The sequence below is a fragment of the Mesocricetus auratus genome, unplaced genomic scaffold, assembly GCF_017639785.1.
Source record: "Mesocricetus auratus isolate SY011 unplaced genomic scaffold, BCM_Maur_2.0 Super-Scaffold_100009, whole genome shotgun sequence".
Lineage (NCBI taxonomy): Eukaryota > Metazoa > Chordata > Mammalia > Rodentia > Cricetidae > Mesocricetus > Mesocricetus auratus.
In genome coordinates this window covers 38,316,993-39,470,425 of record NW_024429193.1, presented here as the reverse complement: position 1 = coordinate 39,470,425, position 1,153,433 = coordinate 38,316,993, and the positions used below count along the sequence as shown (strand labels likewise).

The 1,153,433-nt window shown below is 37.7% G+C and overlaps 1 protein-coding gene and 3 long non-coding RNA genes across 4 annotated transcripts; all 4 read left to right on the top strand.

The window, feature by feature from the left end:
• Positions 1 to 75,211: 75,211 nt before the first annotated feature.
• On the top strand, positions 75,212 to 86,925 carry LOC121142346. The gene is made up of 4 exons (XR_005879338.1): positions 75,212 to 75,389; positions 75,508 to 75,884; positions 82,402 to 82,481; positions 84,400 to 86,925. It is a non-coding gene; the product is annotated as an uncharacterized LOC121142346 (long non-coding RNA).
• A 63,767-nt stretch (positions 86,926 to 150,692) lies between these two features.
• Positions 150,693 to 175,099, top strand: LOC121142345. The gene is made up of 2 exons (XR_005879337.1): positions 150,693 to 165,196; positions 166,622 to 175,099. It is a non-coding gene; the product is annotated as an uncharacterized LOC121142345 (long non-coding RNA).
• A 36,691-nt stretch (positions 175,100 to 211,790) lies between these two features.
• On the top strand, positions 211,791 to 1,031,003 carry Dpyd (dihydropyrimidine dehydrogenase). Its single transcript, XM_040751969.1, has 23 exons — positions 211,791 to 211,959; positions 259,986 to 260,096; positions 325,979 to 326,061; positions 398,213 to 398,300; positions 420,629 to 420,790; positions 438,015 to 438,211; positions 446,298 to 446,379; positions 453,993 to 454,080; positions 547,010 to 547,117; positions 548,440 to 548,609; positions 566,321 to 566,531; positions 596,087 to 596,271; positions 634,229 to 634,444; positions 698,696 to 698,860; positions 757,549 to 757,617; positions 773,177 to 773,260; positions 828,543 to 828,663; positions 829,755 to 829,874; positions 883,366 to 883,508; positions 916,339 to 916,518; positions 1,006,404 to 1,006,547; positions 1,026,808 to 1,026,948; positions 1,029,606 to 1,031,003. Exons 1-23 carry the CDS (start codon positions 211,921 to 211,923, stop codon positions 1,029,774 to 1,029,776), a joined length of 3,078 nt encoding a protein of 1,025 aa, XP_040607903.1. The 5' UTR covers positions 211,791 to 211,920; the 3' UTR covers positions 1,029,777 to 1,031,003.
• LOC121142344 lies at positions 951,662 to 954,709 on the top strand. The gene is made up of 2 exons (XR_005879336.1): positions 951,662 to 951,810; positions 954,278 to 954,709. It is a non-coding gene; the product is annotated as an uncharacterized LOC121142344 (long non-coding RNA).
• Positions 1,031,004 to 1,153,433: the final 122,430 nt, after the last annotated feature.

The following is a 1,153,433-nucleotide window of genomic DNA, read 5'->3' as shown; positions in this document are numbered from 1 at the left end:
AACAAAGGAAGAAGACACATGTCTATGAAGAGTCATATTCCATTACTTTATATATTAGCTTATTGATTAAAACTGTTTAAAGGATGAAGAGCCTAAAGGTTCTCAACAGGCTTTCTGTATAGTATTAAATGATGCTCCTTAAAACAGGAGTAATAGGATATGCCTATAACCCCAGAATTCCAATAGCTAAACCAGGAGAATTGTAATGAGTTCAAGTCCTGGTCCACTCTGGGCCATATAATGAGTTCTGCAAGAGCTGAAACTACAGAATGAAACCCTGTATTATAAACAAATAAGTAAATGAAAAGCTCTATTATAGTTTTCTGTCCAAGGCTAATTATAACATGTTCAGACAGACAATCTTCCTAAATTCGAGCAAGTATGTATAAAGGTAATCTTCTTCTTTGCATGAAGAAGTTTAGTTTAGGCACCAGCTTTGGCTATAACTCGTGTTTGCAATTTGCTTCTGATATAAGAAAGCCCTGAACTGATGGTGTCTTACGGTCCTCCATCCGAAGGAGATCCTCATTTTCAGAGACACGGGGTTTTCTGGTATTTCCAGAGCTTCTTATTAACTGAAGCACAGGAAGTTGAAGCAAGAATGAGGTTATTCATTTAGTCCTGATGCAGAAAATTTTGGTGACAAATTGGTGCAAATTTTTCTTTTATGTTCTACTCACAGGCACTACTTATTTCTATAACAATGGAAATAGCTCCTGATGGGTGAAAGGCAGAACAAGGGGACAATACTTGTGTTTCCTATTAAAAACAAATTATGTATTTACTGTGGGGCATATCATAGAGCATATGTACAGGTCAGGGGACAATTCTTTTCCGTGTTGGTTTCCAAGATCCAAATCGGTTTTTCTGGTTTAACAGAAATTGGAATTTACTGCTGTGATAATCCTCCATTCCCAAAACTTGTATTTTTGAAAGATAAGTTATTTTCTTACTGTATCTCTCTCTTCCTTCTTCCCTCCCTCCCTTCCCTCCCTCCCTCCCTCCCTGCCTTCCTTCCTTCTCTCTCTCTCTCTCTTGCTCGCTCGCTCTCTCTCTCTCTCTCTCTCATGTGTGTGTGTGTGTGTGTTCATGCACATTTGGGTGTGAATGGGTGCACATGGACACATATCCATGAAAACACCAGAAGTCAATGGCCAATGTTTTCCTCAGTTGCTCTTCATACTATTTTATTTTTAATTTCAAGAACATACTTCATGTATAGTAATGCAGCATAACCTGAAAATTTCCCAATTTTTCTTTCATTTAAAACTGTACCTCTATACCTAGTCAATCTATCACAGTAGCAATTAATATGTAAAATGTACTGTTGTGTACCTTACTGTGAAGCTAAAGTCTCTCACTGAGCTAGCTCACTGATTAGACTTAACTATCTGGCCAGAGAACCCTGGGACTCACCACACTTCTACTTCTCCACTTCCCAAGTGCTGGGGTTGTAAGAGTGCATTTCTGTGCCTACATTTTCATATGGGTGATGGAGACGTGAACTCACACTAGACCTCCTCTTGTACTTTATAGTCATAGTTTATTTCTGAGTCTTTGGATCTTGTGTAGGGATCTCTAATTTTCAACTTACAATGATAGTTAATTTATGTATAAATACAGTTTTAAAACTATCTTGAAGATATTAAAAAGTTGCTCCCAAGTAGGGCACAAAGTATTGGTCATAAGATGGATGTATCAGATCAAGTATCTGAATTCAATGTAGTGAGATTTTCAGTACATAAGTTTACTCACATATAATTGCTTACACAATCTGAAAATGTATGAGGGCATGATCAACTGCAGAGCTTAAGTCAGACTGCACACATGTTTTCAAGGAGAGAAATACTGTGTAAATATTTACAGTGTGCATTATTGTAGCAAATTTTAAAAACAATTCTTTAGCTCTGGGACCCCCAAAAACCTTCTAGCATGTGAATTACATAGGAATAAACACAAGATTTGTTTGGGGATATTTGGCATATGGTGCCCAAATATGGGTAAGATTTCACAGTTAAGCCAGTTCATACAGTTCAGGGTAGGACATATTCCAGAGATACATGACAATTGGAGACAGCCAGTTTAAAGACATGTGAACGCAAAGGAACTCGAATAAGAAAACACTGCTGGCTCAAAAGATTAGGAAAAAGAAGTCATCCATCCTACAGATCAATCACCAATTCCATAATAACAGCTCTTTGAAAAATCCTCTTTTGTTTTTTCTTGAAGTTTCCTCATCACTTTGTCCTGGAGGAACTGAGATATTAATATGTGGACTTAAACACTTAGACAGTTCTATAACTCAAATCTCAATTCCATGATAGATAGGGACACCACCATATTCATACTAGATCTTTATGTCAATGAGCAAGCACCAGTCAGAATTCCAAAGATGCCTGATGATTTATAACTGTGTCCTTATGTCACATTTTGCATGTTCCTTGAAAATCCATGTCTGAGTATAACAATACTACAGATAAAAATTCTTTCTAATTATGCAAAATTGACGCAAGGCAATCTGGAAAGTAGAACTGTCACTAATGCTTGACCTAATGTTAATCTATGTTTCTCAGATGAATGGTGCTAGTTCATTTACTTCTTCACACTTTTCAATGATCTCATTCATATTACAGCTCTGTGCCATGCTTAACCATTTAGCAATTGGAAGGATCCTAAAGTGGGCCAGAAATGATGTCAGGGTTAGTCAGGAAAATTTGGGCTAGATTTTTTTTTCGAATTTGATACACTAAATAGAAACTTTAGGAAAAATAGAATTTTGGACAGAGATTTTATAAGTTTCTTCATGGAATTTTCCAGGCCTTTCATCCTTTCCTAGAATTTCAGTAGGGAACCTCCTCTTGAATATAGAAAACTTAATACTTGCATAATCCTTCCTGCTCCTGGATGCCAAGAACTCTCAAAGATTCTCATCATGACCTTGCATGATCGGTATACAAGTTTTCCAGTATATAGAACTGAAAACACATTTCTGAGGGTCTTAGTGTCTTCTGCCAGTATTGCTGCTTTGTGGAAGTCTACTTGCAGTTTAGGTGACCCTGCAGGAAAAGGTCCCTGAACCTCGCATCCTGATGCCACAATCACATCCCTTCAGCATCTTATATACATTGAGAATGACTGAACTCTCCTGGGAAGAACCAGACACTGCCTTCACAAGAAGTCCTAGACTAATCAGCCAACAATGTCAAGTGGCAATAAAGAAAAAAAACTCAGTTTGTGTTATTATTTTATACTTACCATATTGCTCAGTATTTCAGAACATCCTCTGAACCCTCTTAGCATCTAATGTTGTCTAATCTATTACTTTATCTTGCTTCTTCATTTGTGAAATATAGAATTTATACACTGTTTCTCTGGAAATAGAATTCCAACCTTCCCACACATAAAAATAGAAATGTTGCTTTTGGGTAGTAAATAAATTTGCTTATTCATGAGAGTCATATCTTCTTTTAAAGCATCACAGTACCATTCTCCAGGTTCTGGTTTAGAATAATGTTTGTTTTTCCCCCTCTGACATCGCAGTACCAGGGCTTTATGGCACGACAGGGTACGCTTGGTTGGTGTGTTAATATCACAGTTTGAATGCAGTAAGCCATGAATTCAAAAGAGAGAAACTACAAAGGACCAAAAAGTGTATTACTGGTTGAATAAAGCACATCCTGAAGTGGTAATTCAAGTTTTATTTTGTCACTTTATTAATGATACTCATTACATTATAGGGTATTATATTACATAAAAGGAATCATAGGCCCCCAACTGTAAATGGATAAGGCTGTAATTCCATCAAGGCGTTCAGCAATGCTGCAAACTAACTGAACAACGCCTGCATACCTCGTTTATTAGTACCAGAACCCAGGATGGAATAATAGTTCTGATTTTATATACATTGGGGATACATTCTGTACCACAATATGATTTTATATACATCAGATATATAAAATGAAATTGTACAACAAAATAATCAATCATTGCCTTATAAGAAAATTACCATGCATCTCTTTGAAGCATCAAATCCCTTCCTATTTCTGTCCACCAAAAAAAAATCAGAAATGCTAGAGAGAAAAAGAAATCTAATGTATCCTGTCCACATGAGAGAAGAAGGACTCTTTCCCACATCAGCAATCCAAGTGGATTTGGAGCTACAGTTTTCTGTGCTGTGAAAAGAGAACACCCAGGAGTGTGCTGTGTCTTTGTGTGCTTGCTACGGTACCACTGCCAAGGGGCCTTGCATAATTTTGGGGACCACAGAGATTTTTAACACATTTCCCATCAAAATCTCCGACAGCTTTACTGAGTTGAAAAATAAACCACAACATCCATTAGCAAGGATTGAGAAATAACAGCAAAGCATTGCTACAGAGCAACAGCAGCCTATGGCCATCCATGGAAAAATCATGGAAATAAAAGCTAGTATTTGTTGAGTATATATGGTGCCCTTCAGTGGCCTAAGTGTTTTGTATGCATCATCTGCTTTAATCCTTTAAACCTGTAAGGAGGTGCTATTAATAATACCACTTAGCACAGCAACAACACACAGTCTGCCTTGGTTGCAAGGCTGGGCTGGGACCTCAATGGCTGCACACACTGAGTACACCTCCTAACTCAGGCTGTTCACCACCACTGCTCACAAACCAATATCCCTGCAACAACTCAGGGAATAGTGTTTTCTTGGCTTTTCATAATGAGGAGTTACACCAAAGGAAGCCTGCTGAGCACTTTTTTATCCTTTGCTGGCAAACTTCTCTCTTGTACACGAGTGGAAAAAAATAAAAAACCCAACAACAACATTATATTCTAAGCTCCAAGAATTCTGGGTTCTTTGAAGAATCCACCTTTTGGTTTCAAAAAAGCTTAAAGCAAAAAAATAAAATAAAATGAATTGTGACTTCTTTCTATCAGAGTCCAAACAGAAGGGAGAAGAAGTAAAATGAAGAATATTTAAGATGCAAAGACAAAATCAAGATTACAGGGTACAAGGTTTGTGCTGAAAGTCTGGTATCATCCAGGGAGACAGAATAAGAGGAGGAAGAGTGGATTACTCAAACACAGAGTAAGTCAGTGACTTACAATGACATATATGTCTTTATTTAAGAAAATTTTAGTAAGTACCAGCTATACACTTTTAGGAATATTACATAGTATGTCAATTTGACTTCTATAGCCTGAGGAACTCCACAAAGTTGTCCTCTGACCTCCATATATGTGTTATGGCAAGCATACATATACACACACACACACACACACACACACACACACACGTACATTGCGTTATTTCTGGAGTGCAGTACACTTGGAGATATAAAGGAATGAATGGTTAGCATGGGAACACCTTTTTTGATAATTCCCTATTCTGCAAGCATCAGAACCATTTCACTGTGTTATAATATAGTAATTCAGATGATGCCTGCCATAGTAAGGGAACTAGGAAAGTGTCAGGCATGTCTATCATTGCTTCTACACAGAGAACACCTCCCTTTGATAAGTTCTTAGCTTAGACCAGTTAGCTTGTGTTACAGCAGTCCAAGCTGTGAGTTTCTGTTAGCTATCACTTCATGTAAAATGACAAGCTCATCTTGGTTGGAAAGAAGAGTAGGGAAGAGAGAAAGCCAGCAAAGCAGGCGGGTAAAGTATATTTTTCTAAATCAAGTTATCTCCATCAGCGTTATACAGCTGAGAGTTTACTTGAGTCAGAAATGTGAATATATATATATATATATAAAACTTTTCTGATGACCACATCTAATGGAGAGCTAGGTGAATTTAACAAATCCATTTCTACATAATATCATCCTATGTAGTATAATACTGCACTGTGGCATGACAGTATAAGAATTCTTCCATGACAGAATTATTACGAGTGACCTGCATGTGTTAGCACACTAGAAACTGTTGTATTTTTATTGTGACCAGTTTTTCAGAGGGGAAACCAGAGGTAGTGAGCACCAGTAACTTGTGCAATGTCTCCAAAGGAGTAAGAGACAGGTATGAACATTGAATCAGGTCATTAGGCTGATACCACCTTCTATTGTCCCAGTGTCTCAGTCACTTGCTGAATTTGTTAACTAATGGCCATGAAAAAACTACCAGAGAAGCAGTATGTGCTGTTCTATACTGAAAACCTGGGGTCCTAATCTCACCGGTCTGAGCATCATAAGGCACCTCATCATGTACCAGGATATGTATTCACTTAGACTCTTCAGTGCATCAGCACTTTCATAAGTTAACCCTTTATGGAATTATTTTTTTAAAAAAGAAAAACAGGTTCATCCCATTTCTTTTACACTCAAGAACACAGCTGTTATATTCAGCTGTTTGGCAGCTAATGAACAGTCCCATAAAAGAAAAGAAGTGACAGATGTGAAGAGCCTTTCGTTGCTTTCCAACTTTAGTCTTTTTTTGTCAACTATCATCCCTTTTCTGTACTTATAGTACATTACTTTGAACTTCAGGTTGGACAATTCTGAAGCCATAATGATCTGATTCTCATCTATGTGGAAAATGCTACAGGCATGACAAAATGGACTGCGGAGTGAATGGAGAGTCAACGAGAGATCATCACTCACAGGATAATCACCGAGAACCTGCAAAAATTACATGCATTGATGCATTGTCCCTCATCCCATCACTCCCATTCTTTTCCTTTACCCTGCCCCCCAAATACTGCAATGCAAATAACTGGGATGGGAAGGGAGATCTGTAGTGAAAATGTCCAGCTAACATCCAAGTTTCTTAGCACCCACTCAATGCTACTTTTGTTCTCCAAAGTCATCTGTGGGAATCAATAATCAGAAAAGGAGTGAACTCTAGCATAAGATTTGTGTCACTAGTCTATCTATTCTATTTATTTGCTAATAATGTAAAGTCGTGAATGTAATTGAAACATTCCAAAGTGCTTTCTCTCTCCCCCACTCTTTCTCCCTCTCTCTCCCCCCTCTCTCTCCACATACATGTACATTTATCTGCTAAATATGAAGAACGCTACTACTAGAACTATTTGCTGCACAATGGCATTCTGATCTATCAATTGAGATGGAAGACAATTCAATAAAAGAAATTCAAGATGTGGGTTTCAAAGTCAATGAGGAGTTCACTGTGACTCTTGGTATTTTCTACTTCTATCTCTGTAGATGCAGAGTATCTTTTGGAGAAGACCTAAGATAAATACTGGAAAGATGAAGGAAACATTCTGTCTTATAGCTCCTGCCCAAATCCACAGAGAGTACTAATGGTCTGATACAGCATCACGGCCAAACAGGCATCCTCCCTCTCCAGATCTCTGGGTCCATAAATTTAGTCTAATTGTTGAATCATAGTGGACAGCCCACATGAGCCCATGGACCACAACCTTTTTTCTGATTTTATGGAAGTTGAAATTGCAAGGCAGGGAGTTTGTGGCCATACCTGAGCTGGATCAGAAGCCAGAGTCATGCCCTGCTCTCTCCTGTTTTGGTGAGTCATGGGACCAGAGTGGTCATTTAGAGAATTGGGCTTTCCCCTACCAGCCTGAGGATCTGTGAGGATAGCAGGCTCCTTGCTTCCTTCTCTGAGGAACTTTGCACAGTCCTAGCTGCTGCTGATCCATAGGAAAAAAAAAGTATGTACATTCTCAGTCTTCTGCATGCTGGACTTGCTCAGCTTTTAACTCTCATGCTATTAAAGAGAAGCACTGACAATTTCAAGGTAACATTCCTCTTAAAAGAGCACAGAGACTTAACTGTGTCAGGTGGAAAACTGGAGGATACATTGTGAGTATGTGTAAACATTCAAACAAGGGATTATAAAAATACACACCATTTTTCTACCACTAGTTTGCCTAGTTGTCATTATATAACCACTTGAAGTAAACCATAGTAAAGAGATTCAATTTTAAAATCAATGAATTACTGGATATGGTGGCATATGATTGTCAATTCCAACACCTGAAATGTGCAGACAGGGGAATCATTTGTTTGTGTTTATATGTCTTGTTTGTTTTGTTTTGTTTTTGTTGTTATAGAGGCTAATTAAAAATCCTGTAACAAAACATAAAACACTTCAAGGCTAGCCTACATGAAAGGCTGTCTCAAGCAACTAATAGCCAAAAGAAAATAAATACATTAACCAAACACTGATCAAAAACCATCTATAGACTGCCAGACGGAATTAGCACCAGTATTTTCTTTATGTTTCCTACCAACTGGAGGAAGTAGAAATTTGTAGGGTCTCAATCAGATGAGTTATGTGATCAAATTAAGACAATTCAGGTAGCTTCCTTTAAGCAGATTACATGAGAGTGAACTTGGATAACTATCACATTTTAAAAGTAGCTACAAGTCAGAAAGTCAAACAACCAAAAGCATTCAACCAAGGGACCCTTCATGAGGCAGAAACTTCATTCTCAATGGACCACTTCTCCTTCAATTCTATTGAGAAAAATAATCCAGGCTGCCAAAGCCAAAGATGATTTCTCCTGAGTTTTCTTTCATAAAACCACAAATTGGCTGTGGATTCACACCAATTGCCCAGTTAACCCTGCTTCAGTCTCAGAAGTTATAGGGTCCCTGCCAATGAAATCTATGCTCCTCTCAAATGCATTCAAATCAACCATCCCTTCTCTCCAATTCTCCCTTTTCCCCAATTATAAAAACACTCCAGTCTCTTGAATTTATAAAAAAATAAATCTCTCTCTCTCTCTCTCTCTCTCTCTCTCTCTCTCTCTCTCTCTCTCTCTCTCTCTCTCTCTCTCTGTCTGTCTGTCTGTCTCCCTCCCTTCCTCCCTCCCTCTCTCCCTCTCTCTCTTCACATACTCCTCTTTCTATAAACTTTTACCCAAGGTCCACAAAAATTCAGTCTGCCCTGCCTGTTGTCCCCAATCAAGCCACTTTCCATCTTCACAGTGTGGCTGTGACTGAAGATGCTCTCCAACATTCACCAACAAAGCCAGTGATCTCCAGGTGCAGTGGTCATCAGGCCATCTCTCTCCTGTGAGGTGTCTGCTGGATCTGCCAGTGCTTAGGATCCTCTTCCTGGGATGCTCTGGTCTCTTGCTGCCTTCACTTCTGGGACTATCCTGCCTCTCTCTACACCTCTGTGTGGCTCCTCTGTTTTCTTCTTGGACTCCTTTCTTCCATCTGCCATTTAAATGTCGATCGTCCCCAAGGTTTTGGCTGTGCTTCTAGCTGCCTAGCCTCCCCCCCAACCCCCACTTCTGAATTCCAGACTTCCAGTTGCATCTGTGAGCTCTACAACACCTTTCAACAACTACTTTTATTTTCTGACTAAATTAGCCAGAGTCAGTTGCTGTTGCTAGGAAGAGAGAATGGAGGATATTTGGCTTAAGTGCAAATTGGATAAAAATAGAACAGGGAATGTAGTTGTATGAGGAAAATGTAAGTATACTGGAGCCACAGTACTAACAAACAGTGAACAAGAAAACAAAGCAGAAATCACCTTGGTATAAGTTCAATATTCAGCAATATCATATATTCTTTTAACTGTGCAACATGGTACATGCCCAATTTAGGACTTCAAAGTTAAACAACTGTGTGTTAAAAAACACATGTATTAGACTCAATGTGAACTAATCACGTAAATCTATAATAATGCAAACTAAGGAGCATCCTGCCCTTCTGAAATTTACAAGAGAGGAAACAATATATTTAAGTCTGTGAGTATGAACATACTAGTAACCAAAAACAACTCAGTCAAAGTTTCCTTGGAAATATTTGCGAAGGATGTCAAAGTGCTAAATAAGACTCCACCAGATGAAGGATGAAGAGGAGACTATTCTCAGTAGAGTCAATGGCATTCAGAAGAGAATAAAGTAGCGCATGGTCAAGCACATAGGTGGGGGAGCCCAACAAAGCCTTACATGAGAATGAAGAACTGTGGCATTTCACCAAGAAGAGGCAACTCAGAGCCAAACCTTCAGCCTTCAAACTGTTTATACGTCCAAAGGCCGGAAACCATCTCATGCTGGTCAAATTAAGACAATGTACTGGTTCGTAACTGTAAATAAATATAGATTTTGTAAGAAATGTAATCAGCACAACTGAAGAGCATCTTTTGAAAATGTAGGCATTCAAAAACTTTGCCTATATGTTTGCACAATTCAGGAACAAGTCATTGATGATTCACTGAGCTTCAACAAAAGGCAGAATGTTTTACGGAGGAACTGGCCTCTGAGTCACTTGCAATATTGTTTAAACAGGGCTGGAAACTTCTAACATGAATTATTTGATTAAGAATTTAGGTTATATGGGCTTGTTTATACAGTTTTTCTACATTAGTTTCATTGCTGATCTATTTGTGTCCCTTTGCACACATTTCTCACTGAAACCATGGTTCCTAAAGAACTCTCTGCTAAAGAGACAGGAGGTATCTCCCATTAAGCATGAAGAGCACAGAGTGAATCATGATCTATCCATATAACAAAGGTGAGCTCCTTCCCTAAATGCACAAACAATTAAATCTGCGGTCAGGCTGAGGGAGTAAACATCAGGGCATGTGGATTCCTTACAGGCTCCACACTGCAATGGTTTTGGTTTTGCTTTAAATAACTACACCCGCTGATCCTTCTGAACTCTTTGTGCTGGTCTTTTTGGAGCCTCCATCACGGTCATTGATTTTCTTTAGCCAGCTCCTTTCCCTGGGTGGGTAGTTCAAGGCTTCTCTGTGTCCAATACAGGAGTTAAAAAATCTTCCCAAATGATCTTGCTTTATATTGTAAGAAATATGAGAAGATCCTCTTTCTCACCATATTTATCTAGAAGTCTTTACATTTTGTCCAAGGATAAGACTTTAAATTATGTTCTTATCATTATGGCTCATGTATCTTTAACATATCCCCTGAAATTATCGAATGTTCTTGCGATTTCTCCATTTCTATGTAGACCTCTTAGTAGATTATGTATATTATGAAGAAAACACAGTTGAGGACAGTTAAGAAGGCTTAAACATGTTTTGGGAGACAAACACAAAGGCTTGAACTTGAAAAGAGTAATGGCAAATAGTAATGACAAGAAGGTTCAAAAGAAACAGTCTCATGAATGATATTAACATGCCTGACCTGGGGCACATAGTGCTACCGCTTCAAGCTCTGAATGGCTCAACTGGAAGCACTGAGGCTGATTGTTCCAAATACACTCTCTTCTGCAGAAAGAATGTGCACTGTCTGTTTCATGAGTCAGTAACTTCAGATTCAAGGTCATGTACTAGTCAGACAGAACATGGTCAGATATTACTTTTCAACTCTTTGGAAAAACTGTCTTAGGAAAACCAGTCTTTGGTATTTTCATTCCATGCCTCCTACCATACCACTGGAAGACTAGATCCTGAAGAAAAAAACATAAATGTGCCTTATACTCAGGCTATGAATTTCTGACCAGAAAGGGCAATTTTTTTCTATCAATTTTTATTAAGTAGATGTTTCAGTCCCTTTTCCCCTTGCAATTTATGTTACCTTTTCTCACTTTGAATATATCTCAATATGTGTAGTTCCTCTGTCTTTAAGCCACTCAAAATTAAATATAAATATTAACCATTAGCAAAACACCTAACACAAACATAAGACAAGATCAAAGTTCTACAAACACTAGGACACAGACTCTTAACCATGATTTTAACAGGGTGTTTTTTTAAATCTCTAATCAAATATCAAGAACATAGTTAAGTGCAGCAAATTCCAAGTCCATTATGACTTGTTTTGTTTTAGTTGTTATTGTTTAGTTGGTTGGCTGTTTTTGTTCCCATTTGCTTTCCTTTGTTTTACTTTTTATCGTTAAAGGAGGCTATTTCAGGTGGGCCTCAAATGCATTGACCTCCAAATGCATATCTGTGGTGCTGGAACTGTAATGTATGTCTTTGTCTAAGTTTGAGTTTCTACTGTTTAAAGTTACAGGGTGGCTTAGAATTGCAGAGGTTTGGTCCATTATTATTATAGTGTGACATGGCAGACTGCAGGCAGACATGATGATGGAGAAGGATCTGAGAGTTCTACATCTTGATCCAGTGGTAACAGGAAGTGAACTGAGACATTGGGTATAACTTGAGCATAGTAGACCTCAAAGCCTAACCCCACAGTGGCACACTTCCTCCAACAAGGCCACACATCTTAATGCTACCATTCTCTATGCGCTTATGGAGACCAATTACATTTAAACTACCAAAGTCTTAATTCCTGGCAATAATATATTCTTGATTTACCAGATGGGTAAATAAACTACCACAAAAGAAGAAGAATCCATAATTTTCACTTTTTTCTTATTAATAAACCAAGGATGGGAAAATTAGAAGAAAAAGATGGCAACATGTGTCTTGGGGGAAATGTGATAGCAATTATAACAGCTGCTTGAAAACATCAATCCCAACAGATAATTACTGAGACTACATGATCTAATCATCTATAGCTTCACCCACAGACATAAAATGCACTAAAAGGGTATAAACAACATGGAGCATAGATAAGAGACACTATACCAGAGTGTTCACCAGAAATTATTTGCCCCAAATTTATTACTTTGAAACCAACAGGTGTCAACTAATTCATAACTTCAGAGGGGAATCCAGAACTGCTGGCACAGAGCCCTGTACCTTCATACTCAACAATTTGTCCCAACCGGGGTCCCCTGCAGCTTCAGAGCTGGCATATCAGACAACAGCTCAGTAGCAAAAGGCTTTTTCAAACAGCATTTTTTTTCTGCAGTTAAATCTGAGCTGTAACATTTGGCAGGTTTCCTTGCTAACATTTGGCAATAATTGTTTATCAAATGCTAACAAGGAATGCTGCCAAATGTAACAGCTCTGACTGAACCATCTAAAATATAATAGTGAGGCAAATATAATGTGTTCTATCCTTTCTGACTAAACCTAGAATAAAACCCCGTGCTCCTGTTCATCTGCCCATGGGTGGACTACAGCAGGGAGGCCAGAGGAACAGATTCCTTTTCCTCTGCATAGTATATCCCACTCATGGATACCCAATGGGAAGGAGATGATTAACACAGGCATGGACATTTATAGCAGGCTAGGGACCTCATTCATGATAACTTCCTCAATCTGGATGAAAAATTTGAAAGATAGGCAGGAAAACTGATACTGGGTTATCTTTGATGAGCAAGTCATTTTCAGTCATTCTGCCCCTTTGACTTTTTCCGTTATCACCTAAAAGATCTCATTCTGTGCCCATTTGGTCCCATTTGGTTCTTCTTGTGTGTTCTTCATTTAACCTCCCCAGTCTTACTAAGCCAAATCTTTAAAGGACTTCCTCAAATTCCATCCTTGTTGAAAGACTTTTTTGCTGCCCCACAACATTGATTATTTTCTATTACTCAGGCTAGTTTTGTTTTCCATCTTTTTGTCTGGATTTGTTTTAGCATTTGGTACTGTTCTTACCACATGCAGGAAGCTAAGTGTCTTGAGTCTTACTTTTATTCAGCACCATACAAGGCTCTTGAAAGCAGTCTCTGGCTATATACCTCTTCCAAATCTACCAACATGGAGCTATCAAAAATTTTCTACTTAATGATTGAGCAGGAACTTGGTACCAGGGACAAGTCAGAGAACATCTGATCATAAAGTTCTTTGCAAGTACTCACATCCTAGTATCTGATGGGCTAACTCTAACTCATACCCAGTTATGATACTTCCCCAGGTAATTTTAGCATATGCTTGTTTAATTTGGCTAGCTATCCATATCTGAAAGGAAACAAACTACATTTCTTCAGAAGAATTTTATGATTCAAATTCATAAACATTCAGCCATATCCTGTGGAGTTTGATCTGCCTTCAGTATGTCAGGCCCTTGGAATATTAAAAACAGCAAGGTCATTCTTATAGTCTCCTCTCCTGAGAAGCCACACATGACAAGGCCAAACATTAAGTAATAAAAATAACTCAATATTAGTTGAAGGATTAAAACAGCTCACATTTTCCTTTTCATGTGTATGAAAATAAATTTTCACTTAAGGTCTTCCCTAAGTGATCTTGAGAATATATCTCATTTTATAAAAATACACATAGCCCACAAACTCCAGACACAAATCAGTCACACACATACACTAGAGGACATGGAGATCAGCTTGGGGCAGATAAAAGAGTAAGAGCAAGAAAATGTGTGTTCATCTCTCTTTCTAGTATAGATCTAAGGCAAAAATAAAACATTGTATAAATTTTGGTGTGGGATTCACAGTAGGAGATTCTCAGTGCTGTTAGCTTTCCACTTCATAGCTGAGTAACAAATAATTTTATTAAGTTCTAAGTTATTCAGATTCCTGTACATGGAACATGATGATAATTTATGCCAAAAATTAGGTCAAAGCATCCTGTCAGAAAATCTTCACACATGTATGAACAGTTTGTTTCCCTACTTAGGAAACCAAGTAAGATGAGCTCTAAGAAGGTAAGAGTCACCTAAGAACATGTGGTGATAACTTTTACATTTTGAATTGTTCCTGGGGATAAAAGTATATTCACATCACCTGCACAAAGACAGAATCAGCTGTGCAGTTTACCTTGGGACTTTCTAACCCCTTATTAGACATGGGTCATTCCTGGCTGTCTGCCACATATATACCTGCTATTGTTAGCTTTAATTCTCCATGAGAAAGACAACATATCAATAATAACTGAGCATAAAATTAAACCATTATAGGAAGATTTCTTTTGATCCAAAAAAGCACAAAATTTGAGTAACACTCTTCAAATTGGTGGCAATGTTGACTGATTAAAACTTGGTGGAGCTTAGACTTTCTCATAGCTATGTAGGTTACATTTTGTGGTATAGACTTCTAGGATATGATTTCTTCCTGAACCTAACAAATTCAGCTGGCATATGGGCTGTGACACACCAGACTGCCTTCACTGGTACCACATAGTAGTCTTGTGTTAGTCCAGTGACACCCGGGGATTTGCCTCTTCACTATGAAAAGAGACAATCACAGTTTTCTAAAGTGCCTTTGCTTGGAAGAGCATCTCCTCATTATTTTTTAAACAGATGTCTCAGTGAAACACATTTTACTATTTATGTTAGCCTCCTGTAAAACATCTGAGAAAACTCAGAATAACAATGAAAAATGATTGTGTTCACAAAATCAAGTAAATCCAATAATATTTCTGACAGAATTGATTACAATAATGTCAAACGCCCCTCTCTTCACTTTTGAAAGTTATTTCAAACATAAAGATAATGAAATATGTTGCCTGTCACTTGTAAATTGTGTGCTGAAAGTCTAAAGAGATAATTTAAAGATTTCCAGGTAGAACAACATGCAGACTTTATTGTATTTGTCAAAGAAATATATTAGTTAGGAACTTTGTACTGTAAAGTTAGGAACCCAAAAGGAGGAGCAAATATTTCAATTAGAACATGAAATTTCTTCATGAGTCACAATTCCTGAAATGCAGAGGCTTTATTGGTATACATGGTATTTGTGAACTAAGAGAAAGCTGTCATCTAGGTATTATTACCAACATGTAATTTTGCTATGTTGTTGTTAAGGTGGTATAGCACAGTGGTTAGGGAAGCTGGTATTCACATTAAAAATTTGAGAGCTGAATCTGTGTCCTGTACTCACTAGCTGTGGGATCTGAAAAGTGATGTAACTTCCCTAATCTACCAGATGACAATCACTGTCATTGTTACTGAATGAAATGGTGATTTTGATTGGTTTTAATCATAGTCTTCTAAATATATTCCTTTAAATGTCCTTTCAATTTAGCCTTATTTTATTGTTATTCATTTTTATTTATTGCTACTAGTTTGTGTGTGTCTTTGTGTGTGGGGGGCATTTGAGTGCATGCATGCATGATGCATGCCAGGTCATGGATGTGGAAGGCAGAGGACAACTTGATCAAGTTCTCCTACTGTAGGATGCAGGTATCAAATTCATGGCATCAGTCCCGTACAGTAAGCATTTTTCCTTGCTGAGCCATCTCACCAGGCCCTCGCTTTGTTCTCTTGATCCTATCATAATATGGTACAGTCACATCTTTAAGCATGAGTTCCACATTTGTGGTATCAAATAACAATGAATTAAAATGTTTGACTTCCAGAAAGTTCTAAAAAAATGGAAATTTCCTAATGCAGAGCATAAGGGTGAGAAGATATGGGTGAGGTTTGGGGAACAGATACATACCTTTGCCCTTTGGTAGGCCCTGTGTCTTTTTCTAGATATTTAAGCATCATTTACCTATTTAGTACATAGGCCTTTACAGGTTGAATCATACTGAACATGTTAAGATAATTTTCTTCATTTTTTTTTTGGTCGATCTTCTGGAATTCAGTTTTAGAGAGTGAGAAGCAGTGAGCAAAGGCGTCAAGACCATGCTGGGGAAACCCACAGAAACAACTGACCTGAGCAAGTGGGAGCTTACAGACCCCAGTCTGACAGCTGGGGAACCAGCATAAGACTGAACCAGGCCCCCTGAATCTGGGTATCAGTTGGGGGGCCTGGGCAGTCTATGGAACCTCTTGCAGTGGAATCAGTATTTATCCCTAGTGCACAAATGGAGTTTGGGAGTCCATTCCCTATGGAGGGATACTCTTTCAGCTTAGATACATGGGGGAGTGTCTAGTCCTGCTCCAAATGATGTGGTAGATTTTGATGATCTCCAAAGGGAGGCCCCATCCTCCCTGAGGAGTGGATGGGGGGTGGGATGGGTAGTGATGGGAGGGAGAGGGAACTAGGATTGGTATGTAAAATAAGATTGTTTTTAATCTAAATAAAAATTAATCTTTTATTAAAAAGATCATTCTCTTGTCATTATTCCCTAAGAATTGCACCATAAGAACTATTTGTAAACTAGTTTTGCACTGTATTTGGCATAATCTACTCATGCATACAGAATGATGTGTGTAATTAATGTGCAAATGTCATTGCATTTATTTTGTATAAGGAGCAGCAGCATGCTTGGATATTTCATAGAACCAGACTTCCATAGAGCAACTGTACATCCCATAGTCTTCCTTCCATGTTGATTCTCATGAAAGGTAATAAAAGATAAGAGTTTCTTAATTCCTTACTAGCAAAGTACTTTTTTTTCTGTCATTCCCAATATATTTAAACACTTCCTTGGTGTGTCTCTCCTCACATGACAAGTGCCCAATACACTAAATAATTATACAGCATTAGGCTTTTCACACATATGAGGAAACTAGTGCTCTTAATAATTTAGTAAAATCAGTCCTTTCAATTACTAAACAGAGGAGCACAGATGTGATAATCCACCATCACTATCTGGTATTCTTTCTCTCCCTATCCCTCACTGTCCTGTTGAGCCCAGAGTTCCATGAGCTATACTCTGGAAACCCAACATAAATTCTTCCCCAACAAACTGTCAAAGCACAGCTTCCTTCTACAGTAAATCTCTATTAATATCTGTGAGTCGAGTCCTTTGAATATCAATCATCGACAGTCAAGCCATTAGGCAATTATTAACTCTGGAAATCCAGAGCCCCACCCTGATTGTTACTGGGCACTTGTACAACAAATGAATTTGCCATCAGGAGCAGTTAAGAGGAAAGTACTGAAATTGGCAGGCAAGTATCTGATGATTACATGAGCGTAGAGAATGAAAGGTTTCTATAGTTTGGTCCTTGTTAAGGAGTGAAAGGGAATGTTCTTTACAACAGAGGCACACAGTGGAGAGTAAAGCTAGTTTATTTATCTATGTTCATGCTTTTTTGATGTGGCTAAGATGGTGCTTCATGGTGCAGCATTCTCTCTTACATATATTACACTGGATCTCCATTTTAACAGCTTTACCTCAAATACTAATGACAAAAATACACAGTTGGTAATAGATAGTAGGTGTGCTTCTTACTACTAGTATCTATCAGTTATATTGCTTGAAATTCACATCTTCGGGTAGGCTGAGAACAGCCTCATATCCCCTGACTCATTTTGTGATAAGATCATTGGACAGACAAATGTTATGCAACTCCTCTGGTCATTCCATAGGCTCAATATCATCCACTGTTTCAGTGTTCCATGAGCCCTCTTACTTTACCCATATCTACATAAAAATTTGGTAGCTCTGATAACAGATTGACTTAATTCCAAAGCATTATAAAATCTATCAAATGTCTGGTGTTCATGAGAAAAATCAGAAAGTGAGCATAATGCTAATGATGAATAGGCTTTGCTTTCTTGTAATAGATTTCTTAGCTAATATCAGTACAGAGGTCATTTAACAGCATTCATAAGCTTATTTGAGAGTTTCATTTTTTCTCAATTTTAATAATGTTTTATAGTTTTTTAAGAAGAAAAATGTACTGAGAATACTTGAGGGCAAGTCTACAAATCTGATTAGTGTTCCCCCATGAACAGTTCTACTGATTTCTTGGCCCAGTATTAACTGTGCTTACCCTGTTAGAGTCTGACTGTGAACACCTCTCAGGTTGCTGATGCATTCATGGTCTTCTGTGAAATCATGATGAGCCCATTGGGTCCTGGTGAGTATAACCTGCTCTTTATTAAGTAACCATAGCATTTTGGCGTTGACATGCCTTACAGGAATCACTCTGAAGAAATTCTTTTCTGCTTCTTGCTATTCAAATAAAAGAAGGGGTTTTTCAAGAAAAAGATTATTTCACCAGAAAATTTATAATTCACATTCAAAAAGGCACTGATTACAAATGTTAAAAAAATATATATGGTGCTGCTGTGACTGTGTTTTGACTTAGTGGCAAAACAAGGTTTCACTATGAACCCCTGAGTCCCTTTAATATAAGGAGGGGAGACAGAAATTAGTTTTAAAAATCTATTTTCAGTAGAAGGGAAAAAAATTGCAACATCTCTGGGAAGCAAGCATTGATACCATAAATGCATTCCACAAATATGGTCAGATTAGTAACAATTTGGTAAGCTATACAGAAGCCTGCTTGGTTCTATCTACTTACTGCCCATGGAATGGAATAGGTACTCAGTATTCCTGTATACTTTTTTAATAAGTCCTATATTTCCTCCAGTTTAAGGAATCAGATCCAAAAAGATGTTGGAATTTGAATGCTCAGCTCTGTATCCCCCACCTTGTAGGCTGAGGAATTGTGAACTATTTACAAACACTCCCTGTACTAAGAGGCATCTCATCTTTAAAACCTTTTAATCCTCTTCCCTAAGAACTAGCTTTCACGATACCAGAAGGTTGTATGCAAGCTTCCAAATGAGGGAAGCCACCAACATTCATACCAGCTTTGACAGCTGGAAACCATAACAATGATAATCATGGCACAATAACCCTGAAGGTGCAGTAGTGGTATGAATGTTTTAATCTTAGCCAACAGCTCTCTAATCGGACTCAATAGAAAAGAAATAAAGCCTGATACTGGAAAACTTGGAGACACAATTTTATGACAAACTCTCTGATGCTCTGTGTCTTATAATCTGCTCATCTCCTCTTTCATAATGATCCTTGAGTTTGGGGTATGGGAGTTGTTTTCCAGATTTATCCATTGGGACTTGGCTCCACAACTGTTCATTTTACTAAACCAACATAATCCTTGACTATATTCTAAATATACACACAGATAATTAACTGCTGTCCTCACTCCTCATTGAGGAAATTTTTTAGCAGACATATAACATTACAGAAAACCATTACCAATCAAACTAAACAGTTGTGGAGCCCAGCCCCAATGTATACATCTAGAAAACAACTCCCATACTTGTCGAAAGGGTCATTGTGGAAGAAGGAGTAGAAAGATTGTAAGAGCCAGAGGATCAGGGAATTTGCTGTGAAATTGTTTTCTTCTAGTAATGTCAAAGTTACACCCATTTAGTATCAACAGCATGCCTACCTAAATATGAGTTAAATAAGAGTAACAACAATAGGCATTCTAATGTAGACAAGAGAATGCCTGTTCTCAACTACAGGCAACTGAGAAATGCTGAAAAGAAAGTAGAAGAAATAGTCTTCTTCAGGAAGTGTCTCCACATAATCAGTCCTGAAAACATACTTACAATTAACATTATATAGACTGAGCGAGTTGTATTTAATACATTTAGAAAGACATATGTATACATATATAAAATATTATATGTTTGTAGCAACAATTAACTAAAAAGAGGCCATGAATTCGAAGGAGAGGAAAGATATTCAGGAGTATTTGGAGGGAGGAGACGGAAGGGAAAGATGGTGTCATTATATTCTAATCTCAAATAAAAGGAAAGAATTTAAAAACTTTTAAAAGATACATATTTACTGGAGGGATAGATGGAGGGATAGCTCAGCCATTAAAGGCTAGGCTCACAACCAAAAAAACATATTTACATATAAGAGTAGAGCTCATACATGATGTATTCATGACCACACAGAGTATTGACTTCTCTACTTATATAATGTGGTCTTTGTATTCCCTGATACCTGTATGTCACTTTCTATTTGCCATTGCTGTACCCACCATGCAATGGAAGAGCAAAGCACTATTAGGCTTCCATAAGAGTTCAATGGCAATTTTAACCCAAGGAGCAGGCCTTAATTTGATTAATTTGCAGATATGAATGTAGGCCATTCTGTTGAGACGGTCTATTAATTCCAAAGATCTGCCTCTGCAGAATGACAAAACTCCACCAGAAAATAAATCCCCTTTCATGTTGCTCTTAGCCAAGAGCAGATGTCTGGCCATATGAAAATATTGTGGTTATTTTTACAAATGACATCTTTTCTTCTGTAGGCAGCACTGCAAAGCCTAGCTCAGGGAGACGATTAGGATCTGTGTTGTGTTTACAGCACTCTTCCTGCAGCTGCCTGAGCAGACACTATGGCCTCTTTATGTATGGAAGACTTTCTAAGTGTGTAGTTGTAGGGGCTTAAACAATGAACATGTTCTCAAACTCTTCTTTATAGAAGCAAGTCAACCTAGCCTATGCTTATCTTCACATTGATGGCCTTCTATTTCCCTTTCCTTTCCCCTTTTTTCTTGTAACCACGGCTACACTCTACCAATACACCCCCTGTATTGAATTTGTCAAGCCATTTTCCCACCTAATGTTCCACATCAGTATTTATTTGAAAAAGGCTCTGGTGTAGCTGTGCCCACTTATGGTAGCAAAGGGTTGCTTTGTCTAGAGTTCATTAGAGAGTAATTCCAAGCACTTTGTGTGTATGCATTATTCAGTGTTGCCTTCCTCACTGTAGCACAGACCAAATTACCTATTACCTGCGCTGAGGAAAACATCTCCAACAAACAACACTGACTCACAACACACATGCTCCAGCATATTCATCAGGCTTCTCCTCAGACACTGCCTGTCACTTCTGGAGAACACAATGGGATTTGCTTGCTTTAGTCACTTCTCCTTGGAACTAACTTTTGATAGCCTCTAGTTTCTGTAGGAAGCAAGATAGCTATGAGAAAGAAAGCAAGACTCCTGTGTTAGATGGTGTGAGGAAGGGAGATTCACAAAATCATGACTTAAAGGTTCATAAATGGAGGTATAATATATCTCCCTTATCATGTTGTATTTTAGTTCAGACTTCCTAACGGAAGAACTCTTCACTTAACAGCTGTCTTAATTCTTGAAATTCTCTGATTCTTTCCACAGATACCATCTCCTAACACTGATGTTTCAGCTTCTAGGAGTGTATATATGAAACTTTAGGTTTAAATTTTAGTTTTCTTTATGATTTCATCAAGGTAATAACAGTCTAAGCCATTGACTATGAAGGTATAGCTGATATGTCTCAGAAGGCAACAACTTTGTCTGAAAATATCACAAAACACTAACTACAATGTGCACGCTGCCCAAAAGCTCAAAATTCATCAACTGATAGGGAAAACATAACATTGAATACCCATCCTGAGCAAAGTACACTTGTGTCTTCATAGAATAATACAAAAAATTAAGCCTCCCTCTTAAACATGCAAATATTGTCTGTCCTGCAGGGCTGAACTAGTTTCTAGCCATCCACATGGCTGAATCATTTTAATCAAAATAATTCTGAGTATCTACTGTACAGAATGATGCTGCTGACATTAAGCTGGTTATTTTATGAAAAGTGACCATAGAATCATAGAAATTTCAATAGGGAGGCATGAAATGGAAATAAATAATCAATACAGGGTGTCCACCCATCTCAGGTTTCTATTTGATGAGGTGTAGACTCACCTGAGAGAGAGCCTATAGGTCTGTCTGTAGGGAGTATCTTCATTACATTAGCAAAGGAGCAGTGATTGTTAGTGGAACTATACCCTAGGCTGGGGTCCAGGGTTGTACATAAAGGAAAAAGTGAACTAAGCACAAGTATTCCTCTGGTTTTTTCTTCTTATAGATGCAATATAACCAGCTGATCTAGCTCTATAACTTCATATATGACCTTCCTGCCATAGTGAACTGTACTTGAAACTGTGGTCCAAAGCAAATTCTTTCTTTTTAAAGTTTGTTATCAAGTGGTTCTCTCACAACCGAAAAGGAGCCAAGAAACTAGGTCAGTACTTACCTGAGTATGAAACAAGAAAAACACACAAAGAGAAGAAAAATGGACACCCAAGAAAAAAACAGCTGCAGCTGCCAGTTTTTTTTATAGAATAGATTGTACTTTATCATGTAAGGTATGTAATACATTATTTTGGGATCCACACAACATCTATCAGTGTTATAAATCTTAAATGTGGTTCAGTTTTACTCTGCATCATCTTCCTGGCATGCATTAGATCTCTAGACTTTTTCATTCTGTATCTCTGCTGCTTTGTACCTTCTGGCTGAAAACGACAATTTAGTCTTTCTATGGAAGTCAGAGACAAGCAAATCTTTTTGTACTGAAACCATATCCCTTGATCTTAGGACTGGCAACATAGGCCCTACCTGAATTCCTCTAACCTCAACCACAACCTAACTTATGCAGGAAAATACTCAAAGTGAGCTACTTTTTCTAATTCTAAATAAACACACATGCATATGTGTGGCATCCAGTACATTTCCAAGGTACCTATTTTTGAAAGTCATTAAGATTTACAAGGCTACCTCTTTACCTGGAAGTGTATCACAACAAGAGCAATACTAAAAGCCTAAAGAACAATTAATTCAGGTGTGATTTTAGGACCTCTGTTAAGTTTGTTGTTCCTAAATTCACATCAAAATACTTGTTAAGACTTGTCATTGAACAATAATACATTCACATTCCTAAGTTTTCCTTGCCTATTTCAGCAAGGGGTTTTAAATGTGAATCTTCATGTTAAGCACTAAGATATCATAGTGCACACATTATAAAGGTACTGGCATGTCATGCTTAGAATTTAACAAAGGGTGGTTGAGAACTGTATGAAATTCAAAAGTCTATGTTCTCACTAAGTACGTTAGAGTTTTCAAGTTTTGAAAGAGGAAGGTTTTGTGAGGTCTGTTTTTCTATAAGGACAGCCACTAATATGGCTCCCTTTCTACCAAGGATGAGTGGAGAAATCCCTGCTATTGTCTCATTTAAGCTTACAGAGAGGAACAACAATGTAATGGTTATGTGTCATGTGAAATTTGGAGGACAAGTGGGTTTGTGTTAGATGTATGGCTGAGGAATTTAACGGAGAAAGTCTTAACATGGGGCACAGAGAATTAAACAGATGGAGGTGGGCACACCACATGTACTTTTTCTACTGATTGTAAGATCAAGAGGTTTGTGTCTGTAGCTCAAGCCAGACAGAAGTTAGAGACTATTTGACTAGAAGACTGTCTGGAAGGCCAACTTTACTCCACGTGAAATGGAATAAAAAGAATAATAACAGGAAAATTTGTTGTCTGAGTGTCCAGTGACCCATATCTCTGAAAGTAGGGTCAATGGTTCCTAGTGGTACTGGGGTCAATGGTTCCTAGTAAAGATATCTGAGGAATGAACATAATCTTCTCATAGGAGTAAAACATCTAGTGTGTGTCAAAAGAGGTGAAGCTAAATGATAATGTGCTAAGTGATAGGCCAGGCACAAGAAGACAGATGGGACTGAGACATGTAATCTAAACAGTAAATCACAGAAACACTGGATGGAATGTAGGCTGATGGAGAATGGGGAATGGAAAGAAGAGAGCTAGAAAACAATGTTTACGTTTGATTAAGTAATTTGTGATCTGCTGTAGTACTAGTAACTGATTGTCACTTATTTCAGAATTGCTACAATAGATTTTTAATATTCTCACCACACATATACAAATGATGGATTTGTGAAATGGCTGGTATGTTAAATAAGTTTGGTTATATCTACATACAAGAAAGCATCGTGTTTTGCCTCATCAGCAAACATAATTAATATGCCATTAAAAACAAATGTTTTTCTACAGTTTGTGAATGGTTTAAAAAAAACAGACTTAAACTACCAATGTGACCTTGTGTTAGTCAAATGCTCTGGTTAGTTTTATGTCAAATTGATGCAGGTGAGAGTGGCTGAGGAAGAAGCAGCTCGAGCTGACAAAATGCCCCCACCAGGGCAAGCCTGTAATACAGTTCTTACTAATGACTGATGTGCGAGGGCCCAACCCAGCGTGTGGGGTTGTGCCATTCTGGGCTAGTGTATTGGATGCTATAAGAAAGCATACTGAGCAAGAAATGAAGAGCAAGTCAGTAAGCAGTGCACCTCCATGGCCTCTGCGTCAGTTTCTGCCTCCAGTTCCTGCCTTGAGTTCCTGACCTGACTTACTTCCATGGACAATGGACTATAAGCAATAAGCTGAAATAAGCCCTTTCATCGCCGTGTTTCTTTTGGTAATGGTGTTTATCACAGCAATAGAACCTCTAACTAAGATAGCAAGTAAGACTTTTTCAACCTCCTCCTCAAAATTCCCTCAGAACAGTAGTTCTCAACTTCTGGGTAGCAGCCCCTTTGGAGGGATGACTGACCCTTTTCCCAAGAGTCACCTAAGACCATGGGAAAACACAGGTATTTACACTGTGATTCACAACAGTAACAAAATTGCAGTTATGAAGTAGCAACAAAATAATTTTATGATCGGGGATCTCCACAACATGAGAAACTGTGTTAAAGGACTGTAGTGTAAGGAATGTTGAGAACCACTGGTCTGAGCTTGAGCCCTGACCAGCTAGCCAGTGAGGAGGAGGATATGGCAATCAGAGAGGACAAAGGTTGGGCTGCACTCTGTTTAGAAAAGAGGGCTACCTTAACCGTGAGTAAAGCTGGAAGTTGTCTATCACATAGAGCCACAGGCATTTCTGGTAACTCGGTGGGAACTGGGCTTTTGACATAAAATGGCTCTACGCTTTTTATTATCTAAGAATAAATAGAACTTTGGATTGTGTGACTGTACATGTGGGGTCAGAGGTGTGTGAGTTATCATGAAGGATTAGAAGACTAACTTCTCTCCCTGCTGAAAAAGTTGTGTTAGTTTAGTAAGAAGCAAAGCAAAGCTTCTTCTCAATTACATCCTATGAGTTTTACTCACTGAACAGATCAGTTATACTTCTTAAGACAGAGAGGATTGCTTCGGGGAATACATGATCATACTTCTCAATGCCTTATAAACAGTCTCTAATTCATAAATTCACTAATGGGTCTTCCTTGCCAGAATTAGCAGAGGAAAAAAAATCTCTGTTTGGTCATTAGCTTTAATTTAGATACAGCCTTACAGTTACAAGGAACATTTGGAGCACAGTCAAATGGCTCTAGACTTTATTAAAATCATACTTCAATAAAATATTCTGGAAGCAGGGCCATTTGGAAAAGAATGCTGACAACAGTGAATGCAGTCCCTTTAAGGATTTGTCCAACTCTGGTTATTTTTTCCCCAGTCACTTAGCATGGCCTGGCTCTTTTATCTTTCCCCGATAACAACAAATCTTCATGAGATTTGCTCAAAGGTAGCAGAATAAAACTTATTTTATTATCTGATATTCAACTTTATCACACTACTGTGCCCTGTCGTGTGTGTGTGTGTGTGTGTGTGTGTGTGTGTGTGTGTGTGTGTGTTCTCTTTTGTTAATGGGGAAGTGTTTCTGGTTAGTTGGTTGGTTGGTTGGGACAATATTTTTGGTAGTTTTTGAGATACAGTCTCACATAGCCCAAGTTGGCTTCTAACTCATATAGACAAGGATAACCTTAAACTCCTGACCTTCCGGACTCCAACTCCCAGATAAGTCCAGCCAAGATTTCTTAAACTTCAAGTGTAGACAAGATTCTGGGCAGAAATGTTAGGATGACTTGAAACTGCATTTCCAAGGTGAAAATACAGAACTAGAGCTGGATACTGAGAAAATCCCATTGAGAAAAAGAACAAAGAATTATGTATATGAGCAAATGACCAATTCCATTCGGAGGATCCAGGAATAGAAAACTCAAAATATCAGATCACATGTTTTAAATCTTGACAAGTGAATCAGGGCTAATTTAACAAAGAATGGTAAATTAATATTTAGGGGATTGTGCAAATGAGGGAGCCTGAGAAAGAACATGGATATTCTGTGTATTGGATAGAATTTATAAAATAATAATACCCAAAGACAAATCATGAGGTGACACGGATCATATATGAGTTGCGAGTCTTGTAAAGGAAAGGGTGTCACTGAAAGTTTCAAGATACTAAAACCACACAATACCTAATTTTAGTCATCAATATCATGGGGGCTGAGAGGCCAGTGGGGGAATTAGTAAAACAAGCATCTAGGTTTTTTGTGAGGACATTTCCAGATACTATTGACCTAAAGAATGACAATGAGGGAGAAGACCTGCCCTAAATATAGGAGGCACCATTAAGTAAGCAGATGCCCTCTCCCTGTTCCTTTCCTCCTCCCTCCCTCTGTTCTCCCTCTCTTCCTGCTTCCATCCTCCCTTTCTCCACTCTGTTTACTTCCTGGATGACATGAGGTGGTACACTCATGTTTCTGCTGTCATGATGTTCTGCCCCATCACAGGCCCACAACATCAGAAACAGCTAACCACATATCTAAACCCCTGAAACCATTAGCCAAATCAAATCTTTCTGCCTTATAAAGTGCTCCTATCAAGTATCCTATTGCAGTGATGTAAATTTGACTTACCTAATCTGTAGCTGGAAGATAGTAGACTGTAAGTAGAAAAAGTTGTGATGACTTTTCATCCAGGACTAATTGTGGTGATATATTAATTATTATTTAATAGAGACTGCCTGAACTATCAGAATGCAAAGCCAGCCACACTAGTTAGCTATAGAAGCTAAGCTGTAGTGGCAGATATCTTTAATCCTAAGGCTGAGGATGGATTTTTGTGAGGCCACCCAGGGATAAAAGAGAGTCAATCAGTCTAAAAGAGGCCTGGACAATCTATGGGACCTCTGACAGTGGAACCAATATTTATCCCTAGTGCACGAATGGACTTTGGTAGCCCATTCCCCGTGGAAGGCTACTCTCTCAACCTAGATACTCTACTAGGGGAGGGCCTAGGTCCTCTCCTTAATTATATGACAGACTTTGATGATCCCCCAAGGAGGGTGAGCAGAAGGGGGATGGGATGGGTGTGGTCAGTGAGGGGCATGGGAGGATGGGAGGGAAAGGCAACTGGAATTAATATGTAAAATAAGATTGTTTCCATTTTAAATTTTAAAAAATCTAGAGAAAAAAAGAGAATAGAAAATAATTGTTTTTTAAAAATCATACATACATATGTAAAACTAACATGTTCTTCTGGACAATAATCTCTATGACATTCCTTTATTTTCAAAGAAAAATAAAGTGATGAAGTTGCAATGTGAACCATGCAATTTCATCACACGTTTGTTGCAGAAAATATGTACTACAACGTGTCATGGGGTTACTTGACAATTAACAATCTAAAAATAAATAATAGGTCCCACACCATACAAATTCTCAGTGAACAACCACAATATTATGTGATAATTTCCTTACATATTGGAATCAGATATTTTAGCCCTGGAGTTATCATTTAAATTATCTTTAGTTTGGCATCATTTTCTTTGCTCCAACAGAATCTTCCCTAGAATCTCAATACTCCCAAGAACATGGAATGCCACCGCAGTTGCTATTTAACTTACTTCTCAATAGTTTTGGACCAACAAAATTCCTTTAGTTATATAGAAATTAATGATGATATCTTGTAAATCCATATTCATGCATATATCTCTGCTCATATTATTAAAATATAGTGGAGCACAGATGGCAGTAACAAAACTGATATTAGCTGACATAAATAAATATTTGTCAGACAAGTGTGTTTGCTACCTTGCTTTATAGTCTGTGAAATCCAGGAATAGATTAGGTAGGGGGGCTTTAATCTAACCAGTTACTCTTTCACAGGGACTCATTTCTGTTAGAAAACCAAGGAATTCAGATATTTAAACAAGTTTGAAATTTGTATACTGTGCACGCTCAAAATGGATTCCAACAAAATGTCCCCAGAACACATACACATGCAACAAACATAGGAACTCTAGATGACCGATACTATTCTCAAATGTCAGATTGTCTATTTCCCTTACTCTCTTTCTTAGACAGTAATGGAAAAGAATACCTGTAGCAAATTCTGGAAGGATGCCAGTAGTGACTTGTAAAGTCTGCCTGAGTAGCATTACTCCATGAATCATGTTATACAAATGACACCCTAGTGAGAAAGGTACTCCCCCACGTCTCACGAGCCAGCTGTCTTCTGTCCCCATTGACTACTCATTTTTCTCTTCTTGTCACCTGCAGAGAACTCTATAAACTTTATCCATGTCCTCTTTCATCTTCCTCTTCACTTTTCATGATTTCTTCACTGAGTCTGAGCCTTAGTTGTTTACATTTTACTGTGGTAAAATGCACAGCAAAAGCAACTTGCAGACTATATAGCTTATTTTTGCTTCAAGTATCAGGTAGGACCCACCATGGTGACAAAGTCAAGGAGGCAAGAACTGGCGCCAAACTAGTCACACCACATTCACAATCAGCAAGCTGAGAGCAAAGAATACATATTACTGGCTAGGTCCCTTACTTAAACAGTCTAGGATCACAGTCAGAGAATGGTTCCATACACACAGTGCGCACAGAGGTCTTTCCTCCTCAGTTAATAAAATCTACATCATGCTCTAGAAGCCCACCTCTGAAGTGATTCTAGATTCTGTCAAGTTGGCAATTAACAATCATCACAACCTGGAAATGTGAGTAAGAATTCTTCATTTAAACTAAAGTCACTTGACTCTTAGTTCTTCAACCTATTAACACATGATCTCCCTCACATTTTCACAAGATTTACTTGCATTTTAATCTGGATTGTGAAGGACCGATCATAAGGTTGAGCACATGTAGCTTCATTCAGTGAATGCAAGAACCCACAAACTCCCTTCTTTACTTGTTTCTTTTATTCAAAACTTTGCAGTATTAGGCTTCCATGTATGATGTTTTTACTCATCTTTCAACTTTTCAATAGAGTACACCTCATTTATAAAACTGAGCTAGCTCTCTTTGGCCTTTTGGAACTCTTACTTCAAGCTACTTTCATTGCTCCTCTTTCTCTAGCTTCAGCTCCCTGGAGTAGCTGCCTCCAGTTCACTCCCTAGTAACATGTATTCTGTTGGGGAATTCATCCAGCCCCATCTTCTAATTACCAATTCATTGGATGTTAGAAAGTAATTATACATGGCAATGTCCTAAACACTGAGTTTACATGTAACAATGAGGTGATAGATTTTGACACCAAAGTATTTTAGAATTTAAATAAAAAAGAACAAAAAATAGTAGTCAAACAGTAAACTCCACAAAAGAAATTGCCTTGATATGGGGACAAGTGACTTCTGGGTCATGAGTGAAGCAGAACTTGCATATGGTTTGTGTGAGTGTGTGTGTGTGTGTATGTGTGTGTGTGTGTGTGTGTGTGAGACACAGAGCATGCCACGAAGCTGAAGCAACATGCAAAAGACTTGAAGGGAGGTGAGCATCAACAGATTTCTTACACAGACTTAAGCATTTTCAATAATCCCCAAGATTTCATTCAACTATTTTTGTAACCTGAAAGTTAATATTATTAAAAACCTATCCTTAAATCACTCTTTGTCTTCTGCTTTTCTGTTTTTTATCACCAAGATATGGTGGGAATTCTCTGCTCTACTAGAATAATTTCCTATCCATCTGCAGTCACTCTGAGGAAGAATGTATTTTAGACATCCCAATGAAGCTACTATTTGAGCATTTGAACCCCTGGGAAAGTATGAAGCTCTTCATAGTAGACAGAAGTATGAATCCTAGATTTCTTCCCAATTGAGTTAGTTTAATAATTCTAGGGCACAGCTAGGGAACTGGATAGTTTCCAAGGATCATCAGGTGATTTCAATATAGCTTCCCTTGTCAATGTTCTCATCACTGCAAAATTGCATCTAATGTATTCCTAATATGTTTCAACAGAAAAATGTCAAATTAATCTTCCAAAGAACAGTACTTTAATCATGTCTGATACTAAGAACTTTTAACGTCCAGCCAACCCGATTGAAGGCAATAAGAACTTTATCTCGTGGTTTCTGTAACTCAAAATTCCATACAATTTTGGGTTCTGACAAGTCTTCCTTCATACTTTCTCTCATTCTTTCCTTCTTCCAGTTATATTATTTAAATAAACATTCCACACCTATGTGCCCAGATGAGACTATTGATAGCCTTTAACTCTTCATAGCTTTTGTCTCAGAGAAATGACCAGACAACATGGAAACATGTACAGTTATATGCCATCATCAGTATTAAAGCTGAATATGAGGCTCTACAAGAAGCTAGCTAAGATTACTTGTCTAACTCAACTAACTTTAAAATGAAACATTACTGAAGATTTATCAGATAAAATGACAAGAGTAGGAGAGAATTCCAACAGTTAAAGCCACATAGTCAGCATGTGGTGGTGAAATAAAAGAAATAGTCTCAATTTTGAAAGGTGGAAATGATCTCATTTTGTATGAAGGGTAATTTGTAAGAAAAACAGTTAGATATTAGTGATATCAGACTATACATAGGACTTGATCTTACCAACTGAAGAGATTGGATATTCTCCTGAGAGAAATACAAAATCACTTGAGGCAGTTTTATTGGAGTCATATGTCCATATACCTAGATCACTTAAGTGGTAATGTAAGAACCATCAGAAAGAGAAAAAAAGACTCTGCATCCTGCAGTCATGATAAGGTAAGACATGTGGTGAGTTATTTAGACTAAGGACAGGTGGATGGGATTGAAAAGTTCTAGTCAAAAGAACCTGAGACATAAGGACTATAAGGAATAGGGTGGTTAATCTGGGTGTGGTGGCACAAGCCTTTAATCCCAGCACTCTGGAGGTAGAGGCAGGCAGAACTCTGAGTTTAAGCCAGCCTGGTCTACATAGTGAGTTACCACAGGCATAGAAAGGCCCTGTGTCAAAAAAAAATTAGTATGGGTTTGTACCTGGTATTTAGGAGGTTTGTGGTCTTTCTGATTTAGAAAAACTGGTAAATGAAGTCACAATGAATATATTCTTGTAGATAATACTGGGGGGAAGCAAACTTTCTGTGTTATATAGAGAGATGATCATTTATTTTTATGTGTGCTCAGTTTGAAAATTTTATAAAATGAATTGCCTTGCTGCCTACAGACTCTAAGAATGAAAGCTAGGGACAGATCAACAATCAGAATTACCATAAATGACAAGGAAAGGGTGAATCAAGGACAAGGAAGAGATATTGGATGGTGCAGAAGATGTTTGCTAGATTTTTAGATGCACAGGTTACTGGTGATCAAGAAGGCAGTGAACTAGGGTATGCTCAGGAATGCTTACAATGAGAGAAAATGGAACTGAGATGTTGAAAAGTCCCCAAACTATGATCAGTCAATGAGAGAAAAGTATCAAAATCATAGACATAACAGCTTGGCTTAAAGGGCTTTGTTTTTCTAGAATCATTGAGATTGATAAAAAGTTAAAATGTGTTTAAAATATTATAAGGAAATGTGGTATTTAAATTCTTAGGAAATAAACAGCCTAGTTCCTGAACAGAGAGTGGGTACAAGTGAGCAAATCCCATGAGAACATAGAGAATAAAGGATCCAGCATAGAACCAGAACCCTTTACATTTAATGAGGGAAATCCTCCTCAATACTTGTAGAAGGAAAGTTAATCATTTAAAGAGAATTTCATTACAATAAAATTTAACTGCTCAAAAATGTAGATATGTAGTGATGAAAGATTCATGATGAAGTATGAAAAATCTATTCAGAAACATGTTCAGATAAATCTCTTCTGTGAATATCAATGCTAATGTAAAAAGTAACATGTTGAAAACCTTAATCAAAAAGCTTCTTAAATTTACAATATACCAGAAAATATATTATGAATTTATTGATACATAGTTAATCCACCTAGTTGACAAGTAAAAGAAAAATTTATAGAATAAATTCTAAGACCTGAAAAAGCATAATGACAACAATAAGTGTTCATTCTATACTTCTTTAAAAGTCAATAAAGTAAAATTAAATGAGTACTGTTCCTTTAAAGCAGAGAGGAGAAGGAGAGATGTTGAGAGGAAGAGGGCAGAATAAGGAAAAAGTGATGAAGAATTATTAGAAGGATGGGGAGCTAGATAGGGTGAAGGAGGAAGGAAAGAGGGGGGAGAGAAAGAGGAGTGACAGAGACAGACAGACAGAAAGACACAGACAGACAGAAAGACACACACAGAGAGATCAGTTTTCAACTAGCATCCCCTCTAATGAATGTCTTTCTGCTGAAGTTCAAACAAACAGCAATAGTCATACTTAACATTGCTTTCTTTTATTTCATTAGAAGAGAACAAAATTAAAAATAAAACACTGTAAAATCATTTGTAGAAAACTCTTGAGGGAGGGTCTGGGCCCTGCCCTGGATGAAATGACAAACTGTGGACACCCCCATGGAGGGCCTCACCCTCCCTGGGGAAATGAGGGGATTTTGGGGGGGGCTGGGGGAGAGGGCACGGGAGGAGGGGAGGGAAACTGAGAGGGACCTGGAACTGACTTGTGAAGCAACCTTGTTTCTAATCTAAATTTAAACTTAAAAATAAATAATAAAATTGAAAAAAAAGTATTTCTTGGAAAAGACAAAAGAATGAGAAAGGACAAATGACAGCAAATTAAGCTAGCTCAGAAAAAGATTGAAGGATCAGACATTTTTCTGTGATGACATCACACACTATTAGATTTATGTGCCCTGACTTCACCACTTTTGACACTCTGTTCTCAAAGACAGGTTCATTGTGCTGTCTTGGACTCTGATGCTACTCCTGTCTCAAACCTGACTCTAGAGCACACTTTCTATGTGGTGCTGGAGGTCCCTAGGTCAACTGCTTCATTTGCTATATCAAGAATCCATAGAACTTGGCCATGCTGCTTATTCCAGTTTGCCTTTCTGCTTTCCATCAATGGATCAGTTGAACAATTAAAATATGACAAAATGCTTTCTATTTTTATTGCAAATTCAGAGATGCCAAAATGTGAGAAAATACAAATCTTTGATTTCCTTTTCATTATAAAAGTTTATTCCTTCATCATGAAACCTAGGCCTTCTCTATTAAAATACTTTTGTTTAATTTATTTTTAATTTAACACTAGTTTTGATGATTCCATATTGCAATAATGTTGTTTTTAATTTACTGAAAATATGTTTTTCTCTCATATACTACATCCCAAACATAGTTTCTCCTCCCTCCACTCTTTGTAACTAGCCTGTCTCACCTCCCCTTAACTTAGATTCACCGTCCCTCCATTTCCCTTTAGAAAAGAGCAGGCCTCCAAAGGACAACCACCAACATGACAAAATAAAATACAATAAGACAAGGTAAAAATTCTCATATAGAAGTTGGACAAGGTAACCAAGTAGGAAGAAAAGAGTCCCAAGAGTAGGCAAAGGAATCAAAGACACACCCATAAAGTCAGATTAAAGATTAATTATAATAAAATGATATTCTATTTATGTTCACAACCAATCCACATTTTTCCAAGTATTCACTTCAAAACAGTGTCATTGAATCTAATTATATCCCCCCAAAAGGAAGCATGATATTTTAATGACTTTTTAAAACAACGCCAGTTGATAATTGTTTCTAGAAAAAGAATCTGTTCAAATTTGCCCTATCTCTTTGTTATTAAATTGCAACTGATTGTTTATGGCCCATCATTAACACTCACAGAAAAACAAAACAAAACACAAAACAGGATTAATATGATGGTAACATCTCCAAGTCAAAGACTGGGTATAACAGAAAAAAAAGAATTTATATGTAACCCATCTGTATTGTTAATTAACCTCTGTAATGTGAGCTCTTCCCGGCAACCTGGGCCCACTGCGGTGTCAACCCCAAATGAACACACGTGACTTATATGAAGTATGAAACTGTTAGCTGGCAACTATGGTTTCTTATTGGCTAGCTCTGACTTAATTTTTAATCCATTTTCTACTAACCCAAGTATTTTCATGTGGTCTTCTCTTACTGGAGAAAGGTTCAGGAACCTCTTACTCCTCTGGTGTCTTGCATCTCAACTGTTCAGTGTCTCCACAATGAAGAAAGAGAAGAGAGAGATTTCCTGTTTGTCCCTGATTATATACTGTTTCTGCCTAGCTATGCTACTTTCTGCCTGTCTGTATGGACCTCCAGACATCTATGGTTAGCTAGTGACAGTTTTGCCCAGGTATGTCACTTCCTGGGATCTCATAACGACTCCTCTCTGCCTATACTTCCCAGAATCCTCCTCATATCCTAATCCTACCTATCATAATGCCTGGCCAATATCAACCAATCAGACAACCATATACACAGAAGAACATCCCCCCATCGTCCTTCTGTTGTCTCCTCTCTGTATAAATTTGTATAAAGCTCTAAATTACCCTAACATCAATTTTTTTGCTTTTAGGGTTGATTGAATGTAATTTAATAGAATTGTAAAGATGAAATAAAAAGAATTGTCCAAGATCAAGCTACACTAAATCCCATCATGGAGAGAGAAGGTAGACATTAAATTCAAACCTCAGTTAAGGAGCTATTGGCAACCGATAGCTGCTGAGAGACAGAAAATCAGTCTTCTTAGAAGTGTTGCCCCTTATATGCCATCCTAGAGCCTTAATCCAGTAGCTGATGGAAACAGAAGCTGATACTGAGAGCTAAACACTGAGCCAAACTCCTGGAATCCAGTTGCAAAGAGGGAGGGATGATGAGCAATGTGGTCAAGACCATGCTGGGGAAACCCACAGAAACAGCTGACCTGAACAAGGGTGAGCTCGTGAACCCTAGACTAAACTGGGAAACCAGCATAGGACTGAACCAGGAACCCTGAACGTAGGTGTCAGTTAGGAGGCCTGGGCAATCTATGGGGCCTCTGGTATTATTATTTATCCCTACATACAAGTGGACTTTGGGAGCCCATTCCACATAGAGGGATATTCTCTCAGCCTAGACCCATGGGGGAGGGCCTAGGCCCTGCTCCAAATGGTATCACAGACATTGATGACCCCCCATGGGAGACCTCACCCTCCCTGGGGAGAAGAAAGGGGATGGGATGGGGGGCCAGTGGGGAGCATGGGAGGATAGGAGGGATAGGGAACTGGGATTGATATGTAAACCAAGATTGTTTCTAATTTAAATTTTAAAAAGGGGAAAAATAAAGAAATGTGGCTCCTGGCAGGTCAACTAAGTGCCAATTGAAGACCATACATCCAAGAGTAAATGGACAGCACAAACTGTAGTTGATAGGTTAAAAAGAAAGAAAACAGGCATAAAGTTGAGTGGGTAAGGAAGGGAAATGGATCTGGTTGGAGCTGATGTTGTTGAATATGATAAAAATATATTGTACAACATTCTCAAAGATCGAATTTTAAAAATGAGGACAACACAATTAAATAGCATGCTATCTATAAAATACCTAACCACACTAGGCCTAAAGATTTGTCTACAGCTGTTCATCTCACTTTCTCCTCTGGCATCTGCAGAGTACATTGTTAAATAACAAGGGAACACTAAAGAAGACAGTCCTCCTATAAAATGACTCTCCACACACCACACTCATAGCCTCCTCTCTGAGTGATGCAGTAACTTCCACATTTTTCAATATTCCATTAAAAACAGTCTTTTTCTCTTTAGCTGATGATTGATTTTCTATGGAAGGGCTAGTGATGCTTTTTTGTGAATGATGCTACATATCGAATTAAAAGCAAAATAGCAGAAAACTGTCTAAGGCAAGTGTAGTTGGCACACAGATCAATTATGGATCTTCATTTAACAGAAACCAAAACACAGTGCTTGTGACAAGACCAGCTTTACCTTTAGCCTCTTTCTGAGAGAAATAAAAATATATAGATTTTTAAAAAATTGTCAACCTAGTCTATAGATTTTTACTAAAAGATAGAATATTAATATTGTTATTTTTTCTGAGTTAGAAAAAGTTATTTCACTCATGTGTTGCAGTTTTTACCTTGCACTAGGACAAAAATTGGACTGTGTACCTTAACAAGGTATTATTCTGTGTAAATGCAGATACTTAAGAATCATAGAGACTATTAAAATAACCACTTGTGTTCAGTACAAAATTCTTAAGCAAATAGTTAATAACAATATCTTAAATCTTTTTTTTTTCAAGACAGGGTTTCTCTGTGTAGCTTTGGAACTAGGTCTTGTAGACTAGGTTTGTCTCGAACTCAAAGAGATTCACCTGCCTCTGCCAGTCAAGTTCTGGGATTAAAGGTTCAAAGAAAACCCAAGTAATAGCAAGACAAGTTAGATGCTTTTCCCCTGATCCATTCCTACTCCACAACTTCAGCCGTTGCTGTATTTGACATCTTAATATAACACACTTTCAAATTCTCTATAAATTACTTCTCCATTTTCTTTCAGAAAAAAATTCTATATGCTAGTTTCTGAAATTCCTCCACTATTGCCTATACTTCAGCATTTTCTTATAGGTTTGGTGACTAAGTGGGTAGTTGGGGAAGTAGTCATTATGAATATAGGTTGAGATTTCTATATGAAAATGCATCAGGATGTAATTCATCACTAATACAGCCTAATAGCTGTTACTGCTACACTATTACTACTATGTTTGATGGAATGGCATGTCACAGAGCAGTAGATAACTGTTGGAACCACTGAGATATGAACAAATTTTAGTAAATGACATTAACCAGGAGATAATCACTGTGCAAGTCCACATACCAAGTAAAATCAAACGCAACTCTTCCTCCCCTGCCCACCATGTCTTCTTACACAAACGGGGTATTCATTCATTGGCCAGTCTACTAATTACCCTAGCTATACAATTTACACTTACAAATCACTAAAGCTGACAACAATTGTGCATCCAAATTATTTGAATCTCTGGCTTTAGAGTACTATCAGCAACATTTGGTAAGGCCAGCATCTCACCCACATCGGGTTGATGGGGCCTCTCATTCTAGTTTTGGAGTACTGTTCATCCATTTTTGGGAAGGCCAGTGTCTCACCCACATCTGGTTGATGCTACCTCTTATGATTCTCAGAAAAAGCATTCAACAAAACATTTTAGGGAACACTCTCAGTTGTGGAGATTGCTTTCTTTCATGGCCTGAATAATGCATCATGACCAGGTGTTAAATACTACTCTCCATGTACAAATCTATCCCTGAAGGTGAATTCAGAAAATATTCTCATTTTTTCAATATTCGAGAGAAAATTATTGCTAAAATACCTCCAACCATAACAATACATCTCAAATGAGAAGCCTATAAATTTATAGACTGAAAACTGTTACCCTTGAGTTGTGCCCAAATTCTGAACCCCAAAATCACCAAGAGGCCCATTTGGAGGCAAAAACAAAGAGTCTTTTATTATAGTTGTTTAAGGAGCTAACCCCATCAGCTCTGGCCTTTCATCCATTCACGGCTGAAGATGGCTGGAGAAAAGACTCCGAGAAATCATGAGACAGGGATTTTATAGGTCAGTATAAGGGGAGTGTCTAGGGGTATTCAACAGTCTCAGGATCGGTAAGATTCCAGGCTTGGATGACCTGCCCTGTACTGATTGGTTCAACTGGTTGTTATGGCCTATAGGCCCTCCCAGGACGGTTGCTATGCTCTGCATGTAACTGTTGTGCACTTTTGCCTGTGAAGCACACCCAGAGCCATAAAAGCACAGCCCCACCAGCTAACTTACGATTGGTTCCTTGCCACTAGGAGGGTATCTGACCTCCTAGTGACCAGGACAGGAGTGGCAAGGTCAGATGAGCACATTTTAGCCTGTCATGGCTGCTAAAACGAGGGCCGGGAACCTGCAGGAATGGTCCCTTCACTAGTTTAGAGTGTGTTTCTATTACCTGATATTCTAAATAAAAAAACAAAAATGGTTACAGATAATATATTTTGGTCACATGATATCCAGTACTATTCCACACAAAATGTAGTTGACTCTTTTTACAGCTGTCCACTAATGAGCCAAGGATTTTAAAGATAACATACTCAGAATAACCAAAATATTTGTGATTAGCATCAAGAAAGGCTCGTACTATAATAGAAATTGACATTTATCTAGGAATCAGATGCCCAAAGTATGCTCAACTTACTTCTAATCCCTTTGACACTGGACAAACCCTCGAACTCTTTTCAGAGTGCCATGGTTTGCTCTAAATAAAAAAAAGCATGGTGTTGGTTGGAATAGCACTCAGTGACAAGGTGCTACCAAGCACGTGGGAAGCCTTTGTTTTGTTCCCTGGCATCCCAAAAAGAAAATGAAGATAATGATGGGAGGGGGGAAGCAGTGAGATGGAGAGGGAACAGGGTGGGGAGAGGCACAGGGAGGGGAGCAAAAGAAAAGAAAGTATGATAATACATGGCCTGACTATTTCATAAAAATGTGAAGCTCAATATCAAGTGAGAGGACTCAAGGGAGTAGGATTATATGCCTGGCAGGGGTGGATGCTGGGGGGGTGGGGGAGTTGAGGGTCCAGGAAAGTCTGCATCAAGTTCTGGGCTGAGGAATATCCTGAAGGTCTTAAAGCAAAGCTTAAAACAGAGGTGAATAATAGTGGGATTGGGCTTGGTACTTTCTTTGCTGATCACTTCTCTAAATTGCTAAATCAGCCCCACCCACGCTCCTCCCAACCACCTCCCATGGGCCAGTCTAGCTTTACTTTATTTCAGCTCTTTTGCTTTTCATACCATGTGGTCTTCTCATACATATTTTCAGCATGTAATTCACTAACATTCACTGACTACCCCAGCCTGTATCAGTCCTATGCTGCAGGGGTCATCTATTTCAGACTGATGTCTTTGGGGCTGTGTTCCAAACCAGCCGAACAGCCCTGGGTCTGAACCTGAGTGGGGGAGTGTGGATCAGGAAAGTTCTAGCTACCCAGCAGGTGTTAAGAACAAGACAAATTTTGTCATTTCAGGAGGGCTCTCAGTCAATGCTCGAGACCATGGTTTATTCAAGCATCCTCTTAGATAGGTTTTCAAAAGTGGGGATACCGGCAGAATACATCTGTTATAATGTATAGAGCTGATATAAAATATGTCCTTTAATCCTAGAGACATTCTTAAAACTGTAGCTTCCAGCACATCCCAATAGTTCCTAGGCATGTCTCACTAGGCCTCAGGATGATTATGGGTCCATCCAGGGTAGAGGTCTTTTGCTGTACAAACTAGGAGCCATTCTCCACCTTGGCCAGGCCATCTGGAGGTAACCAGTCAACATCTGAAAGACAATAGAATAACTGAGCTCCTAGAATTCTGTGGCTAAGCTGAGGCATTTCTGAAAGCTTACATTTGGGCCCTAACAGACTACCTTGTAAATGTACAGGATGCTAACAGTTGGGACATGTTACTGCCTCCTTCCATGAATACCTGGAAATGAGGAACTAATGAAGTCATAAAGACATGCATCACCTCCAGGCCAGGTATAAGAGCAGTGTGAATGCCAGAGCCACACAGCACAGCCACAGGAAGCAGGGGATACTGAAGATCAGAAAACAATGCACTGGAACATACTCACTAAGGATGTGACAGCCTCAGGGCTGGATCTCCAAGGACAGAAGCTGTTCTTAGCAGGCAAAAGGCATGTGAAGTTGATCATTCAATCATGCCATGCTCCAAGAACTTCCATTAATAATAATTTTACAAAGCTGACATATACCATGTATTTCATTTGTGATAAGACTTAGACTTTATTCTTAAGGCAATGGAAGATTGGTTTTTAAACTACTTAGACTCTCAAATACTTTATACCAAGTGTTTAATTCCTCATTTTTTTAAAATGCACGTGATCTTATGGTAAATGAATACCTGTAATGGGTGCTGCAGTACTCTGGTGTTATCCATGAAAATCCATTTCAGGGAATTTGGACTTAGTGGGTTTCTTTTGTTTGTTTGTTTGGTTGGTTGGTTGGTGGTGGTGTTGTTTTGCTTGTTTCTTTGTGATTTTTTAATGCACCCTTTTGCTTCATTTTGAAAAGTGAAAAATTGATGATTAATTGTTTTCACATGGAAGTTGTGATACTTTAACAGTGTTCAGTAAACTAGTCCTTCTAGTTGTAAGGTATTCAGCCTATTTATTATTATTACTGCAAATAAAATGCTAGCTACTGAACTGTTAACAATTTAACTTGCACTCTCTCTGTCTCTCTGACACCAGTGAAAGGGTATTATTTATCCCATTAAGTATATATTGTAATCTTCTGATGATGGTAAAAGATCAAAGATTACTCTGCATCAAAGAGAATTATGATGCCATAACGTTTTATCTTGTAACAGCTGATATCAATCAGCCAGTGACAGTGAGCTCCTGAGCAGATTTTCAGTCAGTACCTCTGACATGCTCAAACATCTGAAATACAGCCAGCTTTGTATTCTGGCTGTATTCTATGTGCTTTGGTTGTAAACATGAAAAACACAGGTTATACCAATAAGTAGCCAAGCACTTGTATCGGCTCTATTGCTAACTACCTCTGGGTTTATGGGCACCTAGTAGGCATTAGTCTTGCCTAAATGTTCTGTTCATTAGAGGGACCAAATTGAGCATCAATGAAAGAGAAAGTGGGGTGTCATTTCAAAATGAACATAGTGCCACCCTCCATCTCAGATCAGGGCAAAGCCCCTGTCTGGTGCCACTCTCTGAAGACACATATAAGCCCACTCATCAGAAAGCTGTATGAGACCATGAATGAAGTCAGAGTTCTCAAGTCAATTGTCTGCCTCAGGAAGAGTCACAGGCTCTTTCCTGTGTCAATTTTGAGTTACCATGGCATTCAAAGGATAATCTGGGCCAACTTCCAGCCCTGTCCTGCCCATGTCAGAACTTGGATCTTTTCTTATGCTGGCTGGCAGCTTTATTTTGTGGGGGAAGCAAGAGGAAAGTCCTCTGACATTTGTTCACCTTTAGATGCTAATTCACAGCAGGCTAATTGGTGAAGGAAGAAAAAGAAAAAGGAAAAATAAAATACCTGATCACTGCATTCATTACTATTTGACAAACTTTCCTTTTAATATTTCCTTAAATAGCATTTTAGAATAACAATAGTTTTATTATTAATAACACATTTTAAAATTTTGAACAGACTGACTACATATCACATATAGCACCTAGAAATTATTACCTTATTTGTCTTCACAACAGTTGGCTACCCAGTGAATGATAAAATTTTCTGCAAAATTTCCCTATTTTCCTGTGTCAAAAAGATCATACACTATATCATGGTGAACCCAGCAAAACCTTCCCAAAATTGAAAAATTATTGTATGTGGACATTCATTTTTATGTAAACTATATGCATATTCATATAAAACAGTTTGAAAATGTATCAGATATAATTAGCATGTTTGTGAATCTCTTTGCTTTGCTATTAAGTAACAAATTTGTAGTAACCATAGTAACTGCAACATCACAGGCACAAGTTCTATTTCGGCAATAGGATAGGTACTTTTCTTAAAGCAACATTGCTGCTTGTATTCTATGTCTTAAAAAAATCTACATCATTCCATTTTCCTTATTTTGTGTAAAAATAGTCTTTATATTTAATTCAAATTAAAAGTTCTTTACTGGTATGTATTGTTTCTATGTCAATGAATGTGTATTTACTAAAGATATTCTAATTAACAAAGGCTAATTAGACATGACTGAATTTCTTATGAATCCTATGCATCTGAAATAATACAAGCATGTAAATTTCCAAAATCTTTAAATACAATCAAAAGTCAAACTTAGCTTCTCATTTGATTTTTATTTACATTTCCTCACCAACTGGAGCAATGCTGCTTCGAGAAGATACAGATTATAAAATGAATACTTTGTGCCAGGCAGAGGTTATTTCCCTATGAGTCATTGGTCAAAGATGGCCCAGAAACACCCCAAATTAGGCAGCCTGTCATGGTTCTTGTTTGCCCACGATAACTAGATGCTGAAGGCACCACAAATTTTGGTTGTAGAAATTTATGTTGAACTGACCAAGAAACTCCCTGCTAGGAAGGTGGTACATAGGCTTCTTAGGGGGAAAAGGTATCAGTGGTCTTGCCCAACACTGGGCTCTGAATTGACTTACCAGGCAAGATGTATGCACTGGCTCAATAGCTGTAAAACTATTTACTGAGGGAAACCAATCCTTGACTGCATTTGATGCCTGCTCCACAGACTGGAATTTATGCCAGTTACTAAAATTATGTTCAAAATCCAAGTTTAGGGGAAGTCATGAACCCAAGGACAGAAACTGTTGATGTTGTTTTGCAAAATGGTCAAAATGCCTTCTAAATATTTATATTCATAGATTTGTGTCTCACTCAACCTTAGTCAAGAAGCCCCTTATAGCAATGGGTAGTAGCAAACACAGAGGCTTATAACTATTCCAATTGCTGAAAACAAGCAACTCTGCGTGTTCGGTGATGAAGAGAATGTCTTTATCAAGTGCTCCCAAGGCTCAGGAAACATCTCAGAAGAGGGGTCAGAGAAAATGTAAGAGCAGGAGAAAGGGGTAAAGTCTGGAAACGTGGTCCTAGGCACAGGACATGGCTGATGCTCTCATGAACTCACAACTGCTGTGGTTCCTACACAAGATTTTAAAATTCCAGAACAGCGGGGAAGTGCTCCTGGGGCCCTGCCCTAACCTTATCTGCTCTTCTCTTCTAGCAATTATGTTCTCTGTTCTGTATAGTTCACTCACCTTTCCTATCCAATGTTTGCCTCACCTGAAAAATCCAGAGGGAAATCTCTGTTTCCCCTGCTGTTTCTTCAACATTCCTCAGGTCCTGGGGAAATCTATGTAGAAAGAATAAAGATTCATCACAGGATTCTCATTTGCTGTTAAGATTGTATTTTTTTCTTCTTCACTTTTCATAAGTCACAGTAGTCTCCAAGATAAAAGTTTTTTGTGGAGTTGTATTGGGTATTTTGTTTTGTTTATGCTTTAGTTTTATGGTTTTGAGGCAAGGTTTGCCATAATCCTGGCTGGTCAGGAACTAATTATGTTGTTCAATCTACCCTTGAATTCATGACAATTCTGCTGTCTCAGCTTCTTGAGTGCTGGGGAAGAATTAAAATATGGCCAGATCAATCACTAGAAAACAATTTAAATGTAAACATTTCCCCACTCTCTGAAGAAATTATAATCTGTAGGAGATTGCTACAAACTGATCTATTAAATTATTTGGTTGATAAATTTACTTTCTAAATCAAATAAATCTTCCATTGTTCAAATTGGGTGACAATTTTCTAACATGTGTCTTGTTTTGTCTAGGTCGGTGAATCTCATTCACATCTTTATCCCCCTAAGATATTTTGTTTATTCAAAAACACTTGAAAAATCTATTCCTTCAGCAGTACTAAAACCCTGAGACAAAGCTGCTTAATCTAAAGTAGATGCACATTTTAACTGATTTGTTATCACTTGAAAATTTAAGGAGGAAATTAATGATGACTGTAAGTGTGATTAAGTCTAATTTATCTCAGCCAAGGCAGTAGACATAAATTCTCTCTAGTCAAAGTCAGGTTTGTCAAGCTGACCCACCTTATCTTATTTTGTGTGAGTATTTCAGAGGCATAGAAAGAAAAGTCATGTTCTAAAAAGTAATGTGCTGTGCTTAGCAATGTGCTAAACAGAGCTGACGATCCTCCTAGTGACAGAAGAGGATCTGCAATTAGCTGGGAGGAGCATACTTTGTACCTCAGGAAATGCAGTAACTTGGGAAAGGGGACTTCCAGCTGTGGTAATACAAACTGAATCCCACCTCTGTATTTCAGGAGATTTCTCATTGGCTATTTAGATGGAAAAATCTCGACTTCCATTCCATACATCAAAGAAAATTGTGTATTCCCAAAACCAGCTACACTTCACTCTGCAGAAGCTCAATGACTTGAAAGAACATGGGTTGAAAATGATTTGCATCTAAACTATGTAATCTAGCAAAAGTATATCTAAAATCACAGGTCCTGGCTTAATTTTACTTTTAAGAAAATATGACAAGGTTAAATTTTAAACTAATCATATACATGGGGAACAAATAGTCATGAAAATAATATTAGCCAAGGAAAACGGAAGCTTTAGATAAGTAATTATATATTCTATGTTTCTTATAATTTGCAAAACTGTATTTCATGAATTCAGAATTCTTAAAACATTTTCATTTCATATGTGTGGGTGGTTTGCCTGAACATAAGCCCATATGTACACATGTTAATTTGATGCCTTCAGAGTCCATCACATGGGTGCTGAAAAGTAAGCCTAGGTCCTCTGAAAGAGTAGCCAGTGTTCTTAACTGCTGAGCTCTCTCCATCCCTTAAAAACACTGCTAATGAATGAAATTGTGACATTAAAAATAAAGTTTCATAATATTTAACAACCTGCAGATGAGTATGTGACTATAGTTTCATAATATTTAACAATGAATGAATAAAAAAAATACAAGATATACAACTATTTGTATTCCTACCTTTGCCTGACATAATAACGAATCTTCTAATTTACCCATCCTAATCCTGCCAACTGTTGAAATTATAATTCTAAAAATTGCTTCTCCTACATCCACTTTAATTGATACTCCAGATTTGGTTTCAACTTCCCAAGGATTTGAAAGGGAGTCATATAGCAGGAAGACTATAGAAAGATGGATGGCAGGGTATGTATGAGGCTTCTCATTCATGGGACTCATGAGGACTAGACTAGCAGCAGAGACATGCAACGCCTGTTATTTCTAGATGAAAAGCTACTTACTATTTCAGTGTTCTGACAGTTACAGGTCCATTGCATACCCATCACGAATTTGGAGATGTTGTTGTTTGCAGTCACTTTGGAAAATGTAGACTAGAGGATGTTTCCAGCCCTGCAAAATTCTGCCATCTGCTTATATTTTCTAATATTTTCTGCTTAGCTTGGCAAAAATTGTGTGTGTGTGTGTGTGTGTGTGTGTGTGTGTGTGTGTGTATGTGTGTGTGTGTTGTATTGTTGCACCTGAATTATTAGACTAAGATTTCTGGAAACAGTTCTAAAGGTAAGCCATAAATTGTTGCCAATTATCACTGTTTTGAGTGGACACAAAACGTTTACTTTCCGTAAGTTTTTTAACTCCAGATGTACTATTATAGTCATTTCTGAAATTACTCTTTAACCATATTCTTTCCTTATGTCACTGTTTTGATAATATGAACTCGCTAATATTGTAACTTTTATGAAAGTGGTGTTGTATAAAATATTTATAGTCATGACATTGACCATAGTCCAAAAACATGTGAATTGATGTATTTATAGTCCTTAACAGAAAACAATAATGTTTATTGCAAACTCTGAATACTGGAGCCAGCAGTGGTCCACTAGCGACAAGACAGTTGAAAAACTCTAAATAATTCTGAAGAGTTATTTTATTTTTTGGCAAAAGTAAAATAATCTAGAAGCTTTCAAGCCATACATTAAAAGTTGTATATTCATAGAGCTTTTGTAATAAAATTTATCATTATGAAGTGACATGTGTTTTCCCTAGATGTATAAGGTCAATTTGAATTTAAAATGTGCAGGTCATTCCAGCTTAATCACAGGCAGACATCTTAATTAACATTTCATAATGTTTATAATAATCCCATTGGTATTTGAAAACATGAGATACATGACTGTCCCTTCCAGTTGGAAACTAATAGGCTCTCAATAAAATGAAGCAGTAATAGTAATTAGGATCAAGAAAGCTTCTGGACTACCTGTCCCTTTACCTTCAGACATAGAATAGGAAGTGATGGGTAGGGAAGTTCTTTTGCAGTCTATGCCTAGAAAATACATAAATTATAAACTGCACAATGTGACTTGCCTTTTCCTGGTGTGTATTTGTTGAGAATACCTCTTGCATTTGTTTATACATTGTCTTCTATTATTTACTATGGACACATGACTCTCCTTATGTACTTTATATATTATTAATTAAGTGTTAATAGTGTCATGGAATACCCAAATGATAACCTAAATACTAATCTGATACTTAAATGAAAAGGAGAAGACAGAGGGTGACTCTGATCATGTCATCAAAAAGATCATACTTCAGAGTAAAATGGATTTTTCCCATTTAAGAGGTGTGGTGGTTTGAATGAGATGTTCCCCATAAGTCTCTGGCATTTGAATACTCGATCCCCAGTGGGTAAATCCTGTTTGAAGAGGTTTGGGATGTGTGGCCTGGCTGGAAGAAAGTGGCACTGGGAGATGCTTTGAGATTTCAAAAGCCACAAACCATTCTCAATTAGCTTTCTGCTTCCTGTTTGCATTTTTGGGATGTGGGCTCTCAGCTGCTGTTCCAACTGCTGCAGCCTGCTATCTTCGCTAGTCTTCATGGCCCCTAATTCTCTGGATCTTTTTTTTTCCAGTTTAAATTTAGATAAGAAACAAGGTTGCTTCACAAGTCAGTTCCAGGTCCCTCTCACTTTCCCTCCCCTCTTCCCGTGCCCTCCCCCCAACCCCCCCCCCGTTATCCCCTCATTTCCCCAGGGAGGGTGAGGCCCTCCATGGGGGGTGTCCATAGTCTGTCATTTCATATAGGGCAGGGCCTAGACCCTCCCCGAGAGATCAGGGTGAGAGTGCACCTCACATTGTTGGATGGGAGTCCAAAGTCCGTGTATATACTTGGGATGGGTACTGATCTGCTGCCCAAGGCTCAATAGATTCCCTAGGCCTCCTCACTGACACCCAGATTCAGGGGGTCTTGAGCAGTCCCATGCTGTATTCCCAGGCTGATGCCTGGGATTCAAGAGTTAACCTTTGTCTGGTCAGCTGTTTCTGGGGGTTAAACCATCCCAGTCTTAATCCCTTTGATCATCAGTCCTCCCTCTCTGTTACTGGATTTCTAGAGTTCAGCTCAGTACTTAAACAAGGCAGTCTGCCTCTTCTTCGATCAGCCACTAAATGAAGTTTCTGTTTCCCAGACTCTCTGACCATAGGATTGTAGGCTGGCACTCCCCAGATCTATGTCTAAAATCCATATATGAGAGAGTACATGCCATGTTTCTCTTTTTGTGACTGGGTTACCTCACTCAGGATGGTTTCTTCTAGTGTCATCCATTTGCCTGCGAATCTCATGATTCCATTATTTTTTTCTGCTGAATAGTACTCCATTGTGTAGATGTACCACATTTTCTCTATCCACTCTTCGGGTGAGTGACATCTAGGTTGCTTCCAAGTTCTGGCTATTACAAATAAAGCTGCTATGAACATAGTGGAACAGACATCTTTGTTGTATGAATGGGCATCTTTTGGATATATGCCTAAGAGTGGAGTTGCTGGGTCTTGTGGTAGGTTTATTCCCATTTTTCTGAGGAATCGCCATACTGATTTCCAAAGTGGCTGAACCAGTTGGCACTCCCACCAACAATGGAGGAGTGTCCCCCTTTCACCACATCCTCTCCAGCATAAATTGTCATTGGTGTTTTTGATTTTAGCCATTCTGACAGGAGTGAGATGGTATCTCAGATTTGTTTTGATTTGCATTTCCTGGATGGCTAAGGATGTTGAGCACTTTCTCAAGTGCCTCTCAGCCATTTTAGACTCCTGTATTGAAAACTCTCTACTTAGTTCTGCAGCCCACTTTTTAATTGGGTCCTTTGATGTTTTGGAGACTTGCTTCTTGAGTTCTTTGTAAATTTTGGAGATCAACCCTCTGTCAGATGTGGGATTAGTGAATATTTTTCCCATTCTGTGGGCTGCCTTTTTGTCTTGCTGACTGTGTCCTTTGCCTTACAGAAACTTCTCAGTTTCAGTAGGTCCCATTTATTAATTGTTGATCTCACTGTCTGTGCTACTAGTGTTATGTTCAGGAAGCTGTCTCCTGTACCAATTCGTTCAAGGGTACCACCCACTTTCTCTTCTAAGAGGTTCAGTGTGGCTGGATTTATACTGAGGTCTTTGATCCATTTGAACTTACTTAAGTTTTGTGCATGGCGATAAACATGGATCGATCCGCATTCTTGTACATGCCAGTCTCCAGTTATGCCAGCACCATTTGTTGAAGATGCTTTCTTTATTCCATTGTATATTTTTAGCTTCTTTGTCAAAGATCAGATGATCGTAAATGTGTGGGTTAATACCCGGGTTTTCAATTCGATTCCATTGGTCTACCTATCTATTTTTGTGCCAATACCAAGCTGTTTTCAGGACTATAGCTCTATAATAGAGCTTGAGGTCAGGGATGGTGATGCCTCCGGACGTTGCCTTGTTGAACAGGGTTGTTTTGGCTATCCTGGGTCTTTTGTTTTTCCATACAAAATTGATTATTGTTCCTTCAAGGTCTGTGAAGAATTGTGCTGGGATTTTAATGGGGATTGCATTGAATCTGTAGATTGCTTTTGGCAGGATTGCCATTTTTACTACATTGACCCTACCTATCCAAGAACATGGGAGATCTTTCCATTTTCTGAGGGCTTCTTTAATTTCTTTCTTTAAAGATTCAAAGTTCTTACGATGCAGGTCTTTCACTTGTTTGGTTAGCGTTACCCCAAGGTATTTTATGTTGTTTGTGGCAATTGTAAAGGGTGATGTTTCTCTGATTTCTCTTTCAGCCCTTTTATCATCTGTATATAGTAGGGCTACTGATTTTCTTGAGTTGATCTTGTAGCCTGCCACTTTGCTGAAGGTGTTAATCAGCTGTAAGAGTTCCCTGGTAGAGTTCTTTGGGTCATTGATGTAAACTATCATATCGTCTGCAAACAGTGAAAGTTTGACCTCTTCCTTCCCAATTTGTATCCCCTTGATCCCCCTTTGTTGTCGTATGGCAATAGCTAGAACTTCAAGTACCATGTTGAAAAGGTATGGAGAGAGTGGACAGCCTTGTTTTGTTCCTGATTTTAGAGGAATTGCGTTGAGTTTCTGTCCATTTAGTTTGATGTTGGCTGTTGGTTTACTGTATATAGCTTTTATTATGTTTAAGTATGTCCCTGTTATCCCAGATCTCTCCAAGACCTTTATCATGAAGGGGTGTTGGATTTTGTCAAAGGCTTTTTCAGCATCTATTGAGATGATCATGTGATTTTTGTTTTTCAGCTTGTTTATATGGTGGATTGCGTTGATGGATTTTCGTATGTTGAACCATCCCTGCATCCCTGGGATGAAACCCACTTGATCTTGGTGAATGATTGTTTTGATGTGTTCTTGGATCCGATTTGCCAGTATTTTATTGAGTATTTTTGCATCAATGTTCATGATGGATATTGGTCTGAAGTTCTCTTTCTTAGTTGTATCTTTGTGTGGCTTGGGGATCAAGGTAATTGAAGTCTCATAGAAAGAGTTTGGCAAAGACCCTTCTGCTTCTATTGTGTGGAACACTTTGAGAAAAATTGGTATAAGCTGTTCTTTGAATTTCTGGTAGAATTCTGCACTGAAGCCATCTGGACCTGGACTTTTTTTGGTTGGGAGACTTTTGATGACAGCTTCTATTTCCATAGGGGTTATAGGTCTATTTAAATTGCTTATCTGTTCTTGATTTAGTTTTGGTAAGTGATAGCTATCCAGGAAGTCATCCATTTCCTTTAAATTTTCGATTTTGTGGAGTACAGGTTTTCAAAGTATGACCTAATGATTCTCTGGATTTCCTCAGAGTCTGTTGTTATGTCCGCCTTTTCATTTCTGATTTTGTTAATTTGCGTGTTCACTCTCTGCTGTTTGGTAAGTTTGGACAAAGGTTTGTCTATCTTGTTGATTTTCTCAAAGAACCAACTCTTCGTTGCATTGATTCTTTGTATTGTTTTCCTGGTTTCTACTTTATTGATTTCATCCCTCAATTTGATTATTTCCTGAAGTCTACTCCTCCTGGGGGAGTTTGCTTCTTTGTGTTCTAGAGCTTTCAGCTGTGATGTTAATTCTCTGGTATAACTGCTCTTCTGTTTCTTCATGTGAGCACTTAGTGCTATGAACTTCCCCTGTATCACTGCTTTCAAAGTGTCCCATAGGTTTGGGTATGTTGTGTCTTCATTCTCATTGAATTCGAGGAAGTGTTTAATTTCTTTTTTTATTTCCTCTTTGACCCAGGGATGGTGCAGTTGAGCATTATTCAATTTACATGAGTTTGTAGGTTTTCTGCAATTTGTGTTGTTGTTGAATTCTAATTTTAAAGCATGGTGGTCTGATAAGATGCATGGAGTTATTCCAATTTTTTTTGTAGCTGCTGAGGTTTGATATGTTGCCAAGCATGTGGTCGATTTTTGAGAAGGTTCCATGTGGTGGTGAGAAGAAGGTGTATTCTTTTTTATGTGGATGAAATGTTCTATAGATATCTGTTAATCCCAGCTGGGTCATTACTTCTATTAGACCCTTTGCTTCTTTGTTGAGTTTCTGTCTGGTATTCCTGTCTAGTGGTGAGAGTGGTGTGTTGAAATCTCCCACTATAACTGTGTGGGGCTTTAGATGAGATTTAAGTTCTAATAATGTTTCTTTAACGAATATGGATGTCTTTGTATTTGGGGCATAGATGTTCAGGATAGACACTTCATCTCAGTGGGTTTCACCTGTGATGAGTATGTAATGACCTCCTTCATCTCTTTTGATTGATTTTATTTTAAAGTCCAGTTTGTTAGATATTAGGATTGCTACCCCTGCTTGTTTCTTGGGTCCATTTGATTGAAAAAATTTTTCCCAACCTTTAACTCTCAGGTAATGTCTGTCTTTGAGGGTGAGGTGTGTTTCTTGTATGCAGAAGAAGGAAGGGTTCTGTCTTCGAATCCATTCTGCTAGTCTGTGTCTTTTTATGGGTGAGTTAAGGCCATTAATATTGAGGGATATTAATGACCATTGATTGGTCATCCTTCTTTGATTTGCAATGGTTGTTGTTGATGGAATTATGTGTGGAATTTCACCCCTTTGTTCTTTTGGCTGTTGGTAGAGAGGGATTCCCTAATGCCTATGTTTTTCTGGTTGTAGTTAGCTTCCTTGGGTTGGAGTTTTCCTTCCAAAATTTTCTGTAGGGCTGGGTTAGTGGACACATATTGCTTGAATCTAGTTTTGTCATGGAATATCTTGTTTTCTCTGTCTATAGTGATTGAGAGCTTTGCCGGGTATAGTAGTCTGGGCTGGCATCCATGGTCTCTTAGTGTAGGTAGAATATCTATCCAGGACCTTCTGGCTTTCAGAGTTTCCATGGAGAAATCAGGTGTAATTCTGATAGGTCTGCCTTTATATGTTACTTGACCTTTTTCCTTAGCTGCTCTTAATATTCTTTCTTTATTCTGTATGTTTGGGGTCTTGATTATTATGTGGCGAGGGGATTTTTTTTGTGGTCCACTCTATTTGGTGTTCTGTAGGCTTCTTGTACCTTCATTGGCATGTCTTTCTTGAGGTTGGGAAAGTTTTCTTCTATGATTTTGTTGAATATGCCTTCTGCCCCTTTGAGGTGGATTTCTTCTCCTTCTTCTATACCTATTATTCTTAGGTTTGGTCTTTTCATGGTGTCTCATATTTCCTGGATGTTTTGTGTTAAGGATTTCTTGGATTTAAGGTTTTCTTTGGTTGATAAATCCATTTCTCCCAGTGTATCTTCAACACTTGAGATTCTCTCTTCCATCTCTTCTATTCTGTTGGCAATGCTTGTATCGGCAGTGCCTGACTGTCCAGCTTTTCTATTTTCTGCCTTTCTTCAGATTGTGTTTTTTTTTTTACTGTCTCTATTTCAGTTTTCAACCCTTGCAGTGTTTGCATTGCTTCTTGCAATTTTCTGTTTATCTTTTCATCTGTTTGTTGCCTTTTATAAATTTTTTGGTTTGTTCTTTCTTCCATTTCTTGCATTTTTTGGTTTGCTTTTTGTTCCATTTCTCGCATTTTGTGTTTTGTTTCTTCTTCCATTTCCTGCCTTTTTTGGTTTGTTTCTTCTTCCATTTTTTTCATTTTTTGCTTTGTTTTTTTCTACCATTTCTTGCATTTTTTGCTTTGTTTCTTCTTCCATGTCCTGTCTTTTTTGGTATGTTTCTTCTTCCAATTCTTGCATTTTTTGCTTTGTTTTTTCTTCCATTTCTTGCATTTTTTGCTTCATTTCTTCTTCCATTTCCTGCCTTTTTTGGTTTGTTTTTTCTTCCAATTCTTGAATTTTTTGGTTTGTTTTTTCTTCCATTTCTTGCATTTTTTGGTTTGTTTTTTCTTCCATTTCTTTGAGGGATTTTCCTATATCCTCTTTTAGGGCCTCTATCATTTTCATGAAAGTGCTTTTAAGGTCGTTCTCTTCTGCTTCGTTCGCATTGGAATGTTGGGGTCTTGCTGGTGTGGAGTCTCTAGAGTCTGGGGGTGTCATATTTGTTTTTCTGTTGCTGAGTGTGTTTTTTGTATTGTCTCTTTCCCATCTCTTCTTCTAGTGGGTGCAGAAATAGCCCCTTACTGGTCTGGGGACCAGAGTTCCCTTTTGGTGGGTGCTAGCAAGTCCAATAATCTGGTGGTTCTTCTATTCCTTGTCCAAATGCTGGTCCCGTGGGTGGAGAAGAAGAACAGGAATCTGGGGCGCTTAGCCTTCTACCTGGTCCCCTGGATCCTATGCTGGGTCCTGTTGTATCTGATCCGGAACAGCTACTCCCCTGGTCTCCCTGGCTCCTCTGGTTTCCTGGTCTCGTTAGTGGGAGAGAAGACCTGGAGTCTGGGGTGCTTGGCTCCCGCCGGGATTGGGAGCTCTGTGCAGTTCCCAGGCGGTCTGCAGGCACTGGAACACAGGCCGGAAAGCCGGCCTGTTTACCTGATGCTGCCGGAGGAACAGCTGCTTCCCTCAATTTTCTGGATCTTTAAGCCCAAAATGGACCCTACTTTCTGTAAGTTACTTTGGCAGTGGTGCTTTATCAAAGCAATAGAAAAGTTACTAATATGGAAGGAAAATATAATTCCAGAATGGAATGAATTGAAATTCTAAGTATGAAAACAAACAAGGCTTTGGTCTGTAGAGAGATGCAATGCCTGTAATTGTGAATAAAAAATTTTGTTTCCTTTTGAATTTTTATCCTAATATTCTGTCATTTTTGAGACCAAAGTTTAAATCACCTGGGTTATCTTGTTCTCATTTTCTTTCAAACAACATCCATTGTGCCAGAAAACAATGTCACACTTGTTTCAGTCACCCAAACGTATTCAATATCTTATGGTACAAGGTTGTAATATGTCATCCTCTATCTTCAATCAAGTGTTCATCTCCTGCCCACATTTCAAAATGTTACATGGAACAGGTAACTCAGGGACAGAGAAAGTTATAGATACAGGAGTGCTTGTAACTATGTCCACTACTTCTCCAAAGTGATATGGCAGCAGCAACCCTGGTGACCATGCTCTGCCAGGTGAAACAATCCATCCATCCACCCATCCATCCTGAAACATAATCTCTGTGCTTTCTGTCACTGCCTTTTGACCAGCTCTTCAGTAGAGATTTGATTTTTTATACAAATATTCCTGAATGTACATGTAAATGTGTGTATGTGATGCATGAATAATTCATTTAATTATAGTTACAAGAGACTTAATTAACGTAGTCTAAATTCATTTAGAATATAATGTAGGATCAGTAGAAGATATTTTTGTTAGGATAGAAATGCACAGCCTTAGATGAATTTAATTGAAGTATGAAAACTCTTAATTTTCTAAAATAGAATTGCTTTTATTTTTCTTTCATGATATACTTTATTATAAAAGAAAACTACATAGAATCCTACCATCTAGTTAAAACCAAGGTGAATAAATTGATGTATACTGGTTTACAGAGCAACTTCCGTGCAGACAAAGCTAGTGTTGAGATGCTCTCACTCTTTTGTCACTTCTTTTATGAGACATCACACATTCAGTCAAGAGAAAGAGACACGTCAGGAGAATCTGTGGCAAGTTTTGCTTCACGCATTCAGTATTACCTCTTCTTCACCACCTCTTCAAGAATATTTCTAGGTACAACCCCTGATTCAGCCTGGGATCATGTAGCTGAACATCTCCACATATGGATTAATTTTCCCACACTACGTCCAAAGGACTACCTAGATCAACATGGAAATGAGTAAGACACTTAGAGTGAGTCATGGCTTCACAATGCCCAGGCTAGATGACATATTTCGAATCCTACATAAAACTTGAGTAAAGATCCAAACTCAACAGAGGCTCCTGAGCACACCTCAAGTAGAGACTATGTACTGTGCACATAAATACAAAGGAGGATTCACTGGTGGATGGAGAGCAGTTAACACCTAGGAAGGTGCTATGCTCCACCTTGGGGGAGTTCAAAAGCAAGACTAAGACTATGTCCATCACAGGATTTCTGACTAGGAATGAAACAGAAAAGAGATAAAATATAGAACACCAGAGGCCTGTTCCTTACAAGACACCCTATCCAGAAGGAAGGGACAGAGGATGTTTGTGAAGGCATGACCTTGAGAAAAAAAAATGAGGAAACAGCAAATGGCATTTTAAAATCCCAGCACAAAGAAAAGAGGATCACAACATCCAAAGACAACCCTACATCTAAGAGAATAAGACATACAGTCAATTAACAAAAAAACCATGTTTTCATATCAAAGGAAGGAAATGCAACCTCTAAGACATACCTTTGTCCTCATACATTCATAAATAATCTAAAAAATAAATCTGTGAAAATGTTTGCAGATATGTCAACACTGAAATTCACACATGAAAACAGATAATGTAATCAAAATATACTATCTTATAATCTCCTTAATAGATATATGTAAAACAAAGAATGAAATTTACCTCTTAAATGTGAATTTACAGATTAAAAAGCAAACAGATCACAATGTATAAACTTTGAAACAGAAATGCACAAATAAGCAAAGAATGAAACTGAGGTTAAACTCAGGAAGAAACGGTATTTTGTCTTACTTGAGGCAGACAAAACTCATCTCAGAAATAAAGACTAACTAACAAGCAAGATGCTTAAGGGAGAATGGACTCAACAACAAAACAGATTGCAAAGAAGCACAGCCGTGTGTTCAGTGTGTTGATGAAAGCAAAATACATTAGGAAAATCAGAGGACTGCAGCTATACAGAAAGAAAAAACACAGACAATCGGACTTATTTGTGATTTGGTCAACTAATGTCATGAAGAAAATGGTGAAACAGAATTAATTTATAAAGTTACAACTGAACAAAATAATTCCAGAGAAAGAAAAAATACCTGAGTCCCTTATTAAAGGGCTGTCTGTTAACCTGGGAAAACAGAACTATACAATTTGTAATAAAACTGGTATACATTTCATTTTTTGAGATTGTAAAACTAAAACGAAATCTTTAGGACCCAGGGAAAGAATGCATGGCATAAACACATACACATACCACACACACACACACACACACACACACATTCAAAGACAGGCACACACATATACCTAAAGAGACACAATTATGTGAATACAGGCACATACACATACACTCATTCACATGCACACCTCCATCTGAACAGAAAGAATCAGAAAAGCAGATGAAGAAAATAGAAAATGCTTTTAGGATGTAACATTTCTGAACCAATATTAAGAGTAAATGGTGTTCACATTTGATTGTTGAAACATCTTTGTAGACTTAATTTTACCTAAAATCAAAAATCACCACTTAACAGGAAAGAAGAGAGTGAAATGTGCTTGTGTGAGTCATTTCCTAATTCCCTATCAAATGTTGTTATTTTAGTAGCTGCATAGTAATCCCTTGGATGAGTTGCTAAGGTGGTGTTTCCTAACTAATAATTCATGCTTGGAAGTTAGAGTTTTATTTTCAATGGTTATAAATCTTCAAATTTTAAATTTGAGATGGCTATTTTGAATGAACCAAAATTAAACCAAATGATAAGCACTAGCAACAAAACAATGTTTGACTTTTAAAATATGTTACTTTGAGCAAATTTAGATCACAATGTACAAAATTTGAAATCTCAAAAGAGATACTTTTGCTATCACATTTTTTTACATCCTTGTGTGGCACTGGTATATGTCTGAAGATCAAAAGACAACTTGCTGGTATCAATTCTCTCCCTCCACCATGTGGTCCCAAAGGGTGAAACTCAGGCTATCCGTCTCCTGACCTGGAGAGACCTTTGTAAAAAATGTTTCAACAGTAGCATCATGAACAGAATAAATGTGATCCCCTTTAAATGTCACATGACACTAACTATGTAAATAATATCACTTTTTCAAAAAAAGAAACATTGAGTAGAAGGGGAAAATACAGGTAACAAAAAACAAAGACAAATACTATTGTTTTACATTCAAACATACAGAAAAGCAAAATAAATGGTAAGTTCTAAACACATGTAGAAAAAGTCTTGCCACTTACTTTTTCTTGTTTGTTTGTTTGTTTTGGGGTGTACTTGGTTTTTGTTTGTCTGTTTTCTTTGTTTGATTACATGAGTGTTCTGCTCTTTTATCTGACTCACTCAACATGGACTTAAAATCTATGAAGAGAAATCAGTTAACTCTATGACACTTTCCTCATAAGACTCACATTTTTCTGTGTGTGTGTACAGTGAAGGCATGTGTATAACATCTGTATTATGAGCACAGCAGTTACGAAGGAGATAAACATGCTGTTACAGCAGCAGTGGAAGGTGCAATAGTAACAGAGGAGCAGCATAATCCTTCATCTTACCTAGAGGAGAGTTGAGAATTCAGTGTTAGGCGAGGTCAGGGTTGGGAAATACTTAAAGGACTTTCCTGGGGCATGATGTGGAATTTCTGGCAGTTAGGAAAACAAAGAAGAGAAACTATGAAACAAGAATAGAGGATCTATCAGAACACTTGGGAGGTTGCAGAAGACAGTGGCTGGCAACAAGTACCCATGAACTCATGAGAAAGTGTATACTGAGCACTTGCTGTGCTGAACACTGCTGCATCAAGAATTTGAAAAATTGTCTTTGAATACAGTGTTGAGTCCTTCCATATCAGGATTGTGACCGGCAAGGTGATTGTTATATGGTGTTTACAAGGCTCCGTTATTCTTCCCATACTAGGTATCCCATCATGCCTTTGTTTTGAACGTCTGCTATTGAGTTCTCTCACACGCACACACACCATGGCAACATAGGGTATGCTTTAAAACCTCCTCCATTCTTGTTCAAAATTAAGCTTTTTTCTTGCCTTAAACAGTTATCCCCAGTAGGCACTTAGAAGTCCTCTAGAACATGTATGTGGTAGGTGCTTTATATGATAATAGAAAAATCAGCCCTATGTTATAATCACATGAAATATATAAATGAATGCTAAATGAAGTATTATGTATTTCTTAATAGCATGTATTGACACAGCATGTATTAATCATAGAGACAGATGACTGTTGAGTTGTCTGTATTTTTCTGCTACATATTTGGATATCAAATCAGCTCAGTTAAAGGTTTTTCAAATCTCCCCTAAAAGTCTTTATTTGCCTACCACATACCTCCACAATGTCTGATTTTATTTTCATTCAAAGGGACATAGATAGTGCTACATCAATAATCACGACTTTATTGGAAATAAATGTGATTTTCTAGGTGTTCTGCAAGGTTTTATACATTTGGTTGCTGTGCTTACATGATTTAAATTTGAAAACAACTTCTGAATGAATCTCTTTTGGATGAATAGCTTTTAGTTTAGGCTTCATTTGATTTAGACAAAAAGAAAAGTTGTGTATTGAAAGACAGTTAAATTTCCTGTACACAAAGTAGAGATGTTGCTTCATTCCTCTTATGAACTGGGTGATAACAATCAATTGGAATCAAGGACACTGGGCTTCTAGTCTTTTTTTGGTCATGTGCATTCATTCATTCATTCAATAACTACTTATGGAGTTTCCTAATGCATCAGCCATTACCCAACACCTATTTAGAAAGAAAATGGTGAAAACAGTCTTTAAAGACAATATAACTTATTTAAAATCAACTTTGTCCAAAAAAAAGACTTTATTGGACTTTCCTAGCATAGTCATTGATTCAAAATGCTTTGATGAATCAGAAAGTAAATGTGTGAAACAAGAGTAGAAGTAGGGGACATGTAGTAAGTCATACAGTATTGAATAATTGACCCAGAGAATGGCCATTGTAATTCTGTTTTTCAAAATATAACTATGTGGGTCTTGATTAGAGCATGCCCAAATGTCTATCCTGGAATTACTGGATTTCAAAGTTTTCAAAGGCATTTCGCTGTCCCTCACATCATCAGATCTGAAATCAATTATGCATGCATGAGTGAATGAGTGAGTGAGTGAGTGAGTGAGTGAGTGAATGAGCCAATAAAACCATTTCTTAAGAGTTTGACTTCTGGTGGGTTGTTCATACACTTCCAGTTTCATTCAAATTTTGGCAGGATTTATCTCTCCCAAGACTTCTCCAGGAATGTGAAGCAGACTTGGAGTACAGTATGATACGACAACAGAAGGAGATGCTTGGAAGTCGCACTTGGCACACCCAAGTTTTCTGAAGACTGAACTTACCTACAGAACGTTCCTTAGCCTAAAATCAGAAGTATCTTTCTCATCACAATCCCTGCCTTAAATTTGTGGTTTCAGTCTGATGCTAAGGAAGACCTTTTTTTTTAAGTTACTAAGTGCCGTCTAGCACATGGTACTTATCCAGTAAAGCAAAGCAGAGGAGTCAGAGCCTTGCTTTATGAATCAAAGACTAGTTTAAAGACAAACTCCACATTTTCCTAGGTGCATGGTGACTTCAAACAAGTCATTTTAACTACATAAATTTCAGTCACTGAGAGGACCTCCCTCTAGTTATTGTTGTAATAAATAGGATAGGACATTACAAATGCTTAGTCCAGTGATTTAGCTCTTAACCAAGAGCTAAATAAACATTGACCTTTTTATCAGTGTTCACAGAGTGCATAGCTAGCCTCACTAGTTAGCTATAGAAGCCAGGCAGCAGTGGTACACACCTTTAATCCCAGCAGTCACACTAATTAGCCATGGAGGCCAGGAAGTGCTGGTCCACACCATTAATACCAGCACTTGGGAGACAGAGGCAGAAAGATCTCTGTTAGTTCAAGGCCACCCTTAGCTACACTAAATTAAATCTGTCTAAAAAGAGACATATTTGTTGATAGGTTGGTCTGGGAGGAGCCGCACTTTTAAGAAGATTGACTTCCAGTCTTTCAACAGCTATCAGCACTTCAGATCCCACATCTTTAATCCCAGCACTAAAAAGGATGAAATAGGAGCATTGCAATCTGAGATTCGGTGGAGAGCAGGGGAGTCTGCAGTCATGCTGAGGACAGGCTGACCCCTTTGGTCTAAGCCTTTGTAGAGGAAAGAACGTTCTAGTGGCTGGCTGCTTTGATTTTCTGATCTTCAGCTTTAACCCCAATATCTGTCTCTGGGTTTTTTATTATTCATGCTACAGATGGGGCTATTTCTTAGAAATTAATATATAAGACGTCTTAGGAACATATTGTTATATATAAGATAGAAATCACTTTAGATACAGGAAGTCATGTATCATCCATAAAAATGATTACACATTAGAGTAAGGAAGATGGCTTACTCTGTAAAGCATTTGATGCACAAGCATTAAAATCTAATTTTGGAACCCCTGCACTCAGGTAAAAAGCCAGGCAGTATAGTGTGCACCTGTAATCCTGGCACTGAGAAGACAGAGACTGGAGGATTCCTGTGACTTTCTGGCAGCCTGTTTTGACATATCAGTAAGCTCCATGTTCAGCAAGAGGCATTTCCCCAACAAGTAATGTGGAGACAAATATAGGAAGACATTACATCTACTCATGATCTCCTCATACACATATGTGCACATGTATATACATAGATGTGCACACACATGCACACAAATACCAATTATGTAACCGCTCTATGAAGAGTTAAGTCAGGGCTGGGGATAAGGTTCCATGGATACAAGCACTGGTTGCTCATCTAGATGTCCCGAGTTCAATTCCCAACAACCAGATGGTAGCTCACAACCATCTATAATAAGATCTGATGCTTTCTTCTAGCATAAAGGTGTACGTGTAGGGTACTAATACATAAAATATGAATACATTTTTTAAGAGTCAAGACAACACATTATCAGTCATATAAGCCTTGTAAAAGCCAAAAGGCACAAGGATCAGCATGAAACTTTTTAAAAAGTTGGTCATTTTTTAGTTTGTTTGTTTTGGTTTGGGGGTGGTGTTGGTTTTTTATTTGGTTTGGTTTTTTTGCATATGAAAGAATCTCATATCTACAGCTCAGGCACATTTGGCCAACAAAGGAAAGTTGCACCTGATATTTCTGAAACTTGTTGACTGATGTAAATATTCTAGATTTTCTTTGTAATTGGGAAATTGTATCCAGTTGGATTTTGAAAGTTTTAAACAAGGTGACAGAAATGGTGTCAGTGTAAAAACGAACAATGTAAAAACTGTGATGAGTCAAAGTCCGTAATCTTCCGTCCCAATTAAATCTAAGGATATGAGCCTGGTGAAGGTGAGTCTTATTTGTGTCTATGCTCATCCATACTCCAGTTGCTTCTTTCAATCAATAAAGGGCTTTTTTTTCCTTTTTTGGTTTTTCAAGACAGGGTTTCTCTGTATTTTTTTGGAAGCTGTCCTGGAACTTGTTCTGTAGACCAGGCTGACTTGGAACTCACAGAGATCCACCTGCCTCTGCCTCCTGAGTGCTGAGATTAAAGGCATGTGCCACCACCGCCTGGCAATAAGGGTTTCTTATATTGTCCTGTATACTGCATTATTTTAATCACCAGGTAGTATCAGTCCACAAATATGTGATAAATCACTCTCTGAAGCAAAATTCAGCCTTAGAACATCAAACTTAGATTTCAAGATGTGTACTTCCATTATTTACTTCTGGCTTGTAAATCTTAGTTAGGACCAGGCACTATCCCTGTGAGCTAATGTTTTATTTCCTTGACTATAGGGCTATTCTTGCCCCCAACCCCAGTCCATTACCAATCATTTGTCCCTCAAAGCAGTTGCTTCTATGACTACTGTCTTATCAACATGCTAGCTGTCTGAACCTTAACATTTAACATTCACAGTGAAAATTATCCCTTCTTTAAAAACCTATGAGAGCTCAGAGGTGCCATAATGTTAAGGTAAGATATAAACTTACGTTAGACCTTATTGAAGTATTATTCTGAGACGCTTCTTCGAAAGGCAAAGTGTTTTTCCTTTGGCAATGTTCTGGGCAAATGACTTTATTCCAATTATATAAACCATAAATAAACAGAAATAAAAGAAATTAATGAGCACCAGTACAAATGAGTGACAGTCATTAGCTACAATTTTGCTTTATTGGAAAGTCTCTCTCTGACTTTAGTTCCATTAAGATGCTATCCTAATTATCTCAGTTTCATTCTGCCATTAATAACCTTATTTTCTTAGAAGCAATGCTGATGGGTGGGATTCAAAACATAATTTCAAATATAAGGCAGTGTACAACAGGAAGAAGGAGTTCCAGGTATGGTTTGTGAGGATATTTTTTAAATGATCACATTTCCTAAATGGTCTTACAACTCAGACTTCAGCCAAATGTAGTACTCCATTATGTAAGACAGGGGGAAAATTGAATGTTGGAGTTCAAATTCATATAATAATTAGAAGGGACATTTATTTCAAAATGTGGAGGACTTGACAGTAGGAAAATGACAGAAAATCAGCTCTACAGTGAATTATAAATGTCAAATTACTGGTCTGCATGTAAAGAAGTGTGTAGTTACTAGAAGCCAGACTGCACTCATGAGTGGTGCTTCTGTCTTTATAGGCTTCCTCTATTCCTCTAAGGTGTTCTGTCAGTCACTGTCAAATTCCCAGTGTAAGACTCTAAGACATGTGTCAGATCAACACCCAAAGCTTTGGAGGTCCGGACACACCAATGCCATCCCGTATGTTACAAAATATCAAGTGTGTTCAGTGAGAAAAGCTGCCCTGTTATTGGAAGTCAGTTCCAGAGTGTATGCTAGCATGTGATAACATCTACTGTGAGGAATGAAGAGTACAGGGGAGGGAAGCATCACCATTCCGTATTGTGTGTGGACTCAGAATGCTGTCACGGTGTCAGCGGGATGAACAATGAAAAGGATGTTAACTAAATTTTGATGTGCAAGAACATGTGTTTAATTTGCAAGATGCTTTGTTTAATTAAAAGGTAAATACCATTTACAATTCCTCTCGCAGATGAATTTAGAACAGCAACAACACCTACAGAGTGCTTAAATTGCCGGCAGAATTTCTTGGATGCATTTGATCAATTAAAAAGGGTACACATTTGAGAAGAAATAATTATTTTTTCCATTTGTTTTCAAATAGAAATGGCTTTATTTTCTATAAACAGATTATTTCTCAAGTTTAATGTCTAGCTAAATATGGATTTAAAGGTACAAATACTATATGATTGTGTATCTAGTGAAAAATAGATAAATCTGAAGGCTTAATGCATTCCTTGTTTTATTCCACCTTGAATAAGCTTTTCTTTCTTTTCTATCTGTCTGTCTGTCTTTTTGTAAAGGGTGATTCCTAAAGCAGTGTGGATCAAAAAGACCTTTTCACCCCTCCAGAAAGATAACCTTCCTCACATCTCTTGGGAGCTTCAACGCAACAGTTCCATAAGCTCACTCCAATCTTAAGGCAGATCAAAAAGATCTCAGATCTCATGTTTTCCTTTATTTAAGATTTGCTACTTTCTTTTTCAGTGATCATGAAGAAGGAACATGCTATTGATTCTTTAGCTGGCCTAAGGGCATAAAAAGGCGAAGGAGGCTCAGGCTTCCTTACTTATAACTTCTAATCTCAATAATACAGCCAGTGAAGATAACAACTCAACATTTTTTTCTCTAATTCAACACTATGTGTACTTGTAGTTTGGATTCAGTTACACTTGGAACCAAGAAATAGAAGAGAGACTCTCCTGAGAATCCAACCCAATCATTTTCTTAGTGGAGACCACCACATGACATTCAGGAAGCATAAAAGAAAATACTGCTCCACTTCCACAACAGTCCACCATAATGAGAATTGGATTTGGGTCACCCCCACTGTGGGACAGTCACCCAATACTCTTTCAGGCAGTCCTATCCCTTACCTGATTAACATACAAAATACTAAAATATAAAATAGTAGCTTTACTATTTTATTTTAATATGCTATTATCAACTATAATTTAGAAGTCATAGTATTCCTTTATTGGTACTCAGGAAAAAAATAGTGACAAAATAGGCAAGCAAGAATAGAAAAAAACCCTCCCCAGGACAATGTACTGTACTTCTTGTAATTTCATACAGTCCTCTACTCTCTCCCAACCCCCATCCATTAAATAAAAGGTCCATTCTGCATCTTTGCCAAGAGGAAGTTTCAGATCATCTGTCAATAAAAGCGCAATAAAACCCTGCAAAACAAATTGCCCCTCATTAGTGGCAAATATGGACATATGACAATTGGCCATTGGTCCTCATTATTCAAACTCTGACTAAAATCCGTATGGAGAAAGAGACAGGAACTGATTTGAAAACATTATTATGTCCTAATCATTTGGTAATTTTTCATTTCAGTGTCCAGTGTACATTTTGTTTGTAATAATGAGTTCTATTTTCTGGGGGAGGGAGGGTGTTTCTGGTATTGAAAATCCAGGATTTCACAGGATTAAAATTTCTGTATCTATATCTCCATTATTCCTCTATGTGGGATGGTGACTACTGTGTGTCCTATTCAAAAGGGCAAGTAGAGTTAGTGAAAAACAAAAGACCAAAGCAATAGAAGCTGGAACTTCTGATGTCACCCATAATAGGCTCAGGCTCCTGGTTTACCTGTGGGGACAATCTCATGTGCTTTTAAAAAGTGGAATTTTATAGAAGAATTTGATATCTTTATTACTTTTTATCCTACCCTCTACATAAGTTTCTGTTTACTTATAGACATCTAATCCACACTTTTTAGGAACATTCTGGAAAAGAATAATCCTCAGCTCATGGACAGACCACTGAAGAGAGCTCTGTTTATCTGGCTAAAATTGGTGTTGTCCACTTAGTAATGCCCAATTTTGGTTTTATTATTTGGCAAGAAGGGCTTCCCACATTTATTTACCAAGAAATGTGAAAGAATGTCTGTATAATTTTTTCTGCCATTCATACTGTACTGCATAAGAGGTATTTTCTGAAAAATGTCTTTATAAAATGCTTTTTTCTCCATAACCTTGTTCATCATGGCTCTGAGCTTTACCCTGTTCCACCAACAACACACAAGCTTTACTAAATGAAGGCCTTTTCCAGGGTTGTTTTGTTTTTCTCTCTGTTGAATTTCCAGTGTCCAGGACAGTTGCCAAGCTCATGGCAATAACTAGTGGCTGAACAAGGGATGAATCCCTGACAGTTAAATAAGAAGAACCATGAAGCTATGAGAACACACAGCCTTGATGCTCAAATACATAAAATCTGGGTTCCAGATCTCTTCCCCAACTACAGAAGTGATTTTGAAAATTCTGTATTACCCCTTTCTGAAACAGAAGGAGTAGGTTAGGTCATTTCAAAAAGCCTTTCAGGTCTAAAATCTGTGAAAGCATTTATGGTATAATTTCACACAGACAAACCAGATTCATTGAGTAACATTTTGCTTCCAAACTGATATTGATTCTAACAGTTTAATGAGAGATGAGAGGGAGAAAATTCCCAACTTGATATTAACAACTATATTCAACTAAATTACAGTTTTGGAAATGTCAGCAATCCCCAACAAGAGGGGAGGCTCTGTGGCCAAATAATTTGTACACAACTGAAAAAGCTGAGACCTGTAGGCCGCTGTCCAACTCATGACTTAGGGCAGCTCATCTAGATATTTCTCTGATTCTCTAAGACCTAGTGAACATGAGGGATCCCGAAAAGCAGTCCACCAAGTTCAATCTCCACCTGAACTAATCCAGCACAGAGTAAATCCATTCTCCTCATGTATTTCAGTGAGTCCTAAGCATACACCCAACTATGGGTGCTACTCAAAAACTTAGACAAAATAATATATCCCCTTCAGAAATGTGTTCTGAATTTTGTTTACCATAACCATTCATGGCTACAAAGAAGGAGCATATTAAGGGAGGTGAACAACATCAAACCCTGTGCATATGAACTTTGTGAAATGAATTGTGGAATGACCTTGCCAAACGGTGATGGGTTGGGCCCTGTGAGTAGTTGTGAAGACTAAAACTGTACTGAGACATGCTTTCTCTTTTAACTGCTTTAACTACATCTCAAGCAAAGCTGATACAATTATTTCAGTCTTTTGCCTCTAATCTAACACCCAAAATAGCACTATTTATACATTTACATTCTTTCTATATAAGTAGGTATTTATAATTAAGGTGAAATATGGGCTCTGAGCTGTTTGCGATCCACAGTTAGACATTTTGAGAAAGCCCAAGAATTTTTTTGTGTGTTTTCAGTATGGCATCATGGAATGGGCTGAAGAGAGGGAAGTAGAGTTCTAGTTTTAACAACTGATTGCGTTTTTCTAGGTGTGATTGCAAAGCTCTGCTTTTCTCATGTATGAAATGAAAGAGTCCATAATAACTGTCTTACACAGCATACATTTCTATTTTTAAATGTTTTGTTTATCATAAAACATGAGTAATTTTTCCTTATGAAGATTGTCTCTGACATAAAACATGAGTTACAATATCATCAATCTTAACAGTGTACAAGAAACTGGGGTCCTCAACATTTTCTTGCTTTCAAGCCCTTGCTCATGTGTCACCAACTGTTAATAAACGTAGTCAGGTATGTCAACTTTTCCAAGCTTGATTCTCTCTTTCTGTGACATGAGAAGTTACAACAATACCCGGTCCACAGGGCTTGAGTGGAGGCTAAGTGAGCTTAAGAATACAAAAGACACACACCAGAGATCCTACTGACGAGTAAGCACTCTACATACTAGAGACATTAGTTTTACTTCATCTTCTCGGGGAGCTGCAACTCTCTAAGGCTTGCTCAGAGCCCCTAGACTTAGGGGCATAACCAGCAGCAACCAGACCCCTCCCCACACCAGCCTCATTCTTTTCCTTAATAGCAAGCAGGAGATCCTGGCATCCATCTGATCACAGTACCCTAAAACACTACCATTCTCAGAATCTCCTTTAGATCTTGCCTGCTATGAACTGATTCTGGGTCACCCCAAAATCCTTTAGTTTCTTTTCATAGAACAATGTGTGAAGAAAATGGAAATAAGCAGCCCTGGTATGTCATTGGGCCAACCAGTACCTGTTGGCCTAAAATTACAGAGGGAAAAAATAACTGTTTTGTCAGACAGTATAGTATATATCCAAAAAAAACTTTACTGAAAAACTTGACAATAAGATACTTTATCCATCTCTGAGTCAAAGTTACCTGGACAGAAACATTGTGATCTCTAACAAGAGCAACAAAAAAAGCTACCACTAAAAGCCCACAGCTTATTTCAAAGCTAAACTACTTTCAAAATCCTGTACAAAACAAAGTCATGAACTGCCTAGATAAACAAAATAATCCCCCTCCCCATTTCTAAGTGAGGCACAGGACACAGAGTGTGAGGATAGAACCTTCCTTGATGATGACTAAAGCTAAGGTAGGGAAAGAAAGAGGAGGAAGGGAGTCCTCCTTTCCCTCCTTCCTCTTCCCAACTCACAGGACCGTATTTCCTGCTACCCACATTCTGAACGATTAACAAACATTTCCTCCAATCATTGATGAAAAGCTTCCAGAAACATGTCATCAGAACTCTTCAGAAATGATAAATGTGGGTTTCCTTGAGTGAGTGAGTGTGTGTGTGTGTGTGTGTGTATGTGTGTGTGTGTGTGTGTAATCTTGATGCCTGCAAAACGTGCCTTCAACAGAAGTTGTGACTTTTTGCCCTCTTATTTTTTATTGAGAAGGAAGCAGCGTTGTCTCTTGAACATCCAACCCTCATACCTCAGCCAGGAGTCTAGGAAATGGTCCCTGAGGACCTAGGGAGATGTTGAAGTCGCACTTGCTTTGAGCAGTAAAGGAGGAGAGCAAACGTTTTAGGGTTTTGAGCTTTGTTTGGTGGGTTTGGGTTTCTGTTTGTATGAACTGATACCTTTCCCCAGGGGCGCGGGAGGGTCCAGTTTGGTATGGGTGGGGCCGGGAGAAGGGAACTTGGAGTGGGTCGCCGCGCGGGCGTCGTCTGGCCAGCAGGGGGCCCCTGCGCTCTTCTCTAGTTTCGGTGGGTACAGCAGGAAGACCCGGAACTCGGGCAAGGGGAGGGATTCAGAGAGTGGAGAACCCCGGGAGGATGGCAAGGGCTGAAGCCCACTCCCGCACGGGCAATGCGTACAGTGGTTGGCATGAGTTGCTTTTCACTAGTCGCATCTTGGAGGGGTGGGGTTAGGCAAAAGGGTGTGTCCCTCGCCTTACTCCTCCAAGGAGTCCCCAGATGATGTTTCGCTCCAGCCTAGGTCCCGGTTTATGGTTCCGATGGCCAGCCTTCACAGCTAGGACGTTAGGATGCGAGCCAAAGTTACCCGCCAGTACCCTGAAGAAGTCAAGCGCCCACCGGGTCCAGCGCAGAGACAGATACTACCAGGCATCCTGGCGCGGCCCATACTTCGCGCTTCTGAGCTGCAAAGAGCAGATTACTTGACCAAGATCTTCTGGCGTACCTTTACTTGGACTTGCTTAACTTGATAGGAGATTTGAGCTGGGGTGGGTTTTAAGTCCCTTCCTTCCTCTCCTGCGGGAGTCACTTGTCCCAACCTGCACTAACTGGCTGTGGCAGCTCAAACTACAGGCCAGTAGCAGAAGTGACAGGCACTGGAGACCATCCTGGGGAATGCCCAGGGCCTGGGAAAACTAAACTCATTGCTGCTTTCTGGGCCCTCTCTTAAAACTGCGCTGAGACCAGCTTTTAATTGACCTAAAATTTGATAAATTAACCACTTCCAATATCGTCTCTCCAAACACCTCACATCTACCCAGCTTCACACTGGCCTCTACCACTACCACCTCTACCACTCACACCCGTGTGCATTCGAACAAAAACTTCTCCCGGCTCTCTATTTCTCATTCCTCCACAAAGAAATTGTGTTGAGTCATGGGACAACATATGAATAGGGTTGGATGGTCTTTGGCGTCTGAAAATTCACGTTTTATAACCCCAAATTCCAGCAGTAATAGCATCACCCCACTGCCTTCTAGAGGTCTGTTTTGTTCCTTTGAAAACAGAATAGCGATAGAAAAACTTAGTAGGGCTATGCATTTCAGAGTCCTTGTAGGCAAGGTACTTTAACTAGTATGGGGAGAATTAAATCCCATTCTATTGTCAGATGTTAGGATACCATGTCTCCTTCTAGGGGCACTAATGACAAACTATGGTTAAGTATTTAAATCATGGTATTCAAATGTTCAGTCTTAATAGCTGTGTGCTTCTGAATAATACAGTGACGCATGATAATTATATCCTATATGCTACATACAGTTTGAAAGGGAAATGAGTTTTCATGTCTTTAAAGACAACCAAAAATGTCAACTACAGGCAACTGGTTGTTGTTTTGATGTTCTTACAATGCATAACCCAACAGCCTAGCCAAGACTCCTCTTTAGCATGGAGTGGAGTTAATGAATTATAGAGGCAAAGAATTTTATATGTAGATCACTGTCCCTTTGGAATTCACAGCATACTCTAAAGATGAAATTGAACAAACAAAAGTGTTCATGACTTTTTTGATGTTTGTTTTCCTTTTGGTTGATTTAAAAGAGGGAAGCATTATCAATAGTTCCTTATCCCCCACAGACATTCTAGAATATCTGGGGTGGAAATACTCCCAGAAAGCACTGAGTCTTGTTACTAAGTCTTCTGAAGCATTTTGGAATAACTTTAAGATACCAAAGCAGTTTGTTTCTAGCTAATTCCATACAACGCAGAAATTTATGCCTCCAAAAATTGACAGTAACATGCTTAGTGGTAACTTGTCATTAGAATATGTGGCTTAAGAACTCCTGGAGTCCAGTTGTAGAGAGGGAAAAATGATGAGCAAAGGGGTCAAGACCATGCTGGGGAACCCCACAGAAACAGCTGAGCAACTGGGATGGCATGAACTCCAAACTGACAGCTGGGGAACCTGCATAAGACCTAACTAGGCCCCCTGAACATAGGTGTCAGTTGCAGGGCTTGGGCAGTCTATGGGGCCACTGGCAGTGGAACCAGTATTTATCCCTAGTTCATGAACTGGCTTTTTGGAACCCATACAGCAGGGAGGGTTTGGGTCCGGCCCCAAATGATGTGACAGACTTTGATGATTCCCCATGGGAGACATCAGCCTCTCTAAGGAGTGGATTGGGGGTGAGATGAGGAGCTGGTGGGGGGAGGGTGGGAGGATGGAGTGAGAGAAAACTGGGATTGGTATGTAAAATAAGATTGTTTTAATTAAAAATTTGTGATTAATAAGTATATTGAATAAAAAAGAATTTGTGACATGTTGCATAAGATAGATATTGTATTTCTCAATGAGATCTGAGTTTAAACAATAAAGACATGCAATTGCAGGTTCTTTAGAACTCAGTGTTAATTATTACATTATTGACTCCCAAAATATAAATTTTCCCATGAACCTCTGAATTCTCCCCATAAGCCTCCTCTACTTTCTGATGTTGCAGAAGAAACCTGGATGTAATGTGATTCCAAATTTGTTTCCTGTTCAGAAGGTGCTTCATTTGTAAGAGTCAATTCTGAGGAAGCATGATGATATAGGAGAAGTGTGAAAGCTGAAATAATGCTTCATCTTACAGTCAAGAAAAAAGCAACAGAATCATTGTTTCCAACTTGTGAGCAGAGGAGAGATCTTAAAGGGCTTGATTTGAATGAACCCCGGAGTCTATCAAGAGCACAATGAGACGAAATAGCAAATTTCCCAGGACTACAACTTTATTACTGAGAAAAATATTATTTTAAATGTCACACTTTTGTGAGTTGTTCTGGTTCATGTGGGGAAAGAATAAATAAGGCAAGATGGATAGTGGTAAGTGCACCAAAGATTTTATCACGTCGTGAAAAAAAGTGGATAGTTTGCTCCCTCCTTTCCAAGCTAAGCTATCAGAAGAAAGCCTGGAATCTCCATTTTCTTTATTGCTCATTTTACAGATGCCCTAGCTATTTCTAAATCAAAACAAGCCAAAAGTGAAATTTTGACTCTACTTACATATTGGTTGAGCCTGACATAACATGACTACCGTAAATTTTCTGAGGGCCTGGCCAAAATCTGCCTGCACTTTCAACCTGACCTGCAGGGGGCAATAGCTTGACGCGAATGACAACAAAGGCTGCTAAGCTATTAGGCTTGAATTTCTGACTATGACCCTGGAATGTTGTGTAGGTTGGAAAGAGTGCTTAATTAATGTATATTGAAACAAAAGATCAGGTAAATTGTTTGATTTGTCTTCAAGCTATATTTTTAGACTAATCTAATTCAGTTTTTTTTCTTAAAGAGATTATCAGAGTTTTCAGGAGACACATCCAACTATTTCAACAATTATCCTAAATACTAATTGTTTACTAAAGAATTGATGTAATGTTCTTTTTAACAGAGGGGAGCAGAATCAAGTGAATATGATTATCTATGTTCAAATGGATGCGAAAATCAAAGAAATGCAGAGTATTTAGAATAGATTAAAAAAAGAATGCTACATGCACATAAAATAAATTCTCTTATGATAGTCCTTTTAAAATATCTGAAAACTGCAAATAGATGAGGTTATGTCATCCGCTGTTGGAAATATGTTTTCTCTCCATATGTAAAACATTAATTTTTGAACACTGGTATGTGTTTATATATCACAATTGACAGGGCATGATATCTTCCATTGCCCTATTTTTTCTATTACAAATAGAATAGAATTTATTGGTTATTGGTAGTATACACTCTTTTTCCTTCCCTGATATCTCAACCTTTCTCCCCATTCCCTTATCTCTCCCATTAAATGTTTAGTATAGATCAGAGACACACCAAAAGATATTTGGGTGGGAGGGTGACTATAGAATTTAATTTAAAAAATCCCTCCCCATCTCCTTATTAAATCAATTTTAAATTATACAAAATGTTTACCTTAAAGGCATCCTGATTTCAATAAGTCAAAAAGGGTACCTGGCACTGAGCAACCTTGAGTCAATACTAGTGGTATTTACTAGGTTGTTTCTATATGCAGCACATGCTATGCATGTACTTTGATTACACTAAGGAAAAAATAGTAGATATTTTTAAGCAGCTGCTATGCAAGAGTGTTCCTTTTCTTTTATATGACAGAGTTGGATCTTGATTTTTTTAAGCATTTTAAAACATCCCTTTCTCCCCACTATGCTAAAGATGTGATATATATATACATATATATATTTGCTTTTCTTTAATGAAAGAATATAGAGGTTGCTTACATAGGGAAAGAAAATTTTATTTTGCAACCCCCTCCCATTCTACTACACCGTTTTAGTCGACATATGTTTGTTATCAGAGAGAGGTGCTGTGAACACACAGCCATTTTCTTAGCAGCTTTTTGACTGTATGTTACCATAGTCCCACAAGGCATTGGTCCTTTCCCATTGGGAAGTCATGAATAAGAGACTATGAAGCTCACACGTCAGATCTTCCTCAATTAATCCACCATTAGCATGTTCGGGGTCCACTACAGGATGGTTAACAGCGGCTTTTGTAACTGTATGCCGACCATACCCAATTATGCTTTGCTAAAAATGAACTCTTTGCAGACCAACCCTCTCGGGCTGTCAGTGTTTTCCGTTTTCCTATTTTAACGTTTGTGTATAGTGGCAGGCGACAGATGGTGTAGATCAGATCGATTTGATTGCATTAGATGATTTTCCCCCCTTCCCCACGCCTTTCTGGAAGCTCGCATCAGCTGAAGGCTCTCGCCTGGGACTCCTCGGAAGCATGAGCAAGCCACCACCACGCGAAGGCACTGGGGCACAGCCAGCGCGAGGCGACGAGGTCTCTTCCCAGGGCTTGTTAACACTGTAACCCGGCGTTCAGAGAGCAGAGGCTCCCACTACCCAAGCCTGCCTCACCGCCCATCGGATGACTCCTGGCTTCTGCACACAGTTGGAGTTCCGCTGGCAACCTGGATTTAGAGGGTAAGCACTTCATTCTAGACGGATTTGTGACAGTTACTTTGCTGTACCTGCGATACCGCAGACAAATCTCAGCAAATGCAAAGGATGTAGGATGTGTGGGAGAGGGCGACTATGTTTACATCGGTAAATGGGTTTCTTTTTGTTTGAGATCGAGAGTGTTATTCAGTGACGATGTGTATAGTGTTTTGGCATTGATTGTAGGAGTCCACTACCACCCTCCTCCCGATTTTTCCCTCTCCTTCGTGTTTTCCCCCTTTCTACTTGAGAGAGAAGGAGAGAGAGAAGGAGGGAGGAGGGAGAGAGGAGGAGGGAGGAGAGAGAGAGAGAGAGAGAGAGAGAGAGAGAGAGAGAGAGAGAGAGAGAGAGAGAGGGGAGAGAGAGAATATTTCTGTCTTAGCTGAATTGCCTTATTTCCTAAACCGATTGTTTTGTAGCTTGCTTTATGTATATTTGGTTTTTAATTACCAAGCGTTTAACTGGGATGGGTGCTAGCGAATGGGGGACAGGGTGGGGAAGTAGAAGGAAACACTGCGATAGTCGCAGTGGCCTTAAGAGATCAAAAGGTGCCAAAAGCACCCCTGCCCCTTGCCCGAAAAACACACCTCCAGTTATAGGGGCGAGAGAGATTTGTAGATTCTAATAAACATGGCTTGCAGGAGTCGACGAACAAAGGTACTTAATGCGGACCTAAGCCTCCGCTGCTATTGCTCCGATAGCGGTACCTAAATATTCAAAAGGAAAGTGTAAGTTGATCAACAAATGCCCTGGTAGTATTGGGCTTTTTCCCTTTTCCGTTTTTGTGTGGAGGGTGGAGGGGGGTGGGGAGGGTAGATGGGTGGGGGAAATCCGACAGCTTAAGGAGGTTTGAATTGAATATGCACCCAGCGGCAGTGGTCTCGTAGGAAATGGTGTTCTCGTAAGTCAGGCTGCCCCGCTGAAGCACCAGAGCTATGGTTAGAGCTTGGAGCGTCAGTTCTGTTGGAAGTGCTGTGGGCTGTCGGCTTGGACTGAGCTGTCCACTGGTCCAGGTGCTGAAGTGTGGAGCGTTTGGTATGTAGGGAAAGGGCTGACTCTGGTGCTTGGCTAGGAAGAAAATCTATCGACTGCGTTGTTCTAGGTTTTCTTTTCCTTTTTTTTAAAGCATGCGAGTCTGTGGGTCTCCGTGTGTGTCCGTGTGTCTGGTGTCCGTGTGTATATGTGTGTGTGCGTGTGTGAGAGAGAGACACAGAGAGAGAGAGAGAGAGAGAGAGAGAGAGAGAGAGAGAGAGAGAGAGAGAGAGAGAAACCGAGAGAGATACACAGAGAGACAGAGAGAGAAAGAGAGATTTTCCCGGAATTATGATAAACTAAGGGAAAGTACTTGGAAAGCACTGAAAAGCTGTGTGGGCATTTATGCCGTAATTCTACAGAATGAGGAAAATGTGTGCATGTGGGGTGTGTGTATGTGTCCATGCCTCAACCATTCTTCTGAATTGAAAAACATTCCATTTAGTAAATCAAATCCTATTTGTACAATGTGTCTTGATTTCCTTTTAGGGATAGTTGAGATTTTAAATAAAAGAGTTCAGGAGGAAATGCACACTTTGCTCATAGACTATTGCATTACTTTCCCTAAGGGCTTTTGTTTCTAGGAGTTCGGGCTAAAGGGAACCTGTCAGCTTTTTTAATGTTTTTCTGGTTGTAATACCAGAGAAAAGCTCCATTTTATGTCTATGATGGATAATGGCAGAAAATGGAATTTATTAATTGTTTTGCTGGTTTGAGTTTTGTGGTAAATGGTGTAATCATGAGTTGCCTAAAGAGATACTGCAAAATAGGCTAGTCAGTGGGAAGCACTATTTTTCTTTTGAGTTGTTTCAGACAGACATTAAATCATAAAATCCAGAAATCATGTTGGTTTTTCTACTGTAAGTAATGTGCCAGGAAAATGATGAGTTGGAATGCCTGGAGAAATATTATATCAAAAATAATAATGAGAGCATGCATAATCTAAGTGCCTTAAATTACAAACAGGTCAGTCAGATATGAGTTGTGGTGGTGGGAGAGACTGTTACATAATTACTCCTTGATGAAGAGCTATTTGCACTTACATAATTTGAGATATCATGTCTGTTGCTATCTTTCTATATCCCTCCTCTACACTCACATAGATGTACTTTCATGCATTAGAAAGTAAAGCAAGAAACAAATTGAGAACTTTCTAATGGAGCTTTGGGATGTCTTGGGTGGTGGCATTCCACTGGTCTATTTTATTTAGTGAACAATAAACCCCCATTTGTGGGAATATCCACTGCAGAGTCTTAAGACAAAGCTGTCCAAGTTAAAGCCATGTAGATCATCAAAGCATAGGGGATTTTTTCCTGAATGTCAAAATTAGTCACTTTGAGAATGAGTTTTTATTGAGTTCCTTCTTAAAATGATTTGCATGAGGACAGAGCTTCAAAGGGCTTGCTGTAGAGGTGTTCTCAACACTGCACAGTGATGTATTGATAGTGAGTCCTGAAACGTGGGCTGAGAAATTAAACACCCTGGCAATCCTAAATGATGCTTACACCCTAGAAGCTCTACTAGCTTGTCAACTTAGTGAGTTCAGATAGTATGGAAAACGGGTTTAATTATTTTGTGCCTCGAAGCTGTTTCCCTCCCTTTAAAAGCCATTATGTTGTATGTAGCTCGAAGGCCTTCAAAGAGGAGATGCCTATTTTTGCAGATATATAAGTATTTTATTAAATTGAATGAGTGTTTATTTTCTGTGATCATGAGACCATGCATTTCCAAAACACACACTGTTGAAAATTCCACCCATGTTTGACCTGATCTTGATCTGAGTCCCACTTCTTCCTAAAGCCGTCCAGGCAAATACATTTGTAATATTTGTGTGCTTAACTATGCATGTCTTCTACAGGGTTCGCTGGCTGCTGTGACACTCAATCAAAGCGCCTAGAGTGGGCTGGCCGTGACCAGAGTGGGCATGAAGCAGAGCAAGTACCAAGGAGAGCGCTGGGTGATCACCAGGTAAACTGAGCATTACTTATCACTCCCCAAAGAGCCTTGGCACCTAGTCCCTGCTCCGTAGAAAGAAAGCACTTGTCTCTTGTGTGTTAAGTGGATGATTCTGTGATTTGTCTTTCAGAATTGGAAATAGAACAGCCATTTGGAGGATCTGGGCAGGAAGCAGAGCACAGCTTTGGAGCCTTCTTTAGGGAAATCGAGTTATGGATTTATGGTCCCGGTCAAGCTCAGCCCAGCCCCAGCCAGGGGCGGGATCGGCAGCAAGAGTTCTTTCTGGTGGTGGCGGCAGCAGCAGCAGCGACAGCGGTAGCAGCGGCAGAGGCAGCGGCAGCTTGGCCCTCTGACTCTCTTCGGTGACGGGTATTCTTGGGTGGATAATACGGATTACGTTGTTATTGCTTAAGAATACGCGTAGTCGAGGAGAGTACCAGCGGCAGGCGGGCAGCAGCCGCCCCTGCCAGCCCACCAGCTGGCCACTAAAAGCTCCCGGTTGCCAAGGTAGCACTTCTATGTTTTCTTTTCCTCGGGTGGTTTCGTTCTGGGTCTTCCCAGCACCTCTGGTGACCCAGACTGCTTTTTAGAAGGAAAAAATGGGTGCGCGCCGGGGGAGGGGGCGAGGGGGCCAGGCGGAGGAGAGGGGAGGAGAGGGGCGGAGAAAGGAAGAGGGTCTCTGAAACCCGGCCTGTGGACTGTGGGGCCATTCGCGTCCTCTCTCTTTCTCTCTCTCTCTCTCTCTCTCTCTCTCTCTCTCTCTCTCTCTCTCTCTCTCTCTCTCTCTCTCTCTCTCTCTCTCTCTCTCTCTCTCTCTCTCTCTCTCTCTCTCTCTCTTTCTCTCTCTCTCTCTCTCTTTGGGATGTGATTGTGACTAGAAGGCAGGGGGACTAGGCGCGGATCTGAAAGACTCTCTAAAGTTGCAAAGGATTGGAAGGCCTGAACTGGTTCAGCAGCGCCTCGGAACGCTGAGCTAGAGCAGGGGAGAGGGTCGCTTGGGGCATGTATTGGCAGAAAGGGCGTGTCCGTGGGCGAAGGTGCCCCGGCAAGCTTGTCCAAGCTCGTGACTTTGCGAATTCCTGATCTGGGGCGGAGTCGTAGCCCCACCCGCAGCCGGCCGAAACGCTAGGCAGGAAGACGTAGCAACCCAGTTTGGGGAGGGGCGGGAGACAGGGGGCTGGGTCCTCGTGGAACTTTCAGATTACAAGTGTTGTGGGTCTCTCAGGAACCCCTATTTTCTTTTCGAATTCTCCGTGGAAAGGTGGAGATGCAGGCTGGTAATCGGATTGGTTGCATTGTAGCACGGAGCTGGAACCTTCCTGGGGCAGGCAGTGACTGTTCAGATGTCCAGTTTCTTTGGGACACTTTTGCAGCGCTGCCTTCCCTCCCTCGGCCTTTGGGATGAGTCTCAAACATCAACAAAATCAAGGCATGTTCCCAGTCTCAGGTCTGCCGCAGAGGAATAGGAGGAAGAGAAAATCCTCCACTCTTGCAGTTTTTGTCTGTTTCTAATGTTAATGGACCATAAAGCAATGTGGATGCATCCCCTCCTAGCGAAGAGCAAGCAATAGCAGGCGCGACCTTCCAGCAAGCCCGGGGAACTCCTGGAGCGCAGGAGTTTAAGATGTTCTTTGGAGCCTGAAATAGGGTCCACGGTGGTGGAAGGCACTGGCAGAGGCTCCGGAGCTCAGCCCTAACTGGCATAGGACTCCTGAGCTATGCAGCTCTCTTTTATTTCTCTTGGGATGCTGCAGGGGTTCCTCGGGTGGTGGCTTTTCAAAGGTGGGCGGAGAAATGCTGGGGACAAGAATGAACCTGGTGACCAGGCACGGCTAGACTTAAGACCACTTTTTCCTCCCTGTGTGTCACGGGTTGATTTTGTTTGAGGGACTGACTGCGAAGAAGACTGAATTCCTGAGAAGTCGAAGCTGCTGGAGAAATGAAAGCAGCTCTCCCTTGTGGCATTCCTGGACCCACTCTAAGCTCAGCTGCATTCAGTCACCTTCTCCCTCTGGAACAGATACCATTCTCGGTGCAAGACTTGCATTCTCTCTACTGGGTCCTTGCCCACAAGAGCAAGCTGAATCCCAGGGACATTGCAAGAGAGGTGTCTTGAAGAAACAGCCTTTCCTATTTAAGGTCCCCCTCCCCCCTCTTATTTCCAGCAATAGATCTGTAATGAAGGGTTATCCACGTCCCTTCTCTCCCTTTCCCTTTTCCTATCCTACGTGTCTGGTCCCAGGATGAGTCCCAGGCTATCTAGACTTAGCAATGTCGATAAGTGTGTAAACGGGTGGGGTCTCCTGTTCAGATTCCTGGTAATGAGCCGGTTTTCAGAATAAGATGAAGCAAACAGAGGCCGTCGTTGCCCTCAGCATTCTGTCACTACCAAGAAAAATGTGTAAACAAGGTTCTTTCTTTTATTCTCCCAAAATTACCTTCTTTCTCCAGTTGGTGGTTAAGGGTTTTAAAATACTGTGTTTAGTATGTATCTAACAATACTCAGTATGCCTATTTGTGCTGTTGTTTCCCTGAAAATTAGAAAAGTAGAGAGAGTGGTGTAGGCTAGCTTCTAGGTTATGTCTGAAAAGTTGTTCTAATTGCTGGTTGACTATCCAAGTGTGGAAGGTATTGAAAGGGCCTGGTATTGGAAGGAGAGACAGAAGATGTCATATCCTATCATTTGTTGTGGGAATAAGCAAGATCTCTTTGGAAAATAAGCTATTTCATTCAGGTCTTTGGCACTGGAGCTTGAGCTCATGATTGAAATTGCTTCATAAATGAATAATAAGTTTTAAAGTGGGATAATGGGAAGGAAAACGAGGCCTCTGCCCATCCAATGACAAACTGTTTGATTTTCTTCTGATTGAGTGGTTTCAATTTTTATCCAGTTACTTTCTTTCTTTTTTCTGAGGAAGTATTTACTTTTAAAAGTTTCCATTAGGTGTCAGTCTGAAAACAGTTCCTGTTTTAAATTATTTTTAGGGGAACATTTCCCTAGTCTGAGTATTTAATAATAAGAGGCAAACCAAAGCCAAACTTTATTAATTTGACATGACTGTGATAGATTTTTTTGTGACAAGACAGCCCATTGTTTTTTATTAACAGAAAACACAATTTTAAAAAATTACACCACAACTACCCAATTACTGCTTGTACATTGTCAGTATTCCTAGCCAACAATAAAGAAGTGCAAAGTGCTTGTTGGTGGTTTTCATGTTAGGACCCAGAGATACTAAGCAGTCATAATCATTTTTCCATTAAGGTCCATGTGAAAGAAGACTATGCATCATCTTTATGGTATTTGTTTTGCCTTAAGAAATGAAGAGAACTTGTATTATCTTAAGTGAATGTAGGTACACTTAGGTTCTGATGGATAAAATCACTTTTGGTATAATGAAGGGAGGGGTGGAAGAAAGCTTGTAAACTTTGCTTTTGATCATTATTTTTTTCTTTAAAGAAGACTGTTTAAATACCCCAAAATTTATAGCCTCCATTTATGGTTTATTGATCATAGTTTTGGAACATACCATCCAAGTGTGTATTAAATTTGCAAACACTCAATTTACACTGCAATACATAATATTCACAAATGGGTATAAGAAATATTTGCTACTAAATCTCAGGTAAGGAGTCTGATGGAAACTGGATTTTTAAAAATAACTTGTTTATTTCCTTCTCTGTGCCTTTTAATTGTGTTCTAATGTTGCTGGTTATACAGGACGTCAGGGAACTTGAATTGAGGACTAGGAGTTTATGATTAGTCCTATGTGAATACACCAAGAAGAAAAAAGTATCGAACTAGTGACTTTCACAAGATATACTTCTCAAGACCTAGGCATATTCCAGGACCAAGATATTTTCTGAAGTCATTGTTAACCCTAGAAAGAATGACATAATTCTTGGTATCACACCAGTGTGAATGTAGAACCGAAAGAGGGCTCCTAATGACAGTCTGGGCAAAGAAAAGCAGAGGAAGAAGTATAAGAAGGGTGGAAAATTCCACCAATTGCGTTATAACTTCTCTCATTATATTTCATTTTAGTGATGGCAAATTTTCAATAGAAATGATTGTGAATGTTATAGGAAGGGTGGGAAATATTTTTGTACTTTATGTAGAACAAATATTTCGTACTTTGTGGGGGAAAGACAGAACCATAGAAGAGGTAACAGACAGTGAGGACCACCATTATTCATCATCTTCTTTCTCTCAGATGCTAGATAGCTAAACATCCTACAAAGTAAATTTGCTTTGAAATAATTTCCACTAAAAATTACTAATGACCTCAGAATATGTGAAGACTTTATTAGTTGTAGTATTTATGCAATTATAAGTATAAATGATACATACGTTTTAAGTAATTCATTTTATAGTAGAGTTTGTGTGTGTGTGTGTATGTGCGAAAATATTTGAGGAATAAATATTTGAGGAATTTCTCATGGCATCTGTGTATTAAATTGATACTTAGAAGCCTTGAATTTCACTCTTCATAACATTTTGTATGAATGTGTAAAATAAACCTTTCAACTGACAAAGAGTGGCAATTAATACACAAAGTATAAGATAAAAAGAAACATTGGAAAAATTTCCATTTCCATGAAATATGTTTTGAATCCATTAATTAGTTCATTGTTGAATACAGATTAACAATAGAGGAAACACACTGTGATATTTGTGTTGTTGTCTGGGTGTCAAATTTGTGACTAGTTGAATATGGTTAATATGAAGTGTATTATGTACTAATTATGATGTAAGCAAAGTAAGAGAATCTGATCTTCATAGCATATAAAAGTATAACAATATCTGTATAAGTGTTTATGCAAATATCCTTTCAAGAGACCGTAATAGCCCACAGTATCTTAAAATATATACATATATTAAGATAGCTGGAATCAAAATTTTTCCAAATCTAAAATTCTACTTTCTATTAATTTAATATTCAATTCTAAGAATGTAAAACAAGAAGACTGGTAACATTTGTTATGATGGCTTAAAATTAGTCCCAAATTTCATTCACTTAAAATTCAAACTAAAGGACAGAATCATAATCTGTTTACTAATACCACATTCTTAATTCATGTGCAGTTTACATCACTGAACATTTCACAAAGTTGACAAAGTATATGATGAAGGCAACAGTTACAGCATTTGAAAGTAGTAGTAGTAGTAGTATAATGAAGTATAGATGCTAAAAATTCTTCGAAAAGATTACTTTTTCACAGTTTTATGCAATTAGAAAAATAATTTCTTAAATTTTGTTCTTATAATTTTATTCTACATATTAATGAGAACTAATGATGTCTTTTACTTCTGTTGAGTATGTATGGTCAATGTAAGTGCTAGCTCCAGCAAGTCACAGATTAACTGAGTTACTAATTAGTTAATTTAAGAATTTTGAAATAAAAACTAGAAAATCTGCCTCTGAACTCAGGCTCTACAATGAGCAGGGATCTGGTCATATGGCTTGTTGGTCCTTATTGGCCTCATCACTAAGGTCTGTGTTTAGATTCTTTCAAGGTTCTACTGTCTATAAAAGATTTTGGCTTCCTTTGAAGAAAGCTAAAACCAGCCTTTTAAAACTTTTGTCTGAATCTTACTCTTCCCTTCACATATAGACAACATGTAAACGAATGCTACAACTGAGGTGTTTCAGAGCTATTCAGAGATGTATTACAACATCAGGCCAAAACTGGATCCTCAAGATTTTTACTTAAATTCTTCAAACATGAAGAGGGTGGAAAATTTGCAAAATGTTTTTACCCTGTAGTTGTTATTTGTTTTTGTGAGAAAAGAATGTCAGAAAAACATCAGATATATTATCATGGAAGTTCACTTATATGTGTGTTCATATGATAAGATAAAAAAGCTCCCTAAACAGTAACAATCTCAGTGGTACTTCTACGTAATGAGAACAAATGTTCAAAGTCACTGTGTGTGTGTGTGTGTGTGTGTGTGTGTGTGTGTGTGTGTGTGTGTGTAGATATAGAGAGAGCAACCACTTGGCTTTTAAGATGTTTATACTCTATGAGTATATGCTATTAAGTTTATGATATTTTGCAAAGTGAATACTATGTTATATCCCATTATTCCTTTACCAGGATCAATATTTGTCTAGAAATTTCAATTCTAATACTATACAGCAAACTTTTGTAGTAACTAATACACTCTCTGGCACATAGCAGACACTCAAAATATAAATTAATTCAGTGAAAGCAGTTAATATTTTTATGACATATTGATATAAGGTTCATATGCTTCCCTTAACTGGTGCCCATTTGAAAGTAATTACTGAAAAAAATAGCTGTGGCATGGAAAGTATTTACATTTTATGTAATTTTAACATAAACTCTAATCCTCAAATTTGCTTACTAATAGTGCAAGCAAAAATACTCATTTTTCTCTGTCATATATAACCCTCAAGCAACTGAAAATCTATAAGAACAGTTTATTCAAGCTTGTATTAGTTGATAAATTCTAAATAACCCTTTAATCTAGTCTAGTGGGAAACTGTTTCTCATGCACATCACCTACTGTGTTTTATTTCGAATTAAACCTGTAGCCACTTGTAAAATTCATGAATTTTAACTGTTAATCAATAGAGACATACTTCACGTAGTGTAATAATTACTATTATAGGCACATTTTCATTGCTCAGGGTCTGTACCATAGTTAAAATGTTTTCCATCACTTATTAGGAAAGCAGACTAAATTATCATTTCTTTTGAAAGCTGTAACTTTCCTGAGTGTTCCGAGCATAATAACTATAAGCTAATTGGTAATCTTAAAGAATATACCCATTCTCTAAACATAAAGGTGATATGGTTTGCCAGCTATTGTTTTATTCAGATCATTTATGAACTATTCATATGTAGGTCAATGACATTATAGATATTGTCCCTTTAAACCTTTGAGGATACACTTAACAAAAAAATTGCATGAAGCTTTCAGTAGCAACTGACTTCAGTTAGCTTCCTGGGAACAGAAACAGGAGGTTTTAAAGTTATTTATTTCTGCTTATATTAGAATCGTCCTTTTTGCTGGATATAGTCATCCAAAGGCCAGCTGTGGAACTGTGTGATGGACAGATGGCCACAGAAACAAAAGTAAGAAAACTACTTACCACAAACTGAATTTTGCTATCTTTGGATGCTGTATTTACTGAAAGTACTGTCCAATGTTACACTCTGAAGACAGCTTCACATTTGGATATGGAAATCCTTGTGGCTAACAATTGACTTTGACAAGAGTTGAGGGACACAGATGATGGTAACAATATTAAGGGATGTAGACTGCATAGAAGAGTCTTCAGTTTGGAGTGACACATTTAGCAAGACAATAATGAATTACTGCAGGTTCTTTCATTGAAAGGTCTAATAACTGGCACCATACACCTCGAAGACAGCATCAATTCCAGGAAACTTTAGAAAAGCTGTTTGTCTTTATGCTAGTTCAGCATTTCTTTTCCAGATGTGATGGGCAGTTGTTAATATTAACTGTATGTCACTTATTGGTGTAGAAGAATTTCTTCATCATTTGAGTTTTAATGATATTTCTATGATGTTCTTACTTTTTTTAAATTTTAGCCAAAATTCACATTATGGTGCATAGAAATTCATATAAAGAAAAATATGAATAGTCTCTTCATACACCAGGCCTAGCTTGCATGTATAAAATCCTTTCTGGCAGGATAACATGATGTTTCTCAAATCAAAGTAAGTATCATCACTTTGAAAAGACAGATATGGTTGAGCGGGCTTTGCATTTAGACAAAGTCCTTTTATCTCATTTTTTTTTCTGTTGGAAAACATATACAGTATATTTGAATCACACTTTTGATACCAGGCACACTAGACAAATTTGTAAGTCTGTATCAGCAATATTCCTTGATGCGATGTGCAGGTATTTAAATTTTAAGGGTTTAAGTTTGTCTATTCAATGCAATTACTTCAGGGTTAGGAACACAGACTATTTTCTAATTAACTTTAGTAAAAATAGAGGTTGACACTTGTCTTTCTATGGTACAACCTTCATTTCCAGAGATAGAATGTGCCCGAATGTGTCCTTGGTTACCTATTTTTCTTCAGCTATGACTTTTTCCTAGTCTATTAGCTACAAAAATTCAAGATTTTATGAGTTTTAGATATGTATTGAACAACATCATAATTTAGTTGCTATGAATAAGTTCTCCTGAATGTAGTACAATTTCCAGTTTTACTTATGAAGCCCTCATGCCACAGTACCTAAAAAGAAATCTTCATGGCAGCCTAGGTAATATACTAAGCTTGTGTGCAGGTCCTCTGTGATGCCCATGCTTCTAACATCACAAAGCTTCAATTTAGAGTATTTCTTCCCACATTGCCCTTGTTAGTGTATATTACTGGTTCCTACTGTTTTCATATTAGTCACTATTTCTAGCCATTTTCATACAGCATAAACATTTTAAGTTCACAGATCATCTACACAGATGTGAATGCACCAAATATTTGACATTTCTGTAATGTGCTTACACTTAGGGGTTTTCAAAATCTGGGAAAATGTTATAGGCCAAATTAATAGAATGGACATACAAACCTAAGTTCTTTTAATGGAATGATTTGATCTCTTACACTAGTTGCAAATGTTTTACTAAATCAAGAATATCTAACCACAATTAAGTCAATTTAATTAGCTTTGGAACGAAAATGCTGGTGAAAGTATTAGGCTGATAAATATTTCCCACAGTGAGAGAATTTAAAATAAGATTATAGACACTGATCCTGTAATGTTTGTATTCAAAAATTATAAGTAAAAGCATGTGTCTCTGTATGTGAATGAGTGTGTGTGTGTGTGTGTGTGTGTGTGTGTGTGTGTTTGCTAAGATGGGGTTTTGTTGATTAGGCTCAGATTGGCCTCGGATTCAAGATTCTCCTGCCTCATCTTTTACATGCTGAGGCTATAGGCATGAGCCACTCACCTAACTTAATCCACATTTTAATCTACAATATAAAATGATAATTACTCTCCTTATGTCATGTTTTGTAGGTATTCAAAGCTTTCTTGCTGAATAAAGGAAGACAGATTGGTTCTTGGAATAGCTCAGAGTCAAAATAAAATTCTCAGTTTTACAAAGCTCTTGCTTACTTCTGCTGTGCTATATGTGACAGTTGTATGGGGTTCTGCCACAGGCAGGCATATGCAGATTACCTGTAAGTGTTTATCATTTTGGTGGATCTAAGGGTGAGTCATCACTGTGTGGTCACCATACTTACAAAAACAAAAACGTATGTTATTACATAGGAAAGACTGTTGTGTTTGATCTGATAGTCTATCACAACTGGATATTAACTAGGAAAATATATGGAATAAGTATTTTGTTTGTCAAGACAAGAATGTTCCTTTTCACCATATCATTTACAGGAAAAAACTATTGTTTTTTGTTAAGTATAAATGATACCTCTAAATAAGTATACCCATTAAATTCTTGATTTCTCAAGTAGGCAAAATAAAACAATTGGAAATGTAAAGGGAAAGAGAAAAAGAAGGAAGGAAGAACGAAGTAAAGGTTATTATTTTCTTCCCATCTATATATTGATGCTGGATTTCAGGTAAAACACTGGCCATGTTGGCTGAGACAAAGGACACCTAAGACAATAAGCTTTCTGCCCTCAGAAAGATGTTTTAGGATTTCACATAAATTTGCTCAGACCTGGAATACTTGAAAATGTGGAGAGGATAGCCTTCAATCCTCAAACCAGCTAATTAAGGTGCCTCTGAGCAGCATACAGTTTTAAGTTAACAGTAATTAATACAGCCAGCTTGGAACCTCGGGAAGCTAAAGCCAGCGAGTGCTTTTTGGTTCACTTGAGAGGATACAGTTTGATTGCTGGCGCCAGTAAACAGGTTGGGAATTGTCAACATTGTAATTAGCAGCAAGTTCCTGGATTCTCAGCCTGCCAGACTAGTGGGCTGGTGCCTAGAGCAGTTGCCCCATGGGGGAGAGGGAAAAACAAAGGAAGGGAATTTGAGCAACCTTGTCATGCTCTGCCAGCATATGCCACTGGACCAATGTTTTTCTTGGCAAAGGTCTATTTTAAGACATCTAGCAGTGGTTTCCACAAAATATGAAACTCACCATAGCAACCAAAATGGCAAGCATCTCTAGGAACGTTCCCTTCACTGGATATCAGGTCAAACTGGGTCCAGAGCTACATTGCTTTATGTCCAGGATCCTCTGGGCTGTGTGCACCATGGCTATTAACAGTCTGATTAAAAGGGTTAAAATCTGTTTTGGCAGCAATCCTGAACTTGCCTGCCGAAAAGCCATCAAAGACTAAGGTTATACAAACCTTATTAACCCTTCATGCAGTACAAATAAAAAGGAAATGTCAACTTTAATACCACCGAGAATCCAATCTTCTGTACTTAAGTGATAATTTATGTGTCGTATTCTTAATTCAATGCCATGGGATCACTGTGGAGAAGGCTGTTCACATTTAAAATTCAAGCAGCCTTTAGGTTGTTTCTAGGATTGAAAGTACATTCATAAAGTTTATATGCAATATTATGGGTAGGGTTTGGAAGTAGGAAAGGGAGAGATGACACTATCTTATAATCTCAAAAAAATTTAAAGACTAAAATAAAAATCCCATTAAGAAAAAATCGATTAGATACAATTGTACCTAAGTGAACAATAATAATTAGAGAAGTTTTTGAATTGTACGTTATCTCTCTCTCTTTTTCTGCCCCATCCTCTCTCTCTCTCTCTCTCTCTCTCTCTCTCTCTCTCTCTCTGTGTGAAATTTCACCAGCTTCATGGCAACAAATCATATGTAACCTCTGACTAGTCACAGAACATTCCCCCCTTGAGAAAAGGAAAGCATGGTAAGAAATACATTTACTTTGTAGGTTAATTTCACCTTTCGGTCTACAAAAGCACAAGGTTGCTTAACAGTGCTAAAAATTTATGCATAAATCTCCTTCCCCCACAAATAAATGCTTGAGGGTTGGGGAGGTAGCTCAGTCAGTGAAGTGTTTGCTTCATCTTGAGGGGCAGTGACAGGGAGGGCTCTTAGAAGTAGAGCAATTTTATAATCCCAGTTATGGGGAGGCAGAAATAGGCAGGTCTCTGTGGGCCTCTTGAGCATTAACCTTGTCCACTTAGTGAGTTCCAGGCCAGCAAAAGACACTGTCTGTCAAAAAACAAGGTAAATGATAGCTGAGGAAGGACACTGACAGTTGATACCCAGCCTCCACATGCGTGGATACTTGCACGCATGAAAACGTGCACACACAAACACATTCACAACCCAAATGCTTAGAATCCTATTTAACATATTCTCATTATCCTCACTGTCACTCTACCTTCATTAAAATATGTGAAGACATCTTCATGGAGATAAACAAGATGGAGAGAGACAAGCAAAATAGCACTCTAATGTAAAAAACATAAAACAAACAAACAAACAAAAAGGTTCCTAAATGGATCAATGTGCTATATTAAGCAGTTGCTCTGTGGTAATTTTTCCAGGTGGATTATAAGAACTGCACACACACACACACACACACCACACACACCACACACACACACACACACCACACACACACACACACACACACACACACACACACACACACACACACACACACACACACACACACACACAATGGCTGGGTAGATCTGGCACCCAGGTGTCTGGCGTAGCATTTAGCAGACTCCTTTGTGGGCAGAAGGATTACTCATTTGTTGGAAAGAGTACAGTTCCCTAATCCTTCTCCCCAGCAGAATTCACATAGGAGGGAATGAGCAACGCAATTCTTTACCCACTCTCCTCTACACCCTGAGGAATGCTTCACAATTATTTATTAATTTCTGTGGAATTAGATGCCTACAGGTGGTCCCATAATGTGCCTCCAGGCATACAACCTGCTGTAAATTTTTAAGTTACATTAACTCAGCAGTGTGTTGTCTCATAACAGCACTTCAGTCTGTGTAGGAAGAAAGGAAGAAGAGAGCGAGAAAGCAGTGCCTCCTGCTTCCACTGTCCCCCTCTGTCTCTCTGATTAAGGAGAACTTCGAAGCAGGACCATTTGGATGCCCTGGTGGACAAAGCCTGCCTACAGGGTCAAATAGGTGGTTGCAATCACTAGGATCTCATTTGTGTCTTTCAGGTGTTATGTTGATTTCCTGTGTCAATGTTTTTAAAAACGAATAACAAAACTCTCTTTACTGGATTTCTTACATCTTGTTTCTGAAATTAAGAAGCCCTAAGAGACTTCTGTTAATAGAGTGAACTGCCAATAGATATTTTTCCATAATCTATCAGGGAAAACACTCGGGTAGACACAAGTATTGCAAATCCCACCCTGCCTTACATTCTACCTGTTGGATCTTCTCTCCTGGATGATCAGGTAACAAGTGAGAAGGGAAAGTGCTCCAGAACAATTCAGTTGCAGCATTCCATACTTTATTTTTTTAATGGAGCTTCTGTCACGGAATGAATATAGTTAAACACCCCTGTGTGTTTTAAGGTAGAACTCTCAGTTAAAGAGAAGGAAGAAACAAGAAAATTGTCCAAACGGAAATGTAAGTACAGATTAGAGTAATACTATGAGGGTAGTGCAGAGGCCTTCTTACACCTCCCAAGTCCTTCCCCCGGTCTATAAAACTCATCCTTGGAGATCTAACCAGAACAAGATCCCTCTTCTACCATTTCTATTTCAGTAACCATAGTAAATATATTACAAATAACAGATGCTGTTCCTATTTGAAAGAATATCAGTGTATAAGGCATGGATGGTGGTGCTTTGCCTTTAATCCCAACATAAGTAGAATAGAGACAGGCAGATCTCTGGGGATTTGGGTCCAGACTGGTCTATATAGTGACTGCCAAGAAAGCCAGGGCTACACACTTTCCGTCTATAGGAAAAAAAGTATGTGCAAAGTTGTCTACATCTTTTAAAACCACACAAGAATACACTTTTACATGCAGATTTTTACTACAATAGTAAAGTCACAGGGAATATAATTAGAATATAGCCGATATAATGCTAATGAAGTTTATCTGCCTTAATGCAACCACTCTTGGCCTCTCCAACTTTTACGGTTTTAGCAACCCACTACCATGCTGAGACAAAACAACTTGTGTATTCAAGAATTAGAAAGTCTTTCAGAATACATCAGTAAGTAACTGTCCTGCATGTGCTGTTCGAGGCGTGAATTCATATCCACCAACATTTATTAAGTACCTAATATATACCTGGCATTCTTTAAACTTCCAGGGTTACCATGGAATAATGATCAGACTTTGCCCTTAACGCATTCATGCCTATGAGACTTCTCAGAGGCAAGCTGCTACAAGCTCAGTGGGGGGATTCAAAAGAATGCAAAGCCACAGCTGCATTCAGGGAACTTACTATGTGCAGCTAATAGCAAATATTAAATTGTACGGGGTGACTGTTGTTGTAAACCATTGCTGGGCTTGCAATTCACCAGCAGACACTTACATGTCACAGATACAATGAAAACAAAGTCTTTCCTAGAAGCAGATTTGCCTTTTCTTCTTCCCGTTAGCATACACAGGATCTTTCAGAACAGAAACCAAGACAACACCGAACAGGACAAAGACAAAGTGCACCACTTTTTTTCTCACCTAAAAAGCCTTATTTTTCTATCAGCTATTTTGTTATTAAAGAATTTGTTAGTAACTAAAGAATCACCGCCTCTTGACAATTAAAGCCAGATTCTGTGCAACACCGATACAGATATTTTATTCTCTTTGTAGATTACAATCAGAACTTACTATAAACTATGATAATAATGATAAAAATGTGACTTACCTAACCAGGAAAAGACCTCCATTTGGGAAGTAAATAACCCCATAGTTTGCTTTATTTGGAGTTCATTCACCTAGAATTTACCTGATGCTCATTGTTATCCATAGAGTACTGTTTAAAACTGATTATCTTTGACATTGTGATAATATGAATTGAGTTGATTTTTCCAAGATGTAAATGTATCTTTTGATTTAATTTATACTTAATTTGGTAATTGTAATTGTTGCCCCATATTGTACTCTGGTGTTTCTCTCCATCCCATATTAGAAACTAGGACAGGCAGCTTGACTTTGTGGAGGTATATAATATTGAGTAAGAACTTTAGTTTCTGGAAGAGAAGGAGTGGGGGAAGGAGAAAGAGAGAGAGAGAGACAGAGAGAGAGAGAGAGAGAAGGATTATGTTGTGGATGATTAAAGACGTCTTCATTCATCTAACACAATTCTAAAATATTACTATAAGAGAATAGCTGTGATAGAATTCTTTGAATGTTTACAAAATACTCAGCTAATATAGTAGAATACAGTACATTTCCCTAATATGTGTGTTAGAAGTCTATTCAATAACAATGTACTAAAAAGATACTCAGAGTGTTGAAAGGGATGTTAAGCAATTATATCTGGTCCTTGTTATTAGAGTTTATTGAACTGAAGTCCCATAATGTGTTCTTCAGACCAAGGCTATGTTATTTAAGCTTTTATTTAAATTCTAACTATGCAAAGCCTAGACTACTTAAAAGCCAGCTAGATGATGCAGGGAGGAGAAGCAGGGGGAAGTTCAGTTAGTAGTGTGCCTGCTTGGTATGGATGAGGTCTTGGGTTCAATCCCTGGCACCACAAACAAAGAAAAAAATAATATTGCAGCGGTTTGTTTCTTGCTTACATATTTAACTTAAAATTAAAAAATGGCAGAAATATTAATACATAACTCTTGTAAGACTATAAGAAAGCCTTAGACTTCTTAAGTGTTGGCTTTTGTGTTAACAGGAATAAGAAAATTAAGCCACCTTGGAGGTAACACAGGAGTGACTGATTGACAAATGTACCTGGATTTTTTCCTATGTGAACCTTATTTTCCCCTGAAGCACTCTCTTTGCATATGTCAGAGTATCAACTGAGCCACATGTGTGGCAGAAGGCCAGAATCTTTAATGGAGAATTGATGATTGTATTTCTTAGTTAAAAAAAATAGTTCAGTCTTTACTGATATGCAAGAATGTAAAGTTAATGGTCTGAGAAGAAAGGGATTGCCCAAGGATTACATAAAATACTAAATAACTTATATAGGTTCTCAATGTTCAACTTGAACATATTGAGAAAGTCTTTAAGAATGTATTCTCTCAAATGTAATTTTTTACACATACTACTAGTGAAACAGTTGTGCCCCTAAAGTATATTAGATCTTCCCTTTAAAATATATTCCCAACAGAAAGTCAGGGTATTTTATGGACAGAAAAAAAAGTTGCATTATTTTGACAGCTAGCATTTGAGAGGTAAGAATTTGAGATTAACCAGAAAGGAAAATAAAATCATTTCAGTATACCTATCACTTGATAGATTCTGATTTTAAATTAAGTAGATACTAACTTAAAGGTTACAAAAACAGATGAATGATAAAATGGAATTTTAAACAATGAAACCTCTAAATATGTTATTTTATAGTCATTGAAAGATATATTTTAAATAGTTTATATTATCAATTTTGCTACTTCACATAATAGTTTAATTTATGTTTCAAAAATCATCATTTAAAACTATAGAATGGATGGCATTAGAAATAATTGCTGAGATTCTCACTCCAGGGGGAAACTGTTGTAATTATAGTTTTATAAACTATATAATTATATATAATGTATGTGGTAAATGGATATATAGCTATATGCTAATTAGATATATAAGATTAAAGTTTAAAATAATTTTAATATTAAGATATTGACTGATAAGGCTTCACAACATTCCCGAATTCTTTTATTTTATTCTCCCTAAATTCACAATTAATATTTAAGTTGCATTGTTTAAAAGATTTATTTACTTCATCATCTTCTGTGAGTGTTTTGCTTGCATGTTTATATATGCAGTTTGTGCATGGGTGGTAGCCACAAATGTTAGATGAGGGCTTTGAATCCCCTGGGCCTGGAGCTGATGAAAGTTGTGAGCTGCCACGTTGGTGCTGGGAACCCACTCTGGCTCAGCAAGAGCAAAAACTGCTCTTAACCGCTGAGCCACTGCAGCAGGACTCTACTGCTTGTTGCTCTTTGGTTTTGTTTGTTTTTTTAGAAAAGTGCAAACTTGAATTGATTGACTATACAGCGAAGATAACTGAAGAGATTCTAAGGAAATAAAAGTGGAAACACATCGTGGTCACTCGTTATGCATGCCTAGTAAGATATGCATATAACAGCAGGATAGTTTTTTATAGCCCTTTTATTCACTGGAAAATGCTTTTTCTTTCCTTCTTTCTCTTTGATCCATCTCAACTATAATGGCACAACTGGGTCACTAGTGAATATAAAGAAGGATCACAATTTAGTGCTGGCCTCAAATTATATGGATGTGGAACCCCAAAATGGTAAACTGCTATAAGGTCTGTTTTTCGGGATCCAAATAAATCCATACATATCAAGCAACGAACTCTGATTCTACCTCAGTGACTCATGAAGCTATGAAGCTGGCATTATGGTGTAAATGATTCTACAAAAGCTAATAAAACACAAGAAAACTAATCAAACAGCATTTCTAGTTGCTAATTAAACCAATATTCAAATAACCCTAACCCTTTTCTATTACTCATGGTTATTTGTAACACTTCAAAATCAATAAAGACAATCCCATTCTTTCTTTGGAGACAGGGTCTTATACATTCCACTCCTGGCCTTGGGAACTCATTATATAGCCACGGATGGCCTTGCATTTCTGATCCTTTCACCTTCACCTCCTGAGTGCTGGAATTACAAGTAGGCATCACCAAGCCAGGACTGTGCAGTGCTGGAAATTGACCCCAGGGCTTCATGCATGCTAGGCAAGCATTCTATCAACTGAGATAACTGAGCTGCTTCCCCACTCCTCCAAATTATCTTCAGAGACAAATGAATGAGAATTAAGTCACAAATCAAAGTTGGACAGTGTCAAACCACCACCATGTGATAATCTTTTCTCAGAGGGAAACAACCACTTAGAATACATCTGATCATTATTGTGACTCAACATCTTAGTTTGATGTAGAAATAATTATGAATCACAGAGCTATTATTTATGATTTTTAATGGACTATGCTCTGCTTTTCTTAAGATGAATTTTAGATCACATTCATAGTTTTGTTCAGAGTTATAGCTTTAAATATAGTTCATTCTGAACTCTTAATCTCTTAATCTTTAACCTGGAATCTCCTGTCTCACAAGAATGCTGTGTACTTTAGATAAGTTTATTTAGAAGCATTTAAAACTGTAAAATCATATTTTTGATAATTTTTAGTTGTAAACTGTATTTCTTTCTTTGGTAAAGAAAGGTCTACTATGTCAAACATAGCACTGTTTCCTTTCAATCAAAAAATTTGATCTAAGTGATTTAAAATTGTATTTTGGACATGGAGTTAGCTGATTTTAGTTTTGTCTTTTTGATTTTACCTGTTTATTAGTAGAGAAATTGTGGAGGTTTCTTTTGTAAAAGCAAACAAAGCAGCAGAAACACCCATAATTTTCGCTATAGAGTCTGTTTTATTTGTTTTTCTTATTTTCTTCTTTTATTCTGGGTACAAGAAAGTTTCACATGAAACTTTCTTCAATGCTTATTGTAATACAAAATTATACTAAATTTAAATATCAAAATCCATGTTAAGCAAAGGCATATTTGTCTTTTGCTATATACATAAGTCACTTTCTGCAGCAGATCTAAACGGCAACTAAAGGTTTTAGGCTCATTAAGTTTTAAGACCCTTTAGTAGTAGATTTTACAGAATTTTTGTATATGTTTATTTACATACAAATGTACATTTATTTATATTTTACATAATTACTTATATAGAGAGAAAATGTATGTGTTAAACACATCCATATCTGTATAAGTGATTTATGATGATGGTGATTCTTTGCATTATTATTAGTTTTTGCTAAGATTATTAAATGTCCTTTAAGGCATCTAATTTAAGCCAAGAAAGCATCTATGTGAGTTCTTCAGCAGAGCAAATTTGAAATTTCTTCTACAAAAATGTAGATGGAAGTGCACTTAGTGCTTAATATGGTTTGGATTTTGGTGAATTCTTTTGCACCTACTCCGTTCATTTCTTCCTGTAAGTGCGCACTTCGTCATGGTTTAACTGCAGAAAGCTGAAAGCTGTAAGAGTGCGCACTCTCAGTGCAAAGTGAGGCATTCTGAGCTCCACTGTGCAAAATAAGAACGATGTGAGTAAGTACGATGGAAGTGCGATGCTCACTGCAGGAAAACTGCAGATCCTATTGTCCTGTCTTTTCCCAGGCACTTCAGCTTCTGAAACAGACTAAGCAAAGGAAATTTGGAATGTGTATCCTTTTCAATGTTTACAAAACTGAGATCTTGGGGGCTTAAAATATCTAAATATATTTATCCGTGTTCAAGTAACATGTGGAGAAAAAATGTTTAGGATGATAAGCATTAAGTACTAGGAAATGTTCTTAATTTCAAAACAAAGAGCTAATTTGGGATAATGTTTTTATCACCTCACAGAAGGTACTTTTAATGCACTGATTCCTCATTTCTGTAAAATAGTGCAGCTCTGCTTCTGAATTTGAGATGTCCTATTAAAATCAAAACTAAATTTATGCTGCCCTGCCATTAGGGACAGTAACCCTAGCTCACTCCCAAATCCTCCATTCCTTTCTGACACTGATTTGATTGATAATAGAAGCTTCAAGAGGTTACCACCTCCCTTCAGACCTCAGTCCTGATGGACTCTGGGCCCAAGTATAAGAAAAGACTATACTGACCTGCCTTTTTTGAAATGATGATAAAATTGAAAGCAGAATTGCATGCTGTAAGAGACACAAGTGGTCTTTGAGGCAGTCCCTCTTCTTTAAATTCCTTCACCATCGTATAGTGGATATGGTGACACACTCATATGGTCCCAGTATCTTTGAGGTATAAAGGTCATGAATTCAAGTCCAGTTTCCACATAGTGAAATTCTACCGCATAAAGCCAAAAGTAAATAAAAAATAAAAATAATGCAAAGACACCGAGCTTTAAGGATCGTTCAGTTTCCTTTTAGTATGACAAGTTTTTCTTCCTGAGACGCTCTGCAGTTAATAATCTCTCTGACGCAGAATGTATGTGTGTGGTTTGACCTCAAGAAATTGTCACCAGCATAATTATAATGACAGAACTTATCACTTGGAAAGTAGTTCTTGTCCGCATAAAGTTTACTCATAATGTAATCATTCTTCAATCAATTAGGGGATAATCTTATGAGTTACTTAATTTATAAGGCTTTATTTGACACCAAAGCACTGTTTAAACATAGCATAACAAACACACACACAATTATTTTTCTCCCTTCTGAAGAAGAAATTGGAAACACAACGTTATATTTAGTTACTAATACTAATATTTGCATTAATATTACAATCACCAATTTTCTCATTCAGTGTGTCTTCTCTTTTGTACAATTATGCGGTCCTTTCATTTTCTGCATAAATTGGATTACAAGGCTGCTCCTGATTTCATCCTGTAAATAAACTTCCATTCTATCTCAACAGCAATCCCATCTTCACAAGAACATCAATTGAACACTGAACATACCTACCCGTTACTGAAACTATCTCTCCACATAGAATTGAAAATAGGGCCCAATTGCCAGTCTCACAACTACCTTGGATGAGTAGGACTAACGGCTTTTGAACTGGGTGCAGCTAGTGCCTGGTCATGCAATGCAGAATTCTTCCTGTGCCAGACGAGTTCTGATCTCCATGTGATTGCCTCACACTGGAACACTGCAAGATTATTTATGCTGTGGGAATGATTAACTATAAAACAACATTAGTTGCAAATAATCAACATGCTGGTAGCTACAATTTACCGAATGTCTACCATGTTGCATGCACTGTGCATGATACTTCATCGGCCATCACTTTGTTTTACTTAGAAGGATTTTATGCTCATCATTCATTCTTCATCCCATTGTGTGAATAGGAAAACTCTGCTTACAGATACTGTCATCTGCACAAATTCACACAGTGAATGAAGGACAGAATAACACAGGGCTATTCTTTGTGGAAGCCCCTGCTATAAGTTCCTCGGTATCTTGCCACTTCCGTGGCTCCTTAAAGCAACCAGCAAATATGAATGAAGCCTAAGAGTGTCTGTTGGGAAATTAGCCAAAGTTTATTCTGTTTTTGGTTTTTTTCTCTCTTTTTATGTAAACATACTTTTTTGAAAGATGGTGCTTTCAAAATGTTATCATTTCGCTTTGTAGCTCCCACAGAGATAAACCCATTTCACTGCACAATTTATTTTTTCCCACTTTTAAAAAATTTAAATTAGAAACAAGCTTGCTTTACATGTCAATTCCAGCTCCATCTCCCTCCCGTCTTTCCCCACCTCCCAATAGCCCCCCCAACTTCCCACCATTTCCCCTGTCCGCTCCCTAGGGAGAGTGAGGCCCTCCATGGGGGATCTCCAAAGTCTGTCATATCATCCTGAGGAGGGCCTAGTCCCTCCCCCATGTGTCTAGACTGAGACAGCATCCCTCTATGTTGAATAGGCTCCCAAAATCTATTACTATGCCAGGAATAAATAGTGATCTACTACCCGAGGCCCCATAGATTGCCTAGGCCTCCTTACTAATATCCACGCTCAGTGAGTCTGGATCAGTGCCATACTAGCCTCTCAGTCATCAGTCTGGGGTCCATGAGCTCCCCCTTGTTCAGGTCAGCTGTTTCTGTGGGTTTCACCAGCCTATTCTTGACCCCTTTGCTCATCACACCTCCCTCTCTGCAACTGGGTTCCAGGAGTTCTGTTAAGTGCTTAGCTATTCTTGTTTTTATCTACAGCTGCAGAGTTAAATGGTGAATCTTACTTTAATTTTGCACAATTCTAAATAATCTCAGAGTAGTTGTAAATTTTGTGAAGGATAATATTGTGAAGCCTCTGCCACAGTGAAAAAACATTACTATATTGATGAGAGTTTCCGTAGTGTTTGCATGGCCTCCTCCCATCTCATAGCTTCAGTTTTAGAACATAAATCCTGTTTTAAAAGGCAAGGGGAGGTCTACACTTGCGACCCCCGGGAAGGGACCCCCGACCCGCGGGGGTGAGGTGATGAGGGTCGCTACTAATTTAGTGGGTCTTCACGAGCAGATCCGATCTGGAAAGTGAACTTCAAGAGGTTAATGGAAACAGGCTCAAGACAACGTTTGCTGATCAAGAGCCTTTATTTTTTGGGGCGCGCTGGAATTTATAGAGGAAGGACCTCAGGGGGTGGTACAAGCATGTCAATCAAGTCTCAATTCAAATATACACCAAATACGGTAAAGACAAAGTTGTAATTTTCCATCAGTCATTAGTTACATTCCACAAATGCTTGTCAGTGTAAGTCAGGTGCAAGAATTAGGGAAGGATAGGAAGTGTACAGCAGAACACTATAATTTTGTTAACAAAGACAATTACTCTGTAAGGGTACTTCCCTCTGGCTAGGCGGGTGGGCTGCCCTGTGTAAATTTAACTTTTATGGTTAGCCTTTTCCTTTGTCTCAAGGGCATGTGTGCTCGCAGTCACGTAGTCAGAAGGCCAAGAAACGGTTGACAGACTCCATTTTGTTCAAGGTTCTAGCAGTCCCCAACATCTCCCCTTTTCTATATAGTAAAAGAAGAGAGCAGTTGGGTGAAGTGCCTGGCTTAGGTTACCTGGTGGGCTTCCAGTTCTGGACATGGCGAGAGAGGATACGAATTAAGTTTTTGCCGGCAATGTTTAGAGAGCCATGTTTGCTCCCAGATTCTGGCACCAAGCTATCCCCGTCTTAAGCATCTCCACAGCCTGGAGCAGAGTGAACGCGGGCGGTTGGCCAGGTACTCAAACTCCTGAAAGCTCAAAGGCTGGAATGTAGGTTTGTCTACAGCCTCAGGTTCTTCGGGGTCTTGTTGAGAGAGCTGCTGATAGTGAACCTGAACTGAATTTTTGGTAGCCTCATCAACCTGATTTTTAACAAAACCAGTAAGGCAACGAAATGCCCAAGGACCAAAGGAAATAAGTAACATGAAGCCAATAAACGGTCTTAACAAACTAGGCAGCAAAGTCGATAGCCAGGGGGAGGTAGAGAACCAATTTTTGTACCAAGATTCACTTTGATCCAAATTTCTTTTTGTTTCTTCCAGACTCTGTTCAACTCTTCTGATACTATCTCTAACTAATCCTGATTTGTCTTTGAAAAAGCAACATTCCTCTTTAAGGGTGGCACAAACTCCCCCCTCCCGCAAAAAAGGCGAGGTCGAGACCGCGGCGGTTTTGTTGTACCACTTCAGCTAAGGAACCAACAGTTTGTTCTAAGTAATCTAAACCTCTTTTTAGCTCATCTACGTCTCTAATAACAGTGCGGGTTAGAGCATTAACAGAGTCCTTTGTGTGGATTAGGGAGTAAATTCCTGTGCCAGCACCTGCTGCACCCAGACCAACCAATATGGCTAATGTGAGGGCAGTGACCTGCTCTCTTTTTTGGCGAGAGAGAGTTACAGTTAGATCACTTTGGGGCAATAAATCAGATTCAGGGCAAACAGTCAATTTGGGCACGAGTACAACAAGGACGCAGTAGTCCTTGTGTGCAAGGAAAACATCTACAATAATATGCGGGGATAACCCTGTGGAGCAAGCAAAAAAGGTGAGGTTGGGGGCAATAAGGAAGGAAGCATGAGTAGCAACTTGCATGGTTTGAGTACATGCTTCTAACAGCGGGGTGGGGGGAAGTATACGTGGTCCCAAAAGGCAGAGTCCAGATCCCACGACCTGTCCTACGGTCATGCCACGTGGTTGTGGCTGCGTGCCCCAGCGAAGCAGATTGGTGTCGTTGGTGTAGATGGGTGAGCCGAAGGCTGCAATTCCTTCGTAGAATGGAGGAATGGGCGAATAGCAAATCCAGCAGCGCTCATAGGTGGTGTTGGAGAGTGCCAGGGCTGAGGCGTTGACCATCTGAAGGATGAGGTCCGCGGTGGAGACTGGACCGGCGGGCATGGTGGGTTGATAAACAGTGGTGGCAGCAGCGGGAGCTGGAGAATGGAGATTAGGAAGAGGGCGAGGGGCGGCAGCCTTGGGTCGGAATGAGCCACCACCAGAGGGGTATAAAAAAGGATTAGGGCCAACAGCAATAGGGCGAAAGGAAGGGATTTCTTTCAAAAGTCTAATGGAAAAGGTGAGGCCTGGGTCCGTGCCAGAAACATATAGGCGTAGACCCCAGTAAGCGCCTCGGGGACCTTCCCAGGGGAACCTTTTTCCTGTAGCTGTAAACTGGATATGCAGGAGGTTGCACCAACTGCGTGAACAAAGGGGGTTAAGTGGTGGTGGGCCATAAGTAAGCCGTCTGGCAGGGGATTAAATCGCCTTACAGTTATGAGGTCCCAGGAAGAGGAGGGAAACTAAAAATCAAAAGGAGAAATGGAAAAAGTAGCAGGCAATGCAGTGTCATCTTTTGTTATCAACAGCATCTGAAAGAGAAAACAAGAGATTCCTCAGGGGCTCTTTCCCTGGGAGGGTTATAAAGCTTGACCAGTTTGTCTGGAAGCCAGCGCGTTTCTCCATTGCTGGTGTTATGAATGCAAGCATGTCCTTTTCCCCAGATAAGGACTGGGTGAGGACCAAGCCATTGGCCCGTGTGCACATCCTTCCAGAGTACCTATCGAAAGTTTTCACGGGTGGAAGGGTGCCAGAGCTGATCAGCGGCTGATCGGCCATTGTTGTCCAGAGAGAGAAAATTGAGCACAAAAAGTACATGATTTAAAAGTAGGCGATGCTTGCCTTTGCGAGCGTACAGGGTTTCACTTTCGGAAGAAAGCTTAAAGAGCATATTTTTAAAGGTCTGATTAGCTCGCTCTACAACTCCCTGTCCTTGAGGGTTAAAGGGAATTCCTGTTTTGTGGGTAATGCCAAATTTTTTACAAAAATCCTTAAATTTAGAACTAATGTACCCTGGGCCATTGTCAGTTTTAATGGCGATAGGGACAGGAATAATAGTAAAACAATGTAAAACATGGGCAATAACGTCTTTGGTGGCCTCTCCTGTTTGGAGAGAGGCACAAACAAAGCCACTAAAGGTATCCACCGTAACATGAATATATTTAAGATTGCCAAGAGCAGAATAATGAGTAACATCCATTTGCCAAAGCTCACCAGGCACAAGACCACGGGGATTGACTCCTGTATGAGGCTCAGGCAAAAGGGAGAGGCAAGCTTTGCACGATTTAACTATCTCTTGAGCCTGTTCACGAGTGATGGAATATTGTAGCCTAAGTGTTTGTGCATTAAGGTGATGTAACCTATGATCTTGTTGTGCTAACTGTAAAGAGTTAGACTGATCAAACACAAACCAAAGAGAAGTCAGAGGTAGCTTTTATGCATCTGTCTGAAAGGTTTTTAGAAACCACCTTCTGTAGTGATTTGGCTAAGCTGATACATTCAACTTGAGACAATAAAATGGCAGAACAAATCCAAAGACATAAAGTGAAGGCTCTGTAATGGCACTGACCACACACACACGCACATACACACACATATACATACACACATACACAGCGGTTTGAGTGTAAAAGCTCCTTTAGTTTCAGACACTGGGTACCCTGACCACAGACAGTTTGTGTGGGGCTGAATAGAGCATGGACTTAGAACCCAGCAGGGTCACAAGGCTTCAGGTGCCCCTGCCACCCATGGATGTATCATAAACGACACTGTGACACAGCAGTGACCTCACAGCTTTAAGTTTAGGACTGGCTAAAGAAATGCAGCGATGGCCTGGTAACACTAGCTGGGCCATTTAGATGCTGTCCAAGCTGACAAAGGTCACACAGAACTAGAATGACATACTTTTGGGGGTCTGGCCGATCACAAGAAAACTAAACAGACCAAAAGTGCCACAAAGACTCCTAACTAATACGTTTACATTCAATTCAAGCCTTCTCTTTAGGTCTTAAAGAGCATGCTGTTCAGAGGTGGAAAACTTTTTGTTGGAAAGTCAGACAAGGCCATTCCACAGTGCTCGAGAGAGCAGAGTCTAGTCCGCACACTCTAGCATATAATACTGAAATGTGTTGGGATCGTAAAAGCAAGGCAATGTCCCAGCACAAGATCAGTGCAATTTACAGGATCAACATGCCTGCCACAGGATGCCCATGACAGAGCTACACGTGTACTGTCTATGGTGAGCCAGCCAGCACAGTTACTTTGGGGAAGGGTTTAAAACATAAACAAAATGTTTGTATTTGCAAATGAGGCATATGAACACCAAGGGAGTGTAACATCTACTCAGGGCACATTTCTTTTTTCATAGGTGTGAAAAATGAGTTAGGGAGAGATCACAGAAAGGTTGCTTATGGCATACCTGGGACTACTGGGATTGTCCACTGCCTGTGTAGCAAAATGCCCATGAAAAATCCTTGTAACAATCCAAGAGGTCAGGGCCATGCTGAGGGCCCTGAAGGTTCGTTCCTGTGACCAGCCAGCGCTACCACCACAGGGACTACCAAGAGAGGCCACCTAGCCTCTAAGGACTCCTAGACACTCAGGGGTCCCAGCTGTTAGCTGTGTGACTCTAGGCTGATCTATCTTTAACACATTGTATCAAATATAGAATTTGATTGAAAAACTGCTTGTAAAAATAAAATTTAAATCACCCTGTAGATCAATGCAAAAGCATACCACACCGATACATCTATAAGAAAAACAATTCATCCAGAAAAACTACATCTGTGGCTTCCAAAAATAAAGCATCCACAAACCTGATTTCTTTTTGATAACGAAAATAGGGGTATTCCAAGGAGATGTGGAGAGTTCTATATGGCCAGCATTGAATTGCTCCTGCACAAGCTGCTGGGCTGCTTCTGATTTTTCTTTGACTAGAGGCTATTGCCCTACCCAGACAGGATCATCATTTATCCAGGTGATTTTATCTGCCGGGGCGGGGGTGGAGTGGGGTGGGGTACAGGGGAGGTAGTAACCACTACTGAAAATTTTGAGCAGGTGGGCTATAGCCAAGGCCCGCTCTATCATCGGGATTTTGGCGAGCCGCTTCTTCGGCTCAAGCCGCCTGTCTAGTGCGTGGTTGCCCCTGTGCCGCAGGAAGAGGTCTAGCAGGGAGAGGCGGTTCAGCTCCCTACCCTTCAGGGTCAAAAAGAGGGAACTGGAGTTTACGTGATGCCGAGGAGAGGAGCTGTGAAAACTTGTCGCTGAGAGCTTGAACGAGAGAGAGGAAGCAAGAGAATCAACAGTGGAGGAGTATTTGGGAGCAAAAGGTTGAGGAAGATCAGGGAGCTAGGAAGGATCGTAGGCAGAAGGTCTCGTGGCCAGAGAGACCTCACGCCCGAACCCGAAGGTATGCGGCAGCCTCTTCCTCTAGCTCCTGGGCGTCCCCAGGATCAAGAGGTTCCTCAGGAGGAGCAGAGGCGACAGCCCGTAGGGAGGGGTAGATACAGGTGGTTAGAGATCGAACTTTAGGGGCAAATGAAGTAGGTTGATCAGAAGGAGAAGGAGGAAGCTTATCAAAGTCAGAGTTAGCAGAGGAAGAGGAACAATCTTTAGAAAGATCATTGACAGAACTTGCCCTGGAGCTGCACTAGAACACCCTCAGGAAGCGACCTCTAGATGTTGTTGGGCATCTTTAAGAATTTGTTCATTTCAGAGGCTTTCCTCCGTGTTAACAATGATACTTTTTAAGAGATCCCAATACTGCTGCATAATTTTTATCGCTTTCAGAGCCTTTGGTTTCAAAATAATTAGTTAATTCGGCCCCGACTTGTTCCCAAGTACTGCAAACTATTTTTGGACAGGTAATGACAAATCAGGGACAAACTTCATGTACAAAAAGCAAAAACTTAAGTAAATCTTTTTTCTTAACCTCAATGTTTCTATCTCTTAATTCTTCCTGAATTCCTTTAATAAATATGGCTTCCTTATTTTTTTTTAACCTCAGTGTATCTATCTCTTAATTCTTCTTGAATTCCTTTAATAAATCTAGCTTCTTTGCTGATACTAGTCCCCATTTTCGCGGGACGGATGGGACGGCGGTGTTAACCTAGGTCATTAGACTAACCCTACTCTGCGCCACCCGGATGGGGCTTACCTGACGCCTTATGAGTGGGCTCCGGACTCGTCGCGCCTCTGCCGTCCGATCGGTGGTCTGTAACTCGTGTCCCACGTGGGGCGCCAGTTGCGACCCCTGGGAAGGGACCCCCGACCCGCGGGGGTGAGGTGATGAGGGTCGCTACTAATTTAGTGGGTCTTCACGAGCAGATCCGATCTGGAAAGTGAACTTCAAGAGGTTAATGGAAACAGGCTCAAGACAACGTTTGCTGATCAAGAGCCTTTATTTTTTGGGGCGCGCTGGAATTTATAGAGGAAGGACCTCAGGGGGTGGTACAAGCATGTCAATCAAGTCTCAATTCAAATATACACCAAATACGGTAAAGACAAAGTTGTAATTTTCCATCAGTCATTAGTTACATTCCACAAATGCTTGTCAGTGTAAGTCAGGTGCAAGAATTAGGGAAGGATAGGAAGTGTACAGCAGAACACTATAATTTTGTTAACAAAGACAATTACTCTGTAAGGGTACTTCCCTCTGGCTAGGCGGGTGGGCTGCCCTGTGTAAATTTAACTTTTATGGTTAGCCTTTTCCTTTGTCTCAAGGGCATGTGTGCTCGCAGTCACGTAGTCAGAAGGCCAAGAAACGGTTGACAGACTCCATTTTGTTCAAGGTTCTAGCAGTCCCCAACATACACTTACTAGATCAGTGCAGTACAGAGGAAGATGTGGTATTCACTTATCATGGTTCAAATTCTTAAGAAATTTGAATTTAACATCACTTACTCATTACGGTGCATAGATGAAAATATGGGTGTCGTGAAGCAAGGTGGGCAGTTTGTAGAATATGTGATGAAGCATAAAATACAGTTTCCTCCTTCAAGAAGCCAAACATTGAACACAGTATTATAGGACACCTCAGGCTATGTCAAGAATACTAGGCTTAAATATGTGAACATTCTCCCATTGTTCTTGTACATGTATCAACTTAATCAGGACAGTTGTAGGAATGCATTCACACTTTGAAATTGGTCTTACAAAGATAAGCATGTGGCGTTCTAAATAGAATAAAAATTAATTACGACACACCAGCCAATTACAGATACGTATACACACTTTTTTGAAAGATGGTGCTTTCAAAATGTTATCACTTCATTTTGTAGCTCCCACAGAGACAAACCCATTTCACTGCACAATCTCCCACACATAGTGTTCTTTTCTTAGAACTTCAAACACAATTATGTCACATGCCAATTTTCATGATATTTTGAAAAGAATAATCTATGGTATAGTAAACTGACATATTTCTCCATTATTGAAATATCCCTTTGAGTGACAACTCTTTGCAGATTTTCTCATCAGTTTCTCCTTTCCTAAAGTTGATAAATTTATAAATGATGATAAAGTAGAAAGTAAAATTCAGCTATAACCTTTCATTTTCAGGTTGATATTGGAGAAGCTATGACTGTTCTAAATGTATGCATAAGAAATAATAATGACTAATCATTTTCATCTAAGTTTTAAATATCTAAGAAACATTCTTAGAATATAATTTTTCACACTCATGACAATATGTCACATAAGTCATTGTGAGATAGTAAGAATTATAATAAACCAAACAAAGGGTTATTAAATTTGATTTCAGCCATTCATTTACTTCTCAACATGCCAAGCACTATATAATGCACAGACCTCTATTTCAACAGGGACAAAAAGAAATCTGAAAAGTGATTCTTTCTTTAAGTGTATGGTATGTTGAAAAAATTTAGAAAGCTGATAAAGAGAAAATGTAATTGCAAATTATGAAAACTTTATTTTTTATTTTTATTAAAATGTCTTAGAAACAGGCATGCATGCTTCACATGTCAATCTCAGCTCCCTTTCCCACCCCTCCTCCTTTGTCCCTCCACCAGACCTCCCCCAGCCCGCCACCCAATCCCCATATCATTCTCCAGGGAGGGTGAGGCCCTCCTTGGGAGGATCTCCAGAGTCTGTTGTTTCATCCAGGGCAAGGCTGAGAGAGTATCCCTTCATGTGGAATGGGCTCCCAGAGTTCATTCATTTTCCATGGTAAATACTGATCTACTACCCAAGGCCCCAGAGATTTCTGAGGTCTCCTCACTGACACTACATTCATGGAGTCTGGATGAGACCCGTGTTGGCCTCTCAGCCATCAGTCTTGGATTCAAGAGCTCCCCCTTGCCCGGTCAGCTGTCTTTGTGGGTTTCACCAGCACGGTCTTGATGCCTTTGCTCATCACTCCTCCGTCTCTGTCACTGGGTTCCAGGAGTTCAATTCAGCATTTAGCTGTGGGTATCTGTCTCTGCTTCCATCAGTCACTGGATGAAGGTTCTAGGATGGCATATAAGGTAGTCATCAACCTTATCATCAGGGAGGGGCTATTAATGTAGTCACTCCACTATTGTTTGTTTGACAATTGGTGTTATCCTTGTAGGTCTCTGGAAACTTTTATATGATAAACTGTACCTCACTGAAGCAGGCAGAAATTGGCCAGGACAATGTCATAAGGGTGAAATGGAGGTGTCTATTTGATACTCTCAAAGGTCAGAAAGAAACTGATGTTTAAATAGCAACTAGATGAAAAGAAGCTAGAAGGGATCAAAATATTTTAAGTTATGTTCACTGCTTCCTCCTTCAAAAAAAGTAATGTATATTCAGTAGTTAGCCTTATACTCAGAGAAGTTACTCTACTTGCTTAAATTTTTGCTGAAGAGATATTGGCCATTTTATTTTATTTATTTACCTTTCAATTATTTTTATTTTAAGTGCATTGATGTTTTGTCTGTGTGTATGTCTGTGTAAGGGTGTCCGGTCCCTTAGAACTGGAGTTAACAGACAGCTGTGAACTGCCATGTTGGTGCTGAGAATTGAACTAGTGTCCTTTGGAAGAGCAGTCAGATCCCTTAACCACTGAACCATCTCTCAAGCACCATTTTATTATTTTTTTAATTGGGTAAATTGTAAAAGCAAAGAAGTTGCTTCTGAGCAGCAGCTTTATGGAGTGAAGACAGATAAAAGATCTAATACTTCAGAGGCTATTGTGTTGCTATGAAACCACCATCTCTAAATGGAGGAATCTCTCCGTAGACTCCCTGTGTTGGTCATACTCCATGAGGAAAAGCAGGAGTTTTGTATGCTTATGAAGTAATACTGTTTCTGATGTCCTCCTATCACAGCAACTGCATTGAATTCCCCAAATATACACTCGTTGGAGAAGACATAAAATATTGGAATTGTTAACCAAAAGCATCTAAAAGTATTTTCACATGAAGTCAACATGTTAGAGGAACAACTGTTCTAGCACTAATATTCATGTGTTACAAATTATCTCAGAACACATGAATGCTAGAAGGGACATTATTTTTCTTTGAAATATTTACATGGCCAAAATAAATCACAACATATTCTCAACATTATGTATAGCTTTGTTGTTTATGATGTGAAGTTGACATAAATTGTCATGGTAACAATGACACATGTCTCTACATTTCCACAATAGTAATGAAAAGTAAAAGGGAAAAACCAATTAAATTGACTTTGTCTATTTTTACATGACAATTCTAAGTTTTCTTTGATTCAAATGTTCTTAATGGATTGAAACATGGAGTAGAACTTAATTAAAAATTAACTTAATTTATCCATTCACTAGTTACTAATATAGGAATTTCATTTTCCACCTAATGGTAACACTGCCTGCTTTTAAACTTACATAGTAGGCTCTAAGAAAATGCTTCCCAGTGAGTAGAACCAGCTATGTTTTGTCCTCAGTTTCAGTCTAATAGTTATTCAGATAATCATATATGTCACTCTGCCTATGCAGATGTCAACTATTATATCATTTTAATCTAATTTTAAATATGTATAGAATTTAATTGGGAATGAAAATATGGCTTCTTTAACAACTGTAACAGAATTCTTGTCTATGTCTTGTATAGTAAAATTCTAGCACTAGCATTTTGCAAAAGACATAGACAAAGACTTTCTTAGGTATCTAGTAAATTGGACCTGAGTTTGACCTCCATAGAACTCATGTAAAAGAGTTGGATATGGTGACTCTTATAACACCAGTGCTGACAACACAAGAAGTGGGGATCCCTATGGCTTGTTGGCCAGGTAATCCAACCTTAATCAGGGTCTTCTAGTCTAATAAAAGATCCCCACCTTAAAAAGCAAAACAACAACAACAACAAAAATAAAATCAAGAATGTGGGTACAGTCTAAGAAAGAAGGACATCAAAGGTCATCACATATACCAAGTGTACTCATGAACATGCACACATATAAGTTGACTTGAACTAATAGTGTTAAGGTTACATTCTGGCCACATTATAGAAGTTACAGGAAATAAAACTTTACCTAGATGAGAGGTGGAAAACATAAAATAATTATGAACCAATTTTCCATTTTCACAGTGCAAAAAAAAGGAAATTATTCACAAACATTTTGTTAAAGAATTGATTAATGAGAACAGCTGAAAATCACTTTCTTTTTTCAGTTATGACTTGCTTCTTATGATCAAGTTAGATGTGCTTCTCATATGACAGATGACATCACTGGACAGGTGCCATGAATCTTTAGTCAAAGATAAAATAGATTTTTCTGTGAAAATAGCAATTCAGCAAACACTATGAAGATGTCATCAACACTGGATCTCACATGGGACTGATAGTGGTCTTTCTCTGGTATTGTACTTCCTTATGATGAGTCCCTTATCGTACCAATCACATTGCATCTTAATTATTGATTCATAAGCCTTCTTTCTCAGTAAAAGCTCCTTGAGAACACAGTAGTCCTCTCTAAATTACCTACCATCACTTTTGTACTGATAGTATGTACTCAGTAATTACGAAGTGAAATGATAAATGTATGACTGAGAAGACAGGAAATATAACCAAGATGAATTAGAAGTCATATTAGATAAACTAGGAGTTGTGTAGAAAGAAGGAGAAAACAGAATTCTCCTATTGTTGATCGATTAATTAAGAAACTAAATTTTTAGTGCTATACCAGGTATCAAAATGTTGGCATTCTTTGGGAGAGAAGCAAATAATTCTGATAAAACATCTTCATGTAATTTTTTTTAGTCACAAGAGGATATATAATCTTTATAGTCACAAAAGGATCTATAGCCTTTGCCTTTATTGATTCCATTTTTATGAATTGATCCTTACAGCCTTGTTATGCTGCTTTATTATTCAGAGAAATTTAATCATATATACATATATATTCAAGTAGTTGTCTTTCAAGAAACAAAGATAAGTTTGTATGTATGGATATTATCTCCACTAAAATGTCATCTTAGTCAATATAGAGGGGGTAAAAATAGAACCAGTTTTGAATAGCTAACACTTTAGGAGTAGCCATCTGCTTCTTGGGAAGATATAAATGTGTTTTATTTCTCTCTTCAAACTAATCCAAATGATTTCATTCCTAAAATCTGAGATTATGATATTTCTCCCCCCAGTACAATTCTGATATAACTTATGGCCAAGTAATCGACTTATAAACACCTTAAATGAACTTTCACTAAGCCATCGACTGTTGTTGATAGCTGCTACGTGAAAGGCTCCAGCAGCCATCTGGAGAAGTGTTGGGCAATCAGGCTACCATTTTCCAGATAGAGAAAGTAGTCCAAAAGAGAACAGGAAAAGGACCACAGCAGATGGTGGTCCAGATGAACCAGACAAGTGTGGGTACACACCAGAGAGTGGCTACTTGTTCAAAACCATGTGTACACAGAGACACGCAGACATTTGAGGGACACCTCTATCATAAGAGACAAACAGAAAGGGACTGGGAGATGATTCTAAGCTACTTTGTTAATTTGCTAGAAATCATAGAACAGTTTGGATAAATTCACTGTAATGTTAAAGCATGTACATGAAAATAATAATAATAATAATAATAATAATAATAATAATAATAATAATAATAATAATTTGCTTTCTCCATAAGTATCCCCTATAAAATGTCAGGGGAGAAAGTCTAGAGAATATGTTGAAGCATAATGTATTAATTTTAATGCTTTTTAAGTAAAAGGAAATACAAGCATGACTCACTGAAGCTTGAGGTATTATCTACTATAGATTTTTTTTGCCTTTAAATCCAACAACTATACTATTTGAGATTGTGTATGCCTTGCACCATTAACCAAATAAAACAACGTAACACAAAATAATAAAAAGTTTCATATTTTGAGTTATTTGGGGTATAATATTAAGCTAACATGCATAATTCCTGTTAGAGAGGAAAATTGTAGTTTGATAGAGACCTAGGGGGCTTATGTGTATATTTCTCTGTAACTTATAACTAGTTACTTATTTGTTACTTCCCACCAGAAATACTGAATGGCCTTAAAACAAGGAACTCTAGAAAATATGGTAATTCATGGGTGGGTTTGGCTTTTGAAATACCAGTATCAGTCTCTTTAAATGTGCACTTCATGCAGATATTCAGAAGCTTAATCAAACAGCAGAATTCTAAAGTGCAAGAGGAAAAAATGTACATATAAGGAAAAGTTAGATGTCTTCTTTCTTTACCTGTTATCGTTTTTTCTCCTATATATTTTGCTATGAAGTTAGTTGGCTTGCTTGCTCTAAATGATACATGTAGATAATCCCATAGGTAATTGAACCAATGAAATGCTTTACATTCATGCTGACTGTTGCAGAATATTTTAACATGCACCTCTGCCCTTATCTCATCTACACTGGTGTAGAATACAAACTACAAAAAGCAGTTAGAAGGCTTTGGGAGGTGATTTTTCAGAAACTGTGTCATCAAAGCATGTACTGATGGGGGTTCTAATTATGCAAACAACTGAAGCTGCACATTTAAATTTAAAGGGAAGAAAGAAGGTAGAAACATGATTTCCTCACAACTTTACTGTGACTGCTTTTCAAATGCAACATCTCACAATCTTAAAATCTATTGGCGAATTTAATTCTACACCAAGGTTACTTCCTTTTAATGGAGTTACTCTAACACTGACAATGTGTGTAACACTTTTTACGTTCTTGTACAGAATTTAGTTTTAATAGGTTCTTCAGTCTTCATAACCACTCCATAACTTAGACAAATAGGAAACCAAAAGACCAAGAGGAGCATAAGCATTATGAACTATGGATTTTTTTAATGCAATTTGATTGACAGTCTTGATTTGAAGTTTATCAGCATGCTATAGTGCGTGTTTAAAACAATCTGTTTAAAATGCTATGCTACTGATTATCTTAACAAATGAAAACACATTAAAAGAAGCTGACTCTCATTTTGGTAATGGTAACATTAATATTTAGTCTATTTTGCATGAATTTGTTATCACAGTTACTTTCCCAAGGGTTTGATAAAGACTAATAATATCATGTGCAGGAAATTCCCAGTATGTGGGTAAATCACTTTAACATCACTTTACCAAGTGACACAATCTCAATACATTTTCGCCTCATGTGCAGTCTTTCTTAGTAGGAGAAATATGATAACTCCAACTGTAAAAGAATGTTCCTCTTACTTTATGAAACCCACATCACTTTAGTCATAGAAGCAGTGAGACACTTTTGTGCTATAGTTAATTTTGTATGGAACCATCAGAAGCCTGGTATATTCTACCTCTCTACTTTTTGGCTATGTCCCATTGACAGCAGCCATTCATGAATAAAGCCAGGTCAAACATTTATATATGACTTGCTGCCTTGGCTACACAATTTGTCTGTCATTAGCATGAAAATTACATGAAATAATAGTTGTGTTTAGAGCTTCTTCCCCCACCCCCACATGTGTGTGTGTTTAAGTCTTCTCTCTCCACCTTCTGTCTTCCTCTCTCTCTCCTCCTGTCTTTTATTTATAAATAAATATTCTTTAAGATTGGACAGGAGAAAATGTTCTCACACATTCTGTGTTTAACAAATAGTCCAATTTCCCTAACCTACCAGTGCAATAAACAATACACCTGTTCTCTACAGTGATTGACAAATAAATGTCTTTATGATACTTGGCTTCTCTGTAAGGTGGCATATAAATGCTAAAACATTTGCTATTTATACTAATTGTAAGACGTATGAGCACTTACACACATGTCTAACATCTGCCAGTTTTATGTAAATATACTTTGAAAAGATATGAAATATATATCCACATTTTAGAAGATTTCTCAAATAATCATAATTGTGTATTTGTCAAGAGTAATTCAAGTTCAAAAACTATTTCAAGTTTTCAATTTAAAACATGCTTTCAACCTTGTCCTATATTCATATTTACATTAAATGACCAATTACTTATTTTTTCAAAACAAAAAGAAAATAGCATTTATCTGTTTTTAATAACACAACATTTATATGGTTGTACATACATCTGTGTGTGTTCTCGTGTCATTTTAAAAATTTTGTTTTCCTACTGGTAATAATCATGAGATACGTTGTCCTAACAAGGTTTTTTTTGCATGCAGGATAGCACTGTAAAATGCAGTACTGTGCAATACAGCAGATCTCTAGAATTTATTAATCTTAGGTAAATGTAAATGAACTGTGTACTTGTGGTAGTGAGTCCTCATTTCTCTCTTTCCCTAGCCACTGACAGCTCACTGACTACTCCTTATGTCTTTGAGATTGACTGTTACAGAGATCCCACAGAAATGCGGTTCAATGCCCCAACACTCCACAAAACTGGGTAGGTGGCTCAACCCTGTAATCCTAGCACTTGGGAAGGGCAGGAAGAAGAATCAGAAATTCAAGGTCATCCTTGGGTGTCTAGAGATGAAATCATGAAAACTGGGCATATGGCAGCCTTCTGTAATATAGCTTAATGTCCTCCAGGCAATGGAAAATGTTATCCATGTATTTTAGAGTTTTCTTTTCCAAGCTAAATAATATTTCTTTGAACATTCATATTGCATTCGTTTCAATCACCTGTGGATGGACATGTGACTTGTTTCCATATATTCATGTTGCAAACAATGATAGAATGCCTTGAAAGTCCTACACCATCTTGTCATGGCCTCTGTTCTAGTTCTTTTAGATAAATGTCTAGAAGTGAGACGGCTGAATAATAACAATCCCTCAATTAATTTCTCAAGGATCCTTCATGGTGACTATGAAACTGCATTTCCTCCAAGAATGTACAAATTTCCAGTTTCTCCAAGCCCTTTCCTGTGTTGTGCTTGTTTTAAGGAAAGCTACCCTAACAGACACGAGGTGATATTTAACTTTATTTGCATTTCTCTGATGTTTAATGCTACTGAATATTATTTTCCCCCATCTACCCATTGTTATTTGCTTGTATTTGTCAAAAAAACCCAGTTGTTAATGCCCAAAGCCATTTTTAACAGGTTTATTGGGTGTTTATCTATAAAATTGTCATAGTTCTTCCTATCTACCTATCATCTATCTGTCTGTCTCTCTATCATTTTAATTAGTTCCGTATCAGATATGTATTTTGCTAGTACTTTCTACTTATTCATATATTTTCATTCTGGTTACTGTTTCCTAAAACCTTCAAACACACACACACACACACACCATTTCAACTAATAAACTGTTAATGTCTTTAGTAAAATTACAGGAAACAGAATCAACACCCCAAAATAAGTTGCATTTAGATACACTACTGTCGGAGTATCTGAAAAGGAATTGAGGAAACAATGTTTATAGACAGAACATCAAAATACATGCTTAGGAGTATTCTTAATTAAGACGAAGGACCAACGTCTCATAAAATAAAGTAGCTTATTTTATTATTTTGAACCTTCTATGTGGTATAAAACTCTTCTCACTTTTCATCATTAAGATTCAGCATCCTCCCCAGCATAAGCCCAGCAACATACATAATCACTTGCCTGTTTGTAGTACCCATATCTCATTTTGTTTCACTATAACTAAAATAGTCTCCCAACCCTATGTTCACTAAGTCTCCAAACTGTAGAATGCGTAAAAATAAGTTATGCAGCATCATTACATGGAGAGACAAATGTACAACTTGACATTTCATGTGGAAATTCATCAAATGTGGAACAGTTGTGAATGTGTTGGGTTGTAACGGTGAGACCTGCATTTTCATTTATTATGTACTTTAGAAATTATGGCAAATATATAATGTTTTATGGGAATAAGGTGCCCAGCTCAGAAAAAATATATATATATATTACAAAAGTTAATTTAGGTGCTATAACATTTTCAGCTTCTAGAATTAATTTTTTATTGAGGCATTACCTCACTAGGTATGCCAGGTTCTTTGAGCTGATAGGGGATGTCCTTCTGTATGTTGTGAATATATATTTTTCTTATTGGTTGATGAAGAAAGCTGTTTCGACCAATGGAAAGGCAGGATTTAGCCAGATGGAAAATCCAAACAGGGATAGCGAAAGGTAGTATGCAGTCAGGGAGACACCATGTAGCTATCAGAAAGGTAGGACACCCGGGCATCCTGTGAAAAACCAACACTAGGAGAAGATACATAGATTAATAGTAATGGGTTAATAATTAGGAAAGAGATAGCCAATAAGAAGTTAAACACTTTATAATTAATACATGCCTCTGTGTTTTTACCTGGTACTAAATGACTGCAGGACCAAATGGAACAGAAACTTCCATTTATATTGAGCCCCTAGCCCTCCAGGAATAATCCTGCCTCTGTCTCCTGATTTGAGACCTACATACTGTACCCAGCTAAGTGCACAATTTTAGCATGTTAGCTCAATTCTTTATCCCAAAAGAATAGAACATTCTGATTTATTTTAAAAAATGAAAATATAGACTGTAAGAAACTAATAGATCAGTGTTCCAGGATATGGTGCATTATAGGCTGTGCTCTTTTTTTCAAGTCCAAGATAGATTGGCAACTTTCCTGCTGTGAGTTATTTGTGCTTGCAAGTGGCCACAGAGTTAAATGTGTGTCTCAGATAGGCTTACTAGCTATCAGCACTCACAGGTCTATTTTTCTAATGCCTACTGTAGGAACCCTGAGCCCAAACTTAGCTCAGGTTTTTATATGGGCTCTAATAAGTAATAGGACATAATGATAATTCCTCTTACAAACAAAGCCACATAAGGAGGCAGAGAAATACAACATGACATTTGATCAGAAAGCTGACAGAAATGAAAAATACACATTTGGCTCTCTGAAAAACACACATTCCAGAGGGGAAAATGCTAACTGCAAATAACCTGTGTCATTAGTGTGCTTGGTAGGCTTGAGAATTTTGCTCACAAGACACATTGCATTTCAAGGCTGCTTCTTAGAGCCTGCCTTCTCTGTGTTCTCAAATCCCTCCCCTTCCTCTTCAATCCTTTTCTTTCATCCTTAAGATGATCTATCACCTCCACCATAAGTCTTCAAGCCCTCCCAGTGGCCTAAATGCCCTCATCTTCTTGGTCCCACAGCCTCTTTCTTGATTGTATAAAAACAACCCAACTTACATATGTGGTTGGATATTATAATTTATGCATGGCTTAAGAAGACATCTTATAATTTTTAAAAATGGAAATATTAGTGGGTTCCCCTGTGTTTTTAATGTTTCTTCTGGATACAGAGCACATCTTCATGGATCAGTGAGTCAAAGCAGTGCTTGAGAGGCCCAAAATCAACTCCAATCCCCGGGTCACTGAACACACTGCCTCTGTGATTCTCAGATTTGGTGCAAGTTTAATCTTCAATGTAATTGCTCCTGTTTCCTTTGCCAATCTGATGCCAGTTCTTAACTGTGTGTTGAAGTTCTGTCTATGCTGATGATTGTTGCCGCTCTGCTTTTTCTTCCTTCTAAGACAATGCAGCCCTTGTCACCCAGACACGCATAACCTTCCATTTCCTTCCCTAAAAGGTAATCAGAATGTAATGACTGTTTGCTCTTCCAGGCACTTTTATATTTATCGAGGTTACTCATAAAAGTGAGAAAATGCTCAGTCTGAACTTCCATAACCAGAAATTAGAGGGGTGAAGGCTGGCTTAGAAATGAGCACAATAGAGAATGTTCTAAGGATTGGGTAAGAAACAAACACAATAGAGAACATCCTAAGGATTGTAAACAAAGAGCAGCTTTGAGGACAGATATTCAGCTGTTGTTAATACTTCCTTTGGGACAGGGCCTCTCCAGCTGAATCTGGGAGCAGAATGACTCAGACACAGGCCACTTAAGAGCAAAGAAAGAGCAAATGTGATGACATCATAGTGTGAACAAGAACGTGGATCAGCAGATGATTGGATCTGTGATTCCATTCGTAGGTCTCTAACTCTAGAGAGCAGAGCAACTCTGTAACAAGCCTTATCTGGGACGATGCAGTCTTTTAATCTTCAGTATTCCCATGCTATGCATATGTAGTAACACCATGAGCTTGCTGTTGCTGTTGATTTTGCTTTTTCTCTTTTGACCAAATAAAAATTGAAGTCGTGTTTTATCCATATTGGAAACATAAGGGAATTCATTCTTAAAAGCATACCAAGGGGCTTGGAGATGGCTCAAACAGTCAAGAGCTTGCTGCCCAAGAATAAGGGCCCACAACTTCCCCCATCGATGACATAAAAAGTCTGGTATGGTGTGTGCAGCTGTAATCCCAGTACTGGGAGGCATCAGAGACAGAAAGATCACTGGGATTTTCTGGCCAACCAGCCTACTTCAGTTGTGAATTACTGGTTCATTGAGATACCCTTGGACAGCAACTCAGATATTTGATATCCTACACTAGCCCCAGCATGCATATACACACACAAACATGTACAATACTCTCATATAAATACTGCATCCAAACATTCCTGAACTCTTGAAAATTTCAGGTTTGAGGGATTTTCCAATTTCACAGAGAAACACAATGCGGTGCTGAATTGGTTAAGCTGAGAAATTCACTTACCAGAATTAGCCACTTGCCTTTTGGATCTCTTTCCACTAAACAAATAGACTCAACAAAATAAAAATAGGTTTTTAGGTATTCTGAGAGATGTTTGGTGTGCAGAGATGGTGACAGACAAGCTATGACACTGGGTACTATGCTTAGTGATCATCTAGACCCACTCACTAGCAAAGCAACTTTCTCCAGATTACCAAAATTGAAAATGACTCAGAATAGCTTCATAAAGGCATCGTAGTCTTCTAACATCAGAATTTTGGGGAAAGCTTGTAAGTAGTAAAGTTTCAAATGGGAAATCTATCAATACAAGTCTAATATGAAGGATAGCACTTCCATTTCTGGCAACTTCCTAGATGTTTCTCCTGTAACCCACATGCCAGTGTTATTAAATCTCTCAGCCTTGAGGAGAGCAGCAACCACCGGGAAAGCCCTCAATCAGTTGTCCTTCTTTTTAAGCAACCCTTGTCCCCACTTCCATTAAGCTAAATATCCTAAAATTGATTTAATTGCAATACCTAAAGGCAAGCTTGCAGGCTGTGAAAGTGCTTTGGAAAAGAAAAAAAAGATGGAGTGCTCTAATATTAGCAGGGCTACTGGAAGATGAGTGACACATCAAAGAAATTGGGGCTGTTTTTTCCATGATAATTTAAGGGACTCAGAGTCCTCTGAAACCAAACGAATGCTCTAATAAGCTCTCTACTCTTAGACTCAACAAAGCACCTGGAACAGACAGTATTCTTTATTAACATAAACAATTAAACTGTAATATTGGTAATATTTTTCTCAAGAAGAAATGTCTCAACTCCCTATAGACTTATAAAGAGTTATAAAACTAGAAAGACCACTAGAATATTTTTAAAGTATCACGAGCATTGTTACCAGGTAGAAAATGCTTATGCATTGATGCTTCTTGTTTGTACTGAGGTTACTACTTGCAAAGTGCTACAGAAATTTAATGAATATCTATATAGAATAAATTAATAAGGAAATCAAACACCACCCTAATTGTGTCCCCTCTTTTTCTTATAGGCAATGGGTATTAAAAATTCAAGTGGATAGATTTTTACCTGAATGATTTCTATATTTTGAACTTGATTTCACACATATCATAGGGCCCCTTTCTATCTCTTTATCATCCAAAGAACTCATTTGCTTTGGTCAGTGAACTAAAATTTTGGTCTTTCATTTTTTTCCCTAAGATAAACTGATATGGATCTGAATGATCAGAGATGGGAACACGTTATTTCCATCATTTTCTGAGAGCTGTGTAAGCCTTAGTGGTTACCTAGCAGTGTCTGTTCCTTATGTCTGCTCTAGAAGAGATGTTTTTTTCCTCTTGCACTGTCACAGAGGATGCATTGTTCAAAATAACATTTCCCTCTAAACTTTTCAGATTTCCAGGCCAGTTTGTAAGGGTTCCAATTGCCATTATGAGATAGGAAGGTACAGGAAATGCCTGGAGTGAGCCTTCTGGGAGCAATGAGGAACCAGAAATACATGCACTGTGCAGAGGAATGGCCGGCTACATTTCTGGGCTATTGTTTTTTGTGAATGTAAGTCCAGTGTCATAAGCTCTTCCAAATTACAAAGAGAAGCATGAAACATGGGGATTTAAATGTGCACACGCACCTATAAAACCTGATGCTTAAATACTGGCTTAAATTTTGAAAATTATTATGTCAGCCAATATTGCATTTGGGGACCAAATACAGCTTGCCTACAGCCAGTTTGCCATCATTACATCTCTGCCCATTTTACCCTCCGTTAATTTATAACTCAGGTCTGAGCACCATTACAAATACAGTTAATTTAGGTCAGGCTGTTGAGATAGCTCACAGGGTAAGACTGCTTGCTTAGAAAGCATGAGGAGTAGAGTTCTAATTCCAGCATCCAGAAAAAAATCTGGCTGTGCAGCTGGACAGTGGTGGCCAGAGCCTTTATCCTAGCACTCAGGCAGATCCCTGTGAGTTCCAGGTCAACCTGGTCTGCAAAGGCAGTTCCTGGGCAGCCAGAGCTGTCACATAGAGAAACCCTGTCTTGAAAAACAAACAAACAAAAATTGGGTTTGCTTATAAACCGCAGCACCTCTAGAGATTGACACAGGAAGATGTCAGAGCTTGCTGATCAGCCCAGCTTCAGTGAGAGGCCCAGGACACAGACATAGTACTTACACACACACACACACACACACACACACACACACACACACACACACACGCACGCACGCACACACACACCTACATTAGCATATGTTCATTTGAATGTACTATTTATCATTTTTACTCCTTTTTCATGATAAAGTTATTTACTGTCCCCACTTCTGCTGTGATGAGCTATGTATTTTTATTTATTTAAATTAGAAACAAGCTTGCTTCACATGTCAATCCCAGCCCCCTCTCACTCCTCTCCTCCCTCTCCTCCCACCACTACCCAACCCCCCACCCAATCTCCACTCAGCTCCCCAGGAAGGGTGAGGCCCTCCATGGGGAATCTCCAAAGTCTGTCATATCATCCCAGGCAGGGCCTAGGTCCTCCCTTATGTGTCCAGGCTGAGAGAACATCTCTCCATGTAGAATGGCTCCCAAATTTCATTCTTATGCCAGGAATAATACTAATCTAATACCCAAGGCCCCATAGATTGCCAAGACCTCCTCACTGACACCCAAATTTAGGAGGCCTGGATCAGTCCCAGGTCAGCCTCTCAGCCATCAGTCTGGGGTTTATGAGCTCCCCCTTGTTCAGGTCAGTTGCTTCTGTGTTTTTCACCAGCCTGGTCTTGACCCCTTTGCCCATCTATCTATTTTACAGATTCTTTTAAATCCTAACTTCATTTAAATATTCAGATTAACAGTGACTGCATACAAAACCCTGTCAAGAATAGATCCTGAATGTCATGATAACTCAGTCATGGCTCTTATGGTGTTTACTTGACAATATGAAAAGAGCCTCAGAGGCTCTAGACATGCTACTACTATAATCTAATGTTTTCCAAATCTAAAGGCTCTCAGAGGTCATGCCATGATGCAACTGAAGTTTGTCATTGAATACTGGGTTCTAATTAATACTGAGATGATTGAGGATGGTCAAGATGGCTTAGCAAGAAAAAGCAGTGTTGTGAAGCTTGGCAAGCTGAGCTTGACACCTGAAACCCCTGTGATGGAAGAAAAGTACATGCCACTGCAAGTTGTTCTTTGACCTCTGAATGCATGTCATGACACACACACATGACCACATCCATTCACACATGAAAACAAAATAAACAGAAATGTGATAAAATAAAGAAATTTGAGAGTACTTGCTCCTTAGATTATATAGTTTAAATTTGTGATGCTTAAAGAGTGGCCATATCGTTATATCAGTCGATCCCTAAATGTCTGTCTACATAAATGTTTCTGAGCATCCATGAATACTCAACTTTGTGCTGACTTCTCTGTGACATTTTCCCTTATTTTTTGTCATGTTCTCTAAGTTTCATACACCAACATGTGTGATATAAGATCAGTATTTATACTTGTGGCGGATGGTATGCAACCAAGATTAAAAAGCAGCTTGTGGATAGAGTCACAAATCTCCACTGAGTAAAATTGGCAAGAACTAATAACACACTATGTTAAAAAAAAAGCAAATATAGAGCATGGATAAGTGACAAATTGGAAATGAGAAATGAAAACGCAAGTGACAATACTTAAGACTGAGAATTCAACAGTGAACAAGGGGTTTGGGGATGGAGTGAAAGAACAGTGTTGGAAAGTTTAATGTGTGACACACTGAATTTTAAGTTCCAAGAAGAGTAAGAGCGGTCCAGCAAGGATTCGGAAATATAGCTACAGATGGAGGTGTTGGAGAGACAGCCTTAGGAATTGGCTACATCAGTAAAGTACTTGTCAAACAAGCATGATGGTACATTCCTAGCATCTGTGTAAAATGATCTGATCTGGATCTTCTCTCAGTACTGGGGAAGTAGAGATAAGCTGGACCCTGAAACTTTGTGACCACTTAACAGAACCTGCACAGTTAGTTACAGGACAATGAGAAACTGTATCACAAAACCGCTGAATGACTCCTAAGGAACAATGCTTAGGATTGTCTTTTGGCCTCTACATGCACACACATACATACATTCATGTGCACATGTATCTGCAAAAATACATACACATGTGGTTACACACACACACACAAACACACACACACACACACACACACACACACACACAAGAAGAGCAGGAGATAGTATTTCTGTGGACAAAGTCTTCTGAGTCAATGAGTTTAACTTGACAAAAGAACTGTACAGGAGGAGGATTCCTTCCACTTGAAGGGACATGTTGACAGGCTTTCGTCCCACCAAAGACGTAGATGGTCCCTAGGACATGATCCTTGTTTTATACACTTTTAGTTCTCTAGTCATTTTCTCTATGTGACATGTATATAGCAAGTACTTTTTTATGTTTCTATGTTGGAGATGTTAAGATTTTCACCTGTGTCCGGTGGTGGTGCATGCCTTTAATCCCAGCACTCGGAAGTCAGAGGCAGGTGGATCTCTTTGAGTTCAAGGCTAGCCTGGTCTACAAAGCCATACAGAGAAACGTTGTCTCAAAAAAAAAGAAAGAAAAACTTCATCCACTATAGAACCTAGGTGTCAAAAATGGAAGGGATCCTGGAAGGACATCCACAAGGCATATTAAAAGACGGAAAGAAAAGAGAGCAAAGGGCACCGAAATCAAATGGGAAGACTGTGTTTAGGACATGGAGAACGGCCCTCCAGGCTGAAATGCTCTGGCAAATTCAGTGGAGAGTAGAGTTTAAAGTCAGCTCTTGGGGTTAACAACAGGAGAAGGCTAGAAAATGGTTCGTGTTTTAAATTAATCACTGGAACTAATCACTGGGACTTCAGAATACATCCTTTGATGAGTTGTAAGTCAATCTTTGTAAGGCAAGTTTCCAAACCCACAATTTAGCAACATAACTGGTAATATAGATCTAGTCTCAGAGACTAACAGGCAATTAATTGTGCTGAGTTTCATTACAGGTTTCCTAATTGAAAGCGCTTCCTGCTGAGAGGGCAAGCTTGGTATACATTAAAGGATAAAAAATGAAATGAGATATTTCAACCATGATTTTTTAACAATTAAAAACTCCAAATATAGACATACCTATGAATGCATTGACCCACTTAAATATTTCAAAATTTTCAGTCAACATCCTCTTGTGCTAAAAAGAAAAATACACCAAAATTGCAAATATTAAAGACTAGTAATTCTTTAACAAAATTCAAATGTCATTGGTATGTATATTTTTATCTATCATGGCTTCAAATGTTTGTAACTTTCTCTAATATGTAAAGAGCCATTAAAATAATAAAACCATCTCGGTCTAGTGAGGTATATACATTGTTCACAGACAACTCAGATGTCACAAGTGTGTTATGCATTTCTGTAACTCAGGTATCTTTTGTTATTTTGTCTAATTGGGTGAACTTTTTGAAGATTAAATATTCAGGTGTCTTCAATAATGTATGCTCTATCACTGCTGTAATATTTCATCAGACTGCTTTGTTAAACACTAAAATCTAATAAGTAATTGAATTTCATTTGAATTACGTTGTTTCATTGTTAAGAAGTTGAAGTGGCAGAGTGTGCTCTCTCCACAAAAATCAAAATGCATATGGTTTAAGCCTCAGATCCATCGCAACATTTTACAGTTTTATTTGGATAACGGCTTATAAAGTACATAACCGTTTCTTTTTCCAAGCCACAAGAGAAGTTGACACCTCTGAATTACTGAGCAATCATTGATCAGCAACTGGCATGGCCTCTTAAAGCCCATAATAGCTAACGGGAAACGTGGTGCTAGGCTATAGAGTTAGGGATTTAAAAATGTCAAGCTGCACTAATAATTCATGCATCCTGGGACCATAAAGCCAGAGGCATGTCAATAATAATGGCAAGCTCTTTGGAAAACAGGTAAAATGAACATCTTGTGTTTTAAGTTTGAGAGAATATCACAGAACTTTGGTAAATCATTTCCTCCAGCCAATGAGGCTGCTGATTTGTGTTTTATGTATTGCAGTTACTTATTATGCCTCCCAGACATATGCCTTCCAAATACAAGGCTACACATGCTGTCGGCTGACAAAGGGCCTGACATGGCATAATAGCGAAATGTGTAGGCAATAAAAAGGAATGCAGAAAATAAATATCAATCCCTGAACAAGTCGAGTGTGCCAGGGGATCCAGGCGATTTCACATGCACAAAGCACAGAGGCAGGGTGACAGAAGAGTGAAGGGCATCTTAAGGGAGGAGACACGTTCATCATAATGAAATTTGCTTAGATATTTTTTCTTTTTAATTTTATGACTACAAGATGGTCTATTTTAGCAAACTCACTTAGAAGTGACACTGCAATTCTGTGCTTGTAAATCTATTAGGTCTCCAGAAATTAGCCTTTTCTCTCCCCCATTGTCATCAGATTTGAAAGAACTCTCAAGAAAACAGCTGCTGCATTAGAAGAGCAAGGGACTTCAAGACACACGATAAGAAGGAAATCTAAGGTCAAAAATACATTTACCCTGATTTTGTTTTCTGAACACAACTCTATGCCGAACTTATCAATATGCACCTGACTCTTAAATGTGATATTCCAATCAAATGCCCAGGAGCTTTGAATAGCATCCACCCACCAATTAAAAGGCATAGAGATGAATTAGGAAGAGTTGATAAAATCCTTGATATGATTTGTGGCACTTTAACGAAGAACATTTTGTATAAGGTGACAAAATCACAACAAAACATAAAGAGCGCCTTGTTACAAAGGGACCGGGCATACATTATTTAAAACTTCCACTCTGAGACAGCAACTGCTGAATGCATACTGAGTAACTGCTGTTCAACAGAAAATGATTCTTTTTCAAAGAATTGCCCTAATAAGAAAAACAGATATCTCTTGCAAATAATAATTAAGAAGTAATATAACGTAAGCTTCTGGAAATAGAATAAAATATGAATATAGATGCCCTGAAGCTGATAAAAATAAAAAGTATATGAATTTCCACCCTTTTTCTCTTTTAACTGTTGGTAAAGTGGGATTATTTATTGCCTATGTTTTTCTGGTTGTAGTTAACTTCTTTGGATTTGATCCAGCTCTATGAATGCAGTGCCAGTGAGGAGGTCTCAGAAATCTCTGGGGCCTTGGGTAGTAGATCAGTGTTCACCATGGAGTACAAATGAACTTTGGGAGCTCATTCCACATGGAGGGATGCTCTCTCAGCCTGAACACATGGGGAAGGGCCTAGGTCCTGCCCTGGATGAAATGACAGACTCTGGGGAATGATGTGGGGATTGGGTGGGGGTTGGGGGGCTGGTGGAGGGACAAGGGAAGACAGGTGGGAGAGGGAGCTGGGATTGACAAGCGAAGCATGCATGTTTCTAATTTAAATAAAAACATACATTGAGAAAAATAAATAAATAAATAAAAAGTAGATCACTTCAAGCAATTCACAGCTATGCTGCTCAGCCATTAATAACATGGAACAATGTTAAATTAATTTTAAGTCTTTTAGCAAAAAAAGAAAGAAAAGGAAGGAAAATTGAAAGAAGAAAGAAACAAAGGAAGAAGAGATAGATAGGGAGGAAGAGGAAAGAAAGATCTATTAGTTGCATCAAAAAACAGTTTAGCAAAGTTGAAGTTACAGCCTGGTTTAGGAAAATTGGATTTTATTGTTCTTCTATTGATTTTAGCAAATTTAAAACTGTCACTATTTGCTGATTCTGCTTATTTGCAAATTCAAAATGTCCAAACAATTTACAAAGCACTGAAAAATGGCTGTTTTATTGCATTGCATTTCTAAAGAAGCACTCTTTTGTGGCTTCTACAGCCAGCTTGCTACCAAAAGAACACACTGGTGTCTTTCTTCTTCCTAGCTTACAAAGAAGTCTCATAGTTTTTAATCAGCAATAACATATTGACTAAAAAATAAAATCATTTCTCATTTCCTTTCTGATTTTTAATGATCAGTATCTCAACTGTGCAGTTTGTGGTTTTTAATAAAACTAAGTAGTGCTGGGTAGTTCAACACTCTAAGGGTTATTTGCAGAGTAGCACTGCATTGTTACATCAGCCCCTGAAAAGATACTGTTTTTATTTCTTGGGTTACTGGTTGAAACTCTACCTGACAATATATCTATATCTATATGTAGAAAGATATTGAATATATATTATTCAGTTTTATTCTTAAAATCATATACATGAATCACACATAAAATTCTAATCACTAGCATTCTTGAATTTTGATTCCATCATTTTCTTTTGATTTGGGAAATGATTTGTTCTGAAAGTGGTCTTGAGAGCATTTAAACATCTTGATAAACAATCAATGGGTATCAGTCCATACACGGCTCAAGGGTGTTTTTCTTAATTAACTACTATTGAATATGACTCTTCTAAAATAGATACCACTCAGCAAAGCTATAGGTTCACAGTTACTAAATACCACTAAAAATGTGGTAGTCACATATTGTGAAAGCCACACAACCCTGGGAAAAATGAAAAATGTATTCTTCAAACAAATACATCATGATCTCACTCTAAGAACTACCTAGGGGTTTTAATATAATCTTGAAAGCTGCTTATAAAATTATTAATTAAGCAAATATTTTACAATCAAGCAACGTAAGTGTAAATTTGTCATATATTTTTAAAGATTTACTTTTCTTGATTTTATGTGTATATGTGCTTTTCCTCCCTGCATGTTTGGATCCTCTGAAACTAGATTTACAGATGGTTGTGAGTGACCTGACTTGGGAGCTGGAAACTGAATTCAGATCCTCTGCAGGATCTGCAAGTGCTCTCAACTGATGAGCCTTTCCTCCAGAATAAATACTTACATTTTTATTACTTCTAAGAGGAAACCTAGAAATATGAGGCAGACAAAGTAATTGCCTTAATTATCATTTGAAGAAGGAAAGGTTCAATAGAATCCTGTGTTATTTTTATATGTCTGTGTGTGAAAGATGTATGTAGTATATGATGTATGTGTACACTGTGTGTGAGTGCATGTGTATGATGCATGTGTATGTATGATGTGTGTGTACGTGTGTGTGTGTGTGTGTGTGTGTGTGTGTGTGTGTGTACAAGTGTCAGGCATGGAGGTCAGGTGATGATTTTGGGTTTCGTTTCAGTTTCCACCTTTTTTGACACAGCTTTTCATAACCATTATATATCCCACCTAGCTGATCCTTGAGCTTCTGGGTTTCTCCTGTCTCTTCCTTCCATCTCTACCTGTGAGCAGTGAGATACAGATGAATGCCACCAATCCCAGCTTTGTGACAGTTGCTTTAACCACTGAGCCATTTTCCCTGGGAGCATTTCCTTTATTTGTTCATTTAGCTTTCTTTTGAGCCTACTTCAATGCTTAGAACACTGTACTTGAGTGTATCTGGTGCTGAACAACTTCATACACATTAACTCAAAGCCATTTTTCCTAAAAATCATCATGTCTGTGTCTATTTAACTTAATGCTGAAATAAAGGCCCTAGCTGTGGTATTCATCATGAGCAAAACCATCACATAATTTATTTCCCTCTACACACCCTTGCTTCTGGCTGGGGCTGAGCAGCCATGCCTGCTTCCAAGTTATTCCTGTTCTAAGATCCTTCTGTTTCTGGAATCACCAGCTTGATAGCAATAGAGCAGAACATAATCAGTGTTAGTATGAAGGCCAAGAGCCTTTAGTAGCTGTAAGGCTCAGCTTTGAAATATCCTGTAGGAAACATTCAGTCCTGTAGGTTTCCAAACATACAAGCGTAAGTTCTACAAAGACAGTACTGTTTGTTAAAAAGCATTTAAAGACGTGTTGAAAATATCTTCACAAGAAAACTTAGGTTTACAACAGATTTGGTGGAATATAAATGTGCTGTTTTACATGAGATTGGTAATTTTCTTAGGGTGTTCACATTTTAGAGATTTATTGAGTTCCCAGCTTACTCTTACAAAAAAGACATGCTGAAATTTTTACTAAACATGAAGTCATACACCTCAATTATTAGTTATAAGTATCAGATTATCAAATGTAATCTAATTTGTCATCATGGAACAAATGATGGAGTGTTCTGGAGCAGAGACAGTCCGCTAGTGTTTTTCTCATATCAGACAGGAACAATTGGTCCAAGAAATGACATTCATTTTCATTCCCAGGGACTGATTCTATTTCTGTACCTTTTATTTTATATGATGTTGAGTATAAAAAGCTATAGAAATTTAAAAGAACAAACTAAACCAACAGATCTTAAGATTTTTGTGCATTTTCAATGTAATAAAATATAAATACATGCCAATATTTGTATATATACTTATAAATTATCTTCTATTTTTCAAGATTATTTTCAATTGCTTCTTATTTCTTTAAAAATCACACCTGATATTAACAACTATAAATCATTTGTATTATTATCACCTTCATTGGGGATTTTTATTTCCTAACCTCAATCATGTTGCTTACATCATATTTTAATATCACCTGTCAATATAACCTCTCACCATATTCCAGGACTACCATTTTGGTAGATTTCTACAATTAAGATTTGTTGCATTAAAGGAGACAAATGCTTTAATGCTGTTGATCATTTTGCTAAATTGATCTTTCTGAGGTTTTATCAGTTGATCCCCACACTGCATTTTAAAGAGTGTATCCTACTGAATTCCTATCAGTGGTATATTCTAATTTCAACAAAATTTTGCTGACTTGGAAGCCAGCAAATCACACCATGTGTTCTTTATATACATAGCACTTATCAGGTTCAAGGAAAGAAACAAATATCCACTAGAGATGACAGAATATAGCATATGGCAGGAGGCTACAGCTGACCTGCATGGGCTCCAGTTTCTCACTAATAAATGTATAATTAGACTTCCAGGGAGTTCATTGAAAGAGAATCTTGGGAATTTTACATAGAGCATGCTTGGACTTTACTTCCAAAGCAACTCAACCCTCTTTGAATATAAAGAAGAAAAAGAAGAAGAAGAAGAAGAAGAAAAAACAACATTACCCAACTCATAGACAAGAACAGACAATTTTATTTACTGTTTTATGGGATTTACATGAGAACACACTTCTAAGTTTATATATGAAACACTATCCCTACTAGGTGAGTAAGGACTACAAAGTTTTTATTCTTTCATATTGTAGGAACAATTTCAGATGTGACAGTGATGATTTTCTTTGCATGATGGTATTCAAGTCAAACAACACATTTCTGAGAACCTCCTGAGTGATTCAAAAGGAACCTCACATGATTGTGAATGTATTTAAAAACAGGCATCCTTAATTCAGTTTTTCTAACTTTATGAATAGAAACCAATTTGAATGGATAAAATTATTAATGATAAGATGAGAAGTTATTAGTGATGTCAACAGTGAGTCATATATTTACTTATAAGTTGGGTTAGTTACATCTATGAATTAAATGAGTGGAGGTACACTCCTGGAGTGAAACTTGGTGATACTTACTAATCTCACTTCTGTGAAAGATCATCTACTTTATACCCATCATATGCCCAAATAATTTAATTTAGCCTGATCAAAATAGAGAAAACTTGGGACCTAGTATCTGCTTTGAATAGGTAATAATGTTATTGATTAATGATAACTCTAGAAGTTAGCAAAGATATAGGGCATATTTAGAAAACGTGAAAAATTAGAATTTTGTAATCAATGAATACTGGAAGAATTACAACTCATTATGTAGTTCACGTTAAACTATATTTTCAGAACTGCTTGATAGGAAACAGTTGGAAGTACTCTGGACATGAATTTGAACATGCAGTTTTATTCTGAATGAGATATTTTTTCTGTGTATGTTATATGAAATCTATTCTCTGGGCAAATATTTAGTGCTCAAATTAAGTGAATAACTATTTCTGCAAATATATTGGTGTTCAGAATTTATTCACTTATGAATTTTGAAAATGTCTGAGAGAATAATTCTCAAAGAATAGATGAGAAAACTCTACTTTGCCCTGCATTTCCCCCTTTAGAATACAATAGAACAGCAGTGAGTGTATACATAATGTGCTTAATAATTTCTAGCCATTCACTATGTCTGTATAAATTTTATGTTTGCACTAAGAGCTTTATAAGTAGTAAGCATACAATGACCAATATAATGAGTTAGTGTCATAATTACGATCAAGAAAAATGTTCAATATGTGAGACTATCAGTAAATAATTTCTTATCTCCTGAGTTTAAAAAAAATAGTGAGAATATGTGCTTCTTTTGTTTTCTAAGGAGAGAAATTATCATTATGTAGTCTTCTGAAACACAAACAAAAAGGTAGAATGAAGGAATACATACACCAAAACAAAAAGTTTCTCCCATACTTGCCATGACTTTTTGGGTAATGATAAACTTCAAATGTACTTCCGTGAGCTCCTCAGAAAAGATTTGATGGTGAACAGTTATCCATAAGTCATTTCAAGGAAAGAGCTTCCATTAAGAAATCTGAGACAAATGGTTACAGATTGGGTATTTTTCTGTAATTGTGATCCAATTTCACACTAATGTTAAGGTCACAAAAGCTTAAAGGGTTTTTGAGAAAGCTGATCTCAGTCTCCAACAGATGAGAAGGGCCTGCGTCAGTGCAGACTACAATGAGACTATCTGGCAAACTGAGGGAATTATTATGCAAGTATCAACAACAAGATAATGTCCTACCCAAATATACAAAGATTATGAATGAAGCAAAGAACACAGGATTAAGATGCAGGTTGTGGGTTGCTGACTGCACAAAGATGACAGGCAACAAAGATTTTTGAAAGAAACACGATGGCCTTACTCTAACTTGCAGAGAAAAAAATCTTTTTTTGGCTGTGAGCCTAGCCTTTAATGGCTGAGCCATCTCTCCAGCCCAAAAATCTTTTTTTTAAATAAGGCATAGTTTATTGTTTTTAATTGTCCAGAGTTGACACCAGTTCTAAAATTTCAGAGCAGCAGAACAAGGAAATAGTTTTTATTTTGTAGTGGGGACCATTCCTTCAGATGTGGCTACTCTGAAAGTGTCTTTGAACAAAAGTATAAAAAGAAAAAAATGGAGTTAAGACACTAAGGCTACATATAACAACTTCTAGACTGGATGAATTGTGAAACTTCGTATATATGAAAGGAATCAGACAAATCACTCTGTGTCTCCTAGTCTTCACTTCCTTTGCATTTTTCTATCTCTGTTTGTTGCACTCCAAACACATTAAGAACTTTAATCTAGAGTTGAACTAGTTATTGCCATAATTTTGTGTTAGAGACTGCCACTCAAATACCTACATTCAAAGGAAACCCTAAAACTTATTTTAAGATAATAAACAAAAGCATATCTATGATGAAATAGCAAAGGGACATAGGAATGCCACTGATCTCTTCTCCCTGAGTCAGAAATAATTATCTTCACTTAGGTAAAAATTCTTTTTTTTTAATTTAAATTAGAAGCAAGATGGCTTTACATGTCAATCCCAGTTCCCTCTCCCTCCCATTCTCCCCTTTCCCCTCCAAGCCCCCTATCCCATCCCTTTCTGCTCCCCAGGTAGGGTGAAGCCTTCCATGGGGGATCTTCAAGGTCTGCTACAGCATTTGGAGCAGGGCCTAGGCCCTCCCCCATGAATATAGGCTGAGAGAGTATCCCTCTATGTGGAGTGGACTCCCAAAATCCATTCATGTACTAGGGATACATACTGATCCACTACCAGAGGCCCCATAGATTAACTAGACCTCCAAACGGACATCCACGTTCAGGTAGTCTGGAACAGTCCTATGCTGGCTTCCCAGATATCAGTCTGGGGTCCATGACCTCCCACTTGTTCAGGTCATCTGTTTCTGCAGTTTTCTCTTGCAAGTCTTGACCCATTTGCTCATCACTCCTCCCTCTCTGAACTGAATTCCAGGACTTCAGCTCAGTGTTTAGAGATGGGTGTCTGCTTCTACTTCCATCAGCTACTAAATGAAGACACTAGAATGGCATATAAAGTAGTCATAAATATCATTGTCTGAAAGGGCATTTAAGGTAGCCTCTCCACTATTGCTTAAATTGTTAGTTGTGGTCATTCTTGTAAATCTGTGGACATTTCCCAAGTGTCAGATTTCTCTTTAAACCTATAATGGCTCCCTCTACTATGGTACCATTTTCTTGTTCTCCTCTATTCTTCCCCTGACTCAATCTTCCTGCTCCCTCATGTCCTGCTCTCCCTTCTTCTTTCTCCTAACTCTCTCTCCCCTCCCCCCACGCTCCCAATTAGCTCAGGAGATCTTGTACCATTCCCCTTCTCTGAGGGACAATGTATGTCTCTCCTAGGGTCCTCCTTGTTTCCTAGATTCTCTGGCAGGGTGAATTGTAGGCTGGTAACCCTTTGCTCTATGCCTAAAATCCATATATGAGAGAGTACATACCATGTTTGTCTTTTTGTGACTGGGTTACCTCACTAGGGATGGTTTCTTCTAGTTCCATCCATTTGCCTGAGAATTTATTTTATTTCTTTATTTCTTTATTTTTGGTTTTTTGAGGCAGGTTTTCTCTGTTTTGCTTTGGAGTCTGGTCTGAAACTCACACTGTAGACCAGGCTGGCCTCAAACTCACCAAGATCTGCCTGCCTCTGCCTCCCAAGTGCTGGTATTAAAGGCATATGCCAGCAACTCATGGCTTTGCCTGAGAATTTCAATATTCCATTTTTTTCTACTGAGTAGTACTCCATTGTGTAAATGTACCACATTTTCTCCATCTGTTCTTTAGCTGAAGGGCATCTAGGTTGCTCCCAGGTTCTGGCTATTACAAATAATGCTGCTATAAACATGGTTGAACAGATGTCCTTGTTGTATGAATGTTCATCTTTTGGGTATATGCCTAAGAGTGGAATTGATGGATCTTGTGGTAGACTGATGCCCATTTTCCTGAAGAAATGCCATACTGATTTCCAATGTGGCTGTATGAGTTTGCACTCCCACCAGCAGTTGAGGAATGTTCCTCTTTCTGCACATCCTCTCCAACATAAGCTGTCATTGGTGCTTTTGGTTTTAGCTATTCTGACAGGAACAAGAAAGTATCTCAGAGTTGTTTTTATTTGCATTTCCCTCATGGCTAAGGATATTGAGCACTTTCTTGTGTGTCTTTCAGCCATTTTAGATTCCTCTATTGAGAATTCTCTATTTAGTTCTGTTCCACCATTTTTAATTGTATTATTTGGTGTTTTGGTGACTAGCTTCTTTTGTTCTTTTATATTTTGGAAATCAGCCCTCTGTCAGATGTGGGGTTAGTGAATATCTTTTCCCATTCTATGGGCTGCCGTTTCCTCTTGTTGACTATGTCCTTTACTTTACAGAAGTTTCTCAGTTTATTAATTGTGGATCTCAGTGTCTGAGCTACTGGTGTTATGTTCAGGAAACAGTCTCTTGTACCAATGCGATCGAGGGCACCTCCTAATTTCTCTTCTAAGAGGTTCAGTGTGGCTGGATTTATGTTGAGGTCTTTGATCCATTAGGACTTAAGTTTTGTGCATGGTGATAGATATGGATCTATCTGCAGTCTTCTACATGCCAGCATCTAGTTATACCAGCACCATTTGTTAGAGATGCTTTCTTTTTTCCATTGTATAATTTTAGCTTCCTTCTCCAAAGTCAGTTGTTCATAGGCATGTGGGTCCATATCAGAGTGTTCAATTCGACTACCTGTCTATTTTTGTGCTAATACCAAGCTGTTTTCAAGACTCTAGCTCTATAATAGATCTTGAAGTCAGGGATGGTGATGTCTCCAGAAATTCCTTTATTGTACAGGATTATTTTGGCTATCCTGGGTGTTTTGTTTTTCCATATAAGGTTGATTATTGTTCTTTCAAGGTCTGGGAAGAATGGTGCTCATATTTTGATGGGGATTGCACTGAATTTGTAGACTGTTTTTGGCAGGATTGCCATTTTTACTATGTTGATCCTGCTTGTCCTAGAGCATGGGACATCTTTCAATTTTCTGGTATCTTCTTTAATTTCTTTCTTTAAAGACTCAAAGTCCTTGGGATACAGGTCTTTTACTTGTTTGGTTAGCATTACCCCAAGCTATTTTACATTGTTAGTGGCAATTATAAAGGTTGATGTTTCTCTGATTTCTTTCTCAGCCTATAAATATGTATGTATGTATAAAGTAGGGCTACTGATTTTTTTCAGTTAATTTTGTGTCCTGCCACTTTGCTGAAGGTGTTTTTCAGCTGTAGAAGTTCGCTGGTAGAATTTTTTGGGTTACTTATGTAAAGGATCATATCATCTGAAAACCCCAACCCAAGGCAGTTAGCTACACCCAGAAAAATACAGGAAATAGATAACCCCACTTTACCAACAGCCCAAAGAAAAGCGGATGAAATCCACACACAATACCACCACCACCAACAAATCCAAAACAAATGAGAATGAACAATCAATGGTCATTAATATCCCTCAATATTAACGGTCTTAATTCACCTATAAAAAGACACAGGCTAACAGAATGGATACAAAGACAGAATCCATCCTTCTTCTGCATACAAGAAACACATCTCAACTTCAAAGACAGATGGTACCTCAGAGTTAAGGGTTGGGGAAAGATTTTCTAATCAAATGAACCCAAGAAACAAGCCGATGTAGAAATCCTAATATCTAACAAATTAGACTTTAAACTAAAATCAATAAAAAACATGAAGGAGGTAATTTCATATTCATCATAGGATAAATTCATCAAGAAAAAGTCTCAATTCTGAACATCTATGTCCCAAATACAAAGGCATCCACATTCGTAAAAAAAACATTACTAAAACTCAAATCACACATCAAACCTCACACACTTAGAGTGGGAAACTTCAACACACCATTCTCATCACTAGAATGGACCACCAGACAGAAACTTAACAAAGGAACTGATAGAAGTTATGACCCAATTGGGATTAGTATAGAACATTACATCCAAACAAAAAGAATATACTTTCTTTGCAGCGCCACATGGAACCTTCTCTGAAATTGAGCACATACTCAGCAACATAGCAAACCTCAACAGGTACCAAAAAATTGGAACATCCCCACCATATGTTAAAGTTAGAATTCAACAACACCACAAATTGCAGAAACCCTACAAACTCATGGAAATTGAACAATGCACAATTGCACCATTCCTGGGTGAAGGAAGAAATAAAAAAGAAAGTAAAGACTCCCTAGAATTCAATGAGAATGTAGACACAACATATCCAAACTTATGGAACACTTTAAAGCAGTAAAAAGAGGAAAGTTCATAGCACTAAGTGCCCATATGAAGAAACAGAAGAATTAGCAGCACAACTGAAAACTCTAGAACAAAAAGAAGCAAACTTACCCTGGAGGAGTAGATGCCAAGAAATAATCAAATTGAGGGGTGAAATCAATAAAGAAGAAACGAGGAAAACAATACAAAGAATCATTGTAACGAAGAGTTGGTTCTTTGAGAAAATCAACAAGATAGACAAACCTTTATCCAAACTTACCATATGGCAAAGAGTGAACATACAAATTAACAAAATCAGAAATGAAAAGGGGGACATAACAAAGAACACTGAAGAAATCCAGAGAATCATCAGATCATACTTTACAAACCTGTATTCCACAAAATTAGAAAATCTAAAGGAAATGAACAATTTTTCTGTATAGATATCACTTACCAAAATTAAATCAACAACAGATAAGCAATTTAAATAGACCTATAACACCTAATGAAATAGAAGGAGTTATCAAAAATCTCCCAACCAAACAAAGCCCAGAGCCAGATGGTTTCAGTGCAGAATTCTACCAGAAATTCAAAGGATATCTAATACCAATACACCTCAAAGTGTTTCACACCATAAAAGCAGAAAGTTTGTTGCCAAACTCTTTTTATGAGGCTTCAATTATCTTGTTACCCAAGCCACACAAACTCACAACTAAGAAAAAGAAATACAGACCAACATTGCTCATGAACATTGATGCAAAAATACTCAACAAAATCCTGGCAATTGGAATCCAAGAACACATCAGAAAAATCATCCACCATGATCAAATAGGCTTCAGTGATGCAGGGACGGTTCAACATATGAAAATCCATCAGTGTAGCCCACCATATAAACAAGCTGAGAAACAAAAATCATTAGATGCTGAAAAACTCTTTTTTTTTTTTTTTTTTTTTTTTTTGGTTTTTCGAGATAGGGTTTCTCTGTACCTTTGGAGGCTGTCCTGGAACTCACTTTGTAGACCAGGCTGGCCTCGAACTCACAGAGATCCGCCTGCCTCTGCCTCCCGAGTGCTGGGATTAAAGGCGTGCGCCACCAATGCCCGGTGAAAAATTCTTTAAAATCCAACTTTCTTAGCTAGCTGTGGGATCCTGTAATCCCAGCACTTGGGACATGGAGGCAGGAGGATCAAGAGTATAAAACCACCAAAAGCTTTATAGTGAAGTTAAAATAAGCCTGGGCTATGAGGATAATAAATCTTAATAACAATAATTAATAATGATACTTATTAATGATGTTTAAATTAATAATAATAATAATAATAATAAACAAGAGATAAATTTAGTATCTACCTTGAATCCAGTTTTCACTGGGGAAACCCAAGTCCATGAAGACAGTGTCACTCAGTAGTTGCCTTTACTTGTGGCCTGAAACTCAAATACTTACTAGTGTTGTGTCATCACAGACATTGGAAACAATCTATTTCAGTCCAAGACTAAGATGTGCAAAATAGAAATATCTCCTACTAAAGTTGACACTCAAGGAAATATGCAAAACAGAATAGATCAACTTAAAAAACACTTTTAGAATTATCCCCTTTTCCCTTCTCTTTTAATTTATTATTTTTGTAAAGAACTTGCAAATGAAAATTCATAATACAGTGAAATTACCCAGACCCAAAGTCTATTCATCCCATTGAATTTCTATACAGATGGTACAGCCATTCTGAAGCTTTGGACCTACACATTTGATTTTACACTTCTCTTATCAATATTTATATGAGTCTTTCACAAACAGGAAAAACTCATAACAGCGTTAAAACTAGAAGAAGTTACCTTTATATCCTCTTTCATGAGTGAAATCTCTGTTACCTGCATACCTTTCTTTTTTTTTAAGATTTTATTTATTATTGTGAATACAGTGTTCTGCCTGCATGCCAGTCAGAAGAGGATACCGAATCTCATTACAGATGGTTGTGAGCCACCATGTGGTTGCTGGGAATTGAACTCAGGACCTCTGGAAGAGCAGCTGGTGCTCTTAACTGATGAGCCATCTCTCCAGCCCAGCATTCCTTTCTTTCTTATCACCTGATATTTAGCCTTTTCTATGTCCCTTCTACATGTTATACTGTGCCCACATGTACATTTGCTTAAGTGTGTGTCATATATTTATTAAAATCCAGTACCCATACAGAAGGTAGAACACTGTCTTGTTTTCTGAGATTGTGACCTCTTTATTATACATTCATTTTTCTGCAAATTTTTGTTTCATTTTTCTTTAAAAATGAATAGAATTCCATTTTGTAGGTGCCAGATCAAACACAGGGTTTCATAACTGCTATGCCAGCTTACCCCAAAGTCTTCAAACTGACTGCAGATGAACCAGTGACAGTGATACCTGCATACCTGGACCATAGACTTCCTCCAAATGAAACCATTGATAGAGTTAATGTGGCATAAAATACTATTTGCAATCCTGAGAATGTTGTTCACTAGGTAGGTGCTTACCTGCCATGCACTATGTCCTGTGTTTAGTCCCTAGCACCTCATAAGACCAGGTATGACTGTAATCGTAGCTCTTTAGCAAGCAAAATCAGAAGGATCCAAAGTTCAAGGTCAGTTTTGAACTACATAGTGACTTGAAGATAGCTTTCACTGCCTGAGACTCTGTCGTGAAAAATATATACCTGGGAATGGTGTCTATTTTGTGATGTGAAAAACTTCAGAGCTCTAGCTGCACAGTGTGTAATGTTGGAAATTATCTGACATTTCTTTCCAGTTCACCAATCAAAAATATATTTGCCTAGTACAATTATTTTCTGAAGATTCTAGTTAATATGACAGGAAAAAAATTGGACACAGTTTCACTGTGTAATCTTAGCTAGCCTGGAAGTTGCTGTGGAGACCAGGTTGGCCTTGAATTCACAGAGATCCATCAGTTATTGCCTCCTGAATGATGAGTTTAAAGGTGTACAAATCAAATTCTTTAATTATCTTAAACACCAAATCTGGTGTTTAGTAAAATCTTCATCAATCTGATAAATTAGGAAGGAATATTTATTTTGATATCTTGGTTTTGAACTTTTAAAGGCCAATTGCACAATCGACAGCTAATAAAAACATTTTCCTGGTTAGTTTTGTTTTTTAACTATAGGTCTGTGTAGAAATTTGGATCAAAAAGATAAGTCAATTTATAGCCGGGCGTTGGTGGCACACGCCTTTAATCCCTGCACTCGGGAGGCAGAGGCAGGCGGATCTCTGTGAGTTCGAGACCAGCCTGGTCTACAGAGCGAGTTCTAGGATAGCCTCCAAAACAACACAGAGAAACCCTGTCTCGAAAAACCAAAAAAAAAAAAAAAGGTCAATTTATTATGGAAATATCCAGAATAATCTATGTTTCTTAATTCACATTTAATGTCAAATATATTTCTACTGATCTTTGGGAATACATTCACAGAATTCTCAATGGCTTCTTGGATCATAAAAAAATTAAGTTTTTTCTATTTCTTTATTTTATTCTTTTAAGTTTCATATTACATTCCAACCACAGTTCTCTCTCCCACCCCTCCTCATGGCCCCCTCCCCTCTCCTCCCTCCCAACCCACCTCCAGTCTACTAATCATCATTGATAGGGAGTCCATAAAGTCTGGGCAAATAGGTTGGGGTAGGGCAAAGCCCCTCTCCCATGCATTAAGGCTGAGCATGGCATCCCACCATAGCGAATGGGCTCCTTGTAAATGAATATTAGATATAAATCTAATTAAATGATATTCCTGTGAAAGATGAGCAATTGATTTTAGGTAGTTACCATGCTTTGTTCTGTAAATGAAACCTATAATAAAATAGGGGGAAAAAGAGTCTTAAAAATTAAATTTTAACTGCATTATTAAACAACAAAAACATTTTTCTTATCTCATGTTCATCATTTTACAGACTTATTAGATAGGGTAAATCATTCAACATTTACACTCAATACTTGCAAACACTTCCATGTGGCTAGAAGTACATTTTTCTTAGTGTGCAGTAAGAGACAGGTAAATTCACATAATTATAATATAAATATTAAGTCCCAGGTGCTGTGATCTTCTTTCAGCTTTGACTTAAATTCATGACTAACAAAGTAAAAGGTAGTATAATTATTTTATTCCTGAGAAAACTGAGCTTTGGATAGGTTAGTTAATGTGCCCATGGTTTAATTGTTAATAAGTGTGTTTCAAAGTCAGTTTGCCTAATATCCAAAACGTTTTTGGCTTGACCATGGTGCCTCCATAGTTTAAAATATAGGTATATGTGTTAGGAATATCAAAGTAAGAAAAATAAATCCCCAGTCAAAAGGATACACACACACACACACACACACACACACACTCACCCCCCACACACACTTCTACTTGAAATGATGGAATATTTCACTGTTGAACACTTACTGCTGGGTCTAACAAGAGCTCTCTGCTCAGGCACAAACTTTCCATAAGGTGAGCAGAAAACCTTAGACTATGAACCCACATTTTATATCTTCAGAGGGTATGGGAGCTTTTTCTGTTTTCCATCAGACTGAAATAAGTGGACGTTTGCTTTTAGCCAGGATGGTGCTAGCCCTTTAGGGGTAGCCACTCTCATCTTGTACCAACACTTCACAGCTATAAAAATAATTCTTCAATCACTGACAAGAGAAGCATAGTGAAACTACAGCAACATGGTAGAACAAAGGTAAAATGTGTGTGTGTATGTGTGTCACTGCTATGCCCCTAACACCTAGAGCTGTGCCTGGTCTGCAAGAGACATTCAATATATTATCAGATATGAATAAACTAACTTGTGGATTCGGGGAAGGCACAATTCCCTTTGGTGTTGCTGAAATTTAACCATTACACTTTAAAGCTGGTGACACTCACACACAGTCCTATACTTCCATGTCCTTCTGAACTTCATTTGGGTACACCTCATGTCACTCATCTGCTCCTGCACATCTGTAGATAGTAACCTCTGAAAATCAAAGTCCCCACCAACTCAGTGAGCTGAAACGATATCACCCAATACAGGCTCCCATGTCCAAAGTCACCTCATGTTGACTCCTATGTTCAGAGACCTCCCTAAACCTACCTATATATGAAAATCCAGGAGGGCAATTGTTTAAGAAAATCAATACTTTTAATTTTCTTTGAAAATTGTGACTCTAAAAATCTTTATATAAAAGTTAATAAACCTGGCTCACACATTACTTTTTGGGTAAATAGTTAGGTGAGAAATGCTTTTCCAAAGCGCCCACTTCTGCGTCCAGGTTACTCTACTGGGCACATCTATAAACTAATGCTCTTGCCCCAACTCTGTATAAGTGATTCTTGTGGACAGATGTACCGTTTACTCAATAATATTTAATTAACAGATTTTTGGGGCATGGGGAACAGATGTAAAAATTTTTTTATAATCCTGGAAGAGCTACGATAGAGGAGAAGCAATGTCAGGACATATTGTTTGACAGAAGTGTAGCGGGTACCGAGAAACTACAAGCAGGAAGGTAACCTAATCAGATCTAAGTTGCCAAAATCATGATGCCAGGCATAATGTGGTGCCAGCCCATCGCTTATGTCAAGTCACTACTAGTAAGTAGGCTGTTTTGTAACTCAACCAAGAAAGCTTTCCATCACAAAGGCAATCAGGATACAGCATTTATTTCCTTTCATTCAGTTTCAGCAAATGACCATATTAGACTGACATATTCAAATTACAGGATATAGTTATACAATTAATAGAGCCCACAGGCATCAAGTATTCTTAACTCATCCCATTCACTCCATAAAAAGTATTAACAAACATAACACACATTTAGTTCTGATCTGGTGATATAAACATATACAGAGTGAATAAGGTTGTAACCTTGCTCTCGGTTCTGCCTTAGCAAGAGAATCAAAATGATGTGCAGATGATAATAATATTATGATACTTAATGGAAAATGTATTAAGTGGCTACTAAAAAGCAACATTACATTAGCAAAACCAGTACATTTAATGTGTTAATAATATTTACATTGAGACATAAAGAATAAACAGTTTAGAAATGACAACATTTCTTATATTGTCTTGTAGAGTGGTTTTGCACATTTTTTCCAGCCCATTGTCTATGAAATGGAATAATGGGTTATACTATGTATCACAACAGACAGGAAACTTCTAACTCTAACAGAGAAGTCAAATCCACAGGAGAAAAAAAGAGGACTACCCCCCCAGAACATTATTTACAAAAATCTCAACATTGCAAATCGAATGTCTATGCAAATTGCCTTTCCATACTACCCTATTGAAGCATCCTACTTAATGAGATGTCTAGCAGGGAAGAATCTTGTTAGCAAGAATCTTTGAAAGTGGCAACATATTGGTGAGATATTATTGTCAAATTCCTTCAAGGAACAATGTGAGTGGATAGGAATGCAGGAACAATGTGAATCAGATTGTCAAGGCCAGAGTTACACTATTGTGTTTGTACAATATATTCTGTTTTGCAGATACTTCTCAGTGAGGACTGAACTCCACTTTCATGTATGTATGTATATATACACAATTATATGAACTTGAAGTAATTTAAGATTTAGCTAACCTAGCAAAAGTTAATAAAACAGATTCCTGATAGTAATCAGAATGCATTCTGAATCCAAAGAGAGGTATCATATTCTGTCTGCCTGACTGGTATATCTCCTGGGTGAATGATTTTTGAGTGGTTATAGATGTAACTCTTCAAGATCTGCCTACCTTGAATTAGTTACATTTATTTCCACATCCATACCATCATCCCTCCTGTTGGAATCCATGTTTTTAAGGGATGCCTTATGTTTACCTACATTTGAACCTTAAAAAATCCCTGGCATGACTGAGGTGTCAGTAATTAAATGTATGATAGATGCTTCTTTGTTGTCTTAATATTTTGTGTCAAGACAATGCCTTTGTAATTTGTATCTGTTACTCAATTTTTCAAGTATAAGACTTGATTTGAGAATGTGTTTTAATGTTATATGTTAAGTAAAAAACAAAACTGGGAAGCAATACAGTTTCAGTTTTTTCCTCCTTAATAAATGAGCAAATAAATGAATACATTCTTAATTAGTTCTTTTAATGGATAATGCATGTTACATAATATGATCTTTTCAAGCATACAGAAAAGATTTAGAAACTGGGGCTTTAAATTTTGTAGTAGAAAATAAAAAGTAGTAACCCTGAATAAAAACATGTGATGGTAATGATAAGGGAAATCTATCGCTGTGTCTTCCAGAAGCCTGTCCTAGTACTCCTCCATGTGTGCAAATGCATTGCCTTCTGATGTTCTCCAAAGGATAGCTAGGTCTATGCTGAACACCCTCAAAATAATAATGGAAAAGATGTTCCAGTCCTCAAAGACTACAGTTTAACAAGGAAAAGAGCACTAAAGAAAGGAAAAGTCACACCAGACCTAAGAGGGGACAAGCACAAAAGAAACAGGTAACTCAGTTAACTTAGATGACAGAACGTAAACACTGAGAAACATAATCGGCCTTTAATCTATAAATAAGACAATTGCCCTGGATAAATTGCACTGTTTTGCTGCAATCTCTGTTATTTGCACCGAAAATAGCTCCTCCTGAGATGTCCTCATTGGATGAAGACACTGCAGTGGCTCATCAGTAACACATCTACAAAGCTGCCTTGCTGTTGGGATGGGAATAAATCTGTCCATACTCTTTCCACTGGCCCTCTTGTGAGCAATAGCATACACTGGCAAGCTGAATTTACAGCTGCAGTCAGTCAGTGAGCCTAAAATAAAACAAAACCAAAATCCAGAAGGCAAAAGATCAATCAGATTGCAATTAGTGCACAGAGAAAACTGAATAATCAAAGCAGACAGATTAGCAGCATGAACTAACCAACTGAGCTCAATTCACATATGAAGTCAAGTATTGGTGAGTTTTCAGGCTTTTAATTTTAAAATTGCATTTACTTAATCATTCTCTCTTTAGTGTGTGTGTGTGTGTGTGTGTGTGTGTGCATATGTATATATGCACATGTGTATGTGTGTAGATCAGAAGGTAACTTGTGCGAGGTGGTTCTCTCTACAATATGGTCCAGTTTCCTTAAAGATAACATTCTGTCCTACCTTGACAAACTTCAAAATAGATCCTCAATCCTGCTTCATGAACTGTGTATAAATAAAATGTGTGTGACATCACTCAAAACTATGAGAATGAGAAAAATAAAATGTTTGGTATGCATAATCTTCATTGGTAGAAAACCACAACCTACCTAATATTCAGGGTATTTTACCATAACAGTGAGAAAATGAACCAACATTCACATGAGTTCATAAGCCCAATGGCTGACAGGACAGGAAAGGGAGTTTGGTTTTGCCATAAAATAAAAGAAATGCTGTATTAGTGTTAGTTACTTCTCTTATTGCTGCGAACAAACTCCTAACAGTTACTAACTTAAGAAAGGAAGAGTTTTTTTGCCTTACAGTTCAAAAAAGGATAGAGGCCGGGCGGTGGTGGTGCACGCCTTTAATCCCAGCACTCGGGAGGCAGAGGCAGGCGGATCTCTGTGAGTTCGAGGCAGAGGCAGGCGGATCTCTGTGAGTTCGAGGCCAGGCTGGACCGACAGCCTCCAAAACAATACAGAGAAACCCTGTCTCGTAAAACCCAAAAAATAAAAAATAAAAATAAAAAAGGATAGAGTGCATCATGGTGGGGAAGGCATAATGGTTCCAAATGGTCACCTTCTCTGGACAGTCAGGTAGCAAAGAATGAGCAGGAAGTAGGGCCTGGATGTAAAACCTCAAGGCCTCCTGCAGTGACCCATTTCCCTGAGCAAGACACCACTAAATCCTGCTGAAGATCCCACAATTTCCTCACAGCACTAGCTGGGAACATGTATTCAAACAAGTGAGCCAACAGAGACACTTCATATCCAAGCTAAAACAAATAAGATTGTTTTAGAACACAACAACACCTTTGTGTCTTAATGGCAGAGGCATGATCCTACACAGACTTTTAGTCAAATGTAAAAAGAATCTGACTCAGGATCTATCCCACTCAAGTTGTGTGCCAGCTCCTGATAGGATTGTACTGGACCCAACCCTATAAAATAGAACAATGAGTAATATAATTTTTGTTTTCTTAATGAATCAGTACACGAACAGCTTAAAGTATAATCAAATTACATAAGGTAATTTTGGATGACATAACAATATGCAGCCATGATTAGATCTGATGTCCTCTTGCACACCTCTGAATACTTGAAAATAAATCCTCAGTTCTTCCTGGCACAAATTTACAGAGGAAAGTTACATTTAATCATGCATAGATGAAAAAGAATTATTACTCACAAGCAACAGGAGACAACTATAGTGCCCATGACAGAAGCTGAAAGAGGATGGGATGCCTTGAATTCTAAGCAATTGTTGCATGCTGGTCCCTGGACAATAATACACAAAGCTGGCAAAGTTTGTATTCCATATGACCTTCAACCTCTGGCTTTAAAAAAAAAACTATCTTGACCTGCTGACTCTGCTTCTAGGCATCCAGAGCCTTTGAGATGCTCACTGACTGAAAAAACAAAACCTACTCTAATGTGAAAAAGGCTTAAGCTCTTCTTCCACTCAAACCATATGACTGGTGCAGATAGAAGATAATTTTCCTCCACTTAGTCTGCTTGGTGTAAATTTAGAATAATAGTGACTCTTCTGTTAGAGGAGTCACACAGGCTACATGAAAGCATGCTTAGTAATCCATAGAACATTCAACAGATAATTGATGATGCTTGAAACTGCCTTAAAATTGTGGGCCCTCTAAATCCCTCTCTGCCCTAAGTGTCTAAATCACACAGCTTTGGCTTCTTTTATCTAAACTCACATCTCTCCTTGTAATTATTCAGAACTGAACACGGTCTTATTATTATTAAAATTTATTAACTTTAAGGTAAAATTCCTGATATACATAAAACCACCTTACTGTTTTATCTTTCTAAGAAGGAAGGAAGGAAGGAGTTAGGTCTTTCAAACTTCCTCTAAGTAGCCAGTTAGCTCGTCTAACAGTGTGCTAGTGTTTTTCTAACATCTTTAAATTCTTCTATATTCCTACTATCCACTAGCATTATATGTCTAAGAACGGCGTCCTCAGAATTTTCACAACAATGACCCCACTTCTACTGCTAACTTTCTGTATTAGCTGCTTTTCTCCTTGCTGGGACAAAAGCAACTTAAAGGAGAAGGGGTTCATTTGAGATCACAGTTTGAAGGTGCTGCAAATCTTTGGAGACAAGTTATAGTGCAAAACTGTGAGGCAACCAGTCATATTGCATCTACATTCAGGAAGCAGTTTAAAAAAATAAAAGCAAAAAGACTAGTGCTCAGCTCACTGCCTTGTATTTAGTCTGGGAGTCCAGTACCTAGACTCCTGTTAACTTGCAGTTAGGGTGAACCTTCCCACATCATTAAACCTCCAAACTCCTTCTCACACATGGCCTGCTCAGAGGTTTCCTAGGTGATCTTTATCCTGTCAAGATGACAAACATTATTAACACCACCAAAGTTGAGAATTGCGAGCCCAGCTTTTCAGAAGCCTGTCCAGAACGAGTCCTTTCATATCACCTGAACGTTAACCCTTACCAAGCAAACTCAGGAGTCAGGAAGTGTTATCCCAGGGAGAAAGTATACTTACTTTGATCTTATGTTTCCAGTATATAAAGGATACTATGCAATCTCACTAAATTTGCTAGTGTGGAATTTAATTAAGAGGAACCAAGGCACTAAAATAGCTTTGTATCAAATACGCAGATAGTTGGACTTAAGTATGAGATGACTTATGTTTCCATAGTGATTGTTAAAATTATATTTATAAAAGAAACCAAGTGTAACCATTTTAACAATTCGAGAAAGGCATACTCTAAGAGGTAAAATTAAAATTAGGGAAAATGAGACCATTTATAATGGGCCATTATGAGTCTGAATGACGATGATTATTGGTTCTGCTTAATAAAACTGTCATCTAACACAAAATAGATATTAAGCTAAATTGCATTACATTATCATTCTATCAGGCTACAGAATTCAATGCAAAGCTTTAAAATATAAATTCACAAGAAACAGACCCATACAACCTTCTCTGCTTCCAAATAGCTTTAATTAATGAAGGAAACCATGTGAAGAATGAAAATTACATGCTACAGAATGCAGCTTTTCATTAGAGCAAATGACCAAGTGCTTTTTATTTATGTTGTTGATAGCAATGTGGCTTTGCAAGGTTATTTACCAAGCCAGTATTGACCTTCTTTAAAATGTCACCTATGTTCTAGTTTTTACTCCATTATTGCAAATCTCCATGCTCCAGCCAGTCTCCAACATACCAATATACTGATCAAGTCACACAGTAGAGACATTTCTGAATTACCTATATCTTCAAATAAGTGGTTTTGGATCTTTTGAAATAATAATAATGCATGATTTGATTTCATGTTCAACAGAGAGGTTTATGGGTAGTTCCCTGAATATATGGAGTCAGAAACTGTACTTAGACCTGTGGGTTTTTATTTTGTTGTCAGAAGTGAGTTTTGTTTTATTTTGCTTTTTGTTTTATATGCCAGTTTTAGAATCAACAACAATTTGAATCTCTGATATTTGAATAAGATTATTTTTTAGTGTGTATTGTGTTGAGTTTAGTCTCTGCATGGTTTACATTCAGTACATAACTGTAAACAGGGTAGAGACTAGTTAGTAGAGGTGTGAGAAGGAAAACATTCTTTGTCTTATGCCTCTTGTAATTGGATGAAAGGAGTTTCTTCTTTGGAGTTACTATATCAGTGATATAGCATTATTCCTGGAAAATAATAGAACCGTCCTTCTTTTAGTGTCCCTTCCTTATTACTTTTTATTTATTTATCTTTTTGAGGCAGCATCTCATGTAACCCATACTAAACTTGGACTCACTATATGCCTAAGGATAAAACTGAATTTCTTATCCTTCTTTCTCCACCTCTTAGAGCTAAATTACAGACAAAAAACTTCATACTTAATTTATGCAACAACTAGGATGGAATTCTGGGTCTCCTAAATGCTAAGCATTTACTACACCAACTGAGCTATATCTCCAGGTCCTCCAAATGAAAGTTTCTATTCACCAAATAATTTTATATAGTCATTGAAATAAAACCATAATAGAAATTGTATGATGTACATGAGACAAAGGTGTAGAGAAAATGAGTGAAATAGAAAGTTGAAGTATATAAATTCAGCACAGAGGAAGAAAAAATACCAGGAAAATATTGAAGGAAGTTTTGAAGACATGGCAAAAATAAATCCACAAGCTCTGACAAATCTCACAAGAATAATGGTGCAGATACTAGTGTTGAAGTTGAGAAAAACTTTGAGATAATGATGGAACAATTTATTCAACTTGAAATGAGCCCTCATATTTAGAAAGTTTCACAAATAAAACAAAACAAATTATATTTAGCTGGTCATTTTGTCGTGAAAAGTCAGAATATGAAGGACTAGGGGAAGCTTTTGGCGTCAAACAGAGATAAAAGCCTATCTAAAAGAGAGCAATTAAGCTGAGAGCAAACCTCATCACCATTCAAAAAGCTCAGAAGAGAGGGGAAAGTAAGTTGAAGTCACATTTAAATGAAAGAGTGAGACAGAGAGAGAGAGAGAGAGAGAGAGAGAGAGAGAGAGAGAGAAAGGAGAGGAAGAGGGAGATGAGCAGGATATTGGATGTGCCCCTTGGCCTCTGGATGTACAAATTCTCATACCATAAATATATGACATATGTACAAACATACTCATGTGAATTTAAACATTTTAAAGAGAAAGAATCAAAAAGTGTAGCTGTGCATAGTGATAAAATACCCTGCCTCCATTTCAAAGAAATAAGACTCATATTTCATTAGAAAACAGAAAAGAATGTGGTCAGGGGGGCTAAAGATATGACTGTGTGGTTAAGGACATGCATGGTTCTCCCAGAGGACCCAAGTTCAGTTCTTAGCAACCACCTATAACTCCAGTTCCAAGGAATCCTCTTCAGGCACCTGCACTCACACACACATATCTGCATGCAGATATACAAACACAATTTAAAAAAATAAAAAAGGATGTGGTCAAGGAGAAAGTAGATGGTGTGCAAAGTAATAAGGACATTATATGTTTAAATCTGTCCCAAATTTTAGGTCAGAATAACAATAAAAGCAAGAATGTTACTCACTCTAATTAAATAAAAACTATAGGAGACTGGAGAGGAGGCTTTAAGGGAAAGAGTACTTGCTTGCATAATAAGGAATGAGGACCTGGATTCAGATCCTGGGACAGTGTAGAGACCCTGCCCCCCACCTACACACATACCTAATAAAACCTTTACTTGCACAAAAGCCCCTGCTGCTTTCCAGTATTTGATGGCCTGAAGCAGTAACCCTTTTCTCCTGGGAACCATGAGCCTTTTCCCTTTTCTCCTTTGTTTCCTGTGAGCCAATTCTTCTCAGACAAGTCAATTGAATAAGTCTGAGACATTGGTGGGACCCCAGCCAATAGGGGAAAGACAGTTGCAGTCAGTAAAAGTATAAACAAATGCACTTCCTGTCTATGTGTGTCTCTGTGTCACTCTTCTAGCACACTATCTTAATCAAGGGTTAAGTTTGGTTCCCTTATTTCTGACACCTGTAACCCTGGCACTGTGGAAGGTGCAGAGAGGAAGATCTTTGAAGTTTACTGGTCACCAGGCTAACTCCAGGTATAGTGAGAGATCCTGTCTCCAAGGAGTTAGGCTTAAAGTGGTGGAGCAAGATATTAGATGTCCTCCTTTGGCTTCTGCAAGTGCAAGTGCCCATACCCAAGCCCACACACATACCCATGCCCACACACATACCCATGTATGTCCATACAAATACATGTACATATACCCATGGCCAAGCAAATACACCACATGTACAAACATATACTCTTTCACACACATACACATAAAACTATAACTAAATTATAGATTATGCAATTCTTTCTTGAAGAGAATTGCAAAAATAGATCATCAAAGTGGAATTTTATTTTACAGCTTATACTAATTCGAGAAGCTATCAAGAGGCACTTGAATTAACATTAAAGATGTAATCAAAATCAGTTCATGTTCCTCTATATCATCAATTTAATAGCAATTTAGATACTCTTGTTATCAAAACAGATCTTATCCCCCCAAAAAAAGATTTACTAGTTTTTCTTGTAAGGATTGCTTTTGTGTTGTTTTTAGCACCTGTCAGAATTTGGTATCTGCTTTTGAAAATGTAATTATGAAATCATTAGCTCTTCAGAAAGATTTCAGGTCCTCATTGTACAACTTTCATTGTCAACTATGGAGATTTTTCTGAGAAATGGATATTAGCATGTTTTGTAATAGTATTGACAAAAAGCAGTGGCCATATATGGCAGGAAAAAAAGCAACGAGTTTTCATGCATGTCAGGAGATTTCTTGTGAGGTTGGATTCGTGAACCACAGACACTAATTTCCACTTATACTGCAGCTATACAGCCATACATTAAAACTTCATCTAGATTTTTCTGTTTTTGTTTTTCTATTTAGTAATACTGAATTTCCTCCAGAAGGAAAAACAAAACAACTTTTGAGCCTTCCAGCAGGTCCTGAAGTATAGAGATAAATTCATTGTTTATACCTCTCTTTAGATGTTTGGGCTATTTTGTAAAACTATTTTGAAACATCACCAAGGACATAAATGTGCTCACGCTTAATGAGAGCTACACACATATGAACCGATAACCATCTCAATTAAACATTTAAACCAAAAAGTATTGCTGGTGGGGCTAGGGAGATAACTGAGTAGATAAAATGCTTGCTGTGGAAGTAAGAAGACCACAAACTGAATCCCCAGAACCAATGTTAAAGCCAAGTGAGTGTGGCAGCCTGCCTGTAATTCCATCTTCAGAAGCCTGAGACAGGATCCCTAGAACAAGATGGCTAGCATGGCAACATTTTCAGTGAGCTCTACACCCGACCTTAGCGATAAGGAGGGAGATATTGAAGAAGTTCCTACCTTCAAGATAGAACCTCTGCACACACTTGCAAATACATGTGTTACCACACATGTGAATACACATATATTCATATCACACTCACATACACACACATATATGTATATATATATACATACATACATATACACAAAAAGGAGAAAAATACTGCTAGCACAAGTGATATTGTTATGTTGTCAAAACTAGAGTGATTAAACACTGTAGGCTGCACCTACACCCACAAAAAATGATTCCAACTTCTCAAAGACATAAATAAATAAATTAAAAACCAAACCATTTTGCAATAGATGGGACTATGAATGTGTGTCATATAAAAAACCACCTGAATCATTATAGGTTTTTTTGCTAGTTACCAAAGAAATACAATCTATTTTCTCCTTTCATCTGGACTTATATTATGACTACATTTTCCTTTAATTAAAATTTAAAAAAGGATACCTTCTTTCCTTTCCTTCCTTTTTTTTTATTTTCTCCAAGATCCGTTAGTGCATTCTTGCTTAATTCTCAAACAGTCCTTAAGTGTCAGGAGGTCCAAATCACAAGCATTTATAATATAAAACGTTCAAAAATAAAAATGAAAGAATCTTCCTTTAACAAGGCTGCATAATGATATGGGTATAAGGATCACATCGATGTATTTTTCAGTAATCTAGATATTTCCACTATTCTAATATAACTTAGATTGTCTATGCTAAAGAAAAACACCTAAGGGAGCAGAAAGACACCGTGGGAAATACTAATGAACTCTATATATGTAGAGATAGCAGGTGATTAGAAAAATAATTTGTTAAGACATCTTCAATGGTGCACTATTGTAATATCTCAGGAGTAACAATCATCTAATTAAATTTAAGTCCTTCTCAGTAGGAGGGAATTCATGTCTGGTACTACAAACCTAGCCAACTACCTGTTGCTGAAGAGGTAGGTCGTAGACCCTAGAGGAGAACCTACTACAGCCACTTTCTTAAATCTCTAACATCTTTCTAACTATCAATCCTTCTATCCTAACTTAAGAGTATGTTCACCTCTTTCCAAAGAAGCTTCTTTTTATAACACATGTAGAGGCCATTACAAAAATCCACAACTGATCAAAATGCAGGAAGCAATTAACTGTGGGGTGCCCATCCTCAATTGATCCATCTACAGCACAACAACTAAGGCTTGTAAATATCATGTAAGAGGAGGCAAAAGGGTTGTCAGAGCCAGAGGACCATGATGTGTCCAGTAAGATAGTCTTTTCCATGTGTTACAGAGAACCTACACCCATGAACTCTCAACGTGCTTTTGCTTAAACGTGATTTGAAAAACAGCATCAACTAACATGCAACATGAATGGGGGAATATTCCAAAGCCCCATCCGAGATGAAGAGCTGTAGGCAACTAATAGTTGCAGGGAGATGGGAGATTCAGTCTTCTCAAGGGAGGAGTCCCCTGATAAGCTATCCAATCCCAAGCAGTCATCCTAAACACATTCCCATATGAATAGCAGTAAGCGGACTCAACAAATTCTCTCTCTCTTTCTCTCTCTCTCTCTCTCTCTCTCTCTCTCTCTCTCTCTCTCTCTTTCTCTCTCTCCTTGTATATAATAACTAAAGGGGACTTCAACCCTTAAGAAGCAGTCACATCCTTCTTTTACTTTATTTTATTTATAAAAGAAAGATAATTATGGAGAAATGTTGGAAACACGTTCATAAATATTCAATAATTAAGAAAAATTGACAGGGAAAGGGAACCAACAGTCACAGAAACAGTTCTGCTCAAGACTGTTTTTCATTTTTAATTAATCAATCAATCAATTCATTAATTAATTAGTTGCCAAGCTTGGTGTGGTACGCAAGCCTTTAATCTGGAATCAGAGGCAGGCAGATCTCTGTGAGTTTGATGCCAGCCTGGGCTACAAAATCAATTCCAGGACATCCAGGGCTCTTACACAGAGAAACCCTGTCCCAAAAAAACAAAACCCCAAAACCTCGAAAAATTATATACATAACACACAAACAAACAAACACACACACACATACATACACATACATTTTCTTAACTCATAAAATCTGGGCTATTTAAGTTTCTAAAGCTTGGAATATGTCTGAAAAAGCAATTTTCTTCAGATTTGGAAACACTGTGTGCACTGTGGTCATTTCCCTGTTAGACCTTACATTTGTCCAATTTTAGTTACTAAAGAACATAAATTCACCATCTAGTATGTTCACATTTTAATTTCAGGTATGATATTCAACAGTAGATAATTAACATTATCTGTTAGAAATTGATAGTACAGTTATCTTTCTCATATATTAAAAGGTTAAACTGAGAGCAAGATGGAGTGTGCTGGACTTTAAGGAGCAGGTGTGCACCAGGGTGTTCATCACACAACCCTAAGGAACATTCCCAAAATACTTTTTTCGCAGATTTAAGATAAAACTATCACAATCTTTTTCAGGAGGCATTATCATGTGTAGTTGCAAAATATAATTTCATAGTGAAAATTTTCTGTTCTTGAACAGAAAATGTCTTGAAAATACACACATTTGGTGGGTTGAGTTGTGCCTTTGCAATTCATGTGTCAATGCGTGAATGTCCAATGTGATGATGTTTAGAGGAAGGGTTGTTATGAGATTATTAGACCTAATTGTGCTCATGAAGCCTGGCCATGATGATGACATTAGCGACCTTAAAACAGGGACACTTCACTGAGCTGAACTCAAGAAAGCCAGTAACAGAGAGGGAGGACTGATGATCAAAGGGATTAAGACTGGGCTGGTCTAACCCCCAGAAACAGCTGACCAGACAAAGGTTAACTCTTGAATCCCAGGCATTAGCCTGGGAAGCCAGCATGGGACTGATCAAGACCCCCTGAATCTGGGTGTAAGTGAAGAGGCCTAAGGATTCTATTGAGCCTTGGGCAGCAGATCAGTACCCATCCCAAGTATACACACGGACTTTGGACTCCAATAGAACAATGTGAGGTGCACTCTCACCCTGAACTCTTGGGAAAGGGTCTAGGCCCTGCCCTATATGAAATGACACACTATGGACACCCCCATGGAGGGCCTCACCCTCCCTGGAGAAATGAGGGGATAACGGGGGGCGGGGGGGAGGGCACGGGAGGAAGGGAGGGAATGGGAGAGGGACCTGGAACTGACTTGTGAAGCAACCTTGATTCTTATCTAAATCTAAACTGGAAAATAAAAAAAAAAAAACACACATTAAAAAAAAAAAACAGGGACACTTCAGAAGTCGCACAAACTCGCACACTCTTTTCAGCCATGATCTTATAAAGTAGCATCCACTTGTAGTGACAGAAGCAGGCTCATGAGGAAAAGAAGGGGTCTCAGAATGACACCCACCTTGCTTAACCTTAATCTTGGGATTGCAACACATAGAACTTACAGGAAATGAATGTATACTGTTTAAGCCACAGATGTTTGATATTTTTAAATCTAGACTTATAACAAGATGAAATAGATAATGATAAGGAGTGGGATGATGCTATGACACATACCTCAAAATAAAAGGGGAATATTTGGAATTTGGTGATGGAAGGATTTTGAGTTGTACACTAGAAATGTTATATGTGATAACTAGTGAGGCCTCAAGTGGAATGGACATATTTTTAGGAGTACAAGAAGCCTTGCTGCTGAGTGGTAAAGAGTTTGGCAGGTCTGTGTTCTGGTATTTTGTCATTGGAAAATCTTGGGTAGATACAACTGGATATTTATTTCACTGAGGAAGTTTATAAGCAATGTTTTAGAGCAACAGTGCGGTACTTTCTGTCTGATTATTGGAAAATGTGAGAGGATACAGGTGAACTGAAAGAGGATTTGTTAAGGAAAAAGGGACCACAACATGAAGATTTAGTAAATTCTCAAGTAATGTATATTACTAAAGAGAAGATGAAAATAGAGGCAAAGGAGAAGAGGAAGAAGAAAACAGGCAAATGGAAACATGAGGGAGGAAGGAAAGAAGGAAAAAGAAATGAAAGAAAGGTAAATGCATAGATTTGTGATGAAAACAATGTGTGGAGGAAGTATTTGGTTAAAATTTTTGGCCTATGTGAAGAGATAGACTGTCTAAGCTCAAGGGAATAAAATGGGACAAAGTGAATGAAGGCTGTCAGACACCTTGGATTTGAAACAGTTGTAAACATTCATGACTTTACAGGGAAAAGGAAGTTTTCCCAACTGCAGCTCAGAGACCCTAAGAGGCACACTCAGTGTCACTGTCTGGTTGTTGTTGGAACAAGACCTCCCCCACAGCCTGTAGCTGTGACACAGATGGCAAGCCCACAGAGGTAACTGGGTAATGCTGAGTGTGGGGGGGGGCAGGGTTTGCAGAGAGTGCTGTGGGAGAACTGTGTTCCCATTTTGTTATTTACAATGAGATGGTATTCAGATATAGGTCTTTTTAGGATATTTTAGGTTTAGATGAGATCAGGAAGGCGCTGTCCTCGTGTTTACAAGTGATTTCTCCCTTTTTCTTATACTCCTTTTTCATCATTGTTACCATCTTCTTCCTAGATCCTTCTTCTCCTTCTCTCTCCCTGGCTCTCCCAGAAAATAACAAACTACAGTCTCATAAGACAGCACTCACCAGAACCCAATCATACACTAATGCTCGGACATTGGATATCTAACCTCTAGAATTTAGGAAATATTAATTGTGTCACATGGCTCACCTAGACTGTGATATTTTGTTTTCTCTAACACAGTTACCTGTGTAAAGTCACAGAGTTTGCCATAGGATTTTGGCAAGCCTTGTGAGTCTAATTGTTCAATTGTCTCTCTAAAACAAGGAATATTTTTATAGAATCAGTGAAGAAATTAAAGACCAAATGGTTATCAAGAGTATCTATAGCTTATTGAATTGTTTTATGTATATTATTATGTATTATAGGTAGATAATGCATTGTTACTGATAATTATGTTGCTAAATATACCTATTGGATAGAAAGAAAATCTTAGCCAAGTATAATTTGACTGCTTTCATAATGCTCTGAGATATTTTATATACACTTACACTATTAGTATCAGTGCATGCCTTATTTAAATGTCAATTTCATCCTTAATTCTAGTGTTCTGCTTCTGAAGTCACCAATTACAGTTTCACATTGACGCAGTAGCATGTTTGATCAATTGTTAGATTAGTATTTGACAATAAAAATTATTTTAGGGTAAACTCTGCCCAGCCCACCTGGTAATAGATTGAGAGGAACATGAGCATGTAAATAACAAAGCTAAAAAAGGATGTTACATTTGATTTTACAAAGCAGCAGTCTAAGAGAAGCAGGAGGCAAGTTGAATAGTGCAGTCACTGAAAATCAAACCCAATTGAGATCAGTTTCAGACTAAAGGTGGTAACTGCAAGAAACCTTGACAATGGGGTCTTCCACAACAACAAAATTCAAATTAAGTAGAGAAAGTTATAGAAATGCTGAATGAATTCCCTGAGTTACTCCCCGATTTTGATATCCTTCAACTACCAACACCTCATCTGTGCTTCAAAAATATACCACATCTCCTTCTTAGCATTTGCAATTTTATTTTGAAATTTTTTTCCTGTAGCTGATTAAAAAATTGTTTAGTTGAGAAATACTCTCTCTCAACTCCAGTCCCAGATGAAAAAGGCTGAGCTATGCCATACTGTCCATTATCCCTGTTTTGCTTTCATTAATACAATACAAAATACATGTCTAGCATTGCTCCTTGCTGTGTTTTAATTTCCTGTTAATGTATTTGTCTTCTGAACTAGACTGGGAGATCACTGAGGATGGAGATTCATCACTGTCTTGTTTAGCACATAAAAAATAGCTACTTTAGCACATAGTAGGGCTACTTTAGCACTTTTTAATATGTGTGAATAAAAATCATTATTTCATCATATCTGTGAGTCAGTTGTCCGCTTGAGTTGGTACGAGAGACAAGAAGAGAAAATAAAATAGAAAGCTGTGAAATAGGGGGAACTCATTGTTGGGGTAAGCTAATTCCATAAGAAAATCTTGGAGAGACCCCTAAACTTTGTGGGGTGATAACGTTCACCAATACACAAGCACAGCTGAGCTGTATGACAATAATAAACTGGGAAAACATGGAGTTAAGACATATATGGAACAACTATGCATCAAGCAGATTTGGTTACCTGATATGGGACAGAAGAACTGGGAGTCAAGAAAGGGATGGAGAGGTGATATACATACAGCAATCACTCACACTAAAACTCTTTCTGACTGCCAGTCATAGTGTCATCGTATGCTAGAATACTTAAAATCAGTTATGTGAAGCAACTCTGATTGCTCCTATTTTATAAACTAGAAACCAATGCACAGATCTTTGCACGGTTTATGCCAGGCCATGTGATTCCCAAAGAAGTTTGAATTCAGGATTAGACAGTACAGTTGTAAATCCATATTTAATGTCAGCCCAGGAAAGAAATCGGACTCTTCAGTTTTTGCCATTGATATTCTGTGTGACTTTGATTCTGTTAGTCAGCCCTTCTGTGCCATTGAACTCCTCATTTGCATAATGAGGACATCGTTGACACCGATCTCAAAATTGTGTTTGATGTGAGTAACACTCAAAATCCTGATTTTAATTAAACCATGGAGGAAAATATTTCTTGAGTAAATGTGGGGAAATAAAATGGGAAAAGATTTCTTGAGTAAATGTGGGGAATAAACGGGATGGAAGATGTTTTGTGGTTAAAGAACTTACTACCAGTGCACAAGTGTGAGGATCTGAGTTCTTATCCTCAGAATTCATACAAGCGCTGAGAGCATGCAGGAATTGAAATTTCCCGGAATAGGCTGGCAAGACTAGCTATATCAATAAGTTTCAGTATTGTCTAAGTGACTTAGTCTTGATGATTGAGGTGGAAAAGCAGAGACCAAGAATGATGATAGAAATCAATCTCTTGCTTACACAACATGCCACCTACATGATGAATGCCTGAACACATATGAATGTGCACACACACACAGAAATGTGCATCCACCCCTGCAAGCATGCACACACATAGATGTGTGCTGCAAACACATGAAATGGGAAAATAGCAATACAAAGAAAATAGGAGAATCTATGATCTTTCAAGGGGCAGGGGAGATTCACTGTCAATTGTGAACATTCCCAAGGAGTAAAATGAAGCCTTTAGATGTGGAGTTTTGACCACATCTTGACAACTTGCCCAGTGCAGGGGACAGAATTAAATTATGCTAGGAAAACAGAGTGGAAGTGAAATTGTGAAATGTGAACCCTCATAGGCCATCCAAGATCAGGATTCATCGTAAGCAATGAAATTGAAGACTCTGCTTAGATGTTGGGAGGTAAATCTTGGAGAAGTTTCCTAAGCAAATGAAAGAAGCTTTCTATCTCAGGATGTTGGAGGTGAGATTTAAACCTAGAGACAGATTACAAAAGCTTGTTATCCAATGTTTCTCCTCGTCCTATCCTCATGATTTCTATTGGCTCCAAATTATCAATGCATGTTCACAGGGAGACTCCCTGTCTATGTCACTTTGTCAGGAATACTGGACTAGAGTGGAGATGAAGGGATTTCCCTCAAATGTTTTCCTAAATGTTGAACACCCTCCATTCTGTACAGGTTCCGGTTTTCTGGATTGGTTTTATTGTCATTATTGTTACTGTTTTTAAGGCAGTCTCTTGCCTGTCTCAGGGTGGCCTTGAACTCAATATGAAGCTGAGGCTGAACTCTTTCTTGATCCTCCTGTCTCCACACAGTTAGTACTGGGATTACAAATGTGCACTACCAAGGCTGGTAGTGTGCAGTGATGCAGATCTAAGCCAGGGCCAGGAGCATACATTTCACCACTGAGCTATGGCCTCAGTGTCAGTTTTCTGTGCTAAAGGTAAAAAGAAAAGTCGATTGGTTTCTAAAATATGGATTGAACAGAACGTATTTGCTGTTTGGTTAGAATTAAACTTTCAAAAATTTTTTCTAAGTACGTGTTGCATCTGCCTGTAAAGACAAAGGCAAGTTAAGGGAAACCAGGAACTTAGAAGAGTCTCTTGGGTAAAGGCAATAAGGGCCTTTAAAGCTTAAAGGCCACAAACCTGTAGGGTGCTTGAAGATCTTACCAGGGTCTATGTCTCTAAAGATGATCAATACTGTGAATGATCACATAAGACATATGGAAGATCAATAGCCTCTAAAATTTAAAATAACCTGACTTGGACTTAACTCAGTCCTAATTAAAATTGCAAGTATAAGCAATCAAAATGTGATGGAATACTACTTATATGACTAGATAACACAAAGCCTACACATGCGTCTCGAAAGTTTTCTTTCTGGTCCTGTGACATCTTCATTTAAATATCCTAATCTAATTATGTATAGATTCAAAAGGCTAAATTTCGTGTTAAAATTAGTTTTTTTCTGCATGTATTTTCCATTAGAAGAAGATTTATTAGGTATCAAATTCTCTTGCAGGGGGAATGGTTAAATGATTCGTTTGGGTGGATTTGATTGTTGAGGTAAATATAGTACATGAAAATGAATCTTAAACTAAATTCAAAATTCAAGTTTCCACAGCCTACACTTTACTCTCTAGCTCAAAAGTTAACTTTGGGAGTACTTCAGATTGTCTGTGAACGTTTAAAAATACCATTTACTGAAATCCCACCCGAGGCAATTAAATTGGAGTCTCTGTAGGCGGAGGCTGAGTATTTCTCAGAATCTCCCCAGTGATTCCAGGGAACACATAGACTAAAATCTGTATGTGGGGATGTGACAGGGCCAGGAATGGTGAAATGGTGACCAAAGCTACTTCACTCATTTGTTTCCATGTTCCTCACTCAGCATTATGAAACATTCTAGGGGACACATGTAAATAGCACAATGTCCTCATTCTGTGGATGCTGAGACTGTAGTATGGGGTGAAAGGCCAGGTGAAACTCTGGCTTCAAAAATATAGAATGAGGGAGGATGAGACAACACAATAGGTAATAGCACTTATCTCCAAGTCTGAGGACCTGCGTTTCATGCCCCAAACCCATGGTGGAAAGAGAGAACTGACTCATTCAAGCTGCCTTCTTCTCACCATGTATACACTATAGCACATTACACACAACAATAAATAAAAATAAACAAACTAACACATGTTAACAATTAAAAAATAAGATGTAGAATCCAAAGAAAGTAGACTAAGAAAATATATTTGACTAAATGATTGAAGCGCTAAAACACAATTGAGAACTCTTACTAAAAGTCATTAAGGGTTATGGAACAGAAAGAGTTAGGGTTTTCAAAATGGATGTAAGCAGGTTTAGAGAAAAATTTCACATTTCAGTTTCAAGTTAAAGATTAATGGTAAAAAAATAAAATGAGAATTCAAAGGGGGGAGTAGACACCAAAATAGAGCTGAAGCAAAATCCAGAGTATTTATAAACACAAATCCTATGGTGATATGTCCACGGATCAAGGACTGCTTTAGTATATTTTTAGCAACTGAAGTGAAATACTTGAAGTGACTAATGGCATGGTGATGTTTTTTCCTTTTGTAAGAAATGTTGACTGGCTCATGGTTTAAGAGCATGTTGCAGGCTGTGGGGGAAGGAGAGGGTCCTTCTGCCCATAGCTGTATCATGGCAAATGACAATGGGGCAGCTGAGTGTGGAAGGAAGAATTCGCCCATCACAGGGAAAGCCAAACAGTCTGGGTAGGCCAACTTCAAAACTTTAAAATAACCTACCTTTACAAACTCCTCAGAATCCCTGTAGCAATGCTTGCCTCTCTTAAAAGGGCATGATGGTGTTAGCTCAAGGACCTGCCACTACCCCTTCCGTCTTTCAGTATCTTCCCCTCTCATAGGTCCATGCCGTCTCCCAAAACCTCCAGCCTGGGGAGATGTAAACCAAACTAAGACAGGAGCCTGGCTCTCAGAGGAAAGGTCTGGGAAAGTGTGTGGTGAGAAACATTTGGATATACGGAGTTTGAAGTGCTGGTGTCTAGACATCAAATAGATGTATGTCAGCACGGTGTGAGGTAATGCTTTGGGAAATGCCTGGCTGATATACAAGGAGAGTTTTTTGAGAGTGGAGCTTTATCCTCAAGATGATAAGGAAAGTGGGGGAAAGCTGATTCTTAGGAAAAGTATATGTTCCTGAACAAAGCAGAAGGACAGTTAGAAAGACTTATCAAGGGAGCAGATCAATAATGTCAAAGCTCAAAGGGAGGTTTATAATTGATTCTGAGAGCAGCCCCTGAGTTTGATATCCAAAGAGCTCTTAAGAAACATTTAGAGATAGGAGACCAAACTGAAAGTGCTGGAGGAGTGAACATATGGAGAAGAGATGACTAATATTTAAAGAAACATGAGCTTTAAAAGCAAATGAATAGTCCTGGGCACCCGAGATGGTTCATTGGACAATATCACTTGCTGACAAACCTAAGGGATCTGGGTTCGATTCCTGGAGCCCAAAGGGTGAAAAGGAGGAACCAACTCTTGAAAGTTGTTGTCTGACCTCTGTACAGGATCCTTAACATACACATAAACAAGTGAAGGTAAATAGAAGAAGCATAAAGGATGATTAGAAAAGGATGATGGATGACAAATCACTAGAGCCAGTGTGTCCTTTTTAATTGGGGAAAGAAAATGAATTGCTTCTTTTTTTGCAAAGGAGCTTCTCGGGAGAAAAACTGGGTTTTTGTTTGGTTTGTGTTACATTTGCCTACTTATTTAATCTATTAATGTTAATAATAGATTAATTAATTAATTTTACATGTAAGGAGAAATTGGGTGGGTACTGGAAAATTACCCTTTCTCCTTTTGCTTAGGAGCCCTTAAGTGCCCCCAACTGGTACTGCTTTGCCCATCATAGAACTTCCCTTTGACAGGGGTTACAGGCCAATCACTAGAAAAGCAAGCAAGACTGATGCCATATGTGTCTACTGTAAAGAAGTCATCAAATGAGAAACTGAATTAACTGTTGCATACATGTCAAGAAGATACATCCACAAACATACTACAAACAAAAATGCAAAATGAAAAAATGTATTCAAAATCAACCTTTGATGCAAAACATTCACCTATTCAATGACTACAGTCATGGTCTTAAATAACAGAGACACTAGAGAAAGCAAGGAATATTTAACTACCCAACACAATGGAGAAGACAATCTTTGGTTTTAAAGCATTCAAGTCTCAGGAATGAAGCTCCAATCAATCATGTTGGTGTTGTAGTTTTTCTAAGTGTTCAATGAGCTCTTTTCACATCTGCCCTGGACACAGGAAAGCTTCAGAGGAGGCCCTAAGCCACTTCTAGATATATTTGCATCATGTCAACATTAATCTCTTTTTGTTTGGTAATTTTCATATACTTTTGTCACCCTTCTTACCCCAACCTTCTCTCAGCGACTGAGATTTATTTTATTTTGTTTGTTTGTTATTCAAGTAAATTAGACACGTAGTTCTATTTCAATTTTATGGAAACAACTGCGAGTGTTCATAGCTCTCATTTTCAGTTTCACTTTGTGTACATAAAGATCTCTGTGTGAGGTACAGCTCTGACTTTCAATACTGTCTTAGTACCCCAATCCAAGACTGGAATTAGTCCCATTGTATGTGTTTGTAGCACCACAGTATGCTTGCTTATCGTGCCACAAAATGACCCTGTAAGACTGGCATGCTTTGTCAGCTTCTGGAATAATTAGATCATTGATTTCATCCTATCTGTAAAACAACCACATGGTTGGAAGAATCTTACCACCACCTTGCACTTAGACTCTGTGTCACAGCTGAATGCTGAAATGCCACAAGCTTGCATGGGAGTCACTGTTTCATTATTAACAATATTGTAGCTTTTTAAATTCATAAATTAAAGAATGATATTATTACAAGTAGATTTTTATAAGTAAGGTACTATATGTGTGTGTGTGTCCAAATTTTCTACTTCTCTGTGATAATTCTGTAATCTAATTCAATTAGTATGTCTATATTGCAAATTAATAAAACTGTTGAGGTTATAAAGTTGTTCATTAAGGAAGCAATTCTCTTGCCACTTGGTTTGTTTGTTCTCTACACTAAACTGAGATGCCAGATGGCCACAGTAAGGCATGTTAATATTATTTAAATAGTGGTCTTTATTCCTTGAAATGTTTAAGAAGTTTAAGAAACTTCAATTAACATGCTGCATTGTATTTGGAAGAAATAATTTTTTGAACATTTTATTCCTATAATGTGCTTTTTGTATTCATGACTGAAAATGATATATTGTATATTGTAAAAAGCAATCCTATTTCATCTTCTACATTTATTTAGTTGCTCTGTGTGTGTGTGTGTGTGTGTGTGTGTGTGTGTGTGTGTGTGTAGGTATAAATATGTGGGCCTGTGTGTGCCTCACAGAACACATGTAGAATTCAGAGGAAAATTGTGGCAGTTATTTCTCCCCTTTGACCATTGGTTCCAGGATTCAAACTCAGGTCTTTCGGCTGAGAGTCAAACACCTATCTTTACCTACTGAACTAGCACATTGGTCCAGCAATTCCATTTCTAGTTATTCAGTTTTAATAATCTAATATTGTTTAATAGGTGCTGATAATCTTCTGTAGTTTCCAATTTAATTTTTAGACTTTTAAATTTTATAAGTTTTAAGTTTTTGGCTGTCTTTTTTTTCTCATATTTCTGTATGTATGTGTATATGAATGCACCTGTATACATAAAAGACCTGAATCTATGATTTTCCTTTGAGGATTTATTCTGCCTAAAATAAGGTAGTTCCTCTTCCTCCTTTCCCAATACAGTCTATTATTCTAAATGCTGAATGAATTCAACCTGCAATATGCAGCTTCTCTCAAGAGGATATCATGAAATCCTCTCTCCTGCTTTTGGATATCTTTAACTTTTAATATATTTTAATTAATTTATTAAATATGAACTTCTTGGTAGTGTTTAGAGTACTATACTGCTTAAATATTTTTAATTAATGTTCGCAGTCAACTTAGCTTTAAACCTTGAGAACAGGAAGTCTTCTGAAATAATCTTTGTAAATTTATTATCTAGTTGCTGTTTGAAAACAATAGTAGTAAATACAATACAAATGAGCAATGTGATCTCAAACATATCACATGGGAAATCCATAGTGGATAATAATATTCAAATAAATATAACTATTAAATATAGTTATCATTAAAATGTGGAGTGTATACATTTGATTTTTTCAAGTGTTAGGGACATGATAAATGATAGATGGATGACAGATAATTATCTTAGTGTGTGAATATATGCATGTGACTTGTGTATTTGTCTGTTCCTCACTCTATGTGTGTATGTATGTGGAGGGGGCATGTGTATTACTAAGTATGAGTACCACAGCACAAGACAGCCTCCCGTCTCGATCCTCGTCTTCCACCTTGAGAAAGGTTCTCTGATGTTTTCTGTCTGCCTATGCCATGCTAAGCTGAACCACAAGTTTCCAAGGCATCTTCTGTCCCCATCTCCTATCTGACTAGAGGGATGCTATGAGGATACACCCACACTACTGCATCTGGCATTACACAGGATCTGATGATCCTGCAGCTTGCATGGCAAACACTCTCCTCACTGACTTATGTCTTAACCCCCAAGAATGACTTGGAAAAGAGAAAAATATAATGACTTAATTTTCATTAGCCTATTACTACTTTTTAAAATCCATTCTATTTTGCCTTCTTATTACTGATGATAATATGAGCCAGTGAGTTGCTGTCATTACAACGTCTGCTTTCTGAGGAGGAACCCAGTGCTCAGAGAATTATAATTCTATCATAAAGATTTGATCTGTATATATTAATCAGCTAAAGCGGCAGTCTGAGTCGTCTAACTCTGTGAAATTCTGCTTTCTTACCCACCACTAATCTGTTGGCAATCATTACTGCTTTAAAAAATCAATGTAGATAATTGAGTTATTACAAAAATTTAGGAAACAAGTAAGGCAAAAAAAATGTAATCTCAAATTTGGTTGTTAGATACAGAAACTGCCAAATATTCTTAGCGGAGAGCCGAATGGTTTCTTAAATTACAGCCTTCATTTGTGTTCCTTGCTCTGGGTGGTAATGCACCTGGAGCACTTCCAGTGCCTGGACTACATTCTAAGTATTGTTCAAATCCATCAAGATGTATCTTCTCTGAGACGATCAGAGGCATGCACGCCAACCAAGTTGCCATGTTTACACCCTTACTATCTCTGGCCCCCTACATGGCTGATTGAACTGGGGCCACAGATTGGCTAGTAATCTGGGAACTTGGTAATAATGCTTTAAAACTTGACCTGTGTGTGTTATTGTTGCTGTTTCACCTTTGGATAGATTGAATATATGAAGAAAGGATTTTCTATAGCACACCAAGGCAAGATAGAAGCATCGGACCCTCAGAATGACCTGAGAAAGCTGGGTAGCGTGAGGGCAGAAAGAGGGATATGTGCAGTGGAGCTGAGTCATGTTAATGTGGGATCAGTAAAGATTAAAGAACAGCTGACACTGCAGAGGTACGTAAGCTGCCATCATACTATAATTACCTTGATTCCAATAGCCCTTAGCCCCGGGCATGAACAGCATTTTCTTTGACTGTTGTAAGATATAGACCCTATACTTCTTTCAGGGTACGTATATATCTTGGCTGGCATAAATGGGCCTCTAAATTATTAAGAAACTTAGCTTAACTAAGACTTAGTCCCAGGCTTTTTACATTTTATCAAATAAACTTATTCCAGAACTAACAGATGCCACAGGGGAAGACAAATTACACATTTTGGCAGTGGTATTTTAAATCGAACTGGTCTGAGATAATAGAACAATCTACATGCTTCTAAAATCCTATCTCTTATCTACATCCCTAGTTTTCTGTTTCTTTGTTTCCAACTTCCTCCCCTTGAAGATTGATTATAGGGTTTTCTGTAATTCGTTACAGTTTGTTTTTGCTCAAGGAGACAATCCCTTGAAATTTATACCAAATTATCGCAATAATGGATGCACTCTCATAATTCACCTGTCTTCTGTATAATGAGTGATTTGTGAAACTCTTTAGAACTGAACCTCGGTCTTTAATGGACCAGACATGTGCTTTTAGCTGCACTAACCAGGACACATATCATGTGACAATGGCTTCTGGAATCACCCCAGAAACCAAAGGTGCAAGTAGGAGATTGTGTGTGTTGTGTTTCACAACACAGGATTATCATCTTGATGGCTCTTTGTCTTTTGCAATGTAAGTGTTCCTGTTGTTGTTACCTTGTAGCTACAGTAAAATGAACATTTTATTTAATTTTTTTGTGGGCCAAAATTATCTTTTAGCACAAAAGTCAAAACACTGCTTCTTTTAAAATTCTCCAATTAATTCTGAATTTTAAATGACTGTTAAATTAAACGTTTCCGGTTGGGTGTTAACAATAAGGGGCCTTCGATTGAAAAGAGCTCAGTGTAATCTTATTGAGCCAGTAGGCCATAAGAATAAGAGGAAACGTGTTTGAATCACAGGAGAGCACGGATGCTGGATGGATCTGTAAAATACTCTCTGTTGTGGTATCAGCTGACTGATGGCTGTGATTCTCAGAAGGACTCCAACAATATGCTTTCTAAAAGCTGGAGATTAATGCAACCATGGTGAACCACACAGCGACACTCTGGCAAAGAAAAAGGGTCAGGACTGGCAAGATGTGGCAGGTGTCAAAATAAAAGGTTAGGCTTTGTGCCTGGGGACCCATCTGTCAGATAAAACTATGATAAGGCAATTAATGTATTTGTTTATGTTGCTCATGACACACCACACATTCCATAAAAATGATCAGTTTAAACACTCTCAACTGTTTTCTGGAAAATAGACTGTATGTAACAAGAAAATGCTCAAAATAAAAATAAATGAGGGTTTATTAGCTAAATGGGCAGTTTATACAGCCAAATCAACACAGAGGATTTCTAGTCATCTGTACTAAAGAACTAAAGCTATTAACTATAACCTTTTCAAAAAGTAGAGTTTGCATTAGGGATGCTTGAAGCAGATGTTTATACTGCAAGATAATTGCTATAACAACTTAAAATTTCACCATGCTTTACATTCGTGATGCTAGATTCTAAGTTTGTAATAAAATACAACCCAGAGAATGTATGAGAAAATGAGAATTTCCATCCACAAGCTATGTACCCTGCATTTTCTTCAAATGTTTTGTTCACAACATTGTCATTATTAGGGCTTTCATTTTCACTCTGTGAGTAATTCTGACTCCTCTCATTGTATTTATTATTTATTTAGTTTTCTCACGACATCTGCTTTACAATCTGTTTAAACTAGAATATGTTTAGATTTAATATTCATCAGTGATGTACTTCTTGCAGATAAAAAATTATCATATACTTAGAAATGCCCTATTATTTTACAGGTCAAAAAATATAGAAGAACGTACCTGGAACTGTGAAAGAATTAAGTTTTTTATTTTCCCCCTGCTCAAAATTAAAGTAAAAATTGATTTCCTCATTACTTTTTGCTGTGGAGTTTTAAAAAAGCTCTCAGTTATTGTTTCAATACCTTATTCTTACAATAATATTGCATCTTGAAGAGAAGAGACGGCCTCGTCGACTGCATAATGTACTAAGTAGAATAGTCAAGGCCTTTAATTTCCAAGGAGAAGTCAGATGTGGCTATTCTGCTTTCAAGCTGCACGCTCTCACAGAGTGGTGGTGTTAGCATTCATTGTGACAACAGACAGAGCATTTGAGAAAACAAAGCTCCCGTGTTCAATAGGTTTATTTTCATTTTTTTGAGATAGGATTTACCCCACTATCACTGCTTCCCATCTATTACAAAGGTTTTGGTTAAACTTTAAGGCAATGGTTTTTCTCACCATGACAGCTTTCCAGCCCAAAGCACGTCACAATCTTCTATTTTCTTCCATCTCACATTGAAGCATGGCTTCCATGGAGCAACAGGGACATCAGGGTAGAAGCCAAGACAGAAGGAAAGGTCAGTGGAAACTCAACACACAGACATTATTACACGGTTCTTCCAGAGGTCTGGTGCAAGACTTACAAATTACGTTTGCAGTCCAACTACAACTAACTACTATTTCAAATTGAATTCACTCCTGCCTGTATTTCCTGACTCAGAGCTTTATACTGTTGCTTTAATTTTATTTGAATTTCAGTCTCCTGAATTAGTTCTGTTTCCTATCTCTTTATCTTCATTTGCCTGGATATAGTTGATAATACACTACGGCAAAATGAAATTCTTAGTCACCATGCTATATGACTCTTCAAAATTCTAAGATGTGTAAAATTACCAAGCTGTGATCAGTTAAGCTAACTTGCCACTTTCTCTGTAACATAGAATAAAAGTAATAATCTCCACAGAGAGTCGGGCTCGCACACATTTTTCACAGATCCATTAAAAGACACATCAAACAAAAGGTAAGATGATTTTTAACTTCTTCACAGAAGGGACTGTCCATTGTAAAGGAGCAATTTCACAGCACATATTCTATCTTTACATGGAAAGAAAATAAATGGCAAGGTTCCTTTTATTTTAAAATGATTTAATTTCTACTTTCACTTTTCTGCAGAAGTGTGAAAGAGCAATTTTTCTGGATATCCACTTCAGTCATTTGAAGACATTATGAGGACTCATGTGGGGTCCTTGACCTCTCTTTGCTCTAAGACAGTGCAAACCTGCCTCTGTTTTAATCACAGGTAAGTTTTTAATGAGTTGTTCCCTGAAAGATCAGCTAGATACAGTAAATCAAAAACTGTTTCTCTTACTGCTTTAAACTAAATACATACATTGTTATTTGAGAAAAATATTATTCATTGGTCATCCTTTTAATCCATGATAACAGTAAACAGTGCCTATTTGTATTTTGATTATTTTAACAAATAATTAAAAAATTCTCAGTATAAACTGTGTTGTGTAAAGATAGTATTCAAAATTCAGTTTTGTTTTCTATTCTGAAAAAAATGTTATTTCTTTCAGAAAAATCTACTGCAAATCGACTAGATGTGTCCCACCCAGTTAAAATGTTCCTTTTTCCTTAGCTTCCCATGCTTCTGGATATCATCTGTCTTAAGATCATGTTTCTGGCCAAACATTTGTATTTGTTTTTTTTGTAGTCTATTGTTTTAATGATTTAAAAAATTCATTTGTTCAATATTAGGTAAGTAATATTTATCTTCATTTCCAGATGATGAAACTCTGGTACACTGAGTGTAAATCACTCTTAAAATATGAACCTATTTTATTTTAGCAATACAGATTCTATGTATCTACTTACTGCTCAGATGCTGAGGGACCAGAGGAAGTTGAGAGTTGTGTGACATGTAAAAAAATAAATAAATAAATACGTGAGTATACAGAGAGAATTAGAAAAGGAGGAACCATGAGGTTGACTGAAGAACAAGCACAATGATTTTAAGATGAAGTGAGACAGAAAATATGGGGAAGAGACAACACTAAGTGGCTCAGTTTTATTTCTTATTGCTATGACAAAATACCCTGCTCCAACCTTCTTGGGGGAGAAAGACTGTCTTACAGTTCAGGGTTCAAAGCACAGTCCACCACGGTGGGGGAGTCAGACAGCAGGAACCTGAAGGAGCTGGAAACCTCACCTTTACATTACAAAGAGAGCAATGAGTGCATGGCACACCAGTACTCTGCTAGCTTTTTCAGAGATTACCTGCCTAAGAATGGTACCACCCACAGAGTTTAATTAACTTAATCAAGATAATCCCCCACAGGTGTATCCAGGGGCCAATCTCCCAGGTGATTCAAGATTTTTGTCAAGCTGACAACATGAATCACTACACTATGGAAACTTGCAAAGCCTTATGATAATGATGGAGGGGGGTGAGGAAAGGGAAGTCTTGAGAAACAATGCATACATGGGTGTCTGGACCTTTAGCTTAATGTGAGTAACTAAATAATGTTTCCAGCATGGAATTAATTTTCAAAATGGAATAACAAGGAACCTCTGTCTTCTATTCAAGTTGTTACACTTCATAGCGGGAGTTGTTTAGCATGTGACGAAGACATTATACAGTGACTTGAAAGACGGACTTTGTAGACAACTAGGAGACTGAATCCCTGTCTCATTCTTCCTGTTGTGTGTGTAATCTTGGCAGGAGGCTCAGAGCTACCTCGAACTGTAGCAGAAGAGAGGACTGTATGCATCTCCCTGACATCATGTCCGGTAACATCCCAGTCGAAGACCACACACAGCCAAGATGATTTAGAGGACAATCCTAGATAAGGCAAATCAGGGTTCTAGCTCTGTGTTATTATTTCAGCAGCAAACTGCAGGAGGGCAACAGCATCCCCAACTCTTACAAGTCTTCCTTCTTTATTTTCACTGAAGAAGAAACAAATGGAATGAAAGTACTGTCTGTGTACAAAGCTGCAGAGCTTTCAATAGATGGTATATTTCAGGGTTCCTGTATGTAGCAAACATCAGTATCATAACTCTCATAATTTAATTCAGCATGTTCTACAAAACTGTGAACACTTTTGCAATTCTAATGCACTAGAAAGCATTTCAATTAGTTCATCACATTTCTAAGGGAAGAAGATTTGTAAAAGTCTTTTTACTGGCTTTACAGGTGAGATGCTTTCCTTTAAGTATTATTAGAAGGTTCCAAAGACAATATACAATTACTAATATTTGTCTATTAAATTCATATGTATATATACACATCTAGAATATGTATATATTCTATGTATGTGTGTATATAAGCAAAAATTAGAGACAATAGAGAAATCCTATTTACTGGGTTACTCTCAACTGCTTGCTCAGCTTGCTTTCTTTTATTTAAAATTAATGTATTTCGTAAGTTTCATTTTACATTCCAACCTCAGTTCTCCCTCCCATCTCTCCTCTGGTCCCATTGCTTCTACCCAACCCTCCTATCCCTAAACTCTCTCCAATCCCCTTCCCCCCAGCCCATTCCTTCAAAAGCAAGGGCTCCCCATGATGAGTCAACAAAGCCTAGCACATTGAGTTGGGGCAGGACCAAGCCCCTCTCCCATGCATTTTGGCTGAGCACGGTGTTCCACCATAGGGAATGGGCTCCAACATCAGCTTGCTTTCTTAAGCAACCCAACGTACTCTGTGTGGCATTAGCCACCATGACATGAACTGTCTCACATTCCTCATTCATCAAGAAAACGTTCCCCCTGCACAGCTGTTCCTACAAGCAATCTGATGGACACGACTCCTCAGTTGTCTCTTTTCCCATATGACTCTAGTTTGTGAGATGTTTAAAGAAATTAGCCATCAACACACATGTACACACACACACACACACACACACACACACACATACACACACACACGCTGATTGGCATTTTAAGCGCTCTTCAGAATTAGGGCAAATCTGTGATTTAATTCTTCATCACATTCCTTGGTAAATTAGTATGAGGCCTGGTGCTAGTTGTATGCCCTGCTGTTCAGGGAGTGCTAATAGAATATTGTAAGCCAGAGGCCATTGTATCTATCATGATGACAGGCAGTGTGTACAATGTAAACCGTTAAAGGTAGTGTCTGCAGGATATCAGGAATTTAAGTAAAGATTAAACCACCAGTAAATCAGCCTACTGACTTTCCTAGCTAAAACCTCTTTGGATGCTTCTTTCTACTTCTGCTCTAGGAATGTAGTTTTTACTTAACAAACTTTGTGTGATTGTTTACAAAAGTGAAACTCTCTCTGTGTCTCTCTCCCTGCCCCCCTGTGAAATTTTGCCATATGCTACTCCATACCACACCCCTCGTCCCATCCACCAACTGTCACTTCAATCTGGGCTTTGCCAATTGCCACACTTTGGCCAATATCATTTTAGCCAGCAGGACTAAGGGAGATATTTGTCAAGGCTGCCATATCTGCTGCCCTGAGGAAAGAAGCTTGAGCTACTTTCCTGTGGTGTACAGGAGAGAGATGTCATGTCAGGTAAGGGCCATGGACCAAATACTAGCTACCTGGCAGTTGTTATAATATAATAAGATGACCTGTTCAGTAATATTCACATATCACCCAAAGACTCATGAAAATAGGCAATACAATTGTTTTTAAAACCGGAATTGGCATATAGCTCAAGGAACAAACCCTAAACATCAGCTACTTTTAAAAATGCAGAATCCGGGGTAACACGGACACATACATTTATTTACATGTTTTCTAAGACTGTTTTCACATTGCACAAAAAAGGCACAGTTGAATCATCAGAAACCGCATGGCACAAAGAGCCTAAAAACATAACATTGTTCCTTTTGCAGGGAAAACTTTGTGAACTCTTGCTTTAAGTCTAAGAGGTAAAGTGATTTGTTGGGCAGCGATAAATTATACAGACATTTGCCCAAAGGGAGCATGCCTCATTCCTTATTAAACCAATAAATTCCTCTGCTTGTGAAAAGCTACATATGCATTGGCAGAGCCAATAACCCCTTCTGTGGATGATGCTTATTGTTGAGCTTGCATTTCTAAAGTATGGTTATGCAGATGGCTGGCTGAACACCAGCATCTGCTACTTATTTACCATAGCAATGGAGCTGGCCACAAGGCTATCCTTTCAGGATTGTATTTCTGAGTTCCTACATTTTATGTGACCCCAAGTTTTTATTTCCCTCTCTGAGATAAGAAGGGAAGAGATGCCAGCATTTCTCAGGTTTTCTCCCTTCATTTCTTCCTCTTCCAATTAACAGCAACCAATAGCCACTTGATTCACCATCCTAATAAGTATAATATGCTAGAGAAGGAGGAAGAATTGAATACTCTTTAAATAAATCAAGCCAACGTTTTCACTTTCTATAACTCCATGGAGCAGGAGTTCTAACAACTTGGAATGGTCATGTTGATCTAAAAATAAGAGAGAAATAAAGTTGAGTCTTCTCTAATGTTCCAAGTGGCTGTTGGATATCATGGTTCAGCAGACTGGCTATCTCCTAACTACAGTAACAGCTTTAATAAAAAAGTTTTGGCACTAAATTGATTTATCTGATAAAACATTGGATACTTTATCAAATGACTTTGATAAACTTTGTCCCAATTTGTTACTTGGCCAGAGGCGAACCATTTACAGTAACCATATTTTTTCTCTTCCTAGATAAAAATATACAACTCCAGACAGATGAAGCAGGAATTTTGAACACTGACCTTTCTAAGTCCTGTTTCTCCCAAGTCAGAGGGCTGCAGTAACTGGAGATTGCCCTAGGCATATGTCATTTTTGTTCCCAGAAATGCTTGTGCACCAACATAATGCCTTAGGTGATGCAATAGGGGTATAATCAAGGTGAGCCTTTGCTATGCAGGCAGCTGAAAAGCACATACGGTGAAATTTTTAGTCAATTAGGGGAAAATTAGGGAAGAATTTAGTCACACTGTGAATCCATAAACAGTGATGGCAGTCAATATGGGTCAATGAGGGCAACTTTTAAGTATGCACATTTGAGCACAGTCACTATTTCTCCAGTGATTGTTTCCCTAAGACTGGGGTAAATCCTATCAACTCATAGATGACACTAACCCAGGTGATTCTGAGAGTGAACTACCTTAGAAAACCAAGTATATAGCAGACTTAACGTCCAGAGGTTAAGACCCTGTTATAGAAATTTTTGAAATCTAAATGCAGCAAATATGTACTAGGGAATAAGAAAGAAAAACAGCCAAAAAATCAACAAACAAAAATCAAATCAGTAAAAACCTTAGTTTAGTTTCCAGATGAAATGCACTAACAAATATTCTTCCCAGAGTAATTTTGTTGAAATTCCCAACCACAACTGTAAAAATAGAAGCTGGCTTGTGGTACTTGGGGACTGCCTACTCATTCCTCGATGCCCTTTTAAGAGTAACTTTTGGTGGAAACTGTATCAGCTGTTCTTGTTACAGACCATCTCAGATTCTGTAATTTCTGGAACAGGACAAGTAGCATAATAGTCTTAGTTATCTAAGTACCTACTTTCCCTGCTGGATTGAATGCCATGTAAGGAAAGAAAAATATATTTTTCTTGATCACCAAAATATTCCCAGGGCTAGTTAAGACAGTATGAAGAGGCCAGACCAATAAAAAATACTTTCTGAAGAATTAGATCTCAGGAGGGGGATGAGTGGGGGGGGGCAACGATTGAATTTTACCAGCATCTGAAATGGGCATGAATGTGATGAGCCCTTTGCAAAATGACCTCATAACAAGCAGAGCAGATAATGACTTAAGCAACAATGAGCAAGAGGTGTTTTCAAAGACAGTATTGGGCTATGCCCATTGTGGTTATTATTGTCAGAAGATACATGAGGGAAATGTAGATTTTGGTGCTGGGTCAAGGACAGGCAAGGAAAATTCAGTTCAGACCAGTCGCCTTATAAGGACATACTTAGTTTTGGGAGAGGAAATTGGAATCCACTTTGGTTTTCTATGCCACAATATAGTTACTATGGTTATTCTTCTTTGCTAGTAAATTTCCTTTTAGATAGCTTTCAGAATGTGTATTCATGTACAAGAGAGCTGGTGTTCAGATACCCTCCTTCTCAAGGCAGTAATCTTCCCAGGTACTAGAGTTGGAAACAGAACAAATAAAAATAGCCAACTTAGAATGGAACCCATTTCTCCATGATTACGTTGAAGTTTTAAGTTAAAATGCATTATTGGGGTGCTGAAGCACTCCAGAAGTGAGGAAAACCAACCAAAGCAAAGATAAGAACACAATACACCAGAAAGAAACTAAAGGAAACCTAAGAGAAAACTGTGACTTGTGCTCTGCCACAAAGGAACACATCTGTGTCATTCTGCAACATCAGAACTTTTTGAATAACAATAAATTCATAAGGTTTAGTAGTTTTAAGGACAGTAATTTGTTAGATAATCCTACTACCTTGGTAATCTGCCTAATGCCAATAAAGGCTCTCTTATTTGCACCTTAATTGGTAATGATGAATCTTTTTTTTTCAAGGCAGGGTTTCTCTGTATTGTTTTGGAGGCTGGCCTGGAACTAATGATGAATCTTATATCATGCATTACTCAGCACACAGTGAGTGTGCTAATATTTCTATAGACATATGTGTGGTTTACAGAATGAATATAAGCTAAAGAAGCTGCATCAGCATTCAACAGGTCCTAGAAGTAGGCTGATGGCAATGTTAATAGAGGCTGTAGTGATAAAATAACTAAGAATTCATGCCAGGGTAACAGACGATAGATTGTTGTGAGGGCCTGCCATTTCATGGGGTTCATGTGAAGGAAATACAGCTTTTCTTTGGTCTAAAGAGTCTTATCAGTTTTTGCGTCTAGTTTTCCTGTGATAATTTTAAAATACCCATGTGCCCTAAAAGACTCAGTTCATCCCAATAAACTTCAAAGGCAGCACCCTTTTTATTACAAGGAATAGGTTATCTATCATTTGGAACTAGATGGGTGGCACCCAACAAATATTGTGGGTTATGGGTACACCCAAGGGTCTCAGTTGTCTGCCTTTAAAATGGAGTAAACAACTGTTTGTAAAATAGAATCTCCTGCATCATGACACAGTCTGAAAACCCCCTGTTTTATCCAATATGAAGTAACTAAGAGTGGGGGCAAAACCTGATCTCAACAAAACCAAAATGGGTAAGAGCCAAGCTGACTGGGAAAAAAATCACTTAACCTCTCTCTACCTGGATATCATTAGTATAATTAGGATGAAATAATTTATAAGGTTGCTATTAACGTTAAAATTTTCATGAGCAGTGAGGCTTTAGGAACATGATGTATTCAGCAGAAAACACAACTGTTTTTCAATATTCCTTTTACATATAATGGAAGCAAGTTAAAATAATAGGTTTCACAAAGCCATTAAATATTTACTGGTCACTCTTTTGATGACCATTTTGATTCATTACATAGTGTATATAAATCATTGATATTTTCAAATTACAAACAGCTCAGGAAGGAACTTTGCAGCTCCTGCCATGGCCTTGAATTAAAATATGAATTACCTCCTCTGTGGGGGTGTGCTTAAGCTTATCATTTGTTAAGAGCACTAAGAATCTAAGCAAGATACTGCATATGTATGATAAGTGCAAGTTATTGTATATGTATGATAGGTTTATTATAATAATCTTCCTTGAATTGCAAATTATGTCACATGTTCATTTTACCTTTTCTGGGAGTCTCCCTATTTATTTTTAAAACATGGGTATCCAGTAACAACCAAATTCAAACAGAGATGTTCTCTATGTCTCATGACATACCATTAGTGAAAGTAAAATATGTTATTTCTCTAGAGAGAAATATAATTAAAGATAAAGGGAGATTTGGATGTCACTTATTTATAAATACCACAACACTATTTTATGGTTCTGTACATTATTCTTTTTTAACTTAGTTATATGTCCCTACTACTGCATTTTCTTTTTCCTAAAGTGTCATTGCTTATTTTTCTATCTACTGGGGTATAACCTTCAGATTTTGCAATTTCTCCAAATGCTCCTAGAATAGTTGTCAGTACCAGGTGTTACAGAGCCAAGGATTATTCATTGATAAAAGTCTTTCAATGTTCCTTCCTACACTCCCTTCCCAAACTTGTTCTCAAACCCTGCCACAGACCCTTGCCTTCCTAAGATCACCATTACCTACCCTAATTCATTCCCACCCCCTCTTTCTCATGCAAATGAACATGCCCAGGCCTCCTGCCTTGAAATGCCAGACAACTTCCGGGAAGCTTTTTTTCCAAATTCTTTCTCTTTCTTTTTTTTTCTTCTCCTCCTTTTTTTTTTTAAACTATGTCTGTTTTTGAAATTCAGAAAATGTGGCAGTCAGGTAATAAGTAAATCTGTCAGGGTCCCCAAACTGATACATGACAAATGAAGTCAGGACCTGTTTGGAAGCAGCTAATAATGATTGTGTTATGTCTTAGGGCTTGTGTACATTTGAAATGCAGATGGTGTATAGAATACAGCTGAATGTGGTATTAAAACAAGTTGCTCACCATCCATTAATTCTCTATGTCTGCCAATTATATTAGAGCTCTGGTCACAAACTATACAAGTAGCTTTCATGGGTGGGTGTATATATATATATATATAGCATTCCTAGGCACTGAGAATACCTATCACTACATTCACCAGATGTTGAAAATTACCTCTGCACTGCTGAACACAATCTTTAAACAATATTAGCATTCTAATTTATTCAATTTAAGACAGAGTTCCTAGTATGCATAAAACCACCATAATTTGTTGCATGAAATAAGTAAACTAGTTCTGATTTTAGTTTCTGAGACAACTCCATACTGATTTCCATTGTAGCTGGACTAATTGCATTACAACACCTTTTCCCCCATTTCTATTTATGTTTTTATTTATGTTTGTATATATGTTTATGTGAATACATGCCACATTCTGCAGGTGCTTTGGGATGCCAGAAGAGGGTGTCAGATCACCTGGAGCATGAGTTATATGTGGATGTGAGCAGCCCAATTTTGTAATCCACCAGACCAGCAGCTGGGAAGAACTCTTCATTTTCTGTCCTGGGAAATAATAGCTTACAAATACAGTCCCTCTTAGAAGCAAAAAGAACTTTACATTTTTTAACTATTTATAATTATGCACTATTTATTGTTTTGTCTGACTTACAAAATATATATCTTTGATTATTATCCATATTGGTGAAGATAAGAAAAGTTTATTTTCAGAACTTACAGTATTAAATTTCATCATTAACTTTCTGCAATTGACTCGTTCCTTCTACTATCTCTGAAAATTTGCTCTTGCCCTGCCCCCCAGCTTTTAGTTAAAGCAAATACTATTTTTATAACAATAAATACATGTGTGTATACATGCATATGAGTACATGTATTGATCCTGCTTAATATGTACTGAGTGTAATTGTTCCTGTGTTGCTTTAATATGCCTGTTGAGCTTTTCTCTAAACCCTTGTCCAGTTTGTATCTGTTCGCACTGGGCTGGGTTCAACTGAACTCAGCCTCACCAATACTGGAGTTGTCTGGTGTCTCTTTACTCTACTCAAGTAGGTTAGTAGAGGCCTCAATCTGTTTCTGACTTACATTAAACTGGTGAACGAAGTAACTGGGGGAATTTATCACAGCCATTGGTCTTTTGGACATGCACATTTCTCAACAGACCATTGAAGTCCTTTCCCAAGTTTTCTACGGGACTGTATCATTTTTTATATTGACTTGAAATTTTCTTAACATAGTCTAGATGAATTTGGATGCTATCGATTTATGTATATACATATGTCATTTACTAATATGTTTTGATTTTAATTCTATGATATTTTATTCACCAAATACTCTTTAATTTTTTATTTTATTCATTGCTATTTTATATTTCTGTGATGTGTGTGTGGATTGTTGTGCAAGCCAGACCACATGTGTGTAGGTTAGGACAATATTCAGGAGTTAATTCATTGACTGTACATCCCGGAGATTGAACTTAGCTTGTCAGGCTTATGCAGCAATCACTGATTTCCACTGAGCCATTTTCACAGCCAAAAATTCTTCAAATTAGCATAGTAAAGCTTACTAACTGAACTTCAATGCTGCTCAATTTATCATTTTCTCCTTAATGTAATGTTAATGATATGTACTGACTAATAAATAAGTGACACTTTTCAAAATATTTAACTTTCTTATTGATTTTTATTATTTTACAGCCTTGGAATTTTAATTGTGTGTGTGTGTGTGTGTCTGTGTGTCTGTGTGTCTGTGTGTCTGTGTGTCTGTGTGTGTATTCAATGGGGCCAATACCTTGCATTCCCATAGGCTGTGGCACCTCCCTAGCTATTTGACCACATGAATGTAGGATGTTATTGAGTTCACCCTGGTTCCTTTGGTATATTGCATTGTCAAAGATATACTGTTTTAATGATCATATCTTGATAATAACTGATAAAGTTATTCTTCTATAAGACTCTTAACTATTCCTTAAAAACATTTGAAATTACATTCATTTATTGTGTGTCAAGAGCATTTGCGTCACAGTACATCTAAAGAGAACATTAGGACAACATGTGGCAGGACATGGGTCCTGGAAAATCAAATCTATGTCCACAACCATGATAACAAGTGCCTCTTCCTACTGAGTCATTTTGCTGCCCTTATGCTCCTGACTGTTCTTAAACCTCTGCAATTATATTTTAATGTACTGGTCAATTTTCAAATGAAGATTTCATCTGCTCTCTGAATACTAATAAGTTTTATGATTGGTTCTTGAGCTTTTTAATTTGTTCATGTGACAAATTTTCTTTTTTATTCCTTTTGATGTTAATGTTGGCTATTTGTATTCTTTTATTGCTAAAACCCTGTTATAACTCACAGACTAAAACTTATCCATTTTAATGACTGTTTTATTAATTTGCTAATATTTTGGTCAGTACACTTCCATCTGGATTCATGAAAGTGGTTCATTTGTGATTTTAATTTTTTTGTAATATTTTTGCCAGATTTTACATAAACCAGCTATTGAATAGAAATTGTTTCCTCTAATTATTTTCATCATTTTCTCATGGGATTTGTGTACAAATGCTGTCATTTGTTCCTAAGTACTTAAAAAAGCTTCTTGATGGATTCAGATGAAATATTGTTTCCCTATGAAAATTTTATATATATTTGATTTTTAAATTTAAATTTAAATTAGAAACAAGGTTGCTTCACATATCAATTCCAGGTCCCTCTCCCTTTCCCTCCCCTCCTCCCTTGCCCTCCCACCAATCCCCCCAATATCCCCTCATTTCCCCAGGGAGGGTGAAGCCCTCCATGGGGGTGTCCATAGTCTGTCATTTCATCCAGTGCAGGGCCTAGATCCTCCCCCAAGATTCCAGGGTGAGATTGCATCTCTCATTGTTGGATGGGAGTCCAAAGTCCATTTGTATACCCGAGATAAATACTGATCTACTACCCAAGGCTCAATAGATTACCTAGGCCTCCTCACTGACACCCACATTCAGGGTGTCTTGATCAGTTCCATGCTGGATTCCCAGGCATCAGTCTGGGATTCAAGAGCTAACCCCTGTCAGGTCAGCTGTTTCTGGGGGTTAAACTAGCCCAGTCTTAACCCCTTTAGTCATCAGTTCTCCCTCTCTGTCATTGGATTTCTTGAGTTCAGTTTAGTGCTTAGCTGTGGGAGTCTGTCTCTGCTTCCATCAGCCACTGAATGAAGATTCTGTTTCCCAGACTCTCTGGCCATAGGATTGTAGGCTGGGACTCCCCAGATCTATGTCTAAAATCCATATATGAGGGAGTACATGCCATATTTCTCTTTTTGTGACTGGGTTATCTCATTCAGGATGGTTTCTTCTAGTGCTGTTCATTTGCCTGCAAAGTTCAGGATTCCATTGTTTTTTTCTGCTTGTGTAAATGTACCACATTTTCTCTATCTACTCTTCAGTTGAGGGGCATCTAGGTTGCTTCCAAGTTCTGGCTATTACAAATAATGCTGCTATGAATATAGTGGAACAGACATCCTTGTTGTATGAATGGTCATCTTTTGGATATACCCCTAAGAGTGGAGATGCTGGGTCTTGTGGTAGGTTTATTCCCATTTTTCTGAGGAATCTACCTACTGATTTCCAAAGTGGCTGTACAAGGTGGTCCTCCCACCAGCAATGGAGGAGTGTTCCCCTTTCACCACAACCTCTCCAGCATAAATTGTCATTGGTGTTTTTGATTTTAGCCATTCTGACAGGAGTAAGATGGTATCTCATAGTTGTTTTGATTTGCATTTCCCGGATGGCTAAAGATGTTGAGCACTTTCTCAAAGTGTCTCTCAGCCATTTTAGACTCCTCTATTGAGAATTCTCTATTTAGTTCTGTAGCCCACTTTTTAATTGGATCCTTTGGTGTTTTGGAGACTTGCTTTTTCAGTTCTTTGTAAATTTTGGAGATCAGCCCTCTGTTAGATGTGGGATTAGTGAATATGTTTTCCCATTCTGTGGGCTGCCTTTTTGTCTTGCTGACTATGTTCTTTGCCTTACAGAATCTTCTCAGTAATAAATGGGAGGTCCCATTTATTAATTGTTGATCTCACTGTCTGTGCTAGTGGTGTTATGTTCAGGAAGCTGTCTCCTGTACAAATTCGTTCAAGGGTACCACCCACTTTCTCTTCTAAGAGGTTCAGTGTGGCTGGATTTATATTGAGGTCTTTGATCCATTTGGACTAATTTTTGTTTTACTTTTTTATTATTTTTGTTTTTGTTTTTCAAGACAGGGTTTCTGTGCAGCTTTGGAGCCTGTCCTGGAACTTGTTCTGTAGACCAGTACTCAAACTCATAGAGGTCCACCTGCCTCTGCATCCCAAGTGCTGGTATTAAAGGCATGTGCCACCACTGCCTGGCAAAAACTTTTTAAAAATTAACTTATTTTTAAAGCAGATATAACATTCTTCAAATATCTATATGTATTTTTGAAGGTTTTATATCATTCATTTTACTTTATTTATTAAGGATATTTATATGAAGCCATTTAATATATCTTTTATTTTTATTTATCAGTAGAACTAATAATGATGTCCTTATTTGTGTTTCTTATATTGATAAATGGTTTTTATTTTATTTATTTGATTAAACCTGTAAGTAGTTGCAATACTATTATCCAAAATGAGAACTTTGTGTATTGTTCCATGTTTATATAATATATGTGCTTTGTATTTCACTGACTTTTGCCCTTTTTTGTGTGTCAATCTATTTTGTTTGAGTATTTAATGTGCTGTATATTTTCCCAGGAGAATTCTTGAGATGGAAGCTTAGATGTTGATTATCCACCACCTTCTTCTCTAACATGACAATTTAAAGCTCTCTAAAGAACATGACTTTCTTTTCTTTTGTTGTTTTAATCATGAAACTATTGGTTAGTGTCTGGGGCACTCTTATTAACTAGCTCTGACTTAATTTCTGGCCCATAACTACTAATCCACGTGGTCTATCTTATTGGAGAAAGGTCCCGGGGCCTCTTACTCTTCTGGTGTCCTACATCTTGACTACCTGTGCCTACATCTCCCAGAATCCTCTTTGCATGACTTTATTTCCATTCAATTTTTTTATATGCTGTATTTGTGCTTCATACATAGGCCATCTAACCTTCACTGACCATTTTCTCATGTTATGGGAGAGTAAATGGCCTAATTTTCAGAAGTTGGAAATTTCTAGTTATTTATCTTATTATTTTTAAATTTAAATCTGTAGTAGTTAGAAGCCTAGTCTCTGTATTACATTTTTGAATCTGTTAAGACTCATTTTTGCAGTATGGGCTCCTTGTCAATCAATCTAAAGATTACATTATCTAATCAGGTTTGTATGCCAACATATGCCAGTGAGTCACTGGTTATGTTGTTTAAATCCTGCATATTCTTAGAGTTTCTTGCCTTGTTCATTTTTTTCTATCACCCTTCAATAGTAATTAGTTGAATTTTCTGCAATATGTTTAGAATTATTTGTTTTTTTCTGTTATTCTTTACCTACCATTTATCTGTATTTTTAACTATGTATTATCTCTAGTCTACCTGTTTATGTTATCTAATTATTTACCTATATTCTATTTACCATTGGTTTATACCTCTATCATCTATCATTCTAGCATAGATATTACGAGTTATTGTATAAAAACACTCTTTTGAACTTATATGCTGCTGTTGGTTTGATCTTTTACTAACATGAAATATGGTTACAGAAGTTTACTAGTTTTAGAACACAACTCTTTTATCAAATAACTTTTTTAACATGTTAACATTGATTTCCATATATATATGGATACATATGTATATACGTATATATATATCTGTGCACACACACACACATACACACTAATATGTGTAATGTATATAATGATTGTAAAAAGGAAAAAGTCCTGTATAAAGCAAATGGTATATAGAATACACTAGAAAAGTAGCAACATTCGCCTTTCTTTTGTAGTTTCTTTGTTAATATTGTTTTTAAGAAAAGATAGTGTCCTAAATAATCTAAGAGTCAATATGCAGCTCAGCATGGCCTTGACCGCCTGATTTTCCTGTATCAGCCTTCAGAATGATGAAATATACCAGCATGCCCAGCAATTCTCTACTCCGCTTCCAAGACTGTTTTAGGTTGATTTTGCTTTTGTTACTATAATAAATTAACATATGACAGGTGCCTATTATGGGTTGGGCTCCTGTACCTTCTAAATAGTGAGGGTTCCGATTCAAGGGAAGTACTCTGACAGTCACTGCTGGCTTCTTGTGTAAGCACAGGATTACTTTTCTTATTGTGGTTATATCCCCATTCGTACATAATGCCAAGAATTAGAATCTAGTTTATCTCTTTGAATGATCTTTTGGAGAGCTAGTCTTTAAATTTATTATTCACCTGTTCTCTCATTTGTAAATTATTGGTCTCCAATTGTATCATTATTAACTCATTCCTGCCATTTTATGCTCATACAAAAATTATTCCTATATTTTTACTGGAATGATTAATCTATTTTCATTTTTCCTTGTTTAACATGAAAAAAGTTAAAACAACATATTTTCTTCTTAGTACTGGTCTGGCAGAATATAAGTTCTGTGAATATAAATTTGATTTTTAACCTTGACATAAGTTAGGAGAATCCTAAGTTTGACCACAGCTCCAATATTGCTACAATCTTCTGATATGAATGCCATATCTCAGCTGCTTTTGTAGCTATCTGTGACCATCTCATCAAGATCCAAGAGGACAGCTGAGTGACAATTTTGGGATGATAAGAGATGTTAACACTGACTGTGAAAGGAAGTCTTTGTCTTCCTCCTAATTTCTTAAAATGCAGAGCTGAAGAAAGAAGGATCTGGACCTCCCTACTTGGATCCCAGGTGAAAACAACAGCTTCCTGAATGAGGAAGTAGAAGTCCTGATCTCTAAGGAACTACCTTATCTGCTCTGAAAATGTATAAAATTATTGTTGTATGAGAGAAATTAACATCTGTCACTTTAGGGGCCTTTATTTTAGACCCCACTTCAATAACTACAATGATATTATAACTGATACAGTTACTAATTAATATTTTAGTTTCATTACTACCAAGGAATATGAAATATATAAAATGTAAGTCTTAGTTATATATAGAATTGCTAGGATAGCTTAGCTGTCTAAGAAGTGATCAAGTTTTGTAATTCACATTGTTTTTGAATTTTCTATTACATAACTATGATGTCATACCTTGTATATATATGCATACAAACATACATATATATGTTATTAAGTCACATTATTAGTCATTTACTACTTTCCATATCATGCTCTATATAGAATACTGATGGATTTCCATCAAAATAAAAAGGTTTTATGGTCCCTTTACTTTTTGCTTCCTGTTTTTATTGACAAGGTTAGAAACACAGACTGTGGACCAGGAATGAATACTATCTCTAATTTTCCAGCTGTTTCAACATTAAAACACACTGTTTCATCTTTCTGTTTTTCAGTTCCCTTGTCAATGTAAAAGTGGGACAATAGTATATATCCCTCAGGATTAACAGCATTGTAAAAATGAATATATGCTGATTAAACTCAGTCATGCTTAGATGATGAGGGACATGTAAGATGCATTGAATGTAAGATGTGGTGAGAGTTAATGACATATTGGCATCTGCTTAGGGTTGAGTGTCTTGGACTTCCCCAAGTTTATTTTACTGGAGAAGCTTTGGCTACAGCTAAATGAAAAAGAAGAATGCTGCTCTGTATCACCGTGTCCTGCTGTATTCAGGGAACTGCACCACAACACAAATATGTAAAAGCTATTTAGGAGACCTTTGAACTTCTTGATATGGAGACACATTATATGTGCATATATGTGTGTGTTTCTGAGGATATATACATAGAATGGAGCTGATTTAAATTTTTTCTCCACATGTAGTTTGTTTTTTACAATTATTTATGTGTGTGTGTGTGGTGTAGAAACACATGTCCCATAACAACAGTCAAATGGAGGCTGAGGATACAGTGTGCTGCAATTGGTTTTATCCTTCTACCACATGGGTACCAGCAGTAAAACCTAGGTCATCAGTCTTGGTAGCAAGCACTTTTACCTACTGAACCATTCACAGCGCCCCCAGATGTATTTTTATGTTAAGTGAAAAAACTGTGACTAAAATTCTTAAATCTATCATTACTTTCTTCTGTTCCTGGTTTACACATCACCATCAAATATTTCCTAGCACCAATGCATTTTTTTCCTCCTTACATAATTTGTTTCCTTACATTTTCTCCTTCTTGTAAGTCATCTTCCTTCTTTCATTGAAACATTGTTTTTCCACAGTTTTCCTCTTCTCATTTACAGTTAGTAGTGCTTCCTTACATACTTTTGTGAATATTAATTCCTTCCCATCATTTATGTCTGGTTTCTACAGCCTCTTGTTTTGCAAAGCAAATTCTTCTGCAGTCTGAATCAGCTGCTGAATCCATTCTATCGATTTGGTTGTTATTTCATACATCAGTGCTGGCCTTTATTTTGTATTATTTTAACTACTTGTTTTAAGTCTTTGGAGGTGACTTTTGGTTTTATTTATTTGTTTGAATGAATTTTTATTGTTTTTAGATAGAGTTTCGTTGTATAGCCCAGGATATCCCAGGATTCACCATCCTATCTCAGTTTCTGGAATTGTGTCTATATTCCATTAGGTCTGTTCTCATTGTTTCCCAGAACAATATCTAACCACACTTCCAAGTGTCAGTTTAGATGGTGCACATACTGTCTTGTCCAAGCATCTCCCTAAAGCAATTTTAATAGCTTTTCCAAAGCAAATTTGATAAAGAGACCCATTTATGTATTTCTAAACATATTTCCCAATTTCTGTGAAGTTTTGCCTTTTATTCCTCTCTTTAAATTCTGGGAATATTTTTATATAGCCATATTAACACTTTGATACTCTCAAGTCATGAAAATGCTATTTCATATGCTAAGGTTGATTACAAACCAGTTTGCACAGAGTTTCCAAATTCTGTAGCTGGCAGCAAGAATATACTTACACAACTGATTCCTCTGAGATCTAAATTCTAGGACCTCATTCCAACCCTCTCTTCTAATTTTTCCCTGTTGTTTCTTCAATCTGACATACCTACCTGCATAGGAAGAGTTTAAGAGGAACGTAAATAAAGCCATATTTAGTTCAATTCCACTACAGTGGCTGGGAAACAGAAAAGGGCTTTAGGCGCATATTTCAGGGGGTGTTTAAGGTAACAAAACTAAGAAGATACCACCTGATGCCCCTTATCAACAGTCCCAACTCCCTAAATCACCCCTTCTTTAAGGAGATTTTCCTTCTCTTCCTACATCCAAAACATTGTCTGATTATGAGTTTCTTCAAGTTTTCAACATCTAATAATGCGTGAAGTAACCCAAGAACCCAGATGGAATAGTGGGAAGAGCAAGATTTTAAAAGCAAACTCTAGTTTCAAGTCCCATTCCGAGTACTCAGTTTGTCTTCATTTCTTCACTTCCAAATATGCTGTGGCTTATCCTCCACTAAACATGTTCATGAGAGTTAATTAGGAACATCAAACCTTAGGAAGCTGTACACAACAAAAGAACCCTTACCAGGTTCAGAGTGTATCCCAGCCACTCAGAGAGAAATGGACACACTCAAAGTTTTCATTGAAAAGAAAGGATTGTAATCAACGCTCTACATTCCCAATGTAACTAGTCAATAGTTTAGCCACAAAGCAAGAGGAAGAAAATAAAAATTTTAAAATGATAGTAAAAATATGAACAGAAAAACAGTGGATGGAAACCAATGTTGAAATTTGGTAATATCAATAGAAATGGGAAATCCTATTATCCAGTTGATTAAGAAGGAAAACAGAAACACAGATGATAGCTTGTGTTAGAAATTTAAAGAAGATATCAGCACGGGTAATGTATATGTCAAAGAACAATGTAAGAATATTATAAGTAACTTCAACCAGTGGTTAATAAGTTCAATAAAAGAAGAAAATTCTTTCAAATGTAACCTAAGAGCTTATTTGAGAAAAGAGACAACTCATACAACTATGTATCTAGCAATGCTGAAATTCATGGCTTCACTTGTAAAGCCAACCAAATTTTCAGAGAAGAAATGCTAATTCTGTGTAATCTCTACAGAGCATAGAGGAAGCAGGAAACAATCTCAACCCAACATTGCAGCCCAGCTTATTAGACTGGGGTTTTTCTGACATTTGCATCAAACAATGAAATGGAATGAAAGAAGATTTCATTCCATAGGTCAGCCTAGAATGGTGGTACGTGCCTTAAGTCCCAGGAACTCTGGAGACATAAACATCTCCTCAGCCCCTAAATTTAATGAGAGTCTGGGAAGCAGGGCAACAAGGCAGGCAGGAGGAGGGATCGAAGAAGAAAACCTTTAGGCAATACAAGTTTAGAATAAGGAGGCAAAAAGAACCTGAGAAAATGATGTACAGATACAAATGACTTCAGCCAGTTTTATCTGTGTGAAAATGTATTTGCTTATACAATATTTTATTTTATTTCTGACTTCATCCTGCTTTTCGTTCTTTCTGCTCTTCCTGACTGGAATTCTTTTATTTAACACTCAACACCTGCACTTGAGTGTGTATGTGTGTGTGTGTGTGCATTATTGCTGTGTGTGTATTATTACTGTGTGCCTATGCATTATTGGTGTATGAATACATATGTAATGTTGTTGTTGTGTGCATATTATTGATGTGTGTGTATGTATTATTTCTGTATGTATGTGTGGGTGTATATGCCTATGCATGATGCATATGTGACATGAACATGCCAAGGTACATGTGTGGAGGTCAAAGGAGAACTTTATGGAGTCAGTTCTCTCCTTCTACCTTCATGTCTGTTGCAGAGATCAGACTCAGCTTGCCTGGCTGACAGCAACACCTCTACCTTCTGAGCAACTCACTGGCCTCATGGACTGCATTATTATCTGCATTCCCTTCATTGCACCCTTTCCATGGACCTCCATCAAAGCCTCCTTCCTGAAATGTACCATTTTACCGTATCACTCCATGGGTTATAGCACTGATTGACTTTTGGTAACTTTGTGAGTTTATTTAATACAATTAGAATCCCTTAATCTAACATTGGAAAACACCAACACACTCATACACCACACTCATATTCTACTTAATTGTTACAGTCTTCCATCATCATATCTATTGTGTGCCCAGGATGACTCCACAATGTTAGCCTAGCTAACACAAGAAACATAATTATATAATTTTCTATGACACCTTAATATCATGCTTCTTCCCTAGTTTTCAACTCTTCACCGTTAGTTTCCATGTTATGGGGGTACTTCTGAAATTTATTTTGAACTTATTTAATTTTATGTATACGTATATTTTACCACAGTGGAGTTAAGTAGATTTACTGCTATATTAGAATAATGTCTGAGGTGTCTCTATTTTTGTGGAGCTTTGCTTGGAAGAACCTGGCTTTCTTCCTTTCTACTAGCATCTTCAAAACTGAAATTAACCACAGATATTAAAATGTGTGACTTCCCTACATTTCTCATTCTTCAGTTTCTTTATCCAAGGAGTGATGCTCTTTTCACACTGCTGGTGAGCATGTGACTGTCACAAGCACCTCCTTACCTGAATAGCTTCATTTATGATCATTTTCTCCCCTGGCTATTGCTTTGTTTCTCCCGTAAGTTGGAAGAGCTCCTTAGCTGTGTAGAATCACAAAACCGATTTTGAATGTTTAAAATATTCTTTCGCCTGATATATTCACAACTAGGAACACTAAATTTTCTAGTTACTCAAGAGAAATCTGATTCATTTTCACATCTTCGGAAAGCGATATACAATAGTAATGCAAATATATGCTCACCATATATGCAGGAATAACTTGTTTTTAGCATAATTTCTTACACTGCCCAGAAATTTTGTACCTTCATTTAGCATGGAATTGCAGTTAAATTCATCACTAGACATGTCATTTAATATTTATGCAATTTCTCTGCTTTGCATGTGTGCATATATATGTGTGCATGAATAAGCACATGTGTATGTGTGTACTTCAATATGTTGCCACCCTGCTTTTGAAGACCAGTCTGTCACTAACCTGGGACTCACCAATTCAGCTAGACTGACAGTTACCAAGGTTTCAGGAATCTTTCTGTCTCTGTCTCCAGCTTTCATTCTTTCATTTTCAGGTTTATAGTTTAAAATACGTTTAGAGAGACATTATAAAAAGATCTAATATGTCAAATACATTAAATCATAATCATTACCTCCTAAGAATCAGATTTTAAAATAAATACTAAAAATAGTAATGTTTCAAAATGTCAAACATTTGTTTCTTTCATAAAAGAGTAAATAAGGAATTCATCTTCATATTTTCTGACTATGCTTAATTTATAAGAAAAAAATAAGAGGAACCATAATTTTCATTAAGTTCAAATGAGTAGCAGGCCTAAGAGAGTCATAATTAAATGACATATTTGCACTTAGAATTATTTTTTAGACATTTCTTAAGTGTTATGTGGTGAGCATTATGCAAGAATCAGTCACCATTTGCTTCGTCAAAGATATCAACAAAATCAGTTTTAATTTTAAAGAGAATGCCTTCCTGGGAAAAGTGTAATCAATAATTTGTCTTTCTTTCTCAGAACAATTAAGTTGTCCCTGTTTCCAAATACTCACTTGGAGATTTTCCAGCTCTCCTACATCTCCATTGTATTAGGAAGAATGTTTCTAGCTCACTAATTTTGCTGCTAATCAAACACTTAAAAGAGATTCTTTATACTTTCAGATATGCTTTGGAAAAAAAACTCCCATCATACACACAAGGGAATTATAAGTTCATTAGTATACAGTTTTTCACATCTTAGATTCATCGTTCATTATGTTACCTTAGAGATAAAAATACAATTTTACACTTATATGAAAGTGAAAATAATTAGAATTAACATCTGATTATGAGTTTTAATTTTGAAATTAATCCACAGACATCTTCAATTTAAATATTTCAAATCAAAAGCTACCTTTAATATTTTACTGCAAACAATACTTAAAGCCTAAATTGCATCCAAGCCTTCCAAAAAGCATGAAGCACTTTTGCATTTTAAAAGAACTTCCATATTTTGTAGTGTAGATGCTAAAAAAGACAAACCTAAAAATATATAGAGATTCTGAATCTTAGAAACATGTACTGTGCTTTTTATTTGATTTTTTTTGCTAAGTTAAAGTTTGAGGCTTCATACTTCAGGCAGAAATGGATCACTTGCATCTGATACTATGATAAATCATGGGTGCAACTAGCATTTCCACTTTGGCCATAGGAAATACTATGGAATCCTGCACTTCAACTGAAAATTCAAGAAGCATAGCTAAAAAGCAAAGCCTTTAAGCCTTTATCCAGTTTGGAAAGGTTCTCACCAATTTCTACAAATTTGGATAGACGAGGACATTTCTGTTATCTGAGAATAAATTCTAACTCAGTTCCTTTCTGGAGATATACATTTTACAGTCACATGGATCATTTTACTGCCACTAATTTTGTTCATAAATGTTAATTAGGCACAGGGACCATACTCTGAGTGATCTGGAAGCACATGTTTGAGTGCTATAAAGAGTTTGCATTATCACGCCCTGACACAAACATATTTTGATTTTTCTTGAATTGTGCAAGTAGATCCAAATTTCTCCTTAGGTAGCACTCAGTCCCTGGGCAAAATTTCAAAGTTCATGTGGAAATTATTTATTAAAATTTCAAAATTCATTTGCCTACAAAACTGATTAGTATATTTAACTTGCCATGTCATTTTTGTTAACTAAAATATAGCTGAAATATTCTGTATGAGACATAAATTCTAAAAATTTCAGTGAAAATATGCTTATCATATTGTAGCCCCAAACCTGGAAGTCGAACATACATCACCTGTATTCTTTATATTTCTTTGGCAAATTATATAGGATTGGGAACACACTAGGTTCTTTGTTTCTTTATTAGTTTTTCAAAACTAAACCAACAATCAAAAGTGTCCTCGTTTGGAATAACATCTACCTACTTTGGCTGCAGTTTTGGGATCTGGTCTGGGCTGAATCAGCTTGTTTTGTTTGTGGATCCCTTAGTGGGAAAAGTCAGCTGTAGGCAGGAGATTGGTTGAGAAAAACAGAGTCAACCCTCTCTTTCTATGTTGTCTCCCGAGTCCCATTTTCATTGCTGTTTCTCATGAAGCATCTTTCAAGACACAGTCATGCTTCTTACCTGGAGATTGCACACTCCTGTGAGAGCAAATGTGTAAGCTCACAGAGTTGGAGGGCTGGTCCCATGCTACTCTGAAATGTCCTTTTGGCACCTACTCAACTCTTCAGTCAAGATCTGAAGAGCAATTACCAGGAAACTTGTTCACTGTGGGCCACCAATGGAGCACACTGTCCCAGGGTGAGTTGGCTGTCTGTCTGAAACATAGATGAATGGATGCTAGTTTCTTAAACGCTATGGGACAGGAAAGGAAGTTGGCAGTTTGGTAATATGCCAAATTCATGGAAGAGTGAATTAAATATTTTTGTGTAAGCACAAATGTGACTTGATTATTTACTTATTTTTCTATCCTTATTTTTACTGTTCTTCATTTGTTTATTTCTGTTTGTTTTGTTTTGAGATACTGTATTATGCTGTTGCCTAGGATGTCCTAGAATTCACCCTGTCATCCAGTCTGGCGTCAAACTGAAAATTCTCCTTCCTTCCTCATTCTCCCAACTGATAAGGGCACAGCTATGAGTTACCATGACTAGCTCAAGTTTGTGTTAATCTATAATTCTTACTAAGGAGAGGGAAATTGGGATGTTTTCATTTTTTTGTGTCAACTCCAGATATGTATATTGCCTTACATAACATTAACAATTATAATGATTATAAATGAACAATATTAAAATATTAAAAATAATAGCCCACAAGGTTTGAATAAATAAAGCACTGGCTTACACTTCAAATTTTATTTTATTTTTGTGGCTTGAGATTGCTGTTAAAGAACCTCAAATAGAAACATGCACACACATTTAAAGCATTTCAAATTACAAGCTGGACAAATTAATATTTAAAGATATTACAATTACTTGTCATGTTTCATCCATATTGTAAATATTCTTCCTAATAGTTAATAATTAATAACTTCAGAGTAAAGTGGAATTCAAATTATCCCCATCCGGGTATTTCTTCCACCATTATCCATGCACCAGAAAAAGTATACTGCTTAGAATGTCTTGATTGAAATGAGCAGGCATTGACTCTTATAACCCAGAAAATAATGGGCTGTTAGGGTGAAGGCTGGCAATAATCAATAAAAGAAAGAGACTCTCAAAGTAAGGCTGCTTATAAGGACATTGTAATACACAGCTAGAGATTGGAGACTTAGGGCGACATTAGGAAGAGGTTTTTATCGGCAGTCCACTCCATGAAGGCATCAGTTAACCACTACTTTTCTTCGTTACTGATTTTCACTAGATCAGTTATAAATTTCATGCTCTCTCTTACCATTTTATGTTTTCTAGTACCCGTTTATACAAATGTCTGACTGTAATTTCATGTCAGTCAGAGGCATTTGAAGAGAAATTTCTTAATTGTGTACAATTTTCCCACACAGCGCTTGATAGTGATAGGTTCTCAGACCATAAATACTTAGATCACGTACAGTTATTTTGACAACTTAAATCATTCCAACACATGACCAACTGTCCTAGATGATTGCTTTTCTGACTGAGAGCTACACAGAGAAATATAAACTTAAAGGGTAGCCATTGGTTTGTATTGATTGATGCATATTTCAACATGGATACATTTTAAAAACACTGCTCAGGTAAAGAAGGACAATACCAAAGGGTGACATTGTTTATGATTCTGCTTGTATGGAATATTCAGATATAGGAACAAAGGGTAGCTTAGTTGTTGTTACAATTAGAGACACAAGAAAATGTGGAACAACTAATAAATGCAGGTCTTCATTCTGGGGTGCAAAAACTATTCTGAAATTAGTAAGGATATTATAAATATAACAAAACATTAAAATGTACATTTACAGCAGTGAATTAAGACATATAAATTATATCTTAACAAAAACATTTTTTAAAAGTCTTAATTATATGCATGAGTGTTTGTAGTAGCATAACACATAATTTACCTCAAACAGTGAGCAATCAAAATACCTTTAATAAATGAAAGGCTAACTAAACTGTCATATATTTTTTGCTATGAGATACTATGCAGTGAAAAGAAATAAGTTGTTAAGATATACAAAATGTTCACATTAATAAATGAGAGAAGTCAGTCTGACAAACTACACACTTTATGATTTCATTTGTACGACATTATGTGAAACAAACCAATAGAATTAGTAAGTAGGCCATTGTTAATAAGAACTTCAAGATGCCAGCATTGAATAAATATTTTTAAATTTTTATCTTATTTTTATTCATGTGTATTTGTATATGGATGTCCTCAGAGACCAGAAGAGGGCATCAGATCCCTTGCAACTGAATTTGTAGTTGGGTGTGAGCCTCCCAATCTATGTGCTAAGAACCAAATTCAGGTCCTCTGCAGTAAGCACTTCTAACCACTGAGTTATTTCTTCAACCCCTTTTCACAATTCACAGGGGATATTTTAGGGTGAGAAAACTATCCTATTAGATTGCAAAGTGATAAAGTTTAATATATTATGCATTTGTCAAAACCCATAAAACTTCATCACACAGAGAATAAGCTCTTATGTATGCAAACAAAACCAAAACAATTCTAGAGATTCAGGATTCCCAGGGTAGAATGCAAACTATGACAAAAGATTCTAACTCTATTATAAAAGGACATATTAACCTTATTGAAGGGAGTGAGGGGAAAATGCTGGCTGAAGCAACTTTGGAAAACAGAATGGAAAACTAATGCAAAAGGCATTGCATAGAAGCAATTTAGTGTGTCTGTGAAAGATGCTTTCCACAGCATGTGGGTTAACAATTCTGTTACTGGTATATATAGAATTGAATGATTAAGTACAGAGACAGTGATTAGAGTTGGAGTGGATGGTCACAGAAAAGTAAGGTGATGACCAAGGTAATGTGGTAAAGGACTGGAGTTTGAGGCATCAAAATGCGCTATTGTTTATTTTAACATACAGGTTAGTTAACTTACTACATAGTAGGTATGGGTAGATATGAAAATATAGATGTGCATACATGTATGAGTTAATATGTACTCATAATTCTTGCTTTATATGCATAGAAGTCCTAAAAATGGCATTTACTTACTAATAAGCACATCCAGGTATACAGACAGGGGTTTTTAATACTAGTCTCAATTGAAAGATTCAAGATGCCTTGTAGTTTGCTTAGATCAAGGGAACATCCAAGATTATCTTGGACCACAATGTAATTCCAAGAAGTAAGTTTCAACACACACACGTACACGCCAGAGGTGATTTGATGCAATTGAGAAAACCAACCAAATTGTATCTTAAAAAAAATACAAAATACAAGTTTACATAAATTCCACACTGATTTAAATAAATGAATAAATAAGGCCAATGGAACAGGAGAAGCAAAGCTTCCAGATGAAAAAAATTACAAGTAACTTTTGTAGGCACTCAGTCCTCAGTAAAGAGCACAATTTCTCATCCTCTGTCACTTCTGCCTCTGGAAGCCTGTCTCCTACTCATAGCACAGACCATGTTCCCTTCTTCATAGCCTTCTATCACCTATTCACCCCTCTCTTGATCACCATTGGTCTTTGTCTTTTCTAGACGTGGCATGTGGGAGTTCCGAAGTCAGTTCATTCTAAAGAGCTCTGTATGGGAAAAGAAAGTGAAACAAGGAGTTTCACAGGGGATAAGCTAACTAGCACTATGAGTAAAGTAGTTGAGTTTAAGGTCCACAATAAGTCCTGTTGATAATGCTTCCTCTCGCTGTGAAGTCATGAAAAGAGTAGATCACCCCTGTGGTTTTCCCTAGTGCAGTCCTTAAACTGAGAATCATATTGGCAACCAAGAGTTAACTCCCCCTAACAGACAAAATGCTTGAAAAAGCAACTAAGCCCATGATTAAATAAATGACAAAATTCCACTAGCTCCCCTCTGAAAAATTAGGAATATCTAAATCCTCAAGTGGATTTCTAAGGTTGAGAACATAATTGATTCATATTATTTCTTCAAGGAGAATTTTGGCTTTAGGATCCTAAAGCAAACACTGGATGGTCAGGTTTTGTTAGATGATAAAGTTGACTAGGGACTCCTTACTGTGCCGTGACCTACTAATGAGCATAATGACGTCAGGTGCAGGTATTCTGAGCTGGGAAATTTCTTTCAGGGAGCAATTTGTATTTTCACAGACTAAATTATTTCTTCCAAAGTGAACAATAATGAACATGCAAATACTCATAAGTAGAAACAATAGCAGAGAGACAGAAACCCTGTAATCACATAGCATTTTTGACAAGTTCTTGCCCTCTTTCCTCACTTACTTGCTTTTCCTTTGGCAGTAGGACTACATCTTTCAGGGAGGCTTCTTAAAGCATGACACTAGTCTGCTATGTTTCCATCACAGATACGTGAAAGAAATCCACTTTTAAAAAGAAAGGGCTTATTTAGCTCTCAATAGAGTTAAAGTCCTTGATGTATATGACCTTATTGCTTTAAGTGAACCAGCAGATGGGGGCTGAGTATAACTGCTCACCTCATGGTCTAGAGCAAGACAACAAAGCAGAGGTCAGTTTTAACTTTCTTTTCAAGGGTGCACACCCAGTGTCATGAGGAATCTATCAGCCCCATTTGGTCAACTTTCTTCCACATGCTAAGAATATGAAGCTGAGATCGTCTTTGATTGACACTTTGACTTCTGAACAACAGTCCCTACCAAGACTTGTGCAACTGGTTAAAAAATATCACTCAAATTTCAATTCTTCATTTCATATGTTGAGCTTATACAACATTATGAATTGTGGGAGAGGATGTACTGTGTTGTCTTGACACTTCCTATCCTCTTCACCAAGAATCTGAGCCTCTCTTGTTTATTGTTCTATTCTCCATCTCCCTTGGCATAGTCTCTGCATGGCTAGGGGAAAGAGCAGGACTCTGTGTTTGGTCTGGTTCAAAAGGATCTGAGAGGCTTGGGAGTCTTGCCTTGGAAAAAGAAGCTCACTGTGCTGGCAAATATACAGAAGTAAACAGAATGGATAGTGCTCTTCTAATCACTCATCCATTTTCTCTGAAAATGGTGGATCTCTGCTGCCCTTACCCTTCTTCCTGATACACTGGGTCTTTCTCAACAGCCCAGCACTAGAAACAACTCTACATGAAATCAGAAAGAGGAAGAGAGTCAACAATGTTTCACTCTCTCTTTCAAGTGATTAAGAAATCAAACCAAAAGCTATCTTCCATCGTAAAACAAAGCTACATTTTGATGGACTTAAGTCCAAAAATATGTCTAAGAACGATTACATTTTAAAGATGAACAATAGGGCTGATGACTTGTCTGGAGGATAAGGATACTGTTAAACCTGACCTTGAATTTGATTCCCAGAGTCTACATGGTAGAAACAGACAATTGAACTATTGTAAATTATCCTCTGACTTCCACATATGTCCCAGAACATATAAACACTTGCATGTGTGTGTGTGGGCATGCATACACACTCACATGCACACCATACACATGCATAAACACACACAGAAAGAGCACAGAAATAAGTACAATTAATATAAACACCTGAATAAGAGGAGGTCTTTACTGAGCTCCCAAACAGTAAGAGAACTGCTCAATACACAGCTGATAACATTATATTAAGGAAGGAAACTGATAATGGGCAGGATGAAATTGCCCATGCTTTAGTCTTTCGTCTCTATTATAACCCAATAGTGGATAACATGTTCTAGCTATGATTATGAGCTTGAAGGAACATATGCCATTTCTGCTTTCAATATTTGAATATTGGGTAAGAAAATTTTGCACTGTTATAACGTGCTTCAGTACCTGAGAAGATGACATGCTGACAAAGGAAAAAAACAAACAAACAAAAAAAAAAACCAAGGTTGACCATTGACAGCATACGTCTCTGAGCATGTTAGATCTCTCCAATCCCAGTGGGATAAGTCACACGAGACAGACATAAATGTTTCTTAGTATAAATCTTTAAAGTATCTGAAGTAAATTTGTTACTGTAGCAGAAGCTAGCTTATTCATACAAATATATTACAGAAAACCCACAATTAAGAATAATGTAAGTCTACTAAAATCACATTTCATGCCAAGCAAAACAAACATCAGACTAAATAGCAGATTATTAAAATCATCCTTATTGTGTAGAAAAAAGACTTTGTATAAATTGACATAGGTTAAAACACTGAGGGCTCCGCCTCAAGTAATTTCAAGTACTTATTTCCATGTAAAATAGCGTGAAATATAATGTCAAGATATAAATACAATTCAATTACTGGGAAATTATACTGAAAGTATAACCTTAGTAATAAAAATGTTGTCCATAGTAGCATCTAAACATTGTTCCCCATTCCACTCTATGTAAAAATTACACTTGTGTGAGGGCACAAATATAGTATTTCTTATGGAAGCTTGGTGTATCACACTGGGATTTTGAGTAGCTTACCAGGTGATTAAATGGGATGAAGAGATCACAGAGTATTAGAATATGAAGGGATTGCCTTTAACCTTGGTTAGGAAAGAAGCTTTACATTTGGGGGCAGTGACATTTAGATCAAGGAACATCCATTTCTGAAGATTGAACTTCCTCTATATTCTTTATAATAAAATAATAACTCCATTTTCTGAGACTTATTTAAGCATAGAAAGAGATCATGTTTGCAATACAATTAAACCAGTGTGTGGCATAATATCTTTAAAAGTTTGGCTATTTTTTACTACCCAATAATACCCCCATGCAGTTTTACTCCTGCAAAAAACATAAATGTACAGGATTGGTAATTGCCTAGAGTTGTGAGGCCCTCACATTGTGCTTGAAAAATTGTATTGAATATTCCATGTACCCCAACAAACATAAAAATAAATTATGTAAGAAAAATTTATTTTAATTTGTTTCATCATTTCATATGCAAATATTATGTTTACGTCATTTCTACTTGCCCCTTGACCCCTTTAAATTCCTCCAGTGTCTCTCCCACTCCTCCTAATATCCACAGCAACTTTTTAAATTATCATTGTTATATATGCACAACCTACCAAGTCCATTTAATGTTGTCTGAATGCACTCATGTTTAAGGACTACTCGGAATTGTGTAACCCATCACAGAGCCTTCTTGGAATAACTGGATTCTCTCTCTTTATGCAATCACTGAAAGGTCATTACTTGGGCTTTCTAGCTAATAATTCTCAGAAGACACCTGTGTTAGGGTTTCTATTGTTGGGAAGCAATCATGACCATGGCAACTCTTGAAAAGAAAAACATTTAATGCAGTGGCTTACAGTTTCACAGTTTTAGTCCATTATCATCATGGTGGGACATGGCCTTGTGGAGGCAGACATTGTACTGGGGCTGAGAATCCTACATCTTAATTAGTAGGCAACAGAAAGTGGTCTGAGATACTGGGTGTAGCTTGAGAACATATGAAAACTCAAAGCCTTCCTCTACAGTGAGACACTTGCCCCAACAAGGCCACATCTACTCCAACAAAATCACACCTCCTAATTGTGCCACTCTCTTTGCGGTCTATTTTCTTTCAAACCACCACATTCTACTCCCTGGCCCCAAGGGCTTATAGCCATAACACAATGCAAAAATTCATCCAGTCTAATTTCAAAAGTATCTTGTGATAGTAATGTAATCTCTTAACTCTAATTCCCTATAAAATAAAAATAAAAAGAAGACCACCTAATTCCAACACATAATAGCACACATTATCATTCCAAAATATAGGGAAGAGAACACAAAGAAGAAATACTGGACCAAAGCAAGACCAAAAAGCAGCTGGGCAAACCCCAACCTCTGTATCTCCATGTCTGATGTCAAAAAAAAAATCTCTTCAGATCGTTAACTCCTTTCATCTTTGTTGACTTCAATGCACTTCTTTCTCTTGGGCTGATTCTGCTGCTGCTAACAGTTCTCCTATGCAGCCATACCACGGCAATGGCACCTCCAGCATCTTGGGGTCTCCAATGCAATCCAGGCTTCAGCTTCACAGTTTTATGCAATGGCCTCTCAAGGCCTCCAGTCAGGGACACCCCTAGCATATGCCTGGCCTCAGTGGCTTCCCTTAGTTACAGAGGCAAATTCCACAGTTCCTTTCGTCTGTCCTTAACTCCAGAAGCATGTGATAAAAGATGCCAAGTTTTGTCGCTTACTGGGGTTGGAACACTGCCCCCTCATTCAAGTACATCTTCACCAAGTTTTTGTATTTGATGTTTTCCTTTACTGCCTAAGCCTTGAACTCATTGATCTTTCAATTGTATCTTCATCTGTTTTCCATTTTTCACTGGTTCCCTTCACTGCCTAAGCTGAGCTATTCTGGAGCTTTCTCTGTAGACCACGCTGGCTTCAAACTCAGAGATCCGCCAGCCTCTGTCACTGGAGTGCTGGGATTAAAGGCATGTGCCACCACATCCAGCTCTAAACTTTTCTTTAGTTCCTTTTTACAAGTTGGAAATTTAGCGGGATAGATAGGATCTTGCCCTGACGCAAGGTTACCACTCCCTTTATTCCATTTCTTAATGTATTTATCTCCTTGTAACACAATTTTGCTCCATTCCACTTTCTGGTATTTCTTTTCTCCTCAAATTTTACATTTAGTAATATGCCCTACTCATCTTGCTCCTTTTCATTATAAATCTCCATTAGAGTTACCACTCACTAATAACCGCAGGACATAGTCTATACTAGGCTGTTTTGAGATTCCTTCTATTAACAGAATTAATTCAAACTCTTTACTTTAACCTCAGGAAAACTCTTTGGACAAGGTCAAAACAACCACATTTTCACCAAAATATCACTAGAACAACCTCTGAACCACATACTAATATTCGTTTCCTTGAAACCTCTTAAGCCCACCCCACCGAGTTTAAATAATTCTCAGCATGATTGTCTTCTATGCTCCTATTAGCATGGCCCATTACGCAATGCTTAAAGCATTCCATTGCTTTCCGAACCCAAAGTACCAAAGTCCAAATTCTTCCAAACAAAATCATGGTCAGTCCTGTCACAGAAATACCTCAATCCCTGGTTCCAACTTCTGTCTTAGAGTTTCTATTGTTGTAAAGAGATGCCATGACCAAGGTAACTCTTACAAAGGTAAACATTTAATGGGCTGGTTTACAGTTTCACAGCTTCAGTCCATTATCATTATGGTGAGACATGGCAGCATGCAGGTAGAAATGGTGCTAGAGCTGAATGTCCTACATCTAGTAGACCACAACTACTCTAACAAAGCCAATGCCACCTAATCCTAATAGTGTCACTGCCTTTGGAGGGGCAACTTCTTTCAAAGCCCCACAACACCTGTATCTGTTGATCTTTCCTTCCACCTTGAATTTTCATACTTGTCTTTTTTCCATCCATTAGTCAAGTGCAGGGACACCTTGGTTATACATTTGTTGGGCTCTTGGAAGCTTTAACGGTAGTTCATCAAGTCATCCCTTGGCATGTGGCAGCAGAGATATGCCACAAAGTACAGGCTGTCAGTAAATGGTGATCTCAAGACGAAGAACCAGAGGAGATGCTGGAGTGGTAAACTGGATACAAATTCATGGGATGTGGCAGATATACTGCTGAGTTCCCTTTATAGGTGAAAGGTGAGGGAGGACTGAGAAAGAGAACGAAGACAGAGGTGGTGAAGAAAACTTGTGTCGTGGCCACATTTATTCTCTGGTTAGAAGCAATGCTCTGTTGCCTACAGTGGTCCTTCCGGCACCACTGACCCCATAACTTACTCGTGTTATCCTTACCTCTGAGGGCAGCTACTCAGTGCTGAGAAGGTTCAGTCATGAAGAAAATCTACTGATTTTGGAGACTGGGAAAAAAGGTTGCTAGAAGGAATGAGTGGTACTGAATAATCTGAGGGTCAGATTAACTGTAGAGAATGTAACAGAGACCACCTACAAGGAGGCAGCAGCATGAGAAGTGGAGATTAGGACCAAGGGAGACCAGTCTGTGACTAATAAAAAGGATGCTATGTTGACTCCATCCTTCTCAGTTATTCTGTGGTTTTCTAGAAATGTCACCTGTGTGGCAAAAATAGTATAAATACTTTTTCTTTGACTCATGGGCCTGAATGGAAAGAAATGAGATTGGGAGTGCTCACACAGCTCCCAGGCAATACAACCAACTACCTTCAGCTAGAAAAGCCAATCACTGGGTGACAGTCAGACAAATGACCTTGGGGTGAAAGGTTCCATTATCACAGCCTTGCTGGTCACCCATGCCCTCCAAGTGACTCAGCTTTCTTTTATTTTAATATTCCATGGTATGTTTACTTTCATGGCTAGGAAGGCACACTGGCGTTCGCAATGCTATTTGCTACTCTGCTGTAGAGTATTTTAACTGATGTTAGTTCAAATCAATTCTGGAGAAACTTTCCAGTCAAGGGAATTGCAAGCTGGCTGGTTGACATTGGAGGTCAAATACTCCAGGGTATGGGTCTCAAATCACTTAATTCTTCACAGCAAATTAGAAACAGGACTCCAGCTGGTGCTAGAGAATGAGACAGACTTGCTGTGGAAGGGCAAGCTGCTGCTTGGATTTGGAGTCTTTATATTCCCAAAATAAAAAAATGGGAGGCATTTTTTTCCTCCACCTCCTCTCATTCTTTCCAAGTAAAAGGTTTCTGAACAGCAGCAGAAATCTGGCCACTTGATTTCAACACATAAACCCTTGCCAAGGTATAAAAATAAAATATGATTTAAACAGCAACCTGTAATCTCCTGTTGACGACCAGCTGTGTCTCCTATTAGTATTAATGGAAGTTACACAGCATAATAAGGAGGAGGGGAAAATGCCACCTTCTGCTTTTCCAACACCTTAACATTTTTACAGCGAGTCTGATTACAAGGGTTTACTTGAGCAGCAATTAAACACTGATTGATTACTAAGTATGATTTGTATTCCAGGCAACATGCAAATGGCAATGAAATTCTCAGATAAGGAACAGAATAAATTCACTTCACATCAGAGAGAAAAAGCACTTTTTTTTTGTACAGGGTCTTACTACTAGGCCCTATTTGACCTGGAACTCCTTGTATAAACAAGACAAAGGTGGGCTAGAACTCACAGAGATCAACCTGCCTCTCACACGCAGGTACTGATTAAAGTCTACCACCATGGGCTGCAAGCCACTTTTTTAAAATAGAATTTTTCTTAATACATAGGGAGGAAAGTAGCACCATGTGTCTTTAATCATGTACCTTTCAGTTTGCTGTAGTATCCTAGCATTCCAGAGTCTGAGGCAGGAGGAGCTTTTGTGTCTTTGTTTCAAATGCGTACATATGCATATGTGGAAATACATACTCTATCTAGACCTCACTATATAAAATTTACAAAGGCCATCTTGATTCGGTTTCAGAAACCATCGATTGTAAGTGTTTTGGAAATTGCTTTTCCTGGTTTTCCGTTTGACTGCAGCTCTTTCCACAAATGACAAACCACACAGATGGAAAGTGGAGTACTATAAAGCAGATATACAGATGTTGTCACATATTTCACAACTACAGCTTTTAAATCAGATTTTTGCACAGTGGAAATCATTTCTACACTTACATTAGAAGTTAAAAGGTTGATTTATTAAATGCCCAACACATGCCAGACGCTATTCTAGCTGTAGACAGCACATCAAAGAGCATGCTGTTCTACAGAACAGAAAAAAGATGATGGCAACAAGCAAGCGCATATAAATAGAGCAGGATGTATGGGAAGGAAATGATCAAGGGAATGAGATGGACTGTGATGATGCATGACTGAACTGATACATTTATAGGGGTTGATGATGCAGAGAAGGCAACGGCCCTACCACTAACTCCTTCCTGTGACTGCAGCCTCCTGATCTAACATCATAGAAGCAGTGGTTGCCTAATCTGTATCATTTTGGTACTGAATTGAAGATAAAGACCTGTGAGTACTAAGATGCAGGTATTCTGGCTAAATTGTAATGGGCTAGTGGGCAGTGTGACCTGTAGAGGAACTGAATTTAGATTAGAGACACAGGGAGGTTCAGACTACTAACTCCAGACTATTCTAACAAATGTGACTTTGACTTTAATTATGATCGAAGTCACTAATATATCATGAAAAGGTGTGCACCTTCAAACATCACTCCAGTTACAGATGAAAGAATTTGGGATCCTTGTGGCCAATCTAAGAATCTTCATTATTTCTTGAAGGACTATCTGGTACATTACACCATATAATAATGAATGCAGAAAAAGTTGTGGCTAATCCTAGAGCCCTTATCCAGTAGCTGATGGAAGCAGAAGCAGACACCCACAGCTAAGCACTGAACTGAACTCCTGGAATCCAGTTGTAGAGAGGGAGGAATGATGAGCAAAGGGGTCAAGATCATTCTGAGGAAACCCACAGAAACAGCAGACCTGAACAAGGAAGAGCTTATGGACCCCAGACTAACAGCTGGGAAACTAGAATAGGATTGAACCAGCCCCCCTGAACATGGGTGTCAGTTAGGAGGCCTGGGCAGTCTAGGAGGATTCTGGTAGTGGAACAGTGTGTATCCCTAGTGTATGAATGGAATTTGGGAGCCCATTCCCCATAGAGTGATACTCTCTCAGACTAGACATATGGGGAACTTAGGCCCTACCCCAAATGATATGACAGACTTTGAAGATCCCCCATGGAAGGCCTCACCCTCCCTGGGGGAGCACAAGAGGGATGGGATGGGGGGGTTATTGGGAGGCATGGGAGGATGGGAGGGAAAGGGAACTGGGATTGATATGTAAAATAAGATTGTTTCTAATTTAAATTAAAAAGTTGTGGCTAATAATTTTATGACCATGTATTTTTTTAAAGTCAAATAACAAATAAATTTACTTATTGTGTATCTGTGTGAGCATGCACATGCCACAGTGTGAGTGTGGATGTTCCCACTTCTTTTTTGTGAGTGCTGAAGATAGGACTCAGGTCATCTCACTCTTCTTCCACCTTGCTAGTCTCTCACATTTCATTCTTAACATAGAAAAGTGTTTTTTTTTCTTTTTATCCAATTATGCCAGTTCATATTTCATTAAAACTATTTCAAGAGACAGTGAAGGCTTCTGTGACTGCGCCCCCTCCCCCAAAGAAAAAAGAAACAGGAAGTCATTAAAGAGAGTTCTTAAAAATTGTGGTAAAGAAGCTAAAGTGTAGCTCTTCACAGTTGGTGGCTTCTGGCAGGGTTGGATGCCTAGGGAAAGATTCAGTTATTCTTACAGAAAACTGAGGGGCCCTGGCCACTGGGAATTTGACCATGCTCTAATTAGAATATGGGCAACACAAATGAGACTTGATGTATTTTTTTCTTTTGTGGGGAGGGCAAAGAACAGTACAACCTGCCTTCAAATATGGATTATTCCTTCTATCAGTTTTAAAGTTCATTTATGTTTGTTCTTTATCAAACATAGCTTAGTCAAATGATTGGAGGAAGATGTCAGAATTTAACACTTTATATTTGTATCAAAGTATGACATAGTGCACAACTAATACTAGCACTACAGAGGCTGAGATAGGAGGATTGCCTTAGCTTTAGGGTCAGACTACATTACATAGTGAGTTCTAGGCCAGCACCAGTTACAGTTTGAAATCCTTTTTAGAAAACACCAAAACTATGACAAACTGTTTTGTGATAGAGTGTACAGAGACAGAGATTACACATGTGCTGCTAATAAATATCTGCTTAACATATTGTAGTGGTCTGACTACAAATGGCCCCCATTTAGACTCATGTATTTCATTGCGTGGACACCAGGGAGTGGCATTATTAGGAAGTGTGGCCTTCTTGGAACACATGTGGCCCTGTTGGAAGAAGTGTGTCACAGAGATTCAAATGATCAAGTCAGGCCCAGTGTTTCTCCTTGCTGCCTGCAGTTCTAGACGTAGAACTCTCAGTTCCTTCTCTAGCACTATGTCTGCTTGAACACCACATTGTTTCCTGCTCTGATGTTAATGGACTAAATCTCTGAACCTGTAAGCCAGCCCCAATTAAATATATTTCCTTATAAGAATTGTCATGATCATAGCACCTCCTTACAGCAACAAAACCTTAACACATATATGAATACTGATTAGGCCATGCATACATTTGTTTCTATCATACTGATATTATCAAGCTCCAAGCATCAGGACTGTTGTAGATCACAGATTGCAGAAGACTAGAATAGCTTGGAATGGACTAGACTAATAGAGACAAAAAGATTATGTAGGGAAACACATTACTCTATTCAAGGTGACATAGGATAAAAGCTATTACAAGAAAAATGCTGAGAAAGAATCTAGCACACTCCACCTATCAGACTTAACAATTCAGCTATCAAGCTACCTCACCTTAGTTTTCTTGACTGTGTGATAATTAATATAAACAGTTTAATGCATTGTTTAGCCAAAACAGGAACTCTACATGTTAGTACCATTCTCTGTGTACTTTAAAAGTGAACTTTGTGGGGTTTGTGAAATGACTTGGTGGGCACAGTATGTGTTGCTCAAACATGAAGCCCTGAGTTCAGATCTCCAGAATTCACATAAAACTGAATGTTGTAGTCTGTAATTCTTATGGAGAGACTGGAAGCAGAGACAAGAAAATCACTGGGAAAGCAAAAGCAGCAAACCCAGCACGCACAAAGGAGAATGAATGATACTACTTAAAGTAAGGTGGGACCTGAAGACTGATACTTGCACACACACACACACACACACACACACACACACAAGCATATACCTCGCACACATATACCCCCCACATGTTTAGCACACACACACATTCACGCAGAAATGTACTTTATAAGCTACATTATATTTACAGCAAACTCCATGAATGTCTATCTTTAATAACTTCTATAAAAACAGAAAATTAAATGTTTGCAATTCCAATAAAATATATAAAAGTCAATTTTTCTATTCTTACATTCATATTATTGTAATAATCAAATCAGAGATATATGTAATATCCTGGGCATACAGTAGCTGATCAATAGAGTTAGCCATTTTTATTAACGTCAAGGAAAATTAATAATTAAACATGTATGGTTCAACAGTGGACTGCAACCCAGCGATCAATGGTAGTTAATGCCAGTGCAGATGGGAAGGTGGCTCCGTTATATACCCTAGTTATTCATTATCCAGAAACAACAAATGTGGGCCAGGATAATCTTTCCTGAGAACAACAGTGGATGCCAAATTCCTAACTGCTCAATACAATCTCTCAGAAAGAAACATTTGGTGGCCTTTAAATAGAAAGTATGATGCCAAAAGAAGGCTTTGGGTTCTACAGTTTTTGATCTCCAAATTCCAAGTAGTAAGTTATGTTGGAAAAAAGAAAACTTCCTTCCGTGGAAAGATATATTACATATTATGTTATTTCAAGGGTCAAAAACAATCTTGAAATATGTTAATGTTCTATTCTAGAGGCACAGCTAAGTTTGTGTTGGGCAATGACAAACAATACTGCTCTTAAGAAATGTGTGTGTATGTGTGTGTGTGTGTGTGTGTGTGTGTGTGTATGTACTGTTGTTGAGTCTGACACAGATGGCTAGAATAAATTATGGAACTCAAGAAGCAGCTCCATTGACTGAGTTTTAAAATCCATATTGTGAAACTCATTTGTACTACTTGGAAGAGTCATAGGGACCAGGATTCTCCCTACCTCCTAACTTAAGAAAAAAATAAATAAGTGAAACAGTAACAGCAAGAAAAGCCATAGGCTCTTTCAGTTAAATCCTAAAACAAGAGAGGAGACTGTGTGAGTTCAGTGATGAGTCATTTTGAGTGATATATGGGAAAATATACGGAGAGCTTTACTCTGTATAAATACACGAGTGTGCTTATATGAACACATACTCCTCCAAGACACATTGCCATAGACATGGAATATAACAACCCTTCTAAAAGAATATTAAGGGCAAGAATCATAGTATCATGGCCTGCAGCAGAGGCAGACAGAGCTCTGTGAATTCTAGGACAGTCAAGGATGCATAAAAAGACTCTGTCTCAAATATGTGCATGTACTTACATACACACAGTGTATATATATATATATATATATATATACTGCTAAAATACACTATGACTACTAACTAGCAAATATTCTTCTCTTGGAATTATGTGAATTAGATTCAAATATTTATAAAAAGAATCTGATGACATTTTCAGCAAGGGGCTGATTTGAATATTTGGAGAAACAAAGCAAATCATATTTTTAGAATGTGTTGGAAATTGAACTGTAGAAATGGAAGAAACTTTCATTTAAAACACAATGGGTATATACATGAATGATTGCATGTATTAAATATTTCCAAAAGAGTTATTATGACCAGAATAAGAGCCAGGAATATATTTGAGAAGTGCTCTGGCTGACACACATAATAAACTTAATTTTACACATCAACATATCCACTGGAGTGGGTACTATTGAGAAAGTACTCAAAATATTGATTCCCATTTTTTTTCATTCAATCAACACATATTAAGAGCACATCCGCATGATTTCAGATATTGTGCATGCGGAGAATTCAAAGATTAATAAAACATTGTCTTTGTCCTTGAACCATTTGGCTGCTGAGAGAGGGACAAAATGCATATGTACTATACATTGCGTATTGAATGTATAGTAGCATATAGAGACGAAAAGATGATGATACCCTATCATCTGTTTCATGTGCATTTATTCAATCATGTTTGTTGAGTGTTTACAATCTTCTCAGACTTACACCAGCTCTGGAGACATCACATGGAGCAAAACTACCTTAGAAGACTCATTGAAACTCAAATGATGATGCAGTTGGTACAATGTTTGCTATGCGCATACCAGGACCTGTATTGATCCCCAGCAGCCACATAAAAAGCCAGACGTGGCTTCATACAGCTTTAATCCTAGAACTGGACCAGATGATCCCTGTCTTGTTCATGTTCATTATAGGACAATATGTATACCTGAATTTTTCTTCACCCTGGACATTCACTAAAGCATCTTTGCCAGTCTGATACATGCAGAGCATGCATTTTTTGACATTGCTTTGATTGATTCAATTGCCACACTTTATCAACTGCTTGTTTTCCTTTTTTGGTGAATTGTCTATTATGCTGCTTTATCAATTTGTATATTACTACAAATATTTTCCCTTTAGGCTTTGTATACATCACGCCTTGTTTGAAGACAGCAATAATGAATATTTATTTACAATGAAGTTTTGACAGAAAAATATAATAATTATTCACGAACATGTACCTACCATGAAGTAGCTATCATGTTAGGCATGGAGAATTAAAGGAATACCACATTCAACTGCGGCTGAGGAGGTAGCCATACCTGCTGTATAGTATAGTACCTGCTGTGTAACCGTGAGGACCTGATTATAGATCTAAGCAGTGATGGAGTAAAATAAAAAATGCTGAAATTCTGAATCTCCAGCACTGAAGGCAGGGTAGGAGAGTGGAGGCAGGTGGATCTCTAAAGTTTATTGCCCTGCTAGTCTAGACAAATCAGTTAAGTTCAATGAGGAAGACGTTGTAATTAGAACATAATTTTGGTCTCTCACTGCATGCACATGCCCACATAAGCAGGTAAATACATCACACACATTAAAAAAAAAGAAGTAAAAATGACTCTGGTAAAAACCATCAAGACCTTGAAAGGTGCTTGCCATCAGGAAACTAAACTGCTGAGGAGCTCCAACAAGCCTTTTCCTGTTCAAATGACTGAAAACGACTGAAGCTTGATGTTAACAAACTAACGTATCTATTGTTAGGGAAACAGAAATCCTTTTGGGAGAATGAAGTTTCCTTTCCATACTGATTGAAAACAGAAGTTTGCATTTTAAGTGTTATGTCAGTTCACAGAAGTGGGGATATATGCCAACCATTATACGTTCATTTGTTGGTTTTTAAAGATAATTAGGATATGGTACATGATAGGATGAGCACTTAATGACAGCTTCCACACACAGGAGTCATTTGCTTTATTGGATTTCACACATTCACCCAAGTGAGCATATGAATATGTCAGAATATGCAAGTTGCCACTAGAGAGCTAATCCAGAAGATAGTTTTGATCTTGCCATTCATTTGCTTTAAGAAAATCTTCCTTTTTTTTTTTTGCTAGACCAAGTTCAAAACCTTTAGCAAAGATTGCAACAAGACACAGTATATTTATCCCTTGATGGGGACTACATGCTTACTAGTTCTCTGGATGACTTCTGGCCTTTCTTTTAACTCATGTGTGTCTGAGATGGAAGAGGGACCTTGTTGTAAATATCATCATTTACTTTGCATGGGTGAATATTATGAATATATGAATACTACGATGTATTTTCCAGTTCTATAGCTATCCTCCAACCATTCAAGATTGAGATATTCATTCCTTCAGCTTCTAGAAATGTTGGTTGTTCACTGCTCTCTGAATTTCTCTCTAGAAATTACCTCTGCCCAATGATAATTATGACACTGGCTTTGATGCCATTGTTGCATACTCCCCTTGGCCTCTTGAAAACTTTTAAATGTTTTGTTTTTATTGTCTCAGGGATATCTCCTTTAAGCTTTGAGATCCATTTCTATGAAGTCTCCCTATGCTCCTTGATACTGTTATTTACAGTAGAGATTTCTGAGTAATTTCTTGACAAACACTAAAGCCACCACCATATTAGCAATCCATCAGCTCTATGGTTGATTTTTTCCTCTCCAAAGATATATTTATTTTTATGTACTGGTGCTTTGCCTGCTCAGGATTGTATGGAGTGCCAACAGAGGCCAGGAGAGGGCATTGTACTTCCTGAACTGGGAGGTATAAAAGGTGTGAGCCATAATGTAAGTGCTGCAGACTGAACTCAGATCCTCTGCATAGATCAGCAAGTATTTAAACACTTGACCAACTCTCTGGCTCCATGGATGGTATGTAATTTGTCCATCATAGTGCCTTTATTAGTTTTCACTATGATTTACATGTATTAGGGACACAACAATTTGCAATAAGAATATGAAAGTATCTGAGAGCATGGTAAGATTTTATAAGAAGTCAATTTTGACATCTAAGTACATTATATATGAACTATATTACATTAGATGAATGACACATAGTCATGTCAAAGATGCTAAAGTTCTCTGGAAAAATGACTTGCAAGAAAGATACATTTCAGAAGTTTATTTGCTGGGAAGAATTACAAGTTAAGTAGGGTCAGGGAATGATGTAGGAGGGGGAAAATGTAGAGGACAACTCCACAAAAGTCTAATACCCCACATCCCTCCCCAGTAATGTGAATCCAGAATCGTGCATATATTAGGCAAACAGTCTACCACTGGACATATACCTAGCCTTTAACTGAAGTCTTAACAAATATCTTTAATTATTCTTTGAAGGACATCTGTAGTTTCAGTGGACCTAAAAGATGCCTTATATTGAAGGAGGTTCTTGCTTTTTACATAATCATATCAAGGAGTAACTTATTATTTGTTAGCATATGTAGGATTGAGAACCTCTACAAGGATGGATTTCTTTAGCAAATGATTATTTCCAAACAGAGACTCAGAGAGCTGTCAACTACCAAAACATATAGTAGATGACCCAGTGAATTCTTCAGTCTTGAATGAGGTGAGAGATAGCTGTAGATGTGTGAGGGGTTCATAGTATTCATGACTCATGGCTAACGGGAACAATGAATCATTACAGCAAGATTCTGTCTCAATCACAGTCACACATGAATGTGAGATTGTGAAAGAGTAAAATTCAACACAAAAAAGTTTCAAATGCCAGTTTTTAGAATTACGCAAGCTTCTGAAGTTGAGAGATCTAAAAAACTAAAGGGAAGATTGTTGTTATGTTGGTGTTGGTGTTGGTGCTATTGTTGTTGTTGTTGTTGGTGGTGGTGGTGTGTGTGTGTGTGTGAGAGAGAGGGGGGGGTACTTTCACTACAGAGGATTTTTTCCTTTCTAGCAAGTTAGATAAAACTACAAACCTCCTACACCTACTTCATATTAACCAAAATCATTCACAGTTAGTATATTAATCAGGGTTCTCCAAAGAATAGTACATGTGTGTGTGTGTGTCCTTATTACATTGGCTTACATAGTAAGAAGCTATAAAGGCCCACAGTAGCTCTTCATAGGCTGGTGAGCCAGAGAAGACAGTACCTTCTAAATGCATGAAACTGGACAAGAGGAAATAGCAGCTCCCAGCTCAACCTGATGTTCTGAAGGCTTCCTAGAGGGTTGTTGCCATGAGGTTGTCTGGAGTCTTACAATCGTGATGGTAGCAACAGGAAACAAAACGCTGAATGGAAGAATGGAGCCTACATATGGTGGAGTTTCTGCCTTTTCTTTTTGTCCCATCCAGACCCTCAGTCTGTTGAATGGTGTTGCCCATATCCAATTCAGGTCTCCATCTTCAGTTTACAGACTCAAATACCAATTCAATGGTTCTCAGTTCCATCTTGAAGACATTTCTTTACTAACTTTCCAGATGCCACTCCATCCAGTCCAGGTGATAACTGGGATTAACTATAAAATGCATCAATGTTTTATTCACAGATAGTGAGTAAGGGAGGATTCGATTTTAAAATCTAGTATCTATCCCATATCCCAGAATTTTACAATTTATAAAGTGAATCTGCTTGCATTTTGGAACTGACTCTTACAACAAACCCACTCAATTAGACCATGTGCTCAAAGTCACTGAGTTGATGAATAGTTTTGAACTATCGGCTGCATGAGTATTGGGACAATTTCTTCATTGGCCAGAGATCTCAGTAAGCCCTTCCAATACACCTGAAATATCAGCATCCAATAAAGAGTCGTTAAACATATTTCTGCGAGGTGTTCATAATTTTGCTACATGTATTTTTTTAAATTATATTATATAACACATACTTATATGTACATGGGGAAATTGTCCCTTGCTTATCTCATAAAGTTAGCTGATATCTGCCTTTTGGTCTTTTTGAGAAGGAATAGTAGAAATATTTGGGCCCAACTGGTCTCAGTTATTATCCTTCTGGACAGATTGGATGGTAATAAATTGGCCCTAGAAAATCAGATGAAGTGAAATGGATTCATGATCAGCTGAAGTCTTTGATTGTGATTTTAGAAAAATAATATTCCAAGACCTGTCCAAAATTTTCCCAATGCTAGAATAGTGGAGAAAAATAAAAGCATATGGAAATCTGAATTTTAATTGTTTTTAAATTTGTGATAGAGGGTAACATTTCAGATATGAAATTAAAGATGACTCATAAGCCTTACTTCTGACTTTGATAGTAATAAAATAATATTCATTCATAGGCTGTAAACTATTAAGTTGAGGAATGAACTGTCTCACCAAAGCCTACAAAAAATTAATATACAATACCTGATATTTGACTCTGCTTCCAGATGGAGGGGCAGCTTGACAAATGCTATCATAATTTACAAATTTAAAAAGTGTGGTGTCAATGAATTTGCAGGATCTTCCTACAGCTTGAATTTTTTACAGCTATAATTGTGTTTAATGTTGAGCTTCAATGGATTTAAAATATTATTCGATTCAATCAGTGACCACAGACAATATGTGTGGCCTGTGAACAATGTGAGTAGATGTCTTAATTAAACATTTCAGAACAAAATGCATCTGCTTGGTGGAGTTGGGTCATGCTGAAGTTGTTTTTGACATCTATATTTGCTTGTTAAGGGTCACTCTTAAAGCTCTTAAATTTGCTCCTCCAAAAGGCATACTTTAGAAGTTTCCTTTGATGGAAGGTTAGAGAAATAATTACAGAAAGATAATATGTGATATGTGTGTACAGTGTCTAATTTTTATGAATAACTTGTATGCTGGTATCCAAATGCAAAAAAATCAAAATGTTAAAAGTTAAAGCATCAGTATAGAAGGGGAACTATTTGTATTTTTTTTGTTTTGTTTTTTTGTTTTTCCTTTTTTATTTTTAAATTTAAATTAGAAACAAGGTTGCTTCACATGTCAATTCCAGGTCCCTCTCTGTTTCCCTACCCTCCTCCGTGCCCTCCCACCAACCCCCCCAATATCCCCTCATTTCCCCAGGGAGGGTGAGGCCCTCCATGGGGGTTTCCATAGTCTGTCATTTCATCCAGAGCAGGGCCTAGACGCTCCGAAGGGGAACTATTTGAAAGAGGAGGACCAGAGGGAGGAGGGAATTTGCTAAGAGAGAGTGGTGAAGGAATAGATAAGATAAAAGTGTCTAATATACATTTATGAAAATGTCATAATAGAATCCAATACTTTGTACAATGTGTGTTAAAGCCAGACAAAAATATTGATTGCTATCTGATAATATTTACATTGCAATGGTTTAGCAAATTGAGCATTAAACCTTAGTAATTAAATTGGAGAATAAATAATATGTAATTGTACATCTCATGTGTACACATAAATGTAATTATTGGCCTAAGGACATATGTATTTATATGTGTACATTATTGTCAACATATGAACATGTGAGCATCTTTGCAAGTAGTAATGTTTACATATGATGACTCTGTATCTCCACAAGGTCATTAATGACTTCAGGGGCATGCTGGTATTTTGGAGGTAAAGATTGGGTGCTGAGAGCTGCAGGAACATATGGCCCTAGGATATTCTCCTTAAATAGGGAAGTAGTTAATTTGAGCTATTTTAACCAGAAATCAGTTAACGGATATTGTGATTCATTTTCCACAATGAAGTGAAAAGAAAGTTTTCCCAAAGAATTGCTTAGTTTGGGATCTACTATTCTTTCAGTCAGGACATCATGTATTGTTTCAGGCCCAGGCAAGGAACAAAATGTTCCAGTGGACAACCAAATCAGACTCCGGTCCTGTTTACCTGAAACCTGTACTTTAAACAGAAGACACATATCGAGCAAGTCACATGCGATTAGGCAGGCAAACAAAACGACATGGCTATTAGAATAAAAAAAAAGGCTGTTGTAAACTAGAATGACAGAGATGGGAGGGGTCTAATTTCTATAGGTGGTGGGAATAACTCAGAGGAAGGGATTTGTAGATAAGGAAACCGTTTCTTGTGGAGGAAAGTGAGCAAAATCAGAGAAGAGATGCAGAGTCAGAACAACACTTAGTGGGTGAGACACAAGTCAGGGAGAGTGACCCCAGTGAGACGGAAGAGGAGGCGATGCTCCACAGAGATGGGTAAGAATTTTTTTTAAATTGTATCTGGGTTGCAACAGGCCACCAAAAAAAGCTCCTATCTTGTGTGTGACGAACAAGGGGGTTAATTCATACTTTAAAGCTCAATCTAGAGTTAGGAGAGTTAACAGAATAAATTGGTACACAAGCGTCCAAGTAACTCAAGATCTGGTTGGAATGAAAACTCCTTAGAAACGGGGCGGGAATAAAGGCGTGAACAAGAATAAGGAAGTCAAGGGAGGGTGATTCTGCAGTTTCTGCTTACCTCTCTAGTTTCTTCTTTTTTTAGTGTTAATATTTGAATTTAGGGGGAATATTATCCAACCCCAACAAATTTTAAGTTCTTAATGGTAACCTGGGGGTTTGTGTTGTAAGCCCTCTCTAGTCACTCCAGGACTCCCCCACCTTTTCAATACAAACCCTTTTCGTGACAACAAAGGTTCTCAGTATGTGGTTCTCAACTCCTTGGGTGTGGAACGATTGTTTCATAGGGATTGCCTGAGACCACTGGAAAACACAGATATTTACATTAAGATTCATAAGGGTAGCAAAATCACAGTTACGCAGTAACAATGAACTACATGAGAAACTGTCAAAGGGTCGCAGCATTAAGAAGGTTGGGAACCATGGAACTACAGGCAGGCTGCTCTGGGGGTTTGAACTGTGGATTCTGATGTCTGTCTGTCTTCTTATACCCTAGGCTCCCTCAGACTTGTAATACTCCAAAGTAGTTTCAAAATCCTGCTGGCTTATTTGCTGGTGGTCAGAGGAACATGGATACTTCCTGGTCCCTGGAGAATTCTGGAAGACCTAGTTGCTCTTTGGACTGTGCTTTGGACATAGGGGGCTCAGGGCGTGGAAGAACAGCAAAGAAGCAATTGTTCCCTTGTACTTCTGGGGCTCTCTGACACATGAACCCGCCTACTAAGCTTGGCCTGTCTGGTTAAGGAGCAAAGGCCAGCACAGCCCAAAGTTCCCTCCAGCAGAGCTAGGGAGCCGGGTACCCGTGGGACAAGCTGTGAGGCGGGCCTAGAGTGTTTCCCCGCCCTGGAGGCGTGTCCTTCTGTATCGCCCCGCCCCCGCTCTCCTGCCTTGGCTCCAGCAGTCAGTGCACCAGCTCTGGGGCAAGCTCAGACTTCCGTGCAGGACTGGAGGTTGCAGCCGCTAACAGAGAGTCTTCGTGCGTGAGTCTGTAGCCGCGGAGCGTTGCCATGGCGGGTGTGCTGAGCAGGGACACGCCGGACATCGAGGTACTGACCGCGGCCCTGGGGTGGAGGACAAGGAGGGACGGGAGGCCTGGGGGCGCTCCTAGGCGGAGCAGGTGATTCTCAAAGTTTCCCTAGGGGAGACTAGTGGACCAGGAGGGTCACGGCACCCTGGGACCAGAACCTGGTCACTTCCTAGGAGTCTTAAAGGTAGCCGCCTCTCTCTGCCTTAAGTCACAGTGATCCGAGTTCAGAGGCGTGGACTCCAGGGAACCGAAGTGCCCCTTCCTACCCATGCGACCCTCTATCTGTTGCTCCGTCCCCTCCGTGGCATTGGGGAACACCCACCCAGTGTCCCCCACCTACAGTAACTGAGCTCTGCTGTCTGCAAAAGTGGAGTGTAGAAATCCAAGATCCAGGCCGCTGTCTCTAGCTGTTCTGGCCAAGGTATTGTTTACGACTTAATTTCACATTTGGAAGAATGGAAGGAAGTACAGAGGACATTGGAAAGTGCCACCTCCCTGGAAAGAGATACACAAACTGCCCTGTTCTCTCCACAGTGTTTGGTTCTCTTTTGCACTCTGGTTCTGCAAAAATCTCGTCATTCTGCGAATAAGTTCCAACCTGAAATGGCAAAACCTTTCTTTTGAGTTATTCTAGGTACTTTAGTGTATGTGTGATGGGAGAAAGATTGAGCTATAACCGCGAATTTAACTGAAACAAAGCCTGTGTTTCTCGGGTTTCTGTTCTGCTTGGTTTAGAGTTTTTCTTCAAGATATAAACAAAACTAAACTCCCTTCGATTATTTGCATTTCCCCTCCTCCCTGTCCCCTTCCTTCTGAGCCCGCTGAGCCCCTGTAGCCTTTGCCCCCACCCTCTGGGTGTTTGTTTAGAAATAATATTCTTTCTCTCTTTGTTTCGTTCTTTTGAATCAAGTTTAAAACCACCTGTTTGCAGGATAATTGGTTCTGTCTACTTTGCCTCTGTCACTGTTAAAGAACCTGTACATGCTTCTAAAGGGAAGCTGGTAGTGTTTTAACAGACTTCATATTTGCCTTTGAAACAATCATTTTGGTGACAAGAGCAAAAGAGTAACATGGCGACTTCTCAACATAGTTTACTTAGAACTTTTCTTCATAGTTCCACTTTTGGATATTGAGCAATGTGATTGATTTAAGGAACTAACTATTCACGGGTGTCCAGGGCACAGGATACCATGTCTGACTGAAGTCATGATCCTCTGTATACTAACTTTAACGTTCTAGACATCTTTGTTGTTAAACTAAATCAGTTAGCAGTCCTCTGGCAGCATCCAGGCTGTGATGCTTTCAGGAATCAGTGTGAGAGACTGGATGACTTTTGGCTTTTGGCTGTTTAATTTCAGAATGGTGTTTCAGGGTTAGCTGATTTCCTTCTTTATGCTTTTCATGCACCTTTCTTGGAAAACAGTTTTTAATGACATTCTTGTGGAGAAAGTGATGCTGGTGAGACATTTGGTCCAACTTCATTGTACAAATTGTATCCAAGAACACTGATCACTCCGAGCCTTCCCATGCCATTCAGCTGAGTGTAGTGTTACTCTGTGGGGCCAGTCAGCCTGATGTACCTTATGACCTGGCATAGTGGCATTCACCCTTCTGCAGCCTTTGTCACACTCTAACCAGTAGAATCTTTTATCACCCATGATATTTTACTTTTCCCTCACAGTACCACCTATGATTCATGAGCTAAAAATACCATGAAAGAGCATGAAATTAATCATTAAAATATAACACAGTGAGGAAAAGTACATTAAGCCGGGAGGAACACAATCACACAGAGATGTCTCCGCTAATCCTATTAACCCACTGAAGTTTTCTTTGTGTTGAAGAATCAGAATAAATTATGAAGGCTTAGTTTTCTGTCAAATTCAAAAGCTTTCCTAAACACATTCATTGAAAACCATCGTGGGGAGATTGATCTGATGGTGATCATTGTCTTTGTCTCAAGTACATGGAGTAGCAGGCAACTGAGAATGGGGTGAAATAGATAGGGATAAGAACACACTGATAAGGCGCTTGATACAGAGAAGGTAATGGTGACCACCCACTGCACTAGTCATTTAGTTTTTCCTCTGAGCTACATGTAGAATATGGTTTCAAAATCAGGCAAGACATATTTTGTCAAGTTACTGAAGTCTTCAAAGTTGTTTTGTGTGTTTCTTTGTAAGTTTTTAGCCTCAGTCCTATGTCACGTGTGGTTACAGTAGAGAGTCAGTTCACTGAACTGCACCAGGAATATTCCCTGGACTGGAAAGTAGACATAGAAGGAGTGTGCTATCTGATGCTGAGACCTAGCTTATAGGACCAAACACTGCTGTGTTGAAATTGCAGAAATGCCACAAGATGCCAAGTAATCATTTGCTAAGGCATGGCTATGACTCAGAGCCTGACTTCTGAGGCTAACTACTGGATATGGGGCCTAACTTTGTTCCTCTTTGGCTAGGTGACCTTGTCCATGTTACCTAGCTCTCAATGCTGAAAGCAGTATGGAAAATAATGATGGTGTGGTTGCACCTGCTACAGGTACACAGTTTCCTATCAGGAAAAAGGTCCAACACTAACAAATAAATGAAGCAGAGGCTGTCATTATCAGAAAATTCAATTCCAACAGATAGTACTTAAAATGCATTAATAGAAGCTTCATAGTTTAAAATACCATTTTGCTTTACTCTTTGAATACAGTCTAAATCTTGAAAATCATGACTTTTGAATTCAGGCTTTCCTGGGAGAGTTTCAAAGTAGGTGAATATTGGCCACTGGTCACTTTCCCTGACCTCAGCAGTAATTTCACAGTATTTCTTCATTCAGACTGAATAGGCAGCCAATATGTTGTCAATATAGGCACATCTAAAAGCAAGGAAGAACGATCGCTCAGAACTCACTTTTGTTCAATATCCTGCTCCCCCACCCCCTTCAAAGATAACTGAGAAGGGACAATGAAAGCACATAGTTTACACTAGTCATTTTGGTATTTACAGCCAAACTAAGTCACTGCTTACTCTGCTTCTGCCTCCACTGCCACAGCTGAAGCCCTTCCCTTGATTTAACCACTGAATGTTCAGATTTACCCTGAACAAAAGAAGAGTGCTATAATGTGCTGTGCACAAAACAGAGTGCATTTGTGTAAATAGAGTGCAATTAAAAATGGCTTTTGAGTTATTGCTTCTGTGCCTTGTGCTGAGCTGTGAAGACAATGAAGAGTCTTTTTTGTTAGTTAAGAAAATAATGTTTTCAAATGAGGACTTTGGAAAATGGAAATATAAGGAAGGACTTGCTTCAAAACAAGGAAGACATAGGTTCAAAATGGGCAGAAATAGCAACATTTACTTTAGGACATCTTGTATTATAATTGCTTCTGCCCCTCAGGAGGGAAGAAGAGCCAAAGGAGAAAAATTAGTGTTCAAATCTACAGAAGTTGAGAGCAATCTATTTATTTGATTCATATTTTTTACCAATTGTGTAATATTCCTCTCGTCTCTCCTTGTTTTCGTCCACTGGACATCATAGAGCTTGTGGAGTAACCAGTATTTATCCAGGTTTGATCTCCAGAATGTAGTTTAAAAAATCCTGCACTAGGGAATCGGAGACTTCTTCTCCAGGCTCACTGGGTAGCAGTGAGAGATTCTGTTTCAAAAGACAGGCTAGAAGTCTGCCTTGAAGAAGAGCACTCAAGGCTGACCTCTAGCATCATACCGTTAAACAGATATGTGCACACACACACACACACACACGTACAGAAAACTTATTTCATTTCCATCCTACACTAATTAAAATGTGAAATCAGACATTTGCTGCTTATAACTTTATCATCAAGAGTCTTGTCTTCAACTATGACATGTTTACTTTCTGAATGTTGTTAGTTTTTAAGCTTCTTTATTGAGGCAGAAGGTGGTTTATGACCTCACACATCAGTCATGTGGGTGCTCAGTGTTATCCTGGAATCAGTTGTGTTACTGAGATAACTTTGAATGGTCTCACACATCAGTCATGTGGGTGCTCAGTGTTATCCTGGAATCAGTTGTGTTACTGAGATAACTTTGATTGGCTTCATGTAATTCCATTGCTTTTGCTATTCTTCCATAGACTACTGTGTTCATAGCTATTAAATGCCTGCTAAAACAATAAGTAACTTTTAATTTAGACACTTAACCACCACCTAAGTAACAACAAAAATATCTATTACAGACTTAGAAGTAGACAAATAATTAGCCTTATGTATTTAAACTCATACAATTACATGTAAAATTCTAACTATATGTGTAAGTTCATCAAGTTGCATAATCTTTGGGTCTGGTTAATTTTGGCATGTGTTTTTAGTTGTTTCCAAAATTTTTGTAATGAAGCAAAATAAATAATTAAACAGTGTCATTTATTTGTTTGTTTGATTTTCTGAGACAGGTATTTTTTCTATGTAGTCCTTGCTGTCCTGGACCTTGGAGATCTACCTCTGCCTTCTGTGTGCTAGGATTAAAGCCTTACAATACCATCACCTCTTGGCTGTGTCTTTTATTTTTATGCCCTATTGTTTCTTTATCAATCAATTGAAATTGATCTTATTTATTTCCCAAATAAGGGATGTGAAGATTAATGCATAAAATACCTTTAAATGAAATGAATGCATTTGAAATGGTAGCTCAGGGGCTGGTGAGACGGCTGAACAAGTAAGGGCCCTTGCCTGACTGAGTTCAGGACCGGAACCAACACAGTGGGAAGAGAGAACTGATTCCTGCAAATTTTCCTCTGGCCACCACAAGTATACTGTGGTGCATGCATGTCTACTTACACACACACACACATCCACACCCACACTTACACGTGTGCTTGCATGAGCAAATAAATAATAAAACCAAAATGGCCATGCGTACTGACAACATGAACCATTTTTTACAGTCATGTGCATAGAATTTTCTTGAGTTTAAGGATTTCCTAGACATGTTAGAGGCTTGTCTTCCTTTTAAACAGATATGTGAAAATAGAATCTAGATTTTGTGAGGGACAGGAAGCGTAATGAAATTCAAAGACTTACCAGCAAAGCTCATTGCAGTCCCATGAATGCTGCAGATATGTGTTATGAAAGTTGCTAAATATGAGTTTTTGATGGGATGGGGGGAGTTAATGAAATTCAGGTAAAATTAAAGACTCTTGTTTGTCTTCATTGCTACTTAATGTATGTTTCTAATCCTGTTTTATTGCCAACCCTCTAGTGTAGGCCTAGGGGAATACAAAGGAATTAGATGGCAGAGACCTCATCTATGCAGAATAACAATACCTAAACGGTGGCATGAGATTAAAATTTAGGGCTTTCCCTTCTTATTCCTTTTATTTGTTCCAAACCATGACTTACATATGGATAGATTCTTCATCACTTTTGATACTTGATCAAAGCTAATGAATAGATAAATATTACTTCAGGATGCATGTTTTTTTTAACAGTTTGAAGCAATTTGATATTATTCTTTTGCTAAAGGAAACCCACACAACTGAAACATAACAAGATAATCTTTGTACTAACTACAGGAATTTTTCTTATAAGCAAGCACATGAACTTTAAAGCAGTTTTTCCAGGATTTTCAAGTATCTGTGAGCACACCACACTTGCTTTGGATAGTTCTTTTAACTCCAGGGATGGAGTAAGTTAGAGACCAAACTTTTTTTTTATTTATTAATTTTTTTTATTTTCCATTTTAAATTTAGATAAGAAACAAGGTTGCTTCACAAGTCAGTACGAGGTCCCTCTCCCTTTCCCTCCCCTCCTCCCGTGCCCTCCCCCCCATCTCCCCCCCCCCGTTATCCCCTCATTCCCCCAGGGAGGGTGAGGCCCTCCATGGGGGTGTCCATAGTCTGTCATTTCATATAGGGCAGGGCCTAGACCCTTCCCCAAGAGTTCAGGGTGAGAGTGCACCTCACATTGTTCTATGGGAGTCCAGAGACCGTGGGTATACTTGGGATGGGTACTGATCTGCTGTCCAAGGCTCAATAGATTACCTAGGCCTCCTCACTGACACCCGGATTCAGGGGGTCTTGATCAGTCCCATGCTGGATTCCCAGGCTGATGCCTGGGATTCAAGAGTTAACCTTTGTCTGGTCAGCTGTTTCTGGGGGTTCAACCAGCCCAGTCTTAATCCCTTTGATCATCAGTCCTCCCTCTCTGATACTGGCTTTCTTGAGTTCAGCTCAGTACTTAACCAGCCAGTAAATGAAGTTTCTGTTTCCCAGACTCTCTGGCAATAGGATTGTAGGCTGGCACTCCCCAGATCTATGTCTAAAATCCATATATGAGAGAGTACATGCCATGTTTCTCTTTTTGTGACTGGGTTACCTCACTCAGGATGGTTTCTTCTAGTGGAGACCAAACTCTTTTGTTCCAAGAAATTGTTTGAGTATTCTTTGTGACCAGTGACTCAGGCATCCTACTTTTTGTAAACATCCTGATAATTTTCTTGGAGAATTTCATCTGGGTTGTGTAATGCATTCTTCCTTCCTTCTGCCTGTATCATAATAATTAAGGAGGCTCTGTGAGTCCCTATCTCCCAGGTGCTTGGAAATTGATATTATGAGTGCTTATGAATGTCCCCTTGAGGCAGTCTTGACTGGGCCACTTTGAAGAAATATCTCTTCATCAATAATTAAGCCCTTAGGGCCACTTCTCTGGGGACACACAGAAAATTACATGTCAGCTCCAGGCCTGATTTATACAGATGGTGGCCACAGATGAAGCCTGAGTGCACTTCTACATTCCATTTTTTCCTGTTTGTTTGTTTTGTTCTGTTTTCCTACCACTCATTTTACTATAAACTTGCACCCATCACCCCTTTCACTTCTCTGGGAAAAATCACCCATGGATTTGACTTTAGTTCTACATGCCCAGGTTGACTCATTTGGGTGTCTGAATCATGGTGAAATTCTTTGAGTGTATTAAAAATTGTTTATACTAGTATATTGAGACTTTTAAAACAAGAAGGGACCTGAAATGGTTTAATCTGCCGTTAGTCACTCTTTTCAGGGACCAGTGAGATGACTCAGTGGGTACAGGAGTCTGCTGCCAACCTTAAGAACCTGAGTTCAATCCCAGGTCACCCTCAATAGAAGAGGAGAAAAACCTCCTGAAAGTTGTTCTCTGAACCCTACATGCATATAGTGGAAAGAATCCACTTGCATTTACACACACACACACACACACACACACACACACACACACAAGCAAAAAAGGGAAATTGTTTGAAAGTGTGGCTGCTATGTTGTCATACAGAAGAAAATGGTGGTGTCCTGACTATTCCATTGCCTGTTCTGTGAGTTCATATGTACAAGTCCCTTGTTGTGTCCAGAAGACAGATTCCTTGTAATTGTACATCACCTCTGGTTCCTACACTTTTTTCCATCCCCTCTTTCAATGTCTGCTGAGCCTTGGAAGGAGGTCAGGCTTATATTTGTTCACCATCAGACTGAGAATTCTGTAGTCTTGTGTAACATGAGTAATAAAACCCAGAGACATATATTGGGATTTAAGCTGAAGATCAGAAAAGCAAAGCAGTCAGCAACTAGCTCTTACCTCTACCTCAGACCAAAATGGGTGATCCTGTCTGCACAAATCCTTAGAGTGCAACACTCTCCACCAAATCTCAGACTGCAATTTTCTGCATTCCTATCTCCTCTCTCCTTATATGCTTCTCTCCTCCCAGCCATATCATTCCTATCTCCATCTCCCTAGTGCTGGGATTAAGATCATGGGATTCCAAGTGCTGGGATCACCTTTGTGTGAGCGGTTTCTCTTTTAGACTGGATCAATTTTGTGCAGCTCAGTGTGGTCTTGAACTAACAGAGATCCATCTGCCTTGGTCTCCTGAGTCCTGGGATTAAAGGTGTGTATCACAACTGATTAGCTTTATGGATGTGGCCAGTTTTGCATTTTGGTCTCCAGTGACTTTATTAGATCATGAACAATATGTCACCGCAATCTTGTATATTCTGGACCTTGGTTAGTTGTTGGTCACTGTGTTAATCAACTATGACACACAAAAGGTTTTTTACTTAATACTGAGAGCTCCAATAATCTATGGGTTTAATGGTAAGTCATTAGGACTTAGTTTAATGCTATGTCAATTTATCAGAATAATAGTTGTATATTCTCTCCTCTGACTTATGACTTGTATACCCATAGATTCTTGGTCTGGTAATGGTGCCAGGTATGAGTTTTATCTTTTGGAGTACAATGTATATCCAATCAGAAAGTGGTTGGATACTCTTATGATGGTTGTACCACTATTGCACCAATGAATATGTCCTGTCTGAGAACACAGGGAAAGTCCAGTCCTACATATGTGACTGGAGTTCTTATGATAATAATACACATTTTGTGGATTATGGATGATACCTTTTGTGTGTATATTTGTTTATGCGCAGGTACACCTGTGTACACATGCCATCCTCAACTGTTGTTCCTCAGCCACCAGCTGCTGTTTTTGTTGTTTCTATTATTGTTTTTGAGACAAGTTCCTTTACTGGCCTGCACCTCACTGATTAGTATAGGATGTCTGTCCATGAAGTCCTAAGGATCCTCCTATGTTCACCTCTTCAACCCTGGAATTAGAAGCATCCTGTACCATTCCCAGCTTATATATGTGGGTCCCGAAAATTGAACTTAAATCCCTATGCTGGTTCACTAAGCTATCTCTACAGCTTCCAAATAATGCTAATTTTAACTTGAAATTAGGATCAGAGACATTTTAGTAATCTCTCAATTAGCTTGGTAATTATCAGAGGGAAGGAGTGCACAGCTGGAGCGAGTGCCTCAAGAGAGAGAGTTCAGTACCCACCTCTGACTCTTTCACTCACAGTAGCTTCAAAACGTTGGGGATCTTCTGTTCATTGAGAAATTCTGGATTAAAAAAAAATGAAGTCCTCTCTAATTAAAACAAACAAAAAAACCTGTTCCTCTTCTTCCATAAATCCCCAGGGATTAAAAAACTGATTCTAAGTTCCTGAGCAGAAGGCACCCAGATGCAGCTTGCTCCAGAGGCCATGTACTTTGTACTTAGTGCTTCATAGTGGAATGGAGTCTGACCTTTGTATGAGATCAGGAAGGAACAGGTAGAATATGACTGAGCTACAGGTAGTTGTTTTGAATAGGCAGAATCCCTAAATCGCAGGTCAACACCTTAAATGAATAAATGTAACAGGTAACAGCCTCTGCTCATCTTGTGACCCAGAATGGGAATATTCCTATTGTCTCAGTCTTTTTGTTCCTCCCAGTGGGACCACTGTGGCAAAGCCGACTGTCAGAAGTTTGTCATATAGTCCAGCCTTATATTGGAAGCAGAAGTGTGTTGATCATGTGACCATGTATTATGTATATGCATGTATGCTCAAAGGACATGTGTACAAAAGTTTGATTATGTTTAGGCTTCATAAATAACGAAAATTATCTTTGAGTATAAATGCACCTGAATTAGCACACTTCTCCCCTCATAATAAGGTATATCATACTTCTTGGGTTAATTATCCTGAATAACCCTGAGTTCATGCTACATTTTAAGCTACGTTTACTCCAATTCTAAGCTTATGCCTCTGACTTGAGTGAGTTGAAAATGTTTGCATGGGAAAACTCTTACCAGCTCATGAAAACTATGTTTGCCATCTCATCCACCTCATCTAAACAACAAGAAACTAAAGTGTTCTTTACATTTGCTTAAGATCACATAATTAGAATAGGCTCCTAATTGAGAAATTATCAATGGTGGGTGCAATTAATGTGAGAAATTGAATTAGTTTTTCAAGTTGTCAAGATTCTCAGTCCCAGTATATAGTAGCCTGCCTTGTGTAAATGTATATAAAATGCTATCCTTTCCTTTATTCTGTTTTTTTAAATAAACAATTCAGTGAAAAATTATCTCCTTGGTTTAATTTGTATTTGTTTGAAGAGCAGGGCTTTTGAACACGTTTTATTTATTTATTTTTTTTATTTTTTATTTTTTTTTATCATTTTTTATTTTAATTTTAAATAGCTTGTTTTACATGTCAATCCCAGTTCCCTTTCCCTCCCCTCTTCCCGCACCCCCCTTCCCCCCTCCCTCCCACCCTATTGCCAAATCCTTCCACATAGGGGATATCTAGAGTCTGTCATTTTACTCTTGGTAGGGTCAAGGCACTCCCCTAAGAGTCCAGGCTGAGAGAGCATCTCTCTTTGTGCTATAGGCACATGAAGACAGTTTGTATACCAGGGATAGACACTGATCCACAGCTCAGGGCCCCATAGGTTGCCCAGGCCTTCTCACTGACACTCACATTTGGGGGATTCAATATTGTACTTGAAGTTCTAGCTACAGCAATAAGACAACAAAAGGAGATAAAGGGGATACAAATAGGAAAAGAAGAAGTCAAACTTTCACTATTTGCAGAACACGTTTTATTTTTGCACTCTCAATAATTGCACCTTTATTTTAAACAGATTATTTGGAGAGGTTCTTCTTTAAAACAACCACTTTATTAGTTGTTTGAGAATTTCAGACATAATGTATTTAGATCATATGCATGCTCCCTCACAACTCCTTGTATACTCACACCTTCTTCTGTACCCACCAAACTTTGTGACTTCATTTTTTTAAACCCATCAATTCCAGTTTGTGCTGCCTCTGCATGTGGGGCCATCCCCTGAAGGCACATGGCCTACTCACCAGGAGACCAAACCCTTAAAGAAAACCAACGCTTTTTTTCACCAGTGCCACAAGTACAGGCATGAACACAGACACCTGCATCTGTCTGCTTGTGTGCACCTGCATCTACGTCCTGCACCTTTCCCACAAAATAATAGAACAAGGGGGAAATGGAAATATGAAATACAAATAACTAAGGTGAAAACATAGATTTTTAAGTAAAACAGGCCCGAATGAATCACAAAAGTCACAACAAAATTAATGCTGTTCTGGACAGAATTCACCAAAAGTAACCCCAGAAAAGTTAATACATAGCAATTAGCCCGTGTAGCTGATCAATTATAATATTTATTGTTTATTAATATTTACTGTAAGCAATGTCTTATCATTGTGTGTTTTAATTATAATGAAAAGGTATCACAGAGTAGGGGTAAGTTACTAAGTTGGTAAGAACATGCTGTATTAGCATGAAGACCTGAGCTTGAATTCCCAGCACCCATATAGGAAGCTGGGCATATCTATACTTGCCTTAGAGGTCAGAGATAATGAAATTCATGCAAGCTTTGTTACAGTCACTCTCTACCTTTGCTTGCATACCCAGTAGTTTAGAGTACTGGGAATGTGTTGTTCTTCCTTTTCCAAGCAGAGATGGAGAAAGGTGGTCCTGGAGGAGGTGCTCAGGTGTAGAACAAATGCAGGCACAGCAGCTGCAGAGCCAAGTTTACAGGGATGACAGTGGTTACACACTCACTTGAGTATGCTTAGCTTTTCTAGTGCCCTGCTTCAGAACCCTGTGCCCCTTCCTAAGAGATTGTGCGTGTTTCAGAAATGGTGAAACCAAGGACACAGAAAGAGGGTACGGTCTGATTAAGTCCACGGTGAGCTGGAAGCCAGCAGTTCTGAATAGGCTCAATTTGACCTGGCTGTTTATTCACACATTAAAATACATGATATGAAAATTAGGAATCAGAGAAGTATGTAAGCAGGGATTCCTCTAAAAATTACCTCCTTTGTCTCTGACTGAAGGTATTCACAGAATCTTTCAATAAGAGAGTTCATATTATCCCCAAGGAATCCTTCACATGTGTAAATGAAGCTAGGTGTGAAAGAGAGACTTGTAACCCAAGCCAGATGGTTGCCTTGGGGGGAGCTGGGGAGACATCATCCATCAAGTCTCAACATGGTACCAGATGACCAGTTCTTCCCTTTGCCAGGCTCCATTGATGTCTGACAGGTCAGAATCTTCATTTGTTGGAGAGAGGGGGGAAAAAAAGAAAAGAAGCCAAATGTATTACTGGCCTAAATGTGGTTTTGAATTTTATATTTCTTTCCCGTCCTTCTCTTTTAAAAGTGTACATATATGTAGTCATGTGTCAGTTTTGTTTGATTAACAATAGGCTTTGGAAAGAGGGACTTTTCTCTTCTACATCTACTTATATCTATAATGATATTACTGTCAAGACAACCTGTTCATATTTGAAGACTCAAAAAATGTAATTACAAGGGTATAATCTGAGGCTAATTTATATTAGCCTAACCTTTACCCCCTTTGCCTCTTTAGTCCTGTACAATTTTGAATTAATTATGCTATCATGAGGAACATATTGCATAATTATAATTCACTCTGTGGTTTTCCAAACAGAACCATTTGTCCAGGTCTCAGTTATTCAAAATGAAACAACTCCCATTATTTTAGGTAGTTGATTCTAAAACACTATAAAAACCCATAAAAATTTGTGACTTAAAAGTAAATGTGAATTATGTTTGATCCCTTGGAACACATTTTCTGGGGGAAATTAAATCATGCCATGGATGCAAAGTCTCATGATGTGACTCTGCTTATGGGCGTCACTTTGGATTGATCAGGAGTTCCCGATGTTGTAGAGCAATAATAACACCTGAAGGATATTCAGTTGGAATGGATCCCTGTTATGAGAGGCAGATTTACAAGAGAAAAACAAACAAGTTTATTAGCATGCATATCTCAGAAACTTACAGAAGACACCCAGGAAACGAGCAGTTTCTTTTGGGTTTATGGAGCATCTTCAATGAAGAACAATAAAATTTTCCAAAAGTGATAGAAAGAAAAAGGAAAAGGAACAAGTGTCTGTGGTTGCTGTGGAAAGCAAGCAAGCAAACAAGCAAAAGCAACAAAACCAAAATCAAAAGAAAATTAAAGGCTAATTTGCATAGTAAACTGGTAAGTGTAATCCTCTGGTACCTTCACCAGGACTGATGTGGAGTCTACTGCTTCACTGGTTGGCTACTCTCCTCCTTTCTCTGGTAGAAATGAAGGCTGAATACGTATAGTCCTTTTAAATCAATGTCCTGGCTTTTGTTAAGTAGAGGCAGGGCAGAGAGCTCTCCTCTATCTCTTTTTGGGTCTTTAGCTCAACAGTGCTTCTGGTACTCCATCCTCCCATTACCTTTGAGGCATTATAGATGAAATGTCATTACCTTGTTACCCGATAACCTCCTTCAGAAATAATTTCTGAATAATCTCAGTGTGTCAATAATATCTACTAACTGATCATCATTATAATATTTGAACATGAAAAGCATTAAAAATAAGCAACAAGTGCTCTTAAAGAAAGCCGATGGTGCCTTTCCTGAATTTACTATGACCTGCTGGTAAGCAGTGACTAGGAAGTGGGTACTGCCCGCTTGTCAGCGTGTGGTCTGAACATCCTTATTTGACACTACATAGTGATGAGGATGTGGATGTGGACAGAGAGGGTAGCTTATCTTCTCCCCAGAGCCCACTACAGCGTTTCTCACCCCTGCCCACATTCTCCCAGTTTCCTTCCTGGAAACAACACATTTGTTTAGCTTGTCCCTTTTTAAATCATCTTCTGGGAAGATTCAAATTTCTATTTAACTGTCAGAGTTTTGTACATTTTTAATTTTGTATTTGGCCATTTGCCCAGAAATCTTGCAAAACTGAAGTGTTTTCTTTTTGGCTCCTTGAACTTTAATTTAAGATTTTAAAATGATATTTAAATTCTGGGTTCCTTTAGGATAGTTTAAACTTTAAAAGAACTGACCAAATTATGGTGATATAAGTAAAATACATATAGGTGAATTAAAGTTAGTACCAGGTAAAACTTTACAAGGAATAACTTTAAATAGGCAATATTGATACATTTTGCAATGTTAATATATAATTAACATAAATGTCAAGGATATTTCCCCAGCCTCCTCTGTGTTAAGTGTTGCTTTGCTAGTCTAATCAGTCTTGTCATTTCAAAGTTCTGGTTATGACAGATGCTCTGGTTTGGGATTGGTAGGCAGGACTGATAAATAATTGTGAGAAATATTCATATATATATATATATACATGTAAGCTCTCTCTCTCTCTGTGTATGTATGTGTGTGTGTAAAATTATCAAGTATTTTTATGTGGATACATAGCCTACATTTCTGGGATTATAGTTAATTTTAATTAAAATGTTTTCTTTTCACTACACATATGTCCACTGCAGAACATGTTAAGGCCAAAATAATGTCATATGCTGTATTTGTGAAATGGCTTAGTGTAGTTAAGAGGACTTGATGCTCTTGCAGAAGACCCAAATTTGGTTCCCAGCATCAATGTTGGGTGGCTCACACACTATCTGTAACTCAAGTTCTAGTTCAAGAATCTGGCAGCCAGTTCTGAACTCTTCTGCCCCTCTATTCCATCGCACACACAAACACACACACACCACAAACATATACACATAGACATCCACATGTACATACCACACACAAACACACACACATACACCACATCACACACACACAAACACAAACAAACACACACACACATGACATTGAAAATAAACCCTCTAAAATGTACATTATTTTAAATTCTTATCCCTGCCATAACAGTAAAGTTTACAAGAAATGCATCAGCTATATAAGCCTTTGCCTCCTAGTGTTATCACAAATATAACTAGCATGAATGATGCTTGAAATCTATCCCATTATATTGTTAATTGACAAATTAGTTAATTTCCATCACAGAGTCCTCCATTAATTCAAATTCTCATCTATGCCAGTAGAATAACCTTAATTGAAAATTAATATCTATCATCCTTTGCAAAAAAATGTTTAAACCTTTCAGTAAACCTCAGTACTAGGGGAGCTTATAGAAAAATATGGGCCTGCTCATTTTGGGGAAATACCTTTTTAAAAAGCACATAGAAATTTTAGTTATATGATTGAAGTGAAGAAATATGAGTGCTTGTTTACTAGTTGTATGCCCATTTAAGAAAAATATGCAAGTGGGTATCAGTTGCAGGTAGCTTCTTGGTTAGGATCAGAAGGTGTGTCCTAAGACCGCCATCTGGTGCAGATCTGTGCAGGCCTGTGCATGCTGCCTCAGTCTCTGTGAGTTCACAGGTGTGTCAGTTCTGCTGCGGTTAGGTCTTCTCACAGGGGAAACAAACTATTCTTAAAAGTAGGTTTCATGACCAGCAGTAGATGGCCAACAGAAAAAGAATCAGTGGTATCGTGGAAGGTTCCCTGTCTTATAACGTCATGTTAGGGCAACACTTTCCTTCCTTCCTTCCTTCCTTCCTTCCTTCCTTCCTTCCTTCCTTCCTTCCTTCCTTCCTTCCTTCCCTCCTTCCTTCCTTCCTTCCTTCCTTCCTTCCTTTCCTCCCTCCTTCCTTCCTTATTTTTATTTTATTTTACCCCATGGCTCCTTTGTATATATATTATGACATCTGGTTGTCTTTTTATAGAATTCCTGAGGATGGGGTGGAGTGTGTTTTTGGATCTCTATCTGTTTCTTATGCCTTTTCTGGGGGCCTTTTTCTTCTGTTTGCTTATATCATTCTATTTCTGTTTGTTTTTGTTTATCTTACTATATTTTTTATTGTTATCCCTTAGATGCCTATTTGTTATCTAATGAGAAAAAGAAAGAGGATGGATTCAGATGGGAAGGGAGGTGGGGGGGACTGGAAGGAGTAGAGGGAGGGAAAAACACCTAGTTTCAATAAAAAAGAATTATAACTCTAAAAGACTGTCTGCAAAGCCCACTGTTAATAGGATGGAAATTCTCATTACACAGCATAATTCAGTTTACATGTCTACTCTGGATGACTCCATGAAGAACAGCTAAGGTGTACAAAGTTTTATGTTGAGTTAGTGAGGATAATTTACTCAGTTTTGAGGCGATGAGTATTTCAATGGTAGAGGCAATCTTTCAAAGCTTAAAAACTGTCTTTGTATCTGGGGAGATGGATAAGTGCTTACAAACATTTACTGCTCTGGTGGAAGACTTGAGTTCAGTTCTCACCACACACATGGCATTTCACAATGCCTTTAACTCCTGTTCCAGGTAATTTGATACCAGCTTCTGGCTACTGCTGGTACAACATGGACATACTATGCATACACACACTCAGGTACACACAATATATGAAACTGAATAAATAAATTTTAATATATAGATTTTTATTATTATTTTAATTTTAAATAGCTTGCTTCACATGTCAATCCCAGTTCCCTCTTCCTCTCCTCCTCCCGCACTCCCCTACCATTGCCCACCAGCCTCCCACTTCCTAACACATAGGAGATATCTCCAGTCTGTCCTTTCATTCAGGGCAGGGTCCAGACACTCCCCTAAGAGTCCAGGCTGAGAGAGCATCCCTCTTTGTGTTATGGACACACGAAGTCTGTTTGTATGCCAGGGATAAACACTGATCCACTGCTCAGGGCCCCATAGGTTGCCCAAGCCTCCTCACTGACTCTCACATTCAGCACGTCTGGATCAGTCCCATGCTGGCCTCCCAGCTGTCGGTCTGGAGTCCGAGAGCTCTCTCCCCTGTTCAGATCAGCTATCTCTGCTGGTTTTGCCAGCCTATTCTTTGCCAATTTGCTCATCACTCCTCTCTCTCTGTCACTGGGTTCCATGGGTTCAGTTCAGTGTTTAACTGTGGGTGTTTGCCTCTGCTTCCATCAGTCACTGGATGAAGGTTCTTGGATGGCTATAGACATCAAGTTCATTATCAGGAATGGGCATTCAAGGTGGTCTCTCCACTACTGCTTAACTTGCCAGTTGGTGTCATCCCTTTAGATCACTAGAGGTCACACTGGTGCCAGATCTGTCTTCTAACCTATGATTCCCTCTTCCCCCTGTTCTACCCCCCATTCAACCTTCCTGTTCCCCCATGACCTACTCTCTCTTCCTCTTCTCCCCCTCTCTTCTTCCCAGCTCCCACGCCCCCCCTTGCCGTGTTCCCAACATGTTCAGAAGATCTTGCCTCATTCCTCTTCTCTGGGGTACCATGCATATCTTTCTTAGGTTCTTTCCTGTTTCCCAGTGTCTCTGTCAGTGGAAGTGCAGACTGGCACTATCCTGATCCATGTCTAAAATCCATACATGAGCGAGTACATACCATGTTTGTCTTTTTGTGACTGGGTTAACTCACTCAGGATGGTTTCTTCTAGTGCCGTCCATTTACCATGCGAATTTCAAGATTCCATTGATTTTTTTTCTGCTGAGTAATACTCCATTGTGTAAATGTACCACTTTTTCTCTATCCTCTCTTCAGTTGAGGGGCATCTAGGTTGCTTCCAGGTTCTGGCTATTACAAATAATGGTGCTATGAACATATGAGGACCATGTATGCAATGTTTCCTTCAGACAGAAAAAGATACTTTTATCCAATGCATTTGAAACACTGATGATAGCCTCTTATGCCTTTTACTGGCCTTTAATATTTATATGGTTTTCTAATTATTATTTAATTTTTTATGGCCTGACAACTTAATACATTTATTTAGTGATTTTAATTGTCTTCAACTCAATCCCCATCTCTTATCTGCCTCCATCTCCTATTTGAGCTTATCAAGAAGCTGGGTTGGTTCTTGCTCTTTTACTGCATTGATATATAGCTTCCTAATGGAGTAGGCTGATAGGTGATATAAAACAGCAGATAAGTCAACCTCTCTGAGATCTTCTTTACACTATTGCTTTTATATGAAAGTAGTGATATGACCAAGTCAAAGGCCCTAGACATGATCATGCCTCTACTTTGGGTTGACTTTTGGCATCACTAGGCTTGTTTGTAACAGAGATTCCTATGTCCCACACTTTAAGTTATAAGATTCTTTAAACATCACTTAAATAATGTAGTATACATGTTACTATAGATAATGAGATGAATTGTGCCAGGCATATTATGTGAGCTCAAAGTGTAGAGGGGAAGTCAGACATGTAAATAGCAAACATTAAATGCACGCTCAATTAAAATATAAAAATTAGAGAGTTTAATGTATGTACAATTATTTGTAAGTTGATAAGTGTTAGGCATGAAGTCTCTATTACAATTTCAATTGTAATAGCAATGTGATTATGGAAGATAACAACTTTTTGTATACGATGCCTGGACTTACTTCAAAAGCATGTAAACAAACAGTAGTAGTTCACTTTCAGTTTATGTTCAGCCTCTGTGTTGTGTGAAAGATGACACCAGAAGTCTAGAGATGTGCCAGGTAGCACTCTCTGATCACACTCCTTAGCCGTTTCTGTGTCCTACCTTTTACTATCTGAGATTGACATTCTCTATAATCACAAACTGTTGACAGGGGAGGTACCCTTACTTTTCTGTCTTTTCACAACCTGAACTGTTATCAAATGTTAGAAGACCTCCCTTGGCAATATTTCTTGATTTTTCTTCTTCTGTATTTCAACCCAAGCATAATTATCTAGTATAGGGTTGTTGGATAGAGCTGTCCAACAACATAATCTACAGACGAGAAACTTTCCTAAAGTTTGGAATATTTTAGGTCACATTCATCCAATTCCCTCACAATGCAAAACTGATGTCATTATTTACAGTGACTACAGGGAATCATGGCTGGTGAAATGTCTCATCAGGTAAAGCATCTGTCTCCAAGCCTGGTGACCTGAGTTAGATGCTTGCGACTCACATGGTGGAAGGAGAAACTGATTGCCACAAGTTGTCCTCTAACCTCTGTGAGTTCTGTTGCATGCACAAACTTATACAGGTACAGTCAATCAGTCAGTCAAGTGTATACTAAAAATGTAAGCTGGATATAATGGGATATGCCTATACCCCTAGAACTTGAGAAGCAGAAGCAGGGCATGAGTTCAAGTCAAGATTGGAGCAACCTGGACCACAAGAATGAAATTCTATCTAAAAAACTAGAAAAAAAGCAACCCTAACATTATTGTTCATTGTGGAAGAATTAAGATTAATAATTAATAGTATAAAATTAAAATCTGGGACCAAACATACAAATTAACTATGTCAAGGCCTCCTAAAGTTGATTGCCTCATGTGTAAACTGCAATACTAATACCGATGCCATCAGATTATAGGGAAAGTTAACTTAGCCATCTCCTAGAAAAACTTCTTCAGCACTACCTATTAAAAGCACTGCAGTGGGGGATAGAGAGATTGCTCAATGGTCAAGAGCATTGCTATTCTCCCAGAGAACTAGAATGCCCTCATAGCAGCCTACAAATTCAGCTCTGTTTGTTCCGATGCCCTCTCTTCTGGACTCTTCAGGTATCTGTATACACACACACACACACACACACACACACACACACACACACACACAAATATAAATATGAATAAATCTTTGAAATATTAAAACAGTAGACTGAAAAACCATTATTTAAAGAGGGGTTCATTTAGTTTTCCAAATAGGTCACATACATTTTTTAGATGAAAGAGTTGAATTGTCTTCTTGTTAAATTCTTTACTAGATGTAAGAGAGCTGCTGAAATTCAATCGGAGCCTATTGATAGAGACAGAGTGTTCTGTATGGTAAATTTTGGGGAAGGGACACAGGGTGTGTTCGTTATCACAGTCTGTAGGGATAGTTTACAAAGAATGGGTAGGAGACTGAATTGTGTAGAAGGAGCTATTGTGCAGATCAAGGAGGGCTCTCAAAAACACAGTACATAAAAGGATATATTTGGATACATTTTTATGCACACCATTGTTCTATGCTGTAAAAATTTAATGTCACTTCAAATGGAGAAAACTATTAATAGTCAATCAATGGAGATTAAAATGAATCATGTGTTATTTTTTTATTTTTCCTTGGCCGGTACAACAAAATTTCCATTGATCATTCTTTGAAATGAGTAATTTTTGGTTTAGGATTTTTGACATCTTGATGGATTTCAAGAAAGCTACTAACTTATGCTGATGCGGTTTCTCATTTATCTTTTAAGTACTGGAGCCAAATGCTTTTATTTTTACGTTTACATAAAAATTGGTTTTGGACATTTTACCTGTGGGTTATACTATCGGTACTCCCTGTACCTAGCTGGCCATCATAGTCCCCTTGGGCAGAGTGAGAATGGAGAAAAATGAATGAAGATGACTTAAATAAGACAGTAATTTATTTATTTTTCATTGAAAAGGATACAGTGATGCACTGTGAGAGCACATGACACCTCTGATTTCCTTTTCCATGCTCTTAACTCCGAATTCACCTTTCTGTTCAAGCTGGAAGCCAGAGCTCCAAAAGGAGCATGAAGAAGGAAAAAGTGAGCCCTTCCTTCCTTGATATTACTCCTTCAAAAAATATCCCTGCTTCCAAATTTATCTTAACACTGCAACTAGTCAAATGGCTTACTGGAGCAACAGGACATGCTTACAGACTTTGACTGAGAGCGTGGCCCTTTGAAAAGTAGTAGTGGTTTCCCACAGGAAAAGACTGTGGTCATTAAGGTTGGATATTGTAAAACTCTGCTATAGCCATGTTTTGAAAAGAAACTGCTGCTGTCCAGGATAGATAATTAGCAAATCTACCGAGAGATTTGAAATGCTAAATTTTGATGTTTCTCTCAAGAGAGTCTGCTATATGTTAACCTTTCCTGTTTGAAAGCCTGTGATTCTAAAATTAAATATGTCTTTAGTTCTTTCACATAAGATTCCTAATTAAAGTGGATTGGGTTGATGTGAGCAGTGGGATAGTCAAGAGGGTCTAGGAGCCTGCTATCAAACCTGATGACCTGAGTTCCATTAATGAGATCTACATGGTGGAAGGAGACAACCAACTCCCATAAATTCTCCTCTGTCCTACATCCCTGAGCTTTGGTACATATGTACACAAACAAATATTTTGAAAGCATATGGGGAGGGAATCTGTTTAAGAGTACTTTATTGGCATTTCAAAATGAATTCTGACAAAAAGATAGATTAAAATCTTCAAAGGGAAGGAACACAGGTCAAAGTCTAAAGGAACCCAGCCAGAGTCCCTGAGTTCTCTTTACTGGAGTTAATTGGGACACACACTTCTCCTGAGGTGTAGTGCAGCAGCTATGAGGCATTGTAGGTCAGTGAGTTTCCATCAAGTCTCAATGTCAAATGATAAGTTGGTGCTATGTGATTGACTTTAGACATTCAAGCTCTATACTGCCTGAAGAAAAAACAAAGCAAATACCGGTCACTGGTCACAGCATTCATGTAAACACACATACTGGTTGGTTTTTGTGTGTCAACTTGACACAGCTAGAGTCATCAGAGAGGAAGGAACATCCAGCTATAAGTGATCAATCGGACAGGGTTCAGCCCATGGTGGGTGGTGCCATCCATGGACTGTTGTTCCAATAGAAAGCAGGTTGAGCAAGTCATGAGGAACAAGCCAGTAAGCAGTACCCCCTCCATGGCCTCTGCATCAGCTCCTGCCTCCAAGATCCTGCTCTGTTTGATTTCCTGTCCTCACTTACTTCAATGATGAACAGCAATTTGTAAGTGTAAGCTGAATTAGCCCTCCCCCAACTTTCTTTTTCTATTATTTTAATTTAAATAGCTTGGTTCACATGTCAATCCCAGTTCCCTCTCCCTCCCCTCCTCCTGCACTCCCCTACCATCTCCCCCAGCCTCCCACCCTATCACCATTTCCTTCCACATAGGGGAAATTAGAGTCTGTCATTTCACTCAGGACAGGGTCCAGGAACTCCCCTAAGAGTCCAGGCTGACAGAACATCCCTCTGTGTGTTATGGACACACGATGTTTGTTTGTATTCCAGGGATAAACACTGATTTATTGCCCAGGGCCCCATAGGTTGCCCAGGCCTCCTGACTGACTCACCAGCTTTCTTTTTGTGATGATATTTCACTTTAACAATACAAACCCTAACTAAAACACCCTGTGATACTGGTACAGTGTGGCCCAAGGTTTTAGGTATAAAAGAAAAAACAAATTCTTTCCTGATGGGATGTTCCCAGTTGTCTTTCAAAATAAAGTTGTATACCTTTTGAGGGAATTTGCCTGATTACAGCAACACAGACCTAACAAATGTGCCCTTTCATGCTTGTGTTTGTACTTGAGTCTACACAGAAATACCAGTTATTCCAGAGGCACTGCTTATGAAGTAGTAAAAGAAAGTAATCCTTGAGAAATGGAAATCAGATGACGGCTGCCACAAGTTTACCCTTGCTTCCAATGTGAAGAGACAAGCTGAACATCACATGGAGGAACCCGTGCATTGCCTCAGATGCTCTTGATCTTAGCTGATATTCAGGGTCAGATGGCTACCTCTGGAGGGCTATATTAGTTGTTTTTCTGTTACTGTGGTAAAACATCATGGCCAAAATAACTTACGCAAAAGGGTTTTATTTTTAATATCATAGTCCTAGAGAGGGCAGGAGTCAGTCACAGTGGGGAGGCATGGCAGAAGGAACCGGATTCTGAGAGCTCACATCTTGAACCATAAACACAAAGCAGAGAGAACAAACTGGAAGTGATAGGGTTTTTTTAATCTCAAAAGCCTACCTCCAGTTACTTAATTCCTTCAACAAAGGTACACCAGCCACACACACACCCCTCCAAACAGTACTCAGATGCTGGAGAGTAATAGAGGACTTTTCTCTTTCAAACCATAACAATGGGTTCTTGTGTCACACAATGAGTGATTGAACAGAAACAGTTTGTTAGGGGGTATCTTCAAGGGTGGATGTAGGACTTTCCAACAGAGAGAAAGTTACAGATTAATGGTACTGTAGGATCAAAAGAATAAAAAATGGATAGAAATGTCAGGATGGACACAGAACCACATTAAAGTAGTTGGTATATCTTTAGTTTGTTTGTACAAAAGCTATTTGGAAGCATGGAAGACAGTAGAGGATCCAACTGTATTTCTAGAACTGAATTGGTTTAAAGACAGACTAGGCATTGTGGAAGAAAAGACAATTCCAAGAGAGCAGTAGCAACTATTAAAAATGAAGCACAGTGTTGTAGAATATTACTTTAACTGTGTAAAGATTTGTTGCTTTTGCTTCATTTTGCCTGCCTAAGGCACCTGATTGGCCTGGTAAAAAGATGAATGGTCAATAGCTAGGCAGTAGAGAGATAGGTGGGGCTGGCAGGTAGAGAGAAAAATAAGAGGAGCAATCTAGGCTAAAGAAAGAAGAAAGAATGAGAGAAAGAGAGGGAGATGCCCTGGGCCAGCCAGCCATCCAGCTACCAGCCATCCAGACATGGAAGAAGCAGGAAATGTTAAGACATACAGAATGAAAGAAAGGTAAAAGGCCTCAAGGCAAAATGTAGATGAAGAGACACAGGTTAATCGAGTCGTAAAAGCTAGTGGAACAAACATGAAGCTGAACATTCATAATTAATAATAAGTTCTCCATGTCATGATTTGGGCACGTGGGGTGTGGACATTCTGAGAAAGCTTGTTGCAGCGCAAAAGTGTGGAAAATGATAACTATCTAGATGATAGATAGTAACATCATAACTATTCAGATGATTGCCAGTTACCTGCAGGGTAACATTGAGTATCTAAATATATCTAATGTGAAGTGATTCCCTCAAAGACAGTTGTGGTTGAGAGGGAAGAGGACTGGAAAATGATTTGAAAGAAAAAAATCCAAATAGCTAAGAAGTCCAGTGAAGTCCCAGATGAAATGGGTAGAAAACTGCACCACTAAGTCATTCATCAAATCACCTGTAGTGAAAATAATCTTCATGTCAGCTAGAAGAGGAAAAATGGTAAATAGGGGACTAAAGAGCAAAAATGAGGCTATGGGGGCTGGAGATTTATCTCAGTTTGTAGAGTGCTTGCGTAGTATGCGTGAATCCATGGATTTAGTAACTAGTATTTTACAAATTGAATCTGATGGCCCAGGTCTGTGAGCTAGCACTCAGGAGGGGAAAGCAAGAAGATCAGAAATTCATGGTTAATCTTGACTATGTAGTAAACCAGACGAGTTGGAGGCCAGTTTGGGAAACAGGAGACCTTGACTTAAACAAACCACAGCAACACATACTCACAGTGGTAAAATAAAGAAGCTGCAGATTACAAAGAGGTTTGTAATCAGAGCAAGTGAGAAGACAACAAAGGAACACGCTCCTTTGAGAGACAGACACTCTCTCTTGTGAATTCTGTGTTCAGTGACATTAGCATTCAAAACTCATGTGAAATCGTGACCTCCTCAGATACACAGAAGCAGAATTTGTCACAAGCTGACCCACACCACAGAAAAATGTAGAGGCAGCCTTGCCCTTCAGATGGAGAAAATGAGAGTATGTGGAAAAACTTACAGTCTTTCACAAAGGAATACAGAACTGTAGAAAAGGCAATGGCATGAAAAACCATCTGGCTGTTTATTTATTACTTATGTCTCATTAAAAAACAATAGACTGGTTTAGGTTATCTCTCTTTTTTGACTGTTTCTTATTTGTATACAACCCACTATAAACGTGTGTGTCTCTCTATTACCTCCTATTCCTCTTCCAACACTTTTGTAATTTTCTCCTCTTTTCTAAATTACTCAATTAGTTCTGATACCAGTTTCTGTTTCCGTGTGTGTGTGTGTGTGTGTGTGTGTGCACATGAAAAATGAAAATCCGTTAAATATCAAATATTGTGGAACAAGGGAGATGGCTCAGTGGTTAGCATCATTTACTGTGAAATATGACCTGATTTCAAATGCCCAGCACCCACATAAAAACAATGCATGACCATGCATGCTGCTAATACCAGCATGGGGAGGTGGATGCGCCTGGATTCCAGGACTTTGTTGGCCAGTCTAGTGTAAGCAGCCTCTAACTTAGTGAGAAACACTTTCCAAAATGTAGGGCAGAGAGCAGTAGAGGACGATGGCAAATGCCTTTCTTTCATCATTAAATGCGCATACATAGGAGCACATATACATGCACACATGCACCCTGAACACAGAAAATACTCATAACAAACAAACGAACTTTTAAAGAGCACAGAATGAATAAACTTTGAAAACTATTGAAGAGTCCAATTATAAACAAACTAAATTTTATGTAATTCCTCTTATATAACATTTCCAAAATAGACAAATTCATAGGCTCCAGATGTAAATGAATTGTCCCTTTCAGATAGAGGGGCTTGGACACATGGGAGATGACCATAGATAGATACCTGTTTGTTTTCCCAGGGAGATGTCTATGAAAAGTTCTAAAATTTAAAATCTAGATGGTCGTATTACTCTGCAAGTACACGAAAAATTATTGTTTCAGACCCTCAAATCAGTGAATTGCATGACAAGTGAATTCGGTTGCAGTAAATTTATTAGGAAACTTAGGGAAGAAAAAGCAAAGACACCAGCTATGAAAGAAGATACACTGGCAGTGAATATCACAGGAAAACTGGGGCTCTGAGCTCTTACCCAGAAACAGACATAGCAAGCATGTTTCTACAATGGATTTTCAGTGGAGACTGTGTGGTTGAAGGAAGATTCTATTATCCTTTTACAAATTGGAGGGAGGTGTGCATTTTCCTTTGATCCGATCCTACCTTTTCTCCTGCTTGTATAACAATACTTTGTTTTTTTTTTTTTGTTGTTGTTGTTGTGGTTGGCTTGTGTTTAGTCAGCAATGAAAATAACACGGTTTGCTGTGTTCTTTGCATACAGTTGGTTTGGTTGATCCTCCCCCTCTACTCCTGCCCTCTTTTACCCTTCTGTCCTCAGTAGTTTTTCCCTTTTATTACATTATGTACTCTATTTTCTTCACACTCTCCTCTGGCCATACTCACTCTCTTATCTCCCACATGTGTACATTTGTATAAAAGAATAGCAGCTAGGGTCTAATTTGGGAGTTTGTGTCATGTGTCTGTGAGTATGGTATATTTATTCTTACCTACTTTTTAATTTAAATTGGGAACAAGATTGTTTTACATGTCAATACCAGTTCTCTCTCCTTCCCCTCCTCATCTGTTCCCTCCCACCTACTCACTCTCTATCCCAGAAACTTTCTTCTCCATGAGTGATCTTCCAAGTTTGTCATATCCTTTGGAGCAGTGCCTAGGCCCTCCCCAGTGTGTATAGGCTGAGAGAGTACGTGGAATGGGCTCCCAAAGTCCATCTGTATACCAGGGATAAATACTGATCTACTTACCAGAGGCCCAATAGATTTTCAAGGCTTCCTAAAAGACACCCACATTCAGGGGGTCTGGATCAGTCCTATGCTGGTTTCCCAGCCATCAGTGTGGGGTCCTTGTTCAGGTCAGCTGTTTCTGTGGGTTTCACCAGAATGGTTTTGACCCTTTTTCTCATCACTCCTCCCTCTCTGCTACTGGATTCCAGGAGTTCAGTTCAGGCTTTACCTATGGGTGTCTGTTTCTGCTTCAATCAGCTACAGGATGAAGGCTTTAGGGTGGCATATAAGGTAGTCATCACTCTCATTATTGGAGAAGGGCATCTAAGGTAGCCTTTCCACTATTGCTTAGATTGTTACTTGGTCCTCATTGTAGATCTCTAGATGTTTCCCTAGTGCCAGATTTCTCTTTAAACCTACACTGACTCCCTCTATTATGGTATCTCTTTTCTTGCTCTTCTTTATTCTTCCCCTGATTCAGTCTTCCTGCTCCCTCATGTCCTACTCTCCTCTCCTCTTCTCCCCTTCTCTTTCTCCTAATTCCCTCTCCACTCCTCCCATGCTCCCGATTTGCTCAGGAGATCTTGTCCCTTTCCTATTCTCCAGGATACCTTAGGGTCCTCCTTGTTTCCAAGCTTTTCTGGAGGTGTGTGTTATAGCCTGCTAATCCTTTGATCTATGTCTAAAATCCATATATGAGTGAGTACATGCCATGTTTGTCTTTTGGTGACTGGGTTACCTCAATCAGGATGGTTTCTTCTAGTGCCCTCCATTTGCCTATGAATTTCAAGATTCCATTGTTTTTTCACACTGAGTTGAGGGGCATCTAGGTTGCTTCCAGGTTCTGGCTATTACAAATAATGCTGCTATGAACATAGTAGAACAGATGTCCTGGCTGTAGTAATGGGCATCTTTTGGATATATGCCTAAGAATGGAACTGCTAGATCTTGTGGTAGACTAATTCCAATTTTCCTGAGAAATCTCCATACTGATTTCCAAAGTGGCTATAAAAGTTGGCACTCCCACCAGCAGTGAAGGAGTGTTCTCCTTTCTCCCCATCTTGTCCAGCATAAAATGTCATTTGTGGTTTTGATTTTAGCCATTCTGACAGGAGTGAGATGGTATCTCAGAATTGTTTTGATTTGCATTTCTCTAATGGGTAAGGATGTTGAGCACTTTCTTAAGTGTCTCTCAGCATTTTAGACTCATCTGTTGAGAAATCTTTATTTCTCTACCCCACTTTTTAATTGGACTATTTGGTGTTTTGGACACTAGCTTCTTGAGTTCTTTGTAAATTTTGGAGATCAGCCCTCTGTCAGATGTGGGTTAGTGAATATCTTTTCCCAATCTGTGGGTTGCCTTTTTGTCTTGCTGACTGTGTCCTTTGCCTTACAGAAGCTTCTCAGTTTCAGGAGGTCCCATTTATTAATTGTTGATCTCAGTGTCTGTGATACTGGTGTTACAATCAGGAAGCAGTCTCCTGTACCAATTTGTCCAAGGGTGATTCCCAATTTCTCTTCTATGAGGTTCAGTGTGGCTCAATTTATGTTGTGGTCTTTGATCCATTTGGATGTAAGTTTTGTGCATGTTATAGACATGGATATATCTGCCATCTTCTACATTTCAGCCTCCAATTATGCCAGCACCATTTGTTGAAAGTGCTTCCTCTTTTCCATTGTATAATTTTAGCTTCGTTGTCAAAAATAAGGTGTTCATAGGTTTGTGGGTTAATATCGGGGTTTTCAATTGATTCCGTCGGTCTACCTGTCTATTTTTGTGGCAATAACAACTGTTTTCAGGACTGTAGCTCTATAATAGAGCTTTTAGTCAGGGATGGGGATGCCTTCAGAATTTCCTTTATTGTACAGGATTGTTTTGGCTATCCTGGGTCTTTTGTTTCTCCATACACAGTTGATTATTGTTCTTTCAAGGTCTGTGAAGAGTTCTGCCGGTATTTTGATAGGGATTGCATTGAATCTATGGATTGTTTGGGGCAAGATTGCCATTTTTACTATGTTGTTCCTACTTTTCCAAGAACATGGGAGATCTTTCCATTTTTTGGAATCTTCTTTAATTTCTTTCTTTAAAGACTCAAAGTTTTTTTTGTGATATAGGTCTTTCACTTTTTGGGTAGCATTACCCCAAGATATTTTATGTTGTTTGTGGCTATTTAAAAGGGTGATGTTTCCCTGATTTCTTTCTCAGCCAATTTATCATCTGCATATAGTGGGGCTACTGATTTTTTTTTTTAGCAAATCTTGTATCCTACCATTTTGCTAAATCAGCTGTAGGTGTTCCCTGGTAGAGTTTTTTCAGGTCACTTACAAAAACTATCATATCATTTGCAAATAGTGAAAGTTTGCCTTCTCTTTTCTGATTTGTATCCCCTTGATCTCCTTTTGTTGTCTTATTGCTCCAGCTAGAACTTCAAGTGCAGTATTCAAGAGATATGGAGACAGTGAACAGCCTTCTCTTGTTCGTGATTTTTGAGGAATTGCATTGAGTTTCTGCCCATTTAGTTTAATTTTGGCTGTTGTTTTACTGTATATTGCTTTAAATATGTTCAGGTATCTCTCTAGGGCCTTTATCATGAAGGTTTTTTCAGCATCTAGTGAGATGATCATGTTTTTTCCTTTTGTAGTTTGTTTATTTGGTGAATTACATTGATAGATTTTCGTATGTTGAAACATCCCTGCATCTCTGGGATGAAGCCTACTTGATCGTGGTGGATGATTTTTCTGATGTGTTCTTGGATTCTATTTGCCAGTATTTTATTGAGTAGTTCTGCATCTATGTTCATGAGCGATATTAGTCTGTAGTTCTCTTAATTGTGCCTGTGTGTGGCTTGGGTACCAGGATAATTGCAGCCTTGTCAAAAGAGTTTGGCAATGAACCTTGTGCTTGTTTTGTGTGGAACAATTTGAGGAGTATTGGTATTAGCTCTTCTTTGAATTTCTGGTAGAATTCTTCACTGAAGCTATCTGGCAATGTAATTTTTTTGGTTGGGAGATTTGATGACTGCTTCTATTCATTAGGGGTCTGCCTAAGTTGCTTATCTGTTCTTGATTCAATTTTGGTAATTGATATCTATCCAGAAAATTGTCCATTTCCTTTAAATTTTCAAATTTTGTGGAATACAGGTTTTCAAAATATGACCTGAAGATTCTCTGGATTTATTCAGTGTTTGTTGTTATATCTCTCTTTTCATTTCTGATTTTGTTAAATTGGATGTTCTCTCTCTGCCTTTTGGTTAGTTTGGATAAAGGTTTGTCTATCTTGTTGATTTTCTGGAAGAACCAACTCTTTGTTACATAGATTCTTTGTATTGTTTTCTTTGTTTGGGCTTTATTGATTTCTGCCCTCAGTTTGATTATTTCCTGGCGTCTACTCCTCCCGTGTGAGTTTGCTTCTATTTGTTCTAGAGCTTTCAGTTGTGCTGTTAAATTGCTAGTGTGACCATTCTCCAGTTTCCTCATATGAGCACTCAGTGCTATGAACTTTCCTCTTAGTACTGCTTTCAAAATATCCCATAAGTTTGTATATATTGTGTCTTCATTTTCATTGAATTCTAGGAAGTCTTTAATTTCTTTTTTTATTTCTTCCTTGACCCAGGAATGTGCGTTGTTCAAATTCCATGAATTTGTAGGTTTTCTGTTATTTGTGTGGTTGTTGAATTCTAACTTTAAAGCATGGTGGTCTGATAAGATACAGGGGCTTTTTCCATTTTTTTCGTTGAGGTTTGCTATGTTTCAGAGTATGTGTTCCAATTCAGAGAAGGTCCCATGTGTTGCTAAGAGGAAGGTATATTCTTTTGTGTTTGGATGTAATGATCTATAGATGTCTGTTAATCCCAATTGCGTCATAACTTCTGTTACTTCCTTTGTCTCTTTGTTAAGTTTCTGCGTTTTGGTCCTGGATAGTTGCGAGATTGGGGTGTTGAAGTCTCCCACTATAATTGTGTGAGGTTTTATGTGTGATTTGAGTTTAGTAGTGTGTCTTTTATGAACGCAGGTGCCTTTGTGTTTGAGGCATAGATGTTCAGAATTGAGACTTCTTTCTGATGGATTTTTCCTGTGATGAATATGAAATGACCTCTTTCATCCATTTTAAATGATTTTTGTTTGAAGTCCAATTTGTTAGATACTAGGATAGCTACACCAACTTGTTTGTTTCTTGGTTTCATTTGATTGGAAAATCTTATCCCAACCCTTTACTCTGACCCTTTTTTAGGGTCTCTATTATCTTCATGAAGTTGTTTGTAAGGTTTTTGTGTTCTGCTTCATCTGTGTTGGGATTTTCAGGTCTTGCTGGTATATAGTCCCTAAACTCTGGTGCCATCCTGTTGGTTTTTCTGTTGTTGAGTGTGTTCTTATATTGTTATCTCCCCATCCCATCTTCCAGTTGTGCTGGTGTAGTCTCTTCCTCTCCTGGTGGGTACGGATCCAAGATTCTCTTCTGGTGGGTGCAAGGGGGTCTGATACTCTGATGGTTCTCACGGTGGGTGCAGGCGGGGTGAGACAGTCCCTCGCCTGGTGGATCAGGGCTGGACTAGCACAGTACTGTCAGTATACTAGTGGTTGCTTGTTCTGCCTGGGGCGAGTCTACCTGCCTGCAGTCCCCAGTCCAGGAGTTCCCAGAGTGCAGAAGCAGAAATGGGACCTAAGGCAGGGACCGAAGCTCACCTATGGCTTGAGAAGGGGTGGGAGTAGCCCAGCGATTTCAGCAGACTGGAGGTTGGTGCGTTGGGAACAAGTCGACCTGCCTGCTGTCCCCTGGCCAGGAGATTCCAGAGTGGGCAAGTGGAAATTGGCCCAAGGTAGGGGCCGAAGCCACTCTTAACTATTTGTGTTGTGAGTCTTTCTCTATCCTGCCAGCTAGCTCCCAAATCATAACATGGAGACACTTATTATTAATTTTGAAAGCTTTGCCAATAGCTTAGGCTTGTTTCTAGTTAGTTTTTAAATTTTAAGTTAACCCATTTCTTTTAATCTACTTCTTTTACATGGCTCAGTTGCCTTTATTTTGTAATGGCCTGCTGCTTGCTCTGCATTCTGGCATCTCTACTTTTATTTCCCCCAACATCCTTTGTGCCTGGAAATCCTGTTATTGGCCATTCAACTTTTTTATTTAACCAATCAAAATGACAAATGTTTACACAGTGTTATCAACTATCTCACAACATTTACCCCTTTTTGTCTAAATAAAATAAAACTGTTTTAACTCTAACATAGTAAAACTATATAAAAGAACAATTATCAGGTAAGAATTACATTTATAAGCGTCCATTCCATTTGCGTTTGGCAAATTTGGAGAAAATACTCCATTATTAATCAATCCTACCTTGGTGAGTCCAAAGTTCTGTACCTAATTTACCTTCTATCATGACTAAGGAAAAGTAAAGCTGTAAGTATCTACGCTTAAACATTATCAGAGACCCAAGAAGGATTTGCAATTTGGAATTGCAAAGAAAGCAACTTCCAAAACTAAGAAATTATAGTGGCTGCCTGGACAGTCACTTCAAGGTTCCTCTTCAGCATTGGGGCATCTATCTTCAGCCTAGAGGTCTAAAATATCTGAAAGACTTCTTTGTGAAGCATGAATTTTGAAGGACTGATCTAACTTGTCTTGGTAAAGTTTGTTACATGCTTTCCTTTGTGTTATACTTGTTCAATTTGGACTGTATTCTGCCAGCAATAGAGGCAAGGGAAGTTTCTTTTCCCAGGGACTACCTTTTGCCACAAAGAAAACAAACTCCATTTGGAGATTCTTAGATGCCCATCATCCCCTGTCCCCCTTTTTAAAAGTAGATTGGTACTGTCAAGAGCAGATGTATCTCACTGTCATGAAAATCCTTATGTTATTAAAACATTAAAATGTAGATCTCTGATGCCTTTGAAGACCATTTGTGACATTCCTGAATTAGGAGGGAAAGTCCAACGAATCCTGGAGTACATTTCTATACTAATAAACTAAATACTGGCAGCCCAAAGAATTTGTGAAAGGTTAATTCTGTTCTCTGAAGTTCAGGGGTGAGCTTAGGCACATTAATATTCAATTAAAAATAACAACCGAGGATAAGGTTATTATTATTTTATATATTGCTTTAGGTTTTAAGTTATTTTATGTTAGATATTTATGCCCCTGTTCTGGAATTAATTGCTTATTTTTGTTGAAGAATTGGGGTCTTTTATATGTTTTCACCTAGTTGATGCTACTTTTTAAATGGTAACTACTGGGTACTTCAGTAGTTCATGATGCAGCTCCAAAGAGGCTTTCTTCCTTGATGGGATAGGACTTTCTGATGATGCAGGCTTTGAGGATCACCTATGTGTTCATAAATAACCTGTCATGACTCTCCTGAAGTAAGTCCAATAAACACATTGGCACACACACACACACACACACACACACACACACACACACACACACACATACACACACCATGCTTGCCTGCATTGGGCTGAGGGAATATATTCTGTTTCTTTATTGCAAAAAGTTTCAATAAAGAACCCAAATTACCGTTCTTAAGTGATGAGAATAAAAGTGGCAGAGTAATTACATGCATGCCTTTCATGTCACTTTAATGTTATTCAATACAGTAATGTATCAATAACTAATAGACCTAGTCTCACTCCTAGATTTGATTTTCCTCGCAAGATCAAAAACATTTTCCATATCAGCAAACATCTTTTACCCCCAGGATTTAAGTACCTATTTCTAACATGTTTTACTGTTACAAATGGATATATCGGTGTCAGGCATTAGATACTTTCTGTAGTTTCCTTGCTGCAAATTATAAATTTTCTTTCTTGTAAAGGATGTCTTTGTAGAGGATCAACTTTTGAAATTTTAATGGTGCAACGTGGCATAAGCTGTTTCTTAGACTGACTTTGCTTATGTAGATCATATGCTTTAGTCTGTGAACATGCTTGTCATCCTTTTATTTTTATTTCCTCTCTTTTTCTCAGGTGGTTTGCAGCTTCTCTTTGTGGGTCATGACTTTCTCACCTTGTATACTGAAATTTGAAACTTCCACCCTAGAACATCAAAGAGGAAACGTGCTGTTGCCTTGGGTTTCCCATCACAAAGTGTTGATTTTGGAGCAGCTCTGTTCTGCTGCTTCAGCACGGGAGCTGCTGATTACACTTTGGCAGGAAAGTGAGGCCAAGGAACGTCCCTCCTTCCACAGTGCTGTTAATCATTACAAGGCTTGAGATCTGTGTAACTGCTGACAAGTGGTGAATATTGTCTTATTTGTCCTCTGAAACATAATAACCAAACAGGATTCTGTTTGTCTTTTTAGTTTCCAGAAGTTTTTGCTTCAAGAAAACTTTTCTTCTTTTGTGCTAAGGATTATTTTCTCATTAACGCACACACACACACACACACACACACGCACATACATATATATATATATACATATATGTGTGTATGTATATTATTTATTTTTGAAATATAAATTACAATCACAAATGGTTGCTTTTGGGTTTCACACACCAGTTTGATGGGGGGAAAAGTGTACTTAAATGATATCCTATCCTGTGTCAAATGAGTAATAGTGCCAAATTTCTTCTGAGGCTCATGGGTCCAACATAGCAGAGGAAAGACTGATTATTAAGTTTTGGAAGGAAGGATTTTTTTTAGAACTTAGAGTGTTCCTTGTAACATTAAGCAACTGCTTCCTAGTGATGCAAGCAAAGGTTTGGAAATAGAATTTCAAACCCTTAGTGAGTAATGAGTAGTTTCACCAGGAAAGTTGGGTCACAGTGCAGTTCAGGCAACTGTAAAAGGAACTTCTTTTATAGGCTGAAGAACTAGGACTATCAAAGGTCCAACCTTATGTGACTGACATGAACAGTTATGTGTGAGTTGGGTAATCGAAGGACAGTCTATGTAGAATAGCCACAGTGTGAATTTTGCTTTACAGAGGAAAATGTGGTATTTTTGATGAGAGAGAGAGAGAGAGAGAGAGAGAGAGAGAGAGAGAGAGTATGTTGGTATTTATGATTCAAATAAGTTTAAATCAAGATGGAACAGGCACACAGCTGGATTGCATGACTGTTACAATGACTGACTGCATTAGGAAAGATCCAAGAGCCATTTATTGTGGCCTAGCTGAGTAGAGAATTTATTGTAATAAAGATAGTGACTAGAAAGCAAGGCCTTGGGGTACTGAGATCAATCAATTGGTGAAGTGAAGACCTTAGTTTGAGCCTACATAACCTACAAATCACAGATTTAATGAGGGATCCTGCCTCCAAAACTGAGGTGTGGAAAGGTTGTGAAAAACACATGACATTGTCTTCAAACCTGCACATGTACATGCACACACACAGATGCATGTACATGTACATGTGTGTTTACACACTCATATACACAAGGAAGAAGCAGAGAGACAAGTGAAGAGAGTGAAGAAACAAGAGACAGAGAGGAGAGAGACTTTAATGCTAGAAATCAAGCCAAGCAAGCTTCTAGATACAAGAGTGAAACAAGAATGCTGTATATTTGTAAACATTATGAGTCAAGACTCATTCCAAGATCCATAAGAAAAATAGACACTTTATGATTTCATATTTTCTTTATTTTAAATAGTCTAGCTCCCCAACTTCCCACATTAATATCCTTCTTAGAGCACATTCCTTATGATCATCCCGTAGTTAATAAAACCTGAAAGAGGAAAGTCACTTTGATTACTTTAGTTCTCGTTTAATGCAAACTGTTTGCTACTTCATGTGTTTCCTTTTGGTGGTTAGCCCTAAGGTTGGCACACGATTAGTCAATATGTAATTCCTTTTTTTTCTTTTTGGTTTTTCAAGACAGGGTTTCTCTGTGGCCTTGGAGGCTATCCTGGGACTAGCTTTTGTAGACCATGCTGGTCTTGAACTCACAGAGACCCTCCTTCCTCTGCCTCCTGAGTGCTGGGATTAAAGGCATGCACCATCACTGCCCAGTTTATTAATTCTTTTGAACCTGAATATCAAGTTACTCATTCAGTTTAATTCATTTTTAAAATTGTAAGCTTAACCCTGGTTTTTCTTTTGTTTTTGCTACTGTATCTTTTTTCTCAACTTTATTCTTTGTTAACTGGTATTGTTTTACTTTTTATCATGCTGATATACATTTACTTCCTGAATTCAAATGACTCTGGCCCATGTGAGCCCATCAGTGTGAAGTAACATATGATCTTCCATTATACCCTTGTTATATCCTTTCCTAAGTGTTTTTCCATGATGTATTATTTTTAATTTCCAATGGAAAAACCCAGTTAATACAATATCTTTGTGTATATTCTTAATATTTTGTTCTTTAAATTGCTTTTTTTCTTCCTTTTTTATTTAAGTTAGAAACAAGCTTGTTTCACATGCCAATCCCAGCTCCCTCTCCCTCCCCTCCTCCCAATCCCTCCCTACCAGGCCCCCTACACCCCCACCCAATCTCCCCTCTGATCCCCAGGGAGAGTGAGGCCCTCCTTGGAGGATATCCAGAGTCTGTCACTTCATCCAGGATGTAGAGTCTAGGCTCTCCTTCAAGAATCTAGGCTGAGAGAGCATCCCTCATTGTGGGATGGGTACTTAAAGTCTATTTGTATGCCAGGGATAAATATTACCCAAGGCCCCATAGATTACCTAGGCCTCCTCACTGACACCCACATTCAGGGGGTCTGGGTCAGTCACTTGCATTCCACACAGCCACCAATCTAGGGTCCAAGGGCTCTTCCTTGTTAAGGTCAACTGTTTCTGTGGGTTAAACCAGCCCAGTATTAACTCCGTTGTTCATTAGTTCTCCCTTTCTGACACTGGATTCCAGGAGTTTAGTTCAGTGTAGCACAGACACTGAGATCGACAATTAATAAATGGGACCTCCTGAAACTGAGAAGCTTCTGTAAGGCAAAGGGCTCAGTCAACAAGACAAAAAGGCAGTCCACAGAACGGGAAAAGATATTCACTAATCCCACATCTGACCAAGGGCTTATATCAAAATTTCACAAAGAACACAAGAAGCAAGTGTCCAAAACACCAAATGACTCAATCAAAAAGTAGGGTACAGAACTAAATAGAGAATTCTCAGTAGAGGAGTCGAAAATGAAGGAGAGGCATTTAAGAATTTCCCTAACCATCCAGGAAATGCAAATCTATTTTGAGTTATTTTACTCTGAGATACCATCTTACTCCTTTCATAATGGCTAAAATCAAAAACTCCAATGACAGTTTATGCTCGAGAGGATGTGCAGAAAGGGGAACACTCCTTCACTGTTGGTGGGAGTGCCGACTTGTAGAGCCACTTTGGAAAAGACTAGGAGGACTTTCTCTCACTGTCTTCATATAGAAACAAAATTAAAAGGTAGAAATCTACAAGTCAGCAAAAGGATCTTCACCAAGGACCAAATTGTACAGAAATTTGACCTTCGACTATTCTGCCTTCAGGATTGTGAAAAAGAAGTTGCTTAAGTTTGTTGCTTAAGTCAGCCAGTCTATGGTATTCAAGGGCTGTATCTTAATAAGATGCACCAATGTCTACATCACATATACTCATTATGCTCTGAAATTATAGGTATTGTGTGGTTAATGGATTGGGATTTGGCTCAGTGTCAGGGCAGTTACCTAGCCACTGTGAGACTCTGGGTACATTCCCTATTACCAAAGTGGGGGTAGGAAGATTCATATGTTAATATCATATATATATATATATATATATGGGGGGGATGTGTGTGGGTGTGGATGTGTGCCTTTTGTGAATTTTCAGTCTTTTAAAGAGAAAATGAACTTTATTAAAGTCAGTCTATTGAGTGATATTTCCTCTTAAGTCAAAGAAGCATGTAATGTAAAAAATTCTGGCAAAGACAGACTAGAGACTCATGTGATATACCCCAGATTGCTTAGTTGCACAGTAACATGATAGATGGGATGTTTTAAGATGTATGAACTATTTTACTTAGGTTAACTATTTGTTCAATAGAGATGTATTGAATTTCCCAGGTGATGTGATCAGCATCCTGGAAGTGTTCATTCACTTCCAGTTGATGAGTTTCATGATGTTTTATAAATTCATCATCTTTTTCATCTGCCTTGTCTTTCCTAGAATTGAAATGTAATGTACGTTCACCCTAACATGTCTATCCCCAAGTTCATGAGCTATGTACAGGTCTATGTATTACAAAACAATATCTACATTGTTCTATACCTGTAATGGATGTTAAAATGTGTATTTGAATTTCATGACACTTCATAGTGCCTTGCTAATTTGTGCAGAACATTGGCATTTTCAGGCAATCTGCCCTTGCAATTGATGGTCAGGAAGCTATGATAAATTCAGGAATCCATGACCTATTTGATTTCATCTGAGATACATCTCTTATTTTAATTCTGTCTTATTTATAGTTTTCTTTTTGTCTGTTGCCTTTGTCTTTTTGCATATTCCTATACTTTTCAAAGCAATCCTCTTGTATTCAGAACTGACATTCAGAAGCACCAATATACATTGGCTGAGTAATTACAAAAACCTATTCATGCAACTGAACTTCTTACTGCCCACCAGGTAATTTTCATGTTTTGTTATAATAATAAAAGCAACACTATCAGTTCAGTACTATTATTGATCACTGTTTAACAGTGAAAGAAGGAAACACGGATGGCTTAAGCATCCTGAAAAAATAGAAAAGTTAAGATCTATGACCAAATGTAGCATAAAACACTTGACATAATAATTAATAATGCTTAACACAGAGTTGCAGAGTTGTAAGATATAGAATCTTGACATGATTTTTTTTCATCTGTTGTTTTTAATAATAGTGTGTTAGTCACTGTGCATGGAAGGAATATTGGAGCTAGCAAGAAAAAGTTAAGAAAAGAGGACAGCTGTCCTTTAATATCATTACCTGGAAACGTGGTCTAACTTAAGGTGTTGACTAGGAGTTCATTCTGAAGATGACTATGAACACATGAGAGTCCTTGGCCAAAATTAATGGCCAGTGTCTTCCAAGGACTTAAGATTCTAAACTTGCTTGTATCTGGTTTTGTGGACATGGGGGATCAAAGAAATTCACTCTCCCCTCTTTTGCCCATAAAGCAGGAGGCTGGCCATACCATCTCTGAGCACATTTAAAGTTCACAGTTCGTAGAGAGATTTTTTTAAAAAACTCTCCCTACCCTATGAGTAATGACAGACATAAGAACTGGTGGGGTAATTGGTAGACACTGAAGATCAGCAAGTAAGTACCAAATAGGATTTACTGGGCAACAAATGCATTAATGGATGGCCTATCTGCTTTCCTGTTAGTGAGAGAATCTGCTCAGGTTAAAATAGTGTTAGCTGAGTGTGTTTACTCAGGTACATGTAGAAGAAAATACATTGTTATGTCAAGATTAAATGTGTATGACAAGTTAGGACATAAGCAAAAACAGTATGCTTTTAGTCACTTGCTTCCTTTCAGCCTCATCCAGGGAAAGGACCTATTGAAATCTCAGACAATGCCATCAATGATAAAATTTAAGTGTAATTTGAGTAAGATAAAAATTTAATTGATCAACTTAGCATGTACGCTCCAAGTGTGAGTACATATGTATTATTGTTATAGTTCAGAATTAAAGCAAGGAATTAGTGTTGAGTAGATAAAATTTGTTTATCATTCAAATATAATAAAGGGTGAAAAAACTTAATGGTACATTGTATTTAATTAATAATTACAGTTATATAAATATTGGCACATTTTTGAAAGAAGAACATGTGGCCAAATGGCTTCATACATCTGGAATTTGAGCTCCAAACAATACTCAAGTTCCAATAATTTGCGACCAGGGATTATTGATTTTATCCAGGAAGAGTGGGCATGTGATTGCAGGTTATATGGCCATTCTTTATACTCTCTAGATCAAGGCACAAAACTCTTGTTTTATTTTAATTTTAAATAGCTTGTTTTACATGTCACCCTTTAGGTACAAACTTGCAGTGTGTTGTGTTTCAGGACTTCTCAATCCTTTATGTATAATGTTCCCAGAAAACAGTGACAACATGTAACTTACTCATCAGGTTTTGTGTAGAGTGGGTTTGAATCATACTAAACCATTTCTGAAACCAAACAAAATTCATGCCATGAAGTTTTCTCAAATTCTCTTTTTCCTGCCTCCATATTCACCACTTCATTCTTACAATGATTCCAAACCGACTAGAAAACCTAAAGCCAGATTCTTCGATGAGAGAAAAGTTACTTTCCATTAGCAGTAACTTGAAATCTGAGAGGGTTAATGGGCTTCTCCAAGTGCTGAATGTATCCAGAGAGTGGACCCTGTGACCTGGTAAGGACCTGGCTTTGGCCATTTCTTAGGAATTCAGAACTCACTCTTATTATTCTGCCAGTTACTTGCTTATTGATGATATTGACTTTGGGTTTTAAAAAGTCTTGCTTTGGAAAATTGTTTTGAGCAGCTCTCAATCACTCATATCCTGTATTCTTATTTTATATCACTTTTCATCTGGGAAATTATTAAGTCAAATCCTTTGTAACCATTCTCCACAATCCAATTTATTTTTACCCGAGATCCTCTGAATTCAACTCAATGCCTTCTCATAAAAGGTTAACCCAATATTTCATGCTATGTTATACTTTTATGTTTGTGTGGGTGAAAGAAAAGTAACCATGATAAGCAGCCAATAAATTGCATTCAGAATGTTTATTTCCAAAAGTTACATTACTATGCTGGCATAGATAAATGTAATCATTTATCACAATATGGATTGAGGATGTAAAAGGTAAAATAAATGCAGCCATATTTCTTTCATGATTCCTAGTTTGTTTGCTTTAAATGTTGGCCAGGATACCTTTAAACTCATTCTTTTCTTTATTGACTTGTATTACCATGTGATATTTTAGTGATTCAAGTATGAAAAGGTAAGGCAAAGTACTGTTTTTATTTTTAAAGTTTTTTAAAATTTCATGTTGCATTCCAAACACAGTTCTCCCTCCAACACCTCCTCCTGTCCTTCTTGCCTCCACCCCCCGGACCTCCCCCACATCCACTCCTCCCACAGGGTAAGGGCTCCCACGGAGTGTCAACAAAACTTGACCCATTAAGTTGAGGCAGGATCAAATCCCTCCCCCCTGCATTAAGGTTGAACATGGCATCCCACCCACCTAGGGAATGGGTTCTTACAAGCCAGTTTATGTGCCAGGGATAGATACTGGTTCTGCAGTTAGGCCCTTTACGTAGGCAATAAAGTACTGTTTTTATAGTGAGAAATTATCTTTAATTTTTTTTTATAAAATGAGATTCTTGAATTTTCTTAAATTGACATCTGGCTGTGGAATTTTTAATTCCAAGGATTATTCATTTAAATTTAGTGTGAGTGTCTCATTGAGAAGACACAGAAAACTAACCTGATAGAGTGAAGATACCACTCTGTCATTTGTAAGAATGACTAAAAATATTTTTATCACATTCATGCAAGTAAAGCAAGTCCCGAAGTTTTAATTAAAATGAATACAGTGTACAGTGAAACTTGGTGAATGCAGCATTTATTATTTTTCAATAACAACTTTATGAAGATATAGTTCCCATATCATGGCACTCCCTAGCAAAGGGAAAACATTCAGCTTTTTTAGTGTATTCATAGAGTTGTACACTACCAATACACAGCCAGCTTGCTTCATCACTACACAAAGAAACCACACATGCTTTAGTGGTTATTTTCTCCTTATCCCATCCCTCAATCCTAGGCAACCTCTAATCTGCTGCTTCTCTCTGCACATTTGCCTAGTTGGACATTTCATGAGAGTGAAAGAATACAATATGTGGACCTTTCTGTTTTTTAAATTATTGTATTTATCGTTTGCGCCCATCTACATTTTTCATTTGAACATCTTCATGTTGTCACTTTCTAATTTCATTCTATTATGCTTACAGAATTACTTTCCATTCCCTCTTGTTCATTTAGGGTATATATATGTATATGTGGTTTGTGTGTGTGTGTGTGTGTGTGTGTGTGCATGTAATTGATGCATGTACCTGAGTGTTTATGTATGTGTTCATGTTTGAGAGTGCAGGCACGATTGTTGACAGTCCATGAGCACATTAGAGTACAACTTCAGGTGTCAGCCCTTGCCTCTACCTCTACCTCTTCTGTGACAGGGTCTCCCTCTGTTCACTGCTGTGTTCACTAGGCTAGTTGACCTTTGGCTTCTGGTAATTCTTTCTCTACATCTCACCTTGCCATGGGAACACTGGCATTACAGACATGTAAATGGAAGTTTTTCTCCCACCAGCAACTCCCAGATAAACACACTGAGACTTAATATTACTTATAAATGCTGGGTCCATAGCACAGGATTATTACTGGCAAACTCTTACCCTTAAATTAACCCCTAATTCCTACTTAAAGTAATCCATAATTTAGTCACGTGGTTTGGTACCTTTTCTCAGAATAGCATGTGCATCTTGCTCTCTCCGTGTCTTCTGGCCACTCTCTAATTCTGCTCTTTCTCTTCTCAGAATTCTCCTCATCTGTTCTTGCACTCAATCTCTTCCTACCCAGCTTTTTATTAGCAAATGAGGGCAATACACATTCATAGCGTAGAAAAATGTTGCTGCACAGCACAGACACATGCTATTTTGTATGCTTTGTGGGTTCTGGGGAGCCAAACTCAGGTCCTTAGGCTTACATATCAAAGGCTTTATTCACTGAGCCATCTCCATAAACCGAGGCTTGTTTTTTTACAACCAACCAGAACAATTCCTTCTTGGAAAGCTTCACACATCCAAGAGGAATCCATGTTCTGTTCTCTTGGGTTGCTCTTTTTCTAGTCTCATTGGGGAATTGAGAAACAGAAAACTGGGTTCAATTCTTGTTTCCTTGCTTTTCGGTTTAGTTTTTCTGGCTATTATTTAATATGGATCATTAGTATTTCCTATTGTTATTGTCTAGATATTTGTTTTTCCTTCTACTCTGTCAGGTTTGTGTGTGTGTGTGTGTGTGTGTATTTTGCCTTGTTTCTCTTTTTGGTTCATGCTTATTTTGAATTGTTCAAGCTTCCCAGTGTGTAAGACTTTTTCTGTTATAAAATGTCCCTCTTTATATCTAGTAATGCTTTGTTATTTCAAGTCTGTTCTGAATTTAGTGTGGCCACTCCCACCTTCGTAAGGTCATAATTCACATGGTAGTTTAAAAACTCTGCCAATTTTTCATGTTATTTTTATCATTGTCTCTATAATGTGTCACCTAGTGACAAAGCAGCATGGTTGGGTCTTGTTTTTTTATCCAGTATGACAGTAGACATTTCACCCCAGCTTCTAGAACTCCACAAGTATCTATATTTTATTATTGGCTTTTGTGCTTCATTGTCTTTTGCTGTTGTTGTTGTGTTGTTACCATCTGTTTCAGTGGTCCCAGGGAATCTAACCCAAGGCTTCTCTCCTCTTCATGACATCTTGGCACACGGCATCATGGTGAAAGTATGTGAAAAGGGAGAGAACACATGGTGAGGCAGGGACACAGATCTTTTGGGGAGGGTGGTCTTGAACACCGCAAACAGACACTGCTTCTTTAATTAATCTTTTAATTTTACCACACTGGAGACCAACCAAGGTTCTAATACATAAACCTTTGGGGACATTCTCATCCACTTCCTAACCATAGTATATGACATATATATTTCTTTGCAACACTTAGAATCTTGTTATAGTAATTTGCCATACTAATTTTGTGCTCTCAGGACAGGAGACTTGTGTCTGGGTAGATGATTAATGGAAGTGTATTTGCCCTACAGTCTGAACCTCTGACATCTTTACATAGTACAACACTAGACATGGGCAATGTTGTGTTGTAATAACAGTGTTTTTGTTTTTTTTAAAGGATAGCGTTCATTAAATTCTTTGAAAGATGTATAGAATGCATTTTGATTACTCTCATAGGCACCCTTTTTTATCGTCTTTCCACTCCTGCCGATGCTCACCTCTCCCACTCCATGCAAGTCCCTTTCCCATACTCATGTCTTTTGTTTTGTTATGCACTGAGTTTACCCAGGGTCTTCTGTGTGACTTGGGGTTCGTACAGTGGTTTCAGCAGAGCTGCTGTACACATTCCTTTTGAGATCCCTCTGAATATTTGTCTGTTCATGTTGCTAGTACACTTAGTCCCTACTTTGTATAGTTCCCTGAACTGTCAATTGCACTATGGTATGAATCAGCTGTATTTGGACTTGTTTGTGAGGGTTACTTTTGCGTTGAGTCTTTGAGGACTTCTCTTAAGAGCTTATTTGGCCTGCTTCTGCTGTTCTCCCTGGTGAATTGTCTGTCATGTTATGTCTATTTATTTCATGAAGATGCCAGACTCTTGTAAATTGTTTGCCATCAAAATCTTCATTGCTCAGAAGTACAGTCTTAGGCTTGAACTTCCCCACACAGGGGTTGAAGTAAATCCAGTTCATGTGGAGAATTGCTTGTTCACTCCACTGTCTCTTATTTTAGGAATGTCTCTGTGTCACACGCAGCTCTAGGACTTGGGGTTATGATAGTACTTCTCCAAAGTGACCCCTGACTTTATGACCAAGGTGCTGGGTGTGAACAGCCATCTTTGGTTTTCTCAGTGAGTTTCTCCCCTGGGCAGTCTTCATCATACTGTAAAAGGTCTCCAGTGTTACTATTGATTGTTGCTAGTATGGTGCCTTAAAGGTGGAGACTGTATCCAGCCAGTGAGAGCTGAAATGGGTTCAAGGAACTCTGGGCCAGTAACCTGTGTTTTCTTGAAAGCACTGTTCATGTGATGGGTGGTGGGGCTATGAGAAATTCTTCCCTGAAAGGCATTAGCGATGCCACAACATTCAACTGGATGTTGGGACAGAGGGAGTTTTACCTAGTTGTTTGTACTCTCATGGGGCGGATTGCCATGACATGGAGCTGGGGGATGGGAAACAGTGGTGGTTGGTATTTCAGACTCCATGGACTCTCAATGTTCTTTTTTAGTTGCAGCAGAATGTCTTCCATTGATGTGTCTTTTGTTTTTGTTTGCCTTTAAGAGTTTTTCCAGAGAAGTTAAGAGACATTCTCATCACTGTTTTGCTGGAGTTGGTATATATGGGTCCTTAGATACCATTTTGGAAGTGAGCTCTTTTGTGTTTATCCTTTACAGTGTAGTCAAGGACACACATTGATTCCATGTTTTGTTATTTTTTTAAACATTAGGGGAATTGATATTAATGATTTTTCTTTTTTCTTTGTATTTTTTGCTTTTATTTATTTTTTCCATTATATGTTTATTTAAATGAGAAATATGCTTCCTTCACATGTCAATCCCAGCTCCCTCTCCCACCCCTCCTCCCTTGTCCCTCCATCAGTCCCCTCCATGCCCCCACCCAATCCCCACACCATTCCCCAGGGAGGGTGAGGCCCTCCTTGGGGGATCTCCAGAGTCTGTCATTTCATCTAGTCAGGACCTAGGCCCTCCCCCATGTGTCCAGGCTGAGAGAGCATCCCTTCATGTAGAATGGGATCCCAAAGTTCATTCATACACCATGGTAAACACTGATCTGCTACCCAATGCCCCAGAGTTTCCTGACTTCCTCTCATCCTATTCTCCTATATTCTTCTCTGATATTAATGATGTTTTTAAAAAATTTACAGTGTGTGTGTGTGTGTGTGTGTGTGTGTGTGTGTGTGTATGCATGTATGTACCCATGTGTCAGGGTGCATGTATAGAACCAGAGTACAATATGAGTTGGTTTCTTCCTTCTACCATGGAGTCCTGATATTTGAACTCAAGCTGACTGAGTGCCTGCCCAACATTATTCTTTACTGAGTTATTCAAATGTCATTTAATATTTCCTATACATGTAGTTATAACTATTTTCTACATTAGGCATAGAAAGACTTTATCTGTGGATAAATCTGAATTAAAATCTCACAAATTGTATCTCAGTCCCCTTTGCATTGTAAATATGGTACTTGCTCAGCCTCAATTTATTTGTTCATCCAAAATATAGCTTTAATGGTAGATACTTTTAGCCTAAATTATACAGTGCATGTAAAAACATTCTAAAACTCAGGGCAGCATTATTACCATTTTAAATTAAGTGCACTATGCAATGTATCTTTTCCTGATTTCATCCTTCTATACTAAATACAAAATCCATCTTAAGCAATGTTTGTACTTTCTACCACTTAAAGTCTTTTGTATCATCATGTGATAAATATTCTTACAAATCAGCTAAATTATCACCCAGAAAATGATTAATTTAGGTGAACATATAGAACTGAATAATGCAAGATGGGAAGGGCATTGTTAACCATATTTAGTAGTGTAAGAATTTGTCTATTCATTTGTCTTGGTGTTATGAAGAGTTTCATGGAATCCTGATACAGATTCATTTTAATATGTGGAAAAGATAATCTTGGTAGGCCAATTTTGAAGGAATTATAAAATCTAGGCTGGAGGAAGTTCCTGAAGTTACTAGTACAACAGGATCTGGATTCTCAGGACCCTGTCAGAACCATATCTATGCATGGCATGCATAAATCATGTAGGGGGATTATTGCTGGACATAGCCTCTGGAGTTCATCTTTACTCCACATTCTTTTGTATGGAGTTGTTCTAAAGTTTAGGTAATATGTTATATCATGTACTTTGTTTCATACAGTGCTCTTCCAGTCTAGGTAAAAAGGATAGATAGTTCACTGAATGTTATATGGCCAGCGTTTGGACATGCATGTGTGCACACGTGCACACACACACACACACACTAGCAGTTTTGCATCCCTCATTATGCAGATATGAGCATGTGCTTCGTCCTTGGCCTTGCATATCAGACACTGAAAATCAGGCCTACAGAATCAACTAAGCTGTGATCATAAGGACTCACAGAGACTAAAGTGACAAACAGGGAGCCTTTGTGAATCTGCACTTTTGCCTATATGTTATGGTTGTTGGCTTGGTGTTCTTGTGGACTCATCACAGTGTGAGTAGGGCATGCCTCTGACTCTTTTGTCTGCTTTTGATATCTTTTTCTTCCTACTGGGTTTCCTCATCCAGCCTTGATATGATAGTTGGTGCCTAGTTTTATTGAAACTGGTTGTGATGTGCTTGGTTGATACCCCTGGGATTAGAACTAGGAGTGAGGGTAGGTGGGGAGGGTGGGACTGGGCAGAATGGAGGGGGAAGAAATTGTGGTCAGGATATAATATATGAGAGAAGAATAAATTAAAATATTAAAAACATCACCCGTTCTCTAACCCCCGGTGGTCTTAGTTTATGAGGGAAGAAAGCTCCCATGGTAATTGCTCAGGTTAGCCTATCCTTGTAGAGATATTTGAGGGCTCTGAAGCAAAAAGGTAGATCTGGTCAGGGAAGCATTTGTAGAGAAGAGCTTTGAGACACATGCTCTTGTAGGTGACTGCAGTAAAGATTGCAACTGTGATTTCTAGTTCAGAACTTTTGATTTTTATATGAATTAAAATCTCTAATTTCAACCATCTTGAAATTTCTTACTAGTTTAAAATAAATTACTACCCAATTCATTAAACTTAAAACTGTTGTGTGTTTTCTGTCCTTTTTTAGGAGTGATCTTCATGTATGTATGTACTTTACATGTGTATGTGCATGTGTGTGTTCACATGTCTGCTATGCACATCTGTGCGCAGATGTATATACATGTGTGCATGTATGGCACCTCAAAGCTGATACTGGGTGTCTCACATAATCACTCTCCACCACATTGTTGCAATATGTCTTGCTGAATCTGGATCTCATTTGTTCTAGGCATTCTTGCTAGCCAGCTTACCCTGGAGATCCCAGTCTCTGCTTCTAGAGGGCTGGAGATACTGGCAGCCACCACCCTTGCCTGGCTTTATACCTGGGTCCTGGGAAACTGAATGTGGATTCTTATGCTTGCCCAGAAAACACTTTAGTCATTGGTCATATCCAGAACCCCCTTTTTTCCTAGATCTTTTCTCCTGCTATTATATGTTGCCTTTCACCATGTCAAAATTGTTCAACTGTGTTAGCAAAAAGGTTGACTAGGTTGAACGGAATCATTTGTCATTGGAGATTTTCCTCTGGTAAATTAAAGTTTTTGGCTTTTTGTTGGTCACAGTGGTTTATGATTATTATTATGATTTATTTTATTTTTGAGATTGTAATATAATTATACAATTTCCCCTTCCACTTTTTCCTTCTAAAGCCCTTCCATATATCCAACTCTCTTCAAAGTCATGGTATCTTTATTCATTAATTATTTTTACATGCATATACTTATACATATACATATACTCTTAAATATAACCTGCCCAAATTGTATAATGTTACTTGTATGTGTGTTTTCAGAACTGAAAGTTTGGTATTGGATAATTAGTTGGTATGCTTTTCCCTGGGAATAACTATTTTTTCCACTATCAGCATTCCTTAATTACGTGTAGTTCTTTGTGTAAGGTTGGAGTCTCATGATTTTTCTTCTGTTCACTTTGGCATGCCTATTTTTCTTGTTCAGCTCATGTTTAGGCAGTCAAGTTGGTAGATATATGGGTATAGCTTCTGTCATTACTGGTAGACATAATCTCAAAGCAAACACCTGATCCTCTGGCATTTTCAATCTTTCTACCCCATTTTCCACCATGTTTCTTGAGCCTTGGGTGTAGGAGTTGTTTTGTATATGTATCCATTGTGCAATAATTTTTTGATAATTATTAGAAAGGGTATTAAGAGTTATGATGTTCACATTTTATCCAGATATGATTGATTAATACCAATGGTGTTTTATTTTCTTGGTTTTATTCATTACAACTTTGGTTCTTCTTTGCTTTTCCACCTTGTATTGTGATATTCCTGTATAGGTCCTGGTTTAAGTCTAAGACTTCTTTCTTAATTTTCTTTAACATCATTATATGAACTTTGGATCATTTTCTAATTTGTTTGAATTACATCTGATTTTTTTCTCTATCTCATGTACCACAAGAGTTTTCACTTGTAGCTAAGTCCCTACTTAAGGAAATGGGGTAATACAAATAAATATTTATTTGTTTCAATGCTAACATGGTTATTTATGTTTGCATATTGTTTTTCTTGTATTCAGAATATCCTGGCTTTAAATCCTCGAATTCAAGCTCATGCAACACTGCGTTCCACTGTGGCCAAGAAACTAGACAAGAAACATTGGAAAAGAAATTCTGATAAGAACTGCTTTGTAAGTATCACTGACACATGATTTACTGCTGACAATGATTCCTCATACTGAGGCAATGTCATTTGTATCCTTAGAAATGTAATTAAATATCTACAAAGTGCTGCTGTGCTTTTGAAGTACTTTAAACATTTTATTTTTGATAAGTCTCAAACCAATGTTTCTTTTTCTAAATTGTATTAAATTTAGCTTAAAATTGTTTTGTGCAATGGTAACATGGTGAAAGATTTTCTACACCATAATTTCCAGTGTCACTGAGGATGGTGTGACACACTACTACCTATTATCTGGAAATATGTTCCTGGGGGACATATGACTACTACGTGTCCAGTATAAACAGCTGACATTCCCAGGTTTTTACCTGCTTGCAAGACCAGAACTCACTGTGTAATCGAGACTGGCTTCATACCCATGTGATTCTCTCTATCCTCACCTCTTGTGTCCTAAGGTTGCAGCTTAAGTCACAACATCCAACTTAGAATTTTCATCTGTGCCTACGTCACAATCACAGGCTTCAAGATTATAAATGGCTGTTAGATAGGACCTCAAAGGCGGTGTTGAAAATGTTTTGTGGGCTACAAAATTGTAAACTGGAACGGATTTCCTTTTTACTGAATTTCCTCCAAAATGAGTTTTCCAAATTAATTAATAAGGCTGGAGCTGTATTTTGGTGTTTGTTCTCTGGATGCTTTATATATACTGTTGCTTAAGATGTGTGACTTCATGTTCATCCTTTTTGTTCCTCCTTACATTAGAATGATGGGGCAGGCACTTGTGGATTTGCTTATTGTACCTGTTACATTTTTCTATCATGGGCCACCCTACAAAGGGTTCTGAAAACAAAGAGACAGGCAGGGTATGGTATGAAAAGATCTCTCAATCAGTTGCAGCCATGGATTTGACATTGTTTTTCTTGGTCTGCTCCTGAGAGCTCTATTCCCTACCAGGACATTTTCAGTACAGGTCTTTGAAAGGACACTTAGTGTAGCCCACACTGGATCATGTGATGACATGTTATGATCTTTTATAATGATAGCAACAATTGAAGAGCAATGAGAGCAGAATGGTATAATCTTCAAACTTACCTGTTAAAGGCTATCAAGAATAACTCATTTTAAAGATGTGAGAGCTATGATCCAGAGACATCAGATGCCTTCCCTGAGGCCTTTCATTCATAAATGATCTAACATTCTTTGGTCCAGGTTCTATTTAGAAATAGAATTTTTTCTATTATGATTGTTATTATCACTAGCATCTTAGGAAAATAATCAGTTTATTCCAGATGTGATCTTATATATTGAGTTTTTCATGTCCTGTCTTCCAAAATATATAATTACTCAAGGTAGTATTGAGATGTTTTCCCAACTAAGTATTTATTGTTTTGAATTTGTAGAAAAGCCTTCTCGTGATATATTTGAGACTATTCATTAATAATAATTTTACATGATAGGATTGCTATTAAAACCATTCAGTTTTTGTTATATTGGAGACTGTCTGTGATTACGATGTTGGCAGGGCTGAATCCTGCTGAGACCTTTCTATTTGTCTTATCAATACTTCCTGCTTCCAATGCTTTCTGTTTTCATGTAGTCTTACTGTTCTACTGGCTTATTTTAATCTGTTTACTTCCTTAAATACTGTCTTTAAGTAACTACATTTTGAGGTACTATGGGTTTTACAGAGTACACATTTCAACTTATGCAAATAACTTTGAATTATCAAATACATCCAGTGATTCATCTTATAGTAATATGTCCTATGGAAAGAATTAAGAATTAGGTATACATTAATTATGTAGAAAGAGGATTATTCTAGGCATTATTTATTTAGTAGAGAAAAAATGTAGAAGAAAATACTCTGAATTCCAACTACTGTGTCATGATTAACTAATTAAAGCAAATATATTCAGTGTTAAATTGTATGACCATTAAAATTATTTTTAAATAGTTAATACACTGAGTTAAACAGTCACAGTATACATTACATACAAAGCACATGATATATATATACATATATAATTGCATTGTGTGTACTTATATAAAACTGTACCTTTGTGCACATCCACAAATAATAAAAGTGTCCTCATAGTTATTAATGGTGGTTATCTTTAAGTTCTTGACATTTTTGTGTATTTTGGATTTTATATAGTGAGTAGATATAAATGGGACAATAAATTAAAAGCTTCCAATCTATGTAAAAATAATAATCCCATTGTACAAGATCTGCTGAAGATGCAGATCACTCTATAAACTCCAGTGATATTCAGATATGGAGAGAGGAGAGCAGTGAGGTTCACTTCTGTGGGGAGATCAGGAGCTAGGGTGCAAGCTAATTCTTAGTTTACCAATTGATAAGCTTTCCTTCCTCTGCCTAAGAATCCCCTGCTGATGTAAAACACAGAGATGTTGTTATCAAGGATATGATTTGATTTTTACTTTCTATTATTTCTGTACTCATGGCACACCAGCAATACTCATTTCTGTTTTCTCTAGCCAAAAGAACAAGTAAGACAGACAGCACTCAGACAGGCAATAGCTACTCTAGCCAAACACAAGAAGACAAGAAAACAGGAATCCCTTTACAAAGCACACTAATGGAGCAAGTGGATAACCTCAGCTCCCACCCTTTCCTGAGATAATGACATACCCAAGGTTTCTATTGGGGTGGTGTCAGAGACCAAGAGATCCTTGATATATAGACTAGGCTGAACTTGGACTTCCAGAGATCCAATTGCCTTCATAATGCTCTTATTAATCAGTGCACTACCACACCCAGCAGAGCTGTATTCTTGAATTTGGCTCTACCCCTTGCCTCCAGGGGGTACATTGTAGAGCCTCTGGATCTGGCTGAGACTAGACAATATTATGGATGTTTCTTGGCTCTGTCTTATCCTCCTTCATCCTTCCCCTGGCCCCATCGTATTCCAGCAGAGCATTCATTTAGTAAGTATGTATTTCAAATCTCAAATCCAGTTTTGTTTCTAGGAAAATTATGTGTCAGTGCTGAAATTTCTATTTCAGGGCCTCACCCACAGTATCTGCTTTGGCCCTTCAATTTCTCTTCCCTGGAAGACTGATTCTCTCATACCCTCTCTCTTCTGCCACTCTCTTTCCCCTGCTCTCTGTGGTATGTGTGCATGTCTCTCCCCTTCTACCCTATCTCCCTTTCGCTCCTATTTTTTAAAAACTATGTTATTAATCAAATCCTTCCCTCTCAGTCAGATAATTCTGATATTAAGAACTCTAACCAATCTTTCTATCTTTACCATGACAACCAAATACCCACTGAATAACTCTTCTTGCAGATATAACTGGCATCTCAAATGTGACATGCTGATAGTCAAATTATGAAATTACTATCTTATCCCCAAAAATCTGTTCCCCAGAATTTCTGCCTTCATCTTTTTCCTTTAGAGTAAAATATTAAGAGTGTACAATGTCCGTATCATTACTCCTTTAGGTCTTTGTGGTAGCCTTGAGACTCATCTCAATGTGTATCCCCTTTCCAAGTGGAGTCTATTCTTAACAATTAGCATAGCTGAGGTATTTTTTTTTAAAGTTCTATGCTGAGAATCTGCCAGGGGTCTTTCTGCAGAATTTCTTTTGCTCACCTATCATCTCAGCGAAGCTGTTTCCAGGAACCCTATGTCAAATTCTGCCTGCTCTTTACCTGGCTTTTCTTAGGCTTCCTTGCATGACTTTCCAATATTTGCTACACTCCTTTTACTCATAGTTGGTCCATTGTCTTCCTTTTTGCCTATGAGTAACACCTAGTAGAGCAGGAATCTTTATATTTCACTTCTCATACATTTCTTATCTGTGATCTCAGCTTCTCAAATGGCACCTGGCACCTAACTGGTACTTACTGCCTAGCTATTGAACGAATGTATGAGTGAACAAATGAACAGGACTCTTATTTTTCTCAATTCTTTCTATATGGAACATTAGGATTACATAGTTTCTTGCATTGCAGTGAGTGACAGTTCTTGTGTACATCCTGTTACTGCATTTGATTTCTGAGGAATGTGGGTCCCTCAGATTACTTTATTTTACTCATGATAATGGCTACGCTGAAAAATGGTAAACTATTTACTTAGATTCATTCAAATTACTTATGTCCTTACCAGTATTTCATGTCACATTCTTAGAAAAGCCAAATGTGTTTATGAAAACAGACATACTTTAAAAGTTCAAAAAAAAACGTGGATGATAACATTACCTCAGAAGACAGAATTAAGACTTCTGCTTCAGTTTGACTATGGTCAGCCTCATTCCAGAAAGTCGCCAACTAATCACAGTGCATATCTGGGTCATGCATGAATTTCTTTGAGATCTCAGGTAAAGGTTTTAGGAGGCATTGTGCAGTCCTCATTCCTTACCTAACTTTCCTCCATCTTTGTACTCATTCAGCTGATGAGTTCAGGTACTATATCAAATGTTACTTAGAAAAACATAAAATCTTCAAAAGTTGTATTCTGTTTTTTTAAGACAGACTCTAATTTTCTCTTAATAGGCAGATTATTGGCCTCTAAGAGTACAGGCATTGTTTTGTCCCAAGGATGTCAATTTTGAATTTTTCGCCCAAGAATTTCATTATTTGGCAGTTTGCTAGCATTCTCTTACTAATTGGAAATTCTGAATTACATCGGGAATTTAAGCTGGCAAATATGTTTGGACTGGGTAATGAAGCACAAAGCAGTTATTCCCAATATCTTTTAAGCAGGTGCTCCACAGCCACTGTTTATTTTTGACATTTTGAAAATGTTGAACTGTCCTAATTACATAAATATTTTTGCAGTCATTTTTCCATGAGCAATTTTGAAGACCAGAAAAATATTGTGAATCAGAAAATTTATCCCAGGTGGAAAATAAAAGGAAACATGGTTAACTACAGTGAGCCATTTGTTTTCAGCATCTTAGAGAATTTATTCTAAATGTGTGACAGAGAGGAGGTAGAGTTTTCCAGGAGCAGTGTGTAGAGTCAGCAGACAGAAAAGGGGAGATCTTGAGATGGGGCAGGATTTAGGATTGTGCAAGTGGGGCACTGACTCCTGATAGTCCGTATAAAGGGCTATCTAAAGACCCAGTGCTCAAAAAATTATCATAGACATAAATGAAAAATATGTAAGTAGGGCCATTCCTGTTTTTCTTTGCTTTAGATGATACAGGGCTTTGTGTGGCACTGAACCTCCTGCCCTTAAGTGAGGACAGGTAGAGGTGAGAAATGGGCTAAAAACCAACTGTGGGAGGTGAGGTGAACTTACAAGAGTATACACAGATGAATACCGTTCATTTTTCTCTTCTTTGTGGCTTCATGTGTTCCCAGTGAGGTTCATTTATAATCTTTTACAATTATCTGCTTATGGTTTGCCTTGTCTTCTGGGTCTGCTTATTTCCTCCCTTCTCAGGTTTTCTTGGTCGTTAGATGACATCATCTTCAGTTGTTAACATTCTACCAGATTCATTCACTCTTGCTTAGCTAGCTAGTTCTATGACACTGTTAGATGTAATATGGAATGTGAGTCACAATACTGGTCTATCAAATTCTCAATCCAGATTTCTTTTATTTTTATTTTAATTATAAATAGCTTGTTTCACATGTCAATCCAACTTCCTGCTCCCTCCCCTCCTCCCGCACCCCTGCCACCAGCCCCCCAGCCTCCCACCCTATCACCATTTCCTTCCACATAGGGGATATCTAGAGACTGTCATTTCACTCAGGGCAGGGTCCAGGCACTCCCCTAAGAGTCCAGGCTGAGAGTGCATCCCTCTTTGTGTTATGGACACACGAAGTCCATTTGTATGCCAGGGATAAACACTGATCCACTGCCCAGGGTCCCATGGGTTGCGCAGGCCTCCTCACTGACTCTCACATTCAGGGGGTCCGGATCAGTCCCATGCTGACCTCCCAGCTGTCGGTCTGGGGTCCAAGAGCGCTCCCCTGTTCAGATCAGTTGTCTCTGCTGGTTTTGCCAGCCCATTTTTTGCCAATTTGCTCACCGCTCCTCTCTCTCTGTCACTGGGTTCCTTGGGTTCATTTCAGTGTTTAACTGTAGGTGTTTGCCTCTGCTTCCATCAGTCACTGGATGAAGGCTCCAGGATGGTTATAGACATCAAGTTCATTATCAGGAATGGGCATTCGAGGTGGTCTCTCCACTATTGCTTAGCTTGCCATTTGGTGTCATCCCTTTAGATCACTAGAGGTCTCACTGGTGCCAGATTTGTCTTCTAACTTATGATTCCTGTTTCCCCCTCGTCTACCCCCCACTCAACCTTCCTGTTCCCCCATGACCTACTCTCTAGATTTCTAAGCGTGAATGTTACAACCTCATGGGGTTTGCACCACGTTGATAGTGAGGAAGTGACCCCTCTCTACCTTGCCTCTTCTTGCACCACATCGACAAACAATTCTCAGAGCTTGCATTGCATTTTGGATCTTTGCAACTTATAAAACCTTCTTTGGTTGGTAGAAAAGACAGTGTTTGTGTAGAGGATGCTAATATATGACTAGATACTTCCTGGGATGCAGGGAATGTCACTGTTTTTGTTTTCCTCCCCCTAAGTTTAACTATCTACCCTTAGCAGCATCAGTGACTAACTTTGTTTCTTTGTCTGACTCTTTTTATTTTTATTTTTCTGGACTAACATATGAACTAAAGAGATTTTGTCTCATTGGTTCATCATTTGTAATTTTGATATATGAGTTGGATCAGATCCAGTTTTTTTTATTTTGTGTGTGTGTGTGTGTGTGTGTGTGTGTGTGCCTTATCTATTTATATCCTGTAGAAGGACACTGGGTGTCTTGCCCTATCACTTTCAACATTCACTTGAGATAAGATTTGTCACTGAACCTGGGGCTAGTTTGGGGGCCAGAAATCCCAGCATTTCTCCTCTCTCTCTCTGGACTTCAGTTCATTTTTAAAAAGTGCCTACTTTTTAAAACCCGGTATTGGGGATTTGAATTTGAATTCTCCTGTTTGAGCAGTAGGTACTCACACCCAGTTAAGTCATCTCCCATTGCTTCCCACCCACAAAAATTCTTTAAGGATCTTTTTCACTCTCCTCTCCCAGTCACCAGAATCCTCTCTTCTGTCACCCACCTTTTCACTACTCTGAAGGCCTTGAGAGTGTGGTAGTCACTGTGATGTTATGCTGAGCCCTGGAACTTAGGGGACTTCATGCTGTAGACCTCTTTCTCAGACCTCAGCTAGCTCCTAAATCACAGACTCTGTGTCTTCTGACTGTCACACACCAGATGTTGGCATCTGTGAGGAGCTCTCCTGAAACCTTTTCCTCCAGCATTTTTTGGCTTTTCTTCCTCTCCTGTCTCTCTGCCATTCAAATATTAATGTAATCTCTGTTGAAAGGTTAAAAGTTGAGAGAAATTTACTTCTGCCTTGACTCACATTTCCTCTTCTAGCTACTGTGAATCACCCAAGTTCAGTTCTCTTTCCCTGAAACTTTGATTTCTGTGTTTCTAACTGTGGCAGAAATGCCATTTCTCTGAGTTTTGCCATTATTTCCTTTTTCTCAGAGAAAAAGTTTTGGAAAGCATAGTGTAGAAATTTTGTTTTCTGCAGAGTTTCACTGCTAACACCCTAGATGGTCTGAAAATTAATTTGCAGAGCAGGCTGCATTGAACTCAGAGAAATACACATGTCCCTGCCTTCTAAGTGTTGGGATTTGTGCACTCTGGCTCACTTTTTTCTATCCTTATAAAAAAGATCACTTTTTCTATTCTTGGATATATTATCTTATTAATTAGATATGTATATTTGTGTGGTATGTTTGTGGATATGTTCACGTATGAATACAGGTGCAAAAGGAGACCATAAAGGCCACAGAAAGCTTATGATTTGCTCTATCTGTTGTTAGAACCCAAATTTGGGTCATCTGCAAGGACATTAAATGCTTTTATCTGATGAGTTATCTCTCTAGGCCCTCAGAGCAGGTCCTCCTCCTTCTCTTCCTCCTCCTCCTCTTCTTCATTCCTTTTTATTGACTAGGATTATGAGCCTGGGTCTAAATATGAGCAAACAATACTGAAATGTTCATGATATATGAATACTTAATACTTTCCTTCCTTATGAAATTTCAACGTATTTATCATGAACAAGGCATTTTTAAAGTATCTGATTAAAATGCCTCATTTGATGCTGTCTCATTATTCAGTTTCTTATGTATTATTTCTGTGTCTGTCCCCCAAAGCAAGGGTATTTCATTTATGTGTTCTCATGTTCCAAGTCTTAGGGAATGTGCAGAATACAGGATTCAGTTGTGTGACGTATGCCGTAGTCTAGAATAGTTTCACAGACAATGGTGATTGAGAAGAAGAGGGTGGGGTGGGAGTCGATGCTGGCAAACCCTGATTAAATTATTTACAATTGTAACTAGCCAACAGCTGCGAGCCCACTTCTGCCCCTTGCATTTATTCGGCATCTGTCCTTTCCTTCTTCATTTTTCTTTACATAGCAATTGGCAGCTAACATACTATGTCTCCTAATTAATGTTTTGTCTCCTAATTAGAATGTCAGGTCTATAAGGACCTGCTTTTTTCATAGCTGAATTCTCAGCATCTGGATTAGTGCTGGGTGTGTGGCTAAATGCTTAGTCATGGGAACTAACTAGAGCATTTACTAAATTCTCAGTACTAATATTCCAAATGCATTCTTGTGGCTTTTCAATTCTGATGGATGAGGATTATTACTCTTTGTGTATGTATGTATGTATGTATGTATGTATGTATGCATTTATGTATGATTGTCATGAGTATGGTCATCTCCTTATGGGAACATGGACCCTGGAGATGAAAGGATTGCTAAGTGACATAAAGCAGCTAAGCCAGCAGGTCTCAACTCGTGGGTTTCAACCCTCTGGACTCAAACCACCCTTTCATAGGGGTTGCCTAAGACCATCTGTGTATCAGATATTTACATTACAATTCATAACAGTAGTAAAATTACAGGGATGAAACAGTAACCAAAATAATTTTATTTGGTGGTCACCACAACATGATGAACTATGTTAGGGTTCTCAGAACTAGAAAGGTTGAGAGCCACTGACTTGAGTGATAGCGCTAGAACTGCTGACTACACTAGTCTTCTCTTTATACACTGAAACTTCTATTTGTTTCCTTTTGAAAACATGTTTCATGTAATAATGATCATCTACAAGAATTCACCTAGACTCCGGAAAGAACCCAGATAAAAGACTGCAGGTGTGGTTTAGTCTCTATTGCCTGCACATTAAGTAAGAACTCTGAGAACATCTCCTAAATACGTTGGTGCATTAGCTTAACATTGGAGAGAACTGATTTTCCACAGCAGTGAATCTTCCTAAAAATTTACTTGTTTTGTTTGTTTCCTCTTTTGATTTTTGAGACAAAGCTTTTCTGTGTAGTTTTGGCTTTCCTAGAGTACACTATGTAGACCAGACTGGGCTCTAACTCAGAGAACTGTCTGCCTCTGTCTCCCAAGTACTGGCATTAACTACATGCACCTTCACTGCCTGGCTAAGAATTTACTTTTGTTCTACACTCTAAAATGCCTATTCAAATTAGTTTATCCATTTAAATGCTGGGCACACTCTGAACATTAACTTGAATCCCACATGTACAGATTTATTAATTACCCAACTAAATGTCACATAGGCACCACCACTCTGGCTAACGATGGATTTGGGGGCACAAGCCCCGGTTGCCCTGACAGTATACACACTTCTATTAATGCATTAAATTTGTATTCACAGTTAACTTTTATCAGTCAGTCTGCCATGGCAGTTGTGGCGGAAATATAAAGCTTGGCTTCAGGATTCAAGACTGATTTCCCTCAGAAAGCAGTTCTTAAGCTGAAATTAAAGATGGGAGTTAAAAGGAGGAAGCCTACAAAGTGGGATCCTGCTGGAGTGCAAATGTGTATAGGAAAGACCTCCGAGGGAGCTGACAGAGCCAAAGGTCAAGAATCAGCTTGAGTTCTGCAAGGAGTAGGGTGTAGAGTTGAGGGAGGGCAGCAGTGAGTAGTGGTAATGATGATCGCAGCTAATTACACATATTGACAAGGTCAAAAATCTGCTTATTTTATTAAGAGAAGTGCACACTGGCTCATTAAGGGGGTGGATTCCTTATTTGATATATTCTATAGTTTAGTGTTGGTCAAATGCTATGTTCTCACTTTGCAAGTAGCTTTTGTTGTTGCTTCTCTTAACATGGAATAGAAGTAGTGTGGCTAGAGATTTATTCTCCAAGCAAATATATGCAATAAAACAGTAGCTGCCTAAAAAGAAGACAAGTGTTAACTCTTGATATCCCGAGGCTATTACAAAAAAAGTGATGTTCAATTATTTATTTCAGGCCAATCACAACTTTCTCTACATACAAGTGGCACACAAATTAAACTCGTTTGTAATTGTCTGCCATTAGCTCTGCTAGTTTCATTTTGTTCTTCTCTGGTTTGAAAATTATATAATGCTTAAGCAATTTTTTTCCTCCTTCATTGTTAATCAGAATAAAATCTAGATACCTAGTCTTGGTTTACATGAAGCTGAAGAAAACTCTCTAGAGGTGGATTTCAACAAGCTTTATTTGTAAAAGAAGGAGAAAATTCTCTTTATGATGAGCTGCCTTTTCTTTGAGGCTGGAATTTTAGGGAAGCAGTCAGAGGATCAGTATTCAGCTGCTGACAGGTTAGTTAAGAGTTTGACATCTGGAGACCAGCACCTTGGGTTCACTTAATGCTTTTGTCATTTACTACCTGAATGATTTTCACTAAAACAAATTTATTCCTGCTTCCCTTTCTTTGTCTGTAAATGAAGACACTAATAAACTCTATGCACTAGGTGAAATGAGAGGATGTGTGCATACATGTAGCCTATCATACATATGGCCCTCCGTTGAGTAGTGGTGCTGCTGAGAATTAGCATTTGGGGTTGTTACTGTAGGTAGATTTCTGTTGCTATAAAGATAGAGCTGCAGAGCTGCAGGTGAGTCCTTCATGACATGGAATTGCAGACTACAGGGAAGAACATGGGAGTAAGGCCAGTGGGAGGAACTTGAGAACAGACTATTTCTGTGAAAGAAAGCCCCTCGAAAGAAACTGCACTTCTGCAAGGCTGGTTAACTGGTAGAATTTCAGTCATTGTGGACAATTTGGAACGCTGGAGATCTAGAGTCCAATTACAATTTATCTTGGGTTATTTTTAGTTCTCTAAATAGGCATTTCTTGCAGACTTCTGTGTCTGACTTAACATTCTTGTGGATGTTATTTGAGACCTTTTGTAATGTGTAAACTTAACAGATCCCTAGTTTTCACCAGCCAAAAATCTAAGAATGCCCTCAGATAGCACCTGCAATGTATATCAGAAGTTCCCGTGCTGTGCTGTAATTTTGGGTCCCCGTTGTTTCCAACAAAGTAGTTGAAAAGTGTCATAAAGTTACATTTTCTTTTTTTCTGTTACTATAAACACTTTATCAAACTGTTCCCATGTTGGAAGATGAAATTTGATACAACTGGAATCTGTTTTTCTGGGCCATGTCACTCATATTTGGCTCCCAAATAAACTATCTTTTATCCCCATAGAAGGGAGAATTGTTTTTGTACCAATGCCTCCACTGTCCAGAAATTTTGGCAGCACAGCAGATTGGCCCTTCACATGCCAACACATACATACAAAGCACATACATGTGCAAGCCTACACACACACACACAGATTTTTTTTTTTGAGTTTCACCTTATATGCATGAAGTTGCAATACATTATTTTCTTTTCTACATTTCTTTAAAAGAAATATCCATGTGGTACCCTGGCTCAGTTGTATTTGTAGATTAGACGTTTGCATCCCGTGATGTGAGAAAAGGGGATCCCACAGTGGCTGCATACAGCTTCAGTCTGTCTGGGAGCTCCTGATGGGCTAGCCAGTGTGTGTGAACTGTGAGCTCTTTTCACACACTCAGCATCTAAGACAGAGCTTTCTCTTAGGAGAAGTTGTTCATACAAGCTGCACAGTGTTCTAAAAATACTGAGATGGGATCCAGAAGATCTGGAACCAAATCGTTTTTGATTTGTTTATACAGAAATTCTTCACATAATCATAAATATTAAACTGGAATTGCATGATGTATTGTAGGTCAATAAGTGCTATATAATAAAGCAGATGTGTGTTAAGCTATGGCTGTAAAACAGAATATGTATATTTTAGACGATATTAATGAAGCATATTACTGTATTTGCAAATAAGAAATATATTTGCACATGGGAAAATAGAGTGTTCTGAACAAAAGAAATCAGCTAAATTGTCTTTAGAGCCTAATGGTATATTTTACCTTTGCAAAACACTTATTTGGTGCTCATAGCAAATAAATATGCGAGTTTTGCTGTTTTCCAGAATGGGCATACAATGGCAGCTGTCTTTCTAATCGCTCATCTATTCAAACGCTAATCGGTGGGACCCACGTAGAATGCTAGGAGCCTGAATAGGTAGACAATGACAGCAGCGTTTTAATCACAGTCCTATTCAGGCACTAATCGGAGTGATGATTAAGGGACATTAGAAGGAGCACTTTGACATCTGATCCTTTGAACTGGCGTCTGTGCAGCCTGCACTACACACAGCTTACTTGGCCAGACCAATTTCCTTAAATAAAGTACTGTGATTTCCAATGTAGGAAATATTACATTAGAGCTTATTGAAATGATTAGGAATTGAGGAGCTTTTCTTTTATTTGGGATGCAATGTGTGCTGTATACTCACAAAACCGAGAGCATTAATATTGCATGCAGTCTTCTGAGTAGTGGAAACCATAGAGAAATAGCTTGAAAAGAACGCACTACAGTCATGCACCTTCAATTGAATGTGAGCTGACATGTGCAGCTCTCCTTTATTGAAGTTTGTGAATTTTGAAACACTTGGATTTTCATATGCCCTAATCCAGGTGGGTTCATCCTCACTGCATTGCATGTTTGTTTCCTTTAAATGGGGGTGCATTTTTAGTGCTAGACTATCTAGAGTTACTCTAATTAAAACAGTTAATTGGATGGGGGAGGTCATGAGGCCCCACCCCTAGCTAACAAGCTATTGGAAATTGACTGCTGGAGGAAGGGTGGGAGAGTCTATTTTTCTTTAAGAGTATGGACCCTGGTAGGTTGCTTACATTCTAATGGATGACTTTACACCCATGTGTATGTGAGCATTAGTAATAAGACTCAGTGGGCTCTTTTAAAAAATTGGAAACATGAGTGTAGGAGAAGGATCCAGTAGTTGAGGGGGTCTTGGAGGAGTTGGCGAGCAGAAGGGAATGAGTATGATCAACTTGGATTTTGTATAGGCACGGGATTAATCAAGAGTAATTAAAAGGATATTTTCAAAAGGTTAATTGTTGATCTGGAGAAAAGGCTGACTGGATAAGAGAATGCACAGCCCTTGCAGAGGACCTGAATTTGATTCCCAGCAACAGTGTTAGGATATTGGGCAGCCAACAGTTTCCTATGACTCCAGGTTCAGGTCATGCAACACCTTTTTCTGGCCTCTACAGGCACCCTAACTCACATATGTGTACCCTCACACAGACACATATGCATGCATATAAATAGAAATAAAACAAATCTTTAAAAAAGTTAGTGTATTGTGTTATACCCTATGTTCATGGTCATGTTGTGATCAGTCTTTAGCCATTTATACTGGAATCTTTCTTATTTCCCTCAGCATTTCTCACATATATTTCAGTGTTGCTAGCCTGTTTCCCAGAATACTACCTGTGACTGCTACCAAAAGTTTTCCATGGCTACTCAGCATTTGCATATTAGACCCATGGATAAAATGTCATCATCAGTATTTAAATACTGAAGACATAGTCACAACTCTCACCTAAAATGGGATGAGAGATAATATGTTTTACAGCCAAATATCATTGGCCATAGCCTAGGAACACATTTTCTTTGCCCCCAATTCCCTCTTCTGATGGCAGTTTCTTGAAATTTTTATGACTAACAGAACAAAGAATGCTTTGTTTATAAACAATGTGTTTATAACAAACACACTTTTCAGATACAGTAGTGAGTATATCAGGTAGACAGGTTATAGGAAAGTGGGGGAAACTGTTATAGTTTCCAAGTGCTTTGTTGTTTCTAACTATTGTCTTGATGGAAGCTAATGGTATGATCAGAATATATTTCAGGGATTTTACCTGTTAGTTGAAAAGATGAAAATTAAGACACAGAAGGGGGAAAGGAACATGTGTGCATATATATATATATATATATATATATATATGTACTTTATATATGGTGAGAAAAATCTTTTCTTCTATTCTACATCTTGTATGTTTTAGTCATGTGAATTGAATAAACAGAAGACAGACAAGCAGCAAAGAAAACAATAAAGCTTCTTATAATGTTAATATTTTACTTTTTATGCCCCCAGATACCTTAATAGTAAAGAAATGTAGACTGAAATATTCAGTGGATCCAAGGTCTATACACCATTTTGCCAGAGCTAATTAATTGTAAGTGACAAGACCAAGGAGAAGGGAGTTGGGATTCTGCAGGTAATAATTCATGTGAGGACACATAGATAGGGAAGATAGGGTTATTTTAGTAAGTCCATCCTGGGGTTAACTTTCTGTCTTCAGTGATAAGTGTTCTTGTCCTGGAGATGATAGATATGACAATTTCAGAAGAGGAAATTCATTTTCTTTTAAGTACTTTGAAAGAGGGCAAAGACCTCTCCCACCCCTTAACTGTCCTTGGGACATCATGAGATGAAGTCTTCAGATTGTCAAAAGAAAGGACAGAGATTTTATTCTCAGTCAAATTGTGGTGAACACACCATGGTCTGGGCATTAAGATCCAGGTTAGCAGCTTCATTATCTTTCTATTCTTACCCAACCAAAGTCACAACCAATACATTTACCAAACACCTTGGTGAAGCATGAGGCAAGCAGGTTAGAGCAAAGTCGGAAAAACTTCCAGGTTTCAGACACTATCTCATGACACTCTCAGCAAGCCAGTAGTGTGTGAACAATGCTTTTCGAAAGTTTTACACTCTAGTAAAAAAGAAGTAAGGTCACACACAGAAGAAGACAATGGGTGGCTATTAGGAGGACTAAAGATAGACCTAGATAATTTGGCTCTGAATCTGTTAACAGTCAGACTCCATGACAAATTTTTAATCAGTCAATTATCCTTGTAAAATCCTCTACAGGGAACTTCAGTTTGCAGGACCGTATCATGTGTTGTCTCTCAGGGTTGAGTTCTCCACCTGGTGGTGATGAGGGCTCTGTGATAGTTTCTAAGACAATATAGCCATGATGGATACCTCATGCTTACAGGCTGGGCTCTGCAAAGCTTATTTTTTCCATCTGTCTAGGGTTCTTGGACTCTCAGTCTAGCCATGCTAATCTAATTGAGAAAACTGATAGGTTTTCAGGGTTCCCTTCCATTCTGAGATGTTTAAAACAAGAACTCAAACTCATGTTGATGGGTGGCCATGTTACCTCTGCCACATACACTGAAAAGGAAAATCCAAGAAGATGAGAGAAATCCAAGAGAAGAAGAAGTTAGTATGTCTGGCTTTCTCCCCCCACCCCTAATGGAAGGATTTTGTATTTCAAGATGTTCTTGTTTCCTAATACCATTTCCTTTTATTGGCTTACAATATCTAAGCAAGTTTCAGATAGAAAACAAGCAAGAATCCCAAGGGATACAGTTCATAATATTGTTTTATTTTTTATTGGCTTGTACTATAAAAACACACAATGTATTTGAGAGACAAAGTGCAAATAAACCATCCAGATTTGATGAAGGACTCATGTACAAAAGCAGAGGAAGAAACTGTAAAGTAGGATGGTGAGGGCTCAGGAGGCAGCTCCTGCAGTAAAGTGATTGCCACTCATGCATGAAGACCTGAGTTAGATCCCCAGAACACACCAATTAATCAATCAATCAATCAATCAATCAATCAATGTGTGGTAGTGCAGAGTCAGGTAGATAGCTGGCGTTCCCTGACCTGCTTATCTTATCTACTTGGTAAGCTCTAGATCTCAATGGGAGATCCTATCTATGGCATGTGAGTTATCCTCTGGTTCCTCCAATACCCTGAACATACATACATACACACATAGGAAATATGGTGAGGCAATTGTCATGGAAAAACAGCATCAACAAATCATGTACATAGTAAAGGTTTGGGATTTTTCTTTCAAGGGCAGTGGATATATTCTTGATTTTGTAAAAAATGCTTCTTCCTCTAAAATAATCTTCTAAGGTTAATGAATATAATCTTTAGGATATGTATGTTGAGTCCACCGGTTAAGCAGGGTCAGCAGTCAAGTTGTGAACTATGAGACTGGGAAGAACCTATTCAAGACCATTCAGAAATTGAGAAACAACCTTTGGAAGAATGGAATGTTGTACTGAAAAAGGGATGCAAAGAATCATAATGTCAGTATGTCACTTGTACCCATATGCTTAGGAACATAGAAAGGATCTAGGACTGCATATAGACTTCATGGAGAAATAGACAGCAGTGGAAGGAAACACATTGGCATGCTATAACCATTGTGATGCTCCTCTTGTTGTTCCTTCAAATGACATAATCCTTTGGTCTCACCTGTATTCCATGGTTGCTAGCTGTGACTTTTTTTCTTGGTGATGGTTTTGTGGGAGGGAGTTGAGACAGGGTTTCAATGTATTGTTTTGGAGGCTGTCCTGGAACTCACTCAGTAGACCAGGCTGGCCTCGAACTCACAGAAATCTACCTGCTTCTGCTTCCCAAGTGTTGGGATCAAAGGCATGCCCAGCCTTTCTTCGTGATTTTGCTGTGCTTGCCCTTGCTTTAGTAAGCCTTGTTTCCTGTCACACTACTCCTTGCCACTTTAGTAGCTGGTAACACCAGACCTACTGTGGCTCTGCCAATATCAGACCTGAACAAAGGGATTCCTAGAGCGAGAAAGCAGCTTTGTGTTAACTCAGAAACAGCCCTCAAATATTTTGAATGTGAATTGGAAGTCATTTCTAGACTTGGTAGAGGAGTCTCAGACACATTTAATTTCATGTAGACATGTCACTTCATTGTCCTCTGGTTCTTTGCAGCTCTCCTGTTTACATTCCTTAGGACACCTATTTCTGCTGTGTTCATCTTATGCTGTCTTGAAGAATAAGTGTCTATCACTGAGACATAGGGAAAGGCCTACATTGTGTCAAAAACTTATCATACTATAGTTTTATTTTTCAGTAGAAAATAGGGTAAATCAGCTTGGCCAACATTCCCACAAAATCAAAAATAAGTGCAAATGAGACATTACGGACTTGTTTTCATTCCTTCAAAAAACTGGGCTCAGGCTCTCAGCAATCTGTTTAGAGTACACCATACCAGAAGCATTACTGGACAGCAGATTTTCTTGACTTGTGTTTGTCACAGACAACAGCACAAATAGAGATCCATCTATCTAAATATTTTAAAAGTTGTACAGCAAAAGTGAAACATATTAAATGATGTTCTATCATCTTACATTAGCAAACATATAAAAGTTATCAAATGAAGACAGATAATATCATATGTGTTCTATTTAGGAGCTCTTGATCTTTGGATAACTAATGAAGAAAGTCATACTTTATAAATCACTATATATCATCATAAATGTCCCACCATATTTGGGAAGATTTAGTATTCTTCATTTCAGCTGTCACAAAATAGGTTGTATGGTAATTCAGGAGGTCTTATGATTTGCAACTATTTACAGTTACATTTGAAAGAATTAAAATGTGAATATAACTTATTTAAATGGATAAAACTAAATTGTAAAAAACATGGAATAGCTAAAATTAAAATATTTTGTCTGTTTTTTTCTAAAATTCTCAAATTACTTATTAAATTGATACAGGCATTTATGTAATACTAAAAATATTCAGTACAATATCAAGATGCTACAATTAGCATAAAAATTCAAATACAATTTTTAAAAACCCTAAATATATATATTAAATGTGACAAACTGATTTCAATATTATTAAATTTTCAATGATATGTAGACAGGAAATCATATTTCATACACTATCCCTATATTATTTTCATTTCAATACATACGTTTAAAATAAATCAAATTATTTAAAATTGAAATTTTTCCTAATTCATAGGTAAATGTGAGTATTTCAAGACCATGCAAATATTTCAAAATTCATTAGATATATAAAAATAAGTGAAACAGTGGATTTGGGGCATGAAATTCAATGTTGTATTTGTGCTTTCAATAGCAAGGGAATATGTCTATTTTTCTTTAGATGTTTTCTGTTTTATTTTTTATTTTGATAAATATAAAGTGATCATTTGTATGTTTGAAACATAAAGGATTTCAAACTGACTATATGGCTGAGGGACAACCTAAAACTCTTATCTCTCCTGTCTCCAAAATGCTAGAATTACTTACAGGTATGCATCACCATTCTTGAGTTTTTAATTAATTTTTTATTTAAATAAAAAACAATCTTATTTTACATACCAATCCCATTTCCTTCCTGGCCTCCCATTCCCCCCACCATCTTCCCATCACACCCCCATCCACTCCTTAGAGAGGCTGATGCCTCCCATGAGGGATTCATCAAAGTCTGTCATCTTATTTGGGGCAGTACCTAGGCCTTCCCTGGTGTTTCTAGGCTGAGAGGGTGTCTCTCTGTAGGGAATGGACTTCCAAAGTCCATTGATGCACTAGGGATAAATACTGGTGCCACTGTCAGAGGTCCTGAGACTACCCAAACACCCAACTGACAGCCATGTTCAGGGGGCCTGGTTCGGTCCTATGCAGGTTTCTCAGCTGTCAGTTTGGAGTCTGTGAGCTCCCACTGGTCAGGTCAGCTGTTTCTGTGGGTTTCTCAGCATGGTCTTGACCCCTTGGCTGATTACCCTCCCTCTCTACAACTGGATTCCAGGAGTTTGGCTCAGTGTTTAGCTGTAGTTGTCTGCTTCTGCTTCCATCAGCTATTGGATGAAGGCTCTGTGATGGCATTAAGATAGTCTTCAATCTCATTATTGGGGAAGGGCATTTAAGGTAGCCTCTCCACTATTGCTTAGATTGTTAGTTGGGATCATCCTTGTGGATTCCTGGGAATTTCCCTAGTACCAGGAGCATTCATGATTTTTAAAATTGGGTTTTAAAACTTTTTTTGGGTATGGGTGTCTTGCTTGCACGTCTGTCTGTTCAGCACATGTGCACAGAACATGCAGAAGCTGGAGGAGGATGTCAGCTTTTTGGAGTTACAGATGGCTGTGAGCAGCCTTGTGACTGCTGGCAACTGAACCTGGAATGCAGCCATTGTTCTTAACTGCTGGCTCATATTTCAAGTACACACACACACACACACACACACACACACACACACACAATATTTTACTCTCTCTGAGTGTGTGTATAGATATTATAGATATTTTATAAAATGCATACATATATTCTAATGACCAAATCAAACCATTACTTATACATTACTTTTTCTGTGTATGGCAAAACCAAAATCAATGCTCAGGAATTTTCAGGTATGTAAGACATTTCTTTTGATGGTAGTTGCTGTGATACACGGCAGACCTCTTGACCTTACCTTTCCTGATATTTTGGGTTGCTTCACTAACATATCTGCAATAACATGTTGTGGAATATTAGTTTAATGTGTGTTATATTCCTTTATGCTATGGAATATTTGTTTAATGATGCAAAGATGTGTTGCATTTGTTTAACTCTATAAAGTTGTATTTATTTTGTCTTTTTAAAACACCTGAGTAGTCCAATAAAGAGCTGAATGTTCAATAGCTAGCCAGGAAAGAGAGAAATAGGCCGTGCTGGCAAACAGGGAGAAGACACAGGAGGAGAAATCTAGAGAAGAGAGCTATGGTTGAGAAAAGGAGGATGCCAGGGGCTAGCCACCCAACCACCCAGCCAGTCATGGAGTAAGAAGGAAAGAAATATCTAAAGGTAAAAAGCCCAGAGGTAAAATGTTACTAAAGAGAAATGGGTTAATTTAAGTTAGAAAATTTTGGCTAGAAACAAGCCATTCATATGTAAGAATAAGTCTCTGTCTTTTTATTTGGGTGTTGGGTAGTGGGACCCAAAGAGTTGAAAAGCCAACTATAACATCTTGGTTCCATATTTTTGGGAACAGCTATTTTGCTCTTTATATGACTGTAACATCTTTTGAAATCTAATGTGTTAGATCATAAGGTATTTGTTTGTTCCATGCTTATTTCAACTATTATAATTTCTGGGTTCATCTGTGTTGTCAACAATGGGGTTTCACCCTGTTGAAAGTCTACATGATGTTACATTGTATTGTATATCATGTTCCTTTATCCACAACTTTACTAATGGATACTTAGGCTGATTCTACATCTTGATATGAGTACTGGTGAAGTGAATATGGAGTGCAGATGAGTCTTTTAGATACACTATAGATATTTCTCTATCTTGTATTGAACTGCTAAATCATAATAGTTCTATTTTTTCAAAGTTCATAATAGTTACATTTTAGTTTTTTTCAGAAACTTCATACTATTTTCTAACAATGGTTATTCTACCCATCTCTCTAACAGTGTGAGGATTTGTTATTTTTCACATGCTTGCCAGAAGTTTTCTCTTTCATGGATTTTTATAATGGATATTTGAACAGGAGTGAGTTGATATTTCATGGTGGTTTCAATTTGTATTTCTACAGTTATTAGTACTGTTTAGCATTTTCATATACATGCTGGAATTTTTCATATTTAAATCTTCTAACAATTCATTGCTTTTATCCAGTTTTCACTAAGGCTATTCATTTTGATACTACCGAGTTGAATTCCTTATACATTTTGAATATTAATAACTTACCAGGTAATACCTGGGTTACAAATATATTTTCAGAATGTCTAAGTTTGTCTTCTCTCTGTTGATATTTTTCCTTGGGTGATAACATTTGTCTATGTTTTTGTTCATTTATGAACATTATGCTTACAGTTCATTTATGAAGCACTACACTTTAGGCCAACTGCCAACTGCTGTCCACTTAGGAACAACTTCACATAGCAATGCAGCTCACCTAAGAACACCTCATTTTCCCAGTCACATTTCCTTTTATCCTTTAATTGTATTATTTATTTATTGGCTGGTTCATTGCCCTTTTATCTTTGTAGAGCACAAGTTTCTTTAGGATATTACTTTAGTCAGCTTTGTTTGTAGCTGTATCCTCAAGGCTGAGACTGGTACCTGAGACATAAAACATCAGTAACTAGAACAAGATTTCCTATTATGTTAGTGTATCAATCTAACTGAAAAACAGTCAAACAAACAATGTAATTACACATGTGTAAAGCTTGACATTTATATTTACATTTTGATTTAAAAGTTGATTTTCTTTTTTGAGTAATAAATTTGAACAAATTGAGTGTGTGATAATTCTTTTTTGCTTGGAGCTGTAATGAAAGCTATAAATGCAAAGCTCCAGTATACCTTGTCCAAAAGTTTAGGTGAAAATGCCTTGCCTCATTTGCCTTGTGATATAATCATTCTAAAATTATTTCAAAGGACAACAGTAGGAGGTTGGTTTGTGTAAAAGGAAGCTGAGACCAATTACCCTTTAGAATGAGCTTTATTATGAGAGAGAGAAGGAACTTCTAACCAGCATTAGCAGGGGAAGGTATGGTCAGGTGGTCAGGTCTTGAGGTAGGGAGTATTGTGAGAGACAGAGAATCCTATCATATTAAATATGACGAGCCTTTGAAGAGATGCAGCTTAAACTGTAAGCAAAAGAGAGAGAGAAGAGCTTCCTGGATTATATATCCAGAGTGAAGGGTGACTGAAAGAGAGAAAATATTCAGAGAAATTCCCACAAAGACAGATATCTGCCCAGTATAGCTCTTCACAAGGTGGTAGGAAATTCTTCATGTGATTTTGCTGCCCTAGTCTCTATGTCTCTTGGGACACCTGAAGCCAGTGCTGAAGTGACTATAAACTTAATCTTTCAATTGTGAGAGGGAGGAGAGGTGTGGCCACAGAGCAGACTGGCTTCTTAACCCTCTGTCCTGGAAAAATAGAATAGAAATAAAGATAAAAATAACAGAGGACAGTATATGACCTATAATTTAACATCCATTATACACTTTTGAGAGGAAAATTATCTTTAACTTTCTGAGTGAAATATATATATATATATATATATATATATATATATATGTGTGTGTGTGTGTGTGTGTGTGTGTGTGTGTGTGTGTTATGACTTTTAACCCCCAAAAGACTAATTTTGGCTATAGAAACAAAATTATCAGATATTTTATATCATAAAAATATTAAGTAACATATTTCATTCTTTTGTGCAAAAGTTTTTAAGAAGAACATACTGTGCTTTTCCTATGGTGCCCTAATGAAATCACTAACAATATTTCTACCCTGATCTACTCAAGATCCAGGCATTTGATAGCTTTAAGGATTAGTGTTCTATATTTTGTGATATTGTTTGTATGCTTAAAATTTTATAAACCGAGTTATTGAGCTGGCAAAAGAGCCACTGAGGGCCCTGTAAATATGCAAGGTCTCCCATTATCACCAGTTAAGGAATATTTAGCTTAGTACTCCCAGCATTTTTGTTTGTTTCTCTCTTTTGGTTTTGGGCATTCTGGCACACATAGGCATTGGCAGTGTTTGTGTACCATACGGAAACATTGGGAAGCATTTTCAGCTGGTTTTATGAAGCTTGACGTTTGATTTTATTACATTTCCTGTGTCATAGAAGTATAATTTGCATCAACAAAAAATAAGTCTGCCCCATAAATATGCGATTCTATGTAATCAAACATAAATGAAAATTTATAAGTATTAGACTGTAATACAGAAACGAGTCTTATAGAAGGGAGACATTAAGTGGTAATAGTTTTGAAAAGCTTTCAAGTGGGAAACATTTCAAGTTATTAAAATCAGAAAGGCAGAACTGCAGAGATGGCTCAGTGCTTCAGAGTGCTTACTGATTTTTGTTGACCCATGTTTGTTTCTCAGTAGCCATGTAGAGGCCCACAACCACTTGTAACTCTAGTTCTAAGGATCTAATGTAATCATTAGACCCTTTTAGGTACCACTAATACACGTAAAATTAAAATAATAACTTGTTAAATTAGGAAAGTGTCAAAAGGACATGTGCCAGTGAGTGGACTTGTGTGTATTCAGCACTGGTCAAAGTATTGTGGGTATGTGACTAAGTTCTAGCCTAAATGGATCATCTTTAGCCACACTATCCTCCATCATTCAGGGAACATCAAAGAAGGGGGGGGCACAAAGAATGTAAGAGCCAGAAGGTTGAGAGGACATCTGTGGACGCCATCTGTGTACTGGACATGACATGATTGTTGCACATATGATCTGATAGCAGCTGTGTGTACCTGTTCATGAGAATACCAATCAAAATCACAGGAGGTATGGAGCAGGTGCCTCTGAGGTCCTGCTTCTGGCTTCTGGCAATTAATGGCTGTTGAAGGAGGGTAAGTCACTTCCTTTTATGGGTGTGGCCTCTGGTGGGCTCTGTTCCCCAGTGAATGATACCACATCCATGCACATATTTAAAACACTAATTAAATTCAGTGGGTTATTACTAAAAAAATAATAAAGAAACCATGGATATGTGAGGGAGAAGTGTTGGGTGGTTCTTGGGAGACATAATGAGAGGTATAGGGAGTGGAGATGATCAAAGTGCATTGTATACATGTATGAAAATTTCAAGGAATAAAACATGAAAAATAAGAAAGGCTAGTAGTGTGCAAATACATGTTGTCTTTGACATTTTGAATAAGTGAAAACATTGCTCAGCAATTTTTATAGCAATAAGAAATAGCTTCACTTTACACCCTTTGGTATCTCCTGGCATAGCCCAGCCTATTTGCAGAGGATCAGAGTAGACACACCTGTGTAGATGTGACATTGAGAGGCAACACATGTATGACTACTCCCCAGGGCCTGCCAGCATCTTCTTTTCACTGAAGCAAAAATTTTCACTTCAAAGTTGGTGACAAGATTCTAAGGTGACTAGACTAAAAAGATTTATTTTAGATGAACCTTTATAAATTCCTTTTGAGGATTTAACTCAACCTTAAGTAAGGGAATTCTCTGACTGTAGTCATGTAACTGTATGCATTCCTATTGATTCTGGTAGCTCATTTATTCAAAAGAGTATGAGTTATTTTAGTGTGCAAATTGTGGCTTAGTTATCTTTGTTTCATGTATTACTGTATAGGCACCTTTAGTTCAATATGTAAATGAATAATGAAGAATGAAAATTGTCATGGGTCCATTGAGTTTCAGTGTTTGTCAGAATTGTTAATTTCAATTATATTAGGTAATATTTGTATTAAACCCAACTAAAACAACCTTCATTGTTTAAGACTGGGCTTGGCTTAGTAGTAAAAGTGCTTGTGTAACTAGTATGATTGCCAGTATCACCAAACCAAACTAATTAATAAAACAAAACCAACGTTGGATTTTAGGTTGACACTTTAGGGTATGGACTGAGAAGAAAACCTGATTTATTGATTATAGCATACTCATCCATTTATATCAAGGAAATATAGAACATTTTTTCTATTAAAATTTTACAATCCCACTTACTTATGTTCCACAACAGAAACGACTGAACATGCTATAATCAATAAGTCAAATTCCTCTGTTCTCAGTATTCCCTATTATTTGAAACAAGTCATTTTCAAATATCCCCCTAAATATTTATATGCCTTCAAAATACCATCTTAAAACAACTTACAGCATGTACTCTGTCAATCAAAACCCTCACTCATCTGTACTGGGGGCCCTAAGAAGCCTCTCAGACTGCTCAGTGAAATACTTGTGCTTACTCTGCTTGTTAGAGTAGCCTACTGTGTATTCCTTTCAAATCCTAGTAAGAAGCAAGCCTTTCCCAAACCAAAAGCACTGGTAACTTACCTTGTGCTGTTCATGCTTAAAGCTCCTAATAACGAGGTCCAAAAGTCCAGGGACAAAGATGGCCCCTGCCTTGCACTGCACTGCTCATTGTCTTTTCTGCCTCCTCAGGGGTGTTTCCTGTTCCACAAACACTTTTCTTATTTCAAAAAAATCAGGTCAAGTATGTTTGATGGTTAATCTTGGTTGTCAATTTGACTGCATCTAGATCAACTCACAGGCAAGATTTTTGGCATACCTGTGAGGGATTTCTCTGGTATAATTGAAATAGGAAAGACTCACCCTACTTGTGTGTGTGTGTGTGTGTGTGTGTGTGTGTGTGTGTGTGTGTGTGTAACATTCAGATGTTAGCTCAGATAAAGGTAGTCTGAGAGGAGAAGAGTCATTGCCTTCATCTTGTGTTGGCAAATATGTCTACCCAGTTGGCATCTGCTGTCACGGATAATATCACCCCTCACTGACATTAGAACTCAGCCTCTTTTGGCTTTTCAATGTGAACTGAAGGCCAGTGGCTCTCCAGAAACCCTCTAGGACTCCAATGCCAGTCTGGAACTATTGAGGCATCTCCTTTGTTGGATGGGCATCTATACTGCTCTCAGTATTTCCAAGGTGAAAGCAGTCATTGCTGGATTACCTATAAGTGAATCTAATAAATTGTCCTTAATATGTATTTATTCTATTGCCCATGTTTCCTTAGAGAATCTTGACTAATGCAGAATGTGTTACAATCAGAGGCATTCTCAGATGCAAATGATGATCACCTGCCTAGGATCAGGCTTCAGAGACACTACCTATTGTGTAGAAATGACAGCCTCTCATCTTCCCATTTTAAACCCACCACCATTTGGATTCATTTTCCTCTGCTCCATCCATATTGGTAATATCAAGTTTGCTGAATGAATCTAGTGAACACACTTGGTGACCTCTTAGTCTGTTTATGTTGACATGGGGTATATTCCATCTTGTAATACTCTTTCCTCCATGCCTTCTCAAGGCCTCAGTCTCTAAGTTCTCTAACTCTGCTCATCCTTGCCCACATCCTAGGCTTTTGTTTGGATGACACTCAGAGTTTCCTTCTGCGCAGATCTGTCTTTACTCCATATTTATTAGACTTCTTCACCATAGGCGACTCATAGCAATATTAATGCCCAAATAAAGAAAGACTTATTCACCCAAGTCAATTCTACTTCCCAAGGCATACCATCATCTCTGAGCCAGCTTCCACTGAACTCAGCCCCTGATCATCCATCGTTGAAATACACCTACTTATTTCAAGTCTCTGCTAAGCTTCTGTCTCTCCTGCAAAGCCCATTCTTATTACATCGCCGCAGCTCAGCCAGCTGCCTGAGCTTATCACTCATGTAGCTCACTTTTACCTGTTTTCCTTCTTTCTCCTTCATTCAATCAACTAACCTCTGTGGACTTATTCTGTGCCTTGCACTGCTATAAGCATTTTGAATGAAAAAGCAGACAAAACGTTTGCTTTATTGGACTTGCAGTGACAGAGAAGCAGACAATAAACATCTTACCAGTAAGTTGATTATATAGAACTGTTGAAAATTATGTTGCACCAGTATTGTTTACCTATTTATCCACCAAGAACTATATAGGTTGCTCTAGTTACTAAAAGTGTCTCTGGACTGGAAAAAGGTTTGACTCTAGAAACTGGTTTTACCACTAAATATTTAGTGACCTTATCAAGTTATCCTGGCTACTGACACTCTTCTCACAGTGTTTATACAGATTAGCATTAGTTTACTGCTAGCCATATAAAACTCTAGGCCTCTAAGGAGATGTTCTCCCTAGACAGATCTCGATTACTGAGTTTCATGTAACAGTTGTTTTCTTTCTATTTCAGTTTGAGATTTTTTAAAGAATTATTTCTTTTCATAATATATTTTATATAGTTATATATAACATTATATCTTGCTCATTCCTGGACCTGAATATTGATCTATTCCAATAGCTTTAATGATAATATGTTACAATATACATGTGCAACAATTTATACAACTTTCCTTTTTACATGTCATGGTCTTACCACTGTAAACCAAATGTATTAAGCTTCTCATTTATTCCTAGCTAGGTGCATATCTGGGTGCTTCTGTGGGATTGCTTTCTGGAAGTGGAGCTTCTGGCTTCTACAATAAATGTTGTCAAATTATTCTCCAGAAAGGGACTGTTGGTTAATTCTTACCTAAATAGTATGAACAGTTTTTCTCCTTATTCGCTCCTAATCCTTACTACCCGTGTTAAATGTGAGTGTAATTCTTGTCATCTGGTGATGATCTGGTTATTTTTTTGTAGGGGCTCTCCTATCATACTGTGTCAAATTCTATCAAATTATTCAGGCAGTCTAAGCCTATTTCCTTTGAGTTGTCAGGGAGAAATACAGATTGGGACAGACATGTTTTGTGTGGTGGTTGGTGGTGAACATATTGGTAGCATGTTGGGTGGTTTGTTTGATCAACTGATTTTTGATTTAAAGAGAATTGTAGGAATGAAGTCTTCTGAGCAATGAGCAAATAGAGATAAGTTATGAAGCCAAAAACTAAAGTACAGCTGAAAAACAAGTCAGGTTGTATTGAGGAAACTATTGAGGAGTTCAAGAAGTGAAGATAAAAAATAAAGTAGTAGCTGGGTGGTGGTGGCGCACGCCTTTAATCCCAGCACTTGGGAGGCAGAGGCAGGCGGATCTCTGTGAGTTCGAGGCCGGGCTGAACCGACAGCCTCCAAAACAATACAGAGAAACCCTGTCTCATAAAACCAAAAAGCTGTAGTAGAAATAACACAAGTATAAAGCTAAGGACAAATTGAAAACCAAACAAATTAAATGTTAGGTGAAGAACATTATATATTCAGTGTAAAATATTGTGTCTAGTGGAATCAAACCTAAGGACTATTGTCACACATTGATCATCATAGACATTCTGCATGTGGGATTAGAGATTTCATGAGTATATCATAAGCATTCATTGTAATAACTACTAGGGTAGTGTTGACAGTAGTGTGTATTTGATAGGAACTTGATTAAAGTACTAGATAATAGAGGCTTGTATATTTAGGTAGTTTACTTTTAAAACATAATAATAATAAATTATTATTGGTAAATATATTTGACATCTAACTGGATTAAATTTAGTAATTTATATAGAGAGGTAAAGTTTGAGTTTTAGTGTTTGAATAGCAATAGGTTCCTTATCAGACCCTTATTTATTCCTAAATGATTAGTTAATTATCATGAGCACACATACTGTCTTACCACTCATTATCTAGAGAAGGGACATCCCCCATCAGAGTTGAATTCCATTGTTTGCATATGCTACATTTCTTTATTAATTCTGTTTAACAAGATAAATCATACAAATCAGTTGTTTTGAAAAGAGTGATGAAACACAGAGACAAACCCTCATGGCTTCTGTTCTTTGTCTCTAAGTCTACAGAGTTGACTCACCACCCCTCCACTGGTGTTTAGGGGGTTCGTGATTAATCCTAGAGCCTCATGCATACTACATACATGTTTTACTAACAAGTCACATCCTTAGCTCTTCAAAGCAGGTTCTTTTAAATAATTAAAAACAGACTTTATTGTTAGTACTCTATTTCTCTCAAAAGTCTGCAGGGAGCCATGTTTATGCAGAGATTCATAGGACCATTGCCACTATCCCATTTCATAATTCCTGTACTGAACTGACAGCCATCATGAGAACATCAGAAAGGAGGCAAGGCCACTGAGAATCGTTTTGGGATATCTCAAGTTTGTGGAAGTCTGTGTACCACAATGACTTCACAGTGACCAGGCAGATATTCTCACAATGAGGAAACAAATAAACTAAAAAAAGGACAGACTTTGAACTTTGATTCTTACTGAGTGGGATCAAGGCAGGTAGGATAGATATTTCCAAGCTTCTTCATGTACAGACACCCAGAGCCATTAGTACAATCACGTGACACTTGGGATTCTGGCCTTTCCTGGTTCATCCCTGCTGTCTTGCAATCTGAAAGACCATGATTTCCTCATGTTCATAAGACCTTAATGTACTCTAGTGGGAGCTTCACTGCATAGGATTTTCAATTAGAAACCACAATCACAGATGTGTTTGAATAAATTTTCATCCTGAGACCATGGACACCTTATCTTACTTATACAGGGCACATGAAGAGGATATGCATTTCTGGGTAGAATGCCCTCTTAGGTCTAGGTTCGTTCTCCTGCACTGCCCATGAACAGGAGCTGGAGAGGCAGTTGCAGAAGTCTGAGCCAGGGGTTTCCACTGCCTTTATCAATATCACCTTTAACAACCAAAGGAGGAATATTCAGTAGAATATTTCAAAGCTGTCACAGATCGAGAATGTGCCATTCAGCTGTGAAAGGAATAATTTCCAAACTCACACTGAACACTGTAGCAGGTTCCATGACGCAAAGGCTCCTTGGGATGCTTCAGATACTCCGTCTTAGTGGGTGTTGGATATGGGATGAAATGCTTCACTTACAGCAGGAGTCTTGGTCCTCCTGATTTGTTCCTCACTGTGGAAGGTGAGCTGGAATATGTATTACATAAATATATGTCTTCTCGGTGAGTATTGATTATCTCATAGGTTGGAGAATATGCAGTGAGTTAAATAAACATTTGAAAATTGAGTCTGATACTAAGAAGGGAATTAATCAAAATTCAAGCCTTAAAATGTGTGGATATAGATTTTTTAATGAATTCTCCTGAAAACTTATATTTCTAGAAAATTTTAGAATTTTGCTTATTGGTCTCTTTGTTCCAAGACTTATTTGTATAAAGGCTAAGGGAGTCTAAAACAAAAAGAAATCAGTCAATATTATACATTCTTTTTAATGTATGAATTTCCTGGGTATTACAAATCTTGGAATAGAACCCCTGTACTTTGAAGATTTGCCAGTATAATCTATAGTGGAATGTGTGAGAGACAGATAGAAAGATGAAACAGAGCAATGTTTACTTGCATTGAAATGAGAAATGCCGTTTTATCTTATGTTCCTACATGATCTTTTTTACTTATAAGTATTTTTTGACCAAGATAAGAAATTTGTCTTCGTGTGAACTGATTTGCTATGAGTTGTAACAATTCTTTCAGTGATTAGTGTCATCAACTCAGAACAACACCAGAAAAGTACAAAAGTCATCTATACTAAGTATCCAGCTTCAGATGTCACTTGATCTTTGTATATCTCCTCGTGAGATCCTTCATGTCTCACAGAAACAAGGTTATCCTCATCATAAGTGGAGGTCACATGGAAAATTATATTTAAAAATACTAATCCATAATAATTAATTTGTTCACATAGTTTATTAGGTCTACTAAAGTCTTTTATTTGGTTGATGTTTAACAATCATTTCTAGGCCACAGGAATTCAGTTTGATCAGTCTTGGCTGGGAAAACAGTTTACCTTGAGACTGTGCTCAGTGATTTCAGAGGTTGCTGCCCATCAGATATGCCCACATTTGGAGCAGAATCTTTGTTTTCCTCAGAGTGGTTTGTCTAGCTCAAGAACTCAGGTCTGATAAGGAGAAGGTGTCACTTACGATATTTTAAGACTGCATAACTAAATAAGTCAGGCAACGCTTCCTGAGCAGTTACACACAGATGCCTCAATAATTAGTTCATGAAACAGCTGTTGAGCCTCTGCCACAGAACAAAACTTACACCAACCAACTCTACAGAAAAGACAGTTCTTGCATTCAAGATCAGGTGCTCTCAGTGTGCTTTGGTCATAGACAATGAGTGGATTTTGCTTTCAAAATGCTAGATTTTGTTAGGAACATAGCTGTGTCTGTATATGGAAGACTACATGAGAGAAATGATCTGATAGGTATCCAAGTGTAAGCCATAGAGTCATTACCCAGAATGAGATGAAATTATCTAATGGAAAGCTTCTGTCTGGGGGTGTGGGTTGAGAATTGATAGATGATGATATATTTCTCTATTGATAGATAGATGATGTAGGTTTATTGATTTATAATATGGAAAATACATTCTCTATGTTGGGATTTTGAATCGTCAAGAACATCATTTTCTGCCTGTGTTTGAGCAACACGGTGTGGTGCATTGAAACATCATCAGAAATGTGCTGTTGATTTATCCCAAGAAATCACAGCTGAAAACAACATTCATCAAGTTGTTATCAGAAAGCTGTTGGGTACTATAGAGTAGTTGAATTTGAGTTCATTGACATGAGACATGGCAATTGAAATATGGAAACGACCACATAAAATGTACACATGCTCTATTCATTGGTTAACAGACTACTTGTGCAATTAGGATAACATGATTATTATCAGAATGATAATTATCACAATTGACTTCACGCTAAGGGCAACTGATTTAGAAAATGACCCTAGCTCTTCTGAGAGGGAAGATATTTCAGCTCTTAGAAGCTAAGTTCCTCATCTGCAAAAGGAGGGTGGCAATAATATATTCTAATAATAATGCTAGTGAATAACAATCTGTTTCATATGTGAGGCAAATATCAAGGACCATATAAACTGTGTTGGCACCATGAACAACGGATATTACAGATGAGAGGGAACAAAAGTTGGAGATGGTAAATTTTTAAGACTTTAGGCAATAAGTGTATATTGACTTTATTTTTCTAATCCTGGTTCTTAAAAGGCCACATCCAAATATCCATTTAATTTCCCATTCATTTGTTTGACTGCTGTCAGCTGCTGTATCACTGTCCTCCAGTACTGATATCAAACTGAAAACATTCAACTATTTCTTTTTCTAGCTAACAGTGCTTGATCTTGTGAATGGAACAGGAACAGGAAAATGTGTTCACACAGACCTAAAATTCTTAATATAGTGCTCTGTTAGTTACAGAAAGCTTTACAATGTTTATTTACAGGCTCCAACTTCTCTGTATCCCCAGCTGCTTCCTTTAGTGACTGTCTAAATCACAAAAACAAGGGTAATAATCTGTAGTGTTTGCAAAAGTCTTTAGAATAGAGTGATTACCATATCTGGATTTAAGATAAAAACTTTCTATAAAATATTGCTAAGAAGTAGAGAAATGAAAAAATTGTATGTGTGTTTTTGGAAATGGTTTCTCACTCTTAGTTCATGCTGGCTTTTAACTTGTACCAATTCTCCTGTCTCAAATTCCCAAATACTGGAATTTCAGGTGTTAGACTCAACACCTGTTCAGATATATTTTTGTATTGAAACTAAATCTATACATTTCCTCAAGTATAAATAGTATCATTGTCCTTGATATATTTTATCTTTTGACCTTAATCTCTTATGCAATATCATACTTAAGCAATTTAATATATTGTAGTTTGGTAAGAGGAATTAGGGGTGATGTAAGATTTGGTAGTAGCTATTAAAGAGGGCACTAATCTGATTTACTGTAACCACCACATACAGCTAAACTTGTATCAATAACACAAATAAGTAGAGGAAAGCACAGATATAAAAATTGGAATTATAGAAATGATAATTTGTACTTCAAAACCATTATGTAATATAAAATTCAGCTTAAGATACCCTTTTATATATGTTTTTAGAGTCTAAGACATGTGGCTATTTTTCAGATACTTCTTTAATCAGTATTTCCTTCTCAAATAAATGACCAACTACTATGGCAGAATTTTTGAAAGATAATATCTATTTTAATCTGTGTTTTAACTGTGTTGTATTTTAATATATAAGCCACTTAATACATAGAAGAAATGCACTTTTCCCTTTTTACTAGTAACTTGAAGATAAGATCGTTCTCTTTTTACAAATGTATCCTATTATTTGTTTGTGTATGTGCATGCATGTATGTGAATACATGTGTGCAAGTGCATATGTGTGTATGCATATGTACATATGATTAGAGGCACTCAGAGAAGACAGAAGAGTGTTCATATTCCTTGGAGTGGGACTTAATGTGGTTGTGAGCCACCCAATATCGGTACTCGAAACTCAACTCCTTTCTTCTGCAAGAGCAAGAATCACCAATGACTTCAATCTTCATATATTATTGAGAGGGTAGAATTAGAATTATAGACAATGACATATAAAACTCTCCAGGTCTCTTGGTATCTAGTAGGATGTTTGAATACCAAATTATGTCACATAAGTGGATGACACTGTCAGTAGTTTTATTTTGTCTGATTTCCCTTGGTTGTCTATCACAACTTCATAACATTTTCAAATTACTTTTCTCTCATTTTGCTGTTGTATTAGGGTTTCTATTGCTGTGGAGAGACATCATAATCACAGCAACTCTAATAAAGGAAATTATTTAACTGAGGTGGCAGCTTACAGTTTTCAACGTTTAGTCTGTTATCATAATGGCAGGGAGCATGGCACCTGGGAGTGCAGTGCTGTGTAGGCAGCCATGATGCTGGAGAGTTCAGTGAACTGTCCCCCTGTGTGGTATCTTGAGCATATATGGCACCTCAGAGCCTGCCCCCACAGTGACACACTTCCTCCAACAAGGCCATACCTACTCCAACAAAGCCACATCTCTTAATAATACCACTTCCTTTAGGGACCATTTTCTTTCAAGCCACTACAGCTATCTAATCAGTTACTCCATTCCAGGGCTTAAATTTTAGAGATTTAAAACAATTCTGGTTCTGAAATTCAATTTGTATTAAAAAATTCACTTGAAGTGAAAGGATTAATGATTTAAAGGACCAAAATACATCATTAAGAGGATTTGTGGAAGTGAATAATGTTGTAATAATGAATTTTACTTATTATTTTCATTTTTAATAACTTAGTTAAACTATCTTCATTTACTCCATCAATTTATAGCTCCTTTAGAAAAAGAAACTGAGATTTTTACCTACATTTTACCATTTGTGAGAGAGGCACAAAACTATCCATACCATTTTGCAATCCAGCCTGAACTGAGTAAGTTACTTGGAGATATACTGCTGTTGCCTGAGGTGTTAGCTATTCAAACACAAACCATTCTGTAAGGTTTTATTATAACTAGAGACCCAAATGACTCATTTTCCTCAAATAGCTGAGCTGATACAATGGTTGTGCAAAATGAGTGAGCTTTACTCTGTCTCACCATTCTCTACCCAGCGCTCCAACTCTGGCCTCCTTTCCCTTGCTTGTGTTTATCTAATTTGGATTATTAGCATGCCATAATAGTCTATAATTTTTCCCTCACAGTCATTTACTTCTTGAGCAAGGAAAAATATCTCTTAGTCCCTTTGAATATAACAACAGGAGGTGGTATTTTGATTTCAGTAAAAGAAGATCAGAAATAAAAGTGTGGGTGAGACTCTTGCCTTTTCAAACACTGGAGAGGGATATTTGCCTACACTGTTCCTGTAAGTATGAGATGTAGGAGAAAGAACTATTCGACAGATCAATGTCAGTCACAACAACTTTTGAGTCCATCAATTTTGTTCTTTTTATTTTTAATACAATTACCATAGCGCTTCAAAAGTTACAAAAGGTAATTCAGTTCTTATCTATGTGTGTCTTTGTACCTAATTACTATACTGAGACTCAAATCAAAGATCCTCCAGCTGATACATAGAAAATATAACCAAGTCTATTACAGTGCCACATGTCTATACACCCTGAACTCAGAGGACACAGGATTGCAAATTTGTGATCAGTCTGGTGTACACACTGAGACCTTGTCTCAAAAGAAATGGGGAGGAAGAACAGGTAGTGAAAAAGGAGGAAGAAGAAGGGGAGGAGACTGAAGAAAATAGAGAAGGAAATAGGAAATGAGGGAAGGAGTGAGGAAGTGGGAAAAGGGAGGAGGGAAGGAGAGAAAGAGGGAAGAACCTTAAAAATCCAAAGCAAGTGATTTAACTCATGCTACATTTTTCTCATCTGGAAACAGAGGCTGTTACAGTTTTGTTTGTGTTTGTGTTTGGGCTCTTTTGTTTTGTTTTTATAAAAATAAGGCATAGAAAACCCATAGACTCTAAGAGCTTAGAAGAATATCAAGTTGTAGAAAGCTTTCAGAGTTAAAGGATTTTTATGGTGTAGAGAGCTGAAAAGACACAGTTCTCAGAGTTCTTAAAGTCTGTAGTGAGTTGACTCAAATCAGGAGCATTTGAATGTGAGGTTTACTTGGCTTGTATGTCTGTATTTTTATTGCAAATTGGAATTGTGCAGCATGTGCCTTAGTTTGCAATTTCATTTTGGTCACTTAAGTAGATGCAACAATATTCCTTGCAATTCTGTGTTACATTACAGATTATTTAAATGGTGCCAGGATTGGGTAATTTCGTTATCCTATACCCTGTATCTGAACATTTATGTTTTCATGCATGGCTTCTTTCCTTTATTAAAACAAACCATGACTCTGTGTGGCAAAACAGCTGACTGTGGCTGAGGTCTCAGGAGTTTTCTATGTGGAATTAAAACAACAACAACAACAACAAAACCTCTGCACCACTGTGTTTTGTAAAGATGATACTTTGTTTAGTTAAGATTATCCTTTTAAGATCATAAAAATGTTCATTCTAAAAGTTCACCTTCACTTATGAGTTACAACCTAAAGCAAACTGAAATTGACACCACCTCAAATTCGAGGAACAATGTGATGTCTACCCTCTTTATGTTACACGGAAAACGGCCTCACATCGTTTCGGGCAAGATCTAGACTCACTCCCGTGTACTGACAAAGTATCCCTCCATAGGGAATTGGCTTCCAGAGCCCATTCCTGAGCTAGGGACTAATAACGGTTGGTTCCACTGGAGGAGGCCCCATAGACTGTCTAAGTCCCCCAACTGACAGCCATATTCAGGGAGCCTGGTTTGGTTTTATTCAGATTCCCCAACTGTCAGCCTAGAGTTCATGAGCTCCCACTTGCTCAGGTCAGCTGTTTCTGTGGATTTCTCCATCGTGGTCTCGATCCCTTTGCTCATCACTCTACCCTCTCTACAACTGGACTCTAGTGCCTGACATTTACATGTGATAAACACATGAAAGAAACGTTTTTTTTTCATAAAATGTAATTGCATATTGTAGGTCAACATTCTGTTTCCCCTAAAATGACACTGTTCATATAATATTAATGGGTGAACTGTCTCAGATTTAATTTATTTTACTCAATATACTTTTTCTAAAGAATAGCCAATTAAACCTTTCAATAGATCTTTTAAAATGTGTTTTCTCACTGTGAATTAGAAAATTTTTCATTCATATTGAATATTTTTTCCTATTTTAAATGCGATTTTCCATTGTAGTTTACTTTGTCTTTTTTTGGAGAGGGGTGGATAATACTGTTTTTCAGTATAAAACAACCTTGTGTCTTTCTCTTACTTGGATAAATTCTGTATTTTATTTTTCTCATTTGTACAAATGGGATGCTGTGCACAATAGAGATAGCCTTTGTCTGATTTTAAATTCTGTAATTATTTTAATTGAGAATTAATTGATTTATTTGGTTTTGCATCCAAATACAGTCTTAGCCTCCACTTTGTCTTACCATGTCTTTTGCAGTAGCTGCAATATACCCATTTCCCCATTATGATTAACAAATTGTACACTATAGTTCAATTCTACCAATGTCTGATATTAAGTTTTTAACCTAATTGAATGGTTGTACTTTTTGCAAGTCTGTATACTATTTAATAAAGAAAGTGAAGCTCTCCTGAAGTTTGCATTCCAGCTGGAATGTGTACATGCCTTTTTGATTGATGAGCACTTCTTTCCTTATCAGAGCACATTTGCATTTGAAATCTGCTTTTGTTTTTAGTTATTCTTTTAGTAGTATACAACTTTGAACAAATGAAATATCTTCATTAAGATTTATAGGAATTTTGAGGACAGTATATTACATTTGCATAAGTTTGTAGCCCATTTAGTCTTCATGTCTTGTCATTTAATTCTATCTTCCTATATTCAAGAAACAAAACAAAGAGAAAGAGTTCTAGTGAGATTTTTAAAAAATTGGATTCCTAAATTTTAAGAATCATGGCAATTAGATGTTCTTGGAAGGAAACTAACATTTCTTTGAGGAAATGATAAGGCTGCATTTCAAATACGTTTAACAGTGTAGCATAGCTCTAAATTCTTATAATCATTTAGAGACATAAGATTGATACATAAGAGGGTGATAGCGTTAAGCTATGGGAATGAGTAGCTATAACTGATTGCAGAGGCAAACTACCCTTCTTTTTATTCTTTATTAGTACACAAGGTATAAGATTATTTACTTGTGGCAGATTTTTATAAATATACCATTTTATACATTTTGTATTGTTTTCTTATAATTTCTAAGTTCTTTGATACTAGAAAATATTTTTATAGTCTTATCTTATAGGGTCTCCTGGAACATCCATCCTAGGTGATTATTTTCTTCTGTTTTTATTAAATGAAATTTAGAGTGTTTTTAAGGTAATTTTATAAGATACTTATAGATAATATAGTAGCTACCTCAATAAGGTGGGTTAAACCTTCCATGTCTCATAGTTCCTTTCTGTGTCACAAGAACAGCCACATTATTAAAATGAAAACAACAATAGCATCAACAGGAAACAAAACATTTTGAGATTAAGAGCTTCTGGATTTTGTAGAGGATCAAAGTTTGGTTCCATGTACTCATCTTGGGTGGCTCACAAGGGCCTGTAATTGTAGCTACAGAGGGCCTGATGCCTTCTCCTGACCCCTTAGGCACCTACACTCACATGTACTTATCTGCCACCCAATATACATAATTTAAAAACTACAAATAGTTTAAAATATGCAGTTCTGTGTATGTTTATTAATTTAATCATTGGTCTACACACTAGACCTCTGTAATTTTTATCTACATATATGGGAATTTTGTGCACTGACATTCTTCTCCCTGTTCTCATCTATAATGTTCAAAATGGGTCCCCCATATTGGAGTGCAGTTGACAATGTCCTGAATGACAGTCCACACTTAGCTAAGACTGGATGCTGATCAGGTAAATAGAAGGACTGATACCTAAACTCAGCATTCATCAGAAATATTGTGAAATGGGTTTCTGTTTGTCAGGAATCATGGTTACTTTACTTTTTCGTTCCCTGCAGCCAACTACCCCCATCAATAGAGTATCTAGTTCCTGATTAACTCCAATAAGGCTGCAATTTAGCAGTCTCCACACTAGCCTCCACTGTTCTGGCTGACATATTCCCTTTCCTCCACACACCTGTTTCCTTAAAACTGGCAAGGCTTTCCCTGCCTTTTTGCTTCTCTCTGCCCCTAAGAGACAGCCTTAGCAGCTTGATTTCCAAGTAAACATTTCTTTATTCCTACAGAATGATTTAATTGGGTGGTTTTACTGTGCCCTCACTTAACAACATCCATCCTCATTTGCCTGTTTTGACTCAAGATGTATGGAGCCTCAATATCAATTCTCCAATTCTCTCCAGATGCCAACTGTGCACACAATACCTTCTTTCATATATGTCTATTTCGTTATTAGCAACAGATCCCACTTTCAGAGTTCAGCCCCATAGCATACCTATCCTAACAGATCTACTCCTTTGGGTAGGTTCTTTGCTACATTAGCACGTAGAAATCAAGGATACAGTTTACTTATAGATTATAAGAGTATTATAACAAATTTTCAGTTCAGGAAGAAATGGAAGAGGTGTGCATTGTCATATTTTGGAGAAGGGATAAGAATCTTTTGTTGTTCTGTGCATACTGAGGCTTTCCAGTTTCTCCAAGGGTTCCAACCTTTTGAACACTTTTGGAGGTTTTTGTTAGGTACATGTTACAGATTAAATTGCCAGCCCTTCATGATTAGCTGAACCTTCAGTTCTGTTATCTGGAGAAAATAGGGCAGTAAATTTCAAAGTTCTAACTCTTTAATCTGATAGTTGATTCTCCTGGCATCCAATTCCTATTCTGAGGATCCCAAAGGCCTGTCCCAAACTTACATAAAGGAACACTTACGTTCCAAGGATAACTGTGCCAAAAAATAAGGAAAATTGCCAAAGTACCATATTAATTATATCACAGCATGTTAATGTTTCAGCCAGGTTCTATGGGATATACCTTTCTACTCTCTTGTTCGATAAAGTTGGTTGTTATATATTTATTAAGCCTTAGGCTTTCTTCCTTTCTGGCTTTCCAGACTCATAACCATTTTTGGAGTTTGGACATTCCTTTGTATCTCCTATCGCCCTGGAAAGACTTTGTGGCCTTTCTTGTAGTGTGAGGCCTCATGTCCCTCCCTATCACCATTTTTCTTTCATTCACCACATCTGGATGTCTAAAGATATTCGTGTTTAATGTACACATTTAAAATAAGGATGCAGATTGTATTTAACAAACGGTTTATTAGTAGTTCGTGGGTAGAAAAGAGACAAGTATCCCCCACTTAGTCATACTTCGAGTTATGCCATGCTTTAAATAAATTTAAAGGATACATTGTGTAATTTTTATCCTATTCATTAACACATGAGCTTTATGAGCACTGAGGGTCAAAATATTTATAATATACTATAAAAGTATTTTTATAAAAGTTGGGAATTGAACTTCAGGTCTTGTGTGTGCTGGGTAATTGCTCTACTGCTGAGCTACATCTTAAGTCCTCTAAGGATACTTTAATTTTCTTCTGGTGAATTTGTACACAGAAAATATATTCAAGTGGCATATATACACCCTCAATGAACAAATTGATATCCAACTTCTTAGGAAAAGCAGCATAGCAATCATTTAATCTTGCTGTTATATCAAAACAAGCTCTGCTCAGCTCAATTGTATTATTAATAAGCTCTTTTAAAAAAGAATCAAGTTTGTATTTATGACTTGTCCAGAAAAAAAGAAAAACAAGTTTTTATAAAGTCAATATCATAATGTTTGTTGGGAATTGTTCAATAGACTACACAGACAATGAGTTTGAGCCAGACAATGGAGTTATTGAAAGTCATCATGTAATACCAGATGGTGTTTTTCACTGTTTTGCATTTGCCTTAAAATGATATTCAGTGTATTTGTAATCAGATTAGATAAAGGGAAATCATGATAAAATACTGCTGCATTTACTTCAGGGAAACACTGTTTGCTGAGGTAAAAATAGCCCTTGTTCTGAACAAGTGTTCTGGTGAGTTGAAATTTCAGAAGCCCTCAGAACACCTGAGCAGAGGCATATAGAGTGTGGATAACTGGCACAGGACAAAACTGTATAACAATATGTGATTGATTGTGTGTAGTTATGGCTGAATGTTCAAGATAAGGCATCCATGTTTAATCCTCCTTAGAAGGAACTCTAAGATCATGAAGAGGATTCTTGAGATAGGTCCATGGATAAATCGAGACTTAAAACAAATCAGAATGATAAAGCAAGACTAAAGAATTGAATTTCTCAGGCTTGAGACTGGAAGAGTGGAGAGTTAATAACTGTCTTTAAGGAAGAAGGGTTCTTATAAGAGAAAAATGACTAGCTGTTTTCCATCTTTCCCAAGCATAAAATGAGAGCTGGGACTTAACAAATGTTTACTGAACACCTCCATTGAGAACATAACAAGAGACTGGGGAGCACAAGGGCTTAGATTAGAACTAAAGAATATCCGAGAGTGAAGACTTTAATTCCTTGAGAGGCCATGAATTTTTGTTTTGAAATGTCTATTAACAAAATCTATTTTTTTAACTTTCATAATTCCATCAATGGGCAGGAGTGTCAATTTGATTCAGACATCAATGGTTTCCTTAAAGCTCCTTTCAGTTTACAGTTTGCAACATTCTGAAGCACATAGATTGAGCTCTTTAAGAACCCAGTGAACATATAAACTATTCATGATGATGATAAACACTAGCATGCCAATTTTGATAGCTATCGTGTGATGTCAGTAGATAAGTGAATGTGTTAATAGTAGCAAATCATTATGAAATATAAATTGCTACATACATTAAATATTTGCAATATTCACGTTTATAGTAATAAACCTAAATGAAAGTAAGTGAATAGTATGTTTGTGTAGACAGAAATAATTTTGGATTGCATCATCATTTGCTTTTCCTTCACAACATCCACTCAGAAATTAAGCTCCCAAAGCATATTTGTATTTAAAACTCAACATGCATTGATAATTCAATTATATAAGATTTGCTAATCTGTTAATGATTGCAGCCAACATTTAGGCATTTTAATGAGGATGGTTAGATAGCTATTCAGTTTACCAAGTTGAAATATTTATTATCTTCAACTAATACATAAATTAATAGCCATTAAAATATGGTATGTTTACTTTCTTACTATCTGAAACCAGTCAGATTTTAAGAATTATATTAACAAGGCACTTCTTATCAAATTTTCAACTGAAATACCAGTAAAAGGAGTTACTGAGTATTAGAGAATGTCTGGATTGTTAGTCTATAAACAATTGTCTGTGAAGTCTTCTCTTTGTTTAATTTTAATATTCACACTTGTAATTTTGTATAATATGGGTTTATTCATTCACTAAGCACCTATTGTGGGTCAGTCCTTGTTTAAAGTCCCGGAGAAATACAAGGTACAATGCAAGGGATGATTCCTTCTGTGGTGTAGGTTCATTTGAGCCTTATACAGCTATTGAAGAAAGTAGGTAAAAAAAAATTATGTCATGTCAGGTTAGCACCCCAGTTGTTCACTGTGACACTGTAAAGATGTGTGACTTTCCTTACCTTCTGGAACAACCTGCTTCTCTTCCTTCTTTTTCCTCTACTGTTTCTGGAAGAATGCTGTTGCAATGATCCAGGCAGGTGTAGGACACTTATTTCAGTTATGTGCTAATATTCCATGTTTGCTTTATCAATGAGGTACTGGAGGCTGCACTGATCCTCTAGGTGAGAAACATAAGCATTAGAGTTCTGCATTTAAAAAGTGCATCAAAATAATCACTAATAAGAGACATTTGGGTCCAAAGCAAAGACAGCGCTGCATTCTGAAACTGTATAGGTTTTTGGTGATGAGTCACTAGCCTCTTGATCAATCTATTTTTTCTGTGATCTCATAAAAAGATCAGCTCAAAGAATAATGATAACTGATAATGTGCTTATGTTTTGAACTGATACGGTAATTTTCATCACATGTAAATGATCTGAGCCTTGCAATTTACATAATACACTCTCTTCATTTAATTTTCAAATTTCATTTTCATGTCAGCATTTTGATCATGTACCTTAAATATACCTTTTTCCTTATAGTTCAAAAAATGAATAATATTCCAACTTGTAAGAAAATTTAATTGTGTAAGATTTGCAAATAAGTTTTTAATCAATTTACTGTATTTCAGTTTTTAGCCCATAAGAATGAACTGATATTCCTCAGTTGATAAGAATATTTGGGTTAATATTTGTTGAAATGAGGTAGAACATTTGACAGCAAAATATCAAGTTAAGCAGATTTTGTATTATTTCCTTGAAAATTCTTCTAAAGATAAATAACTTGAATTTAAAAATTTTCAAAGAAAATAACCCTTTTTACCTGGTAAATTAGAATATCAAAGAAAAAAATGACAGTTGTATAAACAAAGTGTAATTTGAAAATTAAGCTGTGCTTAGCTCCTAGAATGCAAAATGAGTCCTTGCCTCTGTGGTGGAGACATTCTTCCTTCCAGTCTTTCACATGTTTGATGGCATTTTGGAAGGTGACACATATGTTGAAGTAATAACAGAAAGATGTTGGCCACTTACTCCTAGGTGTAATGCCTACCCTGTAGAGTGGTTGATATACCAAGAAAATAATTCATAGGTCTCAGTTGCAAATAGTTTGTTGAATTAGGGATACGACCTTATGTTCATTTTCCCTTCTCAGTGATTCAGGATTTGGTTTGGTTTGAACCTGTGAAGGACTTGTCCATGCTGTCTCATTCTCTGAGTTCACACGTGAATCAGTTCTGTTGTGTTTGGAAGACATTCTTTACTTGGAGTTATCCACCATTTCTGTTTCCACAATGTTCTGCCTCTTCTTCCCTGATACTTCTGAGTAGTTGTTTGCTAAAGACATCTCATTTATGACTGAATATTCCAAAGATCTTTACTCTATGCACGTTGTATAGTTGTGGGTTTCTACTGCAAGCAAGAAAAAGCTTCTCTGATAAATGTTGAGCATTTCTTTGATCTATGGGTATAGCAATATGTCACATAAGTCATTTTATTGCTATTTTCATTTATCAGAATAACATTAGCAGGCTTCAGTGCCTCATAGTCAACTTCTTGGCCACTTAGTGATGTCACATACGGGTTTCATCTCATGCAGTGGACCTTAAATCCAATCAGAAAGTGACTGGTTACTCACATAATATTTGTACCTCTATTGTGCCAGTATATCTTGCAGACAGGTCACTATTTGGGTCTCAGGGTTTATAACTGAGCATGCAAAATACACTTTGTTTTGTTTTATTATTTTTTGTTGCTTTGGCTTAGAGTTTCGTGTGTATGCTTTTGTTAGAAAGAGAGAGGAGAGATCATCAAGTTACATAGGCAGGGGGTAGGAAAGAGGATCTGGAAAGAATCGGTAAAGAGGAAACTATATTGTCAAAATATATTATATGAAAAATTAGATTTAAAAAGGATGCTGAATCTCCTTAAAGTCCCACACTTCCAAATTTGCTAAAGCAATAGTAATAGTAATAAATAATGAAGACATTTTTAAGTGATTAGTTAACAGTAAATGTTGAGGAATTGGCATGTCATCTAAAATAATGGGGTCAGTAGCAGTGTGTATATATTAATAAAAACCCTGTAAGAGTGTTTCTATCTCTGAAACATGAGGATAACTGAAATTCACAACCATTTACTCAGACATCACTTTCCTGTATTGTATTTCATAAGTAAGATGTGAATGAATAAATAATTCTATTTATTTGCCTGAATGGTTATTATACTTTACGAAAGATTAATATATACAAATGTTCAAATAGTACAGCCTTGGGATTCAAACATTTTCTAGCATTTCATAGGCCATCTATGAGTTGTTGTATGTTCTGTTTTTCCATACACATTTTAAAATGAAAAATAATTTTAATACCTTGTATTTGTTTTCTTAATCAGTCGTTTACTGCTATGTATTTTCTTCTAAAGTGAACTTTGGGTTCCTTTATTAGATGTTAATTTTAATGGCATTTTATGTTCTTAATATCCTTTATAAATATAGTCTGAAGAACACTTTCACTGGAAATTTTATTGCAAATAAACCAAAGGTATTGGCACAAAAATAGAGATGTAGACCAATGGAACCGAACTGAAAACCCTGATTTTAACTCACACTCCTATTAACACTTGACTTTTGACAAAGAAGCTAAAACTATACAATGGAAAAAAGAAAGCATCTTAAACAAATAGTGCTGGCATAGCTGGGTATTGGCATGCAGAAGACTGCAAATAGATCCATGTCTATCGCCTTGTACAAAACTTAAGTCCAAATGAATCAAAGATATCAACATAAATCCAACCACACTGAAACTCTTAGAAGAGAAAGTGGGAGATACTCTTCAATGAGTTGGTACAGGAGACTACTTCATGAACATAACACCAGTGGCACAGACACTGAGATTGACAATTAACAAATGGGACCTCCTGAAACTAAGAAGCTTCTGTAAGGCAAAGGACACAGTCAACAAAACAAAAAGGCAGTCCACCAAATGGGAAAGATATTCACTAACCCCACATCTGACAGAGGGCTAATCTCCAAAATTTACAAAGAACTCAAGAAGCAAGTCTCCAAAACACCAAAGGATCCAATTAAAAGGTGCGGTACAGAACTAAATAGAGAATTCTCAATAGAGGAGGATAAAATGGCCAACAGACACTCAAGAAAGTGCATAACATCCTTAGCCATCAGGGAAATGCAAATCAAAACAACTTTTAGATAACATCTTACTCCTGTCAGAATGGCTAAAATCAAAAGCACCAAAGACAATTTATGCTAGAGAGGATGTGGAGAGAGGGAAACCCTCCTCCACTGCTGGTGGGAGTGCCAACTCGTACAGCCACTTTGGAAATCAGTATGGAGATTCCTCAGGAAAATGGGAATCAATCTACCACAAGACCCAGCAATTCCACTCTTCGGCATATATCCAAATGATGCAAATTCATAGAACAAGGACATCTGCTCCACTATGTACATAGCAGCATTATTTGTAATAGCCAGAACCTGGAAGCAACCTAGATGCCCCTCAACGGTAGAGTGGATAGAGAAAATGTGGTACATTTACACAATGGAGTATTACTCAGCAGAAAAAAAACAATGGAATCTTGAAATTTGCAGGTAAATTGATGGCACTAGAAGAAACCATCCTGAGTGAGGTAACCCAGTCACAAAAAGCAAACATGGTATGTACTCACTCATATATGGATTTTAGACATGGGTCAGGTTAGTGCCAGTCTGCACTTCCACTGACAGAGAGTCTGGGAAACAGGAAAGTACCTGAGAGAGATATGCATGCTAGCCCAGAGAAGAGGAATGAGGCAAGATCTTCTGAACAGATTGGGAACACAGCCAGGGGTGGTGGGGATCTGGGAAGAAGAGAGGGGGAGAAGAGGAAGAGAGTAGGTCTTGGGGGAACAGGAAGGTTGAGTGGGAGGTAGAATAGGGGGAAGAGGGAATCATAGGTTAGAAGACAGATCTGGCACCAGTGAGACCTCTAGTGATCTAAAGGGATGACACCAAGTGGCAAGTTAAGCAATAGTGGAGACCACCTCGAATGCCCATTCCTGATAATGAACTTGATGTCTATAACCATCCGGGAACCTTCATCCAGTGACTGATGGAAGCAGAGACAAACACCCACAGTTAAACCCTGAACTGAACCCATGGAACCCAGTGACAGAGAGAGAGGAGTGATGAGCAAATTGGCAAAGAATGGGCTGGCAAAACCAGCAGAGACAGCTGATCTGAATAGGGAAGAGTTCTTGGACTCCAGACCGACAGCTGGGAAGCCAGCATGGGACTGATCCAGACCCCCTGAGTGTGAGAGTTAGTGAGGAGACCTGGGCAACCTATGGGTCCCTGGGAAGTGGATCAGTGTTCATCCCTGGCATACAAACGGACTTCCTGTGTCCATAACACAAAGAGGGATGCTCTCTCAGGCTGAACTCTTAGGGGAGTGCCTAGACCCTGCCCTGAATGAAATGACAGACTCTAGAAATCCCCTATGTGGAAGGAAGTGATGATAGGGTGGGAGGCTGCAGGGATGGTAGGGGGGTCCAGGAGGAGGTGAGGGAGAGGGACCTGGGATTGACATGTAAATCAAGATATTTAAAATTAAAAGCAAAAAAAAAAAAAAGGAAACCACATCACTGTTGGGTAGTAAAAAAAAAAAACAACAACAACAAAAAATAAAGACAGCTACACAATATCTCCATGACATATAAATAATTTTCAGCCATCTATCTATCATCTGTCTGTCTACATATTTGTTTTTCATTATCTGTCTATCTATTTATCTACCATTTACCTAATATCTATCTATTTATTGTATATATGAACATTTGTACATGTGTTGGTACTCTGTGTGTGTGTGTGTGTGTGTGTATTTGCACATACACACTTGAATACAACATGAGGACTAATTGCAGTAGGGTATTCTCTGGTTCACTCTTCCTACCATATTTTTCTTGGAGACTGAACTCATTGTCAGGCTTGGCAGCAAGCACCTTAGCCCAATGAGCCATCTCTTCAGTCTTTCCAGATGTATTGAAGACTGTACTGTGCAGTTCCAAAGCTATCTGGAGATGATGAAAGTGTTTGATAGGTTTTAGTCAGACAAAGTATATTGTTTTCTGGTATGACCAAAAAGGAATTAACAAGGCTGGATTCTAAAGACACTTAAAAATCTGATTTCCCAAAAATGCATATATGAGCCTGTGTTAAAAGTTCCAACATATACATCTTGTGGTAGCTTTGGTCTTGCCATTTGATGTCACTGTGCAGACTACCATGTTTACTTGAGCAGTGACACCCACGACCATTAGTTTCCACTTGTTGAATGAACATAAATTTTTCTATGTTCAGATTTCATTGAATGGACACAATATCAGGCAATGTAGAAAATGCTGATATGTAGATTACTGATGTGACAGGAAATTTCCAAGACTTCCTATCGAAAGCAACTTTTATGAAAGAAAGAAAGGAAGGAAGAAAGGAACGAAAGAAAGAAGGAAGGAAAGGAAGAAAGAAAGAAATTGAATAAAGAGACTGGTTTTCCTTTGTCTTACAATGTTTACAACCACATGCCCCAGTGTGTGGCCATTGCATCCAGAGTCATGGTGTCCAGAAGACAATAGATATCTCTCTTAATTCTGAAATGATCAAGTCTAAGAAACATTCACCAACCAAATACTTCCTAGACTAAATAATGGAGTATACAAACTACTAAGTTTATTTTTAACATTTATTAGACTTAAATCAAAATTCTAGGTCTTCTCTGTTTGTCTGAACCAAAGATGATGTAGTTCATGTTTATTAGGTTAAAGAAGAGGAATCGTTTTAAATTTCAATTCTTCTGAGATGAGAGATCTTATTTATTGCAAATGATAGGGTAATAGGCATTAATAATTAAGGTATTTGATAATGCTTTAGGAATCTTTGATTCTGTGTTTCTGTTATTAAAATAAAATTATGAATATTTTAAATTTTATTCATATTTTTACTTCTTTTTGCCTACTGTTGGGTATGCTAGTGTTTATGTCTAATTAACATTTTACAAACATTGTTTCATTGAACTGTTTTGCTCTGTAGTAGTATACACTGTTCATGGACAATGTATTTATCTCTTCCATATTGATGTACTTAGTGCTGATAGTTACAATTTTGGAACTGATAATCAGTTACTATTCTGGGAAATATGAATTATTTAATCAGTTCCAAACTTTTGAAGTAACTGTCTAGTATGTAGGAAAGAGAAACAAAAATTATAGTAAGAGTTTAGGCTATAATATATTGCTGCAGGGGCAGTTATTAAGGGAAAACACAGCTGACATTTTCTGATTTATGCACACAATCAGAGATGGAGTCCAAGGGCTGTGACATAATTATCTTCATGATAACAATTTTGGTAAATCTCTTGACAGGATTTTAGCTAATTTTAAAATGCCTTCTGAAGATTAGCACTTAAAATTGTTGGGGAAAATGGCACAATTTATTAGCAAGGGTATAATTGTAAACCTTCTAAATACTCATTGTGAATATCGTTTAGACAGTAACTCCTGCTTCAGCAGCTGGTATATAAGACACCAGTTTATAGAATCTTGAAACAACAGAGAGTGGAATCTAATTAAAGAGGATTACATGCCAAAGAAAAATTATTAAAAACAGACTAATAGACAATTGTTATAGATTCAGAAACCCCTGCCAAATTCTCCTTTTGATAGGAACTCATGTAGCTGTCAAGTAAAAGCCTTTATTCCTCCCAAACCAAAAGAATATTAGAAGACTTTCTCTTTTATGACTTAAAAATGACTGCTTTTCTGAATTTTAACTTAACACAAGGACTTCAATGGTTTTATTAATCTTTTTTCCACATACTTAAAATGAATGTGCTTTTAAAGATAATGATGAGGCTTACTGTTGTAGGGTTTTTGTTTGTTTGTTTGATTGATTATCTATTTAGTACCAAGAATTCCATAACTGTGAATAGGAAAATGTTACTTCTTTAATAAACAGAAGTCAGCAATCAATTTAGTTACTGCTGATACAAGACTTATGTTTAGTTAGATTGCATGCTGGCATGTCATGTACATTTAAAATTCACAGTACATTAAAGCTTGTTAACTTCCAAACTGAACTTACTAAATTACTCCTTTCTCTTTGAATGTATTCATTTTGGTGTGATCCATAGGGACTTTTTTTTTTACCAAACAATAGATCAAGATAGTATTGAATGATAGACATTCACCATTAGTTCTTGATATAAAAATGAAATAAATGGTGCTTTTCAGTACTAAAGAAGACATTATGTTCATGGCTGTGAGTTTGGCTGGTGTCTAGATTTGCATCTCATCTATTGTGTGTGGTGTTGCATAGGATTATATAGCGGTGTGAACTAAGTGTAGTTCTGTAGATTTGGGCTAATTTAAACAGACATTAAAAGTTAATTGCTGAATACCAAAACTAATGTTTCTCTGTCCTTAATAAATGTATGAACAAACACTTTGGATTCAGTAAATGAGACACTTGTTTAACACTCTTAAGTGGATGTCAGTCCTAAAAATAAATACTGTGTATGAAAACATTAACCACATAAAATTATATGTGAGATGAAGAAAAGCACTAGAGTAGTAGCAATGGGCTTGTTTATTTTTGTCCTACCTCAGCTCTAACTCCAGAACTTTGGTTCTCTGAATAGACAGCACATATTCCAGTGAGAATTGTCCACTACCTCACTTAAGAAGCCCCACAATTACAGGAGCTTACTTTGTTTAAAGCATCAGGATCACATCACTTATTTTCCCTTAAGAAGATTCATATTTTTCTATGAGCTAATAATTAATGTTAGATACTGGCAATATTTTTTGGTATTTTGTATTTTTTTCACTTTCAGAAGACACAACTCAATGCAAGTGAATCAAATCCTTAGTGGTCAGTTTGATGTGGCTTGCTCAAGATGATGTCAATCATACAAGATAAAATGGGAACAAATCCATGCAACATTCAGGGCAGTAAATTTACTAATACTAGGAAAACTAGTTGTTATGGTGTCACATGCTTGCAAACTCAGTCCTTGGGACACAAAGTCAATGACTCAAGGCCATCCTTGGATACACAATGAGTTTGAAAAAAGCCAATTTTATTTTTAATCAAAGAAATTGAATTATCATTATGTCCTTGGTTGAAAAAAATGAAAATCTTATAACAATAAATTCATAAGTATACAGTAGACTTGTCACTTGAGAATTTCCAAAAATTCTTAGTATTAGGTTTTCCTTTTCTTTCATTTGGGACTGGTTTTAAACTGCTAATCAAAACGGGCTGTTAAAGCTGTGTGAAATCTCATTCATTTCCACATTACAGAAAAGAAGTGGCACCAGGAAACTAAACCTGTGGTGCTAACTGTGTTCCTTCCCATCACGGTCCAGTGCTAAAGATGTCTGAAATGGTAAAGCATGGCCTGTGCACAGCTAGGTTTAGAAACAGGATCCACTCACTGGTATTACACTGTCTTTGGCCTTCTGTCCAGAAATCAGTGATCTTACTTCATGAGAATTTGGTCTGTGAGCTTTTGCCATACACATAAACACAAATGTTCATACATGCAATACTCTTTTAAGTGTTATGAGACTAAAATAAAATGAAGCTGTTAGAATGCACACCTTCGATGCAAGGTCTGGAGAAAATGACTCAGGCTAGATTATCATTTATAATCATAAAACTCCATACCCATTTAAAAATTTCTGATGAGACCAATTCTGTAAACACTGTCAGCTTCTGACAGCCTCACATTTGTCTACTTTTTCTTTATTTTTAATAATTTTACAATTTTATGCTAGAAGTTCTCCTCTTCAAAACATAGGTGACTTGTGAACACTTTTTATTCTAATTTGTTTATGCTCCAGAAAGACCATTCGATTATAATTTATGAGCATGGATAGGAAAAATTACCTAAAAAATAGTTTGAGATATTCAGGGCTAGAGAGGTGGCTCAGCAGTTAAGTTCTGCTCTTAGAGAGCCTGAATCAGTCCCTGCGGGGCAGGACTGGTGTCTAATAACTGCCTGTCCTTTTAGCTTTCAGGTGTGGCAGAGCCTCCACCAAACATATACTTAAAAATATCTTAAGAACAAAAGACTTTGAGAGATGTGTCAGTTTGATCTAGACTTTAAAAAATCTGTTCTTCTAAACTGTTTGTCAGGCAGGCCTATCTCTAGAGTCTGAGGATCTTGTGGGACCTAAAGCTCAATGGGGCACTGTCTCTGGAGCTTGGTGATGGCACCAGGGACAACTTCCCTGAAAGCCTGCACACTGGGCATGTTTTTGTTTGTTTGTTTGCTGTGGTTTGTTTTGGGTTTTTGAGGCCTTTCGAAACTCCCTATTTCATTTGGTTACAATCTATTCACACCAAGCAACACATCAGTTTTTTTTTTTAATGGCCACTCAATATTTTTTTTTCTTTTTTTTATTATTATTATTTTTTTTTCCATTTTAAATTTAGATAAGAAACAAGGTTGCTTCACAAGTCAGTTCAGGTCCCTCTCCCTTTCCCTCCCCTCCTCCCGTGCCCTCCCCCCATCCCCCCCCCCGCGTTATCCCCTCATTCCCCCAGGGTGAGGCCCTCCATGGGGGTGTCCATAGTCTGTCATTTCATATAGGGCAGGGCCTAGACCCTTTCCCAAGAGTTCAGGGTGAGAGTGCACCTCACATTGTTCTATGGGAGTCCAGAGTCCGTGTGTATACTTGGGATGGGTACTGATCTGCTGTCCAAGGCTCAATAGATTACCTAGGCCTCCTCACTGACACCCAGATTCAGGGGGTCTTGATCAGTCCCATGCTGGATTCCCAGGCTGATGCCTGGGATTCAAGAGTTAACCTTTGTCTGGTCAGCTGTTTCTGGGGGTTAAACCAGCCCAGTCTTAATCCCTTTGATCATCAGTCCTCCCTCTCTGTTACTGGCTTTCTTGAGTTCAGCTCAGTACTTAACCAAGGGAGTCTGCCTCTTCTTCGATTAGCCACTAAATAAAGTTTCTGTTTCCCAGACTCTCTGGCCATAGGATTGTAGGCTGGCACTCCCCAGATCTATGTCTAAAATCCATATATGAGAGAGTACATGCCATGTTTCTCTTTTTGTGACTGGGTTACCTCACTCAGGATGGTTTCTTCTAGTGTCATCCATTTGCCTGCGAATCTCATGATTCCATTATTTTTTTCTGCTGAATAGTACTCCATTGTGTAGATGTACCACATTTTCTCTATCCACTCTTCGGGTGAGGGACATCTAGGTTGCTTCCAAGTTCTGGCTATTACAAATAAAGCTGCTATGAACATAGTGGAACAGACATCTTTGTTATATGAATGGGCATCTTTTGGATATATGCCTAAGAGTGGAGTTGCTGGGTCTTGTGGTAGGTTTATTCCCATTTTTCTGAGGAATCTCCATACTGCTTTCCAAAGTGGCTGAACCAGTTGGCACTCCCACCAGCAATGGAGGAGTGTCCCCCTTTACCACATCCTCTCCAGCATAAATTGTCATTGGTGTTTTTGATTTTAGCCATTCTGACAGGAGTGAGATGGTATCTCAGAGTTGCTTTGATTTGCATTTCCCGGATGGCTAAGGATGTTGAGCACTTTCTCAAGTGTCTCTCAGCCATTTTAGACTCCTCTATTGAAAACTCTCTATTTAGTTCTGCAGCCCACTTCTTAATTGGGTCCTTTGCTGTTTTGGAGACTTGCTTCTTGAGTTCTTTGTAAATTTTGGAGATCAACCCTCTGTCAGATGTGGGATTAGTGAATATTTTTTCCCATTCTGTGGGCTGCCTTTTTGTCTTGCTGACTGTGTCCTTTGCCTTACAGAAGCTTCTCAGTTTCAGTAGGTCCCATTTATTAATTGTTGATCTCACTGTCTGTAACACATCAGTTTTATTAGCATTTTGTATTGAGTTTTCTGGAAGTTGGGTTTATGATTTTTACCATCATTTCTAGTATATGAGACACTTTCAGTTACTGACTGAACACTCTTTTACTCTAGTTTTTAAAACTTTTTAAAAATTAGCTTGGTCAATATGAGACAAAGAAGAATCATTGTAATTGAATTGATGATATTTATTTCATGTATTTATCAGATTGAATAAGTAACTTGGGAACACGATGTCCCCCTAAGATTGGGATGGACTTCAATGGAAGTTAGTTTTACTTTCACATTTCATGTGTAGTTGTAACATTCAGCTTATATCTGGCCCTTTGGGGGATGCATGCGTGCACACACAGTTTCGCAAAACATGTACTAAGAGGACCTTTACGTGTTAGGGATGGTATAGAAATAATGTAGTACAAAAAACAAACTCTCGAACTTGATATATGAAAAGTAATGTAAGGTGTAATATAATGTCAAGTCCATCATATGTAACCTAATGAGCAAAGCGAGGCAATATTGGGGGGGGCTGTTCTAGAATTTTTCTAGAGAAGTGATATGTAAGTAAAGTTCTGAAGGTGGCGAAACAAACTATCTAAAATACAGAGCATCATATGCAAAGACCTTGGGGAGAAATTATTTTTTGTACCACTGCTCCAAAGAACAGCAAGGGGCATGTTCTGACATCAGGGAGTAAAGGACAAGCAATCGCATAGGAAAAGGGCTTGCCAGTTCTTACCGTGTTTAAAGCTAAGAACAAGGCTTGAGAGTTGAAATGAGTAGTTTTCGTTTTTTAAATTTCCTCTGGAATGCCTTTCTTGTTGTCTGGAGATTGTAATAAGTATGTGATAATGGAACTAATGAAAATGCTATGTCTATGCTGTGATTTCTGCTTGACTGTAGATGACATATAGGACTCACCAATATGTTTTGGAATAATACATGCTTTATTTGATAATTTTGTAAAGAATGTACAACTCAGCCAAAGCATATCTCCATATTATACAAAAAAGTAGGTAGTTTTTATGAAACAAGAAATAAAAATTCAATAGAGATATAGTAGTTATTTTTTGTCATTGATTTCTCATTGATAAAGGCGTGAACAATTGGCTAGTTAGGATTTTAGCAGAACTTACCTTTTGGTTACCACAAGAAAGTGCTAAAATATCATTTTACTCATTCCAAATATGAAAGTGGGAACTTTAAAATTTTTAACAAAATTAAATGTTTCTTATGTACACTATGAAGGAGAAACTCATCTCATTCTCTAAAAAATATAGAATATTTATAATAGGAGATATAGATTATTTGGTAGAATGCTTTGTCTTTAAGGAAGCCCTGGCTTTAATCTATAGCATCCCATAAAAGGGCATTTTGGTGCACATCTGTAGTACTAGCACTTGTGAGCAGAAGCAAGAAGGTCAGAAATTCAAAATAATTTTCAGCTACAATGATTTGAGGCCAGTTTGTGTATATCTGTCTGTCTGTCTGTCTATCTATCTCTCTGTGTGTATATTACTTAAACAGTGCTTTCTTATTCAGTACATATGTTTACATACGTGATTCACTTAATCCAATACCAGCTTCAGTGTAAACATGTATGCTTTCATCACCTTACTCATTCTCATTTCGTGAGGAAATTTGTGTCCATGGAGGGGGCACTAATCTTCACGAGAATTCAGAGGGAGTTCTGTTGCACAATTGGAACTCGGAAACAGATTTCCCATCTGTGAAGCTCAGACCTTTCCTATTCCATGATGTTATTACATTTCCATGTGACTCATAAGATTCTCCAAGAGAGGGCCTGCTTGTAAGCTGGCCACCATTAGTGAAATGACATTAGCTAAATATGATTACATCTTAATGTCCCCTGGAAGGATTAGACTAGTGAAGACACAGGGAAGGGAAAAGCAATTATCTATTGAAATATGAATCTCTTGATGAGAACTGAAAATTGTATCTTACCATCAGGATGCTCATGTGGAATTTTAAGAAATCTAAATTGAGTAATTATTTCTTAGAGCCTGGTGTAGAAGTTCAGTGAGGCTACCTTCAAGAACTTCATTTGGGTGGAACAATTAAAATAGATTTTTTTCAAGAGCAGAACGTTCACATAATCAACTCATTCTATAGAGAAATCTAGTCCTTGGAAGTTCTCATTCCACCAAAATTGTGTCTATTTGTATTATCTGTGTGTGCATGTGTGTGCGTGTGTGTGTGTGTGTGTGTGTGTGTGTGTGTGTAACTCTCCCATAGCACAGTGCATTATATTCATTGCCTTAAAGTACCTTGTTGTTGCAATGGGAAATTTTTAAGACAGTCGTTATACTTATGAGCCTTCATATTGTACAATGAAGAACCTGACATCGCCTCTACAGGATTGTTTGCACTCTTTGTGACAATTTCCTTAAGATCCCTTTAGCATATAGTGTATTGCAGGTCTCCAGCTTCCTGCAATGGGAATTATCAGGGCATATTCCTATTCTTGACAACTGATTCTTCTTCTCCCACTTCATATGAGGTCCTGACTTTGTACCATTTATTTTATTGAACTGAATTAGTTTATGTCAGTGACTGCTACAGTAAAAACAGTGGACTAATAAACTGTTGATTGGTGAATCCTGCTTATCATTTCTGCCCTAACAGCTAAGGTGTACTCATAATGTTTACCTTCTCCTCCTTCCTCTCCCACTCTATAGCCCAGGTTGATCTAGAACTCGTTATGTAAACCAGTTTGATGGAACTTGCTAAGTAGCTGGCCTTGAACTCACGAACCCCCTTCTCTGTTTTGGCATTATATATGTAAGCGCCATGCCTGGCTCAACATATATATTGCTTCTACAATAATAATTAAGGGAACTTAGCAAGCTGATGTCTACAATTAGTCTAGGATTGTCTCCAGTAGGCAGCAGTGATGATATCCTAGAGTAGAGCAACTTTGGCTTAGACTCCTCACACCTTTGTTCTTAATGTGGAAAAGTGATGATCATTACAAAGGCACATGGTTAATTTGCCTCTTGTATCTTTTCTCTGTAGTATGGGAACAAGTCAAAATCTTTCATATTTATGTTTATAGCTCTTTACCTGGTAGATTGGCTCACAGTAGATTATTTTCCTCAACTGATGGCTATTGAAACTTTTGCTTCTGGGACCTGAGTTCTTCTGATTATGACATTAACTACCTTTGATCTTTCATTTATTAAATTTATTTTCCTAATTCATTAAATTTTGATTAGATAGTGTATAATTTTTTTGGTATTTTGATTATCCAATAAAACATCAGTCCTATGAAATTTAAGTTTTTAAAAAATAGCAGTGTTTTGATTTTATTTAGTAATACAATCTCCTAGCTGTCTTTGCTTTCCTTTATCCTACCTCCATCCAGAATATGAATGAATGAGTAGATATACTTGATTGAATTTTCTTTCTTGGCACAAGGGTAACTATTTAGTGATCTTATTTACGTTTCTCAGTGCTAAGATATTGTGCTGGTCTTTTTTTTGCAGTTGATGCTACATATGAGTTTTATTATATATTTTTTAATCCTTAACTCAGATGAATTATAAAACACTGTAAAATTTACCACACTTGAAACTATAGACCTTCCTTCAACCCATGGGGATTCGTTTGGCAAGAAGCCACTGAAACAGGGTTTTGATGCTTAGTTTCCTGTTTCTCCTTTAATTGCTGCCAAAATCTGAACACTTGGGAATTTAATTGCTCATTATATTTGTCATGGTGGTGTCACAGACCCAAATAAAGACTGTTGCCTGCAAAATATTTGTGGATATTAATTTGGCCTACACATGTGTATGCTGGATTTCTTGTTTCTCCACACTCTTAGGTATATAGCACACACAAACTAAGTGCCATGCTTGATATTCCTAGCAAACCATTATTCATCCATCCCAGAATCTGCATTTTGGTAATTATCAGGGGTTCTAGGAACTCTCTTACTCTGCAAAGTCAGCCACCAATAATCCGTCTTGTGTTTGATTGACGTTGTTTTCTGAAATTGCCCTACATTAACCTCACAGTCAGTTTTCTTAAAAAAGATATTTGCCATTTACAAATAAGTTTTTAATTTCTCTTTGCTCAATACCCATGTGACCAGAGCTGAGGAAGGACTTTGGTCGGAGGCTATTGGCTCAATTTTTAGATAGTAATTAATCTTTGATGTCAGAAAAATGATAATGATGGTGAGCATGACAGGGAAACCTGTGGGCCTCAGAACAATTGGAATTTTGATGCTTAAATTTATGCAGAATATAAGCAGATGAAGGTGTCAGTTGCTTGAGCTTTTGCTACATAAGATGAGAGCCTAAGACTGTTAGAAATAGAATTCAAGCCCTGTGGACTTTGAGTCTGTTTTATATTCATGAAACATACTAATCTTGGATTTGTTTTTTATTTCTGGGTATGGAAATATTGTGGCTAAGGCACATTCTTGAAATACCTATAGTCTTACTTATTTCCTCTGTGTTTTGTTGAGTGTAATAAACCTCAATCATGCTCAGAGTAGAAAACATGGAACATTCTTTCTTTTTCTGTTAGTCAACCTAATACTAAGTTACGCTTCCCAATTTTATCTCATGATTGAAGATGCAGTTCTGAGTCCTCTGTAGATAAAGGCCCTACTAAAAATCACAGGCTGTCTTCAGTGCTGGATTTTCTTGAAAAGCTCTGGAATGTTTTCTTTTAGCTAAGGGAGGTTGGCCTAATGGTTTCTTGAGCCATAGAGTATTCCAGGGAGCTTATTTTCAGGTCATTTTTGTTGTTGTGATTTCCGTATCCAAGAAATGTTTTCATCTCCCCCTCAGTGTGACAAATTAACAGTCAATAAGTCACTATGTGTTTAGGATGAGTCTGAAAATAATAACAACCCAATTATGTTGTATCTTCTTTTATAAGCTGTATCCAGTACCACAGTGGACACAAGATAAAATTTAAGGTTTTACTGAGATGACAAAGAGGAGGAAGACATGGAGGGTTATAGGGACACTGAAAACAGCAGGGGGAAAGTGAGAGAGGAGGGGAGGAGAGAGGAAAGGGGTACAAGTTTGATTATTTTTTGTGTGGCACATGTATATGTTCATGTTTGCATGTGGGTGTACGAGAGTCTATATACGGATGTATATAGAACCTGGCTGGATTTCTGTGTCAGTTTCTTCCTGCATCCCTCTGTAGATTTTTTAAGACAGGGTCTCTCATTGAACCTGGAGCTCTTGGTTTCATCTAAGCTGACTAACCAATAAGCTTCAGTGATCCTCCTGTCTCCAGGATTCCAGGTATGTGTTGTTGCACCCACACTCTACTCCAGTGCCTGGAATCCATTTCAGATCTGTGTACTTGTGCAGCCAGGGTTTTACCAACTAATGAATTTCCCCAGATCTTCATGATCTCAATCTGTGACAGCATGTTAGAAAATGAAAGAAATACATCTTTTTTTTTCTTTTATGGTAGCAGCATGTAGATTCTCAGGCAACTCGGTAATTTTAAACCTATATATCCCAAGCAGTAAAGTTTCCACAAGGATTCTTATTTTTTAAAGTTGTCTGTGGTTATTATCATAGACTGATTTCAGAGAGTCATCTTATTGGCTTGTATTTAAAAAAAACATTAATCTGAGAAATAATGAAAATTTATCATTAATTTTTGCTTATTTCATATTATTATACAGCTTTCCCCAAGGCACTTCAAATATGGGCACTTGATGACACAGGCTAGATGTGGTTTTCCTACTGTTGCAAGAGTCCAAGCCAGTGGGTTATAATATAGTGACAGTTGGGTACCGGTCTTTGCTCTTCTTTATGATAGTTTGCTTCTGGCATTATTGCTCAGGCATAGGGAATAACTTTAAATGGCTAGCCTAGGATTTTTCAAACTCCTCTCTTAATTACAGTGCTGCAATTATCCTGCCTTGACAATGCTATTAAAAATTAAACCACATGTTTCCTGCAGCATCTCTGGTTTTAAAGACAATAGGTAAGTGGAAGATGATTGTTTTAAAATAAAGAACTTCAGGTATAGTGCTGCGTATCTTGCTAATTTCTACTGGAAAATGCAGTCTCCAAGACTAGTTCAAAAAATAATAATCAACTGTATAAGAGCACCATGAAACACACAAATGGATTTTTGCTAAATTGCAGATAAATAGATGTGACCAAGAGATACATGTGCATGGATAATTTTGAATGAAGAACATATGCGTTTAAACAGAAATATTTGTTTCCATGTCTGGTTTAGAAACTGTCTCAGAGAAGGCTTCCATTTAATAAGACGAGGTTTCATAGCAAGTCAGTCATTTAAAGTCTGAAAAGAAAGATGAGCCCTCAGACGTAGCAGCGATTCACCTAAATAGTTAACTGTAGTAATCTAATTCCAAAGAAAAGGAAGTTAAAAATTACATGTGACCAAAGAGGACATCAATAGTGCTTTCTGTTAAATTTTTATTTAGGGAAGAAAAAATACAGAAATTTAGAATTAGATACTCTGAATTTTCGTCCTAGATGCCACTTCTGATGATAGTGGTCACATAATTTGAATGGGTTTTTAGATGAAAATAATAATTTGAGTTACACAGCAAATTAGTTGGAATAAATAATTGCAGTGACCCTTCTCTTTTTTCTGTCTTAAGATTTTTTAATCCTTTAATTCATATCTACACATTGATTCCTTTCCTGCTTTTACTGAGATATTAGAACACAAGCAAAAAACAGAAACTTGCCAAATAAATAATTACCAAAAAAATTCAATGGAATACTATGAACATTTAAGTGAAATTCTAGATACCGACCCAATCATTTCATGGTGCTTCCTTTACACTTTTTTCTGTATTCACTGCAAGTGTAACCAACGATATACTCTCCATGATCTCTCCAGCTCTCTTATCTTCACCCTAAGGAAAGGGCACCAATGCTTTGTAACCTCACTAGATGCAGCCGTGGTGAAGACCAGTGCTGTGAGCAGTGGAGACAGCCTAATTGGTGTGCTGCCTAGTGTCACCTCAGCTTGTAACACAAACTAGAGTTATCTGAAAGGGGGGAACCTCAACTGAGAAAATGCCTCCATGAGATTCCCAGTGGGAGGCCTCATCCTCTTTGAGGAATGGATCTGAGGTGGAGTAGGGAGAAGATAGGGGAGTGGGAAGATAGGAGGGAGAGGAAATTGGGATTGGTATGCAAGATAAGATTGTTTTAAAAATTAAAAATAAAGAGAATAATTATAAGCACTCCAAAAACACTGCAGTAGAGCATTTTTAAAATTAATGATTGATAGAGTAGCCCAGCCCATTGTACATGGTGCCACACCTGGGGTGGTTATCTTGGGTTCAGTAAGAAAACAAAGGGTTCTGGCTGAGCAAGTCATGGGGAGCAAGCCTGTAGGCAGCACCCCATCCAAGGCCTCTGCATCAGCTCCTGTCTCCAGGTCCCCTCCCTGCTTGAGTTCCTGCCCTCACTGCTTTTGATGATGAAATGTTAAATGGAACCGTGAGTGAAATAAACCTTTTCCTTGCCAAGTTGCTGGTGGTCATTGTATTACATAAAAGAACCAGTAAACCTGACTAAGACACTTGTTTTTCATAACCATGATATTTGATTTTAAAGCATCTCCCTAAAAACTGTTAAATGTTTTCATAGAAGTATCAGCTTATTTAAAAATAACTATATAAATAACATTTGTAATAAGTATGTACAATCTCAGGCTGGAGAGATGGCTCAGCCATTAAAGGCTAGGCTCACAACCAAAATATAAGTATATACAACTTCTCAGATTTAAAGTCCTTTATTTACCTATTTGTTTAATGTTGAAAATGTAGTCTTCTCCTCTTAGTTCTCACTCCCATGAGAATGATGCATGAACCTCTCTCAGAACCAGTCATCTAAAAACTGATCACTTTTGTGAAAATATTAGAAATGACATTTTATACCAAGATATACATATGTAGTTACATGAAATGTATAGGAAATGCTGCTATTTTCCACTTTCTTCTGACTGCTGGTGCTGAGACCAAATATAAAAGATTATTTTAATAAAATAGTAACAACAAAGGAAAACTAGTTTCATGTCAGAAGTCTAGATTCTATCCAGGCTTTGGAGTTAGTGAAAAAGAAATGGGAAAATGTGCATGTCCTGGCCATGTAGTACAAATTATTCAATTGCTCATTTTTGAAATTATATCCAACTCTATATACATTGTCTTTTAATATTCAACACTTATGGGTATGGTGCAGCTTATCTTTACCCCCAGACCTTAGGATGTAGATGCAGGAAGATCAGGACTTCTTAGTCATCCTTAGTTGTGTAAAAGTTTTGAGACCCACCTGAGTTGTAGGAACATATCCCCAAACCAACCAATACAAAAGTCCAAAGAAAAGAAAAGAAACAAAGTAAAGAAAAATCCAATCTGCAGGTAAAATGTGTAGAATTAACTTACTGCGGTGTCAAACTCTTACTTGAATTAGACTAGGTCACGGGAATGGATTGCTAGTCAACAATATCAGTAAATAATAATACTTCTAAACACCAATCACATGTTGTAATATGCATCTATAATTTAAGTACTTGGGAGAATGAGACAGACAAATCTCAAGTTTGAGATCTGTCTCAAAACACCCGAAACAACTACCCTAACCAGAAAAGTCAAAACCAAAACCCAACCCTACTAAACTGTAGCAAATATTTGCTATGTCGGACATTTTTAGCATTTTGAATTCTTGAATTTTAACTCCATTTGAACAAGACTGAATTATGACTCTTAGCCAGAATTAAAACTCTTATAAACTTATGCATTTGGAGGTATGTCTTTTAAATTTAAGTTTATATTTAGGTAATACCCCAAGCCACACACATTGTGTGTTTAATGAATAACTTGATGATTTAAAATATGTATTATTATGTCATGCTTAATTCAAGATAAACAAATCTTTCATTCAAACTCCCTTAAAACCTGTTTATTGTCACAGTTTCATGCAGAAACGTAAGGGAACGTTCAGGAAGTTAATTGATCAGTGCGCAAAAGACCTTCTTAGTCCTCCTAGAGCCGGATAGCTACAGTGCTGTAGACTACCTTGCCTATTTTTGTAAATAACAGTTTTCTTAAGGTATGTCACACATAGCATATAGTTCACCCTTTAAAGTGTAATTTCATAATTTGTAATCTATTCACAAGTGGCGTCCTAATTACCACAAATTCCAGGACATTTCTTCTCATTTCCAAGAAATCAAATTCCCATTAGCAGCACCGACCTCGCGCTTTCTACAGCCCTTGGCAACCACTAATCTGCTTTCTATTGATTTGCCCAGACTAGGTATTTTATAAATGGAATGATAAAACACTATCATTTATATACGACGTTTTTCCCACTTAGCATAATGTTTCATGGCTCATCCACAGCGGACAGTCTATGTGACTTCACTCTTTTTTTTTTTTTTGACTTTTTTTTAATTTTCCAGTTTAAATTTAGATAAGAAACAAAGTTGCTTCACAAGTCAGTTCCAGATCTTTTTACAAATAATAGTAGTCTGTGGTATGGGAATACCACACCGAATATTCATTTGCCATTTTACTGACTTTTGGGGTGTTTTTCCTTTGGGTTAGTTATTGATAGTTCTGATGTGAAAATCTGAATACACATTTTTATATGGAAACATCTTTTATTTGGTTATGAAACTCATATAATAAAAGTGTAATTCCTGGTCATAATTCTGTTAATTATACTTTGAAGACAACACCCATTGTTTTCTAATGAGGTAGAATCTTTCCATTCACATGGTCAGCATGGGATGAAGTGAAAATCTAACTAGATGGTGTTATTACCATTCTCCCTGAGTTTAGTGATCTATGATTCTTCTGAAGATTTAATTATGTGGACATTTTAAAATATTCATTGCCCATTTTGTATTTTCTTTGGAAAGCTATCTATTGAAAAGTGTTTTCCCACTTAAAAACATGAGAGGCAGAAACTGTCTTACTGAATTGAGTGTGAGTTGTTATATATTCTAGAAACAAGGCTTTTATTAAATAAGATTTATTGGATTTTTTCCTTTGGATCTATGAAAACTCTGATTTTAGTGGATTAATTTCAAGTCAGGAAAACATCTCACTTTAAACCAGGTCTGTGATCATTCTGGCTTGATTTTGAACACTGTAAAATTCTAAAATTCTGGAAAAAATCAAGTGTAATTTTTCTCTGAATTGAATTGGGATCACTGAATCAATCTACAGAGTAGCATCACTTTAGCAATAGGAAGTCTTCCAGTTCATTGTAATAGGATGTTTTCCCATTTAAAAAGCTTTTTCTTTAAAAAATATGATTTTTCACACTTCGTAGCTGTATGTTGAATTTATTCATAAATATTTCATTTTTTAATGTAACTTCAAATCGAATTGTTAATTTTTAGATTATTCATTATAGTCTGGCACATCTTTGAACTTGATACAAATAGAGTGAGTTATAGATTAGATTCTGTTTTCAACTTGACACTCCTGGAAGAGGGAATGTGCTCAGGTAAGAAATTGCCCCCACTGGCTTGGCCTGTGGGCATGTCTATAGTGCATTTTCTTGATGGTTAATTGATACACAGAGGGTGTTTCTACTGTGGGTGGTACTATTCCTAAGAAATTGGGCTTGGACTATATAAGAAATGTAGCTGATGTAGCCTAGGGGATAAGCTTAGCAGGTTCCTACATGGCCTCCTCTTCAGTTGCTCCCCCAGGTTCCTACTTTTATGTCTTTCCCTGACTTACCTTTGCTGATGGATTGTCTCCTGGGAGTTACAAAGTCCTTCCCTCCTAAAATTGGCTAGGTCACTGTTTTGTCACAGTATCAACTAAGCAAACTAGAAGAGGTTTTCTTTGAGTGCTTTGAGTGCGTTTTCTTCTATCACTTATTTGGATCTGTAGTATTTGAGATGCTTCTATGTTACTTAACATAGTCATTCATTCTCAGTGTTATGTGGTTTTCTAGTGTATGAATGTATTGCATCGCAAAAATGTATTTCATCTTTTTTCCATTTTCTTTCTCTTTTTTTAAATTTAAATTAGAAGCAATTTTGTTTTACATATCAATACCAGCTCCATCACCTTCCCATCCTCCCATGCCCCCCACTGATCCCCATCCCATTCTCTTTCTGCTCCCCAGGGAGGGTGAGGTCTTCCATGGGGTATCTTCAAAGTTTGTCATATCATTTGGAGCAGGGCTTAGGCCCTCCCCCACGTGTCTAGGCTGAGAGAGTATTGCTCTATGTGGAATGGGCTCCCAATATCCATTTGTATACTAGTGATATTGATCCAGTACTAGAGGCCCCATAGACTGCCTAGGTCTTCTTACTAACATCTACATTCATGTGAATTTTTCTTTTGCTTTTACACTTGGGAATATGGAACAATGTTTACATTAATTTTTTTCCCAAAGGACTTTGGATGAATACAATGTACATTGTTCTCATGTGTAAAACAGCTGGGCCTGAGAAGCAAATGGTTGACAGTTGAAGCTACAGGCATCATTTTTCATAGTGACTGTAGCAGTTTACAGGTCTATTATTAGTGTAGTGCCTTTTCTAATATAACAACAACACTGTATGGTCTTTCATTTTACACAAATCCAAAATATGTAGTGGTGCTTGGATAAGGCAAAAATTTTCATTTCACATATGACTTGACTTTTGTTAGGCTATTTGCATTTTCTTCATGAAAGATTATATAATATTTTTATCTCTTACTATTTAGCTATTTTCCTACCTTTGTTTACAGGAATAATTAATTTATTATAGTGTAGAAACATAATTAAGATGTGTGGTACTGCTAAAAGTAAGGAAAATTGATCAATTAATCAGAATACAATAGATTCTGTAGGCACTGAAAATCAATTATGGGAAAATGACTCCCAATGATGGATGATATTTAAAGGAAATAGTACTTCATTGATTATCTATATGATGTGATTTTCAGTACTAAACCATATAAATGTCATCTCACAGGCATGTTTCACCAAAAGGTGAAATACAGAATAGCAAATCTTCTTGATTAATACTAAAAGAAGCTCTCCGGACTTTCAAGAACATTTCAAGTAAATGGGCCATAAAAAAACACTAACCATATATTAAATGTATATATACAAATATATATATTCAATATCATTAAATCTAATTTTTTTCTTTATGATAAAACTAAATATGTGAAAAAATCCTAACCCACAGCATAAAATGATTTCCAATGTAGGTGTCCAACAAATGACTTTAGATCAGTTCAAGGAATCCAGAATTCTAGTTATTTTGGAAAATTTCAAGATTTTCATTATAAAGTCATTTGATTATACTTTAAAATGATCTTTTCCTTAATTTGATCTAGTTAAAAACAGAAGAACTAAAGGTGAGCATGATGAATTGGATACCATTGGGTTGGAAATTAATTAACTCTTGTACATTGGAAATCAATGATCTAAGTACCACAGTCTTCTGATATCTAGAATGCTTATTTATAACTTGGGAATAGAAATGATGCATTAATAATTAAAATTTACTATGTCACTATTCTGTTTCTAAAATTGAAAACAAAAGCTCAAGACAAAACCAAATAAAAACAAAACAAAACAAAAAAATACCCAAACTTCTTTTTTCTTTACTAAATGCTACCTAACATTGTCTACAAAATACCAGTATGTGAAAATATGAAAATAAATACCCATTTAGTCTAAAATTTGGTAAGTTTTAAGTTTCTAAAACTTGTTATGTTATAGACAATTTTTTGTGTAAAGATTACCACTAAGTTAAGAATTGCAGTAAAAACTTTATTTTACTCTTAGAAAAGTCAGTGCACTAGTACTAATATATTTACTACTCAATAGACATTTATGAAATTTAAATTGCCCGTGGTGTGAGTTCTTCATTTAATGTCCCTCAAATACTTGATATCACAGCAATCAGAGTGATTTAGTTTGACATAAAAATATGTGGATTCATACATGCAATTTGAAATATAACACAGGAGTTTGTTTTAAGGAGTTGGTTTTTAAATCTGATTAAAATTTGTGGTAATTTTATCATAATTTGGCCCTCTCCATTTCAGTACACAGTAACTAAATCGACATGGATGATTATCATATATACCTATTAATGTTATTTTGAACTTATTTACTGATTTTTCTCCTTTGAATTTACATTGGCTTTTGTTAATTGGAGATTATATTAGGAAGCTAATTGCTATTCTGAGCCTTGGTAGTTTGGCTAGTTTTGTGTGACTCTCATTTTTTTAACACCTATTTTGAAAAAAAAATATGATGAAAAGATTTCTCCTGCAGCTGCATCATGAGACTCTTGAGTTTGTGGCTGTTGAATTTCAGTGTCGATTTTAATGAATCCTACCCAATTAAAGCATTGTGCCTATTTTTCATGAGTCCATGATCAATGCAATTGATTATATTTTTACATAGCAGCATTGAATGTAATTTTTCTGGGGCTGTGGAAGATTAATTCAGTGTTTTAATGTGTTACAGGCCTGTGAGAAGCTGGAGAATAATTTTGATGACATCAAGCACACGACTCTTGGTGAGCGAGGAGCTCTCCGAGAAGCAATGAGGTAAGTCTGGGTCACCATAGCAACAGTCACAGATGTGGTAAAGAAAAAGTCATTCTTCATTATTGGGGGAACAAATGAGTTCATTGCCACCATTCAGCTCTGTTCTCTAAGGTATTAATTTGTCAGTGGAGAGACTTCCCTTGAGGCTGTACTTTGGTTTTGAAGCTGCATAAATGTTAAGCCTCAGTGCACAGTAAAAAATGTAAATGTTTAATTTGTTACTTAAAATGCTTACGGGGTGTCTTGTTTTATATTTATACTAAATTGTGCAATTGAATGAAAATATTGTTCATCTAAATTCTGCCTGTGAGTAGAAAATAAACACTGTGTAAAGGTAGATTGTTTGAGTACCATTTCCTAATTAATATTTAATTTGAAAACAGACACTTAAAATTTCATCTTTTGTTATATTTTATAAGATTAAAAATTATTTTTAAGATGTCTTACATTTTTCAGTATTTCAAAGCATAGATCTGTTAGATGCAAAGATCAATAAGTACCCTGGGGTTTTTTTTCACTTAATATTGCTATTTTTATTTTTTTTAAATCACATCAGCCTTTCTATCTTTTTAACAACTTTTTATGAAGCACCCTTAAATTCATTTGATTAGGATCAAGGAAAAGTTTAACTAGACATTAACAGTGTCTGAGTAACAAGCTTGTAACCCCTAGGACAGGGAAGTCACAGACATCATTGGCCCTAAAAGTTCGCAGCTTGAACCTTCCAGTGGCCCAATCTGCATTTGTGCAGAGAATGGTGTATTTTCCTTTGTTGTACTCGTGAAACAGTGTTACTTAAAAAATTATCGTAATGCTCATTTATCTTAAATGGGTTTAAGGTACAGAAAGTCAAAATATGAGAAACAGGAAATATAACAGACTTGCTGGTGGTTTAAACACAATTTTGTTATTGCTTTCACACAGCTACCATATACTTTAGTTTAGAAGCCACTCTCATTTAGCAACCTCCCTTTTACCATGCAAGCAGCAGGAGAAAGTAATTAAATTTAATAGAAGCTGCCCTCATTTTGAAGCCACTTCTATTTAAAACCACAGGGGGAGGTAATTAAATTTAATGGAAACAGTAGCTTCTACACAAAGATACATGGTACTTCTGTATAGATGATTATGATGTCACAAAAAGGGGAATAATATATTACTAGTGTGCAGGAGAAATTACCAGCCAGAGCTAGGGAACCTATTTTATTGTTAATGTCTTTACTAATAAAAAAGATGGAAAAATAAAACTGAGTACGCAGTAGAGAATTTGTGTCTATATAAAATGCAGCGACAGTCTAGCAAAGTTTAAGTTACTGAAAATAATTGTAAATTAAAAATGAGGTATAAAATATACTGTAGGAAAGTCTAGGACAGAAATTATGAATGAATTCCTGTTTTTAAATATGTTTTTATAGTTTACTGAAAACTACCACACTGTTACAAATTGAACATGTCATTTTTATAGAGTTTACATTATACTTTTGAATATGTGAAGTGTGCATACTAATATCTATTTAGAAACCAATTTTTTTGGTAATTTAATTTCTATTCATCTTGAAATAAGTACATAGACAAACAGGAAGACAAAGAGGATGCCAGCTCTCATGTTTTTGAATAAAAGAACTGAAGACTGAAAACTCAGAGAGAATTGAAGGGGCTGTGAAAGGATGCGGACGTGAATGAGGGAAACACAATGCTCGGGAGGTTTTGTGAGCTTTGCAGGAGATCTGTCCTGGAGAAAAAAAAGTCGGATTGTAGGAGAACTGTAGACAAAAAGTTTATTAAATTCTGCCAATTTTTAAAAAAGTAAATAGTACTTAGAATATCCTGGAACAGCTTGCTTTTAGAGAAGTAGGAATGAATGGATGGGGGAGGGGAAGCAGCATTCATTACCTAGTTGAAGTGACCTCTGACCACCCATGCAATGAGTAGGGCAACAGCCCAGATAATTTAATTCAGAATTTAATCACATGGTGGTGAAATGCACTTGTTTACCTTGGCTGAATATTTTATGTGTCCACATACACATGTGCATATATGAATGTCTGGACTCACTAAATACAGTGAAATTATTAAGCAACCAGTAGCACTAGACGATGTAATGTATTGTTCACGGGCACTTTATGTTTTTAGTACATCAAGAACTCAGTGTTTCCCATGAGGAAAAACAAAACCTAGGCAGAAGAGATCTCAACGCGATTCAAGACTTTCAAGGAGAAAAAAATGCATTTCTCTCTTATCTGTTATCAATCCTTCCTCATATGAAGTATGACTGGACCAACGAAGTTAAGAGGTTGATTGAGGCTAAAGGACAGTGTTGTGTATAGAGAGAACAGTATAGGGCCAAGAACAGGATACTGGAGGTATTCCAGGAAGGCTGTGATGGCAGGCAAGCTTTTGTGTATGCGTGTGTGAATTATTTTTTATCACAAATGTACATGCAGATAGACTTTTGTTTTTATCAGTACTATGTCTGTTCTATGTAATGAGTTCATAAGCACAAATGGACTAGTCAGAGTTTTACTTGGCTAGTAGGAGCATCAAGACATCAGAGCAGTTTGGGGACATCTGGGGGGCATATAGCAATAACTTATGGGAACCTCAGTTAACAGAGGGACTGGCATCAGGAGGCTCACTGAAAATATTTTTGGTAGCACATGGCACAGGTGACATTTATATAGAATCTAGTGTTCTGTGAAAAACAAATTATTTCAAAGAATCTTTTTTTTAGGATTTTTAGGTTATTAGAGATAACATTGACTATAAATTTATAAAGGTAAATTTATTGTACTGTAGATTTGGAGTATAGAGAGAAAGTATCATGTAGGGATAGAGACCATCTTTCTTCTCTTTAAAAATGTTAATAACATTTCTGTAACACACTGGGTATAGTTATAGATATAGATATGTCTTCATAGCTGTGCAATGGGGGAGGAGGTTAGGTAGACCAGATCTCCAGGTTACATACTAAGTCCATATACTTAACAGTAGAGTCTTTCTTTGTTGACCATTATGGGTTAGCTTAATAACAAAAACATCCTCTTTTCTCACCAATTTATCTATTCACCAGCTCTTCAGTGACTTTATGTGTACACAGGGTACTCTTATTCTGTGAGTATAGCTAGAGAACATCTGCCTGGAGTTGGCAGATTGAACTTGACTCCTTTCCTGGGATCTTTCTCCTGTTTGGTACCTCCTGATCTACCAAGCTTCTCCTTTATTTGTCACTTAGGGAGGATTCTGCCCCTGCTCATCCTTGTGTGTCCTCATGCAGCTTCTCCTCCTGGCTTATCTTTTCTATGCATTTTGAATCTCCTCCTTATCAGCTCATGAACTGCTTTAATAGTGTCCAGGATTGTAGATGTAAGAGTGCCTTCAGACTGGATTCCTCATATGTAAAAAGAATAAGAACTAAAACTATCTATGGAATATTCTCGCTAAATAGCACATTAAGTAAGTACAGTGACAGAGAGGGAAAAAGAAAAAGGACTACATGAAGGGGATTTTTCTTTTAAGATGCATTTGAGATAGTGAATGCTATCCCATGTGCGGAATGTGCAGTAGGCAAGAAAAAAATATAGTTTCACAATTCAGGACCAAAAGTGAGGGCGATGTACCCATTTGAAGTTTGTTACTATTTTGATGTTTGTAGCCATAGGAAGGTGTGGGATTTTCAAGAGTGGTTCATCAAGTCAGAGTGTAAGAACAAGAGTGACACTCTACTATGGTACCTTTGAAAACTGAATATAGGAAAATGTGTGTTGCAAAAATTCTAAGATTTTAAATTTCAATTAATTACCTTCAGTAGAGAAAGACTTGGCTATAAAATGGAGCATCTGAGGAGAAAAACTTGTAGTTGGAAGGTCTCTGTCTACATCTGTGAATCATAGAGACATTCAGAGCAAGGGTTTCTCAAAGGCTGTGATGGGTGACTTGTGTCTGTGTCTTTCAGTGTGAGAATGACCAGCTACAGTGGCTCTGGAGCCCCCAAATATGTCAAGTTTATTGGAACAGTGGAATCATTCATTATATGGATTTGAATATCTTACTCAAAGAATTCATGTGATGATTGATTATGGTTTGGATGAAATTTCCTAAAAACAAGATTTTATATTGCTAAAATGATGTGTGGCAGCCTCCCATTGAACGAGTCACAGTCAACTGACAGGCAACCATGAAGCAATACCATTGTCATGTATATTATTTATAGGAGTGCTCACTTTCTTACAAAGATAACAGAAAATTTTTATTCACAACAGAGCAACATGCATGGGTTGGTATAGAAAAGGAAAAATGACTATTTTTCTCTAAATCATTATTTGCTTCTAAATAGCCTAAGAAGATCAACCAGGAATATACCCTAGGTGCTTGGAATGTAGTTCTGTGGTAGAGCACTATCATTGACAGGAATCCTATAAAGATCTAGTGAAGTTATTCAGAAAAAGAACCCAAATTATTCAAAACATGCTAAATCACTTACTAAGTAGTATCAACTTTTGCTGTTTGAAAAGGGAAATCCCTTTATATCATCATAAATGGCCAAAGCAAGCTTCATACCTATTAAAGAACTAAATGAAATAAAAAGTTAAAAGGTCAGATTCCAATGGATTAGGGAAGTGGCCGTATCTTTGAGGTTCAATGAGCAAAGATAATAAAATAAGTGTCATTGGAAATAATCACAAAGCTTTGATAACATTAAGAATGGGAAAATATCAGCAAATTTAAAGAATTCAGTTAACTGTATTACCACCTGTTCAATAGACCAAAAAGAAAATGAACTTGCAACCTCACTGGAAAACTGTAATTGAGATTTTCAAAAATATTCAGAGAGAATTTTGATCTGGCAGACAAAAGATATAGGCTTTACAGAAAAATCATACTAATTCCTGCAAGTGACTATAACTTCACTTCAGTGGGGAGAGCAGTTCTGAATGAGAACATTCTCATGTTCTCAGAGCCCTTGAAAATGGCATTTGCTGATACATTGAGCAATGAAGTGTCAATAACCACTAAGAACCTTAAAATACACATATCCTATTTTTTTGGTTTTTACGAGACAGGGTTTCTCTGTATTGTTTTGGAGGCTGCCAGTCCAGCCCGGCCTTGAACTCACAGAGATCCGCCTGCCTCTGCCTCCTGAGTGCTGGGATTAAAGGCATGTGCCACCACGGCCCGGCCCTAAACATATCCTTTTGTATATACTATCTATAATTACATGTTCAGAAGCCTTAGAAATTATGGAAAATCAGAATGACTTTTAAATAATAGGCTCTAACCTTGGTCCAACTATTTAAGATTTAATTGTGGTATCAACCATTATATCAGTTTGATCTAAAGTGTTTGTACAATATTATATAATGGAAAATTTCAGGGATTTGATATGAGGCATGAGCGTAACAGAAAAGAATAATTTTTAACCAAATGTTACAATGTTTATGTATATTATTTTCTTTTACTAGCATGAGGTAGCTTTAAAATAACTTGCTTCTGTCATACATGTTGGAGGAACTGAATGAGAAATTTCACTGTAGTCTTCACTCATAAAGTCCCAAAGGGATGACTTTTGTACTTCTGTATAATCCATCATCGTACTCCTTTTCTGTACAAGTCTTTGTGAAAATGATATTAAAGACACATATCCAAGCACAAGAAAAAATAAAAAGCTGCTTTCTCCAGGTCAAGTCTGTGGTCCACTGTATGATAATGAATTTAAGAGTAACTCTTGCCTTGCTTTCATAGTATTTTCTGCTTATCTCAGCTGATTCAACCCTCTCATCACTATGAGGTGATTTGATTTCTGTACTTTAATATTTGGTGCCTGTCTTGGACCCTGTAATGAAGGCTGAGTATAAGGGCAAGGTGAGGCTCTTTTATACATGTGAGGCAGAAGTGAAACATGAATACCACATGGAAATGATAGCTAGTAGAACTGCATAACTTAAGAAACAGAGAGATTAAGTTCTGCAAAAGAATGTGATGCAAAATACAGTATTTATCATTGAGAAAAAAAGTAAAATGTTTTGGAAACCATTATCTGGGACTTAATGACTGCATAGAAATATAAATTGGTTTGATTGAAGGACATAGCTCTACAAGAGCAACCTACTGGAGAACCAAAGATATGAGCTAGTTTTGTGTTAGAGGAGCTGGATGTTAGGTGAGAGGCTGTTGCTTCTGGATCTTTATCTGGAGTGGAGCTGCCACGACATCAGGAACTGAGTCTTCTCTTAGCTTGGCTTCATCACGTGTTGAGATTCTTGTCACTAGATGGAGATATTGAGTTATTCAGTTTCTGTTTGGTGGCTTTTTTCCTGGTGTGTGTAATAGTATTTGAAGGTGCAACAGAAACTCAGCATAGATGCACACTCAAAAAATATATTGTAGCCATGTCAACTTACAGAGCGATTTCTAGGAGATATAATCAGTGTGCATGTTATTTGAATCAGGTTAAATTACTGTAATGTGTTTGATTCAGGAATATAAATAATAATGTAAACTTCATATAGGAAGACTGAAGCCCACAGGATATTTCAAAACAGTGACAGGTTATTCAGGTTTCCAAGACTATTCTGTCCCAGTCTAGGAACCTAAGTGTGTCTTTAATTTCACTCTCTTGTTACTATCCACTGGTGGTGAAGCCAGTTGCCACCTGACATACAAGCTATTCTACTGTGTGGTTGGACTTAAGTATTACTATAGTATTTATTGTATCCCTTGCTAACTAAAATTTCTTTAAATGACTCCCCATCATAATTTGAGCAAAGAATTAATTACCTTGTTGAGAATTTTGTCCATCTAAATAATAACATGATTACTGTCCTACTTTTCATGCTTAGGAGATAAACATGCATTGCCTGTGGGTACATATGCATGTGCAGTTATGTATTATACTTGTGTTTACATAGTATATATACAATGTATGTATATAAAATCCCTCCTCCAAGTCAAAGAAAACTCATAGAATGATATCATATTCAGATTTAGAACACCCTTTGGTTTTTTCCTTATGTGCTTTAGGATTTCAAACACACAGTCATGTTGCATAAAATTATTTTAATATTTAAATATATGAGAGTAGCAAATTACAAAATGTACGAAATGTACAAATTAACAGAAAGCTGAGATAGTCTAAAGTAGGCTTCAAAAAGAATACAAAATAAATGACAAAGGTTTAACAAAATATTTATAATTGAAATTATAATTACTTCAATTCATTTTAATGAAATATAATAATAATGAAATTTAATTACATTGAAATTGGTAGGTTGTTCACATAATTTGGGAGGTGAGGAAATTTTCCTTTTTAAAATTCTGAATAAATTATATCATGCTGTCTGTGATTTTAGATGGTCTAGCATTGTAGCATATTTGGGTTTATCATTTTCAGGAGTAAATACACATCTCTTCTATAATCAGAAATATTCAGGCATATGCATATATTTGAAGAATTTAAAATGTTTGTGATTATAACCATAAAGAAAATGCTGTTGCTCTTCTGTTTTAGCTGAAATTTGATACTATATTAATAAAATTTTTCCAAAATTTTCTTTCATTGTCTGTGTCAAGAGGATCTCACTAAAGCCCCTTCTCCAGGTCAATAGAGTACAAGTATCCCCCCCATAGAATATAACTTTATTGTGACAGTTTCTACTATAAAAAGATGGGTACTGCCAGGATAACAGTCATTTCTTTGACGTGGTTCCTGTCATCTAATGCATGAGTAAGACCTCAAGCTTACTACCTTTAGATATTTGAATCTGAAGACAAAAGTGTATCATCCCTATATTTATAGAGAGTGATGTGTTTGTTTTTAGACATATCACTGGCATACAGCCAGCAGATGCACACAGTCAAACACATGGAATGATGCAATACAGGTAATTAATGTCATGTAATTGTACAGTGTAAATACCATTGCATGTAGCACATGTTTTCTGTCCCCTGCTTGTCACATACATGAATACTAAGGCTTTTTATTCACTCCACTTTGTTGGGGGACATCATAAGCAATTTTGGATGGCCTATTTAATTTTTACCATTCATGGGGAATATAAAGGGCATTTTTATACTTATTAATGTTTATTAAAAATCATGAACATGCTCAGCAATAACCCTTCTGGATTGTCAGTAAATGTTGTCAAATTGTATACATTTTATATAAATTACACAGTCATATGTGTTCATGTGTATTTTCAGGGCCTATGAAGGTCATAAAAAGGCCTCAAATCCCATGTATTACACATGGTTGAGAAGTGCCATATGGGTACTGTGAACCAAACTCAGGTCCTGTGTAAGAACCCCAAATACCCTGGACCACCGGACTTTCTCTCTAACCCCTTACTATAAATTTTAAATGTATTTAGTATAGCATTGTTTTCACTACTTTAAAATTTAATGAGGAGTTCTGTGTGAGGAATATTGATTATATAATTACCAGTTATTAGTTCTGTGAAAAGCTAGCACAAAGGAAGTCAAATGCAGGTTAAGTTGGTTGTTTATAAAGCCCACTGTCACAGTTACTGACACAGGAATTGATACATTCAATTTGGTGTGACTACTGTATTCTATGTACTGCTTGAATAAGAGCAGCATTAAAAAAAGCCCACCTCAATATGTGAATGCCTTTTGAAGGTCAATTTGATACATTTGGAATGATCACACACCGATAGAACGATAGAATAACTTATTGAAATGACTACTGCAAGGAACATCAGTAGAAACCACGAGGCAAAGGCCAGGAATAGAATTCAATTTCTCCCTTCTTGTCAAAGACTGCTACTTATAGTCTACACCAGTGGTTCTCAACCTTCCTAATGTTGTGACATTAATACATTTCTTCAGGTTGTGGTGATCCCCATCCATAAAATTATTTTTGTTGCTACTATATAGTGTAATTATGTTACTGTTATGACTTGCATTATAAATATTTGATATGTAGAATATCCAACATGTGACCCCCTCCCCCATGTGGCATTGTGACCCACAGGTTGAAAACTGCTGGCCTAGAAAGAAGGAGGGAAGCTTTTGTTTGCTACCAGAGAAGAGTGCCGAGCTAAGTTGTTCCTCTGGAAGGCTGATCATCTGAGATACAGGATTTGAATGAGCAGCTAATAGCTAAAATTGTTTAGGAGATAAAAATTGGTGCTGTGAGGATTAGCTCTAATTTTAAGGATCCATAATTGAAGTGGCACATTATGATTTTAATGTTTTGATAATCTTGTTAACAAGCTGTTGTGTATATACTATCATATTTTAGTGTAGTTATAGAGCTTAAGTAAACCATAAAATAAATTGCTTTTTGAATCACGCTTTTACAAGTGGAAAATTAGTGGTTTACATGTTTTGAATATGTATTTCGTAATTATATTTGGCATCTTCTACAACTTAAGGAGAATAATGGAGCAGATTTATAGATAATAGACTATTGTTTAGGAACACATTGGCTTTTAGAGTAGCCACTGTAATCATCTGAGTACATTGTATAATGTGCTAAGATACAACGGCTGGGTCCTATAGTTTCCCTAAGCTGACTCTTATGGACAATTTATGTGGACACCCCTGTCTGTCTCTTGTTTCTTTTTCTCTTTTTAGTTTGATAAAATAAATTTCACTTTATTATAGAGAACTTACTAATCACAAACCTCATACAACTATGTCAACACAGCAACCCACACAGCACTTGTCCAAACTCTACCCATCTCAGTGAACTTTTCTATAGTTAGAGTAGCCATTCTGAATCCATGGAGCTCCGTTTTTTTATTTTACACTTTCATTATAAATCACATTTTCATGCATGTATCCAGCAGGAAAAATGAAAAATCCATGCCAAAGTAAACACTAGAAAAATAATGTTCTTTATGTCCTCTTTTGTGCCTCTTTTGTTATTTTATGTCCTTAATCTGCATTCTGTCCTTCCTCATCTAAAATTACACTTTCTTGTTCTCTCTACATGTTATTCTATACATTTGTTTACATATGTACATGAATATATTTATTATAGACTGTGATACACATATGAGGGAGAACATGTTCCTATTTTGTCTTTTTGAAACTGGGTGGCTTCCCTTAATGTTGTTTACTCTAAGTATACATATTTCCCTGAAATTTTGTGATTTCATTCTTCTATAGTACTTAGTAACAATCCATTTTACAAGTATAGATTTTTATTATCTATCCACTGATAGACTACAAGGTGTTTTTTCATTTCCTTGCTAAAATGAATAAAACAGCAATCAACATGGGGCACAAATATCTCTGTGGTAGGATAGGGAGGTCTCTGAGTATCTCTCCAGGAGTGAAAGGACTGGGTCCTATAATAGTTATAGTTTGTCAACTTTTTGAGGAAGCCCAAACTTATTTTCATTATGGGTGTATGAATATCATCTCTGTCATCAGTGATAAGGGTTCCTATTACTCTACATCCTCATCAAAATGTATCAGTTTTTGTATGAGTCCTTTACAGATGGAGTGAGGTGGTATATCAGAGTATTCTTCATTTGTATTTCCCAGATGGCTAGTGAAGTTGATTGCTTTTTAAAATAAGTTTTGACCACTTTTGTTCTGTTTCCCGAAAACTTCAATACATTAGTCCACTTATTGTTTGTCAATTTTTTTCCTTGGTATTTAAATTTTGTAGTTCTTTTTAAATTCTATATATTAACACCTTGTTACTCATATATCAGTATGTTATCACCAAATAGGAAATTAACATTTTTATTCAGTATTTGAAGTTACTGTGATATATACACCAACCTGTTTATTGCTGATGTTTAATTTCTCTGGAGGCAACAAATATTCCATTCTGACAAACAGTGAAGATAGCTAGTAGGTTACAGTTATTGCTTTGAATTTGTTTTTTGTGTGTATAGGCAAGGTAAAAAAATAGTTCAAGACAGAAGTAAGTGGACAGTTTTACACAAAAGACCACATAGCATCTATTCTCAGCAACCTGGGCCATTTAATTCCTGTAGCTGGGCCTCAGACAAGTATCCATAGACATGTGAATGAGAGATTGGTTCATACTCCAACAGAATTCCTTAAATAAAAAATAAAAGTGGCCTGTCAGTTGCATTGCACTCAGGGGTTGTACCATTATCCTTCTTGGTGGGGAATAAAATTTCCTTAAATATCTTATAGGCTAAAACACCGTGAGGTCATCGTATTCCAGTAAGAACTTAGCTGAAGAACACTAGTATATATGTTACAATCTCTCAGTTTCTGGGAGGTTCCATGAAATAGAATTATTAATTCAAGAAAATAAACGGGCTTCAATATAATATAAATGATATACTCTAGTTTATAAAATGACCAATAGGCAATCAAGATGAAGAAAAACTGTTAGGTTCCCTGAATTAGTACAATTTCATGTCGGGTGTATATGGTTTGTACTTTAACTGTGAAACAACCATGCAAAAGTGAATAAAGGCTGAAGGGTAATGTAAAGAATATCCTTACAGGGTCTGTCACTGAATCCACAGCTCACTGATTGAGCAAGACTGACTGGCCAGCAAACCTCAAGAAGCTTCATGATTCAGACTCGCTATATACGAAAAACAATGCTACACTAGCTACACTGTGAATTCTAGGGCCACAACTCATGATCTCATGCTTCTACAGAACTTTATCAAATGCACCATGTCCCCAGTATCCCTTCCATGCCTCTTGTCATGCCCAGCTTCAGAATTACCTTGTTAAACAGAGCCCAGCTAAAGACTCCATGGAAGAAGTAAGCATATGGTCCAAAAAGCTGTCATTTAAAGCCAGATTCATTTCTTTTGGAGCTCTTATTCTCATTTAAAATTTAATAAATCTATGCCAAAAATTATAAAAAGTGCATTTTACTAACGCATTAGAGTATTAGAGAAATGAATGAAATTGTAGGTATTTTATTAAATAATATACATTATACATGAATACTATGCAACTAAATGAATATGTAGTGTTCTTTACTTAAATTAATATATGATGAATCTAGGCTCATTTGTTTTGAGATTCAATTCTCCTTATGTTTTGGAGGAGCCTAAAATGCTAAGTTAGTGCACTCTCAAACTTTTGCTTATTGACAAGAATCAGTGTTCTCCCATTTAAGACCCATCACTTTGGTTGAGGGTAGGAGGTATTCTATAAAGTCAGTTTTCAGTGGGGATGGATGTTTGTCACTGAACCACAAAGATAATCCTTTTAGTCAATATCTGTGCTATGCTTACAAAGCAATTATCTCCCCTGTATCTTCCTTTAGCTTCATGAGCATTTAGAGTAATCCCTTCCCCCCTTGTAGATGGAGAAGAAAAATGATTTACAGCAAGGTTAAATTACTTGCTGGCATTGTATTCATCATTGTCATATTTTTTCCTTCATATTTCATTTCCACCCCATTCCCTTATATGTTGTTTGTAATTCTGTATTCTGTGAGGGAATATTTCTTGAGACATTTCTTGCCCAGAAGTGAGAATCTGTTTAACATTTCAACATCTTAGATTAAAAAGATGTTTGGAAGATCATACATTCTTATATTTAATGGTGAAACAAGAATACATTTTTTATATTGTATATAGAAAAAGTGCTAATATGACATATGAAGATAAATGATTCCATATGAATTAAACATATTTACAAATTAAAAATATTGGGTAGCCAGTTGTTTCCATTAATTGTAACTTGGCAGTTATTCCTTGAGGTGAGTCATTCTCCAAAAATGAAAGAATATTATTATTTTGTACCAGTACAAAACTTGTTGTAATTCATAATCACTCACGATTATTACACGATTATTGCTTGTGTAAAATTTCATGAGAATTGACTGCTCTTTCAGTACATGCATGAAAATATCTTTTTCAGGTGCACAACAAAAATTTTTGTCAAACACATTTCTATAAATACTCCATATATTTTAGAAATTTATCTGGACCATTGGAACATATCAGTATTAATAAACCTTATGAAGCTTATAGTAACAAACTAAGAATTTCTAGATATATTTAAATTACTGTCTGCCCTGACAGTTAATGTGTGATTATGTGCAAAAGCTAACACATTTAATATAAAGATCTATAGGAATGGAGTGTGTAAACAAACTCCTAAGCATTTAAAGACCCTGGGTAAACCTATACAACATGTTGTATATGTAATTTTTTTTTTTTGGTTTTTCGAGACAGGGTTTCTCTGTATTGTTTTGGAGGCTGTCGGTCCACCTGGCCTCGAACTCACAGAGATCCGCCTGCCTCTGCCTCCCGAGTGCTGGGATTAAAGGCGTACGCCACCACTGCCCGGCTATATATATGTAATATTTTTATGAGTGTGTGACCTAGTGTATTACTCAGACTTGATTATGCCCATGTTGCTATCTTACTGATCTGATATTAATTCCTAAAACAACTTTACAAAACAATTAGACTACTTAGTGTTTAAACATTATGTTCATACACACATACCTTATTCAACTCAGATACAACAAAACAGACACCACATATATACACACACAGTGTAGTAAAGTGCATAAGAGACCATCTTTTTCTTTGAATATTTCAGATTTATCCTTATCGCTACGGCAAACAATTCTAGTTACCATCTCTAAATCCAACAACAACAAAAAACTTTCAAATAGGCTAGAAATTTGTCTTCTTTTTCTTTTCAAGCTTTAGTGGTTTTTCATTTCACACTCTCCTCTTTTCCTTTATTTTTTCCCGTCTGCTTTTTAGCAACCTGTATCCTTGCTGTTCTTACTTCCCTCCAGAGGGAAACAGATGTGTTTGTTCTCTTCATTTCACAACTTCATCAGCCCTCTCCTCATGCCAGTGATCACTAAAAAAATTACCGATTTCGTATCTCACCCTAAGGAAGTTTTTCCTATTAGGAATTCCAGCTTTCATTCTTTTGTTCTTTGAGTCCTCTTACATGATTAAAAGCATTTTTTACTTCTTCAGGGTTCTCTGGTTTAGGGTGAGGAATATTAACTGGTCCCTTGTCAGTTACACATTTCATATAGAAGCTGAAAAAGTCCTTTCGTGTCTACCTTAACATACTGTGTTCTCATGCAAGATACGAATTAGTTCAACAAAGTTGATCAGTAAAAGCTAAAACAAAACTGCTTTTTAAAATTAATTTTCTTTCAAGAAAATCATTTATTATGCTTCATATTTTCACCAAGATGTATTTCACTTAAATGTTTTTCTTACCGGCATTCTTGGCACTGATGATTTAATGTGCTTCCTTGAGTTTCAACCAAGGTATAGGTGTCACTGTATTCTGTGGCCATGTCTCCTGCCTTGATCACACTGGCAAACTCCAGGCAACTGAGTATCCTCTATAGATATGAACTCAGCATCTCAAAAAGCATGATTTGTCCACTTATCCACTTAGCTACTCCCCAGTTCTCATTTTGGTCCTGTCCTGGAGACTGATTATAAATTTAGTAATCTCCCTTTGCTCTACAAGCGTTAATTTTCAACTTTACTCAAATGAATTGATCTGTAACTGTGTTTTCCCAGTTTGAACAAAATGTTTTAGTACCAAATTAATACTATTGTGTCTTCTAGATACTTCATATAAAAAACATAATTCACTACCTTGTTCAGAATTAGCTATTAATTGGTCTTGTTAAGTAAGAAGCAATTAAGGATAACTTGGTCCTGTCCACTTGGCTTGATGCTTAAAAGTGTAGGCTAACAAATCCTAAGAGGCCAAGTTAAATTAGTTTTAATTGAGCTTTTCTATGACCACTTAAGCACTTGCCTTTCTGAAAGTATGTTTTTTACAGCTAGAATATGCAACCTGTTATCTTCCATTTCCTTTAATTCCTTCTTTTCTGGAGAGAGTTCTGTGCCATTGAGTATGCTTCACCTGGGTGAGTACAACAAATGATTTCACCTTTAGTGTAGGAGGATAAATATCACAAAGACCCTATAGGGAAAGATAAAGTAAAAGACACAGTGTGGACTGTCTAATTAAGGTTTTATGAAACAAAAGCATCCATTTGTTTTACTTAATAATTTTGCACAATGCCTTAAAATCCCAAGATTTCACAGATAATGAGGTTTAGGATGGAGTTTTAGGATGTTATTTTTAGGGTGTGATTTTCATGATTATGTTTGTTTCCTACTTTTAAAATGTATGTACGTATTTATTTATTTATCCTGTATTGGTGTTTTGTTTACTCATATGTATGCGTACCAAGTGCATTTCTGGCGCCCATGAAAGCCAGAAGATGGTGATGGGTCTCCTGGGACCAAAGTTTCAGATGTTTGTTAGCTGCAATGTATGTGATCTTTACTGCTAAGCCATTTCTCCAGACCCTGCTTCCTAACTATATACTGTTATATTCACAGATGTCTCTGTTTTGGCATAAGTTCTATATGTATTTTATGTGATATAAAATCTTACTGTAATTTTATTTTTTCAACTTCATTATACACTGATGGAACTCACAGAAAAGGCACTGTTTCTAGAGAGCTTCAGACTAGATGTAATAAATCATTGCATATGCTGTTTCCATATCAATTACCATTACAGAAATAAAATATACATACAAAATAGTTGTTCTTAATATGATGTGGTAAAACTTTCCATCTCATTCTGTCCGGTCACCCAGTGGGATTTAAGGATAGAACTCAGGTCCCCACATGCAAGCAACTCAACCCACTAAGCCATCTACCTGTATTATGATGGGATGATTCTAGCAAAATTGATTCTTACTGTGTAAAGGATATGAAATCCAGACACACATGAGATGGTATTTCTTAGTATTTTCTAAAGTTCAGTTTTAGCTCTCTGATGACTATATCAGTACTTCATTAAAATTATTGAATTTGTTACATTTAACAATATGTTCAAGGAAATGTATAAGCTTCTAAGAATACAGTTCTAAATCAACAGATTTTAGGGAGGAATTTCAAGATGATTGTTTTATTAATGCAGAAAGATTGTTGGCTATATTATATTTATTAATCATTATTAATCAAAGTAGAGAAAAATTGTTATGATAAACCTTGAATGGGACCTTGCGTGGGGAACCTTGGAGGATTCCATGGCAGGCAAGGGTAACCAATGCAGGGGACAAACATGCTAGGCAGACAGAGTTTAATTGAGAAGTTTTATTAGAAAAGGGAGGGAGGGGTAAGGAAAGTGGTAAAGAGATACAGAGACACAGAGAGTAGAAGAGAAGAGAGGGATAGGAAAAGTCCTGTCTGCACCAGGGGATCATCAGGAAGAGAGAGCAGAAAGAGAGCTGGAAAAAAGGCAGAAAGAGCATCAGTGGGCAGGATCTGTCTTTTAAATGGGTCCCTTTGCACCTCCATGCAGACTAATTCTCATGGAACCCTGGGCTGACCAGAGTGTTGCCTGACTGCATTCTTCTAGGTGACAGGCAGGCTAGTATAATGCCTGAATCTCTATAAAACTAATTTCCCAATATTCAAATAATAAAATGTATGTATTTTATTTGGAGATATCCTTTGAAATATTTCTTGTCTCTTTGTTTTGTGTGGTCATATTTCAAGGATATTAGAACTATGTACAGCTATATTTTCTTTGTCAACATATGTATTCAACTATGCTGTTATGAGCAATTGTTTGTGTGTGCATGCATGTGTATACATGTGCACATGGAGCCCAAAGTTTGCTGTTGGGTGACTTCCTCAATCACTATGAATTTTATTTTTTAAAAATTGGATCTCTTGCTGAACTAGGGATCATTGATCCAGACAACCTGGCTTGCCAGGAAGACCTAGCTAAAAGTCCATTGTCTCCACCTCCCCAATGCCATCATTGTAGGTGCACATTGCCATGTCAATTTTTAAAATTTTTGTTCTGGGAATCAAACTCAGGTCTCCTTGTTGCCGTAAATCATTTTTTAACCCACTGTGCTTTACCAAAGCTCATCATGTTTTTTAAACTACCTTTTTGAGTAATGTCCTTAACTTTTTCCAGGTTATTTTGTTTTTTAGCCTTGACATAAAAAATCATGCAGATAACCTTATGTTATATATAAAGAAAGAGCATGAAATGACAAGATTATTATAGTAACTCAATGATCTATTAGAAAGAAGAGTGTTTCCTGGAGGGTAGTCCAATTACAAAATAGTAAAACAGGAACAAAGCACGATAAAGTGTTTGTCTATCTGTTTCAGTAAGTTTAGCACAGCAGGGTCTGTGTCATTCCTCTTGGCTTATGCAGCAAAACTGCAGTGTGAAATGTGACTGCAAATGGGAATTATTTAGAGACATCATATGTAGGCTAATAACCTTAGCCATAGAAATAATATAATCACATGGCATTTAATATACTTAATTTGCTTTTATTATAATAATACCATACCTTTGGTTTGAGAAAATAATATACTCACATGAAAAGATCGATGAATGTGGAAGATGTGTTAAAAGTAAACTTTGAGCCATTTAAATGTTACTTCTACTGGTATCAGTTTTTGTAGACATGTACTTACCTATGTCCTGATGAACCAGCAAGGTGTTATAGGTGTTCCGAATGAAAGCTACACACACACACACACACACACACACACACACACGCATGCACACACATACACACACCTTGATATTGCAAAGTATAAACATTCTGAAAATTAAAATTTCAAGGCAGTATCTTGAACTCCTAGATATGATCAAAATATTAATTATGTGAATGTGTGGAAATTTAATTATTTTATGACAATAAGTCCATGTATCTGGAAGGTCAACTAAAGTACAGAGGACAAGTAGTAGAGCTTAGACATCCACGTTGAACATAGTTAGATCACTCTGGATTATATATGCATATACATCAACTATATGTCAACAATGGAAGGGACCTATTTGAAAGGCAGGGATTGGAGGGGAGAAGAATAGTAAAAGGAGGGGTTGGGGAGAGGCTATTGGGATCTGAATGGAATCAAAATACACAATACACCAGAATTAATGTGTGCTTCAATGGTTCATCATTATGCACAACCAAATATGCTAAAAATAAATAAAATATGAGGAAAATTATGAACCCCAAAGTCACATGGACAATACAGTGCATTTTGAAAGATCAGCTGACAGTCTTAGGCAGAAGTTTCTGAGCAAGAGGTCTGAAGTATCAGGTGGACATGCTGCTTTGAGAAGCAGCAGCTGCTCCTGACTAAGTGGCTCTTTCTGCTCTGTGAGAGTTCAAAGTCTTTGCTGGAAACAGATAACTCTGAACCCGAGAAACACACCTTGTGATTGCAGGCAGTATGAGGCACTGCACAGACTGCTGAGGTAGAAACTGGACAGCGAGAGAAGACACACTTACAGCCCTTGACTTACTGATATTGCGTACCAAGGCAGAAATATGATTTGTCTCAATTGTATTTTCATATGTTCATGATTAAACAGTTTTAAAAACCTGAAAGAATTCATCAGAGCCAACTGTCAGAATTGTGCCACGTCCAACTGCAGAGTTAGTTGGAAGGCAATTTCACTGCCAAACGCTCCAAATGTGAAACCTGAGCAGTGTGAGTGACTCTGTCTCTCCCCCTCACACTCCAGCCTCAGCTCACTGCAATCTGGCTTCCTTGATGCCTTGTGTTTGTGATCTTTATAGTGTGAAAGCTCAACTAACATGCTGATGTGTTTGAATTTCATTTATTTTGTTGTTGATCTTTTATATCCCACTTTCTTCAAAAGGGAATCAAAGCAGGCATTAGATGAGCTTGCATGAACATTTGACAGTACTGGTTGCATAAGAAAAAGGAATAATATTTATTGTTTGCTACAAATTAAACAAAAAAAGACATGAAGAAATAAAGAACATGCTAATGATAAGGTAGCTAGTGTGCATATTTCTATTCAATTACGGAACGAGGAAGTGAAACATTTAATAATTTTGTAAAACACGGGGAAAAAAGCTGAAGGAATAAAATTGGCCTTTCCATTTTCAGTTTGAGGTCGAGATATCTGCATGCCATGCTTCTTCATTCTCAGTTCTCTCAAAAGTATCCATCTCGCTTTTATGTACCTCACTATTACAGAAAATAGTAACACCACTTACACCATAAACCCTTCTTAACCATATTTCCTCCTTTGCTTCATTCAGGAGAGTTATAACTAGGATATTATATATCTTACTTGTTTGTCTTTCATTCATCACACAAATATAAGCTTCATTAAGATAGGAAGTTTGTGTGTTTGTTACTCACGCAGTCTTTGCACAGACAGCAGTTCCCAGTAATAGAGGAGTTCTGTAATATTACAAATTCTCAGTAAGCACTGGATGTGTGAAGGACTTAATGCGTTTAACAATTGCATTTGTTGGAAAAGTCCAAAAATAAAAACACAGAGGAGCTATAGACACATAGACAGTAGATGGGTGGATGGCAGATAGTATACAGATAGATAATCAATAGATTTATGATAAATTATAGAGAGATGATAGGTAGATTGGTCCTAAATACATGATAGATTGACAAATGAGAGATAACAGATAGGTGATAGATAATGAATAGATTATGGGTAGGTAAACAGAGGATAGAAGATGTGTAGATACTTTTGTATGTCTTCATAGCTAACCAACTCTCTGATACTAATAAATTTATGTGAGCTTCACCTTCCTGAACTAATTACCTCCCATAGTCCCATCTCCAAATAGCATCACTTTGGTATTCCTGTATGAGCTTACCAATTTTTCAGTGGGGGCAAGCATTCAGTTGATAACTTGTAATAGATTATAGAGTGAATGAGTGAGTTAGTAAAAGAATGGTGAGAAAGGAAATGGAGATAGTATAAATAAAAAAATTCCCCTCTACCTTCTGGTAATAGGAACGTATAACTAGTAATAGTGAGCTTTCAGAAACAATACAAGAGTAGGTTATAGTTATAAGTAATTAATAATAGGACTTACCTTTGGTAGAAGCACTGGATACTACATGGGGCTAAGGGGCCAAAGAAAAGTCTGGTGGTTGCAAGTGGACTTAGGTAGAGCATGACACTTCTACTTAGTAGTGATCTCAAAAGCCGTCTTTAAGAAATCAATGAAGCAGAAAGTGATTTTCTTTTTAGAATGAAGGAATGTAACAAGAGAGGAAAGGAAAACTAAAGAGAGAGAAAATTTTATGGGGTTTGTTCTAGAAAAGAGAAGAATAGAAGCTAGATCAAAATACAAATTCTGTTTCTATGCAGTTCCAATTGCTCAGTGACCTGCTGTTTTGAATGTGATACCATGACCCCAGCTTTCAGCATGTAGGTGATATTCTCCCTGTGTTTTCATCAGTGGTTTTGAAGGGAGGAATGACGGAAGAACTGAGTAGTAGCAAAGGAGGCCATATTCCTTGTTAACAGTTTATTTGGGACAATTAAAGATGGAGTTTATACAGGAAAATCCAGGATGAACCAAATTACAAAAAAATGTAGAAATATAATAATGATGACAATGATGAATAAAATGGTGGCAGTGGTTTGTAGCTTGTGACTGTGTGTCAAGAGCTTATTCTACATATTCTGTATAATTCTCATAGTAATCAAGATTATTATGTCTCTAATGCATACAAAGCAGTATGTTCATCCCTGTAAAGTTACAATCACCAACAGATAAGAAATTTACATAAGAAAAGGAAGGGCTGTAGGCTGCCTGATGTTTCAAGTTCTTTCATTTTGTCTTACCCACTTTTCTGTGTATACCTTACACAGGTCCAGCTGAGGCCCTGTACTGCTCCAGTGCCTGTCCTAATGGGGTAATTGAACATGCCAAATTGGCAGTTTGGAGATATCTGGTCAAGATGTTAAAATTAATACAACATACAAAAAAAAAAAAACAGGGACGACAACATGGTTCTACTTTTGGCAACATGGACTTCTTTTTTTTTTTTTTCTTTATGTTCTTCTCCAATAAAACAATTCAACGCCACAGGTATAAAACACTTTAGTCACATTTGCTGAAGATTATCCTTCACGTAAACTGTTTTTGAGACAAAAAAGTTTTGATAATACATTGAAGCCCTTGTAATTTTGTTATAGATTTTTAAGGAAATGGATTAAAGAATTCTCAGTGGAGGCTCTGTGGGAGAGCATCTTGAGGTACAATCTCAAAAAATGGGTCAGACTGGGATAAAGACTGAAATCATAGAGTAGAAACACATGTTTATTTCAGATTACTATGGATCACATAATTTTTTCCTCACCTTTTGCTATTTCAGATAACCAGCATGAACTTTCAAAGGTGACTTTTTTTTTTGACTGCCCGAGGATGGAAACTTATTCATGCCAGTTTATCTTTGCTCTAGAGATCACTGTGGCATTCTTGAGAATGTGTTAATTGATTACATAAATAAGAACCACATGACCCTGCAAGGGTCCGAGTTAATTATTAGTGCTATGTCCTAAGACCTAATAAAGTTACTCAAATGAATGAGCTTCAAGAGAATATGTTCTCACATGATATAGCACAACTGAGTAGCCACTATACAAAAATACCTTTCCCACTGGCTTTCCGCGGGGTGAGAGGATGGGTATCAACTGTGGTGCCATATGCAGTCTTCCAGGCCCACCTTGACTCCTGCCCTAGTGGCCTATTTGAAGGAGTTGAAAAAAATAGCATGCATGAAGGCGGGCGGAGAGTTTTAGCATCAATAGGGAACATGCTTACTTGCCATGAAAAGAAGAATGAATTCCCTTTTAATGGTAAGAAGTGGAGATAGAGTCTCTGGCCTCATCTTGGGTAGAAAAACCTACAGAAAAGTTTTCCCATGTGACCAAACTGGGATTTATACTGCTGTCAGGCAAACTCAAAAATCTGCTCTCATTTGTCAAGAATACACTTTGCACCTGTTGTGAAAGGCACACTCAGATGTTTGTGAGCACAGATGGACTACTTAATCATTGAAGTGAATATATTTTAAATTATTTTAGGTGTAATCATTAAATTAAGTATAAAATAATACTAGTCTTCTGATCTTCCTTGTCTTTAATACTCAAGTTAGCATGGGACTTTTTCTTTTCCTTCCTTCCTCCCTTCTTGCCTTCCTTTCTTCTTTCTTTTGTTCTTTCATTCTTTCTTTTGTTTAATGAGACAGGTTTTCTCTGTGTAGACAGAACTGGCCTCAAAATTTGACATTCACTTGCTTCTGCCTCCCAAGTGCTGGCATTAACTTTTCTTATTAATCACCCTGTGATACAGATATTTGTATATGAAAAGATTTTCAAAGAGGTTAAGAAATTTGTTTGTGATCTTGTATAGAGTAAATAATAACTTGAAAATTGAAAAAAGGATATTTCAATTATTACTTGAGCATTATAGAGAATTCTTTCAATCCACTGGTATTGTTCTGTGATTATCTTACACATACGTTATCCTGAGTTTGCCTAGTTGTTTATAAAACTGTTTTTAGAAAAAAATTGTAATCCATGTCCTTACTTTGCGTTTCTGAGACAATCTTATGGCGTCTCTAGCAAGTTTCCTCCTTCCAGTGACTTGAATTCAGAACAATGGTGGAGATATAGAGGTTCTAAAAGTCTTAAGACCATGTATCTTGCGGTTGACTGTCATCTGCCACCTCAATTTTCACTGAATCATACATATCTGTAACACATACACAATCCACACCTGCAAACATGCACACACATTTATGTGGGTTTTCTCCTTTAGTAATGATTTTAAGGCAGGAAAGAGAAAACATACCAAGATAAATATAGTATATTATTTTTATAACTTTTCTTTGCAATGGTTTCGAAAATAAATAAAACTCCTTAGCTAAATATAAAGTTTGGTTATTTCTTGCCATTTATTTTAAATAGTTCAGTCTATAGATAATGGAAAGCAAGTAGAGATCTCTGACTTGGTGTGTGTGTGTTTTGGGGGAGTGGGTGAATGGGTACACATACGCATATTGCTAAGGACGGAGCCCAGTATCTTACATGTGCTAGTCAAATGCTCTGTTACTGGCCTACACTTTCAGCCCTAAGAGAACTCTTTGTAAGCCATGTGATTTTTCCAGGGATGACTGCTATATTATGTGTATTTAGACAGAATCTTTCCCCTGTATAATCAGCTTGTTGCTGCCCATTTTACTGCCAAATGTTCCTTCTCTGTGGTACCAGAATACTGTAACCAAGGGAACAGCTTATAGCTGACACATACAGTAGTGTTTCAAATTAATTTCACAGTTATCAGGATATAGGGCGATAGCAGTAATGTGAGCTACTGTGAAATTAGTATAGTTCCCATAGAGTTACAATGCAATTATTACTTTTGTTGTAACTAAGCAAATAATTCGCATCTATATTCTTATATGTGTGCCCTTTCTTCCTGCTGTTTCTTTGTCCTTTCTCTTTCTTTCTCCTTTATTTTATATTCCTCTATCTTTTGTTGGTTCAGCATCTCCATATTTTTGTTTACATAATAGCAATAGAGATTACTTTTAATGTTGTTATTAAGAAAGGTGTAGTAGAGACAGATACTTGTCCTACTGCAACAGTTTCCACAAACAGACCAGGCTACAAAACTGTTTCCTATATGAAGAGAGCCTGGTTCAGTCTGCATTCCAAATGATGGGATGCCTTGTTCAGTCTTGTAGCAGGTGTGTGTGGGGGGGTCTTGATCCTGCTTCAACTGAATGTGCCAGACTTTGTTGACTCCCAATGGGAAGCCTTACCCTTTCTGAGGAGTGGATGGGGGTGGATTAGGGGAAGGTGGGGGGAGGGGGAGGATGGGAAGGAGGGGGGACTGTGGTTGGTATATCCAATAAATAAAGAAAATAAAATTAAAAAAAGAAATGGGAAGTAGAGGATATTTAAGGAGGCTATAAATGTAACTTTTGTTGCTGCTGTGACAAATTACCGGAGTAAAACAAAATCAAGGATGGAAGTCCTGCTTTGGCTTATCATTTCAGACAGCTCAGTCCACAGTTATTTGGTCATACATTTTAAGTAGAACATCATGGTGCTCAATGCCTGTGGAACTGGAGGCTGCTCACTTCACAAGGGGCAGGAAACAGAAAAATTGCTATGATAAAGGTAAAAATCATCAACAGGAAAGTTGAATTTATGTAGGTAAATTTATTCTGGCTTATTTGTTTAAGTTATTTTTTTCCCTACAAGTTTGTATTTTAGTTATAGCTCATGCATTTCCTTATAGTAGGATCAGTGCATGACTTATAAATGATAGTTTCTGTTCAATGATAAACAGTTGATCATGTGTCTGTCATTTGATCACTATATAATGATATGTTCTTTGTATTTAGAGAGTTGATACTTGATAAAATAAAAGGGCTAGGTGAAGCTTTTTTCCAGTAAATATATTATATTTATATTTATGTCTCTTATATGTGAACATCTGTGTGAGGATGTAGAGGCCAAAGGAAGATGGTGAGTATTCTGATATGGCATTCCCTCCTTGTAACAGGGCTTATCAGACTTGCCTCCTGCCATTCTCCTGTCTCTGCTATCCACAAGCACTGTGGTTACAGGATTGTGTATGACCACATCTAGCTTTTTATGTAGGTGCTTAGATCGACCTTCAGGGGCTCTGTATTCTAACAGCTGATGTTACCCATTTTGCATTTTTCTCCCAAAGTGGCTTCTTGAATGAATGCCTCTTAGTGCATATATACTGCCAGAGAGATTTGGGGATTATATACACTCACAATTGTGATTTTGGCCAAATATACACATTTACACAGTCCATTACCAAGAACATTTTTATGGTATCTTGAGTGATGCTTCTGGGTGACCAGGCATTGTCCAGTCCCTGTACCATCATCTATAAATAGGAAATGATGATACTGGCCTTCAGCAAGTCTAGCTGAGAAAGCATGCATGGAAAGTGTTTAGCATAAGGAGGTCTACTGCAGACTAAAGAGCACATCTCCCTGAGATCCATGTGGAAGGTGTGAGGACAGCGGAGATGATGCAGGTCTTCTGTGTTCCAGTTCTTCCTTTTGTGTATGATACATGCAGCTCACAGTCTAGCATCAATGCTCTGCACTGCATTACTACCGTAAATAACAGAGTTTAGATAATATGTTTTCTGTGGTTCAGAACTATTAAGAAGCATGAATCCATCCCTTCGATAAATGTGTCTTCACTTTTAATTTTACAAAATTATATCAGCACTATGCTTCATGAAGCAACAGAAGAATCAGTTTATTTATCTTGTTTTTTTCTCATCACTTTCTTCTGCCCTATCTATTTACCAGTGTTTTACCACAATTTAGCTAAAAGAAAGACCCATCTGATTATTTTTTCATTGAATTTTTTTTCATTTTTTAAAATTTAAGTTAGAAACAAGCTTGCGTCACATATCAATCCCAGCTCCCTCTCTCTTTCCTTAAGCAACTATGGCTAGGAGTTGTCTCAGTGAGAGAAGTACTTGCAGCGTCGTTGTTTGCATTTGAGATCAGATCTCCTGAACCCATGTAAAATGCTGGGTGGGTGTCATGGCTCAGCTGTAGTCCGAGCACTCAGGAAATCGAGTCAGTGCATTCCCAGTGTAAGCTGGCAAGCTCTGCGTTCAAGTGAGAGACTCTGCCTTGGGACATAAGTTGGAGAGCACTTGAGGAAGATGCCTAGTCAGCTACTGACCCATACATTGACATGTATACATATTCACATGCATAGGTAGGCACATGAACCCACACACACGTGAACATGCATAGAAACAGGCATGTTTACACACACACACATACACACACACACACAAACACACAAGGGAAAAAGAATACTTTATTCCTTACAAGATATGACTTGTACCTCTGCAGGAACTATTGATAACCCTGGTGTAACAGGGACAAATAGAAGTTTCGTACATTTTATACCGAACTGTTTTAGACCCATTTAAGCTGGATAAACTGTTTATTTCTAGTTTTATAGTTCTTTTTATTTTTATTTTTAAGTATGTTAATTACAGTATAATTATGTCACTTCTATTATTTTGCCTCCCTGATCCTCTTTCATATCCCTTCTCTTACTCCCTCTCAAATGGGTGAACCATTTTTCTTTGATTATTATTGTTACACATACACACACACATACACACACATGTGTAAATACAACTGCAGTGTCCATTTTTGTGGTTTGTGTGTATTTAATTTCAGAGTTATTTTTTAACTCAGTGTATAAACAGTAAAGAAAACCTAAGTTTGGTGACTTATTTATGCATGGAGTGTATTTTAATAGTGTAGCAGATACCTGGAAATGTATTTTTATTGCAGCTTATATTAAAGAATGAGATATAACTGTGTGATAATTATAAATAATAGTTTATCATGCTTACAAAAGTGATAAAATTATCCAGTGATTTCTTTTCCTGATGCAATACCTTTAACTAAGTAGGATGATACAGTAATTCTAACTTTTCCAATATCTGACCTGAATTGAGCATAGTGTTCTCATAGTTCAGATGATATGAGAACACAGGAAAATCTCAGAGTTTACTTTTATTACATAAATCCCATTTTTTCTGAAAAATTGGATGTATTCTTTTTTCTCTGAATCAAATACTCCAAAATAAACAAAACCATATAAATCATATTGTCTCAGAATACTCTGATGTTCTATGGAAAGCCTGTGTATGAATATATAGACAGAGATATAGATATATTTTTGGAATGCACAAAAGCTATAGAAAACTCTCTAGAGTTCCCTGGTACAGGTTTTTCCAGGTTAGTTATCACCCAGTTCAATATATTGAAGAAAGCATTTTATAGACTAAAATCCTCTTATCTCTGTTCTCTTTCTCCTGTAAGAAAGCTGATGCCTTCACACAGCATCACACATGTTTATAAACTTGTATCTCTGGAGTCACAGGGGTCGATGAGAAGTATCTTTTCTGAGTCTAAGTTGCCTTTCGCAAAACATCACTTTTGTCCATCTTCAGAAAAAAATGTCATTCTAAGAAATTATCTTAAGCAATGAAAAGATTTCTGAAGATGTTTGGAGTAAATGTATCAAAGACACCCAATGTGAATTGCAAGTGCCTGCACCTTCATTAATGCTTTCTCATTAACTTGCTAATTCTCCCAAGCTCCCTGTCTCCCAAAAAATAGCATTTATTGCTAGGGCTGCTGTTATTAGTCTTCAAATTTATTTATATTCTTACAGTTTTGAAGGTTTCCTTCCTGGTGTGTGTGTGTGTGTGTGTGTGTGTGTATGTGAGTACTCATGCATGTTTAGTTCTTAAGTCGACTTAGTTAGTCCATGTTGCGAGTAGTTCCTTAGTGTTTATCGCTAGCCCGGAGCTTCCTAAGGGTAAGAGCTTGGGTTGCTGCCCAAAAGACCCAAGGAACAACCTGTCTCTATCTCCTGGGCTCTGAATTGCAAGCGTGTACCATCAGACTTTTATATGTGGGTCCTGGGGCTCAAGCTCAGATCCTTTTGATTACACGGCAAGCACTTTACTGACAGAGTCATCTACCCAGCTGCCATCCTCCATCTTGTAAAACCATACAGCTCTCATTCTGTATGAGAAGCCTAAGAGTATATAACTTCATCTTTTCATATCAAAGCTTCCTAGGTACTACTGATCCAATATCAAGAACTGTAGTATTCAAAGACACAGTTTGTTTATTCAGGAATGGAGTTGGGTGATTTGTAGAAACAAATTCTTGTGTAGGGGGCAGAGTATGCCTTAGAAGATATATTTATATTCAATTTAATTTTGAAATTCAGATGTCACTTTTCTGGGTAATTAAGAAAAGTGCAAAGCAATAGCAGGAACTCAGGCCAGCAGTGGATCCCACAGACTAGAAAGTAAGTCTAATCAAATCAAAACTGATAGGTGCAAAAGAAAGGAAGGAAGGAAGGAAGAAAGAAAGAAAGAAAGGAAGGAAGAAAGGAAGGAAGGAAGAAAGGAAGGAAGGAAGAAAGGAAGGAAGGAAGAAAGGAAGGAAGGAAGAAAGGTGGGGAAGGGGCTCAAAAAGTCCATTTAACATTGAAATAATAAGATTTTTCCACAAGCAGAAGCTTAAAAATGAATGTCATTAATGTACTTTCTCAGTAGTCAGACTGCTGGGATGTAGCACCAAGGGTGTTGTGTCTTCCTGACCAATAGTGAGCATGTGGCTAACAGCTTATCATTTAGTTTTACAAAGAGACAGATCCCCTTCAGTAACTGATGTCTCCTGCACCATCAGAAGTCACATCCTTAAATTGTCATGGATAGAGCGTGTCTTAGGGAGGCATCACTTGCATGTTGCAGTTGTGTTAACTTCCCATATATTTAGAAAGGTCTGGTGCTTTATAGTTTATGAATACTGAATAGTCAGTCATAAATCTCAAACTAGGCATGTTACTTGAGGTTTGGCTAGTCTGGATCACCATGAATGTATTCCTGAATTTGAATACCAGGAATACACGTAATATCTTGTTAAGGGGACCTTTATTCTGATATAGATTCTGTTAAGAATATATTTTAGTTTTTCTTTACACTGTTCAGTCCTCAGTGGGAGCTCAGAGCAACTAAATTTTTAACTTTTTAACATTTTTATTAATTGGGACAAAATCAGGTTAGATTCTCTAAGCCTTCATAGACTCTGGATGATTTTTCTTCACTTTTTCACTTGGCTGGATTCTGTGGGAAGCTCTGCCTGTCTTGCTTGTGCTCTCTCACGTGGTTTTGGTGGCACGGGATGTCAGCCAATGCTGGGGGACTGAGATGGCCTCACACATATGGCTGACAGTTGGTGGAAGCTTTTGGCTGAGGTACCTTTTTTTTTCCTCTTCCCCACATGGCTCCTCAGTCTCCAGTATTATAAACTGTATCTCACAGCAGAACATCTGGATTCTAAGAGAATAAATATGACAGTTGACATCCTTGTTTGAGAAGCATCATTTCTGTCACTATTTCACTGATCCAGGCACACATGTAGATAGTCCACTTGAAGGAGAATTGAAGACATGCTTCCTCTTAATGGAAAAACAGCAGATACAAGCACTGACAGGAGGCATTTCTGAAGCCTTCTGCCTCATATGACCAATAAGATAATTCTTATATTGTTGTGCAACAATTATTCTGGCTGCCTAATATTTCATGGCAGTGTGCTCTTTTCAGAGGTAATCTTCTGAAGCTACAGCTTTCAGAGGTGAACAGTAGATGACAAAGGTCAGTGGTAGTGCAATCTGCAGAAGGCATTGACCATGCCATCACTGTAGCACACAAATATACTTGAGCACATATATCACATTATATGTTATATAATATTCCCTTTGGTTCAGAAAATAACATTTCAAGAATTAATAACTGTTGATAAAAATGTGCCCAGCTATTTTCTCAACTTTATTCAGCCCAATTTGTTTGTTTACAACTTCAACAATACTTTGTTTTTCTGTTTAATGAATTGAACATATCATAAAAATTATAAAAGGCTCATTGGTTTGAAGTTTGCCTTAGTCTTGCAGTCTTTGCCAAGGCTTATTCTTTAAAGTATTGCTAGTTCTCTGCTGATTGGTAAGTGAAATCTTGTAAATTGCCTTCTTTCACCCTTCTTAGTGTGTTACAGGCTGATATGGGCCCCTTGCCAAGAAGAATGCTGCTGTTCTCAGTGCAGATCGACAGTGGGAGGCAGTGGTTATACTGTAGCATCTTGGATCTTCTTTCTCTCTCCATAGTACTGCTATGATGACCAATTCCACTGTTTAGGGAGATAGTCGCACTTACTTCATATTACTTTAGATATAGATAGTTGTACTTACTCTGTATTACTTTGAATATAGATGCAATTATGGCTTATTAAGTTATTCTTTCAAATATTTTTACTGCCTATGCAAAGAATCCTGCTGAGAGATCTATAAACAAGAGAAAGTCTTTATTTTCTTCCAGACTTTAGGTATTTTTGTATGTGCATAAGTAACTTGAAATTTGTGGTAGTCTTTCCTGTAATTGAACAAAGTGTTCAATTTTCTCATGGCTTTTGTATGGAGAAAAGAAGGCTGCATGAATATTTTAAAGGCTGTTCTTAGTTCGCAGTGACCTGTGTATTTTTTTCTTCCAAATCCACGGAAATAAAGCATAAAACATGAAGCAGTGATTAACTAGTGTAGAAAGCTAGAAACTTGCATGCAGAAAGAGAACAATTTACACAATTTTCTCCCTCAGTAGTTATGCCAGCAATAGTTTTTTTTTCTACCCAGATTTTTGCAGGTATATGCTACATTTCAGCAAGATTTCCTTTGGCAAATTTTTGCTATTTTTAGGTCAGACAAAATAAGTGATAACTACTTGTTGCCAAGATAACACAAGTTAACTGATGGGCCATAGAATGTGTAAATTAATACCAGCCCTCACAAATCACACTTTACAGCCTAAAAAGCATGTGGGTCTTTAGGTGTAAATGCCAGGTGTCTGCTCTGCTTCATCCAGAGATGAGCTAATAAGATGATTAATGCCAGTGATTCCACAGGAAGCACTCAGATCTTGATGAGAGAACATGTCCAGGATGAAGAGGATGAAACATAATGGATTTTCTCTTGCCATAAAATAATCTTTGACACATGGTAGTTTCAAAAGAATACATCACAACAATTCAGGATGGAAGAATGTTTGAGACCTTAGTGTTGTAAATGATGATTACAGTGCAAGGTGACAACTTTTGGGTACAAATGATGGTTGACTATAAATCACAAATATACACATTGTCAAATGCCATATCAACACTCTTCATCCATACTTTAAGTGAGAACGTGTATCTCATTGGAAATATCATTAATTTTTATGGGTGAAATAACAAGTTCATTAAGATTGGTAAGGCCATGATTTCTAACAAATAGGTAAAATTGTAAAGTGATGTTTGCTAAATGCTGTTATTATTCTCTTTAGTGTAGTAGTAGTTAAATGTGATTTATTTTCTATGGTTAACTCAGTTGGAAAGGGAATTCATGTGTTTATTTTGGTCGGGGCATGTTGTTAAAAGGCAAGTTGGGCAAACATCCTAACAGTCATAATATGTGCACCTATGTGAGTTTGTCTTTAACTTATGGCAGAGTACAGATCTATCAAAAAACTTGGGTAGCCTATGGATTTGAAATCCCCAGTATTTGTTTTTCATTCCCTTGGGATTTAGAGAATTGTTATAAAGGCAGGCACCTGTTGATGGGTGTGTGTCATTGCCTAAATGGAAGCTTTGAACCACAGATGTATATGGGAATATCAATTCCTTCTACTTGTGAAACATCATTCTAAATATGTATTCAAGTAGAACAATGTGAGTAGAACAGAATACGGCTCACACTGCTTCATGCTGTCCTCTTGGAGGAAACATGTAGCTGTACATTCCATAGACTGTACATACTCAAAACAAGGAGAAAATTGGGTGTTTCTCTTACCACTAATACTCCTAAAATATGTCAGGTGCTACCTGTATGCTTAATATAACATGAATATTCACTAAATAAGTGTTTGATGAACTTCAAAGTATCTGAAGCTTGTTGAAACACTCTAATTATGCTGGGCTATTTTGTTTCTTTTACAAATTACTGTTTGCAGTTGGCCATATTCTCATGTAACAATTTTGCAAGCAATAAGATATGGATATAATTCTCCTTGAACTTCAAGCCCTTGATGAATACATTTGTGTTTATTAAAATTTAAAAAACATGTAATTATAAATTATCACCCTGCAAGTACTTTATTATTGCCTTTCTTGCTTAGAAACATAGTGGTATGATTTTCTGACGTTAAAATCACCAAACAATAATGTGATGTTTTTCTCCTTCTTTTTCATTGGTTACTTCATTAATGCATTCTATAGTAAACAGAGACACTGATAAACTGAATAAAAAAATCACCACAAGCAGTGTCCTATACCTTTGGATAACACGTACCTGGCTGTTCTGCACAATGAAATCCATTACCTATTTGCCTTTTACAAGGTAGAGGGACACTCTGAAAGCAAGGGAACGTTCAGGATGGGAAGTTCCAACAAGGTCCTGTATGGTAGAGGAAGATTCCCTGCTGAACTGAGAGGAGTAGGGATAAAATCTGGTTTTCCTTCATTGCAGGTTGATATCCTGATGTATGAAATGAGAACTAGCTCAAACCATGCAGTGCTCTCCATTCCCTGTGGAATATTGTACAACTGTGTATCTTTCCTTAAGACACTTAAAGTCTAAGCATGCTTTCTTGTCCCATGTGTTATTTCCACTAAATATCTCCTTCATATATTCCCTTGAGCTTCCCTCAAGGAAACTTGGCTACCAACTGGACATCTTTACTCTTTTTTAAAAGATTCATCTTATTAGTATGAGTGTTATGCATGTAGGTATATTCACCTCATGAGCATCTGGTAACTATGGAGGTATAAGAGAGTATCATATCTCCTAGAATTGGAGTTATGGGTGGCTGTAAATCACAATGTGGCTGTGGGGAACAGAACCCAGGTCCTCTGCAAGAGCGGCCAGTATTTTTAACCAATGATCCATCTCTAAAGCTTTGAAATCTACACTGTTAACTGTTGTTGGCAAGAGCTGAAGATTTAGTTTATTTACAGTCTAAGAAAGATTTTTTATAAGGAAAAATGTGGCTTTCATATAAGAAAACACTTGAGAGAGAATATGATAAGCAGACATAGAGGGGACTCTAGGTTCCCCTTCCCCCTGCATTTGGTGTTCCCCCTATATTGATCATTTTTAATTGGTTTAGAATAGAAATTCAAATGAACTCATCTATTACACATTACATTGGTTCTGCCATAATGAGATTCATGTTTTATGAATTCTTACTATATTCCTACCAAAAAAGTGAGGAGATAATACTGTCAGTGTATTGTCAGCATCACATTTAAGCCAAGAGTTTATTATTTCTACTCTGACATTACCTCTCCTAAGATACCATCTGTTGTCATGGGAACCATAATTTTATTAAAAAGTATGTGGGATTGTAGAGAAAACAAGATGCTTTTTATTACATGCTACTGAGTCAGATTCAAGATTTGTGATAAAGTCCTTTTGGGAGCTGAGGTATGGCCTTCCACTTGTATCAAATCTACTTTTTTATTGTTGGCTTTATTAGACCTAAGAAAGGGTGTCTTCTCATTCTGGGTTGAAAATCAAATTGAACAACAGAGTCTTCTTTCATTTAGAAACAACCTCCTTCTTGAAGCAAAACTTTCCTAATAAAGCAAGCTTCCTGGTAGAAGTCTATTTCTATAAAAAGGTCATTTTTCGCATATATTGCATTGTATTTATTTGTTGGGTGTTGAAGTACACATACCTTGGTATATATAAAAGTCGTCATCAAAAGACAGCTCACAGGCATCTGCTCTCCTCTCTCTCTCCTAGATAGGTTACAGGAATTGATATCAGGAGTTTTATCTACTGAGGTATCTCACCAGTCCAAATTATTTACATATTGAATGTTCACTGTCCAGCCATGCAGATAAAGCCATTCAGCTCACTTAATTCCAGAAGAGGCTAATCATTTAATGTCCTGATCATTCATATAATAATTTTGTGAAAAATCATATAATTCTGTTATGTATTTATAGAATGTAGTACTCCAAATATCTACCAACTTTATATTATTCAAAAATTTATTTTTTTGTCTAAAAGACATAAAATCATCATGTTCTGATTAGTGCATTAGATTTTACTTCATAGTAAAATTCCCTGTTGTTCATGAAAAGCAAATGAGAGTTTTGTGCTTTATCCTGTTTAACCATTTCCTTTGTAAATTGCACTGTAAGCTAATGGACTTACATAAGAATGAGCGGATATAGTAAACCTCTCTCTCTCCTTTGTGCATGTAGCTCCTTGTGTAGATATCCTACCTGTAGATAAAGAAGAGCTCAGAAGGGTTGGCTTCCATTGCTCAAGATATAGACAAAGTCAGGGGGTACTTGTAGATCACACCCCAAACAAGGAGCCATGGCTACTGTCTCTTGAGCTATTAACCATGGAAGTTATCTGGAAATAACAAAGCACATTCAAGGGTGGGTGTGGCAAACAAACTGTTGTGGAGGAAGTAAGAGGAAGTAGTAAGGTTGTCATCATTTCTCCCATTCAGCAATGTAACTCACAAAGTCAGGCAGTTTGGGGAGTATTTTCCCTGCTGTGATTTAACTGCTTTGGGTGTGAAAGGAAAGGACAGTGTTAAAAGAGAAAGTGGCGCCTGTCTTTCTTCCTCCTTTGTTTCTGCTCCTTAATGGTTCCCTTTCTTTCCATAGAGAAGTTTTCTATCTAAAGAAGTAAAGGAGCAAAGGTTTGGAACAAGATAGAGGCTTGATGTAAACCTAAGTTCATGTACTGGATCTACCCAGCTGTTTCTGTACAATCTTATGCAGAATTCAAAATCACTGTGACCAACTTTCTCATCTGTATCTGTAGAATGGCTCACCCAATTAAACATCTTGTAAGTTGAGAAGCATTTGGAAATATTACTTAATGTTAGTTAACCATACTGAAGTATATTATTGGCATAGAAAAAGAATTGCTTGTTAGAGTTTAGAATAATGTATTTCATCGTTGGGATTCATTTAGAAGTAGATAATGTCTATCATTATAAAGCTGCCAGAAAAAAAAATGTACTAAACAGCATCGTGAGAAATGCAAGCAGATAACTCTGAGACACTTAATGGTCTCTGTCACATTGTTAGGATGGCATAGCAAAGGAGCCAGGCATGATATGATTCTGATTCTTGACACAAATGATTTTCCTGCAGAATTTGTAAGGTATTTCCCCATTTTATACAAGACATTGAATGTTAAAGAAATGCTTGGTGTTTAAGGAATGGCTCCTTGTAAATAAAATGCATGGTAGCTGTTATATAATAGGCTCTCCATGAATGTCTTCTATGCCTATGTATAGAAGAGCGAGTGAGCAAATCAGCACATTCCCAGTGGTGTCTCACAAACAGCAATGCTGGTACTCAAAACATGAAATAATTATGTATGTCCAATTTTATGAAAAGCCTCATGGTGGTTTTAAAGCTACAGGTAATTTTTGTACCCAAATACAAAACAAAATTACTAGTCTTGGTCTTTGTGTCCATTCACAATTAAATTTGCCCAGGATCTAGTTAAAGTTATTATGGTAATTTCACACAGTGGATAGAAATAGCGGTGTGTAATGGAGGTGCAGGTGGAGGGTTAGCCCGAGCCAATGCATCATGAATAATACAGTTTGTTTTCTTGGTTTTCTCCGCTTGTGTCTCCTAGCAGTTTGTACTGCTAACTGTTGTGAGAGAAGCAGCGTAGTCATTCTGGTTTTAAGAACCTTCTAGAACAATGCTTGTGTTATCTTCTTTCTAGTCACCCTACTCCTGTTCTTACCTTTTATTGAATTCTCTTATAGATCAGGTATCTTATTTATCAAGCAAAATATCAAGCAGCTTTAGTAGTCTTGAAAATGCCAGTGAAGTTATTTTGAAAATTGAGCTGGCAGATTTTCAGTGCTACATATTCAGAGATGCATGCCTTGGGGTTTAGAGTAATTCTTCATTTGCGCTGTGACAAGTTGCCTGTTTCCATCTGGCTTCCTTTCAGTTAAAGGACGGGGCAGGGTGAGGTTTTGTAGAGTACTACTTGCTTGGTAGAACTTAGAATATACCTCCTTCTGAGCTGACAGCTGTTGCAGTATGTTCCAGAAGTATCCACGATTTCCTCCCTGTGGCGTCACCAGGTGCTGCTGTGCCTGGAAGACTCAAATGTGGCACCAACTTTTACAGATGTCACCATTGTCAGCCACATGTAAGAACTCTCTTGATTAAACTTTGGGCAAACAGCAAATTAGTAATTAAACTAAGCAATATGTTATGTTTAATTTTTTATATTTTTTCTTGTGAAGTTTAAACAAACTTTAGCAAGTTGTCCAATTGCTCCTCAAAACCACAATGTTATTTTTCTTCCTTTATTATTCTCTAATTTATTCAGCTGAGCATGTCTTTAATAGTTAATAATTTTGTTTAATTCCAGAGAGCCTGGGGTGATTTTTAAAGTACAGGGCAATAAGTTAATACTGTATTCCTAGAGTTCTAAGATATTATTGATTTGAGAACTCTATTTTAAATGTAATTACAAAATATAATGACTTCAGAAGCTTTCTTTTAATCAAACAGTGCATAGATTAGGCTATATACAAAGCCATTATGTATCAGGTGTTCATCTCAATCAATATTAGCTATCTCTAAAGATATTTTGCCTCAATTTAGAAATAGCACATGCATAGCGTATCCCCAAATCGGATATAAATAATCATGTGCTGTATAGCCCCTAAAAAGCAGCATCTGGTGGTTTAGATTATAAAACATGTGTATTTTAAGTCTGTATAATTTCCAAAATCCATATACTTTCTACAGTATCTTATGTCTATCTTCAAATGAAAGCCTTTGGTTCTATCCAGTCAAAGTAAAATAAGGCATAAAAATAACATGTAGCCAGAAATGCTATCAGTGCACACAAGTGGCTAATGGTTTTTTATGTGCTTTGTAGAGAAGACCTATAAATTTGTCTTCACATCCTTTAGCAGCTAATGCCCAATGAGAAGCAGAAACCATTACTACCATGACTCAGTTGATCCCTGAGGGAATCTGAACTCAACCAGGGTGAGGAATCTACATTTTCTTTCTTTTTTTTAAACATTTTTTTTATTTTAAATAGCTTGTTTTACATGTCAATCCCAGTTCCCTCTCCCTCCCCTCCTCCTGCACTCCCCCACCACCACCCCCATCCTCCCACCCTATTGCCAATTCCTTCCACATAGGGGATATCTAGAGTCTGTCATTTCACTCAGGGTAGGGTCCAGGCACTTCCCTAAGAGTCCAGGCAGAGAGAGCAACCCTCTTTGTGTTATAGACACACGATGTCTGTTAGTATTCGAGGGATAAACACTAATCCACTGCTCAGGACCCCATAGGTAGCCCAGGCCTCCTCATTGACTCTCACATTCAGGGGGTCTGGATCAGTCCCATGCTGGCCTCCCAGCTGTCGGTCTGGGGTCCAAGAGCTCTCCCCTGTTCAGATCAGCTGTCTCTGCTGGTTTTGCCAGCCCATTCTTTGCCAATTTGGTCATCACTCCTCTCTCTCTGTCGCTGGGTTCCTTGGGTTCTGTTCAGTATTTAACTGAGGGTGTTTGCCTCTGCTTCCATCAGTCACTAGATGAAGGCTCCAGGATGGCTATAGACATTAAGTTCATTATCAGGAATGGGCATTCGAGGTGGTCTCTCCACTATTGCTTAGCTTGCCAATTGGTGTCATCCGTTTAGATCACTAGAGGTCACAATGGTGCCTGATCTGTCTTCTAACCTATGATTCCTTCTTTCCCCTATCCTATCCCCCCAGTCGACCTTCCAGTTCCTCCACGTCCTACTCTCTCTTCCACTTCTCCCCCTCTCTATTTCCCAGGTCCTCCTTCCCCCCCACCCCTCGCCGTGTTCCCCATCTGTTCAGAGGATCTTGCCTCATTTCTCTTCTCTTGAGTACCATGTATATCTTTTAGGTTCTTTCCTGTTTCCCAGACTCTCTGTCAGTGGAAGTGCAGACTGGCTGAGTGAGTACATACTGTTTGTCTTTCTGTGACTGGGTTACCTCCCTCAGGATGGTTTCTTCCAGTGCTATCCATTTACCTGCGAATTTCAAGGGAATCTACATTTTCTAGTGAAATAAAAATGAAGCATACTTAGTTTTTTTTGGAAAAAATTATCTTTTTTTCTGAGACAGGGTTTCTCTGTATTGTTTTGGAGTCTGTCCTGGAACTCGCTCTGTAGACCAGGCTGGCCTCGAACTCACAGAGATCCACCTGCCTCTGCCTCCCGAGTGCTGGGATTAAAGGTGTGTGCCACCAATGCCTGGCTGTGTGTGTGTGTTTCTCAATATGTTTTTATTTAAATTAGAAACATCAATGTTTCACATATCAGCCCCAGCTCCCTCTCCCATCCTTCCTCCCTGGTCCCTTTACCAGCTCCCCAGTCCTCCACCAAATCCCCACATCATTCCCCAGGGAGATCTCTAAAGTCTGTCATTTCATCCAGGGCAGGACCTAGGCCCTTCCCTATGTGCCCAGGCTGAGAGAACATCTCTCTATTTGGAATGCACTCCCGAAGCTCATTCATAAACCATTGTAAACATTGATCTACTACCCAAGGCCCCGGTGATTTCTGTGGCCTCCTCCCTGGCACTACATTCATGGAGTCTGGATCAGTGCCCTGTTGTCCTCTTAGGCATCAGTCTGGGATTCAAGAGCTCCCCCTTATCCGGTCGGCTGTCTTTGTGGGTTTCATCATCACGGTCTTGACCCCTTTGCACATCACTCCTCCATCTCTGTTGCTAGGTTCTAGGAGTTCAGTTCAGTGTTTAGCTGTGGGTATCTGTCTCTGCTTCTATCAGTCCCTGGATGAAGGTTCTAGGATGGCATATAGGGTAGTCATCAACCCTATCATCAAGGAGGGGCTATTAGTGTAGTCTCTCCACTATTGTTTAGTTTGCCAGTTGGTGTTATCCTTGTAGATCTCTGGAGATTTTACTAGTGTCAGCTCTCTCCTCAAGCCTATAATGACTCGATCTATTATGTATCTCTCATCCTGCTCTCCTCTATTCTTACCTCGACTCAACCTTCCTGCTCCCCATGGTTCTCCTCCCCTCCTCTTACCCCCCTCTCTTTTTCTTGTTCCCCACCCCTCATGTTCCCAATCTGCTCAGGAGATCTTGCCTCTTTCTACTTCTCTGGGGTATCATGCATCTCTCTTGGGAACCTCCTTGTTTCCCAGACTCATTCGCACTGGGATTATAGGCTGACACTCCCCTGATCCATATCTAAAATCCATATATGAGTGAGTACATACCATGTTTGTCTTTTTGTGTCTGGGTTACCTCACTCAGGATGGTTTCCTCTAGTGCCATCCATTTGTCTGCAAATTTCAAGATTCCATTGTTTTTCTCCTCTGAGTAGTACTCCATTGTGTAAATGTACCACATTTTCTCTATCCACTGTTCAGTTGTGGGGCATCTAGGTTGCTTCCAGGATCTAACTATTACATATAATTCTGCTATGAACATAATGGAACAGACATCCTTGTTGTGTGAATGGACATCTTTTGGATATATGCCTAAGAGTGGAATTGCTGGGTCTTGTGATAGACTCAGACCCATTTTCCTGAGGAATCTCCATACTGATTTCCATAGTGGCTGTACTAGTTGGCACTCCCACCAGCAGTGGAGGAGTGTTCCCGTTTCTCCACATCCTCTCCAGCACAAAGTGTCATTGGTGTTTTTGATTTGCACCATTCTGACAGGAGTAAGATGATATCTCAGAGTTGTTTTGATTTGCATTTCCCTAATGGCTAGTGATGTTGAGCACTTTCTCAAGTGTCTCTCAGCCATTTTTACTCCTCAATTAAGTCTGAACTAAATGGAAAGAATTATCTTATAGAACTTTAACTTTGACTTATTCTGAATTCCTCACAATGTAGCTTATACTTATTTCTGTTCCTCATCTTTGTTTTTTTCCCATGTTTCCTTCTCAGTTAAAAGCCTGTGCAGCCTTTGATCCTCTGTTTCTGTCTGCAAAATTTTAGACAAAATATGGAAAAACTACTTTGTATGTAACTTTTAAATCTAGAAGTAGAAAGTGATGTATAAATGTTAGGTACAATGACATCATGTCATCAAAATTATTGTCTTACTCAAAAATCTAAAAATGTTTTTAAATGCAGTGTTTTGTCCTCAGATTATATACAATGCATCTAATAGCTCTAGTGAACATTTCTTTTCTTGGTTTTAAAGTTTTAGATCATTTACATATTATTTTTCATGATTTATGATTTTATTCCTGGTGAGTTTTTTAATTTTAATGGAGTTTACTACAAATTAAGATGTAAAAAGAATTGTCATAAGGTGGCAGTATGTTTCAATGGTAACTATCAGTGTAAAAGGAGTTTCCTGCACCGGGTGTTTCTTTAGCCAACGGTGAGGAGAATTCACAGAAAAATCTCAGCTCTTTTTTTTTTTAAGGAAAATTGTGCAGCTACTACTTGGTGTATACGAAGAGTTGCTCAACATACTGCTGTTTGGGTTTCTACTTTTCCTAATACGACAAATCATTAGCAAATAGATCTATTACTTTCATTCAAAACAAAACAAAAGAAAGCCAATTTCTTCACGCTATGGCTGTGCACAGTAAACAGCAGTGAAATCATACATCTTCCCCTGGAAACATTACCACCACTTCTGTGAGAAATAATAAATTAGCTTACATGATTGAAGGAGTACTTATTAGGTTGTAATTCTTTTAAATGCTGTGTGATGGTCACAGGTTTCATTTGGGTTGGGTTAGATATAGGAGCATTTGGTCAGGATTTAATAAACAGCACCAGTCTGTGGAGAAGTGAGAGAAAATATACTTAGCTTTTAATGAAGGAGACTATGTTTAACTTATCTTCTTCCCACTCATTTTCTTGGTAACCCTGAGCCAGTTGTTTTACCTCTGAAATGTATATTACTTATTACTAATTTGTAGATAAATAATGCAAGGCTACTAATATAATGAAGGATTTAATGAAATGTTGCTTATAGGTGGGCTTACTGAACTCTTGAGTTTTTTAAATTATTCATAGAGCAAAAATATGTTCTCTTTTGTTTGTTAATATTTTATTCTATGACATTGCTTGAGAGAAAAACTTGAAGGTTGTCTCATTGATCTGTCATGTAACTATGGCTCAGTGTATAATTGCTACTTAACCATACAAACCAAAAAAAGTGTGCACCGTTCACTATATATACTGCCACTTAAGATTTTCCAAACGCCAAGAAATAATGTGTGCACAGGTAATATTATGGCACACAGGGAGGAAAATGCTGTGATGTGTTTCTGGAAATGTCCAGATAAGGGGGGAGAGTGAGAGAAAAGGAGGAAAGAAGAGAGAGAGTGGGAATGGGGAGGGGAGGGAGGGGAAGGAGAGAGTCGATGCCTGTAGGTTGTCTTCAGAAAACCACTTGCTCAGGGTCTAGGCTGAAATCTGTGACCATGTTGGTGTCTCAGTGTTACCCTCATGCCAGGGCCAAGCCCATTTGAATGGCCAGTGCTGTCACCTGGGGCCATGTTATTATCTGGTTCAGGGCTGCTATCAAGGGCCATGTCTGTGTCTGTGACTGTGTCACAGCCAGGGTCCATGTTAATGTTCTTAGCTCCTGAGTACATCGAAGTCTGTGCAGATACCATGTGGTCATGGCCACCACCTAGGGCCACGTTGATATTCAAAGGCAATGTTACCAATAGGAACAATGCTGATTCCAGTGGCCTGTTTATCTGGGACCATGGTGATACCTGGGTTAGACTGCTGTCTAGGATCACGTCTGAATCCATGGTTCTAACACAGCCAGGGTCTTTGTTCATGAGAGGAAATAAGCCATGGTGATGCTGTCCTACCACTACACAAGCCAGAAAGAACAGGATTCCACAGAAGAAAGAGTGAAATTCAGTCTATAACATGGTTCTTTGAAAAAAATCAATTATTTACATTTAACCGAGAAAATGGATATAATTAACTATGTAAAATATATATTCTCCACATTAGAAAGAAAATTCCCATGCTTATATTGAAAACAAAATTTAGAACCATATAGAACTCGAGACAATTACAGTTTTGAAATAACAATGAAAGTATATTAGAACATGTAAAAGATCAAGAAAATCAACCTGGACTAACAAATTCGGTGAATTCAAAAGTGTAAATAGACATGTACTGGTAGAGGAGGAGTTAGGAGAAGAAAGAAAAAGCTAAAAGAGAAAATTAGAAAATCTGATTCTAGAAATCTGCTGTGCTTCACCATTTTATAGGTAAGCATCCTGATCCAATATTAGAAATTAGTGTCATGAGTGTCAGCCCACAATCCCATGACCAGAGAGTCTGGGAAACAGAACCGTCATTCAATGGCTGATGGAAACAGAGGCAGAATCCCACAGCTAAACACTGAGCTGAACTCAAGGAATCCAGTGACAGAGAGGGAGGACTGATGAGCAAAGGTGTTAAGACTGGGCTGGTTTAAGCCCCAGAAACAGCTGACCTGACAAGGGTTAGCTCTTCAATCCCAGACTGATGGCTGGGATTTTAGCATGGGACTGATCACGACTCCCTGAATGTGGGTGTCAGTGAGGAGGCCTAGGTAATCTATTGGGCCTTGGGTAGTAGATCAGTATGTATCCCGGGTATACAAATGGACTTTGGGTGCCCTTTCAACAGTGAGAGATGCACTCTCACATTGGACTCCCAGGGAAGGGTCTAGGCCCTGCCCTGGATAAAATGCCAGACTATGGACACCACCATGGAGGGCCTCACCCTCCCTGCGGAAATGAGAGGATATTGGAGGGGTTGGTGGGAGGGTGTGGGAGGAGGGGAGGGAAAGGGAGAGGGACCTGGAATTGATATGTGAAACAACCTTGTTTCTAATTTAAATTTAAATTTAAAAATAAATAAATAAATAAATCTAGAAAAAGAAAAAAATGCCAGAAGGCTTTCTAGTTGGGGAGTTTCCATTAGTTTCTAGTTGCTAGAAATTTGACATTGAATGAAAAATTGTTGCTTTAAATTTTTATGCTTCTGTCCTCTGAGATGACTAAATTGTTTTACTGTTTTACTTGAGGTGATACCCAGTTGTCAATAAAGTGCTGCATCCTTAAGCATTAAAAAAAAAGAAAAGAAATTACTGTCAGATAAAATTGATAATCCCATGTTGTCTAGATTTGTCTAGATAATGGAAAAGATGATAATCTTTATCATTTACTGCAAAAACCTGAAAAGAAAGCACAAAGAAATATTAACACTGAAAATACTTATATGGTAAAACGTTAACTAAATTAGCTAGTAATATTCAGTAATATATTAAAATAATAATAGGAGACAAAGGCAATATTCAAAATGTTGGAAGCAGGTAGAGCACTATCATTGATTAATTTATGCTCATTGGTCCCTCATATAGTAATCAACTATAGAAATGATCCCTGAAAGTATGGTCTTTGGTCCCTCATACAGATAAGTTATATGACTCTATGCATACGTAGATGGATGCATTTATGTTCTGAATTGACTTCATGTTACGTATTTAGATGGTATTTTTCAGTAGTAACTATATATTTAATGTCACATATTTCGTTCCATATGCTAGTAATTGTTTTAAACCCTCTGTGTATATATATATATTCCACCAAGCAATTCTCTCAATAGCCCTATTATGTATGTGCTATCAGCACTCCCTTTACTAACCTAAAATGAGCTACACAGAAGTAAAGCAACCTCAAGAAGCTCATAAAAGTAGCTGGGTGGTGGTGGCGTACGCTTTTAATCCCAGCAATCGGGAGCCAGAGGCAGGCAGGTCTCTGTGAGCTCGAGGCCAGGCTGGACCGACAGCCTCCAAAACAATACAGAGAAAGCCTGTCTCGTAAATACCAAAAAAATAAATAAAAATAAAAATAATAAAAGAAGCTCATAAAAGTAAAGTTTAATTTTAATCAATTATTAGAAAAAGATAAACCAAAATAGGCATTTGCATTAAAATAATAAAATGTTCTACAAAGCTTGGCATTTTAATAGTGTTGTTCTAAAAATGGTGTTGAATGAATTGAAGCTAAAGATATATATTTAATATAGTATCAATTTACAAAACAGAAATTATAAAGGTTATAATCTGGCATATATATAAGGATGTATATTTAAATTTTATTATATAATTATTCATAATATCAATATATAAAAATGAATAAAATAATCTGACTGTCTAATTTTGCAGACTGTTTAAATCTTCCAAATGTTACAGGGATTGCCATAATAAATACCCATTGACATTTAATTTTATTGACATGAAAAATATTTTAATATATTATAAAACATTAAAAAAGAAGCTAAACCAGATAAAGATAAAAGACTTTAAAATATGTATTTTATTTATGTTCTGTCTGTGTTCTATGCTTGACTATGTATACATAAGTGCAGGTACCTACAGAGGCAATAAGAGGGTGTCTCATTCCCCGAAACTCACATTGTAGACAGATGTGAGCTGCCTGATATGGGTATGAACCAAAAGTCTGGTCCTCTGCAAAAGCAGAATGGGCTTATAACTTTCTTACCTTCTCTCTGGCCTAAAAGTTATCAATTAATCTTCTAGTCATTTAGAGTATATTTGTGTGTACATATACTTGTGAACTATATGGATATGTCACAGGACATATTCTAACATGTCAGGCTAACAGGACAGCATTATATATTTAACATTATTAAATTTACCCTTAAGAGAAGGTGTTCTTATGGAAGGGCCTTGTGTATATATGGTCTTCCTATTCTCACCTGCAGAGGGCTGTAGTTATGGGATGTACCACCATGCCCCAGCAGATTCTGGATACATTAAAGAAATGCAAAAAAGACCTGTCAAATTTGTGTGACCTCTAAAAGCATATAGAAGCATCTGCTTCACACATGTTTCCCAACTTCGAACATTTTGTTTTTAATGTTTACCAGTCTTCTGCGGATAAAATTACTTTAAAATTCAGTTTTCCTTCCTTCCTTCCTTCCTTCCTTCCTTCCTTCCTTCCTTCCTTCTTTCCTTCCTTCATTCCTTCTTTCCTTCCTCCCTTCCTTCCTCCCTCCCTTTTTTCTTTCTTTCTGATTTCATTTTACATTCCAACCATACTTCTCTCTCGTACCCCTCCTCCCGCCCCCACTTCACCCCCACACACACCCCAACCCACCTCCTATCCATTCCTCCCAAAGAAAAGGTCTCCCATGGGGAATCAACAGAACCTAGCACATTAAGTTGAGGCAGGACTTAGCCACTATCTCATACATTAATGCTGAGCATGGCATCCCACCATAGGGAATGGGCTTCAACAAGCAAGCTCAAGCACCAGAGATAGATTCTGGTCCCATTGTCAGAGGCCCCTCAGATAGCCCAAGCTTCACAACTGTCTCCCACATGCAGAGGGCCTAGTTCAGGTCCAGTCTAGACTTCATGAGTTTCCATGAGCTTGGTACAGTTGTAGATTTCTTCATCATGATCTTGTCCTCCCTTGCTCATATATTCCCTCCTCTCTCTTCAGCTGGATTTCCAGAGCTCGGCCTAGGACTTGGTTGAGGATGTCTGCTTCTGGTTCCATCAGTTACTGAGGGAAAACTCTATGATTATAGTTGGGGTATTCACCAATCTGATTACAGGGGTAGGACAGTTTAGGCATCTTCTCCATTGTTGCTAGGAGTCTTAGCTTATGTCATCCTTGTGAATTTTTAGGGATTTCCCTAGCACCAGGTTTCTCCCTAACCCCATAGTGTCGGTTCCCCTGTATTATCATCCCCATTCATCCCCTCTAGTATCCCCCCTCCCCAAGTTAACCTAGGAGAGCTTATCAAATTCCCCTTCCAAGGATGATTCATGAATCACTCTTAGGGTCCTCCTTGTTACCTAGCTTCTCTGGAGCTATTTATTGTAGTATGGTTATCCTTTGCTTTTCTGAGTCTGTATTACCTCACTCACAATGTTTTTTTTCCTAGTTCCATTCATTTGCCTGAAAATTTCGTTATGTCATTGTTTTTTGTACCTGAGTAATACTACATTGTGTAAATATATCACATTTTCTTTATCTGTTCTTTGGTTGAGGAGAATCTGGGTTGTTTCCAGGTTCTGGCTATTAGGAATAATGCTGCTATGAACATTGTTGAGCAAATTTCCTTTGGAAATGATTTTAGCATCCTTTGGGTATATGTTCAAGTGTGGTATCACTGGGTCTTGAGGTGGATTGATTCCCAATTTTCTGAGAAACTGCCATACTGATTTCCAAAGTGGCTGTGTAAGTTTACACTCTCACCAGCAGTGGAGGTGTGTTTCCCTTGCTCCACATCTTCTCCAATATAAGCTGTCCTCAGCATTTTTTATCTTAGTCATTCAGACAGGTGTAGGGTTGGAATCTCAGAGTTGTTTTCATTTACAATTCCCTGATTAGGGATTTTGAGCAATTCCTCAAATGTCTTTTGGGCATTTAAGATTCTTATGTCGAGAATTCTCCATTTAACTCTATACCCCATTTTTAACTGGATTATTTTGTATTCTGATGTCTAGTTTCTTGAGTTATTTATATATTTTGGAGATCAGTCCACTGTCAGATGCCCATGGGATTGGTGAAGGATCTTTTCCCATTCTGTAGGATATTACTGTATTATTATTACAGTAATAAGACAAAACAACTTACAAAAGCTTCTTAGTTTCAGGATGTCCCATTTATTGATTGTTGATCCCAGTATCAGGCTACTGGTATTCTATTCAAGAAGTGGTCTCCTGTGCCAATGAATTCAAGGGTACTTACCACTTTCTCTTCTATCAGGTTCAATGTAACTGGATTTATGTTGAGGTCTTTGATGCACTTGGACTTGAGTTTTGTGCCTTCTTAGCTGTCAGAGTAAGCATTTTTCATACACGGGATCACTCTATATTTCACAGTTGATATTATACAATATCTGTTATATTTTTAATATAATTAATTTTTAAATACCTGAAAAATATCATATGCATGTTCATATGGGTACATGCATACAGATTTTATGTAGAACACACTGATTTGTGATATTTTAAGTAACTAAGAAAAGTACAAAATTGGCTATTTTAATTAGCTATGTGCAGCAAATGAATTGTGACATTGAGATTTTTGGATCACATAACTTCATTATCTCTTGCATGGGATGTAGAACTCAAAGGGCCTTATGTGAAAAGGGCATTTTGGGTATTATACTGCCTGATTCAGCCCATACCAAAGATGCTCACACAAACATCATTTGTGTTTGAGTCACACAACATTTCTCTCAGTTGACTGCATTTTCTTTGCCCTAAATTGTGATAACATACAATGACAAAAAGTGAATTGGGGAGGAAAGCATTTATTTTGTCTTGCAGCTTTTAGTTCAGTGTTCATAGAAGTCAGGGTAGGAACTCAAGTCAGGAACCTGGAGGCAGGAGCTGAAGAAGCAGAGGCCATAGAGGAGTACTGCTTACTGACCTGCCCACCTTGCTCAGCCTTCTTTCTTATAAGCTCCAGGACCACTTATCCAGGGACTGTCATTGCCTGCAATGGGTTAGACACTTCCATATCAATCACGAAGAAAATACCCCACAAGCTTGCCTGAAGGCCAATATTAAGGAGGCATTTTCTCAGTTGTGTTTCTCTCTTTTCCAGTGATTTTGTCAAGTTGACATAAAACTAGCCAGCATATATTTTTATCTTTATGTTTCACTCAATGGCTCCTCAATCACATGCACAGTATTAACCATTCAAAAGGTTATTTTTTAATAGCCTGATTTGCAAAAATCTGTATGGTAATAGAAAAAAGAATGCAAGCTAGTTTGTGTGTGTGTGTGTGTGTTGTGTGTGTGTGTGTGTGTGTGTCTGTGTGTGTGTGCTTAAAGGACTTGATTTGGAATTAACCATCATAAAACATTAGGCATTTTCTTATTGATGTTACTGAAGTCATAGTGTGTTATGTTTCTTAATGGGTGAAACTAGAAAACTCACCTGTATACCAAATTTTACCTGGTGGCTAAAGTTGTGCTGTCATTACATTGACATTTTGAATCTGAGATTAGGAGAATGAGGTTGTATGGATGATAAATATCCCAAGGAAATAACTGGGGATGCAGTCTCTGAAATGTGAGGTGCAGCACAGGGGACTTCATATGCAAAAGACCTTTACATCACAGTTCCTCCTCCAGTGCTCTTCCCACAGATGTTTCAGGGAAGGCTCTTTGAATCTCCAAGAGTCAGTGTTTCTTTTAACAAATACAATCTCTACATCCCAACACTCTTTCTACCAAAAATGAAGCTAATGTAAAATGACGATTTTTTTAATGTCTCTCCTCATTTGTGTCATTAGATGTTTTGTCCCTTATAATTTGCGGAGATAAATAATGGTTATATATTTTAGCCTACAGACATTTATGAACTGAATAGCTGTGTTGAAGTTTTAATCTACATAAACACACACACACACACATTGATAGATACATTGGAATTTCTTAAAAATTAAAAAAAGAGATTTGACTGTAAGATATTTTCCATAAAATATTTTGAGGATTAGTTTTGAGATTTTGTTCTACATTTGGAAATATATAAAACAAAACAATTTTGTTGCTCTGAAAAATCAAATGGGTTAGCCACTACAAAAAAATGGTTTCACAGTTAGTTAAAATGAGCTTAGTGACAAATGTTTTCCAGCATGACCCTTTCAAATACAATTCAAATGTATGATAGATTATTCTATGCTTGAAATAAATTTGCGTCTTTTCAGAGTAAAGAAACCTAGTACCACTTAGTTGAAAATTGCTTCTCTACTGCTTTAGAGAAATTTGTATAATTGTATCCAGCTCTTACATTCTTTGGGAATGAAAATTGTTAGAGCAGAGAGTACTTTATCCCTTCCAAAAGTTCTTTTCCTTCCTACAGAATACTGCTACTGAATGGAAACCAAAGTGAGACCAGCAATTTCTAAATAGTTTGTAAGAATCTGGGACATTCTGTCAATAAGAGATGAATAGCTGCAGAAAGCCTTCTAATAAGTCACACTTTGGTAAACCCTTTTCTTTCTGTAATATCATAGGAAAGACTGAATAGAGTTTTTACTTTTCGAATGGAATATTCCTCTTCTTCACTTCAGAAAAAATATATGATTATATCACTGTTAAACATCATTTTATTTCCCATTTCTTTCACTGTTAGGAAATTGTTTATTTTAAAACTTATTCTATTTTTGTGAAATTACCTTGAGCCATTAAAATAGCTATAATTTAACCTGTTTCTCTGCAGTAGTCAGTGAGAGTATTTCCTTATTAGGAAAAGATCCATTTTATAATAAATATTTGTGGTTTAAAAACATATGAATGTATTTAAAAGTTTAACTTAAAGCAAAAAAGTGTTGAATATTCATTCATCTTGTACCTAGAAGTTAGCTTTTGTAATTGAATTATTACAACTTTCTCATGACAGTAACTTCTCAACTACCTAAATTACAAAGAAATGACTACTTTTTAATGTTAAAAAATACTTAAACTTTTTACATTATCAAAACAGACCTGAAGTGACAATAACAAGCATGAGTACATTGCTGTTCGTGTCAATCAGTGTGACTCTTGGGAAATTCTTGCTTACTTTTTGATGTTTGACAATGTGTGTGCCAAAAGTGTAGTTATATCAATTGACCTTGCAATCAGGTCTGAACAGAGGAAATTCACAAAGTTCAAGTTTACTGAGTTGTATACCCAAGTATTTTTTTATTAGGACATTTCAAATATTATTAAAATGCATGTATGGTAATGCATAATCTATTAATATATGACAGATAATGTGACCTCTGCAAATGAAAAATTCAAGGACTGGTTAAATTTAGTAAGAATAGAGTTATGGAAAACTACTTCTCAGATTACCCAACCTTCTAAGGAATAGCTTGCTCTTTCTTCTGATTATTTATTTGATATATAAACTTTCAGTCTAGTCTTGAGATATTTAAGTAAAAATAAGACAATCTTCTATTATAAAGGTGGGTTTTATTTTAGCTACGGCAAGTATTTCCTGGGTGCATTATCAGGAATGTGAACAACAGCAACAACAAACATCTGAAGTTGATAGATCCTAATTAAGTATGTAGTTTTGCTTTATTTATATTAAATTGAGACATTGTTAGAATTTGTTACTGAGCTTACCCTTGGTCATTGTACATGAATGTAATGATCAGGTCCAAGTGCATAACAAGCCATTGTAGAGCTTAGGATTTAAAGCAACAAAAATTGTTAGTTTCTTATGAATACCTTGAAGATTGACTTCTGTATGTTGTTCTTCTGATCTTCGCTTAAGTTTCTCTACATATTAGGAACTACATGTCTGCATCAATGTATTTTAGCTTCAACAATTGGACTCTCCTCCCTATCTATGTCCATTCATCCTCTAATAGGCACTTTGTAGTTATTCAAAGAAAAATGGTGGGATTTCAAGGGAGGGTAGGGAGCATATGAGGTTGATTAAAACAGGAGATAGAAATTGGTCATGTAGTTGGGTAGCCTGCATGGGACTGAACTAGGCCCTCTGCATGTGGGAGACAGTTTTGTAGCATGGTCTGTTTGTGGGACCCCTGGCAGTGGGACAAGGATCTATCCATTGTGCATGAACTGGCGATTTGGAGCCCATTGCCTATGGTGGGATGCCTTGCTTAGCCTCTATGCAGGGGAGAGAGACTTTGCCCTGCCTTAACTTAATGTGCCAGTTTCTGTTGACTCCCCATGGGATGCCTTACCCTTTCTGAGAAGTATATGGGGATGGGTTGCAGGAGAGTTGGGGGGATGGGAGGAAGAGAGATAGGATGAACTGTGTGGTTGGTATGTCGAATGAATAAAAAATTAAAATAAAAAGGAAATTGGTCATGCAATGCAGTAAACCCAAAGTAGCTGTTCTGAAAGCATCCTTGTTAGATGCCAAGAGTATCAGATAATAGTTCCTCTTCCTGTATCTTTGTCATCGTCTAGTAAATGCCTCTGCGTAGAGGCTGCACATGACTACATGACTGAAATTGAGAGGAGGCATCTGTACACATTGTGGAAGGAAGAACTGGACTGACCAACAGTTCTGTTTACAGGCCTCACTGGGATGTTTTTCCTGATAAGTCCTTTTAAAAAGTCCCCACATTATTTCTGGGACTCACCTCCCCTGTCATATAGCTGCTTTATTCGAACACCTACTCTCTCCCCTTCTCCCCTTGATTTGTGAGCTTCCACCTATGAATTTATAATAAAATTCACCTTTTAGTCCCTATGAGCCTTGTTTAGTTGATTCTGTGCACCATACTCTCCTCATGTCCTTGACCTCTCTGACTCCTATAATTCTTCCTCCTACTCTTTTGTAGGGTTTCCTGGGATTCAAGGTCAAGGGACATCTATTTTTTTCCAGTTTCTGGATATTATAATAAAAGCTGCTATGAACATAGTTGAGCAAGTATGATTGTGGTAGGATGAAACATGCTTTGGGTGTATGCCAAAGAATGGTTATAACTGGGCTAGAGAGATGGCTCAGTCACTGAAGACTAGCTTCCTACCACAAGGCTCACAGGGACTCACAGAGACTAAAGTGACAATCAGAGCCTGCATGGGTCTGTGATAGGTCCTATGCATGTATATTACAGTTGTATAGCTTGGTGTTCTTGTGGGACTCCTAACAGTGGGAGTTGGAGGTGTCCCTTAATCTTTTGCCTGTTCTTGGAACCCTTTTTCTCCTATTGGTTGATGTGAAGATTTGTGTCTGATCTTATTGTTGATATCACTGGGAGGCTGTTTTTCTTATTAAGAGAAATAGATGTGGAGTAAATCTAGGGGAGATGGGAGGTGTGGGCAATGGGAATAGTGAAGGGAGGGAAAACTGTGGTCAGGATGTATGACATGATAGAAGAATATATGATAAAAATGAATTATTAAAAATTACTTTATTAAAGATATATGGAGAGAGTCAGCAGCCTTGTTTTGTTTCTGATTTTAGAGAAATCTCATTTCTCTCAATTTAGTTTGATGTAGGCTGTTGGTTTGCTGTATATCTATTTTACTATGTTTATGTATGCACCTGTTATTCTTGATCTCTCCAAGACCTTTATGATGAAGGGGTGATGTTTTATCAAAGGCTTTTTCCATTATCTAGTGAGATGATCATGTACTTTTTCTTCTTCAGTTTGTTTATATGGTAGATTACATTGATGGATTTTCGTATGTTGAACCATCCCTGCATCCCTGCATCCCTGGGATGAAGTCTACTTGATCATTGTGATTTTTCTGATGTGTTCTTGGATTCTATTTGCCAGTATTTTGTTGAGTATTCTTTATGAGGGATATTGGTAGATAGTTCTCTTTCCTAGTTGTGTCTTTCTGTGGTTTGGTTACCATGGTAATTGTAGCCTCATAAAAAGAGTTTAGCAATGTCTCTTCTGCTTCTATTGGGTGGAATAATTTAGGGAGTATTGGTATTAACTCTTCTTTGAATATCTGGTAGAATTCTGTACTGAAACCATCTGGACCTGGGCTTTTTTCAGGTGGGAGACTTTTGATGACTGCTTCTGTTTCATTAGGGTTATAGGTCTATTTAAATTGCTTATCTGTTCCTGATTAATTTTGGTAAGTGATATATATCCAGAAAGTTGTTCATTTCCTTTACGTTTTCGAATTTTGTGGAGTACAGGTTTTCAAAGTATGACCTGATAATTCTCTGGATTTCTTCAGTTCCTGTTGTTATGGCCCCCTTTTCATTTCTGATTTTGTTAATTAGCATGATCTCTCTCTCTCTCTCTCTGTCTCTCTCTCTCTCTCTCTCTCTCTGTCTCTCTGTCTCTCTCTCTCTTTCTCTCTCTCTGTCTGTCTTTTGGTTAGTTTGGATAAAGCTTTGTCTATCTTGTTGGTTTTCTTGTTTTTTTTTCTTTTGTAAAAATTTTTCCCGTTTTATTTATTTTATTTAAATTGCAAACAAGTTTGCTTGACATGTCAATCCCAGCTATATCAACCTTCCCTCTTTTCCTGGCCTCCCCACGCCCCATACCCCACCCCATTCCCCCTTTGCTCCCCAGGGAGGGTGAGGCCCTCCATGGGAGATCTTCAAAATTGTCCCGGGCAGGGTCTAGACCTTCCCCCCATGTGTCCAGGCTGCTACAGCATCCCTCCATGTGGAATAGGCTCCCATAGTCCATTTGTACACCAGGCTAAATCTGGTCTGCTTTCCAAGGCTCCATAGATTTCTGAGGCCTCCTCACTGACATTCATGTTCAGGGAGTCTGGATCAGTCCCATGCTGGCCTCTCAATCACCAATCTGGTGTCCAAGGTCTCCCTTTGTTCAGATCAGCTGCCTCTGTGGGTTTCACCAGCCAGGTCTTGATTCCTTTGCTCATCACTCCTCCCTCTCTGCAACTGGTTTCCAGGAGTTCAGATCAGTGTTTAGCTATTGTTGTCTGCTTCTACTTCCATCAGCCACTGGATGAAGTTTCTAGGATGGCATGCAAAGTAATCATCAATCTCATTATTGGGGAAGGGTATTTAATGTAGTCTCTCCATTATTGATTAGCTTGCCAGTTGGTGTCATCCTTGTAGATCGCTGTAAATCTCCCTAGTGCCAGATCTCTTCTCAAACCTATAGTGGCTCCTTGACTTTCTTGAAGAACTATCTCTTTGTTTCATTGATTCTTTGTATTGTTTCTACTATATTGATTTCAGCCCTCAATTGGATTATTTCCTGGAGTTTACTCATCCAGGTTGAGTTTGCTTCTTTTTGTTGTAGAACTTTCAGTTGTGTTGTGAAATCTCTAGTGTGACTATTCTCCAATTTCTTTATGTGGGCACTTAGTACTATTAACTTTCCTCTTAGAACTGCTTTCAAAGTATCCCATAAGTTTGGGTATGTTGTATCTACATTCTCCTTGAATTCTAGGTTGTTTGTGGCTATTGTAAATGGTGATGTTTCTCTGATTTCTTTCTCAGTCCATTTATTGTCTGTATATAGTAGGGCTATTGACTGTTTTGAGTTAATTTTGTATTCTGACACTTTCCTGAAGGTGTTTATCTGCTGTAGGAGTACCCTGGTAGAGTTTTTCAAGTCACTTATTTAAACTTTTTTATAATCTACAAATAGTGATTATTTTTGACTTCTTCTTTTCCAATTTTTATCCCCTTAATCTCATTGTGTTGTCTTTGAAAGCCAGAAAGTCCTGGATAGATGTTCTATAAACGCTAAGTGAATATGGATGGATGCCCAGACTAGTATACTCAGCAAAGCTTTTAATCACTATAGATGGAGAAAACAAGAAATAAAGAAACAACAAAATTCTCAGGCAAATGGATGGAACTGGAAGAAACCATCCTGAGTGAGGTAACCCAATCACAGCAAGACAAGCAGGTTATGTACTCACTCATATATGGATATTAGACATAGAGCAAAGCACTACCAGCCTACAGTCCACACCATCAGAGACACCAGGAAACAAGGTGGGCCCCAAGAGATGAACAGATGATCCCCTGAGCAAATTGGGAACATGGGGGGAGGGGGAGAGAATGGAGGTGAGAAGAGAAGAGGGAGAGAAGGGGAGGGGGAGGGGAACAGGAAGTCTGAGACAGGGATGGAATAGGGGAGTACAAAAAAGGAGATGCCTTGATATAGGGAACCAGTATAGGTTTGGAGACAGGTCTGGCACAGGGTAAATGTTAGGAGAACCACAGAGATGACCCCAACTAAGAATCTAGGCAGTGGTGGAGAGGCTGCTTTTGATGCCCTTCCCCTATAATGAGATTGATGACTACCTTAGTTGCCACTCCTAGAGCTTTCATTCAGTAGCTGATCAAAGCAGAAACAAGCACCCACAGCTAAGTACTGAGCCAGATTACTGGAATACAACTAAGGAGAGGGAGGAGGGATGAGCACAGAAGCCAAGAAGGTACTGGAGAAATCTGCATAAACAGGTGACCTGACTTAGTGAGAGCTCAGAGACTCTAGCCATAACTCTGGGGAATCATTGTTGAACCTAATCAATCCCTCTGAATGTGGGTGCCAGCTAGGAGAGTCTATGGGACCTCTAAGAGTGGAGCCAAGTGTTTATCCCTAGAGTACAAATGTACTTTGGGAGCCCATTCTCTGTGGAGGGATATTATTGGAACCCAGAGACAGGAAGGAGGGCCTGGGCCCTCCACCAAATGATATGAAGGACTTTGATGGTCCCCCACGGAGGATCTCACTATCCCTGGGGACTGGGTGTGGTGTGGATTAGGAGGTCAGTTGGCATCATGGGAGAATGGGAGAGCAGGGGAATTGGGGGATTGATATGTAAATAGGAGTGCTTCTAAATTAAAAAAAAAGTGTAAGAGCCGGGCGTTGGTGGCGCACGCCTTTAATCCCAGCACTCGGGAGGCAGAGGCAGGTGGATCTCTGTGAGTTCGAGACCGGCCTGGACTACCGAGCGAGTTCCAGGACAGCCTCCAAAGCCACAGAGAAACCCTGTCTCGAAAAACCAAAAAAAAAAAAAAAGTGTAAGAAAAATCACCTTAAAACTCTGTTGTCCATAAATTTCTTTCTTTGGCTTTTTCAGATAAGAACCCTTAAAGGCAATGGCTTGGAGTGGCTTTCATGGCTCTTGAGTTTCCAGGATACTATATTGCCACAAAAGACTCCAATTTTTTTCATAGACACCCAGTATTCCTATACTGCTATACCACAAGTACACCCTACTTATGCTGCAATTCTTAGCATAAATACTTCACAGCATCAGATTAGTTTGAATTAGAGAAATATGTTCTGTTTTGCAAGGAAGAAGTTAGGAAGTTGTATTGCAAAAGTTTGATCAGGAAAAAAGTATGAATTTAGTCAATAAGTATTTAAAGACCATACGTGGCTCAAATCAGAGACATCATTCCTTAAATAAAAATACATTCACTTGCAACTCAGTTCTCCCGATTGTCCATCCTCAGGATTGTGTCAAGTCCAGTTTCTCATAATGACATAAACTACTGAATTCATCAGGTGTGTAGCAGTGCCTGGTTTGCATTTTCTGAGATCATGCTGATAAGATGTTATCAAATCCTTCATTGGCCAATGTAGGAGGTATTTTTGAGTCTGCCTAGTGTTCATTATCTAGGAGTACATTCTCAGATCACTGTCGCCAAGAAACACTGTGAAGGCGTTAATTACTTTCATTGGCTGAGTATGAAGAAATGGTCATTTGCCTCCTGAGTATTCTTCACTCTATTTTTGCCTATAGAAAATTGGCTTGCAGGTTGGGCAAGGGGGGCAGATTCCCTCCCCTTCCCTTTTCTCTGCAATTTCTGCTTTTGCAATCAAATCTCAGTCAATTCTCTTTGTCTTTTTCTTGTTCCTCTGCTGCCATCTTCCTTGTCAGCTCCTCTTCTTTCAGGTTCTCAATTTACTTCCCTCTCCTCTTTCTCATGGTTTTCTTCTTGCCTCAAGAGACTCCATCAACAGTGTTAGTCATTATTTTTGAATGCAATAATGATATTCCACTTTATGTTCACTCTGAATTAATAAAATATGTAGCAACTATTAGTACAAACAATTATGAACTGACTGGAAAAAAAGGGAAAATCCTTGAGGATGTTTTCACACACAATAAATGCATGCTAATTAGGCTGCTGTGAAATGCACTTTCAGACAGAAGCAAGATCCATAATAGATGTTTGGATGAAACCTGAGGCTCAGAATATCCTTTTTGGGTTTTTAAATCTTCATTTCACATTATCTCCACAAATCAAAGTAATCAAATTAATAAATTGTAATAATTTAAAAGATGTATTGCCTTTTTCCTATGATGTATTCCACAGCTCTGCCAAAACCAATTTCCAATAATAGGCAAAACTATTCAAGTAATGGTTGAGAACCTAAGGTAGGGAACAAGCATTTGTTCATGTGTGGTCACCAGTGTCCTTTATGTTCCTTTCCTTAATGGAGGAGTTCAGAAAATTAATAGTTCATTTTTGATGGAGATGATAAAGACGGAATATACGTGTTATTTTGTCTGAAGAACAAAGCATGTATGAAAGAGCAAACTGGGACAAAAGCTAAAGATAAATGTAAAAGTTTCTATCATGAAGCTGCAAAAGGCATTGTTTGCACATGTGAATGGAAAGTGGAAGGTAGCTACAATCATGTACACATCTAGCATGGCTACGCTCTGATATTAGCTGGGCAGTATGCTTGGGATAGAGATATACAGAGAGGAACACTGTGAACAGGGTAGATGTCCAACTGTTAAAACAGCAAAAGTCAAGTCATAACAGAGGCATTGCTATTTCTTAGGAATATAGAAAGCGTGTATCTTTTTGGTCTAATCCAGGATGGGCAAATATTTGTTGAAAATTGAGTTATAAAAACTTTGTTGAATTTTATATATTTGACCTTCTGATGAGGTCTATGGGCTGTGCTTGCAGACATTAAAAAAGTGATGCTTACAGAAAAGGGTGGTTTCTGATATAATAAATAGTGTAGTAGGATTTGAGTCTGGGCCCTTTTTGCTTTTGAACTGGTGTTACTTCTATCACTATTTTGGGGATCTGACATTAGAATTAATTTGGCAGGTGTAGGAGATAGGATGGTGGTTATACTAGAAGAATCCTGGAGGCTTTTATGATGATTCTTAATCCCCCCAAGGAGGGCCTTACCCTCCCTGGGCACAGATGTGGGGATAGGGCTAGTGGTGGGTAGTTGGGGGGCTGGGAGTGAGAAGGGGGGAGCTGGGATTGACATATGAAGCATGCATGTTTCTAATTTAAATTAAAAAATGAAAAAATTAAAGCAACACACAGACACAAAGGAATGACAGCTGACAGAAAATGAAAGAAGATACTTATGTGGAAGAATGAAGAAATGAGTGGTGAACGATAGTAAGTGTGTTAGGGAAAACTTCTGTTCTTCAAGCAATCTGGACATCGGATATCTGAGATAGATATGATAAATGCATTAGAAACAGGACATACTGAGACTTGATGGGTGTCCTGAAATCAAAAGTTGAAAACAGGAATGGTGCAATGAAACAGTGAATCCAAGAATCAGAGAACTACAGATGCACACATTTTCAAATATGAAAACTATCTTCATCATGTCACAGAAAATCCAAGAAGAATAAACAGAATCTTTTTCATTCCTTCTGCCTCTAATGCTGCGTTGTTATGTCACACACCACAATTCCCTGGCAGAGTTATAGCATTAACCTTGGGCTCCACACTTTGTTTTTGTGTTACACTGTAAGTGATTTTATTTGTTTTTTTTAATTTAAAAAGAATGTGTGTGGATTTGTGCGTGTGAGTTCAGTGTCCATGTAGGCCAGAGGTTCTAGTTCCCCTGAAGCTATAGTTATAGGTAGGGGTGAGTTAATCAGCATGGGTGCCTGGACCATACTTGGGTGGGGGTGATTGAAGAATGCTCTTGGGAAAAAGATGACACACAGTGCTGCATTTTGAAGGATGGCCAGGAACCTGCCAGGCAGGTGAGAGTATGCTTTTTGAATTGAGGGATAAGCAAGAGCAATGGCAGGAAAAGTGAAAGAATACAACTTCTTTAACTAAAATAACTATCTTTGTATAAGTATTGCCAAGATCAATACTGTCCTGTCCTTTTACATATAGAACTTAAACAATATCTCTTCAATAAAAAAGAATTTATGCACCCACTATTCTGGGAGAGCATATTAATATCTTCCTAACTTGCAAAGCAATTTCATCTCAGTGCGATTGTTCTGGAAAGTTTACTTGGAAAAAATATACAGAAGGGAGCAGGTGAGAAAATCCAAAGCCCGAATGAGAAGTTAAAACAAGAAATTTATTTTGGAATTACTTTTAAATGTGTCCTTTTAAAGTGGGAATTTTATATATTATTTTCACATATGAATGCATTAATGTGCTAGATACAGATAAATTCATCAAATTAATGAAGTCTTTGCCAGAGAGTTTCTTTTTACATAGGAGGTTCATTCTCATCTAGCCTGTTCACTGCTTGGCTTCAGGACAGCTGCACACAGATGATGTTTCTTATACCACCCACCGGCAGGATGGGTGGCTGAAGTAGTCCCATCAGAGTGATTCATAATGAACTAAAAAAGAAGTCACTTGAAGAAACAAGTTGCTTGCCAATTTGCTGTATCTAACTCATTGCTCTATCTGGATGCCCACCCTGATCAGTTCATGTGGAATATCTGCCCCTTCCAGTATAAGATTCATTAGTGAACATAAACAATATGAACTTAATTCCTTGTGATAGTTTTTGTTTGTGCATTTTATTTTGTGAAAAATCTTATGACCAACATCTTGAAATTTAAATTTGTTTTGTCATATTATAGTTAATAGTTAAGTTATAGTTAATACATTGAGTGTCTACTACAGCAATACTATTGCTGGTGCTGGTCAGAAATGTCTTTTTTGTAGTGATTCACATAGTAATCATCATTTCATACTTTTTTATCATATCATCATGCCTTCCAGAACTCATGTCTGCATGATGTTCTCTGGTATTAATATATGATATGAATAATCGACTGCAGAAATCGACATTTTGAGCAGGTACTACACATAGGCATTTTTCTGAATGTTTCATGTGTATTATTTCTTAACTCTTTCCATTACATTATGGTATTGGACTATAATTAGTAACTTAGTTAAGAAAACTAGAGTACAAGTATTTACATCCCATTCCCCTGACCACAAAACTGATTATTGAGCTGTATTAAATCCAGCATCCGTTGGGCTATATTGCCTGCTGTATTCCTGTGCTGTATTGCATGTTGTATAAAGATAAAAATAGAGCAATTGAAAAGAAGCCATGTTTTGCAGCTAAAGAGTGAATTAAATTATTGGCTTATAGTGCTTTCAAGCAGGTGTGCCATATAGGAGGTACCAACATGTCTGAATCCAATGAAACAGAAGAGAGTCATATATGACATGTGACAAAACCTATATTCATTACTGAGACTGGGCAGTAACAGAAAGCAGAGGTATAGGGTTGTTGACCATGTTTACCAGACTACTCAGGGACTAATGGTGTCGTGGGTGTTCAGTACTTGGTTATACTGCAGATGGGAGAATGTGGAAAGCAGGCTACTCTTGGGAGTTGTATAACTTGGAATCACATGACTCACTGGGCCAAAACATGGATGGATAGAAAAAGACCAGACCCTAAGCTGTTCTTGTCCAGCCTTCCTTGTCTCAAGATGCTGCTGATCTACCAAAGGCACAGGAAGACACAGGAAAAAAGTGGAGAGACCCAAGACCACGTGGAGGCCTTTCGTGAATGATCTGTGCCCCCTTTCTCTAGAATACTGATAACGGCTTCTAATTTCTCACATCCTCTATCACTGTAAGTTTCATTGAACATAAATGGCTTGTCCACAGAACATGTACTTGTACATGCAAATGCACAGACACAAACATGCCATGATCTGCTCATCTAGTTAATAAATGGTGTTGAGCAGCAATTGGCTGCTTAACTTTATAGTGATAATTGAAGACACAACTCCATACTTGTAGCAAGCAAATATGCTTTGCATCTCTTCTCTCTCTCCCTTGTTACATCTCCCTAAGATCTGAGGACAGGTATGTTTTTGTCCACTTTCTCCACTGTGATCATTTGGGAGGAAGAATTTGTGCTTTATTCATCATAATATTCCCCACTTCTAGACTTTTCTTTATAAAAATAGTGAGTACCTGTGGATAAGTCTTGGTTGAAGGAGGGAAGGGAAAAAGAGAGAAAGAATTAAGAAATAATGGAAATAATATGTTAAGATCCCACAGATAATGAATGTATTTATGTTTTAATACCCTTACTCAATTCTTCCTTTATCTTTCATAAATGTAGTGGAGCATGTAACATCCTATGACATTGATTTCAGTATTCAAATACATTTCACTAGGAGCAGAGTGAATGGAATTTTCTGCACTTACACAAATATATACTATGTGTTAATAGCTTTTTATTTTCCCCTTTTAGAGCTTAAATCATATTAAACTGTAGGCAGATAATTTTAAAGATTGTGTTCAAGATATATTCTGTGGATATTGTGTTTATTGGCTTCTGTGCTAATTTTTTTTATCAAAATCTTCTTTTAATAAGAAGATTGTCTCATGTTGCCTCATTCTCCAAACAATACTATTACCTGAAACTTTGGCCAACCGTAAGATGTAACTCAAGTTGGAAAGATTAAACATTTTTATTCTTATCTACTTTTTACTCACATTCATTCATCTCTGAGCATTTCAAAAGACTCTTCAAGTTCTATGACAGTAGTGATTCTTAGGCATTATATACCTAAGATAGGATTTTATATATATAATGGTTTTCTTGCAAAAATTAACCTTCTCCTTATTCATGTCCTTTTCTTCTTCATCATCATCCTGTGTTGTCATCATCTTTGAATTCTTCTTCCTCTTTTTCTTTCTCCTCCCCATACCCTCCTCTTCCTCCTCCTCCTCCTCCTCCTCCTCTTATTCTTGATCTCAATAACTTTACCGGGAATTATTTTGTTTTAAGATTCTTTTCTGTATAATAGATGCTATGACAAGTGTTTGAAATGGCATAATTTAAGTTAATCTTTGTTATAGACATTTTTTTCCTTTTTCGACACAGAGTTTCTCTGTATTGTTTTGGAGGCTATCCTGGAACTCTTTCTGTAGACCAGGCTGGCCTCGAATTCACAAATACCCGCCTGCCTCTGCCTCCCAAGGCATTTCAGTTCAATTTTGTCTATTATAGCTCATTTCTAGTTGCCTTGTGTGGTCTACTATTTATGCAAGGTATTGATCTTGTTGATTTGTGTAAGTAATTAACTTATAAGAAATACTTATTTTTTGCAAACAATATTTTGATATGCAAGTATTAGGGCAAAAGAGTTTCTTTTTTCCGATTTTCAGATTTTTACTGGGTGGTTAAGAAGATTAAATGAGCTTGTAATTATTAAGCACCCAGAACTGGGCTTTCCTTTACACATTTACCAAATACATTTAAAATAGTTATTTCACAATATGGTGCTATATAATGCATGCAAGTTTAAAAAGCAAGTATAAAAGCAACTTCCAAAATACAAACAGCAGTAAGTAGAGTATTTCCAACCTATGGCTCCTTCATCTGATTTCAAATTAATCTGTTTCTAAGCTGACTAAACCAAAAAACAAAAGTGTCCAGCCATATCTCATTATAGGGAGAGCAAGTAGAATCTGAAGTATCTGTAAAAAGTTTTTTAAAAACACCAAAAATAAATAAATAAGTAAATAACCGTGCAAGCACCATAGCATTGATAGCATTGTAATTCCCAAGGCCTTAGATAAATTATCATATTTGCATAATTCTATGACCACTATGACTATATAAATTAATGATGGACTGTGTAATTCACCATTTTAATAGAAACCACATATAAATACACATGTAAGTATTACTACTGTATCTTTTTTGGAAAATACCTGTAGATGATTATAAAATGTAAGGCTATTCCAGTGTTAAAATCTGTTGAGAAAGTTTATTTTCTGGATACTGTTAACCAACACAGATTAATATGGATGGATTCATTTTTCTTACCTTTCCTTAACTAGCTTCATTGATATTAATACAAGCACACAGCAGCTTTTTACAAACGGTAAAAGGATAATTTGTAAGGTGGATAGGCATATTATAAAAATAATGTTTTTTTTCTATAAAGCCTGAAAGATGCTTGAGATATATCAAAGAGTTTATGATACTACTGGGGAAATAGTCCAGGTGAAATAAGATTGTTGTGGAATAGAAAAACGATAATACAAGCTGTCAGCACTGTCACCTGATTTCCTCAGAGGTGTGTAAAAGATCAAAAGTGTGTATATTTAGCATCGTTGTACACCAGCTGTCTAAAACTGAAATGCCCCCACTATTGAGAGCCAAAAGACACTGGTTGAAAAACAATTATGTATGATATGGAATTACATTACAAGTGAATGGTTGAACTATAAAGTGTACTGTTTAGCTCCAGCTTTTGAAAATCACTTCATGCTAAATAAGCATAAAGATCTCCATTGTGGATATGTCATTATACTGTATGCACATAATTGTGCTCAAATTAAGACAACATAAAATCAGAATATTTCCTAAATATAGATTATTTCTAGATTTATACAGTACTTAAAGGCTATTCATAATCCATTTTTTCTATGTTGCAAACAACTTTACTTGAAGTCTAATGGCTAGAAAAGGAACTTTTAAAGCTCAGATTCCTGTGTAACTGATATCTATCAGGTTTGGTGAATAAAAAATAACTATGAGATATCACCCTAAGATGTATCATTGTTCTCTTCCAGATAGCCAGAACTAATGAAGAACTCTATTCTAGGAATGTGGCTCACACTATTTCATCTTGGCAAAATGGAAGAAACTTTGTCTTTTTCTTGAGTCTTGTTTCTTCTTCAGTCCTCTGTTTTTCCTGTTTCTCCACCACCTTCACAGTAGGTGAAAAACATCTCCTAGGATGATTTTGCCTTCAGAACCAGAAATCAAAGACATAAGGCTTAGCTCTACTCCACTGTAGTCTCTGGTTTGCAAATTAAAGAGCAATACTGATCAGGTGAACGTTCAGAGAACAAGCTACTTTATGTGTTATCATCTAGATATCTACTAGACAGGAAAACGTAGTAGTAAGTGTTTTTACTTTTTATATTCACCCACTTTGTTTCAGTGTTATTGATATATAAAATACTAGTAAGTGCCTAATACTCAGTTGTTTTACTAGTGGCAGCCTAGCAAATTTTGGTTCTGTTTCTAAAGTTCAGTTTCTATGTCACTGTCTTATACTCTTTACATAAATTTGCATCAGAATTTGTAACAGAGATACTGTTGACTCATTGCTGTAACTATCCATTTCTCAAACTAACCATCTATATGATTCACATGAGAATATATTGTGGTTATTATTGAAACTTTGCCTCCTGGTGTACTGTTTATGCTTCTAATGAGCTAGAACTCAGGCCAAATGAGAAAGCTGTGAGGACTAAGCCTACTTCCAGTAAGTGGGCTATGTTCTTTGCATCCTAATTAATTAATCCCCTGTATCTAAACTCAAGGTGTATGTGTCTGATTTTCTAGGCCGTCTTCTTACATTTGTTTATGTACACCAACTCAGTCTTTGCTTTGTTTTTGCTTCTTAGCTTTCTTTCTAAACTAAAATCTTAGTTTTGTGTCTTCTCTTTCCAAGTCACATTGAGGCTAACAAACAGAAAACTGTAGTTAGGAACCACATTCACATACATAGAGGTGTGTTGTGCTGTTTCTGTATAGTGACATAGGGAGGTGCTTGTTTCAAAGATTTCTAGAAGTGATATATATATATATATATTGGGGTTTTGGAGAAACGTTTTATTTTTGTTTTTTAGTTTCTTTCAAGATAGGGTTTCTCTGTAGGTTTTGGAGACTGTTCAGGAATTTTCTTTGAAGACCAGGCTGGGCTCTAACTCACATAGATCCACCTGCCTCTGCCTCCAGACTGCTGGGATTAAAGGAGTGCTCTACTACTTCCCTGCTTATGTTTTTGGTTTGTAACACATTCTGAAAAATTTAAGTATATGTGGCTATTTTTTTAAGACTGCTCTAATCCATCACATATGGCTAAACTAAATTTACATAAAATTATAATAAGAATATCTTCCTACGAATAGCTTGGTAGTTGGATAAAAGTCAAGATTAGAGAATAGAAAGAGCTATGAACTGAGGTAGGAGAGTTTGCTTGAACCCTGACGATATCAGGGCAAGTCACTTCTGTCCCCTGTGTCCTGTTGCGTTGCCTTGATAATGCTCAAGGTTGGGTCAATCTTCAAACTGTGGGGCTCCTTAACACCATGAGTCTAAGAAATATGAGGGAGACAATCAGACAGGCTAGATCTCAACAAGCTGTGACTGTTTTATTAGAACACTAAGAGACCCCAACCTTTCTGTGGGATGAAGGTTGAAGTCTGAGGACATACGAACATAGGTAGCTACTAGGACATTGCAGTCACTTTTTGTGGTTTGACTGGAAACAGAGTAGGATATTTTCAATACTTGGTCATAGTGCTTCTGCAGGTGGAGTGGAACCAGCAGGCTGGGGCTATGGTATTTTTTATGGCTAAAGGCTATTGTCCAGGACAGTCTGAATCAATTCCTCATGATCTGAGGCTATTACCCAACATTGACCAACACATTTTGATTTTGATGACCTCTAGAGAAGTCCACCAAAACTCTAATTTGGACTCCAAGAAAGATCACACTGTAGCCTTCTCTAGTATAAGCTCTTACTTGCTTGACCCAGTATTCACACTATTCTGACAAACAGGCACTGGTGTTGCCAAGAGCAACGAGTAGACATTGAGTGGGTTTATGTCTCTTGTGTGAGTACATGCATATGATGCATATGTGTGAATTACATATGTATGTTGTGTAGCTGTGGCTCCACATATATATCATGTATGTGGAACCTAAAAAAATAACCTCAGGTGTCATCCCTCATATGTTGTCTGCCCCTTGGTCTTTGGAAGAGGAAATGTGATATATATCTTGTATTAGGGCTGGAGCATCTACAACCTCTTATGCTCTGTACCTTGGCTAGTTGATGGTCTCTGTGTTGATCATCATAAATTACATATAGAAGCTCCACTGATAAGGGCTATGGTGTATCTTAGTCTATTTTTCATTCATTTTTATCTTCAAGAAATTTAGACAACTTTATTTTATAATATTCTTTCCCATTCCCCAACTCCTCCCAGATATTCCCTCCCTCCGTTTTCACCCATATTAATGTTTTTTCTCTCTCTCTTTAAAATAAAACCAAACAAAAGAAGAAAAAGCCATTAAAAACATAGAGTTTGTTTTGTGTTGACTAACTAATCCTGAGCAAGGTACTTGTCTTGGAAGTTTTTGTTTATTTGTTTTTGTTTTGTTTTTATGTAGCAAGTGTTACTCCATTGAAAAGAAAATTGCCTTCTTCCAGTAGCTCTGTGTGTGTGTGTGTGTGTGTGTGTGTGTGTGTGCGCATCCGTGTGCGTATAGCCTCTTGTAGTAAGACTTATACCCACTTCCCCTTCTCTGCTAAGATTCTCTCTGGCTTGAACTTGTGCAGGTCTGATGTGTGCTGTCACTGAGTCTGTGAGTCCATGTGTGCATCTGCCCTGTAATGTAAGGGAAATGCTGTTTCCTTAAAAACCTATCACTTTTGTCTCTTAAACTCTTCTTCAGCTCTTCCATCTATATTATTGAACATTAAGGATAGAGTTGTGAAGAAGACATTTCTAAGTCACTCTCTTGTTGTCACTGTCAAGTTACAGGTCTCTATATTCATTGCCATCTACTGTAAGACAGGTCTGTAGGGGTAGCTCAGCCATTAAAGGCTAGGCTCATAACCGAAAATATCTACCACAAGAAGAAGCTTCTTGAATGATGCAAATCTATATGGCTATAGAAATAAGTCATTAGAAGATGTGTTATTGTCATGTTCCTTCAACAGAATAAGAGTAGGTTTTCTCCTAGGCCTTTCAGCAATATAATCTATGACTTTTGCATCATTAAAAAGGTCAGTTATGGATTGTTATCTCATGGGATGATCTCTAAATCTCCCACCCAAATAGTAGTTGGTTTCTCCTCTAGCATTTGTGCTGCTATGATACCAGCAGGCAATTTTTACAAGTAAGTCGTTATTATAGCTGGCAGAGTTTAAGCTGGATGAGCCTAATTATTATTTCTATACTCTAGTAGTATGTATAGTTTCTAGTATTATGAATGCTAGCCAGTAGGGATGGAGTTTAAGTGAGTACCTGCTAGATTTTTTCATATACGATTATATAACTGTGTTGTATCTTCATCAATGGGGACTTATTATCAAGTTGTAAAGGATTACCAATACCATTGGCAATACCTGTAGTTTTATGGGTGGTGTATGGGAACTTTTTGGCCAACAACTCAATAAGTTAATGTCTTGTTGATATATTGTGTCCCCAATTGTATAATGATTCCATTTAAAGTTTAATGTATGTAAATAATTTAGGAAGCCTCTACAGTAGTAGGTTTTCATATGGCTTCTCCATGGGTCTTTAGAACTAGTTGTCCCTTCCCATATTAACTTATTTTTAAGTCATTGGTACTGGGAAATTTATAATTCTCTGATGTACTATAAAATTTGGAAGGAAAATAATAAATTACGTTTTATTCTCAAGCTGATTATCATTCACAAAATTACTTTGAGTATCATTAACTCTTCTAAATTTTCCTTTATTGAACTGTGATTTGAAAGAGATTCTTAATGTGCAAATATTTTTAAATATGTTTGATATTATAAATGTTTAAAATTTAAAAATCTTGTTTGACATTAAATTTTATATGCAAATAGTTATTAAAAGGCTAAAATCTAGAAATTAAGTTGGTGCATATCATTAAATCAAACTTCATTAAGAGAGCTTTTGCACTGTCTTATTGTATCTTGTTTTGTCCTATTTCACTGTTATCTCTTGGAGTCCTTTCTTTTCTGAAGAAGAAATGGATGGCGAGTTTGTATGGAGGAGAGTGGAGTTGGGGTGGTGGTAGGAATGGATGGAGGAGAAACTGTTGTTATAATATATTGTATGAAAAAAGAATCTATTTTCAATAAGAAAAAGATAATTAAATAATAAATTTAGTTATTTTTAACAATGTTACCATAACTTCTAACTAGGTATCATGAATATAGTAAATTGGCCAAGAAGAGTGTTGCTAACATTCAGTGTCAGTACTAGTTTTTCCTTGCCCAGAAAAACTCTCTTTACCTATCAGAAAAGCAACATCAGAAGTTGTACAAGGGCTGCTAATGGAATAATAAGAGAAACATGCTGTTAACCAATAACCAGAAAATTATTGAAAGTACAGTATAAAGTCCAGTTCTCTGCATTGACAGTTTGCTGCATGAGAACATGAAATTAGTCGTATCATGTCTTTTAAAGATACAGTCTGTCAGCCTTAAATCTTTTATTTTTCTAGTTTCTAGTCACAAGCTTTACTGCCATGGAACTCACATGTACATATGACACCGCCAACCTTTACACCTTGAGTCATGAGTCTTTCACTACCTTGACTATGGGATTTGCCCAGTTTTCAGTAGCAATATTCCACCATTAATAAATAACACTAGTGTATGGATTGGTTTACTCTAGTGCCTATAGAATAAGAGTGAGGAAGAGGAAGTAAGACCCATACTATTGACTGTGTCTCAACTAGTATGTCTTCCAAGTAATAAACAAACATCAAAGTCCTATAGAAATATAATTTCAATATTGGAAAAATATTGGAATGCTTTATATGAATACTAGTTTGACTGATTCTATTATATAAGTATATGAATTAATGTAGGTTATATATAACAGTGCTGGCTTTACTAAATGAAAGCTTAGCAAAACTGAGACAGTATATATCGAGTTCATACATTTTCAGTAGATGTATATACCTGTAGGTGCACTTGTGCATGTGTGTGTTTCCTGAAAAACTGTCATTTTAGCTGCTGATTAAGTAGACAATTCTGTAAGAAGTGTAGTTTACAGTACCAGCTGTTGGGAATGCTTACAAGTAGAAGTATTTTTTCTTTTCAGATATGTGAAGAATAAAATGTTACTTTGTCATTTATTATGAAGTAAAACTACTCATTCTCATTGTGTCTGTTTTCCCTGGAGAAAGATCTAAAATACGTCTCCTTTGAATAGTTTGGTCCCTAAAGTAACAGAGTGAAAGTTTACATATGCATTTTGAAAATCCCATTAATCACAAAAGATTAACATTTATTAAGTATCCCACATATTGCTTTTAATAAAATCCATTGTTATGCCCTCTACTAAATATGAAAATACAAAGTTTATCAGTAATAAAACATATGATGTTTCACTGCTTTTAAAGATAATCTAATATACAAGTTTAGTTTGAATTTAATTATCTTCAGATTAAAAATATTGAATAATTATTTATCTGAACTAACTTTTGCTCCTTACAGTGAATTAAAAAAAATAAACCTTATTGTAGCACAGTAACTCTGCAAAAAAAAAAGGGTTCTTAAATGACTGAAGATATAAACAACTGTAATTGAAATGTTACTTCTGAGGAACAATTTACTGAGCACTGTGGCTTACCATAATTGTTGACAAATCCCCCTAAGTACTATGTCTCTGATTTCTTCATGTTATCAATCATTTAAAGCAATTTAGGAAATAACATCTGGATGTACATTTCTGCTATTTTATTTACATCATTTGTCTGCATCATTATAATTCTCAACCTTTCTGATTTGGTCCAGTAAATATACCCTGTAATATCTATTATGGCATGGTCAAAGGATAATTTATTGTCAAATAGAGAAATAGGTCAACAATAATGTCACTTGATGATCAACCCCCCCACAAGTTTAATAAAACATCTCACCAGTATGCATTCCAGTGCAGTGGTTGATATTTTATTAGGACTACCTGGCTATAGCAGTAGTGTAATTACTGAGCTGTCAGAGTGATAAGTGGGATTAATGGCAGCCTGATGCACTTTAGTCTGCACAGCGCTTAGAGAATTGCAAGATGGTATTATTATCAGAGTCTGCCCATTCTGGCATATTCATGGCACCAAAAGAAAAAAAAAGAATGCTACAATTCAGGTTTGCATTGCCCTGCCTCATTAACATCTGACATTTCCAACAGCTGTTATTTGTGAACTAGCTCAATAATAAAGGGAGAATTATTTGGTAAAGAGGCTTAATAACCACAACGAAAAATCCTTACGTTGTTAGTGCTGTTAAGTGACTCTGTTTATGTCGAATTTAAGATTTCTCAGGAAGGACAGGAATACATGCTGCATCTACATTCAGTTCACTAATCTCTGCTGACATTATAAGATCATTTTTAGTTGACTTATTAGTCATATTGGATGTTTGAAAGAGGAAATGCATAAAACTTGGTTAAAGATAACTAGAATCTGCATGATGTTGTCTCTGTCTATTGCCATTTTTCCTTTCTTCCTTCCTTTCTCTTTACTTGTGTCTGTGTTTGAAGTGTGTGTGTGTGTGTGTGTGTGTGTGTGTGTGTCTGTGTGTGTGTGTAGCATATATACATATATATCTTAATTAGCTACGTAATGACAAGTATGTTTAAACTGTTAAGGTGGCTTACTAAGTGAGAAAATGTGACACAAATGTTTTTCTGGGATTTTGACTGTGTTGCATTAGTATTTGGTGGAAAGTATTTCACAATACTATTAATACCCACCATATTTATCCACATGACAGTTCCCCACATAGCATTACCTCACCTTAACTTCAAGGACTGCATTGACCAGAGTCTTTTCTTTTCTTTTTTTCTTCTTCTTCTACTTCTTTTTATATCACTTTGTGATATATGTTGCAGGATGTATTTTCAAGAAATCCTTTTTGCCCCCTCAGGAAAAGTGTTTTAGGAGAAACATAGAAAACAAAACATTCTAAAAACCTAAGTCTGAGTAGATAGGAATCCAACAAATGACAGATGTGAATCTAACAATGGCATTCACAGCAATGACAGGGGAGAGGTTTAACAACTACATTTCACAGAGGACAATTGATTATGAAAAAGCCTTCAGTACTCATTGTGAAAAATTTAATTTAAAGAGAAGGCTAAGGGCATAAGCCATAGAAAAGAGGCCAGATTTAAAAACAAGATATTAATTAGGTTCTGAGAAATTGCTTCAGACAATGGAGAGGATGGCCATATAAAGGAATGACAAGGAGATAACTATTGTTTCCTTGAAGGAAATGAACTAAGGTCTTTTCACTTGGAAGTGGATAGAAAATGAGGGCACTCATCCCCATGTCAGTGAGTGATGTAAAATTCATTCTTAGACAAATTATTATAGGATACTGGTCTTGTAGCCCACATAGGAATAGTATATTCTCTGAAGTTGTATCTCCAGCTAGATATCTTTCTTCACTTCTCTGGCTTTAGACCAGACTAAATTCCATTTCTTTACCCATGCCGACATATTTCCTCCTCTTCATACCTTGGCATGTACCATTTCTATTCTGGAGTCATTCTTTTGTTTCATGTGCTGTCAGTCCTTCCACCATTTGCTTCCTTAACATCCATCCATCTTTCACATCTTCATTAAATATTATTACACTCAACAAATCTCTCTTTCCTCCCAATCCAGACTTACTAACACTTCGATATGCTCCCTTATGCTGTATTTTGTTAAATCTTACATTAATCATTTTGAAACCTGAAGTGCTCTTTATATTTTTGCATGTTTCCTTTAGCTATGTGTTCCACTACATTTATGTTCTCTATGTCTTTCATTCCTGTCTTTTACTGTAATAAAAATAACCAAGGCTGGGTAATATGCAAAATAAAGACATATATTTAGATCATTATTTTGGAGGTTAAAATTCCAAGTCACAAGGCACAGGTTATCATATGAGTCATGATGGATGACATATGTATGAGAAAGACATCATATAACAATAAAGAAAGTCAAAAGGAGGAAAGGAAGGAGCTAGGCTTGCTCTTCTATCCTGGGTCTCCTGTAAGAACTAACATGACCTCATCAATTTTTTTCTTAAACCAATTCCCTTAAATAACTTGTCTTCCTAGTAAGCTCTACCTATTAGAGGTTTTATACTGCCTCCCTGTAGCATTTCTTTTGAAGGCCAAACCCCTAACTTGGTTGACAAGTTTACTCTATCATACAGGGTATCATTATGTTTAGTAAATGAGTGAGTAAATGAGCACACACATGCACACACACACACACACACACACACACACCATGTACAGATGAAGAATGATATAGTCAGTGTTTGCATCCATCTCTTTTCCACAATAACATTGTGGCATTGTGGGTTTAACAATGTGGTTATTAATATCACCTCAGAGACCAATAACTTGGACTTACCAGGAGCTCTTCAGTGAAATAAGTATGTCAGCTTCCCAAATGGCACTTATGTATACTAACCTTCAGTAATGTCTCTGGTTAGTTCCTCATGAAGAAGATTCTGAATTCAAATTGGGAAGTGAAGGCAGTAGAATTGGGGATGCAGTAGATCCCTGTGGAGCAGTACCCCACATTGGAGTAAGGATTTTTGTATCTCTAAGCCCCTCATTGACCTGTAATTGCACATGGGGCTGCCACTAGCAGAGGATACCATGGCCTTATTTCTTTTCCTTAAGCTGAAGGGAGTGAATCTGGGCTACTCTGTGGAACAGTTGCTACAGAACTCACTTATGCTGAGAGACACCAGAGGAATTGGATGAAGGGGGAGAAGGTAGGAGAGGAAACAGAGAACAGCAGAATGTTTGGAGAGAGGAGAGAAATAAGGATGTTGTGACAGTTAAGATATAGGTCTCCTTTACATTTGCATAATAATTGTGGTCTTTAAGATATTCAAGCTCTGTCATGAAGAATTGTATATATTATGCAGTGTACTGATATATCAAAAGGTGAAAGATTTCATAAAGGAGTGATTGATGTATCTCCAATATATACCTCCTAAAACCTAGGAGCAGCTCTGAGAGTATATGATGCTAAATACCTGAAGGCCACTATTCCACATATCTCAGAAGGCATTAAAATTTTAGAAGATAGAGACCAAGTATTTACTGTATCATTTAAAGAATGCATGTTTAATGATTTTAAATTTTATTTGTATTTGTTAACTATGAGTCGGAATAAAATAAAAAAATAGAGAGAAAATTAAACCAACTTGTTTTTTGTAATTTTCTTAACCCAATTATTCTCTTCCATAGATGCTTGAAATGTGCAGATGCTCCCTGCCAGAAGAGTTGTCCCACAAATCTTGATATTAAGTCATTCATCACAAGTATCGCCAACAAGGTGAGCTCAGAATTCGTGGACATAATAGGACCACTGCTCTCATGAACTCACAGCAGACGTGGTGTTTCCTGTGCAAGATCTGCACAACATGAAGCCAGTCAGCATTTCATAAAGAGGGTAGATCTCAAACCCCCATCCTGATCTGAGGAAGTATGAACAGTTGATGGCTTCTGTGTGAGGGAGAATCAATATTTTTTAAGGAAGTGACCACTAGTAAGTCAACTATGCTCTAGTAGATGGCCACATTCCCATGAAACTATAGACAGCACGAATTAGACTCAAAGAGTTAAAGAAACAAACAAGGACATGAGTTTGGCAATACAATGTTGAGGGTCTGAGGGGCATTTTGGAATTGGGAGAAATAGACAGTAAATATGATAAAACACAATCTCTGCCTGTATGTCATTACCAAGGAATTAATAAAAATATTACAGATGTTTTCAGATAATCTGCAGTTACTGCTTAGACTGTAGGATATGACATTAGTATTCAATGCCATATTTAGTAATATTTGAAGTGCTGAATTTTTAGCTTGACTGCTTAATATTAACCTAGTGAAAATTATTGATTTTGTCACTTTCTTCTATAAAGAAAATGTAGCATCAGTCTTCCAAGGTTCTGGAAAAATCAGAAGTAAATAATACTTCATATGGATATTTAGCATAGTAGTGAAAGCACTTAAGTATTTTCTTGATACGAAATTATTGTCCTTCTTTGTTTAATGTGGCAAGTCTTACAGTAGTGATTCTGCTGTTGTTGTTGATAGTAGTAACTACAGAGTACCTACTGTTTATCAGTGTTGAACATAAAATGTACTTGCTGAGATCATCTCAATAGTACATAATGAAAGATAAACAGAGGCACTTTTTTTTTTGGTTTTTACGAGACAGGGTTTCTCTGTATTGTTTCGGATGCTATCAGTCCAGCCCAGCCTCGAACTCACAGAGATCCGCCTGCCTCTGCCTCCCGAGTGCTGGGATTAAAGGCGTGAGCCACCACCGCCCGGCCAGAGGCACTTTTTAAAAAATACCCAATTATAGATTCTTTTGGTTGATGCAGCATTCCATGTAACCCAGGAAGATTGTGTATACAACATGTGTGAAAGGAGTATGAACATGCACACTGCTTCTTTGGGGAAATGTTATTTAGCTTTAGTAAACAGGCCCAAGACACTATGAAGAAAGGAAGTAGAAAGAGACCAATTGATTGTGATTATGTTGTAAAATTCCATTGATGGGGGAAGTCCTTCTGTGTGTATGTCATCTTATTGGTTGATAAATAAAGCACTGTTGGTCAATAGCAAAGCAAGATAGGTGGGACTAGGAGTTGTGGAGGATTCTAGGAAATGTAGTCAAGAGTAGAGAGTCGCCATGTGATCCCAGGAGGCGAAGACGTGTCAGCATGGCATTCTCGGAAAGATAAGAACTTATAAAAATAGACATTAGTAATTATGGGGTAATAATTAAGTCAGAACTAGCCATTAAGAAACCATAGAAAACAGCCAACAGCTTCATAATTAATATAGTGTCTTGTGTGTTATTTGGGGGCAGAGATAGCTACAGAACCCAGGCAGCTGGTGGGAAAGAAATCTCATTATATTCCATAAATAGCATACTCTGTGTTTAGGTCTTAATCCACTAGGGACTGGGAAATATGCTTTGCATTATTGGAAGAATTATGGAAAGGCATCATTTTAAATGTCACAGTATCCAAAATATTCATTATATTAAGAACACTGTCTTACTTGGTAAATAATACCACATAGGATAAATTGAAATGATGTTCATTTATACAAAAATGTATAAAGTTTGAAGCCTAAAATATTCTGGTTAAAACACATATCTAAATTAACAGCACTCATATCAGAAATGAGGGAGTTGTGTGATGGCCATCAGTCTGGAAGAGTGTGCTAAATGAATTGTCCCTGACCAGTTCCACTGCAGTAGCTAAGCAACTCTAAGGGTTATATACTCTACACATTTCAAAATCTCTGCAGATTCACAGGAAAAATAATGACAAAAATAAAAAATGGCATTATGTGAAATGTTTATATCATGTCTGAGAGATATAAGAATAATCTCTTTTGTTGTTGTTTAAAACTCCTTCCATTTTTGGGTTGGCACAATAGCTCAGTGGTTAACAGTACCCGATGCTCATGTAGGGGACCAGGGCTAATTTCCCAGGGCACACACTGTGGCTCAGAACAACACATAATTCCAGTTCCTGTTTATCTGTCATCCTTGTCTGACTTCCACAGGTATCAGATACATACTTAGAGACTAAATACTCATGAGCTAGGACACAAAGAAACATTAACAAACAATAATAAACAATCTCTTTCCATTTTCTTAACCTGTCTGTAAGTTGATATTTATTGAAACATATTTACATATTAGCTAAAAATTTTGAAATAATTTCACTGAAAATTTATTTTTTGTCAGACTGTTAATAAACTTTTTAAAGAACTGTATTCCAGAGGATTCATTTGTTCTAATAAAGAAGGGACAAAGATTTATTTTCTTTGAAGCCTGAAGGTTTTTAGGCATAATGGCAGTGTGAAATGTAGGCTGTTCCATACTGCTCTGCCAGTGGCCCTGAACACAAGAGGAGGGGTTCATCCCAGGGTGAGAGGGTAATTGAATTGCCTGACTCAATGAGCCTTGTGCCTCTTTGGGAAAAAGATGTCGTGGGTGTTGTATTGTGTTAGGCTTCTGTGATTCACTGGAGTTTAGACCAATACTTCCATTCTTTGTTTTCTTACAAACTGGATTACAACTCTGCTTTCGAAAGCTACACTCAGTTCTATTGTCCCTCCTCAGTCAGCTTTTCTCTGTTTCTCTAGTGCAGGCCCTTGTTTGCAATTGTCTCTCTCAATTGGAAGTACGCATTTCAGAGTCATCAAACTGTGAACACTGGGCTATATTTCTAGAGAGTTTTCCTTTTGAGAAACACTGCTTTATCTAATAGTGTGTGGAGTCAGTCTATAAATGTAATGGGGGAAAAGTCTGTTTACTTAAGTATTCATTTCATGATCCTGTGTTTTGAAAAGTAGTGATGTGTTCTCTTTAAAACTATTGTGCTAAATGATAAAATATTGATTTCCCCCCTTTGCAAAATTTTGTAGACTTCTGTAGCTGTTATACACACACACATTTAATAACACCTGACACAAAAGATTTCCCTGGATGCTTGAGTATAAAGGAAAAATCACTTCTTTGAGGTCTGGGAGATGATTCAGGCAGTAAAGCACTTGTACAAGCATGAGGACCTGAGTTTACATCCCAAATTATATGGAAACTGGATACAATAAAGTCCATCTGCACTTGTAGTGTTCCTATAGTAACATAGGAGACAGGAAGAAAGCACGTGGGAGCCCATGGGCAGATAGCCTACTATACTAAGAGGCAGATATAAAGATCTTCTGCAGCTAACAAGATAGAGTCAGGACTAACACCCAAGATTTTCCTTTGACCTCTACAGGAATGTTGTGTCATGCACATGCCCTTGTTCACACTATGCACGCATGCACACACGCACACATACACACTAGTGAAACAAAAATGTTCTTTTTCCCACTACAAAGAACTATTGACACATAAGAGTTGCAAAATCAATTGGCATAAAGCTCAGAGGCACAGAAATTGTAACCTGGAAGATTTACTGATAATTACTATTGAAAGTAATATTTACACATTTTGAATAAGTTCTCTTGGTATATACGTGCATATTCCTGGCATGTGTATTGCATATAGCCACAGATCTAAGTAGTGGGATGGCCTCATCTGAGTTTGAGTTTCATTCTCAACTGCAAAGTGGTTCGTGCTCTCACAAACAATATGCTAATTATCTTTTCTGGAATAATTGACAAAAACTAAGGTTGTGGTTGTCTTACTTCTTCAATCCAAAATTGCCAGCTGCTCCTCAGTGCCTAGAAACTCATGCCTGAATACATGGTGAGGGATGGAGAAAATGGTCAGGCTTTCATTTTTATATTGAACTAACTATATAGTCTCCAAGCACCCAAAATCTATAATTTGTTCCTTAGTAATTTTTAAATATAGAAACAATTCAGGTGTGTAAAACAAAAGTGTAGCAGCAAGATTTTTTGAGGACTATTATTATTATGGACATCTCTGTCTGTTTTCTAGACATTGTCACAACCTGGCATTGAAGGACAATTTAAAAGAGCTTTTTTTTTTCTACAAAAATTATTATCTCTGTTGGCTGTCAAAGTCCAATGCTATTGTCTACAATTCTGACTATGCCCATGTGGATTATGTCAGTAGCTCTAAACTCCTGTGCCATTTGCAATCACAAATGACATGTCAGATATTGGGCATCAGATAGTGGGGTACCTGTCATCAAGGCATTAACCCAAGTAGCTGTTTTTGCACAGTACACATTACTTTAATCCAAATGAACACTTTTACCTCTCAGAAAAGTATTTGTGTGTTAATTCCATTTTTAACAGTTGATGTATTATAAATGCTACTTTCAGACAATATTGGGTTAAATTTTTTAAGATGTTCTTCTTTTAGTTTTATATTAATATCTTGGAGTCTTCTTGCGGAAGTTGTTTATGTCTCGTTGCATCACTTTAAATATTATTAAGAAAGGCTGCGTTTTTATAGGTTTTACTTCTGCATCTCTTTTCATTTTTATTAATATAAAAAGATATACTTTATTTGTTGAATTCAGAGTTTGCACTTTTTCTTCTTTTGTTTCATAAAGAATGTGATTCCAGGATCTGTGACTGTGTTTGGAAGGTAAGCTGAAGTCACATTATTGCCCCTTTGAAGATGGTTTCCTGGAAAGGCAGTGTTTTAAAGATCTTTATCAATGGTATTAAATAACGTTATTGTGATTTGTCTATGAGACATTTCCCTTCCTTTTATGGGGATTCTTTAATATGTAGGTTAATACCTTTCAATGAGACAGTTTCTCGTCATTTTCTCTTTTTTACCTTTTAAAATATTATTAGACATTAAAATTTCTTACTTTTTAATAGAAATTTGTCTTTCATATATTTATCTCCCCTAATTTTATGGAAGAGAGAAAATTACATTGTAATTACTTTCATTTCTCTTTTGAGTAGTACTGTCAAATCCTTCACCAATTTAACTTTAAGTCTTTAAAGAAAGAAATTAAAGAAGACACCAGAAAATGGAAAGATCTCCCACGCTCTTGGATAGGTAGGATCAATGTAGTAAAAATGGTAATCTTACCAAAAGCAATCTACAGATTCAATGCAATCCCTATCAAAATACCGGCACAATTCTTCACAGACATTGAAAGAATAATAATCAACTTTATATGGAAAAACAAAAGACCCTGGATAGTCAAAATCCTGTATAATAAAGGAACTTCCAGAGGCATCACCATCCCTGATTTCAAGTTCTATTATAGAGCTATAATCCTGAAAAAAGCTTTGTATTGGCACAAAAATAGACAGGTAGACCAATGGAATTGAATTGAATACCCCGATATTAACCCATACACATATGAATATCTGATCTTCCACAAAGAAGCTATGTTAAGAGAAGCTTTTTCTTTGAGAAAAGCCTTCCTGCCCGACTGGTTCCAGATCCGCATCAGTTCCAAATAAACACACAGGAGGCTATATTCATTATGAAGCTGTTGGCCTTGCTTGTTTCTTACTGGCTAGCTCTGACTTAAGTAATTACCCCATAATTGTTAATCTAAGTATTTCTCTTACCGGAGAATAGTTCCGGGCTTCCTACCTCCATGGCATTACATCTTGACTCTCTTGTGTTTCTCCTTCCCAGAGTCCTCCTGGACTCCTAGTCCCTCCTATCTAGATTCCCTACAGGCCAGACAGTGCTTTATTGACAAATAACAGGCAAATAACAGGAATTCCCCAACAAAGCTAAAATTATGCAAGGTAAAAAAGAAAGCATCAGCTGGGTGTTGGTGGCACATAACTTTAATCCCAGCACTCAGGAGGCAGAGGCAGGTAGATCCCTGTGAGTTCAAGGCCAGCCTGGTCTGTTTCAGGACAGGTTCCCAAACAATACAGAGAAACCCTGTCTCAAAAAAAGAGAGAAAGAAAGAAAGAAAGAAAGAAAGAAAGAAAGAAAGAAAGAAAGAAAGAAAGAAAGCATCTTCAACAAATGGTGCTAGCATAACTGGATGCTGGCATGTAGAAGAGTGCAGATAGATCCATGCCTATCGCCATGCACAAAACTTATGTCCAAATGGATCAAAGACCTCAACATAAATTCAACAACACTGGATTTAGAAGAGAAAGTGGGAGGCACCCTTGAACGGATTGGTACTGGAGACTGCTTCCTGAACATACCACCTGGAGCACAGACACAGATGTCAATTAATACATGGGAATTCCTGAAACTGAGAAGCTTCTGTAAAGCAAAGGACACAGTCAACAAGACAAAAAGGCAGCCCACAGAATGGGAAAAGATCTTCACCAACCCCACATCTGACAGAGGGCTGATCTCCAAAATTTACAAAGAACTCAAGAAGTAAGTTTCCAAAACACCAAAGGAACCAATTAAAAAGTGAGCTACAGAACTAAATAGAGAACTCTCAATAGAGAAATCTAAAATGACTGAGAGACTCTTTAGAAAATTCTCCATATCCCTGGCCATCAGGGAAATGCAAATCAAAACAACTCTGAGATACAATCTTACTCCTGTCAGAATGGCTAAAATCAAAAACACCAATGACAACTTATGCTGGAAAGGATGTGGATAAAGAGGAACACTCCTACACTGCTGGTGGGAGTGCCAACTTGTACAGCCTCTTTGGAAATCAGTATGGAGATTGCTCAGGAAACTTGGAATCAGTCTACACAAAACCTAACAATTCCACTCATAGGCATATACCCGAAAGATGTACATTCATACAAAAAGGATGTCTTTTCCACTGTATTCACAGCAGCATTATTTGTAATAGCTAGAACCTGGAAGCAACCTAGATGCCCCTCAACTGAAGAGTGGATAAATAAAATGTGGTACATTTACACAAAGGAGTATTGCTCAATGGAAAAAATGGAATTTTGAAATTTGCAGGCAAATGGAAGGCACTAGAAGAAACAATCCTGAGTGAGGTAACCCAGTCACAAAAAGACAAACATGGTATGTACTCATTCATAAATTGATTTTAGACATGGATCAGGGGAGTACCAGTCTATAATCCCACTGCCAGAGAATTTGGGAAGCAGGTTGGACCCTATGAGAGATATGAGTGGTACCCCAGAGAAGGGGAATGAGGCAATATCTCCTGAGCAGATTGGGATCATGGTGGGAGGGTACAGGGAACTGGGAAACAGAGAGAGGGAGAAGAGGAGGAGAGGGAGACCAGGAAGGGTGAGTTGGGAAAATAATAGAGGAGGTCAGGATGAGAGATACCATAATAGCCAGTGTCATTATAGATTTGAGGAGAGAGCTGACACTAGTGAGATTTCCAGAGATCTACATGGATGACACCAACTGGCAAACCATGCAATATTGGAGAGACTTCCTTAAATACTCCTCCCTGATAATGAGTTCACATATTTCCTTATATGCCATATTAGAACGTTCAACCAATGACTGATGGAAGCAGAGGCAGACACCCACAGCTAAACACTGAATTGAACTCCTGGAGCCTAGTGACAGAGAAGGATGACTGATGAGCAAAAGGGTTAAGACTGGGCTTGTTTAGTGTAGTGCCCGGGCTACAAAATTCTAAGTATTCAGGTAAGGGCCTGAGGATTGAAATGAAGACAAAAGACAGCGGGTCATTCTTGAAAGGAGAATGCATTTTATTGCAACTAGAGGGGAGCATTATATACCAGTTAGCAAGCAACATGGAAAACTACCAAGATCAGAAGTAGATGTTCCCAAAGCCCTCTGGCAATAAGGCAGATAACAGGAACTTGCATACAGGCTTGACTGGAAGGATGGGAGTAAGAAATATTTGCTAGAAACTCCTAGTCACAAACTAGTCAGCAGATCCCTATGGGGGAAGGGTCCAACAGTTTAACCCACAAAATCAGCTGACCTGAACAAGAAAGAGCTCTTGGACCCCAGACTGATGGCTGGGAGGCCAGCATGTGACTGATCCAGACCCCCTGAATGTGGGTGTCAGTGAGGCGGCCTAGGCAATCTTTGGGGCCTTGGGTAATCGATCAGTATTTATCCTTGGCATACAAATGGTCTTTGGATGTCCATCCCACAATGAGAGATACTCTCTCAGCCTGGACTCTTGGGGGAGGGCCTAGACCCTGCCCTGAAAGAAATCACAGACTCTGAAGATCCCCCAGGGAGGGCGAGGAGTGGGAATTGGGTGAGGGACTGTGGAGGTTGGGGGGAGGCTAGAGAGGAGGGGAGGGAGCTGGAGCTGGAATTGACGTGTGAAGCAATCTTGTTTCTAACTTAAATAAAAAATCTAAAAAAAATAGTTCATTGCATTTTAGCTACAATTATATTTATTGTTTTTTTTCTCTTACATATTATATCCAGAAAGCAGTTTCACCTCTCTTCCCTCCTCCCTTCCCTGGAGTCCTCCTTCATTTTTCTTCCGAAAAGGGCAGACCTCTAATTGGTATCCAAACATGGCATGGCTGAACATGACAACCCAGAAGAAAGAAAAGGATTCCTAAAGCAGTTAAAAGTAACAGAGGTAGTTTCTGCTCCCACTGTTTGGAATCCCATAGGAACACCAAGCAACACAACCATAACACATAGGCAGATGGCCTAGGTTGATTCTAGGCAGGTTCTCTGATTGTCTCTATGAGACACTATTAACTTAGTTTAGTTGATTCTATGAGTTTTCTTTGGTATCCGTGACCCTTCTGGTTCCTATATTCCTTCCTCCCCTCTTCTGTAGGATTCCCACCTTTGCCTAATGTTTGGCTGTGGGTCTCTGCATCTGTTTACCTGTTTCCATCAGTCACTGGATGAAGCTTTTCTGATGACAATAATGCTAGTCTTCTATCTACAAATATATAGCAGAGTATCATTGAGGAACATTACATTGACTTTTTTCCCCATCTGGTCTATCTAGCCTCTGGGCCTCTGGCACTCAGGGTGGTGTCACTAGTGGGTTCCCTCTCATGGCAAATGTCTCAAACTACCAGTCATAAGTTGTCCTCTTCCATAATTTCTACGATACCTTTACCCCAGCACATCTTACAGGCAAGACAAATTGTAGGTCGAAGCTTTTGTTGATGGGTTGGTGTCCCAGTCCCTCCACTGGAAGTCTTGCCTGGTAACAAGAGATGACTGGTTCAGGCTCTTTATCCTCCATTACTAGGAGTCTTAGCTAGTACCATATTCTAGATTGCTGGTAGTTTCCATTGTTCTAGTTTTCTAGCTTGCCCCCAATTCCTAATACCACTCCCAGTACTCTCTCCCTCCATTCCCCCTGAACCTGATCCTCCCTATTTCTATCCCACTTGCTCCTAGACCCCCTTCCAAAATATATATTCTATTTACCTTTCCTAATGAAATTCATGTGTCTCTGTTTGAGCCCTCCTTATTACTTAACCTCTTTGGGTCTATGGATTATAGAATTATTAACTTTACTTTGCAGCTAATATCCACTTATAAGTGAGTACATACCATGTTTTTATTTCTGGGCATTGGTTACCTCAGTTGGGATGATTTTTTTCTAGTTTCATGCACTTGCCTGCAAATTTAATTGTGTTATTTTTTAACAGCTGAATAATAGTCCATTATGTAAGTATACCATATTTTCTTTATCCATCATTCAGTGGAAGGACTTCTAGGTTGTTTCTAGTCCTGGCTATTATAAATAAAGCTGCTATAAACATAGTTGAGCAAGTGTCCTAATGATAGGACAGAGTGTACTTTGTGTATATGCACAGGAGTGGTACCGCTAAGTTTGAGAGATAGCTCAGCCATTAAAGGTTAGACCCATGCCCCCAAAGTACCTGTTGTTCCTAAGAGTTCTTTAAAACTTATTTATTATCTGCCAATGTTTATTCAGTTTCTCAAGCTATACCGTTCCAACCATAGGTACAATATTTACTTTCCTAGTCTATATTTCCACTCTCCAGAGTTGCTAAGAGTCTGTTTATACCATCTGTTCTGTCTGCTCACTTCCTTGAATGTCTACATTTTATTCTGCTTTTTCTTTGAACCCATGGAGGAACTTCTATGGGAACTCTTATAAATGCATGTTTCTATAGGAAGGGTTTACACTTGCTTTTGTTAGGAAGTAACTTTAACATTATTCTTTTGAAGTACCTCAAAATTACATTTTTTCTCCTCCAAAGCATTATCTGGGTCACAAATTCCTTAAACAGCTATTTCTCTGCATCTTTGGATAGTTACTTGGTTAAGTCAGGAAGAATTTTGTAATTTTAGATGGGAGAGAGGGAATGAGCATTATATTTGTCTCCGTAATAATGTAGACTTGCATAGCCTTTGCTTTATAGTAGGGTTTTTTGTTTTGTTTTTGCTTCACATTTTGGATGAATCTTGAACATATTCTCAAATATGCTATGCTCTCACAATTTCTGACAATGGAAGTCTATATGCACCTTGTTGTCAAGAGTATTGAATATAATTACATGTATACCAGTGCACTGTTGGCTTTATCATCATCTGTGTTTTGGGGACATACCAGTTCAAGTACTCATTAAAGATAGATTTACACAAAGTATTTTCTCTACAATTTTAATTTCACAACTGGAACAATCATTGCAGAAACCTAATATTCAATTTAAACAGTATCAATAAACCAAACAAATATTTAGGAATTGGTGAGACGTCTACATTGATTTGAAGAAGTTCAAATTTCTATATGAAAATGTCAGAGGGGTGACTGAAAAAATGATTTGTCATAACAGATATTGACATTACTATAAAAATAACTAAAGTCCTACAGCATCAGTGTAGAAGTAGAAAATATGAATCACCCATAAGTAGTTCTTTAATAAATCTAACTTCTGAAACTTGTCATCTTTAGAAATACATAGCACAAGACTGGAGAGATGGCTAAGTGTTTGAAAACACTGGGGCTTCCTGCAGGGGACCTGGGATTGATTCCAAGGAACCAAGTCTGTCTGCTATTCCAGTTCCAGAAGATCTGATACCCTCTTCTGATCTCCATGAGCTTAAAGCATTCACAAAGTATTCAGGCACATATGTAGATAAAATACCCTCACACATGAGTAAAAGTAATTAAATCGTTAGAAGAATCAGACTAAACTCAACATACATTTAGTATATTGAAGGATAATTTAAAATTAAAAGCTACATATTAACTGAAAGTAATTCTTAATATACACATGGGTAAAATCTACCATTAAAATGTAAACTAAATGAAAATCATTTTGCTGTTTATTTCAGACTAAGTATTAATATCATTAAAATGTTACTGACATTTGTGAGAGAATAAGCTGCTGTAGGAATGGACAAATGTTATCAACAGTATAAAACGTTGATGTAAATTATTTATAACCATAATAAATTTTACAGGTTCCATATCTTTCAAAGTATATAAGTCAAAAGATGGGCCACCAATGTTTACTCATTAATTGCTAAATATCAGAGTTAGATAATAATCTTTGCTTTTTATCAAGAAGGAAACAAGACCTCTCCTGCAACTCCTATAGATGTATATTTAAATATGTATGTTTATTTGTGTTTGTGTGAATATGTTTCTGTTGATCAACTGCATATTACAAAATAAAAGCTACAATGATCTGGCAAGCAAGTATAAATACACACATGCATTGAATGACCAACAGTGGTTTATTATATATATTCTTTAAATATAAAAACTATCATGTACGTAGGCATACGTTTGATTCTATCCCTTGGGATTGTAGTGTTGACAAAGCAAAAGTGGGAGATCCCTTTACTGTTGGGTAAATCTATTAGGTAATATTTATACTATTCAATGACATTATGCTATTCTTGAAATGAATTATCATATCTATTAATTAGAAGAGTCTTCTTACTAAATGAAAATAGGCATGTTGTTTAGATATATGAAGCATGGAACCATTTTGAAGAAAAACATTTAGCTTAACATAAGCTATTCACAGTACAGACAAAGTGAAGTTTTTAAGATTTTCTTTGTAAATATCTAAATTACCAACTATTACATAAATATACTTATATATAAGTACATTGTAAGTTATAACTTAGATATTTTATATATTTTAAATCTAAATATCTAAATTATATCTTACAATGAATGACAATGTACCTATATATTTTATAATATATGATAAATTAAAATTAGAAGACAATGTGAAGTTATGAATGAGAGAGTGAGAGATTTCAAAATAACATATGGTGACTCTAACTTTTTAATTTCAGTGTTCAGATCGTGCAATTATTTTCCCAAATGTCTTTTTTTAAAGGTTTATTTATTTTATGTATATGGTGCTCTATCTACATATAGAGACTATCTGTGGGAAGAGGGCATCAGATCCCATTATAGATCGTTGTGAGCCACCATGTGGTTGCTGGGAATTGAACTCAGGACCCCTGGAAGAGCAGTCAGTGCTCTTAACCACTGAGCCATTTCTCCAGTCCTTCCCCCAAGTATCTTATATTTCCATGTTTCTCTTGTACATTGCCTCGCTGTACTTAAATGTCCCTATCAGAGCATTCTTAAGTCCATATTTATTTAGATGTGTTTAAATTCTCAATTTTTCTTGTCTGTCTGCCAGTCTATCTGTGCATTTCCTTGTCCTTCTGTCACAGAGGAGCCAGATATTTTAATTACAATGCTGCATAAAATATATTTTAATAAAAATTCTATCTAACCCCCTGACCAAGGGATTAGTAGAATGTTTTATTTTCTTCAGAATTTCTTCATTAGCTGAATTCTTCAATTTTCAGATAACTCTGTTACTTAAAACAAGTGCTGATCAAATATAAATTGCAAGGTACAAGCTACTAGTAATCTGCAAATGCTTTGGTTTAAGTAAGATAGGGAGTTTCACTGTATAGCTTAAGCCAGTTTTTAACAAGTTACTTTTTTAATTATGTGCACATATGTATATCTGTGTGAACATGAATACAGTAGCCACAGATGTCAAGAGAACATTGGATTCTCTTCATACGTGCAGCTATGAGCTTACCTGTGGGTGCTGTGAACTAGACTCAGGTCTTCTACAAGAGCAGTATGTGCTCACAGCCACTAAGCCCTTATCCATCCCCTTAAACCAAGTCTGCATGAAAACAGCAGCACAATAGTGTTACCTGTGGTGTGTGTGTGTGTGTGTGTGTGTGTGTGTGTGTTTGTGTGTCCACAGACAAAGGTAAAACTAGCTTTTAAAATGTCCTTTAATTTTCAAAACTGAGAAACAATAATAATGTCAGTATACAATACTCTACTGTTAGAGGTTCCATAGACTGCATTGGCCTCCTCGCTGGTACCCACATTCAGGGGACTTGGTTCTGTCCAATGCTGGTTCCCCCGCTTTAAGACTTGGGTCTGTGTGCTCTCATAAGGTCAGGTCAAACTGTTTCTGCAGACTTAGGAATTTCAATACTAAGTAGTTAGACAAAATGAACTACAGGTAATCCAAAAGGGATTTGAATTTAACTAACTTAACTAATGATCATATTGTTTGGAAATGTTATTTGCAGTCCTGCAAAGGTAAATTATTCATTCTTAATTCCTTAGCTGCTTTATAGTGTAAAAGAACTTTATAGAATCCAAGTGCAAAGTGCTTCTGTTTAATGTATACTATACAATCTGTGGGAAGAAAATATTTGTTGCAATTTAATATTAAAACATAAATGGTGAATAACCAATGACATCATAATAAGATTGTACAATAAGAAGATTGTATAAATACTCTTAGCACCTGAAGTGTTGGGTGAACTTCATGTTAAATATATTCAGGTCTAGTGTTCTGAATACTACTTTGATAAATTGAAGAATTTAAAGTAAATTATTACAATCAATACTAATTATATTTTTGAAGCAGTGGTGTGTTTAAATTAATTTGCTTGGGATGGAGAACATTTTTGAGAATTCTATTTGTACCCACTTTATAATAACACACTGTCGTACATATCACAGCATACTGTCACTTAAGAAATATCTCATATTCTTGGCAATAGAAGAGCCAACCCTCAAAAATAGTCTGACATTTTTTAAACATAGAATAAAATAGCAGTGTGAAATTACAATCTAGTTGTAATTCCTTAAATAATCAGGTGTGTAATGATTAAAATATCACATACAGTACTTAGAAAACTATCCCATGATACCCACTGAATACATGAACACATCTACATACATGATAGGTATGTGTGCCTGCACTGTACAAGAGCAGGCACTGCAGTTTTTGTTCTAAGTATCAGCTCATATTAGATTTAGGGTGAGATGAGCTGAGCATTTTCTTATATTTAGCATGTAAACTTGCCATTAACATTTGTTATTGACGAATGGGAAAATAATTTGTCTGATTTTTATTAAAATGTGTAAACAAACAAAAAAACAACTGTGACAATAAAAAATTCAGATTTGTTTTTCTTTCGTCTGCCAAGCCAGGCATATTTTGAGTTAATTATGAAATGAATAATCAGTAGCATGCATAAGTTTTTACCACTTTGAATGATGTCCTATAGAATATATTACTATTTGAAGTGCAGTAACATATCCAGAACTTCTTCGACACACTAGAGACAAATATAATTATAATATGTGTATGTGTGTTTGCATGGATTTTACAATGAAAATCATTATATTTGAGGCATAATTCTGTTTACCTTTAACATGTTGTCTGATGTAATTCATTGAAATGAAAACAGTCTAGTGAAATTTAAAAATTGTCCAGCCATTGTGGTAACACATGCCTTAATGCTAGCTAGCACTAGAGAGGCTGAGACACAGTGGTTCTAATGAACTCAAAGCCAGTATGCGCTTAGAAACAGAGAATGGACCAGATAGGCCAACTCTTGCTCCTGTATTGGACTTGGTTCAATAGCCTCTAAGGCCAGTTGTCTGAAGACCCAATGACCTCTTCTGTCTCTGCCTGTATTGGCCATCACAATGCCCATATATACTTGCAGGCTGTCTTTGATAGGGTTATGGTTGCTGTCTGATTTACCATGACCAAGAGCAACTTGGGGGAGGAAAGTGTTAATTTGGCATATGTTTCTATTTTACTGTGCATCACTGAAGGAAGTCTGGACAGGAACTCAAACAAGGCAGGAATCTAAAGGCAGGAACTGATATAGAAGCCATGGAGGAGTGCTGCTTACTAGCTTGTTCCTTATGGATTGCACAGTCTGCTTTCTTATAGAACCTTGCACTTCCATCCCAGGGGTGGCTTCATACACAATGAACTGAACCCTCTCCCATCAAGCACTAATTATGAAAATGCCCTACAGGCTGGCCTACATCCCAATCTTATGGAACATTTTCTCAGTTGAGCTTTCTCCCAGATAACTCTAGCTAGTATCAAGCTGAGAGAAAACTAGCCAGCATGCAGGTACACGCACACACACACGCACGTGCACGCACTCACATGCACACACACACACACAGAGAGAGAGAGAGAGAGAAAGAGAGAGAGAGAGAAATAAAGCTTTAAACAACAATCAAGGGAGATAATTGAAGATTGTCATGTAATAATTAATGGGAAATTCACTTTTAACTATAAATTATGAAAGGAAGATTCATTAAAGTTAATCTTCACCCTTCACTAATTTCTCAGGTGAAAGTATTCTCATTCCCTAGTACGCTGTACAGTATTTATCACTGGCACTTTTAGAATGCTTGCTATTGTAAAATATTTCTAAATTACATTATAATCATTAACTCTTACATCTTCATTTTACATTTATATTGGTACTGTTAATTTGATATAGAAAGCCAGTCAATCCCTTTCAAGTAATTTAAATAATGAATTATGCTAAATTGGTTTGCAAATCAATGTACATATGGAATAAATCAATCATGACGCTTGCCTTTTCATGTTTTTTACCCATGGATACATATAAAACTATACCTTTCTAAAATGTCTTATATAGTGTATTTTTTATTATCATTCTGTATAAAGTGGCTTTTCATCTTTACTACATGTACTGTCATTATTTACGCTAGTTTGGCGATTAAAAATTCTGAAGTACTTATTATTTTGTATTTTTATAGTAATGGATTTAATCTACATTAAAAATAAATATCAGCTATATTTATTCTTGGTGTTATATTCGGTAAGTTATAGTCAAGGAAAAAATATATTGTTCAGAACCTTGACAAAATAAGTCAGAAGCCCTATATCAGAAAATAAAAGAGCACCATAAATAAGTATTTACAAATGCAATGATCTAAACACTTTCATACAAAGAAAAATCATGCTGTGATTATAAAATAAGATATTTTCCAAAGAAACATTCTCTGAACATTGATATTGATTATAAAGTGGAAAACAGGTCAGTCAGGGCTGGCAATGTAGCAGAGCTCATAAAATTCTTACTGACTAAGAAGCATGAGGTCCTGGGTTTAATCCTAGAATCATGTATTAAAGCCAGCACACAGGCTTGCAGTCCCTGTTCTGGCAACTTGGAGACAGTCATATTCCCAAGTTTCTGCTCTTTGGGAGACTTTGCCTTAAGAATCACAGTAGTTAAGACCTCAGCATGGATACCCAGTATTGACCTCTGTCTTTCATACACATGCACACAAGTGTATCCCAAAACATATAAACTCACACTTACACACATGCACATGCACAAAGATCTGTTTGGGTATGAATTAAAGTATTATTCTGTTTAAGTAAAGAAGACACAGCATCTCTTTATCTCTCCTGCTTAAAAAGAGATAGCTCACACATCAAATAATTATTCAGTTGGTTTCATCTACAAGTCTATTGAGTTGGCTTTACTAATTTATGAGGAAGGTACAGAGCCCACTAAGTTAAGAAAAGAAGACAAGATAAAAGAGTTGTGAGGAACAGAAGTGATTTTCTTTTTTTATTAGATACTTTCTATATAAAGTATTTTGTCCCAATTTGCATGTGTTCATGGCAATTAATGTGACTTTTAAATGGATGGAATTTTTTCCTTCCCTTGATTGCTTTTATTTTTACCTTCTTATTCTTTTCATCACATGGCTTCCTTTTATAGGCACTAAAATATTTAACTTGTAGGATTAATATTTACAAAAGCTTTTGGAGGAGAAGAAATTCACAAAGAAACTGGAGAGATGGCGTACGTCTATTAAATTCATTTAATGGACAGCATTGTACATTTGCCATGTTTTAAAAAGACATAATATATCCCCCAATAAATACATTTTGTTCTTTATTTGTCAAGTCCTAAAACTAATGAGTGTGCCAGGCTTTTTACTCTTGGGCCACCAACAAGCTCCCAAATCACGACACAGTACTCCTTTCCTGCTAGCTCTTTTAACTTATATTAACCTGTTTCTCTTTATTTACCTTTTACCTTGGGGTTTTCACTCTTCTTTCCTTTTGTATATCTTACTTTCATTGCGTCTTGTGTCTGCTGGCTGATGACTGCCTGTCTTCTTGCCCGAGGCATCTTCCTCGTTATTTCCTTCTTCTCTCATCTTTCTTCTCTTATCAAGGCAATATTTCTTTTTCTATTTATTCCCTCTGCCTCGAAAGTCCTGAATTTCCTTCTTCTGCCTCTCTATTGGACACACCACGTAAGGTGTCTTAGGCAGGCACTAAGGCAAAGTGGAACGAATGCAATACACCTTTACATAATTAAACAAATGCAGCATAAACAAAAGTAACACACCTTTACACACTTAGAGTAATATTTCACAGCACAGAAAAGTAACACATATTTACATAGTTAAAACAATATTTGACAACAGATGACCATATATATTATTACGTATTCCCCCAGTGAAAAGGCTCTTGTGTGAGAGCACTCAAATACAGAAGTATCTTTATTGTCTGTTTCTGTGTGTGTGTATGTACATGTGCATTTTTAAAGGCTTTCGTGTGTAACCATGTCAACTGTATCTGTTTAACTGTGTGTATATGTGTCCACGTGCAAATGTGTATTATGTTTGATTTGTGCATGAATAAATGTGTGTGTGTGTAAGTTTTCCAGTTTAACAACTTATGAACAGAAAACAAAATCCCATAAGAATAGCATGTTAAGTTCTTTACATTTTAGGTTTAACTGAGAACAGTTGATTAAATGTATGTTCTAAAAAGCAAATTATATTGTATAACATTTACCAAAATTTAGCATATATATAAACTGTCCTATTTCTGCTCTTTGACCCTACAAGAACATATCATGAGAGTAAAGTTTTGTTTCTTTTATTTCATTAGTTTTAACAAGATTTCACTGGATACCCCAATCTGTCTTTCCACTCACAACCCTGCCTCAGGTTCCCAGGGGCTGAAATTGCAATCATGTGTGGTAACACCTGGCTCTGAATGTATGTTCTCCATGTTTCCTGATCGTATTGGCTCTGGAACCAGGGCTTCAGGTGTTTTCTGAATGTTACATGTGTCTCAACTTTTTTGCCAAATGTCTTAGACACACAGGTTTTACACTGAAGGATGATGGCAGCTTTCTACAGTTACCCTGGTGCCCCTGCCTCCAGAATGTGCTACTAAAGCCATTTCCTATTTAGTTAATGTTCCTCCATGTATTCATTCTTAGATAGCCAAAGCCAGGAATATAAGCAATGTTAATTAACCCTTCTCACACATGCAAAATTACTAAGGTTTAGCACAAGTATTTTTTCAATGCAACAGATTGGAGTTTATCTTGGAAGGATGCTTCCATCTGTGAAAACTGTCATTGGAAAAAGGAAGAACACTTTAAAATAAATCCACCAGCTGTATTGATAATCTTGTAGTGATAGAAAGGCCTGAATATGGTAGGACTATTTGTTAAATTAGTTATACCATATGACAGGAGAGCAAGTTTGACAAGCTTTGCAGTTCCTGATAATGACTTTGAAAAATCATTAAATTGTAGAAGAATGGCATGTAATTTCAAGCTATAATTTTAAAGTAAAATCTAAAATATTAAAGTTACAATCATCTTAAAATAGCTAAATGGCACATGTTGTGCTAAAGAATGTGCCATTGAAATGTTCAGGTACAAACTGATACATTATACCTAAAAAAAAATGTAAAAATACAGTGGTAAAATTTTGGTTGGTTTGAAAACAACCATTATTTCTTTCAGTTTTAATCATACAAGGAGTCAGCCACCCTGGGTTCTACAGAATTTCTATTATATAAAACAAAACAAAAATTAGGAACAGCAACAAAAAAATAAAAATAATAAAATTGTCATGGTGTAGACAAAAATTGACTAGACCTAAAGAGAATAAACATCTTGCATCTTTCTTAACACAGCCCTATACATTTTTCTCTACATGAGGAAACAAACAGAAAAACGTTCTAACTGATGGAAGAAAGGTTTGAAGTGGTGTTTATCTTTTAGTAGGAGTCTACTTGGGTGTCTGTGAAGTACCTTCTCCATTTAAATTTTCTAGCCTTTACTTTGAAAAGGTTTAAGGGACAAATCTCTTGTAGAGAAAGAGGACTCTAGAATCTTCTTACTTGCTGGAGAGACAGAATTGATATTGATCCTGTGGCCTTCAGAGAAGATTTGAAAAGATGTCCCCTTCTTGAAAGGGTTCTGAGTGGCTCTGCTGGGAGCACTCAGCTCCCCAAACACTGGAGGGAACTGGGCATCTTGAGAGTTTCCCAAGAAGGAAACTTGCAAGGTGACTTTAATGTTTCCTTTTTCTGCACCATCCACTTTGTTTGTTTTGTTTTTCAAGACAGGGTTTTACTGTGTAGCCTTGGTTGTCCTGGAACTCTTGTTCTGTAGACCAGGCTGACCTTGAACTCAGACAACCACATGCCTCTGCCTTTGAAATGCTGGGATTAAAGATATGCACCATCACCACCATCTGGCTAATGTACCACACATTTAAAAACTATCCTTCAGCAGAAGCAGAGATTCACAGAGGAGTGCTGAGCAGAACACTTGGAATTCAGATGTAGAGTGGGAGGGTTGATGGGCAAAAGAGTCAAGACCATGCTGGTGAATCCCACAGAAATAGATAACCTGAGCAAGTGGGAGCTCAGACTCTATCTAGAGTGACAGATAGGGAACCTGCATAAGACCGAACTGGGACCGCTGGCAGTGGAACCACTGTTTATTCCTAGTGGGCATCAATGGGCTTTGTGAAGCCGATTCCCTATGGAACGGTAATCTCTCAGTCTAGATAAAAGAGAAGGTCCTCAGTCCTGCCCTAAATGATGTGACAGACTTTGATGATTCCCCATAGGAGGTCTCACCTTAAAGAGTGGATGGTGGGGTGGGATGGGGAGATTGTGGGGGGAGAGGACAGGAGGAAGAGGGAACTGGGATTGGTATGTAAAATAAGAGTGCCTCTATTTTAAATACAAAAATTAATAAAACAGAAAAATAAAAACCATCTCTCTGATTCTCTGATACACACTGATACTTTCCTTTCTTAGGCTGGTTCTGTGATCTCCCTGACACATCCTCTTTTCCATTTTCCTTTCTGAGAACTTTCATGTGATCTGTATAGTAATATTCAATCTCTAACACCCATTCAAGTGATTTAGTTAATCTAGATGTGGTGCTGCATACCTTTATTTAACCCCAACACTTAGGAGGCAGAGGCAGGTAGATCTCTGTGATTCCAAGCCACAAAGGTATTCCTGTGGAATTCCAGGACAGCCAGGGCTATAGAGAGAGGAGATGCTGTGTCAAAAAACAAAACACCTTATTTTTAAATGCTTAAATTGAAAACCTAAACCTGCAGGGTGGCATCCAGACTTCTCCATAATCTAGAGCAAGCATAGGTTTCAAGTGTGTCTTCTGGATGTCTTTCCTACAACTAGAACTCCAGCCAAATTGTTTAGTCATCACTCTAATACCTACTGTGCACTTTCTAGAACATTTACCCACAGCAATTTTGGATATTTTGGTTGTAATTGTCTACCACTATGAGCTATCATGTTAATATACTCTAGATAAGATACAGATTTCTTATTATGGTCTTCAAATATTTGTGTCTTTTTCATTTTGCTGGTGTGTCCTTTTAAGCACTGAATTTTTGATTTTCATAAAACTCTATTTCCCTTTTCTGTACACTGTGGTTCAACTGTCATTGCTGAGAAAAAATTGCCTATTCTAGCTTAATGAAATTTCCTAATAAATAGACCATTATCTAAGAATCTATGCACCAAAATCATAGTAGAATTCAAACACAGTAGATGTAGGGGATGGTGTATTGTACAGTTTCCAATGAAGTGTGTGTGTGTTTGCTGTGTGTATAAATCAAAAACTGTGTTCTACCTAAATTGGTACACTGAAATGACATTTTGTGATTCCATGGGTAGTACACTTTAGAATGAATAATGTCTTAGCTTCTTGTCTGCTAGTTGATATTGGTAAGCCAGTTACTTGATTTTTATCCCTTGTATTCCTTAATTATGACCTGAATTTCACAGCATATTAATTCTATATGTCTAAAATATAAATATTTGTTAATCCTTTTATGTTTTAGACAAAGCTTTCTGAGGAGACACAAAATTAGGCAAATATTTTAAGCCATCATGAATGCTGTTAAAACTATAGATTAACGTTTTGTTTTATTTTGTTCTAAATGATGTTTTGATTTTTTTTGGATTGCTGTCATGCTGTCAACATTATTTTAGTCAATCTCTTCAATTTATCAATGATCTGTTTCTGTTTCTTTAACTTACCACTTTTGTTTGACTGCCAGATATTAATTTTTGTCTGTTAATGTGTGGATTGTTTTTTATTGAGTTCTGGATATTTTCCACAGTAAGGTAATAGTGAAGATCACAAGGAATCAAGCAATGCCTAAGTGCTGGGGAAATAGTGAAATCACTCAACAAGAAACTTATGAAACTACCACAAGAGCAACAGCTTGGGTCTGCACATAGATCCCTTATCCAGTGTGTGTGTGTGTGTGTGTGTGTGTGTGTGTGTGTGTGTGTGTGTGTGTGCACATGCATGCCAGTGAACATATTTGCTAAATTTAACACCTTTGTTAAAAACATAAAGGAAATTTTTGGGAAACATGTACTTTCATGTATTGTGAAAATGTTCTTTTAAATGTTACCTTTCTGAAACTAAACAACTGTTCATTCATTAACACACATGTATAAAATTCCCAGTAAGGTATTCTGTTTGTATTGTGTAGATTCCTGGTGATGAAGTGTCACAGTATATTGCCTCTCAGTATCTTGAGCTTTAATAGAGTTGCTTACAAGAAGAAATGAAACGCTACGGTTGGTTATTTTAGATATACTATGTCATAATGCAAATTCTGTTTTATTTTTTTCTCCGTAGAACTACTATGGTGCAGCTAAGCTGATTTTTTCTGACAATCCTCTTGGTCTTACTTGTGGAATGGTTTGTCCAACCTCTGACCTCTGTGTGGGAGGATGCAACTTGCATGCTGCAGAAGAGGGACCAATTAATATTGGTGGGCTGCAGCAGTTTGCTACTGAGGTATGTAACAGATACACTTGCTTTATTTTTTTCTCCTAAGACAAAGCCAGAAGCTGGTAAAATAATTTAAGTCCTTTGTGTGTGTTAATACTCAACATTTGTGTGCATGTGTGTGATACAAATATGTCGTTTGAAATCAGTGTCTTTGTACAAAACTTGGCTATAAAAATGCAAGTTTATAAAACCATATGTCAAATTAGTTGTAATCCCAGCAGGTTATTAAAATAACGCAGACCAAAAATATCTAAATTGGATGATCTAGAAATAGAATTTGTTCATTAACTTTACATTGAAGTGTAGTGTGGAGACCCTATTAGGAAAAAAGGCTATATTCCTTAACTGATAATTTCCCCTGGAACTCGCTTTGATCTTTATGCCTAGAAATATATTTCAGCAGTACTTCATACTATTCTTTGAGTGATAGAGGTTAGGGAATTTTCAAAAAACCCTGAAATGGAATAATATTCTTTAACAACATTAAGAAGGTAATTAGATTATGTGAGCTTATAGATTGAAAGCTACTCTGTTATTTGAATGGAAAATGTTTAATGAAATGAAAGGTGGCTTTTTGTCATTTGTCACATAAACTTTGGTCCTGGCTTTCTCTTTTATAAATCCTTTGTAAATGACTGATTCTCTGGGACATCTTTATGCTCTCTGGGGTCTCCTGTTTGAAGTGAACTAGCAAGTCAATCCTCATGTATCATTTAAATGACCAGCTTATTGGGAGGTTACAGTAAGATTTTGTAATCTTGAGGGACTAGTTGGCTAGAAGACTAAATTAAATGTCTGTCTATGCTGGACTTTTAGTTAATGACTTACCTCTCTGGTTGTGTCAACTTAAACACAATGTTCTCTTTCCCTTTAGAGCTTTTCCCATAATATCCCTCAGCTTAAGTCACTCTTTGCCTTTAGTAATAAATCAGGGTTATTCCCTTCCTGCTTTCTGACAGGTTAATTCTGAGGAAAGACCCCTGGGAATAAGAAAATGGAAACAATTTGTGGTTGTGAGTTGATGCAATAAATTCTTGGATTTAATTTCTTTTCTTACCAAATTAAAAACTGCATTAGGCTTACCTGACCACTGCAAGGAATAATCTCTACAACCTGGGAAAATCCTTAGTTGATGGACGAGATTCATTTGAATTCCTCTCCATATTTCTTTGGGGAGCCCATTGCTTTGTCATTAAGCTAGGCTAAGCTTGCTCAAAAAGTATCACAGCAAATGAAGACACATAAACTATGTACATGAGCTGAACTGACATTCCTAAACAAACTGATTTCTTAGCGGGAGTTTGTCAGGGATCACGGCATGAATGTGACAAGGATATAAAGGCAGAGAGATGTAGAGAAGAGTGTGAGGGTGGAGAATAAGAAAGAAGAATGGCCAAAGGGAAGAAGAGGGAAGGAACAAATGGAGGAGCATAAGGGAGAGAAACAGAGACAGAGATACAGAGCGGGGCAACACGCACACATATTTTGATAGATAGATAGATAGATAGATAGATAGATAGATATGGATGAGAGAGGGAGAAATGAAGAGAGAATATGAATAACTTCCTATTTTTACTTGGCTTTAATAAGATCCTACTTCACAGATTATTTATTTAAAAGGACTTTCATATTGTCCTCCTTGCTATACAGAAGGCATCGGAAATTCAATAAAAAAATCAAGTGTACATACATGTGGGCTCTTTGTAAGCCTTACCTAAGAAAGAATTTAACACAAACAAGGAGTGCCTATAAATTCACCTTAAGTGAATAGAGAAAATTTATGAAGGATATGTCCTATTTTATTTCATTAAAACTGTGTTTCATAATCAAATAGTAGATAAAATACTGTAATTAGAACTACATATGAGTAGCCAGGCGTTGGTGGCACACGCCTTTAATCCCAGCACTGCGGAGGCAGAGGCAGGAGGATCTCTGTGAGTTCGAGACCAGCCTGGTCTACCGAGTGAGTTCACGGACAGGCTCTAAACAATACAGAGAAATCCTGTCTCAAAAAACAACAACCAAAACTATATATGAGGGCTCTCAATTCATTTTTACCTTGGCCAGTTTTATAAAGTCCTGTATTTATTATGTAAAATTGGGGTTTACTTAAAATTTGTGAGATATTTGTACACTGTGCAATGATATTTTTCTATGATTGGTTTCATAAAGGGATACACAGCCGATAGCTAAGCAGGAGGTATAGGTAGGATTTCTGGGTAGAGAAATGTAGAGGAGGAGAAATTGAGGGGCAGGAGATGTCAGAAGAAACCAAGAGAACAGGAAGTGCAAGATAGAAAAGAGAAACACCACATAATAGAATTTTGGTTAACACAAACGGGTTAATTTAGGTTAAAAGAATGAGTTAGGAACAGACCTAAGCTATAGCTGAGCTTTTCTAGTTATTAAGAAGTCTCCATGTCATTATTTGGGAGCTGGCTGGCAGAAAAGAGAATGGCTCATTACATGTAAATATAGCCACCTTTTGATTTGTTACAAATTTGCTGAAAAAAAATCAGCTCTGTGAATACTTGTAAAAAATATGTGCAGGGCAAAATATTGTTTTTTTCAATGACTAAACTCTACATGAGATTTAACTCAATGTGAAACATAATGCAAATGATTTTATGTTTTGATTGATAAACAATGATTGATTCTGACCTTTTGAAAAATACAAATCAATATTTCTCTACCAAATTAAGCAAAGGTTAGGAAAGCAAACTAAATAGAAAAATAACATTTTTTCAGAATTGTTTTTCCTGTAACTTATAAATGATTTTAAAAATATCAGCTCTCTAGTCTTCTTATCGACAGCATCTGTATGTTCTGTTTCTTCACTCAAATATAGGTGTGTAATTCAGAAAAAGAATAAATCTCACCTAAGTAAGCCTGACAGAAGAGTAAGAAGCCAGCTTCTGATGTTTGGTCCTTTGTTTTCATTTCTCTTCAAGTCTTTGCTGTTTTTGCATCTTCAATGTGATGACTTGACCTTTCTCCAGATACCTCCATGCATCTCTGTGATGAGAAAACAGAGTTCTTATTCTCTTGAAGGCAGATGGCCTCATAATCATAGTAAAATTCATTAACAATATAGGCTCTATAAAATCTCTTGGCAGTATTGGTCTGGTGTGGCTGTAATAAAGTTGAGGGCAATTTATAATTTTTGTGCATAAACAAATCTTAATAATAACTTGAATATATTATGTGTTTATTACACAACAGCAACAACGAACTATATAAACTCTAGGTCCATAGAAACATGGTAGTGTTTCAGGAAGCAATGACTACCAATAATTGCTATTTCAGGGTAAACTGACAGAAAGCTATACATTCCACTAGGGTTCTGAGACTAATAACTTTCAAAGTTGGTGCTACTTGCATGATAGGTAATTAGACCATGCTATTGGGAAGAATTTATAGAGTTCAGACACAGTGCTCCTGTGGCAGTAAATTCATTTTGTAATATCAGGTTTCAAATATTGATAACTATAAAGCTATGCTGTCTAGTCGTTTTGCATCTTGGACATGAGACAATGGAAGGCCAAAGTGATTGGAATAATAGATATTAAATTCATGGATGCAGTGTTGCGGGAATGAGCCTTGAAGTCAGCTCAAAGTTCATGTTTTCTACCTCCTATTTATACCTAGCATAAGACTCCATGAGAATAACTAATTTCCACAGCTGTAAATCTGTCAAGGAAATCTAGAGCTTCATATTCTTTCTAGTATTTTGAAATCTTTCATTTACCTTAGAAAACATTTCTAGTTGATGATAACAGGCTTGACGCTAGTCCAGGTTTTCTGGATCCAGGGTCTAGCAACACCTTCAGATGTAAACCTCATCTGTTCCAATCACCATACCTCACAATTCCTTTATCTTCTGCTTGATAGGTAGAGATCACATTAAAATAAATTCAATTTGACCAGTCCACATATTCAAGCCATTTTGCTTTTTTGATGTGTGTTTGTATGTTACTAAAAAAAGCCTTCCTATTGACTATGTAAGTATCATTCCTCAATCAGGGAGAATCTATGCTTTGTGGAGATAAGGAAAACACACACACATACACACACACACACACACACACACACCCCTCAAAATGTTGTGTATTTTATCCTATCCCTAAACCTAACCCTAACTCTAACTCTAACCCTAACCCTGGGGAGCAGAGGGGGGGTGGGAAGGGAGTGGGGGGGTTGGGAGGATTGAGGGTGGGGGAGGAAGAGAGGAAGAGAGAACTGAGAGTGGCATGTGTAAAAAGTTAAATAAAAATATTAATAAAAAATAAAATAGCACCTTTAAAAAACTCCAATGGAAACACTTGGCATGGGTGTTACATAATGAAGGGTGCCAAACCTCTAGATTTTCTATCTTTTTGTTTTAATTTGAAAGCCTGAGGTCTGATTTTGTGATAGCTGAGTATACTCATGGAAACATTTAGCACATTGATGATGTAGTTTGACAAACTAAAGAATAAAACTAGCTAGTTCATGGATCTAATTTAAAACTAAGGTAAGTTATTATGATCAGAGATAACAGCCAGTGCTTATGACCAATACATTGTTCAGATAATTTACAAATAGGCTTTGGTTTAAAGAATAGACCTTAGATTAATAAGATCACATACACTTGCCTTGTTATCCCAAACTTTCATTACTTTTAATCAAATTTCTCTATATTATACCTGTTTAAAACAGTGTGATTAATAGCTTTGAACTGTTCTAATATCAACATCCACACACAGGGTGAATTACTTCTAGAATAAATAATATGGAGATGAAAATAGTGTATTGTAATGCAATCAATAAAGTTGACTCTAGTGAAATGGAACATTCTGGAATCTAAGTATATTGAAATCTGTTAGGAAATAACTTGCATTTGTTCCTTCCATTTTAATGTAATTATCACTAGAATTAGCTAATGTTATGATTGATACCACTACAGGTGAGACATTTTTCATCTAAATTCTTTGGAAACCTTTAGGGATACTCAATGCATACAAGACGACTAATGGCAAAGCTGTATGAATGAATAAGGCTATCTGAGTTTCAGTACAATATTTAGTTTGTTGTAAATTGGCCTGGGATACCTATGGGGTCCTAAGCAGTGGATCAGTGTTTATCCCTCAATACTAACAGACATCGTGTGTCCATAACACAAAGAGGGTTGTTCTCTCTGCCTGGACTCTTAGGGAAGTGCCTGGACCCTACCCTGAATGAAATGACAGACTCTAGATATCCCCTATGTGGAAGGAATTGGCAATAGGGTGGGAGGATGGGGAGATGGGGGAGTGCGAGAGGAGGGGAAGGAGAGGGAACTGGGATTGACATGTAAAACAAGCTATTTAAAATTAAAAAATGTTAAAAAAAATAAATACCTTTAAATTAAAAAAAAACAGAACTTCAAAATACAAAGTAAGATGTTATATCTTGGAGTTCAGTGGTACTAAAGCTGGCCAGGATTACATGATGAAAAGTATTTGCTTCATTCTAAATGTATTTCTTTCATTCATTTTACATATCAACCACAATTCCCCCTCCCTTCCCTCATATGTCAACATAGCCTGGCACATTAAGTTGAGGCAGGACCTAGCCCCTCCCACCTCCTGCATCAAGGTAAGGTGTCCCTGGCAGTGAGACCAAGATTTATCCTGAGTACATGAGCTGGAGCTGAATTTTTGGAACCCATTCTCTAAATTTATTTTTTATAAGTTGAAAAGTAAACACACTGTTTAGGAGTACTTATGTTTTAAGATTTTGGATTTTAATTGGACTGAACCTTAACTACTTAGAAGGAGGTCTATGTTTTCATAGATATATTAGATGAATATATTGTGCCAAACAAAGATACGATATAAACATAAATTGATTGTGTCAGACACACTATGCATTAAATTCAGATCATTCTGTTTACACTGAAGGATAGTAACAAAATTAATGAATGTATAATATACACAAAATATAAAGCAGAAGTTAAAAGGGATGGAAGTGTAACTTGGAGCCAAAAATGGCATAGAAACATTTAGCTGTAAGATGGAACTTGGCTTACTCTGTACTAGTCTTAGCATAAGCACCCAGAGCTGCTGAGGCAGATAGCCGGCATTGGTCTAAGTACTGAAAGCATCAGCCATGGTAGAGAACTGGACTTACCTGTCTCTATGAGAGAGTTTTAAAGATTGACCAGGCATGCTGTCACTTGTCTGCAATCACAGCACTTTGGAAACTAAGGCTGAGCGTTCTGTGAGTTTGAGGATAGCATGGGAAATAAAGCAAGACTCCATTTTAAAAGATCAACAAAGTGAAATAAGTAAAAAGCAGAACTTAGAATTAGGAGTAGCTAGCATACAAAACTGGCTGCTTAAATAAAACTTGGCAAAGAAGCACAAGGACCAATATATAATCCAAGCACTGGACATTCATCTGTCAGCACAGAAACTTGCTTCTGCAGTGCCATGATAAAAGTGTTTGTCTAGCGCATCATTTTGAAGTCATTTTGACATTTCCACATTTTGAAGGATGGCTAAGTATCTTTCTTTAAGGTGACAGAATAAGTTAAATGAAAGACAATGAACCATCAAAATGTGGTGAATGTAAAGATTGACCGTAAGATAGTGAATAGCTCATGTTTTTGTATTAAAATTAACATTGACATGCAGATTTGTATAATACGTAAAATAAAATTATTGATGAAAAGTAAAGATAAAACAATCTCATTAAAGATAAAATACTCATAAATGTCTAGACACATCACAACATAGTCTTATGCAAAATAAATAAGGAGAATTAGAATAAAAATTTATATTAATTATAGAAGTCTAGCCAGGCAAGGTGCCCACATGTAATCTTAGTATTGATTCAGATGCAGAAGCAGTATGAGTTTGAAGCCAGCTTGAGTTAATAGTGAAAGCCCATATTTTACAGGAAAATGTTATGCTAATGGCAAGTGTTTTGAACATAAAGGAAATGGATGGATAGATAGATAGACAGATAGACAGACAGATAGATGAAGTTGATAGATACTGTTTACCTTGGGCATATAGAAGCAGAAAGATGGCAGATGTGTGGAATTATATAAAACAATACAAAGTAACAAACCAGGACATACAATCAGATGCCAAGATGATCCACAATCAGAGTTCTTGAAATAGTTTAATGCAGAATTCTCTGGCAAATCATTTACAAGTCAACTCCTATTATATATTTATATTCCAGTTACTGGATTTTTATCATATTATTGTTGGTTATAAATAACATTGGCCTTGACCGGACATTGGTGGCACACTCCTTTAATCCCAGCACTCGGGAGGCAGAGGCAAGCAGATCTCTGTGAGTTCGAGGCCAGCCTGGTCTCCAGAGTGAGTTCCAGGACTGCCTCCAAAACAATACAGAGAAACCCTGTCTCAAAAAAACAAATAATAATAATAACAAAATTGGCCTTGTTATTAATCATTGTAATGTTTTTCATAGAAAATTTTGTATATGCAGACCCATTCTGGATTATGAATAGAAAAAAAAGGAACATCTTTACAGTCCATCATCTCACTACAGTCGCTGTCTCCTTTTTACTTACTTGTTCCCAAGAAAGAATAACATTCATTGCATGAGTTTGGCATCTAATGTCCAAGAATCTATGTTTGGATTCTAAGGATAGACAAAATAGAAACAAAGTAAAATTGGCAACTGCAGGAAAGTACTGATAAAGAAGGATAGAGTGCTGTTGAAGAAGTACAGTAGAAGACCTACCATAGTGAGGAAATTAAATTTTAGCTATATTCCAACAGACTTGTAAATATGGGGCAGGAGAGATGGTTAAGATGACGCATTGCTCTAGCAGAATTTCTGAGTTCATTTTTCTACCTTGCAGATTAGGTGGCTCACAACTTCATGTAACTCCAGGTCCAGGAGACCTGAACTCTACGGACAACTTGATTCAGGAAAGCTCGTACTTCCCCTTTCCCTCCAAGTATGAAACCAAAAATAAAATAAATATTTTTACAAAAATGATTTGGGGAAACTCAAACCATAAGCAAACCTCATTGCATAGAGCATTGATTGATGTGAATGTACATCAGATATTTTGTTTGTGTGTGAATGAAATTGCTTATCACCAAAGTATCAATATTCATTTTCAAATTGTATAAGGTAAATTTGAGCCATGTAGTTAAATTTCCCAGATTCATGTCTCAAATTTAATATTTAATTACAGTAATAAATATGTTGATTGTCAGTTAAGAATTGTAGCTCTGAGTTGAAGTCTCCATAACCAAAATGGTCAGATTGTAATATAAAAATCAACACTTACCTATGAAGTTACATCAATGACTCATTTGTTTCTCATAATAAATTACTGAAGGAATTTTTACTCATTTAGTTTAGAGCTGATATGGAGGTGAGTGAAGTACTTCTCAATATAATATGTACCTTTTATTTTAGGCTATGCCTTAGGTATCAAACTTTTCTCTCAGGTAGGCTTACATTCCTGCATCCTTGAAAGGTACCATTTGTAAACCCTGCACCAGATGGGTTGCACTGTAGCAATTCTGCATCTAAGGCATTAAGTTCAGCTAGCCAGAGAGCTTCTCCTTAGAGTTTCAATGTTTTTATTTATATCTGTGTCTAAGTCAGAGGAACCATTATAGCATTTTCTAAGTTGAAGAGAAACTAAATATCATGATCATTCTAATTCCAAGTGACTCCTATATTAACTATGATGGATATATCTTTTTATAATGTTTATTTCATATTAAATTGACAAAATAAAATCTTGAATGCAGCGGATCTCTGTGAGTACAAGACCAGCCTGGTCTACAATAGCTAGTTCCAGAACAACCTTCAAAGTCACAGAGAAACCCTGTCTCGAGAAACCATAAAAAGGAAAAATAACATGTGTTGCTTTTAGACAAGCACTGACTGAAACATCACCTCTTCAAGAATTCCAAGAATTATTCTTATTCTGTAGTGTCATGGAATTTAAAATTTGCTAACCCTAAAGTCTCAGGGGAGGACTGTGGAGTGCAGATCACCTTTCAACCATTTTGTTCCAAATTTTCTAAGACTAGTTAATTGTTAGACTTACCCTGTGGTCTACTTCTGCTACTGTTTGGTTAATAAGAACAAATAGCATGGTTGAGGAACAAATATGGCTACTGAGCACTCTTGTATTTTCATTATGTACACTTTCAAAAAGAACAGACCAAAATGAGTTATCCTCAAATAAGAATTAGTAACTATTCTTGCATTAAGATAGTCTTCTCTTTTCCATTTATAGAGTGGAATAATTTATAGAGTAGTATAAAATAACTATAAAAGTTAAACTTCTCTCCCCAATATAAAGACAGTTGGGGTAAGTCCCATGGTTTCTTGCTGCCACATGTCACTCGTCCCATTTTTAGAATTAGGTTGCTCTATCTCCTGTTTTGAAATAATGAAATAGAGTAAATGTCCTAATGCTCTTACAAGCAACCTGAAGTGATGAAACAAAGGTTCTTTCCACATAAGTGAAAGATCAGAAACCACAGAGTGTTTATGCCAGGAAATGTATTTGACATTGATCCCCCAAAAGAATATTTGCTGTAAAGCGTGTCATTCTTTTTTACTGTAGTGTTGTTATTTTCCTTTGAGACTTACTGATTTATAGAAGCAATCATTGTAGCCTAAGAAGGTTTACATTCATTAAAATAAAGGTGACTGCTTATTTGTGGTAGCTCTTGTTCTTGCCATGAAATTAAAGATTGGGGAGAAAATCACTCTGTTAATAACTTGTTGGGAATACAAGATCGTATATTATGCAATTAAGTGAAAATATATGTAAAATACACATCAAAATGCTTAGTATATAGATATTTAAGCCTTCTAGAATTTTCTAAACCTGTTTTCTACAACATAGTCCTTTTATTGTATAAGAATTTGTTACAGTTTGTGTATGAGGTATGAACTTCTATCTCCCCCAAACCCTCATTGGTTGAGGATTTTTGTCCCAACTGGTGGCATTATTGACAGTTGGTTTGATTATTATAATATAAGCTTCATCAATGGGTTGCATTGTTGAGTTCATAGATTAAGGGAGCATGTGAAGTCCAGTTGAAGGAAATTGTCATTTACAAGGTGCATCTTCTTCTGGTATTCTTTAGTTTCTCTGCATCTTTATATTTATATATTGAATCATGTTTTTCCATTATGGTTTATTTTCCAGGGCGTTTTTCCCTGCTATGCAGGGGTCCTGAAGGAACAGAACCAAAATTCCATGCACTATAACCTCTAAAACCATGAGCCAAAATAAGTTATCCTTATTTTAACTGTTTCTTGGGTATTTTGTCACAGCAAATGAAGTATTACTAACACAGGCTTGAAGAATATTTGATAAATGATAGTGATATAATGGTGAAATAATCTTGAAAATAGTCCAAGAGCTACATTGATGTGGAGATAAGGAACTACAGCAATGTAAGATCATTCAATAAGTTATGAAAATGAATTCAACTAAGGAAGTAAGACAGAAGGTCACAGATGCCATAATTACTTATGTAGGAAACCTCTTTTTTAAACACTTTGGTCTTCAATATATCTGCTCTTCAAATATATAATATATGCTATTCAAATAGATAATATATAATATTCAAATATATAATGAAAGAACTGATCTGTGGGTGACAGTAAGTCCTCCCAGCCAAGAGGATGGACTATGTTGTCATTAATTTACTTCATTATTTTTCTCATTCACATTTTTGTTTTCTTCATATAGATATTTATAACTATTATCTGTTCTTCCCAGTTTGAACCATAGGTTCAAGGTAATCCTAGGTTACATATTATTTTCTTGATATGAAAAAAAACTAATTCCAAAGTTTGGTTTTAGGGGCTAGAGAGGGAAATGACCCATTTTAACTAACACAAAATTGAAGACCAAATTCTGATTCTGCCTAATTTTAACTCTGTCTATACATCTTCAATAATTGAAGAGTATGTTATTGAAGGAAGAGACAATCAGATATTTAGAACAGATTAGAAAGACCAGAAATAGACTTACATAAATTCTAAAGTAGTATAGTGTAGAAGGGACAGAGTTTTCCACAAAACCTGCCCCAGTCCCAGCACATTCAAGGCCGAAACCAACAAAGGTGTCTATATATAGCCATACCCTTCACAAATCATAATCCCACATGCATTTTGGGCCTAACTGTGAAATAGGAAACTGTTGATTTGGGATTATTGCAAAGTAGAACATTTGGATAACCTTGTTGTTTCAGTGGCCTGTTTTGATATAGCATCAAAGGTGCAATCTGAGAAAGGAATCATGGAGCATGTAAACCTAGTCAGCATTGGAAATGTTTTCTTGACAAGAACTTGAAAACGTAAAAACATACTATAATGCAGTGGACACATCTGATAAAGAGTTGCCACTCAGAAATAGAACATGAATTCTTAAAACTCACAGTTCAAATGCAAACTGGCCCAAAGCCCTTGCCACAGATCTCCTTAAGAGAGACACTGGTGGCAATGAGACGAGAATGATGCTTCCCATCAGATACCACCAGGGAAATGAAGATGAATGCAACCTCACACCAGCACATTTATTGACCTGGTGTCTCAGTCTATTCAGCACCATCAATCAACTAGGTTGCAAACACCGATTTTCCAGTGTTAGATCCTGGAAAGTCCTACATCAAGGTGCTTGGTGGGTTTCTGATGGGAGACTATTTCTCTGGTTCTTAGATGGTGCCTTTTCTCTGTGTCCTCCAGTATAAAAAGTCACTTTTATTTTATTTTATTTTTAAATGAAGACTGATTCAACTCATGAGGACTGCCAATGACCTCTTCTAGAAGCCTCATTACCTAATTACATCGCCCAGTCTCCACTTTCTGACACTGAAAACTATATTCCAACATCTTATTTGTATGTGTACATTTAAATTATATAATACATAAAGAAAAAAATGCAGAATACTGACACTACCAATTTCTGACTGGATGTAGAGCAACAGCATTACTCATTCGTTTCCAATATAACGTAATTTAGTAGTTTCTTACAGACTTTGGCAAAACCTATAGTTTTAATGAATTATTCTGGGTAGCCACTTCTACATTAGACATTTGAGTTAAAAAATACCCTATCTCAGAATGTGACCATTATTTATTGTGTGACCAATCTGTTTTTGAGAGTGTTATATGCACTGGAGTAATTCGTTAAATCTTCATAGTACTCTTATGTGATACTATGAGCTCCATTTGAAGTTAAATAGATATAGAATGAAATATGTTAAAGGACTTCTTCAATGCCCTGTATCAAGAGAATGCTGCAAATCAAGGTTTGACCTAAGTGGTCAGATTACAGTACCAGACTATTTATATCACCGTTTGTGCTTAAAGAGAAAATATAAATTTGCAAAGCATAAAACGAAATGAAAGGACAAAATAAAATGACACATAGGACACTTCTTTCTGACCTGATAAGCCTCCAGTATTGTGATGAATTCTAACAGGAACCTCCAAAACATAATTTGATTCAATATTTATACTTCATAGTTTTTAAAGGAATATTCAAAGTTTTATTCTTAAATAATTAAAATAAAATATCTTTAGGCTAAAATTTATACGTAGTGAATACTATTAAGCAAATGCTACTCTATTTGCATACCATTTGCCAGAAAGCATGGGGGACATACTTAATGTCTTAGAGTTAAACTGTTTTTTTTTCTTTAGCTTTTTAATGAATGCAACAAGAAAAATATTACATGAAACTTGTTCTTTGTGCTTACTACATGTTAACTTTACCTAATATACATTTTGGTAAAGAATACATCCTTAAATAATCAAATATACTATTGTATTGTCAACAAAGTCACTAATAAATAATTATTTTAAAATAATTTATATTTTATTAAAGTCTGTTAAGATGTAATGCTAATTTCCAAAGACCACATTTTAACATGGCAAAGTAAATTTTAAAATTATTAATTCATAAAGCTAAAAGAACCCAACTGAATGTGAAACATATATTCATTCATTAAATCACTAGGTGAAATAAACTGTATGTATCCACTATCAATTTTAAATGTGTATTTTAAATATGTTTTGTGTAAATTGTGTAAAAACATTACTTTGGAAAATATAATAAATTTCAACTATACTTTCATTAATATCCATAAAATATGCAATCAAAGGGACCTAATTCCCTGGTAATGTTCCCTAGAAATAAGTAAACTGAAAAGACAAATATTGATTCAAACAGTAGCAAAATATCTGGAGAGATGACTTAGTGGTTCAGATCACTCACTGCTCTTCCAGAGAACCTGGCTTCAGTTCCCAGCACCCACATGGCAGCTCACAGCTATCTGTAGCTCCAGTTCCAAGGGATCTTTTTACTCTTCTCTCCTCTATGGTCCCCTGACAATTAAGTACATTCTGACACAAACATATACAGAAAATTCTGTGTTCAAAACAAAATAAAAGTCTCTTTCAGGGAGTAGGATGATGGCTCAGGAGAAACACGTCTTTGTTAGGATGGTCATGACCTGTGCTGCATTCCTGGGACCTACATGACATTTCACCAAAGCACTAGAAAGTACATTTATAATTTTTTTAAATTGTAGGCAACAATAGTAAATCACTTTGCAATATAAAAATCCATTAATAAAAAGAAACACTCCACTATGGTTGATAAGAGTGCTTGCAGCCAAGCCTGAGGACCTGTGTTTATTCCCCAAATCCCACATACTAGTAGCAGATTATAAACTCCCAAAAGTTCTCTGACCTTCACATGTACTTCACGGTGCATCCAAACCCAACCTGAAATACACACTCAACAACAACAACAAAATAACAAAAGATCTTAAACTTTAAAAAATACACCCTCGTGTGTAGGGATCATGAAAATGAACAGATGAAGTGAAAGTTGTATCTGTCCTTAATAATTTTTTGTTTTAAGAAATAAAACACAAATTACTGGTCAAATATATGAAGAATTTGAATTCAAATGCCAAAACACTATGAGGACCATTTGACTCAGACTGAGAAAGAGAGCTTTCCAGTTCTGTTGCTAATGCTCTTTCACTTTTATATGGAGGAGTCTGAAAATGGCATACATTCTAAATTTAGTCCCAGTGGTTGGTATGATGAGAGAGAATGATGAGAAAATGCATGATAAATCACATTCTCTCTCTCTCTCTCTTTCTCTCTCTCTCTTTCTCTCTCTCTCTTCCTCTCTCTCTCTCTCTCTCTTTCTCTCTCTTTCTCTCTCTCTCTCTCTCCCACACACACACACACACACACACACACACACACACACACACACACACGAGAGCTCTGCCATTGAGCTACATTTCTAACGTAATTCAGTCCTTCTGTCAAGTTCATTTTATATACTATAAAATGTTATTACATGCCTACAGATTCAGAAAGGCCAAAAATTGTTACTATGAAATATTATTTAACATTAATGCACCTTTATTTAATGCCTGGTAAGTCTGATATTGGTTTACTTACAACTGTCTTCTGGCTTCTGAGTGTTAGCATATAACTTGCAGTCATATTTAATGTGTGTATCTTTGCAAACTTAAATGTTTAAACTGTGCTTTGTATTATTAAATGCAACCTATTGATGTGGTAATTACTTCATGTTATTTACATGTTTCATATAGCAGTTTTTGTTTTATTTTTTTGATTTTGCTCTCCTACCCATCTGCATTGATTCGTGTTGTTCCCCCATCTGTTTCTTTTGAGGGAATAGTTGTTTTAAATATCAAACCTCCTCACTAGGTACCTACATATTCTTTAGCTGTGATTAAGTAGCTACTATAGGGATAAAAATGTACTCTGAACCAAGGACAGTGATAGTTAATTCATTAGCCATGTTAGCTAATGGTTGGATCTGAAACATGGCAAGTATTTAGCCTCTTAGGCTGTGTTACACAGTTTAGATTTTATATTACTTAAATTTATTGCCTTCTACAACCAATTTTAACCTGCCTTCACCCACACATTTAAAAATTTTAATATAATATTAATTTTCTTCTAAGTATACTTTGTCAGTTGTTTTGTGATAATCTCATACATGAATACAATGTATTTTAATCCTAACTATGTCTACCCCTCTCTTTCACCACTGCCCTGGACTCTCCTTTTAAATTCATATTCTTTCCTTCTATAATTATTTGGTTTTATACCTCTCTGTCTCTCTGTCTCTCTGTCTCTCTCTCTCTGTCTGTCTGTCTGTCTGTCTGTCTCTCTCTCTCTCTCTGTGTGTGTGTGTGTGTGTGTGTAGTAAATACTTCTGATTCAATCAGTGTGCCAATACGCCATTATGTTCATATTTATAGGGCTGACAACTTGGTCACAGACAACCTATCAGGGTCTTATCCAAAAAGAAAACCAAGTCTCCCTCCCTGAACTTCTTAAAAATAATTGTTATTGACAAGTGTTATTTCTTTAAAAAAGTCTCTTAGAAATTATTTTTATTTAACTTTCATATTCAAATTGTTTTACCATCTAACAGGAGCTTAGATATTATGATTTTTAATTGGCCAGAAATACTGGAAGCTCACTTGACTTCTGTCACTCCTTTTTGGAAGAGGAGGCTCAATTTCTTGTATTGACATTCTTTTTATTTATTACTTGGTGGCTTTAAACATTGCTTTTTATTAGTTTGCTTTTAAACAATTTGACTGATGTCAAGAAGCAGGTTTCTGTTTGTATTTTTCTTGTTTGATGTTGTATAAATTTCTGTATGTATTCTTTATTCTGGGGATTCTATGATTTGTTCTTTGGTTATTCTTTTTTCTCATTTTCTGTCATCTTCGCTTTTAGGAACACAATTATTCACGTGTTGGATCTCTTCATTCATGGCTTTTTGTCTCTTTCAGTATTTATCTCCTTATTTCTTTCCCATGTGTCTGACACAACAAGTTTTTTGTTTTTTTGTTTTTGTTTTGCTTTACATCTTCTCTAGATTGACATATTTATTTTTATACAGTCTGCTATTAGATTTTGAAATTTAAAATCATGCATTTTTTTCTAAAGTTTTAGGTTTTGAGGAACTTCTATTTCCTGGGAGTTTGTTTTCTTGCTTATATACTTGGTGATTCAATGATCATAGTTGTCTGGAGGTGTGTGTGTGCTAAATGTATTTACTGGATATGTATTTTTTTCATTTTATGTTTTTACTAGCAGTCTAGATATACTGATAGACATGAAGACTTTATATATGAAAATTTGTCACTCTACTGTGTGTTTGACAAAGGTGTAAGGGCTGATCATACGCATTTCAGTATATGGTTAAGGTGATTCAGGTGGGGTTGTCTCTCTTTGGTTTGCTACTTACAGTATAGGCTTTCAGATCTCATCTGTATGCATTCACAGGGATCAGCTACCCTGCAAGCCACCCTCAAAATTACAGATCTTCTGTTTGGACCCTTGATATTCTCTACTGTGCAACTTTGGAGTTAATTCTCTGCTCCTTTTGCTAGGTCATTGGAAATCCTGCATTCCTAAATATTATTGCTCCTGCTTTACAAGATTGCCCAGATCATTTTTCTGGGTTTCATGAACCATGACCCTCTTAAGTTTCTTGGCCTTCCTCCTTCTACTAAGGCAGGCAAACACATTTAGTTTAGAAATGATGGCTGACCCCTCGACTGTTATCTCTAAGTTGTGGCTTTCTCTCTAGAGCTTGTCACCTCTGAGCCTTGCTTGTTTGCTTCAGTGGTTCTTCTGTGCCTCTACAGCTCATCTGTCATAGTCCAAAGTAGATGTAGAAAAACAGATTAATAAATCCTGTGTCTGCTATGTGCCAGGTTATTCCTGGCTACTGGGGTCACTGTGGTAGTTTGCTTTCTTACATATGACCTGTTTTCTAACTCAAGAAAAAAGCATTCCACTGACTAGTGTGGAATCATCCCATGAACACCTACACAGGTAAGCAATTAGGTTAGATGTGTGCAAACTATACTGAGGGAGCTCAAAGAGGAGCATCTAGCATGGCAAAGACGTGGGAGCAGGAAATGTGAGTCAAAATGCTTCCCATAGTTCTTTCATATTCTAGGAAGGCTTTCAGAGATTGAGAAAAGTCAGTGGCAGTCATCATCTATTTAATAAATACAACTCTGTCATATTTATGTGGAGCATGCAATTCTCATTGCTAATTAAAGTGCTAATTATGAGTTGAAACATTAAAAATGTGTTTGAGGATGTAAAATTTAATTTAAAATTTTAATCATCACAATTGATTTCTCCATAGGTGTTCAAAGCAATGAACATCCCACAGATCAGAAACCCATCACTGCCTCCCCCAGAACATATGCCAGAAGCCTACTCTGCAAAAATTGCGCTTTTTGGTGCCGGGCCTGCGAGTATAAGCTGTGCTTCCTTTTTAGCTCGGTTAGGCTATTCCAGCATCACCATATTTGAAAAACAAGAATATGTTGGTGGCTTAAGGTAATGCCTACATTTATTTTGTCTTTTAAAATGTAAAAATAATTCGGGGAATCAATCCCAGGCATGGACATTTTGTAGTCCCGGAGACACTTCAGGCTCACAGATGCTTTCCTAAAGACTCAAGTTCTGATGATGTCATTCACTTGAACATTTGAAGTTTGGTTTAAGCAAGATTGTTATATGAATTTCTCTGTCTTTTTCTGAAGTTAGAGAAGTTTGGAAACTTCATGATGGTAGAAACAAATCACAAGAAAGATTTAATTGAGGAAAATCTTTTGTGTGAAGGAAACATCTAACTGGAAAGGACAATAGACACGAGGAAAGTTTGGCTCTGTAGAATTCTGATTGGGACATTCATAGTTTACTCTACATAAAGCCTACTGTGCTTTCCACGGACTTTCAATTCAGTCATTTTAACTTTATATTTATCACCACTTTTATCATAAATGCTCATTTTAGAGTACATTTTATAGTGTTTTTCTCAATTAATACCTTTTCAGTATTTGGTATGTGTCTTTATTATTATTGTGAAATAGGATTCAGTCGCATAGTCATTTTATTTCCATGTGAACCTGTACATGAAAAATGTAACTACTCACTTTGTATCAATAACTTTCAGACACCGAAGCCAATGTTTAATATGGAGCTCGCTTTACTTAAATAGGTCTTAAGAATAGACATGTATTATGTTAAGGTGAATAAATTTATTTTAAGTAATAAACGGATAGTGCTTAAAATATCTGGTATAAAATAAAAAAGATATTGGATATTAGGTTTATTATATCTTTATTATATCAATCAAATTGCTATTATTATTCCCAAGTGACTTATACTAAAACCCATAGATTATAAATTATAGACATTTGGATTATGTTTCTATAGTTAGCACTTAGCTTTCTCTAGCTACTTAACTCCTCATTAAGCTATAACTTTACCATCTTTGATAATCAGAAAATAAGATTAGTCTATTTTTGGCAGAAGTTTATGATACTTTTTATATTTCTTGGTATCTATAAAATGTGCATAAGTTTTAATATTAATAAGATGACTCTGTGATAACTCCAGATAATAGAACTTTATCAAAGTTTGTTTCCTTGATGTAAACTGTGGTACATGAATTGTGTATAAATATTAATCAGGTATTTTATTATACTATCTTATTCATTAAACAAAACTACCTGACTATTCAAACACAAGTCTCACATAAGTCTCAGACAGCATCAAAAGCTTAAGTCATTCTGATGGTCAAGAAATAATTATTTCTCTGTGTTGGTTATTTATCAATATTGAGGAATTCTCCTCACTGACACCCACTGTATCTAATGAGTGTTTTGAGGAAATAAATTTCTCTATATATTATTTTGTGGTGAAGATGCTGACTATTGTTATAGGGCCATTTCACCCCAGCTTTATTAATTAGGAAAAGCAAAATGCACTAACAACATGTATAAACATTGTAGGTCCTTTTTCCAATTATACACATCAATGAATATGTGAGTTAATTTTAAAAAATACGAACATAATTGTTGTGTACCCTGGTAGATGAGGGAAAATCTTTTTGCCCCTTAATTGCATTTTCACAAGAAGCCGAAAATGGGAGCAGCCTTGTCTGTGAATTATTATGGGTTGCCAATTTTAGTACATGATTATGGTTCTTAGCATCTCTGTATTTAGTTTTCATTCAAATGTGGAGTAATTTATATAAATTGCACTGAATGTTTGTTTTTATGTATTTGAACATTTTTAGAGAGAAAGAGTCTTGAAATTCATGACTAAACATGTATTTTTCCTGTTGTTTTGAAATTTTATTTTCTTCTATTTCCTTTGTGCCTTTCTTATTCTTAAGCACAATACCCGGTGTTGAACGTACCCTTTATGTACTGTACTATCTGTAGTAGAGGCAAGTACTATCTGTTTCAGCATTAGAAGATTAGGAAAAACAATGCAGAGCTACAAAGGACAATGCCAAAACTTGTCTGTAAATTTGCTTGCACATTTATAGATGCCTCTCAGTCTACTGAAATATCAAGCTAAAAGTTCTAATCTGAAAATACATTAGATTAGTTTGTATTGAAGTCTTTATCTTTGCTTCTTTATATTTAGACAGATTCTTTTTAAAATTAGTACATGCAATCATAATTTACATACCAATCGTGGTTCTCTCTCCCTCCTACCCTCCCACTTCCCTCACCATCTCCCCATCCCACCCTGCATCCACCCCTCAGGGAGGGTGAGACTTCCTATGGTGAATCATCAAAGTCTGTCACATCATTTGGGGCAGGGCAGAGGCCCTCCCCACCTGTATCTAGGCTGGGAAAGTCTCCCTCCATAGTGAATGGGTTACAAAAATGCACTTCATGAACTAGGGATAAATACTGGTTCCGCTGTGAGTGGCCCCATAGACTGCCCAACTCCCCCAACCGACACCCACATTCAGGGGGCATAGTTATGTCTTATGCTGTTTCCCCAGCTGTCAGTCTGGAGTCAGTGAACTCCCATTTGCTTAGGTCATCTGTTTCTGTGGGTTTCCCCAACATAGTCTTGACCCCTTTGCTCATACTATCACTGGGTTCCAGTACTTTGCCTCAGTGCTTAGCTATGTCTCTACTCTTCCCTCCATCAGTTCCTGGATGAAGGCTCTATGATGGCAATTAAGGGAGTCATCAATTTCATTTAGGGTACCCTCTCCACTATTGCTTAGATTATAAGTTGGAGTCATCCTTGTGGATTCCTGGGATAGAAAAATTCTTTTATCTCATAACAATTAGTATAACAACCATTTTTTATAGAAATAACATTAAATGGCAAAATAAATACAGGGTAGATTGAATTCCTGTTGTATTCAACACAATTGATTACTTTTGATTTTGCAATAGATATATTAAATTATCAGTAATTTTACTTTTGTTTAGACAAACCATCTTTAAAACAAAACAAAGCTAAACAAAAACCTTTTAATTAAAAGAGATTAATCTATGTCAAAGTTTTAAAAATGCTATCTTGTCATGGGGGTGCACTCCTGTGACCCTAGAAATTGTGAGGTAGATATAGAAAGATCAAGAAATCAAGGGCATTTTCAACTACACATGAGATTAAGGTCAATCTAACCCATATGAGACCATGTCTGAATATATGAAATTAATGATGGAAGAGATTATTAAATATGTATGTATGCATGTATACATATATATATCTTGATTTTAAATTTTATTTAAAATAATAATTAAGTATATAATATTTTGTTAAATAACATACACTCAGGAAACACTACCCTTTGTTTTAGTTCTTTAAATGCTACTATTTTGCTACCTATATACATGGGGGAATTATTTCATATTGATTGGCAAAGTGACTGTTTCCAGATAAAATATTTACACCAGTAAAATCTATTTTACAGCATATAATACAATACAAATTTAAGAATCAATACTTATTCAATCATGAGCTGAAGCAATGTTTTGCAAAAATAAGATGTGTGCTATAAAACAAATTGAAAATAGTTGTTACTGATATATTCCATTATACATAAGAAGCATTAGCATAGATGAAACACATTTTTTTCATGTTTCTCTCACTTTTTGACTGTGGTGAAGGATTTATGTTCACCACAAACATATATGCATTTTTGAGACTTTAGATTGCTAAAAGAACACAGGAGGAAAAATTACAAATGTTTTCATAATCTTTAATTTGGGAAATGAACACTTATATCAACTTTGTATCCTGTCCTTTTTTTTGCCTTTCAACAGTCACCAGGTTTTATGCTATCTATACCCATCTTTCAAATAGATATGTGCAATTATTGAAAATTCTTTATCTTCCAATAATTTTCATTTCCTAGGCATCAGACTGACATTCACAGCCTGGTCATTTTTGTTATTAAGCTTTGCCATTCCCACATAGCTCCTTCATCTGAGTTTAATATCTGTCACCAAAATGTGGAAATCAGTTGTGTGTCCTGAAGTTGTGCCTGGCAAATGAGCAATTTTGTAAAGTCCTTTTGTATGTCCATCTACAATGTCCATTGTGTGTCATGACTTAAACTAGCTGCCACGTGGTTCTCTTGACTCCTTCATTCATCTTGCCATTTCTTTGGTTTCCAAATGAGATTCTATCAGTTTTTATGTGGGATTGTTCCAGAAGTGGGATAACTTCTGTATCCAGGACATCCAAGTCTAATTTGTCTCGTGACTTGATTGTCACAGATATTTTTGCAATTCCTTCTTTCCTCCTTCCTTCAGTATTTCTTTAGCATACATATGATGTGCTGAATAATTAAGCACAAAGAGATTCCCAAATAATGTAAGGAACTTTTTCTTTTCATTATGTTTATCAGCCACTGATGGACAGTCAGAAAATAGCAGATTAGATATATAATTAATTGCAATAGATAATAAGTGTAGAGCACATTGATGATTTAGGACCTCACTGATTGTTTCCTTGCAGGAAAACCTACTTTAACAATGTTATTTTTATGCAAATATCTCTTTGCGTTTATGAAGGAAATAATGGAAGTGATCCTCCAAGACGTTGGTTGATATTCTTTGGCTTTCCTTATATCATCATGCAAAAACTCAACATTCATATTAAATATACATCTATATATAAATACAAATATATGCACATATGAATAAACCATATAACTTTGCTGTTCACAGAACTGAAAAGTTAAAACAAAATATAAAAGAAAATTTTCATTCTAAAATTAGGACAAAAATAATAAAGATATAATGAAAATCAAAATTGAAATGAACTAGAGATTAGAAAACAAAACAACAAAACAAAGCAAAGCATCGTTTTCTTGAAAATGTAAGGAAAATAATTAAAATTTTAGCTAGACTAAGTTAAAGGAGATAGGGCTTACAAAAACAAAACTATTGATGGTAAAAGAAGACGTGGTACCACACAAAGGTGATCAAAGGAGATTTATAGTAATTAAATAACTCACAGTAAATTAATGAATTCCTAGAAACATGTAGCCTACAAAGCATGAAATAATGAAGAAGCAGAAAATAGGAATAAGCCAGTAAATAGTACAGAAATAGATTCATTAATAAAATGTTTGTTATTTTAAAAAAGTTTATAAAAACCCAGGGCCCAAGGATTTCCCTTACAAAATGTTCTCAATATTAATTCTTTTCAGTTAAAACTTTTGTAAAAATACTTTTTAAATCATCAGAGTAGAAGAACATTACAGGAGGCAAATTTTAACTTAGTATCAAGATTACACTATGATCTGACAACAATATTCCTGATAAGTGTGAATATAAAATGATCAACAAATCATTGACTCTAAGTGCATTTACAGAGATCATGCACCCATTGTTCTCTTCCTAAGCCACAATGCCCACTTAGACCTTTAACTTGCTTATATCCCCTTCTCCATCTAGTTGGAAAATAATAAGCTTCTATACAGCTTTTTCATGCACCATTCATTCTGGTAAAATCTTCTCCCACACCTCATTCGCCATTTGCCTTATCCCCTCCAGGTGACCTTTTCTACACCCAAGAGTCCCAGTCTCAATTTCGGTTTTGCATACATTCTAATGCCCCTTCCTTTAAGGCATCTCCTCCAGAGGCTGGTGTCCTGTGTTCTGGCTTCCACACACACTATATGTTAAACTTTAAAAACAGAAGATTAGAAGTTAAGATCGAATATGAGAAATGATATGCAATGCTTATCTTTCTGATCCTCTGTGACCTCACTCAGTATGAAGAATATTTCCAGTGTCCACCTTTTACCCCCAAGTCTGTGACCTCACTCATTATATATAATTTTCTTCATTCTCTCCATTTACCTACAAATTTCATGGTTTTTTCTTCTGCTGAACAAATATTCCATTGTGTATATTTATCACATTTTTCTTACTTAATTATTCATCAGTTGTTGGGCAGCCTGTTGATTCTATTTCTTAGCTTTTGTAAACTGAGCCTCAATGAACATTGAAATACATATACATACATATGTATGTATATATATATATGCATATATATAAGGAAATACTATTCTTTTGTTATGTGCCCAGAAGTAGTGATATAATTAGATCACATGATAGTTTTATTTTTATTGTTTTTGATAAGCCTTCAAACTGACTTCCACAGTGGATGAATACATTTTATATGCCTTCTAGTACTGTAAAATTGTCTTGCTTTCCCCATATGCATGCCAGCATTTGTTTTGATTGTTATTCTTGACATTGGCCATTCTGGTGCTAATGAAATAGAATCTGAGAGCAATTTTAATCTGCATTTTCTAGATAACTAAGTATTTTGAATACTTTAAAGTGGTTGCTAGCCATCTGTATTTCTTGTCTTGTAAATGTTTATTCTGTCAAACAACATTTTAAATTATGTCGTTTGTTTCCTTGATCTTTAGTTGTATAAGTTCTTGTATATTTTAGACAGCAATCTGTAATGCATAGTTTTCAAAATCTTTTCCTTATTTAGCATGGCTTGTCTTCACTAGACTGACAATCTCCTTTGCTATGGAGGTCTTTAATTTCATGATATCTCATTTGTGGAATGTTAGTCTTATGTCATGTTCTATGGAAATCTTATTGAGAAAGTTTTTACCTGTGCTTATAATTATTCCTAATTATTCCTCTCGCAGTTTCAGATTATCAGACTTTATGCTGAGGTCCTTAGACTTTATGATGAGATCCTTAGTCCACTTAGACTTGTGTTTTATACAAAGTGAGAAAAAATATATATATATATATAAAATACAATTGAATTATAAAAAGAAGAGAAGTATATAGAAATAATCGAAATTAAAGAATTCTACAAGAAAAATTACAGAATATTGATGAAATAAACTGAACAGGACATGGTAAAATGAGGATATTTTGCTTTCATAGATTGAAAGAATATCATAAAATATTCATACTGCTGAATGAATACAATATCACCCCTATAAAATCCTTGTAGGTTTCAAAAAATGGAAAAAATATTCTAAAATTTATATTGATACACAGAAGAACCTGAAGAGACCAAACAATTCTGAACTAAAAGGATAAATTTTATTCAACTTAAAACAAAATGCAAAGCTTCCATAACTCAAAACAGAAAAATTCACAGTTCTGTAGCCCAGAAATAAACTAACAAGTTTCTAGGCAGCCAGTCTTTAAAAAGAAGATCAAGAAAACTGCATAAGTGTGCCATAATGTGGAAAAGGTAGTCTTTTCAATAAATAACATTGGCAAAATTGGGTATTCCCATACCAAAGAAAATAAATTCTCGATCTTAAAATGAATTTTAAATAGATTATGAACTTAAAAGATAAATTTAGAAACTGAAATCTTATGACATTGACCAGGTCATTGTTTCTAGAATATTATTCACAAGCAAAAATGAAGTAAACCAAGTTCAAATTGCAATCAAAATGCTTAGGCACAGCAAATAAGACAACCGGGTACTTTAAAGCATAAATAAAAAAGATGGAGAAAATCTTTACAATATATGTTCAATAAAGAGTTAGTGTCTATAACATATACTATATAATGACCTCAATAGCAGGAAATCAAATTATGTTATGTCTCGTGTGAGAACTTGTGAAAGTCTATCAGATGAATGAAGTGGTCATCAGAGCAATTCAATTAAAAAACCTCAGTGAGATGATTTCTCACAACTGTTTGAATGATCGTTAGCAAAATAAATAAAGTGTGCTGAAAATGTGTAGTCTTTTTATAGGACATATGTTTTCATTTTGGCATATATATATATAATTTAGCTCTGTGTTTATTTTGAATTGATTTTTACGCTGAGATTTTAATATCTTAAAAGCATAGGATTATTAGGCAAATCAACTAAATAATTTGAAGGGATAGAATCGCTTTTAACTAATTTTATGTGGCTTGTTTTATATTGGCTGTATCTTATGTTACCTTCTACATTAGTACATGGGACATCTTACTGTGGTGGGGAAAATGTTGCTGTCTCCCTACTTGCTTATATGCAATGTAAATATTCACAGGAGAGTATTTTTTCTTTTGATGCTGATCAATAATAACACATCATGCCATTTTTTTCTAGGTTGGAAATTTTCACTCTAATTCTCCTGTATCCTGTTTTTGTTTTTTGGTTTCAGCACTTCTGAAATTCCTCAGTTCCGGCTGCCATATGATGTCGTGAATTTTGAGATTGAACTCATGAAGGACCTTGGTGTAAAGGTGAATAGGAGACATAATGACATCTGTCTGTATATCTTAGGGAAAGAAAGGAGAAAGCTCCATGCTTGAAATTTATGGCCAGTGCTGTGCATTTTAGGAATGAACAATTAAAAGCTATCCTAGGACTAGCAGAGAGATCCTTCCTTTGCTTGGGGCATTTGTCTGTCTGCTGTCTGAATGCCACTAGCCTGGAAAAGGGCAATCAATAGTTCTCATCTGGCACACCTGCATGTGATTAATTGTCTGTACGAAACAAATTCCTGAATAGCTTTAGGGGTTCAGTGCAGTCAAGGGAAGGATTTAGTTTCTTTAATTGTGTTTTGTTCAGGCAAGTTGTGAGCTCTCAGAAACACTAGCATTTCGAGTTTATTTTCTTTACTATATGTATCATGCTGTTCTTTATGTCTGGCTTTTTTCAACACAAGCGGTAAATTCATGAGGAATAAAACAATAGCTATGTTTTATTGTTTTGTTGGGTAAATATTGTGTTCTTTTAAATATAGACATGATTCTGATAAGGTATGCTTCCAGAATATGACTTTAGATGCCTCAATTTTCCATTACTGTTATTCTGTGACCTTATCTCTTCAACTGAACATATATATGTTTTGTATAAAATGTGGAATTTTCCATAAAACACAGCTGATTAATAATGTAACAGGATTTGCAAAATTTCAGTCTCCAGAGGATATTTTGAAAAGTGACAAAACAAACTCTGCATGGATTTTGCTTTTACTTAGAAAAGCTAGACGTTATCAATAATGGGAAACAAAACACTACTGTGGACTTTTTCAATTTTCTTTCTATATATTATTTAATATGGTCAAATTATGAACTTTTAAACATAATTGCCAAACAAATATACTCACCTCAAAAATCCAAAGTGAATAAAAATTAACAGGAAATATCCAAATTTTGTTTTTGTTATTGCAAATGGATATTTTTCATACAATATATTTTGATTATTTTCCCTTCCCAAACTCCTTCCAGATCCTTACCACTTCCCTACCTACCCAAATCAACATCCTTTTGCTTTTCATTAGAATATAAATGGACATTTAAAGAATAACAAAAATAGAACAAAATAGGATAACAAAATGAGATAAGATAAAACAGAAACAGACAAACCAGAAAAGGACAAAGTAAATATGGAGCCAGGAAAAAGAGCCAAGGTAAAAGCTCAAGAAACAGATATAAGCAGAAAGACACACAGAAATCCCCCAAGAATTATAAAAATAGAAACCATAATATATACTCAAAGAACCCAGAACATTAAAAAAAATCCCTGGCAAAATTTATGAGACAAAGAACTAGAAATGTCACTGCGTTTGTTTTGTGTTAATCATCTACTGCTAAGCATGGGGCCTGGCTGTAGGAGTGGTTTGTATACTCGATAGACTCCATTGTAGAAAACTAATTTCTCATTTAGAAGTAGTTGTCAATTGGAGATGGCTTCCGGGTTAGGGATGAGGTCTTGTATCCACTTCTCCTCCCAGTGGTGTCAATTCACTCAGCCCTGTGCAGGTCATGTGCATGCTGTCACCTTCTCTGGGAGTTCCTAAGTGCACCGCCTCTCAGTGTTTAGGAAGTCTTATTTCCTTGTTTTTCTTCATCTCTTCTGCTCTTAACCTTTGCCTCCTGTTCTGCAGTATTACATGAGGCCTAAGGGAAAGGATTTAATGGAGTCATCCCATTTAGGACTGAGTCTCTCACACTCAGCAAATTGTCTGACGGTGTGTCTTTGTTTCCAATGATGAAGAAGCTAGACACTTCTCTGAATATTGCATTAGGATTATTGTTATTAGGAGTAATATTATTGCTATATTCTTTTAGCAGAACAGTCATATCCAGTTTTCTTCTAAGTCCCTTGCCTATCTAGTTTCAGGTTCTTTGCCACCCGAGCAGTGTCAGGCATTGTTTCCTCCTGACAGATAGGTCCTTAAGTCAAATCAGATATTAGTTGGTTACTCCCACAAGCTTTTCACTACTATTACACCAGCCTATCTTCAGAGAAGGTACCATTGTGTATTGAAGGATTTGTAGCTGTGTTAGGGTTTAGCTGCCTGAGTACCTTCCTATACCTTGAATACTAGTCATTAGGGGTAAAGGCTCTTCATAGGCACCAACTCAACTTCTCCATGTTCAAAGAAGTATATAAATGTTGTCTTCATGAACAGGCTTTTATCATTTTATTGTTTTTGTCTTTCTAAAACAGCCTACTCATCTCTTTTCACGTCATTGTATTATTACTATAGAGTACAAAAAAGATTGGGATACTCTTGTCCTTATAGAATTTACACTGTAAGAGTCATGTATTTGTTTTGCTTTGACTATTTTGGTTGCTTACAGTATTTGGCAGCTTTTCATAATAGTCTATAAAAATTACCTTTCAAGTGCATTATAATTATTGATAAATATATTGAGACTCTTATTAAGTTGAAAAATATGCCTCTGAGTGCCACGGTCTTTTTTTAACTCTTCTCTTATATATTACATTCCACCTATTTCCCTATACTCCACTCCTTCCAGTCCCCCCACCTCCCCTCTCCCCCAGATCCATTCCTTTTCCATTTCCCTTCAAAAACAGCAGGCATCCTAGGGGTACCAACCAAAGATGGCATAGCAAGTTACAATAAGACTAACCATATATCCTCTTATCAAGGCTGGATGAGGCAACACAGTAGAAGGAAAGGAGTCAAGAGAGTCAGAGATACTCCCCCCAGAACTTCCCACTGTTAGGAGTCCTACAAGAACAGCAAGCTACAAAGCCATTACGATTATGCAGAGAACCTAGCCCAGACCCATGCAGGCTCTTTGATTGAATATTCAGTCTCTAAAAGTCCATATGAATGCTGCATAGTTGATAATGTGGGCCATGTTCTCCCAGTTTCCTTGACTGATTGACTTCTACAATCCTTCATTCTCCTTTTCCTGTGGTTCCGTAAACTGTGCCTTATGTTTAGTTGTGGGTCTCTGCATCTCATACCATCATTTTCAGAGTGAAGCCTCTCTGACTCCCATCAGGCTAGACACCAATCTTTGAGTATATTAGAGTATCATTAAGAATCATTTAACTGACTTTTGTTAAAGTTGTGTTTGACTCTATCCTAGGTCTCTGAGTCTCTGGTTCCTGGCCATCCAGGCAGTGTCTGACTTGGGCTCCCTATCATGGCATGGGTTATTGGTTGGCCACTTGCACAAGCTCTTAGCCTCCATTGCCACAGCACATCTTGCAGGCAAGACAGGAAAGGCCCATAGCTTTTTGGCTGGGTTAGTGTCCCAGTACCACCATTGGATGCTTTGCCTGGTTACCGAAGATTGCCAATTCAGTCTCCATATTCTCATTACTAGGAGTCCTCATTAGAGTCATCTCTGTAGGTCCCAGGAAGTTTCCACTGCACTAGGTTTCCATATTGCCCCCGAAATGTCTACCTATTCTAGTTTTCTATCACTGTACTCTCTCACTCAGTTCCTTCCTCCCCCACCTGATCCCTCCTGTTCAGATCCTCACATAACCTGAGTCCACTGGCAAAATCTATTCTATTTCCCCTTCCCAGGGAGATTCAATAATTCTCCCTTTTAAGCTCTGTTTGTTACTTAGTCACTCTGGGTCTTTGAATGCAACATGATTATTCTTTACGTGTAACACTGACTATCCACTTGTAAGTGGGTACATACCATGTTTGTCTTTCTGGTCTGGATTATCTCACTCAGGATGATTTTTTCTAGTTCCATACATTTGGCTGCAAATTTCATAATGTCATTTTTTAACAACTGGGTAATACTCCATTGTATAAATGTACCATATTTTCTTTATTCTTTTCTCAGCTAAGGAACATGTAAGTTGTTTGCACTTTATGGCTATTATCAATTAAACTGCTATGAACATAGTTGAGTGAATGTCCTTATAGTAAGATGGAGCATCCTTTGGGTACATGCCCAAGAGTAGTATAGTTGGATATTGAGATAGATCAATTCTGAGAAGCCTCCATATTAATTTCCATAGTGGCTGTACAAGTTGCAAAGGATTTTTTTTGGTTTTTCGAGACAGGGTTTCTCTGTATTGTTTTGGAGGCTGTCCTGGAACTGGCTCGGTAGACCAGGCTGGCCTTGAACTCACAGAGATCCGCCTGCCTCTACCTACTAAGTGCTGGGATTAAAAGCGTGCGTCACCAACGCCCGGCGCAAAGAATTTTTTAAGAGACAATATTTCAGCAAGTTTACAAAGTATTTTTAAAGTTGTCAAAGTTTCCATCACTGAATTCCAGTACAGATGTTGCCAGTATCTATTTTTCTAGACAAATTTCATTATTACTGTTGAATTTATTAGCATAGATTTAGATATGGTCTTTCTGAGGTCAACAGAATTATCTCACCTATGTGTGTGATTGTAATTGTCTTCTCATTTCTAAACTTGTGTTTTCTTAACTTATATTTTTTAAGAAACTATGTTTTCTTTTCTTTTTTTGGTTTTTCTTTTTTTTAATCACTTTTATTTCATGTTAACGGGTATTTTGCCTCATGTATGTATATATGTGCAACATATGTGCCTGGTGCCTATGGAGGCATCAGATCCCCTGGAATTGAAGTTACAGGTGGTTGTGAGACACCATGTGGGTGCTGGGAATTGAACCCAGGCCTTCTGCACGAGCAAACAGTGATGTTAAGCACTGAGCCATCTCTCCAGCCCCCTTTTTTTTGTTTTTTTAAGACATGGTTTCTCTGTGGCTTTGGAGGTTGTCCTGGAACTAGCTCTTGTAGATCAGGCTGGCCTCGAATCACAAAGATCTGCTTGCCTCTGTCCCCCGAGTGCTGGGATTAAAGGCTTGTGCCACCAATGCCCGGCTAAGAAACTATGTTCTGGTTTTCATAGTTAACATTATGTTTAAAAGAACCAGTTCTGAAACTTTGTGTTTTCTTATTCATTAATAGATGATTGGATCTTTACATATTTCCCTTTTCATTCTTTTGCTGTTGTTGTTGTTTGTAAACTTCTTGCTAACACAGTGAATACATACTTCATGGTAAATCAAGGATCTTAAGTATTTTCATTATTACACCTCTAAAATGCAAAGTAGTTAATTATGCAACTCAAAAGTTAAAAACAAAAACTTTTCATGAACTGCTTGTGAAGAACTATATCATCTTTTGCAATACATACTCTTAGCCATATGTGCATACGAATTGTAGTCATTTTTCTTTCACTATGACCTAATAGAGACTTTATCTTTAGTAATATAATGCTATCAAAACTCGAAAGCAACTTTAAAAGTTTTGTGTATCTTTCTTTGTGAGGGGAGACTGAAGATGCATCTGTCTTTCTGGGTGCAGATACACCAACTCATCCATGATAACTGGGCTCCCTAAACCTCACTCAAGTGACTAGTCTCAGTCATAGGTTCATCTACCGTATACTGTAGTTTCAGAAACTTGAATTCACCACACCAGCATACTGACCATTTCATGGTTATGCTGTCCAAACTGCATGATATCATCTCAGAATGGGTCACTGTGGCATTCTATAGGAAGCAGAGCTCTTTGTAATACACATATTTTTAATGAAGTTGGCCTGTCTCAGAAGTGAACAGTACATTCCCTGGGTGTCAGCTGTTCCTGACTCATCTTAGAAGTGGAGTACAGTAAGTCTGCAGTCACCAAATCAATGGCCACATTCAGAGTTTCCATGTTTGTATCAGTCTACTTCAGCAGTTATATCATGTCTGACACAGGCTACACTCAATGTAGACCTACAACAGTTTACATTCATCCTGTGGGAACCATGTAAATCTCAGCAAGGAACAAACGGTTAAGTCAACTCAATGGATATTTGATGGGCACAAGTACCATCTATCCCCATCCCACCAGCACCCTGGGTGTGATATGATGCTAGAGAAACTCTCTCAGTCAGGTTTCTGATATTTGCACGTACACTTCCCAGATGTGATAGCTGTTTCATCTCTTACTGCACAGACTAGAGATACAGTTGGGGATTACTTAACTGACAAGTGTAACAATTTCAATTATGTGTTTGGAGAGTAGGAAAATGCTCAGTGACAGGGTCAGTGTCTCTGATGGCTCACAGGGACCTAGACTTTAGTCAGGCTCCATTTTCCTTTCACATAGGTCCCCACTTTGTGTCTCCAGGTATCAATGTCAATAAAGATCATGTGCCTAATAGTCCTTGAAATGTCTGATTATCCCTATTTCCCTGGTGCACAGTTGCCTAGGTAAATGGCCATCATTCCCTATGGGGAAGCAGGGTAATTATTGTAGTATTTATTTGCCAGGTTACAGCACAGTTCTACGTAGGAATGGGGTGTCTCTCTTGTTCAGCAGCTTTCCACCTGAAGATTGATTCATGGGTCAGAGAGATGGCTCAGGGGTTAATGACACTCACCATTAAACCTGACAAACTGAGTTCAATGACCAGGCCCCACATGGTAACTGAATCCTGCAATTTGTCCTTTGACTCTGTACCTGTGCTCTCCTCTAGTTGCCCTAAATAAATAGGAATAATAATATTTTTAGTTGAATCATGTTTGAGACCAAGCAAAATATTGAGACTTATAGTCCCTCTGATTTATTCATACTGTATGAACAAGATCCCTTGACGAAAACCTACCCTTTGTAAAGACCATAGTGAAATACCCTACAGCCCCACACTTTTGTCTATAGGTAGAGTGAATCTTTACTATATGAACTTCCATACACATGCTAATCATGTGATTTTGTAGTATAATTTCCTTCTGTTCTCACTTGACTTTTTGGATCTTTTTGACCTTTTAGTCTCCCTCACTATCCTATTATTACATTCCTATCTCAAATACTCAACTTAGTGCTCTCAATATACATAAGGTGAGACATTTTACTAACTTTAGTTTACCTTTTTGAATTGCATTTTTAAGTTAGTATCATGGCATTTTGAACCTACTTACTTTGGGTGGATTCTGCCCCCCCTCACAAACACACACATACACACACACACACAAACACACACAAACACACACAAAGTCAAACCAAAAATGCTTTTCCCACTCTCATATTTATGGAATCATTTCTAATTTTTTGGCTTCTACCCAGATTCACTCTCCCAGCATATATATGCATATATATGCAGCTAGGTAAAGGTGAACATGCTGTATTTGTCTTTTGAAGTCTGGGTTATCTTATTTAATATAACAGTTTCCAGGTATATATGTTTATCTATAGTTTTCACATTTTTACCTTTCTGAATGGTTGAATAAAATCTCACTGTGCATATATATGTCACATTTTCATTATTCATTTGTCTTTGATTGGTGTCTTGACTCATTCTATTTCCTTGCTATTGTGAATATATCAGCAATGCACAAAGATGTACAAATGTCTTTATGGTAGATATATAACCCTCTAAGTATAGGATAAGGGGCTAAATACTGGGTCATGAGGTAGTTCAACGTCTTTACTAACTTGATTATAATTATGCTGGCTTTTCTACATTTATTCCATAATGAAAATATTAGTGTTCTAGTTACTACAAATTTGTTCATTAAAACTTTTATAGTAATATATTTGACTTTATGTGTTAAATATTAATTTTAATTAAAAATTGCTCAAAATACTGTGTCTTACAGATAATCTGTGGCAAAAGTCTTTCCATTGATGGAATGACCCTTAGCACTTTGAAAGAAAATGGCTACAAAGCAGCTTTCATCGGGATAGGTGAGTGATTTATTTCTAAATATCTTTATTTAACTTTAATTTTTTCTGATAATATCCATTAGAATGACTACCTTTAGACATTTCTCTAGTGGAAATCACATCTTCCTTGGACTGATACATCATAATGTATCCTGTGCTTACAGCCTGTCTGTACTGATTCATGTACATTGAGAACAAGCTTCAGCAAAACATATTTGTCTTCCTAGTCCTCCCACCACAGTAGAAGCATCAGAACTGGGCTCTGAGGTGATATCTCACAATGTAGCTGGCTGCTGTAGGTTTCTTTGAATGGCAGTACAATTGACGAACAGAAAAAAGCAGAGTTGGCATTATTCCATATTCATTTTATAAAGTCCTCATATCTTTTGGAAAGTGTAGGGAGAGATCTTACAGTGGTCAGTGCTACGGGTATATAGGATCTCTCCCTGCAGAAAAGTATCTCACGGATATGGAGATACTATTTCCCTCACCCTTATTATTTATTGAGAGACCAGAGAAAACAAATAGTCGATTAAATTTTATACTTGTGTCGAGTTCTATTTTTCTTTAATATTCCATGTTATACTCTGGAAAATTCTGAGATGTGAACTGAGCATATTAAATTGATAATATTTTAAGTACAACTCCATCCTTCTATCTTTCAGCCCATATCCTTTCCAATCAACAATCTTTGAATATCTGAGTATTGTCCACTGAGATGCAAATGTCCTGTATCTTTCAGTGATTGCATGATGGGTAGTGCTCACCAAAACTTGGTGCAAAGGTCAAGGTATCATTGCTTGCAGAGTGCAATCACTATTAATACTTCTTTACTAACCAAGTTGTGCTCATTTGAATGACTTATTCCTTTAATAGAGCATGGACACCACATCCAAGGGAAGCTCTGTCACTAACTGTATTTAGATTTAAAAGTTATCACTGACAAGGAAGTAAATCTGCTCTCTCTCTGTAGTATTAGCACCATTGTCCTTAGTACTTTTGCATATCATTTTCATTGACTATAGTGGCCAGTCTGTACAATGGGAAGAGGATATTTGTTATTCTCCCTTGGTTTTCCTTTCAAAGATACTTTGAATTTAGACCTTTCTTTCAACTTCATAATTTTACTGAGAAAAGACGCATAGCACAGTGTCTATAAAATATATTCTATGATCTCAGAAGTAGTGACTCTCTAAGAGCTTCTGCTTCTCTCTGCTTCTGGCAATTCACAAGTTCCTGGTTCACAATGAGTGGAAATTAGAGAGGAATTATATCTTGTGATGCTATCAAGTAACAATTAAATCCACCATTAATTTTCCTACAGATGTTAGACATAAAAGATACATTTTCACTGTTAGAGTAGAATATCCTAGAAAGATTATGCCTATCTTTATGCACATTTTTATGAAGAATGTCTGTACTGAGGAAATAAGGGTCAAGCAAATAACATTCATTGAAATAGTTCCAAATTTAATACATAAGAAACCTAGTATTAGAAAAATTGGGGATAATTAAGTGTTTAACAACATCTAGTGATTCTAGCTGTCAGAAATACCTTCTGTTTGAAAAAATCAAAAACACTTCAGGTTTTACTTAAAATTCTTTCTCTTAAGTTCCCTTATATTATTACTTTTTCATGGAGCCATGGGGTTCTAAAGACCACTCTCTGTTGGACCCTGCAATGTGTGAATGAAGGAATACAATGTGCAACCCTTTCATATTTATGTTGTACATCTTCACATTGAAAAGCAAATCATTTGACATTCTATTGTGATGGTATGAGGAATGCAGCTATGTTCTATTTCAGTATTTTATATGAAATATACACGAGGAAATTTTATTTCATCAGGAAAAAATACTTCTGTTTATAGCAGACAAGTAGCCATATATCCTAGGAAAGACTTATTTGACATCGCTTGACCATTTGGGCCTTTATGATCTTTCTATTACCATATAACTGTCTGTTACTTGGAAGCCTTACATCATTGCTGCCCTTGCTTCTACAACATCATTAGCCTTCGTTCACTTGTTTTATCTGGTTTTTATCACTGAGTTTGAAAAAGAGAAAGAGTGGACCCTTTGTGCTTTTGGGGATATATATTTGGTTGCTTTAAGTACACAATAGACACTGGAATAGTGTTCAGAGTGCACTCCAACACTGCATGCAACAGGGAAACCCATGCTTGATATAGCAATTCCTTTCTTGGTCCATGGGTAATAACCATGTCTGTGTTCACAGGCAGCACCTGTCCTCTTAGTTTTATGTTGTAGAAGTTATACATACCACCTCTGCTTCTATCCCATTGTCTATAACTTCATCATAAAATATGCCTAGCAGCAAAGCATGATTGGAAATGTGACCATAGGAAAATGGGCATTAGGTTTCTAATATCTTAGAGACACAGAGGGAAGAGGTACACAGTGCTTCTGTCACAATGTGCATTATCCTTGGTGTTTGATGTGTGAAACCCATCAGTCTCCTAACAAAAAAGCAAATAATATTAGTACTTTGGACTTCATTATTAGCTACATCAGTAATTTAATAAGAAAACAGAAATGATTTATCTTTTGTGTGTGTGTGAAAATGTCATATAATTTTCCAGTATTTACAGTTACTATCTTACTTTATTACCTATCAAAAGAAAAATAATTTACTAGATGTACCTTTGTCAGGATACTTCATTAAGTGTATTGAATTAATATAAATGTATTCTCATGGTTGCTCACGTAAAACATTGTACACACTGCTAGAGGAAAAAAATCACTTTTAGAGTCCAACCCCTCCCCATGGACATAAACAGAATCCACTAAGGTATGTATTTCATTACATGCATATTTATGCATATTGTTATGAATATCAGATTTACAGCTCTTATCCATGAATGACTAAGCTCCTTCTAACTCCTGGGATCAGACCTTGTGCTTATTCACATTAGACAGCTTGGGGTGGAAGGCTCTAAAGTTTTGATATTTTTACTCAAATAAAAGAACTCATGCAGTGTGTTGCCGTTACTGCTCAGAATGGGAGTGAGGACGACTCCTCTTTACAGCTTTTTCAAAATATCGATTAGCTCTCTTTGTTCATTGAAATCAATATGACAGAGTCTATCTATTGTTCTTTTTTGTTTTAAAAAAAGCAATACAAGAAAATTCCAAAAATGACTAACATATTTCAAAGTACCAATGTTGTGTTATATACACATTTGGGGTGTGTTACTTTGTGGAAACATTGTTATATGTGTTTATTTTGTTGTGTGTGTTTGAACACACATACCATGTTGTGTATAAAATAATTTAATGTGGCTTAATAGTCAAAATTTGATGCCCATAGTTGTTCACTGTAGAAATTATATGGTGATATCACCATTTCAAAAATAGTATGTCTTATACCTACCAATAATCTGGAGGCAGAGGCAAGTGGATTTCTGCAAGTCTGAGGGAAGCCTGGTGTAAAGGGCAAGTTCCAGGACAGGTTCCAAAGCTACACAGAGACACCCTGTCTCAAGAAAACAAAAAATAAAATGTAGCATATGAATAAAGCAAGGACCGAATGACAATTGTGTTTCATGTTCAGTGCTAAAGGTTAAAACAGCAAAGAAATCTAAATTCGGTGGCATGCTTAGGTTTAAATTGAGTAAGGAAAATGTCAAGTGATTCAAATAGAATAACCTAATCACAGAACATGAGGGCTGGACTAAGCATGATGAATACATTTTGAAGGTGAGTCCCTTCAAATTCCAGGTATAGGAACCATGTTCCTAGATGTCAAATGATCTGGACACATCCTCTTTTTATTGTTCATTTTCCTGGTTATCCATCTTCCGATAACTCACATTTACACCCTTACAAAATGTAGTGGTGCTAAATAAAAGTTTAGCATCATGTAAGAGAAGAGCCATTGGCTGAGACACCCTAGGATCATTGATATAACTTTAAGTACATAACTGATAAGTGATTTCATATCTTTTTTGAAATTTCGGGGGAGGAAAAGTCTTACAAGAATATCCTCCATGACCGTCTTAGTTGGCGATCAGGGATAGTGTGAGCAGGCAGATATTGTAGGGATGACCTGTTCCTGTGTTAATCCTTTATTGTGAGCAGCACTCCCATTACTTACTACTACTGGATCCTTACTGTTGGCACCTTTCTGCCTGGTCCCTTTGACTACACTGTCAACATGTCAGAGTCAAGGGATCTGATTGTGCTATCATTAAGCTTCCCAATACCTTCCTATTTCCATGTGGGTAAAGGAGATTACAGGACTAACATAGTCTATGCTGTGCTTGAGGCCTTGACTATGCCTTCTATCACCACCAGTAAATAAATCAACAAATATCTAGAACAAAGTAAGAGTAAGTATTCAGTTTTATTGAAACCATTTTAACAATTTACCAAAATAAGAGACTAGAACACTTTAAAACATTGGTGACGCCGGGCAGTGGTGGCGCACGCCTTTAATCCCAGCACTCGGGAGGCAGAGGCAGGCGGATCTCTGTGAGTTCGAGGCCGGGCTGGACTGATAGCCTCCGAAGCAATACAGAGAAACCCTGTCTCGTAAAAAACAAAAAAAACAAACAAAAAAAAAAACATTGGTGATTTGTATGTATTCCAGCACAAATAAAACCTATGATGGTACATTGTCAATTTTTATGTAGTTGGTATTGCCACTGTAATGAAATGAACAAATAAGAATAGCTTCATTCACAGTAGTAGTATTGCCACCTCCCACTGTAACATTAATGGCACTCCAGGCTCTATCAAAAATATAATCCAATCTGTTAACTCTCGGCACGGCCTTGGAAGTGGGTGTGACTAGTGGCCATTAAGGAAAATAGAGTTAAGTTTAAGAAAAGCAGAACAATAACACAAAACTCCAAAAGGTCTAACAGCAAGCAACCACTGGCCACTAATCATGGAAAATAAATTTTATAGGAAGAGTGAAAATAAGCCAGCCAATGTCATACTTGAAGATGAAAAGTCTTTTCTAGTCTTAAGATAGCAAGTGAGCATGTTCTGAGAACACCCATCCACATCATAACATTCCACTTAAGGCTGTTGAGCATGAACATATACTCTTGAAAAATTAGATTCCGCCAGGCGGTGGTGGGGCACGCCTTTAATCCCAGCACTCGGGAGGCAGAGGCAGGAGGATCTCTGTGAGTCTGAGGCTGGGCTGGACCGACAGCCTCCAAAACAATACAGAGAAACCCTGTCTCGTAAAACCAAAAAAAAAAAAGAAAGAAAGAAAGAAAAAAGAAAAATTAGATTCCATATTTAGTTTTACTTTCTCATTGTTACCACCAGTTGGGTTATTTTTTCTTTTATTCAGTTACTAGAAGAAAAGAATGTTTTGTAATGTGTAGATTACCAAATATTATAACAGCTGAAGAAGAGATAATTTCAATTAAGAAAATCCATTGAGAAACTGTGGTATTAAATTTGCCGTTCTGTGGCCTTTACTTAACTCCCTTGTGCCTTCTTACAGCCAGAATTCCTCTCTGCAAAAGTTATTCTTAATTAGTTTCTTAATCAGGAATTTCTAAATTGTAGATAATCATGTATGCTTTCTATTTATTTAGAAGAAAATGCAATAAACTCTTTAGACAACCCACTTTACTTCTGCCCCCTAGATAAAAGCTGGGTACCTACTCAATATCAACTATTATAAATACATTATTTAAAATAATAAACCTGACTTAATTGTAAGCAAAAAAGGCATGAATATGTTGATGTGAATATTACTTTTTTAATTTGTAATATTGTTTAATCTACTATCACTTGTAAGTACTCTCGTATAATTGTGAGATGGCTCCCAAGAATTTGAAAATGAGGGAAAAGGAATTCCAGCTGAGAGTTCATTAAATCATCTGTTAATGAGTTCATGAAAAGCCCCAGAGGGGATAAAAGAGATGTAGGGCAATTATTCTTTGATCATATTAACATATCTATAGAAAGCACATATTAATCTTCAAAAGCAGGTGGTAGGCTGGTCACCTTATGAAAATAGAAGAAAATAATAGAGACTGAGACAATTTTGGCAGTGTTCTTTTACAGATACTTAAATTAGTTATCCCTGAGTGATTTTAGCTTATATTAGGTGATGGCAAAGTAAGCCCATTTTGTCTTCAATGTTTAAATTGTGTTTTCGTGTATTTTGTGGGCATGTTATATGTGTGAGGACAGCTTCTGAGAGTCAGTAATTTCTTTCCATCATATAAGTACAGTACTCAAACTCAGATCATCAGGCTTGACTCAAAAGCCCTTACCTGCTCAGCTCTGTTGCTGGCCCCAGGTAAGTCTATTTTGAAGATGAGCAAATCTCCTTGTTCTGATTCCAAGTTCACACGGTTGGTGATAATTCTGAAATAGCTTTACTGCCCGAGACGAAGATCATGAGTAACCCTTGTGCATATGATTTTCTCTATGTAAAGCCATTGTGTTTTGTCTAGTAATTGCCTCACATGTATTGTCACTCAATATTCGTGACACTCAGAATGAAGTAGACTATCCTCAGGATACTGGTGCTGTATGAATCTACCCTATAGCTTTATTATTATTATTATTATTTTTATTTTAAATAGTTTGCTTCACATGTCAATCGCAGTTCCCTCTCCCTCCCCTCCTCCCGCACCCCCTATCGCCAATTCTTTCGACATAGGGGATATCTAGAGTCTGTCATTTCACTCAGGGCAGGGTCCAGGCACTCCCCTAAGAGTCTAGGCTGAGGGAGCATACCTCTTTTTGTTATGGACACACGAAGTCCGTTTGTATGCCAGGGATAAACACTGATCTACTGCCCAGGGCCCCATAGGTTGCCCAGACCTTTTTTTTTTTTTTTTTTTTTTGGTTTTTACGAGACAGGGTTTCTCTGTATTGTTTCGGAGGCTATCGGTCCAGCCTGGCCTCGAACGCACAGAGATCCGCCTGCCTCCTCTGCCTCCCGAGTGCTGGGATTAAAGGCGTGCACCACCACCGCCCGGCCAGACCTTTTTTTTTTAATTGGTTTGTTTTGGTTTGCTTTGTGTGCCTCTTTGGGGGCCTGCCACCTAGCTGCCAAGCAAATTTACAGAGACTTATTCTTACTTATGAATGCCCAGCCTTAGATTGGCTTGTTTCTAGCCAGTTTTTCTAACTTAACTTAAATTATCCTGTTTCTCTTCTTGTACATTTTGTCTTTGGGCTTTTAACCTTTCTATTTCTCTTTTTCTGTTCCTACTCTATGACTCACTGGTTGGCTGGTCCCTTGTGTCCTCCTCTCTTTCTCCTTCTCTTGCTCCTTGTTCCCCTCTTCTCTGGTTCGTAAATTTCTCCTCCTATTTATTCTCTGTGCCTGAAAGGACCACCTGTCCCTTTCCTGCCTATGTGTCCTTCAGCTCTTTATTAGACCAATCAAGTATTTTAGATAGGCAAAATAACACACCTTTACAGAGTTGAACAAGTGGAATAAAAATGCAACACATATTTGCATCATTAGACAAATATTCCACAGTATACACAAATTAACACATCTTAAACCAATATTCCACAACACCACACTTTCAGTTTTAAAGTTACCATTTGTAGACCTTATCCATCATTTCATAGATAGCTATCTTTCCAAAGGGTACGTTCCCAATATTCCTTACAATTCCACAAATAATATAAAATATATTGGAGTAACTCTAATCAAACAAGTAAAAAAAGTATGACAATAATTTTAAGCCTTTGACGAAAGAAATTGGGGAACAAATCAGAAAACGGAAATATCTCCCATGCTTATGTAACATAGTAAAAATGGCAATCTTACCAAAAGCAATCTACGATTTATTGGAATCCCCGTCAAAAATCCCAACACAGTTCTTCACAGACCTCAAAAACACAATGCTCTACTTCATATGAGAAAAACACAACAAAAAAACCTAAAAAAAAAAAAACAGGATAGCTAAACAATCTTGTATAATAAAGGAACTTCTGAAGGTATCATCACCATCCTTGACTTACAGTAATGAAAATAGTTTGGAATTGGCATAAAAACAGACATGTGGATTAATAGAATTGAATTGAATACCCTAACACAAATCCACACAGCTATGAACACATAATTTTTGACAAAGAAGTCAAAACCTCTTGTTGGTGGTGGTGGTGTTGCTAAATAAATGTTAAACCCATAGCAGAGGACTTTAAATTTATAATCATCTAAACTGAATCTAAACCCAAATGCTGTCCTGCAATATAAACTTGAATCTTACAGCTTAAATACAAGAATTTCAATGGGGCACAAGCATGCACTCTGTGCAATGGGTTGTGCTTAATTTTTATACATGTAATCATCCTGTAAGCCTTAGCTATCTTCTAGAAGTCAGATGTAGATGTTGAAGAATGACAAAGACACTAAAAGTAGTGTGTGGTGTCACTGAAATATTAAGGACACTATAGCACACCTCCTCCAGTTACTTGAGAAGAATTCAAGACCTCACTGAACTTGTCTGAACTATTCCTCCTCATTTTCAAATTGAAGCTATGAGCTCTGGTACTGCATAGATGTTTTCTCACTAGACACCATACCATTACATTTATTTTAGCTTTTTGTCAAATTTTACTATGTGAAATTTGGGAAAATAAAGAGCAATATTGTCTGTAAAATGAAGCGTGAGGTAACCCAGCATGGGGGTTAGGTTCCTGAGACAGTCAGCTCCAACTCTAGGGATGGTTCCTAATATCACCACTAGGAGCCTCACAAACAAACCAAGCTATACAACTATCACACACATGCAGAGGGTCTAGGAGGAGCTATACAGGCTCCATAGCTGTTGGTCTATAGAGTGGGTGAGCTCCTAAGAGTTCAGGTCAGCTATTGCTGCAGAGGAAGGAGTTTGGTCCCACCTCAACTTGACTTGCCTTGGTTTGTGAGCTCCCGTGGAGGCCTGTCCCTTTCTGAATGGTTACAGAAGAGGAATGGATAGAAGTTTGGAGGGGAGGCAGGTGATGGGGGATGTCCTTCTGAATATATGTTTCTCTTATTGGTTGATGAATAAAATACTGATTTTTCAGTAGCCAGTCAGAAAGTATAGGCAGGACTACAAAAGCAAGGAGAAGGGAAGTTGTGAGAGGGATGCCATGTAGAAACTGGGAAGATAGGATGGACCAGGCATTCTTTGGCAAGATAAGACCATGTAGAAATGCATAGATTAGTAATTATGGGCTACTAATTAAGAGAGAGCTAACCAGTTAGAAGCCCTAGCTATAGGCCAACAGTTTGTAAATTAAGTCTTTGTGTGTTTATTTGGGACTAATTGGCTGTGGGAACAGGCTGGAAAGAAACTACAGCAACAGGCAGGGGAGGGGATGGGAGGAGAGAATAGAGGGGAAAATGAAATTGGGATGTAATATTTTTTTGGTTAATTCAAGAAATAAAATGAAGAGTGAGAGACAGAAAAGCTACAGAACTGGCAAGAGATTGATGCAAATTGGAGGATAACAGTTTTTGTTTCAGTATGATGTTTTCTTTCCTTATAAAAGGCATGCTTCTGTAATACAGAAATGTGAAGCTTTGAGATAATTTATGTTATTTACTAATTCTTCTTTGTAAAATTAAGCTATACTGTCTTTAATTAAAATGAGAAATGTTGCTACTAGGCTTTAGCATACAACCACATCTCTGACTTTAAATACATTTAAGTACATTCTAACTCAAGCTGCTCTTTTCAGAGATTCTTCCTCAGAGGATTTTATATAGAAAACTGCAGGGAGCATGGGAATCTCTGAGTAAGTGTGGTACTGAGTAGACATGTGTTGTTGTCATGATCAACTCCAATACAGTAACCTCAGATCCTTGGAAAACAACAAAACCTCCCCACCAAGGGGTGCTCAGAGAGAGCGATGCTAAAGCCTTCCTCTGGTCCAAGTGTGAATGATGATAGTGTGTGTGGAGATAATCCATAGTAGCTTTCTCCCTCTGGATATTAATGTCCAATAGACTACTCTCCTATAGAAACTGCTCATGTGCAGACTATCTGAATGTATCTCTTTGATCCAGGTGTAGTGTACCATAAACCCTGCTCCCTTCTTTGTATATAATAATACTGCCTCCTTATTCAGCTGCATTCAATAAACCCATTTCTTCATTCAAGGGAACACATTGTGATTTTGGTGTGCTGTAATTTCTCTATCAAAGAGCCAGCCTGTTGAATCCAAGCTTATCTGTACATCTGTGTGTATGTCTGTTTTTCTTTCCCATCATTGCCCCAGTCAGGTCCATCCTGGAGCCATACTGAATGCAGCAGCAAATCAACTTTAGATTCAATACAATTAAAATTTATATCAAATTTAATTTATTCCTTATCTTGTCTCTGAATTGTGCAAAGAACAGTCAGTACAATCATGTTCCCAATTCACCAGGCAAACCTCTGTTTACTTCTCGTACTCATTTTCAATTAGTTAAATTCACATTAGTTAATACTGTAAATTATGTCATGAATTTGCATATAGGAAACCAATGCTGCAGCACCAATTAACTTAAATCTCAAATTTTGTAACCCTTTAAATATAATCTTAAGGCTATTTACTGTAATCACATTAAAAAGTTTTTAGACAAAGTTTGAATGGATTTACTTTCATATCTCCGACTCTGTAAGTAATCACGATGGGGGTTATCATCCTCTGATTAGCCATGCAATGCCACCTGGTGTGCAGATGGGACAAACATTGCACATCAGAGGCTCTGTTCACACTCTGCCCACCACAGCCACACTCCCATGACAGGAAGTTAGCAGATGTTTATTTTGCTTGTGTGAAAGAGACAAATTATGTATCCAACTTCCAGTTCACAGAGTTGAGTTTGTAGAGCAAAGTATTGATATTTGAGTAATGATTCAAAACTATGCCCGTGTCTCAGCATTATGGGAAGAAAGTGATAAAATTAATGAGAATTTGCTTCACTCTGTCTTTGAGTTCTTAATGTTTTGATCTAGACTTTCTTTTATTTTAAACAAAACTTTACATGACAGTTTCATTTAATTCTTGATGACTGCACCTCAATAATAATTGGTCAATGCTAAAGTATAATTTCAAAATGAATAATATATAATCACTTTTACCTTGTTCTCTTTACTTTCCTCTTTACTTTCCAATGAATTAGAAGCACCGCCCATACACATAGCGGTGCATAAAGTTATGGATTTTTAAAAAAGAGTTAATATGTTTAGAAAATGGTAAAATAACATTAATACAAATAAATATAGTTTTGCACAGGCAGATGCAATATATAATCATCTGCATTTTTTGATGAAGTTCTGAACTTCTTTTTAAATTGTCACAATATATTTGATGTTTGGCCTATCCTCATTGTATCTCTCCCTGCAATCCATGAGTGTGTGTAAGGAATTTTAAATAACTTTTTGAATTAATAGAATATGTATTTGAATAAAAGTCCTTCTGAAACCCTATAAACACAACTACTAACTAATTAAAAATACAATAAATAAGCATAGCTTATTTAATGCTGTTTAAAAGTTGACCTGTGTCTTCTACTTAGCAAGAAACTTTTTCAATTAATTCATTAAAAATTGAAGGGGCTGAAGAGATGGCACAGAGTTTAAGAGCAATGACTTGTCTTTCAGAGGATGCAGGTTCAATTTCCAACACCCACATGGCAGATGAACCGATGTACATAAAAATAAAAAAATTAAGACATGCATTTAAAATAGTTGGGCATGACAGAGAGGGATACTCTCTCAGCCTAGACACACAAGAGAGGGTCTAGGCTATGCTTCAAATGATATGACATACTTCGAAGATCTCCCATGGAAGGTCTCACCCTCTTTGGGGAGCAGAAAGGGAATGGGGTACGGGTCCAGTTGAGGGCAGGGGAGGGGTGGATAGAGAGGGAACTGGGATTGACATGCAAATCAAGCTTGTTTCTAATTTAAATAAAAAGAAAGCAAAAAAGGAGTGTCATTAAAGTCAAACACTTAAAATTAAAAAAAAATAGTTGGGCATGTTGTTCAGTGCTTTTGGGAGGTGGAGGCAGGAAAGTGTGGAGCCAGTGTGGCCACAAAGAAAGTCTTAAGCAACCCAGGGACACAAAATAAGAACCTCTCTCAAAAGAAGAAAACACAGACTTAACTAAACTAAACTAAACTTTTTGGAAATGATAAGGCCAACGCATTCAGAAACTCATAGCAGCAATGGCTACTTGCAGAAAAACTACCCAAGATCAAACCAGTCAACATTCATGTTGGCTGCTAGGGAAGAAAATCAGTTGTATTCTGAAGTTTGGTTATTGGTAGGATGGACATACTCCAGTGGATGACCCTACAGCTAAGACCTAGGACCTGCTCTTTAAAGCCTTATCAACATTTTAACTTTTACTCTTCTTGATCTCAGTTCATCTTCACAGAGTCTAACAGTAGCTTCTTCCTCCTCTCCACTAACTGTTTTGTTTGTTTGAGGATTTGATACATAACTATAATGTGTTTGGATCAAATCAGCCCATCACTGTCTCCTCTTTAACTCTTACTATGCCTCTTATCACTTCACCTTCCCAATTTCACATACTCTTTTGTACTCTTTCTTTTAAACTCAGAGTTCTTTAGTCATTCCAGTATGGGCATGGTCTTAGAGACAGCCACTGGCACATGGCTAGCCTATCAAATGAAGAACATTGACTGTAAACAAGATCAACCCAGTCAATATTCTAGCATGGATAGAGAAAGGCTGATAAAGTTCTACCCTAGCTAAGGACCTAGGACAGGCAATTACCATTTTGGTCAGAAAGTTACAAAGGCTGTCCAGACTACAGTTCCTTTCACTGTTAGTTTTTAGGAATGTGAAATATGAATCATTTTATAGTGTATCTCATACTTTTATATGTTTATTGATCATCTCAGTATATAAGACAGACAAAAGCACATTGGTTGTGAAAATGTATATTAGAGTCTACATGAAAGATGTTGCTAGTGGGTTAATGAGATTTAGAATCATTTGATTATGACATAAAAACAAAACTTGATAGTGAATAGAACTTGTATTTTTTCCTAGGTGTACTGTAATATAATAGGTAACAATACATATCTACAAAAAATGTGTAAGTTCAGTATCTTTTTGTTCTTTGAAATACATTTAACTAATGACTGATTATTTTTTTCTTTTTGCTCTATTGGATTAATTTTCCTGTTTTTTATTCCTAAAAAGACTAATCAAGAACAGAGTGAAACAAAAATAAGAAAGTTCAAGATATTAAGAAAAAGCTGTTTTGAAAATTTATTATATTAGCGTAATATATAGCAAAATTGTTAATCGCTACAATAGTAAAGTATTAGACTCTTGTGTGAGTGCTTCTTTTCTCTGCTATTAGTTAATGTAGTTCTCTAGGATACACTGAATCCGTGTCTCATTTCATTCTTTAAAAAAAATCTATCTAATGTATTCTGGTAGCTATAACAACCAGAATTTCTTTTAAAACATTCTGGGCTATATCACATGATCCCACAGAGCTTGGGAAATACTACTAAATATGAATTTTGTGGTTATATCAGCTGTAAATTTTCCTGTTACAATGATATAGACAGAAGTGTGCTAGACTTTTTGAGCTTAGTAGAATTCACATTTTTCTATTATTATATTTCATATTATAGTTGTTTTTTATCAGAAATTGAAGCTTTATGAATAAGAAGTAAGAAATGAGGAAAACTCATGAAAGCAACAAAATCTTAATTCTATTTTAATTTTATACTTATTTCTGATACTGATTTCTGTTGAGAGAATTCTATCAAGCTTTGGCATGAATTCAAAAGGTTATATGTAAAACATATAGAGTCAAATAGCATGAACGTCTGGGCACATAACAATTTCTCTTGACTCCATAAGCTTATGGCTGTCTCAAAATGCAAAATGTATGAAGTACGATTTCAAGTTTTTGAAAGTCTTGATACTGTCAATACTGTGAACCCACCAGTCTAGAAACTCCTATGAGTCTTAAGACAATTTATCTGTGTAGCTGCTTTTAAAAGTCACACTTAATGCTTCTACTATATAGTAACACATATTAACATTATAAAATGGAGAATGGAAATACTTAAGCAAAGATTGAATTAAAACATCCCTATGTTCAGCATACAGAGATCTATCTCAGTAATGTCATCTCAGGTCTATTGAGCAGATGTGAGCATAAAGCTCATCTGCTTACAACAAACATCATCTATGAACTACTCAGTGTCCACATCTCTCCTCAGTAAATGACCAATAGCAATATTCTGACACCTCCTGGGGTATCTATTACGATTTTGATTTCATTCACACAGCTGTACAAATATCCCACAAGTAGCTTGATTCAGGGAATCTGAACCTCAACAGCTTTCTTGAACCTAAGTCTAAGCCTCGATGATTCTACAATTCACACACCCTAAATGACTATATACCTTAACAACACAAATGATCTCACATTTTGCTGCCAGCTTGAGATATAATCTGACTCCCTTGAACCTTGAATACAGAACTTCAGAGTCTCTTCATATATGAACATAAAAAAACTTTCCTAAATTGTGATTTTTCTATCTAAGTGCTTCTTTATATACCCTCCTTCTAAATGAATGCTTTTAGAAATGGTTTTACTGAATATTTATATAGACAGGGTCTTAATTTCAAAACACTTTTCTTATTGTCCTAGTGAAAAGCTTATGTTTTCTCTTTAATGGCACATTTATTTTAACAATTAAAACCACCTGCTATATTTACTCCCTCTGCAGTTTAACTGGATTCAAACTCCTTTCTTCCTCAGTTGCATAGTTTTAAAGAGCTTTCACCACACTTGTTGTACTTTCACTGTAAATCTGTTCAAATGCAATGAACAGTAACCATGCCACAGCTTGGATGCTATGGCATCTTGAAAATCCTGCCATTATATGAATTAACCCATTACTCAAATTCAACTTCACATAGACATTCAAGAGCAACTATAGACAAATTAACTGCCAAAATGCAACATGAATAACCTATAGCTAAAATCATAATAGAATCCTTATCTTCTTTTGCATCCTCATGAACATAGTTTTTATACATTACTCTCAACATACTTGTCTTCAGAATTACCATCAGAATGGTTATAAGCTATGATTAAAATGCTCTGAAATTTCTGTCATTCACAGTTCTAAACTCTTCCAATTTCATCTACTGTCTACCTTCAAATGACTAAGAAGTACATAGTTAGATTTAATACAACAGTGACTCTACTTTTGGTACCTATTTTATATATTTCTTGTCTTTTCTTGTTACTGGAACCAGATATCTTACATAATCAAGAATGTCTTTCTTCTCAGAGTTTGAAAGAGCATGGTGATCCACCATGGTTGGGGTATTGTGCCAGGTAGGAACTATTCATGGTGGCAGGAGTCCCCTGCATGATTTATTTCCATGCAATGATCTAAAAAGCATAGAGAGTTTGGACTAGAATTGAGTTTGTACTATAACTCTCATGGCCCTTGCCTAGTAACTCATTCATGGCTTTGTCTTTCCTCATTATCATTTCAAAACATCCCAAGACAGTATTTACCAAGTGAGGATCCAAGAACCAGTTGTAACTTTTCACATTTGCACCATAACAATATATAACAGATTCAGAGTTTCAAATCTTTGCCCAGTCTGGCAGAAGTTCAATATCTAGTTTATTTCCTGTTCATTATCCATTGTAAGAGATAAGGGATTTTGTAGAGAGAAGCCTTTTCTTTTCAGTCACTTTGGTTTTTTGCCACCAGTACCCTGGGCTCTGCCACATTGTAGTTCCCAAATAACACACAAGACGCTGTATTAATTATGAAGGTGTTGGCCTTGCTTGTTTCTTACTGGCCTGCTCTGACTTAAGTATTTATCCCATAATTGTTAATCTAAGTATTTCTCTTACCAGAGAAAAGTTCCAGACATCATACTTCTCTGGCAGGCTACATCGTGACTCCCTGTGTTTCTCCTACCCAGAATCCTCCTGGACTCCTAGTCCCACCTATCTTGCTTCCCTATTGGCCAACAGTTCTTTATTAACATATACATAGGACTTCCCTCATAATCTCCTCTTTTCTATCTAAACAAAAAGAAAGGTCTTAACTTTAACATAGTCAAATTATATATAACAGAACAGTTATCAAGTAAGAACACAGTTACAATATTTGGTTTATCAACATTCAGCAAGATTTCAAGAAAATATCATCCATCCTTGTAAGTCCAAAGTTCTATATGCAGCTTATCTTTTATCATAACTAAGGAAAACTATAATTATAACTATCTGTCTTCAACTCCACCAAAGACCACAGAAGGATAATATATAAACAGTAGAATTGACAGAGACATCTTGCTACCTGAATAGTCACCTGAAGTTCCTCAGTAATGTTGGGGCACCCATCTTCAGCCCATAGGCCACAATGTGTCCAGAAGACTTTTCAGCAAAGCAGGAAATTTCAAACTGTCCATCTGCATTGGCAGTCTGTCATTCATTTTTCTGTGTCCCGCAGAAAGTCTCATAGACTCTTTCATGAATCAGCAACCCTGAAGGACCGTTTGAGTTCAGCAGTCACTTTCCTATGGGTCCTGCATATCCAGATTATACAACAACAGTCAAGCAGTCCAGGCAAGAACAGTTTCTTGCTCAAATGGCTAATCATGCCATGTTGAAAGCAAACTCTATAACGAGTTTCTTCGATGCCCATCTTCCTCTCAAACATAATTGATGATGCCAGAAGCAGACATTTCTCATTGTCAAGAAAATCCCTAAACCATTTTAAATGCCATTTTCTGAAGGTCTTTGAAAGGTTTGATGACTGTCTATCTACCTCAAATATATTTATGTATATCTAGAAAACCTAACTTACCTAAGTTCTGACTATTATAAGTAACTATCTATAATCTGTATTTAATTATACATTATGTCTTAAAAGATTAGTATAAACATGATACTTAATCAAGAGGAAAAATATACACATCACAAAATTGACCATGAATTTGTATCAATAAATGAAAAACCATACCAATACAAAGTACTCATTTCCATACCATAATCCCCTTTTTCCTTTAAAAAGAGATTGGTTGTGACCATTGACCAATTAATTATAAACAACCCCATTCAAATGAAAACAAACATTTATAAACAATATGGGAATTTAGATGTCGCTCATTCCAAACTGCTTTGTGCTGGAAGGGGGTGCTGTTCATACCATGGGGATCATGACAAAACTGTGTAAGTCCTTTTCATGGTCTGTAAAGCTGTATCATCTTAGCTGTTTTAGATGTTGAATCACTTGGGCCATTGCTTCCTGGGGTCTTGGTTCATCAAACCACAGAAGCCTGGAAGGAATCCTCAGCTTTTCATTTCCTGTGGAAACATAAACAAAAACTCTTTTCCAAAGTAACATATCCTTACACTTAAGTTTTGAAGTCAAGGAATTTTCAAAAGATATAAGTTGAATTAATTTAGCGGCATTTATAATCAAGTGTGCTTTAGTAGTTGTTCCTTCCTTAGCAATCAAAAAACTGGAAAACACAATAGCATACAGTATCCAGACGTTCTGTGTATTTTCCATCTTTATGTGGCTTATTTATCTATTATTATTACTCTATTGTTTTTACCTTTATTTATTTTTCTCTGAGACAGGGTTTCTCTTTGGAAATCCTCCTGCCTCTGCCTTTGCAGCAAATCCTACCTGTGTGTGCCACCACAGCCAGTTTCTCTATTTATTTACCACAATCCTCTTTCTTTTTCTCTCTAAATCTTTCATATATTTTTAAATACACTGTAAACTTTTGGAGGTTTTTCTTCATCCAAGTCTGACTTAACTGTAAATCTTTATGTTTTTCTGGACACGTATCTTATCTGTTAAAACTGCGGCTGTTTAAGACTTCCTCGAATTCAATGAGAATGAAGACACAACATACCAAAACCTATGGGACACTTTGAAAGCAGTGCTACAGGGGAAGTTCATAGCACTAAGTGCCCACATGAAGAAACTGGAGAATAGTTATAGTAGAGAATTAACAGAGCAGCTGAAAGCTCTAGAATACAAAGAAGCAGACACCCCCAGGAGGAGTAGAAGCCAGGAATTATCAAATTGAGGGCTGAAATCAATAAAGTAAAAACGAGGAAAACAAGACAAAGAATCAATGCAACGAAGAGTTGGTCCTTTGAGAAAATCAACAAGATAGACAAACCTTTGTCCAAACTTACCAAACAGCAGAGAGTGAACATGCAAATTAACAAAATCAGAAATGAAAAGGGGGACATAACAACAGACTCTGAGGAAATCCAGAGAATCATCAGGTCATACTTTGAAAACCTGTACTCCACAAAATTCGAAAATTTAAAGGAAATGGACGACTTGCTGGATAGCTATCACTTGCCAAAACTAAATCAAGAACAGACAAGCAATTTAAATATACCTATAGCCCCTATGGAAATAGAAGCAGTCATCAAAAGTCTCCCAACCAAAAAAAGTCCAGGTCCAGATGGCCTCAGTGCAGAATTCTACCACAAATTCAAAGAACAGCTTATACCAATTCTTCTCAAAGTATTCCACACAATAGAAGCAGAAGGGTCTTTGCCAAACTCTTTCTATGAGGCTTCAATAACCTTGATCCCCAAGCTACACAAAGACACAACTAAGAAAGAGAACTTCAGACCAATATCCCTCATGAACATTGATGCAAAAATACTCAATAAAATACTGGCAAATTGGATCCAAGAACACATCAAAACAATCATTCACCACGATCAAGTAGGTCTCATCCCAGGGATGCAGGGATGGTTCAACATATGAAAATCCATCAATGTAATCCACCATATAAACAAGCTGAAAAACAAAAATCACATGATCATCTCACTAAATGCTGAAAAAGCCTTTGACACAATCCAACACCCCTTCATGATAGCGGTCTTAGAGAGATCTGGGAAAACAGGGACATACTTAAACATAATAACAGCTATATACAGTAAACCAACAGCCAACATCAAACTAAATGGACAGGAACTCAACACAATTCCTCTAAAATCAGGAACAAAACAAGGCTGTCCACTCTCTCCATACCTTTTCAACATGGTACTTGAAGTTCTAGCCATTGCCATACGACAACAAAGGGGGATCAAGGGGATACAAATTGGGAAGGAAGAGGTCAAACTTTCACTGTTTGCAGATGATATGATAGTTTACATCAAAGACCCAAAGAACTCTACCAGAGAACTCTTACAGCTGATTAACACCTTCAGCAAAGTGGCAGGCTACAAGATCAACTCAAGAAAATCAGTAGCCCTACTATATACAGATGATAAAAGGGCTGAAAAAGAAATCAGAGAAACATTACCCTTTATAATTGCCACAAACAACATAAAATACCTTGGGGTAATGCTAACCAAGCAAGTGAAAGACCTGTATCGCAAGAACTTTGAATCGTTAAAGAAAGAAATTAAAGAAGCCCTCAGAAAATGGAAAGATCTCCCATGCTCTTGGATAGGTAGGATCAATGTAGTAAAAATGGCAATCCTGCCAAAAGCAATCTACAGATTCAATGCAATCCCCATTAAAATCCCAGTACAATTCTTCACAGACCTTGAAAGAACAATAATCAATTTTGTATGGAAAAGCAAAAGACCCAGGATAGCCAAAACAACCCTCTTCAACAAGGCAACGTCCAGAGGCATCACCATCCCTGACCTCAAGCTCTATTATAGAGCTATAGTCCTGAAAACAGCTTGGTATTGGCACAAAAATAGACAGGTAGACCAATGGAATCGAATTGAAAACCCGGATACTAACCCACTCACGTATGAACATCTGATCTTTGACAAAGAAGCTAAAAATATACAATGGAATAAAGAAAGCATCTTCAACAAATGGTGCTAGCATAACTGGAGGCTGGCATGTAGAAGAATGCAGATCGATCCATGTTTATCACCATGCACAAAACTTAAGTCCAAATGGATCAAAGACCTCAACATAAATCCAGACACACTGAACCTGTTAGAAGAGAAAGTGGGTGGTACCCTTGAACAAACTGGTACAGGATACAGCTTCCTGAACATAACACCACTAGCGCAGACAGTGAGATCAACAATTAATAAATGGGACCTCCTGAAACTGAGAAGCTTCTGTAAGGCAAAGGACACAGTCAGCAAGACAAAAAGGCAGCCCACAGAATGGAACAAAATATTCACTAATCCCACATCTGACAGAGGGTTGATCTCCAGATTTACAAAGAACTCAAGAAGCAAGTCTCCAAAACACCAAAGGATCCAATTAAAAAGTGGGCTGCAGAACTAAATAGAGAATTTTCAATAGAAGAGTCTAAAATGGCTGAGAGGCACTTGAGAAAGTGCTCAACATCCTTAGCCATCCGGGAAATGCAAATCAAAACAACTCTGAGATACCATCTCGCTCCTGTCAGAATGGCTAAAATCAAAAACACCAATGACAATTTATGCTGGAGAGGATGTGGTGAAAGGGAACACTCCTTCATTGCTGGTGGGAGTGCCAACTGGTTCAGCCACTTTGGAAATCAGTGTGGAGATTCCTCAGAAAAATGGGAATAAACCTACCACAATACCCAGCAACTCCACTCTTAGGTATATATCCAAAAGATGCCCATTCTTACAACAAAGATGTCTGTTCCACTATGTTCATAGCAGCATTATTTGTAATAGCCAGAACTTGGAAGCAACCTAGATGTCCCTCGACCGAAGAGTGGATAGAGAAAATGTGGTATATTTACACAATGGAGTTCTATTCAGCAGAAAAAAACAATGGAATCCTGAAATTTGCAGGCAAATGGATGACACTAGAAGAAACCATCCTGAGTGAGGTAATGCAGTCACAAAAAGAGAAACATGGCATGTACTCTCTCATATATGGATTTTAGACATAGATCTGGGGAGTGTCAGCCTACAATCCCATGGCCAGAGAGTCTGGGAAACAGAAACTTCATTCAGTGGCTGATGGAAGAAAAGGCCGACTCCCATCGATAAGTACTGAGCTGAACTCAAGAAAGCCAGTAACAGAGAGGGAGGACCGATGACCAAAGGGATTAAGACTGGGCTGGTTTAACTCCCAGAAACAGCTGACCTGACAAAGGTTAACTCTTGAATCCAAGGCATCAGCCTGGGAATCGAGCATGGGACTGATCAAGACCCTCTGAATGTGGGTGTCAGTGAGGAGACCTAGGTAATCTATTGAGCCTTGGGCAGTAGATCAGTACTCATCCCGAGTATACTCATGGACTTTGGACTCCCATCCAACAATGTGAGATGCACTCTTACCCTGAATTCTTGGGGGAGGGTCTAGGCCCTGCCCTGTATGAAATGACAGACTATGGATACCCCCATGGAGGGCCTCACCCTCCCTGGGGAAATGAGGGGATAATGGGGGGGGTTGGGGTGAGGGCACGGGAGGAGGGGAGGGAAAGGGAGACGGACCTGGAACTGACTTGTGAAGCATCCTTGTTTCTAATCTAAATTTAAACTGAAAAATGAATAAAAAAAAAAAACACGGCTGTTTAAACCGCAGTTTTTCCAAGATGGCGGGTGTAAGCATGATTCCAGCCCATTACCTCAGTCTGTGCTGAGATCCAGCAAAATCTGCTGGCTTAGAGATGTGGTCACTGCAATTTCCAGCTGTACGTACAACTTTTCAATTGTTAGCAAAGCCTCTTAAAAGAACTTTGCTGTTTTTGTTTTGTTTTTCTTATGCTGAGACGGGAAGACTCCCTTAAGCGAGCTGCATGAGTCTCTGCTTGTTGCTAGCAAAACAGAGCCCACCTGAAAAAAATGCTGCTACCAAGAACCCATGCTTTTCTCCGTTCTTTTGTTTTTAAAATTCCTTTAAAGCTTTTATCATTCTAGGTGGAAATTCATGATCCCACTCATGATCACCATTTATAGAGAGAAGCCTTTTCCTTTCATTAACTTTGGTTTTTTGCCACCAGTAGCCTGGGCTCTGCTGCATTGTAGTCCCCAAATAACACACAAGACGCTGTATTAATTATGAAGGTGTTGGCCTTGCTTGTTTCTTACTGGCTAGCTCTGACTTAAGAATTTATCCCATAATTGTTAATCTAAGTATTTCTCTTACCAGAGAAAAGTTCCAGACATCTTATTTCTCTGGCAGGCTACATTGTGACTCCCTGTGTTTGTCCTACCCAGAATCCTCCTGGACTCCTAGTCCCACCTATCTTGCTTCCCTATTGGCCAACAGTGCTTTATTGACATATATATATAGGATGTCCCTCATCAGGATTTTGATGGCATTATGGAGACATATTGAGAAAAGGACAAATGTTGAAATATTTTATATTATAGTTATTGCAACAATTTAGGCAGGAAAATATTTTTAATTAGACCATTTGAAAGTAGGAAATATATATTTAATATTACATAGTATTATATATAGTAAGTTATAGAAAATGTTATATGTTATGATATATGATGAGTCTTGGCACCACATTAGATGTGGTCAGATTATGATAGAAGTAGAAAGTAGTATACAGAATGAATAGATAAGGTCTAGGTAGAAGCTGACTTATCGTTAACACTTCTTTTGACCAATAGTATGGATACTGATGATAATTTATCCACTGAACCAAATATGTTAACATTAATAGACACTTTCTGATTTATTTGTGGTCCCCAATGCATTCTGTAATCACAAGCCAATAAGTCCTTTGGTCTACTTTATTTCTCCTGGAAAGCAGATGATAAATGTGGATATAAGAGGCTGTTCTAGTGCCAGTAGCAATAGGTTCTATCAAAAAAAAAAAAAAACCCAAATTCCCAAACCAATAAATCTTAAACCTAGTCAGATTTAGTCAATATCTCACCCACAATAGCTCTTGGGAGTAATAACAATAACATGCATTATCTTTTCTCTGCTGTCTTCATGTGTTAGCATTTTAAAATGGCAGTCAAAATATCACCTTGTAGAAATTTCATGAAGCCATGAACTTGATGAAATTATATATTGGGTCTTCATATTTACCCTAGGTTGAGTGAGACTACCATAGCATAGTAAAATTTCCTGGTTGATCACTCCATAGCAGATGACATTCAAACACATTGCATTGAGCATGTTTGAAATGCATGTCAAATGTTATTATGTCAACAAGACATACTCATAGTTTAGATTTAATTTTGTTAATAATGCATTCTTTTATACCATAGCACCAATAGCAATTATTAATTAAATGTCTCTCTATGATCAGAGCAGTCTTTAAAAAAAAACAGAGAAAAAGTCATGTTATCATTCACGATGACAGAATGTGCTAATATATTTTAGTGTGAGGTGGTTGGTTTACAAAGCCTGTATTGTTGAATGCAATTGACCTGGTTATCATTACTTAAGAGTTTATTTCAGACCTTTGTCCATTAAAATACACATACACAGTAAAATTCTGTGCTATATATGTATGTAAGAATGCATAAATTAGAAAAACCTTTTCCTTCAAAAAATAGTATCTTAAGGTCTTCAAGAACAATACAGTTTTGGAAAAGGAGAAAACAACATCATCTGCAGCAGGTTTTTTGATGTGTGGATTTATTCTGTAGACTTTGTTTATACTTTTATATGCTTTCTGATTAGCAAAATATTATGCTAATGAATGTTATCAAAGTATATTTTATAGCTGTTAGAAAGATTGCTCTCTAAAATTAAGATTTTTTAACATAATCATATACCAGTGTCACATTCTTTATGGCTTGTCAGAAAATGAGCATTCTGCATTTTGGGAATATACAATTAGTTTAACAGTTTAAAAAAGCCTCTGTAGTGCAGAATAACTGATCATATGTTTTCTACTGCTATAGGTTCATTGGTTCGTAAAATACAAAGAGGGAGAGTGGCACTATGCCTCTAATCCTTGGTTTCTATTTGCCTTATTACACAAACATAAAATTTTTGAAAATTCTTAAGTATTATTACACTGGATGCTTTTCTTTCCCAACATTGTAACTTTTAGAAATACATATAGCATTAGTAATTACAACTATTAAAAAAAACAGAAACAGAGAAAACAAACTAAGTTCTTCCCAAGTACTGCTTCCCTGAAATGCTAAAATCTACTGTTAGAACTACGTACATTTTAGTTGAAAATGAAAGACACTTTTTTCATCAAATTTGTTTTCAGAGAAAGTTCCTTTCTCATGGATAATAGGATGCTCAGGGGGGTTGGGGATCCGGTGGGAATTCTTAGCATATTTCTAGCCATTCAGCCCAATACAGACATGGAAGAGGACTGTTAACATTTAAATGCAGGCTTGTTGACCACTCTCTCTCTCTCTCTCTCTCTCTCTCTCTCTCTCTCTCTCTCTCTCTCTCTCTCTCTCTCTCTCTCTCTCTCTCCCTCCCTCCCTCCCTCCCTCCTTTTTTCCCTCCCTCCTTCTTCTTCAAAGCTCTTTTTAAATTATAACTTAATCACATTTCTTCCTTCCTTTTCCTCTCTCCAAGAACTCCCTTGTACTTCCCCCAACTCCTTCAAATTCATGACCTCTTCTTTAAGTACTAAAGGTTATTGTATTTAACTGTGTAGCTTATACATTTGTGTATAAATGTATTCCTATACATTACCTGTTCAGTGTGTTTAATATTACTTGTATGTATGATTTCAAGGCTAACTTTCTGTCACTGGAAAACCAAAGTGTGCTCTTACCTGGGAAAGACCTCTCCTCCTCTATTCATGAGTACAAGGAAAATGAATTGAAGTCTTGCATGAGTTCATTTTGGAGATTTATAATTTTTCTGGGCTAGAAAAAAGATTTATGATTATCACATACTTATGATTGTTTATACATCCATTTGTGTCTGAGGCAGGGTTTCACTCTGTAGCCTGGAGTGGCTTGGAACCCTCCATATAGCCTTGAGTACCTTTATAGTATGGCAATACTCTTGTGTCAGGCTCCCAAGTACTAGAAATACAGGAATGTGCCGCTGCATAGAAAATATTTTTAAATACCATTTTTATATATAAAGTCCAAAACGAATTTGTGGAATCTCTTCTGGGTGATTTTTTGAAAGAACATTAAAAGCTCTGTCAAAAACATGACCAAATTGAGAAAATGGAAGATAGCTCAATTATTGTAGGAGGTACACTTATTGCTTTAGGGAGTATTGTTGCAAAAAAATAAAAATAAAAAGTCACCTATTTTGGTATCTATTGCACCATAAAGTGTCAAACTGGCATTACTCTTTGCCTACATTATTCCAGTAACAACTCCATGTTCTTATTGGCTTTTGTTCAAGCTTCACTACTAACCCCACATATTTCACTATCTATACTGATTAAAATACTGAAGATACTATTTCAGGCTGTGCATGTATAACAGTTACAGTGGAAACAGAAGATGGTAAATGATTGAAGGGCAGAGAAAAGCTGAGAGGTTTTCATTGTCTCTCTAGATACGTTTTATTAGGGGAATATGAACATATTCTGTGGTTAGATAAAGAAGTAAATAGGAAACCAGAGATGCATAAAGGGAAACTTAAGAATAAAGTTGACTTCTGCAACTCTTAAAGAAATTTCCTCTACATTAATAGAATTATAGTTTGGTGAAGACAGAAAAATAATGTAAAGTTGGTACCTGTACTGAAGAGAATATATCATGCTTATTTTCTAGTTAATGAAGGAGAAAGGCTGGTGCACATCCTATCAGGATAATGTGATGTGACTGGTGGGAGACTCTAGTGGAGGGCTGGTAAAGGTGAGGAAATCAAGTGAGCAAAGGCAGATGTGGGGGCTGGGATGGGGAGGCGGAGGGAGAGAGGGATTGGAGATTTATAGAAAAAACCTACATAAAACATTCAGAAATATAGACTGGAATATTGCATTTATCTCTAGCCAAGTTTACATACATGGTAGCCCTTAGCTGCACTTTGCATCTATGGAATAGAAAGAAGCAAATGATAAAATAAAGAAGTTTGTTGAAACAGAGACAGCAAATATGGATACCCTTATTTTCAGTTTTACTGTTTATTTATAATCAAGGCACCGAAATGGTGGTGTAGAGCAGTGGTACAACAGCTTGTCCACCTTCCTCGCATAGGATAAATCAACCAAACAAATAAAAAACATCTTTAGAAAGAAAATAAAAGTGTTAGTGAGTCTTACAATAAAAATTGTAATTATTTACAAAATGAATGTTCTAGGGATATAAATAAGACAAACCCATAAGGCTGGCTTTAGCCAGTTTCTTATAGCTAAGCTATTCTTAGGTTGTAATTAGTTGCCTTGAAAATGATTTAATTTCATCCAGCCATTAAATAGCCCCATTTAATAAATTATTGTATCAAGCATATTATTTGCTAAAACACAAGAACAGTAGCATTTTAACAAATCATCAGTCCTAAAGAACAGCTTATATTCTGCTTAAGTGTAATGATAGCATCAGACATAGCTCCATTAGAGTATATTGCTATCAGAAAAGCTGCAGGGTCTTTTATAACACTAAAAATTAAAGACAAATTAATCTATAGTCATATTGTGTTATCAAAGCCTTGTAGAAGAAGCTTATTTGAAAATCAGTTGACCATGTGAACATTCAGTTCTTATGCATAATGAGGTAGAAAGGAAAGAGTTGAGGGTGAATGAGAATGAAGGCAAAGGAGACCAGGGAAGTACAAACAAAGTTAACTTGGAACTTACAGGAGAGGTCAGGAAGGAAAGGTTTGTCCCAAAGCACAAAGCCAGATAAAGCTCATCTAAAAATGAAAGTGGCCATAATCCTAGCACTGAAGACGCATACAGGAGGATTCCTGAGCTCTCTCACCAAGCATCCTATCCTAATTTGTGAACTTCAGATCCCAATGAGAGACCCTGTCTCGTAAACCAATGTGGACCCTGTCTGAGGAAGGATTTTGACCTTAAACTCTTTCCTTCCCAGGAAGATACACATTTGTGTATCCATACACTCATTGACACCTACACGCACAATAAATAAGCTAAGATGTGTACACACACATACACACACAAACCATTCAATAAAGAACCACATAATTTGGCATTTTTAAAAATTTCCTCAAGTTCTTCTTCTATGTATAATTTTACATAGTCTAGGGTGTCTGCATGCCATTTCATAATTGAAAATAAATTAAACAAGTTGAAAATTTCACTTGCTGCTTTGAGGAATGAGGTAATTAATTTTAAGCTAAGCCTTTAGGCCCAAAATTTCATCATAGAAAAACCAAGTTCTGATTTCTGCCAAAGACTTAATTAGCCATATGCTGAAGAATAGAAGTTCACTATAAATGCTGCATACTATGCACAATAGAGAAATGACTCACCATTATGGATACATCTTCCCAACTCTATCTAGATGAGCAGTTTGCAACCTATGAGTCATTACCTCTTTGGGGTCATAGATACCAGATATTCTGCAACCAAATATTTACATTACAATTCATAACTAGCAAAATTACAGTTATGAAGTAGAAATAATGTTATGTTTGAGGGTCACTACAACCTGAGGAACTGCATTAAAGGATCACAGCAGTAGGAAGGTTGAGAACCACTGCTCTAGATCAACACTATTAGCCAAAAATTTCCATTGGTAAATATGTCGGATAGACTGCCCATCCACCTCATTTTTGCAAGGTATGCATTGTAACATAAAAATGATCATTACAACTTCTCCTCCAAAGATTGAGAAGGTATATTTGTGGGTTGTTAACATTTCAATGAGGGGGAAAACGTTTTCCTCAACTTCATGAAGATCAAAGCTTCAATATGTTCAATATGACCCAACCCCAACTCTGTAATCATGTATGTAGTCATGGGAAGTATGATGTCCCTATGATACGGATATTCATATCATTGAAATGACTTTTTTATTGAGAGGAATCATGGAAGATTTCCAGAGTTTCTCAGAGAGTTTGGTGTCTTTCATAAATTGAAAGGTGGTCTGTACATAGTAGAAAATGTGAGGCAGGGAGATGTCAGGCTGAAGGGAGAGGTTCAATGAACTGGCTTGTGAGTCCTTGGTGGCTGGGTTTCATAGCTCACTCATCAATGCAGCTGTCGGCTACAGAGTCCAGTGGAACCTAGGGCAGAGGAATTGCATGGCATGCTGCACAGGTTGAACTTGTACACCACTGAATAAGGAAATCATCAAAAGGTTTTAAGCTCTTTGGGCACATGAGCGACAAGTTTGGACTTGTGGAGATGCAGCTGCTGTGGAAGGCTGGGAAATGGTCCAGGTGAGAGATAATTAGACTTGTGAACTGGGCAAGCAAATTAATTTATTAATATTTATTTCTAACTGCTTCAGGTTTTTTTCCTTGTAATTTCATGCCAGGAACTTTACTAAGAACATTGGAAAATAAATGAGCATTTCATATGTAGTTATTTGAATTATATACTCTTAAACTCCAGTGGTAGGGGGATTTTCAAAATTATCTGTCTGGGTGCTTGAATAAAACAAATTATTACTATAAAAGCAAGTCAAAATCACTACTTTCAACCAAATAAAACATTTCCCCAGAATTGACATTTATGAATGATAAGCTGATCAGCATTTGAAAATTGCATGAGATTATTTTTGTAATGAGTTTCAAAGCATTTTCTCATATTTATTTTCTTGAATATTCAAGATCATTAGGAAATGTATACTTTGAAATGTAGAGAAGATTAATTTATAAAACTAAAAGTAAGCATAATGACTAATTTAAGTGCTTAATAGAGCATTAACAAGAATGGAATTCTGGGAAAACCCAGCAAAATATCTTCTTGATTTTGTTTTTCAGTTTTGTTTGCTGCAAGCCTCAAGTGCTCTCTAAAGAATAAAATTGTATATTCTTAGGAATGTGGATGTCTGTTTGAGTAACTGAGACTTTCCAGGGGTGTGTTTCAACAATAAGTCATTTCAAAAGTGTTTGAATTTGCACATAAAACACAAAAGCAGAAACTTTTAAAAATGCTTGCTTGGTACTACTTCTAACTAGAAGATGTCTGTAGCTAGATGATTTGGAGAATGGGCTCTGAAAAGAATTTTAGAGACAGCAAGCCATCAGAAACCATGATGTCTCTTCGTGAATTATTTGGAAAAACAGTAAAACAATAAATCAGGGTGAAGTTTCAACCATCCATAAAGAATGAAATTTTGTCATTGTAGGAAAATGGGTACAACTAGAAATCATCATGTTAAGTGAAGTGAGCCTCAGAATGGCAAATATTGCAGGCTTTCTCTGAATTCTCAATTTAAAATTACATGTGTATAATAGTGACAGATAGCACTACTCTATAATGGATAAGGTTTATTAAATTATACAATATATTGTCTAGTATGTAAAAATAATGTATGTATTATGTTTGTGCATGACAAGAAAGTAGAAGTTGGTGCATTTTGGACCAGCGACATTAGAAAAAGAAAAAGATGCTAGGAGAATGGATAAAAACAAAGTACATGACACACATGTGGGAAGCAGTCATAAAGACTCCCATTGTTTTATATAATTTCATATGCAATAATTAAAATTGAAAGTAAGTAACACTGGTTGCTTAGTCATAATGGTAGTAAGATGTGTTGTCACTGACTAAGCCTGTCTAAACATTGTCTGAAAGCAATTTAGTTTCATGTTACAAAACATATTGTCAATCCAGAAAGTAACAAGAGTGAGGCCAATCATGATCAGGACAGTGCATGGTAGCCTGCTCAGTGATGCCACCCAGCTGTTATAGTTAGGACTCCTATTGCTGTAAAGAGACTCCATGACCATGGCAACTCTTATGAAGGAAAAACATTTCATTGAGGACTTACATTTTCAGAGGTTTAGTCCATTATCATCATAGTGCAACATGGTGGTGTGTAGGCAAAGATGATGCTAGAGAAGTGGCCAGTTGTACTACATCTTGGCTTGCAGGCACCAGGAAGTTGTCCGAAACACTGGGCATGACTTGAGCATATATGCAACATCAAAGCCTTCTTCCACAGTGACACACTTCCTCCAACAAGATCATACTCCAAGAAGGCCACACTTCCTTCTGGGGGCTGTATGCTTTCAAACAACACACCAGTTATGTATACTAGCACTGAGAGGTTTCATTTAAAAAAACAAGTGCTTTAAAATTTGAACTAAAGTATGTACAGAAACTGTAGAAAGTTTTGTTTATCCTATGCATTGTTTGTTAGCATGTTACTATATAAGGGGTACACTAGAGAGTATAACTATGGAGCATGTGGAATAAATTGATGTTGAATTTAGGCTATAATCCAAAGAAAGGCCCTAACTGAAAACAAAATCTGTATATCTAATTATCTATTTGAAGGAGATACTGAAATTGTCTAAAATAGTAAAAGATTTTAAAGACATATTAACTATTGTGGTTATTTTAAAACCTAGTTTAATGAGCTTCCATTTTAATGCAGCAAATGAGAACCAAGTATGTCCTTTCATTTTCTACTATACTGTTATACATAAGGAAACCATAGAATTTTTAATGCCACCAGGCCCAAATGAGGAAAATATAATTAAAAAGAGAGAGAGAGAGAGAAGCAGGTGACCAAACAAGGCCTTAGAAAAGGGAATCCAGAATTTGCTGAGTAGTCTTTATTTCAAGGTTGCTGCTGATGGTGGGTATAGAAATAAGAGCAGAGACAAGACTGAACACTTGAGGATTTGTGAAGATCGTTAAGAAGGAGCCAGACCAATTCATTCCTTTATTCACTTAGAAAATCTGGAGAAGTCCACTGTTCAGTGGGGAGGTAAGCCCTTACCTGGACTGAAAGACACAGGTCTAATGAGGAAGAGAAGAGCAAGTGGATTGCCGCATTCCTCAACCTGAGACCTCTCCCTCTCCTTTCTTTCTCTGAACTCCTACAGCAGCTGTGGTATATTTAGAACATGAAAGTCAAAGTTGGCCATTTGTGCCATGTGATTTGGACTTGGATGAGGTATCAGTAACTACTGTGAAAATGGTCCACTAAAATATAATTGGGAATATGGCAAGATCAGAGCTCAAGAGATTTTCTAATTTTGAGGAATCTATGAAATATGTGAAACTCTCATTTTAACAGAAGAAATGAATTGTCTTCATAGTCCTTTTTTATTAAAACATGAGAAATAATCCAGGCATGGCACAGAACTTCTTTATTTTTAGCACTCTGGATAGGCAGAGGCAGAAGGATCTCTATGAGTTCCAGAACTGACTGGTCTATATAGTGAGTTCCAGGCCAGCTAAGGCTACACAGTTGAGACTCCGTTTCAAACTAAACAACAATGAATCAAACAAACAAGCTTGAGGGGAAAAATGTGCCCTGACCTGCTTTTTATTTTCCATCATGTGCTAATCGTTTTTTAGGTTTTGTTATCCTACAAATAATGAACAGTTCATGGTGAGAATAAAGAGTTTTAGGTTAAGTTTTTCTTTTTGCTTTATGGTGCAGGATTTTTATCTCAGGGCCATTGTATGTATTAGTCAAATGCACTACCTCAGTCCATCAGTTTTCTTTTAACCACTTTAAAATATAATGTGCAATGATTCTATTGGGATTCAGGTGTATGCAGTGTTTAGCTTCCGATGCTCAGTTGTTGTGGACAGGGCTGAAATGCCAATGTTTCTGTGTATGTGTATCTGCGTTTTAAAGTTGACTTCTACTGTAAAAACTATTAAGTTCTCTTTTTAAATTAAATTATCAAAGTTTTGTCTCCCTCAAACAATTTGTTGCAAAACAAGAGAAACATACAAAGCTCCAGGAATGACTGTTTCTAGCCTTCAACCTTCTTGTTAAGTGTAAGTCTCTCACACTTATATCCACAGACATCTAGATGCACAGTATCATGTCATGCTGTAACTCCCACACATGTCTGACAGCTGAAATAGTTGTTACATGGTACTAGTCCAGGGCTCATTTTAGTGTTCAACCATCAACTTTATCCATCTATTATATAAGATTATCTCAGATGCCTTTGGGAAGCAAGAGATCAGATATTATAATCACAATTTCTGTAAACTTTGGGCCTATATACATTTATGAATAGCATCTCTATTCATTCTATTAGTTTTTTTGAGAATATTAAGTCAATGAGCAAGGAAAAGATGGTAGATATAAATGGTACTGTAATTCACTATTATATTCATGTGTGAATAGCCCCCAATATTGATCATGGATAGACAATGAACTTCATACTTTACTGAAATGTGATGTTAATTTACTCCATAATTATGTTTTCATCTCATGCCCATACTTCTGTATTTAAAGCTTCATTCATTTACCAAAGAACAATATGTTGTACTTGAAATTAAATGCATTTTTTCTAACAAAATTAAACTTGCAGCATTATCTCCTATTTAACCTACCATAACAGTATCTTTTCTCATAGCCAGGTGAGAAAAATAAGTACAACAAATGGAACAGGAATAAAAAGAGAGTAATTGGTCTCAGGAGATGATAAAGAAAAAGGAAACATTAGTATAGAAAGAAGAAAGAGAAATTCTTAATGTGTACGCAACTTTGATACAGTTTATGTTCTTATTCAATCACATTTCAGTTTTTAACAATCATTATTGGTCTAGGGACTATCCTAGAGAATCAGTATAGAATCTGTACATTCTTTCCCCAGACAAATCTGTTGTTTTCAGGGAACAAAAATATACCAATCTAGTGTAATTAGATTTCTCTGGTGATATAATTGCTTATCACAAACCTGAAAACCTGAGCTCAATCTTGGGACTCACATGGTAGGAGAAGACTGACCCATGCAATGCAAGTTGTCTTCTGACTGCTCATATGTTTCCTGATATTTTCTCTCTCTGTCTCTCTCTCTCTCTGTCTCTCTCTCTCTGTCTGTCTCTCTCTCTGTCTGTCTCTCTCTCTTCTCTCATCTCTCTCTATCTCACACACATACACACACACACACAAGAAACAAGAAATTTAAATTTCTGTTCTAAGCAAAAATGGAGAATAGAGACACTATACAGATGACCATCAGGTGAACTGAGTTTTGAGTGAGTGTTTGTTAGACAGAAAATATGAGGCTAGTTTATGAGATACAGAGAAGATGGTGGCCATCATCACAGAGATTTGCAAGAACCAGACAATTTTGAAAACTAAGACAAGTTCCAGGATATTTGACTTAGATATATTTTCAAGAGGTGAAATTTAAGTGACTCTAGATAGGACCTGAGAACAGGAGGGACATTGTCATGGGTAATATAGATGAGATTAAGTAGTTTGTGGAGTTTGGCCTATGAGTTTATTGATTGATGTCACCAGGATACTCCTCTTAGATCTGCCTGTTCATCAGTATCATCAAACAATTGGACTGACACTGCCTTTTTTTCCCCTCCAGTCAATGTTTGGCAGGTTTAGTTGAGGCCTCTAGTTCAGTGTTCATGTAGCTTTTTCTGGCTTTGAATCCTTCACAGTTTGATGTGTTTCTCTTGGAAGAATTAGTGTGAATTTTTGTAATACATAGTAAGAAAGAGAACCATATTATATCATAAATCAAGCTTTTGCCACCAATTAATATATTCACTAAAGTATTTATTTGTAGTGATGAAACAAAGTATTTATGAAGCATTCATTTGTGCTCAGTTGTTTGTCAGTCTCATTTTGTATCATTGTCAGGGTTGATTTTGGTTGAATATTGTCTGAGATTAGAGTTGTTGCTCAAAAAGGATGAGTAAGTTGAGACCATTTTCTTTTGTCTTTGCAATGAGAACAGCAATGTGTCTACTGAAATTTTCTCTTGTAGTGTTTATATGGTATTGTGATATTTTGAAGACAGTAAAGAAATCTAGTTCATATCAATTGTCTTTTTTTTCCAGTTATAAGATGTTTGCAGGGTGACTCGGTGACACACAATCCTTGAAATCATCTGTGATTCCTTATAGTAGAATATCCATATTCTGTAACATATTCCTTTACGAAGAATAAAGGTGAGAAAGATTTTACAGTTGACTCTAACATCATACATTTTGTAAGCTTAAAACTTACAGCAGGTAGATAAATTGCCTTTCATTGTCCTTTGAAATGATTTTAATAGCTTAAGCTTAATCACACACACACACACATTCCTTCATATATCTGATATGTTAGATATATTCACAGAATCAGCTTACATTATATACTTATTATTATGGACTTAATTTTAAATGGATGTTATGACCACATTTATTTGGTATTTTAGAAATCCAGTTTGATTTCACTCAGGACAAAGCAATAAGGAATTCAGAAAATATAATACCATTTGTAACTTTTTTCTGCAAAATCCATTATACTGCTGGTGGTTTCATATTTCTAAAATGCTAGCAGTAAGTATTGTGGGGTCAGGGACTAAGCAGTGAGTGAAAGTCAGAACTCAGAATGAAGTGTCTTTTCTGTTTAACACTGGGCACCCGTAGAAACTGATAATGTTTGATTAATGAACAGCAGCCTTGCGGCAGCAAAAACATCTGCAAGAAGTGATTTATTATTTTAAAGGTATCGGAAGCGTGTGGTATCTTGCCGATTTAAGTATGTGTGCCTGAATAAAATAAATGAGATGCAACATGTGAAAAATGAAAACACATTACTTGTAAAAGATGTGTCACAAGCAGGGTATTTTTGCTCAAGTACACTTTGTCATGGGGACTTTTAATGCCGTTCTGAATACAAATCATTTAGCTGGTTCATAAAATCTCCTCAGTTGGAATTCTTGCATCTATCATAGAAGACACAAATGAGGGTTAAACTTAATGTGCTGTAACATTCCTTAAATGTTCAAAATTTGTGTCATATACCACTATTAAAACTGCACATATGTTTTATGTATAAAGATGAATTCATTGTAGCTACTTAAGACAACAGTGCCTGAATAGAAAAATGTTTGAGGTCTTAATTGAACAGTCATCATCATATACTCAGAGATGAAGCCTTTCCTGTGACTACTATTGTATGGCATTTAAATACTCTATCATTTAGAGACTTTGCACATTTTAGTTGGGTGACATGTTATATGATAAATAACAAAATTTAGTTAGTAACAATAGTATAGTATTTTAATTATTACTATTCAAGATTGTATTGTACTATGGATTATTTCTGTTGCTTAGGTGAAATTCATACTTTATTTATTAATGTAATTACATTATACATCACATATACTAGATAATCATATCTATGATCTTTTCAATGTACCAGAATCCTAATAATGATTGTAATAGGATGACAGGCAATATAAAAATTAAACTGGAGCAAACAGAAATATTATGCTACAAGGTTTGCTAATCCCTTCTTTTTTGGTTTCTAAGCTGTATCTGCTAATTTAACTAGTCCCCTAAACAGCATTTTTTACAAAAGTTGAATGTTGTAGCTATGAGTCAGCCACTCTTTAGAACAATTATGAAAATTAATCACCATCATAAGCAAACTGAATTCTATAAAGGAAGAGTTATCTTTTAATTAGGAAACTATATAATTGCCTATGCAATTGCAAATCAGAAACTCAATTAGGATAAGTTGTATGCATGCCTTTTAACCATTACAGACTTAGGACAGAGAATAAGTAAATCCTCATTAAATGTTTTGTTGTATGGTTGAATAAATTAAACATTTAGAAAGGAGATAGAATTCACAATTATAATCATTCAGCTAACACTCTTGTAGAACTGTGCTATGCTGTGTCATGGGGCCATATATGGTAATTGAAAGGCCAAGTGAGTAGACGTAGTCCCTGTAAACTCTGATGCTTCTAGGCTGGTGGTGAGCAGATACTAAGTACATATCCCTAACATGAAACTCACTGAAAAGTGATTTAAAAATAAAAGCCTAAATGTAGGGGCTTTCAGGCTACTTTTCAAGGGCTCCTCTCCTGAAAGAAGACAAAGATCAGGCACCAGAGTGACCTCGAGTGATCTAAAGGTATAACATCAATTGGCAAGCTAAGCAATAGTGGAAGGACCACCTCGAATGCCCATTCCTGATAATGAACTTGATGTCTATAACTATCCGGGAGCCTTCATCCTGGGACTGATGGAAGCAGAGGCAAACACACAACTAAGCACTGAACTGAACCCAAGGAACCCAGTGACAGAGAGAGAGGAGTGATGAGCAAATTGGCAAGGAATGGGCTGGCAAAACCAGCAGAGACAGCTGATCTGAACAGGGGAGTGCTCTTGGACCCCAGACCGACAGTGGGGAGGCCAGAATGGGACTGATCTGGACCCCCCAAATGTGAGTGTCAGTGAGAAGGCCTGGGCAACCTATGGGGCTCTGAGCTGTGGATCAGTGTCTATCCCTGGTATACAATCTGTCTTCATGTGCCTATGGCACAAAGAGAGATGCTCTCTCAGCCTGGACTCTTAGGGGAGTGCCTTGATCCTACCAAGAGTGAAATGATAGACTTTAGACATCCCCTATGTGGAGGGATTTGGCAATAGGGTGGGAGGGAGGGTGGAAGGGGAGTGCGGGAGGAGGGGAGGGAGAGGGAACTGGGATTGACATGTGAAACAAGCTATTTAAAATTAAAATAAAAAATGATTAAAAAAAAAAAAAAAAAAAAAAAAAAAAAGAGCCTTTAAGCTGGGCTTGGAGAGAGCAAGAGGACAAAGTGCCCATGGCAGGCAGGAGGTCCTAGTTAGCTTTGCAAGTTAAATGATTACATTTGCATTCTAAAGAAGACACTGTCAGCTTCTGGGACTGAAACAGGGAAGTCCTGGAAGGGCCACTAGCAAAGAGGTGTTGAGCAATACTCAGAGGTGATAGCATTGGCTGTGCACTAGTCTTTGCAGTAGATCTCTTTTGTTTTGATGACAAGGCCTTTCTCTGCCCTCCCATTTTTCCTTTCCCCCCAGACAGGGGGGGTCTTTTATCACTACTTTTGAGAACCTATTACCTCCAGTTTTTAACAATGTATTTGTGTATTTGTTTGTGTGTGTGTGTGTGTGCCCACGTGCGCACCCGCGGGCACACACACACACACACCCCACACATACACATGCATGCCTATTCGCATCGGGAAGTCAGAAAACAATGTGAGACAGTTCCTCGTTCTATCATGTGAGTCCTGGGCTCAGCCACCCCACTTAACAGGTTGAGCCATCTCACCCACCTTTACCCATTTCTTATATTTAATGGGAATTACCTATTATTTAAAATAAACATTTGTTTGACAATAAGACTATTGAAATGATACTTAAATTCCATAGCAGTCTCATAAACTTAATTTCCCTTCTCCTCTCCCAAATAGCGATATAAGATTAATTGCAATTTGTACACACTTGAATATACTCATTGTTATTTTCAGCCTCAGAATTACTCAAACACAGAAAAATGAATATATTTTAAACAGCTTATTTATACAGAAACTCATAACTAGAATAAGAAGTGTAAAAGAGATTCACTTGATAACAGATTCATACAAATAATTTCTACAACTGCTCTATTTCCTAAAATTTCCAATTGCGCTATCAAGGATATTTCCTTCATCTTTTGTGCTAGCAGATAAATCCAAAATTCAGTGGAAATAAGACTGATCATCTCAAGAACTCCTTACAGAGCAAAAAGTCTTCATTAAATAGACTTTTAGTGGAGCTATTTGCACCTCCAGGCAGAATAATTACTGTTCCAATTAATTAAAGACTAAAAATTACTTCCTCAATTAAGATGGAATATGTAGGCAAACATAACATAAACCTACATTTAAGAGTTTCTAAGAACTCCTTGCACAGGTGTCAAATATTAATATAGCCTAACAGCCTGCACATCAAAGCACATACAGAGATTTGTTCTTCCTAATTACATAGATATTGCATATGTAAAACAAAATTAAGATCTGGGGCATAGTAACAAGGAGTGTAATGAGAAATTAGAATAAATATGGGACATGTCTTTCTGGTTGTGTCTTTGGAACTATGGGTAAGGTGTATCATTTCCTGCTCCTACACATATGGTTCCTGTTATAATGATGAAAAGAAATAGAATGTTTTATCCATTCTCCCACAAAATGGGTGTGATTTTTTGACCCATTTGATATAAGCAGATTTTGTGCTTACATTAATAATAAATCAACTCCTTTGAGGGGAAGAAGGATTGTAGGAGCCAGAAGGGTCAAGGACACCAGGAGAACAAAGCCCACAGAATCAACTGAGGAGAGCTCATAGTGGTTCACAGAGACTGAAGCTGTATTCACGGAGCCTGACAGGTCTGTACTCTGCATACATGGTGTAGTGTTTTTAGTTTGGTGTTTTTGTTGGACTCCTAGCAGTGGGAGTGGTAGTGTCTCTGAGACTTTGTCTACTCGTGGGAGGGGACTTTTTCCTCCTTCTACTGGGTTGCCTCATCCAGCCTTGGCATGAGAGTTGTGCCTAGTCTTATTTAATCTTGTTATGCCTTGTTCAGTTGATATCACTGGGAGACCTGCTCTTCCTGGAGGCAAACAGAGCATCAGCAGATCTGGGGAACAGGGAAAGTGGGGTAGGAGCTTGGAGGAGAGGACAAAGGAGAAGCTGTGATCAGGATATTGCATGAGAGAAGAGTAAATTTATAAAAAATGAACTTTAACCCAACAAATTACACTTAAGGTTATTTTTCCTTTATTTTTGTACCTTCAAATTTATCTCAGGGGTATTTATTAAAATAATTACTATGGACAGCATTTGGAAACTCACATATCCAGTTGTCAGTATTGATTAACATTCTAAAAGAAATGGCCCAAACTTGACAATTACAGTTTCAGTTGCAATTCATAGCAGGGAACTTTTTAGGATTGTAGAGGAAAGAGCAGACCCATGCTTTGTGCCACTCTATAAAGAAGAATGAAAGAAATGTTCCCTGTGAAAAGATACCTGTTTGCCTTTAGGTAAAGCGGTTTATAAAGGATTTTAGGCAGTGAATATGAAATAACTATATTAAAACACTCTCTTAATCCTCCCGCATAAAACACTTAAGAAAGCTGTTTCCTTACAATAAATTAAGTCATTGTTGCAGGGTTTTAATTCAGATCCTACAATGACTAGAACCACATAAACGTATGGGTAGGAGGAAAAGGGAGGCATGGTTGGAGAGAGGGAAGAAGAGAGAGGGAGAGACAGAGCCAGAAAGAAACAGAGACACAGATAGAGAAACAGAATCAGATAATGAAGTCTTACTTGAGGATATTGAAGTGTGAAGGACAAGGGATGATATGAGATGATGAGATAAGGATGTATAGGACAAAATAATCAAGGAAATCTTAGACAGAAAGTTCCAAAAGTTCTGGCATGATCAGTTAAGAAAAACAAACTGTTTACTAAGGGAACTTTGTACTCAGTAGTTGCTCTTTAACAAACCAATGGCCTGAAGCCATCATGATGACTCTGTCCATGGCACTTTGTTCTTCCAATGGATGATCTGTTACCCATTGCCTCCATTGTTTTACAACTGTGAGTCATTCAAGGATTGGCTGGGGGATCATCTCAGAATTTCTCAGCCGTATGTCTCAAGCCTGTATACATGGCTTCTCATCCTCTGTAATGCAGCCCAAAGTTGTTCACATAAAAATCTTTTCATTCTAAGACAAACCATGCCCTTTAAGCCCTCTTAATTCCAAGGTGGGAGGTCACAGTGTTATTCTTGCCCAGTCTATTGTAGTTGTCAGAACACCTTACAAGGTGGGTCTAGATTCAAAGGGAGAATAATGGATTGATATTCAAGGAAGGAGAACCAGCTTCTCTCAAAGAAATGTAAGAATTCCTCAATTTGTCTTGATGAACAGACTAATATATAAAGAGGCACATTTATGTTTTAATGCAAAGGGACTGTAGATTTTTTCTAGGTACTTTTCTCTAATGGAATATTGTTTGTACATTAAAATTGTCAGCAGCCTTAATTGAAGTAAACTGAGCAGTTGACTGAAGTATGTTATTTGTTAATTCATAATTGTGGATATCCTTAATCTCAGTGGTTTGACCAAAAATGTTGGAACCTTCATATCTGTGTTTAAAGCCACTGCTGTCGTCAGTAAATGAGTTACTTAATAACTATGTATCCAACTTCTTCACTATTTTTTTGTTTTTAAAGACAGGGTTTCTCTGTGTAGCCTTGCAGCTTATATCCTGGCATTCACTCTGAAGATCAAGCAGGCCTCGAACTCACAGAGATCTGCTTGCCTCTGCCTCCTGAGTGCTGGGATTAAAGGTGTATCCCCCACCAACACCCAACTTGTATCAAACTTCTTAATTTTCAGTCTGAATAAAGATACAGTTTTCATCACAGGATCATTGAGAGAATTAAGTGATTTGACAGAGAGAAAATGCTATGGTAGTGCCACAATTTTTATCACATCTTTATAGCTCTCAATGCTGAATAAAAATATAGGACTTTGTTGTAGAAATTCATGTTGCCATTAGTTAGCTCTAGTCCCACTTATATTTTATTCTCTGGAGAATTATTCATAAAACTGTTTTCTTTCACTCTTAAAATGTTTATTTGTAGTACTTATGTGTGTGTGTGCTCATATTTGATTGTACATATATACATAGTTCCTTATTTTTTGAGACAGACTCTCTCACTGATCTATAACTTGCCAAGTTAGTCTGTGCTGGCTGGCCATTGAGCCTCAGAGATCTGCTTGTCTCTGCCTTTCCAATCCTGGGATTACAGACATGTACCATCATGACTAACTCTTTAATGTGCATTTGGGGGATTAAACAAAACTATGCTGATAAGGGAAACACTTTTCCTATGGAACCATCTCTCAAGACTCAAAAGCATATTTTAATCCTAATCATATAACAGAAAATTAAAGTTCTTCCCTAAGTATTCTAAGTTCTACCAAAAAATGTGACTTGGTGTCTATTCAAATGATACACAAATGCAAATGTCCCTCAGTCTCAACTTCCAAGTTCCTATTAAGTTAATGGAGTTGAAGGGACCATGACCCCTTTGCTGTCGTTTTTGAATCAGTGTTGCTGCAATGCCTAGCACATTAACTCTAGCACCAGATCTATTTGAGCAGCTCCAGCTTCTCAAGCAAAGGTGTCATGCTTCTTAGTTGACTCCAAATGGAAGTTCATTTCCAATCTATGCTTCCTCACTGCTGTGATAGGCATACTATCTGTATATTGTAATCTGGGAAGCAGGACATTATTTTAGTTTACCACACTAAAAAGTGCCAAGTTCCCAACCCATCGCCGGTTAATACTTGCACTATATTCAATGTCTGTCATTCAGTGGCCTAGTGTGAATTGCAAGATGCCTTTGAACAGTAACTTTCTCTGCTTCTGCAGGCCTGTCTTCAAGGTGAGAGATAATGAAAATCTGATTTGGTAGTAACAGCAGGGATGGAGATGAGAAGATGGATGAGAGGGAAAGGGCAAGGGAGAATCATCAGTAATTGGCAAATATCAGTGGGGGAATACATAGGAGGTTCAGAGGTCAAAGCACTTTTTGTTTTAGTAACTCCTTGTTGGAAATGATTCTGCTTGTGATACAGACTTGACAGTTTAATTATTTCAAGATTTTATTAAGAAATAGTTTAGATATTTAATAATTTGCTGTAACTGTATTATCAGGAGGCATATAATTATGCAAAGGAACAGTGCAGATGTAGTATAGTTTGATGACAAGTCTACTACATAGTTTAAAATAGTATTTTGCTAGTTCTGAGTATATAACGATGTTACTGTGAAATGTTTATACATCCTCTTTGACAAACCTTGTGTTGGACCTTACTTACTTTTATGAAGGATGCATCTATATTAAGATAAAAACTGTATATTGCAATTATTGTTGGTATTATTATTATTTTTACGTTGCTTTAGACTATTTTCTTTCATCTTTCTTTACTAATATCTGAGCCCCAAAGGATTTATCTTCCAATTTCAATAGGAAAAATTGGGGGTTAAAATGCTTATTTACAACATTATTTTAACAAAACAAAATGCAAAATGATGCTTATATTTAAATGAACATTTAAATGATGTTAACTTATGAACTTATTTTTCTGTTGATAAAAACACATCAAATATTTATAATTTTTAGTAATTAGTAAGGAGTTCTCATGTCAAATCTGTTTTTAATTTTTTAAATGTAGTAAAATCAGGAAATAATACAACTTCCAAATTATAAAATGACTTATACTCTATTGGGAATTGCTGAAATCAGGAAAAAACTGTGGAGAAGAAACTGAAAACAAGAATTGTAGATTCTTAGGAATACCTGAAGTGGTTGATAAAGTATGCAGCCCACTGTTTTCTTTTGTTTTGAGTTAAAAAATCTAAGAGTGAGATGAGATTTGGTATGGGTGGTGGTGGTGGTGGTTGTGGTGTGTGTGGGGGGTTATGGTATGTGCAAAATTTTCATTTTATCCAGAAAACATAGTAAATAAAGTATTCAAGGAATACTACAGAAGCAATATTTACTGGAAGCACCCTGTCACTAGAGTAGTAGTGGACTCTACATCTTTTTTGTTTTTTGTTTTTGTTTTTTGTTTTTTGTTTTTGAGACAGGGTTTCTCTGTATTGTTTTGGAGGCTGTCCTGGAACTCGCTCTGTGGACCAGGATGGCCTCGAACTCAGAGATCCTCCTGCCTCTGCCTTCTGCGTGCTGAGATTAAAGGCGTGCACCATCAACACCAGGCTGGGTTCTGCCATCTTAAAGGAAGTCTTCTGTCTCTGCCCCTCATTATAATAAGACTTCAAGGATATTCTATAAATAACCAGTCTAAACACAGTCCACTCATTTGATTATATGGAAACATACTGTCATGGAATTACAACAAAAATTTTACTTGGAAAATAGTGAGAAAATGCAGCTAAACTAATGCAAACAAGTCAGTCTGGCTACATGTAGTTATGCATGTCTGCAATCACAATATACAAAAGTCTGAGGCAGGAGGATTGTGAACTTGAAATTAACTTAAGATATGTAACTCTACCCTGTCAACAAGATAAAAACAAAAAAACTCTTCAGAAGAATATTGCTGTAGAATATGTAAAAGGAAGTGGGCAAAATTATGTGCATTTAACTAAAGTGAGAATAATAGATGTAGCATCACTTATGAGAATGTGTGAAAAACCACAGAATACTGTTTCCATAGCAAAGACAGAAATAACAGGGGATGCTACATGAGTTGACAGAAAATAAGAAGAATGTAGATTGAAACAAATGTAATGAAATTGGAAGCTTAGAAATGAATCAGGACTACAAAGCACAGTAACAGCCAGCAGATCTGAAGAGGAGGAAAATAAAACAAAAATGATAGAGGTAAATGTAAGGGTTATAAATAGAAAATAATAACCAGCAGAAAGTCTTATCCCAAATGTACATAATTTGAGTCTCTTGGCTGTAAAACTAGGCCTCCAATAGAACGGAATAAATTCAAGGAACCCTATATATGTTCACTGAAAGAACAAATTCTATCTTGAAAGACTTGCCAAGAATAATTAAACTTTTTGTTGATTTACATTTTTAGTCTCCTCTTCCGTGTGTGTGTGTGTGTGTGTGTGTGTGTGTGTGTGTGTGTGTGTGTGTGGTGTGCATATTTGGTGTTGAATGTGTGGTGCTAAAGACTGAACCTGAGGTCTTTCACATTTATTAGACCTGTGTACTATTATCAAGCTAAACCTTAGGCTGATCAGATACATTTAACAAAATTATTAAATTGTCTTTGTGTTTCTCAGAGATCCATCATAGAACAGAAAACAAGCAATATGTACACAAAAGAGAAAACTGTGATTTTTTTCAGCCTAGGTAACTTGCAAATAACTACCAGTTCCCAAGGAGGAAATTCTGGCAACATTAGTAGAAAACAGAGTTCAGTCAGTCAGAAAAGATTCTAGAATTTAAGACTGTTCATTCTGAGTACCATACATATATAATTTAAAAAGTTAAAGATGAAATGAATAAGGGGATACTAGTGACAGGATAATGTAAATGTTGCATGCACCAGCAATGGTAATAAGATAAAAATAATGGAAATCAGGGGACATTAGATCAACACATGGACTAAAAGGAACTATTTTTTTGTTTTTATAGATGACTTAGTCCCTGAATATAAATGGGAGCTCATCTAACAATGCAATAGAAATGATGAAAGTAAATATAATAGTCACTAGATACCAGTAGAGGAGAACAGGTACTAGGAAGGAGTCATCACTTTTTAATAATAGCAATTTATTGGTATTATCTAACAATTAACCAATATATAGATAATTTTTAAAATTTTAAAATAAGCAAACTGAATATTAAGATATGCAAAAAGCAGAAAAAACAGGATAGCATTACTGAACTGTGTAATATTCTCACTATATCACAGGAAAAAGAAATAAAAACCAACTTCAAAGAAGACCAAAGTGTTCTAATACTGTGTCAACTGCACAATGAAAGTGAACTGGATAAAGACTTAAAAGGAAATATGAAATGTAGTACTGCACAATGTTGTCCCAGTCCTTGCAATAAATATTCCCATCCCTAAAGGGGAAACACCCTATAAAGCAATTGCATCAATCTCATCTGTAAATATCAATGCAGACATCTTAAGTTTAGACTGCACCAACATAATTAGAGAATGATGTTTCTGAGAATAAAAGCAATGTGCATTAAAGGATAGTGAATTGTTTGATGTTAGGAAAGTTAATGTTATGGCATATTAACAAATGTACTAACATGATAATCTCTAAGGATATTGGTAAATAATTTGATAAATTTCAATGATACAAGAAATAGATATATTTTTATCTCCATATCTAATGCAGCACTAAACTAAGAAACTATTCCTTTTTCATGGTAATTCAGGACTAAGATAAATGTCTTCAGTATCACTATTATTATTTTTAATTTTACATGTATTAAGCCACTAAGGAGAAATAAAGATTTAGAGAGAAAAGAATTACGTTGGTTGAGAAAAAAATATATCATTTGAAGAGTAATAATCAGGGACAATCAAGTGATAATATTCTAGAAGCAGTAAATGAGTTCGGGAAGCTTCAGGGTCAACTCAATGTACAGAGGTTAGTAGCTTTCATATATGCAAATAATAAGCCAGTAGACGGTGCAGCACAGGGGAAGATCAGCAGTTAAATCATAACGGAAATGAGGCCGACATGTCAGTAAGCCTCACTAATATGGTATTAGATCAGGAAGACAGGTCAAAGGGACAGATTAGGAAAATCAGAAATAGAAACACTTAAACTGATTCAGTCCACGTAAAAAGGCAACATCCAGTTCACCATGGAAAAGACGGATTACACATTCCATGACATTGATAGAGTGGGAATATCCTTTTTGATAAAGTTCAATTCAGGCACCAATGTAAAATAGCACATTTCACAGGAAAGGAAATAAAAGTGACCTTTAAACAGTTGGAAGGATGCTAAACTTCACACCTGGTAAAAGAAATGCAAATTAATATTCTACTGAGGTACCACTTTGTCTATCATAATGACAAATCTTTGACAAGACTGTGAGGAAAGAGGTACTCTTATACGAAGCCTATGAGAAATACCAGTTCCATTTGCAGGAAATTGTTTTACATGTGTCAACGGATTGCCTTTAAGTTTATTAGCTGAACTTTGTTTTGAATTACATTTGCTTGTTTGTATTAGAGAACACCTTACAGTCATGCACATGTGCTTGGCATACATGTTGAAGCCAGAGGACAACCTTCAAGGAAGCAGTTCTCTTCGTTCACCTAGTCAGTCTTGGGGAATCAAACTCAGGTCCTCAGACTTGACAGCAAGCATCTTTATCAACTGAGACATTTGCTATCCCAGTGTTATTTATATTAGTAAAATAAATACCTAAATATTCAAGGGGATAAACAAGCTAATAGGGAGTTTATTTTAGAGTGTTTTTGTAGCATAGTACTATAAAGTTTAAATATGTTGAAATGATTTAGTGAAGGAAAAATATTGAAATGGGTTAGTAATGTGAAAAGGCTGCTATAAAACATATATGCTAACATTTGTTAAAGGAAGGGATGGAACTATGAACATCTGCTTGTATCTGTCTAAAAATCATATGTAAAGGCTATCTTGCAAAAAACCGATGAAGAAAAGGCAATAGTAAAGGGAGCCCTGTGATGTGTCTTCTTACATCTCATCTTCAAACTATGTGAATATGTTACACAACCTTAGATGTAACTTTAAAATAACTCTCCATTAAAACTATTGAAAGGCTTACTTTTTAATGTGTTGTCATCTGGTGTGTGTTTTAAACTTTTATTATTTACACACTCTAGTCACCTGAGGAGTATGATCATACAATGGAAGCTACTGAAATATGGCTTAGTGGATAAGCCACTACCTTTGCAAGAGTGAAGATGTGAATTCACTGATCCAGGGTGCACTTACAGCTGAATGTAGTTTTGTGTATCTGAAATTCGGCTGGCCCTGTGTTAAGATGAGAATTGGAGACAGGATCCTACAGAAGATCATTGCTCCACTAGCCTGGCATAGGAAGCCATGAAACAAGGGGCCAGACAAGGCAGGAGGCAAAGAACAAGAGCAGAGGTTTCCCTCTAACCTCGACCTGCACATAATAGTCTATGTGTGCCTGTGTTCATGCACACAAACATACAGTGTAGCACTTCATACATCATACTTAAATACACAAAACAGAAAGAGAGAAAGAGGAAGAAAGAGAGAGGGCTGGGAGAAGTGGCATTGGTTTCTGGAAGAAGGCTGAGATAAAGTTCCTCTCTGCTATATAGGCTGATCTTGAACTACTGGGCTCAAGCTGATCCTCTTGTGTCAGCCATCCCACGTACTGGGACTGCAGGCATCTACCACCAAGTCAGAACAACCGAAGTTCAACAGTTATTCTTGCTTTGCTGTACCAGTGATAAAAACCAGAGACCTGCCCATTGTAGTCAAGTGGTCTAGAATTGAATTACAATCCAGAGCCCCAAGAATCACCTTGAACAAGATATTTTCATACTAATTTTGTTATTTCAGAGTTCTTTTTATTATTTCTTAGACACAGAGGAGCTTGACATCTTCTAAAGTTTCTTTTTGATATCCCTAGAGGAGCTGTTTGTGTGTGTGTGTGTGTGTGTGTGTGTGTATGTGTGTGTGTGTGTGTGTGTGCTTTCTCGATCTAAATACCTGACCAATGGAAAAGAAAGGTTCCTGGGCTATATAGGAACCAGAACATATTGGAAACAGAAGTCACTTTCCCCATCCCTTGGTGATGAAAACTGCACATATCTGATGTCTCTGTCCTCTTATCATGCTCATCATTATCTCTGTACTTAGAATTGTTACTATAGTACATGTATTCAAATGATGTGTTCTCAACTCTGTAGGGGTTTTCTGATTTCATCACCTTCCCCATCTTTGACTGTGTGCTTCTGTGTTGTGTCTAGTGGTTAATTCAGGGTCAGTGCCCACACCAAACTTGCATCCATCCAGATGTGGCCAAAGGCACGATCACTAGATACAACCCTATTGCCAGCCTCCATGTGGACTGAACAGTTGCCTGGGTCTAGGCTGTAGCATCTCTGTGTCAGCCAGCCAGGCGTTTGTACCTCCAATCTAGTAAAGGCAGAGAGGCTAAATTTCACCTTTCAAGCTGAAGAGAGAGAGTGATGCCTGGAGTTCGCAGAACTACTTTATGGTAGAAGACCTACCACTGAAAGACACAGAAGATAAGAACAAAAAAGATACTTTAGTTTCCATGTTTGGTGCCTCAAGTAACTGGGTTGAGTGTGAGCTGGTGTTTTTGTCTCCCTGCTGTTTTGTGTGTGACTCTTCTGTGAAACAGTCGTTTGTATTCACCCAAGGAAGGCTTCTTTAATACACAGTAAGTTATGGAGCAATAATGGTCATTACTGCGAACTGAACTACAATAATTTTTTATTTTATGTCATCGAGGGTAGTTCTGTGCCTACTGAGATCATGGTGCACTTATACAGCTGTTGGAACTAAACTACTAAACTGTTTAATAGAAAATAAGTATTAAGAAAATATATCTGCAAAAGACTGAAAGCAATATTTTTTAAAAATAGACTAAACAGGCAAAACTGCAAAATAGTTTTCTTTCTGCTTGAGACGTTCTTCTTGAAAATGAACCCAAGGACTTATACTACGAATTATGTCTGTCACTATGCAGCTAGATTTAATTCTTGTGCTTTTAAATATTTTGGTGTTTTCAATTATGTATGTATGCAGAGTAGACAGGTGATTTTCTGATGACAGATTGACATGTGGATGCTTTTGTTTTGATAGTTAACTTCTTTGTGATATGGCAAAACAGTTTCTACCCCTGAGTTTCAATTAAGTGAGGGAGAATAAGGGCTAGCAGTCACAAGACTGTTGACCTTATCAATGTCACTCAGAAACCAAGTTGCCTTGAACAGGAATGACACGCATAATCTACAGATACTCACATGAATCTGAAGAGCCAATTCAATCAAATTTAAAAAAATGATCTTAAGCTTCCACTGGGTTGCTGTAAATTAAAAATGAGATAATTGGAATCAGTGTCATAGTTGAAAATCCTATTTCTTTGTATACCTACCAAATATGAAATCAAAAACACACATGCAGCTAAAACTCGAGTCTTAAAATCTAACATAAAGGATGAATGAGAGAGAACAAATACATACACAAAAAGTACCATTGAATAGTACAATTAATTCTGTCCCCTGTCTAAGCCATGAGGTAGAAGATAACAGAATACATTCAGCATTACAGAAGTATTGATTTTGAATTAATGCCATTGTCAGTATGGTATAAAAGATAGTATTAATTAAGTATTCCTATATATTAGCTATTATGCTAGCTGGGAATCATTGTATCAACCTTAAGTATATAGACCCATTTCAATTTTAAGTGGGGAAAGCTGGATCAAAATTTAAGAACTTCAAAACAAATGATCAGTGAATTAGAAGATGGTTCCTTCCAAATACAAAATCCACATAATTTCTGCCTCAAACATCATCTATAAACAATATTTACTCCATTTCCCTAGTGATCAGAGAGCCTCATCAAGTACTGTTTTCTAGAGAAAAATGTACACTTAAAATATCAAAAAATATCTATTATCAGACTGGTTGGTAAAGAGTTTACATAGTATGCACCAGGTCTTGGCTTCAATGTCCTCACTGTATAAATCAAGTGTGGTCATGAATATCTGTAATCCCGCAATTGGGAGATGAAGGGAAGAGGCTCAGAAATACTTCCTCCTAGCATTTCTTCAATCTACATAGTAAATTATTACAGACTGTATTCACCGTACTATTCAGTGAATGCTAGATCTAAGTTCTATCTAAACAGCTCGAATATCTATTGACTGGACTTTTTTCTACTCCTCCCTTTGAACTCTCCTCTATTCAGACTCTGGTACCACCATTCTACTTTCAATGTTCATGAAAGCTACCTTGGCTTCAATTTTGCATATAAATGAGATCATGAAATACTATCTGGTTTTAGCTCTGTGTGTTTTATTAAAAACTATGTTCATTTTTTATTGAAAACGACAGGAAGATCCCCTTTTAAAAATAATGGATATGTTGCCTTTTGGTGAGTATGCTACTTTTTTTTTGACCAATTGGGCCCTTAGTGTGTTTTCATTTCTTGGTTCTTGTGAGTAGCTTCAGTAAACACAGGAGCACCGTAGCCCCTTTGACATTCTAATTTTATATCTTTAGATCTATACTACATAGCATAGTGAGATTGCTGAGGATTATGGGAGTTCCACAATTTTCATTTTAAAGGCCTACCATACAGTTCTACAAGTTGGGTGTTTATGTCCCCACTAGCAGTGCAAGAGACTTTTCTTCATTTTTCCAATGCTTGTTATATATCATATTTGTGTAGGTGTTGGTGTGTACACCCATGTGTACACTAGGATGTGTAGAAGACAGAGAAATAATTGTTGGAGTCAGTTCTTTCCTTCCACCATGTGGGTTTTAGGATTTAACTTTGGTCTTCAGACTTGGCAGCAAGTACCTTCGCTGCTGAGATATCTTGCCTCTTCCTTCATCTTCATTTTGATAATAGTTACTCTAACTGGAGTGAGGTAACATCTCACAAGTGGTTTTAGTTTTATTTTTCTGATGGTTAATTATGGGTATTTTTTCATCTTCTGTCCATCCACATGGTTTACTCTCACGTGTGTCTATTTATACCAAGTTAGACATCATCTACCTTTCAGAGTCTTTTAGTTATAACACTAGTGTTCTGTGGGCTTCTGTGGATGAAGCCAAGTCCTATCCACTCACTACTGGCTACTTTTTCTTCCTCCTTTCTCTGCCATGACACATGGATTACTTTTGTCTAGAAACAATGAAAAAGGAAAAGTAAACCTTCTGTGAGACTTAGGCAGATCTCTAGTCCTCTGATCCCCACCAGTCATCATCATGAATGAATGCTTTCCCTTTACTCTTAAAATCTTTGGTTCAGCATGTGTGAAAAACATAATAACAAAAGAGAAATTAACAGGAAAGAATTAGTCTTCATATATACTTCACATGAACTGAAAAGCAAACACCTGAGCAACTGGGTACACTTGGGTTTTCTTATTTAGTAAGGGAAGAAAGATAGGTGTTCCCTATAAAGAAGTAAAAGGAGGCATCTTCGGAAAAGTCAGGAAAGGTTTTACTTCTACATAGATCCTGATCTCCTAGTGTAGAAGAAGATAACCTAAAGAAAGAATTTAATACAAACTTGTTTCCAGAACCTTCTGCATTGTGGCAGCGTGAAAGAAACTGAATTCTTTCTGTGAGTATTCTTCCTGCTTGTATCCAATCAAGCATCTTCAGCCCCACATAATCTTTTCCCAACTCCAAAGTTCCAAGTAGTTTCCTGCAGTGCGAAATTGTAGTGCTGGCACTTTGCAACATACTAAGCCTGGCATCTATGCTTAAGGGATTTCTTAATGACCATGAACAGGTTGTCAAGGCATTCCACTGGTGAACAATGCCTTCCCTGAATGGAATTTTCAATCTTGGTGTTTAAGATAACAATGATAATTCTTTTTGCTTGTTACAAAAATGTGAGGATTCAGACTGTACTTGGGACCACTGAAAGCTTTTGAATGGAAAAATCAGCATTTGCACAGCCACGGTTTATTTAAGAGTTGTGGAAGACAAGGGGTAGAAGTAGGCATTTGTCTTCTGTGATGATTTTTAGTAATAATGGTTAAAATTTTAATTTGTATTCCATTCATCTTCATTCATCCATATTGTCTTTCCTATAAAATAATTGATAGAAGTAATCTTAAAGCATGGCTGTTAGGTACCAAGAACTATCAATATATTAGTCCTAAATTGTCATGACTCTAATGGGCATTGAAGTCATATCTTTGTCATAAAGAACATGATGTTGGAAAGGTCCATTGAGAGGCTCAAGTTTGCACAGTCATGAGCAAACTTGAGATTTAACCCAGGCCTCCTGAGCCTGACCGATACCAGGATTGATGAATGCACACATGGAGACATGGATAACAGGTAGCCACTACAACTGGGGAAGCAGATTTTCAGAAGGCACCAAGAAGGTCAATTATATGACTTCCTGGGTGATGAAAGTTCTTTAATATTAATATCTTTATATTGATACTATTACTACATGGTAAAATTAGATATGTAATCATATATTGACATAATCACCTTGTTGTTAATCACCTATTAACCAGTAAATATTAAATAATATGAGACTATGGGAGCTAAGGCATGAGTGTTGTCAGAAATTCCAGGCTCATTGCTTTGTTTTTGACATACATAATAACAAAACAGTTTACAGGAAAAAAATGAAATCTTATTCTAAGTTAAGCATGATATTAGGGAGTAATGATAAAATATCACTCATTTCATATCATTTGATATGAATTTTATAATTCCTATTTAAAGTATAGGCATTGAGGCTATTTGAAATGTGTCACATATATCCACTGTCCTGAGGAAGTACAGGCTAAGGGTTTAAAAATCATATCCAATTATTTCTTAGATAAAGAATGGTTTTAATTTATATGCAAATCCATTACTGTGCTGGTTATACTGTGTACACATTTTCCCATGGAGGAAAAACTCAAGAAATAAGCTATGATTTCCTCCCCTTCCCAACAGCTGTACTCTCATCACCCCTGCTCATGGCAGGAATAACGTCACATTTGGGTGGATCACTAAAGAAAAGGCTTGCTGCGCATTTGTTGCGTATGCCTTTAATCCCAGCACTTGGGAAGCAGAGGCAGGAGGATCTCTGTGAGTTCAAGTCAAGCCTGGTCTACAAAGGGAGTTCCAGGACAGGCTCCAAAACAATACAGAGAAACTCAGTATCAAAAACCAAACCAAAAAAAGAAAGAAAGAGAGAGAGAAAGAGAGAGAGAGAAAGAGAAAGTAAGAAAGAAAGAAGGAAGGAAGGAAAGAAAGAAAGGAAGGAAGGAAGGAAGAAAGAAAGAGAGAGAGAGAGAAAGAAAGAAAGAAAGAAAGAAAGAAAGAAAGAAAGAAAGAAAGAAAGAAAGAAAGAAAGAAAGAAAGAAAGAAAGAAAGGAAGAAAGAAAGAAAGAAAGAAAGAAAGAAAGGACTCTTCACCCTAGACCTGGAAACAGTCTTTGGCCTTGGGGAAGAGAAGTTAAAGAAATAAGACAGGAAAGACTACTAAAACCCCACCTTGTACGGGAGAGCCAAGGAAAAGAGCAGAAACTTCTGAGGATGCTTCTGAGGTCTGTGGAAGCCTCCCTGACAAGTAGCCTGGCCTGAGGCAGAGTGCAACAGCATTTCTCGTCAGAGGCTCATCCTCTGCACTGGCCCGTCTAAGTAAAACAGAGCAGGGAATGAGCACATCCTTCTGCTCTGGATATTTGCATTTTAAGCCTTTTATCTCTAGCTATAGATTGAAGGGCTTTGGTTCCAGTTAAAGGAATTTCAAGCAATTGCAGCTAGACGGATGAGATTAGAATTGGTCCTGAGGGGCTCTTCTTTGTCCCTAAAAGATCCTGGTATTGTCAGTTACACTAGATTCAGACATGAATAGGCTTTGTTCTGAAGCCATTCTATAAGCTTTGTGAAAACACGGTGCCTACTGTGGCCACCAGTGTCAAATACTGAGAAATGTCCCCTTGCCTCTTCTTTGAACCTTCTGTGATGTCTATTGGCATCTTTCAAATGTTTTGTCTCCTCGTTTGGGGCATTTTCTTTTGCCTTCCCAAAGGATTCATTGTCTCATGAATAATTACTATTTTGCCATTTTCAGAGCATGACTAACCTCTTCAGTTATTTTTTGTCAATGCTTACATTTTAGTTATATCATTTTATCTTGTTTCTCTCTTCTTGTGTTGTAAGTTGTTGCTGTGTTTGGGAGAAAAACATTGACTGTGTCATTTTCCAGTTTGAGTACTGACATACTGGTTTTAAAGTTTCTGCCAGCATTCTAAAATTGAATCATTTTTGTGAGCTCATGATTCAAATATTGAGTTAGTTATTCTTTTAACATTAGAATCTTTTTGTAACTGAAGTCTGTTTTATCAGGCTGAATATTTTGTGATATGACAACTTGACTTTTATTACTTTTTTTCTAATTCCTTTTGATTAAATATGTTTTCCGCTGGACAGTGGTGATTCGTGCCTTTAATAACAGCATTTGGAAGGCAGAGACAGTGGGTTCTCTGTGAGTTTGAGGCCAGCCTCATCTACAGAGTGAGTTCCAGTACAGCCAGGGCTACATAGAGAAATGCTGTATTGAAAAACCAAATTTATATATAATATATTATATAAATATATAAAATAAGTTATGTAAATATATAAAATAAACTATATATACTTATATAAATACATAAATTATGTAAATATATAAAACCCATATATTTATAAAATTTGAAATAGAAATGCATCACTCTTTCCCCAATCCAATGCCTCCTGCCCACTCTCAAATTGATGGCCTCTGTTGCATCCAATCTTGGTTTTGTTTTGTTTTTGTGTTTGAGTGTGTATGGTTACAGGAATTACCACTCTGCGCTAGACAACCAATAAAAGGGCTCATCTCTGGGAGATGTCAATTTTCCTTCTCTCAGCAGTCATTCAATTGCCTGTATTTCATTGTCTATGGGTGGGAACCTGCGAAACGTTGCCCCTTCCATGTTAATATGTTCATTGATATTGCTATTGTTCTTATTAGCAAAACAATTTCTAGAAGGAACTATTTCACCACAGACTTTCTGATATCCTGGCTCTTAAAAACTTCCTTTCCTGTTTCTAAACTATAGAAACAGTGGCTGTGTTGTAGATGTGTCCACTGGACCTGGGTTTCTTATGGTTGCTTGATTTCTTTTTTTTTAATTTTTAAATTTAAATTTAAATTTAAATTAGAAACAAGGTTGTTTCACATGTCAACCTCAGGTCCCTCTCCCTTTCTCTCCCCTCCTCCCACATCCTCCCACCAACCCAGTAACCCCTCATTTCCCCAGGGAGGGTGAGTCCCTCCATGGGGATGTCCATAGTCTGTCATTTCATCTAGGGCAGGGCATAGACCCTCCCCCAAGAATCCAGGCGGAGAGTGCATCTCTCATTTAGGATGGTCACCCAAATTTCATTTGTATGCCAGGGATACATACTGATCTACTACCCAAGGCCCAATAGATTGCCTAGACGTCCTCACTGACACCCACATACAGGGGGTCTTGATCAATCTCATGCTGGATTCCCAGCCATCAGTCTGGGATTCAAGAGCTAACCCTTGTCAGGTCAGCTGTTTCTGAGGGTTAAACTAGTCCAGTCTTAACCCCTTTGCTTATCAGTCCTCCCTGTCACTGGGTTCCTTGAGTTCAGCTCAGTGTTTAGCTGTGGGAGTCTGCCTCTGCTTCCATCAGCCACTGAATGAAGGTTCTGTTCCCTAGACTCTATGGCCATGGGATTGTAGGCTGGCACTCCCCAGATCTATGTCTAAAATCCATATATGAGAGAGTACATATCATGTTTGTCTTTTTGTGACTGGGCTACCTCACTCAGGATGGTTTCTTCTAGTGTCATCCATTTGCCTGCAAATTTCACGATTCCATTGTTTTTTTTTTTTTCTGCTGAATAGTACTCCATTGTGTAAATATACCACATTCAGGTAAGGGACATCTAGGTAGCTTCCAGATTCTGGCTATTACAAATAATGTTGCTATGAACATAGTGGAACAGATGTCCTTGTTGTAAAAATGTGCATCTTTTGTATATATGCCTAAGAGTGGAATTGCTGGGTCTTGTGGTAGGCTTAATCCCATTTTTCTGAGATATATCCATACTGATTTCCAAAGTGGCTGTGCGAGTTGGCACTCCCACTAGCAGCGGAGGAGTGTTTCCCTTTCTCCATAACTAACTGTTGCTGGTGTTTTTGATTTTAGCCATTCTGACAGGAATAAGATGGTATCTCAGAGTTGTCTTGATTTGCATTTCTTGGATGGCTAGGGATGTTGAGCACTTTCTCAAGTGCCTTTCAGCCATTTTAGATTCTTCTATTGTGAATTTTCTATTTAGTTCTGTACCACACCTTTTAATTGGATCCTTTGTTGTTTTGGAGATTTGCTTCTTGAGGTCTTTGTAAATTTTGGAGATTAGCCCTCTGTCAGATGTGGGGTTAGTGAATATCTTTTCCCACTCTGTAGACTGCCTTTTTGTCTTGCTGACTGTGTCCTTTGCCTTACAGAAGCTTTTTAGTTTCAGGAGGTCCCATTTGTTAATTGTCGATCTCAGTGTCTGTGCCACTGGTGTTACATTCAGGAAGTAGTCTCCTGTAACAACTTGTTGAAGAGTATCTCCCACTTTCTCTTCTAAGAGTTTCAGTGACGCTGTCATTTACACATTTTGTTTTGACTTTCTTGTTTAACCTGACTCATTGCTGACGTAGCCTGCCTTGGCCCACAGTAAATCAAAAAGTGTTTGACTTCACAGTTTAGCTTGATTTTCAAGAATCCCAAATATTTTTCTTGGAGGTTCCAAATCAAAAACCTTATTGTTAGTAAGAAAACAAAAGAAGGTTGTGTGACTTGTTCAAATCTGATGGAGTTGCAATTCTGTATTAGAATAACGTCTGCTTTTCAAGCTGGGTAGATACCAGGAATAGTTTTCTTAGAAATGTGCATGTATTGTATTCATCCTTAGGCTCTTATAGACCATATGAGATTAATTAGTAATTGTACAAACATTCAACATTCTAAAACAATTTTGAGTATTTTTGCCTTTAAAAAAAGTGAATCCAGATTTCTCTTTAAACCTGTAATGGCTCCCTCTATTATGGTATCTCTTTTCTTGCTCTCCTCTATTCTTACCCCAACTCAAACTTCCTGCTCCCTCATGTCCTCCTATCCCTTCTTCTTCTCCCCTTCTCTTTCTCCTAACTCCCTCTCTCCTCCCACCGTGCTCCCAACTAGCTCAGGAGATCTTGTCCCTTTCCCATTCTTCGGGGGACCATGTATGTCTCTCTTTGGGTCGTCCTTGTTTCCTAACTTCTCTGGCGGTATGGATTGTAGGTTGATAATCCTTTCTTCTATGTCTAAAATCCATATATGAGTGAGTAAATACCATGTTTGTCTTTTTATGACTGGCTTACCTCACTCAGTTCCATCCATTTGCCTGTGAATTTCAAGATTCCATTGTTTTTTGAAAATGTACCACATTTTCTTTATTCCCATTGTGTGGACTGCTGTTTTGTCTTGTTGACTGTGTCCTTTGCCTTACAGAAACTTCACAGTTTCAGGAGGTCCCATTTATTAATTGTTGATCTCAGTGTCTATGCTACTGGTGTTATGTTCAGGAAGTGGTCTCCTCTACCAATTTGATATGGCACTAGGGAAATGGCCAGAGATCTATAAGGATGACCCCAACTAACTATCTAAGCAATAGTGGAGAGGCTACCTTAAATGTCCTTCTATGATAATGAGATTGATGACTACTTTATATACCATCCTAGAGCCCTCAATCAGTAGCTGCTGGAAGCAGAAGCAGACACCCCCAGCTAAACACTGAACTGAACTCCTGGAATCCAGTTGCAGAGAGGGAGGAGTGATGAGCAAAGAGGTCAAGACCAGGCTGGAGAAACCCACAGAAACAGCTGACCTGAACAAGTGGGAGCTCAGACTGATAGCTGGGAAACCAGCAGAAGACTGTACCAGACCCCTGAGCATGGATGTCTGTTAGGAGGCCTGAGCAATCTATGGGGCCTCTGGTAGTGGATCAGTATTTATCCCGAGTAACACAAATGAACTTTGGGAGCCCACTTCACATAGTGTGATACTATCTCAGCTTAGACACAAGGGGATGGACTAGGCCCTGCTCCACATGGTATGACAGACTTTGAAGAACCCCATTGGTCTTACCCTCCCTGGGGAGCAGAAAAGGGATGGGAGAGGGGGTTGGTAGGGGGCAGGGGAGGATGGGAGGGAAAGGTAACTTGGATTGACAGATAAAACAAGCGTGTTTCTAATTTAAATAAAAAAACTAAAAAACAAAAAACAAACAAACATGAATCCTCCCATACAAAAATCTGATGTTACAGATTATAATATGAAGGTAATGCCATCTTAAGTATGTTAAAAAATCCAGAGGCTATAATTTTGCCAAAAGCAACAAGCAGTTATTTTAATAAAGGTTGCATGTCACACATTTGTGATACTCAAACTTGTAAAAATCATATGAGAAAACTGGGACCATTGTTTGGCTTAAAAGTTCTCCAGTGAAAGTCAAAATAATAATGATAAATAGCCATGTCCCAGTATGACTAATAGTCCAAGATGGGCTTTTAACATGCTGTATGTCTTAAAATACTTTGTGAAGCTCATCCATGCTTGTGTCTTGATCAAGTTCAGATATATATCTGAAAGATCTGCAAGCAGCATGACTAATTATCCCTAACTGCATTTATCATTAAATAAACCTCATGGGAGACAGAACGATTGTTTATTTTAGCCGTATAAGACTAGGGATGGTACATCACTCTAGAACATGGGATTACATTGCCAGAGTGGCACTATTTATTAAGCTATGATAACGCTAATGTTCCTCTTTGATGTATAGCATGTGCGACTTCAGCTGAACTTGTAGAGAGCCTTAAGGATGTTTCATTGAACATTTAGTATGGCAGCCAGCCAGAATACATTTAGCTTAAGCCCAGATGACGGGCTGGTAATGAGGTAGTGATTGATGACCACAACGTCCTTATGAAAACCTGCTTGATATGCTGGGGGGGATGCATTGCTGATTCCTTTCATTTCCCTCCCTGTTATATTAGTTATTTTTACTGTAGAAGTTACATGGTCTTGGGCTTATGAATTCTTGGTATCATTTTTAGATTACAATCGAACTGTGGTGTGGAATTTTAGAAGTCCAGCCCTGTGGCTATATTTATGTATAATTCAAATCTGAATTTCAAAGGAGCCTTTAAAAATCACTTGAAAAAACTAGAAATGCCTTATCCATAAAAATACTCTAATATTCTTATTTTGCATCTTTTTAATATTGTAATCCTTCTGACTTCTTTCTTCCCACCCCCCATGGTTTCAGGAAGCCCTCCTCATAACTTCAAAGAAAAACAAAAACAATTGTCCAAATTACTAAATACAAAGACTCTATTTTCAATTCTTCACACATTTTAGTGGTGTGCATGTTTGTATCTTTTCCTGAATAAAACATAAAAACATTATTAATTTATGTTTATTTGTATATATGAAACTGCCCTGTCTTCATTTCAAATGGAATGTTCCTTTTTGCCTCTAATCTATGTCTTTGCTGCCTTGTGCATTTGGTGTCTTGTCCTGTGTCCACATTAATCACGTCCCACATTGGTTTCACAGAAGCCCTGGTGATTACAAAATGCCACTTTCCAGAATGACCACTCTGGGTACCTACTGACCTGGGCCAAGGTGGAGAGAAGGCCTCAGATTAACATTTCACCCGTAATAAATCTTGCTTGTTGAAATGCCAACAACAAATAGCGTTTCCCAAGATTGACAAGAGAAAATAAACTACTCTTATGTCTGCTTTGATCCTGGCTTGCTGGGCTTTCGATTTCATCTGTCAGAAGAGAGTGTGTGCCCTTTTATTGCCTTCAAGCTATCATTCTTCTGGGGTTAGAGTGACCCAACCCTCAAAACTCCTGATCACAAACCATCCCTGAAATTTTTCAAGCAGGGTAAGTTTGAAGGGTAGGTTCCCAAGCTGAAGTACCACGAAGCCATATTTTGTGTGACTATATGAAAAACTTGTTCTGTAAGGACATTTTGGTGATTGCTTCAGTTAAATTCATGTCTTCAATTATTTAAATTATTATAAGACCTGGAATGAAACAAATGGAGACAAGGAGAGTATCATGTCCCATTGAGGTTTGGCTTGTCTCTCAAAGACTTTGATAATACCTCCCACTGACAGGCTGTATAAGCAGCTAATTGTATTGCCTCTATAATTCTTTACTCCTCACCAAAAATAGTATCCGAATTAGCGTTGCACCAAAATAAAAGATACATCCCTTCGATTACAGACTTCATCTTTTATTAATAATTTGCTAACCACTATTACCACCAAAACATACTTTCTTACTGGAGATAACAAAAGTTGTTACTAACTGGGAAAAGTTTCCAGTGGCAAAAATTTGACCTAAAATTAATTATTTACTAGTTTAGTCGAAAGATTCACAAAGTCAGTGCTGCAGCTGAGAAACAAGCTAACACTCTCTCCAAAACAGCTTGAAGCTGACAAAACACTAGGCTCTGAGGTCCTGAAGAAGCAGAGGTGGGAACCCTTGTGAGCTCAGAGCTGCAGGAGAGATGGCACAGGCAGCATACTCAGAGGGAGGAGAAAGCCTCCTAAGAGGGGCCTGGAAGGATCTAGAAATAGGATGACTGGGAAGTCAGAGATAAAGGAGTAGTGATCAATTAGGCATGAGAGAGAGAGTGAGGAAGGAAAACATATTTAAAGGGATTTAGAAAGCAAAACAATCAAATTATAGAGCATATTTAGGAGGGAAAGGAAAAACAAATTAAAAGTTATCTTACAGAAAATTTTATAGCAAACTATTAAAATTACTAACTGTAAGAATATTATATTTCAGTTACATTTAGCATATCTATTTTGCTTAATTTGACTCTCAAAGCTATAAAGCCGTAGATATTTTGCTATTTCACAGGTGCATCATAAAATGATTTATACTGTCACACTGTTGTATAATTCCTAATTTCTAAAACTCAGTGAATTTTCTAAATATGTTGATACAGGAGGGATGCTCATAATACCTTATTAATATTTTTATCTTGAATAGGAGGTGGGTTAATCTTTTAAATAGGCTTGTCAGAAACAGCCTGCCTTGGGGATCATTTTGTACATCTGAATTTCATGAGAGTACCAAGTATGGTGGCTTTCTTCCATTTGATAAAATAAGGCTCCATCAAACTACATAAAGGAAGTATGGAAGTCCAAGTGGAGGACAACTTTCATGATTGTAGATGCCCCTGGATGCACAAGCTACCCTACCCTGGGGTAGGTAACTAGAGTCATGTGTCCGACCTTGTTTCTCAGTTGTCTCAGTAGAACATTCACAGCATATTCTTTTAATGTATTCCTTTTCCTATCTCACTTCCCTGCATCCTAACAAGTATTTCCTGGATTATCTCCCAAATAAATACTTGCACTTACCCGCTCATCTCAGGTGACACTTCTGGGAGAACCGAAGCCAAGATCCTGGTAGCAATGGAGTGGTACAAATTCGCCATGTTGATTTCCCATTTAAGGGTGAGACACAATAGCTTTATTGATATGTTAAAGGTAACATGGAAGGGAGGCAGAAAATCCAAGAGATAAGGCATTTACTTTTGAAAAAAATAGCTATTGAAAAGAGTCCTAATGACACCTAACTTGTGTGCTTGCCACATGCTAGGCACACTTCTGAGGCTCTTAAACATGCCAATCAAAGCAGCTTTTTGTGAATCTTCAGCATCATGGGTCTTTGCTCCTACAGCACATATGTAGCAACTGGGATTGAATCCAGGTGTCTAGGTTCAGAGACTGGACACAGCCTCTGTGCTTTACGCACTATAAATATCCATGGAAAGAAAACACGTAGTCTTATATTAATATTCATTAGCCCTTATTTACATATGATGACATTGTTTTTCTGAATTTCTTGTTCTTCTAGCTATTTTTGCACACATACATATATAACATATAACATATTTTGTAAATCTATGTGGGACTTGGGTACCATATCACAAATTGTGGGCTCTCTTAATCTCATACAAATTTTTTTAGGAAGAGTTAATATTGTTATCATCATTATTATCAAGGATGTTAAGTGGTGCTGTATTTCCTATAATTAACTTATTTGATAAGATTGTTTCAGAGTAATATGGGATGCTTTATTGCAAGTTCTAAAACAGCAGGCAGAATATATAGAATGCCAAAGGCATCATTTCTTGTTTCTAACAAGTTTCCAAACAATAGTTTTACTGTTCATGTCAGGGAATATTTTCACTTTCACACAGCCAATGGGAGAGTCATTGTGTGTAGTGGGTAAAATATATTGAGAAAAGTTGTGGTTATGTTAAGATAAAGGCTTAAGTGGGCGTGATGAAGGCATGTAGGTAGTAAGCAGAAGCAATGTGGTCATATATAGGTAGGAGTCACGAGGGCAAACAGAGAGTAGGCTAAAGATTACTAAAGCAAGTATATTCCCTCAACCTCAGAGTAGAGACTGAGCCTATTGTAGTGTCTACTGATAGCATGAGTAAACTCCTTCTAGGTATGATCCATGAGCATGTCCCTGATTCCATGGATAGTACCCTCCACTTCAGATCCATGTAATTTTCATATCCTCAATTTGGCTCATAAATGTCTCTGAATCGGGAACCTGTATTTGTAGTACTACTGTCATTTCATAGCCCAGGTACTTCTCTTCTCCCAGCTAGACACTTACAATATTGCTTACAGTTTTATTTCTAAGAAGAGCATCAATAGTCTTTAGCATGTCTCTAAAAGCCCTGTATTGTTTTATCTTATAGATACAATGTTATAATCATAACATGATTTACTTTGTGTCTTTTATATGGTATTTATACATAATATTTTATTAGCTAATAATGTAGTGACATAATCTCATAGAAATATATGTGGATAGTATGCAATCTCCTGAGGTCATATCAGCTGGAGAAATAGTTGAAGGTTCACTGTCCCAGGCAAAGGGAATCTGTAACTTCAGTGCAATATTTACTGTCAGAAATGAAGTGGAGATTGTATAAGTCATGAAGCTGTAGGCTTGTGACAGAGGACTCCATAAATGGCTATGCTAGAGTTGCATCAGGGAAAGAAAAGGAATATATACCTCCTGCTACTTAGGGGACCTGAGGAGATTCAGAACAGAAGAAGGACCTGGGGAAAAGATCTACTCCTGTTGGTGGCCTCATGTCCCTGCTGTGCTGCAGAGCACAGGGCACCTCCCAACATGCAGTATTTCAGATCCCTGGGAGACAAAAATAAGTTCCATGCTTTAAGACTTACTCCATCTCTAAAATTGTCAGCGCTGACCCTGAAAATCAGTGGCTTCTGAGTTAAAACACATGGGATTTATGGCAAAACGCTGGATGTAAAACTTAGTAGATCATTTCCTTGTTCTGTAGACTGACTGTGTCCATCCAGTGAACATACAGTAATCCTAATTAATGCAATGGCAATAGGAAATGTGACCTTGAGGGAAAGGATGGGCTGTGAGTCTAAAGGTTTTGTGGGCAGGAAAGGGTCCTGAAAGAGAAGTCCTGTGGGGTTTTTTGAGCCTGTTTTCTCTGCATAGAGATGCAGGAAGTGGTGATATGCGGGTAGCGATGTAAGGGGCCCTAAAGTGGAGCATTCTTGCTGCACCTCATCTTACACAAGTAACTCCTTGAACACTAAGAAAAAAACTTGTGATGAACTAGCCTCTGGGCTTGTTCCACTTTGTTATAGCTCCCTGAACTGACTAAAATGCCTCAGAAATATGTTCCATTTTTCCCTTTGTTGAAATAAAATATGAAATATAATACATCCTGATTATAGATTTCCTTCCCTCTACTACTCCCAGTTCCTCCTCCCCTCCTCTCCTTACCCCTCTGAATTCATGTCCCTTCTGTCTATTTTAAAGCTCTGTTTTCATATTAAGTAAACTAAGAATCCTTATATATTTCATTAAGATGCTTTGAGAATGTAAGTCATCCAGAAAATAGGTGATACATAATATATATTCCAAGAAAGAAACTCCCATCCTAGCTCTGTTCCCTTCTGTGTCTTTTCATTTTGACTATTGTCACTCCAACACACAAGGAAGGCATGCTAAGACTTGATTGCTCCCACCCATGAAAATACTATAAATAATGACTGATACTATACCAATTTCACATTGTGTTGAAAGACTGGTACTTATGCTGGGAAATATATGTATCTGGTTCAGAAGCAATAAAAGCAGAGATCTGAGGTCAAAGAATATGTGCTTCAGTTGCACCAAAGTTATTTTGTTTGTTTTTGCAATAAATACACCTCTTGCTTCTTTTTCTGTCATTTAAAGTAAATGACTGCATTCATTGTCAATATTCACTTCCAAATTCATTAAGATGAACAAATAAAATGCGAAAGACTCCAAACTTGTCATATGCCTTAAACCAATACTTATACGTATTATTACAGATAGAGCGGACAGTAAGAAGAGAAAATTCTGACCTCTCGTCCTCCGTTGGGTAGATACCAGAGTCATGATGACAATCTTCTCCTTATGAATCCTTAGGGTGACTCAAATAGGCAATGATGTGTCTGTGTGGAAGGATTTGTCATCTGCCACAACCCACAAGAAGTTCCTCCTCCATTCCTCCAGTCTTAGGCAAGGCTGTCAATGACTGTATGAGTCTGCAAAATTCAAAAGAGGCAATTAAGCCGGGCGGTGGTGGCACACGCCTTTAATCCCAGCACTCGGGAGGCAGAGGCAGGCGGATCTCTGTGAGTTCGAGACAGCCTGGACTACCAAGCAAGTTCCAGGACAGCCTCCAAAGCCACAGAGAAACCCTGTCTCGAAAAACCAAAAAAAAAAAAAAAAAAAAAAAAAGACAAAAGAGGCAATTATTGTTTTATAACCAGCTTCTTTTTGCCAGGATTGTTGTAACAAAACACCACAGGTTTTTACATTTTATTTTATTTATTTTTTTGTTTTGGTTTGGATGTATCCCTTTATTGTTTATCTATTTAAATTGAATTTTAAAGAGTTACTAATTATTTTATAAATAGATGTGTGTGTCTTTATGGACATAGGAACACAGCATATGTGTAAGAGCCCACAGATGCCCGAATAGGGCATTGGGTCCCCTAGAAATAGAGTTACATGCAGTTATGTGTTCCCTGTTGTGTGGGTGCTGGGAAATGAACCTGGGTCTTCAGTAAGAGCCATGCATTTTCTCAACTGGTAAGCTGTCTCTCTAGCCACCATTTGTTGAAATTGTAGCAGTAAATATAGACGCATGAAGAGGGCAGGCACAAGAACTATTTGGTCATAAGAACATAGCCTTTAGTAATGGGTTGATGGCATTTTGGAAGGGTCTCCTGAGTCTGAAGAGAATCTGTTCCTTTTTCACTTACCTTCATCTACATCTTTGGTTCTTAAGCATGCTGTGATAGATTATCAAGCATTCCTTGGAAGACAAGCAGATACTAGGATCATAATCATACACTTTCCAACATTTGCAACCATAACCAAAACAAACTTTCTCTCATAGACAGCCTATTCACAGTAATTAGCAAGTCCCTCAGTCTAGAATTGTTTTTTTCTTAGTAGCTTAAAAATAATTATCATTAATAATGATTTATATCAAAAGGCTACAAAAAGACTATATTGCAAAGTTCTGAGTATGAACTCCTGTTGAACAACTTATCATCAGTGTGGCAAATGTATTTCTTGTTAATTCTGTAGCCAATGTTCTGTGCTGTATGTTAGAAAACCCCTTTCATTGTTTCTAATAGCCTAACTTTAACAAATTTATAATAGTTTATTATAGTCACCTCTCTAAAGATTTATAATAGTTTATAATTCCCTACCTCTATTCCTCTGAGTGAGACCATGTACTGTACTTTCTCTTTTCAGGGAAAAATCATCAGGGATCCAACTTTGACATTCCATATTGCCTTCTCCACATTGCTTGACCCTCTAGAATATCCCTCAAGTTGTATCTAATGGTTATTCTGCTTTTGCCACCTTTGATCTTGCTTCTTAATAGTGTTTCTTTGTTTCCTGAGTCACTGGCCATCGCCAGGGCCCTTGGACTACCTGCATTCAATTACAGTTTATAGACAACCCAATACATGATGTCACAGTATCTTGGAAATTGGTCTCTACTTTCTACCTTGTATTTTTCCTACATTTTGCTCTTCACATTCTTAACTTTTTTCTCAACATTATTTATGAGACAAAATCATAGTTCTTTTTATGATTCTCTCAAAATGTCCATTTCACAGAACCCTTCTGTCATCTCTCTATATGTTTTTGCCTTTCATGGTTTGGACCACACTGTGAAATGCATAATTTAACATTCATAAAGTGTCTGATATTGCATACTCTACTGAAACTTAATGAATTTTAATCTCATCTTCATTACTATTTGTTAAGTAAATTTTTTAAATATTAGAATATTTATATATATACATACATACATACACACACACACATATATTTATATATATGTATATATATATATATAATTACCAGGAATATGCTACCAACTTAGGTATGCTCTAGTCACTCTTTAGTGTTAATCTTATGTTAATATAGTATGTATTTTATAATTAATACATTGGTATTAACACTCTGCTACTAACTAAAGTTGGTGTTTTGATCACATTTTGCCTAGTATCATTTTAATATTGTGAACTCCAGTTCCATTTTACACACGCTTTTGTGCTCTTCTTGGTTGTTTCAGCATCTTTAATTTTAGACTACTTTGATAGTCTAGATTTCATAGCAGGTTTTTAAAATTGTTATTAGCATGACATTTCATAAATGCTCTAAACTTGCCTTGTCATGACTCACTCATATTAACATCAATCACCTGGCTATAATAGTCTATGTTGTGATTCTAAATCATAAAGTGACTGTTTATTTATTTATTTTATTTTGGCATTTGTCACTATGAGTAGGCCATACTTAAGTAAGGCTTGCTCTGCACCTCCTTGATATCAGGGTAATTATGCAATTACTTCCAATCTGCTTGGGTATTTTTCCATTCTGTCTACTGAAAACTAGAATTTTACTCAGCTTTCATCGCTATGACAAAACTCCATAGGTTGACCCACTGGAGAATGAAAGGGCATATGCTAATAGTTGGACTAAATAATGAACACATGAAAGACAAACACAGACTTCTGAAGTCTGAAATTATAAGCTACTTGAAGTTCAAATGAAGTACATTTCTTGAAGATCAAATTAACCTAGTTTAAGAAGACAAATGGTCCTCAACAGCATGTGAAGTTTCGCTTGTGAGAAATCTGAGCACATTCTGAGGATCTGGAAACACCAGGAAATGAAGAAAGTTGAGATTGGCATCCTGTGTGTCACTTGGAATAGGGACCCGAGCTGAGTGAGACCCAGGGTGATAATTCCAAAATTCCTCTGCTTTTCCACTTATGTTAGGAGACTTGGTGATAAAAGAATGTCGAAAAATAGTTCTTGGAGCTTTCTTTCTTTCGTTCTCTCTTTCCTTTTTTCTTTTTTGTATTTAAAAATCAGTCATGAGAATCACAGATGTTTGATTTGATTTAACTTCCCCAAATCTATTTTTCAGCATGAGAAAAGCTGTCAAACTATATAGACATAAATGCCACTGGCAACATTTCAAGATGCTAAGCTCAGAAAATGATGTTGTCATATTAAAAAATTAATAAAATTCCTTTCAGATTTCCTAGAAACTAAATGAAATTAGAAAGTAAAAATGCATGAATACGTGGAAACAGGAAAGATAACAATAATGAAGAAACTACAACTTTTCAAAAGTAAAATAAATGTAGTTACTGTGTGGTAGATTAGTTAGGGATCCAGAAGTAGAGCCAATTGGATGAAGGTTTGTTCTGCCTATATATATCCATTTAAAAGGAAAGCAAATTGTCCTTTCAGAAGTATCCCTCTAAGTAGTCATGTAGTCCAGTTTTGTGGAAAGTAACTGTTATCTGTCTACTGTTTTCACATGCTAAAGAAATTTGAATCAGACAACACTGCATTTAATCTTACCAACTAGCATTTCCATGTGATCTTAAACAAGTAGTTGTCAGCATGATATAGAGATGGTACTTGAAAGTAACTTAGTACAAATTCATTAAACTAGGAATAGAGTTATAAGGCATCTGCAATCTGTCAAAGAAAAAGAATGTTGAGACTGTCAGTAGAGTTGCAATTGATCAAATTTCTATAAAATATCAGATTTTATGAATTGTCAATCTATGTGAAAGGAAATAATACAAAAATTAACAAACTGTATCATCTTGATGACAGCTCAGGAGTGAAATATTTTTGCCCATTAACATCTGGTGTATCACCCATCACACAGAAACAAAGATAATGACAAATGACGGAGACAGAATCACCTTAGTTCTGATTACTTTTCTTGGTACCAAGAGAAAACTGCTTCCTCTGTTGTTTTCTTCTCTCTGCACCAACTATGATATGACGACCTGGTGTCATGACTAAAGCTATGCTTATGGCTCCAAGTGGGAACCTGAGGCTCCCTTTAAAGGGTAAATGCTGGTGCATGTCTGGACATGGTGTTTTGCAAGCCTGTTTTGTCTAAATTCAAGTCTTTAAGTTTATTTCTCAATGATGGCTTCCTGCATTGACTCACAGGAGTGTTGGTCATGGTACAGCTAGAGACTGGCTCCAGACACTGAACTGATTGTCACTTGTCTTTAAAGTAAAGGTGGTGTATGTACCCAATAGACTCTTCTTCCTACATAAAGAACAAAGATTTTCTGAAGAAAAATTAACACAGTTGGAAATAACCATAGTAAGTAGCTTACTTCAAACTCAGAAAGACGAGTATTGTATGTTTTCTTGTACTTGTAATTTTTGGATTTTATGTAGATCTATGAAAACATGTATGGCATGAAAGTAGAAATGAAACTGTTGAAGGAAACAAAGGTAACAAGAAGCAAGAATGGGAAAAGACGTATGTACAATTGTACAGAGATTAGATCAGCACATACATTAATAATTTTATTTCAGTGTATTCACAGAAAACAGTACAATTCACAATGAACATACACCAATGAAAATAAACAATATGAATTTTAATTTTTTTTGTAGAACTGAGAAAGTGATGTGGAATCTTGACACAGCAATTACATGTCTAATGAGCCAAATAATAAAACCTCAAAGCATGCGTTTCCATGCCTGCCCTTTCTTTTTCACTTCATTTGCTAATAATCTGTTTTCACATTGTTTTTAAATATCTTATTTCAAAGTGGGCTGGAATTAGAGAAGACTGATTATTGCAGAAATTTTGAGAAATAAAGATCTAGAATGGTACTGAGGTAATGGTTTACTTTTATTTCTTTTTTAAAATTAAATTTGTTTATTTTTATTTTTTTACATCCCAAGTACATTCTTCCCTTCCCTCTCTCCTCCCATTCCTTCCTGTCACCTCCCTTTGGCCCACCACCACCCCCAATCCACTCTTCTGTTTCTGTTCAGGAAGGGGCAGGCCTTCCATGGGTATCAACACAGCAAGTAAGGCAGGCCAAAGTCCTTTCTCAATTTAACTTTCTTTTTATTTATTCTTTTCATCTTTCACATTACATATCTCAATCCCATTCATTTCCCCCTTCAATTCATATCCACCCTCTTGTTCTGGAAGCTGTAGTGTGACTCAGTGAGTTACATAGTAAACTCTTTTATGCAAATATCTTTACTTGCAAGTGTTCATTGCAAAGAGTCATTGGTCTGGTTCAAGGCCTCTGGTTTCTGCTACACTATCGATGCTGAGTTCTCACTGGGACTCCTCTTGCTTATCCTTTTGCTGCCTTGTGTTGGGGAGGTCCTGCAGCTTTGGGTCTGCAGGACCAGCCCCTACACGTGCTTCCCCAGATTATAGATGGGGCAAAGCCTTTTTACCATATGGGTGTCAGCACCATGGGGTCTCCTGTATCGTACCACTCTTTGTAGGTACTTCATTACTCAGTTCCATAAACCTGGTTATCACACCTGTAGCAGACTTGGCTGTGTTTTGAATATCTGAGGGTCAAACAGAGTCTTACACATGAGGACAACTTGAGGCTTTTGCCTTATTGTCATAAGAATTTTCTCTTCCATGGTGATCACTGATAAATCATAGATTTCTAACTCTATTGTTATCTAACACCTGAAGATGTGCTTCCTACACTGACCTATTTACTCTGAGTGGAGTCTTGGTCTCTTTGTGTCTCATGTGTTCCTACATGAGACAGATACTGCACATTAGCAGATTGCTCAACAATGCAAGGATTTGATTACTCTCATTTATGTGTGTGTTCTCCTAGCTGATGCCTAGCTCCAGACTTCCCTCTACCCCTAGACAAAATCTCTGTGCAAATACTTGGTGGCTCCTACAGACTCCTGGGAGATGTTTCACTCATATATATATTTAATTTTATATATACTTAATTTTACAAACCAACCAGATCTCTCCCTTCCTCCCTTCTGCTTCCTCCCCCCATTTCCCACCCTCCATTCACTCCTCAGACAGGGTAAGGCCCTCTTTGTGGACTCAACAAAGTCTGACATACCAAACTGAGGTAGGACCAAGCCCCTCCTCCCTGTATCAAGGCTGGGCAAGTGTCCCACCATAGGGAATGGCCTCCAAAAAGCCAGTATATGCACCCAGGTCCTGGTTCCACTGCCAGTCTCCCCCACCTTCGCCCCTCAACAGATCAAGTCCCTTAACTGTTACCCATATTCAGAAGGCCAACTTTGGTCCCATGCAGGTTCTCCAGTTGTCAGTTCCCACTGGCTTGGGTCAGCTCTCTGTGGTTTTCCCCATGATGATCTTGATCCCCCAACCCTCACTCATATGATCCCTCCTTCCTCTCTTCAAATGAACTCCAAGAGTTCAGCTCAGTGCCTAGCTCTGAGTCACTGCATCTGCCTCCATCAGTTACTAGATGTAGATTCTATGATGAAAATTAAAGTAGTCACTAATATGATTAAAAGGGAAGACCCCTTCAAGCACCCTCTATATTGAAAGAGATGTCTTGATAGAGGGAGCCATTATGGGATTAGGGAGAAACCTGGTACTAGAGAAATTCCCAGGAATCCACAAGGATGACCCCAGCTAAGACTCCTAGAGATGTCTCACTCTTAAGCTTATCTCATCTTCTGGCATGGTGTTTCCTTACAGACCTGGAGACTATTGTATTTTTATGGGTCTGGACAGAGAGCTGCAAGGTTAAGAGTGTTTCCTTCTAGTGGACTCAAGTTCAGTTTACCCTCACCAGATGACACACAACCAAGTACAACTTCACATCCTGGGTGTACAATATTCGCTTCTTGCTTATATCGGTGTCCACACACTTGTAGCAGACATTCTCTCTCTCTCTCTCTCTCTCTCTCTCTCTCTCTCTCTCTCTCTCTCTCTCTCTCTCTCTCACACACACACACACACACACACAAATTATGTATTTATTTTTTTCTGGGCCAGATGGCCTTATTTGTGAGTCCTACCAAATAGGTGACAAAAGTTAACATCTACTCATGATAAAAGGCTCTAAAAATAGCCTATTGAAGGATTTCACTTTAACATACAATAGAACTTTCATTCAAGCCTTAGAAATGGCAAATTTTTTTAAAAAGGCAGATAAAGTATGTATTACTTTGTGACTTTTGTTGTTTCTATAAAACACTTAAAAACCACTCTTGGAACTTTTTCCGAGTTTTCACATATTTTCATTTGTTTGACATAGTCTCTTAAGTCTCTGAAGCTTTGTTCCATTTTGTTTTCATTTTCATTTTACAGATTCAACAACTTTCGTTTCTCCATGTTCATGTTTATTGGGTTTGGTTTCTCCTGCCCTCTGCGATTGCTGTTGAGTCTGCCAAAGTTATACCCATAATTCTTACATCCATAATTCCATTTACATCTTCAAAGTAATTTCTTCTTCCATCATGTTTTCGATGTTAACCTATGAACATGACAAAGACAAGCTTCCTGGTGTGACACAGCTGCCATTTCTTTTTGTTTTATAATAATGTAATTTTTAAATAGCTGCTTTCTGGTGTGTGTTTTTTCACACTTCCTTTGTAGTCACTTTCAAAATTTCTGTGGAATCACATTATTTTAGCTCTGAAGAGGAGTTTTTGAGCCTACTAAATATGTGCATCTTATATTTTTCCAACATCATAAAATTAAATTTGAATATTTGGGAATACGGTCATTAGATAGGAGAAAAGAAGAAAAGGGAGAAAACTAAAGCAAGGAAAGAAGTGAATATTTTCATAGACATAATTAAACATGTTTCTAATCTCCTTAACTTAGGCTATATGTGGGCGTTTGTGTGTGTGTGTGTTTGCAGTGTGTTTGTGTGGTGTATGCATGTGTGTGTGTGGTGTGTGTAGGGTGTATATGTGTGTATGTGAGTGGTATATATGTGTAGTGTCTGTGTGAATGGTGTATGTGTGTTTGTGGTGTGTGTGAGTGGTATGTCTGCTGTGTACTGTGTATCTGTATCTGTGTTGTGTATGGGTTTGTGTGTGGATGTGTCATTTATACATGTTGTATATATGCGTATTTGTGTATATGGTTAGTGTGTGTTGGTGTATGGTATATGTGTATATGTGTGTGTGGCGTGTGTGATATATGTGTGTGAGCAGTGTGTATGTGTGTGGTGTATACATGTGTGGTCTGTGTATTTATGTGTGGTGTATATATATATATGTGTCTATGTATATGCGATGTATGTGTGGTATGTTTGAGCATTATGTGTGATGTGTGTGTGTGTGTGGTATATTGGTGTGTGATATGTATGTGTGGCAGATGTGTGTATATATTACATGTATATGTATGTGTTGTGGACAAGTTCATGCATATATATCTCAGTCTGTGTCCCCATATCACTAACACACTGAAAATGAAAATTATAATTACTACTATTCAAATCAGTCACCGGTGAGGTATTTTTCTTTTATCTAAGAACTAACTCTCCTTTCTTAGTCTTATCACAGTTGTCTAAGCATTTAAGTAATTTCAGCTGATATGCAGTCTGGTTATTAATATTTTGAATCTTAGATTTATAATACCTGAATGCCTGTAAATCTTAGTTTGAGTATAACATCCAAGTAGAATTTATGAATAATTAATTGAACACTTTGCAAGGTTCCATCTTCCTGTATTGTCCCTCTGGTCTCCAAATGTAATCCTCCCTGTTTCAAAAGATAATATTTTGAATATGAAATTTCTCCTAGATTTAGAATAATTTTCAATCTCATTATGCTAAAATTATATTTGAATCCTTGTATTTTGAAAAAAGTAAGATATATTCACATGTATACATTCTGAGAAAATATTTAAGTAAATGAAAACAAAACAACTGAATTTTCCTTTCCTCCATTAACTTAACATTTGCTAAATGTTCAAAATTGAGTAGGCAAAAATAATACAGAGATAGGACAAGACAGATAGCTCAGCAGGTAAAGGCCACTGCAGTGAAGCCTTATGACCTAAGGTCAATCCACAAGGGCACATGGTGGGAGAAAACTGACATTGAAAGCATTCCTATAACCTTATGTGTGCCCTGGCATGCACACATGATACACACACACACTCACACCCCACATACATACACCACACACATGCTTACACATACATACACATTCACACACTTACATACACACAGACACTTATCAAAATTATTAATAAAAGAGTATAGAGAAAAATTAAAGAAGACCTTGCATGTAAGAATTCACAAAAAGAGAATAGAATAATATTAATTAATTGCAGCACACATATGAGCAATATTTTGATGATAATGCAGAGTTTAGCATCTGAAGTGGTTTTTTTAAAGAAAGATTTATTTATTTTCATTTTACATGTATGAGTGTTTGCCACTTATTTGTATTACATGTACTATGTGCATGCCTGGTATCTGTGGGGGACAGAAGAGGGTGTCAAATCCCCCAGAATTAGAGTTACCAACCTTTCTGAGTTGTGTTTGGATGCTAGAAACAAAACTCATGTCTTCTTTAACTGTTCTTACTAGCTGATCCATCTTAACAATTCCTGAAATGGTTTCTTAGGCACACCTAAAAAACTTGATAATGGCCATAGAATTTTATAAGTCTGAAATTCTAAATACTTAAGGCATCAATAAGAGAAAGTCAAAATGTGAATTGTTTAGTTAAGAGTGTTACATTTGCCGTTAACCAGATTACAGAAGGTAAGAGTATTTAAATTTTTAGATCTGTTTTCTCAATTCTGAGACAGTAGGGTTTTATGATATCAAAAACCTCTTCAACTCATTTAATAGTCATGTGTGATTTTTAGTCACTTCAAAGTGATTAAAATATACGTTGGAAGTATATTTGTGTGGGTAGAGGAAGCTATACACTCAATTGGTTTTGATGAGCAGTCATGATTCTTCCATTGTTAATGAACATGAAGTGCGGCTGGGAATTTAGTAACCAGATCCCGCCTCAGCACTGGCAGTAATTAGCTGAAGTTTTATACAAGTCAAGCCCCTCTCTGAGCTAGTCATCCATAAACTGTGTCTTATCTCTAGCTATCCCTGGTTTTATGAGCATTGATGTTGGATTTTATACTCTCCATCTTATGGGGGAAGAACCCACACTCTCATAAATGTGAGGGACTATAAAATCCATTATATAACCCTTAACCTACTAAAAACACAGTGAATATTTTTATTTAATTCATTAATAGCGTGGGTGCTGAATTAATTCTTCCAGATGCTAATCTCTCTCTCTCTCTCTCTCTCTCTCTCTCTCTCTCTCTCTCTCTCTCTCTCTCTCTCTCTCTCTCTCTCCCTCTCGGTTGTTTGGTTACTTGTTCATACTTTTCTAAGTATTCCTTTGTAAATAAAATCTTTGCTTTATCCCAAGAGTCAAGGATGAAACCCATGCATTACACTTGGTGTATGCATCCTCTACTACCGAGCTACATGCCCTAACCTGTAAATAACATCTCCTGAAAGCAAGCCTAATTTGAAAGTGATGTCTTTTCCTATGCCTCACTAATGAAAGTTTATCCCCTCTCTAGTGTTCTGAGGCAGGTCCTATGGGAGGTGATTAGGTCATTAAAGTATCATACTCATGTATGGGATAAGTGCCTTTATAAATATGCCCACAGGCATCTGGTTGACCTTTTTATGGACTGGGGACACATACAAGCTGTCAGTTTTGAGGAAGAATTCATCGTTAGACACCAAATAGGATGGTGTCTTCATTTTGTTCTTCCAAGATCCAGAAAAAATGTCCCATCTTCACAAATCACCATACTTATTTTGTAACAGCAGGTTAAATGGTTGAACATATGCTTTTCCATTTTGTCAATATAGCATACAATTGCTATTTTTTTATTACTGAAATCATCTAACAGTATGTGTGAAATGATGGGTGGTGAGTGCTGTATTAATGAATATGGAAGAATGACACAAAATATCCTGAAAGAATTTTAGTGACATACCCACACTTCTGAATCATTTTAAAAATAGATGGCTGATTTCTATGAGAATACAGAGCAAGAAAATTCTCTTCTTGTTTGACAAAGACTTAAAATATTTTCCTTAGGAAAGAAGGAAAGGGTTCTCAGGTTAAAGTTCATTGACAATTAACACAGAGAATATTGGTCCCAACCATGTTACACTACTATTTTGAAGTAGAGAAATGAAAACCTAGCACATAATATTCACTCACAGTACTTCAAAACTCTATTATAACTATATAATAGACTCTTAATTGGGGCACATTTGCATAGTGTTATCTTGGCGTTGGCTATCTCAGTATTTCATAGTAGTGCATGTTCCTTAGAAAAACTGAGGAACTAAGTTTTCCCAAGACGTCTTTCAGCACTTTAGATGGGGCAAAAGTTGCTTGGTGGGAGAAAGAACCAACTGCTATGATATAATTTGTCTTGGGGTTTTCTTTTGTTTTGAGACAGGGTCACTTGAAGCACAGGATTCCTTCAAACTCCCTGTGTAGTTGAGAATAACCTGGAATTTTAATCTTTCTGCCACTGTCTCACAAGTTCTAGGATTGCAGACACATGGCTCACTGCCTAGTTTACGCTGAGCTAGATATTTAACCCAGGGTCTCCTGCATGCTAGGCAATTACTCCACTGACCCAGCTATTTTTCTAGCCATTGTTATTTTATAGGCAATCATTACCAGTAAAATTAAAAGCTAAATTAAAGACAGTGTTTTCTGCTTAATAAATGACATATACATTACACTTTTATTAAGGATGCTACTACCTTCCTTAATTATTCTAAATCACGAGCTTTTCATTGAGGCTCATATTAAATGCACATATAATAGTGTTTCTATATGTTAATAATTTTAAATGTAAAACACAGGAGCTATTTACTGACACATGGGAGAAATCACTTGCACCCTCAAAGAATTATTTTACCATTAACCCCTTCATTTGAGTGGGTAGCCATATGAAAGTATTATTTTTTCTGTTGTGCTAATAGCAAGTATTTTAGACCCACTTGAGTAAGAGGATTAAAAGCCACCATGATAGCTATACACAGATCCTCCTGAGATAATCCCTGTTAGGAGAGCCTCGCAAGAATAAACAACTCGATTTTATGTTAATTGACTGGGTGCATCTTGTTATTTTTAATCATGAAATGAAACTCCACAGAGATATTACCATCTTTCATTCATATTGTGAAGTTAGATATACTATCACAATACTAAGAAGGTCTATAAAACTCTATTTCCTTTTAATAACACAATGTAAATACAGGGGGTCTTGGAGGATTGGATGCAAACTAAGCATTTGGGATTATGATACATATTACATATCAGCATTCATTCTTCCTCTCTTTACTGAATACAGCTAGAAGCTATGTGAACAATGAGGATATAGAGATTTTTACTTCTGTTTTTTTTTGAAAGTCAGTATCAAAATACGTCATTCTACTGAGGTTTAGTTAAACAATTTGAAAAGAAGACAGATAAATTTTCTATATCTTTGGATTTCCCTGTGACCGTTAACCCATCATGCATTCCCATATTTTATAGTCATAATAATGTAGACATTATTTCCTGGCCTATCATCCTCATTCATCTGCCTGTTAAATACTTGGTTAGATCTGGTATTCCCTAATTTCTTTTCCACTTTGGATGCAGGCAATTTCCTAGTTTCTTCCCCACTTTTCCACTAAAATAAGTTACCATGAGAAAGAATAGCTGATAGCATTTCCCTAACCACAAGAGCTTATTAAACTGAGTGGTTTTAGGTGTGGGTAGAACTGAATTGGACCATAATGGCACACTAGGACAGATAAAACTAGCTTTAATTTGACTATCTAATTAACAGTAACTATGAAACAAAATAAGATTTTTAAATACTAAAATTTATGTATATAAATAGATTTAATTGCTAATTTATCTCTCTAGTCTGAAATAGTCACTGCCTTTTAAGTAAAAATGTCAAAGTGAGCCCAACTTCTTATATATTTTTGCAGAAAACTTTTTATATCAATCAATTTTAAATCAAATTCTAAAATAAACCAGTCATTCCCTATGGGCTCAAGAATATCACTTCATTATTATTGCCAAACTTGAGCTATGAATTGGTGTTGTGTGACATTTTTCCTGTAAGACATCAACAAATACCTCATTCCAATAAGAAATCAACACCAGACAAATACATAGGATATTACAAAAACACAACTTGATAAATTAATGAGCTACAACTGGGGTTATTTGCAGAAGTTGGATGAAGGAATTCCTTAGAGAACCAGATATTACTCTAGGCACCTGCATTAACAAACGTCCAAGCCATCACAGGTGACAAGATGTAAACCTGAAATGCACTGCACAAATCCAAGGCAGTTTACCTGTTTGCCGACTCTTCTGGAGGCATTTAGTTGGTTCTAACTCTTTTCCATGAAGCTTGACTGGTCTCTACTATTCCCAGAGAGCTCATCTCATCTCTACCTATTCTAGATAGCAGTGCTAGTCTGGAAGTCTTCTAAGGTAGCTCAGCTTATGTTTACTTTTTGCAGTCAACTTAGGTCTGACCCTCTTAGCATCTCAATTTGTCTAAGAGTATCTTTCAGTAGTCCTTGCTGCTCATATCCGTTTGGGATGGAGCCAGGTATATCTGATCCCTTTCAGGACTTCCTGAATCCTTCAAATTGTTTATTTCTTGATGTTAACAAGCCTGTGTGTACATATGTGTGTGGGGGGGGTAGGAGTGACACTGTGGGTTGTAGGGGTCAAAGAGCAAACTTTAGGAGTTGGTTCTCTCCACGATGTGGGCCCTGGAGATGGAACTCAGTGCCTCAGACTTGGTTGCAGACACCTTTATCCTCTGAGTCATCCTACTAGCTCAGTATTTACATTTTACCTGTCAGTGTCAGCTCTTGCTCAATTTGTTCGTGATCTCTTTGTCATAACAAATCTTATGTATCCATCCACCAGTTCACCTATTCAAACATCCACTCATCTATTTACTCTGTCATTGATTTTATTCCTTCATTCTGTGAACATATGTTGACCATCTCTTTTGTGTATCTGGGGCTATGAGGGGAATTTTACATAGTTAATTTCATCTGGTCCTCATAGCAGTTCTCCAAGATAAATATTAGCATTCTAATGGCAAATTCAAAAGCTGGTTCCTAGAATTAAAACTATTTGGAAGGTCAGATTGTTAGTGTGTTTGGCTTGTCTTCATTTCTGAACACAGTCCTTGTGACATTCATAGCACGTAACCAATGTTTATGAAGCAATGAATAAGTGACACAGAATGTATGTTCCTGTAGCTAACACTTCACAAGTGAACAGTTGAGTCCCCCAAACATGTCTAGATTTGCCCTCCTTTTCTCCTTTAATTACAAAGTCCTAATATTCCACATGCTGTTGGAGAATTCATTATCTTAAAGATGAGGGGACTGTGATTAAAAGGTGTTCAGTGAAGTTGCTTAAGATCCCATCAAGGTATGAAGCAGATTTGAGAGTAAGACTTAGACTCTAACCCTGAGATCCATGTCCATACCATCTGTTCACAATGTATGTGAATATACAGAGGCTACTATGCTCATCATGGCAATATGTGGAAGTAAGCGTGAAATTATAACCACCTTGATTTTCCTTGTAAAATCCCAGAATACCTTATATTCACTTCTCAGGTAAAAATGAAATATCTTACTTTTTATTCTTATAGAAAAAACGAGCATATATATTCACTTATATGTATTTCAGACTTTAAAATGTAAAACTTATACAAAATTGTGCTACAAAACCTGACTCCATTGAAACCAAGTGGCAATAAAGCACACAACTATCAGGTCTTTCTCTATTGTGTTGACTATATTACCACAAAGACATACTTTTTCAGTTTTTAGTTCTCTTAATAGAGAACCCGGAAGTGTGGAGAATTATGATGGAGAATGAGAATTTAGACGTGTTCTTTCCTGGAGTGCTAGCTGAATTAACGCTTTCATTTCAGCTGCAGATATGGAAATCTATATAGTTTTTTCTTTCAAGATGAATGCAGAATCAGTAGTTTGCATTGTTATATTTCTGGTCAGGAGATTAAAATTGATCACAGGCCACACAAGGGAGTCTCCTGTACTATCACAGCTCAATATGCTTAACGAGACCTTGCTTGTCTTCTGTTCTCCTTAACAAGTTACACATATTATTGATTCCAGGGGTTGTCCAAGACTTGAGGGACATTGTATGGCTTGACAATATTTTATTGCCTTTAAGAAATAAAGAGCTATGAGCTCTGATAGCAACTGGGACAGGTACAGTTTAAATCTGACAAATGAAGATTTATACTTTTTTGAGCTGGCTGAATTCTTCATGTAGAAATAATGAATGAACATTTGAAACTTGATTTAACACAGGTCAAATGACTTACAGTGGAAGAGTGAGAATAACACTTTAATTATTACCCTTTCCTCAGAATGAATTGATGATAGGTTTGTCATGGTAGATCTGCACTTTAAACAAACGAGTTGGGCATAGAGCATTCTTTACAAAATCATTTAAATACAAGGAGGCACGCTTACTCAAAATTATCTGGCAATTCAGTGCAGAGAAGACGGTAGGAGAATAATTACCCACTCACCCTTCAAGTCGGTTTTCCTTATTGTGAATAAAACTACCAAAGGCAAGCCGGGCGGTGGTGGCACACGCCTTTAATCCCAGCACTTGGGAGGCAGAGGCAGGCGGATCTCTGTGAGTTCGAGGCCAGGCTGGACCAACAGCCTCCAAAATAACAGAGAAACCCTGTCTCGTAAAAACCAAAAAACAAACAAACAAAAAAACAAAAAACAAAAAACAAAAAACTGCCAAAGGCACAATTGTATGCCAAATTGTCAGGCTACGGTAGTAACTTTTTTCCCCTTCCTAACCATAAAGATTCACACACACACACACACACACACACACACACACACACACACACACACACACACACACACACACCCTGGAGTTGAAGAGCCAGCTGGTTTGAGACACATTCTGTTGGTTCTGGCTTTTGAATTCTGGGTTTTGGATCTTCTTCAAGATCAACAAGTGTTGTATGAGCATTCTCTCCAGTCCCTCTAACATTCATTTTACAGAACTGTAAAGGAAGCATTGTTTTGAAGAACTTAAGCTTGTTTAACTAGCTTTCTGTAGATGCTTTGAGGTATTAGAAAGTACATTTGACTTCCCTGAGCTTCACTTTCCCATCTGTAAAAGGGCAAAAAGAAACCCAGCTTACGATCAATCAACACACTGACAATATTTCTAAGCAACAGAATGCTCTTCAAATGTAAATAATTAAAGTATTCAGTACTAGTGAACTTGTACAAGGTTGGGCAGGTATATAAGATACTTTTTGGTGACAATAGCTTTTTCCTTTAAAAGCTGTAAAAATATACCAACAACGTGTCAATAAAAACCCCAAGATGATAGATCATGTATTCAAAAACTTACCAAAATGTGTTAAAGCATCAATTGTTTGGTTTATTAAACCAAAGACATTAGGATATGAGTTGTTATTTTATATTAACATGAAAAGTGTGAGAATTTTATTGATACGGTCAGACTGTGTGATCTACTAATGTGTAGCATGGTTTAGGTGAATTTGAGTCTAATTTTATCTGTGAGTGTTATATAGCCCATAAGAGAAGCTAAGTGATTTCCAAAGTGGAACAGAATCATAATTGTGTTTTTCTGCCTTGAGCCATGATCCATGCTAACCATTGTTTCTTTACTGAGCACAGGAGAAAAATAACTTAAATATTTCCCGTCTTCATGAATGTTTCATAAATCAGCACCATCAAAAAGCTGAGGAGTGGGCACTTAAAGACTTGTTTGACAAGTGAGGAGAATGACACAAAGAGAGGGAGGCTAATGTGCTACACATCACACCCTGTGGTAGTGTGAATAAGAAGGCCTCCCCCATGGGCAGATATTGTCAAGCTTGGAGTTAACGGAACTGTTTGGAAAGACTGGGCGGTGTGGCATTATTGGAGGAGGTGTGTGTCTCTGCCAGTCAGTTTTGAGGTTTTAAAAGCCCATGTTGTTCTCTCTCTCTCTCTCTCTCTCTCTCTCTCTCTCTCTCTCTCTCTCTCTCTCTCTCTCTCTCTCTCTCTCTCTCTCTCTCTCTCTCTCTCTCTCTCTCTCTCTCTCTCTCTCTCTCTCTCTCTCTCTCTCTCTCTCTCTCTCTCTCTCTCTCTCTCTCTCTCTCTCTCTCTCTCTCTCTCTCTCTCTCTCTCCTGCCTGCTTGCCTACGGATTAGGATGTAAGTTCTCAGCCCAATCCTTGCCTGCCTGACACAATGCTGCCTGTTATCATGATAAGGCACTTTATAAGTCAGCCCCCAATTAAAGCTTTCTTTATAGGAGGTTCCTTGCTCATGGTATATCTCAAGCAGGACACAGGCTAACGCTTGGGGTCAGCAATAGTTCCAAGAGCTACCTTTCTCCTATACAGAAGTCCTACTGGTCTTTGCTTTAAAACATCATCTTACATGTGGCTAGGAGACCACCTGAAAATATGATTTTCTAAGGGATTCATGGCTCCTCATGGTGGGAACTACCTACTTTTCATATTATTTTTTAATACTCCAATATTTCCCTTAAGTTTTTCCAGGAGGTTCTGTTCCCTACCTCAGATCGCATGCATAACCCTTTGTTTTATTGAACCTGGTGATTTTTTTCCCAAATCCTTCAAATTGGGCATTGGCCCTGACCTCTCAGGATTCAGCTAAAGTACAATTCCTTTGGTCCTGGTGTCCTGAAATTTGTAAACTCTCCTGTCCATTTTGTGCCACTCTCTCTCCTATCGTTTAACCTACTCCATTTCAAAATTTTCATTTCACTTTATTCTACCACACTGGAATCTACATACAAGTATGTTTTCACAACACTTAACTTGTCCTACAGAAAGTAGTGGATAATCAATATATAAATGGATGAGTAAGTAGTTAATAAACTGAACAGCTAAGCTTTCTGTTTCTGACATAATATAATCACAATTAAAAAATCTTAAAAACATAACCAATATTAAAATCTAATAGTGAACTTAACATATTGTGCTATATTCAAATTTATACTCCTTAATGTAACCCAACTATACACCAGGTAGGTAACACCAATTTTATAATGTGGAATATGCATTTATGGAAATCTAAATTTAGTCAGTGTTTGTTGCTCTGGTTCTTGTTTTGGTGTTTTATATGAAAATAACACTACAAATTGGAGAAAAGATCAAGAGTATAAATGTGAAAATGGCAAGATTATTTTAAGTTAAAATATACAAAAGTCAGCTCATGTATTAGAGTTTTCCATATGAAACTCACTGTGCTTTAAGACTGTGAGCCTGTGATATTGAGATACATTATATCAATTAATCTCCTTGCAAAGCAGGTCTTAGAGAGAGGGAAATTGAGACTTAAAATTTAAATAGCTGTGATTATGTGACATTAAACAGCTAGTATTTGCTGATATAGTGTCATGAATATCCTCATGTCTGATATTATAAACCACTGTTCTGTGATTAAAGGTGTGAGCTATAATTCTCTGTTAGACTCATTCACTCTTGTATAGACCTGGGTGGCCTTGAACTCGGAGAAATCTTTCTCTTAATCCTGAGTCCTAGTAACACCACCTCCTAGCTTCTGGCTTTTGGGTTAAAGGTGTATGCCTGGCTTCTATGGCCTGTGGCTGATTTTGCTTTCTGAATCCTCAGCAAGCTTTAATAAATCATAAACAATGTCTTACCACACATATGTGAGCTAGAGGCTCTGTGAGAAGTACAATTAGAAGCATCTATCTCTCTCTCTTTCTCTCTCTCTCCCTCTCTCTGTCTCTCTCCCACCCCCACACAGACACACACAGTGCAATGCAAACATTAAATATTTTATAATCTTAGAGTCTATGAAAAGGCAGGCAAGGTTACTAATCACATACCTAGACAATCTAACTGTTAAACAGATGACAACATATTTGAGAAGGTCAGCCATGTGTTTCTAGGGTTGTTGATCAAACGCATCAATCAAGAATGTTTTCTTCAGCTAAAACTAATAGAACATGTCTGCAATCCAGCACCCAGAAGGTAAGGGCAAGAGGGTCACCTGTTTAAGGAGAGCTTTACCCACGTAGTGAACTCAAGGCTGACAAGGGACTACTTAAGAAAAGCACAGGGGGAATAAAGCAAAAAAATTGACTTGATAAAATGTTTATATAATTAGTTATATTTTATGCATGTAGGTTCTTGACCCTTGTGTATGTATATAAATTACATGGTGCCTATGAAGGCAAGAAAAAGATATTGAATACTGTGGAACTGGAATTACAGATGGTGTGGGTACTAGGAACTGAACCAATGTTTTCTGTGACAGAAGTAATTCTTCTTAGTCTCTGAGCTATCTATCCAGCTATCCAGCCACATAAAATTTTATTTATATATTTTGGTGCACACACATGAAATTGTGTGTGTGTGTGTGTGTGTGTGTGTTCCAGTGTAAAACTAGTGGGTGTCAGCTTTCTGCTCCCACCATGTTGGTTATGTGGATTAAACTCAGCTTTCTAGACTTACAGACAGACACATTTCCCTGATGACCCATCTCACCTACCCAAGCATGACTTCTAAAAGGAGTCATCCCCCGAAAAAATTTAAAACTCCTATCAAATAATTCAATTTTCAAATGTTTCACTCAGCAACATGTGAGTGATACTAAACACATTCCAAGTACATTTAAGTTGGGTAATTTAATATTTATCTTTATTATATACATCTTTCTTCTAAATATCTGGAAATTAAGTTATTTTCTTGGAAAATTTATAAACTGCAGTACTGATGTAGAGTAGCATGAAAGTGAAATAGACAGGAAGTAATCATTTAATTTATTTGATGAAAAACACACTGATGAGACCAACCTACTAGCTACTGCACTGAGAGGGGTCTCAGGAAAACACATGTAATGACCCAGAATGGTGAACACCCTCAATGACGAACAGAATGTAATCATGCATCACAGACATTTATGCTTGTGAGTTACATTTAATACCTGTACAACGTGTTTCTGCCATAGCCAGCTGTGTCAAGCCTACTTGTCCACAGAGGACTCCTCTCACTGCAATGCTGAGGAAACTGAGATTTAAAGGGGTCGGTGGGGGGCATGGGAGGGTGGGACAGAGAGGGAACAGGGTTTTGACATGTAAAATAAATTTAAAAAAGGAAAAAGTACAGTACCTCATCTTGACTTAGGTTGACGTGTGCAGCAGAGCCACCTGAAGTCTCTTGTTCTGATTTGAGCAGTTCTCTTGCTTCTCAGGCACACCTGGGAAAATCACATGGCTGTGTGTGTAACATGTTCTGCAGCTGACACCTACCAAGCACTGTTGGCATCTGACCTGCAGCATGCTTCCTGGGCTGGCTTTGTTTCACTTTACAGGGCTCTAAAGCTGAGAACACACTTAGAAATTAAGACAAAAAGCTTCGTTTCCAAGTCAGTTGTAACCATGACTCTAGCTCTTATAGGGTGCCCCACCCTACTTTATCTTGATACTATAACATGCATAGTTTTGGCTTTAGAGGGAAATATTTAAAAACAATCTCTAAGTTTATGTTACATTAAGCATTGCTACATGAAGGTTTTCCACAAGCAGAAGGCTTAATTTTCATAATATGATCACAGAACACACTAGAATGGTTACAAATAAAGAGGTTACCAGTGCCTGCATTAAAGAATTTATTTGAATAAAAACAGAAGTGTAATTTTTAAAAATACCTTTAAGAAAGTAACTAATACAATTCAATGGGTGTGTGTGTGCTACATTTACTGGTGATTAACACATTAGTGACACTTTTGAGACTACATTTTTAAAGGGTCCTCTGCAGAATGTGTGTTTATGGTGGCAGCTTTAATGTTGTTGCCTGCTGTGCAGTTCAATAGAGTATGTTTTTAGGTGGTTGGCTGAGGGTTTTTTCGTTATGTATGTTGATGGAGATAAGTGTTTTAATTACTTTTTTAATGTCTGTGCTTTTGTATTTTTTCTCTTCTCTTCCTTTTTATTTCCTGGTGCTGAGATTACTGCCTCATCTCCACAGCAGGTGGCGGTTGCAAATTTGTTTTCTTTGTAAGGCTGGTAGATTTATTTTGTAATATAACTGTTCCTTTTTAGTATTTTATTATTAATGATTTCTTTACTTTGGAATATAGTCTACTTACACAGCCCTAAATAGTCATTTCCTAAGACCATCTAAGAACTCCAATTATTAAGAAAAAAATTGCCTGAGGCATATTGCTTGAGTTTCCCTTACCCATAGTTGACAATGTGAAGATTAAAACTTAAGGAAATTGTTTATAGCTAATGCCAAAGGAGAAAAACCAAACAAAGCAGAGAAAGGATGGAAAAGAGGAGGAGGAAAAGCAGGAGGAGGAGAAGGTGGAGGAGGAGGAGGAGGAGAAGAGAAAAGAAAAGACCAGGAGACAAAACATATTTTAATACATAATACCAGAAGTTGGAGGAGAATATACAATTTTGTGATAGAAATATGTTAAACTAATGCACACATTTTAGAAAGGGGGTTTTAATTAGACCTTGTGTTATGTTAAAATTAAATTTTAATTATTAAAATAAGTGCTAATTTTAAGAAAATTAGAGAACTACAAAAGTGAAAAGAAGGGGGAAAAAAGTCTTGCTATCTTTTCCAGAGCTTGTTGTTTTGATTGTGTTCTGTCCTACAGATAAAAAGAAATAAAAAATATGAATAAAGAAGTTAAGTAGTTATTTGCCAAGAGTGACTCATATTCAGTTTTTATCTTATGCATACATGCTTGTTAATATACTAGTATGTTACTATTTTCGTACTTTTTTTCTGACCTGGATATAACCAAGTTATATGTGCTGACTACAGTAATGTGAGAGAATTTGTTCATAAATTCTACATACAGTATGAAGACTTATTAAAATATGTTTGTACTTTATGTAAATATCAACTTTGGTTATTGTATACCCTGGTACATTTCATAATTTTTCTGTCTCATAAACTGAAGACAATGTCTATGTAACCATCTTCAAATTTTTGAAAGTACAAAAATTCAGTACAAAACATGGCTTTGACTCTGTTATGTGATTTTGTACAAGAATACCTGTGTATTGTGGTAAATTATAGTTTGAAGGGCTAGTTCCATTTGTAACATTTTTATAAAAGTCTTATCCTGTTACACTTTAACCAGTTGTGTGACACACACAAGTAATGTGTGTGCTCTTACTGAGAAAGCCCAGATGGCAGTTCCTGGAAGCAGATGTTTAATGGGGATTTGAAAAATCAATGAAATGAATATTATTGTGATCCATGGTGATCTAATTTCATAGGTGTTATATTGAATTGCTCTATTTTTTCTGAATTCAGCCCCAACACTCAGAACTAACCATATTTACAGTGGGGTGTCAAGGAGAAGGCAGGGGCTTCTATTGAGAAATGAATCACAATAGGGTATCATTGATCTGTTCTCTTTCTAATCAATATATGGATCCCAGAATTATAACCCATATGGCACTATTGTCCCTTGGAAGCGAAGTATAAATCCCTTGACTCATATAACTGATCTTTAAGTGACGGATGAAAAACTTTAAAATTGTTCATGGCATTGTACAATACATAGGGCCTTGAAAGAATTGTTTGACTTCCATATTGAAATCCAACAGCTGGGGCTTAATATAGGATCATTTATTTTTTTCTAATGCACACACACACACACACACACACACACACACACACCACCTCCAGCACCTCATGCTGTGTTATGTGAAAAGAAAGTGAAATCTTAGAAGTAATTACAAGGCACTAAGTGGTAAGTAAGTCATTGGGAGACAAAAGACATGGATGTCATGTACTGAGATGATTGTATGGAAGAATTAGTTTTAAACTTGTATTGCACAGTAGACTACCAGAGCCTACGACATTCTGCTATCCATTTCAAAGGAATAGAGCGAATGAGTTTAAATATTCTCATTTTGCAAGTAAATTTGAGGAAATGGAATTGCTAATTACCTTTATTTAATTATATATATATTCCTCTGATTGAATAAGTACAAATATTACATATCAAAGATTACATATCAAAGAGGTAAAATTGAAGATCTGAGATAAAAGATTTTTGAAATATGGAAAAAAATAAGTCATTAGCTGCATTTTGTTGTTCTCTCATCTTGTCAGCTTGAGGATGGTGACATGTCTGTAGTGTTCTGTTTACTAAAGTCTTGTTTCTGAAGAAGTACTGTGTGACATAGCAACATACAGTGAACCTGTTCAGAACATCAATACCTACAGCATCATCAATTTCTATAAGTTGCAGACTGGTATTAGGGACTAGTCTCATCTTCACTGGTGTATTCTCTTTAGTGAGGTTCATGAGACACTCTACAAAGACATATTTATCTGGTGACTGTCTATATCACCACGCTCAGCTGTCACCCCAGCAGAAACCTTTAAATACACACATCTCATAAAATTATTGCTCAATCTGATTGACGCCAAATAAGGGACCCAGTAAGTTGCCTCCAGCAAACGTCATAGAATCTCCATGATTCCTAAGCACATCAAAGCACATAACTGATTCTTCTTTTATTACTTACTGGATGCTGATATGTTATAGGATATTTAGTATCTTTTTTATGTTAACCGAGGTACAAAACTTGATATGAGCTCAAGGAGTATGTTTCCTATGTGTGCTGCTGCTATTTATTCTGTAGTTGTTCCAGAGAGAGGTGCTTTGGAAACAAAACAGGGATGCATTTTGTTTTCAAAGAATATCAAGTGTTGAAAAATAACCAACAGATGCCCAAGGGAGACTCACTTAAGAAAGAAAATACTTCAGAAAGGAAGTTTGTTAGAACGAACTATCACAAAACACAAAGGCAGTACGACAGCCTTTTCTCAAGCAGGAGTTTGGAAGCTGGTTGTAGAACTGTTCCATGCAGTGCACATGCACCATAGTTTGACAGGGAAACTGAATATATGCATTTAGAATGCATTCTTATATACTACTAATTAATATGCATAAATTATAACAAGTTCTAAATATAAACTTCCACACATGGAAAAGACAGCCCTTAAAAATGCTAGGGCGATAGCATAGTCAGTCGATTGCTTGCTGGGTACTTGAGAGCAACCACATTCCCAATCCAACACCCTTGTAAAGAGCTAGTCAAGGGGGTCATGCTCTGGTAAATCCCAGCAAGGGGGAAGCAGAGACAAGAGCTCTCTGGGAATTGTTGGCCAGGCAATGTAGTCAAGTTGGTGAGCTCAAGGTTTACTCACAGACTTTGTCTCAAATAATTAGGATAGAAAAGGGGATGATGTCTGACATTAACCTCTGGCCTGCCCATACATGAGCACCTGTACACACATACATACACATAGACATTCAGACTCATGTACACACACAGACACACACATACACACAAAAGGAGAGAGACACAAAAGAGAGAGAGAAACCCGTTCTGTGACTTTCAACATGGCTATTTAGCTTGCGTACGGCTAAGTTTCCCCATGTTGAAAAGAATAACATGTGTGCCATAGAGTTATTTATTTATTTATTTTAAATGAATTAATTATACAAATTCCCTACCTGCCAGACAGTTATTGCAGTGTTTGGATTCCAAAAATTTTAAATAAAAGTTTCTATAAAAGCCGAATTTACTTTTAGTTGGGTGTCACTGAAAATTACTATTTTCCTATACTCCATAGGGAAGTATAGGTTTGTGTAATACACAAAGCAACAACAAACTTTGGGCCACTGACCTAAAGAGCAGGAATCTGGCCTGGATTTCTTGCAAGATACAACCATTACCAAGCAGCATAGAACTGTTTTGTTTGTAGAATCATTGTCCATCCCTCTTTATTCATAAACTCATCTTCCTTCTGAATGGTGAATTAAAAAGTCATTTCTTTGTCATTTTGAAATCATCCTCGTGTAGACACATACCTTATTTATTAAATTTCTACCCACAGGGAAGTCGTCCTATGATAGATGAGGATTTGCAACTTTCATTATCTTTCATATTTCACTTAAGGTTGTCTCATTTTTCTTTCTGTGTGGAACTTTACTGAAATTTGCTAAGATTTAAACTTTATTCTTCCTTTACCAGGACATGTGATGTTTGAGAGAATTTATAAACTACAGAATAAATAAGTATGTCTTCCAGGAAAGACTCATCAAACATTCATTATGTAGTAGGTTTCAATGACATACGAATGCATGCCAGCATAGCTCATCTCTAAATCTTGCATTCATGAGGATAGTGTAGTTCTTACCTACTAAATGGAAATGATGATTATCATACAGAGAGGCTTGAATTCAGAGATCACTGGGCAAAGAGAGTCAGTGTGTGTGTGTGTGTGTGTGTGTGTGTGTGTGTGTGTGTGTGTATGAGAGAGGGGGGGAGGAAAGGAGGGAGGGAGTTAGAATGTTTAGCCTATCTGATCATTTATCTTAGGAAACAATGTAATTTTGAGAGATGAAAACTTAGAGATCTGTAACAAGCCAAAAGAGATCTCTCGGGCAGAATATGATACACACACACACACACACACACACACACACACACACACACTCACACACACAGAGTTCAGACTGACCCTGAAACATGCCAGTATGATAGCTTTAGCTCCTGCCTCCTCTTCCCCAGTGGTGGGATTTTAGGCATGCTCCGCTGAAACCATGTCATTGTGCATGCTAGGCAAGAATTCTACTAAGGAAGCTAGACATTAAGATACTTAAGAAGGATTTTTCTCCTTTTTGGGAAAAATTGTGGTTTTCTTCTTAAGGACTTTGATATAATTCGACCTGACCACACTAAGACAGTTCTTAGTTAATGTTATACAATTATAGTTTTAAAGCAGCATTTTAGAAAGTAATTCACAGTAACAAACGCGTTACTATTTCAGTGACTAGTTGGCTCTATAGCTCAGTCAAGGTGACATATAAAACACATGATAACAGGAACTTGCAAAAGATCACAGAACTGTTAAGTGGGTGAGGAGGGACTTCAAAATCTGCTGTTGATCACAACCTGCTTCTAATCACACCATAGCATTATATGTGATGGTCTACCAAAGTGACCATGACAAGAGTGTTAAAGTCACCATATTGAGACATAAGTTACCTGCATTACAGGTAAGGCCTTTTGAGTCTTGAGATTCTGTATGTGACCTAAGATATATAGGATGCAGGGATAATTTAATCATATTGAGTCATTTTACTGGCTCATTTTTCATCTTCTTTAGCCAACATTCATAGCTTAGAAAATCTTGCCAATTCCCTTTGAAACATTTATAGGGAAACTCTGACCCCCTAAGTTTTAAATCCATCACAGTGCCAGATGCAGATTTAAATGAAAGAATAAGAAATCCAATTGTCAAGGAACCAGGATAGGTGGGACTAGGAGTCCAGGAGGACTCTGGGTAGGAGAAACAAAGAGAGTCAAGATGTAACGCCATGGGGTAGGAAGCCCGGAACTATTCTCCGGTAAGAGAAATACTTAGATTAACAATTATGGGGTAATTACTTAAGTCAGAGCTAGCCAGTAAGAAACAAGCAAGGCCAATAGCTTCATAATAAAAAAAAAGAAATCCAATTGTCTTTGCTCTTGACTTGATTCAAGTTAACAATAAAGGAATGAGTGAATAAAAATTATTATTGTATCCAATACCAATTGGTCAGTCCTGCACTTGTACATATACAAGTATCTTTGCATAGACTGAACAGTTTACATTTACATATTTAAGACTAATATATTAAGAATTATATATTTATCAGTATTGTTGTGGTATATATGTACTTATATATCACAATGATTAAAAACCAAACTGTGAAGTTGAAAGAGAACATGGGATCACATATCACATGTAAAGTGTTGGATGGAGAAAAGGAAAAAGGGTAAATAATGTTATTATGTTATGATTCATAAAATTATGAATTAATGTTGTAAAACATTAGTGTATTTTTCTTGGACCATTTCTGCAAAAGAGAAGAGTCATTTAGTGAAGTAATTCTAGAGAATGCCTTACACGTCTTCTGACAATAGTAACTTGAGTTGGATACGGAAGATCATTATGAATGTACAGTTTCCTCTCCCTCTTAACAAATCATTCAAAGTTTCAGCTTAGAAGAAAGTAGAAGAATTTCTGACCCTGTTATATGATTGTATCAGTGGATTTGTATCCATCCCTTCCCAAACCCTTTTACCTTGATATTGATCCACCTTAAAACTATTATTTACTGTATCACTTTAATTTTCAGATAAATGTATCTCCTATCCCCTATCAAAGAGTTTGCTTTCCTTAACAGATGAAAATTTTAGGTAGATCCACAATTTGTAGAAATGCAGAGGAAAAACTGACTTTGGAGTGACCAATCTCAATGTGCAATCCAATACTTACACATAGGGCTCAAGAAAATTCACGGAAGAGGGAAGTTTGTAAGAGCCAAAGGACCAAGATACATGCTTCTAGACAGTGTTCTCTAGCCATGGTAGACAACCTACAGAATCGCAACAACAGTGTTGCCAAGGCCTGAGTAATAGGAATACTACTTGACATGTCATTTTCGTTGAGGGGACATCCTAAAGGTCTCATCCCTAAATGACAACTTCAGATGGTCAATAGCTGCTGAGAGAGAGAGAGAATTAGGTTTCTCCAGGGATGAACTCCTTCATAGGATGTCCCAAGTGGTCATATGTACATATGATCAGCAAGTATGGACTTAGTACATTGTATAATATAGACATGTACCATAATACCCAAAACAAGACACATTTGTGTGTGTGTAATGAAAACTATTTAAAAAGAAGTGGTAATGAATTTAGGAGCGGGTACAATGTACAGATAACATGCCATCTCTCTGGTTTGGCATGATTTTCATTTCTTAAATATGTATTTGATGAGTATGTGCTACAGAAGATTTAGAAAATAATTTCCTATTTCAAAGTAAAAGATTCAAGAAAATTAGAAAATATAGGGGTACAAATAGGAAACTATAAGCTTACATTTCCTTAGCCAAGTATGGAATTAAGATTTTATTACTTCTAATACATGTTTGCTTTTTCCAATTCTCTAGGTAACTACTGGAGAATTATTGATAATGCATATATTGTAAATCTTGTGGTTTTCTTATTGATATTAAAAATACCTTTGAATAATAATTTATTTGTTAAAAGTTTTCTGTTTAACCACTAGTATATTAGTAAAATATTACTGTGACTGTGTGTATCTGTGCATGTGTCGGGGGTTACAAATATCTGGAGTTAAGAAGACAACATTGTGGAATCTCTTGTCTCTTTCTCTTTTACATGGGTTCCTGCAATTGCACCCAGGTGTGGAGGTTTGTAGAATGATGGGTGTCTATCTGGATATTTGTAGTATTATAGGTATCTTTACCTGCTGAGCCATCTCATCAGCTTTCATCACTCATTTTTTAATTCACTTATAGCTTGAAAGTTATGAAAATTTGAATTTTTGTTATAAAATGTATTTACAGGTATATTTATGTACATATTTTCTTAAAATAATCTTTGTTGTCCATTAATGAAATAAAATTAATGAAATAAAATATTCACTCATTGTTTTTTTTAAAGTTTTATTAAAGGTTTTTTAACACTCAACAGTCTGTATAATTTTAAACATTTTTTTTATTTAAAGCATAAAGAAGAGTATAATTTTCCCACTTTTACTGTATCAGTGCATATTATTCTTTTGTGTATCCTTACACAATATATTTCCATCTGTGCATGCATGTGTGCATATAATATAAATTAGGCAAAGATTCATATTAAAAGTTTCATATATATTGTTTCATATTAAAGGTATACAAGGTCTGTTGGATCGTTGTCTCAGTTAGGGTTTCTGTTGCTGTGATGCTGCCATGTCCAAAAGCAAGTTGAGTAGGAAAGGGTTTATTTGGCTTCTATTTCTATAGAGTAGTCTATCATCAAAGGAAACCAGGACAGGAACTCAAATAGGGCAGGAACCTGGAGGTGGGAGCTGCAGAGGCCATGGAATAATGCTGCTTACTAACTTCTTTCCCATGGCTTGTGCAGCCTATTATCTTATAGAACCCAGGACCCCCAGCCCATGATGACACCACCCACCATGGTCTTGACCTTCCCTATCAGTCATAATTTAAGAAAATGCCCTACAGGCTTGCCTTTCAGCCTGTTCTGTAGAGATGTTTCCTAAATTGAGGTTTGCTTCTAACTAATGACTCTCGCTTGGGTCAAATTGCCATAAAACCAGCCAGGACAATTATGTTATCTACGTTTTTGATTTTGGTGTTGTTTATAGGCTTTTTACCCAACAGCCACATTATTTTGAAAATTGTCACTATTTTCATAATTTTAATGTCTATTTAGTGTAGCGATTGCTAATGTTATTTTTGAACATTATTAACTAGGCTTGCCAGAACCCAAAAAGGATGATATTTTTAAAGACTTGACACAGGACCAGGGATTCTACACATCCAAAGACTTTCTGCCACTTGTTGCCAAAGGCAGTAAAACAGGTAAGACCTATTGTTTTCTATTTCAATGTTGTCTGTGTTACCCCAGGCATTATAAGTTCATATTAAATTCAAACTCAGTAGGACATTGTTCATATCTTATCTGTATCCTTGGATAAATATCACCAAGGTAAAGACATAAAAAAAGCCAATACTACAGTTTGTAAGAATTGTCAAATTGCCTATTTTCCAAAAAAGCATCAAGATATTTTTATTGTATTACATGTAAGTCTAAAGTGCATCATGAATAATTAATGCAACATAAAAAAACTTCAGAAAACATTGAAAGAGAGTCTAGCAATAAGGGTGAGGTCTCTAGTTTGGACGCTATATTAATGTAGGGTGAGTTTTCAGATGTCTGGCATGATGTATGTCTGCAGAGGTAGGAAGATCAAGGACTCTACTGGAGCAGTAATTCTAAGTAGTTAAATACGGCAGTTTGATAGACACCCTATTATTTTATGTACCCCAAGAAGAAAAACCTGAAGGAAGACCATGCCAAGCTATGCTTTCATTAGTTCCCTTGTCTTAGTGATTACAAAAAACAAACCTATAGGATGCTTTGTTGCTGTTTAAACTAGATGATCTAAATCTTCTAGATATTTATTTTTGAAGAAGTCTGAGCCATAACTGTTCCTACGTCTAAATATTTGTGAAAATGATAGCCTGCACACACACAAAATTAATTAAGTAAAACAGTTTTGAGAGAAACCCATGGTTTTGTTTTTGTTTTTGCATTTTCCACTTTTACAGAAAGAATCAAATAAATTCAGTAAAGGGAGAAGTCTGTATTGGAGCCTTCATTCCCAGAATCTCTTGAGTTACAAATCTGACATTGATTCAACGTGTTAATTTTAAAAGTTTACTAAATATAAAATGTGTAGTAGATTTATGTGAGAAATTATATAAAGTATCCTAAGAAAATGCTATAGACTATGGACTGAGATTATAAGGATTACTTTGTTTCACTAGTATACAGAAATTTAATTATACAAATATAAAAATATCTATCATGACTTTGATAGAGTTTTAATTGATTCCTCCTGTTTACTCTGACTTAACTACTTTAAAAGTGTTGCAGCAGTCCCTCTAAAAGGGGCAAAAGGAAGCCAAGGATACTGAGTATAAAATTACATATATGAGCATATTTTTTTAAAATGGGAATAAAACTGTCTTTCAACGAAGCAGAATAATTTGATAGTGACACTCCACCCTGGAAAACTGCAAGATGCAATTTTACAGTGCTTTGAGTACAAGTATCTTTTGAGCTGTCATGCAGAAATGGTTTCTCTACTTGAAAATGGGGTTTTCCTTTCATCGTTCAGGAATGTGCGCCTGTCACTCTCCATTGCCATCCATACGGGGAGCCGTGATTGTACTTGGAGCCGGAGATACTGCCTTTGACTGTGCAACATCCGCTCTGCGCTGTGGAGCCCGTCGTGTGTTCATCGTCTTCAGAAAGGGCTTTGTTAATATTCGAGCTGTTCCAGAGGAGGTAAAGTAAAACCATCAGAGCAGAGAGGGTTGGACTCCTGCAATGACACTGGTGGAATGCAGTCCTAACTGAAATTACTACATTGTCCCTAAAATGGACAGATCAAAAATAACTAAATTGTTGACTGTGTGTAATTATTTTCATTTTGACAATCTACCTAAAAGGAAGTTTTAATATTAATTTGAATAAAATGATATATGTATTTGGGGTAAAACCACTACTCTTTCTGTCAGTGTTATAGTATTTTGAAGAGTATTCTAATTAGTAACAGTCAAATGTGCTAAGACTTCCATAACCTCAACAATTTGCATTTTTATAGAATGTGTGGATGTTATCTGAATGCTATAAATGGAGACAGTTAATATCCCCAAAGTCCAACTAGAAATAAAGATATGCATGTATGTATATATGTACATACATATATATGCATGTGTATGCATTCTCACATACATGCCCTTTTCACATTTAGAGTTAACTTTTTCTGCTAGAAAGAAAAGTAACTGAAATTGCTGCATATTTTTAAAAGAGCCTTCATATGAGCACTGTTCAGATTCGTTATTTTAGTTAACTTACTAAAGATGACAGATTTAAAACCTTTCCTTCTGACTAGACTTTTATGAAGCATCAGCTGACTGTGTACACCATGATCTCTGAGATTGTAATGTTATCAGAGAAAGATAATATTTTATAATGGATAGTAGTTTTGAGGCTATAGACAGAGTAGACTTATGAAAAGATAAATTACCCATTTTATTCAAATCAGTATTTTGAATTTGATTTACTTGAGAATGCCTGCACATGCTTGGAGCCTTTCTATCTGGCAAGAATTATAACCGCAGTTGGTCGGTAATTTGTCACATGTAGATTAGCCATATTACAAATTGACCTCAGTAAATGATCAGTCATCACTAGTTCATAGCTGGGTTTCAAATGTCAGGTTTACTCTGTGGGTTTTACTCCGTCATCTACTCTTTTAATATTCTTTTGCCACCCAAATCCAAGATCATCTTATAATCATAAGAATCTTTTCTGGCATACACTTTTAGGCATTAATTAGTTCGCTCATGTCATTTTGCAAATTTAAAGAGCCAAATTAAAGGAGAAATGGGAGCTAATTTTCCTTATATTTACATTGCTTTATATAGTATAGAACTTGGGAAATAAACCAAACTTGTGAAATACACTTTACCCTACATATTTCACATTTCCTTCAGCTAATTCCTATGATTAAGAAGATTTCACTACCAAAAGTTTATCCTTAAGGGTTGGAGAAGAAGGCAACCCATGTGTTGATATTCTATTTGTTGTGATAAGAATACCTGAGATAAAAACAAAATAAAACAGAACAGAGCTGAACAGAGAAAAGTTAATTTTAGCTCAGTGTTACTTGGAATCATCATTTTTTTCTGTATTGACAGAACACCGTGGTGTAAACATGTTATAGGGGAAACTGCTGACCTCAAGATAACCATGAAACCTGGAGAGTGTTGGGAGTCAGTAGGCAGGGGACAAAATAAATTTATTAGTCATTTCTTCAGTAACATACTTCTAACTAGTAGATGCCACATCACACAGCTTCCATCACCTCCTACTTGTAATTATATAAATGAATTATATAAACCCAGAGACAGATATTGGGGTTCAAGCTGTAGATCAGAGAAACAAAACACCCAGTCAGTAGCTCTTACCTCTACTACAGCTGAAATGGAGATCCTGTCTTCCCTGTGATTGGAAACTGAGTCTCACATGAGAACTTTTTCTTCTCCCTTATGTTTACTCCCTTGTAGCTCTGGATGGTCATGACCTCACAAAGATCTACTTGCCTCTGTCTCCTGAGTCCTGGGATAAAAGGAGTGTGCCACCACTTCCCAGCTTCTATGGCTGTGGCTAGCTTTGCATTCTGATCCTTTAGTCAAGGTTTATTAAATAATAAATAATATATCACCACAGCTAATAGCACTTTCAAGCAAGAAAGAAGCTTTTGCAGATCCCAAATGTCAGTATTAATTACTTTACTCCTGATAGTGTCTTCATCTTCTCACCACTTCAATTAGAAAGAATAATTGGCAAGTATTTCTGTCTTACACAAAACTCATGAAAAAATTCAGACTGCATTTACTTAAGAAAGTACATGTGTTTATTCGTGAATCTTACGTTGACTGACTACCTCTTGTATAGTAGGCAATATTTCAAGTGACTTGAATATATGAGAGAGAATTTGATGCTCTCATAAAGTTTATAAGGAAATAAATAAGGGGGTAAACAAGTACTTAGTGTGCTTGTTTATATGGGAAATAAATGTATTGTACCATCAGTAGTATATTGAAATGTAATTTGTTCCGTAGAAAAACGTTAGTGATATGGAGATAATATGGAGTGTAGGGGGTTGTGCTTGGGAGCAGAATGTAGTGGAGGAAAAGTGTGGATCTTCCTCATTACATAGGGTAGTCTGACCTGACAGGTCTCTCTGATTAGTTTTGACTATAGAAAAGATAACACTGAGGGACGAATGGCATCCAGTAATAAACACTGTTAACCTAGTTAAATGTTTGTAGTCATAAAAAAGGAAGTCTCCTAGAGTTCATGTAGTTAGAAGAATATAAGTGTGGGCTACCTATGAGGACTGGGTAGGTACTTGTGAGCACCAATAAGCTTCTACTTTGTATAAGGACAAATCTTGGGACTGTTCTGTGTATAGAATCATGAAGACCTAAGATAACTCTTGGATTTACTACTATGCAGAATTTTGATTATGTAACCATAGGGAAAAAAGCAAGGAGACTAGTTAGTGGTAAATCAAACATAGACCCTTGGTCAGTGTAACAGGATACAGAATAGAAGAGATTTCAGTTTAGGCATAACTCAGTAGAGGGCCAGAACCAGTAGGATGCACATGGTCACAGGGTGCTAAGAGGAAGTAATGAGCCTCTGGATAACAATTGTCATGCCTACAGTGGGGCTTCAGTAGAACTCCAATTGTTCTGGAACTTTCTTAAATAGGGAACAACTGTTTCCTTATTATTACCTTACGAGGAAGCTTTTCATACATTCTTAAAATGACTTGACTTTTATATGCATGAAAGCAAGGACTGTGGCCTCCCCTGCTCAGTTTTATCATTCATCTTACCAAGCTTGTGAGTGCCACGTATAAATTGTTCAAGCAACAGTTGCATCAATATTTACTAGAGAGGCTCAGAACCATAGTTTCTTGAACTAAACTTCAAGATTAATTGAATTTCATATCCCTAGAGGGTCATCTAGTAATTTTAGGTGAAGACAGAACATGAGATATGTAATAAGTCATGCATTATTAGAATGTATAAAGACTAACCTTGAATATCTAGCCAGTGCCCATGTTCGAATTTTATTACTCTAGAATTTAAAGAGGCTTCCATGTTCATTCATCAGAGGCATTACTTGGGTTTGTATACTAAAAAGCACTCAAGGTTTATATTGGAAATGGGATGTTAGTGTGGTAGTGATTAAGTTTGGTTTATCTACTTCAATACATGGGATTTGAAAAGTTATGTACAGGGTCATATTTTTAACTAACATAAATGTCCCTATTCTTTTGTAGTTTTCTAATTTCTTATATGCTTCCTTCTCTCAAAACGCATCTGATTCTGCCACATTATTTACTTAAAGTCAATGAGTATCGAAGAACATAGATTTCATGTTTATTCCTCAAAAATCATATAGTATTTCATCATTTGGACCTGGGTGAAATTTGGAAATAACATGGTTTGTACATTAGTAAGCTACCCTATCATCAAAAACTTAAGCATTCATATTCTACCACGATCTAATTCTCCTTCTTGGAGAGAGGAAAAGGGAGAGCAACAGAACATTTTCTGAGCCTTTTGTGACAGATGTGAATTTTTGCAGAGGTCAATAACTTTGTACATGGAATTACTTGAGACTGTGTGCCTTGTGTGGTTGTAGCTAACAATTATCATTTTGATTTATTTTCTGTTGCTATGATATAATACTACAGCCAAAGCAACTTACAGGAGGAAGTTTATTTGGGCTTAAGTTTCCAGAAGGTAAGTCCATGATGGTGACAGAAACATAAAACAAGTGGCAGAAACAAGAAGCTGAGAGATCACGCCGGGCGGTGGTGGTGCATGCATGCCTTTAATCCTAGCACTTGGGAGGCAGAGGCAGGTGGATCTTTGTGAGTTCGAGACCAAGCCTGGTCTACTGAGTGAGTTCCGGGACAGGTGCCAAAAACAATACAGAGAAACCCTGTCTTGAAAAACTAAAAAAAAAAAAAAAGTTGAGAGGTCACATCCTCAACAACCAGCATGACAGCATGACAGAAGTAGGGCTAGACTATGGCATCTCCAAGTCCTGAGTAAGACTGCACCAAATAGCACTGCCACCTGGGAACCAAGGGTTCAAACACCCACACTAATGGGGGTCATTTTTCATCCAAGCCACAACACTGACCAAGACCTTTATGCATGGGCCCAGAAATATTTCAATCAATAAACCAGGAACAATCTCCTAATAAAGTTTTCAATGATAAATTATAAGCTGTTTCTCTAATGCATAGGATTTTAAAATTTAGAGTGGATTAAAAATCACCATGCTAGAAACAGACTGCTGGACCCTGTCCCCAGAGTTTCTGTCAGAGTAAGTTTGGGGTGGGCCTGAGAATTTGCATTTTAACAAGTTCCCTGGTGATGCCTATGCTGCTGGTCCACTGCTCTAATGTATCATCAATGAGTTTCCAGCTGTCTAATTAGAACCATAAGCAGTGTGCTGTTTAGAGGCACTTTCCATCTTAGTTAAGAAAGCATTAATGCTGAAGGATATAGGTTTGATGAGATGAAGGTAGGGAGGCATCATCAGCATATTGATGTAATTCTGATTCCAAATGTCTCTCAGGCTCCCTAGTGGCCTCACACACATGCTAAATAGGATGCTACTGACACACTAGCACTTCTCAGCCCTCAGTCCTTGGGGAAACCAGCCAATCACTCAGCGCTATCCTTTAAGAAGATGAGGGAAAATCTGTTAATAATTCCCTCCAGTACATTCTGCAAGCTTAAATAGGTGAGATTAAATTTCACAGGATAACAGAATCCCCCAAAATGCTGGCATTAAAAGCTGTTGACAGATCAGACAGAGCTGCCAGAGTGCTGTAGGCGGTTAGGAATCCCTAAAAGAAGGCATGAAGGTCAGGACTCAGCAGAACTACTTCACTTGATCATTGTAAACGATAAGGTTCTGGGAGGACTTTGTAGTTGTTGTTGATTATGACAGAGAAGAGTATGGCTCAAAATTAGTTTTAATAACAAATTCCATTCAGAAAGAGCATAGCAGGGATCTGTTTTATACCTACTTAAAGTAGTTTCGAAACAGCAGCGGTTACCCTTCTCTGTGGTGATGACATCTCTGTGCTGTTCCTTTTGTGGGTTTATCCGGATGGCAGTTGGCTGAATCAGATTTGGCTGTTACCAAAAATTTCAGTTATTTCAGGAATGGCTGTCTTGATAATATTATTTTGATATAAATATCTGTGGTAGATCATACGGTCCATAGGTCAAAAAATGTTTTACTGTGATTTTTGAAATAATGCATTTCCACATAAAAGGGTATACCTATTAATAGAATCTTTTTGGAACAATACAACATATCCCACAATTTGTCTCTTAGGAAGCCTGACTTACAGTCCCCCTCTGTGGCATTTTCAAACATTACAATGTTTAATCCTCTGTATCTCACCACCACTCATCTATTTATTTATTTATTTATTTATTTATTTATTCATACAAGAAGCAGATGCTTCCTAGCTTTCACTTAATTATAAAAGCACCAACCTGGGTCTAATTTTAGTAAATAACCTGCATAAGCCCACGCATTTAATTTTCCCCTGTAAGGGTGACACAGGAGCTCCTGAGTATTTGTCACCTGTACATAATTTGAGAGCAGTTCTTCATGGACCATGATCAGGGACTTGTTAGCAGGATTGTCCAAGGGGAGTTGAAAACAAACAAACAAATACACACAACTGCCTCCAGGCAAACCAAGTTAATTAATGGCAGTTAAGGGCTCTGTGGTACTAAACACTAAGTACATATTGAATACTTTTTAATTGCAGAGGCATGACATTCCAGGAGTTTATGTTTACCTTATAGAAACTTGGGTTGATACAGTTAATCAGAAACAGAAATGAAAGCTGGAGCACTTTGTTGTATATTATAAAATCTAGTCTGAGTTTTCATCTATGATATCACTGCTGTAGTTACATGCTTTTTAAGGATTCTTCCATTCCCCCAAGTTTTAACACTTTTCAAAATTTAAATTAGAAACAATCTTGCTTTACATGTTAATCCTAGTTCCCTCTCCCTCCCCTACTCCTCAACAGCTCTCTATCCTATCCTCTTTCTGCTCCCCAGGGAGGGTGAGGCCTTCCAACGGGAATCTTCAAAGTCTGTGACATTATTTGGAGCAGGGACTAGGCCCTTCCCAGTGTGTCTAGGCTAACAGAGTATCCCTTCATTCCCCCAAGTCCTATCATTTTAATATTCAGAGAATAATATGAGAGAGGGGACTGAAAACTGGCCAAGAGCCAACAAAAACTCATGTTCTTTCAAGATTTGGTATTTAAAGGCAATGCTCAAAATTCCATGGGGGTTGTTGCATATGTTGTTTCTCTGTGTCTGTAGTGCTGGAGATGATTTACCTTTTAGGAAGTTTTCCCAATCCCCCCCCACCCTCTCTCTGTCTCGCTGTCTCTCTCTGTCTCTCTCTGTCTCTCTCTGTGTCTCTCTCTCTCTCTCTCTATATATATATATATATGTATATATATATATATACAGAGATAGATAGATATAGATATATGGATATAGGTGTATACAGAGAAAGACTGTATCATACTAAATAATGGTTAATATTATATTAATTTTAAAAGTTCCATGAATTTAATCATATTTGCCTCATCTCTTTAATACCTGTACTTTGTCTTCTAAGATGGAAGTCTTGAAAAGTAATTTTATTATAATTAACTTGTTTGAAAAATGGCCTTACACTGTAGTCTAGACTAGCATTGAACTTACTATATAGCCAATCCAAGCCAATTAAACCTCCTGCCTCACCCTCCTGGGGACTGAAATCATAGGCAAATTCCAGCTTTCCTGAATTACTCTAATGTATTAATTACATATTTTAGTCAGTAAATAGCACCCAAAGAAGAATAATGACCAGAATGCACACCAGGAGGAGTGATCATAAGGTTTTCATTTTTTATTTGTAGCACTAAATAATAGGTTACTAAAGCCTTCAACAGTCTACTCAAGCACTTTGCTTCTGACCTACATATATACCTCCTTTTATTAATTTGATTTTGAGAAGGTCTTCCTATGCCAACAAGGCTAGCCTTGGATCTCTATGGAAGTCAGGCAGTTCCTGAACTTGTGAACAAAAATCACCTTCTTGAGTAGCTGGGATTTCAGACATACCACTAACTTATCTTCATCTTTATTACAAGTTTAATTTTTGTTTTAAAATGTGTCATAACTACCCTTCAAGGCTTCCTTGAAGACAGTCTTGTTTTGTTTTTTGTTTTTTTTCTGAAGACTTCCTCTGTTCTCTCTGTAATTCACTTTCATCTCAAAGCCTTTTATGGCCCTCTATGCATTCTGTTACTCTAACACTTACCACACAAGGTTATTTTTCTTTATGCTAACCTCAGAAATTAAAATTAAAGTTCCTTCAATTGGTTTTTCATTCAGTTCATTATTTGACCCTAAATATAGAATGGTCTTCACTTCAAATTATCAGATCAGTGACCCATGTTAAATAAATATATTAAAAGTATCTTAGCCTTATAAGAATATTTTAATTTGGTATAAAATATTCAAAATGTCCACAGTAGGCATTTACACACCTCAAAAATATTTTAGGCATGTTTCAGGTAAGATATTATTTTGCTTTTAACTGTAAAATTTCATTCTCTCCTATTACACATATGATAGTGACTTTTCATTTATTTATTTATTTAGTTTTATTTAGGTTAGAAACAATCTTGTTTCACATGTCAATCCCAGCTCCCTATCCCTCCTCTCCTCCCCCACCCTCCCCACCAGGTCCCCCACTCCCCCACCCAATCTCCAGTCTGATCCCCAAGGAGGGTGAGACATTCCATGGTGGATCTCCAGTAACTGTCATTTCATCCAGGGCAGGGCCTAGGCCCTCTCCCAAGAGGCCGGGTGAGAGAGCCTCCCATTTTGTGGCATGAGCACTGAAAGTCTATTTGTACGCCAGGGATAAATACTACCCAAGGCCCCATAGATTACCTAGGTCTCATCACTGACACCCACATTCAGGGGATCTGGGTCAGTCCCATGCTTTCTATAAGGCCATCGATCTGGAGTCCAAGAGCTCCCCCTTATTCAGGTTAGCTGTTTCTGTGGGTTAAACCAGCCCACTCTTAACTCCTTTGCCCACCAGTTCTCTCTTTCTGACACTGGATTCCAGGAGTTTAGTTCAGTGTTTGTCTGTGGGTATCTGATTCTGCTTTTATCAGTCTCTGGATGAAAGTTTCCCAGACTCTCTGGCAGTGGGATTGTATGCTGGCACTCCTCTGATTCATGTCTAAAATCCATAAATGGCTGAGTACATACCATGTTTCTCTTTTTTGTGACTAGGTTACCTCACTCCATTTGCCTGCAAATTTCAAGATTCCATGTTTTGTTTTGTTTTTTTGTTTTTTTTGTTTTTTTTTTTTTTACTGAGTAGTACTCCGTTTTGTAAATGTACCACGTTTTCTCTATCCACTCTTCAGTTGAGGGGCATCTAGGTTGCTTCCAGGTTCTGGCTATTACAAATAATGCTGCTATTGAACGTAGTGGAACAGACATTGCTGTATGAATGGGCATCTTTTGGGTATACGCCTAAGAGTAGAATTGCTGAGCCTTATGGTAGACTGATTCCCATTTTCCTGATGAATATCCATACTGATTTCCAAAGTGGCTGTACAAATCAACACTCCTACCAGCAGTGTAGGAGTGTTCCCATTTCTCCACATCCTCTCTAGCATAAACTGTCCTTGGAGTTTTTGATTTTATCCATTCTGACAGGAGTGAGATGGTATCTCAGTGTTATTTTGATTGGCATTTCCCAGATGGCTAGGAATGTTGAGCACTTTCTCAAGTGTCTCTCAGCCATTTTAGTGTCCTCTATTGAGAATTCTCTATTTAGTTCTGTACCCCATTTTTTGATCAGATCCTTTGGTGTTTTGGAGACTTGCTTCTTGAGTTCTTTGTAAATTTTGGAGATCAGCCCTCTGTCAGATGTGGGGTTAGTGAATATCTTTTCCCAATCTGTGGGGTGCCTTTTTGTCTTGCTAACTGTGTCCTTTGCCTTACAGAAGCTTCTCAGTTTCAGTAGGTCCCATTTATTAATTGTTGAGCTTAGTGTCTGTGCTACTGGAGTTATTTTCAGGAAGCAGTCTCCTGTACCAATTCGTTTAAGGGTACCACCCACTTTCTCTCCTAAGTGTTTCAGTGTGGCTGGATTTATGTTGAGGTCTTTGATCCATTTAGACTTAAGTTTTGTGCATGGCGATAGACATGGATCTATCCGTATTCTTCTACATGCCAGCATCCAGTTATGCCAGCACCATTTGTTGAAGATGCTTTCTTTTCTTCATTGTATATTTTTAGCTTCTTTGTTGAAAATCAGATGTTCATACATATATGGGTTAATATCAGAGTGTTCAATTCGATTTCATTGGTCTACCTGTCTATTTTTGTGCCAATACCAAGCTGTTTTCAGGACTACAGCTCTATAATAAAGCTTGTAGCCAGAGATGGCGATGTCTCATATGTTGCTTTGTTGAATAAGGTTGTTTTGGCTATCCTGGATCTTTTGTTTTTCCATACAAAGGTGATTATGGTTCTTTCAAGATCTGTGAAGAATTGTGCTGAGATTTTAATGGAGATTGCATTAAATCTGTATATTGCTTTTGGTAAGATTGCCATTTTTACTATGTTGATCCTATCTATCCAAGAGCATGGGAGATCTTTCCACCTTCTGGTGTCTTCTTTGATTTCTTTCTTTAAAGACTCAAAGTTCTTGCTATATAGGTCTTTCACTTGTTTGGTTAACATTACTCCAAGGTGTTTTATGTTGTTTGTTGCTATTGTAAAGGGCAATGTTTCTCTGATTTCTTTCTCAGTGAATAACTATCTTACTTCTTTGATTTCCCTCAAGTAAGGGATTGTAGTTATAACTAAATAAACCCTTTTCGTGACTGTGTTTCTTTTTAGTAAAAACAGAACAGGATATCAAATTAGCTCAATGATTAATTATTTATGATCTCTTGACTCTTAAAAGTTAATCGAGGACAGAAAATAGTAACTGAAACTATAATATACAATAAAGTAATATATTAAAACACTATATTAAATAAAATATATTGGAAAAAGTGAAGACTGACATTCTGTCCTTCAAAAATTCATTTTCATTATTGTATATGAGAAAGAAAAAGACTCATAGAGAACATACACAGGCACGCACACACAAGAGAGAGAGAGGGAGAGGCACACACACAGAGAGAGAGAGAGAGAGAGAGAGAGAGAGAGAGAGAGAGAAAGAGGGAGAGAGGGAGAGAGGGAGAGAGAGGGAGAGAGAGAGACATTGGAGATCAACAGATGATGTTGAGAGTTATATGCAGGTCAGTAGTATTACAAATTAAATAGCTTGCTACATATTCCATGTGTAGCACGACTCATATTTGATCATCAGAGTCACTGTGTTTAAACATGGTGAATATTCTTGATAAACTAAATGTTAGGTTTCTGAATGTCTAGGCCCATCCATTCACTTTCCTGTAACATTCAGGTTTAACACAGAACATGAGCAGATCAGGTCAGTCAGAACACCTCACTCTTGATAGTCAGTCTCCATTGTCATGTTTTAGATAAGACTTCATTTCCAAATACAACATAGATAAATAGACATAAATCCAAAGGGTAAGGTGTGATAGGTGAAATAAAATATTCAAAATTGGAGTTTTCCAGAATAAGGCTCAATTCTAATGGATTTGTTTACCTTCCTAAAGACATGTTAGTGTGATTAGATATTACCTCAAGCATGGCAGAAAAAGAAGAAAATAATCAGATTTAGAAGGGATCATATATCAAGAGTCAGGGTTCTGATAAGCTACATTAAAAGATGTCCTGAAATATCTGGATTTTATGATAAAGTATACAGATGAGCATAGACAAATATTCAAGAAATACAGCTAAAATATGGCAAAGTAGAGAATTACTTGTCATGTTGTAGTGGACCCAATTGCTGATTTTTTTGACAATATGAGATTTTTTAGGGCAAATATTAATTTGTTACCTATGACAATGTAGATAGAAGCTACTTAATATTTGGTTCATTTTATTCATGGATTGAATATGTAGCCATAAATATTTGTAGTATTTTCAACATTTTAACAGTGATGAAATAAGATCTTTTTTAAGATTAACACTAGCCAAGGAAGATTAGTAAGCAATTTTGATTAAAAATGACTTCCTTTTGGTCTTCAAATTCTTATCAGATTGATAGTTAAATATACTGATTTTAGAGCTTTCTTTTTGTAAAGAATATTGTTTCTTCACACTGCTTGTTAAACTTTAGCATAATTAGAACTTATTCCAGAATTTAATATATGCTGGTTTTGATTCTGCTCATTATGGTTTATAAGCTATGCTTACCTTGCCTATATGCAATCTAAAAATGAGTTGACATCATGCTTTTAATTATAGTAAATTAAGTTGTTTCATAATTTCTGCAGTATGATGCCTGTAATATTAATCAGACTAAATCATCACATTACATAAAGTTAATCATTAAAATGATTATCATTATTGCATGCTGTAGTGAACTATTTTTATTTTACTTAGCTTCAACTACATATCTTTCCTAAATATGGAAGGGAAAATCAAAGACAAGAAATTTTCTTTTACTTTACTACTGTGTGAAAAGGAGATGGCAAACTGACTTGTTGAACCCAGCTTTTACACACTGGAAAACTGATACTGCTTACTACCATACTCTGATGGTGAGCATAAGGAAGAGAGAAGTTTGTGTGTTTGCTGGATGTACCAGTTGTCCCCAAAGAATAGTGAAAGTGTTTTAATATGAACTGTCCCACGCAGACATATGTTAAACACCTTATAGGCAGTGCTGTTTTGAGAGGTTCTGTGAATATCTGAGGAGTCTAGCTAAATGATGTAGACCATTGTGTGAAAAAAAATTCCTGAGGAATTTTTTGCTTTTTCTACTGCCAATCTGTTTCTATGCTTCTCTGTCTCTCTAACTCTTTGACTCCCATTCTGCTTCCCGTCTGCCATCAGATGAAAAGTTTTGTCTACCACAAGGTTCCCTGCCATGATATTCTACCCAAGCGCATGGGACCAACCAACAATGGACTGAATGAACCTTGTTAATGCATGGGTTAAAATAAGTCTTCCCTCCCATAAAATATTCTCTCAAGATTTTTGAGCACAGTGATGAGAAAGCTAACTTGTACATAAAACTGTGCTGAAAATATCAACAGGTGATATGCGGTGACAGCTGTGTTTTTGCACACGATTCTCATAATTCTTGATTACCAATGATCATTAACTTCGAGTATAAAGAGGACATAGCACTATGTTTATGAATTATTTAGCTTAGATAGATTATATATGAATAGCAAAATATTAGAATAAGCACATAGCTAGACAATTGGTCAATCTGATCCATCACTTCCTAATGGTAACTGACAACAGAGGAATTACCATTTTATTTTTTCCCCACTCTTTAAGGTAGGATTATGGCCAGGTAGCAAATTTTCTTCACACCCATTTGCTTATATTTGGAGATTTTTAAAACCATTCATTGAAATCTGCATTTAACTAGTTTTATTTTCATTAATTTGGATATTTTCCAGGCTTTTGTAATCATTTATCAATCATTCTGGTAACCTTTTTTTTCTTTTTCAAGTCTGTGTGGGCCAATCCTTTGAACAGAATAAATAGGATGATATCCTGTCTTGATGCTTTTGAATGTAGCATACTGGCTGGCATTCATCTGAAAGTACACTTGATTGAATATTTGTCTGTGATTGAATTATCTGTCATTGAATATTTGAATATCACTTTTGGACATTGGAGATAGAAATTTTAAAATTATATTCTTCTTGGTTTTAAGGAATTTTATGGAGCAGTTTACTATTGGTTGTGTAAAATTAAGCACTTTTATTTTTTTATTCATGGAAAAAACTTGTTCTTTGTCTCTTTATTCCACATGTGATACCTGCTTTGTTCATCTTTCAGCCTTTATCTAGTTCAATAAGACTCCTTAACTCATTTCTGGGGCTGACTTCATAAGCCTAATCCTTGGTTCCTATCTTTCATGAGTTTAAGTGACCCCTGCATTTAATTTGACTGGGAGGCTTGATTCTTCCTCTCTGAGGAAGCTCTCTATCTCTCCAGCTTCCTAACTTCTGGCTTTGCCACTTCCTGTTTTATTTGCTTCGTCAGTTCTCAGAACATGGCTCACAGTCTTACTGAGTTAGGAGCAGAGGAAGCCCAGAATAAGTATAGTATAACGATATTCAATGCTATATAAGGAAAACAATATATTTATTTACCAGAGAGAGAGAGAGAGAGAGAGAGTTGAACAGACCAGGAGTTAGAAGCAGGGCTGACTTCCAGGAGAAAAAGGGGAGGTCCTTTTCCTTTCTCTTCCTTTTATCTCTACCTGTGCTAATTTACTTGTCCCCGCCCTATTGGGCAGATAGCTTTGTGGGGTTCACTCCTACAGTATAGTACTGAGTGAATGTGTGTTATTGACTTGAGTCAGCCCTGCCAAGGACCCCAGAGCCTCAGACCCATGGCAAAACCTTCCCCAGCAGAGTCAGCCTAAAAAAAAATGGCAAAGCCTTCCACTGATTATGTGTGATGTTGATAGTATATGAAAAAAAATATGTACCACGGCTCTCTCTCACCCTGGGTATTTATGATCTGAGAACTGTTCTCCTACAAGGACTGCTCCTACTGAGTCAGCTAAACCTGTGTCCTTGATATACCTCTATAGCAAAAACTATGACTCCTTTATTCAACTGTATGCAATAACCCTGCCTCTCGGTTAAACTGCGTGTAATTAGCATGCTAAGCTTTTGGAGTTGCTTCTATTCTCCACTAGAGAGACCAGTCCAACCAATGCCAGTTTTTTCTGTGTGCTTGTGTTCAACCTGCAAACATTTGACAGTGTTCTTCACTGTCCTAGGCAGGCCCAAGTTCCTTAAAGTAACTTCTGTACAGTCTTCATTTTGCTCAAGGAAAATCAATGAATACTATACAGAAGTTACTTTCAGTCAAATTAGGGTATTACCTAAGTAATCTTTGTCATCATCCTTTAATATGTTTTTGATATGATGCCTCTCCTCTCCAAAGGAGAAATAAAAATACATGCGGTATAGAACAGATGTATCAAATGCTTATAGCCAGAAGTGTTTCAGATTTGGGATTTTTTAAAAGAAAAATAGAATATTTGCATATGCATAATTACCTGTCCTAGGTGTTTGGCCTCTAAAATGAAAAGGATGAAAAGTTATGTGCTGGCCTTTTGCACTACAAAAGGAAGACAAGATTGGTTTGAGGCAAAAGTTTGTAATAACTAACATATAGCTGTAATAAGGTGTCTTTAGTTAGAACACAAAATGGTATAGCTTAAGTGTTGAAAAGAATGCTTGCTACTATCATTTATAATTATTAGGCAGATCTACTAAGGAGTGAAATTAGGCTGACAAGATGGCTTGTTAGTAAACAGACAAGTGACACCAAATCTTATTCCTGGAATTAGGTCCCCAAGACCTACGTGGTGGAAGGGGAAACTAACTCACCCATGTTGTCTTTGTATTTCCACATTGATACCATGGCACATATGCACTCACACACACCACAGGGTACATATGCACTCACACACACACCATGGTACATATGCACTCACACACACCACATGGTACATATGCACTCACACACACCACATGGTACATATGCACTCACACACACCATGGTACATATGCACTCACACACACCACATGGTACATATGCACTCACACACACCACATGGTACATATGCACTCACACACACCACATGGTACATATGCACTCACACACACCACATGGTACATATGCACTCACACACACCACATGGTACATATGCACTCTCACATACCACACAGTCACACAAAATAAAATGGATAAAAATGTAATTTTAAATGTGAACATATATCCCTATGCAATATTCCTAGGTCATTGAAAGGATATTTTGTCTGATGTACAACTTCTTGTATCCATCTTTTCATGGTTCTAATATTTTCTTATTTCCCAAGACAATAAGTCTTATGATTTCACCATTTTTCTGCCCAATATGACATGAACACTTTCCTAATAAATACATATGTTCAGATGGTGTTTTCTCAGTTTCTCTTAACATTTCTTGTCTTGTATATAAAATTACTAATAGGAAATAAAACTATATTTAATAGCAAAATAACAGCTACATGTAGTGTGTTTTAGGCACACCACCCCATAATCTAATTACACATCTCAACAGGTTTGAGACAGGAATTCAAAATAATCTGCTTACTGCTAGGTTTCTGCTCACTGCCAAGCAGGGATCAAGGAAGCTACTATCTTTAGAAAATTATCAGCCTTGTCATGTTAGAAAGTTATGAGGTAGTAGGATATCAATATAAGGATGAAAGACCATGAGAGAACACAGAAATCATATGGTCATATGCCAGCATAGGGTGTCGCCTAGAAACACAACAGACCTTGTATCAGCTCGACTGTACACTTCTGGTTTCTGCAAGCTGTTTTATTTTGAATGGATTATCATTGTCTTACACGCAATTCCCTTGTCTCAGTCCTGCATCTCATTGTGAGGAAACAGCACCTGGAGCTCTTCCCAGCTTCCTTCGTGGAGATGTAACCCAAAAGCTGATGGCAGAAGAGACAGCGGAGGCTGCCTACAACAACCCTGAAACAGTCGAACTAAGGACCACACTAGACTCAACCTGAGATGAAGTTTAAAAGAGTTCATTCAAACATTTCTGACTTTTGTTTCCTTTCCCCTGTTTGTAAAGAATACGGTCAGTCAGTCAGGTGTTGTCTGCATTACCTTGAATTACTCACAAGCAATGTGAGTCTCAAGGCACGTTTTAGAATGTATAGATCAACAACAGAAAGAAAAGATAAAAACCATGATATAATCTAAGTAGGTATTGGAATCCAGTTTGTTTGTTTGTTTATAATCAAAGCATGGATTTTTGGTCTTCTAAACCTAGGATCTGAGGAAAATCCTAAGGTGATTTTTTATTTGCTTGCAATATCTAATATTCTTTCTGAATTTAGCAACAACTTTGCTAAGTACCTTAAGAGACTGTGTACTAAATAGATGCAAAGGACAAAATATGTTGTAAAACAATCCACCGAGGCATACTCTGCAATACCAAAAGCATGGTTCTGTATTTTACTTGTGCCCTTCCCAGAAAGTAGGAAAATTGTAAATATACATACTGGATTGACTTATTCAATCCATGAACATTTGGCAATGTTATTCACTCAAGTTTAATAGTATGATCAAAAGTTAGCATCATTTCTCATTCTTGAGACAGACCCCATAATTTTTTTGTGCTACATTATGCAAATGCCACAAAGGGATACAGAGAACATACCTTACATACCATATGTTTTTATTTTTTATTTTGATCACTTAAGAGACACTTTGAATCCTAAAAAATCATGCATTTCTCAGGAATGTCCCAACTAAGAGCTCAGCTGCCACAAGGATGGGCATGGTCTCTGCATTTTCTACTATTTTCCTTTCTGTGCACACTCACTACCCTACTTCAGATTATGTTGATAAATGCCTGGGTATCATGTAAAACAAAGGGTAGAAAATATTAACATAAGGAAATACGAATGTTCATGTAAATGGGCAACCTATACAGGAATAAACTAAACAAATCCTACTTGGTGATAGGATGAGTTGCAGTTACAAAGGGGGTTCTAAGAGGTTTGTGCTCATCTCTCTATGATTTACCATTGATGCCCCTCATGATTATAGTTATAATCCTTCAGTTTCTCCAAGTTTCTCCAGCTTTCTTTCCTGCCTTCTATTTTGTCATATGCTTGAACAGATTAGTTCACCTTTTATCAATATTTGCTGATATTGATACTCCAATAATACATACTAATTATTAAAAATATTTCATGCTTGCATAACTACAAAGAGAGTTTATTCTGAAAAAATGAAGGTGTTAGGAGCCCATATTAACATGTCACACATCATCAACTATAGACCATTTAATAAATAAGACTTTAAAAAGATCTTTTTTTTCCTGGTGCTGGGAAATGGAGCCAGGACCTTATACATGCTGGGGAAGTACTCTCCCACAGAGCATCGTTCCCAGCTGGAACTCACTTACATTACCACGTTGTACAAATTTCTTTGTCTCATTTCAAATCCAAGACCCCCTGGAGCAAGCAGCTCATACCTGAAATTCAGCTTTGGTGGAAAATACAAACAAACAAACAAAAACCTTCATATAAATTCAAACATGAGAACCCCTTTGCATGCAAAATTGAGTTGAAAATCCCTCTTTATATAGGATAGTCAACGTTTCTCAAGTTTTGCTTATTCCCTTGTTTCAGATGGAGCTCGCTAAGGAAGAAAAATGCGAATTTTTGCCTTTCCTTTCCCCACGGAATGTTATCATCAAAGATGGAAAAATTGTGGCAATGCAGTTTGTTCGTACTGAGCAAGATGAAACTGGAAACTGGGTTGAAGATGAAGAGCAGATGGTACGCCTGAAGACCGATGTGGTCATTAGCGCCTTTGGCTCTGTCCTGAGTGATCCCAAAGGTAAGACATTCCTGGGAGCCCCTGTGTGTGATGCTGTGAATGTTGTTTTATAGCTCTAATGTTTTCCAACTTTCATCCATTTTTCCCCATCTTAATACTCATTTCCTTTTGAGTATGGATGGCCAGCAATCTTGACTGAAAAGCCTTGACATGTTATTACCAAATACATGGAATTGATTTAAAATAGAGAGAACTGAAAAGAATATGAGTCTTTATTTTAAGCTAATATCAAAATACCTGTTATTTTATAATAATGTTTACATTGTTTCCTATAAAAATGTTCTTTAATTAGAATAGAATAAAAAGATGTAGCTGAAAAATTGGAACAGTCAGTTTTAAATGATGCAGAGAAATTATGATATAATGTAGAGCAGAAACTTAGAATCCATATTTATTACCAATGCCATGACAAACCATCTCTCTGAACACGGGGCATCACCATTATCCCTTAAAAGTTCAAACTCCTGTCATTTCATCTGAACGGCCAAACTGGATATGCAGAGGAAGAATAAAATGTTAAGACATATCCTAAAGAGAGGGGAGGTTTTATATAACATTTCAGCCTCATATTGTCAGTCAACTGAGAGACTGCCTTGAGTTGTAGCTCTCCCACTCCAGTACCATTGTAAATGAAAGCTGAAATACCAAGGCACCTTCATTTTGCAAATCTTTACCTTTCAATTCACACCGTTGAAATGACAATTATCACTTTTATTTTCTGAAGGGAAAATAAGAGGCCTCTCTGCTGTTCAGACATTCACTAAGAACAAAAACAACAGAAAATCTAAACCTGACACTTCTGCCTAAAATGCCGACTGTATCCATGTGAAAACTGCACATGTGTCTGAAACAGGAAGGGATGCATGCATGCAAATGCACATTTTTATCCAACAGATAAGTAAAGATTCTAGCAGCTATCAGGCTTTATTTTTTTCTGCAGAACACGCAATATCTTGGTATTTAAAAACATCCAGATGTTTAATGTCATCAAGATAAATGTTTTTAAATGGCAAAATGATGGCCTAAATTTGTCACTTTCCATCTAGATGTGTGTATGAAGTGTAGACAGTCACAGTGTGCTTTGTGTATTCATTAACTGAGTTTATAAAGGAAAAATGAACAGTGCACAAATTATGTTCATTTATCTAAAATATACTGTTCTCTGCAAAACAGTATAATGTCAATGATGTTTAGGTAGCAATTCTACATATAGGTCATGTATCAAAATAACTTAGCTAACTTATCTAAATTTATATTCCATGAGTGGCAGTCTAATATTTCTAAAAGTTTTGTTTTTTAATCAAGACAGGGTATCGGGTGTGCTCATATCACAGAAAATAGCTTTTGTGAACTCAGATTTTTTAAGATTAGGTTTATGTATGTGTTATTTTGCTGCTGAGTTTGTTGTAGCTGTTGTTGGATACAGTCTTTCACTATGTAGCCATTCCTGGGTTTGAACTTCCAATCCTCCAGGCTCGCCCATATAAATTCTGAGATTACAGGCATGAACTGCCACGCCAAGTTATTTTAGGAGAGTATTCAAGGATGTATGGACATGTACACCCAGAATGAGAGTTCTAATTTAGCATTTGGTATTTAATTTATGAAGTAGAAAAAGAATTTGATATGCTCTATTGCAGAATTTCATGTTTATTCCAGAACTTATGTGTTTTGTTCCCTGTGTCTGTCTCTTGTTGAACTTCACATGGGTTTTTCCCAATGACTATTAGAGAAGCCAAGATAGGCATGGTGCTTTTCTGGAGTGTCTTTTTTCCTATCCTCATTTGACACAAGATAAAATGCTTAGAAATTGTATCCTAATGTGGTATCCCATATTATACTGAGGCCTCAAGGGGTTTACAGGAACAAAGTGTTACTTTCCAAATGAGTAGGCAGCTGGAATTAGCTGTGATGTTAAGTATCATTCCTTGTTATCAGTGGGCAGTGTCTAGAGTTGCAGTTTTTACAGTTTGTTGGGCCTTATTCAAAGAATTGAAAAAAGGCATACAGAAGTCACAAAGTAGCCAGAAACTTTGTTTTATATAAGCAACAGTGTAGATCTGAAATGCTCTGGAAGTGAGCAGGAAACCTATGAAAAAGTACTCATGGGCTGTAGTAGTTGTTTGCACTTCCGTTTATGAGGAGAGTAGGAGGTGGAATTGAGAGTCCTTGGGGGCTTAGCACGATTGTTCTGTTTTTCATTGATTGGCTTGGATTCTGTAAGTTCTTTTTTCCCTAATAAGAATCTGCCGGGCGGTGGTGGTGCACGCCTTTAATCCCAGCACTCGGGAGGCAAATGCAGGAGGATCTCTGTGAGTTCGAGGCTGGGCTGGGCCGACAGCTTCCAAAACAACCCTGTCTCGTAAAACCAAAAAAAAAAAAAAAAAAAAGAATGAATATTCTTCTCTATAATGTACCTGATTATAATCACATATACATTGAATATGCATAGGTATAAGATGATAAACAGTGACTTCTCCTAAAAGTTCATTCAGTGGACACACTTTTCCTTATTACACATATACCCATACCCAGTCCAGGCCACAGAGGTCCAATGTATTTCCTGGATATGTTCCAGAACATGGTTGAATGGAAATGAGGCATCACCCTAGGGTTTCCAGGGAATACAGAATCAGTATAGTTAAGCTCAACACAGGTTACTAGATGTTGTGTATGCATAGTATATGTATATGAGAGCCCAAAAATGCCAGGCACATTGATGAAAGTTTATGTATATACTCTGATTTAACTGGAGTGTGTGTGTGTGTGTGTGTGTGTGTGTGTGTCTGTCTGTCTGTTTTGCTACTATGCAGTGTTTTAAATCCTAACTAGAGGTCATAGGAAACTTTAACATTGGTAAGAGACTTGGGTTTTAGAACTTGACCAGGAAGCTCTTTTAAACTTTTGTAATAATAATAATTTTAAAGTCAGAAAACTTTCCCATGTGCATATGTATTCTGGGTATACTGAAACCAGTTTATGGTAGAAAATTGTACATTTGGAGAAGAAAACATTCATGTTATCCCTTTTCTGTCTGAGTTTGTTCAATTGCAATGACTGTAGAGTGTGATTCTCATATGATTATCATGAACGTGATACACATTTTAACGCATTCATCAATAACTGTTTCTCAAAGCATTAGACTCTCTTGTCACTTTTCCTCTCTTATCCTTTCTGAACTTATTTTGCATAGACTCAATAAGTTGCGTGAAAACATAGAAACATCCTTTCACACCTTATTCAGCTTTATCCATTTGACAATGTTAAATATTTCTGTTTGAAATGTTCGTCTCCAAGTCACTTAACCTTTCTAAGGTTCAGCTTTTTATCTATCAAAACAACAAAACCAAGCATAATAAAACCTTCTCTGCCTACCATGCAAGAGGACTGTCAGCAATAATATGAAGCAATGGGAAGTGCCTTGGAAACAAAACTATAAACAGACTATTATTGTTTATATCATTCCTAGTTCCTGCGTTTTTCTTTTTAGCTATTTGTAAGCCTGTCACTGACTTCCTTCTTTTTCTTGCTGTTACTTTATAGTCCTTTCCAAAGTCCATAGGTTGCAAGTTATTTGAATAGACAGTTCCCAAGAGGAAAAGTATTAGCAAACAATATTCAAGCAAAAAAAGCCCTTTGATATGTTTAGCCATTAAAAAAAAAAGCAAATTATAACTATGTTGAAATTATTCCTAACCCAAGTCCGGATATCTATCATCAAGAAAACAAGCAAGCAAACAAACACACAAACAAAACAGATTCTGGCAAGAATCTATCTAAGGAAACAGGAACTCTAAACACTGCTGCTGCAAATGTAAATTGGTAGAGTTGCTGTGGAAGCCAATGTGGAAGTTTCTGAGAAATTAAAACGAACTCAGGATCCAGCTATCCCATTCCAGGATATGTGCCAGCAAGAATCTGTTACAGGCAACCATAGACACATGTGCACATCTATAATCATACTGTGATTATACATGTAACAAATGTATATGTCCTACAAAAGATGACTGAACAAAGAAAAGGTAGAATTGTAAGGTATCAAATTTAAGCAACTTCATATTTATATTTCATTTCTCGTCTATTACTATCTGGAGTCAAGTTGATAATTATGAAGTATATATGTTGTCAGGAGTTTTAATCCGTAGAGAGAACCCTTTACCAAATTCATATTTCATTTTTCGACTGAAGATATAATTGTATACTTCTCTGGATATACTTTCCATGAAGATCGCTTTGGCCCAAGCTATGGCCTATGCTTCTTTTCCAAGTACCCAACCACAGACCTTCATCCTCTCTTCCTTAAATATTCACTAGTAAGAGATACATACTCTTACCTCTCATATAACACAATGCTCTTACCTCTCATATAACACAATAATGAATTACAATGAAAATTCCAAGTAGATTTTTATTCCTTGAAATTACAGTGGCAGCTGAAGTATTAATATTATACATACATGCACAAATATATTTATGCATTTGATGTGAACCAACCATTTGGGAATATACATTTTATTAGAACTATTTTTGTGTGTGTGAGAATCAAGCCAGTTTGTTTTATTTTTCTGAGAAAAGGTTCTCTGACAGTAAGTTTTTTTCTTGTTTGGCATAAATTATTGCATTCATTGTAATTCAGTGACTTTAGACTCCTTAGAGCTTGTCTGGTATATCAGCACAAACAAGATCTCCAGAACCAGGCTGCCATTATGGAAGCCTGACTATCCGTTCCTGCCTTTTTCCACTTGGAAAGTTTCTTTGAACTTCATGGCCTATTGGTATCAACAATCTAGTACCACTTAAAAAAATGAAATAGTATCTGTAAAATGTTTATATGTTGAGCTAAAATGTTGCATAAAAATTAGATATGAGTTTTTAAACAAATACTTTAATAACTAAACCAGGTTTTATTTTTTCCTTTTTTATTTAAATTAGAAACAAACTTCTTTTACATGTCAATCCCAGTTCCCTTTCCCTCCCCTCTTCCTCTGCCCCCAACAGACCCCCATCCCATCTCCTTTTTGCTCCCCAGAAAGGAAGGTGAGGCCTTCCATGGGGGATCTTCAAATTCTATCATATCATTTGGAGCAGGACCTAGGCCCTTCCCTGTGTGTCTAGGCTGAGAGAGTATCCCTCTATGTGGAGTGAGCTTCCAAAGTTCATTCATATACTTGGGATAAATACTGATCCACTACCAGAGATCCCGTAGATTAACCAGACCTCCAAACTGACATCCTCATTCAGGGGTCTGGATCAGTCCTATGCTGTAAACCATGTTTGTTTTACACCTTCATTATAAACTTTGTGCAGGCACAAAAGCATTTTGATCTTGGAGCCTCTGTCAGCAGTTCATTTGATATGTTTTGTTGGCTTTATTTGTAAACAGAAAAATCCACAATTTTAATGATCTATAACATTTTAAGGATTTTTTTATTTTCAAATATGATGGTTGTCTTGGAGTTCTGGAACAAATTTTCTTTATGCAAATCCTAAGTTGCACAAGTATCCATTTTGTGTTTCCAAAAATCAGGTATTTGAAGAGCAAGGCAATTTAAATCACTTTGGTTTTTTTGAACTGAAAGCAGATTTTGTTAGTTTACTTATTCTAAGGGGAATGCTTGTTTTTGAGAGGGGAAAATGCAGCACTTCTAAGGAAATTAAACTCCTGAAAAGTATGCGGTGATATGCATTTTAAAAGGCAAGGCTTGGAAAGGAAGATATCATGAAAGGTGATATAATAAATGCACAGTACAAGGAGCAGGAACTTGGATCCTGAGTTCTGAGGGACAGAGCCAGGGAAGGCCAACCTCCAAGGGAAGGAGTTTATGCACAGCATCAAGGTCTGCAGTTTCTGCTCATCGCAGCAGGAACTAGAGATAACAAGCACAATGCCCAGATCTTTCTGAATCTTTAATGCAGCCCTTAGAAACCAACTCCCTTGATGGCACTAATTGCAATTAGTTGCATAAGGGAGTGTTTTGTGGGGGAGGCAGAAAGATGGTTTTAAAAATCTCTCATCGATCTATTAGAAGGCCCTCAGAAAGGTCTTTGAAGCCTGTGGGAAAGTAAAGCTTTCTATGAATATCAGCTTCAAGTGCATCGTGGAGTTCTCTTCTTCCTCCGGGAGAAAAGGTGCAGGTCGTGGCTTAATTGTGTTTATTCTAACAGTCAGAATGAGAAATTGACAGGCAAGAAATGATGTGCCTGAAATCTTAGCAACATGGAGAAGGACATTCTGGAGTTCCGTTCATATTTTCATCTGTTTTTGTAGGGGGAGTTCTATAGGATTATTTTCATGTGAGCTCAAGATGGGTAAAGTGACTACCTATCATAGTTATACAGTAAACGACTTGAAATCAGTGTGTTATTTTACATCTTACTAAAATATTATCTATTGAGTAATTAACCAATGGAAGTAGAACACCACGAATTTTCAGGACTACCATGCTTATTGTTTATTTGTGCTGTTTATTTGATGTTCTAAAAGATAAAGCATCTTTTCCAGAAATTTTTGGCAGCACATAAGAGGAATTTTAGTTGACTATAAAGTCCTTTTGATTCAAGTTTGCTTAAGTCCTCTTCTTTCTACAAAAAGGCAAAGAGAAATGGTAAAGGATGAAGTACCAATTTGAGAAACTATCAAATCTACTCTATTGTATATTTTATTAAATGTATGCAATAAACTTCAAAGAACAGGAAGAGCACTGGATCTTCTTGCTGTGTGAGAAAATATTTTTAGCTATTGAAAATCTTAAAGGAAGTGACTCCCCAGTGATCAATAAAGGTAAGAACAGTTGAGATAGACTCGCACAGTAGAGTGGTTAGAACAGTATCACTTACTAATTAGCATGGAACCACTTGCCTTGAAGTTTTCCCATTTGTATTTCAAAAATACTAGAAGGGATCAAATTGGTGGTGTATTCTGGCTCTGTCATTTTAGGTGCTTGTTTGTTTAAGAAGTCCTGACATTCTGCTATCTCAGACTCTGAGCTAGGAGGTTCTGGGGGAAAAACATATGCGCACTGTTTTTCCAGAAATGCAGTTTAAAAGAAGAGAATACCCACTGAGAATCAATAGATCTGGAAGGAGTTTAGAGTCTCAAGGGAGCACAGAGCTGAGCATGAGGTTCAGGAAAGCTTCTTGGAGGAAGTGGGTTAAAAGATGAAGACTGAATGATGTGTAGGAGTTTCCAGGTGGAGTGGAGGTGGGAGGGAGGGATGCCACAAGAAGATTATGCAATGTGCTTAACACCACACTCTTAGATTAAGTAGTCATTTTACAGTCACTTTAAAAAGCTGCTTAAAAAGTATATCTTCAGAAAGTTGTCAGCAGCCTACTCATTTCATGCATGTCCTTATCTTTATAAATGAAGGTATGAATTTTTCACTTTCATTAGAACTTCATTATTTGATGATTTCTACCATGCATCCTATTATTAATCTCCTCACAGTGTACAATTGTAGAGGGACTGCTAGAAGCCCATTCATTTATGGGGACTTCAGACATGACTGACTAAAGGGAAGTCTTTGCCTGCTAACCTAATGATAGAAATTATCAGACACACATTGCTACAGAATATGCTAATCAGATCTAGAGTGAGTTCTACAAATAGTAGACATTTTCCTGTTAAATGGAATATCACATACACAATCATGGGCTAGCAAGATACCTTCATGGGGTCAGGCAACAAATGGGAGACATTCAGTCACTTGAAACAGATGGCATGATTATATAAGGACAGGAAGTGGGCAAGGATAACAAATTTGGCAACAAATTTCTATTCAGTCAAAGGACTGCATGCTAAGCTAAGTTTGTTGTTGTTTTGTTAAATTACATTTCAACCAACCAGGCAACAATGGATCAAATGCTTTAGATATGGAGATATCTTTATGTTAAACAAGATAGATAGTGCTGATAGATATTATTTCTGCCATCTATCTCACTGTATTTTGTACTAAATTATTCTAAACAGGAGTTAGAAGCCAAAGGATTATTTTGGTTGGTGTCTCATGTACATAGACAAGTGTGTTTTCTGTACAGACTTACTTACTGTGTGAGAAAATTATTTGCTCAACTTCAGAATATGATCCAACTAACTATAAGGAAGCTGGGCCTAGTAACATGATAGAGGAGCTAAGGCACAAGGGGCAATTCCCAAGCAACATGGACAGAAATTACAAGTACAGCAGATGGGATCCTGTTGGGGTGTGTTGCAGCTAGAATATTTTAGTAAATTCAACAACTGAAAATGAGAGTTGTAACGTGAGGTTTTTCTGGCCCGGCAGGTCCTGCTGCCCTCCTCTGCCCCAAAGAAACACATGGATGATATGATATGTTAGTATAAATTTGTTGGCTGACGACTTGGGCTTCTTATTAGCAAGCTCTGTCTTAGTTACTAACCTATTTATTATAAATCTAAGTATTCCCACATGGTCTTGAATTGCTGGGACTGCCATACCTGCAACTCCTTTGCTTGCTACATCTCCAAAGAGAAGAAGAACGATTTCCTGTTTGTCCCTGCTTATATTCTGATTCTGCCCAGCTACATCACTTCCTGCCTGTCTGTACACACCTCCAGACCTCTATGGTTAACTAGTGGCCATTTCTTCCCAGCTATGTCACTTCCTGGGATCACATGATGACTCCTCTCTGCCTACACTCCCTGGAATGCTCCTTGTCTCCTAGTCCGAACTATCAGGGAGTGGAAACTAAGACAATAGAGAAAGGTTGAAAACAAGCTTTCAGAACTTTTATAATAATTGTATTTAATTTGCCTGTTTGTTCATTTGTTTTTCAGGCAAGTTCTCAAATGTAGTCCATGGTAGCTTTCCTTTTTTAAAAAAATTTTGTATTCCAGGGATAGACACTGATCCACTGCTAAGGGCCCCATAGGTTGCCCAGGCCTTCTCACTGACACTCACATTCGAGGGGTCCAGATCAGTCCCATGCTGGCCTCCCCGCTGTCGGTCTGGGGTCCAAGAGCTCTCCCCTGTTCAGATCAGCTGTCTCTACTGGTTTTGCCAGCCCATTCTTTGCCAATTTGCTCATCACTCCTCTCTCTCTGTCACTGGGTTCCTTGGGATCAGTTCAGTGCTTAATTGGGTGTGTTTGCCTCTGCTTCCATCAGTCACTGGAAGAAGGCTCCCGGATGGTTATAGAAATCAAGTTCATTATCAGGAATGGGCATTCGAGGTGGTCTCTCCACTATTGCTTAGCTTGCCAATTGGTGCCATCCCTTTAGATCACTAGAGGTCACTCTGGTGCCTGATCTGTCTTCTAACCTATGATTCCCTCTTCCCCCTATCCTACCCCCCCACTCAAACTTACTGTTCCCCCATGACCTACTCTCTCTTCCTCTTCTCCCCCTCTCTTCTTCCCAGCTCCCACTCCCCCCTACCCCTCGATGTGTTCCCCATCCATTCAGAGGATCTTGCCTCAATCCTCTCCTCTTGGGTACTATGCATATCTTTTAGGTTCTTTCCTGTTTCCCAGACTCTCTATCAATGGAAGTGAAGACTGGCACTATCCTGATCCATGTCTAAAATCCATATATGAATGAGTACATACCATGTTTGTCTTTTTGCGACTGGATTACCTCACTCAGGATGGTTTCTTCCAGTGCTATCCATTTACCTGCGAATTTCAAGATTCCATTGTTTTTTTCTGCTGAGTAATACTCCATTGTGTAAATGTACCACATTTTCTCTATCCACTCTTCAGTTGAGGGGCATCTAGGTTGCTTCCAGGTTCTGACTATTACAAATAATGCTGCTATGAACATAGTGGAGCAGATGCCCTTGTTGTATGAATTTGCCTCATTTGGATATATGCCTAAGAGTGGAATTGCTGGGTCTTGTGGTAGATTAATTCCCATTTTCCTGAGGAATCTCCATACTGATTTCCAAAGTGTCCATAGTCTGTCATTTCATCCAGGGCAGGGCCTAGACCCTCCCCCAAGAGTTCAGGGTGAGAGTGCATCTCACATTGTTGGATGGGAGTCCAAAGTCCATGTGTATACTCAGGATGAGTACTGATCTACTGCCCAAGGCTCAATATATTACCTAGGCCTCCTCACTGACACCCACATTCAGGGGGTCTTGATCAGTCCCATGCTGGATTCCCAGGCTGATGCCTGGGATCCAAGAGTTAACCCTTGTCTGGGGGTTAAACCAGCCCAGGCTTAAACCCTTTGGTCATCAGTCTTCCCTCTCTGTTACTGGCTTTCTTGAGTTCAGCTCAGTGCTTAGCCATGGGAGTCTGCCTCTTCCTCCATTAGCCACTGAATGAAGTTTCTGTTTCCCAGACTCTCTGGCCATGGGATTGTAGGCTGGCACTCCCCAGATCTATGTCTAAAATCCATATATGAGAGAGTACATGCTTTGTTTCTCTTTTTGTGACTGGGTTACCTCACTCAGGATGGTTTCTTCTAGTGTCATCCATTGTTTTTTTCTGCTGAATAGTACTCCATTGTGTAAATGTACCACATTTTCTCTATCCACTCTTCGGTTGAGGGACATCTAGGTTGCTTCCAAGTTCTGGCTATTACAAATAAAGCTGCTATGAACATAGTGGAGCAGACATCCTTGTTGTATGAATGGGCATCTTTTGGATATATGCCTAAGAGTGGAGTTGCTGGGTCTTGTGGTAGGTTTATTCCCATTTTTCTGAGGAATCTCCATACTGATTTCCAAAGTGGCTGAAATGCACAACGGCATCATTCCTGGGTCAATGAAGAAATTAAAAAAAGATAGCTTTCTTATGTATGTTTATGTAAACATAGTTTTAGTTGGTGTTCCTCAGATGCTATCCAACATATTTTCTTTTTTGAGGCAGGATTTCTCACTCACCAGGAGCTCCTTAAGAAGGCAAGTTTGGATCACTAAATAGCCAGAGATAGGATTCACCTGTGTCTACCACCCAAGTGCTGGAATTATAAGCATGCATCACTAAGTACTATTTTATTAATTTTTGTTTTGATTGTTGCTATTGTTTTAAGATTTACTTTTTAGATATGTCTTTGAAATTTTTATAGAACATGTTTTGATCACATTTTTACTTCCTCCCCAGCTCTTCCCAGATGTAGCACCCTTCCCTTCCCACCCACCTTTTTGTTCTTTTCCTTTTCCTCATCAAAGCCAATTCAAACTTCCCAATATTCTTGTGTGTCTTCTGCTGCAGCACAGTTGATTTTTCAGAGTTCATGCTTCTAATGGAAACTAACCCTTCCTCTCCCAGCAACTAAGGATTGCTCAACTCCTTAGCTGGGGATGGGTCTTTGTTCATCTCCCCTTTCCATGCTGAGACTTGGTCATGTTTAGACTTTCGCAGGTCTTGTCATGTATGTAGTTGCCATGTTCTGTTCAGAGACATTGTTTCCTTGTAGCCATCTACTGCTTCTGGCTCTTATAATGCTTTCCTCCTTGGACTATGGAATGGATCATGCATTTTCATGGAAACAAGACAAACCCATTGCTGACAGGACTGTCTTCGTAACTCTTTGCCCTCAGTATTTCAATCCTCCTTCTTCATCTTCCCAAGTGCTGGAACTGCAGAAGTGCTCCACTACCTCCAGCCAAGTTTATGGTTCTTTTCACTATCATATCTTATTTCTTAGAGTAGGGCTATTATTCAGTGAATGGACTGCTAAGTATAAGTTGTTACAGCGATTTCTTGTGGAAGTATGATAAATGAATACAGTAGAATTTATTTTGGACTCCTAGAAGCATCTGTCCTGCCATACTATGACACTTTTATTTGATGATGGCAAGTATATTAAAGTAATGTCAACGAGGTATTATTTCATGTTACTGTGCTCCCTCTCCCCTTTGCATTTGAACTCTCACATGAGTATTTCATTTTAAAATGTCTGCATATGCTTGTTGGTTGGCTTAGCGATGAGTATAAACCCATCATAGTCTATTCTGCACCTCGCCTTGCTTTTAATTATATTTTGGAAAAGAAGTATTCCCAAAAGACCAATAGGAAAACTGTATCTATTTTCTTAAAAATTGCCTTTTTTATCAGAAAGATTATTTTCTGGCTAGATTTATTATCTTTCTATTATAAAATATTCTGCACAGAGAGAAGATGGAGTGTAGAATTGCATGCCAGTACTGGCATTTCTGCAGAATAACCATTGAACATAATGGAATCCTTGCACAGTTTTCCCGTAGAATTATTTTAAAGGGTAGAAGTGATGAGGAGGGAGGTCAAACTGATAACAGTGTTGAAAGTGATTTAAAATCAACATCACATCACTTACAACTGCCGTAGACACCCGTTTGAAGCACAACATGATATTTCTGTAATTATTTTACTTCCTTTAATAACTGCATAGGAATAGGTTTGTTTCCCCAGTGAATAGCTCTGTTCAGAGCCTTTCCTTATCTTTATTTTCCAGGTTTCACTAGTGCTTGATACCATATGCATTCTTACAGGGAGACAGTGGATAAATCAAATCAAAGTCATTTTCCATCAAATCAAAGATTACATATAAGAAGCAGAGCAGTGGTATGTAACAAGTTTTGTTGGGGAAAGGAGGCAGAAAATGGAAAAATAACATAATTGTTTCAGAGAACAGAAACCATACAATATAGTTAGCAGTATTCAACATATAGTGAATGTTATAGAAGCCCTGTACCTTATTGACCAGGTGTCATTATATCTATTTTTTAAATGCTGTTTACCTGTAGTGTAGTAAAATTCTATTATTTGAAAAATAAAACAAAATCTGATTATTCATCAATAAGCATGCAATTAAAATTAGAATATGCACAGAAACAAACAAACACAAATAAGTTTCCGTATTTTCAGATTACTTGCTTGTTACCTTTTGATATTCAGCGATAATAAATAAGCATCTTTGATATTCCTGGACTTTTCAAAACTATATTTTCAGAATTACATATACAGATTTGCCTAACAATCTTATCATTCTGTAATTTGGATAGATAAACATCTCATTTACAGAACAACATACACTAAGTCTATAATACTTACTGAGAACTATATCCTATAAGAATACTCATGGAAAACATAGTTTAAAATGAATTCAAATTGTAGAATATTATAATAGCCTCCAATGTAATCACAGATAATACCGCATATTTAAAGATTTCATTTACATTGAAATAAAATATTATTCTTAAACCCAATATTTTTTCAAAGTGTAAAACTACACTAAGTTATTGTGATAGGTTAAAACCAAGATGCAAAAGTCAGTTAAATTATAAAACGATGAATGATATGGAGTATTTACTAATATTGTGACTAGTACATGTTTTGTTAATAATTCCTGATTTATATTCTTTGTTGAGTAGGTGATGTACAAAAAAGGAAATGCAAATCTATAATAGGTTTTTATCTAAAACTTACTTAAGTAGACATTAGTGTTCTTGTACATTTTGATTATAACAAAAGCCATGTTTGAGTATATTTAATATTGACTGCCTCTTATAGATGCTACTCAAGTCAAATGTCATACTCTGTTATTGTCCATCCATGTGTCGTTTCCAAAGTTTTCAGTGATTAATCCTATCTGTCAGTATCTTTTATTTCTACAGCCACAACAGTTCGAATATTGCCCTCATTATTTTCTCCAGCTGTGTTAAGACCAAAACAACTTATACATGAAATAGTTTCTTGGCTTGCAGTCTCAGAAGATGAGTTCACAGTCATCATGTTAGGGAGTATGTTAGCAGGAAGGCATGCATGCATGGCACTGGAACAGTAGGTGAGGACTTACATCTGATCCTCAAGCAATAGACATGGAGAACTAGCTAGGAGTGAGGTAGGCTTTTGAAACCTCAAAGCCCTCCTCCAGGAGGCCACACATCAAAGCCACACAACAAGGGCATACCTCTTAAAGATTTCCAAACCATTCCACAAACTGGAGAGGAAGCATTCTAATATATAAGCATATTGAGACCATTGTTATTAAACCACCACAAATAGTTTGTTATTACAAAGCTCATTAGAGTTTGTCAAAGAGATGTTTACTAACATAACCATAGGTTCCCATGTAAATTAAGATATAATGGCAAGCATATGGCAATATATGTTTGATAAATATCTAGTATTTTTAGTAAGCTTTCTATAAAGTGTTGGTTAGTATCCTATTCTTCCCCCTATATTTACATACTGCTAACAACAGAAGTTCCACATCACCAGAATCATTGCATGACTTTCATATTTCAGAATCCAAGTATTGTCTCCTCTGCTCATGATATTATAACCAAATGCTGTAGTTTAATTTTGACATTTTCTAACCTAGCTTCCTACATTCTGATGGGCTCTAACTCTCTGCCTTTTCATTCTGTATTCAATTACCTTACAGCATCCTGTTAGAGTCTCCAAGTTACAATAAGTAAATATGTTGTCTCTGTATACAGGTTTGTGCAGTCTAAAAGATGAATGAGGTCATGTGAATGTCATACTGCCAACAAATAGAAAGTGGACAGAGGAGAACCATATAAGCTGCTGGTATGATACACAAAGTAGGGAAATGGATTCCTACAGAGAAAACTATAGAAGGGTATTTCAGAGGATGTAATGTTTGGAGTAGAGATAAGTGCAAGAAAGAGAGAGAGAGAGAGAGAGAGAGAGAGAGAGAGAGAGAGAGAGAGAGAGAGAGAGAGAGAGAGAGAGAGAGAGAGAGAGAGAGAGAAACACACACAGGGGGGAGAAAAGACAGACAGACAGAAAGAGAAAGAAAGAAGGAAGGAGATAGAGAAAGAGAGAGAGACAGAGAGAGAGAAAAAGAAAGAAAGAAAGAAAGAAGGAGAAAGAGAAAGAGAAAGTGATGTTACGGTGACAAGGAACAGTTGCAGTGCGGCACAAACTAGTTCCTTTGGCTGGATTCTAAGGTGCGTCATGAGAAACAGTAGTGGAAGTGTGGGAAGCAAATTCATAATTCATGAAGGATTATCCAACATTAGGTCAAGGAATCTATTCTGCATTTACTGGATTCTGGAGACCTAAGAGAGCTGAGAAACTGTATCCCGTTAACACAAATGAAGAATGTAAAGCCTGGCAGCGGTGGTGCACACCTTTAGTCCAGCTCTCAGGAGGAAGAGGCAGGTGGGTTCAGCCTGGTCTACATAGGGAGTTCCAGGACAGTCAGGACTACATGATGAAACCATATCTCAAGTAAGTAAGTAAGTAACTAAATAAATAATAAATAGACATCCTTCTGGACTTTTCCTCTGATCTTTAGTCTGTGTTTCACCTTGTCTCAGTTATACTCATAGTGAAATTGTAAGGCAGTTTGCTCATATTTTAACCCAGAGTCCCTGGTAACATCTCTAGAGCTATTGGTATTCATGGAATGAATGAATGAACAAACGAATAAAATGATAGATACATTTTTTGATGAAAACAGTGAAACAATTGTTTCATTCTAAATGATGTTAGTAGAAAGTTCACTGTAAAGGCAAACCACGTGTGATATGGTCCAGGAAGTCAAGCAAGCCAGCGCTCTTCTCTGATGCAGGATACTTCCATGTACACTGAAAATAGCGTCCTATGATTGTCCACCCTATTCCTTTTCTTTCCTTATTTGAGACACTAGTGGGTTTTATTTATATAAAAGAAATCTTCTCATTCAGTCTTTGTTCCAAACATGACTGTAGTTTACTTCTTTGCTTTGGATGCGATTTTTTGGGCACAGGGCTGGACTGTGTCTCTTTCTCAGGCAGGCAGGCATGCATGGCACTGGAACAGCAGCTGAGGACTTCCCTGCTCACTCTCCTCCATCCAAAGAGCATCACTTCCAGCCTTCAAGTGCTTTACCTCACCTCACCCTTGAGGATTACGTATCCCCTCTTCCTGGAATGTTCAGTCCCCTACTTCTTTATAAGATTGGTTCACTTTACCCTCCATTCTCCAGTATTGATATCATCTTCCCAAAAAATGTTCTTTCTGACTCTCCATGCTACTAGGGTCTAAAGTACCCATCCTACGTCTCACCACAAACACTATCATCTGGAAATAGTCTTTTTCATCATGTCTTCTCTGTAGCCTGTTTCTCCATTATGTGCTTCCTTACTTGCTAATTATTTTTGTTTTCTGTAATGTATAACCCACAAGGACTGGTCACTTATCTCTGGATTATAATATATAGAGCAACAGTATTAGACAATAAATATTTATCAATTGAACAAATGAATCCAATCCAATTCCTTAACTTTTTTGTTTTCATTGCTAAACTTTCAATAAGAGTGGTCCACAAACAGCACCTTATGTTTTTTCCACACTCCTTATCCTTAATGTCTTTCATTGTATGTTTTGTTATTAATACTTTACTACAAATTGCACTCCAGATTAAGAGACCTTGCGACCTGACTTTTATTTTTCTGTTGTAATTGATACTTCCTAGAACTGCCTCACATGGCTAAGAAATATTTTGGTTCTCACCTAAATCAAATGAATCTTTCTGAATTTTAGTCTGGGTTATTCTTACTGCCTGTTTTAAATGCTTGACTTGATTTTTCTCATCTGTACTTGCATTTCTTCTTCCAAAAAGTTAAATATTCCTCCACTTCAACTAATACTCCAAGATGTTCTGGCACATGTCCAAGTTCCCTGGAGATCTCCAAACTACATGGTTAGCTGATTTGCTCTTTGATTATAGATCCTAAAAGTGGGACCTGGGTAACCTACTGTCTAAATATAGTACTAAGATCATAGGTATTCTCTTGGGAACAAAAGAGTTAACATATGCCTGCCATCCCAGTGTCAGCCACAAGTTTACAAAACCATGCAGTAACAGTTTCCAATACCATCATTATAAATACTCTGGAACACAGCTTTGACCAATACAAAAGGTATTTCTCAAATGCATGATATCTCAATGGATCCTATATAAGGAAGCTGTGTATTGAATTGTACATTTACCAATGTACACAATTTGTTTAAGCACAATTCTACTATATGTTTTAAGTTTGCATTGATGTGTGCCTACTGACGATTGACAAGGGGAAAAAAAGCTGTAAGATGGATATCAAAAAATCACATTAATGAGCTGCTAAAGCTAAAATTACAGGAACTTATGAAATTGGTTAAACATAAAAACCATTAAACTGTTTACTGAAGCTTCACAGATATACTGCAGCTAATGAGCATTTCTGCTATTTAAATAAGCCCAAATTGAACACACATTACATGGATACATAATTAGTCATGGCAGTCAAACACACATAGACTTACTTTTAAAGCTCTATTTAGGAAATCTTTTCCATTTGATTTATTTTGTTAATTAAAATATTTTCTTCAGCATTCAGTTATATTTTAATAATATTGTTTTCACAAGTAGCATAATCTTCTCCTAGCTTTCTGTTTTTGTTTATGCTTTAAATGCAGCAAATGGGGTTTTATATTAGACATTTTCCTAACCCCTTTCTGTAATTGTTTATATCACTTGGTGGCATCATTCAGCATTTAAAATTTTTCTCTCTTTGGAAATTACATGTGAAATATCTCAGCAGCCTATCGTTTTTCACTGTCTTGTAATTATCAAGAAGTATTAAGCACCCAAATATGCATAGAATTATGATGATTATGGTCCAAATCAGATTAAAGGATGATCTATTCCTTCAAGGAGTTTGTGGTCTTAAGTAGATGGTAACATTGAATATGAATAAGCAAATCAAAGAACAGCATTTGGGAATCCAACAGAGTATCTGAAAACAATCCCCACATATTTACTTCAAGAGCACTGACCTCCTTGAGTAGATCTTTTCCAGAGAAAATGAAATCAAATTTTCAAGGAGTTCACAGAATCTTAAATAGATAAAATTATTGTAGAGAAATAAGCAAATCAAGGTGAAGTGTTTGCATGGGTCTAATTCTTGAATTGATTAGTTGGTCAGTGTAAGAATGGAAATGAAGCTCCCAGTGGCCTGCTAGGACAACAGAAGCCATTTATGAAGGCTGCTGTTGACAAGTGTCCTTTTTTTTTCTTTTGTTTTGATTTTTTGATTTAAATTAGAAACAAGGTTGCTTCACATGTCAATCCCGGCTCCCTCCACCAGGCCCCCACCCAATTCCCACTTCTTTCCCCAGGGAGGGTAAGGTCCTCCATGGGAGATTTCCTGAGTCTGTCATTTTGTTCAGGGCAGAGCATAGGGCCTCCCCCCAAGAGCCAGGCTGAGAGAGTATCCCTCATTGTGAGATGGGTACCCAAAGTCCATTTGCATGCCAGGGATAAATGCTGATCTACTACCCAAGGTACCATAGATTGCCTAGGCCTCCTCACTGACACCCACATTCAGGGTGTCTGGATCAGTCCCATGCTGGCCTCCCAGACATCAGTCGGGGGTCCAAGAGTTCCCCCTTGTACAGATCAGCAGTTTCTGTGGGTTAAACAAGCCCCGTCTTGATCCCTTTGCTCATCAGTCTTCCCTCTCTGTCACTGGATTCCAGGAGTTCAGTTCAGTGTTTAGCTGTGGGTGTCTGCCTCTGCTTCCATCAGTCACTGGTTGAAGGTTCTAGGATGACATATAAGGAAGTAATGAACTCATTATCAGGGAGGGGAATTTAAGGTAGTCTCTCCAGTATTGCTTAGTTTGCCAGTTGGTATCATCCTTGTAGATCTCTGGAAATATCACTAGTGCCAGATCTCTTCTCAAACTATAATGACTCCCTCTATTATGGTATTTCTCATCCTGCTCTCCTCTATTCTTCCCCCAACTAAACCTTCCTGGTCCCCCATGTCCTCCCCTCCTCTCCGCTTCTCCCCCTCTCTTTTTCCCAGCTTCCTCTCCCCTCCACCCATTCTCCCAATCTGCTCAGGAGATCTTGCCTCATTCCCCTTCTTTGGGGTACTATGCATATCTCTCTTAGGGTCTTCCCTGTTTCCCAGACCCTCTGGCAGTGGGATTATAGGCTGGCACTCCTCTGATCCATGTTTAAAATCCATATATGAGAGAGTACATACTATGTTTGTCCTTTTGTGACTGGGTTACCTCACTCAGGATGGTTTCTTCTAGTGTTGTCCATTTGCTGCAAATATCAAGATTCCGTTGTTTTTTTCTGCTGAATAGTACTCCGTTGTGTAAATGTACCACATTTTCTCTATCCACTCTTCAGTTGAGGGGCATCTATGTTGCTTCCAGGTTCTGCCTATTACAAATAATGCTGCTATGAACATAGTGGAATAGATGTCATTGTTGTATGAATGTGCATTTTTTGGTATATGCTTAAGAGTGGAATTGCTGAGTCTTGTGGTTGATTGATTCCCATTTTCCTGAAGAATCTCCATACTGATTTCCAAAGTGGCTGTACAAGTTGGTACTCCCACCAGCAGTGGAGGAGTGTTCCCCTTTCTCCACATCCTCTCGAGCATAAACTGTCGTTGGTGTATTTGATTTTAGACAGGAGTAAGATGGTATCTAAGAGTTGTTTTGATTTGCATTTCCCTGATAGCTAGGGATATTGAGCACTTTCTCCAGTGTTTCTCAGTCATTTTAGACTCCTCTATTGAGAGTTCTCTATTTAGTTCTGTAGCCCACTTTTTAATTGGATCCTTTGGTGTTTTGGAGACTTGCTTCTTGAGTTCATTGTAAATTTTGGAGATCAGCTCTCTGTCAAATGTGGGGTTAGCATCTTTTCCCATTCTGTGGGTTGCTTTTTTGTCTTGCTGACTGTGTCCTTTGCCTTACAGAAGTTTCTCAGTTTCAGGAGGTCCCATGTATTAATTTTTAGCCTCAGTGTCAGACAAACACTTTGAGCCTCCTCTTTTACCTGTTGAATGTTGTATTAATCTCATGGGGTCAATATGAGTATGTAATTAGATAACCCATGTCTATTAATGTTTTTACCAAAGCCTAAAATAATGTAAACATTTAATGCATGTTTATATATTTTTTATCATTTTTATTTTCATTTTAAATAGCGTGTTTTACATGTCAATCCCAGTTCCCTCTCCCTCCCCTCCTCCCGCACACCCCTTCCCCCCCACCCTCCCACCCTATTGCCAAATCCTTCCACATAGGGGATATCTAGAGTCTGTTATTTTACTCTGGGTAGGGTCCAGGCACTCCCCTAAGAGTCCAGGCTGAGAGAGCATCCCTCTTTGTGCTATAGGCACACGAAGACTGTTTGTATACCAGGGATAGACACTGATCCACAGCTCAGGGCCCCATAGGTTGCCCAGGCCTTCTCGCTGACACTCACATTTGGGGGGTCCAGATCAGTCCCATGCTGGCCTCCCCACTGTCGGTCTGGGGTCCAAGAGCTCTCCCCTGCTCAGATCAGCTGTCTCTGCTGGTTTTGCCAGCCCATTCTTTGCCAATTTGCTCATCACTCCTCTCTCTCTGTCACTGGGTTCCTTGGGTTCAGTTCAGTGATTAATTGTGTGTTTGCCTCTGCTTCCATCAGTCACAGGATGAAGGCTCCCGGATGGTTATAGACATCAAGTTCATTATCAGGAATGGGCATTCGAGGTGGTCTCTCCACTATTGCTTAGCTTGCCAATTGGCCTTTTAATGACTTGGGGTGCCTCTTTATCCTGGACATGATATGTTTAGAAAACTAAGCCCCTCTGAATACTACAAATATAAACAAACTGAAAATAATCCAGGCAGAGAAGTAAGGAAAATAAATAGGTAAAGCAATTGAAAGTAGCCACACACCCATTATTTCTCCCATGGTATGTTTGTTATGCTAGAAACATTTGAAAGGGACACATTTGGGTTCTCTTCCCAGAATGAGCTGACTTCCACAGTGGTATCAAGGACTACAAGAAACCTGGTCAATCAAGACACAATAAGATGTAATGTAGATGATAAATAAGTGGAATAAGAAACTTGAAGGTAGCAAACAAAAACAAGAATAAAAATAATACTTAATTAGGATCCTTTTATGTGGCAGTGATTTTGTTAGGTGCTGGAAAAAAACATAACTTAGACTCCCAGCAACTCAAGGACTAGTGAAGACAAAAGAATAATGTAAATGAAATCACAAAAAGGACCTGAAAACAATTCATTGCAAAGATGGTCTAGATGCTTCGTCTCCAAAGATTGGTGTCATTTTATGTCCCTCTGACATTCACCTGCCCATTTTATCAACTTCAGAACTCCAGTGGGAAGATCCTTGTTGGCCCATTCACTTCTACTTTCTCTTATACGTAGGGTCAATAATAAGGAAGACTTTGGGGTCAGCAACAATTCCATTCAAATAGAATTTTTGCCACCTCTTGGCTATAACAAAAATGGTATTACCTACCCTCAACATCTAGTTTTTTGAAATGGATGAAATAATATGAAAATATACTACCAATTACAAAGGATCTGTGAGTGCCAATTGATTTTCTTCACATTGAGTAAGGACAGAATCAATAGACTGTAAGAAGTAAGTAGGAGAAAAATTCATTAGATGGGTTCACAAATCTTGTTAACTGAGCCCATAGTGAGATTATTGGAAACAAACGATTCAAAGATGATGTCAAGATGTTTAAGCTCTCTTTTTAGGGCATTGAAGAATGGAGAAAATACTGAAAGGTAGCATCAATAATTACATAATATGATGGGGACAAGAGAAAAATCATATGGTATTATAGAAACCAAGCCAAAGAACTTTCAGTACAAAGATGTGGTCATCTCTTGAAGGTTGACAATAAATTATGACAAGCAATGTTCAGATAGGGAGAAGAAATCAAGGTCCTTGCTCTTTCATAGCCCTGAAAGGAAGAAACTCCTTCCCTTATGTCTGGTGGGTTTCTCACTTAGTTTACCCTATACTTGGCCCTAAAGTATGATAATTTCTGAAAGTCACAAGAATTGGCATCCTTGAATGAATTAACTACCTTCACAAAACTCACAAGAAGATGATTTGGTAGGCAGATGAGTGTTTGGAATGCTTTATTTTATTTACTTAAATTAGAAACAAGCCTGCTTCATATGTCAATCCCTACTCCCTCTCCCTCCCCTCCTATCTGTCCCCCACCAGCTCCCAATGCCATTTTCCCTTCGCTCTCCAGGGAGGGTGAGGCATTCCAATGGGGATCCACAAAGTCTGTCATATTATCCAAGGCAGGGCCCTGGCCCTCCACCCTGTGTCCAGGCCAGAGAGCATATCTATCCATGTGGAATGGACTCCCAATGTCCATTCCTACTCCAGGGAGAAATACTGATCCATTACCAAAGGTCTCATAGATTGCCAAGGCCTCCTTACTGACACCCATATTCCAGGGATCTGGATCAATTCCATGCTTGCCTGTCAGCCATCAGTCTGGTATCCATAAGCTCCCCCTTGTTCAGGTCAGCTGCTTCTGTGGGCTTCACCAGCTGGCTCTTGACCCCATTGCCCATCGCTTCTCCATCTGTGCAGCTGGGTTCCAGGAGTTTAGTTCAGTATTTAGCTGTGGGTGTCTGCCTCTGCTTCTATCAGCCACTGAATGAAGGCTCTGGGATGGCATATAAGGCAGTTATCAATATCATTATAGGGGAAGGGCATTTAAGGTAGCCTCACTTAGATTGCCAGTTGGTGTCATTCTTGTAGATCTCTGGAAATCTCCCTAGTGCCAGATCTCTCCTCAAACAGATAGTGGCTCCCTCCATTATAGTATCTCTCACCCTGCTCTCCTCTACCCTTCCCTGGACTCAAATTTCCTGCTCACCCATGGGCTCCTCTCCCCTCCTCCTTTCCGTCTCCCAGCTCCCTGTCCTCTACCCCTATGCTCCCAATTCACTCAGATCCTGTCCCCTTTCCCATCTCTAGGGTAGCATATATGTATCTCTTAGGGTACCCACTGTTTCGTAGCCTCTCTGGCAGTATGGATTGTAAAAATAGAAGATACTGTGCATATGTATATAGATAAGTAGAGGAGATATCTACCTTAGAGGTAATGGATAATGGTAGACTGTCAGGAAGAGATGCCATAGGGAGCAAAGCCATCTCTTGAAAGGCTCATGGGGGCAGGCATTGGTGGCACACACCTTTAATCCCAGCACTCTGGAGGCAGAGGCAGGTGGATCTCTATGAGTTAGAGGCCAGTGTGGTCTACAGAGCAAGTTCCAGGACAGGCTCCCCAGTAATACAGAGAAACCCTGTCTCAAAAAACAAAACAAAATAAAACAAACAAATAAAACCGACAAAACAAAACCCCACGAAAGAAAGGCTCATGGGGAGTCAGTGGCTCTTAAAAGAAGAGGTAGTTTAACAAACTAAGGAGAGGGAAAATAGAAATATTGGGTATTGACCCAGTTGGTTTTTAGTTTTGGCAGTGTGAACACACCTAAGTTTCATGTAATTACCTATTGACTTCGTAGAAAATATGTGACGAGGACATTTCATGATAGTAGAACAAGGAAAAAAAGACTTATTAGGCTAGCTTTGGCAACAGAAAGCACAACAGTCTGCAAGGTGCCCACAGGAATTTACAAGAAAAAGATGGAGTTCCCTAGTAACTATGAAATGGAAGGGGAAATAGAGTCAGATAGTGATCTGAGTTTGGGTGTAATAACTTGGAAGGGCTAGGAAATGTTCTGATAGTAATATCTGATAAACAGTGTGGTAGTTTGAATGAGAATGGTCCCTAAAGGCTTATATATTTGAATGGTTGACCTTTAGATGGTGGAACTGTTTGGGGAAGGATTAGGTTTGCCTTGTTGGAGGAGATTTGTGACTTGGTGGTGGGCTTTGAGATTTCAAGAGTCCACAAAAGGCCAAGTCTCCCTCCCTACCCCCCCTCTCTCTGTCTTTCTGCCTCCAACTTGTAGACAAGATATAAGATCTCTCAGTTGCTCCAGTCACCATACCATATTGCCTTCTTATATTAGTCATACTAACCCTCTGTAACTGTAAGCATATTAAATCTTTTCTTTTATAAGGTTCTTTTTGTTATGGTAAATCTTCATAGAAATACAACAGAAACTAAGATTGGGGTTGCTGAATAAATAATGATTTCAATGTAGACTTTGAGGTCATGTTCACTGAGATTAAGTTGAGAGCCAGAGATAAATATAATTTCTAATGGGGAGTGTTCAGTGGATTGGATGTAAGAGCACTGGGAACGTAATTGTTCCAAGATGGAAAATATCTACAATCCAAGAAAAAAAGTTGAAAATGGAGCAAGTGTAGACAGAAGAGATTTCCACACATGTCACAAGAAGAGGGATAAAATATTAATGAAGCTTTATTAGTGGATGCTGAAGAAAGATGGAAAAGGTGGATATGGCCACAGGATGTGGTAACCAAGTAGGATATGGTTTCATTGGATGGACAGAATGGAAGGAATCTTTTGAATGATGAAAAAAGGAGTAGTGTAGATTACTCTACCAAAGTGGATAAAGAGATGTGGGTATGGCTGAGAAGGGAGGGCCAAGTCAAAATCCAAGGTGACAAAGTAGGTAAAGAGAAAATTATAAATACTTGTATTTATACTGGGAGATAGAGACAGAAATGGCATGAGGAAGGGCTAGAGAAGCCTGAAAATTCAGGTTAGGGGGATTTTCTTATGGTGGTTGAGGGAAAATGGCAGCTTCCCACTTCAGTCCCAATTGGCTTTGGGGAATGCATCCTGATTGTATACTTAGGGGTATGGATGTGGAAACAGAGGCTGCTGGTCCAACATGGAGCTCTCAGCTTAAGGTGTTTCTGTCTCCATCCCTTGCTTTCTTTCAGTTATTCTTTTAAACAGAATTCTCAGATCCTGTCTCTGTACTTAGAATCGTTTGATCTGCCTCAGACTTTGCTTTCTTCTCTGAATTACTGAGATGACTGCCCTAGCTTGTTTCTTTCTCCCACCATGCTTTGATCCTACTGGGTCACCCCCGATATCAAATTAAACAACACTCATGGGGATGGATTCATTTATGTTATCAGGATAATATTTCACTATAAATGTTGAAGGATTTCTTTCCTTCCATTCTTTTATAATGACAAACTCTTCAAAGAATACTAATAATCTTTTCCATTGTGATTATCTGCACTGTGGTGTTCTTGTTTATGGAGAATTAATTTATATTTATGTACTAAACTGTAATGCTTTCCACATCTTTTTATAAACACTAAGAAATACACTTGTCATCTGTTTATGGATTTCTCGTCTACATATATGACAGCACAGCTATGTCAGTTTAATTGACCCTGGCAATCCACATCTGCTGCTGATGTGTCCCTAAGGGATGGATTCTGCAATTTTAAGCTGTGGCTTATTGAAGAACTTGTGTGTCACAATACAATTAAGTCTATATATAAAAGAAGAGTCATTTTGTGCATAACATTAAATTGACTAAAAGTTCCTATTTCAAAACCATTTCTTGTTATAAAGCTACCTTGGAGTGTCTTTGTTTTTCAAATAAGCTCATTTTAACACAGTAGTAATTAAAGCAGAAAATTAACATAAATCTTGAGTGTTTGGTATGATTTAAGGATGTTTCTGTTCTTTTAAAGACTGCATAAAATTCCAGGCACCATATCATTTAGCATATTTCTCTCTCATTTGCAGAATTTTCTGGACTGTGAATAAGCATGTTTAAGGACTCTTTTTCAAGTTCTTATTTCATTCAACTATAGAGCTACTGGGACATATGCCTGTCTCCATCAACATACAATCCCTTGAAAATCTGTGTGAAAACTATAAATGATCATAACAGAAAGTGCCTACCTCCTTCAACAAAGAAAGAAAAACATATAAGCCTTTATTAATATTCATTTAACACTTCACAGGAATGGCAAGCAGTTATTTGGTTTGCAAATGTAAACATACATTTTTCATCCACTAGGGCCTTCATTCCTTCCAAGCTGCATCAGGGCAGTTGTGATCTGCTTCTGAGGGTTGTTTACATTGAATACCAAGTTGAATGCATCAGCAGAGGAGTATGAGTTTTCAGTGGTCCACAGAAGGATGATTACAATGATGTAGATAACAGAGGTTCCCTTGTTACATGCAGCTGAATAAATGGACCCCTCACTGATAAATTAGAAGGAAAATGCTGAGATTTTCTGTATTGGACTTTTAATTTGGAATCTAGTTATGGTACTTAAAGATTTACAAAATGGAGTGGAGGAGTAAACAAAAAGGGGGAGTAAAATAGTAGGAACAATGGCTATAGTTTGAAAATCACTGAAGTTTAGAAAGATAGGACTGAGGAGATGGCTTGTTCAGGAAAATGTCTGACACCCAAGTCTGTACACTTGAGTCTTTCAACACAATAAAGAATTGGGGACAGTGGTGGCTGTCTGAATCTGTATTGCTGGTGGCATGGAGACAGGAAAATCCCTAATGGCTATTAGCCAGCCAGTGCAGTCAAATTAGTAAACTGTGGGTTTGGTGAAAGAATCCATGTCAACAAATAAAGATGGAATGTGGTCAATGTGAGATACTCACATCAACCTCTGGCATTCACATACATGAACACAGGTTAAAAATATAGGCTTCAGCATGCACTTACATGGGATTGAGAAAGATGGTCTTGGATCCATATCTAGACTCAATGAACTTGTAAATACTATATGAACATTTTATGCGTCTAAACATAGTCTACTGTACGTGCAGGGAAATGCCTGTGGTTTGATATTGAGGCCATCATTCTGAGAGTAGCTGGTTGGCACTGATGAAAGAAAACATTCAGGATCTACTGTAGCATTGTCCATACTCATATTTTGTTCATCTTCCATGTTTTTTAATGATTGTTTTTTCCCTGCTGACAATCCCAGAATTATGTATTGAAACTTATGCAGATTGTCACTGTTTTAGTTTCTATTTCATAATATCAAAGCCTACTATGTGATTTTTCACCCACTTAATGTTTCAAGAAGAAAATGAGGGACATGCTAACATTGAATTCATCACAAAAGGACAGAAGGCAGTTCCATAAGCACTGTTTTGAAAGAGAGCTAAAATCACTTTTAGAATGAAAAATGAATGTAGCTAATTTGGAATATAGAAGTGAAAACACTAGAAGAAACCATCCTGAGTGAGGTAACCCAGTCACAAAAAGAGAAACATGCCATGTACTCTCTCATATATGGATTTTAGACATAGATCTGGGGAGTGCCAGCCTACAATCCTATGGCCAGAGAGTCTGGGAAACAGAAACTTCATTTAGTGGCTGATCGAAGAAGAGGCAGACTCCCTTGGTTAAGTACTGAGCTGAACTCAAGAAAGCCAGTAACAGAGAGGGAGGACTGGTGATCAAAGGGATTAAGACTGGGCTGGTTTAACCCCCCAGAAACAGCTGACCAGACAAAGGTTAACTCTTGAATCCCAGGCATCAGCCTGGGAATCCAGCATGGGACTGATCAAGACCCCCTGAATCTGGGTGTCAGTGAGGAGGCCTAGGGAATCTATTGAGCCTTGGGCAGCAGATCAGTACCCATCCCAAGTATACACACGGACTTTGGACTCTCATAGAACAATGTGAGGTGCACTCTCACCCTGAACTCTTGGGGAAGGGTCTAGGCCCTGCCCTATATGAAATGACAGACTATGGACACCCCCATGGAGGGCCTCACCCTCCCTGGGGGAATGAGGGGATAAGGGGGGTGGTTGGGGGGAGGGCACGGGAGGAGGGGAGGGAATGGGAGAGGGACCTGGAACTGACTTGTGAAGCAACCTAGTTTCTTATCTAAATTTAAACTGGAAAATAAAAAATAATAATAATAAAAAAAATAAAAGAGAAAAAAACAGATCAGGCAGAAAAAAAAAGAAGTGAAAAAATGGTTAATTAACAAGTAGTTTAGATTGATGTCACAAGTGACTGAATAATTACAACAGTTGATATTCAGGTCTAAGGTTTCAAACGCTGAGTGAATCACATACTAAAGAGCTCATTTTGAACTCAGAATGCTTGTATGGATATTTAGGGACATGCACTCACAAATGTGCATATAATTCTTTGGTTCAAGCAGACAAAAATTATGAGATCCTAGGGCTCCCCATTAAGAATAAAAACATTTAATCTGCTTCAGATGTAGCTTAATGGTAGAGTGCTTACCTAGCATGCACCAAGTTCTGTGTTCAAGCCCCAGTCATTCAGAAAACATTTTTTTTACAAATTTCATGATAGGCAGAAGACCTCAAAAAAGTTCAAGTGAGGGTCCTTAATTTATAGTTCAAAATCTCCATGATATATGCCTTTAATATATGTAGGGAAAATAACTAATATCTAATAGCTTTCTTTTTTAAATTATTAGAATGAATCCAGTAGTTATTTCCAAGTCTATTTCTGTTAAAAATGAGATTAAATATATAAAAAGGATGTGAATTTTTAGTGAAACAATCTGGAATTGTTTCCCATTTAAAACTCTCTTCATTTTATATCTCTACTTGGGTCAAATGTACCAAAGCTTTAGACAATTACCATCAATTCTTATGTATAATTACTTACAATTATTAGTCTATATTTCTGAAACATATTATATGTGCCATTCAATAACCACACATTAAAGTACGGTGAAGCCACATTTACTCTTGATGTTCTTGCAACTCAAGTAACTGTCAACAGATGGTGGTGATGATCTGTTATGCAATAGGGAACAATGAGAACGGTCTCCTTTCATGTGACCTTTAAAGACATTAGAAAAATCTCAAAATGCCATTCTGCATTGAAAATAATTACATGAATATTTAATTTTACTCTTGATGAAAGGTGAGCTAGTGTAAGAAGTACAAATAGAAGAAGATTTTTAAATGGAAACCTGACTGTGATAGCTTTAAATCCTGGGCTCCTTCTTTCATACACACATCAATCTATCCCAGTATTTTCTAAAGTTCAGGTACATTCTGACACAGGATAGTACAGAAGCAAGACAGATAAACATATTTCTGTTCTTTCTAGCACATCAGCACTAGCGCAAGAATAACTGTCTTTTTCTACTTTATGTAGAATGCAACAGATACAAAACAAGGCTCATTTTTAATTTAAAAATAATTTTTATATTTAAGTACATGAGTATAATGTTTTTATATCATTTTATATCATCCCTTTTGGCTCTTCAATTTTATATCATGCCACACTCCCGAATTCATGACTTCTCATATAATTAATATTTTCCACACACACACACACACACACTACAAAGAAAGCAGTTATTTTGAAAAAAGTGACTGTACACCTGAGTCAATATTTTTAACAAGAATGGTGAATAATTTAGTGAAAATATAGTAGATCTTTCCATTTTGCTTTATACAGTGTTTTCTTTTGTAAAAAAAAGAGACTTGTTTCTTTTTTTAATCAAAATCCATGAATCAACTATATTACGTCCCTCTGTAGCACCCAGGAGCACTATTGGGATCAGGTGAACAGTATCAGATTTATGGATGAGTACACTTTATAAAATTCATCTGTATTACTTCAAGACTGTATTTTCTTCATAAATTTAGCTATTTTTAGACAGTAAACCAGATATTAAGTTTTGCCAACTCTTTAGTTTCTACATGTGAGGTATATTTTTATTGAACTTGAATGTAATAACTCTGGTATTACATTAACTTACCTTTTACCGGTTTATTAAACACAGTTGCTTACATCCATGCAACAATAATTAATGAGTATTTCTCAAACTGTTATATGATTCACTGATCTGTCATTGCCTATTGTCTTTCCTTTTTTCAGTGAAGGAAGCCTTGAGTCCTATCAAGTTTAACAGATGGGGTCTCCCAGAAGTAGACCCAGAAACCATGCAAACCAGTGAGCCATGGGTATTTGCAGGTGGTGATATTGTTGGTATGGCTAATACCACTGTGGAATCTGTGAATGATGGAAAACAAGCTTCTTGGTACATTCACAAGTACATACAGGTAAAGATTTGTCATCAATATCATTTAAATTTTTCTCATAAGTGCTTTTTGATTTTTGCTATTAATTAGTATGAACACCTTGTGTGTGTGTGTGTGTGAGTGTGTGTGTGTTGTTTGTGCATGTGACTTTGTGAATGTACATGTCAATATGTACATAGATGCCAAACGAGAACTTTGGGGGAGTACGCCCTATTACTTTCTGACTTTTGCCTTGACATTGGTTCTCTCAGTGATCCAAGAGCTGGTCTGATAGCAATCCCCATTGATCCTCCTGTCTGTACTGCCTACAAGTGCTGGGGTTATACATGCATGGAACCATGCCACATTTTACAAGGATTCTGAGAATTTGAGCTTAAATACCCATGATTGCATAGCAAGTACTCTTATCCAATGAGCCATCTCCCTAGCCCAGTATGAGCATTTTTGTAAATTGTATATGTACATATACATTTTTACTTGGGTATAACATTTAACATGCAGACTGAGTAGCAACTGATTGAAAATCCATTATGCATTTCTATTAGTGGAGTGCTATGAAGGTGAAAGCTTGTTGAAAAGTATCTGGAATAGCTTAAATAAAGGATATGACATGTATCACATTTGCTGATACCCATTTGGATATGTGATTCATAATGAACCTATGTAATCTAGAAAACTATTTGGTATATCTATGTGAACCAGATGTGATGTGCATAAATAAGCAGAAAACAAATTATTGGAAAACACCATTTCTAAATATCCTCAGTGATGTGGATATATATATGGAAATCAGGAAACAACACCCTTCACAATAGCCAAAGTAATATAAAATATCTTGGGGTAAGTCTAACCAGGAAACAGAAAGAACTCTATGATAAAATCTTCCAGTCTTCAAAGAAGGAAATTGAAGAAGTTATCAGAAGATGAAAAGACCCCACCTTGCTCATGGATCAGTTGATTCAACACAATAAAAATGGACATTTCATGAAAAACAATGTACAGATTTAATGCAACCCCATCAAAATTCAAATTCAATATTTTATAGAGCATGAAAGAAGAACATTTAACTTCATATGAAAATAAAAAATAGCTAAAATAATCTTATACAATCAAAGAATGTCTGGACGTATCCTCATCCCTGGTTTCAAGCTGTACTACAGAATAATAGTAATAAACACAAAACACATGATATTGGCATAAAATCGAAATGTTGATCAATGGAATCAAATAAAAAACACAGACATAAATCCACACATCTGTGTACTTCTGATTTTTTATAAAAGAAGCAGGAAATATACAATGGATAAAAGAAAGCATCTTCAACAAATGATGCTGGCATAACTGGATGTCAGCATTTAGATGAATGCAAATAGATCCATATCTATTACTCAAATCCAAATGGATCAAAGAAGTCAACATAAAATCAGAAACCCTGGGAGGCAGAGGCGGGCAGATCTCCGTGAGTTCGAGGCCAGGCTGGACCAACAACCTCCAAAACAATACAGAGAAAACCTGTCTCGTAAAACCAAAAAAAAAAAAAAAATCAGAAACCCTGAATCCAATAGAAGAGAAAATGGGGGATATCCTTAAACACATTGGTGCAGGGAACAACTTCCTGAATAGAGCACCAACAATTCAGGCACTAAGATCACCAATTAATAAATTGGATCTCATTGAGTATTACTCAGCTGTTAAAAGAAATGACATTGTGAAAGTTACTGACAAATGGGTAAAAACTAGAAAAAAACAAGCTAAGTGAAGTAACCCAGACCCCAAAAGACAAACATGGAATGATACCCACTTATAACGGGATATTAGCTGTTAAGTAAAGGATAATAATGCTGCAATCTGCAATTCCCAAGAGGCTAAATAGCAAGAATGGCTTGGGTGTGTGTGTTGGGGGGGTGATCAAAGATATCCTTGGAAAGGGGGAATAGAAGATATCTCAGGAGTGGACTAGGAACAGATAAGGATGGGAGAAGGAGGGATCAGATGGGGGAATGGGGGAAAGAATACTTGGAGAGATGCTTGGAATTGGGGGGAATTTTAAGGGTAAGGTAGAAACTGTGTGATTGAAATTCATTGGAGTACATGAGAGTATTCCTATCCCAGTAACAGTGAACACAGAGCCTTAACTGGCCATCTTCTGTAACCAGGCAAGGCTTCCAGTGGAGGGATTGGGACACCAACCCAGCCAAAGAACTTTTGACTTACAATTAGTCCCACCTGCAGGATGTGTTGGGACTGGAGCCTAGCACAAGCATACTCTGAGAGATCAGAGTGGCTTCATCCAGCAACTGATGGATGCAGAATGGAGTCCCACAAACAAATACTAGCCAGAGCCTGGGTAGTCCTGTGGAGGAGGTGGAGGAAGGACTGGATGAGGCAGAGGGGTCAAGGAAAAGAGAAGATTATGGCCCACAGAATCAACTGTGACTCAAGTGGCCTCACAGAGATCAGGGGGACTGTATGGGTCTTACCTATGTCCTCTATGTATATGTTATGGTTATGTAGCTTGGTGTTCTTGTGGTATCCCTAACAGGTGGAGCAGAGGTGACCTCTGACTCCTTTGTCGGCCTTTGGGACCCCTTTCCTCCTACTGGTTTGCTTCACCCAGCCTTGGAATGAAAATATGTGCCTAGCCTTATGGTAGCTCCTTATTTAATTGTTGTCCCTGGGAATCCTAATTTCTTCTGAGAGGAGGCAGAAAGGGGGATCTTGGGGAAACATGAGGTAGGAGAGAGAGATGTGGGGAGCAGAGGGAGGAGAAACTGCAACTTGTATGTAATATATGAGAGAAAATTACATTTTTAAGAAAAGAAAAAAAGAAATTTATTTCTTTCCATGAATTAACTTTGGTTTGGGTGTCATTTTTTACAGATAGACAAACAGGTAGATAGATAGGTAGGTAGGTGGGTAGATAGATACATAGACAGACAAAAAAAGTGAGTGAGTGAGTGAGTGAGTAGAGAATATGAAATTAGATGGATAGTAGGTAAAGAAGTGGAGAAAATTTAAATTTTGAGATGTTTTATTCAGCATACAATTTATAGTTATATCTGGAGTGTCTTTGAATGATTTGTTGTAATTTTTAGAAAAATAAAGATAATTAAATTTTAAAATAGGAGAATCAATCTAGTTGCAAGTTTTTCAAACTGAATGGTTTTATAAGATACAAAATATAAAAAGGATGACATAGAAAGTTGAACAAGCTCTGATACAGTTATTATATGGTGTGGGAGCAGAGCAAAGTAAAACTGCTAGATCTAAGTTTTGTACCTTTACTAAATGCTTTATTTTTATTTTTGGCGTGCAATTTTATTAGATTCCCTCATTTACATAGAGTCCTTCTGATGCGTTTGTCTTATTAACACAATTTTAATCATTCTATTTTTGTATTTTATTTTATTTTTAATTATATTATGGTTCCATAATTTCTTGTTTTCATTTCTTTCGACAAACTCTCCTATATATCTCTCCTTCCACTTTCAAATTCATGTATTATTTTCATTAATTGTTTTACACACATACACACACACATACACACATATACATACAAACACATATACACATATAATATATCCCTAAATCATAAATACAATCTGCTTAGTTTCTTTCCTAGTCAGGAAAATGTATAGTGCAACTGGTCACTTTGATTTTCTACTTTTGGTTTGTTTCACTTATGTTTAAACAATGCACTTTTTCCTTTAAGGTTTCCCTTCCTTTTTTCATCTTTGCCATGATCATATACTTTGAGTTTTCCTTTTACAATTTTGGCATTTCAGTCAGGACCCCTTGTTAGTCCTGACATGTTGTTTATTTGCGTATTTCAGTACTGTGTGTAGCATGCTTCGGTCACCTATCTCTTCTCACCTCACCCTGGGCATCTGCAAGTAGTAGATGCTAAGATGTTGTATCTGGGTTATAGCATGCTGCCCCCAAAATTGAGGACTCCAAAACTGATTGCAAGCTAATCATAGGGTTTGTAGTGAGACAAAGATTATGATTCAGGAAACAGTTACAGAGTTGTCAAATCTTAAATTCAAAATGATGTACAACTTAGTCATAAGTTAAAAAGCAATATACAGGAAAAGGGAAAGTTAAAGCAATTTTAGCAAGTAGAAGCCTGGGGACTCAGAAACAGCAACTTGGCAAATGGTTAGGCTTCTGTCTTTGTAAGGACAACAGCACAACACTTTCAAGTCTTGTGGTCTTTATTTGCCTTAAATGGTGCCTTTTCATAAATTTATCAAAAGTCAAAAGAAAGTCACAGAGACAGCTACTGAAGATAAGTCTCATGCATGGATAGTCTCATGTTTGAACTGTTCTCTTTTGTCTGTATTCCTGTATTTTTGTTTTCTTATGCTACTATTTTCAAATTACTGGAAGTCTAATCACTCTACCTTCTCCTGTATAACTCCCTAATCTCTGTGCCTATCAATTATATGTTGAACATACTCATATGTATTACTAATCTATTTATCAAATTCACAGTTTATTATTCATGGAGATTTTCAAATTCCAGCTCAAATCCATTTCCTTTAAACTCAATTTAATATGACATCTTTTGAAAAATTAAGAAAAGGTAGCATTAAGAAAAAGAAATGTGGCCAGGTACTGGTGTTTTACCCTTTAATCTCATTGCTCTGGAGGCAGAGGCAGGTGGATCTCTGAGAGTTAGATGTCAGCCTGGTCTACAGAGCAAGTTCCACGACAGCCAGGGCTACACCAAGAAACACTATCTCAAAAAGAAAGAAAGAAATGTTTCTCAAGACAGAACAATTAAAAGACATATATATTAATATATAGAGAGTATATACATTATTCTTTCCATAAAGTAGTATTCTACACAGCAACATTCAATGTTATTTGAGTTGTCTTATGCTCTTTGCCTGTACATGTCTGTATTTCAGCAAACAAAGCAGGAACTTTTAACAAAAACTGAAGGGAAATGTTGCTTACTGGGCCACTGTCTGTGCTCAGCCAGCTTTTTTATATAGCCCACTCTCACCAAGGTTGCACCCTTGGTAGGATAACCCAACCAAGAAAGCATCCAGAGTCATGCTTATGGGCAAAGTCAGATAAAGGCAGTATCCCAGAGAGGAATAACAACATAGTCAAGATGACATGTGAATCTAATTAGGAGATCCATCCCTTGTCAACTTGATACATCAACAACACAATTTAACCCATAAACTTTCCTTTGTTGTCTTTAGATATCATGTTAAAATTACAATGTAAACTACAACTTTAAATGTGCACAGTCCTTAAAATGTCTAAATCTTTAAATGTTCAATATGTCTTTAAAATATCGAAAGCTTCTTAATTGTGAGTTCCTGTAAAATCAAACATGAGTTAAATCCTTTTCTTATTCCTAGAGCATAATTACAATCAGATCACAGCAGACCTTATATCTAGCAATGCAAATGCATGTGCTCTAGATTAGTGTTTCTCAACCTTCCTAATGCTGCAACTCTTCAATATAGTTTCTAATGTTGTGGTGCCTCCCAACCATAATAATTATTTTTGTTGCTACCTCCTAACTGTAATTTTGCCAGTTATAAATCGTAATGTAAACATTGTTTTCTGATAGTCTTAGATGACCTCTGTGAAAATGTTTTATTCCCAAAGAGGTCATGGCCCCACAGTTTGAGAACCACTGCCCTAGATCAATGTCTGACATCTGGGACTCACTTATGACCATGTGAGTTCCAATGGGCTAGGGCAGCCTGCCTCTCTGGCTCTACAATCTACAGCACACAAAGCTTGCCTCAAAGGATTAGGCTGGCCTTACTTCACCCTGATCACCTACTGTCCTTGGTGGCCATCCCACAGTTCTTGGATTTACAGTGTCCTGTGGTCTACACTTTGTCTGAAGCTGCACCTTCATCAATAGCTTCTTTTCAGGGAGTGTAACCACTCTCTTGGTGCCAGGTATTATCAGCTCTCCTAGATTTCTAATATTGCATTCCCCTTACTTTAATTATAGGTACCAAAAGGGATACACTTAGACATCACCAAATCTAGCAGCCAGCTTGAAATACAGTTTTGTCCCCCCCCCCCCCCGATCACAGTTTTATGCTAACCCTTAGGAAATACTCCCCAGAATATTTTGCCTAGTTTTTTTTAACCCAGCTAAGCAACATCCATTGTCTTAGTGAGACACAGACTCATTCATGCTCAGGGAGCTTTCTTATACAACTCAGGTCCTCTTGCCTAGACAGGGTGCCTCCCGCAGTGGGCTTGGCCCTCTTATATCAATAAACAATCAAGGAATTGTCCCACACAGTCTGATCAAGGCTTTAGTTGAGACCCCAGAATTAACTAACGGCTCTTTCAAGTTGACAGATGGACAGATGAAGTTAACTGGGGGATATACTTATCTTAGATGGCTTATCTTTTGTGGGGACTTGTGATGTTTATTTAAGTAGATATCTTACTGAGCAGTATGTAAGTAAAGGGTCTTCTGACATGCTATATGAACCTGCTTGAATGTGTGAATTCAATGTAGATGGATGGTGATTGTGAGAGATATGGATACCTGAAAAGTTTAAACAGAATAGCAGTCAGTGGGTAATGCCTTTTCTGTAATTGTTCTAAGTATTTCAATATATATACATATATTTATATTTTTCAATATTACATATTATATCAATGGTTCCAAAGAGTGTGTGTCTGTGTTATATACAAAGTAAAATCTATTTTCATGTTAGCAAAAAGGGAGAGGAGTCCTGAAAGAATTTGAAGATGAAGATTTCCCTGATCATTCAAAACTAAATAATTTTTCAAATTTTCTCATGTAGTTTTGTAACATTTCATATTTTCATTATAAAGAAGCTTTTGTTTCTCCATAATGTTTTTGGAAGCTATTTTAAAAATCATGTTCAAATATTTGAGTATAGTCTGATATGAATATCCCTTTAAATAATTGAAATATTTTAATAAGATGTCTATAAAGATTTACTGAGAGTACACTACTATGTTCATATATGCACAACACATTCTGATCAAATCAGAATCATTAATGATTTTGTATTGGTCACATTCTAACTCTTATTTTGGAGCTTTTCATTGTACAATTAAATATTATGACTTCTTTTCCCCTCATCATGGTATAAAATGTTAGAATATGTTTGTTTTTCTTACTGTTTGGGAGTATTTTGCTTTCTCCCTAGTCTTTTCTAGTTACTTGTATACACGCATCCAAGTCAACTTAAAAAAACCATCACTCTGAGTACTTCATGTTGTTTTTCCTTTGATTTCATTCTTAAATTATTTTATTAATAATGTTTTTACATCCCAAACACAGTTTCTCCTCCCTCCTCTCTTACTAGCCACCCCACCCATCTACTCCTCCTAGGTTCCTATTCAGAAAAATGCAGGTCTCCCAAGAATATCAGACAAACTTGGCATATCAAGTTTCAATTAAGACTAGGCACCTCCTTTCATGTTAAAGCTGGACAAAGAGAATCAGTATGAGACATACGGTCCCAAAAGCCAACAAAAGAGTCCCTGCCCCCACTGTTAGGAGTCTCACAAAAAGACTAGGCTATATAAATGTAACCTATATGTACAGGGTCTAGTTCAGTGCCATGAAAGCCCCCAGGTTGTTTGTTCAAGCTTTGTGAGACCCTATATGACCAGGTCGGTTAATTCTGTCATTTTTCTTGTGGATGTACTTGACCACTCTGATTCCTACAATCCTTTCTCCACCTCTTCCTCAGGATGCCCCAATCTCCCCCTAAAGTTTTGCTGTGGGTCTCTGCATCTGTTTCCATCAGTTGCTGGATGAAGCCTCTCTGATGACAGTTGGGATAGGCACCAACTATGAGTACATCAGAACTTCATTAGGCATCATTACATGAACATTTTTTTCTTAATCATATTTGTTTCTATCCTAGGTCTCTGGGTAGCCCAGCCTCTGGGTCCTGGTGCTCCAGGCAGTGTCAAGGGTGGTGTCCCTCACATGACATGCATCTCAGGGAGAACCAGTCTTTGATTAACCACTCCAACAATTTCTGTGCTGCCTGAATACCAACACATCTTGTAGGCAACGGCTCTTCTCGATAAATCTCTTAGGTCAAAGTTTTTGTGGCTGTGTTCATATCCCAGTACCCCCACTGGAAGTCTTGCCTGGTTACAGGAGATGGACAGTTCAGGATACATATCCTCTATTGCCAGGAGTCTTAGCTGGAGTCATCCTTGTAGATTCCTGGGAGTTTCTAACACACTAGTTTTCTGCCTCACCCAAGATCCCCCCTTTGCACTCATCTCTTTTATCGCTCTCCCCTGATCACTCTCCACCTGATCCCTCCTGTTCCCATCCCTACCAGTCCCCAGGCAAATATTGACATCTATTTTATTTACCTTCCCAGGGAGATCCAAATATCCCTGATTGGGCCTCCTTGTTACACAGCCTCCCTGGGTCTGTGGACTGTAGCATGGTTATCCCTTAATTAATAACTAATATCCACTTATAAGTGAGTACCTACCCTGTTTGCCTTTCTGGGTCCGTGTTACCTCACTGAGGATGATTTTTTTCTAGTTCCACCAATTTTCCTATAAAATTTCATGATGTAATTGTTTTAACAGCTGAGTAATAATACATTGTGTAAATGCACCACATTTTTAGCCATTCTGTTTGAGGGACATCTGTTTCCTCTCTGATCTCTGGCTAGAGCTGCCTGAGGTTGAGTTGAAGGTGTCCACCTGAGTTGGAGGCTGGATTGCTGATGGTTTGTATGTCCTCTGTCTCAGCAGCAGTTATCTGGGGTTCAAGATGCTGAAATGGCCTCTGATGTTGTATGATGATTCTGCCAGAAGTGTAGGCTGGGATATTGAGATAGGAAAGAGAAGGGGAAATTGGCATATGCTGGGCAGGCATGGGTGCTGTGTGAGAGCAGTTTTACTTGAGTTTCAGGGCTCTGGCCTAGCCAATGGTGGAGTAGGAGGCTTCTGCTAGACTTGTGGACAAAGAGGGAAGGGACAGTTGGGGTTTTCATGGGAGAATGGGATGAGGAGCAGTCTTAATTGGGGTTCAGGGCTCTGGTCTGACATCTGGTGTGGTAGAAAGCTTCTGCCAGAGGTTTTATTTCATCCTTTGACTCCCATGATTCTGACAAGATGTTATTTAAAAACCGAATAAACATTTTACTTTACTTTCCATTTATTCATAGAAGACATAAGCTTTTAATATAAGAAGAAACATGATTCTTTTTTTGAATGCATGTTGCTAAGAATGACATTATTTGAAATATTAGGAATGTAATGCTCAGTAAGAGTTTTGGATCTGTCTGAAGGATTCAACATGTTAAACTAGGTATTGAGTTACATTTAAAAGTGGAGTCAAAATGGAAAATTGGAACAGTTTTGTACTTAGTGGAGTCAACACATCTACCTTCCTGCCAGAGTGATAGATACAAAGTAGCATCATTGTTATGGCCTTCAGGAGCAAAAAAGACAATATGAGACATTTTCTACATGGTTATGATGTCCTTCCATCCTCCATTATCTCTCCAGAAAGTATTTTCATCTCCAAATCCAGTGCCTCACAGTGCAACAACTTATCCTTCTGCAAGTTAACATTGTTTCTAATTTCCTTACTAGCGTCCATCCAGTATCTCCTCTCTGCATTCAAGATGAAGCTGATGTGTGATACTGAATATAAATTTTGCACAGCAGATGAAGTTTTCTTGTGTGTCTGGGCCCATCTCACTAGGCATTACTTGTCCCTTTAGATCTGACAGTTTATCAAGGGGTCCATGACACCACACTTACGATTGACACCCACATATTGGACATTCAGTATGCAAACTTCTAGCCCATGCTTGTCTTTTTCTATGAAGAATATATTCATGTATTTAATAGGAAAAATAGGCAAAATGTCAGAATCATTTTCATAAAAATGAGAGAGATGTCTCAGCAGTTAAGAGCATATACTGGCTTTTGCAGAGGACCAAAATTCAGTTCCCAGGAACCACATAAAGCACTTCATAACAACTTGTAACTCCAGGTCCGTAAGATCTGACACCCCTGACCTCTGTGGGCACCTGCCCTCACATGCACATACCAGCACACAGACACACACATACACATAATGTAAGAAACAAATTTAAAGAAGAAATAAAGCTGGTGTGTTATATGATGTAATTATTATTGTTAATAAGTAGTGACTTCTTATCATTGTATTTATTAAGACAAACTTCTGAGGGTCTGTAGATACAGCTCAGGAGTTCAGAATGTTTCTGAGGACAGGAATTTGTTTCGAAGCACCCAATTCAGGAAACTCCTAAATGTAGCTCTGGATCTGGTGGTTCCAATGCCCTCTCTTGGCACTACCCACAAGTACATGGATGGAACTCTGTCTCCCTTTACTATCTCTCCCTTACACACAGAGAGAATAACTCTTTAAAACCTTACTTGTCCTTTCAGTTTATCTTGGGGAAAATTGTCACACTAGAGAATATATTTTAAATGAATTCATACATACATTATCTCATGAATGAATGCATACAGTCACTTCAGTTGTGCATATATAATTTCTTTGACATATATTTTTAGATAAATGCTGTTATTTAAAGACATCCTTGTTGGGATTTCAATTATTCTCATAATTTTCCAAAGAGAGCATCACTTAAGTTTCATTAGTTAATTTCCTCAATTACCACTTATTGAGAGACAGCTGTGGGGCCCAACACTTGACACAGGGAAAGGCATCAAAATGGGTAAAGGGGGGGAGGTAGACTATCATGGTTATACATTTGGATTCTGAATTGAAGAGAGGATTTCAAACTCATTTTTAATACTTAGAAACCAACCATGACATGCCATCCCTCCTAGGTATGATCTTCTGAGTAGTTAATCATTTATTAATAAATACATAAATAATGATCATTTATTTTCCTGCTATGCTATTGGATTATGGAAAAATTAGGTGGAGGAGTTTCAGGAAACCTCTTACTTCTGAGCTAGCTCTACAGATCTTTGTTGTTTATGTGATTGTTGTGACTTATGTTAGAGACGATTGCCTTTCTATCATTAAAATGATATCATAAAGATTACATGAGAAATATGTTTTTAAAATTCTAAAATATAATCCTTAAGTTTAAAAATCATAGCATTTGATCACTGAAACACATTATTAAAAATAATTTCACAAGCATTTTATTTAGCCATTTGTTCATCCATGAGCATCATCTGTTTATGACGTCATTCGTTCGTTGATTCAATAAATCATGAAAAAGGTTACCATTTATAAATAGCCTCAACCATAAGGATTGTATATGTGAAATAAGACATAAAACTTGATAAAGATGACAAAATCAGGTCTAGAGAGATGGTTCAGTCATTAGAAGTGCTTGCCACTCTTCCAGAAGACCTGTGATCAACACACACACACAAAGCGGTGTACGACTGCCTAGCGCTCCAACTCCAGGGAATCTGGTGCCCTTTCCTAGCCTCCAAAAGCATCCTCACATATGTGATCATAAATACACAGATAAGGACACATAAATATGAAAGGAAATAAATACCCTCTATAGATATTAGACTCTAGTAAAGGAATCGGTTGTAGAAGAGAAAGTCTAATAAAATGCAATTATTAAACATGTAAAGATAGAGGGTAGCAAGGACACATGGACATGAGTGTCAAACTGTGGAACCAACAGAGAATTCAGAAACACTATGGCACAAAAAGAGAAAGAGAACTGGGGAAAAAAAAGAATTTCAAGCCTTTAGAACTGATGGAACTTAAGAAAAAAAGTGGCTAGGTAAGGTTTTACAGGTTGCTCCCTCCTCAAGGAAAACACAGACAAGGATGCCTGCTGTCCAGAATGCAGAAAAATGTACACCAGGTGAGGGAATTACAAAAAGCTGCTGTTTTCTCTTCAGGCACAGAAACACCTTGCTTAGGCCATCATAGGTTCTCTCTGCTTGCCCTGTCAGCCTCATACCAGGACAGCAGCGTTTTGTGATTTCACCAAGAAGTAAAGGTATGACTAAAGCAGGCCTTGAACACGTAGACTGTATGGGCAAAGGGCAAGGAAGGATCTGTCATTATAGCAGTTCTATAGTAGGAAGAAAGCATCTAGCATATACTTTGTAATTTCAGGCATATAATGTGGTAGAAATTGTTCACATATAAAAGTGATGCATCAGATCTGGTGTAAATGTGAGAAAACGTGATATTTTGTCAATGTCCATTGAAAAATGGAGTGTAGTTAAAGTCATAAATCCTTAAGATTTGAATTTGATTTGTTTTTTAATTATTTAAAAATATTATTTTGTTTTTGTATGTTACAAAATAATTACAAAATTTCTCCATTTTCAATTTTTTTAAATTGAAGATAAATTCTTTTATGATACAATATATACTGATTGTGGTTTTCCTTCCTTAAGCTCCTTCTAGTTCCTCCCCATTTGTTTTCCACTGTGGTTCCACTCCCTTTCTGTTTCTCATTAGAAAACAATAGGTTCCTAAGCAGTAACAACCACACATGATCAATAATACATAATAAGGTGAAGGCAAAACTATCATATCAAAATTGGACACAACAACTCAACATGAGGAAAAGAGTTCCCAGAACAGGCAAAAGAGTCAAAGACCCACTTGTTCTCATAATCGAGAATCCCATAAAAATACTAAGGTAATAGATATATACAGAGTGTATGCTTTATTTTTATACTTAATTGAAATATTATTTATTTAACTAAAGTGTATATGTGAGAATGTAGTGTGTGTGTAAAAAAATTCTGTATTAAGGAAAAAGCTAACCCCATCAATCATTTAGTCTCTTAGAGAACTTATAACAGTGTTTGAGTTCAAGTCAAAACTTTCTGAAATAAATTAAGGAGAAATACATAATAGGACATAATGACAGTTTTATTATAGCCAATACATTCTTTAAAGTAGGTAAACACTATCAAAACTTATTACAATTATTCTAAAAGACTTCAGAAAGATGTCCTTGATCTCTTTCGTTCTTTTTTCTTTTTCTTTTTTGGTCTGTCTTTCTTTGTTGTTATTGTTGTCTTTACATCCCTGACCACAGTTTTCCCTGCCTCCTTTCTTCCCCATCCCTTTCCCCACCTCTCCTTGCCCCCATCCACTGGTCCTCCTCTGTTTGGCTTCAGAAAAAGGCAGGCCTCCCATAGATATCAACCATGGTATATCAAGTTGCAGTGAGACTAGGCACCTCCTCTCCTATTAAGACTGGACGAGACAACCCAGAAAGAAGAATAGGGTCTCAAAAGCAAGCAACAGAATCAGAGACAGCTCCTGCTCCCACTGTCAGGAATTCCACAAGATCAAGTTACACATCTGTCACATACATGAAGAGGGCTTAAGTCCATCCAAAGCAGGCTCCCTGGTTCATGGTTCAGTCTCTGTGAGCCCCTATGATTAGTTTTCTTGTGGTGTCCTTGATCCCCCTTCCACAGTATTCCAAATGCTCTGCCTAATGTTTGGTTGTGGGTCTCTGCATCTGTTTCCATTAATTGTTGGGTGAACCCTCTCTGATGACAGTTGGGCTAGACAACTGGGCTATGATTATACCTAACTATCATTAAGAATCATTTCAGTGACTAGTTTATAGCTGTGTTTTATTCTATCCTTGGTCTCTGGGCTATCCTGCCTCTGGGTCCTGGACTTCAGGGGTGAGCTTCTTCTCATGGCATGGGTCTTCAACTAGCCCAGTCATTACCACAATTTCTGCTCCTTCTTCACCCCAACAAATCTTGTAAGCAGGAAAAATTGTAGGTTGAAGCTTTTATGGCTGGGTTGGTGTCCTGATCCTTCCATTGGAAGTCTTGCCTAGTTACAGGAGGTAACCAGTTCAGGTTATGTATCTCCCATTGCTAGGAGTCTTTACTAGGGTCACCTTCATAGATTCCTGAGGTGTTTCCATTGCACTAGGTTTCTAGCTTGTCCCATAGATGCCCACAGATCCCAGTTTTCTCTCCAAGTACTCTCTCTCCCATCCTTCCCCCACCTGATCCCTCCTGTTCCCATCCCCATGCCCTATCCAGACCCCTCTCCCTGTCCAATGTCAATGTCTATTCTATTTTCCATTTATAGTGAGATTAAAGTGCACCCCCTCCCCCTGCTTGAGCCTTTCTTGCTACTTGGCTTCATTGGATCTGTAGGTTATAGCATAGTTACTTTTACTTTACAGATAATATCTACTTATGAGTGAATACATAATATATTTGTCTTTCTGGGTCTATGTTACTACATTCAGGATGTTATTTTCTACTTCTATTCATTTGTCAGGAAATTTCATGATGTCTTTTCTTTAACAGCTGAATAATGCCCCATTTGGTAAAAGTACCACCTTTTTGCCACTCTTCCATTGAGGGATATCTAGGTTGTTTCCAGTTTCTGGGTAGTGTGAATAAAACTGCTATGACCACATTTGAGCTAGTATCCTTGTGATATGGTGACGTATCCTTGATCTTTATCCTCTTTGGGGTATATACTTGTATTTTCACTTGTGATCATTGTGATGATAGCTACAACTTGCTAATCATCTAACGTTATCATTATTTTATTTTTCCTGTGATTATTTCACATAAACAGTGAATATCTCAAGTTTTAAATGGAGTTTTAAAACAATGGCTAAAATGTTCCAACTTGTTCATATTCAGTATATTATCAGTAAAGAGGCCAAAGGTTGAACCCACATGTGTCTATTCTGAGCCCTGACTGATCTGTTTATCTACTGCTATCCAACCCTTCATTTTCATTTCTTTAGCTAGTCCTTGACATCTTGGCCTACAATGTTACATATTAAATTTTTAAATGTAAGAATGTGCTACGGCTTTGCTTGAGTTTTCCTCTGGGAAAATGTGATGACTGTGATTGGGGTTATATTCTGGGTTCAGATTAGTTCTGGTTTGAAATATACTTTAAATAAAATGATTGAGGAAAGACCACGCCTCCCAAATTCCAGGAACAGTAAGATTAAGAAGAAATGACTCCATATTAGGGACCTAAGTCCAATTACTAATTGATGACAAAAACAAGGTATCTTAATGACAGTTCATTAATAATGTAAGTTGAATAAATCCAGAGTATTCTATTCAAAATACTAAGGCAATATGGTTTTCTATTAATTAAAAATGCTTATTTTATGTATATGAGTGGTTTTCCTGCATGAATTCCTGTGTACCACATGGATATCTGAGGCTGCCAGGGACCTGAACAGGGCTTCATATCCCCTGGGATTTCAGTTACTGATTTTTGTAAGGTGAGATGTAGGTGCTAGTAATCTAATAAGTCTTACAGAAGAGCAGCCATTGATCTTAACTACTGTACCCTCTCTCTAGCCCAAATATCCCGCTCTCGTTTTTCTTTTTATATATTTATTTATTATTATTTTTCATGCAGGGAAAATATGTGTACTAAATTACAGTTGCAGTTCTAATATGTCTTCAATCTAAAGCTATTAATAATCTGTCATCTATACTATGTGTTTTTTGATATGAGAAATATAACAAGATCTTCAAAATCAATCAAGAAATTTGGGATTTTTAAATAGTAATCATACAACCATTTCACTTGTTCAAAACAATAAACAATGTAAAAGTAATTTTATAAATTTTTTGTAACTCACTTTTCTCATCTTTGAGCCACTTTCAGCTTAGCTTTCATGAATCACCTTTCTCTCTTTTTCAAATTCATGTGCCTTATTATTTATGTGATATTTACTTACATTTGTAACTACAGATAAGATAAGGAAGTGGTAACTAAAGGTGATCAAAACACAGCTCAATGGTACAAAAGGAATGTGTCTATGCACAGAGAGGCTTCCCACTAGCTTATAATATTTAGCTCCCTTTAGGTATCCTTGCTGTATCTTGGGGAAGAAAGGCAAAGAAGCTATTGATCTAGTTAGTCTCTTAGTTTCAACGGAATTGGTTAAGGATACTAAGGTGTCTCAGATTCTTCAGCATAGAAACACCAGAGGGAAGATTTAATATCACTGTGATGTATACACAAAGACATCATATAGAAGCACTTGCTTTATTGTACTTTTAACATACAAAATGATTTATTTCAAATAAATGAATAAGTAAAGTCATAGAGTGTAAAGAGAAACCTTTTCCTTGAGAGAAGCCTTCCCGCCAGCCTGGTTCTATAGCTGCATCAGGCCCAAATAAACACACAGGAGGCTATAATCATTATGAAGCTGTTGGCCTTGCTTGTTCCTTACTGGCTAGCTCTGACTTAAGTAATTACCCCATAATTGTTAATCTAAGTATGTCTCTTACCGGAGAATAGTTCCGGGCTTCCTACCCCATGGCGGTTACATCTCGACTCTCTGTGTTTCTCTTACCCAGAGTCCTTCTGGACTCCTAGTCCCACCTATCTAGATTCCCTATTGGCCAGACAGTGCTTTATTGACAAATGCACAGGACTTCCCCAACATCTCCTCTTTTCTGTTTAAACAAAAAGAAAGGTCTTAACTTTAGCATAGTCAAATTATATATAACAGAACAGTTATCAAGTAAGAATACAGTTACAACATTTTGTCTATTAACATTTAGCAAGATTTAAAGAAAATATCATCCATCCCATCCTTGTGAGTCCAAAGTCCTATATCTTTTATCATAACTAAGGAAAACTATGATTATAACTATCTGTCTTCAACTCCATCAAAGACCACAGAAGGATAATATATAAACACTAGGATTGACAGAGATATCTTACTGCCTGGACAGTCACCCGAAGTTCCTCTGTAACGTTGGGGCATCCATCTTCAGCCCATAGGCCACAATGTATCCAGAAGATTTCTCAGCCAAGCAGGAAATTTCAAAACTGTCCATCTGCATCAGCAGTCTGTCAGTCATTTTTCTGTGTCCTGCAGAAAATCCCGTAGACTCTTCAATGAAGCAGGAACCCTGTAAGACTGAGTTCAGCAGTCACTTTCCTGTGGGTCCTGCATGTCCAGATTATACAACAACAGTCAAACAGTCTAGGCAAGAGCAGTTTCTTGCCCAAATGGCTAATCTTGCCATGTTGAAAGCAAACTCCATAACGAGTTTCTTTGATGCCCATTTTCCTCTCAGACGTAATTGGTGCTGCCAGGAGCAGACATTTCTCATTATCAAGAAAAACCCTAAACCATTTTAAATGCCATTTTCTGAAGGGGGTCTTGGTTCGTCAAACCACAGAAGCCTGGAAGGAATCCTCAGCTTTTCATTTTCTGTAGAAACATAAATAAAAACTCCTTTTCCAAGTAACATATCCTTATACTTAAATTTTGAAGTTAAGGCATTTTTAAAAGATATAAGTTGAATTAATTCAGCAGCATTTATAATCAAGTGTACTTTAGTAGTTGTTCCTTCCTTAGCAATGGAAAAACTGAAAAACACAACAGCATACAGTATCCAGACTATCTGTGTATTTTCCATCTTTACATGGCTTATTTATTTATCTATTATTACTTTATTTTACTTTGAGACAGGATTTCTCTTTGGAAATCCACCTGCCTCTGCCTCTGGAGGAAATCCTACAGGCGTGCGCCACCACAAAGCCGGCTTTTCTATTTATTTACCACTTTGCCGTTTCATTTTCTCTCTCAATCTCACGTATATTTTTAAACACACTGTAAATCTTTAGAGGTTTTGTTCATCCAAGTCTTACGTTTTTCTGGCCACGTGTCTTATCTGTAAAACCACCGCTATTTTAAACTGACGTTTCCAAGATGGCAGGCGTAAGCGTGATTCCAGCTTACTGCCTCAGTCCATGCTGACATCCAGCAAAAGCTGCCACTTCCAGCTGTACGTACACAACGTTCAATCGTTAGCAGAGTCTCTTAAAACAACCTTGCTGTTTTTTTTTCTTTTTATGGCGAGTCAGGAAGACTCTGGTAAGCGAGCCACGTGAATCTCGGCTTGTCAATAGCAAAACGGAGCCCACCTGAGAAAATGCTGCTACCAAAAATCTGTGCTTCTCTCCATTCTTCTGTTTCTAAAATTCCTTTAAATCTTTTGTTATTTTGCGTGGAAATTCAATCCCGTTCCTGACAACCATTCGTAAAGAGAAACCTTTTCCTTGAGAGAAGCCTTCCCGCCAGCCTGGTTCCAGAGCTGCATCAGTCCCAAATAAACACACAGGAGGCTATATTAATTATGAAGCTGTTGGCCTTACTTGTTTCTTACTGGCAAGCTCTGACTTAAGTAATTACCCCATAATCTAAGTATGTCTCTTAACAGAGAATAGTTCCGGGCTTCCTACCCCATGGCGGTTTCATCTCGACTCTCTGTGTTTCTCTTACCCAGAGTCCTTCTGGACTTCTAGTCCCTCCTATCTAGATTCCCTATTGGCCAGACAGTGCTTTATTGACAAATGCACATGACTTCCCCAACAATAGAGGGAAAAAGTTTTATTAGAAATCATGGAGTTATATCCCGTGGAGAAGCAAACTTGAAATAGGAAGCAAACTAAGGTCTACATTTGTAACCCAGATCAAAGGCTTCTTTTCTCTGAAGTAGTCACATCAGTTGTGGGAAAACTCATATATACATGGAATATTGTGTTGTAAATTTTATCTAAATGAAATATATGATCTCAATGACCAACTGGCATACTTCTATTGTATAAGCATTACAAGTGATTTTAGTCCTATCAATGTTCTTTTAATAAAATGTACTTTAAGGATATGGGGTGTATTTGAGGGGGTGAAACAGATATAAGCACATTATATCCATGTATAATGTTACCAAAAATATGCAATAAAAATAAAATTAAGAACCTCATCTGAAGGGAAAATTCTATTTCAAATATACTGATTTTTAAATGCAATGTTGAAAAACTATGAGTAAGCCCAGTACTCATTATCAGTATTGAAAATAGGTGTCTAAAATGGGGTGCTACTCATATATAAAGCAGATACCAATTGTAATGACAAAATATAAATATCTAAGAAAACACACAAGAGTTACTATAGAAGAATAAATAGAATAAATAAGAGTGGAAATCCCAACAAAGGAGAGAAATTGTATAGAGCCTATTTTTAAAGATGGGTAAAAGGAAGAGTAAAATAAATACTTTCTTCCAGGGAAAATTTATTCTATGAAAATCAAACACAGATAAGGCACTAGACAGTACATATGTAGAATATTTTAGTATTACACATATACAAGTGATTTCAGAAGCCTTTGAACATGTAGCTACAGGATCCTTATATTGAAAGGGTACAGGATATTGTTGATTGGCAATCAGTGTTTGACATTATCTATAATTATCTGTATGGCCAAGTATTATATTGTTCATTATTGCTTCAGGTTCAGTATCTTCATGATACAGAGAAGTCTGGCAGCACGCATATTTTTAAATGACATTCATTTTTACTCTTCTACAAACCTTATCTGTTATGGGAATCTTCTGTAATCCTGTGGTTAACTATCAATGCTAAGGTGACAAATATGATTTTGGTTATTTTATTTATGAGCCTGTATTATTCCTTCCAGGTATTTAGTTACCACACTTCTGAAACCAATTTGTGTGAGAGAATTGTCTTAACACAGATGCAAAAGATGCTTATGTTTATATGTATTTCTGGCATGGTTCATTATTGTTAATCATGGGTGCTTGTTTATGAAGTATGTTATCTTCAACTATATATTTCAATATTACTTTTTAGCCCAATAATGAAGATTACATAGAGGTATACCAATGAAGACTGAAAATTTTCTTCTATGGTTGTGACCATTTTGTTTAATTTTAGTATGTGGTATATTTTTAAGTATGTGTTTTCCATGTCTATTTTAAATTCTGTATATTGTTAATCAACTTTTTACTGCTTGAGGTGTGTGTCTGTGTGTGTGTGTGTGTGTGTGTGTGTGTGTGTGTGTGTGTGTGTGTGTGTGTGTTTTCTTCTGACTTGACCCAGGCACAAAAGAATCACTAACTGTTGAAGGAACAAGGTATCTCAGGGGATTGGTAATGAGATACAGAGCCTTTAACCTCTTGGTCTCCAGTTCAAATCTGCCCTAGGTCAGGAGTGACAGAAAGTCATTACCAACTGAGGGTAGTTCAATAAGCGATGTGAAAAGAATATGTGATTTGGGTGCCTGGCAGAGAGCAATTCAGGTGATAGCCCCACTATTGAGTCAGGACACAATAGTGACTGTAGTTTTAATTTAAAAAAGAAAGAATCCAACCATTATAGGTATAGCATCTTCTTCCTATGACCTGTGAGTTTGTGAATTGGTGTGATTTGCCACATCCATTTTAATCCTTTTCTGTCACTGTTGCTAAGGTGGTAGAGTACAACAATATTAAATTTACTTTTAAAAAGCATAGTCCATTCTCAGATGAAAGTTCAGCTAAAATTCAAATTTATATCCTCTTGTATCCTGCTCCTTCAATGTCCTCCAACAGAGTTCTTCCCCACGTTGTTTATTAATTTCTCTGACCTGTGTACAAATGATTGAACATTTAGAAGAGCCTGTTCAATCTTGTCAATCTTCCATTGAGAAATAGTTAATGAATAATAACAGGCAAGAATCAAGATATTTTGAAGGTAGAGAATTCAAATTAGAGTACAGTGCACAAAGTTCATCACCAAGACTACCTGATTGAATCAGTTGCATTCATAGTAGTAAGAAATAATTCTTCTTTTGTACTTTTTAAATATTAAATATTCTGCAAAATTTCATTTCTCTTTTTAACATCCTTAGTAATTAAGTTATTCAAACTCCCTGATTGGAGGTGTCTTTGGAAGGGATTATATATACATGCTTGCAATATTTATAAGGTGGTAGCACTTAAATATAATATTTATGATCTTATATCTGTCAAGCTCATTGTGTTTCACAATGAATGTATAGTGTCAGAATGTAAGAAATTTAAAACTATGGCAACAATAGTTAAGAAGAAAAAACATTTTAAGAATAGTATTAATGGAGCCTTGTACTAATGAGGATGAGCAGGTACTAAGACCATAATAGCCATGGATTTTAAAATCAACTTTACAAGAACTTACTTTGTTGATGTCCTTCCCCATGCTGCAGCAGACTTCCCTCCTAGCTCTAAATAAAATAGAATTTCTCATTATTATCATTGCTTTAAAAATGTAACTTTAATCCCACATCTTCAAAGGCATTCTTCTGCCCCCACTTAAACCAGTGGTTTCTATAATATCTGAAGAACTCTGATTTGAGAATTAGAAATTTAAATTGCACAAGCTTACCATTAGAGTATTTCCGTTACCCTTTGCAGGTTTTGAGGCAGCTTATTCGACCTTACAGTCTCACCAGGAAGCTAATGGGAAAGCCTTGCAGCAATCTTCACAGGAAAGTTTCCAAATGTCAAGTGTCATCTTTCCAGCTGTTAGATGAATGGGTAGCCAAGAGGCATTTATTTGGGTGTGCAGCCCCTGTGAAATCTGGGTGAGGGAGGAGAAAAGGCTATAATTTGGTGGTTAGTTTACCAGCATTGGTATAGTTGCAAATCTCCTAGCCAGGAAAAGAACTTTATGTTGCCATTTAATGACTGACAGATGACTGTTTTGCTCTCATACATAAAAAATAAGAATACCAAAAACAAAGGCATTACCAATATGCCATACTAATTTTTGAATCCATGACACTTCACATAAAAACAGTGTTATCAACAGTGCTGCCTTCTTCTCTAACCTCTTCTCAACTGAGAAGAGGTAAGGATTTTAAAATGACAGCTGTGTTAAAAATCTTGAGACATATTGAAAAAAGTGCCTTTCCACTTAAGATATATTGCAGACACTTTAATTCTTGTGTTAAGAGAAGATTGATACAAATCACTGGACACTGTCAGGTGGGAAAACAACGAATATCAATAAAAAGACAGTTTTAAATCATAATAGATCTGTTGATGATAGTAATATCCTCCAAAATAATATTGAAGTATGTCAGAGATAAATTCTGTTTCCATACTATGCTCTCTTCTTTATTGGGATACGACTGTTATGGCCGTTGACATGACTTCAGCCTGTTAGCTTTAGAAACTGAGATTTTAGACTGAATTAGTTTTAGAAATGCATGGGGTTTCATTTTTTTTAGAAGCAATAACTAGTAAAGTCAAATTTGCTCATAGTCATTGAAAAAAAGTTCATTTCACCTGCTAATAGTTAGATATGCAATGAGCTCTACAGCTCTGGTTATACAATTAACTTCCTTGTTGGTCTGTTTGGCTTAAACTGTAGTGTGTTCCTGACTAATATTTTAAAATAATTATTTACATCAATGACTTGACATGTATTCTTCATTATTGAGTACTTTTTGTGTAATAATGTACAGTTTTTGTGTAAAGAAGGATTAGAAAAATAATACCTATATTTTGTAAAAGAAAACCAAGGAAAAATGAGGAATAAGCCTGAATTTAATGGAGCTATCAAACAAAGCTTTCTGGCTGGTGACAGAGGAAGAAAGTACCATGACTAATAAGTAATTTTAATGCCTTTTATTGGTTTTTGTGTAGGGTTCCAAACTTTTATTAAATGGCAGCATTTGGCCTGAGAAGTAATTTAAAATGAAATTGTCTCTATGAAAACAACTATTTCCTTACCACTATAGGATGAGATAGCTCCTTCAGGTAGAGATTCGAATGGGCAGAAAAAAGTCAGATCTGGAAAATCTGATCCATGCCATGTAAAACCTCACTAAGCTTCAGTGTGTCTTGCAAGAGTCAGAACATAGCCACTGCAGAGTCACTGGGTCCAAGTAGGCCATGAATGCTCATGATTCTAAACTTATAATGTCTGATCCCTTGGACAATATGGGATTAGACAAACACAAAGAAGCTGAGTGTGGGAAACCAGTAGTGTCTTGCAGAATATTCAAGTTCAAAGTAACCTACCTGGGAATGTGGAACAAAACAGTATTTTGTTTTCTGTGTTAAGTGACTGTGTGAAGTTCAGTCTGGGGCTTTGAAGGAACAGGTCAAAAAGAAATGGGTGGCATGGAGTAATCCTGGAAGTCACCAGACCTATCTCAATTCCTTACTTAATTGCTCACTCTTTCAGTCTTTGGATCTATGGAAATGCTGTATAGCTTTTGTTTGTTTGATTTCATTTATAGTTATGAGACACAGATGGAATTGTTGGCTCAAGCACCTACTTTTTTGTTTATTTTGACAACTTCTTAATTTAAATTAGGAAAAAGCTTTCTTGACCTGTCAATCCCAGCACCATTTCCCTCCCCTATTCCCTGCCCCCACAAATCCTCCAACCCCCATCCCTCTCTGCTCCCCAGGGAGGGTGAGGCCTTCCATGGTGGATCTTCTAAGTCTGTCATATCATCCCAAGCAGGGCCTAGGCCCTCCCCCATGTGTCCAAGCTGATTCAATGTGGAAGGGGCTCCCAAAGTCCATTTGTATGCCAGGAATAAATACTGCTCTACTATCCAAGGCCCTGTAGATTGACTAGGCTTCCTCACTGACACCATGTTCAGGGGGTCTGATCAGTCCCATGTTGGCCTCTCGATCATCAGTCTGAGGTCAGGTAAGCTGCCCCTGTGGGTTTCACCAGACAGGTCTTGACTCCTTTGCTCATCATTCCTCCCTCTCTGCAACTGAGTTCCAGGATCTTTTGAAATCACTAATACATTACCTTGAGCCTCCCTATTTCATCTAGAGACTGTAAATATCTGTTCCATGTGGTTCTGAAACCCAAATGTGATATACTGCAATTGAGCAATCTGGATTATTGAATGATCATTTCATTTCTATTGTTTTATGACTTCCCAATCATATTATATTTGAAGTTCTCTCTAATCATTAGTCACATTTTAGAAATGAAAAAATAACACTTTTGAATTTGGTTGAGGCACAATAGATCAGGGAAATATTTGGGTTCAATAGACAGGCCCTAGTGAATTATCCTGCACCTATGCCTCTATACGTAGCACAAATTGAATTTAATAGGATATAATAAAAGGAAAAACAGTGATGCTAAGTTGGGAAGGGGGTAAAGGTGGATCTGAGTAGAGTTAATCAAGAATAACGGATAATATGATCAAAAGGGATTGCATATAAGTTTCAAAGAATTAATGAAATATTATATTTCAAAATGATGTCTGTTAGATATATGAGATACAGATAATAGAAGAAATGCAAGTATAAAATAAAACAAAACCAATCATGTAGGAGTGAACCCCACAAATCTATCTGCCCATGAGGGCAGGGACATGTAAACTGACACAGGTAAATATAAAAGGAAGTGAAAGGAAAAGGAACCTCCCTTTTCTTCTGGAAGCCAGCCACATTTCTAACTCCTGGTTTGTGCGACTCTCTCTCTCTCTGGTAAATAAATATATTGTTTTCCTTATAGCATCAAATATCATTGATAATCACATTGGAGTGGGACAAGGCAAACCAACAAAAGAAAAAGGGTCCTAGAAAAGACACAAGAATCAGAAACCTATTTGTTTACTCACTCCAGAATCCTATAAAAATACTAAATTGAAGGCCATAGTATATACACAGAGTACCTGATGCAAACCCGTTCAGGGCCTATCCTTGCTGATCCAATGCAATGTCTTTTTATGAGCAAAAACAAACAAACTAAAGAAAAACTAGGTGATGAGAATACTATGACTAACCCCAAGCTATTCAGTGCTTAGCCTGAATACTCATTTCCATAACTTTCTGCCTCTTCCTTTCTTACTGAACTTTGAGCAAGCTGATGGCCTGGGCCTGATGCATTGATACTTGTCAACAGAGAATTCTGATCCTATACACTATAGTTAAATTATACTGAGTAGCACCCCAGGGGGCTGTAGTATTTTATTATTGACTAGATAACACAGCAGGTATTTAGTTTACTTCCAAAATGCTACAGTCTCTATATCCTAGGTAATATCTCAGAAGATCATGATTTATTTCCCATCTTCTGTAGGCACTGTGTGCTGGGGAATATCCCAGTGTGGAGTAGTTCCCATCAAAATTTTGTCTCTTGTTCTGTATGGTAGCCAAGTTGTACTTGGTGGTTATTTAGTATAAAAACCCTCTCATAAAATGTACTGAAAACCAAAAATGTTTTGCAGTTTCCTAGGTTGTGGTGACAAAGTATTGAGGAAACTGACTGTACATGTTAACCAAACCTTTAGGTGATGAATGCTCCTGTGTGGGGTGATGAAACAACTGATGCTTGATGGTGAGGTAGAATTAACAGAGAAACAGAAGAATACAAACAAACCTGCTCACACTTCATATTTTTCTCTCATTTACCCTTACATGTATCCCCTATATGTGTTTCTGTCCTTGTTTTGGGGTGGCCTCTTATTGATGCCATAGATTTCATGAGCTCCTCCTCCCTTCTGCCTTGCCTCTTTCAGAGATCATGTCCAGAAATAGTTGCTTTTTTTAACCTAAAAGCAAGTATCAGCCGCTGTGCTGTTGACTTACAGTTTGGAGCTGTTTTATTTCAAGTCTCAATATTTAACATTACTGCCATCACCTTTCTTAAATGTCAGCTTCTTGTATTTTCCTTCATCACTCTTCCTTGATCACACTGACTCTTTTGTGTGACATGGATTTGCTGTCAGTGCCACCCTAGGCTGGTCCCCAGGTTTTTCTGACTCTAGTCATTGACATCTTGTCAGCAGTGTCACCTACTTTGCCCCTTGGCCTCTGAAAGTAGCAATTGTTACCTTTTTGATTGACATTTTTTTTAAACTGTCAGAATTTTTTTTATTATTTGGGGGAGATCACAAACTCAAAGCCCTTTCTTAAAGCTAATTCTGTATTTCACTCTTTCAGTGGGTCCTTTGGCTTGAATGGGATACACCTTATGAGGAATAGTCTACAGGCTATTATTTTAGCATTGTATTGTAGTTACTAGAAATTAACTAGCAGCCAATGTTATGGTTGTTAACTCCGCTAACATATTCAAAAAGTGATTCATTTGATTCATAAAGAGAATATGCTAAAAACAACATGTATATGTATTATTCCTATGCTGTTCCACTTCTTGTACTGGCTCAGAAGTTTCTTTATTAAGGAGGCATTTTGTAACACTCTAAATTAGAAACTTCCTCTGTCCCTAACAACATTTTTTCTTAATCAAAATATTCTTTATTCTATTCATTTTAGGAGAAGCCATTTAATTAGAATTTAAGGGGAATAGTGCATATACACATACTTATCTTTTCATTCTCTTCTCACCCTTACTATCATATTTTCAAGTGAGCAGGGGGATTCTAAGTTCAGGGTCAGCCTGGGCTGCATAAGAATTTGGAAACCAGCCTATACTATGAGCAAAACCCTGTCCCCAAGTAAGTAAATGAAAGAAAAGGAAAAGGAATACTGGAAATTTCACTAAGGAGTGAAACCAGCAAGATGTGCATTGAATGTTTTCAGCAAGATAGGAGTAATGGAGTAGGAAATCCAAATACTAGTCTGCTTACAGAAATGAAATTTGCCATTATTCACAGTTAGAAACTCCTTTGTGAAGATCATCAAAACTGGAGTTTCAGTGAAGCACAAAGCTTGAAAAAACCCACGTTAAAAATAGAATGAGTAAATTAATTTCTTCATACAGTTCCTTCTCTATGCGGTGTTCAAGATAAGCTCGAGTCACAATCTCTCCAGTGGGGAAAAGACAGTCTGGTTTACCTCACCTAGTAAGCAAATAGTCAAAGATAACTCCTTATGGTCAGCAAGGAGTAAGAGCGAAAGATGCCAGTAACTAGAATATAGACCAGTTCATTCAACCAACACCCTACAGTGGCCTCACCCAATTAAAGCAGCCATAGGGGAACAAAATACTCAAGCAGCTTTGGTAACAGTGAATCCCAGTAAGATATTCATTCCTTCACACAATCTACTGACGAGATGGAGGGACTAGGCCCTGCCCAGATCATATGACAGACGTTCTAGATCCCCCATGAAGAGCCTCACACTCCTTGGAGAGTGGAATGGGGATTGGGGAAAGGGTTGGGGGAGGGTTGAAGGGGGCAGGAGAGGAGGGGAAGGAGAGGGAGCTGGGATTGACATGTGAAGCAAACTTGTTTCTAATTTAAATAAAATAAAAAGAGGAAGAAATAGAAAAGAAAGCATATGATAGATATAACAATGAAGAAGTAAAGGAATCAAATATCATTTCAAAAACAAAAACAAAAAAATCAAACAAAAAACAAAGCAAAGCAAAAGGAAAGTTCTAAGTGATCACAAAGAACTTAGAAAGCAATTAATGAAATGATGTTAGTACCAATTACTTTAAAGTTAATAATTAATTTAAATAAAATGAATGATGTTACCAGTCAAATACGTAGAATGACCTAATTTAAGAGGACTCAACTACCTACTGCCTACAAGAAACTCACCCTTGAATTAAAGATGCATAACAGAGATCTGTTTACACGTGCATGCTTATAACCCCAGAATTCAGGAGGCTGAAAAGGAAGAATTTTGCATTTGAGTTCAGCCTGGTTTATGAGAACATAGCTCAGATATTCAAACCAACCAAACAACTCATACTTAAGGATAGAACAGGATTTTTCATTCAAAGAATAACCAAAGGGAACAATTGTAGTTGTGCTCATTTTAAAATAAAATACACTCTTAGTAAGTAATTATACTATTAAAAAGATAGTAGTGTACAATGAGAATTTGTAAATGCAGTGCAGTCAGAGAATGTAATGATTAGATAGATATAACGATATTCGATGCTATCTATGGAAAGCAATATATTTATTTACGAGAGAGAGAGAGAGAGTCTCACAGACCAGGAGTTAGAAGCGTGGCTGGCTTCCAGGAGAAAAGGCAGGTTCCTTCTTCTTTCACTTCCTTTTATATCTACCTGTGTCAGTTTACATGTCTCTGCCCTCATGGGTGGATAGCTTTGTGGGGTTCACTCCTACAGATAGATACTGCCCAACATTATGATTTCAGCCTCAAGCACATTAAAAATTATAATGGCAGCAAATCTGAAGGACTAGCATACAGAACTATAAAAGTTGCTGGGCACATCTATACCAATTTTCAAAAACTACTGAGCCATCTGGAAGGTAATAGTAAGGAAACAAATTTCTCAAAGGAATTAACAATTGTCAATAGAATAATATCTGTGCATAGGACTACTACATCTCAACAAACCAAAACTAAACCAAGTGGACCTATCAAAAGGACACATATTACCTACCGAACTTCTCTCGATTACAAGTTATTTTTCTGTGCTGCTATAGTAGTGATTGTGTACTATATCACACAACAAGTTTTAACTAATTCAACAAAAATTAAATCATCTCTTGTGTCCTCTGCCATCAAAAGAATAAAACTATAAATCAATATCAACACATAACTGGAGACCCTTAAACTTGAGTAAAAATTTTAGTATATAATCTGGTGATCAAAGAAAACAACCAAAATATATATCAATAATTTGTAGAGATAATGGAAAGCAAAAATGCAATAAGACTTATCCAAAACAGTAATAACATGAATATTTTTAAGAATAAAGGACTGTATTATTTAACAAAAAGAAAGATTCAGTAAACAACCTAAATTTATGCACTGATAGACTAGTAAAAAGAAAAACCAAATGCATAGGACAAAATAATGATTGGAATAGAAATACATAAAATAGATATTATTAGAGCAGCAAAAACAATTGAAAACTTAGGGCTGTTTTTGCAAAGATAAATAGAATCAATAAACATTTACTCACCAAGAAAAATGAGAGAGGATTTAAAATAAAATTCCCTTGAGACCATATATTTGATGCCATAAAAAGGTCATTATTAACACTTATTTGCCAACTGTTTCAACAACATAAAAATGATTATATAACTCCTAAAAAAGCATACAGCTTTTTAAACTAACAAAAAATAAAGCCATAACAAGCGGGTAAAAATTTTAAATCAGTAATCAAAAAACTCCCCCACCAAAAAAAAAGATACAAATACTAAACTGCTTCAGCATGAATTTTAGCAAATATTTAATAAAAATTTAATTCTCAGTCTTTTTAATGTAGTGACAAACACTTTCAAATCATTTTAAGAGGCCAGCACCACCCCATTATAAAAGGCTAACTGAATACTTTACACATAGAAGAAAAACTATAGGTCATTTTTCTCAATGAAGAAGTATTTAAATATCTTCAGTAAATTATTACCTAAAAGTAAAGGAAGTTTAAGAGAATTATATACAAGACATAGGCAGTCAGACTGAGCGACATCACTATAACATATGGAGAACTTAATATATACAAATAAATATATGTGTCACAGCATGTGAGCTGAATGACAGGTGAAATATGAACATTTCAGTACATGCAGAAAAATAGTTTAACAAAATTGAAAACCATTTTATGATTAAAAATTGGATGCAGAAAGAACTTACTTCAGCATCCTAAAGGGAATATGTGAAGAATGGATGTCCACATATATAAGAATGAAGGCAAGACTGGATTCATGTTGATGTATCCAAAAGAATTCTTTAATGAAGAGAAGAAAGGAATAGACAGAATGGTAATGCCAACTTCAAAGAAGAATTATTTGTAAGTTGTATATCTGATAAAAGACTAATTTCTAAAATGTATAAGGAAACAAAAATTCTACAGCAAAATTACCAACCTGATTGAAAAAAAACATGCAAACAAGCAAACAAAAATAATAGGTACTAAGTGATAAAAAGACGTTTCTTCCAAAAAAGCACCACAGATGGCCAGAAAGCATATAAAAAGCTGCTCAAACTCATCATCAGAGAAATGTGAATAAAGTCATGGGGAGATAGCACCGTTCACTAGGATGATGATTACAGAAATAAGTCATCTTGCAAGGTGGCATCCACATTAAAATCCCCACACACTGTTATTGGCTATGTAAATGGTATAGTGAATATGAGAAAGAGCATGGCTTTTCTACAAACTCTATATCTGGGATTTTTATCATGAAAAAGCATCAAGCCAAGTCTGTAGACATATCCTTAATAATGAAAATCAGACTCTCAAAGGTATATCAACACACCATGTTGTTTTTGAAGAAGGACCCTTTATACAATACTGCCAAAATTGTCTAAATAACTTGATAGTTGCAACCGGGAGAGATACAGATAGGTGTGAATGAATTTTTAATTTCCTAGCCTTATTCTATTCTCAAGTTATAAGCATCTTTTTTTGTAAAAAAATAAAAAGCTATATGAATACTGATTTTTTAAGAAGTGAAAACAACAATGTCATTACATTGTAGAAAATTTCCTGTTGTCACTTATCTTTCCTAAAATTCTCATTACAAATAGTAACATCTCAAAATGGAAAAATGAAATATTATCTTATGTTAGAATTCTGATTGTCAGGCTGTGGCCTGTCTATTATGAAGCAACTAGTCTAAATTAATTTACATTTTGTAAGTTTCTCCTCTTGGTGACTAGTTCTTCTAAAGGCAAAATACCTGAGATGGAGACAATGCATTAACCCTGTCTATGAGTTAAGCTCACTATTAGTAGTTACTAATAGTGCTATTCATTCTTTGTTTTAAAATAATTATGGGATTCATCTAAGGCAGGTATAGCCAAAGCAGAGTCAGCAGTTACTATATGTCATTGAGATCTAAGTATATTGAACATATAGAACCTGCTTGGTATTTTTAAAGGGTGATTTTTTTCCCCTTAATAAAATAGAACTCTTGAAACAATGTTGCTTTCAGCAGCATTTCACTTTGTTATTTTTGTCTTTTTAAATAATTATTTTAAGGCAAATGGGAGGGGGAAATGCAGCTAGAAAACAAAATTATAATACAAGTTGCTTTTTCACATCAGCATAACAATTACATTCTCAGATTTAATTTCTATTAAAATTCCACAAACTAAGTGTAATAGAAAATACACTGGTAAATAGTAAGTGATGATGACATGCAATGTAAGTCCTCATGATAGCTTCAACATTTGACTTCCATTCTCAAATATTTAAATATTATGCATTTTAAATTTTTTGATAAAACTTTTCTTTGGCGAATTTGATGTTTTGAGCCAGGATTTCTTGAAGCTGGAGTTGACTTTGAATTATCTATGTAGGCATAGCTGGTCTTGAACTCCTGATTCTCTTGTCTCATTTCCCAAGTGCTGAATTATAAATATATGCCAACAAACTCAGATGGAAAGATTATGTGTTTTCATGTATGAGCACATGTAGACATACACACGTATGCTCTATATGCATAATCAACCAAATCATCATGAAAAATGCTTTAATGTTACATACTGATTTTTAGGACATTGATATTTTAGAAACATAATGTATGTGTAAGATGCAGGCAGATTGCCATAATGAAGTCGAAGTCTCTCTTGAGTCAGTTCTTGTAACCCCACCTACATACAACTTAGCTTCAGCAAAAGTAAAGGCTGCTCACTTGAAGTGGGAGAATAACATCTGTTTTGAAGAGTGACTTAAAGAATAAACACGAAGCATTTACTGCTGTGTGTGAATATGAGCAAGTGCATTTTATGCTTTGAGGATAAATTGACTATTCTGTTTTTACAGTACACGTTGTTGGTGTGTTGGTATTTGACAGAGAAGACACTGTATAGCCGATGGGAGCTTTGATAGTACATTTCCAATATCCTGGCAAGCTAAAGCAATCTTTGTCCCTTTGGATAGGTTATTTATAGACTCTGAGTACAATAGCATAGATATCTAATACAACCATAGCCAAATAGGCATCTCCACTTGAAAATAAGAGTTTGAAAGAGAGTCCGTGTGTTCAAAATATAGGTCTTGACCTTGGATTCACAGGGAGATCCTTTCAAATGATTTAAAATTTTATCTTGTCATTATATGCATTCATTCAACGACGGAAGGGCATGTGTGTGCCACAGCATTCACATAGAAGTCAGAGGAAACCAGTTCTCTCCTTGCACCTTTTGAGTCCAAGGATTAAACTCATATCATCAACCTTGTCACCTCTCTGACCTGAGCCCCACTCCAAGAGATTGTAATACAATTATTGTGAATGGTTCTTGGTGTCACTAACAGAAGTTTTGAAACTCTTCACATATTTCTAATCTTAAGAGTAGGAAATAAAGGGACTACACCAAGAAAATGTTAACTGTTTCTTTAGAAAAGAATTAAAAGAATCCAACTGAAAGAATGAAGTAGCTGTCCAAAGAAGAGGGAAGAGTGGCTGTTAGGTGTCTCCTTGAGCCTCTCCAGCCTTTATGGAGGCCAAACCGCCTCACAGCTTAATTAGTCTGCTGTAACTCTGCACCCTCAAAATGACTTGACACTGAAAGTGTTTGTTTCAAACTAGAAATCAAAAGCCAATAAGCAGAGCTAGAGAGATGGCTCAGTGGTTAAGAACACTTGCTATTCTTAGGTCGATTTGGTTTCAAGCACCCACATCAAGCTGTTGGCACCACACATAACTCCAGTTCCAGGGCATCTAATGCCCTCTTCTGGCCTCTTTGTGCACTGCATGCACATGGCAGAGATACACGCATGGAGGCAAAATCCTCAATTATTTTTTTAAAAAGAAATTTAATTTACAGGAGTATCGAACAGTATTTGAGTCAAAAGTAAGTTGATGTATCTTTATGTCACTCCATGTGACTAGATTAGAGAATAGCTGTCTTTACACACTGAAACTTAATAGCCTATTTTATTACTTAAAGCCACTAGAGTACTCTAAGGAGAGGCTTTGTATGCAGCCAAGGCCAATCTTTTGCCATTGCAACAGGAAGCTCTCTCTGCAGTAGTCATGCCTGGGAACATCACAATGAGTAACAAGTAAAATAAAATACATCTCATCATGTTAAAAATAAGTTAAGCAATTTTCTATTGGACTGCATGCAGACCATAGGCTACAGGGTGGAATACTTAAATGGACTATGATTATTCCAACATGCCTTATTTATAGCCATAAAAATAAATAAAAATAAGCCTCATAGAACAAAAGGCTTTTGTATTTTTTGAAATAAGGCGAATAAGCATAGATTTTTATCACACTTTTATGCAAACTTATCACCCTACTAAAAAGAGCAAAGAGGAGGTTGTGTGTCCAAGTTCAACATTTTAATGCATTTGATTTTGAGCTTTTTTTTTGTGTGAAGCCAGTCCTGCTCTTGACAGGTGCTGAAATGAAATTGAGCCAGGGCACAGGTAAGTAAGCGAATATACAAAATGTGACGAGGAAACGTGCACTTTGCTGGAACAAGTGATCTAGGGGATGTTACGTGCATTCCCTATTGTAGGGCTCCATAGAATTTTCAAGACATTCCAGCCAAGAAGAAATAATACACCATACCCCCAAAATTTCGAAAAGCACAGATCTATAAATGATGTTTTACTTGCAGCATTGCAAATAGTTTAATCAGCTGAAGCAAAAACATCATCAGGGACCCAGGGAATGGTGGGAGGCAGATAGCACTACAGCAGCGGTGCTGGAGGATCCAGATTGAAATTAAGGCATGCAACACTTTGGGGCTCTGTGGGTAGTTACAGGCCTTACAGAGCTTTGCAGATAGAAATGAAATGAGAAATTTTAATTGTTACCTATTATAAATTTAGGACCTCTTCTAATCTATGCCATCGATTCAAACGTTAGAATGTGCATTTTATATGACTAAATTCCTTACTTAGTTTCTCCAAAAAAATTCTCAGGGGAAAAACAAAGCTCAAAATAGTTTATTTGGCATCCCATTCAAATTGAGTGCTTCATATGTCTACCAACAGTTCCTGAAAGAACCACATTGGTCCTTCTCTCTACACTGTAGAATCTGGGCTTGTTTCAGTCCCTCAGTGTCCACTTTCACTACCCTCACCTCAGTGCTAGATGACTTTGACCTTTTGTTTTCATTTCCCCTGCCATATGTGTTGACCAAGCCAAGAAGCAGAGGATGAGTGATTTATTAAAACTGTTTATTTCTGAGAGAATTAGCCTACAATATATAAGTATAACCTCTTGTGTTTTGTGTATGTGCAGCTGAAGCTCCTATAGGCATCCTGCACAAATTCCTTTGTCCACAGATTTTTCTCTGCATAATAAAACATTTGAAGTCAAATATCTCTGATTATCCTGGCTCTGCATCTTAGGGATAGCCCAACTGAAAGCTGAAATGAGCACAGTCTGTGTTCCAGATAAACCAGCAGGGTGTCTGACTTGGCCTTCACTAGGAGAGTTTTAAGCCATTATTGTTTCTTTTCAAAGATTGTTTCAAACGTGCTGTCAAAAATTAATCAATTATCATATCAACAAATCAGACAGCATATGGAACTCAGAAATGAACCTATACATGTAAGTTCAACTAATTGTCCAAAGAATATGTAATAGGAAAAGGGGAATTGCTTAAGTAATTGAGTTGGGAAACTGTTAACAACATCCAGAATCCTGAACTTGGGTATGTACTTCCTATCACATAAAAGCTAATTACTAGTGAAATAAAGAATTAGAGACTGAAGAGTTGGATCATCCATGAAGGACATAATTTTGATCTTTCAAAGACCTAAGTTTGGTTCCCCAAACCCACCTGGGGCCTCAGATTCATCCATAACTCCAGTTCCAGGGGATTCAAATCCTCTCCTTACCTTGCCAGGTATTAGGCATACAGTGGCGAACAGACATGCATACAGGTAAGACATCCAAAGACATAAAATAAAACAAATGAATCTAAAAAAAATTAAATGTAGGACTAGAAACTTGCCAAGTACTAGAAAACAACATAGGGAGAAATTACACAACACTGGCTTTTTCGATGATAATTTGGACTTGACTCCAATGGCAAAGATGAATAGTTTAACAAAACTTATCATGTCATTCCACATTCATAAATCATAATATAACTTTGAAATCCATACAATGTTGTCAACCAAAAATAAAAATATAATTTAAGTAATTGTTGTAATACATCTTCAAATCTGTTTGTTTCATGTAATGATATGAAATGCAATGACTATCATTCATGAAAAGTATAAAGACATAAAAATAAAAGTACAAAGAATATAAAAATAAAATTATCAAATAAAACAGCATACCGATGTCAACAGTTGATGATAGAGGGATACACAGAAATCACGTCGTGCTAGATACATACGCACATGTATGAACTTCTCTACATTTATGTATAGCGTTTTCTTACTATATTTTCCAGTTAATACATGGTGAACACCCTTTCAGTCAGTGTACTAGTTGCTTTGTGTCATTTCTCATTCTGACATAAAAGACTTTCCACGGTGGAAATTGCAGGGAACTAATAATCTTTACTGTTCAACATCTCTATCATATCTGTTATTTGCTAACACTATCAGGTGACTGGAAAAATAGCATTGTCTGAAATTGAAAATCTGGATAACATGTGTTTTAGAGAAGAATGCAATAAGGTCCAATTTAAAACTGTTTGATATAAGGGCATCCACCACAGCAGCAGTCAAAGGTGGTGAAACCTCTTGGAAATCTCAGTGTGGGGTTTGGAAGGTTTTGGTCTTTCAGGGAGAGCTGAAATTGAGATTCAGTCTACAGAGTCAGGCACAGGTGAAGAAGGCTTTTGTATAATGCAGAAAAAGAGGCACAGCTGAGGTAGATGTAGACAAAGACAAAGCAATTACAGCCTTTTGTGTCTATGCACATACACACACTTGAACACACACGCATCTGTAGCTATCTTATACATATTTTGATATATATAATCCATGACCCTCTCATTTGAAAAACTTTGTTAATATGTAAATATGTTAACAGTGGAACCAGTATTTGTCACTAGTGCCCAAATGGACGTCAGGAGCCCATTCCCTATAGAGGCATACTATTTCAGCCCAGATACATGAAGGAGGGCCTAGACCATCCCACAAATGATATGACAGACTTTGATGATCCCTCATGGAACGCCTCACTGTCCTTGGGGAGTGGGTGGGGGAATGGGTTGGGGAAGGTTAGTAGGAGATATGGGAAGATGGGAGGGAGAGGGAAGGGGGGATTGACGTGCAAATTTGTCCAAAGCATTTTATTTATAAATTCCAAAAGAATAACCTTCTTAAGTATTTTAGAACTGGTCTTTAGAACTGGATTTCATTTTTAAAACTACATCTATTAAGCAATGCAAGCTGAATTATATAAAAATGCATACACACACACACCTCTTTGGGCTGTTGCCTTGTACTGTAATGGCTGTACTTATAAACAAACTGAAATTCATCTGAAATATTGAAGAGAATCGGTATTTCAATACCTGATACAGCAAACAGAAAACTGCCATTCATTTCATGTTAGAGGAATATAGTGTACTCTTGCTGTAGACATCATTCACAATGGTATCCAGTATTTTGCCTGAGAATATACATATAGGGACAGTGTTGTGATTTTTCCCAGTTTACTTACTTTTCATGTTGAAACTTCTCCCTTACTCTAACCTAAAACATATTTGATTCTGTTCAAACTATGGTTAAATAGAGTTAAAATGCTTTCAATATCAAGGGTGATATTTCTTCCACATCTATCTGTCTGATGCCTGTTCATATGGACAGAAACACACACACACACACACACACACACACACACACACACACCCCTCCAACTTTATGCTAAAGCGTGTATTCACATTCTTGTCTTGATTTATACTTTAAATAGTGTTTTGATTCCATGTGAAGACAAGAACCAAGTACAATGAGACTTCCAGAAAGTGTGCCTTTGAATGGGGAAGATGAGGTTCTGTGTAGTTTATTTGTATTTGATCAGGGAGGGAGGAATAGATTAAGGGACTTAGGGAGGGAAACATCCATGAAAGCCAGAGATCCCTGGTGGAGAAGAGTATCCATAGTTACAGTCTAGATGCCATCAGGCTCCTTTTTTTATTTTTTTATTTTTTTGCAAAACCAGAAACACAATAGCCTTTCAACTGGCAAGTTTGTTGCCTCTTTGCATATTAAGTGAGTTTTGCTCTGCTTTATAAGTGGTGGAGGGCTGAAAATGATTTCTATGCAAGTCATGGTAATCTTTATCTACACAAGACACATGCCTATAAAATTAAGGTTCTGCTCAAATAACCTTTCCTCTGAGTGATGATTCACAAGAGAATGGAGTTCTACTTTTGAATTAAGTAGCTCTGTCCATTCAGTGAATACTTAGCCTGGGAATAGTCATCCATTTTTGTATTTTTCAAGTATTTGTCTTTCATAGATAAACAAAAAGTGGGAGGAAGGGAGAGAGAGGGACAAGAAGGGATGGCAATGTGGAAGGGAGAGAGAGAGTGCAAAGACAGGGGAGGAAAGAGGACGGAAGACATTCACCAAGTATTTTCTACCGTTTAGTGAGTCAGATGCCTAAGTGTTTTTATTAAAACATATTAACATCTTGGTTACAGTGACCACTGAACAGTGGCTATGTGCATTTTGAAGTGTCACCTGGAGATTTTAATGTAAACTGGTATCTGTTTCTGGTTATGTTTCTGAAAAGGCAAATTCCTTCAGTCCTCAAGTGTGTTGTTTCTGTTGCAATTAGAAGTCTCCCTGTGGCCTACTTTCTGCACTCCTCAGTATCCCTCTGAGGTAGGAAATGAGGCAGCCAGAAGTCCCACTGCTGTGCTGAGAGTTTAGAGGAGAAGAGAGAGACCAGGCATGCTACAGGGCTGTCCTGAAGCCACATCCAGAGCAGCAAGATTACTGGGAAACGAATTTAGACCTCCTCACTTGCAGTGGCCCCTATCACAGTGCTAAGACGTTTTCATAAATTAAGTACAAAGAAGCTGGGTTAATGGAACCAGAAAGATAAACTTGAAAATGATCCTCTCTTGTGTTTGAATCGCAGTATGTTTGAAATAGAGTCTTTGTTTGGTTGCTTATTTGTTTAATTGATTTTCCTTCTGTTTACCACATCTATAGTGATCTTTTAATTGGGACAATGATGATAATTGTGTATAATGTTGGGGCACTGAAATCTGACTTTAGGGCAGTTTTCTTCAGGGAGATGGACCAATTGTAGTCATTTGAGTGCGATGATGAAGAGATTTTGGGAAAGATTAAATGGCAGTTCAGATATGATACAAGAGAAGTTATTGCTGACTTGTTTCTTGCAGGCACAATATGGAACCTTGGTGTCTGCCCAGCCTGAACTTCCCCTATTTTACACTCCTGTAGACATAGTGGACATCAGTGTGGAAATGGCTGGGCTGAGGTTTCCCAATCCCTTTGGCCTTGCCAGTGCCACACCAGCCACTAGCACACCAATGATTCGACGGGCCTTTGAAGCTGGATGGGGTTTTGCTTTGACCAAGACTTTCTCTCTGGATAAGGTAAGATTATGTTTGAAATTAAATGCAAATGTCTAGCATGCATTTTCTTTAAAAGATAAATATAAGATGGAATGCTTTTTTAAAAAACTGAGATATGATAATTTCTAAATAGTTGAAAACATTATAGTTTAAATTTCTTTCATTCTGTCTGCCCCACAGATAAAGGGGTGTGGAATATATTCTCATTTTGTATTGTCTAAGAATTATCAAAAATATCTTTTGCCTGGTGATGTAGCTCAGTTGGTAAAGAGCTTGCATGGCAAACACAGCAATCTAAGTTCAGTCCCCATCACTACATTAAGAAAGTATGGTAGAGCATGCCTATAAACATAGCACTTAGGAAAGGAAGGTACAAAGATGAAAAAGTCAAGGCCATCCTAGGCTACATTTCAAGGTCAGCCTGAGCTATGTGAGAACTGTCTCAAAATCCTACACACAAAAACTAGTATAGTGGTGATTTAACAATCACTAATCCCTGTTTTAATTGAATCAGATTACCTTGTTTCTATTAGCAGGATATCATTTGATGTTCTACTATTTGCATGTATGCTGTAGTGTTTTAACCACATTAAACATTTGTGTTAAATATCTTAGTTCGTTATGAAGGAAGCTTTCAACTGCTTTCATCTACCTCTTTGAAATGTAGAGTATGTTCCTGATATTTACAGTCATGATTTTGTGTGGTAGCAGACCAGGGCTGTTTTCTCAGAAATCTTAACCCAATTGACCCTGTACCTCTCTCTTCCTACTGTCTCAGCCTTTAGTAAATACCATTTGACTCTTAGCTTCCACTTACCTATCTGTTTTAAGATTCCATATATGAGTGAAATTATGTGATACAAGTCTTCCTTTTGACTGGTTTGTTTCACTTAGCATAATGATTTTGAGTTCCGTCCATATTGCTGCCAATTCAGGACTCCATTTTTATGTTGAAAAGTACTCCAATGTGTTTATCTACTATATTTTCATTATCTGTGCATTGTTGATGAACATTAAGGAAGTTTCAGTGTTTGTGCTATTGTGAACAGTGCAGCAATTAACACAGGAATATATATTTTTGGCATACTAATTTTGTTTCATTTGGATATATATCCCATGGGGGGGCTGCCTGATAATATGAGTTTCTCTTTTTGATTCTTTATTTTGACATTATTATTTTGTGATTTTAGGATGTGTGCAAATGAGAACATATGTTTCAATTCAAAGTTAGGAAAACAATGGATTTAGCTTGCATAAAATCCTATTATTCACTACATGTCTTATAAAGTTTCTCACTGTAATTTGTTGATGGTGGTAATAAGATTTCTCAATAAATTCTTAATAAAATCACCCCACAAGATTATTTCCTTGCGACATTGGGGTTTTATGCTTTCACAATGGTTTTGAAATAAAATCTTTAGTGCAAAAAAAGCAGGGACAGTGAGATGTCTTAGCAGATAAAGGACCTTGCAGTCAAGGGTGGTAACTTGGATTTGGTTCCTAGAACTGAGATGATTAAAGGGGGAAACATAACCTATGGCAAGGGGATGCATTCTCTTAAGAACACACACACACACACACACACACACTGGCACACACAAATAAACAAACAAATAAATGTAAGATAACTTTAAACATAAAAACCCTGTAAATGCACTTTACCCAAGGTTGCAGCACTGAAGGTATAGAAGAAAGACAGCATCCTTACATGGTGGTGAGTTAGAAGTCTAATTTATAGAATGAGTAGGAACGTTTCATGGGCCATTTATTGAAAATGGTTTGAACGACAAACCCCATCGATATGGTCAGAATTAAGTTGTAGTTAGTAATAATTAATGTGTAAGAATGGGTAGATCTAGTGACTAAAGAGAGTATCATTATTTAAATCAGCCTTATCTTTGGGCAAAGAAAATAACAGAGAACTAACATGCGTCATTAGAGCTCCTTCTTCCTGCTTTCTTCTTTTCCTGGGATCGATACCTGACAGTATTATCATTAAAGTATTACAGCTTTCTTTGTCTGACAGTTTTATAAGAAATTGGGTAAAGGTGGTCCAGGAAATCCAGAAAACCCTCAGGAGTTAGAAAGATTAGAGCAAGAAAAGTATTTCTTTTTGTTTGTTTGTTTTTGTTTTTTGAAACACTTTTATTATATATTTAAATTCGAAACAAGCTTGCTTTCTATGTCAGTCCATTTCTTAAGGGTTGTCATGCTTAACTAGAAAATGTATATGTGGACATTGAGTATTCAATTAAATATCAGGAAAGACTTTTTTTAAACAAAATAGTAAATTGAACCGGATAGTCTGGATTGATTAAAAATATTATGGATGAGTTATGTCTAGTTTCGTGTAATATTAATAGTGAATTTGTGTTTGTTCCTCTTCACGTTTTAAGAATTATGGTAGCCATTTAACCTGTTTGTAACAAAAAGTCTCCAGAGCCTTTAAAGATATATTAGTTATGCTATTTAAGATGCACGCACACAAAGAGGAATAGGTATTTAATCAGGTATTAATGAGGAATTGTGGTGGAGGTAAGATAGGTGGTTTGAATTTTCTGCTGGTTTGCCAATATTGAATTCTGAGCCATGAAAGATATTATCCTTTCCTCTATTGGTAACATGCTTTGATTCATGACCGTGTGTCACTCAGGGACACAGAAACTGTCTCCTTTATAGGCCTTACCAGCAGAAGCAAATTTGGAAACTAACTACCTTCTACGCCTTCAATTTGAATGCAATCTATCCATTCAGAAGTCTGTGCTGTGAGTTGGAAGGCAAGATATGAAAAAATAAAAATTAAATCCGGTGCAAGAGACACAATGGTACCCCATTTGTTTATTTTGCTAGTGGTTCAATACCAGTGTGCAAAGATGATTTTTAAGTTTACCTGTGAAAATGGTAGTGGAAGAACTCACAATGCCATCTTGCACATGAGCAATGAATGGCTTGCCAAAAAAAGATACTTTCCCATACATGAACTTACAGAGCACTCAGTCTTCCTCCTAGAAAACTACAGTTTGTTTCTTACTTCGTTCTTAATTACTGAATAAGCCTGTTGTGAATATATAATTGCCTCATATGAGTGCTTGTGCTTTCTTGTAGATGAAATGTTTCTTATACAAGTGAACTCTCATTTTCCTCCACACAACCTTTCCTAAAGACAGGTATTAAAATATCACATATAATATACATGTGTGTGACATTATAGCAGACCAATTGGGATTGGCCTTATTATAATTTATTATGCCAATTCAAGAATCTGTTTAAAACTTATTATAATTCAGAATCTTGACATTTGAAATTTGGATGCTCATAATATGACAAAGGCTAGTCTGTGGAGTTTTGTTATCATATGAAATATTAATATTTCACAACACATCTCTGATGAAGTACAATTTGCCGAGCCTGCATATGATAAAGAAATTAAATGCTCACCAAGGGAGTTCAGTCAGAATTAGAGCCCTGCTTGAACATCTGCTGGAAGTTTCATTATCCAGTGCTATGCCAGTGCGGCTCCCTTGTTTTCCAAGATTGACAGCTGAATATTGCCCTGATTCCTGCAGCAAATACATTTAGCTCAATGTTGCCCCCCCTGCCTTTGTTTTATTTTTTGGGAGAGTGTAGGAGGCTGCTTTTGATTTTCAAACTATATTTTTTATACTCTTGACATTTGTAGATGCCACATTGAGGTCTAATATGGTGTAGCAGCAATAGGCCATTGACTTGCAGGGAAATGCCAGCTGATATCTCAGTAAACAGAAATATTATTATTCTTCACTGTGCAGTCTGTATAAAAGCTGGGTATGCTTTCTTCAGGGAGGCAAATGATCACATTTTTAATGCCAAATATAAAAAGATCTGTGTTTGCTTTTATGTTAAATAACATCAAAGATGGCTTTTATTAGCTCTCTTCTTCCTTCCCCAAATCATTCTAAGAACTAATGTCCCAAAATAACTAGATTGCTTTTTTTTTCAATGTTACTTATGTTTTACAAGGGTGACAAGTGATATTTAAAACCAAGTTGTTAAATCATTTTCTCCATAAATGTAAGCTTAAATTAAAAAAAAAACGAAGAAAGAGAAGCCAACTTCTCAAGCTTGATTAAAGCCAAAATATTATGATGAAACAGAGAACTGCTTTGTTTATGGGGAATAGTACAAAAGTCTGTGGGCATCATATAAAATAACCCTTGACCCAGGCTCAGATTATGAGAACAATAAACATTTTATTTATGTCAAATACTTGTGTAATCCTATCCTCTCATAGAGACCCACATTCTAAACCGCAAATGTATACCTATATTTCAAACACACATTTGAGATTTTAGTAACAAATGTCTTGAATCATTATGCTTACTTTAATAAGTGTCGCATGGTGAAATAAATAGGCAACTGCATAATATATAATTTCTCAACATTAAAACCTGAAAATAACATTAAGGTTACTTAGTATTGCTTTGTGGTACTATTATGGATTCTACTCTTTGGGTAAAACACAGACTGACCACATATCACAATGCTGAGCTCACAGGAAGAGTTTGGTAAACTTTTCACAGACACTTCATAAAAATGAATAAATAGATTATTTACCACGAAGATATTGAGTTTTTTCCCTCAACCATTTGAACAGGTAGTTAACACATAAAGCGATTGACTTTTCCCTGTATTGATCTCAATCACAGGAAAAAAGGCCCATTTAAAATTTCTCATCTGTGTTGTTTTCCATACCTGTTTGAAACTGAAAACGTTCTTGGAATTTCTGCATGCATGGGTGATCTTATAAGACTGAGATCACTGGAGCCTTCAAAATGCTGAGGGTTATTGGGAAAACAGAATATGAATCACATTGTATTAGGAAAATATACAGAAATAATCTGGTCTGACTGTGTAAGATCTTGTATTAGTAATTCTGGCAGAAGAAACATAACTTGGTGTGCGTGAGTGCGCACACGTGTGTGTGTGTGTGTGTGTGTGTGTGTGTGTGTGTGTGTGTGTGTGCATGTGTGCATGAATATGTATGAATGAGGAAACCAGAGGTTAACTTCTGGTGCGATTTCTCAATCACTTTTCCATGTTATGTTTTGAGGCTGAATCTCTCAGTGAATCTAGAGTGTTCAGATGTGGCTTCTCCGTGCAGATATTCTTGTCTCTATATCCCCAGATATGAGATTTAGCATATTCTGCCCTTAATTTTTTTTGGTTTTTACGAGGCAGGGTTTCTCTGTATTGTTTTGGAGGCTGTTGGTTCTGCCCTTAATTTTTAACTTAGTGTTTTAATTGGGATATGAGAATCCAACTCAGCTCCTTAGTCCTTTGACAACTGAGACATCACTCAATAAACTTGATTTTATTTTCAGTGACAAAAGCTATGCTAGTTTTTTAAGTTAATGCAGCCCATTGCAGCTATGTAAGGTTTTATTTTAGAAACCTATCCCTTTTATTGGTTCCAGATCAGCCTTATCTTAAGTCTAGTCCACGTTTTTTGTACACTTTTATTCTGTGAGACATCTTGAAGTAAATTGGTATAAATCCTTAATACAATACAAATGTGTTGGGTTTTGGGGTTTTTTTTGTTGGTGTTCTTTTCAATTTTGCTTTATTTGCTTATTTATTTATTTATTTATTTATTTATTTATTGGCAGCGTTTCTCTGTGTAGCCCTGGCTGTCCTGAAACTGAACTTGGGTTCTCTGCAAGAGTCACAGGCATTCTTAAAAGCTGATGCTTCTGTAAACCCAGAATTGTTCATTTAAAACACATCATATTTATCCTCCAAATAAATAAATTCATTATAAAAATGCTAGTGTACAGAAAGAAATGGAAATCACTTTTGCCCAGAAGTCTCTAGTTACCAATGCTGATTCTACAGTATTATTCGGGCATGTATTGTATTGAAGTTTGCTATTACCATAGCAATTGTTACTATTCATGTAGTCACATATTCGCTATTATGTAAGAAGTGTTTGTAGTATATTGACAATGTTTTACTACACTAATATCCATATCAACTACTTAGGTTTTTTAAGATAAAATAATATTCTAAGTTAAATAAATTCACCTAGTCTTAATGCAATCATCTATTTTCATGCAACTATGCATGCTGGAAATTTGGGCTGCATTTTACGTACATTCTTCTGGTTCACATGGTGCTTGTGGGGCTCATTCACACATAACCTCCATTGATAGATACTCAGAGGAAGGTAAGATGTTCTTGTTAAAGACTCTGGAGTCCCTATGGTACGTTGTAATTGCTGAGGTGGCTGAGCCTGTCTCTCTGTCTTCCTATCCTCTCATGCATTAGGCTATTCTATCATCATAGCAGCTAGTTTAGGCTTATTCATAAGGTAACTATGTTCCAAGAGGAATGAAAGCTGAAAGGTCTTTTGAAGCAAAGCTCCAATGCACACTGTCAGTTCCACAAAAATCTCTTGACCATCTTATAGCTTTATAGTCAGTCACCACCCACTTATTGACTACAAGAACTGCAAAATTACATCACAATGAGATGTGGATTCAGATCATAGTGGCCTTTTCAAATAGTCTTCCAGTGACAACTATTCATATAACTTCCATAGACAAAATGTGCCTACCCTTTCCAACTAACATCTAATCATGTGGTTTCATGATCACTATCCTTGATCTTGTGATATATGATAGGTTCAGATGCATAACACATAACTGGATGGATTTTATTCTCCTTATGTAGGATTGAGTGAAATGGAAAGACGTGGAAAGACATGCTACCTGTTCACCAGACATCAGACATAATGTGATATGTTCAGGAGCTGTACATGTGGCTCAGCAATAAAGAGAACACATTTCTCTTGCAGAAGACCCAGTTTAAATGCCACCACCCACATAGTGGCTTAAAACCATGTAATTCTAGTTCAAAGGATCCAACACCAATCTTCTGGCCTCTGAATGTGTAAGGCATACACGAGTATCCATATATACAGCATATAAACCACTCATACACATAAATTTGAAACAATAAAATGTCCAAGAGGGCCTGTTAGATATTACTGTTATTCAGAAACGATAGTCCAATACAGATAACAATCTCCTATCCAAAGCAGGCGAAAATGAAGCTGAAATTCTGTTGGCAATTATCTTCTGGGATAGATGGTTGTGTTTGTTTTTTGTTTAGGGTCTGTTGTTCTTTTTGGTTCCCCACTTCCTTGTTGTGCTTTAGGTTCAACACTCTGAGCTATTAATTCTAGAACTTAGTGCCTACTGTATCCTTGTAGGTAGCTAGCAAAGAATTTTATTGGCATCCTAGTAGCGTCCTCAGGATATCTCTGCTGAAGTCTATTCTTTGTTCTTAACTGTCCTCTTTAGTCTAACCTAGTAGTGTTGCCACCATGAAGCTATTTTTGTGTTTGCTGTAATTCATTCTGGGATGGATTTCTTCCTATCTTGGGCAAGTCTGGACATCATAGTGCTAGTTTCTGAGAATCTTAGAACTCTATTGTCTACTTGAGAGATTCAATCAGGGACTAATTTCAATCTTAGTAAAACTTAGCAAACTGTCTTGCTGCCACACTCTTGGTATTATCTTTACTGTAAGGTGCCGGAGAATCTTCTATCAGGCAGAGAATGATTATAAACAATAACTGTATCTTCTAAAGACACGGTCTCTGAGTACTTTGAGTTGCTTAAGTTTGATTTAGCAAATTAAATACTTACCTCTTAAGCTTTTATCGTACAGTTCCTTTTATATTTGGGCAGAAACACTTGACTGCCACTTTAAGCATTCTTCCTAGAGATGCCCTTAGAATTAAGAATGTATCATGTGCATTCTCTTCTGAGTTATCACTGGCAAGATTGCCCTGTCTAACTGTTAATTCAGGTTGCTATTTTCCTAGTTTCCAATGAAAAAGAATGCTTCTCACTACATTTTAATCCTAGAGGAAGTGTATTCTACATAGTTCCATCTTTGCCAGCGAGCTATTCTTTGTTTCATAAGAATCCCAATCTCAAAGTTGATGTCACATGCTTTAGAATTGGATACTGCAGCACATGGCTGATATCTGTATCATCTGGGAAAATACTAACTGTTGAACCCCACCTCACTATTCAGTGGATCAAAAATAGCAGCAAGGTGTGTGGTTCTCCCTCTACCATTTGGAGAGGCTGCTCAGGCTTGGCTTGGCACATGTTGGTTGTTCACACTTGTGCAATTGTAGTCAATTCACAAACTGCCTGGTGATAATCCTGCCCATCATGTAGCTATGGATACTTGTATTTCTGCTGAGAAATATGAGTGGCATAAGTTTAGAGAGAGTTCATGTACCCAAAAGGCAAAGCATTTCATTTTAACAGCTTAAGTACATCCAGTTGATCACAATCCCTGTAGACCCATTTTCTTTCCAATACATTGCTTTCCTTCTTGTTCTATAGCATGCAGTTTCTCTCCCATCTGAGGCATATGTGACTTGGCATTTGTTCTGTCTGGGAATGCTCAGCACTTGGCTTTATATTTGACTGATTCTGGCTTCTTAATTACATTTCAGAAAAATAATTTGCTCCTCCGAGGAACTTTTCTTGACCTTTCTGAGGTCTCTCTGTGTGCCACCCTACCATAGTGGTTCCCTTCACTGTACTCATTATTGCAGAAAATGACCAGGCTTTTGGTCATTTATTTGTATACTTTCTGGGTTAGCTACTTGCAGCAAGCCACATGTGAAAAGGGACATTGTCTTTCTTGCTCACTACTACACGCCAAGCACCAAGAATAATGTCTGACAGGTGAGGAGAACTCAAACCACATTTGTTAGATGAATGAATAATCACAGAATTCTAATTTGAACCACAATTACACCTGACAGCCCTTCAGTGGCTCAGAGACAGCCCTCATGTCTTATCCATAAGCCTTTTCTTTTGTTTCTAAATAATACTGTTTTCCTTCCATAATAAGATTTGCAGATTTTTACCATGAAGGTTGCCTATTCTCCCATGTGGATTGCAAGAACTTGTTTTGATCCACATTATCTTAATTGAGAGGAAGTTGTGTCTGCATTTGCACAGATTGGACAAATTGGGATCACCTACCAACCAGACAAGAATTGGAGAATAACACTGAAAAAGCTATAAATGCTAAAAGAAATTACTAAAAGTTCTGTGAATATCTTAAATAATATTTTAGAGTAAGTGTCTTTGGATTATTATAAGGAACGTGATACTTATTTCCATAATTCATTTTGAGATGCCATTTTGGAAATAAAGATTTTCATTCTTTTAAAACAGTAGATTGATTAATTTTATCATCATTCATATTTTCCATTTCTTATCAAGAAAGTAATGACACCGTCATGAATAAGATACAATCCTGTTATTTCACTGTCATTCCAGATTCAAGTTTTGCGTTTGATTAATTTCTGTTTCGTACAAAATATTGTTCTCCTGATACATACTTATGCTTCAAATAAAGAGATATAATTATTTAAGCAAATTCAGTCTTAACTCATCTAGAAGACTGGACAATCAGAAAATCTTAATGTTTCTTGTACTATTCATTTAAATATTAGCTGGTTTGATTATTTAGTTGTTATTTGTATTTATTTTATTAAAGTTTATAAAACTGTTTCATCCTGAAATGATAAAGAATAACTTAACTAAATGGCTACAGTTGGCTCATGCTGGTCCTCTAGGGGAATGTATCCCTAAGTTCCCAGTTGTTGGCTGGACTCTCATCTTCTCTATAGCCAATGAGTGTTTGATCCTGTGTGATTTAACTTATACTCATTTGCGTTGCAAGCTCAGTATTGAAGCTAATCTTGAAAGCTGTACTCCAATAAATATGTTCTTGTCTTCCCCAAAGTTCTCATTTAATAACTATTGACTGCCTCACCATGTTTGGGACCTCTTTTTGCTCAAACAGAAAGCATAAATTAAGATATTTGCAAATATAAATTAACAAGTACATTTCTGATGATAAATAAAACTCATTTAACTCTAATCAAAGTGGTAATTTTAACCATGTACATTATTACTGTCATTCAAATTGCTTCAGTGAATTTTTTTTGAAAATAGATTGTTTTCCTCACATAATATACTCTGATTACAGTTTCTCCTCTCTCTACTCCTTCTAGTTCCTCCCCACTCTCCTTCTATCTGGATCCACCCACTTTCTGTCTCACATTTGAAAACAGGCTTCTAAGGGACAATAATAAAATACAATAATAAAATAGAGTAAAATATAAAAAGCTAACGTGTCATAAATGAAAAACAAAACAAAAAACAGAAGGAAATAGATATAGATGCAAAGACCCATCCATTTATATAATCATAGAGCCCATAAAAACACTAAACTAGAAGCCTACATATACAAAAAACTTGTAGGGCAATATAAATACATACATGTGATGTAACATAAATGTACCTACTCTTAAGAGTAGCTTGTTTTTTCCCCAGTGAGACTCACTGGGTTGGTGTTTATGTTTATTCTTTGGTAACATTCTGAATATCTTTCCTGTATCATTGATGCTAGCACATTGGGGTGAAGACTCTAAATAGGCACAGGATCAACTTCTCCATGTGCAATTAGTTGTGTAAATGTCGTCTTTAACAATGGGGTCTCTCTTTAGGTATGTAGAGAACAACCTACCATTTTGGTAACAGTGTGGGTTCTTTGGGCATTCCCATGGAACCACTTTGACCAACCTCTCAATTAGATATAGTCCCATCTCTGTACTGGAAAATAAAGTACAGAGATTGGTGAAAATAAATGTTCACTTAAGACTCTTTTTCCCTGTTACTTGAAATTTCATTTAAATTGCCTTCATATATGAATATATTGCACAAAGCTTTGATTATATTAGGTTTTATTTTGTCCCTCAAATAGTCCTTGATTTTTTTTTACAATTTAACATTCTCTATGCCTGAGGCAACTATTTAATCTATCATGTCGTCAATGCCTGAGAGTCTGTCTTCTATCTCTTATATTCTGTTGTGTGGGAATCAAGATTCACTAGACTCAGTACAGGTTAAGTGAAGTTTATTTGGGGAGAATGCACTTACACAAGAGGCAAGTGACCGCCAAAGTTTCTAGCTCCAAGCATCCACCAAGGCTGTTCCCTGTGACCCAACTGGAAGCAAGAGTGAGCTCTGGGATCCAGGACCCCAGATCTAGCCCTCCATTTATCACATCCTCACCTGTGACCACGCCCGATTCTACAGGAGTGGGAGGAGTGGATTTCTCACTACAATATTCTGTTGGTTAGGTTCCTGTTTGAGTTCCAATTTTTTTAATTGATTCTATTTTCGCTTTCAGGTATTGAAATGTTTTATTCATTTCCTTCCATGCTTTGTATTTTTACAGATTTCATTAAGTTTATTTCCTCTTTGAGGAACTCTAGCATACCCAAAAATTCTATTTTAAGGTTTTTGTCTTATGCTTCAGATATGTTGAAATTCTCAAGGCCTACTGTGGTAGGGTTCTTGGGCTCTAGAGGAGATGTATTGTCCTGGCTATTACTGTGCTTTTATGTTGGTATCTAGGCTTCTGGGCTTGAGGAGACTGTAATTCTAGGTGCTGATACCTAGTCTTGTCTTTGTTAGTTGGGCTCCTTTTCTTGTATGGGGGTGAGACTGGGGAATTGAATTTGGAGGAGGGCATGTAATGATGAAGATCTGTAGTTAAGCTACCTGCTTTCTTGGCCTGGGTCCAATGCATTTGTTAAAAATACTTACTCCAAATATAGTCTGGTTGACTATAAAGCAAACGAATCAATTTTCCAATATAATTACATCTTCACCTCTTTTCCATTTCAGGCTGTGATTTCACACTTGTTAATTAGTTAATCATTTTGGTAGAGTGGACAAGGTGAGTTTCAAATAGACTTTTTAATAATGTAAATTGGCATGTACAATTCTGATCTGGGTTAGCTAGTGAGTGAACCTACTTTGTAATGGAAAATACTTCTTATTCAGTTTCTTTCTTCTGAAAGCAACTGGTGGCAAGGTTAATGGAAAATTGTCATAATTGTGGCTAATGGAACTTTCCTTAAAGTTCCATGCTGTCCTTTGAAGGAACCTATTTTGCTTCACATAATGCTTTTGTGGATTTTAAACTTAGCTAGTTAAAATGTCCACATTTGGGAATGTATAGTTGTGGTCTTTGGTTAAACGGAACATAGATTGGATTCTGTAATACATTCCTTGCTTTGTTATTTGCTTTAAAAAAAAAACAAGGTTCCATAGGTACTATGGAGAGAAATTCTTCATCCTTCTTTACAAAATTTATATATGAAACTGTGACTGCTTTGCTTCGAATTTTCACTGTGAGGCGTGTCTCAGAACATTTGCAGTGTGTTCTGCATTTAATCTTCAGTTCTGAAATAAGATATCAAGGCACAATAAGGTGTCATTAATGCACACTAAAGGATTGATGGTTTAGAGAACAATACTGTCAACTTCCTTTAAAGCAATTACTTCTCTAAGCCTGTGTCCTCATTTGTGTCTTTCTCTTTCATTGAAACCAATGACCTTTTACTCTGCCTCTGCTCATGGATTTACATATCTCACCACAGCATCTTGTGGTTATAGAATAATTTCTCACCTTCTTTCTGCCAAATTCACCCTCTTTAAAAGTGAAAATTCACTCAAACATATTACTTAATAGTCTCACTTTTGTGTGTGCATACAAAGTCACTGTCATTTAAGACCTTCCTGATGCTCCAATATAATCTCATTAATTCTCATTCAGACATTTATCAGGTACTAGATACATAGAGTATGTGTGTGTGTGTGTGTGTGTGTGTGTGTGTGTATGTGTGTGTGTTTATAAAATGTCATCCTCTAAGAAAAATGTTTCAACTCAGTCTTTCAAAGTATTCACACCAAAATGTGATGATTGATTGTTAACATAAGACAATGTGAACCTAACCCTTGAATGAAAATATTGCTTACTAAGCTGTATGACCTGTGTCTTTCTTTTAGGCAGAAGTAGCAGGGACATATTCATGATCATGAGACTGCCAGGCATATTTAAGATGCAGCACTTGCCTCATAAGATGACATATGCAGTGGTAGAGACGATGGGGAAGGCCTGTTTGAGTAGGAATTTAAATGTGATTGTGTGGATAACAAGGACACTGAAGAGGTTTTAAAAAGAGGATTTACATAATTCAATTTGGAAGTCACAGTTGACTATAATATAATTCCCACTCAACCATTTTAACAATGGCTTTCACTTCTCATGCAAACACTTTTTTGATAAAATCTGTTTAATCCCCAGTTTTGGGTTTGTGTCATCTGTGCCTTACTTTTGCCATTCTTCATTCATGAGAAGACAGCCTTTGTTATTCTGATATGGTCAGCCAGGGTCCTTATGACTACATTAACTTTTAGATGCCATTTTCTTCAGTTTTCTGAAGCATTGTAGGTTTTTTTTGTTTGTTTGTTTTTTAACTAAGTCAACTTGAGATAAAATGGATTTGTTAAGTGTTTTGTTTATATTCCTGTGAACTACAGGCCTTGTAAGTAAAGGAGTCTGCAAGAACCTGCTGAATGTCTGTTTCTATGAGGCAGTCAAGATGGCCTCACTTTGGAATGTCACACACGGATTGGAAATATTGTGAATAATATACTAGTAACTATTAACAATACATAAAGCTGTCTTCACACACACACACACACACATACACACACCTTCCAATTATGTATCTTTGTGCTTAAAATTAAAGCATGATATCCACTTGTATATATGACTACAATATATCAAATACTCTTTAGGAGACATTCACTTAGGCTCCTTTTTTATCTGTTTCTGTGTGTATGTGTGTATATTGGCATGCATGTGGAGGTCAGCGGTTAATCTTGGGTATCTGCCCTCACTTTGCACATTGTTTGAGAAAGGATCTCATTTTGTTCATCCCTATATATGCCACAGTAGCTGACCTACAAGATCCTAGGGATTTCTGCCTTCTGCCTTCCATCTCACAACAAGAACTCTAGGAACACAGACATACAGAACTGTGTCCAGTTTGACATGGGTTTTTGGAATCTGAACTCAGGTCCTCAAGCTTGCTTAATAAGCATATTACCCACAGTTCTAACTAATTCTTTTCACACAGTTTCAAAAATTCTTCCCAATACTTGGGAACTCTCTATATGGCTCTTTTGAACCTTTGGTCCTAGATCACTCACTACATAATTGTTAAGCTATCGTTGACTACTTGAACTTTGCTCCAGTGAGATTTGTTTGCTATTCCCTTCTTGGTAGAGCTAAGATGCTCTCACAATACATTAATTTATATGAGTTCCTTAAATGATCTATGGGAAGTATCTTACACATCCTAGAGTGCAGACTGGTTTGCATAGGCACATATATTTTAGCTTGTTGTTTAGCAACAGTCCACTAAGACTTTTAGACACAAAGAGCAGAAGACAATATATGGTGTGTATTAGTGTTCCGAGAAGGAAAAGAGAATTGCAGGACATATGCACAATATTCTGAAGGGTTTGTTTAAATCATTTCTTTGGGCTTCGTATAGCAGTGGGATGGAAACCCTCCATCAACATGCTCACGAAATCATTCCTTAAAGTCACAGACTTTGGCTGTTGTAGTCTTATTAAAACAAAGCCTATAGGATTTCTCAAAGCAAGTATTTTGCCATCCACCATGATGTTTCTGCAATAAGAAAATTTGTTTTTGTGACTTCTTTCAATATGCCTAAAGTCTTAGTCAAATGTATATTTTAATCATATATACATATGTTTATGTGTACATGAATTTTTAGCTATTAACATTAAAATGCATGAATATCATTTATTTTCATATGTTTTATGGGTTTTTCTTGTATCATTCCACTTTAAATATTGAAGTAGTTTTTGGGAAACATCTTCCAACAAGAGTTGTCAAGATGAGATTAAATATTCTTGCACTTTATTAAGTGAAATACCTGTGAGAAAAGATGGGAAGGATATGAAGATAAGTTGGAGAGATCTAAAACTGGAACATACAAGTACAGTATGACAGAGAAAAGGATGAGATCGCATAAAAGCATTCAAGAATATCATGTAGGCTAAGGAAGCTTCAGAAAAGCCACTGGAGAGTGTTGAGTCTCCTGACTGAAGTAGCTGAGTATCTCTATTCTACTGATGTCATTGGCTGAGGCCTGGGGAGCACAAAGGCAGTAAAGATGCAAGGACAACTTGCACAAAGCAATACAAAGTAGGGATGTATCTAGTTCCACGATGCTCCAGTTTGAATTCTCTCTAGCATCAAAAAGATGGGCTAGCTCCCTGCATGACCCCCAAGGGATGGCTGAAACATTAGGTAACATGCCTTTAATGTATTGTGCTTTGAAAGTCTAATTTATCGTTTAGTTGTAGTGACAGATCAACAATAATAACAAGAACAGAGCAGTTTAACAATAGACCATAACAAAAGCCTTTCACCTTATTGTATTTGATCACTATCTTGTCATTTGAGAGTGTGAGATAATGAAGTGGTGAAGATTGAAGCTAGTGACACAAACACTGTCAAATGAAGTAACACATAGGTCGCTGGAACATGTATACTGAGAAATTGTGGTGGTCCACCTGATATCTGAGGGCAAAAGGTAGTTCAGAAAGAAGACGTTCACTGAACAAATGGATGTTTCTTTAGCTCAGAGAGAAGGAGCATGATGGTGTTACTGCTAGCTACTTAGAATGACACACACTCTAGAACTCTCTACTAAGTGTATTTGAATTGTACCTGATCAAGGTGACTGGAAACTCAGAAGGCAGGACCATGAAGATAAGGAAGTTGACATCTTCAGGTTTTCTACAATACCAAGACAGCCACTTTGCATATGGTCTTAAGTGAGTGTGTGGAGAAACAATAGCATTGTATTTTTGGAATCTCTTCTTGATGACTATAAATAAAAATGGAGCCAGATAACAGGGAGCCAGAAGTAAATTCAATGAGCACACTTTCTAGCTAAGTGTCATAAACCAAAAATGAGACCAAAAAGTTTGCATGCAGATGACTGGAGATAAAATATAGCCTTGGAAAATTCTGTATATTACTGAAATGTTATAATATCTTTTTTATTTAAATTAGAAATAAGCTTTCTTCACATGGCAATCCCAGCTCCATCTCCCTCCCCTCCTCCCTCACCCTCACTCAGGATGGTTTCTTCTAGTGCCATCCGTTTGCCTGCAAGATTCCATTGTTTTTTTTCCACTGAGTAGTACTCCATTGTGTAAATGTACCACATTTTCTCTATCTGCTCTTCTGTTGAGGGGCATCTAGGTTGCTTCCAGTTTCTGGCTATTACAAATAATGCTGCTATGAACATAATGGAACAGATGTCCTTGTTGTATGAAAGTGCATCTTTTGTGTATATGCTTATTCCTGTCAAAATAGTTAAAATAAAAAACACCAATGGTAGCCGGGCAGTGGTGGCGCATGCCTTTAATCCCAGCACTCATGAGGCAGAGGCAGGCAGATCTCTGTGAGGTCGAGGCCAGGCTGGACCAACAACCTCCAAAACAATACATAGAAACCCTGTCTCATAAAACAAAAAAAATGGCTATAATATCTTTTTATTTGAGAAAAGATTTAAGGTCTTATCTTCCTTAAGTAATGTTTCTGCTGTCAATTACTTGAATTCTCTAAACTTCAGCTTGTTCACTTACAAAACAAGACCATAATTATTTTTTGCTTTCTCTTCATATTCTGGTGGTGCTAATATGGAATATTCTTTTAAATAATTTATTTATAATGACTTGTATGGTATAAATAATCACATCAATAAAAATTTTCATCATTGATATCTTAACTATATAATAGACCAAACCATTAATAGTTACTCCATTTGTTGCAGAGTGTAAGTCTCTGCTCATTTCTAGGACCACAATACTGATGGCCACTCATTTCTCACTGTACTGTCCAAGACTTTCTTGAAAGACACTTCCTACTTCCTCCATTCCTGCAGCCAAAGGAATGCCACACAAATTTAATCAAGTCATATTGTATTTGTTTTGTTTTTTAATATTCTAATGGTCTCCTATAATTTTAAAAATAAATTTTAAAAGTCCCTTGGATGCTGTCTGATAGCACAGATTCCCACTTTACCTTATAATCAGTCTGTTGCAGCCACAATGGCCTTCTGTGACTTCCTCCCAATGTATGGCCTCCTATCCATGGCTTTCCTTCCTAGGAAGTTAAGTCCTTATACTCAGATAAATTCAAATAAAGTTGTTGCTAATGGGAAAGTATAAGTAACACAGGAATGAATGTTATCATGAGTGGTTTGTACTTATTGAAGCTTATCAGATATCAGAAGTTATGGTCAATTAAACTATGAAGGGTGATCACAAAACATTTGTTTTTCATTAAACAAAAATCTTACATCTTCTAAGTTGTTCAAGAAAACTGTACTTTTGTTAGTACCTCTGAGAAAAGGATTAAAATGTCATTCATCCTTATAGCAATAGGGATTTCACTAGTTACCAGTCATGAAATGCCCAGAAAATGAAAAGCATTTCACTGGGGTCAGTGTTCACAGTATAAAGAGTAGGTTTTACATGTACTCATGAGTTTGCAGAACAATATTTTAAAATATGTCTCTGTGAAATTACTAAATGCTAATGCTAACGTTAAAATATTCCAGTTGTTACTGATACCTGGTTTTGGAACTTCTTCACAACTGATTAAAAATTAATGAGGAAACAAACTGAGAAAATGATATTATATGCAAGAATATCTCTTAATGAGTGAAATGACTGTGTCTGTGCAATGTGAGGGACTTGTGCCTGTAGTGTTCGGGGTTGGGAATTTGTGTCTCTAGTGTGTGTGTGTGGGGGGGACTTTGTATTGCTCTTAGTATTCATGACATATAACTGTGCTGGCTAGTTTTATGTCAACTTAACACAAACTATATCATCTGAAAGGAGAGAATCTTAAGAGAAAATGCCTCCATATGCTCCATCTATAAGGCATTTTCTTAATTTGTGATTGATGGAGGAGGGCCCAGCCCATTGTGGTTGGTGCTATCCCAGATTTGCTGGTCCTAGGTTTTATAAGACAGCAGGCTGAGCAAGGCACAAGTAGCAAGCCAGTAAGCAGCACTTCTCCATGTCCTCTGCATCAGCTCCTGACGCCTGTTTCCTGTCCTGTTTGAGTTCCTGTCCTGGCTGGATGATGTACTATAATGTGGAAGTGAATCCAAATAAACGCCTATCTCTCTAGCTTGTTTTTCATCACAGCAATAGAGACACTAACTAGAACAATCTCCTCTATAGAGATCAGAATGTTTACTCCAGACATAGCCAATCACGGGGATTAATCCATAGCAAATCTAATGTAAAGTGTTTTCCATTAAAACGTGAACCAGAACATTTTAAGTACTTAGCTAGATAGCCATTTTTTGGAGCAGGTACCAAAGTATCTATGTTATTGGAGTTTGAGTATTAAATAAAAGACAAGTTTGTAAACAGTTCGATAATTGGACAGGCTCCATATTGATTTTTTCCTTTGTTATATGATATTATCCACTTCTTCATCCACAACCATGTCGTACAGGGCTTGAGAGTGCTAGAAACACGGTCGCTGTTGTGTATTGGAATGTTGGAATGTGCAAAGACGGAAAGGCTGTCACAGCAGTCAATAAGATCTGAGAGGTGTTGACTAATTGCCTGCTAATTACACAGTAAATTGTCTAATTAAGCTGATGGTTAATTAGGGTAGGCTTGCACAGCAGTCTTGTGGAATTTGCGTCTGATGTCTGGGAAGCAGCTTGTATAATTGGCAAACTGGTAAGGACTGGCAGAGAACATGACTGGAAAGCTCCCCACCAGTGGGTGACAGAACACAGATTCAATGGAAACAAAAGCATTGTCATTTTCAGACTGGAGATTTTTCTCTGGTCCTGCAGTTATTCTACACTGAGCAATTGAGAAATATATCTGAAGCTGAAAACTGAGAGTAAAGAAGACTCAAAATGAATGCAATAATAGAAACTGTACCCTTCACCTGCCTTACAGTCTTCTAAAACACCATCTCGTGTTAATCTTAATCTTCCCATCTTAAATATGTTATTTGATGTTCATATTCAAAGAAAATATAAGGTTGATCGATATTGAGAAATGCCTCTTTGTGAATATATGTGACGGAAACAAATGTGACTGATTAGAAGTCACGTGGAATAAGATATTTGAGTTTTGATTAGTTTCTCTATCACTGTGTACTTTAGAAATGTTAGCCACAATACAAATATATATGGATAATATTTAATTAAATATAAGTATCTAGTGAGAGAACTTTAATTTTACAATTTTTATGAGTTTACCATGCAACTGGCTTTCATTTACCATTTAATAAAGTATAACGATTCAGTATTTCAGTACCTAATTAGGTAGCACTCCTTTTCTGAGTGGACGTGAGTGAAATTGCATGAAGCACCTGAATAAATTGAGTGTTTCACAACTAAAGGTTTCAAAATTAAGTTTGAATTTATTGCTTATTATGGTTGAGAAAGTTTACCTTTTCATTTAAACAAGTAACTTGTTGAAAGATGTATGTGAAACCTGACCCTCGAAAGAAGTAAGAGAATCTAAGAGCTCAGTTTATTTTCACTTAGCTGGAGCTCTGTCCACGCACATGGTTTCTGCAGAGGGGACTTGAATGCAAGTGACCACTGCCTTATTCACGACTTGTCACCCGAGCCACACCATGGCTTGCAGATTGCTGAATACTGTTTTGAATAGGACATCAGATTGCAGTTGAAACAGAGTCACAAGAAGAAAGAGATTTTTGAATTGATTTTCACTTTCCTGTCAATGAAACCTGAGGGAAAAAAATTAAGCACTAAAAGCTAGATTTCTGTAAGATATGAAGCCCTCCACTAAATTCCAGTTTCAAATTTTCATGTTGCTTTCTCAAACACAGTGACATCTGCTTGCAGTTGCTGGTTATGTGAACCTTTTGTTTCCATTACTTTTCAAGGAGAAGGTGAAACTGTGTCTGTGCCATCTATTGTTTAGGGCACAATATGAACCACTTAAGATTCTTTGAATTATCGCTAATCTTGGAAACATATACTTGAGTTACAATATTTACCATTTTAACAAGTAAGGCATTTGAATCTTTAAGGCATAATTGTATCATGTAAGTCTTGGATATAAAATAGAGGCAAAATTAAATATTATATCAAAATAAGCAAAATCATAGCTATTCCACTTAGAGTCTTAGGTTACAAAGTCTTAACATATTTCATAAGGAAATTATGCAAGAGAGCAGAAAAGTGATTTACCAAAAGATTACAAAAGTAAACACTGAAATTGCTTATTTAAAGATATATCTTCTTAGGGAGAAACCTCAAATAGAGGTCAGTGCTTGGAACCCAGCAGTCTGTGTTGATCTACTTATTCCTCAAAGAAATAGCATAACTGTGTTATTTGTCATAAATGATAAAAGTCTGAATAAAAGAAATATCAATAAAATCTACCATTTAAAGTTTTAAAGAACTCCTTTGAGTAAAATTTCTCTATTATAGTTATAAATACGTTTCAGCATTATGAGATGCTTTCATCAGTACCTTGCCACCCCATGAATAAATGCTGCTTGTCTTGTTTGACATTCATCCATTAAAATCATTATGATACTTTACTTTTTATTTTAAATATATATATACATATATATATAGCCAATTTGATTAAGTGAATCATGTTTTTAGAGATGTTCGTGGATGGGACAGCATGGTATGTAATCTTAAATTCCTTTAAAATCACTTGGAAAGTGTTTCCTCTGTAATATGGAAAATTAAAGTTATAAGATATGATATCTAATAACCTTAGTCACCAGCTTCATCTGGATTTCATGGTTTTTGTAGTTTTACATATCATAGGAGTCACTCATAATATTTTCAGGATTTCTACTTCATTTTCATGATGTACTGAATACTTTCTGCCTACAGTATTGTTTGTGGTGATTTCAGCTATCCATGGTCAATCATTGTGTATTGTTTTTTTTAACTTATTGTCATAATGTTTTCAGAGATTGTCCATCTTACATTTTTTACCTACTTGTTAGCTACATCTGTTATGTATTCTGTCTATTTTTGTAAATCTTTTTTGAACATTCATTTATACAGTTTGTGTTTAGAAGATTCTGAGTACACACTCACAAACATATACAGACATACATATTTCTTTTTGGAATAGACTTACGATGGGAAAAGCTGGGAGATGGGGTAACTCTATTTCTACACTTGAGAAGGATTTCATCTTTTTCCCATAGCATCAACACTAATTTATATACCAACCATCAACATCTTTTTTCTATTCTTCACATGCCTCACTGATGATCATTTTGCATAACCTCATCGTGAGTGTGAAGTTGTTTCTCATTGCAATATTGATACTTGGTCTCAACTAGAATACTAGAATATGAAGAGTCAATAACTATCTTCTTTTTGTCTGTGGCCAAGTACTGTGCTTGAGTGCTAAGAGTAGAATGGAGGAGTAGGTAGAATTCCCTAATGCTTTGGGCTTACAGATTCAGTGCAGAAGGGAAGAAATAATCTGTAGTCGCAGACATTGAAGAGTGACTCTACGTGAAGTGTTCACAGGGTCACTGCATGAGGAAGCTTGAACAACTTTCTTGTTTTATGTACCTGCTGTTTGTAGTGACTTTGCAAAGGAAGGGAGCAGAAGATGAGAAAAACAGGAAGATTATGTCCTGTGCACTTGCTAATGTGGAACATTTCAATATCAAAAGGAAACTGTCAATAGATATTTTTATCCTACAACTATAATTACTTCAAATATTTGGAAAGAAAAGGTCACTCTAATAGAGGAACTACAGCTATTAAAATTGAACTGGAAATGTGAATAATTTTCCAATGAGTTATAGACACTCAAATAGAGTTCTAAAACGGGAACTAAATTTAATTATCCTAAAATTAGATCTAAAACTAAACAGGTAAAAGGGAAAAGTTAAAGAACAGGGCAGGATGCTAAATCAATATGATTAATCAACTTGTTATAAATAACTTGAGCATTGCTATGGTGATCTATAAATCATTTATCATGCTACCAGTTGTAAGAAAGAATCTTCATAATAATGATAATGGTGTGTGTCATCCTCCCACCCATAAGACATGTCATGACAAATTGTTAGCCAACTGTCTCACATATACAAATGCTAATACAATAGTAATAAAATCAATAATAATAAAAATCAACAATGGAACAAGTCATTATGATGTTGCTTGGAAAGGGAAATTTATTACAACTCAGAGTTCATGTGTGAATAAAGTACCAAAACTCCATTATTTTAAGCCCATATTTACATTTTGCCTTTTAATTTTCAATGAGGGCCAGAGGAAGTGAGAGAAAATGAGAGAAATATTTCTATCTGCCTCCTGTGATTTGTCCCATTCCCTCTCTCTGGGTTCTAGTCTCTCAACTGATCATATCTGCAGTGTCCCTTCACACATTAAGAATGGCATACTGATAGCTCTCTTCCATCTCTACATTGACTGTCATTCCTTAAGGAGATATTTAAATTCACTTAAACGACTCCATAGTGAAATTTAATATAATTTAATTTAATGTATGATCTTGTAGTAAAGGATCTATCTAGCCTGCACATGGACACACATACACATATATATACATGTATGTGTATGCACACACACCAAATATAGTTCCCTAAATTATATTTGGACATATTTCCTACATAACAACAGGAGAAAGTCATATTTATTAGTGTATGTTTTCTTGCACAAGGCCTATGTCACCTTAGTTTAACTTTCTCTGAGCCTTCATTTCTTCCCTATGTTTCACAGCAGTAGATTCAATAATATAGGTCCAAAAAGTAGTAAACTATGAATGCCCATGCAGTAAACATCAAGCATGACTGAGCAGGATTATATAGCTCAGGGCTTAAGAATACCGACAATTTATGCTGGAGAGGATGTGGTGAAAGGGGCAGTGCCAACTGGTTCAGCCACTTTGGAAATCAATATGGAGATTCCTCAGAAAAATGGGAATAAACCTACCACAAGACTCAGCAACTCCACTCTTAGGCATATATACAAAAGAAGCCCATTCATACAACAAAGATGTCTGTTGCACTATGTTCATAGCAGCACTATTTGTAATAGCCAGAACTTGGAAGCAACCTAGATGTCCCTCAACCAAAGAGTGGATAGAGAAAATGTGGTACATTTACACAATGGAGTACTATTCAGCAGAAAAAAAAAAACAATGGAATCCTGAGATTTGCAGGCAAATGGATGGCACTAGAAGTAACCATCCTGAATGTGGTAACACAGTCACAAAAAGAGAAACATGGCATGTACTGTCTCATATATGGGTTTTAGACATAGACCTGGGGAGTGCCAGCCTACAATCCTATGGCCAGAGAGTCTGGGAAACAGAAACTTCATTCAGCGGCTGATGGAAGCAGAGGCAGATTCCCACAGCTAAGCACTGAGCTGAACTCAAGGAATCCAGGGACAGAGAGGGAGGACTGATGACCAAAGGAGTTAAGACTGGGCTGGTTTAACCCCAGAAACAGCTGACCTGACACAGGTTAACTCTTGAATCCAAGGCATCAGCCTGGGAATCCAGCATGGGACTGATCAAGACCCCCTGAATGTGGGTGTCAGTGAGGAGGCCTAGGTAATCTATTGAGCCTTGGGCAGCAGATCAGTACTCATCCCGAGTATACACATGGACTTTGGACTCCCATCCAACAATGTGAGGTGCATTCTCACCCTGAACTCTTGGGGGAAGGTCTAGGCCCTGCCCTGTATGAAATGACAGACTATGGACACCCCCATGGAGGGCCTCACCCTCCCTGGGGAAATGAGGGGATAATGGGGGGTTTGGGGGGAGGGCACGGGAGGAGGGGAGGGAAAGGGAGAGGGACCTGGAACTGACTTGTGAAGGAACCTTGTTTCTTATCTAAATTTAAACTGAAAAATAAATAAAAAAAAGAATACTGACTACTCTTACAGAGGGTCTGCATTCACTTCCCAACACCCACACAGCAGCTCATAACTGTCAATAATTTCAGTCACAGGAGATACAGTGCCCTCTTGTACCCTCCAGGCGGTGCTCACTGCATGCATGTGATTTACAGACATGTGTGGTTGGTGGGGAGTGGGACAAAGAACACACAACAAAGCAAGACTCATATTCATAAAGTTACAAATATTTTAAAAGTATGCTTCAAATTAAACTTGTTTTCTTGATTCTGAAATCCATAGACTGTTTGCATACATCGAACTGATAGACCCTTTGCTACTCCAACCACACACACCTAACTATGCCTACACAGTCCCTGAAAGTAGACTGCGGTGTCCTCTGCCTAGAACTTATTCATGGCTATACGCCCCCATCATCCACAGAGCTCTCTGCAGTGTATTGCCTCTCAGGAATTTACTTCACACTCAGGTGTACTTATGTTGTGCATATTCTACACGAGGCATGCTGAGAGCTACAAAAATTAGGTTTAGTCCTACACTACTACCAAGTTACCTTGGGAGATATTCTATTCACTATGAGGATTTTCAAATTCTCATTCTTCAATTCTCTCCAAATCCTAGCCAAGAAGATGCTTTGGAGCAGGGGTCTGGGAATCTTGAGCTTCCTCGCTCCAGCTCCAGTAGAAGATTTTATTCTTCAAAGAAAAACATGCTGTGATTTATGATGTGATAGAAAAATATTTTTGTGGCCTCATTTTGGTGTAGTTTGGATGACTGAAGGCTGAGTTTAAATTTTGACAAAGGGTTTTAGGAAACAAATGAAAAATTCATTTAAAAGAGTTACTCTGTGTGTATATATAAATATCTCATTTTATGTAAACAAATGTCTCCCTCATTATTGTAGAACTCAGTCCATTATATCTCAGTATTTATTAGCAATCACTGTTTGGTTTTTATGCATACAGGTTTATTGGTAACTAATTAACATATTTATCTTTGCATGAGTGAGTGTGCTAGTGCAGATAGGCGTGCTCAGACTAGAAGGCCAGAAGAGGGTGTTGAGTGGCCTCTCCACCTTTTCCTGTGAAACAAGGGCTTTCTCTCTATCTGGAGTTCATATTTTCTCAGCTAGGCAGAAATCTAACAAGTCTCAGATATCCTCCTGCCTCTACTTTCCTCAGAACTGAGTTTACATATGTGTGTGGAACCCTGACTTGTTCCTTGGGTGTTGGGACCTGAATTCTTGTAATCTTAACTATGCAGCAACTGCACTTAACTGCTGAGCCATCTCTCCAGGCCCTTTGGTCGACTTTAATCTTCTGGCTATTCTTTTACATTATGTGAATCACAATTCCAAATTCTTTGACAAAATGAGTCCCTTGCAATTTACCATTTCCTAGCAGGGAAGGTGGTGTCCTAGGTAGTGCAGAGTCAAAGTGGAGATCTTCACAAGGAGGGTAATGATTCTGGACTGATGCCATCATTTCTCATATATTTAAACCGTATAAATAAATTTCAGAAGCTATGCCAATTTTTTTTCTGAGTTGACGTCCCCGGAGTTCCAGATTTCCATGACTTTCTTCACTGCATGTGGTTTAGTACAGAGCTATGAATATGAAAAAAAAGTTAGTATTGAGGGATTGGCCTCTCCCTAGTGCTCCATGCAATATTTCAAAGGTGTCCCAACGTTATAGGTTGTGTGGAAATAATACAGCTTGCTACTCAGTGTTACATTTTTGTATTCATATTTACTAGTGTCTCCGTACAGCACAATCCGTAACTTCCCATAGAGCAGGAAGCAGTGTACAACAGGAAGGCACGCTCTTCAGCAAGACCGAAAGGCAGGTTGTTGATTTTAAAAGACATTTTGTCACAGATGAGTGAGGGAGAAAGAGATCAAACCAGCCAGTCTAGCCAATCCAGGGTTCCATTCATGCATCTTCTCTGCTTAGCGCTTTCCCTTCGGTGCCATTAGCATTTTCATTTCGAAAAATGACAGTCTGCCGTGGAAACAGTAAAAATGTTCAACCTGTGGTTTAAATTATTGATTTTTTAGAATATTGAAGCAGTATTTCAAATGGATTTTGTTAGAGATACTTCTGGGGGGGGTTTCAAAGGTAATTCGATATCCAAAGGCCTGTGTATTTCAAAGACGTCCCATTCTTTGAATTCTTTTAGACTCTGGATGATTGGATAAAAATGCTTATTGTCTTTGAGATTCTAAGTAGCAGAACACAGGCTGCTGGAACTTAAAAGGTATGCTTGCACGCGATGCTCCTTGTGATTTATAGCTTGGAGTCTAATCGACTAGTGAAATGAATCTCCATTTGGAAACAAAAACTGATTTTAAAATGAAGGAAAAGATTGTGTTTGCATGTGTGGAAAATCAGGAACCCTATTGATAACTAGTTTGTTGATACCATAATGCTGTTGCATCAGAGTGGAGTTTAAGAAAGCCTCTCTAAATGTGTTATGCTAATAAAGAGTGATGTAAGGCCACAGAGATTGTCTTCAATGTCTTCCTATGTCCTCTGTCACAGTCAGCACCCACATATGAATGGAAAGTATTTGAAGGAAATAGGAATACTGACTAGTGTGTGTGTGTCAGGCAGGGAGTTTGTGATTCACTGTGTATTTCTACTTATGGAAAAAGCTACTTAAAATTGCATTACATCACATGGCTTGATCTGCAATCATTCTCCAAGTCCAAGTCCTATTGAAGTCAATGAGAGCTTGGAGTGCAGATTTATGGCTATATCAAGCTTACTATGTGGAGAGTTGTATTGTATTTGCAGTGTCAAGTATCACACACCTCAATAGTTGATACGGGTTTGAAATGAAATCTGACATGCCCACTTGACAGGTAGAAATGAATTTAAAAACTGGATCAAAAGAGATCTTTTTGAGGAATTTGGAAATGAAAGGGAAGTCTACTACCGAATACATGAGATATATCCATAATAACCCTGCGAATATTTCAATCAACTTAAAAATCCCTTCTCAATGACACTGTGACCATGAAAACTGTTTAGAGTATCTATGGATGCTGTGACTTGGGGAAAATAAATTTTTAATAAGAAGGTGAAAACCATGGAATCAATTTCTTTACTATGATCTACTCTTCTGTATCTAAAAACTACAGAATAGCTAACAAGATGCCTCAGTGGATTAAGGTGCTGTTGACTGCCAAGTCTGGTCACCTGATTTCAATCCTTAGAAACCCCTTGGTGAGAGGGCCGGACCAACTCTTGCAAGTTATATGCTGACTTTCATATATACACTCTAACACAGATAGCTACACACAAAAGCACATACAAATTTCAGATTAACTTCAATTTTGAAAAGCTACACAATGGCCATTATGACCCAAATATTTATGTACTATTTTTTTATTGTTTTATTTTTATTTAAGTTAGAAACAAGCCTGTTTCACATGTCAATCCCAGCTCCCTCTCCCTCCCCTCCTCCCCTGCCCTCCCCACCAGGTCCCACAGTCCCACCCAATCTCTACTCCAATCTCCAGGGAGGGTGAGGCCCTCCATGGTGGATCTCCAGTGACTGTCATTTCATCCAGGGAAGGGCTTAGGTCCTCCCCCAAGAGTCCTGGCTGAGAGAGCCTCCCATATTGTGGCATGGGCACTCAAAGTCTATTTGTACACCAGGGATAAATACTACCCAAAGCCCCATAGATTACCTAGGCCTCATCACTGACACCCACATTCAGGGGGTCTGAGTCAGTCCTGTGCTTTCCATACAGACATCAATCTGGGGTCCAAGAGCTCCCCCTTGTTAAAGTCAACTGTTTCTGTGGGTTAAACCACCCCAGTTTTAACTCTTTGCCCATCAGTTCTCTCTTTCTGACACTGGATTTCACGAGTTCAGTTCTGTGTTTGTCTGTGGGTATCTGCCTCTGCTTTCATCGGTTGCTGGATGAAGGGTCTGTTTCCCAGACTCTCTGGCAGTGGGATTGTAGGCTGGCACTCCCCTGATCCATGTCTAAAATCCATATATGAGTGAGTACATGCCATGTTTCTCTTTTTGTGACTGGGTTACCTCACTCAGATGGTTTCTTCTAGTGCCATCCATTTGCCTGCAAATTTTAGATTCCATTGTTTTTTTCCAGTGAATAGTACTCCATTGTGTAAATAAATGTACCACATTTTCTCTATCCACTCTTCAGTTGAGGGGCATCTAGGTTGCTTCCAGGTTCTGGCTATTACAAATAATGCTGCTATGAACATAATGGAACAGATGTCCTTGTTGTATGAATGTGCATCTTTTGGGTATATGCCTAAGAGTGGAATTGCTGGGTCTTTTGGTAGATTGATTCCCATTTTCCTGAGGAATCTCCATGCTGATTTCCAAAGTGGCTGTACGAGTCCACTCTCCCACCAGCAGTGGAGGAGTGTTCCCCTTTCTACACATCCTCTCCAGCATAAACTGTCATTGGAGTTTTTGATTTGGTGTTGAAGATACACTAGGGGAAATTTATGCACTATTATAGCATAGAATATTTTGTCTCCACAGTAGATAGGCAATGCAGAATGAACACAGAGAAAAGGTGTAGGCTATTTTCTCCTATTGGGATTTTGGGGCTTTTTTTGTCTTATTCATCTTTTGCTTGTATAGTGTGGTTCCTAACTTAATGTTTTTGTAGAGTTTGTGTGCATGAGTTTCTTGTTGTTTGTTTCTTTGTATTACCTGTTTGTTTTCTAAAGAGAGAAAAAGAAGGCATGGCACTGAGTGAGTAGGAATGTTGGGAGGAGCTGGGGAGTGGGGAACAGTGTCATCAGGATGTATCATATGAGACAATGTTTTCAATAAGAAAGGCTTTGTATTCCATAGTGTCATAATTAAGGAAAGAGAAATCCAGAGAATTAAATAGCAAACTCTGGGTCACGCATGTAATTCCCAAGTAATTTCTTATCTCTCTGTCTCTTTCTTATTGTGAATAATAGCTCCATAAAGTTGGCATCAAGCCAGGGTCAGGTGGCATACACCTATGATGCCAGTATTTGGCAGGCTGAGGCGGGCAGATAGTAAGTTTGAGGTCATCCCGAGACACATAGCAGCACCCTGTCTCAAGAATAACAATAACTATGCATATTTTCATCTTCATCAAAATTAGTTAAAAAAGAAAATTAAAGCCCAGGAGGCAGTGAGTACGGGCATCCCATACTCTCTGCATACAGTATGCTTACAGGTTTTATCTTCTTTCATACATATTCCCTTTTTCCATCCATTAGGTCTTAAAACTATTCTTGTGGTTTGATTTTCTAGGCACTAAGTAAAAAGTAATTTCCAGAATTTCTACAATATATGCAGTATAAATTATTAGTAGTACCATACACTGGTTATCCATGCTGTCGAGAACAGGAGATACAGCATGTATATTCTTACTAAAGCCATTAATAAGATTCATCTATCATGAAGAACTGTTACTTTGAATGAATGAAAGAATGATGATGATGATGATGATGATGATGACGGCAGTATATTTCCAGGTCCTAGTTAGCTTTAAATGTCAACTTGACATGGCTTAAAGTCATCTTATCTAACTTTAGATCATCCCTAACCTCAGTTTTAGAATTGCCCAGTTCAGAATTGCCTGTAGGCATATCTGTGGGGAACTGTCTTGATTATTAATTTATGTTGGAGGTCCTAGCCTACTGTTGGTGGCTAGTCCCCTGGGTATGTAGTTCATAGGATGCATTAGAAAGCAAGGTAAGTGTGAGCGTACCAGCAAGCCAATAAGAAGCATCCCTCCATAGTCATTGCTTTAAGTTTCTAGCTTGAGTTCCAGCTTTGGCTTCCTTTTAGTGATGGACTGGGACTTGGAATGTGATACAACACATTTTCCATGAGTTGCTTTTGGTCAGTGTGCTTTTATCACTGTAATAGGAAGCAAACTAAAATGGGCAAAGAGGGATCAAAGCATTTGACAGGAACTATTTCATACAAGAAGCTGAACTATTCTTTAAAGTTTCCTGCAGTGCTTTGAGTGAGTCTGAGGCCTTGTTCAACCAAAATTTGGACAGTCATACTGGTGAAACTTTATAGATGTAGCTTTTGACAGAAAACTCCCTGACCCTCTGGCTCTTACAGTCTTTCTGCCCCTTCTGTCACAATGTTCAATACGTTTTAGGTGCAGGAGTATTTTATAAATATATCAGTTGGGAGTGGGCTTCACAATTCTACATTTTGATTTGTTGTTTTCTGAAATGCTCTATCTGTTGTAAAGAGTTTTCTTTCTTTCTGCCTGTCTGTCTTCCTTCCTTCCTTCCTTCCTACTTTCCTTCCTTCCTTCCTTCTTCCTCCCTCCTTCCCTTCCTCCCTTTCTCCCTTCCTCCCTTCCTCCGTTCCTCCCTTGCTTGCTCACTTGCTTTCTTTGGATCCTGGAACTCGCTCTGTAGACTAGGCTGGCTTTGAACTCATAGAGATCCGCTTGCCTCTGCCTCTGCCTCCTGAGTGCCAGGATTAAAGGCCTGTGTCACCAACGCCCGTTGAGGAGTTTTCTTGATGAAGTGTGGAGACTACACTTCTCTGTGGATATAACAACAAACGTTTAGAATGCGTTTGGGGATTGTGCCGGTTTAGTAAAGTGGCCTGTGGGTTGTGCTCCAAGATCCGCGACTTCATAAGCCCTAGATATTCGGCCAGATTTCCAGTACCAGCCATAATTCCCTTCTGTTTTGATAAGGTCTGACCTCCAATTAGAGAGCTCCTTGTGGCATTATTGTACCCTCAGGATAATCATTGCTATGCAGCACTTTTCTAACTGGGTGTGCTGCAGCATCCTCTTTCTGAATCCTTGACCCCTGGTAACCAGTAACTTATTCTTTCTTTGTGTTTTACTCATTTTCAGAAGGTGATATGACAGCTTCAGGGGATAACCTTGACCCAGGAAGTTTGTTACTTAAACCCTGAATATTCTGATTCCACTGGCCCTACTAGACTTGGCTCCTAGATCAGAGGAATTCACGGGCACTGCACACTGTCCTGGTGTTTACATGCTGAATTCTTATCCTTGCTTGCACTACAAACTCTTTTACCACTGGTCCATTTTCCCAGACACCATGTTGAGTTTGTAACCATAGGTACCCTTTTTTTTCTCCCCACTTCCTTAGCCCCTAAAAATCACTAGCTTATGCTTCCATTAGATTGTATTCATTTCAATAATAATGTACAAATGAATATACATAGTGTGTATACTTTGGGTGTGTGGCTTTGATTTCTTATTTTAGTGGCATTCCCTTAAAATTCATCTAAGGTTTTTAACACACCAAGAGATTGCCCCTGTTTGACTGCTAAACACTACTACATGGCATTGGATACACCAGGGACCCTTTGTCCACTCATTTGATGAATTAATTGATGATTAATCTGTGTTATTTCCAATTCTTCAAATTTGCAAAGATTTGAGAAATCATGAACATTTAGGTGCCATTTTAAGTTTAGAAATTAGTTAAATCTCCCTGTGACTGAATAAAGAAGGGTGTAATTGATGTGTCATATGGTTCATGTGTGTTTAGTTATATAAAATACAAATTTGTTTTTCAGTATTGCTATAATATTTACAACCCCAGAAGCACTGTGTATATATGTGGTTCAATCCATTTATATTTTCTCGGGAATATTTTATTCATATTTCTCTCCTTTTACAAACCATTTTTCCCGTTCTCAAAGATGTAGAATATTCTCTCACAAAAGCTATATTATGGTATCAACTATGATATGATAACTCCAGCTATTAATGATGGGGATTATGTTTTCCATGGTTAGCAACTGTCTGTATATTCTTTTCATATTTTCCTGTCATAGGAAATAATAACACATATAGAAAATGCATTAAAATGGAAATTTTCAATTTCCTCAAAATGTATTTGCACATACATGTGTAGATGAAATCACGCATACACATAAATTTAAAAATCAAATAAAAACTTTAAATAAAAATAAAACAACACATGGCTGGAGAGGCAGCTCAGCAGTTTAAGCACATATTGCCATGGCAGAAAGCCTGAAATTTGATCCCATCACCCTTATTGGGTGGCTCAGAATAGCCTGTAACTCCAACTGTATGAAATTCGAAACCCTCTTCTGTTATCTGCAGGCACTCATCACTCATACATAATGTACACTCTCTTTCTCTCTTTCTCTCTCTCTCTCTCTCTCTCTCTCTCTCTCTCTCTCTCACACACACACACACACACACACACACACACACACACTGGAAGGCAATGGGGGGAGAGAATCTTCAGTAAGACAAGAAATATAGTTTCTGATATTTTCTACTCATCAATAATTGTGTGACAAGTTACATATAATTAAGTAAATACCAAGTTTAGTCATCTCAAACTTCAGACAGTTCAATAAATAAATATTTATTTTTATGGATTAATTTAAAAATAGTTTGTCTTAGCTTTTCATATCTTGAGAAACATGTGATAAAACCTGAGTCCATACAAAAATCAGTCTTAGGGAAATGACCTCAAAAACAATCTTACTTATATTTTAACATAATTAGACCTATGTCATCTTTTCATCTTTTTTGTTTATTTTGTTTTTAGTATAAAACACTTAGTCTTCAGTAGTGGTATTTGGTAAGATAATATAGCCCATAACTTACCAAAAGAGTATTTTCATTTTTATTTGAAAATATTATACAGGAAAAACTACTTAAATTGCTCCCAGGATTCCTCAGTAACTTTGAGTTCTAAATGCCATGAGGCATTGAGCTAGAACAAAATTTATGCTTAATCCAAAACTCCTAGTAGCTTTGTAATGTTTACTATTTTGAATCATTCTTAGACTCCTGTAGAATTTGATGAGTCTAGGTCTAACAGCAATGTGAATTCTTAGTATTTGCAATACTTTAAAAATCTTGTTTGTTTATTTATTTATTTATTCTACAACCTTACCACAGTTTCCATTCCCTCCTCTCCTCTCAGTCCTCTACCACTAAGTACCCTCTGCCCCACTTTTCCATTCCTATTTAGAAAATGCAGGCCTCCCATAGATATCAACAAAACGTGGCATATTGAGTTTCAGTAAGGAGAGTCACAGAATCAAATATTTGTAATATTTCTAAGTTAGAAACTTCTAAATTGATGAACCTGGAGTAACTAACAAACTCCCATAATGTGAACTCTCTACACTAATTTAGCTGCTAGATACTTTACTTTCTTAATTCATTATACCTGTGACTTCAGTTATGGGTTATTTTGTGCAGTTTCTGAAACATAAATCTCATGATCAAACTGAAATTTTGGATGCCCTAAATATCAAAAGAAAAAAATATGTCTACTAGTTCATATATAATTCAGCATAAAGTAAAATATTGATTATTCCCCTAAGCCCTTAAAAACTGCAAAATGGAAGAGTGAAATAATTTATCTATCCATGCAAATAGATTCTGTGATCATATATTTTATAAATATTTTACAACTTCACTGTTATATTATCCATGAACTTCCTAAATTTTCAAAATAATACTTTTCAAATCATCTAAGTGACTCATGACAAAATGAAAAGGTAATGGAAACGTATGCCATTCCTCTTCACAACCCCAATTGCCACACATATAACCCTACCTCCAGATGTGAGGGCATAGAGACAATTGCATCCCTAGAGTTCATGGGCTAGCTAATCAGTGAGTGCCAGGTTCAGTGAGGGGTCCTATCTGAAAACTAAGATGGGAGGGAAATGGAGAGAGAAACATAATATCAGTCTCTGGCCTCCACATACATACGTATCTGCATGTGCACTTCCACTCCCTTCAACACATGTACCATGAAAAGAAAGGAAGTCCTAGTTCTCTACAGTAAATGAAAATGAGCAGAGAAACAGTAGGATATGCCAGTTCTATTAAATTACTGTAATGCTTTTTAAAAATCCATAAATTAAAATGAATTAGAAACATGACAAAATCTGTGCTTGGAAAATTGAGAGATGAAGCTGTACATATCTTCTAGAAACAGAAAGTTTACAGAACTGAATAGAGAAGAGGCAATCAAACCAGAGCATTCACTAGTAGCACACACTCGTAGGTTGTGCTACATGGATGAAATCAAGTCAGAACCAGTAAAATGAGTCAGTTTCCAACAACAATGTGAAAACCTCCCAGAAAAGAAAAACAGAGGTGCTATGAAGGCACAAGGTAAAAATGATGACCATTATGGCTATCCCATAAGATTCCCAAACATGAGGTAATGGGTGAAGGATGGTCTTTGGGCACTCTTTTTAAATTTTTATTACATTTTAATTTATTTACTACCTTGTATGAAGGTATTTACAAGGAAGTCAAAGGTCGACTTGTTAAGTCAAGACTTTTCCTTCTACCCTGTGAATCTTGGGAATATGACTGATGTCAGTAGTCTTATCAGCATTGTGGTAGTAGGGACCTCTCTCCAGCCCTTCCTTGAAGACTCTTGAAATAGAATAATTAGATCACAAGTAAAAAAAGGAAAAGTCATCAAAACAACATTGGATGTTAGAAGACATTTCTTCTGAGGTTCGGCAGACATAATTTTTAATTTCAATTCTCCATAGACTACAATATAAATGTTTTGTATTAGTCCATTTTCTGAGGTTGCAGCAAAATACCCGAGGTGAGCTAATTTTCTAAGAGCAGAATGTCATTTTTCATAGTTATGGGAGCTAGAAAGCTCAACATACAGTCACAGTCATCTTAGTCTTGTGATGTTCATCTGGTACCTTCTCAGATGGGGGAAATAGGGGGTAACAAGCCACCTTGGTGAATGCTTCACACAAGGTCTGTAATAAGTTCATTAGGTCTAGTAACAGGATATTTGTCTGTCTAGTCACCACTGTCAAATCATACCTCCTTATACAGCCATACTGTAAAACCTGAAATTAGAATAACTCTCAAACCATAGCAAGACTGAAGAAACACATATACCTTAGATCGTATATTTCTCAGGAAGCTACTGGCAGTGGTGCTACAACAAAAACTAGCAAAGAAATAAAGTGTCCGATGACTCAGGCAAAGGCATTTCTAGAAGAGTTACAAATGGAAACTCAATAAGACATGTGTTAGTCATTTTTCTTTGGCTACAACAAAATAACTTTAAATATATAACATATAAAAGAAATTGGTTTACTTAGCTCACATGTTTAGAAGCTATATTGGTTAGCCTTATTTTTTTCATGGTGAGTGGCATCATGGTGGGATTATGTGTTAGAGGCAGAGGGGAAGGGATGAAGAATAAATATGAGAAACAGAAATAAGAAATCTTAGCTTCCTTATTAGGAAGTCCAGAGCAAAAGCAGAAGATACAGGGGGACTTTCTGTATATAAACATAACTGATCTGTTCCCAGTACTGCACACTATCAATGAAGAAATGGTAACGTGTGTCCTCACATCATGAAAAATAAATGTGATTCCCCATTATGATAATGGAATGAAGATGGTACCCACTCCTTATCACTAATGGCCTTGGTTTGCATAAATCCCTACTCAAATTGTTCACCCATGTGTACTTGAATTTCCTCAATCCTTGTTTGGCTAAGAGACAAAAAATGGACTATGAGTACATATTTTATATCATAGTACTCACATGGAAATTGTCTTTGCCTTGAGTTCTTCACCCTGAATAATCTAATGATGTCAGTCAATACTTATAGAATTGTAGCAATCTTAAACTCTAATGGAGAAAGAAAAATACAGGTGTCTATGATGTGCACATTGATTTTAGCAGTTCATCCTTAGTGGAAAATATAATTGAATATGTGTTCAATGGATAACACCATTTTCAAGGAAGAAAAAGACAGTTTAATGTAATGGGAAAAATAAGTACTAAGTATATCCACACATTAAATAATTGTATAGTTTGCTGATTGACAGTAACTCTTATACCCAGAAAAAAAAGTATATCCCTTATCTCTTCACTTCCTCTTTCAACAAAGAACTTGCTTGTTCAATTGCTGTCAAGTTGACATGCAATATATCTTTTATAACTTTTAATGTAATAGATCTTTCCTTCCCTTCCACACACACACACACACACACACACACACACACACACACACACACACACACACAGGAGAAGGCAATGCATCTACTTTAGTAAAAGCATTCTAAAAATATTTTCAATACAATAATGACGTAAAATGTTCTAGCAATGATTTATATTCTTTTTTCAAAAGGTGTAGGGATATATTTGTGTTTGTGAATGAATGCTCATACAGGAAAAGCAGAGATCATTTACTTTCCTGGGAGTAAATGGTCACATAAAATATTTATGTTACATAGAAATGTGTACAAACATAGACATACACTAGTTATGATAAGAGAAGATTACTTTTCTTTTAAGAAACAGTATTTGATCTCCCTCCACCATATGTTCTGGGTATTTAACCCATTTGGTCAGAATTGGCCAATAGTATGTAGTTAGTAAGGGCATTTTTGTTTTTTTTTTATTTTCCAGTTTAAATTTAGATAAGAAAGGAGGTTGCTTCACAAGTCAGTTCCAGATCCCTCTCCCATTCCCTCCACTCCTCCCGTGCCCTCCCCCAAGCTACCCCCCCCGTTATCCCCTCATTCCCTCAGGGAGGGTGAGGCCCTCCATGGGGGTGTCCATAGTCTGTCATTTCATATAGGGCAGGGCCTAGACCCTTCCCCAAGAGTTCAGGGTGAGAGTGCACCTCACATTGTTCTATGGGAGTCCAAAGTCTGTGTGTATACTTGGGGTGGGTACTGATCTGCTGCCCAAGGCTCAATAGATTCCCTAGGCCTCCTCTCTGACACCCAGATTCAGGGGGTCTTGATCAGTCCCATGCTGGATTCCCAGGCTGATGCCTGGGATTCAAGAGTTAACCTTTGTCTGGTCAGCTGTTTCTGGGGGTTAAACCAGCCCATTCTTAATCCCTTTGATCATCAGTCCTCCCTCTCTGTTACTGGCTTTCTTGAGTTCAGCTCAGTACTTAAACAAGGGAGTCTGCCTCTTCTTCGATCAGCCACTAAATGAAGTTTCTGTTTCCCAGACTCTCGGGCCATAGGATTGTAGGCTGGCACTCCCCAGATCTATGTCTAAAATCCATATATGAGAGAGTACATGCCATGTTTCTCTTTTTGTGACTGGGTTACCTCACTCTGGATGGCTTCTTCTAGTATCATCCATTTGCCTGTGAATCTCATGATTCCATTATTATTTTCTGCTGAATAGTACTCCATTGTGTAGATGTACCACATTTTCTCTATCCACTCTTCGGGTGAGGGAAATCTAGGTTGCTTCCATGTTCTGGCTATTACAAATAAAGCTGCTATGAACATAGTGGGACAGACATCTTTGTTGTATGAATGGGCATCTTTTGGATATATGCCTAAGAGTGGAGTTGCTGGGTCTTGAGATAGGTTTATTCCCATTTTTCTGAGGAATCTATACTGATTTCCAAAGTGGCTGAACCAGTTGGCACTCCCACCAGCAATGGAGGAGTGTCCCCCTTTCACCACATCCTCTCCAGCATAAATTGCCATTGGTGTTTTTGATTTTAGCCATTCTGACAGGAGTGAGATGGTATCTCACAGTTGTTTTGATTTGCATTTCCCGGATGGCTAAGGATGTTGAGCACTTTCTCAAGTGCCTCTCAGCCATTTTAGACTCCTCTATTGAAAACTCTCTATTTAGTTCTGCAGCCCACTTTTTAATAGGGTCCTTTGGTGTTTTGGAGACTTGCTTGTTGAGTTCTTTGTAAATTTTGGAGATCAACCCTCCGTCAGATGTGGGATTAGTGAATATTTTTTCCCATTCTGTGGGCTGCCTTTTTGTCTTGCTGACTGTGTCCTTTGCCTTACAGAAGCTTCTCAGTTTCAGTAGGTCCCATTTATTAATTGTTGATCTCACTGTCTGTGCTACTGGTGTTATGTTCAGGAAGCTGTCTCCTCTACCAATTCGTTCAAGGGTACCACCCACTTTCTCTTCTAAGAAGTTCAGTGTGGCAGGATTTATGTTGAGGTCTTTGATCCATTTGGACTTAAGTTTTGTGCATGGCAATAAACATGGATCGATCCGCATTCTTCTACATGCCAGTCTCCAATTATGCCAGCACCATTTGCTGAAGATGCTTTCTTTATTCCATTGTATATTTTTAGCTTCTTTGTCAAAGATCAGATGTTCGTACGTGTGTGGGTTAATACCCGGGTTTTCAATTCGATTCCATTGGTCTACCTGTCTATTTTTGTGCCAATACCAAGCTGTTTTCAGGACTATAGCTCTATAATAGAGCTTGAGGTCAGGGATGGTGATGCCTCCGGACGTTGCCTTGTTGAACAGGGTTGTTTTGGCTATCCTGGGAAACGAGAGGAGGCTGGGAGTCCAGGGAAGCAGCAGTTCCTACGTCAGCATCAGGTAAACAGGCCGGCTTCCCAGCCTGTGTTCCGTTTTTTTTTTTTCTTTAAATCTAGATATTATTCACTCATTGCAATGGCTGTTCTTTATTGTCAACTTGACTAAATCTGGAATTAACTAAAATCCAAGTAACTGAGTACACATCTGAGGGATTTTTCTTAATTAAATAACTTGAAGTTAGAAGACTAACTTTTAATCTAGATAATCTGAATTGGGATGACCCATCTTTAATCTACTGTATCTTTTGGTAGCAGCCTACATAAAGGACAAGGAAACTTGCTTTCCTTGCCTGCTTTTTCTGGGTCTCTCTGGCAAGTCCATTCCTTCACTGGCATTAGAGCCCACTTCTTTGGGATTCTGTTTTATACTGAAAACAAGCTGAGATATCCAGCTTCATGAACTGAACAGCTACTGAATTCTTGGATGATCCATTGTTGACAGCCATTGTTGGCGTAAGTTGACCACAGTTTGTAAGCCATTCTAATGAATCTAATAAAACAGCACAGGTACACATATTTACACACACACACACACACACACACACACACACACACACACACACACACAGGTACCAGGATTTGTATAGCAAAAAATACATGAAGAAGAATTTTGTAATTATCTGGCATAGTGGAATAGGTTTTCCACTTTGACAGCACCTACACTTACTGAAGCTTCTCAAAGAAGCACAAAGAGCACTGAAAGCTCACAGTGTAAGCAATTTTGCAAACCTTAGGTGACAAATGCATTTGATTATCCTGATTCACCAATTGTGAGAGGCAATGGATTCAGTGACTCTATATATAAAACTTTTGACATTTGGTGGAAAAATAAGGAAACTGAGTTTGCTGATTGATTGATCCAGGCACCTCTGGATAAATTGACAATGGGAAAAACGTACTCTCTGAAAAAAATTAACCAACTTCTACCATATTGAATATGGTAGGGGATACCAATAAACTCAGTGATAAAACTGGCTGGTCCCAGGTTTATAAATGTGGTTGAAATAGAATCTTCTCTCTGACAACCACAGAGTTCAAGTTGGGGAAAAAACTTAAGTCCTCATTATAAGACTAGCAGAATTACAAAGAAAATTTAATTCTCAGCCACATAGGGTGTCTGCTGCTAAAGTAAGAACATTAATAAATCTGTAACTTGGGATGGGGAACTGTGGGAGGACCCTATTGAGGTTGAGACTTCTGAATCTTCAAATTCTCAAGAGTTTGTCTCACCTAAGCAAATAGTCTCTCTACCCTCATCAGAAGACATATTCCCACCCCTACCCTCTGAAAATATTGCCATTGCCACCTTTGACGAAGGAAATTAATGTTCCGTTGTCTGCTAAACCAGCAGTGACATTCTCTGAAAGAAATGCCAGGCAAGACAATAGTGATGTCCCTTGGGACCTAACAATAGTTGCCCCTAGACCAATAACCAGACTACAGGCTAAACAAGCTCCTAAATGGAAGATATAATGTTTAGTACATGAAGAAATGTGCTATACTACTAAAAAGCTTAATGAGTTTACTAATTCATTCAAGCAGAATTATGAAGAATGTATATGTGGAAATGAATTTTAAGAGTGTGGGATAATAGCGCAAGGAACATAAGGCTGAATCATGCTTGGTTTGTTGATAAGGGCCCACTGAGTGAGACTCTAGGTTCAATATGGAAGTTTGCCCAGTGTTAAAAAGGTGCTAAAAGTTTGTTTGAATGGTTGACTGAAGCATTTGTCAAAGATAGTCTACTAAAAAGGAATTGGAGGTTCTTGGTATCTCTTGACTTAATGTTGATGAAGGGACTTTAAGTATCAGGGAAAACTACAATACTAGAATGGGTATGCTATGGAAAACCTAATCCTCCTTAATGGGAAGGCTAGGAAGACATGACCTTCTTCAATCCTATAAGATATAAAATGATGACAAGGGCACCAGCACATTTGAAGTGTTTTGTCGTTGCCCATTTTCTTGTCCCAGACTTTAGAACTTCTAACACTGCTGGATGAATTATGGTCAGTGGGCTTGATTGAGCCCCAAATTAACAGGGGCCAAGTGGCAGCACTGAATCCCCAAAAGCAAGGTGATCATATTGGGCAGCAAAGACAAAGCAATATCCTTAATGCCCTTTGCCACAATGGTCAGCCCAGGCAAAGTGGCTCTTATGGGGGCACAATTCACATAGACCTTTGTTACTGGCTAATCAATCATGGTGTTTCCAGGCATGGAATAGATAAGAAGCCTAAATCATTATTTTTTTTTCAATCAGTATAAGTCTGGAAATTTCATGAGCCAAAATTCCCTTTTTGCATTGTGAAGGTAACTAAGACTATAAACTCCAGTTACAGCAACACAAAGGGGCAAAGTTCCTTTAGGAAGCACAGTCCCAGGATGTGAACATTAGCCTATTCATTGTGTACAGGTTACTTGTTCATAATAAGTTCTTACATCAAATGTGGTCACCCCAAAACTATGTATCACACAGAAGTGGCCTTAATTCTGGAGTGAAGGCAATATGTTCTGTAGTTGGTGCAAAGTAGGAGAATCACGAGTACAATTACGCACAAAATGAAATTACAATAAATTTATTATCAGTAAGGTTTGAATATATATATATATATAACTATGAATGTAAGAATCTTGTGCTAATTCTTCTTCTGATGAGGGAGATTAAATAGTCTACTCTGAATTAGCTCTTTTAAAAAATGAACTGTGCTTGTAATTCTCTAACCTTCGATCCCATAAAGAACATATAAATTATCTCATATATATGCATATATATATGAAATTCAGAGCCAATAAAAATTAAGATATTCAAAATGCTAAGTTTTCACACGTGGGTTTTTTACATTGCTTCCAGCACATCACTCTTTACTAAAATATATTTGTTTCTCACTACTTTCTACATTATTATTAAATGAATGAATGAATGAATGAATGAGTGAAGAGCACATTAACAAATATAAAATTAATAGGATGGAGTAACATTAATTGTTAGTTTTTTTAAGGACAATTGATTATATATGTGATCTTTCTTTATTTTATTTTAGAATTTCTGTTAATTACATGTCAGTCTCCCCCTTCCCTCACCCTTCCATCCTCCCATGCTCCCCACTGACCCTCCCCAACCTACTCCCTACCCACTCCTCAAGGATAGTGAGGCCCTCCATGGGGGACCATCAAAGTTCATCACATCATTTGGGGGTGGGCCTAGGCCCTCTTTCTTGTATCTGGGCTGCAATAGTATCCCTCCGTAGAGAATGGGCTCCCATAGTCCATTTGTGCTCTAGGGATAAACATTGACTCTACTGTGAGAGGCCCCATAGACTGCCCTGGCCTCCTAGCTGGCATCCACATTCAGGAATGGGTTCAGTCCAAAGCTGGTTCTCCAGCTTTACAACCAGGGTCTCTGTGCTCTTACCAGGTCAGGTCAACTGTTTCTTCTGGTTTCCCCAGCACCTTCTTGACTCCTTTGCTCATCCCTCATCCCTCTCTGCAACTGGATTCCAGGAGTATGGCTCAGTGCTTAGCAATGGGTTCCTGTTTCTGCTTCACTCAGCTACTGGATGAAGGCTCTAGGAATGACAACCAAGGTGGTCATCAATCTCATTATAGGGGAAGGGCATCAAAGGCAGCCTTTCAACCACTGCCTAGATTCTTAGTTGAGGTCATCCCTGTGGATCCCGTGACTATAAAAGATCTGACTGCTCTTCCAGAGGACCAAGGTTCAATTCCCAGTACTTACATGGCAGCTCACAGCTGTCTGTAACTCCAGTTCCAGGGGCTCTGATACCCTCGCACAGAGATACATGCAGGCAAAACACCAATGCACATGAAATAAAATAAATTAATTAATTAAAAATAGTATGTGATCTTTCTAATCAAAGAATTCTACATGTCTAAGGAATACTCCCTAGAAATTACAGAATTGATGTATGTGTAATTTTAAATATATCTTTGGTGTGTTTTCATATATTTTATATATAATTAGACCATATTGGCACTTGCAGTTCATTGTGTTAATGCCTGTGTTTATCTTAAAATACAAACAAATTACATTTCTGCCTGAGTTGCGTTGTTCATTAGTAGAACATTTCATTATACACGTGAACTATGTCATTTTGTTGACATTTCATCAATATCTAACATCTGCTCAAAATTCAGATAATGATTTCATTCTCTGCATATACAATCAGAAGTACCTTTGTACTGATCATGTGGTGGTCTGTGTTAAATTTTTCAGGGAAACCCCATACTAATTTCCTGGATGGTTATGTCAAACTACATTCCCACTGAGTACAGGGGTGTCCTTTTGATTCTACTCTTCTTAACACTTCCTGTCTCTTGTCTTACTAATCCTAGCAATCCTAACATGAATTAGGTGATTACTCTTCCTGGTCTTGATTGCCATTTCCCTAATTGATGATGTTCCTTTGGCTGTTCATATGTTTCCTTTGCAAGTTAATATATAAATCCTTCATCTTTGTGATAAGAGATATACACCTTCACTCACCTCACCTGATTTATTGATTGAACTTAATTGGCTAGAGACAAGAAAGAGAACCTAGGCATATATTAATGGACATAGAAATTATGTACATGTGTGCATGTTTGTTGTGTGTGTGTGTCTGTATGCATGTGTGTAAATGTCATTCAGTCACACAAAAGAAAGTGGTTATCATCTCTGAACATGCTAACATTTCCTAGAGAACATATGCTGATGAAAAAGGCAAGAAACAGAAATAAAAATCCTACACATGGATAGATATTCAGATATATAAAAATCTAAAAGAATTGAATTAAAAATCAGAGAATAAAATACCAGTTGTTGGATTCTGGGAGTTGAGGAGAATAGAACCAATGGTGTATTAGGGAAAGAAACAGTACACAATTTCAGTTATGATATTAATAAGCTCTTATCTAATATACAGAATAATAACTGTGGTCACTAAGACTACATTGTATAATTGAAATTAGCTAAGGAAATAGATATTAAGTCTTGCTATTACACACACACACACACACACACATCAATGGTTGCCATGGAAAATGAAAAATGTTAGGAATGTGCACAATGAATATATATATATAAACGCGCACACACACATATATATATATACATATATATAGAGAGAGTTATTATAATCTATTCTTTTAAGAAGCTAAAACTTGTGCTTGTCAATCATGTCTCAATACTGCTGAAAAAAACAATCAATAAAAAGAGCAGTAAATGAATTAGTTAACATTTTATTTCCTTTCTTTTTAAGGCTACATGGGTTAACACAGTCTAGGAGATGGTTTAGGTCTTGCAATCAAATTAATAAATCCCTCCATTAAAAATAGATATTTTAAAAATTATATAGTTGACAAAATTCAGTATTAGTTGAGGAGATACTTTCAGGATACTGTCTCTTATCCGTTTACTCATCTCAGTATCTTGCTGTCAGTTAGTCTTCTATCCTATAAATATGTCCATCTTGTTTTTGTTGCAAGAAAACAAAAATTACAAACAACAAAACAAAAAGAGATTACCCTTGCATCCAGAAGACAAGAAAGAAGCTTTCCTAAGAAAGTATAATCAAATTAAGAATTATGTGTTTGGTTGGTGTGCTGTTGTTTATCCCAGAATTTGTTAGCCTGCTACTTGTGAATCAAATATAAGCTCACAGCTACTGCTCCAGTGCCATGCCTGCTTGCCTGCGACCATAATGGTCCTGGAATAAGCTGGAACTGTAAGCAAGCCCCAACTAAATGCTTTCTTTTGTAAGTTTCCTTTGAGCTTTGACACAGCAGTAGAAAAGTAACTAAGGCACTGTCATTTTATGACACTATGTGTCCAAATATTGTAAAAATAAAAGGATGATTTTTAGACTTTCTTGAAGGTTATTATTTCTAACCAATCAAAAGTGATTTTGTACTTTTGTTGGGGGTGGGGTGAATAAAAGGGATGAAAGAAGGCAACCCTCAGAAATCTAATGCTAGAATGTACTTTAGTGGGCTCTACTAGTTATCCTTGGATGCCTTACTAGGAGGGACTCTCTAGAGACAATAATCTCTTTAAGCACTTAAGCTTTAGAAAGTTCATTTCAGACTTCAAGCCTGTGGAGGCCAGGGAGTGGGGTGTGGTGGTTTGAACAGGAATGGCCCCTATAGGGCTATATATTTGAGTAATAAGTCATCAGAGAATGGCATTATTTAGGATTAGCAGGTGTGGTCTTGTTGGAGTGGGTGTACTCTTGTAGGAAATTTGTTACTTGGGGTGGACTCTGAGGTTTTGGAAGCCCAAGCCAGACCCAGTGTGTCTCTCTCTCTTCCTGCTACCTTAGAACTAGATGTAGAACTTTTAGTTACTGTGTCTGCCTGCATGCTGCCATGCTCCTTTCCATGAAGACAGACTAAACCCCATAAATGCACTAAACCTCTGAAACTGTAAGCAAGCCCCAATTAAATGCTTTTTAAATGGTAAAAAAAGAAAGTTCATTTCAATGTTTTTCTGTAGAATCTAATTTCCATGCCATTTTAACATGACGCAGAAAAATCATAAATTCCTCTTTTGTTGATTTCTCTTCAGATAAGTGATGGTAAATCTTCCTTTACTATAGCTATGCCAAATAGCCTTACTTATTTTAGCTGTCATCTGGCTCGACATTAAATTTCTAAATATATTTTCCCCTTTCCCAATGAAGGTCTTCTGCCCCACCTCAAAGTAAAGGCAGTGTTCTGAACCGCTACAAAATGCACGAGACAACCACCTCCTCTTCCCTTTTGCTAATTGCTAAGAAAGTAGTCATCAGGACTATTTGTTTATCACCTCCTCTCCTTTACACCTATACTGAAATGGAAGCTCTATAGTATTGTCAAGTTTTTCAGCTAGTAAACTACTGCCACTGCCTTATGTTTGTACATGTGATGTCTTAGAACCAAAATAGAAGCATTTGTTCTGTATCATTCTGTCAGTACATTGCTCTGTGTCATTTTACTTCTTTTTGTTTATTGATTCTGCAGCAAACCCATTTGTCTCCATCCTGGACTGTAGTGTGGGACTTCAGTGTCTGCTTATTTCTTTGCATTCTTTTTCTGGGACCATTATCTTCACATGTGTAATCTTCCTTATAGTTCCCTACAAACATCTGGAAAATAGAGACCCTTTGTTTGCTGTTTTAGAGGGGAATCTTAATGCTCTATTCCTACATTGACATGTATGCCTCCCAGACTTGACCTCATTGTAGCACTCATAATCTTGAATTGAAATTATTTTCTTCACCAGAGAAAGCTCGCTTTCAGAAATGTTTCAAAAAACAGATACTTTTCTTCTGTGTCCCTCTTTATCTCTACTTTGACAGTTTCAATAGGTAGTACTGGTAGCCTCCCCACAGAATTCTCCTTGTGTCTTAGTAGATAGACCGTGTTTGTTATTAAGAATTATGTGCAACCTTCTGACACTCAGAATCAATTCACCAAATAAAAATTGTGTATTAACCTTGGACTCTGTACATGATGGCATACAAACGGTAATCTTGGAAAATCATGAAATCATCATAGATATTTGTAGTGTCACAAAATATTATAATTTTCTTATCCCTTGGCAAACTTCTTTTGTACATCTTTAATGCTTACATCATAACTTTTTGATGTTACTTCTGGCTTACTCAATTTAACACTGAGAATATAGGCTTTTAGTTTTTTAGGAGGCAAAGCTACTCTGATGAATGAATCAGCATGTGAATCTGGGTAATTTGACTTTAAAAAACTAATATATCATCATGGCCTTTGAAGTTACTTAAAATAAAATGACTCTAAAATTACCTGGAAGATTTATGCAGCCAGTTTGATAAAATCAGCATCAACCTGCATCTCTTGGTCAGGTCTTTGCCTCGACTGATGTCCCTTTCATTTGAAATAGCATCAGTGCATTTAACAAATAGGATTTTCTTGTCTATATTCAAGTCCATATATTACCTGATACTTATGAAAGTAATGAATATGACTTAGGAAAGGGCTAAATATTCTTATATAACATTAGAAACCCATTTCCATCAGAAAAAATCAATAATTGACTAATCTTTTGTTGGGCCATATGCTCCATCTTCTTTAAGAAAGCATCAGATATCTTGCCTATTATGGTTAAGGTGTCTGTGATTTTTCCACATTTCTCTATATATTAGATTTGCAACCATTTTAGAAAAGAAATAGAATTACTTTGAAATTATTCCCATTAAAAATTGATCCAAAACATTGTAACCCAATTATAAGCTCATAACATGGTGCTATGGTTAGTATCTACATTCTACATTGCAATTCTTTAGTATAATTTAATTTCATTAAAGAAACAAAAATGTATCAATATGCTAATAAATTAATTTCAGGATTCTATTTCCTATTGTCTGTATTAAACAGTGGCTGAGAAATGAGTACTATTTGATTTTGCTATCAGAAAATATTGGCAATAATATTATACATCAAAAATTTCTGCTAGAATCCAAAAAGTTTCTGAGAAATAGTGATATATTTTTTATCTTGCTCTTCTCTTTTCAATTTTATCTTACCTTGGGGTTATTTTAGCAGATACATTATATTTCTGTACGCTTACAGTGTATAAATTACTCATCCTTTAGCCTTTGGTAATCAGAAGCAAGAGGTTTTTTTATTACATTTAGATTTATCAGATCAAAGGCTTCCAGAGATCTATAACATTTGGTAACACTCACCTAACTTTGGAAATAATTGTAGATACTGCTGTCAGTGTTACAAATAGAACATCTAATGTCCTAATGATGCTTATCAAAAGGTTGTGCCTTTATACCATTTTTCAGGAGTAGTTCCTGATTATCAACATTACTGATAGCTGTATAATAACCACAATGAGCTCAGCTGTAATTTTGGAGTTATCTGCCTCCAAATTGTTGAATGCATCAACATTTTCAAAATTATTTTTAAGCTTTTTTCTCAAAGTTATTTTTGTAAACCATTGTTGATGAAATGGCCAACTTATTCTTACCAACATTTTAAAAATAATAACTATTTTAAGTGTATGTCTCTTTTACCTATATGTATGTTTATACACCATGTGGTTGGTGCCAACAGAGGACCAAACAAAGAATCAGATCTCTTGAAACTGGAGTTACAGAGGGTTATGGGCCACCATGTAGGTGCTGGGAATCAAACACAGTTCAGTGCTCTTATTCTCTGAGCCATCTCTTTAGCCCTAACTTCTTACCAAATAATTCAATGTTTGTTTGTACTAATATTAGACAAAGAGCTTCATTTCAATAACTATTTTTCACTCATAAAGGTTAGTAGGAAATTAGAAATGGTGTTATTTTAATTATTATTTTTTTTATTTTTAAGTTTAAATTTAGATTAGAAACATGGTTGGTTCACAAGCCAGTTCCAGGTCCCTCTCCCTTTCCCTCCCCTCCTCCCGTGCCCTCCCCCCAACTCCCCCATTATCCCCTCATTTCCCCAAGGAGGGTGAGGCCCTCCATTGGGATGTCCATAGACTGTCATTTCACCAGGGCAGGGCCTAGACCCTCCCCCCAAGAGTTCAGGATGAGAGTTCATGTCACATTGTTGGATGGGAGTCCAAAGTCCAAGTGTATACTCGGAATGAGCACTGATCTACTACCCAAGGCTCAGTAGATTACCTAGTGCTCCTCACTGACATCCCCATTCAGGGGGTCTTGATCAGTCCCATGTTCAATTCCCAGGGATTCAAGAGTTAACCCTTGTCAGGTCAGCTGTTTCTGGGGTTAAACCAGCCCAGTCTTAACTCCTTTGGTCATCAGTCCTCCCTCTCTGTCCCTGGCTTTCTTGAGTTCAGCTCAGTACTTAGCCATGGGAGTCTGCCTCTTCTTCCATCAGCCACTGAATGAAGGTTCTGTTTCCCAGACTCTCTGGCCATGGGATTGTAGGCTGGCACTCCCCATATCTATGTCTAAAATATATATACGAGCGAGTACATGCCATGTTTCTCTTTTTGTGACTGTGTTACCACATTCAGGATGGCTACTTCTAGTGTCATCCATTTGCCTGCAAATCACAGGATTCCATTGTTTTTTTTCTGCTGAATAGTACTCCATTGTGTAAATGTAACACATCTTCTCTATCCACTCTTTGGTTGAGGGGCATCTAGGTTGCTTCCAAGTTCTGGCTATTACAAATAATGCTGCTATGAACATAGTGGAACAGACATCCTTGTTGTAGGAATGGGCATCTTTTGGATATATGCCTAAGAGTGGAGTTGATGGGTCTTGAGGTAGGTTTATTCCCATTTTTCTGAGGAATCTCCATACTGATTTCCAAAGTGGCTGAACCAGTTGGCATTCCCACCAGCAATGGAGGAGTGTTCCCCTTTCACCACATCCTCTCCAGCATAAATTGTCCTTGGTGTTTTTGATTTTAGCCGTTCTGACAGGAGTGAGATGGTATCTCACAGTTGTTTTGATTTGCATTTCCCGGATGGCTAAGGATTTTGAGCACTTTCTCAAGTGCCTCTCAGCCATTTTAGATTCCTCTATTGAATATTCTCTATTTAGTTCTGCAGCCCATTTTTAATTGGATTCTTTGACGTTTTGGAGACTTGCTTCTTGAGTTCTTTGTAAATTTTGGAGATCAACCCTCTGTCAGATGTGGGATTAGTGAATATTTTTTCCCATTCTGTGGGCTGCCTTTTTGTCTTGCTGACTGTGTCCTTTGCCTTACAGAAGTTTCTTCGTTTCATGAGGTTCCATTTATTAATTGTTGATCTCAGTGTCTGTGCTACTGGTGTTATGTTCAGGAAGCTGTCTCCTGTACCAATTTGTTCAAGGGTACCACCCACTTTCTCTTCTCAGAGGTTCAGTGTGGCTGGATTTATGTTGAGGTCTTTGATCCATTTGGATTTAAGTTTTGTGCATGGCAATAAACATGGATCGATCCGAAGTCTTCTACATGCCAGCCTCCAGTTATGCCAGCACCATTTGTTGAAGATGCTTTCTTTATTCCATTGTATATTTTTAGCTTCTTTGTCAAAGATCAGATGTTCATACGTGTGTGGGTTAATATCAGGGTTTTCAATTCGATTCCTTTGGTCTACCTGTCTGTTTTTGTGCCAATGCTAAGCTGTTTTCAGGACTATAGCTCTATAATAGAGCTTGAAGTCAGGTATGGTGATGCCTCCAGACGTTGCCTTGTTGAACAGGGTTGTTTTGGCTATCCTGGGTCTTTTGTTTTTCCATACAAAATTGATTATTGTTCTTTCAATGTCTGTGAAGAATTGTTCTGGGATTTTAATGGGGATTGCATTGAATCTGTAGATTGCTTTTGGCAGGATTGCCATTTTTACTACATTGATCCTACTTACCCAAGAGCATGGGTACAAGAAGCTTACAAAACATCAAATAGAGTGGACCACAAAAAAGTCCCTCTCCACATAATAATCAAAACCCCAAAGATACAGAATAAAGAAACAATACTAAGAGCAGCAAAGGAAAAAGGCCAAGTAATATATAAAGGCAAACCTATCAGATTTACACCAGACTTCTCCACAGAAACTCTGAAAACCAGAAGTTCCTGTATAGATATTCTACCAACATTAAGAGACCAGGGATGCCAGCCCACATTACTATACCCAGAAAAGTTTTCAATCACTGTAGATGGAGAAAACAAGATATTCTATGACAAAACCAGATATAAACAATACATATCCACTAATCCAGTCCTACAGAAAGTACTGAGAGGAAAACCCCAACCTAAGGAAGTTAACTACACTCACAAAGACATAGGCAATAGATAATCCCACTTTACCCAATGTCAAAAGAAAAAGTGGGGTAAATCCACACACAACATCACCACCAACAACAAATCAGAAACAAACAAGAATTAACACCCAGTGGTCCTTAATTTTCTTCAATATTAATGTTCTTAACTTGCCTATAAAAAGATATAGGCTAACAGGATGGGTAAGAAGACAGAATCCATCCTTGTGCTGTATACAAGAAAGACACCTCAACTTCAAAACAGATGTGACCTCAGAGTAAAGGGTTGGGATAAGATTTTCCAATCAAATGGACCCAAGAAACAAGCTGGTGTAGCTATCATAATATCTAACAAATTAGATTATGAGCTAAGAATTATTTATTCTTTCCTAAATTATTATAATCCACTTGGCGCATTTACATACAAGGTAACAAGAAAGGAAAGTCAATGTATACATACATGAATATGAAATTTTTATGTTAGTATACATGCAAAAGTTTGTATTGGAACACAATCATGTTTATTCATAATTTGTTGATTCTCTCTGTGGCTGTTTCTATGGCTAATGGTTGAGTTGAATAAATATAACAGAGATCATCTTGCCAACAAACTCTAAAATGGGTATCTGACTTTTGACATTACGTCTCTGTTGACTTCTGCTCTTGCCTTCTGTGCAACAGACACTTAGCTTCCTTTCTTGATGCCCTTTGAACTCTGAGTCTTTTCTAGTGCTTTCCTCTATATTGTGAGTGCAGAGGTTGGTAAAAGCAATGACATATGGCCAGAGAGAACAAAATTTCTCTTTATGATCTCTAATTTTTGATTAGCTGATGTTGTGAATATTTAGGGGAGATACATGTGAGTATATATTTTAGTAACTGACAATTTCATCAAAACTATAGAGGACACTGGTCTATTGAAATAGGTCATAAACATGAGCTTGATCTGAAATATTATTACCTTGCCTGCAGTCCTAGCTTTCCATGGAGAGGCATCCTTGTTTCTTAAGTTCCAGACCAGCCTGGGATATACAGATAGACCAATTTAAATTATATTAGGGTCTTGTAGGATATTCATAGGTAATATATAAAACATTTCAGAGCCCAATGTGTATGTAAGATGGTTGATTATCTGTTGTGATGTCATATTTAGTAGTGGATATCCTAGAGCCATTAATATGTCCATGTGTGTTATGGGTCACCAGGAGGATGTTGTCTTTTTATTTTTCCCCATATTTCTTTGGTTGTATGACTCCATAATATATTTCTCAACAGCCCAGTGGCCATCTGTGGGAAGTATTCCCTCATTTCAAAGGAAAGTCCAGATGATAACTATAAAGCACTATGCAGATATTAACTACCAGTTAAGTGGTTTTATCAATCTTGGCATCTAGTGACTACATTCATTACTAATTAAATAATTTTGAAAAAAATCTTAGATAGTGGTTCAGTCAGAAGACTAGCCACTGTGACTTTCCTTTTAAACATGTAATAATTTTGAAATCTGCTTTAGTGACATAAACTGTCTCAAATCAGCATATTAAAAACTGATGGAAATATTTTCACTATAATATCTACATTAATAGCCAATTTAAGTTTAATCAACTTATATACAAACATTTATTCTTTGGAAACTTCTATGTTTTTACATTTTTTTCTGTCTTTTTTTGTTTTGATTTCAAGTATACCTTTCCAGAAATTGTAACTAACATGGTTAAAGTAATTTGTTGTAGTTCTTAAATGTAGGAATTCCAATTTTAGGCTGTCTTTAAAAAATAATGATATAATAAGCAGGTTGTATTTATATATACTTATTATAGTACAATATAATATATAATTTATGACATATATTATAATGTATGTTATAATCTCAAAATACTGTAATTTTTTTAAATAATAAGATACTTTAACAAAATAAAGAACCATGAACTTGAGAAAGAGCAGACAGGGGTATATGGGATGGTTTAAGGGGAGGAAAGACGAGGGGAATTTAATGTAATTTTAATTTGAATATCATAAAAGAATAACCAAGAAGTTGCTTGTTTGTATGTGAGTGTGGATGGCAGCTTGTAGGAATCCATTCTCTCATTTCACCATGTGGATCCTGGGAATCTTATTTAGATCATCAGACTTGGTACAATTTTTGTGGAATATTTGTTTACACTGTGAAGATGTGTCTTTGCAAAGGCACCTTCTGGTTGGTTTATGAAGACCTGTAAAAAGATGCTGTCACACACAGACAACAGGAAGCAGTCTAAAGAACATTACACCATATTCCCAAAAGGTGGGTTGGGTGGCTTTGGTAGTCTGGTAGATTATGAATACTTGTCAATGTTTATGGTTGGTTGCAAATTGTTATTGATCATGGTAAGGGAGGAAACTAAGAAAGGAAGGTTAGACTCAAGGATTTCTTTCTGAAAAGCGAAAAGTAGACTATAGGAAGGATAGGTTACAAGGTAGATTATTGAATCTATTTTAAACTAAAAATCAACTATTAATCTCAAATATTTTACATTGGATTTTTGTATATTGTTACAAATTTAAGGTTATTTTTGTTAGAAAATATGTTTATACTCATTTAAAATATTTTTATATATTGACACAAAATTTTAGGCTGTTTTTGTTATATTGTATATAAGTTTCTACTTTTTTACATATGCATCTCATTTAAAAATATAATGTAAGTTTTAGTCTTCGAAAGCTACAGAAAAAGCCATGATAAAGTACAGATTAGTTGTTAATTTTCTATTAACAATCAAAGTTATTATCACGTTAGGTATGTTTTCAAGGTCTAGCAGATATGTATTTTAAATAGACAGATGGGCTTCAGATACTTCAAAAACTCGCAGAGTACAGCATTTAAAATGTTTTGATAACCTAGGCTTTTCATGACAGTGAGATATATCTGCTCCTGGCAGCACCAATGTATTTCAAAAAAGGATGATAGGCAACAAAATACCTCCCTATGGATTTTGTTTTTATCATGGTAAAGTTGGTCACTTGGCAAAAACAGCCCTTACTTCAACTACTGATGGTATGCTGTTCAAACTGGACAAGCAGGATACAAAGTGACTGCTGAACTTTGCCAAGACAAGGTAGGTTAGTCCTTCAAAATTCCTGCTTCAAAAAAAGTCTGTGAGATATTCTAGGCCTATAGACCAATGGTGAATGCACCAAAATTGCAGAGGAACTTTGAGTAACCATCAAGGCAGTAAGATGACCTCTGTCATTTCTAAAGTTTTGGAAGTTTTTTGCTCAACACTTGATGTTTGCTCAGGTAATATATCCTTCTCTGGTCTCTGATGGATCTGAAGACAAGATAGTTATAGTTACAGTTTTCATTGTTACCAAATTCAGAAAAGAAACTAACAAAAGTGGTATTAAATGTAAAAAGTTGAGAGACATAAAAGCTTAAATTGTTTATCTTTATCTAAGAAAATGTTTTGAGATCTATAAAGTTAGTTCTAGGGTGGAAATACAAATTATGATAGAAAATGGCTTAGGTATAAAACTTTAAATTCCTCAAGGTAAGAAAGATAATGGAATATTTTCTCTGAAAATACCAAATACAAATTGACTGGACAATGTGAATGTAATTCTTACCAAGTAATTGTTCTTATTATATATAGTTCTACTATGATAGAGCTAAAACATTTCCTTTTTATTTAGACAAAAGGGTGATGTTGTGGGATATTTATACTCTGTGTGAAGATATATTGCTGTGATTTGTTTAATAAAGACCTGAATAACCAGTGGCTTGGCAGGAGGTATAGGTGGAACTTCCAGGCAGAGAGAGGAATTAGGGGAAGATAATGGAACCACAGCAGAGACACAGGAGATATGGAGGGTGTTGGACAAACAAAATGATAGAAAGAAAAAAGCCACATTGAAAAGGTAGATTAATATAAATGAGTTAATTTAAGTTATATGAACAAGTTAGAAACAAGCCTAAGCTATAGGCCTTTCATAACTAATAATATCTCCATGTCATTATTTGAGATCTGACTGACAGGACAGAGAAATACTCATTACACACAATCACTGAGCTATGTTGATGGCACCCATGCTGTAGTTTGAAGGATGAGTAGCTGAGAAAATATATGTCTCAGAATGCTGAGTTTGAAACAACGAGCAAACAGACTTGCTCTCTGGTGTTGTCACATAAAGCAAAACTGTAGATTTGATTTGCTTTTCTCATAATGATATCCAAACAATGACCATAATGGAAAGTCCTACTACAAACTATGCAATCTGAAAGTCCACAATTTTCAGAGTTGGTTTTGTTGTTGTTGTTGTTTTGTTTCTTTGTTATCAATTTTCATTTTGTGTTTATTTGGATTCATAAGCCTTTTCCTGCCATACTGACCAGCTCTCAGTCATAACAAGATTATTCTACAAGAAACTACAAATGATTGAGAAACTTTTAGAGAACTGTTGCAAGAAGTTTTTCAGATGTCCTTCAGTTTACTTGTGTGCATTCCCTCAAAAGAGGCTGCTGCAGAGCAGCTCAGAGTTCAGAATAGCTTTGAAAGCAGTTATTGTTCCAAGGCTAATTTTAACCTTGTGATAAAGATTGCTTTTTGTATTCAGTTGAATGTGATCCAGTAATTGTTTGTCAAGGCTAAGTGCTGTAGGACATAATACATTTTTAAAATGGTGTTTTGTAATTATAATACATGCATCTTTATAGCCTACTGTATGAGAGAATGCTATTGAGTAGGGGTATTAGGTTTAGGAGAAAACAGAATTTAAACTTTATTATTTCAATTATTCAATCTCAGGATGCTCAGCTTACATTATGAAAATTTGAAGATATGCTCAGATGAATTATTTTTGATAAAATTAAACATTGATTCCCCCATTCTATATCTTCCTGTTTTAATCAATAAAATACTGGTGGGAATAACTCCTCAAGAAAGCTAGACATCAGGGGTGCGTTGCAAGAAGTTTATTTAATATGACTTTCTGATAATCTGTGGATCATCAACTCAGGTCAAGGTTTTCAGGAAGTAACATCCCAAACCTGAAATGATCCTATGATGTACTTTTTAACACTGTATAGATTAATGAAAGTTTTTTTAACCATATTAATTAGCAGTGGCTGAAAGGGTGTGAGCCATGTTAGAGAACTTCACTGTTGTGATAATGACAAGAGTTCCTCGTTTCTCTACAACATTCAGATTCATATATTGAGAGGCACCGATGTGCAGGTGAAGTGCTTGAGCATCACATAGACTGCTGACTCAGCGATACTTCCGCTATATACCTCCTATTCTCTCCCCTCTCAGTTTTTTGATTAATTTGTTTCACTTACATTTAGGAAAAAACACTATAGAATAGAGCACACCTAAAGATGAGTGTCTGTAATGCAAATATACAGTTTTAGGTGTAATAATGGAAATGCAGTTGTACATGGCGGTACATACCTTTAGTCTCAGTACTCAGGAGGTACAAATAATCACTCTCTACAACTTTGAGGCTAGCCAGCTCTAAAGAATGATTCTAGGCTAGCCAAGAGTACATAGCAAGAATCTGTCTCAAAACAATCAAACAAACAAATATATATATGTATATATATCTGCAGTGATTGATCTGAGAAAGTAGCTGATGTGTAATTATACTTCAAAGGTTAGACTTATTAGGACAAAGGGCCCTGAGACCATGATTAGGGGACCATCTGAAAGTGTGGTTGTATTAAAGAGAGTGTAGCAGAGACATAAATGGAAAGAGGGGCTTCCCTTTAAAACTGAAAAACACCTCATTAAGAATAAAAGATGTAACAGTCATGACAAATATACAGTAGGTTGGAGAAGAGAGCTATCAAAAAAATTCTTGAGAAAAAGTTATTTGGCTTTATAAGATTTTGGAGGAGTTGCACAAACACAACCTTCTCTTAGTTTCTTCTGTCTTTGTACATCCTTTGGCATGACTCATACAGTTTGTATTTTAAGTGTGATTTGCTTTAATCTTACCCATTTGTGAACTTTAATTTTAAATGTCATTTTTCCATGACCTAGAGTCCCCTGGGAAGGGAATTTCAATTAAGGATTACTCTAGACAAAGCTTTTATGTGAACCTGACTGGGAAAGAAGTACCTTGATGATTGTTAGATGTGTGAGCATCCAATCCATTTTGGGTGGATCCATTCCCAAGGCAAGGGTTCCTAAGCAGCATAAGAGTGTGAAAAGGTTAGCTACACATATGAAAGTAGGCAGCATGAATATTTTCATCTCTCTCTGTTCTTGACTATGGGTGTGATGTGACCAGCAGCTTGTGTTCATTCCTTAATTTCCTTGAAATTATGTACTGTAGCCTGAATTTATTAGCCCCAAACCACTCTTCCCTTAAGTAGTTTTTGGTCAAAGTATTTTATCACAGCAACATAAATGAACCTAGAACACATTTAACAAATGTGTTCTATCATCTCTTCTACATTCTACTCCTTCAATATTTTGTTTTGTTTTTTCCTTGTTCTTGGATTATAATTATCTGAACTGTGTAATTCTCAGTTAACTTTCTCATTTACACAAAATGTTCTCCTTTGGGCTTCCACTGGAGGTTGGCTACTAAGATGGTCTTACTTTGTACCTAATCTTTTTTTGACCTTGGTCACTCCTTTCAGTATTTTCTGTTGATACAAAATCACAGGTTTCCTTCAATGGTAGTTAAGAGGTGATTTTAACAGGGTTTCAGATTGTCGCTACTACCATGCTTCAGAGCAGTAAGAGTAATAAAGTTTTTATTGGGATGGAACAAAAGAACATTATAATTCATGTGATTTTAACATATGCTAAGGATAGCAGCAAATAATAAAATACAGTAGTGAAGTGTGTTATAAGCCCAGGGTGCTATTTGAAGACATTCTCAGCTTTTTGGCTGATAGAGGTTAATGATCTGTTAGTACTCTCAGAGCCACAATATGTTAGGTTACACACAGAGGTGGGCAATGACTGTCTATGAATGGAATTAAACAGAGCTCATGGTAATTTTGTCTCTGGGCATGTGGCATTCCTACTACCCACAGTCCTGTCAGTTGTGATCAGTTGATCAGTCTTAGACTTTTTAACGTGTGTGTAGCTTTTTCTAGAGATTTCAGCTCTTATCTCTTTCCTGTTGGTGTTTTGTTTGCTCCTAGGTGTCTAAACACTGATTTTCCAAAGATATTTCTCTCTGTTTTCTGGTATCTGGAATATGAGAATTGGTGTCTTTGACTAGCTATTTGAAATGTGTAACAATTTCTACTTAAATATTGACTCGTCTATTTTCTCCTACATCCTCTAGTAAAATCCAACTAAAATTTTCCATTTCTTATGACAAACTTGTTGGCAACTAAACATGATTAAAGGTTACTAGAGATTCCCAGTCCTTTTCTAGTAAACAAGTAGACAGTATCAGTTTTGTTGTTCCTGTTTTAGAAGATTTCTAATGCACCTACTGCCACACAGGGTTCTTGTCCCTGACTTTCTCAGATGTTCATAAACCATCAGAACTCAGTCTGGAGACAATCACGGATCGATAAAAGACCTGAGGGAAAGCAGAAGCATGTAGCTGCTTTGTATTCTAAGAGCTCTACTTTGGGTTTTTGTTTGTTTCTTTTCTGATACCTCAGAAACTACCATATTTTAGCATTTACATTGTGTGCTTTTAAAAAGTCCCATTATTTTTATTTGAAATATTTCATGAAATTTGTCTTGCTATCTTCTTAACCATGTATATGAAAACCTAGCATCCTTGCTGATCCTTTAATATAGTCCCTTGACAAATAGCCATTTCATTTGTAGTAGCTTCTAGAGTAGAACCAGGTTTATACAAATTTCATAAAAAGATATTGGAATATATTTATGATTTTCAATGAAAATTCTGCTGTAATACTTGAAAGTAATTTATAATTATAAGAACTGACTCATGCCTAACCCTCCACAGCTGCTCTTCTGGGCCATAAAAGATTTCTTCAAAGTATACCACGTGATCACCTTTAAAGCAGGCCAACAGAAATTTCTAACTTAATTATAGTTTGGCAGAGTGTATCCAAAAACCTCTTATCTGAACAGTGAACCCAATAATTTAATCAGCCTGTCTGTTGATTAATCACGTTCTAATCCATCTGATATCAGCCCTGAAAAAAATTCTTCATCTGTTTCATGTGAAACTTATCTCTGCGAATGCACAGCTGCTGTGAGCCACGGGTATTAATAACTTGCATAGAAGACAAAACACAATGGAGTCTCTAAGCCTGCAGAAAAAGTTCGAACTTATTAAAACAGTCGTTAGCTGCTCTCTGCAACCTTTCCCATGTCCATGGCATCTCCCATCCTCGTTGCTGATTGCGTCCCTAGCGGTTGCCCTCACGTTAGTAACAGTAAGCACACAACTAAACTCTCACTACTATTTCTGAATCTGACAAGTTGATTAATTAATATCTATTTGTCACTCTGAATAGCAACTGTGGCTGTTTTACTTCACTTATTACACCAAAGCATCTCTGTTATTTAAAAGTGATTACCCAGATTAAAAGATGAGGTCAAAGAGCAAAAGACAAGCCATTTTACTTCATAGTGACAACTGCAAACTCATATATGTATAGACATACATATATAAACACACACATATATATATTTGATGAAAAGAGGAAAGATAAAATGCTACATGAGCATATGATACTTTAATTCTACAATGTATTTGCATTTCTATAATGTAAGATACCCACTCTTTAAGCTGATTAATAAGAGTACATTTGGCCAGGTAAATATAAAGATATGGTGCTTCAAATTGTAGCTATCTAATAAACATTGAATGTCATCACTTTCCATTCATTACTCCCCTGTTGAGGCACTGTCAGATTCTCCAGTTTTCATTTTCATTGTCCGTTACATACACTATCTCTTACTTATGAACCCCGTCTGTTCATTCAGCCAGCCCAAACCAGAGACTGAATCCACCGTGGTGTTTCAACCTCTGCTCAAGACACATGTGAATCTCAAGTTCCCAGTTTAGTATGAAGTCTGAAAGTACTTCAAGTGTTCTTAGGATTTTGATATTGCAAAGTGTTTGCCACCAAAAATAGGATATAGATGACCACAGTGGACAAGAGACTATGAATAATTTACATTTTACTAGGTAAAAATTTTGATTCTTTTATATCCATTTTCTCAGTTACCTATATTCTGTATGATAAATTTTTTATTTGAGTTTAGATAATCCTCTCACATCATTTGCACATTCCTCAGTTTCTCTATATTCATTTATCTGAGCATCTACATGAACCTTAATTAATTCTGCTTGGCAGGAGATGGCAACCAAGCAAAAGAAAAATAGCCAATTCAAGTTAACTCTTTCTGAGCATAAGAGTTAATGTTTGGAATAAAGGGTTTCATGTTTAGGGGAGAAGTTATACCTGTACCCTATAAACTCAGAGGCAATCCTGCGTCCACCGTGTTCACTGAGGCAAAGAGCCCATTCTGTGTCCACCATGTTTACTGAGCCAGAGAGACCATCCTGTGTCACCATGTACACTAAGACAGAAGATATCTTCTGGGGGAAGAAAATAGTTAGGGAAGGGAAGAGAAATGGGGTTCAAGGAGAAGAGAGAGCTGAAGAGAGAAGAGGGGGCAGGGAGAGACAAACAGAGACAGAGAGAAGAGGGGATATGAAAATTGAAGCAATTAGAAGGGAGAAATTTTTCCTGAGGTATGGCTGTTTCCTTATATTCTTAAATACTCCTTTATCTTAAAGCAAATATATTGCACTCCAGTTTTCATTACTTAACATGTTCAAATTAATTTTTCCCACAAAATAAATTCTAGTCAATGTTACATACATCATGTATTAATAATTATTAATATTATTATTCTCATCTCATAAGTACACCTGAGAGGTAGTCATAGCTATGATGTTCAACGGCAATGCAATTGAGGAAAAAATGACTAATTTCAGTCGTTTCATCCTTACAAGCATGACAATAAAGTGGTGATCACCCTTGATAAATATGAAAGATGTGTACTATGCATACCTGCATTATTTATTATATATTTCTAAAATAACCACTGCACCACTGCTTGATAATTTACCTAACATTTCTAAGATATGCTATCTTAGAAACATTCTTTCTGTGTTTTCCATGTACAAAAGTATTCCTGTTGTACCTAGTAAGTTACTATTTCAGATTTTGAAGGCTATTTATATAAGACATTAAAATGAAAAAAATAGTTTATTGAATAGGGATTTTTATCTTACCTGTATTGCTATCCAAAGTAATCAGAAATTTTTCTAATAATTATGTTTAGAAGTAATCAAACATTTGCATATTTCTTCATAAAATGAACAGTGGGAGAAGAAAGAGTTCTTCCAAAGACAGAGTTTTGTTTAAGATGGGTCCAGTGCTGAATTTTCTTGATTTTCTCCTAAGGCGGGTAGCACACTTGACAGACAGGAGGAGTTTTATGTAACAATGTAATTGCTGTTAGACTGATTTACAACATGTTTTTCTTTTGTTGTAGAAAAAATGTGCTGTGGATCCTACATGCCTAGAAAATGACATATTTCAGAAAGTGACTTGTCCTGTAGTGCTTTTCCATTTTTGAAATTTTAATTTATAAAGTCAAATAGCTTAAGTATTTTTAGGCAAAAACAAGTAAATAGTTAAATAAAAGCCCACAGTAGAATCTTGGAATTTAAAATGAAAGATAAAATGGGTGGTAGTGACTTATGACCATGGTCCTGGCACTTGGAAGTTAGAGGCAACAGGGTAGGCTCTTGGTCAGCCTCTGCTACATAGCAAATTCATGTTTAGCCACGTCTACATGTGTCCATTTCTTGAACAAAGAAAAAGATAGCTTAGATTTAACTTAAGTATTTTCAGGTAGAATGACGTATCAGAACCTCCAGGTTATACTCGTAGCCATTATACTACCACACAGCTCAGGGAATGGATTTCTCTTTCTGCTGTTCTCCAAGTCGGGTATCATCTCTTCCTAAGTAAGTTCGGCTTGCTCTGCTTTGCCCTCATTTATTTGCTTTCCTCTGTGTACCCAGAGAGGCAATCCCTCTCCTACACTTTCAATACTTAGGTTTACAGTTTTATCACATCAGTGTGCATCACTAAACATTATTTATTTTTTTGTAAGCTGCCATTTTCATTGTGCACCATTTATAAAATATATCCATAGTGGCAGACCCAGCTGTGGTTCTATCTGACCATTTTCATTTTCATTTTCGTTCAATGTCATTGGACCCTATTTCTCTGTCTGGTCTTTTATGACTATGTTTTCTTTTTCTATCCTTGAAGCCATTGTGATTATCTTTATTCAGGAGTAACCATGAAAACAGTATAATCCTTTTTTTTAGGTTCAGAGAAGTCAATTTAATGAACTTAAACAAATATGATCAGGATGTTCAGCATCCAAATCTTTTCTAAATTTGAAAACCAGCTATCATTGCCTCAATAGCTGAGAGGGCTCTAACACTTGGGTTTATAATGGTGGTTCCATTAGCACATAACCCAGGGATGTCTCCTAACACTTCCTCCTTCATAAGCTTCTATTTTAAAAATCTTAACATTGTTAATGCACTGAAGATTGGTGTCTTGGTAATGTATCTTTTTTTTAATAGAGAATGAACTTGTATCTAGTCTAAGTGTTCCTGACCATGTTTATTCTATTAATACCCCTAAACAATACCATTATACCTTAGCTATTAAAAATTAAATTATTGTCTTACAAAATGACACGCAAATTCTGGGTTTCCCTGGTCAAAAACTTTAGTAAAGTATTGCTCAATTATTGAAACTCTAAATCTAACCATATAACCAAGGATAGTTTTTGGATCCCCATTTTCATTCATCTGTCACTTTAAAAAAATCTAAAATGTCTCAATCTGTAGATGAAATTTTGGCAAATTAGTTGCAAGGACAACTCAATTTGGGAAAAACTAGCTAAGAAAATTTATTGATGACCTATTACTGGGTTATTGTTATAATTTTGTCACTTTGGTTAACTTTTGCAATTTTTAAAAATGTTCTGTTGTTACTGAGTCACAGTTCACAAATTCTACACAGTAGCTATTTAATGTATTGTAAATAATCTTGATTGTTGTTTATATTTAAAAAAAATGAAAAACTTACACTGTTTGAAGAAAGAGTCCCAACAGAGTCTTAGTTACTGTTCTATTGCTGTGAAGACACATCATCACCAAGGCAATGTATAAAATCAAGCATTTAATTGGGGACTTGCTTATAGTTTTAGAGGGTGAGTCTATGACCAACATGGTAGGATGCATGGTGGCAGGCAGAGAGAGAGACAGAGACAGAGACAGAGAGAGACAGAGAGACAGAGACAGAGAGAGAGACAGAGACAGACAGAGAGACAGAGACAGAGAGACTGACTTAATTCTTGATTCTTAGTGCATAGGAGACTCTAAAGAGATTCCTTTCCAATCTTTCTATGTTGACTCACCTTGATTACTTGGTAGAGTACCTGTTCAGCTCAGTGGCCAATGACTCTGTGTAGGAACAGGTTGTTATCTAGGTTGGGTATATCCAAGAGAAAACATTTAGAATAGTGGGTAAAGGACCTCACAGATGAAAGAGTGTGAAACCTGAAAATTGGAACAGAGAAGAAAACCAGGAGCATTCAAAGGAAATGTTTCCAGAAATTTCTTTTTGGACCCTGGCTTCACAATAGCACCTACCTGGAGAGGCACACAGAGCCACCTGTAGGGATACTGCATACACACTGAAGCATTTGCCAGGATGGAAATTTGTCTGCTAGAGTTTTCTGGAGTGATTCTATTTGTCATTTTAGCGTTTATGATTGTGTAACAGGGTTTTTCAACAGCAAATCAAAGCGAGGCTGGTGATAGTGTGCACAAACACAATAGGAATGGAATGGCTTAATTAGTAAAAATTTAACTGGCATGATTCCTATAAGTTAAAATGTACATATTTAAGGAGGCTTTTTGTAACATTTATACCATTTATTTTATAATATACTAATTCGGATGTAAAAGTGAATGTAAATTAACAGAAATTAACATGCAATGTGAAGAAAAGTCCTTTTATCCTCTGCAACTGTAGCATTTGGCACATTCAGGAATAAATAATCTTTTGTGGCAAGGGTATGCCTTATCAAACATATGCAGATCAGCACTAATTAATGCTAATTAAGGTTTCCTGTCTATCTAGTTGGAAAAACGTCCAAATGTTATGAAATCCAGTTAGTATGCCTATTACACTAATTGTTTTATATGGGGTGGTTCTTAATTAAAATATGTAAATTGACCTTAATTGCTATATACTAATGGGGGTTCATGTTATCTCACTAAAAGTGACAAGATGGTGAGGAGGGGTACTTAAAAGACTAATTCTGATAAATCCTTAACTAAATGACCTTTATTCAAAATTAATTTTAATTGGAAGTTGGCAAAAGAAACATTTTTTCCTTCTTTGTTTCTTTTTAGTTTTAAGTAATGGAAGAATGTTATTCTTCTTTGTTAAAACTGCTTTAGACGCAGCCAGGGATTGGTAATTACACTTAACAAGCAAGTTAATTTTAGTGTTTATATTTATCAGGAAGTTATTGATAACCTCATTCGGTCTTGGGATGAGGATTTATCTTCATATTGAATGTGAGTACATATACTCACATATACACAAATATATAATTACATATAATAATATGGGTATATATATGTATCTATGTGCATAAGTATACATATTTATACTTATATACAGGTAATTTGATCCAGTTAATTTTTTAGAATATGTATTAAAGTTTAATGAGATAGTAATATGTTTTTGTTAGTTGATTTGCATTTAAATAACATTTTAAGAAAATTAGACATTTTGTCTTTAAACATTAATTCTTACTGCAGTTAATGATTAGAGCAACTTAGATTACAGAGACCTACATGGAATTCTAATGTTTTGTTTATTTATTTTTTTAACTGCAAACAAACAAAAATATGTATACCCCAAACTGACTTAAAATTATTTAATTAAAAATGTTTTTCTTTCTACTGTGTACAGTCTAGAACTGGAGGATGTTAGCAAAGGCTAGCAAATATTTTACTCTACTGTTTCATTTGGAGATAGCATATGCTCAACTGGAATTTAAAGTATGTTAAAATCTCATCTGGAAAAATGTGAGAAGACACTTGGTAAAATATTGTCACATGGAAATGAGTATGTAATAAAGATCGCAGGTTTTCTTTGTGGAACGGAGACTCAATATGTTTTCTCTTTCATTAGGACATCGTGACAAATGTCTCGCCCAGAATCATCCGGGGGACCACTTCTGGCCCCATGTACGGCCCTGGACAAAGCTCCTTCCTCAACATTGAGCTCATCAGTGAGAAAACAGCTGCTTATTGGTGTCACAGTGTCACCGAACTAAAGGCTGACTTCCCGGACAATGTAAGTGTGATTTAACATCTAAAACAAGAGAACAGGCATGAGTTGCTGAATGTTTATTTAAACATCCAATTCATAGGCTTATAAATATTAATGCGTATAATATATTTTATTAAAGAATCTGTCAGTTGCTTGGCTGATGCATAGAAAGATAAAGAAAGAAAGCTGGAGAACTCATAAAATCCTTCCCCATGTGAGGCTTTGTTATAAATGGGCACTGTGTGCATGGAAGAATGCCTCTACATAAGCAGAAGGAAGAGGGCTGAAATACCCATTTTATTGAGTTGGTTTTCATCATGTGCGACTGGTATTTATGAAGGTGATGACCTTAGGGAGAAATTGCAGGCTATAAATAATTTTAAATATAAAGCAAGACTGAAACAGAATATCTTATGTAGGTTATTTATATTTTTCAGTAGGAAATAATTTACTAAATAATTTTAATGCCCTTAGTCTAAATGAACTCACTATGTTTTGTAGAAAGCTTTATTTTTAAGGGACCCCACAGAATCTTTTCAGTGAAATCAGATTTACATGTAATAAAGAATATTCTCTCTTTAGTAGTCTAGTTGAGGTTATTCTTGGTATCATTCATGCATTCTCCCACTCCCTGTCCCTATGCCTGCCCTTTTGTATTCCTATTATTCTTTCAATGAGCTGTGGTGAATGGAGCCTGAAGTATCCAGCAGGGTGTGTGTGTTTATGTTATAGAAAAGCTTTTTCTACCGGGACAAAAGAAAGAGCATGCCACATGCTCTCGTGATATGTATTTTTAAATATTTAAATACTATTGTATTCATTGGAATTCATGAATGGTTGCCTGTAACCTGAAAAATCAGTCTTCCAGAGGAGGAATGGTATTGCCCAGCTGATCAAGTGGTATTCTTTCAGGTAGCTTGGCCACTTCCACATTCTCTCTTACCCTGAACCAAAATACAGGCATAATTTACCTTCCTCCCAACAGTCCTTCAGATGTGAAGGGAACTGTGGAGACCCATCAGGAATCTTAAGCATCTGCTCATTAGGGGTTCCTCAGGGTGGGAACCTGATGTTCACTGGGATACAGTGAAGTCTCTGCCGCAAAGATACCAATGCTTGTTTCTTAACGGAGCCTTATTTTGTTTTAGGAAGCTTTTCCTTAGTTAGCTGGGAACAAGAGACCCAACTGTAAAAACAATAACATTAGTGAGTACCCTAACCAGGTCCGTAGTATCGATTCCTGTGCTAGGTACCGAACATTTCATTTTCATCACAGTGGTAGGTAGGTACTTAAGAAATCACTTACTCTGTGCCAGACCAGACATTGTTATAAAAGCTTTATATTTTAAACTTTCTGGATCCTTCGACATCATCATAAAATAGCTACTGTGACATGCCTGAGCCCATAGTGAAGGAATCAGAGGCACACAGAAATAAGGGATCTGTTTCATCATTAAATATATACTTTATCCTGAAGTTCAAATTTGAACTTGAATTTTGTGTTTACCACCTACGCCTCTGTAAATTAGTCTTCAGTGTATCTGTCCATGTTGCTCTTAAAAATTTGGTATTACTTTCTAACGTAACATATAAAACAGTATGAAATGAATATGACTTTCCCCAAAACTGCTTCAGTGTTAAATGAAATCAATGTTCCTGGGGAAAACAAACAAACAACCGAACAAACATAGTTTTGTTGAGAAAGTAATTCCCAAAGGTGACTTTCTTAAACTCACATGATACTGTCTGCTTTTTCTGAGGCAGGAATACGTTGTGATAATAATGGCCACTGAGAAATGACAGTCAAGGAGGGGAAATCTGGGTTGGAGCCCATGCCTTTCTGATCCCACAGCCAAGGGAAAAAAAGAGGCACACATTTAAACATTAGATTACCCTGGCAACAATATTCTTCTCTTATAATGCTTTTGTGTGTTTGAAAAAATAATGCATGGCATCCCCCCACCAATTTTCCCCATTTAGATTCTACTCATTAGTCTTTTCTGTATTGTTAGAACTTGTTTTTACTTCCCATCCCAAAGATAACTCTTTAAACACAATTAAAGTGGCATTCTCATTTGAACCCATGCAAAGAGCATGTGTGCACCCAGATACTGCCATGCTGAGAGAAACATCTCCCCCACTGTTTCAGAATTATTCTGATGCCAAACCCAATGAGCTGAGTGAAGGGAGGTGACCCTTCTTCTTCCAACTTTAATTATCACTCTCACTGGAGTTTTCCCACATCATTCTCAAGTGCGTGGCTGCCACCTTTAATGACAGGGATTGGATAATTCAACCCACTGTGGCAGCTTCTAAGCAAGGCCAAAGTTTTCTGAGAAAGAAATTGTCTAAGGGGACTCAGGCAGCTAATAGCTGCAGCTAGGGTCGGTTTCCAGATGAGAGACTACAGTTGCTTATGAGCCAGCGGAGACAGCCACAGAGAGCATCATGAACATAAAGGTAAGAAGCTCTAGAAGGTGATGTGAGGGATACTTGAACTCAAGATGTAATAGAGCCTACCTTCAAGCTAGACCTGCTTGGCTCCCAAATTTTCCTTTCTATTTATCTGAGAATTAAATTGGGCACATGGATCATTGTAGTGACAAGTTATTGCGAACAGACTTTTTGTTCGTAAGCTGAGAGTTTGCAAAGCTTATTATGAAATATACTGTATAATTAGGGCTTACAGAAATCAGTTTAAAGTGAATCTTTTCACTGGCATTACAAAAGCCAAGAGCAGGCATATTTTAGGCTTAAAAGAAAAAGGCAAAGATAAAACAAAAATACATGCCGCGATTTGCCTGCATGTACTGACTTAGCAAAGGAAAGACATAGTCTTGTATCATCCTGGACAACTAGAAGTTAGGAGTAGACAGATGTTTAGCAGTGAATATTTGCTGCCAAAGACAGACCAGACAAGGATGAGGGCTTTGTAGAGACATTAAGAGTGGAAGGACAGTGGCTATGTAAATATTCTCTCTACATTACTACATCTTCATTGTTGGTGATACTATTTCTCAGCTAACAGCACTGCATACAGTGAAGTTCACAGTAACTCTAAAAAATTTGATCTCTACCTTCATTCCTGGAGGTGCTACTGGCCAGTAGCCTCTAAATGCAAATTCTTAATCTCTGTGTGTCAGAGACTCCTTCCATCAAAGGAAAACTTATGCTCCTCTGCTCTTCGAGATAATAAAGGCATGATTCCAAATTCTTAAGGTTATCACGACTTTGTTAAAGTGAAATGTTCAAAACACGCTTTGAAATAGGGTATAGGTGAATCTGGGGAGGTGGATTGTTGGGTAAATAGATTACTTTGTGAGCATGAGGACCTGAGTTCATATTCCAGCACTCCCACAAAAAGCCAGGTATTTATTGTGACGTATAAGTATAACCCATGCAATGGGGCCATGATGGTGATGAGGGGGAGACAGGCTGATCCTAGGTTGCTCACTGGACATCTGTTCTAGATATTTTGACTTCTAGGTTTAGGCAGAGACTTTCTTCCTCAAAAAGTAAGCTAGAAAGCATGGACCTCCACCCTCCACACACCCTTGCATGAGTAAATACGCTCTCCACATATGTGTGCACGCATATATACAACAAACATGTACAAAGTAAAAGTAAGATAAACGATATAGTCATAAGTTTCAACAATTACACTGCTTTTAAAATTTTTTAAAAAGTAAATATTATACATTGAGCCTATTTTCCTCAGTCCTCCTCCTGTCCTTGCTTACCTTTCCTGTGTTCCTTTCTGTAAGTCCCCTTTGTTTCTCTAGTCACTTTCATGCCCTGTATACCTGGAAATGGGAGGATTATGGAGAACGTAAACTAAGACATAGACTAAGAACTCAATTCCAATTGCATTTAAAAACCGCCTGGGGAGATGAAGAAAACAGTGTCGTTCACTCCTGTCTGAGTTCAATCATGTCAGAAATTTTGGTATACACACACACACACACACACACACACACACATACAGAGAGAGAGAGAGAGAGAGAGAGAGAGAGAGAGAGAGAGAGAGGGTCTAAATGGTCTATACTTGTAATAAAGCTTACTGGATGATGTGTTACATACAGAATCAGCATTATGTATGCACCTTGATATATGCAACTTCCTCTTTAAAACTATTTACTACAATATTTTTCTTTTCATTTGGAACTGAACTTTACATACTGGTACATTTGTGAAATGCAAATAAGAAGAGCAATAAAGTTAGTGCATTCCTGTCCTTGGCCAGTGCTAGTGTGTGAAGCAGAAGAACGAGAAACATTTCCATTAAACCTTGGGGGGGGTTGCTGCTTTGCTTTGCTTTGTTAGTTTTTTGTCAAGTGGACATAATCTAGAGTCATCTGGAAAGAAGTAACATCATTTGAGGAATTTCCTCTCCCAGATTTGTCTATAGCCATTTTCTTGATTAATGATTAATGTGTGAGGACTCAGCCCACTGTGGGCAGAGCCATCCCTGGGCAGGTGGTCCTTCTGGGTTGTATAATAACTGTAGCTGAGTAACCCTGGGGTAGGAGATACAAGCTAGTAAGCATCTTCCCTCCATGGTCATGCCTCCAGGCTCCTGCTTGAGTTCCTGCCCTAACAGGGATGAACTGTGCGATGTGGAAATGCAAACCAAATTAACTCTGCCCTCCCTCAAGTTACTTTGGATTGTGGTATTTTATCACAGCAACAGAGACCCAAACTAAAGCAGGTAGCATTTATGTCACTTAAGAAATTGTGTGGGCTGGAGAAATAGCTCAGTGGTAAAGCATAGTGACTGCTTTTCTAGAGGACCAAGGTTCAGTTCCCAGCACACACACACACACACACACACAGGTTCACAATCATATGTAAATTCACTCCCAGAGGATTTAACACCTAGCTCCACTGGCAACTGCAAAGACAGGAGCTCATAAATGCACTCAGGCATATACATAAATAATAATTAGTGAACTAAAAATAACACATGAAAGATGAGAATCAATATTATTCCAAGTTTTCTTTAACTACTCCCTCAAATGTACACTCTCAAACACAGACTTTCCAAAAAAGAAATAAAATATTGTGACCAGACAAAGAACCTCTGTAATGAGATAGTCATTACTATGGCTGTAGTCCCTACTCAAAACACTAGTAGCCCAGTTCTTTTGCTCTGTGGTTTATCTGCTCCTGCAGAAAATAATGGCAGTAATTAACTTGGACTTAGGTTTGAGTAGTTACCAAATCTTCTGTTAAATACTTTATCCTGAAATGCGAATATTGGCCGGCAGAGATGGAGTCAGAGTGCAGATACTAGTCAAACAAATAGAATGCTCCTTGATTCTGCTGTGTAGGCCTGTTACTCAGCATCCTCAGTAGGTGCTCCTGCAATCTCCACAAGGCTGAGTCAGCACAAGCAGGCCTTGTTTTAAAAAACAATTGTAGTTAACTTTCAGTAATTGGAGGGGGGGACACTTTTGTGACTCAATCAACTTATTTAGAAAAAGTGAATTTTATGGACAGATGATACTCCAAATGTGCTGTCTGATCAACAATGACTATTAAAAGTTGTGGAATAGTCACAAGCAAAAATTCAAGAGTCCCTCTACTCCATTCCACCTTTGCTGGCTCCAGAGTTTTTTGAGCATGTCAAGTCTCTGTTTCTACCCATTTATATAAGCTGATTAAAAAGTCATAAATTAGGAAACTACTTGAGCAGCTGCCAAAGGTAAGGCTGGTGGGTCCCTTGGAAAAGGTTCCCTTGTTCATACCATAGTGATTTCTTAATGCTATTTATAAATGCCTGGGGATAAGGTATTTCTTAGCCTCCCTCTTTTACCTAACTTCTGGATGAATCTTACTTCAGATGAACTATTATCACTGTCTCATTGGATTTTTAAGCAATCTAGTTTGCAAAATAGATGTAAATTAAAATAGTAGTGGGGATTTTGAAATCGAGGGGAAAGTAATCCATACCCTATCATCCCCACAGGACTCAGTTGTGACTTTCCTATAATTGATAAAGGCAGAGAGCTCACAGTCAGCATGGATAGGATGGAAACAGCCTTTTCACTCACTCACCATTCAGCATTACCATCAGCACTAGTCAATATCTGTGTGATAGGAACACTATCCTCAGAGGTCATTATAAAGACTGAGGTACTATGAGTGACATTCTGACACACTGCAGTTATTCACCACTATGTACAATATTACATAAAATACTGTTTGAATTAACTTTTATTCCCAGTTCAATCTAGTAAATTTGCTGATAGATTCAGCAAGATATTTTGATAAGGCAATGATAACAGCTAAGTTACATCACTTAAAATATGTAGTGAAAATTATTTTCAAAATTTATATAAAACCGTATTTTTAAATACGTATCAATATAAAAAGAAATTAAAGACCGAGCCAGGCCTGATGTCACATGTCTGTAATCTTAGCATAGGGGAATCTGAGGCAAGAGGATAACAAGTTTGAGCCCTCTAGGCTACATAGTGAGACCCTGCCTCAAGTAAATAGATAAATAAGTAGAATTTTGTGTCCTGTGACATGCACAATTTTTTGTCTAATATTCCATTCATTGTAGTCATTTGAGCTCCTCTCATATACTCATTTGGTTACAAAGCTTCCCTTTAAAGCAAGACTGAAAGAATGTCAGTTAGTTGTATTTCCAGTCAAAACACAGAAGCCAAAAACAAAAAAAAAGAAAAATTAAAATCTATTTAATTACACAAAAAATAGTGGAGATGAATGAAATAGAATGGATAGTATAGCTAATTTGTGGCTAAATGATTGGTTCTGACTTTCTGTATCTCAGTATTTTAACTACTTTTTAATATTTTGAGGATTATATGAATGAATACCATATTTACATCATTCCTACCTGTCTCTTACCTTTGCAAACCTTCCCATGCCCACCATTCCACTGTCTCTCAAATTCATGACCTCTTCTTTAAATGTGTGTATGTATATCTGTGTCTATCTGTGCAAAAAATGTCTCTCTCTTACAGACACACACACACACACAATTGGATAACCTATTAAAGTCCTTATTCCTGGAGAAAACTGATTCTCTGTCTCATAGCAGCTATTCATCTAAAACTGGTAGTGCATGTGAGTCTACTAGTCTATAGAGAGGAACTGTCTTGAGTGGAGTAAACAACAAGGGATCTTTGTTTGCTTACTTCCATAGAATTGATAATAGCAACAAATTGTAAAGCCCCATCAATGGAAACCATTGGTGAGAACATAAGAGAGGGTCCCAACTGAGCATTTCAGAGTTATTAGCCATCAACTGAAATTATCAACTTAAAGAAAAACTTGGAAACGTTTAAGGAATATAGAAATATCCAGTCCAAGCAGGATAAAATTCACAGTTACCCATAGCCAATAAAATTCACTTGTTATGTAAGAAATAAGAAAATGTTAGTTATAATCAAAGAGAAACTAATTGATATAAACTATCTCAGAACTGACAAGACAGGATTATTATTAAAACTATATTACAAATGGCCAAGGCTAAGAAATAGAACGGAGATAAAAGATTTAATATATAAAACTGCTGTGAATTGGATAAGAAATATGATGGAAGTCACAAACAACTTACTAGGCATATCAAAAGAATAGCAAACTTAAAGACAAGACACTGAAATGAAAAATGAGAGAATACGTGGAAAGATGGAGGGAGAGAGTGACAGGGAAATAGAGATCAAGAATTACAGATAGCAGAGGCAGACACCCACAGCTAAACACTGAACTGAACTCCTAGAACCCAGTTGCAGAGTGGTAGGAGTGATGAGCAAAGAGGTCAAGACTGGGTTGGTGAAACCCACAGAGACAGCTGACCTGAACAAAGGGGGAGCTCATGGACCCCAGACTGATAGCTGAGAGGCCAGCATGGGATTGATCCAGATACCCCCTAAATTTGGGTGTCAGTGAGTGTAGAGTATAGCCTTCCCTGCATCTTCCTGGGCTCTGCTGTGTTGTCTGAACCCCCAAATAACTCACAGGACACTATATTATTTATGAAGCTGTTGGCCATTTGCTTGGTTTCTTACTGGCTATCTCTGACTTAAGTATTTAACCCATAATTGTTAATCTAAGTATTTTTCTTACCAGAGAAAACGTCTGGACCTCTTAGTCCTCTGGAGGTTACATCGTGACTCTCTGTGTCTCTCTTTCCCAGAATCCTCCTCGACTCCCAGCTATCTTGCTTCCCTATTGGCCAACAATGCTTTATTGACACAAACACAGGACTTCCCCATCAAGTGAGGAGGCCTCAGCAATCTATGTGGCCTTGGATGGTAGATCGGTATTTATCCCTGGCATACTAATGGACTTGGGAAGCCCATTCCACACGCAGGATATACTCTCTCAGCCTGGACACATGGGAGAGGGCCTAGATCCTGCCCAGGATGATATGATAGACTCTGGAGATCCCCTGGGGAGGGGAGAAGGGATGGGGTGTTGTTGGTGGGGGGTTGTGGAGGAGGGGAGGGAGAGGAAGCTGGGATTCACATGTGAAGCTAGTTTGTTTCTAATTTAAATAAAAATAAATAAAAAGAATTATTGTAAAGAGAAGCTTTTTCCTTGTGAGAGAAGCCTTCCCACCAGCCTGGTTCTAGAGCCGCATTAGTCCCAAATAAACACACAGGAGGGCCTTGCTTGTTTCTTACTGGCTAGCTCTGACTTAAGTATTTATCCCATAATTGTTAATCTAAGTATGTCTCTTACCGGAGAATAGTTCCGGGCTTCCTACCACATGGCGTTACATCTCCACTCTCTTGTGTTTCTCCTTCCCAGAGTCCTCCTGGACTCCTAGTCCCACCTAGATTCCTATTGGCCCAACAGTGCTTTATTGACATAAGACTTCCCCAACATCTCCTCTTTTCTGTTTAAACAAAAAGAAAGGTCTTAACTTTAACACAGTCAAATTGTATATAACAGAACAGTTATCAAATAAGAACATAGTTACAATATTTTAGCAAGATTTAAAGAAAATATCATCCATCCCATTCTTGTGAGTCCAAAGTTCCAAATGTAGCTCATCCTCCATCATAACTAAGGAAAACTATAATCACAACTATCTGTCTTCAACTCCATCAAAGACCACAGAAGGATAATATATAAACACTAGGATTGACAGAGACATCTTACTGCATGGACAGTCACCCAAAGTTCCTGTGTAATGTTGGGGCATCCATCTTCAGCCCATAGGCCACAATGTATCCAGAAGACTTCTCAGCAAAGTAGGAAATTTCAAAACTCTCCATCTGCATTGACAGTCTATCAGTCATTTTTCTGTGTCCTGCAGAAAGTCTCTTAGACTCTTCCATGAAGCAGGAACCTTGTAAGACTGAGTTCAGCAGTCACTTTCCTGTGGGTCCTGCATGTCCAGTTTATACAAGCAACAGTCAAACAGTCTAGGCAAGAGCAGTTTCTTGCCCTAATGGCTAATCTTGCCATGTTGAAAGCAAACTCCATAACAAGTTTCTTCGATGCCCATCTTCCTCTCAGATGTAATTGGTGCTGCCAGGAGCAGACATTTCTCATTGTCAAGAAAAACCCTTAACCATTTTAAACGCCATTTTCTGAAGGTCTTTGAGAGGTTTGAAGACTGTTTATCTATCTCAAATATATTTTTGTATATCTAGAAAACCTAACTTACCTAACTATAAATTCTATTATAAGTAACTGTCTATAGTCTGTATTCAATTATGCATTTTGTTTTAAAAGATCAGTATAAGCACAATACTTAATCAAGAGGAGAAATATACATATCATACAATTGACCTTGAATTTGTATCAATAAATGAAAAACCATACCAACACAAAGTATTCATTTCCATACCGTAATCCCCTTTTTCCTTTAAGAAGAGATTGGTTGTGATCATTAACCAATTATAAACAATCCCATTTAAATGAAAACAAAGGTTTATAAACAAGATCAGAATTAGGACGTTGCTCGTTCTAAACTACTTCGTGCTGGAAGTGGGCGCTGTTTATACCATGGGGATCATGACAAAACTCAGAAACCTGTATAAGTCCTTATTTTCGTGGTCTGTAAAGCTGCATCATCTTAGCTGTTTCAGTTGTTGAAACATCTGGTCCACTGCTTCCGGGGATCTTGGTTCGTCAAACCACAGAAGCTTGGAAGGAATCCTCAGCTTTTCATTTTCTGTGGAAACATAAACTAAAACTCCTTTTCTGAGTAACATATCCTTATACTTAAATTTTGAAGTCAAGGCATTTTTAAAAGATATAAGTTGAATTAATTCAGCAGCATTTATAATCAAGTGTACTTTAGCAGTTGTTCCTTTCTTAGCAATGAAAAAACTGAAAAACACAATAGCGTACAGAATCCAGAATCTCTGTGTATTTTCCATCTTTACGTGGCTTATTTATTTATCTATTATTACTTAATTTATTTTACTTTTATTTATTTTTCTCTGAGACAGGGTTTCTCTTTGGAAATCCGCCTGCCTGTGCCTCTGCTGTAATTCCTTCCAGTGGTGCCACCACAGCCGGGCCTTTTTTTTTTTTTTCCTCAATCTTATGTATATTTTTTTATCATTTTTTATTTTAATTTTAAATAGCTTGTTTTACATGTCAATTCCAGTTCCCTCTCCCTCCCCTCCTCCTGCACTCCCCTTTACCCCCACCCTCCCACCCTATTGCCAAATCCTTCCACAGAGGGGATATCTAGAGTCTGTCATTTCACTCTGGGTAGGGTCCAGGCACTCCCCCTAAGAGTCCAGGCTGAGAGAGCATCCCTCTTTGTGCTATAGGCACACGATGACTGTTTGTATTCCAGGGATAGACACTGATCCACAGCTCAGGGCCCCATAGGTTGCCCCGGCCATATTTTTAAACACACTGTAAACCTTTAGAGGTTTTTCTTCATCTAAGTCTGACTTTACTGTAAATCTTTATGTTTTTCTGGCCACGTGTCTTATCTGTTAAAACCGCGGCTGTTTAAACTGCTGTTTCCAAGATGGCGAGCGTAAGCTTGATTCCAGCTTACCGCCTCAGTCCATGCTGACATCCAGCAAAAGCTGCCACTTCCAGCTGTACGTACACACTTTTCAATCGTTAGCATCTCTTTAAACAACCTTGCTGGTTTTTTTTTTCTTTTTACGCCGAGTCAGGAAGACTCCAGTAAGCAAGCATTGTGAATCTCGGCTTGTCGCTAGCAAAACAGAGACCACCTGAGAAAAATGCTGCTATCAAAAATCTGTGCTTCTCTCCATTCTTCTGTTTCTAAAATTCCTTTAAAGCTTTTGTCATTCTACGTGGAAATTCATCATCCCACTCCTGATCACCATTATGTAAAGGGAAGCTTTTTCCTTTGAGAGAAGCCTTCCTGCCAGCCTGGTTCTAGAGCATCAGTCCCAAATAAACACACAGGAGGGCCTTGCTTGTTTCTTACTGGCTAGCTCTGACTTAAGTATTTATCCCATAATTGTTAATCTAAGTATGTCTCTTACCGGAGAATAGTTCCGGGCTTCCTACCCCCATGGCGTTACATCTCCACTCTCTTGTGTTTCTCCTTCCCAGAGTCCTCCTGGACTCCTAGTCCCACCTATCTAGATTCCTATTGGCCCAACAGTGCTTTATTGACATAAGACTTCCCCAACAAATTACAGATAAAAAGCTAACAGTAGACCTAAAATGATGCACTCATTACAAAAGAAGGCTGCAAAAAAGGAAAAGATAATATGGTGGCTAATGCCTAAGACCTCAACACAGGAAAAGCTGGGTCAGGGGGATTACTGGGAGGTTGAAGACAGCTTAGGATACACAGTGAGTTACAGACAGTCTGAGCTTTAATGGGAGACTCTACCTAAAAGTAAAATCAATATATAATCATTTAAGACATATGAAGAAGGAAAGGAGTTGAGTGGCATAGGAGGAAGTGGGAGAAAAGTTTAAAGCAAGTCGATAGAGTGAAGCCTGATTATTCAGTGTCACCTTGGAAACACAAACAGCCTAAACACCTCAATTAAAAAGCAGAGATTTAAGACTAGATATAAGAGCAAGACCCAACTGCATTTAAAGTATAAAACTCAAATACTATTTATATCAAAAGCATTGGAATGATAATCCATGTCAACTTCAATAAAAAATATTTCATTAACAATTGATAAAATAGATGCCAAAGCAAGCATATTACCAGAACCAAGCCAAGGAAAAAAATCATGTTGTCTTGGTAGAGGATCAGTTTATACATAACAGGCCATAATAGCACTGCTTATATATGTAATAACATAGCTGAAGGAAGCATAAAGAAAAGCCAATATAGCTTTCAGGAGCAAAGGCAAAGCCTGTAATTATATTTCCATATCTATTACCTTAATATCAGTAGTTAATAGAATGAAACTATCATTTGACAAACACTATCAATCAACCTATCTAAATGACAGTATTGGAACATACCACTCAGCATCAATAAAACACTTTTTTGTTTATTTTTTTAAATATGGTCAAAGAATTCAGAAAGATGGGCCAAATTCTAGTCCATGGAAGAAGTCCTAATGCTTTTAGAATAACTGAAGTCATATGAAGTATATATTCTGATGACAAAAAATAATCCAATTCACAATTGAAACAAAAGTATTTTTCGGAAAATACTCAAATAGTTAAAAGCAAATAATGCACTCTTAACTCTTGTATGAAGAAAAAATGAAATTGGAAACTATTTTGAAGTAAATGAAAATTAAAATATGCCTAACTTTGTTGTATGCCATACACGTATTACTCATGAAGAAAACTATACTACCAAATGCATAAATGCATGAGTGATAAATTCGGGAAAGTATTGAATTGATGACCTCAAATTCTACCTTTGAAAATTAGGAGAGAAAGTTACTTAAGTTTAAAGTAAGTAACGGATAGGCTAAAGATGAGTGATGGTGGGAGAAAAGGTGAAAAGAATATAGAAAAATTGAAGGAAACCTGGTTTGAACAGAACAAAATGAATAAAACTTTAGCAAGACTCATGAGAATTAATAATTAAAATAAAAACAAAAGAGATGTGGATTTCTAACATAGAAATAAGATAGGTAACTCCGCTACATATACTAAAAAAAATTACACCTGTCATAGTCTTCATGTTTCTTTTTCCTTTTGATATGACAAAATACCATGGCAGAAGCAGCTCAAGGGAGAAAGTGTTTATTTTAGCTCACAGCTCATATCTGGAGTTCATCATTATGGCTGTCAAGGAATCAGGAAACTGAAACAGCTGGTCATGCTGCATCCACATTTAGGAACCAGAAAATGACAAAGATTATGCTTGGCTCACTTTTTTCAGTTTATAAAGCCGAGGAGCCCAGCTCTGAGAATAGTGCTGCCCTAAGTAGATAGGAGTGTATTTTCACAAAGTCAATTTAAAAATAGATTCTCTACAAATTCATAATAGTACTTTGGATGAGATATGTCTTAGGATTCATTTCCAATTGGGTCAAACTCAAACACTCAGCTATATATCTCCTAAGCCCAGCTTCCAGGATACCCTGTGTACCTCAGATTAATCTATGAAGTTATATTCCATTGTCAGCATCCTCACTTGGAGGAACTCACAGGAAGTGAGAAAAAGCTGACCTCATATAGTATGAAGAACTGTAAGGCATTTTGGTTGAGTTTCTAAGATTTGGCTTTGTGAGAGACTAAAACGTTGATGGTTCATGTCATTCAGTAAGAGAAAAATCCTTAAGAGCAATCTATCAAACCCTTTAAAGCAGTCATTATACAATCATTAACTGGTTACAATACAGGCTTTTGCAAATTCCCTGTCTTTTTGTAATCAGCCTGCCTTTGGGTAAGAATAGCGTCTCTCTGATTTGGATGCATGTCACTACGCATGTTGAATAACTAGAAAGAAACCCAGAGGATTGGGGAGATGCAAAGAATTCAGTTTCTTCCTTTATCTGAAAGAATTCATGAAAGGGGCCAGATCTACATGTGAACAAATGCAGATCAAGGTCACAACTAAAGAAAGCCAAGAAGTGTGTTCAGTGGGTTCACTTCCTTTAATATCAATCTGGTCATCTTTATGCTTTAATTTTTGGAGGACTCAATTCTGATACCTTCTTCAAAGGCATAGGGATATCAGGGAAGAGGAGGAGGAGGATGTAAAACTTTTGGCAGTTACCTCTCTACTTCTCTGTTAAGTCTCTAAAATGTATCTTTTCTTAGACTCTAAGGTAATTTAATCTGTTAGTTTTATTTAGAATGTGCACCCCTTGGTTTTCTGGAGTTGAAATTGAGGAGGCAAGCTCAAGGTTACCAGCTAACCAGCGATCCTGCATTTATGTGCTCTCTCATAAATCATTTTCCTCCTCTCTCCTTTCCTCGCTTCCTTTCCTTTTTCCTCCTTCCTTCCCTTCCTTCTTCCTTTGCTTTCCTTTTCTTATGGGTGAGGTTGTGGATACAGTCTCTCTTCTTTTGCATCAATAGCTTTTTCATTCTTTTACTTTGTACTCACAAGAAATATCCTTCAATGATTTTGTTTTCACGAGGAACTAACTTCATATTCCTCCTCTTTAAGACATTTACTTGAAATCCTTTTAGAATAATTTTAAAACATTAATGAATCACTATTTTAAAGGTACCCAAAACTTTATTTTAATAACCTTTGCATTTAAACCCATTTGTATAGACAGGTAATTGTTTCCACTTATCAGATGCAAGTCTGTGCCTGTGACTTGCAGGCTTGATCCAGGTCACTATAAAACACATAAATGGACCCTGGACTTGGGACACATTTGACTACTGATTTAGTGTTTGGCCAGGGTGACAAATATCACAAACAATGGCAACTTTGATAGAAGAGTTAAATATGTACAATGAACTGTCGTTTGACTCAAAATTCTACCTGTGGGTTCTGTTTCCATTTAAAGAAGCAAAATTATAACAATAGTTCACATTATAATGAGAAACATTTTGGAAGGAATATATACAAAGTCCAATTACTTTGGAATCCTCTTAGTATCCACAGGAGGTGGGAAAGCATCAGGAAGCCAAATCTACCAGGAAATACAACACTGAATTTTACTGGTTTTTTCAGCCATTTTACTGTTCATTTTATCAACAGAGAAGTTTAATAGAAAAATATATAAATAAAAAATGGTACACAGGCAATGACTCTTTCCAGAAAGCAAACCTTGATTTAAGAAATGGGCTTTGGGTGCCCATCCCACAATGAGAGATGGACTCTCACCATGGACTCTTGGGGGAGAGTCTACATCCTGCCCTGGATGAAATGACAGACTTTGGACACCCCATGGAGGGTCTAATCCTCCCTGGGGAAAGGAAGGTTATGGGGGGATTGGTGGGAGGGTGTGGGAAGAAGGGAGGGAAAGGGAGAGGGACATGGGATTGACATGTGAAGCAACCTTGTTTCTAATTTAAATTTAAATTTAAAAATAAAAATAAAAAAACTAATGTTCATGGAGGTAAAAAAAGAAAATTAAGTGACAAAGGAAATTTTATATACAAATCCAAGGACTGGTAATGTATACCAGCTTCATAGAGCCACTTATCAACTTCCTCTGGAGTCTGTATTTCTTTCCATACATTTATCAATAACGTAGTGAGTGAGGAGAGTAAGACTGTCACCCCTAGTGCGTGATAAGAAACTGATACCCAGGTGAAGATAAACACTTTTTTAAGATATTGCTTAAGTTGTAAGTGCCAGGATTTTGACATTTTAAGAGATCTGATCGCACAAATCTGTCCTCGTGCTATGTCTTGACTGAGTTTTTATACAGAAGGGTAAAGCTTTGTGTATGCATGCTGCCAATTGGAAGATAATTATTAGTTATTTTTTAACAAGCATCAGAGTATTTAGGACTGCCATTATATGATCTCCGCTTTTTACCTGGACTCCTCCCCTTTTGGGTAGAGATGCTAATGAGCAGAGAAATGGGAGGTAATCAGCCAGAGGGAAGAGAAGACCGAAGGACCTAGATAATTCACAAACTGGAAAATGAGCTCTTAACTAATCAAGATCGGATTGTAAATAGGATAGAAAGAATTTATCTCTGGTATTGGCCTGGATAACATTTGTACCCAATCCAAGAAAGTATTTGCAAATTTCACAGTTGGCTATTTTTTGCCCCTTTGAGATTTTCTTCCTGAACTAATTTTCCATTATGTACATAAGGCAAAGAAATAACTTATCATTAAAGTCATTTTTCAGGTGGATATTTCACTTTGCATGTTGCTAAAATGCCTAGGGCATTAATAAAGAATGAGTTAACTTTATTAATACAGTTTCTTTGGGGAGTTTCTGATCTATATACTGATCACCCAAAAGGAAATTTTCTGTAATATTTTATTCATGTAAAATTTAGGGGAATAACTAGATTGACTAATTTTTCCATAATAAATAATTTAGCTTTGTGCTGCTTTCGCATGTTAATTTTTTTCATAATGTGTTCTTTAAAACACTCAGTCTTAAAATGATTACTTACTGTTTTGTTCCTGATTTATTTAAATTGTAAATTTAGATATGGCTCTGGGTTTACAAGGTGTGAGGAGATATCTTAATATTGGAAATAAACACAATTACAGGCTTCAAAAGCAATGCATATAACAATCGTGAGTGAATTATTATAAGTAATATAAAAATTAACATGAGCAACAATATATATCAAGAATTATTATTTATGCAAACTATCACTATACCTCAAACACTCCAAGTTGTATATGTCCATGCAGCAATTCAGCTACCAATACCTGTGATTCAGATTTGTTCCCTAGTCTCTTAATTAATTCCTCCACAGTAGGCTTTGACCTTGAAATGCAGCCAAGACTTTTGTACATAGTTATGAGGCAAGGAGCAAGTAGAGTTTCTTCTACCACCTTAACAAACACTATATATCAGGTAAAGGGAGATAATCCGATTTTTAAGAACCCATCTGAGATATGAAAATATAAATAAACCTAAATGGACACCAATCAGGAAGGAGAGAAGACTCATCACTTCTCTGTACAGAGGTACGGTACAGAGAGAAGACTGTCATCCCTTTGATACCACTGGCTCATTTAAATTATAAAGCACCTGTCTGAAGTAGTATATATTCCCTATCACCAGACCAAGTTTATGTTCACCAACTCTTTCTTATGGCTCTTAATTGGTTGTCCACCAAACAAAGAAGCAGGATTAAGTGAGGTCTTTCTAGGGCAAATGGGGTATCCTCCAAATAAAATACCCCTGAGAAAAATCCTTCTAGAGGTTATGTCTTTTTGAAAGACAGTGGACAAAAAATAAATTCATGACAATATAATTTCAAAAGGATTTTCTCAAATCTCTTTTCTGTGGGTGCCATTTTGAACATAGAATAGAATAGGATTCATTTAATGCAATAGAATTCATGCCGGGAGCAGGGGGTGGGCAGTTGTAAAAGAAGACTGTTCCTAAGACCATAGGACTTCCAGAGGAGCAATAGGAAGTTAAAAGCTGCTGGGGGAAAGAGATACACTTTCTTCAGGGATGTAGCACAAGTAAGTTGTTTGTTTTCCTGTAAGTAGCATCTCACCCACCCTCCTGGAGGCAACACTAACTAAACTCGTTGGTTCATGTGCAGGCATGCGCGCACACACACACACACACACACACACACACACACACACACACACACACACACGGGGGAGACGGGAGAGAGAGAGAGAGAGAGAGAGAGAGAGAGGGAGAAAGAGAGAGAGAGAGATGTGCACTTGCACACACACAGACACTCAAACTTTCTAGTGAGAACTTATTTCAAAGTTCAATTAAAGAGCAGGTGAAGGCATTTTCTGACAAGCTTCAGGCCCTGAATTTCCTCTTAAAACTCATGCCATAAGAGGAAAGAACTAATTGCCGCAAGATGTTCTCTGATCTCTCCATGCCCGAGACACTACTCCCAACACATACACACACACACACACACACACACACACACACACACACACACACACACGTTTAAAATAATAATAACAGAAGTTGACACTTTGTTTGGAAAAAGGCAGTAATCACAAAGAGTTGTTTCAACACAGTCTTAAAGGACACATAGAAATGTAAGATGGGAATACTTCCAGCAATGGGAAGGAAGTGTACAAGAGCAATAGAGTCTCCTGGAGAGACGCAGAAACAATGGCAATTCTCCCAGACCATGAAGTCATGGCTGCTACAGTTTATAGCAAGTCATATAATCACAGAATCCATGCATGCCTAACCCATTTCAATTTAATTTTAATGAAAACGGGAGCATAAATTCTTTATCTCTCTTCAGAAATGTTTGAATATATAATACCCTTATATAACTCAAAATAAAATATGAAGACATATATGATGGAAACAAGGCTTTATTCCCTGTATGAATTGTTTCTGTTTTTCATGTTATTCTGCAAGTATGCCATGAATATATACCCCGTGTCAGGTGCCTATTTTACAACAATATTAATAGATAAAGGGTCTCTTCATTTTATTCTTTCTATAGATTAAAAGAGCCATCACTGAATGATCTTACATTGTTCTGATGTTGTTTACATTTAATCCAGAATCTGCACCTTATAGAAAAAGTAGCTGGGACCTACTGGGGGTCAAAATAAATTTCTTTGGAAAATAAAAATTCAAGAGATTTTCATAGAGGTCAACTCTTTGGCTCTAATTTATGTTGTATTTTCCAAGATTGTGGAATAAAAGTCTCTTAAACATAGTTTGTGATTATTTCCCTTCCTTCTTATCTTTCCAATGCTCAGGTTCTAATTTTTGCAAATTCTGCAGTGGAGTAAATCACATAAAATAATTTTACAAATACATAAAGGTACATTGATGCCAAGTAGACGTCTGTTAAAAGGAATGGGGTATTGAAAGAAAGTTTATCATGGTTTATCAATGCATGGGTCACTCTTTCCTGTAACCACGTGTGTACATGCCTCTCACCTTGATTGGACAGGGTTATTTCAGTGTTCATAGGACAAAGCTTCATGTTCATCTAAGTTCATCTGTACAAAAGTTTGTTCAATTTTATTATTATTGGGAACATTTTTAAATCTTCCCGTTATATACATAGATCTTTCAGACAGAGAAAGGATATATTGTGGGGTTCTACAAACTCTAATAATGGCAGAGAAATGAACCTCAAGAGGCAAGAAGGAATACTCCTGCGCCACTTAGCAGGTGCTGGTTCAAACTTCTACAATCTGGCAGCAATAATGTACAAGCCATCAGGCTATACATAGAGTACATGTGACATCTCCCCAGAGGATGGATTCTATTGACTGAAACAAAGATAAAGATAAACATCTAGAGAAAGCATCTGGGATAAACTTTCTGGGGGTTTGGGTAAGGTCTGATCTGACAGATAGGAAATGTTACCTGGCGATTAACAGTATCCACTTCCAACCTCCAGTGTAGTATTCATTCAGGTATTCATTTCCTCCATTAAGGAGACAACCCTGAGATTCCTGTTTCCTCCATTGCTTATCTGTGAGCATTTGTTCCCTCTACAATACTTGTCACAATAGGCCTGTTTTTAAACACAGCTCTTTAGATGCTTCTAAGAAATTTATTATTATTTATTACTCATTTCCATCTGGCTATGTTGAAAATAAAATGTAAGAAACTGATAGTTTAGTAGTCCTCTGATAATGTCTCACTTAGAATATATGAAAATGCAGGTGAGAATTCTCCAAGCGTGCAATTGTTTGCTCGCTGTTATAACAGGGGTACGACTCCTGCGATATTCTGATTTGTCTTAAGATTTTGCTACTGGATATCACTGAATCAGACACTTAATCTTAGTGGGAAAATCTGTGACAGTAAGAAAATCACAGTTATCATTGCCAATCGCTTAGTAAAAATTAGCAATTGTTAATTGCTGAATGCCAGAGAATCTTTGAATCTTCAGTTATCAGTCACCACACTACTCCCTGTGTGGAAGGCTGAAGAATAAACTCCCAAAACTGTCTGAGGCACTGTTTAGCTTATTCAATTACTAACTACACGGTGTCCCTTTACATATATATATATATATATATATATATATATATGGCTATTGTTAATCTCCTCTATGACTACATCCTTCAAGCCAAAAGGATGATATTAAGTTTCACATTCAAGTCCTTCAGAATTACATGTTGCTAATGTCCATGGGACAGAGATAGTTAATGATGACCAGGGCTGGAGAGTTGGCTCAGAGGGTTAGAGCCCTAGGTCATCTTCCAGAGAAACTGAGTTTACGTCTTGACTCCTATGTTGGGTAGATTGCAAACAACTGTAACTCCATGTCTAGGGGATCTGATGGTCTCTTCTAGCCTTGGCTAACAATGACAGAGACACACACATACGCATAAGTTTAAATAAATAAATAACAATTAATTAATCATTAATAATAGACCACTTAGGTATTGGTTGCTATGATGAATAATAGACATTCTTTATTGTTAATCCTTTACATGGCATTAATGGTATTATTTAATGGCTCTTGTTTATAGGAATCATCACTCTCGCTCTCTGAATAGGAAACAGATCTAAATCTTAAAAATGACTTTTCCAGTACAAAAGTCCTAGAAAACTAGAAAACGGCAAACCAGGAATCAAAGTCTGACAATTCAGACTCTGTAGTACACAGTGCAATTAGCTATACTGTCTACCTTTCTATGTCTACTGACCCAAAGAAGAGAAAGCATTTCCCTGATCAGGACATTATCCTACACATCTGTTCTCTGTTATAATGCACTTTTGTTCCTTTAAACTGTGTGTGGGGCTGGAGGGATAGCTCAGCCGTTAAAGGCTAGGCTCACAACCAAAAAAATAAACTGTGTGCGTGTGTGTGTGTGTGTGTGTGTGTGTGTGTGTGTGTGAACCCTATGTGTGGGGGTAGTGTACATTGATACACATATGGATGGCAGAGGACAGCTGTGTGAAGTTGGTTCCCTCTTTCCATCTTTACATGGCTTTCAGGGATTGAACTAAGATTACCAGACTTGTGTACTACTAGATAGTTTATCCTCTGACCTATCTTTCTGGATCAGTTTTAATATCACTAATGCTTTTACTATCCAATAGTTTATTAAAGCAATATCCAAAAACCATTTTCTCAATCTAAATTAATATGGAAGTCTAACCAAAACAATATTCACATATTCACATTCTGAGAGGAACATATCTTATTGCTACCAACATCAACACATGTAAAAATGCCTCTATGAACTTTGAGAGAAATGCCTATTTTTAATGATGTTCATTATAAATCTTCAAATCATTCCTTTTGTAAGAGGTGTCATTAAATTTTTTTGAATCTACAAATAGATTTTGGGGCTCTTATTTTGTGTTTAGTTGTTTCCTTGCGGGTTGAATGTTTTCTTCAGAAGCAGCTGTGTGCCTGTTGAATCTAAGTATTGAGCTTAAATCTATTGTTGAAAGAAATGTAGATGAAATTTTCATTTTCTAAACAATAAGTGGTGGACAAATAGAAAGATGACCTTTGTGAATTTTATGACCAGCAAAGATAGATTTTGAGACTGTAATCTGATGCTTACAGAACTGCAGGGCAAAAATCATGAATGATGAGAAAAATCAATGGATAATTCATAATTTAACCTGTAAAGAATTTTTGTACAAGGTTATCACTGCCCTAAACAATATGATTGTAGTTCAGACAATGGGTTGATTACATGAAGTGTATTATCAAGGTGAAGTCAGTTTTGTAATGTGTAATGTGTCTTACCTGTTGTTGTTATTGTTCATATTGAATAGTGGAAGAGAGAGCACTTTAACTGAATGGTAAGCACAGAGCCAGGTTTTCAGTTCCTCTGAACTACAAATGAGAGAAGGCAGTAGGATCACATGCTTAGAAAATACATGAGATCATTCCAGAGGTGAACGCATACTGTCTTCCATTTTCTACTTCATTTTAGTTGGACATAATGAAATACTTTGATGTGAGCAACTTAGAAAATTACTGAGAATTTTTATATTCTGAGGTTCTTTGACTATTGACTGAGTTGGCAAAGGGGGAAGGATTAATATCTGTTTCTGGGAAAAAATGAGGTAGAGGTACATTTTTAAGGAGAAACTTTTTTTTTACTGCTTGCTTCATTGGGCAAGAAAGCTTTCTCTTGTTCTGTGGGGTTAACTATGGGAACAGAGCACTGCTGGGAGCAGGGGAACACAAAGCAGAAAGAGGATGGGGGAGAGCGCTCTGACGGTTTCCTGCCTAGACAGGTCACATCACACTTGGGGCATGAAGACGAGGGTAAGAGTTTTAAATCAGCTGTGAAATTATTTTGGTACCTAGTGTAGAGTGGAGGATTGGGGTTATGTTTTCTTAGTCATTTCCTAGAATAGACAAACAGGAGCTTGTATTATTGCCTGTGTGTGATGAATGGATGAATCTCTGGCTGCACAAAAATGTCAATCATTTGGCCAAGCAAAAATGGGCATACATTTATGTTGGCTCTTGAGATAATTCCCAGGGAAAACATCAAGAAGGCTATTTTTGTCTGAGGCTCAGGACTTCCAATACAATGATTACAGTTTTATATGTGTATCAGCAAATATATCATTAACTTAAAAAACAAATGGAAAAAACTATTTCGTAGTTGTTCTTGTTGATGACAAGACCACAGTTATTATGAATAAGAATTTTCTTATGACAATAAATGAAATCTTTGCCCAGAAAAGAAACAACTGGCTAAGCGTGCAGTGGAAAGTATACAGAACAGGACTGTGTGTGTCTGTGCATCTGTGTGTGTGTGTGTGTGTGTGTGTGAGAGAGAGAGAGAGAGAGAGAGAGAGAGACAGAGAGACAGAGAGACAGAGAGACAGAGAGAGAGAGAATTGGTATTTAAAATATATGCAGAAGTAGAAAAATAAATACCAAAAGCCACTAGTAATCTAATTAATAAATGAGCTAATGAAATGAAGAGTTGGTTTTTAAAAGATGAAATGCAAGTGGTCAATCACCATGGGGGGGCGGGAGAGTTCAACATCCTTACCCACCGTGGAAATGAAAATTAGAACTATATTGAGATTTCAACTCATCCCTGTCAAGATGATGATGATCACAAAGAAAACAAATAGCAACTAATTCTGGTAAGGATGTGGAAAAAAGGAAATCATTATATTACGCGATGCTGGTGGGAATGTAAATGAGTTCAGTCACTACAGAATCCAGCATGGAGATTCTGCTAAGAACTACCATTTGACCCTGCTGCTCACAGGTTATTTGCCAGAACTTTAAATCACCATCCCACCTGTTTATGTAGGTCTACTGTAGCACTGTTGATAACAGGTAATAGGAATCAGCATAGTTGTCTAGGAGCAGATGACCTGGTAAAGAAAATATGGCAGGTTTTATTGAGCCTTAAAGAAGAGTATCAGTTGCTGGAAAATGAATGCAGTTGAAGATTATTGTATTTAGTGAAATAAGTCAGACTCAGAGTGGTGAATATAGTGTGTCTGACCTTGTTATATTTTTAGATCATAAGATTTTTTTCATAAACACTATCTATCAATCTATCTATCTATCTGTCATCTATACATCCATCAGTCATCTAACGATCTAACTATCCAGTCTATCTAACTATCCAGGATGATACAAAAGAAGATAGTGGGGAAAATATGACAGCAGAAGAGAGAAATGTCAGAGGATGGAGTGTAAATGTGTTCAAAATACCTGATACACTTAAAAAGTTATCTTTATGTAGTCGATTCAATATACAGTGAGAATATAGCAAAACACAAATTTCTCAAAGGCTTATCTAAGAAATAGAGGAGGTACCAAGAAATGGAATTTGTATATGCTGCAGAAGTGGTGATGTCCTTCCACAAATCAGTCTTAAATTTCTCACACATTTGGGGATATGCAGGAATGTTACATGGAGCACTGTCATAGCATGGTCTCTGTGCCATCCTTCATTGTACTCTCCTCTGAAACGTGAATCTCTGAGCATTTCCTGGTAATTTCCTGTTTTCTTAGACCTTTGCATCTGCCTCCTTGCTTTCTGGAAAATATTTATGTTCTCTGACAATCAAATGCATTCCTTAGAACTTAGAAGTATGGGATACTATTTATATCTCCCTGTCATTCCTGCCATCCCTGCCATCCCACTTAACAGACATGCCACTAACGATAAGCCAAGAGTTACACCTTACTTGCTTTCCTCTGCCACCCATAGGTATTGAGAAACCATTCTATCTCCTGAGCCCTATCCTTTGAGACTAGTTTCAAATATGGCCAAATGCCTCTTGTAACCTTCTTTTGAATGCCGTTTTGTTCTTCTCCCAAGTATTTTTATGAAATCTTGGCAAGTTTCTTTTTTGAGACTTTTATTTATTTATTATGTATGCAGGGTTCTGGCCGCATGTATACCTGCATGCCAGAAGAGAGCACCAGATCTCATTATAGATGGCTGTGAGCCAACGTGTGGTTGCTGGGAACTGAACTCAGAACCTCTAGAATCTGTCTGCAAATGTCCCACACCTTCTCTGCCCGGGTGCTTGTTGATTCCCATGCCCTCCTGCTTTCTTTCTGTTCCTCCCAACTCTCGGCCTGATACTGACTGGAGAGCTGCCTTCTGCAACTTGTAAGTAATAAACTTTAATTTCAGTCATTGCCTTTAAAATGCCAAAGAATGAAGATTATAAAAAACAATGCTAAACAACAACAAAAACTCCTTGTAAGATCTTTGTAAACCACTAAGAACTGGCATTTAAGATATTTAAAGCTGCGCTTACTCTTATTTTATTCTAATTGCACATAACTAATTAATTGCAGACTTGAAGTCAATATGGGTAATGTGTATGCAGTTATGTCAAATAAGACATGAAACTTTCAAAAAAGTAATCAATTAAAAGCATGTTATCAAGGGCCAGATAGGGACATTTTTATGTACCTGTGCAGAAGAATTTTATATGGTTTGATAACATAGGTGTAGCCTTAGAATGTGACTGAACAAATGCCATTGTGAAATGTCTAATATACTTTTTCTTCTAGTGAAGTTTAAGTATAAGACCACCATTATATACAAATCCTTATAACCACAAGCCTCTGTTTATCAAGTGCCATGTCTATGTGTTCCTCTGGGTAACAAAAAAGTGTATTAAAGGCAGAGTGGAGTTCAAAATGTTATAGTTATAACAACATAACTTTCCATTATTAACAATTATAACTAATATTCCACCAATATATTTTAGTGAAAAAGTGACTAATATTCAGTTAGAAGGTATAGTTGTAAAGTTATAACTCTTTTACCTATTTTAATAATTGTCATTGTAATTTACCTAACAATATCCTACCAAAATGTTTTGAGGGTAAATTATCAGTTTATTAAAGATATCAGTTTAATTGTATACTCTATAATATTTTTGTAAGGTGAAGACCAGAGATAGCTATTTTACATTTGTTTTGAAAAGAATCCAAAATGTAATATGAAAAGCCTACCCATTTTAAATGCTAACACTATAGTCTGGAGAGGAGGAGAAGGACTCAGTATGCTAAAATTTCTGTGTAGAGAGGAGGATAGCTCTTGACCATTGGTTCTTTGAAAGTGACAAGGATCCTGGAAGAATCACTGACCCTTAACTCCACAATAAGTATTATATAAACTTGCTAGTGGTATATGTATGGTAAATAATAAAAAACACAAAATTTCAATCAGTTTGTATTTTTTTCTTACTAAGATAAAGGTTCTGTACTTTAACCTATGAGACTATGTGCCTCCTTCCTGGAGATCTTATTTCCATATTGCTCTTTCTTGCCTGAAGAGTCAGGAAGTAGGGAAGTGCTGCCATGATCAATAGTGTTCAGACCACATTCTCACTTATCTTTTTACTTTCCTTCATCATTCCCTCAGCAGTATCATGGCCTGGGGTATCAACCACTCTAGGAGAGGTTTTATAATAAAACCATGTAGCACTCTGAAACCAATTACTTTAGAGAACATTCTACAACACAGCCTTTGATCTGAATGATAGGAAGAACTTACCAGGTATCATTCAAAAAGTTTTATGAATAGCTCTGAAGATTTTTTTAAAAAAAGTTTTTGACATAAGATTTGACTGAAATGGTCTCATCATGTGTAGGCAAAAGTAAATGCAATTATTCCATAACTGAGAAAGCTGTACATAAAATGATGAACAGATGTGACACAGGACTGGTTTATTAAAGAAGAGCAAATGTGGGAATCAGGAGAAATAGCTGTCTTTCTTGTTGCATGTCTGCTTTTATTGCAGATTCACCACCTATAACACAGAGAAAGATAAGTGACAATATCAATCTCTTATTTTAAAATCTGGACTAGGGAAGCTTTGGAGTGTATCCTTTCTGGAGAACAGGAGTAGAACAGAGAGGAAGCCCCAGCTGCAGCATGAAGTGATGGTGCTGTTACACTGCAGAGATTCTGCAATGTGTCAAAGGGTTGGTGATTCAATTGTCTGAGTGCATGATTTGGCGAGTCAGTTTAGACCAGAGCAAACTGGACCTGTCATTGAAATCACAATGGACAAAAATGGACCTATTCAATCTGACTCTCAATGGCCAAATTCTTCCCAGTTGTAAATGAGAGACTCTGGACAATGCCTTAACTCATTCAGGTCACCAGGGTACTATGTCAGCTCTGGTACTCACAATTGCCCATGACCAATTCTGCCCTCTCCACAGCAGGGGCATGCAGTGTCATTTTGTGCTCTCTTCCTTTGGATAATATCAGGTCTGAAAGGGAATGAACAAAAGAAGTTGCTGCTTTCCTTCCACCCACTCCTCCTAGCCATAATCACAGCCCCTCCTTTCACTAAGTTAGTCTATGAACTTGACAGAAAATGAACTGAGATTGTATGTGGCTACTCACAGACCAGAATAAAGCCAAGTATTCACAGCTGTTCTATTCTGTCTTCAAGTTGAAGAAAATGGGCCTACAGGAAGTGCAGGAGAGGTCCAGATTTACATAGCATTGCTAGTAAGACCAATGCCTTGTTATTTCTCTTATTAGGGTTGTGATTTCTTCCTTGAAAGTCTTCCTTCAATCCCATTCTCAGGCATTACCAAGATTCTTTTAAAAGTGTGTTTTAAACATATTAGTTTCCCCCATATCTGTGCCTGGACGTATTAAACACCTTGTTCTTGAGCTGAGTCATTCTTTACCCAAGAAATTTCAATTCCTCTGTCAACTTCCCAACTTACGCCATCCAGTGTAGAGAAATTGGCTGCAAGAGAGTTTTACCTCTCCTTTTATTTGTGCACTAGCCTCTGTTCATGCCAACCACACCTTCGGTGCCTGCAACGTTCCTCTTTTCTACCAGGTCATAAGCATGAAGCATGCTGGTATAACACCATTGCTGGCACTGTTAGTTCAATCCCTAGCATTTAGTAGGTGAGCAGTGAAGGACAATCACCCTGTCTTGTGCTCAGGATCTACCTTCCAGTCTGGGGAGATAGGAAAGACTCCAGAGCCCCATACAGAGCATGAGTAAACTTTCTCAGACTCAAATCTAAAAAAAAAGTAACTTCATGAGAGTAACCTCTTCTTTAGATTATTGTGCTCATTGTCTTTATCCAGATCAAGCAACCATCTCTAGTCAATCAACAGTGCACCTGCTGTGTACTGTCTGGGCATGTCACTTTCACCTTTGACTCAAATCCTATTGCCCTCTGAAGCCATATTCAGTTATTTCTATAGGCCAACGAAAGGAAGGATGTTTAAATTGTGAGCACCTTCTTCCCTTTAGTTGTAAATGTCAAATTCTGTCTGTCCATATTCAAATATTGATTCTTACCATCATCCTGATCAAGAGATATAATAATAGTTATGAAACTGCTAGATTTTCACTTTTTTTTAAAGTTTACTCATAACATTCCTTACTATTACTGGTGAGGATGATTCCATGTGTTTCCTCAGAGAAAACAAAGCACAGGAATGAATAAGACTTTCCGGGTGTTAACTTCAAACAAACATTTTAATCTGAAACTGCTATTGTTGGTCTAGAGACATGTTTCAATGGTTAAGAACACTTGCAGCTCCTGAATAGGATACAGGTTCAGTTAGCAGCACTCGCATGTGGCTCACGACCATTTATAACTTCATATCCAAGGTATCAGATACTGTCTTCTGGCTGCTACAGCACCAGGCACACAGTGGAGCCCATTCATACATACATACATACATACATAAAGGCAAAATGCTCATACACATAACTTAAAAAAAACCTTAAAAATCAGAATTCCTATTGTCTGTCTCTGCTCCTCTTCTAAAGGGTTGAACCAAAACAAAGGCCACCTTACTTATTGTCACACAGACATTTAGGCAGCTGCAAATTCTTTTCTTCATTAAGAAATCTTAAACTAGGTCGCTCTAGAACTAGGCTACAATAGCCTCACATTTGTCTAAGGAAACCTAGTGGAGTTTCTTGTAAGTTGTCCTCTAATGCCTGTAACTGGAATACTAGCCAGTTTGATATCAGGCATAAGGATTCTGGAGCTGACAAAATCAGTGGCTGGTAACTGCTGAAGGTTTGATTTTACTTTGATCTTTTTTATTCATTTTTTTCTGATGATTTGTATGAATTTTAAAGAGTATTTGCACCAGAAGCCCCGTAGATTGCCGAGACCTCCTCACTGACACCCACTTTCAAAATCTGAAAAAAAAATGGTTTAGAGTAGAAATTATGAATATTTCCGATTATGTAACTTCAAAAAAAGTATTTCCTAAGCCCTTATCACTGCTGCCACATCCATTTCATAGCCAAGTACCTAAAAGAAATTAGGGAAATTAGGAGGGCTTTGTCAAGTATACCTGCAATTTAGTACAGATGTCATCAGATGCCCCATGGGCCATTAAAAATCAATGTCGTTCCTAGGTAGCAAATACAGGGATTTCCTTGGGTAGTATTTATCCCTGGCATACAAATAGACTTTGAGTGCCCAGGCCACAATATGGTTGGCTCTCTCAGCCGAGACACTTGGGGGAGGGCCTAGGCCCTGCCCTGGATGAAATAACAGTTACTGGAGATCCACTATGGAGTGCATCACCCTCCTTGGGGATAAGAGTGGAGATTGGGTGGGGGACTGGGGGAATTGGTGGAGAGGGCAGGGGAGGAGGGGAGGGAGAGGGAGCTGGGATTGACATGTGAAACAAGATTGTTTCTAACTTAAATAAAAAATAATTAAAAAAAAAGAAAAGAAACGAAAATTAACAATGTTTCCATGTTGGTCACAATATAAAAAGCAGGGGACTGAAGCAAGTAAATAGGTCAAAAAACTCTCAGGTAAGAAATACACAACATGGTATAAAAATTGAGAGTACTGGTGGAAAAAGAAAGACTAGGATTCCACAGTGGAAGATCTGCCACAACTGAAGAACAAAGGAGCCTTTAAAAGAGAGACAGAGTTCACAACTGAAAGAACAAGTGACTTGTTACTGATTGACAATAAAATACAGATGGAAAGGTAGCAGGCATAATGGTTGTGATGCTTTCCCTATACACGTGAGCCCAAATATGAAGAGCCATATATAGTTACCTCACAGTTCCGACTTTGGTCTGGAGAGATAGAGATCTGGTGAGGGGTTTCATTCATGGACAAAGGTGTGACTCCACTTCGGTTGGCAAAGACTGTAAGGGCAGGAAGCTGCAGAATTTGGTGAAAGGTATTGATTGCATGCACAGAGTAACTGAATATTATAGGCAAAGGAATGTATAACAAAAATTCAGTGCAGCAGAGTAGTGCTAATAGCTTACATATATTCATATACATATTTGACAGCTACTCTAGAAAACTGCAAAACATCCTTGACATCTTCAGCTTGTTCTCCTGGTCCGATGCCTTTTCTTGCATGCTGTGTCTGTGTCTGATCTAGGGCTTTGTATGGAGCAATATGAAACAGAGAAGAGAGGTGGCTCCCTTCATGCAGAGTGAGATGGCTGTAGATGCACTAACAACTCCCTTCTGTCTGGTGGCCTCCTTCACCAGCCATCTGATCTTGAAATGACAGCAGCTCTTCATTGTTCCTTGTCATTTTACTATACAGTCCTACATCTTTATAAATAGTCCTTTCATGAATCCTCACTCTAATAAGTGTAAAACAGAGGGTTTTTATCTGCTTTCTTCCAGGAATCTGATGCATAAAAGAGAGTTGGGTCAATGTGTGTCTGCTGTGGTGGTATTAGAATTATGAACTGGCAGCCCCTTTCTACAAAGCACATGTGGATGTGATAATATGGAATGTGGAGAGACTACCAGACCTCAAACCTAGATAAAGAAAGATAGGCAACAAAGGAATTTAGAGTGCAGGAGATAGTCTAAAATGGTCCATCCTTAAAACATTCACACAGGTGATTTTCTCTGAATTGAGCAGGGTACATTTGTTTATTCAGAAAAACATGCACACATTTACCAACTTACTTTTAATAAAAAAACACTTTAAAATGGGAATGGTGACGATTTCTTCAAGGATTTTTGTGCCAACCCAAAGTCATAACAAATATTAAGTGTCTTCTAGCTGTCAGGTTTGTGATAGGACCTAATAAAAAAAGAGAATGACTTGAACCATACTAATACCAATAGACTAGAGGGTGGTGTAGTTGGAGTGGCTACAATCTGGACTTACCAGAGGTCGAGATTACTCCAGTTGCAAGAGCAGTGTTTATTGTAGAAATTGATGAAAGTGTCAGAGGACAATTCTTACTCAGTCAAACAGTGCCCTTACTAGGCTCACTCACTAAAGTTAAAGTTGGCCTGGAGTAAAAATTTGGGGAAAAGATGAAGAGTTTGGCTTGGAACATATGTGTTTTCTTGCAGTCTGTAGGATATCCAAATGACTGTCCAGAAGGTTTTAAAGCAGAGGAGATCAAATGATGTTATAGCAAAAAGACTTTCTCTTGATTCTGAAATACCCTCGGGTGAGATGAAGAGAGCAGTAATAGCTCAGAATCAATTTCCAGAACGCTTTTGAAACCCCCTGATCCATCTTCATGTTTTCTGCTGACCATATCTGCTCTTCCTTTTTCCAGTTCATAGGGTGGATGCCATTGCTTCCAGGACCTAGCTAAATTCTCTCTCTACATTTAATGCAATGTAATGTGCAACAGGAATTTAAGACTCTAACACATCATTTTTTACTAACTATCAGACTGAATTTATTTGTTGCTTTTTTGTTGATTATCTACAGTATAGTTTTATACTGAGGTTTTCACTATTTTTATGACATTTTTATGTTAATTTTGTTTATGTCTAGAATTTTGACTTTTCTCGTCATATTTTCTCATGAGAACATGTATGATATTTTAATATAAGAAATCCTTCTATGACTATCTGAATTAGAACTAGAAGCATTTTAATGCAAAACAATAAAGATATTAGTTATATTTTCCAGAAAGTTTCCCAAAGGAAATAGTGGTAAGAAATGTATTATGTCTACTACATATACCCTTATGTAATTGTCTATACTTCATTCATTAAAAGCTCTGAGGCATACTTTCATGTAAGTTATGCTGCAGGATAAAAACATCAAGAAAAGAATCATTAATCCATTTACCAAAAATTCTACACATTTTATAAATAAAGGCACTACAGATCAGAAATGTCAAGATATTCTGTATAACTTGTCTGTATCAAAATAAGCAATGTTTTTATTAAGGCATCCCAGAAAGAGTACATTCATGGATTGAAGGTAGTATGTTTAATATGTCCGTATCCATCTAGATTGACAGTTCTCACAGACATGAATTTCCCCAGAGAGTCAGTGTTACTAGTGTCAGTGGATGGCATCATTTACTTCAGTGTTCCATTATTAAATTGATAACAAGATAATTCCTCTGCTTCTCAGAGACATGACAGGGTTTACAATGGTTAACACTCTTATTGCATGGGATTTACTGTTCTAGATCATTTTTAATAAGAAGCATATTTGTGTTTTAATATAAAAATGAAGTGAAAACAACATAATAAAATAAAATAAATACTAAACATACCAGGCAATAGAATCATGAATTATGAGATATTTAGGAGATATCCTGCTTCCTATGTGTCATTTGATTGTGTGTGTGTGTGTGTGTGTGTGTGTGTGTGTGTGTTCAGTCTTTCAAATAATGTAATTCTGTTGTTCAGAACATATGTTATATATGCTGTTTGGTGACTCTTAAACTTATGTATTTGGTTTATTATTTGAATATAGGAAATATGAAATAATTTTAGCTAATCATAGAGACAGCAGAACTAGATCATATTTGCAGTATATTATCCAATAGAGTTTTCTCAAAACATTAGAAATAAAATTACTATGTGGCCCTGTTATACGATGCTTAGGGATATACCTAAAGGATTCTAAAACTTACCACAAAGATAAGAACACCTCTATATTTATTGCTGTATTGCTCACAATAACAAGGAAATGGTGCTAGCCCAGGTGAACATCAACAGATGAATTGATAATGAATATGTGGAATAAAAAAAGGAACTCTATTCAGCTGTAAAGAAAAATGAGATCAAGAATTATGTAAGAAAATGCATAGAGCTGGGAAGTATTTTATTCAGGTAGCACAGACTTGGTAAGACAAAACTCACATGCTCTCTCTCAAATGCTGAGCATAGACGACAGATAGTGTATACATGTATGTCTATAAGTTGGTATGTGCTGCAGGTGGGGAAAGGCTGAAGCACAAAAATGACATTACAGAAGAAAGGGCATTGTTGTGTCAGTAGAAATGCACATGGTGAGGTGAGGTGAGGCTCCTAGCAGATGGAAGGAGAACTGGGAGGAAGGAGACAGCAGAAGTAAATTTTCCTTGAAAACTAAAAAATGAAGTCTAATACTTTGTACACTGAGAAACATTGGGAAGAGGTGAGGTTGCTCAGTGAGTAAAGACTCCGTTGCACAAGATTGGAAATCAAAGTTTATTCCCTGGGATCCATGTAAAAGATGGGGAACTGACTGGATATGTACACTATGACATGTCTACACCCACACACACCTGCTCACAATGAAACCAAAGCTTGAAAGTTCTCAAAATTGTAAATGAAAATCAGCATGCATGAAATGGTGAATATATAATAAGGGAAAGGCAGGAGGCAACTATTGAGGTAGGGCTAGAGGAGCTAATGGAGACAGACATGCAGATAGGAGTGATTTAAGAATGAACTCTGCATTTCGCAAGGACAGTTAACATGAAGATCATGCTACAGCCAAGGGAATTGATGCTCACAGTGGCTAGAAACTTGTCCCAGAGTATGAAAAATTGCCCATGGCCTACAGCTAGTAAAAGGGGAAGCCTCTTGCATACATCACTAGGTCTTCGTCACAGGGCCTCAGGAAATACACTCCTCAGAGAGCTACCAAACAGAAGAGAGAGAGTCCAACTTCACTACACCTGGCTTCAGATCTGTCCGTGGTTCCTTCTAAAAACTCAAATTCACTTTTTATTACTTGTGCTCTTATTATTGGAACTAGATGCTTAGAAAAAAAGTGGTAAAACAAACAAAAAAGGAAACGCAGGTCAAAAATAAACCTTTTAGACTCGAGATGAAACCTGACCTTAGAGAGGACATGTAGACTTGGAGTTAGGGGTGTTCCAAAGGAAATGGGATATTACTATCATTTTTAATGAGTGAAACAAGATCTTCACATGTGTTTGAACTGGGGTCTTATTCCAAATAACTTTATAGGTCAGGGATCCCTAAGGGCTTCCAGACATTTTTTCCACTGACGAAGAATAGTGTGAAGCTTCTCACCATAGGCAATGCTGGCTGCTGACGACCAGAGAAGCACTGAGGGAAGTGATGTGTCAGCGACTTCAAAGTCCTCTAGGATCTACATCCCCTGGAAAGCTGATGCTGTTTTCCTTGAAGCTAAGACAGAGCAGCATTTTCAAAGTTAAAAATGAAAGCAGTTCGCACATTTGCTGTGCAAGTGATCAGGAAAATCACACAGTGGAGCATTTTCTCAGTCATTGATTTCTGGAAGGCTCTAACACCATGAGCTGTCAGTGGGTGCAGTTTCACTCATCCTAAAATACAAGTCCCCACATCCTATTGACTAGTTTCCTATGAACTGAAAGGTGAACTCATATGAGTTCATTCATCGTAGTAAACAGTGAGAATCTTGCTTCTAAGTGATATTGTTTATAGTTATGTAAACTGATTGTTACACTAACTAGTATGTGTGACTGTGTGTGTGACTGTGACTTGTTAGTGTGTGTGTGTGTGTGTGTGTGTGTGTGTGTGTGTGTTGCAGAGTTTCTCTTGTCCTGCCAGGTCCTGCCACCTCACCCCCAAATGAACACACAGAGACACTACATTAATTATTAAAATGCTGACTGATAGTTAGGGCTTCCTATTGGCTAGCTCTGTCCTAATTTTAACCCATTTCTATAAATCTGTGTATTTCCAAATGGTCTTGGCTTACTGGAGAATGCCCAGCCTTGTTACTCTATATGGTGACTCTCTCTTTTAGTGGGCTCCCTCTGCCTACCTTCCCCAGAATTCTCCTCATGTAGCCCTGCCTATACTTGTGCCTGGCCAGTCATTGTTTTACTCATCAACCAATAAGATAAATATATAAACAGAAGAACATCCTCCATCATGTGTGTATGGTATCCCATAGCATTGTTGTTCCTACAAGTAAGGATTTGTGAAATATTAAACTTTTTATTGTTTTGTGTGTTTGTATGTTTATGCATGTGTATATGCAGGTATGTGTGCACATATGGGGAAGCCAGATGCTAAACTAGTGTCAGGCGTCTTTCTTAGCTGTTCTCCCTAATTTTTGAAGCAAGATCTTTCATTGAACCTGAGACTCACTAACTAGGTTACAGTGGGTGTTCATTGAGCTCCAGGAATCCTCCTGATCTACTTTACCCGAGATAGGATTATAAGCTAATGCTACTAAGCAGCCCAGTTAGGGCATGGGTGCTGGGTATCTGAACTCAGGCCATTTTGATTGCATGGTAAGCACTTTAACCAACTGATCTATGTCCTCAAACCCAATTACTTTGTTTTCTATGTTGTCTCTGAGTGACCAGATTTATACTTCTTATAATGTACACTCAGACAATGTTTTCAGATTCTCAGTCTAAAACTAAACACAACAAACTAATAGTTACAAATATCAACAGCCCTGAAGCATCAGGATAACTTGATTGCTCTTGATAGATTCATCTTTCCTATATCATTTGAGGAGTGTGACTAAATATTTGTCATAACTTACCAATTGAGAAGCATATCTAACTCATATAAGTTACCACACAAGGTAAAAGGAATCACAGACATACCAAAGTTCCCTACAAAGGGATATAAAGAATATAAAGTTGCTTGGTTGGTATTATGCATTGCTGAGCTCCCCCTCCTTTCCTCCTTCCCTCCCTCACTCTTCTTTTTCTTTCTACATAGATCCTGAAAGGACAGCTGCATATGACTATACATTTGAAATAAAGCAGTCATTCTACTGGCTTTAATGATTTAATAATGATAAAAGAAAATATTGATTAAAAGTAAAGAAATCAGGGGCTAAGGAAATGGTGTAGTGCATAAGATTGTTTGATATACAATCACAAGGACTTGAATTTGAATTCCCAACCACAAGTAAAAAGCCAGTCTATATCTCTAAGTGTCTGTAATCCTAGCATTGGAGGGCAGAGACAAGTAACTCTCTGGCTAGGCAGTTTAGGTGAAATCACAAATTTCCTGTTCAGAGACCCTGTTTTAAAAAAAATAGAGTGCAGAGAGATGAAGACACCAATGTTCTCCCCTGGCCTCCACATACACATTCATGGACACTTGGCAGCCTCTAATCATATGCACACAGGACACTCATATGCACTACACCATATGTACATATACATATCAAGTAAGAAAAGATGATGAGACTTGTTTCTCTTTAAGGGCAATTTATTCTAATAAAAATTCTTGGAATTACCCTAAAAATAATGGACTTACTCTATTGTTCAGGTAAATAGACCAGAGAAGCTGACCCATTAATGCCTATCCAAAGAAAGTGCTTCCTTGCTATGCATATAAGGACACTTGGTGAGTCTCAGGTGGAGAACAAAAATGTCCACATTAAGTCTTGACTCTGGAATGTTTTGTGGTGACAGCTTCATCAGTGAAGAAGGCTATCTCTCCCCTGAAAAGAAAATAAGACAGAAAGAAATGGAACAGAGATGAGTAGTTCCTTATGAACAGGAAATCATGATGGTTACAGTATTTTCAGTGACTGACAGGAAATTTTCTCTGTGGGTCATTTAGGATACACATATGAAGCCATCACCAAGTCAAAGACATGCAAATCTATCTATGAACAGTGGCCAGTGATTTCATAATATGCATGTCAATTAGATATAAAAGCCTACCTATGTATATTCACAATGCATACAGCTTATTTGTTAATAATGAACAGAGGGTGTCTTGTTTGTTGGGACTCAACCAGGACCTTAAGTATGCTAGCAAGCACTCTAATATGGAGTTATATCCCTTGCACAGTGAAGGTACTTGTTACACTTTATTTATTTAGTTTATTATTATTATTATTATCATTATTATTATTAGTTTTTCAAGGCAGGGTTTCTCTGTGGCTTTGGAGGCTGTCCTGGACCTCACTCTGTAGACCAGGCATGTCCCGAACTCACAGAGATCTGCCTGCCTCTGCCTCTCGAGTGCTGGAATTAAAGGTGTGTGCCACCAACGTCCAGCTGTGAAGGTACTTTTAAACATCCATCAACTCCTTAATGGAAGTCACATATGACTCAATGAAAGTTGGTAACCAACTTACAAAGGGACAATTGTAATAAATTGTAATAAAATAACACCCACAAAAATTTATGATTAAATTTACATACCAGGTTTTCTTTCCAAGTTAAATTTTTTCTGAAAAAATTTTTTTGCTCTTTTCCATTTATTTTTGCAATGTAATCTGAATTTCTATCTCAGAGTAGAGCTGTTAGTTGAGGAGAAAGCACTCATAAAGCTCTCTGTACATAATCTACCACACATGTACATATTGTTTGCATGTCATTTGGAGTTACTATGTTATGTGCTTAGAAGTTGCTGAAAATTGTTCTGGCTTAGATGATCACTCTCTAAAGAGAAATCATACATAAAGTCATTAAATATATTGAAAGCAAAGTAGAAAGGAAATTCCTTAGCCTAATTCAGCAGATTTACGTGCAAAGGCTTTATTTATAAAGTTTACAAAAATTTTGGTATAAAAGGAAACCCCAATCTTTTGATGGTAACCACTTATTGTATAATGAATTATCCTTAAAAAAACATTGAAACTCCTTATCACTTTAAAAATGCATGAGGGGAGCATTCTGTGCTACATTGTCATGAACACTTCCCCACTAGGGAGAAAATGGACTGAGTGACACCTGGGCTCTATTTTTGTCTCTCTATTTTTTCCTATATGGCCCTCATTGAACAATTGTCTCAAGAAAGACCAGCATGGTGCCTAAAGGAGCTTCCACTCAGCCTGTGCTGTCTGTATTCATTCTTTTATTTAGTAAAAATGTAAGAGGTTTTTGTTTTGCTTTTATTTTTTTGTTCCAAGTCCAGGGCCGGGGCCCATTTGCCTTTTGTTCTTGGAAGTTGAAAATGTCACATGTTGTAAAAGCTTCTCTCTGAATAGACATTCATGGTCATGCGTGTGAAAATGTATTGGGAGGATTTATGAGACATGTGGGGATGTGGGCTATATCTGAGACAAAAATTCTTATAACAAGCTCTTTGGCTGTTCTACTGGGGTGACTTATTCAGTGTGGGGTGGGTGGCCAGACACCTCTCTGCCTTTTTGTTAGATGATAGGCCAATTGTAAATAATTCAAAAGGCTCGGAACCAGAATTTTGCCTATTGAATAAAATGAGAGCTGCTCTTTGCCTAATTCTAATTACTTAAAAAAAAACAGGACTGTGGGTTTTTAATGCTTTTTAAAATTATGTAGCACTTAGGTACACAGTAAGCATTTAATGACCCCAAATTTCCAACTTTTATTTGTCCAACTCTTAAGTATATATACCTTTATACAATAATTTTCAAGATAAATGTATGCTTACAAATTTGCTTTTACACACACTTCAAATAGGCAAAACGTATGTAGTAGGGAAAACATATAATCTATTCTTAATTTACACACCTTAGCTATGCAATTACTTCATTTAGAAAGGCTACTTTTTGTTATTTGTTGTCAAAGTTTCAAAGATCATGTAATTTTGTGTGGGAGAAGTGAGGTAAAAGATTGAAAAATAAACACCTCATTGTTCTGTAAAAATAGAATTGGTGGCAACATCTAGACATTCGTGAGCAATGTGGATAATAAGAAAGGGGCACATTTAAGGGAAAAATACTGTTTTCCAATGTTCCAGTACTAACTGTATTACTGAGAAAAGCACTCAGGTTTTTAGACTGAAAAGTTCCTTCAGAGTCTGTTTTTGATAAGAACTGAAAAATACATTAAGGGTGGTCAAATTGTTGAAATAACATCGAATTAAAATGTCTTAGGAGTTGATAAATTAGACCAAAGAATTTGGGAATCATTTCCTGCTAGTGTACTTACTGGAGTGTGTATGCTTTCTGTGCATGGTGAATTTAAGCGTGTAGATAATGTCTTGGAGGCATGTAAGTATATGACTGTGGATTGAATAACATTTCTTGATTTTAATTAGATTACATTGCCGTCTGAGCATTTTCATTTAACAGGTAATATGAATTTTACAGGGAGTCCTTGTACCTAGTGTTTTATTTTTATAGAATGCAAATGAGACCCAAATGCCAATATATTCATTATGCTGTATAAAGTTTATACCAGAAAGATTTCAATCCCTCTGAAAAAGGTTCTGTCATTATTTCTCCTGTAAATCGCATTGTTAACCTCTGAAAGGAAGCACATTGAACTGAAATTTATAGTAAAGACGAAGTTGCTTACACAGTGTGGGAAGCATCATTGGTTAGTTCCTAACTATCCACAACATATTAAGAAAAATACCATTTACCAATTTAAATGATGAAATAAGTGTTTGGGGGCTGGATATATGTCTCACTTGGTAAGCACATTTACCATGCAAGCATGATGCATTAAGTTTGGATCCTAGTACCTATGTGCAAAGCCTGGTGTGTGACACTTATAACTCCAGACAACATTGTGACCAGAGACAAAAGGAATGCTGGGGCTTCCCAGACATCAACCTATCCTCATGAATAATTCTAAGCCCTATCATAAAGGAATAAGTTAGAAATGCCTACACATAGTAGCATCTACATGTGTATACACACAATACATATAAACAGCACTTAGTCACATACACATATACATATGTACAAAATAAAAATTGTTGTACTTTCTTAAAATCATTATTCATCTTTACCTTGTAGAGAAAAATCTGGTCTTGTTTTTATGACTGTTAACCAAAGTGCTCGTTGGTGGCAGACTGACAGGACAGAAGATGGGGCAAGTGTATGATTCTAAACATGGAAAGACCTCCTTGTATAGAAAGGGATGATGCAGCTCAGGGAACCTGTCTCAAAATGGGACTGAGACATGATTAAGTGAGAGGAAGGAGAGCAGAAAATCAGTGAAGACAAATGGTTTCAGGAAGGGACAGTTTCATTCTCAGAGTACCTGACTCTGTAGTGAGCACTGAAGACACAACCCTCCAGAAGGCCATATAATGAGTAGAAAAGCGAGAACAAAGACATTTTAGAAGTCTTTAGGAGCCGGGTGGTGGTGGTGCAAGCCTTTAAACCCAGCACTCAGGAGGCAGAGACAGGTGAATCTCTCTGAGTTGGAGACCAGCCTGGTCTACAAGAGCTAGTTCCAGGACAACCTCTAAAGCCACAGAGAAACCCTGTCTCAAAAAACCAAAAAAAAAAAAAAAGTCTTTAGGAGAGAGGCAGAGGCCATGTAAATCTTATGTCTCCTTCAGAAAGAAGGGTTTAACTACATGGTTTACAATATATATCCTTTGACCTTCTACATAAAGGGCCCATGCTTAACCTCTCTCTATTTCTGACTAATGCTTTCCTTTCTCCCAGACTTCTAGTCTGCCCTCAGCCTAATACCTGTGTAGGATTATGATTCTCCGTAGGTCCTCCAAGTCGGGGAGGCTCCCATGTCTTTGGCTCACAGTCCTTAGTGTTTTTCTCATAAATTATTTATCTCAATTGAATTAAATCAATATAATCTATAAATATGTCTCACTAAAAAGGTATGCTAGAAATTAGTGGTTTCCCTAAAGCTTTTTACTTAATCTATAACTAATTTTGAATTATAGAATATGAACCTATAAAAATTTGTTAATAAAAATATAGGTGCTTATTAAAGCTGCATAAATTTACTAATTAGAATTTACTATGCTAGCATATCTACAGCGTAACATCATGGAGAAACCACAGGAGCATAACAAACAATGCTTTCTGCTACTCACAATGGCATTATTGGTACACATCTACCTGTTTAAGTTTAACACCATTCAAAATATCACAGATTGCACATTAATTTGTAGAAAAATACAAGTCTGAAGTTGATTTTTCTTCCATGAAAATTTGGTGAATTTCTTGAAAAGTAGTGTAAAATTGATGCTATATAAATCTCATTCACTTTTAACTAATTATGGTCAACAAAACTATCCCCATCAAACAAAGACTTGATATAGAAGGAAACCTAAACAGTATGTTCATTTGTAATCTGTCTCCAAACCATTTATATGGATCTAATGTGTGATAGCAGTGTTCCAGCAGGGTTCTGTGTTTTCAGTATCTTACTCTGGTGTAGCTCCCATTCTAACAGTAGGGTGAAAGAGAACAAAGATGTTACATAAAAGATTGATACACAGTTCTTCAGGACAGAAGCCACAACAAAGCGGGATGGTGTGGGAGCTTTCAGGAGTCACTGAATTTGCAGCAAAAACAAGAGGGAATGGAGGACAGATGTGTTCTTGTCTAGGCAAGAAGGTTTCAAGAATCTACCTAACCTAAGGGAAAAGAGAAATCCAATTCAAGTCAGCCCTGGCCATCTGTGTGGGAGAAAGGGAGATATGCAGTATCAGACCACTCAATTTAACCTATCCCACCCAAGGAGGGAAAGAATACGAAAAGCTTGTGTTCACAGTTCTGAGTTCTACACTCCATTAAAAACTAATGAAAGTACTGAAGCACACATATCCTGAACATCCTATTATCTCATTACAAAAGCCTATTTTACCTGATACATCATGTCTGACTGCAAGGAAAATAACAGGGCACACCAAAAGGCAAAATGCAAAATAATGTGAAGAGACAGACAGAGCAGGCATCAGAACCAGACATGGCAGAGATGTTGAAATGATCAGCCTGGAACTTAAAACAACTATGATTAATATGCTAAGGGGTCTAATGGATAAAGTAGGCTGAGTACAGGAGGAGATGGACAAAAGAGGCAGACAGGCATGCATCTAAAAAAAACTGAACCACAAGGAGATATGAAAGATCAAAAAGCCTGAACAGACAGGGAGAATACCATGGCCAGGATTCTTAGTAGACTGAGCCCAGCTGAAGAAAGGCTCTCAGATTATGCACATATCAATAGAAAATCAGAAAGCAGAAAAGCAAAAAGATCAAACTTTGAAAGAAAAACAGAACCAAATATTCGAGGACTGTGGGATAACTGCAGACATGATAATGTGCCAGGTAGAACAGCAGAGCACAGATTAGGAGTGGAAAAAGTGGAACTCCTATTTCAAACAATAGTCATTGAGAATCTTACCAAAGTGGTTCCAGACACCAAATAGTAGAAACAGACATCTCAGAGCACCTTGCAGGATTCCTTCAACCAACACCTAGACATTTTTTCAGTATAGAGTTCAAAGATTGAAATACTAGAGCAGAAAAAATCAGGAAAAATAACCTTACCTATACAATAGCAAATTATGGTAAAATTATCCTCAAACCATGTTCAACAATGGGGTGAAGGAAGATATTCAGTATTGGAAAAATAAAACTACTGATGAGAATGCTGGATTCTTCAAAAATATCCATCAAAATGAAGGCAGGAATAAGACTTCCTCAAAAGGAAAATAGGAGGAATTTGTATCAAAGAGGAACATCTTTGTATCAAAGAAGGATGGGGAAAGTGAAGGCAAAATTAAAAGCTTTATTTCTCATGTTTCTTTTTAATATTCTTTATTGTTCTAAAGAGTAAGTCCATTAAAATAATCATGACAACAATTCAATTGATTGTTTATACTTAATATATTTGCTTACATTGTGTGTGTGTGTGTGTGTGTGTGTGTGTGTGATTATGTAAAAGCAAACTAGGGGCTATCAGTGAGTCAAAGGACAGAAGAGAAGATACAAAAGTATTGTTTTGTCATAATGTGTCCATGGCCACTGAAAAGATAGCCTATTATTTGTAGGTGGGATTGGATTAGTTGTCAATGTATTTTTCAGACTCTAAGGAAAACTCTAAATGTGCATGCATGTCTCTAACATTCTTAGACTATAAATGCATATGAAATACATTTTTAGATATCGTAAACAATAACCAGTTATATCATCAATTATCTGTATGAACCACTTGAAAGACAAGTTACCAACATGAATCAAGAAAAAACACTCTGCTATATGTGTCTCTACAAGATACTGATCTTCTATATAAAAAGTGTATAGTCTAAAAGAAAATAGGTAAGAAAAAAATTATGCTACAGTAGCTCTAATCCAAAGAAAGGGACAGTAGCTGTATCCATTTTACACTATACAGACCTCAAAACAAGCAAAGTTACCATAGGTAAAGATGGACATCACACAATAATAAGGGATTCAGTTTTCCAAAATGTCTTAATGACCTTTGAATGTACATGTACTTCTTGTATAAATTTTGACAGGACCTCAGACTCTGTAAAACAAAAAGCAATCGAATTTCAGGAAGAAGTAAGATGAATCTTCCTCCAAAGTTGGTGACATCACCACTTAGCTGTCAGAAATGGCCACATGTAGCAGGCATAAAATCAAAATATAGTTAATCTCCTTTTTACCATCAATTATCTGCCTCTAATCAGGCATCTTTTCTTTAGCCAGCAATAACAACAAGTACATTCTTCCTGTGTTCACACACAGGTAAGCTTTCACCAAAACAGTTCATGTTCATGGATGCAAAGCACCTTTAGGACCCATAAAGGATCCTCCCTTAAACACCATAGAAATTAACTAAAAATCAACAGCACAGTAACTAAAAAAATGCCAAAACAAATGGAGCTTGACCAATAGGTCTTGTATATATATGAGTCAAAAAAGGAATCACCTAATATTTCATACTACCTGACAGTAAAACATAACTTACAAAATTACTGGCACCCAGTGAAAGCAATGCTTAGAGGGAAGGTTGTAGCATCCATGTATGTATTAGAAAAAAGAAAGTGCTGAAACTAATATTCTATGTTTCTTCCTCAATAAAGTAGAAAAACTTTATGTAGTCTTGTAATCCCTGTACTCTGGAGGCTGAATTGGATTGATTGCTGTCTTGTTAGTGTTGTATTGCTGTAAGGAGACACCATGACCAAGAAAATTTACAAAAGAAAGCCTTTAATTGGAGGGTTGATTTTAGTTTCAGAGGTGGAGTCCATGACCATTAGAGAGGACTGTCCCTTCCTGAAACCATGAGTTTGTCTGCACTGATTTTCTGCTCTCCTTCCTCTCACTTCATCATGTCTCAGTTCCATTTGGAGCTGCATCATGCCTTTCTGTGCAAGGAATACTGTGAAGGTCTGTATGACCACAAATTTGGTAACTTAAATGACACATTCCAATTCTGTGGGAAAGGCATTTTCAAACATTCAGTATGAAGAAATAAATTTTAATAGGCTTATATCTATTGAAAATTGAATTAAAATTGGTATTGTATCAAAACAGCAAGTACCAAATAAGTTCATGGGTGAGTGCCATCAAATATTTAAAGAAGACATCCCACTGTGTGGTGGTGGTACACGCCTTTAAGGCACTTGAAAGGCAGAGACATGTAGATCGCTGTGAGTTTGAGGCCAGTCTGATCTACAGAGAGAGTTCCAGGACAGGCTCCAAAGCTACAATAAGAAACCCTGTCTTGATAAACAAAATACATCAAACAAACAAACAAACAAAAGACATCCCATTGGTAGTCTTTTCTAGAGGATAGAAGCAGAGGGGATGAATACGAACTCATACCCTGAAGTGAACTTTGCCTTCAAACCAGACAAAGACATGGCAGGGGGTAGAGACTACCGTTCCATGAAGAGTCATATAAAAACTCTAAACAAAATATAAGCAAGTCAAATCTTACAATATACAAAAAAGGATTATACATCACAATCATGTGGAAATTTCTCTATTAGTAAATAAGCCTCATAAATGGAAACTCACATGAAAAATAAGCATATGAAAAGATGGATTAGAGAATGTTATCAAGGAAATGAACATTCATACAGTACCTATTACCATACCCCAAATGCAGACCACCTCCAACACCAAATTCTGTCAAAGATACAAACAAAGCAAATTAATTGTCTTTCATCGCTTATGAGATGCTAAATGGATTGACCACTTTCAAAGACCACCAGTCAAGGCTTTAAAACTTAACATTCTCTTGCCTTATGATTCAGCAGTGCATTGATACCTACCCAGAGGAGATAAATATTTATGTCTACTTGGAAAACTGCACATGGATGTTTAAAGCAACTCTATTCATAATTGCCCAAACTTGAGAACATCCAGACATTAGTCAGTAGGTGATTGCTGAGCAGGGATGTACAGCTAAACCAATGAGCACTTAAAAGAAGTGAGCTGTCAAGCCACAAAGCACCAGGATTACTTACAGCTCACCCCAGTAACTGAAAACAGCATATCTGAAAAGCCTGCAACTGTGGGACAGTTAGCAAGCCAGTGGCATCCAGGGCATGAGAGAGAAGGGATGACAGTACAGTGTGGGGGGGGGGGGGGTTCTTAGGAGATGGAAGCTTTCCTGGGTGGACATATATCCTGAGGATTCAGCCACTATGCATTTATCCAAATTTCCAAGATGTGAAATCCTAAGAATGAATAGATGTGGACTCGCTGCAGCCAGCTGGTCAGTGTAGGTCAATTAATTGTAACTGGACCAATTAAACAAGAAATGCTGGTAGTGGGGAGACAGGGAAAAGAACATATCAGAAAGTACATTAATTTCTCTTCTTTTCAATGTGAAAAAAAAACTTACTCTAAAAGTGAAGTCATGTATGTGACAGAAACTAGTACTAGACAACTATTAATCACATTGTAGTAATCATATTTTGTTGTGTATCTCTGTGTGTGTATGTGTGTGTATGTATGTATGTGTGTGGTACATGTTATTTGTGTTGTATGGGTATGTGTATACATGTGTGGTCTATGTCTGTATGTGCATGTGTATGTGTGTGGTATATGATATATGTGTGTTCTGCATGTTTCTGTGTGTGCTTGTGTGTGTGGTACATGGACATGTGTCGATTTGTATCTATGTGTGCTAAATGGTGTGTGTTGCTCATGGTAATATTGTATATGTACTAGTGTTTGCAGCACATACTATAATCTTCATAAAGGATGAGTTATAAAGTTAAAAACATCGTAACAGTAACAGTAACTCTTCCATCCATGAATATTTATCAAACTAATATGAAGTGATAAGAAACAAGAAGATTAACATAGTCTCCCATTGAACAGAGTGAGGGATAGCATAGTATGAAAAATTCACACACCAGTGATGCAGCATGACCAGAACTACTTTAGAAGAGGATGTTTCTCATCAGAATTTCTAGTGAAATAGAGATTATATCTCTGAGAACAATGAGGGTTGTATGAGACAGGTAAGTTACTTGTTAGTCTTGTGGGCTACAGAGGTGACATACTTCCTGATGGTGCAGCTTTACAAGAAGAAGCATTGTTGAGAAAAGAATGGGAGCCCCAAAATATATATGTTGCAATGAGTGTGTGGGGGGCATTCAGTGGGATATGTCAAAGTAAGGGAAAGCTGGATGACTGGGGACACATTGTCCAGATCCAAAATGACCTTCTCTTTAGCTCAGTGTTCCAGAGACTATGTATCACCTCCTTGGTTCCTAATGACTTATTATTCCTTTTTAATTTTATTTTTTAAGAGTTTAGAAAATGTATTCTCTTTTTTCTTGAAATAACATACATGGACAGAAATTGGGACTTGGTGCAGGTTAGAGAGAGAGGTAGAAGCTATGGTAGGGTTCTCCTGCCCCTCAATATATCAATTCTTCTTTCACAATCCTTTGATGAGTTTCCTTGGAGAGTTATCCCACAGTTATCCTAAGCTCAAAATCCAACATTGAAGTGTGGAGGGAATGGGAATGTGGTAAGGAGCCGGGGGCTTTTTTCTCTGTCTGATAGAAAAATGGACCTCTGCGTCGGTTGGGGGTGCTTAATTTATACAGTGGATTCTGGGTTTCAGGAAGGATGCTGTGTGTTGGTTCTTGATTGTGACTTTCTGAGGCTGGAGCAGGGCTGGCACTGTTGGGATATAGAAGATCCCCTTAGCTATGTCAACTGGCCTCACCTGGTATATCCCTACCCAAGAATAAGGAGGATGGACACTCCCAGAGGGAACTCTCATCTGTGAGTTACTACCTGGAAGGTGGGCAGTGGTGTGGAAGACACTGCAGAGAGTGAGAGACAGGAAGGGAAATGATTTAGGGGAGTAAACCTGGGTGGGGAAGGGAATTGTGTCTTAGCTGATGTGAAATCTAGTATTCATATTGGGTGTGGCATGGGACATACACCCTATCTTTAATGCCTCATGGGGAGCCTCTGGTATAGAGTATGGGCTTCCTATAGGCTCCCTGGATAGTGTGGTTCCATTCAGTGGGAATCAGCTCCAGGGTGTGCTAAATTTCGTACCCCAGATCCCTTCAAAACATTCTCTGCAGTTAACCGTAGGTGACTGAGCTCCTATGATCCCAAAACTTTCTCTCCTGTACCTAGAGTGTTCAGACTGCTCCCCAAGTCCATATCCCAACAGCCCAGTGAGGGCATGTTAGTCTTCCCTTTTATAATTTCCTGTGAAGGTCCACTTGCCTGTCTAGCTTAGATGATATTCACAGGACTACAGGGAAATAACCTTTGAGTAAAAACAGACATGACTTAGCTTCCAAAATTTCACATAATAAAAATTGATGTTCCTTGAATAAAACTCACCATCTGTAATGTAAACCCATAGTTTTTCTACAAATGTGTGATTGAGAAACATAAACATTTATTCAGAACAAAAATATTTGCATCCAGGATATTCAGACTTTTTACTGTTATTAGACAGGCAAGGTGTTGGTCATTTAACAAACTGAGGTGAGCTCCCCCCCATCTGAAAAGTGTAGGTGAAATACCTATGTTGCACTGCTCTAAAATTTAAAGATAAAACTTCTTCATTGTGACAGACAGAAATCATGCTAACACTGCAGGTTAACTCTGCCTGCTGTAGTTAACCAAAGGTGGCAAGAGCTAACTTTTTCTGTGTAAAAGAACATCTCAGAGTTATTGTCAAAAGAACTAATTTAATTCACAATCATGGCAGCTTAAAATTTTCTTAATTGAACTAAGTTGCATAGTTCTTCTGGTCTGAGTTTGTCTCACTCTTTTGTAACCAAGGTCCAAGTGACCTAGGGTCAGGCTGCTCCAAGAGGTCCAGAAAGACATAAACTAGAGAACTTATGTGATTACTTGTCTATGTAAAGTGGTCCCTGTAACATGTATTCTTCCTGCCCACTGCCTGGATCCTGTTGCCACTTTCAGCACCCAAATAACACACAATACAGTATACTAATTATGAAGCTGTTGGCCGTTTGCTTGGTTTCTTATCGGCTACCTCTGACTTGATCTTTAACCCATAATTACTAATATATATTTTATAAGGACTTATCTTTTTGAGGACACACTCTTGAGTGCCTGTTGCTCCTGGGAGATCACATGGCAACAACTCTCTTCACTACATTTCCCAGAATCCTCCTAGACTCCTAGTCCCACCTATCTTGCTTCCCTATTGGCCAACAGTGCTTTATTGACATGTACACAGAAAGACTTCCCCCATCAAGTCTCTCCTCTTCCAGTGGGCTGGACAGATTTATCTGCATAGCAAGAGGAATTTTCAAGAAAGTAACTGAGTCTCCAGCCTCTTCCAGCATGAACTTGGGTCTGCGAAATCCCTTCTGCCAAGTTTTGTTGACTAAAATATGTCACAAAGTCAGCCCCAATACAGGATGTGTAAATAAACTTCCTTTGGTGGGAGTGGCTGTAAAATCCCAACCAAAAGTTTGAATTCAGATAAGTGAACTCTCTTTCTCCATCTACCTCAAGAGAATAGGGGGTAAAAAAATCAACCACAATTTCTAATGTAAACTGAAAAGATAGGAAATCAATATGATGCAGTCTTGATGGAGTAGTGGAAACTTAGACTCAAGGCTCAGAGCTCAGTCACAGCCTCTGCTATTGATTATCTTGACCCAGTGAAGTAACTTGAATTGTCTATGTCTCATTATAAGGCCTTCAGTATAAGGTTCCATAGATTCATTCCTATTTTAGGGAATAGATGAGATAATGTATATTGAAGTGTGTATGCAAGAGCAAATATTAAAACAATGTAAACAATTATCCTTTTATATATAAGTATACCTTAAAGATCATGAAATTCTTCCTTTTTTCTTGTTTTTGAGACAGGGTATCTCTGTGTAGCAGTTCTGGCTGTCTTGAAATTTGTTTTGTAGATCAGGCTTGCCTCAAACTCAGTGAGATCTGCCTGGCTGTGTCTCATTAAAGGCATGGGCCACCACTGTCTGGCCTATTATGAGGTTTGTAGACCTCATTACCTTTTTGGAATAAAGAAGTGAACTTAAATATGGAAATTTGAATCAGTAATAATTTTGTATATTAGCTGGAATTTCTTTTATAAGTTACCTTCATCTTCTCTTCCTTCTCCTCTTCCTTCTTCTCCTTTTCCTTCTCCTTGTTTGGTTTGTCAAGACAGGGTTTCTTTGTGTTGCTCCAGCTGTCTTGGAACTCACTCTCTACTCCTGAGTACTAGGATTAGAGGATTAGAGTCATGTTTCATCACACCTGGATCAGCTACCTGTTTTAATACTCCTTTAAATAAAGTACTTAATAAGGCCCAAATGCACACATGGTATGACATATATGTATAGAGCCCTTCATTCAAATTTTATATCATCTTTAAAATATATATAAACAATTACATGTCACATAGGAGGAACAGAAATAAAAGGCATGACAGGATTTCAGAAATGGTGTGAACATGAAGAGTGATCAAAAGGAGACAAAAAGGCAACATTTTGGGGGCCTGTATTGTTTCTTTTCTCTTGCTGTGATAAGATGCTGACCAAATCCATTCCAGGGATGAAAGGGTTAATTTCACCTCTCAAGTCCTGGTACTTGTTCATCACTGAGAGAAGTCAGAACAGAAGCTCAAGGCATCAGTCCAGAGATGAGAGCTGAAGCAGGTACTATGGAGAAACACTGATCAGTGGTATCCTCTCTTGCCCTCTTTTTGCTGGCTTTGTTATACAACCCAGGACCATCTGTCTAGGGTAGGTGCAACCCACAGTGGGCAGGACACTCACACATCAATCATCAATCAAAATAATTCCTTCAAGTTATGGTCATAGGCCAATTTGAAAGAAATAATTCTTTATCTGCTGACTCCAGTTATAACAAGTTGACACAAAAGCTAACCAGTCAGTACCAGGATTTCCAATGATGGGCTTTATTTTTTTTCTCTTGATTTTTTTTTTGGTGGAAACTATGTCATTGTTTAACTTTATTCTTTACTCTTTCTTTGTTTGTTTGTGGAGATAAATCTTTCTATGTGACCTTGAGCAGCCTCTGATTTTCCATGCAGACCAGGTTGTTTCCAAACTACTGAGATCTTTCTATCTTCCTTCCTAAGACACCTATGTGCTTGGCTTACAGGCATGCACTACAAAGTCAACCTTATTTAACTTTAAATGTTGCTTTTCTGTTGTTAGAAGTAATTGTATACATAAAACAGTTGTGGATCCCTAGATGAAAACAAAAGGTTGTCTTTAAGATAATTTTAAAGACAAGCTAATAAAAAATAAAGATAACCCATTGTTTTATTATTATTATTATTATTATTTTATCTATGATCATTAAATAATGAAAATATATAGTATGAAAGGTTTTAAATATTCTAGAGTCAATATGTGCCTTCCAGAAAAATTTTACCGATCTCACTCATCAAATTTGTACTAAGGCAGAAATTACATATAAAGTTTGCATGTGTACATCAATTAATATTTAATAAAAGTATTTTTAGCTTTCATGTACTTGAATATCATATGTGTCATGCTTGATTCCTTACTCAATATAATCCCAGTAGAATTGCAAATGATTTGGTTAAATGACTTGACAAAGCCTAACTCTGCTAAGTGTAATTTACAGCGACTCACCTCTGTCACTTTGCACTTCTTGCCTACTAAAAAATTTAGGCTGCCTTGAAGCTGAACCTTTGACTGGATTTCCAAAGTAGCTCTCATTGTAGTTGCAGAATACAAAAGCATTATTGACAGTGTGTTTCAAAGCATAGAGTCCAAGTCAATGGAAATCTGACAAGAGACCCTGCTCATAACCAAAGAAAATTTTAGTCTGTTCTTCACCTTGATTTCTATGAAATAAACTTTACTGTTATTTGGTTTAAGTAACAAACAAAAATCATTGTATTTACCCCATAAGGAAGTGGGATAAAGTAATTGACCAATAATTTCTATTGTTAACTTTGAACTACAAAGAATGGCAACAGAGTCAAATTAACAGTTCTTTCATGGCAAGTAAATATTCACAGATAGTTTTTAATCTATTTTCAGGGAGATAAGTATGCAAAATGTTACTGATAAATTGTTATGCTGACAATTTAGAATGGTTTAAAATTTCAATAATTCCTGAGAACTAAATGTTTGCACAAGAAGTATATACTTTCAAGAAGTATATACTTACTTTTATGAACTAAAAGGAAAATCAAAACTGTGGAAAATATAATTTTAATAAGGAGGAATTTCTTTGTTCACAATAAAAATGCCCTCCATAGGTTCATAAGGCGTGACACTATTAGGAGGTGTGGTCTTGATGGGATAGCTGTGGCCTTGTTGGAGGAAGCGTGCCATTGGAACTGGGCTTTGAGGTTTCAAATAGCCAATCCAGTTCCAGTGTCTCTATTCCTAGTGCCTACCTGCCCAGATCTAGAAATTTTGGCTCTTTCTCCAGCACTGTATCTGCCTGTGTGTAGCCATGCTTTCTGTCATAATGATAATGGACTATAGCTATGAAACTGTAAACCAGCCCAATTAATGCTTTCCTTTATATGTTGTCAAGGTATTAGTGTCTTTTCACAGTACTAGAAACCCTAACTAAGACACACAAACTATCCTAAAACCATGATTATTTTGCCTTAGGATCCTGAGTGCCAAAAATTACAGGCAACCATTACCATACCTAGCAGAAATATTCTAATTTGAAAGCTGTCTACAAAGCACAATTCAGTCAAGATTGTTCTTTCAGGAAGCACATCAAATTTTAATGACCAATACACTGAAAAGAGTCTTGATAAAATGTATCATGACTCTGAGGCAATCTATAAAACCTGTATTTTGCGTTCAGCTATATCATCTGTGGTCCTGACTTTGTAAATCATCTTGTACTTTCACTTTTACCAGTTATGCTTTCTTTTCCAAAATATTATCAACATTTGCCTTTGAGACCTTGTAATTGTACCATCATCTAGTGGGTTTGTTCTCTTATTTTCTTGGATGTTTATTTTACTTTCATCCTGTCCTCATAATTCTGAACCTCTGCCCTCTTTCTATTTATTCTCATCAAGAGACCCTACCTTCTATTTTATACAGAAAATTTAGCAACAAGAATTATTTCACCTTTTTCACAAAATCTATTAACCTATCACAGCTATTTTTTGCTCTGCTCCTTTCTGCCCTGTTAAACTGAATAGAATGCCCTGCTTCCCACCTGCTCTTGATTCATCATTATCTCTTATCATCTTCATACTTTCTCCCATAGGCTTGCACGAGAGTAAAAACAAACTAAAATTCAGATTGTTAAAAGAGACTCTCATAGGGCTTCCTACTTAGAGTCTTTCATGTGCCTCTTTATACCTCTATTAGATTTCTGTGGTCGTCAAATTGACAGAATCTAAAATCAAGAACAAAGAATTGTCTAGATTAGGTCGGTCTGTTACCATACCTATGCAGATTTTCTTAACTGAGTAGGTGAGAAGACCTGGGGTGGCAGTCTTTCAGGAGCTGAACCCTACAATGATTGAAACAGAGTGACATGGACAGAGAGAGACAAAAGAGAGAAAGAGAGAGAGAGAGAGAGTATGAATGAGAATATGTTCAGCACATGCATGCATGTATTCATTGCTGTCTATTCTCAAGTGTGAATGTGACTAGCTGCTTCAAGTTCTTGACTCCTTGAATTCCTTGCAATGAAGAATTACAACATGGAATCCTGAGCTCAACAAACCCTTTCTCCCATAAGTTTTGAGGGTATTTTGTCACAAAAGCAGGAACTGAAACTAGAGCTACCCCATCAAAGCTCTGAGGGAGGGTTTTATTTCACCATCCTTACATCTTCAAATTCTCTTCATTCAGCCCATGCTGATCTGAATCACACCCTTGCTGCTTCAGTGAAAACTATCTTGTAAAGGAGACCAAAGAGCAATATGTGGCAACCCAATGGACCCTTCTCTGCTCTCTTGTTGTATGACAAAACTTTTTCTGGGAAGACACTACATACATGGCTACTCACTCCAGATAAGGAACATGGATGCCACCAAAATCCAACTGGGTAAATCAATAAGTTTTATTGGTGTTACTTAGAGGAATGTGGGTGAGAAGTTACTTACAGGAGCAAAAATGACTCAAAGGCAGCTATATCATCAAACACCATCACAGCAGGGTGACAACTTACAAAAGCTGGGAACCTGAAGCACACTGTAATTCTACAGGCAGCTCAACAGGTTGGAGAGTGTCCTTTCCAAATGATTCAGTTGATCTAAAGCTCTTCTAGGAAACGGTTAGTTTCTACTTCTTCCATGCAGCTAGTCTGAAATGTCTCTTTTGTGGGTTGGCTTGTCTGAAAGTCTTCTTAGCAGCTTAGCCTCTTTGTCTGACAGGGACACTCATCTTTTACAGTGAATTACTTTGGCGGTGAATCTGGTCAGTTTCAGGGACTTCCTGCAGTTCTTTTGACTTGTTCACCTTCCTGCTTAGGGAGCTTCCCTGCAGTGTGGAATATTACAATCTCAAATGTTTTACCCCATCTTTAAGTAAAGTCTCAAAAAATTCTTCACAATGTGTCACACCTTACATTCTGGAGAAATTCTGTGCAGCATGAATCCATATTTTCTTATGGCTTGAGGTTGGGCCTGCATTTTTCTATATTTTATTTTTTTTCTAATCACCTTTCTAGTTGACAATAAATGCTATTCCAAGTTAAAGTCTCTTTATTTTGTAACTTTATCTTTAACCACTTTAATGAATTAATTGACAAATATACTGATGTACATCAGTGACTTCACTACTACAAAACTTACTGGACACCTCACATGGACCACACTAAAATTGAACTTTGTATTTTCTAATTCATCTCTGTTAGGATTTATTCTACATTCATAAATAATTTGCATTATCAAATTCATAGTTCAAGCTAGTAGTCTAGAATCATCCTTAACGTTGCCCTTTCTCTTGGTCCCCTTTATTGTAAACACTCAGTCTGCTGTGGAGGATCTAGCTTAGAGCCTCCAGCTTCTCTGCATTTCTGTGGGTACCATGCCATCTCACCTAAACTGCATTTACCCCTTCCACATCTGTTAAGCTTGTCTGTCTCCTTATGAAGATGTCAGAAATATTTGCAAAATGTAAACCAGACTGTTTTATTGCCATCCTCAACTTTTGACCTTTAGGTCTCTACTTACTGGGGGCAGTTTTGAACTCTCTGCCCTTGAGCCAAGATGGAGTACAGACATCTTACTGGCACCATCTCCTCGCACAGACTCTCAGACTCCCACAGGCGTCAGATTAGAGGAAAGGCTATTAGCTGCTTCTCTAATTTTTATTCATACTATTCTTGCCTGTCTTTGAAGCTTTTTAGGAGCTTTGGTCTGTTGAACATTCCAGGCTCATCACCCTCAGTCTTTGTATGTACTTTTCTCTCCTCAGAAGGCCAAATATCACTCCCCATTCCATCCATCATAGTAAGGAACCTTCTCATCACTCTGTTCTCAATGCAAAGAACCCTTAACTCACTGCCCATCGGTTATGACTGCGCCCCACCCCCTCCCAGTGATTCTGTCACATTTTTCTCTGTTTTGGCCTTCATCACAATAACCCTATCCTGGCAGTTACCCAATAGATACATTTCTTTACTTTGGGCGACTGGGATGTTTTCCTTGTTTCATATGTCCATTCCACATAAGAGCAATTAGTGGCTTACTTAGTATGTATTCAGGAAATAATGGTTGAGTATTGAATGAACAAAGATCATGTCTTATTCTCTAGAATACTATCTTATTTAGCAGCTACCACAGTAGGAAGTGAATTGTGTGTTAGTAGCTTGCTTGGCATAGTTAGAAATTCCTACCAGAGTGTTTCTCTTAAAATACTTGGTAGGTCCAAAGTTCAAACATCATGTAGTGTTTGGATGTTATGTATCACATCATTCAATAATGTTTTTTAAAATATGAACTATAAAAAAGAGCTGTGGGAATAGCTTAAATTAAGTGAAACTTTGATTAGGAGTATGTCTGAGTGAGTATTCATTTCTGGTATCGTGGCATGATTCTTCATCATATGCAATATCCATCAGTTCATTTTTCTCATAGGAAGCAAAATAGCCTGTCCTCTTTTACTTGATTAAAAACTGAGTCAAGCAAAACACTAAAGGACTTTTTAATCATCAAAGGAAGATTAAATTATGCTCCATCTCCTTTTAGATCGAATACCTTTTAGCTTAATTCTGGAAAACCCCAGGTCTGTTTTAATGAAAGTTAAGATAATTTTGCAGCCACTCTGGTATCTGTGAACTACCATACTTTTACAAACCATCCTTTTGACTTTAGATACATATTTAGAATGTTTAAACTAATGTGGTGTTTTATGAATCTGAATCCAGTGCTTTACCCATGCTAAGTTAGCACTCTATTATCCTAGATAGCTCAGCCATAATAACCCTGCTTTTAAATCATTCATGAAGTTATGTTTTCTTTTTACTTCTCGTGAAAAAGATAATGCTCATTGGGTTGTTTCAAACATGGTAATATTTGCTTTATATAGAGCAATTGTTAAAACTCAAAGTATGAAGTTCAGTGGAAAAGCAGTATTTATTAAGTGCTTACATACAGACATTCATGGAGTCCTGGTCTGGCAGGTATCTGAAGCAGGGCACTTTTTTCCATTCCTGGTTATCTCTACTTTCCCACTTTCCTCTGTCCACTCTGCCTTCACTGGTAAAGTCACTGAAAGCAGAACAGGGAGGTGGGTAAATGACGAGAGATCAGTGGTCGTTAGACACTCTCAACACATGTACTGTCTAGTTTAGGGGCCAGTAACAATACCATTTGACCTTTGTGGTAGGATGTCAATGACAAATGCAGCCAATCCACCACTGTGATTATCCCAGCTCAGGGTTCTTTCTTATCTTTGGGGGACAAGAAGACAGAACTTATTTAGAAAAGCAGCAGCTTGGCTACTTAGAAGACTGTTAAAGCTTGCCTGAGGAGAAGAATGAACAAATCCTACTATAGTCTGCTATCCTCACTCTAATGAGAGGCTCACATATGTTATATGTGAGCATCCATAAGATGTGATCGCACTGTGGCTCTTCACGTCCAGGGCAATATTCTGGGTGATAATGACATAATAGAAATTTCAAGTACTAAAAATGATACCGAAAAGAATCTACTAATAAAGTTAAATGGAATATATTAAGTTATACAAAGTACAATTTAGCTAAAGGAACATGGCCTCCAATATGACTGGAAGGTGAGTAGTATACTGAGTAGACATGTCACAAACAGTGAGAAAGAAAATTCTGTACTATAATTGATGTCCGGGTTGCTGAGAAAGTTTGTACTAATGTAAATTCACCAAGATTGTTATCTAGGCTCCATTCCCATGACAAGAAGAGACAACTCTGACTTAAACCAGCCATTAAGTCTATCTCCATATCAAATAACAGGCATCTGGCATTCTGGTTGGCGGCAAAGTAGGTTACAACTACCAGTAAGTCCTGGTCTGTCCTTAAGTCTCTTGACCTATTGTCAATAAAAGCATGATTCTACCAGGCAGGCAAGATGACCCTAGGTAACAACTATTTGAAAAGAACAACGCTAGTGTAATTAAGAAATAATTCTGGCAGAGTGGTGGTGGTGCATGCCTTCAGTCCCAGCATTTAGGAGGTAGAGTCAAGTGGATTTCTGTGAATTAAAAGCCAACCTGATCTATAGAGCAAGTTCCAGGACAGACTCCAAAACTACACAGAGAAACCCTTTCTCAAAAAACAAAACAAAATAATAATTCTGGAAATATCTTTTCTGTGTGCATCTTTCCTCTTTGCCTAAGTAGCAAGAACTGCAGTCTCTGTCTCTGTGTAAATTGTTGAAAGTGTACCTTGGGGCCATGATCTGAAGGACATTTTAATGATAACAACCTAGGGTAAGTGTATAACCCTAAGGTGTATGTAAGTTGGAGGTAAAACCTGATATTTATGGTCAGCTCCTCTTTGGGCATTAGCCAGAGCCAGATATGTATTATTAAAGAATTTTTTCTTTATTAATCTCTAAATGTGCAGGGTTATTTCTCACTCCTATATTAATTCTAGAACTGTATTTATTGTTTTGTGGAGTTTTTTGTTTTGTTTTGTTTTTGGATAGCATAAAGAACCTGGAAGTCCATTATCTTAAAAGTTAGAGGGAGATAACATTAACCTACTAAGCTTTTTGTCCCTGACTGTCTGTTTACGAGGAAGCTGAATGATTTCTATCCTTGTTCAAAACCCTAGTACCCGTGGTAACTAGAATCTATCACGGGTACTAGGGTTTTGAACCCAGCTTCAAAGGCAGCTCCTCCCCGGTGTTCATAATTCTCTCCAATGTGGTCTCAAATTTACATCCTTCTATTCATGATGAAAATATTCATTTAATCTTTGAAATGTGTCCTTTTGACGTTAGACACATCCATCTTATCTACATAAGATGTATGCAATGGGAGCTCAGTGACTTCTAGCAGATTGTATCACTAGATTCCACTACGTCATGTACAGCTTTAACCTCCTGGTGCCTCAGTCTCATAGTCTGTGGGGGAGGTGACAAGGAAAGACAATTATTGGCATTCCAAGAATGTATACATAAGACCAGCAAAGGCTACTAACTAAAATCATAGACTATGATCAGCATCCTCTGGACCTGAATTCTGGTATACCCCTTGGTAGTAATGAGGTCTTCACAACTCAGCATCTTTGTATTTATTTGAAAAATGGGTAAAACAAGGTTGGAATTATTAAGTAACTTCATAAAGTAAAATCCTTTAAAACAATGACCACTGTGTCATTGAAGCTATCTATATAAGTCTTAGTCACTGCCATTCTTGCTTTTTTATGCATTGTTATCCATATTTTACCAATTAGGAAATTCACTGTCTCACTCAGGGCAGCACCCAAATATGGTAGAACCAGGATTCCAACCTAGACATCCTGGCTTTGGAGTAAGCACTAGTAACTACTATCGTATATACTCTACTGATGGATTAACATAAGGCTTAAATAATAAGCCTACAAAAACCTAATGGAACGTAAAGTCATTTAATACAATTTAAAACTATAATTCACAAGAAATATATGAAATTGTACTAACCATAATGTGATATGTTATTATTGAAGGGAACATTATATTTTTCCTTCCCATACCTTGAAATCTTTATTCTGTACTGATAATTATGGTAATATGCATTCAACAGCACTGTAGAAATGAGACTTCTCTTTCATTGGCATACATTTACACTGGAATTTATGTAATTCTCACTGCCACTTTTTGAGACAAAGCCAATATTATAATCTACATTTGAGAAGGGAAAAGCTGAGAATCAATAAAGTTAAGAAAGTTGGGGCTGGGAAATTGCACAGTCAGTGAAGTGCTTGCCATACAAGCCTGAGGACCTGAGTTCAATCCCTAGAATTGGCATGAAGTCTTAGGAATGAAGCATGTATTTATAACCTCAGTGTTCAGGGTGAAGAGGCAAGAGGAACCCTGGTGTTCACTCACTTCCCAGCCAGGTCCTGGAGAAAAATACTATCTCAAAAGGAGAGAGAAAAAAGAGAGAGGGGAATGGCCCCCAAGGAATCCACCCAAAGTTACCTAACCTCCACAAGTACCCCAACAATCACAATCATGCATCCACACACATGTGTGAACACTGATACACAGCTGCATGCGCATGCACATACACGTTCAGATACCTGTTCAAGTGTCCAGTCCCAGTAATTGATAATGCTGTCACACATTTCAAAAGCCCTACATATTATCTGGTGTTTTACTGTTACATGCTGCCTTTTCTGGTGATACTTCTTTTTCAACAGATTGAAAAGTAATTTTTATAATGTAGCTTGTCATTATAGATGTATGTGTCTAGATATTAGTATGTGTCCAAAGCAGTGAAGCCACTTGAACCCATGTTTTCTTTTTTCCTATAAAGATCCTGATCGCCAGTATCATGTGCAGTTACAACAAAAATGATTGGATGGAACTCTCCAAAATGGCTGAGGTAAAAATTACTTAATTTATATTTATTTTATTCCACCTCTCTCACTTTTATTAGTTTTAAGTAAAGGGCTGCCACAAAAAATAATACAGTAGAAGTAAAATTGAATTGAAAATGTAAGTTAAAACATTTTATTATAATTTGTTTACCATGTGTTTTCATTTAAATGATGGAAATGTAAATTTAAAAGGCATCTATTCTATAAAAACAGTCCCTTGGATTTCACAAGGTACCTAAAATCCCTTTATTCTCTGAATTCATAGACTCTCCATTTGCATATTAAGCAAACTACATATTATGATGGATGCCATGATAAAATTTAATTCTACCTTTGAGAGTCTAACTTGATCTTACCTTGCCTTTAGGCAAACTAGTTTGACAGTAAGAGAAGAGATTCTGAATATAAAAGTCTTGAATATTTATACTATAAAAGGTTCGTTTAATACTGTTCTGGTTTGAATGTCGGCATGGATAAAGTGTTAGCATGGAACACTGCTACATGGAACACTCATCAGTTGCCCTGCCACAATATGAATTGAACTTTACTCGAACGCAAACACTAACCATGAGCCACAAATTTGTATTCCAAATAGAAAAACACATTCTTAAAAAACACACTTATGCCCATCATTCTGTCAGGCAACCTGGGTGAGACTCTCCTGGCTGGGGGTCTTGAAAAGCTCTCAGCCCCTCTGCAAACTGAGCCTAATAAGACTTTTGCAGTAATTGACCTGACATTACAAAATATCATAATGCTCTCTATAGTGTTCAAAAATGTTGATTGTACATTTTATTCGGATATTTTTAAAACTGTGAAGGGAAAAATTACTTCTGGGACTTAGGGGGGTGAAATTAAACATGATCTGTAATTGGCTCCGTGATCTTCTGTGCTGGGTCCGTTTTATACATGTATTTACCTAATTGACCGTGAAATCTTCCACGGAGCCCGTGCTTGGCATGAGCTTTGCCAATTTTAAGCTGACTATGATGAATGGCTTTATCATGCTGTGTGCTTCTCTGCTTTTCTGTAAGAATAAAATACTTTTAAAAATTATTTCCTTCAGGGATGGACCTTAATTTTTAAGTGGGAGAATTTACTTACAAAAGTCAAAAGGCTATAATTATGAGCATATTGGCAAAAGTGGATATTATCACATTCCATATTTTTCTTCAGTTTCACTTTTATTTATTATTGTTTCCTAAATACTGTGTAACAAAGGCAAAAGAAAAGAGTCTGATTTTTATTAAGTCATAACAATCTGTCATATCTCCATAGGAGACAATATACATATCAAGTAGGACAAGCCATACATACTGTCAATACACCCAACTTGCTTCTTGTAAAGTTAGACATCAGCTAACCTAGGAGTTTGGCATGAGGAGAATACCCATAGGTACTTGCATCTCCATGGAAGTAGCAGGGCAGTAGCAACCAGCAGGATTCCATCACATTTCAAGATATACACACCCAATAACATTTTAAATATAATATTTTAATCATTCTTTGAGAATTTCATATATGTGTACAATATGTTTTAATCATAGCTACCTCTCTCCAACTCATAATCCTCCCAGGTATTCCTTTTATGTCACCTTCCAATCTTCCTGACCTCTTCTTCATCATCTTTCTTTTTATTAAGTCATTTTAGGCCTTCAAGGAGTTCAGTGGGTAAGGTGATTGCCACCAATCCAATATCCTGATGACCACAGTTCAACCCCAGCTACCTATATGGTACAAGGAGGGAACTGACTTTCTCTCAATTTGTCCTTTGACTTCCAAACCCATTGTGACATGTCCTTAAATGACTATACCCATATACAAAATAACTGTATTTAAAAGGATAAAGAGAACCACTCACTGTTTCCGTTTTTATGAACCCACTGTTCAAAACATATTTTTCACAATAGAAGAATTCACAATAAAATAAATCAAAAATATTTTTCATCTAAAGATCACATGAATAGTTTTAAAATCGAACTTAGACACAGACATATTTGTCCATGCTTCTGGCATAGTTGCATCACAACATTAGGTACATTTAAATAATGTAGTAAGTTGAACTAAACGCCCCATCCCACGGACATTGTGTGCCCAGACTGTATTGTCATCATCATTTGCTTGATGATTTGTTTTCTCTTAAAAATGAAACAAAACTGAAACCAACCCTTTTTTCATTCTAACTGTAAACAACTCACAGTTTAAATACCTTCTAATACTTTCTTCAATCTTTGCCATGTTTTTTTTAGGCAAAGAAGCAGTCTCCTGCTTTTTTTTTACTGCATGGTGAAATTTTTGGTAAACTTGGTAACAGGTGGTTCTGTTCCCAGTTTGGGATAGAGTCTCTAACTTTTCTGAGATATTGGTTGGTTATGCCCATTTCGTGCAAAAGAATATTTACTGGTAAAGCACAAGCAGGAACTGTGTGTGGATTTCCTGGGCAGGCAAAGAGAGGTGAGCAAGAGTCATCTCTGCCCCATGGATGTTCTCAGAGCATAAGTGTAGGGAAAAGGGACCAGTCAAAGAAACACACCCTGAGCAGAGCCAAAGAAACACACTTTGGCCCTGCAACCAGAACCAAAGAAATGTACCCTGACCCTAAAACCAGTGCCAAAGGAACACACTTTGTCCCTGGAATCAGAGTCAGTGAAAGAAATGTACCCTGGCCCTAAAATTGGAGCCAAAAGGCTAAAAAGGACCAGAGAAAGAAACACACTTTGGCCCTGAAACCAGAGCCAAATCTGACCCTAATCCTGTGTAAAAAAGTAACCAATCCCGGAGCAGAGCTCTAGCCAATCTGAGCTCAGCACTGAAATCGGACCAATCCCTACCCTGGAAAAACTTCCCCAACCCCAGGAACCCCTATATAAACCCTGTGTATGTTCAGCTTGGCTGGTCCAGCTGTCTTCCAATAAACACCTTTGGATGAGCTTCGGGTGAAGATCTTCTTTTGCGGCTGCGACAGAGCAAAGGCGACCCTGGGCAGAGCAGAGCAGAGCGAGCAGAGGCGACCCTGGGCAGAGCAGAGCAGAGCAGAGCGAGCAGCGCTGTAACACTTGCCCGGGAAACCTTCCTTGGCAGAGCGGAGTTGTTACACTCTGCTCCCACCCGGCTCCCTGCTCTCCGCTCTCGGCTCTCCAGGAGCAGAGCTGAACTGTAGCAACTTCGCCGGAGAAACCTCCTGCGGAGCAAAACTGCTACACTAGGCGAACATCCCCAGCTGGAAGACCCTGTCCTGCCGGAGCGGAGCTGACACACCGGAGAAGCCTTTCTCTGAGGCAAGGCTGTAAGCTGCCAAGCTTACTGCAACCCGTGGTGGTCCTTGGCTCCCGAGCTCCAGGATACCTTTCTACCTGAGCTGTGTAACACTCAGTATCCTTGGCTCCCGAGCTCCAGGATACCTTTCCACCTGAGCTGTGTAACACTGGGTATTCTGTGACTCCCGAGTGCCAGAATACCTGACCCACTCACTCCTGTTCCATCCTGTCCTGACCCATCCCGACGAAACGCTTACATTTGGTGCCGAAACCCGGGATAGGCTCTCCTGGTGCCTGTGCTCCCTTTCATGGTCTGAGCCGCACTGGGATCCTATCCCTCATCTTCAGTCTACCCGTGACTTGGATAGGCTCTCCTGGTGCCTGTGCTCCCCTTCGTGGTCTGAGCCGCACTGGGACCCTATCTCTCATCTCCAGTTGGCCTGCAGCAGACTCGCCTTCCAGCTCACCAATCGCTTGACACTACATCCACCATCAACGATTGGGTAAGTCTCCCCTTCAGCTCCCTAAGTCAGGGATACTTGTAGAGACGGAGGTACCCCAGCCAAGGCCCTTAAGGCTACAGCTGACCCTCCTCACCTTACCCCAGCCTACCACCCTTGAAATTGCAATCCTGCAGTTTCCTTAGGCCCCACCGGGTCATTGCGTCCCTTCCTGACCTCCTCCCTTGGAGCTGGCTGTCGTTGCACAGCTCCTCTAGGCCCTTGCGGCTTCTACGATTCCAATCCTGACCCTTTCCTTTGGATGAGACCCTTTTAGAGCTCGGTTTCCGTCTACGCCTTCTGGCCTCTAGAAAAGCCCTGGTACCAGGCGCCGAGTCTCTTCTGGCTTAGCCGGGCTAAGCCTGACCCCCGTTGAGTTGGGTGACGACCCTCTGAACGGCTTGGTCCTCTTTCGGTGGTCCTCCCTGAGTCCTGGGGACGCCCTTGACTACAGGCTGCAGTGACCTTTTCCTTCTCATCCATGGGAACCGTGTCATCCGTACCCTCCCATTCCCCCTTGGGATGCCTCCTAGAAAACCTCAAGTCTCTACACCTGACACCTGAACTAAAGGGTTCTAAACTTATTCGCTTTTGCAATAAAATTTGGCCTAAATACCATTTAGATAATCAGTCCAAATGGCCACGTAATGGCACCCTCGATCCCAATATTATTCGGGACCTTTACAACTACTGTGAGCGATTGGAGAAATGGAAGGAGATTTTCTATGTCCAGGCTTTCTCTCTGCTACGCTCCAAGCCTTCTCTCTGTGCCTCATGCTCTCCCACTCAACTCCTTTTGGCTAGGAAGTCTGAACAAGATGATCCCTCTACTACTTTTGATCCAGCCAATGAGCCTTCTCCCCGTCGAACAAAACCCTCAGCTCCTCCTCTTGTGCTGGCCCCTCCGATTTCCCTTCCTCCCTCTTCAGTGACAAGTCACCCTAGTCAGCATTCACTGGCACCCTCCTTCAGCTCACCACCAACAGTCCCTAGTCCTCCCACTACTCGGTCCCGCTCCACTAAGGGACCACCCCTTTACCTCCCCAACCTAAACCAGCTCCAGTTCTCCCCTTGCGAGAGGTTGCTGGGGTGGATGGCTTAGTCAAAGTTCATGTCCCCTTCTCATTGACTGAACTCTCCCAAATAGACAAAAGATTGGGATCCTATAGTGCCAACCCTTCCACCTTTATTAAAGAATTCCAGTATATTACCCAGTCCTATAACCTTACCTTCCATGATGTTTACATGATTCTTACCAACAATCTCCTCCCTGAGGAACGCAGGCGAGTTTGGGAACAGGCTAGAATCTATGCAGATGACATCCATCAAACTGATGATACCTACCCAGTTGGATCTATGGCAGTTCCTGACCAGGAACCTGACTGGGATTACAATACCCCAGGGGCATTCTAGCTAGGAAGCGGTTTTTAACTTGTCTCCTGGCTGGTCTCCGTAAGGCTGCTCTTAAAGCAGTAAATTATGAAAGGATCCAAAGGGTCATCCAGGACAAGGATAAAAACCCATCCCAATTCCTAGACCGTCTTACAAAGGCCCTCTTACAATACACCAATGTGGATCCTGAGACTCAAGATGGAAACCAACTCCTTATGACCTACTTTTTTTCCCAAAGTTACCCTGATATTAGGGCCAAACTCAGACGTCTAGAAAAGGGCCCCTTAACTCCACAGTCAAAAGCCCTAAATGTGGCATTCAAGGTGTACCATGGAAGGGATAAAAAGGCCCAAAAACAAAAATACCTGATGATGGCTAAAAGCTCTTGGCCAGCCAAAACGAAAGCCCAGGCTCCCAAAGGACAAAGGCTCCTACGTCCTTGTTTCAAATGCGGTCAGGAAGGCCACTGGGCCCGGGCCTGTCCAAACCCTCGTAAACCACCAGGACCATGTCCAAGGTGCCATCAAGAGGGACACTGGGGCATTGATTGCCCCCATGTTCCTGACAGCATGGGGACATCAATCCCAGATCGCCCTTCAACTGACCTCCTTGGCCTGGCCATTGATGACTGACGGGGCCCGGGCTCCCTTGGCCTGACCACCGCCATCTCCGACAGGGAGCCTCGGGTAGTTATCATAGTATCAGGGAGGCCTATCTCCTTCCTCCTGGACACTGGAGCCACTTTTTCAGTCTTGACAAATTTTTGGGGACCAACCACTCTTTCTTGTTCCTCTATTGTCGGAGTAGGAGGACAGCCCTATCAGGCCCAACAAACCCCACCACTTAACTGTATCTTTAAGGGTATCCCCCTTACTCATTCCTTCCTAGTGATACCAACCTGTCCCATCCCATTGCTGGGAAGGGACCTTTTAGCCAAAGTGGGAGCCTCCATTTCTTTTGCTCCTCCTATCCGTTTGGCCTCAGGTTTGCCAGCTGTTCCCCTTCTCCTCCTCCTACAAACCACACAGTCTGACACACTTCTTCCCTTACCATCCTCTCAGGTAGATCCTCAGGTATGGGACACCCAAAATCCCTCTATAGCCAAACATCACACCCCTCTAATCATCCGACTACAAAACCCTGCCAAATATATAACTAAGGCTCAATACCCACTTTCACTCCAAAGTCTCAGGGGACTCAAACCTCTCATCTCTGACCTCCTGAGAAAAAGTCTTCTTCGCCCCACTTCTTCCCCCTTCAACACCCCCATACTTGCAGTCAAAAAACCTAATGGAACCTACCGCCTGGTTCAGGATCTCCGACTTATTAACTCAGCAGTAGTTCCCCTTCATCCTGTAGTTCCCAATCCTTATACTCTACTCTCCACCATCCCTTCAAAAACTTCTCATTTCTCTGTCCTTGACCTCAAGGATGCCTTCTTTTCTATTCCTCTGGACCCCCAGTCACAAAATATCTTTGCCTTTACTTGGACTGACCCAGACACTCACATTTCTACACAACTTACTTGGACAGTCCTACCTCAAGGGTTCCGGGACAGCCCCCATTTATTCGGTCAGGCCCTAGCCTCTGATTTATTCTCTTTGTCTCTCCCAAAATCCAAGTTGATACAGTACGTAGATGACCTTCTCCTTTGTAGTCCATCCCTAGAAATAAGCCAGGCCGACACATCTACTTTGTTAAATTTTCTATGTAGCCGAGGATATAGGGTATCACCCTCTAAGGTCCAGCTGTCCATTCCTCAGGTAACTTACCTAGGACTAACTATTACTCCAACTCATAAGGCTATTACCCTAGATAGAAAAACCTAATACAATCACTTACAGTCCCCACCACAAAGGATGAAATCTTATCCTTCCTAGGAATGGCCAGCTTCTTACGTTCTTGGATTCCTTCCTTCTCCCTTCTTGCTCGCCCTCTGTATCAGGCAGCCCTTGGCCCATCACATGAGCCTCTCCTTACACCTGTTACCAAGCCATTTCGTCAGCTTCAACAGGCCCTCCTACAGGCTCCAGCCTTACACCTTCCAGACTTAACACGTCCCTTCTCTCTCTATGTTACTGAGAAAGAGGGATATGCCCTCGGGGTCCTGGGTCACCAACTGGGACCTTCCTTTGCACCAGTCGCATACTTATCAAAAAAATTAGACCACACTATCCAAGGTTGGGCACCTTGTCTGCGGGCTCTGGCTGCAGCTGAACTCCTCATACGAGAATCAAAGAAGTTAACCTTTGGGTCTCCTACTACTGTCCTCTCTCCTCACCACCTGTCCCATCTTCTAACATATAAGGGTCTCCAAACATTACCCCCTCCAGAGTTCTCTCCCTTCAGGTAGCATTAGTAGAGGATACAACACTTACCTTTCAGCCATGCCCACCTCTTAATATTTCAAATCTTCTCCCCCAACCAGTCTCAAAATACTCCCCATCTCACTCTTGCATTGAGACCCTAGAAGAGTTACTTCCTCATCCTACACATATACACGAGGGAGCTCTACCCCAGACCACCTATACATGGTATACGGATGGCAGCTCCTTCCTACACCTGTCATACCATCTCTTATTTCAAACCTTAATCTCTACATACCAGCTATTAAATAATGTCTTGCCTAACCGCTTTGAAGAATGCTGGTTGTGTGTCCCTCCTGGGTCAAACTCACAACCACCCTTTGTGGCCTCACCCATTGTCTTAACAGATTTTCCCACTTTGCCACTTCTAAACTGCTCTGAGCCAAACATTACTACCACCCCTTATCTCTCCCACATCTCTCTCTTCGGTATCTCAGACTGCTTTAGCTCAGCAGGAACACACCTTGTGGGCATTCTAGATTCTAAAGACTGCAACAATACCATAACGCTTAATACTACCACACAGCCCCTATGTCCAAATATTCACAATGCGTCAATTTTCTGTGGCACACAGGTATACCACTGCCTGCCTGCCAGTTGGTCTGGGACATGTACCCTGGTGTTCCTCTTCCCTAAATTAGGAGTGATACCTGGTGAAGAGCCCCTACCAATTCCCATCACTAAGTTTATAGCAGGACGACATGACAAGCGAGCAATTCAGATCATACCCCTCCTGGCAGCTCTGGGCATAACTGCAGGTGTGGCCACAGGAACAGCAGGATTAACTATTTCCCTAACGATGTACCATAGGCTTTCCTCACAATTCATCCAGGATTTCCAACAGGTAGCTCAAACCATCCTCACCCTTCAGGGTCAGATAGACTCCCTATCTGCTGTAGTACTACAAAATCGGAGAGGACTAGATTTACTAACAGCAGAAAGAGGTGGACTTTGCCTCTTTCTCGGGGAAGAATGTTGCTTTTATGTTAACCAGTCAGGAATAGTAAAGGATAAAATTCAACAACTTCAAACAGACCTTCAAAAATATAAAGAACAACTTGATAGCTCTGGCCAGTGGATCACTAATAATCCAATATGGAACTGGATGCTACCTTTTCTAACTCCTCTTCTCTCTGTTTTCTTAATTCTACTAGTGGCACCCTGTCTTATAAATTTTTTGTCTAGATTCCTTCAACAACAAGTTCAAAAAATTTCTAACCAAACTTTCAACCAGTTGTTATTACAGGGTTATCAGCCCCTAGCTAAGGAACCAGAAAGCTACAACACCTGGACACATCTGGACAAAGATGAAGATTGCCCCATGAACCTCGACGCCCCATTCAGCAGGAAGTAGTCTAATGATAACACCGCCCCTTTTCCAAACCCCAGTTTTATTAAACAAAAAAGGGGGAATGTAGGGAAAAGGGACCAGTCAAAGAAACACACCCTGAGCAGAGCCAAAGAAACACACTTTGGCCCTGCAACCAGAACCAAAGAAATGTACCCTGACCCTAAAACCAGTGCCAAAGGAACACACTTTGTCCCTGGAATCAGAGTCAGTGAAAGAAATGTACCCTGGCCCTAAAATTGGAGCCAAAAGGCTAAAAAGGACCAGAGAAAGAAACACACTTTGGCCCTGAAACCAGAGCCAAATCTGACCCTAATCCTGTGTAAAAAAGTAACCAATCCCGGAGCAGAGCTCTAGCCAATCTGAGCTCAGCACTGAAATCGGACCAATCCCTACCCTGGAAAAACTTCCCCAACCCCAGGAACCCCTATATAAACCCTGTGTATGTTCAGCTTGGCTGGTCCAGCTGTCTTCCAATAAACACCTTTGGATGAGCTTCGGGTGAAGATCTTCTTTTGCGGCTGCGACAGAGCAAAGGCGACCCTGGGCAGAGCAGAGCAGAGCGAGCAGAGGCGACCCTGGGCAGAGCAGAGCAGAGCAGAGCGAGCAGCGCTGTAACACTTGCCCGGGAAACCTTCCTTGGCAGAGCGGAGTTGTTACACTCTGCTCCCACCCGGCTCCCTGCTCTCCGCTCTCGGCTCTCCAGGAGCAGAGCTGAACTGTAGCAACTTCGCCGGAGAAACCTCCTGCGGAGCAAAACTGCTACACTAGGCGAACATCCCCAGCTGGAAGACCCTGTCCTGCCGGAGCGGAGCTGACACACCGGAGAAGCCTTTCTCTGAGGCAAGGCTGTAAGCTGCCAAGCTTACTGCAACCCGTGGTGGTCCTTGGCTCCCGAGCTCCAGGATACCTTTCTACCTGAGCTGTGTAACACTCAGTATCCTTGGCTCCCGAGCTCCAGGATACCTTTCCACCTGAGCTGTGTAACACTGGGTATTCTGTGACTCCCGAGTGCCAGAATACCTGACCCACTCACTCCTGTTCCATCCTGTCCTGACCCATCCCGACGAAACGCTTACAATAAGTATGTAATCGGATACATGGCAAATTGAGCCATTACTGAAGGCTGCCAGTATTAAATCTTAACTAGATCTTGAATGTGTTTTAACAGAACTGGAATCCATTTCTTTCTTAATGTGTATTAGCCTAGAAAATAGAGATTGAGTCATATGTAATGAGAAAAGGCCTTATTGAAGGATGTGATCCCTGAACAGTAAAAGTATGGACAAGTTGAACTGGAGTAGGAGGGAAAGTGAATATAGCAGTGAGCATTAGCGAGCCTGCAAAAGCTGTCCACAGAAACAGAGCAGAATGCCCCCATGTGGGGGTCAGGGAGAGCTCTGCAGATCATCTTAACACAGTGCTAAGAAGAGGAAGGGAAAGGTTGATGCTTCCTGCCTTCATGGTCTGCCGTGTGAGTTTTCATCCAAACACAGAACTGTAATGAAGGCCAGAGCTTGTTGATAAGATATGGCTCTTGGTACCTGGAACTCTTGTTCAGACAGGGACAGTTTAAGCTGTGGCTATCCGCAGGTCTCATATAGAAGGAGACTGTAAGAGCTAACACAGTAAATACACTGACAACAGTAGAGGCTGGAGTTGGGAGAGTATGCATCTGGGAAGTGAGCAAAACCATAAAAAGTGAGAAAGTATACAGACTAGGAATAGGTAATGTATCCACACTCTCCCATCCAAGCTTGTCTACAATAACTTTATTGACCCAGATTCTCAATAGTTTTTATAAGTCAACAAATTTTGTGTGTGTGTGTTTGTACATATCCAAATGTTTTGTACATGTGTATATGTGCATGTTGAGGCCATAGATGGATACAGAGGATCCCTCCCTTCCTCTCTTTCTCTCTCTCTCTCCCTCTCTCTTTCTCTCTCCACATACACACACATATACATACATACATACATACATACATACATGTATATTTCCATGACAAGTTTTCTCTGTATAACAGCTCTAGCTGTCCTGGAACTCATTCTGTAGACCAAGCTGTCCTGAAACTCCCAGAGATCTGCCTGCCTCTGCCTCTGGAGTGCTGGGATTACAGTTGTGCACCACTACCACGTGGCAAGTGTCCTTCTCAATTGTTCTCCATGTTACCTTATGAGACAGGGTCTTCTGCTGAACCTGGAGCACACACACTGGTGTGTTCAAAGTTTCTGCCCAGTAAACTCAAGGATCTTCCTCAACCAACATTCCAGTGCTGGGATTGTAGATACCTAGCTTTTCACTAGGGTGGTGGGGATTCTAACTCATGTCTTCATGATTGTGGTGCATCAGTAGTGAGTTTCTGAGTTATCCAGTGTTCACTACACAAAGAAATTTCTCTGATGAGATCTGAGAGCTACACTATTATGTCCATTTTGTTGACTAATAGTAGTTAGTTCATGACCGATGCTTAGTAACTCTCCAGTCATGGCTTTGGTGTTAGGATTGCAGTATCAGGCATATGTTTTCTTACAAAGGGAGGCTTTTTCCTTGAGAGAAGCCTTCCCGCCAGCCTAGTTCTAGAGTTGCATCAGTCCCAAATAAACACACAGGAGGCTATATTAATTATGAAGCTGTTGGTCTTGCTTGTTTCTTACTGGCTAGCACTGACTTAAGTAATTACCCCATAATTGTTAATCTAAGTATTTCTCTTCCCTGTGTTTCTCCTTCCCAGAGTCCTCCTGGACTCCTAGTCCCACCTATCTAGATTCCCTATTGGCCAGACAGTGCTTTATTGACAAATGCACAGGACTTCCCCAACATTTTCTCTTGTGGATCAAACCTTAAATCTCAGCAGAAAACCGTTCCAGCATATTTCTAATCTGGAGTTTATTCCTCCAGCAGTGAATGTTTTCCCTTGTGCCCTGTCTAATTTTTTTTCTTTCCATAATCCTTTTTAGGTGAGATAGATATATTCTGGAGAAGTAATTGAAGTTCTTGTAACCAACAGGATTCAGAATGTCATCCCAGTTTCAAGTTGTTTAACATCTCATGCTAATCCAACAGTTAGGGCTTTTTTGAATGATTATGGCTACTTGAAAATGGAAGTAGATAGCCTTGAAGATGGTGCAAACCCGGGGACAGGAATATCTGAGATAAAATAAATGTTCCCGGACCCTGGGTATCACCCAGGGTAGCCCTGTTGCAACTAATAAGACCTAAATGCTCATTCCAAAGTACCTCTCAGATGTATTTTGGTGATAGGTACAAGTATATCTAATTTGGTACATTTAAATAACTATCCTCAGATAAGACTATATTCTGTAGGTATCTAAGAATTTTGATCAACAATTTAGAAGCCATAAGGATGCTGGAAGATTATATTTTCTGAAACCAGTACAGCCTTCCCAGCTGGGGATCATGTGACTTCTTTCTCTTTGTGTCTCCAAGTGTGCCTACTAGATAACCTCACATCCATGACCAACAAACTGTGTTTGTACACATTGATATATGAATGGAAACAGAATCAATGGACAGGGAAAAACCCCACACTGTGAAGAGAAGTTCAAGCTCTGACTCTGTCACTACAAACTCTTTGATGAACAAGAAATGCTTTCAATGACTTCCTCATTGGTGACATTTAGACACCAGGAGGTATTCTAAATGCTTCTGATGGATGCATGTTCAGTTTCCATAGTACTGGATTTATAAAGGAATGCATGCACATCTCTAATGTGCTTTGAACTTGTCACCCCCCCTTCATATTCCCTCTTCTTGCTTACCTCCATGTTCCTGTTAGTCCTTTTGCTCCCTTATAAACTTTTCATCTACTTTTATATCATATATATGCATGATTTTACATAGTAACATAAAGTCTGGGGCGTAAAAATGAAAAAATGAAGATGTGGTATTTGTACTTTACAAAAGTAACAAATGATTTCTAACAAGTTGTTAATAATTCACCCATTGATATAAATCCCTAGGTAAGTCATATGCTCTACATTCAAAATAATTTGAGAGGGTTCATATAACTCTTTTCTGTTTGGCTTATCAACTGAAAAATGGGCATTATGATATATCTTAGCTTTTGGAGTTGTTTTAAATCCTAAGTAAGGTAAAACAAAAGGCTTAGTAAAATATCCTTGCATATGGAATGTACTCAATTAGCCTTAGCTGTGATGATAGCTACCACCCTGGTTAATTGTCAGTTTGCAATGACATATGCATAATATAAATATGTGTGCAAGTGCCTCCCAATTGTCTCTTAATCTAAAGTGACATTGATTTGCTCTCAATTTCTAACTAAATGAGTCTAAAGGAAATACCTTAAATAGCTGGAGAAAGCACAAGGCACTGCCATGTATAATTCCAATGCCCAATCTAAATTAAGTGGATCATTTCCCATATGGCTTGAGTTTGGGATTCAGACACATCACTTGCAGTTTATATTTACCCAGTTGCAGACTGGGAAGGCTCACTGGCTCACCCAAAACCTCCTTAATCCTTTGTAGCCAGACTTAGAGTCCAGTAGGTTGGCTGTTGTCTATACTCAATAAAAGCAAGCAGGAAGAAAACAGCATGCTTTACAGTAATTGTTAGATAATATGAATCATTTCCAAACTGGATTATGGTAGCAAAACAGCATAATGTTTCCATATTTGAAAACATGGGAAGTGATCAAATGGACCTTCACAAATGTACAGAAGAAAAAGCAGGTGTACTGATGAATGAAGATGGGTAAGAAAATCAGCTGAGAAATAACAAGAATTGAGTTTGTTAAGATCATACTTCAAATTTGTGAAACAGAAAAAAACAATTAAAAAGAAAAGAGAAACATTGTGGAAACAGCTTTTGCCTTAGAGAACAGTCTGGTGTGCTTAGTAAATAGTAGATTTGTTTAAAAAAAATAAAGGCCTTTCTGTGAGGTAATACATATGTGATATTATTTTTGAAATCTATTCAAGCCTCTAACTAATTACAAACTTACTGTTAAATTCTAGAATTGGGTAAAATAATGTAAAATGTGGCAAATTTAATATGTGTCCTATATCCCTTGAGTTACTCTATTAAATTTAAAAATTGAGTTTGTGTGTCTGTGTGTGTGTGTGTGTTACACAAGTGAGTATAGTTGCCAGTTTTGCATGCAGATACCAGAAGGCAAATAATGTGTCATCTTTTATTCCTTTAAGACAGGGTCTGTCCAAAAAAAATATATATATATGCCGGGTGGTGGTGGCGCACGCCTTTAATCCCAGCACTCGGGAGGCAGAGGCAGGCGGATCTTTGTGCGTTCGAGGCCAGGCTGGACCGATAGCCTCCGAAACAATACAGAGAAACCCTGTCTCGTAAAAACCAAAAAAAAAAAAAAAAAAAAAGACAGGGTCTGTCATTGCAAGTTCTTCCTAGGATGCCCATCTCTGTCCGTCTCCCAACATTAGGGTGACAGTACACAAAGTCTTACCAGACTTTTACATTACATGCTGAATTTAAACCAGGTTCACATGCTTACACAGCAAATTTGCTCATCCACTGTCTCAGTTCGAGTTCCTACTACTGTGAAGAGACACCATGATCACAGCAACTCCTATACAGGAAAACATTTAATGGGGTGGCCTACGCTTATAGGGGTTGAGTCCATTATCATCATTGTGTTATATGGCAGCATACAGGCAGACATAGTGCTGAAGCTAAGAGTCTTACATCTTGAAAGGCAGGCAACAAGAAGTGGTCTGAGATATCTTGATTCTACATGAGATCTGAAAGCCCACCTCAACAATGACACACTTTCTCCAACAAGAGCACACCTAGTCCAACAAGGCCACACCTCCTAATAGTGCCACTCCCTTTGGGAGCTATTAACTTTCAAGCCACCGTGCCCACTGAGCCATCTCCCCAGCCACTGAAAAGTGTTTAAATATTTCCCAGTAGACATTCTAAGAATTTTAAGATACATTTTCAAAGTATTAACTTATGTATTAAAGGATGAATGAAATTAAAACTCACAGTTATTGAAGTCTGACAAGATAATCAATAGCTTATGGAATAAGCTGTTTTTAAATATGAAATTGGCTTTCAGTTTAGTTTTTTAAATTCTATTCATTCATTTCCTTGCATGTCTCTTTCCATCATCAATTATCCAGAAGAGTTGTTTCTACAGAAATAGAAGCTGCATAGGAAAGATAAAATATGGTCCTTGTCATTTAACATCTTGTGCTTCAAGTCTCTGTCTATGGAATAGGTATTGCAATAACACAAAGATTCTGAGAGTCAGGAGCTGTGAGATGAATCAGGGAGTCAAGGTGCTTATCCCTAACCCCTTCAACTTGAATTTGATCTCTAGAACCCCATAATGTAAGGAAAAAAATAAGCACCTGAATGTTGTCCTCTGACATCTAAGTATGTACACCTCCCAGTCATATACAAACAAACATACATGCATATAAAATAAATTGAAAATAAAAATTAAGATTATGTGAATTGTATAGAGTAAATATAATGCATAACTTTCAAGCTCTGGGCAAATGTTTATTGTTGTTATCTGCACTTTAACTGGAGAGACACAGTGTACTTGAGGAGAAAGTTGTGGTGGAATCATACTGTTCAAGCTTAGAAGATGTGATCTTTGTGGTCCAAGGGAAAAGCATCTTGATATCTGAATAAAGTTTTGTCTTTTCTCTCATTTTCTTTGAATACCTTATAGGCTTCTGGAGCAGATGCCCTGGAGTTAAATTTATCCTGTCCACATGGCATGGGAGAGAGAGGAATGGGCCTGGCTTGTGGTCAGGTAAGCACCCCAGGAGCTGCAGTTTTGTCTGTCAGTATGACATAATGGTTCCCTGTATAGATCCTCGCAGTACCTTAGTCAGGAAGACGTGTGGACCTGATGACTTTCAGGTCTGCATTGTTTAAATATTTAGTGTTTAAAAAGTGGAAAATGAGGGAAACTGGAATTACAGTTATGGTTGCAATTTATTGAGGAAATCATATTATGTACTTGACAGGAAGGAATATCATAACAAATAGTTTTTAAAAGCACTGAAGCAGAGTTAGCTGGTATCCAAGGCAATGTTCTTTATTCATTTCTGAGGCCTATCCAGTTTCCCTGGGGCAATACATTGTACACAATGCATTGTTCGTAGTGATTTTGTAGTAAATGGGGCACAGCGCAAATTGCGTTTTACAGTTTTTAGCATACAATCATTATTCCCTAACTGTGTTTGGGGGGTTGCAAAGAGTTTCTGATGCTATTTTTATTTAGGGTTTCAATAAATGGAACATTTATGTTAAAGTAAATTCAAAATATTCTAATGAATATATGCAAAATAATATGTTAATGTATAGGAAATACGACATCTTTATGGAATAAGACGTAGTGTGAAATGTTAAAAAAAAGATGAAAAAGCTTAATGCTTAAAAGGTAAGCGCTTTGAATCTCATTTCTCCTTTAAGCCCAGAGGAAACTGTGTGAATTAGATAATACAAAACTTGGGCATTGCTGGCAATTTCCTAGAACTTTTACAGTTACTTCTGTGTCCGCATGTGACTCAGGACTCTATGCTAAGATGGTATCTAAACTAACCTCCTGTGGTGGTATGCCTGCTCCTGTTTTTCTCAAGTCACTAAATTCATATGAGTTAAACGCAAAGCCCTTTACTTGGGGAAGAGGATTTTTTTGCATGTTGAAATGAACAAGCATTTCTATTTTCATGTTCAAATGCAGAGAAGGGTTCTTTAAGTACTTTGTAAATATTTAATCTGCCTTGGAAATGGATTTGCAACTCAGGAAGAAATCATTCTTATGAACAGCAGGAGGGAGAGGGCTGGCCAGGCATCTTTCACATGTATCCAGACGCTGCTCACCACAGGTTACCCAGAAGGCCATTAAGTCCCATAAACACATCCACTATTTCGTGCTACCAAGTCAGGGGAAACAGCATTATTTCTGAGTCATCTGATGAGCTAACAGTATGTCAGAGTGTGGGACAGGATTAAAGGGAAGAAGGCTCTGCTATGAAGATGGCTCAGTCTAAAAGCCACTTGTCACTCAAAGATGAGGACCTGAGTGGACCCCAGCACCCACATAAAAAAGTTGGCAGTAATGTTGGTACCTGTAATAACCTGTGCTGGGGAGGCAGAGATGGGGTTCCTGAAGTGCTCTCTCTACCCAGTCAGCCTAGCAGTTTAGTTAGTGAGCTCCAGTTTCAGTGAGAGATATGCTCTGAAAAATACAGAGGAATCCTTGACATCTGACTGGCACACACATACGTGCACATGCATGCAAAAAACCATCCATGGACACAGATGCAGCAGGGTGCCCGGAAGGCACCAGCACAGTCTTGAGTTGGTCATCAGAGGGCGTACCCTTCTCTTATCCATTGAGTTTACCCCCCTTTGCCTTTTTCACAGTCTCATAACCCACATTTTAGATTTAAGGCAAATTACTTGTATAACACTAGCTTTGGAAAATAGTAGCATGCTCATTTCTGAAGGAAGAGTGCTTTCCGGTGTTTAAGTTTTGCTACAAATATAACAATTATTTGAAAATGTTGCAAAGTCCCAGCTGAGTTTCCTCCTTCAGAACCGGCTTTGTTCTTTGCATCCATCTGAACTTACCCAGCTGTGAGTTGGTGTAGGTGGATCCTCTCCAGAGAGTTACACAGACAAATAAAATTTACACAGCCTGGAGCAAAACAGGAATGCCAAAATGCTAAAAATGTTGCCAACAGAGATATCAATAATATTTAAAAAGATTTGGGTTTCTTGACTGAAGGAAAGGGGATGTTTCCATTTCACTCCACAACATGCAAAAATTGGTGTTCTTATCAGCCAAGCTTGAAAATTTCCTTTTGAATTCTATGTTATAAACAAAATCATTGAAAAATAAAGGCAATTTAATGAACTTTGCTTAGGCTTTGGAAGTATGAATGTTCAGCTTTCTGAAGGAGAAGGAAGAATAACAGTGCATTTTTGTAAAAGGGTTTTCTATGACTGGCCTTCAAAAGGGGCACAAATCGCCTGGCCTTATTTGAATTTACCTCGAGCATTTTTGCTCTTTCCCTCTCTCTCAGGTTCCCACCATTTCTTCCACTTTCCCTCAGTTCCACAGTCTCCAACACTTGCAAGTTGGTAGGTTAGGAAATGCATACTCAGTGTACGGTTAGAGAAGAATCAAGAGCTGTTACAGAGGGTTTCATCTTACACTGCTCAGAGCGTAGTACATGGATACACTGTCAGAGCATGCTAAAGTACATGGATATCTACACTGTCAGAACATGCTAAAGTACATGGATATCTGCACTGTCAGCGCATGCTAAAGTACATGATATCTACACTGTTAGAGCATGCTAAAGTACATGAATATCTACACTGTCCTCAGAGCATGCTAAAGTACATGGATATCTACACTGTCAGAGCATGCTAAAGTACATGAATATCTACACTGTCCTCAGAGCATGCTAAAGTACATGGATATCTACACTGTCAGAGCATGCTAAAGTACATGAATATCTACACTGTCCTCAGAGCATGCTAAAGTACATGGATATCTACACTGTCCTCAGAGCATGCTAAAGTACATGGATATCTACACTGTCCTCAGAGCATGCTAAAGTACACGAATATCTACACTGTCCACAGAGCATGCTAAAGTACATGGATATCTACACTGTCAGAGCATGCTAAAGTACATGGATATCTACACTGTCAGATCATGCTAAAGTACATGGATATCTACACTGTCCTCAGAGCATGCTAAAGTAAATGGATATCTACACTGTCAGTGCATGCTAAAGTACATGGATATCTACACTGTCAGAGCATGCTAAAGTACATGGATATCTACACTCTCCTCAGAGCATGCTAAAGTACATGGATATCTACACTGTCAGAGCATGCTAAAGTACATGGATATCTACACTGTCCTCAGAGCATGCTAACGTGCACGGATATCTACACTGTCCTCAGAGCATGCTAAAGTACATGGATATCTACACTGTCAGAGCATGCTAAAGTACATGGATATCTACACTGTCCTCAGAGCATGCTAAAGTACATGGATATCTACACTGTCAGAGCAGGCTAAAGTACATGGATATCTACACTGTCAGAGCATGCTAAAGTACATGGTATCTACACTGTTAGAGCATGCTAAAGTACATGAATATCTACACTGTCCTCAGAGCATGCTAAAGTACATGGATATCTACACTGTCCTCAGAGCATGCTAAAGTACATGGATATCTACACTGTCAGTGCATGCTAAAGTACACGGATATCTACACTGTCCTCAGAGCATGCTAAAGTACATGGATATCTACACTCTCCTCAGAGCATGCTAAAGTACATGGATATCCACACTGTCAGAGCATGCTAAAGTACATGGATATCTACACTGTCAGAGCATGCTAAAGTACATGGATATCTACACTGTCCTCAGAGCATGCTAAAGTACATGGATATCTACACTGTCAGAGCAGGCTAAAGTACATGGATATCTACACTGTCAGAGCATGCTAAAGTACATGGTATCTACACTGTTAGAGCATGCTAAAGTACATGAATATCTACACTGTCCTCAGAGCATGCTAAAGTACATGGATATCTACACTGTCCTCAGAGCATGCTAAAGTACATGGATATCTACACTGTCAGTGCATGCTAAAGTACACGGATATCTACACTGTCCTCAGAGCATGCTAAAGTACATGGATATCTACACTGTCCTCAGAGCATGCTAAAGTACATGGATATCTACACTGTCAGTGCATGCTAAAGTACATGGATATCTACACTGTGAGAGCATGCTAAAGTACATGGATATCTACACTGTCAGAGCATGCTAAAGTACATGGATATCTACACTGTCAGAGCATGCTAAAGTACATGGATATCTACACTCTCCTCAGAGCATGCTAAAGTACATGGATATCTACACTGTCCTCAGAGCATGCTAAAGTGCATGGATATCCACACTGTCCTCAGAGAATGCTAAAGTACACGGATATCTACACTGTCAGAGCATGCTAAAGTACATGGATATCTACACTGTCAGATCATGCTAAAGTACATGGATATCTACACTGTCCTCAGAGCATGCTAAAGTAAATGGATATCTACACTGTCAGTGCATGCTAAAGTACATGGATATCTACACTGTCAGAGCATGCTAAAGTACATGGATATCTACACTCTCCTCAGAGCATGCTAAAGTACATGGATATCTACACTGTCAGAGCATGCTAAAGTACATGGATATCTACACTGTCCTCAGAGCATGCTAACGTGCACGGATATCTACACTGTCCTCAGAGCATGCTAAAGTACATGGATATCTACACTGTCAGAGCATGCTAAAGTACATGGATATCTACACTGTCCTCAGAGCATGCTAAAGTACATGGATATCTACACTGTCAGAGCAGGCTAAAGTACATGGATATCTACACTGTCAGAGCATGCTAAAGTACATGGTATCTACACTGTTAGAGCATGCTAAAGTACATGAATATCTACACTGTCCTCAGAGCATGCTAAAGTACATGGATATCTACACTGTCCTCAGAGCATGCTAAAGTACATGGATATCTACACTGTCAGTGCATGCTAAAGTACACGGATATCTACACTGTCCTCAGAGCATGCTAAAGTACATGGATATCTACACTCTCCTCAGAGCATGCTAAAGTACATGGATATCCACACTGTCAGAGCATGCTAAAGTACATGGATATCTACACTGTCAGAGCATGCTAAAGTACATGGATATCTACACTGTCCTCAGAGCATGCTAAAGTACATGGATATCTACACTGTCAGAGCAGGCTAAAGTACATGGATATCTACACTGTCAGAGCATGCTAAAGTACATGGTATCTACACTGTTAGAGCATGCTAAAGTACATGAATATCTACACTGTCCTCAGAGCATGCTAAAGTACATGGATATCTACACTGTCCTCAGAGCATGCTAAAGTACATGGATATCTACACTGTCAGTGCATGCTAAAGTACACGGATATCTACACTGTCCTCAGAGCATGCTAAAGTACATGGATATCTACACTGTCCTCAGAGCATGCTAAAGTACATGGATATCTACACTGTCAGTGCATGCTAAAGTACATGGATATCTACACTGTGAGAGCATGCTAAAGTACATGGATATCTACACTGTCAGAGCATGCTAAAGTACATGGATATCTACACTGTCAGAGCATGCTAAAGTACATGGATATCTACACTCTCCTCAGAGCATGCTAAAGTACATGGATATCTACACTGTCCTCAGAGCATGCTAAAGTGCATGGATATCCACACTGTCCTCAGAGAATGCTAAAGTACACGGATATCTACACTGTCAGAGCATGCTAAAGTACATGGATATTTACACTGTCAGAGCATGCTAAAGTACATGGATACCTGCACTGTCAGAGCATGCTAAAGTACACGGATATCTACATTGTCAGAGCATGCTAAGGTACATGGATATCTACACTGTCAGAGCATGCTAAAGTACATGGATATCTACACTGTCCTCAGAAAATGCTGAAGTACACGGATATCTACACTGTCAGAGCATGCTAAAGTACATGGATATCTACACTGTCCTCAGAGCATGCTAAAGTACATGGATATCTGCACTGTCAGAGCATGCTAAAGTACATGGATATCTACACTCTCCTCAGAGCATGCTAAAGTACATGGATATCTACACTGTCAGAGCATGCTAAAGTACATGGATATCTACACTGTCAGAGCATACTAAAGTAAATGGATATCTACACTGTCCTCAGAGCATGCTAATGTACATGGATATCTACACTGTCCTCAGAGCATGCTAAAGTACATGGATATCTGCACTGTCCTCAGAGCATGCTAAAGTACATGGATATGTACACTGTCCTCAGAGCATGCTAATGTACATGGATATCTACACTGTCAGAGCATGCTAAAGTACATGATATCTTCACTGTCCTCAGAGCATGCTAAAGTACATGGATATCTACACTGTCCTCAGAGCATGATAAAGTACACGGATTTCTACACTGTCCTCAGAGCATGCTAAATGCTTGCTGTGTGAAGGGGACGCCAATGCTGTTTCTAGCATGGGGTCTTATCTATCAGACAAATGTACTGTATAGCACAGTTTTCTTTTGAAATACTTGCTATTTCTCACCTACACCAGCTTTCTCACAAATATCTAATGAGTAAAATTTTTCCCTAAGGGTGTACACTTAATATAATTATTGTAAGTTTGCCTTTAATCCCAGCCCTCGGGAGGCAGAGGCAATCGGATCCCTGTGAGTTTGAGGCCAGGCTGGACCGACAGCCTCCAAAACAATACAGAGAAACTCTGTCTCGTAAAAACCAAAAATAAAATAAAATTAAATAAATAAATAAATATACAATAAATACAAACATACATATACATTCTAAATACTCATATACATGACAAAAATAGGACATTCATTAGGAGGAACCTATAATCTCTACAAAATATAGATATCGTACTTAAGAAACATGCAGATATAAAAAAATCTCAAATTGACCTTGATATTCATACTGCTTGTTTCCTGCAGAGTGAAACTTCATATAAGACCTTCTATACTTCAGCTGTGCTCAGCAGTTAAAAACAAAATCATTCTCCCTCTAGATTCTTTGCATTATCTTCATCAAGCTACTCATCCCCCCTGAAACATAGGTTTCTACCTCAATGACCGATCATTGAGCATTATTGGTCGAATCTTCATTGTATTGTTTTAATACCATTAAGCAATGTTTACTCCTGTATATTTTATGTGATTTGATAAATGAAAGCTGGTGATAGAACACTTGCGGATGGGATGGTTACTTAACATGTATTATGACCTGCTTTCAATCTACAGCATAATAAAAATATAATAAATATACACTAAAAGAGTTAGCTGTATGTTGTTATGAAAGCCTGTTACTCAGGAGTCTGACAGCAGAGTTTTGTGAATCCAAGGCCACCCTGAGAACACAAACACATCCCTTGCCCAAAATGAACCATAGAAAACTCAAATGAATGTCATCAAAGTTAAGATTGTTCATTAAGGCCACAATTGGTTAGCCATCTAGTACTTAAAATGAAAAAACAAAGGTCCTAGTGTTCTAATCTTGCTATTCAACCAAAGCTGAGAAGATGATCACATCCTGACTGTGTGCACATCAAAGAGCAAAACTGCATTACACTTATGATAAAGGTCTCTGTTCTGACTGGCCACCTTCAAAATAGGTTGAGACCCCATATGGTCAGGGTCTCAACTCAGGTCAATAGGTGCCAAACCCCATGCTTTAATTAACAAGCTGACCAGCTTGTAGGAAAGACACCCAGAGTGTTCCCCAATGAGGAATCATCCAGTAACCACATTAAACTTAGTAGCTGAGAATTAACTGTAAGACCAAATCAAATCTTAGGCCTTTCATATTTCTGAGTTACTCCTTATCTCTAATTCCTGATTTGATTAAAATACAAGGAAGCCTGAACCTACTATTCAAGTTCTGTTTCCTGGGCATGAGGGAGACTCTCTGTGTCTTGGTTTTCAGATTTAAAAATGTCTATAAATTATTTCTATAAATCTATTTCCTATAAAATTTTATACTTATTAAATCTAATTGAACTAGAACCATTTTAATACAAAACAGTCCAAATTACATCTTTGGAAAGTTTTCCTCTTTCCTTAAGCATCATGTGGTTAAAAATATAAACAAAAACAAAAAAAACTTTCTTTAAAATTCTTTTAAAATTGCATTAGAGTTTTCACTTTTATTGTGCCAAATCCTCTTGGCAAAATTGAGAAGGGTGCTGAGAAGGGCCCCTGAAATACATCAGTATTCTTCTTAGTACTTTTGAAATTATTATTATTAACAGACACATGTGGATAAATAATCCTTTCTATCTCTTACTTCTTTTGGAAAAATATAGAGGTGTGTACCTTTGAAAAACAGGCAATGTTAGGAGCTAGGGCTCTGTTAGGCTCCTCTGATATTGCTTTGAGTGGATATAAACCCGAGCAGATGCTGACAGGGATGAGTGTTAATCTCATGTATGGACTTCATCCATGTAACCTGGTATATGCATGTACGTGTGCATGTGTGCATGTGTGTGCCCATGCACATGTGTGTGGAAACCATAGGTCCACTTCAGGTGTTGTTCCTCTGGTGCTGACTACCATTTATTTTATTTATCTGTTGATTTGTTCGTTTATTTATTTATTTATTTATTTATTTAGTGAGAAAATATCTGCTATTGATCTGAATGTCTCCACATAGTCTCAGCTGGCTGTCTCCACAGCACTGGGATACTGGGATTACAAGGGATGCCATCATGCCCGGCTCTCAAAGAAAACAAGCAAACAAAAATAAAAACAAAAAAAAACATGAGTTTTAGACACCATCATCTCAGTCTTTATATATGTTTTCTAATTCAGCCTCATTATATTACAAATGAGATTTTTTTCCAGGACTTTTGCTGGCTCTTTAGATTTCTGGCATCATAGACACTACTTGGGTTGCTTACTTCACAGACCTGCTATCAAGTATTAAGAGAAAAATAGTTCACAAGGGTCCAGCATTGTGGTGGAAAATGGAATAAAATATCTTGCCTTTCTGATTATACTCCATGTTAAGAGAAGCAAGAGAGGGCTTGTGACATAGAACTTCTCAATGATGAATACACTAACACATGGAAATTGTATTTCCTTCAGGAAAAAATCAGTTTGTTATTGTTCATACAAGTTGATGACTTTTTCCCGTGAGTTGTGATGTGATGTGCTGTGGTGACGTTGGGCCTTGTAGTGCTGAAGGAAACCAGCAGTGTTATTCCTTTTCAGCCCATTATGTACAGGATGGAGCTGAGCATAGGGAGATGTTTGACCCGTTTTCACCACAAGTAACAAACGACCAAGGTGCACAGCCTTGGCTCCCCTGCTGCTGGCTTCCTCTCAGGTACCTTGTCCAGTATTTTACATTGTTATTTCAGAGCATCCAATTCCACACATGAACAGAAAACACGAGCAAAATGCCCAGACGACTCCCAACTGTCTCCTTTTGTCTGCTGTTATTCTTTTTACCTAGATGTCATACTCTTTTGACTGAAATTATCCTAATGGGAATCAGCTTTTATATCTGTGCCAAATGAAATCCAAATTCATGAACTGATAAGACTTATCAGTCAGCCAAATGTTCCCTGAAAATTGATGACAATTATGGGCAGAGGACTGTGGAGGCAGGGCACAGAATTCTGTTCTCACTTGAATCTGTGGTGACCTAGAGTTTGTATCCCTGCCAATGAACTTGTATTTCCTTCTCTAATCATCTAAGAGGTTATATAGCATAGTTTGGCCCTGGCCCTTGTAGGTTTTCCACTCTTCATTGTTTTCAATACCTTCATTAGTGGTTTCTGCACAAATATTTCAGCAAAGATGTAGATGGAAAGTTCCATAATGACAGTGTAATTGGAGGAAAGACTGGCAAGCTTCCTGGGCAGGTCAAGGAGCTGTGCAAAGGTGATAGTGTCTGTTGCCAGCTGCACCATCTTGCTGTCCGACATTAGCATCCAACCCTTCATTTACATATCATCTATGAAGAATTCCTGAATGCAAGGCTAGAAAGATGTCTTGGCTGTTAAGGGTTCTGGCTTCTCAACTACAAGGACCCAAGTTTGAAATCCAGAGTACCTGCAACAAGCTGGATATCCCACATGTGCCTCTAATTCAAGCTCTATAGGGAAAAGGAGGCTGAAAAGGTTTCTGGGGTTTACGGCTTCCAGACAAATTGAAAAAATTCAAGTCCAAGACTCAGGGAGAGACCCTGCCTTAAAGGAAAAACAATGTATAATAGAGGAAGACACCCAAGTTCCTGCTATGGCCTTTGTGCATATATAGGTACAAGTGCCTGTATACACAACACACATACACACACACACACACACACAGAGAGAGAGAGAGAGAGAGAGAGAGAGAGAGAGAGAGAGAGAGAGATGAATCTTAAAATTATTTTCAAACCTTTCTATTTGTGATTCAGTTCATTCTCAATGTTCATTTTTGTCTCAGGAAGACTTACATTATGAAGTTTTCATGATAATTCAGATGAATACAGATGAAAATGCTTAAAAGTTGTGAATCTTAAAATGTTCAGCATCTTAAATGAACATTACTCCAGATAAAAACACCCAGAGGGGTACTTTGACATTTCCCCCATGATCTGTTTTATGTCCAAACTTAATTTCCACAAAACTTTATGTTTATGAAATAATGAAAAATCAAGGAGAACTGAGGCTTGGTTTCTGTTGCAGTCTGTCAATGTTTTTCCATATGACATTAACCACAGAATATTCCCTTCACCTCTGCCAGAGAGCAGATGTCTGTCACTAGGAAGAGAGTCCAAAACTGAGTGTAAAGATGGCATTGCCCCAGATGTGCTAGACTCTCCCCTGGGAAATAAGGCCTTCCTCTAGCAGCTGGGCTAGCAGACCACATAGCACATTGTCCTGGGAGCTATGACCAAAGCACTGTTTGAATAAGGTCCTCATTAGGCATATGTATAGGGGACAATATAAAGGTACATCTTTTAAAACCAATGGCAAGGCTTAATATTTCCTAAATTTCTCAGAGAGTTGAAACTTGGGAACTCCAGAGGTTGGGAAACCCAAAGGGTTAGACAGATGGATGCAAGAGCAGCCTGGAAGCCCACTGTTTACTTGCTGAGATCCATCCGTGGATTTTGTTTTGTTTTGTTTTGAAACCTTTCCTCCTTCAGCTTTTTGATGCCTCTTTTCTCTTGATTGTAACTCCTATAAGGGCTGCATGCAGAACTAGGCATGCAACCCTAGAGGGCAGAGGGAGGAGGACCATGCCTTTAAGCTTATCTTAGGCTACAGAGTAAGTTCCTGTCCCAAAAATAAAAAGTAAAAAGACAGGCAAGGAGAGGCAGAGAGAGATGGAGAGACAGAGGAAGAGGGAGAGACAGGAGAGAGGGAGGGGGAAAAGGAGAGGGAGAGGAAGGGAGAGAGGGAGAGAGAAAGGGGATTGCAAACTGCATGGGCTAAGTGGCATGGTCTTTGAGAATACAGAGTATGATTATTAGTCATGTGAATTGACCTGTTAAATGTGGAATGTTCTAGGCTGCCATTCTGTGAAGTTAGATCCTGGGGAGTCTCATGTAACAGCTTTGATGAACTACTACAGCTTCACAAGAAGCCTGTGTGCTACCATTTTCTGGAGAGCATCTGAAGTCTGATTCTGGTGACCCCACATAGTGGGTTTGCTCTGTTCTCTTTTGTTCTCCTTGTGGGATGAGAATTACAAAGGGCTTTCAGATAAATGATGCACTTGTTTATGAGGAGTCAAAATGAAATATTTGCTTTGTGCTATATTATGTTGCTCAACTACTTATTTGATTTTAATTCTCTGCCATTTGCACAGACGGGTGTGCCCTGTAAGTAGATAACTCCAGGAGATCTTTAAGAGACATTTATGTAGCTGGCAATATTTTGCCTAAAGCTAGTATTCTATGAGGTTTCTAATTGCCTTTATTGATGTTTGTTAATGATATACAAATGAATGCTTCTTTTAAAAATTACAAAATTTTAGTTAAATGAAATACCATTTAAACCTAAAGTATCAGTTCAAAGTCTATAAGTATTACTGATTTCATGGCTGTCATATGGCACTAAGAAGCATTATATTTAGCAATGATGCATTTACTGATGAATCATTGTAGAGAGAACTAAATGTATATTTTAAATTTTGAATATATATGTATATATATATGTATATATATTACATCCCAGAAAGGAATAGCAAAATTATTTTTAAAGGTTTGAAATGTTATTCTCAAGTGATAGTTGTTAATATCACAGTGAGTTGGAGAAGGTGAACCAAGATCTTTCTTTTCCTTCTTTCTATAGCATATAACCAAATTATAAAAGTTAACAAAAAAACTCCATTGGCCTAAGGCGATGGAGACAGGAATGAGATGAGGGAATGGATGTGATTTTACCCTATGAGTCCATGAAGACATGTGGTACTACAGTGCCACACCAGACTGATGTATAACAATGAGACAGGACAGAGACAATGCAGAAAACAAAATCATTAAGGTGTTAGTATTAAAGGCAAAAGGGGTGAATATTTGGTCATGAATTCCAGTTTTCTCAGCATAGTAGAGGAGCCAGAAGACAGGAAAGTCTTAGCTACATAGAAAGATCAAGGCTACATGAGACCCTCTGGAAACAAACAATAAGTGAAGAAGACAAAAATTTAAGCATATTAAACCTATTGTGTATTCCTTATTTTAGAAAGGGGACAAGTGAAACACAGAGTGAAATACAGTTTTCTTCCCCAGGCTATATTAAATAAAGAAGTGCTTTTTTCAAAGAGTGAGTGTATTGAAAACAAGATCCTAGAAGTACATAAATTGATACAGACTGATGTGTTGAAGGAAGCAAGTTTATCCCACCACCTTCTGTAGTGATCTGGGCATCATGGCAGGTCTTTTTACACCTGCAATCATAATTCCTCCTCACTTAACTGGGTACAGAAAAAGAGTGTTCTGCCTTAAAAACAATCCAAGGCCATAGCAGCTTGCTTCCCTTTGAATCTACAGGGTCTATGAGTTTTGTTATGTAGTAGGTCTTTAACAAAACATATTTGGTCTGACTAATAAGGGAATAACTGACTTAATCAAACCATAAAGAAACATTTCCATTCCTTTATCAGAATCAGAATATGCTGAGTTAGGCAATCTACTAGTGTGTCTGATCTCTTAACAGTTTTGTCTGCTCTAAACAGGGAACTCGGCATTTCAGGTATTTTCCTTCCTATTACCTTAGTATCTGGTTGGTTTAGTTTTCCTTCCGTTTCTTCTCTCTCCCTCAAGCAGTTCTTTGGTGTTTCTGGAATCCTGAAATGTGTTAATCCATACACAGGAATATATCTCCTTTTCTATAGTATTTTTTGTTGTTTAATGAGAATTACACACACACACACACACACACACACACACACACACACACGAGGCTTCAAAATGTAAAACTTTTATTTCCTCTCCAAACCACATTATCCTACATAAAAGGTTCTTTTCCTTGGTCTGCCAACCTGGCCTCTAGACATGGTGTTTTCAGAAGTTCCCACTCGCCATGCTCATGGCAAAGTAGCAGAGCTGTTCTGTTTTTCAGAGGGTCCCTCACTCTGGAAGAGCAGGTACACTCTGTAGCTGACACCTACTCAGTCTTACTGGTAGCTAGACTTTGATCCAATGGCTACACCATTTACTCTTCCTAGCAACTCTGTGATGAAGCTGAACTATAATCTCCTTTTACACACAGGAAATGCTTTTACACACAGGCAAAGAGGAAATGTAACATGGAAGGGTCACAAGGAACTACATCCTGATCTACCTGGGCTCGTGGACCTGGGCTTCTGACCCTTCTCAGGAATAAATGTCAAAGAAATGATTGATGGCCTTATCAACTGTATGGGTTCTATATACTTAATCATGTGTGTGGAGGTACACATGCAGCAATCTATGCATGCCTCTGAAGATTAGAGAACTCCCTTGGCACATATCCGTGGGAGCTGTCCATCTTGTTCTTTGAGACAAGGCATCCCCCCTTCCCATCCCCTACCCACTCCTCATTGGGGGTAAGGCCTTCTCTGGAGAGTCAACAAAGTCTGATGTACCAAGTTGAGGCAGGACCAAGCCCCTTCCCCTGTATCAAGGCTGAGCAATATATCCCAACATAGGGAAGGGCTCCAAAAAGCCAATCAATGCCCCTGGAATAGGTTCTGGTGCCATTTCCAGGGACAGCCCCAACAGATCAAGTCACGTAACTGTCACCCACATTCAGAGGGTCTAGTTGAGTCTCATGCAGGTTCCCCAGTTGTCAGTCCATAGTCCTCTCAGGTCAGCTGTCTCCATGGTTCTGCCCCGCATAATGGTCTTGACACCCTTGTTCATTTGATCCCTCCTCCCTCTCTTCAACTGAACTCCAGAAGCTCAGCTCAGTGCTTGGCTGTGGGTCACTGCATCTCTTTCTATCAGTTACTGAATGTAGGTTCTATGATGACAATTAGGGTAGTCACTAATCTGATTAAAGGGGAAGGCCAAGACACCCTCTCCCATTATTGCAAGGAGTATTAGTTGGGGTCATCCTTGTGGATTCCTGAGAATTTCTCCAGCACAAGGCTTCTCCATATCCCCATAACAGCTCCCTCTATCATGATATCAGTTGCTTTGCTCTCCCTCTTTCTCCCCTATGTGGTGTTCTGGATCCCACATGATCCAATCCCCATCCGCGCCTACCCTCTCCCAGTTTACCCAGGAGATCTTAACTATTATCCTTTCCTGGGACCTTCCATGTGTGTCCCTCTTAGGGTTTTCCTTTTTACCTCATGCCTCTTTACATCTAGCATCCACTTATGAGCGAGTACATACGCTTTCTTGAAACTCAGACTCAATGACAAGGTTAGACTGGAGGGTCAGAGAGCCCTAGAGATCCTCTTGCCTCGTGTTGCTAGGATTACCATCCTGCAACCACACTCAGCTGTTTTAGAAGGTGGTTGGGTGTCAAAGCATGAGGTTCATGTCCTCAGAACCACATGGTTACAGAGGGGGCACTTCACACACTGAGCTACCCCCCAATCCTGTCGCACACATGTTCTAGAAAGGCTTCGCTATTGAATATAGTGCAGCTGCACTTAAGGACTTCATAGAAGATCCTCTGTTGGGCTTGGTATGTAGCTGCTAGGCACAGCACTTTTTTAACATGGCTGTAGTCACAAGCCTGATCTCTAATAATATAAAATAAAATACAGTAACTTATTTTCTGTATACTCCTATCAATTACAGAGGACGGTTTCCCTGACTGTTATTAGTAAAAACCACCAGGACTTCAAAACTAAGTGTAAGACACAGGCTTGCTACTCATGTCCTGACTGCCAGAGACTTATCAAAAAGAGAATGCAAAATGCGAACATTTTCATTCTCTATATGTGATGGAGTCTTCTTGTCTGCCTTATGTCTACAAATGTCTACAAATAATGTAATGATCAGAAATATTATTAAATTGAAAAAATAGTAAGAACATGGAAGTTCTTGAAAGAAAGCAAAACAACAACTCAGCTTTAAGTATTTTCTCCACCGGAACTTAAAGAGTCTCAGATTCCCATGCAGCAAGGAAATACTTGACCCCTGAAAGCTGCCTTTTGAATGCGACATGCCACATGCTACTCCATGAACAAGCCTTAGTTACAACACATGCAAACACACGTGCATACGTGTCCACACACATACTAACAATGAATCAAAATTAAGCTTGCAAAAAGATAATGTCAAACATTGAAAGTCTCTAGGCATGGAAGAACAAATAAAGCCACATTTTTCTAGCTATGAGTATAAATGGCCAAGGTCTGATTTTATTTTTAAATCCATTATTTTACTGTTCATACCTGATGCTAGCTCTCTTATCCTGGGGGGTCCAGGAGGATTGGGACCCTAGAAAACTGCATCAGGCAGGCAGAAGTTGATTCTTTAGAACCTGGAAACCTGGGCCCTCCAAAAAGCCCATGGAGGTTCCCTGAGAGTGAGCTCCCACCCCTTTTTGTCCACAGTGGGAAGCACTGTGTCTGTAATATCCTATCCAGATCCTTCTGCCCTGCCTGTCCATCCCCAGCCTACCAGTCTACAAAGGGTGGATCATTAAGCCATCCAGGCAGTGGGGAGTGTTTTCAGAGAGTTGTTGCCCTTTCCAGCAGCCTGGCAGCGAGTGACCATAATAAATTATGCACAGCTCTGTGAGACTGTGACACCAGGCGCTGGAGGAGCAGCAGGGGTGGCTGAAAATCCATTATTTGAAATTTTTGTTTCTTTTTCTACCAGATTCCATGCTGCTCCTCTACTGTCATCTCTCTCCTTCTCCCCCCATCTATTGTTTTGAGGGGTCTGTGTCTGACAGTTCTTTTCTACTGCAGCTTTTGTCCCTTTTTGTTACCTTGTTTCTGCTTTCCCTGGGCTCCCCCTCCCTCCTTGATCCTGTGTGTTCCAGCCTCCCTTTCCTTCTCTGTCAGACATTTGCCTTACGTTCCTTTCTCTCTCCCAGCCTTATTGTCTCATATAATGCAGACAAACAAGTTCTCTTTTTGTCTGCATTCTTGGGCACGGTGTTATGGAGTTGTCGGTTTCCCTTCAGGATAGGCACGCTCACTGTATGAGCTATTCATTCCAGTTCCAAGAATTCCAAACACATGTCCGGAGGAGTGCCAGGGCTGGTGACAACAGAAAACAATCAAAGCAACCAGGAGAGCTGTTCACTGAAAACAGCACAGACCTATTTGTGCCCCACAGATCTGCTCCCACAGCATCTGTGTGCTTATGCTACTCATTTCAGAATATTCAAAATCATCAACTTTCCTCTGAGAACAGGACTCATCCAAAGGGCCGGTGTTCTCAAAGATCCGGTTCCCTATTCATTCCACCCTTGTCCTTCAACCCATAACTAGCATCTAAAAAGACAGGACCAATGAAATAGCTACTAACTCAGTTCATTCCCTGCTTGAGGATTCAGCAACTATTACATCCTGTTCCACGATGCTGGGCAACCCTGGAGTGGGTAGTCATTCAGTTCTGCAAGAGCATTTCATGTTCTTTATTCCATTTCTTTCCTTCATCTGAAAACTCAAACTGTAGTCTACCATCCTACCTCCACCATGGTCTGTCTGTCTCTGGACCACAGTCCTATCTTATAGTTAGTGTTGTAAGAAGGACTTGCACTCTCCTGCTTGTAGTCACTATTAGCTCAGAAAGCTTTAAAACTCTTTGGCAGTAAAACACCCAAGAACATGCCTGATTTCCCAACCCCAGTTTTGTTCTATTTATTTGTTTGTTTGTTTGTTTATTTTATTGCTTCCATTAACCTGCTCAATTCTTCCCTTTGGTAAATGCAGTCTCTCCTAATCACTTTTCATTGTGAATCTCTCTGGTCCTTTCTTGCTCTGTGATTTTCATCCTCACCTGTTTTCTGTTATATTTAAAAACTACCATTTTGTTTTAATTGTTGATTTACTTCGTTTTTTTAATTACTGTTGTAGTTACTAGTTCACATTAACTGAACAAATACATGAGTCTAGATGTGACATTTTAATGCATGTATATACCATTGTTTTTTTAGGTCATAATTGCCCTCCCTACTGCGGCTAGAGATAGAGTAGCCAAAAATGTGCATGAAGGCACACATGATATGGGATAATGCTCTTGTTCACTATAAAGTTTGTCATTAATATTGGTTTAATAAAACACTGAATGGTCAGTAGTGAGGCAGGAAGTATAGGTGGGACTACCAGATTAAGAAAATTCTAGGAAGAGGAAAGGCCGAGGTGAGGTTGCCAAGCCAGATGCAGAGGAAGCAAGTTGAGAATGCCTTACTGAGAAAAAGTACCAAGCTAAACATAGATAAGCATTATGGGTTAATTTAAGTCTTAAAGAGCTTAATAGTAATAAGCCTAAGCAATAGGCCAAACCATTCATAATTAATATTAGTCTCTGTGTATTTATTTGGGACTGAATGTTCCAGGACCCGGTGGAACAGAAACTTCCATCTGCACACACACAGGCGGCGTACACACACACACACACACACACACACACACACACAGGGAGGGAGAAGGAGCTACAGAAGGCATAAGAGAGAGTTGAATTCCTTGGGACTGAAATTACAGTCATTTGTAAGCTACATGATGAGGGGACCAACATTTGAATTCTTGTCCTCTGAAAGAGTAACCACTCTTAGCAACTAAGCCTCCTCTCCAACCTCTCTCTGTTCTCTTTATCCTTTTGTGTGTGGGATGGGGTGGGTGAAGGCTAGGGATAGAATCCAGTACCTTCTGCATGCTAATATTGAGCTATATCTCAAGCCCTCCTTTATTTTTGGAGATATGGTCTTGCCAAATTTCCCAGCTGATCTTTAATTCCCTTTGTAGTCCAGAGAGAACTTGCACTTCTGATCCATCTGGTCTATACCACCAGGCCTGGTTTAGTTTCTTAGCTTCTGTCCTGAGCATTCTATCTCTGTACTTGTTACAGCTGTACTTTTGACATCTCTACTCTCCTTCAAGCCTCCAAACTTCTTTGTCATGATGTCCCCTTCATCAGGGTTTTTTTTGTATTTTCACTTGTTTTATTTTGATTTGCTTTGCTTGACACTTTGACTCTCAGGTCCTGACTTTTTCTAATTATCAAGTTTAGGTAAAGGAAGGCACATACATCAATTTCTTTAATAGTATGTTGTATTTGCCTTGAGAACAATATCTCTTTTTTTTGTTTGTTTGTTTGCTTGTTTGTTTATATTGCCCGTCCAACATGGGTATCTTTTTTGTAATTTAAATTAGAAACAATCATGCTTTACATGTCAATCCCAGCTCCCTTTCACTCCTTTCCTCCCCCACACTCCCTCCAATGCCCCCAGAATCCCCCATCCCCTCTCCACTCCCCAGGGAGTGTGTGGCCCCTCCTTGTGCGATCTCCAGAGAAATGAAATGAAATGAGAACAACATCTCTTATTTTATTTTTACTGCTTGCAGTTCAGAGTAAACTCTCTAATGTGTAATCCCAACCATTTTCAGCTTCTAGATACAGTGATATCCTCGTGGTTACCTCTCACAGATAGCACCCTTCCAAGCTAGTAACTACTTTGAGAAAAAGCAGAGGGCATAACCAATATATAGACCTGTGAAGATGATTATAAAAGTGAAAGACACAGTAAGCTGAAAGTAATAAGCTGAAGTGATAGCTAGGGCCTTGGCATACTTACATATGCCACAGAAAACATATGGATGGAGGTCCAGTAGAAAGTAAGTTCAAGAGGTCCCCTGAGAGCCCATTTCCTATGGAGGGATACTCTTGCTCAGCCTAGATACATGGGGTGGGTCTTGACCCTATCCCAAATATTGTGACAGACTTTGATGATCCCCCATGGGAGGCCTCACCCTCTCTAGGGAGAGGATGGGGGCTGGGAGAGGGAGTTGGGAGGGAGCATGTGAGGATGTCAGGGAGAAGGAACTGAGACTGGTATGTAAAATAAGATTGTTTTAATTTAAATAAACAAATAGATTAAAAAGAAAGAGGTCCCCTGAGAGAGAAAGCTGGTTGACCGGCTGAGGCTATTTTTCTGTGAGCTTACCCTATGGTGAACTTATTGGACCTTACATGCCTCTTTTAACATGGCACACTAACATTTCATGTGTGGAGTGAGTGTGTGTGTATGTATGTGGGGAAGCTCACTTGTGCATGTATGTATGGAGGACAGAGGTTGACAAAAAGACTCTTTATTATTATCCTTAATTTTGAATAACATTTGTATTGGTTCTTTAAGAATTTTATACAGTGTATTCTGATCATTTTCACCCCCCCTTCCTGGACTCCCAAATCCACCCTCACATCCTTAGCACCCAACAATGAGTGTGTAACCAAGCGTAAGAGTTCACAGGCAAGATGCCGCTATACAACAGTGTCTTTCTTCCTTCCTTCCTTCCTTCTTTCCTTCCTTCCTTCCTTTCTTTCTTTCTTTCTTTCTTTCTTTCTTTCTTTCTTTCTTTCTTTCTTTCTTTCTTTCTTTCTTTCTGTCTCTCTCTCTATTTCTCTTTCTTTCTTTTTTCTTTTTTCTTTCTTTCTTCCTTCCTTTCTCTTTCTTTCTTTCTTTCCTTCATTCTTCCTTCCCTTCTTTTCTTTCTTTTCTTCCTTCCTTTGTTTCCTTTTTGACTCATTGAGACCCACCTGTGTTGCCCAAATAGTCTTAGGTATGGGTCCTACCCTGGAGTGTGGTCAGTCTACGAGGACCCACACCTTCAAATAAAACTGAGTCTTCTTTTTCCGGCAGCTATCAAATTTACACAGCTTTTCAATTAAGGCCACCTTGTTTTTTGAAACAAGATTCCTCACTGTATGTGAAACTTGCTGTCTCAGCTAGGGTGGCTGCCAGCAAGACTCCAGGATCTACCTGTCTCTTCCTACGCCTATACTTGGGGGTGGATACAAATGAACACATTTTATATGAATGCTAGTGATCAAACTCAGGTCCACATTCCTGTGCAGAAAAACTTTATCCATTCTGCCATATTCCATGCCCCTGCACATTAATTCTTAAACTCTACATTTTGAGACTATTTTGAATATCTGAGTGCATTTTCATGAGCCAGCAGAGCAGATAAGCACATGTGATATTAACACTTAGGCAAAATGATTAGCATTTCAAGTCAGTTTATAAAACTGTCCTGAGCAACCATGGTACATGTCCCTGTTTCGTTTCATTTTGTGTCTTAAAGCCTCATTGATATAGAAATTATTCTAGCCATGCCATTCTTTGCCCATGATAATTTTATTTCATTTTTAACATTTGAATTTATTATTATTGTGCATGTTTGGCATGTTTGGTGTGTAAAAACATTTGAGTCACGACGTGTGTGGAGTCAGAAGACAGTTTTCAGAGTTGGCTCTCTCTTCCCTTTAAGTGGGTCCTGGGAATCACACAGAAAGTTTCATTACCTGCTGAGCCTTCTTGCTGCCCTCTTGTTATTTTTAACACCCCACCTGTCATCTTTAAATCCAACTTCTCAAATAATAATTAACTTATTTATCTGTTTATTTATCTCATTGATACCTGCAGCCTATACTTTTATTCTACCTGGAGTTTGTCAAAAAGGAAAACTACCTACAAAAGCTACCCTGTGTTATATGTACAAAAGTCCATACTATGATATTCAGAGTAGTGCATGTGGCTGTGTCATTTGTGAATATGAAGAAAGAATATCATTAATTGTGGAGGTCCAGATTGTGTTTAAAAACTCAGTTGTATTCCACATTCACCTTCATGTTAGGAAATGACTTAAATACATATGCTATACTAAAATTCATGGTTTGAGAATTCATTCCTTTTCTCTTTTTACCTGCATCCCACTTTGAATTATAACAAACCTTAATTTTTTCAGTTTAAACAGGAATTTCAATTTCCCCCATGACTTCCTTTCTTTTCTTCATTGTCTTACTCAGTCATTCTTACCTCTGCCCTTCCTAGCCTCTTAGGGACAAGCTCTCCAGCTCCAAGGCAGGTTTTGCCTCATTGAATTATTGAATCATTTTCCTCCAGATTAACTTGTTCTTTTATTTACTCAACTGTACATTTCTTCTCACTAGCTGCCATATCACTTTTCTTTATGAGTTGGCTTTATGGTTTGGATTCTGACAGAACCGTCACAACATAGTTTAGAGTAAGAATGTTAGATTGGCTTTCATTTTCAATGAAATATTCTTGATTTTTCTTCAGATCTTACTACATGCTAGCCTCTTAGATGTGTCATATTACTAAATTATCAAATGATCATTCACACTAGTGATAATATTATCCCTATTTTCAAAAAGATAACAAGGCACCAGAGGTTAATCTGGAAGGGAATATGAGACTACAGTAAATTTACCTGCCCTCTACCACAATTTCCTGACTTGCCTACTAATCACAGGTCCTCTGGGAGTTGACATGAGGTTATGCTATTTTCTTATATATATATACTCATGAATGTGTGATGAATGCAGCCATGTTCATATATGCAGAGACCAGGGGATGATTGTGAATATAGTCCTTCATGGCTGTTTACCTGATATCTGGAGACAGAGTTTTTCAATAAACTGGAAATACTCGTCTCTTTCCTTCATTGTGCACACACATCCATGCCCACCTTTTCACGTGGGCATTGGAGATTCTAGCTCAGATCCTCATGCTTGCATAGCAAGCACTCTTACCCACTGAGCCATCTTCTTAACTTCATTGGATTATGATTGATATACAACAGATTTTCTCACTTTGTTTTCTTTAATCTTGGCAGGAGTTTAGATGGAAGATATAGAACTACTGCGTATTAATATTTGTAATGCATTGGTTCTTTTCTGTCCACCAACTCGCTGAGGCAATTCTTGTCTCACCTTTCACAAGTGTTCCAGGATTTCTAGGCAGGTACTTTACCACTGAGCTGTAGTTTATATCCCTAGCACAACCACTTTTCCTTTTATTAACATTACATTTCTGACACAGAGGCTAGCTAAATTCCTCAAATTGACTTTGAGTTTTTGTTCTCCCTGCCTATGCCTCCCCAGTACCTGGGAATACAGGTATGTAATATGGCACCTGACTAGAGTAAAGAGTTTCTAGGGCCCAGGTCTCTGTGACTTTCCTTTTCATGTCCCTCTTGTTACATTAGAGCATTAAAAATTTTCCACATTAAATACCCAAGTGATTATGGATGGGCCTTCCATGTCCTTCTGCTATCTACTACTTATGTTTTTCTTGCTGGGTTGCCTCAGTATTCTGGAAGAAAATATATCATAGTTACATAGTTACTTTTCTGTTTCTGTGAGAAAAAAAACATAACAAAAGCAGTTTATAAAAGAAAGCACTTAATTTGGAGCTTATAATTCTAGAGGGTCCTAGAGCTTATGGCCACCATGTTGGAGAGCAAAGCAGGAGGTAGGCATGGTGCTGGATCAGGGAAAGGGAATTTACATGTTAAGGCAACAGCATGGAGGTTGAGAGAGATGTTAACTGATAATGACATAGGCTTTTTAAATCTCACTACTCAGTCACATTGGTGCCTCTTCCCAATGCCACACCTCCTAATCCTTCCCAAATAGTTCCACCAACTCTGGAACAACCATTCAAATCTATGAGCCCATGGTTCCATTCCCTTTCAAGTCATCACACAAGGAAAAGCCTTTGTTTACATAGAGGCAACAAGTCCTTTCCAACTACGGTGCTTTGTAAGCACTTAATTCTCTTATACGTTTTTATTTTCTCAGCTGTAAGAATTAAGTACACACACACACACACACACACACACACACACACACACACACACACGGATGACTTGGCAAAGCAGTTAGTTATCTCATTTGCAGACTCCAACAAACTCTGAATTTTTAATAAATGTACCCAAAGAGCTTAAGTCTTTATTTCGAATTACAATCCAACAACATTTAATCCCTTGTTATTGTTTTGTCAGACTTTTAATTGAATTATTCAAAACGTGAAACAAAAGGCAAGAGTTGTAGATAGCACAATACTGTGAACAGAATTACCAGGGTCCCGGGAATTATTAAAGAGGACATTATGTTTGCTAATCAGGTATTTAATTTTGCCTCTGTTTGTTGATAGAAAACATCTTCTTGCAAAGGATTTTCTGAAAAACCTTAATTGTGACAATGCCTTCTTAACATCCATGAATATACCGTACAAGCCAAAGCTGTTTGTAACCTAATTAGTAAAAAAAACTTGGCTAATTTCCATTTTAACTATAGAATGGCTGACCAGCATTCCAGTCAGATGGCATATTAGTGCACACAACCTTGCTTTCTCAGACAGCTGGGATAGTTAGCAGTACTTTGAAGTTATTCCAGACTGGGAGGAGGAGGGTTGGCAGAAAAGAGAAAGGAGGAAAGGAGGTAGAAATGAAGAATGGGAAACTGAAGGAGGAACTGAGGCAGAGAGGAAGGATGAAAAGGAGGACAATTTAAAATATCCTTCTTCTTTAATGAAGTCAGCATGATGTTGAAAGGTGTGAGAAGAACAATTAAAGTCCAACCACAGTCATGATCATAGATGTAAAATATCAGTCAAAACATGTCAAAGAATAGCACATGGAAGGAAGGAGAAAGTGGAATAGCCACATGAGGCACATCTCTATAGCTAGATGGTTTGACTTTTAAGAGTCAGTTCATGAAAATTATTCCACCAACAGATTAAAGAGGAAAATCATATGATCATCTCAACATATATAAGAGGCTTATTTGTTTTTAATTCACCTTCAGTTCATAATTTTAAAAGCCAGTGGGTCTTACCAAAAGCCCACATGGTAGACAGAGAGAACCAAGTCTTTCAAAGGTTGAGGTCAGAGTCCTCCCATGTGTGCTGGCACACATAAATAAATGTAAAAGAAAAATGAATAAAACATTAGAAAAATGTCAGTTGGAAGGAACGTCCTTAAATGATCAATTGTTTATGAAATGTCTATGCTGCATATTAAGCTACATATTAATTGAATGAAGTATGGAAAGCCCTTCTTTAAGGTAAGAAATAAGAACAGCATCTGGTATAGGCTCATCAACCCTAATTTGTTATAGGCACAGTAAAACAAAGCTAGAAAATTTGCTTGTCAATAAAACACACATATTAAAAATGTAGTATGAAAAATAAAAAAATCATGTGTCTTCTGATTAAATGCAAATAAGGTAAAAGGACTGAATTACATGTATAGGTATGTTAGGAAGGCCAAGAATAGACAAAGCATCCTGCTCTACAGATGACCAAGAAAATAATGAAAAGGGCTTACATTGTTTCTATTTCTTGTAAGACATTTTTGCTATTAACAGTTCTTAGGAAGCTATCATTTTTAAAATACTGAATTTATCACAACATATCAATTGAGAAAGTCATAAAACTCATACAAAAACTCAGGTCCATATAGAGTGGTAGTGTCTGTCTGGGCTATCATTGCAAGGCATTGGAGAACGCTGAAGAGCAAATGGCAGGAGAACAACACAACGACTATCTATATACAAAATCTAACTGCAAGTAATTTGATCTGTTTGACAGGCATTATTAAAATATTTAGAAAACAATTTTAAATGCCTTATTGGCCCTACAACAATTCATTTAAAAAGGTAAGAAGGAGAAAAGAAAACCCACACATCATAATATAATGTTTGACAAAATGAATTATCAATAGATGTCATGAGGAGGGGTCACCAAAATTGCGCAGTGGTTAAAGTTACCTGCTGCCAAGCCTGAGGAACTGGTATAATCCCCAGAACCTACATGGTAGAAGAAGGAATCAATTCCTGTAATTTGTTCTCTGACTTCTGGCGCCTGCATGCCCCACACAGACCCTCAATTTTATTTTAAAGTAAGGCAGGAAAAGTGACATTTTTTCTACAAACTTCAGTAGAGTATTATTAAAATAAATGCATTTGTTCAAGTTAAATAGAAAAAAACAATTTGTTGTAAAAATAAGCAAAAGGACTAACTGCCCATTCAGAAAAGAGAGAGTAGCAACATTGAAATGAGTACGAATCAAATCCCAATTTATAATAGAAAAATTTTTTTAAACTTATAAAATGGAACATTATACAAGAAAGAAAATGATATACAACAAAAATATAATGGAATTTTTAGGTCATGATACTGAGATGAAATTAGTTTGAAGAGCAAACAATAGCCATGTATGTGTACTGTGTATAAATGTATAATAAAAGATTTGAATGTCAAGCTAGGTGTTCACTAGGGATAGAAACATGGACAGCAAAGCCTTTTAAATGGCAAATGAATAATATCTAAATTTATATGTTATATATTTATAAATCATCAATAGTATTTTCTTCACTTTTTAAAAAAATGTTGTAACATTGTGTTCGATGATCAATCTTCAAGGAGAAAAGGAGACTTGAAAAGCAAATGGCCTAAGAGCAATTGAGGCTCCTACTTCTCTTATGCTTTTGAAGCAGTTTGCACATTGACTAGGAAACTAGGAACAAGCATTGCATAACTGCATTTCTGCATTCACACACCAGCTCACAGAGTCCTCACAGGTTCTTAGAGAGAAAGGAAGGAGGACAATTAAATGTCCTACCTAACATAATATAAGTGTCTTAGCCCTCATTTTCTCTTCTGTAAAAGAGAATGGAGAATTCACCTGAGATGAAGATGAAGTGACATGTACTCAGAAAAAAGGGAACCCATTTATGCACAACTATGCCCCCCACCCCAAGCAGCCAGCTGTTTCCCTCTGGTGGGGTGTGTCTCATCCCACACTTTCAGGCATCATTACCTCTTGCAGGATGGTAGTTCTGACTTGCTGGAACAAATACCTCTATGTTGAGTTTTTGAAATTTTGCTTCCTCTCAGGATCTATGTTTTTCTGTTTTTTTTCCCTGTGGATGGAAATTTCAAAACCATATTTGTGGATAAACATATGAGTAGAGAAACATTTTGAGGCTGAGTGAAGAGAGGTGTTGAAACGCAATGGACATCAGGATTCTGGCTGCCACCAACCTTGCAAACAGGCTGTGTGTCAAAAGGATTTTTCCTTGGGGCTTAGAACTATGAGCATTCTTCGTACTCTTTTTTGCACATGTGTTTTCTAGATGAGTTCACATAGTTCATATAAAATGGGAGAGGGGGACATTCCAAAAATAAAACATCCTTAGCCAATTAATAAGAAAGCTGCAAGCAACCCAGCTTAAAGAAAAAGAGGGATAGACAATTCAAAGAAGCAGGATTACAAATAGCCAATAAACATGAAAAGGTATTCACCCCAGCTGGTCAGCATGGAAATGCAAATTAAGCCAACACATATTTTAAATCTTTCAGCAACTGGATTGGCAAAGAATGATGGCTGGGTGCTGTGGAGGGTGGGAAGCAGCAGGCACTTTCATGTTTTATCAAAGGGAAAAGGAAACACTACCACCCTTTGGGAGAATATTTTGCAGCATCTAAGTAAACATAAAGGTATTTCTAAGCTCAATAATTTATTTCTAGGAATCTGTCCTGTCAAAATTATAGGGAAGCATACAAATACATCTGAGGTCAGTGAGAATAGAACTTTTTGAAATTATTAAAACACATGAAAACCAATTAAGAAATTCGTTAAGGAATGTCTGATAAATGATGTGGTGCTCATCAAGTAGGGAACTGCCACATTTAAAAGAAGTATGAAGAAATATTCTTTACTGGGGGCAAAGTTTCATATCTATCAATATGAAATATATATACTATGTATTCAGTAAAGATAACAGCAAATGATCCAACCTCTTTCCTCAGTGATACATGTATTTATCCTGTATCTACATAAACATAAATAGGGGAATAGAAAGAATGTGTACAGATTTCTGGGATTGGTAAAGAGGAAATTTTATCTCCTTAAAGATTTATTTACTTTTTGATTTTTATGTGTATATGTATATTGCATCAAGGGTGTGCATGTATCTATAGTGGTGAGAAGAAGGTGTCAGATACCCTGGAACTGGACTCACAGGTGGTTGCCAGCCATCTGGTATGGGTGTGGGGAACAGAACCTGGGTCCTCAGTAAGAGCAGTAAGTGTTCTTTTGTTGTTTATTTGTTTTTTTCCAAGACAGGGTTTCTCTGTAGCTTTGGAGGCTGTCCTGGAAGTCAATCTGTAGACCAGACTGTCCTTGAACACACAGAGGTCCACTGCCTCTGCCTCCTGAGTGCTGGGACTAAAGGCGTATGCCACTTTCTCCTAGCTGCAATAAGTGTTCTTAACCACAAAACCATCTGTACAGCCCTGAAAATTGTATTCTTTGTATAGTTTCTCTATATCTGAATTATTCTAAATTTTTGTGTATTGTCTTTAAAAACTGTTAACTTTTGAATGAGACTGTGTAGCCCATGCTTGTCTAGCACTTGACTTGCTAGGTAGACAAGTCTGACCTCAAATTCACAATCCTCTTGCCATTATTTTTGGAGTGCCAAGAAGCAGATGTGCCTGTACACAAAGCTTGTGTGTTATATAGTGTAACTAATGTAGGGCTTCTAGTGTAGTTATGTAGTATAGGATTTGCCTACCTTATATCCTACTCTCTGCTCAATCTCCAGCAATACAGGGCACACACATGTAGGTAATCTTGGTTAGAGGGGTTTCAACAAATTGCTAAATTGTTTAGGTATAAACATGCAATTCTATAGTTCAAATGATTTTACTACTACTGTAATTTTAAGAGTGAGGAAATATCACTACAGTTCTATACCCCAGATATTGCTCTGTCTTCTGAAGCAATGAGTCATGTTTGTTTGGAATGGACTCCATGTCTAAAATTCCTCAAAATGGCTATTGATGGATAGAGGTCAGTTTTTCGTAGAGTCTCACTCTTTTTGAAAATAATGGTTGGTAATGAATGATACCAAATTCATTTATTTAAAAATAGGGTTCCTTTTTATGACGTTTCAAAAAATGAAGCTGTGTATGGTAAACTGTATAATCCTTATACTTGACAACTTGATACTGGAGAATAGCTAAGCGTTTCAGGTCCACTTAAACTAGAGGCTCAGAGAAATCACACAACAACAAAAATGGAGAAATAGGTATCATCTCATGAGAGTTATCATTTCATAACACTATAAACATTGCACAGTGGTGTATTTGCCAACAACAATTAAAATTGATGTAGTGATTAAAAGGAAGCAAAAAACATAAAGTGCTTGTTTTAAAACTTAGACAGTCAGCAAAGCCCAAGACACTCTATTCACTATTGACTATAGGGGAAAATGGATAGTTAATCACAACATAAGTATGAACATGTTGAGATTGTAAAGACTAACAAATTTTTGTGACTTGACATTGCTTTGGTAAAGATTTACCGTCTACCTATTTATGATTGTAAGGCACTTTGTGCCTTTATACCTGAGTGTGAAAGCAAGCCATTTGTATCTTCAGCACTCATACATTAAGAGTGCTGTGTGCTTTCCTTTACTATTTCTCCTGGAAGATTCAAGCCTCATCAAACCTTTTACCCTCCAGCATGTAGCCTCTGCATGAACCAAAGGGTTGAAATATTGGCCAATCGTGTTCCATACCACTCCTCATAGTTATGAGGGTTGCTATTTTGCTGCTACAGAAGCTGCAAAACAAAATGTTGTTACTCTCTGTGTCAAAGATTGCATTTTAAAATTATGTATTACTTTAAATGCCATAGTCTCTTATGACCCTACATTTTCATTTTCTGTATTATATATGTTACTTGAAGAGAAAGATACATGTTTTTAAAATGCTCAAAACCTATCAGAAGTACAGAGAACAGGTTCCCAGTCTTGACTTCTGTCTCTGAGAGAAACAACACACTAATTTTAGTTGGCAATCTTTCCTTGATTCCTTCAGTCCAAACTCAACTATTATTAACCTTTGTTTGTGACAATTGAAGAGAATAATGGTTGAATTTGGGGCCTTTAATGTCACATTGAAATCAATAGTTGTAAATGGTAGTTGCCACAGTTCTGACTGATCTGTCACATTCAAACAAAAGAAGGCCTTTCTCAATTCATAGAAGATAGCTGAGACAATTAAGCACACACACAGGAGTCCCTAGAGACCTTCATAGCATTAAGGACATGATTGGATAACAGTATGGTTTTTTTGGGGGGGTAGAATTGTTTGTTTTAACGGTGCTTTTTACAAAAGTATCTGAAATTATAAATCAAGTCCATAGAGGAGATGCAGTGGACCTCATACAGAACTCAAAGATTGTGGTCTGTCATAAAAATAAATTGAATTGTCCTTCTCAAAATAACGAAGCTAGTAAACAGTGGGGGACTGATGATAAGCTCTTCTGTGAGCTGGCAAGGCCAGTAATTGCAGAGGCCACTCTGTAGAAACAACTGCAAATGCTTACGGCCAGAGCCCAGAATGCCAGCCACAGCCTCTTACCATGACTTGCACTCCCAACACCTGGTCACCTCTGCTTCTCCGGCACACCCACTGGGCTCTAACTGCTCTGATCTGTACTTGCTTTGGCCTCCTCTTTCCTTTTCTGTGTCCCTAGGACATTTTGGAGATGGGGACAGAGAGACTGATTTCTAAGTTCCCTCAGGTGACTGTTATGTGCATATTTGTTATCTCTGTATCTAATTCTGGCTATAACTGGCTAGACATCAATGCATTCTCTAATATAGTCTAACTGTGCACCACTAGGTTTCATGAAGTAATAAGAATAGTACCATTCTTTGGTAGGAAGAAAAGGCACTGGCAAATTTTTCCGTATGATAATAACAGGTCTTCAAAGTTTTATTAAGGTGTAAAAAGATGAAATATCCTCATTCACCAAAATGCCATTCCAACCATCCTTTGAAAAATTAAATTAGTTGTTCTTGAAATTAGAATTGAGAATGATTCGATACTACCAGAACCCAGGAGATTAAAAAGAATAAAGTAGGCAAGATCATGTTTTTGCCTTGCCTTCAGCAAAAGGACTATATTTCTTACTAGCTCATGATTTTATAAGATGAATTCTCACACTTAACATCTTCCCAAAAGTATTAGTTTAAGGACTCCATGACTTTTAAAAAATATTATACTTAAAGATAAATTCATTGATGGCAGATAAATACTAGCACTCTCTAATGGATCTTTGTCTCTAGATTTTCTCTTCCCACTTGAGGAGAGAGTCTAGCTTTTGGTATGAGCCACCCAGACACAGAAAAAGTGATAGCACTAGGCTAAGCTGCTTTACCAAAGACAAAGCCTTTTAGCATGAGTTATTTGGGGGTGGAGTAAAGTGCTCCATAAGGTAGCCCATTTCAAGTCACCAGGTTAACATCCCGGAAATAGTGATGTGCTCCTCTCTAACTCTCAAGCTGCTCCCTGCACCCAAGAAAGAAACTTCTATAGTTGATTCCAGCATGACCAGGATACTAGCAGCACAAAAGTGTGAGCAGAGCTTTCCAATGAGATAAACAAGGTTGTTCAAGGCCACTACAAAAACCTTCTGCTCTAACTGTGCATGTCTACTTAGAGAGAAACATGTGAATTTGTTTGGAGAGAAATGGCGTATGATAGCCATGAAATTTGTAGAGAAAACCATGGTATCTTTAAGATGAATTTCACATTTTTGACATGTTACAGAACATTCATGTTCATTGTTAGTGAGAGAAGGTATGAATAAGAAAGCCTTATGGGTTTTTGTTTGTTTGTTTGTTTTATGTATACTAGTGTTTTGCCCGCATGTGTGTCTGTGTGAGGGTGTCAGACCCCCTGGAATTGGAGTTACAGACAGTTGTGGGTGCCAGGAATTGAACCCAGGTCCTCTGAAAGAGTGACCAGTGTTCTAAACCTCTGAGCCAACTAGCCAGTCCCAACCCTATGATTCTTTTTTGTTCTTTTAATTTAAAAACAATCAATTTACACATAAATTCCCCTGTTCCCTATCCTTCCCATCCCCCATACCAACCTCCCCAACCCACCCCTATCCCCCAACTCCCACCTGCTCCCCAAGGACAGTGAGTCCTTCCATGAGGGATCATCAAAGTCTGTCACATCGCTTGTGAGAGGGCCTTGGTCCTCTGTGTATCTGGGCTGAAATAGTATCTCTCCATAGGGAATGGGCTCCTGAAGTCATTTGTGCACTAGGGATAAATTCTGGTTCCACTGTTAGAGGTTCCATAGACTGCCCAGGCCTCCTAACTGGCACCCACATTCTGAGGGTGTGGTTCAGTCCAGTGCTTCCTCAGCTTTACAACTGGGGTCTGTGTGCTCTCAGGCCAGCCAGTTCTGTAGATTTCTCCAGCATGGCCTTGAGCCTGTGCTTATCCCTCCTCCCTTTCTGCAACTGGATTCCAGAACTATGGCTCAGTGCTTTCATCAGCCACTGGATGAAGGCTCCAGGATAGCAATGATTGGCAGCATGGGAGGGGGGAGAAAGGGAGAAGCAAAGGTAGGAGAAGAGCAAGACAGATCAGGAAGACTGAGACAGGAGTAGAGGAGAGCAAGAAAAGAGATACCTTAATAGAGGGAGCCAGTATAGGTTTAAAGAGAAATATGACACTAGGGAAATGTTCAGAGATCCACAAAGATGACCTCAACTAGGCAGTAGTGGAGAGACCATCTTTGATGCCCTTCCCCTATAATGAGATTGATGACCATCCCTATGATTCTAATATGGCTCTTGCTTCTAGTGGGTCCTTTTCTTAAGTTAAATCAATTCAGAAATAAAACTGGCTTTGTTTGTAAACACCACTTCATCAAATGCAGTATATAAGGATATGAATGTGGGTGGATCTGCAGCTTGTTGGAATCCTTCCACTTCACATGATGGGACTGAAAGTGTTTCTGTGAAACCAGTATACCCCCTATATGAATTGAGTGTATGCCTATAAAAGTCTAATATAGGAATACAATATACATATGTTGGAATCTAATATACATATATAGGAATCCAATTTTGAATTATTAGAGTTCAATATTCATCTCTAAAATATAATATACATATATAGAAATCCAAAATAGCCTTATAAAATAAAATATGTAACTATAGGAATCTAATATACACCTATGAGAATCAAATATATACCTGCTGTAACCCAATATACACCAATAAGTATCTAATATACAGCTACCGGAATCTAATAGGCACATATAGGAATCTATCGATAGATTTGTCAGTTTATCTATTATCTATCTATCATGTAGCTGATGGGGGATATCCTTCTGCATTCTGTAATTATATGTTGCTCTTATTGTTTGATGAATAAAGCTGTTTTGGCCAATGGATTTATCCAGGAGGGAAATACAAACTGGGATAGAGAAAGGGAGTAGGCAGAGTCAAATAAATGCCATGTAGCTGCTGAAGAAGCAAGAGACCCGGACATCACCGGTAAGCTACGACCATGTGCACATATGCAGATTAATAGAAATGGTTTAATAATTAAGAGAGAGCTAGCCAATAAGAAGCCTGAGCTATTGGCCAAACAGTTTATAATTAATATAAGCCTCTGTGTATTTATTTGGGAATAAATGGTTGTGGGGTTGGGTGGGAGAGAAATTTCATCTACAGTATCTATCTATCATATATCTATGTGCCTATCATCATAATGACCATTTGTCATCCACTTATTAGATTCAAGTCAAAGAAGCTAGTAGTAGGATGGCTCAGTAGACAAAAGTTGTTTTCCAACAGCCCTGATGACCTCAGTTGATCTCTAGGACCTAAATTATGTAAGGAGAAAACTGACCCTTCCAAGTCACCATCCTATCTCTATGTACATCTTGTGGCATGCATAAACCTATAATTCTTGTGCTTCACCCTGCCCCCTACATAAAGGCATTTTCTAAAAGCTCTTGGTGCAGTTCTTGTGGCTAATCCATGTCCCATGTGTTCCCATGAGCATATAATAAAATACATGTGTTCTGCTTGCGTTTCCCCATGAGTTCAGTTATTTATTAAATAAAATTTATTACTTGTAGCACTCCAGTTCTCACATTCTAGCTTTCTTATTTTCCCTAAAAGTGATCAGTCAATCTAAGAGATTTATTTAAATTTCCCATTTCTGCTATTCTTTTATTGTTTCTCATTTTCCTAGTTATAAATCTTACATTATGGTGTAAGCTATAGAGTTCCAGGTACATGTCTCACACTGATGCATAGTTCACACATGTACTTTTGGAAATCATACCTGTTATAGTTACACAATTTTTGGTGCTCTTGGCTCACATTTAAATTATTTGCTTAGCAGTTTTTTATTTTATTCTAATTTAGATTCTATATAATCCTGATTTTTGTTTTGATAATTCATTTTATTAATTATAGAGTGGTAAATTCTTTGATTCATTATTTCAAGTGACTCTGTGCTTATTCACATTTTCATTGCTTGTCTTCCACCCTTTTCCATGTTTTACATAAGCTTTTAATTTTAATTTCCTTCTTCTGTTCACAATTGCACGTAAAACATTTCTTTAATCAATATCAAATTCAGTGATGTCAATGGCCATAAAAGGACCAACTACCTTCCATTTTACCTTTGATTCTTCTTCCTTTTGACAGTGAGAGATATAGTCTTTGCCCTCCATTCCTCCTTCTTCAGATGTCTCCTCATGTTTCCTGAGCTTTTCATAGTAGTTGGGGCTGTTGTAGACACATTTTTTTACTGAGTGCACAGATATGAATTTCAAGAATTTTGTAGTATTTCTGTTCTAAATTTAATTACAAAACTATCTAGCAAATTTTAAGAAACTGCTGAATAGTGTTCACCTCACTTACAAGGAAAGCGTGTGCTTCTGGGTGATCCTCAGGAGGGATTGCTGGGTGTCCTCAGATGGCAGCATGTGGGTGGTACATTATTTTGAATGCTTGAATGCTGGAAACCATTGTGCTTTTTCTGTAATATTTGAGCACTGTGGTGGAAGAAATAAAGATTTGGGGTCACAGTCTTTTTCTAAAGTAGCATAGTCAGATAATCTTTCTTTTGTAAGAAAACTATTTTTTGTTCTGGCTAGAAAAAGGATTTTTCATCAGCATTGGAGGTCATACATTTGTCCTGATTATGTCTAGGTGTGTGGCTTTTGCACAATTAATCGCACTGAGTCTTAGTGGGCCCAATCAGTCAAAGACACACATTTTTCTGCAACTTGAGGGATGTTTTATTCTGTTATTCCTATCTTATTCGTTATACCCCATTCTCTGTTTCCACAAATCAAAGCTCCCTTTCTGTGCATCTTTTGTCACCTGGGTCTTCCTCTGGCAAGCTTTTTTTAATCACCAGTTTTCAGATTTGTTCATTCAAAAGACTAATTCAGTTCTCGAGTGACTACTCTGTGACAATATTTGATTTAAAACAGTGAAAATCACTAATTCTAGTTCAGGTCATTTTTATTTTCAAATCGTGTGTCCTCAAGAATACTCATAGACTTAAATCAGCCTGCTTCACTGTGCTGTTATTTACTGGGTTCTGAATAGTACCTAACAGTTCTGATCTCTTCCTTCCCACATACAGTGAAACCCATGAAGTAGGCAGAACATTTTTCTTTGACTTTCCCATAAGGTAAATTTGATCACAAAAGAATGGGTCAAGAGTGGCAGTTTCCCAAGCATTGTTAAATGGAAAAGCTTTGGACATTACAGCCATTCTGTGTAGAGTTGGCAGGGGGAGGCTAAAGAATCCGTAGGAACTCATGGGACAGCAAGCTTGGCAAATGTAGTGGCAAACAGGATGAGAGACCCTGACTTAGACATGGTGGAAGATGAGGACCAACATAAAAGGTTGTCCTCAGACCTCTACACATGTTTTCTGGCATGAATGTACCTGTACACACACACACACACACACACACACACACACACACACACACACACATAATGAAGAGGTAGTGGTTGCAGCTCTTCAGGTATCTTTAGTCAAATTTTAGCATTTTTATAGTCAAATATTAGGGCATATGTTTTTAAAAACAAAATCAAGCTCCATAATGAACCAAGGAGCCAAATATTGACATCTCTCAAGGAATTAGGAAGAAATAGTAGGGGGAAAGTAAATTTGGTACTGCTGAGACTCAACTATTGAAAGGGAAACATCTCAAGACCTTTCCAAATCCCTAAGTAGCACTATAACATATAATTTTCCTCGTAAAATGCAATAAAGTATAACTGAAGCATTTAAACCATCCCGGTAGACCCCTAATGATTCTATAGAAACAGAACCATAGTCACTTATAATGCTATTATCATAAATTTGAATTGAGCACTGGCTGAAGCATTTTCAACATCCCTTTTTCTTGTTCCAATATATAACATATGGTGTGCTCATTTTTGTCTGAGTCACCACTAATTTATTCAGAATTTCTATTTTCTGGCCAAGACCCATCAACTTTTAATAACTATTTTGTTCCTTCTTAATTCCCAGCACCAGAAGTAGCAAGTGGCTTTCTTTGAGAGTCATTTCACATGAAAGGTTTTCAATTTGTTTGAAAAACATGCTGTAGTTAAGTAAAACACGAAAGTGTCAAGGCCACACTGCCGTATTAGTGCTTGTTGGAAGAGGTGATATTGTGGCCAGGTCTTATTCAGAAGTCTTGTTTCCACCGGCTGATCCTCAGTTTCCTTCCACATTCTGTATGAATTTCTTTTCTCTGGACTCTTTCACAAATAGCTGAAACAGCAAGCCTGTCACTGACTATCAGAAGATTGCTCTGTTTACTACTATTTTTTAATTCTTACCTCTTTTGTGTATTAGTGTATTTCTTAATAATTTACTTAATTTATTATCATTTTACAATTTATTTATTTGTCATTATGATTTAAGTGACTTCTAATTCTATACAATGAATCTACAACAATTGAAACATTCTCCATGACACCACTATCCTGCTTTATTTTAATATTTTCATCTGTGTATGTGATATATATATATATATTTATATATATATATATTGTGTGTGTGCAAATTTGCATGTGTAGAAAATTTCTAAAATATGTGAGGAAGCGACAGATTATTTTCTACCATGTTCATTAAGGCAGAATAACTCAAGTGAATCCCAAACTCACATGGACAAGTTAGCATGAAGAACAGATTTCTAAATCCCAGAGCCCATGCAGAAGTTAGGTAGGCATGGTCACTCTCAGGTATCCAGGCTTGGAATGTAGAGATGGGATACCTCGTGTAAGCTGACTGTCTAAACTAGCTTGTCCATGTCAGTGTTCCTGGGGATGAAGTCAAAAGACAACCAAGAGTCATCATCCTGATTGCTTCTTGGGTGGAATAAAGATCTTCCAGGTGACGAGTCAAGTCCTTTTTTCTAAGATGAGGGGTCCAAGTTATAGATAAAATAGTGATAGGAATATCCCAGTAAGAGTTTAGAATTATATATCTCTGAATTCCCACCTCAAACTAAGCATTATACTATGTCCACAAGGAAATTTAATAATAATATTTCCTTTTGACAAACAAATGTTCAATTAACTTTCAATCATTATAAATCTATGTTTGAATAACAAAAGTAAAACTTTCCCTGGAAGCTGCTCTAGGCATCACCTCTGAAAGCATACGTAGCAGAGCCACTGTGCTTTGAAGGAGTTAACTCAATTCCCTACATCATGTATTTACCCTTTCCTTCCTTTATCATTTTCTCCTGTGTGAAGAAAGTATCACTCTCATAATTCATATGAATGTGAACCTACATTTTGAAGCTTAGCTGCTATTGAAATATTTCATAAAACCCTAACAACTTACAGCTTTCCAAATATTGAACTCATAATAAGGCCAATATGAGTGCACCGCTTGGCTAAGAATTAACCTAACTTTTTAAAGCTTTCTAAAGTGTGTATTTCAGTTTCCTATCTCCATGTTATATATAGAACTAGGACATGAAAATAGGCAATGATCAGAATGATCAGATAGAACACCTCAGCATAAGCTTTTCTGAGATGTACCATTTACTTCTAATAAAATTGTTGAAAAGGTTATGTTTTTGTAGCCAACTGATCTTTTGCATATGTTGAGTGCCAATGTTAACACTGACCCCCCCAAGGATAAGACTACAAATGATATGCTAAGTTGGAAAGACTCAACTTTTTTGACCAATATAAAGCCTCTGATCATGTGAATTTATAATTTTAAGGCAATTGTAAAAGTATTTTGGTGAGCCATGTAGGTTCTAGACTGAGAGATAACTGTGGCTTCTGTAGAGGGCTAACCTACCTGTATCCCAGTCCCTCTCTCTCCCATTATCCTCCTCCTACCCTGTGGCACAACTGACATAAACTCAAAGTAACCCAGTACTCATTTGTACTATTTTCTCATGGAATAAAGATGCTGTGAAAAGAATCATTTTGTTTTATTTGCTGTCTAGCCCCTGAAAGAGGGTCCATAATATTTGTTGATGAATAAATTAATATAACCTAATCACTTAGTCATTATGAAACTGATCATGCAAAATGAATACAAGTTGCAAATGCTACTATGCTACTATGCCAATAAAATGAATATGACTTAAGATGCTGTAATGTTTACCATGTACATATTTTCATTACATTCTGAGCTTGGGTCTCTATTAAACAACAACCATGACAATGAATCCCAAGAAGAAAATGATACAAAAGAAAACTGATTCGTCATGTTTAAATTTTTTGAGAACTTCTGCAGATTGCAAAAGGACTCCCTAGGTTTCCTTTATAACCAAGAAAATCTTTGTCTGGTTTTACTGTATATTGCATGAGGATAAAATATAGAATATTTACAGATTCACTCTTACTAATTAAAAAGGTATTAGAGCTAGAGATATGGCACAGTATTAACAGCACTTGCTGCTCTTGCAGAGGACCTAGGTAGCAGTTTCACATAGGATGGCTCACAAACACTTGTAATTCCATTGTAGAAGATTTCACACTGTCTTCTGATCTCCTACGACACCTGCAAAAATGTAATATACATGCACTCAACATATAGATATAAATAAAATAAAGAAGAAAATCTTAAAAAGAAGATGAGAAATATCATATTGGGCTAGAGAGATAACTCAGTGATTAAGAACACATACTGCTCTTCTAGAGGACCTGTTTGATTCCCAACATGCACACTGGATGACTTACAACAACCTGTAACTCCAGTTCCAGGGGAATTCAACACTTCTGGCCTTTGTGTGCACCCACACTTACAAGCACACTCCCACAGAGGTAAATAAAAATATATCTTTAAAAGTGGACTAAGAAAAATATTCTTTGCCATTAAGATATATTGTGTACATATAATATTAGAAAGTATACTCCTACTGGCTGCTCTTGAATCAGCTGTGCCATATCTAATTTGTGACATAAACTTAATGCGACATATTATAGATATTAGGTATCAAATATCCCCTTAAGTGTTTATTCTGTGCATGGGTGTTTGTAGAAGCATGTGTGCATGCCATGGTGCAGAGGTGGAGGTTGTTGTGTAACTGGAGGACATGTTCTTCTATCCGTGGTTCCCTATGTTTGAACTCAAGTAATTAGGTTTGTTGGCAATCACATTTACCCACTGAGTCATCTCACTGGTCCATCAAAACATTTCTAGTCTTTGTAAATTGTAGTTTTGGTAAAGAAAAAAAAATCTCGACATAAATAGCCTAATGTCATTGTTTTGTCTTGATTTTTGAATCTCAAGGATAGATTTACCACTAGCCAGGTGTGCCATCCTTAAAGGGCAGGTCATGGTCTCATCTTACTTTTTCCCTTTGGTAGCACGGTATATTCGTTGGTATCACTTTACTCTGAGAGTAAATACTGGAAATAATGTTAGAAGTACACCTTGGTAACCCACCACATTCCAATGAGAAATCGATATCATTTTCATGCATGTATTACACTAATGATTCTTTCCATTCTGACATAGATAATCCAAAGTTGATGGAATCTACATAAAATGAGTTTGTGCACGATTCAAAATGGTGACAACACTGTAGTTTAAAATATGTTTTAAGTAATGCTCATACCTTCTCTTGAAATGTTGAGCCTCAAATTTTTCTTCCATCTCCTCACACTTATTAATAGCTGTCTTGGGCTTTTGTCTACCCTATTAAAAGGGTACAAAGTCTAGGAAGTAATGTCTTAAAGTTTTTGTTAACATGGAAAATACTTTCTGTAAGTTATCACAATTAAAAGACAGCCTTAGCTAAATATGAAATAAAGAAGATATAATTTAAAATATCCTATTGGTGTGAAGAACCCATATAATCAGATTAGCTAGGAAGTTAGAAATCATTATTTTCTGTAAAGACTGACTGCACTGTAGCCATAATAAAATTATTTAAACTTGGAATAAGTTTCAGTGTACAAGGGCAAATATATATTTTAAAAAGTATGATTTCCAAATGATAAGCAGGTCGTGTGAGTGTAGAGGGCATAAAGTCTTACAGACAGCACTAGAGAAATCAGAATTGTTAAACATTTGGGCTTTTTCTTCACTGGGAGAAATCAACACCAGATTACCCAAAAGGCTGTAGTGGATGTTGTTTAATAAGACAGGAGCCCTCATCAGAATCTCCCACTCTCTTGAACATTTTTTCTCAGTATGTAGAACCCATTATCATGAAAGGGGTTCCTGTGAATTTTGTAAAATAGTTTGTTATTGTGCTTATTGCAAACCCTTGTTTCCTATGCGCCTATCCTGAATATTGTCCTTCAGTCAATAGAACCAACTCTTGTGGAAGTGGTCATAAGTGCTCTGCAAAAGACACGTACTTTGCAAGAGAGTTTTATGTAGATATGCCTTAAGCTTTGTTTTGATGATTGTCATGCAGGAACGCTTCCCCCAATGTTCTACTGTGTTTAAATAAGTAAAGATTAAATCCTTGTGGTCAGACTCCAGAAGTTTCAACCAGTCTGGCTACTAAAGTCACACTAAACCCTCTCCATGAACTATTTAACTGATAGCCATGATGCTTGAAGGGACTCCTGCAGTGTAAGAACACTCTGTGAGATTAAACCTTTCTTTTCTCCAAAATTAGCATTTCTCCCTGTCAGTAAAGAATAGCTCTGTTCTCCATTTTAACTAGTCTGCCTTTATGTATAACCTAATACATATTTTATAAATATATCCAGTTATGTAATAAGAAATGTCGCCATGTACAAAACTTAAGTGCAAATGGATCAAAGACCTCAACATAACTCTAGCCACACTGAACCTCTTAGAAGAAAAAATGAGTGGTACCCTTGAACGAATTGGTACAGGAGACAGATTCCTGAACATAACACCAGTAGCACAGACACTGAGATCGACAATTAATAAATGGAACCTCATGAAACTGAAGCTTCTGTAAGGCAAAGGACACAGTCAACAAGACAAAAAGACAGCCCACAGAATGGGAAAAGATATTCACTGACCCCACATCTGACAGAGGGCTGATCTCCAAAATTTACAAAGAACTCAAAAACAAGCCTCCAAAACACCAAAGGATCCAATTAAAAAGTGGGCTGCAGAACTAAATAGAGAATTTTCAATAGAGGAGTCTAAAATGGCTGAGAGGCACTTGAGAAAGTGCTCAACATCCTTAGCCATCCGGGAAATGCAAATCAAAACAACTCTGAGATACCATCTTACTCCTGTCAGAATGGCTAAAATCAAAAACACAAATGACAATTTCTGCTGGAGAGGTTGTGGTGAGAGGGGAATACTCCTCCACTGCTGATGGAAGTGCCAACTTGTACAGCCACTTTGGAAATCAGTATGGAGATTCCGCAGAAAAATGGGAATAAACCTACCACAAGACCCAGAAACTCCACTCTTAGGCATATATCCAAAAGATGCCCATTCATACAACAAGGATGTCTGTTCCACTATGTTCATAGCAGCATTATTTGTAATAGCCAGAACTTGGAAGCAACCTAGATACCCCTCAACTGAAGAGTGGATAGAGAAAACATGGTACATTTACACAATGGAGTACTATTCAGCAGAAAAAAACAATGGAATCCTGAAATTTGCAGGCAAATGGATGGCACTAGAAGAAATCATCCTGAGTGAGGTAACCCAGTCACAAAAAGAGAAACATGCCATGTTCTCCCTCATATATGGATTTTAGACATAGATCTGGGGAGTACCAGCCTACAATCCCATGGCCAGAGAGTTTGGGAAACAGACCCTTCATTCAGCGGTTGATGGAAGCAGAGGCAGACTCCCATGGCTAAGCACTGAGCTGAACTCAGGAAATCCAGCGACAGAGAGGGAAGACTAATGACCAAATGGGTTAAGACAGGGCTGGTTTAACCCCCAGAAACAGCTGACCTGACAAGGGTTAGCTCTTGAATCACAGACTGATCAAGACCCCCTGAATGTGGGTGTCAGTGAGGAGGCCTAGATAATCTATTGAGCCTTGGGTAGTAGATCAATATTTATCCCGGGTATACAAATGGACTTTGGGCTCCCATCCAACAATGAGAGATGCACTCTCACCCTGGACTCTTGCCCTGGATGAAATGACAGACTATGGACACCCCCATGGAGGGCCTCACCCTCCCTGTGGAAATGAGGGGATATTGGGGGGTTGGTGGGAGGGAACGGGAGGAGGGGAGAGAGACCAAAATTGACACGTGAAGCAACCTTGTTTCTAATTTAAATTTATAATAAAAATAAAAAAGAAATGTCTATTCATTTCATATATATATATGGTTTTTGAAACAGGGATTCTCTGTAGCTTTGGAGGCTGGCTTGGAATTCGCTAATTCTGTAGACCAGGCTTTCCTCTAACTCACAGAGTTCTACCTGCCCTTGCCTCCCTAGTACTGGAATTAAAGGCCACAGCTTCTTCGGGCAGCCTATATAAAGGACATGGAAAAGGGAAGCTTACCTGCTTGCTCTTCCCTCAATAACAAGTTCATTCATTCACTGGCGTTAGAGCCTACTTCACTGGGATCTGACATACACTGAAGACCAGCTGTGACAACCAGCCTTGTGGATTCTTGAACCTCCCATTGGTAGACAGCAATTGTTCTACTAGCTGGACCACATCCTGTGAGTCATTCTAGTGAATTCCCTTTCTGTATGTGTATATAGACCCATTCTATAAGTTCTGTTTATCTCACCTGAAGAAGCAATCTTTCTATCCTCAACAGATATTCTCCCTTCCCCACCCCTGAAATATTGGCTTTACTGCCTATGACTGAGGAAGTTAATCCTTTAGTATCTGCCAAACCAGCATTGACTTTCTTAGTGAAAGAGATGCCAGGCAAGACAATATAGATGTCCCTCAGAACCCACCAATAGTTGTCTCTAGGCCTATAGTTAGACTTCAATCTAAGTAGGCTCCTAAAGGGAAAATAGAAAGTTCAATATTATTCATAGTAAGACCTGCAGACAATCTGAAAGCTCCCCAAATTAGAAAATATGTGATGTTTTATATGAACACAATGTGATTATTTAAATGGTATAGTGAAGAAGACTAATTACAAAGAACACTGTATATAATATAACAAGTCTAGGGTTGGGGAAATAGTTCACTCAGTAAAGTATTGTAAGGCAACCATGGGAACCTGAGTCCAATCCCCAAATTCCATGTACATAAAATGGAGGCTAACAGCATACACTTGCAACCCCAGTACTGGAGAAAGATAGTCACAAGTAAATCCCTAGGGCTCACTGTCCTAGCCTAAATGGTGAGTTCCATTCCAGTAAGAAACTCTGCCTCAAAGAACAAGATCACGGGAGGAATGACAATGAAGTTTTTCCTCTGGCCAGCATACAGATTCACATGAAATGGCACAAATATTCAAACAGACAGACAGACACACATGCACACACAAAATGAAGGAAGGTTATATAACTAAAGTGATATAAAAGTTTGATGAATACATAATTCAACTCAAATGAAATAGCTGGAAATATTTCTTTGTAATGTTGCTTTTGTTTAGTTATCTTGGTATGCATTTTTATTTTCACTTAAGATTAATTTTCTTTCACAATCATTAGACAATACTTTTGTAGTTAAGTAAGTAATTGCTTTACATTAATTTCTGAAGAAAGATTTATGCAGAAGAGTTGTATAAATTATGATAAACAAGCTTTTTTCACCTTTATCCAAAGTGAGACAAATAATGTTACTTTAACCTGTAGCAAGATGAGAAAAATATTCACATAAAATATATGATCCTAAATATTGTAAGAATCAGGACTCCTCATATATCTCACTGGAGACAGTTTGAAGAAAACAATAAGCTAGAAGTATTTCTGTACAATAAAGTGAATATATGCGAGAATGTTTGGTAGATCACTAATGTAAGTATGCTAGGTTGATAATCCCTGGGAATAATTTAAATGACTTGCTCAGGTCCCATATAGATCTGCAGTATCAACTATATATTTAATTATCATAGTTCTTTCTTTGGGTCTCCGACTACCACTCAATTCACTCTGTAAGAACTCAGAGATGGGTAAATCACAGCTGGCACCTTTAATAGAAGGTTATCTTTCTGCTTACATTAATGCAACACTTCACAACATAGCAAGTATTCACTTTCATGGTGTCCTTAATTCTAATTTTGAAGTGTAACACAATTAATGCATGCATTTATGTACATTTTTATGTCAAGTACAGTTCTTATGTCTGATAGCTCAGGTTAAATTTATTGGTGACTTTTTTTGATTCTAAATGTTCTCCCTAAACCAATTCAATGTGCCTTCCATCTCAGATAACAGCTTTTCAATTGCCAGTGTGTATAAGGGCATTATCTTTTACTTGCCATTCTATTTGAATTCCTTAGAGCAGTATTTTAGAACAGGGACCTCATTCTCTTCTTTCCCTCTTTCTGTCCTTCTTCCCCTCCCTATCCTCCTTCTCCTTCTCCCCTCACTCTCCCCCTCCCTCTCCTTCCTTTCCACTCCCCCTCCTTCTCCTTCTCCCTCCACCTCATCTCTCTATTGCAAACATTCAACAGCTTGACCTCATCGGTGGTCTCACAACTTAAAAACCTTCTTTCCTTCTCTTAATTCACAAAATTTCAGTCGTGATCTGATAACTTCCAACTTTACATTTCTTAAACTCCTCTCCTAAGACAAAGTTTTACAAATTCACCCCCAGATTCCTTCACCTAGGCAGCCTTATAGGAACCTCACCTAATTATGTCTAAAAGTCTTTTACCACTTCTTTTCCAAGTCTACCACCTTCTGTATTTCTTGCTTGAGGAAATTGCTCTCTCCAAGTAGTTCGGATCATCAGAGCCATGTTGATTGGTGTCCTCCAGTTTCGATTTGTTATTTTCATCATTATATGTTGTTAAACACAAATATATTAAAATTACTCCATGACTATGGAAGAAACAAGCTTATAGTAAAAGGCTACTCGGTCTGCTTTGAATTCCTAATTTGTATAGTCAGTTCTTCACATTAGACCATTTTCTCTTTAACCTACTCTTCTTACTTCATCATGCATGCTGCAGAGACATGCATGGGGTTAGGTGTCTAAAACATGGGCCCGAACATGTGACCTTCCATGTTTTATTCTCCAAAGAATAAAGAATAAAATGTCATGGAGAATGACCCTAATTCTGAGTAGCAATGCCTCCTCCTTTCAGGTTCATTCCTGTTTCCTAAACCCTCTGTTTCACATCTTGATAAGTAGTCCCATGTTTTGTATGAGTCTTTCAATGGTGTCTTTATTCATGTATCGTTCCAAGTGCTTTACTAAATCTTGTGCCATCTGGGGTTGCCTCATCTATACTCACTTTATTTTTGTCTTTCCTGAATACCTTGATATCTCTCTCTCTCTCTCTCTCTCTCTCTCTCTCTCTCTCTCTCTCTCTCTCTCTCTCTCTCTCTCAAAGGCACAAAGGCACATTATACAATTAAATCAAAATGATTATCTAATTGCTTAGCTAGGTTCCATTTATTCTATATACCCTTCAAATAAGTTTTGGGTTATTTTTATATTTATTTCATATACAAAAGCATCAGTATTAAAAGATTACATGCAAACATCCAGGAGTGGTTGCACATGCCTTTAATCCCAGAACTCAGTAGACAGAGGCAAATAGATCTTTGTGAGTTTGAGGCTAGTTTGTCCTACATTGTGAATTTCAGTCAAGTCTCTATAGTGAACCTTGTCTCAAAAAAATTAATCTGTAAAAGGTATGTAAATTGTTATTGCAGCAGCTTCATGTTAAGAGTTGGGACTACTAGCAAACAGAAAAGTATGAAACAGCATGCTCTGTATATTGCAAGTCCTTGGTCTTTTTATCTAAACTTCTAATTAGCTCATATTACAACTAGCTGTTAAATTGTGACCCAGGAAAGTTCAACACAGAGTTCCTTTTTAAAGAAAAAAATTACAAAGTTTAAAACTATCTAAATTTAGCCATCTCTAGGTACTTTCCATTTGTTGAATACTGCACAAGTAAATACCCGTCTGTTTTAGTACTAATATGATTCTGTATATCAAGCAGTATGAAGATTTTTCCCCTATGCAAGCTTCATCAAGTGTCTTATCAACAATGCAGGCTTCAGGCACTTCCGTGAAGTTGAGTTGGGATAAATGAAAGATCCTTGTCGAATTGGTAATCACGCAGGTATTCAAAGTGAAGAGGAGATCGTATTTTCATTTAATTTCAGTGCCTCAAGATATTTTCCCTTATGGGCTATATTACCATCCTCTGTCTATGTATCCATCTTTTAAAAAATCATAGCTACACTTAATACATTTTAAATCAAGCTTCTGTGGATCTGCCTGTGTACATCCTTTTTTTCCAAAGGTCTTTTGAATTGCATGAGGGCTTGCTCATTTTAACATGCTCAAGTGCTGAAGGACTTACAGAGGAATAGAGACACACTGAAATCCCTAAGGCCATTTAGATATTATGCTTATTCTAGTGAATTTTCACTGCCATAAGTGAAACTATATTTCACTTCTAAGGGATTGTTGTTGTTGTTGTTTTGAGACAAAGTTCATACCTCACTCTGATGTCTTCCGGGCCCAAGGCTCCTTTCTGATCAGAAGTGGTCAGAGACATTTGTGGTGACAAGCTGCCACAAAAGCACGTGTTCTGATTACCTTGGCTACTATTTGTTGAACCAGGTATTATATCCCAAAGTAAACTCAGCTAACTAGAGAGTAAATCAAAAGAAAACAACAGCTTTTTATGGAACATGAAATAATAATTCATACCCTTCCATACTGGATAGTAGCTAAGCATCCATAGAAATGCCTAATCACAAGGCTTCACTCTGGCTAGAAGACATCTTACAGAAATGGAGAAGACAGAAATCACAGGATATAGAGAAACATACGAAGAATCTCCCTGCTATCTATAGGCTGTGATCTATCATTGGATCACTCTATAAGCCTTTGTATACAGTACACTGTATACCACCACACGAATGCTTAGCACTTTTATAGATAAATGGTTTTGGTTGAATATGCACTAGTCTAAGCTTAAATTGTACTTGTTTTTCAGTTATAGGAGAGTGGAGAAGACAGCTGCTTTTGCTGGATCTGGTGCTCTAGATTTGTAGTCCCTGCTACTTAGGAAGCTGGCGCATAAGAAATGCAAGGCCAGGGCCAATTGAGGCCATTTAGCATGACACTCTCTCAAAATGAAAAGTTTTAAAAAAGAGAGCTAGAAATATATCCCAGTGATAGCTTGTCTCAGTGACCCCCTTGTCTCTGACTCCACAGTCCTGGGGTTATAGTAGATGCAAACTTAACTGTCTTTTTTATGTGGGTTCCAGGACTCAAACTCAGTTGCTATTACAGGTACAGTAAGCACTGATTCCTATTGAGCCACTTCTTCAGCCCCAACATCATAGTTACTAATACTTAAAGGAACAGACATCCATTTTAAAGGAACATAGAACCATACTCAAGGCTCCATGTCCTTTAAGATGACAGGCAGGCAGATCACTGTCTCATTCTTCCTTAAAACCTTTCTGTCACTTTAATCTATCTCTCCAAATGTCTGTGATGAAATCAACATGGGATGATCTGATTATCTTTTCTTTCCTTGGCATCTGGAAGACTTGAAAAAAATAAAATACTTTCATATCTACAACACACACACACACACACACACACACACACGCACACACTGTGATGGCTATTTGAATTGTCAGCTTGCCACAATCTACCATCACCCGAGAAGAGAATTCAATGAGGGCTTCGTATAGATCATATTAGCCTGTGAGCATGGCTAAGATGGACTTTCTTTAACCAGGTTAATTGAAGTGTGAAGACTCATCTCACTGTGAGTAGCACCATTCCCTAGGCAGAGGGCCTTGGATTCTGTGAGAGTAGAGAAAGCTAACTGACTATTAATTCTGCTTTCATTTCTCGCTTGATTACAGCTGTGACAAACTAGCTATTTTAAGTTGTCACTGCCTTGACTGTTCTGCCATGATAGACTGTAGCCTGAAATTTTAAGCTATAATAAAACCTTGTTCTCCTAAGTTTTTCTTTTGGGACAGGGTATTTTATTATAGCAACAGTGATGAGACTAAGACACAGACCTCAAGGGATGTACTCTTCAAATCTGCTGCCCTAGTGTTCATAAATAAACCAATAGATTTGGAACTGTTCATGATTTTGAGTAAAAGCTAGTATCTACAAGTCTTATGCCAAGGGCTTCTAAGTGTCACACTTACAAAGAGCCGTGTTTGAAACCTTCCCTACCACGTCTATCAGCCAGAGACTTCTTAACAGTCACTTCACTTCTGGTATCTCATTTTAACTCCAAGAAAGAGATCAGTCCAAAGAGCTGGCAAACAAACAAACCAAAACAATTTAGATATTTCTTCTCTGCTCTTCCTGCAACCGCAGGAAGAAATTCCTCACGGAACTGCATCAGCTTGTTATGGATGAGTTCTTCTTAGCTGAAACCATCCATTGTCAAGGGATTGAAGTTTGCTCTGCTATGTTATTTCAAATTGCCTTGGCAGTAATTCCTTCTTGCTTGAATTTCATCAAGTTCCCAGGACAGAAGTATGACTTCCCTAGACTGTCTTCATCCTAAACGCATCTATCAACATAGTGGGTGCTCCAGGGCACAGTACTATGTGTTCCATGAGCCTCCTCTTTGGGTTCGTTAATCATTCGCACCAATATGGGATTACAAAAATTCTGAAGTTTTATGCCTGTGGTTGTTTTCTAACTGAAAACTTAAGCTGAGTGAAGAGACTAACAGATGTGTAAAATATCAATTGTTATACTGTTTACATTGATGCTTTTCATTAAGGAAACAACTATCAAGCTGCCTAACATCCACACAGAATGAAAATTCCTTTTCATGCATGTAAATACTCACTAGACTTTATAAAAAATGAATCTATGCATGGTGGTACAAGCAGCTGCCTGCGTGTTATTACCCACTGACATCGTTTTCGTATGTTCTAAGCAGTGATTAGGGTACTTGCTAGGGAATCAGTTGAGCTCAGCTTGTTCATGACATTGAACACCTACTAGCACTATCAGGAGACAATGCGCATCACCTGTTTCTACATATATTGTTTTCTTGAGATTATATTGGGCCAACTTTATAGTAAGTAGGCTGTAGATAATACTATTGTAGGCAACACTAGTAATTGAGTCCTCCAGGAATTGGTTCCAAGATGGAGTAAGGAGGGTAAAAAAGTTGTTGAAAACTAGGGCTGGTAGAATTACAAAGGAATTTTCTGGAAGCCGTTTAACATGAAAGATTTGATAGAATCCTTTGCAGTCCCAATACAGAGAAAGCATCAGGCCGATGATATCCTATTAAAAGAGTTGGCTATTGGACACAAATGTGATAGTTTGTGGCATGATTGGTCTGCCATTGGCTGGGACCTCCCTTAGAAGACCATGACCTCAGTTCAAAATCCAGATAGAGGTGGAGGAGTGAGTCAGCGAGACCATCTGCTCACACATATGTATAGCAGTATCAGTCTATTCTTGGAGAAGGATATGAGTAGTAACTATGTCTGATAATGCTGCCTAAAATGCACCAAATTTCTAAAGTCCTTTTATATCCTGGTTTCTAACTTAGCACAGGTACTCACCAATTCTGATGATTAGTTAATAATCACAAAGACAGATCTTGAAATTGACATACACCATCTAACATTCAGTCTAATCCCAGCTTGTTTTGTTATGCATTTTATTCATAGTGGAGTAGTTGCAATAGAGTTAAGGCATTGTACAATAAGCTGGTGATAGGAATAGCACGATGAGGGTCAGTCACCCAAGGAGTAGTGCATTGAAGTGTGGGCCACAGGTGTTCACAGGCAGGTGTTTTAAACAAGAACACCTTCTCCAGCTTCATAACCATTAGCACTGTCATTTGGGAGTAAAGAAGAAATGAGCTGGTGGAAACTGAGTGAGAGAACCCGAAGGTCCCGACAGAGGATGAAAATAGCAGACAAAGAAACCTAGGCAATCAAGAGTGAGGGACGGAATCATAGTGCTTGCTGATTCTTACCCTACCGGGAAAATTGCAAGCTTCTGAGACAGGAGGGCAGTGGAAAGCATTCATACCAAGAATGCCAGAGCGGTGCTACACCAGGGACAAGTAAGAACAAGGAGCAATAAGTCACAGTCACAGGGACTGTATTTAAAGACATAGAAACCCTCCTCCAGCTTTCGTGACCATAAGCAGGTTCTACCTTCTCCAGCAGATTCCCAGGTACTGAGGTCTTATGGCTAAGGTAGGGTCAAGGTTGAAGACTCTGAAGACTCAGTACCATAAAGATCCAGACAGAAGGGCTGTGGACAACCTGAGGTGTTCCATGGAGATGCAGTAAATTTCACACTTCCATCAGGCCAAGAGGTCTCCACATAGTTTCACTGGCTGAGGGACAGCAACAGAAAGCTTTCCAGGAGTCCTTTGTTGTAACTGTACCACTCAAAATGCTTAAGCAAGAAAAAACATTCGAGAAACACACATGTTAAGACATAAGTCCATTCATTCCATCTCCATGCCAACACAAGGTCTTTGCTAATACTTTTACCTCAGTGAACTCTGCCCTAGTTTATTGACACAGAAAGATAAATCCGTCTTCTTTTCCTATTACCTTATACTTACATCTGGTCTCACAGGTATAAATGAAGCTGGATCCTTTTATAGTTCTAGTTTACAAGGGATTGCTGAATTTCACTTTAGGGAGCAATTTTGCTAAAGGAGATGATGGTTTAGAACATGATAATGGGAAAGGAAATTAAGAAGATGAAATAGGCACTCAGATTGATCTTCGGGGCCTCAGTTCCCTCCATCAGAGAAGGAGATGTAATAAAAACGCTATCCAGCTCTTGTCATGTCATGTGAATTAAGACTTAGGAGTTTCTTAGTGGAAAACATTTTATAACTGGTAACATTTTTCAGTGAATTCATTGAAATGCCATCTTCTAAGAAACCCATTTTGAAAAGAATTGTACAGACTGAAAATTACCAGGTAAATTGGAGAGAAATGTTTCCTCAAGTCAAAAACTTCACTTGTAGTTTAGCTTCTCGAGAAGTGCACATGGCTTCACTCTGGGGTGCTTTTCTTTGAAGGGGGTAGTGATGGGGGTGGTCAAACCACTGACAGACAGCAGTTCCTGACAGACAGCAGAGAGGGCATCCCAAGAGCCCTTGAAATGGAAGGGCAGGCCCTATGTCCAGAGAGATAGAGATAGCAGTTACTAGAATTACAATCTAATGGCTTAATTCAGAAACTGAGCTTTACAGTCACTGTTACATCATGAAACTATGTGAGGTACATATGTTGCAGAAGATCTTCTAGTTTGTACTAGGTCATTCTGTGGGGTTTGTAGGAAGTTCTCCAAGAGAAGACTCACTGTGGGCAGACACTAAGCTGTCCTCCATGTACACTTCCCTCCCTCCCTTCCTCCCTCCCTGCTGCCTTCCTTCTTTTCATTGAGAGAGGGTTTCTCTATGTAGCCCTATATGGGACTGGTATACACTAAATAGTGAAAAGTGGTCCTAAACTCATGGTAGTCCTCCTGGTCTCAAACCTCTCAAGTGCTCGATTGACATCTGTGGCATCCATGAAAATTGTTAAACTGAGCAATTTTTTTCTAGAATGCTATTGTCCTGTTTGTAGCACTGCTTAAGTGTGCCCTGGTACCTTTGGTTCACGTGGTACCCTTAAAAGTATCATTTACTCCCCAGACCTGCTACTTATTCCTTAAGACTTTCTGCTGATGATGCTACTGTGTCTCTCCCAAGGAAACACATTGTTCTTTAGAGCACTTTCAGGTGCTCATAGGAATAACTAAAGAGTTAACAAGCATTGAAATACATACCATATACACGCATGCATGCAGAAATACCAAGTTCTCCTGAAACTTGGAAGTTAATGTCACAGATTGACTTTGATACTACCTATAGAAAAATAAATAAATAAAAGCTTCTTAAATCCACTAGATTTTATGTTTATTAGAGTTGGTGAAGGAAGCAGTAAGTTATTGTTTTTTAAAAAGTAACTGTTTATTTTCTTCTGAATAAATTCTGATTCATAGAACATTAATTTTAGACTCCATGCTTCTAGAATATCATTTAACATGAGTACACCCAGATGTTCTTAAATCCAGAAATAACCTAGTTTTTATTATTAGTTTTATTTGTGTGTGGGTGTGCATTTTCTTATGTGTATGTGTTTGCATGGCACAGAGGCATGAATAGGCTGTTTGATCTCCTGGAGCTAGAGTTACACGTAGTTGTGAGCTGCCCAATGTTGTCGCTGGGAATTAAACTGGGGCCTTTTGCAAGAGTAGCAAACACATTGAACTGCTGAGCCATCTCCTCTGACCCAAACTTGGATTTTGATGGATATAAAAAGAAATAAATTAAAAATATATCAAGTTCCTTTTTTAGGAAATAAGGATGAGTTTGTCCTGAGGCAAACAGATGTCGCTAAAACCCAGAAACATAGCTGCATTTTAAAAGAGAGAACTTGACCTTTATAGCCAAAGGACAATGTCACAAATTCATACATTCAACAAATCCATGGAAGTGGACCTTAGGTGAGCTGTGGCAACAGAGGGATTCTGGAGTTTCAGATGATATCTTACAGCATTTTTAGCCTTGGGGTTTGTTAAGTCTAGAGGTCTGCTCAGCTTATTGAGAGGGTTAGCGCACTGGAAAATGGTAGGCCAAATACAATAGTTAAGGTAAATGGCTTTCCAAGGACATAAGACGGCCTAAGACAATTTTTGGGAATAGGTATTATACCAAGTTTTTAGTTAATTCTTCCTTCATTGTCACAGCACATGTATTTTGGATTCACAGAAACTAAAAGAATTTTGGGGTTTTATTTTTGTTGTATTTGATATTATTAGCTAATCAACTCTTTCTAAAAGAAAATAACACCTGTTCCTATTTTTAAGATCTGGGAGGAGAAATTATTAGAAAATATGTAAAGAAGGCTTGAAAACCTGATTAATTAACAGAGGCAAAGCTATCAAAAAACTATCAGAATAGGAAGGTCACGGCACAGAAAAAAAATAGTATTTAGAACTAAGTTTCATATCAAAAGTGTGAAGAAATGAGGGAGATGTGAACAGTTATAGTTCACCCTTAATTCTCCAAAATAGATAAATTTGTCTGATCGTGTTATTAATCTTGGGATATTTGCTGCTGTTGTTGTATTAGAATAGTTATACAATAATGTTGATCAGAAATTGTTTTAAAAATCCTCAAGCATTCAATTTCAGTTTTGTCTAGCTATGGTGATTACTCTTATCTTGGGTGAGACTAGTGTTTAAAAGAAAAATGTATCTGAATACATCAACTTCACAGAACTATAGGAAAGTCAAATCATGCTATCTCAAAAATGAGGAAGATAGGGAGACTGGGGGGGGTTGGTGGAGAGACAAGGGAGGAGGGGTGGGAGAGGGAGCTAGGATTGACATGTGAAGCATTCATGTTTCTAATTTAAATAAAAAATTAAAAAATGAGGAAGATGATTCAATGTGATCACACTTATAAAAAAAACTGTATGTCTTTAGGAAACTGAAAAACTTTGAACAAATTGCTAAGCCATGGGTACCAGACACCTGTTTAAAGCAGTCTATTAGTAGAAATCAAACAAGTAAACCCTGGCAAATATTCATAGTAAATTATAAGTACATGGTGGTCAATAGTATTGAAAGTCACATAGAAGCTCTACCACATTATTAGTGTTTACTCTATTGGAACTGAATACAATTTAAAATATGTTTTCGTAATTCATACCAGCCTACCTTCTGTATATTAGGCTATTCAAGTGATCTTTAAATTATTGTCCAATTCTACCTTCAAGAACTTTCACAGAGGACATGCAATTCATATCATCTAGAGTTACTGTCATTTCTAGGCTAAGTCCCATGGAAATTCATAACTTAGAAATGAAAGTCACAGGGATGCAACAGCCATCACAATACCAATGCAGTGGCCATAAATATTTCATGAGCATTGCATGGGCCAGGGCATATCTCCATTTTCATGAGTTAGAATTTGTACAGCTAAGTCTTCTGATTTTACTATTCATAATGCACAGTATGCCCCACAGAATATTCCATATAGTGCTTTTTAATATTTATGTTTAATGAAGAAATTACTGTTCTGAAAAGTGAACAAGCCAAGTCAAAGATTTCTTGCTGAAAGTCTTGAGTTAGGCTCAACCGAAGTAACAAGCAACAGAAATGACCTCGCTGCAGTATCTAAGCATAGAAACTCATAACTTTTAGAGTAGTACGGGGTGACAAATCAAAGCATGCTAAAATCAAGTGAAAAGGTTTCTTTAAAGGTTAAAACATTGGAAATTTCATCTTAGATAGACCCAAAAGGCTAAAATACTAAAAGCAACGTCTTTTACACATAAAAGCATTAATTACAAATGAGATACTTGCTGACTACTCTATAGTTTAAATATACATCTGTATTTTCTGGTTTTTCTTTTATCAAAAAACTTTTAACTTGCTAAGATAATATTGCCCAGCTTGATAATGAATTGCTGTTGCATTTTAACTTCATTCATCACAGCGCATTATCAGTACTTGTCAGAATAATTTTTCACTCGATGTAGTAATAATAATGATAATAAAAGCTATTGTATGTATTGAAATCAAAGAACATTATCACAGAAAAGTTACTTCAATGGGGTAACTATCTCTAGATGATATTTGTCCCATGAGAAAAATAAAAGCTTGAAAAATCACAAAAAGTAGACCTAGAAAAAAATGCCCATTTCTTGCTTTTAAAAGGAGCATTTTGCCGGGCGGTGGTGGCGCACGCCTTTAATCCCAGCACTCGGGAGGCAGAGGCAGGCGGATCTCTGTGAGTTTGAGGCCGGGCTGGACCGATAGCCTCCAAAACAATACAGAGAAACCCTGTCTCGTAAAAACCAAAAAAAAAAAAAGGAGCATTTTGATATTTTATTCCTTTTTTTCATTTTGATCAGTTCTTTCAAATAGAGGGCTGTTGAAAAACTTTCACATATCTTAGTAACATCTAGAAAAGTAAGCTAAAGTCACTGAACAACTCATGTGCAAGCCAAGGCTGTGAAGCCATCTTAGCATGAGTACAAATTGCATTCAGGTGAATGATGAAATTATGGAGTTTCTTGTGAATATACGTTACCCAGAGTCTTTCTTCTCTAGTGAAAACAACAGACTTTACATTGGATGTCATTTATCAGTTGAACTATTTTTTTAGCCTTCTAACAATGAAGATACACAGAAACTCTATAATATTTCCCCCTATAATGTTTCTTGAGCGTCCAACCATGCATTCATTTAGATTGTGTTTCTGATACCATTTAAATGAAAATGAGAAACTTTTCCCCCATTTCCTTCTTCATGATTTTATTTTACAAAGACTCCACAAAGAAATGTAATCTTTCTGGAATGGATCTGCAGTATACCTGAAGAGTGCTTGCCTTAGCTCCTAATGCATTTCAGAGTCATCCTGGGGAAGAATCAAAAAGTTGTGTCATGTTGTTTTTGGTCAACTCCACTCATCTTGCACATGTCAGGCTTTGATATTATTTGGGGGCACATTTTGACCACACTCTTTAATTAGGTTCTATATTTAACTGACGTATTTGAACAGGATCCAGAGCTGGTGAGGAACATCTGTCGCTGGGTTAGGCAAGCTGTTCGGGTTCCATTTTTTGCCAAGTTGACCCCAAATGTCACCGATATTGTAAGCATTGCAAGAGCAGCAAAGGAAGGTAAGAGCTGGAATTTCATCATTGTCCTTTATTAATGCTGCCCCAATAGCACAGTCATGGTGAAACAGATCCTTCCCATATACACATGTGTGTGCCTGTATTTATCTTTTAAGAAATATGTTACATGGACCACTTGCTTCCACAAATACATAAAGACATACACCTAGTTTTGAAAAACAGAATCATATTTTGCACACCTTAACACACAGGAAATGTGAAACAATCAACAGTCCTAACAGGGAACCCAAAAGTTGAGGGCCTCAGCATGTATCAACTTAGTAACAGCTTTTACATCTATCATAAGGTTAAAAAAATAAAACAGCATCCATACTGAACTTACATTTGTGTCCCTTGCATTTGTGAGAATGAAGCCCAATGTCTTACACATTTTATGATTAAGATATTGAAGCCACGGTAATTAAAGGTTTTTAAAAGATCTTTTTTGGGAAGGGTGTTTCAAGACAGGGTGTAGCAATTCTGATTGGCCTCAGTGATATAAATCTGGAGTCAGATATTAGTGGGTGAAAGCTGAAGATCAGAGAAGCAGAACAGCAGCCAGTAGAGTTCTTACCTCTACAAAATCAGACCAAAAAAAAGTTCCAGTTCCTGTCTCCACTTGCCTTATATTCCATTCTCTGCCCAACTATATCACTTCCTGTTTCCTCCTCCCTAGGACTGGGGTTAAAGGCTTGTGCCTCTTAGGTACTTGGATCAAAGGCATGAGATCCCAAGTACTGGGATTAATTGTGTATGCCACCACAGCCCGGCCTCTGTGGTTATCTAGTGTCTGATCACCAGGCAAGCTTTATTTGTTAGAATACAAACAAGATATCCCCACAACAGGGCGTCTTTTTGTAGCACCGGCAGTCCTAGAACTCACTCTCTAGACCAGGCTAGCATGGAACTCACAGAGCTCTACCTGCCTCTGCTTCTGGAGTGCTAGAATGAAAGGCATTTGCCACCACTGGCCAGCTTAAAAAATATCTAGCATTTAAGCATAATTAGAATAGTCAAGTGAACGCAGATATTTGGTAGGTAAGAAATTTGGAGCTGCAAGATCTAAAGACAAATGTTCACATGCTTTTTTACAGGGGGTGCAGATGGTGTTACAGCCACCAACACTGTTTCAGGCCTGATGGGACTGAAAGCTGATGGCACACCCTGGCCTGCTGTGGGCATTGGAAAGAGAACCACATATGGCGGGGTATCAGGTGAGTTTTGATCTTTCCTTGCATTTTACTTCATTTGCCATTGCTAGAAGCCAAGACATTAGGGGAAAGTGGTCAATTCTCTAGTTGTTATAGTGGGACAAATTAACTATGAGGCTATAATCACTACTAGGTGAGATGAGAGTCATGCTGACTCCCTTCTCCTCCAACCTCTGCTTCCTCAGAGTTTTTCAATAACATGGCTACATTGGCCCTTATTAGTGAAAGCTAACACCACAGCCTCTTGAGAGAAAACATGCCTCAATTATAATACCTTTTTGATAATCTTAAGTCAGTTTCCATCGTTCCTAGCCTCTTAGTATCTTTAAAACACCCTAATTTCACAACTCAGAACTAACCACTAAAGCTCAATATTTAGCTTCAGCTGTAAGACACAGGGCTGACATCACACCTTTGCTTATTCTTTGTCATCCTCTTACACTTGAATTTGAAAAAGAGAGAAAAGTTTACTTCCAAGGTCCCTTCTGATCTTGTTGACCTCCATACTCTGTTGCTGTGACAACATAAACTTGGCCTTGCAGAGACAATGCCTTTAGGTTCTTGACTGTACTGATATAGGGGTTAGTTTCCTTGGTGATAAAATGTAAATGTACATAAAGCAATTGTGCCTCATGTTCAAGAAAGACATTGCTGAATTAGACCAAAATGCACTTTAGGGAGGCAGGGTTGGCAGCCAAAGCTGAAGAGGTCTGCTGTGCAGATGAAGCATGTCTGTGAGCCAAGGTAAAACTACAAGGACATGGGGCTACCTTATGCTTGTAACTGAATGTTCAGAATACCATGTCTGAAGGAGGAAGACTGACAGGCAGCCCTGAGCTAGCAAACAGTACCTTAACTATTACCATAATGTGGAATAGCCCAGGCTGTGTTAGCAAGGGTCCTAGATAGATTCAAGAGACTCTGGAGTTGGGCCTTAACGTGTGCTCCATTTTCTGTCAGCTCATTTCAATTCTTTTCCAGGCTGTCATGTTGACAGCAAGAGAATAAAGGAGGTCACAGAGGGTGCTGAGCATTAAAAATTAATAAAAGAACTATTGAGGTAGTATTTTATAAAAGTAACACCATTCACGTTTTCTCATTTAAGCTGCAATTTCTGAATATTTTCCCCTGCCATAACTCAGTCTAATAAAACTATGAAATTACAGCATTAGAAAGAGTCTTTCATGTTTCCATCTTTAAGCATACATATACTGAACACAAGCTGTACCTCAGGGCCTGTTAACATTTCCAGGAAACTCCATTTCAGAGATTTATAAATACATATATAAAAATTCACTTGGGCTATAAGCTCAGCTAAGCTGGGCTTGGAACTCTCATTTTAAGTAACAAAACGTTGCTCACAGTTTTAAGGGGCTGTCCCTCATTTCTAATATGTTCTATATTAAATTCATCCACACTATACAATCTGTTTTGAAAATAACCTTTCTCCATATAGACAAAACTAATACAGTCTTTCTCCTTTAAGGAAATGCTTGCTGTAGTTTAAAAGTAATAGAACCAGAAAAGCTGCTTAAACTGCCAATAACATGTTCTAGGGCTGAAACGAGGGCTATGATAAAGTACCTTCAGCATGCATCATACAAAACCCTAGCCTTGTAAAACTGCTAATAATACTGGTTTCAAATTTCTGATGAATACTTTTGCTACTCCCTTAGATGTGGTTGTCAGAACTTCAAAGTCTGATCTACTGTAGAAAAACACACAACATATGCTGAATATTTTTACAACATCAAAAACGATGGTCATCATATATGGCTAATATTGTCACAAGGGTTTTCTCAGAACACTTAAATGACACGTTTTACAACTATTTGACTTGGGGTTTATTAAGAAAAGCTGAATAATAGTTTAGAGTGCCATCTGACAGCACATATCCATACTGCCAGAGGAGGGTGCTTTCAGTATATTTTCCAGTTCAGTAATCAAGCTTTCTATTTTATTCATAATACTGTTTCTGGCAATGGAAATGTGTTGCTAAAAAGAGAACCATAGTTATCAAGAGAAATTAAGTTGTATACCTGTTTTAAAGGTGTCTAATGTTTTATTTACTTATTATGAACTTGTACATCTAAGTGTGCACGTGCCTGAAGAACTTACAAAAGGTTGTCTGATCGTCAGGAACTGGAGTTACTGTGGTTAAGAGGCTCCAGATGTGGATGCTCGGACCACTCAGCTCTTCTGCAAGAGCAATCAATATCCGTGTGCTGAGCCATCTATCCAGGCTTCATTTCAGTGCCTTTCACTTGTAAAACCATGTATCACTTCTCTGTGAATGTTGTATAATATGCTTTGATCATATTCATCCCTTCCCATTTTCTACCCAAATTGTGGGGGAGGGTTGTTTTTTGTTTTAATCTATCAAGGCCCATTTGTGCTAACCAGTACTTCCAAATGCATGGTCTTCCACTGGATCGTGGTCCACTTACCAGGGTCTGCACTCTTAGAGAAAACTGACTGTCCTCTCCTAGCAGCTTACAATTGCCAATAGCTCCTTGGCGATTTATGGGGTGGGCTTTCTTGCCCACCTAGCCTCTCCATGTGGAATTTGGTCTTCCTCTGGCTCACATAGGTCGTGTGCGTGCTTTTGTAACCATTGTGAATTCATTTATGCGGCCGCCTTGTTATGTTCAAGAAGACACTGTTTCCTTGCAGTTGTTAACTACCACCTCTGGCTCTTAAACCCTTTCTGCAATGATCCCTGAGCCTTGGGACTAGGGACTGTTGTATAGATGTTCCATTTAGGTAACAAAGGGCAGTAGTGCCCATTGGGAAGGTAGACTCAGCTAAGGAATGTCAATCAAATTGAGTTGTTTCTCATATTACTTTTCCGGGTTCTACTGTACTGGCTTTCAAATATTGTTTTCCAAGCATGTATGTGCTATAGAGTTTCAAGTTTAATGAATTATAAGCAACATATGGGCATTTTATTTTTAAATATCTATGTGTGCATGTGTGCATGTATCTGTGTATGAGGTCGTGCAGCTAAGTGCAGTCACCACAGTGGCAGAAGTGGAGGATCCCTTGATGATGGAGAGACAGGCATTTGTGAGCCCCTTCACAGGGGTTTTGGGAAATGAACTAAAGTCTTTGCAAAGAGTAATACATGCTCTTGATGATGGGTGGCCCTTGCAATCAACACTTTAATAAATAACATTAAATTAAAAGTTAAATAAAATAGGGGAAAATCTGTAATGTTTTACACAGAGTTGTAGTAACTATTGCTTAGGTAAATTTCTTTCTCAATTGTACATATATGATGAGCTTGTGCGTGAAATGTGTTTTCACTGTGGCTCATGTCAAAATCCTCAGAACTTATAATGTTCAGAGGATATGTAATATATATATATATGTATATACATATACATATATAATGTATATAATTAAGAACATTACAATATAATGTACGAAAATGTGCATATATAAAATATTTGATATAAGAACATAATGTATTAAACTGATAAGAACAGATACTACACTTGATCTTAACCCCCAAGGTTAACTCTTGAATCCCAGACATCAGCCTGGGAATCCAGCATGGGACTGATCAAGACCCCTTGAATGTGGGTGTCAGTGAGGAGGCCTAGGTAATCTATTGAGCCTTGGGCAGTAGATCAGTATTCATTCCGAGTATACACACGGACTTTGGACTCTCATCCAACAATGTGAGATGCACTCTCACCCTGAACTCTTGGGGGAGGGTCTAAGCCCTGCCCTGTATGAAATGACAGACTATGGACACCCCCATGGAGGGCCTCACCCTCCCTGGGGAAATGAGGGGATAATGAGGGGGATTGGGGGGGAGGGCACGGGAGGAGGGGAGGGAAAGGGAGAGGGACCTGGAACTGACTTGTGAAGCAACCTTGTTTCTAATCTAAATTTAAACTGAAAAAAAAAGAACATAATGTATACTTGTTGCAGCTTAAAATACAGTCAGAAAGGGATTTAGTACTCCGTTCTAAGGACCTATCCACTGCCTTGCAAGTTTAGAACCTGCAAATCTTTTCCAAATTTACCTGGATGAGTGGAAGAAGAACGTATATGGGGCTCAAGCCCACAATGTAAAGTCATAAAGGAATGACCTAGTAAACAGAACGTTAATCAAAAGAGAAGTCCATGGCACAAGTCTGGCTCATAGGAAAAGCCCATCAATGGCTGACTTGTAGATGAGGTTATCAAGTGGTGAGAACAGTGTCTGTCGACATCATGTCTAATATGCATAAGAAATATTTCTTAAACTATGATAGCAGATTAAGCTCTGCATCTTACAAGTATTTCTGTTCAAGTCATTGATACAGAGTTGATGGGAAGGCTCAGAGAGCTAAAAGCACTTGCTCATAACCCACATCGTAGAAGGAGAGCTCACTGTGGTGATGGTGGTCAGAAGAAGCACTCAAGCCTTTCCTTTATATGTATTATAAGTAAATAAATAAAAAATAATTGATGGTAATGACTAATTATTCTCTGCTCTTCTCTGGACAGTATAGAAAATACTCCTAAATTGTTCCCAACTAATGTTTTTATTTCTGCAATGTAGGCAGGAAACTTGTTACATAAAATACTATCTAGTTCATCACACAAGGAACTAGAGAGTGTGTGTGTGTGTGTGTGTGTGTGTGTGTGCACATGTGTGCACATGTGTGCAGGAGGATAAAACATTTCCTTGATGTTTATTTAACTAATGGGAGAAGTCTTATATGAATTCTGTACCTGAGTGAATAATTTTTTCTTACCTTAGATTCAAGTTTTTTCTGATTTTACTTTAAAATTTTCACCATTTTCTAACCATGTTCACAAATAGCAAAAGCATCTTAATGCAGCCACAACTCAGTGATTACTAACATTCATTTATATAAATGGTGTTGCTCAGCTGGGGTGGATTATTGTCACACAAAGTCTTCCCTGTGGGTAAACTACACTTAAAGATAGTTAAGCATGAGTCCTACATGGTGTCACCTAAATATGTCTCTTTCACAACTGACAATGGAAGATAACCTTTGTTCATTTGTAGATACATAGGAAAAGGAGAAGTCTGTTTCTTTCAATGGGTTTACTTATTTGAAGACATTTTTCATTTGCTCTTCCTATGCTTTTAGTTTTTCTTATTCTTGGGGAAGAGCATATTCCTTAAAAATGGTTAGTTTCATTCTATTCCCTGAATATGTGTTGTCTATCACACATGTAAACATGCACTTAGGGAAAAGCTATTGAATTTCCTGGAGATGACATTTTAAATAATACTTCAGGCTTAAAGAAGTTTACTTCCAAAAGGATTAAAAACAGACTCATTCTGAAGTATTTTGTTTGCCAGTTTTGTTGTAATTTTCCACAATATGGGAACTCCTTATTTTAAAATTTTGGATGCTTGCTTGAAATTTGATTATGTGTATACTTAATTAAAAAGTAGAACCCACTCTATTTGATATTAAACTTAATAAGCTTGTATTATTGATTTCTGAATAATTCACCAAAGATGGCCTTCAAGCCTGACTTTTCAGTCCAAAAGTGCTAATCATGGATAGGATACTGCAGAAAATGTGAGAAGTGATTGTTTCCTTTTCAAGAAATGATAATGACAGTACTACAGATTCTCTTTACAGTCTTCAGTAAATAATGCATCATTTGAAGTCTTACTATGTGGACTTTAATTTACAGTTGTATAACTCATAAATAACTTTCATAATAAAAACTACCAACCAAAATACAAGGCAAAAATGTTAACAGTAATTTGCAGCCTTGTAATAATGTTTCAGTGAGAAAATTTTCACAGTAGATTCTTTTAAAATCTCACGCGTTTTTTTGTTTTGTTTTTTGAAACATGGTTTGTCTGTGACTTTGGAGACTGTCCTGGAACTAGCTCTTGTATACCAGGTTGGTCTCGAACTCACAGAGATCCTCCTGCCTCTGCCTCCAAAGTTCTGGGATTAAAGGTGTACGCCACCTATGCCCAGCTAAACTCATGCAATTTTACAAGAAATTTTTATTACATTAATTATCTTGTGTGTACAGGTGTAAGCATGTCACAGTATATACATGAAGGTTAGATAACCTAAAGAAGCCAGTTGTCTCTCACCATATAGATCACAAGGATTGCATCCAAGGTCTCTGATTTTTGGCATGTCTTCACCCTCTGAACTGTCTCACCAGTCCAAGACTGAATATTAACTTCACTGTGCATAATTTGCAATGATTTTGAGGATAGTTACTGAGGTTCAATTATTAGGTTGATGTAACTTAACAGAGCCCATTCTGTCACTGGTTACTTCATGGACACAAATCCATTGTAATCCAATTGCACCACAGACTTAAGCCTATATTGCTCTATTTGTGTAAATCTTGTGGGATGGTACACATACAATGGGTTGAAAGCTCAAAAGTTTTAATTATATTTTTCTTTAAATAACTATTTTCAAACATGCAAGCTACTGCTGATTTTGGCAGATCATATTAGCCCTTATATTACATATTACAATTATATCACAAAATCAAGTGTTGATATTTTTTAAGAAGTAGTCATAAAAAAAGAAGTAGTCATTAAAGGGTTGGATTTTTAAATGTGTCAATCACATGATTACTGACGCATAAAAACCTTTTAGGAAAACACGCCTACTATCTGTCCTAAAATTCAAGCTATTGTAACCATCCTTATCAATACTAGCTAAAGTTCTAACAGTGAAATGTTTAAAATAATTTAATAAGTACTGATAACATTTAGGAAAATAGATGCTGCTAAATCATGCCATAAGCAGTCATTCAAAAGAGAGCATTCTGATTTATTCTCACCTTTACGCCCAATTTCATGTATATATTAAAATAATTGCAAAAATTGTGTTCTGTTATTTCCTTACAAAAAACATTGTTAGCATATCCAAAGTTTGACAGACTCTAAAATTACGAAGACCCTGTTATATTACCGTATATGAGTTGTATTTGCAGTTCAAAGTAGTCATGTGAAATAAAAATGCTGAATTACAATTTTCATCATAAATTATCGCTTTGGTCCAGAGAAACCCACCATTAGAAATATGCTCATTTACACAATACTCACTTGAAAATGTTCATGCACTGATTGACAAGGCGTCCCCTTTTCATTGTACTGCCTTTGCTGCAGCTCACATGCCTCATTCTTAAGCCACCCCTGGTCTATGCAGGAGATCAGAGCTTTAATAATAGATTTTTTGACAGTGAGCATGCCTGCTACCTGTCCTACACAAATCTCACTGTTCATGTTTGCATCATGGCAACAAAAAAGACAGAGGGAAAACACCAAGTGCAGAGTTTGAGGCACAGCCTTGCCTTGGCTTGACGTTCCAGCCAAGTAGTGGTTATGAGATGCATAATTTTTCTTCTGAGACTCAGCTGCCATATCTGTAGATGCTTACAGCTCATCGACAGACAGGGCCAAGGGTGAAGGCTGAAAACATAGATCAAGGTCTGTAGTCTCTCCTTAGATATTTTCAAACACCCATTGTTCTGCAGGTAAATGATTAAACAGTGTGTAAGAACAAACAAAATCACAGATCTTCTGATAATTTTTACGTGTATGTGTAAAATTAGGAAACTAAATTAATATCTGCACCAATTCCTATAATATTTGATTGACTTTGTAAACTAAAAGACCTGACAAGCACATTATGAAAACTTAACTTTGCTGCAGTGATAATGAATTATTAGATTTATTTCCTTGTATGTATATGTTTTTATCATAAAGAATGATGTCAAGCTTGAAATTAATCAAAAAAAGGTTCTATTATGAAAGTGAAACTAGAGAGTATTGTGTCAATGTCAGAACTTGAATTTAAATATTCAGAGATTCATGCATTTCTACTGCACTAAAATATCAGTGTAGGTACACGTCAGTGGCTGTTTAATTTAGGACTACACATCTCTGGAAGCCTTCGAAATGGTTCACCGTGTCATAGTCTCATACAGAACACGGGTACAGTACATTGGATTAATTAACGAAACCTTGCAGAGAACTGAGTCCTCAGTGTGTCAAGATTTCAGTTTTATGTTAAATATTTTCTAAAGGCCAGACCCTGAAATCTCAGGGGCAGTCCCAAGCAGTGAGCTGTGAATTTAACCATAGGCTAACTGCTAATGATAAGGAAAAGAGTCCTAGCTAAGGCAGCTGTAATACAGTCATTGGATTAGGCTATCAATCACTCTGCTCCCCAAGGAAATGAGGAAGAAGACCAAACAGTGAAAATAGAAGGTAGGGAAAGGAAGGCATGACTTGAATGCAATTCCTCACCATCTTTACCCCTACTTCATCTATAATCCCCGGACATTGGGGATGGGCAGACCTCCTGGCTCTACTCCATGGAGCAGGCACATTTATTCCTCACAACTAATAGACTATCAAAACACCTTTCCCTCTCTTCATCTGAGGATCTTTAAGCCTGCTGAAGCAAATGCCTAATAGCATAAGAAAGTAATAGATTGATCTTTAGTTTGTTAATTTATAATTTATATTGCTATTTCTACATAGATATTTCACTTGATAATGGCACGGGGAAATATTTTTTATATTTTGATATTTTATATATAAAATTTATATTTTATATATAATTATATTTTATAAATGCAGTCAAGTTTCACTGATGGGTATCCACACAGTGACCTGTGAGTACAGTAAATGGAGTTGAACATGCACAGGAGCCTGGAGGGATTTTTATAGTATCATTACTGGCCCCTTTCACCCCTGGGCTTTGGTTCTTTTGTGTGGGGGGTGAGAGAGGGGCTGAGAGTGTGATGTCCTTTCTATTGCTCTGGGAAGAGAACATTGGAAGAGGTGATGAAGACTAGCTGGCATTATTAAGCACATTAGTTTGAACATCGTATTTCCAAAATAAATTCAAAAGCTGTATTCTGTGTTAAAGTTAGAGAATTGTGACATTCACCAAATCAATAGTCTTTGCCCATGGTCAAGTATCTGAAACAAATAATAATAAGTAGAATCTGAACTAATCCTTTGAAAATAACAGAACCCAGAATTGGAAGTATCAGAAGGGAAAAGTGTATGCTGAACAATTTAAGGTTACAAGTGGAAAGCCAGCACTTGGTTAGACAAAGAGAATCAGATAGTTAATTAAGCAGCTCAGTAGAATCTACATGACCCAAAGATATCATAAACTAAGTTCCAACTCAGATCTTTCTGCAAGGATATGTAGTCAGATTTTCTTTTTTAATCTGTGTCTACTCCTTGATCTGCTACTGTAAATCTGTCTGCATATTGTGCATCCATTAAATTGTGGTGGGATACAGGCACTACTGAGAGATGAAAATATTCAGTCTGGGTTTATAAATGCCTAGGAGTATATCCTTCTGAAACCATTGTTAACTATATCACTTCATCCATCTACTGGAAAACTGTGCTAATTGGATAAAATGGGGACAGTCCCAGACAGTTGATTCCAAGAAGCGAAGATGAAGGTAGCATTCAGTCATTTTTCTTGAAGTATAAGTATGTAAGGTTTTCTTGAAATGAAACCTTCATCAATATAGCAATAAATAACTTTATTTCCTACCGACGTGAATGAACTATGGAGTGCTTGGTCCAACCATGCTGTTGAAACAAACTTTGGATGCCATTCTTCACTTCCTTTTTCCAATCCTCTGTCAGTTACAAATCTCTATGTTCCTGGGATGTCTTGCCGTCTTTTCCTGCAGATCCATCTTTCTCCCCAGTAGCAGCATCCTCTCCTTTATAATTTCAACTGAGCTTGCAAAAAGCACCAGGAAGCAATTCAGATACACAACCTTTTCATCGGGTGGAGAGCAAGAAAGGGGCATTTTGAAGACGATGAGATGGGCAGTTGATGTGAATAGCAAAATGTCTATAACTGTGAGCTTCCTGAAAAGAAAAGCAGGAATCTCCACTGCTTTTCCCTACTTGCTATTCAAATCAAAACAAGCCAGAATATGAATGAAATCAGGAAACAAGAAGGTTCGACTCTTCGCACACATTTAGTGTGATACACAGTGAGATATTTTAAGTAGCATAAATTAATTTAGAAGTAGGTGTGTGGATTAAAGCAGAGTCCAAGGAATGTTCTGGAGTTGCTCTGACTAAGCTCAATGTTAATGACAGAAGTGTTTGAATTATGACAGTCTTTATCCTAGCATATATTAATTGTATCTATAAGCATGAAATGCCATACCAAATTACATGCCTTCTACAAGCTGAGACTGTGGCCTCTTAGGTTTTAGATCCTTGTGGCCTAAGTATGCTACAGGCACTCAGAGGATATGCAGGAAATCCAGCTCAATTCATAATATTCAGATTGGAATCCAACTAATTGTCCTCCAAAAGCCTGTGACCCTTGTACTTAATCTTTCTAAAGGAAATACAAACTTTCAGTATGTGCTCAAAGCCCAGAGCTCTTCATGCTATGTACTATTTAATTACTTAACAACCTGATCAAGTTGTATGATTTAGTGACTGCTTCTTAAAAAAGAAATGGATGCAGAGAGAAATTAAGTGCATTCTGTTAAATCACACAGCTGGTACTAAGTACACATGAATCTATGCATGATGTAAGTTTACTGTCAACACCTGCATTGTCTCCTGTGCTCTTTCTAGAGCAGTGCTTCTCAACCATCCTAATGCTGAAACTCTTTAATACAGTTCCTCATGTTGTGACGACCACCAACCGTAACATTATTTTTGTTGATACTTCATAACTGTAATTTTGCTACTGTTATGAATCATAATATAAACATGTGTATATGTGTATATATGTTCATTACCCCTGTGAAACGATCATTGGACTCCCAGTTGAATACACTGTTCTAGATTAATTTATTCTTGTATGAATCTGTGAGACTCTTTATTTGTAGATTGAAAACAATGAGGAGTGACTCTAATCTCTTTAGCAAAATTAAGGAAAATAATCTATAGAAATGGTACTAAGATTAATCATGGTTTAAAAAGTATCATATGATGGAGGGTCATAAATGTACATTAATTGGTCCAGTAAACCCCTCAGTATTCCTAATAACCTCTGTCCTTCACACAACTCTCATATTAATATACTGAGAAATAACACAAAGGAATATTTTAAGGTAAATGCCAAAGGTTTTAATGGATCAGATTATTACTACTAATGATCTTAATTCATTAGTTCAAACACTTGATCTTTTACTTTATTTTCATATTAAAATGAAATTACAGATTTCTCTGCTAACTAATATAAAATGTAAATATAATCTAAATGAGTTGCACCAAAAATGCTTTGGGTAATTTAAGTATTTCTTTAGTTATAAGAATAGAGTGTACATGTGAATGCACACTTATGTATGCTTCTGTGTATATGCATGTCTGTTTTTTATGTGTTGTCCTAAATAATTTCTAAAGACTATTAGTTTTACCTTGCTATGGATGTTTATAACAGGCATCAATACAGTACCCAGAGTGATGATAGTCACCTGAGAATCTTTATAAAAATGCTGACTTGACCTAGAAACCTACTTAATACATCATCAAGTATCCCAGAGTAGTCTGGTATCTCTGCCTTTCAGTCCTCTCTTTGGAAGGAAAAAGCAATGAAATATAGCATGAGGAGTACTACCACCATGTGATATGATGTAATATAATTTGAGATGTTTGTTTCACAGAATAAAATAAATTTATTTTCTGTGGTTGATTAAGTTTAGTCAATGACCATTGTAATACCAGTGCTTCACATACAATGATTTAATTCTTTTGTTGAGTATACCATTAAATAAACTCCTTGAAAGTCTGACTAAAATACCTAACAACATAGAGAATGACAGATATTCATTCAAAAGAATGACAAAATATTGACTTGACTTCAACCTACTCATTAAAACAGTTATGAAATTTCAGATATTCTTTTCAGAGAATTTTCCTTATAGGTATTTAAACATAAATGATGGGACACATCAGTAAAAATCCCTTTCAGCAAGATGTTATGTGTTTTCTTGTCTATATCTTGTTTTTCAGGTTTTCTCCTCTAATCCAGGAGAATGTAAACATTTGATATTTCTATCCTTACTCTAAGACAAACAGAATTATTGTCATTTCAGTTACCTAGGATGGCCCTGACACCAAAAGACCCTACCTCTGTCAGCAAATAGGTATCTGGAGGCAGTATGTAAGAGCAATGATCTTCAGAAGCCAATATCTTCAAGTAGAATTTTACACTGTTGAGGATTTTTATAGCCCATGTCCTGGGAATTATGCAGTTCTATATGCACAATTTCTATATAGTGTCAGAGATCAAGGCAGGGGTGGCAGATAAAATTAGTTATGCTTAATCTCATAGAGTCCTATGTACGTCTACTAACTGCTTCTCAATTGACTTTAAGCTGTGAACATCAATGTTGTTTCTATCTATACTCCTGAACTGCCTAACAAATAAGAAATAAATCAAACAGAGATTATTTTTAGCTGGGAAATACTACAAGATACAAAATAAATGGGGAATATGGTAATTGAAACAAGAGAACAAAATCCAGCGATAAAAGCAAAGTGGAATTGTTATGTGATGGTTGGGATGTGTTGTAAAGAACATCACAGAGATGTTGGAAGGAAAGATGAGGGACAACACAGAAATTAAAATCAACAAAGAAAGAGTGGCTGACAAACATGAATTCATGAGAGAGAAAGTAGGGCATTAAAGTAATTTTAAAAATAAGAATGTCATGTGTCTGTTGAACTTTATCCACAAAGTTCTATGGTCATCTTCTGAGTACTCCCACACACCTGTTTCTTTTTTAGGCTCTTTCCATGTTTTGATTCACTTAACAGTGAATTAAATATTAATTAAAAACTAAAAGCATATGTTGAAATTTTAACTTTTTATAAAATAACATTAATAATGTTAAGAGCCATATAGCTAGAAAAAGCCGCTTCATATTCAGAAAGACAAATACAAAGAGAATTCTACCTCATTACACTCTTAAAAATACTTTTCATTAGAAGATAGACCATACCATGAGTATAGCTATGGATAAAGTTCGATAAAATGGAGTCACAGAAGAAAGTGGAGTGGTGCATATATTATTAGAAAAGCTGTTCATGCACCCAAAATGTCATTTTGTGAGAGGAAATGAATTCTCAGATAGACAATGGCTCAGAAAATATAGCATACTCTATTTCAAAATATTACTGAAGACTATATATATATGGTCATATATACATATGTATACATATACATATATATATATTTCACACTAAACAATTAAGTGATGAATTGCAGAGATGATTTTCAAATTATGGTTTCTGGACTATCTGCTAGCACCACCTGGGAACTTATTAGAAGCACAGAATTTCAGGGCCAACTCCAGAAAAACTGAATCAGAAACTCTGGGCTGTGGGACCAGCAGTCTGTTTTAACAAGCCCTCCAGGTGATTCTTAAGTGAAGTAAGACAGTGAATGAATTAAATTAATCAATTAAAAAATAAGAAGGCCTTTGCACAAGTGTTAATCTTTTAAAAACTGATTATACGCTGGATCCTAAGTAATTTTTTAAAAATTGGGTTTAAAACTGAGTTTCTATGACAAAAATAGTCCTAAAAGACAATTCATGAATACTGATAAAATTCTGTCTTCAGATTTGTTTAACTAAGAATAGTTGGTGAAAAACAATAACAAAAATTGGGGCTCAAGTATTTAAAAGTGTCCATCAAAATAGGATGTTGGATTTTTGTTGTCATTGTATATTTTTTTTACTGAGTCTAACTATCCATATAGTAATTACTGACCCAAAACTCACTAAATATCCCAGGCTAACCTCATACTTGCTGTGGTCCTCCTATCTCAGGCTTCTAAGTATTGAGACTACAGGCATACATTGAGAGACTAATCTTTAAAAATGCTATTCTTTACTTAGATGTTTATAAACTATAGTAGGTCCCAAAGAGCTTTTAAAGAATTTGAGGTTAATTCCTCTAGGAAGTAGTGGAAATATAAAGAAGGACCTGTACTGTACAATTCTGTCATTCATATCTTCAATTATTTCCCTCGTGTGAATCCTGTGGCTGGATGATGACTGGCTCAGTAAACAATGACTCAGTAGATGGGTTTTCAAAATTAAGGACCTATAGAATAATTGGAAAGTTGTATGGTAAGCATCATGGTGATCAAAAATATTGACAGAAAGTTGAATCTTACAGACATTACTGACTTTCTATCCACAGAGTTTTATCCATAAAATGAGAATAAGAATGCATCCTTTGGAGAGTTTTTTTGAGAATTAAACTAAATTTCACATATAGAATTGGGATCCATTTAATTTTTCTAAAGCACCACATAGAATATGTGGATGAATTTCATTTACGAATCTAATATATTTTAAATACTGGGAAATTCTATTGAATAACACATTTGAATAGCCAAGCATGTTTACCATAAAATATTATTCCAGGAATGCAAGGATGGTTGAGTTTTATGATTATTGCTAATGTAATATAATAAAATTATATTTGATAGTAAATTTTTACAAGGTTAGTTTTCTCAAAGTGACCTGAAGAACCTTCTAAATCATCTTTATATTTTTAAAACAGTCTTATATATAAAGTAGTTTACAAGAATGGAAACTGGAAGTCCTACTTAGGAATTTAGTTTTTAAAATATTCTCACGATAAGTGTTAAGAGATGTATACCACGAGAATTGGTACTTTTATACTGTGCTGGAGATTATGTCTCATATATATATGTAGAAGAAGAAATATATTTTTTAATTTAATACTTTTTAGAGAAGTTCTCATGTATTCAGGAAATGCAAAATACTATTTTAAATTCAGAATTACGGTAATGAACTTAAGGATAGTTTGATGATGCTGATAAGGTAACTGGACCAGGCAGGAGTCAAGCTGCTTTCCCAGCCATCCCATAAATGAGGAAAAGTGATGCTCCAATCTCGTTCATTAGAATTTGCTGCCCAGTCTGACTCATTCAAAAGCTTATACTTCCTGTGTAGCAAATACGCAACATCTCGCTCTCCTGCACACTAGCATCCACATCAGGAAAACCCTTATCATGCATGGATAGTATATGGGATATGAAGAAGAAAAAAAAACACCACTACTGCAGCAGAGAAGACCTCAATAAACTGCCAATCAGAGTTTGCTCTTACACTCTCATGTTTTCAATTGTTATATATTTTTGTGCTGTGTGATAACTAGAATGAACTCTTTTCCTAATATTTATGAAAATATTCTTCTTCTTTGTTTTTTTTTGAAACATGACTTCTCTGTGTAGTCCTGGCTGTTCTTGAACTTAGTAGACCAGGCTGGCCTCAAACTCAGAGATCCACATGCCTCTGCCTCCCAAGTGCTGGGATTGAAGTCAAACACCACTGTCTCATGTCCGAAATTATTTTTAGGTATAGGAGTGAGAACAAGCAGGGAAGAGTTACTAAATAAATCTGGTTTTTTTGTCTCACTTAGAAAAAATGTAGTAAAGTGTAGACTTAGCAAATTACCAAAATCAAAGTCAGACTGATGACAAGGAAAATTATATTTCCTGGGATGAGAACAATCAGATAAATGAACAGAAAATGGAACTCAGGAATACATTCTTTATCCCAACGAATATAACATGTAAAAAAATTCTCTCAAATCATATAGAATATTTTATTAACAGGATTCTTCCGTGAGAGCCTATTACAAAACAAAACCATCCTATTAAGCAAATAACGGGCAGTTAAGCTACTTAGAAAAAAATGTATTCTTAGAAAAAATACATAGTTTTCATACCATATATTTAAAAACTTAATGTTTAAAGGCTTAAATCATTATGGTAGATTAACTATTTAAAAACAACAGGAACTTTAATATTTATTTGAAATGGGGAAGATAAGAGGATGTACAAAAACATTAAATGTATGTATTTCTCTGCATGTTCTTTGAACACTTCTATGTATCAAAAACCATCAACAAAATTAAGAATTAAACATCAAACCATGCCCATAAGAAAATAAAGCAGTTGATTTTGAGTCAGGGTCTATAATTTGTGTCTTAGGGTTGCTATTGCTGTAACGACATACCATGACCATAAGGGAGGAAATTTAGGGAGGAAAGTGTTTATTTGGCTTACATATCCCAAATCACAAACCATTGAAGAAGCCAAGGCAGAAATTCAAACTGGGAAGGATCTTGTAGGCAGGAGCTGATAAAAAAGCTATGGAGGATAGTGACTTACTGGTTTGTTCCTCATGGCTTACTCAGCCTGCTTTCTTTAGAACCCAGGACAACCACCTCACAAATGTCCCCAGGCAAAATAGGTTGAGCTCTTCCTTAACAATCACTAGCTAGGAAAATGCCTAACATGTTCACTGCCTATAGCCTAATCTTATGGAGGCATTTTCTCAATTGGAGTTCCCTCTTTTCAGATGACTCTAGCTTGTGTCAAATTGACATAAAACTAGCTAGAACATGCCTCACAATAAAAGACCATTCAATAAAAAAGTCACAATGACTAAAATATTCAATCATACTATTTGAAAATGTATTCGTTTTATCTTTATATTCAGTAATTTCTTTGCTTATAAAATTCTATATCAAGATATGTTTTTACTAAATATTTCAAGTCAATAAGTCCAGTTTCTTCCTAATATTATTAAGCACCCTGTCCTTTTGTGTACCAGTATGTGTTTCCGTGTCTTAATCTATGTTTGAATGTATGTATATATGTATGTATAAATTCCCCCATCAAATCTTCTTAGTCAAATTTATTGTTTATCTCTTGAGATATTTTTTTGAGTTTTTTGATGATGAAAATTTTTGTTTTAATTTATTTTTGGATCCTCATTTCTTTCTATATAGAAATTTTACTTTCATTGTTGTGTTTTGGGACAACACTGCCTGGCCTGAAACATGTTATGTAGACCAGGTTGGCTTCAGGCTCACAGAGATCCCCCTGCCACCTATTATTACAGGAATTCACCAACATGGCCTGGCTGGAAATTTTATTTTTAAATTTCTAAATTCTCTTGTTTTATTTATTACCTTTTCCTGCTCTACCTTGTATTCTCCATTTGACGTTATTGATTTATGAAGAGTGGGGTTTTGTTTTTACATATTCTGATAATTTGCTTTATTAAATATTATATCTTATTATTCCTGTGAATGTTTTCTTTTGGACAGTATCCTGCATGTGGAAACTTCTCTGAGTATCTCTAAAAATAATGACTGCTTTCTTTAGTTTCTGTATGACCCCTACATTCTCTGGTGAATGAACAGTATCCCTTGAGGATTTGTCTTGCATTCTCTGGGTCATGTAGGCAACATCCTAGAATATTCAAAGTCTTGTAACTCCCTCAGTTTAATATTAAGTCTGTAATACTGAGAAGTTGATTAAAACTTCTGATTGTGTGAATGAAGTTGATAAACTAGAGGGTTTATTATACAGAGAATAATTGATGAGCAAATTTTTTACAAGAGCTCATGGATAATTCTTGAGGTGTTTTCTCAGGGGAGAAAGAGTTTCCCAGAAAAATCCACCATCTAGTATTGTGGATACACCTGCCTTCCCATAGGAATGTGGAGTGGGGTTAGCTTCAGCATTTAATATGCAGATGTGGGCTGGAGGGATGGCTCAGCCATTAAAGGCTAGACCCCCAATCAGAAATATAATAAGTAGATGTAGATTTCATTTCCAATTTTTACCCTTTGTCCCAATCAAATACTGGTACTTGGTTTTTTAAAACATATTTTATTACCTTGTGCAGTTATTTTTGAGGGTGTATACATTTGGAGGTCAGTGAACAATGCATGAGCAAGGACCTTTACCCACTTGCTGTTTCATCGGATACCCCATATTCCACAGCCTGCTCTGATGCCTGTTCTTTAACTACTGTCCCTTGGGTTGCATGTGATGAGTGTCCTTAATTACATCTTTTTATCCATCATTCATCTCATACAAGTTTTCCCCTGCAGTCGATGACTTCTTTATTTTCTATGCTTCATCCATGTTATTTTGTTTAATTTAGTTTTACTTTGTTGTCTTCTGGGTTAGGTTGTAGGATGGGTAAAGGATTCAAGAAACAAGGCAATCCATTACTTGGGATGTTAATTAAGATGTGAAATTAAACCAAGTATGGTGACACTTTCCTTTAATCCCAACATTCAAGAGACAGAGACAGATAGATTCTCCAAGTTTGAGGTCAGTCTGGTCTGCAGAAAGTTCTAGCTCAGCCAGGGCTACACAGGAAACCCTGATTTAAAACAAATATCAAAAAAAAAGGCAAATGAAGAAAATAAAAGGTAAATTAAAAATTAATCCTTTGAAAAATTTTAGTATATGAACCTTAATATCTCTAATGGATCATGCCATTTATGTTTTAAGCTTAATTCTTACCAATCATAAGCTAAAGCTCACTGTCCACATTTCAATGTGTGTAGATGTGTTAATGCATGTGTATATAGCTGTACGCAATTGCAGTTGATAAAATAACAGTGAATTGCCTAAAGAAAGAAAAACTCCCGTACCAGGAATTCAGGGAATTTTTCCAACCCTTTCTGTCATTATTGTGTGACATGAATCTTTGCATCTGTCCTAAAAGCTGCTTTTTTTCCACTTTGCTTCTGCATTTAGCCTCATTTGTTTGTCCTTACTGTTCTCAGAGGAAAATGATGGCAGGAAGTCTGTCTGGGGTCAGAAATGCCATTAGGTCTTTCAGCATAGCTGAAGTGTTAGTCTGTGGCTTCCTAAACTGAGACCACTAGAAACCATTTCATTATTGCAGCTTAGTTATGGGTCAGTAGCTTGTCAGCAACAGCTGAACTTTTTATTTCTCTGTCCACTCACTTTCTTGTTGTCATATTCTGAACCGGAGTGTGCAAATAGGACAATCACATAACTTGCTGAGTGTAACTTTTAAACACTGTAACCTTGGAAAACTGCCTTATGACTAGCCTGCCACTTTTGACTTCCCTGCTACCGTTTGACTATACTCAAGCAGTTGAGTATGAGGCTATCTAGCATCTCCAAGAAGCACAACAAGTTGTCTTCGGGGGAGATAACATTTTTTAAATAAGGAAAATGCTAAGCCACAATCAAAGAACATCTTTTATATCTTTGTATTTTTGGACAGATTGAATCGTGAAATAAGTGATACAGAACTCTTGCATGGCACATTAGTTGCAGGTAGTCACTTAAAGTAAATTAGGTGATCATACCCTAAACACAAACGTTGCTGTCAGTGTGTTAGTAATGACTGTGTGCTCAGGGCCAGCACTGAGCATGTGCAAAGTGAATTGGTGAGCAAAAAGCAAAGTGGTTAACAGTGAGGTTGGAGAGGTAACCCAACGCTGTGCAGTCTCTGTATGAACTGTGAGGGGTATTCTAATTTTTAAAATAACAATCTTATGTGATTTCTACTGTTAATAAAAGCTCACATGACTCTTGTATGACAGAGATTATAGGGGTCTATACCTTAAGTAAGGAACCTATTTTGAAAGCTAGCATGGGAATCCAACCAAGACAGGATGGTGCTTTAGACCAGTGTGAAAGCCATGGAGGCACTAGAGAGTTGAGTACATTGTGGGAAAAGAAAGGAAGAGGAAGGAAATTTATAGGTGACTCCATCAGCTTAAGTCAAGCATCTGTGTCAGTGATAGTGACATTTTTAGTGACTATGGAGAACAGCTGTCTGGAAGGAAAATAAAAGGTGCTCAAAAATTCATTTGGGGATGTACTTGGACTTGAGATGTCAGATTACCAAGTGAGAGAATATAGCAATTAGTTGAATCTTGGTGTCTGAAGCTGAGAAAAGAAAAGTTGAATTTAGACATTTCCCATCCCTATTATTAACAAGGGTGCATTGACGTCATGGAGCCTGTGGAGATAGACTTGAATCTCATACAGATAAAGAATGAAAATGTCCAAAAACTATTTCAGTATCTTCTGATGAAGATCAGGAAAGCCAGGCACAGTGGCTCAAACCTGTAATCTCATTAGTCAAGAGCCTGAGGCAGGAAGATTGGTGTGAGGCCAGCCTGGTATACATAGTGAATTAGGGAGTTAAACTTTATAGGATACAGAATGATAATGTGTCTTAAAAATGAAAATGAATGAACAAAGAAAGACCTGGAAGATCCATCAAGGAAAGCTGAGGGAGGGAGGTTGAGATGGCAAGTCAATGTGATGGCCATTCATGTGTCCATGTGCTGAGAAGAGGTAAGCTCCTTGAGCATAGGAGATAAGAAAAGATTTTCAAAGAAACAATTGTTGTCATTAATACTTCTTCAAGAATTTAGGCTTACAGATATTTTTGCAAAGTTCTATTCACATGTATTAGTCAGCTTGCTGCCACTATGATAAAAACACTTGAGTAAACTATGAGTTTTATGTACCTCAAAAGTAGGGGTTTTTTTGGGGGGGGAGGTCCTACATAGTAAGCCCGATCAAGCCAAACTGAAAAAGTTATAGAACAGGTTTATTTTGAGCAAAACAACTCCCAGGTGAATCCTCCAGGCTCCAGATTGAGGCAGGACAAAGAGCAGGAGAAATCCTGTGCCTGAACTAAAGAAAGAAAGTTAAATGCCCTGTAGGTGAGGTGTGGTGACATGTCCTTCATAAACGGGTTTGTGCCCAGTTATAACACTTTGGGTGGGGACTTGGGCTGCTGGAAACTTCAGGGAAGTAGCTGCCACAGCTGACAAGAAAGCAGAACTGGGCTTTTTGGAGCCTTCCCTTTGCTAGAGATTTTTTGAATGGGCAGGGTTTGGAGAGACAGGAAAGGGTTTTTGCAGGAGTGAGCTGGAAGATCCAACAGGACATAAACCATTTGCGAGGATTTATTTGGCTGATGGTTTTTTAGATATTTCAGTCCATGGTCACTTAATATTGGGCGATGATGAGTCAGAACACTATGGCAGGGAGAATAGTGATGAGATGAAATTATTTATCTCATAGCAATCAGGAAGAAACAGGAAGAGTGTAGAGTCCTGGGTCAAGGGTTCCCTACTATCACGTCTGCTGTGCGGCCTGTGTCCTAGAACGTGCAGAGGGTGTCGGGGATTGACAATACAGAGACTCGTTCAAGGATATAAAGAAAACTTTAAGCAGGCCCCAAAAAGGTTCAAGAAAACTTCCTAAGAAAGGCTCCCACCAGAGAAGCTTCTGCTCTCTCTTCTACCCTGGCTGGTTCTGCCCTGACACCAGAGGTGGATGTGTGTGGGTTTGAAGGTGCGGTTAGTCTTTGGACAAGGTCGAGGTCAGGGCGGTTTCCGTGGGAACCCGGGCATTGTATCGTTTTTAGTAAACATGTTTTTACTAAACATTGTCTTACAGCTGCCTACTCCCAGGCAGAAGGGGAAGTGGGTCTCTGCTCAAGGTCTGGTGTTCCCACACCCTACCAGGTTACTCCCAGTGACCAATCCTCTTTGTCAAACTAGGCTCTGCTGCTTTTAATGTTTCCTTTGCTTCTCAGTAGCCCCTTCATCTTTGAGTTTATCAGTGAATGAGGTTAGAGCCCTCGCAATCTACTCACCTTCCAAAGACCCCACTTCTTAACACCTACCGGAGGCCATGTTGTTAAATCTGCCTCGTAAGATACGTGCATTCTTGTAGGGAATGCAATAATACGATCAGAAAACTCCTGCAACAATTGAGCTTTCTACTACCATCCTCAAATCCTTGCCATGGTCCATAGTGAATGTTTTAATCATGATCAGGGTTTCTATATGAGAAAAAGAAGCTGACCAAGTCTTCTTGGCAGCCATAGATTAAACTTCAAAACCAGGAATAGGCTCTGTACCTCCTTAATCCTAGTTTTCTAATCTTTACTCCATCATCCATATCCACACAAAAATGTGGGAAATGCCACATGTATACAAAAAAGCAATGTGTAGCAAGTCCCATTTGGAGGGCTGGAGAGATGGATGGCTCAGTGGTTAAGGATAATACATGTGTCAGCAAAGCAGTGGAGTTGGATTTTCAGCATCATATAAAGGTGATTACTTACTGTTCCGTTAGGGAAGGGTTTGTGAGTGAAGTAGCCATCTAACCAGATCTTGAAGAAAGAAGAGGAATCCAGTATAAACTTTACAGAGGTGCTCAGTAGCATGGATGATTTTGTCCCAGTTTTTGTCATTCTCTGCAGTTACCCTAAGCTGTGAATCACCATGTTGACATATTTATACTGATACATAAACCCAAGATCTCTCTCTCTCTCTCTCTCTCTCTCTCTCTCTCTCTCTCTCTCTCTCTCTCTCTCTCAATGTGCTGCTTTTTTTCCAAATGTGCTACATCCTTGAATGATAAAGCATCTTCCTGTGTATCCTTCAAGTCTCAGCCTAACATTTTCTTACTGTGCCTAAACCACTTTGGAAGTCCCTCCTGTGGAGTCCATGCAGCCCTTCGAGTTTCCATCACCATCCATTTCCAGTGTCTTGTCTGTATTCCTTAGACAACTTCTGAACATCAGGCACTTTCCTCACCCATGTGGTACTGATTCCATACTCTAGGGTGTAGAGGTCCTCAGCACTGGTCACTTCTTAACCTCATGGCTTTTATAGTAGTGGCACACAGAAAAAGGTTGACGGACTTCCCTTTACTTTACTAGCATTATTAGTGAGTATATATATATATATATGTATATATATAATATATGCATATATTCAAATGTTTGTACACACACATCTTGCCAAACTGTTCCAAAAGCTCCATTCTTACACATTTGCATCTGAGTTAATGTGTTTATTTTATTTTTTCACTTTAAAATATAAGCTTCTAAAGTAAAGACTGCTATAACTTTCTGGTTTATAAAATCTGCTATGAGCCCAGGGGATACCAGAAAATAATTCCAGGCTGTGAATAGTAATTTAGAGTCATGTCCTTCATTCAACAGTAAATGCTTCTTCCAAGTTGACTCCTTAAACTAAACAAGGAAACTGAAAAACTGGAGTGTAAACTTCTCACAACTGATAAGTTTCAGGAAACATTACCTAATTCTTGAAAAATTATTACTAAATAAGTTTTGTTCTTGAATTGTATACATACCAGAAATTTTGGGGGCTTCAGGGTTTCAAATAATGTGAATAACTTATCAGACAAGCAAGACACTTGCATTTTAATGCATGTGAATTCATGCAAGAAAGAGACAGGGATTGAGAAAGCTGCATGCCGGTCTTACAAAAAAGCAATAAACATACTAGTCCCCAAGGAAAACTGGGGCAATAATTTAATCATGTATTAGCAATATCTATATTCTTAGATAAATGCAGAAGCCTCCAATGTATAAATAGCTTACTGCCTTCCATAGCCTTTTACCATACCTTTTTAACGCCCTTGTCAGTCAAGCACACAACAGTCAAGATCTGTACCCTAAAGGCTTAACTGCCATTTCACAGTGTGTATGAAAATAGGTGTACATTTCAAAGTGATGGCTTGTGAGAGAGAATCCTTTTTCATGTTTCGGAGTGTCAGTGCTCTTCTGCAGCATTCTTTATACAACCCAGTGTTGATTAGGAGTACTCTCCCCAGTCTTGAAAGTTTCATAGTCAGAAAATCTAAATTTTACACTTGACCTTGTTAAAATACCCACGTACCTTAAAAAGTTATTGCTTCCAAAATGAATCTCTTGCTGGAGACTTTGCAAATTTGTCTTAAAATAGACTCATCCTAAAATTTGTGTGATGATGTTAAAAAAGATAAATCTAGAAGTCGGTTTTGCTGAAACTAGTTAGTATTATTTTAAAGAGCACCCCATATTGCTATCTCCTCTTGGATTTTGGAGTTCCCCTGACTTTAAAAACAACAAACAAACAAAAAACAAACAACACAAACACATCTCTTGCTGTCTCAGATAACTCCATGGTTACAGGTTTTGGACAGATACTGATTTCAAGTCATATATAATTTTCATTTTTTTTCATGTGTTTATTTATTGAGTTGGGCATAACTTACAGAAATCTGTCCTCTCCTTTCACCATAGAGTTCCTGGGACTAAACTTAGGTGTTCAGGCTTGGAAGCAAGCACATTTGCTCTAAGCTGTCTGGCCAGCCCGCAGATGTAATTTTACAGTTAATGCTACTCTCCTCTAAAACCAATGGGGGAAAAAAGTTTTGTTTACTTTTTGGTATTTATATTTTTATTTTATTTGTGTATTAAAGTCCAATGATAGGTCACATGTCACCTGTTTGATTTCAGAGACATCTTTCCACAGAAGTTAAAGGTGGGGATTGCCAAACATTCTAAACAAATCATTCTTATTAATTAGGTCAAAAGGATACAAAATCATTTGTACCGTTACATCTTTTCTTCATTTAAAAAAATAGGCCACAAAATACTGAAATGGATGAGGCTCAAGTGTTTAATCTACCCAAAGATTAACCTCTTAAACAAAGCAAAGATTAACCTTGTGTTGCAACCTATTTGTTCATATTCAAAGTTCAATTGTGTTCCGCACCATGGAAAGTTTTTATGATTGAACATGTGTAATTATAGTACATAGAGGCTTAAAAATAACTCAGGGGATTGAACAAAGTTTTCCAGTAGTTAATCATTAATGAAGATCTTGAATCTGTACTTTAAATACAGACAAAACTCAGTATAATGATCTCATTAGTGCCTTACTGAGGTTATCTATTTCAGTATTTGTCAGGAGAATTCAGATGGAAATAAACTCCTTAACATATCTAAGAGAGATTCTCCATCAAGTACTCAGTTAAAGGATGTACCAAGGATGATTAACTGTTGTGTAAATAGAGCTCTAAACCAGAGGCAACTGAGTCTGCTTCTAGCTAAAGATAGCCCATTCTAAAAACAAAGCTTCCCTAGCTGTGCCCTGGGCCTTAGTTTAATTTGTTTTTTATTCATTTGGCATGCACATCATCTTAAAATGCAGAAGTTGGGAGGAAAACATAAACAGAACCATGAGCTGGGTTTTTCTAGAAATTGGCTAAGAGTCAAATGGAATGGAGACCTTTTGCAGGTGTTCAAAACTTGTGTTTCAGAGGAAACAAATGTGCTTGTTTGCCTCAGACAAAATCTGTTGCCCTGTTTTCAGTTTGCAGGAAGAAAGAACAAAAGCCTTCCCAAAGCAGGCTCACAATCATCCTAGGGTATTATTGGCTTGCTTGCTCTTCAAAGTATCATTGCGCTGCATGGGCAAATGGAGCTGAGGTTACTGACATAAATACACTTCAGGGACATGATGACAGAGTCTGACCTGTCATAGGAAAATGTGGTGAATATCCATCACCAGACTTTGCTTGCTGTGATTGGATGGTTCTCCAAGTGAGAAAATGGGGAGACATGTGAGGGTGCCTTCATCTATTCCCTAGGAATTAGTTCTCTGCATTTTTCATCGTTTTAATAGAACAACCACTTCTGAAGAGTAATCAAGATAAGGTATGTAGCAAAGTGCGGGGACTGTTCAAATGTCTTGAAAATATTTAGATTTCTTGAATCTAAAAGAGTATCCTCTTTTGATGTTTTATTGTAACTTACTGTCCTCACCATTGCTGCCTCTCTGTTGCTTGCTTAAATAATCTTTTTATTCCAATCCCACAGGAAATACTGAAATAGACTCCTGCCCCATTTCAATTCTGTCATCTTTGTCCCTTCTCCTGACCAAGTGCTACACTACACTCATTTTTCATTTGCTTTTCAAGTCCTTATTTAATAATGCTAACACATTTCTAAGAACCCTTTCAAAACTCAAGTTTTCTGTTTTATTGTGTGTGAGAGAAAAACACACAGATAAGGGTCAGAGAACAACTTGAAGGACTCAGTTCTCCACTTCCAACAGTAGGCTGCCAGGCTTTGAACTCAGGTCGCCAGACTCATACAGCAAGCCTTTGCACCTAAGTCGTCCTATAGGCCCATTTCTATAAGGCTTTCTAGTTTTTTAATTTATTATTATTTTTAAGTGTGTGTGTGTGTGTGTGTGTGTGTATGTGCACACACATGGGTGCCCATGAATACAGGTGCCCATGGAAGCCAGAGGTGTTAAATTCTTCTGAACTAGAATTCTAGGCAGGTTTCAGTCCAAGATACATGTGCTGAGAACTGCTCTCAGGTCCTCTGGAAGGTCAGTGCATGCTCTTAACTGTTTTGCCGTTTCTGCAGATTCTTTCTAGTCTCAGTTCCCAAGATTTAACTGTATCCCATGGGGCCCCGGGGAGGGGGTGCTTTTCTAAGGAAACTCATGCACATGCGCACACATGCGCACACATGCGCACACACACACACACACACACACACACACACACACACACACGATCTCTTGTCTGGACAATCCCAGGTTCTTTCAGTATAAAGGTTTCCGGGGCTAAGTTAGATGCTCCTTCCAGTGATCTTCCACTTACTTGATTATGCTGCTATCAAATGACTTACTATTTTGTGTGATTATTATTTCCTTGCATCTTTCTTTTACTTTTGGAAAGCAATTGCAACACTGAGTTGGCCTCTCGGTCCATTTTAAAATCTTTCATTAGCCAAGATCCTAAATTTTAGTAGTAGTTTCTCTGTAAGTACTGGAGATTGAACACAGGGACAGATATTGAAGGGAGAACACAAATCTGCTTGACTACAATGACTTGACATGAGTAAGAGTTGGGGAGAAGCTTATTTGACTAACTTCGTTTTCAATGTTCAGGCCAATAGGATGCAATAGGATGCAGCCCTTGAAGACTTGGGGGGGGTTGTCTTCATCCCCTATGCCTTTCACTTTGGCTTTCTTTTAGCAGATGGATTCTCCATGTCCATACTGCATGCCTTAGTTGACCCAGATATTTGTCTCCTCAGCCCCACCAGAAGGAATCAGCTGTTTGTATGCTAAATATACTAAGACCCTCTTCTCAGGACTGAATTGCTCTGCTTTGTATTTATAAGCAGAATTGTGAATGAATAGTGGTGGTCAATGGATAGGCAAAGATAATACATACACATTTTAATCAGACATTTCTAGACATCTGTGATTTTTGTCAAAAATTAAAATTTAAAAAAGGAGGAATGCTAGCACTTGGGTCAGATTGTCAAGAAGGTGGAGCTGAGGAATGAAAAAGATTGGTGATAAAGAAGTCCAGGCTCTAGAGACTTTACTGGAGAATCATGGGCCCTTCAATCCATACTGCTTTCAAGACTTCAAGACTTCTTTTGGGAAGACTAAAATTGTTTACAAATATAGACTCCTGATAGGAGTTGTTTTTTATTCTATAGCCTTTCTGCCTAACTTTCTTCCCTCCTTTCTTCTTGTAGAAAATATTGAGCTGCACTCAGGTATGATGGACAGGTCTAGAATGCCAGCTTTTAGGAGATGAGGCAGGAGGATAAGGATTTCAAGACCACCTCCATATATATATATCAAGTTTGAGTTCAACCTGGACTACTTGAGACTCTATTTGAAACAAAGAAACTAGTTCCTACAGTCTCCCTAGCATTCTGCTGAAGAGAAGAAGGTTTCAGACTCTCATGTTGCTGAGAACCAAGTAAGGGGATAACTTCTTTAAAAAAAAGTTGACCACAGCAATCGTGCTAAGTGATATGAAAAAACTATCAATATGATGAACATTTGCCTTCACTGTTTGAATATATTTTTCACAGTTATTTCTCTGTGCACCATTGTGTATATAGGTCCCAGGCTTTAATTCTCATAGATTGCATGTCAGGTAGTAGTGGTGTAAGTACAAATACACATGTTTCTAATATAAGAAAAACCTCTTTTTTCTAGTCAAAAGACTGAAAAAAGCTTTCAAATATGAATGCATATTTCATGAATATGAGTATGAGTAAAAATTTCAGTTATCCAGAAACCCTGTCTCGAAAAACCAAAAAAAAATTTTCAATTATCCATTAATAATGTTTAATAGCACAATTCTCTTATGCATGCACACATAAAATTTCATTGTGTGCAAAAAATAATGAATCCTAATTAGGAAATAACCATTTTCTATATTTATTTTGGGAAAAAATTCTATTCACTCATACAATATTGCTAACAGTGAATTCTCACCAACATGGCTATCTTTTTAGTTCTCTAATAAAATTTTTTCAAAGATATTTTTACCCCATTAACATTATTTGGAATATAAGATTTCTTAAGTCAATTGATTTTGCTACTGAAAACTCTGTATCAAGTTAAAAATACTAATGTAAGACTATGCTTACAGTGTTAACAAATTTTAAGTCAGTTTTATTCTAATATTTTTTCAATTTGACTCTACTACCCACTGTTAGGGAGTGATATTTAAATTCATTTTAGCTTTATTTATTTCTCTCTTTACTTTAGAAATCTATCAGATAGCAACTGAAGTACAGAAAGTGTCACATCGAAGTAGTTTGCTTTTCAAAATAAGCTTAATGAGAAAGCACCACATTATCGAGAGATTTTGGAATATTGTCAATGTAAAGTGGTTCCTTTTTTTTGTCAGATAAGGACATTTAACACCTAAATCTCATCATGAATGTGAATATTTATGGACTAATTCATTTAAAAAGAACCCTGTGCACTGACCTTCAGTCTCTACCCCATACTCATGAGCTGAAACCATAATCCCCAAGGTAACTATATTTGAATATAACAGCCCGTGAGGAGGTAGGGATGGTCAGATGAGGTCATGGGGGTAGCACTTCAGTTCTAGAACTAATGATCTTAGAAGGAACACTAAAGCTCTCCCTTTTTACTTTGTATGTACATAGCAGCTACCTGCCAGACAGGAAGAGAGCGTCATCATACGTCTAGTCAGCCGGCACCTTGATTTGGCTTCCAGATCAATTTAACAATTTCCCCGTGCTCCGTGGGTCAGATTCCCAGAGCGGAAATAACAGGCTTGAGGACCCACCAACCAGTTATTGGTTATTTGGGAATTATTGGCAACAAGTCTACCAAAACAGCTGCCTGTTTTCACACATAAAAATTATGCCTAGTTGTAGCATTACTCCAATTCGTGCTTTCTTATGATAGTATTCAGTCTGTCACTGACTCTCAACACTTTCAAGTTAACCCCAATGATTCAAGCTTTCACTTCCGGCTCCCCTTCAGGGCAATCCTGATGATAAAGCAGCTTGCAAGCCCATGACAGGGATGCCATGACAGTTGAACGCCTGTTGAGATGAATGCATATGGCACAGTTAGTTTGGAAATGATGTTTTCTGTCCTGCTGGCTTCTTCGATCAGAACAGTTTCCTGTTAACTACCAGAGAATTTTGACTTCTGGTTTATTGTATCTTAGTACAAATGTCCAGGGACAGATTTTTGAGTTGAACACATCTGAGAGACTAATTAGTTCAATTGATCCAGCCTTCCTGATCTCCAGAATATACTGTGAGATATAAATTTCTATTCTTCAACCTACTGTTCTAGAGAATTTTGTTTTGTCAACCAGAGCTGACTAATACAGTAAATGAGTTTATATTGGAGGACGGCTGTTGTCAAAAGGTAGGCACAATGTAAGTGCTTCTCCTTTCTCTGCATAGGTATAATATACCAAGGTAACAGAAATTTGAAGCAGTTCTGCCTTATGAGGGCAATGCAGGAGATCTGTATACCAAGACTTCCACTAAGTAATATAACAGTAGCTCTATGGCAGCTAGTTGTACATTATAACATCTCAGAGTCAATGTATATGAGACAGCCGCTTATTAAAATGTTTGTGTTAATTATTTTGTCCGAAAAAATGGAGAAATACATAGAAATGATCAAAATAAACACCAATCCTATCACCCATGTCTAACTGTTATTAATTTGTATGGATATATACACATTGGTAATAGAGATTTTATTATCATTGAAAATACAAGGCATGTGATATTTAATCTCATTTGTTTTCACATAAAATTTTTATAGTAAGTCAGACATAGTAGTATATGCATGTATTTCCAGTACAGGGGAGACTGAAGCAGGAGGATTGCTAAGAGTTTAATGCCAGTTCATCCAGGCCTGTATAACTAGACTGTCTCAAAACAAAGAAACAAAAATTATGACATAGGTCCTTGGTGATGTCATTATAATCTGGTGTGTCAGACACATTGATTCTGAAGCACTACTGGTAGTCTTGGTGTCTAGATGTCCTGCATCCTGGAAAGTGCTGCCCAACCCCTGTTCTAATAAAACCACTCACTCTGATCCAGAGCTCCTGTCTGGCAGGTGGCTGCTATGTACATACAAAGTAAAAAGGGAGAGCTTTAGTGTTCCTTCTAAGATCATTAGTTCTAGAACTGAAGTGCTACCCCCATGACCTCATCTGACTATTCCCACCTACTCACAGTTAAGTTTATATGCTCATCTAAAAATATCTGATAATTCATAATTTAATTTTGAATATATTGTCTAAAGTCATGTGACTTGACCAGTAACTTTCACATTTGCTTATATTTTTTCTTAGTAAAAATATTGTAGAAAGCATCTGACATGGGATATTTCATTTATAAAATTCTGTGGGGAATGGGGGAATTGATCATCTAAGTGCATTATAATGCTAAAATATTCAGCCTTATGAGTGGCTGCATGTTCAATATTACATGTGTTAGTAGACCAAGAATAAATAGAGAAAAACATGTGTTTGAAAGGTCAATGAGAAGACAGAGATTGTGCTTTTCCTAGGATCAGTATTTATAAAACAGTATATCGCTTAATAGAAAATGTTTTTATTCATCATGATATAAATTCTGCCATACTCAAATCCCCATGAGTAGGGCCGAAACTGAAACTATTTTTCTTAAAACAATGTTGGTAGGTGTGATTTCTAATATTCATCAACTTGACAAGACCTAGACTCACCAAAGTGACAGAGCCTCTGGGCATGCCTGTGAGGGATTATCTTGATCAGGTTAGTAGAGATGGAAGGAGATCACTCTAAATGTGAGCATCCACCATTCCATGGGCTGGGGTCGAGGAGAAAGCTGGCTGAGCAAGAAAATTTATCCTCAGCTTCCTCACTATGGATGCAATTGATCAGCGTCCTCAAGCTCCTACCACTGTGCCTTCCCCACCATACTACATAGCACTTTGGAGCTGTAAGGAAAACGAATCCTTCTGTCCTTATGTTTCTTTGATCTGGTCTTTTGTCACAGCAACAAGACAAACACAGTAAGACATACTACATATGGATGCTAAAATGATTCTCATTCAGTGATCCATCCATTAATCATATTTATCATTGAGCCACATGCTCAGTAGTGTTCTTGACTGAACTTGAAGCAATGAGTAGGACAGGAAGCAGAGAATAGTTGCCAAGGGCAGAAAACAGATAGTCTCAGCTACTTCGACAGCTGTGAAAACAGCAAACCCAAGTGTTAGAATTTTGGCAGAAAAAAAAAGGGTATCTACATTTAGGCTTGATGTAGGTATCACATGTTGTAATTTAAAAAGGGCCATGAGAGAGAAAGATGACATGCAACAGAGCTCACCTGCAGGGGGTTTTTTGTTTTGTTTTTTGGTTTTTAATTAGGGGAAAGGGAATGGGGAAAATGGGAGGAGAGGGGAGATCAGCCTGTGGAGACAGGAGCATCAGAAAAGAAAAGAGAGACAGAGGATTGGGGAAGACAGAGACAGGCAGAGAAAGAGAGAGAGAGAGAGAGAGAGAGAGAGAGAGAGAGAGAGACAGAGAGAGAGAGAGAGAGAGAAAAAGAGAGAGAGAGAGAGAGAAGAGAGAGAGAGAGAAAGTGAGCAGAGCTCTTTTGAAAGGGAAAAAAAGTGGTGCTCTTAGTGGCTGCAGCTGAGGATATATCCTGTCAGAGCCCCAAGGGCAGGCCACTACAGATGCCTGAATACTAACACTGTACACATGACATTTGGGCAGCAACACACAGAATGAGAACAACTATTAAAGGGCAGAGCCCATCCTGAACTTCAGAGTGATTTCAAGTACAACTGGTGTTACTTAGTTAATCCTGACTCTAAATTAAAAATATGATAGAGATAACAATATTAATATAGATGGTGATATAGCTCAATGACAGAGTACAAGTACAACACTTACAAGGTCCCAGGTTTAACCTTCAGTACCACCAAAAAGAAAAAAATCCAAGTAAAATCCAAGTGCTTAAATTTGTTAACAACTAGCATTGCCGTTTCTAATAGACAATCTCACAGCAGATTTCCCTCTTCTCTGTATCTTGCAATCCTTTTGAATCTTCTTCATTGATGCCCTAGGAGTATTTGGTGCAGGAATTCTGTTATAGCCACATCAATTAAGGGTGGGCACCCAGTGAGAAATTGTTTTCTATATTTTAACTAGTTGTGTTTTTTTCTATGAAGCTTTCTGTTGCAAAGAGAAGCTGTTTTTAAGGGCAAGTCCTTGACAATTGTTTATATCAAGACATCTGTCATAAAATAATGCAGCTAAGAGGTATGAATGGCATTGTTTTGGTAACTAGCACTACTGCATGATATAAACAATTCTCATTTAGTTCCATACAAAAAAAATGGAGGGGATAACAAAGTTTTCTATTACCTTCCATGTTAAATGGTGTCCATGACAGACTTTTTAGTGTATGTGTATATAAACATATGACACAAATAAGATGTACCTACTTGTATATTTCATTCATTGTGATTTAATACAAAATTATGTCATTGTTACTAATATTGTAACTCTCATACATGTGTCTTAATTCAAGCAAAAACACTAATATAAATCTGAAAGTATAGCTGTATATTTTTGGTTTATAGAAGAGAAAAGAAATCATTGCTGGACACATAAATATATAGTAATAAAATATTATGCTTGAAAAAAAAAGAGAAGCTGTTTTGATAAGAGCTGAGAGCTGCAATATGGCTGCCCACTGAGACCAGAACAAAGGCAATACAAATAGACATGCTAACATGTAAGGGAAAATCTTATGGGCCTCACCCCTAAACAAAGAACTACAGCCAAAAATATATAAATAGAAATCTGCTAAGAAATAGAAAAATAATTTATAGGACATAAAGCACCTAATTAGTCATACAATGCCAAATTGTCATCCCTGAAGTCATATATGGAAAAGCAACACTAAATAAACTGAGCAGGTCATATTTTATAACTATGCACTTATATGTATGTACTATATGTGTATGAAGCAATAACCATAGAAAAAGAGGTCATAAATTTGATTATTGGGAGGTATGAGAGAGGGTGGAGAGGGACACTGAAAGAGGAGAATAAAGGGTGAAATGTTATAATTATATTTTCACTAAACAAACAAACAAACAAACACAGAAAACCTAGGATTGCCCGTCCAAACTAAGCAAAAGAACCTGGAACATGATCTGATTCTTCCTGCTGCTGCAACCCGATGGATTCCAATTAATGCATCTGGACTCTGCTTTTACTTTTGGATGTTAGTTTGAATTAAATAGTCACAGATCTCATCAATGTCATTTGTGGCTATGTCAGAAAGCCATAACATATATAACAATATTTGGTCTCCAAATCATGGAGGCAACTTTCCAATCATCTGAGATATGTTAACATGTCTTGTTTTTATTTATCATAATGAAACCTCATCTTAATCAGTTTCATAGATTATTTTTTATCAGGCTTAGAAAATGAAAATATAGATTTTCTGTCTATATCTGTTAAGCCAGAAGTGTCATGTGTCAAAGGCGAGTGTACAACAGAAAACAGAATGTTCTCTCTCTCTCTCTCTCTCTCTCTCTCTCTCTCTCTCTCTCTCTCTCTCTCTCTCTCTCTCTCTCTCTCTGTCTCTCTGTCTCTCTCTCTCTGTCTCTGTCTCTCTGTCTCTCTGTCTCTCTCTCTCTGTCTCTGTCTCTCTGTCTCTCTGTCTCTGTCTCTCTCTGTCTCTCTCTGTCTCTCTGTCTCTCTCTCTCTCTCTCTCTCTCTCTCTCTCTCTCTCTCTCTCTCTCTCTCTCTCTCTCTCTGTGCATGTTTTGTTGTAAGTCACCATAGAGGGAGTCAGGTTTTAGCATAAGATTGATCCTCACTGTATTTTCTTAAATGAAATCACTTTAATGACTCAACACTTTAAACAATAAAAAACAACAGCTATAAAAGCTTGGAACCCACTCAGCATCACTGTGGCAAAAGAGTCTTCAAATTACAAACTATTTGTTTTTAGGTTTGTAGGAATCATTACCCACCATCTCATCTGTATTATACTTGTTTCTGAATTCAGATTAACATTCTCCTTGAGCTTTTCTTTGTATTGTAATCATAGTGGGGAAATTGTATTTCAAACCTCAGATAAAAGCCTTAAAGTGATTTCATGTGACAGAATTTTATCTGGGTTTCAAAACCCTAATAATGGCATCGATAATTCTCCTATGCAATTTCCTTCTTGTTACTGTAGGAGTATGAAAAACACATTTCTGGCATAAAAAGCTAAAAGGGAAAAAATCTGTTTTCTAATCTGAGTATTAGGAAAAAGATCACAAATTCTGCTATAGTATTTTGTATTTAAGATAGCTCTACTAAGGCCCCTGACATGCCTCCTGGGAGCTAAATATTGACAAGCATGGTTTGCCAATCAAGATTAAGCTCGTTGAATTACCAGAGCTCAAGTCTTGCACTGACACTATTACCCAAGACTGAGAACTCTTATCTTACTCCGTTTGCTTTGGTTTTGCCATTGATACTGTACACTTGACTTAGAGCTTTGCAGTGTATCTTAAATGCTACGGTTGTGGATTAATTTGGTTTGAGGATATATCAGTCCTTGTAATGTACACAGTAAAAACTATAAATGAAGTAAAACACACATTGCTTTCTCTCTCAGCATGGATCTATAAGGAAAGTAGCTAAATCAGGCATTATATTCTCTATCAAAAATGTCCTATAATTTCCATACCTCTAAAGAGAAAGAAGAAAGAATGAGGGTATCCTGTATAAATCTTCTAGGGGGAGTAAATGGGTCCAAATTGCTCATTCTTTGGAGGATTCCATCAAAAGCTAAGACAAATGATTAATTTACTTTTCATTATGACTCTAAACACTCAAATAACCCACCTTCTAAGAGCAATAGCATCTCTAAAGCTAAAATTTAATTTCCTTTGAAGTCTGTAAGAAAATGTAGTGATTTTCAGTGGTTTGGGAATTTCAAAATGGATTTTATTAATTCTTGGGAATGAGGAAGATGCAGCTGACAGTATAATCTAACATTCATTTGGGTCTTATGATGCTCTGTGGAGCATTTTCAGTGCTATTTCTCCTTTAACCCTTTGAGATAGATGTTTCTCTTGGCCTCATCTCACGTGAGAGTAAATGGAGACCCAAAGGCTCAGAAACTTGTCTGGCCATGCCCACGGTTCTACACATCAACCCTTATTTTCCTTCCAGTAAACAGACCTGCAGTCAACATACTAACCTTTCTCCTTCCCCTAATAGTTCATATAAAAACAGTAGTCAAACATTGCTCATTCAAAACATTCTTCTTGCTTCTTTTAAAACAAAGCAAAAAGGACCATGATGGTTGAAGACAATTAAGTAATTAGCCCTAGAAGTTGAGATACTTAGTTCTGCTCTTAAAAGATCAGAAGGAAAAAAAAAAGGCCAAGCAGTGAAAATAGAAAAAGAAATGACAAAAAAGCTGTTAATGCAGATGTTATGTCCTTCAGAAACTGCAGTTGTTTCCTATCGAGGGCATTATTGGGCAGCGATTGCATGAATGATGCAAAAAAATTACTGAGTTTAAATGTCAGAAACATGCTCACCAGCTGATGACCTGGATCTTTACTGTGAATTGAAGATAATACCAAAAATCACATTCACAGAGTCACTACAAGGGATAAATTAGGTACTGGATGTCAAATGCCTGGCCTGGCCCCACTTCTCAATTTTAAGAACATGCTTTTATCTTCGAAGGAGATTCACACCCTTTGCTGTCATCAGAAATCCTTCTGGACTACTCTCTCTAGTTATTTTCTTTAAATAAAATAGCTATTTGGCACAGTTTCTCTTATATTTTTTCTTCTTGGCAAGATAGGAGAGAGACACAAATTGGCCCTTTACATACACATTCTTCTTTTCATGCATTTCTCAAAGAAGATTGTCCTATCCTCATCTCTATTAGCAACTGTTGTTTGGCACTTAATTACGTGATATGTTTGAAATGGCATTTCTAAAATAATTTTGAATGGGTGTGATTTCCAATATATAAATGTAGACAAAAAGTAAAATTATGATGGCAACAAGCTGTAAAGTTGAAACTCCATGTCATGGTGCCCAACACATCCAAGCATTCATTCATTCCCCCGTCTTCTCTCTTTTCTTCTTTCTATTGAAATTTGTCTCACAATCCACTCTAACAGAGAAAAAAGACCAGATATTTCACCAACAGCTTCTTGGTCAAACTTGTTAGTCATTCAAGCCTTAATATTACCTTAACCTAGCAACTACCAATACCCTGACATCCAAATCTGTGACCATCGTACAAACTCTGCTCAAGGTGAAGAGTAACCTCATTAACCCATGAAAAGCAAGCAGTACACTCTTGCTTTTCCTCACCAACATCCTTCTTTCAGAATACTTGTAATGTCCTAAATGCCTATAGGTAACCTACCTGACTTTGTGCCTTTGATGATCATGTTTCCATGTTGTTAGTATTCAGTCATCTGTACTGGCCTGCCCTTGGGATTCTGACGGGATACACCCACAGCTGCAGCCACTAAGAGCACCACCTGTGCACGTTCACTAACTACATTCCCTTTTAAAAAGGCCCTGCCCACCTCCCATCTTTCTCTCTCTAAGCTTCTCTGCCTGTCTCTATCTGCCTCTCTTTTCTCTTCTACCACTCCTGTTGCCTGAGGCCAGTCTCCCCTCTGCCCTTTTTCCCATTCACATTCCCCCACTAAAAAAAATCCCTCCACCCAAGCTCTGTTACATGGCAAGGCATCTTTCCTCGAGTGCAGCTGTTTTTTTTTTTTCCTTTTTTTTGTTTAAGTTAGAAACAAGCTTGCTTCACATGTCAATCCCAGGTCCCTCTCTTTTACTTCCTCCCCTGCTCCCCCTCAGATCCCTCAGTTCCCCACCCAATCTCCACTCCAACCCCCAGGGAGCATAAGGCCCTCCATGGAGGATCTCCAGAGTCTGTCATTTTATCCAGGGCAGGGTCTAGGCCTTCCCCCAAGAGTCCAAGCTGAGAGAGCATCCCTCAATGTGGGATGGGCAGCAAAGTTCATTTGTATGCCAGGGATAAATACTACCCAAGGGCCTAAAGAATACCTAGGCCTCCTCACTGACACCCACATTGAGGAGTTCTGGATCAGTCCCATGCTTTCATGCGCAGCTATTTTAAATTATAACACAAGTATCTCCAGGAACTCACCTCTTCCCGTAATTCTCAAGCTGTTGACTCTTCCCATATGACATTTAGATATGCCACATTAGATACTATGTTCAATCTGCAGATTTTCTCTACAGAAGCATCCTATTGAATTTATGTAAGAGAACTATTTTGTCTCTTTTCAATAGAAACTGAAGCTATGTGCTGAAAAATTACAATCAACTTTTTTGGTACCATATATCTGATAATATATATCTCCATTGCAGTTCCATAAACTTAAGTATTTTAATTTCATTTTATATGTAAGTCACCAAATATCATTCTATTCTGTATGTTTGCAATAAATATGAATGTTCTCAACTTGTACTTTATTCATGATTCTTGTGTAGGTACTGTTCAACCAAGTGGTAGGTGTTGACACACCTAGCCACATTATGTTCTTTGTAATTTTTATATACTTCTGTATCTTATTTTTTATGGTAGCAATGAACACTTCCGTATATGTTTCCTTCCTAAAAAAGATGCATACATCTTAAAAACTGGATATTTAAAAACTGCTGTGGCTAGTTACCAAGCCATTAGTATATCAGGAGTGTTCTTTCATAGCAAGAAGTCTTCATATCTGTCATGTGACATTTTGATGTCTTTGGTACTCATTAGCTGTTTTTATCATTGCTGTTCCAGAAGCAACTGCCATTCTTGCTGTTGAGGAATAAAGCATAGTTATTAGGTGTTGCCAGCTTCAGAGGAGCAGTGTGTAACATACAGCACTTTTTGTGAGGTGATGATACCTTACATTTCCAGAACTAATCACTGCTGAAGAAAGTAAAAGGGTAAAAATGTGTTCTCCCTCCCATGAGGCCCTTCTGTCGCATTGTATGGTATTCAACTATAAAAAAATTGATGATAGCTTTTCATCTGCCAAGGATGACAGCAGCAAAAGATAACTTCATATATATGTAACAAGATATACACATACCTATCTGTATTAGCCATTGTCCACACCATCTTTCAGTCTAGCTAGCTACATTTACACAGCTGTGGGGGAAGGATGTGAATAAAACTAAAACCATGAAACCCTCATTGAGTTTTAGCATGAGCAGAAAGTAATGGTGTTAAAGCAATCGTTTTGTACTTCACTTTTTCCAAACCACTGCATAGTCTTCAGTCATCATTCTTTGGAGTTCTTGTTTTGTTCCTTTAACCTTGAAACCTCATCTCCAATTCTGTTCTGTGATCTCATTCTCTGCTCTTCTCACAGCCCAGTGTAGGGGGCATAGCATAGTTAGGTCCATATTTAACTGATGTTTCTCTCCTTACAGCCCTTGCCCTCATCATTAAGTGATAACAAAGGGTATTCACAGGGTGGGGGGATGGGGTGGAAAGGAGAGGATTTAGGTCAAAAAATAAAAAGTAGCCTATATACCAGCAATATAAACCTAGAAGATCAAGAAAAGCTCTTGCAAATAATAACTATAAAAATTGCTTTTGAACAAGATTATTTTAAAAAATAGAAGCATTTTATTAGATAGGGAGGGAGGCTCATAAGCGGCATCCTAGAATGAAAATAATTCAGTTACAATTACATACTCTCTAGATGTTCAATATTGGTCACAAAATGAACAAAACTTGTAAAAAAAATGTTGAATTTGCAATCAAGTAATGAATCAACCTTCACATCACCAGTTATCACTCATTTTTGAAGTAGCCTTAATTCTTTTTATCTTGAGATTGTTCATGAATGAAAACTTTTAGCACAATTTATTTGCCATGCTGGGAAATTAAAGGGAGAATTGAGTTTTTAAAGTCTCATGATTTCTAGAGTTTGAGATAGAAGGGTTTTACTGCCTGTGGCTGGAAACCAGCAGCCCTGCCCAGGAATGAGATGCAGATGCCAGGGCAGATGTTAGTGGTCAAATCCTGGTACAAGCATCAGTGTCCCTTGGTCAACTTATTCACTCTAGGCTTGATTGTTTCATTCGAAGTAGAGGAGAGAGATAAAAATACCGTCTATGGTGCTGTGAGGAATTATTGAGTATTTTCACAGCTCGTAGTGGAGTCTGGCAATGGGAAGCAATGTAAGAATATGTGCCCGCATTGTGTTTATGAATCCCTGACTTGATTCTCCCTGAAGACTTTTAGTTCTGTTGTGTTCCTCTAGTAAGTGAAGACGTGAAATGGAACATATGTCATGTTGCAAAGAATATCCAAAACAGGACATTTCATTCCTAACTCGATGCTCAGTCTTGCCCTGGAGTCTGAGATCCAGCTGAAATAAATGTGATATTGGCAATGCAGTCAACGTATATGGTGCTGATGAGAAGTTTACTACATCTTCACAGTTTCCTAGGGTGTTAAGACAAGATCTCCATCATGTCTCCTGATTGGAGTGTCCCCAACCCAAAACTCTGATATAAAATCTCCGACCGCATCCTCCACACCTTAGCCTCTTGACATCTTCTTATTGAACGAGATAGTCTCTTGTCTGGGTGAGTCTTCTGAAGTAGAAAGTGTTGAAATAAATGGCTTATGACATGAATGGTGTTGAAATAAACGTTTATTTTAACACTTCATAAGTCATGAGCCATTTATTTTAACACTTTTCACTTGAAGTGTTTAAATAATAGGTTTTATACAGGGATGTGTCATCTACTCTGTTTAATATAGAAGTGAATATGTAAATATATCCATCTATCTAATCTGGATTTTACACCCTTTGACTGCCAAATAGCTTGGTTGTCATAGTTTCTAGAGTAACCTGAAATTAAATTTTCTTTCTTTTCTTTTCAGCTGATAGGTAATTTTGGTGCATAAGGTGACTGGACATCATTCCATTAGTAGACAATTGACTAAATACCTTTTAGACTCCTAAAACAAACGTCAGCAAAGACTAGAATTGACATTCATCCTTTCATAACAAAAACAGCATTTTGTGAAAAATACAAAAGTTTTTCTTTTGTATTTAGCGTAAATAACAACCTGTTTGTAGGATTATTTTGGACATTTGCATCAATAAATTAAATCTATTGAATGAAGCAATATGGCTCAGAAGTCAACAGTTTGGGTGCAATATGAGATTGTTTGCCCATTTTTTAAAAGATAAAATGTTACTTTTGTTACAAATAAGAAGCTCCTCGGTGTTTTATGAGATTAAAGATAGAATAAATAAAACCCTCAGGAAAACACTTCATGCATATTGAGACATTTGGATAGATAGAGTTGTGGCTACTTCTCAGCACGAAATCACAATCAATAAGAACAGTGATGGAGTTAGATTTCAAGAAAATCCTTCTACTTTTTACAAGTCTGTGCCTTTGTTTTTGTCAAATAATATAGACTCCTGGATATTTTTATGTGAGCAATAAGAATCCAACTGGGCTATTTTAAAAAGTAATTTATTGTTTTAGGATGGTTTTTACAATTACAGCAAAGCCAAAAAGGTAGCAAAAACATCCTTATGTAACTTCTACCCAGTTCCTATTACTTTTGATTATAAGGGATATTGTATTTAAGAATGTATCACACCAATACCTTTTAGTGAAAATTTTTTTTACCAAAGCCTATGTTTTTAAATGCTTACAAGAGTGAGGGTAGAGTTCTAAATAAAAGCATTGTAGGCTAGAAGGAAGAAGTTTATAGAAAAGGGAAAATAAGAGAAGGCTGCATTAAAGTGGAAAGTCTAGAAGAACCATAGACTTCACAGATCCTGATCATGTATTCATCTGTCTGTGAAGCACCTCCCTAACAAATCTTACTCTGGAGAGATGTTGACTTTTGCCTTCAGGAGAGTTTTAAATGAATAACAGAGGTCAAAGAAGTAAAGAGTCTTTCGGAGGAACACAAACACTTACATTCTTTTTTCCAAGTGACATTTTCCAATGTCTATGAATGCTATTGATTTCAAATTGTAGATTATGCCACTTCTGAACATACCATGTAGAGTTATTTTGGTGCTGTTTGTGTGAGCTTGTAATCATTGATTATAGCATTAGACTGTACATAAATGTGCCATTGTGAATAACAGAACTTGTTAGCATATTGTTTGCCTACAGTCTGTAGTTCCTAGCTGGTGATGGCAACCACACACAAGCTTCCGACATTCTGCTCCTGCTAAATGTTAGAAATACCATCCTTTGCCCCTTGAAACTTAAATTCTCTGGTAAGATCAGATTTCCAGAGCTCCTCTACTAGCTTGAGTACTTAATTAATATGAATACCTCGAGGCCTCTGATCATACTCTGCAGTTTATAAGTAATCTATAGTACAAGCCAGTATATCTGCTGCCACATCCCACCTGTGAGCATGCCATTGCTTCCATCTTCCTTCTGATTGCATCTCTGAAAATAAACAACTATGTTCCAAAAAAGACACATTGCAATTGTTGACCCTATTTACACTGATTTTCAGGTATTTTTGAAAAGCTTTGAAGAATTGTGTTATAATATGATTTCAGTCAACATCGTCCCAATTACAGAGAATTCTATGGGGGAAAAAGCACCAACATATAGCAATTTTGGCAAAGTTTACTAAAACGTCTCCCTGTGAGGCAGGAAAACCATGTGGTAGCCATACTCGGAACATCTGCAATGCCCAAGGCCCACATCTAAATGGTCAAGTGATATTTGGAATTAGGCTATGAAATTTAGGCATCCGAGTGATGAAGTACCAAAGGCAGAAGTAAAAGGCAAAAGAGCTTCAATGAATGAAGAGAAACATATGCACCACATTTTTCTTAGATATGTACATTCCCTATGATGAAATATCCCCTTTCCACCAAATTGGGCCCAATAAAAAGCTTATGCAAGCATAAGTTAGCTAGCTGCCATTTGGCAGTGAGTTAAATCAGCCTGGGTTGCATGCATGCCAACCTGCCTAGACATAGATGCCAATCAACAAAGTAATGACCTCATTTTGACAAGAGACTGAAATTTCATCAAAACACATAATGGACTGTAAAAGTGATATAAAGCAAGGCTATTTCATCACAAATACATGGCACACTGACAAAGCTGTAAGCCAAATAGTCTTTAAAGATTGAATTGGGAAGATGAACTTATGAAGTCTTAATAGGAATAACACCCTTGAGTTTTTACTCTCATGTTTCATAGAAATACAGATATGCTGGCCAGGCATTGGTGGCGCACGCCTTTAATCCCAGCACTCGGGAGGCAGAGGCTGATGGATCTCTGTGAGTTTGAAGCTAGCCTGGTCTACAGAGCAAGTTTCAGGACAGCCTTCAAAACAATACAGAGAAACCCTGTCTCAAAAAACCAAAAAAGAAAGAAAGAAAGCAAGAAGGAAAGAAAGAAAGAAAGAAATGCAGATATGCTGACTTCCCAATTTGAACATAAAACATAAAATCTTATTATATATTCATAATATACTGCTGCCTGTTGCTAGCTAACTCTTTGCTGGTTACAGGAAATAATGCTAACTGAAAATAATTCCCCATATTTTTATCTAACTGAAATTAAGTGAAAGTTTAGTTGTCAATGAATCCAGAAAACAACTTCTGAGTAGATTCCTTCCATACCAAGATCACTTATCTATTTTACAGAGATTAGTGACTCTCAGAAGTTGAGACAAGGTGCATCATTAAGAGCTATCTAGCCCACCAAAGAAAACAAACCACAGCTGTTTTGCTTTACAACCAGGTCTCAGCAGACTGTGAGGGACAAGGGCTTATCACAATACACAGAGATTTACACATGTAACTCACTGACAAATGAAAAGAGAATGCATTGCTAAGAATGAAAGGAAAGGTTTACATGACAGCCAATGCTACCATGGACACCTTGGCCGTGTATCCACCCTCAGGGAAAACAGCACAGATTTCAGAAAGCAAAGGCATGACTTTCCAAAGAAAGAAACGATGCAGTTCTAGTGGATGTGGAGCTCTTCTTGTTAGTCCCTCGTTTGTCCTCAACAAGATGCTCACTTCTGCTTATCCTGTGTTCTCCCATGGGTAAAGTGTCAATCCAATCATCAGCATTGCCACAGTCATTATAATCTTTCCTTCTCTGTACATAGCTATTTCTAAGTACATGCTTAAGGATGTCCTTCTATAGAGTGCGACAGTATTTGTTCACAGAAGGAATGCCTTCTACACAGAATCCTGAAACTCTTGGTTCAGAGTGGTTTTTGTAAAATAGTCTATCTCTTTAAATTTAATAGTTAAACATTTAACATTTACAGTTCAAATATGTCACGAGCAGGATATATCTATATATATGAAAGAGAGTAGATGGAGCTTATGGTTATTGAGAAATGGAGGAAGCCCTTTACATTCAGTCCGAGCAGTGGATTTTCCTATGACATTGTCAGTGGATTGTTTTATTATCATGACACATTACTTGGCCACACACTGCTGATTCCCTTATGTGAACAGCTATTTAACTGTGGGATCTTCAGTGTCCTCATCTCTAAAGTGGAAATAATGCTCTGAGACTTACAACAATACTGTGACCATATAAATAACAAACATAATTTTCTCACCACCAGATACTAAACAGTATCAATTTCAGTTTACCCCTAAACTTGATATCACGTCAGACTTTGAATTCAATATTTTATTATATTAAAACAAACCACTTAAACATTGTGAAAGTCTCAGTGAGTTTTGCCACCTGCACACAAGAAACACTGTCCTCTCATTAATGGTTTCTAGCCAAAACCACTGCTAAAATGCCACCTGGAAAAGAGTGACAGCTCCATCCATGTTAGAGACAAATACAGTCTGAAATGAAAAAGTCACTTGTAGTTTTCCTTGACAGCTTAACTATACTTTGAAAATGTAGACCTTTTAAAAGTAAAACTCTTCCTAAATGTTTAAGGTTGATATAAGAAATTAAGAATTTTGTACTGTGGGGAAGCTGTAAAACCAATAGCACAAGTATGGCACATTTTATAGCACAATAAGACCTTAGTTTGCAAAAGCCAATAACCTGCATTAATACACACATTTTCATTTGTATTTCTGAAGAAAGGATGTTTGCTATAGTTTCTACCATGTGAACTAAAACCAGCAAGAAACAGAAAAGGTCTACTTATCTCAGTGATTCTTATTCTTGCAGATATGTTTTTCCTCTGTGTAAACATGTCTCCATACTGGATTTCTTTTTAAATCTGCATGTCCTCTCTGGCCATACTGAAGACGTGCTTACTGTACTGTTTCATTAAACTGCTGTGTTATCAGGTAATTGTTTAAACATAATGCCATAGCACTATCAAAAGGAAAGGTGAACTAATGGCATTTGCAAATGTCAGGGATTATCTTAACACTTTTATTATAGTTTATAAAAAGTAGGTTCAGGGCATTTCATAGCAATTATTTCTACAGAAATTGGTTATTTAAATAAATTGCTAATTATCTGAAGATGACAGTATTGAAAAATGCTACTAATGAGTTGTTTAATAAGTGTAGCTTATGGTGGCCACCTACAGGTGAAAAATAGAACAGACAGAAGACGCCTCGTAGTTGCTATGCTTTCTCTTCTGGCAAAAGTTGCAAAGACCTTGAACCCTTCATGCCAAGGGTTCCACACTGTAAGGAGTTTCCAAAATACTCACTGGCTATGGCTTTTATTTTAAGTCAAATTTCACTTGTCTTCTGTAACTTCTATTTTCCTGTTTTTCTTAGATGCAATTATCAGCTGTTTTAGCTACTGTGATGATACAATGTAGCATCCCAACTGAGACACTTCTCAGGTGAAAGAGAATGCTATTCATAATTACATCAGACAATTATGAATCAGCATAGGTATAATAAATAGGTACTCTCCTGGGAAAACTGGGCCATATGGTCACTCTCATAGCAATTATGAACTGCACTAGCTCTAATTCAATTCCTATCCAACAATTAATTCATTGCTAATTTCCTTGGTTTATCATACCTGGGTAATACATCTTTATTAGCTATAAAAATTAACTCATCCTTCTGTAACTCAATTTGCATTTGGACACTTAAAATTAGGAATAAATATAACATGGAACTTAATAACAGAGTACAGGGAGATTCAGTTGCACATGCATTCAAATACAGGATCCACTCTTTCTGACAGAGTGATCTTGAGCACGTGATATTTATCTGCCTTCGCTGTCATTTTGTCATTTTGTGTATCTGTATAAATAGATTCAAAAATGCTCACCTCACAGTGACATTATCAGGGCAATACATACGAAGTTCAAAGAAAATTGCCAGCTAGAACATGTTCAAAATAAAGGCTCCTGACTGCTTGCTATATCCTGTCTACTTACTATAAGAAGCCCATATTCTTTCTTTTCTAAGTTAACCTAATCACGACCATCTGTTTGGACTCTGCAAAGCATGTAAAACTGCTATTACAACTGCCATGTCCACACACACAGTAACCTCAAGGCTTGAATTGGGAGATACCTAATGTTTTCCCAATTAAAAATGTGTTTCTAGTCCATCCTACCAGTTTTATCACAATAGATTTCCAAGAGATATGCAAGTCCAAACCTAGCTGAGTTTATTCATGATTCTCAGCTTGTTAAAGATAAGAATAGGATAATAGAAACAATCGTGTATCCTGAGCCATGGGCATTGATGTCAGTGCCAAAATCAACAACAAAACACACAATAAGCCTTTCTTCTTAGCTAGCTTTCATTTTTAAAAGTTCTTTAGTTTTAATTCTTTGAAAATCATCCACATTTACAATATAATATATATTTATCATTTATGCCCTCCACTCCTTCCTTACAACTCTCCCTGATGACCCCAGCACATCTTTCTCCCAGCTTCATGGCTCTTTTTTATAACCCAATGCATCTAATTTGTGCTGCCCATATGGGCATGGGCATGGGTTATCCACTGGAACATGGGCAACCCACCAATGGTTACCACCCCCCAAGGAAAAATAACTCTTTTTGAGCAGCCATCAACTGCTTGGAGAGTTGGAGCTCAGGGTGTCAGTATACTCAATACTCTCTTTCTGGGATATTTACCTAGCTTTAACTTATATAGATCTTTTGCAAGTAATCTCAGCTGCTTTGTGTTCATGTGTATAGCAGCCATGCCATATCCAGAGTCCAGCATTTCCTAATCCTCTAAGTCTTGCGTTCTTTCCACCCCCTCTTCAACAATATTCCCTTAGCCTCAGAGATGGGACTTAATACGGATTTCCCACCTATGGTTGAACACATTGTCTCTCATAGTGTAGAGGGACAGGGACAGGGAGAAAAAGGATTCTCATCCTGTTCACTCAGTTTCAAACTTCCTACAAATCATACTTTAAAGAGTGGATGGGGAGCCAAGTACGCCTTTCTAAATATGCAGAGAATAAATACATTGACCATCACACACATAAAATGCTCTTAGTATGGGTTTTGATAATATCTAATATTACAGAAAAAATAGGAACTTTATAAATATGGCCATTTTTCATTGCAGAAGTAGACAATAAATATCTTCTTATCCAATGTATAAAACAATATATGTATCAGCAGCAAAGATTGAAAATTCAAAATATGCAAGCATCACCTACAGAAGTTTAGCTAATAATGGAATAAGAACATGTATTTTTTCTGCTGCTAGTGCTTGGTTCTTACTATTAAATATTCTAGCATACATGAAATATAATTTATTAGTTAACATAATATCTCATGAACATTTAATATATTTTTCTCTGTTTTTAAAAACAAGAGGAAAAGAGAAACAGAAAGAAAGAAAGACAGAGGAAGGAAGGAAGAGAGAGAAAAGAAGGAAGGACAGAAGGAAGAAAGGAAAGAAACATACTTTGGAGAACATTCTTGCATTTATATACTAATGTGATAGACTCCTTAAAATGGAATTTGTGGATAAAAAGATATTTGTATTTAGATATTACAAGTTACATTTGAAATACAAATAAATATTTACTCACAAAAGTTCACATCTAAATGAGAGACTTCAGATAAGAATATTCATAATTTTGTGGGTTTTGAGCTGGCATGGATTCCCCAAGGGTTCCCAATCCCCCCCATTAATATTAAGTCATTATCCCTGTATTTTTATAGCTGAATATTTTCTTCATGATGAATTTTCTCTGGCATTGACAATAGTATTAGTTTCTACAAACTAAGGCAATGTGTTTTCCATAAACTGTATCACTTAAGGCCCCTTAATTGCTCTAATATTGTTGGTATCTGTTTCCCTGATTCCAAATAGGGAAGGCTTATATTTAAGGAGACTAAGGAGCTTGCTCCAAGTCATGATTCTGCAAACAAGTGAGCTCAGACTAATGGTTTCTGGGTTTGAATTCAGCCCTGCCCTCAGTATTCCACAGTCCTGTTTCTGTCATTCTTCAAGACTACAATAAAGATGCCCTTCTTCATAGTTGCTATACTCAATTCTCAATAGTCATGGAAGCCTGGGTACCTACATATCATGAAGATTTGCCTTTCATTCCAAGTCTATCCCTTTTTAAATTGACTTCACACATAGTATTTAGCATAAGTTTCAATTTCCATGACAGTGTCACTATTCACATACTTGTAAGGGTAAAGTATACAAGGAGGTTGTCATGTGGAATTTACTGGAATGAAAGTACCAGCCCCTTCCACAAATGGCAGCTGATACTCTCAGAAAGGAAGGGGGCTGTTCTGTTCCTTAATGAGAATTATTAATTTTATTGCTTCAAATAAAATGCCTGGCACATTTTAGGTAGAGTTGTTGAATATTAATTGAATATGGACACATTGGATTTTCTTATCACACAGCTACAAAGGTATTAAAGCTACAAAACTATATTTTAGTAGTAACGAAAATCAAAACATTTTAATAAGAAAACATTGGGCTTTGGGAAAAGAAACTAAAATAGCACCAATAGTTTTGTATGCTTTTGATTTTCCCCATTTCTCTCCTTTGATTTCATATCTGCATATAACTCTCAATGCTTTTAGTGCATCAGTTTCTGGTTGAATTATGTTCATTTTCTCAGAGGATCTTAATCCATGTGTAAAGATGTATTTTTAAATAGTTGTGCTGCACATATTTATCAGTATATTAGCTTCATTAACATTTTCAACTTGTTTTCATGAAGCATAAATTTGCTGCTACTTGACTTAAATGTATTTTATAAAACTCAATCTTTCAACTCTTAAATCTTTGAAATTCCTGATTTGCTCATACTTTTTTTTCCTTCTGGGTGTTATAACAATTAGACAGTCGAAATTCAATTCCTAATGAATTTGTTACCCACTTTATTCATTATATTTTAATTAATGCAAGCAAATTAAACATGGATTTTCCTTTTGTATATGCTGTTAAGCACAAGCAAGTGTTACAACCTGGCTTCTGTTTTATTGCCAGCTTTGAGCCATTATCAGGGAGTTTATGTGGACTTAGTTCTGTCAATTAATTGTGTATTCATAACTATCCTAGGAGTCAAATGATGGGGGGGGGACAAACAGAATTAAACTCAATTATTCAAAATTCCAGTTACCCCAAAAGAGCACACATTACACACTATTTTTCCCATATAAAAAAAACCCTTTCTCTTTCAATGATTCAGTTATGCGAAGTAAATCTCTCCTCCCTTTTCCCCAGAAAAACTTTACTTCTAACATCATTAACAATTGTTTTATATTGGTTTAGTACCTGGGTCTTTTCTTGTAAAAGAATTCTTAATGTACTGATGTTGGACTCTGAGGTTTGTACGTTTAGAGTCAAAAGTAGTCTGATCAATATTATGACACTGGTAAAAGACAGCTGTTAGAAAGAAGAAAAGGGAGCCGGGCGGTGGTGGCGCACACCTTTAGTCCCAGCACTCGGGAGGCACAGGCAGGTGGATCTCTGTGAGTTCGAGGCCGGGCTGGACCGACAGCCTCCAAAACAATACAGAGAAACCCTGTCTCGTAAAAAAAAAACAAAAACAAAAAACAAAAAACAAAAAAAAGAAGAAGAAAAAAAGGTAGAGGACATGTCTGGTCCCCTCGGGATATCAGAGAGTATAAAGGTCTATCAAGGTAGGCACATTGCTTATGTCTTCTTTTTTTATATCACTAAATGCAAAAGAACAACACAAAAGACAGCATGAAAGTGAACTAACCAAATAGTCTCTCTGGAATTAATGGTCCTTTAGAGACTCGCAGATCATATTCTCAACTTTCAGTGTTTAGTATATGCCTTGAAATACACTTAACTCACCCACAGCACAATTCCATGACATTATTGCAATTTTCACTGTTTTGTTTGTGCCAAAATTGAAGTTCAGCAAGATGTCTTAACAACATTTCTCAGGCTGTACATAGCATAGTCAGTGTTTAAACCTCAAGGGTTGGCCCTAGTGTCTGACTGGTGTTGTTCCAGACTGCAATTAATCCTCAATTTGATTTCTGCATAAAATTCATATTAATAAAATATATGTTAGCAAACAATGATGCTTTTGTTTTCTGATAACACACAATATGTGCTGGAACTTATATAATTTGAAACAGTCTACTAAAATAAAAAAGGCTGCCATTTTGAATATCATGTGTATAAAAATTGAATTTAAATTGGAAAAGAAGACATACATACAAGTTTGAAAATATTTTTGTGAGCACATTGATGAACAAAAGAACATTAAGTAAGAAGCATAAGTTTTAATGTGTTCTTCTATGTGTACCAAAAGATAGTACTACAGTGAATAATATTAAGATGGTATCTAAAAAAACCTCTCTTTTGAAAAGAAATAATCTTTATTAACATAATTCAAATTCTTTCAATTATAAAAATGTTTTTCTAAAATGTAGTCAATCTGAAAATGCTCTGTAATTATTTATCAAAAATCTGTAACTTCAACACACTGACTTGCACTTTAATTTATGACTACATGAAGGTTTTAATATAATTATTAGCCTATTTATTATATAGGGAGTTAAGTCTAGCCCATCAATGACTCCAAAAGGTCACTTTTGTGCACAGCAGAATACTTACTTGGTCAAATACTGCAAATCTAAGCTCTGTTTCAGCCCTTCCTTCTTCCTTCCTTCCATTCCTTATCCCTTCCCTTCCTCCATCCCTTTATTTGAGCCTTCAGTTTATTTCGAGATGCAGAGACATAGAATGACTTGACCTTTGTTGGAGAATTCACACAATTGAAACAGAAATGGCTTGATGTAACTGGATTTTCCATCAGGTTCCTCTGGCTGCCCTTTGTAGATAACAGCTTAATTTAAATTATGTGTTACCTATTAGTTGATTTAGGTTAGATAGGAATTCAATTTCTTGACTTAAACCTTGTTGTTTTCCACAGGCTGGAAGCATGTCTTCACAACTCTCAAGCTATGGTCTAACTTCTTCTCCCTACTCTTTGTTCTAAAAGCAGTAACCATAATAGTGGCAATGTTTTAGAAGTCACTCTCTCAGTGTTTGGGGTTCTGGAAGTTTCTGTTCATCTTAATTGACAGATGTGCAGTTCTGTTCTTTATGGATATATGTACATTCTTCATATTGAGTTTAATTTTTGTCTGGAATCTGTCATCTCTTTACTTTTCTCATCTTGAAACTATAAGGAAATTTTGTCTTACAGTTTAGCACTCTTATTTCCTATATATTCCTCTAGGGTTCTTCATTATAACTTATTGGTGGATAAAACCCATTTTACAAAACCTATTTTCCACAAAATACTGAGACAGTGAGGTTATATGTACTACTGAATCAGTTATTTTTTAATCAAATGTAGTTTATAATAATATAAATAAAAGCTGACTTAATTCTTGCCCAACTCCAGGAAGATCTGTGTCTTTAACTTTGGTTCACATTTCCACAGAGCACATAATTCCTTTTAATTAAAAAAAAGAAAAAAGATACCTTTATTAGTTTGAAAGGTTTTCATGTTCATTATGCACATTAGAAAAGTTTTAGAAATGGAAGGAAAACATGAAAAAGAAAATGTCGTATTGACCTAATTGAACATCTTCAAATGCCAATGAGAATTTGCTGGTGTTCTTAACACCCATGTAATAATGTTGCCCTTTAACTATAACTGGTTAAATTTTTCAAAGCTGTGTCCTGGGATTTTGCCATTTGATGTCCATTAATAGCAATTGGAATATGCTGACAAATCCCTGAATACCACTTTGAAATTTACCCCTTAGTGTTAATGATAGTCTTCTAACAGTGAAGTGAGAAATAAATTATTTATCTCCTTAGTTCAAGTTTCCTATAGTCTCTTGGGTAAACTAAATAAGGGAAGAAAAAGAATCCCAATATTTTTTATTAGTTCAAAGTAACATGTATATCAAGAACCCATTGACTTAGTACTTATTGAACAGTCTGTTATGTTACACAGTTATCTATGTGTCTATCTGAATATTTATGCTGCAGATTTCCTTTCATCTATATGCATAGTTAGATTTATTTTTATTATACTGACAGCATATATTACTGAATGCAATGGTTTACCTGCTATATTATCCTATTAAAATATAAAGACAAAAAAACATTAATAAATATTGTGGCATAAAAGTAAAATCCTGATGTCTGGTTCCTCTTTGGTTTAACTTAATACACTGTGTTCTGAACATAAGTTGTGGAATCCTGAAGTGTCAGTATTGCGTAATATCTAGGAAGCTTTTGGGTAACAGAAAAACAAATAGGCATCTCCATACACACCTTTAATGATAATAAGGAAGCAACTAAATAGCATAAATTTAGTTTAATATGAAAGGCATTAAGAGCACTGGCTGCTCTTCCAGAGGACTGGGATTCAATTCCCAGCATTCACTTGATATGAACATCTTAAGTAGAAAACTACTTATTTGTAAAAGAACTTATATCTAGATTAGTTTTCAGCTCACAACAAAATTGAAAGGAAGGTGTAAAGACACATGTCAGCATCTTTCACCTGAGTGGTATAACTTATAAAACTAGGAATCTTACATTAGGGTGTCATTATCACCCAAAGTCCACAGTTTATACTAGGGTTCACCTTAAGTGCTTTATGTTCTATGAACTTGGATTAATATGCAACAATATGCACTTGTTATTATAGTATCTGTCATTGGTTTCTCTCTTCTAAATTAATTCTAGCTCTGCCTCCTCATCCATCCTTTCCCTTGCCCCCTCTCTCCAACCACTGATATTTTTACTGCTTCTATGGATTTGCCGTTTCTTAACTAGTGTTGCTATCACCATATAGCATATAGCCTGTTGAGATGAAAAGCCACTGGTTGCAAGGAACTTTCTATGAGCTTCCTGGAAGTAACAGCCCACCCTCCACACTAAGTTCATGTTGCCAAGACTGGTGGCTCGGCGTGAGATGGTGGGCATGATAATAGGAGTCTGAGCCAGACACATATTTGTGTTGTTTAGTAGACTCTAGTTTCAGACAAAGTCAGATTATTTCATAATTAGAACTATCTTTAATTCAGAAAATGCTTTGAATGCATCATTAACTTGAGTGATCACTGAGAATATGAGATTATAGTGCTCAATTTCAAAAATACTAATTCACTCTAGGATGTAGTTGAGCCTCTAAAGTAGCTTCAGTACAATATGTTCATGTTTAAAGTCACTATAGTGTCTACATGCAGTTTTTATGTCTGTTAGGGTAGAGACTAACATAGTACTAAAATTGATTAATTAGGATATGTATATCTGTATGTGTACATATATGGATATGGATATGAAGACGTGTATTCTAATTGCATTTAAATTTTCTAGCAGGTAAAATTATATCAGGCTTACCGTGAATCTTCAAACTGTGCAAAATACATAACAGAAAGCAATATAGAATCTATAAGTTCTGCCAGGCGGTGGTGGCGCACGCCTTTAATCCCAGAACTCGGAAGGCAGAGGCAGGCGGATCTCTGTGAGTTCGAGGCCAGGCTGGACCGATAGCCTCCAAAACAATACATAGAAACCCTGTCTCGTAAAACCAAAAAAAAAAAAAAAAGAATCTGTAAGTTCTTCAGTCCTTTGGTTTTACAGCCTCTATATTCACACCAACTCCCTTGAACTCTGGAAAAAGGAACAGGGTTGTGTGGCTATTTACATAACTGTACGTGATTGCTCTCTTTTTCAAAGCTTTCTTTTCTCTGGTTCTTTTTAGAACAGATGTTTGAGTGCTCCATACAATCTTACACATTGCTGTATATCAAACCATAATTTGTATGTGTTTTATGTAAGAGTTCTAGGCTTGTTATATCTACTTTGTAACTTGTCTAGATTTGATAATAGCATCACTGCCCTTAAAACCACATTCACTGAAAAGTTAAAGCACTTTAAAACAGATAAAGAAATTGAAAATTATTCCAGTACAATGCTGCCAATGCATAATGGTAAATATAAGACAATGTGTACCTGTGTCATACATTCTAACCACCAAGATTCCTTGTCTTGTGCAGGAACTGCCATCAGACCTATTGCTTTGAGAGCTGTGACTGCCATTGCCCGTGCTTTGCCTGGGTTTCCTATTTTGGCCACAGGTGGAATTGACTCAGCTGAAAGTGGACTTCAGTTTCTTCACAGTGGTGCTTCAGTTCTCCAGGTAGGGCTTGTGCTTTTCCTTTTCATTTCTCCAATACAAGGTGAATCATATGATAGATATGCATGCTCTGGAAACCTCCAAAGAAAGAGGTAGTAAATGAGCAGAGTGGTAGCAACCATTTTTCTTCTTTTTCTTTTCCTTCCTTCCTTAATTCCTTCCTTCTTCCCTTCCTTCTTTCTTCCCTCCCTCCCTTCCTTCCTTCCTTTATTCCTGAGTCTGAAAAAAACTGGACTTTACTTCCTTTCCTACTGAATAGATAGAACTTGTGAACACTTTTTCTAGTATATTAATTCACCCATCTGTCCTAAAATAAATGAGACCAAGTACTAGATGCACACAATACACTATCAGACAAGAAACAATTGCAATGTGAAAATCTATGTGAAGTGGGATCTCTGTGGATATATGAATGAAACAAAAGATGTGACCAATCCACAGCTTGATGGGAATAACTTTCTGGCATCCAGAGGAGTCACTGGCTTTGTAACCTTCATGCTACGAAATATAAATTTGTTATTAAGCTTCTTATACTAAAATCTGAGGGATTCCTAACAGCGCCCACATAGATAATACAAAATTTGTATCATCATTATATCTTATTTTTCCTTCTTTCCTTAGATTGAACTTGAACTCACAATCCTCATGATGTTGAGTGTTGACATATAGGCCAGTGTTACCATGCCCAGTTCTCATATTATTTAAACATTTGCATTTAAAGTTAAAACGTTGTAGAATCAGCACTTCTCATAGGAGCCACATAAACAGATTTGAGGTCTAACACAACCCGACAATGAAAAAATATTGCATAAATACTGCACTGTGAATTTCAGCTGATTGCCCATTATATGATTTTTATCATCTAGTATCAATGACAATTAGAAAGCAAAATTTAATATCATTTAAACTCAGTGACAAAAAGATAGGGTGCAAATAGCTCATGTTCCTAATTCTATGTTTACAATTAACATTGTCTTATGTATTAAAGTTGAGTATGGAAGTATAATATATCATAGTACAAATGAAGGTGGAATTCTTCCAATAAAATGGAATAGACTTATTTTGCCCCCCAAATCTTCACTAAACATAGCTATAGATCCCTTATGCTTGACACTAATATAAATAGACCATGAAAAGCACACAGAAAGCAGGCTGACAAGGAATTTCAAGACCCCTGGAACAAAACACAAGTGATGTCATGACTGGTTAGTCTGTGAATCCCACTCATGGAACAAGATGCCAGAAAGCTGAAGTGTCAGGTGCAGATAGAAAAAGCTGTTCTCTCTATCCAACGAAGCAGCCCCATAGACAGGAGACTGACAGATAATAGTACCTCTTTCGCTTTGGTCAAACTTAATATATTTAAAACTATTCATGCAAAAACCTCTATCTGTGCATAGGATATTTGTGGTTCCTGGACCTCCATGCTCCTCAGATACCAATGCTAAGATGACAGATATGTGGGAATGAGGTTTTAAAGTAGTCATGACAAAATTATATCGACATCTCCATGGGACAAAGAGTGAGCTCCATCAGGGGATTCTCACTAAAGATTAATGAGATAGTCTTCTTCCTCTCTATGATATTATGTTAGAGATGTCTAGTGGGGAGTCAACACTGTCATCTCTTCCCTTTAGGAATGAGCCTTTTCTTCATTCTGTGTGTCAGCAAAGCCAAAGTGGACAATATCGAAAAGGAAGTCCTATGTATTATACTATGGCCAGGACCTGCCAGTACAATCATAATTGGTGCCAAAGTATCCATCCTTCCCTAGTCAGAAAAAGGAGCTGTGTCCCATGAGCATCCATGAATGTCTGGGAGGGAACCTGGGTTCTGACTGACAGAACCTCTATTCCCTCTTTCCCTTGCTGGAGTGGTGTCAAAGGGGACTGTGTATAAATGAAGGTGCAAAGAAGGTTGTACCTCCTCATATTGGATGGGGATGTAACTCAGTGACCCAGTGCTTTCCTGGCATGTGCAAGCCTCAAATTGCATCTCCAGTATCTTGTGCATGCACACACAAATTTTAACCTAGCTTTGTAGCTTACCCTGTAATCATAGCACTTAGAAGGCAGAGAAAGAAGGACTTCAGATAGAAGCCAAGCTAGATACATTCTGAAATCTTATCTCAAAGGAAATCACAAAACACCAGGTAGTGGTGGCACACGCCTTTAATCCCAGCACTCGGAGCAGAGGCAGGCAGATCTCTATGTGTTTGAGACCAGTCTGGTCTACAAAAGCTAGTTCCAGGACAGCCTCCAAAGCCACAGACAAACCCTATCTCGAAAAACTAATGATAAAAAAAATAAATCACAAAGCAAAAATGAGAGAAAAGTATGTCAATGTAATACTCCAAATGTTAAGATACTGGGAAGATAGAAGGCTGGGAGGTAAAATACAACCGATAGACATCAATGCCAAGGTGATAGGTTTTATAATTACCTAAAAATGATTTCAAAATAGAAAAGATAAAATTGCATCACTAGCAATCAGAAACATTTTGGGGAATAGTTGGCCAACACAAAATAGACTCCATGATTCTTGTGTACTTTTTGCTTTAGTTTGGCTTTTTAAAAAAATATTAAGTTGTGTGTTGTTTATTTCAGAGGGTGTTTTTTGAAAGAACATGAAACTGGATGGGTAGGGAAGATCTGCAAAGAGTTGGAGGGGAAAAATAATATAATAAAAAGTTATATGAAAAAAATTTTAACAAATTAAAAACAAAAGAATGAGAAAACGCAATGGAAGCTTTGGGACTTAAAGCAACCCTGTTCATTAGAATTATAAAGGAAGCCCTGACTCATGTGCTCATTAGCACAATGGAGAGAGAGGAAGAAAAAAACCAGTAGTGATGGAGAAAATATTTAAAAATCTGGAAAAAGGGACATAGCCCTAGAGCTGACAGATATCACAAAAACTAAACTAATACAACACTGAATCCCAAAGATGACATATAAGAAAGCCAAGATGAAGATTTTTTTGTTTTATTTTGCAATAGTTTAATCTTACAGGTTCCACAACTTAATGGAACCCTGAATAGGAAAGGTAAAACAAAATCTGTAGCAGGAATAATAAAAACCCAGAAATATATATTTGAGTTCAAGCTGAAGATCAGAAAAGCAAAACAGCTAGCCACTAACTCTTACCTCTACCTCAGACTGCAAGGGTAATCATGGCTCCACAAATTCTCAGATTGTTCTCTGAGATTACACTAAGTCTCTGCCTTACATTCTCTCTAGTTCTGGGATTAAAAGCATGAGCTCTGTTTCTCTTTTAGACTGATTCACTGTCATGTAGCCCAGTGTGGTCTTGAACTCACAGAGATCCATCTACCTCTGTCTCCCCTGTGCTGGGATTAAAGGGGGTGGCCACCCTGTCTGTCCTCTATGACTAACTAGGTGAGTGGTTAACCAGTGGCTTAGCTCTGCATTCTGATCTTCAGGGAAATTTTGTTAGATTACAAACAATGTATCACTATAGAAATCTATCAGTAAACCTGTTTTACTCAAACTTCTGAAAACTCTATAAATAACGAAGTTTCAAAGAAGCCGGAAGAAAATGACACCAAATCTCTGAGAAGTAACTGTGAGAACAGCTGGTTTCTCACCAGAAACCATGCAGCCTCAAAGGAAGTACCAACATATTTTTTTAATACTGGAAGATTCTATTTATTCAGGTATGAAATCAAGATAAATCTCTCTCAACTGAGGGAAAATGAAGCAAATTAATTACCAGCAGACCTTAACTAAAAGAGTAGTTGATAAAATATAACATGAAAAGAATATTGAAAGAGGGCTGTGTTGGCAAGATGGTTTCCTGTGGTCAAGATTTAGTGCCAAGCTTCACATCTTGAGTTCAGTCCCTGGGACCCCCATAGAGAAAGAAGAGAACCAACCTCCACAAATTGTTCTCTGACCTCCACACATATTGTGGCATGCATGTGAATGCACACATACATACACACTCAGTGTAATTCAATTTTAAAAGAATTGTACTTTGGATAATCAGAAAGAAAAGACCATGCAGCAGATTCTTCAAAAAGAAACCAGAAGAAATCAGATATTTTGAACATAGCTGTATATTTGGCCTCAAGAATGTGAATTTCTGTCCACTCTTTTTCTGTCTGTATCTGGGTCCTTTTTCTTGCTCTTGAGTTTTTCCTCAGCACATGGTTGCCATGGCTTTGGTCTACTCCCCTACAAGGTGCCTTTTCAACTCCTTTCTACACAGAATAACTCACAGATTCATGCCCTGTTGGCTTAGCTTTCCTGGAGAGGGATTCTCATGGGCTCCCTGTGCCTCTTCACACCAGGCCATGCCATAGCATTGGTCCACCTACATATGTATGGTCTATGTAATGTAGACCAGAAACATTTTGTGTTAACTGTGCTTAAGTTCTTTACTGTCTTTAGCAAAACTCTGATCATAAGTAGAATGGTTCACAGAATCAAACATAACAAAACTCTTGCCCTTCAGCTGTGGCAAAGAATGGCGTACATGATGTTCACAAACCTCTCTAGAACATTGGGTCCCGATAATTTTGTTAAATATATGAAGTTCTACCCATAGTACTTTAGTGGAAGAACATTATAGATTTATGTATCAATCTTATCATTAGTTGAAATCAGATTACCAGTCAGAAAATATGTTTCAAAAAGTTTAGCTAAAATTTGAGGGAAAAATCAGTATTAAAATATTCTCTAGATGGTCATAAATTGAACAAATGAATTTGAAATTGGGCAGGGTATTTCAGTGTGGTTGGAGCTGTATAATATTTTTGCCTCTCTTCCACTGTAACTGAATTCCACTCCACTCTGCTCCCTAATCCTGGGTTAATATAACCTTTCATTTTCTATATTTCTTAACTGCTGAATATTACTAGAGAAACTCAAGCAACTCTGCCAATTGGATTTAGTCCAAGTTCACAGTGTTTAATGTCAGCCTGGCCTTCAGCACTAGTCAGAATCTGATTTTAGTTATCTTTTTCCTTTTTTAATTCTCCATAAAATTCTCTCTAGCAGGTCACTTCAATCTTTTTGAGACCTTCACCTCTCTCCCTTATTACATTCCCATTTCTCTGATTGTCTCTGCTTGTTGGCTCTTGTTCCCCAACTCAGTCCCCTTCTCTGATTCTATGTTTATCAAATCTGCCTTTCTAATTATTTCTATTCAAAGGTGAAGTATAGATTGACAAGAAAGAAGTTTACTCAAGCTGTATTCATGTGCTTGAAAATTAAGACACACAATTTTGGGAAAGTATTTCCATTTCAAAACCAAAAAGATAAATTTCTTTCCTCTGCTAAGTAAATGTGACAGAATATTCTGTCCCTTTTAACCAATATATGTCACATAGAATTGTTGATCCAGTAACATATACAATGTACCATACACACAAAAACAAATTGAACTCAAGAAACATAAGATATGAAACTATAAAATTCCTAGACAGGAACAAAGGGAATCTCCTGAAACAATGTTGGCTGTGGCTAGTATTATAACAGGACAGGAAAAAATAGGTAACAAAAACAAAAATAAACAAATGAAAATGAGTCCTAATATAATGTTTTTCCTTATCAAAAGAAGCAAACAACACATGAAAATGCTGCCTATGAGTGAGTCATGGGGCATCTCCGTGAGTAGATAAAATGCTTGCTATGCAATCATAAGGACCTTAATTTGGGTCTCAAGTGCCAAATTTACTACCTAAACCTTGGTGTCCAGCAAACCTAGCTGAACGTGCAAGCTCCAAGTTGACTGGGGATGTTTTCTCAAAAACTATTAGGTGGAAGTGAATTGATAAAAATCCCTTGATGTTGATTTCCAGTGTCCATATTCATACACATACATGAATACATACAACCGTATATACCTATGTATAGCACATAGATACACAGAAAGAAAAGCCTGCCTTTGTCTTGGGGAAATATTTTCAAGCTATATATCTTCTAAGGAATAAATACCCCCAAAAATGTAAGTTTATGCAACTCTACAGGAAAAGTTGAAAAAAAGTTAAGGGAGAGAAAGAGGAATGGAAAGAAAACAGGGAGAGGGAAAAAACCCTACTTTAAATTGGGAAAAAGCCTAAATAGATATTTCCCAAAGAAGGGGGATGTTCTTTTGTATGCTGTGAATATATTTCTCTTATTGGTTGATGAATAAAGCTGTTTCATCCAATGGATGACAGGATGTAGCCAGGCAGCAAGTATAGGCGAGGCTACCAGACTAGAAGACTGGGAAAAGGAACAAAGAGAGTGAGTCACCAGGGAGACACCATGTAGCTACTGGGAATGCCCAGGCATTCTCCCATAAGCCAAGACCACTTGGAGATACACAGATGAATAGAAACAGGTTAATAACTAAGAGAGAGCTAGCCAACAAAAATCCTGGGCAATAGACCAAACGATTTATAATTGATATTTATGTAAGTCTCCATGTAGTTATTTGAGGCTAAAGGACTTTGGAAGCAGGCGGGGCAAAAACTTTTGTCTACAGGTATCCACATAGGAAATAACCAGGAAAACTCAAATCCTTGCTAAGATGTGCCTTTGTAACTATTGAAATAGCTGCTACTAGATGTTAAAGATAACAAAGATAGTAAGAGTTCATGAGAATACAGAGAAATGGAGATGTTTACACACTATTGGGAGTGTAAAAGTGCACAACCATTGTAGAAAACAACATGGTTGTTTCTCATAAACCTTAAAAACAATACTTCCTTAGAATCCTGTAACCTCTATATCAAGATATACCCAAACCCCAAATAAATTAAGGTATTACCTTGCATAGATATATACATTTTTGTTTGAGCAACCAAAGTGACCATCATCTCATGAATGAAACTGTGGGCTCTCTCTCTATGTCTCTCTGTCTCTCTGTCTCTGTATCTGTCTCTCTCTCTCTCTCTCTCTCTCTGTGTGTGTGTGTGTGTGTGAGTGTGCACATATGAATTAGAAGACTATTCAGCCTCACATTTTACAACATGGATCACCCTAAGGATCATTACTAACTTTACTAAGCTACACACAAATCAAGCTGCTTCCTGATATTCACTGTATGTAGAATCTAGAAAAATAAAAGACATACATACATGGGGGATTATGAAAGAGTGACGACAGAGGTGAAGTGAAGGGAGCTATAGTTTCTAGAAGATGAAATTACGTATATATGGGATGAAGATCTAAAATGGAGGTAAGAATTATAGTTAGTAATACTGTTATTAACTGTAAATGAGCTTGGGTTACTCTCATAGGTTAAAATAATAGTAATTAATAGCAATATATTGTAAACTTTAAAAATCTGAGAATGTAGTTAGGAAACACACTGAGTGTGACAGGTTGTTTCTCTTGGAAAACTTTGGAGTGAAAATCACTACTATAATGGAACCCCTTATAGTACTCTGTCCTAGAAATAAGTTTCAAAATCTTTTCTGGGTTTATGTTCCTAGATAGCCACTCATATTTTGTCAGTCAACTCAACTGACTTCTAATTTGTTACAGTGAATTCCAGTGCCTCTGAAATCTCTGGGTTGTTTTCATCTTAGTTGACAGCCATTCATTAAAATATGCAAATAAGAGCTATTAAGAGGCTAGATGAAAATTATCAGTAAGTTCCAGGTACTAAAATTTATAAATACCCCTATGTTAAATTATATTCTCAAATTCTTTGCAATTTCTTTAGTGTACTATATAACAGTTATGAAGCTTGCTTCTGTTACCAATCAATTGTTTGTGAACAACACAATAAAGTTAATTCTTCTTTATATAAGTTTGCAAAGAGTGTCTTAATACGTTAATGTTGACTTTTCTTTTGTAATTCATTCTATCATCTATCATCATCATAATCTATGTATTTATGTATCCATGTATGGGTATATGTATATATCTATCATCTTTCATCTACATTTTTATCTCTGCTGTGTTTGCTAGTACATATGTAGAACCAGGAATTTGTTAGGGTCTTCAATCCTCTGTCCACTCTATTTTTGATAGTCTCTCACTGAACATATAGTTCACAGATTGCCTAGACAAGCTGACCAGCATGCTCTAATGTTCCAGGGATCTCCTGTTCAACACTGGGGTCATAGATCACCTCCTCTGATATTTTAACTTGGTGCTTGTGAACCAAAAGCAGTCATGTTTTCATGCTTTGCAGCAAGCACTTTGCTGCCCAAGCCCTCTCCCTAGCCTGGATTTTCTTGATTTTTTTTTGTTGTGAGTCAGGGATTATGCCTTCTTCATGAGTTCTAGATCCCCTTCCTCCAATTTAAATACTGATCTGTAATTTTTGCTAAAGTGTTACTCAGGGCTTTGTATTTCAACCTAAGTTCAGCCTTCTGCTGCATTAAACGATAAGAATCTTCATAAAATTCACACTATTCTCTATTGCACATAGATATAAGTTATAGAAAAGATGAGTACCTCTTTTCTACAGACTGATTTTGAACTTATGAAATTCAATTTAATGATATTGGCATTATAGTTCAGTCTTGTAAGAACCTTCACTCAGGTTGGAAGGAAATCATCAGGTTTTTGCATACTATGGTGACCTGTGTCTTCAGTGAGTTGGGGTGGATCATTTTTGCATCCTATCTTTGTGTGCATGGGGTTTTCACTGAAGTTAATAGAAATCCTGAAATACAGTACAACAATAGAGCTTGATGGCCAGTCACTCTGCAAAAAGATCATCACAGGACAGTTGTTCACTGGACTCAGATAACTTAATCAAATTTTAATAGTAATTACAGTCACTGTAATGCAGCTATGTTAAGCTAAATTTGATCTTTTATTGTGGCTAAAAATGTATTTTATTTTATTAAATGTACAGAAGAAAAGATTAATTGGAGCAGGATGATACTTCTGTTTCCACAGAGGTAGCGACAGTGTGGCTTTTTCTTGCCCAAAATGTACATGGAGAGTTAAGCACCCAGACTTTGCCAATGGGTAACACTGGGTTATTTAAAAATCATGACACATAATATTCCAAATTTTCATTTGATACACACAAAGTATTTATTCAATGATTCTGTATATTTTCTTCTATGGTCATTCCCTTTAAAGCCAGAGTGTAACAGATGAAGAATTGTTGGGACCGAAGGCATTTTTAAATAGCATCAGAACTATTTCATATAATTGGTGAAGACAGGCACATTTTAATATCCATTATACACTTTCCTATTGTCTAGCTTTAATGAGTATTTAATTTACAATTTAAAGAATAATATGAAAGTAGATACTTAAAAGACAGAAGCTATATATTCTTCCAATAATATATAAGAAAAATATGGTCTTAGTATCCCATTCAATGAAGTTCTAATTACCATGTCAATTATTACATTATTTTAAATGACTTTAATGGAAGGCTGTTTTCAAGAGGCTGTAATTCTTAAAAAGCATCTTGATTCCAGGGCAACAAATGTTGTTTATAAGCAAAGGGAAGAAATTAAATGGAAACCCACTGGGCCTTCAAGTGACTGCATATTCTCCACTTGACAGAAGGATTAGCATCTAGAGTCAATGGAAATTAATGGAAATTAAATCTAATATTTTTGGAAGACAGTTTTACTATAGAAAAATAATATTGTCACAAGATGACTATTTTAGATTAGAAAATAATAGTGAGTTAGCTGCAGTGCCAGCAGATACAGTGACATGTAATTTCGATGGCTGTTGTCTTATAAATGTCATTTGGCTAACTTTCTTATTGACCCCAACCCCAGGGCTTTATGTTATCTAACCCTTTTTGTATTATACATACAAATCACTATCTACTGCAAGTTTGTTCATTTCTCAGTGTTTGACCAAAGTTCTGAACAATTATTTTGTATTCTACACTAAAGGTTAAAAATATATCACTGGTGTTTAGGTTCTCATATCCCACACTGTATTTTCTGTGTTGCTTTTCTCTATTTCCAGTTTACTAGTCTCGCGTGAAATGAGCTGGGACTGGCCACTAATATGTTTTAACAGTTTTATCATGATGTATCCATCCAAATGGTTATGAGAGATAGGCATTGATGGGGAAAGCAATTTGTTGAATATTATCACTACCCAATTTTGCACTTTAAGAATTAATTTAGTAACCTATAAATTATCCTAAAGACAACTGACTTGGTTTTTGAATTGAGCTAAAAATTCCAGTCTCTTTTTGCTGTCAGGGTAGAAAATGCCTTGGGTAAAGAAACTCAAAGGCATCTTAGGACATCATTCTGAGCAGTACCAACATCTAAGGACACTCTTCTGAAGTAGGCACACTCAAAGAAAGAGACAAGGACCAACTTCTCAGTGAAGCATTTAGCTTTGTACTTGCATGATGTCTTGTTAATTTTGAAAACTTCATGCACAAACACCACATCTAAATCATTTCTGCCTCTCTTCTCCCCAACTCCTTCATTGTCTCTCCTCTATCCCAAGTTAGAGACCTGTTATTCTTTATTATTCTACACGTATTATACATGTGTGTGTGTGTGTGTGTGTGTGTACATACATACAACCTGAGTTTATTTTATGTTGCTCATATGATCACCCATTCAGTACTGACCACTTGAGATTGGACAATCTATATAGGAGCTCAACTGTTTCTCCTCTCAGCAGCCTCTGGCAGCCTGTAGCTCTTCATTTAGAGTTGGGATCTTGTGGAATTTCCTCTGTCTTCATTAGCATATCAACTAGGGTTGTCATTAAACCAGCCTTGTTCAGGAAACCACTGTTGAGATTCCATGGATGTTTTTCTCTCTCACATCTAGGGGACACTGTCTAGCAACAAGCGTTTTGGTCCTCTGGCTCTGCTCCCTCTTCTACGGTTTCCCCTAAGCCCTAGGAGTACGAACTGTATCGCAGATGTATCAATAGGAGTTGGATCCCTTTTTCTCTGCATTTTGACAAGTTTTGGGTCTCTAATGATCTTTATTTGTTAGAAAAAAGAGCTTCTTTGGTGAGTGTAAGGACGGGTGTTCAGTTCATTTAGAAGTTACACTGGTATAAGAAAATGGAAGTACCATATTTTCCTCCAGGGTTTGGCATAGGTAGTTGGCTAGGTTTCTAGTGCTAGGCCTGAACAGCCTCTCCTTGGGTAGCCCATGAGTCAAATTAGACAACTGTTAGTTATCCCCAAGATAAAATTCCACTTTTGTGCTATGTAGCTGTATTTCTAGCCAGGCATTGTTAATGAGTCATAGGTTTTACATCTGGGTACAACTACCAATTGGTCCATTCCCTTAGCCTCTTGTATAGCACCTTGTGGTGCTGTGAGAGTCAGTCTTTAGAAAGGAGGCTTTTTAATCAGTTCCAGTTTGATTCTTCCAAATTCTGATTCTGAAATGTGCTGTGTCTTCAGCAATACAGGCTTAACCTTCCAGTGTTGAAAGGCAACCAGGAGTAAAGGCAACAGCCTATATTGTGTTGGAAGACATATATTTCTTCAAATAACAACTAGAGGTGAGGTTTCCCATGTGTGACACCTGGATTTTGTTAGGCAGTGCATGGCTCTTGAGATTCTTATACTCTGTGTGGCATGAGTACATGTATGTATGCCATATACACATATATTGTATATGCTTTTTTTAAATGAACTTATATAAGAATGTTTCCCTATGGCTTTCTTTCAAATATTTTTAGTGTTATTAATCTCTCTTCCCTATGCCCTATATATTATTCATTTTTAATTACTGGTTTTTTATTCTTTAAGATTTTAATTCTTCTTTCTTCCAAGCCTATTATCAGCTATCTTTACCTTTGATTAGCTGCTTGTAAATATTTCTAGACTGCCCCCAAGGGAGTCTGCCCGCAAAAAAATGTGTGTTTGTTAACACAAATCCTTTACTTATAGAGGAAACACATCTCAAGTATGTGTTATGCTAATGATAAAACATCATCATCTATATTCAATACAAAGAAAAACATTATTAAATATTCATCCCCAAACAGAGCAATACAGATTCCTTTCCTGAAGCACGCCGTTTTATCATGTGCCTAATATATTTAAAAATTTCCCCCAAGGTTTTAGATCAGAATAGATCTAAGTATTGCTCTTGCAACTGAAATGAAATATATCACAAGAATGTATTTCACAGTTGGCTCCTCCTGAATGCTTGCCTTCATAAGAGTTTCTGATCACGACATTCAATTTGTAGCCCGCCATTCTCTCTATATGCTGATGTAATCCCTTATTACTTTTCTTAATTACATTTTTGAGTGATCCCTAATCATTAGCTCATTGTACAAATGAAGCCCATGGGTTATAGCCACTTTTCTTCATGTTCTCTCTTTTTATCCTAATGCAGCTAAAGCACGTTGGTGTTTTCACAATTTGTGGTTAAATGGTGACTTTAAAATGTGTCTTTTACATATAGGAGCAGCAGTTATTATTTGCAATTATCACAAACTAAGCCTCTAGTCCTTTATCTAGATGTACTTATGCCCATTTTTGTGATTCTGTTTACAGTAAGGCTCATGTATGGTCACCATGTCCACAAGGTAGTCACAACAAATGAAGCCCTATGCAATTGCCTTCTGAAAAGTCCAGCTATCATTTTTGATGCATTATCTCATGATTTAATTCATGTTTTCTTCTCTCCTGTCTCTTCTTCCTTTCTTTCCTGTAAGTAAACTGCTACCTGTCTTCTGACACCATGGCTTTGCGACAGCACTGGCAGATTCTCCTTCCTTACTAGATTAGAAAAATATGAGTGTTGATTTATTTAGTAGACATTTGCAGATTCTGAACCTCGAATATATCTGAAGGTTGAAAAGTAATGCAGAAGAGAGGAGAAAGAGCTACAGTTGAAATGCCACTAGATCACAGATCAACTATATCATGAAACCAAAAACCATATCAAATACACCCAAGCTCTGACATGTGCTTTATAAGCACTGGTAAGAGCTGTAGTTCCTGAAATAAAATTGAAGTTGGACCGTTCAGCTTCTGTGCCCCTTTGCCTCCATGTCACTGTCTAACACATGAATTGATGTTTTGCTTTTGCTTTTCATCTTGTGAAATAATATTCTCAAAGTTCCCCATCTGGATGTACTTATATAAAGGTACATCGTCTCTAACAATCTTCAATATTTCAGTTCATCACAGCCTTTCAGCCCCTTCAAAATGTTTGTGTGCCATTGTTAAGTGTTATGGTGTGGCTGCATACATATTCATTGCAAAGAAGACAGGAGTTTCGAGTTTCACTCTCTTTACTTAATGTCTGGCCTCACTATTTATTATCTGGATAAATCCTGGCTTGTTATTGTTAGTTTACCTACAAACCTTAGTTTATTCGTCTATAAAGCAGAAGTTAGAGTATCTTTCTCATGGATGTTAGAAGGGAAAATGGACTTAATATGTTAAATAACAAGTTGCGCTTTAGAATCCTTGTTCCATGAATGTCTTTCTCAAGTTCCAGCCACCTGGTCCCACCAAACCTCTCATTATCCAGCAATGACTGGCGTGTCAGAGAGTCTTCAGCACTCTGGTCCAGCTTTCAGTTTAGTTGTAAAATGAATATCAACTCTGATTGTTTCTGCCTCTAATTAATTATAAACTCATAGAGAAACACACACACACACACACAGAGAGAGAGAGAGAGAGAGAGAGAGAGAGAGAGAGAGAGAGAGAACCAGACTCCTTCAATTATAGTCATGCAGCTGACATTTATTAAAGGTTTTCTTGGTGCTGATGATAATTATTTACCAAGGAATAAAAAATCAAATAATTTGGCAACAGGTTTTATTTTACAGTATTAACTGTGCCTCCAGATAGAAACAGAAATAATAGAAAAATACGAAACGTCTTGTAAGCCTAAAAACAGTGCTTAAAGACTTTCACTGGAAATCACAATAATGGCTTATATCTCTTACAGAAATCAGAAAATGTATAAATTTAAGGGTTCTAATAAGGGAGTTAAGGTAATTGCTATCTTTGTTTTCATTGATTTCCAACCCATAGTTCAGAGGCTGGGCTTATCCATATGATCTTATAACCTTAGTCTACACTAGGCATGAAATCAGGCTCTACCTGTAAATACAAGCTCTTGAACACATAGAAGGATAATTAGAAATTGAATTTTTGATTCAAGTGCTGGTAATAAAGTTCTAGGCTTTGGGAATAAAGGTACCTGTTGCTAAGCTTAAAGACTATAGTCCTAGAACCCCCACAGTGGAAGGAAAGGGCCAACTGTGGCAAATTGTACTTTGGTGCTCACATGTGTGCTGTGGCATGTACACACACACACATTTTAAAACAAACCTTTGACACATAATAAGGAAATAGGAATATGACCGGTTAGTAGTATTCCAGGAGGATACGAATAGATATTCACCCTATGAGATATTTACATCTTCTTCTCCCATACCTAGCTTTTTGCTTCTAAAATAAACTGTTTTTTACATGTGTTTAAAGTTCATTCTTAGAAGAGAGATCATATAACACAAGTTCCCAAGATGGCATGCTTTTAAAGGAAACTTTCAAATGTTTGGATGCAGGTTTCTCAAAAAACTGCAAGTTTGTATAAAGGACCAAGTGATTTTTATTATATCTAAGTAAAATACAGTTATTCAAAAGCATAGCAGTCTAGAGATATGAATCTATGCATGATATATGAGGCTTACACGTCAAGTAAGAGTTCAGCAGATTTCTAAAATGCCTTTTCAAACCAAGATATGAATTTTTGTGGCTTCTAATTACAAGTTAGAAATGATCTCACTCTGGGATGTTAAAAACAGAGAAAGTTAAATGTGAAAGAAAAATGCATTGTGAAAAAAGTAGTAAGAACAAACACACACATGCATACATCATCCCCTAAAAAACTCAAGGAAATAAAATTTACTTATTGGGAGTCCCAATTATTCCTTTGTAGATCAATATGTACAGTTAATGCATTACCAGGAGAGCATTAATTTGCCATCACCACAGGTGATCTGATGTCCATCGACACAAAAGACCTTCTATTTAAAGAGTCTGTAGTCATTATTTTAAATAGGGCCATGGAAGGAAAAAATATAGATCATTTTCAGTCATAAGTATATAGATCACATAAAGTGGGAACCTTTGTATTTTTATCCCTAAGTAGTCAATGATGGTACATAATGAGCCTGTGCACAAACATGCCCTTTTGTGTGCAGAACAGATGTGCGAGGAACTGGGTGGTGGTGGATAAAATCATGCATTGCAAAATTAAAATGCCTTGAATCAAATACCAAATGAAACATAACCTTCAGTTATGGGAGAAAAGGAGTTTTCTACAGATAAAAGAGACACTGATTCATCTTAGAGTATTTTGAAATGCTCCATCTCGAACATACAAGCTTAATGGCCTGGGAGGTCAAAGCTGATGCCATATATTCCTGAGAGAGTAGATCTCTGCTGTCTAGACACATGATCTGCTCATAAACTGGCTTGCAAAGATTCATGTTGTTCATTCCAGAGTCAGTTACTCACATAGTGATAACAGTACTGAAATTGCCAAATAGCAACAGGAAGCTCTGAGCACTCTCCCTTACCCATGGAAACTTCAACACAAATGAAGAGGCATCAGATTGCTTGGATTTATATTTGAGCTCTGCTACTCATCAGCTGTATGAAAATGGGCTCATTATACATGAAAATATTTTTCTACTTAATTTTGTTTTAATGTGGAAATAGTAATGTCTCATATTAAGGATGACATGCTTAAGTATGGTCATATGTAAAGCTTGGCAGACAAAACATGGAATAAAATAAGGCGACTGGTATCAGATGTCAGGCGGCAGCAGCAGCACCATCATCATTATCCATAGGTAATCTTATACATGGATGTGGAACTTTAAACTAAAATTTACAGTCCTCTATTCTAACTTTGCACTGCCATATGTCAGCTTATTTTCACACAGCACAGAGCCTAAGGAGAGGATAAAGTGTAATTGTTTTTATTGGTAATAATACCTACAGTATAAGATGTAAGAAAATGTAGAACTGAGAGAGGGAAATAGGTTTGTATATAGATAATATATAGCTGAGATAAGCCTGCCTCTTTGTTTAAAAAGACACAGTCAATTGAGTACAACATCTTAGGACAGCCATCATGGGAAAACTGGGAGGAAATTTTTCTGCCACATCTTTTTCTTTTCTACCTGGTTTTCAACCTTCTGAGGGGGGGGTTAACTTGCCCATCCTTCCAGATTTTATCTTCTGGTGAAAGGCCAATTCATACCCTAAGACACTGGACAAAGAGCAACCCAGTTCAAAATACTAACTGCTTTTGTATTTGTGGAAATCAAAACCCTATTTGAATAGTCGCCATGATAAATAACTTAATACTTGTGTGTCACTAATCTAACAGTATAAGCAATCTCTGTCTCATGTTTTGGGGGACCTACTTTTATATATCTTTACCTCAACTAAACAAAGTATGTCCCTACTATTTTCATAGAAGCAAAGAACTTCAGAAATAGAGAAAAACTTATGATTCACAAATAGTTGAATAATACATTCGTCAAAGTGCGGGTGGTTACAAAGGGAAATTGAAATGGCATCCAGTGTCATAATGATATTTTGGCCATACCATAACCTAGGTTTAATTCATGCCTTTAATGAGGTTTCAAAGTTGAGGAAGATGGGTGTTACCAAGTAAAATATGATTTGCTATTGGAAGATTGAGATGGAGCCTCAGTACTTGTAACCAAAAGAGATTAGGAAGCAATGACTTAAACATAGAAAAAGGATCATGGTTTGTACCTAGATTCCCATGAGACATTATCTGTAACACTTCAGGAGTAGATTTTCTTAAAGGACCAGCATGACTACTGAGCTCCCTCTCTAGCTATTAATCAGAAGAGACATGAGAAAGATGGGGCATTGTGATTTTAGAAAAGGATCTAAAATGGGCAATGATGGTTTCATGAGGAATGGCATTCCTTTGCCTTTTTTTCTCTTTGTTCTTTACTTTTAAGCTCTAGCAATTCATTGGGACAAGGAAATAAATAGATGTCATAAAGAGGAGGTAGCAGAAGTTCTTTATGGTCATACAATTGACAATTTAAAAAGACAACAACTTTCTGTGACAGTCTTCATTGTTTTATCTGGATAGTGTATTTTATGGATCAAATAGACCACTGTTTGTTCACAAGCTGCAGTCTAAGCCTTAAGATTAGCAGTGGTCTCCTAGGTTGAACTGGCCTCTTCAAGGCTTTACTGACTCTAGTTGCTATTACCTGTCATGCTGACACCTGAACTTGATGATAATTCCCTGAAATACCTGAATGAATAATACACAATTTACTCAATAAGAGAATGTAACAGGGTCTGGCAAGATTGCTCAATAGGAAAACATGACTTCATCAAGCCCGATGACTTGGATTCAGTATCTGGACCCAAATGGCAGAAGGGTAAAACAGAGCCCTGAAAGATGTTGACTGCATACTTGTGTATATGTGCATTTGAACACACACATATGTACATACACATACACACAAAAATAAATGATGTAACTTTAACATGAACAATCTTCCAGAACTAACTACAGTGTATAATTAGGCTAAGTACACTATAGGTTTGTAAATTACAATGATAAAACAAAATTAAAATAGCCCATCTTTGTGTAGAATTTACTATGTGTCAGACACTTTTATATGCTAAGCTGTATTAATTCATTAACAGTGCTAATAACCCTAAAATGTAACTTTTGTTATAGGCTGCCTCTTCTGAAGGTTTTCATTCACATCCTGCACTATAATGTAATTGTATCAGGAGGTAATTTGGCTAATCGAAACAACGGTTTTCATTTATGGAGTGAATTGTGTCATAGAAGAAACCCTGGAGAGTTTTCTTACTCTTCCACCATTTGGGGATGCCACAAGAGTAAGGCTGTCTGTGCTTCTCACAATACACCACATCTGATGGCACCTTGACTGAAGACTTTCCAGGTTCCAAACTGGAAAATACCATTTGTTATTTCAGCCACACAATATTATTGTTAGAGCAACTCTCATAGACTAAATCAGTGTCATTGTCTCCACTCTGTAGACAGAAATGTGAAGGTACAGCATGGTCAGAATGTGTTCAGACTGTTTGTTCCAGAGTCTAATTTTAACACATCATGTTTGGTTGTATTTTACTGTCATTTCTGACCAATAGGATGATGGTGTCAAAAGACAGACTCTAAAATGTCATACTTGTGAAGACACCATGAATCTCCATGCTTTATCTATTGAAAAGTAAAATGATGTCACCACATACTGTCTTCAGAGTAGTCACTTAAAATAAGAAAAAATATATTATCAACCAAAATGACTTATATACTGATGGTCAAAGCAGCAGAATTCCAAATATCTAAAGACTATAGACAATTCAAATCCCCATCAACATAAGAGGATAAACAAAGTATAATACATGTACAGCATAGAATACTATTCTGTGGTGCATGGGCTGACACTATAAAAGCACAAACTGTTTGAACATGTATAAAAGATGAGTGGAGGCAAACAAAAAGGACCTGTTGGATGCATGAAATGTAGGTCATGTTTGTTTTATGAAACTGGAATGATTAGAAGTGTCAAGTCTGTCAACATAGAATATAAGTCATTAGGAAGGTGGCAGAGAACATCTCCCAGAGGCACAAGGTCATTTAACATGATAAGGTTACAGTAACTGTTGCACAGTTCTCAAAACTTCCTAAAGATCCTTGACCTGCAGACTTATCACATGTGAACTTTATTGCGGTGCCTGCACCACAAGCAAGTCCAAGGTATCAGGAAAAGAAAGAGAAAATGTCCAGTTGTTTGTACTAAGAGAATGTATGTGCTGCCTTTATTGCCGAGAGAGAGAGAGAGAGAGAGAGAGAGAGAGAGAGAGAGAGAGAGAGAGAGAGAGAGAGAGAGTCTTTATTGCAAGTGCTAAAGAGAGAGGGAGCAGCCTTATATAAAGGCTTACAGCACAGTGGAAAAACCCAAGTGGAAGCAAGGTGTTTTCCTCCTGCTAGATGTTGATGTCAGAGGGTCAAGCGCTGGGCAATAAGCAAGGACTAGAAAACAGGAAACACTTGGACTGAAAAACAAGTTGCACTTGTAGGCTGCCCAGCAACTCACAGAGACCCCATGGGGCTGGGGCCCAACACTTTATGGCATGCCAGTTAGAACACAATAATATTTGCAAAAAATGTATGGCAATTTAATGTATAAATAGATGTTACTTAATGCTATTTGAATTAGGAATTCTTCACGTTAATAAATTTTCTGAGAGGTTGTCCAGTATGGTATCATAAAACTTTAATCCCGGCATTCAGAATGCAAGGGCAGGTGGATCTCTGAGAGTTCTAGGCTAACCTCCTCTGTAGAAAGATTTCCAGGCTAGCCAGGGCTGCATAGAAAGACCATGTCTGAGGAAAAGGAAAAGAAGAAAGAAACAACCTGGAAGCTTAACAAATTAGAGAAGTCCTGTTTTTGTTTTTTGTTTGTTTGTTTGTTTTATGCATGTATGTTCCTTCTTTAAGAACCCATTGATATTTTTACTATTACCTCAAATGGAATAAATTGATTATTTTGATCTTTGAAAAATGTAAAAATAACCACATTTAAATAATTATGCATATTTACTGATTCCTTCATAGAGGTAGACTTAGAATTCCTGTGTCTTAGTTGTTATGATGAGAATGTTTCCTCACAAGTACTGATCACAGTTTTTACAAATTCTCATGATTGAAGCAAGTGTTTTTACTCTCAAACTATATATGGTCCAGGAAAAGATAGGTAGATTATGCAGAGATTTCCCTCAAATATATAGACCAATAATGTTTGATGAGAAATTAAGGGGTGAGGCTCATGATATCAAAGACTTGTGTCAATGTGGTAGTCATTATTTGGGCTCCTTCACCCAAATTATTGCATGTAAAAGTTATGAGGCGAAGTAAAAGTGAGGTGACCCAAACTCAGAAAGATAAAAACTTTATTCCTCTCTCATTAAGATATTTTGAACGTGTGTGTGTGTGTGTGTGTGTGTGTGTGTGTGTGTGTATTGCGTGGGGAGTGTGTATATATGTTTAAAGCTTAGAAAAACTAGAAGGGAACCAAAAGGGGTAAAAATGAAAATGGATGATTAGGAAAGATCAGGGTCGACATAGAGACATATGACACATGAAAGAAATAAAAGACTGGGGTGGCCACAGTTAAATAAATGTACTTTATTGTGTACAATTGCTAAATAAATACACTTTAAAAACAAAATCAATGAAACCTATAAGAGCAATGTGAAATGGTAATGGCTATTATGGAGAAAATTAAAATTAGACAATGTGATGATAGTGATTTAATTGCTAGCTTGTCTAGTAGGGGAAGCCCTCATAGGTGAACATTAAACTGAAAACTGAATGAGAGGATTCACTCATCTCAGTGATGATATGAAGATCTAGAACACAACAGGCAAGGCATGGCTCCTAAGATAAAAATAAACTTGATGTCCTCAAAGAAATTTCATGTGGGAGGACCAGATCACACAGTGTTTTATAAAATGTTCCAAATTTTCTAAGTGTGGCAAGATATTGTTGGACTTCATCAGTGGTCTGACCCAGTTAATACTCTGAAATAGTGATTCTAGCTGTTGCTTATATAGACAATTCTATGAGAGCTAAGGATGGATAAAGGAAGCTGTGGCAACAATCCAGGTGAGAGGTGACATTGGTTTACAGTAGTGACAAACAGATCCAAGGCTTGCTGAAAAACCAGGTGTTTGTAGACAAGAAAATAAAGGAACAAAGCATGATTTGTAGGTTCTGAACTAATAGAATTGTAGGCTACCAGGAGCAGGAAATCTTGGAATGCTCTCTAGTAATAGACAAGGTATGGTTTATATTGCTGTGATAAAATATGACCAAAAGCAACACTGGAGAAAAGTGTTTGTATCATAGCCTACAGTCCAAGAAGTCAAGGTAGGAACCCAAGGCAGGAGCCTGGAGGTGGGAACTGATGCAGAGGCCATGGAGGAACTCTGCTTACTGGTTTAGTCTTCATGGCATGTTCAGCATGCTTTCATGTATTGCCCAGGGATGACACTGCCGCTAGGGATCTGGGTGCACCAGTTCTAATCTTCTATCACAAAAATACACTACAAACTTTCCTACAGGCATGTCTTATGGGGGCAAGTCTTCAACTGAGAGTCGCCCTATCCAAATGACTCTAACTTGTATCCTGCTGTCAGAATACTAGCCAGCACAGTCAAGATGGAAAGATGAGGTGCTTGATGAAAATGGTGGATGGGAGATGTATCTGTTTTCTTTGGTACTTTCTAAGACTGTATGCTGATAAACAAATGTATATCTTACCCTTAAGATAAGGTACATTTTAGAGATGTCACAGAGGTTAGAACAACATATGTGGATACACGTATATAGGTAGGTGCTAAAAGAAAGGAATGGTTGGTTAGTTGGCTATAGCTATATAAGTAAATGTTTCAGTATGGATAGTAATTGATCACAAATTGAATAATTCATAGGTCATTTTCAGTAATCTCTAGTGAATGACTACCCTAGCCACTATTTTTGGCCAGATTAACAGTATTAGGTCTGAGTTCTTGCCGGTGGAACAACTCCTAACAACAATCAGAAAACTGTTGTTTACCCCATGACACATTCCTATAATGAATGCACCAATCAATGGGTTATCAGAGATAGTCTTGAAGCTGAGTATGACTATTTGAGGAAATGGTTAGAAGAAATAGAATATATAAACAAAAATTCTGGAAAACATTTCCTTCCAAAGAGAGGTATATCCGTTCACTACCCTTACCAAATATAGTAATTCATTCCCATGAATTGACTGTTTTCATTATTCAACAGAAGTGTTTTCCTTTTGTGTTTAGCTACTCAGATTGCCCATATACTGGATGTGTGTGTGAGAGAGAGAGAAAGAGAAAGAGAGACAGAGGAGAGAAACCAACTTGTCATAACTTTCAGAGTCTCATGCTGAAAACATGAACGCCCCAGTTAAATACACTTCTTACTAATTATGCCTCACATAATCAGAGGAAAGAGACGTGCTAACTATTGACTGCTTTTGTTTAAGGTGAGAGATATAAAGTATGAGGACATAGTAATACTTCTTGGAATTAAAACTGAAAGCATGCAAATATAAACCTCCATTATCCTCAAATCAATTATTCTGTGTTTGTGAAACAAAAGAAGATAATGTGTCTAAGGATCAAAATATCAAACCAATGTTTCAGATAGCTAGCTTAATCCCACAGTGATAGACATGTCAGATATTATAATATTTAACATATTTCTTCATGCGGAAAATGATAGGATTTCAGAAGTCAGGCTTTAAGGGCATGAGCTATAATCTCATTACTGTCTTTCCTAAATCAATCACTACACCATGGATATTAACTCCATCCAAAGCACACTAGATGTGGGAATTTTGCCTTGTGATGTGAGAAAAAAAAAGTTCTGTAACTCATTACTGGCCAAAAAACAATCAAACAAGAGAAAACAATCAGTTAAAGTATGAGTGGCTCCATTATGGCCAAGTACACTACATACATATTCCAATGAGATCTACACAGCAAAGAAAGAGGACTTTCTCATTCACAGGTCATACCTTGATAAGGAACACAAAATAAATGGGAGTAATTTATAAAAAATTGTTTAAAACAATTCAATTGCAAGTTAAAGAATTATATGATTCGTTAACATATAACAGTTTCAAAATTTAAATAGTGATCTTGAAGGTGTATCCAATTTGTAGACCACAGGACGTATATAACCTAGGATGACTATGAATGTGAATGGACACATTTTGTAACTGACAGTTTCATATCATAATGTCAAAGGTATGAACATGCATAGAAGTTAAACATTTTATAGGCAAGACTTAAATATAAACCATAAGGAATTCAGTTTCATTAAATTTACCTTGTTATAGTTTACTTTAACCCAATTCATATTTATTGATAGACGTAAAGTCTGTAGTATAGTGATTGGTTGATGGGATGGTGATGCCTTATTTGGTTCATACTTTTAAAGCATGATAATTGGTACTCAATCGTTCCCCAGTCTCAAAATTCTCTAAGGTATTTATTTTTGTGTAATTAGGATGTTTAAAACACACACAACATCATTTTACTCCTAGGTCTCCATGGAGTCACTTATCATAGAATTTAGTTTGTATAAAGGCATCGAGGTACAAAATTCCTAAGTAGACAGGTGCCTTTCTTCCTGAATCAGGCACACTGTCTTACATACATACCTGCCACGCCTTCCTGATAACTAGCACTTCGTAATTCTTATCTCTGTGGGGTCTCAAAAGAGCTCTGTATAGAAGGTGCATCCCCATGGACAGAAAGCAAGCAGGCTGGCCCCAGGACACTGCAGTCACAGGTTATGTTCAATAATGGGGTTTGGAAGCAAACCAGAGTTACTGCATGATTAGTATTTCTTGAGTGAAAGAATAGAAGAATGGATGAGGAATTGTTTGAGAGGTTTAAAAAAGTGTTTTTCTCACTGGTCTCATTGAAGAATTTGTCTCATGGTCCGAGTGCAAAATAAGCTTTAAATATCAATGGCTGCATATCTAGTAAGAGCAGAGAGAAAGCACTTGTTCCACAATTGAGGTGGCTTAAAAGGCATGAATTGAAGAACAGAGCATTTTGAATGTCAGTATGTACACAAACATACAGAATAACAAAACTGATCTGCTACCTTGGATTACTTGGAGTAAATTGATATGGTAATGAACTTATTTAAAATACAACATGATTCTTGGTTGTAAGGCAAAACTGGACTGACTTGGATATATGTGTGATGCTGAACATCAAATATTAAAGAATCCAGACGCAAAAGAATACAGCAAATTTTCCTTAGCCTCTATGGCTCCATTTTATCTATGGTAGTATATTTTATCTCCATCAAATTGTACAACTATATACTAAACTTAATTATATTGTCATATGAATTCCTTAACATATGTGGCTATGTGTGGAGAGTAGTAGTTTAGAGTAATACACATGTTGGATTTGATACTATGCGTTCAGCAATTGCTAATATTATCTTCAGAGAATTCTGAGGTACAAATCCCTTTCAGTTATCCTTAGTAACTGAAATAGAATTCAGTAATAATTGCTATCATAATTCACATCTCCAAACTGGGAGCACTAGGTGACAATGAAAAATGTTCAGTGTGGCTGTAGTTAATGGTAGTTTGAATATCAAGAAAATGTAGGAGAAGTGGAGTTGATTCTTACATATGGAAAGATGTCAGTGGATTCAAACAATAATTAAGGAGTAAAGAAGATAAAATAAGATTTAGGAGTTACCATAAAGAGCAAACAAGCTAAAAATAATTCAATTCAAAAGAAAAGTATTCAATGTGGATTTCTGTAGATTCTGGTGTAGTTTAACTTAAAGATGTGCTCTTATTATGAATGATGAGAGGATAATTTTTTTCATTTGGTAACACTATCTTGATGTCATTTTGTTTGTTTTAAAGATTTGTTTTTATTTTACACATATAAATGTTTTGTCTGTGTGTATTTATGTGCAATACAGTCATGTGGTACCTATGGAGGTCAGAGAAGAATGTTGGATCTCCAGAAAATGGACTTAGAGATAGATGGTTTTGAGGCACCATGTCAGTTGTGGGAAAAGAACCCAGGTCCTCTGCAAGAGCAGCAAGTACTACTAACCACTGATCCATCTCTCCAGCCTTTACTTTAGTATCTTTATTTTCCTTCAGGGATCTACACTCTATGTGGTGATTTAATAAACGATGCGATGAATTAAGTCTTCAAAGCTGTGCTGGCTGACTCTGTTGAAAAGGAGAGTCTATTCCCAACTTTAGTCGAATGATAGCTATTGTTTGGATGTGTAGGCTTCCTTTTCTTGTTCTACTTTCATTGTGATAAGAGCTGAGCGTGCACAGCAATCCAGGCAGACCCACTCAACACCACCCATCACTGAAGAGTGATGGAGGAGACATGTCCTACATGATTCCACACTAAAATCTGACACAGGAAGATGAGAAATTCTTTTACTAGAAATTTCTACTGCCTATGGAGCTAATTGGTCAAGCTTCCACAAACTGCAGCTGCAGCAATGACCAAAGAATGGCTCTCCCAGGAGCCTGTTGGTTTATGAACTCTAGGGCTGCTGTACTCTTTTTAAAGCTGTATTTATGTCCATAGGGAGGCAGAGCCATCAACAGTACTGTCTTTGAAGATGCGAAAGGGCAATCACCATTCTTCAGCTTCACATGTTGAGCTGGGCTTGCCCAATTTACCTCTAGACTCACATGAAAGGCATGAGGTACTGTGCCTCTATATGGTTCTTTTATTATTATTATTTCTTGGTGCAGGCTGTTATTGAGATCTGAATCCAGGAGGAACTCAATTTCTAAAGGACAGATGCAAGGAAAGGGGCACCAGGGGCTTCCCCTGCAGAGTACAGCCCTTTGAGCAATCAACCCAGACCATCCTTGGTTAAGTCACATGGTCACCACCATGCAATAGAGATCTGTCCCTTAGGCACTTCTGAGTGGTAGTTGAATTGGTAACCTATTACCCGTCGTGTTTTGGGGGACTGATAATGTTATTCTAATTGGCCAAATGTGGTTTGGATCTCAGTAAGATATATTTTACACACTCTCTTTAGTTGGACTTGGATTAAAAAATTAATTAGACAAAGAACAGCCCTGGACTGACATTGAAAAATGGATGTACAAGCTCCATGAAGCACTTTCTTGATTGGGCAGGAGGGAATTCCTGTGCTTTGAATTTGTCAGATATGCTATAATTTAAGAGGTTAAATAAGAAGACAAAGTGACTGACAAAGAAAACCAGGATATACTGAAATAAAACAGGGTAAGTCACTCCCATACTGGTTAGAATTTATTAATGCATCATGATTAGGAATTTTTTAAATATTTAATAAGTCACACTGCTTTTCCATCAGGCTTTCATCCTGAGTTGGACCTTTAAAAAGCCACATCTGTGTAGCTGTTCGTTGTTATTTTCCCTCTAAACCAATTTGCTGTGGCCAGAACATAGAAAAGTAAATTCAAAGCCAGATTTCTTAATAGAACGACATTTGAACAACTATTTTACTTAGTGATCCAGTGCAGTTTCGTAGCAAAGCTGATATAAGCTTTCTCCTTTTGGGGGAAAGAAGACGGTATTCTGCTGAATGCTAGAATTTTATCACTTTGGGAGGGGGGAGCTGCTTGAGAGACCTAAGAATATAAAAGCATTTGAGATCTCAGAAGGAGTTTAAATCAATGCACTACCACAGTTACTGAGCAGATGAAAGAGCCTGCTGTCTCAATTGCCAAGAATCTACTTAGAAACTCTCACTTTGATTTCTTCACATCGTCTGCTACATTACTGCTAAATGCAATATAGAGGGACATCACGACTTTGATGTTGTACAGCTCCAACAAATGGAAACTAATACGATAGAACAACGAAGAGTGCTGGTTTTATGTGAATATACAAATATATCTCCATCCAGCTCACTGATAATATGTATCTCCAGGGGCTGTCTTTTTACCTATATTTTCATAAAATTATAATTTGGTATTTTTATTCATGAATTCCAGTAAGCAATGTCATGTTTATGTAGTGCCAGAAGCTCACGGGGGGATATTGTTATTCAGATTATTACTTCAACAATGTGTATTGTTCACCATTTTTAAAAGTATGTTTGTCTGTACTGGTCAGCCTTCAACTCCGAGTGAGGAATTACTAATTGTGTGCCACTGGAAATTTGGTATTATTAATCAGTGGATAGGGATAGGTGGAACTGAAGATTGCACTACCTCCCCACAACAAAGATCTGTTTTGAGTTTCAGTAGTAAACATTCAAGTGTGTCATACAAATACGGAGACTTCTAAAAGATAAATATCTGTGACTTTCTGTCATTATTGATCAATGCATTTGGAATCATTTTGCAATAAGAAATTTCTCATGAGAAGTACTAATAAGCACTTTTCTGCATATGCAAAACCTCTGTGACATTAAAGAACCCACAAGAATATCTGTAGAAATCAACAGGACATCACACTTCCCAGCTATTTTAGTTACTTTTCTATTGCTGCGATAAGACACTGTGGTAGATACAGCAGCCAATGAAAGAAAGAGTTTATTTGGTGCTTGCACTTTCAGAAGGTTAGAGTCCATGGCCGTCTTGGTAGAGAGCATGGTAGCAGGTGGGAGGACATGGCGCTGGAACAATAACTGAGATCTCTCATCTTTAGACACAACCAGGAGATGGAGAAAGCTAAGTCAAAATGGCCCGAGTCTTTTGACAGCTCAGAGCCCATCCCTGCCCCTTGTTTTACACTTCCTCTAGCAAGGCCATACCTCCTAATCCTTCCCAAACAGTTCTATCATCTGGGAATTGAGTATTCAAATATATGATCCTGTAGGCATCATCTCATCCAAACATCACATCATTCTTTGATGTGTAGACACCAGAGGTAATAGCACAGAGGAAGCAGCTTTGGACAGGGTGGGAGCCAGCCCTGCTCCTAATGAGCTGTGTGACCAGGGACAGAGCCTTTAACTTTTCTGTACTCTGAATCTAGAAAACACAGAAACTAGATGTGCAAGAGTAAAACAAAAAAAAATTAATGCCCTTTGATATTATTTTGAGCATATTTTTGGAAAATAAATCATAACCTAAATATTTGTGATTTATTAACATCATACTTTGGAAGCTAAAGCACTCAGTAAAGTATTTCAGATTTTTGACATCGTTTAAACAGTAACCTAATCTATCTATCAAAATAGATTAGTGAAGATGGATCATTTTGTTCCCGAGAATTCTTTAAAGATTGACTAGATGCTTGTCTGTGGTTAATGTACTAATATAAAAGAAGAACTAGTTCCCAGCACCCACATCAAGCTCTTCATAAATACTTGTAACTACAATTCCTGGACCTTAAACACCATCTTTCTCACCTCTTCAACACCTGCAAACATATGTACATGTCAACACACAGGCAAGCACACAATTAAATCTCTTAAAATCTTTTTTAAAAGTAAATTGTTGATGCTTTTTAATCCATGGGTGGACAGTGTTAATGGAAAGATATTGGAATCCTTGGTAGCTATGTAACAGTTTGTAGATAGTGACTTGAGAACCATCATTGCATTTACGTTCTCATTTGAATATATTTACTCTCTGATATTAATTTTACTCCTGAACTGATAGGAATGTTGAGAATAGAAAACATGTATCTTACTAGCAGGATGCCAGAAGACATGGGTTGCTAAGATCTGGGTGGTAGTTTGTCTGCCTTGGCAATAAGAAATAAAAAGAAGATAATTATGATCATATGTTTATCTGAGTTGTGTCTCACAGGTCAAGATCTTCATTTTAGAACTTCAGCACATTTCAAACTCTCATTTGAAAAATATGCTGTTCCCTTACACCAAACCCAAGCAGGTCTCTGGGTGCTCAGATTTTTACAAAGTGTTCCTTTGCTTGATTACTTACTTGAGATTATACTCTGGAATTAGGTTTAATAGCTTCTGAAAAAAAAATTGTCTTGAATACTTAAAAAGAAACCGGGGTTTTGGAAGAATTGTTTTGTTTTGTTTTTCCATTTGACCATTGCTAGGTACTTTAAATTATGTACTACTGAACTTGCACCAGTGCAGGCTAGTACCATCTGTTAGTCTGACCTCAGTTTCTACACGCACCAATAAAAGACAGGTAAATGTTTTCGATATAACCCCCAAGTGAGAATTGTGTACCACACATACATTGACTGACCAATACAAAAGCTTTATTGTTTTTTTTTTTCTTAATGAAAGTAAAAACAAGGGTTACAACTTTCTTCTATGACACTGAACCAAACATTTTTAAATTTAAAAATTGCATCCTGTCTAATCCATGCTTAATTTACTAAACAGAAGCTATTATTTTAAATACTTCAGCATATTGCCTATAGTTTTCTATGGGCAAAATGTTTAACTCTTTGATGTGAAGAAGGCTAGCAAACATGCATCTAAGAATTCCTTTGAACTCAAGCAGTCTGCTCTGGTTTTATATATTGCTCTTCTGTTTGATTGTGTTGGTTTTTGTCTTAAGAAAGGGTCCTGTGTAACCCAGGACAGCACTCCCTCCCTGTGTGTCAGAGACTGGGCTCGAACCATTGATTCTTTTGCCTCTGCCTCACAAGTGTTTGACTTTACATACATGTGCCATGTGCCTGCCTTCTTTGGGTATGCTCTTCTCCATTTTACTTATCATGCCACAAAGTTACATCTGACTTTAAGAAGTGGTTCGCATCCATTCTCTTTCCATTTTTAAGGGAGGACTGTTGCCTCTTCCTCTGCCTAAATGAGTTTTTTTCTGACTACTGAAAGAAATTGACATGGAAAGGACATTTTTAAGACACAAATATCCATCAACACATAATTGACTATTGACTTAATTTCACATAATGAGGAATTATAGGATAGAAATAGGCCCTTAAAGGCACTTCAGGTATTTGCGCATAGCTTTTCCACAGATGGGTCTTTGGTAAAGTGTGTCTTCACTCAGAGTAAAAATCTAGGGCACCATGTCAGCACCCTAGAGGAAGCTGTTGATGCAGATCAAGCTTTATGACATACCTCAAACCACATTACACAGGCAGCTACCACCTGCCTCCTAGATACTCACACAGGGCGGTTCCCACTGAGGATCTTACAGCCCCTATTTAAAAGAGCTCACTATAGGAACAAGCTCACATAGAAAAGTAATTGACAGTGGCAATGATCATCATAATAATGGTACCTGACACCCTGCTGTGAGGAAACAGACACCAGCCTTAGCCAGTAAGAATTACACTAAATAAAGATACACCAGCCTCAGTCACTAAGAATTATACTAAAGAATGATACACCATCCTTAACCAATTATACTAAACAAACATGTGAACAGCCATTAATCAAAGTTGCTAAACAAACAATTAAAAGGTGTCATATAAAATAAACCTATTTAGGCAGAATGGCTATACATTGGCATATTAATCATTTGGCCTCCTTGGAGTGTAAAGTTGACACCAAGAGCACACTCCTGAGCACTTTCAATTTCTGAAGCCACTGCCTACAGCTGAAGCTCAGGTCCTAATGATAAATCCTAAGGTTTATTTTCTCATACATAGCATTATGTAATCAGAAAATTATTCTTGTCTCTTCAATCACAGTTTCTTATAAATAACATTTCTCTTAAGGGCTGTGAAGATGTTAATATAATAGGGAAAGACAGAAAATATGATTGTTGAAAAGAAATTTGCTTTGCAGGCCATGTTTTAGATGTAGATGATATTGACACCTTTACTAGTACTCCAAACTAGTCCAAGTGTGGTCCAACAGCATCCTAGAAACTTGCCACCAATGAATGCACTAATTCCAGTATCCCACTAAGAACCTGTGTGATCTTTATTTTAATGATATCCCCAAATGGGTTCATGTGTATTAAGCTTTTTTTAATACACCAGATTTTTGTTCATGCCAAGAAAGTACCAACCACTGAGTTATAGCCCAAACTTAAAAATTTTAAAGAAAATATTAACATGCAAAATTTCTGGTATTAGAAAAAAACCCTCAAGAGAAATAGTATGTTCAATCTTATTGGACAGTAAAAATGGAATAGATCACTTAAGAAATGAAGATGAGTAGGGTGACTTTTGCCATGTTCTTTAACACTTCAGAGATACCAAGTCTGCACTCTCATTACTCACATCTTGGCTGATGTTACCCTATACAAATGCTATGCTTCTGGATTAAAAGCTGTTGTATTTTTCTTTCTGAAAGAAAAATCTAGAATGACTAAGGTTGTATTTTATTTTTCATTCCTTTGTAAAATAGCTCTAGAATTCTTTTACCAAAAAGTATCACCATACCACACAGTATATGACATGATGCAATTTTCAAAAAATCAAATTTCTTATGCACATGTGCTGAGATTATCCTTCTTAACTATGTATTTTATACTATAAAAATAGAATCTTAGCATGACCAAAGAAAATTAGAGGAAGTATTAGTTGCTTTCTACAGCCACAAAAAACAATGTCACAAGAAAATGTGTAGAGGAAATTGTGATGCTCTCAAAATTGTCGTGAAAACAAAAATATCATTAGTGTTGAGAAACTTCATTAACACTCTGCCCAAGAATTAGAATCTTCTATTTTCCCTACCTTATAGAAACAAATCACATTTCAACATTGGAAATTAGGACCTTTCATTTCTGCTTTTGGGGGGGTCTGATTTATCATTATTTCATTCTTACTATGCAATCTAGAAAACAAATGAAAAGATTGATCACTTTTATCCATCAGCATGGATTTTAAGGTAGCCATATTGGGTTTGAAGATCAAATGTTTTTAAACACGTTTGTCTATCATTATCACTTTAAAATGGCTTTTCCTTTGTGTCTGTTTATATCTACCTCACTTTTGACCACATGAGTCCTGTGCAGTCATGAGTCTTACATTACCACAGATTCCATGTAGTCACCAGTCCTGTGTGACAATGAGTAAGTTTCCACACCACATGTTATCTTCAGTCCCTAATTTGACCTTTCTAAGATCCCATTTCCTTATCTACAAATATATGGTTAAAAAATAATTTGTCTTGTTAGGGTTTTTTGAAGACTAAATGATATAATTAGTTAAAAGCTGTTGACCAGTGAGTCAAGCCTATTTTAACTCCTCTCACATTAAATATTATATTGGTTTCATCTTATTGCACTGTCATAAAGGCCATCTTAACCAAGTTCAGAGCACAGAAGTCATTCCGTCCTGTTGTAAAATAGAAAATGACTACATCCTCATAAAACATAACTTAAAAAATAAAATACAGAGCAAAAACATTGTTCCCCAGATGTCTTTTGCCCTAACAGAAGCTAAATGTCCTGTAAGTACAGAAAGTTCCTGTACCTTAGGTTCTCATTCCTCATCCATTCCTTAGCCCCCAAAGCAAAGTAGCTTCTGGCCTAGGCAAAGCCTCTTTCCTGTGCATGCAAGCATCTCTACTGTTGTTCCAATGGCTAAATCTAGGGATCATGTCTCTGCTTTGAGTTTCCTGAGGACTTTCTGCAGCACTTGACTTAAGCCCCTCCATCTTTTCTGCTTAGTGTCCTTTATGACCTACTTCCTTAGCCTTCCTTGGAAGCTTTGGAGTGTTACAAGAACCACAAAGATTCCCACAACATTGAAGAGTCCAAGCTTGGCTGCCTTTTACACAGGCATCAAGGACACTCTGTACTGTTAGCTGTGTAGATTATCTTTCCTGCCCTGCCCTGCCCTGCCCCACCCCACCCTGCCCTGCCCTGCCCTCCTCTGCCCTGCCCTTCGTCTCCCCTCCTCTCCTTTTCCCTCTTCCTATACAGTCTCCCTCTCCTACTCTTCCACTTCTTCCCATTCTTCATTCCCCATTCTGGAACATCTTTACTCTAAACCAGTTTACTATTCCAGTTACCAAGTACTGTCAGTCATATGTATTATAGTAAAGATTATTGAGTCAGTGGCCTGGAAGGCTTTAGAAGACCTTGAAATAGAATCTTATTCATTCACCCATTTGGGTGAGTTTTAATTCATATTTGATCTAATTCCTTTATCTCAGCTACCATTGCTAGTACCTTCATATCCGCAGCTCACTCTTGTCATGGATTCTTCACTAATTATTTAAACTGATCAGAGAAGGATACTGCACCTCTCGAGGTTCCCCGGCATCTCCAATGTCTCTCTCCACTTGCCTCCCACTCCTATTCCCATCCAGCGATTGCTCTGCTCCGCTCATAACAGATCCGGGACATGAGCATTTATTAAATGACTGAAGGTGATGTCTGTCTGGAGAGAGGGCTCTCGGTCTGATGTTCTGCCATTCCATCTTCCCTAGGTATGCAGCGCTGTTCAAAATCAGGACTTCACTGTGATTGAAGATTACTGCACTGGCCTCAAAGCCCTGCTTTATCTGAAGAGCATTGAGGAGTTAGCCGACTGGGATGGGCAGAGTCCAGCCACTGTGAGTCATCAGAAAGGGAAACCAGTTCCACGTATTGCTGAGCTCATAGGACAGGTATGTGCTGGTCTCTCTTGTGTTGACCATGGAGAACTCCGCTTGGATTCATTTCTCTTTCAGGTCGTTTGCTTTGTCATACCTCCCCCAGGTATTGAAGACAGTGCCTCTTAAATGTTGGGGTTTTTTTTGTTTTGTTTTTTACAGTAGAATCATTCTGAAGCAGGCTTGATTACAGCTATACAGGAGATCTCTGAGTTACCTTCTGATAAAACACAAGGTCATATAAAAGAAAAAGATTGAAGTTTGTAATGCGAAGTACCTATAAATTCTCACTGACAATACTGATGGCTAGCATTATTTCCAGTGGGGATATGGGGGTTTCTTTATTTTTTTAACAAGCTCTGGAGATTATAACATTGCCTTTCTATTTTCAAGACAATCAAATCACTGGAGTCCTGAATAATATGATGCCATTTTTAAAATTAAAATCTAATCAGTATCTTTTGTAACTGCCTCTGCCGTGTGGTTAAACCTGGGCGCCAAAGGTTGCAGCCTAACTTTCTCTCTAACTGCTGTTTGCTGAGAAATATATACTACATTTACATTTTGTATAATACAGTGATTTGAGCAACTCTTTTCTAAAACAACCGCCAGCATTTCGCCTTTGTGTTGCCTTTGTATTATTCTAAATAGACAACCATTGTCAGAAGATATTTCTTGAGTCCTGAATGAGGGGAGAAAAAAATTATAATTCTTAGTCTTTTCAGCTTGTCACTACATCAATAATTAACTTTAAAAAAGAGAGAGAGGCAGTATGAAAAGATTCTTTAAGGAAGCATTTAATAATTCACATGAGTTTTAACTTGAAACAGGTCACATGAAAAAGAATGGAAAACAAAAACCCTGGGTATGCTGCCTTGGATGATGGTGAGAGGCTCAGCAAGACTGAGGAATACAACATGTAACTGGGCAGTGTTCTTGAAAAATATCACTGTCCTTAGCCTAACAGATAGCCAAAAATAAAGAATTCTTAAAGAATAATATGAGTGATTGCATGTTCAGTAATGAGAAAGAGGGAAAGAAATAAAATCTACAAAGTGGGTTCCAGGAAAATATCATGATGAATGACTCCATGAGTGGCAATCAAACAGAAAGGCTGTGACATTAATATTTATAATATTGTAATTAGAAGACAGTGCCTAAGCAGCATTATTAGTGTAACTAATCATATTATCATAGACTGAGTCTTCAGTATTCAGAGAGTGTTCTTGCCTTTATCAATGATAAGCAATACCCTAAGGATTGCTTATAACTAAAAACTCACAGATAACATGAAACACATTCAGTGTAAAAATATCTATCTAAAAGAAAGTGTTTCTTACTTGGTAGTATATGACCATCTATAAACTTTGGTATGTGACATATGAGCTGAATGTAAGCAACCGCTCTGTGCTATGATGTTCTGTCTTTTAAAAGGTATTCAACTTCGTCACTCCATTTCCATATTCAAAGGAATGGTGGATCAGGAAGAGGACATCTGTGTCTGTGGCATGAATGGAAATAGATTTTCTAATAGTTTATATATAATTTGGACTTTGTTTTGGTAAGCCCAGCATTCAGCAAGATCATTAGTATAATTTTCAACATTATCAATTATTTAAAAAGTTGCAAATCATTTCACAAATATAAAATGAGAATCAAGAGGATGGTCTAGTAATAGATTCTCTGGTGCAAGTTAGTATGACTACAACAATAGGAGACAGCCCCTGTAGGTTAATGGTCTGACTAGTGAATCTAAGTACTCTAGACTCACACATTTCAGATGGCTTCCTGTCTATTTCTCCTTAACGTTGTTTCTCTCTCTCTCTCTCTCTCTCTCTCTCTCTCTCTCTCTCTCTCTCTCTCTCTCTCTCTCTCTCTCTCTCTCTCTCTCTCTCTGTGTGTGTGTGTGTGTGTGTGGGTGTGTACGTGGGTGTTTGTGTATAAGCAACTTACCTTACCTTAGTGTTCCTATGCCATAGGGAAAATGAGAAAACGTATAGATCCTGCTCAGAAAAACCTATCAGAATTAGCTGGGTCTCATTTGAAAAGTACAAACGATATTCCCCATAAACTGTCTCTTTCATAAGCCATGCTAGACTGAATTAGAGTACCCACTGTAAAGGAAAGAAAACAACTGTAATGCAGAGTTTGGTAATGGAAAAAGTGAAGCTATATTACCTTAGCTAGGCAAAGAATTTGGCTAAGTGAGGTGTGCTGTTTTGCCAAGGCATTGATAAACTCAGTGGTAGTATTTGGTGTTTGATGGTATGCGAAATATGAAAAATGATGGGATTATTTGGGGGGAACCATAAAAGAAACTGGGCAGTCTAATAACTGAGCATCAAAGTCTGTGATCAGAAATACACAGAACTAAATATCCTTGCTGTTCATTGTTGGAGAGCAGAACAGGACTACTGAGCAGGCCCTAATGTGCCAGGGAAGGGGAACAGTTACAGGCCACACCTCCAGTGAAGTCGGGGCTCCGTGCATCTCACTTGCTGTTCCCTACCTCTGGAACAGCTTTCCAATTGTACAGGGAAAACTTCTTAAAGATTACCATCTTCTCCCTTTGTGTTTGATTTCTACACCAGAACCAGTGTCTGCTTTTTCCCCTAGAACCTGAGTCCCAATAGACATCACACAAATGAATTTTACATCTGGTAACTGTGCTGGACAGACCTCTGTCTTATCCATCTTCATATCTTAGCACAGGCATAATGGTTGTTGATTCAGCAATTGGGTAAATGTGGGAATGCGGTGTGGGGCCAGGATGTAACTGGTTGCCGTCATGCTCATCTGGCTATCACTCCATCTATTACATTATAAATAAAGAATAGGGAAGAAAATGACCTTGAAATGCCCTCCATTGGCTCATGTGTTTGGACATTTGGTCCTCTGTTTGTGGCATTATTATGGAAGACTGTGGAACATGTATGACATGGAGACTCACTGGGGAATCTTTATGTCCTAGGTATACTTCCTGTGCGCTGTTTCCTAAATGTGGTGATTTGAATGAGAATGGCCTCCCTAGGTTTATATATCAGAATTCTGGGTCACCAGACAGTAGAACCATAGTAGAGGGATTAGAAGGTGTGTCGGTATTGGAATAGGTATGGTCTTATTGGAGAAAGTCTATCACTCATGTGGCCTCCAGGCCCAGTATCTCCCTCTGTGCCTGTGGATCACTATGTTACTCTCAACCAGAGCTCCAGGACCATGTGTAGGCCGTGCTCCATGCATGAATATGGAGTAAATCTCTGAAACTGTGAACAAGTCCCCAGTTAAATGTTTCCTTTTGTAAGAGGTGCCTTGGCCCTGGTGTCTCTTCATAGCACTAGAACAGTGATAAGACATTGAGTGTGAATACAGTTTGAGCAACCAGTTCCCTGCTTTTTCCACCAAGCCTTCCCTGCCATGACAGAGTGTACCCTTCTGACACCATCTGCCAAAATAAGCCTTTTCTTATTCTATTGCCTGGGTATTTCAATCACGACAATGAAAAAGCAGTGAAGGCAAACCCATAAGTCTCGTTTTATAAGTCTCCTTTACTAAAATGAGATGGAAGCAAGCCAGAAGAAATAATGAAGTAGGGCCGTAAGCAACTGTTATGCTTTCCTGGCACAGTAAACGTGCCAAAGTTACGATAAACATCTTGAGGGCCCAGATCTATATACCAGTGTCCATAACATTTTCCATCATGTAGGACAGTAGGAGAGTAGTTGTCTTATTTGGGATTTCTGTTGCTGTGAAGAGACACCAGGACCAAAGCAACTCTTATAAAGGAAAACACTTAATTGGGGCTGGCCTATAGTTCATTATCATCGTATCAGGAAGCACGACAATATGCAGACAGACATGGTGCTGGAGAAGTAGCTAACAGTTCAACATATATACATATGCAGGGAGCAGGAAGAGAGGGCCACTGGGCCTGGCTTAAGCATTTGAAACCCCATAGCCACCCCCAGTGGCACACTTCCTATACCAAGGTCACACCTCCTAAAGGTGCCATTTCTCTACAAGGCCATGAGGACTGTTTTTATTCAAACCACCACAGTGATTCAATTGCTGGATGAATGCAATGCTCACTCACTTATTTTAATATGTACTTTGTGTTTCATTTTCTTCATGAAACCATTTAAGGGTTTCCTTTCTCAATGGGAAAATAAAATCACTTCCTCTGTCCTTCTAGAGACCTTTGCTCACACAATTAGTAAGCTTTCCATATCCTCTCCTCTCGTGTCTCCTTGTCCATTGCTGCAACTCGTTACAAGCATTTTAAAACTGCATACCAGATCTGCTTTTTCCAAGAATTTCCAAGCACCTAGGGCAATGCTACATGTTTATAGAATTAAACTACACAAATTACCGGTGGTATTCTTATTTAGAAGGAAAAGAGAAAGCCAATTTGTAATTAAAATTCCAGCTTGGTCTTTCAGGAATAGCAGGCATTTATAAGGAAAGAGTAAACGTGCCAAATTACTTTCAGCAGGTATTAAAGCGTGATGAAATACATATCAGCGATATTAATAAGTGAACCTAATCTGCGCTCATTAAGGAGCTCTCATTAGGATGAGATCAGAAATGCTGCTGTGGAACCTGTAGAGCAGCTTTGAGGGCGAGGCTTTGTTTTGAAGGTAGACACCAAAGATGGAGGCACCTGGCCACCTACATCCTTCTGTTGTTTTAAAATCAAAAGTAACATGCTCTGATGATATGGACGCATGAGGGGGACCTTGACGAATCCCAAGGCGGGTGAGGGACAAACATGCCAGGCAGACAGAACTTACTTGGGAAGTTTTATTAGGGAAAGGGAGAGAAAGAGAGAGGGAGGGAGGCAGGCAGGGAGGGAGGGAGGGAGGGAAGGAGGGAGAGGCAGAGAGGCAAAGATCTGCCTGCCTCTTCAGAGGAGAAGTGGAAAAGAGAGAGCTGTAGTGGGCGAAACTTGTCTCTTAAAGGGACCTTTTGCCCATGTGTACGGAAACAGGGTACTGTCTCCCATGGGCACAGGAGTGATTCACAGGTGCCCAAGGGGTGGGACCAAGGCTTGCCTGGATGCTAACATAACATGGTGTCAGACCGTCATGAGGGGAATCTGGTTATTTTATATGGTGATGACTGTCAGGTTTCCAAAGACAGGAATATATATATATATATATGTATATAGTCAGTAGCATAGTCATGACAGAAGTTTCAGTGATGGTAGCCACCAGAAGACTTATTTCTAAGTTGTGGCTTTAAAGTTTTATTTCCTTTGGACTGTGATTGTAGCTCAGTGGGAAAGGGCTTGTGTAGTGACCACAAATCCCTTTATCCAGCCCTTAGCATTAAAAAATATATTTGCTTTATTTATATTATTTTCTTTAATTTCTATTTCCTCTCACAGGTATAGAATTTTCATACAGAAAAAAAGATATTTTTAAATGGAATATTTGATAAATGAATAGATACATTTACCATGACCCTGATTCAACTACAGTGTAGAATATAACCACACCTAGGGATGTTCATATGTGCTCCCCAGCCATCATCTCTTTGCCACCTCCACCAGAAACAAACACCATCTAGTTTCTATGCACTGAGATTAGTTTGCTCATGTACTTTTCCATTTCAAACAGAAGTCCACAGAATGTGTGTGGGAGGGTCTGTGTATGACAACTCTCAGTCACTGAGGTGTTTATTATTGGTAAATAGCATCCTGATTTATAAATATGCTCTAATTTGCTTATTCATTCAAAACAGAAGTTTGATGTTTGTCATGGTATTTAAAATGCATTCTTATACAACTTGTTTTTGTGCTTAATTATTTCCATATATCTTGTATAATATGTAGGCATCGAATGTCATGGCCAATAAGTGGCTACATGCTTTACATATAACATTTAAACATATGTTCAAAGTAGTTGAAACCTTTTACATCCTCAAAACTTGTAAGTGTATAAATTTAGTTTTACATTCAATACATTTGATATTCTGTCATTTTTATTTGAGCTATTTGTGAATAATTAGCAATATTGTTATTTTAATTTTTATACCTGGTAATAAATGGTGTTACACTCTTAATGTCTTAATGTATACTTTTTTCAGTGAAATGTTGGGTTAATCTGTCTTTCCTTTTATTAAACTGAAACTTACCAGTTTTAATGTATTGGATATAAGGCATTAGACCCCTAAAAATTATTTGACAAAACCCAACATCCATTCATAATGATAACTCTGGGCAATCTACAGATATTCTGCAGCTAGCATAGTAATTAACATTGGAAGAATAAATTGTTTCTTTTAGGGTCAACAACTGATCAGGAGTTCTTTTTACTCTATTTTGTGATAGTAGGGGTGAAATAAATACTTGAAGAAAATAATAGAAGAAATGAATGGTGTGCAGTGTTAAAGGAAGTGCTAAAACTGTTCTGTTTTCAGTATGAAGACTGTTCAGATAAAAATACCAAACAATTATAGAGATGTGATTAACATAATAAGTGAACTTGGCAAAGTTTCATGACACAAAAGCAGCATGCAGAAGTCAGTTATTTTTATGTGAATAACTGTGAAGAAAACCAATAGAAATCAAATCAAATGACACAGCAAGAACTATAAACTATTTTAGACCAAATTAAAATATATCCACTATCATCTCAGTGACTGTGACAATGGATTGATGAAGCAAAACTAAAGAAGTCTTAAATCATTGGTGAAATGTGCAAAGATGTCAAGCCTTTAAAATTGATCTGCCTAAACATTACGATCCCACTCAAAATTCTAACATATATTTTTAAAGTTGACAGGTGGATTTCAAAATGTACATTGGATTTGAGAGAGCTAGAATAGCCAAAATAATTCACAAAATATGACAAAGTTAGAAAACTTTGACTATCCGCCTTCATGGTCTTTTAGGTGATTCATAAATGTGCAGTCAAGAAAGCAAGGTTTGGTGTTTGGATAGACAACTTGATCAATAGGACTAATAGAAAGACTAGAAACAGAACCATACATACACACTGAATTGCATCGTCAGTTCAGTAGAGAAAGTACAATCTAACCAAGAATTCTGTTAATGAAACTCATGCTATACACACACACACAAGCATATTGTAGATATAAAAATAAACATCCAATACAATACAGAATTTTAGAGCAAATTTAGGTTCATGACAGAACTGAGCTGAGAACAAGACATGATGTATCCTATCCCTGTGACTGTAAATTTTAAGATTTTAATTGATTCATTTTATTTTAGCATATAAATGTTTTACCTGCATGTGTGTATATCTATCACATGTGTACACTGCCCAAAGACATCAGAAGAGGGAGTCAGAGTCCCTGGAATTACAGCTACCGTGGTAACTGAACCTGGTAACTGAACAGGCCGAGAGACGTTTCAGCAGTATTCTTATATGTCTATAAGAATACCACTGAACCATTTCTCAGCCTGTAAGTTTTTGAAGAAAACAAAATAAATAAATGATGAAAGAGAGAAAGAAAGAAAGAAGGAAAGCAGGAAGGAAGGGAGGGAGGAAGGGAAGGGAATGAAAGGGAAAAATGCAATGTCCTTGGTTTTAACAGCAAGTAAAGATTTCTTGAACCACATACAAAATCCACTACCCATACAAGAAAAATACTGATGCTAAGGTTCATTACAAACTAACTTCTACTCATCATCTGATTACAAAATCAGAATTCAAATCACAGAATGGGTGGAAGGGGATAGTCTGAACATTTGATTCTCATGAGAAATTTTAATCAGAAAAAAATATGTTCAATCAGTAGTTCATAAAGACCCATAAGAATGAAGAATCTGCCATGAAGAACTTGTTAGTGGGACCTTGTAGCTTTGATGGCTTTGTAAACACAAATTTTGGAACTTTTTGTTTTCTTCCTCCAATGACCATTTTCATACCTCACCAGTGAAGCAGAAACAGGGGTGGGGTGAGGAGATGAAAGCTAATCCCCTTACACTTACAGTTTTGAGATCCTTGTCCATAATGACTTCTTCAAGTGCAGCTCTGGGCACAAGGTTCATTTCCCTTGCACTGCCAGATGGTCTCACTCTATTGTTAGAAAGTTCCAGATGACATTATATTTCTATCTGTTCCTTAGGCAATGATTGAAATGAAAACATTATTATTGGACTGATTTTGTCTGGCTGTACACAAATTGCATGAGCTCAAGTTGTAATTTGCTGTTTATTTGTCTGAGTCCTAGGACAAGGAAATAAAAAAGTACTAGTCCTAGAAATAAAGTCCCCAAACCCCAGAATTACCAGATCTGAGTGCACTGCCAGGATGTGAGGGACCTTCTTCTACAGCATCCTAGGGTTTGAGTCATTTCTGAGGTAGTGTGTAAGAATACTCAGGGCCCTAGAAGAGTCGTGTAGATACCTGTTTTATAAAGAACAAGTAGGGAAAGGTGGTATTGAAATAAATTCTATAATTGACTTGCAATTGTGAGCTTCAGCTCATCTTCCTGGCATTTAGCAACCTCATTCAATAGTCAGTGAGATACAATGAAGAGCAATACTGCAGAGATACTTGAAGTCTGTCTGGCAGGTTTGAATTCAAGTTGAGAATTTGGAGCCTTACTACTCTGTGAGCCTGGACCATGGACATGAGTCCCTTAGGCTCTGCTCACATTTGAAAAAGGCCAAAGCAGGTGATGTTACCTCTTTCACAGGCTCTTTAGGAAGATCAGATATTATGTGTCCTGAGTGTCTAGCATACAAGAAGCAAATAATACACTAGTTAACATTATAATTTATAATATACAGTGGTATGATAGATTGATTAACTTATTTCAGGATATTGCTGACTATGTCCTTATCTAAAATAGGGGTAACAATGGAGAAATATAAGTATTTGAGAGATGCATTGATTTATTTCGTCATTTGTATAGGTTTTCAAACAGTACTTCTGTCTTATTTTTATGTTTTATTAACTTTCTGTGATAACATGATCTTAATGACTTATTTTATCTGTCCAGAGGCTTACATATTTTTCCCTTTGAAGCATACTCTTTGATAAAATACTTCTCAATTATTTGTGAGTATTCACTTTCTAAGCACAATGGAAACACAGTAGCTAATTCTGGGTCACGAGCAGCTCATCATCATTCCTAAAACAATCAGAAGGGAGGGGCATTACCTCTGCTGTCAGAACAGAACAGGCATACCTGAATCCAACACAAATCGCATAGGAGAGGCACTGGTACAAGTCCTTCACTTCTAGGAAGGGTCATTTTGCGTTGCTTTTTGTCAGCATCTGAAGTGCTATAACCACAGCTTCATTCCCCCTGAACCAGGGACAAGCTGATGTCACTTCACATAGCGGGTATGATACAGTGGTTCTCAACCTTCCTGATGCTGAGACCCTTTAATGCAGTTCCTTGTGTTGTGGTGACCCCAGCCATAAAATTATTTTGTTGCTGTTTTGTAATTGTAATTTTGCTGGTGATAGGAATCATAATGGAAATATCTGATATGCAGGGTATCTAGTATGCAACCACAAAGGGGTCATGACCCACAGGATGACAGCTACTGACCTAGTTTCTGCCAGGAACTCTGCATCTCAGGAGGCCCGTGTGCAAGACCCCTGTGAAGAGAGGTAAAGCAAGAAGTGTTATCAGTTGTTGATTGTGTGGACTTGACACAGGGTGAGATGTTGCAGAAGACAGTTTTCCACTCTCAACTGTGAATGGAATAGTACCAGGTCAGCTGGCCCAGAGAGTCCACAGCAACGTGGTTTTGAAATTGTAATCACTTTCTGCAGTCAATCATCGTGTGCCCGAAGCAAGATGTTTTGTGCTCACATCTCCACAGCTCCTTTCCTTTGTCCAATACACGTATGAGAAAATGTGGTGCCTTGTTTCTCCTTACCATCTAAAATTGATATCTAATTACCAACCACAGTGTAATTATTTCCTTTGTCATCCATGAAAGTAAGTGGTTAACTGTAATTTCTCATACTTCATCAAATATAACTACTTTAATCAGAATGTACCTTATTAATATTAATTATATACTTAGAACCTGTGCAAAATGCATTTCATCTTCATCACAACTTACATTAATTCTGATGTGACTTTTAAATACCAGAAAAAATAGGATTTTTCTTATTTGGTGTAGAGATTGGGAATGCAGTTAATATGAACAGGTAAATTACTATTTGAGTTCATATTAGAGCGATTAATTAATCCCTAGCATTTGTAACTCTGAGCTGTAGCCATAAGCTACACGAGGAAAACATGATCCTGCTCTGTATCATCTGTTGACATTTATAAAGGAAATATGAGAATGAAGAATAATTTTCAGGTAGTTATAGAAGTCAAAAGTGCTTTCTTGATAAGTGAGACTCAATGGAAATTTCAACTATTGTTGAGTTTCTGCTGATCTGTCTTAGCCTCAGATTTGAAAATAAATTATATCTTCTTCTATTACAAATGAAAACTGTGATAGTAGTTTATAAAAAAATCCACCAGAACAAAACAAAATTGTGTTTAATTTTGATATTAAAAATAATATGGCTGATCTGGGCAGGGTGGCTTGTCTCTCTAATCACAAACCTAGGGAGGTGAGATGGGAAGATTGCCCTGAGTTTAAAGCTAGCCTAAACTAGTGTGACACCCTGAATCAAACAAAACAAAGTTAGATGTCATAATTGTTATGAAACAGGTTTGTTCAATTTTAAGGAAGACAAGCCCAGTATCTTTAGTGCATTGAATGATTGGCATCTCACATTTGAACAAATAAATTTGTGTAATCAACTGAAATAGTCTTACTCCTCTTGGGGAACCTGATTACTTTGAATTCTTGCCTATACTCCCTCAGTTAGTCATGTGATTCCCCAATACCCAAATTTATGTAATCCTGGAAATAAAGGCTGTTAGTGCAGTAGTGCTGTGCTTTGTAGTCGTGGACTACCTAATGAAAATGTGTCTGAGGTGGTGGAACTACAGCCTACACAAAGAATGGATGTGACCACCGCTGCTCAGAGCCTTTGATTTGCAGCTCCAGGCACTGTTTGTGAAGTTCCCTAGCAGACTCAAGGTGCTCAGAAGGCTTTGGTCCCAGCCCTCACACCTTGTAGCCACAGTGGCCTGGAAGTTCACCAGCAAACAAAGAGGCCACCCTTTGAAGATTTGCCACAGTCAACCTTTAAAACACTCCCCATGTCTTCCCTGCTTATAACCTTATCTCAAAGTATAATAGCCTTCTCTCAGGTCTTCTACTGTGGGCTATTCTTCACAGTCTCACGCAGCTCCAGAGTGCCCCCTGATCGTTTTCTGACCCTCATTCTGGCCATCCTTCAAACCCCAACTGTTACCAAGTATTTTTTTCATATTTAATGGATGTTCAAAGTGAAACCAAACAAAACAACCAAGTCATTTCAGGAGGATAAGGTCATCCCAGTCCTACACCATTCCATCATCACTAAGTTAAACAATAAGTTGGAGAAGCCCCTTGTGCTTATACTTTTGCATTTGTGGTAGACATTGCAACTTTCCAATCCTTGGATTAGGTGTTTGGTACTGTGATCAAATCCCCGACAAGAAGGAATTTCCGGAAGATTTACCTTGGCTGATAGTTTGAGGGGATACAGCCTATGATGACACAGAAGACATGGCAGCAGAAATGTGAGGCAGTAGACACCTCCCACCCCCCAAGCACCACACACAAACACACACACACACACACACACACACACACACACACACACACACACACAGAGTCTCCTGGAAGGAATGTTTCAATTTGTGGAAAACTGCTACACAACAGCATTCTTTCACTTACTTCTTATATCTGAATCAAGAGACTCCAAAAAAATAACATATCAACTCAGGATAACTGAGAGAATGAAGAAGGTCAGAATTCTCTGCCTGTCACAGTCAGGTTCTAGCATACAACTGCTCTATTCCGTGTCTCTCATTCTTCTTTTGCTTTTCTGTCTTCAACCACCAAAACTGGATTTCCAGCCAGCCCACTCCCCATCCTGCTCAAGCTGTACATGGTAGAGTTACCAGATATTTAATAGGCACCAGTTAAGCAAACATCTCTGGTACTCATCTTAGTAGATGGGTGTTACATGCTGTACTTAACAGTTGACCACACCTGCGTATTTAAGTCTCTGATATTGAAGCTCTCCTTCTTCTTGGTTTCTTCATCATAGAATTGGAACTTCATATGTCCAAGGATTACAAATATTATCACATTTTGAAGCTACCAAACAAGAGTATGAAAATTTGACAAAACATTATTTGTAATTGTACATTTTGTTCACCATTGTCAATATGTATAAAAGAGCATAAATAAGGGAGACTTTGAAAAGGTTTTTTCAAAAAACCTGAACCAAAAAACTATAGTATGAATGGGATCAATGCCCCAGACCAAGGTATAAAACACAGCCAAGGGATAAAGGCAATTTGTATTTGTACAGAGAACTTTTCATTTATTGTTTTCTTTCCTTTTCCTTTCTTTTCTTTTCTTTTGAGATTGTGTAGCCCAGGCTGGTCTCAAACTTATGACAACTCTTCTGCCTCAGCTTCCTGAGTTCTTGAGTTACAGACATGAGCACCACACCCAACCAAGAGAAAATTCTTCAAATTAATCCTTTATGACATTCTCCCATGCACTACTTCTTTTTTCTTGTCCCTTGTATACCTATGTCCCCATGTCTTATCCCTGGTTCTCACATGGCTACATGTTTTCCTCTGACCCATGAAGCCAAGTTTACTCCTCATTTTGTTAGCTCCCAAGTCTGTCCTCTGATCAATGGACCTCTTTTTCTTCTGTTTGGCTTTCTGATGGACTTTGCCACTCAATAGCCCAGGTCAGTGCTCTTTCTACATCCTAGGAATAAAAAAACAATAGTAGCAATTATCCCCGACAATTACATAAGTACTTCATAATTTCCAAAGCACTTTGGCATACATTATCTCACCAGCTGCTTCCTTAATGTAATAGCAGCAGTGGGCAAAAACCATGTCACTGATGACAGCTCTTTTCTGACCTTGGTCTCCCAGCCCCACCTACTGAAAACACCAGAACAGCTGGATGAGAGCTGATTAGATGTTGGAAGCTGACCTTGTGTGGGGACCAGGGGCATGTGACAGCAATAGTTGCCACCTCCACCTTCTCCATCTCCAAGGGGGTAGTGCAACCAGCCAGAGAGTCCGTGGTGGGTTGTGGGAGGCTGTGCCGAGCTGTAGCAGGACTTCTGAACTGCAGAGGCACAGGCTGAGGGTGGCCGGCATCAGCTTGTGGGAGGTTAAGCTTATCCGCTCTCTGCCTCAAACCCCCACACTGCTCTGATTTCTCATTTCTTCCATGCATTAGCCATCATTTTGAAAGTTTCAGTAGGTTAATTAAATTCCTCTAGTGTTGATGCTAAGAAAGCTGAAACATTTTCAACTGAGACTGACACTACTCAAGACACAGGCTTCAGTGATGTTTGTTCAGTAACACTCCAATATGTCACAGGATTGCTGAGAGAACATCTGAGAGCTATAATGAGCTAAAAGTCAAGTACAAGGGAAAATGTGTTCCAGACTGCTGCAGATGTTCTCAAATCAAATCATACTTCTCTGAAATGCCATATAGAATATTCAGCTGTTGTAAGATGCAGCATGAAAGAACAGTCCCATTGATTTGCACTGTGCTTAACATTTTTCCTTTAGCCTAAATCATGTGGAATACAATGGCTTTGTTTTCTCATTTCTGTCAATTAATAACAGAAGCATTTGATTCTGAAAGATGGCATGAATGATTTTCCTTAACTGAAAGGAATGCATTCACTGATTACAGCAGGACTCATAGCCTGGAGGAGACATCGGTTGAATAAGAGACAGAAGGTAGAGAGGATAGATGATCTATGTGGTCTCTTCCGTTTCCCTTTGGCACCCAAATCAGAGCAGATCTGCGTTGCATTGATTCACGAAGATTCTGAGTAGTCTCTCTGTGATATTATGTTGCTGGTGGTTGCTTCTCCACTTACCCACAGCCCTGAAAATCAAAAGGAAGCTTAGCAGATGGAGGACAAGGAAATGTTTATGTCCCTTCACCTTTTCTTATCAGCAGCTTGGAGTCAGACCATCACTCAGCTTTTCTTACAAACTCTCATAGTTCCAGTATCCTGCTCTGTGATTTAAATGTTATCTTCTTGAGTAAATGACATGGCCATGTAGAAATTGACAACTCAAATTACCAAAACGGGTCTAAAAAGTGCTTAGGTGACATTAGAAAGTTCAGCAGAAATCTTAATTTTATATTTATTAGAAATACTAAAATTAATAAGACTGACAATACTAAATGTTGGCAAAAATACAGAGCAATGAAAACCATCGTAGCTTGCTAAATAATGCATAGAATGACACATTAAACATTCTTTTTTAAAATTTTTGTTTGTTTGGTTGGTTGGTTAGTTGGTTGGTTGGTTTTTCAAGCCAGGGTTTCTCTGTGTAACCACACTGCTGTCCAGAAACTAGCTCTGTAGACGAGGTTGTCCTCAAACTCACAGAGATTTGCCTGCTTCTGCCTCCCAAGTGCCGGGACTAAAGGCATGCACCACCACCACCCAGGCACATTAAACACTCTATGAACTAGTTTCTTTTCATACACAATATTGTACTCTATACTTCTAGGCATTTCTTCAAGAAAAATACGAGTAAATAATCAGAGTTTTAAGACAGAAGCCAAGGACATTTGCTGAGAGAGTTTGTATATTATATAAGACAGGGAAGATAGAACCACAAAAGGTCAACAATATGGCTGCCTAAAGCAGAGTTGAACAATGACAAGATCAGTTGACATATCAAAGTGGATGGAGGCGATCTCAAAAGACCCCATCCCTAGATAAAGAGTTACAGGTAATTAATGACTGCTGAGACAGAAAGAAAACTAGTCTGCCCCAGGGATGAGACCCCTAATCAGTTACCCAATACCAGGCAGTCAGCCTTAAGAACATATACATATGAGCAACAGGGAATGGACTCAGTAGGCTATATTTATATATTCCCATGTATGTGTACATGCATCAATAATAAAGACAGAACATGCAAAGAAAACATGAGAATATAAGATAAAAAAATTCAGACACAAAAGAACATAATAAACAATTTCATTTAATGTGGATTTTAAGAGTAAAAGAAGTCTATGCTATTTGAAATCATAACAAGGCTATCCTTGTGATGAGAACCACCAGAGGACACACAAAGGGATTTTCCAAAGTATACTTTTATTCTCTTGGTGGTGAAAGTTGGCTAGACACACATATTTGTGTAAATTCCTCTAATTGTATATGTAGGAGTCTGCACATTTCACTATATACATAGGCATGTATAAATATAATAAGGTAATTTTCTTTAAAGAAAAGCAAAATGATTTACTCTGAAACCAGAGGGCCACAACTTCATAAGATTTATAGACAAAATAAGACATATTATTTAAGAACAACTAAAAAGACATTCTGTATGTCCAAATGACTTTTAATCAGGTAGCCTTTGGGAACTAAAACCCTTGTGAAGTTAACCACTGGAAAAGAATGACTGGTGTCCTGATAAAAATCTTAGCTGGAAACTAGCTCCAAGAAAACGGATGGCTGGGGGCATAAACAAATGCATTTCCCTGTGCCCCCTTGCCAGCAGCTGGGTATGGAGCAGAAATACTGGAGGCCTTTCACATCAGGGAGGCTGGACAGGCTTAGGAACCAAACAGGGACACATCTGGCCCCTAGAGGAGGGTGTGGATAGTGGATGAGGCAGCCGATTCAGATGAGAAGCTGCTACTTAAAGAAGGAGAATTTGATTAGGTCCTTTGGTAGACCTTCAACTGACTCTGCTTTGTAGGATCAGCCAGTTCCTGCAGCCTCTGTTAACAAAAGCTGGCCTTGCCTGAGGCCAAAACTTCCAGAACACAACCTTAGATTGATTGCTGATAGAGTGTTACATACAGGGCTGGGCTCTTTGGCCCTTATGTCCCACCCTTCCACAAACAAAACCACTGGGAGATATGTCTTCAAATTTTAATGCCTTAACATTATTCATCAATATTTTGTTTTGAAGTAGCATTCTTAATAACCCATAATAAAGTCATAACATTTATAGAATTGAAGGCAAAACATTAGGGGTTGAATTTCCATTCACTCTGGGTACATTTTGTGCATATTTTTTACAATGTAGCAAATTTGTGCAGAATCAAAAACTATATTTTGATTTTGATATTTTTATATTGAAGTTTCTAGCTTTGTGCTTTTTACTATCTGAGATCCATCTCCCAGAAAATGATAACTAGAAACAAGTATCACACACATCTTTTTACAAACTTGCAGAGTTTTGTGGCAGATCTGATTTTTGGTACTAATTAGATTTTTACATTATCTCTGCCTTACACAGGAACCTGGAGTTTAATGATTTGAATGGATGTCTTCCCTCAAGAGTTACTGAGTATTTGCTATGTGTTGTGCTATGCAGAAGATAATTAAGACTGAACAATGAACACAGATAAATCCTACAATGATGCAAAATGGTCAGTTAAAAAACATACATTGAGTAAAATCCCTCTCAATGTTTTTAGGAATTGTTTATAAATGCATATATATAGATGAAATGTAGTTATAGGTATATTCCCATTTTTCAAAGATGAAAATTGAGGTTAAATAGGTTTAACTATGCACATAGTAGTCAAAGCAATTTACAAAGCTAATTATGTTTGTATCTTTAACCCATTGAGCACACCTCCTTTCAACACTGGTGCTATTATGCTGTCAGAGTTAACAAAATGCAAGCTTACACTTCAACCTGGGGGATTGGGAGAATTTGGGAAGAGACACATCAACTCAGTCCTGAGAGGTGAAAACAGTATAGGATTTATGTAAATGTCCTCATTAATTCCATTCCATAGGCGACAGCCCAGGCTAAGTAATCATTTGTGAATGCTGCTACATTTGTATTTATAGTTCAGTAAGAGTTACATGTCTGGTAGATAATTAATTCTATCCCCTGATAAAGCACAGGCTTCAGTCTCGGTTTGTGCTCTTAGGTGGCATTGTCTTTTAGCATAAATCCCATCAAATCTTTTTGAGTTTCACTTCTACATTTCCTTCAACTGTGACGAGAAGATTCTATTAACTACTCCAGCACCTTCCATTAAAGTCTACAACTTCCAACTGCCAGGAAGGGATAATGAAGTGATAAATTTAATTTGCTAACAAAATATGTAAGGCAGAGATATCTAAGTGAATTTATAGTATTAGCTATGTCTTTCCTCTTTGAATGAAACAAAAGTTTTATGGCAGGTTATCAAAATCCATGTAACAAAAACAAACTCCTATGAATTTCCATATGCAGAAATCGGTTCTGTGTGTTCTATATCAAGTTATCCACATCCTTCTGCTTCTTAGCATTTCTGAACTTATCAGAAACTAATGGAATGGATTTTAAGTGTCTTGTTGCTGAAGGAAGACAAAACTGTAAACCAGCCTAAAAACATTGTGTACATATGTGTATACATACATGTATATGAGCATTCTATGAACATGCAACAAAGGTTGCAAAATCTGAATTGCCTTCGGTTCTAACCAAAGGTAGGTAGTCAATGAAAAGAGATGACATTACCCTCTGCTTATAATTGTGACCATGACAGTACTTCAAAATCTGTGTGATGCAAAATAAACTTTCTCCTTCTTTCTTAACCCTTTGGATGATGTGCATGTACACAGTGACCCATTGTTTAAAAGCATCTTTATTTTTCTAGACACCAGCTTATTTATTCACTTCCAGGAGTTCTCTTCTCTGTTCCAGTGAGCTTTCTCTACCAAGGTCTCAAAACCGTGTGTTTAGGCAGTACTATTGGTCTTGCTGTAGTAGAAGGTCAATGGTGCTTCTAAATTACACTCAGTGAATACTCAGCCAGGCAAAAACTTCTTCTACCACCCATTTATTTCATCTTGTAAGCCAGACAAAGCTGTTAGAATCAGTTCTTGGTTATGAGGCTATTTGCACAAGGGAAAGTAGGATTAGTAATCGCAATGATGATAAAACATAGCCTTCCAATGGCTGCTATTTAACATTGTTTGGAGAGCTTTTTATGATTTTTTTATCTTAATCCTTACAACAATGTATATCATTATTCTCTTTTTTTATTCTGTCTGGTTGAAAAAGATGAAGGTCCAAAGCTAGTGAGAACAGAGAGAGCAGCATTCTCTCTACCCTGACCCGTGTACACGTGTGTACTGTGCTCAGCTGTCTTTATGTGTCACGGTCTGCAGAGAGCACCGTTGTTTCTGATGTTTGGGATCTGATGCTCAGTTGGCAGATAGCAGATGAGGATTCAATTAAATCTTGAGCAAGATGTCAAGACCAGTGACCCTTCCACCTTCCTCTCCATTCCCTGAGGTAGTCAATTGCAGTGGGAATAATTTTGACCATGCTCACCTGTCTGTCAAATCAGGATAAACCACTGCTTTTTTTTTTCAGATGTGTATTCTGCTTTCTTAGGGCCACTGACATCAAGTCACACTGCTGTTCTGCCCATTGACTGGGCTGATCTGCACCATGGACCCTCTGTTTAGTGATGCAGATCATGAGTTCATCTCTTTCTCCTTCTGTTTTTGCCTCTTTATGTTGAATTTCTTGACTTTCAACTCTTCCACAACAAATTCAGCTTTGGTTATCACTTTGCATATTTATTTATATGCATATATTCCCCCACCAATTACCTTAATGAACCTAGTCCTTCTGGCCTGGTGATTCATGCCTTTGAAAGTGGTGGAGATAAAGGGAGCCAGGGAGTAGAAGAGAGAGAGCCTGCAGACAAAGAGGGGGATGGCTGCTCCTGAGGTCTGCTGAGGCTTCCTGTGGACCGCTTTGTTCTCCCAATGTTGGATCTCCCCTCCAGCGGCTGCAGTGCCTGTCTAGCTGTATGTGGATGCCTGGCTGCATGCCCAGCCAAACTGTTGATATGAGCATTGCCTTCTCTTTCTCTTAAGTCACCCAAATTCCAGATAAAATTAGCATTCTAAGCATTAATTGGGTATTTGAATGGAATTCAGAGTCCTTTAAGCTAAGCATCTTCTTCCCATGGGCTTTTAATGTTCATTGCTGTGCAGGGTACCAGGTAATGACTAATACTCCTTTAATGACAGGAAACCCCCATGATATACAAGTCAACTGCTGTACTATGCTTTTATTATAAATGCAAGTAATGCCTTTGCTAACACATTTTTTCTTTTTTCTTTTCTTTCTTTCTTCTTTTTTGCTCAAGCATTATAATGTATTCATGTCTCTGGAGAGGAAAAGAAAACCTACAAATGGCAACCTAAATCCCTGTCTATCTGTATGTGTGTGTTTCCCCTACCTGTACCAGGCTTGTGTGTTTTCTGTATTCCTGCCTGAAGGTTTCCTTCTGGAAATCTCCTAGAAGTCACCTGTCCTATATGCTTACACTAAAGAGAAATAGCTCTCTCTCTCTCTCTCTCTCTCTCTCTCTCTCTCTCTCTCTCTCTCTCTCTCTCTCACCCTCCCTCTCTCTCCTCTCTCTCTCTGTCTCTCTCACACACAACAGCAACAACAATAACATTCAAACATCCGCTCTTACTGTGTTCATTGAATGTTCCAAGGCACAAGATGCTGTGAAGTGAGGCAGTGGCCCAGGGCTGAGGAGGGAGATGGAGTGCCTCAGAGTTACTTTGGAACAAACTCAGTATAGAGAGTATAGGCAAGTCAAACAGCAGTCAATAAAGAAATCAGCTGTGCGCACAGCAAGTCCCAACCTCAGTCAACAACATGGAGCGTACACTGTTGGTTTCTTTTGTTAGGCTAAATATAGACACAATCTAGATTAGGACAACATACATGATTGTTAACGTTTTGTATGCTACAAGTTGAAAATAAAGTCTACTTGAAAAAGAACCTGTGACAGCATTTCAAATTTTAACTTAGTTTATCAAAAGAAAAACAAAATTTCTCGTTATAGAAGATATGATTAGGGTGGGAAGTTAACAAGAATGATTCAGAGATATGGACATGACTTTCTCCTTTGCTATATCTAACTCTAGGCAACAAAAACCACTTCACTTTTGCCTTCCTCTTACTAAATAGATGCCTTGAACTCCAGGTGTCTGTGGTGGTTTCAAAGAAAATGCCTCCCATAGGAAATGGCACTATTAGCAGGTGTGCAGTAGGTGTGGCCTTGTTGGAGGAAATGAGTAACGTGTAGGTGGGTTCTGAGGTTTTCTCTGCTCAAGCTATGCTCAGTGTGACACACAGTTGCCTCTGCTACCTGTGGATCAAGATGTAGGACTCTTAGCCCCTTTGCCAGCACCATAACTACTTTCATGCGCCCATTGCCACCCGCCATGATGGTAGTGGACTAAGCCTCTGAACTATAAACCACGCCCGATGAAATGTTTTCCTTTATGAGAGCTGCCATGGTCATGGTGTCTCTTCATAGCCATGGAAACTCTTAGACAATATCTCCTCCGTCACAGCTCTTAGCTCCCATAGCAAACTTAGAAGTGTATCTGCTTTACATGAGGAGACAGAGGCTAAGCTAATAAGTAATCAGGGTAGGATTTGAACACAGAATATAGAAAATCTGAGCCCTAGCCCAGATCTCTGCTTCAGGGTCTCAGAAGAGTGAGGCATTTCTGGCAGTGAGGTGGACCTCCCTTTCTGTCAGGCATTTGGCAGTTGACTGGAAAGGCCTCATGAGCACTGTGGGGATACTGGTAGCTAGGTCAGAGAGATGGGCAGATATTATCTGAACCTCATAACATTCTTGTCTCCATAAAAATGCTAAACTCAGTTGGAGAAGAGTGTTAGATTTAGGATGAGATTCTGTGTTCTCTGAGTCCTTCAGGTTTATAGTTAGAATCAGAAATAGATTACTGGGAAATCCTGACACTCATCATGAGCTGTCAAAATCCATCATACATTCTTGGGAAATGCTCCATTGTGATTTGATATATATATATATATATATATATATATATATAGTAATGTGTTTAGGAATGTTAAATGAGAGTGGATAAACCTCAAATGATGAGAGGCCTGGGACATGATATTCAGGTACTAATAATGAAGAATTACGGTCTAAAATTTTAGCCTTAACTGATTTAAAATGCAAGATGTTAAGCTGCTCAAGACTATAGCCTATCCACCATGGTGCCATAAGAAGGCCTAATTTATTAAACAAGTTATTAGTATAAATGCATTTCAAGAAACTGTTTAACCTACTTAAGATAATTAACAACCTTCGAGTATGCTATCAAAATTCATATGAACAGCAACAATAAATATGCTTTTTGAAATGAATGTATGTTAGTGCTGTCTTTCAGCAGATGTACCTGAAATTGCTGTTCTTTCCCAATAATCTATAATTCAGACTTTGCACCAATTCAAAAGAACTGTTCACACAATTCATCCAAATTAGTGTGCTTTGACTGCGAAGTTTTCTGTAATACAGAGAGCACCATATTCCCCGTGGAGATCATCGGATCTGCTATGTACTCATTGTCTCATTCTATCTGCTTCTACCAGGAATCTTTCATTAGTTGCTTGCTGATCTTACTCTAGAGACTCAAAGTAATTATGCCCAAGAACCGTACAGTGTCAAGAAGTGGAAACTTACAGGAAATGGAGTGATATGTTCTTTAATTTTTTAAACCTAATACTAGCACACTAAGTAAATCCAGAGAGTATATGAACAGGAGGAAGATATTCTACACAAGCTGTCTTGAATTCTTCTTATAGTCAAAATGATTTTAACTTTTAATCTGTACTAAGACTTTTGAAAAATACAAACTTTCCATGAGACTTTTTCTGAAGGGAAAAAAATAAAAAGAAAAAAGAAAGAAAAGCCGTGTTTTCTACCATAAAACTTGGTGTGAAAAAAATTGTTTTTTTTTTTTGCTTACTTTCTATTTCTGTGACAAAACACCATGACGAAAAACAACTTAGGAAGGAAAGGGTTTGCCTGACTTACACATTTCTATCACACTCCATCCATCCCTGAAGGAGGTCATGGCAAAATCTCCAGCAGAAGCAGAGGTAGAAATTATGGAAGATGTTGCTTATTACCATCTTTCCCTGCTGTTACTCATCAGCATTCTTAGACAGCCTAGGATTGCCTTTCCCATGCTGGCACTGCCCACAGTGGGCTGACTCTTCCCACCTTAGACATTGCCCCCCAGATCAATCCAACAGAGGGGAATTCTTCAGTCACAGTCAGTGTTCCCAGGGCTTTCTAGTTGTGTCGTTTTGACAAAAACTGACCCGCATACTATTCGTGCAGAAGCTTATTTAAAATGTAACCCTGTCATTTTATAAATTTTAAACTTTTAGGGGTTGTAGAGATAGCTCAGGGTTTAAGAATAATTATTGTTCTTCCAGAGAACCTGAGTTTGGTTCCCAGCACCTAGGTCACAGAAGTTCCACAAGTGCCTATAACTTCAGTTTCAAGGAATCCAACACCCTCTTCTGACCTCCACAGGTATATACAGACATAGCATACAAGCACACACACACATAAACATGCACACATGCACATACATGCACTAGAAAGAAATATTTAAAGGTAAACTTTTATTATCAAAAGTGTTGTAATTCCTAAATTTCATTACTATATTTATTAAGTTACTTATCAATTAGTGGTAATTAAACTCCTGAAAATAAACTCTTCAGAATTTTCAAGTGATTGGTATTTCGACAGTATTCTAACATCTGCATTAAATTCTGCTTTTTATAAATTAAGATTTACATATATTGGTTCATCTGGCAGACATTTAGATTTCTGCTTATATTTGGAGAATTTATAATCAAAATATAATTCCTGGTATATAAGAGCTTGTGCATTTGCATTGAGAGCAATTTTGAGGGAGCCAATAGTTGAATTAGTCATGGGTTAAGGAAGTAACAGAGATAAACTATCAGTCACTCTATGGGAAAATAAAGAAAAAAGTATATTTTCTCAATTTTGGTGAAGCCTGTTTCGTTCCACAAGTTTAACTTGCTACTTTTTCTTAAGAACTCACTTCCCCTTAGCAGATGAAAATGGCCACCCTCTCAACCTCATTCCTAAATAGAGGTGTTACAGTTGCAGTAATTGCTTGACCTCCATCATTCATACAAACATCTAACCCTGGTACACCAGCAGTAAGATATGTGGTTTGGGAGACGATTAAGTTATGAAGAGAACTAATGCTCTTGCTGGGAGTTAGGTTTAGGGACAAAGGTTGAGGGGAACAATGTCTTGTCCTGCTGTCTCTTCAAGCACATGAAAGTATAGCTTTTGTCCCCCTGACAGTTGTAGAACAAAATGCCACCTTGGAGGTGGTGAAGTGCCCACCCCATACATCAAAGCCCGTTGAACTTTAATCGTAGAATTTCTCAGTCATTGTGAGGCAAATATCTCATTGCTTGTAAATAAACCACTCTGTGATAGAACAAAAGGGGTCACCCAATCTCCTTGTGATATTATTGTTCATGATCACCACTAGGGAGACTTGAACAACATACTGTTCTGTTTCCACTTGGAAATTTTCTTTAACTAGTAATAAACACTTTGGGCTTTCTGTTGAGTTAAACACAAAGGCAAGTGCTTCTATATAAGCTAGGTGTGTTTCCTCCTGTTGACTGGCACACAAATTCCCACAGCTTTCCCAGGAACATGCGGCTTTCAAAAGTGACTGTCCTAGTTCTAAAGGAGCATTCAACCTTCTCTTTCTTTCAGTGATATAAATATGCTAAAATAATACTACATTTCCTCTCCATAATTTCCAGGATGTTTTGTTTTTTTCCTTAGAGGTTCTAATGGAAGTTTTTCAAACCATAGATAAAATACACATAGCAGGGCTGTTGGAAACAATCCCAGTAGCTACATAAAAACAGAAAGTTTCTTGAAGAAATTAGTAGCTATGAGGAAGAGCATGTCCACCAAGCTTAATCACTATTCTGCCATTCTAAGGTGGATACAACGCAACAAGCAGACAGGAGTCTGGAGATTAGCCAGTTCAAGAACCAAGGATGCTTTCACTTCTAGATGCCAGAATGCCTTCTTAAAATTAAGCAGGCTTTGCTTGAGGTGGACTTTAGGGAACGATGGGCCAGTTTTAAACATGCTGATTTAGAGGGCATTGTACCAAGTCAGCTAAAGCTACCCTGAAGCTGTTTGAAAGATAAATTTGAATACAGTTACCAGGCCTGAGCTTCTGTTTTCAGAATCTGGTGAGAACTGAATTTTGATAAAACAAACTAACAAGCAAAAAAACAAAAAGCACAAACCTGAAAATAAAGTCAGACTTCCATGCAGACATCACATTATCGAATCCCACTGATAGTGCAGGCTCTTATGAGTACACAGTTTTGGGTACTGCTCTGTTTCCCCTGGTATGAGACCATGCCATATTCTCTTAGAAATTCAGATATTCATAGCAAATACAAATAAGAGAAGATTCAAGTGACATTGAAGTTGTAATTGATTTTAAACTCTGAGAACTAGAAGGAAATTGCTAGGAGGGGACATTTTCTTACAGAGTCTCTCCTGTTTGAAGAACAAGCTTATTTCAGAATCAGATATTTCATCATTGGCCTTCAGAAATCTAAGGAACTCTCATGTGCCAAGTGAAAAATCAAAGAGATGGACATTTTCAACTTTCTTATCAGTATCATAGAAAAGACAGTGCTCCATCAAAAGATATAGCTAACATTGTATTATAAAGAAATTAAGAAAAGAATATTCCATCTTGTGTCTCTAATGCACAAATGTAGCTTCCCAGCCACTCTTTAATAAAATTTTTGAAGGAAATGAGAAAAAAGTTATCCTGTGGCTACCCCTTTCTTGATCAGCAACTGATGCAAAGTTTCAAACAGCCCTGCTATGTGTATATCATCTATGGTTTCATTCTGTGTCCTTTAACTAGATATTATAAAAAACTCGTCTTGGGAAGGTCAGCTAACTACTGCAAAGTAGCTATAGTAATCAAATATTCAGAAATATAAGTGTAAAGTTATTGGTTCTCAGGGCAATTCTTTACTCAAAATGACGAGATACTATTATTCTTTGTCAGTAAGAGCAGTCCTTCTCAACCTGGGGGTCATGACCCCAGGAAGAGGCCAAATGACCTTTCACAGGAGTCATCTAAGGCCATCAGATATTTACATTATGATTCATAACAAGAGCAAAATTAGAGTTATGCAGTCTCAAAGAAAGTAATTGTATGATTGGGGGTCACTACAACGTGAGGAACCGTATTAAAGAGTTAGGAAAGTTGAGAGCCACTGGCATAGAATTTACCAGTGAGAAAAGATAGATGTATCCTTCATTTTCTTCAAGTTAACAATGACAGAAAGTACAACAGGAAATGAGTAATCATATCCGTTTTCCTATCTAATAGGCTAATTTAAAATCAATAGGCATAATTTCCAATAATATCATTTAATATTATAATACTGCAATGCAGAGAGACCAGCCCTGAGACTGTATACACCCAAACAACAGCAATAGACTTAATAGGATATATTTGTGTGTGTGTTTATGTATGTGTGTGTGCATATCTGTACATACACATACGCATGTGTACGTAACAATAAAAATCAAGAAAAAGAGACTATCAACTTGAGATTTCAGGAATTTACCAGAGGTTTGTGGAGAGAGCTGGGAGTGGATCTGGGAGGAGGAAAAGAAGAATCGTGTTTCAGTTAAATACATTAAAAATTAAAATTAAATAAAGGAACACAATATAATGCTGGTTGGTGAAAGACCATATACTATCCATGTTAAGCATGAATGTGGAAGCCAGAGGTCAACTTTGGGTACAGTTCCTTAGGAGCATCCTCACCCTTATTTTTGAGACCAGGCCTGTCATTGGGATCACAGGACTTGTTCAGGGATCACAGGATCTCTTTGTCTCTTCTTCTCCTGCCCTCAGTTGCCAGTGAGCCACCACGCTTGGCTTTTCATGTGGATGTTTGGGGACATTACTGAGCTCCCTGGATTTGCAAAGCAGGAACTTTGCCAAGCTGTCTCCCAATCTCTGATTCACTTTTATCTTCTCACTTTTTCATATTCTTTTTGTTGTATTTTACCCAAACATACCACAAATCCAGAGTCTCCCAAATAGCTCCCTACATAATGCCAAAATGTTGCAAACCTTCACAAACGCCTTTATAACGGCTAACCTCCTTGGAGCTGCCTGAATCGATAATCCCTGTATTCTGCCAAATTTGGAAATATTTTGTTATTATTTTTGAAAATAACTTTCCTGACCCTTCCTTTCTCATTTCCTGATACTCTAAGTAGGTATCAGTTACTGCCTTCCACTTTGTAGAGCATGTCCTTGTGTTATGTTGTGGTTCCCAGGTATTTCCTGGTTTTCAGGCGATATCACTTCTATTGATCTTCCACTAAGTTCCTCAAGTCTTTGTCAGACTACTCTCTATTGTACTTTCAAAGCCACCCAAGGAATTTTTACTTTAGAGTTCATACTTCTCTCTTTTTTCTACAATATCATGTCATTCTCACCTTCCCTGCACCACTGCATACTCTTCCCTTCTTCCCAAATACCTTACATTCTTGTTTGCTTGTTTTGTGACCACTCAGCAGAGGTAATACAGCTAAAGGCAGTGATTTCCTCTTCCCTGACTGACTATTGATAGGGCTGATCTTGTGTGGGCCTAGTGCCAATAACTGTTATGCAAGGTTCGTGAGACCCCAAAAAGACCACCAAGGAGCCAACTCACTGATGCAAATGCACAAGGTTTATTGTTAATTTACAAGTCTCCACAGGAACCCTTTCAGCAAACTGGCACAGCAGCTGAAGGAAAAAGGTGCCTGGCCTCAATTGCAAGGGGTTTATAAAGGGAAAAAAATACAAACAGGGTGGTACATGCCTTGGCTGTTCAAGATTGGGTAAGAGTAGGTGACCTTTGGATTCATTGATGTGGGGGCTATGGGAATTTCAAAATTATTACTAACGCTTGCCCACAGGGACGGTTGTGGTAAGAAAATGTTACTTACCAAATTTAGGCATTGCCTGACTACCTGCATGGGGTCACTTTGACTGGGGTGGGCACAGTTTAGGTGCTCCTTGGAACTGTTTATGGTTCCTTGGCTGGAGCTGAATCTGCCTTGTACTATGCAAGGAATTTCTCAAAGTGGCTTTTTCTGAGGATGGAATTAACTCCATCTTCTCCAGTTTACCTCGGTCCTACAATGACTACAATTGATGAGACTTAATAATTAGAAATATTCAATTTTAGAATTTATTGGCTTTTATTCTAGTTCCCTGTAATACTTATTATTGTATCAATTCATCATAGGAATGTTTTTCTTTATATTTTGAGCACAATGAGAATAGCTAACTACATATCCTTAACCTCCCAGTTCTTATTTCTGAATCATCTTTGGAGAAGGGTTCTAATTTCCTGCTTTTTTCAGTCTGATGATCTTAAAGTATTTCATCTCAACTATTCAAATGACATGTTGTAGAGCAACTGTTCTCTCTATAGCTGAGACTACTGATTTTCATTTGTTTTAACAGTTAAATTCTCAGAATACAACCACCCAGACATTGCCCCTTCCTCAATGAGAAGACAAATAAATACCTGTGGGGTTGTTCCAGTCTCTCCTGGGCTATCACATGCAGAGGTTTGGTGGGAGAGCATTGAAGACTAGCTTGTTCCCTTTGTAGCTTTCTCCTTTCCCAGGTATTCTTTCCACTTCTAAATGCTTTGAGGTCACTGAGCACAGACTTCCCAAGCCCTTGAACTATGATTTCCCTCTGAAGCTTAACCACGTTGCTAGGTAGCCCTCTGACCTCTCCTTAGACAAAATAGGGCTGTGTCCCCTTCTTTCTGGTAGCATTTCTCTTCCAGCTTCTGCTTCCTTCTCTCACCACTTTTTACTTTTTGAAAGACTCATTATATTTTAATTTTATGTATGTGTGTATGACGTCTGTTCTCATGAATTCAGGTCCTTGCTGAGATCAAGGGCCTTGGATTTCCTTGGAGCTGGAGTTACAGGTAGTTGTGAGCTTCCTGATGTGAGGGCTGAGAATGGAACTCAGGTCCTGTGCAAAAGCAGTTTGTGCTCTTAACCACTGAGCCATCTCAACAGCCCTGTTTTAGACCTAAATGAATGTTTTCAGATAACATTTATGTAGTGAAAAAAGCAGAAAGCAAAGTCAAAAAGGAGACAAGACCATTAATAGAAAGGGAATTCTCCAAGCATCATCTACTGTACTTAAGGAATGTGAAGGTGCCTCATAGAAAGAGTATCTACCTAGGTAGAAAACCTTCAAATTGTGAACTTAAAACAATTTGAAGATTCCATTTGAAGATTTCACTGTTGTTCTTAAATGTTCATACTAGGCACCACCATCTCTAAATCAGAGTAATGAATTCACTGGTTGTCAGCAACTTGACATGATTTGTAGAAGCACAAAAGGCCCTGGGGAATTGGACTTGGTATTGCTCACTTTTAAGCTAATAAAGAGAAAACCCTACAATCAAATGCAGTGAAGGGTATAATTGGTGCAATGCTGTTTGCTATCAGTGTACTTTCCAGGGTCATTTTTGTTAAGTGAAGAATGAAGTAAAACATTTTTAAGTGCTCAGCCCTTCAATAGAAATATATATGGTTACCCTGAGCAGTCAAGTCCAAATACATGATGCCTGTTTATTATGGAAACACCTGTTCACTGGGTCTCATTGTAAAGAATCTTATTCTCTAGCTGCAGAAATACATCATCCAAAATCAAGCCATGTCTGGAAAATATATCACTTTTAGCTCCATCTACCATTAATGATGAATAAAAATGTCAGAATCATAAGAGAGCTTATACACATATTGTAGGTACGGTAGTGCCTGCGCAACTTGAAAATATATACATCACCAAGTGTGCGAAGTTTTCATAGAACATAAAATATTTCAGAAGTCACACTTCATTCTGCACCATAGACTATGTCTTTCCTAGCAGGGAGAAATTTCAAGCCTCCTTTTATTCTGTCTCATATGTTTGAGCTAGGGCCTTACGATCATAGCTTCCTTGTCCTGTCACCATGGACAAGGACTTTCTTGTTGTGGATAGACAACTGACTTAATAATACAAAACCACAGAGAGGGATAACCAGGCATTCATGTTCCTGGTGCGTAGGGGAGGGTAGTAATAAAATCTATGTTATTTGAGGAATGAAATCCCACATAAGCAGATAAGTCTCCCCAATAAGAAAAAGACAAGATGGTGAAAATCCATCAAAGAAGGATCTCTGGTTATGTCATGTGAATGGACAGAGAAGATGAGAGGTAGTTGAATGTGGACAAATACTAAGACTACTTGTCATCAAGAAGGACTTGCAATGAACCCTCTGAGCTCCTTCCTATCAAAGACAGAATATTAGTCTCCAGAAGAGAAAAACTGTCCCTCTCAGAATCCTTTTTTGTTTGGTTCTTTTTTTTTTCTGAGACAGGGTTTCTGTGCAGCTTTGGAACCTGTCTTGGCACGCACTCTGTAGACCAGACTGACCTTGAACTCACAGAGATCCGCCTGCCTCTGCCTCCTGAGTGCTGGGATTAAAGGCGTGTACCACCACACCCGGCCCTCTGCAGGATTCTTAAAACAAGGTCCTCATGTTATTTCAAGATCAACCATTCACTTCAAATAACCACAATTAAAAAAAAAACTCCAGGAACAAAGATAAAAACATTTTCCTTAAAAATGTAGATGAACTTAACCTAGTCATCTATGTCACTGCCTCACCTTGAATTGCATAGCTTGACGCTCTTTGAAGAGCACTACAGCATTACCATCACCACTATAGGAGTGCAGAATGTCACACACAATTCAAGACCTACTGAGCCACGATCTCTATTTGAACAAGAACATCAAGTATCTGTTTGTGTTAAAGTGTGGAGCATACTGGAAGGAATAATACACCCACAATGTAAGAAGCATCTCTTATGACCTGTTTGATGACATCACTATACAGTGAAGTCAGAAGAACATTAAAGAAATGTATAGATAGCTACAATCTGGGAACGACTTCAGTTCTCAGAAAAATAACTTTCACCAAACAACCTGTAATAGGTTATAAATAAGGAAGAAGAAATGAAACAATGCCAGAGTGAATGTAAGATATGAATTTGTGAAATAATAACCAAATAAGACACTTAATAGGCACCTAGGAAACCATATTACCAAGAGGCCTAGGATGAATGTAGAGAATAGATTACAGTAAAAACCAACATTTCAGTATAATAAGACAATAAAAACAATTAATGCAATTTGTGGCTTCAAAGCAGAGAAAAGCAGGTAATGGCTCTCTATCAATAACTTGGGTAAAAATTTGAGTGGAATTTTTAGAGACAAATGGGAAAGACTCTGGTTATAGACAAGATCAGAGCATATGAAGTTGTAAAGTTTGATACATTAGAAAGAATTACGAACACTTTAAATGATGACTCCATGATGACATTTAGATCAGCACATGGAAATAGGCAGTGTAAAAAACTTCTGATATTAGGAAACATTTGAAATATAGCAGAGAAATTCAACAGAAAAGATATGTCCCACAAATTTAATAACACCCAGGTCGAGTCTAGGCGCTATTCAGCTACAAAAATATCTCCAAGCCTCCAAAACAGAGATGGTGGTGGAATAAACATGATGTGAGAGGAGAAAGGGAGCTCTGTTTGGGAGGAAGAAGGGAACAAGCTAAAAGGAGATAGATGTGGGGGAGAGAAGTGGGAAAGGAGATGAATGAGGATGAAGTAAAAAAACAAAAGCAACTTATGTACTAAATGCCAGAGTGAGACTCTACTGTGCTTGCTAACTTAAAAACTAATTTAGAAAAATAAAGAAATTATCATTACTCCCAAGTGGGGAGGGGGGACTATTTTTGCTGACTCCATACTCTGTCACCGGGTCAAGAGAAACTCAACTCTACCTTGCTTGCTTCACTGCTGTTGTGCCACAGGCAGAACATGTGGTTTCACCAGAACAAGGCTGTCTGCCCTGAGAGTGAACAAGACCCATCCTTCTAGCATTATGTCCACCATGTCCTCTGGGGTCATGTAGCCTATAGCACAATGTCATGATACAGCTCATGAGTATAGAGGTGGTGAGGTTAATATATGGATATCGCTACCTTTTTTTTTTTCTATTTCTCAAACCCCAGACCTGCTTCTCCGGCTAGTGAATCAGTTTATTAGGCCACAGTCTTGTTTTTCTGTAACGTAATGGGGAAAAATTCAAAATGCTACCAGTTATAATCAGGTCAAGCTACAAAACACACTACAGGTTTGTCTTCTACTATAGAAAATTAGGGCTTAAAGCACAAATAAATAAATGGCTGATTACAAGAGATTTTCTCCCATTTCAGAAGGCTTCTCCATAGGGTTCCTCTTTAAAAATGAACTCCTCTAGTGTTTTTAAGTATTTTACAGATCATTAGCCACATGGCAGAAGGGCAATGGGAAGGGATTTCTAAGTTCAATGAGCTAGGACACACTCAAATTGAGGACAGATAAAAATAAGTCAAGTTATATTTAAAATTCTACTTCATCAGTGGGAAACAACCACAGAAACCATCTGAACATAAACTTTAAAAGTATTCCCTTCTCAGGTATGTTATTTCTTAATAGGATAACCACCTGAAACAATGCATTGCATTAATATTATATATAATTATCTTATATTAAGATACTATACATGTGCTGATGACTCTAATGTGTATCTATCATGTATTATATCATAATATATTAGGATATATTATATTAGTTAGACATGCTGTTCTACGTGCACCATAACTATCTCTATAAAAAGCAAAATTATCATTCAAGTTCATATCCTTTCAGTCTATATCCAAATTTAATATCGGCATTGACTTTTCCAATCTCATTCTTTTAAATATTATACAACACACCTATATTTTCTTGCTTGGCTCTGAAACTCTTAGATCTTAAATAAGATCTGAGGGTGATGATTTAGTCTGGGAAATAATCTGCCTCATCCCTGTAAACTCTGAATAAAATGTCATAGTGTGTTTTCCTATCAGAAAATTTTAAATTCCTTTCTATGAAGTGAATAATTCCATCAGGTTAGTAGGAGTCTCTTGGAAATACTAAATGTAAATATTCTCAGTTGTGTTGAGGGTGTTCTAGATGTCATTGTGATTAAAACTATCTAGAAAATTAAGTAAAACAAGAAAGAATTTGTTCTTGGATGACTGTACTGTTAATTTAATGTTTATTTTTTGCTGGGGAGAAAGGATGAAGAAAGCCTCAGGAGTACAGTGTCCTAGTTTGCTTTCTGTTGCTATGATAAAACACCATGACCAAAAGCAGCTTGGATAGGAAAGGGTTTATTTGACTTATGAGTTCAGATAACAGTCAATCATAAGGGAAGTTAGGACAGAAACCTAGAGGCAGGAGCTAATGCAGAGGCCATGAAGTAGCAGTACTTACTAGTTTGCTATCTTATATAACCCATGACTGGCTTCCCAGAACTGAAACCACATTCAGTAATAGATCGGACTGGGCCCTCCCACATCAACCATTAGTTATGAAAATGCCCCACAGACTGGCTACTACTGATGGAGGCATTTTCTCAATTGAGGTTCCCTATTCTCAGATGGCTCACAACTGAGTTTGTGCTGAATTGACTAAAGTGCTAACCAACATATTGTGAGACAACTTCAAATATTATGTCAGCACGTTGAAGTAAATTAATATTTTCCTTTTAAGTTCTTGTATGGAAGACTGGAGTATGCTTATAAGTACATTTCCTAAACTATATTTTATAACTTCTATAGTGATTAAGCTTGTAACAACAGACTGATAGAAACATGACTCTGAAGATTGGGATTCTTTGGTACCACATAGCAATGCAAATTTTTCTATGTGGATTGATTTAGCTCTGTTGCTTGTCATATAATAAGAGGTCATAATCCCAGCATAGTTGCATTCCACTGACTTCATTACATAATCAAAGTACATGTTATAATTCTAGTACTCCCAGACAGAAAAAAACCCACCTGAACACAATACAATTATTGCAAAGACTAACATTTGTCATTTACAGTATTCTAAAATTGTAGAAGGTGTAATGACACAAACTATGTTCTGTTTGTATAGAGTTTCGTATAAACAGCCTTAATACTGTTTGTAGCTAAAACACAGCATAGTGAGTGAAAGGTAACAAATGGATCACTCTTATGTAGAAAAAAAAAGGCACACCAGTGTCTAGAATATCCATATATTGTTTCCTCTAAAATATGTGAAAGTAGGTTGTACAAAACTGTATTTGGATCAGGCATCTTACTTTTTAGAAGAGAGATTGAAATTGTCCTGAGGCAGGGTTTCATTATGTGTCCCAGAACTGCCTCAAACAAATGACCCTCCTGTCTCAGTTTTCTAGGATTACAACTGTAGAACACAATGTCTGATTATAAATTATATTTTACCTACATGCAAAAAAGCTAATAACAGTGAACATAATGCCATTGCATGATGCTCTCTTTCATTCATTTATCCATCCATTCATTCAACAAATGTATATTAACCACCTAGTAAAAATGAAATACTGTGCTCAACATTATATATAGTACCTAAGATACATTGGCTTCTTACCCTCTTGGGGATTAAAATCTCATGATGGAGGACATGATACTGAATCTTGGTTGTTAACCTCACTGGATTTATACTCATGCTAGACGATACACCTTAGAGCATGTCTGTGTTTCTGGAGAGGATTAGCTTCCCAAGAACTCAGGCAGACTGGATGTGGCAAGGGGGAACAAGCTGAGCTCCAGCATTCACCTCTCTCTTTCTTGTGACCTTGGATTCGTACAGACCAGCTTCTTCATGTTCCCTGTCACCATGCCTGCTGGACTGTGACTTTCCTGCCATGCTGGGCTGTGCCCTTAAACTGAGAGCCAAACTTCTTATTTAAGATGCTTTGAGAGGTGCTATTTCCAACTAACTCGAGGAGGACAAAGGGAGCAGGCAAGTGAGAGTGAGTGTGTAGGCGCTATCCATCTATAGTATAGGTGCAAGGAAAGAAAGCTCTCTGAGGCCACTTGAAATGGAATCTGAAGCGCGAGAGGGAGCTGGAGGATGATACTTTTCCTGGAAGGAAGTGAATCTGGAAGGTTTCCAGTAATTGAAAAGAAGGCCAAATGGCCAAAGTTGAATGTAAATTGGTGTCAAAGTGAAAGCACAGACACAGTCACGACGTTCTTCAGCAGTATCTGTTTCACGGGTGTGCAATCTTTGTAGTCGCGCAAGGTTCCCCTCTCAGAACAGCCCTCCCGTGGCATTAGTGCTCTGCTAACTTTATCTTGACATTTTTTAACTGGGGTGTGTGTGTGTGTGTCTGAGTATGCACGCGCATGTGTAATGCCAGATGATGCTAGCTTCACCCTCAGTTCTCTCCACCTTGTCATTGAAGTCAGGCTCTCTAAGTAAACCTGGAACCCTCTGATTTGTCTAGATTGCCTGGTCTGTGACTTCCGGGGATCTGCCTCTCTCTGCTTCTCAGTGCTCAGGTTATAAATGCTCACCTCTGAGTGTGGCTTGTCACATAGATGCTGGGGATGTGAACTGTCATCTTCTTGATCACATGGCAAACACTTTACCAACTGAGCCATCTTCCAAGCCCCATAAATCTTAATTTTTAAACAAGGGAAGCTACACTTACATTTTTCACAGCGCTCTCAAATTATGTAGCTAATACTGGTGAATATAGAAGTCATTTATAAATGGTGTTGAATAGGTTAAGAAAAGAGTACTGGTATGGGAAAAAATTAATATATATTTTTAAGGCAAAATACAATTAAAATCCACTATCAGTTGCCACTAATATAAGCTTTCAAGTTGGTCTATGTAGAATATTTTAATTATTTATACAACATTAACTTAGGATAATCAGCACAGATTGCATCCATTTAAAAATACCAATTTTCCAAAGATTTCTAATCTTTGTCACCTTCTAATAATGCAGTTACATAGCATGTATTTTTAGTAGAGATGACCATCATAGTAGGAAGCATAAACATTTACCTTTCTTGTCCTGGAATACCTATCAGATCCAAAACTCTATTGCTGTGCTGTGAAGTTGCAATGATCCAGTAGTTGGTATTAGCAACATATAAATTGGTTGAAAGTTAAGACAAAATAGCTATAATATGAGAAAATCTACACAGTACTCTCTAAGAAGTTCATTTTTTAAGATTCTGTTTTGTTTTTAATCGTGTCTATGTGTGTGCAGGTGCTTGCAGAGGCCAGAAAAGGAAGTAAGATCACCTGGAACTAGAAATTCAGACAGTAGTAAGGTACCACGTGGGTTCTGGGAATCAAACTAAGGTCCTCTACAAGAACAATGGGAGCAAGCTCTAAAACCCTTCACCTCTCCAGCTTCAAGGTTCACTTCCTTTAGGGAAACCACTAGAAGTTTTACCAAGTACTTCAGTTTATTATTTTCAGAAGATCAAAGATTATTGTCGTGATGGCATCATACAATATGACATTATTTGGACTTCTTTTATTTTAAATGTAAACCAGATATTTCCAGGGAATCAATGGTAGCCATCTCTCAACATACAGTCAGCCACCCAACTGTCATGGTACATTTGAAGATAGCCTCAAAGAAAATTTACAAAAGTGCCTCTTTTATTCAGAATAAAATAAAGCAGATATGAAATCAAAATAACTTTCAGCATGCATCATTAGAGTTGAAAAATAAATATTGATCAGATAATAGAAATCTAATGAAATTAAGAGATAATTGAAAATCTTCTGGTCGCTGCCTGCATATCTGTCTTTATTTTAACAAGACTGTCTGGCAAATTTGGATGTTTTGTGTGTAGTGTGTCATTCTCACCAGGATAAGACTATATGTGTGATGGTAATACTTGAGACTATAAGCCCCCAAGGAGAACACACACAGCCCTCTGCATATGCCCCAAACAGCAGAAGGCTGGTGGGTGATTAGTGAATGAACCTGCTGCGGTGATGAGACCTGTGACACTGAGGAGCTTTGCTTGTCATATATAACAGCCCCAAGAATTCAGACATCACCTCCCAGGGTATTTGTTTCCCTGTAAGCTTCCATGATTGCAGCTTTCAACGGGACTTCTTCTTTATACCTCCTGGGATAAACCCAGGGCTCTCTGCTTTACTTCTCATGGATTGTCCTTGACAAACTCATACCCATGGCTGCCATGTCCCCAATGTCTTTATGCCTCAGAACATTAACGTTACAAAGAACGCTGACTGCATTAGGTTGGGAAGTGACACCACTCACATCATCTTGTTCTTGTCCCACATTCTTCAGCTACTGAGACTGTGATAACCAAACACACTGTCCTGGTGGACTGAGGGCGTGGAAGAGGTTGAGAATGTAGAATGTGATTTGGGAAGTATGCCTCAGTTTTAGAGTAGGAAGACTTCAGAAAACAAGGAGCACATTGATATAGCTCCCCCCCGCCTCTAAACATCATTAAATGTCAATACTGTATTTTTAGAACCTGTCTCTATAACGGCAAGTGCTCTTCTCAGTTTGTCCCTTGTTCACATCCCTGTAGATCTCCTCTAGTTTATTCTTCCTGAAGTTCATTTTCCTGTTCAGAACCTTCTGTGACACGACTTGACCAACAAACTTAAGTCATTCTGTCAGTAGATTTCTGAGGCTCTTTGCCAATCTTTCTTTTGTTATTTCTCATTACATAAATTATCTCTGACGCACAAGGTCCCCACACATGCCATGTTCCTTTCTGCAGTGGCAGAACATGTAACTGTTCTGATGCTTTATTCTTTCCACCTGTTACTGCTCAGGTTGTAGCTATGGCCTATTCCATAGCTTTTGCTCCAGTAAATATGGTGTTTCTCCCCAGGGATACAAGAGAGTATCTATTTGATGCCTATGTTGACATTTTCTGTATATAACTGTTTATTTGAGTCTATATAATGGTTGTTTTCACTTGCTTTCCACCACTGGCCCAGTTATAAATACCAAGGGGATCACACTTTTCTACTTTGCCCCACATCAGGCTGACTTACCACACACTAGTTCAGTCTGGATTTTTAATGACTAGAAAAGAGTAGAAGAGCATGTTCTCCTGTCTGCTCTTAGGCTGTGCTTCTAAGTTGCTGAACTTCCAGTTAGAGCAGATGCATTAGCTTGAAGCAAAACAAACCAAAAAATAGCCCTAAATGTTGAAGGCAGAGACACCTAAAATAGCAGTGTTTTGGTACACCACAAGTCAGCTGCACTTATGTTGGCCAGTTCAGTATTCCATGATTGGGGATCTTATAGACCATTTTGCCTGTAGTGTTCATGGTGTTTAAGCCTGAAAGTGTTGCCATAATACCCTTTCATTCTAAAAGAGTTCTAATTTAGAAGATAAAGTACACACACAATCTCCCAAAGGACCTTTGCAATGCGTAAGTAAAAGATCCACCTTGCATGTCAATGCCCACTCTAGTCTGGTTAAACCAGCTAGTGTAGAGGTGGGATGCCTCACCATTTGACCAATTTGTTCTCAAGGTTTCAGGTTCTTGTGCAGCAGACAGAGAAAAACAGAGGCTAAGCAAGAATACTATCTCAAAGGAGAAGTCGTTAGACAGAGCGGGGGGTAAAGCAGAAGCCTGGGACCACCGAGGGAGATGTTTCCTTCTTTTTTCTTATCTATCCCAGGAGTTTTTCATTAGAATCAATTTGAGCCTTGCATTTGAGGATTTGCATTCTCTGTTGGTAAGAACACCTATTTTAAAGAGCTATGTATTTATGTTAACTTGCAGGCACCAGTAGGCACTGTGTATTCACTACTTCAAGCCAGGGACAGCATGCCAGGAGGATATGACTCCCTTTGCAGAAGCTTTGGAAGGGGGGAAAAAGCAAAGAAACAACCCAACAATGCCAAAAGAAAAGAAGAAAAAGGAAAAACCCACAAAATTCTGTTCTGTATACTGGTTTGTTTTACTCGGAGAAACGGCTTGGTTCTACCCTGCAGCCCGCATTCATTACCGTGATCTTTGACTGGCAGATGCAGAGTAATAGGACGCATATTTTAGTGCTTATTATAATACCCTGTCCAAAAACAACTTGACAAATTTGTGATTTCGACAATATCTCATTTTGCTGGCTGCAGCGCTCTGTGATTGTCTGGCCCACGTGGCTTCCCGATTATGCATACCACCAATACTTCTCATTAAAATGGCCACAGTTCACCAGTTTCGGTAGCTTGGAACGGACTTGGAATGAATTATTATACAACAAAGAGGCTGCTGTCATGCAGAACAAAAGACAAGCAAAAGAGAGCTTTGGCTTAATGAGGCTAAGTGAGTGTCTCCCTGCATCACAGCTACTTGACGGCCTTTGAGCATGGGTTTTTTTCTCCACAGGCCAAAACCTTTGGTCTATTATTTTGTGTTTATGCACCTCGAGGCTAATATACATTTTAATATGCTGCACATGGAGAAAAAAAATCAGCCATTAGATTAGAACATGTGCACTCCCTGTTAAATTAATGACAACCGAACACAGAGATAAATTTAGGTTTTCATATTTAATTATAGCACACTGCAGTACATTTAGCAAGGATAAATTGCACTATTATTATGCTTCATTTTTTTTTGACATCTTCTGCTATTAACAGTGCACACTTGCCCCACCGTCACCACCACCACTACCACAACCTTGTGCCAAGCTAACATATCTGTGAATATCACGCTTCTACCAATGTCATCCAATCTTAGCTGGCAGGGGGAAAGGTCTAGTATTTTGTTAAATTCTGTGAGAGAACTGGTGATCTTTTGACAGTTATGTAGGGTGAATACAATATGGTTTTGTAAGAAAGGATGTGTCATCTAAGGATAGTCCTCCCCCTGCTACACACTGTTGCAATGGACACAGGTAGTCTGCCTTTCTGATCTAAACTAGGCTCAGCACAGCATGGTGCCAGGGAGTTGATGCTTCACTATTACTCCAATGGCCTGTGTATAAAGACATAGCTATGACAAATGCCAAGGAAAACTCGAACACCCCTGCTACTTCGGGGAACTTTTCTTTTAATTTTGTTGATTTGTGATAGAAATGGGACCAGTTCATCGAGCAAAAGTTGCCAGGTAATATAAATTCAGTTGATTGTGGGGTGGAGATGGTAGCTCTTGCTTTTCATTCTTCCAAGGCCACTAATGCAGGGACAGGCTATTACTACAACAGCAGTGTCAAAATGAGCTTTTCTATACAATGACCAGATAACTTCTTATTCTTTTTAGTTTGGGGTCTACATTTTTCCCTCTATTAATTGGGTGCATTTGTTCCCTGTTATGTCTGGAACTAAGAATTCAGCTTACTTCATATACCGTTTAATAGAGTTCCAGTTGGTTGCCCCGCATGTAAAAAAATCTTTTTCTCTCTTTGTGTGAAGCTGAAAGAAAAGCATTTTTGTATGTGTCTGCAGGAGTGAAGCATGGGTATGCGCCATTCTGTTACTTTAAAAAAGCGATTTGAATTAACAAAGATCTAAAGGTCAGAGAACTTTCCCGCATGTCCTGAGAGTTAAATCTGACTGTGAGAATACACTGAACCCTTGTTTTTGCTGGGTGTTTGCTTTACAAGGAAGGATACCAACATGACTGATGACTGAGGATCATGGTGGTGGTACATGATGAAAAAAAAAAAAAGAAAAACATACACTAGAAGAATTTGTTATCATTGGCTGGTGAACAAAATTTTTGGATGACACAGATTATACCTTTATTAGGAATCATTTTCTCTGCCTAGATTCTGACAAAATGAAATTTACAAGAGAATAAAAAAGAATAATCTTACATAAATGAGTTGTAAAATTCATTTTGAAAATCCTTTTTGCTTTCAAATTCTACTCCCTTCAGAACTAAAAGTGTGAAATAATGAATATATAAGTGGCTCATTGGTAGGTGTGATAAAAATTTCTTATGACTAAAAGGAGCTATTTTTTAAACTCTAAGTGTTCCTGACAAATTAAATTCTAAGAACCACCATGTGGAAAAAGATGAACATTGTATCTACTGTATTACAGAGGTTGACAAAGAGTCAGTAGAAGAGGGTCTACAAAATTGGGACAGTCATGGGTTATGCCACCATTTTCATTCAAATATCTGGGCTCAAGCTTCCCTGAGGTTTCTTTCTAGTTGCAGACAAGAGGGTTCAGACATCTCAATCAATGTTAATTAGTAGCCATCAAGTTATTTTTCTGGATTAATTCACTTTGTAGTCTAAAGAAATTTTTTAACTGGTTGAAGGCATACCCCACTTCTGATACAAAAATCGGTTTCACCAAAAGCAATCAAAAGCATGTTTTTTTCAAGTCACACATTGGTTTCTAAAATAACTGTTTTTAAATATGTGGGGGCATACATAAAAGTTACTGCATGGAAGTTCTCTCTTACCATGTGGATTCTGGGGATCAAACTTAGATCAGCAGGCTTGTTAGTAAATGCCTTTACCTGTTAAGTCATCTTGATGATCTAGCTATTATAAAAAATGTTCAAAAACTTAGATACCTGTAAACAAAGAGAAAAATGCAAGGATGATATGTGCATATTACAGACATTTCTGCAAGGAAACATTTCTATTTCTTTTCTAGAGTTCATCCATTTCCTGTAATGAAAGTGTATTTTATACTGACAAAGACTAAAAATGAAAGTGGTAACTTTAGAAAGTTGGGTGTGAGTTTCTAAAGAATTATTGATCAAAAGTTCCATCAGAACAGTCTTAGAAGAGCCAAATTTAAATGAATCCAGACAATTCAAGTTCCAAAAAGCACAGGCAGTAAAGAGCATAAAGAACTGCATTATTTAGCTTACAGAATAAATTAATTTAATTAAGCCAGCAAATAAAGACTGAAGAGGAACTGCTAAATTCTTTTAGGAAATTGCAGGAGTGGGCACAATTTTGAGAAATAAATTGTTTCCTAAGTCTACTCCCGAGGAAGAAAAAGGAAAGTGATGTGCGGTGCGTGGGTCTGACAACCACTTGTCTCCCTAAGAACAAGCTGCTAGAAAAAGAGTGAAAACCTCTCCTGCCTCTCTGCTCTTCCTTTCCTTTCCTTCCCTTTCCTTTCCTTCCCTTCCCTTTCCTTTCCTTTCCTTTCCTTTCCTTTCCTTCCCTTCCCTTCCCTTCCCTTCCCTTTCCTTTCCTTTCCTTTCCTTTCTTTTCCTTCTCTTTCCTTTCCTTTCCTTTCCTTCCCTTTTCTTTCCTTGGTCTTTGAAAGAAAGAGATCTTTGAACATGCCTAATTCTGCACACTTTTTTTTTTTTGCCTCCCTAATGTTTCTCTAGAATACACTTCTCAGAATCTCTAAGACAATTCTTTACATGTAGCAGCAAAATGGTTGGTGAATCCCTTACTAAAAATAATATTTCTTTATGCTCACTGTGCATTGTGGTTTATTTGATCAAAAAAAATATTGTGGTGCTCTTTGAGTATTCATTTTGATCGACAGAGACTATCTCAATATGTTGTCATTTCCTTCACTATCCAAATTTCTCTATTTTCTACCTTCTATAAAGATCAAGCTCAAAGTAACAATCTTTAAACAACAACATATCCAATTATAAGTTAGTGTGCTGTACTTTACACATGCAAGCAAAGATGAATGTGAGCTAACTCCATGCACTGGTGGTTGAAATGGAGGTTACCCTGGGCTCTTTTGAATATGGTTTGGGTAGGAGGTTATGTAGAGGACTATAACTACTTGACAAACCTGCCTTGAACAGGTTCAGGTTCTATAATTTCTTGAATAGCCTCCATTTAATGTAATATAGCTACAGGATGACTCTTCATCCAAAATACTTAGGTCTAGAATACAAGGTAGTTTAATTATGGATTTTTAAAATTTTAGACATTTACAGATACATCATGATGCACTTTTTGGAATAAGATCTAAGTTTGTTGTATTTATTGATTCCTGAAGCATGTAGCCTGAAGGCATTTCCTGAAGGAAGTTCCCAGAACGTTAACCCAGGAATTCTTTAATGCTTCATTAATGCCACTGAGCTACATGCCAGACCTATTACCATATAGTATGCCAAGTAATTTTGTGCACTGCGTAAATTTGGTGGTGTGCAATTTTTTATGTGTGACATTGTGTGAGTGCTTAAAGTGTTCTTGATATTGAGGCAATTTTGGATTTCAGTTTTTTTCAGAACAGGGATGGGAAACCTGTACATAATCTTCTAAGTGATGCTTTAGACATTTGGGATCTAGCAATGGGAGCGAGGGAAAGCATACAACACTCATATTTGAGTGACAGGGATAACCACGAGTAATAGAGATAATGATTGAATGCACATGGGTGATAAGGGCTATGTGGAAAGGTTAAGTAGTGAAGACAGAAAATTCAAAAGCACAGCCCGGAAGATGTGTGGAAAAGCTGTAAATACAGATTTCATCAGAATGTGACATTAGCAGAGGTTTGAAAGATCCAGTAAGTCATGTGAGGAGAGTGTTCCAAGCAGAAGGAACAGCCAAAGTTAATGCCTGAAGAAGTACCAAAGAGCTGGGCTGTGGGAATAACAGACCTTGGCCGGAGGCCCACTTTCCCATCAGCCTGGGAGCAGGCAGCTGTAAGACAATGTTTACTAAAAACATGTTTAATAAAAACAATACAGTGCCTGGAGCAATAAGTTCCTGATAAGGGCTCACCCGTGGGAACGCCCTGACCTCCACCTTTTCCAATCCAGAGCAATAAGTTCCTGATATGGGCTTGCCCTGACCTTGTCCTTTTCCAAAGACTAACTGCCTCTTCCTGACTCACCCACCGCCACTACTGGTATCAGGGCATATAACTAGCCAGGGGTAAGAAAGGGGCTGAAGCTTTTCTTGAGGGATGCCTTTCTTGGGAAGCTTTCTTGAGCCTTCTTGGGGCCTGCTTAAAGTTTTCTTTGCACCACCAACGGGTCTTTGTGTCATCAATCCCGACACCCTCTGCACATTCTCAGATACAGGCTGCAAGCAGTTGCGGCACTGGACATGAAGTATAGTAGGTCAAGGAGAAAGGAAAATCAGTAGGGAGCCAGGATATTTCCCCTCTTACCCTCAGGTGGTTCTCTTTTACTCCAAACCCATTAGCCTCCCATCTACATACCTTTCCTGGTGTCATCCAAGCACCTAGATGGCTCAGAGTCTTCAGAGTGGATGTGCAAGTAGCAATCCTAAATGAAGCAACACTACCCTAAGTTGTTACTCCTTCCCATTTAGTTTTTGTCATAATGACAAGGTTAACTGTAGACTGAAGTTTCTGTTCTGCCCAGTCCCACAGCCCTTTAGTCCCAAATAAACACACAGAGCCTTACATTAACTATAAACTGTTTGACTGATTGCTCAGGCTTCTTACTGGCTAGCTCTCTCTTAATTATTAAACCATTTCTATTATTCTATGTATCTCCACATAGTCTTGGCTTACCAGTGATGCCTGGGTTTCTTCCTTCCTTGGCAGCTACATGTGTCTCCCTCCAGACTCCTCTTTGCATTCCTCTTCCCAGAATTCTACTAGTCTGGTAACCTCACCCATACTTCTGGTCTAGCTGCATCCTGCCTGTCCATTGGCTAAAACAGTGTTATTCATTAACCAATAAGAGAAACGTATATTCACAGCATACAAAAGGACATCCCATATCATTTAACAAGGATAATACTACTCCCCTTCCCACTTATTCAGCAATCTATAAGGCTCAGAAATTATATCAGTCCCACTTAACTTCGTTTTTGTGGTATAACACATGCAAAAAAAAAACCTGTATAATTACTGGGGGAAAATGACTTTTTTAGTTTACCAAATAGTCTTCCAGAATAAATCAGAAACAACTTAATTCTCTCTCAAACTCGCAACATCTTCTTGCTTTGAGATAAAAACCCAGAGTATTTTGGTCCCTTTCAAGCATCAGAACATATGTAGATGCTAGCAAATCTACCATCAGTTAAAACTAACTCTACTGTTTTGTAGAAATTCTGTCATTGTCAGCAATAAACCCTATGGCAGCTGTAGAGAAAAATTCAGGCATGCTCAGTTCTTTTTGATTGCCTCTTTCCACCTTCAACCCTACTTCTCTTCATGTTCTTGTTTTCAAGGTGGAAAGAGAGGAAACATGGAAGTGAAAACATGCTGCCTGGTGGTCTTATGGTTTAGAATAACAATCAAGTGCGTTATGTCCTGGCACTGATATTTTTGTGAGATCTCCAAGGACTCTTTCATGGTCTAGCCTCGGCCATATTTTCTGCCTCTGGAATTATTGTGTTCAATGCGCCAGCAATGTATTACTGAAGTGTTCTTCCACTAGGGTCACCTTTGTCTCATTGAAATGTCAGTGACCTTGTTGCAGTTTTCCATATACTACCCCATGCCATGATATGCAAAAAAATCCTTCTCTGAACTATCTAGTCAGGAGCACCTACAGCCAAACTCTATCACATAAACCTTTCATGACAAAAGCCACACAGCAGCTTCCTTCCTTTCTTTTGCCTTCCACTGGTGACAAACCCACATAACAAGGGTCATCTACTTCAGTCAACAACTGTCCTAAGAAGAAATGCTTGTCAAATAGCCCAGAATTAAAACTATCCATCTCTTTTTTAGGTAAACATCTCATTCTTGAAGGGTTTTAGAATGACTTCTGCCACTTGAGTTGGGTAGGATAAACAAAAATTCTACAGGAAACAGCAGAGAAAAGAAGCATCACTTTTCTTGTCTCCAGTATCCTTTCTGACTCTTTGTAGAGTCTACAGTATAGAGCAAGGCTGGGTATAGAAAACAGGCAGCACCACAGACCTACAGAACAAATCTCCAAGTCAAATCTTCCCAAATCCTGGTTAATCCTCTTTGGACAGAGGGCAATTCTCCAGCCTTTCGTCCAATGCAATGCTATTAATATGGCACTTCTGATGTGTTCTCTGTCTTTGCCTTCTACATGTTCCCAGTAAGGTTATGGAAATCTGTTCAGGATAGAAACACATGGCAGTGTGGTAATGACATTACCAACATAGATTCAGTGTTGAAGAGAGAAATTTTAATTCAGGAATTCATATTCTTAAAAGTTCAGAAGGAGCCAGCAGTGGTGGCACGTGACTTTAATTCCAGCACTTGGGAAGCAGGGGTAGGTGGATCTCTGTGAGTTCAAGACCAGCCTGGTCTACAAGAACTAGTTCCAGGACAGGGTCCAAAGCTACACAGAGAAACCCTTTCTCAGGGGGAAAAAAAAGTTCAGAAGGAAAGCCCAATCCTTTGGTTTGGTCCTTATTTTTAAATTTCTATTGTTTATGTATTAATAATATTAAGTTGGTTATAATAATTTTATTTTTCTTAAAAATATTAATCTTGTGGGGGTCTGTGAAGATGGCTTAGATAGGAAAATGCTTGCTTCCCAAATACAAGGCCATGAGTTTAGGTCTCTAACACTCACATTAAACAAATAAACCTGGATATATTAGTGTGCACCTACCATCCAAGTACGGGGAAATGGTCAACCAATTTAACTGAGTATCTGAACTTCAGATTCATTGATAGATCATGTTTTGAAAGGATAATATAGAGTTATTGAAAAAGATACCTGGCACAACACTCACAACACATACCTACACATACATTCATCCTCCCAAAGATTCAGTTTGTGAAGCTACCTTACAGATAAATATCACTTTTTAAGTTTTACAACTTATTTCTCAGAAAAGGGAAAAAATATTTAGCAATTGTCTAAAACCCTCATTTTCTTGATTCGGATCCCGATTTTGTGAAGGAAATGAAGGGAAAGTGATCCTAGCCCTCTAACTATTTTGCCACTGGTGAACTTAACCTAGCATAGGTCAGAATCAGATACACAGAATTCCAGGCTCTGCAGCTAAGAGCTATCATAGGAAGCTAATCTACACGTTGAATAAGATTTGTGAATCCAGGAACCCTAAGCAAAATAGGAAATTCTGAATTTTATGCTCCTCATTTTATAGAATTTTATAGCATTATAGAATTTCTGAAGTGAACATAGCATCCTCTCACACACTTTCTTTGGTGACTCTCATTTGCTGTGCAGAACTCTTTGTCGTGAGAGTGGAATACATCTAACCAAAGTCAGCCGTGTGGCTCAAAGCAGTGAACACTCAGTGCGGCTGCTGCCGAGTAACCCAGGAACGCTCAAAAGAGCACTTGGCTTCTGAGTCCCTGGGAAACACATTGCTTAATTAGCAGACACCAACTTGAGCGGATTCTTCAGAGACTCCCAATTAGCTAAGCCTCTATCCCAGTGGCATTAATGTCTTTCTCTTATTAGTTCAGAAACATACATGCATCCACATACACAAATATAAGTTAAATCAACACAGGTTCTCAACACTTGTCACGCTAGAGTCCAGCCTATACGAATATTTTCTAGGAGTAAAACACACACACACACACACACACACACACACACAAAAGAAAGTAACGCAGTTTATTAAGCAAATAATCTCCGAAGAAGAACACAATCCAATCGCTCTGCAGCTCCCAAACTCACCAAATAAAATAAATAGTCGCTGCTGTTTGCAGTGACTTCTAGTTATACTTCTACCCTGATAAACTTAGCATGCCCCCTACTGCTGAGGAGCAGAACTGCCACAGTGTGGCACAGAACTGTACATCCTGGAATCCCCTCGAGGTTTCTGTCTGGCCATATGCTATCTTTCAGAATGCTTGTTGAACAACATTGTTTGTCTCCCCTTGGTCACCAATGCCAGAGTAAATCTGTGGAGTCCTGCTGGCAGGAGAAACGGCCTTCAATCGGCAGCAACAAACAAGTTCCTTATTATTGACCCTACCATCTGTCCTGGTTTCCACATGGCACACAGAGGAGCAGGATTCTGCGGGGCCAGGTTTCCCGTGAGCATCAGACATCTATCTCCTGGGCAGGTCAGCTTCTACATCTAGACTGTATCTGTGTATAGCCAGACACCTGGCTAACTTCCTCTACTGGAGAATGGTTGGTGGGCACTAACAAAAAAGAAAAAGAAAAAAAAAACCCTTTCAAAACTTTACTGCTAATACAAGATGAGGTGCATGGTGGAGATGTTAGTCTCTCTGTGACACATGAAGAAGTGGATCACACCACATTTTTATTTAAATGTGTTTCAAGCAAGACCACACTCTTTGCAAGCATTGACACAGAACAGAGTATTGTCAGGCCTGTTAATCATCAGCCCTTTGAAAACATCATGTAGAGTGCTTCAAGATACTCCCAGGGTGGTTTCCTCAAAGCTCATTTCTAAGATGCTGGTGGTCTTGCGTGCTTTGCCACTGTGCTCTACATATGAATGGGTTTATCCCTTGCAGGGTACTTGAAATGCTCAGAATATCACACTTAGTGATAAGGATTAAAACAAAACAAAAGAAAACAACAACAGCAACCAAAGACTGTGCTCTCAAAGCAGCAGTTTGAAAGTAAACATGCTGAAAGCATACTATGAAAACACTGAGAGGGACAAAGACTGGGCAAGGATTCCTTAGTGGTCAAATTCTCTTAGACTGTATCTTTGAGAAATGTGGTGTCTTCCTCAATGATTTGTCCAAATGCCTGATATTCTCTTAACTTTCAGAACAGTGACAGAGAATCCTGCAGTGACTGCGGGAAGTTTCTGTGGGAAAAGACAGTCAGGAGGAAACTTCAGATCCATGAGAACCTTAGCACTCTGGCCAGAAATCCATGATAGGGATGTCCAAATCTGGTTTAGGAAGAATATAAACAATCCTTTTGTTAATTACCCCAAAGGGAAATACATGTCTATACACCAGAAGATGGATGCAATTCAGCCTTAAAGAATCCTGGCACTAAACGTGAGGCTTATTTTTCAATGTCCTTAATTTGAGGACAATAAAGGTACTCTCGTCAAAGGATAAATGTACAGCATGTGCAAGAAGCACACTCAGCCGAGGGCACAACATAGCGGGTGCCCAGGGGTTATCAATCCGCGTCACAACTCCTAACACCTTTCAAGCTGGGAATTTATGAGTGGCTGTTCTGATTTCAGACTATGGTGGTCTTCAAAGCGTAGACAATAGACAGGTTGCTTCTACTGTGTGGAACTGGGAAGTGGATAGATGAAAGAGAGAGAGAGAGAGAGAGAGAGAGAGAGAGAGAGAGAGAGAGAGAGAGAGGGTGCTGGTTTTGGCCTTAGCTTCACAATCACTCAGTAGGCTAATTCCATGAATGATATACGCTCTCTGGGCCTTGACTTGATGGTAAGAAATGAAGATGATGAAATCTGGCAAAGCCCGCTCTGACCTAAAAAGTGGGGATCTTGGACACGTCCTCCCTTATATAGAAGAAATAACTGATGTTTGCTTTGTGGAGTGGTTTCAAATGGCAGAAAGATTCTCTCAGTCCATCGTTCACCTGTGTAGCTGGAAACCTTTACTCATTCCACCTGGTCCTGAAATCATTTACACAGTTATAACTCTGAGGCTTAAAATTAATTATAATTGATTGACCAATGACTCAGATGTATTACTAACTAGCTCTCATATTTAAATTAAGCCATATCTATTAATCTATGTTTGCCACATGGCCATGGCTTACAAGTAATACTGTGGCATCTTACTTCTCTGGTGACTACATAGAATCTCCCTCACTCTTCCTTCCTTCTCTCAGTATCTCTGTCTGGATTCCCTGTCTAGGTATATTTTGCCTAGCTATTGGCCAAATCAGCTTCTTTGTTAACCCAAGGTAATAAAATATATTCACAGCATACAGAGGGGCATCCCACATCTTCTCCCCTTTTGTGTCTAATTAAAAAGTAAGGTTTTTAACTTTAACACAATGAAATTACATATAACTGTTATCAAACAAAAATTACTGTTATAATATTCAGTATATTTGTTATTTGGCAAAATTAAAAAAACACTCTTTCATCTATCCTGTCTTTGTGAGTCTAAATTTTTATATTTAATTTATCTTTTATCATAGCTAAAGAAAACTATAATTATAACTATCTAGGCTGCAACTCCGTCAAAGATCCCAGAAGGATAAAATATTACCTGAGTTAACAGGAAGTGCAAATAAGTGACTTCCAAAAGATGCAAGAAATGACAGAAACATCTAGCTGACTGCCTGGACAGTCATCCAAAGTCTCTCTACAACATTGGGACAACCAAATTTGGCTATAGGTCTAGAATATCTGACAAACCATTTTTAGAAACAGGGAAATTTGAAGGACTGTCCTCCCCTGTCTTAGCAAGGTTCAGCAGTTGTTTTTCCTTGAGTCCTACTTGTCCGAATCGGACAGCTTGCTTATTGTCAGCAGTCAAGGTCAAGGGAGGGTCTTTGCCCAATAGGCCAGTTTTGCCAAGAAGAAAACAAACTCAATATGTAGTGTCCTCAATGCTCAGCATTGTCTCAGGAACAGATCAGTGCTTCCAGGAGCAATCATGTCTCATGTCAACACAATTCTAAGTTATTGAAACATTTAAATGCCATATTCTGTAGGTCTTTGAAGTATTTGAAGATTACCTGCACAATGTAATACATCCCTGTGCATCTGTGAATGATATAAGCATGCTGGGCTTTGACTTGATGGTAAGAAATGAATAAGAAAAAATCTGGCAAAAGCCCTTTCTGACCTAAAGAGTGGTATCTTGGAAATGTCCTCCCTTATACAGAGTCAATAGCTGGTGTTTGCTTTGTGAAGTGGTTTGAAACAGCAGAAATACTCTCTCAGTCAATTGTTCACCTGTTAGCTGACTTTTTAAAAGAATACAAACTCATGATTTTTTTTTTTTGGTTTTTCAAGACAGGGTTTCTCTGTATAGTTTTGGAGGCTGTCCTGGAACTCGCTCTGTAGACCAGGCTGGCCTCAAACTCATAGAGATCTGCCTGCCTCTGCCTCCCGAGAGCTGGGATTAAAGGTGTGTGCCACCAACACCCAGCCACCCATGATTTTTTTTAAAACAATCCTCTTTTCAAAGCTACCAATCACATTATCTACAGAGTATAACTACATGAAGAGTACAGACAATATGAAGCAAGAAATCCTGTCCTGCTATATAACCTGGAGATATGAACAGAAAGATAAAATTTAACTTTTCTAAATTAGTTAAATTGCCAATTAAAATATTAATTTAAAGTCAATCAAGAATTAATTCCAAAAGGTCAAATAAGAAAGACAAACAAGACCGATAGCCTCCAAAACAATACAGAGAAACCCTGTCTTGAAACAAAAAAAAAGACAAACGATACTTATTTCATTGGTGTACCTACACATCCTTTAAAGTAGCATATAGATTTTCAAATATCAAAAGCAATACAACTTTCAAGATTTAAGCCAGGTATTTGTAGTCTTTTAGAAAGTAAGAATCAAGTTCATATGTAATCAAAGACAAATTACATTATGAAAATAGGAAAAGTATAACGCTAAACTTTTTGAGAGTGAACCCAGCAAAGAACTCACAAACTTGAGACCCTTGTAGCCTGACAAAAGAAGACATGTAAGTGCATCATAAGAGAAAAGACTTTTCTCATAGCACAAAACACTGGGGACATTGTGTTGAAGAGATCCTTGTTCATTAAAGTAACCTATGATGCCAAGACCTAGCATCTTGTGGAGCATACAAAAATGTCTTTCAAATAGCTGTACCAAAAATTAGTTAAATCAACTCATTAGGAATATGCATGAATAAAGCTAAGCCAATAAACTCTCCGGGTACTCCCAGAGAGTGTAGTGGTCAGAGGAACTCAGAAAGATGGCGACTTAAACTGCATTTCCAGCTAATAATTTAAAATAGCCATTACATCCAACACATTTGTGTATATGTGTATATGTGTGTATGTGTTCCTATGGGTGTGTGGAGGAATGCATATAGGTGTCTATAAGGAAAGATGTGGAGGCCAGAGGCTGAAGTAGGATGTCCTTTTTACATCACAAAACACAGTTTCACTTAAAGGCAATAATTTTCTAAGGCAAGATTAACCTGTGTCATCATTAGGCCTAGGACAACTGATAAGAAGGAACTTAACATGTGTTAGAATTTCATGTCGAATGTGGACCTCAATAGTGAATGTCTCCTTACATTTTAACATTGAACCAAATGGTCACATTCCCTAAGTAAGCCACTGTCACTGCTCTTGTCCATCTTCCACTGAAAGTATGTGCAATTGTAGAAATAACAGCCCTTTGATTCTTCTAAAATCCCCAGGGACATTATTACTAATAATTATTACTAATGAGTATCATTGATGTCATCTTGCTTATGAGGGCAGAAGCACACAAAAGGATAGGTCACTACCTTAGATTTTCTGCCCATCAGGGAGAGACAAGAGAGTACGTTTCAGATAGCCTGATATAGAATCCATGTACACCGTTCAAGTGATTATACAAAATTCATTCTTCTCTTAAACAGATAACTACCAAAGAAAAAGGAATTTTTGTACTTGTGTTTGATCAAGGTTGTTTTCTTTTTGGAACTAGAATCATAACTGTCTAAATGTTGAAAAAGATACTCTTCCCATTGTACTTAAATTTTATGTCAGCTCGCAGCCACCTGTTTTTACCCCTGATTGGCCAAAATTCTTTAGCTAGATGATAAATGATAAATAGTATAAATAGTATAAAGGATAAGTATAAATAAACTGTAACTGCCCACACTTAGCCATAAGATATGTTAGTATGCATTTAAACAAAGAGCAGATCGTCAGTTGGTATTGGAAAAAAATTCGTATAACACTGAATGAGTTCTTTTAATTAAAGTGTGCCCTATGATAGTATATCATAACTATATAAAAATTAAATATATAATACACTAAAACAAATTTCACACAAATTAATTACATGTAAAAGCAAAGTAAAATATGTTTAAGGAAGTGAAAACTAAGTATCAGCTGCTATAAATAATAAATTTTAAATTGAAAAAAGAGAAAAACAAACCCACAGATTGATTTCTCCACAAAATGTAAACTCAGACAGAAAGCACACAAATAAAAATGTATGTTTTCAATGTTGAAAAGCAATTTAAAAGCAAAACAGGATTAACAAATTGATTTAACTGTATTAACTATAAAACCTAGGTACATATATCATCCAAAGTTGGAAAGGTTAGCAATGAGTTTGGGAAATGAAATAAATGTGGCAGTTATTGTTTTTATTTATTAGACACTAGATTACATTTAAAATATTTTAGAATATATAGAGACGAGTGAATCACAAAAAAAAGAAATAAGACTTGTAGAGAAATTGAAACAAAGTTCAAGTTCACTAGTTTTGAAAATGCTTAGAGGAATATTAATGTCCTACTACCCAATGATATTCATAAATTAAGAAAATTTCAAATAGCTACTGATGATGTGGCAAATGAGGTTAAAAGAACTATAATTTAAAACTTTTAAATTAATTTTGAGTAACTTATCCAAAATACGTATTTTACATAGATCCAAGTTCTCACTATGCAGTAGTAGGGATGTAATTCAATGATAGTGCTTGGCTAAGATGTACAAGGACCTGGTTTCAGTCTCCTGCACTGAAAACTAAAGAACACACTTTCTTTGCTTAAGAGTCAAATAGTGATCTCTCTACGAACATGGAAAACACATGGCAAAAAGGTGGTTAAATTATGGTAAGCCCACAGAATGTGGTATTTTAATGGCCTAAGCAGCAATCTAGCATATGCTCCATGACAAAATGTGAAAGAAGCAAATATACTCAAGAAGTCTTTTTTTTATTTTGGTGACTGCACAGAAAAAATGGAGGGAGAACTGTAAGAGCCCATGGATTATGACCTGCTAAGTTTATGTGTAGTTGTTGCTTTTCTACTCATAAAATTTTCTAATTTAAAAATAGAGATTATTTAAAGATACTCATATTTCCTCTTTCATATAGAATAGAGGACTATGAGGAATTGTCCCGTCTCCTTCGTTTCGTAATTGGGGATTTATGCTGTAGCAGTGGCTAATGACTAGGGAATACATTAGAATCATGAATAGGAAGATAGAGTATTTTGTTTACTGATAGGAGCATTTGGTATCACTTAAGAAAAACAATCTAGGTACTATATTTTATTATTATTGTTATTATTATTGTGTCAAATACTAATCTCAGTCGTGATATCACTGCAGCTGGAAGCATCCATACTAATCTAACTGACATATCTAAGGAATGCTAAATATAAGAAGGTCTGATGGTGCTTGGTAGTTTTGCTTTTTGTTTTTATTTTTTGTTTGCTTTTTTCTAAAAAAAAACCTCTCACTTATATGTGAATGATATGTGTGGATAAATGAATATATATGTGGGTCACAGATACAAGGTTGATGTCAGGGATCTCCCTCCATCATGCTCCACCTTCATTGGCAATGAGAATTCACTGAGGGAGAACCCTCAATTAAATTTAGAGCTCATCAATATATAACTAGTCTAGTTAGCCAGTTTGCTCCAGGTTCTGCTATCTCTAGCTTTCCTGGACCTACAAGTAGACTAAAATGCCTACCTAGCATTTGTAAAAATTCCAGGAATCTGAACTCTGTCCCCATACCTGTGCATCAAGCACTTTAACGAATGAGCCAACACTTGCTCATTTTTTTTAACATACTAACATTTTCTTAGGCTCCTTTGTATTGCCATTGTGTTTACATTTAAAGACTCAGTAATTGTGACTGTCACAGAAATCTTTTCAAACACATGCTAAATTACAGGTGCCTTAGCAACCATATATCTTCATTTAGAAATCACTGTAGTAAAATAAGAGTTTTTAAAAGTTTCATAATATAAAAGAATATTATGAAGTCACTCTAGAAAATGCATGTTTTCATTTTCCATGACCTTGCCCAGCTGCTGGGATGAAATACTCTGTTCACGATTTGCTCCCTGTAGAACCTGGGTCTTAGGTCATGTCTCCTCTTATTGTTCTGGAATCTCAGCTTTGAGCTCCACAGCGGGAGTACCTTGGTGTCACTACTATATTGAGCCATGTGTGATAAGGTCAGGTAGGCTGACATTTGTGTGCTTCAGTTTCTTTAGATCCTGTGAACACGCAAATGGCTGTCTCTTCGACCTCTACTACTTTTGACCTTCTCAGTGTAATTCAGTCGTCTTGCTCTGACATATAATGGGGACCAGTAATGTGTGATCCTTAACCTTCTTCTCATGCACACTCCATGGGACTACCCTTTCCTCCTATGGACGTAAGAGATATGGGTGCCTTTTGTGTAACAACTACCTGCCCAAATTAGCTAATGCAGCAATGCCCAGGTACTGCTATATGCATGAGAAGTATCATTCTCTTTCTGATTGATCCTCTATATAGGATTAGAGTAAGAGCATACAGGCTTGAATTTCCTCACTCTTGTTACAAAAACTTATGAAACACTAAGAATAAATGAAGGCTAATGATGAACAGTGTTGATTCATGGTGTCCAAATTTTTAAAGTTTTTATTCAAATTAGAAACATGCATGGGGTGTCCAACTTTTAATCAAAAGTTTTTTGAGTTCTTTTCTGCTAGAGATTCTTTGAAAAATGTTGGATTCCATCAGGAAACCCTTGGTACTTCTGCTATTTATACAAAATAAGATGTACTAAAATTTATTTATTTATTTATTCTCAGGCCTTGTTCATATCTAATACTTCTAGTTGTGATTTTTTTATAAATAGCTAAAAACTTGATAGGAATTAAAGATAAGCAGATGGATAGAGAAATAGAATGCCAGAGAATGGACATTAAAGTGAAAAATTAAAATAAGATACAAAGGAGTTTAGGCTACATATATATCAACAGTGACAAAGTACACATTAGGAGTAGGTAGCATATCCTTAACAAAGAATCTTTGCCAACTGATGATCGATGGAAAACGTGGAACTGTCACACATACACTTCCTAAAGACTAAACAGAGAAACAAGTAGAAGGTAATTGTGATTCCTTCTGGTAGGAATCCTACCCCAAATGCCCAATATCTTTACCAAGAAGATGTCATGTTCTAGAATCACCTCTCTGACACAAATGAAATAACAATTAACAATTGGGAAATTTCACAAAGATACTTCACATAAAATGACCTCTGAAGATACAGCTCAAATTTATTAGACCCAGAAGTAAATATCAGAGAATTCAGAAAGGTGAACCATTAAGATCATTATTCTTAAATATTTTTTGACATGCATTGGCTGACAGATAGTATGAAAGTACCCTTACTGAGCTTCAGTGAAATGTTCCCCAGTGTTGCTGACTGATTCTACCCTTTGTATTTAATTCCTTAATAAACAGTTAAAGGAGACTAGGAGCCATCTAGAAATGCCAGCATACGGGCCAGGAGAATCTTCAGGAATAGAACATTTATATAAGGATGACTCAGGGTCTGTTACATAGTCCAGTGAGTACTGTAGATGCTGATGATGAAATAAAGACACAAGTCATTATACACAAAAGGAGTTAAAATTGCAAACTGTAACAAAAATTTGAATGATAGTGCTACATATTAATATATATAGTGCTCTCCCTTGGAGAGCAGGGATGAGAGATGAATACATGTAGTAGCCACAGTTTAACAGAGGAGCTATGTATGTTTCAGAGAGTAGGAAATGAGGTTGAATGGAAGCTGCAGAAAGCAGAAATGCATTGAGTGTTATGTGGGGTAAAGACAAATGCCATGAAGCTACAGGGTGAATTCAGGTCCAGGATGTAAAGACAGACTAATCCAATTATTCAATCAACTGCTTTAATGGACTCTTTTTAAAAATGGGTTCTTCTTTTTCTTTTTCTTTTTTTTTTATTTTAATTTTAAATAGCTTGTTTTACATGTCAATCCCAGTTCCCTTTCCCTCCCCTCCTCACGCTCCCCCCACCATCCCCCCCCCCCAGCCTCCCACCCTATCGTCATTTCCTTCCACATAGGGGATATCTAGAGTCTGTCATTTCACTCAGGACAGGGTCCAGGCACTCCCCTAAGAGTCCAGGCTGGGAGAGAATCCCTCTTTGTGTTATGGACACATGATGTGTGTTTGTATGCTGAGGATAAACACTGATCCACTGCCCAGAGCCCCATAGGTTGCCCAGGCCTCCTCACTGACTCTTACATTCAGGGGGTCCGGATCAGTCCCATGCTGGCCTCCCAGCTGTTGGTCTGGGGTCCAAGAGCTCTCCCCTGTTCAGATCAGCTGTCTCTGCTGGTTTTGCCAGCCCATTCTTTGCCAATTTGCTCATCACTCCTCTCTCTCTGTCGCTGGGTTCCATGGGTTCAGTTCAGTGTTTAACTGTGGGTGTTTGCCTCTGCTTCCATCAGTCACTGGATGAAGGCTCCAGGATGGTTATGGACATCAAGTTCATTATAATGGGCTCTTTAAGTCTTTCTAGAAGAAATAGTGATCTTGTTGATGACATTTTGGAGGGTGATTTGGATTTAAAAAAAAAAGGCTAGAGTCTAAAGATAGACTCAATTGTCATAAACGATGTAGGATAAGTTCAAGTAATAAAACTAGTGACTGGCAATGTAGAAGAAGGAGAAATGTGGATAGAATAGAAATAAGAAGAAAAAGGACATTGGCCACCTACTGGGAGACAACAAAAAAAGCATATATCTCACTGAGGTGTTTGGTCTGGGTCTCCACAATTATTACAGTAATTGTAACAAGGAAGGCAATGAGGAATATGGGCAACACTTTAAAATTTGAAGCTAAGGGTTGGTATGATGGCTCAGAGAGTAAAGCACATGCAAGTGCGATAGCCTGAGTCTGTGTCCTAAGTATTCACCTAAAACAGGACATCAGTAATGGACATGTGTAATTCACCAGCATTATGGTGACATGGGAGACAGAGAGAGGAGACTCCACACAAGAATTCAAGCCAACTATCCAGGCATGTGCTGCTACTCACAACAAGAGGTGAAGTTTCAAACAAGGTGAAGGGAAGACCTACACCTGGAGATGTCCTAGAACCTGCACATGTGCACCACTAAGCAAGCATGTTTACACACACATGCACACACACATACACAGACACACACAATCTAGGTGTACAAACCCCATGATGAATGAACAGCTCCCCCAAGAATCACAGTTGCTAAGTTTGGCCTCAACAAAATCTGATCTGAGTTTACCTCAGAATGGCCAAAAGTAAAACTGCATTTTTTGTAAAAAGCTCACTCCTCTATCTACCCTCACCGGTCCTCCTTTTGTCTTTCCCAGTTAGTACTATTCTATGATATGCAGGATGATGATGATTTGAGGAACTAGTGAATTTACTCTTCCACAATAAAAAGCAAAAACAAAAACAACAAATCCTGAGTTGCTATAGAACATTCCCAGACTGGCATTCACTGTTAAAATAGAAGGGCTTCTATTCAGATAGTGAGAGCCTGATATACTGTAACGTCCCTGCCATGAAGGCAGGAAACAAACCCTCCCAAGTCCCTTAAGAGTACTTTACATTTTCTTCCCATCTTTCAGCTCATAAACATGTTTCTCTCCAGAACACACGCCATATGCCATTGGAAAGGGGTTGTAAAGTTTTATAGATATATTTGAGAGTGTTATAATAGTATAATAAAGCAAAAATAATGCAAAGGAATGGGAATTATTGAACAATGGAATTAAAATATTAGGCACGGATAACTCAAACACACTCAGCCCTTGTTTGTATAAGTTGTAAAAAAACAAGAACTCCTTTTGTTTGGTTCAAAGATACCAAGTCTTTGAATCCGCCTTTAAAAAAAAAGTCAACAATCACTGTATTTTATTAAAAAACCATGTATATCTGGCATCATTAAATGGTAGCTAAGGAATCTAGAAACTTCTGTGTTATGCCAAATAACAATTCAATGTGCTATGTGTTTTGAAGCCAGAAACTTGGTTCTTTTTCAAACTTCCTTTGAATTGTTCCATAAAATTATTTTTTTCTGGGTAGAATTAATATACATTTTAATCAGAATTTTATTTCCTACAGCAGTCAGAGTGGGTGAGGACATAGAGCACAGAAGTGAATCTCTAATACTGAGGTGCACATATTTTAACATTATTTTAACATGAGTCTGCATGGAGTCATTCATTCATTCACCCATTCACTCAGCATTCATTCTATACCTATTGTTAAGCTTTCTTTACCACATGCAAGATCAGCCTTCCATATAAGTATAATTGTTGCAATATATGACATCATATATGAGGGATAATGATCAATGTGAACTACATTTTCCAAATCACAAAAGATGGCCAGTAGACTTTGATCATAATTTATTGTTTAAAAGCAATAAAAATGAAAACAATAAAATAGTTCCAGGAATGGAAAAAGTGATGTTGACATACTCAGAAAAACTAGAAAAAAAATCTGTAGTGGATAAACAGTTACAGAAGTCATATCAATAGGGATTTCCACTGGAGACCCATTGTTGGAATCTTGAGCCTGACTTGAGGAACAGGATGTTCAGCATGGTGGTAAACTGGGTTCCTGATGACCTTTTCTATAGCCTCCAGGTTGGGTTTGCTAGGAGGACCTTTGAGGTTACCATCATATAATAGGAAACAGAACCTAGGCAATAGAAAATATTTTATAGCTCATAGGAGAGACGCTATACAAATAAATATTGTGTGCGGAGATGCAGCAAGAGTCAGTCAATAAGAAAAGCTTTCAGGAGTCCCTTTTACCTATAAAAAAATCTAACTTCACACACTAACTCAAGACTCTAGCTGGACCCAGTATTCCTTCTCAGCATGCCATCAATACGGCTTTCTTTCTTCATATATGCTAAGCATCACTTAAGTTTTCTCCATGATGTACTATTTCCTCCTTTCTCCTTCACATTATCTTTAACATCTCTTCATTTTATTCTATAATCTTCAACCTTTAAGCTTTTCCTAAGTCCTTATTCCTATTCAGAGGGCCCTGTGATGTCCTTCATGTCACGCATGGCAGCTCCCTGTTAGGCATCAATTTATAGACTGTATATTTATATGTGTCTAGTACTCCTTTATATTAGACTCTAAGCCCAACCTACAAAGTAACCAAGTACAATTTCTTCCAAAAACACTTTGCATAAACTTAAATATCAAAAATAATTTTTGGCTGAGAGAATGACTAACAAGTCAAACCTATATAGAATCATCTAAAGGAACAGTAATGTATGAGAAAAAAACCCAAAAGACAGTTCCCAGAGAATTACAAACTTAAATGGGTAATCAGGTACAGAAAGCATATTAAAGATGAAATTTTAACTACTCATTAACCTATTCAGTTACTCAAAGAGTCTGAGTACTTCTGTGGGATGGGGGAGATGGTAGCAACTCTACAAGACTCTGTCATCATCCTTCATGAAGTTAAGTCCAGGGGAAATCAGGGTAATGAGGAAATACTATGAATTGGAATTCTACCAGTGGTTAATTCCAGATACTAAGGAAGTGAACGTCCAAAAGACTGGTAGGGAATGCTTCCTAGAGGATGCGGTATCAAGATGAAACTTAGAAAACACTCTATGGAGTCAATAGATTACAATGGATGGGGGGTGTAAAGAGTGAAAAAAAACTGACTGAGGTGCATGACATCATGACACAAAATGGAGCTTTGGGCAATGCCTAGGAATTCCCTTGGCTGGCAATAAGTCAAAGAAAAGTAAACCAAACATAGAGTATTTTTTTTTGTTAAGAGCCACAGATTCCTGCATTAGGGACAGGGAAACAGTTGAAGGTGCCAACTTTGAAAGGTCACAGAAAGGTGAAATTTCATCTATTTCCTACATATTAAGCCATATGACATTCAAAACCATACATGCATTCACTAATCGGTGACTTCCACACAAAACCACAAGCATAAAATTCTTCTTGCAAAGTTACTGAACAAAGCAAAATGCAAGGAAAAGTGAAGTGCCAGAAACTCAGGCACAATTTAAAAGGCAGGGGGAGAGCTTCACAGTGGCAGCCCTTATTTGGCTGAGACCCAGATTCATTATTGCACATTGACCCGGATCACCCAGGTGCCTTCTATGTGCTGCAGGGCTCAGAACCTGCACAGGGCTCTGATAACTCAATAAAGGTGTCTGCCTAAACACAGCAGCAGCTAAATAGGAAATAGGATACTTAGGATGCTGTAATGAAACTAACAATAAAGACCCCTTAAAAAGCAGATAGAGTATAAAGCAGAAAAAAATAGGGAAAGATGGATGAGGGAATTAAAACCAAAAGAAATGCTGATAGGGTTCATGTCTAGGTATCCATGGATATTTTCTGGCTTAATAAATGCTCTTATCTATTTTTTAAGCATTCAGATTGCTGATTTTCTTACATTCAAAAGACCAATAAAGGAAATTTTCATAAGTGAGCATATAAATGAATGAAGAAAGCCATAGGTATTTTTCTTCATATATTTACTTTATCAAATTGAAAAGGACAGAGTCCTCTGGGCTATTGAAGGTACTATATTTCAAACAACACTCAGTGGAAATTTTTACTGTTTTTCTTAAACTCGTTTAATGGTACCAATTTCAGAGGACAATAAAGGACCAAGTTTCAATGAACTGGTTAAATCCAACCTTCATGTTAGAAGTAGACTTTATTAGGAAAATAAATTCTGTCTGTAGGGAGTGTGATAAACTCTTTGTGAGTGTATCTTCTTATTGATGGACTTTCAGAGCAAATATTGTTCCTCTTATGGAAATGCCCGATTTTCATGTTTCAAATAAGAGCCTCAGTGTTACTGTTAGCATTCGAATTTTTCAGTCTGCTGTTTCAACTAAACATTGAAGGGTTTGCCTTTAAAATTTAAATAGATGTGTTAAGACTGTGTTTTACTATTCCCTGGCTACATGGTAGCTAGCCTTTACTTGGAAGATCATAGCAGATAGTCTTATCAAAGTAGATCCAAGGGCAGAGGAGAGATGTCTAGAGTATAGGAAGCCCTATATTTTATTTGGGATTTTTCGTTTTTTCCTTTTTTGTTTTACATGTCAATCCCACTTCCCTTTCCCTCCTCTCCTCCCCTGCCCCCCCACCAACACCCTATGCCATCCTATATTTTATTTGACTAATCAGAATAGCACAATGTGGACTAAAAGTCAATGACATAAATGTGTCATACTAGCACAGTTTGAGAATCAGGATAAGGTTTGGGATTGTTGTATGTTCTCCGCCCCCCCCCTCTCTCTCTCGTGTGTGTGTGTGTGTGTGTGTGTGTGTGTGTGTGTGTATGTGTAAACAATATTCAGAAAGAAGACAAAGGAAGGAAAGAAAAAAGGAGAATTTATTTTTAACTAAAGGAACAAAATATGTGATAAAAGAAAAGATTAAAGACTAAAACAAAGTAATAGTCTCAACATTTTATTGCTTACTCTCGTTAGACAAAATAGCTAGACCTACAATTCTCTTTAGATTTTTGGTAATGCACCATGTTCATCCTCTCTATAGAGGCAGGATGGAGTACGATAATAAATCTGGTCATAATTAAGGTGACGAGGCTTATGTGGAAGAAATTTTAACAATTCAGATTAAGAATTGGGGGAAGTGAATAACAAGAACAAGCCTCCCTTGGGAGGTCTCTGAAGTAAACCAGTAAACATCCATTCCAGAATATTCTACTTTTACTCTTTGAGGTTAATTTCAGATTGATTCCACAGTTTTTAGTCTTTAGTACTGAATTTTTAAGCCTTTACTTAGTTTCTCGGTTACATTTACACCTATATCTACTAGCACCACAAAGCAAAATTTAGTAAAACACGTACCTACAGCAGAAACTTCTGAAGTCTCCTTCAAAGTCCTAGATGGTGCCCTAATAAAATCATACATGGAAGACCCAGGTTTAGATTGAAGTAGTCACCTGTCTGTAAGCAGTCATCTGCCTTGCTAATCTTTGCTGCAGTAAGTACCTCTATGGCAAGTGTGCTGCTCCAGACTAGTTGATGCTCTTTAAATGCATTGGCACTCTTATCAGCATTCCTGTTTTCTTGCATTCCACTGTCCTCATCCCTGACTTGGGAAACATTGCCAAACTTCAGCATTCAAGGCACTTTTTGGAGAACCCCTCTGAGACCTCCCATCATAGTGTGCTTTATGCCCTGCTCTGGATACAAAACACCAACTTCCCTAACATATAAAATACTTTACACATAGTCAGTGCCAAATGTGGTTACATTGATTAAATAATAAGCTTTGGATCAACAACTGAAGGCTGGTTTCAAAACCAAACCAACTACCCCTTATATCTGCCATGCAATGGCATGGGTGAGGGAAAGGTGCCCTCCGTGCTTCATCCTTGCTACCTGCAGAAGGCGAGAAGGCTGGTCCCAAGGTCAGGAGAATGAAAGAACTAGCCCTGCCCCCCAGTAGCTACAACACAGAGGAGAATGGGCCCTGCACCTTACCTGTGCCACGCACTAGAGCTGACCCTGTTGACACAGGTGAGCCTGTGGACACGGAAGGAAGAGAACTGACCACCCCTCTCCGCAGTATGCCCCCAATAGCAATTAGGAGAATGGATCTTGTACCTTGCCTGTGCAAAAAATAACAGAGCTGTCCCTGGTGGTATGAATGTGGGTGACCTGGATCTGTGGACCTCAAGAGCAGGAGAACTGGCTGTGCTTCTTGCTGCAGGCTTCATTGGGTGAGCTATAACAGGCAATGCTGGAAACTTTCCTGGGTAGTGGTGACAAGGGAAAGCTCAGCAACCCATCTACAACCCAGGCCCAGAACCAGGGCTGTCTGTGAACAGCTGGAGCATGTGGAGGGAATGAACCTACAGATTCAAAACAGCAGTATCTCCATGACACAGAACAACAACAACAGGATATCCAAGAGGAGCCCCAGAGAGAACCCACTATTGGTGACACAGCAGAAGCCAGAGGCCTAGAGTCTGACCAACGACTTGGGGAAATGAACTCTTACAAGTAAAGATGAATGAACTAAACAGGAAGATGTGATTCAATGAGCCACAGTACAGCTTCCACAATAAGATTCTTCTCCTCTTTCTCTTGTCCTCTCTCTCTCTCTCTCTCTCTCTCTCTCTCTCTCTCTCTCTCTCTCTCTCTCTCATGCTTTTGCTTTTGTTTCATTTAGTTTTTGTTCTGTTTTGGTTTGGTTTGGGTTTTCTTTTAAATTTTGTTTTGTTTTTGAGGGTTGGGGGTTACAAGGGCAGAGGGAGGATGTGAGGTGACAGGGAGATAAATGGGATCAGAATGCATGATGTGAAATCCTCAAAGAATCAATGAAAGTAAAAACAAAACAAAAGATATTTGCCCTAGCTACACTCAAGCCTCAAAACACAGTCCTATTTAGAAGCCCACACTTAGATTAATTTCTTGTCTTGAGTTTATAAAATAGGCTTTATCTTTCCCTGTAACAGATCAAATTTAGATCTCACAGGAGTTCTGGAAGCAAGAAGTGGCTTTATTTCTAAGTTATTATTATTTTTAATCCTTGCTCTGAAAAGAGGTAACTTAAGGAAGAAAGGATTGACTGTGTCCATGGTTTAAGATATACCTAAGAAACAACTTACTACAAAAGACCTCACAACAGCTCTATGGAAAATATATTTACCGAGCCCTTATAGTTTATAAAAACAAATGAAAATAACAATAAAAATGAACCTTGCAACAGGTTCCATACATGGAGACTAATTTAGTTAACCATCAAGGTGATTACACTGGATGATAGAGATTAACCAGGAACGAATGAATTATTAATTGTTGAAGGAGAAAATGGTGTTAAAAGGATCCTATAGAGAATGTTGACAAACAGTAGAGTGTAGGGAAAAATTTCGGTCTAAAGGGAGAGTTAAGAGTCTGGGAAAATAGTTCAGGGATTAAAGTACTTATCTTATAAACATAAGGACCTGAGTTTGATCAGAGCCCCACGTCAAAGAGCCTGATGTGGTGGTGCATGCTTATATCCCAGCCCTGGGGAAGCAGAAACAGGCAGATGCTTGAATTTGGCTAGTCTGACAACTTAGCCTAAACAGTAAGCTAGAAGTGGCATGCATGCAAACATAAACACACACATGTGCATGCCCACGCCTCCCACACAGGAATATGCACTTACACACATGCATACCTGCCCTCACAATAATACATAAACAAAGGGATGGTGAGGGAATGCTGTTAACTAAGGCCTGAAGAAATGCTACCATGACATTCTTGCAGGAGAAGCAATAGGTACCACCTTCCCATTGGTCCATAATGTACACAATTCCACCCCTGGGCACTGGGTACAACATGGTGCTAGATTTGGCCTCATTCGACAGTGACGGCATCATGCTCAGAGCAGGATGAGTTTCTATCTATTGTATATTCTCCAGCTCTGAAACTGAGAGTTGTGCAGAGGAAACAAAACCAGAAAACACAACAGTGTTTGTTACTTAATACTCTCTCCAAGAAGCAGTCATGCTTCAACAGTCCTAATTTGCTAATGCACAGACTTCAAACCCAAGTATATACTCAGATGCATGATCTGCCTTAGAAGAATTTCCCAAACATCTTCTGCAAATCTAACAAGTGATAGAGGCTGAGTTTCTTTTTTCCCTAGGGGCCCCACACATTTCTCCACTATAGTGAGCAAACATTTCTGTCAAAAGGAGCTTTGAACACAGGGAAACACACACACACAGACACTACAATAAAATAAAAAAAAAAAACATGGTCAGCCTAGTATGTGACCCATGGTTTTCAACAACCACCCTGTTTTTCAAAAAGAAAGGCAAGGAAAACAGAGCAAATTCAAAGCATTTTCACATATTCACGTTGACAGGAATTGACTGTTTTGACAAGGGAAAGTCGTGGCATAGGATTTTTTAGATAAATTAACAGAATGAAAGTGCTAAATTAAAATCACCACATTGATTTCCTTTTTAGCTCAGCTGTGCATTATATAAAAGGGTCAGAGGAAGGATTTATTATGGACGATGAGTCTCTGTCATCCCCTGAGTTACTCAGAGACCAGTGTATAAAATAAGTTGTCCATTTCAGACACCCTTTGTCTTCGAGGAAAGCTGCCTAGGTGGCCCACGGGTGGCTGCAGCACTGAAAGGAAATGGAAATTGATAATCGGTCCTGTTAGACTGATTCTCTGCATGTTCAATTCATATCCTTTTGAAAAGGAGAGATTAAGATGAAACCTCATTGAGGAATACACATTTCGAAGAAAATAGAAACAAAGGTCCCTGCGAGGCTATTTCAGGAGGTGTCAAATGTGAGAACAAGAGGACACAAACTCATAGGAAGAAAGGACATTAGCAAAATCCCCAAACAAAGAAGGAGCCCACAGCAAATACACGCAGCCGTCTTTGTGGTCGCTCGCAGGAGAAGTGGTACAACTTGATTTACAAAGGGCCTGGGTAATTATTTGTTACTTGGAGCCAACCCTGCTTCTCCCGCTGCAGAAGGCAGGCTCTGACCATCTGCGTGTCTTCATTTTGCTTTTGTGTAGCTGAGAAGTAGCCACGCTGCTGCTGGTGAGCCTTGCATGAAGAGATGTTGGAAGCGCTGGCTCTAAGTGTTTAAACTGCTCCCTCTGCTTCAGTCAGAGGATCGCTGCGTGTCTAACCACGAATAAATTGAAATATCAGCTGAAAAGAGGGCATGGCGCTCACTGACGGAATAATGGACAGCAGGTGGTAGAAGGTTTTGTTTTCAGAGAAGCACAGGAGGCTAAAAGTGACAAGAGCGATTTTTGCAAGAGGGCTAAAACTGTCAGGATGAAGTCATGAGGGTCAGTAGTTGCTGAGCTGACCTTTTTAAACAAACCCTGAGACCTTTCACTGGATCGTCACAGCAGTAGCACATTCATGCCAGAAAGGTTGCCCCTCCCTCTAGATGCTGAGAGTCTTAACAAAAAGCGTATTTTCTATGATAGGGCCCATGCTTCTTTACTGAGCTGCCATCTCCTGTCAGCCTGTGACCACTCACCTGCTCCACCACACCCCGGTATCTAAGCTGTCCCCTAACACTTTTCTGCAGCCTTTGATATCATCTTCCTGTCAAATCATGGAAATCAAGAGGCTCGGTGAGAAGTGGGGCACTCAGTGCTCTGATTTCCATGCCCCATCATCGCCGAATGGAATGGTCCTTCTGGCACAGAGAACTGTTACCTGACTTCTGGGGACTCCCTGAAGGCTTGAGGCAGGTTAGAAAGCTGGCATGACAGCTCATTCCTCTTCATGTTAGTAAGCCAAGCTGTATGATACACCCAGGTAGGGTATTCTTTGTAAGTACTGTCCCCAGAAGTGGTAATAAATCTCATACCTGGTATGCTTTCTAATGAGCAAGTTTAGTTCAGAATTTCCAGTACCTAAAGTTATGAACCTGTTGTCTCTAAAGCTTTTGAGGAAAAGTGAGAGTGTTTTCCCTTAGGTATGAAATAATATTGCCTATCCTCTTTCAATTAAAAGCAGGGTTTCAAAGGGCAGCAGAGGCATCTACTTTGTAAATTGTACTCTCTACTCTTGTAAATCGAGGCTACAAGGACCCACACATTTATACTGCACCCCTACAGTCTGTAAAGTCTTCTGAATTTGCAACTGAGACATAATCATTTACCCTCAGAAGACCTGGGATAAGCCATGGAAATGTAACAAACTTCAAAGTATGGACACACAGATGAACCTGATTCAAGAGCTTGGTTTTCTTCTCCCTTCAGTATGACTCTGTACATTTCTCTGATCTTATAAATAGGTACTAATAGGAAAACTTGATTAATAAACCCATAAAGAAATTAACTTTGTCTGAGGAATAGCCCAAGAAGTTCTAGTCTCTTTATTAGTTCTATACTAGGGCTTCCCAGCGTAGTCTATGCTTCCATGAAGTTTAGCAGTAATTCAGTTCTTGGTTTGGGGCCTAATTTTGGAATGCCCTCATTAATCCCTGCTCCTGCATAAACCACCAGAAATATAAATCAGTGTTTACAATCTTAGGGTTTCTGTGCATTCTAAACGCATCTGCATATTGGGAAAGAAGCATTTCTGCCCCACAGGCAAAAAAAAAGTTACAAGGAAAGTGTCTGTAATCATAAGGGTAAGGACCAGGATTGCTCATCGGGGTGACTGAACAAGGAATGCAAAGGCAATAGAAACTGGGAATTGTAAAGAGAGTCAGGATGTTCATCCTGCATGGAGTGGGATGCACTCATCGCCCCTCCTGGGTCCTGGGTACCAGTGAAGGTCTGCTGGGGATAACTCAAATAGCAGGGAAGAGGATGACCAAAACAAAATGATATCACCCAGATAGTATTGTGTGTGAAAAATAGTTTTTATCAGACTCTCTATGATACTTTAACAATTCCAATTTACAGAAAGACCCAGAAGTTAATATGATACATGCCTATAATCTCAGTTGTCAAGAGGCTGAGACAGGAAGATTGCAAGTTGCAGTAGATTACACAATGATGCCTCATCTCAAACAAAAGAAAAAAGAAAAAGAAAGAAAGAAAAGATTCGGGAAATTTGTTAGTAATTATGAACACTGCAAAAAGCCAGCAAGGATACAGAGAAGTTTATGTAGATCGTACCTACAAACCACTTTCCACTTAGAAATAAAGATATCAATTTTTAATAAAACACTATTTTTGTCTTTAATTAAGAATGAAATCCAGAGTTCTATGTACTAACTACAGAAGAATTTGTTTCCCTGTGCTAATCATCTGCACGTGTTTATAGAATGGGGGTAAGACCCAGTATATGCGTGAAATCAATACATGAAAAAGGTGAGAGACACTTGACCCAGCTTCTCATGAGTCCTCTGGTATTATACAGCAATATTAAGTTCCACTTTAGTCTGTGATTCTGAAGTACTCTTTCAGTGGCAATTGTTCAGGAAGAAAACCCGTTCATCTATGTACTCACTAGCACTTGAAAATAACAGATGAATGAGTGAAGCGTAATAATGATATGACATTCCACTGATAACAGTTTGACTCAACAACCTTATTGAGTTAATGCATTGAACTTATTGTTACAAAGTTTATCCCATGTGGACACTAGCATTGCTCATTTGAGCATCTTCTGCTGTATGTATCACGAGTTAGAAATCAAAATCAAAGATGAGATTCTGTCACAAAGAGATAAGGAAGTTATCTCTGGGAGAAAAAATCTATCAGTTTCTATGGAAAAGCCAGTATTGGTCATTCTATGCCTCCACGTGTTTAGGGCCAAATGGATGTAGGAAGTCTCCACTTAGCAGGCTCCATTCTGGGGTCAGTTTGAGTCTTCTTACCAAACAGTGAGTCAAGTGGAAGTACCAATACCTAGAAAGGTCTAAATACTCAAAGGTTGTTAGTTCACCTTACTGGAAGGATTCCATGAAAAGACTAGCCCGGATCTGCAATCACTATGCAGAACATGCCATCATAGAGGCTCCACAGATGCCTTGAGTGCACCTAAATATTACATATTGTGGGACTCCTCCACAGTCCTTGACTCCTTACATGTTCATGTTCAGTGCTTCACATTTGTCTTCTGTTTCCAGAAGAAGATGGATTTTATAATGCAATTGGATTTTCTCCATGTGCATTTATGCCTGTGTGTATCTGACACAGAAATATTACATGCTATTTATATGTATACAATATACATAAATATAATTTTTCATATATGATATACCTTACTAAAACACGAGCCTCAGTTTTGGATAATTTTAAGGTCCCAAGATTAACATCCTCTCACCAGCTGTCAATCATAGGCACTCCAGGGTTCTGCTGAGAGCTTTTCCTAGAGGCATCATGTTTTTCATACATGACAAAGATTCACCCATAAAAGACTTCTAGCTATTCAAAAGCGTTCCACAGACATATAAGGTAGAAATTGTTACAGGCTCACCTCTCTTCTCTCTCTGTCTGGACTTGTATATAGACACTGATCACCAAAGATGGTTCTAGACTCATCATAATTAAACTCAGAGGCATTCTGAATACAGCTACACAGTTCAACCTTGTACAGCCAAAGATAAAGTCTGTGTTCTTGTATATATTCACATGTAAAGCTTTCCAAAATGTGCACCTTCTTTGAGAAATATAAATGAAAAAGAGCTCGCTCTAATAAAAGCCATCAATGTAATTTTAATTCTTGAGAAGTTACCATTGTGCCTTAAGTCATGAAAAAATATTAATTTGATGCACTAACATATAGAAATAAAATTTAGGAGTTTAATTTTCTCAGAAACAAAGAAAAATCTATAACCTAAAATACATGTAGAGCTTGACTGACATGAATATTTTTCACATTTTATGTATTAAATTGTATTTAAGAAGCAGGCCTGAGGTCTGCTGGTAATATTTTTATCTGTTTAATCATTTCACATGCATTTTCTCACAATATAAATTTGCTTCGTAGCTACTATTATAAATTATGAATTAAAGTTCATATTTTAAAAATAAGGTAATCATTCTATCTTTCATAATAATTAAAATTTAATTTCAAAGAAATTTTGATAGTGTTTCCCATTAGCAATCCCTTTAAGGCACTGTTTATTTTTTTTTAACTTTTGTATTTATAAAAAGTAAAGGGGTTAAGACCTTGCTGGGGAAACCCACAGAAACAGCCGACCTGAGCAAGTGGGAGCTTACAGACCCCAGTCTGACAGCTTGGGAACCAGCATAGGACCAAACCAAGCCCCCTAAACGAGGATGTCAGTTGGGAGGCCAGGACAATCTATGGGGCCTCTGGCAGTGGAACCAGTATTTATCCCTAGTGCACGAATGGGCTTTGGGAGCCCATTTCCCATGGAAGGATACTCTCTTAGTCTAAATACGGGGAGGAGGGCCTAGGCCCTGTCCCAAATGATGTGACAGTCTGTGATGATTCCCATAGGAGGCCTCACTCTCCCTGAGGAGTGGATGGAGAGTAAGATGGGGGGTGCGTTGGAGGGCATGGGAGAATGGGAGGAAGAGGGAACTGGGATTGATATGTAAAGTAAGAAAGTTTCTAATTTAAATAAAAAATGTAAAAGTAATACATTTTCACTTTAGAAGATTAAAGAAAAAATTCATCTCAAATACCTTTTATCTCACTTCTCAGTGAATCAAATTGGGAATCAAATTTGTTTCTCAAACCCTGTTTCTCCATCAGTTAAAAAATATATCAAGTGGGTTAGAAATATAACTCAGTGATTAAGGGTGTGCACTGCTCTTCTCAAAACCTGCCTTCAGGTTCCAGCACCCATATTAGGTGCCTCAATCCTGACACCCAGCTCCAAAGGATCTGATGCCCTCTTCTGGCTTCCTGGAGTACTGCACTCATTTGCACAACCCAACCCCTCCCCCCAAACACACACACACACACACACACACACACACACACACACACACACACACACACACACACAGAGAGAGAGAGAGAGAGAGAGAGAGAGAGAGAGAGAGAGAGAGAGAGGGAGAGAGGATTTTTTAAAATTAAAACCATGTCGTGAAGACATTTTATATACTTCTGCTCTTCCTAAACTTAATTCTCTTTTCAGACAAGACCAGACACCTTCAGGGTGGTATGGTAGTAAACAAACTCTCTGTTTAGTGGTCACTCAAGATTTTTAAGAATGAATACCATTTTAATGAATTCCCTATATTTGAACTTATAAACAATAAAATAAAAATCCATTTGGATCTTAGTCCATACAATCCATGTGAGTTTACTCCACCAAAAAACTTTGCAAAACTATATAGAAAACTTTGAAGTAGGTGCAGAACCCACAGTCAGTTCTCACCCAAAAGTCTGCAAATGAACACAGAACACAGATGAAGCAGAAGGGAATAGGCCCCGGATATCGAATACATACAGTGGAGCCCGGACCAATCATCATATAGTTAGTGATGACTCCTCTAGCTCTAATTCAGAGATCATGTTTATACTGGGGTCCTTTTGCCCACAGAGAAGAGACTGGATGTAAATTATAAGCCTGGAAAGGAGAGGTAAAAAGATTACTGAGTGTGAGAGATGAATGATGAACACGGTGAAGCCTGTGATCAAAAGAAGGCCGGGCGTTCATCTGACATGAGAGATGGATTGCAACGGCTCCGGAGTGGGGGATGGTTTACTTAAGCATCTAGCAGTAATTTACATTTAAGGGATCCATTAGTGCTTTTACGTACATAGCTCCATCACTGAACGACTAAGAGGAATACATAGTATTTGCTTATGATTTTATTGATTCTAGTAAAATATGACATTATCTCTTAAAATCATTTCTATTCTGGGAAAATCTACTTTCCTAGGACTGATGGTTGATGTAAGTCATTAAGTGGCATAATAATACTGTATCTTTTTGACATTGTCCCATGTGTATTTCTTTCTGTGGCTCACATTCTGTCCTAGAAAAAGTACACCTAAGAAGTAGGGCTGAAATTAACTAACTACTGCATGCTGATCCATGGACATTTCTTCTAGAAATAACTGGGTCTCCTGAGAAATACCTGTTCAGCAATTACTTACACAAAAGCCTTCCTTTGCAAAGATATACCAAAGAGGAATTATACATTTTTTAAATAATGGCAAAAATGTCATGATTTTCTTTGAAGGAAAAGACGACAAAAATGGATAAAATAAAAACCAAAGCATTATTTTGGCACAGTTTCTCATTATACAGCCCAGACTGGCCTCTAACTCCATCTGCCATGGCCTCCAAAGTGGTATGCCATCACACCCAGAAGATACTGTATTCGTTATTAAATTAAGAATAAAAGACTAAAACTTGACATAAATGTCTCTTAATGAGCTAGAGAGACAATAGTGGACTGATGAAGTCATAAGTGTGAGTTTAACTCAAATCCATGACATCCATTTATTTCCTGACTCATCTCTTCCTGTTAGGTACACACTGTTTTGGAAGGATAATCTGGAACTGAACAGTATTTATACCATACTTTCTCTCTGATATTAGGCTTTTTTAAATTTTTATCTTTCTAGATGTTGAGTTTTGAATTATATGTAGACTTTAGGTTGGCTAATGGAATTTACACACAGAATTTCTCTAGGAATAGTAGAATGCTATAATGGCAGCTACTAACAGGCACAAGAAAGACATTTAGACTTGACAAGAAGATATTGGGGATCAGAATGCACTTATTCAATTCCAAACCGTGACTGTTTTCACATTCATATTTCCAGATTAGAAAATCTTTCAAGTATTGGTGTCTTCAAATGGTCAGACACTGAATTTGAAAAGGTTTTAGCAGTGTTTTAAATAACTTCATTGTTTTTTATTTTCTACCTTGTTTAGTAAGAATAAGAATGTTAGCATCTAAAATGTGATTAAATACAGAAATGTGCTTTCAATCTATAATCCATAAATGCAAAACTCTTGGTTGTTTCAATAATAGTTATAATCAGCAGTCTCAAACATCTACACAGGTACCTCCTACGCTTCCCGTCAAAGAAAACACTTCCTTTTGGAAAAATATTCTAGAAATGTATTCAAACTCCCATCCTAGTTCTTTTTAGAATTGTGTTTCTTAAATCTAAATAATGGAACATTGGGACAGGTGGATTAGTGAATTCTTCAGGTAGTTCCCCTAAAATCAAATTATTCATTTAATTTTCTACTTACTCTTCTACTACATAAGTTCCCAAGGCTTGGGGAGGAAGCACACCAGTTAATTTGTTACATATCCTTATACTGTTTCTTTATAGTGTGAAATTTTGTAAAAAATTCTAATTTAGCCGGGCGGTGGTGGCACATGCCTTTAATCCCAGCACTCGGGAGGCAGAGGCAGGCGGATCTCTGTGAGTTCGAGGCTGGACTGGACTGACAGCCTTCAAAACAATACAGAGAAACCCTGTCTTGTAAAACCAAAAAGAATTCTAATTTAGGTAGTAGCATAAGATTTCAGATGGTATAGAGTAGTGGTACACATACCCCTAATCCCAGCACTCTGGAGGCAGAGGCAAGTGAATCTCTGAGAGTTCAAGGCCAGGCTAGTCTACAAAGTGAGTACCATGACAGTCACAGTTACACTAAGAAACCCTGTCTCAATCCCCACAAAGAATTCAGATGGTTCTATAACTTAATACTCACCCCTCATAACAGGTAGCACATTACTCTTCAAATCTTCTATGAAATTCAGAATATTATATTCAAACTTAGGTGTCTTGAATATGTTCTTATGTGAGCATTGTAGGTAATGCTCACATAAGATGGAGAGGAAAGTTTGGGGAAGTTACAAATGTATTTTAAGGAGATTCTTTAAGAGTACCCATGGACTTATATTTATTGCAAGAAAAACAGCCATCTCTAGTTGTAATTGTTAGCCTGTCAAGTGTTTATTAATAGACAGGCTGCTGTCATCTTTGTTTAAATGCTCTAAGTTGACAGAATTTCATTTACATTAATAGGTAGAAAGTCCTTTTCTTACTTGTCCAACAAACTGGAGACAAAGTGCCTGCCAATGTTTTAATTTCTTCTTCATGTTCTGGGTAGAGAGTGAGAAGAATGCTTTCACTCCACAATGCCATGAATATGGTAATCTATGGAAATCGTGGGAAAGCAGGTACTTAAGTTAAGCATATACAGTACCAGAGGAATCCCTGATGAATTCAAGTCTCTGCTGTTTAGAGAAGATGTTGTTGCCTGTGAAGTGACAGACTGCCAGATGTTCCTGAAGGAACATGTAATGGACTCAGATCTGAGCACCTTCCCAAATCCCACAGATGACAACATTAACTGTGGGCTACTGAATTGTCTTGTTACCATTCTTTAAAACTTGAGTGTTTATTCTTCAACTATAAAAATCTTCATTTTCTTCATTTTACTTATTTCAATATGTAAAGCACAAAATTTGACAATTTTGCATGAGCAACCTTGACTTTAGAGAGTATATGCAGTCTAAATTAACAATAAGTAATTCTTCGTCATATAAAATACACTAATCCATTGACTCCTCCTTGTAATAGTTTGCTCGGGAAGAAGGGATTGTTGCTCTAATAGTATTAAGGCAAATATTTGAAAGCACATATATTAAATAAGTAAACCGAGGTATCTTCATTGTGTAATGTAATTCACAGAGTTAAAATGGAAAACTGTATTTATTGAAATTCTGTAAAAATAACAATGATGTTGAGGAAAAAAAATACCACAAAACCTACAGTATATTGAAGTGCTGCTTTCCTTTCATATGTTTTATATAAATGATAATATGATTCACTATTTTCCCATTGTATGAATGAGATAACTGAGATCTCAGAAAGTCAAAGTTTAGCCAAGTAAAGCAGCTAGTTAATAATGAAACAAAACTGGAAGCCAACTCAGGTCCAGATACTACATAAACATGCTGCCTCCCCATGCATTTGTTCCAGTCCAGAATGTTCAATGGGCCAAACATTACTCAAAGTCTCAGGGGAATGTCAGCAAACAGAACTGATAAACATGCTATGCTAGTAGCTTATATTTCATCAAATATATAATATACATATGATTTGCAAAAATAAATAGGCAATGGATTACACACTTGAGGTGTGAAAAACGTGATGAGGGGGCTAAGTTCAGGCAGGGTTGTCATAAGATGCTTCCCTGAAAGATCATATCTTATCAGAGGGCTAAAGTCTGAGGAGGAGGCTGTTAGGCCAGGATGAAGATCCACACAAAACTCTCAAGAAGTGTGAATATCCCAAAGTATGGCTAAAATATAATGAACAAAGTGGAATTATGCAAATGTTATACATACATACATGCACACACATACATAAAGTATATAATACAAACATACATACATATATACATACATATACACAATACATACATATAATATATAATACACAGAGAAGAGACACAGAGAGAGAGAGAGAAAGAGAGAGAGAAAGAGAGTTCTCTAGAAACTAGAGAAGTCAGAAACTGTGATGATCGGTATAGATTCTATTCTGGGTAGCCTGACAACACTGGAAACTTTCTTGTGGAAGTACATGTAGTAAAGCATATTTAAGATTATCACTACATGGAGAATTCATAACAATAAGGCAAACAAGCAGCAGGTAGACTGTGAAGGAGGCTAACTGGTATAACCCATGTGAGTGACAATAGAGCCTAGGATGAAAGCCATATTGGCGAAAGTGGTGAGGTAACAGGATATGATGCGGGTGTTGGGAGGGGATCCTAGATTTGCTGATGGTTTTGATCTAGAGAAAAACAAAGCAAATGAAACAGAGGAGCCCAGAACCCAGCACAGTCCTAAATGCTGTACTTGAGATGTTATGTTCAGGTATAGCTGTTATCTTCTCAGGAAGATGGGACAGACCAGAGGAAGAACATAAAGGAAAATGGGGATATGTTTAAAACACTGTAAGTGTGGGGCTGGTCTTCAACCTTTACACGATTTAAATGAATTAGGTCCCTGGATTTATGAGTCTGATCATTGTAAGGGACAGAACCAAATTTTGAGTGGTATAAGCATGAAAACTTGTAAATCTAAATACTAAGAGTCAATGACCTGGGAAGAGTGTGGTGATGTAAGGAGCATGCAGGGATGAGCTTCGGGGATTCTATTATTTATATATTTCAAAGAAAACGATTCCTCTGCAAGGGGCATACTCTGAAGAGACTGGAGAAAAGTAACTTCTGACTAGGATGATTGATGAGGAAAGATAAAAGTTAGTTGAAGGACAAAAGACAAAAGGCGAGGCAAGCATAAAATATATCCTCAGGATTCACCTGCAAATTGGTGTCAGATGCTTGGAATGGAGGAAGATTCTGGAATAGTGCAAGCTGAGAAGTGAACAGAGAGGGGGATGTATGGAAAGAAAATGGGAGCTAGACTTGAAAGAATGTGAAAGGGACATGCATAAAGGATGCCTGCAGTCACTTCATTACATTTTCTGTATGATATTTTTTAGGCTATGGGATACCCAAGTGTATATGCAAGTAAATGGAAATAACCCAAATAATGAGGCAAAATTGTAGGGTGTTCATGGACAGAAATTAAGGAAACAACTTCTAGATGATGCTATGTCTAGAAGAAAGAGTCCCTAAGACACAAAGAGTCCTTAGGTAGAGCCTTTGAACTCAGGTATATTTCCACTGGCGTCTGAAGACCAAGGATGAAGGTGAAGAGGATAGTGACAAAATGTAGAATAGTTATGCATAATTTGTAGAGTGAAAAAGATGTAGCTAAAGTTGAAGAGACAGTCCAGTGGTTAAGAGTACTTGCTGCTCTTGCAAAGGACCTGGGTTTGGATACCAGCACCCACATGGCAATTCACAAACTTCTGTAACTCAAATCTCAGGGATTCTAATATCCTTTTCTGTCCTCTGTGGGGCACCATACACATGCCTGATGCATACACATGCTGGTAAAACACTCGTGATTAAGATAAGTAAATTTTTAAAAAGAAAGCAGTAGTTCAACACTGGTGGCCTGCAGAGCCAGACAGTATCCACATAGTCACTGTGAATAGAAAAGAGGAGCACCTGGATTCTCCAATCATATTCTATCCCCTTGGCGATATGATTGTTGCCTGTTGAGAATGGCAGACGAAGAAGTGTTGGTTTAACCTTGAATAAATAGTTAGATAAGAATCTATCATTGAAAATTGTAATAAACATTACATATTTCTGACTTAATTTCTTTTCCTATTGCTATGATAAATATTTGATCAAAAGCAACTTATGGAGAAAAGGTTTCCTGGCTGAAAGTTCAAGGTTGCAATCTAGTCATGCCAGAAAAGTCTCTGAGGGGTCAAGACCAGGCTGGAGAAACCCAAAGATACAGCTGACCTGAACAAGGGGAAGTTCATGGACTCCAGACTGATATCTGGGAAACCAGCATAGGACCAACCCAGACCCCCCTGAACGTGGGGGGTTAGAAGACCTGGGCAGTCTATGGGACCTCTAGTAGTGGACCAGCACTTATCCCTAGTATGTGAATGAACTTTGTGAGCCCATTCCCCATAGAGGGATACTGTCTCAGCCTAGACACACTGGGGAGGTCTTAGGCCCTGCTCCAAATGATGTGACAAACTTTGAAGATCCCCATGGAAGTCCTCACTCTCCCTGGGGAGCAGAAAGTGGATGGGATATGGGGTTTGTGGAGGGCAGGGGAGGAGGGGAGGAAGAGGGAACTGGGATTGACATGTAAAACAAGATTGTTTCTAATTTAAATTAAAAAAATTAAAATAAGTAAAGTCTCTGAGGCAAGAACTTGAGGCACCTGGTTACCTGAATCCCTAGTCAAGAAGCAGAGTCTACTGCATACTGCCATTCAGCTTCCTTCTGTATTTGTTCAGTGCAGGGCTTCAGGCAGGGAACTGTGTCACCCACAGTGGGCCTGTCTTCCTATATTGACTAACACAGTCCAGATAATCCCCCACAAGCATGCTGAGAGGCCAAATTCCAAGAAATTCTCTGTTCTGTCAAGTTGAAAAGTAGTTAATAATGACCATTATAGTGACTACTCAATTATTTGCTTATGGTTAATCCTGTTGTACATTCCCTGAGGACAGATCACGTCTTCTTCCTTATCTGTTTGTTGTTTAGGAACTACTACCTAGAATTTACTAAATAAAAAGCACTTGATAAATATTTATGAAGCCCTTCTGCCAGACAAAGTTTATTATTTTTACCTTCAATGTTTCTCCCTAAAACATCAAAACCCATATAGTGTTTCACAAAACCTTGGGAAGGTCCTGAGTTCTTGTGTTGAAAGAGAAGTCACCTCAGTTGGAATCAGATCTGAGGTGAATTTTGTCTTGTGAATGTTGTTGGTGTTTCTACATTTACATGTAGAAGTTTGCCAAATACATAAAAGGTATTTCCCTTGTTAGACATTTCTTTCTAGTAGGACATTATTTGTAGTGAAACCATTTTACTTCTAATTAAAAAAAAAACCCACAAATAATTTCTACTTACTTTTGTTTTTCCCTCCAGTATAAATTTCCTTTTCATCATGGAAACCCTGAATATTGAGTTTCAAAGCCATGATCATATTTTTCTAATATGACCTGAACTGTAACTCCAGGTAGGGTTTTAGGTTGCATTAAAATGCAATACACTGTAGTCTGTGCCACCTTTTGGGAAGAAAAGCTTAAAGTAGCCACCCAGGTATTTCCATATAGGAAGTTACTAGGTATCATATTGAACAAAAGTGGGGAAAAAGCTGATTAATCTACTACTCCAAATGAAGCCTGGGTCCCTTGAACCTTTTCATTTATATTTATAGCAGAGCCATTTTCTTCATCACTTTTTCTTTGCTCCCATCTCATTTTGTGAGGTAGTTTTTATTCCATTTTTCCTCGTTGGTTTCTGCCCTTGACATTCTTTGCAACATTTAGGCATGAAAACTGTAGCATTTTGAAGGTGGATTTCAAACGCAAATGATTTCATTCAGTCCTCCCAAGGTTGTAGACGAGCTGATTGGAAAGGCTTTCTTGGTGTGTAGCTAATATTTGTGACAGTTTTATCATTCAAAAAGCGCACATCATCTTTGTATTATTATATCAAGCATCAACCTGCTTTATGCTGACTATAGGAATAAGATATTCAGTTCGTACACTGTCTTATAGTTTTAAACATACTAAAAAGCTGTATTTTAATAATCTGTTAAGGCTTTTGCTATTTCAAATAATTGTACAGAGCTAACAGACAGGGTGATCTTTGTTACTCTTGTGTGGCACAGCTGAAAACAGTCTTGTACAGGACATGCCACTCACCCAGGCCCTGGGGTTAGTGTCGGCACCCTAAGAGGAGCGCATGCTCTACACACTGGGTTGCTAGTAGAAAAGGCTATTGTCTTCTCCTGCCATAAAATTCCAGTAACTACCACATGCAACCACAAAAATACCACACACGCAAATACATACATACATACTTTTCACTCATGGACATTTCATGACTGTTATCATTTATATCTACTTGCAGCATTAGTCTGGTTTGTTTCTACACAGTATTTTTTATGTGAGTTTGTAACTAGGCAACAAACTTCTTACAGACAATTTTAGGTATAATAATAGTTATCTGTATTTTCCAGTTCATATGACTTAAAATCCTTTTGAATTTTTTAAACAATATTTTGTTTATACCTTTTTGGATCTCACTGCTAAATGATGAGAATATATACATTGTCTTTAGTGCATTTTTTGCCAATAAAGTTTATAATATCATCGAACCTTGGCACTTTGGTAATTATCCATAGCATCACTATCCTATGGCTGAAATAGATTCAAAACGTTCTGCATGGAATTACAGTTTGTTACTCATACCCATGCTTCACCCACAAGCTATATGTTACCAATGGGGAATAAACTCCAAGGGTTTCTATCTACAAATTTGAAAACAGAATGAAACCTCACTGGAGGGACATCACAGGTCATCTACTTCAAACCCCTCTTCTTACATATGAGGGAACTGACACTCGGAGGGAGTCACCATTCTACCATGGGTCACAAAATTAACTGATGGCAAGGATCGACTCAGACCCCCCACCTCCAAAATCTCAACTGCATGCTACCTCCAATCTGCCACGTTGCCTTCCCCAGCAAGATGTCTCCCATGGGCACTGCTTCTCAGAGATGAAGTATATTAAATTCACATTTGGCTGCTAATCATTTTCTCAGCAGCTCTATGGTATTTCATTAACTGCTGCATGTAACACTGTGGCCTTTCACCTGTATTAACTTGAGCTCATTAAACTTGAGTCCAGTCATAAACAGGACTGAGCTAATTCAGATATTTGGCTTCATATGTGTTCAGCATTTCTCTAATGACTTCTACTGTGTGAAACACTTCTCCCTTCATAATTTGTGAAATGAGACAAACAAGGAGCATAGATTTCTTGAAAAGCACTCCAGATAGAGTGCAACTTTTTATATCAATAATAATGTATTGAGGCTCTGTGCAGGGGACACAGTAATTTGAGGAGAGGCACAGCAGTGACTGTGGGATTAAGTTCCTGATTCTGTCACTTAATGATGAGAAGTGGAATGAGTGATCTAGAAATTCTGAACCTCGGACTTACCCCCAAATATTTGAAGACAAATATACCCATCATATGTTCCTGATGAAGAAGACTTGGTGTTCTCCACACTTTGCAAAGAATCTGGGGATGAAATTGAAGCAGGTCCCAGATAAAGGCTTGAAATCTCATGAGTTCTCATGTCCCATCTTCAGAAGACAGTGTTATCAACATTTACTCTACCCTTAGGCTCTTTTTGACCTTGAACAGATTGAATTATGGCACCCACAATGGTGAGAAGTGCCTCCTACACTCATCAACCCACATGCTCACATCTCTGGTAGCATCAGAACCATGTAAATATCTCCCTCCTCATTCTTTCTCCCTCCCCTCCCTTTACTTGCCTGCTTGAATAATCTCCAGCATTTCTCTAAATAATGGGCTTTGATTTTCTCTTTGTTTTGGTCTCTTCTAAATCAGAACCTTATTTCCCAAATCTTGACCTGAAGATACAGCTGATTATTACAGTAAGTGATGACAGCTTGTCGCTTCAGAGAAACCTTATACGAACCATCTAAACACTATTTGAATATGAAAATCGCAATGTTCTCAACCCAGTTCCTCTGGAGATGATGAGCCAGTCTTCCTCACAAAGCACTAAGAGACTTCCAAAAGGCATCTCCTCCTATTCTTTATTGTGGCCTCAGGTCCAGAACCCACACGGTAATGACAAAAAACCAAACCTTGTTGCAATCATCTGGTGTGAGTTACATCTCTCTATTGATACTGTTCCTAATGAGTGAACTATCTGCTGGTTCTGTGGAACCTCTCCCAAAATGTCACCTTTCTCCCTCCAGTGTTTCTTTCTCCTGGATGATTGCCATCCTCTTTGGCGATCCTCATACCTTCATTGGCACTGCTTGCCCAGTCAGCTTATCCTCATCCTCCAGAACTTAGGTCAGGTGTAACCTCATACAGACAATCTCTAACCCCTCAGTCAGAATTAGGTACACATTGTCATTGCTCATATGACATCCCATGTCACCTGAACTATAGTCCTTGTCATGGAGTATTGCAATTATTATTAACTGTAAAGTCTTTATGGTCATAGACTGTCTTTTATGTAAACTTCAATTGCTCAGCACTCATTAAAATGAATGAATTGCAATTATTATGATGGTAAAATTTTTTGTTTCATGTAATTTCTAATCTCAAGTAAAATATGTGTATCATTTGTTTTTCTCTGAAAATTGTAGGGATGTCTGACCTTTCAAACATGCAGTGAGATGTACCTATTCAAGCTACTTGCAATATTGATTACCTGGTAAATGCTGGATTAACACTTTCCTCTCTGGGATCTCAAGGAAGGAAGATGGAAGCTAAAAGTGACCAGACAATGTAAGGGGTGTAAGGATTAAAATGTATGCAGAGTGGTCTATGTACTACAAAGGACCCTTTACACTCAGGAGGAGAATTAGCAAAGGAAATTTCTTAATACTATGAAGCCTGAACTCAAACTGCAAAGCCAGCTTGAAATGGACTAGGTGATAAGAATGCATGAGCACATGGAGAGACAGGGAACTACATAACATACATATATACATATATGATACATATATATATGATGATATATATATATATCGCATTCATATACAGCACCAAAATCAAAAGTTAATGAAATTAACAGTTGTGTTTATTACAAACTTTATTACTTAATGCCTATACTAACATTATGAGGCAGAGATCATCACGCTCATGTCATTGATAAAGAAAAGTCTTGGCAGAATAGCACAGTAATTAACTATAAGTAAATAAAGAGTTTAAAACTATGATTTTCTCTTTTTGGTGTTTTTGAGACAGGGCTTCTCTGTATAGCCCTGGCTGTCCTGGAACTCACTCTTTACACCAGGTTGACCTCAAACTCACAGATATCCACCTACCTCTGTCTCTCAAGAGCTGAGATTAAAGGTGTGCCACCTCCACCTGGCAAAACTATGGTTTTTATACAAAGGTAACTTATAAATCAGCACCCCAAACACTCCATGAATGTTGGCTCTCTAATCTTAGGCATGAAATATGGGCCATAATTGCTTTTTTTACTGAATCAAATTATTTATATATATATATATATGCGTGTGTGTGTGTGTGTGTGCGTGTGTATTACCAAAATGGCATGCTTCAGTATTACTTGCTGAACTCTAGTGTTCCAATTTCCACTATAATACTACAATAACGCATAACATCATCTTCTTCTATTGCCTTAATGTTGTCCACTGCCCAAGTCTGAAGCAATCATTAAAATTGCTTCCTGTATTATCAGTGATTAAGCATTACATGCCAATTACAACTGGAGGTAATTTGAATTTCTAAATCGTTATTTTAATTCTGCAATAAATACTATATTGAAGGTATATAGCCCATGGAAATAGGTTTCCTTTTAATGAAAATAGATTTTTCTCATACAATATATCCTGATTACAGTTTCCTCTGTATGGTTTACCCACGTCTTCACCTCCTCTCCTATCTGGATCCACTCCCTTTCTGTCTCTCATAAGAAAATAAACAGGCTTCTAAAGGGTAATAAAACAAAACATAATAAGAAAAAATAAAGACTAATAATAATCAGAATTTGACAATATTAGCAAGAGAAGGAAAAGAGCCCAAGGAAAGGCACAAGTAACAAACAGAGATTTAGAATCCACTGGTTTGCACACTTGGGAATCCCACAAAAACACAAAGCTGGAACCCATAATAAATACTCAAAAGACCTATAAAGTAAAAAAAGAGAAAATAAATAATACATATTAAAAGAGAGATAATGTTTTTTTAAAATCTAAGATGACATTATGAGACAAAGAACCTCCAAAAACCATCAAATGCTGGGCACAAAGCCTACTCTTAAGAGTGGTTTGTTTCCCAGTTGACCTGAACAAGGGGGAACCAATGGACCCCAGAATGATAGCTGGGAAACCAGCATAGAATTGATACTACAGACTTTGAAGATCCCCATGGAAGGCCTTGCCCTTCCCTGGGGAGCAGAAGAGGGATGGGATGGGGGGGTCATTGGTGGTCATGGTAGGATGGGAGGGAGAGGGAACTGGAATTGATTTGTAAAAAAGATGGTTTCTAATTTAAGTTTAAAAAAAGAAAAGAAAGAATAGTTTGTTTCCACAATGAGACTCTTTGAGGAACCAAATTTTCATTTGCAAGTGTTTATCAAGTGGAGATGGCATCTAGGTTAGGGATAAGGTCACGTGTCCACTTATCCTTTCAGCTCTAGGACTCTATATGGTACAACCCCTGTGCATGCTCCCTCCGTCCCTGTGAGTTCATATGTGTGTTGATCCTGTTGATTTAGAGGGTCTTGGTTCCTTGGTATCCTCCACCTCCTCTTGTGCTCTCTGAGCCCAATGGGGAGGCATTTAAAGGAGTTATTCCTTTTAGGGGTAAGTGTTCCAAAGTCTCTCTCTGCATGTTGTCTGGCTGTGGGTTTCTGTATTTGTCCCTATCTGCTGCAGGATAGCTTCTCTGGTGATGTCTGAGCATGACATTGATTTGTGAGGATAGCAGAATATCATCAGGAGTCATTTTATTGTTGTGTTCTTTTAGTAGCACAGTAGTATTTGGTTTTCCCCTAGGTCCCTGGGCTGTCTAGTGTCCGGTTCTTGGTTACCCATAATTATCTATTCTATTTTCCTTCCTTAAACAGATCTACTTTTCCCTTTAGTTCCTTACTCTATACCTAATGTCTGTGGTTCCGTGGATTATAGCTTGGTTATCAAAGATTTAATAGCTAATTTCTATATACACACGAATACATACCATATGTTTGTCTTTCTGGGTTTGGGATACCTCACTCAAGATTTTTTTCTAGTTTCATCTATTTGCTAGTGAATTTCATCATTTCATTTTTTTCCATGGCTGAGTGATGTTCTGTTAATGACTTACATTTTCTTTTATCCATTCATCTGTTAAGGAACATCTAGGTTGTTTCCAGTTTACAGATAAAGCAGCAGTAAACACAGTTGATCAAGTGTCTCTGTGAGAGGATAAAACATCAGCTGGGTCTATGCCCAAGAGTGTTATAGCTGGATATTGAGGTAGATTGATTTCCACCTTGCCATAATGATTTGCACAGTAAATGTACAAGTTGGCAGTCCCAGCAACAATGGATGAGTGTTCCCCTTGCCACATCCTTAACAGCATGAGTTGCCAATTTCTTTATTGATATTAGTCATTCTGATGGGTGTAAGATGAAATTTTAAAAATAGCTTTAATTTGCATTTCTCTGATGACTAAGGATGTTGAACATTTTTAAGTGTTTCTCAACCATTTGGATTTCCTATTTTGAGTATTCTATTTAGACCCATACCCCATATTTATTTCAGATGCGTAGTTTACAAAAATATTTTTTTATTCTTTAGGCGGCCATTTTATGCCTGGCATGCAGTGATCTTCAGGTTCCCAGGGAATAACTGGTGGAGTTTTGAGAAGTTGGTAGAAGGAAAGTTAGAAGGAACAATCTGTGATCTGTTGGGGATGGGGGTAGGGAAGGAGGGGATGCCAGAGCAGGTAGTCTGTTGCACAGCTGGGCGTGAAACTAGGAGAATAAAGCAGAAGAGAGAGAGGAGAGGTGAAGATTTGCTGTTAGTCTCTTTGTTTTGCTGGATGGAGTAGTCTATGGGTTCCCAGGGAATGAGTTTCTCCGTCTAAACCACAGTAAAATAAATATCAAAACCACAGCTGAATGTGAGTCAACAGTTGCTTTTATAATTGCGAAGAGAGTGTGCCTAAACTCGCACATTACAGGACTGAAAAGACACTCAGAATCTCCACCATCCACATTGGGTCACATCACTCTGAGGATATAGCAATTAAGGGGATGTTCAGAACTATCTGCAGACTTCTTCATTTCAACCCCAAAATGGCCATTTTACATGAAACCTTCGGATTCACAAAGTTCATTACCCCAAAAATAGATGTCCAAAAAGTATTCTAATTGCCTTATTGTTTTAAAGATCAGTTCTATAAAAATGCATTGTCATCATTTTTCTCTCCAATTCTTGGTCACTTTATCACATTCAAACAGTATTCCAAGGAGTATAGTACATTTTATAAATAGGTGGGGTAAATTGAGAAGTGGGAATATTGGATCTATAATTTAGTTTGACATTAGTCCTTAATGAACAGTGAGAAATACTTACACAATTAAACACTATGTTCACTATATAGACTCCTTATGGAAATTATTTAACTTTTAATCAAAACAGGTAGCATGAGTATTTTATACTGTATTAGTTGAGGTGGGGGCAACCACAGATAGCTAATGTAGGCATCTTACAAGTAAATATGGCTTTTGAAAAGTAAAAATCCATATTAGATAGTTGTAAAAGATATATTTTTACACCTGTATTATCTTTCAGTGTGTCAATGCATAGACATGCATACAAATGGCACACACAAAGGAGCTAGGTTGGCAACTCAAAATTTTCAAGTTTGTACTGATCCATATGTATATTGCTTAGTTTATCTCTGAAATCCTTTTATCCTTTCATGTTATTGCTGTGTAGATATCACAGTAATTACTCTTCTTGCAGTTATTGTTTCCAATCAGATAAGAGAGAATGATTAAGAAAATAGAGTTGATACACTACAGTCCTATAGAGTATGCTATTAGCCAACTCCACGCCATCCTCATAAAGTTATGTAATTTAAACTGGATGATGCTGGTGCCTGCTTCTATTAGGAACAAGAACCCTTTTCCACTCTGTAATATGCTCAATTACCTTTAGATTGATCTGTGAATAAATTATAATCCAAATAGACTACTTTTCCCTCAAGCTTTTCTGGCTTAAGGAATCATTGTTGATTCATGATGTTGTCGCCTTTCTATTGGCAATGTAATGCTTTTTATATCGTGATAAAAACAATTTTAGTATGAGATACTGTTATCTTTAAATGAGTAGGATTTAGTTTTTCTGGTGAGAGCAAATTCATCAGTGATGAATTCCTGGAGAAACTATTGACATAAAAAAGGCCACACTCTTTCTGAGTTTTGTTCTGTTCATCAGCTTGGGGTGGTCCTCAATAACTTTTTGTCTTTGTTTGGGGAACCTAGCATTCTGCTCAGGACCTCTGGGTTTACGTTACTGCTGGTTACAAATTTTTCTGTAAGAAAATAATGAATGAAGAGGAAAGGCCCCTGCTGCTGCCTCTGCCAGGCCCTACTCCTTCTCCTACAACGAGAAATCAATTAACTGCATGTTCAGGCAGAGATTTGAACCAAATGCTTTATTAATCACCACTGATTTCACACTTACACCCTGGCTACCTGCATGCTCATCTTTACTTTCTCTTAGCCTTGTTGGAGTTTGTCTTTTATGTCTGTTTGTCTGTATGTCTGCTTTGTCACTATCAGAACACAAATGTAAGCCTGAATGTAGCCTGACTAAAGGTAAAGCAGGAAAAATATTATTTTCTTACATCATCAGAAATGGTTAAGCACCCGAGTTCAGTTGCCAGCACCCATGTATAAGGCCAGGCATGGTAGTAATACTTGCAATCCCAGCACTGGAAAGGTAGACACAGGCAGATTACTAGGGCTTAAGGTCAACCAGCTTAGCTTAATGAGTGAGCTCCAGGCCCCAATGAGAAACACTATCTCAAATAAGGTGAGTGACTTCCAAGCTATGTCACTAGAAATGCAACTATGGACTCTGGATGCACACACGCAGGTATGCATCTATATTTGCATATGCATGCACATACACACCTTTCAGTACTTCCACATCCTAGAGCCTCTTTAATCATTTAAGGTGTGTGTGTGGGGGGGGTGTATACTTGTATAAGAATATGTATGGGCGGCTGCAGAGATGGCTCAGAGGTTAAGAGCACTGGCTGTTCTTCCAGAGGTCCTGAGTTCTATTCCCAGAAACCACATGGTGGCACACAGCTATCTGTAAAGAATATGTATGGGCACACATGCATTTTCAATGTATGTGCATGTGCACGCATGTCAAAGCCCAAGTTTAACATTAAGTATATTCTACCTTATTGAGACAGGAACTCTCAGTTGAACCCAGAGCTCATTGATTCAGCTAGTGCAGCTACCCTCTTGTTCCAGGGATCCCTTGTCTCTGCTTCTTATGTGGTAGATTATAGGTAGTCTACCATGCCCAACAGAGTTTACATAGATGCTAGGATCTAGACTCTCATCCTTATGTTTGCATGGAAAACACTATATAAACCTACTGAGAAAACTTTTCATTCATGAATATATTTTTTTCTCATTTATTTTTTCATACTAACAAGTGAAGCAAAAATTGTTGTGGCAGCCTTGAAGTTTTGGAAAGTAGCCCTTAGCCTCTGGTCTCTCCACATGTCAGTAAGAAACTACAAATGAGCCCATCTGGATTTGGAGCTGCGTGGTTGGAGGCCGAAGGAATACTCATTGGTATTTTGTCCATTTGTTTTCAGTGGCCACTCTTCCCTCACTATTTTTTCTAACCAGTGAAAAAATATTACCGTGTAGGAATCTTTATGCTAAATTGAGAACATCTCCTTAGTATCGACTATACAGAACAGCAAATAAGGATCATAGCACTGCCATTTGAGGGAGAAAAAAGCTTCATGCCTCAATTTTATGTGTGGCAAACATGATCACCTAGCACAAAAAGTTACAGAGCCTCTCAGTCCATTAGATGCTTACACTGGATGTTTGCCATTTAGCATAAAGAGATTTTCAGATATTTAGCATCCTCATCATTATCACTGCATGCAGTGGTTTAAGGTCACAGCTCAGCTACATTCCCTCTGTCCATTTGAATGAAAAATATTTTTTAAGATCCATTTTTATTTGTATGTATTTGTTTACGTGTAACATATATGGGCATGGATGTTGTTAGAAGCCAGAAGAAGAAGTTGTATCCCATGAATCTGGAATTACAGGTAGTTGTAATGGACCCAGTGCTAGTTCTGTGAACTTAACTCTGGTTCCCTGTAAAGGCAGTAAGCACTCTTAACCACTGAGCTATCTCTTCTACCGCTGGATAACAAATCAACTAAACAGAAGGCATGGTCCTCCAGTCTCTGTTTAAAGAAGATGAATTGAAAAGTTGCAAGAATGTTTGTTTTGGAATAGCCTTTACAAAACTCAAGTGGAATTAGATGGTGTTGAAAGAGAGACACTATCGATCGCAGCAACCAGGATCACGGTTCAGATTTCTTGGGATTAGCTGGCATGAGAGCCTGCCAGACCCGAGGCTGTGTGCTTAAACACTGAACCATTTTTGATCATCTTTATCAGTATAAGACTAAGAGTTAATGTACAGAAAAATAAAAACAGTTATCTTCTGGCAAGACTTAAATCATGTGATATGTATTATGAACTTATGAGACATCATCTAGACCTAGAGGGACAGTCTGTCTAGTGTAACCCCATACACTTCCCCCAGGCAGTATAACCCAAATACACTTCCTCCAGGCATCCAAACAATCAATATTCAAACATTAGATAGGACATTTCATGTAAGAATTATTTTATATTAAAGCGGCTTTCCTATGGGATAAGTTCTGAGAACTCCTATTAGATTCTTATTTTTTATGCTTTTAATAAGCCAGCATCATTTAACAGTAAAATAGACAGAAAATATTCACCCTCCATCATATCATTTCATGTTACTGTATGCATTAAGTGTTGTAATTTGGAAAAGTGCTAAGATATAGAGATGAAGTACATAATTCTAATCCAATTGGGTATAAATTAATTTGGCATTGACTTCCATTTTCCATTTACTTGACTTCTTGACATAATTATAGTGAATTTATAATCAAAGTAACAAGCTTAGGTATATTATTTCCACATAAATATGTTCTTTGCTAATATAAATATACGGTCAAAGGCTCCAGTCTGGTCTGCCTTGATTGGCTTGCTTATACTCTACTACCTAGCTTTTTGAAATCTCCAAAGACCTCATTTCCCTGGTTCCCTATGCAAGCTGGCAAGTGAGGACTGACACTTTGAAACAAGTGCATTTTTTTTCACTGAAGTCCCTGCTAGGTCAGAGGTAAGGATGACCTTGGAGTGCTGCCATTTTCTCAACCCCCATAAGCTGGATAAATGAGCTTTATTCTGCAGGAACACAAGTCGTATAAAAGACACAGCAATTCCAGGTTGCCGGCTGGTGGAAAACATTTGAAATTCAGTGGTGTCTATCATCAGTGGGATATGTCAGTAAAAGTGAAGATCAAAGGTTCCAGAAAAGGGGAAGGACACAGTGAAGAGTATTTAATTGTGGGATAATGAATGGCATGAGGGCAGTTTTGTGTTAACTTGAAACCACTTAGCATTTTTCCATGGCACCTAGATATCTTCCTAAATGAACTTTGTAAAGTACAATTGAATAACCTTGAGATTTAAAGCCTCATCGTGATGCTGAATACTGATGGCGTTTGTTTAAGCACTGTGATATACCCTCTGCCTTTTCTTTCTATTATTCTTTTGCCTTCTTCACGCAAAATAAAGTTTATTTTCTGCGCAGAAGAATCAATATTTTTGCCATTTTGTTTTTCAACTATTACCGTAAGTTGCAATCAACATTAGTTACAATCTTTAAGGAGTCGCAGTGAGAATTTGAACACAATAAAAGGGAGATACAGATGAGAACTTTGGCAAAGCACCTATTCTATTGACAGAGGCATTTGTCAAGGGCTGTGGCTGTGTCTATATTGTGCTAAAAACCTGACGAAGAGGAAAATAAAGCATCAATAGGTTTCACCTTCTGTCTGTACAAACCAAACAAATGGTCTCCCTAATGGCTGTTGTTTTAAGTGAGTGCATTTGGTTTTCCAGGGTGAAATCCATTCTCCTTAGACATGAATTTTAATTAACATCTGCATCTAACACATACATATTTGACTGAAGTATCCTTCTCTTATCTTCTCTTTGATACCAAATGGGGTCTGACTCACAGAAGACTAGTGGTCCAGAAGGAAGGGAGACTTAGTTAACAAGGGGTGTGCAGCAGTTTCCAAATACACATTTGTTGTTGGTATTTGTGTGAGGAGACCCCGGTTCCCTGTTTCTATGAGTGAATACAATTTCTACTTTGTGTGTTTTCCCTTTAGAAACTGCCAAGCTTTGGACCTTACCTTGAACAGCGCAAAAAAATCATAGCAGCGAGTAAAATCAGAGCAAGAGATCAAAATGGAGCTTGTTCACCACTCCAGAGAAAGCCCTTCATCCCGCAAAAGCCTATTCCTGCCATCAAGGTAAAAAAAATCAAGATAAATCCATAAATTTACCTATTTCCATTCAAATGCTTCTTAAAGACTTTTTCTCCTTAAATGTAGCATTATTCTGAAAGTTTCTAAAAATTCTGTCTACCATGACAATGCCTTCTAATAATACAGTAACCACTTTCTTCTTTGTGTCTCACTTTGGTTTATGTCACACTTTCTAGATCTCTGCCATGTTTGTGTTTCATGGAAATCTTGTGCATTAATGTGTCAGGAAATATTAAGAAGAATTCTTCATGTTCTTATAGTTAACTATCAGTATTTTAATTCAGCGTTACAATTAAGAAATCTATTGGTCCTCGGGAGGCAGAGGCAGGCAGATCTCTGTGAGTTCAAGGCCAGGCTGGACCGACAGCCTCCAAAACAATACAGAGAAACCCTGTCTCATAAAACCAAAAAAAAAAAAAAGAAGAAGAAATCTATTGGTCATACAAAACAACTGAATTATGAGGCTGTAACAGGGTTATCAATATAATTTACATTTGGATGGATTTTCTAATTAGGCCTCAAAAAGAAAAGAAAGGAAAGGAAAAAGAAAGGAAAAGCCCATGTATTTTGTACTTAAGAATTTAGTCTGGGCAAAACAAAAATCACCATTAAGAAGTGATTGTGTGAATCTGTTACCTTTCCACTTTATTCACTTAGATGTTTGATTTTTGAAAGAAACTTAGTTTTCTATCAATCTGCGTAAGTAACAGACACATGTGACTTGTGCTTACTCTAGTATGTCAACAACATTGGTCTGTGAAACTATAGCAACATTGCAGTCAAGATTTGGGGAGAAGGTTGGATTTTTCCTCCCGTCCTTTTTGAAAAGAAAAGGTTTGGTACTACAACTCAAGCTGGTTTAGATCCTCCTGCCTCAGCTTCCTGATTGCTTTGGTTTCAGGCATATCCCACATACCTGGTAACCATACAGAGGTATTTCTCCAACCTATCTATAGGTTTCTCCTGTTCTTTCTCTCCTGTTCTCTCTCTCCTGTTCTCTCTCTCCTGTTCTCTCTCTCTCTCTCTCTCTCTCTCTCTCTCTCTCGATCTGTGTGTGTGTGTGTGTGTGTGTGTGTGTGTGTGTGTGATATGTTCAGTTTTGAGAAATTTTGTTTTGGACTGAAGTTTGTGTATTCACAACCGCAAGTGAGATACAGCCTGAGATTTTCTGAGATATTCCAAGTCAGTCTGGAACATGTGTCAAACCTATTGCTGTTACAAAATAGCTGAGACAAGGGCATTTAAAAAGAATAAGTTTATTTGGCTCACAGTTACAGGAGAAGGCCAAGAGCATGGCAATAGCATCTCTCTGACATCTGGTGAGGGTTTTCTTGCTACAGCATAATGTGATTAAGGTCTTGCTTCTTTTTCTAATAAGGACTCGAATGCCCTCAGGGAGCCCCATTATCCTAACCTTGTCTAATCCCAACTGCCTTCCAGTGGACCTATGGACCCAGTAGCTTTCACACACAGATTTGGAGGTTAAGTTTCTAACAAAAGAACTTCAGATGAACACATTCAAACTGTATCAAAGAGGCACTTCTTTGCAAGGGAAATGCAAGGGTAATAAGACTTCAGCATATTCTAATTATGATGGAAGAGTTTCCTAAATTAAGCTTCACTACTCTGTTATTGTCTGTTGCATTGACAGGTCATAGCTCTATGAACTTGCCTCAGTAAACTAATCTGTGAAATGGAGTAAATGAAAGTGTTTGCCTCCATAGGGTCATAAATTTGATGATGTGTGAAACATGTTTATTATAGTGTCTGCCCTAATTGCTATTTACTAGTTGATATAATGCCAGAATGGACAGGTTAGATAACAGGAGAGATGGATATTTCTTCTTTGGTCATTGAAATGAAGTGTAGAATAGGTAGAGAAATAGGAAACTCTGATGAGCAATCAAGCTGAAAATTTTGAAGCCACTATATTTTCCAGTAAGTCTTCAGCACGAGACAAGTAATGTGATGGAAGCTGAACATCAAATGCTCAGGGAATATGACAGACATATTCTGTAAGCCCATGAAGCATACCAAAAGAAAGAGATATTAAACAAAGACTGGCAGAGACAGTACAGAATTATACTTGTGGCATGAGCTATACATAAAGACTATAAGATGTACAGACTCTTTCAAGAGACTTAATTTAGATCCAAGGAGCCAAGTAAACCTTTCTGGATGTGGTGGTTTGCCTTTTCATCTTGAATGATTTGAGAAATGCCTAGAGATTAGTAAATCACATTTCTGAGTGTGTCTTTGAAGACATTTCTACAGATAATCATGCAGGCCCTTACCTAATGAATGAATCTACTCCCTGATGGTTCTGTGATATGATGTCAAGAATGGGAAAGTGGAGAGCGGTAGACCTGCTTGGAGGAAATAAGCATGGGGAACAACTGTATGGTATCCTACTTCCATTTGTCCTCTCTGTTTCTGCTTCCTGGATGCCTCAATGTGAGCTCTTCTGCTCCACAACACCTCTCCCTGACATGAAGGCCTGACATCTCTGAAACCTCTAAGCAATTGACACAAAGACATTCCTTGTTAAGTTGCTCTTTCAACGTATGGTCACATTTACTACACAAGGTCATTAATGCAATAAATCAGAGGATGATTGGTACTATGAACTACACAGGAATAGAAACAGAGGAGAGAGGGAAAATACATTAAGTGAACCATAACATAATTTTGCATTGGCGCAAAGTTACGATAAGATATGGAAAGGGACTGAAAAATAAGAGGACCCAACTGACTAAAATTTGATGATTCTGTCGAGCTAAAGAAAAAAAAGTGATAAATCAGTATTTTTTCTTTTATCTTAAAGTTTGGTCAAGTTTTGAGGGGATGGGATACAAATTTTATATTGACTATTTTGAAATAGATAAACTTGGGGGTACATACTTGAGGGCACAAAGGAAAAAAACGACATTTCAACAGCCTACTGTGTTGTGCTTTCTTTCATTGTTACTTAAAATCCTATGTGGAACTAAGGGAAGCTAGGGAAATAAATGAGAAGTGGTTGTGGAAATAGGAAAATGACTAAAGAACATGATGACTGGGAGACAACAAGAATGGAAGAATTTTTATGGCTGAAGTCCTGGTCTACAGCATCCGGGATCCCCACATGTTAACAAAGGACAGCTTGCATGGTCCCATTTTTTTCTGTCATATGCACTCACTGGGATTCCAACGTTTTGCTGTGACAACAGCCAAAGTCACTATGAATCTATTGCTTGATGTAGTAATCACTGATTCACAGCCACCACCAAAAAGAACAGCACTGTCACAGTCATAACCCTCCAAGAGTGAGCAAACCCTGTTTCTCATGAAGCCTCATTTAGTGAGGAGAAGCAGCTGAATACAGACTGGTACATACAGGAACCTATGTAACAGGGTCAGGAGACTAGACATCCAGAGACAGTTCCTTAGAAAACTTGCTTGATGAACTGTACCTGAGTTAACCCCCCAAAACTAAGGGACAGATATCAATGTAGATGTCTAGGGAAACAATTTTCCATTCAGAAAGAACAGGAACCACACAGACCCTGAGTAGAGAAGTACTTCACAGAAAGCCACCGAGGTCTGTTGGAAGGAAGACTGATGAAGAGATGAGCAGCATTGAGTATACCTGAAAGATGAAGTCAGAAAGCCTTAGGTGCAGTGTTTTAAGTGAAGACGTGTGTGTGTGTGTGTGTGTGTGTGTGTGTGTGTGTGTGTGTGTGTGTTACATGTAACAGTACTTATAGGCGCACAGAAGCTCTGGCTACTATCACTTGCCACTTGTCTACAAGACCCCCTAGCTCACCCATTATTTAAAACCCCTATCTGACAAGTGGTCCACATGACTCTTCAGCCACCATGTTTCCTCAAAGAGTGCCAGTCTGTCTGCCTGTACTTCAAATGTTTTTTGTCCATTTCATTGCTCATTTCTAGTGAACATGCAGTTCACCCTGTGTCCCCATCCTGTTTCATTATTCCACCTGTATTTCCTCTACCATCTTCCTTCGCTTCCTGACATGCTAGTTTTCGATTCTTCCTTTCTGTTCTTTCTGGGGAACCTGAATTGTCTGTTTTCATGCCTAGTAATGTCTCTGTGAGCCCATCTGTTTATTTCAGTGTGTTTCTTCCCTCTGCCAGGCTCTTTACGGATTCTTCTGCTCCTTGTTTGAACTTCATGACTCTGCCTTGTTTATTCTCTCTGCTACCACAGGATATGATTTCCAGTCTGCCAGAGAAGAACCCCCCTCATCCCACAAAATTATTAGCCTCTCTTGTCTGGACAGGCTTTTCATTCACATGCCCATTTTAATCTCCGCCGGCTTCTCTGGTTCTAACATGGAGATATTGTTTCAAAGGACAGCATGCCCAATAGCTCTCCTCTTTGGGTCTTTCATTCTTTCCATTGCCATTGATATGGCTGAATGGTCTCTGGCTCCACAGGTAGGCAGTTTCAGCCTCAGCCCATCAGCAAATGTTTATTGAGTATCTTCTGTTTGAAGGTGGGAACACTGAGGGTGGTGGCAGATTCCAAAGAAATACAAAGTACAGACCAAGGCTGGAGATCTCTCTGTCTCAGCAGGGAGGAATCACTGGCATGTTCTCAGTATGCGCTCATCCTAATCAAGGAATTGTGCTAGGGAGAAGGAATACAGCATGAATTTTAAAAAGACAGGAGTCTATATTTTGGGAGCACATGGTATAGCAAGGGAGAAAGATACATGTTAAAAATTATTTACAGTTCAATCAAATAGGAACAAAATGCTCTGGGAACACAGACGACTAAAAGGGATTAGTTCTGCCTCGGGTAATTGTGGAAAGCTTCGCAGAGATGGTGATATTTAAAGTTGAGTTTAATAAATTAGTGTTAATTAAGCAGAGAATTAATAATAAAAGCTAATATTTATTGAGGTCTTATGAGGTTTCAAGTACTGCAACATGTTTGTAAATGAGCTCATCCGAGCCTCCCAATAACCTGATGCGATGAAATACTTGTATCCTGCCAATTTTACTCATTCAATAATTGAAAAACAGAGAGGTTAGCTAATTTGCCCAAGGTCACACAGCTAGAAAGGCACTATTAAAGCCAAGATCTGAACCTATGTCCTAAGGCACTTTTCTACATGGGGTTGGGGACAGTGTTTCAAGACAGTCACTATGCTTGCTAAGTATAATATTCAAATGTATTTGCAATAATACACAGTCATGGGAGCTTGAATCCATACACAGTCCCTGGATTTCAGTAGAAAGAACAGAACTATGAAGTGCTAATATTCTGTGTGTGTGTGTGTGTGTGTGTGTGTGAGAGAGAGAGAGAGAGAGAGAGAGAGAAAGTTTGTGTGTGTGTGTTATGTGTGTTTCCATGTGTGTGATCATGTGCATCATGTGTATATGGAGCACATATATGTGCAGGAATGCACCACCTGTGTGTACGAATGGGGAATACAGTGATCCTGTGTCATTCCTGAGGTACGATTGGGTTCTCTTTGTTGACCTGGAATGGCCAGCCAATGAGTCCTAGCAATCTGCCTATTCCTGCCTCCCCAGTTCTTGAGTTAAAGCCATGTTCTACCTCATCCAGCTTTTACATGGTTTACATGATTGTACAGCTAGATCTTTATCAACTGAGCCATCTCCCCACCCTGCTCAGTTCTTAATCAACATTCTAAAAACTGTTTATCTTTTTAATTATGTGTATGTATGTGTATGAATACATGCATGTGAGTGCAGTTGCTTATTGAAACCAGAAGACGGTGTCAGATCTCTTGGAGCTGGCATTACAGGTAGTTGGAAGCTACCAGCTGTGGGGTCCTGGAAACCAAATTCTGCTCCTCTGGAAGAGCAGTGCTTACACTTAATCACTGAGCAATCCCTTCAGAATGCATTCTTAAGAAATTTTTAAACAGTTTCAAAGACAATGAAATGGACTGGATAATCCAGTAAAAATTCTACCTATGGTACCAAAAAAGGCCATTTCAATACTATACCACAATGTCCTGGTCATGCCAACCTGACTCTTCTTACCATTTGGAAGCTGAAACTGGCCTCAGAGTACCTGAGTTGCCCCTCTAGGAATGATAGGATGCCTGAAGATGCCATGGAATCCAGTGAACTTTTCTGTTTATCACTCCAAAATCTTGGTTTCCATTTCATAGAGATAGCATTAACCATACATATGACAATGTGTTGAAGCTGCTTAGTTTGTGAAGATGTGAGAAAAATACTTCTGAGTCAAACACAGGTCAGCAAAACCAGTCCTAGGAAGGCTGAAGAGAAGGATGGAATAAAGCAGGAACAAGAGACATGATCTCCCAAGATAGCTTCAAAGGTATCCTTCTCTGTGTAGTCTGATACCATCTAGAAAAGTCACACACACAAACACACACACACACACACACACACACACACACACACACACACACGTATGTACCACAGACAGGAAAACACGCAGTGTCTCCTACTAGAGCAGCTTTGTCTCCTGGCCCCAAACAACTGACATGTCAGTGCACACATGTGGCCCACTGAAATGAGAAATGTGCTTTATTCTCTGGCAGCAGATAACAACGGAGGCTTGAGAGCTTGCCAGGCCTTATGAAGTCCCAGAACGTGGTCCAGTTCTGTTGAGATATGTGAGAATGAATTCTCACTCTCCTTATGAAGCTGGGAATGTATCTCTAACGTCTTTGAATTTCTGGGTAGGAAAATGAATGGTTTAGGGACACTACTGATGTTTTCATCACCTCTTCCTGCTGCTTGGAGGAGGAGATAGACAGCATCTCATAAGACTGGCAAGGCAGTGTTGGCAGGGGACCAGTCAGCCTGATCGAGTACTTTATTATTTCAATTGAATTGTGAAAGGAAGGAGAAAAAGCACTCAGATAAAACTGTAAGACCATATTAGATACCACAGAACACAAAGGGGACTGCACAGAAAGAAAAATAAGGGAGACTTGCCCAGCAATTTCCAGAAGGATCCAGAGAAGCAGGCTGGGAGTAATATTCATATTCTCAGTTGTCAATGTACCAATAAATAGTGTTGCAAAATCTATCACGTTGAACTTTAAAAGTTACACAGAATTTGGTTATAAAAGTAATCTCTTAAAAATATTTTGAACACACACACACACACACACACACAATGTAATCTCTTAAGTCATGTGGGGGTTTATTGATGTGTGGTTCTTGGTGCGACCAGAATACAGCAATAGAAAAAGATACTTCACCTACAATGAAGACATCTAGTCAAAGGGCAGAAAGAGGAGCAGGGTGTGTCAGTAGCGCACAAACATTGAAATCCACAAGCCTGACGGTATTGTGGAGCCCACTGTGGGACACTGAAAAGAAAGAAAAATGGAAATGTCATCCCAGGACTATATCAGAGACATTATAACCAGACAGTTAATATGGACAGGCAAGATAAAGCAGCCATGTACGTCTTTACAAAGTTTAGATGGCAATCCCACTCCACTGAGGGAAAACTTTCTGAAAAGGCATTGCATAATCTTTGCTATTAAGAATATCGTCTCTCAGAAGAAAACTGCTCCATAGGCTTAGTTCTGACTCCTGTGACAAGCTTGTGTTTGAGGTAAACAGCACCTGGAGGAATCTGAAGGATGTAGCCATTCATGTAAACTTTGAGTTTTATTTTTTTTCTTTTGGATATCATATTCCTCTGTTTTTAATTTTTTCCTCTTCCGTTTTTTTCCATTTAAGTTAGAAACAAGCTTGTTTCACATGTCAATCCCAGCTACCTCTCCCTTCCCTCCTCCCCCACTGCCTCCTCCACCAGGCCTCATGCCAAAAAAAAAAAGTCTCTGTGTAGCTGCATATGCATCTCACCTTTAGTAAATCTATTTCGGGAACTTTGGAGAAAATCAGGGATGCAATCTCATAGTTTAGTTTGACTGTTAATCTTGATTGACAAGTCAACGAGATTTAGAATCACCATGAAAATTAGTCTCTGGTTACGTCTGTGAAGGATTATCTCTATTAGCTTATTTGAATTGAGGTGGAAATACCCACCATGAATGTTGGGGGAACCAACTTGGAAACAGTTGACCATCTGCCCTGCTTCTCCCTTCATGATTTCCCTACCACCATGGACTCTATTCCTGGAACAGTAAGCTTGAATAAACCCTTCCTAAAGATGCTTTTGGCAGATATGTTGTCATAGCAACAAGGCATGTAATTGAGGCATTGGGTCTCTAACTTGAAGACAGATCAAGAATGAGCAGCTGTCAATCAGAATTTGATGATACAATCACTATGTATTTTCTCAGGAGTAAGACAGTTATGAGTTTTGATAACTTAGTGGTCAGTGGTCCTTTGAGAAAAGACCTTATTGATAATAAGCACAGAAGTGTAATAGCAATCTTAAATTTGGATCAGTTTACAAAAGTAAAATAGGAAATGTATTTTTGTCTATTAAAAGTCAAAAAAATACACCCACTACTTCAAACAGATGGTGTATTGTTAAATCAAAATTAGAAAGAAAAACTGTTCCATTCCTATTATCCTCCCTTGCATCCTCACATAGAGTTTTCTCAGAATTGAAAAGAAGGAGGAAAAATAGATTTGAGAGTCAAAGATTGGTAAGATATAAGAGTACAGCTTCATTAAATAAAGTGAAATCCCAAATGTCAGCAACTTGTCACGTAAAGCCCGAGTATACCCCACATGGGAAGGATGTTATGGTCAGAGTCTCAGATACTGAAGTCATCCCCATCTGTCTTTCACAGAGACCTTATTTTATCACCCTCTCTCATCGTGTTCACTTGCTGGTAACCTGCCTCTTGGCACATTGTTTCTCTCCACTTTTCTGACCAATCTGGTATTTGTTTTCTAAGTCACTGTCTTTGTCACCCCATCTCAGTTTGCACAGCAGCGCTCTCCTCACTTGCCAGAGTCAGCTGAGTTCCAGTACCAGACCACCTCTTCTCAGTTCTTGCTGTTTGCCTCCTAGATCTACTAGCTATGCATGATGGCAATAAACTGACTGTTAGGCTTTAAGAGCACCTGTGTTTGAAAATTCTGTACTAGTTGATGAAAAATAAATATTGCTCTGGAATATTTTAATATAGAAAAGACAAGCTGAGCATGCTGTCTCACACCTATAATCCCAGCACTCCAGACACTGGGGCAGGGGGATTGCTGCAGCATGGAGGACAACCTGAGCTACATAGTAAGTTGCAAGATGGCATAGCTTAGAGCCTGAATCCTTATTCCAAAATAACCAAAAGAAAGCCATGGAAAGGAAGGGAAGGAGGAAACAAAGGAGGGAAGGAGAAGTTGAAGAAGGAAGGAATAGATATGGGGATGTAGATGCTCTTACTGTAGTAAAGAAGAAAACAGAAACAGACCAAAAAGGCTGAGACCCAGTCCCAGGAGAACTGCGCAAAGATTACTAAACTTTTGACTCAGGAACACTTATGAGGACAAAGTTATTAAGAATCAGCATAAAGTCAGTGAGAGCAAACCAAATGATCTCATTTCCTCTCCTGACAGGTTTATAAGGCAAGAGATGACAAGATAAGAACCTGAGGCATTGGTAATGGTGCAGATAAGGACATGGGAAAGTAATTAAACAGCTATACCCAAATCATTTAAATCATGGATCCTTCAGGTTAGAAGTCACAGTGATTGCCCACAGCATGCCGTCCTTGATCCTGGACTTTGAAGGGCACATATTTACAGGAATTGTAGGAAATATGCTAATCAAATGTGAAGACCCAAAGCTAGAAGAGTGGTTAATGTGCCAGATAACAATCACAATTGGAAGGTACTTCAATCAGCCTTAAAAGTAGGTCAAAACTATTAAATTTATATTGTTCATAATGAAGAAAGAGTCAAAACATCAGAGAAGTCCCTCTAGGTCAATACGCTTTGGCCTTAAAATATACATCAAATAGAAATAATGACTGACCCTTCTTGTAAAATCATTTTTGAGTTGGGCAGTGGTAGCTTACAACTTTATTCCCAGCACTTGTGAGGCAGAGGCAAGCAGGTCTCCAAGTTTGAGGCCAGCCTGATGTACAGAGCATGTTCCAGGACAACCAGAGCTACACAGAGAAACTCTGTCTCAGGAACAATAAAAAATATGGACATGATTCTAGAATAACATTGGCCATTGTGGCTAACTCCCATAAGTTACATTAAAATCAAATACGCCACCTGGGGAGATGGCTCAGTGAGTAAAGCACCTGCCACATGGGAAGAGAGGCAAAGTTTCCAGAACTCACTGAAAAGCCAGGTGGACATCTAGGACAATGGGAAACAGGGACAGGGAATCCTTGAAATGAGTCACCTAGCCATACTAGCTGAAATCAGCAGGAAACTCTTCCTTGGTACATAGGATTGGGAGTGACTGAGAAAGACACCTGTTGTTGACTTTGATTCTGTACATACACAGCACATGCACATGCATACACACACACACACACACACACACACACACATACCACATATACATAAATGTCCAAGCCAAATACAGTGTGTAAAGTGTAATCTAAGATCTAAGGGATCCAGTGTCATAGTCTCCATGGATAAGCATTTCTAGTTAGCAGGAATGGATACATAGATTGCTCCAACTTTGTATGTGCACACCCTGTCTGGAATAATAAATGTAGGTCTCCCAACCTCTGCAGAAGTGTTTCTACAAGTCACTATGTGAAATATAGGTACCTGGCTAGTGATCCACATCTTTCTGCAAACTACAGTTTCCAGGACGTACTGACACATATCCAGCAGCTGATGGTATAGCTGAAGAGGATGGGTTTTTAACAAATGTCTACATTTTTAGCCACAAAGAATGATCAGTCTTTTTTATTGTTTCTTTACAATATTGTTTCTTTACAATCAGTCCCAAACTGATATCAGATACTATTCTTTTATCCTCCTCTAGATTGAAAATGATGGTATGATTAAAGAACTATGAATTTTAACCCCCTGTGTTAACTTGTAAAATCTCCAATGAATTAACTCTATCTGATTTTGTAAATAATGGTGTTTTAAATGACAGCTGCAAATTTAAAACAGAGCAAATGGCATATTTAATGTACATAGAGGTACATTTTCTCCTTATAATAAAATCACTTGGACATGTATATTTCTTCTGAAAAAAATCTAGGGATTTTCCTGACTAGTCATCAGTTGAGTGATTTTTAGTGATTTTTCCCATAATTATTGGATTCCACACAAGAGATGTTTTGACTGATTTATTTACATTTACAAAGTTAGTTTTTATTGCACATACATAGTCTTTCATAGCCAGATAGAAAGCTCATGCATTACCATCTTGAAGTATTGAAAAATATGAAACTGCTTGAAGTTCCTTTATTTCCTTTTTCATGTACAATGCCAAAATTAATGAAAATATCCACTAGACCTTTTATTACTAAATAATTACTATTATGAGTCTAGCCATAGATATTCAAAAGACATTTATTTAACAAATATTTGAGCATTTGTTATGCTGTAACAACAAGATATACCATACTTGATTCAAATGTGAATAAAGCTATGTTTAAAAAAAATATAGGAACCTAGATTTAAAATCCTATTTGCAATTTAAGGTGAGATTTGCTCAAGTATAGCAAGTGAATCTCTATAGCAGAGTGAATATGATAAAGGCATTTGAAATCTGGCAGCAGTAATCTGAACCTGTATTTCATCATCTACTTGATTTTATATCTTAAATCACAGTCACCTCGTCATCCCTAAAATGTGTGAGTTTTAAATAAGAAAATGATTTTAAATTAAGGCACTAGCCTGAAGTGTAGTAGAATTCAAAAATTATCTTTTATTGTCAATTCTACAAAATGGATAAAATATCCAAGATCATGACAAAGGAAGAGAGAAAGAAGACAAGTAGTGCTGAGGTGGAAAGGGGAGAGGAAGGAGAAAGGGGAAGAGAGGGAGGGAAGGAAGGAGGAAGAGAAGGAGAGAGGGAGGAAGAGGGGGGGGAGGGAGGAAGAGAGGGAGAGAGGGAGGGAAAGGAGAAAGAGCACATCTTGACATTTGTTTAGGAAAGGAGACAGAGGATTGAGGAAACCCTCATGAAGTAGAGACATCTGAGCTCCCTTTGAGAGACATGGGATTGGAAAAATGATTTGGAGTTAATGAGTCATGTTGATAAATGGTTGTAGACACAGCAGGGAATTCAAAAGATCTCTCAGAAAATGCAAAGATGACTTTAGATGAGAGAGGAAGAGGAGTAAAATTCTTTTTTATTTAAATTAGAAACAAGATTGCTTCCCATGTCAATCCTAGCTCACTCTCCATCCCCTCCCCTCCCCACCGCCTGCCAATCTCCCCACAACCCCACATCCAATACCCACTTAACTCTCCAGGGAGAGTGAGGCCCTTCATGGGGGATCCTCAAAATCTGTCATATCAGCCTAGGCCCTCCCCTGTGTGTCCAGGCTGAGAGAGCAACCTTCCATGTGGAATGGGCTCCCAAAGTCCATTCAGATGCCATGGCTAAATACTGATCTAGTACACTAGGCCTCCTTACTGACACCCACATTCAGGGGTTCTGGGTCAGTACCATGCCGGCCTCTCAGTCATCAGTCTTGGGTCCATGAGCTCCCCCTTATTCAGGGCAGATGTTCCTGTGGGTTTCACCCACCAAGTCATGACCCCTTTGCTCATTACTTCTCCCTTTCTACACGTTGGGTTCCAGGAGTTCAGTTCAGTGTTTAGCTGTGGTTGTCTGCCTCTAGTTCCATCAGCCACTAGATTAAGACTCTAGGATCGCACACAAGGTAGTTGACAATCTCATTATTGGGGAAGGGCATTTAAGGTAGCCTCTCCACTATTGCTTAGATTGCCAGTTGGTGTCATCCTAGAAAATCTCAAAATCTCATCAGTGCCAGATCTCTCTTCAACCCTATAAAGACTCCCTCCTGTTCTTCTCTAGTCCTCCTCTGACGCAATTTTCCTGCTCCCCCATGTCCTACTCTCCTCTTCTCTTCTCCTCCTCACTTTACCCCAGTTCCCTGTCTCCTCCCTCCATGCTCCCAGTCCACTCAGGAGATTCTGTCCTTTTCCCCTTCTCTGGGATACAATGCATATCTCTCTTAGGGTCCTGCCTGTTTCCCAGACTCTCTGGCAGTAGGATTGTAGGCTATCACTCCCCAGCTTCATGTCTAAAATCTATACACACCATGAGTACATGTCATGTTTATCTTTTGTGACTGGATTACCTCACTCAAGATGGTTTCTTCTACTGCCATCCATTTGCCTGTAAATTTCAAGATTCCATTGTTTTTTTCCGCTGACTAGTACTCCAATGTGTAAATGTCCCACATTTTCTCTATCCACTCTTCAGTTGAGGGGCATCTAGGTTGCTTCCAGGTTCTGGGTAAGTCAAATAATGCTGCTATGAGCATAGCTGAACAAATGTCATTGTTGTATGAATGGGCATCTTTTGGGTATATGCATAAGAGTGGAATTGCTGGGTCTTGTGGTAGACTGAGTCCCATTTTCCTGAGGAATCTCCATACTGATTTCCAAAGTGGCTGTACGAGTTGGCACTCCCACCATCAGTGGAGGGGTGTTCCCCTTTCTCCACATCCTCTCCAGCATGAACTATCATTAATGTTTTTTATTTTAGCCATTCTGACAGGAGTGAGATTGTATTTCAGAATTGTTTTGATTTGTATTTCCCTAATGGCTAACTAAGGATGTTGAGCACTTTCTCAAGTGTCTCTCAGCCATTTTAGCCTCCTCTATTGAGAATTCTCTGTTTATTTCTGTACCCCACCTTTTAATTGGATCCTTTGGTGTTTTAGAGGCTTGCTTCTTGAGTTCTTTGTAAATTTTGGAGATCAGTCCTCTGTCAGATGTGGGGTTAGTGAATATCTTTTCCCATTCTGTGGACTGCCTTTTTGTCTTGTTGACTGTGTCCTTTGCCTTACAGATGCTTTTCAGTTTCATGAGGTCCCATTTGTTAATTGTTGATCTCAGTGTCTGTGCCCCTGGTGTTATGTTCAGGAAGTGGTCTCCTGTACCAACTCATTGAAGAGTATCTCCAACTTTCTCTTCTAAAAGTTTCAGTGTGGCTGGATTTATGTTGAGATCTTTGATCCATTTGGACTTAAATTTTGTACAAGGCGATAAACATGGATCTATATGCAGTCTTCTGCATACCAGTACCCAGTTATGCCAGAACCATTTGTTGAAGATGCTTTCTTTTTTCCATTGTAGAGTTTTAGCTTCTTTGTCAAAAATCAAGTGTTCATAGGTGTGTGGGTTAAAATCAGGTTTTTCAATTTGATTCCATTGGTCTACCTGCCTATTTTTGTGCCAGTACCAAGCTGTTTTCAGGACTATAGCTCTATAATAGAGCTTGAAGTCAGATATGGTGATGCCTCCTGAAGTTCCTTTATTGTATAGAGTTGTTTTGGCTATCCTGGCCCTTTTCTTTTTCCATATAAAGTTGATTCATGCTCTTTCCAGGTCTGAGAAGAATTGTGCCAGAATTTTGATAGGGATTGTGTTGAATCTGTAGACAGCTTTTGGCAAGATTGCCATTTTTATTATGTTGATCCTACCTATCCAAGAGCATGGGAGATTTTTCCAGTTTCTGGTATCTTCTTTAATTTCTTTCTTTAAAGACTCAAACTTCTTGCTATACAGGTCTTTCACTTGTTTGGTTAGTGTTACCCCAAAATATTTATGCTGTTTGTGACTATTGTAAAGTGTGATGTTTCTCACATTTCTTTTTCAGCTCTTTTATCATCTGTATATAATAGGGCTACTGATTTTTTTTTTGAGTTAATGTTGTATTCTGCCACTTTGCTGAAAGTATCAGCTGTAGGAGTTGCCATGTAAAAATTTTTACTTATGTAAACTATCATACCATCTGCAAATAGTGAAAGTTTGACCTCTTCCTTTCCAATTTGTATCCCCTTTGTTGTCTTATTGCTGTAGGTAGAACTTCAAGTTCAATATTGAATAGGTATGGAGAGAGTGGACAGCCTTGACTTGTTACTGATTTTAGAGGAATTGTGCTGAGTTTCTCTCCATTTAGTTTGATGTTAGCTGCTGGTTTATTGCATATTGCTTTTATTATGTTCAGGTATGTTCCTATTATCCGTGATCTCTCCAGGACCTTCATCATGAAGAGGTATTGGATTTTGTTAAAGGCTTTTTTCAGCATCAAGTGAGATGATCATGTGGTTTTTGTTTTACAGTTTGTTTATATGGCGGATTACATTGATAGATTTTTGTAAATTGAACCATCCGTGCATCCGTGGGATGAAACCTACTTGATCATGGTGGATGATTTTTCTGATGTGTTCTTGGATTCAATTTGCTAGTATTTTATTGGGTATTTTTGCATCAATGTTCATGAGGAATATTGGTCTATAGTTCTCTTTCTTAGTTGTATCTTTGTGTGGCTTGGGTACCAAGGTAATTGTAGCCTCATAAACAGAGTTTGGCAACAAACCTCCTGCTTCTATTGTGTGGATCACTTTGAGGAGTACTGGAATTAGGTCTTCTTTGAATTTCTAGTAGAATTGTGTACTGAAGCCATCTGGGCCTGGGCTTCTTTTGGTTGGGAGACTTTCGATGACTGCTTCTATTTCATTAGTGGTTATAGGTCTGTTTAAGTTGCTTATCTGTTGTTGAGTAATTTTGGTAAGTGATATCTATCCAGAAAATTGTTTATTTCCTTTAAATTTTCAAATTTTGTGGTGTACAGGTTTTCAAATTATGACCTGAAGATTCTCTGGATTTCCTCAGTGTCCATTTTAATGTCCCCCTTTTCATTCCTGATTTTGTTAATTTGCATGTTTTCTCTCTGTCTTTTGGCTAGTTTGGATAAAGGTTTGTCTATCTTGTTAATTTTCTCAAAGAACCAACTCTTTCTTATATCGATTCTCTGTATTGCTTTCTTTGTTTCAGCTTTATTGATTTCTGCCATGAATTTGATTATTTCCTGGCTTCTACTCCTCCCTAGTGAGTTTGTTTCTTTTTGTTTTAGAGCTTTCAGTTGTGCTGTTAATTCTCTAGTGTGACTAGAACTTTACTCTCATTACTTCTTTCTAAGTGTTCCATAAGTTTGGGTATGTTGTGTCTTCATTTTCATGGAATTCTAGGAAGTCTTTCTTTAGTTTATTTATTTATTTCTTCCTTGATCCAGGAATGGTTCAATTGTGTTGGTCAATTTTCATGAATCTGTAGGGTTTATGCGATTATTATTGTTGCTTTAAAGCATGGTGGTCTGATAAGATACAAGAGGTTATTCCAATTTTTTTATACCTCTTGAGTTTTGCTATGTTGCCAAGTATGTGGTTGATTTTAGAGAAGGTCCCATGTTGTGCTGAGAAGAAGATATATCCTTTTGTGTTTGAATGGAATGTTCTATAGATATCTGTTAAACCTAATTGGGTCATAGCTTCTGTTAGTTCCTAAGTTTCTTTGTTAAGTTTCTGTCTGGAGGCCCTGTCTAGTGGTGAGACTGGGGTGTTGAAGTCTCCCACTATGACTGTGTGAGGTCTTATGTGTTATTTGAGTTTTAGGAATGTTTCTTTTATGAACGTGGGTGCCTTTGTATTTGGAGCATAGATATTCAGAATTGAGACTTTGTCCTGATGGATTTACCCTGCTTTTTCTTTTGGCTTTTGGTAAAGTAGGATTATCTACTGTCTATGTTTTTGTGAGCGTAGTTGCCTTCTTTAAGGTGAAGTTTTCCTTACAGTACTTTCTGTAGGGCTGGATTAGTCGATATGTATTGTTTAAATCTGGTTTTGTCATGGAATATCTTGTTTTCTCCATCTATAGCGATCGAAATCTTTCCTGGGTATAGTAGTTTGTCATGGCATCCGTGGTATCTTTGTGTTTGTAGAATATCTATCCAGCACATTCTGGCTTTCAGAGTTTCCATGGAGAAGTCAGTTGTGATTCTGATAGGTTTGTCTTTATATGTTACTTGGTCTTTTTCCTTTGCTGCTCTTAATATTCTTTCCTTCTTCTGTATGTTTGGGGTTTTGATTATTACGTGGTGAGGGGACTTTTTGTGGTCCACTCTATCTGGTGTTCTGTAGGTTTCTTGTAATTTCTTTGGCATGTCTTTCTTTACATTGGGAAATTTTTCTTCTATGATTATGTTTTCTGCACCTTTGACTTAGGTTTCTTCCCCTTCTTCTATCCCTATTATTCTTAGATTTGGCCTTTTCATGGTGTCCCATATTTCCTGAATATTTTGTATTAGGGATTCATTGGATTTAAGATTTTCTTTGGTCGATGAATCTATTTCTCCTAGTGAATCCTCAACGCCTGAGATTCTCTCTTCTAACTCTTGTATTCTGTTGCTTATGCCTGCATCTGTAGTTCCCCATCATTTACTCACCTTTTCTAATTCCAGCACTCCTTCAGACTGTGTTATTTTATTGTCTCTATTTCAGCTTTCAAACATTGCACTATTTGAATTGTTTCTTGTAATTTGTGGTTTGTCTTTTCTTCCACTTCTTTAAAGGATTTTCTCATTTCCTCTTTGAGGGTACCTATCATCTTCATGCAGTTGTTTTTAAGTTCACTCTCTTCTGCTTCATCTGTGTTGGGATGTTCAGATCTTGCTGGTGTAGAGTCCCTAGACTCTGGTGGTGTCATACTGGTTTTTCTGTTGTTAATGTGTTCTTATATTGTCATCTTCCCATCCCTTTTTCCAATGAATACAGGTGGGGTCTTTTCCTTTCCTGGTAGAAATGGGTCCAAAGTTCTCTTTGGGCAGGTGCAAGCAGGTCCAATACTCTGATCAGTCTCACAGTGGGTGCAGGTGGGTATAAGGCACTCCCTATCCTCTGCCATGAGTGGGGGCAGGAGTAGACCTGCATTCTCAGCAGGTTCCTGGTTGCTTGGTCCTCTGGGAGTTAGTTGACATGGCTGCAGTCCCCAGGCCAGAAGATCCCAGAAAGGAAAAGGGGAAGGAAGTTGGCCTGGAGTGGGGGCAGCAGCTCACCTCTGCCCTGAGTGGGGGCAGAAGTAGACCTGCACTCTCAGCAGGCTCCTGGTTTCTTGGTCCTCTGAGGATAGTTGACCTGGCTGCAGTCCCTAGGCCAGGAGATCCCAGAAAGGGAGGAGTAAAATTCTAAGTCTTCTGCATTAGAAGAAAATCTTAACACTATTCACAAAGCCAAGGAAAGTTCCTGTGTCCTTATGAGTTGAGTGGATGGGGAATTTACCCTTCTAGTTTATCACACATTTGAGCTCCTGAGAGAGTTACAGAAACGTGTGTATGCCAAGGGACACCTGCAAACACACTGCAGTGTACTGACATCTTCAGTTTCAACACACTGTAAAGAAAGTAGACAAGGTGGCACTCAAATTTTCTATGCTCCTAGGGCTTGAGAGTATACAAGTGAATTGCAAGGATAATGTGGACATTGTCTCTGTATGAAAGTTCATAGTAACAAATAGAAAATAAAATAAACGCATCAGAGCTAAGTGGCCTTAGCATTCTAGTTTAATTTTGTTGTTGTTGTTCTGATAAAATACTGACCAAAAGCAACTTGGTAGAGGAAAGTGCTTATTTCAATGAAGGGAAACCTGGGCAGGAACTCAAGGCAGGAACCTGGAGGCAGGAGCTGAAGTAGAAACCAGGGAACCATCCCGTTTATTAACTTGCTTCCCACAGCTTGCTCAGCTAACTTTATAATATAGCCCATGTCTACTTGCCCAAGTATGGTTCCTCTCTCCTACAGTGGGCTGGATCCACTTATATAAATTAGCAATTAAGGAAAATGGCTGACAGACATGGCCACAGACCAATCTGACACAGACAGTTCTACAATTGAGGTTCCCTCTTCTGAAGCTGGTCAAGTTGACAACCAAGACTGGCCATCCCACCAGGCCAGAAGGTGAAAATTCTCAAGAGAATGTGGAATGAGGACTCCAAACAAGAGATGGCCTCTTTGAACATAGACCTTGAATTCAAACGAACCATTCATTCTCATTGTAAAGGTTAAAAACCAGAGCAGATAATCTTGAAAGCACACTAATTTGGCAAACACTGTTACATTTCTTTGTTTTGTTTTCTGAAACAAAGTACTTCCTAGTGTTGATGAAACATCCTCTGTGTTTCCCATATTAAGCATAATCTCAATTACTATAAGAAACAAAGCCATGTGTAACTGCATGAAAGATCTTAGTGGTGAATGGAGCAATTGCTAGTTCTTTAAGAGTGAAAAAGCATCTAACTCAATGTAGATCAACCTAATTAATTAGCACAAATTAGAATTCTTCAATAAGGAAATATATTCTTCAAGACATGACAGGTGAGTGAGCCTTCAGAATATCTTTCAAATGAAAATCACGATCAAAAACCAACAATAAAAATGGGATGCACTCTTGTTTTCATTTCCGTTATCTCCAGTGAAATGAAGTATCTAGTGTAAATGTGGTACCTTTTTGTCCATTTACATTATTTTTCGATCCTTTAAACTCTAGGATATATGTTACAAACACCTAAGAGAATTATTTTAATGTCTATTTATAGAGTGCTGTTATAGGGTGCCCAGCAGAAAAGCAATTGAATTCAGCTTCTTTCTTTTGAATTTTTTAAAATTAGAAACAAGCTTGCTTCATGTCAATCCCATCTCCCTCTCCCTCCCTTCCTCCCCTGTCCCTCCACCAAGCTCCCTAACATCCCCCCCAATCCCCACTCCATTCCCCAGGGAAGATAAGGCCCTCCATGAGGGATCTCTAGAGTCTGTCATTTTGTTCAGGGCAGGGCCTAGACCCCCCAAGAGTCCAGCAGCTGCTGAAGTCTTACAACTGTATCCCCTGATCCATGTTGCATGTGCATGCATGTGGGTTTGCATGTTCTGTGTACAAATGCTTATGTGTAGGTTCATGTATATGTGTGAGGGTACTCCTGTGGAATAGGAAGACAGATGTCAGGTTAGCTCCCGCAATGGCCTTCTGCTTTATATCTTACATGGGTCTTATGTGGATGTTGGGGATCCAAACTCTGATCATCATTTTGGCAGGAAAAGCACTTTAACCACTGACCCATCGCCATAGTCGGTGGCCTTATGTTTCTAAGCTGAGTGTGCACACTGCCTATCTCTCAAAATCAAGTTAGCTGTCACAGAAAGTGCATCTGTGAGAACTGTGATATTCCAAGCCCTATCACTAAACACAATGCAATGTGAACTCAAAATGGGGAAATGTGGGCAGATATTAGTTATTAAGGAATTGTTTCAAGTTGAGCACTGTGAGTAATTCACTGCCCATTTTCTAGGATGTAATTGGAAAAGCGCTGCAATACCTGGGAACATTTGGTGAGCTGAGCGGTGTAGAGCAAGTTGTGGCCCTGATCAATGAGGAAATGTGCATCAATTGCGGCAAATGTTACATGACCTGTAATGACTCTGGCTACCAGGTAGGAACCCTCCTAGAATTCAAATGCTGTGGCGAGGTATTGCTCTTCTTTAGGGGTGGCAAGTATCTAATGTTGCTAAATTTACAATTTGAACTGGGAAAGCCAAATATGTTCCCTCATCACAGGTCTCCCTTTCTGTTCTTGTAATGAAATGGTGTGTCCTTTTACTTTTATTTTTCAGAACTTGTTTATTTTCTGTGTAGGTATCAGTAGAAGCCTAAACTGTATATGGGCATTACCCCTTCAGATCTGTTGGAACTGGAGTCGTTGTGACCTTCCAACTTTGGTATTATGAGCCAAATTTGGGTCCCCTGTAAACGCAGAAAGAAATCTTAACTGCTCTGCCATCTCTCTGGACAAGATACACCCTTTATTGTCAGAGGCACCATCCACTGCACCGGGGTTTCCTATTGAATAGAAAGGGGAGAAGAGTTAGCATTTTTGTTTGCTTTCTGATCCAACCACTTATGAGTAAGTTCCCCTACCATGGCTGCAAGCTGCAACGATGCCTACCTTGCCATGAGAAGCTCCATCTTCTGAACAGGAAGCCAAAGCAAGTCCTCGGCCCATCCATTGAGTTGCTTCTTGTCAGGTATTGGATCCAACAATGAGAAAAATAACCACTATAGCCATGTCTCAGTGCACAGTGTTATTTTAATAATGTTTCATCACCCATGAAGCTGGAGAAGGGAGCTTAAATGAAAACAGAAATTCATGCAAAATAATGTCCATTAGGGAAGGTTATGGTCTGGTACCAACTGCAGAGAGAACTGTCATTTATTAACAGTTCCCTAAAAGGACTCGATTCCTTCAGTCTACAGACAATTCTCCTCTATTCAATATTGATTGGGCTTTTACAGCAGTAATTTTAAAAAAAGAAAAGAAATCCTCTCCCACCACACACTTGTAGAAGTTGGTCTTAGGAATTTATTCATAGCTGGAAAAGACAGGGAGATTTTGTTGTTGTTGTTGTTGCTGTTGTTGTTTATCTGCCATTGGAAGTGACCGTGGATGTTTTCCAAGCCTTGGCTGAGAGTCTACCACAAGACAGAAAGGGGAGATTAAGGATTCTTCTCCTCTGGGGTGGGCAGAACACATCTTATACATTTCCTTTTGATTTTAGCTTACAACTTCACCTACCAGTTTGTGTACTATACATATAAATTAGATTCTAACACAATAATAAGACACTAAAGGCGATAAAGTAATGAAATTATGTTTACACAAAGGATTCATAGGGCCATCCCCAGGAGGTGAGAGGAGTAGGGCTTCTACTGCCCCTTGTTATTTCTTCACAAGCCCTACCTTGTCATTCCAAAAGATGAGAATGTGAGTGAAGCATCTTCCGCAAGTAAGTCAGCAGCAAGGCTCCCAGGAGGTCCCCTTCCTCTCATCCACTGCCCTCTCCCATAGCTGCACTGAAGTTCTTCCTAAAAGTCCAAACCCACACCTGAGGACTGCCATGGTGCCTCCATTGTTTTGATACCTATAATGGGCAAGTTGCTATGAAAGCTTAAATCATCTCAATCCTCACTTCACACTCAGTAGATTTATTCTTTTAGTCCCTTATTTCATGAAGGGAAAATACAAGAAGTAAGTAAGGAAAGACATTAGAAAGAGAGGTAAGGGGGGTGGAGGAGGCAATGGGGGGAGGGAGGAATCATGAGCAGAGGCAGAGTTGGAGGACTGGTCAGGTCACATCTGGCAGATGTTAGGGACAGAACGGGACAAGGGCTCTCCTGCCTCTCTCCCTTCTATATTTTGTTCCTGTTGTGGTAGCATAATGCTTAAAATCAAGTTGTAAATGGTTGAAACTCAGAGCTGACTGTGGAGCTGATTTTTTTTTACTGTTGTCTTTTAAAATTTGCATGCATTATTTGAAGTGCATTCACTGCTTCCCCTGACATCATCACTTCTCCAAGGCAAACAAGGTCGGGCAGGTGTGGCTCCATCTGTAAAGCACTTGCCTTGCAATCACAAGGACCTGAGTTCAGTTCCCCTGACCCACATGTGCCTGAAACACATGTAAAACGGTCCAGCAAAATGACCTAGTCTTGGAATCCCTATGCTGAGGAGGCCAAGACAGAGGATCATCAGGATTCACTGACCAGACAACCTAGCCTAATCAGCGAGCTACAGGTCAATGAGAAATCCTGTATCAAAGAGGAAGATGGCATTCCATAGAATGAAAACTGATTTCTACATGCACCTACACACATGCCTCCATGCCTATGTCACCAGCACACACACACACACACACACACACACACACAAAGAACAAGAAGTGTGAGTAGTAAATGGCTCTGTATGATGTATGAAAGCATCCAACACCAGCAGGCACATGATGCCTTCAGCCTGGTCAGATTGGCAAGACCTGAGTGCTACATTGACTTGAAAGCAAAAGTGCTGTGTTTCAAAATTTTTCTTCCCCTATGAAAAGAAAATCTTCTAATGAACTATAAACATCACATTTCTAATTTAAGGGAGTTTCATTTATATTTCTGTTTCTGCTGTGAGTTCAGCTGTTCCTATCATTGTACTACCTCAGTGCTTGGTGCAGTCATCTCCATTGCTGTGGACAGAGATGCAGATGTTAAAATGGGGGCATTCTTGTCATTGGTGGGCAGGAGCTCAACTCTTGTGATTTCTGCTTGCAGGCTATACAGTTTGATCCAGAAACTCACCTGCCTACTGTTACCGACACATGCACAGGCTGCACTCTCTGCCTCAGCGTCTGCCCTATTATCGACTGTATCAGGATGGTTTCTAGGACAACACCTTATGAACCAAAGAGAGGCTTACCCTTGGCTGTGAAGCCAGTGTATTAAGGTCACTTGTAAGATAGTTGCTGTGAACTTTGATGTTACCGACATAGGCTGATCTTTAAACACAGCAATAAGGAATCACTGTGGTCAGTTATTTTCCAAATTTTATAGGTATATACATACAATTTCTAAATAGATATCTAAATTGGAAAGCAATGTCTAATGCCAGTGACCAATTAATGGTCATAAAATGGAATAATTCTTTTCTGAGGTAGCTGGTGAGTAACTGCATACCAGTTAATTGGATGTGCTCCGTCAGTTGTCTACTGTGAAAAATTAACTTTTTCATGGCAATTAGTGTGACAATTTCTAAATTGCCCTATGCCATGCTCATTCTTTGATTTCTAATTGTAAGTGAAATGAACTATTTTGGAACAAAATACAGTTTCATATACAGGAAACCGTTGCCAAGGAAACACTTTGTAATTAAAAATTACCTGTAATTTTAACACCGTTTCTAAGGACATGTAATTAGCTCCATTAAGAACAACTGAAGAAAGTCAAGTCATTATTTACTATGACAAGGGGAACAAAACCTGAAAGGCCATTTTCTACAATTTTCTTATGGCCCCTTTTGCTGAAGTAGCAAACTCTTTGGTGCTGGACACTAAAAGAGAGACTGTTTCCTGACTAAAATTCAGTTCAGCACTCAGGCCTGAAACGGGGGTCCAGACTGCTCAGGGATGGGCCACATGTCCTTTTTATTTGAATACTGAAGCTGTGTTCCTGATGAAATGAGATATTAGGATGAATGTGTGGTTAATGCCACACTTCACTGTGCACGAACTGTTCTGTCTGCTTTTCACAGTCACCGTCATTAGGAGAGCAACCTATGTTCAAACAAGGCTCAGATTACACAGCTCTGAGTCGCAGGCCCCATATTCCACAATGAAAAACACCCTATCTGTAGCTTATACACAATGATAAGAACCTGTCTGTCTACTCTTTATTTTGATGCATTTGTGATTTCAAAATTAATAAATAGAAATGTGTATTTTCTGATATTGATAAATAATTTTGGATTTCTCTATTTTTATAATCAGTAAGTAGCATCACATAAATTTATTTGTTCCTTACTTATGGCACATTTTAATACAAATCTATAGGCAGTAAATCAGAAAATGACACTCTGTGGCATATTTCAATGGTAACTGGAAGAGCTAGGACTGTACTTTGACAAAATCTGTATGAACAAATAATAACAAATAAAATTTTATGATCGATTTTCAATGTAGTTTTCTGTTTCATTTTTCCAGATGCACCTTTCTGTCAGGTATTTATATTTTGACATGAGGCAGTTTGGGATTGGTTCCACAGAAAATTCCATCCAAATGCTGGATGGGTGTCAGTTCAAATCTACTGAAGAAAATGGCAGTATTGTTTTCAAACGCCTTCATTCCTGTCCCTCTTACCCTATCCTCTACTGAATGCAACTCTACTCAGCCAAAAATCACATAGAGTTGGCCAGGCCTCTTGAAGTGGTTCAAGATAAAGACATATGAGAAATCACCTTCCTACCTGAAGATGTGGTCAGCACCATGGGAAGTATGTGTCACTCATTATTATTCTTCATAAAGTTTTTCAGTTTCAAATATTTAAAAGAATGGAGTCCTTTATGGTGTCATAATGGAAGCATGTTCACTTTGGGAATTGGTGGTATTTAGATAAGAGATCCATATATCTGTGGAAATATTATAGAGCTACAAAGATGCCCTGATATGTGATTGGTGAACCTGAATGTAAGAGCGGGAGATCAGATGCACATGGGGGTGTCTGCCTGGGTGTAGATTTCAAATGTCAACCTCAGATGTTCCTCCAAAACTCTCTACATTATGTATTAATGCATAGCCTCTCCTTGAGGCCTGGGACCTACTTCTCACCATGAAACTATGTTGACTTACCAGTGAGCCCCATAGGTCTCCCTACCTCAGTATCCCAGGAGCTAGGGCTTGCAAGCACTTACCACCATGCAGAGATTTTTACATGTTTTCTGTGAATGAAACTTGGGTCTTCATATTTTTCTAGGCAATCATTTCACTGACTGAGCTATCTTCCCAACTCCTAGTAAGTCCTTTTACACTGTGGGTGTTTATTAACCCCCTAGAAATATAATGAAAGCATTCACACACATGTATGCTGGATTTCTCAAGATTCTGTCTTCTAAAAAGGCATTCTGCTACATTTTGGACTAAAGCACAGCTTCTGTGACCTCTCCTGAGAAAGGAACACACAGAGGTGTATTAGCTCATTCCTATTCTGCTTTGGGGAACTATGAACAACCAAGATATGGAGATAGGGCCGTAGCTACCCATGACTGAACAGTGGTGTTGTTCCTTATTTACATTTCATTCTGGTATGTTCCCTCACTAGTGGGCACTGAGCAACCTTTCTTATCCATGCTGTTTGTGGAAAACATAATTTAGTTTTGTATCCATGGCCTGCAGAGAGACTCAGAGTAGAATATGAGGGAAAAATCGCATTTTCTATCCATCAAGAAACCACAATCCAGTGACTCTAAAATGCATCTTCATAGCTCTTTTGAGTGGAAACACAGGACCAGCTCAGAGAAACTGGTTAGGATTTCCTAACTAGTATCTAAGAAACTCTGTGATGTCTTACATGTGTGGTAGCTAGTTTTATTTGTCAACTTGTCTGGACAATATGACCCATACACTCGATCAAACTTTTTTATTTAGGTTTATAGTTAAATTGGGCTCTGGATTAAATAAATTGGCTCCCAAGCATGAGAGAGTCCCAAACATGTGCCAGGGCCTCAGGGTAACAATGGCCCACATCCAGGAGGGAGATCTCCAGCACACGACATTCACACTTCATTCTGACTCCTAACCATGCTGAGTCTGCATGTACCATAACTTTTTCACAGTCTCCAGCCTCAACACTACCAGTTGAACTCAGTATGTCACCATAACTGTGTGACTCAATTTCCTAAAATGATTTAATTCAATTCCATTTCATCCATTTCTCTGAAGAGTGTTGATGGATGCAACACATCCAATTGAATGCTATAGTGATCAAGGGTGGGTACCATCATTTCTTCCCAAAGTAGATGAAGACATATATCCTCATCCAACCCAAGAAACTTACCCCAAGCTATTCATCTAACTTGGTCTGTTTTTAAAAGCCCTAGCTTACTTCCTCTACTCCTCCATTTTCCCACCTAGCTCTTCATTCACTCCATAAATAACAAGTAGCTACAGAGTGCTACCAGCTTGACTAGAGATAAGTATGTGAACTCAAATGATGGTTTTTCCTATATCTTACCCATTCGGGCTAATATAACAAACTACGATAAACTGAGTGACTCACAAACAACTACTCTGAAGAGTAAGAAAGTCTGGAATCAAAGTGTCAACAGAATTAACAGCTGGCCAGAAGCAACCAGTGTTCTGGTTTATCAATGCCACCTTTTTTTTTGTTTTTGTTTTTTCTAGACAGGGTTTCTCTGTATTGTTTTGGAGGCTGTCCTGAAACTGGCTCTATCGACCATGCTAGCCTTGAACTCAGAAATCCGCCTGCCTCTCCCTCCTGAATGCTGAGATTAAAGGCATGCACCACCAACACCCAGCATCAACGCCAGCTTTAACTGCAACCTTGCATGGTAGAAAGGGTGAATAATTTCTGTGGGGCTTCTTGTAAGAACACTAATCTCACATATGAGTGCTTCACCTATACAGCCTGATCACCTTTAGCAAAACCCGATGCCCTGAAACTATTTGCTACATGTGGTAGTAAGTGATGGGAGAGTGATTGGGTGAGAAGGGACATCATAAGCATATGGTCTTGACAAGGTGATGATTAAACCAGTTTTTGAGCTTATAAAAGAGAAAATAGGGAGTAAGAAAAGGACATCTCAAGGAGTAAAAATAGAGAAGGTGAAATGGGTGAAATCCCAGGACATTCAGGAGATCACATGAACTTGGAATTAGCTAGAACAGAACAAAACAAACAAGCAATTGGTAAGACAAAAATTGGTGCAGAATACATTAAGATCCTTAAAGAAATCAGAGTTTTCAGTATTTCCATTCTTTCAAAAATATTAAGTATCTTCCATATGCCAAATACTTCTGCCTGTCTGTGATTCAAGCAATGAATATGGCAGGCATAGATGCTGACTTGCTGAGCTTGTATCTCAGTAAATGATACAAAATGAAGAAAGGAACAAAACAGCAGCAAGATCTGGAGACAGAGCAAGGATATTTATGTTTAATTGAATGGGTAGGTCAGTCTCAAGGACACAGAGATGAGGAAGAGTCAGGCACATGACGAAAAGGGTCCCACAAATAAACAAGTACAAAGGTCACAAGGTATTCCAATTATTGAAAGGGTAAATGGAAATAAGGCAATTTGGAAGGTGATTCATAGGAATCTATCAGAACCCTGGTGTGTAAGCAGATGTCCCTTAAGATCTCCACCTCTCCCACCCTGGTAGTGGTACTCCAGTTAATGCCTACACCTATGCTTTCCAGCTAGACTCCTATACAAGTGCCCGAATACCTGCAATGTTCAGGAATTTCACATTTCAAGCTCCAAAACCAAAAGAGCTATTTCTGCCACATCTGATGTTGCTTGCCCACTTCCAGTACATCACAGTATCTAACAATTTGATCCCCAACACCTTCCTAAGACTTTCTGCAACTTGCCATTCCAAAAACTCCCATGACTGATTCCACCCTTATGCACTGTGATGCTTAACACTGCCCGTGTGATAGGATCTAGGATCACCTAAGAGACAACAAGGCTAACTGAAGTGAGAAGACCCATTCTAAATTTGCATGTCACTGCACCATGAGCTGGGATTCTGGACTGAATTAAAAGGAGAAAGCAAGCTGAACATCAGCATTCATTTCTTCCTGCTTGCCTGCTACAGATGCAATGTGACCAGCTGCCTCACACTATTGCCACCAAGCCTTCCATACCATGATGGACTGCAATCCTCTTCAAACTATAAGCAGAAATGGACCTGCTTTATTTATGGTTTCTATTGTTGTGATGAAACACTATGGACAAGGCAACTTGAGGAGGAAAGCATTTATTTCAGCTTACACCTCCAGGTGACAGTCCCTCACTGAGGGAAGTCAAGGCTGGAACCCAGACAGAGCAGGAGCCTGGATGCAGGAGCTGATGTAGAGGTCATGGAGGAGTGCTGCTTACTGACTTGCTCCTCATGGCTTGCTCAGCCTGTTTTCTTAGAAAGAACCACACCAGCCCAGTGATGGCATCACCCACAATGGGCTGGGTATTCCCCTACTGGTGACTATTTAAGAAAATGCCTTACGGTGGAATATTATAAAGGCATTCTCACAATTGAGGCTCCCTCCTCTCTGATGACTCTAGCTTGTGTCAAGCTGACATAAAACTAGCCAGCATAGACCATTCCTCTCATAAGTGTTTCTTGATCACAGAAATAAGAGAACTCACACTCGCTTTATCTGACTCTTGTCTAGCATCTCACTACAGCACTGTCATATATGTCCTTGTCAGCACAAATATCTATTAAGGCCTCACAAAACTCTCAAACTCTTCTGTATTAACAACCAAAAAAATGAAAGTCTAGTAAGTCTCTCACTGCCATTTCAACTGTATTTGACTTGACCCTCCCCTGAGCTCTAGTCAATGAGAAATTTCTGTAGCTTATAAGACTCCCACTGCACTGTAACTACATAGAACCATAAACATTCAAGCCTCTACTTCTTTTTTTCTGTTTTTTTTATGACATGGTAGTTGCAGCTATCCTGGAACTCATGCTGTAGACCAGGCTGGCCTCAAACTCACAGAGATCCACCTGCCTCCACCTCCCTGGTGCAGGGATTACTGGTGTACACCACCACACCTGATCATCATAATCCATAAAATTGGAGCTTAAATAGTTTTATCATCTTCCTAAGATCATTGTAGGATAAAAAGAGAAAGTGGAGGTTAAATGGTTCACTAAATGTACTTTCAAATTTTTCTTGTTTAAAAAAAAACAGAGAAAGGACAAAATTACTATGTATTTTTGCAACTTCATTTGAAGCTCAGTAAACTTGACTTTTAGGAGATGCCCTCCCTGTTGACTCTATTTTTTTATTCTATATTTTGGAATAATATGGTATTTGGGCATGCACTATTCATTTTTGTTTGGCTTTAGGCCTGACAATAATCATGTGATAGTGTTATCAGAAAGGCATTGCCCTTAGGAGTGAGCTTGCTACATGGCAGGGTCTGGTTTACTTTCACCCTCTGAAGTTAATCCAATCAACAGGGAAGCTATTAGACTCACTATTATCTATCCAGAGCTGAAACATTTTCCTGTTTCTCACAGATGTACACAATTCCACCAACAGCCTGCCAAGTGAAACTTGGACCCAGTCCTTAATGACTCTTGGATGTCCTTGTAGTCAATAGCTTTCTTTCGTTAATTAATATGGCCATTCTTATGGAATATTATGTGTTCTTTCCTTAAACGTTAAAAATTGCGAACAACATCTTTAAGTTGCATGTTCTCATAGGCATCATGAGTATGATCTACAGAGCTTATTAACCTTCATGGTACCTCCCCTTGTGTTCATATTTACTACCCTTACATGTACTATAAACTACTATGTCATAAAGGAGTCCAGGTCACTTTATCAGTAGCTGAGAGTCAATAGTACTGAGTCATGCAGATTTAAGGATCCACACCACTATTTACCTATAGATTTTATATACTACTTTTTCCCTATGGTGTATTCTTCTCTTTCTAAGAGGCGGCTGCGTCATCCTGCCTTCCTGTCATCCTGACTTCCTTATTCCACTATCATCGGCAAATTCACGGTTATAGATTGTAGATAGTTTTCAAAGCTTTGCATTAATCAGCAATTAATAGGTCAAGACTTCCTCTCTTACCAATAATTTTCCTTTAGGAGATTGTATTAAACATATGATTGCCGTGCCTATTGATGATGCTGGCTTATCTGTCTTTCATAGCTTTCTTTGGGATCTATCTCCTTAGTACTTAGGCATGCAGTCTAAGATATATCACCAAATAGATGACCACATATACATGACTATTAAAATTTAGTGAAAAGTGAGAAGACTAGGTCTGAATATTTTTCTTAAAATATAAGAATCTGAGTGGAAGATACACATCCAATTCACTTTTTGCTTACTTCCTCCATTTTAAAAGACAGATATTTGAGGAAAAGGAATTCAGGAAACTGATCATGAATATATTAATACTCTGCCTTCTGTTTTACAGTGTTTGAGCAACTACATCTTGCATGCTTTATATGCTATAGTGCTTTTATGGGACTGTGGCTGAGATGTTAAGCAACTTATCATTGCTGTGACAAAATACCTGAGATGAATGGCATACAAGGATGAAGGTCTTACTTTTGCTCTTGGTCTTCAAGATTTTAGTTCATAGCTGTTTGTTCCTATCAATAATGGGCCCCTGATGGCACAGAACATCCTAGCAAAAGGACATGGTGTATCTGTTTACATGACTGCTGGGAAGGGGAGGAGAGAGCAAAGGAAGGGGAGGAGAGAGATCAAAACCCCAATATTCCCTTAAAAGGACTTTCCTTCCTCAAATTAGTCCCCCATCTCTTAAAGCCCCCATATTCATACCAATGGAGTGTCCAGTTAGTTGGTAAAGAAGTTAGCTCAAATGCCTTTGAGGGACACTTAAGAAATAAACCACATTGACCAATATATGAGATTGGTTGAAAGTAGGAATGATAGTTCATTTCTGTTTGAGATCAGAAACACAAATAATTATATAACAATGCAATGCAGAGTCTGTCCAACAATCATGCTGTTGAGTAAAACTTAACAACATGGAGTTTATTTTCACCTAGACCGCTGTTTCAGAGGGAGATGTCTAGTCCTGAGAAACTTATTTAGCCACAAATTTCTAGGAAATGGCCTAACCCCAAATGAGCTACTCAGGAAACAGGCTAACAGCCTAAGTTCCACTTTTCTGTGATTGGTTAACACTAAACAGGGGCAGAACCACAAACCTCAAAGGCTCTCCAATAGGCTGGGGTGGTTCACCACCGTGCAAAGTCCCTAACCATATCTCCCCATGCTCTATTATAATTGTGTAAGGTATGGTATTATCACATTTTCCCGTTAAATGAATTGTGTCCCATCTGAGGATTCTGGATCCAAACACTGGCAGCCTCCCTGATGCATTAGCCTTTTTCAACAAATTTTCTGTTTGCTCAAACCCAATCTTCCTGGAGGATTATTCCCAGATTCTGCACCCTAACATCGCCCAATGAAAATGCCTTCTTTTGCATCATAAAACTTAGGTAACTTTTCAAGTAAAATGTTTGAAAGTTTCTTAAAGACAAGAATGTTGTCTATGTTTATGCTCTTCTCTGGTAAAATTAGTAGCATAGTAGTTCAAGTTCTTGGCTGACCTATAATAAGTCATATAAATGACAAAGATAAAAAGAAAACACTTATTAAATATTACAAATATATTCAATTGCCATCTCCACTTCTCTGAACTTTAAATTTATACACGCAGTGTTTATTGACCATGCATATTGAAATAAAATTCCTAAAATCAATATATGTCTCAAGCAAACTCTGTATATTAGTTCTCAGTTTTTCTCATTTCTGCACATGTAACATCACTCAACTTCTTTCACAAGTTATATTTAGCTGTCAACTTGACAAACCTTGTAAGAGCAAACCTCAGTTGAGGAATTCATTCCATTGGATTAGTCAGTGGGAAGTCTATGGGACATATTCCCATAGCCATTTGATGTAGTAGGGCTCAGTCCACTGTGGGTGGCACCATCCCTAAGTAGGCAGGCCTGGGTTGTATAAGAAAACACCTAACCAAGTCAGTAAGAAGTATTTCTCTTTGGCCTCTGCTTCATTTCCTGACTCCAGATGAATGTGCTGAGGTCCTGCTCTGACTTCTATTAAGCATTAAATGTAACCTATAAACTGAAATAAACTCTTCCTCAATTTGCATTGGATTGGGCTTTTATCACAACAATGAAATACTAAGTAGAACAGTTTCTAGTCGTTCAGGATTGGTAATCACATTTGCAACAAACTCTTCCTTCTCCCCCCCCCACACATCTTTTCATTTCCTCTCCTGTTTGGATATTAGGATATTTGATTCAAGTGTCAGAAAGCTCTGTCCATACTGGTTTAGGTAAAGGAAAACAGAATTGTTTTGCTTAGCTAAAAGCTCTGGGGTAGAGTTCACTAATTTTTTTTTACTAAATTGAGTGTTTCTATTGTTCTATCTGATAATAGGCAGATCAGTGTTCTCCTTGTTACTTTTTATTGTCAACTTTATACAACCTAGATTCACCTGGGAAAAGAGAACCTCACTTGAAGAATTACCTCCATCAGAATGGCCTGTAGGTATGTCTTAATGACTGATCTGAGAGGACCTAGCCCACAGTGGTACAACTATTCTTTAGGCAGGTGATTCTGGGCTGTCTACAAAGCTAGATAGAAGATGGCCAAATAATGAGCCAAATCACAGAATTTCTGTGTTTTCTTCTCTATGTTTCTACATTCAGAGTCCAGTCTTGAATTCCTATCTAGGCTTTTCTCAGTTGGGGAATGTGACCTGGGAGCATAAGATGAAATAAACCCCTTCCTTTCTAACCAGCCTTTTGTTATTATGTTAATCACAGCAACAGAAAACAAACTAGGACAAGTGCCTTCTCCAAGACTGTCCAACTCTTTTTTTTTCTTAGAAAAGTCATTCACTTTAATGACCTAATCATCCCTTAAAGATACTACCACCTTTCCAAACTTTTATATTGGAAATAAAATTTAGTATAAGTTTTGAACTTGTTGGTTAGGGTGATTTTTATTTCCCATGGCACATCCCAAGAACCTACTGTCAAAACACATTTTAGTCAGTGTTTAGTCTGAGAAGGGAGACCTACTGAAACCATTTAACCAGAAGGTACAAGTTGTCCTATGTCTCCAGCTCCTCTAGCTTTCTTACTTTCCACTATGAGCAAATACACATCAAATAAAAAAATAACCTGGTCTAGTGGTTCAGCCCCAGAATCCCAGCTACACAGGAGGCAGGAGGATTTTGTTTGTTTGTTTGTGAGACAGGGTTTCTCTGTAGCTTTGGAGGCTGTCCTGGAACTCACTCAGTAGATCAGGCTGGTCTTGAACCACCGGTCTCTGCTACCTGAGTACTGGGATCAAAATTGTGCACCATCACTGCCCAGCTGAGGCAGGGAGATTAAGCTACAGGTTGAGTTCCAAGGCAGCCTGGTAACTGTCCAACCCTTAATTGCAAAAAACTAATGCATTGATGCAATGCAAAGGGCATTTAAATATGCAAAAAATTAAAGTTGCTGATCAGTGGATCTCAATAATCAGAGAGATTGTCCTAGATTGTCTAGATGGAGTGAGGTAATCTCGGGAGTGCTTAGGAGTAGGAAGAAAGTGTCAGGGTGGAGTACCAGGAGATAGACTCAAATATGAGTTTTGGGTTTGGAAATGAAATAAATTACTCCATAAATGCTAAACAGCTTTGAACTGAGAAAATACAAGAAAGTCAGTTTTCATTGTCTTATTGCTCTAGCTAGAACTTTGAGTGCAATATTGAAGAAGTATGGGGAGAGGGGACAGCCTTGTCTTGTTCCTGATTTTAGAGGAATTGCCTTGAGTTTCTTTCCATTCAGTTCAATATTGGCTGTAGGTTTGCTGTATATAACTTTTATCAAGGGGATACAAATTGGAAAGGAAGAGGTCAAACTTTCACTATTTGCAGATGATATAATAGTTTACATAAGTGACCCAAAAACTCTACCAAGGTACTCTTACAGCTGATAAACACCTTTGGTAAGGTGGCAGGATAAAAGATCAACTCAAGAAAATCAGATCAGTAGCCCTATTGTATACAGACCATAAAAGGGCCGAGAAAGAAATCAGAGAAACATCACCCTTTACAATTGCCATAAACAACATAAAATACCTTGGGGTAATGCTAACCAAACAAATGAAAGACCTGTATCACAAGAACTTCGAGTCTGTAAAGAAAGAAATTAAGGAAGACATCAGAAAATGGAAAGATCTCCCATGTTCTTGGATAGGTAGGATCAACGTATCAAAAATGGCAATCCTGCCAAAAGCAATCTACAGACTCAATGCAATCCCCATCAAAATCCCAGCACAATTCTTCACAGACCTTGAAAGAACAATCATCAACTTTATATGGAAAAACAAAAGACCCAGGATAGTCAAAACAACCCTGTTCGACAAAGCAGCATCTGGAGGCATCACCATCCCTGACTTCAAGCTCTATTATAGAGCAATAGTCCTGAAAACAGCTTGGTGTTGGTACAAAATAGACAGGTAGACTAATGGAATCAAATTGAACACCCTGATATTAGCTCACACACCTACAAACACCTGATTTTTTGACAAAGCTAAACTTATACAATAGAAAAAAGATAGCATCTTCAACAAATGGTGCTGGCATAACAGGATATTGGCATGTAGAAGACTGCAGATAGATCCATGTCTATTGCCATGCGCAAAACTTAAGTCCAAATGGATCAAAGACCTCAACATCAATCCAGCCTCACTAAACCTCTTAGAAGAGAAAGTGGGAGGTAACCTTGAACAAATTTGTACAGGAGACAGCTTCCTGAACATAAGACCAGGAGCACAAACACTGAGATAAACAATTAATAAATGGGACCTCCTGAAACTGAGAAGCTTCTGTAAGGCGAAGGACCTAGTCAACCAGACAAAAAGGCAGTTCACAGAATGGGAAAAGATATTCACTAATCCTACATCTAACAGAGGGTTGATCTCCAAAATTTACAAAGAACTCAAGAAGCAAGTTTCCAAAACACCAGAGGAACCAAATAAACTGTGGGGTCAGAACTAAATAGAGAATTCTCAGTCTAAAATGACTGAGAGACACTTAAGAAAGTGCTCAACATCTTTAGCCATTAGGGAAATGCAAATCAAAACAACTCTGAGATACCATCTTACTCCTGTCAGAATGGCTAAAAACAAAATCACCAATGCCAGTTCATGCTGGAGAGGATATGAAGGAAGGGGAACACTCCTCCATTGCTGGTGGGAGTGTAAACTTGCACAGCCACTTTGGAAATCAGTATGGAGATTCTTCAGGAAACCAGTCTACCACATGACCCAGCAATTCTACTCTTAGGCATATACCCAAAAGATGCCAATTCATACAACAAGAATGTCTGTTCCACTATGTTCATAGCAGCATTAATTGCAATAGCCAGATCCTGGAAGCAACCTAGATCCCCCACAACTGAACAGTGGATAGAGAAAATGTGGTACATTTACACAATGGAGTACTACTCAGCAGAAAAAAAAACAATGGAATCTTGAAATTTGCAGGTAAATGGATGGCACTAGAAGAAACCATCCTGAGTGAGGTAACCCAGTCACAAAAAGACTCACATGGTATGTACTCTCTCATAGATGGATTTTAGACATGGATCAGGGGAGTGCCAGCCTACAATCTCATTGCCAATGATTCTGGGAAGCAGGGAGGTTCTCAAGAGAGATATACATGGCACCCCATAAAAGTGGAATGATGCAAGATCTCCTGAGTAGATTGGGAACATGGGGGAGCGGAGAGGAAACTGGGAAAAAGAGAGTGGGAGAAGAGGAGGAGAGAGGAAGCCGTGGGAGAGCAGTAAGGTTGAGTCAGTGGAAGAATAGAAGAGACCAGGATGAGAGAGACCGTAATAGAGGGAGTAATTATAGGCTTGAGGAGAGAGCTGATGCTAGTGAGATTTCCAGTGATCTACAAGAATGACACCAACTGGCAAACTAAGAAATAGCAGAGAGACTACATTAATAGTCCCTCCATGATGATGAGATTGAGGACTACCTTATATGCCATCCTAGAACCTTCATCCAGTGACTGATGGACACAGAGGCAGATACCCACAGTTAAACACGGAACTGAACTCCTGGAACCCAGTGACAGAGATGGAGGAGTGATGAGCAAAGGGGAAAAGACCATGCTGGTGAAACCCACAAAAACACCTGACCTTACAAGGGGGAGCTCTTGGACCCCAGAACGATGACTGAGAGACCAGCAGGGGACTGACCCAGACCCCCTGAATGTAGTTTCAGTGAGGAGGCCTCTGTAATCTCTGGGGCCTTGGGTAGTAGATCAGTGTTTACCACGGTGTATGATTGAACTTTGGGAGCTCATTCCACATGGAGAGATGCTCTCTCAGCCTGGACACAACGGGGAGGGCCTAGGTCCTGCCCTGAATGAAATGACAGACTCTGAAGATGCCCCATGTAGGACCTCACCCTCCCTGGGGAATGGTGTGGGGATTGGGTGGGGACTGGGGGAGGTGCAAGGGAGTAGGGGTGGGAGAGGAAGCTGTGACTGACATATGAAGCATTCTAATTTAAATAAAAAATATACTGGAAGAAAAGAAAACCAGTTTTCTCCTGGGTCCTGTGGAGAGGAACATCATCCTGCCATGTCTTCATCTTCTCCCGGTGAGAACCGTGATAGAGTATGCCCTCTAGACTTGTGAGGTTATATTCATACTACTTTATGCCACTCAGTCTAGGGAAATTTGCTACAGCAGCAACAATAAATTCAAACATCCTGCCAGGTGCAAGTGGCCTCATGTGATGATTTGATTCTGAAATGCCCTGCAAATGCGGCTCAAGGTTCCAGTTTCTAATTGCTGTGGTGTGTTGAAAGCATTTGCTCATGAGGCCACCAGGCATTTTCTACCTAGAAAGAGATAATTTTGTGTCACTTTTGGGAAAGGATGGAAACTTAGGAGGTGGGACGTATTTGGAGGAGGTGATCACTTGGGGTGTCCCTGACTTCTCTATGCCTCGTGTCTTCCTGGTTTCGGAGGTCTTCTTTGACAGGCAGCACTACCATGATGTTCTGCCTTATCTTACACTCAGAGCAGTGGGGCCAATCTCTGAAGCTGTGAGCCAAAATAAACATACCTGCTTTTTATGACTTATCTAAGGGATTTTTGTCAGAAAACATATCTACTGGATTCCCACTATGAATAAGTTTGGCTGAACAAATAGATGAAAAAAGAATTACAACCTATCCTACTTAATTCTTCCCATAATTTTGCTGATTCCTGCTGATTCTACTTTGAAGTAAATGTCCCTATCTCTACTTTTGTCTCACTGTCCTATATCAGGTCTTTATCTGGGAATTTAAAGAGATTAATTTTAAGCTTTTTTTTTGTTTTTGTGTTTTAAGAAACTAGTTTCCAGATAGGAAGAAAATGCCTAAAGTGCCTACTTGTGTGATCTTAAAATTATAGAGTAGCATCCATGTGCTTACAATAAACAGCAGAGGACACAAGTATAAGTGACAATAAATACTTAAAGTTAGAGTTAAGTAGTTTCCTCCAAAATGTAATTGTTTTCTGTAGTAGCTTCTTTGTAAATATACCTTGTAGATACTTAACACAAGGGGTGCTTATTTTTGTTTACCTGTTTTCTTTAAGTTGATATCATCCTGAGACATGTTTGTGTCAACATATGCAGTATTCTCCGGGATATTTTTTAAGAAGGTACATTACTCTCTTTCATGAATATATCATAACTTTGTATTTTTTATTGCTGAAGAAAATGTGGGTTACTGTGATTTTTATAATTGCAAATAATTGTGTCATAAATATTTATATGTGTGCCTTTTGGCATTTAAATGGATTTAATGGATAAGTAGCTGTGAATAAAATTAATAAGTCACAGGAATTGGACATGACTAGCTTCTTTTGTACTACCACTGGTCATCAAGGTATAGGAAATAAAAATGAGATAATGAGATAATTTTAGAACCCAAATCTTGATTCAGATGGAACTCTACTAGAGAGAGTAGAAATCCTGAAAAAAAAGAAATGCTGTAGCAGATAGAAAGTTCCAAATCTGACTGGTCCCTAACCATGCGGCATGACTGAGCTTCTAGAAAGACTTAGCATGCAGGTTTCACGCTGAGACAAAGGAGAAATGAAGTACTCTTAATGTTTATGTATTGTGAGAGGTTTATTCATTTAGCAAAGGAAGTTTATTAACTTCAGAATCAAGTGCGCTGCAATGAATGGATTTCAGGGTTGAGAAAATACTCTCTTCCAACCTCAGAATGTTTCCATCCTCTCAAAATTCATACTTGGAGATCCTATCCCTCCATGGTGATGATATTGAGAAGGTGCTGTTGCAAGAGGCCCTGGGTTAATAGAACATATTCTAATGGGATTAGAGTCCATATTTTAGAGGCCCCAGGGTGCTCCTTTGTCCCTTCCACTACGTGAGACACAGCAAGGAAGCATCATCTATGAACCAAGATACATGCTTTTCCTGCATCTTCAGGCACCTCGATCTTAGCCTTCCTGGGCCTAAAAGTATGAGAAATGTATTGCGAGGAGTGTCCCAGAATGTGGTGTTTTATTATATTGACCCAAATGGACTAAGACACCTCCTCTTACAGATGTGCATGGCACAAGGAACTTGTCTGACAGTTAACATTTTAACAAAATTTGTTTGGTACATCAACAGAAAAGAAAAATGTATCTTGCATATTCCTATTAGGTTAACCACTCTTTCTAGGAAGTATCTTATTGACATGTATCCAATACATATGTTTATGGAGTCTGGTGTGATAATTAAAGACATGTATGCAATGTGATCAAGTGAGAGCAAATTGCCTTTTTTGTCTCCTTCAGCACTTATCATTTGTGTAGGAAACCTTTCTGTTGTTTATAAAGGATATCTTCTTGTGAACTATGTTTATCCAGAACCTTGAAGTCCACTCTTCCTGTACCCACTATTGCCATCTATCTTCTCCTTCTGACGCTTCTGAACTCCTAGTGGTCACACTTCTATTCTCTGTGTCTAAACATAGACACAGCAAGTCAACCACTAGCTCACAAATCCTCACTATTGTTCCTTCTGATACCAGAGGTGATTTCCAAATGATAACTTATTAAAAACTCTCAGGTGGGAGGGCTTCTCACATTATCACAAAGTTGTTGAAATGCATGGAGTAATTTAACTTTTGCATCAATCTTACCAGCTGGAAAACTGCATCATTTTGCTCACACAGAATCTACTCACTGAGATGATCTCATAAGATAAAATATAATGAGGAATATGACAGCCGACTATCCACACAGGGTACTGTTGTACCATCTCAAGCAAGATATTCTGAGTGCCTGGACTAGTGACAGCATAGAGTGAGGTTAGCCAGGAGGGAAAGACTACAAGAAATATTTATCAAAAGAGTAAGAATGAAAATAGGTTTATTAAGGATATAACAGATATCAGTTACTATCTGAACTAATGATCAAATACCAGGAAAGCACTTTCAGTAAAGTATTGATATGATATTATAAGGATACAGACATTACTAGAAGTATCCCAAGGCCCATCAGCAGGATTTGAAGGACACTTCTTAGAGCCCATATTCCATTACCATGTGAACTGAATTTGTAGAAAGAAATTTAGCTTACTGTTTAAGAATACAAACCCTGGAGTCAAACTCCACATATTTGAATCCTAGCTCTGCCTCTTGCTGTATTTCCTTATGAAATGTACTTAATAATTTAAACCCCAGTTTTCTTAGCTGTTAAGAGGAACAGGATGGAGGTTTCTGATAACAGCCAGCACATAAACATCTGTCAGTACATGTCGACTACATTCCAAGTACTTCATATCAACACCCTTTTTGTAAGCATGACTGTTCCGTGAAGTAGGCACTATATCACTGATTTAAAGATGACAAAACTGTGATACTGAGAGATAGGAAGCAAATTTCACAGTCCATATTTCTGGAAGTGGTAAAGATAATACACGGAGCCATGAGGTTTGCTCGTGAGTACTCACTGGTGAACAGTGTACCACTATCTCTAGTGCCAACTGGCCTGCATTATTGTGCATACTAAGGGAGATAACATGTGTCAAGTTCTTAGCACAGTGCCTGCACATGGCAATGCTTAGTATTGGGTTGATAATACTGTTATAATGTGAGGTTCAATGTTCATAACTACTAGCTATGCAGAATTGTTGCTGTGTGATCAGACCTGCTGACTTGGAGAAAGGAACTGTCTTAACCAAGGACCAAACATCAATTCCCAATTATGTAGGCACTGGCTTTGCCAACACCAAGCCCATGGCAGACCTTCTTACATGGGATTAATTTTTTTTAAGCTGGGCAAAGAAGAGGGCTTGAAGTCAATACCTCAACAACCATTCTGAGGACCTCATGCAGGCCTTGAGGCTTGTGCTGTAATTCACAGGAAACACAAGCCTGAAGTGATGGTCTCAAAATAAAAGGGGTTGGGAACGTTTAAGTCATAGTGACATGTTTCCAAGCATTGAATCCCATCTCTGACAGTTAGCAGATGTGGACTTTGGGAAAGTCACTTTGCCTTCAGTCTTCACGTCCCTTGTCTGTAAAATAGTAAAAGAAGAGAGATTTCACGGAGTCAATGCAGAAAAAAGCATTACACACAGGCCCAGAGTGAGGAAAATATCCTACCTCTGGCCTCCACGTGTACACACACGCATGCACATACTCCATATATCTGCTCCATCCACCCTCATACACACCATACATGTGCCCTACACTTAGTTCCAGCTTGGCTCTCCACCTATCTTTTTTTTTTTTTTACCTAAACACTGATGAGTAATCATCAGTATTGCTCAACAGTACTGGAGCAATTACTTAATCAGTTACTTTTCAATTTTTTACTTCTTTCTTCCTTACAACAGAATTTTTTCTTCCTTTTTTTATTTAAGTTAGAAACAAGATTGCTTCACATGTCAATCCCAGCTCCCTCTCCCTCCCCTTCTCCCCGCCCCCACCCCCAGGCCCCCCAGTTCCCCACCCAATCTCCACTCCTATCCCCAGGGAGAGTGAGGCCCTCCATACAGGATCTCCAGAGTCTGTCATTTCATCCAGGGAAGGGACCTAGGCCTTCCTCCAAGAGTTCAGGTTGAGAGAGCTAGTTTTACACCAAAATCTAATGCATAAAACACACACGTGGGTATTTTATCATGAACTGTTTCCTCATTTTGCACTGTATTTCATGCCGTGCTTGGAGAAAGTTTCTTATCTTTCTTCAGAAACTGCCTCCAGTGGCTGGGCTTCTTCTCTGAGGTCATCCACAGCAGTAAAAATTAATCATTCCTTCTTGAGTGTACCTGTAGTTTTTATGCATCTGACAATTTGTATTCAGAGTTCCACTTGTAAGTGTCCACAACAAGGTGTAACACTTGGCAAGAGTGATCTCTGTACACAATAAATTATTGTATAATTTTTCCTAGAGCCTATAAATCCAACAACAGCATTTCAAGTGCATGGTTCAGTAGCTTGAGTTCATTCTCTGGTAGTCAGCCATTACCATACTCAGCTGCTAGCACCTGAGTCCTGTGAGCAGTCACTCTCCATCAGGATTTACTTCAACTCCATGCGGATGCTCTTCTACCTTGTGTTTCTATGGATTAACCTATTCTGGACATTTTGTATAAATAAAAACATGCAATATGCGCTTTGTGAGTGATTTCTTTCATTCAGCATAAGGATTTCAGTGTTTATCCATGTAGTAGAAGATATCAATACTGCTTGCCTTTGGGGGTGGATAATGCTCCATTATTAGATATAATGTCAATTATTTGCTCATCTGAAGGTTGACAGACATTGAATTGTTTTCATATTTTGACTATCATGAATGAAGCTCTTATTGAGACATGTAATTGGCTCTACATGTAATCTTCTAAAGAAGCATTGGGCTGCCTCCAAAAGCAACAATAGCATTTTATGCCATCACCAACAGTGCAAAAGAGTTCCTCAAACCTTTTCCAACATTTGCTGTTATCTATTCTCTAGATTGTAGCCATCTGTATGGTATAAAATAGAACCCCATTGCTGCTTTGATTTGTATTTACTTAATATCTTATGATCTTTAACATAAGCTGTCTATTTTTATATCTCCTTTAGAAAAAATGTCTGCTTGTAGTCCCTTCTGTGAGGATTGGCTTTAATTGTCACTTTGACACAATCTAGAATCACTTGGGAAGAAAAATCTCAGTGTCTGATTGTCTGGATCATGATGACTAATGGGCATATCTGTTAGGGATTGTCTTGATTATGTTAATTCATGTGTGAAGACTCAGCCCACCATGGGCAGCACCATTCCCTGGATATGAATCAAGAAAGCAAACTGAGCACCAGTAATGCATACATGCATTCACTCCCCTCAATCCCCATGGGACATGTGACCCTCTGTTTTAAGTATCTGCCACTGAAGTCCTCCTTCCTGTGCTATACTGTAACTTGGAAACTTGAATGCAATATACTCTTCATCCCTTAATTTGCTTTTACCAGGGTATTTTGTTGCAGCAGCTAGAATTGAAACTATCACTCCCATTCTCAACAAAAGCATCAAGAGTAACCAAGAAACAAGAGCAAAGGTTGTCCTCTGGCCTCCACATGCACTCTCATATATGTGCATAGATGCACTCTCATATATGTGCATAGGTGCACACATATACACATTAACCTGCACACAGAAGAACATGCATATACACAGCAACACAAACCACAATATGTTAACATTTTCTTTAATCTGACAGTGTATTTGTGAACAAACACATAATCACATATATTCTGCTTTTCTAGCTACTAAATATATACATACATATATATTCTCCACTGTGACAATGTAAAAATCCTCTAGAATTCCACCCCAAAATATCTGAAGTATCTTTTGTTAGAGAATGAAGTTATGGAGGGGCTAGTACTCTTTTTAATGCACACTCCCATCTTGCTGATGACTTGTGGAAGGCAAGTTCCCTGCCAGCATCTGGCTACCTGGCAGACTCTAAGGGCAGCTGGGGAGGAAACCTCAGAGTTGCTCCTGGGTCTTCCACATAATTAGCCTGTTTATAGGCCATCTGGGTGGCTTTGATTTCAGCATCACCATTTCTTGCTTTCTGAAGATTTTCTATGTGTCTCTTCCTTTGGGACTAAAATCATTAATAAGGCCTTCCTTAGTCAGGGACACTGGCTTCTTTAATGTGTCTGGCAACTCTCTGCCCCCCTGGATGTATCTCATTATGAAGCACCCTACAGACCAAAGAAGGGCGGTATTTAGATTTGATAATGCTGTCATCAAATTAGCAGGCCTCATTAGAAGGAAATTACAGATTTGGGGCTCCCTAATATAATAGATTCTTAAAACCCCATCCAAGGAATTACAAAGCCTCCTTAAAGAGAACTATTGCAAGAGGAAGGGCTGTATTTCTGCAAAGCTCCCTCAGATGGCGAGACATGAGGAAATATCAAAGTTTTGCCTTATTTGAATATCCCTGGGCCTCCCCAATCTGTACAGACCATTGAGGTCACAGGTACATTGTGAAATCAACTTCAGTGGCTAATGAATCCTCAGTGCAAGCCTACCCATGTAACAGCTACTTAAAAACAACCAAAGGAGGGTGTGTCTATACTTTTTATTTATTTTGATTTGTTGGGTAGAAACATATGCACATGTATGCAAGTGCCCTCAGAGGGCGGAAGAGGGAGTCGGGGCCCCTGGATTTGGAATTGTAGGTTGTTATTATCCACTGGGTAAAGGGTGCTGGGAACCTAATCCAGATGCTCTGCAAGATCAGCAAGTCCTCTTCACCCCTGCCGTCTCTCCAGTCCCAGCGACTCTTTTTAAAAATATTATCAGCGTATTTATTTCTCATCCCCTCATCCCCTCAGTGGCTCTTTCTATCAGGCACCCCACCACCCAGAATATTCACTGGTCGGGTCTCTGAAAAATGATGTACTCTCCTGCCCACCTGGGTCCTAACCTGTGGGCTCTTGAAAGCCGCCAAGCCCCAATTGTCTCCACTGTCAAACAAGCAGCCACACTTGAACTGTGGAGCTCTTTCATCCTGTGGGGAGTTTGTTTGCATCTCCAGGGCAGGAACATTTTCTTCACTTCTCTTGCCTGACCCTGGGGCTTGGAGCTGTGTGGGTAAACCATAGACACTAGAAAATATTTTTATTTGACTAATTGTTGCCAACCTGATATATCCTAACTTTAGAAAAAGTACAAGGTCTACTAAAATAGATGTTTTGCTTCGGGGAAAGAGGGGGGAAAAAACTCAAGGAGAAGAAGCACATTTCGATGAGAAAGTCACCTATAGTCAGCCTTTTTCATCAGTTTGGTACTCCGGGTAAGCAAAGGCAAGGGCCTCTGGGAGGGCACCACCTGCCTTACAAAGCACCCTGTTTGTGGTGGACTCAGCAGCTTCATCTTGCTAGCACCTGTCAAACCCCACATCTTCCAGGCAAACTCTTATTACCTACTTCACACACAGTTACATGAGCAAAATACACACGGAGAGTCAAAACAGCCAAGACCTTGGAGAACTACACTTCTGACGGTCTATGTTTTCCTCTGGGCTAGGAAAATGGGAATAATCAAGGAGAGTTGACAGCATGACTTACTTACATCCTTCTCTCTCAGTTTCTACGTCTAGTACCTCAGGTATGCCACATCAACAACAAAAATGAGAGTCACAATAAAATGTAATACATAATAGCAATTACAGTACTAAATAATAATAAAAGTAATTGCTAGTATCCATTGATCCATTTTACAATATGTGTACTGCGCCTTTATTTATATATAGTCTTTCATTTTTACTTAAAACAAATGAGTGACAAAAACACTAGAGTGGTCTCCCTTTGCCGGTTAGAGATGCTAGGGCACAATTCACAAATTCAGAGATCTGGAAAGTTCCTGATTTCACTTAAGAGGTGATGGTGCTAAACTTTGTCAGTTTTTAATCATTGAGGGATCAGAATTCAGTATTCAAATCCCTCCAAGAGCCCTCTTCATCAACCTTAAGGTTCTAGAAATAGTCTCTCTTTGCTCCCCTAAAAGACCCAATCCCTCAAGCCTATCTCTAGCACTGCAACAAAACACCAGCTACATTCACCCTCTCCATGCTCCCGTGGATCCCACGGACCATCTGCTTCTGGCCTTCCCCCAGTTGTCACTATGTTCCAGGCCCCAGCTTGAGGGACACTGACAGCTCAACCACAGGCCACCCCTGCCAGAAGACTAGGTAGCCTGCCTGAAGACCTTCTCTGTTTTATCCGATCCTCCAACAGACACAATTCCTCAGTCTCATCCCAGCTGTAGTGTCCCTTCCACCCTCTCCATGCCTCCTGTGGATTCCACAGACCATTCCCTCCCAACCTCCCAGTAATCAGCATCTAGGCTTATAATCACCCCAATCCCAGAAACCTAGACAACAGCATAAAAAAAGCAACAGCAGACAGGACATTTCTCCACTAAAGTCCTTGAATAGGCCTCCACAAGAAGGCCTTGAATATTCCAGCATAGATGGAGTTGAAGGGGGAAAAGGGCTTTAGAAATAAAGACAACAGAAGTCACCTTTCCCCCAGATAAGTTATCTACTTCTTCCAAGACTTTTTGACTGTGCAAGTTGAAACCAGATAAATTCCACTGTTGTCTTCACAGACTTGCTGCCACCACTCTTAGCAACAGCGGGAAGACATAGGAAAGCCTGACAATGAAGTCATGTTGCTTTTTAAGGAAGTCAACAACCAGCATCTTGTGAAGAGCTTAAACAATGATGTCCAGCCAGCTGTGGGCATTCAGTGATGTACTGAATCAGATAATGTACTACCTAGATTACGGAGTGGTCCCACTTCAACCTAACACAAGTGAACAAGAAGTCTGGATTCAACAGTAAGAAGGGATCTTCTCATGTTCCCTAGAAATGTGTTTCTAACAAGAAAAAAAAATGAAAGCTTAAAAATCTGTGGGCCTCCTTTATTGCACTGAAAAAGGTTTCCTTCAGCATGAAATTACCTCATATGTCAATATATACATATCCATCCGAGGCTAATAATTTATCATCAAAATTCAAATTGGATGCAAAATTCAGTGTAAAACTACCATTTTCAGAAATTCTCACCATTTGGAAAAAATTTAAACAAATGTGTTATAGTATAAAAAGGTAAAAATGTTACACTCTTTAAAAGTTATCAACTTTCCAATGTTCAGTGCGGGGCCTGCGCCACAAGCAAGTCCAAGGTATCAGGAAAAGAAAGATCAGATGTCCAGCTGTTTGTACTAAGAGAATGCATGTGCTGCCTTTATTACCAGGAGAGAGAGAGAGAGAGAGAGAGAGAGAGAGAGAGAGAGAGAGAGAGAGAGAGTCTTTATTGCAAGTGCTGAGAGGTCTCTCTCTTGTAGGAGGGAGCAGTCTTATATATACAGGCTTACAGCACAGTGGAAAAACCCCAGGTGGAAGAGAGCATGTTTTCCTCATGCTAGATGTTGATGTCAGTGGTGCAATGCGGGGGCAGTAATCCAGGACTAGAAAACAGGATGTACCTGTGGCTATAAGCTGACAAACAACTTAGAGACCCTGTGGTTTTCTAGGCCCCAACAGTTCAGTTGGTCAAGAAATTAAGTCCTACATCACACATACAAGCACACACACATACACAGATACGCACAATACTTACACTTCTTACTCATGGATGGTTGGGTGCTAAGTGTCTTTTTTAGATTTCTTGCAACCACTCTTTCTATTTATACTTATTAGGGAAAATAAAGATTGAACATAGTAACCAACTGATAGTCCACAAACAGAGCAAACAAACATAGTGGGCAATAATGACATATGGGCTATCTGGAAGCTAATGTTTCACAGGAAGTTAGTTAATTGCATCCTGCATATTAGAGCTAGAGGATGAAATCATCCAATCTGATTTCATGGATAATGACATTGTTGCCTTGATTCAAATGACCAAGCAATGAATATGTAGCATCTGTGTAAGGAGTGATCATAGTCTTGCTAATAATTAAGATATTCCTAAGTGACTTGAGATTGGATCCAATAATCTCTAATAAGGGGGAAAATAATGCTATGACAACCACATGAGGGTGTTCTGTCATCACTCATAACCTCTTCTAACAGGAAGAAAATACCACGTATTTTTTGAGACCACACCCTATGCCTTTCCTCTAAGGATCCATAGGCTCTTTGGGAAACACAGACTTTAGTCTCAGCTCACATTGTTTTGGCTATTTTAAGATCTGTGCTACAAATGCTTCTCGATCTTCTATAAAATCTTAGCTTATTTTAATTGATCACACCAGAATCAATGAAATAAGCAAAAAAGTTATTCCAGTAAATGAATAATGTATCTTTTAAAATATTGTCTTAAAGAATACAAAACTCAGATAGCACACTTCCATTTAATCACTAATAAGCATTATTCAAAGAGCTAGGCCTTGGGCATGGTACAAAGTATAGACAATTTGAAGATTTGTCCAAATATGAGTCACTTGTTTTCAAAGTCTGCATTTATATACAGCTTGCATTCTTAGTAGCAGATGCAGCCCTTGGCACATGATATATAGTAAAACATTATCAGATAAATGAATTCCATTAGGTTTACTGTCTACTACCTATTCTAGGTACTGAGCTAGGATCAATGCATACACACATGTCAGGCACCTATCAAGGTACTCAGAAAGAATGCTGACACCTACCTCCTCAAGGGAGGGATGAATTTGAACATACCCAAGAGAAAGCAGTGTGACTGGTATAGGTTATACATACATACATACATACATACTTATATAATATTCTTACGTATTTTCATACACCACGTTAATTTTCAGTTATATACACTATATTTACTTGTAACATATTTAAATTTTTATTCTTTTTATGAAAATTTAGAGAAAAAAGGTCATTTTTTAAAAAGGTAACTTGTGTTACTAAGAGATAATTCAGTGGGTAAAGTTCTTACTGTGATAGCATGAAAAGCAGAGTTCAGATCTCCAGAATCCACATAAAGCAGGGCACAGAGTTGTACATCTTCAACCCAGTGCTGGAAGGGATGAGGGTAAGAGGATGGATCACAGAAGCAGGTCAGTTATTGCAGCCAAAAAGACAAACCTGGAGTTCAGTAAGAGGTCCTATATCAACAGGTAAGGTAGAAAGAACTAGAGGAAGATACCTGACATTGATCTCTGGCCTGCACATGCTTGCATATGGATGAGTACATACACATGAACATGCACACACATATCTAGACACATATGCACACTTACTTTAAAATAAACTCTAATTCTATCACCCAGATCATGCATAGATATGATATAATGTGTTTATCTTCCAGGTTTGAGTGTGTGTCTTTCATTAGTATGTGTTTGGTTATGCATCGTTTGAGAAAAGTATTACCAAATAAAGCCTTCTTTTAAAAAATTAAGAAAGAAAAGATATCCCAAGAGAAGATACCCTGAGATACTTTGATGCACTGGTAAAACAGACAAATTATTTTTAGGAAGAAAAAATGTTTTAAATCTTCCAGCTCAACAAAGTGGCAATTTCAAAATGAAGAAAAGATGTGATCACTGTCTCAGAAGATGCATCTGTGTAACGGTCTTGAGAAAGAACTGGCAGTGTCCTAGAAAGTCAAACATATACTCACTGGTACTTAGGGATTCTGTGCCGTCTTCCCCAAGTTGAAAAACAATAATTCACAAGGCTGCATCAGTTTCTTTGGCTGAAAGTCACCATGTACTCTCAATGCTGCTTGACAGTGTGGTGACTGGCAAACCCCAGCTTCTTTTATCACAGTCTTAATTACTAGTAATAACTCTCTGACCACACGCTACACTTCACACAAAGTGTATAGATTATTGAACTGCTACAAAGGGGTTAAAGATGCTTCCTAGCTCAAAGAGGCCTTACTACAGGGAGGCAGGACAGAACCCACAGAACACCTAACCACAGGTAGTTAAATATAATATTGTCAAGCTCCTCCTAAGCTGTTGGAGGATGGAAAACAGGTTCAAGGCAAAGCATAAGATTTAAGGCAAGATAAGGCAGGAAGAGAGGTGGCAAGGATAAGCAGAGTCACCAGGGATAGATGAGTGATGATTCAGCAGAAGTCATGTTGAAATGGAGCCAGGAGATAGTAGCCTGTTGATTGCCTGAGGCATGTACATGAGTAAGGATGAGTAGGAGTCACCATGTAAAGTATCCTTCCTTCTGTGTAAGGGATGCTGTTCATCTTTGGTCATAATATTCCATAAGTTCACGGATCTGTTTCTTCTGATGTGTTTTTGTTGTGCACAGATGTCCACGTTACTGATTTATTTTGGTTATTTCATGGGTGACAAAATCTTACAATTAAATTAGTTCTCACTTTGTGCCATGGTTTGTGCTAGTTAGATAGTGATGCTGTGTCAACATCTGTGCTCAAAATACACCAACTAGAAGCTTAAGAAGATGGAATCCGTCTGGTCAAGGCATGGCCTAACAGCCACCGTTGGACATAGTACTGGGTAATGCAGATCAATGCACAGCCTGCTCTCCACAGGAACCAATAAACTCAGCAAGTGTGGTCTCAGATATTTGCCTACCAGAAATGGATGCCAGTCTCCATCTAAGGACTTATACATGAATGATCACAGGAGCCCGACTCCTGAGAGGCACACGTGGCACCATGCTAACACAAGAGCACAAAACCAGTGAGTATCCAGATAGGATACTGCATATCTAGTAGAGGATTTCCTGGCACAAATAGCAGCATGGTGAACCCCAAAGCTATCATCCTGAAATTTAAAAGTCAGACACAAAATGGAACAGGCTTGGCAGGTTCTGTTCATGTGAAATCCTCATGAAGAGCTCTGACCTGTAGTGATATACAGGAGATCTTGGCTTGACTGTGTTGAGGGTGTGAATACTGATGTATTAGAAAAGGGAGTAGGGATCCTTCCCTTAAAGAAATTGCATGCGTATTCCATTGGTCGATTTTGTTAGTGGTTCCATGGATGTGTGCACATTTTAAAACAATTCTAAAACTGTATATATTTTACAGTATGAATATTTTGCATCAATAATTGCTTAAAATTACATCCTGTGGACTATGCTAACTTTTAACACAACCATAACCTGGTGAATGCAGCAACAAATAGAGTTTATTAGTAGCAACATGTATATTCCCCTGGATTAATTCTTTTTTTCCAGCTTATGATTATCTCTCCTTTAGTTTTAAATGTTGGTTTTACAGGGTACAATATATTTTCTTTTTTATATATAATTTATTTATTCTTTTAAATTTCATTTTACATTTCAACCACAATTCTCCCTCTTACACCTCCTCCTACCCTTCCTCGCCTCCCTCACCCAGCCCACCCCTAGTTCACTCCTCCTCACGGGTAAGGGCTTCACATCATGCCCAGTTGCAATTCATTCAACTTATTAATCTATAATACGTACCTATTTTGGTAATTTTTATTAATTTATATTAATAAATGCCGTTTTCCGGCTTTGAAATTGGGAGTTTAATGTGGAACTGAAGACTGAAAAGTATCATGGGGAGAAGAGAGAAAGATTTTCCAAGCCAAAGAAGGGCTACCAAAGGACACAACCTGAGAATGTGCCTCATACTGAACGTGTGCAGAGAACTTCAGGCCTTTGGTTCCAGAATTACACATGGGTATCCAAGGAGGTGAGAGAAGTTATTGAACTTCAAATCATGCACCCTTTTCTAAACCAAGACAGGACTTTGGGACATAGAGCAAATTGAGAAGATTTGAAGAGAAGAGACACAATTTGATCTAGGTTTTAGAAAGATCACTGTAAAGTGATAGAGAAATGCCTCAGTAATTCAATGATGTGCTTACTTTGCAGGCATTTGGAGCTGATTTGGAATCCCCAGTCCCCAGAAAGAAAGCTATGTGTAATGACATGTGCCTGTATGGGGAGATGGAGACAGGAGGATCTCTTGAGCTTTGTGAGCTACAGCTTCAATGCAAAACATTGTCTCAAATAATGGAGTGGAGAATGGACTTCTGCAGTCCCCATGCACACAAGTACACCATTCACAAAATACACACACAGAGTCACATAAAGATGCTCTGTCTCATATACACATGCTCACACATACAGGTTCACACTAACAAACATGCTTTCTCATATACACATGCCCACACACATACACACACACTCACACAACCATGCTCTCTCCTGTATACACATGCTCACACATACATACATATATACACACTCACACAAACATGCAGTCTTTCATATACACATGCTCACACACATTCTCTCTCATATACCCATGTTCACACACATACATACACTAATACAAACATGCTTTCTCACACTCACACACACACACACACAAACATGCTCTCTCATATACACACGTTCACACATGCTCATACAAGCATGATTTCTCACATATACATGCTCACACAATCATAAATACACATACATAGGCTCACACACACACACACACACAATAAGATAAGAATGTAAAAGAAAAAATGTTTATACCTGACAGAGTGTGACCGGGGCTCCATTTGATGACAGTAATCCAGGGGAGTGTCCATGAGTCCCTGAGCTGTGAACATGGAATAGACAGGGGTGTTCAGAGAAAGTGGGAAACCTAGAGCTTCTCCTAAGGACCAGGAGAAGGTAGAGAGAAGGGGTTTTTGAAAGAATCCAGAGGTCTCTGTGAGTCTTTATCCAAATCAGAAACTCATATGCTCCCAAAGCAGGTATGCTGCTGTCTGATATTCAGCAAGTTCTTCTGAAGTCTATTTCCACACACAGTGGTAATACACGTATGGAGCAAACTCAGCCACTTACATTATCCTCCTGTGCTGCAGTTTAGAAACGAGATCACTTTTGCTATATGCAAGTGGTGCTGGAGATGTCACTGTCTTGAGTACATTCCCCCTAAGGAGCCAGATAACAATGTATTTGATAACTATTCCAAAAGCTCATTTGAATAGATTCTATTTTTTAAGGTTTCGTGCCAAATAGCCTTTATCTTGAAGGAGTGTTTGTTTACTTTGTAGATCCCCTCTTAAGATTGGACATAGGTAAACTTCTTTGACAAGGTTTATAATGTACAAACATATACTTATTCCCTTTATGCCATGGGTCTGTTTATTGGATTAACTAGAAGGATTTGATGTGAAGGCTTAGGATGATATTGAAAACACATCACTTCTATTGTAGCTAAGAAAATAAGCTTTAGAATTAGAGACCTTGTACTGGGCATTGTGTATAGACCTCTAGCTTTTCATCACAGCTGTTCTTTGTTGCCATGACAACAGAATTAACCATTTCATTAATATCCCTAAGAAAAGCCTTGCATCTTTATGCATGTCTGCCTTCAAACATGGTTCCTGCTCAGATGTCAAGGTCTCGGGCATGTTTAAAGCTCATGTTTATCCACCATCATCTCCCCCTCCTTCCCGTCCCAATATTGTGCTTAAAGCTTCTATGGGGTTTTTAAAGCGATGCTTTAGATTTTTGAAATTAAATTTCTATTGGTCGCATTGACTTGGCAGCTTTTAAGTGTCTCCCGAGTGGTGAAATGAACTTCAGAATCTGAAGCCAACGAAAGCCATAGGAACGGAAATTTAATACAAAGAAAACAGTTACCTGTGATAGGGAAAGTTGGCTGTTTGTTCCTTCTCAGGGGCTACACTTGGCGAAATGGGTGTTACTATAAATACTGAAGAGTAATCCCTCATCAAAATGGGTGATCCAGCTGTTTCAGCTGCGGCTGCAAGCAGGTAGAGTGCTGATTGCGATTGTGATGGAAAGGGAGAAAAAATTTCCTACGACAAGTAAAATCCATTATTTTGAAAATAATACCTCAGGAGAATAATTTTACCCAGCCCCCAATAGCTACAGTGGTCCCTTTCATATTTGTATCTGGCTTTTCTTTTGAAGGAATAAGATGCATTTTAATGGGAGAATTCTCCATAAATATTCATATTTTAATGACCAATGTAACAACCCCTAATTAACATTAAAAGGGCTCAAGGAAACTAGTCACTCTGCCTTCCTGTACTTTAGTTAAGTAAAGATTAGTTCTGAACAAATGGAATCATCTCCCTTGGAATCATTGTTAATAGTAATAACTATCTAGTCTAAATATCAACTGAGACGTAGGAACTGCAAAATATTCAAAATGCATTACCTCATTTAAACCATGAAACAACAGCCATAGAGGGAAGGTGGGTACAGCTGTCCCTGTGTATAGCTGAGGAAATGAGGACTTTGTGAATTGTGCCGGAAGTCTACAGTCAGGGGAAGTTTCTGCTCCTCTGTCTGGCCTGGAAGTCAGTGCAGGCATCCTTTGGGGGAAAAGCATAGCCTTTGGCTCTTTGTTTCTGCTCATAGAAATATTGTAATGACATTTAACATATTTACATTCCCACCAGACATTTTGTCCTGGAAGGGTGGAGAATGTCTGGGGAAGAATTATTCATAATAATTAAACTCGTAAAACAAGAAAGCACATTTGAAGCGGTCATAAAATGCTTAGGATCAAAGCAGGCTCTGTGCGCTAGCAGAGCTCCAGGGAAGAGGTTTGGTGCTGCACAAAGGCCTCCCACCAGCCAATGAGACAAAGGAAGGCATTTGATGCAACAAGGTGCAGCTTCCTATGGTTTGGTTGTTTGCTTTAAGTTTCTTGTTTTTAAAATAGTAGCTTTATTGAATATAATCACAATAGCAAAAGAATTCCCCTAAAGAGAACAGTGCAGCAGCTTGCAGTCTATTCCGGGTTGCATAAGCCTTGCCACAATGAATTCTGGAACATTTTTTATCATCTCCCTAAAAGAAAGACCTGCCTTTGTTCAGTCAATCCCTGCTTCTTCTTCCAGGCATGCCAACCTTCTAGCCTGGCTTCTTTCACTAAGCGTTCAAGGCTCATCCACTGTGGAGCATGTCAGTGGGTCCGCTCCTCTTAAGAGCAGAATACTATTCCGTCCTATTGCTCACTGATAGACATTTGAGTTGTTTCCCATTTTTTGTTCTTGTTTCTCTCTTCTTTGTTTTGGCTATATTACTGTTGTAACTGCGGTGAACTTTCTTTCATGTGCAAGGTCTGAGGAAGGGAAGGTTTAGGTTTATTTTTCTCAGGTTTTTTGTTTGTTTGTTTGTTTTCTTTCTAGCTGTTCTTATCTCCCAAAATGATAAAGCTCAAACATCCTCTCATGACTAAAGACTTCAGATGCCAGTAGTTGGTGGCACAAGCCTTTAATTCCAGTGCCTGAGAGGCAGAGGGCAGTCTTTCATGAAAACCACGGAAACATTAGGGCACTGAGGAACACAGAGACCCTCCAATCACAGGCCTTCTGGAGAAAGCAGGTCCTCAGACAAGAAGAATGAAGACATTATGAGATAGTTAGATCTTTGTGCAGTCAATCACAGGAAGAGTATGAAATGCTTAGATTATCACAGACCCTCAAACCTCCAACCGACACTGCTTCAAGGGTGCACATGGATGGACTCCTGAAACTAAAGGGTAGTTTGAGATGGAAGGAAGGAAGAGAGGGAGGAAGGAAGGAAAGGAGGGAGGGAAGAATGGAGGGAGGGAGGGAGGGAGGGAGGGAGGGAGGGAGGGAGGGAGGGAGGGAGAAAGGGGAAGAAGGGACAGAAGAAGAGAGGGCGGGAAGGAGAAGCAAGGCAAATTTTCCGTGCAATTAAATTTCTCAGTTCCCAAAGACATTTTTTTCTGTAGTGCACATAAATATTGTCTTATTGGTAATCAAATTTCAAGGTATCAAAATTAATTTAAAAAATAGTTCATGCTGGTGTGGGTATAAATTCAAACTATAGAATACAGTTAAGAAGATTTACCTAGTGTCTAGCAAGACAACTCAGCCACTAAAAGAGCTTGCTCTGAAAGTCTTTAGTCCTGTAAATTACAGAAAGGAGGAAAAAGAGAAATGATTGCACAAAGGTGTGTCTGACTTCCATGTAAATACCGTGGTGCAAGTGCCCACATGTATGTAACTTTATACATACATATTAATAGTAAATAATAATAGTGTAGTTTTGAGATATTTTTAAGATTTACCAATAAATTTAGAAAATGTGAAAATAATTGAAATAAAGGAATTAGTCATGCTTGACAATGCGCTTTCAGTTCACTAGAGTGAAACTTGGATGCTATTGAAAAGAGATTAAAGTTAATTTTTCACCTAGAAAGTTAAATGCAACTATCATATTTAAGGCTTCAGAGTAGTATTTTTATGAAGTATAAACTAAGCACAGCTTTTTTTTCTTTCAAAAGTTTATGAAACTTTCAACTAAATATCTCACAGGAAATTACTGTCTCCCAGAATATAAAGGGTTTTATATGAGGGATGCTGATCAGCTGTTCTCCATGGATACAGAGGCACAAACAAGTAGAAATTGGTTTAATAAAGCAAGGACACAAGGGAGAATTTGACTGCCATGGTGATATAGGAAAAGGGGGCAAGTTTTTCATCACTTTCTCAAAGATAACTGTCAAAACAGATCCTGGGAAATGGATAAGAGCTTTCTTTACTTATTGCGTAGATTTATAAAAAACGAGAACTAGGCAGGGACAATAATGTACACATCCATAAATCAGTTCCAATCTTTCATTTGCTTTCAATAAAGTGGTCATTTTGTCCTAGTTAATCAGCTTATAAGGCAAACAAGGAGGTGGCTTTTTATTGCCCTTGGGTCTCACTTTGTAAAGATACACATGCTTGGAGTTGCATTGGCCTAGGTAATCAGAGAGCAAGTTGGCTTTCATTTTCCTAGATAACATTTTCTGAATAACATTGAAGGGAGACAAACAAAATAAACAAAGAAATAAAAGATACAGTCAATAATAGAAATGATTTTCTTTTTTTACTTGCTCAACAAAACTTTCTGGAACTGGGAGCATCCCTGATATACAGGAAATATAGGAGCCAAACATGCTGCCCACTGCATAGAGCACTTCAGTGAGGTTTTATGAAATTGTATGTTCATTAACCTGTATCTGTTTCTGTGTCTTTCTGAGAATCAAGCTCTCAGGCCTATTGTCACTGTCAAAGGCAGTTGCAGGACTGAAGACATGATAAAAGCAAACCCAGAATGGCATAGGGTTATCCCTGAAGTCTTCCATAATCCCCATGGACCTGTGCCTCCTTGAAGTTTATTTATAAGAAACCATGTTAAGTGTTTCTTACAGAGAATCAACACTCAGTGAAATGTTCCACAGCGAGCATTTTTCTGCTGTTGACTATGCATGAGAGAGACACTGTAGGGCTGAAGGGACTTAGAGAAGGCTAGGAGGAACCAGCCCTGCACTTCTCCCATGTACAGTATTGAAAATGGAAGTGAATTAAGCTGGAAACCGAGCTTTAGTTAAAGACTGCAACTGCTTGAAAGGAAAGCATCTAGGACATTATGAAAGGGCATGCGGACGAAGGACCAGCATTGACAAGAGGGAGAAGGTGGTTACAGATTGTATGTGATGTGGAGAATATGTGGCACCATGCAGAAAAGAAAAGGAAGCCATGGTTGCCAATGTGAAGTTGGAAAGGAAATTCCTCAGGTTAATCAGAACAGTGGAGGAGAGGGAGGCAGGGAGAGGAAGAGGGGAGACAGACATTATCTGCTGGGAGTCCCAGCAGGGTATTCTCCTGGTCAACATAGCACTAACCATCATGTGTCAATGTTTCCCCACTTTTCCACAAGCTGTACTCTCTCCATAATGGCATCCATAGCAGGTGGTACATACCCTGGTGGCATCATTCCCCACTTGCCATGAAATTGGCCCTTTTGAGAGATCATCACCATGGTCAACATTCTGTCTTGGAGCAATTCTGAAACAGGAAGCATAAGCCATGCATAATTCTTGAAAAGCTGTAGGCATGGATCTTTATAACAAAATAAAAGCTCCATTTAAACTATAAGGCATTACACTTCTATCAAATAAATTAAATAAATGGCCAGCAGGGCTGTATTACACAATTTATGGGTGCCCTCTGCAGTCAATGCTACATCTCATTAGTGGCTCTGTCACTCATGAAAAATGTGGCAGCCATCAGCATCACACATTAACTTAAAGCATGTGCCCACACATCAAATATATACATTTTTAGTTATAGAAACAAGCCACGAAGCAGGTGTGTGTGTGTGTGTGTGTGTGTGTGTGAGAGAGAGAGAGAGAGAGAGAGAGAGAGAGAGAGAGAGAGAGAGAAGAGAGAGAAAGGAGAGAGAGAGAATGTGTGTGCACACACTCTGTGAACAGAAAAGGGCATTCAAACTCTCTAATCATTTTTTGTCTTTTTCTGTTTTTACAAACATAGGGAAGATGCTGTTCTCATCTTCTCAAAGTTACTTTTCTCCACTGACTTTTTTCTGCTTGATTTTGCCGCAATAGCCCAGACTTTGCCATTTTTTTCCTTCTTGACATTTCATTTTTAATTAAAAATGACATTTTAATTAAAAGGAAACATATGTAGAATAAACAGAATAACTCACCAACAGCAGAGAGCCGGGGTTGTCCTGTCAGCTCAGTTTTAACCTTTCTGGCTCAGGCAAGGCTGTGCTGGGCTTCTACACAATGGTTGCCAAGGCGAACTCTCAACAGGAAAAAAAAAACAGAAGGAGGAAAAAAAAGGATGTCATCAAACAAACACCCACCTATAACCCAAACTCTGAAACTACAAAGGATGAAAGAGAGTGTATACCTATTCCAAACTATGTTGCTTTCAGGATGGATGATGGGGATTAAAGCAAATTAATGTCTTTTTTTTCTGTTCAGAATATTAAAACTAACACTTTGGTGAAAGTCCTCAGTTTTGCAACTTTTCATGTTTACAGATGGCCTGATTTGGCAATCTTAAATGTTAAGGGAATTGGAAAGCTGGCAGGAGGTAAGCATAGCCAAAAGTAAAGTGTTACAATTAAAATGAACTATCCCTCTATGAGCATCTATCACTCAAGACATTTCCTGTATTTCATGGTCTATGTGTGAGGTCAGAGGACTGTGTGTATATTTATACATCATGATATATATCATGGCATTATATGTATATATGTATATATATGTATGTATATATATGATAGTATTTCATTGCATGATTATCTTATTTGGTGCTAAGATTATTTCAGATGTGTTTAGGGATGCAAACATGAGGGCATCCTGAGCAGGGTGTGCCTCTGTCCTATAAGACTGGGACCATTGTAAGAACTGGGCATGTGAAGAGAAAGCTTTGTGAAAACAAAGGCAGAGGGTGAACTTATTTACAAGTCCATAAGTGCCCCAAGCCAACAGTTACCCCTCAAAAGCTTGGAAGAGGCAAAGCTATAGATTTCAGAAGGAACGCAGTTCTGCCAGCAACTCAATTTTAGACTTCAAGCTTCTAGAACTGTGAGAAAATAAAGTACCATGACTATTAACCAGTCAAATTGTGGTACTTTATTACAGTGACTGTACAGAGGAAAATATAGTCAGGCATAATGATCTTGCCATATTACCGAGGAAAAATGAGCTTCAGAAAGCTAAACTGTTTTTCAGTGTTGCATAGCTATTGATGAGCCAAGATCAGTCTGCCTCAAGCCTATGCTTTTCAACAAGTCTCAGGCCTCCCGTCTTCAGGCAATTATCTGTATTGGAATTAATGGTTATGACTTACATGTCCTAACCAGCCATTGCTAATGCAGCAGCTCACTACACATTTTAATATAAAAAATTTTTACCTCATGTTAAAAATAACCACAGAACTTGTGCTAGAGAGGTGACTTAAAAAAGCACTGTCTGTTCTTCCAGGGGACCCGCGTTTGACTCCCAGGACCCACATGCCAGCTCACAACTGTCTGTGACTCCAGCTTCTGTGACTTATGGAGCCCTCTTCTGGCCTCCATGAGAAATGGGTACACAGTGGTCATATAGACACACATGCAGGCAAAATATGTACACAAAGTAAAAATTTTAAGATTTTAAAATAGCCTCAAAATCTTGAACCTAGATTCCTAAAATGTATTTATTGCAGTAAGATTGTCTGTTTCACAGATATCTCTTTAAAATCTGCATTATTCTTTAGAATAAGAAATGTCCTCTGTAGGTTCATGTGTTTGGAGGTGAGGGTGATGTTGAGGAGGTTGTAGAACTTTTGGGTTATGTGACAGAGCTAGCAGAAGTGGGCTACTGTGAGGGTAGGCTTTCAAGCTTTTGTGCATTGAGCTTTCATCTTCCCAGTTCACTGAGATATGAGGCAACTAGCCTTATGCCTCATACAATGAAGCCTTCATTGTGTCTTTGCCATGACGAGCTCAACTCTCTAAACTGTAAGTCAGGACACATTCCCGCTTAAGTTGTGTCTCTCAGTTATTCTGTTAGCAAATGTTGTACCCAAGCATCCTGGACTCATTAAGAATTATATTCCTGACATAAACTGGGAAAAATAATTATATGTACAGAAGCCCCTCAAGTATTATCCAGGTACCTAAGAATTCAAAGTATTTTTATTGATGTTCATCATTTGGATGTTCTAATATTGTTGAAACACAGACTATATAGAAGAAGTATCCATTCACACAACCATCAGTTACCTAGTTGTGAACAGTAGGATACAGACAATGAAAGCCCCAATCATCTATGTCTGCACTCAGCCTGATAGAGTCTTCCCACACATAACTAAATGTTAACTCCAGCATTGTCTTTATTATTTACACGTCGTCTTTCCAGTGTACTTGAGTTCAGGCAAATGGGTTGGTTATTCAAGATGGACACTTCTGAAATCAACCAGAATTCTTCAGCAGAAAACACTAACAGTTTGTATCTTCAAGTCTCTTCCTCCAAAGATCTTTGCTATTTCCATCAATCCTGGATTACATGGTAACCACTTCCTAACTCTAATCAAAGCTTCAGATTAAAATAATTTAAAACAAAAGTTTCAGTTCTCAGTACGTCCAAATTCAACATTCCCTACTACCCAAGTTCTATTTAAATAATGTTCTCTTTGTGTTCTATAAATTTAAAAACTTCTAACTTTATCCCATCTACAGGAAGTACTGGTGATGTTTGAGGTAGTTTCATGCAGAAATGATAATAGATAACATAAGACAAATGGGCACAGCACTGAAGAAACATTTACATGGGTTTTCATACATCTAATGACAGCAAAGTAGAAGAGTCCAGGAGACACAGTGGACTCTGTATTATAGATTTCAAAGGCAGAGAGAATTGAAACTCAAGGAGGGACCAGCTGAACTATATATTAACCAAAAATAATGGACACACACACATACACATGTACACATCCATATACATGTCACTCATACATATACCTGTTCCCAGGTTTAAGTACACAAAGACACCTAACAATGATGTGCTTTACAACAAAACATTCTTCAAAAGATAAACCAGCTCAAAGTCTAATTAATCATCAAGTCGCATTAAATATATGTAGGTCAAATTGCTTATTACATTTATATACCAACTTTGTGAATACATAACTCTGACTTCACAAAATAAATGAGCCTTAGTTGCTGATACAAGTGCTTGTTTTTGTGGACTAGGTGTGGTGGTACATACCTGTAATCTCAGCATTTGGGAGGCAGTTACTTAGTGGAGTTGTTTTCTATGACAGAGCAAGTTTTGAATTCTTCAGTTTTTTTTCTGCTTCCTACAAATGGCATACGAAACAACCATTTGGATATCAAAGCTATGTTACCTAATGTTGGTAAAACCATATAGATCACATAAGTCCCATCTGCTATAATGTCCTTCAGAAATTACTTTAAGGCTGAGTAGATAGCCCAGAGAGGAATGTACTTACCCCACTGTTGGGAGACGTCATTCTGTAAATATGTGTTTGACTGGCCAGTAGAGAAACAAGATAAGTGGGAGTAAGAGTCTAGGAGGATTCTGGGAATTGTAGTGAGGCAAGTTCTCACCATGTGATTTCCTGGGAGCAACGGGTGCTCAGGAGAGCATCCTCAAAAAGGTAAGTTCTTATAAAATATGTATTAGTAATTATGGGTTAATAATCAAATCAGAGCTAGTCGATAAAAAATACAAGCAAATGGCCAACAGCTTCATAACTATTATAGTGTCCTGTGTATAATTTGGGAGTTGAAAGCAGCAACAGAAATCAGGCTGTGGGCAGGAAAACTAAACATTATACCCCACAATCATGAGAACCTGGTATGAGTCCCAACATTCAGGATCATAGTTGAATGATAAAGAAGGAAAATAGAGCCATATTCTTTTTTTTATTCTTTTTAAAATTTTTTAAAATTTAAATTTAAATTAGAAACAAGGTTGCTTCACATGTCAATCCCAGGTCCCTCTCCCTTTCACTCTCCTCCTCCCACGCCTTCCCACCAACCCCTTCAATATCCCCTCATTTCCCCAGGGAAGGTGAGGCCCTCCATGGGGGTGTCCATAGTCTGTCATTTCATCCAGGGCAGGGCCTAGACTTTCCCCCAAGAGTCCAGGCTGAGAGTGCATCTCTCATTGTTGGATGAGCACCCAAAGTCCATTTGTACACCCGAGATAAATACTGATCTACTACCTAATGCCCAATAGATTGCCTAGGCCTCCTCAGTGACACCCACATTCAGCTTGATCAGTCCCATGCTGAATTCCCAACCATCAGTCTGGGACTCAAGAGCTAACCCTTGTCAGGTCAGCTGTTTCTGGGGGTTAAACCAGCCCAGTCTTAACCACTTTGCTCATTAGTTCTCCCTCTCTGTCACTGAGTTCCTTGAGTTCAGCTCAGGGTTTAGCTGTGGGAGTCTGCCTCTGCTTCCATCAGCCATTGGATGAAGGTTCTGTTCCCCAGACTGGCCGTGGGACTGTAGGCTGGCACTCCCCAGATCTATGTCTAAAATCCATATATGAGAGAGTACATGCCATGTTTCTCTTTTTGTGACTGGGTTACCTCACTCAGGATGGTTTCTTCTAGTGCCATCCATTTGCCTGAAAATTTCAGGATTCCATTGTTTTTTTTCTGCTGAATAGTACTCCATTGTGTAAATGTACCACATTTTCTCTGTCCACTCTTCAGTTGAGGGGCATCTAGGTTGCTTCCAAGTTTTGGTTATTACAAATAATGCTGCTATGAACATAGTGGAACAGATGTCCTTGTTGTATGAATGGGCATCTTTTTAATATGTGCCTAAGAGTGGAATTGCTGGGTCTTGTGGTAGGCTGATTCCCATTTTTCTGAGGAATCTCCATACTGATTTCCAAAGTGGCTGCACAAGTTGGCACTCCCACCATCAGTGGAGGAGTGTTCCCCTTTCTCCACAACCTCTCCAGCATAAACTGTCATTAGTGTTTTTTATTTTAGCCATTCTGACAGGAGTAAGATGGTACCTCAGAGTTGTTTTGATTTGCTTCCCAGATGGCTAGGGATGTTAAGCACTTTCTCAAGTGCCTCTCAGCCATTTTAGACTCCTCTACTGAGAATTTTCTTTTTAGTTCTGTCCCCCACTTTTTAATTGGATCCTTTGGTGTTTTGGAGACTTGCTTCATGAGTTATTTGTAAATTTTGGAGATCAGTCCTCTGTCAGATGTAGAGTTAGTGGGCTGCCTTTTTGTCTTGTGGACTGTGTCCTTTGTCTTACAGAAAGTTCTCAGTTTCAGGAAGTCCCATGTATTAATTGTTGACCTCACTGTCTGTGCTACTGGTGTTATGTTCAGGAAGCTGTCTCCTGTGCCAATTCATTCAAATGCACCACCCTCTTTCTCTTCTAAGAGGTTCAGTGAGGCTGGATTTAGGTTGAGGTCTTTGGTCCATTTGGACTTAAGTTTTGTTCATGGAGGTACACATGGATCTATTTGCATTCTTCTGCATGCCAGCATCCAGTTATGTCAGCACCATTTGTTGAAGATGCTTTCTTTTTTCCATTGTAAAATTTTAGCTTCTTTGTCGAAGATAAGATGTTCATACATGTATGGGTGTCCCGCGCTACCGTCTCGCCAGCAAGAACGACGCAGAACACTCGGATCCTTCTGCAGTAAAGCTTTAATGCATCTTGAGAGATAGATGATCAGCTTCTTAGAGGGAGACCCCAAGCTAAGAAACCCAGCCCCTTATATAAGCCTAGGAGCTCCGAGTGAGACGTGTAGAGCCGGGATTGGTGGTTTGCACATCACAGCAGATGACGCCACGGGAGAGGCACAGCTTAAACGGTTAACTCCAACTGACAGCAGATGTCAGCGCCATCTTCTAACGGTTAACTCCAACTGACAGCAGATGTCAGCGCCATCTTCTAACGGCAATAGCGATAGCGAGGGCGGCTCCTCACATATGGGTTACTATCAGGGTGTTCAATTCGAATCCATTGGTCTACCTGTCTGTTTTTGTACCAATATCAAGCTGTTTTCAGGACTATAGTTCTATAATAGAGCTTGAAGTCAGGAATGGTGATGCCTCCAGATGTTGCTTTTTTGAATAAGGTTGTCTTGACTATCCTGGGTTTTTTGTTTTTCCATACAAAATTAATTATTGTTCTGTCAAGGTCTGTGAAGAATTGTGCTGGTATTTTAATGGGGATTGCATTGAATCTGTAGATTGCTTTTGGCAGGATTGCCATTTTTACTACATTGACCTACCTATCCAAGATCTTTCCATTTTCTGATGTCTTCTTTAATTTCTTTCTTTAAAGACTCGAAGTTCTTGAGATACAGGTCTTTCACTTGTTTGGTTGGTGTTACCCCAAGGTATTTTATGTTGTTTGTAGCAATTGTAAAGGGGGATGTTTCTCTGACAAAGCCTTTGACAAAATCCAACACCCTTCATAATAAAAGTCTTGGAGAGATCTGTGATAACAGGAACATACCTAAATATAATAAAAGCTATATATAGCCCACCAACAGCCAACATCAAACTAAATGGACAGAAACACAATATGATTCCACTAAAATCAGGAACAAGACAAGGCTGTTCACTATCTCCATACCTTTTCAATATTTTACTTGAAGTTCTAGCCAGAGCAATACAACAAAAGGAGATCAACCAGAAAGGAAGGCGTCAAACTTTCACTATTTGCAAATGATATGATAGTTTACATAAGTAATCCAAAAAACTCTACCAGGGAAGTCCTACAGCTGATAAACACTTTCAGCAAAGTGGCAGGATACAAGATCAACTCAAGAAAATCAGTAGCCCTACTATATTCAGACGATAAAAGGGTTGAGAAAGAAATTAGAGCCATATTTATTACCTTGCACAAAACTCCAAATGGATCAAAGACTTTGACATGAGCCCAGATACAGCGAATCTGACATAAGAGAAAATGGGGGTAATATTAAACTCATTGGCACAGGAAGCAACATTTTGAGCAGAATTCAAATACCATAAGCACTGAGATCAACAACTAATAAACCAGACCTCATGAAACAGAAAAGCTTCTGCAAAACGAGAATACCATCATGTGGGCAAAAGTGGCAACTTAAAGAATGGGAAAAGAGCTTTACTAATTATACAAATGATAGAAGGTTAGTATTCAAAATATATAAAGACCTAAAAAAAATCAAGGAAACAAGTAACTCAACTTAAAAATTGGGTAGAAAGCTAAGCAGAGAATTCTCAAAGGATGAAATGCAAATGGCCAAGATACACTTAAAGAAATGTTCAACACCCTTAATCATTAGGGATATATAAATTAAAACAACTTTGAGATTTCATCCTACACAACTCAGAATGATCAAGATGAATAAAGCAAGTGACAGTTCATGATGTCAAGGATGTATAGTAAGGGGACACTTATTTATTGCTGCTGAGAGTGAAAACTTGAACACCCACTATGGAAATCAGTATGGAAGTTCCTCAGAAAGCTGGGAATAGCTCTACCACAAGATCAAGCTATCCACACTTTGGTATATACCCAGGAGACTCTACATCCTACCAAATACTTGCTCACCATATTCATTGCTGCCCTACTCATAATAGCCAGAAACTAGAAATGCCAAGATATCCACCAATTAGTGAATGGACATTGAAAATGCTGTACATATAAACAACTTGCAGGAACTGGTTACATCTTATTGAGTCATTAGAAAAAGAGGACTTGTGGAAACCCCAAGGCTTAATTCTTTCTCTATCCTGCTTGCCTGCTCCTCTTTTTCCCTCTGTGTATTATAAAAACAAATATAGTCGAAACATTGTTTTACTGAAGAAATGGGTTGGCTCCATGATGCCCCTGAGTAATGCAGATCTTCCCACAGTGGTGACATTCCTCCAACTTGACTAACACACAAGCAACCTTTTTTTGCCAGAAGGCTACAATAGCTCTCTGCCCCTAATGATTCCCCACCCCCATTACCCATCCTCCCAGTCCCCCAGCGCCCAAAATTATTTTAAGTTTTTTTATGGTTATTTTGCAAAGTTCTGGCCTTCAAAAGCAAAGTCCTCCAAAGATCAACCTTCTTTTATGACTTTACTCATCATTTCCCAATCTGTTTTCTGTTATATTGATACAAGCTTAGATATATCTAGGAAGAAAGAATCTTATTTTATAAAATGCCTCCATAAGACTGTCCTGTAGACAACTCTGTAGAATATTTTCTTGACTGATGATTGACCTGGGAGGGTCCTGCCCTTTCTGGGCCTTGCCTCCCCTGGGCAGGTAATCTTGAGTTGTATAAAAATGCAGACTGAGCAAGCCATAGGGAGCAAGCCAATAAGCATCATTCCTCCATGGTATCTACTTTAGTAAGTTTCTGAATCCAGGTTCCCACCTTGAGTCCCTGCCCTAACTTCCTACAATGATGGACTATGATGTGAAATATCACAGCAATATAAACTCTAAGACAGATACAATCGGGAAAACATTTCTGTGAACTAGAACTTCCTCAGATCACTTACTTAGAAATACTACAGATGATGTATTCACATTTTACAGTTTTTTGTTTCCTTTTCTCTTTGGGGGCCCAGCACTTATTTCCCAAATAAATACATAGAGACTTTTTCTAACTTATGAATGCCTTCCCTGGCTTGTTTTATTTCTAGCCAGTTTTTGCAACTTAAAATAATCTGATTCTCTTCTACATTTTGCCTCTGGGATTTTTGCCTTTCTCTATTCTATATGTCTTTCTTCTCTTCTTACTCCTTGGCTGGTTGTGTGGCTAGGTAGCTGGACCCTGGTGTTCTCCTCTCCTTCTCCTTTCTTTGCTATTCCTGTTCTCTTGAGCCTAGATTTCTCCTCCTATTTATTCTCTCTGCATGGCAGACCCATCTATCCCTCTACTGCCTGCCTAGGATTCTTGTGAAGATCAGGTAAGGTAATACTTGCAGTGTGCTTAGCCTAGCTCCTAGCACACAGAAAATATCATACCTTCTGCTCCTCTTATGTCTCATGACCACTAAGTCTTACTTCATCCTAATCTATCCCATACTTAAATAGCAACACCAGAAATTTTTAAAACACTAATCAGTTGCCTTGCATACTGTCATCCTGTGAATTCATTATACCAACTGAATTGTTAAATTTCTTTCATTCCTAAATATTTACTCTTTCTTGTACTTCTTATACTTGTTGAATTATGCTATCAAATATAACCTATAAATTAGAATTACACATAAAACTAGAAGCGTTTGGAAATTAAAGCCTGGAAGTGTTTTAATTTCATTAAGAAACTGTGTCATGTTTCACCAAAGAAATTAATTCTGAATTTATATAAGAGGTTAATGATGGGGTAAGTCCTGTGTATATGTCAATAAAGCACTCTTGGCCAATAGGAAACCAAGATAGGTAGGACTAGGAGTCCAGGAGGACACTGGGAAGAAGAAACACAGGAGGTCAAGATGTAACGCCATGGAGTAGGAAGCCCAGAAACTTCTCCAGTAAGAGACATACTTAGATTAACAATTATGGGGTAATTACTTAAGTCAGAGCTAGCCAGTAAGAAACAAGCAAGGCCAACAGCTTCATAGTTAATATGGCCTCCTGGGTGTTTATTTGGGACTGATGTGGCTCTGGAACCAGGCTGGTGGGAAGGCTTTCCCTTTACAGGTTAACATAGTGTAGTTTCAGAACCATAGATATACCACAATTACTCTCATACTGGTTTTTGGGATCATCACTTAGAGATTGCAGGTTTATAATGAGACAGCATCTGTGATTTTGTTGGCATGATTTTGTAAATTCACATATTCAATTATACACTATTCATGTAGTTAATTTTAAAATTTTGGAAATTAGCAAAAATGGAAAGATGAGAGTATTCACCCAATACAATAGAGAGAACTTCAGAGGATAGAGTGTGACAGCCAACTTCCTGTCTTTGGACAGGAAAGGAGGAAAACTCTTCAAGACTTACTTAATCTACCTAACCACAAACCAATGCTTTCTTGGTGACCAGTTGCTTATAAACATAATTCTATCTTTCTTTTTGAATCAAAGGTTATACTAGACAAAGGCCATAAGGAAGCTAGTTATAGGAAGCTATGAACATATAATGAAGCTATAATCTATTGCATCTGTCCTAGAAAACTACTAAAAATATCCAACTTAACAACTCAGTGCCCATATTATTTACTACCTCCATCTCGGTAAGCCCTGGTTACTCTGGATGCCAACTTGACAATGAATAATTTCTCCACTAGGAATATTTTTATGGAGCCCATAGTTATGAATTCATTTGCTATTCACTGTGGTGGCACATCCATAATGAATTCATTTACTATTCATAAGGATAAGGCAAACACCATTTAGTAACTAGTTAATTAACTGAGTGGGGCTCTTTATTCAACCTGATGTGATATAAACAGAATGCTCATTTTTTAAACCATCAACTTCTTTTCAGTATCAATATAAGGAAATATGTGATGATATATATATATATATATATATAGAGAGAGAGAGAGAGCTGATGGATGATAAATGGGTAGATAGATGGATAGATGATATGTACATAGATAGCTAGATGATAGATAGATAGATAGATAGATAGATAGATAGATAGATAGATAGACTGACTGACAGATAGACAGACAGACAGACAGATTGATGATAGGTAACAGTTATGTTCAAAAGTCTAAGTATTAAGATTCCTCTGGGTAATGAAAACCCAATGACAAACATCAATGAAGCACAGAGATCAAGTAATTAAACATACTTGTGCCCAAATTATAGCAGGCCAGAACTGAGTATATTATCCTGACAATTGAAAATTCCCAAAGTAATGATATTATTTATGTACCAAACTCTGTGCTTAACTAATAGTACTATTTTTGGGATCATTTTACAAATTAAAAGCCACAAACACTCCCAAGACAATGAAATGAATGAAATGACAGACTCTGGAGATACCCTATGGAGGGCCTCACCCTCCTTGGGGAATGGAGTGGTGATTGGGGGGGGGATTGAGAGGCCTGGTGGGAGGGCAGGGGAGGAGGGTAGGGAGAGGGAGCTGGGATTGACGTGTGAAGCAAGCTTGTTTCTAATTTAAATTTTAAAAAGTAAAAAAGAGCCACAAACAGTAAGTGATTTGCCCAGTTTGAATGTCATTAACTGAAAAACCTAGAGCTTAAACTTAAGCAATGAAAGTCAAAGTCATTGACACTCTCTGCCAATAATGTCTTAGATACCCTTTATATAATAACATAATATGGATCATATTATATTGTTGATGTTGTCTACTTGACAGAATCTAGACTCAAATAAGAGATGGAATTAGGCCATAAACCATGTAAAGGTTTATCTTTATTACATTAATTGATGTAGGAAGTCCCATCTTAACTGTAAGTAGAACCATTCCCTAGGCAGAGAGAATCTGGAACTATATAAGAGACTCAGAATTGAACAACAGCACCATGTATTCACTGTACTCTGCTTCTTGACCATGGGTGCATATGACCAGTTGCTTCAAGAACCTAGTGCCATGACTTCCCTCTGTACTTTTCACTGGGAACCAAAATAAATCCTTCCTCCAATAAATTGCTTTTGCCAGAGCATTTGTCCCAGCAATGGGGAAAATAACACAAGACCTGTTTCATTCTTTTGTGTAGGTCTGTGGTACTGTGTGTATATGTGTGTTTGATGCGTTTCTAAATGGGGCTATGTTCACACATGTGTTCATGTGTGTGCATGCTTGTGAAGGTTGTCTCTCTTCACTTGCTCTGCACTTTTATTCTTTTTGAGAACGGGTATCCCATTGAACCTTGAAGCTCATCAACTGAGGAGTTCAATGAGCTTCCATTATCTTTGCTTTTCTGTCCCACCCCCTACTCCCAGTGCTACAGTTACAAGCAAGTGTCACCATGCCCAGTTTGTGTCACAGGAGCTGGAGAACCAAACTTGGGTATTCATACTTTCAGATAAGGAGAGCTTACCCTCTGAGTCATTTCCCTAACCCTACATATAAGCCTCATATGAGAAGGTTTGTTGTAAATGATCAAAACCCCTGAAGCCATTTTCAAACTCAAAACACAAGAATCGACATGCTCCAACTTTGATCTATGTTGGTAATTTGGGTTGCAATCACTAATTACTGCAAAGTAGGTTACTATCTGAGTTACTTCCTCATTGCTGTTGTCAATACTCTGATGAAACCAAATTAAAGGACAAAGGGTATATTTTGTCTTACTCTTCAGGGGTGATAAAGTCCATCTTGCTGGGGAAGATATGGCAGCAGACAGAGAATGTACTGAGACACAAGAAACAGAAAGCTGGCTCTTTACATTGTATCAGGAAGCAGAGAGTGAGCAGAATGTGGTACCAGGTTATACAGTCTCTGGGTCTGTTCTCCACTTCCTCCAGCAAGGAACCTTCCCAAACAAAGCCACCAAGGAAGGACCAAGTGTCCAAACACGAGTCTATAGTGTTTATTTCACATTCAAAGCACAGTAATTACAGGCAGAAGAATTTAGGAAGAATTGTGTTTGGAACTCACCACCATGAGACACTGTGCTAAACAAGGAAAGCGAGAGAGAGACAGAGAGAGAGAGAGAGAGAGAGAGAGAGAGAGAGAGAGAGAGAGAGAGAGAGAGAGAGAGAGAGAGAGAGAGAGAGAGAGAGAGAGAGAGAGAGAGAGAGAGAACAGTTCTTTTCCGCAGCAAATGTAAGACTTACTGATAGAAACCATGTCTGACTGGAGGTAATGGCTGTTTCAGAAGGTTTCTTCTCACTAAATAATATTGAAAGATTTTACAAGCAAAACAAATATCTGAAGAGGAAAAAATGTGTTTGGGCAGAAGGAAAAGCAGACCACTCCCCCTTAATGTTTGTGTAAAAATCATTAATAACTGGTTTTCCAAAGGGGATATATAATCATCAAGGCCTTGTGACTAAATCATTTCTGGAAGAAATGCTACCTAATGCTCACAAGGGAAAGCAGCCTGGCCATGGAGGAATAAAACTCTTAATTCAGAGTCAGTTTTTCTTCAGAGCAGTAAAGGTGTAAACAAAGTAAAAAACTAAATAATTTATTTTTTATGTATTTGGACATTTTTAATGAATTTCCAGTTTTATTTTTTAAGTTTTAATAATTTAACTATTTGCACATGAGTGTCTTACTTGCATGTGCCAAGTGCCCCTGGGGACCATAAAAGGCCATCAAATGCCCTAGAATGAGTTACAAACAGTTATGAGTCAACTTGTGTGTGGCGGGAATTGAATATGGGTCTTCTGGAGGAGTAACAGTTACTTTTAGCCCCAGTTTTACTTTTGATATATTTTAAATATTTCATTCTATGAGACTATTTTACGTGTATACAACGTATTATGACCTTATCTTCCTTCTAGCTTTCAAACTCCCTCCAAGATCTCCAATGCCATCCTTTCCCAACTTCATCTCCTCCTCCTCTTCTTTCTTCTTCTACTTCTCATTCTATTGCATCCAGTTAGAGCTGCCCATATACCCGTGGATGTGGACTCATTCACTGTAACATGTCCACCCTACTGTTTGTCATCCCCCAAAGAATTATGACTACCCTTCCCCAATCTATTATGAACTATGAAGAGGTTTTCAGCTAGGAACAAAACTATTTGCTGTTTTTATTTTGTTTTCTTTTTGAGACAGTTTCTTGCTGTTTGTTTCTATAGAGTTCTAGCTGGTCTAACACTTACTGTGCAGACTAGGCTATCCTCAAATTCATAGCAACCATTCTGCCTTAGCCTCCTGAGAGCTAAGATTACAGCTTTGTGCTCTCATCTTCACCATTGGATTTGTTGTTGTTGTTTAATTTTCTGGTGTGTGTCTTTTGTTTTAAGACATGGCCTTACTATGTTTCCCTGGAAGGATTCAAAGTAAGGATTCTCTTACATCTGCCTCTGGAGTGCTATAATATACCTCCATGCTCACCTCTTAGGATGTAATTTTCCTTTAAGACATTGGATTCTGTTTTGTTTCTTTATTTTAGAGCAGATTTATGTTCACAGAAAAATTAGGAGGTGGTACAAAGATTTCCTCCATATGCCCTCTCCCCACACATGCATAGTCTCTCCTGTGATCAGCAACCCCCACCAAATTGATACCTTTGCTACAATGAATGAACCTATAATTGACACATAATTACCCAAATTTAACATTTGAGTTCATTGCTCCAGTTGTACACGTGAGTTTGAACAAATGTATAATGATATGGTTGCCTTATTATAGTATTATGTAGAGTACTTCATTTTTGCTGCCCTGAAAATTCTTTTGTGCCCAAACTAATCATTCTAAACACCCTAGCCCTAGCCATGGCAACCATTCATCTTTTTGATCCCCACATAGTTTTTTCCATTTCTGTAATGCAGTTGGAATAACATGATAGGAAATCTTTTGTTTGATGTATCTCACCAATAACACACATTTAAGGTTTGTTTCTCCATGTCACCTCATAGCTTGACAGTTGACTTATTTGTAGTGCAGAATAGTATTCTATTGTATGGACATACCATACTTCACTTATTCATGAACCTCTGAGTGACAAATTGAGCTTCCAACTTTCTGCAACTCTGCAGATATTAGGGAACATTAGCATGATGAGTTGTGATTTTAGTTTTGTCACAAAATATCAAACTGTCTCTTGAATAGTTTTATCATTTACATTCCCACTAGCTAAGAATGGTAAAATTAACATTTCCCTGTGTTTTGTTAGAATTTGGTGCTGGATTTTAGCCATTCTAAGTAAGCATATTGTTGCAACTGGTTAAATCTGAATGTCCCTGATGACTTAGGATGCAGGATGCCTTTTCATGTGCTTATTTGCCATCTGTATGTCATCCTGGTTAGGTGTCTGTTCAGGTCTGTTCAGAAGTAAGTATTTTCATGTATTTTGTGCATTGTCAGATGTGTTATATGCAAATATTTCTTTCTAGTGTATTTCTGATTGGCATTCACAAAACAGCAGTTTAATTTTCACTGTGAAGTCCATATTATTTCTTTCATGTATCTTGGTTTTGATTTTTATCTAAAAACATGTTACTAAATTCAGTGGCATCTAGATTTTATTCTGCTAACTTCTAGAATTTGGGGAAATAGAGAAGGATAACTGCTGTTGACTCCCTACCTTAATATGAACACACACATACTCATACAAACACCTATGAACATGTACATAGATCTCATAAACAAAACCTCTCAGAATTTATGTAGCTTTGCGGTGTAGGTGTGTATATGTGATTATGATGTGAGTATGCATGTTCTGTGTCTATGTGCATTGGTATCTGTGTGTTTGTGTGGGTAACTGTGCATGTTAAGGTCAGGGATCAACGCTTCTTCAATCATTTGCCACCAATTATTTTGTGACACAGTCCCTCCATGAATCTGGAGTGAACTTTTAATGACTGGGTCATCTCTTCTGTCTGTAGATTTGGATTTTATATTTAGTCCTATGATTTAATTTTGTTGGGATTTAGAAGGGAGGAGGGGAACATATGAATGTCTAGTTGTTCCACAAACATTTTTTGAAAAGAATATCTTTCTTCAATATGTTGCCTTTACCACTCAAATATTAGTGAGTTCCATATGAGTGGAGATATTTCTGTCCTCTCTACTGTGTCCATTGTCTGCTTCGTGAATTTCTTCATCACTTTTGCATGGTCTTGATTTCTGATAGTTTGCAGGGAGTCTTATAACCAATTGAGTCAGTCTAGCTTTGTTCTTTAATGTTCTATTATTTGTCTAAGCATTTTGCTTTCCAGATAACTTAACCCATTTGTCAAATCTATAAAAATGTGTGCTATAATTCTTATTGGTACTGCATTGAATATATCAATGATTAAAAAAATAATAATAAACTACCATCCTCACAATATTAAGTTATCCCATCTGTGTTGGGTTGAAAGAAAATGTCTCCCAAATACAGTGGCACTATTAGGATGTGTGGCCTTGTTGGAGGAAGTATGTTATTGTCTGGGTGCCCTTTGAAGTCTTCCATGCTCAAGCTGTGCCCAATAACACAATTCACTTCCTGTTTTCTATGGATCAAGGTGTAGAACTCTGCGTTCCTTCTCCAGTATCATGTCTGCATGAATGCCACCATATCTTGCCATGATGACAATGGACTACTAAAGCTCTGAAACTGTAAGCTACTTCAATTAATTTTTTTTCTTTTAAAAGAGTTTCTATAGTCATGGTGGTCATGGTATCTCTTCACAGCAATAAAAACCCTGCCTAAGACACTCTTCATGAACATAGATTATTTCTTAATTTATGTAATTCTTTACTTCTGTTCTGAAAAGACTTGTGATTTACTCATGTACTTCTTGTCTCTGGATTGGGAATGATGACAATGCAGGCCTCATAGAGTGAGCTAAAAATCATTACCTATCATCTGAAAGAGATGGTTGTCAAATGAAGTAATTTTTTCCTTCTTTTTAAAATTAGAAACAAGCTTATTTTGCATGTCAATCCCAGTTCCCTTTCCATCTCTTCCTCCCCTGCCACCCACTACTCCCTATCCCATCACCTTTCTGCTCCTCAGGGAGGATAAGACCTTCCTTGGGGGATCTTCAGTGTCTGTCATATACTTTGGAGCAGGGCCTAGGCCCTATTCCTCCCCCTCCCCAGTGTGACTAGGCTGAGAGAGTACCCTCTATGAGGAGTGAGTTCCCAAAGTACATTTGTGTACTAGGGATAAATACTGATCCACTATCAGAGGCCCCATAGATTAACCAGACTTCCAAACTGACATTCTCATTCAGGGAGTCTAGAACAGCCTTATGCTGGTTTCCCAGCTATCAGTCTGGGGTCCATTAGCTCCCCCTTGTTCAGATTAGCTATTTCTATGGGTTTCTCCAGCCTGGTCTTGATACGTTTGTTCACCGCTCCTCCCTCTCTGCAACTGGATTCCAGAGTTCAGCTCAGTGTTTAGCTTTGGGTGTCTGCTTCTGATTCCATTAGCTACTGGATGACAGCTCTAGGATGGCTTGTAAGGTAGTCATCAATCTCATTATCAGAGAAGGGCATTCAAGGTAGGCGTCAAACTTGGAGATCTCTAGATATTTCCCTAGTGCCTATAATGACTCCCTCTATTATGGTATCTCTTTTGATGCTCTCCTCTATTCTTCCTCTGACTCGATCTTCTTGTTTTCTCATTCCTCCTCTTCCCTCCTCTTCTCTTTCTCCTAACTCACTCTCCCCTCCCCTATGCTCCAATTAATTCAGGAGATCTTGTCCTTTTCCCCTCCTCAGGGAGACCATGTATAATTCTCTTAGGGTCCTGCTTGTTTCCTAGCTTCTCTGGAGGTGTGGATTATAGGCTGGTAATACTTTGTCTAAAATCCATATATGAGTAAGTACATACCATGTTTGTCTTTTCATTCCTGTGTTACCTCACTCAGTATGGTTTCTTCTAGTTCTGTCAATATCCCCGTGAATTTCAAGAGTTCATTGCTTGTCCTGGTGAGTACTACTCCATTGTTTAAATGTACCACATATTTTCCATCCATTTTTCAGTTGAGGGGCATCTAGGTTGCTTCCAGGTTCTGGCTATTACAAATAATGCTGCTATGAACATGGTTGAACAGATGTCCTTGCTGTACGAATGTGCATCTTTTGGGTATGTACCTAAGAGTGGAATTGCTGGATCTTGATGTAGACTGATTCCAATTTTCCTAAGGAACCAGAGTACTAATTTCCAAAGTAGCTGTATGAGTTTGCATTCCCACCAGCAGTGGAGGACTGTTCTCCCTTCTCTACATCCTCTCCAGCATAAATTCTCACTGGTGTTTTTGATTTTAGGCATTCTGGCTTGTGTAAGATGGTATCTCAGAGTTGTTTTGACTTGCATTTCCATGATGGCTAAGGATATTGAGCACTTTCTTTTGTGTCTATCAGCCATTTTAGATTCCTCTATTGAGAATTCTCTATTTAGTTCTGTAACCCACTTTTTAATTGGGTTATTTGGTGTTTTGGTGACTAACTTCTTGAGTTCTTTATGTATTTTAGAAATCAGCCCTCTGTCAGATGTGGGATTGGAGAAGATCTTTTCCTATCATGTGATTGCAATTTTGTTTGTTGACTGTGCCCTTTGCCTTACAGAAGTTTCTCAGTTACATGAGGTTCCACTTATTAATTGTTGATCTCAGTGTCTGTGCTACTGGTGTTATGTTCAGGAAGTGGGCTTCCATATCAATTCTTTCGAGGATACCACCTACTGTCTCTGGATTTATGTTGAGGTCTTTCAGCCATTTGGACTTAAGTTTTGTGCATGTCAATAGATATGAATCTATCTACATTCTTCTACATGGCAGCATCCCATTATGCCAGCACCATTTGTTGAAGAGGGTTTCTTTTTTCCATTGTATAATTTTAACTTCTTTGTCAAATATCGGGTTTTCTTGATGTGTGGGTACATATCAGGGATTTCAATTCAATTCCATTGATCTACCTGTCCATTTTTTGTGTCACTACCAAGCAGTTTTCAGGACTATAGCTCTGTAATAGAGTTTGAAGTCAGGGATGGTGATGCCTCAGAAGTTCCTTTATTATACAGGGTTGTTTGGCTATCCTGGTTTTTTGTTTTGTTTTGTTTTTCCACATAAAGTTGAGAATTGTTCTTTAAGGTCTGTGAAAAATTGTGCCAGTATTTTGATGGGGATTGCATTGAATATGTAGATTCCTTTTGGCAAGATTGCCATTTTAACTAAGTTGTTTCTACCTTTCCAAGAGCATGAGAGATCTTTCCATTTTCTGGTATCTTCTTTAATTTCTTTCTTTAAAGACTCAAAGTTCTTGCTATACAGGTCTTTTACTTGTTTGGTTAGCATTACTCCAAGGTACTTTATGTTGTTTGTGGCCATCATAAAGGGTGATGTTTTTCTGATTTCTATCTCATCCCATTTATCTTCTAAATATAGTGGGTCTACTGATTGTTTTTAGTTTTTTTATTATTAATTTTTTTATTTTTAAGTTTAAATTTAGATTAGAAACATGGTTGGTTCACAAGTCAGTTCCAGGTCCCTCTCCCTTTCCCTCCCCTCCTCCCGTGCCCACTCCCCAACCCCCCCATTATCCCCTCATTTCCCCAGGGAGGGTGAGGCCCTCCATGGGGGTGTCTATAGACTGTCATTTCATCCAGGGAAGGGCCTAGACCCACCCCCCAAGAGTTCAGGGTGAGAGTTCATCTCACATTGTTGGATGGGAGTCCAAAATCCATGTGTATACTCAGGATGAATACTGATCTACTGCCCAAGGCTCAATAGATTACCTAGGCCTCCTCACTGACACCCCCATTCAGGGGGTCTTGATCAGTCCCATGTTGGATTCCCAGGCATCCGCCTGGGATTCAAGAGTTAACCTTTGTCAGATCAGCTGTTTTCTGGGGTTAAACCATCCCAGTCTTAACTCCTTTGGTCATCACTCCTCCCTCTCTGTTACTGGCTTTCTTGAGTTCAGCTCACTACTTAGCCGTGGGAGTCTGCCTCTTCTTCCATCAGCCACTGAAGGTTTCCCCGACTCTCTGGCCATGGGATTGTAGGCTGGCACTCCCCAGATCTATGTCTAAAATCCATATATGAGAGAGTACATGCCATGTTTCTCTTTTTGTGACTGGGTTACCTCACTCAGGATGGTTTCTTCTAGTGTCATCCATTGTTTTTTTCTGCTGAATAGTACTCCATTGTGTAAATGTACCACGTTTTCTCTATCCACTCTTCGGGTGAGGGGCATCTAGGTTGCTTCCAAGTTCTGGCTATTACAAATAATGCTGCTATGAACATAGTGGAACAGACATCCTTGTTGTATGAATGGGCATCTTTTGGATATATGCCTAAGAGTGGAGTTCCTGTGCCTTGTGGTAGGTTTATTCCCATTTTTTTGAGGAATCTCCATACTGATTTCCAAAGTGGCTGAACAATTTGGCACTCCCACCAACAATGGAGGAGTGTTCCCCCTTCACCACATCCTCTCCAGCATAAATTGTCATTGGTGTTTTTGATTTTAGCCATTCTGACAGGAATGAGATGGTATCTCACTCTGCTAGCCTGTGTCTTTTTATGGGTGAGTTAAGGCCATTAATGTTGAAGGATATTAATGACCATTGATTGCTCATTCTTCTTTGATTTGCAAAGGTTGTTTTTGTTGGAATTATGTGTGGAATTTCACCACTTTGTTCTTTTGGCTGTTGGTAGAGAGGGATTCTCTAATGCTTATGTTTTCCTGGTTGTAGTTAATTTCCTTGGGTTGGAGTTTTCCTTCCAAAACTTTCTGTAGGGCTGGGTTAGTGGATACACATTGCTTGAATCTAGTTTTGTCATGGAATATCTTGTTTTCTCCGTCTATAGTGACTGAGAGCTTTGTCAGGTATAGTAGTCTGGGCTGGCATCCATGGTCTCTTAGTGATGGTAGAATATCTATCCAGGACCTTCTGGCTTTCAGAGATTCCATGGAGAAGTCAGGTGTAATTCTGATAGGTCTGCCTTTAAATGTTACTTGGCCTTTTTCCTTAGCTGTTCTTAATATTCTTTCTTTATTCTGTATATTTGGGGTCTTGATTATTATGTGGCGAGGGGACTTTTTTGTGGTCCACTCTCTTTGGTGTTCTGTAAGCTTCTTGTACCTTCATTGGCATGTCTTTCTTAAGGTTGGGAAAGTTTTCTTCTATGATTTTGTTGAATAGGTTTTCTGCCCCCTTTGAGGTGGTTTTCTTCTCCTTCTTCTATACCTATTATTCTTAGGTTTGGTCTTTTCATGGTGTCCCATATTTCCTGGATGTTTTGTGTTAAGGATTTGTTGGACTTAAGATTTTCTTAGATTGATGAATCCATTTCTCCTAGTGTATCTTCAACACCTGAGATTCTTTCTTCCATCTCTTGTATTCTGTTGGTAATGCTTGTATCGGTAGTACCTGACCGTTTGCCCAGTTTTTCTATTTCCATCCTTTCTTCAGATTGTGTTTTTTTTATTGTCTCTATTTCAGTTTTCAACTCTTGCACTGTTTGCATTGTTTCTTGAAATTTTCGGTTTATCTTTTCATCCATTTGTTGCATTTTATGAATTTTTTGGTTTGTTCTTTCTTCTATTTCTTGCATTTTTGGCTTGCTTTTTCTTCCATTTCTTGCATTTTTTTTGTTTGCTTTTTCTTCCAGTTCTTGTATTTTTTGATTTGTTTTTTCTTCCATTTCTTGCATTTTTTGGTTTGTTTCTTCATCCATTTCTTTGAGGGATTTTCCTATATCCTCTTTTAGGGCCTCTATCATTGTCATGAAAGTGGTTTTAACATCATTCTCGTCTGCTTCATTTGCATTGGAATGTTGGAGTCTTGCTGGTGTGGAGTCTCTAGAATCTGGTGGTGTCATATTTGTTTTTCTGTTGTTGAGTGTGCTTTTGTATTGTGTCTTTCCTATCTCTTCTTCTAGTGGGTGCAGAAAGAGCCCCTTACTGGTCTGGTGTTTACAGGACCAGAGTTGCTTTTGGTGGGTGCTAGCAAGTCCAATAATCTGGTAGTTCTTCTATTCCTTGTACTTGTTCTGGTCCCCGGACCCACCAGAACAGCTGGTCCCCTGGTCTCCCTGGCTCCTCTGGTTTCCTGGACCCGCTGGAACAGCCAGTCCCCTGGTCTCCCTGGATCAGCTAGTTTCCTGGTCCCGTGGGAACAGCGGGTCCCCTGGTCTCTCTGGCTCCTCTGGTTTCCTGGTCTCGTTGGTGGGAGAGGAGACCTGGAATCTGGGGTGCTTGGCTCCCACCGGGATTGGAAGCTCTGTGCAGTTCCCAGGCGATCCCCAGGCACTGGAACACAGGCCCATATGCAGGGTTTGTTTTACCTGGATCCGCCGGAACAGCTGGTTCCCTGGTCTCCCTGGCTCCTCTGGTTTCCTGGACCCGCTGGAACAGCTGCAAATAGTAAAACTTTGATTTCTTTTCCAATTTGTATCTCCTTGATCTCCTTGCATTGTCTTATTGCTCTAGCTAGAAATTCAAGTATAATATTGAAGAGTTGTGGAGAGAGTGGACAGCCTTTTTTGTTCCTGATTTTAGATGAATTGCATTGAGTTTCTCTCCATTTAGTATGGTATTGGCTGTTGATTTGCTGTATATTACTTTTATTATATTTAGGTATGTTCCTGTTATCCCTGATCTCTCCAAGACCTTTATCATAAAGGGGTGTTATATTTTGTCAAAGGCTTTTTCAGCTTCTAGTAGGATGATCATGTGATTTTTATTTCTCAGATTGTTTATGTGGTAGATTACATTGATGAATTTTCATATGTTGAACCATCCCTGAATCCCTGGGATGAAGCCTACTTGATGAGGGTGGATGATTTTTCTGATGTGTACTTAGATTCATTTTATCAGTATTTTGTTGAGTACTTTTGCATCAATGTTTATGAGGGATATTGGTCTGTAGTTCTCTCTTTCTTAGTTGTGTCTTTGTGTGGATTGGATACCAAGGTAATTGTAGCCTCATACAAAGAGTTTGGCAATGTTCTATTGTGTGGAACAATTTGAGGAGTACTGATATTAGGTCGTTGAATTTCTAGTAGAATCATGTACTGAAACCATCTGTCCTTAAGCTTTTTTTTGTTGGGAGACTTTGATGACTGCTTCTATTCCATTAGGGGTTATAGGTCCTTTTAAATTTCTTATCTGTTCCTGAATTAATTTTGGTAAGTAATATCTATCCACATAATTTTCCATTTACTTTCAAATTTTATGGAGTACAGATTTTCAAAGTTTGACTTGATCATTCTCTGGATTTCCTCTGTGTCTGTTGTTATATCCCCCTTTTCATTTCTGATTTTGTTAATTAGCATTCTCTCTCTCTCTCTCTCTCTCTCTCTCTCTCTCTCTCTCTGTCTGTCTGTCTTTTGGTTAGTTTGGAAAGAGGGTTGTCTATCTTGTTGATTTTTTTAAAAGAACCAACTCTTTGTTTCTTTGACTCCTTGTATTGTTTCTATTTTATTGATTTCTGCCCTCAATTTGATTATTTCCTGGCATCTGTTCCTCCGGGGTAAGTTTGTTTCTTTCTGTTCTAGAGTTTTCAGTTGTGCTGTTAATTCTCTAGTATGATCTTTCTTCAGTTTCTTCATGTGGGCACTTAATGCTATGAACTACTTTAAAAGTGTCCAAAAAGGTTCAGTATGTTGTGTCTTCATTCTCATTGAATTGTAGGAAGTCTTTAATTTCTTTTTTTATTTCTTCTTGACACAGAAATGGTGGAATTGGACATTGTTCAATTTCCATGAGTTTCTTGGTTTCTGCAATTTGTATTGTTGTTGAATTCTAACTTTAAAGCAAGGTGATTTGATAAGACTCAGGGACTATTCCAATTTTTTTGTATGTGTTGAGATTTGCTATGGTGCCTACTATGTGGTCAATTTTAGAGAAGGTTCCATTTGGCACTGACAAGAAGGTATATTCTTTTGTGTTTGGATGGAGTGTTCTATAGATGTCTGTTAGATCCAATTGGGTCATAACTTCTATTAGTTCCTTTGTTTCTTTGGTATGTTTCTGTCTGATGGTCCTGTCTATTTGTGAACCTGGGTTGTTTAAGTCTCCCACTGTAACTGTGTGTGATTTGAGTTTTAGTAATGTTTCTTTTACAAATGTGGATGCCTTTGTATTGGGGGCTTAGATATTCAGAACTGAGACTCCATTCTGATGGATTTCCCCTGTGATGAATATGAAATAACTACATTCATCTCGTTTGCTTGATTTTAGTTTAAAATCTAATTTCTCAGATATTAGCATTGCTACCCCCACTTGTTTTATGGATCCATTTTATTGGAAAATCTTTCCTCAACCCTTTACTCTGAGGTACTATCTGTCTTTGACATTGAGGGGTGTTTTTGTATGTAGCACTAGGATGGATTCTGTCTTCATATCCATTCTGTTAGCCTGTCTTTTTAGGCAAATTAAGACCATTAATTACGATACATTGTTCATGTTAAGAGAAGCTTTTTCTTTTGCTAGCCGCTTTGGTTTATCCCCCGCCAGTCGCCTGGGCTCTGCCGTGCCAGCCTGGTTCTAGATCCGCATGAGTCCCAAATAAACACACAGGAGGCTATATTAATTATGAAGCTGTTGGCCTTGTTTGTCTCTTACTGGCTAGCTCTGCCTTAAGTAATTACCCCATAATTGTTAATCTAAGTATGTTTCTTACCAGATAATAGTTCCCGGCGTCCTACCCCCATGGCGTCACATGTTGACTCTCTTGTCTTTCTCCTTCCCAGAATCCTCCTGGACTCCTAGCCCCACCTATCTAGATTCCTATTGTCCAGCAGTAATTTATTGACATATACACAGGACTTCCCCAACAGTTCATTCTTGTTTGGTGAAAATGTGTGTGGATTGCCACTCCTTTTTTCTTTTGGTTGTTGGTAAAGTGAGATTGTCTATTGTCTATGCTTTTCTGACTGCAGTTAGCTTCCTTGGGTTCTAGTTTTCCTTCCAAAACTTTTGGTAGAGCTGAATTAGTGGATATGTATAGGCAGAGAACTTATGTACCCATAGTGCTGACTGTGCCCATTTTAGCATGGTCATGTGTATGTAGAAAGCCATTGTTTCTTATGGTATCCACTCACCTTATATCAGGAAACTTCTGAAATCTTGGGCAAGCACGAATAGAGTGACCCCTAAGAATTGGAGTCAGTTGATCTAAGCTGTACCAGAAAATATGTCTCAAATACAGTGGGGAGCTTTATGAAGAGAGGAAGGAAATGCCCTCAAGTTTAAAGGCCTAAAGATAGATTATGAAGCTCCCCAAGATTCTTGGTGAGGGTGCTTCTGCTGACCCACAAGCTCAGGCTATGTACAATGAACACATCTTGTCTTTATGCCTTACAGCAGCTCTGAATGCTTTTAATAAGGTTCATGAACCAGGAGAGAAAATAGAACATTATACCACAGTGGTACAATGTCCAAGAGAAAAGTTCACTGAATTTTTGGAAAGACCGTCCAGAGCAGTAGAATTACAGGTAACAAACTCAGATTCTAGGTGAACACTTATAGAATCTCTAGCTTATAAGAATGCACATCCATAAGCCAGGCGTTGGTGACACACGCCTTTAATCCCAGCTCTTGGGAGGTAGAGGCAGGCAGATCTCTGTGAGTTAGAGGCCAGCCTGGTCTACAAAGTGAGTTCCAGGACAGCCTCTGAAGCCACAGAGAAACCCTGTCTCGAAAAACCAAAAAAAAAAAAAAAAAGAATGCACATCCATAATGCAAACAGGTACTTTGGCTATTAAAAATCATATCAGTACCATTGGATGAATGGGTCTAGTGTACAGCGAATATTGATTATAAATATCAAGATACAGAAGCTTGGGTAGGAGAGGCAATTTATAAAGGTCTGATGACAAATGCCTTAACCATTAGGATATAGAAACTTGGGTAGGAGAAGCAATCTCTAGAGGTTTAAAAAAACATCGAAATATCAGATGCTTTAACTGTGGTAGAATAAGGACATCTAAGAAGGAAGTGTAGGCAAAGCATTCCTAGAAATAATGTTCCTCCTAGGAATGATTCAAACAGAAGGCCTCAGCATTCTGGACCAACGAATGTAGGTCGACCACAGACAATCAAGTTTGAGGGGCTTCTCGAAGGCCCCCCATGTCAAAAGTAGTTCAGTCATTCCCAGTCTCTGTGGACAACAATTTCTCCCAGGACAATTAAGAGATGCACTGCCTATTGTAATAGCACTCTGCAAGATAGCTTAGCTACTGGGATGAGCCAATCGTAGCTGGAGGAAATTTTTAAAAAACACATATTTGTCAAATTTTGATAAAGGATCACAGACCCAAATTACCAGTTAGAGGGTTTATTGGAATTATAGACACTGGTTATGATGTCACCATCATAACTCAAAAGTCTTAACCCTCAAGATGGCCCCTACAAGAAGTAAACATTCAATTCTTAGGGATTGTTAGTCTATCTCAAGTAAAACAAAGCATGAGGTGAGTTAACCGGTTAGGGCCAGAAGGACAAGGAGAAAGACTGTGGCCATATGTTTCAGACATCTTTATAAATCTCTGTGGTCATGATCTATTACAGCAATGGAATTCCCAGATTAACATTCCTCTTGTATCAGATATGAATCTCAGTGGTAGGAAAAAATTGTAAAGCACTGCAGAAAACAGATGCCAAACATACAGGCTGTATAGAAACAGGATGCTAGTGCCACATCTACAGAGGAACTAAAATCATTACCCTTAAAATGGCTAACAGATTAACCTGTCTGGGTAGGGCAATGGCCTATGACCTCTGAGAAGTTAGAGGCTTTAGAAAAGCTGGTTCAGGAAGAGCTAAATGCTGGACATATTGGAGAATCTACCAGTACATGGAATTCTCCTGTATTTGTTATCAAAAAGAAGTCTGGTAAATGGCGGATGCTTACTGATCTGAGTGCCATCAATAAAGTAATTCAACCTATTGGCTCTCTACAGCCTGGGATGACATTGCCTTCTCTGATACCTAAAGGATGGCCAATTACAGTAGTTGATCCAAAAGATTACTTCTTCACTATACCTTAACATAAAAAGACAGGGAAAAATGTGCCTTCATGGTGCCTACTTATAACAGTTCTCAACCAGTTAGAAGATTTCATTGGAAGGTTTTGCCACAGGGAATGTTAAATAGTCCTACTTTATGCCAGTATTTTGTGCATAAACCTTTGGAAATAATTCACAAACAAATTCTGCAATTCATAATTTATCATTATAGGGATAACATACTGCTGGCTGATTTGAAAGAAGGAACATTGGAAAAGATGTTTGAGGCAGTAATGGAAATTTTACCTCACTGGAGATTACAGGTTGCCCCCCAAAACATACAAAGAGGAGTTAATACCCTCTATTAACTATTTAGGGTATAAAATAGATCTACAGAAAATTAGACTGCAGAAAATACAGATCAGGTATGATAGTTATCAGACTATTAATGATCTTCAAAAATTACTAGGAGAAATTTCTCAACTATAGACAATTATTGGAGTAGAAGGGCATGATTTAAAACACCTAAAAATGGCCCTAAAAGGAGACAAGCACTTAAATAGTCCACAGATATTATCAGCTGAGCCTGAAAAAGAATTAGAATGGGTTGAAAAAGGGAATACTAAAAGTACATGTGACCGTGTAGATCCAAAACTAGACTGCATTCTGGTCATTTACCATATAGTGAATACCCCTCAGGAATATTAATGCATAGGGAAGATATCATATAAAAATGGATATTTCTGCCACATAAACAGAATAAAAAACTGAAGAAATATATAGAAAAGATCTCTGATTTGAAATTAAATGGTAAACTAAGGCTTCATCAACTAACTGGAAGGGATCCAACAGAAATTATTGTACCTTTAACTAATGAAGATATGTCCTCCTTATGGAAGGATAATGAATATGGCAAAGGGCTTCCAGTAATTTGGGGGGAATGATTAGTAACAATTATCCTAAAACAGAGAGAATCGAATTCAGAAAGAAAACAATTGGGATCCTTCCATATAATGTTAAAAAATGCCAATCTCTGGAGTTCCAACATTCTACACTGATGCAAACAAGTCAGGAAAGGCAGGTTGTAAATCAGGAAATATAACTAAAGTAGTTCAATACTCTTACAACTCTGTACAAAAGGCAGAGTTGTATGCAGTTCTCATGGTACTTATGGATTTTAAAGAGCCTCTCAATGTAGTTACTGACTCTCAATATGCACAGAGAGTTGTCTTACAAATTGAGACCGCTGAATTTATTCCTGACAATATGGAATTAACTTCTTTTTTTATACAATTGCAGGAAACTATTAGAAATAGAACTCATCATATATATATATAACATACATCAGATCCCATACAGGCCTGCCAGGTCTTTTAGCACAAGGCAATGATGAGACTGGTCATTTATTAAAAAGAATTGTGCTAGAAGCTTCAGAATTTCATAAAAATACCATGTTAATAACAAAGGCTTAAACAAGGATTTTTCTATCACTTGGCAACAAGCCAAGGAAATAATAAGGAATTACCTCACCTGTTCATTTTATAATCAAACTCCATTACCAGCAGGCAGTAATCCCAAAGGTATTCACCAAAATTAAATTTGATAAATGGATATGTTTCACTTTCCAGAATTTGGAAGTTTAATATGTGTACCATACCATAGACATGTTTTCATGGTTCCAATTGGCTACCACTCTTAGCTCTGAAAAGGCTGATTCTGTTATCACACACCTCTTAGAGGTGATGGTCGTTATGGGTATATCTGCACAAATAAAAACTGACAATGTTCCAGCATATGTCTCCATCATATTGGAACAGTTTTTCAAATACTATAACATAAAACTCATAACTGGTACACCATACAATCCCACAAGACAAGCAGTGGTTGAGAGATCTAATTGCATTTTAAAAGAAATGCTCCATAAACAGCCAGGGGGAACAAAGACAATAAACACAGATTACATACATTAAACTTTCTTAATGTTAATGAGAAAGGACAAACAGCTACAGAAAGACACTGGACTAAAGAAAAAACTTCTGGACTAAGTCAGCAGGTGTATTTCAAGGATGTATGACCTCAATTTGAAAACCAGGGTATGTATTACATTGGGGAAGGGGTTTCACCTTTGTTTCTGCAGGAGAAGAAAAGCTTTGGATTCCATCAAAATTGATCAATATTCTTTCTGAACAGTAGAAACTTCAGGAGGAGGAAAGATGACAGCTCATCCACAAAGTCATATTCTACAAGGTGTAAGGAGACCTCGCAAAAGGAAAGGGGAGTGCTTTGTTCTTGTCTTCATGGGAAGTCCCATCTCTAAATAGTGAGAAGATACTAAATGTGTGGATACCTAAAGAAGAGAGGATGGCTACCCTAAGAGCCATCAAACAAAGAAGAATCTAATGCTTGATATCAATATCTGATTCTCTTAACTTTTGTCCTTATGAAATCTATTTCTCTTTACTTTCTAATATTCTTTCTGTCCTAATTCACTTAAACCAACGTTGGCTTTAGAGTTGGATTTGGCTCTCCTCTTATAAATACAAGCATGTTGTTAAAATAATATTCAGAATTTCTATATTATATCAAGGAGCCAATTGATGTAAAATAGAAGAAAACAAAATCTGGGGACTGTCTTCTGTTTATACTCGGTTCTTTCTCTGAAAGTCTAATTTCCCTCAAATTTCCTGTCTTCCTTATTATTGCCTTTCCCAGTATGCATACATATAAATGTTGAAATTTCTTTGCTGACATTAGCATTTGAGTTTTCCTCAGAGAACAAAGAATTTCTTAATATCAATGTTCAAACACTTCGGAAAGAAAAAGAAAATGGGGCCCTACTTCATCGATTCCACCTGATCTGACAATTACCACCCTGAAAACAATTTGGGACTACATCACTCTCATCACTCTACACAACTCTAGAATCATTAACTGATATGATGCACCTTCTACTCTCTGACCAGAGCCTCAGACAAGAGCGTCAATCAAGATTAGAACTTCAGTCAAGAACTTCAATCAAGTGTCTCCTGCCAAACAGAGACTGAGTACAAATGTTGTAGCTAGTTCACTCGAGACTTTCACTACACTAACATTTTCTTCCTATGTGATCTCATGAGGTTATCATTGTCCCATTTCAGTAGGAAGTAATTCTGAGAATACTATGACCCCTTTCCCTACTGTTGATATTACAGAATAATTTATACTTGCTAGAGTTAGCTTTCAATTATTTTGGGTTGGAATTGGAAGGATGTGTTCAGACTTGGGCATCTCTTTCAGGTAAGTTTAGGGTTTAGATAGAATAGATAGGCTTAGGATAGGATATAGGTAGATTATAATTTGTTTATCATCTTCTTTGTATATATGCTTTATATATGTTTGAGACAATTTAGCTTTGTCTTAAGTCTAAATCCTTTATTTAGACTAAAAGGTGAATTGTAGGGAGAGATCTTACATACCCATAATGGTGACCATGCCCATTTGGGTGTGGTCACAGGTAAGTAGCATATACTGGGGATAAAAGAGCTGGGGGGAAGGAGACAATCTCTTTTTGGGTTCTGGTTGCATCCTGGAGAGCAGCATGCAGACCTTTGGTTCTCAGCTTTCTTGGCTTCTCATATAAGTTTTTTTCTCCCTCAATAAAATATCATAAGACATCCCTATTTTGTGTAGCTTAATATTTCTGCATTAGATATATATTGTTTAAATCTGGTTTTGTCATGGAATATCTTGTTTTCTCCATCTATAGTGATTGAAAGTTTTGCTGGGTATAGCAGTCTGGGCTGGCATCTGTGGTCTCTTAGTGTTGGTATAATATCTATCCAAAACCTTCTGGCTTTCAGAGTTTCCATGGAGAAATCAGGTGTAATTCTGATAGGCTTTCCTTCATATGTTACTTGGCCTTTTTCCTTAGCTGCTCTTAATATTCTTTCTTTATTTTGTATGTTTGGGGTTTTAATTATTATGTGTGAGGATATTTTCTTTGTGATCCACTTTATTTGGTGTTCTGTAAGTTTCTTGTACTTTCATTGAGATGTCTTTCTTAGGTTGAGAAAGTTTTCTTCTATGGTTTTGTTGAATATGTTTTCTGAACCTTTGAGTTGGATTTTTCACCTTCTTCTATACTTATTATTATTAGCTTTGGTCTTTTCACAGTATATGTATTTCCTGGGTATATTGTGTTAGGGATTTGTTGGACTTAAGGTTTTCTTTGGTTGATGAATCTATTTCTCCTAGTGTATCTTCAATGCCTAATATTTTCTCTTCCATCTCTTGTATTCAGTTGGTTATTCTTGCATCTGTAGTTCCTGATCATTTACCCAGATTTTCTATTTCCAGCATTCCCTCAGTTTGTGTTTTCTTTATTGTCTCTATTTCATTTTTTACATCTTAAACTGTTTCTTTCTTCTGTTTGATTTTTTTCTTGGCTTTCTTTAAGAGATTTGTTGATTTCTTGTATTTTTTCCATTTCTTTAAGGGATTTTCTCATATCCTCTTTGAGGGCCTCTATAATTTTCATTTTCATGAAGTTGTTTTTAAAGTCATTCTTTTCTGCTTCATATGCATTGGCATGTTCAGGACTTGCTGGTGTAGAGTCCCTAGACTCTGGTTGTGGCATATTGCTTTTTCTGTTATTGAATATGTTTTTATATTGTCTTCTTCCCATCCCTTCTTCCAGTGGGTGCAGTTGGAGTCTCTTCCTCTCCTGGTGGGTATGGGTCCAAGGTTCCCTTTCTGTGGGTACAAGGAAGTCCAATATTCCTATGGCTCTCCTCTTCCCGTGGGTTGAGGCAGTACTAGTACTGGGTCTTGGCAGTCTCTGGGTGGCCTGGACAGCTGGGATTGGATCCCCAGTGCACAGTCCCCAGGCCTCAGGCAGCTCTGAGCAGAGCACCAGTAGGCAGGTAGGAAACAGCCCCCTCTTGCCTTGTCCCCATGGACAGAGAAAGGGACTAGGAGGTTGGCAGAGGCACTGGACCCCTGCATTGGGATCTGCAGGTCTCAGTCCCCAGGCCTCAGGAGGCTCTGAACAGGGTGATGAAGTGATTTTTTAAGTACTTGATAAAATTCACTACATCAATGGCACATACATCTTGCTCTATTATTTTCTGATTTGGAGGTTAATTAAATGTTTGTCTAATTTTTTCATGGTTTTAGATTAATTAATGCTGTCTACTACTTTGTCAGTTTTAACATATTGTTCCCTTCAAGGGATGGTCCATTCCTTCTAGGTTACTAGATTTGTGAACATGGAACATTCCTAGTGTTCCTTTAACCTCACTTTGATATTCAAAATATCTGTGGTGATTTATTTTATTTCTGATACAAGTATCATTGTCCTTTACATGTGTCTCCTTTCTTGGCTAGCTCATGTACCAGTCGTATATCATGGTCCTACTGCCAGAGGCCCCACTGATAGTCCAAGCCTCACAACTGTCTCCCATATGTGGAGGGCCCAGATCAGTCTCCACAGTTGTATGTCTGGAGTTCATGAGTTTCTATGATCTTTGTTTAGCTGTCTCTGTAGATTTCTCCATTGTGATCTCAACCTCCCTTGCTCATTCTCAGAGCTCAGCCTGGTTCTTGGTTGTGAATCTCTGCATATGGTTTCATCAATTACTGGATGAAGTTTCTATGATGATAGTTGAGTATTCATCAATCTTCTCTACTATTGCTAGGAGTTTTAGTTGGGGTACTCCTTGTGCATTCTTGGGAGTTGCCCTGGCACCAGGTTTCTCCCTAACCCTATAGTGTCTCTCTGTTTAGATACCTTTTTCATTGTTCTTCCACTGCACCCCTCCCAACCAAGGCCATCTCATTCCCTCCTTTCTTATCTCCCCTACCCTCCCCCTTACCACCTCCTGACCCCACTTTACTCTGTAGATACTTTCAAATTTATCTTCCCAGGATGATCCATGTGTCCATCTTACTGTCTTCCTTGCTACCTAGCTTCTATGGAGCTATGGACTTTAGTCTGGTTATCCTATTCTTCACATCTAGTAACCACCTATGAGTGAATACATACCATGCTTGTCTTCCTGAGTATGTGTTACCTCACTCAGGACTTTTTTTCTAGTTCCATCCATTTGCCTGAAAATTTCATGAGGTCATTATTTTTTACTGCTGAGTAGTACTCCATTGTGTAAGAATACCATATTTTTCTTATCCATTCTTTGGTTGAGGGCAGCTGGGATGTTTGCAGGTTCTGGCTAGTATGAATAGTGCTTTTATAAAGGAAAATATTCAGTTGGGGTGGCTTACTGTATCAGAGGGTTAGTGCATTACCAACATAGAGGGAACCACGGTGGCATGCAGGCAGGCATGGTGCTGGAGAAGGAGCTGAGAGGTTTACATATTGATCTGCAGGAAGTGAAACTCTGTCACTGAGCATAACTTGAGCATAGCAGACCTCAAAGACACTTAGATAGTGCACACTTTTGCCAACAAGGCCACACTTCCCAATAGTGCCACTCCCTTTGGGGGCTATTGTCTTTCAACCTGTATCTGGGGATTTTACAGTTGTCTTTCTGCTACTGTGTACTAAGAATATTTTTCTGTCTTGCCCAGTTCCCCTGGACCAGTTTTTCTCCCACCGTCCAGGTCTTCATATCTGCTTATGAAAAAATTACTCAGAGGCTAATATAAAAATTAAAATTGTTTGGCCAATGGCTCAGGCTTCTTACTGACTAGCTCTACCTATAAATTAATCCATTTTGAATATTCTATATTTTACTCTAATTTATTTGATTTAGTATTTCTCTTAGGGTTTTTTTTTCATTTTTTAAAAACATCTGTCTATGTACTTTTAATCTCCAGGTGTTTTTTTATGTTGAAATTGTGGGTTTTGTAGATGCTACATATCTGGGCTATTTTGTTTTCTCTTTAAAGAGATTTTAAAAGTGTGTGTATGCGTGTGTGTGTGTGTGTGTGTGTGTGTGTGTGTGTGTGTGTGTGTAGGTGCCCATGGAGGTCAGAAGCATCAGGTCCTCATGATCTGAAGTTACAGGCAGTTGTGATCTCCCATGACTTGGATATTAGGAATGTACACAGGTACTCTTTAAGATTAGTGTACACTCTTCACAAATGAACCAGCTCTCTGGTCCCTGGATCTTGGTTTTAATCCATTCAGAGACTGCCTATCTTTAATTTACTTTGATTTATTTTTTATCAGTGCTCTTCCTTGTTACATGAACACCAATTTTCACTTTAAGAAAGTAAATTTTCTCCTTTTTTCTTTGCTCAAATAGGTACCTATTTCTCTTATTTAATGATTTTTATTAGTTTTTTAAATCCCTACTATAGTTTCTCCTCCCTCTACTTCTCCAAGTCACTTCCCCCTGCCCTGTGCCCCCATTCACTCCTCCTCATTTATATTCATAAAACAGCAGCTCTTCCATTTGTATCAACTGAACAAGGCAAATTGCAGTAAGACTTGATACCTGACCTCATATTAAGGCTAGATAAGGCAACCCAGTTTGAGGAGTAGGGTCCAAAAAGCCAGGAAAAGAGTGAGAGACAGCCCTTGCTCCCACTGTAAGAAATCCCACAAGAAGACCAAGCTGCACAACTTGGGCCTAGGTCTTTAGCATGAATTCTAGTTGGTCTTAATAATAAAAACCCAGAGGCAGATATTGGGGTTAAAGCTGAAGATCAGAGAAGCAAAGTGGCCAGCCACTAGAGAGTTATCACCTCTACTAATGCTCAGATGGAAGGAGTGATGCACTGAACCTCGACCTGCTCTCAGCTCCTGTCTCCTCCCACCTTATAGTGCTGGTATTAAAGGCGTGGGATCCCAAGGGCTGAGGTCACCTTTGCATGAGCTCTGTTTGTCTTTTAGACTGGTGTGGCTAACTTTGCACTCTCATCATCAGGAAAGCTTTATTTGCTAGATCATAAGCAAAATATCACCACACATGTCAGTCCCATGCAGTCTCCATGACTGTTGATTCAGTCTCTGCTTCAGTCACTATGAATCTAGGTTAATTGATTCTGTTGGTTTTCTTGTGGTGTCCTTGACCCCTCTAGCTCATACAACCCTTCCCCCTCTCTTTTACAAGATTCCCTGTGCTCCACCAAATGTTTGGTTGTAGTGTTTTGTTTTTGTTTTTGTTTCATCTGTTTCTATCAGTTAATGGACAAAGTCTTTCTGGTGACAATTTGGCTAGGCCCCCATCTATGAGTACAGCAGAATGCCATTAGACATCATTACATTGACTTTTCTCCAGTCGTGTTTGGCTCTATCCTAGGTCTCTGGTCTATCCAGGCTCCAGGTCCTGGCACTCTAGGCTGTGTCAGGGTGAGCTCACTCCCTTGGAATTGGTCTCAGGCTTTACCAGTCATTGCTTTGTCACTCCCACAATTTTTGTGCCACCTTTATATTAGTTCATTTTGTAGGCAGGACTAATTGTAGATTAAAGGTTATATGGCTGGGTTGGTGTCCCAATCTCTATACTGAAAATCTTGCATGGTTACAGGAAATAACCAGTTCAGGCTGTATCTCCTATTGCTCAGAGTCTTAGCTGGGGTAACCTAATTCCTAGATTCCCAGGAATTTCCATTGCATTTGGGTTTTACTTCATCCCCCAAGTGCCCCTCTTTTTCAGATGTCTCTTCTAGTACTTTCCACTTTCCTCCCCCTACACCTGATCCCTACTACTCCCCTCCTCACATTCGGGCACTCCACCTGTGAAATCTATTTCCCCTTCCCAATGAGATCCAAGTGTCCCACCCCCACCCCCGCCCCCTTGAGCCTTCCTTGTTACTTAGCTTCTCTGGGTGTGTGGACTGCAGCATGATAATCCTTATGCTTATAGTTAATATCCACTAAGTGAGTGCATACCATGTTTGTTTTTCTGCATCTGGGTTATCTCACTCAGGATGAGTTTTTCTAGTTTCATCTATTTGCCTGCAAATTTCATGATGTCATTGTTTTTAACAGCTGAGTAACAGCCAATTACATAAATATCCATATTTTCTTTATCCATTATTTGATTGTGGGAGATCTAAGTTGTTTCCAGGTTCTAGTTATAATGAATAAAGCCACTATGAATATAGTTGAGCAGTGTCCTTATAGTGTGATGGAGAATTCTTTTGTTATATGCCCAAGAGTGGCATAGCCACCTCAGGACCAGGGATAATACATATAGTTAGTAATCCATTAGTTACTTTTCTATAGCCATGACAAAACACCACGACCAAGGCAACTTATGAAATAAAGCATTTAATTTGGGGCTCATTGTTTCTGATAGTTAGAGTTTATGACCATCATGGCAGGAAGAATGGGACTGAAGCAGTCTCTGAGTTTATATATTGATTCCACAAATGCAAAGCCAACTGCAAAAGGTTTGAACTTTGAAACCTCAAAGGCCTCTCTCATTGATGTTCCTCCTCGAACACAGCCACACTTCCTAATACTTCCCAAAGAGTTCCACCAACTCAGTAACAAATGTTAACGTATATGACCCTATAAGGACCATTGTCATTCAAACCATCACATCTATAAAGACTGCCTTGGTGACTATAATTGAAACTTGAGTTTGACTATAAGCTTTCTGGTGCCAGTTTCAATTAGAGAAGTTAGTTGTGTCATAAGTCATATCACGTAATGTAATAGAGACAGTCTGTGATGGCTATTATTGGTTGTAGCTCCACTACATCTAGAAGGAACTACAATCCAGAAATGGAGGGCACACCTGTGAGATTGTTTTTTCTGCTTCATTTGAAGTGGGTGAATCCACTTCTAATCTTGACCTTTGAGACAGGAAGACACAAGTCGGCCTTTAACTGGGATTTTAATGTAGGAAAGCAAATGCCTTTAATCTGGATTTTAAGGCCATATCGTCTTCTAAAAGTCTATATAAGGACATAGAAGAAGGAAGATTTTGCTCTTTTCCTGTTAGCTCTTGCCTTGCTAGCATATCTATTCCTCTAATAACATTGGAAAAAAACTTCTTCAGGACTCTAGCTTATACAGAGGACTAGCTGAGTGGTTGAGATATCCAGCCTTGTGGGATTAAGCAACTGATGTATTCTTGAACTTTCAATTTACAGTCAGCCATTGTAAGATTAGCTGTAAGTTATTTCTATAAATCCCATATAGACAAATAGATGATTGCTAGATAGAGAGATGATAGAAAGAAAGAAATTTCATAAGTTTTATTACTCTAGAGAACACTTACTGATACATGGTCCTTAAAACTATTCCTAGCCAGTCCATTCAAGAGTGGAATTCATAAACTGAATTTTGAAGTCTCATCTTAATGAGTCTCAAACACCAAAATACCCTTCAATCAAACAAGTTCTGACCACCTTTATTCAAAACAGTAAGAACATCATGTATATCTTCTGAATTTGCACATCTAAGACAGAGTTTAACATGTTTATGCTCTTCCCTAATAACTAAAAGCTACACAAACAAAACGATACTTCTCTCAGAGAAGACATACTATAAAGTGACCACTTCCCTACTCACATACTGTTTCTGTTTAAAGCCAGAACACCTCAGCATAGACCAAACTTTCTCCGTGCAGGGTTGATGTAACTGAAACAAAAAGGAGAGAAGCAATGAGATTCTATTACAAATCAAAGATTCATTTAGACTTTTAAAAAACATACCAGATTAAATCACATGAAAAGGTCAATGCTTACATCTGTTTTACACTACACCCATGCACACACACATGCACAGGGAGAGACAGAAAAGAGTATGTGTGAGTCCTGGTTATATCCAGAGAATGCTACACAATAAAGAACAGAAAAGTAACTAAGAAACAAGAAAGAAGACAGGAGGGGAAGGGAGGAGAGGGGAAAGTAAGGCAGGGGAGGGAAGAGGAGGGGAGGGGAAAGAAGGGCAGGGGAGTGGAGGGAGGGGAGGGGAAGAGAGGGGAGGGGCGATTTTTCTCCCATTCGAGACCCAGCTCTACTTCTGCACTTTGCCTCTTCAGCCCAGACAATATCCTGGATTTGTATAAAAATTACAAAGTACTTCATTATCTTTTGTGTACTGCCTCCTATAAAATACCTAAAATATAAACTAAATTTCATGGTAAAGTTAAACCCGTGATGGTGATGCATAGAGTTTACAATCCTGAAGAGAAAAATAAAAATAAACAAATAAACAAACAGAAAACATGACACGCCTACTTCCCACTTAATAGGCAAAATAATTCTCAGGCTTGTTTTTTTTTTCTCCACAAAGGCAAGTTTCAATAGCTTTATTGCAGCACTATTCTGGAAAAAAAGGCTGTCAGAGAGTGCCCAAAATAGAAATAATCCTTACATAAAATAAAAACATAACCACTGTGCAACTTGTGATTTTCGACATCTGAAAGACAGAGAAAGGCACTGATGTTTGCTAGAAAGCTACTACAAAAAAGAAGAAGAAGAGAAAGAAGGAAAAAAAAACATAAAACCAAAGACAAGCTGACAGGATGGGTAATGTCCCTGCACAGTCAGTAACCAGGCATTGAGGACAAGCTGGTAGTGAAGCCTTTGTAGCAGGATTGGCAGCCTTCTTGGAAGTCCATCCTCAGGCCTTCAGAAAGTCTTTTGTCCCCACATACTTCAGTTTCCTGCAGAGAAAGCTGACACGGGAGTCAAGACACACCTTGGTCAAAGTTCCAATCCACTGTCAATGTTCTACTTTCAGAGTCCTAACGGCTGAAAAAAGACAATGGTGGCCTCACTTCGCGTTGCCCTCCTTTACTGAAATGCTGTTCCATTAAGAAAGATGGCGTTTCTCTTCAGCTCTGCACCTCTGTGCCTCGCACAGCGCTGTGTGAGGCTGGGAGCTGATTTTGCCACAAGGACCGTTGGCTTCCTAACTTTCCATTAGACCCCAACCACCTTGGAATGCGCCTGTTTTCTGGACACAATGTCTTTGAAGAGCTCCGTCAAAAGTTGAAACGAGGTGTTTAGGCAAAGCCCTAATCTTATGTGACTGGTAGCCTTCAAGGAGGAAAAGGTTTGAGCATGACGTGCAGGAATGTGAGTGCACAGAGGATAGACCCTGTAATCACACACACACACACACACACACACACTCCTCAGTCTCTGCCACACATGCTAATCCCCTCTTGAAAAACCCCACAAGAACAGCAGAGGGGCACATTGCCATCTCTCAATCCAGTCAAGTTGCCCACAGAGATGAGCCACTGCAGAAAGATATATTAATGCTCTATTTCTAAGATATAACCATAAATAAGAAACTTCATGAAACATTGTTTATGGAAGGTATCATGACAACAACTTTACATGGATTTATTCATTTAACAGGGCTTTCTCATGAAAGAAAATTATTATCCATGTTCTGAAGATAAAGTATTTGAGATTTAAGAAATTAAGATGGCCAAGGTTACACAGCTGAAAAGAAGGAAGGCTGTGTAATTACGCTCTAAAGCCCACACCCTTGGCCAACTGTGTACAATTGGTCCCAATGCCCAAGAAGCATCCTCGGTTTATTTCTCTCAGACTCTAGTGCCCTGTTTCCCTTTCCTCCTGCGCTACTAACCCAACGGCTGTAATTTAGGTACAGAGACCACCAGTGTAAGGGAACTTCATTTCTTTTCAATTTTGCATTTTTCCTGCATTTACCACACACTGCTTCATTCTCTCTCCCCTATCCCCACATATACCAGCTCATCCTTTGAAATTACAGAGGCAGTCTTCTATCCTCATAAACTAGAGACCATATTTATTCATTATTAAATTGCCCTTTGAGCTTTCTGTGAAAATGCACATTTATTCCCAAGTGCAAAACACATTATTACAATTGGCTTTAGTATTTTCATCATGATGTGCCCAGAGTTCATGATAGACCAGAGAGATTTTCTAATATCAAATATAAATCTAAATAGAAAGCATCATTTTAAAAAGTATTAAAGCTAAAACTTTTTGATATTCATTTTTCCAAATGATTGAGCTCAGAGCTGCTTGCCTGAGCAGTTTCTCTCACACTCACTTAGGGAGGAATGCTCCAACCTGACTCCCATGTATCTTCAAATGTATCAAGTTCCAAGTGTAAATTTCTTCTTCTCACTTAATAAAACTAAAAAAAGAAATGTGTCCTTGTGTCAAGATTCCATCTCAGTGCTGAAAGTATGACCTTTATAACGACACTAGCCCTTTTCACCGACATAAGTCCATGTGTGTCTAGAAAGAACACAGTTTTCTAGAACTGTCTTTGACAGAGCACCATGATGGCCAGGTAAAGAAAAGCCAGTCAAATGTCTGTTGCAAATGTTGGATCCTTCTAGAAGCTGGCTCAGGCTAGTATTTCAGAACTGTATAACTGACAGAGCTGGGCATATACTGTGTTGCTATTTCCTTGGAATTGAATCATTCTATTAAGGGTCAGGAAGTAAAATTAAAAACTCACAAAGTCTCAGGAATCTCCTGAGAAATTCGCAAGGCCCCTTCCCAAGTTAATACATACAGTAATAGCTGCTATGGAAAGAGACTGTACAGTCAATGGTACAGCCAGCAAGTCAGTGGGAGCTCCAGTGATGCCACCTTCATGATTCCGTACCCAATTTAGCAGTGGCCTTTCAGTCATCCTGAATCCATAAGGAGCCCCTCAATGATACTCTTATGAGAAACCCCCAAAACCTCACTGGTTCCCTAAGCTAGTATTGGGTGGAATAATTTCTTTGCCCTGCTTTTTGTGCCCTATCTTGTATGAAGAGGTGTTTTTGGATTTTTGTTTTGATTTTTTTCATCTCCTTGGGGTGGGAGGTACAAATAAACTATCAAATAACAACAAAAATAGCAAACAATAGCATATAAATGGCATCTTCATTCTTTTATTAAAAACCGCTGAGTAGAGGGCTAGAGAGTTGGCTCAGCAAGCCTATGCACTTGTTGGTCTCGCAGAGGATAAAAGTTTGACTCTCAGCTCCCACATTGCCGCTTACAACCTTCTATTAACTCCAACCCTAAAAGATCCAGTGCCCTTGTCTGACCAGGAACATGGTGCACACACCTACCTGCAGTCAAAACACTCACACACACACACACACACACACACACACACGCACACACACACACACACACACAAATAATGGTGTAAATAAATCTGTGGGTAAAGGTGCCTGCTGACAAGCTTTATGACCCCAGTTGAATCTGCAAAACCCACATGGTTCAGGAATAGAACTGACTCCCTCATGACATCTTATGATTTCCACATGTACACCTTGCTATACATCTGCTTGCCGTAGCCACCAACAAATAAATGTAAAACTAACAATTGCTTTTAAATGTCAAGCATCACTTGGAGTATCAAAAGACCTTTCAGAAGTCAGACCCTTACATGGGACCCACGTGTTCTTTCTCAGCTCAGAGTCATCCTAGTCGAAACCCAGTGTCACAAGCAGGTCACAGCTTTTCTTGTAAGGCAAGTGCTTCCCAATTCCATTGGCTTCTCTTCGTGAGTTCCTGTCACTTTAAATAAGCTCACCTAAACATCCAAATTAGGAGTAACAGTACTTCACAATACTGCTTCACTAGCCTGCCTGGAGATTTACAGTAGGATTTTAAAATATGGTCATCTATTTGTCAAGTTGACACAAGCTATTTACATGCCATTGTACCCAATGTATTCACTTGACAACATAAATCAGGAAATATTTTGAGATCCAATACCTTTGTAATTTAATCATAATTTCAAATAAATAAATTTAGTGAATTTCCTTCCATAGCAAACCAGTATGTATCACCTATCCATCATGCTGATCCTCATCCTGGGACTTTCTTCTGTCTCACCCATGTACTCATATGGTACTGATATTTTTCGCATAAAACTACATCTACCTTCCAAAGTCACATTTTGTTTATTATACAGGTGAGAAATTATTGCAAATTAGTTGATAAATATGTTTCCCCTGCCCAGGCATGAACCTGCTACTATTATTTTGAATCAGAAAACAAATCATTAAGAATTATATTTGAGAGGCTTCTCTTCCGTATGAAAGAGACAAAGTGATGTTAAATGTTGCTACCTGACAAGTTATTATAAGAGGAGAGGAACTGAACAGGAAAGGTGAGAAAGAGGGAAAAGGTGGACTGAACACAGAACAGAAGGGAAAGGCAGTCCCCAGTCCAGAACTCACATACCTACATCATATGAGTGTCTGTGCCTTGCTGGCTCAGACGCGGGTGTTAAATGAAATATATGAACTTCATGTATATCTATGACATCTGATATGCAAAAACACTGAAATGCAGGTTAAGGGCTATGGAGGCAATACTGGATTCCCGAGTGTAGGAGGACATTTCTGTCCCACCTGCCAGCTCTCAAATAACCACACGTTGAGTTCTTTTTAATATGAAGGCTCAGTTGATAGCATAGGCTTGTTTTTAGTTAACTCATGACTTAAATTAGCCCCTTTCTATTAATTTTCTTTTGCCTCATGGCTTTATTACCTTTACTCTGAACTGCCTATGTTACTTTCTCTCCACCTGGAGGTGACTCTCTGAATCTCCATTCTTCTTCCCAGCATTCTCTCTGCTCCAAAAATCTTTTCTAGCCATTGGCCATTTAGCTTTTTAATTTTTTTGTTTTGTTCTTTTGAGACAGGGTTTCTTTGTAACTTTGGAGGCTGTCCTGGAACTCATTCAGTAGACCAGGCTGGCCTCAAATTCACAGAGACCCACCTGTCTCTGACTCCCGAGTGCTGGGATTAAAGGCAAGCAATTAAACCAATCCAAGTGAGATTTCTTCACAGTGTACAAAAAAAAAGATTATTTTTTCCAGCATTCTCTCTGCCCCAAAAATCGTGTCTAGCTATTGGACATTTAGTTTTTATTAAACCAATCTGAGTGACATTTCTTCACAGTGTACAGAAAGATTACTCCACAATACCCAAGAGTTTGTCTGAGGCTTCAATCTACCACCCCTAGGATTTCCAAAGGTCATATGACATAGTACCTTTGTCCTCCATGATTATTACAGGTGTCCTCACTCAGAAGCAACTCCACTTGTCAGACTTGATGTTTAGTTGTTCACTTCTGCAAATAATGGTGGATTTTTAAAGCATATACTCCATGACTTTACGTGCAACTATTTTCCAATCTGAGTCTGGACCACCCAAAGGTCAGGTACAGAATTCCTCATCCATGAGCATATGTAGCACAGGATATTCACAGGCTCAACTAGAACTGGTGGTACCCTTTAGAATGAAATAAAATGACAGTGTATGGTTCTTTTTTTTTCTTTTTTATTATTTATTTTTAAGTTTAAATTTAGATTAGAAGCAAGGTTGCTTCACAAGTCAGTTCCAGTTCCCTTTCCCTCCCCTCCTCCCGTGCCCTCCCCCAATCCCCCCATTATCCCCTCACTTCCCCAGGGAGGGTGAGGCCCTCCATGGGGGTGTCCATAGTCTGTAATTTCATCCACAGCAGGGCCTAGACCCTCCCCCAAGAGTTCAGGGTGAGAGTGCATCTCACATTGTTGGATGGGAGTCCAAAGTCCGTGTGTATATTCTGGGTGAGTACTGATCTACTGCCCAAGGCTCAATAGATTACCTAGGCCTCCTCACTGACACCCACATTCAGGGGGTCTTGATCGGTCTTATGCTGGATTCCCAGGCTGATGCCTGGGATTCAAGAGTTAACCTTTGTCAGGTCAGCTGTTTCTGGGGGTTAAACTAGCCCAGTCTTAATCCATTTGGTCATCAGTCCTCCCTCTCTGTTACTGGCTTTCTTGAGTTCAGCTCAGTGCTTAGCCATGGGAGTGTGCCTCTTCTTACATCAGCCACTGAATGAAGTTTCTGTTTCCCAGACTTTCTGGCCATGGGATTGTAGGCTGGCACTCCCCAGATATATGTCTAAAATCCATATATGAGATAGTGCACAGTCAGCAAGACAAAAAGGCAGCCCACAGAATGGGAAAAAATATTCACTAATCCCACATCTGACAGAGGGTTGATCTCCAAAATTTACAAAGAACTCAAGAAGCAAGTCTCCAAAACACCAAAGGATCCAATTAAAAAATGGGCTGCAGGCCGGGCGGTGGTGGCGCACGCCTTTGATCCCAGCACTCGGGAGGCAGAGGCAGGCGGATCTCTGTGAGTTCGAGGCCGGGCTGGACCGATAGCCTCCAAAACAATACAGAGAAACCCTGTCTCGTTAAAAATAAAAAAAGAAAAGAAAAAAGTGGGCTGCAGAACTAAATAGAGAATTTTCAATAGAGGAGTCTAAAATGGCTGAGAGGCACTTGAGAAAGTGCTCAACATCCTTAGCCATCCGGAAATGCAAATCAAAACAACTTTGAGATACCATCTCACTCCTGTCAGAATGGCTAAAATCAAAAACACCAATGACAATTTATGCTGGAGAGGATGTGGTGAAAGGGGAACACTCCTCCATTGCTGGTGCGAGTGCCACCTGGTTCAGCCACTTTGGAAATCAGTATGGAGATTTCTCAGAAAAATGGGAATAAACCTACCACAAGACCCAGCAACTCCACTCTTAGGCATGTATCCAAAAGATGCCCATTCATACAACAAGGATGTCTGTTCCACTGTGTTCATAGCAGCATTATTTGTAATAGCCAGAACTTGGAAGCAACCTAGATGCCCCTCAACCGAAGAGTGGATAGAGAAAATGTGGTATATTTACACAATGGAGTACTATTCAGCAGAAAAAAACAAGGGAATCCTGAGATTTGCAGGTAAATGGATGACACTAGAAGAAACCATCCTGAGTGAGGTAACACAGTCACAAAAAGAGAAACATGACAGTGTATGATTCTGTTAAAGGGTTATTTGTCACTTTACATTTGGTCTTTGACATCTGACTATACCAAGGTCTCATAAAACATTTCTCTCCACGATTTTCACCTAGAATTTTCATTGTGATATCCATCGATAACCCACCTTCTCTGGCAGATAGAGAGGCTTCAAGTGTGTCAGATTTCCTAAGCTTACATCTGAGAAATCCATGGTCCCTCATCTGGCTATATCTCCCATCATGTAATCAATTTCAGCTTTCTTTTCATTAAGTGCCAAAGGTCAAGGAAAGTACTTAACCTGACAGACTCCATAGAAAACAGCAGCAAGCCTTTTCCCACAGCAGTCTTCTTACACAATTTGCCCAGCTTCGCCTCTCTCCTCTCTTAGCCCAGGGGAATACCTCCTGCAGTGTCTCTCATTATCTTTTGTTTCAAAATGTTAAGAATATGGGATAGTCCAACCATGATGGTGCATGACTTTAATGCAAGCACTCACTCAGGAGACAGAGGCCAGTAGATCTCTATGCGTTCAAGACCAGTCTGGTCTTCAGAGTGAGATCCAAGCCAACCAGAGCTACTTTCTCAAAAACAAAAGAAAGTCAATTCATCAATGCCCAAGTGAATTGGGAGGTAATGTCATCAACCCAAATAATCCCTGGTCACGTCTTAGTGGCTTCTTTCCCTAAGGGGACATGTCATATATAAGTGTACACGGTCAGAAAAAAGTGAGATAGAACCTATGCAAGTCAGTGTTAAGTGAAAGAGAAGAGACAACTTTAGAAAAGTTAGTGTGCAAAGAGACATCTACGACTTGTTTATAATATTTTAAATTTATGTTTAACAGAAAAATAAGAGAAATTTGGATTTGAGGTGGGTTTTCCATGCTAACACTTAACCACCTCTGTCCATCTACAGTTCACACAATGACACTGTGTGCTGTTAAGTCCAACTTCCTTCCTTTATATTTGATTATCACCAGGAATGAGATATACCTGTGTCAGCTAACAGTTTTGAATTACCACTATGTTCTAATTTATGTTAATGGCATAATAGCATAACAATGATGGAAAATGTGTACCAACATTTACAAATCAGTCATGATGCATTTCAATTACAATTCTCTTCCTATCTCTGATCATCAGCAAAATCAAATTAGCATTGCAACCCTTAGTTATGGAATTACCCTAACATGAAAAGGCTTAACTTGGGTACCTTTTCATCTCAGAGCAGCTGTAGGATTGTAAAGGTGAGTCAGGAAACAACCAAATTTTGCATATGTGCTAATAGTGGTTTTTGCATGGAGTCATAGTGAAAATAACCAAGAGGTAGCACTGGACTCCTGATTGGGATTAGAAGATGATGCTGTTCATATGAGTGAAATGGATTATGTGCTATAGAATTATATTAAATGGATTGAAATAAATGAACCAGTGCCTTGTATTCCATTTTGACACGGGTCAAGATAGCTCCAGACAGAGATCTCTGAAGATGGCTTTCAATGGCTCTTGTTACTTATTTAACTGTTTTCAACATCTCAGAACCCAGTAGATCCCCATGCTCATACTATGATTGTGAGGCAGGACAGGATCTGACAGAAGAAATCAACGTACTCTGGTCGAAAGCATGCCTTGAAATGTCTAGAACTTGGTCAGGTGCATCACATAATGCATTTAAAGAAAATGTCATTATTAATTATGAAGATGAGAATGTGCTTCAACACCTCTGATAGGAAGGCATAGGCTGGTCCTTCCTCTTAATATACCACCAAGTAGGAAACACTGCTTTCATTTTTGTGGAGCCCTGGTTTTAAGCCAAGTCTAAACTTCAAAGGCTAAAGATTCTGGAACTGTCTCTCAGAACCATAGTCACACTTTGAAGGAGTCTAGATGTGTACACCCTGTACAGTTTGCAGTGTCTTTGTATGTTCTCAATAGGGTATAGATCCAGGGTGTGTTTTAACACAGAAGAAGATAGATTTGGGCTTTTAAAATAGATTTAGGATTTTCTCTCAAATTGCAGCGTCCTTAGAAGGCAAAATTCACAGGGCTAAGTGTCTATATTATAAAGAGAGTCATCATAAAGAGAATTCTACATCTCTTCTGAATTCTCCTGACCTGTGAGATTTTTCTTACTATTATTTCTATCCAAAAACTGTCTGTTGAAATAAAAAAGTTTAAGTGCCTTTGTATGCTTTTGAAAAGGTAATTTAAAAGAAACTTAATTTAAACATAAGTAAAAAAAAAAACAAAAATTTCCAAAAGCCAAATGATATAGATTAAAACAAAGCCAAACAAACCAAGAATCAATAACAACAAATCAAACAAAAACTTGACTAAAACAAAAGGTTCTCTCTTAAAGTTTATGGTCATAGTACTTAACACCATTTGCTAAAGAGAAGAGCCTGCACCACAGTGCTTAACACCATTTGTCTAAAGAAAAGGGCCTGGGTCTATTTCTCACTGACTGACCCTAAGAAATGAAACATTCTTTGATTGGCTTAGCATCGCTGTGCTTTAATGCCCTCAATGGAAAATAAGGGAAAAGGTAATTCAACTTCAGCTGGAGCGATTGAGACCACACACGACAATCCCTCAAAATATGCCTAGACCTAGTGCTTAGTAAAACTGATCCATCTGCTGTTGTAACAAGGAAATAGGCACTATGCCCTGGGCAAGAAGAATAGCAAATATTACAAACCCTACCTCCCCTGTAAATAGTTACTGCACAAGCCAGGTAAAGAATTACAGACACAAGGAATCTTCATGTCTATGGTAACAGAGGGGTGTCAATCAATCTTTCTTTTCTAAGGCTGCACACAGTTCCAGAGCCACTTGGAATCCCACTGACAACCCTGGGAGATAATTCAGTATTCCAAACTATCACAGCCCCTAGTCTAAACTAAACATGACAAGCGTATGAATCCAAGCTCCATCATTGTAAAGAAATCTTAAGTTAATGAGCTGATGTCTTCCACCATCCAGTGCAAGCACAGTTACACAGAAAGTCATTAAAATGTTCCCCGCTCTTCAGACATGTATTTTCATTATGTGTCTAAGACAGACAGTGAGATTTTTAAGGCTAGAATAGGTCTTGAAGCCAGTGAGGATCAATTTTTAAAACATTATTCCTGTAGAGTAAAAGGTAAAGTGTTTTTATACAGTCGAGGAAATGCTGTGAGCCCTGCAAGCTTCCTCCATTTATTGCTCTAATCAGCAATCCAATCGAGATTCCAAATAAAGAATATTCCTTGGAGTGAGTCTGTGAGGCTACTGGAGAGGTTGTTAAAGCAGAAGAAGAGTCTTCGTGTTCTTTAATGCTGGTGCCTGAACTTCGGTGCTCATTGATTCTCCAACAAGAAAAATCGGCATTTCTATTAATTTAAGATAATAGTTGCCAAAAATAGGCAGGAGGCCTTAGCATGCCCTTTTATCATGTTGCCCTCTGGATGTAGTGTGTTGGACGGGTTTGCTGAAAACAAATCATATTTTCAAAAGCAAGCAAGAACTACAAGGACGCACAGCAGACTTGCCTGCCATGCCGCTCCCGGATGCTGACAGCCTCACCCTTATGCGTGTATTAACTGGTGCAGCTCACTGAGTGATGCCTCCTGAATGTGGACTCGTGGTGTTCAGAATCACAGCTCCCATGATATAATTAGTAACCCATTCTGAGTCCTGTTCCCAGGTGGGAAGAGAAATCAAAGCGACAGGAAAGGAAAAATATTTCAGACTGAGAAACAATGCTTTGCCGTTGACAAGGTTTTGCAGTGAGGAAGCTTTCGACAGTCCCGTCCTCCCAAGGCTGGCACGCAGCCAGCTGGCATTTCTCTGGGCTATGCTGAGAACCAGTGAATGCCATGTGGGCGGTTGTCAACCTTAAAAGCAAGAAAAATAGAGAGGGAAAAATGAGTTGAGAGCTGTAACATCAAGTTTCAGAGGCTTTTGATTTCTACCCAGATGGCACAAATATTCCTAGGTATTGGTACACACACAATAGGTATGCAGCCTGGTAATTATCAGAGCCTTAAAGTTGACAATATGGGCTTGACTGTCAAGCTGGGACAATAGAGCCCAGAAACTGATGTAGAAATGGTCAGACACGTTAAGCAAATGAGATTTTCTTTTTCTTTTGGTTTATTTTACTTTTAATTATATATGCACATATATTTAACTGATACAGTAAGGCATAGAAAATGTATATATTCATACAATATCATGTGATGTTTTGGTACATGTAAATATTATACAAAATTTAAATCACAGGAACATGTCTTTATCATGTTTTTATGGTGAAAATGTTTTTCAGTCTTTCTGGGTGTATGAAGTCAATAGTACATTGCTCTAATCTTTGGTCACTGTTCAATCAGACACAAGGACCTAGAATGTCTTCTTGACTCTGTACTAAACAATGAAAAAAACAAAAGTATAAGACTGCGGTACATTGGCTGGGGTGGTCTACTTAAGTTTTCCCCATTCCTTCCATTGAGCAGGCTTGAATTACCCTCTCCTTACAGGTAGTCATGCACATGCCTAAGGATTTCCTACTTGGAACCCTAAGGACTTAGAACTCAGAACCAATATAACCCCTGTGTCATCTCTGACCACCACCAATTTTTCATGTTCCTGAGGCTTTTGGTTAAAAAGAGGGAGAAAGCATATGCAAGATGATTCAGTCAGTTATGTTCTTGCTGTACAGCATGAGAATTTAAGTTCTGTCACCAGAATGACATACAAGGGCCTCGAGAGATGGCTCAGCAATTAAGGGGACATACTGATCTTGCAGGGAACCTGCATTCTGCTCCCAGGACCCACTTCAAGCAGCTTACAACTAACTGCCTGTAACTTCAGCCACAGGGATTCCAAGGCCCTCTTCTCGAATCCAAGGACATCTACAGTGGTGTGCATATATTTACACACACACACACACAATTTAAATTATTTTTATTTAAATATAATAAAAATGATTTTATAAAATGAAGCTAGATGTGGTAGCTTATACTTGAGACCTAGAAATTGGAAGGCAAACACAGACAGATATTTGGGGCTCATGAACCAGCTAGCCTGACCTAATCTGGTGGAAGTCTCTGTCTCAAAGACAAGGTAAAAGATCCTTGAGGAACAACATTCAAGGTTGAATTCTGGCCTCCAAACATATAAATGCACATATTTACCAAAAATGAAGGGAAGGAAGAGAGAGAGGGAAAGAGGGAGAGAGGGAAGAAGGGAGAGAGAGAGGGAAAGAGAGTTTGGTTTCCCTCCTTCAGTCCCAATCATCAGTGACGTAGTTGCTGAAAAGTATCAGTGGGGAAGAAACTCTATGCTCTTCAAGAGTTATCAGCAGCCATCAAAGCCATGCATAAAGCCATGATCGATTTGCTGAGAACTCCATTTTGTTCTTTAGCCTAGCTCTTCTCTGAATTTCAGATTCATGTATCTAAAACCAACTCATTCCCTTTACTTAGAGAATTAATATGTATGACCAAAATGGAACTTCATCTTCCCACAACAGTGTTTCCCTCATTGTCTTGCTGGTCTCATTACAAAGGAAATGGTCACCGTTCTTCACATACACAAGTGTCTATGCCCCACCACTAGAAATAGAGCAGAACATAAATTCTAACTTGGTGTGATAACTCTGAATCTCTCAGATGTCAGTGCTATCAGGGTGTGGAAGAATACCATCAATGTAAGTGGGTGCTAGGCCTGGCGTCATCCGCACAGAGCCCTTTAGTACAACTGGCTCATTCCCTTCTGTTCCTAGAACTTTAACCACTTTTATCTCACTTTCCTTTCTTGTAACACCCCCCCCCACGCACCCTGCCTCTTCAACATACCCTACTGGCACATACCACCACAAGTGGCCATCTCACAATTTTTCTAGGTGAGATTATGTTTTTCATTTTTGGCCACTAATTCCACCCATTTAAATCTATTCCTTCACATCCAGCTCTAGCTCCCGTACCCCCTCATCTTATCCTGCCCGCCAAGTCTTAGACCAAGGAGCTCCGTGATGGCCCCCTCAGGCTCATCCCTAAGCTGTGGCATTAGCACCCCTAAGCCAACTAGAGTGCTGTAAGGTTGATATTATTAGAAGAACTTGTATCCCTCTCCACACCATGCCACTAGTAGTTACATTTCCAGGATGTGAAAGTTGTTTGGATAATTCTGAAACTTTCTGGTGTTAATGTGATGTGTTCTCAAAGGACAAGAAGACATGCTCTCTCTGTCTCTGCCTGCTCCTTCTCACATCCTTCATGGGCAAACTGGCTGGTTGCTTCCTGTTGCCCATCTTCTTTTCCCCATGAATTCATTCCATATCAAAGTGAGCTTCATATCCTAGATGACAGAAGGATTTATTAAGTTGTAAATCCCACAGCTCAGTGGTTGTATACATGCTTACCATGGACAAATCAGTAACAAAATATATAAATAATGAATATTTTATTTTGAAGCCTCTAGATTTGATTCTTAAAAGATAGATGTGAGATGACAAAATGAATGCACAGGAATAAATGAATAAGTTAATAAAGAGTAAGTAACAAAATGAATACTTATTTTATCTTGATTTCAAAATGAGTATCAATCCAAAAATAACAGCCAGTTATGAGGAATATCCTTGAGCCAGCATGCAGAAAGCATCTCCTAAGGCCATGTTTCTTATACACTCTCTTCTTTATCCTCAAAACAAACCTGTAAGAAAAGCATTTTTAATTTGCATTTTTGAATTAGCAAACTAATACTCAAAGACGATAAGTTGCCCAAAAGGAGTGCGCCTAACAGATATGAGAGCCAGAATTCAGACCTAGATCTGCCTCTGACACTAGGAATAGTGTGTTCTTAAATATTCCAGTCAACTATTTGCTTTCATTTTGAAAGTTCAAAGCAGTTCATCCCTCAAGTTATACCCACAGTAGAAACTGGTCACCTTGCTCAGAAAAGATTAGCCACATGCTACAAATAAATATATAAAACACAAGTGTGTAAGAAAATAGGAAAGGAAAAAGGGAAATAGAAGGAAAAGAGGGAGGAGGGAGGAAAGGTGGATGGAGGAGGGAAAGATTACATAGTACATAATTCATAGGACAATGTCTAAAAGACAGCCATAAATTCAATAAAATCACTGTTGTGAGTTTCTGGTTTTCTGTATATAGGAAGATTTAAAATTAAATTTATTACAACATTTAGATACTAAAAGAAACAATTCTTCCTGGATATGGTGTGGGTGTTAGCTCCGGAATTGTATGTACTTGGGCCCCAAAACTGTTATCTTTGTAATAATATTACTTCTAATAATTCTGTTTAAATCATCTGTCTTCATGGGCTCATTGCTTCCTTTTCTAATAATAAGTAAATTTTATATATACTAACATATGCAACTTGATACATTTATTTAAAAATATCTTAAGGGATGGATGGATTTCTTAGTAGTTATGAACATGTGCTGCACTTGTGGAAAACTCAGGTTCAGTTCCCAGCATACTACACAGCAGCTCACAACCATCTATCTACAACTCCAGTTTCAGGGTGTGTGACACAATCTTCAAGCCTCTATGGGCATTACACACACAGTGCACTTGCATGGATACAGGAAAACAGTCACAAACAAAAAAATGAAAATAAATAAATGTTTTAGACAATCTTTAGTAAGGCTGGAGATGGTTTTATGGGTATGATGGCTTGTTGTGCAAGCTTGAGATTCTGAATTCTGATCCATGGAACCCCCCTCAAAAAAAGCAAGCATCTGTATAATCCCACCACTGTGAGGGGTATAGACTGAAGGATTGTTGGTACTCACCAGTCACCATCCTAGAACCAGGTTCAGTGAGAAACACTGCCTTAAAGTATTAAGATACCAATAACGCCCCCAAATTCTAGTCTGTCCTCTACACATGTGTGTACGCACACAACTTAAAGCACACACACAATTTCTTCCCCTAACAGTCTTTCAGATTCTACAGAAAATATCTGGCATACAGAGGAATTACATAATTATACCTGGATTATGATTAAAAACAAGCAATATTGAATAATAAAAAAGCAAACTGCAAACTATAGATACTGAGTATGCTAATGTTATTACTTTGTTGAACTAAAAATAACCACAACAATTTTAATTGTCCCACAAGAAATACACAACAAACACACATACTTATGACAAACACAGGCTTCCTATCTACATTCCACCCATCATTCACTAAGTAGTAAATTTCATAGAGTTTTATTCTTTAGACTCCAAGCACTCAGTCTGGTACATAACAAACGGTAGGTACTCAATAAACATTTCTTGAGCCTTTCTAAAATACTAACCAGAGCCTTGACCTAACTTTTAGTATCATTCAGCACTGAAGAAAGTGCATGTCCTCTTGACCTTTTTCATAGTGGCACAGATGACCACCCAAAGCTAACATCTTTTGTGTACTAGCTTAGGTAAGGTGTACCACTAGCATTTAACATGTTATTTCACTCGATCCAGTCCATCATCCCATGAATCAAACAAGACTTCTTCATCCTTTTTCCTAATTATTTTTACAGATGAAGTAATAGAGGTCCAGAGATTTATACTTCAAGGTCATACAGAAAATGTTAAGTTTCAAACATGCAATTCAACTCAACTCCTAATTCACTCAACTCCCAAACCCATGGTCTTAACAGCAAGCTCTTTTACCTCCTATACTGTTGTGTCATGGGCTTAAGGGCCCAACTCAGGGTGAGTACCTTATTGATGATGGCCTTCTGTGAGTTGTTATATATGGTAACTGAAGTCTGGAAATATGCCTGGCCTAAATTGAGATATACTGTAAAAATAAAATATGCAATTGATTTTGAAAAGCTAGAAAAAGTCAAATAATATAAAATATCTTGTGTATGATTTTTAGATTGACCATACATAGAAATGACAACATTTTGGATCTATTGGGTTAATTACTTTCCCAAACTAAATAAAGTCTATAGCTGAGAAAATAGTATTGTACCCATGCTAATTTCTTAGGTTTGTGAACATCATCAGGTTCCTACAGGGTGTTAACATTAAAGAAGTGAAATGACGGTGGAAAGAAATCATGCATCGTTTTTACATTTAAGATCTAATTTTATCTCAAAATACATAATTAAAATGAGCTCTATTTCTAGTTTTGAAAATATGGCTCCTAGAAAATTTAGAAGTGTGACCAAAGTGGGCCCCGTTACATTTCTGTCATGCTGAAGCAGAACATCAAACTACAATAGAAAAAAAATAGCATCTATGCCTCTCAGCACCATCAATTGCAGACCCACGTTTAGATACTTTAGTCTACTTAATGAGCAGTTTTATTGTTAAGAGCTAATTGGACCATCCGTTAATGCAACCTCATAACACCATGAAACCAGTGACTAATGATTTGGATGCAGAGGTCAGTCAGACAAGCTATGATTCTAGGCAGAAATGCACTGAAACCCCTTCCTGGAAATCAGCCTCATTCCTCAGAATCTCCTCAGACATTTTCAGCACCTCCCTTAAAAAACTGCCCTGGTTTGGAACAGCATTGAAGTCAGAAAAGTTTCACTCTTAGCATTGAGTAAATATAAGTCTTTGTGTGGGTTATCCTTCCATTATACAAATAAAATCACAACTACTGGTCCGAAGGCAGGGAATAGATTATAGATTGTTGGAAGGGCGGTGGTGAAACTTGGGTTTGCTAAGACAATACACAGTTCCACTGCAGGGAAATGAGCAGGGAAACACTGCTGAAATACCACCAACTCCTCACTGTGTGTGTGTGTGTGTGTGTGTGTGTGTGTGTGTGTGTGTGTGTGTGTGTTTTGTGGAGACCAGAGGAAAAGGAATAAACTATACAAACTAATAAGTCACCTCAAATCACTGCTTGCTTGCTATCTGCCCACGTCGTGCAGTGAGCTGAGAGAGTATTGGCCTCTCTGTCAGAATTCAGAGTTCTGTGTTCCAGCTCTAGTCCAACCTCATGAATCCTCATCTGCCAAATGATTAGACAGGATGAGGTTTGTATTGTTCAAATCGCAATTCTACCCCTCCGGTAGGTCATGATATCAATTTCATGGGTCAAGAGTACTTTGCTTAAAATGAAACCGAAAAAAAAAACCCCTTAGAGTTCAGTACACACATTAAGAATCGACATTACTTCAGGGAACTTTTGTTGTGTGTGTATGCGTAGTGGGATACGTCTGCACACTTTCTTATTGAAATTTATACTTTGTGATTTCTTATTTATACACTGGATTCAGATATAAAGTATTTCCTAGTGTGAATCTTGTAAAATTGGTTAAGAACATTGTTTAAATTTCGAGGGGTTCCATACATCTCTAAAGTGGTCTGCTCAACAGTAGGGTGTTTCTAAGAAATGAGTCCCATGCCCAGTGCTCCTTGGTCTCCTGAGGAGGCAGCTTGGTCTCCTGAGGAGGCCTCTGAATATGGCTAACACCCAGTTCTTTCTTCTCTTACGCACATGCTGATCCTTTACCTCCTGAGAGGTGGTCCTATTTCCCCTACCTTGAACTAGGTTGGCCCTGTCACTTACTTTTATTAGTATAATATTATGCGTTGAAACACTGATAAAATGTAGAAGGACAAGGGCTCTCTTTCCTGTGCCTTCTTGGAAACCAGCCACTGTGTAAGAACTCTGGCCCCTCTGGGACAACAAAGTTAGGAGGCTCAAGCTTAACACAGAGGAAGTGATGCAGAAATACCTGACCAGCCCCTGGAAAGTAGAGGTCTTTGACATGAAGCTCCATTTAGGAAGGTAAAAATGCCATGTTGTATGGTTCAGTTCTCGTAGGCCACAGGAACAGAAGACCTACACCATCCAGCCCAACGCAGACGGCAGCAGGATGAGGGTTGTTTTAAGCCCTCAGACATTGAGATAGTTTGTTACACAGATAGGTTCCTGAAACTGGGGTCCATGGAATTGTTACAAGATTACCTGGAAACTTGGGTCCTCTAAGAGCTTCTTCAGTTGTAAGAAAGCTTCAGTTTATTCTTGGTAGAGTGACTTCCTGACATACAACTTAAAAGTTAATTAGAATTTTATTTCTCATTGTTTGAAAGTTTCATTTGTTTATATAATGAATTTTAGTCCTTTTCAGTTCTCATTGCCCTCTTACACACACACACACACACACACACACAAACAAACACAAACACAAACACACACACCTACCTCTTGTGGGAACCCTTCTTCTCAACAAATCCCCTCCCACTTTTGGCCTTGTGTGTGTGTGTGTGTGTGTGTGTGTGTGTGTGTGTGTGTATGTGTGTGTGAAGGCCATAGAATTTAATAAGAGTTACTTTCACAAATGTGAGTGGGAGGTATGAACAGAGCCCTGGCACCTTCATTGTGACTATAATGGCGAAGAAAGTGACCCCTTCTCTCCAACAACTGTTAGTTGCCTATAGTTCATCTTGGGATGGGGATTGTCATGGGCTCTTCCCCATCTGTGATGACACAGAGGACTTACATAGGACTTGTGCAGATCATCCCAGTAAGAGTTAGCTAATCTATGCGATGGCTATGTCATTTCCAAATGATGTATTTTTTTTTCTGTCTTAAAGATTTATTAAGACATTCATGATTTTTTATTTAAATTATAAGCATGCATGCTTCAAATGTCAATCCCAGCTACCCCTTCTCCCTCCATCAGCCCCACCACCACTCTCCCACCCCTAGCCCAATCCCCACATCATTCCCCAGGGAGGGTGAGGCCCTCCTTGGGGGGATCACCAGAGTCTGTCATTTCATCCAGGGCAGGACCTAGGCCATTCCCCATGTGTCCAGGCTGAGAGAGCATCCCTCCATGTGGAGTGGGTTCCCAAAGTTCATTCGTATGCCATGGTGAACACTAATCTGCTACCAAAGACCCCAGAGATTTCTGAGGCCTCCTCACTTATACTACATTCATGGAGTCTGGATCAGTCCCCTGTTGGCCTCTTAGCCATCAGTCTGGGGTTCAAGAGCTCCCCCTTGTCCAGTCAGCTGTCTTTGTGGGTTTCACCAGTAGTCTTGACCCCTTTGCTCATAACTCCTCCATCTCTGTCACTGGGTCCCAGGGGGTCAGTTCAGTGTTTAGTTGTGAGTATATATGACTCTGCTTCCATCAGTCACTGGATGAAGGTTCTAGGATGTCACATAAGGTAGTCATCAACCTTATCATCAGGTAGTGGCTATTAATGTACTCTCTCTGCTATTACTTAGTTTTCTAGTTGGTGTTATACTTGTAGATCTCTGGAAATCTCACTAGTGTCAGCTCTCTCCTCAAAGCTATAGTGACTCTCACTATTATGATATCTCTCATCCTGGCCTCCTCTATTCCCCACCCCAACTCAACCTTCCTGCTCCCCCATGTCTTCTTCTACCCTCCTCTTATCCCCCTCTCTTTTTCCTGGTTCCCTCTCCTCTCCCACCATGTTCCCAATCTGCTCAGGAGATCTTGCCTCTTTCCCTGATGCATATCTCTTGGGAACCTCCCTATTTCCAAGACTCACTGGCACTGGGACTGTAGGCTAACATCCCCTTGATCCATGTATAAAATCCATATATGAGTGAGTATATACCATATTTGTCTTTTTGTGACTGGGTTACCTCACTCAGGATGGTTTCTTCTAGTGCCGTCCATTTGCCTGCAAATTTTAAGATTGCGTTGTTTTTTTTTTCCACTGAGTAGTACTCCATTGTGTAAATGTACCACATTTTCTCTATCCACTCTTCAGTTGTGGGGCATCTAGCTATTACAGATAATGCTGCTATGAACATAGTGGAACAGACTTCCTTGTTGTATAAATGGGCATCTTTTGGATTTATGCCATTTGGGGGAAATTTCATCTAAACACCATTGGCAAATTAGGGAGAAGGCAGTGCAACTTGTATTAAGACTAGCAACATATAAAATTTAGTGAATGTGAAGATGAGGATTTGAGAAAGGGTGTTCAAGTCCCATGGAGGATTTCAGATGTCTCAAGATGTGCCATGTTATTAAACCTACTGATGTGTTGATGTAGGTGAATATTCTGGATGGCAAACAGAGAAGGCAAAACTTATGGTCCTAGACGTTTCTTCTGACACATGACTGATCACATGGAAAACTGAAACATAGCTACTTAGGAGCGAGTGACAACCCTTTCATTTGTACCCATAGCTGCTGCTATAGATCACCACGGCCCCAGCTTGATCCAGTTATAGAGCTCTGCACCTTACCACACAGTTCTGTTTTGTTCCTTGCCTGTCTTGAGATCTGTAGCTCATTAAGATAATATCCAACATGTTCTTAAAGGGAGGGTCGAGGGGGAGAGGGATGGAGTGGAAGAGAAATGAAAGTGACATCTTAATAGAGAGAGCCACTATGGACTTAGGGAGAAACCTGGTGCTAGTGTAAGTCCCAAGAATCCACAAGGAAGACCCAGCTAAGACTTCTAGCACTAGTGGAAAGGGTGCCCAAACTGAACTACCCTTGTAATCAAACTGATGAGTACCCTAACAATCATCATAGAGCCTTCATCCAGTAATTGATAGAACCAGATACAGAGATCCACAACCAGGCCAAGCTCTGGGAATCCAGTGAAACAGAGGGAGGAGGGAATATACGAGCAAGGGAGATCAAGGTATGATGAAAAAAACTCTACAGAGACAGCTCAGCCAAGCTCATGGAAACCCATGAACTCCAGACCTATAGCTGTGGAGGCTCCAGGGGACAGAAGTAGGCCCTCTATGTGTGGGAGACAATTGCGAAGCTTGGACTATCTGAGGAGCCCCTGGCAGTAGAACCACTGTACAAACCTGGTACATGAGCTAGCTTGTTGGAGCCCATTTCCTATGATGGGATGCTATGCTCAGTCTTCATGGGAGGAAGAGGGGCAGGAGGAGAGTGGGAGGGAGAACTCTGATTGGAATGTAAAATGAAATTTAAAAGAATACATTTAAAAAAATAAATAAACCCCATAAATAACAATAAATGCTAATCCAAGCTGTTTTTCAGAAAACTCAACCCCTTCCCCTTTAGTGAGTTCGATTCTATTTCAAACTGACAAGGGTTCAGCCCTGACTGTCTCCTTCATTTATCTTTCACAATTCAGATCTGCCTCCGCACTGGCTTATAGCTCAGTCCATATGGAAATCAAATACACCCACATCTGAAACAAGGATGTATTTCCTTGCTGCTGTTTGTTTCCAGTATGATATATTTATTTCAGTGACAAGGTCCAGTGCTTAAAGATGTAGTCAGACCAGGACTACACAAGCAGAAACAGGATTGAAGTGGTTCCTTGGTAACTCCCACCAAAGGAGCAGAAGGAGAAAGAGGTCCCAGGGGCCTGGTAGGTTCTGCCTGAATTATCCAGATAATTGCTTGGCCCCTTTACCCTGACAATGGAGATCTGGATTGCAATGCCATAAGCCAAGAGAAATTTGTTTAACGTTTTTTCCCATTCCATTCATAGTGAGAGAACTAAAAGTGAGTGGAGGGGGCAGTCAGGGTTTCTCTAGACTCCAACTCTGTAGCTGAGATGATGTGTGTGGAGAACTGTACAGTACAGTGTGAGTAAACAGTAGGATAAATAAAAAGGAGGACACATCTCATGGAAGTATCCCATTCTCTGCTAAACTCCAGAGAGTTTTAGGCTACATCTATGCCTACAGCCTTTTTCTTTCTTGTTGGCTATAATCTACCTTGCTCCATAGAAAAGTCTCACTGCCCCACCCCCATATTATTAAGTATTATTTACATTTGCAAATTTCTAACTCCAGTTAGGAACAATCCTTGAGAGCACCCTTTACATGCCATGTTCAACACTGATGCTTATTTCCCATTCTGTTGCTGTGTTTGTGACTACTACCAAGAGATAACAGTCAAGAGTATGTGTTGGGTCCCAGCCCCCACAGGGTCTGCATCCTGTTTTCTAGTCCTGGCTTACTCCCTCATTGCCCCACTGACAGAGAGAGAGAGAGAGAGAGAGAGAGAGAGAGAGAGAGAGAGAGAGAGAGAGAGAGAGAGAGAGAGAGAACTCTTAGTACTTGCAATAAAGACACACAGGTGTGCCACACACACACATGCATTCTCCTGGCAATAAAGGTGGCAGACACATTCTCTTAGCGCAAATGGTTGGATGTCTTGTCTTTCATTTCCCGATCCTCAGACTTGTTCGTGGCACAGATGCCACAAGTATGTTCTGTGTCAAGCACTGTACTTAATCATCCACTGGTCAAAAGTCTAAGCAGTGGGGATTAAACTAGTGTCTGTGTGTGTGTGTGTGTGTTTACATGTTGTGTCTCTGTGTGTGTATGTGTGTGTTTGTATGTAAGTATATGTGTGTGTATGTTTGTATGTGTGTATGTGTGTATATATGTGTACATTTTTATGTGTGTATATGTGTGTGTGTATATATATATATACAGCATGCACGTGTGCATGCATGTGTGTGTAAGGCCAGATGAAAACCTCAGGCATTGTTCCTGAAGCACCATTCTTAGGATTACAAATGTGCTCTATCATGCCTAACTTTTTAAATGGGTTCTGAAACTGAATTTATACTTGCAAAGCAAACACTACCAACTAGGCTGTATCCCATGCCCTAGATCTCCCCTCTACAAATAAAGAAACTGTGGCTTTATCAGTTGTCTAATTATTCTTACTGGTGAAGGAATTAAACCTATAGTCAAGAACACATCGGTTTGAGTCGTATGCCCCTTCCCTGTTGTATTACTATTTGCTTTACATGTTTCAAATTTAATCCCTGCTTCACAGTGCAGTAATCATGGGGATGATCATGATGGTAGTGGCGATGTGATGGGTATGATGGTGGTGATGCTGATTATCTTTTTAGTCCTGATTCTCCCTCTGGTGCTTGAATACTTGGCTCTAACAAACTTCAGTTATTGTGTTACCACTGCAGTTGAGGTTTCACAGAAAGCCAGCCTCAACAATTAATAGCCTGGCCAGATGCCTAAGTCAAGAGATTGGAAAGTGCATCATTGCTAATCAGGGTTTGAAAACTGTTACCTGGGTCCTTAACAAACAATAGAACACGTTTTCCATGCTGCACTGGTTTATGGAGAATAATGAGAATCTGGTTTGCTCACCAAAATACACCTTGTGGAGATACATAGAAATGAAATATTAAATGCAGGTCAGATCCCTTTAACTCTCTGCAAATTATACTTTGGAGGTCACCAGGCCAAATTCAAGGAGACTAGCCTAAAAAGCCTTTTGAGGGTAGGGATTTATTATTCGTTGGATAAAAGATGCAATAAAAAGATTTGTCCCTTACAGTCCTGGCATCAGTCTCTTGTCTTAAGACTGAATTTCCCCGTTTTTCTCTTTTGTCATATTGTTCTGTCACTTAGTGTCAAGTGGACCAGTTCTCTTTCTCTTTGTAACTAATCATTGCTGACATGTAGTTAAAAAATCTTTTACTCCAGAGAATCTGCCTGTGGTGTTTCAGGTCAACCTCACCCCTTGTAAAAAGTGCTGTACATGGATACTCGGTCTGGGATCTAAAAATACAGCAAGCGAGAGGTGTGCTGACACTTTGTAGTGCGTTGGGCTGGGTCATCCTTCACTGGGGTGAGGGACTAACCATCAGGTTTGAAAGTCCAATGCCAGCTTTACTCAAAGTTCTCCTGGGTAGAGCACATAAAAGAGGACCCTACAGAATCTGTCACTTTGCCCTTGGGAAAACTTCAGTATGACACCTGGATCCCTTCTGAGTAAATGAGACAGTTACTTCAATACTGAAGAGCAAAAAAAAAAAAAGCTTCTGTTTTCCCAATATTTTAATATTTATTTATGTTTATTGTTAGTATAATGAAATACCATTGCCATCTAAAAGTGACCATTAGATATGCCATTTTAGTGAGTTTTGACAAACAAGATGTAACCACCAATCAATATATAACACAGTCCCCCCAAATATTTGCAGATCATCCCTCTTTACAATTTCAGTCCTCAACCTCAAATTGTCCTGCAACCACAGGACACAGAGAGTGTGAGTCGGGAACTTTTCACTCAACACAATGCATTTGAGATGTATCTAAGCTAGTGTATGGCCTCAGTTGGTTTCTTTGTATGTCTCAATAGGTTGTTCTTGGGAGCATGTCTATTTAAACACTCATCGTTTGAAGGACATCATTTGAATGATTCCCAGTTTTTTGTCAAACACGAAAAAAGACACTATAAACATGTATGCATGGGAATTTTTATACTCTGATTGGGTAAATGTGGATTATTGTATATATAGTAAGAACCTGTTTAATTTTATAAGAAACTGGCCATTTTCCTAAGTAGCTGTTCCAGTGTGCATTCCTCACTAGCAATATAACAGAGTTCTTAGTACTTTGTGTTTCTTATAGCATTGGTATGGCATTTTTTCTGTTTATCTTCATGGGGGATTTTGATTTATTTCTTTGAGGATTTGGACATTTAGAAGTATTGGGGACTGGACCCATGGCATTGCCCATGCTGAGCAAGTGCTGTCCCACTGAGCCACACCCCAACCTTTTCAGCCTCATTTTAGTTGCTTGAGTTATGTGAAATAGTAGTTAACTGTGACTCACTTGCATTTTCTGTAAAGACAGAAACCTTTTTATATGCTCATTTGGCATTTTTATGCTTTCTTTGATAAAGTTTCAGCTCAAATCTTTTACTTATGTTTTAGAAGGGTTGTTCTTTATATCACTTAATTTTATATTTTTCATATATCCCAGAAAAAAGTCTGTGAGAATTAAATGCTGCCGTAAAAATCAAATAAAATGTGATATTAATTATTACAGGGACAGAAAAATTGACCATTACCCATGTCCCTTAAACATCACAAGTGAGACAGCAAGCACTTGTAGAAGAAAAGACAGGTAAATAAGAGAAAAGTATTGTAAGCCTTTTCAACAAAAATTGCGTATAACATGAGAACTGTCAGAAGAAAAAAAAGGAATGAACAGTCCAGGGAACAGTGTCCAACTGCACACTTAGATTTCATGTTGAATTTGACAGTGTTCCCAGGGTCTGGCCTAACTATACCAGCCTGAGGGGGAAATCCCAGCAAACCCTGTCCAAACTCCTCTTTGCTTCTCTGTAAAGTGTTGTTCCTTCTTTACTGTGGGGAGGTAGCCCTGTGGGTCTCCAAGGAAAAGGATTAAAGGGGAGCATGACCTTTCTGAGTTTTGTAGCTAGTTTTGGGTGGGGGGATAGAGGTTCTGGTTTCAAAGACACCCTTCAGTAAGAGAAATATTTATTGCTCACTTCAGAGAAGAAAAGGGACAGGAAACAGGTGAGGAGGAAAAGGTCAAGAGTACATTCCTTAATCTGAGACCTTATCAAATATCTTTCAGTTCGAAGTATTCACTGTGCCTGAGCACTTTGCTTTGGGCTGTTATGTTCTGAGTCCCAATACTGAAGCCTGTTTTAGGGCTGAAGCCTGCCCAAGGCAGAAAAACTTTCAAGCGATGAGATGTAGGATGAACCTTTTAAGGACTCTATTCTTTCTGCCTTCTAAAGATATCAATGAAAGGTGCCTTCTCCTGGGGTTTGGGACCCTCCCCTACACTCTGGTGTGTCACTTTCATTTCCTGGTGATGACAGCCAGTCTATAGTTTTGAATTCCATCTCTATGATAATGTCTTCAAATTCCTGTCTTCAGCCTAAACTTGTCTAACTTCTAACTCTAGGGAGAACTAAACAAGCCTTCTTATAGGTCGTGTGCACGAACCTGGATTCCTCAACACCTCAAGTGTTATGCTAAAGGATCTCAACTTTAACCATGACCTGACTGTTAACTCCATCCTGTCGCTTGCACCTCACAACAAACCCATCAGCAGCACTGTTCACTTTGTGTTGTCCACACTTCAACAGTGAGATGACTTCTCAGAAGTTCCACTGTGGTCATCTTTATGCAAGAGTCCATCAAAGTCACCAAGATTGGAGCAGGATCTACCAGAGAATTCTCTCTGATCCCTGCCTGACTATCCCTGGCATACTTGGAGCCCACACAGTAATCAGAACCATAAATTAAAAAGAAAGAGAAAACCAGAAAGCAGGTCATGTGCTTAAAATCCTGACATAGTAAAAGTCGAAGCCAAAATCATCATGAAGGTCTGCAAAGTTCAGTATGGTCTGCCCTTCTGACTTATCTTCAAACTCTTCCTACAACTCATTAGAGTTCTTGTATTATCAGCAAGTTCTAATACTGTTGCCATGTAACTTATAGTTAGATAACTATATTAATAGCCTGTATACCATGAGCAATCATGAAGCCAAAAACAGTGTTTAACACCCCGCCCACTTCTACTACTATATTCTAATGAATACGTAGCTTGTTAAAAATTTTAAATAACTGGAAATCATTACCTACTATTTTTTGGCAATTTTGTGTACATTTTCTGTACTATTCATAACAACCCTGCACCGTGTTTATGATTGGTTAACTACCCATTTACTGATGTGCCAGAGAGTCAGGGCTGTAGGAGACCTTCTTCAGCTTCAGGATGACAAGAGAAGACAGAGAGTCCAGATTGGCCATGCTCCAACATGGACTTGTTGAAAACATGTGATAAGAAGATGAATACATAGATAGTCCTTCCCTCTTGTATATCTTAAATGAAGTATATTAAAGACAATTTTATGAGTTTTAATTCTGACTTTGATTTACACTATACATGCTCCTTTTTTCCTTCATGTTTTCTTCTTCTCGGCCCATGTCCAACTAGGCGGCAGGGGGCTCAGAGCCAGGAGAGCAGTGCTGACCACATAAAGTACTAAACTGTAAAGAGAACAGTGAATTGTGGGAGCTGAATCAAGTTCTCCTACCCTGGAAGCCAGCCAGCCTGATCAATATATAGATCTACTTGGCTTTATCCACTAAATGTTCCTGAAGCACTGTCTATAAAATAAATATTTGTGTACAGAAGTCACATATTTTCACACCCTTCCTTTGTGATTTTAGAAATGTGTTCCCAAACACAGAGAAAAATGTTTGCTCCAATATTACAAAATGACACTAGTTGATGCCAAACATGTGCCCAAAGGAATATTCTGGCTTTGTCAACACAGCTCATGCAAGTTCAGCAAATGGACAACCAATCCATATGATCATTGGGACTCCTGAAAAAGCACAACTCTGTCAAAATACACAATCAATTCACTATCAAATATTTAAACAGCCTTCTTAGGCCTTTGGTGCCAGGTGTTTAATAAAATCCAGTGGAAATGGATGAAAATACATTCAGAGGCATCTCTTGTTTTTCAGTTCACAGTCAATTTACAACTACCCTTTGTCCATGCACTCCCTCACTAATCAATACACGTTTTCTGACCTTAATGAGTATCTAATTGATAAAAAAGAGATTCTGTGTCTTACCTGATAAGAGCTATCCTAGTGACACCTGAGATAAAAGGAAGCTTCCTGCTACTTTTCTACAACAATGAAAAGGTGAGAGCAAGATGTCATGGATGTAAATCAGAATGTTTCTGTGGTGTTTTGAGCACCAGGATTCTATTCTGTTTAAGTTGGGGAAATCACAATATCAAAAATCCTGTCATCTATAGAATTTAATATTAATTTAATCCTATTATCTAATTCCACTCTACTTATCTATTACAGTCAAACAGGTTTAGAAACTAAGATTGGAATGGGTTAAATTACTAACTCGATGTCAAACAGCTTGTAGGACTAGAATGAATTTCTTTCTTAGGACGGAGATGTTTCCTTTTCAGCAGATCCATTAACTCATTGTGGGCCTTCAACTAAGATGACTTTTAATGACAAATATATTTTCATCCAATAAGTATTTGTCAGATGACTGAACATAAGGACTATATAAATATGCATGAATAAGCACATAATGTGTACGCAGATTCACTCTACAGAAACTATTACCATCTAGCCAGCAGAACAGCCTACATCCTGAATGGAATGCTACCATCCATAACCAATTATCAAAGAATTAGAAGACACAAAAACACTTAAACACCATTAACTGTAAGATAAACATAGCTTTTTTCCCCCTTGGATGAATTCAGAGATTTCCTGGATAAATTTTATTTATTCAAATGAAAGCTTTTGGCTTCAGGAAATTTTCTTCAAGACAGGCTATTGAATGCAGAAATGCATGCATCAGTACTTATTTCTGAAAAAAGAAAGCCATCATAATTACAAAGATGGGCAAACATTGGCAAATTTTATGATATAATGTGAGAAAATGCTTATTACAGGAATATTTGCATTACTAGCAGATCTGTCTTTAAGAGTGTTGACGTTTTGGTTGATTTTGAATGGCCTGTAATGGAGTCACAGTTTTGCATTCCAGCCAGGTTGGCAGGCCAATTTACAGATCAGAGTATTATATACACAGAAACCATTATCAGCCCTGGCTGAGAATCCCTAGGGAGGAACCCTTTCCTTGCCACCTACTGATGGTAGCTACTAGACATCTCATCTTGCGAAATCTTTAATGAGGCAAAAACTGAACTAAATGGAAAGGAGCATAGCTCTTGGGATCAGCCATTTTTGTTCTAATCCTCATGTTTTCCTTTATCCTTCCACTTAATAAATACTTACTTACATCAATAAATCTAAGCCATCTTTTTAGGAGGCAAAAGGTCAAATATTCACCAGGTGCCCCTCATTCCCACTAGAACCTTCTTTGGAACCTTAGGAACAGCTTCCATAACAAAACCACACCCGTACCAGCTAACTGTCTGGACCAAGGTGATCATCCTCTGCACTTCTGGATCACTGACCAATAAAGTCTGAAGTGTACTTCTAGGCACATCTTTTACTCTGTGTGGCAGCAGAATGGAAAGAGAGTCCCAGCCATTGCCTAGGTTCTGACAACTCCAAAACAATCTTTTCTCAAGATGCTGCCCTAGTGCTTTCTAACCAGTAGAGCATGCCAGCAACAGTAGGTGAGTCAGTCCCTGTCTGAAGTGCCACTCCTTAATAACAGACACGAATAAATACTCCTCTAATTTGCCCTTAGGGTAGCGTGCTTCTCCTTGTCCATAGCTGAGCATTACTCACCACTATACTTAGATTGTCTTCCCTATCTTGCTCCCTCTCTCCTCGCTTGGTGTTTCCTGACACCACCTTATTTAATAAGCCAATTTTGCCTAGTTCTTGACAGACTCTAGGGGACAAAGCCTGAGAAAGCAACTTAGTAAGTTCCTCCTAAAATTAACCAACATATATACTTTCTTTGTATGCTCAATGTCTACATCCTACTTACTCAACAATAACAAAGCCTCTGTTGGCATTCTATGAAAATTGACTTTAGAGACAATTCTACTCCTATATTCAAAGTCCATGGTCATGAAGAAATGAGAATTTAGAAAAGATTTAGGTGCTACCTATAAAGAATCTTTGGAACATAACCCAGGCTTAGAGAGAATTAAGTGTGTCTTTATGAGGTTATAATTAGTCTCAGAAAACAAGCTGAAAGGTTTGCCTATCAAATTTTAATCTGTTCCAAAGATTAGGCAAATTCCTTAATAAGGAAAGCATTCTAGAAGTGCAGAGAAGACTGCGGAAAGGGAGAAGGATGATGGATTTGTATAAAAACAACAGGCTTTAGATTAGAGTTCACTTTGTGGGCAAGCACTTGGTCCTAGAAACAACTAGACCTGTCAGACAGGACTTAAACATTCTGGAATGAAGGAAGAGGCTCATCTAAAGGTCCTTATAATGTTACTTCCTGCTCCACTCAGTCTTGTGGTAGACTGATTCCCATTTTCCTGAGGAATCTCCATACTGATTTCCATAGTGGCTGCACAAGTTGGCACTCCCACCAGCAGTGGAGGAGCATTCCCCTTTCTCCACATCCTCTCCAGCATAAACTGTCATTGGTGCTTTTGATTTTAGCCATTTTGACAGGAGTGAGATGATGTAATTTTTAAATATATGCTTAGCCATTGACTGGGTAGTACATTGGCTGTGATTGTTATATGTATGAAGATGGAAGAGAAAGAATGGAGATGAAAGCATTCATTTATGAAATCATGTATAAGTAAAGGTATAGAGCTCATTATTGGTTCTATATTAGTAGAGATAATGCTTCAGCGCCCTTTGGGGAACAGAAAATACAAATGTAACAGATGCTGTCATCACTGAAAGGATTTGAACTATCAGAGACTTAAATAGTTATGTAAAAGAAAAGAAAGGCCAGGGTAAAATCAAAGCTGGAATTCGAATCTGTATCACACTCCAGTCATTTAAAAATGTACTATTTGTAAGGCAACTTCACCAACTGTTCATTGGGGAAAGTATACAAAATTCTACTTATAAATAGGATATACATTAAAATCACCTTTTACCATTTTATTTTTTTTAACTTGACTACCTGGATTTGATGTAAAAGTTGATCTTAATCTGAGAGAAAGGTCTTTGAACTTCGTTAGTCTGCCTTTGAGTTTGTTGTCCATCTTTAATCAAACCTTGATGGGGGAAGTCCTGTGTATTTGTCAATAAAGCACTGTTGGCCAATAGGGAAGCAAGATAGGTGGGACTAGGATTCGAGGAGTGTAGGAGGAAGTCTGTATGCCGCCATTAAACATGTGACTTACTAGAGGCGCATACAGATGAGGTAATAAAAGGGCGGTTTACCACACCGCTAACCACACCCACTTTAGGCAGGACTAAAGACGTATACGGCTGGACGTAAAGACGTATACGTACGTAGGCAGAACTACGTCACTAGCCAGGCCCACTTTTGGGCATGGCTAGGGGGCGTTACGGGGGAAGGCATAAAAGACAGCACACAGAAAGTCTCGGTCTCTTTCCCGGAGTTTGGCTTCCGGTTCGGCAGCGGGGGGGGGCAAACTACTTGGCTCATCTGGGTTACTTGTTTGGTATCTTGTGAGTAATTTCTACAATAAATACTTAGTTTTACTTTCAGAAAGTGTGTGTCGCTTATCGTTACAGTGTCATTTGGAGCTACAGAGGAGGATACTGGGTAGGAGAAACACAGGGAGTCAAGATGTAACCTCCATAGGAATAAGATGCCCTGAAACATCTCTGGTAAGAGAAATACTTAGATTAGCAATTATGGGATAAAAACTTAAGTCAGAGCTAGCCAGTAAGAAACAAGCAAGGCTAATAGCTTCATAGCTTCATAATTAATACAACATCTTGTGTGTTATTTGGGGACTACAACACAGCAGAGCCTAGGCGACTGGTGGGGGCAAGGGGTGGGGGGAGGACTAAGCAGCAGACAAGGAAAAGGCATCTCTCAACATAATGGAGTCAGAATGGGATTGAATTTCCATGTAAAATGACAAAAGCTTTAAAGGAATTATAGAAACAAAAGAACGGAGAAAAGAATGGGTTCTTGGTAGCAGCATTTTTCTCAGGTGGGCTCTGTTTTGCTAGCAACAAGCAAAGACTCATGCAGCTCGCTTAAGGGAGTCTTCCTGACTCGGCATAAGCAAAAAAAAAAAAAAAAACCAGCAAGGTTTTTTTTTAAGAGACTCTGCTAATGATTGAAAGGTGTGTACATACAGCTGGAAGTTGCAGTGACCACATCTCCAAGCTGGCAGCTTTTGCTGGATGTCAGCATAGACTGAGACAGTGAGCTAGAGTCACGCTTACGCCCGCCATCTTGGAAAAACTGCAGTTTAAACAGCCACGGTTTTACCAGATAAGACACATGGCCAGAAAAACATTAAAATTTACAGTAAAGTCAGACTTGAATGAAGAAAAACCTCTAAAGGTTTACAGTGTGTTTAAAAATTTACATAGGATTGAGAGTGAAAAAGAAACGGCATAGTGGTAAATGGAGAAGCCGGCTGTGGAGGCACACACTGGTAGGATTTGTTGCAGAGGCAGAGGTAGGCGGTTTTCCAAAGAGAAAGTTTGTCTCAGAGAAAAATAAAGAAATAAAAGTAAAAGAAATAGAGTAATAATAATAGATAAATAAATAAGCCACATAAAGATGGAAAATACACAGAAAGTTTGGATACTGTACGCTATTGTGTTTTTCAGTTTTTTGATTGCTCAGGAAGGAACAACTGCTAAAGTACACTTGATTATAAATGCTGCTGAATTAATCCAACTTATACCTTTTAAAAATGCCTTGACTTCAAAATTTAAGTATAAGGATATGTTACTTTGGAAAAGAGTTTTTGTTTATGTTTCCACAGAAAATGAAAAGCTGAGGATTCCTTCCAGGCTTCTGTGGTTTGATGAACCAAGACCCCAGGAAGCAATGGCCCAAGTGATTCAACATCTAAAACAGCTAAGATGATACAGCCTTACAGACCCAAAAAATAAGGATTCATACAGGTTTCTGAGTTTTGGCATGATCCCCATGGTATGAACAGTGGCCCCTTCCAGCACTAAGCAGTTTGGAATGAGTGACATCCAAATCCCCATATTGTTTATAAATCTTTGTTTTCATTTGAATGGGGTTGCTTATAATTGGTTAATGATCACAACCAATCTCTTTTTAAAGGAAAAAGGGGATTATAGTATGGAAATGAGTACTTTGTGTTGGTATGGTTTTTCATTTATTGATACAAATTCAAGGTCAATTTTGGGATATGTATATTTCTCCTCTTGATTAAGTATTGTGCTTATACTGATCTTTTAAAATGTAATTCATAATTGAATGTAGACTACAGATAGTTACTTATATTAGTCAGAACTTATAGTTAGGTAAGTTAGGTTTTCTAGATATACAGAGATATATTTGAGATAGATAGACAGTTTTTAAACCTTTCAAAGACCTTCAGAAAATGGCATTTAAAATGGTTTAGGGTTTTTCTTGACAATGAGAAATGTCTCCTGGCATCACCGATTACCTCTGAGAGGAAGATGGGCATCGAAGAAACTCGTTATGGAGTTTGCTTTCAACATGTCAAGATTAGCCATTTGGGCAAGAAACTGCTCTTGCCTAGACTGCTTGACTGTTGCTGTATAAACTGGACATGCAGGACCCACAGGAAAGTGACTGCTGAACTCAAACAGTCCTTCAGGGTTCCTGATTCATGGAAGAGTCTACGAGACTTTCTGCAGGACACAGAAAAATGACTGACAGCCTGCTGATGCAGATGGACAGTTTGAAATTTCCTGCTTTGCTGAGAAGTCTTCCAGACACACTGTGGCCTATGGGCTGAAGATGGATGCCCCAACATTACAGAGGAAATTCTGGTGACTGTCCAGGTAGCAAGATGTCTCTGTCAGTTCTTGTGTTTATATATTATCCTTCTGTGGACTTTGATGGAGTTGAAGACAGATAGTTATAATTATAGTTTGCCATAGTTATGGTAAAAGATAAGCTACATATATACCTTTGGACTCACAAAGATGGGATGGATGATATTTTCTTTAAATCTTGCTAAATGGTGATAGACAAAATATTGTAACTGTTCTTACTTGAAACTGTTCTGTTATATATAATTTGACTTTGTTAAAGTTAAGACCTTTCTATTTGTTTAGACAGAAAAGAGGAGATGTTGGGGAAGTCCTGTGTATATGTCAATAAAGCACTGTTGGCCAATAGGGAAGCAAGATAGGTGAGACTAGGAGTCCAGGAGGACTCTGGGTAGGAGAAACACAGGGAGTCAAGATGTAACCTCCATAGGAATAAGAAGCCCTGAAACATCTCTGGTAAGAGAAATACTTAGATTAGCAATTATGGGATAAATACTTAAGTCAGAGCTAGCCAGTAAGAAATAAGCAAGGCCAACAGCTTCATAATTAATACAGCGTCATGTGTGTTATTTGGTGACTACAACGTGCCAGAGCCCAGGCGACTAGCAGGGGGGAGGGAACCAAGCAGCAGACAAGGAAAAGGCATCTCTTAACAAAACCTGATGAAAGTTCACCACTGAGGGAAAAACAAAGGAAACAAATAATAGAATAATAAATGGGGGTTGACTCATCATGATGATTAATGCAAATTTTCAAGTTGATTGGATCAAGTGGTATCTTGGAGATTAGGTGTATCACTGAGGGGTTTCCAGAGGCAATTCTTCATGAGTACTCTAATTTAATTCATGGTAATCGATTCATGGAATCAAGATTTGAGTAGACTGTTGAGATCTGGTGGATTTCGGGAAGTGGGTCATGCCTGCCAAGTATGCATTTCGTCCTTTATCATTTCCTGTTAGTCCTTGTAATTCCCTGACTGCCAATAGGTGAACAGCTTTCTTCTACAATGCCCTTCTATGACAATATTTCTGTATTACCATAGACCTACAAACAATGGAGCCAGTCAACTATAGAGTGAAATAAGTCAAAATAAAGTGTTATTCCTTTAAGTTCTTTTGAGTATTTATCACAACCATGAGAAATCTCAGTGATACAGTCATATAGACTTGAACTCCATTTGATAGACCAGGAAATACAACTAACCCATCCTGGAAACACTGAGGAATCTTCTCATACTGTTATTTCAGAGATCCACCAATATATCCACTGACCCCCACTTATCCAAAAAAATATTTGATATCTTCAAAACTATTGAAAGGAGCACTGATCTGTCAATTGGGTGCTTTTACAAAACAATTCATGTAGCAATCCTCTCATCAGTAACAGGTCAACTTCTTCCCAAGTTAAGAATTATTTGTGCAATTGGATTGCTAGATGGACCAGTTGTTTTATGTAAAGGTAAACATTGTCTTCAAATTTGTATTCATAAATATTGATGAAATTGGAGGTGCAGTTCTATAGTAGAGCATGACACATAAGGTGTCAAAATCAGTCACAAAGACTATAAATAAATCACCAAAAAGTTATTAAATATCTTCATCAAAAAATCACCTCTACAGATTTGAGCCAAATGGGACCCCAGTCCTAAGAGTGGGACATGGATAGAAGCTCCCATCCCTAACTAAGAAGCTCTCACCAGTTGGCATCCACTTGCAAATGAGAAGTTAATTTTCTCCAGTGGAATCTCACTAGGTATATTAACCACACTTAATGGTAGTCTCTACATCCAGCAGTAGATGTCCAACACAAAAACAAGTCAATGGTACCTTGTAGCTATTTTGTCTCATATTGCTTTGTTTGAGAATTTTCTTGTCTTACTGGTCTTTTGCTTGTGTATTATAGCTTCTTATTTTGTGTATTTATGGGTTTTACTTTGTGTGTGTGAGAGTGTTGCTTGTACTTTCTCTTTTTATTTTTGTTTGTTTTCAAATTCTTGTTTGTACTTTTTCTGTTTGCCTGTTTGTTTTCTAAAGAGACAGAGAAAGAAGGTTTGCAACTGAGTGGGTGCAGAAGGATCTGGGAGGAGTTGGGGGAGGAGAAAATATGATCAGAATATATTGTATGAAAAATGTGTTTTCAATGAAACATAGAAAAATGTTACTAAATATCATAGTTTTTTCTATGAGACATAAAATGCATTATACCAGAAGTTAGTAGTCTAGGGCTCTTGTCTTGCTTATATCTGCTTTACTGTTTCATAGTTCATTGTCCTCACTTGATGAATTCAGTGCTTCACCCTGCCTGTGACTGCACCCTTTCCTTTCTTCTGCTTCAGTTCTGGTACAAGACTCCCAAACACACAGGACACTCTCATCACAGGCATTGTATACATTCACAAGTTCTAAGGAATATAAAGTCTTCTTATGACAAGAACAATTTCTTCATGAGGGAAAACCAGTCAGCTTGATCTAATTTAATGGCGAATTGAGTAGGGCAAAAGGGTAGAATGTCTCAGATGTTCTAGTCCATGAACCTAATGTTAAGAGCTCTTTGATGAGCTGGACATGATGTCGCACACCTTTAATCCCTGCACTCAGGAGGCAGAGGTGGGCAGATCTCTGCAAATTCAAGGGTAGATCTACAGAGTGAATGTCAGGCCAGCCAGGAGTATGTAATGAGATCCTGTCTTTCAAAACAGTCAATAATGGGGCTAGGGAGATGGTTCAGTCAGTAAACTGCTTCCTGTGCAAGTGCGAGGACTGGGGTCCAGAACCCCAACACTCACATTAAAAATGATAAACAAATAAAAATGCTGATGTAGAGATATCCTACAGTCCTAGCACCAAGGAAGTAGAGACAGGAGGATACTTTATAGGAACTGGTCAAGCAGGTTAGCCAATACAGTGAGCTTTGGGTTCAGTGAGAGACTACCTCAAAAATACAGCAATTGAGGAAATATAGTTAATGTTGATATCAGGGCATATGTCCATCCCACATACAAATGTGCATGCATACCCAAACACGTCTATATACATGTACACACACACACACACACACACACACACACACACACACACACGGTGGTGCAAAGAGAGAGAGAAAAACAAATAGGAGTTCTACAATTTCAAATATGTTTAACAAGAATAACAGAAAGTGAGCTTTTGGAAGCTTTGGCAAAGAAGCTTATTATAAGAAGGAAAAAAATAGCCCAGAAACATGTCCTGTGCCCAAAGAGGTGGAAATTGCTTGGGTTGCTCATACTGTGGTCACAACATACTATGTTGATCTGCATTGTTTCATCCATACTTAATACTCAATTCATACTAGTAGGTGGTTATCAATATCGTCTTCATTTTACAGAGGATAAAGTCAAGACTTCTATTAGAGGTGAGGGTGTGGTTTTGTTGATAGCGTGCCTAGAAGACATCTATGAAGCCCTAGATTGAGTAGTCAACACTACATAAATCACATGCGGTGGTTTAAACCCAAAATTCCCAACATTTCGGAGGTAGAGGCAGGAGGACAGAAGTCCCAAGATCATTCATGAGACCATTTTGGTGTATAAGAGACCCTATCAACCCTCCCCTGCCCCAAAAATATTCACTGTCAGGCCATCACCATTGTTCTGGATGTATTGTTGCCATATATATTAGGGACATTTTTTGAAGACAGGTCCAACTTTTGTAGGCATACCACAAAATCTGTTCTAGACACACTGGATGCTAGTCTGGTTGTTCAGGTTTTTACCAGATCATGCTGATGCTGTCAGTAGAAGTTGAATATAGGGAGAGGGGTGTCAAAACCAAAGACCATGTCTTTCAGAGTGATTCAACATCCTGGCACCTCTCCTGCCCTCTCACAGACTCAGGCCAGATAGGAAGCAATGTGAAACTGAGCATAGAAAAAAGTTGAAAGGAAAATGTATTAGGAAATCACGTTTAGAGAGGTCCGGGCAGAATAAGCTAATCTCCCATCACCAGACGCTTCTCTACAAACTCTCAGCCCTTCACATTCATCACAACCATCTCTCAGCTGCACATGGAGAAATAAGATCTGCCCACTCAGCCTCACCAGAAGGCTGTGAGAGTAAATGGAAATGTGTGAGAAGTGTTTAAATCTCATTGAAACTGGCTAAATGAATCCAAGGTGTTCTTTTTATGCATTATTACAAATTATCATTGGTATCATAAGTTGCAGTCATTAAAGTAGCTTTACTTGTCTGCACGAAGACAGCCATTTCTGCCTCCCACTCAACGGCTTTCATGGAACTCTTCTTCCATTTGTAAAGAAAGCTAGCAACTGCCTATAAAACCATTTGCCTGAGATCATATTTAAAATAGCAAGTTTCCCTTCTGTAATATACTTCGTTAGTATACTTTCTAACCCTTTGCATATTCTCATTGCACATGCCCCCTCCCCCATGTCTGTCTGTGTGTCAGTGTGTCTGTGTATTTGAAAACCGATTTCCCCAGGACTGAGACAGAACAAATGAGTGCATCCTCAGGGGAAATGTTAAAGCAGTGACAGGAGAGTGATTTAAAGGACTAGACAGTCATTGGTTTTATTAGGCTTATAGCATAGCCCCGACTTCCAAGAAAATAACAGCCAGCCAAAACGAGCACCTTCAAATTAAAAAATAAAATAAAATAAAGATGTTGTATTTACAGCTCCCATGTTAAAATAACTCAAAAAGAGACAGAGACATTCCCAGAGAGAGGGACAGAAGAGTATTTTTTCCCTCTCCCAGTGTCCACACCTAGGTGAACCTGGTGTTTTTTTCTGTAAAGCGCTTTACAGGAAGCTTTTTAACTCAATTTAGTCCCCACTTTAAATTCTGTTTCTTGGGGCAAGAAAGCTTTTTTTAGAGTAAAGCCAGGTAATAGTCAGCCTCCTGGACAGTCAGAGGCTTATAAAAGTCTTACCCTTGCCTTTCATCTCGCCATAAAACTGTACACTCTCCTGATTACCCTCAAATTACAATGTTTGCCGTGATTCTCTTTAATCAGATTTGAGCAATTCTGTTTAGTTGAAAAAAAAGAAAAAAAATCAAATGCCATTTCCCTTTCAGAAGGCTTTACTCTTCATAAGAGAAGTGAGCTCTGTTATTCTTCGGTGCTCCCCGTGAGAGATTTTTCTTTGAATGTTTTGAAGCTATGACTGTTGTGTATCAGCGGCTCAGCCGTGGCCCCATGGTGGGGGGTTGGATTACTTCGCTGATTTCTTACCTGCAGTGTAAGGCTCCCATGTAGATTAGGACATGGTTTAAGAGGAATTATCTCCTTTTTTTAATAGATCACATACTGAGTTTGAAGCTCCAAATTCAACAGAAAATCAAGTTAATTGTTCATTTCTTCTAGGGTATCCCTGAAGGATAATTGACCTCTGCAGAGCAAGTTCTTCATAGGAAACTAAATAATTAAGTTGAAGGAAATACATTTCTTGCTCACGATTCCAGTTGTAAAGGGTGTGGGGGGGTGGGGTGGATGGGGGTGGGTGTCTGTGTGATGAGATCATAACCCTGAGTGCATTTTACACAAAAGATAAATGCACTTCCCCCCAGCCTGTTTTGAACTAATTATTTGAAGCAGAACACATATCCAAATGACTATTACAGATAAAGTCTTTACCTCTCAAGTCAGAAAATTGAAAAACTCTCAGCAAAGTCACCTCTCTCCTCATCTAATTCTTCACCCTTTGGATTAATCCTTATGTTGACAAAATGTACTGGAAACACACAGATATGATGATATGGTTAAATTTTTCTCCTCGGTGAACATATTTCTTCTGTATGACTTCCACCCATTGTATCTTGTTCCCTCTGTCAGGAGGAACAAGGATTCACACTCATCAAATAGAGATTCTTAATGTAATAAGAACACAGATCAGCCCTAATGAGGTAGCTTCCCTTCTTACAATGTTTCAAAGCATCTCCACTAAAAACACTTAGTAACAAAATACACAGTTTTAGCAAAAATAGGAGCACACTGAAAAGAATATAATACATGCCTCCAGTACCCACAAAATTACTCCTGTCTCTTTTTTTCACAGAAGGAAGAACTTACTTTGGCTTATGCTTCCAGAAGGAAGAGGCTGCCATGTGGGTATGGAAAGGGATGGCAGCAAGTTGCCGGGAAGGCAGGAGGAGCAGGAAGCTGAGGGTCTGCCGCATCTTCAACCACAAGTAGGAAGCAAAGAGACAACAGCAAGTGGGGTGAGGCTGTAAACTCCTCCAGCCACACTTCACCTTCTAACGGTCCCCCTCCCCCTAAACAGTGCCATGAACCAGATGCCAAGTGTTAGAACACATTAGCCAATGGGAGACATTTCCAATCCAAACTGCCACAGTTGGTATGGCATACATTGTTGATGTAGCTCCATTGATCTTGTAAGTTTTTCACAGTGTTACCACTAGTCTTTCCCTAACCTTAAACAAAGCTAATATGCTTCCTAGGGGCCACCTGATCATCCTATCAATTCTTCTCCGATGCTTGTTTTTGTAGGTTTTTGTTTTGTTTTGTTTTTTGGTAAGTCTTTTGGGGAGGGGCCTGCTTATTTACATATTTATTTATTGCTAAGGGAAATTGAACCTAGGGCTTCACAGTTGCTAGGCACACTCTCTGCCACTGAGTTTAATCTCTGGCTCTTTCAATTTTTTTATTATTTGTTTATTTTACATCCTGACTGCAGTTTCTCTTCCTTCCCACTAAATTACTCTTAAATTAAGGCAGTTATGACATTTCCTAGGATCAATTCTAATTTAAATCAATCAGTTGATGGAAATTTTAACCTAACAGCTACAACTTCCAAAAGGAACCATGCCATGAACCATTACAAGGGACTAGAGAGACAACAGAATAATGTCCTCAGCCCAGCTTGAAGCTTGGAAAATGTACGTTCAAAGGGTACTTTTTGGGCTCGCTGTGCATCCTGAACCACCACCACCCCAAATCTCAAACTTGTAAACTGCTGAATCGGGTTGTGCGCATTTGGAAAATGACTGCTTTTCCGCAATTTTCTGTAAGCTATTCCTAAATTGTTCTGTTGAATGTTAGTGAAAAATTATATTTTTAAACCACCTCTGAATCCTAAAAGCCCACGGCACAGTGTTCTGTTTGTGAGCAATTTAACTTTGTCAAGCAGCATGGCAAAGATGAAGTCAGTGAAGACAAGCTTGTACAGTGTGTGTCCTGGACTCCTGGCCCAAGCAGAGCGTCAGTTTCTATCCTATGTCCACAAGTCAAATGGACACATGGCAAGGAGGGGACACAGCCTCTATCTGCTCCTGGGATGGATCTGACTCCTCACTGCACCCAGGGTGTTATTAGAGAGATTTTCCTAGAAGCAAAGGCTTAAAACACAGCTCTGCATAAGATATGCAATATTCATGTTCTCTGCTTTGTTGCTTGCTTGCTTGCTTGCTTGCTTGGTGTTTTTGTTTTAGGACTAAGACACAGTCCCATATATCCCAGTCTGGCCTCAAACTCACTACGTAACTGACGATGCCTTAGAACTTCTGATCTGCCTGCCTCCACCTCCTGAACCCCAGAATTACAGATGCACTCATATTCCCAAGTTTATGTGACAGGGGGTCCTGTACCTGGAGCTTCCTGCATGCTAGGCAAGCACTCTACCAATGCAGGTTTGTCTCTATCTACCCCTGGCCCTTCCCCTCTGTTTTCAACCTTTCAACCTCAACATGAATTACAGTGTTTACTGTGTTCATCTTGTACAATATTGAAATAATATTCCCCCAAAGAGTTCTCTACTCTGAGGACAGCATGTGCTCACTGTCTGGGTGAAGGAGATAAAATACTCACTCCAAGAGTGAGGAGGAGCACACTCATATAAAGTTATTAGCTGCCTTACAAAGCAGTGTTACAGATGGTTATTGAGATATGTTACTGGCTGCCCTCTAGTCTCACCCTGGCTAGAAAGGATGAATTAGAAGGAGCTGCGCAGAAACGCAAGGCACAGTTGTACAATGTGCCCTGCTGCCTCCACAGTGGAACTCATATCCCTGTCGAGAAGAGGCTGCACTATCCATCTTCAGATACTCAGTCTTCTCTAAGGTTATTGTATGAATTTAGACACACCATTCTGGAAACTAAATTAGCCTGCATTTACTGGGAAGTTGAATGCAGCCAGACTAATGGTGGTGCAAGTGTAATTGGTTCCCAACACGTGTCACTGTGTGTACTTCTCCAGCCCTAGAAAAGATGCATTATGGGACTAATTTTTAAATGTTAATGGATATTGGACATTTGCCAGACACCCAGCTGTGCACAAAACACTGAGATGGTAAATAGCTCTTGATCTGTTTAGAAACAAATGATGATGGTTTTTAGAATTCCACGGGACTGAGACATGGCAGGCAACTCAGACCCAGGGACTGACCCCATTAACGGCACTGAAGGGAAGCATTCTGATTTTTACCTTCAAAATTAAGGATCCAGGGGTATTATGTTAAGGCTTAAATTATTTTTGATTAATATTAAGGAAAGTCTAGTCTCTCACACCTATTAACCTTACCTGTGTTCGCACAGCTCCCTGACAAGTGTTTTGGGTTTGTTTGTCAGGTTTCTGTGGGATCAGGTCAAAATGAGAATGTCTCCATCAATTAGCTTGGGTGTAAAAGCTGCATTCTGGCTGACCTGCTCACCTATACTTGCAAAGAGATCCTTGCCCTCCCACCACACACCAGCCACAGGGCTAACAAAACTGCAACAGGTTTTCTCTCCTCTTGCTCTGCTGTTCTTACCATTTTAATTAAAAGTCAACAGAGAATGCTCTACATTCGTCCTCCAAAAGTTCTTACTTGTTGTGTGTATGTGGCCAGCCAAGCCTACTAGCAATAGCTTTTCTCTCTCTCTCTCTTTCTTTCTTCCTTCTTTTCTTCCTTTCTCTCTTTCTTTCCTTCCCTATCTCCTTTCTTTCTATCTATCTTTCTTTTCTTTTTTGGTGATGGGTTGCTTTTGATTAAAACACCCGTGGGGGAAATGTCATTTTTTTAAAAAGGACAAACTTGGAAATGCAATAGAGGCTGGGCACGGCAGCCTATGGTTCCTGGTGGGGAGACACAATGGGGGTGATGCACTCGGCATCTAACATGCCATCTGAGGTTACCGGCACAGTTTAAATATTTCATCAGCCAGAGAGAATATGAACATGAGCCTGGCTGCTCTGACATCGTGCCTGCAGCTCTGATTTGTTGGCAGTTCAACCGCTAGCAGTTTATGTAGGGTGAGCTCTTGGAGAGACAGAGCAGGCCTCTCTCTGAATCCAGGCAGATAGCAGGAGAGCAAGGAGCATGAGATTCTGAAGGCCTTCTAATGCAGCAAACGTTCTGCTGACAGCAGGGAGAAGTCAACCAAGTACTTCACTTTTGAAAACTTTTGAAGGGACTTCCCAACCAGCCTGCTCTCCTTCCTGTGGCTTATTTTTAACTCATTGGCAGTAAGGGGACAGAAAAATCTGTAGACAATTTTCTTCAAAGGTAGTTCAGGAGAGGAAAAAAAGAAAGAAAAAGACTTTGATGTTTAAAAGCTAATGATTCAAATCCCAGTTCTGTTAATTACAAGATAGTGTGATGGGTGGCAAACGAGTCTCTCTAAATTCTTTATTTCCTTAACTCAAAATACAGCCATGTCTGTGAGAAACAAGACCCTCACTCCGATGAAAATGCTAGTTTTAGAGTAGCAAAAATGAGGACCGCTTACTTTAGGTTTCATGGAAGAAGGTCATCAGGCTGGGAGAAAGGCAAAAATCTCTCCTGCACCAGTTTGGCAGTTAAGAGGTTAAACAGGTCTGGGGGTTTGTTTGTTTGTTTGTTTCCCTCATTTTACTTCTCTACTCCTATTCATTCTCATTACCTGAGTCCTTGAGGGAAGTATAATCTCTCCTGTGTCTATTATTTTCTCCTCCCTAAATCCCCCATCCTGTTTGCCCAAGACAGGAAGCCTTACCCAAGGAATATCCTGGGACTCAAGATTCCCTCCTCTTCTGATATGTGGGCTCAGTCACATAACAGACTGCCTGCAACTGTCCAACCCTAGCGTGAATTCAGGGTGCTCAGAGCAGTGATTCTCAACCTTCCTAGTGCTGTGACCGTTTAATGTAGCTTCTCATGTTGTCCAGACCCCCAGCCATAGAATTACATTCACTGTGTTCTGAATTGTAATGTACATGCCTGATATGCAGGATATCTGATATGTGACCCCTCTTGGGAACATCTGGCTTAAAAAATCAAGTGCCAGCTACCAGCAAGGAAAGACAGGGGGCTAATTCCTTTTGCTTGTCTGCAGTTCTCTGATGAGCACCATGCACACCTCATACTGGGTATTGACTGTAATGATGTGTTCCTTACAAGAAATTAGGTATGTGAAAGCAGGTGTAATGGAACTGATTCCCAGAAAAATAGCAAAGTGTTCATTATGTCATGCAACAAGAGATGATCGCATGTTGAAATTCTTTATATTTTGTTCCTTATAAATTACAAAAATACATGGGTGTGACTAATATCCATCATATGTAATCTATCATACATAATATATCCTTTTAATCTTTTTCCACTTTCAATCAAACTTCCCTGGAGGATCAAGAGTAGCAGCTATTTTCCAGGTCACTTCTGTACCACAGCAATACAGTAAAGGGGAGAACCTGGGATGGAGGACACAGGAGCACCAAAAGAAAGGTAGGAATTCCCTTTCAGCCAATTCTGCCAATGTCTTACTTGCTGAAAGTAAGGCATGAAAGACTCAAGTAAGTATTTAAAAGACTTGGTCTTTTTCTTTTTAATCTAATCCAATGCTGTCGTTTAGAATATCCTTGAAGTGTCCTTCAAAAACCAAGAATGTGATTTGTTTTGGCTTCATTTCTGTTACTGTGATAAATTATTTCAACAAAAAAAAACTGAGGGGAGAAAATGGCATAATTCAGCTCACAGTTCTACGCTACCATCCATTATTGTGGAGAAGTCAAAGCAGAAATTTCCAAAAGGTGGTAACATCACACCCATAGTCAGGAGCAGAGAGGTATTAAGGCATGCTCGCTTGTACTCAGCTCAATTTCTCCACTATCAGCACAGCTCAGGACCCTTTCTTCTGTGAAACCTAAATGGTACTGCTCACACTACCTCTGTCCACTAACTCAATTAAAATAATTTCCCACAAGCGTGTCCTCAGAACAACCCAATGCATGCAATTTCTCCTTAGTATTCCCTTCCCAGATGAGGGTACATTGTGTCAAGGTAACAACTAAAGCCAGCCATTAAACCATTTGAGACTGTTTTCAAGTATTCCCTTTAAAAAGAGATATATTGTACTATAGCCCACATGCCATGAAGCTCATATGTGAGAAGTGCATAATTCAATGGCTTAGTATATCTACAGATATATGCAGTAATTAACAAAATTGTAGGGTATTTCCCTCAACTTAATCAGAAGCTCTGTAGCCTTTAATAATTGCTCTCCTACCCCAGTTCCTCCGCCAAGCCCTAAGCAATCCCTAATTTGTTTCTTTTAATTTATTTATTTTTCAGTTTAAATTTAGATTAGAAACAAGGTTGCTTCACAAGTCAGTTCCAGGTCCCTCTCCCTTTCCCTCCCCTCCTCCCGTGCCCACTCCCCAACCCCCCCATTATCCCCTCATTTCCCCAGGGAGGGTGAGGCCCTCCATGGGGGTGTCCATAGTCTGTCTTTTCATCCATGGCAGGGCCTAGACCCTCCCCCAAGAGTTCAGGGTGAGAGTGCATCTCACATTATTGGATGGGAGTCCAAAGTCCGTGTGTATACTCGGGATGAGTACTGATCTACTGCCCAAAGCTCAATAGATTACCTAGGCCTCCTCACTGACACCCACATTCAGGGGGTCTTGATCGGTCTTATGCTGGATTCCCAGGCTGATGTCTGGGATTCAAGAGTTAACCTTTGTCATGTCAGCTGTTTCTGGGGGTTAAACCAGCCCAGTTTTAATCCCTTTGGTCATCAGTCCTCCCTCTCTGTTACTGGCTTTCTTGAGTTCAGCTCAGTACTTAACCGAGGGAGTCTGCCTCTTCTTCCATCAGCCACTGAATGAAGTTTCTGTTTCCCAGACTTTCTGGCCATGGGATTGTAGGCTGGCACTCCCCAGATCTATGTCTAAAATCCATATATGAGAGAGTACATGCAGCACTCAAGATGGTGTCATCCATTTGCCTGCAAATCTCAGGATTCCATTGTTTTTTTTCTGCTGAATAGTACTCCATTGTGTAAATGTACCACATTTTCTCTATCTACTCTTTGGTTGAGGGGCATCTAGGTTGCTTCCAAGTTCTGGCTATTACAAATAATGCTGCTGTGAGCAGAGTGGAACAGACATCCTTGTTGTATGAATGGGCATCTTTTGGATTTATGCCCAAGAGTGGAGTTGCTGGGTCTTGTGGTAGGTTTATTCCCATTTTTCTGAGGAATCTCCATACTGATTTCCAAAATGGCTGAACCAGTTGGCACTCCCACCAGCAATGGAGGAGTGTTCCCCTTTCACCACATCCTCTCCAGCATAAACATTGGTGTTTTTGATTTTAGCCATTCTGACAGGAGTGAGATGGTATCTCAGAGTTGTTTTGATAGCAATCCTTAATTTGCATTTAGCCTTGCACATTCCTCTACTCTGTATTATATAATCATATACCACTTCCTGTGGTGACTACAATATCTCATCATGTTTTCAAGCATCATCTATGTAATAGCATGAATCAATATACCATTTATTTTTATAGGCATATTACATTCCTTTTATTTATCTGGCCATTAGTTGGCAGACATTGCGTTGTTCAGCCCTGTCACCACCTATGGTCAATAATGCTGCTACTAGCATCCATGCACAAGTTTCTTCACGGATATGTTTTTATTTTTTTGCATTTAAGTGCAGTTATGAATACTGGGTACATGGTGATTGTGCATCACATCCCTTAAAAAATAGGCAGACTTCTCCCCTAAACCACAGCACCATTTCCTTCACACCATCAATGTACAAAAGTTCCAATTTCTCCACATGCTTGCCAACGTTTGTCCTGTTTTCATTCTCCCCATCCTAGCAGGTGTGACATGGTGTCCTATGGCCTGATCTTTATCTCTCTGATAGCTAATGGTCCTGGTCAGTTTTATGCCAACTTGAGGCAAACTAGAGTCATTTGAGAAGAAGGAAACTCAACTGAGAAAATGCTTCTATCAGAATGGCCTGTGGGCAAGTTTTTGGGGGCATTTTCCTGATAAATAATTGATGTGGATAGTGCCACCCCTGCCTTTTAGACCACCTTCAGGTTGTCCAAGAAGTAGAAAGACCCTGCATTCTCTCTGCCAGATGGTGAACTGGACTTACTTTACAGACTTGCTTTATCAAAAGTGTGCTATGTTTGAGTGGGTTGGAGTTCTCTATTTGTTGGAAACTTCTTTCATACACTAAACAGGATCTGCCCCCTGAGTCTTCCACTGTTGGCTCCAGCTCTAGTTTATGAAGCACCTTCCAGTAAAAATTCAGGGCTTGAGTCTAAATATGCAGTAATCAAATTCCATCCTCCTTTCCTGGGCCTCCTTTTGTGGTAATTGGTACAATTTTGAGTGTCCTTACATATTCCACACATTTGTTCAACATTTCTATCTTATTCTATTTATCTGAATGCAAGGTCCCTCAGGCAGAGGCTTTGTCCATTCTATTTAACCCTTGACACTGTTTTTACCAGAACCTCAAAAATGACTAGCACTTAGAACAAGAGAAATATTTATGCAATAAATAAATATGTTAAGTGGCTTAATGTCCATTGCCATCCAAGGCATCTGAAGTCACCTGTGATGTCCTGCATCCAGAACTATGAAATGTGCTCCAGAGAGGGTTTGATCAGTGTCAAGCATAAGCATCTTCTTGTACAGAAGTTTAGAAAAATAATTCCAACTACAACTCTAAAAATAGGACTGCTCTGGGGCAGACAGGCTTTTTCCTGACTCCCTCTTCTCTTCTGTTCTCCCTCTGTCTCTTTACCTCTTTTCTCTTTCTTTCCCCCTCGCTCTCCTTTCTAATAAACCTCACACAAAAAAAGCCTAGGGCTGATGGGGTTCCTTACATGGAAAGGCAATAATGAACTCAATGAAGAGAAAAAAAACTACAAATAAAAGAGTAAAGTAAAAATAAGAGCATACTAACAACATTCATTCCAGTAGCCCTCCATAGTCTTTGACCATAGTACCACATAAATGTTCCCAAGTACACATCCCTGGGACAAACCTAGGCTTAAGAACCCAGTCAAGTCTCCATGGTGCAGGAGCAATGGCTACAGGGACAGCCCATAAAATGGCCAGACAGATTAACAGGTAACTGAAATTCAATTCTATAAAGCAGAGGAATCAAATACCAAGTTAACTCCTAACTCCTAGACTTCAGAGGAGAAAGAAAGCACAAAGAGTGCTCAGATCAATCATAGAATATGAAACTAACATAACGCATTGCTAAAACATTTGTTGTACACAGGGGGGGGCGGTAGAGAGGTGCGTTGGTCCTTCCTCAATGAGATGATAGGACAGACTTAGTAGACTTCCTACAGGAGGCCTTACCCTCTCTGAGGAGCAGATGGGAGGGGGAAAATGAGGATAGCAGAAGGAGAGGAGGGAGGGCGAACTGGGATTAGAGTGTAAAAAATAAACTAATAAAAAAATGAAAGAAAAAAAGGAAGAAAAAAATCGCACACACACACACACACACACACACAAACATTGCTTGTGTGTGGTTTTCTATACTCACCATACTGCTTATCTGTGGTGTGTAAGGAAGGCCACCCCAGAAAAGGTGGAAGAAATGTGTCACTGTAACCATTACCCTTTAAGTTTTGATAATTCCGCACTGTTTCCCTGAGTGGTTCTCCCTAACATGTACCATTGTGCTAAGCATCCGGAGGCTTAGGCCTTTTTTTTTCCATGTCTAATTGGAAAGCTCAGACCAATATTCTTAACTAGACAGCTCCTAAATTTTAAGTGGGTAGGAGGTAATGGAATATTCTGGGTCAACAAAAGGGTAGGTTCTGCTGTGGCAGGATGTGCAACACAGCAAGAAAAACACAGATGAGAGCTTTCCTCCCGTGTGTATCCAGGACCTGCCTCTCAGCTCCTGCTTTTCCAGTGGCTACCCTAGAACTTCTCCTTCCACTCATGAAAGCCACACGGCCACACTGCGCATTTTGATTTGGGGTTTGTGGTTACAATCTTGAAAGAAGGCACTAAACTTAGTTTTCATCATTTCTCCCAGTATTTACAAGATGTGCCTGCTGGTGCTGAACAAACAGACACAGGACTGAGTGTCTAAGAGAAAAGTACATACTGTAACTGTTTGTTTTGGAAAAGTAATTTCCTCTATCAGTTCATTTCCATCAATTTTATCAATTCACTTAAGCCTCCTAATCCAAGTGATATGCCACATATTGCGGCAGAAGTGGAAAGAGATTTCTTGGTTTTTGTATTTCTGCACTAGGATTCCAAGCAAGGCTCCTATCGACTTAACTCCATTTTCATAGCTCTTAGTTCAGTGTCTGTGAGTCTATCATGTTCTAGGGCTCTACGGCAAAGGGAAAAGCCCATGCTCATCCCCTCAAGCTGTCTGAAGTGATTATGTGATGTGATGGCTCACCCATGTTTGGCGGCAATATGTTCTTCAGGGCTTGCTAACAGAAAAAAAAAACGCTGAAGCTTTCCTGTATGCTGCGAGAATTGATGAATATTTCCAATATTTTTTTAAAAAAATACAAGGTAGGCTCAAGAAGATACATGATTTGGTTCCTTGATAGATTGATACCCAAAGCAAGTTTCACAGATATACTAATTCAAACAGATCCATCTTTGGAAATTTTTTATTTACAGAACTCATTGCTGTCTCCTTTTAATGTAATGAGATTTCATAATGAAGTCCAAATACAATCTGCTAGAGGAAGAGGGCATGTAATGCTGATTCTAATAAGCCTGCCTAAAATCAATAATGTTGTTAGCTTCCCTGAAACCAGACTGCATTGGCTCCCAGACCTGTGTTCTGCCTACAGCACGGTATTAGTGGTTTATGTTTTATTGGGCAAATTTCTTCCATAGGGGGAGAAAGACAGAAACTTAAAGAAATGAAGAGATGTTATTAAATGTATCTCTAGGCTCCAGATGACCCCACATTTGTTTGCTTCTCTCTTTTAATCAGTTCTTGGTTTCTGTGGAAATCTCTTGACAGCATCCTTATGCTGCTCATTTCTAGTACCTAATTCTCCATTGTCCTTACTCTTGTCTCCCCTCCTACTTTCAAAGGCATTGCACTAACAGGAAAGTGCATACTGGGGTATCTCAGAGAGGTCATGGACAAGAGAGCTCTGTACAAACTATTGCTGTTGCTCGAGGCCTCTTTAATGGGGCCCTTCTCTCTCCTGTCATTGTCCAGCTACAATCCAAACACTTGTGGTGAAGATCATGGAGTACGGAATACAGCAGGTGAATGCTGACCATGGAACATAAAGATAAACTTCCAGAGATCCACACAAGGCCCAAAGGGATTTTAAACATCTGAGGGGGGGGGCTACCAACAACAGGATAGCCCTGTGGTTACAGAAAAATATCTAGAGGGAGTATTATGGAAACGAAACATGGTAATTTTAGTCTTAATGACTAGATTGGGAATTTGCTATCTGTCCAACAGTTGCCCGAGGCTTTGGGTCTAACTCACTAATGTGTCCTCAGTGACTGCTGTCAGGAGTGTGGATAAGATCAACCCTCATGGACAATCTTCAAGACTGTGTTTCTGGCCTTCCTCACTGTGAAGGGTCCTCCCTATATTTCTCATCTGCTCAACTCCTTCTTGTGAAAAGAAACAACAAACTGAATTGTTGCTTCCAACTCCATGAACCCTGTACTCCTGATGAGACTTATAACTAAGTATAGTAACAACATGAAGCATATCACAAAGTGAACCGTGCAGCTTGTAATAATCTATATTGGCCATACTGGTCACTTGTATTGAGTGTTTCTTGTTAGTATAGAGTCCCTCAAGCTTTGCTTCTTAGTTAAATCAACCTAGAGATCTCCAGCCTTGTGTCTCTCAAAGCTGACTCGCTGAGTCACTGTCCCACTCTGTAGCTCTAACACCAAACCCAGTTTTCAAAGCCCTAATTCTCCTTTAGGGAATAGTGGGTTCCTAAGCTGCAGGTGGTATAACTGCAGACATTTAGAAATCCAAATAATATTTCTCTATTCAAGTTAATATTTTCTTTATTTTCCACAGTTTACCTTCTAAAGACCAGAAGATCATCTTTTATCTATTTATGTAGTTATCACTCCCCACACCCACATAGAGACAATCTACTGGGGTAGATTTGGTGTGTGTGTGTGTGTGTGTGTGTGTTGACTTAAAATCAGGAACCAACCTTTTACACATATACTTATATACTTCATTTGCTTCTTCATATATATTGCAAGCATCTTGACAAAGTATAAAGCATCTCACAGATTTGGGAATAGTTAAATGCAGTATCTCCATGTAGAGGAGCAAGAAGTGTGGATTAATTGGCTGGCTGATTACAGAGGAGGGCCAAGATACAGGAACAACAGAAGGCATCCGTGTTTGCATCTTTTTCTGTATACACTGTTGTTGTACAGTCCAATAGATCAGAAAATCTTTCTGGGTCCTGGACGTTGTTCTGAACCAGAACAGTTGAGTCTGGTTCAAATTCAATTAAACTAAACAGAAAGAAATGCCAGAGAAGGAGCAAAGCCAAATTAGCCTGAGGGAGCTCCCTTTTAATTTCATTTTTGAGCCTAAAATCAAATCAGCTGATGCTCATTGAGTTCCTACTGTGTTCAAAGAGGTGTGCACAGTCACACAGGTACCTGGGAGCGTTCTGTCTCTTAAGCCAGGCTTCTTGGGGAAGCACCAACATTCAAGGACAAGAGACACCATATTTTATACATGCTTCAGAATCCTAATATTATTTAATGTATTTGAACCTCTGGAGTCTATTTATTTTATTCCATTGGTTTGATATGGTTTGTATTTATTCATTTTGATACTTCTACTTGAACCAAAGAGGCAGGGACAATGGAAGCCATTTTGCTTCCATGTGGATCCTGAGAATTAAGTCAACACTTATATTCAGAAGTGAAACAGTCCAACTTGATACTTCAGACTTACTTTGTCATTTCTTCTTCAGATTGCTGCGCTGGATAGATCCTGTGTAGTTGATAATGGGGCCGGAACCCCTGGAACTACAGTACCCAACTTATACCCATGAAGACAGAGATGTGGAGGAGTCCAGAGTCTATGAGGATAACAGTGCAGAGATGGTGACTGATGTTCAGTCCAGAGGATGCTATTGTGCCCTGCAGCCACCTGCATGGAAGCATCTTGCAGTGTGAGATAATACTTTTCTTTGTATTCAAGGCATTTTGATCTGCCCAATCCCTGCCTTAACATTTTCTGCCAAAGAGCGGAAAATTTAAAAAAACAAAAACCTATCTAGAGGGTTTCTTCTCTACTGCCTTCACTTTAGAAGAAAATGATCCAGAGAAAACAGAATTTTTAAATAAGAGTTAATAACAATCACAAAATTCTACCATGTATTTCTCTTACCTTTTTAGTTGTGAGCCTAGCCTTTAATGGCTGAACTATCTTTCCAGCCCTATCATATATTTCTCAATGCGTAAAAAAATACTATGTTTTCATATTGATCATATTTCTGTTTCTATCACACCCTTTGCTCACTTTCTTCACTGTTTCCCGAGCTTCGTCCCTTCCCTCCTCAGGTCTACCGTCTTCACTGCCTTCCAGTCAGGCAAGCACAGAGCCATCACAGCAGAGATGGAGAACTTAGTGCTTTCAGTTACAAGGGTTAATGAGAATAGAGGAGGTAATCGGCATCATTCACGATGCTGAAAACTCATAGCATCTCACCCTGTGTGTACTGGATGCTAAAAAGAAATGAGATGTCAGTCCCAGAAGCAGAAGCCATACTAACCACCACTGTACAAAACTCTAGTGAAAGTCAAAAATAAGCAACTTCTCTCCTCTGTGACAATAAAGAAGTATTAAAAATGCAGGCAACCTGTTATAACCTGTCCAAGTGGCATGAATCA

What these genes read in the sequence shown, in the direction of transcription:
- Dpyd (XM_040751969.1), top strand. Translation starts at nt 211,921, where the DNA reads ATGGCGGGTGTGCTGAGCAGGGACACGCCGGACATCGAG. An exon ending in ATTCTGATAAGAACTGCTTT is followed by an intron (nt 260,097 to 325,978) that starts GTAAGTATCACT and finishes AATGTGTTACAG; the next exon opens with GCCTGTGAGAAGCTGGAGAA. An exon ending in GTAATGACTCTGGCTACCAG is followed by an intron (nt 1,026,949 to 1,029,605) that starts GTAGGAACCCTC and finishes TTCTGCTTGCAG; the next exon opens with GCTATACAGTTTGATCCAGA.